At 38.9% G+C, this 1,153,433-nt stretch overlaps 3 protein-coding genes, 1 long non-coding RNA gene and 2 other non-coding genes across 6 annotated transcripts; all 6 read right to left on the bottom strand.

The window, feature by feature from the left end:
* Window positions 1-207,948: 207,948 nt before the first annotated feature.
* LOC145987002 (uncharacterized) lies at window positions 207,949-216,051 on the bottom strand. Its single transcript, XM_083121464.1, is given in 5 exon segments — window positions 207,949-208,040; window positions 208,043-208,859; window positions 208,861-209,007; window positions 209,227-209,448; window positions 215,761-216,051. Coding segments are annotated over 5 exon segments (1,569 nt in total).
* An 80,784-nt stretch (window positions 216,052-296,835) lies between these two features.
* LOC145987001 (transcriptional adapter 3-B-like) lies at window positions 296,836-298,169 on the bottom strand. Its single transcript, XM_083121463.1, is given in 2 exon segments — window positions 296,836-296,993; window positions 297,923-298,169. Coding segments are annotated over 2 exon segments (405 nt in total).
* A 144,828-nt stretch (window positions 298,170-442,997) lies between these two features.
* On the bottom strand, window positions 442,998-443,167 carry LOC145987364 (U1 spliceosomal RNA). Its single transcript, XR_014441661.1, has one exon. It is a non-coding gene; the product is annotated as a U1 spliceosomal RNA (small nuclear RNA).
* Window positions 443,168-486,835: 43,668 nt separating this feature from the next.
* Window positions 486,836-491,073, bottom strand: LOC145987258 (uncharacterized). Its single transcript, XR_014441643.1, has 3 exons — window positions 491,000-491,073; window positions 488,795-488,909; window positions 486,836-487,062 (listed from the first exon to the last, which is right to left on the bottom strand). It is a non-coding gene; the product is annotated as an uncharacterized LOC145987258 (long non-coding RNA).
* A 64,055-nt stretch (window positions 491,074-555,128) lies between these two features.
* Window positions 555,129-1,118,641, bottom strand: LOC145987257 (uncharacterized). The gene is made up of 6 exons (XM_083121773.1): window positions 1,117,987-1,118,641; window positions 758,125-758,330; window positions 672,148-672,283; window positions 640,049-640,182; window positions 611,525-611,762; window positions 555,129-556,481 (listed from the first exon to the last, which is right to left on the bottom strand). Exons 1-6 carry the CDS (start codon window positions 1,118,060-1,118,062, stop codon window positions 556,405-556,407), a joined length of 867 nt encoding a protein of 288 aa, XP_082977899.1. The 5' UTR covers window positions 1,118,063-1,118,641; the 3' UTR covers window positions 555,129-556,404.
* LOC145987366 (U1 spliceosomal RNA) lies at window positions 582,234-582,403 on the bottom strand. Its single transcript, XR_014441663.1, has one exon. It is a non-coding gene; the product is annotated as a U1 spliceosomal RNA (small nuclear RNA).
* Window positions 1,118,642-1,153,433: the final 34,792 nt, after the last annotated feature.

Below are 1,153,433 nucleotides of genomic sequence, written 5' to 3'. Positions count from 1 at the left end.
ACGTCAGAAAATGGGGCTCGGTGGGGCTCGCAGTGTTGCCAACTCCTCACTTGAAAAAAATCACCAAGGTTTTTCTTGGTCTAAGATAACCTAAAGCAAGGAGCTGGCAACCTTGCTTGAGGCTCTTGTAAGGCATAAGCCCTATTTCTCGCAGTGTTGCCAACTCCTCACTCGAAAAAATCACCAAGGTTTTTTTTGGTCTAACCTAGCCTAAAGCAAGGAGCTGGCAATCTTGCTTGAGACTTGCCTTACAGTGCATAAAGCAAGAAGCTGGCAACCTTGCTTGAGGCTTGCCTTACAGTGCATAAAGCAAGGTTGCCAACCTACTGGTATTTTTGCCATAACCTTTTACAAAAAAAAGAGAGAGAAGAGAGAGAGGGAAGAGTTAAACAACCGACAGCCTACCTACAGCTTTTTTTTGTCTAACCTAACCTAAAGCAAGGGGCTGGCAATTTTGCTTGAGGTTTGCTTTACAGTGCATAAAGCAATTTTTGCCAACCTACATATACAGGGCAAGGAGAGTCGGCACTGCCGTAAAATAGAGAGAGATGGATGGATGGGAACACTACACGGGTTCAACGTCATCAAATAAAAATCGCCTTAATGGTTTTTTTCTTGTAAGGCATGATCTCTATTTTCTCGCAGTGCTGCCAACTCCTACCTACACTTTTTTTTTAGTTGGCAAGGGCTAGAGAGAGAGAAAAACTTATAGCTGGGAACAGTAATGAGCGAATGTGCCATATCGTAATTTTCCAACTCCCGGGGGCCAATGTTTGTATATCGTGACCTTTGTAAACCTCTCTCTCTCGGGGGAACGATGTGCCACACACACACACACACACACACACACACACGCACACACGCACGCGCGCGCGTATGTATTGTAACACAAACAAACAAACAAAATAATAATAATTGTTGTTTTTTAGGAGGCCTGGCCCCTATAACCTCGCCAGGGTGCGTGGTGCCCAACCAAAAATGTAAAAGTTTTCTAATGGCTGCGGTTATAGATTACCGCACCTCTGTAGAGTTTCACGTGTTTTTTTTCCCCCCCAAACTTCCATGAAACCCTACAGAGGACCTCCGTAATGCATGCAACGTGTACTAACGACTCTAGTGTTATTTGATGTTGTGATATTTTTGGATATAGAGTTTTATTGTGAGATAGATAAAAATAATTATGTTTATTATAATATTTTCTTGATGAAGATGGAGAATGTATGTGTGTGTTACAAATAAAGTTGCATGCTTTTTTTCTAGTGTGTGTGTATGTGTTTTTGATGTTTCGACAGCATCTGAAACGATAAAAAAGAAATTTTATTGTTAATTTTCACGTGTAAAAACAACAAATTTTTTTGTGCAAATTTTCTGATTGTCTCGTGCTATAGTGCAAAAAAGATATTGTAACTGATAACTAATGAAATTGACATTTGTAACTGATCTGAACTAGTGAAATTCGTATTGTGCTATTGTAACTGATTGTGCTAGTACAAAAAATTTCTTATTGTGCAAGAAAAGATGTTAAAAAACTTGTTAAAACTGCTCTGTGACCCTCTCGTTCTTCACGTCGTAGGCGAAGGACTTCTCTGCAATCAGGATGACACTGCATAGGGTATCCTCGGGCAAGGCATCGTGGAACTCGCAGACGACCTTGATGTTGGTTCGATCGTTGACCACAACCTTCTTTCTCTTAGATGTGTTGATGACGGTCATGGGTCTCCGTGCTTTGAACTCGCTGGGCGTGTAGTACATGTCCACGCTTCCCTCGGTCACGCGTTTGTAAGCTGTGTAAGCTTCGTAAAGTTTGAGGTAATCGTTTTTGGTCACGTCGAGGTTGTAATTCTCGCGCGGGAACACTTCGTTCCTACCGTTCTTCAGATAAACGTTCTTGATCTTGCAGTCGTCGAACTTGCTGGAATCTTTTTCCTGATTCTTGTCCCTCCCGGTCTGAAAAAGCACTACGACGAAATCTGGCATGTCGAACTGTATGTTGTTGAACTGCGTCGTCACGTCGAATTCCATGTGACTTCCCGACGCCATCTTCTGCACGCACTGGTAACCGTGAAAGTGAATCGGCACCTGCGGACTTTTCAAGATCTCCGCTTTGTACTTGAGGGCGTAGTTCGTTTCGTATTCCACCACCGGCATTCTCAATTCCATGCTTTGGATGACGCACTTGGCTGCTTCGGGTAGAGTGTTGGCTATCGGCGTGGTGCCGTCCGGACCCAAAGTAGCGTATCGCATTAGTGCGTCGTTGTCGTTGGCCGCTCTTCGAAACGTGACCCTCAGTCCTCCCTTCCACATGATCTCCTTGTAGTCCGAGAAGAAACCCGGCAGCAGACGCATGGGAAAGAGCACCGTGTGACTTCTCGTCGATATTTTGGTCCCGGCTTCGAATCCCCCGGCCTGGTAGTATGCTGCGTCCGTTTTGGATAATTTCAACGTTCCCACCGCCGTCGACGTGATGCCTGGATAGTCTATTCTGTCGATGACGGTGTTGTGTTTCCTCACCTCCACCTGCGAGAACAGGTGAGGCACGAAGTTGTCCACGAGTATCAAGTTTGCTGCTGCGGGAAACGCGTCTCCGCTTTCTTTCTTCACCACGTCGAATTGAAGGTAGAGGTCCGCTCTGTGAGGATGAATGAACCCGTCGCCTACGTCCACGTCGTATTCGATCTCCCTGTTCGCCTCGTTGAGATTGGCGAACGTGCGACGGTTGGGAGGGAAAGATTGCAATTCGTAACTTTCGATTTGCTCCATTTTCACTATGTATGGTTATTTATTATACGTTGATCTCCACGATGGCCGTCGTAGTGGCACCTGCGAAATCCACCACGTCTCCTTTCTCGTTCGTCACCACCAACTCTATGTCGTCTATGCGGTTGCGACATACTGGAAAATAGATCGGCGAAGAGGGCGTGTAGATGATCGGTTCCATGAACTCGGAATTTGGTTTGAAAGTGGCTATGATTCCCGTCTGCTTGTGACTTCCTAACAATCCGTCCGAAGATTTCGTGATCATACCTTCCGCCACGTTACAGTGTACGTTCAGAGTCTCTATGGCCAAGAATTTAGGAATGTTGGTTGCTACGTGCTTGATGCCAGCTTCGAGTTTGGTGTCGTGCTCGAAACCTAAAAGTTCTCCCATGGTGCCCAGGTCCACGGTCTCCGTCGCGGATAGGATTTCCACTCTGTGCGTGACCGAATTTTGAGAAAGGTATGTGCCTTTGGGTAACTGAGCTTGCAAAGTGGAAAGATTGTATTGTCCTGGCGTGACGACGATGTGTTCGCTTCCGACGCTAATTTTGTTGTTGTGCTGCGTAACGTTAGGTATGAGGTACATGCTGTAGAATGCACGCAGAGCCACGGATTTAGGATAGACGATGTCGTCGTGCAGCGTGAGTTTCAAGATTGAAGATTCGCTCGTGAGATGGAACACGCCCATCCTAGTGATGCTGTTTGAGGTTCCACAATGCTTTCTGGAAATCTTCGACCGTAGGGTTATTTATTTTAGAGAGAAACGCGAGCACGGAGAGGCAGAGATGACCGCAGTTCACGTCTCCGAAATCTTGAATGCGTTCGTCGTTGTAGTATATGGAGGTTTTGTTCGTTTTCAGATAATGAACTAAATTTGTAGGTGGAACACCTCCGAAAGAATCGAAAACGAATGCTTTATTATTGTTGTTTTTGTGGTAACATATCCAATGCGTGCCTGGATTTTCTTGACCGTCCAAGTTGACTACTCCGCATTCTCTTCTTTTAACGCTTGAAGGTAACGAGTCGGACATGAAAACTCCTCTGAAGTGTTTGATTCGTAACGGTTCGATCAGAGATTCAATGTCTCGGTTGGTGAGTGCTTCTGTTTCTTTTTTTTAAACTTTTTCATCACGCCCTTCCCCTTCTTCTCCATGGCCAGGTTGTGACGTTTCTGTTCTTCCAACTCGGCCTTGTTCTTCTTCGAGTCGATGACGGTTTTCGCGATGGCGGCACTTCCGCCGGCCAAACTTCCAACGGCCCCCAATGCTGCCAGGATGGCCGGGATGCTGAATATGAAACCTCCGATCTTTTGCTGTTTCCGCGAACGCTGCAATCTTTTCAATTGAGGTGTGCTGAGCAGCAATTTCATTCCGTGTCCTTTCGACAAGCAAGAACGTTTCTTCTCGCGTTGTTTCTTGGTGAGTAACCCATCGAGGGCACCTAGATTTTTCAGATTGGAGTATGGTATCTGGTACACGACACCCTTGGGCTTCATGTTGATGCTCTATGTGTTATTTTCACGGTATGTTATTTATATATATATTCTGAGATTTTTTCTTGTGTAGTTTTTTTACGGTATGTTATTTATATATTTTCAAGGCCTCGCAGTCGTTACACAAATTCTATTACGTGCTTCGTTTTCTTGCCAAGAAGTTCCTTTGTCCCCTTGTACACGATTCGAGTTTTGTTCTCGATTAAAATAGATAGCTTCTCGTCAGATAACATGTTAGCGTATCGATCTGGTAAAAATAGACTGTATTGTGCGTTGAGCAACAGGCGTACCTTGGGACCATACTGGGTAGAAACGATTGAACCGGAAGTTATCGTGTAAGGTTTGTCGACTTCCAATTCCTGAATTTTTACATACTCGACTGACAAATTTAGCATTTGTTTTAATGCTTGGAGATCACTTATTTTTTCAGTCGTCATATCAAAAAAAATTTCAAAGTGTTAGAGAGAAATTTAATTGTTTTTTCACGATGTGTGTTATTTATATATACCGAAGATTATTTATTTATATATCAAGTTTTTTTTTGACACGTATATATATTATTATTTTTTTTAACAGAGGAAGAAAGTCCGTGCTTCGGAAAACGCGATGATGTGCGTAATGATATCTTTCGTCTCCTGCATAGACTTGTACCAATCTACTGTGTACCATCTTCTTCCCTGCCTTGCCTGCTCCAGTTCGTCCAACCTCTCGTTCAATTTCTCCCCTGCAGCCGAAAGCAGAATGTTGAGATCACCGCACCTCAGGCCGCTGATCTCCCGAAGATGGTCCTTGAGAACCATTTCACAAGGGATGTGAAATTCCGGTGTTGTGCTTGCTATGATCACAAGTTTATTAACATCTCCGTTAACTACCTTTTTGAATATTTTAGATAGTAGTTCGTGCGGCAAATCAGTTATGCGAGACATGTTGTTATTATTATTATTTTTTACTCTATGTTATTTATATACCCCAGCCCAATTTTTGTTTCGTGTTCATGGCGATGGTGGTGCCTAGTGCGGCGACCCGTTCACCCAGCGATGCGTCTCTGCTCACGAACCTTTCGAAAGCTGCGTGCTCTAACTTTCTGTCTGCTTCGTGACGTGCGTCCAGATCCGTCTGCGTGGTGTTGTAAGCGATGTCGTGATCTTTGCATGCCGCGTCCAACGGATTCACACCCTTGTCTCCTCTCTCCAATCTTTTCTCGAGTTTGGTACCCGGTCCGCAGTACTGGTAGCCAGGTAGATGCATCTCGAAAGGTAACTTGTTGATGATGTCGTTCACGAGTCCCTTTCCTTCGGCCACGTTCCAAAATTTCGGAGGCAGCGTGTTGATGATTTTGATCAGGTAACCTATGCCCTTGTCGTCGTTCACGATGAAGTTGGAAAGTTTCGTGCTGATCATGTCCACGATGCCAACCTTCTCGTTGTAGAAATTACGATTGCCTGCATTCTCTTCGCCGGCTATCACCAACAATCGGTCCACGAGTTTCCTAACGTCGTCCACCCAAACGAATTCTTTGGGTAACGTGTTGTAGCGTTTGACGCCGCTGCCTGTTTTGACCTGGTTCCAAATCGGTTTGATGAGATTCCTGTACTTCTCGCCGCTGCTCGATTTCACCCTATTCTGCGAGGCGTCGTTGTTCTGGTACAAGGCATCCGTCATGATCAGAATTTCCTTGTAACTTTGGTAATCTTCGTCGGTGTAATCTTTCGGCTGCTTTTTGGCGACGAGTTCCCACAGTCCCACCGTACCCGGATACCTGTTCCAACTATCCTTGTCGCCTAAATTGACTTTAATGTCGTTGCCTTCGAAGGTCACCTTCGATTTCCCAATCTTCCACACCACACCGCCGCCTTCGCTGGTTTCCATGCTGGGATACAATCCGAACACTTCATCCTTGTCGAATTTCCCCGTGCTTAGGTAGTCTCGTGCCAAAGGTCCCAACTCGATTTTATCCGAAGACGACGTGCTGCCTATGGCTCGACGTCGTGCCGGTGCATCCTTCAGTTCGAACGGCGTCGAAGGAATGCTCGAAATGGGCGTGGGTACGGCGTAACTTTTAGCTGCGAGCGGTACGAGTTCATTAATCAAATTTTTATTTTGTTCCGTGACACTTTTAATTTCTTTACCTAGACTGCTGATGGCATCGATCACAGGTTGATCCTGACGTTTCTTCTCTTCGTAGAATCCGCGATTCTCGGATTTCCAACCTTTGAAGCGTTTCGCGAGGTAATCGCGAAGCTTGAGATTTTCGTCTTCGATTTTTCGTTTCGTCATGACGTTATTTATATACGTCGTTTCTCACAACGTTGCAACGTTTAGAAAGTCGTTGATTTTGTTTCTGTATTTTCCGTCGTTGGGTTTCCTCGTCATGTCGATCGTAGCGAATCCGAAATCGTCACCGTTTCAGCAAGTAGAGCAGCGTTCCGAAAATTGATTGTAGTTCATGTCTCCGCCTACGTAGTCATCGTACGCGTGCTTGAGGTTGGTGTGATCTTGACGAAACAAACATATGAAATTAGCGTTATCGCGTACTAACTGTTTTGGAATTTTGGAAAACGTTTGAGCTAGGTAGAAACAATCCATTCCTTTGTGACGACCTTGCGTGAAAAAGTTGCGAATTTCATTTTGATTTTCCAGGATGGCGTCGTCGAACACAACAACTGAATTTTCACGACAATCGTCGAGTGGTTTTATTTCCGAAGCGAACGTTGCAATGTCCAGACCATCGTACACTTTCATCAGTTGCTGGTATTTGGATTGCTCCAAACTTTTCGAGAACACGTACAGGTGCCTGTTCTTCCAATCTAGCCAATTCGGTGCGAGGAGAAAATTGTCCACGAGCAGTGTCGTTTTCCCACACCCCGAAGGACCTACGATCAGACAGCGGATGCTGTCGGGAAGCAACTCGCCGTTCTTTTTTTTTTCTCGTTTGACTTTCCGGATCCGGTAGACGCTTCACCACGTTCCACGTACTTACAAGATCACTTCGTCCGCGTCGATCCAACTCTTTTCCGGAAGTCCCAGCCATTTGACAAACAGTTTGTCACCTTTCCTACGCAATACTTTCTCGATGAGGTACGTGTCGGGGTGTTTCGTTTTAGAGAGTTCCTTTTCGTAAAATCTTCCTTTCAAAATCTCGCCGCTACTATCTTTTATTATATACGTGTGTCGGTTTCCGGGTAGAACTCGAACCACCGTAAAAAGTTCCGTGCTCCAATTTTTTGTGAATCCCTTCTCGAAGGTGCGTTTGAATTTGCTGATCCTCACCTGGTCTCCAATTTTGTATTTAGCTTTTTTTGTCGTGGGTGTGTACTTTGGACAGTAAACTGTAGAAATTAAACGCTGCTCGTCAGACTTGGTAACGTCGGCTGGCTTCATGCCTATCGTTCTGTGTACCGTATCATTATAGGTGTCGACGAGTTCCGGCAGGATGTCGACCCATTTGTAATTTCCCCGAAGCGTGAATCGTTTCCACATGTGTGTTTTCAAGGTTCGATTAAATCTTTCCACGATGCTGGCTTTGATGTGACTGAAGCTCGAATAATGTCGAATCTTGTGTTTTTGAATAAACTTTTGGAATACGGCGTTGTAAAATTCTTTACCGTTGTCCGTTTGCAGAAACCGTGGTCGTCTGCCACCGCTTTCGTGAAAAATTGTCTTGAATGCTTCCGTGACGCACGTTCCCGTTTTCGCCTTCAAAGGTAGAGCCCATGCGAATTTCGAAAACGTGTCTATGACGGTGAGAAGGTACTTGTTGCCCTTGTTCAATTTATGCACGTTTTTCAAATTGCCGCTACTCATCTCCACGAGGTCACTTTGCCAGAGGTCGTCGATGCCCTTGGTTACCACAGCCAAACGTTCGTAGTTGCGGCGTGCAGGTTTATGCAATTCTTCGACGATGGCTTGCCTAGACATTTTTTTAGAGATTACGTTTCAAGAGAAGCACAAGCGTGATGGGATTCAAAGAGGGTGGCACTTCGCTCGTGTTTTGAATGATCAGCTTATCGCCGGCACTCACGTCGAAAACGGTGAGATCTTCGTCTTCGTGTATTTCATATATGTTGCGCGTTTCGTTCCAACGTGCCAGAGGAATGTTTCCTGCTTTCTGGACACCACGATTCGATATTAAAGTCATGGTAGGAACGCTAGCTTTTCTACCGTGAGACCAGTACGAAAATTCGTTTATCTGAATCGTGATATCGAGGAGAAACTTGTAGTACGGATGATAAGGATGCAACATGTACAGTTTGTTACCTTCGACGAACGTGGAGATTCTCTGTTGATTGGGTACGCTGTTGATTTCGATGGCTTGCAGAGAATGCAGTTTAGCGAATTTAGTGTCGACGCCGAGCAGATTACTGTGAACTTGTCCGAGTTTATTTTCGATGGGCAGCAAATGCTCGACTATGGTATCCGTTACGGCAGAAAACGACGGTTTGATTTTCACTTCCACGTTCAACTGCTTGTAGTTTTCGTTGAGTTCTTGCAACTTGGCACCGAAAGAGGCCAGCGTCGATTCCTGTGTGGATTCCAGCACTCCAACTTGATCTCTGATGTTGACGACGATGTTCTGAAGGTTCTCGACTTGATTCAATTTCGAGCTCTTCTCGGTAAGATCGTTCACGATGCTTCGCATCTCTGTAAACTGCGTGTGAAGATCGGCGACGCTCTGCGAAGTGGGCAGCGTCGACACCAGCGAACTAATTTCGTCTCGAATCTGTTCCACGTTCGCCGTTTCCGTTTCTAGTCGTTTCAGCATTCGAGATATGTTTCTTTTCAAAGCGTGCAATTCTTTGGAGGTGGGGAGATTGGCCACCCTACTCTCGAGATCGCTCAATGAGCTTTTGATATCGCTCGATTCGGATAGTGCCGTCACCGCCGTTTTCAATTTTTCCAAATCTTCGCTCGAAGGCACGCTCGTCCGTAACGATTCCAAGTCACCCTGTATGTTGTCGAGTACGTGATGAAAATGAGCAAGATTGGATTCGACGTTTAAATTTTCTAAATATTCGATCTTCTGCTGAACCGTGCTCAACGTGTCTTGAATGCTCGTCAACGCTCTCGCTTCAGCGTGAATATTTTTAATTTCTTCGTTGATCAATTCCAAGGACGCCTGAAGCGTAGCGATGGTGGTTTGAATGTGTTCGAAATCTTGATAGGCCTCCAATTGAATTTTTATGTTCGCGACGCTTTTACCGATGACCTGCAGTTCGTCCGACGATGGTAGGTTCGTTATGGTATCTTCCAAAGTCTGTAACTTGGATTTAATTTCTTCCAACGTGCTGGTGAATTCTTCTTGTAATTTGGAAACGACGACATGCAAGCGTTCCGCATCAATATCGTTCACCACGGTTTGAAGTTCGGAGAAATTCTTTTCGATTGCGGAAGTTCGTTCTTCGATTTCGAGTTTCAATTTTTCCAAATCTTCATTTTTCGATTGAAATTGCTGTAATTTGGCCAAATCATTTTGAAGCGAATCCACGCTCAACTGTATATTTTGAACGCTGTCGTAAGAAGGTACGTCGACATAATTTTTTATGAGCGTTTTCAGTTCGGAATCGATTTTCAGAATGGGGTCGAGACATTGCGTTTGGAGTGTAGCGATTTCCGACTCTAAACTTTTGTTTAAGGTCTCCTGCAAAGCGATCAAATCGGTCCTCAACTTCTTAACTCGAATGTCCAATATGAGAATCTCTTCTGCGTGGTCTACACGCTTGGTGTTGCCGAAAATGTCGTTAGGCATTTTTGGTTAACGGTTATTTATAATAGGATAGACGATTCGTAATTCTACGAAGAGAGGAATAAGTTTGTCGTAATCTCCGAGGAGTTCCATGTAAAGATAATCTCCTGCAGACACATCGTACGTAATGTTAGAAAGCATCTTGTCGTGCTTGATTCGAAAAATGTTCTTGCCGGTAGAAATTTTGATTTCGCCTGCGTTTTCCGGATTCACGGTGATTTGAAGTTTCCCGTCGATCGGAATTTCGTAGAAATGTAAATTGTTATTAAAAACATAAAACATCTTGCCCACATCGTCATTCAGTTTCGTCCAAATGCTGTTGAGGTGAATGATCAACAGACCGTTGAGTTTAGGTAACACGGAAGGTAAGACTTCATGATCTGGTATGGTTTCCATAATGATCTGTTTTTTGAAACCGAACAAATTCATAGGCATGCTGGTTATTTAAGAATACAGTCAAAGTTTTTTGTAATGACAGTCAAAGTGTTTTTTTTTTGTTTTGTTTTGTTTTTATGAATCTTCTGTTGAAGATGGACATATGTTGCAGGTTTTGCTTTCTGCTAAGCGATAGTACCCCCACGGCAATGTGTGAATACCACACTCGAGGACGCACCTCTTGTCGTCGTTGGGATCCAGCGCAATTTTTCTAACTTTGTGTGTGGTCAACACATGGTCGACGCTCTGGATGCGCTGTTCTTCTCTTAGAACCGACGACCTGGTCTTGAGGCAATCGACGAAGTCCTCGAATGCGAGATGCTCCCGAACCACCTGTCTGCCGACACCCTTGGCCTTCTTGGTAACGCTGCCCTCGGCTTTGATGGCATAGGCCTTGGCACGAAGACCTGCAAACTCGAGAATTACATCACCGTCCTTCTCGTCTTTGAGTTTGCCAGGTACTTTTTTGTTTCGGGGCAGGATGCCGTACTGGTTCGGCTGGGGATAGCCCGAGGTGTCGAAGAGGTTAACCAAAGCTGGTGCCGTGACTATATCCCTGTATGCATCGGCTGAGTGGACGTGGTACACCAAGCTGTCCGTGTCCGTGTAGAGAAGCGAGATGTTGTGGCTATAATGTGGACGTAATATGTCGTAGTACGTCTCGAACATGTGCAGCTTGCTCAGGTCTAATACTGAGGCACCAACATAAATTGGCTTGTCGAGCCTCACCTCACTCTTCCTCATATGCACCAGAGCAAGCTGCTCATTATAAATGGTCCTCGATTTAAATAATGGGTTTGCTACGAGCCTGCGACATTGTGCTTTCCTCGTTACCAATTTTATGTCCATGCGATTCCGTACATTCTCCATAGTTTTGCCAAACACCGCATTATTCATTAACTTGAAGAAATCGCGATCGAAATCAGAAGTGGCGACTGTGCGATGTTCGGTGTTGAGTTCGATGTATGGCTTCAACCATGGAGAATGCTCGAACATCAAAACTCGATGTACTGTGCGGACGGTAACCCCTTGCTTCATCAACCACCGGAGGTTTTGGTAGTGCAGGACATAACGCTCTTTGGACTCGAAATCCATGACGAGCTTCTTCTGGTTGGAATCGGGTGAACACTTGAACTCGGGTGCAGGGGGAAGATCGCAGAACAAATCCTGCAGCTTCTCGGAGAACTCAAGGTCCACCTCGGCGAAGAACCCATGTTCCGAATCGTCGAAGTTTTCGACGTCGAAGTTGGAAGGGTCAGCCCACTCAAAGCCTCTAAAGGGGAGTGGCTGCATCATGGAGTGTCCGTAGAGGTTATTGACGTCCGTGTACATGATGTAGCTGGGCGGTTGTGAGGGGTCGTAACCGGTGGACATGTGGTGATTGTTGGCGTGCGAGTGTCGCTGCGACACCTGGACCATTCCACCCCGCACGGCACGTTCCACAAACAGCATCATGTTCACGTCCGAAAGAAGCTCCAGCTCGATCTTCGTCACCAGAAACATGGCCGACCATGCCAGTCCGGGGAGACTGTAGAAGTATGCAGGGTCCAGCTTGTAGATGGTCTTCGCAGTTGCACGGAACGTCTGGAACACGTCGGCGAGGAGCGTCACATCAAGTCTGAGGTAGGCGTCGTGGTAGTCCCCGAGAGTTCGACAGCCCAGCTCGCGCCACAGGGACTGGGCGTGGTGATATTCCTCGTCGGTGATGTTCGAGCCTCGCAGCTTGCTATAGAAGTTTGCTCGAGGAGGTAGCGTCTCTGCGAACTTGGAAGGGTCTGTGATGTATTCGTAGGGGTAGACACCCTTACGCCTGAAGAGACCTGCGTCCAAGTTCGGAAAGTTCGCGGAGGTGATGAGCATTTGCTCGTCGCTAAGCTTCCCTGCGAGAGCATCGAGGCTGGCCGGAAGGAACCTCAGGGAGTCGAGGAAGCGAAGCTCGACGGTAGAGTGTGATCCTGAGATTCGCACCCACTTGCTCAAGCTAATGTAACGCTCCTCGTTCTGCGCCAGGACGTTGATTCGCATGTCGTCGTACCCAAAGTGAGGCACCAGATGGTGGAAGTCGTATCCCGAGCCATTATGAAAAAACACAGGGATGAAGCGCGGGTCCCGAGCCATGAGGTTGCATCCGTTGCACCATGGACCAACATACCTACCGTTAAAGTGATCGTGGTGTTGGACTTTACGGTTGTTGGTGGTGTACTCCTTGACGCAGACAGGGCAAGCGATGGCCTCGTCGTGTCTACGTTGATCGTCGGGGGATAGCGGGAGCATAGACTTGGGGGCCAACAGTACCTTCCCTATCTCGTTGGCCTCGACAACCATCCTCTCGAGGAAGTGTTTGGCTGCGTCGGGACCACGGTACACGTAGGGCTCGGGGGCAATGTGCTGGTCTCGTCGCACCACAACGTATGCATAACTCGAAGCCTCGTGGAGTTGGTAAGGGGTGGTGGAAGAAACTTCAGGGTCGGGATCGCAAGTGGACAGGGGTTTGAGGAAGGCTTCGAAATCCGCGATGATGATAGCGGGATGCTCCACCATGGCACCGTGCATGTGGAAACGCTCCACGGTGCCAGGTTTGGGCAAGACTGCCACACCAGGCTCGTTGGCATTGCAATAAAGTTTGTGGCGAGCGAGCTTCTCTGCAGCGATGTTGGGACCTCTGATGCGCTGGTAATCCTGCTGTTCTCGATTATGAAATGTAGACAAGCACCTGCGACACACCTCGACGTGGGTTTTGTCTTTGCTCCGCTGGCTCGAAACAAGTCTAGAGAGGGAACGGATAAGGGTGTAGTGGTGATGGGTCTCGTCCTTGATGAGCAGAAGGTGAATTTCCTGCGCACCATCAACATTTACGTTGCTCACCCTGATGGGGTACACCGCATTTTCGTCAGTGAGACCGTAAACGTTGATAGCCAACCGCGCACGAACCTCAAACTTTCGAATGTCCGAAAGCGCCACCGGGTAGTTGATCCCAGCCATCGCAACTTCCAGCTCTGCCTCGTAGGGTCGGTAGTGGTTAACACGTTTTGGATTATTTTTTGGCTCAACTGGGTGCAACGCTGCCAGAACACACCATACGAAGCACTTGGCGTCATTGTTCTGAATGTTCAGGACAGCCTTCTTTGCCACAATAGTAGGTGGTAAGGGGGCGTAGCTGGAGGCGGAGAGAGGCACGAACTTACAAAGTTTGACGCACAGTTCGTGAGGCTCGCCACACAGCGAACCCCCCGAGCCTTTAGCTTGATGTTCCTCCTGTTTTGCCACCAGCTCATCGGCAAACTGGTTGTAGATGACCTCGAGGTTGTCGACATCCGCCAGATGCAGCGTCTTCGCCTTGGTGTCGTGGCAGAAGCTGTAAATTTCGTCAGACGGCTTCTTGTACTGGCAACGTAGCGATGCGTAGAATTTGGTGGAGTGCGTTGCAAGCGCATCGCCGAGGATGGAAATAATTTTGGCTTGCACGTTCTCCAAAAAGCTACGTACGTCGCATGAGCCCTCCGAAGTGATGACAAAGTCCTCTAACAACCGCTCGAAAGCAGTCTGGTTCGCTTTCGCCACAGGCTTGACGCGTTTCGTGGGTGGTGCATTGATGGAGGCTGCTTCTGCCTTCCTTTTGGTGGAGGTCGAAGGCTGGGCCCCAGATGTATTTTTGCTTAGACAATTAAGCTTATGCTCCTTGACATACGCAATTGTGATCTGTATATTGCATCCGGAACATAGTTCAGTGGCAGCCAAATGCTTGCCTGGCACGCAGGTACGACAATGTCTTGCAAAATGTTTGCTTGATTTGGTTTTCTTGCACACAGGACAACTTTTCATAGAGCGCATTTTTTTGGGGGGTATGTTTATTTATATGTGATCTGTTGGTGGTAGAGTGTTTACAAAATAAACCCTGTAAAAAAATTTTAAAAAATATATAAGAAAAATATGATTGTAGATAGGAAAAAGCACAATAAATATTGTATGCATGTGTAATTCTATTTAGCTTATTTTTGCTAGACACGAATCTTCTTCAGATTTTATTGCCCATTAGTATATTTTTCTACCAATCTAGTAGAGGTATGAAACTATGAAAATGTACTTGTTTATATATATTCTATTGTTTCGGCTGATATAATAGAATATATATATATATAGCTATTTTGAAATTCTAAAACTTTCAGGTATACTTATTTTTACATGCAAACATACATCATAAAAAATTACACAATCGTATTTTTTTTTCCATAAACACATTTTTTATTTTCAGAAAACAAAGTTATTTTCAGAAAACAAAGTTATTTTCGATTTTTTTAAATCAAAACAATAAACATTATTTGTGTTTATAGTATTTGTCGGGCAATAGCAGATAAAACAAGAATGGGTTTTCTACGACCCCCAGTTTACGAGTTACAAAACAACTTAGAAATCACATCTTGAAATTTAAATTTAAAATAACTCGAAAACAGTAAGCACTAATCATTATGTTTCCAATAGGTTGTAGAGTACATTTAATTTTTTATCAAATGTCATTAAAATTTTCGAAATAGGGTAAAAACTAAGCCAGCAAATCAAGTTTCTCAAAAAATAAAAAAATTGTCTGTATTTCCGAAACTTGAGGGGGTGGAATCGATTTTATTTGCTAGTCGAATAGTTCTCGTCGAATCCTATCCAACAAACCTAAAATCATCATCCTAGCTTAATTAGGAGCCGAGAAAATCAATATCTTGGAAAACGTCTTAAGATTTTTGTCTTAAGAAAATTTTCTTGACAGACCGGAAGTAACATCTTGAGATACCGGAAGTCGACTTTCTTAAAGATTGAGATATTTGTCTTAAGACGTTTATCAAGACATTGATTTTCTCGGCTCCTATGGGGCCTAGAACCATGTAACTTTGGTCTATGTATATACCAACACCTGCCCGACCCTGTGACCGAGTGGTTAGCACATCGCGCTGCGACGCCAAGGGTCCCGGGTTCGAATCCTGGTCGGGCTTGGTTGTTTGTGAATGTCCATTTCATCACTCATCCCCAATCTTCGCAAATTAGCCAAGAGGTACAAAACGTAAAATAAAATAAACTAAATCAATCATTAAGTTCCGTGTTGCAATCATGAAATTAAATTTTAATTAACTTCTTTTATCCATCTCTCTCTCAAATCTATATAGCCTGTTCATATTTGGCATGTCAGCCATTTTGTTTACGTAGCAAAAAAATCTCAATACTCGTTGTAGCCATAAGTATAATTGGATATAATTGCCGGATTTTATTTAATTTTAGGTTTAAAATCAATAAGCGTGCATAAAAAAAAAAACTAAATATTTTAAATAAATAAGATTCGAATAACTATGTACTTCCACTAGCCTCTGCGATGGCGCAGCGGTAGGCTTGTATTCAAGGGTTCGATACCCGTACAAGTGGTTCTTGAAACTGTAGGTCCAGTCCCGATTAGCCTTACTGTACATAAAATAGACTTAAAACATCAAATCAATCAGTACTTCCACTAGCCTCTGCGTTAGCACAGCGATAGCCTTGTAATCAAGGGTTCGATACCCGTACAAGTGGTTCTTGAAACTGTAGGTCCAGTCCCGATTAGCCTTACTGTGCATAAAATAGACTTAAAACATCAAATCAATCAGTACTTCCACTAACCTCTGCGATGACGTAGCGATAACGTCGTTGTCTTGTAATCAAGAATTCGATACCCGTACAAGTGGTTCTTGAAACTATAGGTCCAGTCCCGATTAGCCTTACTGTGCATAAAATAGACTTAAAACATCAAATCAATCAGTACTTCCACTAACCTCTGCGATGACGTAGCGATAACGTCGTTGTCTTGTAATCAAGAATTCGATACCCGTACAAGTGGTTCTTGAAACTATAGGTCCAGTCCCGATTAGCCTTATTGTGCATAAAATAGATTTAAAACATCAAATCAATCAGTACTTCCACTAACCTCTGCGATGACGTAGCGATAACGTCGTTGTCTTGTAATCAAGGGTTCGATACCCGTACAAGTGGTTCTTGAAACTGCAGGTCCAGTCCCGATTAGCCTTACTGTGCATAAAATGGACTTAAACAAAAAAAAACGCCAACTCAATCAATTAATCAGTACTTCCACTAGATATCAAAAACACGCAACTCTCCTCTATTTTTCATGTCTTCCTCTAACAATTTAACACATTTATTTTTTTGAAATATGCCCCGCACACATATTTCCTACCTACCAACAACAGCATACGGAAGAAAAAAGATATTCCAGCTACCAAGATGCATGCTTCAAATATATAAAAGCAGAGAGAGACATGAAACACCTTCTATATTCTCTCTCTTTTTGCATGTTTTGTGAGTATATTTTCTTCCGCAAAAGCATTGCCATACTTATAAATCAAAACCAACTCATGCGAGCTAAGAAACAAAGTTACTTACTTTTAGAAATTCTGCGGAAATGCTCTTCACTAACGTTGAAAATGAAACAGAACTTTATACACCAGCGCTTTAAGTTTTATACGGTTTTCTAATAACGTCAAAAATAATATGTTAGCCAACGCAACGTGGACCAATAGAAATCCAAGAACCAAATTCTCTAGAACATTCTCCCCCCTACATTTCAGTCACATGCACTTCGCAACTATGCTTGGTGGCAGAGAAAAAATACAATGAATTTTCCGGTTATTTATTTCATAGTCCCTGACCCCGTCTCTGCACCCACGAGAGCGGACGTTACTTCGTGTTTTCATTTCGCCGGCTCTACCACCAAGCATAGTTGCGAAATGCATATGGTGATTTCTGGTTATTTGTATAGAAACGGAGCAACGTATTTCCTGTCACCGGAAAACCCATTTCCGTCCTAGTCAGATAACGAAATTGTCAGGAAAAAAAAGAGATGTACGGTTGACTACGTATTTGTTGAATTCGTGTCGTTGTGTCAACGTTGATAGCATATATAGAGAGAAGGAACGAAATTGTCGTTTTTTTTAGATATCTACAGGCAAAAGCGTAATATTTTTTTTAAATATAATATGACAGTCGCTTTTCGATACCGAAAAACTAAATACAATAAGTATATATATATTTACAATATTAATGTTTATTTAACAATATCTACCTACGAATTTGCCTCGAACGAAAACATGTCATAGAAAAACATTTTTCCAGCCGTAAATTCAAAAATTTTGGCCCCGCGCGTGCGTGTGTGCGTGTGTGTGTGTGTGTGTGTGTGTGTGTGTGTGGCACATCGTTCCCCCGAGAGAGAGAGGTTTACAAAGGTCACGATATACAAACATTGGCCCCCGGGAGTTGGAAAATTACGATATGGCACATTCGCTCATTACTGTTCCCAGCTATAAGTTTTTCTCTCTCTCTAGCCCTTGCCAACTAAAAAAAAAGTGTAGGTAGGAGTTGGCAGCACTGCGAGAAAATAGAGATCATGCCTTACAAGAAAAAAACCATTAAGGCGATTTTTATTTGATGACGTTGAACCCGTGTAGTGTTCCCATCCATCCATCTCTCTCTTTTACGGCAGTGCCGACTCTCCTTGCCCTGTATATGTAGGTTGGCAAAAATTGCTTTATGCACTGTAAAGCAAACCTCAAGCAAAATTGCCAGCCCCTTGCTTTAGGTTAGGTTAGACAAAAAAAAGCTGTAGGTAGGCTGTCGGTTGTTTAACTCTTCCCTCTCTCTCTTCTCTCTCTTTTTTTGTAAAAGGTTATGGCAAAAATACCAGTAGGTTGGCAACCTTGCTTTATGCACTGTAAGGCAAGCCTCAAGCAAGGTTGCCAGCTTCTTGCTTTATGCACTGTAAGGCAAGTCTCAAGCAAGATTGCCAGCTCCTTGCTTTAGGCTAGGTTAGACCAAAAAAAACCTTGGTGATTTTTTCGAGTGAGGAGTTGGCAACACTGCGAGAAATAGGGCTTATGCCTTACAAGAGCCTCAAGCAAGGTTGCCAGCTCCTTGCTTTAGGTTATCTTAGACCAAGAAAAACCTTGGTGATTTTTTTCGAGTGAGGAGTTGGCAACACTGCGAGCCCCACCGAGCCCCATTTTCTGACGTTGAACCCGGCCACCTGCACTACTCAAGTACCTTTACAATTTTATACATATCAATGTGTACTGAAGCCCGCATCTGGTACTTATTATGAGTTTGATGCTACAAATTCATTCTCCAGTATACAATATGACATGCCGGATTTTGTGGTGGTATTGTTTCAGAATGGAAGACACAATAATCAGGAAAAAAATTCAAGTAGATTTGATAACTGCAACATCAAGAACATATATCTTAAAAATGGCAGAAATGAGGTATTTCCTAGAGAAAATTATAATTTAGACATTTCCAAGGATGATTTCCTTAAATTATATGAAGCATTTACAGCATACAAAAGGGTCACTACTGGCAATACTGACATGTATTACACACCAGATGAATTCAAAACACAGAGACCCATGTTTGTCATCAATGCTTCAAAAAGGAAACAAGTTGTGGTGAATGACAGGACAAACATTAAAATTATCTGTGAATTCCATGAGGCATTACCTGATGACACCATATGTAGTGTTATTCTCATAGGAGAAAAATCATATGTTTATGATGTAAGAAATGAGAGAGTCACAGAACAATTCTAGAAAAATTATATTATCTTAATACTAGATATACAAGTTGAGCCTGGTGCCCAATTGAACTTAAACCGGAAGTAAATATGTGTGTGTGTGTGTGTGTGTGGGTGTATGTGTTTGTGGGTGTATGTGTGTTAATACGTTTGGCGTAGTTTTAGGTGTGGACAAAAAAAATCAAAAGGGGCAAATTTTTGACAGGATTATGGACAACAATCTCACAGAAGTGCCTTTTATAAGTGTAGGCAAATCAATCTGAGGGGGCTCATCATTTCACGGGAACTTCCCGAGGGCATTTTCACAAAAATCTTGGATTAGGCAGGGTTCCACACTTGAGCAAAAAGCTCATATGGGCATGTTGAGCCTGTTTTAAGTGTAGCCAAATCTGCATGAGGGGGGTTCATCCTTTCCGGTCCTGGTTCTATCATCAATTACACTACTCTGATCACAAAATGAACTTAAATAGAAATTTGCCTACCTACGTTGCGTAGCGGTTATTGTGGCGGGCTCTGGCGCCACGGACGGGTCCCGAGTTTGAATCCCACCCAGGACACGTCTGTTTATTGTGAGTGTTCGTTCATCAATTTCATCACATCATCACTCACCTCAACGTCGCGATTAGCCCAAATTGGCAGAAAAGCGATGTAAAATAAACCAACTCAATCAATTAACTGATTAGATTATTAATGCTCCAATGAAAAAAGGTGTGTACAGGTTCCTTGGATACTGTCTAGTAGGGAAGTACTTAAACAAAGATTTACAAACAACCTTACGAAGATAATAAAGTGGATAAGCAGGATATAGCTGTAGGAAAATGCGATTTTTTTTATATTGAATTACGACAGTACAAAGAAAGTGATGAGAAAATCGTGTGTTGTCAAACTGAGTATGTTTGATATTTCGTAAAGTGTGAAGCTACCCCCCAATATTTGTTAAAAGGTGAAGCTAACCCGTATATTTGGTAAAAGGTGAAGCTAACCCCAGCACATTGCAACATCCCATGAAGGCACATGGAGTATGTGGAAGTAAGGTCCCACATGTTCACCTCAACGTCGCGATTAGCCAAACGTGGCAGAAAACCGACGACAAATAACGAAAATCAAATCAAAATTAAACGCAACTGGTCCTCGTATCCTCACTGAGGTTAACCTAACACCACAAGGAGTATACCGTGAACAGCAACAGCAACAGCTGCAGTGGAATCCTGCAGCGCATCAGGAACATTTGGCATCAGCTGGAGAGAATAGCGCTATGCAATATTTAGAAACAAATATTTATTATCTTCCTGCGAGACGCAACAGCCAAAACCTAGCCCTTCTCCCCTAAGAGCGAATGAAGATTTCGCTGAGTGTTGTTTTCCAGAGCGCATAGAATATTCTAAGGGCTCCGAGAGCCATAAAACGTCTTTGTGAAATTGAACCTGTTTATATATAGCCTGTGAAAGCTCCTTATCTGGACCTTCCAAGGGCTTAAGCCTGCGAGAGGAGGCGAATGCCTAATGAAAACAAGTTTCACTGCTTTCAGCATCGATTGGTGAAGATTAATTGGGGAGAGAGGCTGCTGTCTGGGGGGACAGAGTCCCCCTTTTCCCCCTGTCTTGCTTGTTACCAAGGAATTGTGAAGTGTGGTGGTTTTGAAAGCCCAGTTGTATTCATTGGAGATTTTAAGATCTGATTTTTCCATTCACCTTTGCTTCAACGAAGTGTTTTCTTTTGTAGTATGGACGCCGTTAGTGACGAATGACGTGAGATCTGACGTTGTAAGGTGCCTCAGTTGCTTACGTCCACTCGTGCTAAGATAGGCCAGCCCAATCAGGGCTGGAGCTACAGTCCAAGTCGGATTCTAACCACTCTGAATTATGCCTGCACGAGGAATCGAACCAGAGATCTCTTGATTATAACGCGTCAGGGATAACACTACGCCAATGGGGAGGTCAATTAAGGAGTTTCGTACTTGCTGAAAAAATATACACGATTCCTGGACCAAAGAATAAATGTGCTGAAATTCGAAATGAATGAATAAATAAAAAAAGCAAGAAAAAAAGGATACTCCGAAAATCAATTCCGTCAAGTGTTTGGTATCGATAATATTAAAGTGCAATCGATTTCGCTCAAATGCATAACAAACCGTACGTTATTCATTTATTGTAAAAAATCAATTCAATGTATCTTGATTTACAATATTTAAAAACACTTCTAAATTAGCGAGAATAGGTCTATGGTTCACGTTCTTGAAACATGTTGGCCGATTTTGCTCAAATGCAATACCAGACCAGCCGTAAAATGTATCTAGCTGCTGTAATGATTTCACCCCGCAAAGCTCAAACTTACCGCATTTATGATGGTCAAAGCATTTCTTTTCAAATGTTTACTTCCAAATGATATTCCGCGCGATCCATGTTTCCTTGTCTCTATCCTTAACATCTATAAATGTGGTTTTGACAAAATTTCGAAACGATCCACACACTTTGGACCGCTCGCAAGGTATGGAAGATGTGTTGATATCTTTCCCAAAACTTCAGTTTACTACCTATATTTTTACTACAGTTATCAACATATCAAAATTAGAATATAAACACTTTTCATAATAATAAATGTAATCCCGCACAATAATAATGAATTTCCTCTTATTTCTGTTCTAAAAACAACATAACTGGTCGTAATTCCAAGAGCAACAGCTACAAAGAATAGTTTCTAGATTAGAAAATCTTTTGGAAGTAAACAATGTTTCAACGTGAACAAACTACGTTAGGTTAATAAAGTTATACGTCATCACTAGTAGGCCAAGCGTAGAAATGACATAAGGAATTAATTACATAAATAATTCTGAAGAGTGAGGGCGCCACAAAGTGTCACAATTTAATCGAGTTGATCTGAAATTAGACGTTTTCAATTTTTTTGCAGTTTTTTCTGCATAAACCTAAAGATCTGTGTTGAACTGCTCCATGACTTGATACAGTTGTATAGTTTATTCTGTTCTTTTCTTTTGATTTTGACATGCATTTATACCATAACAGAAAGTTTGAAAGATATTATTTCCATATTTAAATGCGGTGTGAAGAAATGCGCTGTTTACACGTTACCTGCACATGTTTGTATTCACCGGATATGGTGACTGGTAAGCACTATGGAAACGTAGCCGGTTTAGCGCTCCTGACCTGTTCCTAGACATCCTAAGATGTAATTAAACCAATTTGGGAAAATTACGACTCGGGTACTACGTGCGAGCAACGTAAACTCCACCTTTCCTCCAGGCGGAATGAGATAAGAACGTGATCGTCCGCAATGAAATATGACAAACTCTACTCCTCTCCTTGCTAGCCATGTTACCTAAATTTGATCTCAGTGTCGCAGCACGTGTGAAAATATAACGCTGAATGCTTTAAGGTGCAAGGTCTGAGTTTCACCTTCAAATGGTATTTGCGAATTGGATTCTGGTTTTGTTGTTTGTAAATTGTTTCGGAATCAGAACTCAAATTGTGTCAAGAAACTCCAAAGTTGCATAAATATGTCACCAAGGTCATTGTGAGGTGTATTCACGCCACTGGAAGATACTCTTGCTTCTATCGCATTAAACAAGAGCACTTTCTGCCTATCTCCGTGGTGGAGTGGTTAACACAGCGCACCATGACGCCAGGGGTCCCACGTTCGAACCCTGTATGACCATGGTTGCTCTTTGTGAGTGTCCCTTCATCAATTTTATCATCACTTATCTTCTTATTCGCGATTAGCGGTAACTTACAGAAAAGCGAATTAAAATAAATCAATCGTTCAAAGCAAAAGGACTCAGCAAAGGTACTCTGAGTTTCCTCACGGAGTGGAAACAACAGGAAATTCTCTTTAATCTTAAACTTGTTTCACTTCCTTAAACTGGAAGAGATGAAAGATGACCATTCTTAAGCATTCACCTCAATCATAATCACCAAAGAGGCATTACGATTAGCTTCCTTGTAATTTTAACATGAAACGCGAAATATTCCATTAAAATTAATTCTATTTCATTCACATGTCACCAAAATCTAAGTGTCACTGTTTCATATTACCATGAAGTTGACAACCTAACTCTTTCTTCTTACATGTCCGCCAGGCTGGAATATACAGGTAGGTCCATTCTCTTGATCCAACGAATATAAAATATGACGTCACGAGGAGTAGGTTATAACGCAATTATAAATCATTAACCAAAATAGTTTAACTAACTTATTTTCTTATTCTAAATAATACTGTCTGTGAGACTTTTAAAGAAGTGATAAACGTCGAAAAAATCAATTTACCAAGAACATGATGCTCAAGGCCATTACAACAGTATCTATGAATTTCAACAAATCGTCATTCATTATAGTCGATTCGATTGTTCTTAAATTTCAGAAGAGTTGCACAAAATACTGTGAAAAAGTAAAGGGTTTAAATTGCATATCAGCCCCCTTGGCGCAATGGTCAGAATAATGTGCTACGAAGCCAAATCGAACCTATGTAACGTATTGTTTGAGTCCTATCATGTATTTCGACAGTTCATCCTCATCTTCGCCACTAACCCAAGAAATTTAAAAGCGACGTAAAATAAACGAACAAGTTTGAAAGTTTTTCGATTCGTCAAAAATCTAGCATGAAAATTCATTACTTAGTAAGAAAACAAATCAGCGAAAATATTGAAAGATTTTGCATTTAATATACTTAGCGTCGCTTCTGTTCCAAGTTTTGACTAATCGCAACGATGAGGATGAGTGATGAGCAGATTGAATTGATGATGGTACCATATGTGTGCGTAGGGAGGTGCCAGGGGTGCATGGGCACCACTTATTATGTTCTCTAAAAATACAAAAATGTGGAAATTAAGATTTACATTATGAAAACAAGGAATTTCGTTTCATGTGAGATGTCCCACACTCTCTCTTTCTCACTCCAAAATAATGCGGTATTGTACACCATAATAATTAAAATCAGAAATCACGTAGTGAAGATGTTTCTTTCATTTTATATATCGCACAGAGCTTCTCCACAAACCGGCCCACAGTTATTCCTCTCCTGAGCACAGCCTCGATTGTAAATTCAACCTTCAACTCACACGACTTATTTATTCACATTTAGACATAAGAAGATAGCAATAGCAATCAAAACCGCACCCACAAGAAGAAGAAACACAAACCGATTAATGGAGGACCTGTGTGCATTTTACAAACTGATTATTAATTACTGGAAGTTGTTTAAGTTGGGCAAAGATTTGTTTTGATGATTTACTATGAACGACTGAAGTTCCAAGTGAATATTGACTGATTGATTTGCTGTTTTAAGTTCACGTTATGCACATTAAGGCTAATCGGGACTGGACCTACAGTTTAAAGTGGAATCCGAACCACTATGAGCCTCCACCGGGTATCGAACCCGGGATTCCTTCAATACAAGGCGAGGACGCTACCACTGCGCCATCTGGGAGGCTTAATACAACAGTCTGAAAATTTGTATATTTTATACATATTTTAGCCACTGTCGGTGGTGTTAGGATATAATCATTAGTAGTGGTATTGATGATATTATAAACTCACGAAAGGAAGAGCCCCCTCTCAAGCAGATTTGCTACACTTAAAACAAGCTCAACATGGCCATATGAGCTTTTTGCTCTAGTGTGGAACCCTGCCTAATCCAAGATTTTTGTAAAAATGCCCTCGGGAATTTTTCAGAAAAGAAGAGCTCCCTCAGATTGATTTGTCTATACTTAAAACTATGGCAAGTTCTCTTATCATCTTATTGTTTATAGTATGTTTTTCTGTCAAAATCCCAGGAATCTTGAATTGATATTTATTGTGTTCTGAGACCCAGTAGAGTGTGGTGCATGGTTTTTATTGCCTTGTAATCAGGAGGCTCGGGTTTAAGTCCTCATAAAATGTGAAGCCTCCCCTGATGGCAAAATGTTAATATTGTTGTCTTGTAAACAAGGGGCTCCGGGTTCGAGTCCTGATAGATTGAAATATGTGTGGCAAAATAATATTTCCATACGTGAGATTTTGAGAATAATTACTGCTAGTTGATATACAACTCCCAGATCTGAAAACCCCCTCCCTCCTCTGCTCAGACAGATTCGGCCATGTGTGTAAAAGCTATATCTGTGTGATTGTTGTTTATAAATTTGTCAAAAATATGGCTTTTTTGATATTGTTTTTGGCAATATTTCTATGCTCTATAACTTACAGATCTAATTTAATATACAAATTTGAGCTGTTGCCTGCTTTTTTCCAATCTCTGATCAATTCCATTGCTTGGTGTAAGCAATTATAGCTCGGAAATGCATGAATTGATATTAATCTATCAAAAGACTAATGTTTTGCCTCCATGCCTTGCCGGCACGCAAGAGATAAAATCTACACGCTAGAAGGGAGCATTAATGATTTTTCTGTACGATTCACTGAAGGGGCCATTAATTTTTCTGTGCGACAGGGGAAAAAGTGTAACATGTCTGCAACATGTAAAAGTGTAACAAAGATTATTGAGATAAAAATACATATTTTCACACAGTGGCAATGAACTGCCCCCCTTCATGCTGAAAGCAATTCTATTCTGATAATATAAGCCAAGGCAAAGACTTAGAGAATAATTCATTGTACAGACAAAATCCAATTTTATCTGTATTAGCTTCTGGGTTCTGAGACCCAGTAAAATGTGGGCATATTCCATTTGGAGACGTGTTAATATTGTGGCATTGTAATCAGGGGCTTTGGGTTTGAGTCCTGATATAAGATTGAAATATATACAACTGCCCACACATAAGATATTCACTGCTAGCTGATAATACAGTTGAGGTTTCAAAGCTGGTAGAGTGTCTGGGGCCTCTCTGACAGCAAAGTGTTGGTATTATTGCTTTGTAATCAAGGGGCTTTTGTGTTTGAATCGGGCCTCTAGAATTGCTCTGTGACCCTCTCATTTCTTACATCATAAACATATGATTTTTCACCTATGAGAATAACACTACATATGGTGTCATCAGGTAATGCCTCATGGAATTCACAGATAATTTTAATGTTTGTCCTGTCATTCACCACAACTTGTTTTCTTTTTGAAGTGTTGATTACAAACATGGGTCTCTGTGTTTTGAATTCATCTGGTGTGTAATACATGTCAGTACTGCCAGTAGTGACCCTTTTGAAAGCCGAAAATGCCTCATATAATTTGAGGAAATCATCCTTGGACATGTCTAAATTATAATTTTCTCTAGGAAATACCTCATTTCTGCCATTTTTAAGATATATGTTCTTGATGTTGCAGTTATCAAATTTACTTGAATTTTTTTCCTGATTGTTGTGTCTTCCAGTCTGAAACAGAACCACCACAAAATCAGGCATGTCGTATTGTATGCTGGAGAATGAATTTGTAGCATCAAACTCATAATATGTGCCAGATGCGGGCTTCTGTACAGATTGATATGTGTAAAATTGCAGAGGAATCTGTGGATTTTTTATTATATCAGCTTTGTATTTAAGAGCATAACTGGCCTCATATTCAACAACTGGGATTCTTAGCTCCATAGTCTGAATAATGCATTTGCCTGCATCTGGTAAGGTATTAGGCAGAGCTTCCCCTGTAGAGTTTAATGTGCTGTACCTCATCAAAGCATTATTATCATTTGCAGCTCTTCTAAATGTGATTCTTAACCCGCCCTTCCACATAATATCTTTGTAATCCGAGAAGAATCCTGGCAACAGGCGCATGGGGAACAGCACTGTATGATTTTTAGATAATATCTTATCACCAGCCTCAAATCCACCGATTTTGTAGTAAGAAGCTTCGGTTTTAGATAATTTTAGAGTGGCCAAAGCTGTGGAGGTAATGCCGGGATAATCCACTCTGTTTATAACAACGCCAAGCTTTCTGATCTCAATTTCAGAGAACAGATGCGGCACAAAATTGTCTACCAATCTTATATTTGAATTTGCCGGATAATCTGTTCCATCGAGCTTTACAACATCAAATTTGATGTATAGATCTGCTCTGTGGGGGTGTATAAAGCCATCCCCTACATCAAGATCAACCTCAATCTCTGTGTTGGGTTGATTTAAATTTGCAAATGTCCTCCTGTTTGGGGGGAATGATTGTAGCTCATAACTCTCAATATTTTCCATTGTATGTATTTTTATTTAAATGTTAATCTCTATGATAGCAGTTGTTGTGGCTCCAGCAAAATCAACTAATTCTTCTTTTTCATTAGTGACCATCAATTCAATATAATCTATTCTATTATGGCACACAGGAAAATATAATGTTGGGGATGGATTGTAGATGATTGGTTCCATAAATTCGGAATTAGGTTTGAATGTTGCAATGATGCCAGTTTGTTTGTGAGTGCCTATGCCATTTGATTTTGTGATCATACCCTCAGCCACATTACAGTGAATATTCAGAGTCTCTATGGCTAAGAATTTAGGTATATTCATAGCAGTGTGTTTTATAGCTGCTTCAAGTTTTGTGTTGTTCTCAAATCCTAACAGCTCTCCTATAGTACCCAGATCCACTGTTTCTGTAGCAGATACAATCTCTACTCTGTGAGTGACAGAATTTTGACTTAACACTATACCTCTGGGTAATTGAGCATTTAGAGTGGACAGATTATATTGCCCTGGAGTGATGACAATTTTTTGATCCCCTACTGCAATTTTGTTGTTGTGGTGTGTAATATTAGGGATCAGGTACATGCCGTAAAATGCTCTGAGAGCTATTGTTTTGGGATACACTATATCATCATGCAATTTGAGTTTCAATATTGAATTTTGGCTGGTGAGATGGAATACCCCCATGATGTTTTAAATACCACAAGGCTTTTTGAAAATTTTCAATTGATGGTTTATTTATTTGAGACATATATCTGAGAACAGATAAACACAAATGTCCGCAATTAACATCTTTGAAGTTTTGAACACGGGCATTATTGTAATAAAGATTAGCCGATTTTAGATATTTTACTAAATTTTCAGGTGGAACACCTCCAAATGAATCAAACACAAATGCCTCATCTTTTAAATATTTAAGATAACAGATCCAGTGAGTGCCCTGATTTTTGTACTCATCCAAATTAACAATGCCACACTCTTTGTTGAGTGGTTGTTCTGGTAAAGAATCAGACATGTACACACCTCTAAAATTTTTGATGCCCAGTGGCTTGATTAAAGCTTCAATATCTTGGTTTGTAAGCGGCTCTTGTTTTTTTTAAACTTATTCATGGCTCTCTTAACACCTTTGCCTTGTTTCTCTATGGCCAGGTTATGGCGCCTCTGCTCATCTAATTCTGCCCTATTTTTCTTGGCATCTATTACTGTTTTTGCTATGGCAGCTGATCCCCCAGCCAAGCTCCCAACAGCCCCGAGAGCAGCTAAGATGGCAGGGATAGTAAATATGAAACCCCCCACATGTGATTTTTTTCTTGATTGCTGTATTTTTTTTAATTGGGGGGTACTAAGCAACAATTTTATACCATGGCCCTTTGCAATACATGATTTTTTTTTCTTGCGCTGCTTTTTGGTCAAAAGGCTATCAATAGGCCCAAGAGATTTGAGACCTGCATAAGGTATTTGATACATAACACCCTTGGCCTTCATTGTAGGTTTATTATATACATATTCACAACCCCCACCCCAGTTTTTGTTTGGTGTTCATAGCTATGGTGGTTCCCAATGCTGCTATTTTTTCACTCAAAGAAGCATCTTTGCTTACAAATCTACCAAATGCAGCCTCTTCTAATTTCTTGTCTGCAACATGTCTCTTGTCAAGATCAGAATGTGTGTTGTATGCTATGTCATGGTCTCTACAAGCAGCATCTAGGGGATTAACACCAGGATCACCTCTGTTTAATCTATGATCCAGTTTTGTGCCTGGACCACAATACTGATAGCCTGGAATGTGTAGTTCAAATGGCAGCTTGTTTATAATGTCATTAACCAAGCCCCGGCCCACAGAAATATTCCAAAATTTAGGGGGTAGAGTATTAATAATTTTTATGAGATATCCAATCCCCTTAGTGTCATTCACTATAAAATTAGACAATTTTGTGCTTATCATGTCCATAATTCCAACCTTTTCATTGTAAAAATTGTGGTTGCCAGCATTTTCCTCCCCAGCTATCACCAGCAACCTATCTACAAGTTTCCTGACATCATCAACCCACACAAATTCTTTAGGCAGGGTGTTGTATTGTTTGATTCCACTGCCAGTCTTGATCTGTGACCATATGGGCTTGATTAAATTATTGTATTTTGCTCCACTGCTCGACTTGACTCTTTTTTGTGTGGGATCATTGTTCTGGTATAGAGCATCTGATTTTATTAATATTTCTTTGTAATAATCATAATCTTGATCTGTATAGCTGCCAGGCCTTTTCCGAGTCATCAATTCCCACAATCCAGGTGTGCCGGGGTACTTAACAAAAGCACCTTTTTCTCCGAGACGAGATTCTGAATAAACAATGAGACCATCTCCCATAAATGTTACTCTGAAATTGCCAATTCTATGTATGATGCTACCATCAAGCTCTGTGTCAGCATATAAGCCAAACTCCTCATCTTTATTGTCTTTAGGTGTGGTTAAATATTTTTGAGCAAGAAGACCCAATTCAATAGGATCCTGAGTAGCTTCAATTCTTCTAGGAGCAATAGGACTAGGTGTATGAATACTGGAAAGTGGGGTGAATGGATAATCTAATATGTTCCTTGCAGCTACAGGCACAAGCTCTGTGATCAAATTTTGATTTTGCTCTGTAACAGTTTTGATATTCTTACCTAAATTATTAATAGCATCAATTACAGGCTGTTCTGTTTGTTTGTGTTTTTCATAAATTCCCCGGTTCTCTGATTTCCATCCCTTAAATCTTTTTACAAGATAATCTCTTAATTTAAGATCATCAATGATTGGCCTTTTCATGGTTATTTATTTATGTTTCAATGTCTAGAAAATTGTTGATTTTATTTCTGTATTTGCCACTACTGGGTTTTCTTGTCATATCAATTGTGACAAACCCATAACTGTCCTGGTTCCAGCACCTACTGCAAAACTTGGAAAAATCATTGTAGCTCAAGTCCCCACCTACATATTCATCATGTATGTGTTTGAGGTTGGTATGATCTTGATGAAACACACATATAAAATTGCTGTTGTCTCGGATCAGGTGCTTCGGTATTTTAGAAAAAGTCTGTGCCAGGTAGAAGCAATCAATGTTTTTGTGTCGGCCCTGTGTAAAGAAATTTCTAACCTTGTTTTGATTATCCAATATAATGTCATCAAACACAACAACAGAATTATCGAGACATTCATGAAGTGGCTTAACATCTGGTTCAAAAGTGGCAATATCCAATCCATCATATAGCTTCATCAGCTGCTGATATTTTAATTGTTCCAAGCTCTTAGAAAAAACATACAAGTGCCTGTTTTTCCAGTCTAACCAGTTGGGCGCCAATAAAAAATTATCAACCATTAGTGTAGTTTTACCACAAGCAGATGGCCCGACAATAAGACAATTAATATTATCAGGTAGCAATTTGCCATTTCTTTTATTCTGCTGTTCAGGTTCTGGCAGCCTTTTTTATAACATCCCAGGTGCTCATATTATTATTTTGTTTGCGTCGATCCAGCTGTGTTCGGGATGACCCAGCCATTTGACAAATAACTTGTTGCCTTTTCTGCGGATGACTTTTTCTATGAGATATGTGTCAGGCTGTTTAGTTTTGCTGAGTTCTTCTTCATAGAATCTGCCTTTGAGAATTTCTCCTCGGTGATCCTTTATTATATATGTGTTAAGGGTCCCGGGTTTAACTTGAACCACTGTAAATAATTCAGTACTCCAGTTTCCTGTAAAGCCTCTTTTGAATAAGTGCTTATATTTGCTGATTCTTACTTGATCACCCACCCTGTATTTGGCCCTTCTTGTTGTTGGCTGGTATCTAGGATAATAAACAGTGCTGATCAATTTTTGCTCATCAGATGAAGTTACTTCAGAGGGTTTCATGTTGATTGTGGAATGGACCGAGTTGTTATATTTATGTAGAAGTTCTGGAAGAATATTAATCCATTTATAATTACCTTGGAGTGTAAATTGTTTATACATAAGATTTTTTAAGGTTCTGTTGAATCTCTCTACAATTGAGGCTTTGAGGTCACTGTAACTCGAGTAATGTTTTATTGCCTGGCTTTTAATAAATTGTTGAAACACAGAATTATAAAATTCTTTGCCATTATCTGTTTGCAAATAGCGCGGTGATCTTCCACTCTGATTGATGATTGTCCTGATGGCTTCTGTAACACATGTTCCAGTCTTGGATTTGAGTGGCACAGCCCAGGCAAATTTTGAAAATGTGTCTATTACAGTGAGTAGATACTTGTAGCCCTTGTTGATTTTGTCTAAGTTTTTCAACTGTCCAGTTGACAACTCAATCAAGTCGCTTTGCCATAAATCATCTATGCCCTTTGTGACTACTGGGAGTCTCTTAAAATTATGTCGGGCCTGTCTGTGTAATTCATCAACAACTAGACATAATATGAAAACAAGAATATTGCAACTATAGGGTGTTCAGCAGCTGATACTACAGGATTTTCTAAATATAATTTGTCTCCAATATGTATTTTAAATTCCAAAGTGCCATCATCTTCAGTATAGGCTGTTTCTAATGTATTGGGGTCTGTAAAATCCTCTAACTCTACACTGGTGATTTTCACTTTGTTCTCAGCATTTGTTATTGATAAGGTGGGGTAGTGGTGTGCCTGTGGTTGAAGCCAATATTTGATCTTGATTGGTCTCAATGTGCCCCCAACAAAAAACTGGTAATAAAATTGTGCAGGGGACAGCATATATATTTTGCCACCTGGTGTAAATGGTGAATCATATTCTTTGTTGGGGATGCTGTACAATTCAAGAATTACTGTATGTTTTGGATTCTCGATTATGCCTGTTATTTCTTTTTCTGCTGTAAGCAATCTGCTTGTTACAGATTCAAGGTGCTCATTGATGGTCCTAACAACATCATCATGGCCTGGCTTGATTTTTATGTCCACAATAAGTTTCTTGTATTGTTGCACAATCTCTTGAAGCTGGGTGGCAAAAACAGACAGAGCATTTGCTTGATTGGATTCCATGGTCCCTAGCTGTTGCTTGATATTAGCTACAATTTGTTGCAAATTTTCAACAACTGCCAATTTTGAATTTTGAGCAGTAAGATCATCGACCTGTCTTCTGATATCCTCAAACAGGGCATGCAGTTCATTAATATGTTGATTGGTTGGAAGAGTGGCCACTGTCTGAGTGAGATGTTTGATCTCTGTCTGGATATTCTTGATATCTTCTGATTTCAATATCCTATTCACAGCTCTCTTAATATTTTTAAGTTCCTGTGATGTAGGAAGATTTGATACTGTATTTTGCAAAAATTCAAGTGCCAATTTTACATTGTTTAATTCAGAAGCATCAGCCACATTTTGCATGGCATTTTGGAGCAGGGCTATATCTGCCTGAGTGGGTGTTGATTGTTGTAAAATTTCAAGCTTTGTTTGGATATCATCTATCAAGTGATGAAAATGAGATAGCTCAGATTCAGTGTTGAGGTTTTCAAGCTTTGTGATTTGTTGCTGGACACTGACAAGGGTGTCTACAATCCCAGGCAATCGGGATTCTAGTACATTTGCCAAATCATTTTGCACTGCTGCTATTGTACCTTCAAGATGGGTTATGGTACTTTGAATTTTTCCAAAATCTTCATATGTTTCAAGTTGCAGCTTAATATTTGCAACACTCCGAGTTATTGCATTCAAAGCATCAGAAGATGGCAAATTGTTCATAAAATTTTCAAGTGTCTCAATTTTTTCTTTAACCTCGGCTATGGCATTGTGCAAGGGATCCAGATTAGGTATTTGGAGTGATTGAATCTGTTCTTTTAGAGTGGAAATCACTAGATCAAAATCTTCTTGTGATTTTATGCTTTTGACAATTGTTTGGAGCTGTGTCTGGACATTATTTATCTGCTCTTCCAATTGTTGTTTCAATTGCTCAGAATTGGTGGCCTGGGTCTTAAATTTGGCTTGAAGAGCTGCTACAGCTTCTTCCAAACTTTGAAAATTATCCAATGTGGCCAGATCAGTATATTTCTGAAGCAGCACTTTGAGTTCTGAATCAATTTTAAGAAGAGGGTCCATGCATTGTGATTGTAAATTTGTAATTTCTAATTGAAGACTGGCATTCAGTGTGGTTTGTAAAGCTTGTAAATCACTTCTTAATTTCTTGACTCTGACATCAAGCATCAGAATCTCATCACTGTGATCTTCATGTCTTGTATGGCCAAATATATCATTAGGCATTTTTGTTTTAGTGGTTATTTATTATAGAGTATCTGATTCTTAATTCTATAAAAAAGGGTATAAGCTTGTCATAGGATCCAGGGACCTCAATATATAAGCAGTCACCAGCAGAAACAGTATATACAGTGCCAGAAATCATGTTTGAGTGCTTAATTCTATAAATATTTCTCCCTACTGAAATCTTGACATCACCCTCAGGGGTTGTAATAAATTGCAATTGCCCACCTACAGGTAATTGGTAATGATTTAAATTATTGTTAAATATGTACAATATTTTGCCTGTTTCATCATCAACATCTGTAAGTATGCTGTTCAGATGAATAATTAACAAGCCACTCAGTTTAGACAGCATATCAGGAGAGGGTTGTGGTGTTGGCAGCTCCATAATAGCCTGTTTTTTGAACCCAAATAAGTTCATAGGCATGTTTATTTATTTCAAATCATGCTCTGTAATTGGGCATTGATTACCATTTTTCAAATCACAATGACCCCATGGTAAAGTATGTATGCCACATGATAAAATGCATCTCTTGTCATCATGTGGGTCCAGGGCCACTTTTCTTACAATATTTGAAGTCAATAAGTGATCCACACTCTGAATTCTGGATTCTGATGTTTTGATTAAACTCTGGGATTTGATGCAATTTTTATAATCTTCAAATTCAAGATCTTTTTCAACAGTCACTCTGCCAATGCCCTTGGCCTTTTTGGCAGCAACACCACTACATGTTTTAAAACTGTACACCTTGGCACTTAACCCAGCAAATTCCACAATAACATCACCATGTGTCTCATCTTTTAACTTGCCAGGCACCTTTTTGTTGTGGTGGTGTTGAATTTTTGTATGTTCACTGGTATCAAAATATTGAAACAATTCAGACTGTAACATATCTTGATAAACATCTTCTGTTTGAATATCAAGAATAAAACTATCCGTATCCATGTACAATAATTTTACACGATCACCATAAAAAGCTTTCAGCACATCATAATACAATATTAACATATGTAATTTGGACAAATCCAATATTGCAGCCCCTACATAAATAGGTTTATCAAACTTAATCTTTGTTTTCTTCATGTTGAAAAGTGCCATGTGCTCATCATAAATTCTTCTATAATTGAAGTTGGGCTTTGCAACCAATTTTTTGCTCAGGCTGGGGTCAGTAATTATTTTAACATCGGTATGTTTTCTGACATTTTCAATAGTTTTGCCATACACAGAATTCACCATCAATTTAAACAAGCCCTTATCAAATTGGCTCTTTGCAGATGTTCGAAGCTCTGTATTTGTATCAATGTATGGTTTCAACCATTCTGAGTGCCTGAACCTTAAGACTTTGCCAACTTTGGTCACTTGAACACCATGTTTCATCAGGAACTGGAGGTTTTTGTAATATATGACATAACCCTGTTTCGGCTCCAGAGTCATCATGAGCTTCTTCTGTTTAGAGCCAGGTGAGCACTGAACCTCGGGAATTGGGGGCAGATCAGAAAATTTATTGTGTAAATTATCAGGAATTGTCAGATCAACCTCTATGAAGAGGCCATAGTCACTGTCATCAAAATCCTTAAGATCTTCAATCTTGAAATCTTCAACCCATTCAAGCCCTGCATATGGCAATTTATCCATCATGGCGTGACCATAGAGGCTGTTTGCATCTACATACACTATATAATTTGATGGCCGTGCTGGATCATAATCAGGCATATATTTGTTATTTGCTCTGGCATATCTCTGGGAACATTGCACCATCCCTCCTCTTATACATTTCTCCATAAACAGATACGTATCTTGATCGTGGATCAGATCCAAATGCATGTTAGTGTTCAAAAACGTTGCAGACCATGCTAGGCCCGGAGCACTGTAAAAATACATTGGATCCAGCTTATAATTTTGCATAGAAGATTTTCTGAATGCCTGAAGTATATCAGCTAAGAGGGTGACATCACGTTTTAAATATGCCATGTGATAATCACCAAATGTCTTGCATTTTAAATTGTTCCACATCAACTGAGCATGGTGATAATCTTCATCAGTGATTCCAGATCCTCTGATTTTGCTGTAAAACTCTTCTTGTGGTGGCAGAGAACACTCATCAAATTTAGAAAAATCTGTAACATAGTCATATGGATATACACCCTTCCGCCTAATTAATTTCAGGTCCTGATTTGGAAACAAGGCACGTGTGATTTTGAATTGATCATCAGGTAATTGATTTGCCAGTGTAGCCAGGCCAGCAGATAAAATTCTGTAAGAATCAAGAAATCTTATGTGAATAGGAATACCATCAACTTTAATTATCTTGCTAATAGATATATATTTCTCATCATTTTCAGCTAAAATATTTAAATTCTGCTTGTCAAACCCCTCGTACCTGACCAGATGATGGAAATCATAATTGGATGCTCCATGGCAAAATATGGGGACAAATTTTGGTCTCTTGATCTGAATATTGCAGCTATTACACAGGGCCATTAAGAATTTACCATCTGTATGAGAATGGTGATGAACCTTGATATTTGTATCTGAAAATTCAGAATCACATACCGGGCATTTTTCTGCATTGTTGAAATCTTCAATCTGCTTCTCTGTTAAAGGCAACATGGGTTTTGATTTTAATAAGATGTTAGATGCTATGTCACGGCACTCATTTTCTATTCTATGTGCAAATATTTTGATGGCATCTGGTCCCAAGTATAAGTGTGGCTTACTAGCTACACCATCCCGTATAACTGTATAACAAAAGCTGGAAGGTTCATGTAGCTGGTATGGTGTAATTGAAGATTCTTCAGAATCTGGATTGCAGAATGCAAGAGATTTGAGGTTTGATTCGAAATCACAGACAATATATGCGGGGTGTTCCAACAAGGCTTCAAACTTTTTGAATTTGCAATTTTCACTTGGATTGGGCATCACCATATGAACAGGTTTATGGTTCCCACAGTATTTCAGATGCTCAATTAATTTGTTTTTGGCAATTTCTGCATTTTCTTCCCGAACCCCCTTCACCATTTTTTGACCATCAAATACAGTTAAACATCTTCTGCACAACTTAAATATTCTATTAGTTTTGTCTAGTTGTGTTCTGACTAAAGCTTCAAGATTATGTATCAGAGTGTAATGATATGTACCACCCTTTTCAATTAAGAGCAGATCAATCGGAATTGCAGATTCATCATCAAGTGTACTGATTCTGAGAGGATCTATCAAGCAATTGCCAGTGGAACAAGTAAATACATTAATAGATAATTGTTTGCCATTGATGTGCCTGGCCTTTTTTTTCAAATTTATCAATATTCTGAACAAGCATTGGATATTCTAAACCCTCCATTGCATCGTCAAAATCATGTTCATGCTGTTTGTAATAACTTATTCTCTGAGGATTCCTTGAAACTGGATACAAAGCAGCTAATATACACCACAAAAAGCATTTCTGGTCGGTATTTTCAATATTGACCACGGCTCTTCTGTTTTTGATATTATCAGGTAATGGCAGATATGTAGATCCTTGCAATGGGCTGAATTCAGAAATATTAACATATAACTTGTGTGATGAACCGCATAGGCTCCATCCGGACTCTTTTGCCGCAAATTCAGAGTGTTTGATATTCAGTTGATCCATCAAACTGCTTATTATTTTGTCCGAATTTGCATTTTAATATACCGGTACAGTTTCTGTTATGTGGGGCTGTGTAAATTTTGTACCATTTGGTTTCTTATATTGTGCAAACAATTTAAGGGACAGTTTATAAGAGCCATTTTGTGCATTTAGAATTGCCTGCAGATCAGAATTTATACTGTTCAAAAAATTCTCAATGCCACATCTTGGCTCTGATACAAACCGATAATCCCTTAATTGGCCATTAAAACTGCTGTGGATAGGTTCATAGCGTGGCTGCTTTGCTGCTCTGGCATTAAGAGGTGCTTCATGCCTTCTTTCAGACCAGATGTAGATGGTTGCGGGGGCAATGCTGATGACTGTGCAGAGCAAGTATCTTTATGTGTATATGTGAAGTATTGCATGCTGTATTTTTTATGGCATTTGGGGCAAATTTTTGTGGGAGTTCTGTATTTGTCCGGGTTACAAATCTTTTGGTGTCTGGCCCAATTAGAGCTAAATATATTTTTATTGCACTGATTACAATATTTTTGATTCGGCATTTTTGCTGTTGTTTATTATATACAATTTCCTGGGTTTCAATTCAAAACTTTATACTGAATAAAAAATATCAGTTGGGTTCAGCTGTGTGCTTTGTGTGTGTGTATATGTGTGTAGGTGTGTAGGTGTGTATGTGTGTTAATATTTTTGGCTTTGGTATTTATATAAAATTTCCTGGGTTTTAAATCTAATCTCTATGCTTATTATGACAGGTTGTAAAGCCAATAGCCTACAAGTGGAAAAAGAGAATAAATATTCATTCACACTGACCCAGCACAAATACCTGCACAAACATGCAGGACATGGGACAAATATAAGCTTGACTCTAAATATGAGTGGATTACAACAAATATCAGATTTTATATTGTTCAATATGAATATTTAAACCAAACAGGCATGTAAGTATGAGAAGCACTGTATCAACACATCTGTTCTCCTCAGTCATTCTCACAATACTGGCTGATGCAATACTCGGGAATTTCTGTAAGTACTGGCGCTGAGGAGAAACATGCAAAACAAAAATCAATACTACCGTCTCGGGAATTGTACACACTGACACAGAGGGGGAAACATGCAAACATATAATATAAGAAATGAGAGTGTCACGGAGCAATTCTAGAGGGGCTCTGCATATTGCATTGTTTTAATATTAGATAAGCAAATTGAACCTGGTATCCAATTAAACTTAAACCAGAAGTAAATATGTGTGTGTATGTATGGGTTTTTGCTTAATTTCTGGTGTAGCCAAAAATATATCAATTTTTGACAAATTTATGGACGAAAATCTGGCTGATGCAACTTTTGTAAGTATGCGCAAATCAATCTGAGGGAGCTCTTCTTTTCTGAAAAATTCCCGAGGGCATTTTTACAAAATCCTTGGGTTAGGCAGGGTGCTACACTAGAGCAAAAAACTCATATGCTCATATTGAGCAAGTTTTAAGTATAGCAAATCTGCTTGAGGGGGTGCTCTTCCTTTCGTGAGTTTATAATATCATCAATACCACTACTATCATTAATGAACTATGTTTGCTAATTCAGATCATTGTAATTATTTAGGTAAAGGAAATCTGTAAAGGGCAGTCTTAAGCGTCAAACATGGCCTTGGACATTTCCAATACTAAAATAGCAAAGAAGAAATTATCTAAATTCTAATGGGTTCTATTGGGTTCCGTAACAGCACCGGAACATTTTTCTCGCACAATTAAAATTCTGTCTAAGTTACGTCTTGTTTCAATTGAATACTGAATTTGGACCGTATTTAAAATGATCCGGAAAATAGGTTCCTTGAACGAATTGAAATACATTTTCAAATAAAAAGTTCATTTACGGTCCAGAACCGATTTGTGCTTGCTGATATTTTGCCCTCGACCGGAATTGAATTTATTGAAAATTCCTGGTCCTTTAACAACCATGGTTATCAGATATCCGATTTCTCATGAAATGGATATTCCCAAAAACCATAAAGTTCTCCATGTCACTCACAAACTTCCAATTTCGATCCTTTGGTATTTATTTTTCTCTCCCGAAATTAATATTTTGGACAAATATTTATCCTAAATTTTTTCATTAATTAATTTATAGGGGTTACGGGACATGTTTGCAAATAAAAGTATTAGAATTACGTAGAGACATAAAAATCCTGCTGCAAATACATTCTACGACTATTGCATGACGTTTGAAACACTGCATATTAGGTTTCTCACTTGAGTGAGTGTAAGAGAAAGCTTTGTAACGACCTTCTCACATCGCCGTCAAGTTAAGCAACACACATAACGCCATGCAGGCTAGCGAGCATTTCAGGATCTAGGTGTCCCAATTTATTTGCCTGTTGGCTGTACATAGTGGTTCGGATTCCACTTTAAACTGTAGGACCAGTCCCGATTAGCCTTACTGTGCACAAAGTGAACTTAAAACACCAAATCAATCAATCAAGATGTTTAATACTGTTAAGGAAGTAAAATTAATCCCCAGTACACACTATTTAGATTAGATATTTGTAGAATTTGGGAGGCTTCAGCCCCTCCAATTCGTGCCTGGTGCGAGATATCACAGTCTTACGATTTTATGAGGAGGTGGCGGGAAGCGAGTCCAATATTGTTCGATTTTGTAGTTAAAGAAACTTTTGGAGCGCTGAATTTTATGTATCTTGTTAAAGCATGCGGGGACTAATCAACGAACTGACGAAGACACACACACATTCCAGGCTAGGATTCGAATCCGAAACTTAAGTGGTGTGAGTCTACCATTCACAAATCTAGGACACGAAAACCACAGCTTGGAGACGGGGGAGGGGGAGGGGCGCGTTGGAAGAGTTGGCTGAAAAGCAAAGGGTGATATTTCAAGTTATACACCTGTTCCCCCGTTCATTTGTTATAGCATAGTGACTGAAAGTGGGTATAAATATACGTGCAGTTTCTTAGTTTGTAAACTAATGTGGCTGCCTAAACTTACCATGATTGCGAGCCTGCTAGGTAAACAAGCGCGACATAACATTGGGGTGGTGACGACTTAAACGCAATGGTTCACCGTGCATTGATCGGATGCCAAACTCCCGTTTGTCATTTAATTGGCATTAATGTCATTGTTCCCGCTCGTTACGCTTTCTCTACGTACCGACAATTCACAAAAATTGATGTGCCAGGACTCAAGACAAGAACATTCGCTATGGCTTGCGAGAATATACCGTTGCGACCTTCATGAAACAAACAAAAAGAAACAAGTGCACCAGTGAATATTTTTATCGTCCACAAGGCACAACATTGTTTTCTATTGCACTCTATGTTCACAACGTTACTCACACACACAACTTGAACTACTGTGCAATTTTGACACCAAGCCAAAGCTCGGCAAACGTAATAAAAGTGTACTTGCAATTAAATTACATGGCAGTGTCCCGTGCTATGAAGTCATGCTGTTTTGGGTAAGTAGCTGAAAGGACAGCTTGTAGCATGTTCCCAAAGAACATGTTGAATGAGAATACTTTCACGTACATAACATGTACAAAAACTCTTTTGGGTTCTTCCCTGAATACCGAAAAGCTTTACACAAAAAGGTGCACCATGGCATTAACTTTCGTGAGGTAAAATCTATCGTAATACTTCAACTAATATGAAGGCAACACTATCGCCCTCTAATACGCAAAACAACAAGCTACTTCATTAAGTTACAAAAGACAGTTTGGGCGACAAAGCATAGTACAATCAGAAGCTGTTGCATTAGTACCACACACAGTAGGGTTTTGTCAACCCGGATGCTTAGCTGTATGACAGAAAGTTTTCTATTGAATACGTATACAATAGTGTGCACACTTACCTTGAACTCGTACGATGCTTCGAGAATAATTTGGCGTATTCATTGCAAAAGGAACAACGTCATTGAAATTTCCGTTCTTCTAGATGTGAATGCACTACTGTCACTTGAAAACTACATTAATAACAATCAAGGTATACACTTAATACACTGTAACGAACAAATTAACAAGATAAAAACAGTAATATCGAACGAATACACTCATTTTCGTCCCGGACGAAGCAAACCGGCGCCGATATTACAGAACAGCCAGCAGGTAGCACTGCAATCATTAACTGCTAAGAACCAGTTTCGATAGAGTACAGCAGTTCAAGACAAATGTAGCTTACCGGCACTTCTTGCGTAGCAACGATTACGTTGTGCTGGAAGTTATTTCTTTCTGATTGATAAAAATGCATTTGTAGACAACAATCAAAATGTAGTAGCAGACTTAGTAAATGTCTCTTCTTTATATAAGAAGAGATGCAGTATTAAAACATATGGTTGAAGTTCATAACTACTAGTTTATCAGTATTTTCTTGCAATGATAGACGTGCATACCGGGAGTCCCAGGTGTGAAAATACCATTAAAATAATGGAAATAATATCTGTGTTACAAAAAGTAAAAAATTTCGTTTCATTTGAACTGCCCTCTGTCTCTCTCACATACACAGACACAAATGCTTTTGATTGATTGATTTGCTTTATCTTTCTGAGCTTTTTGTGCCACGTTTGGCTAATTTGCGAAGATGGGGATAAGTAATATGATGAAATTGATAAATGGGCATTCACAAACATCCATGCCCAGGCCAGGATTCGAACCCGGGATCCCTGACACACACACATACTTTCTCTCTCCACAACAATGTGATATTGTTTGCTTCAACAATCAGTAATCACGTAGCAAAGATGTTGTTTATGACGTTATAAATCGCACATAGTTCCTCAACAAATCTTCCTCTCCCGAGCACAGCTTGGATTGACAATGCAATCTTCAACTGACAAAGCTTATTTGTAAATATATATCTATACATAACAAGGAGATTGCAATAGCGATCGAAACCAAACCCACAAGAAAAATAAACGCAAATTGATTTATGAAGAAGTTTTGTGCTGGTTAAATATCTGCAAATATTAATTTTGAGAAGTTTTGTGTCGAGTAAGGTGAAGAAATATTTGTCTTGACAATCTTTCTTGCAGTGAAACATTCAAAATTCAAGTGGATAATAATAAAATCTGAAAATTGATATTTTATTTTAATATTTTAGCCATTGTCAGTTGTATTGTGATTATCGACATTATTGTAACAAGCCTTTTTAATGGCATAGTATTTAACAAACGTTTATATTAAACTGCAGAGATATAGACTTGTACTGTACTATTACATTTATTAGAGTAGCTTTTCTGTACAAATATTGATTTTCAATTGTTTACTTCCATTATTTAAATACTATTGTAAATATCGTTACAGTGATAGAAAAACCTGTGCTAATGTCATAACCAGGAAAGAGATTTACATGAAGCAAAAATATGCTAAATATGTAAATACATATTTAGTATTGTCACCAAAATATGGAGTTAAATATGGACTTAAAATTGCAACCATTTACCTTTTCAGTAATATAAGACACTACACGCCCTACATAAAATACAGTATCCTTACATTGACAATAATTGTAAAATAACACAAAATGAGTTTTCATTTTCTGTACCAAAATAATTAATAACATTTTGTTGTACGTGTTCGAATTCTGTTGTCTCTAAAGCTGGATTTATATTGACTAAAACTCAATATCACAAGAAGTCATGGGAGTGTATATCAAAATTTGTCAGTTATTCGCAAGAAATTCACCCAAATCTTTCGGTCACATAGTGACATGTAGTTATTGCACGAATATGGAGTATATGCTGAGAAATGTTCTGAAATATGGAAATAATATCTAAAAATAACTAAAGAAAGAAATATATGAGCCAAAACCTAATATATGTACAAATATGGAAAACAAAAAATAATTTTTTCGAGTCTACATGTCACGATGCACAAACATAATACAAAATATAACTGATTTCAGCTTCATATATTCTCATATAAATCAGTTCCACGGTCATATCGAATACCCAGAGATTTTAATGTTAAAATTTCATATTCATACACCTAAGAGTTTCTATGAAAATAGGAACATGAAGTTACGGGAAATTAGGCTAACGTTCATCATGTAGGCAACTGAAGCCAGGGTTGTTAAAGGTTCAGAAATCGATATATTCTAATGGGTTCTATTGGGTTCCGCAACAGGACCGCAACCTTTTTTCTCGCACAATTTAAATTCGGTCCAAAATGCGAATTGTTTCATTGAAAAAAGGTCCCTGGACCGTATTTAAAATGTTCCGAAAAAAAAGGTTCCTGGACAGTATTTAAATTCACCAGGAAAAAGTTCCTGGACAGTATTTAAATTAATCTGGAAAAAAAGTTGCTGGACCGAATTGAAATACTTTACAGATTAAAATTTTCTATATGGTTCAGAACCCATTTACACTTGCTGATTTTCTCTCCTGCGCCATAACTAAATTTATTTAAAATTCGTGTAACTTTAACAACCCTGGCTGCTACGCACACCCAAATAAATTAGTCTGTACACACCTGTAGATGGCACACTCACAAAGAATAGGCTATTGATGTATTATGCAACCCCACATTCCCAACAATTGAAAAGTAAAATGCAGCACTGGTGTACTTAAAAGCAACGAAACAAAAGTTACTCAAATAAATGAAGAACCCCATAATTTCACTCCTGCTTCTTCTACCTTTGATGCAAGAAAAGTGCAGGACATACATGTGACGCGTGTTACGTAAGATCAATTGTACTTGACGGCGAGATGTGTTGAACGCGACTCGTGGACAGATTCCACATGTCTATTTAGCCAACATACGAGCTCATGAAACGCTATAGTTACATGCAATGTCAAACAGAATGGTTGATAACTGCGTGCGATATCCGGCTACTGCAACCTCGCAGGACTGCCTTATAGGCAATGGACAATCTGCGGCATACGTCATTACAAATGGCTGTTAATTCTATTATGCTGTTTGCGACAGGAGATAACTTAAGCCAGGGTCCATTAAAATCGCCTCCGACTAACAGTTAACGGGTTAACAACCAACTCAAATGGCTGTTAACCATGGGTAGGAGATTCTGAGGATCGTTTGGGGACAATGCCCCTTTTGCCCCCTATGTAATTTCAATATGTAAGAAACTGTGATCTTTCATGCAAATCCAAAACTTATGTGGCGCATGTAACAATACTGTAAGCTAAATCCATGGTTCTAAACTGCATTGTTGGAAACTCATGCATGGCAGTAAACGACAGGATATTATCTATTATTTCACTCCATTGGTAAACGCAGGTTTTTTTTTAGGGGAGTCTGGAATTGTATAGGTGGATGCTTTCAGTGGTGCCAACTTATAGGGGCCCGTGGCGACACAGCGCACCTAATAACTTGTTGTATTACTTTTATTATTATTATATTTGTTATTGTTACATATTTTCATATTGAAATCAGTAAATAATAGACTTAAAATAGCGAGTTTGGTGTGCATGATACATGGAAGGGAAAATTTGAGATTTTTTCACTTATAAGAAACCAATAATTTTGAAAAGTTGGCGCCCTTATCTGCTTTCTAGTGGGCGGCATACACAATAAGATGTCTTGGATATTTGGAACTTTCTACTCTCGAAAATGGCCACTGATGTCATTTTATGGGGCTTCCATTTACCACTCTGCTTTTTCCCCAGTTTTTAGTGCTTTTATTTGAAAATGTTGATTTTTTCAAAATTTCGGAGGGGGCTCTAGTCTTCCTCTGCGTACGCCAGTCTTTCACTCAGTAGGCACTTCCTGCTTCCAGCCCTCCAATAATTTCACGTAGAGGGACATGTACATATTTACATATGTAGAATATTGTTTGAGCCAACCTTACCCCCCCCCCAATTTTTTTTTTAAATTGGCGCCTTTGGCTCTTGGGATAAGGTTTCTCTTTGCACATCTGATGATTTTCAAAGGGTGAAAAGTGTAGGGTATATCGGGGCAAGTTGAGACGAAGGCAAGTTGATACATTGCCATTTACGAGTAAACGCGCATGCGCTGGGTAATGTCCGTTAAACAGAAAACGCCGTTCAGCGGTCCCTATTGTCTGAGCGTGTGCATGGCTAACGAACAATTTTGTGCGCGAAGTTATCCGACCAAGTGTATTTTTCAGGGTGTAAAGTAACTTCTTTGGATGTTGTTTGAAGTCTCCTGGTGGGCTTACATGAACTGTGAATTATTTTGTCTTGGTGGATGTGTGTTGTGCAACTAAAAGGTAAGAAAACTCGGTTATTGTTGTTTGTTTTTCTGTTGCCTGTAGTACGTTATAGTTCGTTAATCGAAATGGCGCCGGTTGGGGAAAGTTGTTACGGCTGAATTGGGGCGGGTTGATACGGTGTATCAACTTACCCCAGCTGCTTCTAATTTTTTTTTTTGTTTGCTTGTTTCCAGAAAATGGTCCGGGATTACGTCAAGAAGACCAGTCGAGGAGAAATACCAGTTGAAACATTTAAGAAAGCCTACGCCGATGTCAAGAATGGTACCTTGTCACTGAGAGAAGCCGAAAGACATATGGAATCGACAAAATTACTCTAATGAGGTATAAATAGAAAAAAGAAGTAAACCGAAGTGAGGATACCAAAATACGAATGGGTTACTCCAAACATCGTCAGGTCTTCAGTGAAGATTTAGAACTTCGTCTAAAGGAATACATTATCCATTGTTCAAGGATCTACTATGGTTTGACGCCTAAAACATCAGAGAGTTCGCATTTGAATTAGCAGTAGCTAACAAGGTGAAAATTCCTGACATTTGGATAAATAATAAAATTGCCTCGAAAGAATGGTTTACTGCATACATGAAAAGGCATCCTAGGCTGACCCTTAGAGAGCCTGAAGGCACGAGTCTAAGCCGTGATACTAGCTTCAACCGACGCAACGTAGGCATATTTTTCAATAACTTAAAAGCTGTTCTGGAAAAGTACAAATTTGAGAGGAAAGATATTTGGAACACCGATCAAACTGGTATTCACACTGTTCAGCGGCCTGGGAAAATCGTTGCAGAAAAGGTTGTACTTCAAGTAGCCATGGTAACGTCAGCAGAAAGGGGCACAATTGCAACACTTGCCTCTGCCGTAAATGCGATTGGAAACTCCGTGCCCCAATGTTCATATTTCCAAGGGTCTATTTTAAAGATCACTTTATTCAGAGCGGACCCCGTGGTTGTATTGGAACTTCATATCGCACAGGATGGAGGACAGCGTCTTCATTTTTGCTATTCATGAAACTCTTTCAGAACCACGTGAAGGCAAGAAAATATCACCCATGTCTATTGATACTGGACAATCATGATTCTCATTTGTCGATTGAAGTCTTGAATTTCTGCAAGGGCAACGGGATCATTATGTTGTCATTTCCGCCTCATACTTCCTATGTACTCCAACCCCTGGACAGATCGGTTTATGGACCTTTTAAGAAGTTTTATTTTGCAGCAATTGACAGTTGGATGACCAGCAATCCAGGGAAGACCTTTACTATATACGACATACCAGGAGTCGTTAGTAGTTCACTAATCAATGCTCTAACACCAAAAAATATTATATCAGGCTTTAAAGCCGTTCAATCCAGATATTTTTTACTGAAGAAGATTATTTACTATGTTCCGTAACTGATCGACCAATGACCGAAGAAAATGGGCAAGATCGTTTGTTTACCTGATGGAAGTAGAATCTCTGAAACCACGTCTTGGGATTGAAAGCCACCCCCTCCCCCCTTCCACCAGCAGTGACAATCAAGAATTGCATCGTGTGTCAGTAAGTCCAGAAGAGTTACGTCCGTACCCTAAGGCTGGAGAACGAAAAGCAAATCGAGAAGGGAAACAACGAATGATATCGTGAATTCTTACAGACACACCAGTGAAGAACAGATTAGAAAATGAAGCTCGAATAAGAGTTAACAATAAATTATTGAGATCAGAAAAAGTTAAAAAAGATTGTGCCATTCTTTGAAAAAGGGAAAAAGGGAGTCAGCAAATAATAGTAGTAATCTGAATATGAATCTGAATTTAAAGTTTTGCGTGCGTCAGCACTAAGGCTATTTTGCACCCGTCACATTATACTGGGTCCAGCCCCTTATCGTTACCCATAACAACGCTAACGTTGCATAACTAAAATCATAAAATCTTCTGACTTTCGTTAAAAGCTGAGGCTGTAAAGGAGCACTCAGCACAAATAAGGACAAAACACAGGACAACACAAACAAAATTATACTGGCCATGGGGCCAGTCGCCAGAGCCTCGTTAGTCTCCAGTTCAGGGTGTACTACGTGGAAGTGAGGTTGACTATTGGGTGCACTACGTAGAAGGAGCACCCCTTACACCCCATATAATAGTAGTAAGAAAATAAATAATGGACTGACCGAAAGAGAATCTCAAGGTCGAAAGAAGAAAATACCAAACAGGAAATATTTGAAGAAACATAATTCAGAGTCAGAGTCAGAAGATGAAGACAGCTTGTGTCTATTGTGCCTAGAACCATTTTCAGCTTCTAAGCCTGGTGAAAAATGGATACAATGCATTTCCTGCAGTAGATGGGCTCACTTGAAATGCGGATACGATAGTTCTATGTCACTGTAAATCAGATATGTGCATATCAGAAAGTGATAGTGACTGACTGCATGTAGGCTATCCATCATGATACAATATTTTGTTCATGTTTGTATGCTTTTCCCGAATACTAAACTTTAAGTCAAAAATACTTTCTTGTATTTTGTCTTATTTAATCAAACTATGTCACATCGTTATCAACCTACTTCAAATTAGTATCAACTTGCCCCACTACGGGGCAAGTTGAGACGTTGCGTCCTGCGTTACTAATTAGGTTCTCGTCAGCTTACAAATTATATCTGTGAAATTTTTATGTGCTTTTTATAAAGGTAAAGAGTTAAGCTATCGAGTAGTAACATGTTTTATTTTGTTGCTAGCAACATAAAAAAGAAAAAATTCAAACTCTCAAATTGTATCAACTTGCCCTGCTCTCCCCTAACCATGTGGACTCGCCTGATAAACTATTATTTGCATACGTAAGACATGCTTGCTTGCAATTCCAAGAAACATCTGTGTAAAGTGATTGTTCATCTATTCATTCACAAAGGGTGAATATCTTCCTATGCCTGATATATTGTTCATTCGTATACGTGGAAAGAAATGCTTGTTTTCAATATCCAAAATACTTTTACATAGTTGACACTTTATTGTTTACCAGAACATACTTTTTTAAAAGTAAATCTGGCAAAAAAATTGTGCCCATACAAAGAAATTTAGTCAAAAATAACATGCGTATGAAAAAGCACCGTGTATTTGCTTGTTTTTGGTGCAGAAATCTATTTTTTTCCTCTGCATGGAGAGAGATATTCGCACATGTAGGGCTATATGATTCTGGTTCACAGGCATAGGCGCTGACTTTGGGGGGGGGGGGGGCAGGAACTTTCTGCCCCCCCATATTTCAAGTAGAAGGACTCATTTTATGTATATTTACATATAAAGTATTGTTTATGCCGATCTTGCCCCCCCCCCAAAATTGATCTTACGTTGAAGACTCTGGAGTTCTAAAGTGAGAGTAATCGTGAGTTTGCGCAGTTCTCGACGAGTATACGTGCATGTGTGTAATGCGTATAAAATCTGATGCAAGGATATTCACGGGTCACAAAAGTGAAAAAAACTAACTTTATGTAAACATCGATCCAGAACTGCGCCATTTTTGGCTACGCAGTGAGAAACTACAGTCTATAGGAATCAAGTATAATGATGGGGAATGAAGTAAAGACTGAAACAAAATGGACCACAAAATGTCAAACGAATGACAACAAAATTGACAAAAAGAGCAAAAATGCAAAATAAAGTTAACGAGTTATTTTTGAAAGCAGGTTAACGGCAACTGCAGCTCGTTATCGGTAACCAGGCCCGCAGTGAGGGGTAGGCTAGGGAGGAGGGGACTGAAGCCTATGGAGCTTAGCACAGATGGCGCCACTCAAAGCATGTTTGTTTTTCTTTAAAAATACAACAAATATTTTGCAAATTTTTCTTAGAATAATGTGTAATACATAGTTTATAACGAAGCTATTTCTTTTAAGAAAAGTTACATAATTTTAAATGACACCTTTTTGTACTAAGAACATTCTGCACAGACACTGTATTAAGTATTTTTGTTAATTTTCTTAATATTGTTCTTTTGTTTTGCTTGTAACATATTCTGATAACACTGAGTTAGAACTTTCTGTTTCCCAAAGAAGTAGCACATTAGTAAATATGTTTACAAGACACCAAGATATAACAAAAACATTCGTAAATATGCAAAACTTTTTTTAGAATCGGAAATGCACACTACGCACTTTAAGCATAGCTTAACCTGCATTATTTTTTAAATTAGTTTTTATTCCCTTTTCTTCCCCATTCCAAATTTGTAGGATGTAAATATCACAGACAGTGGCATAAGAAGAAAATATCGAATGACGCACATAAAATATCGTTGCTTGATATTGAGTGGGGAGGGGGGGCAAACTTCAATCCTCCCTATGGCGCCGAAACATCTACCTACGGAGCTGTCGGTAACAGTTACATTCACACGTTACTTTGGAAAACTAGGTAACGTTAACGGTAACATGTTACTTTGGAAGCAAGGTAACAGTAATGCTTTACTGTGCCAAGCGAAGTAATTGAAACGTGCTACCTTTGGAAAAATTAACGGTAACACATTGCCTTTAGAAGCAATGTAGCGGAAAATGTAACGTGTTAACCTTGAAGGAAGAGTAACGTTAACGGAAATTCGTTGCATTGGAATGTACGTATGTGTGTATGTATGTTGTTGCCGAGGTTGTCAGCAGCTTGTTTAGTGTTTTCGTTTCAATTGTTTAAGCTCTCATTGCGGAAAAAAATGCAAGTGAACAAGGGGATAGACATTGTTCGGTACGTCACGTACTCACGCGTCCGGCTCCTCTGGTCTCCACAGGTGATCGTTACCTTCTTTGATCGGACACTGTTCTTAAGGCTAAGGTAACATCTGGTCCGTTGCCAGCGATACAGGTGAGGAATCTTCCGTTCTTAGTCCTTGAACGGCTTGTTTCTATCTATTGATTAATTTTATTCTATGATGCTGCTGTATTCTCGATCATCAATCTTTGTTTAGATATTACCATAATACCGCTATTCCAAGCTGTAGCTTTTTGCGTAGGTTATCTTGAAGTTGCTGCTGCGTGTGAAAAGATCAAATGCTTGTAAGCGGTGAGAGAAAGGTACCACAGGTCGCCTTAATACAGACTCTGCTGGTGATTATCAGTCGAAAGGTCCTGATTGGGTTTAGATGAAAACCTCATCCCCCTTATATGTTTCCGAAGTGACTCTCAATCAGCTAAGTCGTCTTCCAACGGATGAAAACCCTGTTGGGGGCACTTTGGGCGAAGTTCATACGAGTGAAAACCACATGTGACTCTGAATCCGAATATCTATCGGATTTTCCTCGCTTTTATAGCGGAAGACTTTTTATTTCGTTGCTATGCGACTTTCAGCTGTTTGAGGTAACTATGGAATAAATTTAGCTTTTAGCCTTTCTGGCTATTCATAATTTACAAATAATATATCAGGTTATCTTGAAGTTGCTGCTGCGTGTGAAAAGATCAAATGCTTGCTTTTCTCAATCCTTTAAACTGATAACTTTCTTTAATATTAGTAGCGTAATTAGTTTTGCTAAAATATAATTTCCATGTTTTAGTATTGATCTTCGTAACGTTGAGATTTGGAAAGCGGCCGTAATAGAGGAGCGTCTTGAATATATAAAATTGATAAATATACGTTCCTATAGGTGAATCCTCATAATTGTTTTTACATAAAAGTAACTCTTGTAGAGGAGAACCTGTCAGGTATTACTTACTAATGCATTCCACTGTAGGTATTGCATTCAGCGGATCATAACTGCTGCTTGCATCTCTATAAAAGAATGACGAGCTCATATAATAGCAAGTTTAAAGTTTAAAAACGTCTTAAGTTGTCAGTGGTGTGAACATTGATTTCAACATAAGAGGAAATATCTAATTCTAGTTTGTTTTTGAACGTCCCTCTTCGCTGAAACTTACCGGCATGCTTCTAATTAAGACAGGCTCATTAACAGGATCACCGATTTTATTTGTCATCCGAACAAGTCCTTGGCGGGCATATAATTCTTTCGTGCCATTATGCAATTGCTCCCGTGCGGTGGTGGGGGAAGTGGGGGGTGCATGAATGAAATTAAGTGGATAATCCCCGATCCTCAAAGCTCATTCAGGTCGACGATGATGAAAATGTCCGAGTTATAATCCCCACAAATTGACGTACGATTCCTCCCCTCTTAAACAGTGTAAGAGCTTAGAAATACACCACCGACTAAATTACATGCTTCCATATGATACATAGCTCTTTCACCTACCATTTTTTTTCCTACCAGTGGTTTCGTCCACTTAAAAGTCCTTTACATCGCCGAAAAAACCCTGTACTTATCCCATTCTCCGCTATATCTCTTCAACAATGAACACTGCGTCATTCTTTTATCTGGCGACCACTCACGTCGGCCATGCTTATAAAACCAATAGAGAGGTTGGAACAATGAGGCATTGCCGAGTGGTACAATGGCTTTGTTGAACTCTCCCGGATGAGTGTCTGCCCCCCTGCCCCCTCTTCACCATTTACCCCCTATTTTTGCAGGAAGGGAGATAAATCTCCCTTTGAAACTGAATTTTTGCGGGGGGGGAGAATCTTCCGTGCCCCCGATGTAACTGGACCCCACTGTTCTTCGGGTGACCAGGAACTCGTGTTCGCCAAAATTGATGTCACGTGAGATTGATGACCAGGATGAGTTTAGATATATAGCAAGCCTGACGAATTGTCTGTCATTCTGGGCGATGTTAGGGAAGTTGGGCGGTTCTTTTTTGTTTTTACTTGCGCGTGACGCACAAAAAATATGAGTGAGTTATTACTGTATAGTCGCTTTTAAAAACCGGGAAAATTACTTCAATGATGTTGAAAATATATCCGGCATCTTAGAATCAACAATTTTAAGCTTGGTACAGCTCAGACAATTGTGTACTCAAACGACAAAATATGTACAGTCACAGACAATAAAAATGGGACACCTAGATCCTGAAATACTCGCTTCCTTGTAAGGCGTTATGTGTGTTCCCTAACGCTACGGTGATAAGTGGATTTTAATTGCAAATTCTCAATAGCAACTTCTACCACACTTTACAGGGAAGCGAATATTTCAGGATCTAGGTGTGTCTGGGTGTGTATATTTGTTTGTTCCGGCATAACTCTCGAACGCCTGGAGCAATTTCAACCAAACTTGGTACAAGTATCACTTGCAATCTGGAAAGAAATACTGTGGGGGTAAGACACCCCCTGGCACACCTAGGGGTGGGATGGAAGGGGAAACATGTAAAAATAATCGAGAACCACCGATATTAAATTCCGCACAAACAGACATAGTTTTCGTGACACTCCCATTGCGGTTCAACTCCAAGTTGGACATGGGGGGGGGGGGGGCGGTGAGGGGAGGAGAATAAAATGCCACAAATGACCTAGATTATTGTCGAATCCATAGTTTTCGGAGTCGCTAAGCTAATTAGTGACATCCACGATCACATTTAAAATTAGTTACATTTTACACTATAGTTAGAATTCATTATTTTCCTGTCTAATACAAGATTATTATAAATAAATACCAGGGCAACGCCGGGTACTCAGCTAGTTTATAATATAAATGCAGGGTTTCCCGAATGTCAACTGAATATCTTGTAACGCGTACTTTGCTACAAACAGTACTAGCATTTGTTCAAGATTCTGAATTTCATAATATATTATTTTCACAGCATGGATCACAGTGCTCCTTCTAAGAAATCAGTATTTTATTTACTAAAAAGTATTTAAAGTTCACTTTGTGTACATGTTGGTTAATTGAGAACGGAACTACAATGTGATGTAGAATATGAAGTAGTGAAATCTGCCCAAACTGCGAATTGAACTTGAGAAAGGAGAGAGAGACAAAGGGGCTTACAATAATAAAAGAGATTAACATAGAAAGAGAAAGAAATGTGGAGTGAAAAAGACAGAGAGAGAGAGAGAGAGAGAGAGAGAAAATATAGGTAATGAGGAAAGAAAACACAGAGAGAAAAAGAAACAAATGTGAAGGATAAAAGAAGAAAGGAGAGACAAAGGGACCTACAATAATAAAAAAAGATTAGCATAGAAAGAGAAAGAAATGTGGAGTGAAAAAGACAGACAGAGAGAGAGAGAGAAAGAGAGAGAGAGAGAAAATATGTATATAGGTAATGAGGAAAGGAAACACAGAGAGAAAAGGAAACAAATGTGAAGGACAACAGAAGAAAGGATAAAAATGGACATATACAGAAGGAGTGAAGAAGGAGAAAAATAGAAATAAATTATTATAGACAGTGTGAGATAAAGGAGAGAAAAACAAAGAGAGAAAATGGATAGACAGTATGGGAATGAGAGGATGTTAATGAAGTGAGAAAAACAGAGAGAAATGGATAGATAGTGAGAGGGGAAGAGGGAAAAGAAGAATAGCTAGAGAGAAGAAGAGAAATAATAAACAGACAACGAGAGTGTAAAATAAAGTGAGTAAAAAACTCGGAGCCGAAGAGAAATTAGCTCTTGTTTAGACAGGGAATGTGAGAAAAGATGACAAAGACAGATGATGGTTGGATAGCGAAATAACAGATGAAGACAGAGAAAAGCGTGAGAACAGAAAAGATATGGAGAATGATAGTAAATGAATACACAGCAAGAGCGGGAATAGTCAGAGGGATAGGTAACAGAGGAAATAAGAGTAAATACATTAACGGCTATACTACAGAGGAGGTTCGATGTTTTTTTTCATTTCCAACTACAAATGCGGACAGCAGTTTTTCAGCAATCCTTCGTAGAAAACAGTGTTATTTCTTGTTGACTCTAATCCAATTGCTTCCTCTATAGCTGGAGTGCACGCCTCAACATGCATGTGTGTTTTGAGTGCGAATTTGTGCGTTCGAAATTCGCTGCGTATCACGAAGATGTTCTCAATTGGGCTGCTGCAGCCGAGAGCAGGAGGGGGACAATCGGAACGAGAGCAAAATCGCTAATCACCCCCATAATTGTTACATTCTGGGGGCATTTTCAAGGGGGAGGGAAACAAGGGGGAAATCTGTTTGCACGCTGTACCGTTTGATTTCCACGTAATTGATGGTTGGATGTGGTTCCCTCGCAGGGCCCGAGGGCCAAGGATGAATGAATAGCAAACTTCTGGATTGACAGGGCTGGAAGGCAAAACGGCATTCGACCAATGCACGGACAGGAAATTGAATATCAAGAGGAGAATTGAATCGTATTGCGCAAAAATCACGATGGATTGTTCGATTTGGAGAAGGAGTGCAGTGCAACATGTTCCGGCTGATTAAAAAAAAAATGAGGGACCCTGCCCCATGGCGTTGTGTTAATGGCATCACCTTGTAATCAAAGGGATTTAGAGTCTGACAGCCGGTGGAGGCACATGCTGGTTCGGATCGCACCTTAAACTGTAGCTCCATTCCCGTTTGACCTATCTGCGCAATAAAGCAGATTGAAAACAAGCTCAATAAATAACAAGAAAAATGTGTTATATTTTTCGTAACATTGTTAGTTTTAGAGTATTAAACAGAAAAAAACTGAAGAAAAAGTCCGCTCATTTGACGGCCTCTCTGTCCTTCCGTGGTAGACACTACAACAGTTGTCACAACAGTGGAGCAAAACCTGGAGTACCAAGTTGTTACGTGTATATACTCTGGCAGACATTTTTGTGTTGATCATTCCATTGGAGCACAACATAGTCAGCATTAATGTACCACTTCTGCTCCATCTTATGTCAAGAAATATAGAGCTTTGCCATTTAAATATTGTGATATAAAAGAAAAGAACAGCGAAAGTTATTTTGATGCATTTTTAGCAGTATTATTTCCAAGACACTTTAGAGTTGTAACCAGGGCTCCAATGGAAATTTTCACGAAACAGAATGCTTTATCTTCCTTAACCAGGTGTTGTCTTCTTTATTTCTTATGTCTCTGACTACTACAGCGACATTATCGACTAGTAAAAAGACGCGCTATATTGCATTAATATTAAAATATTTACATAAACTCCAAATAATATAAAAATACATTGGAGACGAGTGTTCTGAAATTTATGGAATTTTCTTCCCTTTGAAAAATTCAAACAGACGGAAATATTGAATGGTAGTTAGGTCGCCCAAAAGGGATTTTTTTAAAATTCAATGTAAGAACGAATACTCAATACCTTGTCTTAATGATTCCTAAATAATCAATTTGTGTAACTGAAATATATATTAATACTGTCATTGCTTTTATTGGTTGGATTTTTTCTTCAGAACGTCAACATCTTCCCAGGTTGAGAAAAATAAGTGGCCATAAAAATTAAACCATAATTTAAGCTAACAGAAGATATATATTTTACTAACCATCGAACCAGTAGCCTTGTTTTTAAATACTTTAAGTAACTATTACTTTTAGAGATTGCCGTAATTGTAGGTATGCACTCATTTACTATTTTTTTGTCTATTATCTATAGTTATTCATTTCTGTAACATTTTTTTACATCTTTATGTAATATTTTTAATATCACTAAGTCGATATTTATCCTCCAATACGATATTTACACTATTTTTACTTGTGCTGCCATCTATGTTTCTTTTCCGAAACTCCGTTCATTCAATCTCGTGTTATTGTTTCCAATATGAAATATCTGGTTTGTAAGAAATCTTTTTGAAACAAATACATAATCAGAATTTAGGTTTCGGCGCTACTCAAGGGAAACACACAGGTTTGGCGCCCCTGCAAATTCCCTCTTGTCCTCACGGGCAACATTTCTCTGCAATATACCAACTGTCACGTGGAAGGATAGTGCAAGAGTTTGCCAGCAATTTTCAGCAAAACCTGTTTACCAGTCACAACAGTCCCCCGCCCCCTCTACAGCTACCGCAAGCATTTAACACTTCCCGAGAGAGCCCGCTGCCTCTACGAACATGCCTTCAATAGCCCAGTCCGTGGTCGTTGGCGAGATAAGCCCTGTGTAAGAGCATACACAGGATCATTCCCGGGGTCAAGTCACCTGAACGGAGTATGGCACGTTGTCCATTATCGGACTCTTGCAATTACAATCCCATACACGAGGTCTCCCGGACACATAAAACCAGGTAATAAAGCGTAGAACTTACGTCTTTTACGGGTAGCAATGAAAGTCCTAGGTAGATCCATAACTTAATATCAGGAGAAGAGAAGCCGACCAACAATGTGCATAATAGCAGAAGGAAGTTAAGAAAGGGAGAGGCGTAGAGAGCATCCGAGCCCTTTTAGTTCCAACCCTCAGAGCAACCGCTGTTAAAGGGAATTTTTAACATCACCCCTTGTATATATTTAGGTAAGCGGGGAAGGCTTTAATTTAAACCAGTTTGGATTACCTTCCTGGGGAAGTCTGCCTAGATGTGGCAATTCCCTATGCAAGTGACCAAAAGTGGGTAATTTGCAAAGGGATTTACTGATAAAGGTTCAAACATCTTTTTTTGTTTCTACCATCTGCTGAGTGCCAATCTGCTGTTGCTGGCTGTTGCTGGCTGTTGCTGGCGTGGAGATCCTCTTAGAAGTGTCTCTAAAGCTCTAAAGATGATTGGGAATTGTAATTTCTATTTTGAACCTTTCTTTTCAATAATTTACTTTGTAAATTACAAGGTTCACCCATAAAAAAACCTAACTTTTCGTTTTGAGGAAAGAAAACAAGTAATTACCTTCAAATGACTTTATCACCTTCAAAATAATCTCCAGAGGACGCAATACACTTTGACCAGCGTTTGTACAGGTCTTGGAAACACTGTTGATAGTCATTGACAGTCAGAGTTTGTAAAATACGCGTAACATTTAATTTAATGTCCTCGACGTCGTCAAATCTTCGCAACTTCATAGCCATCTTAAGCTTTGGAAAAAGGCAAGAACAGCAGGCGATAAGTCCGGAGAATATGGAGGGTGATTGATCACTGTCACTGAATGCTTAGCAAGGTATTGTTGTACAATGCGGTATGAGGCCGAGCATTATCGTGTAACATAAACCATTGGCCAGAATCACAGAGGTCCGTCCTAACTCGCTTCATCCTGCTTCTGAGCCGACCAAGCACTTCCTGGTAATACCACTGATTGATTGTTTGGCTTTTATTGACAAATTCATGCTCTATCACCTCTCACAAGTGCAGGAACTTTCTCCACATTGTCGTCATTCCTTGACGTTGAAGGACGTCCTGATCTTCGTTCATCCTCAACACTTTCACGTCCACTTTTGAAAAGATTGTACCAGTCATACACCATACACTCACTGCTCGTATCATCTGCAACGTTTCGGGAAACGATTTACCAAATTTTTAACAAAACTTTATTACCTTTAATCAAATAATCTTCACGCGCCCTTCACATACTGACACATAGACAAAACTACACACACATAAACTCACCAAGCAATAATAAAACATGATAACACGTCACACAACGTCACATCTACCCAGTAAACTCCTATCACTTTCTCAGTCAAATAGACGTACTGAAACACACAGAACATACCTAAGAAAACTACCACAAAGCAAGTATCATATCGTATCACGCCAAATGTGAGATTCGAACCCCGGACCCCTGGCGTCATAGCTCGATAGACTAATCACTTCGCCAAGGGTCCGGCTGAAGCGCTGGAAGTGACTTGGTACAATCATATTACACCGGCGACCTTCAGCGGATGTTTAAACTCAGCTGACACGGGAATCGACAGGAAATTAGTCGAAATAACGTAACTTCAGCCTTATGCAAAAAGTACGTTAACGACAGAATGGAACTGGCTTAACGGCTTTAATGATCGGAAATTTGAATCCCCTTTAAAAAGATCGCGATAACAGACCACTGCGCTATCGGGGAGGCCGAAGAAAGTCAAAGATCCTTAAAAGTCAAAGCGATGTTTAATTAGTGACTGTTTGAAGGTGAAACGTAGTCTTTCCCTACCTTTGTAAACTCAATAGTCAATCTTGATAAAAATGTTCTTTACTTTCTATGTTTGCAAAAGTTGTTTCAATCCCCTCATACCCAACATATTCTTCTGTGAAAAAGTCATAATGTTGTGTGTCTACTGTGCTGCATAGGATTTAATTATATATTTTAAAGGAATGCTTCGGTGATCTACTAGAACGCTGGTGATGGCATTACACGGTACAAAAAAATCACTGTACGTAGATATTTTACCGTACAGTGTGCAACACTACAGCAGATACTGCAGCGAACATTACTGCGACTGCATTTTAGACCCTGCCGATTTAGGTAAAATATATCGTGCACAGAAGCTGGTATGTTATGGGGTAGTTCAAGATATATCTGATCTCCTGGGGCTGATGTTTTGAAATACACAGATATTTTGTCAAATCGCCACAAGATGGTGCTAAGTGTTTCCATCTCGAAAACAAACAAGCGGACTGGGAGGACTACAAGTTCGTTCTTTCGAGATGGTAGAAAATAATTATAGAAATATACAAGGTAAGAAAATTATTATGTATTTTGCAATTGTAATGCTGTGGGCCAGAACTGCTGTATTGGAATGCACGCGAAGGGCTAAAATATTAGTAGGTTAAGTCATTCAAAACCCTAGAGGGCTAATTAATTTCTATTCTTGGTATTTACCTCTCTTTAGACATGGTAAGTGAAAAATATTTGGAAAATTAATTACAGCATTTGTCAAAGGAAGGATAGATTTACAATAATAAAATATCAATTAAATGATCCGAAAAATAACTTAAATGCAGCAGGAGTATATACGATCTGATATATTGCATATGGAAGGTACCACACCAAACACTCCACGGAGGAGTGGTTGGTTACCACAGCCTGCTATATTGCCAGGGATCCGATTTCGAACCCATGCACGGGCATTGGTGTCCCTTCATCAATTTCATCATCCTCATTGTAGAAACTCCCCAATGGCGCCATGGTAGCGTCTTCGCCTTGTAATCAAGTGGCCCAGGGTTCGATTCCCGGTGGAGGAACATCCCACTTTATACTATAGCTCCAGTCTCGATTAGCCTTACTGTGCATAAAGTGGACTTAAAAACACCAAATCAAAATTAAATCAATCATCCTCATCGTCGCGATTAGCCAAGCGTGGCAGAAGTTAAATAACTAAAATCAAATCAAAATAAAAAAGTAAATTTTAAAATGCTGCGATAAACCAACAAGCTAACTAGAAATAAACTAATTGTACGTTAAATTCATGATTTAATAATTAAACCTTTGATTCCGGTGTAAGTAAGTTAACGAAGTCTATTTCAATCACTACAATAGCCATAAATATATTGGCTTATTTCCCGCTCGTGAGGCTCATAAGAAACTGTAGATTCCCTATGTAGGCAGATACAAGGGAAGTCACATTAACGGGCAACCACAATAAAACAACATTGTCTTTATATCCGCTAGATGGCATTATATATGCGCTATAAATAGTCCCTCATCTTCCGTTTCGCAATATCCCTTCCCTGCTGTCGGTACTGTGATCCTTATGTTTAATTTATGACCAATGCTGTACGCAGCTGTTGGTAGACATGTTCCTGCAACCGGGGGGGAGACCTAATGCACAATTAATGCAAGGAGGAGAGATTTGAGGTGAAGGTTGTAGCAAGAAATGCCACAATCCCCGCCCGCCTTCTTCGCCGCACACCATTGAAAACGAGGCCGGTAGTAACATATCTGGAGAAGTGTTCGTGTAGTCTCGATCATTTTTCGCATTTCAAACGAAGCTGCTTGCTCCGAACACGGTAGCCAATAAGGGAGTTTCAAGGAGGAGATTCCATCCGGGGCCTTGTCTGTTCTTACTTGCAGTGAGCACCAAGGTTTCTGGCGTTGCAGAACGCTCTGAGGTCAGATTTCTTCGCAAGACTGATGTCACGGTGTAGGAAGATTAGAAACCTCGCAAGTGCTTAAAGATGACGGTTTAAACAACTGGGAAGCAACTAGTTTATCTTGACAGCCTGTTAAAACATTTTACAACTAACGTGCAGATGAACATTTGGCCTGGACGTCCAAGATTATCTTTTTCAATATTTAAAAAACGGTGATGGTATTACAAATTTAAAAAAAATTACATTTCCAGAATTCCTTGTAAAGCATCCAAATCAATCACCATATGCTTTGCTTTGGCTGTCGTCTAGGCATCTATGATGGCAATTATGTGGGTGCCTCACTCGACTGGTTCGAGCGGTCCCAGATTCGAATCACGGTGGGAACCTCCAAAATTTTTATTTTGATCTAACATCGTGAGGACAACTGGGGATCTACTTGAAAAGAAAAAGTGTCGGTCTCCGTAAAGTAGCGGCCATGGTATTCGATGAGCTGATCACGCGGCACCCAATGGAAAAAAAGATTGGCAGACCATGGTTCTCTAAGGACTGTTGCTTTAGTGTAGATAGTTACGGTCCGTTGTCCTCCAATGGCTGGGACAAGGCTATTAGATCCACAGTGTTAGGCTTCCAGACCGAAGAGAACCATCTTCGATGCTGGTCTTCTCGTCTCTAAAATGTACTGAACCATCTTCGTGACATCCTTTCGTTGGTCACCCTGTGACTATGCGTAATATAAATCTAGACTGCACTTTCATCTGCCTTCTCTACCAGTCCAATATTGTAAAATTTCCATTCATTTCTTTTTACATGTAAAATTTGCAAAATTTGGGATATAAGGGCTGAAAAATATGAAACAATGGAGTGTATGCTTCAGAACGGTACAAAAATTATAAGTCACTTTAACGGGCAACCACAATAAAACAACATTGTCTTTATATCCGCTAGATGGCATTATATATACGTATATGCGCTATAAATAGTCCCTCATCTTGCGTCTCGCAATATGCCTTTTCTGCTGTTGATACTGTGACCCTTATGTTGTGATCCTGGGTTCTGTTGGTACTGTGACCCTTATGTTGTGATCCTGGGGTGACTTGCGTCAGGTATAAAGTCTCACAAAATCGGACGTTACTAAGATACTTTCCAATACATTTTTCACAGTGCATCGTCGACTTTAGTACATAATCCACAATGTCTTGGGAATATGTGAAACAAGGCCGCAAATAGCTGTAAACTTCATTCATACGCGCCCTCATACATTTCAGTTTGGTATATTTGTTCTTCCTTTCTCATTTTTACGAATTGTATAATACAATAAAAATGTTCAAGCTTAATAAAATTAGTTTAATCAATAAATGTATTGTTATTGAAATGCTTTAAAACAATTATAATTCGGAATTACGAGGTAACTTTGCAATGTGTGTAAATCTAGTAATAGCGCGCCCTTTCATGACAGAGAACGCTCAATTTATTATTTTTCCCTCAAGTTCATCAATTGTATAATAAATTTAAAATGTTCAAACCTTTATAAAATTAGTTTAATCGATGCAAATATTATTATTATTATTTACATGCTTCAAAACACACAATTCTGACTTATAAAGTAATTTTTCTTGTTGGTAAAATTTACCCAGCGCGAGTCCTAAGTCCTAGAGGAAAGTGCGTGCTCTCCAGGGTTAAAACTATTGAAAAATCTGACAAGGAAAACTTTCTTGGCATTTTTTTTAAATATGCGATGATGTCGCGTCTCGTCCCCGTTGCTTAGACTTATTGTAGAAGAAATTAAAATCATTCAATATAACACTGGACGATGCCAACACCGTTTAATTGTGTAAGCTTACGCATAACACATGGCAAACTACAGAACATGTTCATTTATACTCTTAATGCATGTTCGTCCATCCATATAATGCATTTGCGTAGTCATTTTGCTTCGCTTTTCTGCCACTTTTGGCTAATCGCGAAGATGAGGATTAGTGATGATATGATGGCGTCGTAGCGCGCTGTGCTAACCATTAGACCACAGAGGCCGGCTTTGCGTATAGTCATGGAAACCCAACAGAAATATAAAGTCGATTACCTCTTCTTCATAATATGAAGCTATTATGCGATTGGTAGTATGTACTCGAAAGATATTTTAAAAAAACACACACACACACAGTGGACGCCGTACCGCCAAATACTGAAAGACAGACTTTGTTTTCTCCAACAATTTTTCATCTTCCAAGTTCTCCAAGCGCCTTTCTTTCTTTCTTCTCTTTCGCGCGGTGCTTCTTTCAAGAGCACTTTCAAAATCCTGTTATCGCGAGGCCCCAAAAGCAGGATTTGTTGTCGAGAAGCGGATCCACGTAAACTCCAGCGAACCGGAAGTCGCGTCATCCCTTACCGGCAGTCCGATACACGGAACAGATGTCGTCCGAACCGGAATACTCCTTCTGGGCTGCCCTTGGACGCTTTTCCCCCCGTATTGAAGATAAGCGAGAAGGAAATGACGAAATTCGAAATCTCCAGCCCAGTTCATTCCAGTTCGCAGTGTTTCATCTCTGGTAAACCTTCAGTCCCTCGCAAGCTATGTCCGCGCTGATTGTCGGATAAAGTTTGGGGATTTGTCCAGATTTGGTTCATGTAGGGCTAAGTTCTGGAGGAATAATTTTTGCTTTATCAATTTCTTGTTTCGTCAAATGTCCACCGCTTGGAACTATGAGTAATATTTTGTGTCGGTTTTCTTTAGCTCTTTGAACCAAATTTTCGTAAGGTGCGTTCATTGTCAGTCTCTAGTATTTTCAACTTTCTTGTCCTTTATGTAGTATTCAGTATATGTACAGGGTGAGTCAAAAGTCAGGTTACACAGGGATTTATAGGGTGGCTATAAAGTCTGAAACCATAGGAGAAATGATACATAGCAGATGTTCCTACTAAAGAACGTGCTCCACATGTCCGTCACCATTCTCAACGCACTTCTGGACACGATTTACAAGACTTCTTTGAATTGTCTTTAACAAACGTGGTTTCAGAGCAGCAATTGCAGTGGTTATTCCTTCCCGGAGATGTTCCTGATCCCGCATACACCTCAGCTTTCACAATCCCCCATATAGCAAAATCCATAGGGTTCAGGTCGGATGACCTTGCTGCCCATTCCACATGGCCCCTTCTCCCAATCCAGTGTTTCTTCTATGGTTCCAGACTTTATAGCCACCTTATATATCTTCAATGTGTGCACCTTGAACATGAATGCTTTTGATTTATTGATTGATTTGTTGTTTAAGTCCAGTTTATGCACAGTAAGGCTAATTGGGACTGGACCTACAGTTTAAAGTTGAATCCGAACTGTATTCCTCCCCCGGGTATAGAACCCAGGACCCCTTGATTACAAGGCGACGACGCTACCACTGCGCCATCTGGGAGGCTATTGAAGATCAATGTATTTCTGCACGCGAGGTTTCCAGTTCTCCATAACCCTTTGCAGAACGTCCGGCATAATAATGTGTGCGCATTACACAATGCATTCCTTCAGATGCTGGGTGTTCCGAATCTTAACTGAGTAGACGAACACCTTTAAATGACCCCAAATAACCCATTGGTGTCAGGTCTGGAGACTGCGGTGGCCACTCAGAAAAATCACCTCCATCCTTTCGCCTTTTGTCAGCATCTTCCTTCACTCACAGTCAGAAACGTCCTACGTAAGCTGGCTTTTGACTCGTCCTGTATTGTGTTGGCTTTATTCCTATTTAGGCTAACCCGAACAATTTGAATGGCGAGTTGGTAAAAATGAAGAATAACTCGGCTTCGTGTTGCACACAGCCGTCACTTGCTGCAAGGGTTGGACCCTCGAATGTGGCTTGTCTGAAATGTTATTTTACCATTTTTCGGCATATTCAATAAATACTCTGACAACTGTTTATCATCCATGTTTGAAGATGACAGTGTTTAAACACATGTTTTTAGCTTTTTGAGAAGAGCGGGACCCTCACGCTGTTCTTGAGAAAGAATTTTTAAATGTATCCTTACCTTTTGAATGTGTTGTGTTTGCCCTATGCAGATTGCTGTAAAACCTTGCACTTTTAATCTCTCTCAACCGGCTCCTAAGGGCGCCGGCGTCATGGGAATTTTTTGGGGGGACAAAATTGTATATCAATTCTATATATCTTCACACAAAAATGGGGGGGATCGTTTCGTTTGATTGACTTGTTATTGATTTTTGTTTTTCTTTGTATGTACAGTTTTCTACTTATCTATGGGTGATCGCGGAGATAGAGTTGAAATGAAACACCACCTCTTATGCCTTTAGAATCGGTTTGTGTGGGAGGGGGTGAACGTGCTATTCGCATTAATACAAGGTTAGGCGACCAGACAAACTGTGAAGAATAAGGTTCAGTGCACTAACAATGTCAGTGAGCCTGAGCATTTTTGTACGATTTATGTTAGCAAACATAAAAGTGAGCATAAAGTATCTAAAGTAAACATACATTGCTTAAATATGTCTATATTATATTGTTACGCAAATTTTGTCTGACCAAAACAATTTGAGTAAATAATTCGGTATAAATGGGGGGCGAATATTCTACCGTTTCATGGGCCTTGGGGGGATAGGCACCCCTGGCTCTTTACACCCCTTTTTTAAACTTTAAGGTAAGGTAAGTCTTAAGGCTTTCCTGGCAACGAATGATGAAAAGATTCTCTCGGGTCATCGAAGAGATGCGTTGTAGAAAAGAATCCAAGCTTTCGAGATCAAACGTCACTCTCATCTTCTTGGTAGAAGTGACTTGGTCGATCTTTTCATTATTTAAGGCAAGGGTTTTAGATAAGAGGACTTTCCTCGCATGGCTCGAAGAGTGCATAACGGCCGTACGTGCTGACGCACAAAAAATGTTAATTAATTCATACATTCAAGCAAAGTCCAGGAGACTTGAGAAAAGGGTCCAAACCATCCGCCAAGATGTTTCGTGCACAATGACCAACTTGTGTCTTGAAGCATATTCAACGGTCCAATTATTCTCCTCCATGGCGTTCCCGATGGCGTAGTGGTAACGTCATCGCCTTGTAATCAAGAAGTCCCGGGTACGATACCAGGCACATAGTGTTTCGAATTCCACTTTGAATTGTAGGTCCAGTCCCGATTAATCTACATGTGCATAAGCGGACTTAAGACTCAATAAACTTCAAAAGATGGCTTGAAAGACTCATAGGTTGATATCTATGAGAATGCTCTTTCTTGCCCGGTTTCAGCGCGCATGTTAGTTCCATATGGGCAGAAAGATGAAATACAGTGTGTCTGAAAAATACTAGTGAAAAATACTACTTCATTTATCACCTAAAAGTTTGATTAATCGTAAACTTGAAAAGTGCGTGTTGGCTGCAAAAGTGAAGCGAGTGTAGAGACTGCAGACCAAGGTTGAACCACTCGGAGTAGGCACAGTAAGCTTTGTGACCGGCTAATGTGAATTTGTTTTCCGAAGGAACCAGCAGAACCCTACTGCATTGGCCAATCTGAAGAAATAGCAATGCAGTAGACACGTTTGAAAAAAGTTTGTTTAACGTTCAGTTTGTATCCAGGTAGGATAATCTTAGAGTGGGATTCGAACAATCTGGGACTTGGAGATAGCTGTATCGCAAAGATGAAAACAACAAGAACAAAATACACGACTTATCCAGAATGTTACCTTTAGATGCAGACACGAAATGGTAACAAAAACTTTTCGAGTGTCGCTTCCAGAATATGAAACTTCGAGACAGGGGCGGCGATTAGGAGGGCAAATAGGTAGGTCACCACCACTTTTTGCCCCTCAATATATGCCTCCTAATGATAAGCTTTTTTCTACCAAGAGAAAGTAAACATTCCTTGCCTCCCACTTCTGGAACTCAATCGCCGCTACTGCATCGAGCAATGGAGATACCATGCTTCATTATTGAAACGTCCCACCACACTCTAAACACTTCAATTAGGAGGCACCCATAAATGCTAACTTCTTACCAGTCGTTGAACACAGATTCTAGATATCTCAGGGCTTGCTGGGTAAAACGTGAACAACAGCTTTATATATATATATATATATGTTTATTATAAACTTATCGTAAGAAAGTCTGTTAGCACACTAGTCTTTAACCTTTATCACTTAAGTGCATTTACATTTACCATACACGTGCATTCACCACTTCTGGATTCAAAAGGGGGGAAGGGACCATTCAATTTATTCCTCGCAGTGAGGCGCCAGGGGGAGTATAGGGACCTAATTTTATTTAGGGCGCTGTTCTCTGCTGACGTCACGGACTCCCCTGTAAGAGAAAGTAGTATGTGCGCGGTGCCCCCAACCACACCTAGGAACTGGCCGTAGCCAGCCGGCACCTCCGACAAGCGGGCGCTGGGTAAAGGATTAAAGGATGCCGCGATACCCCCGGCGTTAGCTAGGAATCGGAAGCCGACCGGTGTCTCCTGTACAAGGGCGGCAGGTTAGGAAGGAGGTCTAGGTGCTCCTAGACAAGCCAGGCAGGTAGGACCTGGCACCTAGACCGGGTAGTTAGGTTGCTGCTAGGCTCTTCTTCTTCTTTCTTCCTCCTCTCTTCCTTCCTTCCTTCTGGGATGGCTGTTAGGCTTCTGGCTGGATGGCCGGTTTTTCCCAGGATGTTTGCCAGTTGACATCCGGGAGCCAACTGAGCTCCGGTCTCGCTGTGCTGGGTTTTATACTCGCGGTGGCGCATGGGTGGTGAAAATTTTTACTACAAGTACGCGTTGCTAACTCATTTTTTTTACATATTGCAACCTTCGTACTGAGAAATATCAAGGTTTTGACATTGAGAAATCACTAGTGGGAAAATCACTAGATGCACGTGACAATATAAACTAAAACTGTGTGCATTCAGATAATACAATTAATAATGAGCCTCGTAGGACTCTGCTATTCTAAACAACACGTTGAACAATGTAAATGACAATAATTGATAACATTAAAAAGAATATAGCGACCACGCAGGGTCTAATAATGAGTGAATGGCGACCAAGCAGGGTCGTTACATTATTCACTAGATCTTTCCCGGACACCCTGTACAATGAATTAAAATGTTAAAGAATCAATTTATCTGCCATGGCTTCAGGGTCTGGTGCGGGTCACACCGAGCTTGCAACAAGCGCCAAAACCAAATGCTAAAAGATCTAAATCTGGCTCTCCTAACCTAACCACATAAACATTAGGAGACCTAAGCGGAATCTTAAAACATGACAGACCAATGACCAGCAAATTTCAAATAACTTAATGACTGAGACACGCACCAAAAACAACATGCGAAGTTCAATGTAAATCTAATTTCAAGACGTGACAAGAACTTAAGCCAACCTTGGAAAATACTTTGGGGGATTTAACGTTTCATCGCCATAAGAACAGTGAAAGAAAAGGCAAAACTTTAATTGTCATTATCGTGCAATCCCTCCGCTAAATCAAGCTACAACCCCGCCATCTTGTTTCCTTACAAACAAACCCTTCTCCATCCCCTCTCAATAACGTTTCATGATTTACCGCAGTGTTGCAAGTCAATTGATATAAATGAGTAGTGTTTTTCCCATCGTTAGGGACGATTGCCAGATCTTGGCATCTTTTTCATTCTTCCTCCCTTCTCTTCCCCTTTCCTCTGACGGAAAACCCGGAACCGAAGAAGGAATGGGCGGGTTCTTACTTTCCTAATTAATGGATACGGGTTACAAGAAAGAGAAAGGAGCGGAGAAAGTAATCTAAATGACTAACTCCTTTTAATTTCGATAGAATGCTTCGGCCGCGAGCATGCTTTTTAACGTTGCAACTCCGCCAATGTATCAGTGGGAAAAAACAAAAGAAAAATATACAACCTTGAATGGAATTGCTTCTGTTGTAAATTTATTGTTTTTCTCTACAACTCTTGTCTTCACGGAAAGCTTTTACGGAACGTGTTTAATTGCGGATTAGGAAATGTTTAACTATTGAAAGGAAGGTAATGAATATTGTTGTATGAATGTAGACTTGTTGATTGTTTTGGAACTTGTGGAAAAATATAAATTAATAATAGCATTTCGTACCAAAGGATTTACAGGGATGCTGAACCCCCTTAAAAAAAATCTGGAGCGTTCAATGTACCGTTATTATTAGTTATTCTAACGTACTGTTAACGGTAAAGACAGGGTGAGTCAAAAGTAATGTGACAAAGGGATTTATAGTATATACGAGGCGTATACGGAAAGAAAGGTTACACCTCATATAGGCCGAAAGGTGATATTTTAGTGCGTACGTTGGTAACACTGGCTTTGACCTTCATCCTTCCGCTTTCGTCTCGCGGCCTTTCGTCATTGATACCTGAAGCTAGTTCGAGTAACACGTACTGACAATGGCTGCGCCGGTTCAGAATCCCGCCAAACGTGAAGTGCGCTCAGTCATACGTTTTCTCTATGCAAAACGCGAGTGCCCGGCGGATATCCACAAAGCAATTGTTCCCGTGTATGGAAACATTATGAGTCGCCAACATGTAACGAAGTGGTGCCTTGAATTTGCTGCAGGCAGGACCAATATTCATGACAAACACAAGAGCCTGTGATCACCGATGAACTTCTGCATCACATTGAGAAAACAATTCGTGCAAATCGGCGTCTCACAGTAAGACAATTGCACGAAATCATTCCGAAAGTGTCTAAGACAACGCTTCATGAAGCTGTGACTCTAACATTAGGGTACAGGAAATTGTGTGCTCGCTCGGTATCCAAAATGCAATAATTCCAGGATGATGAAGAGATCATGAACGAAGTTGAAAAATGGTTCCAGCAGCAGGTGGAAGAATTCTATGACTGTGGAATACAGAAGCTAGTACCTAGGCTTAACAAGTGTTTGGAGAATGGCGGAAATTATGTGGAAAATAACTCATGCAACACTAAATAACCTGTAATGGACGTGTTGTCAAATATATTTTTTTTAATGAATACTAGCCGTTGTAACCTTTCATTCCGGACACGCCTCGTATCTTCAATGTGTGCACCTTGAACATTAACACAATGTTAATAACACCAGCATAATCATGTCTGCACATTACACAGTGCGTTTCTTCAGATGCTGGATGTTATGATTCTTATCTGACTAGAAGAGCGCCTTTAAATGGCCCCAATGGAAAAAAATCCATTTCTGTTGGTCTGGAGACCGCCGCGGCCACTCAACGGGACTACGGCGACCGATACACGCACCAGGAAATCAACCCGTAATGAGGAGGGGCCCTGTGAAACCTGACTTTTGACTCACCCTGTATTTGCAATATTCAATAAATGTATTTTATTTATTCACCCTGGAAATACAGTAGAGGTAAATGTATTAACGAACGTACAGGATATGCATATTTTAATGATCTCCTCTTTCCTTGATATAGACATTTTTAGTCATCCTTTTGGCATTAGAATCCTGAATATCATATAAATATCAGGCATTAGAAGTAAAGTAGTTGGGTGTTCCCTATAACGTAGTTAGTACTAACACCCTCGCCTTGCAATTAGTGTTAACAGGTTAGATGTTTTGTGGAGGACTCCCACGCTAATCTGTAAGTGGAGTTCCCATTAGCGTATCTGAGCTTAAAGTGAACTTATTATAATCATTATGATTACAGGTAGTCATAGAATAGGCATTTATGTAACTGTTTTCATCTTTGTTCTAAACCGTCTGCTAGTTGTTGTTATTGTTGATTTGGTGTTTTAAGTCCACTTTATGCACAGAAAGGGTAATCAGAACTGGACCTACAGTTTAAAGTGGGATCCGAACCACTATGTGTCTCCACCGGGTATCGAACCCGGGACCTCTTGATTACAAGGTGATGACGCTACCACTGCGCCATCGGGGAGGCCCCGTCTACTAATAAAACAAGATGTGTGTAGCTATATGTACATATCCCTCCCGACATTGCAACATCGGATTACCATTTGTTCCATTCGCTAGATAACCATCTGAGGGGACGACGGTTCCGAACCCTCATCGAAGTGAACCACGCACTGGACAACTTCTTTGGTTCACGTTCCTCCGTGTCCTACCACCATAGGAACGCTGGAGACACGATTGTTGCTGCTGATGGGGACCGTTTCTGATTGTCCACGCACATCTTACATCACGTTCTGACCTTCATTTCGCAGGCGTCAAAATCCGACAGAACATTAGCCAGTTGGTGCCTAACATCTCAATCAGGATTAACTGTCATGGGATTTGAACTTTCGACCCCTGAATACGAGTTCATTCCCTCATCCATTGACCTAACGCGTCAACTCTAAATTCTGGCTCTCACCCATAAACTATAAAAAATGAAGGGTCGTGAATTAATTATAAATTGCCTCCCCCGTGCATCAGATCACCCTTTGAACAAACAACCCCTGCCGTAACGCACAGGCGTGATATCGTGGACAACCTTCACAGCTATTCATCCCTCTTTAATTACCGGCAATCGACTCCATTTGCAAGCATAAATCATGCACTTAACACCGTGTCAGCCGCCATTTTCTTTCCATCCGTATAGTGAAGCGGTGACGTTCGTGACGCACACGTCCCTGTTCCAACTTTGTTTCGTCGCATGCTTTTGGTCTTTTATAGTAGCGCGGTGTGTTCTGGGTACAGCTGCGCGTGGCAATGATTGAGGGGTGAAAAGAGGACACATATTTTGAAGGTTTCACGCTGTGAGCAAAATACCACCGGCTATTTATCACATTCTTCACAACGCCGATTCACGTGCCCGATTTGTTGTGGAGAGTATGTTACGCTCAAAAGAGGCACACGCGTTTACGCACACGCACGCATGCAAAGGGTCTTCAAACTTTCACAGCGTGTAGAGGACATCAATGTGAACAACTTTTCTTACTAATGTTTTGTTCGTTGTGGCCTCGTTTCGGCGCTACAAGCTTTCGAAACATTATTTTCTCCTCTCAGTATGCAACCATGTAGTTCATATACAGGGTTGCCACTGTCAAGAAAAAATACAGTCAGAAAAAATATCCGAAGAGGTAATACCCGGCTATGCATGTATTTCTTTTATATTTAGTAGGGATGGGACCGATTAATCGGTACTCTATCGGTATCGTCCGATATAGGCATATCGGTGTATCGGTTTATCGGTAAAATTACCGATTATTTTACCGATCCGATATATCGATTATTTTCTGATAATTTAGTGCAAAATTCTGCCATTTTGTTGTAATTTTTATGGATAATATACATGCCCTACTTTCTAAAAAAGTAAATGTCTAAATATGCAATTTCTCTTGCACTGCAGTCACCTTGAAACACACATTTATTAAAGAGGTCAGTGAACCTTTCAGGTTCTTCAAGGACTATTTCTAATTTTATATCGGATCGGTAGAATATCGGTTATCGGTATCGGTAAATTTTATATCGGTACTTTATCGGTATCGGCCAAATTTTCATATCGGCCCATCCCTAATATTTAGCCTCGTTTTTCTTCCACTTTTGACTAAAAGAATAAAGATAATACGAAGATTAATCAATGATAAAATAATACATCGAAATTATTAGTATGTATACTGTGGAGTTAAGATAAGTCATCAGTAGTGTGTTGGTGGAGGGCGTGTTGGGTATGCATTATATGGTGTGTTTGTGCAGTTGCAAACAAACTGTATTTGAATTATTTATTGATTGAATTGTTGCTTTAAGTCCACTTTATGCAGAGAAAGGCTAATCGGGACTGGAACTACAGTTCAAAGTGGGACCCGAACCTCTATGCCATGTGCCTCTACTGGGTATCGAACCAGCGACCAATTGATTACAAGGCGATGACGTTACTACTAGGCCATCGGAGCGTCAACACTGATTAATGTGGATAGAGCTAAAGATTTGCTTCTGACTTAACTGGTCGTTGGTTCCATATAGATTTGAGGAACAAATATTATTATGAATGGAAAGGAAATAAAATTGTTGCTTAAATTAATTTCAGACTGTTGATTTTTGACACGAGGTATATCAATGACAGAGGACAGGATAGCTTCTGGTTGTAAAATACGTCGAGATTTCCAATTATTGAGAAACTAACACAAGGTGTCAAATATATTCTCTTTTACATAGATCGTAAGGGGCACATTATGAGAAAGTTTCGTATGCAACATGTTAATTACGAACTAAATTTTAAGATACAAAGGCACTTTTCTCCATGTAGCAGTGACTATGAAATATAATTAGATCTCATTCTAATATATGGATGCACAATACATGGATTCTCCCTTAAGAAATATCGTGTACGCATTTCCGGTTAAAGAAATAATCCATTAATATTTTACCTTCACTCCCTCGTCCCCAAAAGCATGCAGACAACACTATATTACATGAAGATTATATTGTTTCATACCTCTGTAAACAGCATTGTCCTCCTATTATACCTATGGCCCCACAATACATATTGTTTTCAACAAAGCAAGATAGTGTGCTTGTTAAGCGTAGTGGAGTATAAATTGTGTTCGGGTTGGCTTTATGCCTTTGCGTCACTAAGATTGTTAAGTACATGCATTGTTGTCGTTTACGTCCCATTGTTATCAAGTGTACGTTTGATTTGAACGTTAATATCTCCTCGTGCATAGTATGGGAACACTCGGAATGGCTTCCAATTGTTGTAGCACGTTTCGGGCAATAGAGGGATACATTGGGATTTAAATCTTGCCCAAAGTTCACTTACGTCGTACCTGTATAGCATTGATTTCTGACTCCGCAAGAAAATCGAGAATATTTCTGTCTATAAAGCAGGGCCGGCCTGAAAAACCTAAATGCAGAAAAAGAGATCCAACCAAACAGGGGCGGCTCAAGATGAAATTTTCACTTAGGCGAGGTAAGATTTTGGCGCCCCCTACATTCTAAAAAATGTGTAGCTGAGTTGCCACCAAAAATTATGTTCACAGAACACTCCTTTTGGTGTTAATGCGGAATTGGTGTTGTATAACACCATTTTTGGTGTCCCTTTACACCATTTGACGTCACACCACACCAATTGTGGAGGCATTTAACACCCGATTAGGTGTTTTGATGCACCAATTACGGTGTTGCGATACACCAATTACGGCCACTTTTGCATATTTTTAGGGTGTACTTTCCATGCCTACCTTAAATTTCTAACTTGGTCCCCTACTTTCTACCTTCAATACGAAATACGGCCATGTCATGTATTTGCGATTTTAATGACTAAAAATACCAAATAGCCTTATATTTTTGATACTTACAAGTGTTACTGTTGAAGAACACGTTTTTTTGAAGGTATGTGTTTATTTAATACCTACATATTGACGACAAAATAACAGCAATATCTTAGTTTAAATTGCTACATGATTTTGCATATATTTACTATGTTATACAACAGTATACAACAGTATGGCTACCCATAATCCGCGGTAGTTTAGTCGGTAAGGTGTCTGACTGCCACGCGGGATATCAGCGCTCGATTCCCAGGGTGGATGACCTAAGGTCGGAATTTTTCCGGCCTTCTCCTCACATAAAGCCGCTCAGCCTCAAATCAATTGGTACCTGGGGGTATCCCTGGGAAGTAAAGTCCGCCGGAGCGTGCTGCTGATCACATCACCTACAAAATTACCGAGATCTAGAATGTGTGGGACCCGACATCCACGTCCCCTAAATGTGCCTTCATGGCACGGTGCTACATGCACACGGGGAACTTGACCTTCAACTTTTATTCAAATCCAACTTTGGCGCTACTCTTGAGCCACCCCCGCGTACAAAAATGTTACTGTGCAACACTGTATGTTTACTTCATATTCGAGCTATCATCGTTACCTAACCTCATATCTCTGATGGGGATGGAACTTGTGACTGATAGAACAGTAAGCAGTATTGCTTTCATCTATAATAGGTATATTGCAATTTCATATTTTAATATACAATTTGCTAATATAAGCTGGTTATCTGTTAGCTAATCTTGACGATAGAGATAGTAAAATACGTAAAATAACTCGTAAAATGCAGTTTAGGACACCGACAAATAAATGGGACTCGATCTTGAAACCTTCGGATGCCGTGAGTTGACCACTCAGCTCACTCGGCCAATAATGCAGCACATGAAGGTCATGAATTATTGTGCAGAAATATAAACAATATAAGTCTCTTATTAATCTTCGTGACCATACATAGAACTTTCCCGACATCAAAGATACATAAAAATATACATACGAGTATGTTTATCTCTGTACTGGAACATCAGTTTGAACATCCGTTCTGCTGATATATGTCATACTCATTCCTCATATCCTATGATTAGTATTGTACGAGCTAACTGAGGATGCATTTGAGTCTCTAGTGCAGGACTAATTTGGAAATATATATATGTAATATAATGCGAGCAATGCCTCGTACTGCAAAACATAATTATGGTTTATTGCTTCAGGTGTGTTTGACAACGAGATTGAACTGAAGCGAAGCCTTTTAGGGGGTGGGGAAGGATGAAGTAGATGCACTAAGAGTAATTCCCCGTGGCTTCCATGTGAATGAATTCAACTCCACGTCATTTGTATATCTCAAAACACTTATATCTTTGGAGACAGACCATTTCTTAAATGGCGAATTACAACTACTGAAATCAAACTAATAATTTAGGTTTACATCACACAGAGTGCTCTATACTTAAGTACTAAAGCTGCGATTTATACACCTGAGCTGCGATGGGCTTTATCAGGTGGTAACATAAGCGAAAGGCGAATTTAAACCGCACTAAAAGTTTTATTTCATTACACTTAATTAATCATTTCCTTTTGGTTAAGTTGTGCAAGGTCCAAAAACACCAGTTAGCAACTGTGTTAATATTTATGTATTTTCCCTGGTGACATCTGTTGACTCATTGGCCTGAAGATCGCTGATATTCTGACAACTTGATTATTTTGTAGCAAGCGCCGTTAGGTAGATATATACAGGTTGGTCCATCTACTTGTTCTACCAAATTAGAAATATGACATCAACGGTAGAACATAACGACGTAATTTCAAAACTGAAAATCTTTCATCTTAATAAAGTTGTCTGTGACCTTACTTACTGATATTTGAAGAAGTAATAAACGAAAAATTAATTTAAAATAAATTGAACACAAACCGTTAGGCTTCAAGGGCATTACAGTCTCCCAAAGCAAAGTATTTTATTTTTCATACACGCTTGTGAAGTTCATATGCGTTTCTCTAGCTCATAATCTGAAGATTAGTTCTATTTGCACTGTATAAACGAATTCTTCCTTCAAAGGGAATGTAAATTTTCTACAGCTACATCCATGTTCGTGATATGTGTCCCTCAGTATGAAATACAAAACCTGATAAACATAAAGCTGGGATTACGCACGAGGAAAAAATACAACGCCCAAGGATAATGCTGGCTCTCCCTTTGCAAACATGTTTACAATTATAGGGATAGGGGGAGAGAAAATTTCCCTGACACATCGTCCTTGTTTTTGAAAGGGCAGTAAATTAATAGCCCTGGAGTTTCTCTAATGCGCTTAAACGCTAAAAGCGTTTATTCAATGCGCGGAGGGGGGAGGGGAAGGGGGCTGAAAATAAAACTCGAAATTCAGCTTCAGCGAAACAGCTATTCCACATACTTGACAAGACTGCTGCTTGCAAATTAATGCAACCCCGCGAAATCTGCATCTGCTGTTGGAAAACTGTGTAATGTTCCCTCTTACCTAGGTGTGATCCAATGTTGCTAACTCCAATCGGAAGTCACTAAATCGGATGAATTTTGTGTTCAAGACACTGAAACGCTTACGTACATTATACTAGGTGTGGAGATGCATTGTGGAAATTTTCATAATTGGGGGGAATAGAATGTAATCGCTTCCTCCCCCATCCACTTACACATACACACAATGGTTGCTATTCGAAGTGGGGTACATGTTGAGGTTTTGATGAAATGCTAACAGGACATAATAAAATAACTTTTAAGAGGAGATGTGAAAGAAGGAACAGAAAGAAGGAGAGCGAAGCAGAAACAAAGCGAGAGACAGTACGGAAGAAAAAGAAGTTATAGAGAGAAAGCGAAGTAAATAATTATAGAGAGAAAGAACTGATAGAGTGTGAAAGAAAGAAAAAACGAAGGACAGGGAGAATAAAATGAGACGAAAGTAGAAACATAATAAAGATGGAGGAAAGCTAACAAAATAAGAAAAAAAAACGAGCAAAACAAGAATGAGAATGAAGAAGAATAAAGATGGGAAAGGACAGAGAAAAGGGTAAAGAAACAGCCGATATCAGACAGATATTTAAGTGAAGAGTAAGACTGAGAAACAATGACGAAACTATAAAAAATAAGATACAAAAATTGATCTAGAAAGGACGACTAGTGAACCGAACTAAAATTATAGAAGAATAAGCAATTCTTCATTTTTCCAGTGAGGGTAACTGACTCAAATTGACCTTCCCTATTTGCTCCCATGATTGCATTATCCTCTTGGTATTTCGCGTGCTTCGGTAAATTTCCCGAAAAACCGAAATCATCTTATTAAGAAGCAAAGTGCTAAGTTATAGAATTAACCCAACAACACTTTACTTCTTCATAAGATGATTTGGACAAAAAATGAAAACACATCGCTCCCAAAATGAATCACGCGTCTAGAGAGCGAATCTCTATTTACCAAGACGCATCCTACGACGTTAGTTTCGGAGAAAGTTCACGTTTCCGAAAAAGGAGAAGGTGTAGTTTGCGTCAAGAAAAGAGTAGCAAGCAAAACTTTCCCTTCAACGTAGAGGCTGTATTTTTTTATTTATCGCCACCCCCAAAGGAATGGACGCATCGACACAAGGGAGTAAACGATCCTATTGTAGGCGCAACGGTGAAAATATTTCACGCGAAAATGAGCCGCTTCACTCCACGCCAGAATTCTGATATTCCGTTGCTCTTTCTTCAAGACCAGATTCTCTTCTTTTTCTTCCAAAGGACACAGGTTTGAACTTAGATTTACGATATCCGTCCCGATAGAAAGGGTTGGAAGAAATGCTCCATCGGAAATCATATTTGAAATACGAGTGTTTTACCCTTGCGCGAAAAACAAAGGGAAAAAATGAAGTTTTTAGTGTCACCACTTAGGAATCAAGAATGTTGGATACTTTTCAGAGAAACAGTTGAAATGAAGAGTGCCCCCGCTCTTCTCAAGCTTAAAGATATTTGAAGGTAGTACTTTATCTCAGTTTTCCAAAAAGAATTAAAGCTAAAAAATATGTGGTGGGCATCGAATCTACAACTGTTTTCAGTACAAATCCGGTTCACTAATCTACTTCTGCACTGTTTCCCGGGTTCCTAATAAAAATCGCAGGCTTGTAGTAGGTTCGATACCCACCAACGGCAAAAAATATATACCTGAAGAGAGATGAGATGCTCTCTCAAAAAGTAGTGCCAGAGGTCCAGGGTTCGAACTCCGTCCTTGGTATTGGCGTTCTTTGTGAGTGTCCCCTCATCCTCATCTTCGCCATTAGCCTAAAGTGGCCCAAAAGAGAAGTAAAATATACCAAATCAATAAATCAAAAGACCGAGTTACAATAGGTGTAAGTTGTTCAATCCAATTAACATTGTATGCCAAAAAACAACCAATATCACTAAGATTTACATAATTATTAAATTCTTTATTGATATTGTAATTCAGACCATTATTCACAATGTTCGAAGTTGAGTTGGATGCATGATAACAGGCAAATTGTACATCACTGTATTCATTCCTATTTTATATCTTCAATAGGCAACAAAATGACAATAGACAAAATTTTCAATCATTATTTTCCTTATTGTTATTCTACCTACTTTCTATGTGTCTTTAAGAATGGAATTTTACTTATTCTGCTTGATTATGTTCATCTTCGAGTGTACATGGTTTTAAGAAATAGAATTGTTCTATTGCAGATGAGGAGGCAGCTTCGAGGGGCGTTACAGGACGAACTGTAGTTCGGTTTAGCCCACCTCCAGCCCATGCAAGTAGGTCCATATCAGAAATCTAAACAAACCATGTCTCTTATCGTATATCTGGGGATTCAGAAGGTGGTGCTGTATTGTGTCTAATTGATTCAGCGTGCTTTATTGTTGCGATTTTGTAGTTATATTAGACGGTTGTTATAAAAAGTGGAAATGAAACATAAACAAACGTGTGGACAAAGAAATGCAATACATATATTTAATGCATTTTTTGCTGAGGACCTTTCAAAAGATGGTAATAGTTATGCTATATCGTTGAAGGTGGATCCGAACTCTCTCTCTCTCTCTCTCTCTCTCTCTCTCTTTCCCTCTCTCACACACACAGAGGCAAACACACACAGAGAAGAAGAAGAGAGAGAGAGAGAGAGATGTAAAAAAGGAGACATAAGCAGAAAGAAACAGGAAATGAGAGAGAGCAAGGAGAGAAACAAAGATATAAGTGAATTAGTTAGAATATAGGAGGCAAGATGAATTGGACAGAAAGGGAAGGGAAAACAGGGAAAATAAACAGAATTGGAGAGAATAAAAAATGGAGAAACAGACAGAAATGGAATATGAGTGAAATTAGAGGAAAAGAAAGAAGAAGGAAGGTGATAGACAGTGTCGAAAAAGGGAAAAGAAAGAAAAAAGAAGGAATTAAAATGGAGAACACATAAAGAAAGAGATATGGTAATTAAATAAGGGAATAAGAGATATGTAGAGAGAAAAATTAGAGAATGCCCTGAGCATAGCCAGCCTGCAAACATTTCATTCACCTTTCAGCCTATTCAAACAACATTCTATATCGATTCTTGAATATGTAAATGCTTCATACAAGATGAATGAACATACCGATGGGCAATTTCCTTGATATTACTTATGCATAACGCTGTACCTTGCACTAAACACGGCAGATGATTACAGTGATGGACAATTCGAATATCCACCTATCTTTTGCTCCTTTCTACAGACAGTACCATTTGTGAAACGCAACAAAAAAGCTAGACCTACAGGGCACATTCCAACTCCGCTAACGCTAAATATAATACTAATATAAATATTCTCGCTCTGGCACGCATGTACCCACCAGGTGTATACGTGCGAGTGTTCAAGCTGCGACTCGTAAAATGCGATGCTATTGCATTGCCGTGGGACACAAATGATTGTCACAGGCACACAATGGAATTGCCAGAGGGCATGCCATTAGGCAAATGATGGTAATTGCATTACATACTCTTTTATATTCTGCAACAAGCGACAAAACTTTGTAGCACTGTATTCGTGGTGACAGTAACACGTGTTCCCATGTCAAAAGATTGTCCCGTTGTCAAATAAACTAGCGATTTTTGCTGTTACGTAATGGATTCTCTTGGTAGTTCCACGTTTGTGTAAATATTACCACTTTTTCTCTCTATAGAGGGTGTGATTTGTATTTATGGCTTATACACTCACAGTATGCAATACATGCTGTTATTGATAACCAGGAAACTGATTTATATGTAAATACATATTTATAATATGAAGCATGGCATGTAGATTCGAGAGACTCAGTTTTTATTTTCCATATTCACACATAGACTATATCACGTTTTGGCTCATATTTCATATACCTTTGTTATTTTTACATATTGTTTCCATATTTCAGAACATTTCTCAACATATACTCCATACTCTCGCAATTACTACATTTCCCGTGTGACTGAAAGAGTTGGATGAATTTCTTGCGAAAAACTGACAATGTTACCCATCCTAACTGTTTGCCTTTGCTATTGAAAAAACTTGAAATTCCTGTTTATTTACAATTGTTGTCGACAATAGAGAATGGGGGCTCAAGCATCGGCTCCACACTTACAACAAAAAAATTGTTATTCATTGTTTTGGAAACAGAAAATGAAAACACATTTTGTGTTGTTTTATAATTAATGTCAATATAAGCGTACTGCATTTTAATGTGGCTCGTCTAGTGTCTTGCATTATTAAAAAGTTAAATTTTTACAATTTTAAGTCAATATTTAACTCCATATATACTACATATAAATCCGTTACCTGTTACTAACTGTTCAAAATCGTCATCTTTTGTGTTTTCACGGACTGACACTCAAATGACTGACACTTAGGATTGCAGAGAATGTTGAGGTTTTTAATTCTGCTCAGACTGTAGCTTTTTTGTTATGAAGCAACCTAAGTTAGTAATATTATGTGGACTTGTTATTATGCATTAGAGTATAGCAGCACTACGCTCGAACGCTCAATTGTTAGTTAGGATGACGATATAAACCGAACGGAATCGAGCTTTCTTCGCTCGCAATGACGTCACGAGCGAGTAACGCTCGACCATGCAAAACGAGCACCATACACTCGAAGTCAGTTATAGGTCGTTCTACTGTTACGGCGGCCTGTCCTCGTTCTGGAAAGGGAAGTGGGGAGCGGGGATTACACCGCAGGCCAACCAGACAACAGCGGTGGCGCCGAGAGTTACGACGCGGCGGGAAGAAGTACTACGTGAACCTCGTTCTACAGGTTAGTGCGTTTCTTATAGTGCTGGATTGGTCGCTTAACCCGCTCCCCACTTCCCTTGCCAGCATAGGGTCGACCGCCGTAACAGAAGAAAAGACCTATAGTATCACTTTAACCGTCATTTTTATGTGGTAGTGGGTCCTCAAACATGGATCGTGAAATCGAAACTTAACATAGTCATTGCCACCACGCTACGACGCTAGAGGTCTCCGTTTCGAATCCAGGTCTGGGCATGAGTGTTCTTTGTAAGTACTCATTCATCAATTTCATCATATCATCCCTTATCTTCGAAATTAGCCAAAAGCGTAGCAAAATAAATGAAATGAAATCAATCAATCATCACCTTCATGTTAAAATGCATATTAGATATATAAAACCGAAATAGTTGATTACTGTAGGCTCAAACTACCTAGGAGGACATTGTTCATAGGCTATGTGTTTCTGCGATTATTGTCACATTAAAATGATGTTCGATTGTGTGTGATTACTGAATCCCATTATTTCACAGAATACGATTATCCTTTTCCCGAGCGTAGCATATGCTTGAGTAACCAGCTTGAACGATTACATGCGAGCGAATGTGGTTCCAGGCAGAACTCTGTCATGTATATTTCATCAGTAACGCTGCATGTGTTAACTACAGTACTGTTACTTTTAATTTTGTAACGAACCTGAGAGTTTAAGGTTTTATATTTGTAATACGTTAAGATTTTTAAAATGTTTGTTACTTCAAATAATGTGCAAGTTGTCACAGACAACTATAGTTAGATTGATACAGTTATGGTTGGAACTTGTATATATGTTTATAAATACGTCATAATCTGTTCGTGTTGACGTCACTTTCTCATCTCAGCAGAGGAAGTGAACCCACCTGAATGTTTCTCACCTGAGGAACGACTGAGTTTGGAAAACAGGTGAAGAACTTAAAAACGGAGATAATTCAAGTATAGATTTTAGGTTTCAGAGTTTTCTTCTTGCCGATAAGTTGAAAGTAAGCAATTAATTATGTAATTTGACTTTCGCTATATGTGAGTGAATTGCCCAACGTTAGTATTGAATGTTCTTGTGTTTTATTGGTAAGCGATTATGAAATATAAGCGATTATAAAACTGCGTTTAACTTTGAAAACAGTGTTGTGTTTCTTTTCTACCCAGCAAGCCCTGATGATTTGCAAAGATTCTCATGTTCCCGACTAAAGGAGTAGCGGACTAACTTTGTGACGACTGGTGTCCAACCGGGGGACGTTGCAATTTTGGGGTATTAATAATCTAAATCAGAATCTAGTACTCTAATGAGACAGTACACCCATCTGTGTCAACTAGCTACATCTCATGGACCACCTGAGATAAAAGGCGAAATCCCGAGAACAATAAGGGACAACAATCGCTTCAGTGACTTTACGGTATCTCGAAGATCCCAAATTCTCTGAAGTTGAATAACTACAAATTTAAATTTAAATGGATAAAAAATAGTTAAATTGACCCGTACGTATCTCCAGTAGTGTAAAAAGAGAGTAAAGGTTTCGTTGAAATGTACAACCTTGATGTGGAACTACAAGTAGTTAATTAATAACAGAAATACGCCATAAAGTAACTTCTTACCTTAAGAAATTTGTGTCGATTATCTTATGATACAGCTGATAGTTAGCTGTACGACTTCTTATTCCGTCATGACAACAAGACTTACGATCGCTTGGAATTTTGGTCAGCAGAACAGCATCTGCAACGAAAAAATTCAAAATAGGCTATGAAGTAACTTATTAATGTACAGGAGGAAGGGAAGGCATTAGGAAGTGAAAGTTAGGATGGTCAGACAAAACATGTGATCTGAACCAGTAACCTTCCGAATAGGACGAAAAGGACAATAGGATAAAAAGAAACCACACAGTGGCTAACTCTTTTGTGTTTTTTTAGTCGCCAGAACCTCGTTAGCCTGCAATCAAGACATCTCTAGGATCAATAAAACTGTTAATTAGAGAGGATGTAAGATGGCGCGTCATGTAAGGGGAGAGGGTAATAGTGAATCATATTACAAAACTGCGTTTACAATTGGTCTCCCACGAAATTTAAATGAAGATTAAAGGATGTTATAAAAATTCACTTCGGATAAATCTGGTATGGTATGTTGTATTACATATTTTCCTCCACAAAATACTTTCGTGTTTGATTATTTCGAATTAGATTTGGTTATATTTGCTGTCAAGTCGCTCTTGAGGCAAAGCTTTTGTCAGAATGATGGTAAATCACCATAATTCTTAGCATTTAGTAGCTTTTGTAGGTTAAGATTAGTTCTAAGCAGATATATATTGTAATCTTTCTTCCCAATTTCATTTTTCACAACTTATACACTTTATACAGGGCCACGCGTCGCATATTATCCTTTGCTTCCATAACGATTGGTAATTAAAACACCAAAATAATAAAAATCTATACAAATTTAACTAATTTGAACAATTATTAACTGTTGAAAGACTATCCGAACCTTGAGGAAACCGTGTTGATCCACTTTCCGCAAAACATTCAAACAAGAAATTGCAAAAACAGATAAGAGGAATTGACCTGGAAGAGGATAAAATTGGCAGGAGGTCAAAAAAACCACCAAGGTTACAAGGAACTTTCACATCACGTTCCTAGATAATTGGTTCCAGTTCAAGAATCAACTTCATTTATTTCGCCGTCCTTGCTCTAGTTCCACATCCCCAAATGACTAGCAAATTCCAGAGCAACACTCGTATCTTAACTTGGGAGCGAAATTTAAAGATCGAACAAAAATTTCTGGAGGAGGTCAAGATTATTTTTTTTTTAACAAGTTTACGAAAGTTATCAAGTTATTACATTTAATATGTTAACAAACTTACCTTACATGTATACATTTCTGTGTCAGAAACTGAAATGAAAATTTTTCATAAATTTGCACAATCAATTTTCCTATATTTGCCTGAATCACCTACAAAATATACCAATGACTATGCTTCGAATTGACTGCAAATTTTCTTATAAAGTATATTTTTTTTAAATATAGGTCTTGCTGCCACCTTTTGGAGAAAATATGAAGGTACAGTGAATCCTAATTATATTCGATGCCTAATAAATGTAATATTTTTGTCATATATCCAAAGTTACATAATTAGACATCCCTTTTTGGAGCATATACTATAATCATGACACAACACATACCAATTTTAAATCGCACTGAGTTCATATCCAGGGTAATGTCAAGTTGTAATATCAACATGTCGTGAAGGCATATATGGTGATGTAGAGATAGAGCAATCTCGGTGATTGTGGATGTGGTGCGATCAGCGTCACGCTCCTGCCACTTTTAAACCCCAGATCTGCTCCATGCAGCTCAAAATGTAGTACTTTTTTTTCTCAAGAGAAAATGAAGAAAGTCTAACTTAAGAAAAATCGCACACATTTTCGTGATTGATCAAAATTTCTGGAGTGTTATTCTGAAGAGGCATGAATTCTTTATGAAATCTAGATACATTATTAAATTTAAGGTAAAAGTAAGCATATTCATACACAGCATATATTAATTATTGACAACAGGGGAAGTGCATCAAAAAGAGAACACTCATCCTGCAGCTACACACAAAAGAAGGCAAGAATCCATCGAAGAGTGCCACCACCGGTGAAAATGGGAAACACCTCTCCAAGAAGGAAGCGAAAGGGGTAACACGCCATACTCTCTTGTATGCAAGTGTGGACTGTAGGGCAAGCAGCGTTGTAAGGGTTGCGGAGAGAAGTGCGTGCGCGAGGTAGGAGGCTTCGTCGGTCGCGTTCGTGCAATAGGAAACCTTTCATCATTTGATTCATGTGAAAGAAGAGTTCCCAATTCAACTCGTTCATTGGCTTGTGAGCTTGATCGTTGATTAATTCTTACTCTAACAGGTCGTGTGGCTTTACTTGCATCTACTTCCTACTTGCTGTGGACGGAGAATAGAAATGCTATTAACGATTTTCTGTATTCGATGAAAATTGTACTCAGTTGCATTACCCATCTTTCTTCTTTCTAATATATAGAAATGGATGTATGTGTGTTTGTTCCAGTATACTTCTCGAACGCCTGGAGCGATTTCAACCAAACTTGGAACACGTATCTCTTGCAATCTCGAAAGAAATACTGTGGGGTAAGAAAGCTAGTTGTAAATAAAACAAAGAAATACAATTATGCAAAATTCGCATTTCGAAGAACAATTTTGTGTTGGTAAGTAAACCATGTTACAGTTAAAAAAAAAAAAAATCTTTGTTGTAGAGAAGGGCGCACGAATCGATCATTTCTCCTGCGGATTCCTTACGAGGCTGGAAGTTGCTTTTTGGCGTGCGATTATTAAATATCTAAGAGAAATGTCGGAGGAGAGCAAATTCGATACAGAGGCTCCAGAATCTACTCTCTCAGGGCAAAGAAATCTCTAGACACGGCTTTGCATGCCAAGCTGCTCTGTTACAATTCTAATTAAATATAGCATTTGCACTGTCACTCTAATGCCTCTGTAATGCACATGGAGTAACCATGTGCTAGTAAAAAAAGTACATCTGCAACATTTGTGTTGAGTACTGCAGCGTTTGGGATCATATGGATTAACAGTTTCCCGCAATGAAAGTTTTTTTCGGAACTGATGAGGAAATCCCCATCAAGTGCCAACAAACATTTTCGTATTTTACAGAATATAGGTCAATAGCATGAACGCCCTTCATGTGATGCACGTTTTCCTGCCCATAGTTCTGCCACCAGGAGCCGAGGATCCAGAACTCGGTCTTATCAGCGCTCAAGAACCAACCAAGGTCAACATGTAGCTTTCCAGCAGACAGCAGGTGCAAACCAGGAAAACTTCGTCAAGAGTGTAAACGCTGGTGGAAACTCCGTTCGTAACCAGGCTAGGATGGTGGATTTAAATCTGGTGATTTATGATGCCTCTTTTGGACAGTTCTACTTGACGTTATCACAAGAGCCACACTACAACATATGCTTGTAAGGGTGACCCATTCTGAAGTCACCCAAATATCAACTTTACTTTTACGTAGTAAACCCAGGACTGCATTTCTGCAGGCTATCGAGGCTCTGGCGTACGGACTCAGCCAATCCGTGGGGCCTGTGCTCTGTACTGTAATTGCGTTTTTGTGATTGTATTTTTATCAATTAGTCTAGAGAAACTAGTATGTTTTTCAAAAATGTTATTATGATGATTTTAATTTCTTCCATTATGATGTGCCATGACAGAACACCATGAACAAGAGATTCAGTTCAAACAAAGTTATATGATTGATTTGATTTGGTATATTTTACTTCTCTTTTCTACCACTTTTGGCTAATCGCAAAGATCAGGTTAAGTGATGACGAAACTGACTGATTGATTATTTTGTTTGTTTTACTGTAGCTTTTCTGCCAGTTTTGGCTAATCGCGAAGGTGAGGATGAGTGATGATAAGGTGAGGTAGATGGAGGGACAGACACAAACACAAACGGATATAACGCCCCAACACAAGATCCACATTGTATTATACTGGGCATGGGTGCAGACGCCACAGCCTCGTTAGTCTGCAAAATACAGTCCAGTGGAAGTGGGATTGACATTTGGATGTCTTGAGAAAGGGCCACCCCTTACACCCTATGATGAAACTGATGGGAACATCCATGCCCAGGCTGGAATTCAAAACCGGAACCCCTGGCGTCGTAGCGCGCTGTGCTACATAACCTTTTGGCTTGATTTGGAAAACATTAGAATTCCATCTCTATTTATGTCTTTATGGGATAAGGTGTATTGAACTGTGTACTTCGGGCAATATGAAATTTGTGGATGTGAAGGAATTCAAATAGCATTGTTATTGTCTCTTTGGGAGTTTTTGCTTTAAATAAGTTTCCAGGCCGCACACGTGTCTTCTTCATTATGAATAAAACAACATCTTTACAGTGTTTTTCTCTTCCCGCTACCATTTTTGTTACGTTGCTTTTGGGGGGATGACATATACCCAGGCGTAAGAGCTAACTAAGCAAGACATACCGAGATTTTCATGCTCCAGTAACCTTAAAGTCACCTTAATTTTATGAATAAAGTTTTACAATCCTTTTCTCCATCTCTCTTGGCTTTCTCTCACTTTCTCCTACATCTCTGCTCATTGATGAGACTCCTCCCGCACGCTGAAAATCTTCACTTGGAGGAATAAGGTTCCCTTAATTCACCCTGATACCATCCAAAAAAGGATTCAGAGCTTATTAGTTAATGCCAAGATAGTGCCCGCAAAAAACGTCACGCAGGGTAGTAACTTTAATACAAGAGCCCTCCACTTTTTTTCCCGACGTGATGAGAAAAGTTGCTCCAAACTGCGCAAGTTAGCGTTCTGCTGTGTGGATGGATGTCAACGTTGTTAATTCTGGTATGGAAGCTTTCGCCCCTAAATTAAAGCATCACCCGTTTCCCACTATCGTCGGATTAAGGTACAAAATGGACTTTGCAACTGCTTGAATATTGGACGTATTCTCCGGATTTAATCTGCCACAGATAACAAATCTTAATATGCATACACTTATCCCGTTTTATGCGTTAATCACTGCAATAAGATATTGAGATTAAATTTAAGTGTGCACTTCGGCTTTTCTTCATGTGCGTGCACGAGAAAAAGTACTCGAAAAGCATTATGACAAGCATATGCATCGAAAGATTTGATTTTGTGGGGAGGAATATACAGTCCAAAGTTCTATTATTATAATATCTTCAGCTACCTTGAACTGTCGAACATCCGTAGCGGAGTGGTGAACGCAGGGTCTCTGGTTTGAATCCAGCCTGGACATGAGTATTATTTGTGAGTGTACCTTCATCAATTTCATCATATCATCACTCATCATCATCTTCGCGAATTAGTCAAAATTAGCCGAATATTAAAGTAAAATAAACTTAATCAATCAATTGTTCCAGTGATACATCACTGACGTATAGGGTTTTCCAACAAGAACGATACGATTTTACAATGAAATAAAACAAAAACTATTTCAGATAGAACCAAACTTTTTATATTATTTTGAATCATACAGGGTGTCCCACGAACGGTGCAACTGGGAATTAAGAGTGGCGTTACTTTGTAACCGAAACCTGTACATACATAAGTCATACACCAAATGTTAGCCCTGTCCAAGTAGATATTTTTAAACATAGAAACAACAAACGGGGTGCAGTGTTGTTCATGCAGTGTTGCCAAATGTAAGTGAAAATGTAAATTTATTTTTCCTCAAAGCATGGACAATTGCATGTCAAACATTCGTACGGAAATTTGGACGTCAATTTCCACCTTGGGTAGGTGGACTATTTCGCCATCTATAGTTCAGAGAAAAAAACCAATCGTTTTCGCGTATAGCCAATCCTAAAATGCCTCGTAAAGGCGTACCGGTCCAAATGGGTGTTAAAAAAAATATGAGGTACAGTGGCAACACTGTTGATGTTTGAAGGCAACACAAGGTGTGTTTAGTGATGGTCTATGACATGGAAATACTGGAAACAGGAAAAAAAGAAAATGAAAATTATGGTTAAAAAAGTGTTACTTACCTACTCCTGGCAACAATGCAATGCACGTAACAGGCAGTGTAGCTTTACAAAAGATGTTGAAAATGACAACCATTTTCCCTGAGGCATTCATCAACACGTTTTATCATGTTGGAAGCAACTTTATGCAAGGTTGATTGGTTTATATTGTTAATGGCTGTGCAAATGTTTATTTTTAGGTCATCAAGTGTTCTTGGGTTATTAATGTAAACTGTTTGTTTCAAATAACCCCACAGAAAAAAAATTGGAGACGTCAGATCCGGGGAGCGACTGGGCCATAAGTTTTTGCTTATAATGTGATCGCCAAAAAACTCTGCCAACATGTCTAAATTTTCATTAGACGTGTGACATGTTGCGGAGTCTAGTTGAAACCAACAATCACGTTCATCACGTTCCAACAGAGAAATAAACTGTGTGATAAGTTCACGATAAACTATTCCGTCAACTGTTGTGTTGAAAAAGAATGGAGCGATTATTTTTCTCCGCGAAATCGCGCACCACACACCGATCTTTTGTGGATGAAGTGATTGTTCATGTAACAAATGGGGATTGTTACTTGACCAGTGTCGAGAATTTTGACTGTTGACATATCCATTTAAGTGGAACCATGCTTCATCCGTGAAAAAAACCTTATCCAAAATATTCACACCATTGTCTCTAATAAAATTTCTAAACCACTGGCAGTATCTTACACGTGCACCTTTGTCGACTTCCTTCAGTTCTTGCACAGCCTGTACCTTATATGCACGTAGGTGCAATTGTTTTAACGCTCGGTGAGTTGTTGTTTTTGATACACCTGACTGTGCAGCAAGTTTACGAACAGATTTCCTGGGAGATTGTGATATTCTCTGCTCCACATCCTGCAGCACACCTTGTGTCAAAACTGGTGGTTGTCTGTGGTAGGGTTTGTCATTAACTGATCCTGTTTCACGAAATCTGGAAACAAGTCGATATATCGTCGAATTTTCTGGAACACTGTTATTCGGATATTTCTCGCGAAACAAAATTTTTACACTAGCGTACGATTTTGAACAAAAATAATGTTCCACAATGAACACCCTCTGTTCCAAAGAGTACTTCATTTCACAGAATAATTCTAATCTTCCCCTACGAACAATACGAAATGCACGCCTCAAACAGTTCTGAGTACACAACTAACTGATTCTTTTGTTCTCGTTCGGTGGGCGCTCTTATCGCATTGCATGGTTGCCAGGAGTAGGTAACACTTTCTTCACAATAATTTTCATTTTCTTTTTTTCCTGTTTCCAGTATTTCCATGTCATAGACCATCACCAAACACTCTTTTTGTTGCCTTCAAACATCAACAGTTTTGCCACTGTACCTCATATTTTTTTAAAACACCCATTTGGACCGGTACGCCTTTACGAGGCATTTCAGGATTGGCTATACGCGAAAACGATCGATTTTCTTCTCTGAACTATATATGGCGAAATAGTCCACCTACCCAAGGTGGAAATTGACGTCCAAATTTCCGTACGAATGTTTGACATGCAATTTTCCATGTTTTGTGGAAAAATAAATTTACACTTTCACTTACATTTGGCAACACTGCATGAACAACACTGCACCCCGTTTGTTGTTTATATGTTTAAAAATATCTACTTGGACAGGGCTAACATTTGGTGTATGACTTATGTATGTACAGGTTTCGGTTACAAAGTAACGCCACTCTTAATTACCAGTTGCGCCGTTCGTGGGACACCCTGTAGTTTATTACATTATGTTTTTAATAACACATAATTTAAGTGTACACCTCGACTTCGTGCACACGAGTGAATTCGATGAACCCAATTTTAGATGACTTTGTGCAATAACTCGGGCCTAATGTCACGAATGCAGCGTTTGATGTTCAATCTTAATGCATCAAGGGTTCGTGGTCTGTTTGCATATACTATAGATTTCAAATGATCCCACAAGAAGCAATCTAAAAGAGTTAAATCAACGACGAATAGCAAGAACATAAGGGTGATTATGTGGACGTAGTTTTCGCGAAGTGCACGCTGAGTATTCACAAAAGAACGTATATTTTCATAAATTTTTTGGATAATAACCAAACGTTCTTGAAGCGTGTATTTAGCAATGATGAATTGTCACAGTATACTAAACACAAATAACAACTAGTGACAGTTATAACATTTGAAGCATAGTTGCCAGTTCATTTCAAAATCATATCATTCTTATTGGAAAACCCTTCATTTGCAGTTAAATGATAACGGCAATTTAAATGAATATATTTTTAAAAATAAATAAGCATTGTGAACTACACAGTCAATTCGTGTGTAAACATTCAAAACAAGCTATTTTCGTCCAACGAACTTCTTATATCAGTTTTATAAATATCGTGCAATTGGTATCCAACAATGACAAATACTTAGCTAGTCAGATAAACCGGTATGAGTAGTCACAGGTGTTCTTTGTGACTGTCTCTAAATCAATTCCATCACATCATCACTCACATCGTCGCGATTGGCAAAAATGTGGCAGAAAAAATACGCTAAATAACAAAATTCAAGCAAACAAACAATATAATATTAATAGTATGTATAAAATACAGATTCATTTTAGTGGATATCCAGTATCTGATGTATTAAACCTATATGAAGACCACGGGGAGAGAACGTGCTATGTTAATTTTTTAGCCAAATTGAGATAAAGGTGCTATCGAATAGCTCTGTGAACGGTGTTTCTTACTAGAAATTGTACAAGAATGGAACGTAATTTTTCCATCCATTCCAAAGGGGTTTTGGTTGCGTATACAGGGATAGAACATGCTCATAACAGGGAAATAACGTACTCCCCTGTAACATCAAGAAAATGGACAAATCACGTTATTTCCCTGTGGTCTTCCTATCCTTTACGTACAGTTTTGCTTTACTGTGTGCAGAGGCGTCTCATGAACGCATGCGTCAATTGTGGGAAAAAGGACAGCTTGCTCTGCGACGACATTCATGAGCATTTCTAGATTCTAATTTCTTCATATAAAGTCCGCCCGGCCAAAGAATGGACTTGAGGAAACCCAGGCTTTCCGCCTCCAGTTCAAGGTGGAGGGGGGAGGGAGCGGTGTTGCTACCGGTTGCTACACGCCTGATTTTTGTCCAGTCGTACACGACACCTCTTCCTGTAAACAAGCTTCCTTCGTTCGCATTTCAGTGAGAGGCAGGGAATCTGAGACCCATTCGCTTGCTACGTGGCGGCAACCATTAAGCTTCGCCGTCCCCGGCCTTGTTGAAGGTGCCACCTGTTTCGAAACGACCCAAAACGAAAAAATTGGCAACTCAGAATACCACGAGAATTCCCCATCACCACGGCAACTGGACAAAGTCGATTGGTTTAGCTGTTCATGTGACTCTCCATGGCTTTCGACCGAAACGACAAAAATATAATTTCCAAGTCCGTTCTTTCGCCGGAACAACTGTAGGAGAAGTATTTATTTTACACGAGAGCGCTCAACTAAGCTTATATTACATTTCTTGGATCTGAAGTGAAAGAAAGTAATAATGCTTTTCCCACAATTGACGCATGCGTCACTTCAGATCCAAGAAATGTAATATAAGCTTAGTTCAGAGCTCTCGTGTAAAATATATACTTCTCCTATATGAAGAAATTAGAATGTAGAAATGCTCATGAATGTCGTCTCAGAGCAAGCTGTCCTTTTTCCCACAATTGACGCATGCGCAGCATGCACCGCATGCGTTCGAGACGCCTCTGACTATGTGTAGTCTTGGTTAACAAATAAAATGCGATTCAATATGGCTTGATGCTCGTCGGAATATTCAGGAAACACAGTCTTTTTTCTGGGTGCCGTAGTCGCTACGAAATGACAGATTACCGTTTCCCCTTTGACAAATTTCAGAATCCGCGGTAGTTGACCTCAGTGACTTTCAATTTGCAAGCCGCTCGCTCGGTTTTTGACTCTGCCCTATTTTTCATAACCGCAGCGCCGTCGCAAAAGAAAAGCAGTCTACAATCACGCCCAGAAAGAAACAAGATACGTTCTCACCCGGCAGTTCCCCCATCGCTTCCGGAGGGACGATGATACATCGACACCATCTCACGGTCGTCCTCTGTTATTGTACACGCTTTGGCTGTCTTGTATAAAAAGATATGGAAAAGTGGAGGAAAGCCTTTTTTTCTCCTCCCGACGTTGATAGGCGGGAGAAAGAACAGAGTGTTGCAAGAGCGACCGAGTCAATATAAACTTTGCATAATGCTGCCGACAGCTTGGCAGGAATTTACTCGCACAAGGAAACGGAGACTTATGTCCTGGCAGAATACGAGGTGGCGGTGGAGAGCTCGTATTTGCATACACATTGCAACCAGGACTTACAGTAAAAAAGAGCATTGCGTAGGAATAGGGAAGATGCAGAAAAGAAGGGTTAAGATATGTGTACAGTCTACAATACTGTGCTGATTTCGAAACAGTGTTTCTTCTCATGGCTTGCACAGTGGCGCAGGAGGAAAACTGTCTTTCTGTAATTTAGTGCATTGTAGCGATAAATAGTTCACTTTTTCTCGTTTGCAATCGATAAATTTGCGTCCAAATTTTGTGTCACCTCCTTTGTTTCCAATTACTAGCCTCCCAGGTGGTATAGAGGCAGCGATGTAGCCTTGTAATCGAGGAATCTCGTGTTCGGTGCCCGGTGGAAGCACTGGTTCGGATCCCAATTTAAGCTGTAGGTCCAGTCCTGATTAGTTTTTTTTTTGTGCACGACGTCGACTTAAAACCTCAATTTAATAATACATAGACTTTCTTATTTCTTAATATTTCAGTTGCTCACAAGAACACAGCTGCTGCCACCTCTGTTATTTTTACATCAACATGTCCAAAATTGGAAAATGGCCTTGTAGAAGCCCTGACCTTATTCGGTACATTATCTAATTTTATTTTTCCTTGTGAATGAACTGAAAGCAGCAGATTTCGTCATCTCTACCACCGAAATGGCCGAGATCCGGAATAAGAACGTGCTACTTTCGGCGCACCCTGCACCATAAACGCCCTCCTCCCCAGCGTAAATTCAGACAACACATGGTTTATCTGGTCTAAGAAGCCAGACAACCTTGCATAACAGGTAAATTTCTCCCATAAAGAATACATTACCTAGCTATATTACTAAATTTTCTACATAATTTTAATTTTTCCAATTTATAGCATTACCGTTGATTTTAACAACACAATGGTGAGAATAACAATTGAAGGTCTTATTAGGCAATTCAAACAGAAAAATAAAAAATATAATCGGTTCAGAAATAGCCGAGAAACAAGAGATATAAAAATATGAATTACACTATTTTGAATCCAATATGGCGGATAAGCGATCAAAAATCGAGTCATGTGACCAATTTTTTCTGCATACTAGGACCACGTATTACAAGTTCATGATGTCAAACTGAGGGTACATTTCAATGCATATGAAAGTGAAGCTAGCTCCTAGACTATATGGTTTCCGTACACTAATCCCTAATAATCTAAAGTTTGCATATACGAATCGCAATCACCTCTTGCTTCCATTGATTATCCTCACCACTCTGATAAACTCTACAATATTCTGCCTCTAAAATGAACAGTGTGTCTTCTAATTTAGAGAAAAACGGAGAAGCAACCCTTCTTTATTGTGGGTGCAGACTCATTCCTATTTTTGTGTTGCGGCTAGAATGCGAAAAAAATATGTAATGATTATAAATTGTAGCTTCGCGTACAGTTTAAAAATGAATCATTAAACTTACGTTAACTACGATTAACTATGTAAACGCATTTTTACGGTAGTCAACTTTTGACGGTGCACCTCTTTCTTTCGATTTGATTTGGTTTGGGTTGGTTTATTTTACTTCGATTTTATGTCACTTTTGTCAAATCGCAAAAAGGTGATGATATGATTAAATTCATGAACGGTTACTACCAAAGAACATTAGGGAAGAATCCACACCGAAGAGACACGCGGCACGGGAGCTTTTCACCGAAGAGACAAGGTGTACGCGACACGCGGCAAGCGACACTTGTTTCTTTGCTTACTTTGCATGATTGAACCGATGTAATTGCATTAATCAGTTTATTAGTCACCGGAAATAAACGTAACAAGGGTCACTGTTACATCTAAATCGCATTGTAAAATTTGTGCAAGTTATTGAAACTTGGATGAGGCATGTTGTGCATGAGAAAACTGAGATATATATAATATGCACTGACATCAAACTGTATACGCTAGACTTTCCAGCCTGAATAAAGCGAATACCTAAACGCTAGAGAAATGGTTCTCAACCTTCTTGAAACCATGTCCCGGTATCTTTTTTAAGTCAATGCCCTTAGCCCAAGAATTTTCCTCGTAAATCTTTACAGTATTTAAGATTTTATGCATGAATTAACGTGTATTTATGAAATTAAATATTCATAAATAAATTATAGCATAATCATAAAGAGTAATAATAGTTTGATTACGTGTGTAGGATTGTTGACAAATATAAAAATATGGATAACGAAGTGGTAACGTCGTCTCCTTGTAATTGAGTGATTCCGGGTTCGATAACCGGTAGAGGCACATAGTGGCGCGGGCCCCACATTAAACTATAGGTCGAGTCCTGATAAGTATATGTGTGCATAAAATGGATTTGAAAAACGAAAACTTGGTACTCAAATATGATAGTTGTCAACCACTTTCAGCAGAACATTTCGCAGCGAAGTATAGTTGATATGAGGGCACGGTATCGGGTTGTGGCCCGGCGGTTGACAAACAATGCACTAGAGTACTTTATAATGTTGGCTGATCTATTTTGAACTAAAGTTCAAATGCTGTTTTTTTTTTCAAATAGAAGCAGTCACGTCGTAATTGGTGAAAACCAGGGTTATTAATGGTCCACGAAATTTAAATAAATTCAATGCCAGTCCAGGAGAGAAAATCAGCAAGCGTAAATGGATTCTGGACCGTAAAGAACCTTTTTATCTGTAAAATATTTAAATACGGTCCAGGAACCTTTTTTTTCGAATCAGTTTAAATAGGATCCAAGATCCGTATTGAAATGAAACAATACGCAACTTGGATCGAATACGGACCTGACGATAAACAATTATCCACTTGCGAGCATGAAAGACTAATCCAGGTGCTCGCTGTCTCGAGAATCTAAGATACAAGGTAGAAATGGGCGAAACCCAAACGCTGCAGTCACGTTACCACTCTCCATGTAGCCCCCACTCTCTCGCGGGCGTTCCTTCACTTGGTTGTAGCCGCACTGCCGTTCCCTGTTGTGATATCTGCTGGGAACACAGCAGCCTCACGTTACCTCATCGACGGCTCCTATTGGCTGCGGTTCCTGGATCGGATGCCGGAGCAACACGTGACGGGTTTGTTTGAACTCAACGTGACGCCACATAGTCCATTGCGTTATGTACAGTAACTCTTCGATAAGAGGGTTTTTGAACCTGGCCCACGAGAGAAAGACAGCGTTTTGATTTATTCCCTGTGCTACGTTTTCTACAACAGCAGCGTGACATTCCAATGTAAAACGTAGGCTACTAGCGGACATTTTTAGAAGGCAACTTTTAAACGGTCAACCCTGGTCCAGGAATTGTAAAAAAATTAAATAATTTCAATTCGGTCCAAGAACCTTTTTTTCCTGATCAATCAGGGACCTTTTTTCAGGATGAATTTCAATTCGGTCCAGCAACCTTTTTTTCAGGATGAATTTCAATTCGGTCCAGGAACTTTTTTTACGGAAGAAGTTCAATTCGGTCCAGGTACCTTTTTCCCGCATCAATTTAAATGCGGTCCAGGAACCTTTTTTCAGGAACAATTAAAATACGGTCCAGGAACCTTTTTTCAATGTAACAATAGGCAACTTGGACTGAATTTAAATTGTGCAAGAATTCCGATCCTGCAGCGAAACCCAATAGAACCCATTAGAATTTATGGGTTCTTGGACCTTTAACAACCCTGGTGCAAACACGGCTTCTTTAACGCAAATTACAGCTGATAACTGAATCGAAAAACTTGATAAAGCGAAAGGAACGTTGTGTTTAAATCTTAAAACATTGTACTTATCGATACTTTATTATATCATCAAATTTGAGTTTCAAACACGTTGTAAGGCCTCCAGTTGGACTCTTTTCTAGAGTCTAAATATAGCTCGTTGAAGTTGATTGATTGTATTGTTCTTTTAAGTTCACCATATGCACAGAAAGGCTAATCGGGACTGGACCTATAGTTTAAAGTGGGATCCACTACATGCCTCCACCGGGTATCGAACCTAGGACCCCTTGATTACAAGGCGAGGATGTTACCACTACTCTATGGGGGAGGCCCAGCTCGTTGAAGTGAAGCATTCACTGCACATACGCGAACAACAAACTGAGGCGACACGATATTGAGAAAACGGCACAGTCCGAGAGGCAAGTAAGCGACATGCGACACGTGCAGCTTGCCATGTCTCTTCGGTTTGTAAGGTTGCATTGATTACCGAGAGTTCGCTTCCAAGCGATACTTGTCTCGTGTCGCATGTCGCGTGTCCCTTCGGTGTGAATTCTCCCTGGGATTCGAACCTTACACACCTGGCGTCGTAGCATGCTGCGCTAACGACACTGAGTGCGGCTCCTCCTTTCAATAAACTAAACCTCACTACCTCTAATTTCCGTATACTAATACTACTAACCTCTATTTCGTGTACGTATTAATCAAGACCCATTACTTCCTATCCTACCTATACCAAGAAGTACAGGAAACTCAAGGCCGGACTCCAGGCTGCGAAACTATTAATTCGTTTATTGCAAACTTTATATGGCCATATCGTTCTGAAGCGTGGCCGTTGAGGCCTAAGGACTCCGGCTACGGGACGCGCACAGATTCGAGTCTCCTAGGGAAAGCGTAACAACCGAGATGTCGGCCTGTGTATGGGACCGGTGGGCATCGTGAGGATATTGGGGAACTACGAATGAGTAGCGTAACCCAGCCATGGAAACCTACAACATTGACTGGGGGTTAGTCGTGCTGACCACACGTCACCCCGTAACCGGTTGGATGATCTACCGCAAGTAGATAGGCCCCCGGCCCCAACGGGCTGTTGCGCCACGGGTAAATAGTATGGCTATATAAGAAGCATCTGCTTGAGACTTGAGGAATTAAGACATGAGATTTTTCGTGATTTGTTTCAATTGAATTTAAGTCAATCATGCCCTTTTAATGCACACTCCCTTACTTAAACATGTTGAATATCTAGGGCACTCGTGTGAAATTCCACACGAAGAAAAAGAAACAGAGTTTCTCCATGTAGGAAATAGACCAACTGTTTGTCAACACATCCGTCTTCTTTGAGAATCGCTGTTTCCCACGGAGACTGTCATTTGTCAAATCTGTCACTTGTCCTTTTTTTTTCTGATTCCTCATTCCATTATCTTTCCACCTACTCCGTATTCTCAAGATATTTTTTGTACCGTAAAGGAAGAAAGAAGATGCTTGTTACAACCTAATATTTCTTGCAGCCACTTTCTGTTTTTCATGCGAATTGAAAAAAGTGAATGCATGTCGGCGAATGTGTGCCGAAAGATACGATTTGAATGTGTGACGTAATTCTTGAATATGTTATGTGGGTTAAAATTGCCTATGTGATCGCGTATATACCATCCGTCCAGGGTAGGAGTACAGTACTGAGCTACTACAACATAGGACAGAAGAGCACTAACTAACTAACTCTCTAGCCTTCTTAAACCCGAAGGTTTATGGCTGCAGTAACACAAGCCTTCCATCTGTCCCTATCTTGGGTAAGATCAATCCAATCTTTTCCATCCTTACCGATTTCCTATACGTCCATCTCAACGTTATCCCTGTAGCATATGAGCTTTATAATGATGAAACAGAAATATGTTCTGGCAACATAAGTGACGTCATAGTAAGATCATGGCGACTGACATGTATAGTAAGCTTCTTACGTAGCATCAAACAAATAGCCTACTGGATAATGTGTGTTTATTAGTATTAACCATAAGTACTTGAATTTGGGAACTGATTCAATGACAGAAGCATACATATTCTGAAATCCCATACATTTCACGTTTCACACGTAATTGTGACACAGATCCCGCAAAAAGCAAAACGAGAAAAGTAAGCAAAGGCAAGGGAACTGAAACTTAACTACCCAAACGTACTCAAAACATATGTGATTGCTCTGACAACTGGAGTAGTGGCGGATTAATCTCTCGTGGAAGGTGGTGGGGTGAACTATGTCTTCGCTGCCTCCTAATGGATTCGTCTACTGTTAGTTTTAAACATCATCCCCTCAATTAAGTGCACAGGTTTAGACATGATGTTGAAGAAGCATTCGACATTAAGTCTTATGTTAGTTGTCAACATATTTTCAGTTTGGAAGTAACGAATTACGGGTACCAGTTATTTTCTACAGTGGCGGTGACTGTAACTAGTTACTTTTTGCAGTAACGGTAGCTATAACCAGTTACTTTTATCTGTAACGGTAATTGTAAGTAGTTACTTTTCCTGAAACGGTAACTATAACTACTTACTTTTTCCTGCAACGGAAACTGTAACTAGTTACTTTTCCTGTAACGTTAACTGTAACTGGTTACTTTCTCCTGTAACGGTAACTGTAACTAGTTACTTTTTCCTGTAACGGTAACTCTAACTAGTTACTTTTTCCTGTAACGGTAACTCTAACTAGTTACTTTTCCTGTAATGGTAACTGTAACTTCTTACTATTTCTTGCAACGGAAATTTTAACTAGTTACTTTTCTGTAACGTTAACTGTAACTTGTTCCTCTTTCCTGTAACGGTAACTGTACCTAGTTATTTTATTCTGTAACGGTAACTGTAACAAGTTACATTTTTCCTGTAACGAAAATTGTAACTAGTTACTTTTCCTGTAACGTTAACTGTAACTGGTTACTTTCTCCTGTAACGGTAACTGTAACTAGTTACTTTTCCTGTAACGGTAACTGTAACTAGTTACTCTTCCTGTAACGGTAACTGTAACTACTTACTTTTTCCTGCAACGGAAAATGTAACTACTTACTTTTTCCACTAACCTGTAATAACTAGCATAGTTTGTTTCTTCAGAGAAAATTTTAAATTGCTTTTCCTTTACTAGTTGATATTACATTTGAAAATCATTATCGAAGTATAATCAGCGGGAATAATAATGGAACGCATATACCCTGAAATAATCACTTCCTTGCATTGCTTTATGCGAGTTAGCCGAAGTTACTATTGAAGTTCGGTCATCGCCGTAGAATTAGGCAACACGCATAATGTATTGCAAGTAAGCAAGTATTTCAGGATATAGCTGTACACTTTTTATTGCCGGTGACGGTAAGTCCCAAGATATAAAACATAATGTTCGTTTGTTATCTAAGGGGAGGTAGGGTGGGGAAGCATTGAAAATAAGAATATACGGTTGTAAAAAAAATGTGAAAAATTAAATAAGTGGGCGAAGGTTCATTTGCATCATTGATTAGTGACAACCACAGAAAGAAATTTGGTGGTCGAATCGCAGAAAGTTTCCCCAGCTGCCATCTTCGTACAGACAACAAAACCTGATAACTAAATTAAGAACAATATTAACAGCATATAAATTACATGTTTTTAGAGGAACTGATCAAACCAAAAATGGAGTCTGAGTTTTACAATTTAAATCGTGGCAATGTAAAAACAAGTCACACGTTATTCTAGTGACATTGATGTCCTTGATGTAGAAAAACTGCTTGCGATAAGTACTGGTCATCGTTGACGCAAAATGTGTGAAACTAAAGATATCGAAGAAGGTAGAGAACAATAAGGGACACAAATAATAAAAATTCACATCTAAATATTATAAATAATAAAGCTAACTTATATTATTTAAGTGTGAAAATTGCTGTACTTAGCTTTATATGTAAAAATATTGTTATGTTTGAATACTAGTGTCATTCTTCTATTGAATTTATAGAATATCTCATTGTTATTAGAATGTTCTGTACATTTCAAAAGCTAATATTAATTTCTATATACTATTTTATTGTAAGAAAAATATAGTGCCATCTCTTAGTTTTAAATTAAATTGCTCCACCTTATAAATAAATTTAGATCTAAAACATCCTGTTTTCAGTGTATATTATGCTGACAAAATGTCATTTTCATCACAAAGGAAGCTTACAAAAACATGTTTAACTTTTTTACTCGCTTTCGGAAGCGAAATATGGATGAAATGAGAAATATGCTACTCGCGTATACGGTCCTTTTGAATATGTAAGCTTTCTTCTTTGATATTTTTTTTCTTAGTCTGCTTTCCTCGCAGATATTCAGTTGCTTCCTTCACCTGGAGACTTTGTCGTTTAATCACGTTGAAAACATCTTGCTTTGCTCCTTACGCAAATTACACAGAGATGAGAGGCGGCGAGCAGGGGGGGTGGGAGGGGCGGACTTCTTCAGACGTTGCGCCCCGCGTTTCGTCGAAAGCTCCTTAACGCTTTTCTGATGCTGAGGCTCCGTTCCACAATTTCCCTCCTTTCGAAGCAAGGTGAAAGCGCCAGAGATAAAGATTCCGTTCCTTTCTTCTGTTCTTATGTTGGCGCCTAGGAGGTACCTCTCTGTGTATACAGACAAATTATCTCTCCCCACCCGTTTCTAGATTCGGCATCCCGTTTCCTTTTTCTTCTTCCATACTTAGACACAAAAAAAGAAACTGCGTAAAGAAATTGAAGTTACTTTTGCGGGATTTCTCTTCCAAAGAGGGGAGAGAAAGGGATGAAAAACTGGTGGTGATGGATAAAATGGTCCTTTCGAGATTAGTAATTGTGGATTTATGAGAAGCAATTTGTGTGGTTTTTCTCCCCCCCCCCCCCCTCTTTCCTGGTGGGTAAAGGGAAGCGGTACATCCAAAATAGTAAATTTGAAATTGAAATAGAATGTCAGAGGCAACATTTGCTATCATTTGAAGTTCCTTTGAAGTTTTTCTTCCCCTAAATTTCTTGTCGGAGAACTGATGGCTGCAGTAACGAATGGAGGTTTATAAACACGATATCGAGACAACTCTCGTCTCATCTCGTGATCGATTATAAAAAACTCGTTTTGGTCTCGAAGGGTACATTTCAGTCTCTTTCTGAGTATCACTGTATGGCCTATACCAGATGATCCCGAAGTGTCCGTGCGGCTCCCTGGGCGTTGCAAAATGTTCCAATATTTTCACTGAAATTCAATCAACGATATGATTGTTCCAAATATGTTTTCGTTTAGTACCTTTTACACTTAAAATGTTTCTGAATTTGAAATATGTGTTCTTAAGGCAAGCAACCTTACCACACTAACTGAGCGTGTTATATAGGCCTACATTCTGACTTGGGTCCGCGGAAAAATCTTGGAACACTATGGGCGCCGTGAAACGAAAAAGTTTGGAACCCCTGGCACACACACACACGCAGTTTCAAAGTGTATAGAGGTGAATACTTTTGCCCACCTTTCTCTAATACTTAAACAGCCGAAGATCAACACTTCAGTTGAGCATGAAAACTGAGGCAAATCGCACCATACTCTTTCCGGATGAACTCTCCATAAAAGTATACAGAAAACCAACACATATACAAGGCGGCGCAAAAGTCATCACCTGATTTTCTTAGCCTATAGCTTGTGTTTTAAATTAAACAAAGTCGTTTTCTTTTGTGTTAAACTTTCATTGATACTTGTAAGTTTTATGTCCTCAATTTTTTAAAGATAACATCCAATAAATGAACACCATTCGAATTGATGCAAATTTGGGCTCTTTTAATTACTTTTTAAATGGTGTTGGAAATCTGCGAGTAAATGTTGCTCTAGCGTCTCTGGTTTATTGGCATAAACCATTGACTTCAAATATCCCCAAAGAAAGAAAATCTGGAGCGGTTAAATTGGGGGACCTGGCCGGCCATGGCAAATTACCAAAACGGGATATTACTCTGCCCGGAAAAGTATCGCTCAAAATTGTCACAATTTTCCACGTTCTTGTGGGGTATTCTTATTCATTTTTGCACACAATAAATTTCGTGAGTATCTTCTATTTACCTGACAAAAAACTACTGATATAAATAAGAAGATATCAAAATAAAAGTCAGTTCAAATAGGATGATGACTTTTGAGCGACCATTTATAATTAGGCAATATCTTACCTTTCTCTCCAACGACATGAAGCACATAAAATCCAATCAAGACGCTGGTTCGTGGAGCAAAATCCATTTGTAAATTCAAACAGGGCCTGAATTATGCACACTATGATGACAGAAAAGTAAAAAAACAACTATCCACACACAATATAACAACTCACGATGTTATGGAAAGAAATAGAAATGTATCCATTTTCTAAAGGAAAACCATTTCATACACCTTACATAAAATGCATCTGAAAGAATAATGAAAGTAAGCAAGAAATAGAACATCAGAAATGCATTCCATTCCAAGAACACCTCTCTATTCCAATCTGGTCTCCACTCAATACCCCCATACTTAATACAGAAGAAAGGAAGTAATCTACAATGTTTTTCTGTGATTATTGGAGGGAATTTATTGGTGAAATAAGCCACACCTTCGTTTGAAGGGTGGAGAAACACAGAACAAATCTCAGATTAGGTTTCTTTGAAAGATCTCGTCTGGGAAAACTGACACAAAAACAGTGGAACAACACACAGATAATAAACCGGGAAGGCAATTGTTTCTACAGAAAATTTAAAAAGCTTCGCATATGACCATAACAGCCGAGACAATCGCCCAACCCAGTTTGGAAGTTAGACCAAAGTGGACAACTTAGACAATAACTTTTTATGAAATACGATAGATGGCAGAGCGATACAATATATACTAGCACACAGCAGAATTGAATCTACAATGAATAGTATATAATGACCACAACTACAGAATTTTCCCTTTATTTGCGCAAATATGGGTGCTGGAAAAGCACCTGCACCATTGACCTTAAAAATACGATGAAACAAATATAATATTAAAAGTTTGTAATAACTGAGCTTTATACGGAGAATAAATATACTGTATATACAGAGAAGCCGTATGCTTTTGGTCAAATTTTACCTTCGTACATGGTGTATTGTGAGTTTTCCTTTCAAATTGTCAGACGATTTCTTTGCGTTTTCATGGCAACATGCCCTTGCGTCTAGCCCGGGAACTCCGGCGGAGTGATACGATACATTTGTCATCGGATTCCATTATGGAAGGAAGACTCACCTGAGAAGTAGTCCTGCGGAGAGACAAATCTGAACAATAACGGCCTCGCGCCAAACTGACAAATACACTTCTCGGCTAGGAGTAAAACGCACGTCGGATCATATCTCAAGCTCAGGGGAAGATGGGTGGGAAGTCAGCGGAGTGGAGTCGAAGCCATATATTTCGAGGAGCGTGTGGATGGTAGCGGGATGTCTAGGTGGAAAGGTAGGTCTTCCATGCAAAACGAAACGGTTTGCGAAGGGTGGGGGGAAAGCGTTTTGTCTGATTCGAAACTGTTTGGAATCTGAGGTGTCATGTAAGAAGTCGTTTATCACTTTTAGCTTGACGTGTGTAGGAGCAACAAATCCTTGCATCAAATGTTTCAAGTGTGTTTTTACGCCGGCCGACATTGCGCTACGACGCCAGGGGTTCTGGGTTCGAATCCCGGCCTGGGAATGGATGTTTGTGAGTGTCCATCCATCACATTCATCATATAATCACTCCTCCCCATACTCGCATATTTGCCAAAAGTGGCACAAAAGCGAAGTAAAATAAAGTAAATCAATCAATCAACTGTGTTTTTACGAATGTAAACCAGTATTTTGGAGGTATGGTGACCACTTTACCACCACTCTTCACTCCTTCTCAAAAAGATGTTGGAGTTATCATGGATGAAACACTTAACTCTAATGAGCACATTACAAACACTACTAAAAGAGCAATGATGCTTCTCGGTCTTCTCCTACAGACTCACTGAAATCCAACACCAATCATCCATCAGGATATTTTGCAAATCCTTAATCTCCCCTATTCTTGAATACTGCTCCCCTATCTGGACCATGGCTTCAAAAACTAATCTATCCCGTATTGTTTCTTTCCTCAATCTTTTCCTCGCCATTGCTTGCCTTCTCTCCGACACCTCCAGAAAACAGATATTATGTCTGTCTTGAATATCCACTAACCAAACACACTCGTCGTGAATTAGCAGACATGAAATTATTGCATAAAATCCTGAACGGCCAAATTAAATCCGAATTTCTGCTCAACAAATTTCATCTGGGAGTCCACGCACGACCAACCCGCAACGTAAAGCTCTTTCACAATGCCACTACAAGGCTCTCCTTTCTACAGCGGTCTCTTTCTACAGGCTTGCTCGCTCATATAAAGCTGCCTCCAAATGCTGACATATTCTTGTCGCAGCACAGTTTCAGAAAGGTAACAACAATGTATGAGTAATCTTAATTTTTTTCAGTGCCATTTTTCCTGATGTTACTGTTCAGTATAAAATGGTCATTTTGTACAGTATCTGAAACTTTTCGTCATATAAATAAATTAATTAATAAAATAAATTATTCCTCTTTTCCAACGCGTTAAACCTTTCAAATTCTAATATAATAATCATAAGAAGAACCCTCATTATAAACAGCGAAATGGTGGTTAGAGATTCAGTTTTAAGCTCATTTTTGCGCAAATAGACTAATCAGAACCGAAACTATAGTTTAAAATGGGATCCGAACCATTATGCACCTTAATTAAGTATGGAAGTATGACGTTACCATCACGGCATCGGGGAGCCCTGCAGGTAGATTGTATAGTACTTAGATGAAGAATATGGAAAAAGAAACATAACTTTTTAGGCATCAAGCAAATATCCCTGCTCGCCTATTTTTACTTCCCGAAGTTGCAATTCGTTCTGAGTCGACAGACGAAATTAAAGAAACTTCGCTAAGGGAATCTGGCCGATATCACATCATCAGTCATCCTCATCATCGCGATTATCCAAAAGCGACGTTAAATAACATAAATAAAATCAAAGCAGTCCAAAATTGTATCTTCATTATTTTGATCTTCTCAACATTTTGAAATCAAGGGGTCCGGGGTTCGATATCCGGTGGAGCCACATAGTGGTTCGGATCCAATTTAAACTGTAGGTCCAGTCCCGATTAGCCTTACTGTGTATAAAGTGGACTTAAAACATCAAATCAACCAGTTTCGTAAATAACCCTAAATATTGCAAAACAACACCAATTAAAAAAATTAAATGCTGCACACATAGATGCATATCCTTACCTCAAAACAACCTCACCGACAACATGTGATCGCTACTGGTAACCGTCTTAAATATGTCGCAACTGCAGACATAATAATCTCGTTATTTCAGTTCAGTGATCAAATATACATTCAGTTCCCGTTTATCTCAGTGCACAAGATGAGGGAAAATCGATTTTTTGCAAATCTATATCATATGAACTGAAATGTTATTACCGGAAACTTTGTGAGAAATGCAAATATTAGCTTGACAGAGGAAACTCATGCAGGGCGTCTACAATTTCATAATATCAAAATTCCCTGACTATTTCAGATTTTCCAGACCAAGAACCAAAATTTTCCAGAGCAATTCATGTGTGAAAAGATTACTATATTTTCGTTGATTAAATCGCACTCAAACAAGTTAAAAGTAATAACAAGAAGGGGAACTGAACAGAAATGGGATAGGGTCATTAGGGGTAAGTTTCTATGTAATACTTGCCAGGTATTAACTAGTGATAATCAAATAATTCCTTAATATTTTATCTTGTATGCTCGCATTGTAGAATTATTTCTCTTGTAGTCTACGGTTATTACTATAGCTCGGATAATTATGCATTTGGCAAATTGCATATGCAAATGCATATTTAAGGATTTTTAACTAAAAATGCATATTTGCATGAAAATAAGTTTATGTTGCGCATATTTTTGTACCCACAACCAACACCGAGCATATACTGTATTTATTTTTCTTCTCCTCGCTTCTCTTCTTATCTTTATATTTTCTCTGTCTTTCTTTTTCAACAACTTCAATAAAGCATCAAAATTATAGAAGACGTTAAAGAGGCCCTCGCCCAGGTTGAAGATCCTGTGTATATTCAGAAATTGGATGCAGTATTGAAAAAGGATAGTGGGTATGCAACAATGGTGAAAGTTTGCAATATTCTGCATACAAATGGACGTGTGGATGATCTGTAACTTGATGTGTCTGACGTTGTTGCCCTAAAATACAGTCTACTAGTATTTTGGTACGTGGACGTTTGTTTTCTGAATATAAGACTATTCTAGCTAAAAACAGGAGGAGTTTAAATTTCGAAAATTTGAGACATAATGTTGTTATCAAATGCAATCATGATCTTGATCTGTAATGTATTGTGTTTTATTTAACGCAGAACCATATTAATTGAAAGAAATCGGTGCATGGAATGAGCATTCAAAATAATGCATATTCATTGCCTGGCATGTAATCTTTCATACTTTGTAATATACAGCATTCATAAATTAAATGAGTTTTTAAAGTGCATATTTTACACTTCTTTAGTGCGTATTTGCATGCATATTTTGCGTTTTTTTAGTGCATAACTATCGGAGTTCTAGTTATTTCATAAGCATAGAAACACAGTTTTCCGTAGTGATGTTTCAGGAGAACCCACGCTCCCTTCATCAGACATTTATTTTTAACTGTATCTTTAATCAAACTAAAAATACATGTCTTATGAAAGGAGCGTGGGTTCTCCTGAAACGTCAAAACTGTGCTTTATGCTTGTAATAACAGTAGACTACAAGAGAAATAAATAATTCCTTTTCATAAATAAATCATAAAATTTAATAACATGTGTGTTAATCCTAATACCAACAAAACACAACCTAAAATTTGCAACAAGAATATGGTAATCCTAGAATATTTAAAATATGCAGTTTGTATTTACTGTAACTACTGGGAAAACTGAAGTATAGTTTGTCCATAACAAATTTAAAATGTCTTTCTGGCCCTTTTCTACTATGTTCAAAAACCTACTTTTAGTGTACTTCCATAAAATATTTATTTTCCAGAAATAATACATACCCCTGACTTTCTATGACTTTTCCAGAAAAAGTAAATTCCATGACTTTTCCAGGATTTCAAGGTTTTCCAGGCTGTTATAAACATTATAACGTAATATATTTGGAAGTTTCGCAAGTGATACTTATTTAATGTCAAAATTTATCGTATTATAGAGCCTACTCATCATGTATAATTGTAGGCTTTTCGTGGATATGAATATTCCTTTGATGTTAATGATTTTAGTTCCCTAATCGTATTAATTTCACGCCAGAAATGTTTCTGGTAATTGCTATGCGGTTTCGCTCTCCGCCAGTGAAGGATTAACATGCCGCAAAGGGTCACGAGCATAATTTTCTAAACCCTGATTGGCTTTCACGATGTTATTATGATGATTATGTTGCCTCTAGGACTCATCCAATACCCTAAGAACTTCGCTTAAAACACATGAGATAATAAAATCGTAGTGACAATAATAATAATTAAGTAAAAATAGTGATAAACGATAAAATAATTGAACAGATAACAAACTTTGTACATTTGGGAAGCAATATTTCACAGTTCGAACACCAAGAAGATGTTGAAAAAATGTTAATAAAATATAATAAATGGTGTCTGAGAAATATTTTTGTTCTTAAACTATTAAAATAAATACTTAAATTTTCTGTATATACAGAAGGTCGTTCGGGATCTCTGAGGGCAATGTTGGAAGGGTGATAAGTTCATGAAAACCCATGTCGCCCCCAACGATCATGCTCAATTGGAAAACCAGCATTCCGCACTATAGCCCGACAACGTAATTTCCATTGCAACAGACTTTTCCGAAGAGTTATCATGTCCAACTTTTCCCACTCCTCCTGACAGGCTTTCCAGAGGCCATTGAGAGTGCGTGGACGTCTCTTTCCTAAGGCCCGTTTTAGGAGTCCAAATGCACAGAAATCCATGGGTGACCCATCTGGCGCCTTCGCCGGAATGTCGCTGAAAGGAATTGCACGGATGCCAGTTTCCACCTCCATTCGCTGTAAGAACAGACGAGTCGAACGGGAGGTATGGAAGGATGCTTTATCTTGGTGCACCCAGACCTGGTTTTTGCCCCCCCCCCCAATACAGTGCCTGGATATCTATGTTATAAATGGGTGTTAAAACCTCATCCTGATAGTACGTGGAGTTCACCTTCACATTATTAGCTACACGGCGAATTGCTAGCTTGCCATTATAGCAGTATCCAGCGATGATCATGAAACCCCGTGGAAAACTTTCCTGGCATTCTCCATACAATGTTTGATAATTGTTTTTTGTCGTGAGGGCGGTAGTAAATCGCGCGGGGTTTGTGACAGTCACTAAGGTAGACATATGCTTCGTCTAATGTCACCACATTTTTCCATCTCTCCCCTGCAAGGTAGGTCTCATAGAGCTTTCTAGTGTTCGTGCGACGTTCCGCAATGTGACGAGGCAACAGCTTGTGAACTCGCCGGTTATGCCGCATTTCTAGTTGCAGGTCCTTCTTGATTATGCTGTTCACTGTTGACACAGACATTCCCAACTTACGTACGATACTCCTTTGGGGGGCCAGGTTTACCACCTGACACAAGGGCCTTCATTTTTCTCACTATGTTCGGTGTACGACTCGTAGCTGCTCGTGGATTTGCCTGTTTCTTCCCCTGTGGAATTAGGCCCAGTCGGCCTTTGCCTTTTTTGTTCAATACCGCACCGATCCCGTTCTTCGATATCACAAAACCACGCTTCTTGCAAATTCCTTTGATTGCCGAATAGCTATATTTAGCATCGGAAAGGGCTGTTATGTAGCCCTCCCAGTATGGTTCAATTTTCTTCGGCATCGTTGTAGGTAAATGGAACAACACTGCACACGCGTTCTCGGTACTGTTGTGACTCAATATGCACCGTTTGGACGCACTGACGTTGATAACAGCGCCGCCGGCGGCTTTCAAAATCGTCACCAGAGATCCCGAACAACCTTCTGTAGATAAATTTATTACCAAAAGAAAGCTTAAACATTACATTTTTATTTGTGGAATAGAGTATTGGACAAATGGTGACCGTTCATGTTTAGACATTCAATTATTCTTGAACTAAAGTTTTCGATCACTCGCCGAAGCATTGCACGAGGAATAGCATTGATTTCATCTGTAATGCTTTGCCTCAATTTTCTGTTCGGTCTTGTTGACCTTGGAGGTCCCGGCGGATTACTACTCATAGTGCTTCCAGTGTTTTCAAACTTTCTCACCCAATATTTAATTAAATTTGCGCTTGGGACGTCTCTCATTCCTGCCAGGTTATAATGATGCCGGTACAAAGTACGCACAACAACATAAGAACCATTATTGTTATAAAACGCACGAACACAAAAAGCACGTAGCTGCCCCGTAAAGCAACTAAATATTAGCAATGTTGCCAAGCGTTTGCGACGTATCTCATTTCTCCGTAATGTGCGAATTGCCCCCGAGGGCGGATTCAAAAACGAAAATATTTCTGATATTTTGAAATGAAATTTTGAAAAACAAATGAGAAAAGAAATTCAAATTATATAACAAATTCAAGCTATTCACATACTATTATGAGTATGATAACCTGCTGAATCGCCTAGAAAAAGACAGACTTGATGTCAGAGCTGAAAAGCGAATTATATCTTATATGGAAGGAATCTTAGAGGGAAATTATATGGTACCAAAACTCCTTCGTATGATATAGCTTAAGGTGAAATCATAAATTTGAGAGGAAATAGCGAATGATTATGTCTTGATAAGAACTACAAAAATGACAAGTATGTTCTGTATCTCATAAACAGTTATAATTCGAATACCGTGAGATAAATATTGATAATGTTGTTAAAACAATTTCAACTTCATATATAAGGACAATTATTTAAGAAATCTTTTATACATAGTTCTATAGTTGAAATGTTACACTTGTATATTCTTTAATGCATTTTTAAAATTCTTGTAGTTTTAGGTTAAGTTTGTTAAATATTTGGAAATGCTCTCTTGTCCAATACTGTGGTTTTGGATACCTTGTAGTATGTAACCTTGTAACGTGTAACATGTAATACTGCTGTATTAAGTCTGAAAAGCTGTTTTCGGCAGTTTAAAAACACTTTTAAATAAATAAATAAATAAAAATAAATAACAGAATTTCAAAACGAGCTCTTCTATATGGTAGCGAATATTGAACTCTTTGTCAACGTGATACAACTAGAATAAATTGTTTAGAAATGAGATTTTTGCGGGCTTTAAGTGGTCTAAACATTTACTCTTATTGCATTTTTGTTCACTGTCAATGCTTCTTTATCCCTTTTGGTTAATCTCGGCCATTATGATAGATGACAATGATCAAGTGATTGCAGAGATACACTTTCAAATCAAGAATAGTAGGAGGTGAGATCTTCAATGGGGCAGTCAACCACTCCTAGCGAGTGGTGAGCGTAGCTAGCACGCCACGAAGCTAGACAATTTTTTTTGGGTGTTCTTTCTTAAATTCTCCATTCATCTTCATCGTCTCAATTAAACAAGAGAGGTAGAAAATCGATATAAAATAGGCAAATACAAGCAAACATGGCTATATACTTAATTTTGTGTCTCATTTCACTTTGAAATGAACTAAATATAAACACCAAGCCCTTAAAGACGCCATGAAACTTTATTTTTTGTCCAGGAAACAGTGAAATACCAATAGCCGTGTTTCGTCTAAGTCACAAACTGTTGCATTGTGGTTTCGAGCAACCATGATGGAGGCCAGTTCTTGTAAACAATTCAAACTGGAGATTTGAACCTTGTTTACGATGGTACACATTGTGCAATATACGTTTGTTCAAACAGAAGCTCGCGTTGTTTCACGATATTTCCTTGAACACGACAAACAAACTGGGCCACGAACATGGTTGCTATGCGAATCATGACGTCACATGATGCCCGCCAATAAGTCTTATTTATGCTCAGCCAGAAAAAAAAAAACTTTCAATATAGTGATGCCCGTTGATGACGGTGTAGACAGGAAAGTGACTTTGCTACATAAGAAAAATAACAGATGTCCCATATTGTTAATCCATCTTTATAGTTATGTATGTCTTTCGGACTTTAAAGTTAAAGGGTGGAAAGTGAATGAGAATTTTCAAAAAATCACAACTCTGTTGAGGATTAAGCTCTAAATTGTGCAAATTTCCACAATCCCGTACATCTCAAACAAAGACCACGTCTCTTTTTACTAAACACGTGGAATGCTTTTCACAAAACAAATCTGCATCCAGGTATTTACACTGGCTGCATTCTGATTTATAACTGACATGGACGCGCAGATCCAACCACATCGGCCCACACTGGCTAGCGACCATTCGTTCAACCGGACAATTCAAGAGGATTTCAAACGCACTATGAATTTATGCGAATATAAACAACGGGGACTCGCGGTGCGAGAGGCGGCTCGTTGCGTAGATACCGGGCATCGGAGCTATCGTTTTATGCGTCATAAATTACGATCACCCATATTCACTTTCGATTCAAATTCACCTGTCCGAGTTGCGCTGATAGCGAATGCAAAGTGCTCCCTCATCAGTAGTGTTCCGCTACCTAAATGAGCGGTAACACGGCAACTGATGCCTATTCAGTAGTTCGTTGTAGTTAACGCACCGGTACCATGGGTGCCCCGCTACTGACGGTTGAAAATTCCAGTCGTTTCCTTGCCCGCAGGATTTTTTCAGAGAGTGTCATTATCAGTATTTTTATTATTTATTTATTATTATAATTGAATAAGTTCAAAAACTTTTTATCAGGCTATTATGCACAAAGTTTAAAAAAAATACTATGACCAACAATTGAATATGTTTATCTTAGAAGAAGGAAGAAGAATGAAAAGGTTAGATTTTGTACAGAAGATCTAAACTTTCCAAATAGATAGTGAATACTTTTTGAATAATATATCTTATAAAATTCCAAGATATTCGCAGAGGAATATCTCAATTTTAACAAGTCTCAAAAAGACCAGACGTTTAATAGATGGAGTTGTGTAAAACTACAATATGAACTTATGAAGATATATAAAACTGTAGGATCCATTTTATTATTTTATAACTATATATTCAGCTTTGTAATTTTATTGTGACATAATATACCTGGTTGTCAAATCGTGCTCGTCACTTAAATAATAATAATACTTATTATTTGTCTTTTTGTACATTTAACGAGCTGAAGAGTACTGTATGAAAAAAGTAATATTTTAAAATTAGTGTGTGTGAATTATGAAGGTCAGATCCCGACTTTTCGTAATACCGAACATCCGCGAAATTCCAAAGGATCTTATTTAAAAGGGGTTTATTCTTAATATTTTCTGTACTATAAATGTCTGAAAATTCTTGAAATTTAAGAGTTTTTATTCCAGAAGTGCAAAAAACAAATTCATTTGAAGGGGAAATAGTGTGTACAATTAGAGATTTTCACCGCAGCGGGAAATTTCGAAAATTCACCGATCTGTTCCTTTCATGAAGCACGGATTTGTTATCATAGAAAGTTGAAATAAAGAGGTGGAAGGAATCTTGAATATCACAAGCGGAGGAAGGGCTAGTTGCATTTGTCAATATTGTAGACGGTAGGGCAAGAGTGACGTACGCAAGACCCTTGCTCAGCATTATATACATGTGCTCCAACTTGGCAGGAATATTGCGTCAACTCGGGGGTCATGCACCTCCGAGTATAAAAGTGCGAAACACAACGTCTCAGCCCTCTTATTGCTTTCATTGTTCTTATCGCTCTCATCGACTGTCAATCGTAAAGTGTACTACTGGACTATATCGATCTGGAGTCGACACGACGAGGTGTAAGACTGAGCAAGGTGAGTGAGTGGTTACAATCCCTTCGAACATCCTTCCTAGAATTAATGTGTGGAACGAGACAACAGTATTTTTATTAAGGATCTACAGAGCATTCTCTGACATTCGCTACGAGACTCGGCGGCAGGTGGCCCGACGTCAGCGCTTTTCTTTCCCGGTGAACGGGGTCCGCGACAGTCGCTAGAGACGGATATTAAAATTACAGTTTTCATATTGTGTACTAACCTTGACTACAGAAGGTGTTGAAAATGATGTCCCTTTGCTGCAACACATTCCTGGCATCTCCCAAGGAAATTGGCATTTGCACATGCAAGTTTGTCAACTCTAATTCTCCCGATTTCTTGTACAATACTCTCTTTTAACTCACGGATGGTGTGCGGATTGTATTTGTATACTTTATTTTTTAGATTTTCCCATTTTTCTCTCCACTTTTATTCACAACTGACCCTGTTACTCTAAACCTTTTTACGAGGTTTAATATATTGGTCCTATATGGAACGGGAACACCAGGAAAATTCGTTGCAAAACGTCGTCGCACTTCTCCACAATTTCTCTTTCCGAAGTAACACTCGACAAGATGAATCCTTTGTTGTAATGTAAACTTTTGTGGTGCCATATTAAGCCACAATCTTCAACACACGGACACGACACAACACAACTTCCGAGGAAGAATTATTCTGGCGTCAGTCTACAACGTCAACAGAAAGGGAAAGAGAGCGAAGGCAGGGTAAGCGAAAAAAATAGACTGTAACGTGCGACTGTCGTGGACCCCGTTCACCGGAAAAGACAAGCGTTGACGTCGGGCTGCTTGCCGCCGAGTCTCGTAGCGAATGTCAGGGAAAGCTCTGTACCAATCTCCCGGTGCCGTCTCTATCACCCCGAGATAATAGGTATGAGCGGAGCTGGAGGCTAGAAGTGAACGCGTTCTCTACGCCTCTAGCCAGTGACTAAATCTCGGGGGGATGAGAGACTAAAATATGTACCAAACTATCACGTGAATAATATGTACACTTGTATGTGTAAGTATTGTGATGCGAATTGTCCACAATTTTTATTAATTTGTCTCCTATATCCTACCCGTTCTTAGGAGTTGGAATTCAACTAGTTCCGGTGTATAAATTGTCCACTGCTATGCTGGTGTTTCGTTTTAATTCTTCAATTTTACATTAATAAAACGAAGTGAATGAATTTACCGATGGCCAATTTGACTGGAAATATTTGTGCATCCCACTCTGCATTTCAAATACAATCATCAAGTTTTTAATTTTTGTTTTTCTGGTAGGATAGTTAGTGACGCTATTGAAGCGTTTCGCTTCCCGCTACTTTGAACTGTAGGCCCAGTCCCGAAAAGTCTCTTTTTGCAGACGATGTTGTCCTTGCATCGACCAGGATTTTCGTGCTACATGCACAGAAATTTCGGATTTAGGATGTGTGAGTTGTGCCGAACTGTTCCCTCACTTACCTTAGGTGATTAGGGGGGGGGGGGGCAGTTGCTCCCCACTTTTTGCCACTTTTGCCCCAACACTATAGCCTCTTAATGCTAATTCTTATCTACCAAGAGACATTACTATCCTTGCACCCAGCTTTAGCACCCAGTCGCCACTACTGATACAGGCTCATATTTGGCAACACATCGAAGCATAGTGGATATTATTGGCGTGTTTAAAAGTAGTCGTATATTTCTTGTCACTAAGAAAACAATATGATTTTTTTACTCAACTTGCTACAACTGTTGTGTATTGTAATAATTTGCAGTAATTATCTAAGAGATGGAAATTTTCCAAATCGTGTAAAATTTAATAGCTGTAAGAAATTCGATAAATTGATTCATTCAATTCTAAAATAAGGTACCTTAACTTAATATGGCCTACCTAAGGTTTGCGATTGTTTCTGATGGTGTACAAAGTCACAAAGGTAAAACTAGTGGCACGATTCAAAAGAGGGAACATTTCTGGACGTTTACTGAAAATTGGAGCCAATTCCAGATAACAACATGGGCGTAGGGAAGATTTTATTAAAAAGTTGCCTTTAGGCCATATATTTTGTTATTTCACATCAAAATATGCAACAGAAATTGTAAATAAAGTATCACAATGTTGTTTTTATAGGTATATCAGTATATTGATATACTTGCATTTTATTTACATAATGACATGGGAGATTTGAACAAAGAAATTACATTGTTTACAAACCAATAAACAAGGGAGTGACATGTCACAATTTTTGTTAGCAGAAGACCATGAATTACACATCACAGTGTGGGCAAATGAAAGGTCCTTTATCATCCTGAGTTCCACACACACTACGTAAACATAAGAGTATCAAATGTCACATTTGCGCATGCCATTCACGATATATTCCTATGTAGGCCATATTGAGTACACCTAACATAGTGTTCTTTATTCGTTCGTTATGAACAGTACTTTATATTAAAGTCTAAACTAAGTACATTGTTGTAAAGTACAAATTATGAGTTATCATAATATTTACTAGAGATATAAACACCACTCACTTGGAAGATGTACTAATAACGTCACTAGGCAATATTATATCACGTAGAACACATTCACGAGGTCCAGTTATTTCTATTCTTTGTCCTCAAGTTACTGTACTATAGGTACAGCGAACAAGTTCAATAAAGCCATCCGGACAGTCTAAATGACACACTAAAGTCATTTGTTAAATTTACCATGTAACTACTTGGAAACAGTAAATAGGCCATATTGGGTTCAGGTACCTTATACTTTCCTCTCCGAAAGTGCAATTTCTAGCTACTACATTAAAAAAAAAATTCAAATACTCTTCTTCTCTCGATGTCTTGTTCAGGCTAAAATGACATCCTTCCACTAGATTAATAAATTCGATGTCATTCCCAACTGCAGTTCCACGCACTGACTGCTATCTTTGTATGCTCTTGTCGGCAAAGTTACTTTTTCTCTTACAAGAGTATTCTGTATATCGCAGAATGAAGCATTATCAAATTCATTCTCTGGAATGTGAGAAAGTGTAGCATACTCTAATTTCTGAATTTATACATTCATTTCTCTTCATCTGATATTCTGCAGAATATTTTCCCAACCATTCATGTATCCCGAATTGCTTCTTTGCGAAATCCGAGTCAAAGGGGTGCACGACCTCCCCCCCCCCCTCGACGGGCGCACTGTACAAATTACACACTTCCAGGAAATCCATAACCACATATTTCCACGAAAGATTAGGCTTTACAATTATGCAGATAGATGTTAATGCATAAATATGATAACTGTTTCCTAATATGAGGGACATATCTGCAATATCAATTTTCAATACATGCCAATATTATTGTCTGAAAGCTATTGTCCTTCGGCGGCAGATTATCTAGAAGCTGTATTTGCGGCTTGCAAACCCACTTTGTGTTCTCGTATGGTAATTCGATATAATTAACTGGGCACATTTACATACTGGGATGTTCTAAACACACCGTTTGACAGGTACCCCTCTACGAGAGTTTCTTTTATGTAAAAACAATTATGAGGTTTCACCTATAGGAACGCCTATTTATCAAGTTTATGTAGTCAGGACGCTACTCTATTACGGCCGCTTTCCAAATCTCAACGTTATGAAGATCAATATTAAAACATGGAAATTATATTTTAGCAAAACTAATTACGCTACTAATATTAAAGAAAGTTATCAGTTCCTGCTGTTTATGCGTTAGAGCAAGTTAAGTTACGAGTATGAAATCTCATACTGAAGTCAGGTCATTTTATTCTAAAAATACGATAGAATATACTGCTACTATCACATTGGCCATAAGTATTGTTTACGTGTGTACTAATTCAAATTTTAAATCAGGTAAAAACTCGCGTCATGGATAACTTCCCAACTACATAATTATTAAAATTCTATTTCTGAGGATATTTAGTCCACGAAGAGGAAAGACTTTACCTAGTGGTATAAGAATGCAAATTGTTCCTGGCTATTGCTTTTCATTCATTTGTAACCTTAGATGTAATGCTTGCCCTTGCATAGGGCATTGTTTGTTAGGAAAATTTCATTATTCTTAACTTTAAGAAACAGGATTCCTGCTTTAAACTGATCTCTGCTTTACTTTCCATGAATCGTCTTCACGATATTTGTTCGTAATCTTTGGGAATTATATTAGCACATACCACCAAATCCAAATACAATGTTATGAAAAAGTTATTCGTCCCCTCTCCTTGGGAAACACGCATCAGTGAACATCCACATGACGTCCGCGCTTCGGGACAAGCAAGCTCTTTCCTGAGCACGGAACAAGTCCCAGCTTGCTCCTCGACAAAACGAATACGTACCCTGCTACTATAAGGCACAGCAGTTTAAGTACCGGGTGACCAGAATTAAAGTTACCCAACTCAGAGCCCTCTGTAGTCTTTTTGAGGCATCGTAGAACTCTGAAATTAGGTGAATCCACTATGCAGATCATGGGGAAGAGGATGGCGATAAAAAATAGTTCAGTTTTCCGCCACCAGGTTGAAATGTCGCGCTGCAATAATGAATATTGAAAAACATAAGTCAGGTGCACAAATCTTTAAATCAGGAACAAGAGGCTCTATCCACCACTGCAACAGCCACTTCGGTGACAACTTCTTCTGCAATCGGTCGGCGGCCTCTCCTTGCTGCAACACCCAGATTTCCAGTCTCTTCAAATGTTTTCATCATCTTTCTTAACCCATGCGTCGTCATGGGCCCCTTTCGCATTACGATAACCTCGCAGTGCAGCTGCACTATTACTACCGTTCTGATAAAACAACTTCATCAGCAATGCATGTTCTTTCTAATATAATGGCATCGTGATCACTTCCAAATTTTTGTTCAGCACTCACATTAAGTGATATATCTGAGTTATTAATTACAAAGACATTTGCTAGTGGCTGGAAGTTGCGAGAAAATAATCTCTCGTTTATTGCAAGATTGCCAAGTAAAGGCGAATCCATAACAAATTGAAGCTGTTTACGTCATTATTGCAACCCATCATGGAAGTACAGCGCCACATTTAAACCTGGTGGCGGAAAGTGGAAGTATTTTCTTATTTATCGCCATCCTCTACCCCATGGTCTGCATAGTGGATTCACCTAATTTCAGAGTTCTACGATGCCTCAAACAGGCCACAGAGGGCTCTGAGTTTGGTAAGTTTAATTCTGGCCACCCGGTACAATGAGCCGCAAAGGTAACAGTTCGCAATTTTAGTTCCTTTTACTTCTTTCTCCTAGGTGATTTCGGTGAATGGAATTGTACAGTGAGATGCACAAGTATTGCTAGGTAAATTGTCCACGACCACTTTCATTATTCTTTTCTCTTGAATGCTACCTGTTTTGTAGGGATGAATGTTTGAGTGTGCTGGTGCGGAATGTGTCAAAAACTTGTTAGGTGTTTTTTCTTTTCTTTTCAATTCTTGAAGATCCCATTGCGTAAAGCAACGATAATAAATACGGTAATGGATAATTTGTTTGGCAATACTTATGTACCACACTGTACTTGCGCTTATTCGAGAGAATGTTATCCATTTTTCCTTATATATAAAAACACAGAATGGAAAAATGGGGGGGTTAATGGAAATAAACGAGTTAAAGAGGGGAAAGAGGGAGAGCTAGAGAGAGGCAGAGGGTAGGGAAGAAGGAAAACATATTATCTAACTTATCGCACAAGCCTCAACCAAACTCCCCGCGTTTCACCTTCTCTGCAGTTTTTTCGGGGATTGACCAAAAATGTATTATTTATGCTAAGAGAACTAAACCAATAACGAAGGCATTTAGTCTACGCATATGCCACACTATCTCTCGGTCCCAATTCACAGCGAGAATGGCTATTTTGACAAAATCGTGTTTCTTTCTGGCCGCTTCGGGGAGGAGGGATTCTAAGGTTGCCGGTTGATGCTCGAACAGGGGGACAGCGGTAGGCCTAAATGGCTGTTTGACAACAAGTTTCTTCTTGGGTAAACGCGGCAACAGCAGGTCACTGCCATAAAAGCATTCCCAGCGCCGGGTTTGAGCTTGGCCGGACTCTATACTCTGTCCCAGGAATCTCTGAAGCCAGCGAAAGAAAGCAAGTATCTGCGCAAGTAGTGACTCGACCAATGAACAAGTGCGAGGGAACGGGATTGCGTGGAGGGGGAAATGGCACTGCGGTTTTCAACATTTGCAGCAGCGTGTACGTCAGAATGGGGAGGCGGGGAGGTGTTGAGTCTTGTGCGGTGAGTGAGACTGGAAAAACATTAGGTGCGAAACACAAAGATAAAAAAAAAGACGAGGCAGATGATAGAAAGCAAGGGGGTAGGGGATAAGTTAGGTGTTTGAAATGCCAACGGTGAAGCAACAGAACACAATTGTCTACAATGTCAGACAGGGACAAATTCCCCCGTTTCTCCACAGAATGACGCTATAATCCGTGCGCTCTGGCTGGCAAACGGAAAATATTCACTTTGCTAACTGGCCTTTCCTGAGGGACATGACGCCAGTCGCACATTGTGTCATCACATAATTATTAATCAAACGGCCGTCAGGGACAGACAAACAAACCCCCCGGTTATTTCTAGCGATTCGGCGCATTTCGTGATTTCTGCCTGTCATTCATTGTCGCTTGTTTTGATTATTTACGAGCCGCGCTTCCCTTTCTGATCCGACGGTCCACCAAGGCAATGCTTCTCGTTAAGTGATAAACGAATGAGTGAGGTGGAGTGGGGGATAGAGCGATCTCTGGCGTCAGCAACCTGTTCCCAACGATGTCACTTCACCATTGCCGCCTTCGGCTATGTGTTATAAGCTAATAGTCTTTTGTGAACGCATTACCGCTCGTTGAATTGATGTCGAAACGGTCAGTCCGTCGTGGTGTAGTGGTTAGCGTAGTGTGCAGTGAAGGGAGGTTGGATTTGATGCATCTGTCCTTAATGGGTTATCTCTCAGTTTCATTATGTTAACAGTTGGTTTCAGTGTTGTGATCAGGTTAAAAGCAACAAGGACAAAAATATGTATTGTCTTATAATTTGGCATATGTGATCCTACACTACATATTGAATTGTCTGTTTCTCTAATTTGTTGATTGATTAATTTGGATTATTTTACTTAGCTTTTCTGTCACTTTTTTCTAATTGCGAACATGATGAATGATGATATGATGAATTTGATGAAGGGACACTCACAAAGAACGCCCATGCCCAACCCAGGATACAAACCTGGGTTCTTTTCGTCATACTTTTTTCTCCTTTCTGCATACATTGTTGGCAATTCTCCTTTTTTTCCATATTCTTCACAATTTGCCCTTGTGTGTCTCTGTAAACATCTTTGTCGTGCAGTATTTTTCTGATTTATTACCATTTTACATTCATCATCCCATCATTCATTCCTTGGTTTTCCATCTTGCTTTTGTATTACTTCAGTTGCTGTTTTCAGAATGACTTCTTTGAGTTGTTTCCAATCTTCATTTATATCTTGGGTATCAATAAAATTTTCCAAATTTTGGCTCATTTTTTTTCTATATTGTTTCAGAATTGCTTTACTATGCATATTGCTTTTATTCCATTTTATCTGTTGTCCTGGAATACTTTTTCGTACAGGTATTAATTTCTGTTTAATTACTACCTTGACCAAAAAATGATCCGAATCACAATTCAGACCCCTCATTGTTTTTACATCCTGCACCATTTCCTTTTTATGTTCGTTTACTAAAACATGGTCAATTTGGTTGGTAGTTTTCCCATCTGGGGACACCCAGGTACTTTTATGTATCTTTTTATGTTCATACTGTGTACTCATTACAGTCATATTATTTGCAATAGCATAGTTGCATACTAATTCTCCATTATTATTGGTTATCTCATGCAATGTATATTTACCTGTTACTTCTTTATATGCATCCTCTTTTCCTATTTTTGCAATTAAATCTCCCAACAGGACTATCAGGTCATGTCTCGGGGTTTTATCTTGCACTACTTGTAGTTCTTCATAAAACATATCTTTAATGTCATCATCTTTCTCTTCTGTTGGAGCATACACGTTTATAAATGTCACATTACAGAACCTTCCCTTCACTCTAAGTTTAGATATTCTTTCACTACACGGTTCAAACCCTAGTACATGTTTTACCATTTCTCTCTTTACTAGGAATCCAGTTCCGTGCTGACCCGTAGTTTCTTTACAACTGTAATACATAGAGTATTTGTCTTTCTTGATTTATCCATGCCCTTTCCATCTTACTTCCTGTAATGCGACTTTCTGCAACTTTGATGCTAAGACTTGATCAGCTATTTCTTGCATTTTTCCCGGTTTAAGCATAGTCATGATGTTCCATGTTCCTACACATATTATATCTTTCTTATTCCTTTTAATATGCCTAGGTCGTTTTCCATTAATCCATCCGGCTTTCTGTAATTGAGCTCTTTTAGCGGAAGGTTATTTTTATGAGACCAGGGTGCTGGCCTAGTGCTCAACCCCCATTTCTTTGGAGGACCAGGATTTTCTGTTAGGGTTTACTCCCTTAGCTGATAACACCCAGTTTAGGCGCTGGATACTCGCCTTCACCCTCCTCCGTCTGCTACAGCATTTTTGCTGCATTGCCCAGGGGTCACGCGGCTAACAGCCTTCGGGGACGTGGAGGTAGGATTTGTTGGTAGTATTGGTAGTTGTTATACCCAATGGCGTTCCTCAGTATTTACAGAGTGCTCATATCAGCATCCGAACACTCCCTGAGACCATACCAACCTTTGACCCCCAACCCGGGCTCCTGTCGTCATAGTGCGCTGTGTTAACCACTTCGCCAATGAGCCTGGCTTCCAATGTGTTGCCTTGGAAACACTGATGACTTTGGTGCCTAGTATCTCCCTATTATCTTATACTTTGGCAAACTTGAATGATGTCCTACGTGAATTGATAAAAAAACAAAGTTCCGACTTTCGTGGCGGAGTGGCTAGCACAGCGGGCTTGATCCCGGGTTCGAACCTCTGTCATGTCCCTTCATCAATCTCTACATATCAGCATCACTCATCCTTATCGTCGCCGTTAGCCAAAAGTAGCAGAAAACGACGCTAATTCCAAGCTGTTCTACATAGAGGTATCTGCGCCGAAGTTCTCTCTTCAACTAGGTGCCTGTAAAGAGGGATATTTCTTCAATTAAATAACCCTAGCTAAGTTACTTATTCAATTATTCAACTGTAATTCTCTCCAAACACTGAGTGACCGAATTGTACAGTCAGCGGCAATAAAAATGGGACACTTATATCCTGAAATATTAGTTTTCCTGCATAGCGTTAAGTGTGTTGCCTACGTTTAGGGCGGTGGCGCAACTTGCCGTTGGAAATTTGCTATTATATTCTACTTATCGCCTTAGATGCTGGCAAGACACGAAACGCCTTTCAGGAAAGAAAGTATTTTAGGATATAGGTGTCTCATTTTTATTGCTGGTGACTATACCTTATCCTGAGTAGATTCTTAAATCTTAGTGGAAATTGTAGTGGTGTGTCCATGCAACATAGAACGTTCCATGCCATCCGCTCTATTGTTCCAACCCTGTGCTGTGCTGCAAGACTTGGAACAAAGGAATAAGTTTTGAGTTGACGGAGAGTGTAGTACAAAAGTTTTCGTGTTTATTTTCCATTGTTAAGTTAGAATTTTTGAGGAAGGGGAGGAGGAAAGTCCTCCCTCTCTTTATTTTTGTCTATTCTTCCATTTTCTTTCAGTGACCGACGGAGAGGGAAAATGGCGCGCCAAAGTTGGTCCAGGAACAGGATGCTGGGCAGTTCCAACCGGATGCACAGATAGGAAGCTGAGAGGAAGATGGCGAGGCGATAGACTGATTGGTCCACTGAGCAAGGATGCTGGAGGGAGAAAAAGAAAAGTCCTAGGAAGAGGGAGAGAAATATGGGTAACAAAAGGGCGGGAGAAATCCAAAATAAATAAATAAACCCTGGGTAACTAGAGAGAAAAGGGGACGGTAAACCCTTCTTTCTGAAAGACGTTTCGGGCCAGGGAAACTTTTCCTTAAAACCAAGTTCTCTGTTGATAAACTTGAAACTTTTTTTTGCTCGTTCCTTTCTGCTGTTTTCTTTTTTCCCTCCTCGGCTCTAAGCGAAAATTTCCGGAGTTTTCCGACAAATAAAAGGACCAGAATGAAGAATGAAAGAAACAGAAGAAAGCGTCCCATTAAGCAAGGACAAGAAATCAAGCGAAAGATATTTTGGTGTAATTTGGACTAAATTATTTCCACCAGAATTGCCTTGTCGTGATATATGACTCTCGGATAGAGTAATGTTTTTTATAATCTTAAGTTTGCCACTTTTCGTGACAGAGTGATTTGGAGAAAGAGTGATGATTAGGTACATACATATTTTATTTTTTCTTCAGAATTTGGCCATACTTTGTAAAAGTGTCCGACTATACGGCTGGAATATAATGTGCACAATCTTATTGCACATAATTTAACATTATCCACATGGCGAAAGAACATTAAATGTAGGCTACATATTTTAGACATTCCTGGCAAAATAAAGTTTCCGAATTCTGTATGTCAACGCATATTTTGGAGATAGTACGTAAAATAAACGAAATACTTGCGATAATTGAAGATTTATTAAAATATTGATGTTAAAAACTGATTTGGAATTTCTGTCTGCAAATCTAAGCTCTTTGTGTGGCTTGATAGGAGAATTGGAAACTTCCACAAAACTGCTTTACGAAACAGAAGAGTTGAAAGAAAATGGAACCCTCTACTAACGACACGCTCGCAGGTGCTTCAAGACAAATGCCCAAGTTTACCAGGAAAAAACAAACCGCGCATATACCAATATTGTGTAATGTTACTCAGGCTGTGGAGACTGAACGTGTGTAGATGAAATTTATGGTATAAGTGTGCATCACATTTTGCACTTCGAATATGCACGTCTGACTATGTGTGATGTGAAGAGGTCGTTTTCACAAAATGAGTCTTTGTTGAGAGATAATCGCGGCGTAATTTCAAATGGACAATTGTGCTTTGTTGTTCATTGTAATAAATAGAATGCAACAAGCATAACGTCCTTCTGTCTATTTGTTTGACAGCACTTTGCAATTTTTAATGAAAATATTTTTTTTCCTTCTAGCCACATATTTCCATTGTTTTTCGAACATCAAATTCCTTTTTCAATTCCTTAGCACCTAAACATCCTCCCCCACAGTGATGATATGATGAAATTTCCGATGGAACGCATTGCATTATCATGTTGAGATACGTTAGACATTGAAGGAGCTTGATATTCCTATTCGATTACAGACCGTGAAAAACGTACGCGTGCTTAACATCCAAGAGGCTACATTTACAAAGCCTTGAAATAATGTTGAACTAATCCTTGTGGATGTAGTGTTCTTCAGTACAAGCAAGGTTCGAACCTTTGTGGTTTGATGTTTCTGTCATATATTCATAATATGTACTCTGGATGCAGAAGTTTCTCTCTCCACACACGCACCCCCTTGCTGGCAGTCTGATCTCTATCCGTAGCAACTATGCGAAACATTTGGTGTCATTGGACGGACGACTCTCGTACCAATATAGCCAACAACAAGAATGTGTGGAATGTAGACCTTCGGTCACATTGCAAATAGGTCTGTATTATGTTGTTGATGCAAAGATCTTCCTTTATGTTCCTCCGTCACTGAGAATCAAAGGACGAGAAATCGCTATCCGAATATTTGATGCATGCCAAATACTTTATGAGCTTCTTCCTGTGCCTTGCACCACGCCATGAAGGCATGTAGGGGGTGTGGAGTTAAGGCCCCACACTTTCTTGATCACGGACGAAGGTGAGGGTGATGTGGTCAGCACCACGCCGCTGACCGCCTTTACCCTCCAGAGTTTCCTCCAGTACCCACTCTGTACGACGCTGGGTGGGCGCCGGAGCCGCTGAACAGGTGAAAAAAATCCTCTGTTCTCCCCCGCTGGGGATCAAACCCGGGTCTCTCGCATGTTAGTCAGACGCCCTAACAACTCTTCATTCTTTTTTTGATAAAGGAAACCCCTAAGCTGCAGTTTCCCCCTTCACTCAATTTCTCTAATCTTTACATATCTCAATTTTTACTAATTTATCGGTATTTCTTGTTCAGAACAAACACAAATACCAATGTCCGAAACGGGATTCGAAAATACACGAATATAATAATTCGTGTATTTTTCTTATTGTGTAAAGCTTTCCTGAAAACGCGACGATGGGGATGAAGGATGATTAGATGAATTTGATGCACGAACAATCATCGTGAATCGATCACGTACACACACACTCACACAGTGTTAAAGGAGGCCCGGAGGAAGTACGCGAAAATCCAAATCTTCAAACGAAAGCAATAAGATCTGGAAAAATGAAAGTGGTAACTTCAACCTCCCCCCCCCCCCGTGAAATGGCCCCCAGTTACCAATTTTCTTGGAACAACTTTTAAAGCGAAGGTTAAAAATTGTACTTACGTAAGATTTTATAACCCTCTCCCCCTCCTAGCCGTCAGATGTGAAACATCCACATTTACAATTCAAGCCCCATCCGAAATAAAATCCTTCATACGCTAATGTTTATGCCTGTAAACGTTTATATAGTTTTTTCTGTGCTACTTCCAAATCTTTCTCCTTCGTTGCTTTAGTATTTTTCGGTACTATTATTAACTTTTATAGTTTTGCTTATTGCAAATGAAGCTCTTCTACTGATATATATCTCAAAATTCCTTTTCAAATGATTCAGTAAAAACACACTGCAATCAAGGGCTGACAAGTAAGTCAATACTTTTGAAATGAAAAAAAAAAAGGATTTTTAAAATGCATGAAACAAATGTTGTTATCTGCATGCACCTTCGAGACAACACACCGAATTGCGAGTATTTTACTAACGCGAGCATTTTATTTCAGAGAACAACAACGTGGTCACATTTCTGGAGGCAGGACGAGAGGGAAAAAAAGGAGATAGAGAGAAATTCATTTTGTTGGTTTCATTCCTTCAGATCCTTTCCCCGTGTTCATCATTGGGATTGACCTGATTCTCAAAAGCCATATCTGAGAGAAGGCGGATTTGTTTCATTGGACGCTTGCCGACATGCGAAGGAGCCTCCCGCCCCCTCCTTCCCCTCTGCGGTATCCAATATGTTAGTTGGCGAAGTCCCAAGCTCTCGTTGATTAGACGAAGAGGCTTAGTATTTATAAATATATACGGTTTTCGCTCTCAAAGAGCCTCCACTGCCTCCGTTCTTCATTCCTTGTTTTGAGTCTTTCTTCAATTTCCTTATTACATATCCTACGTCAAAACATTTATTTCAACCTTTCTCCGTAGGCCCCTTATGGAAATAACCGTTTGCTGTTGTGCATGTGGGAAAGGGGAACAATGTTCCCCCATAACCGCAGAGAGAGTTATGTGAGGGTACTTGCGCTTCCGTAATAAAAGTGTATAATGAACACTAGTTGTTATGTTCTTAATGCTAGAAGACCGAAATTTATTTGTGTTTAATTCAGGGATTGTTCTTAATTTTATTTTTGTCCGGACGAAACTGCACACGTCCTGGATAATGTTGCATTGCAACGTTTTGCATTTTAAACCGTTTTAAAGAAATCTGGCAAAATATATCCGCCCGAACGTCGTGGACCGAGGCATGTCTGGGTCTCGTCCAGAAATACGAGACGAAACGAGATCAGACCCTTTGAAACTTGTTCAGACGAAACTAGAAACGAGACAGACCTGTGGGAAATCGGAACAAGATAAGACTTGGTGACTCATTCGACACTTCGGCATTACTATAAGAATCAGTACCTGATTTTCTTTTTACATATACGAGGTGTGGCTAGAAAAAACCGGATTGATGTTGCTGTGGACAAAAGGCAAGCATGTCAAGGTCAAGCAGTGATTGATTGTATAACGTGATATCCTGCCTATTGACTGTGTGATTGCCCAGGGTGCGTAGCGCTCAGTTCCGCTGTAGCTTGTAGACGAAGTGAACCGTACATCTGTGCTCCGTCGGAAAAAATGTTAAGTGTGAAAGTGGAACAGCGTATCAATTTGAAGTTTCTTATGAAACTAGGAAAATCCGCCACAGAAACTTATGTTCTGTTGAAGGAAGTGTACGGAGATGAGTGTTTATCACGCACGCAAGTGTTTGAGTGGTTTCAAAGGTTTAAATAGGGACGAGAAGTGATCGCGGACGACTCGCGTCCTGCACGGCCTTGCACGTCAAAAACTGAATCAAAAATTGCAAATGTCGGCAAATTGATTCGAATTGGGTACCCCAAAATCAAACTGTCAACCAACATTATTTTATTACGGTGCTGAGGACCCTTCATGAGCGAGTAAGGAGACGACGACCTGATTTGTGGAAAAGGAAGTCATGGCTTATTTATGAGGAAAATGTTCCTGCCCACACGGCATTGTCAGTCAATGCTTTTTTGTCCAAGTATGGGATCCCAGTGTTAGAACATCCACCCTATTCGCCGGATCTCGCCCCATGTGACTGTTTTTTTATTTTCAAAGGTCAAATCAGCACTGAAAGAAACCAGATTTACGACCCTAGAATCTGTGAAAACAGAAGCGACGGAGGTTATGAAGATTGTTTCAGAAAATGATTTCCAGCACTGCTTCCAGCAATGGAAGATTCGTATGGTGCGGTGTATCGATAGTGCAGGGGAGTACTTTTAATGGGATAATGTTCGTATTGTACAAAATAACCAATAACATATTTTGTAGCAACAGTCCGGTTTTTTCTAGCCACATCTCGTGTGCCATGCATTCGTCCCTCACCGTGGCCGTCCTCACGTCTAGCTTTGGGCTCCGGCTACGGGACGTGTACAGGTTCGAATCTCCTGGAGGAAGCGTAACAACTTTACTCCTGATATTTCGGCCTGTGTATAGAACCGGTGGCCACCCACCATCGTGAGGAAATTGGGGAGCTACGAGTGAGTAGCGTAACCTGGTAATGAAAACCTACGACGACGACGACGACGACGACTGGGGTTTCGTCGTGCTGACCACACGTCACGCCGTAACTAGTCGGATGATCTCCCACCTCGGGTGAGTGAGTAGAATGAGGTAGGAGTGAGGCTCTCAATGGGCTGTTGCGTCACCGGTTGTTATTTTTACCTAGGTATTATGTCATCAGCGTATTGTAATAGCACAGTTAACTAGATATTGACCCTTGGTTGCATACATTCAGCACAGAGTTATATTTTCTTCGAGGATTGTTACACTGAAAACGAGGCGTCAAACAAAATGAAGAATTTACAAGAAAAATATTAAAAGTTGTTCCCTTATTGATCTCTATACTACTACAAAGTTTTTGCCTATCGAGACTCGATGAAGACCAAGACGAGACGGAAACGAGCCTGGGAGCGAGACAGACCTTCTCACACACATGTGACTAGAGGAAACTGTGCCAAGTTTTTTCTCGTGTCTTCCCTACACTATCTTCAACTAGTGATAATATGAGAATTATAACACCATTAAGCCTTGTTTCCATGATATTAAAAACTCAATATGCTGACCACGGCAGAAATTTATTTTATTATAAAACATAAACTAAACGTAACGTTTCAACCTTCTAGCAAGGTTTTCTTCAGACTCTGCACAAAGTACAAATGTAAGAAGGTACAAAGCAGGACGATATATATACACAAACATTACTCCCCTCCAGACTATTAGAAAGTTGTTCTGGAAACTATCTAGCAGGTGGCTTTCCCTTGTCAATTGTACTTTCAACTAAAAGGCTAAACATATTTTCTTCCATATAGAATGTGGTTGGACTTTTTATCTCACGCTCTTTTTCCTTCATTCTTCTTCCTTCTTAGCGATTTAGGTGAAAGTACAGTTGACAAGGGAAATCCACCTGCTAGAAAGTTTCCAGAACAACTTTCTAATAGTCTGGAGGGGAGTAATGTTTGTGTATATATATATATATCGTCCTGTTTTGTACCTTCTTACATTTGTACTTGGTGCAGAGTCTGAAGAAGACCTTGCTAGAAGGTTGAAATGTTACGTTTAGTTTATGTTTTATAATAAAATTAATTTCTGCCTTGGTCAGCATAATGAGTTTTTAATAATATGAGAAGCGCAAAAGATAACTAATTGGCTATCGTTGCTTACTCGAAACGTTAAGCACAGCGCGCTACGACATCAGAAGTCTCGGGTTCGAATCCCGGCCTGGGCATTGATTTTTCTTTTCTTTGTGGATGCTCCTTTATGAATTTCATCACATTATCCCTCTTCCTCATCTCCGGGATTAGCCAAATGTGGCAGAAACCAAATCAATGAACCAATCGGATCGTTAAGTTACGCATGACGTGAGGACAAGAAAGATGGTAGAGAGAGTATCGTCCATGCATTCGCCTATGGTGTCTGAGGAAAATTAAAGGGAAAACTCAAAACGACTCTCTAAACAAAAGCAGATTACAATATACAGGGTCTCTACAAACGAATTCCGGTGTTTAAAAAGTCATAACAGATTTTAAGGGCAAAATGATGTTCGGGAAAGGAAAAAATGTTCTGAAAATGTTGATGAAATGCGTTTATTGAGGTCTAAACCAGTTACACTAACATTATTTATTCTACACTGTAGTAAATAACATTATTAGTAATTAGCAAAAGAATTCCCTGACATTCGCTACGATACTCGACGGCAAGCGGCCCGGCGTCAGAGCTTGTCTTTCCCGGCGAACGGGTTCCGCGACAGTCGCTAGAGTAGGCTATTAAAATTACAGTTTTCATATTGTGTACTAACCTTGACTACAGAAGGTGTTGAGAATGATGTCCCTCTGCTGCAAAACATTCCTGGCATCTCCGAAGGAAATTGGCATTTACACGTGCAAGTCCGTCTACTGCAATTCTCCCGATTTCTCGTACAATACTCTCTTTTAACACATGGATGGTTGTGGATTGTCTTTGTATACTTTATTTTTTAGATTTCCCCATAAATAAAAATCACAGGATGACAAATCGGGGGACCTAGAGGGTTTTTGAAACACCCGTTTCTTGTGAGAGGCGGCGGATAGATTTCCGAGGAGACTGTTCTAACCTTTGTCCTATCTCATCGAGTTTTTTCCTCAGTAAGTACACGTAGGTTTTTCTTTCCACTTTTATTCTCAACTGACCCTGTTACTCTAAACTTTTTTACGAAGTTTAATATAGTGGTCCTATGTGGAACGGGAACACCAGGAAATTTCGTTGCAAAACGTCGTCGCACTTCTCCACAATTCCTCTTTCCGAAGTAACACTCGACAAGATAAATCCTTTGTTGTAATGTAAACTTTTGTGGTGCCATATTAAGCCACAACCATCAACACACAGACACGACACAACACAACTTCCGAGGGAGGATTATACTGGCGTCAGTATGCAACGTCAAGAGAAAGGGAAAGAGAGTGAAGGCAGGGAGAGCGAAAAAAAAAGACTGTAACGTGCGACTGTCGCGGACCCCGTTCACCGGAAAAGACAAGCGCTGACGGCGGGCCGCTTACCGCCGAATCTCGTAGCGAATGTCAGAGAATGCTCTGTATAATTTACTATATACCATTTTATAGTTCTCCTTCAGCTCTACAAAATGAGACTATAGTATTTTATGTAGCTGCTCAAGAAGAGTGAAAATCATTTATTTTTCTGTCCATTTTTTTTAACAAAACATGAAAGAAAAGAAAGGAAGAAGGTGCTGAAGCATCAAGGAGGAGGTAAAGATAAATGTTTTAATCTCACGAAAAGGTGAAACAAAAGGTGCAATAAAGTGTGTTCATTTTTACTCGATTTCATGTCCTAAAATACATATCTCAAACGATCGGTTTGAAAACAGCTATATTTTTGGAAAGGTGTTGCACATTAAAACCCGTTCCGTAGTCATAACAAATTCAATATGTGAGATAGAAGTGTACTGTTTTACAAACGTGTTTGAGAACTCGAAACTTAATGTTGCGTCATTAGTTGACATTCCGTGTGCAGCGTTAGACCTGCAATTTCCTAACATGTGGATTGGAAAAGCAAAGCCGGGTCCATGGCCATCAGAAACTCCTGACATAACACCCCTTTATTTCCTTGTGTGGAGATATGTTAAGAACTTGGTGTACGTTAGAAGACCATTGACATCTGCAACAGTAGATATAGCATCCAAAGCAACAATAATTCCAGACATATTGGCGCACACGTGTCAAGAGACAGAGCGTTTGGATGTATACAGATCTACGAATGGCAGAATGCCAATGAAACAAATAACTCCAACGTATGCTCTTTCATGTTATTTATAATTGTAAGTTGACTTTGTTGCCTTTCACATGTCAAATTTCTTGTGAAACACCAGAGTACTTATGTTGACAACCAGTAAATTCTCTATATGAAGACCACGTGGTTGGCCAGTAATCATACACGGAGACCAAACTATAATTCAAACAAGATTGAGCTAGGGTACTGTGCAAACGCGATATGTTCCATCGTTACAGGTTCTTGAATGAACTGACCAATCAGGTTGGTTTATTCACCTGTCATTAAGCGTATTGGTTAGTCTTGACTACGGCTGAGAGAAGAGGACATCCCTGGATGCCCACAACGTTATTGTGTGCGTGTCAAGTGACTCTGCTATTTAAATTATGCATACAAGTATCGGCTAGAAAAAACACACACCGCCTTGCTTGCAAAACAAACTCGAAGTTCGCCTGGAGGGAGTGGTAATTGATCGTCATTGCATTTCAGGCATTCATCGCCTGAACAGATCAAATCGCTAACGGTTAACCATTATTCGACCGATAATTAATTAAAACCCACAACGTTTGGACCAAAATACAGCGAACAGGTCTTTTTTATCTGTAACGGGCATGCGAAAACGAAAAGGGGGGTTTCGCGGGCGTATATACAAAAGTAACAACGATATTCAAAACACGAGAACTGTTATGGCCCATTTGCAGTCAGTAATGAGCAGTGGACCGAAACATGACCGCTGAGAGAGAGAAACGAAAAAAAAAGAACAAAATGGGGGTAGAAGACAAACTGTCCAGTTAGTGGAGAGGAGGGGGGATGAATAGTACGACAATTTGCGATGTCCCCTACCTCGCTACGGGAATCAAGTGTAGAAATCAAGCCGGTAACGACGTAAAACACAAAACACACAAGATAGAATAGTTGGATTCCTGACATCCATTAAAATTCACAGCGACGGTTAGTTCGGGATGGAAACACGCTCCGGAATGCAAAAGAGGTGGGGGATAACCCCCCCACCATCCCGGTGCTCACCCCCACTATGTTTCTGTTTATTAACATTCGCCACCACCAGAGGGGGGAGAGGGTAGAGGTAGCAGGGCGTAGGTAGTCACACAGAACCGCATTCGACTTGATGTATGCCGCGGGGTCACCTATAAACATTCACGGATGTATATAGATTCCGGCTGATGGTCCTTTTATCAATGCGATAAAAATGTAATGTGTTTAATTTATAGCTGATATTTTACTTCTTAATTAGAGTAGGACGTTATGTAAATATATGCAAACGTGTATGGCTGCTGATTAATTTGTTGTTTCGGTAATCAACGGGAATTTGCTCTCGAAAATGATTCAAGCCAAACAATGCTAACTGGACGTTTGTCCGACCCGTAACGGCATTGTCATGCAATTTATTTCGAAATGAGTTTTTGTTTGATTTCCGTTTCTGTTATTTTTTTCCCTCCTCTCCTTCCTTGTTTGTCATCAGATTTTCGTCGATAATTGAGATTTTATTTCAATTGTCGCTGGTATTGTGGTTTTGCTATTCTTAAATCATCCGATGAGGGACGTGTTGAAGCTCTGAATTAATAACCACGACTGGACGGCTGGAAAACAACGAGCGAATTTCCGCTTCGAAAGCTGAAGGAAAGAAGGGGGGGGGGGGTGAAATGTCCTGCGATTACCATTTTGTAGTATGTATTAGAAACCGTAGATCGTTGAAACATCCCTGGATTTAATCTTAAACCTAGTCTGCGGACCTATAGATGAATGCACCTACGACCTCATTCCATGCAAGGATGCGCTGTTGGATGCGTTGTAGTTTCTGCGCATGCGTCTCAACAACATTAGCTTTATGTGGGCGGAGCGTTCCTTGCCACGTCAAATCTTAGACAAGCTTACAGTATGTACATTATATACACACAGTCAAGGATGATCCGAAAATAATTGCCTGATACTCCATTACTACTATTTACTTTTTATCAAAAATCATAACTTTAAATGAAGTTACGTTTGAACCAAGCAACTAAAATTCAGTCAACCCTTTCGCGAAGAAGAATGAGACGTCAATACTTTGAGGTCACCTTGGATAAACCTTAAGACATTGTCTTCCACACTACCTATCAGTCAACACTAAATGCGACTTCCACTCCTATATATATATATATATATATATATATATATATATATATATATATATATATATATATATATATATATATATACCGGGTGTTCCGTTCAAATGTAACGGAATTTAAATTACTCGTAGAAAAGAAAGTATGAATGATAGAGCAATGAATTTTCAGAGAATTGAAGAAAAACTCATAAATTTTATTTTCCAGACACTAATACACCTCCACATGTGCCCCATTGGTAGCACGAACAATATCCAGCCTGTATTAAATTTTTGCCATGTCCTCTCCAACATGTCCCCTGTTACTGTTGCAATCGTATCACGCATGTAGGTTTCGTAACTCTGGGATGTTATTCACTGGAGCCGCAAACACAGGAATTGCATAGATGCCTGGCAGATGGATTTACTCGGTCTTCTCTGAAACCCCGCTCGAATTTCTTCCACCTTTTCCTTTGACACACGACGGCGAGCTACACCAGATTGTTTTAGGACCCTGCCGGTTGTTTGAAACTTACTAAACCACAGCCTAATTGATTTAGAATTAGGTGCAACTCCTCTGTACACTCGTCTGAAATTTCGTTGCAATCACAGATTTTGTCTCAGCATACCACACCACTGCCTGCGCGCGTTGTTGAACAGTAGCAGTTTTTATTTATGCGACCGTGGCGCTGCGTAGTGAGCAAACGGACAACTTCAAGTCATGAAAACAAAACTGGAAGATCTGGTTTTTCATTTGGTGTTACAGTTATTTGCCAATTCATCGTACTTCGTTCACAGTAATTAATTGAAATTAGGGAGATTTGAACGGAACACACTCTATATACTATATACAGGGTGTCGCAAAAACTCTTTCAACAACGCTTGGGTGCTGGTAGATTTCATTAAAACAAGTAACTTTTCCCTATAAAGTTTACCTCGAAAGCGCTTAGTTTCTGCGCTATAAGCGCTTAAAATTTATCCTGTACGTATGCAACCCAACACAGCAAACGCTTGCTCTGACATAACTACCAGGGGCGCGTGGCAGGGTTGCCACTAGCGTTTTCCTCGTTAAGAGAGACGACTTGAAAACAACAACTTGGGAGTCTTGCCTGAGCAAAATCCAAAACATTAATGATACGTACGATGTTCTAAGAAGAATTGACAGTATTTAGACAAATAATGGGCAGACTGAAATTCAAGATTACTTACTCATTCTAAAATATCTCCATAATTGATCGATTGATTTGGATTATTTTAATTTGCTTTTCTGCAACCTTTGGCTCATCGCGAAGATGAGGATGATATGATGAAATAACAAATGACACCATTGTCTAGGCCAGGATTTAAACCCGAGACACCTGGCGTCTTAGCGATCTTTGCTCACAACATCACCACGGAGTTTTTCGTGTATCATGCAATATCAACAATTGCAAGGGACACGTGAGATGGGGGAAATCCACGAACGAACAAATGTAAGTAATGCGCAAATGTGCAATACCAGTGCCCTTTACAATTCAGCGCTTGATATATGTATGCATTTCTTGGCTTTTTTTCTTAATAAGCACTAGTTTTAATTTGTGAATTTATTCTTGTCTAAACGACGTTTTTCATTAAATTGAAAGTCGGCCCCAGTGGCGGAGTAAATTGAACACACATAACTTAGATTTTATTGAAAAGCAAGCGGAAGCTGTTGGAAGCAGTTTGAAGACTGAAATGGCTATGCAAGGACAATTATTATAATGTTAATATTTTAATATAATGTCTTGAGAATTGCTTCTCGATAATGTATGGTATATAATTTAATCTATTGTTAGATAAAATACATAATTATTAGAATTTAAGTACGGAAAATATGAACAGCGAATGAATGCTACGTTTGACTAATCGTCAAGATGAGGATGACAGAACATACCATCGTTCTTATATAAACGTTTCAATAAAATCTAAGTTATGTGCTGTTCAATTTACGGTGCTAGCATGTCTCACTACTACACAAAAAATCCTACAGGAGTTTATTTTTCCTGGAGGTCTGAGACTCACCAAAACCCATATAATACTAACTATCCTCATCGTTGCGATGTAAAAAGAAACATGAGTGTCTGTGTTGTAAGTAGAAGAGCCAGAAAATCGCATGTCACAGCTTTTGATGTTATCTGTAAAAAGCATAACAAGGGCAAGAATCATGTCGAAAATAAACTTGTAGAAGGCGAGGCTTGCATCATGTAGCCCCGAGGATGGCAGTTTCTAATTAGCTCCGTATTAACCAACTAATTCTCTTGCCTTGTTAAACCCGAAGGTTTAGCAACAAAAGCCTTCCATCTCTCAATTTTGTATTTAGTTCTGTGCAAATCACATACCTAGAAGCTTTCGCGTATCACCCTCACTGTTTATTCAGCTTTTGACCTTAACTATTAATCATGCATTTTTATTACATATTTCCCATATCAACACAAAATATATATTTTCTCTTGTATTAATTTTAACTATGAGGATGAGAATTTCAGAAAGAGTAGAGAGAAAGAGAGAGAGAGAGAGAGAGAGAATACCATAACAAATAGCTTCTAAAATTTTAAGATATATCCTACCATATTCTACATATTCAACGAATTCATTTGATTACAATGCAACAACGTTTTATTATTACATCATATGTTTCAATGTTTTCATAGTCATCCAAACGTTTGACAAAACATTTTTTTTAGTTACGTAGATAGGAAGAGAAAAAGTAGTTGAATAATTTCGAGAAGTATTTCTTAATAGGAGACAGTGTTTTTATTTTTTTTATTTCTTTCTTTCGTGTAACCACTATGTTATCGATGGGAACAAAGCAAGACCAACATTACCACTATGTCATTGTGTTGAAGGAGATTTTTCCATTATCAATTGTATCCACACGCAAAACTTAGTGTCTGTCTGCATCCAGACTTGATCAAAAGATTCGAACCATGTCTCAGCCCCTTGTAACTTATTTAATTATTTACACTTGTGCTTGTATTAGCTCTCTTCGGGTTTAAGAAGTCTAGAGAGTTAGTTAGTTAGTTGTTTCCCACTGCACTATTTGAATTTGAATAATCACATGTTAGTTATAAATGCATCGTTGACATCCTGTCTGATCATATATGTATTTGGGTTGAAGCTTCGTATCTGCCTGCAACATTTATTTTCTTCTTTTTCTTGTTATCTGCTTTCTATATAGAATATTAGAAACAACACATTTCCATTAACAGCATTACATGTTATGCAAAACATTTAAGTGTATACACCATCAGAAGTGTGATTGCAACAACGTTACCACTACGTCATCCGACAAAAAGTCAGAATCGGTATTGTTATATTTTATTGCTCAGGTCATTTCTTTTTTTAATATGTACAGCTATAGGTGAACATAGTAACTTAAGCCCTCAGAGTCGTAAACCAACAAAAGTACACCTCTGTTAACTACCTTGTGTGGGGGGAGGGGGGGGGACAATTGTAGCTGTTGGTGCAATACACTTTGAAGTTTTGTTTTCTAAGTGCCACACATCAATTTCATCATAATTATCATTATTCATCCTCATCGTTGCCATTAGCCAAAATTGCCTCTTCTTTTTTACAAATTTTCGTACTGATATCCGTACACCCTGGGTCTTAGCAGATTAACAGAAATCGTCTGAAGTTTGAACTCGTGACCCCTCCCAATACCGCTGCAAGCTTATTTGTGATTGTTCTCCTCAATTATTCAAAGTACCTCACTTTCATATTCAAATACACACAAGTGAAGGGGGTTCATATCACATTAGTGATTTTAAATTGTATTCTTGGGACCATGCACACACTTTCTAACATTGTTGCCTGATATTAAAATAAGCGAAAACACACTGCTATGCTTAATAAAAAGAAACATCCATTCATTGCCAGATTGTACACCTGTATAGGTCGAAGTTCATAAGCCTCGTCCATCTCATTCCAGGGACTGTATATTTTGTATACAGTTTAGAGTGGTATCACAATACAGGTTATAACTCATTATTAAGTCTGTTAAAAAAAAAATCGTCAGTAAATATGAGAAATCTTGCCGTGAAATTTTTATGATGTTTAACCTAACAGGATTCGAATCCCTGAGGTAAGCCAAGTACTGAGCGTTTGCATTCCGTATTAGCAAAACCTTTATATTTATAACCTCAATTTACTAATCGGGAAATTCCCTTTAGTCAACCAATCAGCACATTCACAAAACCTCCTATAGAGAAAGGGGGTGAGGTCATGACATTCCTGAGCTAGTATTATTGATGTGACATTCTTAACAGGTTAATACCCTCACATAGCTGTAAAGAGAAGGGCATAACATTCCCAAGACAGTATTATCGATGTAACATTCTTAACACGTCAATGCCTTAATGTTTACACACACATACATAAGCGCATCAATCTCTACACACATACACTCACACACACACATACACACAGGAATATTTAGAATGGAAAGAATTCTCAGGAAATTCCTCTCAGCCAAGTAAGTTACATGCCCCTCTCTCTCTTCTTTTATAGAGAAAAGAGAAGGTCATGACATTGCGAACCTAGTATTATTGACGTGACATTCTTAACAGGTCGACGTCACATCTACACACACGCACGCACACTCGAGGAATGTTTGGAATGCAAGACTATTGATTTGTCTGAGTAAAAACAACTAGGTTACATGAGAATTCTTGCCAACATTTCTGTGTTGCAGAAGTTTCTTTGGAAAAATAATTACAATTAAGAAATTATTAGCCCCGTCTAGTTCGCTACACTTTTAGACATATGGTGGAGTGTAGGTGCATCCCAGCGCCACGCAAGTGCAGTAGAACTGTGTTTTTTGAACTTCTGCAACTATAAAAGAATTTTAATACAACAAAATTGGAATTTAATTAATTGGAAATCAGCTAAAATCATGATTTTCAGTTAAATTACACTAAGAGAGCTCACTATGAAATTGTTAGATTTTTTGGGGGGGTTTTTGCTCGTACCCCCTCTCTGACTACTGATTTTCTCAGGGGAAGAATACAAAACGCACAATCAAGTCAAAATTCAATCTGTGTGAAAAACAACTTGAACCACCTTCAAAATAAAATAATTGTAGCTATTAAGATAAAATTTTCAGCTATGTTATTTATACAGAATTTCCGGAGACAACAAGTAACATCTGATCACACCAAAACTCAATCTGATTGAAATTACTATAAAAAAAAATCACTTGATAGACTTTTTAAACTTAAAAACAATAAATAATATGTAGCTTTAAAATAAATTAAATACTTAACTTTCAGCAAAAAATTATGAGCAGCACTGCAACAACACGTCCGCACTCTTCAAACACTCTCACGGGCTTCCCCCATGGCGCAGTGGTAGCGTCATTACCTTGTAATCGAGGGGTCCCGGGTTCGATACCCGGTGGAGGCACAAGTGGTTCGGATCCCACTTTAAACTGTAGGTCCAGTCCCGATTAGCCTTACTGTGCATAAAGTGGACTTAAAACACCAACTCAAACCAAACTCAAACACTCTCACGATACTGACTGATCTGTAATGCTTTCGCGGACCGTGTTGAAAATATCCGAAACAGTGAGCCAATCAGAAAACAACACGGCATCGCATTACGTCATAATCCAACCAATCAGATAACAACACGTCATCGCATTACGTCATAACCAAACAATCAGAGAACAACACGTCAGATACGGGATCATCATAATATTGCGTAATAACTTGTTGCGCAACATGATGCAATAGAAGTAGACCGGAAGTAGACCGAAAATAAATTTGCGTGGGTGTGCGTGGGTGTATACTTAAAAAAACAACCTGGAAAAACTCACAAGTGTCTGTCAATTGGACCGGAAGTAGAACGGAATTAGAACGGAAGTGGACCGGAAGTAAATAGGTGTAGGTGGATGTGGGTGTGGGTGAGTGTAGGTAGGTGTAGGTGTACTTTAACTCATAAGAAATTATGACATTCGCACGAAGTGTGAGATGAAAAAAATCACAGATTTGCAATAGTATAAAATCGACAAAAACATCATCAAAATAGGTTTTCCATTGTGATTAAATTAATAAAAATAATAGGCCTCGTACCAAGTGTGGGCTTAGAACCCCTAAAATATATGTACCTATATAATAAAAAAACTGGAAAAAACCCACAGGTGTCTGTCAAGTAGACCGAAAGTAGACCGGAAGTGGACCGGAAGTTAATGGGTGTAGGTGGGTGTGGGTGAGTGTAGGTGGGTGTAGGTATGCGCGGGTGTAAGTGGGTGTGCGTGGGTTTGGGTGGGCGTGGGTGTGCCTGGGTATGGGTGTGCATGAGTGGGTGTAGGTGTGCGTTACGTACTTTAACTCGAAAGAAATTATGACATTCGTACGAAGTAAGAGATGAAAAATCACAGATTTGCAATAGTATAAAATCGACGAAAACATCATCAAAATAGGTTTTCCATTGTGCTTTAATTAATAAAAATAATAGGCCTCGTACGAAGTATGGCGGAGAAGGAACCTGATTACTATATATATATATATATATATATATATATATATATATATATATATATATATATATACATATATTATTAATCTACATAATATAATTCTACTGTTACACTACAGAAACCATATATTTAAATCAGCTGTATAGGAAGATGGATGTATGTGTGTATATATGTATATATGTTTGTTACGTCATAACTCTCGAACGCCTGGAGCAATTTCAACCAAACTTGTTACACATATGACTTACAATCCGGAAAGAAATACTGCGGGGGTAAGACACCCCTGGCACCCCTAAGGGTTGGGGTGGGAAGAGGTGACAAGCAAAAATAATCGAAAAGGTCCGATATTAGTGTGGAATCCATAGTTTTCGGGGTTGCTAAGATAAATAGTGACACTCCCAATGCCGTTCAACTCCAAGTTCATCACCTATCGGCATGGGGGGTGAGAGGGGGTGAAAAGTAAAATGTCCAAATTGACCTAACTCTCGAACGCCTGGAGCAATTTCAACCAAACTTGGTACACATACGACTTACAATCTGGAAAGAAATACTGTAGGAGTGAGACACCTCTGGCACCCCTAGGGGTGCTGGTGGGAAGGAGGTGACATGTAAAATAATCGAAAACGACCGGTATTAGTGTGGAATACATAGCTTTCGGGGCCGCTAAGATGAAAAGTGACACTCCCAATACCGTTCAATTTATTTATTCTTGCTCTTGGAGATGAAACTAGAAATGTTGTTTATAATCCCGTTTTGAGTTCAATTAATATTATAGTGAATTTGTAAAAGATTTTACTTTATAATTTGTATACTGTACTTATACTTTTAAATACCTGTAAATAAAATTAGTTACATTTTACACTGTAGTTAGAATTCATTATTTTTCTGTCTAATAGAAGATTGGGATAAATAAATACCAGGGCAACGTCGGGTAATCAGCTAGTCATCCAATATATATAAAGCCCCAATCCCACCACTGACTGATTCACTGACATAAATGTTCTCCATGAAGGAAGCCCCGGAGGCGAAAAATGTCCGATTACGACCCACCATGAAATTGTTCCAAAAGGCCGAGAAAATTCAAAAATCGCTCAATCGGCCATTCCTTAAGGGTGAAAATGCCTTTTTTTCACGTCCTTAGCAAACCGTTGCCACGGCCATTTTTTGCAGCACACATTGTTTCCTTCAATTCTTAATTGTCTAGCTACATTATATTTCTCACAGATCAATAGCTCACAGATGAATGAACTCATGACTTTGAAAAGGTGCCTGTAACAAGGGTGACATCTACATAATAAGGAGTTTCAGGCCAGATACAATTACGTATATATTGTTATACTCAATGCGTAAATATCTACATCGTGCTTGTTTTAACTAAATGTTTAGGGGGTATAATGACATGCAATTCCTTAGAGCTTGCCGTGCCTGTTGTTGTCCATGGAAACGGACGTTGCTAGGGAACTTAAAGAATGTTTATTTTCACCCCGAAAACTACTGTAAGGGAATTATGCTAGACTCTTCGAATTTCAAAATGCGAGCATCGGAATTTATTACAGAGGCAAGGTAGGCATTTGAGGGGAATGACGGAACACAGTTATTATCCAATTACGTTCAAAAATGTGAAAATGACAAAAGAAGTAAATATAACATTTTCAATTTAGTGTCGCAATTTAATTCGTAAATGCAAAACATCCAACTAATTATCTTGAAACTGTTATTACTTACTCAGTTTATTATTAAGAAAATAGACAATAATAGTTTGAATATTTGTACCTTATTAGAGCCCATACACACATAAAGTTACTTTCTAAACTTTTCAAAGTTATATGTTCCCCATCATCCAATACAACATGAAGACATTTTCAAAGTCATTAAGATCATTGAGGAACCCCACCTATAACGTGATTGCATTCACAACGTGGCCAAAGGTCAAGCACGCGAGCGTACAAGACGTGGCCGAAGGCCACGTCGAAAGTACGCGAGTCCAATCCGCGTGAGGCACCTAAAAGTACCACCTGAAATAGCGAAGAAACCAGAAACAGTAGCGATGTGAGGTTTGCGGGAAACAATAATATCAAATGGGGCTCGTAAATCGGAGGTATGGGGTGGGTCGAAAAATATCGACACGGTTTTATATCAATATTGTTTTCAGTTTGGAAAAATATGGATGTAAAAAAATATCTTGCTCGGTTCGCTCGCAATATACATGTATACATGTCATATGTACATTCGTCATGCATTTTCTGTCTCTCAAAAATACAGTTTGTGTGCTTGTTTTCTATTATTAGCTAATGTGAAATTGAACGTGTTGAAAAAATATATCAAATCGTTTGTTTTGACACTATTGCTTTAGCACCGACTTGTACCCCCTTTTTGCGTGAATCACGAGGACAATAACGTCTTTGATATTACTACTACTACTACTACTACTATATCACTTCTACTACTAGTACTATTATTATTGGCATGTTTATCCTGTTGCTTGCCCCCCCACACAGAAATTCGTGGTTGCGCCTCTGTTCTCTCTTGTAATATGCCTCTTTTCTCAGCTTTTATTGTAATGATAGACCATTAAAATTAACGATTTCTTGGAGCGCCCTCTTAATTAGAATTTCCACCGCCTTCTTTGCAATCCCAGTCCGGCCTGTTTATAATTCACAACAAACAATGCATAACACCCCCTTCCCCGCAAGAATAAGTATAGAGTGCGCATTAGTTGTTAGATGTGGAGTAGGCTACCAGCTCGATTGTTGTAATTTGAGTATTTTCCATGTTACTTAACCTAGTCAGTCTTCCTGAAAAGGGAGATTGACAATAATCCTTTTAGGTTGTTGTTAGAGGGCAAGAAAACGAAGCCGAGTTTGATTTGAGAAATGTGTCATTTTATTTGTCAATGGTTCATTTTCACAGAATTTCTTTACTTCATGCTGCATTTGTAGCAGCTTCACATTAACTATCCTTTGTGCTTCTAACAGTTTTCTTCTGTAGAATATATCCTGCCATCTATAATTAGAATTCATAAACTTTTGTCTTTTTAAGTGCAGACAAACAAGAGAACAAGACTTAAAGAAGAGGAATGAATGATCAGTGATGAGGAAAAGGTAGATGAAAAAACATAAAATACGTTTTCCATTGTACTTCTATAGGTTCTTTGCATATAGCGTGACCTTCGTAATTTAAAATCAAGAGGGTTCGCAATTATTCAGAGAGAGAGAGAGAGATTGCAGAGGGATGGAATTTCTACGAGTGGGGGTAAATGAAGTGGCGCTTGAAATCCCGGGGAAAATTGGAAGTCTTGGTAGTGCACTCGGGGATGAAGTAACAGAGAGGTCAAAAGTAATAGAGAAAGGAGTGGATGATCCGGCTCATTAGTAACTTGAAACAAATGACTAGCACAAAGCGAAGATTGAGCAGCCCGTTTCTAGCGAATATAACAAGGAGGAAATTGGCTGAATGCGCTGTAAGTGAAGAAATAAGGAAAGGGGGTTGAGTGAGGTACGGTCGAAATGGAGTGAAGACGCAAGAAAAACAAAAAGGAATTCAAAAGTAGGTATTTTTTCCTCGCTTTTTTCAAAAAGGAAAGATCACTATGGGTAATAAAGTGAGTTAGGTAAGGTTTGAAAAGTGGACCGGCATTAATTATCGCGATTTAGCGTCGCGTCGCATCGCTTAGGGAATCAAAAGAGAGAAGAAGAAGCTTGATGATGAGAAATTTGCTTTAATTAATCAACTCGTAAATGCTTCTTCATTGTTTAACTGAAATAAAAATTCTTTATCAAGAGTTACCAAAATACCCAGTATGTTAGTTAACCTAAGTTTCTACCTTTTGTCCAGTCGCCATCTAATGTGGATGGTAGTCGTAATTAGAACTTGCAAAATACAGAAACATGATAATTGATTTGATCGATTACCGAACCCTGATTGATAGGGTACTCAAAGCATATTCATTCACACACTATTATACAGAGCGAGCAAAATGTCTTTCCCTGATCTCAAATATTTAATACACGAAAATCAGAGAAAGATTTTGCTCACCCTGTGTATAAATTGGGGTGAAAAAGGATCGTTTTCTTTTTCATGTTTCATTCTAAGGTACTGATAGAAAAAGACAAATATGTACCATCTTGCAACAGTTTTTCTCCGTCTGTCTCTCCATCTACCCGTTAATCCATCCGTGTCAACTGTCAGTAGTATATAAGAAACTACAAACGTTACAAAGTTAAAATTTTGCGTACTGATTACTACATCAGTTTATACCTGAAGAGAGAGTACATCAAGTTGATCTTTGTGTCTGGGAATTTAATAGCACTCAAAGAATAAAAGAAAATTAAAATCGACAGCAAAAGGTAGATGCAGCTTTTATTTTCTCGGAACTCAATTGGACAATATATTGCTTTCAAAATAATTGTCGATGTTTTATTCAGAATTATCTTCTAAGGAGAGGATCGTGTGAAAAGTGATAAATATAATTTGCTACGCCTCCATCTAATTCAGTAATGTAACGTTTAAAATGTTAAATTTAAAAACAATTCTTTTATCATAATATGACGTCAATTATGTAATCCTATGGAAAGGTTATTGACTAACCTGTAAGTTTATTCCGGTTTGTAGGAAATTGTAGTTGTATATTGAGACTCGCGTACTTTCGACGTGACCTTTGGCCACGTCTTGTACGCTCGCATGCGTGACCTTCGGCCAGGTTGTGGGCGCAATCATGTTATAGATGGGGTTCCACAATGATCTTAATGACTTTGAAAATGTCTGCATGTTGTATCGGATGATGGGGAACATGTGTATATGTTCGCTAATTTGAAAAGTTTAGAAAGTAACTTTGTGTGTGTATGAGCTCTAATAAGGTACAAATATTCAAAATATTATTGTATATTTTCTTAATAATAAACTGAGTAAGTAATAACCGTTTCAAGATAATTCGTTGGATTTGTTTGCATAAACGAATTCAATAGCGACACTAAATTGAAAATGCAATATTTACGTCCTTTGTCATTTTCACATTTTTGAACGTAATTGGATAATAACTGTGTTCCGTCATTCGCCCCAAATTCCTACCTTGCCTCTGTAATAAATTCTGACGCTCGTATTTTGAAATACGAAAAGTCTTGCATAATTCACTTACAGTAGTAGAAAATAAACTTTCTTTACGTTCCCTAGCAACGTACGTTTCCATGGACAACAACAGGCACGGCAAGCTCTACGGAATTGCATGTCATTATACCCCCTCAACATTTAGTTAAAACAACCACGATGTAGATATTTACGCATTGAGTATAACAATATATACGTAATTGTATCTGGGCTGAAACTCCGTATTATGTAGATGTCACCTTGCTTCAAGCACCTTTTCGAAACCATGAGTTCATTCATCTGTGTGCTATTGATCTGTGAGAAATATAATGTATCTCGACAATTAAGAATTGAAGGAAACAATGTGTGCTGCAACAAATGTCCGTGGCAACGGTTGCTAAGGACGTGAGAAAAGATCATTTTCACCCTTAAGGAATGGCCAATTGAGCGATTTTTTAATTTTCTCTGCCTTTTGGGACGATTTCATGGGGGGGTCGTAATCGGGTATTTTTCGCCTCCGGGGCTTCCTTCATGGAGAACATTTATGTCAGTGAGTGGTGGGATTGGGGCTTTATATATTTTGGACTAGCGTACCTGCGACGTGGCCTTTGGCCACGTCTTGTACGCTCGCATGCGTGATCTTTGGCCACATTGTGGGCGTAATCATGTTATAGATGGGGTAAAATGTCTGCATGTTTTATTGGATGAAACCAAACAAGTGTGTAAGTTCGCTAATTTGAAATGTTTAGAAAGTAACGTTATGTCTGTATGGGCTCTAATAAGTTACAAATATTCAAAATATTATTGTCTATGTTCCTAATAATAAACCGAGTAAGTAATAACAGTTTCAAGATAATTAGTTGGATGTGTTGCATAAACGAATTCAATAGCGACACTAAATTGGAAATGCAATATTTACGTCTTTTGTCATTTTCACATTTTTAAACATAATTGGATAATAATTGTTTTCTGTCATTCTCCTCAAATTCCTACCTTTCCTCTGTAATAAATTCTGACTCTCGTATTTTGAAATTCGAAAAGTCAAGCATAATTCCCTTGCAGTAGTTCTCGGGGTGAAAATAAACTTTCTTTATGTTCCCTAGCAAGTCCGTTTCCACGGTGAACAACAAGCACGGCAAACTCTCTAAATAATTGTTTGTTGAATTGAATTGAATTGAAAAGTATTTTTATTTACTACAGAGCGAGATTCAGCCTTGGGCTGCTCTACCACCTAACTCTGGTGATTGAAAGTTACAATACATATATTTATAATACTGAAATCAAATATATAACATAACATGAATGGATTTGACATAAATGAAAAATAGTAAAATTATAAGAGAATACAATGGCAGATACATTAACACACACACACACACGCACACACATACATATGTGTACATACGGAATTTCCAAATCGATACTAAAATAGCATGCACACAGGTTGAAATATTCGTTGTCTTAGATAAGTGTTTGCAAAATACATGGTTTTACTTTACTTGATTCCTGTTGCTTATCCGTACGAGCTAATGCTCAATTGTTGTCTTTGCAATAAAAATAATACGACTTGTTCTTTGAAGTTTTTGTGTGTTGTAGCAAAAGAAACATAATCGGGAAGAGCATTCCAAACCTTTGCAGACCAGAGGGAGAAGGAGCCTTCGAAACTGACAGCAGAGTGGCTAGGAATGTCGATCTTTCGCCGACCTCTAGTATTGTATGGATGTATGGAATTTCTAAATGTCAGTTTCTCGTGTAGATAGCTAGGTGCTTGCAATTTTAATACCTTATATATTGTTGAACACTGATGCAGGAGGCTTCGCCGAGACATGTTAAGGATTTTGTATGTATTGAGCAATGGTAGGTTGTGCTGATTTCTCCTGATCGAGAGAACGTAACGAATGCAAGAATTCTGTATTTTTTGTATTCTGTTCGATATTTTACGTTGTAATCGAAAATAGGATATATTAGAGTTTCGATGAGATATAATTTCGTTTCTCTAGTGAAAAAGCCTCTCCTCCTGTAGAGTGATCTCATTATTGTTAGTGCTTTTGTGCATTGCGCTGAGATATGCCCTGCCCAAGAAAAATTGGGATCAAAAGTAAGGCCTAGATTTTTAACCGTTGATGCATAAATTATGTTTTGGTTTTTAATTTTGATGTTAATTGTATCATAATTTACTTTTTCAAGATAATTGTTAGAGCCTAAAATTGTGTATACGCATTTATTCTGGTTAATTGCGAACCCATTTGCAGTGAACCACTCGTTAAGGGTATGTAAATCATTGTTTAGATTATCTATCTTGTTTAACAAATCCGATGGTGATGACGATATCATCAACTGCGTATCATCCGCTTAACAATGTATAGTACAATGGCTGAGGGTGTTTGATATATCAGCGACGTATAAGGTGTATAAAAGGGGGGCCAGAATGCAACCTTGCGGGACTCCTCCATTTAATGTTATCGGTGATGCTTCTGTGTCGGAAGGGTAAAAAACCCTCTGTCTTCTTTCGTGTAGATATGATTGGAACCAGTTTATTACAGGCTTCGAAAAACTGTAGTATTTCATATTTGCTAGGAGAAGGTTATGATTGACAAGATCGAAAGCTTTAGAAAGGTCTAATAATACTAGTATAGTTAGTTTTTTATCGTTAATCGAACGTAAAATATTGTCCGTGACAGATAATAATGCCGTGGTTGTACTATGAGAAGTACGGAAACCTGATTGAGAATCGGGTAAGATTTTATATTTTGCAATGTACTCTTTTAATTGTATAGATACTATCTTTTCTGTGACTTTTGAAAATATTGATAGAATGCTGATTGGTCTTAAATCGCTTCGAGAGGTTAACGTCTGCTTTTTGGGAAGTGGAATAACTCTAGCTTCTTTACATGCATTTCGAAATTGGCTGGTTTTCAGAGAAAAATTTATACTATGCGTGAGTGTCGGATGTATGAAGGGAAGGGCCAGTTTAAGCATTTTGCACGTAATGTTGTCAACTCCTGCAGCATTTGATCGAATGCTGTATACTGCCGTTTCAACCTCAGAATCTTGAACTTGGCGAAAGGATAATTCTTTTGCATCGTTTCGAAAGCAGTTCTCCAAAAAATACTTGCACTCCTTTGCAATAATGGCGTTGTCTCGAGGAACACTATCGTAGACATTTGCAAAATGTTTATTAATTTCAGAGGGACTGCTCAGATGAGGCGGAAGTTCTCCCGCGTTCCGTTTGCTACCGATGCCGATTGTTTTCAGGCTATTCCACATATTCTTTGAATTTCTCTTATTGTTATTTACAATAAAAGAAAAATAAGCTTTTTTCTCTTGCCTCATAACAGAGGTGGTAAAATTTCTTAATCTTTTATATTCGTCCCAATGTAAAATTAATTTCCTTCGATTGTATCCCTCAGTTTCATGAGCAGCTTAAGATTATCCGTTAGCCACGGCGCTGGCTCTTTCGTCACCCTAACCGTTCGTAATGAGGTGTGAACGTTAAACAGGTCGACGAGATTTTTCTCAAAAAATTCTATTTTACAATCGATGTTTCCAAGTTTAAACGTTTCATTCCAATTGATGTTTACAGCATCTAGAACATTTGAAATTTTCATATTCAAATTTCTTAAAATCTCGGTACGTAACGTACTTGGCTTTATCTCTGGGTTTTGCGCAATGCAGTGACACGCTCGTCAAGCAGTGGTCTGAAGTTACGATTAATTAAAACAACCAGAATGTAAATATGTTCGCATTGAGTTTACCAATATATATGTTTTGCTTATTTGGAAAGTTTTGAACGTACGGGCTCTAATATGGTACAAATATACAAAATATTAAAATTGTCTATTTTCTTAATAATAAAGTGAGTAAGCAATAACCGTTTCAAGATAGTTAGTTAGATTTCTTGTATAAACGAATTCAAGAGCAACATTAAATTGAGAAAACAATATTTACGTCTCTTTTCATTTTCACATTTTTAAACGTAATTAGAAAATTTTTCGTAATTCCCCTGAAATTCCTACCTTGTCTCTGTAATATATTCTGACGCTTGTATTTTAAAATACGAAAAGTCTAGCATAATTCACTTACAGCAGTTTTCTGGGTGAAATAAACTTTCTTTAAGTTCCCTAGCAACGTCCGTTTCCATGGTGAATAACAAGCACCGCAAACTCTCTAAATAATTGGATGTTATTATACCTCTAAACATTTAGTTAAAACAACCACGATGTAGATAATATTTTCGCATTGAGTTACCAATATATACGTAATTGTATCTGGGCTGAAACTCCTTATTATGTAGATGTCACCCTTGTTTCAGCCACCTTTTCAAAGCCAGGAGTTCATTCATCTGTGTGCTAATGATCTGTGAGAAATATAATGTATCTCGACAATTAAGAATTGAAGGAAACAATGTGTGCTGCAAAAAAATGCCCGTGGCAACGGTTGCTAAGGACGTAAAAAACGGAATTTTCACTGTTAAGGAAGGGCCGATTGAGCGATTTCTTAATTTTCTCGACCTTTTGGGACGATTTCATGGGGGTTCGTAATCGGGCATTTTTCGCCTCCGGGGCTCCCTTCATTGGGAACATTTATGTCAGTGAGTGGTGGGATTGGGGCTATATATACCGCGTGAGGCACCTAAAAGTACCACCTGAAATAGCGAAGAAACCAGAAACAGTAGCGATGTGAGGTTTGCGGGAAACAATAATATCAAATGGGGCTCGTAAATCGGAGGTATGGGGTGGGTCGAAAAATATCGACAAATGGGGCATCTGGAGCAAAGTCATATTTTTTTAATGAAACGATATACAATAACATGCATAATATAAAAGATCACACGCAGATGGTCTCATGCATCTACTGCACATAGGAACGAAGATATGGCCATGTGAAAATATGTAAACAAACTAACAAGTGGCCCACTTGACCGTCAGTACCACGGCATGTAAGACTTCTCAGGTGCCTGAGAGAACTGCCTTTACGCAGAGCAAGTTTTGATAGCAGGTCCACGAGATCGTGTTAGTTCATAGCAAGCAGTCGTAGTGGTAAGAGCGAAGATTATGGTGTTCACAAACATAGAAAAAGCGGACATGATCCTGATTTATGGGGAATGCCGAAAGAATGCCTCAGAAGCCTACCGTGTGTACGCAGAGAGGTATCCGGACAGACGACAGCCATCTCGACGTCTGTTTGGTAAGTTATTTATTAAATTAAGAGACACCGCAAGTGTAACACCACGAGCACGTGTGCGGAACAAGCCAACTACAGGTGAGGCAGGTGCAACGAATGTTCTCGCCGCTGTTGCTGTGAATCCGCACGTTAGCTCCCGTGAAATTTGCCAGGGATGCTGGGATGAGTCAGCTAAGTGTATTGCGCATTATGCACACTCACAAGTTTCACCCATATCATATCTCCCTCCATCAGGAACTTCACGGGAATGATTTTGTGGACCGTGTTCGGTTTTGCACATGGTTGTTACGACACGACACACCCGATTTGTCACGTATCCTCTTCACTGACGAGGCAACTTTTACCAATCATGGAAATGTCAACCTAAGGAACATGCACTATTGGTCGGTGACAAATCCACATTGGCTTCGCCAAGTGGAACTCCAGCGCCCATGGAGTGTGAACGTGTGGTGTGGTATAGAGGGTGAACATCTCATTGGCCCTTTTTTTATACAAGGGACACTGAATGCTGACCGATACATACAGTTTTTACAACATGAACTGCCTGTACTATTGGAGGACATACCACTTCAGACAAGGAGGGAAATGTGGTACAAACATGACGGGTGCCCAGCTCACAGTGCAAGACGCGCTACAGCATGTGTGGAAAATACATTTCCAAATCGTTGGATTGGACGTGGAGGGCTTGTCAAATGGCCGGCTCGTTCCCCAGATTTGCCACCGTTAGACTTTTTCCTGTGGGGAAAGCTGAAGGACATTGTCTACCGGGATGTGCCAACAACTCCAGAGGATATGCAACACCGCATTACTGCGGCCTGTAGGGACATTCCCTACGAGATGCTACATTCTGTGCAACGATCTTTGCGTGGTCGCCTCGTTGCCTGTATCGCAGCTGACGGCCACCACTTTGAACACACACTTTGACAGGTTTTCGCTTCTTACGCAGTGGTTCTTCGACATACTGTCATGGTCATTTTCATTATGCTGTAACACTGTCAAATACATGGTGCTGACGATGTCTACTGTATTTTTCTTCCTTTAACACGTTCTGTCTTCATCTTGTCCAATGGCTTCCGACATCTCATACTTGTACATGCCGTGGTACTGACGGTCAAGTGGGCCACTTGTTAGTTTGTTTACATATTTTCACATGGCCATATCTTCGTTCCTATGTGCATTAGATGCATGAGACCAACGGTGTTGTGTTTCTCTGTGTGTGCTCTTTTATATTATGCATGTTATTGTATATCGTTCCATTAAAAAAATATGACTTTGCTCCAGATGCCCCATTTGTCGATATTTTTCGACCCACCCCATACCTCCGATTTACGAGCCCCATTTGATATTATTGTTTTCCGCAAACCTCACATCGCTACTGTTTCTGGATTCACGGTTTCAAATAATTCACGGGGCGCAATGGTATTCTCTTTTACATTTCTTTTTCATTTAGATCTTTCGGCTCCCTGGTTAAACTCCCGCCGCCCCCTAGCTACGGACTGAACTTGAGACTGTAAGAATAGCAGATATTGAGAGCGAAGCGAGCAAGAAAATTTTACGAAATGTATTTTGATTTGCATAAAATTTGAAATCGAGGGCAGAAATTGCCCCTCATTGCCCCCACCCCCTACATGTGCCCTTGGCCGTCTGGAAATAAAATGCAAGAAATATATGAAAATTAATTCCAACTTGAGTATCCTCTTGTCCTGCTACGGTTAGATTCTGCTGGCATTACTTTTTTCTACTTCAATGTTTGCCACCTTTGCCCCCTAGAATTGATTTCCATCCAAAGTTGGTGGATGGGGGCAATCCCTCCCTGCCCCGCTGTGGTTGCGCCACTGTAGAGAAGGAATTTTAAAAATAAATATGAAACGCGTAGTTTAATGATGACATTTAAACATGAAGGGCACGAAAGTAATATACTGTAGTACTTTATTTACATGCTGATATTGCTTTTTGTGAATTGTCAGTTCATATACCGTTATTATATTATGCAGTAGGCCAGTAGTAAATTAAATTAATCTAACTTTTTTAGCAACGCATAGTGGTCCGTGCCTCCCCCATGGCGCAGTTGTAGCGTCATTGCCTTGTAATCGAGGGGTCCCGGGTTCGATACCCGGTGGAGGCACAAGTGGTTCGGATCCCACTTTAAACTGTAGGTCCAGTCCCGATTAGCCTTACTGTGCATAAAGTGGACTTAAAACAGCAACTCAAACCAAACGCATAGTGGTCCGGATTTGACTTTAAACTATAGGCCCAGTTCCGATTAGCTTTTCTATGCATAAAGTGGACTTAAAAATAAACTCACACTAACAAACAAATAGCCACACTTATGTAATCAGAAATAAGGTTTTGGTGCTTTCATCAAAGGAGAACTTCCCGGTTTGGCGTCCCCTTCCGAGGGCGGCGCCCCCAGTCAGTCGCCCGGGCCCCTCGGCCCTTAATCTGCTCCTGTGGAAGTCCAGGAGGGCACAGAAAATAAAATGTATTCACCACTGCTATATCTGTGAGCAGCGTTTTCGGAAGTGCGCCGAGACGAGATGGCGTATAGAAATTTTGCCCTGTGTCCCGGTAAACAGGAAATACATGTATTTTCAAAGACATGTCTTTATGAGACTTGGCAAATTTACATTATTATTAAAAAGAAACTAGAACAATTAACATAAAGTTAAATTACATAATCAATCCATCATTACGTCTGAAATAAAATTCCCAATGAGTGTTACACACTGCACTGGAGAATCGAGATTAATGTGAAAAAGAGCATGGCTGTCATATGTGTACTGTGTGAGAGCATATGCCATGCATGAGGTTAAATTTGTGCACAACGTCACGGATAACATAAATAAATGAAAGTGATAATCTGCTCCCTCCCTGACTACACTGTCTCAGTAATTTGTGGAGCAAAGTCGCTCATGACAGTAGAGAGAGGAGAAAGAAAGTGTGCGTAGCAAAGGAGCATGCGCAGTTGCAAACAACCCGTTAGCTGCAGCCGCGCACTCACTTCCCCTCTCACTTGTTCATTGGTTTAGACCTATCGAGTCACTTCTTCCGAGATAGCCTTCCGTTTCGAAGTTATTTTTTCACATCGTGATGGGGAATACAAGTATTTTACATACGACATTTGAGTCCTGTGGTATGCTTATAGAGCACCTGCAAAGAAGAATTTGTAAATGGTGTTCTTTGAGAAAATGCAGAAGATATGTCGCAAAATACGATACTTTATGCAATTATTTAGAAACTTAAATATATTATTTACTATAACGATAAAATTACAATCTAGTCGCGTTGCGACATCTGTAGTTCTATTGGGCATCAACAATTGAAAAGCTTGGAATTGCATACATCCCTTCTTTCTTTCAACAACCCCTCCACTGCCCTTTCTTCCTGCCCTTTGGAATGCTGTAAATTTTGCTTCCTTGTTTACAATCCGTACAAAATAAATTAGGAAGGCAAATCCTCCGGTGTCAAATTCCCCGAAGCAGACAGAACCTTTGGCACTTTGGGGGAAAAAAAGCCGATGGTAGAACGGGGATGCAAGGACCATATCATCTACATTGCAAATCACAGAGATGTTACAATCCCTTCTATCGCCTAGCGTACCGGCCAAAACCGTATCTAACACTCGTCCCTTTCTCCCCTCCCCTCCTTTCTCCCTGTAGGTTCTATCTCTGGTTTCTCCCTTCTCTTTGCACATTCCGTAATTTTAATCTGAAAGCAGTAAAATTGAAATGAGAGCTGTGAGAAGAAATTAAAGGGAAGGAATGGGCTAAAGCGAGCAATGCCCTCCCCCGAAACAGTTGAAAAATGCAAGTAGGTCCAACGCAAGAAAACATCAAATAAATTTACTTCCAAATCGATTCTTGCATTTTGTTCAGAATTTTGCAGCTGTTGCGTAATACTAAAACGTTTCTTTTCTTATTCCAGGTAAGTTTCCCAATAGCATCATCCTACGTAGACTGGATTTTCTTACTTTATGTAGAGTAAATGAAGAAGACTTAGGTGGACTCGCCATGTGGCACGAATGGGAGAGGAAAGAAGAGTTTACAGGATTGTTGTTGGGAAACCTGATGGTAAGAGACCTGTAGGAAGGCCAAGACGAAGATGGAGGGATAACGTTGAGATTTACCTAGCAATCGGTAAGGGTGGAAAAGATTATATTTTCCAGGGTAGGGACAGATGGAAGGTTTGCTTTCCTGCAGCCATAAACCTTCGGGTTTAAGAAGGCTAGAGAGTTAGTTAGGTAGCCACTCGTAATAAGACTAGAAAACCTAGATCCTAGAATAATCAACGTCGATGACTGAACGTCAATATCAAGTTTTCAATGACAGGACCCTTCGCCGCCGTAGAGTTAAGCAACACACATATCACCTTGCAGGGAAGCAAGTGTTCCAGGGGCTAGTTGTCCAATTTTTATTGTAGGTGACTGTACGTTTTCCAACTTTTGAATCTGCATCTTGAAGATGTGTACAAATTTGGATTCATTCGTTTTAGGAAAATCACAAGGAAATATCATAAGCGAAATCCTGAGAAATAGTTCTTCGGTTTCTATCATTTTGCGCAAGAAGTTTATGTTCACTTTTTACCTTTGGTGGAACAAATATGTATAATGTAGCCTATCTACTTATTTGACGTCACTCCTCACTTTCGAGGTTAATTGCGGCGATGAGGATGAAGAACTGGTATGTCCTCTCCCTTTTGAGCCTAGCGCATGATTGTTGTGATTAGTCTACATGCATCCTTTTCCCTAAATTTGATGACAAATTATATTGACAGACATGAACTGTTAGCCATGACGATTAATCATATTATAATAGATTTTCTTCTTGGAATTCTATGAATAAAGAATTGTGGCAAAGTACATTAATATTACAAAAAATGAAGTTTAGTGCAAGAATTGCATTTTATAAAGATAAATACTGTACGCTTGAGAAATATGAATATAATTAGTTAAATTCCTTAAAACTAGCATTTGGCTTGATTAAGAAGCGGACAAGAACAATTTCTCGTAATCTGAGTGACATCTCGTGTATGCTGTTGAATCTCGTTGTGGTGTTTTTATTCTACTAGTACTGTTTTTCTCCCTCCCCTACAAAAAAGTCTCATGACGAATTTAAATAAATAGTGGTTAGAACCGACACCTTGTAATCGAAAGGTAATGTGAAGATTGTCACCATATAAGACCAAAACAATCCCACATCATCAGTGCCGGATCTACAAATCTTGGGCTCATCCGCAAAATATTGCCAAAGGCCCCCCTCTACCTACCTACCTACACATTATACACACACACATACATATATATATATTGATCTCATGTTGACAAAGTCACCTATAAGGGCCTAGATGGTCCCCTAACATCCCATATAAAAAGTAAAGGACTAAGGCTGGGTACAATTAGTCATGGTAGAAACAGGTTAGGCTTATGGGGAACACATTTGTGTGTTCGCCATATTGAATTCAATTCAAAATTTTTAAACGGTGATGTGGTATACATGGTGGACCGAAAGTCGCAATAGCAACATAGGAAAATAAAATTGTGGTTTTAAGTTTCCATTTTTTTAACGTGTTCTTTTTTAATGGGTGTTCATCAAAAGAGAGAGAAATGTATTACAAACCAATGGTAAGCACGTAGAGCATATTATATGAATACATTGTGTCTTATTACAAATATGTATTTTTCCTATTTATTGCGACTTTTGGTCCACCCTGTATATATGACATTGTTTTCTCGTACCTGGGAAATGATAGATTTGTTACAGTAGTAACTCTTTCCTGATTAAAGATAGGTTGAAGATGATTTGATCCACATTGTTATGTGACGTCATCAGTAAAAGATATGTCACTAATGTATTTATTTTTGTAAAAGAAAGCGTAATTTCTTTGTTATTAAATGTAATAATGCACCTTGTTTGTAATATATATCTTTTGTTTAATGTTTATTGTATTTTATGCTCTGTTATGAGTAACTTAATGTATCTTTGTTTGCAAGAGTGCTCTATACGAATTTGTATTTCTAAAGATGTATAGATGTCAGTCTTGTTGATAGTATCCTTTTGTAGATAGTGAGTGATTCATCTGTACTTTAATCTGTGTTCTCGAAAAGAGTATAAAAGCGAGGATATCGCGTAAGAATCATCACACTTTCGCCACGGATCGTCGAAGCTTTTTAACTTAAAAAGAACTCCTCGGTATTGTGCATACATCCTGGTATGGTAGTTCGGGGCGCAAGCTAGGCCTATGTGAACATAGGTACGCCGATAGCCATGCATTGATGATATGCACAATACTGCAACTATTCTACGTTAAATAATAAAGCTAGCCTAAAGATTAATTTGGAAAAAAAAAGGCTAAAGAGCAAATATTGGCTCAGTTATCATTGCATATCTCTTGGTGTGGTAGTTCGGGGCGCAAGCTAGGTCTATGCAATCATAGGCTTGCCGATAGCCACGCATTGAGTTTATGCGTTTTAGTTGAGTCAATTCATCGACAAAGCGAAATCCTCGCTTTCATCTCAAGTATATTTGCATTATAATTGCAATGAATAAAGAATAAAACCTTTCAGTTTATATATACTGCAATAATGTGATTTTATTTCTCTGTGCAGTGAATATTGTCTTTGCCTAACACTACCCCTGTACCTGAGAGGAGTCTATGTACTTCACCGAGTCTCATCGTTCACCGCTGAGTATTATTAAGTTAATATTAATAGTATAATAATACGACGCGTACGTTCTAAGTTAGTTAGTCATTAGAATACGTCAAGTGGCAGCTCAACGTGTTGGCTCGATTTTGTAGTGTACAAGGGCAAGACCATTGTTTAAAGTTGAGATTAATTGTGCAAGAGCACTGAACTTTCATATTTATAGAAAAGCACAGAACTACTTCGTTCGAAATGGAAAGAAAACATTTGCGTAGCGCAAATAAAAATCTTGCTTCAAATTCAGAGCTTAATGTTCCCGATTGTTGTCGGAACATTGATAAAGATAAAACCACATTTGTGTGCAAGAAATGTACAAAGCTTTTACATTTTGAATGTTGTGGCCTAGATATTCGAACTGAAAGCCACGAGTCTACCGATTTGGTTTGTAAAGATTGTGAATTATTGTCTACGGATAGTTCATCTGATCCATTAAATATGTTCAACGCATTAAAAGCAATGATTGAAGGAATTAGCAAACAACAAGTCGAAAGTATGGGAAAATTACAGGCTGATATTAGCAATGATATCTGCAAACAGTCTGAAGCACTGAAAGCTGATATTAAACAACAAGCTGATTCCATTACCAGTTTGAAAGCTGATATGTGTAAACAGTCTGAAGCACTGAAAGCTGATATCTACAAACAGTCTGAAACACTGCAGGCTGATATTAAACAGCAAGCTGATTCCATTACCAGCTTGAAAGCTGATATCTGCAAACAGTCTGAAACACTGAAGGCTGATATCTGTAGACAATCTGACATATTGAAGGAAGATATCCTCAGAGAATGTGCGTTGCTAAAGGATGATATCGGTAAGCAGCACGATGAATCCATGAAAGCTTTAAGAGCTGAAATAGGCGAGATGGCCTGTGAAATACAACAACTAAAGTCTGAGAACGAGAGTACTAGGGCCCGATTCTCTGAAGAAATTCGGCAGGCTAGAGAGATGGACTTTGATGAGTTCCGGCGTAGCTTGGCAGCCGATGTTAATAAAGCCACGGAAAGTGTTCGCATCGATGTAGAGGATATTAATTCGAGATTCACTGAGGAGTGCAATAAGATTATTGAAAAACAGCTGACGATGGAACAGATATTGGCCGAGGCCGAGGCTGACAAAATACAGTTCCGGGCTGAGGTCCAAGAAAATATTAGTCAGATTTCAGTAGTTGTGTCTCAAAGAAGCAAGGACGTTGAGGAAATAAAGACTCAAGTAGAACAGCTTACGAATCAGTTAGAGACCATGCACGTCACCCGACAAACAGAAACAGAAACTGGATCTCGAACAGCTGGTCATCCGTCTGCAGTTGCTGAGAGTGCAGCGTTGCCAACCGTGAACATTGAACTAAATGAAGCGATGGACAGAGCCGGTGGAGAGAGAGCTAAAGAAGACAAACAAGTCTGTCGCCCACGAGATACACCTGATTCAAGAGGTAATGGAGTGGCGTCTGCTGTTCCACCTACCTTTAGTCTTTCGGGCGATGACAGAAGTTACAGAGAGCGTGAATCTCGCAGGGCCCGGCACAGTCTTTATGAAGAAAGGACAAAGAGGAAACGTCTAGAAAGGAAGAAAGATCACAGTTCCTTCTCTTCCAGCACCACCTCTGACTCTCAGTATCAAGCAAAAATCAGGAAGCGAACGCGAAGGCATGGAAATTCAAGGAGCGGGCCAGATGAGTCGCCGCCAAGAACTCAGCGATCAGCAATGACTGGAACTCCAAGGATGGCAGACCTTAATTCCTTGTCGAAGTTCAAGGGAGACCTGGAAGCCCAGAATGCTGAACAATACTTAAAAGAACTTAATATCAATTTTGATTTAATGCAGATTCCATACGAATACCGATTGGAAATTATTCCTCGGCTTTTCAAGGGCCAGGCTGAGCATTGGTTTCGAGCAAACCAGTTAGAGTTCAAGTCCTATTCTGATTTCTGCCGTCGTTTTCGCAAACAATATGCTTCAGAAGAGGCCAAAGAGAGGCAGCTGACAGCAGTGAGATCTCTCCGATACTTAAAGCAGTCCGGTATGAGCATGGAGGAATATACCTGGTCTATTTACTCAGCCTACCGCAATCTATCTGCTCGTTACATAGAACCTGAGATTGTGAATTTAATCATCTCCCAGCTTCCATATAGAGCTCGCAGTCTGAGTCTAGCTAATTCTCCTCAAACTGTACGGCAGCTAGTCGACTTTCTGAAAAGGTTCGAAGTGCTTGAAGAACAGGACAGTTGGAAGCCTGTGTGGAATAGGGAAGGTGCAGGCCAGGGAAATGCTCCCAGACAAAATAGAATTGGAAACCAACAACCCAGAGTCAGACAAGTTATGCAGAACCAGAGGAATGGATATTCCAATTACAACAGGCGGCGTAATCCTCTGAGAAGGGATGGCAAGAACAACTACGCACGTGGGCCGCGTCGTTCCAGATCTGATCCAGAAGAACATTCCCGTGACTCTTCACGTAACGCCTCTGAACCCAGTAACTTCAGAGCGACGGCGCCTCCGTTTGAACCTTCAGCTTCACGTTTGACGAACGAGCAACGTCAAAGCGTCGACATGACGAGAGACTTTTGTTGGGCTCCATCGACTAGTGCTAATCCGAGTGGTATACAGTCGGATTTAGCCAGTCGCCCAACGTGAATTCTTCGTTCCCGATCACGGTTGGGCTAAAATCTTGGACTTCTCTGGGAACAGATGACAGCGTTATAAAAAGTGAAGACAATCATCTTTTTGTTGTGCTGACTCTCAATGAAGGAGAACAAAGTTTTGATAGAGCACTACAACAGGCAGTTAGAAAGGAAAATTTACCCAGGGCTCCATTAATTAAGGCAACTGTAACAGGCGTCGAGTTTATTTGTGTTCTGGACACTGGCAGCGAATGTAATCTCATGAGCTACGCCATTTGGAAGAAGATTAAAGAGAAGCTGCCGTCATTGCAGTTACAAACATGTCCAGATGTTAGGCTGACTGATTTCACTGGGAGAAACAAAACTAGAGTTGTGGGATGTAGACAAGTATATCTGGAGATTGCTGGAAGAAATTTATTGGAGGACATGTTTGTCTTGAGAGGTCTCGAAGCTGACTTTATTTTGGGCTACCCATTCCTCAGGAAATATGAAGCAGGAATTGACCTACAGCGCGAGAAGTTATCCCTCACCGTAGACGGAGTTCCGGTAGAGCAGGACCTCGTGAATAATGGATCTTCGAAAGGGACGTATGTAAGAAATGTCCGTGAAGATTCCCATGTCGATCAGTGGACGACTAGTCCTGACGACATTCTGCAGAAGGTCAATGCGAATGAGATTTTATGCGAAAGGGGTAGAAGCCAATTGAAAGACGTCTTATTGAAGCATAGAGATGTATTTTCCGAGAGACCAGGTACTATTAAAAACTTCCAGTGTGAGATTGAACTCACCACCACAGAACCTGTGTATCGATCTCCATATCCCATACCTATAGCAAAAAGGAAACTCCTGGAGGAAGAATTAGAAAAGTGGAGACAATGGGGTGTTATAATTCCTTGTAATTCCCCTTACTTGAACCCTTTAATTGTAGTCGACAAGCCTGACGGTACAGTACGCCCATGCATTGACTTCAGAAATTTGAATAAAATTGTACGTGTTCCACGAAATTCAGTTGAGCCCATTTCGGATGCCTTACAAAAATTTAAAGGTGCTCGTTATTTTACAAATCTGGATCTGGCTTCTGGATATTTACAGATCCCTGTAAAAACTGACTGCCAACCATGTACTGCCTTCTCCTATAAAGGACGTCAGTGGATGTTTGCTCGAATGCCTTTTGGTATCTCTAGTGCTGTGTCAATTTTCATAGCGGCCATGCATGCTGTATTTGGTCCTGAAACCGAAGAGTATCTAACTCAATATATGGATGACTTGCTGATTTTCGACAAAGAACTCTCCCAGCATCTCGAACATCTGGACGAAGTGTTGCAGCGACTCCAAGAAGTGGGGATGACTGTAAAGCTACGAAAATGTGAATTTGTCAAAAAGGAAATTACCTACTTGGGTCACATTGTTTCTGGAGATGCTATCAAAATCCAACCAGACAAAAATTCCGCCGTTAAGTTATTTCCTAAACCTAAAACTAGAAAGGATGTTCGGAAATTTCTTGGCCTCGCCAACTGGAGGCGGAAGTTCATTGAAAATTTTGCAGCAAAATCTGAACCGCTCACCAAGCTGTTACGTAAAAATCAACGTTGGATTTGGGGAGACGAGGAAGAACAAAGTTTCCAGCTATTGAAGAATGAACTTGTAAGAGATGCTGAATTAGCACAGCCTGATTTTGAACAGGAATTCTGTATCCAATGCGATGCTTCTGGGAAAGGATTGAGTAGTATTCTTTTCCAAATGGATGGTGAAGAGAGAAAGGTCATTCAGTATGCAAGCCGAAAACTGAAGGAGAACGAACGCCATTACTCCATCCATGAGTTAGAATGTTTGGCCATAATCTTTGGAGTTGAGAAGTATGCTGTTTATTTGAAAGGTAGACCCTTCACTATCTACAGTGATCATAAAGGGTTGGTATGGTTACAAGACGCCCGTAACTGGAACAGTCGTTTGACTCGCTGGTCTCTAAAACTCCAACAGTACCAGTATAAAATAGTATACGTCTCTGGTCGCCAAAACGATCTTGCAGATATTTTATCTCGGTATCCTGCTGATGATATACCCCAGATTCAACCTGAACATAGCCAGCAGACATTCAGAATAAACTACCTGTGGGCCGAAAGAGGAGAAATAGATGACGTCGACAAGTGGAGAGAGGCACAATCTGAAGATGAATTCTGCAAAAATTTACTCCAATCTCTAAATTCTCAGGAACCTAACCTCAGATTGCATCGTTCTTATCGCATTCAAGAAGGAATTTTATTTAAGAGAGGATCAGACAATCAGTCCCTTTGGAAACTGTGTGTTCCGGTGGTAATGAAGCAGCCTCTCTTGAAAGTAATTCATGATGAAGCTGGACATTTTGGAGTATCCAAGACATTGAAGCGACTTGCAGTACGATACTTCTGGAAAGGCATGAAGGATGACGTGATACAGTACATCCGAGATTGTGAAATTTGTGCCCAGAGTAAACCAGACAAATTAGGGATACTCAAGGAGACCCTTCATATCAGTCCCAAGCAACCTCATGAGATGCTTTCTCTGGACTTGATTGGGAAGCTTCCTCGTTCTAATGGATACCAGTACATCTTGAGCCTTATTGATGTGGGTACACGTTTTGTCTCCGCATATGCTTTACGGACTGCCAGCACCACGGAAATTATAAACACGCTTCAGAGAGGATATTTTGCTCACTATCCAAACGTTACATTTACCCTAAGCGACAGAGGAGCTCAGTTTACCTCGAAGCAGTGGAAGGAATTTACCAAAAACCGTGGTATCCATCATGTTTGCACAACAGCTTACAATCCAAAGGGGAACATGGTAGAACGAGCAAATCAAGAGATAGTCAGATTACTTCGTTTATTTTGTTATCGAGAACATCAGACTTGGTCTCGATACATATCAAAAGTTGTTTGGTTAATTAATTATTCTATTTCTGAAACAACTGGATATTCACCTGCTGAACTATTCTTCAATCATCCTATACCCAGAGAGATCCTAACTCATTTCAATTGGCCCGAACGGGAAGAAGCCCAACCGGATTGGAAGTCCAAATTATTCTTAGCCCAAGTCAGGGAGAAGAAGAAGCTGTCGAAGGATTTAAAACAGAAGGGAAACGCCAAGACAGTGACAGTTGGAGACTTCGTGATGGTTAAAAACCATTCCTTAAGTTCCTCATTAGATAGAACCATTCAAAAGTTATTTATGTTGTGGATAGGACCTTATCTAGTGGACAAAGTGGAAAATAATGTTGTGACATTGCTAATTCCAAGGACTAAAGAATTATATGGTAAGGTTAACTTGGATAACGTAAAACTGGTGCGTTTTTCGGAGGATAAAAAGAAAGAATTTGTAATTTAAAACTAAGTTTCCTCCAGGTAGATAACTTCCTTCCTAAAACTTAGTTTCCGAAAGGAAGGGGCAGATGATATGATCCACATTGTTATGTGACGTCATCAGTAAAAGATATGTCACTAATGTATTTATTTTTGTAAAAGAAAGCGTAATTTCTTTGTTATTAAATGTAATAATGCACCTTGTTTGTAATATATATCTTTTGTTTAATGTTTATTGTATTTTATGCTCTGTTATGAGTAACTTAATGTATCTTTGTTTGCAAGAGTGCTCTATACGAATTTGTATTTCTAAAGATGTATAGATGTCAGTCTTGTTGATAGTATCCTTTTGTAGATAGTGAGTGATTCATCTGTACTTTAATCTGTGTTCTCGAAAAGAGTATAAAAGCGAGGATATCGCGTAAGAATCATCAACACTCCTCCCCGAGATGCCGAGGTGGAAGCACTTCGAACTTCATTCCTCGCCTTGGTAGAAAGAAGGGCATCGTCCGTCGCTGTCTATCCCAGACATGCACAAGGGAAGACAGCAGAAACGCGCCCGAGAAGAGAGACCTGAACCAGAACCAGCAGAAGCAGAGGATTCAGCTACCGACAGCGAGTTCGACGATGACGCTACTTCAGCGCCACAACAACCCGTTACTTCTGAAAGGACACGCAGGCCTCCCTGCATAACAATCTATAAAACGACCAGCCAGCGGGCAGCAGTAACCATTAGTAAGCTGGTCGGCAAAAGGTGTCGCTTCCGCTACACCCGAGGGAATTGCCGAATAACTACTACCACTCAGACCGATTTCACAACTATTTGTGAATATCTTAAGAAAAACGAAATTGGATTTGCATATGGCTCATCAGCTGCAGCAAAACTTAAGGTTATAATCCGTAACCTTCCGATGGACGCCACTCCCGAAGCAATACAACAATTTTTGACGCACGAATATGGACTCACTATCCATAGTGTTAGCCGTTTGAATGCACTAGACCGCAGTCGGAAGAGCAGCATTAATCAAGAGGACCAGAGTTCCCGTCCGTCCAGACGCCCGTTGCCCCTCGTGATGGTCGTCCTACCTAACAACCAGACATCTCGTAAGATTCTTACCTTCAAGAAGATGGGTATATTCGATATAACAGTCGAAAAATACCACTCTAAATTGATACTACAATGCCATGCTTGCCAACGGATAGGGCATGGGCAACGCCACTGTTTTACGACGCCTCGTTGCGTGAAATGCACGGGGCCACATATGTATGCAGGCTGCCCAATTAAGGCCCCAGAGATACCTCCAAGATGCGCGAATTGCGGCCTTGGTCATTATGCTAGCTATAGGGGTTGCTCCCTATTTAAGAAAATTAAGAACGAAAGACGGGCCCCATCGGACCCCAAACGCCAAATTACACCACGGCCAATTCGACAGGACGTCCCGGTGACGACACCAGCTCGGGACTACCGTCCTAGAACAGCCACCAGTTCGACCAACCAGCGGCCAGCACAGCGTTCAGCACCGCAGCGAAGAGCCAATCGCACACCAGCGCCTCGACCGACACCAAGCCGAGCCGAACTTCAGACTGTTGATCAAGCGTCTTTGCTGAATCTCCTCAATCAACTAGCGCAGCCAGACGTTCTTTCTGGTCTAATCCAGCTGCTCCAAGGACTGAAGAAAATCCGGGAAGCACCTGATAATACGACACGGCTAAGGGTAATTACCCAATTGGCCGACGCTCTGGCTCCTTAGGGTGCCTTGTGCTGTTTTGTGTCGTCCATTTTTATGTTTTCGTGTTTTGGGAAATCAATAGGGAACAAAAGCACTATCTTCCCTTGCGACAGTTGCAGGGAAGTTTTTGAATTGTTGATGTAAATCTAAAATTTTTGTAAAACTAATAAAGTATCGACACCTGTTAATGCTATGTAATCAAGAAGCAGGTTCCTATAATCCTGATGTTCAGACCTCCTAACAGGTCAAAAAAAAAAAAAAAAAAAAAAAAAAAAAAAATAAGAATCATCACACTTTCGCCACGGATCGTCGAAGCTTTTTAACTTAAAAAGAACTCCTCGGTATTGTGCATACATCCTGGTATGGTAGTTCGGGGCGCAAGCTAGGCCTATGTGAACATAGGTACGCCGATAGCCATGCATTGATGATATGCACAATACTGCAACTATTCTACGTTAAATAATAAAGCTAGCCTAAAGATTAATTTGGAAAAAAAAAGGCTAAAGAGCAAATATTGGCTCAGTTATCATTGCATATCTCTTGGTGTGGTAGTTCGGGGCGCAAGCTAGGTCTATGCAATCATAGGCTTGCCGATAGCCACGCATTGAGTTTATGCGTTTTAGTTGAGTCAATTCATCGACAAAGCGAAATCCTCGCTTTCATCTCAAGTATATTTGCATTATAATTGCAATGAATAAAGAATAAAACCTTTCAGTTTATATATACTGCAATAATGTGATTTTATTTCTCTGTGCAGTGAATATTGTCTTTGCCTAACACTACCCCTGTACCTGAGAGGAGTCTGTGTACTTCACCGAGTCTCATCGTTCACCGCTGAGTATTATTAAGTTAATATTAATAGTATAATAATACGACGCGTACGTTCTAAGTTAGTTAGTCATTAGAATACGTCAAAGAAACCTTCACCATTTCATTCTCGTTAAATAGCCTGATTTGTTTCTAGTTTGACTGCCACGCGGGAAACGTGGGATGAGTGATCTAAGGTCAGAATTTTTTATACTTAATCCCCCACATAAAACGGGTCTAGGGCCCACCCAGCCTCAAATCAAATGGTGCCGGGGGGAGTGAAAGGCGCCCGCAGCGTGGTGCTGATCACACCACTTCCAAGATGGCCGACATCGAAAATCTGTGCATATACCCTAATGTGCTTTCATGACACGATGCTATATGCACCGGGAACTTTACCTTTACTTGTAGATATTGTATTCGTCCTGTACCCCTGAGCAACTACGTTTGTTTTTTACATACACATATACGAACTTTCTACTATGCCAATGGCTGAGGTCTCCCTAAAGGCTTAGTTGTCTCCGCCCTTCCCGCCCGCACTGCGTAGTTTTGCGGTTTGCAGATCCGGCACTTCACATCATGTAGAAGACATCAAGGGGCAAAACTTTTCTCTTCTTGGGGTCTTGTTTCGACGTTACGAGCCTTTGTAAGACTGATAGAGCGATACATCGGCACATTGAGAGTGCATCAACATTATGTGAAAAAAACAGCAGGTATTTTAACATTCTGGTGTAAGTTTTAAACTATTTTAAAACTAACCTCTGGTAAATTGATGCTTATAATTGGCGTGAAATACTCACCCACTAATATTAACCGTAGCTTACCCGAGGGAAAGGGGGTTGGGGGCTGTCAGGTCCACCACCTCCCTTTTCTCGATTTTTGAACTTTGAATTTTTTTTAAAAAAAAGTTGGCAATAAATTACATTGTTCCCTAGGGTGTTCTCAATATTCTGTATTAGTTTTGTTCATAAAAACATAAATGTAATGCAAATAGAACGCAAAATGCACTTGGTGTGCGTATCAGGCGCATCTTTGAATGTGTGTTATTCGAGAGACTCATGCCAGTGAGAGTGTACAATTGGCTGGTACATTTTGTAATCATTATAATTAATAAACAACTGCCTCTCTATAAACAGAGAAGCACTAATAAAAAAATATTATGATTTTTGTGAGTTTTAGCGAATGGTAAAATATGCGTGTGGCACTTGTGCAATAATTGGTTATTATTTTTCATTAGTGATGGTAATTTTTTGTAATTATTATAATTAATAAAGAACTAAACCTATGTAAACCAGGAAGCAAGCAGCGATTCAATACCAAAATGGTTTCTTGAATTTTAGTGGTTAAAAGAAGTGTGGGCCTGTTAGGGCCGGCTTTTCAATGTCTTGGTCAGCAAACCACCAGTTGGAGTTCACCTTCAGTCTTAACCAACACCAGGTTGTTCAATGTAAATATAACCGAAGGTTCGTTGACCTTAAGTTCAGCGCGTAACAATTGTGAGTTTTCAATGCTGAGCTAGAAATTCGATCCCACTGCCATCTAGGTATGTAAATTCAAATCAAATTTCGCCTGGTGTGAAAAGGTAGAACTACAATATGGCACATGTGGTTATGAAATTCATTGTTTCCATTGAGAATACAGAACCTAACGTGCTACGTATTTCGGTCCTACAAATAAATACACATGGGGAGAAAACATTTACTCCACATTTGGTTTATTTCTTGAAACAGATCGACTTCACAAAACACAAAATGGTAATATGGTAGGCTATAAATAGTTATTCTTTTTCTTACAAAACGAGAGACCAAATACAAATAACTAGCTATGTAATACACTTCATTTGAACTCTGCCAAGCACATGAAGTTTATTTTTGCACCAATGTAACTTTTTATTTACTTATTTCTCGTTCAATGTGCCTGAGAAATCGTCTGGTGAAGATCGATCTTCCGATGAGGCAGCCATGTTTGTTCGAAACTACCAGTCATCTTGCTGACCTCCGGATGAAGCACGGATCAAGCTCACAGCCATTTAACCTCCAGTTGAAGGGTTGACCGCTGATGAAAAACTCAAAATTGCAGTAACCCCTAGTTATTTGTCCAACCAAAAGTTTTATAGCACATTGAAAAACCAGCCCTCAGTCCCCCTCAAGTAAGTACATTTCTCGTAGCTAGGATAACATTTTTTTATTGTTACAATTTTCAAGCATCGGTATCGGTTTGAATCGATAAGAATATCGGTATCGGCTCAAAGTAGTATAGGCTCAGCCCTAATACTATCGCATTTCTATTAATACACTAGAACAAGTCTACAAAACAACAATTTCTCTTTGACTCGTTGAACTTTTAACGATTAACTTGATGACCTAAATGGACGCGGTGGTAGAAGATAACAGCCAGGTTAGGAAACAAGAGCCGGGAGAAATTAATAACGTTACTTATACGCCCCTCGCGATGCTCTTTTTTTTATTCCACCTTCCTTCTCTTTTGCACACCGTCCTCGAATTTCTTTGCCGCATCCGTCAGTGTGCCGGTTTTGGACTGGTCCGCTGGGAATGTTGCATGGGTAATTATATCTGGATACTGGGCAACAGGGGGTTTCGCGAGAGAGAGGGAAGGAGAGAGGAGAGAAAACGCTGGTAGAGTGGGAAGAGGGACGGACTGCCAACACATCCCGCTCCGTGCCATATTTCACACTGCTCATGACAAGTGCTGTCATCAACGTGGCCAAAAGTAGGTGGCGCTGCGGTGGCCCGTTATGGATTAGCAAAAACCGACGGAGGAGGATTCTTTTTCATCGTCTTTTTTTTTTGTTCTTTCTTTTTTTTTCTATCCTTCGGCCGTCTCCAGCAGTGGCCAAGTCGCTGTACTCGCTTAATAATTGCGATCAGCATACATGTATAAATACGTATGTGCGTGTGCCATGTAAGCACACTAGCTGGGTAAATCACACGAGACTAGATTCCCTGCTGGATTTTCCAGTTGGACTATACTGATCGCAAGCCCAACTGGCTGCTGACCCACATTTTGCTACGTAGCTCTATGTGTTAACTTCTAAATTATTATCGTGCAGATGCCTCCCAGCTATTGATGAAGCGAATTGAGAGCGCTGCATCGTTAAAAACCAACCAAACTCTCACACAGAAACACATTTCCTTTACTCCTACCGAACACATCTCACACGATTTGGACAGAAATACCAAATCAATTCCCAAATTTTTCCTTATCAGATCTGCCATTTCTCTGACTTCATGGAATATTGCCATTTCCATCTATTTACATTGAGTATTATCACATATTAGAAACTTCCATTCCTTTTAAGAACGAGTTATAATTATTGGTTCTGCTACAATAGAGTGCCTAATTTAATAACTAATCTTATTATTTACATCCTGACTTAATTAGCAATGCTCCAATTTACTCCCAAACTTATTTTGACATACTGATAATATATCACGAATTGAGGACTAAAAGTGGTAAACGTCGTAAGTGCCAAAAGCGAAAGTGTTGAGAAATCGCATCGTTCCGCTCATCAACCCGTAAGAACGTGAACACTAGTGACCTCTTTACACGCCCTTTGAACTACTTAGAGGGCTACCAGTCACATTTCACGTTTACCACATTATAAAGCATGGCAAATTTCACAGTTTAAAGTGGAAAACGGTGTTTCAATTATTGTGGCACTTACAGAGTTTACCAATTTTAGTCTTCAATTGCTGTGTCATGACAAATGTACCTCGTAGTAGAAATAAGATGCAGCCATTGCTCCAGATTCCATCCATATGTCATCCAGGGTTGCAGACAAACCCGCATCAAATTAATATTATTCCAGGAACTTTCCTTTGTTGGTGAACATTCGTTGTGAGCATGATCTTGTCTCCAACTTCAATGTGCATTTTTTTTCAAATTGGTGAATAACTAATTTATCTTTCTTTCAGTGTGAACAGTGAAATTTTATCAAGTTTCTTTCACAGTGTTTACATCAGTGCTGGTCACGAGATTGTGCTTTTTCTATGTGTTCTATTTCGCTTCAATTTTGTGTACCAAATTTTCCACCGTGATACAGTGCAAGTTGATGTGACATTACGTAAACCTTACTATTCTGTCGTTACATCTGAATATGCGACGACTTTGACTCATAGACGCAACATATGCGAGATGCATTCATTTATTGGTGGATAAGGTCATTTTACTACATATATTTAATTCTATATTTAAATCATAAGCTCTTTTGTTAATAAAGAAATGGGCTTGTCCCCTGGTGAACCCCATTTCTTTTCAGGTGGAGGTGGCATGTCACGAGCCGGCATTAAATGCTAAATGAGCAAACACCAGCCAAGTCCCCGGTGACGAGAAGTCGCCGGGACAGTCAGAAGTGAGTGGCCGAGAGAGTTGGAAGCTAGTAGAGTGAGATTATATCAGTAACAGGTCTGGCCGTTCTGCGCTTGCATCTTGGGAGCGAGTCATAACTCCCGACGTCTCCAATCAAGAAGTGAACCGCTGACGTCATCTCTACTCTGCGCCTATAACTAACTCTAATGCTCACGCTGTACACTGCTCGTAGGCTCGCTGGCTAGACTCGCGCAGTCAGCTGGAGATGTTCCGAATGCACGCGGACTCTAGCATAAGTGGTGCGACTCGTGAAGTGTGTCCGTGCAAAGGTTGGGCAGTTCGAACCCGGCTCAGGCGTGTACACCCCCTTACCTGTTCGGCCTATGCATAATAAATAGGTGAAGGACAAAGGAGCATTAATTATTCCCCTTGCCACGTTTAAACCCCTCTCGTAGCCAGTCTGTTAGGCCGGCGAACGACGTAACGTAACAAGAACAACCAACATTCTGAAATCACAGAAAAAAACCTACCCTTACCAATGCCCAACTCACAGACGGTCTAGTCATCAAATCCTGTCTAACAACCAGCCTGGCAGCCTATCATTTCCAGCAGGTAGCCAGTCCAGCGCCAACAAGGACATTCTTACTCTAAATCAAGTTCCGTGTAATTCGACCATAACGGAGAGGATTCCTATGCTGCACTTAGGCGTTCTTTGTGAGTGTCCCGTCATCAATTTCATCATTCATCCTCATCTTCGCAATTAGTCAAAAGTGATAGAAAAGCAAAGTAAAATAAACCAAACAAATCAATCAAAACTAGAGCTATTTGCATCCATCACGATATACAGGACGGCCTCTCTGATGGCGTAGCGGTAAAGTCGTCACCTTGTAATCAAGGGGTCTCGAGTTCGATACTCGTTGGAGGCACATTGCACAGTGGTTCCGATTCTCTTTTAAACTGTAGGTTCAGTCCCCATTAGCCTAACTATATACGAAAACTAGGACCTTAGCAATAACTATATGAATAACAGATGTTAAAGAAAACAAACCTTTAAAATATAAATTCATTACGTGAACTACTATCTAATACTAACAGCAATACAATGCACAAGGACTAAACGACGTGGCGGAATGGTTAGCACGGCGAGCTACGGCTCCAAGGGTATTGAATTTGAATCCCATCCTGGGCATGTGTGTTCTTTATGAGTGTTCGTTCATGAATTTCATTTCATCACTCATCCTCATCTTCGGGATTAGCGAAAGTGGCAGAAAAGAGATATAAAATAAACCAAACCTATGGATTAAAATTTCCATATGTATGCTAAAAGCTGAGACTGTAATGGGGCACTCAGCACACAAATGGACAAAACACAGCTCCGCAGAGGATTATATTGGTTATGGTCCCAGATGCTACAGCCTTCTTGACCTGCAAGAAGACCTACGTAGAAGAGAGGTTGACTTTTTGGTGGATTTTCAAAAGATCATTCCTTACGCCCTTGTAAACAAACAATTGAGGGACTTCTTTGCATAGCTGGTGCCATTTGTCCGTCAATTCCAGAGAAGTTTTAGGAAAACATCAAGGCTGGATTTTGGCATGAGAGTTTGTCGTATTTCAGTTATATTAAGTGGTTTCCTGCAAATTACATAAACTAGTACATACGGAAGTTGACATTTGTACCGCTCCACATCAAAAACAGCTGTTCTGCGGGTCCGAGGGGCGGCGACATTTAAAATCCGGCCCTACCCGTTTTTAACAGAGTTTGTTGATTAACAAACAAATTAAGACTTCAATTTCTATAGAAAAGAGAAGCAGGAAAATAAATTGAAACGAAATTGTTTTGACAAGTTGCTTATCGACTATTTTTTGAGACATTTTGATAACAAGGCAAACATTAATAACAATGCATTGCCTTTGCATTGTTCCTCAGCATATACTGTGCGATCTGAAAAGTTATAAATATCTGGGCCTTGTTAGAGCCTCTATCTGAAGTTTTAACTATTGAATGCAACGTGCTCTGTAATCCATGAGTATTCAGCTAATAAACAAGTGCAGGCACACCGAACTATTACTCTAGATGGATCTTCTTTTAAATGGACAACAATGGCAAAACAATGGATTGTGAAGCTAAAATTGTCTTTATCTGTTTGCATGATGAACGGCTTAGTAATTTGTCTTCTGGAGAACTAAAAATAACCTACAGACAACGTAACAAATAATGAAAATCAACATTGGATCTTTTCATGGTAATTGCATTTCCAAACTTGCAATCTTCTTTCGCCGTAGATAAGCTGTTTCTGTAACCACTCTTTAAACAGTACAACCATGGTAAAGTGGTTGGCATCATGTAAGTTAGAAGGCTGGATCTTTTTTTCCGTTTCTCCAATATTTTATCCAGCACGGTTGTTAGGACTCTCACCGTGTACCGTTATATCAAATAGATATACCAGAATATTTTCTAGATCCACAATATGGCTAATGTATTCTTGTCTCATCCTTGGAGAACAATTGGAATTTGTACAACACGATTGTTCTACCTTTTAAGGGAAAATTCAAAAAAGGAATTATCTGAAACTGTGTATAATGTGCAGGAATTTTTGCTCTTTTTGCTGGAATTGCAGTAATAATATTGTCATTGAAACACACGCCACAGCTGTGGATAATACTGGAGGAGATACGTGTACTGGATACCAAACTTCAATTTGCAGAATGCGGACACTAGGTTGTGTTTCGAACGTGCATATTCCTAGCATTATTCTTGCCCGTAATCCTATCTCTTGCGACCATTTATGAATTCTCCAGTTTCGTGTCTGACACATATCTTCCGTACTATCTTTTGTCAATAATCCAGCTTGAAGTTGCAATTCAATATGCCTCAATGTGCTACGTTGGAATAGAAAGATACATGGATCTCAGCGAAGAACTGTTCAAGTTGAAACGTAGAAATGGATCTTCACCAGAAGAAACTGTGTAGTGTGCAACGTTCCTCTAGTGCACTTCTTAAAATGTTATTTACCACGGCCATAGAAATATCTTAATCTCAGGAGATAGGTTCTTTATTCGAGAATTCCAAATAAGGAAGCGTTTTATAGCCAAGAGGATATAGTTAAATGCGGATCTATATTCTGGAAACTATACACAATACAGAGAAAATATAGTATAGCGAAGCTTGTATGTACATTGAAATATACAGGGTGTTCCAAAATGAACATCGGGGTTTCAATGAAGTGTATCTTCTATTACATATACATTACAGAAATGAAACATACCTTAAAAGGAAAGGTAAATCAAACAGTTTTTGTTTCTACTTCGCAGGTGATGTTTCGTAACTCCGCCGCGGCACGGCGCTAGTAGTAAAGATGGAGATGACTCCTGAGCGTAAAGCGTATGTCTCTTGGAATTCGCAAGGTGTAACTCAGCAATTGGAGCGCAACGTACTTTTCGGCGGGAATATGGATGTGATCCCCCATCGGATAACAACATCCGAAGATGGTACAACCAATTTAAGAATACAGGATGCCTGTGCAAAGGGAAGAGCTCCGAAAGACCACGTCTACCAGATGAGCAAGTGAAACAGGTCAGAGCAAGTTTCGGCCGGAGTCCCAGGAAATCTGTAAAGCGGGCGAGTCGAGAACTGTCAATTCCGTCCACCACTGTTTGGAGGGTGTTACGAAAGAGATTGCACATGAGGCCGTACCGTCTACATCTGTTACAGGCCCTAAAACCTGAAGATAATGTGACCCGTGCCAACTTCTGCGAGAATGTACTGGACATGGAAGATGATTTTCTTACAGGTGTGATCGTTAGTGATGAAGTCTCATTTCATCTTAGTGGACGCGTGAATACGAAAATCCACACCAAACAGTGCAGCACATGAGGGATTCGCCAAAAGTGAACGTCTTTTGTGCTCTATCCAAAGAACAAGTGTATGGACCTTTCTTCTTTGTGGAAAACACTATCACTGGTACTGCGTATTTGGACATACTCCAGCAATGGTTCTACCCTCAACTGGATCGTTAGCAAAAAAGAAACATCATCTGGCATCTGCCCCCACACTTTCATCGTGAAGTACGGAATTGGTTGAATGCTGTTTTTCCCCAACGATGGATCTGTCGTCATTGTGAGGATGCCGTGGCTCTTTTGGAATGGCCCCCAAGATCTCCCGACCTCACCCCGTGCGATATATTTTTGTGTGTGTATGTAAAGGATAGTGTATAAGTGCCACCGCTACCTGCCGACCTCCCTGAATTGCAACGCGGGATTGATGCAGCTGTGGAGTTTGTTACAACAGACATGCTAGCTTCAGCGTGGGAAGAAATTGCCTACAGACTAGATGTGTGCCGTGTCACAAGGGGATCCCACATTGAACACTTGTAACTTGTGACAAAAAACTGTTTGAGTTACCCTTCCTTTCAAGGTATGTTTCATTTCTGTAATGTATATGTAATAGAATATACACTTAATTAAAACGCCGATATTCATTTTGGAACACGGTGTGTATATATATGTACGCTGATTCCAAATTTACGTCGGTTATATTCTTCTTACACATATATGAATAATTGAAAGGAAATCTTCTTCTTCTTTCTTCTCGTAATTTCTGGGAAAAGGCTTCTTCTTCCTTCCTATCTTTGATCTGGGAAAAGGCTTCTTCTTCTTTTCTTCTTTCTATTTTTGGAAAAGACTTCTTCTTCTTTTCTTCTTTCTATTTCGGGAAAAGGCTTCTTCTTCCTTCCTATCTTTGATTTGGGAAAAGGCTTCTTCTTCTTTTCTTCCTTCTATTTTGAGAAAAGGCTTCTTCTTCCTTCCTATCTTTGATTAGGGAAAAGGCTTTCTCTTCTTTTCTATCTTTGATTAGGGATAAGGCTCCCTCTTCTTTTCTTCCTTCTATTTTTGGAAAAGGCTTATTCTTCTTTTCTTTCTTCTAATTTATTATCTCTCCTTTTAAAGCGTAATCTTATTTATTACATATATGTGCTCGCTTTCCCCGCTTCTTTGGCATTATACAAACGACACAAGCTATACTTATAGAAAGATTAAGGGCGTCTAAACTGACAGTAGCGCAACCTCCTATGTAACGACTTAAAGGGGGATAGCCCAGTATCGCTAACAGCAAGCGCTGCCTATGACCCAGTGCGTCTAATAAGAAGCGCAACCTTAAGAGCTTAGGGGCGTCTAATTTGACACAGCGCCACAGAGCGAGGGACGGACAAACACAAAAGCTGACGATGTTCTCCTCGTCAGAGGTATTAAATCAAATTTTGATCACTAGGATCAAAAAGGAGATACATTTCTGAATTCATTTGCTCACTTATTAACTTTCATAATTGTTTCATATACGAGCATATTCTTAATTATCTTAATTGGCTATATACGACATTTTATTAACTCCTTCTATAATTTTTATACTCTTCCTTTATATATATTTTGCATTTACTATAATATATATAGACGCTCTTCTCCGCTCCTAGTTTCTACAATGAACTCTGCTCTTCTTTACATGGCGTGCTGCCATCTATCGTCGCTTTCGGGATACATTTCTTCCTTGTGTTTTTCATTGTGTCGTCGGAACTGGTACGTGACAAGTGAAGCACCTATGCACAAAGTAATAACTGTTCAAAACAGAAAAATAGATGGGGAACTTTGCAGAAACATACGTAACCAAAGGAATTTAAATGCAGAAGAAGTGATTAAACTTCGATGTGCACATAACAAGCTGTGCCATATTACAAGCATGATTGGTTCGGTTGATGGTTCACGTTTACTGGTTCAGATAACGTCGGACTTTTGTCATACTGTGTTGTATACATACTATATTATCTTGCAGTTAATGAAAGTCGAAGAAATTTATTTCTCGGACGGGATTTATCTCTATATTTGTGTCGCAGATATAGTGTGTTTCCCTTGTGAGAGAGGTAAGTGAAACATTTCTGTATCATGTTATGCCCTCTTCTGCAGGTCTCCATGGTGGAGTGGTTGGTCTAGAGCGCTACTCTATCATTCCATTAGTTTGTTATGCATCCACATTGTTCACTGAAGGAGTGGATAAATCGACTTACAATGGAAACGTTGTATATTTGATCATCTTTCTTTAACTCTTTCCGGTTGTAGGAAGAAAACTGAGGTCATCTGAAATTGTTATACTTGAGGGTCTGTGATAAAATGGGTGGTAACAAAGATGGTTCATAATTCATTCTATTGCATTTTTAGTACCAGACGGCATATTGTTTTGCCATCGTTGCTTTTAAATTGATCAACTTTCAACACGTGTCCCATTATGACAAAAATTAAATCATACGAAAAGAAACAAAATAGTTTATTTCTAATTTGATTCTTTTCTTTAATTTTGTCAGGCAGAAGCGGTTGGGACTACTGTCTATGAGCTTCAAAATAGTATGCTGGATCAAGCCACTAAGGAGGAGGTAAGTGGCGCTCATATTACACGCCAAGACAGAAATGCTTCTGTATTTTCATAATTGTATTTTTTTAATTCAAAAATACTTGTGCCAGTACTATATTTGCTGGTGATAACTGATATGAACTCCACGATACTTTCTAGGTTTCAACTTTGTAACTTTTTTGTGTTAAACTTGAGAATCTTTTTCTTTTATAATTTCAGATATATTTCACATAGTTTTAAAAACAAAAACCGTGAATTCGCATGCTTGAATCAGTTCAAGGGTTATACTTGATAACTAAAGAATGTGACATAGAAATGTAAATAAATTCCGCCTTTAGTTTAAGCAAGAGAATTAACTAAGTATAGCCTCTGATGATTACATGCACAGAGAAAAATAAAATTATGAATAACTGTGTACAAAATATGTACAAAAACACAACCTAGGTTGATTTTTATGGTTCACGTAATCATGTAAAATGTATCATTGCTAAGTGAAATTACGATAAACATAACTATTCTGCTGCAGGTAAACATATTCATCAATCAGATCTTGCATAAGAAAGTCCAGTTAACGGCGTGCGAAGTCTTTCCCCTGGATAATACACTACTGCATTCTGTAAGTAAACATAAGCTTGATTTCTTACATTTGAACACGTTAATATAACTTCTATTCTTTTGAGATAGTTTACTTTATTCTTTCATTATTGTGATAGTACTCTTCTTTTAAATATATGATATAGTTAGAAGATATTATACTTTATGTTAATACCATCTCTCTCTTGCACAGTCTTACAGTTTAACGCTGTACATATTATATTTTTCTACTACTTTTAGTATCTGATACTTTTCTCCCTATCCTCCCCCTCCACAACTTTCCGTCTAACATCGATTTTTTCTCTCTATGGTATTATTGGCAACTACGGTATATTTTGACCAAATAAAAGCATATTGCTTTGTGTTGCAGGCTTATAAATTATTTTCCTAAGTAAATAACATTCTAGGTAAAATTATTATAATTTCTGTTTGCAATCATTTTTTAAGAAATATAAATATAAGAACTGCAAGAATATTTCCACATATACAACTTACGAAGCTGTTTTTATTTCGCCATATTTAAGTATCCCTACTCGACGAGCTGGTGATAATTTTGAAGAGGATATTTTGAGAATATTTAGTAATTAGTTTAACTAGTAAATGTTTTTCCAGATAAATATATTTTATATACACATTACATGTTACATAATACATATTAGGAAATGGCACACTAATAAAGTAATTAATGTTAATAAGTGTAATATTCGGTACGGAAATTTTTAGGTGTGGGATTAAGCACAAGTGTTGCTACTGGAAATTTGTGTTGTAGAGGGGAAAAAGGAACAAAATACGTTTCAATTGTACTTTTTAAAACAATCGCCACGTGGTTGTCGTTATTCTTTGAAAATTGCGTGTTCTTTGTTAGGTTTAGGGTTATTTTGTGTCCACAGTTATGAGAATTGTGAACACTCTTGGCAACATGGGTACATTTATAACATTCACTTAACGCCCTTCTCCTTCAGTGGTGTATGTATCGCCGATTACAAAGCATTAGGTTACATTATCAAGTAATATTTCTCTGACTAGAATCTAACTGAAATTCACACATATTTTACAGGTTGCTGCCTCAGTGACGACGTACTTGGTTATTTTGGTACAGTTCGAAATCATCCCAGACAAATCCTACTGATAAAAGCACCACCATCTTGTGAATATCAGCAACTGATTTTCAGCATATACAGAGGCTGATTCATTTATATTGAGCCGAATTCAATGTGCCACTGCACCATGCATGCGCAACGCATCGCCGTGAGATTGCCCCGTGGCAAGCAACAGTATCTCGTTAGTTACTCAGTAGAGCAGTGTGGTCGAGCGTAGTCTGATGCCGCCGAAACTGATTAGATTCTGGGAGGGGTACATTGTTGCCCTTTCCGACGGTAATTTCATGGTGTGGCGCATCGTAGAAATGTGTAAAGTGTGTAATTTTTGTGCAGGTCGTGCCACTGTGATTCGTATTATATGGAAATATTCGGCACAGAGTCCTGGGCCCACCACACCTACGCGAGCAACTAGAAACCGGCCTCCCGTGAAGAGGACCCTGCCGCTATTGCATGTTGTTCGACGTATGACGACCTCCAAAAATGCCCCCCCCCCCCCCCACAGAGCTTGGAATGGCCAGCAAATGCCGCACATCGCAGGCGACAATCAATCGCGCCATTTACAGGTATTTACGCCTCAAGGTCATTCACAAGAGCAGTGTGCACGCCCTGAAACCGTGTCATGTGGCTGAGCGAAAAAGGAACTGCACGAGGCTGTATGAACGTCATCTAGCGGGTGATCGGTGGAAGTGGAACAGGAAACTGGAATTTCTTCAATTCCCTTCTCTGACATCCTTGTCAAGAGTCCAGATGCCAGTCCAATGGACTTTTGTGCTTTCGGACTCCTCAAGCGGCGCCTGTCCCATCGTCGAGTCCGAACCATCTCCGGCCTGTGGAAAGCCTGTAACGAGGAGTGGGATGCAATACCCTTGGTCCAGCTGCAACGCAGTCTCCTGCAATGGAAACTCCGATGCCGGGCAATAGTCAATAGTGGTGGCCTGCAGATCGAACGCAACGGGTGGTGGAAGCACTGCATTTCCTAGGTAGTCGTCGTCACCTTGTAATCAAGGGGTCCCGGGTTCGATTCCCGGTGTAGGCACATAGTGGTTTGGATCCCACTTTAAACTGTAGGTCCTGTCCCGATTAGCCTTACTGCGCATAAAGTGGACTTAAAACAAAAATCAATCAATCAAAGCAGCGAAGAATAACTTGCGTCGAGGTCCGTTATTATAAATTAGAAATAGCTGGATCTTGTTCCAAATTGATGTCTAATTACTCAATATTGATACAAGCCTTGCATGAATTCACCTACATATGAATTGGTAAGATTTTACGTTGTGTGGAAGGTATGTCACATTTTACATCAACTTTGTGAAGCATCTATTAATGTAAATTATTCTGTATCAGAGATGGTTCAAAATCAAGGAGAATAGTTCAGTTGAGTCTACAACTTTATTTTATTCTACACTGTAATGTATGTATGTAATGTATCTGTATGCTTCGTAAATGTAGTAAGACCTACAAATTAGAAAATGAGAAGCAGAAAAAACTTTCTGGAATTACTTCATGTTATTTATGCTTAATAAAATGAATAATAATTCATAAATAATTCATTTATATCGTACGCTTATTGTTTTTCGAATATAATTTACTCAGTTTTGAACCACATGAACTTTCATTATCTTTCTGCACAAATGCTGCCGTGTACGAAAATAATATATCATTTTTTTCCATGCCGCAGAAACGACTAATAACTTTAGAAATGAGGTTTTCAAAGCGTGAGCCTGGGGAGCCGTGATTGGCTTATAGGGGCTCCTCGAAATGTGAAATGTTTCCCACTAATTTCAATTGGGAAGTCAATCAACAATATGATTGTTCGAATATTTGTTTATCTAGTACGTGTTTATTTTTTTAACTCAAGGCAAGCAACCTAACCACACTAACAGAGCGTTGCAAGTGTTAGAAAGTGAAACGAAAAAGTTTGGGAACCCCTGACCTAGACATTTGATCCCAATAGAGCCACATAACACCACACAACTATAAATCACATATCTACCAACTAAAAGCAACATCATTTTTATAAACTATGCAAAATGGTCAACATTGTTCTCATTGATTGTCTGTGTAACTGCAGCTATTGCGTGTGGAAAGATAACTTACCTCCTGTGGTTTCCTGTTTTCGTGACGATATTTTGTAACGAATGCCTTCCTTGGATTCTTGTTCAGTAATTCATGTTAAAGTCAATAAAACGTAATTTGTGCATACGCGCACAAATTAAAAGAAACGTCTTGATCCAGTCCCCAACGTCACTATCATTCAGGTTTGAACCGAGAGACACGAAGCAGCCTGCAAACTGTGCCGAAGCTAGGTACGTAAAACAAAACAGACAAATGACGATCAAGTTGGGGGCCTGGATCAAGGTCAGCGAAACGAATGTCAGTTGTGCAGGATCTAGGCGAATCGGGTGACATCTTAAACACAATCCAGTGCATGTCTCAGTGAATCGAAAAACAGCGTGATATTATTTTATTCCTTATAACAACTATCTTGTGATGAAAGCATAGACATTTCTTCTAACTTTTGCTTGTGTTTGACCATATATTTTTTGTACGTTTTATTACATTTAAGAGGAATTGCTGAACAAGGACGAAAGGAAGACACCTGTTACAAATGTCGTCACGAAAACAGAAAACCACAGAAGGTGGGTTATTCATTTCTTATGCATTGACTGTAGTTGCACGGACAATCAGTAGAAGTATTCTTACCATTTTGCACAGTTTATAAAGATAATGTTGTTTTTGAACGTTTCATGTTGTTTTCAGTTCGTAGAGATGTGTTTAAAAGTGTAAATATGTGGATCTATTCGGATCAAATGTCTAAGTTTCCGAGGTTTTAAAGCACATATTGTGTTACATAAATACAGAAATCTATCGATTCGAAAAATAGTGCACACACTTTTTACGCTTTTGTGTGTGCATACAGACTGATATGATCGGTTTTATTTCGTTAGAAGTTTTAGATGTAATGGTATTCTTAAATTTACGTTGTTAGATAAGCAGAGTTGGGTTTTATGCTAACAGTAAATTCACGTTTTTGTTAGGTTAGGAGTAGGCTACTAGATTTCGTGGTGTTACCATTCACACGTGTTTCTTTTGTCTTCTTGCGTGTTCATACAACCAGTTTTTACGAATAAAAACTGAAAGTAATTCGAGATAGTTTTTTGTTACTTACGCAGGCCATGCATTGGGCTGGTTATTTGTGATTTGTACGCCCTGAAATCAATTTTATGTCACCTAAAATGTTGAATTCGCGAGGTGGTACTGTCAGACAACGGCCCATCAGTAGATATTTTTCAAATACCACCTTCTATTATAAATAACACACTAATCTGTTTCTTTTCATTTCCATTGTATGGCTGATGTGTCACTATTTATAATTAGTCATCCTCTCACAGTAAGCATTCTAAATCATACGCAATGATTATGTGTATAATAATGAACGCGTGTTTACTGACTAATGCCTATTTTACGTAATGCGCTAGAGGGCGGGAGATATCCTATATACATAGCTGCATATTTGCATTTGAACTTACAGTCATATGAATTTTATTACTTCCGTGCTATTTTATACTAATAATGTATTATTTAGAATCAGGGTGTCTACCAGTCTGGAAAACCTGGAAAAGTCAGGGATATTTTTTGGGGGGGGGGAAACTCATGGAAATGTCAGAAAAATTTTGTCTTATTCTATTAATATAAATGTTGTAGAAGTTCAGTGAAAGTAGGTCTATGAACAAAGAAAGGAACTAAAAGTAACTTCTAAATTTGTTCAGGTTAATATGTTTTGAACACTTTAACATGTAGAAATCTACTACAAGACTATGTTATTGGTATTTACCCCTTTCTTGTTGCAATTTTTGGGGTGCTTGCATGATAACACAATCACATTTAATCTCTCCTCTGATACTTTGCCCCCCCCCTTCCACAACAGCTAATTACTATTGAGTTTTCCTTGCTATTAGTACTTTTACATTTGAAGTTGATATTCTAGATATAGGATTCTAAGTGTATGTGTCTAGCTAGTAGTAACCTCCTTCTGACTGCTAATTGCTGTAATTATTTTGTCTTGATAATTTTGGTTTATTGGTCTTGAAAAGCTGGAAAAGTCCGGGAATTTTGTAGACACCCTGAGAATTTTGTGCAACACTTGCTTAGTAAATGATTTCAGTAATATGAGATTTTTGGAACTTTCAAGCACCTCGCCTTGTAACATTTTCACATGGGAATGTAAAATGTCCAAATGAACTGTAAATATTTTCACGGTCTCTTTTGTTTGTGACTGATCTGGTGTGACTGATATTTGTGACTTGGGGTGGCTTGCCCCTTTCTAGGCGCCGCTTTATTTTCTGTTTAGAGGAACGTCACATGTTGATCAAAAAAGTTTTCGAAATATCAGTTGTTAGCAATACCACTCAAAAAGACCATCAGGCCAATAAGGCAATGAAATCAAAAGTAACACCTGAAGGAGAAATCTCCTCGAGTATATCTTGCCAATAATATATCTCCGTGTTCTCAAACGCCCGTAGGACGTTCTCAAGAAATCCGGTCCTCTTTAATTAATTGTCAGAACCCTCTTCTTATCATTAATTCCTAACAAACGACATCCTCGCCTTATTAAATTCTCTTCAAATTCCACATTGTTCTCGAACAAGGTCTGTTGAGCAGATCGGATACATCCTCTCCCCTTTTCGGAACCAAACCTTCTTCTGCACCACGCAAGATGGTTCTTATAAATCTCGCCAGATTGCACTCTTTGTGTCCGAGTGCCATGTTCCCTCTTTTCTTTCCTCTTCCCCTGTCCTATTCTCCCTTTTCTTCCCTTTTCAGGAAGGATGCTCGCAGGAACACAAGATCTGTGCCGGGGGGAAAGAATTTCATGTAATTTCCAAATTTTATTATTTCCCCCCTTCGAAAATTATGGCTCCATTCCCTACGTGAACTATGCGAGGATGGCCGGCCATACTTGTCTCCACGACGATCTGCCACCCCTTTGGACCCAGTAGAAGTGTGCTCAGTCAACAAACAGACTAAAGATAAGATATCTATTTTAGGGATACTTCTAGATATTTTTTTATATTCTATGTACAGTCGTGGAAAGAAATACATCCCACATAAGACTACTGGTAATAAAGCTTCATTGGGAATTTTTTTCATGACTGTACAGGGAAGTACTTGTAATCATATTATCGAGTACCACTTTTTATGTATTTCATTTTATGGAATGTGAGATTCATGTATTCAAACGAAACCCTAAACGAAGGAAGTTGTACCATTTCTAGGACTACCAGTGAACAGCCACAGACACTTCCAGTGAGAACTTTTCAACCCAGAAGCGCCTGTTTGGGTTTGATTTTTTAAATCCACATTATGGATATAGATTTTTAAGTAGAATCCTAACCACTATGTGCCTTTACCATTTGTCGAACCCCGTTTTATCTTTGTTAATGTCTTCCAGTCTGGAACGTATGGCCCCTAGCATCTGCACATCAATTCTCCCCTCTACTCCCCCATCCCAGCCCTATACAGTATAATTCCGTCTTTATCTTTGCTACCCATTGCCTCCCATTCCCCCCACTTATTTGTGATTTTACACCGAGTTTATTCAAATGTCCCCCCAGTATTTAATACTCCTCATTTTGGCATCCACTTCCTCTCTTAATTTTCCCATTTCCCTAAGTACCCCACATGTTGCCATACCCCTCTTTACACCTAGCCCTTGATTTACGAATCTAGACTGTACGACGTTTACGATTTCCCCTCCCTCCCAGACCAATATTTCGATGCCATATAACAGTGTTCCCTTAACTGTGGCCTCGTAGACCCCCTCCAGAGTTTTGATTGGTATATTTGGTATTTTGTATTTCATTTTTCTGTTGCTTTTTTTTTTCAACGCAAACATTGCTTACATTTATTCCTGTTTACGTGCCTTGCCCAGCTGCCCGTCATTGTCATCACTAAGCCTAAATAATCGTACTGTTTCACTGTATCGACACTTGTCTATCCGTATTTCCATTGTTCATCCTTAACAAATACATACCTATTCTCAAATACTATTATTTTGGTCTTCTTGATATTTACTCGCAGAGCCCACTTCTCGCAATATCCATGTAACGCGTCTAGACCGTTCTGTAGACCTGCTGTTGCGTTCGAAATCAGGGTAACTGTCTGATATCGCCCGAACGGATTTCTTCAAATTTACAGGAGAAACTACTTACTGAAATCACTTTCTGTATCATTGTCCAGTTCTTCGAGGTATTTTCTTTCGCGGAAACTAAAAACTTCACCATAGAATGCTGCAGAACAAGAAATAATCAGTTGTTACGTAAGGAACTTGCATCTTCTGTAACATTAGGCCGTTGTTGTTGTTGTTTCCATTATGTACGTGCAGATGGCGCGAGCGTCGAAAGTCACGCGGTCTCAGCGTTGTTTCCAAACGTGCCTTTTTTACGATAATTTTTTTTTTAACTATGCTTACCTAACCTAACCAAACCTAACCTAACCTTGCCGGAAATGGTCCGTGGGGCTATCGTGAATGGTTTTTGGGGCTATCCGTCAATGTTTCGTGGGGCTATCGTGAATGGTTTTTGGATCTATCGTGAATGGTTTTTGGGGCTATCCGTCAATGGTTTATGATGACATAATAAACACGAAAGTAGGTATTTTTCGGTTAAGAAGGTTGAAACACTGCATACCCACTCCAAATCGACAAAACACAAGCACGACTGCACGCCATATTGTCTGTTACCCAAGCATAACAAGGAAGACAAATAATGACTTGTAATATGAAAAGTTGACACTGTTATTGAAAAAGGCTTCACCTTAAAGAATCTTCTGCAATGCAGAATATGTAAGTATCAATGCTAAAATTAAGGAAATAAGCGGGTGAGAGGTGTTCGAGTCTTATCAGACAAGTACCGAAATCAGTACCAGGTCGTCTGTGTACAACAGAAGCGGTACCTTTATGTCGGATATCGTTGGTGGGTCCTTGTCCCTCTGCACTATTTCCTCCACGATATCGTTGATGAAGAGCATAAACAGCAGAGGGGAGAGAACGCACTCCTGCTTCACCACCCCAGTGTTGATTTATTTGCACCTGTAACGCCCTTATTCCGGCACTTTTTGCAAAACGTAACTTTTTCATATGCCGCTTGGAGAGATCTTATCATTCTGGCGGATACCCCAACGTCCCACAATTTTGCCCACAACATTTGCCTGTTAACCGTGTCAAACGCCTTTTCGAAATCTACTTAGCAGCAATATAGTTTCCCCCTTTTGACCTCTAGTTTTTCTTGTATCAATGTCTGCAATAAAAGTACATTGTCTATTGTCTGAAAATTTTTCCGGAATCCAGCTTGCAGAGGAGAAAGTACATCAAAAATCTCGCACCATTTTTGTAATCGTCTATATAATATCTGGCAGTACACTTTGCTCAGTACGGACAGTAATGAGACCTCCCTGTAATTGTTAGGATTGCTTTTTTTTCCCTCTTACGCTTCTACATGGGAAAATTGATTTTATCCCACCATTTTTTCCGGAAACATCCTAGTTCCGGTAGAACCCATTCATAAGTTCCTGCCCATTTTCGCCATCAGTGAGTATGGATCCCACTGTACAGTGTCTCTCAAAAGTTTTAGGACAACGACATTTTAAACTAGGCAACCCAATTTACACAAGGCGTTGGTGGGTTGCATGTAGAGTAAGGCTCAATTTCAGGGTTGCCACATGCACATTAGATATTTATAAAATACGCGAAAGAAAGATATCCAAATATTATTGCTTAAAACTAGAAAAAAAAATCAGTATTACATTTGTTGAAAGAAACAACGTCGATTTTGTAGTATTTCATTGTTGATGAGTCTGCACAAAGGAAAAGTGGATAGAGGAAACGAAAGGGAACAAAGGAGAGGAAAAAGAGAAAGCAAAAGGAGAAGAGGAAAAGTAAAGAAGGGAAGAAAATAGAGGAAAGAGAAAGTGGATAGGAGAAGTAATGAGTGTAAAGGAAATATATGCGAGGAGAGATGAGGAAAATGGAGCAAAGAGGAGAGAAGAGAGGAAGGAAAGCGAGGTGATAGAAGAGGAGGAAAGGAGTTTGGAGAGGAGAGGAGGAGACGAGAAGAGGGAAGTGGAGAGTAGAGTAAAAGAGAGAAAGAGATTCGAACGAAAAGATGAGGAGAACAGTGCCGTGGAGTCGCAAATATAAGACAGGAGAGGAGATAAGGGGAGTGGAGAAGAGTGGGATGAAGACCACAATTATCGTTAGAGTATCATAATTCAAGATCTGATACGTGAAAATATCCCTTTGAACGTGTGTCAATTCATTTATTTCTTTATTTTTTTTAGTAAATTACAGTTTTAGGACAATCTAGCCACTATACATTATTATTACAAATAATGTTGCCATGCTCTTGTTTAATAGAAGGAGAATTAAATAAAAGAGAACACCTCGTATGGAGGATCGAACCTAGGACCGCTAGCAGCCCATATCATTGCATTCAATTCTCAGTTTCAGGACAGACAATCACAAACATCAATGCCCGAGCCGGGATTCGAACCCGTCACCCCCGGGGTCATAGCGCGATGTGCTAACCACTCCACCACGGCAGCCGACACCACTACACCACGCCCTTACCTTCCGTTGAATCAACAATTTTTAAGTATTCTGTTCCTCCAATATTTTAAATATTTTGGAAGTGGTGAAGAAAAACAAGAATATTGGTAGTTGTTGTGAAAATGCTAGTTACTTCTTCTAACTTATTATGTTGATTGGACATTATTAATGAAAAATATCTTGAGTCTTGAACATTGTGACATCTTCTTGTGATACTGCAACATACGAAATGCTTGTTTTCTGACGCACGTCTCGTGTCCAGAACAGTCTTTTGAAGTGTATTTGCTGTTACGTATGGTAACAGGAAATAATTACAACGGTTGCAAAAACGTTTGCGAACTGCCAAGTGTGCGAGACGTTATACGTAAACAGGCGGAAAATTGTATTCATAAAATCGCATCACATTTGACAGTGTTAGTCAATAGAGAGTCGTGGAACAGTGTGTTAAGGTAGAACAACAGTCGTTCCGTTCCGCTCTTTATTTCTTATAAATTCTTACACATTCTTTTAATTGATTTAAAGAATAGATAAAAGTATTGCTTGCTTTTCTGTCATTGTCCTAGACATTGGAATTATGAGTGAAAAGTTCCTGAAAGCTCAGATTGATTAAACCGTTTATTGACAATCGTGAACTTTTCGTTTAATAGATAATATTTGGTTTTATACGACGGGAGAACATTGGTTGAATTTCCTTTCTTGCTCTTTTGAGATAATATATATATATACTTCTACAGTAGGAATCGCCTTCGGGAAAGGTTAAAAAAATGACTTGGTATTCAAAGGCAGATGAGCTTGGTAGCCTAGCTTGTTCGCGTTCATGAGTCACGCTTCACAAGGTCGCTTGTTATCGCAAAACATTGTGCGTCGATGCACAGCTTCTACACCCATCAAATTACAAGTGACCAGAGTAGAATTTTAAAGACAATCTGAAGAATAATAGATTTCATCAGAGGCGACTACGTGGGCACTAGCTCAACATGCAGTAAGTAATGATTCCTGGCAAACAAAAATGCTTATTGAATGAGTATTCGGATAGAAATATGTGCTTTATCGTGTAACATGTAAGATACTTATTGGGATTACCGCGTAGTAGGGCAACCAATCCATGAAAAACAAAATAAAATTGAATGGTTGGTTTAATATAGATAAATATATTTTTTTTATTAATTTTTCCTCATTCCCTTGTTTTTCTTATTTTAATAACAATAACGCATGGCTCAACAGCTCTCGAAGGGCCTTGGCCTATCTCCCGACTGCCAGTCTCCCTCCCACAATCCTTCCTAGTGATCTTCAACCAGATGAGGTGACGTGGGATCAGCACGTCGAACCCTCAACCATTATGGTGGTTATTCACCTGTGTTTACATTTTCCATCCTGTTCGGCACGGGCGGGACCCTACTTCTTGTTTTGAAAGAGTAACATGGATTATAAAGATGAAAGGGTAATATCTTGCAGAAAAGACGACAATCATTGCGTGGCTATTGGTTGCAATTTGAGGTCCAGAACGAATAATTTTTCTCAAGTATCTGTGAATCTTTTTTCGATAGACCAGATACGAAAACTCAGTGGATTGAGGCAGTAATGCAAAAAAAAAACTGTGAACCACGACATGAGAAAGTAGGCCCTAGACACGTCACTTCATCTCCGTTAAATAAACCCAATGAAATATTTAAGTGTTTTTAAATTATATTTTTTTAACGCACATATGTTGGCATAACAAATTTAAAAGATGTAAATTTTTACTACCATGTATGTTTTTATCTGTGGAAGAAAGAACAATTAAGAGAGCTGTGTTCTAGTGATACACAATGTCGAAAAATTATCCATTCTGATATAATCGGAATACATTTCAGTTTTTTGTTGTTTTAAGTACACTTTATGCACAGTAAGACTATTCGGGACTCAACCTAGAGTTTAAGCCACATTGTGCCTCCACCAGATATCGAATGTAAAAATTGATCTGTGGTTTTATTAATGAGAAATAAAATGTGCACTTTATAACTATTAGGCTAAGCAGAATATCTTTGTTTTTCATGGGTGTATTTAATCTTCCTTTTACCTTTAAGAATTTATTATTATTTACTTATTTTTTAATATAAAAAGTCTGTTACTTAATTTATAAGCAAATCAACTTTCTTGTTTAATGTATATACCAAAGAAACCATTGTGTTCGATACCCGGTCGAGGCACATAGTGGTTCGGATTCCACTTTTACTGTAGGTCATGTGCCGATTAGCCTTACTGTGCACAAATTGGACTAAAACATCAACTCAAAACAAAAAAAAACAACAAAGAGACGAAACCATTGGTAGAGGATCAACATTGTCTCAGTAAAGATTTCTATTGTTCCATAAATCTTCATCCAATGGCTCCGCGAACTGGTCAATTTCTTCGAGGTATCTTTAATTCTCTGTCACTTAAAAATTTCAAGTGATCCATTTTGTATCCGCTCCTTTTTAACAAAGTAAGCTCGAAGACAATCTCTATTCCACTAGCTTATATTGGAAACTTGGTCAAACCGGAAGTTCTTTTATCGCCTTCGATAATCGAATTGTCTGTACGACTATTTTTTGTTTACCCAGGAACATCCCCCATAGGAGATTTACGAGACCGGGTTACGCTACTCACTCGTAGCTCCCCAATTTCCTCACGATGGTGGGTTGCCACCGGTCCTATATACAGGCCGAGAACCCAGAGACTGAACCAAGGCGGACTCGAACCCATGCCGTCCCGCAGTCAGAGCCCAAAGCACAGTGCCTTAGACCGCACGGCCACGGAGGAGGACTTTTCTTATTTTACTTTTGGCTAATCGCGAGGATGAGGATGAATAATGAATAGAAAAATAAAAAGATGGTCACGCACAAAGAACAGGACGGGTCTTCAACCTCTTAGGTGACGAGTTCAAACCCTAAATATGAGGATTTCAACCATAGACCTCAATTTTAAAATAATATATAAACAAAATGACTATTTACACTAAACTTCTTATCAAGGCCAAAATAGTTTGTAACTGTGAAACTACCCCCTGAATGCAAATTGACAACATTGAGTAAGAATTAAATGTGTGGCACACAATTAACTGTGCCATGTTCCAGCATGTCTGGAGCAAAGTCACGCAAATCGGAAGAGAAGGGGAAAGAGGGGAAGGGGGATCTAGTGGACAGAGCGAGGCAGTACACGCTGCTGGAAAGGCTGGTAACTGCAGTGGATCTCCTCCCTCCACGCAATCCCGTTCCTCTCATGTGTTCATCGCTGCTCAGATACTTATTTTGTTCACCTGCTCCAGAGATAAGTGGGACAGAGTGTAGTTCGCATACATGTAGCAAGTAAGGCAACTTATCTCAGAATGAAAATTCCATAGAGTTTTCAAACGTTTGTTTCAGCAATGATGACTGGACACATATCACACATAATCCCTTGCCAAAATCTAATGGTCTAAAATCATTTGAAAACTTGAATGTATCTCTTTACAGATACCCAGTTATAAGGAACTATTTCGTAGATGTTCACGTAACCGTTATAAAATTACAAATAAAATATATTCACAACCTTAGATATACTAATACGAAGAAAGAAATTCAGAGTAAGATTTCAAATGCATGTGTATAAAGTAATTAAAAACGTACAGAGCAATATGAGAGTATTGATTTTTTTTTTCAGGATAACGTTTACAATATTGAGGCGACAGAATAATTAAGGACGTAGTGTCGACCTCCGTGGCGGAGTGGTTAGCAGAGCGCGCTACAATGCCATTGGTTCTTGGTTCGAGTCCCGGGTAAGGCATGGGTATTTGGGTTCGTCCAGTTGATAAGAAACAAAGAATATGTAAGAATTGAAAAGTGTAAAAGTGAGAAAAAGAGTGAATGGTGGGGGATACCTCCGTGTAGGGGGTATTTCCTTTTAAAAAAAAATATTTAAAAAAATAGTGTATTGGTTAGAGTTCTTGAGAGCATTGTAAGGGGTCCTAGGTTCGATCCTCCTTACGAAGTGTTCTTTCTTTTTCTTTTTAAAAATATTTCTCCTTCTATTAAACAAGAGCATGGCAACTTTATTTGTAATAATAGTGTATAGTGGCTATATTGTCCTAAAACTGTAATTTACTAAAAAAAATAAAGAAATAAATGAATTGACACACGTTCTAAGGGATATTTTCACGTATCAGATCTTGAATTATGATACTCTAACGATAATTGTGTTCTGCTTCAAAGACATTGACAAATATTAATGAAATAACCATTTATATTTGTGGCAATTCAGGACACGCTAATATTACCCCTTTTTCCACTCGAGTTCAATGCAAAGACACCTTCACAAATATCGACTGAAAAGTTTCCATCATGTGCAATTCTCCATTAAATGTTTTCGCCGAGTCGTATTACCTTCGTTTTCTTTGTAACAAACAAGTATTCTTTACACATGACATGTAGGAGGGGGGTTGGATCTGAATTTTACATTGGTCAGCTCCTTCTATCTGTGCTCAGGAGCGAAAGCTTCTGGGGTAGTGGTTACCGTTAAGGATTGATAATCTGATGGTCGTAGGTTCAAACCCCTCCGTGGCAGAAACTTTTCGTACGTTTTAGACATATCCCATTGCGTTCATTGTCCACACCGTATGAAACGGAATGATTCAGTTTGGAATTAACGATGGGAGGAGGGGAAATGTTAAATAACAAAATCTCAATTTCAACGAACCGAGAAGAGGAGAAAAATTGGATAATTCTTATAAATATGAAAATTACATTCATGATTTTAGTGGTATAATCGCAGGTAAAATCAAAGATCTTACGTGGAAGATTTTATCTTGCTCTGAACTCGGCCAAAAGGAAATTCGCACCGATCTATTACATTCTCCAATACATTATAAAATGTTAATGAATGTTTGACGTCGATAATTTTATCAATGCATCAGTTCTTGACGCCGAGACGTATTTTCTGCAACTACCCCTTCTCTCCGCTCGTCTCTAGTCCCTTCTGTTATTAACTTCTCCTTCTCCTTCTTCTCTCCCGTCCTTCTCCTCTATTTTTATCTCATACCGCCTTCCCTACTTTTCTCGCCACTTGTCTTCATCCCACTCTTCTCCACTCCCCTTATCTCCTCTCCTGTCTTATATTTGCGACTCCACGGCACTGTTCTCCTCATCTTTTCGTTCGTATCTCTTTCTCTCTTTTACTCTACTCTCCACTTCCCTCTTCTCGTCTCCTCCTCTCCTCTCCAAACTCCTTTCCTCCTCTTCTATCACCTCGCTTTCCTTCCTCTCTTCTCTCCTCTTTGCTCCATTTTCCTCATCTCTCCTCGCATATTTTTCCTTTACACTCATTACTTCTCCTATCCACTTTCTCTTTCCTCTATTTTCTTCCCTTCTTTACTTTTCCTCTTCTCCTTTTGCTTTCTCTTTTTCCTCTCCTTTGTTCCCTTTCGTTTCCTCTCTCCACTTTTCCTTTGTGCAGACTCATCAACAATGAAATACTACAAAATCGACGTTGTTTCTTTCTGAGAGTATTACAACAAATGTAATACTGATTTTTTTTTCTAGTTTTAAGCAATAATATTTGGATATCTTTCTTTCGCGTATTTTATAAATATCTAATGTGCATGTGGCAACCTTGAAATTGAGCCTTACTCTACACGCAACCCACCAACGCCTTGTGTAAATTGGGTTGCCTAGTTTAAAATGTCGTTGTCCTAAAACTATTGAGAGACACTGTACAAGGGGTACCGAGTTTGATACTCAATTGAAGCATATTGCGGCTCGGTTATCACTTTAAGCTGTAGGCCCAATTCCAATTAGTCTGAGATTGAGATAATTTTCTTGGCAGTCGCCTACTCCGAAACAATAGCCATTGGGTACAAGAGTTCGCAGGGGCAATAATAGTACGTAAACTGTCCATCATGAAACTTCACATCCACGATTGGCTTATATTAGCTTATAGTTTTAACAAACAAACAATGTTCAATATCTTATTTAACGCAAGGCGAGAAAACTAATACTTCAACGATCCATTCAACATCTGCACCAGCGTGAAAACAATTTTATAAATATATGATTCAGATAAAGTAAACATACGATAAACAATCTGCGTAATATTAGGTTTGCAACTGGCTTTACCAAGTATTCTACACACAATGCGCATCGCGAAGGCCAAGAATTATCGATCGTATAACTAGCTTTGGAGATCATTTTCTGGTGTGCTCAAATGGTATTTGGTATATCTATCAGTCCATCAGACTTTATCCATGTGGCGTTAGTAATCTCTGAGATACGGATTAGATTACATAATGTTACTAACTTTTCCTCCAAGGCTATACTGAACGAGAAGACTGATAGCATACTGAATTATGAAGGTGTGCTTTGAACCAAAACTCAATACTACTACTGCTACTATTATTATTATTACAAAAAAGGAAAAAAAAAGATGAGGCAATTATACACACACATATATATAATACGTAATACGAGAATAAGTATATTATCAACCTTATTTCTAGTTAATGCCTGTAAAAGGCCTATATAAGAGCCCATTCTACGAAGAAGATTTATACCAAAAGTAGATAAATGTAAGATATTTTAGATAACAAAAAGGTATTTCCATGTGATGAAAAATAGGGTCCTTGGTTATTATTTTTATGTATATTATTATGCACTAATTTTCGTGAACACTGCCACTTCAAAACTGATTCATCCCAATATAATCCTTATCTTCATCAACGTCTACGAAAAAGAAATTATGCAACAAATGACGGAAATATTTTCGCTGATTTAGCACCAATTTTTATTTTAAAAGCGGATTTAATTTTAGTACCTGACAACAACTACGGCATCGTTGCAGTTGGTATGAGTGCAATGCGCAGAGAAACATGCTGGCTATAATATCAAAAGGAACACAAGTACAAAGATATTCAGGATTCTCGTTACAGGATGATGGATGCATTCTTTCGCCATGAAGCAAACAATAAGATGCATTACCGAAGGACCAATGACACCATTAACTGACGGTAATATGCCATATTATACTGAACGCCCGGTGTAAACCTGAGAACGCAATAAGCCAGACTGTAGGCTTGCATAAGGGACACGACCTTCTCACTAACTCAGAAAATTGACCAGATTTGGGAAGAAGAAGGGGGAGAAGCACCCAAGGTTATCATGCAGGGTAATTGATTGCCTCCTCGTAATTGGATTTTCCACCTCCGTCTATTATTTCATTCGTCTTTCTTTCCACTTCACCGTCCTTGGAGAAATAGGTTCTTGTTTTGCGGATCGGCGGAAAACTCGATAAGCCCTGATGGCGAGAATCCATTTTCCGCAAAGATTCCATCGTACGATATTAAAAGCTCGGGCATGTAGCAAGGTACTCCGAAAAGGTGCATTCTCAATCACCGAAACCTTAAGCCCGTTTACTACCGTATGACCGCTCCCAAAAGATGATTTTTGTATTATCCCGATGCAATTTAGAGCGTTGTAGCGATTTTCTCGTTTTTGCCTCCTTAAATCCTCAATCAGGAGTAATTCAATTTCTCTTCTCGGCAAGAAAAGTCTAATAATGAAAAGGAGGTTGAGAGAAGGACAGCGGCATTCAAATTTGCTCAATACTTCATAAAGAACTCCGAATTAGAAGTCCTTACGTCATTTTCTGGAAAGGGTTGAGAAAAAAAAGAGGGAGCATTTATAAAATGACTGTGCAAGCCTAGGGGAAAAAAAAACCAGTCGTCGACGACCTGGTAAGATCCGAAAAGGTCATGCATTTTAATACAGACCGAAGAGATTGAACAGTCTCGTTTATTCGACTGGGAAAAAGGTTTCCTTTCGATTTCCTTCCCTGGACAGAAGGGAAGAAAAGGACCAATATGAGAAAAGGGGGAACGCTATCGCTGATTAATGAGATTACCTGATCAACATTAACATACAAATTTGTTCGTTAGATTTGCAAGCTATTGACTCTATCCCCCTGCGCAAGGATGAGACCATTCGGTTTTCTTTCCCTTGTAAACCCTTTGGAGCAGGTGACTGGTCCCGTGGAGGCCAAAGGAAAAAAAAAGATAAGACGATAAAGAGATGAAGGAGGAATGGGCGGTGGAGAGAAAGTGAAAAGAAGACTTTGTCGGAAAGTACTTCCCCCCGGCTCCCAAACAGAATCGACCTATTTTGGCCAAATCCATTCAGCGGCTCAAGAGGACCCCATCTGACTTGCATTTCCTTTGTTTGGTCCGGTCGTAGCCGGAGGGAAGAAATTGGGGGTTAGGTGCTGGTGGCTGCGAATTTCGGTTGCTTTGAAGCTGACCGCTTTCCTTGTCTCATGTGCTCTGTTGGTCGGCAGAGCTCAAGAGACAACTTTGAAGGGAAGGGAAGTTAGAGTCTGCTGAACTCGAGAAAGGCAATGAAATCATCCAATTCATTGTATGTCCTCTGGGTATGTATTCTATTGAGACGTATGTTAATCGCATTTTACAATATTTATTTATTGAAATTTCCAGTACAGCAGAAGCCATTAAACAGGAAGGAAACAATACTAAAACAGTAGCCTAGTGTTAAAAAAAATACAAAAAATAACATAAAAATAAAATAAAATAAACAAGCTAAAACAATACCAAGATAAACAGAGATCAGTTTCACAATAGCACATTTTTTCTAAGTTGGTGAGAAAAGACGAATATGGACTGAATGTAGATGCTTGGTTTGAGATGTTGAACTGATTTATTAGCCTATGGAATAAAGGACATTGAAGGAGTGTCTTATTTCTAGGCACTCTCAGGGAGAGTTAGTGGAGTGGGATTCGTTTCCATTAATGATCTTACATAGTAATTTCATATCTGCAACATATCTACGAGATTCTGGAGTATTAAGGTGTAAGTTTGATTGAATAACTATATTCCGTACCAGAGATGAGAGTCTCACGTTGCACGAATCCAGGTTTAATAGCTTCTAATCCTGGGTCCCCGCGCATGCTTGTTATTTCATGATTCATCCTTATCACTGAGATTGATCTAGGGAAGACGTAATATAATTAAATGACAAATAAAATACATAGTTTTGAGCCATGGAGTGTTGGAGTGATAATAATGATACACAAGTTGGAGCTGTATTTAGTGTGTAAGAGCAATATTTATTTATTTATTTCTCTTCAACAGAGACAAGTCTCAAATTACAGAACGTAGTATTATAATGTTACATTTACATTTACAACGTTTCACACATACATACCCTCTCTCAATATATATCCCACCCGCCTCCATTACACACACATGGATAAACATAGACATATAATAAATCATATATATATATAGTATATACATCTTGGTGACAAAATAGGTTTATCACTTAACTTTAACAACAAACATTTTCAAATATTTACCCGTTTCACCCGAATCACACAAACACGTATCACAAACACTGGTACAAAATATCATTACAACAAACTTCAATGTGACAAATTCAATCCTTATAATAAAGAAAAAAATTGCTGGCTCCAAATTTCCCGCCAATTCTGAGCTCCGCCCCTGGAGTAATTAACCTACCGCCTTCTACCACTACCGCGGCCCCGCGTTTCTCTATAGAATTCCTTTGTAAGGCATGTTAGAAACTGGCCGGAGCCACCTGCCGAACACTATTTTTACCAAAAAAAATTTAACCTCAGAAGGTAACTTACCTCTTTATCCCAAGGCCAGGCACTGAATTGCGGGTCGAAGTTCAGCCGTATGTTAAATGTCTTTGTTGTCCATTTCTACAGAATACTACCCTACCCCTTCCGTTCCTAACAAGTCACAAAGTATCCCATCCCACAAGTCAAAAACCGTGTTGACGTTACGTACGCAAGGAATTTTAATATTACAAAAACGTAAGTTTCGTAGCACGTAGATGTGAAAAAATTACCTTCCGCGCTATTATAAAGCACCCTTAGAAACTCATATGTTGACGAAAAAATTTGAAATGTGCTCGAAATCGAGGGTGTAGGATGTGACCATGGAGCCCGGACGTACGAGTAGACTATTGTAAAGCTTCATTCCAGGCAAATCACGCCGTGCCGCAGACATGAAGTCAAATGAAAGGGTTAGCAAAATGTGGCAGCAAACACGTTTCACTGCTACGTACCATCGTAAGAAGGCTGAGTCTCGACTAAACAACATGTTAATGAAGTGGATTAAAAACAAAAACACTTGGAAACTGGATACTAGTTTATTTGAATTTGAAACCGGCCACGAGCTTACTTGTAGAGAAGGTCGGTTTTGAGTAAGCAACATTATGTGGAACTGAATAAGTTGCAAATAAAACTGCAGTTTTATCGCATGTTTTTGGGGGGAGAGCATTGCATATGTCTTACGCAGAGAGAGAGAGAGAGAGAGAGAGAGAGAGAGAGCCGAGAGGAATTATAATGGAGAATGAAATTTGAAGGAACATATATGTATCGCGCATATTGCGGACGGTATATATTAAGCAGAACCCCTTTCGTTGTAATAGTCTCGTTCATACATCATGGCGACTCCAAGCATGTTCGGACGACCCCGCAGTCCGGGGGGAGGGGGTTTGGGGGGGGGGTATGTCGAGGAAGCGGTTTCGGAGAAAACGGGCAACATCATTAAATCAAGTGACAAAGTTGGTGGGCCGCATGGAACGAGATAAATTCATCCCTCCTCCAGCATCCCTAAGGATTCCAGCGGCGATAGGGAAGGGATGGCTGCTCACATAAGTCAGTCCGGACGGAGCGCCTGCCCGATTTGGCAGCATCTTAAAGCAGAATGGAAGTTTTTAAGGAGGAGTTGCAGGGGCGGAGGAAATCGAGAGGGTTAAGGGGGGAGAGGGGGGCAACTCACTGGGAAACAACAACGGCAACGTGGCGCTGCAGTAAATCACGTCACAACAGACCCTGATGACGTTGTTATGCTCTAAACCTCCGGAAGCTGGTAAGTTGAAAGCACTAAATATGGCGCTGGGTAAAACATAAAGAACGGGAAAAGATTACACAGTTGAACAATCTCAACTTTCCTTCCCCCCCTTTGTACCATTCTTTCCGAAGAAAGAACTCGGACTTCAGCTTTGACAATGCGGCGTAAACGACGGCGAATACGACGGAGTAAACGACGGAGTGATAAAAGACGACGGAAAGCGGTACTAAATTGTCCAGAAAACTTGGATAAATTATGGGGATTATATCCGTTCTGAGAATTGACAGATCTTACTGCATATATCTATCATGTTGGATTCTGATATCCTGATTCTGACATCGCCCGATCATTCACATCATTCACGAAGCATTTCTCGCCGTATTTTTTTTAAAAACTGACCTACAAGATAAGCTACAAGAAAATTTGCTACCTTTACAAATATATCTATTAATTCATGAACTATTAATTTTTTTACGATGATGGACGAGTATACATATTCGTAACAAACCAATTGCAATCAAAATAATAATCCTGTTAATTCCTGCTGTGCGTTTTATCTTCAAACATTTCCAAGAAATAATTCAAGCTAACTATGCAATTAACTGACATTCCTAAACACGAAGGTTTCTCACAGTAGCACAAGTCCTTCATCTGCCCTATTCCGAGCAACGTAGATCCAATTTTGATCATCCTTACAAATTTCCCTCGGTTCTTTCCAAACTTTTCTTGGACTTCTACCAGGTCTTCTACCATCAGATTATCAACAAGGAACCTGTAAGTTCTTCTTTCCTCTCCTACACATAGTTACCCATCAAAGTCTTATTGTTTTAATAATATTAAGATATGAATATGGATTCTGCAGTACACACCTTAGCCACACACATGTGTGTTTCTTTATTTCTTTATACCGTATCGTGCGTGACAGCGGGCACACCTAGGTGTATGAGTTGAATATGAAGAAGTATGAAGACTGAACTGCAGACAATTGTAATTTTTGCTGTTGTACTGAATGTCTGTTAAATTTCATGCACTACAATTATAAAAATCAATTCAGGTCAAGAATCCAGGTAAGATATACTGTACGTTTGGATGAAGCGATGCATCAAAAGGATTCAGTGTCTCTCTTTGTTTTCCAATATCACCAAAGAATATAGATTTGATGAACAAAGAAAACTTTAGCCCCTTATTGTTGAGTTTTGGGTTCTTTCTGTTCTTCCGCAATCCAGAAAATGGAGTTAAGAATAAGACAGAATTTGTAACACAAACAAAAGTGTATAATTCAGGAACACAGTAACAGAACAAGTACAACAACTTACATATTGGTATAAATGAAAGAAGTATCGTCACGAAGAACGGCTATGATATTGATACATACATGAGAGAAGCAATACACAGACTGTTGACGAACAACATATAATAACCAGGTCTGGCGTTCAAGTTCAATCGGCATACGACACTTATGGTGAACTGGACGAAGTACGTTGGAAATACATTTCTGCAACCTTATATTCTACACAAATCGCCGATCTCCGTGGTGGAGTGGTTAGCACAGCAAACTACGAAGCTAGGGGTCACGGGTTCACCGGCCTGGTTGTTCTTTGTGACTGTCCTTTCATCAATTTCATCATATCAATCTCATCCCAATCGATCAGGATTAGCCAAAAGTGGCAGAAAAGTGACGATATAGAACAATAATAAAACATCTACACATAACTTGGTAACATTTAGCAAAGACAAGTGAAGTATCAATCACTTTCCCATAGTTAGCAAATATCAAAAAACATGTTCACGTGTATGAAAAATATTCACAAAACAATAAACGGTTGCGTCCTGTTTTTGTAAGTTAACAGTTGAATTTTAACGATAGAACATTACAAATACTAGAGTAATATCTAACAGAAATATTCTTCATTCATGACTATTATAATATTTCCTGTGAAATATCCCTTATGCTTGCATGTGGAGTCCTTGTTTTTGTTGAAATCCTGGTACATGTTATGACTTTAACAATTCTGCTTGTAGAACTTGAATTACATGAATTAGCGTCCCAAAATGTACGTGAATACATGTAGCCAATTTCGCCCTAGATTCAAACTAACCTCTATAGCGCAAAACCCTCCAGAGCCTTGTGTACAAATTAATATGGGTTTACCTTGCAGCTAATTAATTTCGGTTGACTGAAGTATATTTGCGTAGGAAGTCACAGGAGGCTTGGGAAATCAAAATTACTTTGCTGGTGTCTGTAGAAGATTGATTCAAAGCTTATGTGGTGAAATGAACTTCTTAATATCGTGGGAAATTTCTTTGTTGAACCTTCTCGGTTGGACGGTGTGGAATGTTTTCGCTGAATTGTAATTTTGCTATGAGTCATTTGTTAAACATGAAGTAGTTCTAACTCCGTCACTTTGTAAGCAAGAAGGCCCGGGTTCGATTTCTGCACCTTTCTCACTCGTCCTGATCAAACTTTAAGCTGAGGTTTAGTCCCGATTAGCCTATCGTGGTAAAAACTAAACAAAAAACAAACAAACAAGTTTTGACAAAAATGTTTGACTTTGTTAATATCACGTACCTACATGACACACATGTGGATGGCGTAACGTATTGTTCTTTTAAGACATTGTATAGCTGAAATTCTAAAAAAAAAAAAATTAAAAAAATAGGAAATTGTAGCTTGTTATTAGTGTAAATAAATTCTATTTTCACTACAGTATCACGCATCTACCACTTTTTTTCTCGCAGTAATACGAAGTCACTTATGGATATAATTTCACCAATTCCCGTAAGGTGATTTCTACTCTGCTGACCTCCGTGGTGGAGTGGTTAGTACAGCGCGATACGACGTCAGGGGTCCCGGGTTCTAATCCCCACATAGACGTGGGTGTTCTTTGTGAATGTCCCTTCATCAATGTCATCATACCATCAGTCATCCTCATCTTCGCGATTAGAAGTGGCAGAAAAGCGAATTTGAAAAAAACAAACAAGCAAGTAAATCAATTAATCCATTTCTATTTCTGTGCCTTACTATTTTCGTGGTAAGTCTTTCTGTTGTTACCTGCGGGTGTCAAATCGATAGCAAGTTCGACTACCGGGAGGGAAATCTGTGTTTGATTCCCGGGTTGGATGATTTCAGATAGATTTGTTTCTAGCAATGTCCGTAAATTGAGCTTGTAACCTTTTGTTGTGAATGTGTGGAACCCCACCTCTACGTATTAGTTCGGATCCCACTTTGTACTGTAGATCCAGTCTTGACTAGCCAATCTGTGTATAAAGTGGATTTAAAACAAACTTTCAGAACTTTGTCTCCCTCTACATACTATCTTCACCTCATCTCACTCCCTCCCCCCCTCTCTCTCTCTCTTTCTATGTCCACAGAGTGAGAGTAAGTATGAGAGTCTCATTCTCCTTGTTTCTTTCCCTGGCACTTCTCTTTCTCTCTCTATTTTTCTAGATTTCTCTCTCTCTATCTCCCTCTTTCTTTTTTCTCTCTTTCCAATTTGAACGAGAGAGATAAGACACAGAGAGAAGATAGGAACGTATTAAAGAGTTGAAAATGAGTCATCATACTCTAAAATGAATCCTTGGAGAAACTATTGAAAGCTTCATCGTCAAAAAAGTGATGGAAATGTAATCTTTTCAAAATTTAAATCGAAGGAAAAGTCTTATAATATGTGCGTAAACGATATAGGAATTGAACCAAGAACAAATTTGCACAACGTTACTTTAATAACTGTAGAAAACGTACACCTTGATCTTTACAACAAGACTTCCATTACAAGAGCCTGAAATTTGCAACAAAATATTGCCCAGAAACGTAGAAGAAAAGAAGAGAAAGAAGAAGAAGAAGAAACGGAGGCCGGAAACCTAAGAGCAAGTATCATTTGGAAGTGGCAGTTTCATTTCAAGATCTCCCGCAACTCATTAAAAATAGACAGGGGAAAGTGACGTGTGGGGTTCATTTTCGAGGTGACACGCCTTCAATTAAGTTGTCAGTCTTTTGTTTGACAATGGCAAAGACTTGTTAATTAATCTCTTTCTCCCTTGAAGATTTTTCTCTTCCGTGTCGCAGGGGGATGAAACATTTTTTTTCATCCTACAGAAAAGTCCATGGAAGTTTGCTTTAATTTAAAAAGAGTTCTGTATTACATTGTCCTTTTTTTCAAGAAAAATGAAGAAATGTCAGTGAAGATTTTACAGATTAAAACTTGAAGCGTATTTTTTCTTTTCAAAGGCGAAATTACAGCAATTGTACCAAATTATTATTGAAGGTTTGAAAGGAGACAATTTTGCATTCTTGGAATTGTTATTAATAAAGTGGTATCGGATTATACTGGGAATCGAACCAGGAAACCAGTGATATTATTCAGGCATTGATTTCGGAAGGGTGACAGAAGTAACTTCTAATGACCACGTCGCCTTTTTCACATTGTTGGTGAATATTGACGATGAAGATTAATAACCATTTGTTGAAATAAAAGATGAAGTGCAATAGATTAATCCTATCTTATTGTGGTGTCGAAACAGATACTCCTGACTTCACAGCACAATACGCTAGCTAATACACCACTGGTGAAAACACTGCCCTCCAACCTTCAGAGAAATTTCACACCGAAGCGAGAAGCGCTATGTGTCCCTTGGACATTTCACTAAACGACCGCAGGCTTGTGAATTTATCATGACGATACGGTGTGAATTGATTGATTGAATGGACACTCACAAACATCCATGGCCAGGCCGGGATTCGAACCCGGGACCCCTGGCGTCGTAGCGAGATGTGCTAACCACTCCGCCACGAGGGCCGGCGACACGGTGTGAAGCGTTACTGTTGATCGGCTCGTTCCCAAGCGACATGCTGGTTCTGTCCGAAATATCCCTTACCATGTAATTCGAAAAAAAATTGCAAGACAATGTTTCATGGTAGAAAAATGTTTCCTTACAAGAGTGATTTATTTTTATAAAAACGTGAAGTTTCGACATAGAACTGGAAATAGACATACATCTTAAAGGGGAATCGGAATCATTGTGCAATGTGGCCCAAGTGGTCATCGAACGCGGGACCTCTCGATTACAAGCCACATCATCATGGATGTCCTAACATGGCCATGAAAGTGAGTGGGGCCTCCCCGATGGCGCAGTGGTAGCGTCGTCATCCTGTAATCAAGGGGTCCCGGGTTCGATACCCGGTGGAGGCACAAGTGGTTCGGATCCCACTTTAAACTGTAGGTCCAGTCCCAATTAGACTTACTGTGCATAAAGTGGACTTAAAACAACAAATCAATCAATCAATCATGAAAGTGAGTGTCAGTATAAGAGGAAACATTTGTCGCTCCTAAATTATCATGATCTTAGGTGAATCAGAAAATAAGAATTGTATTTTGCGTGACTCAAAGAATACCGAACATCTGATGAAACAGAGAAGGGACGCCGATTGCCGAAGCAACAGATGCTACCCGCTACATCCCGAAGAGAGGCTGTCCAAGCTGGAAAAGTTTTTACTACCATTGCGAAAAAGGGGAGGCACACACCGAAAAATTGAAATCACAACAATGACGATTATAACTCAAGCGACAGAGAGGATTTACAACAATGGCTGATAACAAAAAGAACTCATGATCGTTGCGAATAAATTATTCACGATGGGCTGCAAGAATCTATACCGTGCATAGCTCCATAACAAACAGATGGTAAGATTGAACAGCGGAGGGACAAGCGTCGATTGATTTTTGGGTCATCGGATTGTTTTCGTCGTTCATCCAACAATGGGCCTCGCTCGTATTCAAAATCGTCGGCCAGCGCGGCATAGCGGAATCTCATTGTTGATTCTCAATTTGCACATAGGGAACGGTAACAGCGGGATGTGTAATATTTTATCCCCCGCAAAAAAAAAAAAAAATCCTGAAGCGTCGATAGGAAAAAAACAAGGAAGGCTCAGGATAAAAAAAGGGGGAGGGAGTTCGGACGTCAGATGCAGGACACCAACGGCATCACGTGGTTTGGAGGTTGGAATCTATTCATTGATTCTTGCCAAATCATATGAGGTCGTTCATTTGAATGGAGCGTATGAATAGATGGGATGGGCTTGGATTGCAGTAATCCCCCTTCGGATTGTACTGGAGGGTCCTCGGAGTTGTTGGTAGTTGATTCGGAACTTTTCGAAGCGGTGCGGCAAAAAGCTTTGTTGAGAATCGAGGATGCGGCGTTAAAATTTGATGGAGCATTGCCAGGGGGACATGAAAAATTTTGCCTGCTTTAGCGCCGAAACGAGTGTGTTTTGGATTGACGTAACGATTATCGCAACGTAAATGGCTGGTGTTTGACGGGTTCGGGCACTGTGTCAATTGTGAAAACGAAGTCGCAGTATTCGTTTCCGGTTTATTTATTTCGGTTGTTTTCGTTTCGTTGCGTGTATCGCTGAGGGAGGAGCCGCTCAGTGGACAATGTGTAAACAAAATGTTTATTCCGGCCCGCTACGACTCAGATCACTAGTTCAATGACGCTCATTTGGCATAATGATATAATACATTGGATTTTGTCACAACTTTCTGTGTTTTTGATTAGCCACAAATAGTTAATGGGCTAGGAGGCGAGTGAGATTTTGCGCTGTCCATCGCGGCGGAGTGGTTAACATCGTGAAATTCTAGCCTGATTTGATATATAACATCACCCCTTTCCATTGTAAAAAAAATTGAGTTGAATTCAACATGGCGGCCGCCAATATGGCGGACGTTCGCTTGGAACACACTAATACGATTCCCCCTAGGCCTAACCAGTTTCTGCCATGACCAATTGTGCCCAGTCTAACTAACTCCTTCAAATTTTATAGGGATGTTAAGGGACTTTTGAATCACTCTACATTTGTGTGTGTGTGTTCATGTAAATAAATATATACATACACACACACACACACACACACACACACACACACATATATATATATATATATATATATATATATATATATTGATATATTGTTGGTAATATTACTGTAAGATAAGATACTAATTTTAAAACACTTTAATCTTGTTTTTGCTATTTTAGGAAGAACGAATGGTACAACATTTTGTGTAATGGAATTGGATTAAATGCTATATAATTGTTGTACCTAACACTACCTACGACTTAGCAAATGTTAGTCACACTACTTAATATTCAAAAGTGAACACACACTAGAATTTCAATCAAATGAAAACCGTTTGCCAAATTTAATAAGGTTGTCTCGTCATCCCTAGTACCTACTCATCCCTACCGTGCAAATTCGTCTCTGCGTGTTGCTGGGAAGAAAAGTAAATCTAATTAGTTTGATATCCTTGATGAGCTTGAGCAGTAGACAATGTTGTGTTGCCTGCAGGGCTGCCAACGATATGGCACCACTTGCAAGACAGGGATACAAAGAAAATGAGTCGACAAAATTAAAGACCTGGTATCAAGACAAGAGACTGTCTGAATCCCGCGCAGCTCTTTGGCTAAAAATGCCCCCGGGGTCTTCACTTACAACCCCGTACACAATAATAAACGTTCAGGACTTTTCTTCCATCCTCCCCCTTTGGATGTTCCACCTTCTTTTTCATTTCAACTGTGGCGGGTACCGTCTCTTGAAGACTAGACCCGGGGGCGTGTTTGTGGAAAACGCCGACGGTATTGGTAGTCAAATTAATGCAAATTGAATGTAACTCGCTCATTACCATAATCTCAAGTCGAGACTACTTCCTCGGTGTTTCTTAGTTTCGGCCAAAACTTCATTTCAAGAACGCATCCTATTTTGCACCCATCCCTGTCTGATGCTGTCTTCGTCTTTTCGGGGCTTTGCCCCCCTCTTCGAAATCATGAAGGCCTACGAAAGGCGATAACGAAGAAGAAGGGAGAGCTGAATTGAATTTAAAGGAGCCAAGGTGACTGCTCCCTCTTTCCCCTTCTGGTTTCAGTGGATCCGCAGGATACTTTTCTTACAGATATTCCAGTTCCGGGAACTAAATGGCACTGCACGAAAGCATGCAGTGCATTTCAGTTCTGTAAAAGAGGTTTTCCTTTTCCGACAGTTCAGTCTAAACAAGAGAGAGAAACTGTTGCGGAAAATATAACAGAATTTCCATACTGCAGTGTTACCCGTAAATTTAATTATACAGGATAATTAAATAATCAAAACATTCCCTTCAGGCCAATACTATCATTTTATTTTAACGAATGGCCTTATCCTCGAGAACAATAAGATTGGTAGCGCAATGTGTTTAAGTATTCTTCGTTACAGTGTGCGAAAATGATACATCTGTGCACAAAATTGCCTCAAACGCTTCCTCGACCATAAAAGAAGGTGTTAGAAAGAGAAGAGGAGAGAAGAAGGAAGAAGAATGAAGGAAATAGAGCGTGAGATAAAGAGTCCAATCACATTCACTTTTAGGTGAAAGTACAGTTGACAAGCGAAAGCCACCTGCTAGAATGTTCCAGAACAACTTTCTAATAGTCTGGAAGGGAGTACATACATATTTGTATGTATATATTGTCCTGTTTTGTACCTTGTTACATTTGTACTTGGTGCAGAGTCTGAAGAAGACCTTGCTAGAAGGTTGGAACGTTACTTGATTTGATTTGGTGTTTTTTAAGTCCACTTTATGCACAGTAAGGCTAATCGGGACTGGACCTACAGTTTAAAGTGGGATCCAAACTACTATGTGCCTCCACCGGGTATCGAACCCGGGACCACTTGATTACAAGGCAACGACGCTACCACTGCGCCATCGGGGAGGCCCAGGTTGGAACGTTACGTTTAGTTTATGTTTTATAATAAAATAAATTTCTGCCTTGGTCAGCATATTGAGTTTTTCATAAAAAAATGTTAGTAGCTACATTCTTTCCATTGTCGTTACTTTTATTATTACATTTCGAAGCAGAGGCGCATCCAGAAATAAAATTTAGACGGTCTTAGAGATGTATTTGATTTCTACTATTATTCTTCCAACCATAGAAACACAATGTTGAACCAAACCTATATTCCATACATAACGAAACACTTTTCAGGAACTATTGTCAAGTGAGCATACATTCCATATACAACGAAAATATCTTTCCGAATTTAATATATATATATATATTATTTAGCCATAATATTCAGAACTTCAATACTGATGTCATTGTGGACTGTCAAACGGGCCATGCTAGTGAGTGTGTCATTTCCAATTGTAATACACATGAAAGTTTTAACTCTCTTTATGGTTGAAAATGATCTTTGAACTCTTGCTGATTACACTGGAATTGTGGCTAGTGCTTTAATGAGATGAAGAATGGTTGGGGGAAAAAATGTTGCACTTATCAATAATGCCAGAAACATGTGCATTCTTGGTTGTAGACTCTACACATTTTTTTGTATTATTTGCTCTAAGTCCACTTTATGCACATAGGCTAATCGAGACTGTACCTACAGTTTAATGTAGGATCCGAACCACTATTTGCTTCCAACGGGTGTCAAACTCAGGGTCCCTTGATTACAAGGCGACGGCCTTACCACGACGCCATCGGGTAGGTCCGTAGATGTATGTGTGTGGGTGGGGGGAGAGAAGAGGGAGACCTGTTCCTACTGATTACATTTCTATATCTTTAATTTTTACTTCAAGTACTGTTACTATTACTATTTTGTCATTGGCCAAAAATTTTAAATTGTGAGACTGTTAGTGAGTTATAACTGAAAACGAGAGTTTAATGCGATAAATATGACACTTAAAATCCTAACTTTTCACTGTTTTTGCATGCCTCCACGTAATCAGACACCAAAATCAAAATTTTATTTTCAGTTTCACGCAGCCGTTTCCGGATAAAGCAATGTGAGGGACAGCTTTCAGGACGATTTTTTGACTGTGCCAACTTCCACCATTATCTACAACCTAAACTCATTAGCGTGTTTTCTCTGGCATGTAATGTCATCTATAATGAACCCCCCCCTTCATCCCGCACCCTCCCCAAGCGTAGAAGAGTAACAGCAAGGCATTCCTCTGTCGGCACAAGAGGATAATGTTTTCACTTGAGAGCAAGCGCCGCTCTAGACTGTATGCGGGAACTCCCAAAACTGCATCAAAAATGCATGTTGCCTCTATTGGCGTGGCTCTTTCCTAATAGGAAATAAAACGTCACTTATCAGCAGAGACGTTCCAAAAGCTTTCCTTTCCTCTGTGCCTCCTTAGTGGGGATAATGAGGTCTTTCCAGGATAGGGAGCCAGAAAGTTAATGTGTATCCTTCATTAAACGGGGGAAATTAGAGACGGATGCATGCTCCTTTGATGTATTGAGACTAAGTTCATGAAACATATATGATCTCGTTGTTCGTACACCTTAAGTCTTGGTGGCTTATGTTTATAGTAAGTAAAGCAATATATCTATTGGACATTACTTCAATATCTTCTTTGTAAAGGAATTTTTCTGGTTTATTTCAAAGTTTTAAAATTTACAAAGGTAACTTTTATAAAACAAAATTCACAAGAAACTCTCTTATATGTATAATATGAAGTCCATTATAATTTTTGAAACGTTACATTCGTTAATAATTTCTTTCAAACAATCACCAATTGCTTGAAGTAATCTTACTGAAACCTCACTTTTCTTTCTAATATACATATTTGTAACATTCTTGTTTGAATAAAAAACTCTAAAACAGAATTAAGTAAATTAAGATTTTTGACTTTACATTAGTCAGTAAAATTAAACAAAGCTGCTCACCAACATAGTACATTGGGATCCACTAGTATTGCTGGGCAAATTGTCCATGATTATTTTCATTAATTTTTCTCTAACATCCTATGTGTTTTTAAGCGATGAATTTTTATGTATGCTTGTGCAGAAATTGTCAGCAGCTTGTTTTGAATTTTCTCTTAATTCTTGAAGCTCTTATTGGGTCAAATAAAGTGCACAAACATGGTGATGGACAATTTGCACGGTAATACTAATGGATTCCACTGTACAATACTTTTTCAAATTTTCTTGCAATATTCTGTGTAAATCCTCACATATCTAAAATATTTGCAACACGAAGATAGTTTGATGCCAAAGAAATTATGACATATTGAAGTACATTTTCATAAGTAGGTATATGATGTTTCTGAACAAATCTTGATCATGTTTGTAAAAAATATACTGTATTACATGCACATACAATGTCATGCATGTCAATGTACATACTCGTCACAGTAATGGTACTCCTAAAACAAATGATTTAAACATAATGTTCGGTTACACCATGCACATATGATTACTGCACTGCACCACAAAAATCACATATCTGATTACTGTCACCACCAAAACAGAATGCCACCGGATTCTCAAATGGAGGTGGCCTTTCGGGAAGATACCCACTCTTATACAGTGCGTATTGGAAGACGTGTCGAAACTTGGGTGAGGACAACTGGTTATGTGTGAGTGATTGTAGATTGATAATGTTATTGCGTAGGTGAAGATTAATGTCACTGTGTAGTAACAGGACAAGATCGGAAAACAGTCGCACGAAAGTTTTCCAAATTCTAAATCCATACACATCTAATACTTGGAGAGTGTCAGTCAATCCTTTAGGTATTGTCAACAGAGCAATGTTTTTGTCCCGTGGTGTATCACTATGTACACTCCACGAATCCAATAGCAGTGCACCGAAATCACCTGTGTTTGGGAAGTACACCTCCTTGAGCCAGGTCTTAAGGTGATTTGTTGTCAGCTTCCCCGATGTAGAGGCTGCAATGAAGACATTTGCTGGACGGAACAGTGTTCGGTTGACATAGGGTCCAAAGGTACCTTCAGGTTCCTTCAGAACAACGAAGAGAGGAGACAACATCTCTCCCGCGGCCGAAATAATTGGTTGAATGGTGTAGCTGTGTGTTGTGGATGCAACAGATTGCACGGTAGTTTCCACTTTCTTCGTTCCCTTAATAGCTAGGGTGCGATCACTGTGTATTTCTAAATTAAAACAACTTTGATCAGAGTTAAACACATTTCCGACAGAGTACTGTGCGATACATGATTTAACAGTACCCACAAAGCCGTCACGTTCGTTCTGAACATGTTCTCCCTTGCCAGCAGATGTGCGTGTAAATGAATTTGGTGACCTTCCGGGAAACGATGTGATGTTCTTTCTTGAATTTCCAAAGCCAAAACCGTGACGCTGTAAACCGAGGAACGTCAAATTCAGCTTTAGGTTGCAGAGCCCATCTCCGAATATCAATGTCATGAACTGGAACCTGTGCTTGCACGGCATCACTAAAGTTTTCTAAAACGTATTTGGAAACCTGGCACAGCTTTTCTTTCCGTGTTCCTCCGGCACGTACCTGCTCTTCCCATTTTCGTAGTTGCCGTGTTGAGGTAACCTTCTTATACTGATTTTGCACGGTGGTCAGAGACAAACGTCGCTTCTGTCCACTCCTCTAGTCAACTGCTCTTCGTTTATATCCAATTGATACAGTATCTGGTGAACAGTGGTCGGTATAGTCTTCCTCCGTGTCATCATCTGTATATTCCAAAGCGTGTGCATACGTATCGTCTTGCTGGTCAAAATCCAAGGAAGTAGCAAATTCAACGATGTACGGATGATCTTCGGTACATCTTTCAATGACGTCCTTCACAATGTCTGCGACATATGCCTCCTCTGCCGTTAAAGGAGATGAGCTACTGGCATTAAATGCCTGTATTAAAAGTGTGACCACATACACTACATTCAACATGGTACCTTCATACAGAACGATTGTCCTTATTTTCTTCTGTGAGCCTTTATATACGGGGTCACACATACGGAATTTGGATTTATGATGTCTTATCGTACATACCATCCCATTACAGCACACCTGATAATTGTGTTTAACTGTGGCCTCCTGGCACCATTTCACGTTTCCTTACTCTTATCTCCTCTGCTTGTGAGGTATCTCCAGACAGACTGCCCATAGGTGATACGTCGTGATGGTGCGTTGCACATGATTTGTGTCAAGCATGTATCGTGTGTTATGTAACACATTTTGTCACATTGTATACTCCCGCGTGGTATATTTGCCTTTCTTCGTCTCGTCGTTGAAAGCTGTGTTTCCCAGTGACATGCACTTCATATCTCAAATGCTCCACTTGTGTATCTGCCAGTTTTTTAGCCGAAACAAAAAAAAACACATATTTCTTGCTTTGAGCCCCTCTATACACGTGCCAAGTTTCATGGAAAAGGGAGGGGGACACAGGGGTCAGATCCCCACTTCACTTTGTCCTCATCTTGACATTAGAGGGGAGGTTTTCCCCCTAAAACCGTTTCTAGCCGAAACAAAAAACACGTATTTCTTCCTTTGGGCCCCTCTATACACCTGCTAAGTTTCATGGAAATCGGAGAGGGACACAGGGGTCAGATTGTAAAAGGTCCACTCCCGGTCCCCGGAATGACGTATCTTTCATACCCCGACACGAGGCCAGACGTCATTATGGGTACGGGAAACCGGTAGCGTGGTTTTACTTACGGTCCAGTTTTTTCGTTCGGTACTGAGACGGTCGTTTATTGTCGTAGTAGTGCGAGGCGGAGGTAAAATACCTTGAAAAATGTTAGACTTTTTGGTTTACCTTAGTTATGTCGACTTGAACAATAATACTACACTAATAATAGCATTATACCAGATACCTGAAAAACATCAAATGATAACACTGACGAACGGTAAAAATATGAATATATTGTTTCAACGAAAAAGAAATATTGGAATTAACAAACTTTTTACATCGCCCCTTCACTCATTCTCTCTCTCTCTCATGCTCACGTCTGGGATATTTTTACATGGGAATATACATACAAATCATGGATCTAATCAACATACCATTTCCTTTTCGTTTGAACCTTTACGTGAATTTAGGTCATTGGTCTGCCCGCTCCTGTGCTTATTTAAATTAAATATGCGCCAGCCCTCGGAAAGCAATTATCTAAAACAATTGGGTCGGCTTAGTTAAACCTTTCGGTTGAATGAACATACCCATCAAGTCATAAGCACGATATTTACCAAGTTTCTCGGAGGGGGTGACAAATTACGTACATGAAAAATTAACGTAATGGAATGGAGCTTCTAACTCTGAATGCAGACAATCAAATTATTGCATATGAACATGAAATGACTTTTATATGACATTACTCAAAAATATCAGACACGGAAGTTAGGTTCGGGGTTCCTGAGTCACTTTGCAAATCAATGAGACTTCGGCTTTTAGGGTACGGCGTTGATACAAACAATACATGCATACATGGACGTGAACCATCTGAAGAATACTCTACCAGACTCTGCTACATCATGGGATCGTTCATGTTTCCTGGATGCGGGGATTTGCACAAGGTTCCTTTGCGGCGAAAATGTTCTTCGAGATCGAACGCGGCGTAGGATGATTGCGACGATATTGGGCACTTTCATTTTCATAGAACGTCGCGTATCTCTCTTCTCACAAGCGTCGGCTGTACGTTCTCACGCGTCGGTCCAGAATCTCTCTTGTGTGTCGGGCATCAATCAAACGTCGTCCTGGAATCATCATCATCATCTCTCTCTCTCTTTGGGCTTCTGTCGGCCGTTGATCTGGAATCATCCTTCTCTCTCTCTCTCTCTCTCTCTCTCTCTCTCTCTCTGGTACCGGCCTTCTGTTGGGCAATGAACTGGAAACGTCCTTCTGGGAGTCAGGCAATGGTTTATTCGCGGCGTTGCGCGTCGGTCGCGTCGGTCGCGTCGGTTTTAGCGTCGGCTTTGGTGTAGGCTGGCTTCACCGGATGGTGGTGGTGCATCGTTGCAGGCGTCGGGGAAGGCGACAGCCTCCTTTCTCTATCGTTTTTAGCAGGTCATCTTTATGGTAGTCCACGCTTGGTAAAAAAACAAACCACCGCGAAATGCTTCACAGAATAAAGCACACACTAGTAAACTCACTATCGGTAACTCGCTGACGGTCCGCAAAAAGAACAAAGTCCACGGAGACAAAACAGTAGTCACGCGGGAGTGTAGCGCGGAGAAGCTCTCTCTACAAAATCCGGATAAAACTGTGTGGTGAACTCGAAGTCCTGCAGATTTATATCAGATTCAAAATTGTCCGTGGGAGAAACGTTAGGATGGCTTGGCTTGGGTATCCGAAGAGATGGGAATGACCCCGTCTCATTGTCTCGAAACGTGGTCACAGGGCGTGTCTTCGGTTCTTGCTAGCTTGGGATCCAGCTGACAATCCTGATCATCCGTGAAGCTCCGATGAAAACTAGTTTGCCCTCCTGCGGTGAATCCTCTGTTGGTCCTGACGAAAATAAGTCCATCCTTTCTTCGTGACGAGCCGCTTTGGTGCAAATATGCCATGTACTTTGCCGTATTGACAGTTCGGCTGTCACTCAGAAAAACCCGTCTCACAACTCCGGATGTCTGGCGCGGATACCAATTTTGACACATATGCATTGCAAAATTCAGCTAACACAAACCAAACTTCACACTTTACATTTAAACCATAATATGATTAAATAAACAAATTGATTAATATCGAACGGTGATTTTTGACATGTCACTGGATACCGTGACAAGATCCGCACTTCAATTTGTCCTCATCTTGACGTTTGAGGGGAGGTTTTGCCCCCTAAAAAGGTTTTTTAGCCGAAACAAAAAAAACACGTATTTCTTCCTTTGGGCCCTTCTATACACCTGCCAAGTTTCATGGAAATCGGAGTGGGACACTTAGATAACCTCCCTAGACCTAGAAATAGAAAAGACGTTAGGAAATTTTTGAGACTTGCCGGTTGGAGGAGAAAGTACATTGAAAATTTGCAGTGAAAGTGCAACCACTTACTTATCTTTTGTCCAAAAATGTGAAGTTTCAATGGACAGAAGTAGAAAATGAAGCTTTCGAATTGATGAAACTTGATTTGGTTAGTGCAGCCGTGCTATCGCAACCAGATTTTTCTAAAGAATTTTGTCTACAGTCAGATGCCTGTGGGAAAGAGCTTGGTTGCGTTTTGTTCCAGACAGACGGACATGATATTTTCGTTATCCAATATGCTAACCGAAAGTTACGTAACAATGAACTTAATTTTTCTGTTCATGAACTTGAGTGTCTTGCTATATTATTTGGAATTGAACGCTTTGCAGTCTATCTTAAGGGGCGAAAATTTAAAATTTATACTGATCATAACGGTCTACAGTGGCTGAAAAATAGTAAAAATTGGAATAGTCGACTGACCCGTTGGTCTTTGAAAATCCAATCATATCAGTTCGAAATAGTGTACATTAGTGGAAAGGAAGATATTATTCCTGATCCGTTATCTAGATATCCTGTGAAGGCAGATACTGAGAACAAGCCGCAGTGTGATTGTCTGCATTACCATATAAATTTTCAGTGGGAAGAAGATAAAGAAGTGAGTGATTGGAAAGAAGCCCAGGCTAAAGATTCTTTTTGCAGTGAAATGATTGCTAAACTGCAGTCAGCCTAGTTGGGTATCATGGAAGAAAAGCTGCGCATTAGTGGGAAGGAACCTCATGAGATGCTTTCCATTGACCTTATTGGAAAGTTACCGCCATCTTCATGGTACTATTATATTCTCAGCCTTATAGATGTCTTCTCCTGGTTTGTCACAGTTTATCCTGTGCGGAAGGCTAGTACCGCTGAGATAATTCGCTTAATGAAGGAGAGATATTTCGCCCATTATCCAGCTGTTAAACTAATTTTGTCGGATAGAGGATCCCAGTTCACTTCCCGGTCATGGCAGAGTTTCATCGAATCCATGGGAATGAAACATTCGTGTACGACGCCCTACCACCCTCAAGGAAACCTAGTGGAGAGAGCCAACCAAGAGATAACTCGTTTACTTAGGGTTTATTGCCAGAATTATCACCAGATTTAGTCCAAGCATCTTTATGAAGTTGCCTGGTTAATTAACAATTCTCTTTCTAAAGTTACAGGATATTCACCAATTGAATTGTTTTTTCGTTATTCAGTTCACCTCAAGTGCTAAGAGATTTTCCATGGCCTGAGTCAGAAAGCGGTGAGAAAGACTGCCAGAGTAAGGTTGTTCAAGTGCAGTTACGGGACCGATATGCTGTGCAGAGGCGGAAACTGAAGCAGAAGTGCCATGCTTTGCAGTTGAATAAGGATGACCTGGTGCTGCTAAGAAGTCATCGTCCAAGTTCAGCTGTTAACCGGACCATTTCTAAGTTGTTTTATTTGTGGACAGGACCGTTCAGATACCCAAGTGAAATTCAACACGGCAGTGTTATTGGACACAAAAACTCGCAAGGAAGTGTGCAAGGTGAATTTCGACAATCTAAAGATTTTTAATTGTTCTCCAGACATGAGGAAGATACTTTTAGAAGGTTGAATCCAAAATCTCCTAGACTGTGAGTGCTTGCACGAGTCGTCGTCGCTTTTGTTTCTCAATGGAGGGGGCGATTGACATGTCGTTCCCGGTAGTATGAACAGACTGTTCAAGTATACACCATTCCGCCTGGTATGTAAGAATTTTGTTGATGGAAGTTAATGGAAGTGCATGTGATAATTTTTGTGCTGCTGTTACTGTGACTTTTAGCGCGTTTCGTTATGATGTACAGTTTTGTTCTTATTTGCATTATCAACATAAATAGATTTTGAATCTATATGTTAAAAAGTAAGTCCTAAGTTTTGTTCTTTTACTGCAAATCTTAATGTTTTCCCGTGCCCTGGGAGGTATTACGTGTATACCAATATACAGTCTCATGTTGCTCATTCTCAATTTGTATTGAGATAAATATATTTTTATGGCTATTAATATCATATTGTTGAACCTGGCACGACCGTGTCACAATCACTTGGAAAGTTTCAAATATCCTTTGCACCTTGTTCTGATCTTTTGTTGTTTCTACAATAAATACTATTGTATATGTTTTTTTAAGAGCTACTTTCAGAGCGACAAGAGTTCCTACTCTCAGCGAGCATTTGTTACTTTTATAGAGGGGTTAGGAAGAGGCTGTATCGACCCTTGAATCAATCGATAAGGGTTCGATATCATGGATACGTCTTCTTTATTTATTTTTGTACTGCATTGACTAACTCAGGAGCAACTCAATAAGTAACTTTTTGGAATATATCTGTTCTTTACAAACTCCTTGGTTCAACTGCCAATAGGAAGCAGATGTTGACAGGTTTAACCGCGATTTTTGTTAAGAGTAACGGAAGAAGGTGAGAATACTGTACAAATCCTTTGTTCCTTCTTACTTTGGATTTGAACGGTCTAGCTCTGAGCTGTATATATCCAGCATCACGACTGACATTAAAAGATTAATATCAATTTCAAACTTTTACTGCAGCAATACTTTCACGTATGTCACCAAAACCGATGTCTTGTGAAGAGTAAAAGGTAGTGTACATTGATAGATGTTGAATAAAACAATATATATATTTTCAAAATTATCTGAAAAGCGTGCTTCGCAAATGTCTTTGTATCTATTCCTCTACCAGCACGTTATTCTAATTTTCTTAAATGCTTCGTCTTTTATAAAGTCAGTCAAAAACTGGCGATCAATATGCAAGAATTCTAAGGATTTGCCATATTCAGAGACAAAATGCAGAAACTCGCCGTTCAAATGATTCATGCAACGAAGCTCCAACTTTCTCAAACGTTTGCAACCTTCTAAAATCACTTTTACACCACTATCACTAACGTCAGAAAAAACTAATTGAAGACTCTCAAGTAAAGGACAGTTAACAGAAATATTTTCAGCAAACTGGCCGTTTATAGAGGGAGAATTTGTAATTCCTAATTGCATCAGATTTTTTGGATTTCCTTCACTAAAGAGAATAGACATATTACATGAATCCATTGCGGATGATACTAAATCTAGAGCGTGTAACTTTAAAGGCAAACGCCCCATATTAAGTACACTTTCATTGCTGAAATTGTTACGAGAATGTAACACAAGTGCTTGTAACTTATTGCAAACAGCAAGGCTTCTGAAGAAATCATCAGGTATATTCAAGGAAGTATAATTTAGAGATACCAAAGTATCTTTTAGTTTTTCAATAAAGTAGATCATATCACTCTCATTGAAGAGCCATTCTAAATGTAGTTTCTCAAGGTAACTGCAAGCATCAGCAATGCTTCTCAGGACAGAACTATTTACGCTTAAAGGATCTTGAATTATCAACTTCCTTAATACGTTAGGTTCCTTAAGAACTCCCAAGAGTTCAGCCACTGACTTCCTGGAGCTTCTTAAACACAGATTAACCTCAAGTACTTGCAGATTTTTCAGCTTCCTTACGGACTGTGCAATCAAGTCATACTTGTCCATATGAACAAATGTTACTAACAATGTATGTAAATCTGTACAATGTGAAAACAGTGCATCTAAGATTCTTGCTGCATTTACATCGATTATCGCATTTTTATTTGCGTACATAAAACACTGTCGCATATGGAACTCACCCAGGAAAGGAGACTGACTAAGAACATTTATAGTTTCTTCCGGTTTGAGATCAAATGTCAAACTGAACACCCGATCCTTCCATACTATTGGATCGTTCAAATTCACTCCAATGCTTGCACACACGGCTAACATTGAGAACAAGGTCTGGCGTCGAGCAGCATGAGAATATTTCCACCAACAGTTCCGTTGGTAAAGCGTCAACAGAAGTCACTTCATTTGCCACCTGCATCTCATTATAGATCTTCTTCAAACGACGCGTTTTCGACGGTTATTCAGACATCTATATATATAAAAGAAAACAGCAAAACTTTAGTACGAAGCACAGAACTAGAAGAAGGAAGTAATTGTAATCAAACTTACTTCCGAAGCTTATCGTGAAAAAATATCTACACAAGGTCGAGTCAAATGAAAGTGATCCGAGACTATGCGCAGACAGGAAACAAATCTATATATCAATAATATAAAGTAAAGTGCTGCCCTGTGCTTTGCACCACGCCATGAAGGCGTGTAGGTTGTGTGGAGTTAGGGTCCCACGCTTTCTTGATCACGGCCGAAGGTGGGGCTTGATGTGATCAGTACCACGCCCCTGGTTACTTTTACCCCCAGAGTTTCCTCCAGGTACCCACTTTATACGACCGCATAGTAGTCAGACGCCCTATCGACTGAGCTACCGCGACTCGTATATATATAAAAAATATGCTTATACAAATTGATACAACGTTGAAGACAAATTTATACGCCAGAGATACGCATCCCCAGCACTAAGACACTTGTAGAGTCACGGACACTTTTGGTTTTGTAATGACCTCATTTACATTTTAACGGTTTCGTTACGACCTAGAAATATTCGTGACTGTACGAGGGTCACTATTTACATTTTGAGCTTTGGCAACACTGATTGAAGTTAGGCGCGATTTGACGTTTGCACGGAATCGTCTGGCATTATTGACCATAACGTACTTCAAATGTTTTGTCAATAGCTTCATTTGTGTTGTTTACGTTGCCTTGGAGATTGCGCGACAACAATAAAATGGAATTAACTCGTGAACATTTTCGTGCGATGATTTTTTACGATTTTCGACGTGGATTATCAATACAAGAGTGTATCGATCAACTTACTTCCACATTTGGCTGGTATAACGAATTTAATCGTGGTCGCCATTCGCTCACCGACGAGATTCGCGAAGGTCGTCCAAAATCAGTTGTTGTTCAAGAAAACATTGATGCTGTGCAAAACCTAATACTGCAAGATCGTCATGTGACATACTGTAAGATTTAGGCAACCATAGGCATTAGTTCCACCAGCATATATAAATTATTACATGATCATTTAGCTGTGAGAAAGGTATGTTCTCGTTGGATCCCACACAATTTGACAAAAACTCAAAAAGATGCTCGCGTCAATTGGTGCGAAGAAATGCTCAATAAATACAATCGTGGTGCTTCAAAAGACGTATATAAGATTGTAACAGGTGACGAATCATGGATATATGCATATGAGCCAGAACGTAAACAGCAGTCGACTGTATGGATGTTTCAAGATGAACACAATCCAACAAAAGTTGTTCGCGCTCGAAGCACATCGAAACAAATGGTCGCCTGTTTTTTCGGGAAAACTGGTCATGTGGCAACTGTGCCTTTAGAGGAACGTAGAACGGTCAACTCTGAATGGTACACAACAATTTGTTTGCCAGAGGTCTTCGGTCAAATACGGAAAACAAACAAACGCCGTGGGATCATTCTTCAGGAAGACAATGCCAGCTGTCACACATCTCGTCTAACAACCGACTTTATGAACAGTCAAAAAATCGAATTGATGGGTCATCCGCCGTACAGTCCTGATTTGGCACTCAATGACTTCTTCTTGTTCCCGAATGTCAAGAATAAATTGCGTGGACAAAGATTTTCGTCGGCGGAAGATGCCGTTGATGCGTTCAAAAACCATATTATGGAGGTGTCTCAAGAAGATTGGAAAAACTGCTTTGACAAATGGTTCGAACGAATGCAAAAGTGTATTGACCAAAAAGGAGAATATTTCGAAAAACAATAAAGCAGTTTTCAATGCCAAATTCCTGTTTTTTTCATTGTTAGGCCCAAAATATAAATAGTGACACTACACTTTTGGTTTTGTAATGACCTCATTGACATTTTAACTGTTTCGTTACGACGTAGAAATATTCGTGACTGTACTACTGGGAAACCGAACTTTTAACTTCCTCTCTAGTTCATCAAACACAATAAAGTCGCTTGACGAATGGGCCGCACTGTAAGGAGGCTGATGCAGGGTTTCCGTACTGAATTTCACAAGTTTGCACAATCATTTTAAGCATATGTGATCTAGCATTGATCTGAAACAAGATTGCCACCAGAGGTAATGCACTACGGCGATCTCTATACAGGGTGTATGATAAGTAATAGCGCAAACTGACACAGTTGAAAGTACACGATAATGAAAGCAAAAAAGTCTCAGTAAACATGGGTCCGCAAACGAGTGATTTTCGAGATAATTGGGAATGTGTGGTTACAAGCCGCCACTGACTTCATTGTTTGTAAACTTTGTCCTAGTTGGTAAAATGCTAATAACAAAGTAAGAAAAGTCATTGGAGATCTCATTGCTTTTATTGAACATTCTACTTACTTTAACAAACATTAGTATGTTACATGTTCCAATTATTGTACACTCGAAACTCTTAAAGGAGGTGTTCAAAGTGTCGTCCTTGCATCTGGATGTAATTGTACGCGATTTCGCATTGAGTTTCGAATTCTTTCGCAAACCCCCGGTTCATTTCGGAATTGGTCACAAGCATGTATAAGTTTCTGTACTGATTGTATCCATCCTGTTTGATTACAACGCCACCTCTCGGAAATGTTCTGTTTTGTAAACAAAGAGCAAACCTCGGACCGCGCAAGGAGTAAAGCACTCGGTGTTTACAAAATGCAATCAGCGACGGCTTCTAACCACACATTCGCACATATTATTAGTATTTTACCAACTAGGACGACGTTTACAAGCAATGAAGTCAGTGGCGACTTGTAACCACACATTCGCAATTCTCTCGAAAACGGCTCGTTTGCAGACCCATGTTCAATAAGACTTTTTTGCTTCTATTATCGTATACTTTCAACTGTGTCAGTTTGAGCTATTAATTATGATATACCCTGTATATGGACTCTCGAAAGCAACAAGGACATTATTCGACCTGAGTGTCTCACTTTCATCTGACTCGTTCATCTTAACACGATACAGAAGAATGCCTTATTATAATTTACACTCACATTATTGTAATTTCTTCCTCAGGATTATTAAATGATACAATTAACTTTTTCAAAATATGCTTCAACACAATAATTCAACCAAGAGTCGGAACGAGAAAATACCTTACAAAATGGTAAATTCTCTTCAAGTATTAGAAATTTTACCTCCTTTCAATTACGTATGTTTGATCTCTCATATTGAAACAATAAAATGTAATGATCCATGCTTTCTTTCCAAGTGTTTTCTCGTTTATTTTAGTAAGTTCTACGCAATGCGTTTTCACTCTCTACGTGTCATACTGTCTTAGTGATAATGATTAGCCATGATTCTATTGGTAATTTACACATTAATACTACAACAGCCTCGATGATCAAGTGAGTGGTCGATTCATTATCTTCCGATAATAGGTTACCTTTTGAGTAATCAATTTAATCTAATCGTAATTTGTCATCGTAGTAGCGATTAACCTACAGAGAAAGAAACAAAACGTCAAATAATAAAAGTGCACAAAAACATGAGTACATTCTAGAAACTACACACAGAAAACTAAATACATCTTATCGATTGATGCACCAGAATGCATCGATTGATGCACGAAAGTGTGTATTATGCCTTCTTCAAAGAATCAGATTCATTGATGCATTTGGGTGCATTTTTGTATATCGTGAAAGAAACACCAAAGTGCATCATTTTATTCAAGTGAGGATTTATTTCAGTCGAGATGCACGTCAATGCATCAGTTGATGTTCCTTGATGCACCTTTCTGCATCTTTTTGGATGATGCATTCTGGTACATCAAAATGCATCAAGGTGCATCGAAACGCATCAACTGATGCATTGAAGTGCATCTCGACTGTAATAAGTCCTCACTTGTTTAAATTATACACTTTGGTGTTTCTTTGACGACATACAAAAATGCACCCAAATGCATCAAATGTGAATCTGATTCTTTGAATATAAAACACACTTTCGTGCATCAATCCATGCATTCTGGTGTATCAATCGATATGATGCATTTAGTTCTCTGAGTGTAGATTACATGTGGCAAATTCTTTCAAGTTTATTGTTGTTATTTTGTAATATCTGTAACTTGTAATGTTTACAACTGCGGAACATAGTGGGAATAACTTTTATTGACCATTAAAAACTTAATAAGCCGACATCCGTGGCGGAGTGGCTAGCATCCCGGCTGCGGCATGAACTTTGTTAGTGAGTGTCCCTTTATAAACATCATCATATCGTCATCTTCATGATTAGCTAAAAGTGGTAGAAAAGCGAAGTAAAAACAATCACAATCACTCAATCAAAATATTAGTAAGAAACTGTACAAAATCTTTCAATTTGTGATACTTACACCTTCACTCTAAAAGACGCCAGGGAGACAACATGTAACGTGTGGAGTCTTAAAGAAACTAAGGAAGGAACAACAAGTCCATGTTCACCAAGCAACAAATGATTCATAGCCACTGTTTACCGTAGCAATATTGATCGTAATTCTAGACTACCACGCCACGACCTCAAAGGAATCGATGCATATATTGACGTCTGCAGCGTTATTTTTAACTATGTTCCAACAAGTGTAAAGCGATTGTAGCAAATAACTCCGTAATGATTATTTACTACATATCGGTTAGGGATTTGGTCATCATAGTGCACAGGTAGTGTGTGGAAATGTGAGGTTTACGTCTCATATTAACACCACTAGGTGTGTTAGACATGACGATTGGCTATGGATGAATGACTCGTTTGTAAATTTTATTTATTTATTTATTTATTTATTTATTTTACCTAAAGTTTCAGATACAGTACTGAATGACCATTTTACACTGAAACAGTAACAACAGGAAAACAACAATAATAACAACAACAAAATAGAGTACAAGATGGCACTGAAAACAAATCAAAATTATACATATGTCATTAACAATTTTCTAAAACTTTTTTCTGGCAAGAATATGTCCACATTTGTAATCAGAAACATTATATTTACTATTTCAACATTCCCTTTCTCTCCTTAACGGGTTCGATACCCGGTGGAGGCACATAGTGTTTTCGATCGTTCTTTTAACTGTAGGTCCAGTCCCAACTAGCCTTTCTGTGCATAAAGTGGTCTTAAAAGAACAAACTCCAAATTTCTTTCCTCATTTTCTACCTTTACAATTTTAATATTTCTTGTCTTTTTTACTTCTTTTCAATTTCTCTCATACTTGAGTTTTCCTTTTGGTGGTACCTCCTCGATGGCGCAGTGGTAGCGCCGTCGCCTTGTAACCAAAGGGTCCAGGGTTCGATTTCTGGTGGGTGTACATAGTAGTTCGGATCCTACCGTATCAATCCATAGGATTGTATGTTTATTTTATTAAGTCTCTCTGAACGCTTCAAGTTGACCAGGGCATTCACTTGTTTTTCTCTCAGCTGTCTCAAGCCTCTTAGGCATGTTTACAATGCATTGTGTTGTGCCATGCAAACCTCCTGAGCATTCAGGAAATAGGTAACACTTCTGGGTTTGGTGTCAGCGGTTTGCATGGTAGCAATTATAATAAACACGATTCGGCGATTCGGCATCGAGGAAGAGCTCGATGGCCAGGGAATATAGAGGTGAGACAAGCTGGGAAGTGACTGGACTTTGGGAATTGAGTTGGTAGAGAGAGGAGGTCAGCAAGACAGGAGGTCGATAGTGGAAGCACGCTTGGGTCAACACTTAGAGAGAAGCTCACAGAGGACTTCGCTATTTTCGATTCAGCTCAGAGACTTCAGTTAGACAGGTAATTATCCTACACCCAGCCATGATACAGGTTCAACGGTTCACAAAATCCAACGAGTTGCCATTGTCTTTTCAGTAGTTTAATTCCTTTGTGTTATTTGTACCTTTCGCATGCCAAGCAATAACTCGTCATGTCAATGACGAGTGGTCTCATCAAGAGGATGAATGATGAGTAGTTTACATCACCCCATCAGTTAACTGGTTCAAGATCCCTTCATTCTATAGAATGACACGTGGTGGAGTGCTTGAGGCCTTTTCATTTTTTTTCGGAAATGAAAAGAATTGCAGTTAATGTTAACCAGTTTAAATTTAACCCCCTAGCTAAATTTTGACACGTGGTGGATTTGCTAGGGCTTCTCATGCATTTTTTCGGAAATGCGATGAGAAAAAAGTTTGTTAACCAGTTTAGGATTCAACCCCACCCCAAATTTTGACACGTAGTGGAGTGCTAGTTCATTACCCACCCCAAAATTTTGCTCATTTATTTAGTTTCGTTAGTATGTCCTTGCCAAAATTAATTTTGAAAATACATAGGGCTTAAAGTTTTTTGCATTAATGGGGGGGAGAAGAATTTATATATGCCATGATAGATGTTTAGTCTAACATGAGGATGAATTCGATTAAATTTATCGACTTCAAGTTTGGGTCGATAATCAGCGAAATGTAAGAATGCGAAGGAAACTGCGCCCTAGCTCCGTCGCGGTTATCCGCGTCGGGCTGGCGCTATGGTATCAGGAGCGTCCGGCAGTCCGCGTGGCGGAAGGTTCGATGTCGGGTTTCAGGCAGCCACATTTTGCCAAAAATGCGGTCGGCCAGGGACGTCTGTGGACGTTTTCCTATCAATCTGCTCCTGGTAGCTCTGTGGTTCACTCACGAACCCGGTACCATGGCTACGACAAATTCCCACCTGGGAAATTTTTACCATCCAGAATTTTAAATAAGGAATAAGGGAAAGGCATTTAGATTTAAAGATTTCTTGCATTGACAGTGATTTTAGAATTTTTTTTACATAATCTTAAATACGAAAATTATTACAACGTTGGTTATGAGGATGCAGTAAGCTACAGTGAACAGTAAACGATTTTATCTTTAACATTTTAATTAATTAATAACGTGGATTAAAAGTGGATTTTAAAGTTATTTATGAATGAGGAAAATAAATTAGTGCCACCGAGTCAGAGTCAATCGGCACTATGGTGCATTTTAACGAGTTATGGCACAGAGTATGCTTGTTTGAGTCAATATTTTGTTATTATTATTATTATTAATTGAAATTTCTTAAAAGTTTAATTTAAATTTGGTTTAAAACTGACCGTAACTTGTAAAGGATTTAGAATGCTTGAACTATGACTGCTAAGACTTTTGCAACGAGGATATTACATTTTTATACATATATAGTTTTGGGAACGAATAAGGCCCCGAGGACCACTCATTTATATTCTTAATGACTGAAGTCTCCTAGCACCTCATGAAGGGAGCTTAGATTAAGGAGATAGTCAAGTTTATACGAGATAGTCACTTGCCTTACGTTACCTTAACTTACGCATACATTGCCTGAAAATTTTAATTCATGTTAATATGTAAAGAAACGAAACGCTAATTATATTCCTCGACACGCTGTACAATGTTCGTACCGTGATTTAGGGTATAAACCGCCCGATTAATTAAAAGTTCTAGTTGAGAAGTAATAGATGTATAAATAGGCTGCAGTGACGAGAGATGTCCGTTCACAGGTAAGCAGTAGTGACGAGAATGAATCCGTACACAGATATACATATACTTATATGCTTTAAGCAAAGTTAGGCACAGCCAACTTATTTTGAATAACTAGAAGAGAATTAGGAGAGCATCACACGGCGTGGACGTTTCTCACATATTAACGAGATTTTTTTTTGTTAGTATATATTTATATATTTTTTTTTTTTCTCCTGTCCGAAACATTGTTTCGTTTGACAGTTGAATATTTATCCTTAGCACGTTGTAGCTTCGAATGTTAAAAACTTTAAAATGCAGATTGTTTTAAAATCTTAAATATAAATATTGCAAGTTTGCTCCAAGTTACGGCATTTATTAAAGTGAAACAGGTCTAATATTTTAAATCCACTCGCGTAACATAATAATAATTTATAATAAAATAGCACTAATAATATTAAAGATTAAAAGCAGACTTATTATTTAATAATGTGCTTTAGGCACAAAAGTTTTTTGCAGTATGTAATAATACTAGCTCAGCGAATACATCACTAGAATTTTATAGTTACTCTTCAGAAGAAGGTATATGATTATATTTAGCAAAGTTTATTTTAAGCGCCAATTATGAGAATATTTATATTATATGAATATGTAGACGTCGACGTCACGATTTTTATTGCGCTCCAGTTACAAGTATTTCCCTTCAGATATTGGATCTAGACCGATAATCCTGGAAATCCATTCTGCCATCGCAGAATGATTATGAGTAAACCACAACGGTTTTAGTTTAAAGCTTTGCCACAATAATATGCTAAGCATATTTTAGAATGAGTAGAGAGAATTAAAGATTCTTCAAGTTTTAGTGATGTTAGTATTTTAATGCATTTAAAGATCGCATAAATAATAGTTATTATTTTATTTCAGGTAGTCAGGAGTAAATCAGTCTTAATTTTTTTCTTACCTTGTACCTCAGTACGGTTCGATTGATTTCAAAGTTTTTAAACGTAAAGTTAACACCTGAAAATAACATAAGTTTGCAGTAAAATTTAAAATAAGATAAGTTAACCAGTGCTAATAAAGTTAGAGAATAAATAAATTATATTAAATAAATAAATTACGCAGATAAATTGAGCCTAGAGTCAAAAATAATTAAAAGTTGAGTTAAACTATCTACTAATTAGACTAGGCAGGCTTAAAGTACGTGTTAGTTTTGAAGAACTGTTTGTTTTGATTGCCTAAGCAACATGAAAATCATTGCGATTTTAGTTATTTTAAACGGATTACTTCCACACGTAAAAGCTTCTAATTTTATTTATCTGTTGAACAAGTCCTTTGACTATCCTTATAATATAATTACAATTTTATTATTAACAACATTTATTATTAGTATTTTTATAATTTTCATAATCTGTTATTTTCAATGTCACCGCAAGAAATTTTATTACTTATGACCATGAGTGTACCAACGAATTACCGTTAAGCAAACTTAATGATTCACCGCCCATTGAGCAGATTTACGACGATATTGCACCGATTGTTGAAGTGGTACCATTAAAAACGAGTCATCCGCCACTGCCGCCTCCATTGCCTCAGTCCATTATTTTTCAACCTAGGGTACAAGAAGAAGTTCAAGATGTATCCAGAAATAGTTTAGTCACTAAAGACGACAGTATATATTTGCCGAAGAATATTTTATCCATTAAAGATAGAGTTCAGAAATTTGCCGTAAGCAAGGGTCCTAATTTTGTTCCAAACAGTCGCAAAATGGAAAGTGAATTGCCTATTTCACACTGTGTTCAGCCAGTTGTAAATATTAAAGAGTCATTTGTGAATCAGTCACCAGTAAAAGTCGAGAAAGGTTCAAGTGTTACTTTAAAAGCAGAAAGTCAGCCAAATTTTCAGGTTCCCGAACCTGTTGTATCGTTTACAGACCATATTTTTTACGACTTCACGTTCGCCTAGAATTTTATATTAATTACGATTTAAATTTTAAGTATAATTCATTTTTTACGTTTAATTGTACCTTATGCAAGGTTTATTAGTCATTTAGTGTGCTAACAGCTTCCCAACTGTTGTTATTTTACGAGCACGGAAGTGTTCTAGTAACACGCTGTCGTAAGCGCAACGAAGTTTTTTTTTCCTCCAATTTATTACGTCATTTCAAGTCCTTGACTTTATTTCGTATTCCCGCAGCGCTTACTACACTTTGTTCGTAGTAAGTTAAAGTTTTGTAAACAGTTACGCGTCATTCAATGTATCAGCGAACCATAGCCTTGCATTTTCTCTCTCCGTTCCTTTGCTTGCTGCTCGAAGCAGCGACCTTTTCCCCTCCACCTCCCGAACGGAACCCGAACTTCCCCGAAGTCGCCGATCACGGCAGCGAACTTGCAGAGCTCTCGTTGTCGCCATAGAGAAATTTTCAGTTACGTCCAGCGACCACAAATGCAACCTTGCACAATTTAGAATGTCTGGTATCAGCGAATTCCTTTTCTGCACTCAAGCGCTCTCCCGAGTATTTTGAACACGCAGGAAGCTTAGAAAACACTTAGCATTGAGATTACAACGGCCAGGGGCGGTCGTCCATTAAAATTTTATGGGATCAGTTTAGTTACACATATAGCCATCAGAATTTGATTTTTACGATAGAAGTTCATGTAAACAATGTTAGGGATATTTTGTTCTATATAGATAAATTTTTTCCGTAAAACGTCGCATTTATGCACTTCAGACTAATCACGACCAATAATTTTCAAAGGAACAACAAGACGAATTTTTTTTGCGTTTTTTATCGCAAAATTTTCCCGTTTTTTATAAGAGATATTTATAGTAAGTAAATTTTTTGGGAAATCGACGTACATTTGGTTTAAATCAGGATAAAGTCAAACGAAATTTTGATAAAATCAGGGAAATTTTTACAAAAGGGCAATTTTAACACTTTATGCACATAGAGTAATCAATATTATTAGCAACAGGCCCAGGCTAAGCCTCGGTGATTAGCACAGGCATGTGCAGCAAAAGTCGCCACGGCATCGTTCGCCTTTCCAAATTTAAACAGAGTGGTTTACCACAAATGTTGAATTTGAGAAATTAGTGCAAATTGTTGAGAGTGCATGCGAGCTTAAAAACTTTTTTTATCTCTGTTCGCATAGTGAAGTTACCATCGATAGAGATGTACAGTGTTTAGAGGATTTACTTCTACACAACAGTTCAGTTTCTTGTAGTTTTGAAGTGAAGTCTATTACTGACAATAAATTATTTCAGTTTATCAGAACACGCAATGGTATTTTAATATCAGGTTCAGGTCAATTTATTGTCATTCAGAATTTGAATAATAATTTGAACACGCACAGATCAGTTCAGCTTAACGAAGGCCAATCTTTATTTTTTAATTATCAGGATTTTTCGCAAATTATTGTGGATCAACAAATTTTACACACAAGAATTTTAGCTTTCGAACAAGTCAAAATGAAGGAAATTGAATTACTACCTAATATTCCCAAGAATTTATCCGATTTCACTATTCCCCAATGGACTCCGCTTGAACTTGCTTTAAAACAACTTAATCAATCAATTAGTAAGAACATTTCATTTCAAGAATTAGTCCTAAACCCTTTGCCCATGTCTATATTAGTTTTTATTATTTGGAATGTGTTATTAACCGCAACCCTAGGATATTATTTTTATAAGCATCATCAGCTTGCGAAACAGATTATTTCAGAGCAGCGCAGTAATAATTAATAGGTTAAGGCAACACATTAATCATGGACATTAATATTTTTAATTACGGTTGGATATTTTATTTAAATTTTTCCTTATTTATTTTCAAAGAGTTATGGCAATTATTTTATTTATTTATTTAATTTATTTTATTTTGATGAGACAATTTAATTTGATTTTAAAGAAAAGGCAGTGGAAATAAGTTGGTTTTGTGTACATGCATACTTGAATTATATATCCCCATCCTATTGCAATTTCCTTTCTTTGTCATAATTTTTCCTTTTAACCTAACCTGTCTATACGGAACGCCATGGACAAGCAATACCTACACCATCCATGGGCATTTTTCATTACGGACATCCGCAGGCAGTCTACTATTACCAGGCAGAAAGACTGAGTATCATTCTTTGAGGGAGACATGCAGACATTTCTACTTATTACTGCACGGAGACTACCTTTTACAGGAAGGATGTACAACCATACATTTCCCAGTATAGCGGACTACACATTATCAACAACACCTAGTGATGGAGCTAAATAAAATTCCTTCCACACTGTTTGCAGTTAAAACAACAACTTTTCCCCATCTCCCAAGTTCTACGGGTAATTTACTACATTTTTACATTGCCCCAATGCAGTCAAGACAACAAGCAATCCAGAAAGAAGAGGAAGCAGAGAAAACATACATTCTACAACCAGCAGTTCTGGTCACAAACAATAATTACAGAATTGTGCTACAGTGTTTCTACATATACACATGTGAGCTCCTATCATGTGTATCTATTTGGTTATTTAACATGCATTATGGGAAACAATACTTTTCCATAGTCCTTATATACATTTTCAGTTTTGTGTCATGCATAAGAACTAGTTTTATATGCATGCAAGTTTACATCATACTACAAGGAAGCGACAAGCACCAGTGGTGTTAATTGATTAGTGCATAATTTTGTTTTAAGAAGAAGCTTTTACAATGAATATCCAATTGCACATGCAAGCTATAACAAGCATAGCTACAGTACTTTCAAACATTGCAGACAGTATGCTTTAGTTTTATGCAAATGTTTTTTCCAAACAGTTAATGGTGTTTCACCAATATGGTACATAGTTAAAATACAATTGCACGTTGGACATTTTCTGATATTTTCAATCAGAGTAGACAGTTGGTAAAATACTGCAAGATTTTTTTTTGTGTGTGCAGTCATACAAAGGTATTCACCAAGCCATATATATGTATACAGTGTACAGATTAACGTAGAAAAGAAAATTGAACGCTATAGTTATGTTTTATCAGCGACAGTTTTCAGTGTAACTCACTATATGCATTTGAATATTGTATAATAATACATTGGAATGTGCAACACAGCCATGCAAGTTTATATATTTGGCGATGTTAGGAGTGCAGTGCTACATAGTTCGTAAAACATACGCACTTTGATATGATCAGGTTTTCACACGGACAAAACAGTGAGATGTGACAATGTTTTACATGCTTACTTACGTGTACTTACTTGTGCACCTTTTAAGGTATTTTTTATTTTTGAAGAGTCTATATCAAGTGCAATATAAACAAACATTGTGAATTTCGTTCTATCTTGCAAAGACGCTCCAGCCAGCCGTTTGCCTCGCGGAAGACACAGAGTCGTTACCGCGTGGCGAGACATCACAGACTCTTGACTAGGAGCAGGTTGATGAGCAATTATACATAATATACATTACGTGCACGCACATGTGCTACATTAAGAGTTTTATCAGTTAACGACACGACTTTTGTGATTTCTAGTCCTATAATAGTATATATTATTGTTTTTTACATCGTATAAACATACGAATTTGTTAGTATTAAGGGTATGATTCATTTTAGAGTTTAGGGAATAAAAATTTTCTTTCTTTCGGGATACGGCAAACAACAGACAGTTATGGTGGATTTTTTTTGTATATTTGGTTTTTTTAAGAAAATATATGGAATTGGCGAACCTGAGTCATGTCAAGCTTTGCGATTTGACTTTTAAATTTTCAAAGGAGAAAATTTTTCCTAGGAGGCGCGAACGTATCAATCCATAGGATTGTATGTTTATTTTATTAAGTCTCTCTGAACGCTTCAAGTTGACCAGGGCATTCACTTGTTTTTCTCTCAGCTGTCTCAAGCCTCTTAGGCATGTTTACAATGCATTGTGTTGTGCCATGCAAACCTCCTGAGCATTCAGGAAATAGGTAACACTTCTGGGTTTGGTGTCAGCGGTTTGCATGGTAGCAATTATAATAAACACGATTCGGCGATTCGGCATCGAGGAAGAGCTCGATGGCCAGGGAATATAGAGGTGAGACAAGCTGGGAAGTGACTGGACTTTGGGAATTGAGTTGGTAGAGAGAGGAGGTCAGCAAGACAGGAGGTCGATAGTGGAAGCACGCTTGGGTCAACACTTAGAGAGAAGCTCACAGAGGACTTCGCTATTTTCGATTCAGCTCAGAGACTTCAGTTAGACAGGTAATTATCCTACACCCAGCCATGATACAGGTTCAACGGTTCACAAAATCCAACGAGTTGCCATTGTCTTTTCAGTAGTTTAATTCCTTTGTGTTATTTGTACCTTTCGCATGCCAAGCAATAACTCGTCATGTCAATGACGAGTGGTCTCATCAAGAGGATGAATGATGAGTAGTTTACATCACCCCATCAGTTAACTGGTTCAAGATCCCTTCATTCTATAGAATGACACGCTACTTTGAACTGTGGTCCAGTCATGATTATCCGTACTGCGTATAAAGTGAACTTAAAGCTCCAAAATCAATCAATTTATCTTTCCTTTTCTCTACGTGTCTTTATCCTTGCTTTCACTTTGTTCAATTTCCTTTATTTTATTTTTCGTATCATTTCCCTTACTTTGCTTCATTTCGTTTCCGTGTTTCATTTCGTACTTTAAATTCATTTTCCCTTCCTTTCTTTCCCTTTCTTGGTTTCATTTCCTTTCCTCTGCTTCATTTCTTTTTCATTTGTTTCATTGAATTTTCTACTCGTATATTTGAACTCTGATTTCCTGGATTTCAATGTAATAAAATAACAAGATGTATGTAGTCAAACTCAATACACGTACTTTCATTTTTTTTATTATCAGTGGTATTTCACATTGAAATTTCGCAGGCAATAATTTCCCCTTCATGATCATAGAGTGAGAATATTTTTGACACCATTTGGTCTATCTTTAAGTCAATGGCATTTCAATAATAATCCATTCTGATATTATCTCTTTCGATGAAATACTAAAATGTGAGAGAAAATTCATTATTCTTCGAAGCTTTGTATAGAAATGCATCATGACCTAAAATTCATTTCAGTTGATTGTTGTTATCACCGTGTATATGCAAAAGTAGTTCAAGATTGACCGAGACCTTTGTGTGTAATTGTAGCATGATAAAACTTGAGGAAAACGTAACGTAATCCTTCCTAGGTATCCAGCCCTCCCAATGACGTATTTAGCGCATGCTCAGTTGCAGCGAACATGGTGTCTACACCCTGTCTCGGGAATCTTGTGGAGCGAGGCCGCGCATAAGGGCAGAGAAGGGGAGAAAACAAGTGGGCGGGGTAAAGCAGTGCGCTCTGCTGCATACAGCTGGTAAATACGGCCGCGTTTTCCCGTTCATGCACCCACTTCCCCTCTCACGTGTTGGTTGGTCGAGCCCTTTCTAGTCACTACTAGCGCAGAGACTTGTTTTCGTTCGCTTGCTCCAGAGATTCCCTGCGCAGTGCGCCTGCAGATGTGGAACAGAGGTGCATAATATATATATATATATATATATATATATATATATATATATATATATAAATTGGATAAAAGGAAGGAGGGCCACAAGGGCTAAATAAAAAGTGAAAGAGGAGAGAGGAAACATTCACCGGACGCAGAAAAACTTCAGACGGGGGATACTGCCGAATAGGGGTATTTTATTTTTAAAAAAAGTCGTTAGGTCGTCTGACTACCATGAGAGAGACCCAGGTTCGATCCCCGAAGGGGGAAAACCCGGATCTTTCCCACTTTTTCAAGCGGCTCCGGCGCCCACCCAGCGTCGTATAAAGTGGGTACCTGAAGGAAACTCTGGGCGGTAAAGGCGGCCAGGGGCGTGGTACTGATCACATCAAGCCCCACCTTCGGCCGTGATCAAGAAAGCGTGGGACCCTAACTCCACACAACCTACACGCCTTCATGGCGTGGTGCAAAGCACAGGGCAGCACTTTACTTTATATTATTGATATATAGATTTGTTTCCTGTCTGCGCATAGTCTCGGATCACTTTCATTTGACTCGACCTTGTGTAGATATTTTTTCACGATATGCTTCGGAAATAAGGTTGATTACAATTACTTCCTTCTTCTAGTTCTAGGCTTCGTACTAAAGTTTTGCTGTTTTCTTTTATATATATAGATGTCTGAATAACCGTCGAAAACGCGTCGTTTGAAGAAGATCCAGAATGTGATGCAGGTGGCAAATGAAGTGACTTCTGTTGACGCTTTACCAACGGAACTGTTGGTGGAAATATTATCATACTGCTCGACGCCAAACCTTGTTCTCAATGTTAGCCGTGTGTGCAAGCGTTGGTGTTTGCGTTCCGGACCGTACAGGACCAAAACTGAATGTAGAACCTGTCCGGCTGTGAAGGACCAGAAATGAATGATGATCCAAACCGGTAGGATCTAAATGTAAGTGAAATTGTAGGTACCACTTACATCTCTCTGGTATGGATTGTGTCGCTACAGGGCAAAGTTCACCGCGATCCTCTTGGTAGTTGTAAAGAAAACACAGGCACACACACTGATAACTATAACTATGTATTATAAGGTATATGCACATAACACTTGATTACACTTCCCATGCACTCCTGTCTAGGAAAAACTGTTTACACGAAGTTGCAGCTGGGGTTACAACAACGCGCCACTAATGAAACGTAGCCACGTTGGGCTTACGGTATCCATAATTGTCCGCGACGGTTTCTGGCTGTGTCCCGAGTGGCCTCTCTACGCACACTGGCTGGAAGTAACTACCGCGCTAAGATGGCGGCAACTAGACACCGCGCTAAGATTGAATTAGCCAATGGGAGTGCAGGTTACTTAAGGCATTTGAAATACACAAATAAACAATTGAAGCTATATGCAATATAAAATATATAAAGAAAGAATAAACATGGTTACTTTTATAGATAAATCTCCAACATACTCCCCCCCGTTGGAATGTTCACATCCAACCTAACACTAGGGGATACATTGTCAATGTTTTAGCTCATGGAGCGTCTTCTTCCCAATGTGGTAAAGGCACAATTTTGCTTAATGCTCTCTTGTAGACTCCGTCTCTAGTACGAACGGTGACTACGCGCACTAGGTTATCCCTTCCCGGAAACACTTCTTGGACGACGCCGACTCTCCACGAGAGTGGTGGAAGATTGTCCTCCTTTAATAGCACTGGTGTGCCAGGCTTCAAATTCGACTGAACGGCTGTCCATTTCTGTCGCTGCTGCAGGCTATGCAGGTAGTCCTGAGACCACTTCCTCCATACTCGCTGTTGGAACTGCTGTATGCGCTGCCATCTGGATAATCTGTTGGCAGCCAGATCTGTAATGTTTGGTTCAGGAAATGAGGTTAGAGGACCTCCAATAAGAAAATGACCAGGGGTAATGTAGCTGAATTCATCATGAGAATCAGGGAGTGTGGAAAGAGGACGGGAGTTGAGGCAGGCCTCTATTTGGCATAGCAGAGTTACTAGTTCTTCGTATGTTAGCACGGCGTTTCCTGCTACTCTTCGAAGATGGTATTTCATAGACTTCACTGCACTTTCAAAAATCCCGCCGAATGATGGACTGCGTGGTGGAGAATACTTCCATTGGAAATTCTCTTCTGCTGCAAATCTGTTAATGTCCTTGTTGAATTCTTGTGATTGAAAGAGTTTACGTAATTCCTGCAATTCATTTTTAGCACCATGGAACGTCGTAGCATTGTCGCTAAAAATGCTTGCACACTTTCCTCTTCTCGCGGTGAAGCGTAGTAGAGCTGCGATGAAGGCTTGTGATGTCAAGTCTGAGACAATCTCTAGATGAATTGCCCTTGTGGCAAGACAAGTGAAAACTGCAATGTAGCATTTTCTTGTGGATCTGCTTCTTGCGGCTCCGGTCTTGATGTGGTATGGCCCTGCGTAATCAACGCCTACGTGATGGAATGCCTTGCTGGGTCTCACTCTACTGGAGGGTAACTGCCCCATCAGCTGCTGAGCGGCTGAAGCCTTCAAACGATAGCATATGTTGCACTGATGAATGATCTGTTTGACCACCTGTCGTATGCGAGGTATCCAGTATTTCTCACGAAGTGATGATATGAGAAGCTGTGGACCAGCATGCATAAGTCTCTTGTGTTCTGATGCTATCAGAATTTTCGCGAAATGACTCTTCGGATGAAGAATAATTTGATGCTTGCTTTGGAATTCCAGTTCACTGTTTTCCAATCTTCCTCCGACACGAATTACTTTTTCATTGTCGAGAAATGGATGAAGGTTCCTCAAAATGCTTTTGTTGTGTACTTGCTGCTTGTCAGACAAATCTTTGATTTCCTGAGAGAAGAATGCGCGTTGTGTTATCTTGATGCAGGCAAGTGTGGCGCCTTGAATTTCAAAGGTGGTAAGGTCTTCACTCCTTTTCTCTCTTGAGTTTCTGCAATTGCTGACGAACCTTTTGCAGAGTGACACTACTCTCAGTAGCTTGGATAAAGTTGAATATCTAGATATGATTTCTTCTTCAGTTGTTACATGAGTGACCAATGTGGTAGCTGCTACCTTACGCTGCTCTGGAATAGTGTTGTCGTCTGGACGGAATGCTAAACTGGATGATGGCCACTGTGTCTCCTCTTCTTGGAGCCAGGTGGGTCCGTGCCACCAAAGCTGAAGTGATCTGATAGTTTTTGCATCGACTCCTCGTGAGATCAGATCTGCAGGATTGTCTTTTGACGGAACGTGCTTCCAATCACTGACCTGTGTGAGTTCCTGTACCATAGCAACCCGGTTGGCAACAAAAGGTTTCCATTTACTGGCTGGTGACGCCAGCCAAGCTAGGACGATTTTTGAGTCGGTCCATAGGTGAATGGTGTCTATACATAGACGCAGTATGGACAATGCTTTGTGTACCAGTTTGGCTAGTAGAACTGCCGCACATAATTCCAAACGTGGAAGAGTGGTTCTCTTCACCGGAGCCACCTTGGACTTTGAACACAATAAGTTCACACTTATGTGACCCTCTGAATCAATTGATCTTACGAAGAGAACACTGCCATAGTTTCTCTCTGATGCATCAGAGAAACCGTGAATTTGAACTTTATGGATGTCTCCTGGAGCCAAAACGAAGCGTGGTACTTTTACTTCGTTAATACATGTGAGCTGCGAATGAAGACAACGCCATGTTTTCTGCAAATCTATAGGAAGCGGATCATCCCATCCTACATTGTGGAGCCATAACTGCTGCAGGAATGACTTGTATGTTATCACCACTGGCGATATTAGTCCGATTGGATCGAACACTTGTGCAATTATGCTGGCAACTTGGCGCTTTGAGAAGATCTTCAACGATCCTACATCCACTGTTGTGGAGACCTTGCTGTCCATGAGAAATTCGTCCGTGGATGGGCGCCATGAAATTCCCAATGTTTTTGTGCCTTCTGTGTCGAATTGCACTAGATCCTGTACTGCCTTCAATTCTTCTGGAATAGATTGCAACACTGCCTTGCTATTGAAGCACCATTTACGTAGATTGAATCCTCCCTTCTGGAGTAATTCTGTGAGATTTTCACGCAGCTTTATTGCACCTTCAATGCAATGATTTCCTCCCAGAAAATCGTCAACGTAGAAGTCATGTGTCAAGACATGAGTGGCTACTGTGAAATTTGATGATTCATCTTCTGCCAACTGCTTGAGGCATCTTGTGGCCAAGAATGAACTTGAAGTTAATCCATAAGTGACTGTGTTCAAACTGTAAAAATGAATTGGTTCGTCACGTGATGCTCTCCATAAGATGCATTGAAGTGGTCTGTCTTCTGAATGCATGTTAATTTGCCTATACATTTTAGCCGTGTCTGCAGTCAGTGCGATTTTGTGACTACGAAATCTGAGCAGGATTGAAAACAATTCTTCTTGTATCGTGGGACCAATCATTTGTATACTGTTCAACGATTCCCCCGTAGTTGTGGGCGAACTTCCATCAAAAACCACTCTTAAACGTGTAGTTTTGCTTGATTCCTTGATCACACAGTGATGTGTAATGTAGTACCTTGTCTCCTTGTCTCTGGATACATCTTCCAATGTCCCAATTGGTTGCATGTGTTTGAGTTGTTGGTACTCGACCATAAATTCTGTGTACTCTCTTTTCAATTCCATGTTCCGATCCAGTCTTCTTTCTAATTGGTGAAATCGTGAAATCGCTGTTTGCAGAGAGTCACCAAGAACAGATCTGTCCTTCTTCAAGGGCAGCTTGACTGTGTATCGACCTTCTCGATCACGAGATGTAGTTTCCTGGAAATGTTTTTCACAGGCGATTTCTTCTGGCGAGGGCAACTTATCATGGAATTCCTCCAAATCCCAAAATCTCTGTAAATGGAAATTGACTGTATCTTCTGTGCGAACAAAGAATGACTTCGAAGGTCCGTTCGTAGATGGTGCATTGGGAATCCTTCCTGCTACAATCCATCCAAATTCAGTGTTTTGCAACGCTGGATAGTTTCCTGGTCTTGAAAGTTTTTCTGGCTTGAGAATCGTGTAGAACACATCTGCAGACAGAAGTAGGTCAATGTTGCCAGGTGTATGGAAGCTAGGATCCGCAAAATGTATGTCACTCGGAATTCCCCATGTGGAAGTTTCGAGCCTCTGCGCTGGCATCGAACCTGTGATGTTTGGCAAGATGGAACAAGATATATCCATGGTGAATCCACTTATGCTGGATTTAATCTGCGTCTCCATGGTGTGAAAGGCTTGGACTGTAGCTTCATTTATCCCTTGGATAGGTATTCGGCGTTTTTGTTTCTTGATGCGTAGCTGCTGAGCAAGATGCTCTGTCATAATATTACTCTGCGAGGCTCCATCCAAAAGTGCACGACATGGGAGCCACTCGCCATATGCGTTCTTGATTTTTATGACTGCTGCGGCTAGGAGAACTTGCGAAGTTTCTCTGTTCTTGACAGAACAATATGTTGCTTTAGTCTGGGCATCATTATCCTGAAAACGAGTATCATCGCCTACTGCCGATTTACTTCTGGATTTACTGGGCTGCTTCTGTGTTTGACGTTCTCTGTTGTTCTTATCTTCATGAAGAAGGGAATTATGTTTCTCGCCGCAATATTTGCAAGATCCTGCCTTGCATCCTGACCTAAATCCCTGGTGATCTGACTGTCCAAGACAATTGAAACAGATCTGGTTTTCTCGAAGAAATTTGTACTTCTGAGCTATAGTAGCTGCTTTGAAAGAACTGCACGCAAACAGCGGATGCTTATTATTCTTCATAGTATCCTTGCAATACAGGCATGAAGGAGATACAGTAGAAACATACGATCTTGAAGGGGAAGGATGCGCAGGTTTGTGACTTTGTTGTTTGGTGTTGCCACTAAACTGTGGTTTGAATGTTGATTTTTCATTGGAAATTGGTTTGAATTTCTCCAAAGCCTTGGTTCTGTGCTCTAGAAATTGAACCAAACTGTCAAGAGTGGTGAATTCAGAATCATTCACTTCTAATTCAAAAGCTTTTCGTGTGGTGGCATCAAGCTGAGAGGTAAGATGCTGAACTAACACTATATCTGATAGTGAACTATCTCCTGCTAATAATTTTAACGCTGAGATGGAACTGATAGCTGTGTTTGTGAACGCTCGCAACTCTTCTGCGTTTTCTCTCGACACTGGTTTTATATGCAAAATATCATTGACGTGTGAAGCAGCTATGAGACGCTTGTTGTCAAAACGCTCTTGGAGTTGTTTCCACGCTACACCGTAGTTGGATGCTGTAATTGGTATGCTTTCAATGATTTGCAATGCCTCACCCTTCAGTGCGACACGTAAATACTGGAATTTCTGAATATCTGAAATATCCGAATTATCATGTATGAGCGAAGAAAATGTGTCTTTGAATGATACCCATTGGGTGTAATTTCCACTGAAATGCGGAAGCTCTATTAATGGCAACTTGACTTGAGACTTGCACGAAGCCCAGTGTTCATTTTCCGCGCCGTCTGTATTTGAATGATTTCCCTCAATTAATGTTAGCATCTGCGACTTGAGATCGAAATATGAAAGTTCGATTGTCTCTCGAACTGCCGTGTGTTCATCGTCTGTGGCTTCAAATTCAATGCAATCCTGAATTTCTTCTATCTTGGGCCATAATGTGTTCAGTTGCTCCAGCCGAACCTTGATCTGTTGAACGTTCGGCGCCTCTGGATCAACACTGCTAATGTACGACTGCAATCTCGTTATTTGCCCCCTGTAGGCGGCACGTTGCTTTAGAAGATGTGCTAAGTCTGCCATGCCTCAAGGTGGGAGGGACAAGCAATGCGTATTGAAATGAAAGGAAAAAATGAGGAAATATTGAACCAAACACTGTTGTACTCACCCATCTGGCATTCACTGGACCATCTGGGCATCTGAAATCCTGGTTAGGCTGCAACACTGCAGGTAGTCGTTGACACTGACGAGTACTGGAACAGCTGATGCACGGTCGCCATGGTGATGTCACGTCTGCACGCGTGGGCTGCTTGATGCAACTCTCCGCGATACGTTTCTCCTCGCTCCCGCACGAAAACAAACGAAAAAGCCAGTCCCGTGAAGGAACAGAAAACTGCAGTCTAAAAATAACTCAGCGACACACCACCGGTGTATGACGTCATGTCACTGGTCGCCGACTGTTCCCAACACAGCAGGAGGGGAGAAGGGAGCGGAGTGTGAAACGTCACTGACAAGCGAACAACGAGAGCGCTGTCGTTCGGGGAAGTCCCGATCATCCTTCAGCCACGTGGAAAATATTTCGCGCGCTACAACGAATGACGTAATGCTATCAATAACTTGTAGTTACTGTACTTGAAAATAATATTTGCACAACACAATGTCACTAAAATCACTGATAGTAACGTACCTCATGTTCAATACAAAGGAGATCGCGGCCTACGGAGGACCAAAATGTTTGCGTTCCGGACCGTACAGGACCAAAACTGAATGTAGAACCTGTCCGGCTGTGAAGGACCAGAAATGAATGATGATCCAAACCGGTAGGATCTAAATGTAAGTGAAATTGTAGGTACCACTTACATCTCTCTGGTATGGATTGTGTCGCTACAGGGCAAAGTTCACCGCGATCCTCTTGGTAGTTGTAAAGAAAACACAGGCACACACACTGATAACTATAACTATGTATTATAAGGTATATGCACATAACACTTGATTACACTTCCCATGCACTCCTGTCTAGGAAAAACTGTTTACACGAAGTTGCAGCTGGGGTTACAACAACGCGCCACTAATGAAACGTAGCCACGTTGGGCTTACGGTATCCATAATTGTCCGCGACGGTTTCTGGCTGTGTCCCGAGTGGCCTCTCTACGCACACTGGCTGGAAGTAACTACCGCGCTAAGATGGCGGCAACTAGACACCGCGCTAAGATTGAATTAGCCAATGGGAGTGCAGGTTACTTAAGGCATTTGAAATACACAAATAAACAATTGAAGCTATATGCAATATAAAATATATAAAGAAAGAATAAACATGGTTACTTTTATAGATAAATCTCCAACAGTTGGAGAGAATTAGTGAACTATCCAATAGTATGGAAGGATCGGGTGTTCAGTTTAACATTTGATCTCAAACCGGAAGAAACTATAAATGTTCTTCGTCAGTCTCCTTTCCTGGGTGAGTTCCATATGCGACAGTGTTTTATGTACGCAAATAAAAATGCGAAAATCGATGTAAATGCAGCAAGGATCTTAGATGCACTGTTTTCACATTGTACAGATTTACATACATTGTTATTAACAGGTGTTCATATGGACAAGTATGACTTCATTGCACAGTCCGTGAGGAAGCTGAAAAATCTGCAAGTACTTGAGATTAATCTGTGTTTAAGAGGCTCCAGGAAGTCAGTGACTGGACTCTTAGAAGTTCTCAAATAACCTAACGTATTAACGAAGTTGATAATTCAAGATCCTTTAGGCATAAATAGTTCTGTCCTAAGAAGCATTGCTGATGCTTGCAGTTACCTTGAGGAACTACATTTAGAATGGCACTTCAATGAGAGTGATATGATCTACTTTATTGAAAAACGATACTTTGGTATCTCTAAATTATACTTCCTTGAATATAACTGATGATTTCTTCAGAAGCCTTGCTGTTTGCAATAAGTTACAAGCACTTGTGTTGCATTCTCGTAACAATTTCAGCGATGAAAGTGTACTTAATATGGGGCGTTTGCCTTTAAAGTTACGCGCTCTAGATTTAATATCATCCGCAATGGATTCCTCTAACATGTCTATTTTCTTTCTATTCTACTTTAACTTTCCTTTCCTCTTTCCTCTCTTCTCCCGTTTCACTCCTTCCTCTGCTGCATTGCCTTTCCTTTTCTACATTACTTTCAATTTCTCTGTATATTTTCCTTTTCTCCTCCTTCATTTCCTTTCGTTCACTAGGTGTGATTTATTTTTTTCTCTTACTTTTCCCTCTGCTTCATTTTCTTTCATTTTGTACTTTTACGTTACTCTCCTTCGCTAAATTTCCTCTTCTTACCCAGTTTTTCTCTTCTTAATTCCCTTTTCTCTTAATGTGCGATTTTCTTTTTCCTTTTAAGATATTTACTGGGTTTTTACTAACTAACAAAACAAACCGTTCGAATAGGCTACGTTTGTCTTAAAAAAATTTCAAAGTGAATTTGTCCAATGGGGTAAGGTTCAATTCACACTGCAAATATCTATGAAAATTTTCATCTCGCTCAACTACAAGACCAAAACAGCATCAGGACCGGAATCAGGGACAGCAGGTGGAGATGAAAATGTCATGCCACAATGGAATTCATTACCTTATCGTGCAAACAATTATACGTACTTCCGCGTCTCGATTAATATAGGCCCGACCCTGTGGCCGAGTGGTTAGCACATCGCGCTGCGACGCTAAGGGTCCCGAGTTCGAATCCCGGTCGGGCTTAATTGTTTGTGAATGTCCATTCATCAATTTCATAATTTCATCATTTCATCACTCATCCCCATCTTAGCAAATTAGCCAAGAGGCACAAAACGCGAAGTAAAATAAACTAAATCAAATCGATTAATATAGTGTTGAAACTCTAATACAAATAAACTAATCGTACAACAGTCACTGCCCATTGTGCCAAAACGATTGGCAACATCCATCGGCTTTGATGAAAAGTCACGTGTATGCATTTTTATTCCTGCTTCGTCAAATTGCGAACGAGTCAGTTCGGATGCTACAATCCGGTTTCGACTTTTCGTTAATAGCAAACGTTAATTAAGCTATCTCGGTTCTTTGGTAATTAAGGCAGGAAGCGTAATTGGCGACTTAATTAATGGGTACGCATCTCCTGCGGACGGAGAAGAGGAGGGGGGAGGTTAGTCTCAATTTTTAGTACCATTGATCTGAGTTTACGTAAACAATTCGATATCCAATTCATTCTATCATCGATTCTGATGGTAGCATTTTTGCCAACAAGAGAGAATTTTGAAATTATTCTCCTACTGTATTTTATGACATTTAGCTTCCGTATCACCGGCACAATGAAATTATCCAAATGGCGACACATTTATAGGGTGTTTAAAGTAAACCGTTTCTGAGGGAAACATGGAAAAATTCAGCAGAAGTAAGCGACTGAAGGTGTTGCTAATACGTAATAATACGTGTTGTGATATTAAAACTCTGATCTGGATTTAATTGCCTCAAGTCGAACATTCCAGAAATTGGAGAACATGAAGCAATTCTGTGGGTTTATTATATTCCTGCAATTAACTGGACATTGTAAGACAGAAAATATAGGAATTAGGGCTGATGTATCGGTATTGGGAAGTATCGGTACCTGCAGATACTGTTTCGGCATTTTGGTCTTTCACGGGCTCTGCAAAAATGTCGCGTGATACTTTCGCGAAGATCCCGGCGAAGGCATATAGTGGTTCTGATCCCACTTTAAACTGTAGGTCCAGTCCCGAGTAGCCTTGCTGTGCATAAAGTGAACTTCGAACACCAACTAAATCAATCAATCAAACTTTCACGGAGTATAATTATTCTGGAAATCATGCAAAATTCGAAGTTCCTGTTTATTTTGCACCACTTTTGTGTTTAAAAAAATCAATTTTTTTAATGACGTAACTTGTGATTTACTCAAAAATCTTGGTCAATTTATACATATAATTAGAGTAGAACACTTGCAAACTACTGTTAATGAATATTTTGAATAATTTTCAATTATTAAAATTTTCAATTATCGATATTGGTGAGAATATCAGCATCGGTATCGGTTCAAAGTGGTATCGTTCAGCCGTAATAAAAATCAATGTTCTATCAGTCATAAGCGGTAACTCGTGGCGCAACAGCCCATTGAGGAGGAAGACCTACCTACCGACTGCCAGGTCTCTCACTCCCACCTCGTACCAGTCACTCACCCACCCGAGGTGAGAGATCATCCAACCAGTTACGGGTGACGTGTGGTCAGCACGACGAACTCCCAGTCGTTATTATAGGTTTCCATGACCGGGTTACGCTACACATTCGTAGCTCCCCCAATTTCCTCACGATGATGGGTGGCCACCGGTCCCATACAGAGGCCGAAATCTCAGGAGAGACGTTGTTAAGCTTTCCCCAGGAGACTCGAACCTGCGCGCGTCCCGTAGCCAGAGCCCAAAGCAGGACGCTTTAGACCATACGGCCACGATAAGAACTGTTTTTCTTATAACATAGAAACATCAATTTCAAAATATATGACAATTATACAAATTATTGTAGACACTGTCATTCAGCACACTTAAAAATTGTTGAACAACACTCATTTTTCTGAAAGCTTTCTCATTCTGTGCAATCCCAAGCAAGGGCAACAGCTAATTAAGAATGAGTCAAGGGACATGACTTTTCCCTACTCCCCGAAGATATGCAGTAAGAAAGTATTGTCAAGTGCGTCTCATTCTTGATCGCAATATTGCCAATACTCGAGCTTGCTGAGAATGACTTCTACTCGAAAACGTTCAAGTAATTAGATTTTAACAAAATAATGACTGCGGTTTCCAAATGCTCAACACTGCCAATTATGAGATATTTCTGTTAAGCTAACTTATTTCGACACTGATTGAATGGACTGTTATTCCATTGTTTCTGAAGAAAGCATCTGTTGGAATAATTATACTCTTGAGCAAAGTACGACTCTCCTTGCAGAGAACCATTACTGCCAGCGCCATCTGTTGAGAGCCAAACAGGAATAATGGCTTGGAATTATGGCTCTGGCGAAGACATTAATGCGTGTCATAATTGCACGCATTTCAGTTGTCAGCGTCAATGAAATTGCAACTGAAACGTCACGCAAGTACTCAAAGGCGTGTATTGAAGACATTACTATCTCGTCAGTTGTGGAATTGATCTGCAGACTGAAGTTTGCCAACCTCCGTATCCTACAACTCAAAAGCGAGTTTCAGTCTTTGTGCTTCGTGGACAAATGAGGCCTGATCTACTGAAACACGTTCGGCCTCCTTCAACCTGACCTTGAAGCGAAATCAAGAGGTGTCATAATCAATTATCGAAGCTAAATTGAGAAAAGGTTGGTTCTAGACTCTGGAACGGTGTGGGTGTTAGCCACTTATGAACATGGCTGGTGCTAATCTGAACTTGCAGAACAATGATTCAGTATTTAAGAGCAGGATGATGTCAACCAGTTGCTGTCTATCACGTGGTTAACATTATGACCATAAGAAATAAGAACTTAGACAGAGACGGCAAGAAGTAAGACGATAAGATAAGATAAGATATGGAGATAAGTAAGGAGAGATGGAAATAAATGTAAGAAAGTCTTTTTCTTATTTGCTGGGGTTAACTGGTTGAATCTATAACTTATTCATTGTTGGGTGCAAGTCGGATAGTCGATAAACGAGCGATACAGTGAAAGTGAGAGATAGAGATAGAGCGAGAGAGAGAGAGAGAGAGAGAGAGAGGGAGGGGGAAAAGACAAAAATAAAGGAAGAAGGAGAAGGTGATAGGAAGAGATAAAGAAACAGAAGAAGAAAAGAGAGAGAAATATATAAAAAGAAAGAAACAGAAAGTGTTAGAAAGAAATACAGAAACAGGAAGAAAAAGAGAGAGGAGACGTGAATAAAGATTAAGAAACAAAGAGAAAGTGATAGAGGAACAGAGGAACAAAATAGAGAGGAAATATGAATAAAGAAAAATAAAGAATGAGAAAGTGATAGATAGAGATACAGAAACAGAGGAAGCAAAGAGAGAGAGAGAGAGAGAGAGAGAGAGAGAGAGAGAGATATGGATAAAGAAAAAGAAAGAAAGAGAAAGTGATAGAGAGATGTACAGAAACAGAGGAAGAAAAGTGTGAGAGGAGATATAAAGAAGGAAACAAGGAAAGAGATTATTATAGAAAGAGATACAGAAACAGAGGAAGAATAGAAAGAGAGAGACAGAGGAGGATATAAAGAAAGGAAGAATGAGAAAGCGATAGAAAGAGATACGGAAACAAGGGGAAAAGAAATACAAAGAGAACAAGAGAGATAACTGACTATTAAGGGAAGATAAAAAAATGGATAGGAAGTCAGGCAAGGGGAGTATAGGAAAAGGAACATATAAAGGAAAAGAGAGAGGGAGAAATAGTAAGAACACCATGAACACCTTTTGACGTTCCTCCACCGTTTCAGATGGCTACTAGCCACCCAGAACTAAGTTTCAAGTATCAACACTTAGATGGTACGACCTGCATTGAAGGCACACTTGAAGGAACGTTAGGGAAGGATACCTCTCCTAACGACAAACCATTCCTGCGTCTGTGAAATTACGTTTCCTTGCTGTAGTTGACACGCAGGGTATATTACGTCATCAGCTTAAATCAACTGCGATTGGTTTGGTGGGTGATTCCGTTGTTCGGTAACCACGGATCTTACGACGTAATACAGCCTTAAGAGCACTGAAACTTGGGCTATTAAAAGCTGAAGATGTAATTAACGAAGGCGAAGTGATATTTCGAGATGTCCGATTTAGGCAGTATTTCAATGGTACAGTGGGATTGTTCTGACGGCCGAAGTATTGAAGTCACCTGCACAGCAGGCTTGAGAAACTGGATTAAGCTTGTGGAGGACAACGATCGTTCTCGTGCGCTGTGAGCTTGCAGCCTGTACATTGAAGAACGCGATCGAAAAAGCCCCCTGCCTCCCTACCTCCCACATGCCCCGCTTCCTTTTACAACGCTCCAGTAGGGATGCTCGCTTTTCAGTTTGCACGTGCATGCAAGAGCGCTTTTACTTAGATTTTTGCCACTTTGACAGAAATGCAAGGTTTGTGTGTGTGTGTGTGTGTGTGTGAGAGAGGGAGAGAGAGAGAGAGAGAGAGAGCATATACAACCTTAGCGACAATGAAGTTCGACCAGTCACAAATATAGGAGTGCGTTGTGAAAGAAGGAGAACACATGCATATGCTGAACATATTTTTTCAGCAGGCTACATGGAACAAAGGAAAACATAAATTTCCGCTGCAACGCAGCAATGTATGGTGTCCACACAAAATAAAACATTTTCGTCCATCTACACGTGACATTGAAGTTCGACCACTGTTAGAGGGGATCCTGTTTACCATGGTGTGACGCCGCCCCGTCGGCGAATAACAGTGGCAATGCGTCGGGGCATGCTGCGGACGAGTCGTTCAAGGTATTCCACATCGATGCGGTGCCGTTCCTCCTGCAGGCAGGCGATAAGAGCAGCCACTGTCGTGGGTCCCCTCTGTTGCACACGTCGCTTAAGAACACGCCACACATTCTCAATGGGCGAGAGGTCGGGACTCGATGGTGGCCATGGCAGAGTTCGCACGTGATGGCGAGTCAACCATTCTATTGTCAGCCACGCTGTATGAGGCCTGGCATTGTCGTGTTGAAAGATGAGACGCCGCCTGTGGAACAGGTGCCTTCGCACTGTGGGAAGATGCCGCTCCAGTATGCGTGTATAGGCGTGTGCATTCACAATGCCCTCCCAGACGTGTAGTGGGCCAACCCCAGATGCCGTCTGCATCCCCATACCATCAGTGACGCAGGTTTCTGTACAAGACGTGCATAACATTTTGCTTCATTCTGTTCCTCCTTCCGACAAATGACTGTTTGCCGTATTTTCCCGTACACAACATTGAAAATGGATTAGTCCGTCCACAAAACCATGTTCCACTGCCGAAATGTCCATCCCCGGTACATTCGTGCCCACCGTAGTCGATTGCCTTTGTTCAACATGGAAAGGAAGGGTTTACGTTTCGCCTTGTACACTCGGTAACCGCATCGCTGTAGGTAACGGCGAATGGTTCTGGTTGACACTTCAATGTGAAAGCGTTCTCGGGTCCACAGTCGTAATTCGGCCACAGAGACATGATTGTTGGTCTGGATATAGCGCCTAAATATCCGTAGGTCACGCACGCTCAGCAGGCGTTTTCGACCGGGGGCTTACCTGGCTCTGTAGTACCCGTATTTTGGTGGTGTTTGATGATGCAGTGGACGGTTGACTTGGATAAGTTCAGTTGGCGCCCTATTTCCCGTTCACTGAGTCCATCCCGTTGCAACTCCACCACTCTTCTCCTCACGTGTTGTCAATAGGTTTGCCCCTGGCCATGGTGATGATGCAAAGCGGTTCCTCGGTGCACAGCACGCGCTTATATACGGCGGACTTCCTTATCGTGTCCGTGACGTCATGCTTCCGTCGAATGCGCTACTATCTGGAATTATTTCCGTATGGGTCTGGTGCCTGGTCGAAGTTCAATGTCACGTGTATAGTTCCCCGTTTTCGTTCTTTACGTGACCTTGGGTGCAACATGCTGGGATCACGATTCTTGCCTGCTCACACACCTCCTCTTACACACATGCGTCACTTCTGCAGGTCACCCATTCCACCACCTATGCCTCTGTGCATTTAATCACGTATTCCTTTCTGGTCGAACTTCATTGTCACCAAGGTTGTATATATGGCGTGAATTCCTCTCAATATTTTCCTCATAACGCTTTTGCTTAAATGTAGTCTCAATCTTGAACGTTAATCTATGAACTATGTACCAATTGTGGCAATTGTGGACTTACTATATTAGTGTAAAGCTAGTAAATTACTTTAGCTTAATAGAAAACCCCTTTTAGTGATTTGGAAACGAGATAGAATCTTTCGATGCTTCAACTTAGTAAACATTTTGCTTGTAGTTCATATCACTATGTTGTGATGATTTTATTGCATCGTTGACATACATTTTTCTGTCTTTTACATGCTGAATGTTTATGAGCAATTTCGTAAATAAAACTTACGTAACAAAGTCCAGACAATTTTTGTGCCAATACGTCACATGGAATGCAGAAGCTGGATTAAATGTTTACAATTCTATATTCATTTACGATTCAAAATTTGGAGGAAAAATCAATATTCACTACCATCTAAACAGAGCCACCTATTGAGGAAATAACAGAACTACATATTTTATTGTGGAATTAAGGCTGTTATTATATTCATGTTTTCTGAAAAAGTTAAACCTGGTAGATAAAATAGATTTTTTTTCGAAACATCATGCCGAAATTATTCAAAAAAACCATCAGCACACTTGAAATATAAAAAAGAACCTATTCAACATGATGCAATGACCTTAAAGTTAAAATTTCCAGGCTAGAGTTATAGCGTACGAGGCCATGATCAAATTATTGCCAGCGAATGGTATTGGTTGTGTAAAACGTTTAAATGAATATTTGATATTCTTGAACTAGTTATAATATTTTTTTTATAAAAAAAAAAATTAAGTACTTGACATGTAATTTCACAGTTGAAGGGCCAGGGGGAAAAACGATGAATGTCGATTTTTCGCCCATTTTGAGATCGCAACGCCATCTGATAGTTCAGAAGCTGTACTATAAGAATGAGAACGGCCTTGGTTGGGAAACGATGAGAAGTGCCTGAAAAACGCATTATTATTTTGGCATATATTAACGTTCTTATGGAAAGAAATACTTTGTTTTTCATTTCCTGGCAAATTGTCTCGAATGAACATTCGTCGTTTTTCCCCCTGGCCCTTCAGTTGTCTTTCTCTAGAATTTCATAAAAATATGCTAAAAAATTCTGCACATGTCAAGAGCACACAGGGACCAGAAACAGTGGTCATGTCAAAATCAGCGTTTGGCCACTGAAGCGCCTCAGGCCAGGCTAACATCAAAAGGTTTGTGCGGTTTACTGCTGCCATGTTGTCAGCAGGTGCTGAAACCAATCAAGGAGAATTAATCATCCTAGTTTGCTTCTGGAGTGAATTTGCGTGTTTCCAGTCTGGCGCTTCGTTCCATTTATATTGTCGTCCTATTTCCGGTGCATTTTAGATGAGGGAGAGAGAGAGAAGAATTGCATTTCCATCTGCCTCCATCTGGACTCGTGTTGTCCTCCCAGATGTCGCTGGGTACCATGTTATTCACCTCGCGGAAGGATATTTGATCAATTTTGTGCATAAGACGCCGTAAACCTCAAATCTTTCATAGCACCTCTTTTGTTTCATTTCTTCAGTGAGCTATCAAAATGTAGCCTCAGGGTACATCTAAATCTTAGTATGGGAGAGAGTTTGTCTTCACTGACTGACTTATTAGCGCACAATCCAAAACCCTTGATCTATCGGGTCTGGTGCGAGGCACATCCAGCTGCTAGCAGTCACTAAAACTAGCTGCTAAGAGCACTAAACCTTTCCCTACTAGCCTAACCATATGTGCATTATTAGAAGTAAGTGGAAGTGTAGGTTAGGAGTGTTAGGTTTATAACTATTAGCAATTAGTTTTAATGACTGTTAGCAGATGGATGTGCACCAGACCCTCGACCTAACAATCAGATCGTTTAGTGGTGTCTTCTATTTATGTCGTAAAACACACTAAGAAGGGATCTTTTGCAATTCAATAAAGAAAAAAAAAGGAAATAAGAAAATAAGCTCGAGAGAGAGAAACAGAATGAAAAGTGAATTGAAAAGAGAGAAAGAGAAAGACAGAAACTGGAAAAGAAGGATAGAAAAAGGAAGGATAGAGAATGAGAAATGAATAACTAAGAAACTTGATGAAAACAGAGAGAGAAGAGAAACAAAAGCAAGTGGTTGATAATGCCCGCGCGAGAGAGAGATTGGTGGAAACAGGAAAGGAAAAAAATCGAAGAAAGAGAAGGAAGGGAGGAAGGAGAAAGGAAAAGAATAAAATGATAACTTACGAAAGAGAGAAAATAAACTCGAGATGGAGAGAGAACAGAAACAAAAACAAGTGGGTGAAAATCAAGAGAGAGAGAGAGAGAGAGAAGGATGGAAACAGGACAGTAGAAAAAGAGAGAAAAGGCAAAGAAGAATAAAGGAAGAGGAAAAGGAATAGCTAAGGAAAGAGAGAAATGAAACTCGAGAGAGACAGAGAGAGAACAGTAAGAAATCTAAGTGGGTCAGAAAGAGAAAGAGAGAGAGAGAAAATAAAAAAAGGATGGAAAACATTTGAGACAAAGTAATATGAGAAATACTCAAGAAGAGAGGGCAGCTGGAAAAATACATTGTAATACATGGAAAGGAAGGCGAAAATCTGGAGGAAGACAGAGAAAAGAAGAAAACAGGAATAGAGAATACAAGTAAACGAGAGAACGAATTTTTTCCATATTCTAAAGATAGACAAGTGACCGTTCCTGGGTACGTGCAAAGGTACCAGACTCCATAAGGCGAGGGAAGGGTGAAGACAAAATAAACTTTAATGCATATAATACCACAAGAACAATTAGTTCGCCAACAATGAAATGCATACCCACAACAATGCTGATTACAAGTGGAATTTATCGGAGCCTGGCCATGAACAGACATACTGAAATAAGGGTCGTGTGAGTGTACGACGGGTGGTATTTATAAGGCGGAGGGATCAAGCAGCAAGAAACTCCATCACAGGAGGGAAGCAAAGTAAACATTTTCCTCTCCCCACGACATGTGAAACTTCTCTGGAATTCGTCCGGGAAGAGGAGGTGCTTAGCATTCATTTTTGATGCAAAGGAAGGGTGGTCGGTTGCATAACTTTGGCATTTCATGTCGAAACCTTCCGAGCGAGCGAGCGAGAGAGAGAGAGAGAGAGAGAGAAATGTGCGAGACCGAGAGGAGTTTCCTTACCATCCTTACCATCTTCCCGCCCAATCCATCAACCTGTCAGGCGCCCTATTGCTTAGGACTGCAAAGATAAACTTGAGACGAGAACCTGCGAAAGGGCTGTATTTTCTTGAAGTTTACGCAAGATCTGCTCTGAAATACCCCTCCCCTTGTTAATTTAAGATATACAGTCAGGTTCAATGCATACCACATTACCAGGTTTTACTACCAGAACAGCAGCTTGGCTCTATGATCTAACTAAAAGATGAATGAATCTTCTGTCAGATTTTGGGGTTCAGTCTATACAGGGGTAACCTAGAAGTTGAGGGGGAGGTGATGACGCGCGCTACGTCATACTTTTGTGAAGGAAGTAATTAAACCTCGATACTAAACGATTTAATTTTTATAATTTACCTATCTATTTTCCACCTATTTAAGCGGCTCCGGCGTCCATCCAGCGTCGTATAAAGTGTGTACCTGGAGGAAACTCTTAGGGGTAAAGGTAATAAGGGGCGTGGTGCTGATCACATTACCTCCCACCTTCGGCCGTGATGAAGAAAGTGCGGTGCCCTAACTTCACACACCCTATACGCCTTCATAGCGTGGTGTAAAGTACAGGGTAGCACTTTATTTTACTTACCTATCTATTTGCATAGAAGTAAGAGGATTATTGATTTTTTTTTTATTTAACGTCGCTTTTCTATGTGCGGGTTAATTGAAACGATGGAATGAGTAGATGAAGAATGGAATGACGAATGGACTCGCACAAATATCCATGTGTTGTCCGGGATTCAAACTTAGTAGTATATATGTATATCCCTGCGAGAAGGGGGCGATGGGTTCGAATCTCAGGGAGTGGATATTTGTGAGCTTCCTCTATCATTTTGCGGCATTTTACCATTGCCTTACGCACAAAACCTCGAGACGATACGTGGTCATATTAGTATAATTTTCAGCATGTTTTGAAACTTACAATCAGTTCTTGAAGTACAGATTCCTATGTGGGGAATGCTTGCGCGTAAATTTGGCTACCGGCAAAAGGAAGAAAGCCCCCCCACCTCCTCTTTGAGCAGTACGTAAAACGTCTCACTTTACAGTAAAACCAGAATGCAATACTGTCGTTCATTGCTCCTTCGTAAAGTTCAGAGATGTCAATATACTATGATACAATTATAATTAAATATAACACCTGTATTGTTACTGGTTACAGTAGAACCGTACAGCACACAATTTGTATATCCATTCTCTCTCTCTCTCTCTCTCTCTCTCTCTCTCTCTTTCTTTCCTTCTCATGCTCTCTCTGTGTTTGTTTCTTCTTATGTTCTCTGCTTTTCTCCCTTTTTGTTTTCCTCTACTTCTTCCCTTTCCAACTCTCCTCTTCGTGTCTTTCTCCTCCTTTTCCTTTCCCTTCTCTCTCTCTTTCGTTCTGTCTTGTTTCCTCGCATTATCTATTTCTTTCTATCTCGCTTTTCTTATCCTCTTTTCTTTCTCTTTCTATCTCCATTCTATCTCGTTCTCTCTCTGTTACTCTCTTTCTACCTCTTTCACTCTTTCCTTTCTCTTCCTCTTTCTCTACCTTTCTTTTCTCTTTCTCTCCAATTGCACCGTTTTCCGCTCTCTGCTTCTTTCTCTATTGCTTTGTATCTTTCATTTTATCTTTCTTTCTGTCTCTTTCCCTCGATCTTTCTTACTCTCTTTCTTTCTATCTCTTTCTCTCCCACACCCTCTCTCTTTCTTTCTCAGCTTCCCTTCTCGATCTCTATCTCTCTTACTTGTCTTCTTTTCTCCATCCCTTACTCCGTTTTTCTCTCTCCCTTTCTCTCTCAACTCCAGGAACCGATTTAACAAAGAGATCCACTCGCTGAAACTTTTTCCCTGTGCAGACTTTTACCTTTTAAAACTCTTCTTCCCTCCTCGGAGCGTAAAATAATCAATTTTGCGGTACCATGAATGTGTACTAATCCAGAACACTTGACGCCAGTATTTTCAAACGTAATAGCCGGGGAGACCTGAGACCGGCAATTGTTCCCTGTACTCTGGGGCGCAGTTACTCGCCCCAAGGGAGCCCTGGTGACGAGGTTTCACACAAAACATGGCAGAGCTGGCTCCATCTGCAGGAAGATCCCGGAATTCCGCTTCCTATTGGCTAATATAAGGAAATGGAATGCTGGGAGGGCGTGAAACGGGAAGATTGTCTTACCTCTTGTCTACCAGGCTCTCTTGTTTTCCAGCTCATTTCGACGTGTCTTCCCCTCACCCAGCAAACTTCCTTCTAATGAGATATTTCGAAGGAAAACAGTTATCAGGAGGAAAATAAGGTCTAATTAAAAATAACGAGTAACTAAATAATAACGATTTCCAATATGGCCGTTTCCTGTTGTCTTTTTCTCAGAATTGTTTCTCTTTTGTTTCTCGTTTCAGCTCGGCGAATCTGAAAAATAATTGGCAATATTATTAAAGCGAACAGAAGACAATTAACTTCCAAGGACGTTGCTGCTATGGGCGTGCCTTTTTAACATTCTTATATCTCGTTGTTTTCTTCGTTAATTACTGAATAAGATAGACGACACTCGAGAATTTCGACGTCAGAATATGGCTTTCTTTTATTCAAAATATTAATACTAGTTAATGATACACTTTTTTTTGTGGATTTTCAAATTTTGCGTATCTATCCCGGTCTCTCGGATGGCGTAGTAGTAAAGGTCTTGTCTTCTATTCAAGGGTCTCGGATTTGATCTTCAGTCCCGGTTAGCCTGTCTGAGCATAACGTGGACTAAAGATTAACATTTTCCAAACGTTTCTAGCAAACGGTAAGGCTAGTACAGTCGGGAGCAGAAGTTCGTTGCTTATTTACAATTAAGTTTTATTATTTCGTATTAAACTTGTGTTAGGAGATAACTACTGGGAAAACATTGAAATTCTCTCTCTTTTCAGGGGAGATAAGTGAATAGTACGTACTGATCGATTTTCATCATTATCACTCATCATCATCTTCGCGATTAGCCAGAAGAGGCAAAAATACGAAGTAAAGATAGATTAATAGTTACAACGCGCCATAATCTCAGATACGACTTGATTATGCTTAAACAATAACTTAATTATTTTTCTATTTATGTAATTTAGAAATATTTAGTGCACTACTTAGAGTTACTGGCTATCATCTAACGTACATCCCCAGTATTTACTTGGAGTGACAGAGGAATATGACAAGAAACATACAGTTATAATGGTCGGCTGCGGAATTTGAATGTGCGTCCACCCGAACATGCTGTGTTTAAAATGTAACGGTATCCATGTGACAATAACGTAAATGACTTCGCATCTTGATGTGTACGACCATAACATATATTGGGGGACAAATTTGTATCGGTAATGATGTTGAATGGAGATTTAGAATTATTCCTTCACCCAAGATCACTGATGTGCCGTAGACTATAAGTGTACGTCTACATGCGTTCTCTACACGTAATCTACGCTTAGATTACATGGGTTGTAGTTTACATAGACTACGTAGACAATCTAAAGTGCATTAAAATTAATTTTCATGGGTTTCATGAAAAGAAAGTGACATTTTCAACTATATTGGTTCCTAACGAAATGAAAAGAATCTTATTTACAACAAAATTTCTCTTCTCTTCTATCATCAACTATTACAGATAAATAGTATGCAAAAAACAACAACAGATGGCAGTCGTGAGGCAAGAGTGGTCCTTTCCCCATAAAACACTAGAATATTTCCTATATTAGGTTTCTTCTTAGGTGAGAAATTGTTCGAATTTGGAAGAGAGGGTATGAAAGTTCTCTTCACACATCAGCAACTGATATGCAGCCTAATTTTCTTTTAATTCCATGGCGCCCTTTCGCCATATTGTTTAAATATAGATTACGTAATCTACGTGTATAAAATAGTCTACGTGTAGAATGTAGACTATCGTTGTTTACGCGTAGACGCACATCACTGTCCAAGATTAAGAAGATACATTTTCATTTTATTTCCCCTAAAATGTTTCAATGCCACCTAAAATAATGATTCTATCCCGCCTAAAGTAATGATTCAGTCATTCATTCATCATTCTCGGGCAGGTTATTCACTGCAACTTCTAGGCTTTCCTATCTTACGCTCTACACTTCATGTCAGCGTAGGGTCCAGTTAATTTAATATCATCTATCAGGTGACACACCTTTCCCGTGTTCTTAAGCAAATTAACCATTCATTGTACTGCGTTTTTGGCAAGCAGTTCCTTCTTAGCTAGTGTCCTAGGCAATTTATTTTTCTCTTCCATAATAATGCTATTCTCATACAGTTTTCACCCCTATTCTTCATCTTCTTCGACTACTACTACTATTGCTACTTATTATTATTATTATTATTATTATTATTATTATTATTACTTACCTGCTCCAAAGAGAGAGCTGATATCCTAGTATTCCCGCAAACAAAAAATTTAATTTGCACGCTGCGCGAATTGAAGTGAAATATTTTCTTCCATTTATAAACTTACTTTCCGACCGACCCTCGTACCACCTGGAACCCAATCGATTCCAGAAACAAGATATTTCCTGGTCATTTACAACCTCAGCACTGGAGATGCGATTGGAGGAAGAAGATAGAAAACAAGATTAATAGCAACTGTAAGAAGTGCAAGGAAGGAGAACGAGAGAGAGACCCTTGAAAGGGGGTGGAAATCTGAAGGGAGTGGATAACTCCCCCCTTCTTCCCCTTAACCTTGATTGATTAAGGCTCTGCTTACGACTTCACGGCACTCAAGCCGAAGTGAGGATCCGTGCTTCTTCACTCCCTTTCACAATCTAGGTATTAATCAAATTCGTCCCCGCATTTAAGGAGGTGCTGAAACGGCTTCCCTACACCTGAATCGGAAAAGTCCTTGTCTATGACGTCTGCTGCCCTCTGCGCTTCAAATCATGAGCCGCTCTTCCGTCTGCATCATCTGGAGGATCTGCGGAGGCTTGCGGTGACAGGAGGGTTGAAGCCTGACAGTGGAATCTTGACGTAATCATATTCTTTAATCCTGTGGAGCGACACGTAGCTGGTGGCAATGGTTGCCACGGAGTCATGTTTCAGGATGCTGAAGGATTTGATTGCAATAAATGGCTGTAACATTTCAGTGAACTAAATATGTCCTGTAATTGGCAAACTGAAGCTGCGTTTGTGTCAGTAATAAAAATATTATCCATGTTTTAAAAGAGTAAGCTACTTCGTTTCTTTTTAGATTCCGCCTCCCAATCTCTGCTCCCAAAATTTGATATTGTTTAATATAATAATCAGTAGTGCTAGAATTTTTATGAAATCAAAAATCACCGAAATATGCAAAATAATGACCTAAAGTAAAGTAAAGTGTTCCCCTGTGCATAGCACCACGCCATGAAGGCGTATAGGGGGTGTGGGGGTAACGCCCCACACTTAAAGTTGTAAAAATTATGCACTATAACTTGAAAAATATGCCGTTACAACTGAACTGTTTCAAACCAATATGCCAGACTTCCGCCATATCGAATTCAACTTTTTTTTTTAATGAGAAGGAGGTGATGTGATGTATCAAACCAGGATAGAATTCCACGATAAATTCCTGACCTAACAACGAAGGCATTCCAGCGCAGAACACGAATGTTTCTAGTGTCTTGTGCGATAAGTGAATCACCCTCCCCAATTAGACAAAGGCAGGTTCTCAGCAGCTGCACATGCACGGCATCTCGTCAACCAATCAGAGTCCTCTTGTGACGTGTTGCTCGTGACGTCAAAATTTGTTGCAAAATTTTATTTTATTTTCTCTATACCACCACAACATTTTTAAATTATAATTATCGACGTGATAGAAGGGTTATACCATTCATCACAATATTTGTGGTGAGCTCTAAGTGACAGAAAAATGAAGTAGAATACATTAAATTAATCAATCAAAGTAAGGGAGAAACAGTACTCCCAGTGGGATGATTTGCCCGTGGCTGATATGGCATTTTGATGTCCCTTACTGAAAGCTTTTAACCATCCTGTTACTGTTCTGTATGGTAATGCAGAGCTTCCTCTCCTCCTTTCCTCCAGAAACCTCCAAAGGTCCTTGCAATGAGTTCTGACACTCTGAAATTTTATCCAACACCGCTGCTTCAATTTAGAAAAATCATGATTAAATCGGTGGACAGTGACAGCCTACTTTCTTCTCATTACTACGCAGTTGCAAGTAGTGCAGAGGGAGTGTGCATTCGCCCAAGGTATCAAGCCCACATGTGGTGTACATGCAGTGTGCGAATTAACGGGGGGATTCCGGGGATCCCCACCCCCACCAGCACGAGATTTTTCATCCCGGGCAGAATAATTTCTTTTTAAATCTTTGCCAGGAATGTCTTGATCGCCGCCAGAGAAAATTGAATTGAAAGTATATAGTTTACCATTTCCTTACCATGCATCTTTGTTCAGATTCACACCAGTGAAAAATTATTCGTGAAAACAGTTAATTAACCCTTAAAACAATTGCATCCTATTTCGCGTCTGTAGTTATATTTTTAAATAACCATTGTTTATTTGTTTATTGTCGTCGGGTGCAGAGGTTTCACAAAAAGCTCCCAGAGTAACGCCGTTGCTCTATCCACCGTCAATAAACTACTTCAAAGTCTACCGCTATGGTAAGAGAGCTAATTTCGTCCGCTTTAATCGTTTGAAAGTATGTACATCACATTTCTCGCTACACGCCGTCATTGAGTTGAAGGTGCAATACATATTTGGTCAAGCTTTCTCGGTGTTACTAGTTCAATAGCTCTTTATATGTGTGTGTGTTTCGATTTTCTTAGAACGTAAATATACTGGAGGGTTTCTAAATTGCGTCTAAATGTTATCATAACATTTAATGTCCTAGGTACTTAGTACTGAAGGCAATAGTAGAGTTTACTGACTGGTAACTTATACAACTTTGCATACAAAAAAAAACCTCCTCCCCCTCGGAAATGAAATCACAAATATGACAACACTGAGTGAGCCCCCCCCCCCTTCAAAGCAAAAAAGCTCAATTCGCACACTGTGTCCGTGATATGAACTTTTTTGTTATTCTACCTTTGTGCTACCACTAACTAATAACATTTCAAACTAAATACCAAGAAAGCCTCTAGAATTACAATGCAAAATAAACCTTTTTCAACAATTGTGAAGCATGCAACTATATTATTGTATTTCAGTCACATAAATACGGTAGTTGTCAATTTTTAATACATAGGCAGCTAATGGAAATCAAAAGTTGACGACTTGCTTGTATGTTTTTAACCTATGTTATTTTTGCTATTGTGATGGTAGTATTAAAGATGTTTGCTTGGCTTAAGGGAGGAACTGTGTATACTTTCTTGAGTCTTACATCTCTAGTGACATCTATGGGAAAAATATTTATTTGAAAATGTTACAACTGCTACATCACGTTTCTCTTTACATTTGGATGAAATTTCGAGAACAAAGCAAGGAAATTTTGCTCTTTGAAAGGACACTTTAGCAGCGATTGTACAAGAGCATTCAGAGAGAGAAGTGTTGGGTTGTCCCGAAAGAAAGGGGCTGACAATTTATAAGATTCAATCTTCACGCTGTTCTCTGGAGGGAAATGGCTTCGGCACACTAGCGCCCCCTACCAAGGACATGCCATTAAGTATATATTGCTAGCAACATAGCATGTAGTAGGAGCATGAATTGTAAGAGCCGTGCAAGAGAAAAGAATGCCAAAAGAAACTAATCCGTGAAACTGCTTTTGCCCCCAGCTGAGGAGCTAGTGGAAAAAGAGGAGCTTAAAGTGTGGAAGAAGAGAGACGGGTTTCTTTCCACGAGATGGAAAGAAGGAAAAAAAAGGAATAAAGAGGGAGACCAGCCTGGAACAAAAGGAGCAGAATGCAGGATGGAGACTAACCAACCGGGAATTCCCCGTTCTGTGTCGTCTTTTGGTTCCCGCGCCGTGCGGCATCTTGGGTAAGAGAGGGGTTAGACTCGCGCCCTACCTTCAACCACGCTCTTGCTAACCGGTTCATCTTCACACTTGGGCTGTTCATGAAATCGCCAACTTTCTGGAAGACTCCCCTTTGCACTTCCCACATCATCACGGTATTGCTGAAACCTGCGAAATTTTCAAGATTCTTCTCTTTCTTTCTCTCTCTGTCTCCCGCTCTCCTCCTTTGCGTCTCTTCGGCATCCATCCATACTTTCCTTTCTTTGTCTAGCGTGAAAATCTTCTAAGGAAAGGGGGGATAGGGCCCGCACGGCGTGTCGTTCTCATCAAAGACAGAGAGGATACCAAAGGGCCCTTGTTCTTACTCTGTGGGAACGGTGAACACTTGTGGAGGGAAAATAGGTATCTTTGTTATTTGTTGAACAATAAAGTTCTGAGTGTGCCACTGCCTCAAAGTTCGTTGGAAACTAACCATGTTATTCCAGACATCGATTAGAAACAGCCTTTTCAGAGAGAATACTTATTAGGAACTTATATAAGTATGCGTAATGTTCAAATCATATTTTTTTGTATCTATGAGGTTCAGTTGAAGTCTGCTCGGTAACCGAGCGAGTTATGTGGTCTATGTGCGGATCCCGTCACCGAAGTTTCCTGGCTAGAGTCCCAGCATTGGCATGAGTGTTTTCCGGCAAATGTTCCTTCATCAATTTCATATAATCATCACTCATCCTCATAGTCGCTAGTAGACAATGTATCGGAAAATATCATAAAGTCAAAATTACGAGACTGAGTTCAAGCTAAGCTTCAAGCTTCAAGCTTCTCCTTTCAAAATGCCATTCTACACATTATGTCATCCTTTGTTCTCTCTCTCTGTCTTACTTACTCCATTCTTTCCAACTTCTCTCTGTTTCTCTTTTTCAATATATTCCCCACTCCTGTCTTTTTATGTTTTTCGTTTTTCTTTCTTTCTCACTCTCACTCACTTCTTTTTCCCTTTCTCTCTTTCTCACTCCATTTCTTCTGTGTCTTTTTACTTCTCTATCTTCTTTAATGTTCTCTCTTTTCAATGCTTATCTTCTTTGTTTCACTTTCCCTATTTCTCTTTTTCTCTCTTTCTTTCTCACTTTCTTTCTTCTTCTATTCTTTCCCCTTTTTCTCTTTTATCTGTCTTTCTTTGTAACTTTCTTTCTTCTTCTGTTTCTCTATATTTCTCATCCTCTTCTTCCTTTCTTACTGTTTGTGTCCTTGTTTTACTAGTCTCTCTGGCTTTTTTATTGTTACCCTATCAACTTCCTACTATGTCTATCTCTTTAGGCTGCTGTTTCTCTATCGTTCTTCCTTCCTTTAATATGCCTTTCTTTCAATGTTCTCTCTGTATCTTTCCCTCTTCCCTTTGGGTGGGTGTTTCTTGATGATTCGGAATATTTCTCATCTAGAGTATTTCCATGTAGAGGAGGGTGGGTTTAGAACATTTTACGGTTGTCTAGCGCAGATTGTTCCCATTCTTTGGTATGACTACATAAATTCAATGGTTCAATACTTCTTTTATATTGATTTGCATCGTCTCCTTTTATTTTGATCCACGGCTGATCGATACTAGTTACAACGTCGCCAACTATTCGAAATTTATCAGTTTTGTGTTCATAGGCCATAATCTCTTGTTTACACTCCCAGAGGGAGAGTAAACAAGAGTGTGCGTGACCAAGAGAACAAACACTATAACGTGAAGATTGTGCTCTGCATATGAGATCTTCTACCATAAAACTCATATGAAGAACACTTTCTCCCTGATTTTCCTCAGTGCTTACAAGCAGAGGTACATAAGGATAAAAAAAAGACCACTCAATGAAAGATACTCATGGGTAGCAAATATGATTACATGTTTCAGCCATGTGGAGAAAATTGAATGAGAAAACTTGCTCAATAGCTGCTGAGGCACTTGAGTCCTTCCTCGTCGCTTCATCACTCTTCTCCAAAAGCGCTGGGAGCCTCTCATCATCGACACGCATCCCTCCCCCATCACACACCTCCATCACGGTCTCTGCCTCCTCCGGGAGTCATAAAGTGGTTTCGCTACATGAATAAAATATTCAAGGAAAGATCCGAGGACGGTGTTGTCACTAAAAGTAAAAGGAAATAGTTAAGCGGGAGGAAGGAAAAAGCAGTGGAAGGACATGCTTACCTCGTGCAGCTCGGCGCGCCCAGGGAATGCTGGTTCACATGCTTCATCAGTTTCGATTTTGTTCAGGTCTGAACAGTAGTGGGTGTTTGGTCTTGTGGCTTGGAGCTTTAAACTGTGTTGTAGAAACCTACTTTCTTTTGTAATGCCGTGTGATCTTGGTCAGGAATTGTTCCATTCATTTCCCTGTTTCTGCGCGGCTCTGAGGCCCACCCAGCCTTGTAAATGTAGCAGTAACGATCGGCAAAGTTTCATGAGATTTCTAGGCAAGTGGCGGGCTACGTGAAGTTACCCCGCCCCATTTTCGAAATGCCCTAATTTTGGAATTATAGGAGCACTAACGAAACTATTTACGGCAGAAAACATCACTAACGTAGCACTAACGATGGACAAAATTTGGATATTTTTCTAGACAAGTTGCGGGCTAAGTTCACGGACCTTCATTCCAACTCTGTCCGAGATCAAGAATATATGGAGTTCCGTACCTCCACATCTCCCCACATGCCTTCATGGCATGTTAACACGCACCAGGGTACCTTTATCTTTGTAAAGGAATTGCAGGAGCTCTACAAAGTGTGCTAGTAGGTCTTTGCATATGGTGTAGTAGTAACGTCGTTGCCTTGTAATAAAGGGGTTCCGGAATCGATACCCAGTGGTCGGAGTCCACTTTCAACTGTAGGCCCAGAACCGATTAGACTCTCTGTGCATAGAGTGGACTTAAAAAGCAAACTCAAACTCTACTACATGTACAGAGCCATACCAGAAGAATATAACATGAATTGTGACATTCCCTTTTTCGTAGAGAAACTACTTCACTTGAATTTATTTCTCCTTATGAAGTAGGAAGATTGGATCCGCTAGCAAAACAAATAGTCTCCGGAAGGTGGATCCCGTAACATTGGACTCAAGAATTGAAAAACAGACGGGTGTATGATTTCTAATATATTCTATAACCCCACAGAGCTGAAGGATAGTTTTATTGCTTGCATACTCACTGGGGATAACTTTTGGATCAATCATTTTCGCACTGAGAGGCAGCATGGAATATCGACATCCATACGTAGACCCAAGAAAGAGGGATCGCAGATGTCTGCACGAAAATTCATGTTGACTCTATTTTGGGACAGGTCATTTTTGAAGACTGCCTGACCAATGCTGCGGCATTGTTTGAATCCAGCAATAACACACAAACGTCCTGAATGTGTTTGTTCAGGCATTTACTTGCAACGCGACAATGTCCGTCCACATATGCTGTTACTGTTCAGCCAGTGTGGAGATATTCAACATCCTCCTTACTCTTTGGACTTGGCTTCTTGCAGTTTCTGGCTCTGGACCTCTTAACAGGTCACATGTGGTGAGAAAGTCAAGCAATTGATTGATACACTCCTGGTTGACATATTTTGAACATTCTGGGCGTAAGATCTTATAGATATCTAGAACGGGAGATCCTATGGATATCCATAACAAGATATACCATGGACGACCAATGAATATCGAGAACTGGATATCTCATGGACGTCTCTTGAATATGTATAATACCCATACCTGATTTGGATATTGTGGATATTCTGTAGATATATTTTGGAGATTTGTGGGTTTGATCCAATTTTGTAGCGCTTGTAGTTTCTGGGGTATAGCCAGTAGGCGCGGACAGATGGACAGACGTACTTGACGGCAACATAAGGACACTTTTTTCAGCTTGTACTTATTTATATCTTAAAAGATAATGCATTAAAGCAAGTTGCGTGAAGTTAACAGTTTGTGGTTTTCAAATAGAACGAATCCATTCACAGACAAACATCGGAAACGAAAACATATCCTCGACTCAACAAGGTCCATGGGATAACGTAATCACCCAATTCGCCAATCGTGGTTAGCGTAACAGATAAGGCTTTGAATAAACCTAGGCGATAGCTGGGAGGATGAAGGCGCTTGTCCGATAGGTGTGGATTGAGTCAAAATCTCCACCCAGCTCAATAACCCTTCGTCTAGGGGGGGAGATGCATGTTTACTCAAGAAGGTCCAACGGTTTACTCAGCAGAACCGGGTTCCTATGGGCACAACTGCCGAAGCGCTGCAAAGTCAACAAGGCACCGCCTCCGAAGGATCTCGATGGTCCCTAAATGGAAGTTTGGCGAATGAGATGTAAAAGGGAAGAAACCTATACACCCGGATTTTAGACCCTCTGGGATGTGAAGTATAGTAAAGTTTCTTCCCCATCTCTTTTTTAACCCCCGAGACGTCATCCTCAAAGGCGCCTTCAATGGAAACACTGCGTATCAGTATTCTTCGCAGAATTGCGATAGAGGCAGTGGCGTGCCTGCGAATTCAGTTACGGGGAACGCTGTTTCTACCATAGTAGTCATTGCTATCGTCATCATTTCTTGTAGGTCGGTATCGCTGCTACAACTACTTTTCGTCTTCCTCTTCTAACGACCAAAAATTATTCTTTCAGCCTGTGCTGAGAAAACCAAACCCAACGAGCGTCACATAACAACGAACGCATTCGATGTTGTTGAAGTTGTGTCCGATAAGTGAGACCTCACAAAGCTACCAGCGATTGGCAATGCTTAAAACAGCTGTAACTGCAACCACTACCTTCTTTTGCATCTGACGTCCCTATATTTGGAAATATCGTGTCAGGTAGTGTATTTGGTGTATATACCACGTTCTGGAGCGGTGTAGTGTGTGGTGTATGGTCACGTGGTGCTCTAAATAATCAAATGAACGTGTAAAGCAGCAGACAGGCATTTGTTGAACCTTCTGAACTTGAACACCGCTATTCATCTACTTCGTTGAACATTTCCTTGCACCAGCCTGACACCGGAATACACATGCACTACGCCTAGTGTCAAAAAGTAGATAAAAAATGTGCATCTGACCGCAACTCTGATTTCTTGACCAAACGACCACAAAAAGTTGAAAAACTCATTTTCTCTCCCCGTTCCGCGCCTCATTTATTGCGCTGACGATGTTTCACGGGCGCAAAAAGGCAGTGATGAGTGAAAGATGAGCTCTCATCCTCTCATCCTTCTCATCTCTCTTATTTCTCTTATTCTTCTCTCATCTTCTTATCCTCCTCTTATCTTCTTTTTATCCTCCTCTTATTCTCTTATTCTCTTATTCTCTTATTTTTTTATTTTCTTATTCTCTTATTTTTGAAAGATGAGTGTACCTTATCGTAATTTTCCAAGTCTGGGGGCCAAATGTTTATATATCGTGATCTTCGTAAACCTCTCCTCTCATTCTCTTATTCTCTTATTCTCTTATTCTCCTATTTTTGAAGGATGAGTGCATCTTATTGTAATTTTCCAAGTCCGGGACCAAATGTTTATATATCGTGATCTTCGTAAACCTCTTCTCTTATTTTCTCATCTTCTTATTCTCTTATTCTCTTATTCTCTTATTCTCTTATTTTTTGAAAGATGAGTGCACCTTATCGTAATTTTCCAAGTCCGGGACCAAATGTTTATATATATCGTGATCTTCGTAAACCTCTCTCTCGGGGAGGGAACGATGTACCACACACACACACACACACACACACACACGCGTGCGTATGCCTCTTATTATTTTCTGTATTGTGACGCAAGCAAACAAATAATAATTGTTGTTTTTTAGGATACCTGGCTCCTATAACCTCGCCAGGGTGCGTGGTGCCCAGCCAAAAAAGTAAAGGTTTTCTAATGGCTGCGGTTATAGATTACCGCACCTCTGTAGGGTTTCACGTGTTTTTTTTCCCCCCAAACTTCCATGAAACCCTACAGAGGACCTCCGTAATGCATGCAACGTGTACTAACGACTCTAGTGTTATTTGATGTTGTGATATTTTTGGATATAGAGTTTTATTGTGAGATATAGATAAAAATAATTATGTTTATTATAATATTTTCTTGATGAAGATGGAGAATATGTGTGTGTTACAAATAAAGTTGCATGTTTTTTTTCTAGTGTGTGTATGTGTTTTTGATGTTTCGACAGCATCTGAAACGATAAAAAAGAAATTTTATTGTTAATTTTCACGTGTAAAAACAACAACAAATTTTTTGTGCAAATTTTCTGATTGTCTCGTGCTATAGTGCAAAAAAGATATTGTAACTGATAACTAATGAAATTGACATTTGTAACTGATCTGAACTAGTGAAATTCGTATTGTGCTATTGTAACTGATTGTGCTAGTACAAAAAATTTCTTATTTGTGCAAGAAAAGATGTTAAAAACTTGTTAAAACTGCTCTGTGACCCTCTCGTTCTTCACGTCGTAGGCGAAGGACTTCTCTGCAATCAGGATGACACTGCATAGGGTATCCTCGGGCAAGGCATCGTGGAACTCGCAGACGACCTTGATGTTGGTTCGATCGTTGACCACAACCTTTTTTCTCTTAGATGTGTTGATGACGGTCATGGGTCTCCGTGCTTTGAACTCGCTGGGCGTGTAGTACATGTCCACGCTTCCCTCGGTCACGCGTTTGTAAGCCGAAAACGCTTCGTAAAGTTTGAGGTAATCGTTTTTGGTCACGTCGAGGTTGTAATTCTCGCGCGGGAACACTTCGTTGCGTCTATTCTTCAGATAAACGTTCTTGATCTTGCAGTCGTCGAACTTGCTGGAATTTTTTTCCTGATTCTTGTCCCTCCCGGTCTGAAAAAGCACTACGACGAAATCTGGCATGTCGAACTGTATGTTGTTGAACTGTGTCGTCACGTCGAATTCCATGTGACTTCCCGACGCCATCTTCTGCACGCACTGGTAACCGTGAAAGTGAATCGGTACCTGTGGACTTTTCAAGATCTCCGCTTTGTACTTGAGGGCGTAATTTGTTTCGTATTCCACCACCGGCATTCTCAATTCCATGCTCCGGATGACGCACTTGGCTGCTTCGGGTAAAGTGTTGGCTATCGGCGTGGTGCCGTCCGGACCCAAAGTAGCGTATCGCATGAGTGCGTCGTTGTCGTTGGCCGCTCTTCGAAACGTGATCCTCAGTCCTCCCTTCCACATGATCTCCTTGTAGTCCGAGAAGAAACCAGGCAGCAGACGCATGGGAAAGAGCACCGTGTGACTTCTCGTCGATATTTTGGTCCCGGCTTCGAATCCCCCGGCCTGGTAGTACGCTGCGTCCGTTTTGGATAATTTCAAAGTTCCCACTGCCGTCGAGGTGATGCCTGGATAATCTATTCTGTCGATGACGGTGTTGTGTTTCCTCACCTCCACCTGCGAGAACAGGTGAGGCACGAAGTTGTCCACGAGTATCAAGTTTGCTGCTGCAGGAAACGCGTCTTCGCTTTCTTTCTTCACCACGTCGAATTGAAGGTAGAGGTCCGCTCTGTGAGGATGAATGAACCCGTCGCCTACGTCCACGTCGTATTCGATCTCCCTGTTCGCTTCGTTCAGATTGGCGAACGTGCGACGGTTGGGAGGGAAAGATTGCAATTCGTAACTTTCGATTTGCTCCATTTTACATGTATGGTTATTTATTATACGTTGATCTCCACGATGGCCGTCGTAGTGGCACCTGCGAAATCCACCACGTCTCCTTTCTCGTTCGTCACCACCAACTCTATGTCGTCTATGCGGTTGCGACATACTGGAAAATAGATCGGCGAAGAGGGCGTGTAGATGATCGGTTCCATGAACTCGGAACTTGGTTTGAAAGTGGCTATGATTCCCGTCTGCTTGTGACTTCCTAACAATCCGTCCGAGGATTTCGTGATCATACCTTCCGCCACGTTGCAGTGTACGTTCAGAGTCTCTATGGCCAAGAATTTAGGAATGTTGGTTGCTGTGTGCTTGATGCCAGCTTCGAGTTTTGTGTCATTCTCGAAACCTAAAAGTTCTCCCATGGTGCCCAGGTCCACGGTCTCCGTCGCGGATAGGATTTCCACTCTGTGCGTGACCGAATTTTGAGAAAGGTATGTGCCTTTGGGTAACTGAGCTTGCAAAGTGGAAAGATTGTATTGGCCTGGCGTGACGACGATGTGTTCGCTTCCGACGCTAATTTTGTTGTTGTGCTGCGTGACGTTAGGTATGAGGTACATGCTGTAGAATGCACGCAGAGCCACGGATTTAGGATAGACGATGTCGTCGTGCAGCGTGAGTTTCAAGATTGAAGATTCGCTCGTGAGATGGAACACGCCCATCCTAGTGATGCTGTTTGAGGTTCCACAATGCTTTCTGGAAATCCTCGATCGTAGGGTTATTTATTTTAGAGAGAAAGACAAGCACAGAGAGGCAGAGATGACCGCAGTTCACGTCTCCGAAATCTTGAATGCGTTCGTCGTTGTAGTATATAGAGGTTTTGTTTGTTTTCAAATAATGAATTAAATTTGTAGGTGGAACACCTCCGAAAGAATCGAAAACAAATGCTTTGTTATTGTCATCGTTTTTGTGGTAACATATCCAATGCGTGCCTGGATTTTTTTGATTGTCCAAGTTAACTACTCCACATTCTCTTCTTTTAACGCTTGAAGGTAACGAGTCGGACATAAAAACTCCTCTGAAGTATTTGATTCGTAACGGTTCGATCAGAGATTCAATGTCTCGGTTGGTGAGTGCTTCTGTTTCTTTTTTTTAAACTTTCTCATTACGCCTTTTCCTCCTTTCTTCTCCATGGCCAGGTTGTGACGTTTCTGTTCTTCCAATTCCGCTTTGTTCTTCTTCGAGTCGATGACGGTTTTCGCGATGGCGGCACTTCCGCCAGCCAAACTTCCAACGGCCCCCAATGCTGCTAGGATGGCCGGGATGCTGAATATGAAACCTCCGATCTTTTGCTGTTTCCGCGAACGCTGCAACCGTCTCAATTGAGGTGTGCTGAGCAGCAATTTCATTCCATGTCCTTTCGACAAGCAAGAACGTTTCTTCTCGCGTTGTTTCTTGGTGAGTAACCCATCGAGAGCACCTAGATTTTTCAGATTGGAGTATGGTATCTGGTACACGACACCCTTGGGCTTCATGTTGATGCTCTATGGGTTATTTTTGCGGTATGTTATTTATATATATTTTGATATTTTTTCTTGTGTAGTTTTTTTACGGTATGTTATTTATATATAAATATTCTGAGATTTTTTTTCACGGCCCCGCAGTCGCTACACAAATTCTATTACGTGCTTTGTTTTCTTGCCAAAAAGTTCTTTTGTCCCCTTGTACACGATTCGAGTTTTGTTCTCGATTAAAATAGATAGCTTCTCGTCCGATAACATGTTAGCGTATCGATCTGGTAAAAATAGACTGTATTGTGCGTTGAGCAACAGGCGTACCTTGGGACCATACTGGGTAGAAACGATTGAACCGGAAGTTATCGTGTAAGATTTGTCGACTTCCAATTCCCGAATTTTTACATACTCGACTGACAAATTTAGCATTTGTTTTAATGCTTGGAGCTCACTCATTTTTTCAGTTGTCATATCGAAGAAGAGAAATTTTCAGTGTGTGTGTTAGAGAAATTTAATTTTTTTTCACGATGTGTGTTACTTATATATACCGAAGATTATTTTTTGTCACGATGTGTGTTATTTATATATTTTTTTTCATGATTTGTATCGAAGATTTTTTTAACAGAGGAAGAAAGTTCGTGCTTCGGAGAACGCGATGATTTGCGTGATGATTTCCTCAGTTTCCTGTTTGGACTTACGCCAATCATCAGTATATCGTCTTCTTCCCTGCCTCGCCTCGTGCAGTTCGTCCAACCTTTCGTTCAATTTGTCCCCCGCGGCCGACAGAAGAGTGTCGAGATCACCGCACCTCATTCCACTGATCTCCCGAAGACGGTTCTTGAGAACTATTTCGCATCCCATGTGAAATGCCGGCGTCGTTTTAGCTACGATCACAAGTTTATTAACATCTCCGTTAACTACCTTTTTGAATATTTTAGATAGTAGTTCGTGCGGCAAATCAGTTATGCAAGCCATGTTGTTTTTTTTACTGGATGTTATTTATATACCCCACCCCAATTTTTGTTTTGTGTTCATGGCAATGGTGGTACCCAGTGCGGCGACCCGTTCACCCAACGATGCGTCTCTGCTCACGAACCTTTCGAAAGCTGCGTGCTCTAACTTTCTGTCTGCTTCGTGACGTGCTTCCAGATCCGTCTGCGTGGTGTTGTAAGCAATGTCGTGATCTTTGCATGCCGCGTCCAACAGATTCACACCCTTGTCTCCTCTCTCCAATCTTTTCTCGAGTTTGGTACCCGGTCCGCAGTACTGGTAGCCAGGTAGATGCATCTCGAAAGGTAACTTGTTGATGATGTCGTTCACAAGGCCCTTTCCTTCGGCCACGTTCCAAAATTTAGGAGGCAGCGTGTTGATGATTTTGATGAGGTAAACTATGCCCTTGTCGTCGTTCACGATGAAGTTGGAAAGTTTCGTGCTGATCATGTCCACGATGCCAACCTTCCCGTTGTAGAAATTACGGTTGCCTGCATTCTCTTCGCCGGCTATCACCAACAATCGGTCCACGAGCTTCCTCACGTCGTCCACCCAAACGAATTCTTTGGGTAACGTGTTGTAGCGTTTGACGCCGCTGCCTGTTTTGACCTGGTTCCAAATCGGTTTGATGAGATTCTTGTACTTCTCGCCGCTGCTCGATTTCACCCTATTCTGCGAGGCGTCGTTGTTCTGGTACAAGGCATCCGTCATGATCAGAATTTCCTTGTAACTTTGGTAATCTTCGTCGGTGTAATCTTTCGGCTGCTTTTTGGCGACGAGTTCCCACAGTCCCACCGTACCCGGATACCTGTTCCAACTATCCTTGTCGCCTAAATTGATTTTAATGTCGTTGCCTTCGAAGGTCACCTTGGATTTCCCAATCTTCCACACCACACCGCCGCCTTCGCTGGTTTCCATGCTGGGATACAATCCGAACACTTCATCCTTGTCGAATTTCCCCGTACTCAGGTAGTCTCGTGCCAAAGGTCCCAACTCGATTTTATCCGAAGACGTGCTGCCTATGGCTCGACGTCGTGCCGGTGCATCCTTCAGTTCGAACGGTGTCGAAGGAATGCTCGAAATAGGCGTGGGTACGGCGTAACTTTTAGCTGCGAGCGGCACTAGTTTGTTGATCAAATTTTTATTTTGTTCCGTGACACTTTTAATTTCTTTACCTAGACCACTGATGGCATCGATCACAGGTTGATCCTGACGTTTTTTCTCTTCGTAGAATCCACGATTCTCGGATTTCCAACCTTTGAAGCGTTTCGCGAGGTAATCGCGAAGCTTGAGATTTTCGTCTTCGATTTTTCGTTTCGTCATGACGTTATTTATACACGTTGTTTCTCACAACGTTGCAACGTTTAGAAAGTTGTTGATTTTGTTTCTGTATTTTCCGTCGTTGGGTTTCCTCGTCATGTCGATCGTAGCGAATCCGAAATCGTCACCGTTCCAGCAAGAAGAGCAGCGTTCCGAAAATTGATTGTAGTTCATGTCTCCGCCTACGTAGTCATCGTACGCGTGCTTGAGGTTGGTGTGATCTTGACGAAACAAACATATGAAATTAGCGTTGTCGCGTAGTAACTGTTTTGGAATTTTGGAAAACGTTTGAGCTAGGTAAAAGCAATCCATTTCTTTGTGACGACCTTGCGTGAAAAAATTGCGAATTTCATTTTGATTTTCCAGGATGGCGTCGTCGAACACAACAACTGAATTTTCACGACAATCGTCGAGTGGTTTTATTTCCGAGGCGAACGTTGCAATGTCCAGACCATCGTACAGTTTCATCAGTTGCTGGTATTTGGATTGCTCTAAACTTTTCGAGAACACGTACAGGTGCCTGTTCTTCCAATCTAACCAATTCGGTGCGAGGAGAAAATTGTCCACGAGCAGTGTCGTTTTTCCACACCCCGAAGGTCCTACAATCAGACAGCGGATGCTGTCGGGGAGCAACTTGCCGTTCTTTTTCTTCGTTCCATTTTCCGAATTAGGTAAACGTTTCACAACATTCCACGTACTCATAGAATCACTTCGTTTGAATCGATCCAACTTGTTTCCGGAAGTCCCAGCCATTTCACCAAAAGTTTGTTGCCTCTCTTGCGCAAAACTTTTTCGATAAGGTACGTGTCGGGGTATTTAGTTTTAGAGAGTTCCTCCTCGTAGAAGCGCCCCAATAAAATTTCACCGCCACTGTCTTTTATTATATACGTGTGACGGTTCCCGGGTAGAACTCGAACCACGGTAAAAAGTTCAGTGCTCCAGTTTCGTGTGAAACCCCTGTCGAACGTTCGCTTCAATTTACTGACCCTCACCTGTTCTCCAATTTTGTATTTAGCTTTTTTTGTCGTGGGCGTGTACTTTGGACAGTAAACGCTAGAAATTAAACGTTGCTCGTCAGACTTGGTAACGTCAGCTGGCTTCATGCCTATCGTTCCGTGCCGTGTGTGATTATAGTCGTTAACAAGTTCCGGAAGAATGGTGACCCACTTGTAGCTTCCCTGAAGCGTGAAGCGTGACCACATGCGCGATTTCAGAGTGCGATTGAATCTTTCCACGATGCTGGCCTTGACGTCACTGAAGGTCGAGTAATGTTGAACGCTGTGTTTCCGAATAAACTTTTGGAATACGGCATTGTAAAATTCCTTCCCTTTGTCCGTGTGCAGAAACCGAGGTCGTCTGCCGCCGCTTTCGCGAAAAATTGTCTTGAATGCTTCCGTAACGCACGTTCCTGTTTTCGCCTTCAAAGGTAGAGCCCATGCGAATTTCGAAAATGTGTCTATGACGGTGAGGAGGTACTTGTTGCCCTTGTTCAATTTATGTACGTTTTTTAACTTGCCGCTACTCATTTCGACGAGGTCGCTTTCCCAGAGGTCGTCGATTCCCTTGGTTACCACAGCCAAACGTTTGTAGTTGCGGCGTGCAGGTTTATGCAATTCTTGGACGATGGCTTGCCTTGACATTTTTTTTTAGAGATTACGTTTGAAGAGAAGCACCAGCGTGATGGGATTCAAAGAGGGTGGCACCTCGCTCGTGTTTTGAACGATCAGCTTATCGCCGGCACTCACGTCGAAAACGGTAAGGTCTTCGTCTTCCTGTATTTCATATATGTTGCGCGTTTCGTTCCAACGCGCCAGAGGAATGTTTCCTGCTTTCTGGACACCACGATTCGATATCAAAGTCATGGTGGGAACGCTAGCTTTTCTGCCGTGAGACCAGTACGAAAATTCGTTTACCTGAATCGTGCCATCGAGGAGAAACTTGTAGTACGGATGATAAGGATGCAGCATGTACAGTTTGTTACCTTCGACGAACGTGGAGATTCTCTGTTGATTGGGTACGCTGTTGATTTCGATGGCTTGCAGAGAATGCAGTTTAGCGAATTTAGTATCGATGCTAACGAGGTTGCTGTGAAGCTGACCCAGTGTGTTTTGTACGGGCACCAAATGCTCGACTATGGTATCTGTTACGGTAGAAAATGAGGGTTTGATTTTTACTTCCACGTTCAACTGCTTGTAGCTTTCGTTGAGTTCTTGCAACTTGGCACCGAAAGAGGCCAGCGTCGATTCCTGCGTTGATTCCAGCACTCCAACTTGATCTCTGATGTTGACCACAATGTTCTGAAGGTTCTCGATTTGATTCAATTTCTAGCTCTTCTCGGTAAGATCATTCACGATGATTCGCATCTCTGTAAACTGCGTGTGAAGGTCGACGACGCTCTGCGAAGTGGGCAGCGTCGACACCAGCGAAGCAAGTTCGTCTCGAATCTGTTCCACGTTCGCCGTTTCTGTTTCCAGTCGTTTCAGCATACGTGATATGTTCCTTTTCAAAGCGTGTAATTCTTTGGAGGTGGGGAGATTGGCCACCCTACTCTCGAGATCGCTCAACGAACTTTTGATGTCACTCGAATCTGATAGTGCTGTCACCGCCGTTTTCAATTTTTCCAAATCTTCGCTCGAAGGCACGCTCGTTCGTAACGATTCCAAGTCACCCTGTATGTTGTCCAGTACGTGATGAAAATGAGTAAGATTGGATTCGACGTTCAAATTTTCCAAATATTGGATCTTCTGCTGAACCGTGCTTAACGTGTCCTGAATACTCGTCAACACACTTGCTTCAGCGTGAATATTTTTAATTTCTTCGTTGATCAACTCCAGAGACGCCTGAAGCGTAGCGATGGTGGTTTGAATGTGTTCAAAATCTTGATAAGCCTCCAGTTGAATTTTTATGTTCGCGACGCTTTTACCGATGACCTGCAGTTCGTCCGACGATGGTAGGTTCGTCATTGTATCTTCCAAAATCTGCAACTTGGATTTGATTTCTTCCAACGTGCCGGTGAATTCTTCTTGTAATTTGGAAACAACAACCTGCAAGCGTTCTACATCAATATCATTCACGACGGTTTGAAGTTCAGAGAAATTCTTTTCTATTGCGGAAGTTCGCTCTTCGATTTCGAGTTTCAATTTTTCCAAATCTTCATTTTTCGATTGAAATTGCTGTAATTTGGCCAAATCATTTTGAAGCGAATCCATGCTCAACTGTATATTTTGAATGTTGTCGTAAGAAGGTACGTCAACATAATTTTTTATCAGTGTTTTCAGTTCGGAATCGATTTTCAGAATGGGATCGAGACATTGCGTTTGGAGCGTAGCGATCTCAGACTCTAAACTTTTGTTTAAGGTCTCCTGCAAAGCGATCAAATCGGTCCTCAACTTCTTAACTCGAACGTCCAGCATGAGAATCTCTTCTGCATGGTCTACACGCTTGGTGTTGCCGAAAATGTCGTTAGGCATTTTTGGTTAATGGTTATTTATAATAGAATAGACGATTCGTAATTCTACGAAGAGAGGAACGAGTTTGTCGTAATCTCCTAGGAGTTCCACGTAAAGATAATCTCCTGCAGACACATCGTACGACATGTTAGAAAGTACCTTGTCGTGCTTCATTCGAAAAATGTTTTTGCCGGTAGAAATTTTGATTTCGCCTGCGTTTTCCGGATTCACGGTGATTTGAAGTTTCCCGTCGATCGGAATTTCGTAGAAATGTAAATTGTTATTAAAAACATAAAACATCTTGCCCACATCGTCATTCAGTTTCGTCCAAATGCTGTTGAGGTGAATGATCAACAGACCGTTGAGTTTAGGTAACACGGAAGGTAAGACTTCATGATCTGGTATGGTTTCCATAATAATCTGTTTGCGGAAACCAAAGAGATTCATTGTCCTTGTTAGTTATTTAACACGTTGTGTCTTTGCCATTCTTCAAAACAGACGGAGGAAAAGAGTGGCCCTCGGGCGATGAAAAATAAGAGTTGAATTTAATGAGCCTCGGTTTGGAGCGGGGCTTAACAACATAATAACATAATAACAGCTTGCAAGTTTTCATCGCCCGAGGGCCCCTTTTTCCTCCGTCTGTTTTTTGAAGAATAACAAAGACACCGCGGACTTCATTGCTATGGGGTTACGGTTAACACACGTCACATTTATCGCTTTTATTGTAGTGGCCCCACTCTCTCGTGTGGATTTTACAATCGAGAACACGTAACTTGTTGTCTCTGTTATCCAATGCGACCTTGGTTACGCGCGTCGTGTACAAATCATGCAATTTACTTGCAATGCGATGATCTGTGCTGAGTTGTCTTTTACCTTGAAACAGGCATTCCTTGTAGTCTTGCATGCTAAATTTGCTGGTACTTATTTTTCCCACCCCCTTCGCTTTCTTGATCTCTTTTTCTTCTGCAATCTTTACACAGTACATTTTGGCACGAAGCCCCGCAAATTCCCTGCTGTACTCCCCGCCAACTTCATCTTTGAACTTTCCTATGATCATTTTATTTTCTGTTGAATGCAAGTGATGGTCTGATGGTAAGTTGCTAAAATCAAACAGATGCTTCATCTTAGTCAGATCATGTTCGAGGCTTGGTGTTTGGATTAGAAAAATGAAGCTATCCGTATCAATGTAACATATTTGGATGTTATCTCGATAAAAGGGTTGAAACTGATCGTAGTACGATTGGTACATGTGCAATTTTGATAGTTCAAGGACGGTGGCACCTATGGCAATCGGCTTGTTGAGCATCACTTGCTTCTTGTTCCTCTCGACGAATACTAGATTCTCGTCGAAAATGGTGAAGTTTTTGAAGTAGGGGGACGCGACGATCTTTTCAAATTTCTTTTCGTCCGTGACCAACGTTGCGTCGATGTAATTACGCACGTTCTCCATCGTCTTGCCGTAGACGGCGTTATTGAACAGTTTGTACAGATCCTTGTCTGCAGGCGATGTCGATTGCGCTCTGCGTCGCGTGTTCTCGGTTATGTAGGGTTCCAGCCACCTGCTCTGTCGGAACTTCAATCCTCTATGAACTTTCTTCAACTGCAAGCCGTGACTTATGTAAAATTGGAGGAGTCGGTAGTGCAGAACGTAATTCCGCTTGTTCTCCATGCTTAGTATGAGTTTTGGCTCCGATCCTCCAGGTGGCTTCTTTTTGGTGGGGGCCAGGGCCAATCCGTGATGTTTCTCGTGAAGCGTTTCGGGATAATCGGAATCCACTTCCAAGAAACAGCCCCATTCATTATCTTCGCTCCAGTTGAGAAAATCTTCGCAGGAGAGTTCCTCTTCGGTCATCCACGCGTAGTCGCTAATGGGAAGACACTGGGACATGGAGTGGCCGTACAGGTTGTTGACATCCCAGTAGACGATGTAGGTGTTGGGCTTCGATGCATCGTAACCAGGCGTATGAGGATTGTTTGCCTGAGCATGGCGTCGGGGACATTGGACGATGCCACCGCGTATCGCACTCTCCATGAAAGCATACTGTTCCTTCTCTGCGATGAGGTCCAGTTCCACGTTGGTGTATTTCATCATCGATTCCCAAGTCAATCCCGGCGTGGTGAAGAAATACGCAGGATCCAACTTGTATATCGCGATGCATCTCTTACGAAACGATTCGAAAATGTCCATCAGAAGTGTCACGTCCAATTTTAGATAAAGATCGTGATAATCGCGAAAAGTTTGGCAATTGAATGCCGTCCACACACTACGAGCGTGTTCGTAGTCCTCTTCGGAACAGACGTCCTCCGTGAGATGAGAATAAAATACCTCCCGGGGTGGAAGTTCCGCCCCGTCAAATTTCTCGAAATCGTTGACGTACTCGTAGGGGTAGACGCCTTTGCGACGCAACAGATTCAAATTCTCATCTCTCCCCGAAAAACACATTTGCTTGGTGGCCACAAGATCTTCGTCGCCAAGTTGAGATGCAAGGCTTGCGAGGCTGGAGGACAGGAAATTGTAAGAGTCCAGGATTCGCACTTCCACACTTCCTCCTTCTTGGAGAGGGATCCAAATTCTTACCGCAATATACTTCTCACTCGTTCTCGGAATGATGCTGATTCGAGAAGTTATGTTGTAGAGCTCTTTGACGAAGAGATGCGTGTCGTACTTCTCCGTGTAGTGCAGAAACACGGCAACGAAATGCGACTCCTTAATTTTAAGATTGCACGAATTACAGATGGTGCTCAGAAATAATCCATTCTGGTGGTCATGGTGGACGACCTTGTAATTTTCGGGGGTGAAAGCCTGGTTACACTCCTCGCATCTTGTCGCCGCGTCATGTCTCCGTTGTTGTTCCGTCGTGAGAGCAGGTGGAGAAACGTAAGAGCCTTTCAGGCTGGGTGCAAGTTCTCTCGCGCATTCCGCTATCTTCGTAACAAAATGTTTTGCCGCATCGGGTCCGCAATACAAGATGACATCATTTAATTTTTCTCAGTAGATGGAGAAACTGCAAGGCTCGTGGTGAAAAATTTGGATCGTGCTTGAGGTAGAGGGATCAGGGTCGCAAGACGTCATGGGAACTTGGAAGCTTTCAAAGTCGGCATAAAGGACGACGGGATGGTGGAGAAGAGCCTGGTGTTTCTGAAATTTCATCTTGGTTCCGGGTTCCGGCATGACATCTTCGGGTTCTGCATTCACAGAGCCAAAACACTTGTGCTGTTCTCTCATCTTCTTACCCCCGCGAAAAATTCTCAAACACCGATCACAAATTTCGATCTTATCGTGATTCTTGCTGATCTGTCTTCCTACTAATCCTGAGAAATTCCGTATCAAACTGTAAGGGCCATCTACAAGCAAGAGTCGAATTACATTATTCTGCCTTCTCGCAGGTCTTAAGACACGAATATTGGCGGAATCGTCAACCCCAAAAACAGAAATATCGATATCTTCTCCTTTTTCCTCTCTATAGTTTTTTAAAATTTGATTGATCTTATTCAGGGGCACAGGATAGGAAATTCCTCTCATCATATTCTCGTATCTCCCCTCATATCCTCTGTAATTGGACAGACGTTGGGGGTCATTATTATTAGCTGGGTGTAATGCAGCGATGACAGACCATAGGAAACTCTTCTGATCATTACTTTGTATGTTCAACACTGCATTTTGCTTTTTTTTTGTTTTTTGTTTTTTTTGAGCGCTGCGTAATGGTTTGAAATTGCAGACTCTAAGTTCTAACATGTGGCTGCGACCGCAAAGACTCCATCCACTTCCTCTACCTTCAAACTCTTCTTGTTTTTGTGTCAGGTGATCAAATAGCCGTGTCACTATCTTGTCAAGATCCTCGTTATTGTCATTGTGTAAGCTTTCACACCCTACGTAAAAACTAAAAGTGCTTGACTCGGACGAGACAACTTTCTCATACAGCAGGGTCAAGACGAGATGAATTTTAATTGCAACATTAACAATGCAATCACGTAATTTATCGACTACCAGAGATTTCACATTGTTGAGGAAGATGCTCGAGTCACACTTTTCATCGCTTCCAGATTTATACGTCATGATGCGTGCACTTTTATTCAAAGCACCCTCTTCATGCGCATCATTCATGCGAGATTTTTTTGCCGGCGGGGCTACGACATCATGATCCGGTAGACGACATTTTTTCAAATGCCTAGCAATATTAGGTTTCGAAATCAACTTTCCACAGTTGCGACATGCCACTTTCCCGCAAAAACCGGAGGGACCTGGTTGCGGTTCCATTTTTCTCTCTGTTATTTATATATTTATATACAGAGAATTTTTTTTTGGGGGGGGTTGTGGTGGTGGTAGTGGAAAGCGCACTGAAACAGAAGGAAAAAAAAATTGAAAAAAATGCTAGACATTTTTTCCTTCCACATATATATATATTAGACGCGAACAGTATGTATGTATGTATGTGTGTGTGCGTGCACTGTTGTAGGAGGTTAAAAATATACGACATGTAAGTGTGTGTCAATTTTTTATGACTCCTCTGAATATGTGTGTGTCAGACGTAAAACAAAAAATATTAATATATCATGAAAAAATAAAAAACTTACCTTTCAAGAGAGATAGAGAGAAACTTCAAAATAAAAACTTGTAGCTCACTAAAACTTCCACGATGATATATATATATATACTGCCAGACAAACAATTAAGAATACTGAACTGCCACGATTGACGTTCACCTTTCAAGAGAGATAGAAAAACTTCAAAATAAAAACTTGTAGCTCACTAAAACTTCCACGATGATATATATGTATACTGCCAGATAAACAAATTAAAAAATACTGAACTGCCACGATTGACGTTCACTATGATAATGATGTACAAAAAAAACTGGTAGGTTATATAGGAACTCCTCTCCTTTTTCTCCTTCTCTCCTTCCTACTCCACGCGACTCTCTTTGGTGAAAACACAATGAGGGCTATGGTCAATGTCCTAGCAAATAAAACCCTTGTCGACTGATTCATTCATGCTATATTTTTTTCAACAAAAAACTTTTGTGATACGCACAATATCCTGTGGGGGACAAATAACAATAAACAGGACGTTGACAGTTCCACCCATGCATGTATTGTCGATCATTTCCCCCCTCGGCCTCTATTCCACGCCCCGTCAGGGTGTGGTGTGTGAAACAAACGATCCCCAGCACAAACTCAAAAAGCGGAAGATGCTGCTGTGTTTGCTTCCGCCGCATCCGCTTCTGATTCTATTGTTATCGGGGATGTGATGGATTCTTTATTCAGGACCGTGGGAAAGCTGAAAAAAATAGAATCTCTTCGGGCGGAAGAGGATGCAAGGTGAATGGGTTCGGGGAGGGGTTACTGTGGATAGTTTGGTCCGTGATGAAAATGTTACATTGAGCGACGAAACACAATTTCTCCACAGGGACAGGAAAAATTCTACCGAGCGTCGCTATCCACGCGAACATTAGAAATTGCCTGAATGCCTTGGGGGCTTGGCATAGGATTATCGATTTTCGTTTTTAGAGAATAATCTATGTAAGATTCTAGCATCGAGAATAAACAACATTGATTAAATTTTTGACAACATTCGCAGTACAAATCTAAACTCGTGATGATTTCGCCGCCACCACGCACCCCTGGCGAGGTTATAGGGGCCAGGTATCCTAAAAAACAACAATTATTATTTGTTTGCTTGCGTCACAATACAGAAAATAATGAGAGGCATACGCACGCGTGTGTGTGTGTGTGTGTGTGTGTGTGGTACATCGTTCCCTCCCCGAGAGAGAGGTTTACGAAGATCACGATATATATAAACATTTGGTCCCGGACTTGGAAAATTACGATAAGGTGCACTCATCTTTCAAAAAATAAGAGAATAAGAGAATAAGAGAATAAGAGAATAAGAAGATGAGAAAATAAGAGAAGAGGTTTACGAAGATCACGATATATAAACATTTGGTCCCGGACTTGGAAAATTACAATAAGATGCACTCATCCTTCAAAAATAGGAGAATAAGAGAATAAGAGAATAAGAGAATGAGAGGAGAGGTTTACGAAGATCACGATATATAAACATTTGGCCCCCAGACTTGGAAAATTACGATAAGGTACACTCATCTTTCAAAAATAAGAGAATAAGAAAATAAAAAAAATAAGAGAATAAGAGAATAAGAGAATGAGAGGAGGATAAAAAAAAGATAAGAGGAGGATAAGAAGATGAGAGAAGAATAAGAGAAATAAGAGAGATGAGAAGGATGAGAGGATGAGAGCTCATCTTTCACTCATCACTGCCTTTTTGCGCCCGTGAAACATCGTCAGCGCAATAAATGAGGCGCGGAACGGGGAGAGAAAGTGAGTTTTTCAACTTTTTGTGGTCGTTTGGTCAAGAAATCAGAGTTGCGGTCAGATGCACATTTTTTATCTACTTCAAAAAGTGCAAAGAACTAGACGGGGCTAATTAGGAATACAGCTAGGGATGGGTGGTGGCCGCGGTGGCTCAGTCGGTAACGCGTCTGACTACCATGCTAAAGGTCCCGGGTTCGATCCCCGGCCGGTTCAAATCCGGGAACTTTTCTAACGGTGGAAGCGGCCCCGGCGCCTACCCAGCGTCGAATAACATGGGTACCTGGGGGAAACCCTGGGGGGTAAAGGCGGTCAGGGGCGTGATGCTGATCACATCACCCCCACACCCCCTATACGCCTTCATGGCGTGGTGATATGCACAGGGGAACACTTTACCTTTTGCTAGGGATGGGTGTTGAAATCCTAGATCTAGTTCCTAAACCATTTATCCAATACATAAAGCTTCAGTCCGGGATTCGATTCTTCAATATTGGATCCTTTAACCCTATTTTCGAATCCTGAATCATCTATCCGATTTCTCAATCCGATTTTTCAAATCCCAATCTCCAATCCTAAATCAGATATCCTAATCTAGGGATCTGTATGCGATACCTGAATTTCGGTGCCTTGGTCCAATATCCGAATCCATTTGCGGATTTTGCAGGGCAGTGACGACCAAGCACGAGATACCAACGAAAAAAAAAACATGTTTTAAGTACATAAAACAAAATCCTTTTATAACCACCGGAAGTAATATACTTTTCATACAGTCGAAAAATAAAACAAATGTTAATAAAAATAGGTTTATATTGGACTGCTAGCATCGGAAACAGGATGTTGGGCCCTACCCAAAACTTAGTGAAGACGTTGTCACCTTGTAATTTAGGGATCCTAGGTTCATTCCCTGGTAGAGGGTGAATTGGTGTTTGCGAACAGGTCGTCGAACTCCAGAAAAATTAAATTTCAATTGAAAAACATGACTCAGCATGTACATGTAGAAGTACTAAAAACATGCTTTCATTAACAGAAGTGTGAAATGTATAAAACGAGAGTGACCACGCAAAGTCCAGAGCCTCCCCGATGGCGTAGTGGTAACGTTGTCGCCTTGTTATCAAAGGGTCCCGGGTTCGATACCCCGTGGAGGCACATGGCACAGTTGTTCGGATTCCACTTTAAACTGCAGGTCCAGTCCCGATTAGCCTTCCTGTGCATAAAGCGGACTTAAAACAACACAATCACTCAATGTACAGCCAGCATCAACTACCTCGCTGTCGACAGAAAATTGACTTACATGTATTTTCCCTCTGACCCTTCATATGACTCAAGTTATGCTTAAAGTTAACAAAATGTTTCTCGCATTTTCTTCATAGAAACACAAAATGTCAATAGGTTTGGTTAATGATTCTCTTTTCTACATACAAAGAACTCCAACGTCAATTTTTTAGTGTAACGAATCGGGATACGTGAAATGTAAAAGACGCCTGACGTTCGCCGAAGATTCTTTCGAAGAATGCAATTCCTGATCCTGAAGAACGTGTCTATCCATCCTTCTTCCATGTTCGGGCACGAGGCTGGAACCAAGATGCTCCTGACGGGGAAATGAGACGGGCGCCTGGTGGGGAATTGGGGGATGAAGCTGTCAGACGATGGAGGAAGGAGAATTCAAAGGTGACCCGCCATGTCTCAGCTCCCAAATTACGTCCTTGTCAATTCATCATCCGGAGTGGTCTGCGAAGTAGAGTGCTTACAGAGTTGCTAGCTTCTCATTTTTTAAATGTAGAATTTGATTTATATTCCTCACCTATACTGGTCGACATTCTTGAAAAAATCACTTAATCATGTAATTGTAACACATTATTGTTAAACGTAATTATCTTAAATTTAATTGCACCTCGTAGTATAAAAAATGCTTCTTTTGGAAATATAAACACATATTACCCACAGATTTAAAGACAACAAACAAATATTCTAAACTAATATTTTGCTATAATTTCCAAAATATATTCACGACTTATATAAAGTTATGCAACAATATATCAAGTAAGATCACTTTTCACACTTGCAATCGAAATGATCATGGACATATTTTACGGGTAAATGTTTGTACAGTCACGGCCACTTAACGGTTGTAACGATAGCATTAGCTCTCAATTAGATTTTTGCAATCCAGAAGTGTCCGTAATTGGAATATATCGAGTGTGGCTAAACCGTACATTCTCTCTCTCTCTCGCATAAACACGCGCGCGCACATATCGATTGACCAAAAATCGATCTAGTTACAATCGAATAACCAATCGTCATCGATTTGTTGGTCTCGATATAAATAAATGGAGATGGGGTTGTCGCATGTCTATTGTATTATTCAATTATTCTCAGTTACGGAGCGTTTGCATTCAATTGTCGATTGACCTTAATCTGGTACATACTTCATGTTATTAGAACATTAAGTTAGGCAACACATCTATATGATATGGTTACACCTTATTCACGATTCCTCAAACATGCACCATGCTGTTTTAAAAATTTACTTGTTCAAATGACTTTAACCACTTAAATAACAGTGTCTTTTTGCTAATTTCTCGTAATTTAACTTTCGTGTGTATAATTATAGGTACTTAAAACATCGTATAAGGATATCGTGTTTCAGGAACACACGTAGGTGGAAAAACTAGAATGTGCGTTGCATAAAAGTCAAAACTAACGAAGATGGATCAGATGGTCCACTGTTCGATATGTCGTTAACCTATATTGAGCGTAAAAACCGCGTAACACATTCTCTTACTTTATCTGCATGTGTACTCCCCAAAATAGGGCATGTATTCATTATTTCATCCATATTATAAAAAAAAAGAAAAATAAGGTCTCCGCTATACTGTAGTATACCATGAACCATGGCAAATATATATATATATATATATATATATATATATATATATATATATATATATATATATATATATATATATATATATGAATGTATGTATATGTGTACGATGCTGGAATTTGATGAAAAGGTGGATGTAAGCAGACGAATTCATGATATAATCTGAATATACTGGACCATCTCATTGACTACAGACCAAGGAGGATTCATTTAAATCAGGTGATTTTAGGAGGAAAGAATCGCTGATTTGTTTGATTGATTGATTGATTTGCTTTATTTTACTTCGCCTTTTGTGCCACTTTTGGCTAATTTGCGTATATGGGGATGAGTGATGATATGATGAAATTGATGAATGGACACTCACAAACATCCATGCACAGGTTGGGATTCGAACGCGGGACCCCTGGCGATAATCACTGATTGGAATCAGTTTAAATAAATAATTTATAGAATAATGTACATAAGAATTTTACAGATATCATAATCGCTTTCCATGAAGGTACATTAATCTCGCAATCATGTAATAGTATCTATTAGGCTCTAAGAAAGAAAACAAAATATATCTACTGATCGGGTGAAAGGAAGTTTAATATGTAAACTATAAACACACTTAAATTTTTCTTTATTTAAAATTCAATAATTTTTATAGGCAAAATACGTAGTAACATGCAGCTGATATTTTACGAACTATCAATAAAATAACCTCCAAAATTCAGCTACAAAGACTATAAATAATATTTTAAGTTACAATTATAGAATGTTTTTTTTCACTGGAAAAAACGTTACTGAAATTACTACAGTTTCATTAACACATCAACAAACATTTCTATTGTAGGTTCATATATACAGTATCACAAACTAAAAAAAATTATATTTACATTAAATCTTTTATTTCCTTTAATCGAACTGTTCAAATATTTTACAGGGCCGTTTACTAGAAAATGCATTTATATAAAAATAAAACATGTATCTATATGTATGGTGCCAAAAACTACAAAAACAATTTTAAGCATGTTTTTTTTTAAGATATAGAAAATCGATTTAAATAAACCAGTGAGAAGATACAAAGGGAGGTATGCAATACCCTTGGAGATTGGGACCCTCTGTGAAGGCACACTTCAGATTGTTCAGTCCCGGTTAGTTTGTGTGCAGAGAAGCGACCTTTTTGAATAAATGACACACATTACCTTAAGAGGTATCTCTTCTTTAACGTGGTATTTTATATCTCGAATTATTGATCTCTCAGTCATAAAATACGGCATGCATAATGGCATAAAAACCACCGAGTTGGCAACATTGCATGTTCGGACATGGAACTGGGTGGGCTTTTCAGAGTCCCGGGTAAAGGGGTAGAGGAGGTTTTGTTGGGGGAGGGGGAGAGGGGAGCAGAAAGATCTGACGCGTGGTTTATGGCTGCAGTTCCTTTTCGACACGACTCCACTTTCGATCAGGACGTTGGAAATCAGGGAATGCTTGGAGGTCGCTCATATTGGAATGGCCTCCATTGTAAGGAGTGGACCGAGATCTTCCCTCCCTCTTCCGCCCCCGGCCAACCCCCCGCGAAGCAATTTCGCAATCGAATACCTACACGAGGTTCAATCAATTTCTCCTACCCCTTTTGTCCCCTTCGCCAATTTCAGTTCTGGATCCTCATCTGACAATATTTCTACATGTACGAAGATTACCTGTTAAGATGTAATTATATATATATCTAATTGGCCTTCCCGATAGTGCAGTGGTAACATATCGCCATTTAATCAAGGGGCCTCGGGTTCGATACTCTGTGGAGGTTAATAGTGGTTAGGATGAAACTTGAAACTGTAGGTCCAGTCCTGATTAGCCTATTTGTGCATGAAATGACCTTAAAATTCAAACCTATGTGCAATTTAAAAAAAAAATCACAATTTCTGTTATTTGAATCTTTTTCCCTTCAATATATTAATATGATTTGGTGTAAATGAGATTATTTGCCTACTTAGACATAATTAATACAACTAAATATGTTTGATTTCGATCATTTTTCTTACCACTTATATGTGACTTTATGTCTGTGACTGAATAATTCGAAAAGCAACACGCATACGCATGTAAAGTAATACAATTTTCTATCTGATCACTAGTGCCATCTTGTGATCTCCACTGTATACTTTCCGATGAACCTTCGTATTCAATGTTAGTTATAAACTATAAACTATAAAATAATATATTGTGGTTGCTTTGGTTTAATGTTTAATTATTCATGATTGTATGGTATGAACGGCATAGAAAAATGTTTTTTATATAAATATCGTTACCATTTATGAGTGTTTTGAACTTTTATGCTTAGTTTGTAATCAAAATTTTGTATTAATTTTTACAGTAATATGGGCTAAATTAATTACACGTGATTAGATCTGCATATTGTAACTCAGGGACAGATATATATTAATACACATTGAACACGAAGGGCCTCCCGATGGATGGCGCAGTGGTAGCGTCGTTGCCTTGTTATCAATGGGTCCCGGGTTCGATATTCGGTGGAGGCACATAATGGTTCGGATCCCACTTCAAATTATGGGTCCAGTCCCGATTAGCCTTACTGTGTATAAAGTGGACTTAAAACACCAACTTCATCAATTTAATGTGTGTTTGTTCAAGATGAATATATACAAAGAAATATGGGCCTAGACTCAGCGGAAAATAGCCTAGATCATAGAACACAAACACAATCAAGTGTTTTAAATTCGTGTACACTTTCATTTCGTGCTACAGGCTAAAACTTCAAATTTCAACCCTTTTCTCTGTTACAAATATGTGCGATAATGATATTAAACTGCCAGAAGTACTTACACTCGTTTTTTGATTAAATAATTTTTTAATGGAAGAAGTTTTTGTATGTAGAACGAATATTGGTTTTTCCAGTTTAATTATTTGTTTCGCCTAAAGGTGGAAACTGAACGTGTTAGAAATTCCACCCATCACTTCCTCTTTGATGCAATTTTCAACTACGTTCAGTAAAAAAAAGTAACAACTTATTTTTGACGTTTCAGACGGGCGAAAAAATTGACATCAGCGATTCATTTCAGTTGAGGGAAAAAAAATCAGTTTTTACGAAGCTTATGAATAGAACAGATAGCCTTATTAGAGAATTTCCTCGTCAAAAGCTCCCTCAGTATCACACTTGAAGCTTCAAGTAATAAGTGAGGGGGAGAGGGCGCTGAATCAAATATGAAACGTGTATTTCAAACAAGAACCCTGTAGCATTGAACTTGGTTTGAAGCACTAATTAGCTACGACTCATTAACAGTTTTTTTATACGTGTTTCGTTTCCTCTTGCTTCCGCCCCTCCCCTCCTTCACTCTCTCTTTGTGGGGTTAAACGCGCTAATGCCATAAGAGAGATGAATGTTTACCATTCCCTTGAAACCAGGCTTTGATGCTTCCAAATGTAGTCATGCGAAGTACATGGTTTCGTAACGGCATAAAATTGAATTAAATTTATGGAAAGTGCAGTGCGTTTCCAGGATAGATTGTTTGCACAAAATGGTAATATTTTTTAGCAGGACTAATTCTCACGTAAGCCATAAACACTAGGCAAGCCCAGATTCCTAGCAACCCGTTATGTGAAAATCCTTTCCTGTTTCACAAAAATAGATAATTGCAAGATTAGATAGTTCAAAGAAACTTTCGATTCTCTAGCTGCCCAGGTGATGGTAGACAACAATGAGCTGATGTTCATATCTATATGAATATGATATCAATATTCATTAACGTTTAACATCAATCCTACTACGCGCACAATGATAGTGTACGCTACAGTTATGAAAAAAAAATACTTCCCGCATACAGCGTTAATACCAATAGTCTTATTGGGGAAGTATTTATTTCCACGAATGTACATGGTAGTACATTTTCTCTTTTAGAATTTTCTTCCTCTATATATAAATTTCCATTGTATTTTTATTCTTGCTGGGGATATTTGGCATTTTACGTAGGGCTGAGTAATGTACAGGCAACACGCATGATCATATAGTGTAGCAAAATCTACTATGTGCCCACTAGTGCCAACTAGCGTTACCCTTCCTATATTTTGTGATGAGTACTCGTATTAAATACTTGATTAAAATATTGAATCAAACATTAGGAAAGAAAAGCTATACACTATGTATAAATGGGCACATGTTATTTTACTTCATTTTTCTACCGTTGTTGGCTAATTGAGACAAACTCACAAAGAAAGATCAGCACACAATCTGGGCCCCGAACTAGGAATTTTCGGAAACAAAACATTGAGTAGGTACTCAATGTGCTTATAAATCCTGCCTTCGTGTAGCACGTTACAGTAACCCTCCAAAGAGGCCTTTCTTAACAACATAGTATCAGCAGTTAAATGATTGTGGTGTTGTTGTTATTACGTCTTTTAATTACGGTTGGGTGATAATGAAAAAAAATATTTTTGCATTGGTACTACTTTACTATACCGGAGACACCTATCAATGATTTATTTCGCAATTTTTTACATTGATAACGTACTATTCTGCGTTGCAGAACATTTCTTTAGGTGAAATAATGGATTTCTAACGAAAATAATGTCTATTTCTTACATACGATAGCCCCACGAACCATCACGGGGACGAGGTATGCCTACTAGGTTAGGTTCCATCAGCACTCCTTTCGTTCAATTTAGCGTATACGGACAACATCGGAATTACAAATTCCACGGCATCTTCCACACCCGGCAACAACTTCACGACGCATCCTCGACACATCATGTTGTAGCAGCAGCAATATCGCGTATTGTGCTCTCGTGCAGAAAGCAAATGGCGGCAGCAGCAATAGCTCGTCGGAAATAGATTTTCGTAGAAAACCACATGCATTCGCATTAAAATGGATCAAAACTACATTCCCGAACATCAACAACGCTACAGAAAATGATTTGCGTAAGTACTTTCTACTGTAACTTTGAAGAAATCCGTCTCCGGTATAGTAAAGTGTTACCTTTGCATTTATACTTCTGTATAGACTCATACTTCTGTATAGACTCAGTATCAAACGCTTGACACCTCGCATTTTAATGTCCATGTTCACATAACTATATTGGCAACTATCACAGCCTTGGTTTTAAGTGAGTGGTAAGAACTTCTATATGGTCACTACTGTCACCTAGTGCTCTATTTTACATGCTTTACATGAACCCTCGCATTCAACATAAAATATTATATAAGACATTGAAAAATGTCAAGGTAAGTGTTAGGTAATAATCAAAATCTAATTATTGATAACAAATCGTTTGAACCAGTTTCCAAATTCAAAAACTTAGGAGTAATACTAACAAATTAAAATTATATTAAAGAGGAAATAAAAAGTAGGTTTAATTCAGGAAATGCATTATACTTCTCGCTTCATAAACTTTTGTCTTCTCGTTTAATATCTAAGAAACTAAAAGTTAAAATATACAAAACAGTAATTTTGCCTGTAGTATTATATGAGTGTGAAACTTGGTCCCTTACATTGAAAGAGGAACATAAATTGAGAGTATTTGAAAGTAAGATCCTTAGGAAAATCTTTGGACCTAAAAGGGATGAGGAGACAGGTGAGTGGAGGAGATTACATAATTTAGAACTACATAATTTGTATTCATATCCAGATATTATTAGAATAATTAAATCAAGAAGACTTAGGTGGGCAGGCCATGTGGCACGAATGGGAGGAAAGAGGAGTTGATAGGATTCTTGTTGGAAAACCTGATGGTAAGAGACCTGTAGGAAGGCCAAGACGAAGATGTAGAGACAACGTTGAGATGGACCTAAAGGAAATCGGTAGGGTTGGAAAAGAGTATATAGATCTTGCTCAAGATAGGGACAGATGGAAGGCCTGTGTTGATGCAGCCATGAACCTTCGGGTTTAGGAAGGCTAGAGAGTTAGTTAGTAATCAACGCTATTTGAGATGAAATAATTAATGATTTGATACAAACTTCTCAAACATTCCAACGATAATTATGATCATATACGAGGTGAACTTACAGTATTTGTGTAAGAGTGCCCTCGTATGCACGTGTGGAGTACAAAGCAAGTATCGGTATGTAGAGGCCGAGTTGAGGAGGTAAGAGGCTTCGTCGGTCGCGTGCGTGCAGTGGGAAACCTCTCTTCGTCTGATAACCGTTCAGTGTGGCATCGTAAGGAGGAACAGGGCTTCCCCCAATGCTCCACTGTTTACTGGCCTTGATGTGTAGTGTGAAAGCGGGGAGTTCACAGCGCACGGTCTACAAATGCAAGCCTGATATAGATTCAATATAAAAGTAGCCAAATTGAAGGACTACGGAGAGATTTGGTTTGAATAGGTTTATTTTACTTCGCTTTTCTGCCACTTTTTGGCTAACCGCGAAAATGAGGATGAGTGATGATATGGGGCGTTGCGGGGCAAACTCACAAAATACAAGTTGCGAGAATCGGCAGGTTTCCAAACATCCGTCCTATTCTAAATCAATTGCACTGTTCTATTCCATAGGAAATTTCAGAGTATTAGAGACGAGGCAGAATCCTGTCAGACGTTGCATGAGTTCCTACAGTCTTCAATGTATATGATACAAAAATAAGAAAAACCCAAACGCCTCCTCATATGATGAAATTAATGAAGCGACACTCACAAAGAACAGGCCGGGATTCGAACCCGGAAGTAAGGAAAGAAATGAAGGAAAATACCATCGGCAATTGTTAGGGTCGCACATTTATGTATGGTGAATAAAAGATCAGGTTATTCGTACAAATACTAGGCACATTTCGGGTTCAAAAGCGGTATATACGCGTAAAATAGCATTTCGATGTTAAAATGGTGCAAAAAACATAAATTTGATACAAAACTACACTATTTGAAAAAGTTAAAACAATCAAAGTGCTCCCTGTGCTTTGCACCACGCCATGAAGGAGTATAGGTGTATCACAAAACCTCCACATTTTCTTGTTCACGACCGAAGGTGGGGGTGGTTTGATCAGCACCACGCCCCTGGCCAGCTTTACCCCCAGAGTATCATCCAGGTACCCAGTTTATATGACGCTGGAAGGGCGCCGGAGCAGCTTGAACAGGTGGAAAAAATCCCGGTTTCCCCAGCCGGGGATCGAACCCTGGTCTCCCCTAACCTCTGAGCTACCGCGGCTCAGACACTTATTTCACAAAATAAATAGTAATATTCTTCTCTCGTAATAGCACTATTATGTAGTTATCATAGTGTTAACTTTATTCCTGTGTAGAGGAGTCCATTTTTTGCTTCTCAAACATTTACAGCAGAATTAATCCATTTTCCGTGATTAGCGTAAGTCATTTCATAATTCTAACTTCAAAAAGTGTCGCGTCTGTAAATAAACTCTAAATTTCGTGTTTAAGAGATTATTTCGCATTTTGAATTTCCTTTCGCATCATTTTGTGACAAAACATGACAGTAAAAAGCACCTCACCCCTTTCCAAAATCATGCAAAATGAACGTTACAGCATGTATGCTATATCCTATTCAGTGGCGTATACTGGATTAAAAACCTGGGCTATCGCACTTTATCATAGTGTTCTAAAGAATAAAAAATTGCTGATGGGGATGGTTTTTTGTTGTTGTCTTTTTGCTCATTTGGGGTGACGGGTTGAAGTGATGTGACATTGTGATTAAAAATATATACCTCATAAATAAAATATGGAAATGTACACTATGCCAGTAAGGATAGAATTTCATTCATATTTGCATAAATAAGAGGCCCATATTGTGAAATATTTATGTAGTCTTATATACGAGAATAAATAGTAAACTTCTACCTACCTATTTTCACAATTTAAGGTTCGGGGTCTCCTTGTTGGCGTAGTGGTAACGTCGTTGCCTTGATACTAAGAGGTGCCGCGTTTGATACATGGTGGTTCGGATATCACTTTAACTGTAGGTCCGATCCCCATTAGCTTATCTGTGCATAAAGTGGACATGAAAGAAAAATCGACGACGATTTGGAGCTTATCGTCATACATAAGCCGAATAGACAGCTTGTTAATTATGTCCCTCATTTCAGTTCACTACACGACAGAGCACATATCATTCACAAAAATACAATCCACTCACTACTGTATTCACACTCTGCCTCTAAATAAATTCTACGCACCAAGGAACTCTTAAAGACCACTCGACGCGATCTAGATTAGAATTGGCCGTTGTCATTTCCGTAATTTTTAGATGCACTCAAAAACCATTCCCGGTCAGCCAACAATTTTGACATCCCCACTGTAACTCTAGTTGATTGAAGGTCAACGACCTCTCTTTCAACTCAACTGGAAGCGTTGAATGATGTTCTTGTCCATGTCATATGCCACACTTTCCCCTTGCCTTCGATAATTTGGCTTCAAATTCCACGTTCCTGGGAAAATTACATCCTGGGAAAAATTGGTTTGCAACATTGACCCAGACTGTTGAGGTAGTTCAGAGGGAATTTTCCCACCATATGCAACCCTGTTCCCTTTCTTGTAACAGTTTGGCTACTCAATTCCCCGTTCCTGGTTAAATTACATGCTGGGAAAAATTGGTTTGTAACACTGATCGGGTGATCCTTAAGATAGCTCTGTCGCGTTCGCCCGTCACCCCGTGGAGTTGTCCGCGAGCCGCGCAATGTTTCCAACTCCTAAGAAATCAGGTTCATCTTCTTATTGAAATGAACAATTTTAAGCACATTTCTGACAGATACTTACTTTTTCTGTATTTTGGTCACTTTGTCTGGGCTTCACAGATAGCCTAGATAGCCCTGAATATACGACCCTGATCCTAGGTATCGTAGTGTTACTGTTACAAAGAGAATAAAGTATTTTCAAATAAATTAAGGGAAAACAATTCACTGGTTCTTGTTATTATTTGTTGTTGGAGCACCGTCCCGCATTATGGTGCAATTTTGCAAGACTACAGAATCAATACTGACTGGTTCATGCAGCTGTGTAGTGTGTGTGAAAGATTCATTTATCCTTCCGGTGAGAGAACGCTGCACGGGTCGAACACCTAATGGTACCCCCCTCCCCCCTCTCTCTCGTCTACATTCTGATAACTTGATTAAGAAGATTAAGGAAATGAATCCCCATAGGCAGTTTCTACCCACAATTTTTCTTCCATTTCTTTTTACGGTGCAGTAAACTGGGATCGGTCTATGGTTTATTAGAGACTGGGCGGGGAAAAAAAGATTAAAGGCGGATTACACGGCCCCAAAGAGTTGGAGGTTGGGGGGGCAGTGAGTTTGTTTAAGCGGATATTGCATATTGGGAGTTGGGACACTTAATGCTATTACCTGGTTTCTCGACTTCATTGTTTGGTCTAGGACGGTGGTTGGCAATTACCATTTAAATTGCATGTACACATTACTTTCTGTCCCCTCCCCTTACGAGCTTCCTGTCGTTTGGTCGCCTGGCCTTCTTGAATCTCGTGGTCGCAGTGTGGCCTCGAGGTTCTGTGCTGGAAATTGAATTGATTATGCAGACTTTCGGTGCTGACGGTGCCACAATAGAAACAGAACTATATGTGTTGGATATTTATGTTAGAAATATTAGGGATCCTGAATCCTTGATCTGATATCCGAATTCTGCATCCTGGATCTGATATCCTATTCCTGAATACAGTTATGATATCAAAATCCTGAATCCTATACCTGATATCTGATTCCTGAAAACAAGATTTGTTATCCGAATACCGATTCCTAGATATGATATCTGAATCCTGATACTTGGATCTTATAATCGAATCTTCATGATTCAAATCCACAAGTATGCGTTGAAGATTCGGATACTCCTAATTCCTAATTCATATCTTGGATGTGTATTCGTGTTTTAGTGAATAATTAATGCTAATTGGTTGAGTTTAAAATGGCAAATTTACATTCCCCAGTGTAGGCTCTTCCTTTCTTTATCGCTTTATTTTATCTCTCCCCCATTTCTCTCTTACCCTGCATCCTTCATTCTTTCATTTTCCCTCTGTTTCTATTTCTTGATATCTCTTCTTTCTGTTATTTATATTGTTTCATTCAATACCTTCCTGTCTTTCCCGGATTGGAGTCCTGAATTGGGCATAAGTGTTTTTTTTTGTGAGTGTCATTCTTTCAATTACACCTATCCTCATTGTCGACATTAGCCCAAAAGTGACAGAAAAGAGACGCTAAAAATAAAAATAACAAGTACTTGAAACCTGCAGCCAATGGAGCCAAACGAACACATTTCTGACATCTTTAATACCAGGAATGGTGTATTTACTCTACAGTGAATTTATTGATTCTAGTACATGTTACTTTCTCGTGACACTCTGCAGTTTACGTTGAATACATATGAACAATATAGATTTTGGGAAAAAATCAAATCTAGAGTTTTCGAATATTGGATGACAGCGTTTTGTTAAAATAAAGTAGATTTTTGAACACCTTCTTGCTTATAATATTCATACTTAGTACTAAATCCCTTAAGAACTTAACAATCGGTTCTAGAGTACATGAAATCGTCCATTTCCGTTACTTCCCTACAGCTGCTGCTTTGAAGTTTCCGCCACGCCGATCTCTCCACACAGCATCAATCGTCGAAAACTGGTGGAAAAAGGGTCTGAAAGAAGATCTTATTAAAATCTTTCAGACCACTGAATTTTTGTTGCAGTCCTTATCGGAAGGGAGGAGAACCGAGCAGTATTAGCGAAAAAAAGGAAGAGGGAAGGGGGAATGCGTGTGAGTCGCGGAAAAGCTTGTAACCATCGTTTCGTTTTTTTCTTCTTTTCTTTCGTCCGTCAGCGCTCCCTCGGTCTCCCCATCGTGGCCTCTTACCAATGAAAATAAATAGCAAGTGGAAGTTGTAAACCGTATGGCAACGAAAGAGGAATTCCGGTTGGCAATAAGGAAGTGCTCCTTGACAACGTTTTGCCAATATCTAGCTCCGGCACCAGACCGTTTCTTAGAAAACACTCGCTGGTCCGGTCTGGGAGAGCTGAAGGGCTTTCCGAACAAAATAACGGTGGTACTTAGTGCTTAACTAAAGGATTTCTTTGCTATATATTATTAGATTCGACATAAACACTATGTTTTTTTGTATTATTGCTCTCTTTTTATTTCCTCCGCCAGGAAGCTTATGGTTTTGGTGCATTTTTATTTCCTCCGCTAAGAAACATGGTTTTGGTGCATTTTTATTTCCTCCGCTAGGAAACTTATGGTTTTGATGCATTTTGATTTCCTCCGACAGAAAGCTCATGGTTTTGGTTCAGTGCTATTTCCTCCGCCAAGAAGCTAATGCTTTTGTTGTAGTTTTATTTCCCTGCCAGGATGCTTATAGTTTTGGCGCCCTCCGTCAGGAAGCTTTTAGTTTTCATGCTTTTATTTCCCCGCCAAAAATCTTATAATTTTGTTGCATTCTTATTTCCTCCGCCTGGAAGCTTATAGTTTTGGTGCATTTTAATTTCCTCCACCAGGAAGGTTATGGTTTTGGTGCAGTTGTATTTCCTTGGTTAAGAAGCTTATGTTTTGGCGCTTTTCTATACCTTCTAATAGGAGTCTCCTGTTCTGGTGCATTTTTGTACCATCTGACAGTAAGCTTATGTTTTGGTGCAGTTTTAATTTCCCCGCCAGGAAGCTTATGGTTTTGGTGCATTCTTATTTCCTCCGCCAGGAAGTTTACTTATTTATTTTTTATTTATTTAATTAAAGTTTCAGATACAGTACTTAAAGACCATTTTATACTGAAACTGTAGCAACAAGAAGAAAATAAAAACAATAATAAAAATAAAAATAACAACAACAAAAAAAGACAATACAAGATGGCAGACGAAAAGAAGAAATTGTTACACGTACATTCTTAGCGATTGTCGGAACCTGTGTTCGGACAAGAAAATATCGGTATTTACAGGCAGGTTATTATATAAGTGGGGGAGCCTATAGTAAAGAGACCGCTGTAGGAGAGACAGCCTTGTAGCAGGAATGTGAAAGAGCTTTACGTTGCGGGTTGGCCGTGAGGGTACTCGTAGATGAAATCGGTTGACAAGGAATTCGGTTTTAATTTTGCCATTAATGATTTTATGTAAAAATTTCATGTCTGCTAGTTCGTGACGAGTGTGTAGTGACTGGATCTTCAAAATAGACATAATATCTGTTTTATGGAGGTGTCTGAGAGAAGGAATTCTATGGCGAGCAATGGCGAGGAAAAAGCTGAGGACAGAATCAATCCTGGAAAGATTAGTTTTAGAAGCCATAGTCCAGATGGGGGAGCAGTATTCAAGAATGGGAGAGTCGGCATTAAATGCTAAATCAGCAAACACCAGCCAACTCTCCAGTGACGTGAGGTCGCCAGGACAGTCAGAAGTTAGTGGCCGAGAGAGTCGGAAGCCAGTAGCCTTAGTGTGTGCACGTGTAGAGTGGGCCAGTGCGGAGGTTTGGGTCGTGCCCAACGTAGACGCCTTCCGCGGGCCAGCACCTCGGGAACATCAACAGGTACAACGTATTATCAGTATTTAATTACCTTTTATCCGGCTCTGGCGTGAACTTCCCTCTTGTTAAGTGAATTCCAAATAATAGTGGTAAGGGGCATGGAGCATTAATTATTCTGCCTCCTCATATATATATATATATATATATATATATATATATATATATATATACACACACACACACACACACACACACCAAAACTTTGGTACAGTGTTATTTCCTCCACCAGGAAGCTTATAGTTTGGATGCATTTTATTTCCTTCGCCAGGAAGTTTACGATTTTGTTCATTGTTATTTCTTCCGATTTAAAGCTAATCATTTGTTGAATTTTGTGTCTGCTCCACCAGGAAGCTTCTTGATTTAGTACTTTTTCTTTCAACTAGGTTTTTCGAATGTTTCTTTGCTTTTACAACCAGGAAACGTATGCTTTTAGTACGTTTTTGTTCCGTCTTATAGCCTGTGTAAGATTTTGGTTTCTCTCCCTCTGAATGAAAGAAAGGTATGATTAAGGTAAAAGCCAATAGATGGCACTGATCAGAGGTTACGTCATTCAGTTTGCCGGTTGGATGTAAGAATCCTATCCAGTGAATTTTATATTCTAGTAATTAATTAAAATACTTGATGTAAGGTGTACCACGTACCTATGGAGTTCCAGTATGAAGGTTCATAGCTATCTTTCATCGGTTAAACGGAAGGGTATTTTTAATACCAATTAAAACAAATTGTTATATCTTAAATCCGAACTAGAGCAAGAAAGAAAGGGTTATAGTCTGTCAGAATATTTTAACGTGCAATATTATTCCTTCGCCGGACTTACGTTTGGTGCAACTCAAACATTATTTCTAAGTTATTTTTATATTTCTAGTAATTTTCGCATATTCTGTTGTAGAAGATCGCCCTTTTGGCAATTTGTAATCATTAACATTACTGTTGATGAATACAATACAATTCCTGGAATCTCAAGTGTCAATTTTTCCATTAATGTGCTTGCTGCGGTCTGGGACACACTTGTCATTTCATCAGAGAGAAATGGGGATACCAGAAATGGTATTTTGAACACTTTTATTTACTTTTTCCGCCAGCAGACTTATGTTTGCGTATTTTCGTTCTTTCCACCGCTAAACGTATGTTATTTTTGCACATTCTACTTTCCTCTAGGAAATATACTATTTTTTTACAATCTTGTGTCTACTGTTAGGAAACTCATGTTATTTGTTTTACATTTTTGTTTATATTTATGTACCCTCCGCAAGGAAACATGTTATTTTTGCATGTTTCCTCCGCCAGGAAATGTATTTTGTACTCTTTCGTTTCTTCCGCAAGGAAAATTATGTGATCTTTGTACATTTTGTAAACTTTTCAGCCTTTCTTTATAAGCTTGATCGAAAATATGTAGACCAGAACTCCACGCCCTAATGTGCCTTCATGACTCAATACTCGAGAGACAGCTTTACCTTTTATATTATTAACAAATACATTTTAATGTAGCTGAAAATAAATTAATGGTTAACATCCATGGGAATATCGTAACTATTCATAAGCCTTGTAATGGCTTCAGAGGAGGAGAAAGGAACGAGGAATATCAAGATTCTTAAGTCTCTCCTGCAGATACTTTCGGTGGCAATAACTGTCATGGAACTCCTTGCAAAAATTAAAAACGTAAGACCAACTGCAAAAGTTGCGCTTCAATTCTTGCTCCCTCCCTCTCTTTTGGGATATCATGGAATAAGAACGGGTCCGAAAAAACGCAAGGGAAAAGAAAAGTTTCGCAGAAATTTCACAACCCCCACAGGTAATCGAATTTAATTACATGCTCGACAGAAAGCTCTTACGTCATCATCTAGTACCCCTGAAAATTGCATGTTGGGAGAGTTCTTTTATGCTTTTGGAATTACTGAGGCCTCCTTGCTTTGGAGCCATAAAGCGAATGTTTATTACCTTGTACTCTATGAGTAATGTCCATATGGGGGTTTCTAACGTGGAATTAAAATATTTGAAGCAAAATGGTTGGCTTTGGTGTGTGTTTTATTTCGTTTTCGAAATGTCTGAAAGTCTTCTCTATCTGACCTTAATATTTTTAAGTTACTTTCAAATCCACTTTGAACAGAGAATTTACTTTTTTTAATGATAGGCAAGTGCTTTGTGTTAAAAGTATTTGAAGGTTATTGCGAATCAAACATTGTTCCTGGGTTGGAAGACGTGCTTTTAACTGGGGCTTGATGGAAGGAATATTTCAGAGATTCGAATCCCACTTGAAATTAAAGGTGCAGTGAAGTCTTTGAAACTAGTATTTTAGCCAGCAGTGCATTTTGAACTTCTCTCTTTTAAATGCTTCAACTTTCCAGAAACTTCCCACGACTGTTTTTTTTTACTCCATGAACAGATACTTCTCCATGTTCTTTCAACTCTTCTTCAGCCCACTGCTAAGTATACTTGTCCAAGAGCAGGAATTTTCTCTTATTCTACATAATTATGATGAGCAAGAATTTGCTCTTCCAGCAGTTTCAAATCTTCTGAAGTTATTTCAGCTTAAATTTAATCTACGCTGGCCCAGAATCTATTTTTTGTGTCATTTTTGGGAAGAACTATTTTTACCGCTTCTGATTGAGGTATACCTGGAAATCTTGCATCAGGTATACAAAGCATTCCCTGACATTCGCTACGAGACTCGGTGGCAAGCGACACGGCGTCAGCGCTTGTCTTTCCCGGTGAACGGATCCGCGACAGTCGCACGCTACAGTCTGTTTTTTTCGCTCTCCCTGCCTTCGCTCTCTTTCCCTTTCTGTGGACGTTGCAGACTGACGGCAGTATAATCCTCCCTCGGAAGTTGTGTTGTGTCGTGTCCGTGTGTTGAAGATTTTGGCTTAATATGGCACCACAAAAGTTTACATTACAACAAAGGATTTATCTTGTCGAGTGTTACTTCGGAAAGATTAATTTTGGAGAAGTGCGACGACGTATTGCATCGAAACTTCCTGGTGTTCCCGTTCCACATAGGACCAATATATTAAACCTCGTAAAAATGTTTAGAGTAAAAGAGTCAGTTCTGAATAAAAGTGGAAAGAAAAATGGGGAAATCTTAAAAATAAAGTATACAAAGACAATCCGCACACCATCCGTGAGTTAAAAGAGAGTATTGTACGAGAAATCGGGAGAATTACAGTAGACGAACTTGCACGTGTAAATGCCAATTTCTTTTGGAGATGCCAGGAATGTGTTGCAGCAGAGGAACATAATTTTCAACACCTTCTGTAGTCAAGGTTAGTACACAATATGAAAACTGTAATTTTAATAGCCGACTCTAGCGACTGTCGCTGACCCGTTCACCGGGAAGGACAAGCGCTGATGCCGGGCAGCTTGCCGCCGCGTCTCGTAGCGAATGTCATGGAATGCTCTGTACAAGTTCTATGGCAATGAGACACCATTGTGTTGAGACACCATGATGGCTGTATGAAGTCTCGAGTTTTCCATGTTACTTCTTTCAATTTCTTGACTGGAATTTCTCTTTGTCTGCTTCTCTAACGTGGTGACAAAGATGGCTTACCAATCAACACTTTCCCTTTCTTTACCTTCTTTTCACCAAAAATGTTCATAGTTTGTATGTCCCCCTGCAATGCACGCATTCTGATAGCAACAGATAAAAGAAGAACTTCCAACTCTAACTGTAAAGTATCAAGATCACTCACACTTAACCCTTCTTCTTCCAAACGACTCAGTACTGCTGTGTAACGAGGTAGGAACTTAACGTTGTGTACAGTTTTCAGCTGATGCAAGATTGGCACAAATTCCATGGCGTCATATTCTATCGCTGGGTGGTTTGATTTTGCACTGTCTATAAATCAGTCTACACCATATTTTTTTTCAAGAAAAAAATACAGTATTGGACTGATTTAAAGAAAAAAAAAACAACTTCACACATGTTTGTCACAAATTTATTATGGTCAGATCCCTTATATCATAAGCCACATCTCCTCGCCACCATTGTTGAAGCGCTTCTCACACCAAGGTTTTGTATACCCTCATCGGAGAAATCTCCTGTCTGTTCACAGGGCCGGCCCTAGGTGGGTACGGAGCCTGGGGCATATACAGTGTCCATGTGGCCTACAAACATAATTTTGCAGGTGTCTGAAATAACATCGTCGCCTTGTAATCAAGGGATCCCGGGTTCGATACCCTGCGGAGGCACATATAAAGATTGTTACAATTAACAAATAATTAATCTACATATTTGGTATAGTTAGCTAAGAGCAATAAGCAAGACATGTTTGTTAAAACCAAGAATTATGAGAGCGTAATGAGAGATTCTACATTATAGTTTCTTTTAATTTCCGATGTGCCACTGGTGGGACGTTCATTATATTTAATAACAATATCAATATCAAATTATTTTTACCTTTTAAAGTGGCAATTTTTAATCATATTCAATAACATTATCTATTTTAATTCTCTTCTGTTTACTTTTTATTGAATTTTAACGCTGGAGTCAATATACATGGTTTCAAATAAAATAATATTTTTACTTCATGATTGAATTCTATAATTAAAGCAATAGTGCATATTAAATAAATGTATTACTATTTTTGAACATCATTTTTATGTAGTACTTTGTTTAGAATATAATTTCAGATTTTTTTATTATTTTTTTTACGTATATCAAAACAGTCCATGAAGTCGAAAAAAATTAGATTAGTTGCCTAATTTAAACCACCCAGTCTGGCGCGGGGTCCCATTAAGGTCCTGCCTGCTCATGCGAATGAAATAACAGTGACAAAAGCGGATCGAACCTAAACTCGTGCACTTGACAAAGTATGAAGGACAATATTTGTTCGACGAGGCTCTACATAAGCGCCTTAACAAAGGTGGTGACCATTTGGAGAACTTCATGGTGTAAGGTTTCTCACCATAATGAATTTCTAACAAATATTTATTAACTTTTCTGTTGATAATAAGCTAATAGACTATATGATACTTTGTGAATAGCTTGTTACTTACAAAACATACTTTGTTAAACTTTTGAAACTTGCGAGGCTATCAATGCTTAGAATTCAGCCACCAAAATACCCTTTTGTCGCTGCTAATAAAATAATCCGGGAAATGGAACAACAGTACAAAAACGTAATTTGCTGTGTTTCTTTACAATTTCACAAATAAAACTGTTGACATCCTTTTAGGCGGGTAACAATGGCCGTGCAGTTAATTGTCGAATTACTTAATGTCCTTCCGCAAGCTCCTTCAAGCAAATTCTTCTAACAGCAGATGATAAAAAATGGAAGTATCATTTGTAATTAGACTGGCGGTTGCGTTAACGCTTTTTAAGCGTCTGACCCCATCGTCAAAGCTTATCTTCTCTAAAACTGGAGGGTTAATAGGCAGCATTCGGCTGAACACTTTGGAAGTAGTTGTTGGGGAGAGGGGGATGTCTTCTATCCTATTTCGCGGAGACTGAACATTCTAATTGAGGTTTAAAATCTGTCACAAATGCGAATCTCCATTTTCATGTTCTCTGCAACTTGGAATGCCATTACCTCCATCTTGTTGCGAGTGTTTCCGAGCAGTTAAAGGCAGGTGGGAACTTGTTTATCGCGGTAGGAAACTTGTCGAGTTTTCGCAAAGCTCTTGCACACACTTTCTCTTTCTATGCAGGGGCTTTATGTAAGCTGTTAACTCCTAACACGTGTTGTAAGTACATGAAAAACCAACACTATCTCTTTTCTGTAAATGAAATCCTTACATTTCACGTATACATATTGACACGCACCCACCGGCCTGTGTAGCGCCTCCCCGATGGCGCAGTGGTAGCGTCGTCGCCTTGTAATCAAGGGGTCCCGGGTGGAGGCACATAGTGGTTCGGATTCCACTTTAAGCTGTATGTCCAGTCCCGATTAGCCTTACTGTGCACAAAGTGGACTTAAAACCAACTCAAGACGGGCCTGTGTAAAATTGTGGAGTGAATTTACAATACCGCAAGTATCTTCAATTGCTTTCAAATTCGGCGTACTCACTAATTTTGGCCTCGTAATCACGAATCTGCGGTTGAAATTTGGCGGTCACGTCTAGAAATTGCAAAATATGTCGAAATAAGTGGATCCGTGAACGGAGTAAACACCCTTGATTTATGAAGAAAACAACTATTTTTCCCAATGATTAGCGTCTCAAAACTATGTTTATGATGACCCAGAATTTTAACTATGCTTGCCTAACCTAACCTAACCTTACCGTGAATGGTTCGTGGGGCAAACATGTTTTCCACCTATACGCAATACGCCATTTTCTCACATGCAAATCAACGCTCCATGCAACGGGTCTCACTTATTGCACAACACTTGAGCAACGTTGTGTTATGACGTCACGCGAGAAAGCTTTTTAATTTTAGGGTAGGTTTAGTTCTCTTAGCGTAAAAAAAATCCTTGTATTTATGCTGATGGAACCTAACCTACCATCGTAGGCATTCCTCGTGTGACGTCAGAACACACCTCATCTGAAATCAGAACACAAGGTAGCAAGACCGTTGTGCGGAATGGAAGACGTCTTCATACCAGAAAACATGGTTTCCATGTTAGTGTATGGAGAATCATAGCGGTAATTGACACGGTTATTTTGCAATTTCTAGACGTGACCGCCAATTTTTAACTGCAGATTCGTGATTACGAGGCCAAAATTAGTGAGTATGCCGAATTTGAAAGCAATTGAAGATACTTCCGGTATTGTAAATTCTTACCAAAATTGTAACATGTTTGTTTCTCCTCACAATCGGACTTCTCAGAGGTTTGGCAACGAAGAGAAACGCCGACTCACTTTACATTGCCATTATGCACTTAATGGCTAATCACAGCAACGCAGTTTCCAAATAATATACAATTATGGATGATATTTTAATCTTTCACCTTCAGGAAAATCAACTCATTTGTACACAAGAAAGAAACAATGGGTCGGGTACCCTATTCTACACCCTCGAATTTTGAAATATTTTTTTTTCATTATGAAGGTTATGTGATCCTATTTGTGAATAAAAAAAGATTGGAGCGCGGAAAGAAGTATTTACTACTGTACAGCCGTTTAAAGTTGCGATTTTGTCGTTTGAAATTGTTGAGTCAAAATTTCCCACCGGTTCCGGGCTCCGCCCCTGGGGTAATTGACTTACCGCCCCCTACCGCTACCGCGGCCCCTCCTGTATCTATAGAGTCCCTTTTAAAGGCATGTTAGAAATTGGCCGAAGTCACCTGCCCCCAACACTATTTCTCACTGTTTTCCGCATTGACACATGAAGATACAAAAAATGAAGGCTCAATGAAGGCTAAAATTAAACCAAAGAAGGTGACTTACCTCTTTTTACCAAGGCCAGGTATTGAATTGTGGGTCGAAGTTCAATTTGTAAGTCCAAAAATGAAGTAACTCCTACGTTGAAAGTCCTTGTTGTCCTTTTCCACAGAATACCAACCTCCACTCCCTTCCCATCATAAAAATTAGAAGTCGCAAATTATCCCATCCAACAAGTCATTTAGAAAAAAACAACCCTCTCCTTTACGGCATGCAGTTGCCAAAAAAAATATTATTTCCAATTTCTGAAGTCACATAAATGAAATCCAATGTCTGAAATGTCCAATCCGCCAATATATCACACAAAGAACATATCGCAATCGCAAATGTTCCTATCGCACAAGTCAATCATAAGAAGAAAAAGAAAAAAATCAGACATGTGCCTGTGACATAAATCGATGATCTGAAATCTTCAGACTTGCGTCTGTGACATGAATGCATCATTCGCCATCATAAAGTTCTGAAAAACCTTTTTGACGTTACGCAAGGAATTTTAATTTCATAAAAAACGTAAGTTTCGTAGCACGTAGATCTAAAAAAATACTTTCGGCGCTATTTAGAAACATCGTTTATTATGAAGAACTAATTTTTGTAACGAGAATGTTTGAAATGTGCGAAAAATCTAGGGTGTAGAAAAGAGTACCCGAGCCGAAACGATATCTACAACTCCAATATTCAAAATACAAAATACATATTTATCATTAAACTTACATTTCATGACATCTTCAATGTCCACAACCACGAACATTCACATTATTCTCTCTCGTTCTATGATGTCAAGAGTTCCACACACAGGTTAGTCGTCAACCACAGTTTAACAGAAATGCGTCATCACTATCACGGCCGTTACAATCTGACGTTATTACAAATTGAAGTAATGTCAATGTTGGTAATTGAACGCTTGTTATATGTTTTGTATTGTATTTATTACATTTTGTATTTGTATAGTGTTGTTATCGTTATTTGACTTTCTAGACCGGACCCTTTATGAGAAAGCACAAGGGACAATCACGAACACATGAACGACACAACATAAACCTCCACATATGATTATGCTGTGTTGTAAGGTGTGGGTGACCCTTTCTCAATGCACCAGAATGTCAACCTCCCTGCCACGTAGTACACACTGGACTTCATTTTCCAGACTATCGAGGCTCTGGCGTCTGGACTCTCAGCCCGTAAAATTCTCTGTGAAGTTCTTATTGTGTAGTCTCTATATGTTTGTAATTATTATTTATTATTATTTGTAATTATTTTGACGGAGTGGTTAGGACATCGCGCTACGACGCCAGGGGTCCTAATCCCGGCCTGGGCATGAATGTTTGTGAGTGTCCATTCATCAATTTCATCACTCATCCCCATCTTCGCAAATTAGCCAAAAGTGGCACGAGAAGCGAAGTCAAATAAATCAATTCAATCAATCAACCACTTCTTATTTTTGTTGTTGTTGATATAATTCATTTTATATAGCCGCTTTACTGCCGCTAATCGCGACGATGGAAATGAGTGGTGATAAAATGAGAATGGCACATAGAACTACCTAAATTCTGACAACTGAAAAATATAGAATTTTTAAGAATTTGAAATAAAAAAAACTAAGTAGTAATTCTTGCAATTTTTAATTGATTTTCTTCCTATTTGCATAGATTGCGTTACGTTTCTTTAAATAATCTATAATAATTTAAAACTACTTTGTTATTTTCTTCTATAACCATGTCAAGTCACGTGGAACGCGTCAGAAATTGAAAATGGCAAATCAGCTGTTCACAGTTCACACTCAAAGCATCTGCCTGACAGACCCCCCCTTCCCATAGTAGTCGTGTGATTATCAACGTCCATAGTACTTAAGGGTTAACACGTAAATTCAGAATTAATTCTTTGTGAAGTGAAATTCAAAACATGATTTCGAACATATATTACCAGGGTTGTTAAAGGTCCATGTATTTTAAATTCATTCAATTCCGGTCCAGGAGAGAAAATCGGCAAGCTTAAATGTGTTCTGAACCGGAAAGAACCTTTTTTATATGTAAAGTATTTCAATTCGGTACAGGAACCTTTTTCTCCGGATGAATTTCAATACGGTCCAGGAACCTCTTTTTCTTTCGGATCAATTTAAATACGACCCAGAAATCTTTTTTCTGGATCAATTTAAATCCGGTTCAAGTTTCGTATTGAAATAAAAAAAAATTCGCAACTTGGATCGAATTTAAATTGTGCGAGAGAAAAGGTTCCGGTCGTGTTGCGAAACCCACTAGAGCCCATCAGAATTTAAGGGTTTCTGCACCTTTAACAACCCTGTATATTACAAGCACCTTCAAGAACTCTAAAGCTCTGGGGAATCAATAGAAGGATCCTTTCTGTGGATCCTCTTCTTTAATGGGATTCCATGCGACAGAATACGAAATTTCCAGGACACTTTAAGACACTAGATAAAGTATTCTTAAAGTAGGTAGCTTTTAATTGATGCTTACTGAAAGACGTCACGCCCGTAATTGAGGAGCGGATATTCCGGTCCACTCTTAGAGGCTGGAGATCCCCGCTTAACGAAATTAAGCCCCCCTGCCTGCTTCATTAGCCTTTGACGGTTGAGAGACTTGACTTCGCCATCATTATCTTGAACATCCTTTAGTTGAAAGTTAATTCAATGTTACCATACGTGGCGCTACACAATAGGTTACTATTGCAAGATCATTAAGGAGCCTAAGCACGGTGATCAGAATTTTTTTGTAATTTGACACCGGTCTTCGCTTCCTGACGTGGAGTGGGGGCCTCTCTTGGTTATTAGTGGTTATCGCTTGCCGCCTGACACCAGGTGCCTCGACTGCTGTGGACTGAACGGTCTGCTTAAGGTGTATCTGTCGGCCTACGTGGCGGAGTGGTTAGCACAGCGCGTTGGGGCGCTATGGGTACCGGGTTCGAATACAGACCTGGACGTGAATGTTCTTTGTGAGAGTTTCTTCATCATTTTCATAACATCATCTCTCATGGCCCTCCCCGATGGTGTAGTGGTAACGTCGTAGGCTTGAAGTCAAGGGGTCTCGGGTTCAATACCCGGTGAGGCACACAGTCGTTCCGATCGCACTTTTAACTGTAGGCCCAGTCCCGATAAGCTTTTCTGTGCACAAAGTTGACTTAAAACAAACTTAAACGAACTCGAATTTAACACTTATCCTCATCGTTACGATTAGTCCAAAGTGTCAGAAAATCGACACCTATTAACAAAAACAAAGTAATCTTTTAATACCTGTTATAGAAATCGTGTAAAAGTCTGGATTAGTAATTTTATTTGAGTATGAAAATATCGAGCTAACAATTAGATTTCTGTTACCAGAACGCCCAATACAGGGTCCGGCAATGAATCGGGAGATTTTAAATACTCCACACTTGTGACAAAGTAATACATAAAGCATAACAGAACATACATAAATAATACAAAATTAACTATTTTATTCAATGAAGAAGAATACCAAAATAAGATACAAAGACAATCCTTACATTTTGATTTATTTGAAAATAACATTAATACAATGACCTCCATTTCATTTCATACACTCTTATCAATATTTGGATAGGGATTTGAGCCGCCTCCTTCCGGATCCTATCCTTAAGTTCATAGAGGTCCGTGGGGATTGGTTGGAGTACTCTTCCTTTTAAATACCTCCAAAGAAAATAATCACACGTGTACAGATCTGGTGATCTGGCTGGCCAAAGAATATCGCCGTTGTTTTTGTAATACACTTTTACAGCGAATGCGCGCCGTGGCCTGTTGTACGTACGACTCAGTCATAACTAAATGGGAAAGAAGAGGCTGCAAGATGGTGGTAGTCACGTGTTGCCTCTGACGCAATAACTAACTTTATCCAGTGTTGCAAAATCGCCCAATTCATTGTCGCGCCCTGTGCACATAGGCTAAGAAACTGTCTGTAATTTAGCACTGTTTAATCACTAAACTAGACCTGGTCAACCCACCGTATTTGTAAAAGATCGCTCTCGTATGCGCGTGTGGACTGCAGAGCGAGCAGCGGTGCTGTAGCGTTGTAAGAGTGATAGAAAGCAATGAGAGAGCGAGGCAGGAGGCTTCGTCGATTGCGTTCATGTTGTTGGAAACCTTTCTTCATCTGATTAGTGTTTAGCAGTGCAGTTTGGTATTGTAATCTTGACAGAACTTGCAGTAGATAGGAGGCGCCTTTGTCCACGGTACTTCTATCGCTCAACACAAACAGCTGAACAACATTCGCCCTGCTGCGTACTGTCCTTGAGATAGAGTATGCAGGCCTGAAGCCCAAACCGCACGGAACGTTCGCTGGCCTCCACAAGTGAAGGCAATTGTTTTAAGCCTAGCCAAGACGCTGGACCGTTTTACAGGATATTAAACTCAACTGTTTTCAGTGCCAAATTTGAAATTAAGTGTGAGTCATTCCATGCGAAATCAACACAGCCCCCAACCTGACCATAACCGATTTTAATGAAATTTGGGGAGTTGAAACTATGCATGGAACTTAGTACTAACTATGGAAATTTTGAGTCTCGTTTGTCTTGTAATTGTTAAATTATTCAAGGTCAGAGTTCGCATAAATTGTCCTTTTTGAGCCCGCTTAGATGTACTAAATGTGCTGTGACTCACCCCCTTTCCTTTGAAATTTTTGCTTTGAATTCAATATGGCGGTCAATAATATGCCGGACCTGCGCTTGACACACACGGCTAGGGATCTCCCTGTGCCTAACCTATTTCTTTCATGACCAATTATAACCAGGATAACTCCTTCACATTTTGTAGGGGGGGTAAGGGACATTTGACTCGTCATAGTTCATGTAATGAGGCATTTATCAGTCACATAGTTACACATATTATTTTTTTCTTCTGATCCCATTGCAGTCCCAGAATCATATTTTGATATGTTTTAGAGTATTGCATGAGGGACCACATATATTTTTTTCATGATTTTTGGTGATGACATGTTTTAAGATAGTCAAGGTCAAAGGTCAAGGTCACGTGATAAAATTATATTTTTATCCAAAGGTAGGCTTGTTATATATCACTGGAAAGCTTGTTCAGTTCCCTGTACAATGAGCTTTATTTGATCTTCCTATGCAAAATAAAGGCGGAGTCACAGCACATTTAGTACGGCTAAGCGGGCTCAAAAAGGGCATTTATGTGAACTTTGACCTTCAATAATTTAATAATTACAAGACCAAACGAAACTAAAAATTTCCATAGTTACTAAGTTCCATGCATAGTTTCAACTCCCCAAATTTCATGAAAATCGGTGATGGTCAGGTTGGAAATTGCACATATCTGTGTTGATTTGGCATGGAATGACTCGTATGCTACTCTAAATACCACGAATAATACTTTATTTGATTTTGTAGATCAGACTATCAGTCATGCTAATACTAATGAAATAATGTATGTACTAGTAACGAGAAGAAGAAAAATATTTTAACAACTTTTCTGTTCAGCTGCAATGAATTTTTTTCCCTGACCCCTCTCTCCTAGAGGTGCCGTTGGGATCAGTGTCGGCGATTAGGGAGGGTGTGGGGGGAGGGCAGATCCCCCTCACTTTTTTGCCACTTTTGCCCCCGCACTATGCTCAACCTTATCTACCAGGGGATGGTAAATTGTCCTTGCCCTCGCAGTTATGGAACACAATCGCCGCCACTGGATCGGATCTTAGGTTTGGAAACAGTGCCACAGCTTTTTGGTTTGGATACATTTTCAGAATATCCTAGCATTGTCTCGAACTAAATTGAGTCTCGACTTTTTACAGCCTCTCTCGTTCTCGCCTTCCCAAGTCTCGAAAAGTTTGCCTCGCGCTTCTACGCCCTGTCTCGGAAATGTGTGGAGCAAGACTGCGCACAACGGAAGAGAAGGAGAGAAACCGAATGGGCGGAGCAAAGCAGTGCGCGCTGGTGCGAACGGCTGGTAGCAGCAGACGCGTTCTCGCCTCCATGAACTCACGTCCCCCTTTCTCGTGTATGCAGAGGATTTGTTTTCGTTCGCTTGCTCAAGGTAGTGTAAAATTAGCCTTCATTTAAAAATCCCTGATTGAACATCGACAAAGATCTAGGTACTCTTTAAAGTGAAACATAACAAAAACAAGGAAAAGACGTACCTAATAATTACGACCAACAATGAACAGGATATTCTGAAATGACGTCCTTGAAATTGATTATTGGGATAATATTTGTCACGTTCATTTAGGGAAAAGAAATTCCGGAACTTTGTTCCCTTCTCGTTTTAATTAAAGCTGGGAGCAATTATTTGCTTGTAGTTATTCGTGCCAGCGACTATGAGACTGGGAGTAGCAAGAAGAAAAGAAATATAAAACCGAAAAGATCATAGATGAGAGAATCACTCGACTGTGGAACCAATTACTGAAAAGTCAGAAAAAGAAAGAAGGACGAAAAAGCGTCATGAGTTTAATTAGCAAACTTCAAGGAGGATTGGTGCGATCGTTTCTATCTAGTTTTTTTCCGAGCCTTTCTCTCGTTTGTTCCTTTTTGTGACGTCATTTCCGGGAATGTCTTGCAAAGGAATACTTATCTACTTACCTGTTACAAGCGAAATTTGGTGAATGCTTCGAATTTCTTAGGCCAAGAAATGTATGATGTTTCCTTATCATCATACATTTAATTTCACAATCGTCAATGACATCTTCCTAAAATAAGAACTCTAATAGCCTAGCTTCTTTGTTAAAAGCTAGTGTTCATTTTTGCATTATATATTATAGGGCTACATATAATTTTAAAGCTTAAAAGCATAAATGGTTTTTAGGATACTAATCGCCAAAGTTTGACAGGTACCCACCCCTCTATGAGTGTTACTTTTAAGTCATTAGTTAAAAGGACTCTCCTATACGAACGCCGCTTTATTATGTTTATATGTTCAGGACGCTCCTATACTACGGCCTCTTTGCAATCTCTACATGTTATGAAGATCAGTATCAACGCATGGAAACTATATTTTAATAAATATGTTACGCTGCAAATATTAAAGAAGTTAAAAGGATTGATAAAAATTATAGAATAATCTTAATATCTTACTTGTGAATTATGAATAGCCAGAAAGACAAAAGCTAAATTCTTTCCTTGGTTACCGCAGAAAGTTGAAAATCGCTTAGCAACGTAATCAACAAACGTAATCAACGTGTTGCACAGGAGCGTATATTCTAGGCTAGGTAGGCTATCTACGAAGCCTGAAGTCTAGAGAGTTAAATATAGAAAAATAATAACTTAGAAACTGTAAATAGAAATAGTCATTTCAATAAGGTTATGATTGAGATTCTGAAGTTAGCAGTCTGATTTCTTATGAGTTGGCAACCAGATTTCTTAGTAGTTGGCAACCTGATTTCTTAGGAGTTGGCAACCTGACTTCTTAGGAGTTGGCAACCTGGCTTCTTTGGAGTTGGAAACCTGATTTCTTAGGAGTTGGTAACTTGAGTTCTTAGGAGTTGGCAACCTGACTTCTTATGAGTTGTCAACCTGACTTCTTAGGAGTTGGCAACCTGACTTCTTAGTAGTTGGCAACCTGCTTTTTTAAAAGTTTTGGAACCTAGCTGCCGTTCTACAGTTAATTATAGCCTAGAACCACGTATTGCTGTGAGATAGTTCATATCTTACACTCAGCATACGCCACTGATGTTGCATCATCACTGTTTAGAATCTTTACACATGTCCAATAGAAAATTATACTTATATTTTTTTCTTTAATCGGTTCAGTGTGACGTAAATGAAAACAACAGAAAATCGCATTTTGTGACTTAAGTACTTTTTTTCCCGAACACCCTACAAACATTGTCGTTATCGTTCAATAAATGTACTACTTTATGGAGGTTTCACACTTGAGCGACAACTGATAAGGGTCCCCACTCATTCCCTTTCTCACCTTCTCTGTCGTTATGCGCGGCCTTGCGCCACAGACTCCCGAAACAGAGTGTATACGTATCTTACTTGTAGACATAAACGTACAGTACAGTCTACGGCACATCACTGCTTACTAATCTTCATTTGACTGACCTAAGTGAGCCGTTTAAGAAAGAAACGAGGCAAACATATTGAAATTTTAATTTGCAATAGATAGAGACTTTGATTTTTCGGTGTTATTTATTACCAAATTCGGTTTTATTTTTTTATCAAAATCGGAATAATTTTTCCAAAATTCGTGTTTTTATTTTAGCACATTTTTTTCTGCCAGATGTACCTAAAATTATACATGTATTCTGATTTTAAACTAGTATTTAAAATTATACGTCACATGACGTAAGCCTGTCCGTGAGAGTTTGATACTATGGAACCGATTATTTACATTACTAACTTCAATTGTATCTCGCGTTACAAAAACTATGTTTAGACTCCCGTGCGATGGTAGGTACGCACTCGATCTCCTGCCAGAATCTTACCACATTGCTCCGTGATGCAAGGCGTTACGATAGAAGATAAAAACTCGCGGGAAACATTCACTTACACGTTGTTTCGTGTACCTGTCGGAACTATTCCATGTATAACACGCATTGTAGTTTCCCTTTGTATAAAATGTTGGCAAACGTACGCGTTATACACGCATAAATATGGTAGACGTTTTGTTTTTTAAAGCCAAAAACACAAAATGTTGGATTTTCGCTTCATTTTTCGTTGTTTAAGCACAACATGTTTAAAATTCGAGCCACGATTCGCATTTTATGCCAAATTCGCGTTACGTAGAGAATTTGAATGGGTGAAAAATATGTTCAGAACATGTCACTACACAGACCGCCAAACACAGTTGCTGGGCTGGGGAAGGGGGGGATGAACTAGCTTTTAGGGAGCTCTAGCTATGCATATAATATAGGGTTCCTACTCAAGTATATGTATGTAAAACAATACACGTAGTAGTTTGTCTAGTAACACGGAAAAAACTACCTAAATATCGTAAGATAAAGGATATTATTTATTTTTAAGTTAGCTAACCTTGAGTAGTTTTTCGGTGTATAATTCTGTTTAACACTTCATACCGCAATCTAAGCATTAATTTCTTTTTTGCCCCCCCCCCCCCCCCCGATAGCGTAGTGATAGCGTCGTCGCTTTGTAATCAAGGGGTCTCGGATTCGATACTCTGTGGAGGAACATAGGGGTTCGGATCCCACTTTAAACTGTAGGTCTAGTCCCGGTTAGCCTTACTGTGCATAAAGTGGACTTAAAACACCAAATCAATCAATCAATTTCTTTATGACTACGAATTTTTCTTCCCTAACTCTGCGTTGCGGGGCTACCAATTGATGGATTGATTGATTTGCTTCATTTCACTTCGCTTTTTGTGCCACTTTTGGCTAATTTGCGAGGATGGAGATGAGTGATGATGTAATGAAATTGATGAATGGACACTCACAAACATCCATGCCCAGGCCAGGAGCTACTACCAGTTGAGAATGTACGTACAGTCAGGATCACTTCTGGGTTGTAACGGTCCCATTGACTTTCAATGGGATGCCAGAATTGTCCGTGACTGTACATAGAAGTTACGAGGTGAAATGTGTCTTACTAGAAATCCAGCACGGTGGATCATGTGACGAGACGCACGTGGATGGAACGAACTTACTGTTTAATTTGTGGGCATCACACCTAATTTGCTTATCTAACAACCACGGCATACCCAACAGAAACTGATAGCATAATTGAGAGCAATTACAGAAATATTATGGAGAAATACTTGTCCATCATTCCTTGCTGACTTGTTTCTTCAGACAGCTCCCAAAGGTGACTTATCAAAAGTTTCATCTGTAGATGAGTTAGTGTGTGTGTGTGTGGGGGGGGGGGGTGTACAGTGTGTGTGTGTGTGTGTGACTACGGTCTCCCCCATGGAGCAGTAGTAGCGTCGTCGCCTTGTAATCAAAGTGTCTCGGGTTCTGTACCCAGTGGAGGCACATGGTGGTTCGGATCCCACTTTAAGCTGTAGGTCCAGTCCCGATTAGCCTTACTGTGCATAAAATGGACTTAAAACACCAACTCAATCAAACAATCTATAGCCAATACACACGCTCATATAGAGGGCGGCTTTGATAATATTTTGCAGAGACCCCAAATTTTTGATCCGGCACTGTCACTGCACATTCATAATAATCCAGCAATTAATATATTTCGGTGTAATCACGTTTGCGAAAAATCTAGGTCCTTAGTAATAGATCAATTATTTGAAATATGTGCATAGACGTATTCATTTCAGCAAGAGAAGCAGCCATCTTAGAATAGGTCGTTTATCACCAGGAGAGAAAAAAGCGTATTCTTTTGTCCTCAATCCAGTCATCCCTCACTCCGGTAGCCTTCCAATTAATCTTTGACAGTTACACCCCCGTCCGGAAGACCGGTGCTCGTAGCCGGGGATCGCTAGCCTTCCGGAAGGGGCTTAATTTGTTCTTAATTCACTTAGGATGTCGGACTCTTCTTCCTAAAGGTGGAGGCTTCGCGAGAGGGTGATGGGGATTCGATTGGCGAAGGGGAAGGCAGGGGCCTGCAATCGAGACCGATAGGGGAGTAAGGGGGGCGATTGGGGATCCGAAAAAATGGGTCAGGATAGAGAGAGTTCTTATTGGTTCTCCTTCAGTTTTGTGATGAAATGTACTTTCAACATTAAGGATCTACTAGATAGTGAAGATGGGCATTCCTATCCGGATTCAATTTATCTGAATCCGAATTCTGGTTTCGGTATCCCCGAACGTCGGATTCTGTATCCGATATTCTGGTTCTGGTATCCGAATCCCAAATTCTGGTTCTGGTATTGGTTTTATCTTGTCAAATCATGTAGCCATTAGTTAATTCGGACTATTACAAAAAGTAAAATTTGTCTTGAGAAAGACTGTAATATTCGTTTTAAGAAATGTATTTTTAGAGAGAGACATCTTAAATAAAACATTTTATAAGGTATCATGTAGCTATATATGATATGTTCCAACATGATGATTACTAACGTCAATTTACGTCAATTTTCTTCGAAACACTATTGGCTTCTTGCTGAGTGCATTTGTCCATTCTGGTCTTATGAGAGTATGACGTCTAAATAAGTTTGAGGGTCATGAGCGGGCCCGGGGTTTTGATGACATTTCATCTTTTAACTGGTGCAACGTAAACATTGCTAACTAGTACAGAAATCTTCCTCAGGTTGAAGAAATGTGATTTTTTGGGGTAATTTTTGGCCATTTTTTTATCATTTTTTATTTTCGGGTCATTTTTTAAAATTTTCCGTCATTTTTAGGTCATTTTTTAAAATTTTCCGTCATTTTTAGGTCATTTTTTAAAATTTTCCGTCATTTTTAGGTCATTTTTTAAAATTTTGCTTCATTTTTAGGTCATTTTTTAAAACTTTTGTGTTATTGCATGTTGAAACAAGAAGTTCAACAATTTCTGTTTTGTCTGAATGTTATCTATGTTACGTACTCTGTGTTTAACTAGTGCAACAAAGCCTGTCTGAAAATCGCGAAATACAATATTGTCGAGTTTCTTATTCACAGTCTGTACAACACACCAAGCTGAAGAAGCAATTGTTAAATTGTTCGTTTTGGAATGACAAAAAAAGTTTATTTTAAAAATTAACAATAAATACCGCGGACTCGAGAATCAAAGGAAAGCGACAGCTTAACTGTTGGAGCAGCTAACCGTTGTATTTTTGGTCACTCAGCACGAACATTTGCATCTTAGTCCGATATTCGTGGTTAGGAGGGTGTGACTTCTGTTTCTTCTATTCGTGAGTTTAGGTGTCGAATGGACTTAAAATGCCGAAGATAAAGCGATCTAAAGCTGCTCATTTGAAGCAGATAATCTGAGAAATTTGTGAGGACATATATTTGTGAATTGAAGACCAAAATTGGTAAACGCTGTAAGTGCCAGAAGAATTCAAACACCGTTTTCTATGTTAAACTGTGAAATCTGCCATGCTTGATAATGTGGTAAACGTGAAAAGTGGCTGGTAGCCCTCTAAGTACTTCAAAGGGCGTATAAAAAGGCACTAGTGTGAACGTTCGTACGGGCTGATGTGCTGAAAGATGCGATTTCCCAACACTTTCGCTTTTGGCACTTACAACGTTTTCCACTTTTAGTCCTCAATTCTTCCCAATGTTATTGATTCTGGTCCACAAAGTAAGTATACAATATAAATATATATACGAATTTTTCGGTCATTTTTCAAAGATTTTAGGTAATTTTACAGGATTTTTGTTCTCATTTTAAAGGTAATTTTTCAAAGTGTTTTAAGACGTCAAAATCCGGGTCCTGGTCATGAGTGTTTAAAATTAGATTGTAATTCGACGATTTCTAGCGAAACTATAAAGTATCCAAATAATTGCAGTACGAGGCTCAAATATTAATGTAGATGTTGATATCGGAAATGGAACCTGAACGCGTAATAACGCGTAACTATTATCATGTAAATTTTAGAGAACTTAAAAATATTGTAATTGAACACTATTTCTTAAAAATGAATTATTGTGATCGAACAAATCTCTGTGTCCACAACAATCGTTTCAAAAGACTTGGAATATTTCAGTTTGTGACGTATATTTTGTTCTTCAAATTGGTGCGGATTAAGTTTCGTTATGCCTTCTAGTAGGGAAAGATATTAATGTGATTTTCACATAATAATTCCTGGTTTAATGAAGTAGATCATTGAATAATCCAATAATTCTCTTCAGCCACTGTTGATTATATTCAAATGTCTGCATCAGCAATGTAAAAGGACATGACACATGTTCTGTAGTTCTGTATTGTAAGAAATACCTATATGTTTCTAACAATATATGCTGAAAGCGAATCTGATTTATTTGAAGAAATCCTCGTCCTCATTTTAACCTGAGATTCAATGGACAATGGGGGAGGAACATTGGAAACCGGAGCTCTGGGATTTGAAAATCCCAAAAGCAGTATCTGGATCGAAGCTCCGCATACGATGAACTGTTTTAGCAATGAGAGAAAAGAAAAGGAAACTCAAGAGAAGAAGAGAAAGAAAGAAATAAAACGGGGCTAATCCCTTCCATTTCAAGAAACCCCCCCATTTCCACATGTACTTCCATTAATGAAATTTGTTTCATGGTCGATATTTTTAACTCGTGTGCAGCGAACGTTATCGAACAGTTCTTCGCAAAACCCCTGAGGTGCTACAGAAGGAAGCTGGAGGGCGATTGGAGGGAAGGAGAAGAAAAGTACGGAAAGGGTTGGAAACACAGGCACTAGGGGTCGAAGGAAGAGGAGGGGTGGAGGGAACTATTCGAACATGTTAAAACTTGTGGGAATGTCTACGAACTTCAACAGATGTCGCTCCCTCATAAAGGGTTCCAAAATTCTCCCGGTTGCAGGACAAGCTTCGGGGGGGATGGTGCAAGCTTCTTAGAGAAACTGGCAAAAGATTTCGCTGTGAGTTTGGAAGTTGGGGGAGTCCTTCGGCGCCTGTATTGCCCAGAATTTAAACAAAAATTTAATTTCTTGCACATGGTAAGGACATTATTCCCCCGACGATCTTAATCTATTTTGAGATAAAGCGATAAGAAGGTGCAGCACAACAATGGTTGATTCAATTTATGTCACATGTCACCAGATAATTCACACTGACCTTCAAAGATGTCTCTTTACTCGTTTTCATATTCACTTCCTAACGTAAATAAGAAATTATTACATAAAGTTTTAAGAATTTTGACTTTTTGACGCATTTACAAATTTTCTGAAATTCTGTGACTTTTTATAGTTTATTGTAGAAATTTATAATATTCTTGTTGATATAATTACATATATATCAGCAAAAATAGTTGACGTTCACGTTGATAATAATTCAATAATTAGCTAATCACAAAAATCCTTGTACAGTCTTGTGTTGCCTTGTCACTTGAAGGGAAATAGCCCAGTAAACGAAGGATTTTTGTCGGAAATAATTAGGGGAAAGCTGAATTATGGTGTATTGTTAGACCATCATAGGAGATGTATTTTCCCAAAAGACCCCACACCTCCCCCCGCCGTAGATTCCCCCCTTAGCCCCCCTGAACATTCATATGCAGTGTTTTATGAAAACGTGAATATCTCTGAAACTATTGGACATATTGGGACGTTCTTTTTAAATATCAGTGTCAACATTACTCTCTATAAATTTGTTCCTCTTCATGTTTTAAATATTCCCAATGGGTTTTGAGTAGTTTTAAGACAAAATAAAACAAAATATACTTACTTTTTTGTTATGACACTGTATTTTCGTTACAAATGATAATATTGGAAAATTATCCAAACAAATATTGTACAGCATAAAATTAACTTTTAACATTTTAAAGTAGTCCATGTGCTGTATTTGTATGGAATATACAATTTTAATTGTCATAGTTTGAAAATATTAAAATGACCTGCATGCAAATATTTGCATTAGTTACCTCAGAAAAATATCATTCTTGTCTGTTATACGGCAAAACGGCAGAGAAGGGGAGAAAGCGAGTGGACGGAACAAAGCAGTTCACGCAGCTGCAAACAGTTGGTAGCTGCAGCCACGTTTCTCCTCCATGCACTCACGTACTCATTGGTCGAACCCTCTCGAGTACTACTTGCGTAGAAGACTTATTTTTGTTTGTCTATTTGGCACTGAAAGCTCAAATTAGTGGATTAGTGATAAAAGAATAGAAGGGTTGTCGATTGCATCGGCCGCTGTTGTAATAATAATTGAAGTCACCCAAAAGATGTTCCATAGATCTGATTAACTCACTTCACTGGAATCAATAAGGTGTGGAGAAGAAGGACTAGAGCCTGAAATTCTTAAAGCTTTTACAAAGAGAGCAAAGAAGAAAATTGGTTATGAGACAGTGTAGATCAATAGCAATAACTAATGTGACAATATCAGTTGCTAGGCAATGGCCATTCAATAACCAATTGAAATTTCACTGACATTAATAACGCAATGTTAAAACTGCGTTGGGATCGAACCAGAGACCTTTAGATTGTATTGGGTGGTGTAGTTATTCATCATTCATCTTTCAGATGGTTATCACTCGCTTGGCTCCGCAGATTCAAGGTACAGAGTGTAACTAAGTTACGAAAACGTACTTGAAACAATCAATTGTAGAGTTCAACAATATGAGAATGACAGACAAGAATGATATTTTTTCTGAGGTAACTAATGTAAATATTTGCAATGCAAGTCATTTTAATATTTTGAAAATATTACAATTAAAATTGTATATTCCATCCATCTACAGCACATGTTACAAAATATTAAAAATATTGTTTAAATGTAACACATATGAACAAAACACATCAAAATGTGCGCATTTTTACGGAACGCAGCGAGTGAAAGCGCGCGTTCAAACTTTACTCGCTACGGGTCAAATTTAGTAGCAAGCTTGTCATTATTGATATCGAATTAAAGATAATTTTATGCTGTACAACTTTTCTTTGGATAATTTTCCAATATTATCATATGTAACGAAAATACAGTGCCAAAAAGAAAAAGTACATTTCTTTTATTCTATCTTAAAATTACTCAAAACCCATTGGGAATATTTAAAACATGAAGAGGACCAAATTTATAGAGAGTAATGTTGGCACTGAAATTTAAAAAAGAACGTCCCGATATGTCCAGTAGTTTCAGAGATATGGACGTTTTCATAAAGCACTGCATATTAAATGTTTAGGAGGGCGAATTAGGGGGGAGGTGTGGGGACCTTTTGGGAAAATACATCTCTTGTGATGGTCTAACAATACACCAAAATTCAGCTTTCCTCTAATTTTTTCCGACAATCCCCAAATTTTTGCATTCGTTTCATGGGCTAAAATGCGGACGTGATTTTAAGAAAGAAGGGAAATTGGAAATGTCGTTCTAATATCAAAATTACAGGGAAATTTGAAAATTGAAGTACTAAATTCAAGCTCACTATGGCATGAAATATATATTGCTTTTTTTCTACGCAATTTATTACCCCCCCCCCAAAGAAAACACAATTAACATTTTATATTTGGTTCGGAATAGCTAATATATTTCGGTTATCATCTAAGTATTAAAATTGATGTAATAACATATACTCTGTCTCGGGAATGTGTGAAGCAAAGCTACGCGTAACGGTAGAGAAGTGGAGAAAGCGAGTGGGAGGATCAGAGCAGTGCGCGATGCTGGAAACGGCTGGTAGTTGCAGCCGCGTTCTCTCCTCCATGCACTCACTTCCCCCTCTCATACGTTCATTGGTCGCGCCATCTCGAGTGTTTGTTTTCTTTCGTTTGCTCCAGACATTCCATGGACAGAGGCATACAAAGATAATATGGTTCGAAAGTTAATATATATGGTAATAATGATACCGATATGTACTGACATTAGGAATCTCTCATTTAAATTCTCTTGTGATCGGGGCACATTTACCCCTCTTTAGCACAGCAACTATCTATCTGGGTATAAAGTGAATTTAAAACAAATTTAACGGAAGATTGATTGAGTTGGTATTTTAAGTCCACTTTATGCACAGTAAGGCTGATCGAGACTAGACCTACAGTTTACAATGGGATCAGAACCACTATATGCGTCCACCGGGTATCGAACCCGGGACCCCTTGGTTACAAGAACGACGACGCTACCACTGCGCTATCGGGGATGCCCTAAACTTTATGAAGATTTTCCATCTATAAACACTACTGGAACCATCTCTCCACATAGAATGGATGCTGCGGTACAGTTGCAGAAAGGTCCACCAACCAAGCTAAAGAGTTAACACATTTCCTAATCTGCGAGACCGAGAACATTCCTAGTTGTTATATATAATCTTGTGGCTAAGACACTATTCTCTTCCAAATCAGCATCCCTTCCTCAGCATCCTCTCCTCTCCCTTTACGCACTCATCCAGCATCCGTTCCCCCCCTCCTCTTCCGCCAAGAGAATGATAGAGACACGATCTCCCTCCAGGGACACAAATCTCTTCCACGGTCTTCTGCATTGTGAGTTTCTCCCGTGGAATTTATAAGAAGAGTACAGGATACTGGACAGTGAGTGAGTGGACCGAACTTGCGATTAAATATTGAAATCGAATGAAAAATTGCTGCCAACAATACTTCCGTCCTTTTTTCTTTGTTTCTTGCGCCCTCGTTTGTCTCTTTGAAGCAAGAGGATTGAAGACAAAGGAGACGTAACAGAGAGAGAAAAGCGGTTGTGAATAGCCGGAGAGAAGTGTGTAATCTTTTAAGACCCGAAAGCGAAGATTCATGGGGGTAAAGAGAAGTTTTTGTCCCTGTGCTAGGGTACATAGAGATTGGTAAAAGTAACGATATGTTCTAGCATTGCTTAAATCTATTTTCTAGTTCGAGTTTATGTGTTAGTGTGCTTTTATGTGGAAAAGTGCTCTTTATAAAATCGCTCTCTCTCTCTCTCTCTCCCTTTGCTACCTTTCTCTCCTCTTTCTTTGTCTGTTTACTTTTATCTTTCAATCTTCTTCTGTTTTCTATGTCTTTCTTTCTCTGCGTTCCTTCTTTCTGTCTATTTGTTTATCTTTTTCAATTTTCCTCTGTCTCGTCTTTTGTTTCAATCTTCTCGTTATGTCTTTCTCTCTCTCCATTTATTTTATTCCATATTACTCTGTTTCATTATCAATATCTGTCATACTCTGCCTCCCTCCATCTTGTCTTTTTCTGCCTTTTCTTTATTATTCCTAGCTCCCTAAATTTCTATCTTCTCTTTCTATCGCTCTCTCTTCCTTACGAATTCCCTTTGTTTCCTTATATTTTTCAGTTTCTTGCTTTCTTTCTTTCTCTGTTTCTATATAGCCTATGTTTTCCTATATATACCGGTATATCTTTCTCTCAATTTCTGTTATTTATTCCTCTCTTACTCTCTTTTATCTATTTCTCTCTTCTCCTTCTTTTTATCTTTCTTTGCCTCTTTCTTCTGATGAATTTTTCCTCTTATTGTATCTCATTCCATTAATATCTCTCCCTCTAGTCCTCTGTAGTTCTGTCTCTATTATAAATGAATCTGAACTCTTTGAATGGAGTTAAGTATATTTCATGTTGGGCCAGAATCCACCCTTGCCTACCCGCTAGCGTCGCCCGTAAATGGGCAATACCCCCGAGTGTCCTTCCGGTTGTCCATAAATCGAAGTAGAAAATTTGCAGTCCGTTCCTTTGACAATCGTTTTTGAAAGCATGTCATTGAGAAGAAGCAAAAACTTATTTTTAGGGAAACAACAGACGTTACTTATGACGTTTGAAGTAGTTTCTTAGCAGCCTAACACATCGAACGTCATATACAAATACAAATCCATTCAAATCATCTCCCGTTTCATCGACATATGTTCGTTTTCTGTAGTTTGATTCGAAACAATTTGCTGAGGGGAAGAAATATTGTGAGGGAAAATATAATAAATGGCTTGAAAAGCGAGTCTTTCCGCCGAGGAAGATATTTCCGTGGGAAACTAAGTTACTGAAATTTCTGGTGCCGAAAGATGAATGCGAATGAAATTACATTACTTTGGAGAGAAGAATGCTATCCTCTTTCACTTCAATCTTACAAACCAGTGATTTTCTAATGAATCGCGTTGGTTCGATAAAGAGACAAGAAAATGCGAGGGAAATCGTGAAAATGTTCCACCAAAACTCTTGAAGAGGAACAGCGAATCGAATGCATAATGATTAAATAGCTTATATACAGTGTTTCTTTTTTTCTGGGAAGAAAGGTTCCCATACTCTTCAATTTGGTTAATGTTACTCTGTTCATTATAAGAATTACTCAAAATATTGTTCCATGTGTTCGTAAACGATCGTGAATCTACGTACACATGACAAAAAACTTCTGGTACAGCGTTTCGTTGCGTACTGTCAGAAAAACTCATTTGTATACATACATACATATGTATATAGGGTGTATCTTAAGTAATAGCGCAAAGTGACGCAGTTGAAAGTACACGATAATGGAAGCAAAAACGTCTCAGTAAACATGGGTCTGCAAACGAGCCGTTTCCGAGATAAATACGAATGTGTGGTTACAAGCCGTCACTGATTTCATTGTTCGTAAACGTCGTCCTAGTTGGTAAAATGCTAATAATGGCGTCGCACCGTACTGTTGAAACCACTCCGCCGCGGAGGTGTGCAAGTAAATATTTAGGTAACAGTTCGTTATATCGGAGACACATTTCTTCATTTTTACAGAAGAAACTACTTACGGAAATGAGTTTCTCTAAGGTTTCCAAAGTTCGTCGAGGTATTTTCTTTCATCGTGGAATCTATTTGACCGGGAAATCATGTATTTTTCAAGAGAAATATCTCACCGACGCACAAGTGCAATTGCTTTCGCTACGTGAACCGGATGCTGCATACGTTTGATGACGTAACCCCCTTTTAGTGTTTCCAACCCCTTTTTTTAACTATGCTTGCCTAACCTAACCTAACCTTATCGGAAATGGTTCATGGGGCTATTCGTGAATGGTTCGTGGGGCTATCCGTCAGCTACCAGTGCATAATGTACAATTGGCACACGTGACGAACACAATAATAGGTATTTTTCGGTAAAGAAGGTTGGAAACACTGCATACCTACAACACTAGTCAATCTCTGCCCGCCATATTGTGTGTTACGGAAGCGAAAAAAGAAATAAGAAAAACTACTCCCTATGTGAAAAATTGTGTTTGTTTTCGTGTACAAAGCATAATGGCACCTTGAACTATGTTCCGCAATACACAATGGGTAAGCACGAACCATGCAAAACACAAAATATCCAATTTTAATGTGTCTCAGTTATAACGAACTGTTACCTTCATGTCACCTTCATGTTTGAAAATCTGTGGAAATACACATCGTTAAAATATGTTAAAGATAATGTATGACATATTTAAAGCATCTTCAACAATCATACACGTGTAATTAAAATTTGCTTCGATTGTTTAGCCATTGTTAAAACCGAGAAAGTTTCTATGGAGGTAACATAATTTCTGATTCGTTTATTTGAATCAGATTTTTACGAAACATCTATTCCTGTTGGAGATATAATTCAACAACAATGGAGGATATTTCGGTGCCTACTTGCAGTCACTGTTGAAACACCAATGTTTTAACAATCATAACATTCTGGAAACAACCAAACCAAAACATGTAACTGAAATTTTAACGTCTTGAAGTCTGATCACGCGATTTGTCTCAGATGGGTAACGTTAATTTTGTCTTCGCGCTAATGTGCATTTGCGCGTGCGTACGCAGCGCCTCTTCCAGCCTGCAAGGCAACGTCATCAGCGCCATCAAAGAAATGGACGGCTTGACTTCAGTGTGGATGTCGGAGGTGATGGAAATTTCCAGCAATGTTCACGCCAATTTACAGCGAATGAACTCTCCAGAAGAACTGGAAACGTACAGCAAGGAAGACCTGAACGCATTCAAGGAATTGGTGCAAGAACAGACTTTCAAGGTGATCGAGCCTAGAGTGAAGTACATCTTAGATTCACAAGGGCGGCTAGATGGCGCTGAACAACAACCGGAATCGAAGCTACATCTCGCCATCAAGAGGAACAGAGAGGCTGAAGTAGTCCACCAAGCTTATCAGAAGATATGGAATGAATATGTAAGATTGGGGTTTGAGCGACTGGTTCCACGGGATTTCAAATCATAATATGTCTAGTTAAAACTTCAACTGTACGATGCATTATGTAAAACTATATCCAATACAGTTTATTGCAGCTGTAAATGTAGTATCATACTTCCTAGGCTTTGACGATTAGATTGTGTTGTTCAACGTCGCTTTTCGTCCACTTTTGGCTAATCGGAACGATGAGAATGAGTGGTGATGACCAGGGAACGGATTTATATGTACCAAAAAAAAGTGTTAGATATGTAAATATATATTCATTTATTTTAATGGAATTATGGAATTAAATATGGATTTATAGTTGTGAGAAATGGCAATTTTCACAAGAGGCTTACATAGCTATATAACACGCCTTAGGCTTACATCATTACATGACATCAATAGTAAGGCAAAATTCATGTTTTATTTTTTTTTCGCTACCAAAACAAAGGAATTTTTCTTATGATTTGATTTGTTTTATTTTACTTCGCTTACTTATATAATGTGGCACTTTTGGCTTATTTGCGAAGATAGTGATGAGTGATGATATGATGAAATTGATGAATGGACACTCACAAATATCCATGCCCTGGCCAGGAATCGAACCCTGGACCCCCTGACCAAAACAATGGATTACCAAACTTACTTTTGAGGTGTTGAAAAATGAATCTCCTAAACATGAATCTCAATAAATAAGATTTATAGTGTGAAACGTTCCCGAGTAATTGTACAATGCTTAGGTACGCGTGAAAACACGGATAGACGAAATAAAAATACTTCTGTACATAAAACACAAACGAGGTTTAATAAACTTTCGGTAAATATCCGATATCGCCCGAACGGATTTTTCAAATTTACAGGAGAAACTACTTACTGAAATCAGTTTCTGTAGCATTGTCGAAGTTTTTGGAGGTATTTTCTTTCGCGGAAACTGAAAATTTCACCATAGAATGCTGCAGAACAAGAAATAATCACTTGTTATGTAAGGAACTTGCATTTTCTATTACATTATAGGTAAGTATCAATGCTAAAATTAACGAAATAAACGAGTGAGAGGTGTTCGGGCCTTATCGGATAATTACCAAACTTTCAACATGTGTACAAGATGGCGCCCGAGGAATCCAACTCTCTCTATCGTAATCTACAACAAACTCTTGAACATATTTGTTCTTCTTCTTCGTAGCTACATGAATATACATACTATAATGCTCGATCACAAGATAGTGACTGAGCCAGCGTTCAATATCGCATGAATTAGTTGGAGTATATTTTAAATATGCATTGGATTTCACCGCGAAAGCTTCTCTATTGTCCTCAACAATGTTACAATAACAGATACATTGTCTGTCAAGAATGAAAATGAACAGAGCAAACAAAGCGAACAAAAAGGAAGATGAACTGCGTATTAAACGCAAGAAGGGAAAATGTAGTGATGGCATGAATATGAGATATATGTTGGAAAGTACTTGAAAATATGGAAATTATATGTAAAAATAACTAAAATATGTGCTAAAAGCTAATATATGTTAAAATATGGAAAATAAATATAGCATTTTTCGAGCTTACATACCACGATTTGCAAAGATAATACAAAATAACATTGATTTTAGCATCACAAGACGATATGTATTTACATTTAAATCCGTTCCTTGGTGATGACATTATGAAATTTATTAAGGCGGGCCCGTAGCCGGAATATTATTTTGGGGGGCTCATCCCTTATCATCAGCCGCCATCTAATGGCAAAAAAACGTGGGGAGGGGGGTTAAAGCCCTGAGGATGGAATTTCTCAGTATGTTAAAACTTATTACACAAGATGTTTAATCCTGCTCAAGCAAGTAAAATTAATTACCACGATGCACTATATAAATTTGATATTTGTAGGGTTTCGCAAGGGCTTCAACCCTTCTAGCCCTCCCCTTGGCTATGTGTTTGGATTGAAGGGACACCAAGGACACCCAAGCCATGTCCAGGCCTGGATTCGAACCCACGACCCCCGGCGTTGTAGAGGCCAATGCTTACTACAGAGCAACCACATATTTCTTTTGGGGTTCCTCCTGTGTGAACTAAGATTTTAAATACATAGCTGTATATACTAAAATTTTATTGCGATTTCAATGAAGCTTACAAATTACAAGTAGTTAATTTGGCGTGAACTTTTGAAACTTGATGGAAATTCTACCTTGGTAAGCAGTGATCGAATTGGACTGGTTTTAGCCGGTATGGCATGTTATGGTATTACAATATGCAGATGATCGCACAAGTAAGTAGGCAAAGGACAGCAATGTACTCGTTCATTTCTCTCTCTCTCTCTCTCTTTGTTGCATGTTTGAGTTGTACCGTACAACACCATGCACTCTTCCCCCAACCCGCCATCCACGACCGAGTGCTCCTTGTCAATCATACGTCATGAGATATACAACAATAGCGCCAAGAATGTGCTAGAAAGTTCTAAATCTATATGCAGAAACATTTTATGTACTTAAATTCTAGCAGGTTATCAAGGAGAAAACTAAATATATGCTTACAGGCCGAAAGCAAGTGTTAGGTTGATAACGTTTGAACCAGTTTCCAAATTCAAGTACTTAGGAGTAATACCAACAAATGAAAATGATATTGAAAAGGAAATAAAAGCAGATTTAATACAGGAAATGAGTGTTGTTTTTCTCTTCATAAACTTTTATCTTCTCGTTTAGTGTCTAAGAAACTTAAAGTTGAAATATACAAAACAGTTATCTTGCCTGTAGCATTAGATGGATGTGAAACTTGGTCCCTCACATTAAAAGAGGAACATAAATTTAGAGTATTTGAAATAACATGCTTAGAAAAATATTTGGACCTAAAAGGGATGAAGAGACAAGTGAGTGGAGAAGATTACATAATTAGAACTGCAAAATTTGTATTCATGTCCAGATATTATTAGAATAATTAAATCAAGAAAACTTAGGTGGGCAGGTCGTGTGGCACGAATGCGAGAGGAAAGAGGAGTTTACAGGATTCTTGTTGGGAAACCTGATGGTAAGAGATCTGTAGTAAGACCAAGACGAAGATAGAGGAATAACGTTGAGATGGACCTAAAGTAAATCGGTAAGGATGGAAAAGATTGGATTGATCTTGACCAGGATAGGGACAGATGGAAGACTTATGTTGCTGCAGTCATGAACCTTCCGGTTTAAGAAGGCTAGAGAATTAGTTAGTTAAATTCTAACCAAATACTGGTTTATACGAGGGCTAGTCAAAAATGAGTGAGAATGATTTTTTTTTTTTATCACACAGTGAGCATGCAGTGGTGAAACAAATTTGTGCGAGAAGAACGTGTGTCGTGGAATCGGCAGATAAAATTGCAAGCGCGTATGCGCATGAATCTAGCAACACTGAACAAACAAAACACGATAGGTCAGAAGTCGCATACAGCAAATGGAGTTGGTTTGTGAGGAGCAGCAGTACGCGGCTTTGAAATTTTACGTCCGTCTGGAGAAATCCGCCACGGAAGCATAGGAAATGTTGCAGCAGGCATACGGCGAAGATGTTCTTCCACTATGAACCGCATTTCGATGGTTCAAACAGTTTAAGGAGGGCCGTGTTTCGACCACAAAGCAGGGCTGTCCGGGCGCTCCGGGCGCTCCGGCCACCTCAGCGAACTAGATGATGGGTAACACAGGGGACGTCATTGTCTGGGAAGATCGCCGAATAGCAATAGATGAACTGGTGGACGTGTTATAAATTTCCCATAGCAGTACGTTCACTATTCTGCACGATCGCTTGCACATGAGACGTATATATGGGTGCCGAGATTGCTAACGCCTGAACAGAAGCAGGTGAGAGTGAAGGTGTATCGGGAGCTTCAGCACCTGGTAGCGGAGCATGGCGAGGCCTACCTGAATTCCATCATAACTGGTGACGAGAGTTGGCTTCACCACTACGATCCCGAAAGCAAACAGGCGAGCACAGTCTGTAAATCACCCAGTTCTCCGGCGCCAAAGATTGCCAAAACTGTTCCGTCGGCGAATAAGGCAATGGTGATTTCCTTCTTCGACTACCGTGAAATGGTCTACCAACATGAAGTGCCCCCGCATACCACGGTTACTGGGCAGTATTGTGTGACAGTTTTGAAGACCCTGGCTGAACACGTCTGTCGAAAACGCCCTGAACTGGAAACATCTGGTTGGCGCCTACACCAGAATAATGCACCCCCTCACGTTTCCGACGTAGTTGTCCAATATCTGGCTCGACAAAACATTTAATGTGTCCCACACCCTCCATACAGCCCGGATCTTGCTCCGTGGGAAATCGGAGCTGCGGGGCAAGCGTTTCGACTCGTCAAAGGCCGTTCTAAAAAAGGCGGATGCGGTTCTGAAGACGATGTCAAAAGACGGGTTCCAGCACATCTTCCAGGACTGGCAGACACGTTGGGCCAAGTGTATACAACTCGATGGGGACTACTTCGAAAAAGACCATATCAACCTGGACCCTGCCTAATGCAATAATGTATTTTGTAAGTAAAAAATTAATTTCATTCTTTTTTTACTAGGCCTCATATATTACATTTACATATTGTATTACCATATAGGCTAAACTGATTGGTCAAGTTGTTCAGGAATTAAATATTGAAAACCAAAATGCGAATTACCAAGTAGTGTCTATCGTATTTTAAAGGTGAATTTGTTTTAATAAAAAGTATCTCAATCATTGGTTCTGTATTGTTAATAATTTTCTTATTACCATGGTTATGATTGATAGAAATAAGTAAAACTTTCGAATGAGATGTCTGACAGTTGATATCCTGCAATGGACTTCTTCTACGGTCACAAGAAAAGCATTGTAGTCTGTGCAAAGTCTCCAACAGTGCTCGCAAGAGACAAAGGATAGTTAAAGCCCGATTACATCACCAAATCTCGTCCAATGCGCCAGATTACCAAACCAAAACCTGTATTTCCAGGATAAGAGCAGTGTAGTGAAGGGCCAGGGGATGACTGATTTCAAAATTATCTTGATTTTTACCTGCATTGGCGTGTGCTTATCAAATTCGCAATCCAGCACGGATAAGGACATTGATAGTGCAGTCACAGAGCTGGACAACATGTCGAATTCTTGGATGAAGGAATCGCAAATGGTATCCAGCACCATAGGTGAGCAGTTGAAGAAAATGGAATCTGATGAAGAACTAGAAACGTACGGTACAGAAGACGTGAAGGACTTCACCACCTTTCTCAACCAACAGCTCCACGGAGTGATACCACACCTGGATATAATTCTCAAGCTGCAGAAAGTTAAGGCAGATATCCCGGAGAAAGAAGTCAGCAAGAAACTGATTGTTGCATTAAGATTTCACAGGGAGGCGGAGGTTGTGCATCAGACATATCACAAAATGGCGAACGAGTTTCGAAGGTTTGGCCTTGAACGATTCGTTCCTAGGGATCTGAGAGTGCACTAGTCACGTTTCTAGTTTGATTGTCTTCAATGCTGTCTTGCAATAATATACCACCGTTTAAGAGTTTAAATCTACATCTAATGATGTTTGCCAAGTTTTGTTTAAGTGTAGGTACAGTAGCGGACACTTCTGACTTGTATAAATCCAAATTGCTTTCAATGGGATCATTACAACCCATAAATGTCAGTGACTGTACCAATAGATTAATTAGTTCAAAGTCGGATCGCAACCACGGGAATCGAATGTGTCAATTTTACTTTCGTCAAACAGACTTTTAATCTTCCCAACTGTTTACATCCCCGTTGGAAGGTGACGACAGCGTTTAAACAAATGTATTTAGCTTTTCAAGAAGAGCGGGTCTCTTCTATCGTCTCTGACTACGTTTCTAGCATCCTTACCTTATTAATGTGTTGCCTTTGTCCTCTGAAGGTCCCTTAGCTATACTGCACAATCGACTCTTGTGTTTTACCGTTTCGGCATAAAAAATGTTCACTCGTAGTACTTAATTTGTGCATCGAATTGGCACTGTGCATTTTTCAATTAGAAGTTCCTGTTCTGTGAAATAATATAAACTATCTTACATTACTTACCATAGGAGTTTTCCTTTATCGAAATCCATGATCTTTAAACACACAGTATTGCCAGGTCGAACTTTGGTTTTAACCTGGATTGTTTGCTAATTTCCACTTGGATTCAACTTTCTTTATTTCGTTTTTTCATCCGTATTTATGATTTTCATTTTATTTTTGGATATTGAATATTCTATTTTTTTAGTAGCTGTAAATTATTTTCGTTATTTTAAATTGGTGTTCTTCAATTCGTTTTGGAAATAAGTGGTTTTTGATGATTGTATTGTTCAAAGTTGGTCAAGCGTTGTGCGATAAGGGAGACCCTGACTTAACTTGTATCCCTTATCGCACAAAGTAAGTACAACCTTGCGTTGTGACGTCACTCGAGGAATGCCTACGTGTTAGGTTAAGTCCGTTAGGTTAGCATAAATACACTGTAAATGTATTATTTGTTCTAAGATAACTAAAACCAACAAGCCTAAAATAACAAATTAGGCATTTAGCCTTACCTCTGCATGTAAATTAGGCTCATTATGTTTAATTTATAATAGATGTTCTTCAAACTTAATACTACTTTTTTCCGCTTCCAATTGTTGCCTCACCTTAAATCATACATTTCTGGAATCTTTGATTCATCCCCTTTCCAACGATGTATGATACATATTTCTATTAACAAAGGTCGATTCGACATCCTTACCACAATGTATTTCATTATTTTATTCGAACCCGGGATTCCTTGATTATCAGGTCATAGTGTTAGTCTTTATGCTATTGGGAAGCTTTAACGTTTAAAAAACATTCACAGAAGGAAGTGTGGGCATCTCATGTTCTGCAGTGGTTAATGCTCCAACTTTGGAATCATGGTAGAGGGAGATTATTTCCATAACATATTTGGCTGTTATGCATTTGAAGCTTCGGAACGAGTCATAACTCTCGAAGCAGCCAATCAACGAAGCGAGCCGCCGACGTCATCTCAACCCAGAACCTATCGCTAAGTCCCTTGCTCACTACACGCCCACTAGGCTCGCTAGACAGACTCGCGTAGTCCGCTGGAAATGTTCCGAAAGTAATTCGACTCTACCCCAGATTCGATTTCCTTTGAAGGCACATGCTGGTTCGGGTAGTACTTATATTGTGAGTCCAGTCCCAATTTGCCTTTCTAGGGATACTGACACACCATGATATGTTAACCGGTCTGGATTTGAAATCTTACAAACGTTAGAAGTTAGTTTCATTTGAATTTGATGTTGTATTTCCTTTCCCCGGCCGGTTCAAATCCGGGAACTTTTCTAACGGTGGAAGCGGCCCCGGCGCCTACCCAGCGTCGAATAACATAGGTACCTGGGGGAAACCCTGGGGGTTAAAGGCGGTCAGGGGCGTGATGCTGATCACATCACCCCCACTCACGACCGGATCAAGAAAGTGTGGGGCGTTACCCCCACACCCCCTATACGCCTTCATGGCGTGGTGCTATGCACAGGGGAACACTTTTTTTTCCTTTCCTACATTAGGCTACGTTAAATTATTAATTGGGTTCAATGACATTGTGCGTCCGTCCCATACAGCACAAATCTCCCAGAGATATCCATTGGTTATCCACAAGGTACAGATCAGATCCATCGATATTATGGATATCCATAGAATAACCATTAGATATCCATTTCTGGATATCCAATTCTGGATATCCAATGGACTCTGGTTGTAAGAAACATTGTCTAATTCCGAATATCCAATACGTCGCCAGATCTCTTCCAAAACTTTGAATTTGAATTTGAATTTGAATTTAAAATTTTGGGTGCGTCAGCACTAAGGCTGTTTTGCACCCGTCACATTATACGGGGTCCAGCCCCTTATTGTTACAAATCACAACCCTAACGTTGCAGAACTAAATTCAAAAAATATTAAAATGTTCTGACTTTCGTTAAAAGCTGAGGCTGTAAAGGGGCACTCAGCACACATAAGGACAAAACACAGGACAACACAAACAAAATTATACTGGCCATGTGGCCAGTCGCCAGAGCCTCGTTAGTCTGCAGTTTAGGGCGTACTAACGTGGAAGTAAGGTTGACATTTGGGTGTACTACGTGGAAAGTCACCCCTTACACCCCTCTCTTCCAAAACTGAATATCCAAAACACATCCAATTCTGGATATCCAAAACACATCCAGATGTTTTCCAAAACTGGATATCCAAAATGCATACAATTCTGGATATATAATACATGTCTAGAACTGATCCAGAACTTGTGTGCGGGATCCCGAAAAATCGGGACCGGGATCGGAAAAAAAATTCCCGTCCCAATCCCGACTTCGGGAAAAGAAGTCCCGACTTTTCGCGATCCCGAGCAGTCGGTAAATACCGAATGGTCATTTTTAAAAGTCGTTTATTCTCGACGTTTTCTGCATTGTAAATGTCAGGAACTTATCGAAAATTGTTCGTTTTTGTACCAGAAATGCGAAAACAATCACTTAAAGTGAAAATGACGTGTAGAATTCGAGATTTCCAGAGCTTCTGGAAATTTAGAACATTTCCCATGCCGAAAATTTCCCGACTTTGTCGGGAGATTGCAAACTTTTCCCGTCTCAAATGTCGGGATTTAAAAAAATTCCCGTCCTGGACACCCCTAGGAAATTGTCATAGTATTCCCGTTGTGCATACTTTTTTATACTTTATCTTGCAATTGAAACAATAATTGCATTGAAGCATTAGCGTTTCTAAACTTATTTACTTGTTATATTTAGTGATTTAATATCTTTCTTCTTAGAATCAGAAAATTTCGATTTAGTCTTACTAAACCCCACAATATAATCGAGACTAAAATCGAGTAAACCGGGAAAACCAATTCCTTATATTTAGCATAGACAGTAGCTATACACATAATTTTTCGAGTATTTTACGCCTGAGGCCTGAGTGAATCAGAAGCTTGTGACTATTTTCCTTGTTGGTGAGCGTCTTGTTATTTGCTACTATCAGCGATAGTAGTGGGAAAGGCCATATTATAAACTCGAGAAAGTATGAGCCCCCCTCAGGCAGATTTGGCTACACTTAAAATTAGCTCAAGATGTGCATATGAGCTTATTGCTCAAGTGTGGTACTCTGTCTAATCCAAGATTTTTGTAAAAATGCCCTCGGGAATTTCCCGTGAAAATATGAGCCCCCTCAGATTGATTTGCCTACACTTACAAAAGCTACATCTGTGAGATTGTTGTCCATAAGCTTGTTAAAAATATGCCCCTCTTGATATTGTTTTGGATACACTTAAAACTAAGCCAAGATGCTCATAAGAGCCACCCACATACACCCACACCCACCCACACCCACCCACATACACCCACATACACCCACATACACCCACACCCACCCACACCCACCCACATACACCCACATACACCCACACCCACCCACATACACCCACACCCACCCACCCACCCACACCCACCCACATACACCCACATACACCCACACCCACCCACACCCACCCACATACACAAGGTATACAAAGCACACTGCTGAACCCAACTGATATTTTTTATTAAGCATAGAGTCTTGAATTGAACCCCAAGAAATTTTACATAAATACCAAAGCCAAAAATATTAACACACACACACACACACACACACATTAAATATACAAAGCACACTGCTGAACCCAACTGATATTTTTTATTAAGCATAGAGTTTTGATTTGAACCCCAAGAAATTTTATATAAATACCAAAGCCAAAAATATTAACACACATACACACACACACACACACACTAAATATACAAAGCACACTGCTGAACCCAACTGATATTTTTTATTAAGCATAGAGTTTTGATTTGAACCCCAAGAAATTTTATATAAATACCGAAGCCAAAAATATTAACACACATACACACACACACACACACACACTAAATATACAAAGCACACTGCTGAACCCAACTGATATTTTTTATTAAGCATAGAGTTTTGATTTGAACCCCAATAAATTTTATATAATAAACCAACAACAAAAATGTCAAATCAAAAATATTGTAATCAATGCAATAAGAATATATCCAGCCCCAATTGGGCTAAGCATCAAGAGAATTGTAATCCAGACAAATGCAGAACACCCACAAAAATATGCCCTAAATGCCATAGAAAATATAGCATGGAATATTTCACATATAAACATATAGATCCTTGTTCTGCACAGTCATCAACATTGCCCCCACAACCATCTATATCTGGTCTGAAAAGGAAGCATGAAACACCTGTTAATGCTAGAGCAGCAAAGCAGCCACGCTATGAACCCATCCATAGCAGTTTTGCTGGCCAACTTAGGGATTACCGGTTTGTATCAGAGCAAAAATGTGGTATTAAGAATTTTTTGAACAGTATAAATCCTGATGTGCAGGCAATTCTAAATGCACAAAATGGCTCTTATAAGCTGTCCCTCAAATTGTTTACACAATATAAGAAACCAAATGGCACAAAATTTACACAGCCCCACATAACAGAAACTGTAGCTATATATTCAAATACAAATTCAGACAAAATAATAAGCAGTTTGATAGATCAATTGAATATTAAACACTCTGAATTTGCAGCAAAAGAGTCTGGATGGAGCCTATACGGATCTCCACACAAGCTCTATGTTAATATTTCTGAATTCAGCCCATTACAAGGATCTACATATCTGCCTTTACCTGCCAATATTAAAAACAAAACAGCCGTGGTTAATATAGAAAATAATGATGAGAAATGCTTTTTGTGGTGTATTTTAGCTGCTTTGTATCCAGTTTTAAGGATCCTCAGAGAATAACTTATTATAAACAACATGAACATGATTTTGATGATGCAATGGAGGGGTTAGAATATCCAATGTCTGTTCAAAATACTGATAAATTTGAAAAAAAGCCAGGGATATCAATGGTAAACAATTATCTATTAATGTATTTATTTGTTCCACTGGTCGTGGCAATTGCTTGATAGCACCTCTCAGAATCAGTACACTTGATGATGATTCTGCTGTTCCGATTGATCTGCTCTTAATTGAAGGGGATGACACATATCATTACACTTTGATACATAATCTTGAAGCTTTAGTCAGAACACAACTAGACAAATCCAATAGAATATTCAAGTTGTGCAGAAGATGTTTGACTGTATTTGATGGTAAAAAAATAATAAATGGGGTTCGTGAAAGGAATGCAGAAATTGCTAAAAACAAGTTAATTGAGCATCTGAAATACTGTGGCAACCATAAACCTGTTCATATGGTGATGCCTAATCCAAATGAAAATGCCAAATTCAAAAAATTTTGAAGCCTTGTTGGAACACCCAGCATATATAGTCTGTGATTTTGAATCAAATCTCAAACACCTTGCATTCTGCAGCTCAGATCCTGATGAATCTTCAATTACATCATACCAGTTACATGAACCGTCTAGTTTTTATTATGTGATTGTACAGGATGGTGTTGTTAGTAAAGAATATTTATACATGGGAGCAGATGCCATCAAAGAATTTGCACATAGAATAGAAAATGAGTGCCATGACATAGCATCTAATATCTTATTAAAATCAAAACCCATGTTGCCTTTAACAAAGGATCAGATTGAAGATTTCAACAATGCAGAAAAATGCCCGGTATGTGATTGTGAATTTTCAGATACAAATATCAAGGTGAAACACCATTCTCATACAGATGGTAAATTCAAAATGGCCCTGTGTAATAGCTGTAATATTAAGATCCAGAGACCAAAATTTGTCCCTGTATTTTGCCATGGTGCATCCAATTATGATTTTCATAATTTGATCAGGTACGAGGGGTTTGACAAGCAGAATTTAAATATTTTAGCTGAAAATGATGAGAAATATATTGCTATTAGCAAGATAATTAAAGTTAATGGTGTTCCTATTCACTTAAGATTTCTTGATTCCTACAGAATTCTGTCTGCTAGCCTGGCTACACTGGCCAATCAATTATCTGATGATCAATTCAAAATCACATGTGCTTTGTTTCCAAATCAGGACCTGAAATTAATTAGGCGGAAGGGTGTATATCCATATGATTATGTTACAGATTTTTCTAAATTTGATGAGTGTGCTCTACCACCACAACAAAAGTTCTACAGCAAACTCAGAGGATCTGGAATCACTGATGAAGATTATCACCATGCCCAGTTGATGTGGAACAATTTAAAATGCCAGACATTTGGTGATTATCACAAGGCATATTTAAAACTTGATGTCACTCTCTTAGCTGATATACTGCAGGCATTCAGAAAATCTTCCATGAAAAATTATAAGCTGGATCCAATGTATTTCTACAGTGCTCCAAGCCTAGCATGGTCTGCAATGTTTTTGAAAACTAAAATGCAGTTGGATCTGATCCAAGATCAAGATATGTATCTGTTTATGGAACAATGTATACGAGGAGGCATGGTGCAATGTTCTCAGAGATATGCCAGAGCAAACAACAAGTATATTCTCAATTATGATCCAGCACTGCCATCAAATTATATGCTGTATGTGGATGCAAACAGCCTGTATGGTTATGCTATGATGGATAAACTGCCATATGCAGGGCTTGAGTGGGTTGAAGATTTCAATATTGAAGATCTTAGGGATTTTGATGACAGTAACTATGGCCTGTTCTTAGAGGTTGATCTGACAATTCCTGATAATTTACACAACACATTTTCTGATCTGCCCCCAATTCCTGAGGTTGAATGCTCACCTGGCTCTAGACAGAAGAAATTGATGATGACTCTAGAGCCAAAACAGGGCTATGTCATATATTACAAAAACCTCCAGTTCCTGATGCATCATGGTGTTCAAGTGACCAAAGTTGGCAAAGTTTTGAGGTTCAGGCACTCAACATGGTTGAAGCCATATATTGATACAAACACAGAGCTTCGAACATCTGCAATGAGCCAATTTGATAAATCTTTGTTTAAATTGATGGTAAATTCAGTGTATGGCAAAACCATAGAAAATGTCAGAAAACATACTGATGTTAAAATAATTACTGACCCCAGCCTGAGCAAAAAATTGATTGCAAAGCCTAATTTCAATTATAGAAGAATTTATGATGAAAATATGGCACTCTTCAACATGAAAAAAACAAAGATTAAGTTTGATAAGCCTATTTATGTAGGGGCTGTGATATTGGAATTGACCAAATTACACATGTTAAAATTATATTATGATGTGCTGAAACCTTTTTATGGTGATTGTGTAAAACTGATGTACATGGACACAGATAGTTTTATTCTTGATATTCAAACAGAAGATGTTTATCAAGATATAACACAGCCTGCATTGCTTGAATATTTTGATACCAGTGAACATAGAAATATTCAACCCCACAACAAAAAGGTGCCTGGCAAGTTAAAAGATGAGACACTTGGTGATGTTATTGTGACATTTGCTGGGTTAAGGGCCAAGATGTACAGCTTTGAAACATGTAGTGGTGCTTTTGGAAAAAACAGCCAAGGGCATTGGCAGAGTAACTGTTGACAAAGAGTTCCAATTTGAAGATTATGAATATTGTCTCAAATCACAGAGTTCAATCAGAACATCAGAAAATAGAATTCAGAGTAAAAATCACTTGTTGACTAGCAATATTGTAAGAAAAATAGCTCTGGACCCACATGATGATAAGAGATGTATTTTGTCATGTGGCATACATACTCTACCATGGGGTCATTGTGATTTGAAAAGTGGCAAACAATGCCCAATTACAGAGCATGATTTGAAATAAATAAACATGCCTATGAACTTATTTGGGTTCAAAAAACAGGCTATTATGGACCTGCCAACACCATCACCCTCTTCTGATATAATATCTAAACTAAGTGCTTTGTTAATTATTCATCTGAACAGCATACTTACAGATGTTGATGATAAAACAGGTAAAACATTGTACATATTTAACAATAATTTAAATCATTACCAATTACCTGTAGGTGGTCAATTACAATTTATTACAACCCCCGAGGGTAATGTCAAGATTTCAGTAGGGAGAAATATTTATAGAATTAAGCACTCAAACATGATTTCTGGCACTGTATATACTGTTTCTGCTGGTGACTGTTTATATATTGAGGTCCCGGGACACTATGACAAACTTATACCTTTTTTTATAGAATTAAGAATTAGATATTCAATAATAAATAACCACTAAAACAAAATGCCTAATGATATATTTGGCCATACAAGGCATGAAGATCACAGTGATGAGATTCTGATGCTTGATGTCAGAGTCAAGAAATTAAGAAGTGATTTACAAGCTTTACAAACCACACTGAATGCCAGTCTTCAAACTAGAAATTACAAATTTGCAATCACAATGCATGGACCCTCTCTTTAAAATTGATTCTGAACTCAAATTATTGCTTCAGAAATATACTGATTTGGCCACATTAGATAATTTTCAAAGTTTAGAAGAAGCTGTAGCAGCTCTTCAAGCCAAATTTAAGACCCAGGCCACCAACTCTGAGCAATTGAAACAACAATTGGAAGAGCAGATAAATAATGTCCAGACACAGCTCCAAACAATTGTCAAAAGCATAAAATCACAAGAAGATTTTGATCTAGTGATTTCCACTCTAAAGGAACAGATTCAATCACTGGAGATTCCTAATCTGGACCCCTTGAACAATGCCATAGCCGAGGTTAAAGAAAAAATTGAGACACTTGAAAATTTTATGAACAACTTGCCATCTTCTGATGCTTTGAGTGCAATAACTCGGAGTGTTGCCAACATTAAGCTTCAACTTGAAACATATGAAGATTTTGGAAAAATTCAGAGTACCATAACCCACTTTGAAGGTACCATAGCAGCAGTGCAGCAGTGACAAATGTACAAGAATCCCTGGAATCAGGCTTGCCTGGTATTGTAGACACCCTTGTCAGTGTTCAGCAACAGATCACAAAACCTGAAAACCTCAACACTGAATCTGAGCATCTCATTTTCATCACTTGATCGATGATATCCAAACAAAACTTGAAATTTTACAACAATCAACACCTACTCAGGCAGATATAGCCCTGCTTCAAGATGCTATGCGTGGTGTGGTTGATGCTTCTGAATTAAATGATGTGAAATTGGCACTTGAATCTTTGCAAAATACTGTATCAAATCTGCCTACATCACAGGAACTTAAAAATATAAAGAGGGCAGTGAATCGCATATTGAAATCAGAAGATATCAAGAATATCCAGACAGAGATCAAACAACTTACTCAGACAGTGGCCACTCTACCAACCAATCAACATATTAATGAACTGCATGCCCTGTTTGAGGATATCAGAAGACAAGTCCATGATCTTACTGCTCAAAATTCAAAATTGGCAGTTGTTGAAAATTTACAGCAAATTATAGCTAATATCAAGCAACAGCTAGGGACCATGGAATCCAATCAAGCAAATGCTCTGTCTGTTTTTGCCACCCAGCTACAAGAGATTGTGCAACAATACAAGAAACTTGTTGTGGACATAAAGATCAAGCCAGGCCATGATGATGTTGTTAGGGCTATCAATGAGCATCTTGAATCTGTAACAAGTAGATTGCTTACAGCAGAAAAAGAAATAACTGGCATAATCGAGAATCCTAAACATACAGTAATTCTTGAATTGTACAGTATCCCCAACAAAGAATATGATTCACCATTTACACCAGGTGGCAAAATATATATGCTGTCCCCTGCACAATTTTATTACCAGTTTTTTGTTGGGGGCACACTTAGACCAATCAAGGTCAAATATTGGCTTCAACCACAGGCACACCACTACCCTACCTTATCAATAACAAATGCTGATAACAAAGCAAAAATCACCAGTGTAGAGTTAGAGGATTTTACAGACCCCAATACATTAGAAACATCTTATGCTGAAGATGATGGCTCTCTGGAATTTAATATACAAATAGGAGACAAACTGTATTTAGAAAATCCTGTAGTATCAACTGCTGAACACCCCATAGTTGCAATATTCTTGTTTACATACCATGTCTAGACAAATTATTGTTGATGAATTACACAGACAAGCCAGACATAATTATAAGAGATTGCCAGTGGTTACAAAAGGCATAGATGATTTATGGCAGTGTGACTTGGTTGAAATGGCAAGTGGACAGCTGAAAAATTAGACAAGATCAACAAGAGCTACAAGTATCTACTCACTGTCATAGATACATTTTCAAAATTTGCCTGGGCTGTGCCACTCAAATCCAAGACTGGAGCATGTGTTACAGAAGCCTTCAGGACAATCATCAATCAGAGTGGAAGATCACCGCGCTATTTGCAAACAGATAATGGCAAAGAATTCTATAATTCTGTGTTCCAACAATTTATTAAAAGCCAGTCAATACAACATTACTCGAGTTACAGTGATCTCAAGGCCTCAATTGTAGAAAGATTCAACAAAACCCTAAAAAATCATATGTATAAACAATTCACCCTTCAAGGTAATTATAAATGGCTTAATATTCTTCCAGAACTTTTACATAGATATAACAACTCGGTCCATTCCACAATCAACATGAAGCCCTCTGAGGTAACTTCATCTGATGAGCAAAAATTAATCAGAACTGTTTATTATCCTAGATACCAGCCAACAACAAGAAAGGCCAAATACAAGGTGGGTGATCAAGTAAGAATCAGCAAATATAAGCACTTATTCAAAAGAGGCTTTACAAGAAACTGGAGCACTGAATTATTTACAGTGGTTCAAGTTAAACCTGGGACCCTTAACACATTTATAATAAAAGATCACCGAGGAGAAATTCTCAAAGGCAGGTTTTATGAAGAAGAACTCAGCAAAACTAAGCAGCCTGACACATATCTCATAGAAAAAATCATCCGCAGAAAAGGCAACAAGTTACTTGTCAAATAGCTAGGACTCCCAGAACACAGCTGGATCGATGCAGACAAAGTGATACTATGAACACCTGGGATGTTATAAAGAGGCTGCCAGAGCCTGAACAGCAGAATAAGAGAAATGGAATGCTGCTGCCTGATAATATTAGATGTCTTATTTGTTGGGCCATCAGCTTGTGGTAAAACTACACTAATGATTGATAATTTTTTATGGGCACCCAACTGGTTAGACTGGAAAAACAGGCACTTGTATGTCTTCTCTAAGAGCTTGGAACAATTAAAATATCAGCAACTGATGGAGCTATATGATGGACTGGATATAGCCACTTTTGAACCAGATGTTAAGCCACTCCATGAATATCTTGATAACTCTGTTGTTGTGTTTGATGACATTATACTGGATAATCAAAACAAGGTTAGAAATTTCTTTACACAGGGCCGACACAAAAACATAGATTGCTTCTACCTGGCACAGACTTTTTCTAAAATTCCGAAGCAGCTGATCCGAGACAACAGCAATTTTATATGTGTGTTTCATCAAGATCATACCAACCTCAAACACATACATGATGAATTTGTAGGTGGTGACTTGAGCTACAATGATTTTTCCAAGTTTTGCAGTGGGTGCTGGAACCAGGACAGCTATGGGTTTGTCACAATTGATATGACAAGAAAACCTAATAGTGGTAAATATAGAAATAAAATTAACAATTTTCTAGACATTGAAACATATATAAATAACCATGAAAAGGCCAATCATTGATGATCTTAAATTAAGAGATTATCTTGTAAAAAGATTTAAGGGATGGAAATCAGAGAACCGAGGAATCTATGAACAACACAAGCAAACAGAACAGCCTATTATTGATGCTATTAGTGAATTAGGTAAAAATATCAAAACTGTTGCAGAGCAAAATCAAAATTTGATCACAGAGCTTGTACCTGTAGCTGCTAGGAACATATTAGATTATCCAATCACCCCACTTTCTAGTATTCATACACCTAGTCCTGTTGCTCCTCGAAGAATTGAAGCTACTCAGGATCCTATTGAATTGGGTCTTCTTGCTCAAAAATATTTAAGCACACCTAAAGACAACAAAGATGAGGTCTTTGGCTTATATGCTGACACAGAGCGTGATGGTATCATCATACATAGAATTGGCAATTTCAGAGTAACATTTATGGGAGATGATCTGATTGTATATTCAGAATCTCATCTTGGAGAAAAAGGTGGTTTTGTTAAATATCCTGGCACACCTGGATTGTGGGAACTGATGACTAGGAAAAGGCCTGGCAGCTATACAGATCAAGATTATGACCACTACAGAGAAATATTAATAAAATCAGATGCTCTATACCAGAACAATGACCCCACACATAAAAGAGTCAAGTCTAGCAGTGGAGCAAAATACAACAACTTAATCAAGCCCATATGGTCACAGATCAAGACAGGTAGTGGAATCAAACAATACAACACCCTGCCTAAAGAATTTGTCTGGGTTGATGATGTCAGGAAACTTGTAGATAGGTTGCTGGTCATAGCTGGGGAAGAAAATGATGGCAACCACAATTTTCAATGAAAAGGTTGGAATTATGGACATGATAAGCACAAAATTGTCTAATTTTATAGTGAATGACACTAAGGGGATTGGATATCTTATAAAAATTATTAATACTCTACCACCTAAATTTTGGAATGTCTCTGAGGGTCGGGGGCTGGTTAATGACATCATAAACAAGCTGCCATTTGAACTACATATTCCAGGCTATCAGTATTGTGGTCCAGGCACAAAATTGGACCATAGATTAAACAGAGGTGATACTGGTGTTAATCCCCTAGATGCTGCTTGTAGAGACCATGACATAGCATACAACACACATTCTGATCTTGACAAGAGACATGTTGCAGACAAGAAATTAGAAGAGGCTGCATTTGGTAGATTTGTAAGCAAAGATGCTTCTTTAAGTGAAAAAATAGCAGCATTGGGGACCACCATAGCTATGAACACCAAACAAAAACTGGGGTGGGGGTTGTGAATATATATATAATAAACCTACAATGAAGGCCAAGGGTGTTATGTATCAGATACCTTATGCAGGTCTTAAATCTCTTAAAACTATTGATAGTCTTTTAACCAAAAAGCAGCGCAAGAAAAGAAGCTCTTGTCTTGCCAAGGGCCATGGTATGAAATTGTTGCTTAGTACCCCCCAATTAAAAAAATTACAGCAATCTAGAAAAAAATCACATGTGGGTGGCTTCATATTTACTATCCCGGCCATCTTAGCAGCTTTGGGGGCTGTTGGGAGCTTGGCTGGGGGATCAGCTGCCATAGCAAAAACAGTAATAGATGCCAAGAAGAATAAGGCAGAATTAGATGAAATGAAGCGCCATAATCTGGCCATGGAGAAACAAGGCAAAGGTGTTAAGAGAGCCATGAATATGTTTAAAAAAAACAAGAGCCGCTTACAAACCAAGAAGCTTTAATCAAGCCACTGGGCATCAAAAATTTTAGAGGTGTGTACATGTCTGATTCTTTACCAGAACAACCACTCAACAAAGAGTGTGGCATAGTTAATTTGGATAAGTACAAAAATCAGGGCACTCACTGGATCTGCTATCTTAAATATTTAAAAGATGAGGCATTTGTGTTTGATTCATTTGGAGGTGTTCCACCTGAAAATTTAGTAAAATATCTAAAATCAACTAATCTTTATTACAATAATGCCCGTGTTCAAAATTTCAAAGATGTTAATTGTGGACATCTGTGTTTATCTGTTCTTAGATATCTGTGTCAAATAAATAAACCATCAATTGAAAATTTTCAAAAAGCCCTGTGGTATCTGAAACATCATGGGGGTATTCCATCTCACCAGCCAAAATTCAATATTGAAACTTAGATTACATGATGATATAGTGTATCCCGAAACAATAGCTCTCAGAGCATTTTATGGCATGTACTTGATCCCTAATATTACACACCACAACAACAAAATTGCAGTTGGGGATCAAAAAATTCTCATCACCCCAGGGCAATATAATCTATCTACTCTAAATGCTCAGTTACCCAGAGGTATAGTGTTAACTCAAAATTCTGTCACTCACAGAGTAGAGATTGTATCTGCTACAGAGACAGTGGATCTGGGTACTATAGGAGAGCTGTTAGGATTTGAGAGCAACACAAAACTTGAACCAGCCATCAAACACACTGCTATTAATATACCTAAATTCTTAGCCATAGAGACTCTAAATATTCACTGTAATGTGGCCGAGGGTATGATCACCAAATCATATGGCATAGGCACTCACAAACAAACTGGCATCATTGCAACATTCAAACCTAACTCTAAATTTATGGAGCCCATCATCTACACTCCATTACCAACATTATATTTTCCTGTGTGCCATAACAGAATAGATTACATTGAGTTGATGGTCACTAATGAAAAAGAAGAAATAGTTGATTTTGCTGGAGCCACAACAACTGCAATCATAGATATTAATATTTAAATTAAAATACATACAAAAAAAATGGAAAATATTGAGAGTTATGAGCTACAATCATTCCCCCCAAACAGGACGACCTTTGCAAATTTAAATCAACCCAACACAGAGATTGAGGTTGATCTTGATGTAGGGGATGGCTTTATACACCCTCACAGAGCAGATCTATACATCAAATTTGATGTTGTAAAGCTCGATGGTACAGATTATCCGGCAAATTCAAATATAAGATTGGTGGACAATTTTGTGCCACATCTGTTCTCTGAAATTGAGATCAGAAAACATGGTGTTGTTATAAACAGAGTGGATTACCCTGGCATTACCTCTACAGCTTTGGCCACACTAAAATTATCCAAGACCGAGGCTTCTTACTACAAAATAGGTGGATTTGAGGCTGGTGATAAAATAATATCTAAGAGTCACACAGTGCTGTTCCCCATGCGCCTGTTGCCAGGATTCTTCTCAGATTACAAAGATATTATGTGGAAGGGTGGTTTAAGAATCACATTTAGAAGAGCTGCCAATGATAATAATGCTTTGATGAGGTACAGTACATTAAACTCTACAGGGGAAGCTCTGCCTAATACCCTACCTGATGAGGACAAGTGCCTTATTCAGACTATGGAGCTAAGAATCCCGGTTGTTGAATATGAAGCCAGTTATGCTCTTAAATACAAAGCTGATATCCTAAAAAATCCACAGGTGCCTTTACAATTTTATACATATCAATGTGTACAGAAGCCTGCCACTGGTACCTATTATGAATTTGATGCTACAAACTCATTCTCCAGTATAAAATATGACATGCCAGATTTTGTGGTGGTACTGTTTCAGACTGGAAGACACAATAATCAGGAAAAAAATTCAAGTAAATTTGATAATTGCAACATCAAAAACATATATCTTAAAAATGGCAGAAATGAGGTATTTCCTAGAGAAAATTATAATTTAGACATGTCCAAGGATGATTTCCTCAAATTATATGAAGCATTTACAGCATACAAAAGGGTCACTACTGGCAATACTGACATGTATTACACACCAGATGAATTCAAAGCACAGAGACCCATGTTTGTCATCAACACTTCAAAAAGGAAACAAGTTGTGGTTAATGACAGGACAAACATTAAAATTATCTGTGAATTCCATGATACACTCCCTGAGGACACTATATGTAGTGTTATTCTTATAGGTGAAAAATCATATGTTTATCATGTAAGAAATGAGAGAGTCACAGAGCAATTCTAGAAGATTTCTGCATATTACATTGTTTTAGTACTAGATATGCAAGTTGAGCCTGGTGCCCAATTGAACATAAACCGGAAGTGGACCGGAAGTAAATATGTGTGGGTAGGTGTGGGTGGGTGTGGGTGTATGTGGGTGGGTGTGGGTGGCTCTTATGAGCATCTTGGCTTAGTTTTAAGTGTATCCAAAACAATATCAAGAGGGGCATATTTTTAACAAGCTTATGGACAACAATCTCACAGATGTAGCTTTTGTAAGTGTAGGCAAATCAATCTGAGGGGGCTCATACTTTCACGGGAAATTCCCGAGGGCATTTTTACAAAAATCTTGGATTAGACAGAGTACCACACTTGAGCAATAAGCTCATATGCACATCTTGAGCTAGTTTTAAGTGTAGCCAAATCTGCCTGAGTGGGGCTCATACTTTCTCGAGTTTATAATATGGCCTTTCCCACTACTTTTGAAACTTTTTAAAATCTTAGAATCAGAAACGCTACAATACACTGCATACAATAATTGGGCCAATGCTCGCTTATAGCATCACAAATCTCCAAGGAATATACCCAGTTAGCACACAAGCTTGCGGAAAGCTTACGATAGCAAGCTTGATATGCCAAGCTTGAAGTAATTATGTGGTACTTAGCGTGGGTGAGTACATTTTTAAAAAATATAACAATAGACACACCCATTTAATATAACAATAGAGATACTCATTAGACATAAACAATAATGACAAAATGAAATAAAAACCGAAATACAGTGTTATGAAGTGAAATGTGGATACATTATGATGTTGATGTTATCTGCAGTCGCCAGATGGCACTCGCAAAATATATAAAAGGAACTTAAGTTTTCGTAAAACAAAATAATGGTATATTTGATTATAAATATAATGAAAAATTGTGTTTTAATACCCTTCGAAAGATGTGTGAACATTAAGCTGCTAGGATGACAAGAAAATGTAATGCAGTGAATAAAGTGATTCTCCCATGATCAACCCTTCTGTTTCATGACTATATAATCAGGAGCTATGTGTGGTGGAGAAAAACTGACACACAGAGTTCGGTTAGTTCATATCAACTTTCCAGCCTGCTCATTACCAGTGCGTAGTTACAGATCGGTTAGTTCATTGAACTATCCAACTTGACTAGTGCCTATTTTAAGAGGGAGCAAGAAAATTAACAACAAACATTGGTAGTTAACTGTTGCATGCATCCTTTCATATCGAAATATTATCCAGATGAGATCAAAAATTGTACTTTTCGTGTTCATACAATATCCGAAGTACGTACAAAAAAGTCTAAATCAAAGCATAATGTCCAGATTACGTCCCACTTGATGTTCAAGACATGTCCAAAAGTGATCCGAAAATGTCTAAAATATATTCTTTCTGGATATCTTTTGGATATCACGAATGCGGACAAATGGATATCCAGCAGATATCCAGTGGATGTCAATTGGACATTCCTGGAAATCTATTGGATATCCAGAACTTCCGACACAAATATCCAAAAGATATCTAGTGGATATCTTTTGGACATTTGTGTGCTGTGTGGGGTCTGTGTCTCCTGTGTGTACACACACACGGAATGCCGCTCTACAAAATGCAGAGGACATCAACATGAACATTTCTTGGTAACGTTTTGTTCATCAAGGCTTGGTTTCAATGTTACGAGCCCTCAAGAATAAGTATTTTTACCCTGTATATATGCAGCCATGCATCACACACTCAATGTTACCACTGCCATTTAAATTTCTGAAGGAAAATATTGTAAAAGTTATATAGTACGCTGTAGAAACAGGAGCAATCCAGAGACATCGTCAGGTTGAAATTAGTAGGATTTATCTCCTTATATCATGCATGTAGCACTACTTACACGTATGTAGCATATATCATCCCATGTCCTTGTCCTAATACCAGAGCGTTATAAGTTTTTTCCAGAGATAATACTGACTCAGAAGGGAGACGTTTCATTGATTGGTTACATAGTCTGTCCTTGGTGCATTGAAGCTTTTATCGTTTACCGACAGAAAATATAACTATCAGTGCCAACCCTGAATTTGTACCGTATGGGCGCAAACATGCAGGATAGAAAGTAACTTGCTATATCTTGAGGACTCGAGTCCACTACCCGCTGTGAAAGTTTGTCTATGTTTTACGGCAACTCCCTGTATATTTTGACAAGTGAGTACAAATAGAAACAGTACAAATATTTTCAAAATATAACACAGAAAGTCGAGAATGTAAAATAAATCTAAGGAACAGTAACAAAGGACATGTATCATTAAAGGATGCGAAGCACTCCAAAGGCGGGAAAATCAGGATGTGTAAATATCCTGTTTTTACACAAACAGAAAGAAAATTTCGTGTTCTAAAAGATATCAAAGCTTAATTCTTTGACCGTACCGCCTCCTGTTGAGCTTAATAGTCGCTGTGATGTTTCTGTTACTTTCCATTATTCAGGACAACTTTGGAGCAACAACAAATACATGTCACGTGGAAGCGTTGCTATGGTTTCGGGGTTTTTATATGAATGCTTTACACACGCCACTTTTTTTTGTGTTTTTTTTTCTCTCGCGATTGGAGTTTATGTTCCGAGAAAGTTTTGCCAAACTGACCCAGAAACAGCCTAATCCATACTTTGCACAAGCGTCGCCTTTTATTTTCGACCAGCCTTTTAGGAATCGTGACCGGGAAGCCCTTGGAAGTATTAAGCCCTTTGAAGCTGTATCTACTCTTCGTAAATTCTACACGAGAAATGTTTTGCTTCGGAGGAACAAGGGAGAAAATGCTGCATTCATAGAGTCTTCACTGTACGGATGTAGTTTATCACAAGTTGTCTTGCGTGCTTGCTCAGGGTCAACGGGCAGGAAAATGCATGGTTCAAGTATGTATGATGCATTTTAAATGCATTTCCTCATTTGGTTGAACTCCACGCTGGAGTAAGGACGTTTCATTCGTATCTCCTTTCTGTTTTTTTCCTTCTTTATCATTCTTTGTCATTTTAAATGCATTTCCTCATTTGGTTGAACTCCACGCTGGGGTAAGGACGTTTAATTTGTATCTCCTTTCTGTTTTTTTCTTCTTTATCATCCTTTGTCAGTCCTATCTATCTTCTCTTGTTTACTTTCTTTCCTGTTGAGAGTTTCTTTTACTAATTTATGTCAGTTCAGTCGTGCAAAGTGGTAGGTTTTCGCTCTCGTCATATACGCTCCCGGGTTCGAATCTCGGTATGGGCGTGGCTATTCTTTGTGAGTGACATTTCATCAATTTCATCCAACCATTCATCCTCATCGTCGCGATTAGCCAAAATTGGCAGAAAAGCAACGTTAAATAACAAAATTGCAAAAAACTTGTACTGCTTTTTCTTCCTTGGACCTAAAAGGGATGAGGAGACATGTGAGTGGAGAACGTTACATAATTTAGAATAATGAGAAGACTTAGGTGGGCAGGCCTTGTGGCACGAATGGGAGAGAAAAGAAAAGTTTACAGGATTCTTGTTGGGAAACCTGATGGTAAGAGACCTGTAGGAAGGCCAAGAGGAAGATGGATAACGTTGAGATGGACCTAAAGGAAATTGGTAAGGATGGTAAAGATTGGGTTTATCTGCCCAGGATAGGTATAGATGGAAGGGTTGTGTTATTGGAGCCATAAACGTTCGGGTTTAAGAAGGCTAGAGAGTTAGTTTAGTTAGCTTTTTCTCTCCTTTTCTGTCCATGTCTGATTTACTCTCCTCTCTCTCCCGTTCTTGCTTTCTCTTTTCTCCAAATCTCTGTCGCTCTCTTATCTCAAGCTTTTAATTCTATTTCTGTATCTCTCATTCTTTCTCTCGCACACATACACATCCATACGGCCTCCTCGATGACGTAATGATAAAATCGTCACCTTCTAATTCAAGGGGTCCTTGGCTTTGATATCCGGTGAACACTTTTGTATGCAAAAGTTGCACATTTGTACATGTTTATATTTGTATCGATTTAAATACAGTTGAAGCAAAATGTCGCTGTGTACTATCAGCATAAACTCTATAGCATAGTTATATTTCCAACTCTGGGCCTCCATATGAAGTTACATTCTTAGATACTTATCAACCCTGATAATTTCATTGCAATTTCAGTTCTGTGGGTATTAATGTGTATATACCACTTAGGGCATTCCATGACATTGTGTCCCTGAATTTCTATTTTCAAAATTAAATGTCTAAAGTGTAAATCACCAACCCTGAGACCTTCTGTAAACAAACGGTCTCACTGATTTGATGTATCACTCCGCGTCAGCTGATTCGTGACCGCAATCATCTGATGTTACACTCATAGTTCGCCGCACCTATTCATTTTATATAAGAGCCTCTGAATGTGAGAACCCGCTCTCAAAACATCAGACGAATATGCAGCCGCATACATTGTTATTCTCCGGGTCATTCTCTCTTTCATAACCCTTAAAACTGCAGACACTGACACACCACTCTACTGGGATACCAACTTAACCAATTCATTTACTGGTTTCTCAGGATACCACTGACAGAACGTTACAGAAATATTGAGTAGAATCTGTTTCTCACCCCTTTTCAAAGGCTGTCCTTGCTGGTGTTTTCAAAACAAGCACGGAGAACACGGAGACTTTCCTGCACGCATAGAACTCGGCATGTTATTTTTCTAAGGATAAGTCAGGCAATATTACTAAGTTGCACTACTTCCTTGCTGTTCACATGATTATTTTTAGAAAATAACCAATGTTATAAAATATCATTATGTACACAAATCTCTAAGCTCATTGAAAGTTACAATTCATATTACTACAAAATGTTCACACTTATCTTGCCTTTCCATGTCACCAAGTTATTTTACGAAGTGCATTATATTTGGCGGAACAAAAATCGTTATTAGGATGCTTGTCAAAGTTTCCAACCGCAATAAATTTACGAACTTTTTGTCTTGTTTTGATCATCATCATCAATATATTTATTGGACTTACAGCAATGCATATGGCTGTTTATGCCCATTATATATTTTATTTACATAAGTTACAATTTGCATAAAATCTACAAACAAATTTCAAATACACTCTATCTATTTCATCCTTAGAAATATACATTACCATGTTATATCATTTTGTCTAAAAAAATGCAAGTAAAATATATTCAATTCGCATGCAAGAAAGAAGCCAAATTTATGGGAAATGATTACTGGTGCAAAGAGTTAACCATAAAGGTGAAGCAATAAATACAAAAGGAAGAGCATTGGGTTTAAAGTGAGACGTCATTTGCGGCAGCGTATCCCATACTACAAATTGGCCATTGTTTTACCTTACGTAATGAATCCTGTAACAACGCTGGATTTTCGTGTGGATTATTTTACTTCTATGAGTTTGCAATGCTTTCTGCATGCAGGTGGTTTTGTTTACAGAAGGTCTCAGGGTTTGTGATTTGAACTTTAATGCTAAATTTTATTATATCTTGTGAGTCAACAGTCCAAAATTGTCATTTCAATATAAATTCAAGTATGATTCATAATTTAGATAATAGTATAAGGTATTTTCCATGTTTTTTTTAAATTGTTGATTTAGTTTTGTTTTGTGTTTGGTCCAATCCGTGACACCAAATAATAATAATAATAATAATAACAATAATAATAATTTGTCCTTTAACTGTTAAGCTTTCTGTGAATAAAGTTGACTTAAAACAACAAATCAAATCAAATCAAATTCTTCAACTTCACTAGAATATCAAAAGTCTCTCTTTGTCTTAAATAATTTATTTTCCATCTTTTGAAAATTCACAGAAATTTAAATAAAGTTCTAATTAAGTAAAGAGCAAATGCTTTATCTTTTCAACCGGTCCCAAATAAATTGTTCATCTTTAGCTATAAATCTACGAAAGCATTCTAAGGATAGTTATGTTCAATCAACAGTGTGTAGTCTCATAAATAACTGCACAGAAACAGCAAGGACAACGTTGCTTAAATTTTAGTAGAATAGCGACTTCATTGTCAAAAATGTAGCGTGTGCGTTTCACCTGTGACCATGGAATGGCCCTTAATTTGTTTTTAAAAAAATATCTTTCTACGCCAACTGTACAATAGCAGTCGTTTCAAAAATCCATTGACGTGCTATGACGAAATTCAACAGCCATTCTGAGTAGACGAAATATATAGGAGAAACAAATTTCCATCAGTTTTTATGATATTCTAGTTACATAAATGCAATGCATATGGAAAATAAATACCCTGCAAAAAAAAATTGTGCTAATATAATTTTGAACAGAATGTTTTTAGCACCATCTGCATTATGAAAAGCGTACTATTAACCTGTTTAGCCTATTTTCCCAGTAATCAAAACATACAAATTAGCAGTTTTCAGAAAAAACAGATATCTGAAACACTGTTGATATTAGGGATGGTGAAATTTTAATGCGTGCTATAGCTAAATCTTTCTTTCCTGATTATTGGTAGTCCAAGTATTCGAGGAAATACAAACATGTTTTGAACATAAATTTCATTCAGCATTTTCAAAAAGAGAGAAAAGATTTAATAGTCCTGAAAGTAACCTGATACTACAGTTTTTAAATAATAGACAGTATTGCCATCTAAAGTTTTTTTAAAGTGTTTACGAATGAGTGTTAAGAACCCGAATTATTAATTATTTAGTGCCATCCCAATCCATAATTTCCTGCTATATTTTTTGTAGTTTGACAGCTCCTACAACTGATCTCCTTATCTCGCCCACTGATAGATGGCACTGTTTTTATGATGAAAACAGAAGAGGTGCTTTTATTTTGGCACACTATTATTTTGTGTCTTATAGTTAAAAGGCATTTGACAGTTTTTAATATACGAACAGTTTCAGGATACAATGTCACAGATACGACATATGCCATGTTGGTTTGTAGATATAGACTACTAGTGGCAAAACTGCCTCTTTTGAGCGTTCGTTTGAGTTTTTGTGTTTAGTCCACTTTATGTACAGAAACGCTAATCGGGACTCGGCCTACATTTTAAAGTGGGATCCGAACGACAATGTGCCTCCACCGGATATCAAACCCGTGATCCTTTGATTACAAGACGACGACGCTACCACTGCGTCATCGTGTAGGCCCCTTGAGTGTTCGTAGCAGCGAAAGAATGCTTCACCAACAAAAATGGCACAAAAACCATTTGTTTGACTAGATATCCACTAGACATTTCTATGGCCTGTGGGAGCCATTCTAATGACATCCTGCATATAGAGATATTTCATATAAAGTACAATGCTACAGGGCCTTCCCGATGGCGTAGTCGTAACGTCATTGCCTTGTCAAAGAGGTTCCAGATTTGATACCCGGTGGAGGCACTTCAAATCCGGTCCCGATTAGCCTTTCTGTGCATAGAGTTGACTTAAATCAAACAATACAGTGCTACATAGGTTTAGCAAATTAGTTTACAAATGTGTTGATTGGTTGTGTTGTTCATATTTACTAAACTTACATTTTTGAGACAGTACATTTTTTTTCACTTCTCTCTTGCTAACCATTGGTTTGACGTATTTAGTTTCGACGCAGAAGACGAAATGTTTGCTTTCGGATGAAAAACTGATTGGAATCCAGTAAAGAAAAAGCTTTTCTTAGTGTTCCTAACAATGCCCTGCATGTTGTCCGGTCTTGGCAAGCCGCATCTTCATTCTCAACCGGTTTGTTCACGTGCCAGATTTTCTTGTGCATTCTGACCACATTGGAAGAAGTAAATAAAAACAAAATCGAAGACCAAGATGGCGCCTTCTTTCACAGGACGCTTGACCTCCCAAGCATGGATTACGTTCCTTGGTTTTGTGCGGAAAACCGAAGTTAGTCTGAATGGGCCAACCGTTGCTGCAGACCTTTGGCACTGCAGCTCAAAAATGGATAAAAGGGGACGTTGAAGAATGACCCTGAAAGAGACTTAAAATACTGTAGAATTGATTGTAAGTATAAAAAGATCTAGTAATTAGGGTTGGGACATTTGGTATTGGGTGGCGTCATAGGAAACTATCGTCAGGGTGTGCTCATAGGTGGACAATATGTTTTTGGATGGGGTCTACTTCGGTGCTTATGGCTGCTCTTCTCTCTCAATTCCTTCGTTCGTCCTTTCCATCTTTCCTCTGGGTCTCTTTCTCTCTCTCTCCCACCTTCTTTCAAAATTCTCTCTCTCTCTCCTCTCTATCAGTCTACCCTTTGAACTTTATACCCTGCTTTTTTCCCTTCGACTTTCCTTTATTCCTTCTTACCATTCTTTCTTCTTTTCTTTCTCACTTCAGTGTCTCTTTCTGAATACATTTTATTTTTCTTTCTTCCATTGTCTCTACCTTTCTTCCTATCTTTTCTATCTTTTCTCAGTGTTTGCCTCTCAATATTCATATATTTTTTTCCTTCTATTATTTTCTTCCTCTTCTTTCTTCTTTAGTTTCTTTTTCGATTGCAAAGTTCTCTTTTATTTTTCTTTCTTTTCCTTTCTCTCTCTTTCTATTTTCTCGAAATCGTTTACTATGTTTTTCTTTCCTCTATTTCTGTCTCCAATTATTTATTTATTTTTATCATTCTAATCACCTTCCTTTCACTTACTTTCTTTCTTGTTTAGCGTCTCTTTAAATTTTCCATATTTTCTCTTTTTCTTCCTTCATCCTTTCTTTCTTCTGTTTTCATTATATTTTTTCTATTTGTAGTCTCTCATTCTTGCTATTTTATCCTTGTACTAAATATCGTATTTAGTTCTTAAAATTCCTTATGGAAAAAATTTTGGTGAGTTGGTGGACAAGGACTATTTCAGGGTATGTTGGAGCACGCTGTTCGAAAGTGTCGACCTGCCGGGTCGATATTAGGGTGATAGAGCATGTAATATGACGATGGTTAGATAAGTAACAACGAGCACAATAAAAATGGTTAAACTTATCAACTGTTTTTTTTTAAGTCAACTTGCTAGAGCTAATTCGGACTGGACCTACAGTTTAAAGTAGGAACCCAACCACTGTGTAATGTGCTTCCTCAGGGGATCGAACCAGACTACCCTAATTACACACACTACATGAATTACCTTGATTGTTACTATTAACCTAAATGAATATAAAAGCGACTGCATATAATCTTACTATAATTCAATACAATATCAACGAATATCTTTCTTGTTTTCACATTTTGGTCACAATTATTTCACAAATACCTTCAGACATTCTTTATGTCTGATGTTCTTGTAAGATGGATCAAATTAAGATATTTTTTTTCATTTCTATCTCCTTGTAGAGGATAAGGAATTTGTGCCTGACAGAATTTTGAACAAAAGATTGTTACGTTTCTGTCGGAACCGGAAAATTAAAAAGAATCAGGCGTAGAATATCCACTTAAGGAGAAGATCCGCCCAACCTTGAAGTCGCATCAGGCCAACCTCCAGATCAGATTCCAAAGAAGCATATCCTGGACCAGCTAAGTAGAAAGATGGAAAGTAGAGAGAGCGGGAAGAAGGGAGAAAGATAGGAGGAGGGAGGGAAAGATGGGGACGATACCTCCTCGACTCGACTTTTTAAATGTCCGTATTTATCAGATTTTTCTTTTCTCGTGTCCTGAGATATTGTGCGGAAGTGATTTGCAGATGCTTCTATATATCAAGTTACCAGCTTTGGCATAACGATAAATCAAATGTGATGAAAAAGTTGGTTGGAATTTTCGTTTCACGTGTTGCAGGGAAGATGCAGAGTGGTGGATGAGATGTCCATATTTTAAAACTGCTAGAGAAAAAGGTATATGCAATTATCTTTAAATTTATTTCAAAAATTCCAAATTCAGAATGTGGAAAGTTTTCATTGAAGTATTATAGCAATGAATTGGTCTAGTAATAGCATGAGGGACAAGATCGATGGTGTCCTCGGAGGGATAGTGCTAACGTTGTTGCATTGGAATGAAAGGGTTATCACCAACCGCGATTCCTTGAAGGAAACACTCTCGGGCGAAATCGAGGCTGATGTGACCACGCAGTGAAAACGTCCCAGATAGTGCCCTGTGACGTCTCGAGGACGTTCATTGGAAACTATGTAACGTTCTCCGGCTTATTCTCAATGGATCTACTTACTTATATTCCTCGACGGCGAGCATGAGACTTATCAGCCTACTTTGAAGCCCTCAGGTTGTGGGAAATCAGATAAGGATATGTTTACGTAAACCTTACTAACTCTCGCACACAAAAAAATATATTTAGATGTCAGTTAATGTTAATATATTACACTTGCACTCGCAATTAAACTCCTTATTACAAACAAAATTGAATTAAGATCATAATTGTTCTTGACTACACAAATTAACACATTCCAATTTCCAAAATCACTTCCATTATCCAGCAACATTCATAATATCTCTCACCTCACAACCCACAATTAAATGTTTTAAGGTTAGTCCATAACCATAACAGACTACCCGATTGAACAAAACAAATTACGTCATCATAGACAATTAACATTCTAACACTTATAATGATACAATACAATAAAATTAATACCAGCATTGCTTCAATGAAACAGATAAATATGTTAACCTGAATTTTATTCCTTGTCTGTTGAGAACAAATTTCAAAATATATTAAATGTAACGAAAATCCTTTTAAACCATTCTCTATAATTCCATTAAACACTTACAGAAGTTAACTTAAATACAAAAAACAAACCTCTACTGTTTTACAAATTAACTTAACGAACTCTACCTTTAATTTACTGAATGAACATACAAACAATATGAAACGTACTGGTAATTATCAGAAATTTTGCCCTTTATTTTACCAAAAGGCCAACCCATTATCTGACGTGTAGTCGGGTTGTGTAATGTGTTGCGTGCTATCCAGAACTCGAGTGGACGAGCCTTCTACATCACTCTTGAACACTCGAGTTCCTATCCGGTAGCACCAATCAGAGCACGCTTGACGTCATATTTATTTCTAACATCTAACCATAGAGTTCGCTAGTAACACAAATACTCTAAGACCACTTAACAAAAACATTGGGTCTTAGGGTCTCGGGTTCGATATCCTATCGAGGCACGTCCACTCTCGATTAGGCTAGCATATAGTGGACGTGAAACACACTTTTGACAAGAAAGAACATGGTGCATAAATATTTGAAGCATACGTCACACCGTTCGGAATAGCAGTGTAATGACTAGACAGTGGATGTACCGGAACTATACACACTTGTAATATTGACACCAAAATGATGAATATAGACACTCGTAAAGCACCATAGAATAAAATGGGTACCAGATTAGGCAACCTTATTCATTTTCTTAATTGGACACTTATTGACTTGAACTTTTTGTACTCCATAGTCTTTGTCTTGTTTTAGCGCGCTTTTGTATTTCCTTGTACTAATCGCATTGCTGCACGAAATCAGAATTTTAACCATTGCTGCAACATTGTTGCCTCCGAATTCCGGGGATTTCTTTACATTACGTATTATTTCGAAATATAGGGACCTGCTTTTGTTTCTTACGCCTATATTTTCATGCAATTTATACAATACCGGTGTTAATTTTATATTGTTATCAGGGAAAAACTTTGACAGGGGGGTCTGTGTGTTGCATGAATGAATAAATAGCCCGCTTACCGTTTACACATCCAAGAACTTCTACGAGTTATACATAGATAATTTAGAATAAATAAACTGTAAAAGTATAATAACATTTACTTCTTCAAGTGAATGTAACAAAGTCACTCTGAGTTACTTTTTCAGCAGAGTACAGAGTTACCTTCTTTAGAAAAGTAACTGTAACTGACTTATTTTTCTGAAAAGTAACTGACTTACTTTTTCAACAAAAATAACTGTAACTGACTTATTTTTTCAACAAGAGTAACTGTAACTGACTTATTTTTCAGAAAACTAACTGTAACTGAACTACTTTACAGAAAAGTAACTTTAACTGACTTACTTTTTCAACAAAAGGCTCAGTCGGTAACGCGTCTGACTACCATGCTCAAGGTCCCGGGTTCGATCCCCGGCCGGTTCAAATCCGGGAACTTTTCTAACGTTGGAAGCGGCTCCGGCGCCTACCCAGCGTCGAATAACATGGGTACCTGGGGGAAACCCTGGGGGGTAAAGGCGGTCAGGGGCGTGATGCTGATCACATCACCCTCACTCACGATCGGATCAAGAAAGTGTGGGGCGTTACCCCCACACCCCCTATACGCCTCCATGGCGTGGTGCTATGCACAGGGGAGCACTTTACCTTTTTACTGACTTATTTTTCAGAAAAGTAATTGTAACAACTATTTTTTCAGAAAAGTAACTGTAACTGACTTATTTTTCTGAAAAGTAACTGTAACTGACTTACTTTTTCAACAAAAATAACTGTAACTGACTTATTTTTTTAACAAAAGTAACTATAACTGACTTATTTTTTCAACAAAAGAAACTGTAACTGACTTATTTTTCAGAAAAGTAACTGTAACTGAACTACTTTACAGAAAAGTAACTTTAACTGACTTACTTTTTCAACAAAAGTAACTGTAACTGACTTATTTTTCAGAAAAGTAATTGTAACTGAACTACTTTTTCAGAAAAGTAACTGTAACTGACTTATTTTTCTAAAATGTAACTGTAACTGACTTACTTTTTCAACAAAAATAACTGTAACTGACTTATTTTTCAGAAAACTAACTGTAACTGAACTACTTTACAGAAAAGTAACTGTAACTGACTTACATTTTCAACTTTTCGACTTATTTTTCAGAAAATTAACTAACTGTAACTGAACTACTTTACAGAAAAGTAACTGTAACTGACTTATTTTTCAGAAAAGTAATTGTAACTGACTTACTTTTTCAACAAAAATAACTTTAACTGACTTATTTTTTTCAACAAAAGGAACTGTAACTGACTTATTTTTCAGAAAACTAACTGTAACTGAACTACTTTACAGAAAAGTAACTTTAACTGACTTACTTTTTCAACAAAAGTAACTGTAACTGACTTATTTTTCAGAAAAGTAATTGTAACTGAACTACTTTTTCAGAAAAGTAACTGTAACTGACTTACTTTTTCAACAAAAATAACTGTAAGTGACTTATTTTTTTTCAACAAAAGTAACTGTAACTGACTAATTTTTCAGAAAAGTAATTGTAACTGACTTATTTTTTCAAAAAAAGTAACTGTAACTGACTTATTTTTCAGAAAAGTAACTGTAACTAAACTACTTTACAGAAAAGTAACTTTAACTGACTTACTTTTTCAACAATAGTAACTGTAACTGACTTATTTTTCAGAAAAGTAATTGTAACTGAACTACTTTTTCAGAAAAGTAACTGTAACTGACTTATTTTTCTGAAAAGTAACTGTAACTGAACTACTTTTCAGAAAAGTAACTGACTTACGTTTCAACAAAAGTAACTGTAACGGACTTACTTTTTCAGAAAAGCAACTGTAACTGGTAACTGGATTACTTTTCCGCAAAGTAAATGTAACTGAGACGATTTTCCAGCGAAGTAACTGTAAATTTAACCCTGGATATATTTTTAAAAAGTATTTTTCCAAAGGCTGGTGCTCTTTCGATCAACACAACTGTGAAGAAGAACTTGATATGACGTCACTCTTGAAAAATCCAGCCACTTCTTTGTTTCTGCTGTTTCCCCCCTCCCCTTCGGACCCTTCCACACCATCTGCGGATGACACAGTTATTGATAGAAATGCCAGATAGTAAAAATTGGCTCCAACCGTCCCCCTCCTGTCCCATTCCATCCCATCTCTTCACATTTTGAATATTCCCGTTCGTCCCACTTCCTCCATTACATTTCACGGCTCCAATCTTATCTCTCCCCGGCGCTTTTGGCAGCTGATGATAAAACCACTTCGATCGGAAAAGGAACCTCGGTGGAACCTTCAGTCAGGGAAACGCGGTGCGTTTTAAGACGATTTCCTTTGAAGTTTCCGGTCGCGGATTTACCTGAGAATCCTCTGACAATTCCGAAGACAGAGGGAGCTATCTCCGCCTCTACTAGAGGCAAATTGGTTTATCTCTATTACTTGGAAATTTGTTGGTCTTAATTCGTGACGTCAGTTTGATAAGATAGCCACTATTGTTATAAACTTGTACATGTTTCATCCCGAACTTCTACCAGGAATTGTACAGGGTTATTAAAAATGATTTCGACAACGTTAATTGAAAAAAAAAATATAATTGGAAAACGAGAAATAGGAACGAAGGCCAAACTACAAATATACAAATGAATGATAGAACCAATACTACTGTATGAAAGCGAGAGCTTGCCAAAGAAAAGAAAGCAACTTAGTAAGATAATTGTAGAAATTAAGTGGTACCGAAGGATAGTACGAAAAACAAGACGAGACAGAGTAAGGATATGGGAAGAGCTGGAACCAGGCCCGTAGCCAGAATTGATCTCCAGGGGGGGCGCACGGGTTATCAGGGGGGGGGGCCTTGTAAATCAAGCCCATTTTTCAAAAGTTTAACAATGTTAAATGTAGGTAAATTAGGTGTGTGTATGGGGAGGAGGGGGTCATTAAGTTACATAAAGTTTAGAAATATCACACAAATACTACATTTTTCTATATCATTTAAAATATCACTTGAAGTGTTAATTGGCTGCTACTGAAATCATCCCTTACTACACATTCCATACGTTTGATGATACAGATATTTATATTACACAGAAAAAGATGGACAATATTCAATCATAGTGCCTACTGTACATTCCACTCCCCGGCCGAAACAATAAAACTCCCCTTCGTTCCCAAAACGTGAAGCTGTTAACCTTTGACGCACATGCGGAGGGAATTTGCATAATGACATCAAAGTCACAGATTTCTAGAGAAGAGAAATCTCCTAAATACTTGCCGCTATTTAAGACTTCTTCTTATAAATAAGATGAACGGATGTAATAACTGCTGTTCATGTCCCCTGAATTTATCCTTCATCAAAGTTGTGAGGGAAATAATATCTGCTGTCTACATTTTCACTTTTCACTGCAAACAAATTACACAAAATAGCTTTACCTAATGTCAAGGGGGCTGACCTCAGTGCCAAAGGGGGGCTGACTGTAGTTCCAGGGGGGACTAAGCCCCCCCTGGCCCCTGCCTGGCTACGGGCCTGGCTGGAACAAACATGAATTGAAAATCAACTCATCAAACAACAGATGAAATGGTTTAGACACGTAACCAGAATGGAGGAAGGAAGGAAATCCAAGCAGTTCTTGGAGACGAGAACAGAAGGAAGAAGGCCCAGGGGCAGACGAATGAAGTCATACGAGGACATGGTGAAAAAAATAGGAAGAGAAAGACGGAAAACATTCCAAGCAGTAAAGAAGACGGCCAAGAACAGAGGAGAATGTAAACAGTGGGTCGAGCTATACCCGATCCTGTAATGCCATAAGGGGTAGACAAAGAAGATGAATTGTAAAATAAGTTTACAATTATTTAAATTAAACTAAGTATTTGGTTTGATTTATTTTACTTTGCGTTTCTGCCACTTTAGACTAATTGTGAAGATGAGGATGTATTGTGATGAGATGAAGTAAAGGAGGGGACAATCACAAACAGGTGAACAGTAAACAACATAAGTCCCATAGAGGGACGACGTCAGAGCATCCTTATTCCGAATAATGCAGTGTAGGATGTAATATGTGAAAGTGAGGCTGACATTTGGCTGTCTTGAGAAAGGATCACCCCTTACACCCCTAAACCAAGTAACAAATGAAAGCCTGCATATCAAAAACTTATCAACCTTACCCTAGTCAAAATTCTACACCCTTGATTTCGGAAGTTTTCTTAAAATTTTCTTATGAAGATTACGTGATGCTAATTATGAGGAACAAAAATTTGGAGCGCGGAAACAAGTATTTACGAATGTACAGCCGACTGAAGTTGAGATATTGTCGTTGAAATTGTCGAGTCCAAATTTCCTATCGATTCTGGGCTCCGCCCCTGGGGTAATTGACCTACCGCCCCCTACCGCGACCCCGCCTTTATCTATAGAATCCTTTTTAAAGTCATGTTAGAAATTGGCCGTAGTCACCTGCCCCCAACACTATTTATCACGGTTTTCCGCATTGACACATGAAGATATAAAAAATTATTGCTAAAATTAAACCTAAGAAGATAACTTACCGCTTTTTACCAAGGCTAGGCACTGAATTGCGAGTCGAAGTTAAATTTCAAAGTCCAAAAATGAAGTAACTCTTATGTTGAAAGTCCTTGTTGTCCTTTTCCACAGAATACCACCCTCCACTCCCGTCACATCATAAAAATAAGAACTCGCAAATTATCCCATCCCACAAGTCATTTAAAAAATACAACTCTCCCCTTTTTAGCCTGCATTAGCCAAAATGAAATAATTATTTCTAATTTCTGAAGTCGCATGAATGAAATCCAATGTCTGAAATGTCCTAACCGCCAATATATCACAAATAACATATAACTAACTAACTCTCTAGCCTTCTTAAACCCGAAGGTTCATGGCTGCAGCAACACAGGCCTTCCATCTTTCCCTATCTTGAGCAAGATCTATATACTCTTTTCCATCCCTACCGATTTCCCTCAGGTCCACCTCAACGTTGTCCCTCCATCTTCGTCTTGGCCTTCCTAAAGGTTTCTTACCATCAAGTTTCCCAACAAGAATCCTGTAAACTCCTCTTTTCTCTCCCATTCGTGCCACATGGCCTGCCTACTAATTATTCTAATAATATCTGGACATAAATACAAATTATGTATGTAGCATTATGTAGTTCTAAATTATGTAACAATCTCCACTCACCTGTCTCCTCATCCTTTTAGGTCCAAAGATTTTCCTAAGGATCTTATTTTCAGATACTCTCAATTTATGTTCCTCTTTCAATGTAAGGGACCAAGTTTCACATCCATATAATACTAAAGGCAAAATTACGGTTTTGTATATTTTAACTTTTAGTTTCTTAGATATTAAACGAGAAGACAAAAGTTTATGAAGAGAGAAGTAACATGCATTTCCTGAATTAAGCCTGATTTTTATTTCCTCTTTAATATAATTTTCATTTGTTAATATTACTCCTAAGTATTTGAATTTGGAAACTGGTTCAAATGAGTTATTATCAATAATTAGATTTTGATTATTACCTAACACTTGGTTTCGGCCTGTAAGCATATATTTAGTTTTCTCTTTGTTAACTTCCAAACCTATCTCTTTAGCAGTTTTGAAAGATATTTTAGCATTATTCTTAATTGTATTCACATCATCCCCCAGTAAGTCTACATCATCTGCATATGCTAACAACTGAGTCACACCATTTAAGTTTAGTCCTTTAGTTTCTTTTACCTTCCTAACAGCATATTCTAAGGCAAAATTAAAGAGCAATGGAGGTAATGCATCTCCTTGTTTTAACCCATCATGAATTGTAAATTTGTCAGACATATTACTACCCACACGAATTTTACTTTCTGTTTCACTGCTGCATATTTTTATCATACTAACAAGCTTCTTAGGTATTCCAAACTCGACTAATATATTATATAATTTATCTCTTTTGACAGAATCATATGCTTTTTTGAAATCAATGAATAGCTGATGGACATTTTGATTATATTCCCACTTTTTTCAAGTGTCTGTCTGATGTGAAAAATCTGATCTGTAGATGATCTGTTACGTTTAAATCAACATTGATAATCAATATATATAGAAATCGCAAATGTTCCCATTGCACAAGTCAATCATAAGAAGAAAAAGAAAAAAATCAGACATGCGCCTGTGACATGAATCCTTGATCCGAAATCTTCCGACTTGCGTCTGTGACATGAATCCATCATCCGCCATCATAGAAACCCTGAAAAACATCATTTACGTTACGCAAGAAATTTTAATTTTAAGAAAAACGTAAGTTTCGTAGCACGTAGATCTAAAACATTACCTTCCGCGATATTTACAAACACTGTTTGTTATGAGGAACTAAATATTTTCACGAAAATATTTGAAACGTGCGAAAAATCGAGGGTGTAGAATGATACCCCTGAGCCGTCAAAATGACAGACAAATTCAGCTTATACTTTTACCAGTATCTCCTGATCGACTTATGTGTTGGCTTTAGTTATGCGTTCTTCATGGTAGCAGATGAGAGCGGGGGGAGCTTACAATATTCAAATTGTAACAATGATTTTAATATTATAATATCGCAGGTTCGGTGGCCGAGAGTTAATTGGTTGACTTTTAATCTCGCCACTGAAGTTCTCGGGTTCCAGTCCCCGCCTGGGCGTCTCTTCATTCACTTAATCTACACTCTGTCTGGGGAATCTATAGAGCAAGATCAGACATAATGGTAAAGAAGAGGAGAAAGAGAGCGGACGAAGCAAATCTGTGCGTGCTGCTGTAAACGGCTGGTAGCTGTAGTTGCGTTTGCCTCCCTCATTGAGCTCACTTTTCCTCTCACGCGTTCACTACTTGCGCAGAGGAATTGTTTAAGTTTTCTTGCTCCAGAGATTCCCGGGACAGAATGCAATTGTCATTTATCCTTATCGTCGCGATTACCCCAAGTCAGAAAAACAACGCCAATAACAAAAATACAAATACAAAATGTTGTAATATTAAAACTCTATGGTAAAACAGTAGTGATTTTCATTGAATGACGTGTGGTTAGCGCATCGAGTCCCATCGTCGCTGTTTTCTGGCTTTCCAGACCGGAATCCTAAATCGCCCTCGCTCAATCAAACCCAGGAGCGAGAGTTCTAACCATTTGACTACGCTAAATTCTTTAAATTTATTTCAGTTTTGCAACAGTCTAAAACCGATCTTAAATGAAACGGGTGTCCTTATACAGAATATTTTTAGAGTAATCAGGGGATTTCTATTCATTGAGATGAGACCAAAACGTCCATTAATTGTTCTGGTAATGAAAAATAGCTAAGTGTATGCACTGTCTAAATTATACACTATAGCACATAGCTATAAATTGCTATGAATCGCCTATTAATTACAATTTATGGTGTTATTTTAATAATACTAACAAATACTGTTAGGTTTTGATACGGTGCCGCTGGTGTGGTGGTTGATATGATTCGCTAATAGTTAGTTTATGGTTCTGGGTTCGAACACTTGGAAATGTATGTATATGTTGTTTCCTTAATCTTGACGCTTCATAATAATCGTTGATGAATCCAGAGTAGTAGACGCTCAAATAAAAAAAATGCAATGTTCGAAAATTGTCATAAGTGAAAGCTGAAGGTGTCCTTATTTATAAAAATTCTAACTTCTATCGTGCATGGTAAATTCATCTCTGGAGAGAGGGGGTGGGGGAGACAAGTCGACAGATTCTGATTTGAATGTCTGGACTCTATTCAGTAACAACTTTTCCTCTTTCTTCGTTTAGCCTTTTCTTTGCACATCCATTCACGGTTCCTTCTTTAACCGGAAAATCTAAAGCACATGATTCGGAGGAAACTTACAGAAAATAGGACCGAGAGAGGGAAGAACGTTGAGCTCGCATTTAACACATCCATTGAAAGAGAAATTAGTTCCTGCCACGAATCGCATCAAATGCAGGACTGGAGTAGAAAGAAGAGAGAGACAGGGAGGGAAGGGGGTAAAAATGTAACAAATAAAGTTAAAACCAAGTTAACGAGATGTTGAAGGGTTAATTTTAAAAGCAGCGAAACACACGATTTAAACTTTTGAATTGAAACATCAGAGGGTCTGAAATTCAATCAGCTCAGCTGTCAGAAGCCTGACACAGGAGCTGGAACAAATTAAGGATTTCCCCCGTCTAACACAAGGTGGCAGCAACTGTTCGCTAGGAATTACGCCGAGAGGGATTGTGGCACGTTTTGATTTTGACTCGCTGACTGTCGTCGCAGGATTAGGCCAAAGCAGGCGTTGGTAGACTTCGCACAAATTCAAAGCGTCTGTGCACTTTATCCTGAAGCTAGTCAGCGTGCCTATAAGGCGTGCTGTTGCGTAGAACGGTGAGCAGATAGATTTCTGCGCACGCGCTTGAGCAACAATTGCCATTGGGTGGGCGGAGCTTATTCGGCAAAGTCATTATTTAAACTCACCTTGCATATTGATTTAAAACTTGAGTGTACATTTTCTCAATAGATGACAGCTCCTGCAAAAAAGATTACAATTGAAAGAAATTCAATAACATAAAAAACATGAGTATTGCTATTTAAAAGTAACAAATTAAGATAATGATTGTGTAACAGAAGAAAATTAATAAAATCAAACATATATATCAAATTTGGAAAATTGAGCAAAATAAATCAAGTTCTTGTTTGGTATTTCTAACATGATTTGTTAATAATATTCCAAATAATTTGCCATTAATGTTCTATTTCCTATTCATTTTGGATAATGAGTATGCCAATTGCACATTACACAAATTTATTATTTTATGTTTGAGACAAATACTTCCAAAAATAATATTAATATATTTTATACTTCTTCCTAATACTGTCGTAATTATAGATCATTGAAATAAAACGTACTAATATTATGCATAAACCATTGTTGTTTTTAAAACGAAGTAAGGTATAAAATAATTTCCCCCGATGATATTAAAAATCATAGTTCATCACACACCAAAACACAATTAAGAAATATAAGCTAAATAACCTAGCGTGGTCTAATCACAAATATGAAAGTTACTTTAATCCATCTTTTTCTAATGCTTACAATGCTCATATTAATCCTCAGGTATTTTAAGAGATACAATGCGAGTTAATTTTATTAAGTTCAGTAACTCAAACGTTTCTACAAAAAGCAAACAGTTCATTTAAGAAGTAAAACAAATTCTGTGTTAACTGAAACACACTTCAACAAATTCTGCATTAACTGAGACACACTAGAACAAATTATGCTTTAAGTAAAAACGTGCGAAAACAAATTCTGATTTAACTGAAAGACATTCTCGACAGCATATATATTATAGTAGCATGTTCACAGCAAATTCAAGCCTTCTCGGTTTGTCTTGTGACTAGATATCGAAGCTGGTGTTCCCTCATCAAACATCAGTCCTAGAACTTCCTAGACGCATCACGCATTAGGAACAGTAATAACGATGGAGTAAGCTTCAATATATAAAATGCAGAGGATGCTAAAATGAAAAATTATAGGGGAAACCTTAGTGAACATCACATATTTACACACGTGCATGTGTATGAGTGTGTGGGTGTGTGTGCGTATGTGTGGGGGTTGAGAACGTGTAATTTTATTCTCCAGCATGCCCCCAGCCGCCAACGTGTACTAATTTAATTCGGTAGTGCCTGCTCCTGTTTCCAATGAGCAGGCGAGCTCTCCCCTGGAACCAGATTGGATGTTATTTCTGGACCCTTTTTACAGCGAATTTTCCCCGGCTGAACCTAACTCCGACGTGGAAGTAATTTTGGGAACTGAGCAAAGGTAGTCCAGAGGTGAAGGTTTTTCTACTTACATCTACTTTGGAATTACGAGGAAGGGGGACTGGAAAAATAGTTAATCAAGCCCAGTTTTTTCCCCCTCCTGAATATGAACGCGTAGATGCGTGTGCAAGGAAACCACCTACGTGTTTCAATGCTTCATTAGCGGCCGCATATTAATTTGTTGTACGGGGTGTTCGTAAAAGAATGTTGTTATTTTAGGAACTGCCTACAAACTATAATGAAGAAATGGCGGTCATCCAACTGTAAAGAATGACCATAAGTGTTCCTTAAAATATTAAGAGCCATTACATATTTAAGCTAATTAATGTAATGTTAAGGATTCAGTTTTAAAAATATATTTATAGTACACTCAGTTGCAATTTATGATCGCTATCTAGCTATATGTACGATAAAATATCCAAATTAGAATAAATAATGGGTTTTGTAAATTGGCGGGCAGAATGTTAAATTTTGACGGTAAAGTTTGAATTTGAGTTTTTAAGTACATTTTATGCACAGATAGGCTAATCGGTAAAGTGAGATCTGAACCACTATGCGCCTCAACCAGGCATCGAAGCCGGACCCCTTACGGTAACTTATGAAGGTTTTAGGCTCGATAGAACAGGCTTGTACCGTTTCATTGAATCAACATTCGTCATTATCGTCTCGACTAGTGAAAAATGAACAGAAAAGTGGTGGAAAGTTTTTTAAAAAATTCATGTAAACAGTTAATTTGAAGCGATTATTAATTTTTTTCTCGCCTATGGAAGAAGGTGGCGATCACATTTTAGTTTAGTAATCCACAGAGATATAAAGGAGAAATTGTTTTAGTGTGTTTCAGTTAATGTAGAATGTATTTTTCAGTTAATGCAGCTTGTTCTGGCTGAAGATTGAAGGTATACATACATTGAGGAACTTATAGCAGAATATCAATGTGGGTTTAGGCAAGGACGCTCCACCACTGATAAAATTTTTCAACCTTAAACAAATTTTGGAGAATGCATATGAATATGATTGTCACCTCCAGAAATTCGGACACTCCCTTTCTTTTTTATTTTAAATTTCAAACGTAGTCCTCTCTGGCAGTGATCACCCTGTACGCTCCCTAGGTAGATTTTTTTTAGGGCCTACAACTTATATTTGTGCATGCCACATTTAATTCATAAGAACTTTGGACCTGAATCGTGATCATAATGGGACCCCTGTTAGATCCCTGCCTGTGCACATGTGGTAATACGAACTTTGAGTGAAGGCATTATTTGCCAGCATCATACTGGGAAGCTCAAAGGTTGGTTGATGTCTAACCGCCCCAGACATGCAAATCAGACGAAACAGATACCCCTTTTGGTTCCGCCGATTTCTTGCTAGAGTGATAACTCGCCGGCGTAGGCAAATAGGGCACAACAGGAACCTTGTTACCAAGCATAGGATATGGCGTCACCAACGCACATATGGCATAAATCCCCCTTTCTTCCTTTTTTGTGGTTCTGACCTCCATTCCGCCACTATCCTCCCTCCTTTTGACCCGTGGGCGAGCACTGCACAGAATAGGGAACCTCCCACTTGCAGATAATCTGACTTTAAAACGTCATGCTCTAAGCTTTTGAGTTCAGTCTGTTACCCTCATCGCTTACCTCGCCAGAGACGATCGCTGAGATTCTTCGATGATAACAGTATCTTCTAATGCAGGTAAGCATAATATTTTATAAACGTTAGTTAGTACTTAGCAGTGATGTGCGTCTACGCGTAAACAACGATAGTCTACATTCTACACGTAGACTATGTTATACACGTAGATTACGTAATCTATGTAAACAACATGGCGAAAGGTGATAACTTAGCAAAGGGCGCCGTGGAATTAAAAGAAAATTATACTGCGTATCAGTTGCTGATGTGTGTGGAGAACTTTTCATACTCTTCCTTTCAAATTCGAACAATTTCTCACCTAGGAAGAAACGAAATATAGGAAATATTTCTAGTGCTTTAGGGGGAAAAGACCACACTTGCCTCACGACTGCCATCTGCTGTTGTATTTTGCATACTATTTATCTTCTTCCACAGTTGATAATAGAAGAGAAGAAAATTTTGTTGTAAATAGGATTCTTTTCATTTCGTTAGGAACCAATATAGTTGAAAATGTCACTTTCATTTCATTAAACCCTTGAAAATTAATTTTAATGCACTTTAGATTGTCTACGTAGTCTATGTAAACTACAACCCAATGTAATCTACGCGTAGATTACGTGTAGACAACGCATGTAGACGTAAACTTATAGTCTACGGCACATCACTGGTACTTAGTATGATAAATAGATTACTCCTCCAGGGGACAAACTCCCCTATATTACAAATATGGCACACCCTCTGCCCATACACTACAACACTTACATACACCATGAATTACACTAACATAGACACCCAGAATTAGTTAGGATTATAATCAGTAGATTCATTGGTATAACCACCTCCGTTATTATGAGAGCTATGTTTGGATCAAGTGAACTAATGTCAGAAGGGCCATATTTGTACGCCTGCCCTTATATTCTTGTTTACACTATAGAATCTGAAGGATTCATATACGTTATCATAATGTCTTAAATGTACTGAACACAAAACCCACAGGGGTCAATGTAATAATCTTGTAATCATCATTACGCCTTGAAAGCTTGTATGTCTTGATCCTTGTATTACATCTAATTCTATTCTTTATTTGTTTCGTTGCTTATTAAAACTATAAAATCCAACACTTTGCTTTATCTATTAACCCCATGATTGCCAATATCATATGAGTCCGTCGTGACTGTTATTAAGGTAATAGACTAAAGACTTACTCTAAGATTAAGCCCTAAGAATATCCGGAGCAGCCGTGCGTAGGAAGGAGGCACTTCTGCCACCACAGTAGAAGGAGACGTCTGAGATAATCATATTTAATGTAAGTATTCCCCCACACGCCTACACAGACACTCCCATCTCTTATGTCATTCCATTAAGGAATACCTCTCGCACGTACGCTTTCCCCCTATAATGAAGTCACTAGCTTTATAACTTTATGCACTAAAATAGGCAAGGTTAGTTCGTTGGCATACCAGAGAAAGGTATGTCTCCTACTCTTCCCGTGAACTCCGTATATGGATAAGCTAGGTAGAGTAGTGTGACCGGCGGACGATCCCCACCACACAGGTACTCGCCCCTGTGTGCTTCTGTCTCACCCCAGGACGTGATATAATATTACAGTGCACCAATTGTACATAAACTTTAAACAAGCCTTTGATGGTATAAATAGATCCCAAATATCATATATGAGATTATGAAAAAAATTGGAATACCAGAGAAATTAGTGATTCTAACTAAAATGACTCTTACTAAGACACTTAATAAAGTTAAAATTCAAAATAAGCTGTCAGACATGTTTGAAATACTAACTGGACTTAGACAAGGAGATAGTCTTTCAACAGCACTCTTCATAGTCTAGAAAATGTTATACGGAATGTACAAATCCGACCCACAGGAACATATTTCAATAGAATGAACCAGTGCCTTGCCTATGCAGATGACATAGCTGTTTTGGGGAGAAGTCAAAGCTCTGTTGAGGAGGTTATGTTGGCAATTGAAGAAGCAGCTAACGAAGTCGGATTAGAACTGAATGTAATAAAAACAAAATACATGAGACTGACAAGTAACCCTACTCGGGGCAGACAAATAAAGATGGGTAACCAAAATTATGAAGAGGTGGAAACCTTCAAATATCTGGGATCATTAATAACTCAACAAAACGTTGTGGAACTTGATATGAAAGAAAAAATTAAACAAGCAACAAATGTATTCATGCCTTTGTGGATATATATACAGTATTTCGGAATAGGCGTCTATCGAGGGCTTTATAACTCAGAGATATAAGATATGACGTGCGTGGACGTGAAACCTGAATACTCACGGAGAGATCATCATTAATTTTAATGACTTTGGAAAGGAAAATACTACGCAAAATATACGGACTAAAATATGATGGTGAAGAATGGAGAATACTTTACAATCATGAATTACAGGAATTATAAAAATCTCTTGATATTACGGTATAGCTGAAATGAAGGCAAGGAGATTGAGCTGCTCAGGACATCTTATTAGAATGAATGATGACAGTGTAGTAAAGACAGTGTAGTAAAGAAAGTATTCTCCATAAAACCTGAAGGCAGACGAAGAAGTGGGCGACCCAGGATGCGATGGATGGATGATGTGGAGAGAGACATCAGAACACTGGGTATAAGAAGATGGAGACAGCGGGCACAAGACAGACAGAAATGGACAGCATTGTTGAGAGGGCTAAGGCTATACTAGAAGGGGCATAACGCCAAAGGAAGAAGAAGAAGTTAATGCAAAATTTAGTGACTTTCAGGTAATGCTGAATTTATTACAGTGTGTTTCAGTTAATGCAGAATTTGGGTTAATGCATCTGTTTGCTTACTGTAGAAACGGTTTGACTTCAGAATGAAGTTCATATTTTTGAATTTATGTCATATTTAGAAAATTGGGGCAAAAAGTTGGTGCAGTTGAATAACAGAGTATGGAGGGTGTTTATTATAATATTATAATTTAATAATATCGTCTCTCTCAATAAAGACGATATTATTATTATTATTATTATTATTATTATTATTATATCAATGTAATACACGCTGGAATCCATATTTGTGCAAGCAAACAACCTTGTAGGACTTGTAATCTTTTTGTTAATGATTGTCCTTCAGTAAAGGCGAATGCGAGGGGTGAAATGCATTTTCTTAAGGTGTCCACATCTTTTGTAACTTACCATCTTGTTTCCCTTGCGAATTTGTAGTGTGATTATTGTCATTCCTCTTTTCTTCTAATGAAATAAAACATTCTGGATGTACTTTATAATTGTAACTTTAAAATACTTTTACAGTCTTTGTAGCTGAATTTTGGTAATATCTATAATGATAGTTTGAAAAATATTAGCTGCCATGTTTATAGTTTAATGATAATGACACAATTTACGGTTTAACATGATTAGCATTTCGTATATTTTTCTGCTCTTTTTGCCTATAAAAATATTGAAATTTATTTCAAGAAAATTTACGTGTGTTTGCAGTTTACATATTACATTTCCTTTCGTATGACCTTTATACCATGAGTACATATATTTTGTTTCCTTTCTTTTTCATTCTTAGAGCTTAATAGACACAAAATAAACACCATTAAATGATCACAAGATTAATGTAGTTTCACCAAAAGTGACTCTGGTATCTACAAAATCCTTATGTACATTATTCTATAAATTATTTATTTAAAGTGATTTAAATCAAACTGATTTAAATCAATTTACCTTGGTTTCAAGTACTACGTATATTTGTGCCTAGTTGAACATGTTTTACGAGGAAAACTGGATGGAATTGCTTCTCTGTATGACGTTTCAGAAGACAGAATCTCCTGGTTCAATTGGCTATTTCGCCAGAATGCAATTCTGCATTGTGGGAAGAAATTAATGAGGTCGCCCTCATGTTGTTTACGTAAACATCGCTCTTGCTGGCTAGGAAACCTATGGAGAATTTCAATTTAGAACGACTTAATGAAGCAGAAGCTTACGCTCAGCTTTTTCTGATGAAATGTAAAGATTAAGTACACCCATGATAAAAGGCAAAATAACTTGATTACGACCTCTAGGTATGTGGTCGAATCACTCTAACAGCCGAAGGTTCTGTGTTCCAGAGTGTTGGATATCGAGTGTCTTTCGCAAGTGTAATCTAATCTCATTCTCAATCTTCTAGAGGCCTCCCAGATGGCGCAGTGGTAGCGTCGTCGCCTTGTAATCAAGGGGTCTCGGGTTAGGGAAAAATAGCAGAAAAGCGACGTAAACATTCGAAAATACCAGATTTTCTATCGGATGATGAAACTCTACTAGGTAAAATTATTTAGAGTTCCTACTCTCTGTAGATGTAGATATGTACGCATTTATTTAGGGCCTCCCCGATGCCTCAGTGGTAGCGTCGTTGCCTTGTAATCAAGGATTCCTTGGTTCTAAACTCGGTGGAAGCACATAGTGGTTTGGATCCTTCTTCAAACTGTAGGTCCAGTCCCGATTAGCCTTACTGTGCATCAAGTGAACTTAAAACAACAATCAATCAAGCACGTACGAATTTATTTGATTTATTTTATCGAACTGTTCTGCCACTTCGGACTTATCGCGACGATGAAGATGAATTGCATTGAATGAGATGGATGAAGGCATAGGCTTAACTTGACGGGGGAAGGGAGGAACTTGCCCCATTCCCCCCACAAAAATTCAGGTTCATGAAAATTTGCAAGTTATTAATGGTAATTTTCAGGGGTGCGCGGAACGGTAAATTTTTGGTTGGGACAGAAAAATTCTTAAAATCTCGACTTCCAGGTCTGGAAAAATTCCCCATTTCAGACTAAGTCTAAACATTTCCTCGACGGGAAATGTTCTAAATTTCTCGACTCTGAAAATCTCGAATTGTACACATTATTTTCCCTTCAAGTGATTGTTTTTACATTTCTGTAATAAAAAGCTTCCATTTCCGAGAAATCTCAGACATTTTTAGCGCAGGAAACATGAAGAATTAACCACTTTCAATTTATATACCTTAGAATTACCCGACTGGTCGGAATTCCGAAAGCTCGGGAAATCACTCCCCGAATTCGGGATCAGGACGGGAAGTTTTTCCTGGTACTGATTTTTTTGGATCCCCTAGTAACGTTTCTTAACCTCCTGGAGTGAAGTAAAGATTAATTTTTATTATTTTGCAAATGTAGCAGCACTGATAGTCAAAATAATCCTGGATGATATATTTATGGACTTCATTTTCTTTTATTCTGGGTATCTTCCACCCGCACCCCCTCCAAGTTCGATTCTGCCCCCTTAAAGATTCATGTGTCAGAGGGTTTTTGCCTGCAAGAACAAAGTTTCCAGTGCTGCTTTAGCATTGCCATTGCCAATCACACCCCTCGTTGTTGAACTGTAACAGGACAGCAAACCACTGCGACGGCCACAGTCTCCACCAGGGGCTTGTTACCACTATGTCATCGGCAAGATCTATAAATGGAAATAGGTAGATTAAAGGACGAGAAAAGAAATGGATAGATGAAGAAAGGGTGAATCGAGAGGAGAGAAAGACAAAGAACCAAGAAGAAATGGAAAAGAGTAGCAATATGTGGAAATATTGGAAACCTAGATGAATAGAAAGACAAATATGAGGCTACGCAAACGTTTCAAAATCCTCGTTACCTTCGGTCTAGGAGACGGAATGGAAATAATTCTTAAGTGCGCATCTTCTTTCAGCGACAACGTTTACTTTTTTTGCATGTCCAATCCTCATAGTACTTCCAGAACGTCTTAAATAAACACTTAGGATCTGCTAAATAAAGCAATTTCGTTGCTAAGAATCCAGCAGGCTCAGAAACAAAGGAAGAATTGACTATGCGAAAACTCCACTTGGTGTACGAGGCGCCATCTCTACTACATCACCGGCACTTAAACTTCAAAAGAGGAAGGGAATTGGAAACGCTCGAGATCGGAAGACGAAAAGGTAAGTAATTTGTCCATTTCGAAACTCATTTTCTGTAGTTGTTAAGACGTTAACTGCTTGTCAAGCGGCTTTTAAAATGTTTCGCGAGAGAAAAGTGCGATCCGCTCTGTCCAAGGAAAATGGGGCTCGTGAGTATCTTCAGCCGTGCAAGGGGGAAGAACTTGTTTTCCTCTTTCAAAGTTTGCTTTGAAGGAAGCTGAGAGAAGTGGAACAATCTTGGCTTAATGGTATCTCCCTCTTGCTCCCTCCAACACCCCCAGTCCACCGCACTTGTGGGTTGGGGGCGGGGGCAGGGGGTGTACCTTCTGGGAGAACTTCTACTTCGACTCTCGAAACCCAAGTTTCCACATGCATATCCTCCCCTTTCACCAACTTGGTCTTGAAGACGTAGCATAAACAGGAATCGCTTGAGACGGTAAACGCAGGGAAGTAAATACGGAAAGATACACAAAAACAGTATATAACCTCAAATTAAATCCGTAAGTAATCTTATATTTTATACATACTAAACTAAAGGCTTGGATAGCAGCAGTGTGTAATCCTTGCGGTATCGAGGGGAAAAATCATAAGATATTAGATAAGATAATCACTACACCAGTCGCTACGTATGCTTCAGAGAGTAGTTCTTGCAGCTGTGAAAAATAAGTGTTTGAATAAGATAAAAGGGGACGAAAAGGAGAAATAACAATATGAAAGAAGTGAATAAAGGCGAAACATCGAGGAAATAAATATAGAAAGTAAGGAAATGGGAATTTTGAGAAGTGCATAAGGAAGGATTGTAAAGGCCAGAAAGGGATACTCTAGACAGGAAGGAAATTGAATCGAGAAGAAAGGAAAGCACTAGAATGTAAACGAAATGAGTGAACTTATGATTTGAAGTGATAATCACCATGCAATGTGGCCGCAAATAGAAATGGAAAGATAAAATGAAGGGGAGAGGAAAGGAAGGATGGAAGGAAAAGAATAGAATGGAATGGACAGATAGAGCGAAGTATGAAAAGATAAGAAAGGAAAGGAACGTGAAACGAATGAACGTGAGAGGAGAGAAAAGGAAAGGACAGAAGGAGAAAGAAAGGAAACAAAGATAAGGAAAGAAAACGAAAAGAGAGAAAAAGAAATTGTCTCTGAAGAATTAAGATAGCTAAATAATAAACTAGAAGAACTATACCTGTAACTAGATATTGTTACAGAAATAGAAAGACTGAAAAAGTAAACGTAGAAATTTTCAGCGAAAAATGCAGGCTCGACCAGGACTCTAACCCGGTTCTCTGGCATATCGTGCCATTGCTCTAACCACTTTATTTTATTTTAAAAAAATCAAGAATGTAAGTTAGATTCTATGTGAACATGGTTAAAAATAAGATACCTTTCTTTATTCATATACAACCTTTAGGAAGTTTGCATAATGTTTTCTATTATAATCAATATTGTTTTGCATTAGTTCCTGTTGTAAGTAATCTTTAAAATTACATGCGTACTTAATATTTGTGCAGTTTAATATCTAGTAAATAGAATTGCTAATATGTCATTGTACTGCATTCCATTTGGGTTTAGGACAATACTTAAAATCTACAGTTCTATTACAGTCTGTGTCGTATATCTATCTATTGATGTACGATATATTCTACTGAACATATTTCGTAATTGTTGCCACATGGTACTTGCGTGATGACATTTCGATATTCTGTGTTCTATTGTATCTTTCTCATTGCACACATTACATAAAGACGTGTCACTGAAATGAAGTTGATGTCTTTTACTATTGGTATCATATTTATCATGTACTAATGTATATCATAAGGACGGAACCTTGTTAGTTAAATGTTTCGCCCAAACATTCGTTCATACTATGTTCTATTCCTTATTGGGAGTTTGTTGCTCTACTTTCGTTGGCTGAGCATTTAGGTCAAGTTCGTGGCGATACAAGTCATTGACTTGTAGGTTCCGTATCGTACTTCCTGCTCACAGTCTGTACACACATTCTGCAATGGATGGTAAAAGATAAGCAAAGTTTTTCGGAATAGCTTCTGTGTGTATTGCAAGGTCAAGGGCATTTTATTTAGGAACGATCTTAGTACTATCGCCCTGTAGCTATCTGGTTGTTGTATGAGCGTCTGTAGATTTCGCGTGTTGAACAAGGCCGACTTCTTTCCATACCACGTGCATTAATCCAAATCCACCTGCCGTTCGCTGTTTCACTGCAGTGTGATAAGCCACTCTGAAAACCTGACTTTGCAAGAAATACGCGTATGTAGCAATCGTGAACGTGTTGCAATAGTTCTTGAAAGAGTGCTGCAACAAACCAAACTTTTGCGAATATGTATTTGTTTAAATAATGCACGTCATGATATAAGCGATAGATTTCTTAACACATTAGTTTTAATCAAACCTTGTATGTTGTTTGTTATTGTTTCAAAATTTATATTTATCGTCGGTTGTAATTCATTCTGAAAAACTATCCCCATGTGTTAAGTTCGCTTGCTTTCCCAGTGGCAACAAGTACGATTTTTTAAATAAGTCTTGCACCTGATATTTGCATGTATTAATTTAGACATGCTATAACTTCCTCATAATCAGTCTTCGAGTTAATGAAGGTTGTTACGTCGTCCATATACCCACATACATGTAAGTTATTTTCACAATATCTCAGAGATGACAATTTTGTTTGAATCATGTTCAGAAAAGGTTATAACGATAACATGAACAGATATGAACTTAACGGGTATCCTTGTAAGACTAATCTTTTCAAACTGTATTGTCGGTTAGGAATCCATTAACAAGTACGTACCTTAATATATACATATATTTCTAGTTAATAGTTGTACCCAACTAATAAATTTGTCACCAAACCCAAGTTTTTGTAAAACTAATTTTAAGTATTTACGGCTAACATAATCATATGCAGATGTAAAGTCAAGAGTGAAAATAGCTTTGTCAGTGTTACTATTCTCTTCATATGTTGCTATTATATCTCTAGTTATCATTAATGCTTGGTGTATGGTGCCAGCACTTGGCATTCCATATTATGTGTTACCTACTAACAATGACATATATGGCTTTAACCTATTTGATATGATTTTTGTTAACATTTTGTAATCAACATTCATTAGATTAATTGGTCTGTAGTCATTAATTGTTATCGGTTTATTTACCTTATGTATTAAAACAGTCACTCCAGTACTACAATTTTTTCCTATCTTAATTTTGTGAAATACCTCTTGAACTCACTTATTTATTGTAGGTCCTATAGTAGGCCATATCTGTTTATAACCTTCACTTGTAATACCATCTATACCTCGTGATACTTTTCCACGTAAACTGAAAACCGCTTTAGTTATTTCATCCTGAGTAAACTCTTTTTCTAATATATTTCTATCTTCGTCCTGAAGTACTGTGGGTATATGATTTATTATTATGTTACAATCTATTTCATCGATCGTTTCAGTTTCAAATTTATGTTGAAAATGTTATTTTATTTCTTTTTGAATTTCATATTGCATTGTAATTTCTTTCTCATGTTCATTTTTGGTTATAATTTCCCTTTGACCTTTATTTCGTTCTTGTTTTATATGATATAATGTGGTTGTTTCCTCGTGATCAAAGGCCTGTACCTTACTTCTTAATTGAATATATTTTATTTTATTTTTATGGAATCCTAATAATATCGCCTGAACATGCTTAATTTTGTCTTGTACTGACTTACCTTGCAATACTTGATTTTTTTAATTCATGCAAAACACTATAGTAGAAATTGTGCATACTATTTCTGTCTTGATATTTTTGCTTTCCATAGTTTTTACAATTTTTTTTGGAATTCTACTTTAAAGCAGCTATCGAACCACTCAACAAGATTTGAGGTATAAGTTGTTTTTGTTAACCACGTCTTCCATGTTTCTTGAGAAAGTACCATGAATTCCTTGTCATGTATAAATGCATTATTTAAATGCCAGAAACCTGGTACTTTACAAATATTAGCTCTGTCTATTTTTAGCCTAACGATATATGTAAAATTATCTGAAAAGCAAATTGGGAATGTTTACACTTTAGAAAAGTGTTGCTTAATATTATTAGATACATAAATTCTATCAATGCGCGATGCATGATTTGGTTTAACCTTCTTCATTATCTTTTACATATTTTCATGTATCGACTAGTTGTAAATCCATCTATTAATGCTCCACGTTAACTGCCGTGCCGGTCCCATGGGCTCGACATCAAGATTTCTTTTGAGGCCACGTTGGTCCCATGGGACCGACGTTGTAACGTCTAATTCGAATCACTCTGGCAGGCCAACGGTCCTTCGAGCAAGCATATTTCATATTGGAAAGGGCTGGCCCGGCGCCCTACAATTCAATGGCACATGCATTTTTGTCAACTTATAAGCAGCAAAGACAATTTTTTATATATTTATTATTATTGTTGATATGAAGCATGTACATTCCTTAGAACGTCTTATGGGTAAGTAACCTGATTTCGCTCATTATTTAAATACAGCATTTTAATATATTTATTTATTTTTAATTTTTGTGTGGTATTTGAATATTTTATTAGACAGTGGTATTGGTGTATCAACACTGAGGCTATTTGCCCCTATGTAACTCTATGGTCAGGCGTCGCTATAAGAATGGGGACAATATCTGCATTTGTTGCCTTTACGCTATTTTCACCAATTATGTGAAATATGTTTCATTTTAATTTAATTTTTTTTGTATTATTTTATATTTTTTTATAATACATTATAATACACAGACGAAACTACAGTCAAGTGGCGAGTGGCGAGAAGGTTACGTTGTATGTATTAGCATACATTTTAAATATGTATTCATACAATGGCATATATTTTGGGAACATAGGAAAAATATAATAAAGCACATACAGTACATAATATTCATATTTTTGTAAACAAAATGAGTTACACTACTGCATTGCAAATGTTTTCACAAAACTTTTGAAAAGTTTTGAAAAGTTTCAGTCAATACTTGAAAACTGTGATCACTCCACGTGAACTTTATTGAAGCAAGGAATACACATATGTGGTTTACCTTCACAAAAAGTAACAACCTTCTTCACTTTATTCGCTGCTGTTTTTCGGCCTTCTTTTTCAGAGACCAATTTATAGCAGTACTTCCAATATTTGCGAACTTTATTATACTCACACACCATTTCAGGCTTTTGTGTTGTACCACCCCTTGATTGTTGCTTTTCAATCGCTAGTGGCGCACTGAATGAATGTTTTCCTTTTGGCGCCGCGTTGGTGCCATGGGACCGACACACTATAATTTCGATTTATCGATATAATAAAAAGAAAATTCGAAATTTGATAACGTGAAGTTACTTTTCAACAGAAACACTACCCAATGGCATTACCGGCGCTGTCAGTGAATATTGAAAAATTCATCCGGCAGTTAACGTGTTAAGGTTGGTGAGTAGTTGTAACCTGGTTTCTGATCAATGGTTCTTAGAACTGAATAAAAATCCCCTCCTAAGATGATAGATAGATGTAGTATTACCACTTAAATCCGCTGCCACGTTTTCTAGAAAGAAGTGGTCCCGTCCGCTGTGTTCTGTTTTGAGAGCCATAAATATTACAAAGTTTTATTTCATTTAATATTGTTGTTATTATTCGTCCTGAATAGTAACATTGTACATGTTGTATCGGTATTCCTTTACGAATATAGAGAGCTGTACCATGATTTTGTAGAGTAAGATTATTATACACATCGTACATGTTACCGTCTTCTAAATATCGAGTTCTAATTTCTTGCAAAAGGCTATATTCACATAAGCTGTTTTTAAGGAAGTCTAGTAAAGCTTCCTGCTTAATATTACTACGCGCCTTATTATAATTAATAGTTGCTACTGTATAGGTAAACATATTATGAATGTATAATGAAAAACTAAGAATTACATATAGCTATATATAAATATATGTAGAATTATAAGAAAATACCCTTTTCCAGCTCATTTTACCTTCACCTTATTCTGGCTATGTATGCCTACCCTTCGCCTAGATTTTCTTTTCTCTAAGTTCATGTTGCTCACTGCCGCCGCATTTTTAGTCCTTTTTTGGTGCCAGTTACATTTTCCACTACAATTTTCATATTTACAATACTACTCTCACTATCTTAATCAGTAATCAACTCACTATCCATATATTCTCCCATTGCGTCTTGTTGTTCTTCCTGTCTTTCCGCTATCTTTTGATCCTTAATATCATTGGTGTGTACCACGCCAATTCCAGTTTGGAGTTTTCTTCCTCAGTTACCAAACATTGTGTACCATCTTCCTCTGGGATCTTCGAAGCCGCAACTGCCACTTCCGCATCCTTCATTGTATCTTCTACGGGGTTGGTAGGTGTTCCGTCCTTCTGGGGATTAGGGTGCCTTCCTCTAGGTATTTCAATTGATTCCAGCTGATTCTCAAGGCTATTAAAAGGTATTTCACTGGATGGAACTTCGTGGTATGGTCCCGAGGTTCCTACGTAACCTTCTCGTTGTTGCGCCACTTGACTGTAGTTTCGTCCGTGCCTGAGCGGAACTCTCAGGACAGTGGGCTGACGAAGGTCGCACATTCTACGTTCATGACCAGGCTGGTGACAAATCTGGCACGACCGTTGCTGTCCATCTTAGATAACGTGACACTCAAACGAGCGGATTACGTACTAGAAATGACGGTATTGGTTTCTTGACTTCCATTTTAGCCACTCGCACTTCATTATATACTGGGTATCGAAAGTTCCCCGACCATTGTTCTTTGTCTACACTATCGACAGAACCAACTTCGCGCAGTTTTTCCTTCACACTATCATCATCCATTTTCAATGGGAGATTAAAGACACGCACAAATTTCACTTCCATTCCCGCATCTTCTAATGACACTTTCAGACTATTGCCATCAGCGTAAGAAACACCATGTCAGGCCCATGTTGTTCTAATAGTTTTCTCATTGTCGCTTCTTTCACAAAATTAATATACACACAACGCATTTCTGTCGGGAGTTGTATTCCCATGAATTCGTCAACATGCAGACGGAATTGTCCGTGAATAAATTAATGTATATCCGTTGCCATCTGTTTAGGAGCATTCACTGGAAAGCTTATCTTTATCGTGTTTAGCTTATTCATTTCGTTATTCTTACTTCTCACTATAGTACTTACTGGTTTACTGATTTGTCGCTTATTTTACAAGTCCAATTTTTTTTCCAGATTTAGTTGACTCACTAGCTGCACTCGGGGAACGCACTACCAGGGAACAATATCAGCACGTCCAACACCACCGGCGTCCGCCGAGGAACTACCACTGAGCTACCGAGCCGGCCTTGCCTCACCTTATTTTTCGCTGTCGCTGTTTTACCTGCGTGTAATCGCGAAAAAGTGAAGTAGAAGAAAATAAAGGAGTTGAAAGGCGCAGTCTGAGGTGGGTGTAGCTAATGCTGGAAAAAGTTCTGATGACATGGGATCCAAGTGTACTGTGTCTAGTCACCTGTAATTCCTGAAATTATGCAGGGAATTATTCGCGCTGGGCATTATGTGTGGATGCAGTTAGAGGGTGCGAGCGGTGTTACATTAAAACATTTGTTAGTATTTATGTTTGTTTAGAGAAGGTTTCCATAATCTTTATTTTGTCAACTTTCTTTTAAACATTAATGCAGCTTAAGCATCAAATTTATATGTTTGCATTTGAGGGTACCTATTTTTCTTTATCACATAACAGTTGCAAATTAACAATAATACAGTACAATTTACACTACAAAAGAGCAATAATTCTGAATTTTTAACGCTATTCTAATTGAATTGAATGTTCTTTCTTGGGCACTTTATAACCATGAAAAATGTGTAAATCAGTAAAACCAGAGTAGTGTTATCACCTTTCATGTATGTGTGTGAAGGTGTGGAAGGGGTCAGTGCCTACTTATATGGAGGTTCATTGTTCAAAGTGTGATGTACTTGCTGTTACAAATATTCAGACTGATGTAAGAGAAAACTCTTTTTTGTGTTAACACAGAATTGGAGTTGTAAAATACGACCAAATATAGTGTCTGGTTACACCATGGGTTGTCTAATAGAATATTGGTTCCAACCTAGGCCATTAAATCTTATGATATGATTTAACCTTTAGCCGGCCAATGGTCCACCAGTGGACCATCCAAAAATATAGGCTTAGTCCGCCGATGGTCCACTGGTGGACCGGACCATCGTGCTGATTAAAAAGTTCATGTGATTTTAGGACCTTCATACTTGTATGTGAGGTTGTAAACGCTGACAGATGTTGAGATAAAACTTTGAAATGTCATGTGGAATAAAATCCACCCACCCACGACCCCCGTCCCCCTTCCCCGACTCCAAAGTTACGTATGGTAGCTGGCGCGAATTTGAAATTCGTATGCTTATTTGACAAAAGATGTTATAACTCGTAGATTATTTGACCAATCTACTTCGGGTAACTTTTATTTTGCAGCCAGAACATCAGGGCATGCAACTGTGGAGGAATAAAAACGCCAAAGCCAATAAGAGGGGTTTGGTGGGCCGCGGCCTTCAACTTTCAATGAAAAAAAATCATAAAAATGGGGAGCTTTCCCTCTCTTCCCCAATTACTTTTGGAAGGGGAGGCAAACTTTATCCTTATTTCCAAAGAATGGTCCTTTATCAACCGAATGAAATCATTTCATGTTCCTAGGTGCATTACATTATAGAATATGTGAAAAAACTCCCCATTTTTATGGTTTTTTCATTGAAAGTTGGGAGCCACGGCCCATCCAACCCCTTTTATTGGCTTTGTCGTTTTGATTTCTACACGTTTGCATGCCCTGATGTTCTAGCTGCTAAACAAAAGTTGCCCGAAGTAGATTGTTCAAATAGTCTACGAGTTATAACATTTTTTGTCAAATAAGTGTACGAATTTGAAATTCGCGCCAAAAGACCTCGGCGGAACCGAAAAAATGTTATAACTCTAACCTACATATAAGTCTCTTGTGAACACTTTAGTGGATGTAAAATATGAACGCTATGCCATGAAAACTTAAGTGTTAAACAGTCTGCTGTTGTCTCGGCTCAATGAGTTGTACAGGATCAACGAAGTTAGTAATAAGTCTGTTTTATACAGCGTATATTGCTACACTCGAAAGTTGAATTGTATCATCTGCAAATATGGTGTATAAAGAAACAAACTGCAGGAGTACTTATTAAGGTGAGTGTAAAGTTGCAGAATGGTGTATTTTTTTTTATTACGGCCCGTTTCGCCTTATTGCGTTTTCACCTCTCCCAATACTATTTCGCGTGATTTATGTGACTAACTTTCTAAGGCGAAACGGGACATCCCATTTTGTCTTATCCTGTTTCGCCTTACACACAAAAAATTTCCCACCAGGGAATATTATCGACATGAAGGGTCATTATTATTAATGTATTATTAACCTAAACTAACCTAACCGACAGGACAATGGGAGCCAAGTTAGGCAACATCACAAGCTCTGCGCTCCCATTATGAATTACCCTTCAAGTCGATAATATTCCCAGGTGGGAAATTGTTTGTGTGTAAGGCGAAATGGGATGTCCCGTTTCGACTTAGAAAGTTAGTGTCAAATAAATCATTTGAAATTCTATTGGGGGAGGTCAAAACGCAATAAGGCGAAACCAGAGGACACGATTTTTTTAATCCACAAGGCAGCATACTTTTCGACAAGGAAATCTTTTATGACTGGACAATTAATGTACACGGATTGGTTTGTTACATACTTAAGAAAATTATATCATGTATTGTGAAATTGATTTTCTGACAGGAATAACATTAATTTTCTTTTACCGGGATTTTTTTTTGGGAGGGGGAGCGGATCTCCGGCATCCCTACCGTTAATTAGCACACTCCCGTTTTCTGTGGCTACCAGACGTGATCAAATTTCAGTGAAACTGACTGCGCGTTTAATGCATTTTATTCGTTATCTATGACAAAATTGAACCTTTGTAACAAATTTCATCAACTCTTCTAATGAGTACTGTGAATACGTACCTCAAAGATTACCCCTTCTCTCCCCGATGGTAAATATTTCCAACCAGAAGGGTAAACGCAAGAATCCAGAAGCGAGAATTCTCCCTCAGACCCCATGAAAATACCACCCTACATGCAGCTAAAGCTCATATGGATGCGAAGTATTTGTTCTTTGCGATGGAGGGAAATTTATTGAGATAAGGGCGTGTTTTGAGCGTGGGTTATGCCTTATCGCATCCAACAGCCCCCTCCATACATCACAAGGGGTTCAGTAAATATCGCAGTGAGACTGGCTACGTTCATTAATACACACACTTTTTCTGTTTAATTGTAAGTGCATTTCATTGTATTGACCAAACCATTACTTGCTTACAAGATCTCTGTACTCATATTTACAAAACAATCAAACACTGATATTTGAAACTGGTACTAATGTCTTTACTGAGATTTTTTTTATATAGAAAATAATTTCTTTTGGAGAGAAGATACTCAAGTGTACGAAATCCATCTATAAAAAGCTTTGCATCATATGATTCAGATACGAGAAAAAAAGATGCAAGTAGTATGTATTATTTCTTAGGGGTATAGAAAACAAGCGAAAGGGCGAGGTATTTAATGAGAAGGTCAGGAAAATGGTGTGAACAGAAAAGATACAAAGAGAGATCATTTGGAGAGCATGAAAACAGGAAGAAAGAAAGGTACGTAGTAGAAGTATAATGGAGGAGGAAGACATATTGACTGATGACTGAAGATGATGGAAGAGATATGGAGGAAGAATGATGGAGAGCCTAGAAAGGAAGACATAATTCAAGATAAATAGGTGTGGCAAAATAGAATGAATAATAATAGATGAAGACGTGTGAAATGAAGATGGAAGGGAAGAAATATACGAGAATAAGATATGTTGAAGAAGAATGGGTATAATGGAGGAGTATCTTCCAAGGAAGTCGTATGAAATGAAAATTGATGTGCCAACCATCGTGGTGGAGTGGTTTGAACAGAAGGGTTCGAATCCTGGTCTCTCCATGGGTGATCTTTGTGAGTGTCTCTTCATCAGTTTCATCATATCATCATTCATTCTCATCTTCGCGGTGGCAGAAAAGCAAAGTGAAATAAACCAAATCAATAAAGAAAAGAAGATTGAAGGGAGGAGAAAGACGAAAAGAAGAAGAATGGGGGAGAGACAAGTAGGACGTATGAAATGAAGATGGAAGGGATGACATATAAAAGACTAACAGATGTAAAATAAGAAGAGTTGAGGACAAGAAAGATGAAAGCGGAACACCATGTATAAGATGTAAATAACAAATTTGAAACGGAGGGGAAACTTAAAGAAATATGATCATCATCACGTATTGAATCCCAAATTTAATTCTTAATGTACTGGCCCCATGTTAAGACCATCCTACGGTACAACTACAATCAAACTTCGGTGTGTGTGGGGTAGACAAACATGCCAACAGGCATCGCGTAAAAAACAAAGAACCTAACTTCTCGGAATAAATTCGTATATATTCCTCATTGGATGGAATAGAATTCAGCATACTTACGTGGCGGAACTTAACGCTAACCGCTACACCACGAAGCTTGGCAACATAAACATCTCTTGCACCACTCCTGGTACATCTGAAATCATCAAGCTTTAAAGCGACGCTGTTGATACGAGGAATCAATGCATAAATCCTGTGACGACATGTGTTGATGGATGATTCCCAAGAGCCTCTCAACAATGGGAACAAGATGAATCAGCTAAAGCGAACTTCAGGGAACCATTTCAGCATAAATAGCGAACACGGTTATCCTGCGAGGAAGGCAACCATCTTTGTCTTCACCACTTGTTTTTCCCCAAGCAATAATTCAGTCAAGAGCGGCGGGGGAAAAATGTAACGGCAGTTCCTTCAGTTAATGACAAGTTAATAAAGTTCTTTGCCCGGGAGTAGAAAAAAAAGTATCTTTCCCATTACTCACGTCATCGTGATGTGAATTTTCGAGCGCAAGTCCTCCGCTTCGGGCTGCTGCATACAAAAAAAAAAGCGGCGTAGCGGGAAAAAAAATTACTTGTAAATTTATGCTAATCACATTTTGCCAAACAGCACACAAGTCGCATAAAGAAGGATATAACATTTCGCCTGCAACGTATGAGTTAAATTCTTGTTCACTTCACCCTGGCCGAGATTTCGACCCCCTTTTTTATTTCCCACTGTTTATTTCTCTTGCTGAGGTCATAACTGATGGCTTTTTGTATGAAAAAAAGAGGCGCGCTGACGTCACAAGAATGGATATAGCTTACCCTGAAAGAACAACAAGATAGATATAGCTACTTTAAACAGAACACGATTTCCCCTATTTTTTTGCAAAGGTGCTTCTGTAATATTAAATAACTTTACTATGGAACCTTGGACTGTGCTAAGTATATTGGCTATGTTCTTATACAAATTACTAATAAAAGAGTATCTATATTTAATTATTCGTACTAGTTTTCCTATTAACATTTCACTCTACAAAATTTCGTATTTATTTTTTTACTGGACAGTGTATTATAATGAGAATACAGTCTTCGACGTTTAATGTACTGTGCTGATATGTAAGACATTTCCAAAGATATCGTCATTAGGTTTTAATATAGAAGTATAGCAATGAACTGGTTACAAAGTTGACTCGGCCAATTAGACATCTCCATAAGGCTAACGAATTACCTGAATTAGTATATCTTGCTAATGTACTTTAGACGATTAAACAACTATCCTACAAATATCTGTTTGTGCTAGAGAAAATTAAAATTGACAGCAGATATTTCATTTCAAAACTTAATTATGGAGAAATATATTTAGTCACTTTAATAATATACTATTTTAAGTGAATATTGATTTTGATTTCTTTTTATTTACATTTATTTTCTGCCACTTTTGGTTAATCGCGAAGATGTTGAAATATATTAAGATGTAATTGGTGAAAGCTATATCACACAAACATACATGTACAGTGTCTCTCAAAAGTTTTAGGACAACGACATTTTAAACTAGGCAACCTAACTTACGTAAGGCGCTTGTGGGTTGCGTGTAGAGTTAGGCTCAATTTCAGGGTTGCCCTGCCATATGCACAATAGATATCTATGAAATACGCGAGAGGAATAAAACCAAGTATTACTGTATAAAAGTCCTCCTCCGTAGCCGAGCGGGTTAAGGCGTTCACTCGTCTTGAGATCGTTCGTTGCGGGACGGCGTAGGTTCGAATCCGGTTCTGGTCGTAATTTATTCGGCCAACGTATAGGGCCGGTGGCAACCCACCATCGTGAGGAAATTGGGAAGCCCCGAATGAGTGAGCGGTAACCTGGTCGAGAAGACCTACAACGGCTGAGGTTTCGACGGGCTGACCACCCGTCACCCCAATACTGGTCTAAGATCTCCACGCTATAACAGGTGACGGAGGAACAGTGTGGAAGGGAGACCAGCAGTCGGTAGGTAAGCCAAGGCCCTCACGGGCTGTAGAGCTGCGGGTTATTATTATTATTATTATTGTATAAAACTCTAAAGAAAATATCAGTATTACATTTGTCGCAAATAGGAAATACTTTCTGAAAGAAAGAAAATCGATTTTCTAGTATTTCATCGCTGATGAGTCTACACAAAGGAAGAGAGGAGAGGAAACGAAAAGGGACAACAAATGAGAGGAGAAAAGAGAGAGCGAAAGGGGAAGAGCAAAAGTAAAAGAGGGAAGAAAAGATAGGACAGACGTGGATAGGAGAAGTAATGAGGAGAAAGGGGGGGTATGCGAGGAGAGATGAGGAAAATGGAGGGAAGAGGAGAAGAGAGGAGGGAAAGAGAGGAGAGGAGAGGAGGGGACGAGAAAAGGGGAGTTGAGAGTAGAGTAAAAGAGAGAACATGAGAAGAACGAAAAGAAGAGGAGAAGATTGCAGTGGTGTTGGAAATCTAAGTGAGGAGAGGAGAGGAGATGAGAGGAGTGGAGAAGAATGGGATGGAGACAATAGGCGAGAACAGGAGGGAAGGCGATATGACATATAAGCCGAGGAGAAGAAGGGGAGAGAAGATTGATAAGGAGAGGAGAAGGACAGAAGAGAAAGCAGACGAGAGGAGAGATGAGGTATTTGTAGAAAAAAATCGTCGCAGCGTCAAGATCACAATAATAAGTTAGAAGCAACAACTCACATTTTCACCACAGCTACCAATATTCTCGTTTTTCTTCATCACTTTGAAATTTGTTTCTCTAAGATAGCTCCTAATACAAGAGAAGCAATTCAAATTTAAAGTAAAAGTTCAACTACATGAATATCCAACGACATTTACAGTATTGGAGTGTCTGGATATATAAAAATTGTTGTTTAAACCGAAGGTAAGGCGTGGTGTAGTGCTTAGAGTTCTGGACTCGGTAACTGGCGGTCCCAGGTTCGAGTCTCCTACTGGCGTTTTTTTTTAATTCTCCTTTTATTAGACAAGAGCATTCTAACATTATTTGTAATAGCACACATTGTTATGCATCTGGCATTTACTAAAAAAATTAAACAAACAAATGAATTGACACATGTTCAAACGGCTATTTTTATTTATGAGATCGTTAATTATGATACTCTAACGATATTTGTGTACTGCTTCAAAGACATTGACAAATATTAATGAAATAACTATTTATATTTGTGGCAATTTAGGACATACTAATTTTACCCCTTTACCCATTTCAGTTCAATGCAAGTATACTTCCGAAAATATAGAATGAAAAGTTTTCATCATGTGAAATTCTCCATTAAATGTTTGCGCCGATTCGTACTACCTTCGTTTTCTTTGTTACAAACAAGTAATCTTTACACATTACATGTAGGAGGAGAGTGGCATCTACATTTCACACTGGTCAGCTTCTCCTAGCTATTTTCAAGAACGAAAGTTTGTAGGGTAATGGTTACAGTTGTAGATTGTCAACCTGATGGTCGTAGGTTCAAACCCTTCCGGTGGCAGAAAATTTTCGTAAGTTTTAGACATATCCCATTGTGTTCATTGTCCAAGCAGTGTAAAACGGAATGATTCTGTTTGGAATTAACGATGAGGGGAGGAAAAATATTAAATAACAAAACATCTATTTCAACGAAGTGGAGAAAATTTGGATAATTCTTAAATATGAAAACTACATTCATGTTTTTAGTAGTATAATCGCAGGTAGAATCAAATATCTTACGTGGCAGATTTTATCTCGCTCTGAACTCAGCCAAAAGGCATTTCGCACAGATCTAATACATTCTCCAATTCATTTTAAAATATTATTGAATGTTTCATGTCGATATTTTGATCAATGCATCAATTCTTGACGCTGCGACGATTTTTTCTACAAATACCTCATCTCTCCTCTCGTCTGTTTTCTCTTCTCTCCTTCTCCTCTCCTTATCAATCTTCTCTCCCCTTCTTCTCCTCGGCTTATATGTCATATCGCCTTCCCTCCTGTTCTCGCCTATTGTCTCCATCCCATTCTTCTCCACTCCTCTCATCTCCTCTCATCTCCTCTCCACACTTAGATTTCCAACACCACTGCAATCTTCTCCTCCTCTTTTTTCTTCTCATGTTTTCTCTTTTACTCTACTCTCAACTCCCCTCTTCTCGTCCCCTCTTCTCCTCTCCTCTCTTTCCCTCCTCTCTTCTCCTCTTCCCTCCATTTTCCTCATCTCTCCTCTCATATCTCCCCTTTCTCCTCATTACTTCTCCTATCCACGTCTGTCCTATCTTTTCTTCCCTCTTTTACTTTTCTCTTCCCCTTTCGCTCTCTCTTTTCTCCTCTCATATTTTGTCCCTTTTCGTTTCCTCTCCTCTCTTCCTTTGTGTAGACTCATCAGCGATGAAATACTAGAAAATCGATTTTCTTTCTTTCAGAAAGTATTTCCTATTTGCGACAAATGTAATACTGATATTTTCTTTAGAGTTTTATACAATAATACTTGGTTTTATTCCTCTCGCGTCTTTCATAGATATCTATTGTGCATATGGCAACCCTGAAATTGAGCCTAACTCTACACGCAACCCACAAGCGTCTTACGTAATTTAGGTTGCCTAGTTTAAAATGCCGTTGTCCTAAAACTTTTGAGAGACACTGTAAAGGACACAATTCAAGTCCAAAAGAGAATTATACTGGCTGCGAGTCCAGACGACAGAGCTTCGTTAGTTTGCAAGACTGCAGTCCAGGGTTTACTACATGAAAGAGAAGTTGACATTTGAGTGTCTTCAGAAAGGAACACTCGCTCTAATAAAGACAACTTTATTTCAGTGCAAATCTTTCAAAGAGCATGTGCGAACTCTCTAAAGCTTTTCCCCTGCCGTTATGCTTTTCGATCCTTCTGAATAATTTATTTCGTACTATTAACTTCGTACACCCAAATAATGAAATGTAGCTACGCATATGATCTATGATAGTATCTCAACAATCAACGTGTATCTCTGGGATCTATTGTTGACTGAAGCTACAATGTTTGTTACACTTACATTGTAAACACACAAATCGAGATTCCTACGTATTATATTCCATTACGTTAATATCTTTGTCCAGACAATTTCACAGAATGCTATGCTTCCATCTTCACTAGTTTTCGAGTAAGTGATGTGTACTGATTAATAGCTTGACTTTAATATACGAATGCAAGTGTCAATTGAGTTATCCATTTGGTACAGTGTAGGTCTTTCAGCGTAACAAATTTCATATTTAAACGGTTTCGGGAATACAGTGGCCAAAAAATATATTTATTGCTAACTTTCGATTGATTCGTTCTCACGTACAGACGGTGGAATGAACTGAGATATTTTTTTTTGCGAGACACTAATAATTACACTGCCTATAAAGACACTTTGAATTTATCACGGTAGCTTGTAACGGACAAGTTTTTGCATTTTCCTGACTGTTTACATTGTCTTTTGAGTGCGATTTTCTACGGAGAGCACTCGATGAGATGTCTGCACCGTCCTCGTGTCCTCTAAATCCCTTATTTGGAGTAAGGGCAAAACTATTAAGGAAGTGTGGATTGTTTAATTCTTAGCCATGACCATAAGAAGCATCCCGAAATATGGAACTTCCTGCGTTTGACACGAGGCAACAAAAATAGCTCTGTCGAAGGCCACCCCTAAGTATAAAAACTCCAGAAAATGGGTAAAAAGAGTGGCAGAACTGAAGTGCGGCCGGAGGCAGCCTCCGATCCAAGATGACCATTCACCCAGCCGAGTCCAGCCTGTCTTCAGAAACTTTGAAGGTGGACAAGTATCGCTAATCTAACCTTCTTTGCAAGCAGCTCCCTTACCTTTAACACTTAGGCGGAGATACTCTTCACATTTCAAAATAACTATTCATTATAATAAATCTTGTTCTTGTTAACTATTACTTACGTGCCTAATTGTGTCTATACCTCACAGGTTCTCCCACTTAGTATTAAGACTCTACGAAGATAATAATATAATGCATTCTCTTTCAGCTCAAAGCCCAGCCATCTGAGTTACATTCTCGTACCGCTACAATCTATAACAGCTTCTAAAATATCGGCGAGCCGGTTCAGATCAAATGTATCGCCTCACAGCCAAACAGATTATTAATTGACATAATTTATGATGCATAAATACTGTAGATGTATCCGTCCACTAAATTTTATGCAACTGTAGTAGTTTTTTACATACTGATAGATGGCGCAGGCAAATGGATGGTAAGTTCGATAGACCTGAACGGAGCATGTGGATATTTTTCCAGCTGTTTCCTAAAAGAAAGAGAGCTGAATTCCAAGTAAAAATGATTTGTACGCCAAAAATAGTACAAATATAGTAATCATGGCATATGAAGTCGTGCAAAGAGTCTCGCACGATAGGGATATGGCAGAATATTTGGAAATTAATGACACGAATTGTATGCACTTGAGAATCGAGTACATACCATCATCATGTTCTTCGTTGCATACAAATCAAAATGCTATATTTGTTTTCTATCTACCAAACTTTATGTATGATGTTAATAAATTGCTCATTTCTACACACAACGAAGACAACGTTATACAATGTAAAAAGAACATTATTATTTTTTATAATTAGAAAGTTAAGATTTTCATTACCGAGTACTGTAACAAATGCAGATTAATTTTTATTGTTTTTCTACTTCTGGTATTTTTCCACAATAAATGGTACAGAAATTGTCGCAATATATTATGCCCGACTTTATGGAAGTCGTAAAACATCTTTAATTACTGCAGGGCTCCAAACGGACGAAAGTTAATCGATTTGGACGTTCATTTAGAGGGTACTAATCAGCTCAGATATAAAACAATTGGAAATTTAATTACTGCACAATAAGACAAATGAACCCTAGTACACGAGAATTGGGAGAATTGTTCAAAGGATCTTATAGTATTGAACACTTCAATTGTACAATCCAATAGGCATGATTGGGATATTACTAATAAAACAAGCAACTTAGTTAAGCAAAATACAGGCTAAGTGTAGAATAGAAACTTGAAAGCTTGAAAAAGTATACATGACAAAGATGCTCAGGAAATAACCAAAAAAATCTCCTCAATGCAAACGTCACACATTACATACTTCTAGCAAATTTCCCGGTGTTAATAAGAACCATTGATAATATTTATAAAGTTGATGAATTTTGAGGCATATTTCAAATTCGATGTACTTTAACTGTTTCAAGTAGGGTTACCACATGTTCAGTTTTCCCGGATATCTCTTTTTATGTTAACACCATTAAGCCTTGTTTCCATGATAACCAAAAACTCAATATGCTGACCAGGGCAGAATTTATTTTATTTTAAAATATAAACTAAACGTAACGTAAAATAAATTCTGCCTTGGTCAGCATATTAAGTTTTTGCTCTTTTTATGGACCTAAAAGTTCTGTCCGGCCCGATACTTTAAAAATTAGTCTGAATATCCACGTATTTCGATATTATATTTTATAACAAATTATCTTCTATCTAATTTTAGAAAGTTTTACTTTCCTACGTTTGACAACACTGTAAGTGAGAGTGTTCTTATTTTTAAAGTTCCGTTTTACACTGAAAATTCGAAAAGTTCTGAGACGAGAAGACACGGAGAACTGGGATTAGAATTTAGTAGTATTGATGGCTAGAAACTTCCAAGGATAGGCGGTGAGAGCCAACAACAACTCAAAGACCATTGTCATTATTCTATCCCTTAATTCAAACGTGAAAGATGCAAATTGAACCCTTCGTTTGTAACTTGGTGCAAAACCAGAGGAGAAGAGATAGCAGCGCTTTCTAGAAATACATTGAATGCTAGTGATTTTTGACAGTGGCTGTTACGTCATAGTTATTACGTACTCCTACATTCAAAATGACAGTCGGCGTTGTGATCTGCAGCTTAAAGAATCAGTTAAATGTGTGTACTTTCTTCGTATTTCAAAATATAACAGCCTTTTTGCCATAAATAATGTAATCTATAGGCCTATAATAGGCCTATACGCTAGTTAATTCATAATTACTTCTACCTCCCGATGGGGTAGTGATATCGTCGTTGCCTTGTAATCAAGGGGTCCCGGGTTTGATACACGGTAGGAGGCACATGGCACAGTGTGGTTCGAATGCCCCTTTAAACTGTAGGTTCATTCCCGTTTAGCCTCTTTATGCAAAATATTGACTTTGAACAACAAATCAAATCACGTACATAAAAACAATATCATTGTAATAGTTTATCAACCGGATATTGTATTGTGTTTAATGCAAATTGCACATTTCGTAAATCCAATATACGAATAATTAATTTCAAGTAATTCTGTAACTGGATTATATTCATCTTGACGTCATGTCGCCGTGCACCTTGGGAAGAAAACGCATGAAGTCCAGCAAACAAATCCGTACTGCATTAAATTGTGTACCGGAAATTTGGACATTTCTAATTAGTATATGCTTTCCCAAAATATTTCGTCGATCGGCGCAATGCTTCCAACTAATTAATGTTTCTATTACCTGAAAAAAAATGTAATGCCATTATATACTTAACTATACATAATAAAACCTAAACATTACAGTTTATACCATGCATCTCAAAAGATCTAGGTGGAAACAATAGCAGAAACAATGTCTCAATAATTTGACAAATATGTCAATTTATGTACTCGTGTATATAAAGTTAAAAAAGTTTATAAGAGCACAGATGGTATCGGAAAAGACGAGTTTAAATGCCCTTCGAAAAAATTGGATAATATTTTCAGACAGCATTCAAGTTAAACGCGATAGAAATAGAAGTTCTGACCAAAGATGTTTGTGCTCCACCGTAGTTCAGTTGGACAGTCTCGCGCTTAGCGCGGAACAGGTAGGTCGTGCTGTACGAGCTCTGCGCTTTGAGGAAAAGTGGAAGTTCAGCGCGATATCGGTACGTACGTGTGGGAGAGGGTGTGCTGTTGAACTGTGCTAGTGAAGAATTGGACAAAAGTAAAGTATAGAATGGATCGCGAAAATACGATACAAATCAGTTTTGAAACGGGAACTTTGAAACCTAGTCCTTTGGAAGTACATGAATTTATTCATGATAAATTCAAACTGAGTGTGGATGAAATTGCAGCCATTCAAATTCCCACGACGATTAAATGTGTATTTTGAAATTAGTGCGTCCTGGAAAAATGAGAAAAATATTAGAAGAAAATAGTGGTGAAGTGAATTTTTATTATAGTAGTGGAGCTGTGACACAAGTGAAACTGAGTGATGCGAATCGAATTGTGAAGCCGGTTCGAGTGTTTAATCTTCCTTTGGAAGTGCCAGAACGACAAATTCGTGAAAAACTGAGTGAATATGGGACAATCGATGAAAGTAGTACAGGTGGCCGGGTACCAAGTCATCATTTGGCGCTCGAATCATCATTTGGCGCTCGAGCGCCTTAATGGATTTCTCTCGTAAGGCACAGTGTTGCCAACTCCTTACCCGAAAAAATCACCAAGGTTATAACGCTCGTCGTAGCCTTTTATGATGTATATTTTGAGAGCAGAGTTGGCAACACTGTGGGCTCACTGTAGTCTTTTATGAGGGGGGGGTTTATTGCTTTTTGTTTGCATCTGGCAACACTACCGTAGATTGACAGTGTTGTTAACCTACTGGGTTTTTTTCACTGTAAATTTTTATCAAAGGACCTGAGGGGTCCATGTATTTTTTATGTCTGGCAATACTGTTGGGGGCCTAGTGTTGGCGACACTGTGGGTTTTTACTGTAGCCTTTTATGAGGGGGTCTATTGCCCTCTTTTTACATCTGGCAACTCTATTGGATGTTTTGTTTGAGGCTCGAAATTATTATTTGAGGCTTGAAATCATTATTTGATGCTCGTCGGTGTTACCAACCCACTCTACAAAAATTCTACTATATGATCTTTCACTAGCTAAACTAACCTACAAATAGGAGTTGGCAGCACTGACTTATAAACCCACTGGGTCCTCTTGGCATGTTTTTTTTCATGATGTGTTGCTAGGCTATTGAGCATCTTGGCGTATACAATGTATATATTTTGAGAGGGGGGTTATAGCTTTTTATGCTGTACGAATACTGGAAGCTTGACAGTGACAACCTAACCTAACCTAACCTAACCTAACCTAACCTAACCCAACCTAACCTAACCTAACCTAACCCAACCCAACCTAACCTAACCTAACCTAACCTAACCCAACCCAACCCAACCCAACCCAACCCAACCCAACCTAACCTAACCTAACCTAACCTAACCCAACCTAACCTAACCTAACCTAACCTAACCTAACAGAGTAGGTAAACCTACATCCAGGAACTGGCAACACTAGTTTCTGACAGTGAATTTGAAATAAAAATATTAAACAAAATACATGAGTAAGCACTGTGATTACAAATAGTACCAGTGTTGTGCCCCCCAACTCCAACTGGACAACTGGGGAAAATAATTGTACAACAATTTGTACCTAATTGTACAACAACTTGTACCTAATTGTACAACATATACACAGACATAAAAGAGAGAGCCTTCCCGCAACTTACTTCATGTACAATTTATATGATTTTACAACTGTGAAAAGAAAGCATATGTGTTCTGTATGCACACATTTATTCTTATTTTTCGAAGTTGAATGAAAGCACGTGTTTTTACGTTCTCGTAATACTGACCTTGCTCTACTGATTTTAAATTGCTTCCATCCGCTTTTTTTTTTCTGTGTTATTTCCGCATGCACGCAATATTCGCTTTCAATAGACAGAAGGAGTGTTAGTATAGCAGGCTCCGAGTTTACAATTTATTAAATTAAACAATAATTTATGTAAGAATATACTTGTACTTACCGAACACAAAGTAATAAAAAGCACATGTGAATATTTGCGTGTACAAAATGCTAATTAGCGAGAGTTAATTAAGCAAAGCAAGTAAAAGAAGCAAAATAGAACAACATATGGCAGCATGAAAACATGTAAAAAATTCGATTCAGAGGTAGATCGAATTAAAGTTGGGGGATATTTTGCATTTTTTCCCTATAATGTACAAAACATTTACCGTACATAATCTTTTCCATTTACAACAGTATAAAATAAGAGGAATGTGTGACAATATCCATATTAATTAGGAAAGTATGTTGTATGCTAGGTTAGCTAATTGTGTCTTCTACAGCTTCACTGTATAGAGGGAAGATGGAAAAAGAGAGCTCTACGGAAACTGACGCTCTTAACAATATTGTACGCCCGTGAAAATTATATATAAATAAGGCATAAGCGTATTATCTGTTTTCATGTCAGATTTTACCAACCTGTGAGCTGTAGTGTTTAGGTGACAAGCGACCCGCTCAAATATAATACTGTTGACAATATTGAACGCCCCGTGAAAATTATATATAAATAAGGCATAAGCGTATTATCTGCTTTCATGTCAGATTTTCCCAACCTGTGAGCTGTAGTGTTTAGGTGACAAGCGACCCGCTCAAATATAATACTGTTGACAATATTGAACGCCCCGTGAAAATTATATATAAATAAGGCATAAGCGTATTATCTGCTTTCATGTCAGATTTTGCCAACCTGTGAGCTGTAGTGTTTAGGTGACAAGCGACCTGCTCAAATATCATACTGCTGACAATATTGTACGCCCGTGAAAATTACATATAAATAAGGCATAAGCGTATTATCTGCTTTCATGTCAGATTTTACCAACCTGTGAGCTGTAGTGTTTAGGTGACAAGCGGCCTGCTCAAATATGATACTGTTGACAATATTGTACGTATATTGTATTGTCTAGGAGACTAGAAGCATATAATTTGGCGAAAAAAAAAAAACCAAGTAAGGTCATAGAAAATAGTTAAAAAAAAGTGAACAATTATATTTTGCATTGCACAGCATTAGGTATTAAATAACATACCCCCAAAAAAATCTCTGCATTATGCGTTCTGAAAAAAATTGCCCTACGTGCCAAATTGCTGTGTCAAGTAAACGTTTTCAAAGACACTGTCGTACTTGTGTGCCGGGAAAGCGAATATGTGCGACCAAACTGTGCTCTAAGTGTGGAAAAAATAAATCTATTGACAACTTCAAGCGACACCAGCTTACTTGCAAGAGCACTGGAACATCTCTACCGCAACCTTCCAAGCGAAAGGTAGAAGTAACCTCCCTCGATGCATCGCCACCTACCAAACGCGTCAAGCTGACGAAGAAAGCAGACCGAATTGCGTTTGAGCATTTATTAGAAGACTTTAACATAACATCAGACAGCTTCTGCGATGTGCGTAGTTTTCTGGAGAGCGAGCGAGCTAAGATAATATCCATCCTCAACGATGCATTGGCTACATACTCCACTAAATTCTATGCTGTGCTATGCTGCAAGTATAAGAAACCGTCTGATGAAATATATAAATTCTTCCATGCCACAAAAGCAAAAACACTGCATCAGGCAGATGTCACTGACCTCGACAGCATCTACGACAAGTTTGTCGAGGAGTTTGTGGCAAAGCACGAGGAGCATCAGGCTAAAGGCTCGGGCGGTTCGCTGTGTGGCGACCCCCACGAACTTCGTCTGAAACTTAGCAAGTCCCTGCCACTGGCAGGGTCTAGCTATATTGCCCTGCCAGCCGAGGTTGAAGCAAGGAAAGCTGTTCTCAATATTCAGAACAAAGACACGAAATGCTTCCTCTGGTCGGTACTGGCAGCATTGCACCCTGTTCACTGGAAAAACCACTCGTACCGTGTTGCACACTACAAACAGTATGAGTCGGAACTGGAGGATGCAATGGCCGGGATTGCCTACCCTGTAGAAGTCTCGCATATTCACAAGTTTGAGGTTCGTGCTCGTGACTTGTTGGGCCTGCAATTAGCCATCAATGTTTACGGTCTCACCGAGAACGAAAATGAGGTCCACCCCATCCGGGTGAGCAACGTGAGCAACAACAACGAGGTACGAGAAATCAACCTCCTGCTCATCAAGGACGAGACCCATCACCATTACACCCTTATCCGTTCCCTCTCTCGGCTTGTTTCGAGCCAACAGAGCAAAGGCAAAACCCACGTCGAGGTGTGTCGCAGGTGCTTGGCTACATTTAATAATCGAGAACAGCAGGATTATCGGCGCATCAGAGGTCCCAACATTGCTGCTGAGAAGCTAGCTCGCCACATGTTCTACTGTGGTACCAACGAGCCTGCACGAATTATCCTGCCCGAACCTGGTGCAGTAGAGTGCTTTCGCATGCACAGTGCTATGGTGAAGCATCCTGCCTATATTGTAGCAGACTTCGAGGCCTTTCTTCAACCTCTGTCTAACTGCGAGCCCAACCCCGAAACATCTTCTACCATTCCTTTCCAAATCCACGAGGCCTCGAGTTACTCCTATGTTGTGGTGTGGCGAGACCAACATATTGCCTCCGAGCCCTATGTGTATCGCGGTCCCGACCCGGTCAAACACTTCCTGGAGAGAAGGCAACAGGAAGCCATCAAGATAGGGAAGGTGCTGTTGGCCCCCAAGCCCATGCTGCCTCTGTCTCCCAAAAACAAGCATCAGCACGAAATGGCTCTAAATTGTCCTGTTTGCAACTCGGTCTTCACTGACGATAACAAAAAGGTCCACCACCATGACCATTATGGGAGCGGAAGCTACATTGGCCCGTGGTGCAACAGATGTAACTTGAGAGCCAGGGACCCGCGCTTCATACCGGTCTTTTTTCACAATGGCTCGGGATATGATTTCCATCACTTGGTTACACATCTAGGGTACGACAATGCGAGAATCAATGTTCTGGCGCAGAACGAGGAGCGTTATATTAGCATCAGCAAGTGGGTGCCGATCCCCAACTCAAGCAAGAGCATCGAGCTTCGGTTCCTCGACTCTCTGAGGTTCCTCCAGGCAAGCCTCGATGCTCTTGCTGGGAAGCTCAGAGACGACCAACTAGCCATTACCACATCAAGTTTCCCGAACTTAGATGTCGCACTCATCAGACGTAAAGGGGTCTACCCCTACGAATACGTCACAGACCCTTCCAAGTTCGAAGAAGAGTTGCTGCCTCCCCAGGATAAGTTCTACAGCCAGCTGAGAGGTTCAGGTATTACCGACGAGGAGTACAAGCATGCTCAGTCTATGTGGGTCAAGTTGGGTTGCCGAACTTTCGGTGATTACCACGATGCATACCTGAAGCTTGATGTGACGCTTCTTGCCGATGTGTTCCAGGCGTTTCGGGCGACTGCGATAAATATTTACAACCTGGACCCTGTATATTTTTACAGCCTTCCTGGACTGGCATGGTCGGCCATGCTCCTGCTGACTAAAGTTAAACTTTCACTTATCTCCGATAATGATATCATGCTTTTCATCGAGAGAGCTATCCGGGGCGGCATGGTCCAAGTGTCGCAACGCTTCGCACACGCCAACAATCACCACATGGCCACTGGTTACGACCCCTCCCAACCATCAAGCTACATCATGTACACTGACGTGAATAATCTTTACGGGCACTCCATGATGCAGCCACTCCCAACAGGACAGTTTAAGTGGGTTGATCCTTTATACCACGACATCGAAAAAGAGTGCGACGAGTTTGGGTTTTTTGCCGAGGTGGACCTTGACTTCCCCGAGAAGCTGCAGGATACATTCTGTGACCTCTCGCCTGCTCCGGAATTGAAGTGTCCACCTGGCTCGGATCAACCGAAGCTAGTCATGGACTTGGAGCCCAAAAAGCATTATGTGCTACACTACCGGAACCTCCAGTGGTTAATGCAGCAAGGGGTCTCGGTCAAAGCAGTTTACCACGTGCTCTTGTTCAGGCAGTCTCCATGGTTGAAGCCGTACATCGAACTGAACACCAACCATCGCACTGCTGCCACTTCGGAACTTGATCGCGATTTTTTCAAATTAATGAACAATGCGGTATTTGGGAAGACCATGGAGAATGTGCGAAATCGCGTTGATGTGAGGTTGGTGACGAAGAAAACACAGTGTCGTCGACTTGTTGCAAGCCCGCTGTTCAGGTCTCGAACAATTTACAACGAACAGATGTCTCTGATTCACATGAACCGGGGCAAGGTGCTACTCAACAAGCCCATCTATGTGGGAGCTGCAGTTTTGGATCTGAGCAAGTTGTGCATGTTCGAGACATATTACGGCATACTACGTGCACACTACAACCACAATATCTCGCTCCTCTACACAGACACAGACAGCTTGGTGTACCATGTTCGCACGGCCGATGCGTATGGTGATATAGCCAAAGTTCCAGCTCTTGTCAAGCTCTTCGACACATCGGGCTATCCCCAGCTAAACCGGTATGGAATTCTGCCCCGAAACAAAAAAATACCCGGCAAACTCAAGGACGAGAAAGACGGGGATGTGATTGTGGAGTTTGCTGGACTTCGTGCCAAAGCCTATGCGATCCGGGCTGAGGGTTCTGTAACAAAAAAGGCAAAGGGTGTAAGCAGGCAAGTGGTTCGGGAGCACCTCAAGTTTGAGGATTACCTCGAGTGCCTCAGAACAAAATCACCCATTCTACAAAAAGAGCATCGTATCCAAAGCGTCGATCATGTGCTTACAACTAATATTGTCAGGAAAGTTGCTCTGGATGCACACGACGACAAGAGGTGTATTCTTGAATGTGGGGTCCATACACTTCCGTGGGGCCACTATCGCCTCCAAACTAGTAAGGCCTGCCCAGAGTGTAACAAAAAGTAATAGGCAATGCGAAAAAAAAACAATTTTAATTTACTTCCACTTCCTCGATTACATGCATGCATGGCACAGCAAAATTAAACTTCTGGAAACTGCTAATTCCAATTTGTACTTATATATATAAAATTCCACATTTCTTATTGTGTGCTATTTTTTTTTATTTATTTAAAACTGTTCAGTCACTCTTTCATTCTTGACGTCATACACAAATGTTTTCTCTGCAATAAGAATGACACTGCACAGAGTATCTGCAGGCAAGGCATCGTGGAACTCGCATACAATCTTGATGTTGGTACGATCGTTGACCACCGCTTGCTTCCTCTTAGATGTGTTGATGACGGTCATGGGTCTCCGTGCTTTGAATTCGCTGGGCGCGTAGTACACGTCCACGCTTCCCTCGGTCACGCGTTTGTAAGCCGTGTAAGCTTCGTAAAGTTTGAGGTAATCGTCTTTGGTCACGTCGAGGTTGTAATTCTCGCGCGGGAACACTTCGTTCCTACCGTTCTTCAGATAAACGTTCTTGATCTTGCAGTCGTCGAACTTGCTGGAATCTTTTTCCTGATCGTTATCGCGTCCGGTCTGAAAGAGCACAACGACGAAATCTGGCATGTCGAACTGTATGTTGTTGAACTGCGTCGTCACGTCGAATTCCATGTGACTTCCCGACGCCATCTTCTGCACGCACTGGTAACCGTGAAAGTGAATCGGCACCTGCGGACTTTTCAAGATCTCCGCTTTGTACTTGAGGGCGTAGTTCGTTTCGTATTCCACCACCGGCATTCTCAATTCCATGCTCCGGATGACGCATTTCGCCGCTTCGGGTAAAGTGTTGGCTATCGGCGTGGTGCCATCCGGACCCAAAGTAGCGTATCGCATCAGTGCGTCGTTGTCGTTGGCCGCTCTTCGAAACGTAACGCGCAGTCCTCCCTTCCACATGATCTCCTTGTAGTCCGAGAAGAAACCAGGCAGCAGACGCATGGGAAAGAGCACCGTGTGACTTCTCGTCGATATTTTGGTCCCGGCTTCGAATCCCCCGGCCTGGTAGTACGCTGCGTCCGTTTTGGATAATTTCAACGTTCCCACTGCCGTCGACGTGATGCCTGGATAATCTATTCTGTCGATGACGGTGTTGTGTTTCCTCACCTCCACCTGCGAGAACAGGTGAGGCACGAAGTTGTCCACGAGTATCAAGTTTGCTGCTGCGGGAAACGCGTCTCCGCTTTCTTTCTTCACCACGTCGAATTGAAGGTAGAGGTCCGCTCTGTGAGGATGAATAAACCCGTCGCCTACGTCTATGTCGTATTCGATCTCCCTGTTCGCTTCGTTCAGATTGGCGAACGTGCGACGTTTGGGAGGGAAAGACTGCAATTCGTAACTTTCGATTTGCTCCATTTTACATGTATGGTTATTTATTATATGTTGATCTCCACGATGGCCGTCGTAGTGGCACCTGCGAAATTCACCACGTCTCCTTTCTCGTTCGTCACCACCAACTCTATGTCGTCTATGCGGTTGCGACATACTGGAAAATAGATCGGCGAAGAGGGCGTGTAGATGATCGGTTCCATGAACTCGGAACTTGGTTTGAAAGTGGCTATGATTCCCGTCTGCTTGTGACTTCCTAACAATCCGTCCGAAGATTTCGTGATCATACCTTCGGCCACGTTACAGTGCACGTTCAGAGTCTCTATGGCCAAGAATTTAGGAATGTTGGTTGCTACGTGCTTGATGCCAGCTTCGAGTTTGGTGTCGTTCTCGAAACCTAAAAGTTCTCCCATGGTGCCCAGGTCCACGGTCTCCGTCGCGGATAGGATTTCCACTCTGTGCGTGACCGAATTTTGAGAAAGGTATGTGCCTTTGGGTAATTGAGCTTGCAAAGTGGAAAGATTGTATTGTCCTGGCGTGACGACGATGTGTTCGCTTCCGACGCTAATTTTGTTGTTGTGCTGCGTAACATTAGGTATGAGGTACATGCTGTAGAATGCACGCAGAGCCACGGATTTAGGATAGACGATGTCGTCGTGCAGCGTGAGTTTCAAGATTGAAGATTCGCTCGTGAGATGGAACACGCCTGCTGTTTGAGGTTCCACAATGCTTTCTGGAAATCCTCGATCGTAGGGTTATTTATTTTAGAGAGAAACGCGAGCACGGAGAGGCAGAGATGACCGCAGTTCACGTCTCCGAAATTTTGAATGCGTTCGTCGTTGTAGTATATAGAGGTTTTGTTCGTTTTCAGATAATGAATTAAATTTGTAGGTGGGACACCTCCGAAAGAATCGAAAACGAATGCTTTATCATTGTCGTTTTTGTGGTAACATATCCAATGCGTGCCTGGATTTTCTTGACCGTCCAAGTTGACTACTCCGCATTCTCTTCTTTTAACGCTTGAAGGTAACGAGTCGGACATGAAAACTCCTCTGAAGTGTTTGATTTGTAACGGTTCGATCAGAGATTCAATGTCTCGGTTGGTGAGTGCTTCTGTTTCTTTTTTTTAAACTTCTTCATCACGCCCTTTCCTCCTTTCTTCTCCATGGCCAGGTTGTGACGTTTCTGTTCTTCCAATTCCGCCTTGTTCTTCTTCGAGTCGATGACGGTTTTCGCGATGGCGGCACTTCCGCCGGCCAAACTTCCAACGGCCCCCAATGCTGCCAGGATGGCCGGGATGCTAAATATGAAACCTCCGATCTTTTGCTGTTTCCGCGAACGCTGCAATCTTTTCAATTGAGGTGTGCTGAGCAGCAATTTCATTCCGTGTCCTTTCGACAAGCAAGAACGTTTCTTCTCGCGTTGTTTTTTGGTGAGTAACCCATCGAGGGCACCTAGATTTTTAAGATTGGAGTATGGTATCTGGTACACGACACCCTTGGGCTTCATGTTGATGCTCTATGTGTTATTTTCACGGTATGTTATTTATATATATATTCTGAGATTTTTTCTTGTGTAGTTTTTTTACGGTATGTTATTTATATACCCCACCCCAATTTTTGTTTCGTGTTCATGGCGATGGTGGTACCCAGTGCGGCGACCCGTTCACCCAGCGATGCGTCTCTGCTCACGAACCTTTCGAAAGCTACATGTTCCAATTTTTTGTCTGCTTCGTGACGTGCATCCAGATCCGTCTGCGTGGTGTTGTAGGCGATGTCGTGATCTTTGCATGCCGCGTCCAACGGATTCACACCCTTGTCTCCTCTCTCCAATCTTTTCTCGAGTTTGGTACCCGGTCCGCAGTACTGGTAGCCAGGTAGATGCATCTCGAAAGGTAACTTGTTGATGATGTCGTTCACGAGTCCTTTTCCTTCGGCCACGTTCCAGAATTTCGGAGGCAGCGTGTTGATGATTTTGATCAGGTAACCTATGCCCTTGTCGTCGTTCACGATGAAGTTGGAAAGTTTCGTGCTGATCATGTCCACGATGCCAACCTTCTCGTTGTAGAAATTACGGTTGCCTGCATTCTCTTCGCCGGCTATCACCAACAATCGGTCCACGAGTTTCCTAACGTCGTCCACCCAAACGAATTCTTTGGGTAACGTGTTGTAGCGTTTGACGCCGCTGCCTGTTTTGACCTGGTTCCAAATCGGTTTGATGAGATTCCTGTACTTCTCGCCGCTGCTCGATTTCACCCTATTCTGCGAGGCGTCGTTGTTCTGGTACAAGGCATCCGTCATGATCAGAATTTCCTTGTAACTTTGGTAATCTTCGTCGGTGTAATCTTTCGGCTGCTTTTTGGCGACGAGTTCCCACAGTCCCACCGTACCCGGATACCTGTTCCAACTATCCTTGTCGCCTAAATTGACTTTAATGTCGTTGCCTTCGAAGGTCACCTTCGATTTCCCAATCTTCCACACCACACCGCCGCCTTCGCTGGTTTCCATGCTGGGATACAATCCGAACACTTCATCCTTGTCGAATTTCCCCGTGCTCAGGTAGTCTCGTGCCAAAGGTCCCAACTCGATTTTATCCGAAGACGTGCTGCCTATGGCTCGACGTCGTGCAGGTGCATCCTTCAGTTCGAACGGCGTCGAAGGAATGCTCGAAATGGAGCGTGGGTACGGCGTAACTTTTAGCTGCGAGCGGTACGAGTTCGTTGATCAAATTTTTATTTTGTTCCGTGACACTTTTAATTTCTTTACCTAGACTGCTGATGGCATCGATCACGGGTTGATCCTGACGTTTCTTCTCTTCGTAGAATCCGCGATTCTCGGATTTCCAACCTTTGAAGCGTTTCGCGAGGTAATCGCGAAGCTTGAGATTTTCGTCTTCGATTTTTCGTTTCGTCATGACGTTATTTATACACGTCGTTTCTCACAACGTTGCAACGTTTAGAAAGTCGTTGATTTTGTTTCTGTATTTTCCGTCGTTGGGTTTCCTCGTCATGTCGATCGTAGCGAATCCGAAATCGTCACCGTTCCAGCAAGTAGAGCAGCAGCGTTCCGAAAATTGATTGTAGTTCATGTCTCCGCCTACGTAGTCATCGTACGCGTGCTTGAGGTTGGTGTGATCTTGACGAAACAAACATATGAAATTAGCGTTGTCGCGCACTAACTGTTTTGGAATTTTGGAAAACGTTTGAGCTAGGTAAAAGCAATCCATTTCTTTGTGACGACCTTGCGTGAAAAAGTTGCGAATTTCATTTTGATTTTCCAGGATGGCGTCGTCGAACACAACGACTGAATTTTCACGACAATCGTCGAGTGGTTTTATTTCCGAGGCGAACGTTGCAATGTCCAGACCATCGTACAGTTTCATCAGTTGCTGGTATTTGGATTGCTCCAAACTTTTCGAGAACACGTACAGGTGCCTGTTCTTCCAATTTAACCAATTCGGTGCGAGGAGAAAATTGTCCACGAGCAGTGTCGTTTTCCCACACCCCGAAGGACCTACGATCAGACAGCGGATGCTGTCGGGAAGCAACTCACCGTTCTTTTTTTTTCTCGTTTGACTTTCCGGATCCGGTAGACGCTTCACCACGTTCCACGTACTCACAAGATCATTTCGTTCGCGTCGATCCAACTCTTTTCTGGAAGTCCCAGCCATTTGACAAACAGTTTGTCACCTTTCCTACGCAATACTTCTCGATGAGGTACGTGACGGGGTGTTTTGTTTTAGAGAGTTCCTCTTCGTAAAATCTTCCTTTCAAAATCTCGCCGCTACTATCTTTTATTATATACGTGTGTCGGTTTCCAGGTAAAACTCGAACCACCGTAAAGAGTTCCGTGCTCCAATTTTTTGTGAATCCCTTCTCGAAGGTGCGTTTGAATTTGCTGATCCTCACCTGGTCTCCAATTTTGTATTTAGCTTTTTTTGTCGTGGGAGTGTACTTTGGACAGTAAACTGTAGAAATTAAACGCTGCTCGTCGGACTTGGTAACGTCGGCTGGCTTCATGCCTATTGTTCTGTGCACCGTATCATTATAGGTGTCGACGAGTTCCGGCAGGATGTCGACCCATTTGTAATTTCCCCGAAGCGTGAATCGTTTCCACATGTGTGTTTTCAAGGTTCGATTAAATCTTTCCACGATGCTGGCTTTGATGTGACTGAAGCTCGAATAATGTCGAATCTTGTGTTTTTGAATAAACTTTTGGAATACGGTGTTGTAAAATTCTTTGCCGTTGTCTGTTTGCAGAAACCGTGGTCGTCTGCCACCGCTTTCGCGAAAAATTGTCTTGAATGCTTCCGTGACGCATGTTCCCGTTTTCGCCTTCAAAGGTAGAGCCCATGCGAATTTCGAAAATGTGTCTATGACGGTGAGGAGGTACTTGTTGCCCTTGTTCAATTTATGCACGTTTTTCAAATTGCCGCTACTCATCTCCACGAGGTCACTTTGCCAGAGGTCGTCGATGCCCTTGGTTACCACAGCCAAACGTTCGTAGTTGCGGCGTGCAGGTTTATGCAATTCTTCGACGATGGCTTGCCTAGACATTTTTTCTTAGAGATTACGTTTCAAGAGAAGCACAAGCGTGATGGGATTCAAAGAGGGTGGCACTTCGCTCGTGTTTTGAATGATCAGCTTATCGCCGGCACTCACGTCGAAAACGGTGAGATCTTCGTCTTCGTGTATTTCATATATGTTGCGCGTTTCGTTCCAACGTGCCAGAGGAATGTTTCCTGCTTTCTGGACACCACGATTCGATATCAAAGTCATGGTGGGAACGCTAGCTTTTCTACCGTGAGACCAGTACGAAAATTCGTTTATCTGAATCGTGCCATCGAGGAGAAACTTGTAGTACGGATGATAAGGATGCAACATGTACAGTTTGTTACCTTCGACGAACGTGGAGATTCTCTGTTGATTGGGAACGCTGTTGATTTCGATGGCTTGCAAGGTGAACAATTTGGCGAATTTAGTGTCGACGCCGAGCAGATTACTGTGAACGTGTCCGAGTTTATTTTCGATGGGCAGCAAATGCTCGATTATGGTATCCGTTACGGCAGAAAACGACGGTTTGATTTTCACTTCCACGTTCAACTGCTTGTAGTTTTCGTTGAGTTCTTGCAACTGAGCACCGAAAGAGGCCAGCGTCGATTCCTGCGTGGATTCCAGCACTCCGACTTGATCTCTGATGTTGACGACGATGTTCTGAAGGTTCTCGACTTGATTCAATTTCGAGCTCTTCTCGGTAAGATCGTTTACGATGCTTCGCATCTCTGTAAACTGCGTGTGAAGGTCGGCGACGCTCTGCGAAGTGGGCAGCGTCGACACCAGCGAACTAATTTCGTCTCGAATCTGTTCCACGTTCGCCGTTTCCGTTTCCAGTCGTTTCAGCATTCGAGATATGTTTCTTTTCAAAGCGTGCAATTCTTTGGAGGTGGGGAGATTGGCCACCCTACTCTCGAGATCGCTCAATGAACTTTTGATGTCGCTCGATTCGGATAGTGCCGTCACCGCCGTTTTCAATTTTTCCAAATCTTCGCTCGAAGGTACGCTCGTCCGTAACGATTCCAAGTCACCCTGTATGTTGTCGAGTACGTGATGAAAATGAGCGAGATTCGTTTCGACGTTTAAATTTTCTAAATATTCGATCTTCTGCTGAACCGTGCTTAACGTGTCTTGAATGCTCGTCAACGCTCTCGCTTCAGCGTGAATATTTTTAATTTCTTCGTTGATCAATTCCAAGGACGCCTGAAGCGTGGCGATGGTGGTTTGAATGTGTTCGAAATCTTGATAGGCCTCCAATTGAATTTTTATGTTCGCGACGCTTTTACCGATGACCTGCAGTTCGTCCGACGATGGTAGGTTCGTCATTGTATCTTCCAAAGTCTGCAACTTGGATTTAATTTCTTCCAACGTGCTGGTGAATTCTTCTTGTAATTTGGAAACAACGACATGCAAGCGTTCTGCGTCTATATCGTTCACGACGGTTTGAAGTTCAGAGAAATTCTTTTCTATTGCGGAAGTTCGTTCTTCGATTTCGAGTTTCAATTTTTCCAAATCTTCATTTTTCGATTGAAATTGCTGTAATTTGGCCAAATCATTTTGAAGCGAATCCACGCTCAACTGTATATTTTGAACGCTGTCGTAAGAAGATACGTCGACATAATTTTTTATGAGCGTTTTCAGTTCGGAATCGATTTTCAGAATGGGGTCGAGACATTGCGTTTGGAGCGTAGCGATTTCCGACTCTAAACTTTTGTTTAAGGTCTCCTGCAAAGCAATCAAATCGGTCCTCAACTTCTTAACTCGAATGTCCAACATGAGAATCTCTTCTGCGTGGTCTACACGCTTGGTGTTGCCGAAAATGTCGTTAGGCATTTTTGGTTAACAGTTATTTATAATAGGATAAACGATTCGTAATTCTACAAAGAGAGGAATGAGTTTGTCGTAATCTCCGAGAAGTTCCATGTAAAGATAATCTCCTGCAGAAACATCGTACGTAATGTTAGAAAGCATCTTGTCGTGCTTGATTCGAAAAATATTCTTGCCGGTAGAAATTTTGATTTCGCCTGCGTTTTCCGGATTCACGGTGATTTGAAGTTTCCCGTCGATCGGAATTTCGTAAAAATGTAAATTGTTATTAAAAACATAAAACATCTTGCCCACATCGTCATTCAGTTTCGTCCAAATGCTGTTGAGATGAACAATCAGTAAACCATTGAGTTTAGATAATACGGAAGGTAAGAGGTTATTGGAATTTGGCGGTGCAGTCTCCATGTTGATCTGTTTGCGGAAGCCAAAAAGATTCATTGTCTTTGTTAGTTATTTAAGAATACGGTCAAAGTTTTTTTTTTGTAATGACACGCAAAGTTGTTTTTTTTGTTTGCTTGCGTCACAATACAGGCACGCGCGCGCACGTGTGTGTGTGCGACACATTGTTCCCGAAAGAGGTTTACAAAAGTCACGATATATAAACATTTGGTCCCACAGTTGGAAAATTACGATAAGTTGCATTCAAAAGTTTCAAAATATCATATAATAGAATTTTTGTAGAGTGGGTAGGCAACACCGACGAGCCTCAAATAATAATTCAAGACTCGTCGGTGTTGCCAATTCCTATTTGTAGGTTAGCTTAGCCAGTGAAAGATCATATAGTGGAATTTTCTTCGGATGGGTTGGCAAAACCCAAGCCTCAAACAAAACATCCAATAAAATTGCCAAATATAAAAAGAGGACAATAGACCCCCCTCATAAAAGGCTACAGTAAAAACCCACAGTGTCGCCAACACTAGGCCCCCAACAGTATTGCCAGACATAAAAAATACATGGACCCCTCAGGTCCTTTGATGAAAATTTACAGTGAAAAAAACCCAGTAGGTTAACAACACTGTCAAAAAATCTACGGTAGTGTTGCCAGATGTAAACAGAGGGCAATAAACCCCCCCTCATAAAAGGCTACAGTGCCCCCACAGTGTTGCCAACTCTGCCCTCAAAATATACATCATAAAAGGCTACGACGAGCGCCACAACCTTGGTGATTTTTTTTCGAGTAGGTGTTGGTAACACTGCGAGCCCCATTTTCGGTTGCAGAACTCTCAAGCAAGATTGCCAGCTCCTTGCTTTAGGTTAGGTTAGACCAAAAAAAACCTTAGTAATTTTTTCGAGTAAGAAGTTGGCAACACTGCGAGCCCCACCGAGCCCCACTTCCGGTTTGTGAACTCTCAAGCAAAATTGCCAGTTCCTTGCTTTAGGTTAGGTTAGACCAAGAAAAACCTTGGTGATTTTTTCGAATAAGCAGCTGGGAACACTGCGAGCCCCACGAGCCCCAAATGATGATTCAGTACCCGGCCACTTGTACTACTGATGAATTGAAAGCAGAAACTTGGAGTGACAAACTTAGGTACAAAGTGTATAATGGGGTGCGTCAGGTTTTGATGGCAATTAAGAAGCCAATTCCCTCCTTTGTGAAAATAGGCCAATATACGGCACATGTAGTATATAATGGTCAAATCCCGACTTGTGAATGGTGTGGTGGTAGTGATCACATGCGGTTTAATTGTAACTTACGGAAACCAACAGTGTTCAAAGTCATGGGTCGTGCAGTTCGGTCCTATAGCGAAGCAATTGCACCGTCTACATCTACACACGAAGATATAAATGTGAGTCAAGAATCAGCACAACTGACGGTGATAGAAGGGCTTCAACAGGGAATACATATACAGGAAGAGAAAAATATTCACAAGAATGATCAACAAACTTTGACCAGGGAAGGAACTGAAGAAAATATGCAAGAGCAACCAAAATAACCTGTGTTAAATGTTCAACTTACGCGACAAAGTGAAGAAATCTCCCTGGATACTATGGAGCAGAAGAAGGGTGGACCACTAAGACGACAAGAAGACATAACTAAAGTGCAAGAGGAATGAAGTGATGAAGTGCTACAGAGCAAGAAGGAGAGGAAGCAGAATCAGACCAAGCAAAAGGACTTCAGACAAGAAGCTGAACAGGAAAAATATTCGGAAACTGATAGTGAAAGTGGAAGTGTACAAAGTAGTACGGGTCGTTCGGTTTCCGGCTCACGAAAACGACCAAAGAGTATAAGGAAAGCGTCAGGCAGCAATCGGACGAAAAGACGATCATTGCGACATGTAAAAACAAATGTACACGACATGGTTATTGAACCAAGTCCGATAGGCCATGAAAGTTTGTGAATACTGGGTACAGGTAATCACTTTAAGATTAGAAAATAATATTATTTGGAATGAATATTTTTATATGGACTGTCAGTAAGTTAATGATATTGAATTGCGTGGTGGTAGTTATTTATGGATTAAGGTATACAAAGGGAAGGGGTATTTCCTCCCCCCTACTAAAATAATATTGTTAGTGTGTTTGTTAATTTTTGGTGTATAACATTAGGGGCATATAAAAATAGTGTAAGAACTATTACTCTTAGATGGGGCAAAGGTGGAAGTATAAGTATTGGGAATACCCAATCCCAAAAATTTTGTTCATAGTATTTATGATGACGACCCTTTGTTTTGCTACGATAAATATAAACAAAATGAAATCCCTTACAAAACAGGCGGCGTTAAAGGACTTTATTATACAAGCATCATTAGATATTGTATTTCTCCAAGAATGTGGACAAATGAATTTCAATTTTTCCCCAACGATAAGAGTTCATAATAATGCAAATTTCCAATCGACAGGAACAGCTTTGTTAACACGTAATACGGTTCCCCTCACAAATGTGGTATGTCATCCTAATAATAGAAACATATCAGCAAAAGTTGCAAATGTATGGATATATAACATATATGCTCCATCCGGGTCACAGTGTAGAAAACAAAGGGATGAGTTTTTTGCGCAGGAAGTTGCGGTTGAAATGCAGGGTAGGAGAGAACACATAATATGTGGGGGAGATTTCAATTGTGTATTGTATCCGCAGGCTCAAAGACCTGGATTTAACACGTCGAATTCATTGCAAAAATTAGTAACTGGCTTTAACTTCACAGATGTCTGGAGTGACAAATGTTTTGGGCAGAGGGGTTTCACGTATATACGTGACAATTGTGCAGCCCGATTGGACATATTTTATGTAACACCCACATTACGTCAGTACGTAAAGTCCATCAGTATAACACCTACATGTTTTTCAGATCACAGTGCTGTCATTATGATGATAAATGTGGACATTCCAATAGTCCCTAGAGGGTACGGTTGTTGGAAATTAAATGCTTCAATTCTTAATGAGAAAAATTTCCAACAAGCATTTAATGACCAATGGTCGAGATGGATAACACACCTTCTGAGGAGGATAGATATAATCCGCTGGTGGGAGGAGATTCTCAAACCGGGTATAAAAAGATTTTGTATCAGTTACTGTAAGGAACGGTCGAGAGATTGGACAAATAAATATAATTTTTACTACAGGGTGTTGCGTGAACAAATTCAGCAAGCAACAGACGGGAAAAAAAGTGCAACCTGAAGTCAAAGCTGTACTGTTAAAAATGACTGCAGAAAGGCGTCAAGGGGTCAAAATTCGTAGTATACTTCCTCATTTTGACAACGATGAGGTCGCCTCTATCAGCCATGTAATTCATGAAAGAAAAAAATGCTAAAAGACAATGTATTAGTGAAATATTTGATAATGGGGGAAGAAAGATCAATTCAGCCCCTGAAATACGTAATTGCATTTATAATTATTTTGAGCAGCAATATTCCCAACCAGCGTCACATAATGGAGCTTTGATGGATGCATTGGCATCCGAATCAGAGGCTTTTACAGATGAAGAAAGTGAAAACTTAAACAAAGAATATACAAGTGAGGAAGTGTTTCGAGCGGTTAAGGTAGGGCAATTATTTTCAGCTCCTGGTTGGGATGGGATACCCAATAAGTTTTATCAAACCTTTTGGAAATTGATGGGTCAAACAATAACGGATTGGATAAATGCAGTGTTTAGCAAGTATCAAATGGGTAAATCTTCCAATACGGGTATTATAATTCTAATCCCAAAATGTCCAAAACCAAGCGAAGCTGGTCATTATAGACCCATCACCCTGCTTTGTACGGATTACAAAATATTGGCGCGATGTATGCTTAGCAGACTTATGCCTTATGTCGACAAATTAGTAGGAGAGGATCAATATGTTTTTGATTTAAATAAGAAAATCACAAATGTTTTACAAACGATGCGTGAAGTAATTACATGTTATAGACTACAGAACAAAAATTCTGAAAATGCTATATTAGCATTAGACTTTGAACGTGCTTTTGACTCGATAAATCATGAATATCTATTTAACGTTTTGCAGGGCTACGGTATACGTGGACATTTCCTTTCAGTATTTAAAAGTCTTTATAGTCATGCAACAGCAAAAATTCAAATAAATGGTTTTCTGACAAAAGAACTCTATATTTATAAAGGTGTCGATGTTAGCGTTTTGTATTGCACTGAGACCCATTCTTTCTGAAATAGGCCGAAAAGTTCAAGGAATTAACATACACTCTACTACCATTAAGGTGTTAGCGTATGCTGACGATGTTACTGTATTAATAAATGAACAGTCTGATATTGATGAAACATGTCAAGTATTACAGAAATTTGTAAAATGGTCGGGATTAAAAATAAACCAAGAAAAAGCGTCAATTTTGAATTTAAATTTGGTTCAATCTCACTCGCAGCAAGCTAATTTTAAGGTTGTACAAACGATACGTATACTAGGTATAATATATACGCACTCTATTCAAAGTATGATCCAATTAAATTATGATAGAGTATTAACTGGGGTTAAAGCGATATTACAAACAAATAAATTTCGCAGCCTTAGTTTGCAGTCAAGGGTGACCTTTGTACAGGTCTATGCACTCAAAGGTATGGTATCCTCCCACTACGGAAGTTAGATATAAATAAACTTAAGAGTGCAGTAAATTGGTATATTTGGAATGGTCAGATATTGAGGGTGAAACATGTGTTACTTTGTTTGCCTTTTGCCGAGGGAGGAATGAATCTTGTGAATATAGAACTCAAATGCCAGGCCTTACGTATTCAAGCTGACACGCAGACATTGATTCAGCATCCACTCAGCCTCACAAGTAAAGTTTTGAGAAGCCCTTTGGACTATATTTCACTAGAGGCTCCTATTGATATTACTAGACTGGTAGACACTTTATGGTATTTTAAGTCAACAATAGTGGATATTAGTTATGCCCTATTACAATCTCCGATATTAACAATACCAGTGACATCGGAAATATATCGCAGACTATGTAAATTAAAACAACCAACATGTAAAATTATTGAGCAAAATCCCAGAATGAAGTGGAGAGAGATATGGAATAATATTCAGGCTCACCATCTTACATCACGAATCCGATCAGCATGGTATATAATTGTCCACCAAAAATTAATCACTGGAGAGAGACTCTATGATCTTAAATTAATAAATACGCCAATGTGTGTTAAATGTAATCTATCTGATAGGTTAGTCCATTGACTGAGTGAATGCCAAATAATAGAAACATCATGACTTTATATAAGGAAACTTGTGAGTACTATTTGTCGAACATCAGTGTATAACATATCTGTAGATATTCTTTTATATCCAGCTTTTGAATATTACCCAAAAACAAAACGTAAAAGTGTACAATGGCTCTTAGGACACTATGCCTATTTCCTATCGACATATCGGCAACCAGATTTTAATATACAATTTGTAAATTACCTCCATCAAGAATACCACAGGATACCTGACTGTAAAAGAAATAGATTATATGCTAATTTTCTTACTGTAATGTTTACTTGCCCAATGAGTTGAAATGTAAATTGCAAATGTAATGTAATAAATTGCAAAATGTAATTAAAAAAAAAAGTTGGTAAGAGTGCTGGTTGAAATACGAAAGGAGGTGAGTTCAAATCTCCTCTAAGAAAAGTGGATTTTTTTTTCAAATAACATTGAAGTCAAACCTTCTAGAAAAACAAGTTCTAAACAAAGATTTTTCGTGTTGCACTGTAGCTCAGATTGGTTCTGGGTTCGAGTCCCGGGTAAGGCATGGGTATTTGTGTTCGTCCAGTTGATAAGAAACAAAGAAAAATGTAAGAATTGAAAAGTGTAAAAGTGAGAAAAATAGTGAATGGTGGGGGATACCTCCGTGTAGGGGGTATTTCCTTAAAACAAAAAAGTTGGTAACATTGATGGTTGGAATCCGAAAGGACGTGAGTTCAAATCTCTTCCAAGAAAGTTGGATTTTTTTTCAGGTAAAGAGTAGATCATATATGATTTAAATATGAGTTCCAAAGAACATCGCCTGAATGCCGTTGTTAGCTCAATCGGTAAGGGCGTTGCTTCCAAATCAAGAGGTCCCGGGTTCGAATGCTGGTGGTGAGCATTGGTTTTGAATGTTCTTCTTTCCTATCCACTTTACGTAATTCCTTACTTCATCTCAACCTCTCCATTTTCCGTGGGCGATGCAACCCCATTTCCGGCTCTACGGAGCCCGTACCGCCCTACGGGGCCACAAGCCCTTGGGAGCAGCTTCGGGGCTCGCAGAGTCCACAACCACCTTCACACACATCACCTAATCAAAGACAATGGTCACTTAAGGGAAGGGTCTGGGACTTGGAAAATTGGGAGCAACACCCTTACTGAGCGAGGTAACAGGGGTATTTTTGAAGAAAAAAAATTGATGTTAGTTCGGACATTTACTACTAGATGGCGCCACTTGTCATTTCACTAAAAATCACAGCTCACAAAAAAGCTCTCGGTCAGGGGATGATTCGATCCATCGACCTCTTCATTGTGGAGCAGTTGCCCTAATCACCAGACCAAACTGCCACTAGCTATGGGAAAGTTCTTTTCTGCTATATTATCTTAAGTAGAATCTATAAACTGGAATAATAACATTTCTGGATAAACACAAGTCTCTGGAAAAGTTCTGGCGATGAGAGGATGCGATGCCTTGATCTCTTGATGGTGGAGCAGCTGGCTTAACCACCAGACCAAATTGCCACTTGCAATGGGAAGGAACTTTTCTGCTATATTAATTTCAGCAGAATCTGTAAATCGAAACAATTCAACTTCGGTATGAACACTAACTAACTCTCTAGCCTTCTTAAACCCGAAGGCCGTCCATCTGTCCCTATCCTGAGCAAGATTTATATACTCTTTCCCATTTCCTTTAGGTCCATCTCAACGTTATCCCTCCATCTTCGTCTTCCCAACAAGAATCCTGTAAACTCCCCTTTCCTCTCCCATTCGTGACACATGGCTTGCCCACCTAAGTTTTCTTAATTTAATTATTCTAATAATATCTGGACATAAATAAAAAATATGTACTTCTAAATTATGTAACCTTTTCCACTCACCTGTCTCCTCATCCCTTTTAGGTCCAAATATTTTCCTAAGGATCTTATTTTCAAATACTCTCAATTTATGTTTCTCTTTCAATGTAAAGGACAAAGTTTCGCATCCATATAATTATACAGGCAAAATTACTGTTTTGTACATTTTAACTTTTAGTTTCTTAGATATTACACGAGACTACAAAAGTTTATGAAGAGAAAAGTAACATGAATTTCCTGAATTAAGCCTGGTATTTTATTTCCTCTTTAATATGATTTTCATTTGTTAATATTACTCCTAAGGTTCAAACGAGTTGTTATCAATAATTAGATTTTGATTATTACCTAACACTTGGTTTCGGCCTGTAAGCATATATTTAACCCTTGACTGCAAACTAAGGCTGCGAAGTTTATTTGTTAACTTCCAAACCTATCTCCTTAGTTGCTTTAAAAAATATTTTAGCATTATTCTTGATTGTATTTATATCACCCCCTAATAAGTCGACATCATCTGTATATGCTAACAGTTGAGTCACACCTTTACATTTTAGTCCTCCGTTAGTTTCTTTTACCTTCCAAACTGCCTATTCTAAGGCAAAATTAAAGAGCAATGGAGATAATGCATCTCCTTGTTTTAACCCATCATGAATTGTAAATTTGTCAGACATATTAATATCCACACGAATTTTACTTTCTGTTTCACTGGTGCATACTTTTATGATATTAAAAAGCTTCTTAGGTATTCCAAACTCGACTAATATATAATACAGGGTTATTCATAAGTCAATGTCACATTTCGGAGTTTTATTGTGAAATAAGTACATGACATATCAGCATGAATGATATAAAAAAAGAAAGACAATCTCAAAAAGTTTGTTTGTCATACCTTACAAGTGCTCAATGTGTGCACCTTTGGTTACACGGGAGACATCCAGGCGATAGTCCTATTCTGCCCACACCCGCACCAGCATGTCATGGTCTATTGTTGCTATCGCTGCTGTACAGTTTCATCATCAGTTGCTTGCGAACAATACACCACACAGTCGACTGAGACATTCCCAGCTGCACACTTGCACGATTTGTCGATTTCCGAGGGCTGCGCGCAAACAACTCACGAACACTCAACAGTGGCACCTGACGGTCCCGGCCTTCCAGGTCATTTAGGTAGACACAGACACCCTGTGCGCTCAAAAGTTTCATACCACTTCTTGATGGTCCTGCGATCTGGTGGATCCTTCTGAAAACGAGTGCGAAATCGCCGCTGAACAGTCACAGTAACCTCTGTTTTCGCAAATTGTGTCACGCAAAATGCTCTCTCGTTACTTGAGAACGCCATATTGTATACTGCTGCCGCCTAGCGGCCAACCGCGTCACCACAACATGCGCTGTTCACGTGACACAAACTTAGAGAGTTTATGATTCCATACGTACATGATTTGGACTCGCACGTCTCATACATCATGCACACGATGTTCCCCAAATGTGACACTGACATATGAATAACCTATAATTTATCTCTTTTGACCGAATCATATGCTTTTTTAAAATCAATGAATAGCTGATGGACATTTTGATTATATTCCCACTTTTTTTCAATTGTCTGTCTGATGTGAAAAATTTGATCTGTAGTTGATCTGTTACGTTTAAATACACATTGATAATCACCTATAATTTCATTAGCATATGGGGTTAGTCTTGTTAAAAGAATCTTAGATAATATTTTATATGTTGTTGAGAGTAGAGAAATTCCACGGTAATTATTGCAGTTCATTTTATCACCTTTTTTAAACACAGGAAAAATTATGAATTCTTTCCACTGTTGAGGGATTTCTTCTTTATTCCATATTAAACAAATTAATTTATGAATTTGACATATTAACGAACTCCCACCATATTTGATTAACTCAGCTGGTATTAAATCAATACCAGGTGCATTGTTATTCTTCAGCCTTTTAAAAGCATCTTTAACTTCAGTCAAGTTAAGTTCTGGAACTAAAGGTTCTGCAGTGTGAACTTAATTTACTTCTGATTTATCTCCTACATGAACATTTAAGAGGTCACTAAAGTAGTTCTTACATCTATTTAAAATATCACTTGGATCAGCCAAAAAATTACCGTTTTTATCAAGTTTACTTTAGGTTGCCACCCCTTTCCAAATTAATTTACACCTTTATATAAATCTCTGATATTTTTATTTTTGCTGTTTGTTTCAATTTCACTAATTTTACTTTTCAAGTAATCTCTTTTTTACTTCTAAACGTGCGGTTAACTTCTCGCTTTATTCTATTATAATTGCTTAGATTTGTATCATCAGAGTTGGTCTGAACCTCGTCACACATGTCTGTGAAAAAGTTCTGCCGAGTGGGGGATTCAATCCTTCAACCTCCGGATTGTGGAGCAGCTGCGTTAACCACTTTTTTTAACCTACACGGAGGTATCCCTCACAATTCACAACTTTTTCTCACTTTTACACTTTTCAATTGTTACAGTTTCTCAGTTTGTTATCATCTGGACAAACAGAAATACCCATGCCTTACCCGGGACTCGAACCCAGAAACACTGGCGTTGTAGCGCGCTCTCCTAACCACTCTTTTTTTTATTGTCTCATTCTGATATACAAGTTATGGAATTACTTTGTTGTTTACATAAGTGTATTACTGCTATTACAATTTGTACTTCTATCTGGTTAGAACTTTTACATTTTTGTTTCACCTAAATTAAGTATAAAGCACTATTAAGAAATTTACATACCATTTGTTCCTTGTTGGAAGATGAATTTTTTCGTAGTGTTCTTGCAAGAAAATACTTTTTTTTTTTTTTCTGAAAACTGCTCTCGTCATTGTGAAATATATATAATAAGTATTTAGTCATCAACCATTGTACTGCTCGTTGTTTTGTTTGTGGAAAAAATTGAAATCAGGGAAAACAATATCTGTATCCTTGAACTTTGTTAATGAGGTACGACATATACGACAGAGCATTGTTCTCAATTTGTTCCATGCCGTGGAGGAGTTTCAACATTTCATTAACCTGTGGGCTAAAGAGTCTGGCATGTTGCAGGATATACAGTTAGGAGAATCACTGATTCCATATTGGTATGTCCTATCTCTTGTCACTATAACACGATGGCCCACTTTGTACCATATTGATTGGCCAGCTCTTGAGAGGTGTTTGGCTGAGACATATTCCCATATTTGTGGCCAATTATGGGAATTATATCCACTTGGTTGTTAATGGAATCTTGCATTGATTCGATGCTTCTATCTTTAGCATTCAAATTATCTACAGTGACGAGTTTATCATTGTTGTTAGTTGCGTATAGCCGGCACAGTTCGTCAATTTTTCTCTCTTCGAAGCATGGATGTCACGAAGTTGAGGTTATTTGCTTCATTTTCTTTTCTGTTATTGTGTGTAAGAAAACGTGACTTTCGACAGCAGTTTTACGTCATAAAATCCCAGGTGTCAAAGGTACTGTACTGTCCAGGAGGCTGGTCAATTTCCATCCCCATTTAGGGAAAGTGGAAATTGCAATTCAGACTCCCCCCTTTTTATTTTAAATCTACTTGATGAGGATAGAGGCTAATCGGGACTGGACCTACAGTTTAAAGTGGAAGCCGAACCATTTTCGAGGCCGAGATCCACAATTACAAGGCTCCAACGTTACTACTACTTGTACTCCATATGCCAAATATTTTGGTAGTTGGTGAATTGTAGCAAGTGGTGGTATGTCTGAACCTCGTCACAATCTGTTTTTAAGAGGCATCAGGCTGTTGATAAGTTCAATCGTAGAAAAAAAAATATTCTCGTTATGTTTTTTATTATACAAAAATAACTATTATATATATAAAATCAACTAATTTTAGTTCAAATTTATTATCATCATATCATTGAGAGACTCATCTACTTGATTCGCGAAATTAATGGATATCTAGCACAACTTTGAGTTTGCGTTTTAAGTCAACTTTATGCACAGTAAGGCTAATCGTGACTGGACCTACAGTTTAAAGTGGGATCCGAACCACTTGTGCTCCCATCGGGTATCGACCCCGGGACCCCTTTATTACAAGGCAATGATGCTACTATTGCGCCATGAGCGAGGCCCTATCTAGCACAACTGTTTTTAACTTTCTTTTTTACACAGTTAATGTCCTGAAAAGCAATGCTATTCTGTTTTGTTATTAACCTTTTACACGTCTCGTTCGTTCAAGAAGAAGCTTTAAAAGTTAGAGTGAAATATTCGTCACAAAGCTTATGTTATGCGACTTCTCACATAACAAAATCTCACTTTTGAAAATTTGAAAACTGTGGAACGATTTATTGTTTGGATTAAGAGATAAAAATAATAAACCTAAACTGGTCCCTGGGTGTTACACTCATTTTCTCGAACTAACGCAGTTTTTACTGTAGTTACTCTGTTCGAATAATAACTTAATTTTATTTATGTTATTAACCTTCGAAATAACAAACTTTCTGCTTTTGTACAACTTGAAATGAATGATGCCAATTTCCAAAGATAGACCCCCTCTCCTCTTCCTCCCGACGCCCATTGTAGATTGCGTCCAACATGCATAGCAACAGTGGTACAAAGATACTCGAATTAAAAACTGTTAGCTTCCTAGAGCAATACTGACACATAGGCTTATGAATGTCCCAATGCAGTCGCAGGAATTACCATCGTCATTGTCTGCTAGAATGACCAACACCCATTTCTTCATTTTATTATGAACGGTTACAAACTTGTATTTACATAAATTACGTACATAAGGTTTAATATAAATTTTTCTGCATGCATAGTTTCCAGTTATCTCGGGCATAGTTACCATCAAATATGAATTTTGTAGTGGCGGCGATGAGGGTGGCATTTCTCCGCCACTTTTGCCCCCGCACTATGCTAAACCTTATCTACAAAATGGAAATAAACTGCCCCCCCCCCGGTTTTGGAGCAGAATCGCTGCCACCAATTTTGTAAATACATGTAAGAAAAACACCATAAGCAGAGACCAAAAATCATTTTCCTTCCCTTGTGTATGTAGGAATGTACTGAAGCTGAAATTTTATAAGAATAAAATTAACGCTAAGAGCAATCTCTTCTGCATTGCACAGTTGTGGAAAAATATACTTCTAGAGCAGGGGTTTCCAACTGGCGGCCCGCGGCCCGCATGCGGCCCGCGATGCCTTTTCTTGCGGCCCGCGAAGCCAGTTTGCAAAATACATTAATTTTATGTATTTTTATTAAAATACGTTATATTTTTAATGAAGGAACAGTTTCAGAGTATGGACTTCCTTAAACAACTGGCGTATATAACAGATATCACAGGTCATCTGAACGAACTGCACTTGAAACTGCAGGGAAGAAACCAGCTGGTGTCAGATCTAATGGGAAACATAAATGGGTATCGTAATAAACTGAAGATTTTCAACGTTACTTTGGAGAGGAATAATCTGCTCCATTTTCCAAGCTGTCGGCGGCTATCAGATGATGAAGAAACACTGGACATTTTTTAATTCAGTGCAAATATTAACGAAATAATGGATGAGTTTGACTCCAGATTAAATATTTTCAAGAACTTAAAAGCAGCATCCAGCTATTTAGCAATCCTCTTGGCGTTAACATCGAAGAACAAGAAGCTTCTCTCCAACTTCAATTGTATGATTTGCAAGACGATGTGTTCCTTCAAACTAGCCAAGGAAAGGGGCCAGAGTTTTTCAAATACCTTTCAAACGAACGCTTTCCAAACCTTCGTAGTTTTGGACAAAGAATGACATGGATGTTCGGCAGCACATACACGTGTGAAAGGGTTTTTTCTTCAATGAAGTTCATCAAGAACCGCTACAGAAGTCGATTGGTAGATTCTTCACTGCTTCACCTTCTGAGACTTTCAAATACAGAAATTGAAGTGGACATTCCAACTTTATTAAAAGAAGCAGATCGGCCTCAATTTTCATATTGAACACATACTATGAAGGATTCTTATTTGCATGGTGTGTTTTTCATTTCATTAAATTCATCCATAAGTATTGGGTTTTTGTGAAGTAAATTGTAATTATACAATTTTCATTTGTGATTCCATTGTTTTTAATGCCTCATTTTAGAAATTTAGGTCTTGCGAAAGTAGGTACTACATTCTCAGTTCAGTACTTACAATTTTTGTAATTTTTAATCCCCCCCCCTTACAAATGCGGCCCGCCAATCAACTGCTGCATATAATTTTGGCCCTCGGACCTTTTGAAGTTGGAAACCACTGTTCTAGAGCAACTACTACTCTGCTGCAAGTTAAAGGGTTTAAATATAATTCTACACAATGCAAAAAGAAGCATCGAATCTAGCCCCGTTCTCTCTGATATGGATATAGTTGCTGAACATTTACCCTGTAAAAATAACTATTTAATAATACCAAGTTATAATGTACTATCTGTACAGAAACCGAATGATCGGTTGGTGATGGCATTGCGAGCAAAAATTCAAATATGAAAAGTTTTCAGACCAAGTCGTATGATTTGCACATTCTTACTTCAAGTCTTGGCGAGTTGTATATTGCCTTTCTCTGAGTTCATATCTAAATAATATGTGCCACAAAGATTTCCGTGTGCAGTAGAAAGTAAGAAGTTATAGAAGTTTTAAAATCAGCACATCTGAAAGCCAACGAGCAAGAAAAAAATGCCCTTCACAAGTGATGAAACACTAAAGTAACTTAAATGGTTTTTACAACACTACTACGATAGATAGGAACACACTATTACACATTTACCCTGACTAAAATGAAGGAGAAAAAATAATCCTTGTAATCAACAGGTTCTGGGTTCGATATGCAGTGTCAGTTAGTCGGTTACAATTTAGAAAACCGTAGATCTGCTATTCATAGAAGTATTTCGGATGGTAGTCACTTGCAAATTTGCACGTAAATAGTTGTGTTTGGAAACTAGAAACACTATGCTTTCTTGGTAACAGTACATACTGAAAATGAGAGAATCTAAGAATTCTTCTTCTTTTTTTTTTAACAGTCAACCTCATATTTTATCTTCGACTGGGCTACGGAAAGTTTTCACCAATGTCTTTCTGTCCACCCTATGCTTCCTGCAGGGTCTAATTTAATATTATTGGAGAAGCTAAATGGAAAAACACACTCGTCATGACATCCACGTGATTATATTTACCACAAGAATAGTGTTTTATGTTTTTTTCCCCTTATAACTAGACAATTCATGAATTCTACTACATCCTGAAAATAAAAGGAAGAGAGAAAAAAAGTAGTCGGTTCTGGAAGAGATTCGAACCTCCGAATTTTTAAATAACTGGGCCAGCTTTCACACTAGAATAAGTTGAAATTGTGTCTTAATAGTCGTCAACAATCTTGAATACTTGATTAACCTGCATGATATTACTCATTATCATTAGTCTATTTTCCAAGTGGAATAGACTTTGAGGTCTGCAACTAGACTTCTGTAGCAATTAATTCTTACCCTTGTATTCTAGTGTGGCATACGTCATGTATAGTCAATGCAAAGTGTTATTGTTGTATGTTCCAAACAATTTACTATCCACTCGTTAGTTCCTTATATGGCCACAGTCACCGCACATTTACATTCTGCACATATGGTACACATTCTCATGTGATCATGCCAATCATACCTTGAATCACTTCGGCAACTACATGCACAATTCTTACCTGGCTATTTTCAATGCAGAATCTGATTTGTTTGACAGAAATATGGCGGCGGCCGTGATTTCAAGCAATGCATTGTGGAGGAAGTTGTTCGCTGATTATCATCCATTGGAGCACGTCTACATACAAGACAGGAGAGACAAGGCAACTCTTCTCAAAGCAATGAATTTACATATTAAGACCTGATATACACTGAACAAACTCTGAAATGTAACATTATGATCATCATTTATCTGAAATTGTACACATAAAAAATGTTACGGATTGACATAAAACGCAGAGACATAACTTTCATAAACCAATTCTATTTCTTACTTTATTAGCTAACAAATCATTTTGTACATCCTGTAGAATGCACCATTTGTACAATCCTATTACCATCAATTTATGCTATTCCATTATTTTCCGTATTTATCCGTGAAGACAGAACGTATTCCAAGAAAGAATTCATTAAAAAGTCATCGCTTGCAATTCCATAATTTCTTGTACAATAGTACCAACAGAACAACTGTAGTACGCAACAACATAATAAAAGAAAATAAACAGACCTGCTCACTTTTTTTCACAAAATGGAGAATCTTCTAAACAAATTTTCTAAGAAATGCCAAATAACACCAAACAAAGTATAATTTGTCATTTTTGTTTCTTTCTCGAATGCAGCCATGTTCAATAACTCGAATCGTTACTATTAAAAATCTCACTCAAAAGTCTTATAAATTTTTCCTGTACATGTATCGTTTGATTACATATGAAATAATATTATACAAATCGACAATGGTAATTATATTCACTTCAGTAGTCCCACAGAAACTATTCATTCTTTAGGTCACATTTTCAAGTGTTCTGTGGTTACAACACTTCGGGTCAAGTCACACAAAAATTACATAAAGTCTTCAAGTCTTATTTGTGGAATGTATTGTATGCTTTAATGGAGAAAGGTATTGGGGGAAGAATAAAGGTGTTTTTTTTGTTAATGTTAGATAACATAAATTAGTATTTTACAACATAATATACTTGGGATCATGTGGGTCCATTCTTGTTTTGTTATCCGTCTATGTACAACATAGAAACTGGCAATCGTAGATACAAGTTCTACACAGATCACTAAAATATACATTTTTTTTGCACTGTGAACGTCAATGTTCTTTCCCCAAACAAATTTTATATGTCTTATTATTGGCACCTTTATGAAACATATCTCATTCCTCCATGACATCATTCTTATCAACCATATTTTCATTCGCCATCCTTGCAGTTCGTGTACAATATGCTTCTTATGCTTTACCGTTAACATTTTTACCAGCATGCAATGCACCTTTTACAGAAAAGCTGCAAATGCAATCTTACAACCAGATAGTATGGTGCTTGGAAGCACTCAGCCATTGTGCTAGGCGAATTGAAAACATACCTTTAAACCTAGTTAACATGATGCATTACAAAATTTTCTTTTGGTATATAGCTCAGGCCCCGCGATTTCTTGACTTGCAGAAAGTCTTATAACTTTGCCGCCACAGTTCATTGAGGGTTACCTTGTACTGCCGATGGTATATCACACGCACACACACACAGCTATCTTCTTGTCTGTCGTGGTCACTTGAAAGTCACTTGGTAGCTTCGCCACAATGCTATCTCCAACATAATACAAGAAGCAAGGATAATGTCACAACCACATGCACGGTAGCTTTCAGTTTACACCCGATATCTGAAATTACAAGAAAAATAATTGTTAAAAATTGAATCTAGCATGAAATATGAATAGAATGATTCTGGTTTTGAGTGAGGGAGGAGGGTATTGCTAAGATGCAACGTTTATTAGAAGATCTTAAGGGAGATTCCACACCAAATTGATATGTCGCATATTGGAATACCACAAAACAAAATTTTCAGAAAGAACTTGCAACGATACTACGGTGTGGAAATTTCCATTGTCTCTTACGATTAAATGTGACACAAGAGACTACCCGAGGCAGTGGATGCAGCCATGGGCGTAACTTGGGGCACAACTATAGGGATGGGATAAGAATATAACTTTCGGCAGGGGAGAACAGGAAATTTTTACCTTGGAGGAGTGGGCAGAATCGAAGAGATTTACTCCAGGCATTCAGGACTGTTTCGCTAATAATTAGTCTGTTCTTTAGAGGGTCGGATCCCATGAGGTTAATGAAAATATCCTTAACTTGTAAATTTTAATAACCCTGAAAATTTGGGGGGAAAGTGGCCCCTTGCCTCCGCAAAGTTAAGCCTATAATTGCAGCTACTTCCAATTTTCTACATCCATTTCATCAAAATAAGTTTTGTACTGAGAAATTCACACTTCAAAGGATTGGTTACGTAGTGCCTCCGTGGTGAACTAAAAAAAAATAATCGTTTTACAAAGGAAAATATAATTGTCATTTGCAACCTCGAAACAAAACCGTCTGTCTGCATGCATACAGGATAACAATTCCCACTTTTGAGGGCGGTCATACTGTGCATGTCAAAAAAGATTGATAACAATATAAGAGCTATTTAGAGCTCCAACTGCTTGATGGATTGCTATGTTTTATTGGTTAGAAATACTTTAACTATGTAAACATTTAGGCTATTTTGTATCGTGATAGACTAATATTTGATAAACGTTTAGTTTGCACAAATTTACCTTTTTTGTCTGAAGTATTTTTTCTGTTGATGATGGATATATATTGTGTACTACAGCAGACTAATGGACATGCTAATTTAGTGTGTTTGAGTTTGGTTTCAAGTCCAATTTATGCACAGAAAGGCTAATCGGGACTGAACCTACAGTTTAATGTGAGAGTCGAATCTCTATTTGCCTCCATCGGATATCGAACCCAAGGTCCCTTGATTACAAGCCGACAATGTTACCACTTGCATGGGTAAATTGAGAATGTTCAATTTGTTATTTCACATGCCTTTCAGTTCACAAAATTTCATTGTTGTGCCTGGAAAAGTTTAGGAACCATGACAACATTCAAACATTAATCGATGCTTTCCTTCAATAGACACAAGGTTGGAACAACTTAAATGAATTTTATGTCGCGTTAGTATAGCCAAATTTATATTTTTTCGATCTAAAGGTTTGTCAGTTTCTTAGATTGTAGATGATCGATTATTGACGACTGTCTGGTTGTATATTTTCTAGATTCTTCAGTCCCATCAAATTTCGGTTAGCTGTCTTAGATACGGAGATAGAGTTGACCGGAACGAAACCTCATTTAAAGTAAGCTTGCTTAAGTTCACTTTAAGTCAAAGTAAATTTACCTGGAATGTACCTTCAGAATGAAGCAACGCTGGACGTTTCGCCTATGCCAAAAAATTCGTTTTCTAGAATCTAACTCCTTGAAAAATCCTTCTTCCAAATTTAAAAAAAAATCATCGGTTTTGACGTTCTTCTAGAACTTGTGTGGTTCGATTTCACCTTGTATAGATATTTGTAACAGTTGTTGCATTGTATTTTTATAATTTTACTTTGTTTTTCTGTCACTTCTAGCTAATCGTGACGTTGAAAATGATTGGTGATCAGATGAAACTTATGAAGGGACACTCACAAAGAACAGCCAAGCCGTGATGGACACCAAGCTAAAGATTTGTGACATAAAATAGATTTTTGGTGCCAAGCTTCTCTACTATCATAGATATCTAGAGTACAGCTAAAGCAAAACACAGCACAGCGCGCTACGAGGCCAGGTCGGGTTCGAATCCCAGCCTGGGCATGGGTATGCTTTGCCCTTCATCAATTTCATCACTCATCCTCATCTTCCCGATTAACCAAAAGTGGCAGAAATGGTAAAATAATCTAAATCTATCAAGTCAAGTTGGATGTGAACATGTATGCAATGCACCTCCACTGAGAAATCAAATCCGACGTAACGTCGTCGCCTGGTAATCAATGGATCTCGGGTTCGATACCCGGCGGAGGCCCATAATGGTCCGGATATCACGTTAAACTGCAGACCCAGTATCGATTAGCTTATTCGTGTACAAAGTGGACTTAGCAACTCAATTAGCCTAGAATGAAACGTGGCGTGAAGGTATGTCTTCAGATGTTGTTGCCTCAAACTGCAGTGAATCTGAGGAAAAGCGAAGTGCACTGTTAAGAAAACAGAGAACCTTACACGAACAGGAAGAAGAATGTTGGTGGCTCCAAGAGAAAGGTTGAGCAACCCGACCAAGCAAGAAAAAGCCCGAGAGGGAAAAATGCTGAGGCCCTTGTCAACAGTCTTCAGGCAGCCGACACAGCCATAATTAACTTTCCACGCCCTCCGCTCCTTGGCCGACAAGACAGATGCCACGCTGCATAACCACTTCCATAGGAACCGGGAGGGAAACTTCATTACACGATGAAGCTCTCGAAAGGGCAAGAGTTTGGGATTCGTAATAGCTCCTAACATGTCACACAGCGGCGACAGACACTGAGATAAAAAGAGAGATCTAACGGAGAATGCACTAACCAACTTTCTGTTCGTGCTCCCAGCATGTGCAGATTAATATCATCAACAATGCACTTCTTTTGTTGCATGAAATTCTGTCTCTCTACAATTTTGACTTGCACCACACACGCCACGTGCCCGTATGAACAATGTCTTCACTGGTGGCGGGATGGCTGTTCCACGGGGCCTTGGAACATGTTTTCAGATGAGCCAAATTTACGTCCTTCATAACTTTTAACCTGGCTCATATTGCTGGCTGGCGCCTATACCATATGTTCTCTGCCGGGACAGGGCTACATGAGCCGGGTCATATTTCCACGTTTCCGAAAAATTTATTGTTCTCGGATACTCGTTGGAAGATACGCTCGAAGATCTCAGCTCTCGGTCGTCTGACATGATCTGCTGCATCCGGTGGCTTTGAAACGGTGAGGCGTAGATGTTTCGGGTTTACGAATCATTGCGGTTACAGCCAAGGAAAGTGCGGCGAAGAGAAATCAGTGTGATTAGAAGGTAATATTTCCTTTCAATGTGGTCGCTTATAGAACCACTGTTACACTATTAAATTGCTCTGTTTGACGAACATTCCTGATATCATGTTTAAGTTGTATCATGCATTCCAAGGGTACACACAGAGCTCGAAATGCATCAAATCACGGATGAAACACTTTTACTGCATTCATCGATACAGTAAAATGTATCATTTTGTTATCTTTGTGAAGATCGTGATCTTCCAAATTGATGCATTTTAGTGCATCACATGGAACAGAAACTGCATAATTTGCAGTTTTTGCACGTTAATCTGTTATAAGAGTCAACATATGTGGGTAAATTCATACGTTTCGGTTTCTATGTGTGGTCAATAGTAGCTAATCTGACTTCACTATAAACAAATAATAATCGTGCGACTATATGTTTTATTATTGGTTCCAACAAACAATTGGACGGACCAATGAAAATTACAAATAACGTATAAGTTAGGTCCCGGTCATGGAAATCTACAGCAACGACTGGGAGTTCGTCGTGCTGATCACACATCACCCCGCAACTGGTTCGATGATCTTCCACCTCTGCTGAGGGATGTGAGAGTGAGGCCCGCAGTATATAGGTAGGCCCTGGCCCTCAAGGGCTGTTCCGCCAAGGGTTATAAGTTAGATAATTTATAAGTATATTTAACTAACCCTATGGTATTGAAACACCCGAAGATTTGTTTCCACAGCAACATATGTCTTCAATCTCTCCCTATACTGAGGAAGATCAATCCACACGTAACCATCTTTGTCACTTTCCTTCAGGTAAAATTGCCATTCCATCATCGTACTGGCCTTCCTAAAAGCCTCATGCCATCGTGAAGGTATCTATCGGGGGGCAAGGAGGGACACTTTTTCCCTCTGGAAAACTAGCGGTGAAAAAATGTATTTGGTTCATTGTGTTTATTACGTGGGACCAGAAGCGGCCACTGGTGGCAAAACTGTGCAGCAAAGATAGTTTACTTTCTGTTGGTAGAAAAGGCTTAGAATTAGGATGTTATAGTACAGGGGCAAAATCTGGTAAAAAGTTGGAGGGGCAGCTGCCCTCTCCTCGCCCCCCTATCGACGTCACACCATGAAAATAATTCAAATTAAATCCTTTCCACAATTTCAAAGTATATATCTCCTTCCCTCTCTCGGAAAGTGTTTTGTTTGTCCATGCCATGAGGTTTCCCAACTAAATTTCTGTCAAATTTTCTCTCCTCTCCCAAACGTGCTACACGGCGTGACAATCGAAGTCTTGGTTTCATTATTATAATAATAGCAGGGGAGAATATACATCATGTACTATGGTGTTAAGCAACCTTCTCCGCACCATAGTCACACCTATTTTAGGTACAAATATGCTTCTTAAGATTTTAATTTTCAGAAATTCATAATTTCTGTTCCCCTTACAGTATTAACGGACATACAAAATTAAAGGTACAATAATTGTCTTGTATATTTTAGCCTTTGGAATCTATGATAGTATACGATTGATTAATTGATTTGGTGTTTTAAGTCTACTTCATGCACATAAGGCTAATAGGGACTGGACGTACAGTTTAAAGTGGGATCCGAACCACTATGTGCCTCCACCGGATATCGAACCGGGGACCCCTTGATTACAAGGCGACAACACTAGATAGTATACGAGTGGATAAACGTTTCTTGCAAGTCTATTTTTATATTTCAAGCTTCAGATGTTCGATGTACAGATTGTTTTTGTTTATTTTCTTTTCTGTCCCAATAAACTCATATTAACTTACAAATGCCTCGTTCTCCTTCTAAATATTAATGTATAACTGATAATGTAAAGGTTGTAACTTCGATTCCAGAATCAGGGTAATTTGCTTTTCAATGTGTATCTCACTTTAAATAAGAGCTTAATCTGAGTTTGCGCATATGGGTACAAAACCTTCGGTTTCAGAAACACTGACCCAAACTACACCAATAAAGCTCTGTTAAGTTGTTTGCGGCGTCAAAGATAAAAAGGAGGGAGAAACGGGGGCCACTACTTCCCCCTTTTATGAAGAATATTCCGATGCAATAACGAAGATGAGAAAGGAGCTCGGATATGAGCATTCCTCATGCCATCTCGGAGGATTAACACTTTGTAAAAGTGGGTACCGGCAAAAAAAAAGAAGAAGAAGAAAGAGGAATGGGTTTTTTAATAACAATTTTCGCCCTCACGAGTTAAGGGACATAAGGATGCGACTTGCGTAGCTTAGAATCAACAACTCAAAGCTCGTACCCCTTAATAGCCGGCCTCTCTTGCGGCATCACGCCCCCTCCCCCTCCCGCCCCCCTCAAACCCCCCACCCCGCTCTTTTATTTCGGCAAGATTAATTTACAGCGGGATACCGTCTCGGCGGCTGCGCCTGAATATTTACTGCCCGCACAACACCACGGGTCCCGGAAAACGTTTTATCTTCCGCATCCTACAGCGCCCTCGTTTTTCCGTCTCACGCCCCTCCACCTCTCCCTCTTACATACACGCTCTAGTTTTTAATCTTGCCTCTTCTATACGTGGTCGGCAAGGAGAAGAGAGAAACTGTCCCTTATTCCTTTTTCGAGGTTTCTTCCTCTTCTTCCTTTGCGGGAAAGAGAACCCCGTAATTGAAAGCATCTGTATGGGACATCCATATCCGCAAAAGTTAACATTTTGTGCTGGCCATATATTTTTGTCGTATTTCAGAAAAGGACCGAAGACAGGAGGGGAGGGGGGAAATCAATTCGGGAAGTAGGAATTGCTCGATTGTGTTAGAGCTGGTTGGGAAAATTATACCAGTTGTCTCGAAGCGGTTCTTGTACATCAGGGAAAAAAAGAAAAAGCAATTTTTCAGTTTTGGAGGAAATTCATTTATTCTTTTTCTTTCGGTGTGGTTTTTGCGTAACAATTTTTACTCAGAATTCATTCAAATTGGTTTACATCTCATTACATTCGCATCCATTTTTCCGGTTGTATGTGTTTCGTTATTTTTCTGTCCACATTTTTCAGCTCTTAAACTCATTCTGTATCTACGATCCCGGTTATGTTTCTTGGCATACTAAATACGGAGTCTTATGTTCGGTACCACTTGTAATTCCTGACGTCCATTTTGCACGTTGTCTCGATATACATAGAAGAGCGTGAATCTGTATTTTCTACTCATCCTCAATAACGTATCAGTTCAAGCTGTACATTGATTCATATAGCATCTTAAGATTTAGACCCATCCTGATTAGCCCATCTAAGGTTCAATTCAATGGCGTTCTCAGTGATTTTGTTTGAGCCTGCTTGTAGGTGAACGAAATATTTCATAGTGTCTCTCTTATGTTCTTCCTTTCCGGACTCGCGGTAGCGTAGTGGTAAAGACGTTATCATGCAATGAAAGGGTCTCCGTTTCGATACCCGTTTGAAGCACATCGTGGTTCGGATTCCACTTTAAATTGTAAGTCCAGTCTCGATTAGCCCATTTGTGTATAAACTGAGCATTAGCTTCAAACCTCAAGTTTTTGTTGTTTATGTCATCCCAACTTCTCTCTCTCTCTCATCCTCTTTTTTATCTTTTCCTCTCTTTCCTCTTTTTCTTTCTTCCCTCTGTCTTCCTTATTCTGTTTCACCCTCTCCTTTTTCCTTTTGTCACACTTTCTTTCTAGCATTTTTCTTTATCTGTTCCTCTTTCTTTAGCTCTCTGTTTTCTATATCTTTCTTTTTATACTGTTCTATCTCTTTACTTATCACTATTCTTCTCCATCCCTTCTGCTTGTCTTCTTCCAGTATTTTACCTTAAATGTTCCTTCCTTCCCCCTCCTCTTACGTTTTTTTAATTATTTTCCTTTCTCTGATCCTTTTTCCTCTTCCTCTGTTCTCCATATCTTTCTTTCTTCCTATACTCTCCTATCTCTCTACTTCTTCATATTCTTTTCTATCCTTTCTGCTTTCCTCCTTTTTCTTTATTCTACCTTTAATTTTTAATTCCTTCCCTCTTCTCTTACTTTTTCATTTATTTTCCTTTCTCTCATCCTTTCCTCTCTACCTCTGTTTCTTATATCTTTCTTTCTTCCTATATTCTTCTCCTCTTGACATCTTTCTATACTTCTTTTTCCATGTTTCTTTATTCTACCTTAAATGTTCCTTCCTCCCCCTCTTCTCTTACGTGTTTAATCTATTTTCCTCTCTTTCACCCTTTCCGCTCTTCCACTGTTTCATTCTGCTTCATCTCTCATTTTACCTCTCTGCTAGTGTGTACGTGAATCCACCAAGATAGTTGTGAAACGTTCTCGTGTGGGTTGGCTGCAACCCACCCTCGCCACTGATTGTAATACCCCTGCTTAAAATGGACTTCAAACAAACTTTGGCACACTTTTCACGGCCATTTCCCCTAAAAGAGCCGTATATTTGTTTCACATAACGTTTTACACTTAGTATTTGGAGCCGTAACAGATGCTTGATTTCATTTCAACCAATACTCTGCAAAAGACTCATGCTTTTCATCAACTGCGGCAAACACCAAAAAGACCCACACAATAGAAACAGTCGTAACATCATGTATTCATGCAGGTGAAAATGTGACGTCATCTCTGCACGTACAGTTTATCCTATTCCTTTGCCCGCAGAGTTGTTTTGCATCATTCAAGATAACTGGGTCCCCGGTTCCAACAACTAGAGTCACAGAGCCGCAGGGATTTTAAAAGAGTCATAAATCCAGGGAAACAAATTCATGTACGTCGTTATGACACGAATTACTCTCGTTGCCCAGGAGCGCTTATGCATTGTCTCCGCGTAATGTAGACCTTCTATTGTCGAACAGCCAACTAAAAACCTTTGAGCAACCACTTTCTCGGTTGGAACGTAAAATAGCAGGTGAGACAATTAACAATACAGCCATTTCTGACAACATATATTAGTGGAGGCAATTAGTGCCTTTCTTTAAAAGCATAGAAGACCGCTCATCCGTTCATACTGTCGTAATGCAAATAATATAATGGGAGAAATGGGAAAATAACAATGCTCGAGTTTACTCATGTTAACACAATGAAGGTTAATGACAATAGTAGTTCAAAACTTACATTTAGTGTTGAATGAGATAATTTGGATAATAAGTGGCGATTTTTGTTGCTTTTGAGGATCAACATTTTCCAAAGGGGGCTCCAAGTCGAAAAACGTACTCACGTGTAGGCTAATCGGGATTTGACATTTTAAAGTTGGATCCAGGATATGTTCTTTTTTTAAAAAAAAACAAAGTGGGCTTAGAATAACTATATGATTCCACCAGCTATGGAACCCAGTATCCCTTGATTACAAGGCAATGATGTTACCACTACGTCATCAAAGAGGCCTCGAAAAGTTGCGTCTTTAAGTGGAATAACATGAAGTTATGTTTACGTGTTATTGGAAGGAGTAAATGTTTTATGAACGAGAGAAAAAAAAAGATATATATATGAATAAAGCAATAGAGAATGAAAAGAAGATAATTAAAGAGAGGAGAGAGAGATGAAAATATAAGAGAAATAAAGAAATGAGAGATAGAAAAAGAGAGAAATGAAAAGATAAGAGAAAGAAATGAGGGAGAGAGAGAAAGGAAAGAGAAATGAAAATATAAGAGAAAGAAATGAGGGAGAGAGAGAAGGAAGAGATAAATGATAATGTAATAGAACTAGAGAAATGAGGGAGAGAGAAAGAGAGAAATGAAAATATAAGAGAACGAAATATGGCAGTGAGAAAAGAAGGAGAGAAGAAATGAAAATATTCATTCATTGTTTTCTGCCTAATTGGCAGGTTTTCCCTGCATTCTCCAGCTTTCCCTATTCTCTGCCTTACGCTTCGTAATAGCATACGACCCAGTTAATTTAATATCATCCATAAGCTGATATCTCTTTCTTCCACGGACTTTTCCTCCTTCAACCATTCCCTCCAAGGCATCCCTTAGCAGGTAGTTCCTTCTTAGACAGTGTCCTAACCAGTTTCTTTTCCTCTTCTTGATGGTCTCCAGTATAGATCTTTTTTCACCAACTCTTTTCAGTACGGCTTCGTTTCTTACCTTGTCCGTCCATTTTACACGCTCCATTTTTCGCCATGTCCACATTTCAAAAGCTTCGAGTCGTTTCTCTTCATTTCTTCTCAACGTCCAGGTCTCTGCACCATATAGTGCTAAACTCCACACAAAACATTTCACTAATCTCTTCCTTAGACGTATGTCAATAGGTCCACAAAAAACATTTTTCTTCTATTGAAAGCTTCTTCTGCTATTGCGATTCTCATTTTCACTTCTTGTTAGCAGCTCATGTCACTGCTTATAGTGTGTCCGAGGAACTTGAAGCTATCTACTTGCTGGATTCTTTCACTGTTTGCTCTCACATTAATATTCCTTGGTTTCCGTCCTATAACAATTGCCTTTGTCTTCTTTACATTAATCTTCATCCGATACTGCTCACAGCTGCTGTTTAATTCTTCTAACATACTATTTATGGTAATTTCATCCTCAGCGAATAATGCCATGTCATCAGCAAATCTTATGCTGTTTATTCATCTTCCTCCCAATTTGACACCTCCTGTGCTCTGGAAACAATTTTTCACTATATCTTCTAAATAGATATTAAACAAAGTGGGCGATAGGCAGCATCCTTGTCGTACTCTTCTTCCAATTTCACAGCGTTCTGTCATTTCGTCTCCTGTTCTCACTTTAACTCGTTGATTCATGTATAAGTTGCTTAGAAGTCTCCTCTCTTTCCAATCTACACACATTTTCTTCAGAAAGTTTAACCCAATTCACTCTATCAAATGCTTTCTCCAGGTCTACAAATACTACAAACATCTCCTTTCCTTTCCCTAAATATCTTTCCCCAAGGGTCCTCAGTAAGAGAAAGAAATGAGGGAAAGAGAAATGAAAATATAAGAGATAGAAATGGGGTAGAGAGAGAAAAGAGAGAAATGAAAATATAAGAGAAAGAAATGAGGGAGAAAGAAAAGAAAGAGAGAAATGAAAATAGAAGAGAAAGAAATGAGGGAGATAGAAAATAAAGAAATAAAGAAACCAGAGAGAGGGAGAGAGAAAAGAAGAGAAATATTGAAACAAGGAAGAGAAAATTTAAAGACTAAGGAACAGAATGAAAAACAAAACGAGGGGGAAATGTTTTTGACAGACGAAAAAGTTTTAACGAAGTGTGTATAAGATTTGTCCGTCGTTTCTCGTGCGAAGTGACTTAACAAGAATTCAGTTATTTACTGAAATTCAGAGAGAGAGTAAGGTAAATATTCTGGACCTTTTTAATTGATTTACACTGTAACATTCTGACTATGTGTGTTGTGTACACTGTTCTCACTTCATAAATTGTATTTTTCAAAGTAATAAACATTCCTGATTGACAAATTTTAGAATTAAGTAGTGTATATTCCAGTGTAATATAGAATTGTTGCTTGTGCTTGCCCAATTTAGGTAGTATATCCTGTCCCAACTATTTCTGGAGCAAGGTCACGCATAGCGGCAGTGAAGGCGGGCAATCGAGTGGGCAGCGCGAAGCAGCACACGCTGCTGAGAAGGCTGGTAACTGCAGTCGCTCCCCCTCCACGCAATCCCGTTCCTATAACGTGTTCATTGGTGGAACCATCTCGCGTGTACTTGCGCAGAGATTGTTTCCGTTCTCCGGCTCCAGAGATAGCTGTAACAGAGTGTATATGGACAGATGAATCTTGTGAGAATCACTACAATGCTACTGGCAACACTGCAGCCAGGCCGCTGTGTTCCGAGTAGAAGTAGGAAGAAGGTAGGGAATGGGTTAAGGCTGGGAGGTAGAGGCATGACCTTGACTTGGTTCAGTAACTAAATTCGTTCACGCAAAGAAACAGGAGTTTATTTTTTGTGAGGCAACAAGAACTTGTTTGAAGCAAAAACTAACGATTTGGCTTATTAGCTTTAATTTAAAAATCACAGATTTAACAAACATGATCCTGTATGTCATCACGACAGGCCCAAATGTGCCGTTAAACACGATAAGGCAGCTGCGACAAGTACACACCGATCCACAAAAAACGCAATAACGAGGATGAATACGCGCATGCGCAAAACAGGTGCGAGAACTAGTTGAAAAGGCGGGAGAAGACGCTCTAAGCGCTGCAGTATAGCTCAACAAGGGAATGTGTCTGGCAAAGTGATTGATTGCTCTCCAGTTCCTGCTATCATTTAGCGTAAGTGGAAGGGTAATTATGCGAGTTAATGGATCATTACAAACCTGCTCTGCAAGAGGGGGGCGGGGGAGGTAATCCTCCTGCTTTTTTTCAGGTGGGTCGCACGTCTAACCAGGATTGGCCAGCAAAGTAATATCTCAAAGAGGTTTGCCAATCAGGGACGCTTAACAGAAAAGTTGAGAATCCTTTTATGAGATAGCGTTGTAATAACCTAAATCTTTCGATGAAATCTCAGGATGAGTATAAAGATTATATGTCGACGGTATGGATCTAACTTCCGGTATTATTTCGTGAATACCTGTATGGTGAAGTTCAATGGATGGTTGGCTGTAATTAACGTCACGTATTTGTGCTACTAGGTGAACCGCGGCGATGGATATTAAGATTATCGACTATAAAATGATGCGTATGTGGCTCTCGCTGAATGTATCATTTCAACATTGGTCTGGCACGACAGGTTGGTTTTCCACGGGGCCGATTTATAAGATGGGTTGTGTACGGTGGGAGATTTTTCCAAATGTGTCCCTGCAAACAATAGCTCAGGCGTTTACTCGTCTTTAATACCTATGGATATGTAATTACAGTTTATAAGATTTAATTTTTATGTGCGGTCCAAAGGATGTCCACTAACCACTGATAAAGAATTGAAAAAAAAGGGTAGACTCCTTCTGATGTTGAAGTACACAAAGTAAGAGTTGTCAAATGGCATGATAATAGAGCTGCTGTACATGTATCAACCTTTGTTAGTGCAGAACCCTTGGGCAAAGTAAAACGATGGGACAAGACTTCTAAACACAGGGTTGAAGTAGACTGCCCATCTATGGTATTGTGTTACAATAAGTTTATGGGGGTGTTGACCTCTTGGACTCTCTAATTGCATTATATAGAATAACAATTAGATCTAAGAAGTACTACCATCGCTTGTTTTCCATTCCTTGGATATGGTGATAGTAACTTGCTGGCTCTTATATGGGAGAGACTGTGATTTCTTTGGTGTGTCTCAGTCCAATCAGAGTCCACTTTGTAGGTTCAAAGCTGAAATTGCTGATGCTCTATGCAGAGCAAATAAACACATGGGTTGTAAGAAAATGGAACGACCATCTGCAAGTGTTGAAGAAGAATACAAAGATAAAAAGAAAATAGGTCATGCACCCAAGCCAATACCCCAGAAGAATTTTCGTATGTACAGACAGTGTGGGGCATTGGCCATATGTATCTGATAAGAGAGGTCGGTGCAAAATGCCCAATTGTAAAGGTACTCCATCCATAATGTGTCAAAAGTGTGGCGTTAACCTCTGCTTGAAAAGAAAAAGAAACTGTTTTCTGAATTTTCACAAAGAGTAACTAAATGTAAAAGAAAAGTGTATATTACAGGAAAGAGTAACAATTATAATTTTCATCATTATGGTTAACAAATATATTTAGAATGTTGTTAATATTTACATAAATTCTTGACAAATTCCATTAATGTAATTACTCTTTATATAGGAAATTATGTGTAATAAAGTTGAATATTTGAAAATAATAATAATTTATCTAGATCACTGAAACAATCTCCTATGCCTGATGCTACAAATTTGTCACGTTTATAAAATATAACAAAAATACAAGCTAGAAGATATTATTCTCAAAATATGTTCATAGTAGCTCATGAAGTGTAGATATACTGTGGCAATTTTTTTCTCTACTGTTTCAAAATTCTATCCATAGAGGGTTAATTGCAAAAATTCAAACAAATTGGCAAAAATGTAGAGGTCGCTCAAGCGACATGAAGTTTTACCGTAAGGATGTTTATGTAACGTATATCGGATATATGGGACGTTTACAACATCAATAATTAATAAGCAAATTGTACTATTTGCACTATGAAATAAATTGTTATCAGAACAATACAATTATTTATTATAAAATTGCAATTTATTTAAGAAATAAAGTACATAAATTTAAATATTCATTCGGTGTTAATTTCAAAATCAACTTCTACAATATCCAAGCGTCTGAAACATGACTTCCGTGGTGCTCGACGACTTAAGCTTTCCATTTAACTTTTTCCCCTTGTTATTGACTCATTAAAGTTGGATATAAGAGGCACTAAACGTTCAACAGTATCATTGACAACCTTCAGTGACAAGGATTGCTTTGACTTTTTAGAATTTGTGCAAGTCAGTCCAGTTCTTCGGTTCATACTGGAACCTGAAATCAACATTTGCTGGAACATAAGATGCAACAGGAGACTGAATTAATCAAATCAAACAGAAACTTTATTTGTAAGCCTTGGGAGTCTGCCAGTTTCATGCACATAGAACTCCAAGTTTCATCAAAATCCTTAAGACAAGTTATCATTTCTTGCTATTGCATGGAAGATAACTTCTCTCTAACCAGCTCTCTAAGCAGCTCAACTTCAAGATACCGCAAATGGGCCTCCAACTTGTTCCTTGCAGTTTGTGGATATGGTGCCTGTAAGCTAAATACAACAAATTTATTGCAAGAAACTGTTCCAGAAGAATGCAGATACCTCTTATCATGCCTCTCTAGGAAGCTGTTGTATCGAAATTCGTACACACACTGTCATGAAGCACCTCCCAAAAGAGCAGCTAGCTCCTGAATAGTTTATCCTTGTATACCTCCTGTTCCAGATGGTACCTTTGCAGCACCTAGTATTTTGTCAACTTCATAACCTGTAACAGGTACGTACTGGAAGTATATCCACAATTGCTTTCAGATTTGATTGATTTGTTCTTTCATCAACATACTATCCCAGTGCAAGACTAAGAGAAGTTTCTAGGTGTTGCAAACGTCCTCACGCAATGATCAATGATCTTTTGATGGGCAGCTCGCTTGAGGAACCTTATAGTATTCTTCTGTCTGTCGAGATTCTGACCATTAGCTGTAGCACTAATAGCTGTTGTGATCATTGTGAACCTTCTGTCCGAAAGGAAGATTGGAAGAAATTCAAAGGAACATTTCAACTCCAACCCCCCCTCACCTCAATTGTACAAGAAATGAACACACCACAAATTTGAAACAATAAATTGAGTGGTAGATGAAGTTCATTAAAATATTTCCTTCTACAGGACCTTCTAAATTTCACCTTCTTCACAATCCGTCCCCTACATTTGCTTTCCATGAAACCTTGACTCAAGTTGAAGTAATGATGCAATACCGCTATTGCAGGACTTTTTGTCCAGTGTCTATTCTTTGTACACTTATTTCATCTTATTAGTAAACTGAATAGACCTATTTGAACGCTACAAAGTAATGTAAAATAACCTATTTGTGTTAAGTTTTATAACAACATGGTATTAGTACATGCGAAATTGATACTCCATATAGCATATACCGGTATGGAACATTTTTGAGGACTGTAAACGACCACTAAATATTTTTCTATTGCAACAAAATTTAGGACAGAGTATGTCTAGACCTAATGGAACAAAATTAGCAACTATGCGTTGAAATCATAGGAAAAAAAATAACATGTTGTGATGGACAACCCTAATTGTGTGTGTGTGTGTGTGTGTGTGTGTGTGTGTGTATACTATATATACACTGCCCTCCAGAAATTAAGCAACAACAAGAAAATGTGAGGTAAAAGAGAAAACAGTTGGAGAAAAGAGAAGAAGAGTGGTGGGCACGCTGAAAGAAAGCAACGAATGCGTTAGGGATCATATCCCTTATTAGTGTCGGACAACGGTCACTTTCGTTACAAATAAAATACGGACACCCTCCGGCCTTGTGTTTGATTCTATTGTATGATCACCATTTGTTGCTTAATTTATGGAGAGCAGTGTATATATATATATATATACATGGTGTCTCAAAAGTAATAGCGCAAACTGACACAGATGAAGTACACAATAATAGAAGCAATAAAGTCTCAGTAAGCATGGGTCTGTAAACGAGCCGTTTTCGAGATAATCGCGAATGTGGGATTACAAGCCGCCACTGACTTCATTGTTTGTAAACGTTGGCCAAGTTGGTAAAATGCTAATAATGTGTGGGTACAAGCCGTCATTGATTGCATTTTGTAAACACCGAGTGCTTTACTCCTTGGGCGGTCCGAGGTTTGCTCTTTGTTTACAAAACAGAAGATTTCCGAGAGGTGTCGTTGGAATCAAACAGGATGGATACAATCAGTACACAGTCTATTTCTACTGTGGGAGTCAATTTTCTTACATTGGAGATCTCATTGCTAGACTGTGTACTGATTGTATCCATCCTGTTTGATTACAACGCCACCTCTCGGAAATCTTCTGTTTTGTAAACAAAGAGCAAACCTCGGAACGCGCAAGGAGTAAAGCACTCGGTGTTTACAAAAATCAAACAGTGACGGCTTCTGACAACACATTCGCACACATTATTAACATTTTACCAACTAGGACGACGTTTAAAGACAATTAAGTCAGTGGCGGCTTGTGGCGGCACATTCGCGATTATGTCGAAAACGGCTCGCTTGCAGACCCATGCTTACTGAGACTTTCTTGCTTCTATTATCGTGTACTTTCACCTGTGTCAGTTTGCACCATTACTTTTGAGACACCCTGTATATATGTAGCTACTATATAGACTATATAGTGTGTGTGTGTGTTTTATGTATATGTGGATGTGTGTGTGAGTAGGAGGGAGGAAATTTAATTTGAAATACGATTGTGTTATGTTACCTTCTGTAACTAGAAACTTGTCTCTGTTTGAGAGTTCAGAAATAAATTAATAAATAAATAAATAAATATTGCAGTTCTGAAAACATGAGAGACTTGAAGAAGGTTGCAACAAATTTTCCAACCTAAGGATCTTTAATCAGGCACTGAAAGTATCGTGGAGAACGTAAAGATCACATTCCTTGCATTTATAAAGGTCGAGAAGTGTGATATCAACCTTAAGAGTCTCATAAATAGAAGCCCAATTAATAACTTATATAACTTCTAAGCTGCATCCTTGCATACACACATCAAATTACATCCAAGCACACCTGGTTGCATATCATTCAGGGATATATAGAGTAAATGGATCTTGATTCAGCTCATAATGACATTTAGGCAAAAGAAAGAGGCAATAACTCGATATGAACTTTCGTTGCGGCTAATGTTGAAAGATGAACTTTTGGTTTGACCCATTCTTTAAGTCGTGCTTCATTATAATCCCGAGAATTCCTTTCTTTTCTTCTTTTTGGGTCATTTTTCTTCTCAGCTTCTCCCCCTCTGAAACAGAGAAATGAAAATATCTCTCCAACCAAGGATTTAAGTTTCCAAGTCACTTACCATCGTTCGCATATACATGCATTAAGAGTTGGTTCCAAGACTTCTGATTTGGTTGTGCGAAAAGAAAAAGGAAAAAAAAACACACGATCGACGACCGAAAGTCATTGCTTTATTTTCTTCTAAACGCGGGAATGTCTCGCTGCTTAATGCGTTTACATAAACATTCCTTCCCCCTTTCTTTAGCAAAACGTATCCTGTTCCTTCAGGACGCATTCGCTTCCTTTTGATATTGAAACGGAGTTTAGGGACCTTCAATTTAAGAGTTCACAGTCTCCAAGTGCATAAGAATCAGGATATATCTTCGGGACGAGTCGGGAAAAGAGGGAGGGGTATGGGGGGCGTCGGGCGTGGTGAAATCAATAAGGCAGAAGAGCCGTTCGAGGCCCATAAACATTGGCGAACCCCCTCAGGGCAAAAGCTTTACTCAGAAAAGATGATAATGAAAAAATATGGTTAATATTGAAAGAGTTAGGACTCGCTATGTGAAGTGGGTGGTAGGGTAAAAACCACCTCAAATAACTTGGGAATTAAGTAGCATATTCTTCAACGTTTCGAAATCTTCAAGTTTTCTAATTTAAACCGTTGTGATTTCCTTCATATCTCCTGGACTTATAGCTTTGCTTCTAACGATATACAGTTGCTCTGTTGTTGAGCTGTATGCACGGTCGTCTTAATTATACCGAAATTCACTTCTATTAGTAATCTAAATAATAATTCATGACTCAGTTTTACCTTTGATGTTGACAATCACGACACTATTATCCCCCCACCCTTTTCAGTCTATTCTCCCTATTACGGGCATGACTGGACGTATTTGAAGGTATGAAATATGAATTGTTGTCATCCTATCAGATTTCAAAGGCAGTAGGCCGATAATTAATTATTTTATCCAACGCCTTCGATTCACACTGACCCCTAAGGATGGGGTAAATGGGGTACTAACTCGAAGCCCTTATTTTTATAAATTTGATAAATTTGACCTATTTTACTTTCGCGTTTCTGCATCTTTTGCCTAATTGCAAAGATGAGGATGAATTGTGATAAAGTAGATGAAGGGACAATCAAAACACATATTAACAGTACACAAGGTTCACATATGGTTATACTGGTCATGCGTCCAGACGTCAGAGCCTCGTTAGTCTGCGAAATGTAGACGTGAGATGTTTACATTTGGTTATTTTCAGAAAGGGTCACCCCCTTGCAGACCTTTGATAAAATTGTCAACAATTAATTCAATAAAATCACACATGTTTGTCTAAATCAGGCGAGATTGGTTATACAGTAGATTGTACAATCTTTAAGGGCCAATTTCCATACAATGCACGTTGTTCCCGTTCCGCTTCAATCCTCTTGAGTATTTCTACACACCTAACTCTTCGCATATGATAAAGTAAGTTCTGATAGTTATTTTAATGGAACACATATTTGTCACACATTATTACTATTTGTATCCTCAACCAGTCACCATCATTGTTAAGCAACTTGCTATACCGAAACACACTATTTTGTAGACTCTTTGCCACCTATTATGCAATTTGGATGGGAAAAATAGAAGCCTTCCTTACAGTTCGGACTTGGCACCGAGTGAATATCATCTCTGTACTTGGTCAAGTTACTTGCAGGTCAATAATGATGACTCGTGCATTAACAATATAAAGAAGTTATTTATTTTATAAAGATACTGACCATAATAATCTTATCACAAGCATGTACGCCATTTTCTTTTTAAGGAATAGCTTAATTTACTTTCTCATAGTCGGATAGAAGAACCAAATATGATCCACACATCCGTGAGATTACTGCATTATGTGTGGCAATACTTTAGTTTGTAATCCCAAATAAGAACGTGGAACCACAGTTTAAGACATGCGACTCGATTACGAGACAAGTTTTGTAATAACTTCCTCTTTATTTCTTTTCAGGGCAGCATGCATTTAGCACAGTTGCCCCACACCAAAAAATTTATGCGTTCGAACTGCCCATTACAAGCAGCCGCAGGGGTTAGCTGCCCTCGAAGTGCAATGAGTGAGCCTCACCCTGGAGGAACTGCCTTTGTGATCACAGTTAACCTCGTCCGCAAGGTAAGTATCCCAAAGAATTCACGTTCGAAACTTACATAATTCTTGACAGAAAACCGATTGCAAGACCGTGGCGTATTTTGGCAAGAAAATATGCATCATACCCTAAAACTATGTATATAAATAAATAAATATTGTGGGATGAACTTATAAATGTTTTCAGAGAGCAACAGGTTCATTTACTTAAAGACTCTACGCATAAATATTACTCATTTAAGTTTTTTTCAAATGGTACTCGTGCTGCCATCTATTATTTAGATAGTAAGTATCTTAATACTGTTACAATTAAACTACCATTTCATTATGTATTTGTAACAGATGTTTATGTAATTTTAAATGTCTAATGCTCACATTTTAATACAATACCAAGTTACAGCTTAGCGTAGTGTTCATGTCTCCCACCTTTGGTGCGAGCGGTCACGGGTTCAATTCCCGGTGGGATCTCCAAAATTTCAATGTTGACCTGGTATCGTCAGTGTAATTGTGGAGCTACTTGAAAAGAAGTAACTAACTCTAATATTGAAAGCCAGAAAAGAATGGCGATGGGACACGTATAATCCAAGCAGTTTGCGCCACCAGGGGTGGCGGCGATTCGTCTCCCCCAAAGTCCGTGTAAGCATCCCTCACAATTTCGTTCATCAAAATCCCCACCCGCCATCAGTTCATTACGTCGCCTATTTATTTAGCCTGCCATTGGCGTTATTGTGTAGTTAGCTGTTACATCAAAATCAGTTCTACCTGTCAACTCTTTCATCCAATATGGTGCAAAAATGCTGATCGCATTACCTTCAGTATGGACAATATCAGTGTGACGTCACCTTGGTAGATTGAGTCCAAACAATCTTCTCACGTGAGTTTTCCTTATGTGATGATAACATTGGGTTTTCCATTGCATGGGTTACTTTTAAAGTATGACACCAGTCATGAAACCAAATTATGATGTGTATCGTACCATCAATGTAAAGATGAAATTTCGGAGAATACGTCTACATATAACACATACCTTAGAGATGAGAATGAAAATAGTAAATGGATTAGGAAATCGAATAAAGCAAATGCTCCTAACGGCGTCCGATTCGGAATCACAACCAATGGGTGTCGCCGTTGCAGTCACCTGAGGTTGTTGGGTTCCCATCATCCATATCGGCAGCGTGATTGCACATAAAATCGGCTGAGCTTCGGCTGTGCTCGGAACTGGAATGTCTAGATTTTCTTTAAAAATGCATGATTTTCTTACTCCTGATATTCTTTACCTTATTCTCTGTACGGTATGTGCGATATAGAGACGCATTCTCCGAAATCTCATCTCTACATGGATGTACTATACACATCACAATTTTGTTTCATAACTGCTGTCACGCTCATTAAAGCTACCCCTTCCGATGGAAAATACAATGATTTTAAATAGGAGAAAAACACGTGTCACATTTGTTTGGACTCAAATCGTTTTCTATCGTCTGATGTGACGTCATCACTAATATGGTCCATGGCCGACATACAGGTAGTTCCCCACACCACCTCAACCTCAACACCAACCTATGTGCCTTGATGGGACGGTGCAATGCACAAGGTATAGCTGCGCCTTGTACCGTTATACGTAAGGGGTTGGTTTAATACATTATATTCCCCGATAATTGAAAGGTAACAACTTGTTTGCCAACATACCATAGAACGATCAATCAAACAATCGATCAGGGAAAGAAGATGATTCTTGTCGTGTGGGAGAGTATCGAGGAAAGAGGAAAAGAAAGTCAAAGAAAGAGAACGAGAGAGAGAGAGAGAGAGAGAGAGAGAGAGAGAGTAAAGCTACTTTCTCCGTCGTTTCTAATTTATCCACTTGAAGAGGGAACCGTCGGTAAGTGAAAACCATTTTCAGGAACAGGCGGAGATTGGAACCAATTTCGTCACCAGTTTCTCTTGTCACGGTCACGTGACCTCATCTTTACCCGACGGCAGCGCCTATCAGCCGTAGTGGAAAGACGTTGTACTATGACCTGTGTGGTCGTTCCACCCCAACCTCCCATCCTTGTCCCCCCCACTCGTTCTAGAGGGGGAGGAAGGGGTTTCGAAATGACGTCGTATTCGAAGTCAACCGTTAGGTGGGGGCTTGGAGAATGGAGATTCAAGGTGGAGTGCCTCGCAAAGGAAGGGCTATTCGAAAACATTAGAACGTCTCGCTAATGGCGAGTCCATCGTAGGACCTTCTCTCTTATTCCAGAGCCATCTGGGTTCTGGTGCTTCTTCCCAAGAAGGTAGAGGCCGAATTTTAGAACAGAGAGGGGTAAGGCAAGTAAAAACACTTTGACCTCAATTTAAAAGCTACGAATGCTAACAAGATGGAACGAGATTGCCCTTCTCGGTGGCAAATTAGAAGGGAGAGGAGCTTAGCATAAGAAATCGAGCTTGCTTCCTTAGAAAGCACACTCAGCGTTTAATCGGAACGCTGAGTTAGAGGGGAGAGGGAGCAATAAACAGCACATCCCCAAAATGATGGTGGGGTGGCCAATTTTTGACAGCGCAAATCTAGAGTGCATCGTTTCAAATTAAAGTAAAAATTGGAATAATAAGATAATAGGAAATACAATGTAATCAATTTGTTGATGCGGGTTCGAGTCCTGGCTGAGTCTGCATTTGCGTTTAAATTTCTAGGTACTACATGTCCTCGTGTGTGTGTGTGTGTGTGTGTGTAGGGAGTATATACCGTCGACGACATCAGTACTTCAAAGGCAACAGATATCGTTGAGACGTAAAGCAGCGGATGGGAAAACTCAGGCAAAACCATAGCTGGTTCAGACGGTAGAAAAATGGCACGGTATGCCAGAAACCTGAGTTCGAGTCCTGTATTTGTAGCTTAAATTTCTATGTAGAAACAAAACTCCCTTAACACCCCTTAATAAAATGTAAGGGAGTTAGGCTGGGTACAAATGGTTATGTTAGAAAAACTTTAGACCTAGGGGGAACTATATTGGTGTGTTCAAGCGGACGTTCACCATATTGGTGGCCGCCATATTGAATTCAACTAAGCATTTTTAAATGGGAAGGGGGTGATATGATATATAAAATCAGGCTAGAATTTCACGAGAAATGCAATGGTGATGGTTTTTAGAGTATCTGTAACCAGTGAAAAGCTATGACTGCTTTATTGTAACAAATGTCATTTTCCAGGTGCGAGAGAATAGTGCCAGAATGCTCCTAACGCGTGAGGAACGCATAGAGATCGTACTGCTGTCTGGGAAGATAAGTTTGTGTGTCATTTCAAATTATGTTAATCAACGACACCCCCAGCGTGATCCAGTGTCGCATGTGGCACTTGCACAATTACTCCAAAAGTTTCGGGAGACAGGATCAGTCTAAGAAAGGCAACGATCAGGAAGTCCCAGAACTTCAGTAGTAGAGGACCGCGATAGTGGATGTTTGTGCCCTCGGGCGTTTAATATTCGCAATTAATTTGTATGTACTTATAACTAATTTGCACGGGTTTTAATTAATTTGCGCGTACTTAGAATTCATTTGCATGTACTTAGAATACTTTACATTTATGTATTTGCATGTTTATAACTTTTTATGAATATATATTTATTTATTTTATGAAAAATATGTATATAAAAGGTAATTAGAGGTACTAAACGCTATGCATATGGTTTTATATTCATTACTGCAAAGTATGTAATGTATAAATCGATAATATTAATGTTTATAATATTGAAAATAAGTTTTCTATGGTTTATGAACCGCTATGAACGGTGGTAATGATACGAAAGAAGACGGTCCCGGTATTCGAACCCACGATATGTAATATTATTAATTAGTACTATGCAATAATGTATGTTATTATATTATGAAACACGATGGTGCAACACGCTAGACAGAATACTGTCTCAGAATCTGAACTCCGCGCAGGTAGACGAGAAAGGAATTTTGGGGAGTGTGCGTTCAAGGTCAAATGACGTCAGAACGTCAGAACAAAGGAAGAACCTGATTGACCAATCAGAGAGCGCGTCGGTAGGTTTTCAGAACCGGTTTTTTCAAGGTTAACCAGTACGCAAGAACAGCTATGCAATACTGTAGGGCAGGGGAGGTATTCAACCAGACAACAAAGGATGTCTGAGAATGCGCAGCAAGGGTCAAATCTCTGAAGCTATGCGGTTTCCGCCGCCAATTAATATTCCGCTCAGGTTTGCCTCCAAGGCACAGGACGCTTTAGCGCAGGTTTTTTTTATCTGTACTATGAAGAAGGGAGAGCTATTAGGGACGGGGCCTACAGTTTTCACCATTTGCTTTTATCACGGGGTAACGAACCTAGGACCCTTTGATTATTGATTTAGGTAGTAAATGTATGTTACTGTGTGCTATTTTACTTAATTTTGAGTTTATTTTTTACCAAACTTTGACTTTATGTCAAACATTTTCACAGCTTATTCTTATTTTTACAAAAATAACACTATTTGTACTATTCAGGCAACATTTTTTATTAAATTTTGGACTCGCAAAGATATTTTTTCAACTTTTAACTTATTATTTTACAACTTTATATTAATTTTTTACCAAAATAACACTATTTGTACTATTCAAGCAACATTTTTTATTAAATTTTGCACTCACAAAAAACATTTTTACAACTTTTAACTTATTATTTTACAACTTTAAGTTAATTTTTTACCAAAATAACACTATTTGTACTATTCAAGCAACATTTTTTATTAAATTTTGGACTCACAAAGACATTTTTTTCTACGTTTAACTTATTATTTTACAACTTTATGTTAATTTTTACCAAAATAACACTATTTGTACTATTCAGGCAACATTTTTCTATTAAATTTTGGACTCACAAAGACATTTTTTCAACTTTTAACTTATTATTTTACAACTTTATGTTAATTTTTACCAAAATAACACTATTTGTACTATTCAGGAAAGACTTTTAGTCGCATTTTCGACACACAAAGTGTGTGTTCTCAACTTCTATCTGTTTATTTCACAAGTTTATGCCTATTTTTTTACCAAAATAACACTATTTGTACTATTCAGGCAACATTTTTCTATTAAATTTTGGACTCACAAAGACATTTTTTCAACTTTTAACTTATTATTTTACAACTTTATGTTAATTTTTACCAAAATAACACTATTTGTACTATTCAGGAAAGACTTTTAGTCGCATTTTCGACACACAAAGTGTGTGTTCTCAACTTCTATCTGTTTATTTCACAAGTTTATGCCTATTTTTTTACTCAAATAACACAATTCAATCTGTTCAGGAAAGACTTTTAGTTACATTTTCGACACACAAAGTGTGTGTTCTCAACTTCTATCTGTTTATTTCACAAGTTTAGGCTTATTATTACCAAAATAATACAATTCAATCTGTTCAGGAAAGACTTTTAGTCGCATTTTCGACACACAGAGTGTGTGATCTCAACTTCTACCTGTTTATTTCACAAGTTTAGGCTTATTATTACCAAAATAATACAATTCTATCTGTTCAGGAAAGACTTTTAGTCGCATTTTCGACACACAAAGTGTGTGTTCTCAACTTCTATCTGTTTATTTTACAAGTTTAGCCTTATTATTACTCAAATAACACAATTTAATCCAGTCAGGAAGGATTTGTTATTATATTTTGGATGCACAAAGAGAGGTTTTCAACTTTTTTATTGATTTTTTGCAGGGTATGTATTAATTTTTATTTATTTTGTTTTGTATCATATATACATTTACAAATTTTTAACTTAGAGTTTAGTATTTATTTAATTTTTTCAAAAACACTAAAAAAAGTACTTTTAGCTAAAATGTAAGCCACAGAATATATTATTATTATTATTATTAGGGTTTACTGATTTCCACTATGCTATTTTTGGTTCTGTATTTCTATATGTATTTCTTTAGGTCAGGTTACGCCTGCTACGTAGGAAAGTTTGTTTATTTTAGAGTTTGCTGAGTATTTTCTTACTCTTATACTAGGTAAAGTTTTCTAAATATATCAGGTAGGGCTCCATCCATATACTTTTGTTTTTGCTGTTTGGAGATGATGCGATCAGCATCACTCTCCATCTGCTTTTTATTTTATGTACCCAATATTATTTTGAGGCTTAGTGAATTCTAGAGCCTATTTATGCAGGAGAGAGGGCTTGGAATTTTTGATCTCAGATAACCCACAACTATTTGTCAGAGTATTTTAAAGGATATTTTATACTTATTATGGGCCACTAGAATATCAAAGCTTGCTTAATTTTTATGTCTGTAACGCATTTATTGTATTTCTAGCTAAGGCTTACTGGATAAAGTACACGAAATGTTTAACATTTCAACTATTTGCTTTTATACGAGGGCAATTTTTTAGTGTAACGAAAATTATGATGTGTCTATGAGGTCTGAAACCCCTTTACCGAGGGTCCATATTTGGACGCTTACTAATATTGTTTTTTCCCCTTACATATAACAATTTAACAATATAATTACAATACGAAGTTAACAGACGGCTTAGGGGCCTAGTTCCACTTTCCAAACTTTTTTACTATTCTAGAAGAATTATTTAGCTTTATAGCCTTTTTCAAGGTATTTTTGAAGTATTACTGGCTTCTTTGGGTGCATCAACATTTGGGTTATTTCTATTTGGTTTATTATACGAGGCTACAATCACTATCTGAACACTGAAATCCTCAGATTGAAACTTAAAGCTTAGGCTGTAACTAGGGACTTAGTATGTATATCGACAATTTATAGGACAACACGAACCTTACAAAGGATTGTAGGTGATGTAGGCCCACACGCCAGAGCTTTGTTAACCTGCAAGAAGCATTTACAGCTAATGCTACGAGGAAATGAGGTTGATTTTTTACTGTTTCACAAGAATGCTATTTTTTACACAACCAATATTTGCTTTTTCAAGTAACTACATGTACCAGAAGCACACATGCCAACACTAACTAGATTTTGATTTATACTATCTCAGGTGCTAAATGTATCAAGAACACTGATTGTATATATTTTTGAGAATCCAACTATATCAGGATTTTTCTATGTAAGTATATTTTTATTGACTGGCTTATTTAACAGATCAAACAGAAAGACTGCAAAATTCACTAAATGTAGGTGGTTTCAGAGATATAAAAAGAACAAATATAAGATTTCGCTTTTTTTTGCTTCTGAGGCTAATCGCGACGCTAAGGGTAAATGGCCAGGAAATGTAACGGAGGAGAAACAATCCCAAAAGTTATGGGCTGCATGTAAGTTAATACCACAGAGATATTACAGTAGGTGTAGGTTCTTCCACCAGAACATTTCTATTATAATAATACTGGTTATGCTGTACTGTTAGCTAAAGATGCTGATATTTGAGAAACTTAAAAGCTTACTCACGACTTACTGTTGCAAAAGATCCGATGACAAAATTTAAAAATTGTTATCGTCCAGACAGGGACTCGAACCCTGGACAGATAGGTTAAAAGCCTAACGCTATACCAACTAAGCTATCTGGGCACAAGGTATTCTTTTTTTGAAAAGTTAGTTATTTTAAGAAATATATTGAAACACTTGAGAACACTTTTGGTCTGGTTCGACAGACAAGGAGACAACATTTCTAAATTTTTACAGACTGGGTGTATTTTTCCACTATAGAGGCCTTCACTATATGTAATTCGAAACGCTAAAGTTCAGCTAGCTTCCAAAATTGAGGTAAAGATTGTGTTTGGCGAGATTAACAAGTTACAATTATATCCAGTTACGGACAAATAAAGCTAAAACTCTTAGATTTACTGTACTAGCCAAGTTTTAGTAATATTTTCTTCACTTTAGTACAAATACCAAAGAAATAGGTATATTTTATTTATAATTTGACAAAATGTACTAGTATTTAATTTACAAAGTTAGGTAAAAAGCAGTATTTTTTAAAAATATTGTTACTGCCTTCAAATTTTATGTTATTTAGCCACTAACAACTGATTTACACTGTTTGGCATTCTTTAAATAGGAAAAGAAGGAATTATTTGTTTATTATTTTTACTTTATATTTATATTTATTTAAGAAAACAATTCTACAGTTTAAAAACAAAAATACATACACACTAAGTAAAAAAAAAATACACGTAAAACATAAACACACACACACACGACAAACAGTCAAATTACAGATAAAGTCGGTGGGTGTTGGTCCTACAAGTTTACACGAAGGTTTAACTTTATTTCCCTGTTTTCAGTTCTGGTAAGTTGACTCCAGAAGATGATTTTTTAATTTTGATTTGAATTGGAGAAGAGAAGAAGAGTTTCTTATGTCGTTGGGGAGGTCGTTCCACGCTCTGGTAGCAGTGACCGTTAAGGAATTTCCATAAAACGTTGTCTTGTGGGAGGGGATGGCCAGCAGAGAATTGTCTCTCGAACGGGTGGCAAAGGTGTGTGCTGAACTTAGGGGTTGAAATCGAGAAAGTAGGTAGGACGGCTCTCGTGAGTTACAGCCTACATCCATGGTGGAGCAGTTAGCATATCGGTCTACGACGCCAGGGGTGCCGAGTTCTTTTCCCGGCCTGTAATTGTCCCTTTATTAATTTCATCATATCATCACTTCTCTTCATCGTCACGATTAATTAAAAGTGGCAGATAAGCGACGCACAATAATCAAATCAATCAATCAATCTAACCAAATAGTACGCTAACGCAAAATAAATAAACTTACCTATCCGTCTAGCTGTGAGTGAATTATCGAGATATTTCGATATCTCTGAAACAGGCAAACTTAGTTTGAAATTATCTAATATGAGAAACATATCAATTCTTATTTTAAAGCGTCATTAATTACGTATAGATTCAAGCTCAATGTATTGAATCTAGCCTGTTCGGGAGGAACACTCAAGTCAAAAGACGCAATTTTAGAGTTGGTAGTTACTAATGTTTATTCCTTTAATAGGAAAATTTGCAGACATGATACGTGTTGCACAGGAGCGTATATTCTAGGCTAGGTAGGCTATCTACGAAGCCTGAAGCCTAGAGAGTTAAATATAGAAAAATAATAACTTAGAAACTGTAAATAGAAATAGTCATTTCAATAAGGTTATGATTGAGATTCTGAAGTTAGCAGTCTGATTTCTTATGAGTTGGCAACCAGATTTCTTAGTAGTTGGCAACCTGATTTCTTAGGAGTTGGCAACCTGACTTCTTAGGAGTTGGCAACCTGGCTTCTTAGGAGTTGGAAACCTGATTTCTTAGGAGTTGGTAACTTGAGTTCTTAGGAGTTGGCAACCTGACTTCTTATGAGTTGTCAACCTGACTTCTTAGGAGTTAGCAACCTGACTGTTTAGTAGTTGGCAACCTGCTTTTTTAAAAGTTTTGGAACCTAGCTGCCGTTCTACAGTTAATTATTTATTTATTTATTTATTTATTTATTCCTTGTTTTGGATGGCGAAGTTAAGGCACAAGCCTTTTCTTCCACTTAACCATCTCTACATTACATTTTATAAATTGATTTTTATAGCTAACTGTATGTTAAATATATAAAAAACTAAATATTTAAGATACCAAGAAATGAAATCTATAAAAAACTAAGAACATTGAGATACCAAAAAAAAGAAAAACACAAGAAAAAATAAAAGAGAAAGACGCAAAAAACATAAAAAATAAAGACAAAAATACATACACACTAAGTAAAAAAAAAAATACACGTAAAACATAAACACACACGCGACAAACAGTCAAATTACAGATAAAGTCGGTGGGTGTTGGTCCTACAAGTTTACACGAAGGTTTAACTTTATTTCCCTGTTTTCAGTTCTGGTAAGTTGACTCCAGAAGATGATTTTTTAATTTTGATTTGAATTGGAGAAGAGAAGAAGAGTTTCTTATGTCGTTGGGGAGGTCGTTCCACGCTCTGGTAGCAGTGACCGTTAAGGAATTTCCATAAAACGTTGTCTTGTGGGAGGGGATGGCCAGCAGAGAATTGTCTCTCGAACGGGTGGCAAAGGTGTGTGCTGAACTTAGGGGTTGAAATCGAGAAAGTAGGTAGGACGGCTCTCGTGAGTTTACTATTTTGTAGAGCGCTGTAAGAGCGTGAAAGCGGCGGCGAGTGGAAAGGTCGAACCAGCCTAGGTCCTTGAAAGCCGGGGTCAGGTGGTCAAAAAATTTGATATTATAAATGTAGCGCACACATGCATTTTGTATTCGCTGTAGACGTCTTGCTAGTTCACCGTTGAGGTCAATATATGTCAAGTCACAGTAGTCTATATGAGACAGAACTAAGGACTCCACGAGTGTTTTTTTTACTTCTTGTGGTAAAATATTTTTAAGGCGGTACAGCGAGTGTAATGCTGCGTAGGATTTTTTACATATGGCCTTCACATGGTCACTCCAAGTGAGGTTTTCGTCCACAACGACTCCCAGGTCTTTGACCGAAAGCGACAACGAAATGGGATTTCCTTCGACAAGAATGTCAGGGATGGAGGACTTCTCTGTTGTGGAAATGAGCTGACGTGAGCCAATTAAAATACATTTCGTTTTCTCAGCATTTACTCGCAGACCGTTTGCCTGAGACCACTTGCAGACGTTCATAATATCATCGTTTAGGGCTTTGATGGCCATATTGATGCTTGTTTTAGGGAACGACAAATAACATTGGACGTCATCAGCGTACAGATGGTAATTTGTCGATTGAAAGTTTCCAGATATATCATTTACGTACATGGAGAACAGCAGCGGAGACAGGACGCTACCTTGGGGTACACCGCAATTCGTCGGCAGCCACGACGACTTATTGTCAGAAACGAATGTGCGTTGCTGTCTGGCTGCTAAATATGAGCGAGCCCAGTCAACAGCGGGTTGGGAAAAGTTGAAATAAAATGACAATTTTGCCAGAAGGATATCGTGGTCTACGGTTTGGAAGGCTTTGCTGTAATCGAGGAGAACTAGCATTGTCAAATATCTCTTATCCATCGCCGACCTTACATCATCCACCACTTTAATGAGCGCTGTGCTGGTGCTGTGATGTGGGCGGAAACCGGACTGGAAGGGGTTTAACAATTTTTTCGATTGCACATAGTTAAAAATTTGCTCGTGAACGATGTTTTCAAATACTTTTGACAAAGTTGGGAGAATACTGATCGGTCGAAAATCTTGAGCACTTACTGGGTTGGTGATTTTAGCCAGGGGGCGTATGTGAGCGAGTTTCCAAATGCTTGGGAATGTGCCACTGTACAGGGATGTGTTGAAAATATCGCCTAGAACCACGTATTGCTGTGAGATAGTTCATATCTTACACTCAGCATACGCCACTGATGTTGCATCATCACTGTTTAGAATCTTTACACATGTCCAATAGAAAATTATACTTATATTTTTTTCTTTAATCGGTTCAGTGTGACGTAAATGAAAACAACAGAAAATCGCATTTTGTGACTTAAGTACTTTTTTTCCCGAACACCCTACAAACATTGTCGTTATCGTTCAATAAATGTACTACTTTATGGAGGTTTCACACTTGAGCGACAACTGATAAGGGTTCCCACTCATTCCCTTTCTCACCTTCTCTGTCGTTATGCGCGGCCTTGCCCCACAGACTCCCGAAACAGAGTGTATACGTATCTTACTTGTAGACATAGACGTACAGTACAGTCTACGTCACATCACTGCTTACTAATCTTCATTTGACTGACCTAAGTGAGCCGTTTAAGAAAGAAACGAGGCAAACATATTGAAATTTTAATTTGTAATAGATAGAGACTTTGATTTTTCGGTGTTATTTATTACCAAATTCGGTTTTATTTTTTATCAAAATCGGAATAATTTTTCCAAAATTCGTGTTTTTATTTTAGCACATTTTTTTCTGCCAGATGTACCTAAAATTATACATGTATTCTGATTTTAAACTAGTATTTAAAATTATACGTCACATGACGTAAGCCTGTCCGTGAGAGTTTGATACTATGGAACCGATTATTTACATTACTAACTTCAATTGTATCTCGCGTTACAAATACTATGTTTAGACTCCCGTACGATGGTAGGTACGCACTCGATCTCCTGTCAGAATCTTACCACTTTGCTCCGTGATGCAAGGCGTTACGATAGAAGATAAAAACTCGCGGGAAACATTCACTTACACGTTGTTTCGTGTACCTGTCGGAACTATTCCATGCATAACACGCATTGTAGTTTCCCTTTGTATAAAATGTTGGCAAACGTACGCGTTATACACGCATAAATATGGTAGACGTTTTGTTTTTTAAAGCCAAAAACACAAAATGTTGGATTTTCGCTTCATTTTTCGTTGTTTAAGCACAACATGTTTAAAATTCGAGCCACGATTCGCATTTTATGCCAAATTCGCGTTACGTAGAGAATTTGAATGGGTGAAAAATATGTTCAGAACATGTCACTACACAGACCGCCAAACACAGTTGCTGGGCTGGGGAAGGGGGGGATGAACTAGCTTTTAGGGAGCTCTAGCTATGCATATAATATAGGGTTCCTACTCAAGTATATGTATGTAAAACAATACACGTAGTAGTTTGTCTAGTAACACAGAAAAGACTACCTAAATATCGTAAGATAAAGGATATTATTTATTTTTAAGTTAGCTAACCTTGAGTAGTTTTTCGGTGTATAATTCTGTTTAACACTTCATACCGCAATCTAAGCATTAATTTCTTTTTTGCCCCCCCCCCCCCCGATAGCGTAGTGATAGCGTCGTCGCTTTGTAATCAAGGGGTCTCGGATTCGATACTCTGTGGAGGAACATAGGGGTTCGGATCCCACTTTAAACTGTAGGTCTAGTCCCGGTTAGCCTTACTGTGCATAAAGTGGACTTAAAACACCAAATCAATCAATCAATTTCTTTATGACTACGAATTTTTCTTTCCTAACTCTGTGTTGCGGGGCTACCAATTGATGGATTGATTGATTTGCTTTATTTCACTTTGCTTTTTGTGCCACTTTTGGCTAATTTGCGAGGATGGAGATGAGTGATGATGTAATGAAATTGATGAATGGACACTCACAAACATCCATGCCCAGGCCGGGAGCTACTACCAGTTGAGAATGTACGTACAGTCAGGATCACTTCTGGGTTGTAACGGTCCCATTGACTTTCAATGGGATCCCAGAATTGTCCGTGACTGTACATAGAAGTTACGAGGTGAAATGTGTCTTACTAGAAATCCAGCACGGTGGATCATGTGACGAGACGCACGTGGATGGAACGAACTTACTGTTTAATTTGTGGGCATCACACCTAATTTGCTTATCTAACAACCACGGCATACCCAACAGAAACTGATAGCATAATTGAGAGCAATTACAGAAATATTATGGAGAAATACTTGTCCATCATTCCTTGCTGACTTGTTTCTTCAGACAGCTCCCAAAGGTGACTTATCAAAAGTTTCATCTGTAGATGAGTTAGTGTGTGTGTGTGGGGGGGGGTGTACAGTGTGTGTGTGTGTGTGTGACTACGGTCTCCCCCATGGAGCAGTAGTAGCATCGTCGCCTTGTAATCAAAGTGTCTCGGGTTCTGTACCCAGTGGAGGCACATGGTGGTTCGGATCCCACTTTAAGCTGTAGGTCCAGTCCCGATTAGCCTTACTGTGCATAAAGTGGACTTAAAACACCAACTCAATCAAACAATCTATAGCCAATACACACGCTCATATAGAGGGCGGCTTTGATAATATTTTGCAGAGACCCCAAATTTTTGATCCGGCACTGTCACTGCACATTCATAATAATCCAGCAATTAATATATTTCGGTGTAATCACGTTTGCGAAAAATCTAGGTCCTTAGTAATAGATCAATTATTTGAAATATGTGCACAGACGTATTCATTTCAGCAAGAGAAGCAGCCATCTTAGAATAGGTCGTTTATCACCAGGAGAGAAAAAAGCGTATTCTTTTGTCCTCAATCCAGTCATCCCTCACTCCGGTAGCCTTCCAATTAATCTTTGACAGTTACACCCCCGTCCGGAAGACCGGTGCTCGTAGCCGGGGATCGCTATCCTTCCGGAAGGGGGCTTAATTTGTTCTTAATTCACTTAGGATGTCGGACTCTTCTTCCTAAAGGTGGAGGCTTCGCGAGAGGGTGATGGGGATTCGATTGGCGAAGGGGAAGGCAGGGGCCTGCAATCGAGACCGATAGGGGAGTAAGGGGGGCGATTGGGGATCCGAAAAAATGGGTCAGGATAGAGAGAGTTCTTATTGGTTCTCCTTCAGTTTTATGATGAAATGTAATTTCAACATTAAGGATCTACTAGATAGTGAAGATGGGCATTCCTATCCGGATTCAATTTATCCGAATCCGAATTCTGGTTTCGGTATCCCCGAACGTCGGATTCTGTATCCGATATTCTGGTTCTGGTATCCGAATCCCAAATTCTGGTTCTGGTATTGGTTTTATCTTGTCAAATCATGTAGCCATTAGTTAATTCGGACTATTACAAAAAGTAAAATTTGTCTTGAGAAAGACTGTAATATTCGTTTTAAGAAATGTATTTTTAGAGAGAGACATCTTAAATAAAACATTTTATAAGGTATCATGTAGCTATATATGATATGTTCCAACATGATGATTACTAACGTCAATTTACGTCAATTTTCTTCGAAACACTATTGACTTCTTGCTGAGTGCATTTGTCCATTCTGGTCTTATGAGAGTATGACGTCTAAATAAGTTTGAGGGTCATGAGCGGGCCCGGGATTTTGATGACATTTCATCTTTTAACTGGTGCAACGTAAACATTGCTAACTAGTACAGAAATCTTCCTCAGGTTGAAGAAATGTGATTTTTTGGGGTAATTTTTGGCCATTTTTTATCATTTTTTATTTTCGGGTCATTTTTTAAAATTTTCCGGCATTTTTTAGGTCATTTTTTAAAATTTTGCTTCATTTTTAGGTCATTTTTTAAAACTTTTGTGTTATTGCATGTTGAAACAAGAAGTTCAACAATTTCTGTTTTGTCTGAATGTTATCTATGTTACGTACTCTGTGTTTAACTAGTGCAAGAAAGCCTGTCTGAAAATCGCGAAATACAATATTGTCGAGTTTCTTATTCACAGTCTGTACAACACACCAAGCTGAAGAAGCAATTGTTAAATTGTTTGTTTTGGAATGACAAAAAAAGTTTATTTTAAAAATTAACAATAAATACCGCGGACTCGAGAATCAAAGGAAAGCGACAGCTTAACTGTTGGAGCAGCTAACCGTTGTATATTTGGTCACTCAGCACGAACATTTGCATCTTAGTCCGATATTCGTGGTTAGGAGGGTGTGACTTCTGTTTCTTCTATTCGTGAGTTTAGGTGTCGAGTGGACTTAAAATGCCGAAGATAAAGCGATCTAAAGCTGCTCATTTGAAGCAGATAATCTGAGAATTTTGTGAGGACATATATTTGTGAATTGAAGACCAAAATTGGTAAACGCTGTAAGCGCCAGAAGAATTCAAACACCGTTTTCTATGTTAAACTGTGAAATCTGCCATGCTTGATAATGTGGTAAACGTGAAAAGTGGCTGGTAGCCCTCTAAGTACTTCAAAGGGCGTATAAAAAGGCACTAGTGTGAACGTTCGTACGGGCTGATGTGCTGAAAGATGCGATTTCCCAACACTTTCGCTTTTGGCACTTACAACGTTTTCCACTTTTAGTTATCAATTCTTCCCAATGTTATTGATTCTGGTCTACAAAGTAAGTATACAATAAAGGTAAAAGGTAAAGTGTTCCCCTGTGCTTAGCACCACGCCATGAAGGCGTATAGGGGGTGTGGGGGTAAAATATAAATATATATACGAATTTTTCGGTCATTTTTCAAAGATTTTAGGTAATTTTACAGGATTTTTGTTCTCATTTTAAAGGTAATTTTTCAAAGTGTTTTAGGACGTCAAAATCCGGGTCCTGGTCATGAGTGTTTAAAATTAGATTGTAATTCGACGATTTCTAGCGAAACTATAAAGTATGCAAATAATTGCAGTACGAGGCTCAAATATTAATGTAGATGTTGATATCGGAAATGGAACCTGAACGCGTAATAACGCGTAACTATTATCATGTAAATTTTAGAGAACTTAAAAATATTGTAATTGAACACTATTTCTTAAAAATGAATTATTGTGATCGAACAAATCTCTGTGTCCACAACAATCGTTTCAAAAGACTTGGAATATTTCAGTTTGTGACGTATATTTTGTTCTTGAAATTGGTGCGGATTAAGTTTCGTTATGCCTTCTAGTAGGGAAAGATATTAATGTGATTTTCACATAATAATTCCTGGTTTAATGAAGTAGATCATTGAATAATCCAATAATTCTCTTCAGCCACTGTTGATTATATTCAAATGTCTGCATCAGCAATGTAAAAGGACATGACACATGTTCTGTAGTTCTGTATTGTAAGAAATACCTATATGTTTCTAACAATATATGCTGAAAGCGAATCTGATTTATTTGAAGAAATCCTCGTCCTCATTTTAACCTTAGATTCAATGGACAATGGGGGAGGAACATTGGAAACCGGAGCTCTGGGATTTGAAAATCCCAAAAGCAGTATCTGGATCGAAGCTCCGCATACGATGAACTGTTTTAGCAATGAGAGAAAAGAAAAGAAAACTCAAGAGAAGAAGAGAAAGAAAGAAATAAAACGGGGCTAATCCCTTCCATTTCAAGAAACACCCCCCCATTTCCACATGTACTTCCATTAATGAAATTTGTTTCATGGTCGATATTTTTAACTCGTGTGCAGCGAACGTTATCGAACAGTTCTTCGCGAAACCCCTGAGGTGCTACAGAAGGAAGCTGGAGGGCGATTGGAGAGAAGGAGAAGAAAAGTACGGAAAGGGTTGGAAACACAGGCACTAGGGGTCGAAAGAAAGGGGGGGGTGTGGAGGGAACTATTCGAACATGTTAAAACTTGTGGGAATGTCTACGAACTTCAACAGATGTCGCTCCCTCATAAAGGGTTCCAAAATTCTCCCGGTTGCAGGACAAGCTTCGGGGGAGATGGTGCAAGCTTCTTAGAGAAACTGGCAAAAGATTTCGCTGTGAGTTTGGAAGTTGGGGGAGACCTTCGGCGCCTGTATTGCCGAGAATTTAAACAAAAATTTAATTTCTTGCACATAGTAAGGACATTATTCCCCCGACGATCTTAATCTATTTTGAGATAAAGCGATAAGAAGGTGCAGCACAACAATGGTTGATTCAATTTATATCACATGTCACCAGATAATTCACACTGACCTTCAAAGATGTCTCTTTACTCGTTTTCATATACACATCCTAACGTAAATAAGAAATTATTACTTAAAGTTTTAAGAATATTGACTTTTTGACGCATTTACAAATTTTCTGAAATTCTGTGAATTTTTTATAATTTATTGTGGAAATTTATAATATTCTTGTTGATATATTTACATATATACCAGCAAAAATAGTTGACGTTCACGTTGATAATAATTCAATAATTAGCTAATCACAAAAATCCTTGTACACTCTTGTGTTGCCTTGTCACCGGAAGGGAAATAGCCCAGTAAACGAAGGATTTTTGTCGGAAATAATTAGGGGAAAGCTGAATTATGGTGTATTGTTAGACCATCATAAGAGATGTATTTTCCCAAAAGTCCCCACACCTCCCCCCGCCGTAGCTTCTCCCCTTAGCCCCCCTGAACATTCATATGCAGTGTTTTATGAAAACATGAATATCTCTGAAACTATTGGACATATTGGGACGTTCTTTTTAAATTTCAGTGTCAACATTACTCTATATAAATTTGTTCCTCTTCATGTTTTAAATATTCCCAATGGGTTTTGAGTAATTTTAAGACAAAATAAAACAAAATATACTTACTTTTTCTTTTTGGCACTGTATTTTCGTTACAAATGATAATATTGGAAAATTATCCAAACAAATATTGTAGAGCATAAAATTAACTTTTAACATTTTAAAGTAGTCCATGTGCTGTATATGTATGGAATATACAATTTTAATTGTCATAGTTTGAAAATATTAAAATGACCTGCATGCAAATATTTGCATTAGTTACCTCAGAAAAATATCATTGTTGTCTGTTATACGGCAAAACGGTAGAGAAGGGGAGAAAGCGAGTGGACGGAACAAAGCAGTTCACGCAGCTGTAAACAGTTGGTAGCTGCAGCCACGTTTCTCCTCCATGCACTAACGTACTCATTGGTCGAACCCTCTCGAGTACTACTTGTGTAGAGAACTTATTTTTGTTTAGTCTATTTGGCACTGAAAGCTCAAATTAGTGGATTAGTGATAAAAGGATAGAAGGGTTGTCGATTGCATCGGCCGCTGTTGTAATAATAATCGAAGTCACCCAAAAGATGGTCCATAGACCTGATTAACTCACTTCACTGGAAACAATAAGGTGTGGAGAAGAAGGACTAGATCCTGAAACTCTTAAAGCTTTTACAAAGAGAGCAAAGAAGAAAATTGGTAGATCAATAGCAATAACTAATGTGACAATATCAGTTACTAGGCAATGGCCATTCAATCACCAATTGAAATTTCACTGACATTAATAACGCAATGTTAAAACTACGTTGGGATCAAACCAGAGACCTTTAGATTGTATTGGGTGGTGTAGTCATTTATCATTCATCTTTCAGATGGTTATCACTCGTACAGAGTGTAACTAAGCTACGAAAAAGTACTTGAAACAATCACGTGTAGAGTTCAACAATATGAGAATGACAGACAAGAATGATATTTTTTCTGAGGTAACTAATGTAAATATTTGCAATGCAGGTCATTTTAATATTTTGAAAATATTACAATTAAAATCGAATATTCCATCCATCTACAGCACATGTTACAAAATATTAAAAATATTGTTTAAATGTAACACATATGAACAAAACACATCAAATGTGCGCATTTTTACGGAACGCAGCGAGAGTAGGGGAGCTCTTACAGCGAGTGAAACCGCGCGTTCAAACTTTACTTGCTACGGGTCAAATTTAGTAGCAAGCTTGTCATTATTGATATCAAATTAAATATAATTTTATGGTGTACAACTTTTCTTTGGATAATTTTCCAATATTATCATATGTAACGAAAATACAGTGCCAAAAAGAAAAAGTACAATTTTTTTTTTCATTTTATCTTAAAATTACTCAAACCCCATTGGGAATATTTAAAACATGAAGAGGACCAAATTTATAGAGAGTAATGTTGGCACTGAAATTTAAAAAAGAACGTCCCGATATGTCCAGTAGTTTCAGAGATATGGACGTTTTCATAAAGCACTGCATATTAAATGTTCAGGAGGGCGAATTAGGGGGGAGGTGTGGGGACCTTTTTGGAAAATACATCTCTTACGATGGTCTAACAATACACCAAAATTCAGCTTTCCTCTAATTTTTTTCGACAACCCCCAAATTTTTGCATTCGTTTCCTGGACTAAAATGCGGACGTGATTTTAAGTAAGAATAGAAATTGGAAATGTCATTCTAATATCAAAATTACAGGGAAATTTGAAAATTGAAGTACTAAATTCAAGCTCACTATGGCATGAAATATATATTGCTTTCTTTCTACGCAATTTATTACCCCCCCCCCAAAGAAAACATAATTAACATTTTATATTTGGTTCGGAATAGCTAATATATTTCGGTTATCATCTAAGTATTAAAATTGATGTAATAACATATACTCTGTCTCGGGAATCTGTGAAGCAAGGCTACGCGTAACGGTAGAGAAGTGGAGAAGGCGAGTGGGAGGATCAGAGCAGTGCGCGATGCTGGAAACGGCTAGTAGTTGCAGCCGCGTTCTCTCCCCCATGCACTCACTTCCCCCTCTCATACGTTCATTGGTCGAGCCCTCTCGAGTGTTTGTTTTCTTTCGTTTGCTCCAGACATTCCATGGACAGAGGCATACAAAGATAATATGGTTCGAAAGTTAATATATATGGTAATAATGATACCGATATGTACTGACATTAGGAATCTTTCATTTAAATTCTCTTGTGATGGGGGCACATTGACCTGTCTTTAGCACAGCAACTATCTATCTGTGCATAAAGTGAACTTAAAACAAATTTAACGGAAGATTGATTGAGTTGGTATTTTAAGTCCACTTTATGCACAGTAAGGCTGATCGAGACTAGACCTACAGTTTAAAATGGGATCAGAACCACTATGTGCGTCCACCGGATATCGATCCCGGGACCCCTTGGTTACAAGAGCGACGACGCTACCACTGCGCCATCGGGGATGCCCTAAACTTTATGAAGATTTTCCATCTATAAACACTACTGGAACCATCTCTCCACATAGAATGGATGCTGCGGTACAGTTGCAGAAAGGTCCACCAACCAAGCTAAAGAGTTAACACATTCCCTAATCTGCGAGACCGAGAACATTCCTAGTTGTTATATATAATCTTGTGGCTAAGACACTATTCTCTTCCAAATCAGCATCCCTTCCTCAGCATCCTCTCCTCTCCCTTTACGCACTCATCCAGCATCCGTTCCCCCCTCCTCTTCCGCCAAGAGAATGATAGAGACACGATCTCCCTCCAGGGACACAAATCTCTTCCACGGTTTTCTGCATTGTGAGCTTCTCCAGTGGAATTTATAAGAAGAGTACAGGATACTGGACAGTGAGTGAGTGGACCGAACTTGCGATTAAATATTGAAATCGAATGAAAAATTGCTGCCAACAATACTTCCGTCCTTTTTTCTTTGTTTCTTGCGCCCTCGTTTGTCTCTTTGAAGCAAGAGGATTGAAGACAAAGGAGACGTAAGAGAGAGAGAAAAGCGGTTGTGAATAGCCGGAGAGAAGTGTGTAATCTTTTAAGACCCGAAAGCAAAGATTCATGGGGGTAAAGAGAAGTTCTTGTCCCTGTGCTAGGGTACATAGAGATTGGTAAAAGTAACGATATGTTTTAGCATTGCTTAAATCTATTTTCTAGTTCGAGTTTAAGTGTTAGTGTGCTTTTATGTGGAAAAGTGCTCTTTATAAAATATCTCTCTCTCTCTTTCCCTTTGCTACCTTTCTCTCCTCTTTCTTTGTCTGTTTACTTTTATCTTTCAATCTTCTTCTGTTTTCTATGTCTTTCATTCTCTGCGTTCCTTCTTTCTGTCTATTTGCTTATCTCTTTCAATTTTCCTCTGTCTCGTCTTTTGTTTCAATCTTCTCGTTATGTCTTTCTCTCTCTCCATTTATTTTATTCCATATTACTCTGTTTCTTTATCAATATCTGTCTTCTTCTTTCTTTCTCTTTATTTCCTTCTGTCTTTTCCTGATACTCTGCCTCCTTCCATATTCTCTTTTTCTGCCTTTTCTTTATTATTCCTATCTCCATAAATTTCTATCTTCTTTTTTTCTATCGCTCTCTCTTCCTTACGAATTCCCTTTGTTTCCTTATATTTTTCAGTTTCTTGCTTTCTTTCTTTCTCTGTTTCTATATATGTTTTCCTATATATCTTTCTCTCAATTTCTGTTATTTATTCCTCTCTTACTCTCTTTTATCTCTTTCTCTCTTCTCTTTCTTTTTATCTTTCTTTGCCTCTTTCTTTTGATGAATTTAATCCACCCTTGCCTACTAGCTGGCGTCGCCCGTAAATGGGCAATACCCCCGAGTGTCCTTCCGGTTGTCCATAAATCGAAGTAGAAAATTTGCAGTCCGTTCCTTTGACAATCGTTTTTGAAAGCATGTCATTGAGAAGAAGCAAAAACTTATTTTTCGGGAAACAACAGACGCTACTTATGACGTTTGAAGTAATTTCTTAGCAGCCTAACACATCGAACGCCATATACAAATACAAATCCATTCAAATCGTCTCCCGTTTCATCGACATATGTTCGTTTTCTGTAGTTTGATTCGAAACAATTTGCCGAGGGGAAGAAATATTGTGAGGGAAAATATAATAAATGGCTTGAAAAGCGAGTCTTTCCGCCGAGGAAGATATTTCCGTGGGAAACTAAGTTACTGAAATTTCTGGTGCCGAAAGATGAATGCGAATGAAATTACATTACTTTGGAGAGAAGAATGCTATCCTCTTTCACTTCAATCTTACAAACCAGTGATTTTCTAATGAATCGCGTTGGTTCGATAAAGAGACAAGAAAATGCGACGGAAATCGTGAAAATGTTCCACCAAAACTCTTGAAGAGGAACAGCGAATCGAATGCATAATGATTAAATAGCTTATATACAGTGTTTTGTTTTTTCTGGGAAGAAAGGTTCCAATACTCTTCAATTTGATTATCGTTACTCTGTTCATTATATGAATTACTGAAAATATTGTTCCATCTGTTCGTAAACGATCGTGAATCTATGTACACATGACAAAAAACTTCTGGTACAGCGTTTCGTTGCGTACTGTCAGAAAAACGCATTTGTATACATACATACATATGTATATAGGGTGTATCTTAAGTAATAGCGCAAACTGACGCAGTTGAAAGTACACGATAATAGAAGCAAAAACGTCTCAGTAAACATGGGTCTGCAAACGAGCAGTTTTCGAGATAAATGCGAATGTGTGGTTACAAGCCGTCACTGATTTCATTGTTCGTAAACGTCGTCCTAGTTGGAAAAATGCTAATAATGGCGTCGCACCGTACTGTTGAAACCACTCCGCCGCGGAGGTGTGCAAGTAAACATTTAGGTAACAGTTCGTTATATCGGAGACACATTTCTTCATTTTTACAGAAGAAACTACTTACGGAAATGAGTTTCTCTAAGGTTTCCAACGTTCGTCGAGGTATTTTCTTTCATCGTGGATTTGACCGGGAAATCATGTATTTTTCAAGAGAAATATCTCACCGACGCACAAGTGCCATTGCTTTCGCTACGTGAACCGGATGCTGCATAAGTTTGAAGACGTAACCCCTGTCAGTGTTTCCAACCCCTTTTTTTGAACTATGCTTGCCTAACCTAACTTAACCTTATCGGAAATGGTTCGTGGGGCTATTCGTGAATGGTTCGTGGGGCTATCCACCAGCTACCAGTGCATAATGTACAATTTGCACACGTGACGAACATGATATTAGGTATTTTTCGGTGAAGAAGGTTGGAAACACTGCATACCTACAACACTAGTCAATCTCTGCCCGCCATATTGTGTGTTACGGAAGCGAAAAAAGAAATAACAAAAACTACTCCCTATGTGAAAAATTGTGTTTGTTTTCGTGTAAAAAGCATAATGGCACCTTGAACTATGTTCCGCAATACACAATTGGTAAGTACGAACCATGCGAAACACAAAATATCCGATTTTAATGTGTCTCCGTTATAACGAACTGTTACGAACATATATTCACCTTCATGTTTGAAAATCTGTGGAAATACATCGTTAAAATATGTTAAAGATAATGTATGACATATTTAAAGCCTCTTCAACAATCATACACGTGTAATTAATATTTGCTTCGATTGTTTAGCCATTGTTAAAACCGAGAAAGTTTCTATGGAGGTAACACAATTTCTGATTCGTTTATTTGAATCAGATTTTTGCGAAACATCTATTCCTTTTGGAGATATAATTCAACAACAATGGAGGATATTTCGGTGCCTACTTGCAGTCACTGTTGAAACAATCATAACATTCTGGAAACAACCAAACAAAACATGTAACTGAAATTTAAACGTCTCGAAGTTTGATCACGCGATTTGTCTCAGATGGGTAACGTTAATTTTGTCTTCGCGCTAATGTGCATTTGCGCGTGCGAACGCAGCGCCTCTTCCAGCCTGCAAGGCAACGTCATCAGCGCCATCAAAGAAATGGACGGGTTGACTTCAGTGTGGATGTCGGAGGTGATGGAAATTTCCAGCAATGTTCACGCCAATTTACAGCGAATGAACTCTCCAGAAGAACTGGAAACGTACAGCAAGGAAGACCTGAACGCATTCAAGGAATTGGTGCAAGAACAGACTTTCAAGGTGATCGAGCCTAGAGTGAAGTACATCTTAGATTCACAAGAGCGGCTAGATGGCGCTGAACAACAACCGGAATCGAAGCTACATCTCGCCATCAAGAGAAACAGAGAGGCTGAAGTAGTCCACCAAGCTTATCAGAAGATATGGAATGAATATGTAAGATTGGGGTTTGAGCGACTGGTTCCACGGGATTTCAAATCATAATATGTCTAGTTAAAACTTCCACTGTACGATGCATTATGTAAAACTATATCCAATGCAGTTTATTGCAGCTGTAATTGTAGTATCATACTTCCTAGGCTTTCACTATTAGATTGTGTTGTTCAACGGCGCTTTTCGTCCACTTTTTGCTAATCGGAACGATGAGAATGAGTGGTGATGACCAGGGAACGGATTTATATGTACCAAAAAAAAGTGTAAGATATGTAAATATATATTCATTTATTTTAATGAAATTATGGAATTAAATATGTATTTATAGTTGTGAGAAATGGCAATTTTCACAAGAGGCTTACATAGCTATATAAAACGCCTTAGGCTTACATCATTACATGACATCAATAGTAAGGCACAATTCAAATACAAAACGTGTTTGTTTTTTTTCGCTACCAAAACAAAGCATTTTTTCTTGTGATTTGATTTGTTTTATTTTACTTCGCTTTTTGTGGCACTTTTGTCTTATTTTCGAAGGTAGTGATGAGTGATGATATGATGAAATTGATGAATGGACACTCACAAATATCCATGCCCAGGCCAGGATTCGAACCCGGGACCTCCTGACCAAAACAATGGATTACCAAACTTACTTTTGAAGTGTTGAAAAATGAATCTCCTAAACATGAATCTCAATAAATATGATTTATAGTGTGAAACGTTCCCGAGTAATTGTACAATGCTTAGGTACGCGTGAAAACACGGATAGACGAAATAAAAATACTTCTGTACATAAAACACAAACGAGGTTTAATAAACTTTCGGTAAATATCCGATATCGCCCGAACGGATTTTTCACATTTACAGGAGAAACTACTTACTGAAATCAGTTTCTGTAGCATTGTCGAAGTTTTTGGAGGTATTCTTTTTCGCGGAAACTGAAAATTTCACCATAGAATGCTGCAGAACAAGAAATAATCACTTGTTATGTAAGGAACTTGCATTTTCTATTACATTATAGGTAAGTATCAATGCTAAAATTAACGAAATAAACGAGTGAGAGGTGTTCGGGCCTTATCGGATAATTACCAAACTTTCAACATGTGTACAAGATGGCGCCCGAGGAATCCAACTCTCTCTATCGTAATCTACAACAAACTCTTGAACATATTTGTTCTTCTTCTTCGTAGCTACATGAATATACATACTATAATGCTCGATCACAAGATAGTGACCGAGCCAGCGTTCAATATCGCATGAATTAGTTGGAGTATATTTTAAATATGCATTGGATTTCACCGCGAAAGCTTCTCTATTGTCCTCAACAATGTTACAATAACAGATACATTGTCTGTCAAGAATGAAAATGAACAGAGCATACAAAGCGAACAAAAAGGAAGATGAACTGCGTATTAAACGCAAGAAGGGAAAATGTAGTGATGGCATGAATATGAGATATATATGTTGGAAAGTACTTGAAAATATGGAAATTATATGTAAAAATAACTAAAATATGTGCTAAAAGCTAATATATGTTAAAATATGGAAAATAAATATAGCATTTTTCGAGCTTACATACCACGATTTGCAAAGATAATACAAAATAACATTGATTTTAGCATCACAAGACGATATGTATTTACATTTAAATCCGTTCCTTGGTGATGACATTATGAAATTTATTAAGGCGGGCCCGTAGCCGGAATATTATTTCGGGGGGCTCATCCCTTATCATCAGCCGCCATCTAATGGCAAAAAAACGTGGGGAGGGGGGTTAAAGCCCTGAGGATGGAATTTCTCAGTATGTTAAAACTTATTACACAAGATGTTTAATCCTGCTCAAGCAAGTAAAATTAATTACCACGATACACTATATAAATTTGATATTTGTAGGGTTTCGCAGGGCTTCAACCCTTCTAGCCCTCCCCTTGGCTATGTGTTTGGATTGAAGGGACACCAAGGACACCCATGCCATGTCCAGGCCTGGATTCGAACCCACGACCCCCGGCGTTGTAGAGGCCAATGCTTACTACAGAGCAACCACATATTTCTTTTGGGGTTCCTCCTGTGTGAACTAAGATTTTAAATACATAGCTGTATATACTAAAATTTTATTGCGATTTCAATGAAGCTTACAAATTACAAGTAGTTAATTTTGACGTGAACTTTTGAAACTTGATGGAAATTCTACCTTGGTAAGCAGTGATCGAATTGGACTGGTTTTAGCCGGTATGGCATGTTATGGTATTACAATATGCAGATGATCGCACAAGTAAGTACGCAAAGGACAGCAATGTACTCGTTCATTTCTCTCTCTCTCTCTCTCTCTTTGTTGCATGTTTGAGTTGTACCGTACAACACCATGCACTCTTCCCCCAACCCGCCATCCACGGCCGAGTGCTCCTTGTCAATCATACGTCATGAGATATACAACAATAGCGCCAAGAATGTGCTAGAAAGTTCTAAATCTATATGCAGAAACATTTTATGTACTTAAATTCTAGCAGGTTAGCAAGGAGAAAACTAAATATATGCTTACAGGCCGAAAGCAAGTGTTAGGTTGATAACGTTTGAACCAGTTTCCAAATTCAAGTACTTAGGAGTAATACCAACAAATGAAAATGATATTGAAATGGAAATAAAAAGCAGATTTAATACAGGAAATGAGTGTTGTTTTTCTCTTCATAAACTTTTATCTTCTCGTTTAGTGTCTAAGAAACTTAAAGTTGAAATATACAAAACAGTTATCTTGCCTGTAGCATTAGATGGATGTGAAACTTGGTCCCTCACATTAAAAGAGGAACATAAATTTAGAGTATTTGAAATAACATGCTTAGAAAAATATTTGGACCTGAAAGGGATGAAGAGACAAGTGAGTGGAGAAGATTACATAATTAGAACTGCAAAATTTGTATTAATGTCCAGATATTATTAGAATAATTAAATCAAGAAAACTTAGGTGGGCAGGTCGTGTGGCACGAATGCGAGAGGAAAGAGGAGTTTACAGGATTCTTGTTGGGAAACCTGATGGTAAGAGATCTGTAGTAAGACCAAGACGAAGATAGAGGAATAACGTTGAGATGGACCTAAAGTAAATCGGTAAGGATGGAAAAGATTGGATTGATCTTGACCAGGATAGGGACAGATGGAAGACTTATGTTGCTGCAGTCATGAACCTTCCGGTTTAAGAAGGCTAGAGAATTAGTTAGTTAAATTCTAACCAAATACTGGTTTATACGAGGGCGTCAAAAATGAGTGAGAATGATTTTTTTTTTTATCACACAGTGAGCATGCAGTGGTGAAACAAATTTGCGCGAGAAGAACGTGTGTCGTGGAATCGGCAGATAAAATTGCAAGCGCGTATGCGCATGAATCTAGCAACACTGAACAAACAAAACACGATAGGTCAGAAGTCGCATACAGCAAATGGAGTTGGTTTGTGAGGAGCAGTACGCGGCTTTGAAATTTTACGTCCGTCTGGAGAAATCCGCCACGGAAGCATAGGAAATGTTGCAGCAGGCATACGGCGAAGATGTTCTTCCACTATGAACCGCATTTCGATGGTTCAAACAGTTTAAGGAGGGCCGTGTTTCGACCACAAAGCAGGGCTGTCCGGGCGCTCCGGGCGCTCCGGCCACCTCAGCGAACTAGATGATGGGTAACACAGGGGACGTCATTGTCTGGGAAGATCGCCGAATAGCAATAGATGAACTGGTGGACGTGTTATAAATTTCCTATAGCAGTACGTTCACTATTCTGCACGATCGCTTGCACATGAGACGTATATATGGGTGCCGAGATTGCTAACGCCTGAACAGAAGCAGGTGAGAGTGAAGGTGTGTCGGGGGCTTCAGCACCTGGTAGCGGAGCATGGCGAGGCCTACCTGAATTCCATCATAACTGGTGACGAGAGTTGGCTTCACCACTACGATCCCGAAAGCAAACAGGCGAGCACAGTCTGTAAATCACCCAGTTCTCCGGCGCCAAAGATTGCCAAAACTGTTCCGTCGGCGAATAAGGCAATGGTGATTTCCTTCTTCGACTACCGTGAAATGGTCTACCAACATGAAGTGCCCCCGCATACCACGGTTACTGGGCAGTATTGCGTGACAGTTTTGAAGACCCTGGCTGAACACGTCTGTCGAAAACGCCCTGAGCTGCAAACATCTGGTTGGCGCCTACACCAGAATAATGCACCCCCTCACGTTTCCGACGTAGTTGTCCAATATCTGGCTCGACAAAACATTTAATGTGTCCCGCACCCTCCATACAGCCCGGATCTTGCTCCGTGGGAAATCGGAGCTGCGGGGCAAGCGTTTCGACTCGTCAAAGGCCGTTCTAAAAAAGGCGGATGCGGTTCTGAAGACGATGTCAAAAGACGGGTTCCAGCACATCTTCCAGGACTGGCAGACACGTTGGGCCAAGTGTATACAACTCGATGGGGACTACTTCGAAAAAGACCATATCAACCTGGACCCTGGCTAATGCAATAATGTATTTTGTAAGTAAAAAATTAATTTCATTCTTTTTTTACTAGGCCTCATATATTACATTTACATATTGTATTACCATATAGGCTAAACTGATTGGTCAAGTTGTTCAGGAATTAAATATTGAAAACCAAAATGCGAATTACCAAGTAGTGTCTATCGTATTGTAAAGGTGAATTTGTTTTAATAAAAAGTATCTCAATCATTGGTTCTGTATTGTTAATAATTTTCTTATTACCATGGTTATGATTGATAGAAATAAGTAGAACTTTCGAATGAGATGTCTGACAGTTGATATCCTGCAATGGACTTCTTCTACGGTCACAAGAAAAGCATTGTAGTCTGTGCAAAGTCTCCAACAGTGCTCGCAAGAGACAAAGGATAGTTAAAGCCCGATTACATCAGCAAATCTCGTCCAATGCGCCAGATTACCAAACCAAAACCTGTATTTCCAGGATAAGAGCAGTGTAGTGAAGGGCCAGGGGATGACTGGTTTCAAAATTATCTTCATTTTTACCTGCATTGGCGTGTGCTTATCAAATTCGCAATCCAGCACGGATAAGGACATTGATAGTGCAGTCACAGAGCTGGACAACATGTCGAATTCTTGGATGAAGGAATCGCAAATGGTATCCAGCACCATAGGTGAGCAGTTGAAGAAGATGGAATCTGATGAAGAACTAGAAACGTACGGTACAGAAGACGTGAAGGACTTCACCACCTTTCTCAACCAACAGCTCCACGCAGTGATACCACACCTGGATATAATTCTCAAGCTGCAGAAAGTTAAGGCAGATATCCCGGAGAAAGAAGTCAGCAAGAAACTGATTGTTGCATTAAGATTTCACAGGGAGGCGGAGGTTGTGCATCAGACATATCACAAAATGGCGAACGAGTTTCGAAGGTTTGGCCTTGAACGATTCGTTCCTAGGGATCTGAGAGTGCACTAGTCACGTTTCTAGTTTGATTGTCTTCAATGCTGTCTTGCAATAATATACCACCGTTTAAGAGTTTAAATCTACATCTAATGATGTTTGCCAAGTTTTGGTTAAGTGTAGGTACAGTCGCGGACACTTCTGACTTGTATAAATCCAAATTGCTTTCAATGGGATCATTACAACCCATAAATGTCAGTGACTGTACCAATAGATTAATTAGTTCAAAGTCGGATCGCAACCACGGGAATCGAATGTGTGAATTTTACTTTCGTCAAACAGACTTTTAATCTTCCCAACTGTTTTCATCCCTGTTGGAAGGTGACGACAGCGTTTAAACAAATGTGTTTAGCTTTTCAAGAAGAGCTGGTCTCTTCTATCGTCTCTGACTACGTTTCTAGCATCCTTACCTTATTAATGTGTTGCTTTTGTCCTCTGAAGGTCCCTTAGCTATACTGCACAATCGACTCTTGTGTTTTATCGTTTCGGCATAAAAAATGTTCACTCGTAGTACTTAATTTGTGCATCGGATTGGCACTGTGCATTTTTCAATTAGAAGTTCCTGTTCTGTGAAATAATATAAACTATCTTACATTACTTACCATAGGAGTTTTCCTTTATCGAAATCCATGATCTTTAAACACACAGTATTGCCAGGTCGAACTTTGGTTTTAACCTGGATTGTTTGCTAATTTCCACTTGGATTCAACTTTCTTTATTTCGTTTTTTCATCCGTATTTATGATTTTCATTTTATTTTTGGATATTGAATATTCTATTTTTTTAGTAGCTGTAAATTATTTTCGTTATTTTAAATTGGTGTTCTTCAATTTGTTTTGGAAATAAGTGGTTTTTGATGATTGTATTGTTCAAAGTTGGTCAAGCGTTGTGCGATAAGGGAGACCCTGACTTAACTTGTATCCCTTATCGCACAAAGTAAGTACAACCTTGCGTTGTGACGTCACTCGAGGAATGCCTACGTGTTAGGTTAGGTCCGTTAGGTTAGCATAAATACACTGTAAATGTATTATTTGTTCTAAGATAACTAAAACCAACAAGCCTAAAATAACAAATTAGGCATTTAGCCTTACCTCTGCATGTAAATTAGGCTCATTATGTTTAATTTATAATAGATGTTCTTCAAACTTAATACTACTTTTTTCCGCTTCCAATTGTTGCCTCACCATAAATCATACATTTCTGGAATCTTTGATTCATCCCCTTTCCAACGATGTATGATACATATTTCTATTAACAAAGGTCGATTCGACATCCTTACCACAATGTATTTCATTATTTTATTCGAACCCGGGATTTCTTGATTATCAGGTCATAGCGTTAATCATTATGCTATTGGGAAGCTGTAACGTTTATAAAACATTCACAGAAGGAAGTGTGGGCATCTCATGTACTGCAGTGGTTAATGCTCCAACTTTGGAATCATGGTAGAGGGAGATTATTTCCATAACACATTTGGCTGTTATGCATTTGAAGCTTCGGAACGAGTCATAACTCTCGAAGCAGCCAATCAACGAAGCGAGCCGCTGACGTCATCTCAACCCAGAACCTATCGCTAAGTCCCTTGCTCAGGCTCTACACGCCCACTAGGCTTGCTAGACAGACTCGCGTAGTCCGCTGGAGATGTTCCGAAAGTAATTCGACTCTACCCGAGGTTCGATTTCCGTTGAAGGCACATGCTGGTTCAGGTACTATTTATATTGTAAGTCCAGACCCAATTTGCCTTTCTAGGGATACTGACACACCATGATATGTTAACAGGTCTGGATTTGAAATCTTACAAACGTTAGAAGTTAGTTTCATTTGAATTTGATGTTGTATTTCCTTTCCTACATTAGGCTACGTTAAATTATTAATTGGGTTCAATGACATTGTGCGTCCGTCCCATACAGCACAAATCTCCCAGAGATATCCATTGGTTATCCACAAGGTACAGATCAGATCCATGGATATTATAGATATCCATAGAATAACCATTAGATATCCATTTCTGGATATCCAATTCTGGATATCCAATGGACTCTTAGGATATCCAGAACTGGACATCTAAAACTCGACGAATTCTTGATATCTAATACACAGCCTAAACGTGTGTAGAACTGGTTGTAAGAAACATTGTCTAATTCCGAATATCCAATACGTCGCCAGATCTCTTCCAAAACTTTGAATTTGAATTTAAAATTTTGGGTGCGTCAGCACTAAGGCTGTTTTGCACCCGTCACATTATACGGGGTCCAGCCCCTTATTGTTACAAATCACAACTCTAACGTTGCAGAACTAAAATCATAAAATATTAAAATGTTCTGACTTTCGTTAAAAGCTGAGGCTGTAAAGGGGCACTCAGCACACATAAGGACAAAACACAGGACAACACAAACAAAATTATACTGGCCATGTGGCCAGTCGCCAGAGCCTCGTTAGTCTGCAGTTTAGGGCGTACTAACGTGGAAGTGAGGTTGACATTTGGGTGTACTATGTGGAAGGTCACCCCCTTACACCCCTCTCTTCCAAAACTGAATATCCAAAACACATCCAATTCTGGATATCCAAAACACATCCAGATCTTTTCCAAAACTGGATATCCAAAATGCATACAATTCTGGATATCTATTACATGTCTAGAACTGATCCAGAACTTGTGTGCGGGATCCCGAAAAATCGGGACCGGGATCGAAAAAAAAAATTCCCGTCCCAATCCCGACTTCGGGAAAAGAAGCCCCGACTTTTCGCGATCCCGAGCAGTCGGTAAATACCGAATGGTCATTTTTAAAAGTCGTTTATTCTCGACGTTTTCTGCATTGTAATGTCAGGAACTTATCGAAAATTGTTCGTTTTTGTACCAGAAATGCGAAAACAATCACTTAAAGTGAAAATGACGTGTAGAATTCGAGATTTCCAGAGCTTCTGGAAATTTAGAACATTTCCCATGCCGAAAATTTCCCGACTTTGTCGGGACATTGCAAACTTTTCCCGTCTCGAATGTCGGGATTTAAAAAAATTCCCGTCCTGGACACCCCTAGAAAATTGTCATAGTATTCCCGTTGTGCATACTTTTTTATACTTTATCTTGCAATTAAAACAATAATTGCATTGAAGCATTAGCGTTTCTAAACTTATATACTTGTTATATTTACTGATTTAGTATCTTTCTTCTTAGAATCAGAAAATTTCGATTTAGTCTTACTAAACCCTACAATATAATCGAGATTAAAATCGAGGAAACCGGGAAAACCAATTCCTTATATTTAGCATAGACAGTAGCTATACACATAATTTTTCGTGTATTTTACGCCTGATGCCTGAGTGAATCAGAAGCTTGTGACTATTTTCCTTGTTGGTGAGCGTCTTGTTATTTGCTACTATCAGCGATTGAAACTTTTTAAAATCTTAGAATCAGAAACGCTACAATACACTGCATACAAGAATCGGGCCAATGCTCCCTTATAGCATCACAAATCTCCAAGGAATATACCCAGTTAGCACACAAGCTTGCGGAAAGCTTACGATAGCAAGCTTGGTATGCCAAGCTTGAAGTAATTATGTGGTACTTAGCGTGGGTGAGTACATTTTTAAAAAATATAACAATAGACACACCCATTTAATATAACAATAGAGATACTCATTAGACATAAACAATAATGACAAAATGAAATAAAAACCAAAATACAGTGTTATGAAGTGAAATGTGGATACATTAAGATGTTGATGTTATCTGCAGTCGCCAGATGGCACTCGCAAAATATATAAAAGGAACTTAAGTTTTCGTAAAACAAAATAATGGTATATTTGATTAAAAATATAATGAAAAATTGTGTTTTAATACCCTTCGAAAGATGTGTGAACATTAATCTGCAAGGATGACAAGAAAATGTAATGCAGTGACTAAAGTGAATCTCCCATGATCAACCCTTCTGTTTCATGACTATATAATCAGGAGCTATGTGTGTTGGAGAAAAACTGACACTCAGAGTTCGGTTAGTTCATATCAACTTTCCAGCCTGCTCATTACTAGTGCGTAGCTACAGATCGGTTAGTTCATTGAACTATCCAACTTGACTAGTGCCTATTTTAAGAGGGAGCAAGAAAATTAACAACAAACATTGGTAGTTAACTGTTGCATGCATCCTTTCATATCGAAATATTGTCCAGATGAGATCAAAAATTGTACTTTTCGTGTTCATACAATATCCGAAGTACGTACAAAAAAGTCTAAATCAAAGCATAATGTCCAGATTACGTCCCACTTGATGTTCAAAACATGTCCAAAAGTGATCCCAAAATGTCCAAAATATATCCTTTCTGGATATCTTTTGGATATCACGTATGCGGACAAATGGATATCCAGCAGATATCTAGTGGATATCTTTTGGACATTTGTGTGCTGTGTGGGGTCTGTGTCTCCTGTGTATACACACACACGGAATGCCGAAGTACAACATGCAGAGGACATCAACATGAACATTTCTTGGTAACGTTTTGTTCATCAAGGCTTTGTTTCAATGTTACGAGCCCTCAAAAATAAGTATTTTTGCCCTGTATATATGCAGCCATGCATCACACACTCAATGTTGCTACTGCCATTTAAATTTCTGAAGGAAAATATTGTAAAAGTTATATAGTACGCTGTAGAAACAGGAACAATCCAGAGACATCGTCAGGTTGAAATTGATAGGATTTATCTCCTTATATCATACTTACACGTATGTAGCATATCTCATCCCATGTCCTTGTTCTAATTCCAGAGCGTTATAAGTTGTTTTTTTTCCAGAGATAATACTGACTCAGATGGGAGATGTTTCATGGATTGGTTACATAGTCTGTCCTTGGTGCACTGAAGCTTTTATCGTTTACTCACAGAAAATATAACTGTCAGTGGAAACCCTGAATTTGTACCGCATGGGCGCAAACATGCAGGATAGAAAGTAACTTGCTATATCTTGAGGACTCGAGTTCACTACCCGCTGCGAAAGTTTGTCTATGTTTTACGGCAACACCCTGTATATTTGACAAGTGAGTACAAATAGAAACAGTACAAATATTTTCAAAATATAACACAGAAAGTCGAGAATGTAAAATAAATCTAAGGAACAGTAACAAAGGACATGTATTATTAAAGGATGCGAAGCACTCCAAAGGCGGGAAAATCAGGATGTGTAAATATCCTGTCTTTACACAAACAGAAAGAAAATTTCGTGTTCTAAAAGATATCAAAGCTTAATATTTTGACCGTACCGCCTCCTGTTGAGCTTAATAGTCGCTGTGATGTTTCTGTTACTTTCTATTATTCAGGACAACTTTGGAGCAACAACAAATACATGTCACGTGGAAGCGTTGCTATGGTTTCGGGGTTTTTATATGAATGCTTTACACATGCCACTCTTTTTTGTGCTTTTTTTTCTCTCGCGATCGGAGTTTATGTTCCGAGAAAGTTTTGCCAAACTGACCCAGAAACAGCCTAATCCATACTTTGCACAAGCGACGCCTTTTATTTTCGACCAGCCTTTTAGGAATCGTGACCGGGAAGCCCTTGGAAGTATTAAGCCCTTTGAAGTTGTATCTACTCTTCGTAAATTCTACACGAGAAATGTTTTGCTTCGGAGGAACAAGGGGAAAAAATGCTGCATTCATAGAGTCTTCACTGTACGGATGTAGTTTATCAGAAGTTGTCTTGCGTGCTTGGTCAGGGTCCACGGGCAGGAAAATGCATGGTTCAAGTATGCATGATGCATTTTAAATGCATTTCTCCTCATTTGGTTGAACTCCACGCTGGGGTAAGGACGTTTCATTTGTATCTCCTTTCTGTTTTTTTTTTCCTTCTTTATCATCCTTTGTCATTTTAAATGCATTTCCTCATTTGGTTGAACTCTACGCTGGGGTAAGGACGTTTCATTTGTATCTCCTTTCTGCTTTTTTCTTCTTTATCATCCTTTGTCAGTCCTATCTATCTTCTCTTGTTTACTTTCTTTCCTGTTGAGAGTTTCTTTTACTAATTTATGTCAGTTCAGTCGTGCAAAGTGGTAGGTTTTCGCTCTCGTCATATACGCTCCCGGGTTCGAATCTCGGTCTGGGCGTTGGTGTTCCTTGTGAGTGACATTTCATCAATTTCATCCAACCATTCATTCTCATCGTCGCGATTAGCCAAAATTGGCAGAAAAGCAACGTCAAATATCAAAAGTGCAAAAAACTTGTACTGCGTTTTCTTCCTTGTACCTAAAAGGGATGAGGAGACATGTGAGTGGAGAACGTTACATAATTTAGAATAATTAAATCAAGAAGACTTAGGTGGGCAGGCCTTGTGGCACGAATGGGAGAGGAAAGAAAAGTTTAAAGGATTCTTGTTGGGAAACCTGATGGTAAGAGACCTGTAGGAACGCCAAGAGGAAGATGGATAACTTGGAGATGGACCTAAAGGAAATCGGTAAGGATGGAAAAGATTGGGTTTATCTGCCCAGGATAGGTATAGATGGAAGGGTTGTGTTATTGGAGCCATAAACGTTCGGGTTTAAGAAGGCTAGAGAGTTAGTTTAGTTAGCTTTTTCTCCCCTTTTCTGTCCATTTCTGATTTATTCTCCTCTCTCTCCCGTTCTTGCTTTCTCTTTTCTCAAAATCTCTGTCGCTCTCTTATCTCAAGCTTTTATTTCTATTTCTGTATCTCTCATCCTTTCTCTCACACACATACACATCCATACGGCCTCCTCGATGGCGTAATGATAACGTCCTCACCTAGTAATTCAAGAATTCTTGGCTTTGATATCCGGTGGACACTTTTGTATGCAAAAGTTGCACATTTGTACATGTTTATATTTGTATCGATTTAAGTACAGTTAAAGCAAAATGTCGCTGTATACTATCAGCATAAACTGTATAGCATAGTTATATTTCCAACTCTGGCCTCCATATGAAGTTACATTCTTAGATCTTTATCAACCCTGATAATTTCATTGCAATTTCAATTGTGTGGGTATTAAGGTTTAGATACCACTTAGGGCATTCCATGACATTGTGTCCCTGAATTTCTATTTTCAAAATTAAATGTCTAATGCTAAATTTTATTATATCTTGTGAGTCAACAGTCCAAAATTGTCATTTCAATAGAAATTCAAGTATACATAATTTAGATAATAGTATAGGGTATTTGCATGTTTTTTAAAATTATTGATTTAGTTTTGTTTTGTGTTGGGTCCAATCCGTGACACCAAATAATAATAATAATAATAATAAAAATAATAATGTATCCTTTAACTGTTAGCCTTTCTGTGAATAAAGTGTACTTAAAACAACAAATAAAATTGAATTCTTCAACTTCACTGGAATATCAAAAAGTCTCTCTTTGTCTTAAATAATTTATTTTCCATCACTTGAAAATTCACAGAAATTTAAATAAAGTTCAACCCGTCACAAAGAAATTGTTCACTTTTCGCTATGAATCTACGAAAGTATTCTAAGGATAGTTATGTTTAATGAACAGTGTGTAGTCTCATAAATAATTGCACAGAAACAGCAAGGACAACCTTGCTTAAATTTTAGTAGAATAGCGACTTCAATGTAAACAATGTAGCGTGTGCATTCCACCTGTGACCATGGAATGGCCCTTAAATTTTGAAAAAAAAATACTTTTAACGCCGACTGTACAATAGCAGTCGTTTCAAAAATCCATTGACGTGGTATGACGAAATTCAACAGCCATTTTGAGAGGAGATGTATAGGAGAAACAAATTTCCATCAGTTTTTACGATATGCCAGTTACATAAATGCAACGCATATGCAAAAGAAATACCCTGCAAGAAAAAATTGTCTTAATGTAATTTTGAACATAATGTTTTTAGCACCATCTGCATTATGAGGAGCGTACTATTAACCTGTTTAGCCTATATTCCCAGTAATCAAAATTAAAAATTAGCAGTTTTCAGAAAAAACAGATATCTGAAACACTGTTGATATTAGGGATGGTGAAATTTTAATGCGTGCGATAGCTAAATCTTTCTTTCCTGATTATTGGTAGTCCAAGTATTCGAGGAAATACAAACATGTTTTGAACATAAATATCATTCAGCATTTTCAAAAAGAGAGAAAATACTTAATAGTCCTGAAAGTAACCTGATGCTACAGTTTTGAAATAATAGACAGTGTTGCCATCTATTTTTTTTTAAGTGTTTAGGAATGAGTGTTAAGAACGCGAATTAATAATTACTTAGTGCCATCCCAATCCATAATTTCCTGCTATATTTTTTTGTAGTTTGACAGCTTCTACAACTGATCTCCTTACCTCGCCCACTGATAGATGGAACAGTTTTTATGATGAAAACAGAAGAGGTGATTTTATTTTGGCACACTATTATTTTGTGTCTTATAGTTAACAGGCATTTTACAGTTTTTAATATACGAAAAGTTTCAGGATACAATGTCACAGATACGACATATGCCATGTTGGTTTGTAGACATAGGCTACCAGCGGCAAAACTGCCTCTTTTGAGCGTTCGTTTGAGTTTTTGTTTTTAGTCCACTTTATGTACAGAAACGCTAATCGGGACTCGGCCTACATTTTAAAGTGGGATCCGAACGACAATGTGCCTCCACCGGATATCAAACCCGTGATCCTTTGATTACAAGACGACGACGCTACCACTGCGTCATCGGGTAGGCCCCTTGAGTGTTCGTAACAGCGACAGAATGCACCACCAATAAAAATGGCACAAAAACCAGTTGTTTGACTTGATGTCCACTAGACATTTCTGTGGCCTGTGGGAGCCATTTTAATGACATCCTGTATATAGAGACATTTCATATAAAATACAATGCTACAGGGCCTTCCCGATGGCGTAGTGGTAACGTCATTGCCTTTTAAAAGAGATCCCAGGTTTGATACCCGGTGGAGGCACTTCAAGTCCCACTTTAAGCTGAAGGTCCGGTAACGATTAGCCTTTCTGTGCATAGAGTTGACTTAAATCAAACAATACAGTGCTACATAGGTTTAGCAAATTAGTTTACAAATGTATTGATTGGTCGTGTTGTTCATATTTACTAAACTTACAGAGACATTGCTTAACCATTTTTGAGACAGTACATTTTTTTCACTTCTATCTTGCTAACCATTGGTTTGACGCATTTAGTTTCGATGCAGAAGACGAAATGTTTGCTTTCGGATGAAAAACTGATTGGAATCCAGTAAAGAAAAGGCTTTTCTTAGTGTTCCAAACAATGCCCTGCATGTTGTCCGGTCTTGGCAAGCCGCATCTTCATCCTCAACCGGTTTGTTCACGTGCCAGATTTTCTTGTGCATTCTGACCACATTGGAAGAAGTAAATAAAAACAAAATCGAAGACCAAGATGGCGCCTTCTTTCACAGGACGCTTGACCTCCCAAGCATGGATTACGTTCCTTGGTTTTGTGCGGAAAACCGAAGTTAGTCTGAATGGGCCAACCGTTGCTGCAGACCTTTGGCACTGCAGCTCAAAAATGGATAAAAGGGGACGTTGAAGAATGACCCTGAAAGAGACTTAAAATACTGTAGAATTGATTGTAAGTATAAAATGATCTAGTAATTTGGGTTGGAACTTTTGGTATTGGGTAGCGTCATAGGAAACTATCGTCAGGGTGTGCTCATAGGTGGACAATATGTTTTTGGATGGGGTCTACTTCGGTGCTTATGGCTGCTCTTCTCTCTCAATTTCTTCGTTCGTCTTTTCCATCTCTCTCTCTCTCCCTCCCACCTTCTTTCAAAATTATCTCTCTCTCCTCTCTCTATCAGTCTTACCTTTTAAAATTGATACCCTTTATAACCTTTTTCACTTCGACTTTCCTTTATTCCTTCTCACCATTCTTTCTGTTTTTCCTTCTCACTTTAGTTTCCCTTTCTGAATACATCTTATTTTTCTTTCTTCCATTGTCTCTCTATTTCTAGTTTGTTCCTATCTTTTCTATCTTTCCTCAATTTTTGCCTCTCAATATTCCTATATATTTTTCCATCTATTATTTTTCTTCCTCTTCTTTCTTCTTTAGTTTCTTTTTCGATTGCAAAGTTCTGTTTTATTTTTCTATCTTTTCCTTTCTCTCTCTCTTTCTTTCTTGTTTAGTATCTCTTTGAATTTTCCATATTTTCTCTTTTTATTTCTGCTTCTCTTTTTCATCTTCCTATCTGTTTCTATTTGTAGTCTCTCATTCTTGCTATGTTTTATCCTTCAATTTAGTTCTTAAAATGTCTTATGGAGAATATTTTGGTGAGTTAGTGGACAAAGACTAGGCTCCGGTACCCCTTTCTACACCCTCGATTTCAGGCACATTTTCGTGAAAATATTTAGTTCCTCATTACAAACAGTGTTTGCAAATAGCGCGGAAGTTAATTTTTTTAGATCTACGTGCTACAAAACTTACGTTTTTTATAAAATTAAAATTCCTTGCGTAACGTCAAAAATGTTTTTCACAACTTCTATGATGGCGGATGATGGATTCATGTCACAGGTGCACGTCTGTTTTTTTTCTTTTTCTTCTTATGATTGACTTGTGCAATGGGAACATTTGAGATTGTGATATGTTATTTGTGTGATATATTGGCGGATTGGACATTTCAGACATTGGATTTCATTTATGCGACTTCAGAAATTGGAATTAATTATTTCTTTTTGGCAACTGCAGGCCGTAAAGGGGAGGGTTGCTTTTTCTAAATGACTTGTGGGATGGGATAATTTGCGACTTCTTATTTTTTATGATGGGAAGGGAGTGGAGGGTGGTATTCTGTAGAAAAGGACAACAAGGAAATTTAACTACGACGCGCAATTCAGTGCCTGCACTGAGAAAAAAGTCTGCTTGGCTGCAACAAATCCTAGTTACAGCAACCAAATCCCTTGTTTGTTATACGCGAGCAAAACGTGAAGGTTCAGAGTACAAAATTATTTGATTGACTTAATCTTGTTCATCCAACCAATTCATTTGTTTGTTGTATCTAATTGGGTCCAGTTCTCTCAACAAGATGCTTGGTACCATCAACCAAATCAACTTGTTGGCAGTAAAGGTTATTTTCTTGGAATTATTATTATTAAAAATATTAAAAAGCGTGAAATCCTGGGGACAGGGGGGGGATTTCCCCCCACAAACAATTTTGTCCTGCAAAAATCCAATTGGTAAACGAACTGGTTTATTAGTTTATGAATACCTGATGTGTATGTTTGTGTGTATATACACATATGTAGATAATAATACACACATACTTATACATATCGGGTATTTATAAAGTAGCAAACCATTTCCTATACCAACTGAAATTTCGTAGGACAAAATTGTTGGTGGGTTGAAATTCCCCCTGAAATTACACTCTGCTTTTTAACATAAACTATGACTATATATAAACACACACACACACACATATATATATATATATATATATATATATACATATACATATATAAAGGTAAAGTGCTCCCCTGTGCATAGCACCACGCCATGAAGGCGTACGCCCCACACTTTCTTGATCCGGTCGTGAGTGGGGGTGATGTGATCAGCATCACGCCCATGACCGCCTTCAACCCCCAGGTACCCATGTTACTCGCTGGGTAGGCGCCGGGGCCGCTTCCACCGTTAGAAAAGTTCCCGGATTTGAACCGGCCGGGGATCGAACCCGGGACCTTTAGCATGGTAGTCAGACGCGTTACCGACTGAGCCACCGCGGCCACCACATATATATATATGATAATAATAATTCTCTCACACACATATGTATTCGTGTGAATTAAGTTCTCCCCCTCCTTCACCAGTCTTCAATGATTTCTTTCCATCCTGAAGTAAAGTAATTCCCTGTTAATTACAGTGGCATGGTGGTGCAAAGGGGGCATGGATGACCCCCATATATTTCCTTTTTATCTTCGAAAGTGGATATGTGATCAGAACCATGCTGGAGCTTCCTTTACAACCCCAGTGATATGAGGGTGGATGTGTGCCATAGCTGCTTGTACTACGACAGATCAAAAAATTTCCTCCCAAAATCACATATCCTCATAACCAAAACCAGGTGTCCTGTATGGTAGTCGGACATACTACAGACTGGACCAACATGTTAAACAAGACCACCGGTTACAATGGACATAGGAAATCTACACTTAATGCTCTGTATTTAACTAAAAAAATGGAACTTTATTTTTGAGACACTGCCTTGTGAATGTTGCAAAGACAGATTGCAATTTCATCAGGCTATATTTTTTTGCATTATGTTTCGTAAAGGCATATTCACCATAGCTACAAAATCTATATGGTATATTCCATTTCTTCACACTGACATTATAGACAACAAATAATACCTTAAAGTATTATTAACCCTAGAACACTAGCACGTTCCCATACTACAGTGTAACATAGAACACTAGCATGTTCCCATATTACAGTGTAACTAGCACTACATAAATTTTACTTACATGAAGCAATCTATTTTCAACACAACCTCTACATCATGAAAACAGTGTGATGATTCCTTTTGAAAATCAACTTTTGTATATTCCTTATATTGGGGTTTTATTTTTCATTTTTAAAAGTATCAACATGGTTTTATTAATTCTAGTTTTTGGACTAGCTACAAAGAAGAATGGTTTTATTAAACCTATAATATTTTAAAAGAATGTCTTGATTGTCAAGCCAATATGTACATTAAGAATGAAGGTGAAAAGTTCAAACAATGAAAATTAAACAAAAAAATATTCATAACACTATAAATAAGGAACGAATGCAATATTGTAATCCCGCAAGAAAATACTGCATGCTTCTAAACTTTTTTTCAAAATCTAACTATCCAAGTCGAATTTATGAATGTCAAAATTATGTGAAAGATTTTTCTCGTTTTACTAGAGCCACGCAAAATTAACATACATTGTACAACATAACACACAAAATCAAGATGATCAGCACTTACCTTCTTCTTATTGCAATCCTGTTGTCTAATGATTAATAAAGTATTCTATTCTATTCTTTATGTCCGACAGACTGGTCGAGGCACTGCTAGGTTGAGGGACATGTATCTGAGAGGTAGGGAAGGGAATTGAGGGAACACTACATGTAAATTTTACGTACACTAGTGTTCTAGGGTTAAACCATTCGATATATGGAAAAAATATAAATCAGCCCTATTGTTGTGTTCAAAGATAAAATGCAGGTCACCCTTTGTCACACAGGCAGAGTGGTGAGATTGTTTGCAATGGAAAGAGCCAACATGTGGTCGGAAGTTATTAAATATTAGCAAGGTGGGTGGGTGGTTTTGGTTATTTTTGCGTGAACTTGTGCTTGTTGATATTTCATGATGTGTTTTGGAGCAGCAGTAGTCAAGTAGTTGCGAAGCACATGGCAAAATGTCATCAGCTCACAGACCTATCACATCACACACAATACATACACAATGGTGTCTCGCATAATGAATGCAATCCATTCCAGGACAGCATGTATTAAGTGGCACACTGTGTTAAACCAGTTTACTACAGGAATAATTTTAGTCTGTTCCCAAGCCAGGTTCAAGACCTGGAAACATCATAAAAAAACTAGTAGAGGAAATACAGAACACACCACCAAGGCAAGAATGTTGAAAATGCTATGAATTTACCAAAATATAAGTTGTAGAAAATACAGTATGTACTGTACAATAGTTCTAGCCTGTGTGCACACGTTTGTTATGCAGGATGTTCACTGTGTGAGCAACCACTGTATTTTTAACATGCATCGTAATATTCAATGAATGATAGAGAGAAAGGAAAAAAAGTATGAATACTTCTTTAATGATATGAAGTTTCTCAATATATTTAAAGTTGGATTTTCTTCCACCATTACACTACTCCAGTGCACAAGTATACAAAAAAATATTAACGCAGGGGGATTTAATGTTACAGCAGTTGCACTAAATGCTGTAAAAAGTAGTCGAACTACAATTAAAAAAAAGATTTTAATATTATATCATCATTGATATATGCATGAGAAATAATTAAGGCACATATTAGTGTTCCAAAATGTCTGCGAAACTTGCATGCATTTTAGAAACTTCTTTTACACGTGTGAGCACAAGCAGTTAAATAGGTGCCGCAATGCTTAAAAAAAACATACCACAGAAGCAATTTAAGAGTACCAAAATTCTTCTTGCACATGTAACAATTAAACATATTGATGTGGAACAATAATATTTTTATTAGGAATAATCAAGTATCATGAATTTTTTGTGTTCATACCCACACATACATTACATATTAAAACTTTTTTGTTCACATATAAAAAGTTCTTCTGTATTAGATTTCTGGAGACATTCAAAGGATGAAGTACAACAGTTGTTAACGTAAATATTGATTCAATGTTCCATATCCTCCTGAATCGAAACATGTCTGGTTACTTTTTCAGCTGGCAATCGATCAAAATAGGAATTAAAAAAAATCCTCGACTGTTTGAAACAGATTGTGCTCTCCAGTGGATTCACGGAAGGTGTTATTTGCTAAGAAAGAAAGAAAAATATAATAAATAACAGAGTTAGTTGGTTGGTTGGTTCATCAGATCAATTAGAATTATAAAATTCTATGACCATCAAACATGTTGAAAAACATTCTGAACTTACAGGTAAAGAAATATTTGCTGCAGAATGTATTGTCAAAATAACATCTGTAAAGTAAAGAAAGTGGTTCGAATCCCAGTTAGGGCTAGTCCCAGTTAGTCCATGTGGAATTTGCAACTTCTTTTTGTATTTATTTAACCAAAACAGTTTTCAAATTATCCTCTTCCGCTTGTATGTGCAGTGGATGTACGAGTGTTGCTCAGCAAATTAACCATGACTATTTCATTGATTTTTTTTCTCTTGCACCCTGAGTGTTTTTAAGCTGGGTTTTCACCTGGTGGATGCAGCGTTTGTCAGCAGCTTGTTTGGCATGTTGTTTCAATTTTGTTCCTTGAAGGTCTCATTGTCTAAAACAAAGAATAGACACATTCGGGGAAAATTTGCTTGGGAATACTTATATATCACACTCAGTGTCAGCGATTAAGGGGGGCAGTTGCCCCGCCCCTTTCCATCACTTTTGCCCCCGCACTATGCTAAACCTTATCCATACTGTCTTTGACCCCGCAGTTGCCCCCCTGGTTTTGGAACCCAATTGCCGCCACTGATCACACTGTACATATTGCTTGCATTGTAACTTCTTTCTTATAACTTACAGTTATTACAAGCAAATGAACATATTTCTTGTCATAAAGTTTGGACACAACACACACACACACATTCTGTGTGAGACACTTACATTGCAATAAATGTGTTAATTCTTGCAATTACAAAGTTGTAAGAAGGAAGGTTGAATAATACTTAAAATGCAATATTTTACATTTTTTAAGTGAACACGATTAAAGTTACTCTCTCTCTCTCTCTCTCTCTCCCTCTCTCTGTGTGTGTGTGTCTCTCTCTCTCTACGGTTGTTAAATAGAATAGGAAAAATATGTGCTTATTTATCTTGTGCTTTATGATTGGTATTGATGCATGAACATCATGCTTTGAATCTGAAAATATGGTTCCAATATGGTACTTAGGCAATTCATTCCCAACATTTTATCAAAGTAAAATTTGAAATAAAAAATAAAAAAATCATATTCTCTATAAACACAAAGACTTAATATTATATAGGCCTGCTGGTAGTTTCCGATTAAGGTATTTTGTCCATTGTACAACTATTCATGAATATTTATGTAATTACCTGGGGGCATCAAAAAGTTTTGCCTGTTGAGGTATAATTTGTTTAATAAAGGAAAGATTGAAACATTGATCATACATATAGTTTGCTTGTAATGTCCTCTACTCAAGAGTTACACTTACACATAGTTCCCATCTCATTCGATGCATCTGAGCAAGCGTTCTACCTGGGCCTCAAAAGAAGTTTGGAAAAATTCTACAGAACGCTCCCTGTCCCACCGTTTACCAATGTGATAACATTATGAAACTATTACATCATAAAAATATAGTGAGGAAATAGCAATGGAAATACTGTATACACCAGCAAAAAATAGGAAAATGAAGCTCCCGGGAAAGATAGATGTGTGTAGCACCCAAATAACAAGAAACCAAATCAAAAACAGAAAAGCATAAATGTTTGATGTGTACCAAAGTATTGAGCAGTTTAAATTGTTCATAAATCTTTCAACTTATTTGCTTAAAAATAAATTAGATAAGTGCTGACCAATATACGTACATCCCAGTTTCTGCTGTAGCACTGCCTAATGCTCCAGGTATTGTGGCAATGCTTTAGCACCTCTGGACATGGTTCATTGCTTTGGCCAGCCAGGACTACCTGTTTTATTGGTTGTCTATAAGATATACAGAAAACAAGGAAATATTAATGTACAGATTCCACTCCAATACATTTCTGAACTTCAGTAATGATACAAATAAATTTAAAATATTTTATTTTTGGCTAAGCTCATAATTCCATTGATTCCTGTCATATTAATTCTTGAGTATTTCTCAGCAATTTAAATGAAGCTAAGTATATGCTAGAATGAATGAAAGTTTTTAAGCAGGCTAATCGAGAATACACAGGAGCGGGTTAAGTGATTAGGCTTAGCCTTCCCCCTCTCCCCAAATTACATTTTATTCATGTATAAAGTATGATTTTATTATGATTTGATTCACACATTTCAAGCACAAATTATGCAGCTCCATTGTACAAGAAACATACCATTTCAGAATACATTCTAACTACCATAACTCCATAAGTTTAAAACTTCTGACATCACCTTTATGTAGTATATGTGTATGTGTGTGTGTGTGGGGGGGGGGGTACAACAAATTGTCAAACTTGACTAGCTACTTTCACAATTTAACTGCTTAACATACTAATCATAGGGATTTTTCACAGATTATATATATATATTTGTAAAAGTCACACTGAACTTAACAACCAGAGCAAACAAGTGTGATTGTTCATGCGAACCATAAGTAACTACATTACTTATGAACAAAAACTGAACCTGTATCCTAGTGCCTAACCTAATCATCATTACGATTAAGAAATAAATATTTTGTGGTGAAGACCAAAGGAAATACCACTTTCGGGCCAAAGCGTTTTTTTTTTTTTTTTTTTTTTTTTACAATTTACCCCTTACAATTGCATTTGTATCCGAACGTGTATACATTTTCGTAATACCAGTGACTTTCATCTATTGCCCCCCCCCCAAAAAAAAGAAGAAATTCAGAAACTGCTATTCACATAATTTTGTGCCTCTCTTGCATTTGATGCCTTTCTTTATACTCCTGGCAACCCTGCGCTACCAGGTATTATCGTTGATTTAGCTGTGTTCATGTCGCTTACTTGTGATTTTAATTCGGTGCTAAGATCACGGACGGAAGGAGGTAGAACATCAACCATTTCTGTGGCAAAAGCTTGGAAATATCCGAGTAGGCACAGGGAACATAATGGCATACTATCACAATGCACCATTTTCATGCGCACAAGATTAAAATACTTATTTTGTGGAAAATTGATCAGTGAAAGAATAAAAATGCAATAAAAATTTCAAAACTTCATTTTACACTGTTTGACCTTTTTAACATAACAATGTGTTTAACCCTCTGAACCCTCTCAAGAAAATGAAATATTTTTTGCATGTTCCCTTGCTTTTAGCCTGCAGAAATGTGTTATTGTGAAGAAAAGTACACCTGTTAATTTAACATGAAGCAGAACAGCCTGAAAGTTTCATGCAAGTGAATGTAGCATCCAACACGACATATCACAACAGCAGTTATAATATTACGAGGGGTAGGTATGGGGCTGATAGCAATTTTCGATGTGTTTTTTAGCTATTTGAGTGAGCACACAACCGGTTTTTACTCATAAAAACTGGCGAAACAACTTCGCCATGGCAAGTTGTTACTTACACTGACCATATTTTGGGATTAAATGTCTCAGCTACATGTGTTTTCCGCATGTTTGAACCAATTTTATATTACATAAATGGTCGAAATCTGTCGTTTAAAAGAAAACACAAAGTAATTCTCGACGGAGTACAGTGAGACAACGGACCCCACAATGTAAAAAGGTGCAATATACGATAGAAACCAACACGGTAGACGTTGCACTGGAAAATGCCTGGCCCAGATCATCTAACCCGAGGATCGAACACAGGTCGAACGTATGGTAGTCAAGATGCTATATTGACTGAGCTATTGTGCCTGTGTTAACGTAAAACACGCTTGCACAACTTGTAATGTATTGTAGCTATTTTATATTCAGCATGATCAGATATTACATATTTTCTACGTGCATAAGAATTACAAATTAAGATACGAGACAAAACCACCTCAAAATTTTGCATTGAACTTCTACGCCTGTATTTATATATTTCTATGATTTACATTTCCTACTTAACATATTTAACATCAATAATGTTACACTTACCAGCAAATGTACGTATTAGTGTTTCAAATCTCCACCACTTTAAGGTACTCGAAGCGTACGGGCTCGCAGATCCGCCATGTTTGCTCTTGTCACACTTGCCAGTACGAGTATCACGTTGTTTTTGTTCACGGAACAAAATATTTCTTTCGATGTAATGGACAATGTTTCAATGGACAAAACTAACGTCAAACTCTTATGTTTGTTAAGAGAACTTAACCAAATGGTTTATGTGAACAGTCACTCTGTAGGTGAAACGAAACCTTGTTTGACCGTAAGAAATTTTGTGGAACCAAATATATTTTGTATCTGGAACTAATCCGTTCTCTCAGTGTGGCTTTGGTAAAAAGAGGTAAGTTACCTTTCTAGGTTTAATTTTAGCCTTCATTTTTTGTATCTTCATGTGTCAATGCGGAAAACAGTGAGAAATAGTGTTGGGGCCAGGTGACTCCGGCCAATTTCTAACATGCCTTTAAAATTGACTCTATAGATACAGGCGGGGCCGCGGTAGCGGTAGGGGGCGGTAAGTCAATTTACCCCAGGGGCGGAGCCCGGAATCGGTGGGAAATTTGGACTCACCAATTTCAAACGACAAAATCTCAACTTTAAACGGCTGTACAGTCGTAAATACTTCTTTCCGCTCTCCAATTTTTTTATTCACAATTAGGATCACATAATCTTCATAAAAAAAAAAAATTGAAAATTCGAGGGTGTAGAATAGGGTACCCGACCAAAAGACTATTTCAGGGTATGTTGGAGTACGCTGTTCGAAAGTTTCCACCTGCCGAGACGATATCAGGGTGGTAGAGCGTGTAATATGACGATGGTGAGATAAGTAACAACGAGCACAATAAAAATGGTTAAATTTATCAACTGTTTCTTTTAAGTCAACTTGCTAGAGCTAATTCGGACTGGACCTACAGTTTAAAGTGTGAACCGAAACACTGTGTAATATGCTTCCTCAGGGGACCGAACCAGACTCCCCTAATTACACACACTACATGAATTACCTTGATTGTTACTATTAACCTAAATGAATTGAAAAGCGACTGCATATAATCTCACTATAATTCAATACAATATCAACGAATATCTTTCTCGTTTTCACATTTTGGTCACAATTATTTCACAAATACCTTCAGACATTCTTTATGCGAGATGTTCTTGTAAGATGGATCAAATTAAGATATTTTTTTTCATTTCTATCTCCTTGTAGATGATAAAGAATTTGTATCTGACAGAATTTTGAACAAAAAATTGTTACGTTTCTGTCGGAACCGGAAAATTAAAAAGAATCGGGCGTAGAATATCCACTTAAGAAGAAGATCCACCCAACCTTGAAGTCGCATCAGGCCAACCTCCAGATCAGATTCCAAAGAAGCATATCCTGGACCAGCTAAGTAGAAAGATGGAAAGTAGAGAGAGCGGGAAGAAGGGAGAAAGATAGGAGGAGGGAGGGAAAGATGGGGACGATACCATCTCGACTCGACTTTTTAAATGTCCGTATTTATCAGATTTTTCTTTTCTCGTGTCCTGAGATATTGTGCGGAAGTGATTTGCAGATGCTTCTATATATCAAGTTACCAACTTTGGCATAACGATAAATCAAATGTGATGAAAAAGTTGGTTGGAATTTTCGTTTCACGTGTTGCAGGGAAGATGCAGAGTGGTGGATGAGATGTCCATATTTTAAAACTGCTAGAGATAAAGGTAGATGCAATTATCTTTAAATTTATTTCAAAAATTCCAAATTCAGAATGTGGAAAGTTTTCATTGAAGTATTATAGCAATGAATTGGTCTAGTAATAGCATGAGGGACAAGATCGATGGTCTCCTCGGAGGGATAGTGCTAACGTTGTTGCATTGGAATGAAAGGGTTATCACCAACCTCGATTCCTTGAAGGAAACACTCTCGCGCGAAATCGAGGCTGATGTGACCACGCAGTGAAAACGTCCCAGATAGTGCCCTGTGACGTCTCGAGGACGTTCATTGGAAACTATGTTACGTTCCCCGGCTTATTCTCAATGGATTTACTTACTTTTATTCCTCGACGGCGAACATGAAACTTATCAGCCTACTTTGAAGCCCTCAGGTTGTGGGAAATCAGATAAGGATATGTTTACGTAAACCTTACTAACTCTCGCACACAAAAAAATATATTTAGATGTCAGTTAATGTTAATATATATTACACTTGCACTCGCAATTAAACTCCTTATTACAAACAAAATTGTATTAAGATCATAATTGTTCTTGACTACACAAATTAACACATTCCCATTTCCAAAATCACTTCCATTATCCAGCAACATTCAACTCAACTCAACAAATATTTATTGGACTTACAGCTTTACAGATGGCTGTTTATGCCCAGCATACATTATAAGTACATAATATACATTTTTAATATAAATTTTTTACACACAAAGTTCATAAACGCTCTTAAATACAATTTTATGTAACTACATTAAGTCAGTCAGTAACAGAAGTATATTATAATTTTATATCAGCTTTTCTCAAAAAAGCAAGTATAACATATCCAATTCTAATATCTGGAGCATACAACATTGAAGTCATATTAATAGGGAAAGGAACATTAATTTTTGACAATGTTTTGTATAAAGTCTTTCTTCTCTCTGAGTGAATTGGACATTCCAAAATAATATGATGAGCATCACCCCTTAAATCACCACAATCACAATTCGGAGATTTTAAAATGTGTATTTTAAATAAATGATGATATGTTCTCGCATGACCACTTCTTAGTCTATTTATTAAAACAATTGCATTTCTTGAACCTTTACAATTATAAAACCAAGGTTTTTTTCTAGTGTAATCAACATAAGGACGATAACTTTCACCAACGCTTTCTAATGCATTATTACACCATAAGTTCCATTCTTCAAAAATTTTCTTCCTAACCCTCGGCAGAAGATCTGTGTAATGCAATGGTAACTGGATTGTTTCATTCATCTGAGCAGCTTGTTTTGCATATCTGTCTGCTTGTTCATTTCCGTAAATATTAATGTGTGATTTTACCCACACATAATGAACTACCTTTCCATTGCTAATTAAGCTATTAGTTGCACGAATACAATTGATGACATATGGTGATATTTTAAATAAATTTTTATAATTAGATTGTATTGCTTGTAAAACACTTTGTGAATCAACTAGTAATAGAAATTTCTGTTCAGGAACTGTACCAATATAAATCAAAGCTTGATATACCGCATATATTTCTGCTGTAAATATGGATGCCTCCACTGGTAACCTAAACATCTTTGATATATTTCTTTCAGTATCATAAAGAGCTGCTCCTACTCCACTTTCAGTTTTAGACCCATCTGTATATATATGATAAAAGTCTTCCCAAGATTCTCTAAACTCAGCTGTATGATTATATTTCGGGAAATATATATTTTGAATTGGTTGTGTGGGAAATTCTAACGAGTATACTGGCAATGTTCTTGCTATAAGTACTTGACTACATTCATGATGATATTTACTAAATAGTTGTACCCAAAGCGTAGCTGATTTATCATTGGTTATTCCTGAATCATGCAGCTCTAAAAGATTTAATAACACATCATTGAAAGGATGCCATGGTGAATGTTGAATTTTAAATAACATTTTTATAGCAATTAACTTTATCCTCACAGAAACCGAACATTCTACTGACTCCATATATACCACTACATTAGGAGTACTGTTCATTAATCCCAAACATCTTTTTAGAATTTTTCGTTGCTGGACTTCTAGTGGAGAAAGTTTTGTTACTGGAAGATTACACAAGACCATTAATCCATAATCTAATACTGCTCGATAATAATTCTTATAAAACATAAGCATGCTGGTAGGATGTGCTCCCCATTTGGTATTCGCCATAGCTTTAAATAAATGAAATATTTTATCGGATCTATTTTTCATCATATTTATTTGATACTGCCATGATAATGACGCATCAAAGTATACACCTAGATATTTTACTTGTGAAACAATTGGAATTTGTAATCTCCTATGAATAATGTTGAAAATATTTTGAAGACCCTTATGTTTAAATACTACTATTTTGGACTTTTCTAAAGATATTGATAATTTTTTCTGCTTTAACCATTGGTTAAATTCTATTAATTTATCTTCAAACATTGAAAAATCTTTCAAGTGATTGTTTGAGTCTAAATATATACATACATCATCAGCATATTGTAGAAACTGAAATGGGGAATCTATTATTGTTTTAATATCTGATAAATAAACATTAAATAATAATGGGCTAAGAGGACTTCCCTGTGGTAGTCCTTGTCCAATATATATTGGACCTATCATTTCTGAACCAAAATGAAAATAAAGTTGTCTTTTAGATAACAATTTCCATGTCAATATGAGTATACAATGTGGCACTTTTAGTAATTGTAGTTGTCTCAATAGAACATTAATATCTACGTTGTCATATGCACTTTGAATATCAATAAAGGCTGAAAGTACTGATTGTTTTTTGTTAATAACGCTATAAATATGAGAAGATAATGTTACTAATGCATCCTGGGTTCCATAACCTTTACGAAATCCCATTTGTCTGGGAGAAAATACCTTTTGACCTTCCATAAACCACTCTAATCTTTTTAATAAAAGCTTCTCGAAAATTTTTGCCAATACGGAACTAAGAGCTATTGGGCGATATGACTGACCCAAGGAAGGGTTTTTTCCTGGTTTTAGAATTGGCATAATAATTTGAGAGGTCCATGCAACAGGAATTTTACCCGATAGGAATATTTGATTGTAAATTTTACATAAAATGCTTAGTGCATTCTGTGGAAGATTTCGTACCATAGAATACGTAATTCCATCAATGCCAGGAGCAGAATCTTTAGACCCTTGAAGAATTTCATGAATTTCATTTACAGTGATAGAGGAATTGAACCCCTTTGAGTATTTTGATGTAGATGAGAACGTGTAGAATATATTAGGAGGTTCGCAGGCTGATGTAAAGGGTGTAGGAATTACTTTATTAATAAATTCAGTTTTCCATTCAGTGGACAAAGGTAAAGTCCGACTTACATGTGCTTTTCTAAGTGATCTGAACTTGCGCCATATAACGTCTAATTTTGTTTTAGGGTTTATTTCTTCGCAATATTTTTGCCATGAAAATCTCTTAGCCTTTATATATACTTTTCTAGATTTTGCAGTAGCTCGTTTTAAATTTATCAAAGTTGCAGGTGAAGGAGCACTTACAAATTGTTTCAATGCTTGTATTCGCTTCCTTTTTGCTTGAAAACATTCTTCATTCCACCAATCTATTTTAGGAAAATTTCGATCATATTGCGGTTTCAGTCGCGGACAGGCATAATCCATAACTTGAGTTATTATATCCACAAATTTTTCATATTGTACAGTATATTGGTTTTGATATTCTTTAGCTGAAAATTTTAAGTCTAAAACTGAATTATATTTCATCCAATCTGCCCTCTTTACGCTCCACTTATGAATTGTTTTATGTTTTATTAATTTTGGGAAGTTTTGAGATGATGTTAGCGTGATGAAACATGGAAAATGATCACTAGTTCGTAAATCAAAGTCTATTTCCCATACAAATTCAAAACACTGATTATCAGATATTAAAGTTAGATCAATTGAGGACATATTGTTTCCATTTGGTGGTACATGTGTTGGAGATCCATCATTTATAACTGTCAAGTTATTATAATCCATCCAATCTTCAACTGTCTTTCCCAAAGTATCAATTCTATGATCACCCCACAATGTATTATGACAATTAAAATCTCCTGTTATGATAAAGGGATGTTGAAAGCCAGACAAAAGAGAATTTAGATGAGAGCTCTGTATTTGTTGAGAAGTGTAATGAGATGGAATATACAAACTAATAATATTATAAAGTAAGTTGTTTAACTGCATTTTTATACCGACCACTTCTACATTATATTTGGAAAATAAATCATGTGTTGAATTAAACTGAATTTGTTGAAATGGTACACTTTCATGAACAAAAATTCCCACGCCCTTATATCCCACATTATAATCATTTAATATAGTATGATAGTGAGCAATATGAATATTTTCTGATTTTAAACCCCATACCTCACTAACGCAAATAATTAACGGGTGACACTCATCTATTAATTTAATTAATTGAAGTTTCCTTGCAGAGAAGGATCTTAAATTCCATTGTATTATTAATGGCAAGATTTTTCTTTGCTGGCAACACATTGTTGTTTTAAATTAGGGGGTGTCCCCGAAATCTTGTAAGTCTTGAATTAGTTTTAAAATTTGTACAGAAATTTCGTTACATTTTAATATTATTTTCCTAATATATAATAAATCATCACTCACTGAAATTGTTGTGGTTAGTTCTGCTATTAGATGTAGCAGATTTACTAGCGATTCTTTCTGAGAAGGACTCTCTGCTGTTGTCCGGCGACCAATCGAATCTGATTTTCTATCCTGTTCCTTAGAGGAACACGTCGTGCTCACAGGTTCACTTGAATTAGCCACTGCTGATGATGTTAACGCAATTGGTGGATCCTTGTGTTTATTTTTGTCCTTTATCAAAACAGGTTTAATTGTTTTCCTCAATTGTGAAGCAGAATGCAGTCTAAAATTTTCCCCGTGTTGTTTTTTAAAACTTTCATAAGACCGGTCAGATTCTGGTGGCACTTTCTTCCAACAGAGGTTACTTAGATATGTGTCATTTCTTCTATTTTCCCAATCTGTAACAGAATTAAATCTGTTTGTAGTAGAATTTTCTGATGTGCAAGGGCTTTCCTTGTTTATTGATTCCTTTCTTATCTCTAGCAATTTAGGAAAGTCTTTAGCAGAGGTCGCATATGTTCGCCGTTCATTTCGTGGATCAATTCCAAAAAGTACTTGTTTCTTTGCATCTTGATAGGAGATGTTGTTATAAGCAATCAGCCTTTGTATTTCTCTCTCTTGCTCCCATCTTACACAAGACTTATCGGTAGATAAGTGGTTTCCCTTGCAATTAATACATTTAGGACTGGCATTGCAGATTCCATGTTCCGCTTGACCGCATCTATAACACACGGGAGAGGATTTACACTGTGTTTGTGAGTGTGAGAAACGGAAACATTTCTTGCATAAAATCACAGATCTTACTTTTGGCTTCACTTCAAATATTTGTCTCCACAACTTCACTTCTTTTGGTAACTGTTGAGATTGGAATGTTACACTAATCAGTTTAGTAGGTTCTTGTCTTACTTCCCCCTCTTCATTGAAAAAAGTTTTCTTCATCCTTATTGCATCTATTATTGGAACTTCAGCTCTAATGTCTTCGATTATCTCGTCTACTGGGATGTCGGTAGGTACACCATATATTAATCCTTCTCTCACTAAAAGACCTTTAGGAATTCTGGCTTCTAAATGGTATTTTTCCTTGATGAATTCATTTTTAGCAAATTTATTTGCATCATATGCTGTGCGAAATGACAATTTTGCCTGCTTCAAACCACTTTGTTTAACGAATTCAACATCAACCTTCTCCTTACACAAATTATAACCTAATTTTACCGTATTCAGGCTCTGTGATCCAGGTAATGTACTGTCCACCAACACGATATATGGGCCTTGATGTCCTTCATAATATAAAGACATATCATATGCCTCATTTCTATATTTAGCAACACCAACCTTTGTACTTGCACTTACTTTCGGATTTTTGGGGTTTTTCTCCACTTCAGGTTCCGTGCATTCTTCATTAGATCGACCTCTTTTGAAAGAAGTCTTATCACTAACTTCCATTTCCGCTAACTGTTCAGGTACAACCACATTCATATCACTCTGGATTGCTTGCATTAAATTTTCTTCATTAATCTTCACATCCTGAGCCATCTTGGGAAATCACAAGCGTTTTTATTTCGCTTTTCTCTTTCACATATCAAATGTAAAATGTATAGAGAGATTTAATCTTGTAACTCTAGAACTATTATTCTCAAATCAAACTTCAATTAATTAGATCTCAAACTAGAAAAACAAACAATTCAACACGCTATTCACGCAGAATCCAAGCGATACCACCATGAAAAATCTCCCACCCCAGCAACATTCATAATATCTCTCTCCTCACAACCCAGAATCAAATGTTTTAAGGTTAGTCCATAACCATAACAGACTACCCGATTGAACAAAACAAATTACGTCATCACAGACAATTAACATATTAAGGACTTATAAATATACAATAAGTGGGTGCGTATCAACTAAGATCTAAAAATTAATACCAGCATTGCTTCAATGAAACAGATAAATATGTTAACCTGAATTTTATTCCTTGTCTGGTGAGAACAAATTTCAAAATATATTAAATGTAACGAAAATCCTTTTAAACCATTCTCTATAATTCCATTAAACACTTACAGAAGTTAACTTAAATACACAAAACAAACCTCTACTGTTTTACAAATTAACTTAACGAACTCTACCTTTAATTTACTGAATGAACATACAAACAATATGAAACGTACTGGTAATTATCAGAAATTTTGCCCCTTATTTTACCAAAAAGCCCACCCATTATCTGACGTGTAGTCGGGTTGTGTAATGTGTTGCGTGCTATCCAGAACTCGAGTGGACGAGCCTTCTTCATCACTCTTGAACACTCCGAGTTTGTATCTGGTAGCACCAATCAGAGCCCGTCTGACGTCATATTTATTTCTAACATCTAAGCATAGAGTTTGCTAGTAACACAAATACTCCAAGACCACTTAACAAAAACATGGGGTCTTAGGGTCTCGGGTTCGATATCCTATCGAGACACGTCCACTCTCAATTAGCCTAGCATATAGTGGACGTGAAACACACTTTTAACAAGAAAGAACATGGTCCATAAATGTTTGAAGCATACGTCAGTTGCCGAACGGTGTGAAATCGTTCGGAATAGCAGTGTAATGAGTAGGCAGTGGATTTACAGGAACTACACACTTGTAAAATTGGCTCCAAAAATGATTAATATAGACACTCCAAAAGCACCATGAATAAAAAGGGTACCAGAATAGTCAACGATATTCATTTTCTTAATTGGACACTTATTGACTTGAGGCCTCCCTGATGGCGCAGTGGTAGCGTCGTCGCCTTGTAATCAAGGGTTCCCGGGTTCGATTCCCGGTAGAGGCACACAGTGGTTCGGATCCCACTTTAAACTGTAGGTCCAGTCCCGATTAGCCTTACTGTGCATAAAGTGGACTTCAAACAACAAATCAAATCAACTTATTGACTTGAACTTTTTGTACTCCATAGTCTTTGTCTTGTTTTAGCGCGCTTTTGTGTTTCCTTGTACTAATCGCGATGCTCCATGATAATAGACATTATTACCCATTGCTGCGCGACATCAGAATTTTGACTATTGCTGCAACATTGTTACCTCCGAGTTTCGTGAATTTCTTTGCATTATGTAATTTTTCGAAATATAGAGATCTGCTTTTGTTTCTTACGCCTATATTTTCATGCAATTTATACAATACCGGTGTTAATTTTATATTGTTATCAGAGAAAAACTTTGACAGGGCGGTCTGTGTGTTGCATGAATGAATAGCCCGCTTACCGTTTACACATCCAAGAACTTCTACGAGTTATACATAGATAATTTAGAATAAATAAACTGTAAAAGTATAAGAACATTTACTTCAAGTAATTGTAACAAAGTCACTCTGAGTTACTTTTTCAGCAGAGTACAGAGTTACCTTGTTTAGAAAAGTAACTGTAACTGAACTACTTTTTTAGAAAAGTAACTGTAACTGACTTATTTTTCTGAAAAGTAACTGTAACTGACTTACTTTTTCAACAAAAATAACTGTAACTGACTTACTTGTTCAACAAAAGTAACTGTAACTGACTTATTTTTCAGAAAAGTAACTGTAACTGAACTACTTTACAGAAAAGTAACTTTAACTGACTTACTTTTTCAACAAAAGTAACTGTAACTGACTTATTTTTCAGAAAAGTAACTGTAACTGAACTACTTTACAGAAAAGTAACTTTAACTGACTTACTTTTTCAACAAAAGTAACTGTAACTGACTTATTTTTCAGAAAAGTAACTGTAACTGAACTACTTTACAGAAAAATAACTGTAACTGACTTACATTTTCAACTTTTCGACTTATTTTTCAGAAAATTAAATAACTGTAACTGAACTACTTTACAGAAAAGTAACTGTAACGGACTTACTTTTTCAGAAAAGCAACTGTAACTGGTAACTGGATTACTTTTCTGCAAAGTAAATGTAACTGAGACGATTTTCCACCGAAGTAACTGTAAATTTAACCCTGGATATATTTTTAAAAAGTATTTTTCCAAAGGCTGGTGCTCTTTCGCTCAACAGACAACTGTGAGAAAGAACTTGATATGACGTCACTCTTGAAAAATCCAGCCACTTCTTTGTTTCTGCTGTCCACCCCCCCCCCCCTTTCTGCCGTCGCCGTTTCGGACCCTTCCACACCATCTGCGGATGACACAGTTATTGATAGAAATGCCAGATAGTAAAAATTGGCTCCAACCGTCCCCTCCTGTCCCATTCCATCCCATCTCTTCACATTTTGAATATTCCCGTTCGTCCCACTTCCTCCATTACATTTCACGGCTCCAATCTTATCTCTCCCCGGCGCTTTTGGCAGCTGATGATAAAACCACTTCGATCGGAAAAGGAACCTCAGTGGAACCTTCAGTCAGGGAAACGCGGTGCGTTTTAAGACGATTTCCTTTGAGTTTCCGGTCGCGGATTTACCTGAGAATCCTCTGACAATTCTGAAGACAGAGGGAGCTATCTCCGCCTCTACAAGAGGGAAATTGGTTTATCTCTATTACTTGGAACTTTGTTGGTCTTAATTCGTGACGTCAGTTTGATAAGATAGCCACTATTGTTATAAACTTGTACATGTTTCATCCAGAACTTCTACCAGGAATTGTACAGGGTTATTCAAAATGATTTCGACAATTATAAACGTTAATTGAAAAAAAAAAATAATTGGAAAACGAGAAATAGGAACGAAGGCCAAACTACAAATATACAAATGAATGATAGAACCAATACTACTGTATGAAAGCGAATGCTTGCCAAAGGAAAGAAATGAACTTAGTAAGATAACTGTAGAAATGAAGTGGTACCGAAGGATAGTACGAAAAACAAGACGAGATAGAGTAAGAAACGAGAGGATATTGTAAGAGCTGGAAGAAACATGAATTAATAATCAACTCATCAAACGACAGATGAAATGGTTTAGCCACGTAACCAGAATGGAGGAAGGAAGGAAATCCAAGCAGTTCTTGGAGACAAGAACAGAAGGAAGAAGGCCCAGGGGCAGACGAATGAAGTCATACGAGGACATGGTGGAAGAAATAGGAAGAGAAAGACGGAAGACATTCCGAGAAGTAAAGAAGAGAGGACAATGGAAACAGTGGGTCGAGCTATACCCGACCCTGTAATGCCATAAGGGGTGGAGAAAGAAGATGAATTGTAAAATAAGTTTACAATTATTTAAATTAAACTAAGTATTTGGTTTGATTTATTTTACTTCGCGTTTCTGCCACTCTTGGCTAATTGGGAAGATGAGGATGAATTGTGATGAGATGAAATAAATGAAGGGACAATCACAATCAGGTGAACGGTACACAACAAAAGTCCCATAAAGGGACGACGCCAGAGCCTCGTTAGTCCGAATAATGCAGTGTAGGATGTATTATGTAGAAGTGAGGCTGACATTAGGTTGTCTTCAGAAGGGGTCACCCCTAGCACCCCTAAACCAAGTAACAAATGAAAGCCTGCATATCAAAAACTTATCAACCTAACCCACGTCAAAATGACAGACAAATTCAGCCTATACTTTCATCAGAATCTCCTGACTGACGTCCTCGGGTTCCAGTCCCGGCCTGGGTGTCTCTTCATTCATTTAATGAACACTCTGTCTGGGGAATCTATAGAGCAAGGTCAGACATAATGGTAAAGAAGAGGAGAAAGAGAGCGGACGAAGCAAAGCTATGCGTGCTGCTGTAAACGGCTGGTAGCTGTAGCCGCTTTTGCCTCCCTCATTGAGCTCACTTTTCCTCCCACGCGTTCACTACTTGCGCAGAGGAATTGTTTAAGTTTTCTTGCTCCAGAGATTCCCGTGACAGAATGCAATTGTCATTTATCGTTATCGTCGCGATTACCCCAAGTCAGAAAAACAACGCCAATAACAAAAATACAAATACAAAATGTTATACTATTAAAACTCTATGGTAAAACAGTAGTGATTTTCATTGAATTATGTGTGGTTAGCGCATCGAGTCCCATCGTCGCTGTTTTCTGGCTTTCCAGACCGGAATCCTAAATCGCCCTCGCTCAATCAAACCCAGGAGCGAGAGTTCTAACCATTATACGCTAAATTCTGTAAATTGATTTCAGTTTTGCAACAGTCTAAAACCGATCTTAAAAGAAATGGGTGTCCTTATACAGAATATTTTAGAGTATTCAGGGAATTTCTATATTCATTGAGATGAGACCAAAACGTGCATTAATTGTTCAGGTAATGAAAAATAGCTAAGTGTGTGCACTCCCTAAATTATACACTATAGCACATAGCTATAAATTGCTATGAATCGCCTATTAATTACAATTTATGGTGTTATTTTAATAATACTAACAAATACTGTTAGGTTTTGATACGGTGCCTCTGGTGTGGTGGTTGTTATGATTCGCTAATAGTTAGTTTATGGTTCTGGGTTCGAACACTTGGAAATGTATGTATATATTGTTTCCTTAATCTTGACGCTTCATAATAATCGTTGATGAATCCAGAGTAGTAGACGCTCAAATAAAAAAAAATGCAATGTTTGAAAATTGTCATCAGTGAAAGCTGAAGGTGTCCTTATTTATAAAAATTCTAACTTCTATCGTGCATGGTACATTCATCTCTGGAGGGAGGGGGTGGGAGAGACAAGTCGACAGATTCTGATTTAAATGTTTGGACTCTATTCAGTAACAACTTTTCCTCTTTCTTCGTTTAGCCTTTTCTTTGCACATCCATTCACGGTTCCTTCTTTAACCGGAAAATCTAAAGCACATGATTCGGAGGAAACTTACAGAAAATAGGACCGAGAGAGGGAAGAACGTTGAGCTCGCATTTAACACATCCATTGAAAGAGAAATTAGTTCCTGCCACGAATCGCATCAACTGCAGGACTGGAGTAGAAAAAAGAGAGAGAGACAGGGAGGGAAGGGGGTAAAAATGTAACAAATAAAGTTAAAACCAAGTTAACGAGATGTTGAAGGGTTAATTTTAAAAGCAGCGAAACACACGATTTAAACTTTTGAATTGAAACATCAGAGGGTCTGAAATTCAATCAGCTCAGCTGTCAGAAGCCTGACACAGGAGCTGGAACAAATTAAGGATTTCCCCCGTCTAACACAAGGTGGCAGCAACTGTTCGCTAGGAATTACGGCGAGAGGGATTATGGCACGTTTTGATTTTGACTCGCTGACTGTCGTCGCAGGATTAGGCCAAAGCAGGCGCTGGTAGACTTCGCACAAATTCAATGCGTCTGTGCGCTTTATCCTGAAGCTAGTCACAGTGCCTATAAGGCGTGCTGCTGCGTAGAACGGTGAGCAGTTAGATTTCTGAGCACGCGCTTGAGCAACATTTGCCATTGGGTGGGCGGAGCTTATTCGACAACGTCATTATTTAGACTCATCTTGAATATTGATTTAAAACTTGAGTGTATATTTTCTCAATAGATGAAAGTTCTTGCAACAAAGATTACAATTGAAAGAAATTTAACAACATAAACAAACATGAGTATTGCTATTTAAAAATAACAAAGGAAGATAATAATTGTGTAACAAGAGAATATTAATAAAATCAAATATATATATATAAAATTTGGGTAATTGAGCAAAAGAAATGAAGTTCTTGTTTGGTATTTTCAACATTTTTAGTTAATATTACTCCAAATATTTTAACTTCTATTTCCTATTCCTCTGCTATAATTAGTATGCCAATTGCACATTACAGAAATATATTATTTTATGTTTGAGACAAATATTTCCAAAAATAATATTAATATATTTTATACTTTTCCCTAATACTGTCGTAATTATAGATCATTGAAATAAAACATACTAATATTATGCATAAACCATTGTTGTTTTTAAAACTAAGTAAGGTATAAAATAATTTCCCCCGATCATATTAAAAATCATAGTTCATCACACAACAAAATCTAAAAGTTCTAAAATTTAATACAGGAAAATTTGCTGATGAAAGAATTAAGATAGATTACCAAATTAAACTGTCGAATAGATTTGATGTTTTGCAGGATTTAAATGATGATGAAAATATAAATGAAACAGACGTAAATAAGAATTGGGAGCACATACGTAATGCAATAGAATCAACAGCTAAAGAAATTATAGGATACCATAAACCAAGAAAAAGTAAGCCATGGTTTGATAATGAATGTCATAATCTAATAGAAATAAGAAATCAGGCTAGACTTAGGTGGTTAAATAACTCTGATGATACAAATCTAAGCAATTATAATAGAATAAAGCGAGGAGTTAACCGCACGTTTAGAAGTAAAAAAAGAGATTACTTGAAAAGCAAAATTAACGAAATTGAAACAAACAGCAAAAATAAAAATATCAGAGAGTTATATAAAGGTGTAAATGAGTTTAGAAAGGGGTGGCAACCTAAAGTAAACTTGATAAAAGATAAAGACGGTGATTTTCTAGCTGACCCAAGCGATATTCTAAATACATGGAAGAACTACTTTAATGACCTTTTAAATGTTCATGTAGGAGATAAATCAGAAGTCAATGAAGTACACACAGCAGAACCTTTAGTTCCAGAACCCAACTTCACTGAAGTTAAAGATGCTATTAAAAGGCTAAAGAATAACAAAGCACCTGGCATTGATTTAATACCAGCTGAGTTAATTAAATATGGTGGAAATTCGTTAATATGTCAAATTCATAAATTAATTTGTTTAATATGGAATAAAGAAGAAATCCCTCAACAGTGGAAAGAATCCATAATTGTTCCTGTGTTTAGAAAAGGTGATAAAATGAACTGCATTAATTACCGTGGAATTTCTCTACTCTCAACAACATATAAAATATTATCTAACATTCTTTTAACAAGACTTACCCCATATGCTAATGAAATTATAGGTGATTATCAATGGGGATTTAAATGTAACAGATCAACTACAGATCAAATTTTTCACATTAGACCCCACTAGAAAAAAAGTGGGAATATAATCAAAATGTCCATCAACTATTCATTGATTTCAAAAAAGCATATGATTCGGTCAAAAGAGATAAATTATATAATATATTAGTCGAGTTTGGAATACCTAAGAAGCTTGTTAGTATGATAAAAGTATGCACCAGTGAAACAGAAAGTAAAATTCGTGTGGGTATTAATGTGTCTGACAAAGTTGCAATTCATGATGGGTTAAAACAAGGAGATGCATTACCTCCATTGCTCTTTAATTTTTCCTTAGAATATGCTAACGAAGGACTAAAATTAAATGGTGTGACTCAGTTCTTAGCATATGCAGATGATGTAGACTTGCTGGGGGATGATGTGAATACAATTAAGAATAATGCTAAAATATTTTTCAAAACTGCTAAAGAGATAGGTTTGGAAGTTAACAAAGAGAAAACTAAATATATGCTTACAGGCCGAAACCAAGTGTTAGGTAATAATCAAAATCTAATTATTGATAATAACTCGTTTGAACCAGTTTCCAAATTCAAATACTTAGGAGTAATATTAACATGTGAAAATTATATTAAAGAGGAAATAAAAAGTAGGCTTAATTCAGGAAATGCATGTTACTTCTCTCTTCATAAACTTTTGTCTTCTCGTTTAATATCTAAGAAACTAAAATTAAAAATATACAAAACAGTAATTTTGCCTGTAGTATTATATGGGTGTGAAACTTGGTCCCTTACATTGAAAGAGGAACATAAATTAGGAGTATTTGAAAATCAGATCCTTAGGAAAATCTTTGGTCCTAAAAGGGATGAGGAGACAGGTGAGTGGAGAATGTTACATAATTTAGAACTCCATAATTTGTATTCATGTCCAGTATTATTAGAATAATTAAATCAAGAAGACTTAGGTGGGTAGGCCATGTCGCTCGAATGGGAGAGGAAAGAGGAGTTTACAGGATTCTTGTTGGGAACCTGATGGTAAGAGACCAGTAGGAAGACCAAGACGAAGATGGAGGGAAAATGTTGAGATGGACCTAAACGAAATTGATAGGGATGGAAAAGTGTATATAGATCTTGCTCAGGATATTGACAGATGGAAGGCCTGTCCTGCTGCAACCATGAACCTTCGGGTTTAAGAAGGCTAGAGAGTTAGTTAGTTAGTTCATCACACACCAAAACAAATTAAGAAAGATAAGCTAAATAACCTAGCCAGGTCTAATCACAAATATGAAAGTTACTGTAATCCATCTGTTTCTAATGCTTACAAAGTTCATATTAATCCTCAGGTATTTTAAGAGATACAATGCGAGTTAATTTGATTATCACAATCTTTATCAGGCCAAGGGGGAACCACATTGACGCCACCCGCGCGGTCGGCGGCCATCTTAATATCCGTCATCTTTAATTCAATTCTTGACAAGGCTAATGTTTATGTTCATAAGGAAGTTCATAAACAGAATATGTGACCCTTGTCATCTGATAACTAACTTTGGACAGAAACTGCTTCACAACGTTCCCATAGTGTTCTGGTGTTCCTCCCTATTGAAAAAAACTCTGTAAAAAGTACCTTCTTCCATAAGCAAGGATGAAAAAACCTGTTTATTTAACAAATCCAAGTAGCCCTAATCATTTAAAGTTCCGTTGATGGAAAATTGACTAACCAATCGTGTTTCACACAGCACGCCACACCATTAACTTACCAGCACTAACCATTCAGCTTTGATCTGTCGAAAATGAGTTGTCAGATAAAAAGCATCGAATATTATGTTTATGAACTTCCTTATGAACATAAACATAAGCCTTGTCACTGTGAAGGACTTTTCATTTAATGGAAGCGTCACACTGTAATTGTTCGCGACAACCATTCATAATGCACAGCTCTTCATGGATGTATCCGATTAAAATCGTGTGCAATGGCATGTGAACTTCTCTTCCTAGACGTCACTTTGATCACGATGCATTACCGATGCGCTAAACAAATTTTAAGGCATTTTTGTAACACCTCGAAAAGGAGCAAATTGTTATAAGAATTCAGTCATAACGTTTTACTGGTTAAAGATACATAAAAAAACCTTCACCATTGCATTTCTCGTGAAATTATAGCCTGATTTGATATATCATATCACCCCTTTCCCATTTAAAATTCTAAATTTGAATTCAAGATGGCGGACATCAAGATGGCCGCCGACCGTGCGGGTGGCGTCAATGTGGTTCCCCCTTAGCCTGGCATCGATTGGTCATCACCATTTCCATGTTGCACGCTGCAGTGGCCTTGTACCGAGGGTGTTAAGTGACCCTGTTTGCATGTTTACAGCAAATTCAAGCCTTCTCGGTTTGTCTTCTGACTAGATATCGAAGCTGGTGCTCCCTCATCAAACATCAGTCCTAGAACTTCCTAGACGCATCACGCATTAGGAACAGTAATAACGATGAAGTAAGCTTCAATATATAAAATGCAGAGGATGCTAAAAATGAAAAATTATAGGGGAAACCTTAGCGAAGATCACATATTTACACACGTGCATGTGTATGAGTGTGTGGGTGTGTGCGCGTATGTGTGGGGGTTGAGAACGTGTAATTTTATTCTCCAGCATGCCCCCAGCCGCCAACGTGTACTAATTTAATTCGGTAGTGCCTGCTCCTGTTTCCAATGAGCAGGCGAGCTCTCCCCTGGAACCAGATTGGATGTTATTCTGGACCTTTTTACAGCGAATTTTCCCCGGCTGAACCTAACTCCGACGTGGAAGTAATTTTGGGAACTGAGCAAAGGTAGTCCAGAGGTGAAGGTTTTTCTACTTACATCTACTTTGGAATTACGAGGAAGGGGGACTGGAAAAATAGTTAATCAAGCCCAGTTTTTTCCCCCTCCTGAATATGAACGCGTAGATGCGTGTGCAAGGAAACCACCTACGTGTTTCAATGCTTCATTAGCAGCCGCATATTAATTTGTTGTACGGGGTGTTCGTAAAAGAATGTTGTTATTTTAGGAACTGCCTACAAACTTTAATGAAGAAATGGCGGTCATCCAACTGTAAAGAATGACCATAAGTGTTCCTTAAAATATTAAGAGCCATTACATATTTAAGTTAATTAATGTAATGTTAAGGATTCAGTTTTAAAAATATATTTATAGTACACTCAGTTGCAATTTATGATCGCTATCTAGCTATATGTACGATAAAATATCCAAATTAGAATAAATAATGGGTTTTGTAAATTGGCGGGCAGAATGTTAAATTTTGACGGTAAAGTTTGAATTTGAGTTTTTAAGTACATTTTATGCACAGATAGGCTAATCGGTAAAGTGAGATCTGAACCACTATGCGCCTCAACCAGGTATCGAAGCCGGACCCCTTACGGTAACTTATGAAGGTTTTAGGCTCGATAGAACAGGCTTGTACCGTTTCATTGAATCAACATTCGTCATTATCGTCTAGACTAGTGAAAAATGAGCAGAAAAGTGGTGGAAAGTTTTTTTAAAAAATTCATGTAAACAGTTAATTTGAAGCGATTATTAATTTTTTTCTCGCCTATGGAAGAAGGTGGCGATCACATTTTAGTTTAGTAATCCACAGAGATATAAAGGAGAACTTGTTTTAGTGTGTTTCAGTTAATGTAGAATGTATTTTTCAGTTAATGCAGCTTGTTCTGGCTGAAGATTGAAGGTATACATACATTGAGGAACTTATAGAAGAATATCAATGTGGGTTTAGGCAAGGGCGCTTTACCACTGATAAAATTTTTCAACCTTAAACAAATTTTGGAGAATGCATATGAATTAGATTGTCACCTCCAGAATTTCGGACACTCACTTTCTTTTTTTATTTTAAATTTCAAACATAGTCCTCTCTTTCAGTGATCACCATGTACGCTCCCTAGGTAGATTTTTTTTATGGCCTACAACTTATATTTGAGCATGCCATATTTAATTTATAAGAACTTTGGAACTGAATCGTGATCATAATGGGACCCCTGTTAGATCCCTGCCTGTGCACATGTGGTAATACGAACTTTGAGTGAAGGCATGATTTGCCAGCATCATACTGGGAAGCTCAAAGGTTGGTTGATGTCTAACCGCCCCAGACATGCAAGTCAGACGAAACAGATACCCCTTTTGGTTCCGCCGATTTCTTGCTAGAGTGATAACTCGCCGGCGTAGGCAAATAGGGCACAACAGGAACCTTGTTACCAAGCATAGGATATGGCGTCACCAACGCACATATGGCATAAATCCCCCTTTCTTCCTTTTTTGTGGTTCTGACCTCCATTCCGCCACTATCCTCCCTCCTTTTGACCCGTGGGCGAGCACTGCACAGAATAGGGAACCTCCCACTTGCAGATAATCTGACTTTAAAACGTCATGCTCTAAGCTTTTGAGTTCAGTCTGTTACCCTCATCGCTTACCTCGCCAGAGACGATCGCTGAGATTCTTCGATGATAACAGTATCTTCTAATGCAGGTAAGCATAATATTTTATAAACGTTAGTTAGATAGATTACTCCTCCAGGGGACAAACTCCCCTATATTACAAATATGGCACACCCTCTGCCCATACACTACAACACTTACATACACCATGAATTACACTAACATAGACACCCAGAATTAGTTAGGATTATAATCAGTAGATTCATTGGTATAACCACCTCCGTTATTATGAGAGCTATGTTTGGATCAAGTGAACTAATGTCAGAAGGGCCATATTTGTACGCCTGCCCTTATATTCTTGTTTACACTATAGAATCTGAAGGATTCATATACGTTATCATAATGTCTTAAATGTACTGAACACAAAACCCACAGGGGTCAATGTAATAATCTTGTAATCATCATTACGCCTTGAAAGCTTGTATGTCTTGATCCTTGTATTACATCTAATTCTATTCTTTATTTTTTTCGTTGCTTATTAAAACTATAAAATCCAACACTTTGCTTTATCTATTATCCCCATGATTGCCAATATCATATGAGTCCGTCGTGACTGTTATTAAGGTAATAGACTAAAGACTTACTCTAAGATTAAGCCCTAAGAATATCCGGAGCAGCCGTGCTTAGGAAGGAGGCACTTCTGCCACCACAGTAGAAGGAGACGTCTGAGATAATCATATTTAATGTAAGTATTCCCTCACACGCCTACACAGGCACTCCCATCTCTTATGTCATTCCATTAAGGAATACCTCTCGCACGTACGCTTTCCCCCTTATAATGAAGTCACTAGCTTTATAACTTTATGCACTAAAATAGGCAAGGTTAGTTCGTTGGCATACCAGAGAAAGGTATGTCTCCTACTCTTCCCTTGAACTCCGTATATGGATAAGCTAGGTAGAGTAGTGTGACCGGCGGACGATCCCCACCACACAGGTACTCGCCCCTGTGTGCTTCTGTCTCACCCCAGGACGTGATATAATATTACAGTGCACCAATTGTACATAAACTTTAAACAAGCCTTTGATGGTATAAATAGATCCCAAATATCATATATGAGATTATGAAAAAATTTGGAATACCAGAGAAATTAGTGATTCTAACTAAAATGACTCTTACTAAGACACTTAATAAAGTTAAAATTCAAAATAAGCTGTCAGACATGTTTGAAATACTAACTGGACTTAGACAAGGAGATAGTCTTTCAACAGCACTCTTCATAGTCTAGAAAATGTTATACGGAATGTACAAATCCGACCCGCAGGAACATATTTCAATAGAATGAACCAGTGCCTTGCCTATGCAGATGACATAGCTGTTTTGGGGAGAAGTCAAAGCTCTGTTGAGGAGGTTATGTTGGCAATTGAAGAAGCAGCTAACGAAGTCAGATTAGAACTGAATATAATGAAAACAAAATACATGAGACTGACAAGTAACCCTACTCGGGGCAGACAAATAAAGATGGGTAACCAAAATTATGAAGAGGTGGAAACCTTCAAATATCTGGGATCATTAATAACTCAACAAAACGTTGTGGAACTTGATATGAAAGAAAAAATTAAACAAGCAACAAATGTATTCATGCCTTTGTGGATATATATACAGTATTTCGGAATAGGCGTCTATCGAGGGCTTTATAACTCAGAGATATAAGATATGACGTGCGTGGACGTGAAACCTGAATACTCACGGAGAGATCATCATTAATTTTAATGACTTTGGAAAGGAAAATACTACGCAAAATATACGGACTAAAATATGATGGTGAAGAATGGAGAATACTTTACAATCATGAATTACAGGAATTATAAAAATCTCTTGATATTACGGTATAGCTGAAATGAAGGCAAGGAGATTGAGCTGCTCAGGACATCTTATTAGAATGAATGATGACAGTGTAGTAAAGAAAGTATTCTCCATAAAACCTGAAGGCAGACGAAGAAGTGGGCGACCCAGGATGCGATGGATGGATGATGTGGAGAGAGACATCAGAACGCTGGGTATAAGAAGATGGAGACAGCGGGCACAAGACAGACAGAAATGGACAGCATTGTTGAGAGGGCTAAGGCTATACTAGAAGGGGCATAACGCCAAAGGAAGAAGAAGAAGTTAATGCAAAATTTAGTGACTTTCAGGTAATGCTGAATTTGTTACAGTGTGTTTCAGTTAATGCAGAATTTGGGTTAATGCATCTGTTTGCTTACTGTAGAAACGGTTTGACTTCAGAATGAAGTTCATATTTTTGAATTTATGTCATATTTAGTAAATTGGGACAAAAAGTTGGCGCAGTTCAATAACAGAGTATGGAGGGTGTTTTGGGGTCGATATCAATGTAATACACGCTGGAATCCATATTTGTGCAAGCAAACAACCTTGTAGGACTTGTAATCTTTTTGTTAATGATTGTCCTTCAGTAAAGGCGAATGCGAGGGGTGAAATGCATTTTCTTAAGGTGTCCACATGTTTTGTAACTTACCATCTTGTTTCCCTTGCGAATTTGTAGTGTGATTATTGTCATTCCTCTTTTCTTCTAATGAAATAAAACATTCTGGATGTACTTTATAATTGTAACTTTAAAATACTTTTACAGTCTTTGTAGCTGAATTTTGGTAATATCTATAATGATACTTTGAAAAATATTAGCTGCCATGTTTATAGTTTAATGATAATGACACAATTCACGGTTTAACATGATTAGTATTTCGTATATTTTTCTGCTCTTCTTGCCTATAAAAATATTGAAATTTATTTCAAGAAAAATTTACGTGTGTTTCCAATTTACATATTACATTTCATTTCGTATGAGCTTTATACCATGAGTACATATATTCTGTTTCCTTTCTTTTTCATTCTTAGAGCCTAATAGACACAAAATAAACACCATTAAATGATCACAATATTAATTTACTTTCACCAAAAGTGACTCTGATATCTACAAAATCCTTATGTACATTATTCTATGAATTATTTCTTTAAATTGATTTAAATCAACCTGATTTAAATCAATTTACCTTGGTTTCAAGTACTACGTATATTTGTGCCTAGTTGCACATGTTTTACGAGGAAAACAGGATGGAATTGCTTCTCTGTATGACGTTTCAGAAGACAGAATCTCGTGGTTCAATTGGCTATTTCGCCAGAATGCAATTCTGCATTGTGGGAAGAAATTAATGAGGTCGCCCTCATGTTGTTTACGTAAACATCGCTCTTGCTGGCTAGGAAACCTATGGAGAATTTCAATTTAGAACGACTTAATGAAGCAGAAGCTTACGCTCAGCTTTTTCTGATGAAATGTAAAGATTAAGTACACCCATGATAAAAGGCAAAATAACTTGATTACGACCTCTAGGTATGTGGTCGAATCACTCTCATAGCCGAAGGTTCTGTGTTCCAGAGTGTTGGATATCGAGTGTCCTTCGCAAGTGTAATCTAATCTCATTCTCAATCTTCTAGAGGCCTCTCCAATGGCGCAGTGGTAGCGTCGTCGCCTTGTAATCAAGGGGTCTCGGGTTAGGGAAAAATAGCAGAAAAGCGACGTAAACATTCGAAAATACCAGATTTTCTACCGGATGATGAAACTCTACTAGGTAAAATTATTTAGAGTTCCTACTCTCTGTAGATGTAGATATGTACACATTTATTTAGGGCCTCCCCGATGGCTCAGTGGTAGCGTCGTTGCCTTGTAATCAAGGATTCCTTGGTTCTAAACTCGGTGGAAGCACATAGTGGTTTGGATCCTTCTTCAAACTGTAGGTCCAGTCCCGATTAGCCTTACTGTGCATCAAGTGAACTTAAAACAACAATCAATCAAGCACGTACGAATTTATTTGATTTATTTTATCGAACTGTTCTGCCACTTCTGACTTATCGCGACGATGAAGATGAATTGCATTGAATGAGATGGATGAAGGCATAGGCTTAACTTGACGGGGGAAGGGGAGGAACTTGCCCCATTCCCCCCACAAAAATTCAGGTTCATGAAAATTTGCAAGTTATTAATGGTAATTTTCAGGGGTGCGCGGAACGGTAAATTTTTGGTTGGGACAGAAAATTCTTAAAATCTCGACTTCCAGGTCTGGAAAAATTCCCCATTTCAGACTAAGTCTAAACATTTCCTCGACGGGAAATGTTCTAAATTTCTCGACTCTGAAAATCTCGAATTGTACACATTATTTTCCCTTCAAGTGATTGTTTTTACATTTCTGTAATAAAAAGCTTCCATTTCCGAGAAATCTCAGACATTTTTAGCGCAGGAAACATGAAGAATTAACCACTTTCAATTTATATACCTTAGAATTACCCGACTGGTCGGAATCCCGAAAGCTCGGGAAATCACTCCCCGAATTCGGGATCAGGACGGGAAGTTTTTCCTGGTACTGATTTTTTTGGATCCCCTAGTAACGTTTCTTAACCTCCTGGAGTGAAGTAAAGATTAATTTTTATTATTTTGCAAATGTAGCAGCACTGATAGTCAAAATAATCCTGGATGATATATTTATGGACTTCATTTTCTTTTATTCTGGGTATCTTCCACCCGCACCCCCTCCAAGTTCGATTCTGCCCCCTTAAAGATTCATGTGTCAGAGGGTTTTTGCCTGCAAGAACAAAGTTTCCAGTGCTGCTTTAGCATTGCCATTGCCAATGACACCCCTCGTTGTTAAACTGTAACAGGACAGCAAACCACTGCGGCGGCCACAGTCTCCACCAGGGGCTTGTTACCACTATGTCATCGGCAAGATCTATAAATGGAAATAGGTAGATTAAAGGACGAGAAAAGAAATGGATAGATGAAGAAAGGGTGAATCGAGAGGAGAGAAAGACAAAGAACCAAGAAGAAATGGAAAAGAGTAGCAATATGTGGAAATATTGGCAACCTAGATGAATAGAAAGACAAATATGAGGCTACACAAACGTTTCAAAATCCTCGTTACCTTCGGTCTAGGAGACGGAATGGAAATAATTCTTAAGTGCGCATCTTCTTTCAGCGACAACGTTTACTTTTTTTGCATGTCCAATCCTCATAGTACTTCCAGAACGTCTTAAATAAACACTTAGGATCTGCTAAATAAAGCAATTTCGTTGCTAAGAATCCAGCAGGCTCAGAAACAAAGGAAGAATTGACTATGCGAAAACTCCACTTGGTGTACGAGGCGCCATCTCTACTACATCACCGGCACTTAAACTTCAAAAGAGGAAGGGAATTGGAAACGCTCGAGATCGGAAGACGAAAAGGTAAGTAATTTGTCCATTTCGAAACTCATTTTCTGTAGTTGTTAAGACGTTAACTGCTTGTCAAGCGGCTTTTAAAATGTTTCGCGAAAGAAAAGTGCGATCCGCTCTTTCCAAGGAAAATGGGGCTCGTGAGTATCTTCAGCCGTGCAAGGGGGAAGAACTTGTTTTCCTCTTTCAAAGTTTGCTTTGAAGGAAGCTGAGAGAAGTGGAACAATCTTGGCTTAATGGTATCTCCCTCTTGCTCCCTCCAACACCCCCAGTCCACCGCACTTGTGGGTTGGGGGCGGGGGCAGGGGGTGTACCTTCTGGGAGAACTTCTACTTCGACTCTCGAAACCCAAGTTTCCACATGCATATCCTCCCCTTTCACCAACTTGGTCTTGAAGACGTAGCATAAACAGGAATCGCTTGAGACGGTAAACGCAGGGAAGTAAATACGGAAAGATACACAAAAACAGTATATAACCTCAAATTAAATCCGTAAGTAATCTTATATTTTATACATACTAAACTAAAGGCTTAGATAGAAGCAGTGTGCAATCCTTGTGTTATCGAGGGAAAAAAATCATAAGATATTAGATAAGATAATCACTACACCAGTCGCTACGTATGCTTCAGAGAGTAGTTCTTGCAGCTGTGGAAAATAAGTGTTTGAATAAGATAAAAGGGGACGAAATTAGGGAAAAGGAGAAATAACAATATGAAAGAAGTGAATAAAGGCGAAACATCGAGGAAATAAATATAGAAAGGAAGGAAATGGGAATTTTGAGAAGTGCATATGGAAGGATTGTAAAGGCCAGAAAGGGATACTCTAGACAGGAAGGAAATTGAATCGAGAAGAAAGGAAAGCACTAGAATGTAAACGAAATGAGTGAACTTATGATTTGAAGTGATAATCACCATGCAATGTGGCCGCAAATAGTAATGGAAAGATAAAATGAAGGGGAGAGGAAAGGAAGGATGGAAGGAAAAGAATAGAATGGAATGGACAGATAGAGCGAAGTATGAAAAGATAAGAAAGGAAAGGAACGTGAAACAAATGAAGGTGAGAGGAGAGGAGAAAGGAGAGAACAGGAAAGGAAAAGAAGGAATTGATAAGAAGGAAAAGGAAAGGACAGAAGGAGAAAGAAAGGAAACAAGGATAAGGAAAGAAAACGAAATGAGAGAAAAAGAAATTGTGTCTGAAAAATTAAGATATCTAAATAATAAACTAGAAGAACTATACCTGTAACTAGATATTGTTACAGAATTAGAAAGACTGAAAAAGTAAACGTAGAAATTTTCAGCGAAAAATGCAGGCTCGACCAGGACTCTAACCCAGGTCTCTGGCATACCGTGCCATTGCTCTAACCACTTTATTTTATTTTAAAAAAATCAAGAATGCAAGTTAGATTCTATGTGAACATGATTAAAAATAAGATACCTTTCTTTATTCATATACAACCTTTAGGAAGTTTGCATAATGTTTTCTATTATAATCAATATTGTTTAGCATTAGTTCCTGTTGTAAGAAATCTTTAAAATTACATTAGTACTTAATATTTGTGCAGTTTAATATATAGTAAATAGAATTGCTAAGATGCCATTGTACTGCATTCCATTTGGTTTTAGGACAGTACTTAAAATCTACAGTTCTATTACAGTCTGTGTCGTATATCTATCTATTCATGTACGATATATTCTACTGAACATATTTCGTAATTGTTGCCACATGGTACTTGCGTGATGACATTTCGATATTCTGTGTTCTATTGTATCTTTCTCATTGCACACATTACATAAAGACGTGTCACTGAAATGAAGTTGATGTCTTTTACTATTGGTATCATATTTATCATGTACTAATGTATATCATAAGGACGGAACCTTGTTAGTTAAATGTTTCGGCCAAACATTCGTTCATACTATGTTCTATTCCTTATTGGGAGTTTGTTGCTCTACTTTCGTTGGCTGCACATTTAGGTCAAGTTCGTTGCGATACAAGTCATTGACTTGTAGGTTCCGTATCGTACTTCCTGCTCACATTCTGCAATGGATGGTAAAAGATAAGCAAAGTTTTTCGGAATAGCTGCTGTGTGTATTGCAAGGTCAAGGGCATTTTATTTAGGAACGATCGTAGTACTATCGCCGTGTAGCTATCTGGTTGTTGTATGAGCGTCTGTAGATTTCGCGTGTTGAACAAGGCCGGCTTCTTTCCATTCCACGTGCATTAATCCAAATACACCTGCCCTTCGCTGTTTCACTGCAGTGTGATAAGCCACTCTGAAAACCTGACTTTGCAAGAAATACGCGTATGTAGCTAGCAATCGTGAACGTGTTGCAATAGTTCTTGAAAGAGTGCTGCAACAAACCAAACTTTTGCGAATATGTATTTGTTTAAATAATGCACTCATGATATAAGCGATAGATTTCTTAAAACATTCGTTTTAATCAAACCTTGTATGTTGTTTGTTATTGTTTCAAAATTTATATTTATCGTCGGTTGTAATTCATTCTGAAAAACTATCCCCATGTGTTAAGTTCGCTTGCTTTCCCAGTGGCAACAAGTACGATTTTTTAAATAAGTCTTGCACCTGATATTTGCATGTATTAATTTAGACATGCTATAACTTCCTCATAATCAGTCTTCGAGTTAATGAAGGTTGTTACGTCGTCCATATACCCACATACATGTAAGTTATTTTCACAATATATCAGAGATGACAATTTTGTTTGAATCATGTTCAGAAAAGGTTATAACGATAACATGAACAGATATGAACTTAACGGGGATCCTTGTAAGACTCCTCTTTTCAACTGTATTGTCGGTTAGGAATCCATTAACAAGTACGTACCTTAATATATACATATATTTCTAGTTAATAGTTGTACCCAACTAATAAATTTGTCACCAAACCCAAGTTTTTGTAAAACTAATTTTAAGTATTTATGGCTAACATAATCATATACAGACGCAAAGTCAAGCGTGAAAATAGCTGTGTCAGTGTCACTATTCTCTTCACATGTTGCTATTATATATCTGGTTATCATTAATGCTTGGTGTATGGTGCCAACACTTGGCATTCCATATTGTGTGTTACCTACTAACTATGACATATATGGTTTTAACCTATTTGATATTATTTTTGTTAAGATTTTGTAATCAACATTCATTAGATTAATTGGTCTGTACTCATTAATTGTTATCGGTTTATTTACCTTACGTATTAAAACAGTCACTCCAGTACTACAATTTTTTCCTATCTTAATTTTGTGAAATATCTCTTGAACCCACTTATTTACTGTAGGTCCTATAGTAGGCCATATCTGTTTATAACCTTCACTTGTAATACCATCTATACCTGGTGATTCATTTCCACGTAAAGTGAAAACCATTTCATCCTGAGTAAGCTCTTTTTCTAATATATTTCTATCTTCATCCTGAAGTATTGTGGGTATATGATTTATTATTATGTTACCATAGATTTCATCTATCGTTTCTGTTTCAAATTTATGTTGAAAATGTTATTTTATTTCTTTTTGAATTTCATATTGCATTGTAATTTCTTTCTCATGTTCATTTTTGGTTATAATTTCCCTTTGACCTCTATTTCGTTCTTGTTTTATATGATATAATGTGGTTGTTTCCTCGTGATCAAAGGCCTGTACCTTACTTCTTAATTGAATATATTTTATTTTATTTTATTTTTATGGAATCCTTATAATATCGCCTGAACATGCTTAATTTTATCTTGTACTGACTTACCTTGCAATACTTGATTTTTTTAATTCATGCAAAACACTATAGTAGAAATTAGAAATTGTACATACTATTTCTGTCTTGATATTTTTGCTTTCCATAGTTTTTACAATTTTTTTGGAATTCTACTTTAAAGCAGCTATCGCACCACTCAACAAGATTTGACGTATACATAGTTCTTGTTAACCACGTCTTCCATGTTTCTTGAGAAAGTACCATGAATTCCTTGTCATGTATAAATGCATTATTTAAATGCCAGAAACCTGGTACTTTACAAATATTAGCTCTGTCTATTTTTAGCCTAACGATATATGTAAAATTATCTGAAAAGCAAATTGGGAATGTTTACACTTTAGAAAAGTGTTGCTTAATATTATTAGATACATAAATTCTATCAATGCGCGATGCATAATTTGGTTTAATATACGTATAACCTTCTTCATTATCTTTTACATATTTTCATGTATCGACTAGTTGTAAATCCATCTATTAATGCTCCACGTTAACTGCCGTGCCGGTCCCATGGGCTCGACATCAAGATTTCTTTTGAGGCCACGTTGGTCCCATGGGACCGACGTTGTAACGTCTAATTCGAATCACTCTGGCAGGCCAACGGTCCTTCGAGCAAGCATATTTCATATTGGAAAGGGCTGGCCCGGCGCCCTACAATTCAATGGCACATGCATTTTTGGCAACTTATAAGCAGCAAAGACAATTTTTTATATATTTATTATTATTGTTGATATGAAGCATGTACATTCCTTAGAACGTCTTATGGGTAAGTAACCTGATTTCGCTCATTATTTAAATACAGCATTTTAATATATTTATTTATTTTTAATTTTTGTGTGGAATTTGAATATTTTATTAGACAGTGGTATTGGTGTATCAACACTGAGGCTATTTGCCCCTATGTAACTCTATGGCGAGGCGTCCCTATAAGAATGGGGACAATATTTGCATTTGTTGCCTTTACGCTATTTTCACCAATTATGTGAAATATGTTTCATTTTAATTTAATTTTTTTGTATTATTTTATATTTTTTATAATACATTATAATACACAGACGAAACTACAGTCAAGTGGCGAGTGGCGAGAAGGTTACGTTGTATGTATTAGCATACATTTTAAATATGTATTCATACAATGGCATATATTTTGGGAACATAGGAAAAAATATAATAAAGCACATACAGTACATAATATTCATATTTTTGTAAACAAAATGAGTTACACTACTGCATTGCAAATGTTTTCACAAAACTTTTGAAAAGTTTTGAAAAGTTTCAGTCAATACTTGAAAACTGTGATCACTCCACGTGAACTTTATTGAAGCAAGGAATACACATATGTGGTTTACCTTCACAAAAAGTAACAACCTTATTCACTTTATTCGCTGCTGCTTTTCGGCCTTCTTTTTCAGAGACCAATTTATAGCAGTACTTCCAATATTTGCGAACTTTATTATACTCACACACCATTTCAGGCTTTTGTGTTGTACCACCCCTTGATTGTTGCTTTTCAATCGCCAGTGGAGCACTGAATGAATGTTTTCCTGTTGGCGCCGCGTTGGTCCCATGGGACCGACACACTATAATTTCGATTTATCGATATAATAAAAAGAAAATTCGAAATTTGATAACGTGAAGTTATTTTTCAACAGAAACACTACCCAATGGCATTACCGGCGCTGTCAGTGAATATTGAAAAATTCATCCGGCAGTTAACGTGTTAAAGTTGGTGAGTAGTTGTAACCTGGTTTCTGATCAATGGTTCTTAGAACTGAATAAAAATCCCCTCCTAAGATGATAGATAGATGTAGTATTACCACTTAAATCCGATGCCACGTTTTCTAGAAAGAAGTGGTTCCGTCCGCTGTGTTCTGTTTTGAGAGCCATAAATATTACAAAGTTTTATTTCATTTTATATTGTTGTTATTATTCGTCCTGAATAGTAACATTGTACATGTTGTATCGGTATTCCTTTACGAATATAGAGAGCTGTACCATGATTTTGTAGAGTAAGATTATTATACACATCGTACATGTTACCGTCTTCTAAATATCGAGTTCCAATTTCTTGCAAAAGGCTATATTCACATAAGCTGTTTTTAAGGAAGTCTAGTAAAGCTTCCTGCTTAATATTACTACGCGCCTTATTATAATTAATAGTTGCTACTGTATAGGTAAACATATTATGAATGTATAATGAAAAACTAAGAATTACATATAGCTATATATAAATATATGTAGAATTATAAGAAAATACCCTTTTCCAGCTCATTTTACCTTCACCTTATTCTGGCTATGTATGCCTACCCTTCGCCTAGATCTTCTTTTCTCTAAGTTCATGTTGCTCACTGCCGCCGCATTTTTAGTCCTTTTTTGGTGCCAGTTACATTTTCCACTACAATTTTCATATTTACAATACTACTCTCACTATCTTAATCAGTAATCAACTCACTATCCATATATTCTCCCATTGCGTCTTGTTGTTCTTCCTGTCTTTCCGCTGTCTTTTGATCCTTAATATCATTGGTGTGTACCACGCCATCTTCTGGGACTACTTCTCTCACTGATTCCAGTTTGGAGTTTTCTTCCTCAGTTACCAAACATTGTGTACCATCTTCCTCTGGGATCTTCGAAGCCGCAACTGCCACTTCCGCATCCTTCATTGTATCTTCTACGGGGTTGGTAGGTGTTCCGTCCTTCTGGGGATTAGGGTGCCTTCCTCTAGGTATTTCAATTGATTCCAGCTGGTTCTCAAGGCTATTAAAAGGTATTTCACTGGATGGAACTTCGTGGTATGGTCCCGAGGTTCCTACGTAACCTTCTCGTTGTTGCGCCACTTGACTGTAGTTTCGTCCGTGCCTGAGCGGAACTCTCAGGACAGTGGGCTGACGAAGGTCGCACATTCTACGTTCATGACCAGGCTGGTGACAAATCTGGCACGACCGTTGCTGTCCATCTTAGATAAAGTGACACTCAAACGAGCCGATTACGTACTAGAAATGACGGTATTGGTTTCTTGACTTCCATTTTAGCCACTCGCACTTCATTATATACTGGGTATCGAAAGTTCCCCGACCATTGTTCTTTGTCTACGCTATCGACAGAACCAACTTCGCGCAGTTTTTCCTTCACACTATCATCGTCCATTTTCAATGGGAGATTAAAGACACGCACAAATTTCACTTCCCTTCCCGCATCTTCTAATGACACTTTCAGACTATTGCCATCAGCGTAAGAAACTCCATGACAGGCCCATGTTGTTCTAATAGTTTTCTCATTGTCGCTTCTTTCACAAAATTAATATACACACAACGCATTTCTGTCGGGAGTTGTATTCCCATGAATTCGTCAACATGCAGACGGAATTGTCCGTGAATAAATTAATGTATATCCGTTGCCATCTGTTTAGGAGCATTCACTGGAAAGCTTATCTTTATCGTGTTTAGCTTATTCATTTCGTTATTCTTACTTCTCACTATAGTACTTACTGGTTTACTGATTTGTCGCTTATTTTACAAGTCCAATTTTTTTTCCAGATTTAGTTGATTCACTAGCTGCACTCGGGGAACGCACTACCAGGGAACAATATCAGCACGTCCAACACCACCGGCGTCCGCCGAGGAACTACCACTGAGCTACCGAGCCGGCCTTGCCTCACCTTATTTTTCGCTGTCGCTGTTTTACCTGCGTGTAATCGCGAAAAAGTGAAGTAGAAGAAAATAAAGGAGTTGAAAGGCGCAGTCTGAGGTGGGTGTAGCTAATGCTGGAAAAAGTTCTGATGACATGGGATCCAAGTGTACTGTGTCTAGTCACCTGGAATTCCTGAAATTATGCAGGGAATTATTCGCGCTGGGCATTATGTGTGGATGCAGTTAGAGGGTGCGAGCGGTGTTACATTAAAACATTTGTTAGTATTTATGTTTGTTTAGAGAAGGTTTCCATAATCTTTATTTTGTCAACTTTCTTTTAAACATTAATGCAGCTTAAGCATCAAATTTATATGTTTGCATTTGAGGGTACCTATTTTTCTTTATCACATAACAGTTGCAAATTAACAATAATACAGTACAATTTACACTACAAAAGAGCAATAATTCTGAATTTTTAACGCTATTCTAATTGAATTGAATGTTCTTTCTTGGGCACTTTATAACCATGAAAAATGTGTAAATCAGTAAAACCAGAGTAGTGTTATCACCTTTCATGTATGTGTGTGAAGGTGTGGAAGGGGTCAGTGCCTACTTATATGGAGGTTCATTGGTAAAAGTGTGATGTACTTGCTGTTACAAATATTCAGACTGATGTAAGAGAAAACTCTTTTTTGTGTTAACACAGAATTGGAGTTGTAAAATACGACCAAATATAGTGTCTGGTTACACCATGGGTTGTCCAATAGAATATTGGTTCCAACCTAGGCCATTAAATCTTATGATATGATTTAACCTTTAGCCGGCCAATGGTCCACCAGTGGACCATCCAAAAATATAGGCTTAGTCCGCCGATGGTCCACTGGTGGACCGGACCATCGTGCTGATTAAAAAGTTCATGTGATTTTAGGACCTTCATACTTGTATGTGAGGTTGTAAACGCTGACAGATGTTGAGATAAAACTTTGAAATGTCATGTGGAATATAATCCACACACCCACGACCCCCGTCCCCCTTCCCCGACTCCAAAGTTACGTATGGTAGCTGGCGCGAATTTGAAATTCGTACGCTTATTTGACAAAATATGTTATAACTCGTAGATTATTTGACCAATCTACTTCGGGTAACTTTTATTTTGCAGCCAGAACATCAGGGCATGCAACTGTGGAGGAATAAAAACGCCAAAGCCAATAAGAGGGGTTTGGTGGGCCGCGGCCTTCAACTTTCAATGAAAAAAAATCATAAAAATGGGGAGCTTGCCCCCTCTTCCCCAATTACTTTTGGAAGGGGAGGCAAACTTTATCCTTATTTCCAAAGAATGGTCCTTTATCAACCGAATGAAATCATTTCATGTTCCTAGGTGCATTACATTATAGAATATGTGAAAAAACTCCCCATTTTTATGTTTTTTTCATTGAAAGTTGGGATCCACGGCCCATCCAACCCCTTTTATTGGCTTTGGCGTTTTGATTTCTACACGTTTGCATGCCCTGATGTTCTAGCTGATAAACAAAAGTTGCCCGAAGTAGATTGTTCAAATAATCTACGAGTTATAACATTTTTGTCAAATAAGTGTACGAATTTGAAATTCGCGCCAAAAGGCCTCGGCGGAACCGAAAAAATGTTATAACTCTAACCTACATATAAGTCTCTTGTGAACACTTTAGTGGATGTAAAATATGAACGCTATGCCATGAAAACTTAAGTGTTAAACAGTCTGCTGTTGTCTCGGCTCAATGAGTTGTACAGGATCAACGAAGTTAGTAATAAGTCTGTTTATACAGCGTATATTGCTACACTCGAAAGTTGAATTGTATCATCTGCAAATATGGTGTATAAAGAAACAAACTGCTGGAGTACTTATTGAGGTGAGTGTAAAGTTGCAGAATGGTGTATTTTTTTTATTACGGCCCGTTTCGCCTTATTGCGTTTTCACCTCTCCCAATACTATTTCGCGTGATTTATGTGACACTAACTTTCTAAGGCGAAACGGGACATCCCATTTTGTCTTATCCTGTTTCGCCTTACACACAAAAAAATTTCCCACCAGGGAATATTATCTGCGCTCCCATTATGAATTACCCTTCAAGTCGATAATATTCCCAGGTGGGAAATTGTTTGTGTGTAAGGCGAAATGGGATGTCCCGTTTCGACTTAGAAAGTTAGTGTCACATAAATCATTTGAAATTCTATTGGGGGAGGTCAAAACGCAATAAGGCGAAACCAGAGGACACGATTTTTTTAATCCACAAGGCAGCATACTTTTCGACAAGGAAATCTTTTATGACTGGACAATTAATGTACACGGATTTGTTTGTTACATACTTAAGAAAATTATATCATGTATTGTGAAATTCATTTTCTGACAGGAATAACATTAATTTTCTTTTACCGGGATTTTTTTTTTTTGGGAGGGGGAGCGGATCTCCGGCATCCCTACCGTTAATTAGCACACTCCCGTTTTCTGTGGCTACCAGACGTGATCAAATTTCAGTGAAACTGACTGCGCGTTTAATGCATTTTATTCGTTATCTATGACAAAATTGAACCTTTGTAACAAATTTCATCAACTCTTCTAATGAGTACTGTGAATACGTACCTCAAAGATTACCCCTTCTCTCCCCGATGGTAAATATTTCCAACCAGAAGGGTAAACGCAAGAATCCAGAAGCGAGAATTCTCCCTCAGACCCCATGAAAATACCACCCTATATGCAGCTAAAGCTCATATGGATGCGAAGTATTTGTTCTTTGCGATGGAGGGAAATTTATTGAGATAAGGGCGTGTTTTGAGCGTGGGTTATGCCTTATCGCATCCAACAGCCCCCTCCATACATCACAAGGGGTTCAGTAAATATCGCAGTGAGACTGGCTACGTTCATTAATACACACACTTTTTCTGTTTAATTGTAAGTGCATTTCATTGTATTGACCAAACCATTACTTGCTTTCAAGATCTCTGTACTCATATTTACAAAACAATCAAACACTGATATTTGAAACTGGTACTAATGTCTTTACTGAGATTTTTTTTATATTGAAAATAATTTCTTTTGGAGAGAAGATACTCAAGTGTACGAAATTCATCTATAAAAAGCTTTGCATCATATGATTCAGATACGAGAAAAAAAGATGCAAGTAGTATGTATTATTTCTTAGGGGTATAGAAAACAAGCGAAAGGGCGAGGTATTTAATGAGAAGGTCAGGAAAATGGTGTGAACAGAAAAGATACAAAGAGAGATCATTTGGAGAGCATGAAAACAGGAAGAAAGAAAAGGTACGTAGTAGAAGTATAATGGAGGAGGAAGACATATTGACTGATGACTGAAGATGATGGAAGAGATATGGAGGAAGAATGATGGAGAGCCTAGAAAGGAAGACATAATTGAAGATAAATAGGTGTGGCAAAATAGAATGAATAATAATAGATGAAGACGTGTGAAATGAAGATGGAAGGGAAGAAATATACGAGAATAAGATATGTTGAAGAAGAATGGGTATAATGGAGGAGTATCTTCCAAGGAAGTCGTATGAAATGAAAATTGATGTGCCAACCATCGTGGTGGAGTGGTTTGAACAGAAGGGTTCGAATCCTGGTCTCTCCATGGGTGATCTTTGTGAGTGTCTCTTCATCAGTTTCATCATATCATCATTCATTCTCATCTTCGCGGTGGCAGAAAAGCAAAGTGAAATAAACCAAATCAATAAAGAAAAGAAGATTGAAGGGAGGAGAAAGACGAAAAGAAGAAGAATGGGGGAGAGACAAATAGGACGTATGAAATGAAGATGGAAGGGATGACATATAAAAGACTAACAGATGTAAAATAAGAAGAGTTGAGGACAAGAAAGATGAAAGCGGAACACCATGTATAAGATGTAAATAACAAATTTGAAACGGAGGGGAAACTTAAAGAAATATGATCATCATCACGTATTGAATCCCAAATTTAATTCTTAATGTACTGGCCCCATGTTAAGACCATCCTACGGTACAACTACAATCAAACTTCGGTGTGTGTGGGGTAGACAAACATGCCAACAGGCATCGCGAAAAAAACAAAGAACCTAACTTCTCGGAATAAATTCGTATATATTCCTCATTGGATGGAATAGAATTCAGCATACTTACGTGGCGGAACTTAACGCTAACCGCTACACCACGAAGCTTGGCAACATAAACATCTCTTGCACCACTCCTGGTACATCTGAAATCATCAAGCTTTAAAGCGACGCTGTTGATACGAGGAATCAATGCATAAATCCTGTGACGACATGTGTTGATGGATGATTCCCAAGAGCCTCTCAACAATGGGAACAAGATGAATCAGCTGAAGCGAACTTCAGGGAACCATTTCAGCATAAATAGCGAACACGGTTATCCTGCGAGGAAGGCAACCATCTTTGTCTTCACCACTTGTTTTTCCCCAAGCAATAATTCAGTCAAGAGCGGCGGGGGAAAAATGTAACGGCAGTTCCTTCAGTTAATGACAAGTTAATAAAGTTCTTTGCCCGGGAGTAGAAAAAAAAGTATCTTTCCCATTACTCACGTCATCGTGATGTGAATTTTCGAGCGCAAGTCCTCCGCTTCGGGCTGCTGCATACAAAAAAAAAGCGGCGTAGCGGGAAAAAAATTACTTGTAAATTTATGCTAATCACATTTTGCCAAACAGCACACAAGTCGCATAAAGAAGGATATAACATTTCGCCTGCAACGTATGAGTTAAATTCTTGTTCACTTCACCCTGGCCGAGATTTCGACCCCCTTTTTTATTTCCCACTGTTTATTTCTCTTGCTGAGGTCATAACTGATGGCTTTTTGTATGAAAAAAAGAGGCGCGCTGACGTCACAAGAATGGATATAGCTTACCCTGAAAGAACAACAAGATAGATATAGCTACTTTAAACAGAACACGATTTCCCCTATTTTTTTGCAAAGGTGCTTCTGTAATATTAAATAACTTTACTATGGAACCTTGGACTGTGCTAAGTATATTGGCTATGTTCTTATACAAATTACTAATAAAAGAGTATATATATTTAATTATTCGTACTAGTTTTCCTATTAACATTTCACTCTACAAAATTTCGTATTTATTTTTTTACTGGACAGTGTATTATAATGAGAATACAGTCTTCGACGTTTAATGTACTGTGCTGATATGTAAGACATTTCCAAAGATATCGTCATTAGGTTTTAATATAGAAGTATAGCAATGAACTGGTTACAAAGTTGACTCGGCCAATTAGACATCTCCATAAGGCTAACGAATTACCTGAATTAGTATATCTTGCTAATGTACTTTAGACGATTAAACAACTATCCTACAAATATCTGTTTGTGCTAGAGAAAATTAAAATTGACAGCAGATATTTCATTTCAAAACTTAATTATGGAGAAATATATTTAGTCACTTTAATAATATACTATTTTAAGTGAATATTGATTTTGATTTCTTTTTATTTACATTTATTTTCTGCCACTTTTGGTTAATCGCGAAGATGTTGAAATATATTAAGATATAATTGGTGAAAGCTATATCACACAAACATACATGTACAGTGTCTCTCAAAAGTTTTAGGACAACGACATTTTAAACTAGGCAACCTAAATTAAGTAAGGCGCTTGTGGGTTGCGTGTAGAGTTAGGCTCAATTTCAGGGTTGCCATATGCACAATAGATATCTATGAAATACGCGAGAGGAATAAAACCAAGTATTACTGTATAAAAACCCTCCTCCGTAGCCGAGCGGGTTAAGGCGTTCACTCGTCTTGAGATCGTTCGTTGCGGGACGGCGTAGGTTCGAATCCGGTTCTGGTCGTAATTTATTCGGCCAACGTATAGGGCCGGTGGCAACCCACCATCGTGAGGAAATTGGGAAGCCCCGAATGAGTGAGCGGTAACCTGGTCGAGAAGACCTACAACGGCTGAGGTTTCGACGGGCTGACCACCCGTCACCCCAATACTGGTCTAAGATCTCCACGCTATAACAGGTGACGGAGGAACAGTGTGGGAGGGAGACCAGCAGTCGGTAGGTAAGCCAAGGTCCTCACGGGCTGTAGAGCTGCGGGTTATTATTATTATTATTATTGTATAAAACTCTAAAGAAAATATCAGTATTACATTTGTCGCAAATAGGAAATACTTTCTGAAAGAAAGAAAATCGATTTTCTAGTATTTCATCGCTGATGAGTCTACACAAAGGAAGAGAGGAGAGGAAACGAAAAGGGACAACAAATGAGAGGAGAAAGGAGAGAGCGAAAGGGGAAGAGCAAAAGTAAAAGAGGGAAGAAAAGATAGGACAGACGTGGATAGGAGAAAGGGGGGATATGCGAGGAGAGATGAGGAAAATGGAGGGAAGAGGAGAAGAGAGGAGGGAAAGAGAGGAGAGGAGAGGAAGGGACGAGAAAAGGGGAGTTGAGAGTAGAGTAAAAGAGAGAACATGAGAAGAACGAAAAGAAGAGGAGAAGATTGCAGTGGTGTTGGAAATCTAAGTGAGGAGAGGAGATGAGAGGAGATGAGAAGAGTGGAGAAGAATGGGATGGAGACAATAGGCGAGAACAGGAGGGAAGGCGATATGACATATAAGCCGAGGAGAAGAAGGGGAGAGAAGATTGATAAGGAGAGGAGAAGGAGAGAAGAGAAAGCAGACGAGAGGAGAGATGAGGTATTTGTAGAAAAAAATCGTCGCAGCGTCAAGATCACAATAATAAGTTAGAAGCAACAACTCACATTTTCACCACAGCTACCAATATTCTCGTTTTTCTTCATCACTTTGAAATTTGTTTCTCTAAGATAGCTCCTAATACAAGAAAAGCAATTCAAATTTAAAGTAAAAGTTCAACTACATGAATATCCAACGACATTTACAGTATTGGAGTGTCTGAATATATAAAAATTGTTGTTTAAGCCGAAGGTAAGGCGTGGTGTAGTGCTTAGAGTTCTGGACTGGGTAACTGGCGGTCCCAGGTTCGAGTCTCCTACTGGTGTTTTTTTTTAATTCTCCTTTTATTAAACAAGAGCATTCTAACATTATTTGTAATAGCAGTGTAGAGTGGCCACATTGTTATGCATCTGGCATTTACTAAAAAAATTAAACAAACAAATGAATTGACACATGTTGAAACGGATATTTTTATGTATGAGATCGTTAATTACGATACTCTAACGATATTTGTGTACTGCTTCAAAGACATTGACAAATATTAATGAAATAACTATTTATATTTGTGGTAATTTAGGACATACTAATTTTACCCCTTTACCCATTTCAGTTCAATGCAAGTATACTTCCGAAAATATAGAATGAAAAGTTTTCATCATGTGAAATTCTCCATTAAATGTTTGTGCCGATTCGTACTACCTTCGTTTTCTTTGTTACAAACAAGTAATCTTTACACATTACATGTAGGAGGAGAGTGGCATCTACATTTCACACTGGTCAGCTTCTCCTAGCCATTTTCAAGAACGAAAGTTTGTAGGGTAATGGTTACAGTTGTAGATTGTCAACTTGATGGTCGTAGGTTCAAACCCCTCCGGTGGCAGAAAATTTTCGTAAGTTTTAGACATATCCCATTGTGTTCATTGTCCAAGCAGTGTAAAACGGAATGATTCTGTTTGGAATTAACGATGAGGGGAGGAGAAATATTAAATAACAAAACATCTATTTCAACGAAGTGGAGAAAATTTGGATAATTCTTATAAATATGAAAACTACATTCATGTTTTTAGTAGTATAATCGCAGGTAGAATCAAATATCTTACGTGGCAGATTTTATCTCGCTCTGAACTCAGCCAAAAGGCATTTCGCACAGATCTAATACAATTCTCCAATTCATTTTAAAATATTATTGAATGTTTCATGTCGATATTTTGATCAATGCATCAATTCTTGACGCTGCGACGATTTTTTCTACAAATACCTCATCTCTCCTCTCGTCTGCTTTCTCTTCTCTCCTTCTCCTCTCCTTATCAATCTTCTCTCCCCTTCTTCTCCTCGGCTTATATGTCATATCGCCTTCCCTCCTGTTCTCGCCTATTGTCTCCATCCCATTCTTCTCCACTCCTCTCATCTCCTCTCCTCACTTAGATTTCCAACACCACTGCAATCTTCTCCTCCTCTTTTCGTTCTTCTCATGTTCTCTCTTTTACTCTACTCTCAACTCCCCTCTTCTCGTCCCCTCTTCTCCTCTCCTCTCTTTCCCTCCTCTCTTCTCTTCTTCCCTCCATTTTCCTCATCTCTCCTCGCATATCCCCCCTTTCTCCTCATTACTTCTTCTATCCACGTCTGTCCTATCTTTTCTTCCCTCTCTTACTTTTGCTCTTCCCCTTTCGCTCTCTCTTTTCTCCTCTCATATGTTGTCCCTTTTCGTTTCCTCTCCTCTCTTCCTTTGTGTAGACTCATCAGCGATGAAATACTAGAAAATCGATTTTCTTTCTTTCAGAAAGTATTTCCTATTTGCGACAAATGTAATACTGATATTTTCTTTAGAGTTTTATACAATAATACTTGGTTTTATTCCTCTCGCGTCTTTCATAGATATCTATTGTGCATATGGCAACCCTGAAATTGAGCCTGACTCTACACGCAACCCACAAGCGTCTTACGTAATTTAGGTTGCCTAGTTTAAAATGTAGTTGTCCTAAAACTTTTGAGAGACACTGTAAAGGACACAATTCAAGTCCAAAAGAGAATTATACTGGCTGCGAGTCCAGACGACAGAGCTTCGTTAGTTTGCAAGACTGCAGTCCAGGGTTTACTACGTGAAAGAGAAGTTGACATTTGAGTGTCTTCAGAAAGGAACACTCGCTCTAATAAAGACAACTTTATTTCAGTGCAAATCTTTCAAAGAGCATGTGCGAACTCTCTAAAGCTTTTCCCCTGCCGTTATGCTTTTCGATCCTTCTGAATAATTTATTTCGTACTATTAACTTCGTACACCCAAATAATGAAATGTAGCTACGCTTATGATCTATGATAGTATCTCAACAATCAACGTGTATCTCTGGGATCTATTGTTGACTGAAGCTACAATGTTTGTTACACTTACATTGTAAACACACAAATCGAGATTCCTACGTATTATATTCCATTACGTTAATATCTTTGTCCAGACAATTTCACAGAATGCTATGCTACCATCTTCACTAGTTTTCGAGTAAGTGATGTGTACTGATTAATAGCTTGACTTTAATATACGAATGCAAGTGTCAATTGAGTTATCATTTGGTACAGTGTAGGTCTTTCAGCGTAACAAATTTCATATTTAAACGGTTTCGGGAATACTGTGGCCAAAAAATATATTTATTGCTAACTTTCGATTGATTCGTTCTCACGTACAGACGGTGGAATGAACTGAGATATTTTTTTTTGCGAGACACTAATAATTATAATGCCTATCAAGACACTTTGAATTTATCACGGTAGCTTGTAACGGACAAGTTTTTGCATTTTCCTGACTTTTTACATTGGCTTTTGAGTGCGATTTTCTACGGAGAGCACTCGATGAGATGTCTGCACCGTCCTCGTGTCCTCTAAATCCCTTATTTGGAGTAAGGGCAAAACTATTAAGGAAGTGTGGATTGTTTAATTCTTAGCCATGACCATAAGAAGCATCCCGAAATATGGAACTTCCTGCGTTTGACACGAGGCAACAAAAATAGCTCTGTCGAAGGCCACCCCTAAGTATAAAAACTCCAGAAAATGGGTAAAAAGAGTGGCAGAACTGAAGTGCGGCCGGAGGCAGCCTCCGATCCAAGATGACCATTCACCCAGCCGAGTCCAGCCTGTCTTCAGAAACTTTGAAGGTGGACAAGTATCGCTAATCTAACCTTCTTTGCAAGCAGCTCCCTTACCTTTAACACTTAGGCGGAGATACTCTTCACATTTCAAAATAACTATTCATTATAATAAATCTTGTTCTTGTTAACTATTACTTACGTGCCTAATTGTGTCTATACCTCACAGGTTCTCCCACTTAGTATTAAGACTCTACGAAGATAATAATATAATGCATTCTCTTTCAGCTCAAAGCCCAGCCATCTGAGTTACATTCTCGTACCGCTACAATCTATAACAGCTTCTAAAATATCGGCGAGCCGGTTCAGATCAAATGTATCGCATCACAGCCAAACAGATTATTAATTGACATAATTTATGATGCATAAATACTGTAGATGTCCACCAAATTTTATGCAACTGTAGTAGTTTTTTTACATACTGATAGATGGCGCAGGCAAATGGATGGTAAGTTCGATAGACCTGAACGGAGCATATGGATATTTTTCCAGCTGTTTCCTAAAAGAAAGAGAGCTGAATTCCAAGTAAAAATGATTTGTACGCCAAAAATAGTACAAATATAGTAATCATGGCATATGAAGTCGTGCAAAGAGTCTCGCACGATAGGGATATGGCAGAATATTTGGAAATTAATGACACGAATTGTATGCACTTGAGAATCGAGTACATACCATCATGTACTTCGTTGCATACAAATCAAAATGCTATATTTGTTTTCTATCTACCAAACTTTATGTATGATGTTAATAAATTGCTCATTTCTACACACAACGAAGACAACGTTATACAATGTAAAAAGAACATTATTATTTTTTATAATTGGAAAGTTAAGATTTTCATTACCGAGTACTGTAACAAATGCAGATTAATTTTTATTGTTTTTCTACTTCTGGTATTTTTCCACAATAAATGGTACAGAAATTGTCGCAATAAATTATGCCCGACTTTATGGAAGTCGTAAAACATCTTTAATTACTGCAGGGCTCCAAACGGACGAAAGTTAATCGATTTGGACGTTCATTTAGAGGGTACTAATCAGCTCTGATATAAAACAATTGGAAATTTAATTACTGCACAATAAGACAAATGAACCCTAGTACACGAGAATTGGGAGAATTGTTCAAAGGATCTTATAGTATTGAACACTTCAATTGTACAATCCAATAGGCATGATTGGGATATTACTAATAAAACAAGCAACTTAGTTAAGCAAAATACAGGCTAAGTGTAGAAGAGAAACTTGAAAGCTTGAAAAAGTATACATGACAAAGATGCTCAGGAAATAACCAAAAAAATCTCCTCAATGCAAACGTCACACATTACATACTTCTAGCAAATTTCCCGGTGTTAATACGAACCATTGATAATATTTATAAAGTTGATGAATTTTGAGGCATATTTCAAATTCGATGTACTTTAACTGTTTCAAGTAGGGATACCACATGTTCAGTTTTCCCGGATATCTCTTTTTATGTTAACACCATTAAGCCTTGTTTCCATGATAACCAAAAACTCAATATGCTGACCAGGGCAGAATTTATTTTATTTTAAAATATAAACTAAACGTAACGTAAAATAAATTCTGCCTTGGTCAGCATATTAAGTTTTTGCTCTTTTTATGGACCTAAAAGTTCTGTCCGGCCCGATCCTTTAAAAATTAGTCTGAATATCCACGTATTTCGATATTATATTTTATAACAAATTATCTTCTATGTAATTTTAGAAAGTTTTACTTTCCTACGTTTGACAACACTGTAAGTGAGAGTGTTCTTATTTTTAAAGTTCCGTTTTACATTGAAAATTCGAAAAGTTCGGAGACGAGAAGACACGGAGAACTGGGATTAGAATTTAGTAGTATTGATGGCTAGAAACTTCCAAGGATAGGCGGTGAGAGCCAACAACAACTCAAAGACCATTGTCATTATTCTATCCCTTAATTCAAACGTGAAAGATGCAAATTGAACCCTTCGTTTGTAACTTGGTGCAAAACCAGAGGAGAAGAGATAGCAGCGCTTTCTAGAAATACATTGAATGCTAGTGATTTTTGACAGTGGCTGTTACGTCATAGTTATTACGTACTCCTACATTCAAAATGACAGTGGGCGTTGTGATCTCCAGCTTAAAGAATCAGTTAAATGTGTGTACTTTCTTCGTATTTCAAAATATAACAGCCTTTTTGCCATAAATAATGTAATCTATAGGCCTATAATAGGCCTATACGCTAGTTAATTCATAATTACTTCTACCTCCCGATGGGGTAGTGATATCGTCGTTGCCTTGTAATCAAGGGGTCCCGGGTTTGATACACGGTAGGAGGCACATGGCACAGTGTGGTTCGAATGCCCCTTTAAACTGTAGGTTCATTCCCGTTTAGCCTCTTTATGCAAAATATTGACTTTGAACAACAAATCAAATCACGTACATAAAAACAATATCATTGTAATAGTTTATCAACCGGATATTGTATTGTGTTTAATGCAAATTGCACATTTCGTAAATCCAATATACGAATAATTAATTTCAAGTAATTCTGTAACTGGATTATATTCATCTTGACGTCATGTCGCCGTGCACCTTGGGAAGAAAACGCATGAAGTCCAGCAAACAAATCCGTACTGCATTAAATTGTGTACCGGAAATTTGGACATTTCTAATTAGTATATGCTTTCCCAAAATATTTCGTTGATCGGCGCAATGCTTGCAACTAATTAATGTTTCTATTACCTGAAAAAAAATGTAATGCCATTATATACTTAACTATACATAATAAAACCTAAACATTACAGTTTATACCATGCATCTCAAAAGATGCCCGACCCTGTGGCCGAGCGGTTAGCACATCGCGCTGCGACGCCAAGGGTCCCGGGTTCGAATCCTGGTCGGGCTTGTTTGTTTGTGAATTTCCATTCATCAATTTCATCCTTTGATCACTCATCCTCATCTTCGCAAATTAGCCACGAGGCACAAAACGCGAAGTAAAATAAACTAAATCAATCAATCAATCAAGCATCTCAAAAGATCTAGGTGGAAACAATAGCAGAAACAATGTCTCAATAATTTGACAAATATGTCAATTTATGTAATCGTGTATATAAAGTTAAAAAAGTTTATAAGAGCACAGTTGGTATCAGAAAAGACGAGTTTAAATGCCCTTCGAAAAAAATGGATAATGTTTTCAGACAGCATTCAAGTTAAACGCGATAGAAATAGAAGTTCTGACCAAAGATGTTTGTGCTCCACCGTAGTTCAGTTGGACAGTCTCGCGCCTAGCGCGGAACAGGTAGGTCGTGCTGTACGAGCTCTGCGCTTTGAGGAAAAGTGGAAGTTCAGCGCGATATCGGTACGTACAGTCATGGAAAAAAGTTCTTCCCCATACGGCTTTAATAGGAGCAAGTAATGCAGGAGGGTAGGCAACACATATTGCACCCTTCGATGATCGGGTGATTTTGCCTGTCTTAACACCGAGAAATGTGTTCCACGCGAAGGTCAACATGACAGGAAAGCAAAGAGGGTCACGCGACTATTGGTTACGTGGAGTGTTGTGCTTCTCCACGTCCCCAGTTCTTGATCCACATTGCAGAGAAAGTAGAGCTGCATGCAATATATGAAAATAGGTTGTTTTCAACTACACGCTTAATTATGATTTTCCCAATTGTAAATCTATCAGACGTGTCTCCCGATTTAGTCGGGACAGTCTTTTACTTTGAATTCCTGTTTGTCATAGGCGTAACTTGACGGGAGCAGAAAGGGCATTTGTAACCCCCCCAAAAAAAATCAGGTTTCTTAAAGCTGCTAAAACAGGAATTAAATACTATGATTTGACGCGTCCAAAAAAAGTATTATATTGAAAGATTTTTCCCAAATACGTAGATAGAAATTTAATACTTTGAAAGTGTCTCAGATTTGTTTATTGTCACAACTTAGTGTGGCACAGGTCTACTACAAAAGTGGAATTTCGTAACAGAAATATGAACCCACTCCTTTTATTTCGTAGCCGATTTCATCTTGAAACTGAAATTAAGAATATTAGTTAATAATGTCATTGGTAAACAATAAAAACATGTGTTAGACCCAATTCTTTAATACCTTATCATAATCTTTATCGCAAGTTGAAATTTTGTTGTAAGTCCACTGTATGCAAAAAAAAAAAAAAAAAGGTAAAGTTCTCCCCTGTGCTTGGCGCTACGCCATGAAGGCGTATAGGGGGTGTGGGGGTAACGCCCCACACTTTCTTGATTCGTTCGTGAGTGGGAGTGATGTGATCAGCATCACGCCGCCCCACACTTTCTTGATTCGTTCGTGAGTGGGGGTGATGTGATCAGCATCACGCCGCCCCACACTTTCTTGATTCGTTCGTGAGTGGGGGTGATGTGATCAGTATCACGCCCCTGACCGCCTTTACCAGCAGGGTTTCCCCCAGGTACCCATGTCATTCGACGCTGGGTGGGCGCTGGGGCCGCTTCCAACGTTAGAAAAGTTCCCGCGCTTGAACCGGCCGGGAATCGAACCCGGGACCTATAGCATGGTAGTCAGACGCGTTACCGACTGAGTCACCGGCACAGATAGACTAATCTGAAGTGCATACAGTTTAAAGTGGGATCCGAACCACTATGTGCGATCACCTGGTATCGTACCCCAGACCCCTTGATTACAAGGCCTTACCACTACGCCATCAGTGAGGCGCACACAATCTTTGTATTTTGACCTTTTTAAACCTATATGTATCATATAAGAGGTTGTTTAACGTTGCTATGCCTCTATGGATTATATTTAGCCAGTATTCGAGCACATAGCGTCAGGTTTCATAGAATATAAGCTTCTCTTCCATGTTTATGGTTTCCTGTCTGCAGTAGAAAAACTGGCAGGTTCCCATAGCTTTTCTTTGAATAGTCTTCCAATAGTTTCATATCATATCACTCAAATTTGATTCATTCGTCTCGAACACAATCCCCGATGGCGCAGTGGGATCGTGGGCGCCTTGTAATTAAGGGATCCCGGGTTCGATACTCGGTGGAGGAACATAGTGGTTCGGATCCCCCTTTAAATTATAGGTCCATTCACGATTAGCCTAACAGGACATAAAGTGGACTTAAGACACCAAATCAAGCAACTAACACAATCCCGTTATTGTCCAGATTATCGAATCCAGAACCTTCGTCGCGAATAACATAAGCAGGAAGACAACGTGAAATAACCGAACAGAAACAGAACCTAAAACCTACATCGGATAGATTGGATTAATTCGACGATACAGCACGGGTTTTGAAATGAAAAAGAATACGAAAGTTGAAGGACCTCTATACGCACCCACTTTTCCTCCACTCAATGGGGAAGATATCCTTCTAGCTGAGAAGCCTTTACGTAGGAGTGCCCTGAGGGAACTTCAAGGCCACGACGATAAAGTGCAATGACGGGACCAAAACATACGGCAGATAGCTGTGTTCCTCCTTATTTCGTACGCCATTGATAACTGGAACACGTGACCTCGTCTTTGGTAGAGCAGAAGCCTGCTTGCTTGCCACCACCCTTTAGTTCAGTGACCTTCGCCCGTAGTCAGCAAGAGTGAATGACTCACCATATACTTGTCTGTGAGGCTACACAAGAATAGATATTTCGTTAGTGGCTGTAAGTATTGTTTCATCTGCAGTTATATCAGTTACCATTTCAATAGTTTCCTTCCTAATGGTTACTTTAGTGATAAACATGTAAATTAGTTCTCTAGAGTGAACGTTTTATCTATTTGAACGGGGGATTTTTATACAGCCTGCATGTATTATTTTTTCCTGAAACAAGAAGTAATTCGAAGACGCAAAAAGAGTTGTATTAGAGTAGTTAACTAAAGGAAAAAAGAAGAAGAAATCGAAAATGTAAATGCTGAAATAAATTATGGTAGAGATCGAGTGAATAACATTTTGTCATGGGGCCTCCTCGATGGCGTAGTGATAACGTCGTCGCCTTGTAATCAGTGGATCCCGGGTTTGATACACGGTGGATGCACATAGTGGTTAGTATCCCACTTTAAACTGAAGGTCGAGTCCAGATTAGCATATCTGTGCACCAAACCAAAACTAAGAAAGAAATTGTCACAGTGTAAGAAAATTTCATGTTCAACCACATACGAAACACAAGGGAATAATATATTGCAGTTTGGAGTTCACATCTGTAGCATCTAACCAGCACAATTATGAATCGCAACATATCGTATCAGATCCATTTTTATTATACATGTATGATAATATAAGAGAAGTAGAGGAAAGAGAAAACCAAGCGAAACACGGACGCCTTCTCCAGAATTTCAAATCTCGTTACATAAGGTTCTGGGTTGGAGTCCCGAACAGGCATGACTTTCTTGTTCTTGCCCTTTTATCTGCTTCATTTCATCATAATTCATCGTTATGGTTTACCTGCAGGGGAAGAATACTGGCAATAATTGCCAATACAAAGCCAATGACAAACAGAACAACTCGATTACGGAGGTGCCAAGAAGAAACGAGACTTGACAGTTTCTCCGTCTCTCGGTTTGTCGAATTGAAAATTGCTCTCCCGTTCTCGGTCTCGATTAGTTAAATATAGAAATCGAAAATGTATGTGAATGAATATACATGTATTTTATATATTCCGGTTTTGTAGGAGATTTCGTGAGAGATGAAATAAGTACTCTTCCATCGTATTTATTTTTATAATTTTTATTCCCTGTTCGATGATCGCGACGATAAGGACGAGTGACCATTACATGAAATTGATGACGAAATAGTCAAACACCCCCGACAAGGACGGTACTCAAACCCGGGAACTTTGGCGACGATATCGAATGTCAATCACTTAATGAGCTTGACCACCGAGCCTGCTTAATGTTGTTTCTGTCAGGTAATTCGTAATAATATCCCACATTCACTATCATTTGCTTCATAATTTATCTTATTGTTGTGATTAACCTGAATTCAAAGAATTAGTTGAAAAGCAAAAATGCAAGATTGAATGTCTCTGATGTTACTTCGTGCCGAATAATATGACGTGGTATTATGATATGAATTTATTAATCATATAATATGCTTATTCATTCCATTGATTGATCCCAATTGAGCACACAAAATATGCTATAATGTCCACTCCATGGAGGAGTGGTTAGCACAGCGCGCTACGATGCCATGGGTCCCTGGTTAGAATCTCGACTTGGGCGTGGGTGTCCTTGGTAAGTGTCCCTTCATCAATTTCATCATAGCATCACTCATCTTCATCGTCGCTATTTGCCAAAAGTGAAAGAATAGCAAATCTAAATAACAAACACCCAATCAAACCGAACATCTCTACCGATTTAATTCTATACGGTACCGAATTCCCACTTTATTACTGCATCTTAAGTCATTTTACAGCATCTCAATTGTTTTCCGATTCGAAAACATTTGGAATGTTGTTTTGTGCAGTTGATTGTGCATTGTTTCGTTGTTTGGATTGTTTAATTAACGTCGCATTAATTAGTTTTAGACCAATCGTGACGGGGGAAGCAAAAGCACAAAGAAAGCAAAAAAGACAAGGAAGAGACCACGGCTTTCTTTAAAGATAGCATCCCGTGAATACAACTCAAGTGACTGCAGAATATTATGAATAAAATTTATTTCGCTTTTTCCTTTTATTTCTGTTTCAGTTATTTTACTTCGCTTTTCTTCTACCACTCGCGTTACTCGTGTCGGTGAGGAAGAATTATAAACTCGTGAAATGGACGATGGTACAAAAAAATATATGCCTCTCCCACGGTTCGAAACTGTCAGTACAAAATATTGTCTTATTTTTAAAATTTACGGGCAAATATGGTTTGTCACGTAGCAATTTTCGCTTATCTCTTTCTCAAGGGGTTCCATTGCCTCTCTGATGTCGTAGTGGTAACGTCCTCGCCATGTAATGAAAGGCTTCCGAATTCAATACCAAATAGAGAGGCATTTGGTTCGGATCCCATTTTAATCTGTAGGTCCAGTGCATGAACTGGACTTAAACAATTAACGTGTGGCATGTGGTCTGTGATGAGAACCATCATTTCAGCGAACCTCTTGACAATGACTCTAATATCACTTGAAAGAATAGTATTTCTTTACGAGTAGGTCTTGTCAAGAAACCAGTTCCTGAAATTCTCTTCTGGAGGCATCGTAGCACCCAGCTGTTTGTTGTGGCTGGGGCACGAGTCATATGACTCATGCTATCAAAGCTCAATCCTTCCCGAGAACTCAGAATCACCAGGCAAACTTAAGCGAATATTTTGTTATTTGGGTTGCATAAACCACAGGCTTTAAGACGTTACGAAATTCTACGTCCCGTGGCCCAGGTATTTTTTTCTAAGACTGTACGTGTGGGAGAGGGTGTGCTGTTGAACTGTGCTAGTGAAGAATTGGACAAAAGTAAAGTATAGAATGGATCGCGAAAATACGATACAAATCAGTTTTGAAACGGGAACTTTGAAACCTAGTCCTTTGGAAGTACATGAATTTATTCATGATAAATTCAAACTGAGTGTGGATGAAATTGCAGCCATACAAATTCCCACGACGATTAAATGTGTATTTTTGAAATTAGTGCGTCCTGGAAAAATGAGAAAAATATTAGAAGAAAATAGTGGTGAAGTGAATTTTTATTATAGTAGTGGAGCTGTGACACAAGTGAAACTGAGTGATGCGAATCGAATTGTGAAGCCGGTTCGAGTGTTTAATCTTCCTTTGGAAGTGCCAGAACGACAAATTCGTGAAAAACTGAGTGAATATGGGACAATCGATGAATTGAAAGCAGAAACTTGGAGTGACAAACTTAGGTACAAAGTGTATAATGGGGTGCGTCAGGTTTTGATGGCAATTAAGAAGCTAATTCCCTCCTTTGTGAAAATAGGCCAATATACGGCACATGTAGTATATAATGGTCAAATCCCGACTTGTGAATGGTGTGGTGGTAGTGATCACATGCGGTTTAATTGTAACTTACGGAAACCAACAGTGTTCAAAGTCATGGGTCGTGCAGTTCGGTCCTATAGCGAAGCAATTGCACCGTCTACATCTACACACGAAGATATAAATGTGAGTCAAGAATCAGCACAACTGACGGTGATAGAAGGGCTTCAACAGCGAATACATATACAGGAAGAGAAAAATATTCACAAGAATGATCAACAAACTTTGACCAGGGAAGGAACTGAAGAAAATATGCAAGAGCAACCAAAATAACCTGTGTTAAATGTTCAACTTACGCGACAAAGTGAAGAAATCTCCCTGGATAGTATGGAGCAGAAGAAGGGTGGACCACTAAGACGACAAGAAGACATAACTAAAGTGCAAGAGGATTGAAGTGATGAAGTGCTACAGAGCAAGAAGGAGAGGAAGCAGAATCAGACCAAGCAAAAGGACTTCAGACAAGAAGCTGAACAGGAAAAATATTCGGAAACTGATAGTGAAAGTGGAAGTGTCCAAAGTAGTACGGGTCGTTCGGTTTCCGGCTCACAAAAACGACCAAAGAGTATAAGGAAAGCGTCAGGCAGCAATCGGACGAAAAGACGATCATTGCGACATGTAAAAACAAATGTACACGACATGGTTATTGATCCAAGTCCGATAGGCCATGAAAGTTTGTGAATACTGGGTACAGGTAATCACTTTAAGATTAGAAAATAGTATTATTTGGAATGAATATTTTTATATGGACTGTCAGTAAGTTAATGATATTGAATTGCGTGCTGGTAGTTATTTATGGATTAAGTTATACAAAGGGAAGGGGTATTTCCTCCTCCCTACTAAAATAATATTGTTAGTGTGTTTGTTAATTTTTGGTGTATAACATTAGGGGCATATAAAAATAGTGTAAGAACTATTACTCTTAGATGGGGCAAAGGTGGAAGTATAAGTATTGGGAATACCCAATCCCAAAAATTTTGTTCATAGTATTTATGATGACGACCCTTCGTTTTGCTACGATAAATATAAACAAAATGAAATCCCTTACAAAACAGGCGGCGTTAAAGGACTTTATTATACAAGCATCATTAGATATTGTATTTCTCCAAGAATGTGGACAAATGAATTTCAATTTTTCCCCAACGATAAGAGTTCATAATAATGCAAATTTCCAATCGACAGGAACAGCTTTGTTAACACGTAATACGGTTCCCCTCACAAATGTGGTATGTCATCCTAATAATAGAAACATATCAGCAAAAGTTGCAAATGTATGGATATATAACATATATGCTCCATCCGGGTCACAGTGTAGAAAACAAAGGGATGAGTTTTTTGCGCAGGAAGTTGCGGTTGAAATGCAGGGTAGGAGAGAACACATAATATGTGGGGGAGATTTCAATTGTGTATTGTATCCGCAGGCTCAAAGACCTGGATTTAACACGTCGAATTCATTGCAAAAATTAGTAACTGGCTTTAACTTCACAGATGTCTGGAGTGACAAATGTTTTGGGCAGAGGGGTTTCACGTATATACGTGACAATTGTGCAGCCCGATTGGACATATTTTATGTAACACCCACATTACGTCAGTACGTAAAGTCCATCAGTATAACACCTACATGTTTTTCAGATCACAGTGCTGCCATTATGATGATAAATGTGGACATTCCAATAGTCCCTAGAGGGTACGGTTGTTGGAAATTAAATGCTTCAATTCTTAATGAGAAAAATTTCCAACAAGCATTTAATGACCAATGGTCGAGATGGATAACACACCTTCTGAGGAGGATAGATATAATCCGCTGGTGGGAGGAGATTCTCAAACCGGGTGTAAAAAGATTTTGTATCGGTTACTGTAAGGAACGGTCGAGAGATTGGACAAATAAATATAATTTTTACTACAGGGTGTTGCGTGAACAAATTCAGCAAGCAACAGACGGGAAAAAAAGTGCAACCTGAAGTCAAAGCTGTACTGTTAAAAATGACTGCAGAAAAGCGTCAAGGGGTCAAAATTCGTAGTATACTTCCTCATTTTGACAAGGATGAGGTCGCCTCTATCAGCCATGTAATTCATGAAAGAAAAAATGCTAAAAGACAATGTATTAGTGAAATATTTGATAATGGGGGAAGAAAGATCAATTCAGCCCCTGAAATACGTAATTGCATTTATAATTATTTTGAGCAGCAATATTCCCAACCAGCGTCAAATAATGGAGCTTTAATGGATGAATTGGCATCCGAATCAGAGGCTTTTACAGATGAAGAAAGTGAAAACTTAAACAAAGAATATACAAGTGAGGAAGTGTTTCGAGCGGTTAAGGTAGGGCAATCATTTTCAGCTCCTGGTTGAGATGGGATACCCAATAAGTTTTATCAAACCTTTTGGAAATTGATGGGTCAAACAATAACGGATTGGATAAATGCAGTGTTTAGCAAGTATCAAATGGGTAAATCTTCCAATACGGGTATTATAATTCTAATCCCAAAATGTCCAAAACCAAGCGAAGCTGGTCATTATAGACCCATCACCCTGCTTTGTACGGATTACAAAATATTGGCGCGATGTATGCTTAGCAGACTTATGCCTTATGTCGACAAATTAGTAGGAGAGGATCAATATGTTTTTGGTTTAAATAAGAAAATCACAAATGTTTTACAAACGATGCGTGAAGTAATTACATGTTATAGACTACAGAACAAAAATTCTGAAAATGCTATATTAGCATTAGACTTTGAACGTGCTTTTGACTCGATAAATCATGAATATCTATTTAACGTTTTGCAGGGCTACGGTATACGTGGACATTTCCTTTCAGTATTTAAAAGTCTTTATAGTCATGCAACAGCAAAAATTCAAATAAATGGTTTTCTGACAAAAGAACTCTATATTTATAAAGGTGTAAGACAAGGAGATCCTTTTTCGATGTTAGCGTCTTGTATTGCACTGAGACCCATTCTTTCTGAAATAGGCCGAAAAGTTCAAGGAATTAACATACACTCTACTACCATTAAGGTGTTAGCGTATGCTGACGATGTTACTGTATTAATAAATGAACAGTCTGATATTGATGAAACATGTCAAGTATTACAGAAATTTGTAAAATGGTCGGGATTAAAAATAAACCAAGAAAAAGCGTCAATTTTGAATTTAAATTTGGTTCAATCTCACTCGCAGCGAGCTAATTTTAAGGTTGTACAAACGATACGTATAATATCGGTATAATATATACGCACTCTATTCAAAGTATGATCCAATTAAATTATGATAGAGTATTAACTGGGGTTAAAGCGATATTACAAACAAATAAATTTCGCAGCCTTAGTTTGCAGTCAAGGGTGACCTTTGTACAGGTCTATGCACTCTCAAAGGTATGGTATCCTCCCACTACGGAAGTTAGATATAAATAAACTTAAGAGTGCAGTAAATTGGTTTATTTGGAATGGTCAGATATTGAGGGTGAAACATGTGTTACTTTGTTTGCCTTTTGCCGAGGGAGGAATGAATCTTGTGAATATAGAACTCAAATGCCAGGCCTTACGTATTCAAGCTGACACGCAGACATTGATTCAACATCCACTCAGCCTCACAAGTAAAGTTTTGAGAATCCCTTTGGACTATATTTCACTAGAGGCTCCTATTGATATTACTAGACTGGTAGACACTTTATGGTATTTTAAGTCAACAATAGTGGATATTAGTTATGCCCTATTACAATCTCCGATATTAACAATACCAGTGACATCGGAAATATATCGCAGACTATGTAAATTAAAACAACCAACATGTAAAATAATTGAGCAAAATCCCAGAATGAAGTGGAGAGAGATATGGAATAATATTCAGGCTCACCATCTTACATCACGAATCCGATCAGCATGGTATATAATTGTCCACCAAAAATTAATCACTGGAGAGAGACTCTATGATCTTAAATTAATAAATACGCCAATGTGTGTTAAATGTAATCTATCTGATAGGTTAGTCCATAGACTGAGTGAATGCCAAATAATAGAAACATCATGACTTTATATAAGGAAACTTGTGAGTACTATTTGTCGAACATCAGTGTATAACATCTCTGTAGATATTCTTTTATATCCAGCTTTTGCCTATTACCCAAAAACAAAACGTAAAAGTGTACAATGGCTCTTAGGACACTATGCCTATTTCCTATCGACATATCGGCAACCAGATTTTAATATACAATTTGTAAATTACCTCCATCAAGAATACCACAGGATACCTGACTGTAAAAGAAATAGATTGTATGCTAATTTTCTTACTGTAATGTTTACTTGCCCAATGAGTTGAAATGTAAATTGCAAATGTAATGTAATAAATTGCAAAATGTAATTAAAAAAAAAAGTTGGTAAGAGTGCTGGTTGAAATACGAAAGGAGGTGAGTTCAAATCTCCTCTAAGAAAAGTGGATTTTTTTTTTCAAATAACATTGAAGTCAAACCTTCTAGAAAAACAAGTTCTAAACAAAGATTTTTCGTGTTGCACTGTAGCTCAGATGGGTTCTGGGTTCGAGTCCCGGGTAAGGCATGGGTATTTGTGTTCGTCCAGTTGATAAGAAACAAAGAAAAATGTAAGAATTGAAAAGTGTAAAAGTGAGAAAAAGAGTGAATGGTGGGAGATACCTCCGTGTAGGGGGTATTTCCTTAAAAAAAAAAGTTGGTAACATTGATGGTTGGAATCCGAAAGGACGTGAGTTCAAATCTCTTCCAAGAAAGTTGGATTTTTTTCAGGTAAAGAGTAGATCATATATGATTTAAATATGAGTTCCAAAGAACATCGCCTGAATGCCGTTGTTAGCTCAATCGGTAAGGGCGTTGCTTCCAAATCAAGAGGTCCCGGGTTCGAATGCTGGTGGTGAGCATTGGTTTTGAATGTTCTTCTTTCCTATCCACTTTATGTAATTCCTTACTTCATCTCAACCTCTCCATTTTCCGTGGGCGATGCAACCCCATTTCTGGCTCTACGGAGCCCGTACCGCCCTACGGGGCCACAAGCCCTTGGGAGCAGCTTCGGGGCTCGCAGAGTCCACAACCACCTTCACACACATCACCTAATCAAAGACAATGGTCACTTAAGGGAAGGGTCTGGGACTTGGAAAATTGGGAGCAACACCCTTACTGAGCGAGGTAACAGGGGTATTTTTGAAGAAGAAAAATTGATGTTAGTTCGGACATTTACTACTAGATGGCGCCACTTGTCATTTCACTAAAAATCACAGCTCACGAAAAAGCTCTCGGTCAGGGGATGATTCGATCCATCAACCTCTTTATTGTGGAGCAGTTGCCCTAATCACCAGACCAAACTGCCACTAGCTATGGGAAAGTTCTTTTCTGCTATATTATCTTAAGTAGAATCTATAAACTGGAATAATAACATTTCTAGATAAACACAAGTCTCTGGAAAAGTTCTGGCGATGAGAGGATGCGATGCCTTGATCTCTTGATGGTGGAGCAGCTGGCTTAACCACCAGACCAAATTGCCACTTGCAATGGGAAGGAACTTTTCTGCTATATTAATTTCAGCAGAATCTGTAAATCGAAACAATTCAACTTCGGGATGAACACTAACTAACTCTCTAGCCTTCTTAAACCTGAAGGCCGTCCATCTGTCCCTATCCTGAGCAAGATTTATATACTCTTTCCCATTTCCTTTAGGTCCATCTCAACGTTATCCCTCCATCTTCGTCTTCCCAACAAGAATCCTGTAAACTCCCCTTTCCTCTCCCATTCGTGACACATGGCTTGCCCACCTAAGTTTTCTTAATTTAATTATTCTAATAATATCTGGACATAAATAAAAAATATGTACTTCTAAATTATGTAACCTTTTCCACTCACCTGTCTCCTCATCCCTTTTAGGTCCAAATATTTTCCTAAGGATCTTATTTTCAAATACTCTCAATTTATGTTCCTCTTTCAATGTAAAGGACAAAGTTTCGCATCCATATAATTATACAGGCAAAATTACTGTTTTGTACATTTTAACTTTTAGTTTCTTAGATATTACACGGGACTACAAAAGTTTATGAAGAGAAAAGTAACATGAATTTCCTGAATTAAGCCTGGTATTTTATTTCCTCTTTAATATGATTTTCATTTGTTAATATTACTCCTAAGGTTCAAACGAGTTGTTATCAATAATTAGATTTTGATTATGACCTAACACTTGGTTTCGGCCTGTAAGCATATATTTAACCCTTAACTGCAAACTAAGGCTGCGAAGTTTATTTGTTAACTTCCAAACCTATCTCCTTAGTTGCTTTAAAAAATATTTTAGCATTATTCTTGATTGTATTTATATCACCCCCTAATAAGTCGACATCATCTGCATATGCTAACAACTGAGTCACACCATTTAATTTTAGTCCTTCTTTAGTTTCTTTTACCTTCCAAACTGCCTATTCTAAGGCAAAATTAAAGAGCAATGGAGATAATGCATCTCCTTGTTTTAACCCATCATGAATTGTAAATTTGTCAGACATATTAATATCCACACGAATTTTACTTTCTGTTTCACTGGTGCATACTTTTATGATATTAAAAAGCTTCTTAGGTATTCCAAACTCGACTAATATATAATATAATTTATTTCTTTTGACCGAATCATATGCTTTTTTAAAATCAATGAATAGCTGATGGACATTTTGATTATATTCCCACTTTTTTTCAATTGTCTGTCTGATGTGAAAAAATTGATCTGTTATTGATCTGTTTCGTTTAAATCCACATTGATAATCACCAATAATTTCATTAGCATATGGGGTTAGTCTTGTTAAAAGAATCTTAGATAATATTTTATATGTTGTTGAGAGTAGAGAAATTCCACGGTAATTATTGCAGTTCATTTTATCACCTTTTTTAAACACAGGAAAAATTATGAATTCTTTCCACTGTTGAGGCATTTCTTCTTTATTCTAAATTAAACAAATTAATTTATGAATTTGACATATTAATGAATTTCCACCATATTTGATTAACTCAGCTGGTATTAAATCAATACCAGGTGCATTGTTATTCTTCAGCCTTTTAAAAGCATCTTTAACTTCAGTCAAGTTAAGTTCTGGAACTAAAGGTTCTGCAGTGTGAACTTAATTTACTTCTGATTTATCTCCTACATGAACATTTAAGAGGTCACTAAAGTAGTTCTTACATCTATTAAAATATCACTTGGATCAGCCAAAAAATTACCGTTTTTATCAAATTTACTTTAGGTTGCCACCCCTTTCCAAATTAATTTACACCTTTATATAAATCTCTGATATTTTTATTTTTGCTGTTTGTTTCAATTTCACTAATTTTGCTTTTCAAGTAATCTCTTTTTTTACTTCTAAACGTGCGGTTAACTTCTCGCTTTATTCTATTATAATTGCTTAGATTTGTATCATCAGAGTTGGTCTGAACCTCGTCACACATGTCTGTGAAAAAGTTCTGCCGAGTGGGGGATTCAATCCTTCAACCTCCGGATTGTGGAGCAGCTGCATTAACCACTTTTTTTTAACCTACACGGAGGTATCCCTCACAATTCACAACTTTTTCTCACTTTTACACTTTTCAATTGTTACAGTTTCTCAGTTTGTTATCATCTGGACAAACAGAAATACCCATGCCTTACCCGGGACTCGAACCCAGAAACCCTGGCGTTGTAGCGCGCTCTCCTAACCACTCTTTTTTTTATTGTCTCATTCTGATATACAAGTTATGGAATTACATTGTTGTTTACATAAGTGTATTACTGCTATTACAATTTGTACTTCTATCTGGTTAGAACTTTTACATTTTTGATTCACCTAAATTAAGTATAAAGCACTATTAAGAAATTTACATACCATTTGTTCCTTGTTGGAAGATGAATTTTTTCGTAGTGTTCTTGCAAGAAAATACTGATTTTTTTTTCTTCTGAAAACTGCTCTCGTCATTGTGAAATATATATAATAAGTATTTAGTCATCAACCATTGTACTGCTCGTTGTTTTGTTTGTGGAAAAAATTGAAATCAGGGAAAACAATATCTGTATCCTTGAACTTTGTTAATGAGGTACGACATATACGACAGAGCATTGTTCTCAATTTGTTCCATGCCGTGGAGGAGTTTCAACATTTAATTAACCTGTGGGCTAAAGAGTCTGGCATGTTGCAGGATATACAGTTAGGAGAGTCACTGATTCCATATTGGTATGTCCTATCTCTTGTCACTATAACACGATGGCCCACTTTGTACCATGTTGATTGGCCAGCTCTTGAGAGGTGTTTGGCTGAGACATATTCCCATATTTGTGGCCAATTATGGGAATTATATCCACTTGGTTGTTAATGGAATCTTACATTGATTCGATGCTTCTATCTTTAGCATTCACATTATCTACAGTGACGAGTTTATCATTGTTGTTAGTTGCGTATAGCCGGCACAGTTCGTCAATTTTTCTCTCTTCGAAGCATGGATGTCACGAAGTTGAGGTTATTTGCTTCATTTTCTTTTCTGTTATTATGTGTAAGAAAACGTGACTTTCGACAGCAGTTTTACGTCATAAAATCCCAGGTGTCAACGGTACTGTACTGTCCAGGAGGCTGGTCAATTTCCATCCCCATTTAGGGAAAGTGGAAATTGCAATTCAGACTCCCCCCCTTTTTATTTTAAATCTACTTGATGAGGATAGAGGCTAATCGGGACTGGACCTACAGTTTAAAGTGGAAGCCGAACCATTTTCGAGGCCGAGATCCACAATTACAAGGCTCCAACGTTACTACTACTTGTACTCCATATGCCAAATATTTTGATAGTTGGTGAATTGTAGCAAGTGGAGGTATGTCTGAACCTCGTCACAATCTGTTTTTAAGAGGCATCAGGCTGTTGATAAGTTCAATCGTAGAAAAAAATATTCTCGTTATGTTTTTTATTATACAAAAATAACTATTATATATATATAAAATCAACTAATTTTAGTTCAAATTTATTATCATCATATCATTGAGAGACTCATCTACTTGATTCGCGAAATTAATGGATATCTAGCACAACTTTGAGTTTGCGTTTTAAGTCAACTTTATGCACAGTAAGGCTAATCGTGACTGGACCTACAGTTTAAAGTGGGATCCGAACCACTTGTGCTCCCATCGGGTATCGACCCCGGGACCCCTTTATTACAAGGCAATGATGCTACTATTGCGCCATGAGCGAGGCCCTATCTAGCACAACTGTTTTTAACTTTGTTTTTTACACAGTTAATGTCCTGAAAAGCAATGCTATTCTGTTTTGTTATTAACCTTTTACACGTCTCGTTCGTTCAAGAAGAAGCTTTAAAAGTTAGAGTGAAATATTCGTCACAAAGCTTATGTTATGCCACTTCTCACATAACAAAATCTCACTTTTGAAAATTTGAAAACTGTGGAACGATTTATTGTTTGGATTAAGAGATAAAAATAATAAACCTAAACTGGTCCCTGGGTGTTACACTCATTTTCTCGAACTAACGCAATTTTTACTGTAGTTACTCTGTTCGAATAATAACTTAATTTTATTTCTGTTATTAACCTTCGAAATAACAAACTTTCTGCTTTTGTACAACTTGAAATGAATGATGCCAATTTCCAAAGATAGACCCCCTCTCCTCTTCCTCCCGACGCCCATTGTAGATTGCGTCCAACATGCATAGCAACAGTGGTACAAAGATACTCGAATTAAAAACTGTTAGCTTCCTAGAGCAATACTGACACATAGGCTTATGAATGTCCCAATGCAGTCGCAGGAATTACCATCGTCATTGTCTGCTAGAATGACCAACACCCATTTCTTCATTTTATTATGAAAGGTTACAAACTTGTATTTACATAAATTACGTATATAAGGTTTAATATAAATTTTTCTGCATGCATAGTTTCCAGTTATCTCGGGCATAGTTACCATCAAATATGAATTTTGTAGTGGCGGCGATGAGGGTGGCATTTCTCCGCCACTTTTGCCCCCGCACTATGCTAAACCTTATCTACAAAATGGAAATAAACTGTCTCCCCCCCCCCCCCCCCCCGGTTTTGGAGCAAAATCGCTGCCACCAATTTTGTAAGTACATGTAAGAAAAAACACCTTAAGCAGAGACAAAAAATCATTTTCCTTCCCTTGTGTATGTAGGAATGTACTGAAGCTGAAATTTTATAAGAATAAAATTAACGCTAAGAGCAATCTCTTCTGCATTGCACAGTTGTGGAAAAATATACTTCTAGAGCAGGGGTTTCCAACTGGCGGCCCGCGGCCCGCATGCGGCCCGCGATGCCTTTTCTTGCGGCCCGCGAAGCCAGTTTGCAAAATACATTAATTTTATGTATTAATATTAAAATACGTTATATTTTTAATGAAGGAACAGTTTCAGAGTATGGACTTCCTTAAACAACTGGCGTATATAACAGATATCACAGGTCATCTGAACGAACTGCACTTGAAACTGCAGGGAAGAAGCCAGCTGCTGTCAGATCTAATGGGAGACATAAATGGGTTTCGTAATAAACTGAAGATTTTCAACGTTACTTTGGAGAGGAATAATCTGCTCCATTTTCCAAGCTGTCGGCGGCTATCAGATGATGAAGAAACACTGGACATTTTTTATTTCAGTGCAAATATTAAAGAAATAATGGATGAGTTTGACTCCAGATTAAATATTTTAAAGAACTTAAAGCAGCATCCAGCTATTTAGCAATCCTCTTGGCGTTAACATCGAAGAACAAGAAGCTTCTCTCCAACTTCAATTGTATGATTTGCAAGACGATGTGTTCCTTCAAACTAGCCAAGGAAAGGGGCCAGAGTTTTTCAAATACCTTTCAAACGAACGCTTTCCAAACCTTCGTAGTTTTGGACAAAGAATGACATGGATGTTCGGCAGCACATACACGTGTGAAAGGGTTTTTTCTTCAATGAAGTTCATCAAGAACCGCTACAGAAGTCGATTGGTAGATTCTTCACTGCTTCAGCTTCTGAGACTTTCAAATACAGAAATTGAAGTGGACATTCCAACTTTAATAAAAGAAGCAGATCGGCCTCAATTTTCACATTGAACACATACTATGAAGGATTCTTATTTGCATGGTGTGTTTTTCATTTCTTTCAATTCATCCATAAGTATTGGGTTTTTGTGAAGTAAATTGTAATTATACAATTTTCATTTGTGATTCCATTGTTTTTAATGCCTCATTTTAGAAATTTAGGTCTTGCGAAAGTAGGTACTACATTCTCAGTTCAGTACTTACAATTTTTGTAATTTTTAATCCCCCACCCCCCCTTACAAATGCGGCCCGCCAATCAACTGCTGCATATAATTTTGGCCCTCGGACCTTTTGAAGTTGGAAACCACTGTTCTAGAGCAACTACTACTCTGCTGCAAGTTAAAGGGTTTAAATATAATTCTACACAATGCAAAAAGAAGCATCGAATCTAGCCACCGTTCTCTCTGATATGGATATAGTTGCTGAACATTTACCCTGTAAAAATAACTATTTAATAATACCAAGTTATAATGTACTATCTGTACAGAAACCGAATGATCGGTTGGTGATGGCATTGCGAGCAAAAATTCAAATATGAAAAGTTTTCAGACCAAGTCGTATGATTTGCACATTCTTACTTCAAGTCTTGGAGAGTTGTATATTGCCTTTCTCTGAGTTCATATCTAAATAATATGTGCCACAAAGATTTCCGGGTGCAGTAGAAAGTAAGAAGTTATAGAAGTTTTAAAATCAGCACATCTGAAAGCCAACGAGCAAGAAAAAAATGCCCTTCACAAGTGATGAAACACTAAAGTAACTTAAATGGTTTTTACAACACTACTACGATAGATAGGAACACACTATTACACATTTACCCTGACTAAAATGAAGGAGAAAAAATAATCCTTGTAATCAACAGGTTCTGGGTTCGATATGCAGTGTCAGTTAGTCGGTTACAATTTAGAAAACCGTAGATCTGCTATTCATAGAAGTATTTCGGATGGTAGTCACTTGCAAATTTGCACGTAAATAGTTGTGTTTGGAAACTAGAAACACTATGCTTTCTTGGTAACAGTACATACTGAAAATGAGAGAATCTAAGAATTCTTCTTCTTTTTTTTTTAACAGTCAACCTCATATTTTATCTTCGACTGGGCTACGGAAAGTTTTCACCAATGTCTTTCTGTCCACCCTATGCTTCCTGCAGGGTCTAATTTAATATTATTGGAGAAGCTAAATGGAAAAACACACCCGTCATGTCATCCACGTGATTATATTTACCACAAGAATAGTGTTTTATGTTTTTTTCCCTTATAACTAGACAATGCATGAATTCTACTACATCCTGAAAATAAAAGGAAGAGAGAAAAAAAGTAGTCGGTTCTGGAAGAGATTCGAACCTCCGAATTTTTAAATAACTGGGCCAACTTTCACACTAGAATAAGTTGAAATTGTGTCTTAATAGTCGTCAACAATCTTGAATACTTGATTAACCTGCATGATATTACTCATTATCATTAGTCTATTTTCCAAGTGGAATAGACTTTGAGGTCTGCAACTAGACTTCTGTAGCAATTAATTCTTACCCTTGTATTCTAGTGTGGCATACGTCATGTATAGTCAATGCAAAGTGTTATTGTTGTATGTTCCAAACAATTTACTATCCACTCGTTAGTTCCTTATCTGGCCACAGTCACCGCACATTTACATTCTGCACATATGGTACACATTCTCATGTGATCATGCCAATCATACCTTGAATCACTTCGGCAACTACATGCACAATTCTTACCTGGCTATTTTCAATGCAGAATCTGATTTGTTTGACAGAAATATGGCGGCGGCCGTGATTTCAAGCAATGCATTGTGGAGGAAGTTGTTCGCTGATTATCATCCATTGGAGCACGTCTACATACAAGACAGGACAGACAAGGAAACTCTTCTCAAAGCAATGAATTTACATATTAAGACCTGATATACACTGAACAAACTCTGAAATGTAACATTATGACCATCATTTATCTGAAATTGTACACATAAAAAATGTTACGGATTGACATAAAACGCAGAGACATAACTTTCATAAACCAATTCTATTTCTTACTTTATTAGCTAACAAATCATTTTGTACATCCTGTAGAATGCACCATTTGTACAATCCTATTACCATCAATTTATGCTATTCCATTATTTTCCGTATTTATCCGTGAAGACAGAACGTATTCCAAGAAAGAATTCATTAAAAAGTCATCGCTTGCAATTCCATAATTTCTTGTACAATAGTACCAACAGAACAACTGTAGTACGCAACAACATAATAAAAGAAAGTAAACAGACCTGCTCACTTTTTTTCACAAAATGGAGAATCTTCTAAACAAATTTTCTAAGAAATGCCAAATAACACCAAACAAAGTATAATTTGTCATTTTTTGTTTCTTTCTCGAATGCAGCCATGTTCAATAACTCGAATCGTTACTATTAAAAATCTCACTCAAAAGTCTTATAAATTTTTCCTGTACATGTATCGTTTGATTACATATGAAATAATATTATACAAATCGACAATGGTAATTATATTCACTTCAGTAGTCCCACAGAAACTATTCATTCTTTAGGTCACATTTTTCAAGTGTTCTGTGGTTACAACACTTCGGGTCAAGTCACACAAAAATTACATAAAGTCTTCAAGTCTTATTTGTGGAATGTATTGTATGCTTTAATGGAGAAAGGTATTTGGGGAAGAATAAAGGTGTTTTTTTGTTAATGTTAGATAACATAAATTAGTATTTTACAACATAATATACTTGGGATCATGTGGGTCCATTCTTGTTTTGTTATCCGTCTATGTACAACATAGAAACTGGCAATCGTAGATACAAGTTCTACACAGATCACTAAAATATACATTTTTTTTGCACTGTGAACGTCAATGTTCTTTCCCCAAACAAATTTTATATGTCTTATTATTGGCACCTTTATGAAACATATCTCATTCCTCCATGACATCATTCTTATCAACCATATTTTCATTCGCCATCCTTGCAGTTCGTGTACAATATGCTTCTTATGCTTTACCGTTAACATTTTTACCAGCATGCAATGCACCTTTTACAGAAAATCTGCAAATGCAATCTTACAACCAGATAGTATGGTGCTTGGAAGCACTCAGCCATTGTGCTAGGCGAATTGAAAACATACCTTTAAACCTAGTTAACGTGATGCATTACAAAATTTTCTTTTGGTATATAGCTCAGGCCCCGCGATTTCTTGACTTGCAGAAAGTCTTATAACTTTGCCGCCACAGTTCATTGAGGGTTACCTTGTACTGCCGATGGTATATCACACGCACACACACACAGCTATCTTCTTGTCTGTCGTGGTCACTTGAAAGTCACTTGGTAGCTTCGCCACAATGCTATCTCCAACACAATACAAGAAGCAAGGATAATGTCACAACCACATGCACGGTAGCTTTCAGTTTACACCCGATATCTGAAATTACAAGAAAAATAATTGTTAAAAATTGAATCTGGCATGAAATATGAATAGAATGATTCTGGTTTTGAGTGAGGGAGGAGGGTATTGCTAAGATGCAACGTTTATTAGAAGTTCTTAAGGGAGATTCCACACCAAATTGATATGTCGCATATTGGAATACCACAAAACAAAATTTTCAGAAAGAACTTGCAACGATACTACGGTGTGGAAATTTCCATTGTCTCTTACGATTAAATGTGACACAAGAGACTACCCGAGGCAGTGGATGCAGCCATGGGCGTAACTTGGGGCACAACTATAGGGATGGGAAGGGGGGAAGGGATAAGAATATAACTTTCGGCAGGGGAGAACAGGAAATTTTTACCTTGGAGGAGTGGGCAGAATCGAAGAGATTTACTCCCTTAAAAATAGCATTCAGGACTGTTTTGCTAATAATTAGTCTGTTCTAAGAGGGTCGGATCCCATGAGGTTAATGAAAATATCCTTAACTTGTAAATTTTAATAACCCTGAAAATTTGGGGGGAAAGTGGCCCCTTGCCTCCGCAAAGTTAAGCCTATAATTGCAGCTACTTCCATTTTCTACATCCATTTCATCAAAATAAGTTTTGTACTGAGAAATTCACACTTCAAAGGATTGGTTACGTAGTGCCTCCGTGGTGAACTAAAAAAAATAATCGTTTTACAAAAAAAAGTAAAAAAGTAAAGTGTTCCCCTGTGCATAGCACCACGCCATGAAGGCGTATAGGGGGTGTGGGGGTAACGCCCCACACTTTCTTGATCCGGTCGTGAGTGGGGGTGATGTGATCAGCATCACGCCCCTGACCGCCTTTACCCCCCAGGGTTTCCCCCAGGTACCCATGTTATTCGACGCTGGGTGGGCGCCGGGGCCGCTTCCACCGTTAGAAAAGTTCCCGGATTTGAACCGGCCGGGGATCGAACCCGGGACCTTGAGCATGGTAGTCAGACGCGTTACCGACTGAGCCACCGCGGCCATCGTTTTACAAAGGAAAATATAATTGTCATTTGCAACCTCGAAACAAAACCGTCTGTCTGCATGCATACAGGATAACAATTCCCACTTTTGAGGGCGGTCATACTGTGCATGTCAAAAAAGATTGATAACAATATAAGAGCTATTTAGAGCTCCAACTGCTTGATGGATTGCTATGTTTTATTCGTTAGAAATACTTTAACTATGTAAACATTTAGGCTATTTTGTATCGTGATAGACTAATATTTGATAAACGTTTAGTTTGCACAAATTTACTTTTTTTGTCTGAAGTATTTTTTCTGTTGATGATGGATATATATTGTGTACTACAGCAGACTAATGGACATGCTAATTTAGTGTGTTTGAGTTTGGTTTCAAGTCCAATTTATGCACAGAAAGGCTAATCGGGACTGAACCTACAGTTTAATGTGAGAGTCGAATCTCTATTTGCCTCCACCGGGTATCGAACCCAAGGTCCCTTGATTACAAGCCGACAATGTTACCACTTGCATGGGTAAATTGAGAATGTTCAATTTGTTATTTCACATGCCTTTCAGTTCACAAAATTTCATTGTTGTGCCTGGAAAAGTTTAGGAACTATGACAACATTCAAACATTAATCGATGCTTTCCTTCAATAGACACAAGGTTGGAACAACTTAAATGAATTTTATGTCGCGTTAGTATAGCCAAATTTATATTTTTTCGATCTAAAGGTTTGTCAGTTTCTTAGATTGTAGATGATCGATTATTGACGACTGTCTGGTTGTATATTTTCTAGATTCTTCAGTCCCATCAAATTTCGGTTAGCTGTCTTAGATACGGAGATAGAGTTGACCGGAACGAAACCTCATTTAAAGTAAGCTTGCTTAAGTTCACTTTAAGTCAAAGTAAATTTACCTGGAATGTACCTTCAGAATGAAGCAACGCTGGACGTTTCGCCTATGCCAAAAAATTCGTTTTCTAGAATCTAACTCCTTGAAAAATCCTTCTTCCAAATTTAAAAAAAATCATCGGTTTTGACGTTCTTCTAGAGCTTGTGTGGTTCGATTTCACCTTGTATAGATATTTGTAACAGTTGTTGCATTGTATTTTTATAATTTTACTTTGTTTTTCTGTCACTTCTAGCTAATCGTGACGTTGAAAATGATTGGTGATCAGATGAAACTTATGAAGGGACACTCACAAAGAACAGCCAAACCGTGATGGACACCAAGCTAAAGATTTGTGACATAAAATAGATTTTTGGTGCCAAGCTACTCTACTATCATAGATATCTAGAGTACAGCTAAAGCAAAACACAGCACAGCGCGCTACGAGGCCAGGTCGGGTTCGAATCCCAGCCTGGGCATGGGTATGCTTTGCCCTTCATCAATTTCATCACTCATCCTCATCTTCGCGATTAACCAAAAGTGGCAGAAATGGTAAAATAATCGAAATCTATCAAGTCAAGTTGGATGTGAACATGTATGCAATGCACCTCCACCGAGAAATCAAATCCGACGTAACGTCGTCGCCTGGTAATCAATGGATCTCGGGTTCGATACCCGGCGGAGGCCCATAATGGTCCGGATATCACGTTAAACTGTAGACCCAGTATCGATTAGCTTATTCGTGTACAAAGTGGACTTAGCAACTCAATTAGCCTAGAATGAAACGTGGCGTGAAGGTATGTCTTCAGATGTTGTTGCCTCAAACTGCAGTGAATTTGAGGAAAAGCGAAGTGCACTGTTAAGAAAACAGAGAACCTTACACGAACAGGAAGAAGAATGTTGGTGGCTCCAAGAGAAAGGTTGAGCAACCCGACCAAGCAAGAAAAAGCCCGAGAGGGAAAAATGCTGAGGCCCTTGTCAACAGTCTTCAGGCAGCCGACACAGCCATAATTAACTTTCCACGCCCTCCCGCTTCTTGGCCGACAAGACAGATGCCACGCTGCATAACCACTTCCATAGGAACCGGGAGGGAAACTTCATTACACGATGAAGCTCTCGAAAGGGCAAGAGTTTGGGATTCGTAATAGCTCCTAACATGTCACACAGCGGCGACAGACACTGAGATAAAAAGAGAGATCTAACGGAGAATGCACTAACCAACTTTCTGTTCGTGCTCCCAGCATGTGCAGATTAATATCATCAACAATGCACTTCTTTTGTTGCATGAAATTCTGTCTCTCTACAATTTTGACTTGCACCACACACGCCACGTGCCCGTATGAACAATGTCTTCACTGGTGGCGGGATGGCTGTTCCACGGGGCCTTGGAACATGTTTTCAGATGAGCCAAATTTACGTCCTTCATAACTTTTAACCTGGCTCATATTGCTGGCTGGCGCCTATACCATATGTTCTCTGCCGGGACAGGGCTACATGAGCCGGGTCATATTTCCACGTTTCCGAAAAATTTATTGTTCTCGGATACTCGTTGGAAGATACGCTCGAAGATCTCAGCTCTCGGTCGTCTGACATGATCTGCTGCATCCGGTGGCTTTGAAACGGTGAGGCGTAGATGTTTCGGGTTTACGAATCATTGCGGTTACAGCCAAGGAAAGTGCGGCGAAGAGAAATCAGTGTGATTAGAAGGTAATATTTCCTTTCAGTGTGGTCGCTTATAGAACCACTGTTACACTATTAAATTGCTCTGTTTGACGAACATTCCTGATATCATGTTTAAGTTGTATCATGCATTCCAAGGGTACACACAGAGCTCGAAATGCATCAAATCACGGATGAAACACTTTTATTGCATTAATCGATACAGTAAAATGTATCATTTTGTTATCTTTGTGAAGATCGTGATCTTCCAAATTGATGCATTTTAGTGCATCACATGGAACAGAAACTGCATAATTTGCAGTTTTTGCACGTTAATCTGTTATAAGAGTCAACATATGTGGGTAAATTCATACGTTTCGGTTTCTATGTGTGGTCAATAGTAGCTAATCTGACTTCACTATAAACAAATAATAATCGTGCGACTATATGTTTTATTATTGGTTCCAACAGACAATTGGACGGACCAATGAAAATTACAAATAACGTATAAGTTAGGTCCCGGTCATGGAAACCTACAGCAACGACTGGGAGTTCGTCGTGCTGATCACACATCACCCCGCAACTGGTTCGATGATCTTCCACCTCTGCTGAGGGATGTGAGAGTGAGGCCCGCAGTATATAGGTAGGCCCTGGCCCTCAAGGGCTGTTCCGCCAAGGGTTATAAGTTAGATAATTTATAAGTATATTTAACTAACCCTATGGTATTGAAACACCCGAAGATTTGTTTCCACAGCAACATATGTCTTCAATCTCTCCCTATACTGAGGAAGTCAATCCACACGTAACCATCTTTGTCACTTTCCTTCAGGTAAAATTGCCATTCCATCATCGTACTGGCGTTCCTAAAAGCCTCATGCCATCGTGAAGGTATCTATCGGGGGGCAAGGAGGGACACTTTTTCCCTCTGGAAAACTAGCGGTGAAAAAATGTATTTGGTTCATTGTGTTTATTACGTGGGACCAGAAGCGGCCACTGGTGGCAAAACTGTGCAGCAAAGATAGTTTACTTTCTGTTGGTACAAAAGGCTTAGAATTAGGATGTTATAGTACAGGAGCAAAATCTGGTAAAACGTTGGAGGGGCAGCTGCCCTCTCCTCGCCTCCCTATCGACGTCACACCATGAAAATAATTCAAATTAAATCCTTTCCACAATTTCAAAGTATATATCTCCTTCCCTCTCTCGGAAAGTGTTTTGTTTGTCCATGCCATAAGGTTTCCCAACTAAATTTCTGTCAAATTTTCTCTCCTCTCCCAAACGTGCTACACGGCGTGACAATCGAAGTCTTGGTTTCATTATTATAATAATAGCAGGGGAGAATATACATCATGTACTATGGTGTTAAGCAACCTTCTCCGCACCATAGTCACACCTATTTTAGGTACAAATATGCTTCTTAAGATTTTAATTTTCAGAAATTCATAATTTCTGTTCCCCTTACAGTATTAACGGACATACAAAATTAAAGGTACAATAATTGTCTTGTATATTTTAGCCTTTGGAATCTATGATAGTATACGATTGATTAATTGATTTGGTGTTTTAAGTCTACTTCATGCACATAAGGCTAATAGGGACTGGAGGTACAGTTTAAAGTGGGATCCGAACCACTATGTGCCTCCACCGGATATCGAACCGGCGACTCCTTGATTACAAGGCGACAACACTAGATAGTATACGAGTGGATAAACGTTTCTTGCAAGTCTATTTTTATATTTCAAGCTTCAGATGTTCGATGTACAGATTGTTTTTGTTTATTTTCTTTTCTGTCCCAATGAACTCATATTAACTTATAAATGCCTCGTTCTCCTTCTAAATATTAATGTATAACTGATAATGTAAAGGTTGTAACTTCGATTCCAGAATCAGGGTAATTTGCTTTTCAATGTGTATCTCACTTTAAATAAGAGCTTAATCTGAGTTTGCGCATATGGGTACAAAACCTTCGGTTTCAGAAACACTGACCCAAACTACACCAATAAAGCTCTGTTAAGTTGTTTGCGGCGTCAAAGATAAAAAGGAGGGAGAAACGGGGGCCACTACTTCCCCCTTTTATGAAGAATATTCCGATGCAATAACGAAGATGAGAAAGGAGCTCGGATATGAGCATTCCTCATGCCATCTCGGAGGATTAACACTTTGTAAAAGTGGGTACCGGCAAAAAAAAAAAAGGAAGAAGAAAGAGGAATGGGTTTTTTAATAACAATTTTCGCCCTCACGAGTTAAGGGACATAAGGATGCGACTTGCGTAGCTTAGAATCAACAACTCAAAGCTCGTACCCCTTAATAGCCGGCCTCTCTTGCGGCATCACGCCCCCTCCCCCTCCAGCCCCCCTCAAACCCCCCACCCCGCTCTTTTATTTCGGCAAGATTAATTTACAGCGGGATACCGTCTCGGCGGCTGCGCCTGAATATTTACTGCCCGCACAACACCACGGGTCCCGGAAAACGTTTTATCTTCCGCATCCTACAGCGCCCTCGTTTTTCCGTCTCACGCCCCTCCACCTCTCCCTCTTACATACACGCTCTAGTTTTTAATCTTGCCTCTCCTATACGTGGTCGGCAAGGAGAAGAGAGAAACTGTCCCTTATTCCTTTTTCGAGGTTTCTTCCTCTTCTTCCTTTGCGGGAAAGAGAACCCCGTAATTGAAAGCATCTGTATGGGACATCCATATCCGCAAAAGTTAACATTTTGTGCTGGCCATATATTTTTGTCGTATTTCAGAAAAGGACCGAAGACAGGAGGGGAGGGGGGAAATCAATTCGGGAAGTAGGAATTGCTCGATTGTGTTAGAGCTGGTTGGGAAAATTATACCAGTTGTCTCGAAGCGGTTCTTGTACATCAGGGAAAAAAAGAAAAAGCAATTTTTCAGTTTTGGAGGAAATTCATTTATTCTTTTTCTTTCGGTGTGGTTTTTGCGTAACAATTTTTACTCAGAATTCATTCAATATGGTTTACATCTCATTACATTCGCATCCATTTTTCCGGTTGTATGTGTTTCGTTATTTTTCTGTCCACATTTTTCAGCTCTTAAACTCATTCTGTATCTACGATCCCGGTTATGTTTCTTGGCATACTAAATACGGAGTCTTATGTTCGGTACCACTTGTAATTCCTGACGTCCATTTTTGCACGTTGTCTCGATATACATAGAAGAGCGTGAATCTGTATTTTCTACTCATCCTCAATAACGTATCAGCTCAAGCTGTACATTGATTCATATAGCATCTTAAGATTTAGACCCATCCTAATTAGCCCATCTAAGGTTCAATTCAATGGCGTTCTCAGTGATTTTGTTTGAGCCTTCTTGTAGGTGAACGAAATATTTCATAGTGTCTCTCTTATGTTCTTCCTTTCCGGACTCGCGGTAGCGTAGTGGTAAAGACGTTATCATGCAATGAAAGGGTCTCCGTTTCGATACCCGTTTGAAGCACATCGTGGTTCGGATTCCACTTTAAATTGTAAGTCCAGTCTCGATTAGCCCATTTGTGTATAAACTGAGCATTAGCTTCAAACCTCAAGTTTTTGTTGTTTATGTCATCCCAACTTCTCTCTCTCTCTCATCCTCTTTTTTATCTTTTCCTTATCTTTCCTCTTTTTCTTTCTTCCCTCTGTCTTCCTTATTCTGTTTCACCCTCACCTTTTTCCTTTTGTCACACTTTCTTTCTAGCATTTTTCTTTATCTGTTCCTCTTTCTTTAGCTCTCTGTTTTCTATATATTTCTTTTTATACTGTTCTATCTCTTTACTTATCACTATTCTTCTCCATCCCTTCTGCTTGTCTTCTTCCAGTATTTTACCTTAAATGTTCCTTCCTTCCCCCTCCTCTTACGTTTTTTTTAATTATTTTCCTTTCTCTGATCCTTTTTCCTCTTCCTCTGTTCTCCATATCTTTCTTTCTTCCTATACTCTCCTATGTCTCTACTTCTTCATATTCTTTTCTCTCCTATCTGCTTTCCTCCTTTTTCTTTATTCTACCTTTAATTTTTAATTCCTTCCCTCTTCTCTTACTTTTTCATTTATTTTCCTTTCTCTCATCCTTTCCTCTCTACCTCTGTTTCTTATATCTTTCTTTCTTCCTATATTCTTCTCCTCTTGACATCTTTCTATACTTCTTTTTCCATGTTTCTTTATTCTACCTTAAATGTTCCTTCCTCCCCCTCTTCTCTTACGTGTTTAATCTATTTTCCTCTCTTTCACCCTTTCCGCTCTTCCACTGTTTCATTCTGCTTCATCTCTCATTTTACCTCTCTGCTAGTGTGTACGTGAATCCACCAAGATAGTTGTGAAACGTTCTCGTGTGGGTTGGCTGCAACCCTCCCTCGCCACTAATTGTAATACCCCTGCTTAAAATGGACTTCAAACAAACTTTGGCACACTTTTCACGGCCATTTCCCCTAAAAGAGCCGTATATTTGTTTCACATAACGTTTTACACTTAGTATTTGGAGCCGTAACAGATGCTTGATTTCATCTCAACCAATACTCTGCAAAAGACTCATGCTTTTCATCAACTGCGGCAAACACCAAAAAGACCCACACAATAGAAACAGTCGTAACATCATGTATTCATGCAGGTGAAAATGTGACGTCATCTCTGCACGTACAGTTTATCCTATTCCTTTGCCCGCAGAGTTGTTTTGCATCATTCAAGATAACTGGGTCCCCGGTTCCAACAACTAGAGTCACAGAGCCGCAGGGATTTTAAAAGAGTCATAAATCCAGGGAAACAAATTCATGTACGTCGTTATGACACGAATTACTCTCGTTGCCCAGGAGCGCTTATGCATTGTCTCCGCGTAATGTAGACCTTCTATTGTCGAACAGCCAACTAAAAACCTTTGAGCAACCACTTTCTCGGTTGGAACGTAAAATAACAGGTGAGACAATTAACAATACAGCCATTTCTGACAACATATATTAGTGGAGGCAATTAGTGCCTTTCTTTAAAAGCATAGAAGACCGCTCATCCGTTCATACTGTCGTAATGCAAATAATATAATGGGAGAAATGGGAAAATAACAATGCTCGAGTTTACTCATGTTAACACAATGAAGGTTAATGACAATAGTAGTTCAAAACTTACATTTAGTGTTGAATGAGATAATTTGGATAATAAGTGGCGATTTTTGTTGCTTTTGAGGATCAACATTTTCCAAAGGGGGCTGCAAGTCGAAAAACGTACTCACGTGTAGGCTAATCGGGATTTGACATTTTAAAGTTGGATCCAGGATATGTTCTTTTTTTAAAAAAAAAACAAAGTGGGCTTAGAATAACTATATGATTCCACCAGCTATGGAACCCAGTATCCCTTGATTACAAGGCAATGATGTTACCACTACGTCATCAAAGAGGCCTCGAAAAGTTGCGTCTTTAAGTGGAATAACATGAAGTTATGTTTACGTGTTATTGGAAGGAGTAAATGTTTTATGAACGAGAGAAAAAAAGATATATATATATATGAATAAAGCAATAGAGAATGAAAAGAAGATAATTAAAGAGAGGAGAGAGAGATGAAAATATAAGAGAAATAAAGAAATGAGAGATATAAAAAGAGAGAAATGAAAATATAAGAGAAAGAAATGAGGGAGAGAGAGAAGGAAGAGATAAATGATAATGTATTAGAACTAGAGAAATGAGAAAGAGAGAAATGAAAATATAAGAGAACGAAATATGGCAGTGAGAAAAGAAGGAGAGAAGAAATGAAAATATTCATTCATTGTTTTCTGCCTAATTGGCAGGATTTCCCTGCATTCTCCAGCTTTCCCTATTCTCTGCCTTACGCTTCGTAATAGCATACGACCCAGTTAATTTAATATCATCCATAAGCTGATATCTCTTTCTTCCACGGACTTTTCCTCCTTCAACCATTCCCTCCAAGGCATCCCTTAGCAGGTAGTTCCTTCTTAGACAGTGTCCTAACCAGTTTCTTTTCCTCTTCTTGATGGTCTCCAGTATAGATCTTTTTTCACCAACTCTTTTCAGTACGGCTTCGTTTCTTACCTTGTCCGTCCATTTTACACGCTCCATTTTTCGCCATGTCCACATTTCAAAAGCTTCGAGTCGTTTCTCTTCATTTCTTCTCAACGTCCAGGTCTCTGCACCATATAGTGCTAAACTCCACACGAAACATTTCACTAATCTCTTCCTTAGACGTATGTCCATGGGTCCACAAAAAACATTTTTCTTCTATTGAAAGCTTCTTCTGCTATTGCGATTCTCATTTTCACTTCTTGTTAGCAGCTCATGTCACCGCTTATAGTGTGTCCGAGGAACTTGAAGCTATCTACTTGCTGGATTCTTTCACTGCTTGCTCTCACATTAATATTCCTTGGTTTCCGTCCTATAACAATTGCCTTTGTCTTCTTTACATTAATCTTCATCCGATACTGCTCACAGCTGCTGTTTAATTCTTCTAACATACTATTTATGGTAATTTCATCCTCAGCGAATAATGCCATGTCATCAGCAAATCTTATGCTGTTTATTCATCTTCCTCCCAATTTGACACCTCCTGTGCTCTGGAAACAATTTTTCACTATATCTTCTAAATAGATATTAAACAAAGTGGGCGATAGGCAGCATCCTTGTCGTACTCTTCTTCCAATTTCACAGCGTTCTGTCATTTCGTCTCCTGTTCTCACTTTAACTCGTTGATTCATGTATAAGTTGCTTAGAAGTCTCGTCTCTTTCCAATCTACACACATTTTCTTCAGAAAGTTTAACCCAATTCACTCTATCAAATGCTTTCTCCAGGTCTACAAATACTACAAACACCTCCTTTCCTTTCTCTAAATATCTTTCCCCAAGGGTCCTCAGTAAGAGAAAGAAATGAGGGAAAGAGAAATGAAAATATAAGAGATAGAAATGGGGTAGAGAGAGAAATGAGAGAAATGAAAATATAAGAGAAAGAAATGAGGGAGAGAGAAAAGAAAGAGAGAAATGAAAATAGAAGAGAAAGAAATGAGGGAGATAGAAAATAAAGAAATAAAGAAACCAGAGAGAGGGAGAGAGAAAAGAAGAGAAATATTGAAACAAGGAAGAGAAAATTTAAAGACTAAGGAACAGAATGAAAAACAAAACGAGGAGGAAATGTTTTTGACAGACGAAAAAGTTTTAACGAAGTGTGTATAAGATTTGTCCGTCGTTTCTCGTGCGAAGTGACTTAACAAGAATTCAGTTATTTACTGAAATTCAGAGAGAGAGTAAGGTAAATATTCTGGACCTTTTTAATTGATTTACACTGTAACATTCTGACTATGTGTGTTGTGTACACTATTCTCACTTCATAAATTGTATTTTTCAAAGTAATAAACATTCCTGACTGACAAATTTTAGAATTAAGTAGTGTATATTCCAGTGTAATATAGAATTGTTGCTTGTGCTTGCCCAATTTAGGTAGTATATCCTGTCCCAACTATTTCTGGAGCAAGGTCACGCATAGCGGCAGTGAAGGCGGGCAATCGAGTGGGCAGCGCGAAGCAGCACACGCTGCTGAGAAGGCTGGTAACTGCAGTCGCTCCCCCTCCACGCAATCCCGTTCCTATCACGTGTTCATTGGTGGAACCATCTCGCGTGTACTTGCGCAGAGATTGTTTCCGTTCTCCGGCTCCAGAGATAGCTGTAACAGAGTGTATATGGACAGATGAATCTTCTGAGAATCACTACAATGCTACTGGCAACACTGCAGCCAGGCCGCTGTGTTCCGAGTAGAAGTAGGAAGAAGGTAGGGAATGGGTTAAGGCTGGGAGGTAGAGGCATGACCTTGACTTGGTTCAGTAACTAAATTCGTTCACGCAAAGAAACAGGAGTTTATTTTTTGTGAGGCAACAAGAACTTGTTTGAAGCAAAAACTAACGATTTGGCTTATTAGCTTTAATTTAAAAATCACAGATTTGACAAACATGATCCTGTATGTCATCACGACAGGCCCAAATGTGCCGTTAAACACGATAAGGCAGCTGCGACAAGTACACACCGATCCACAAAAAACGCAATAACGAGGATGAATACGCGCATGCGCAAAACAGGTGCGAGAACTAGTTGAAAAGGCGGGAGAAGACGCTCTAAGCGCGGCAGTATAGCTCAACAAGGGAATGTGTCTGGCAAAGTGATTGATTGCTCTCCAGTTCCTGCTATCATTTAGCGTAAGTGGAAGGGTAATTATGCGAGTTAATGGATCATTACAAACCTGCTCTGCAAGAGGGGGTCGGGGGAGGTAATCCTCCTGCTTTTTTTCAGGTGGGTCGCACGTCTAACCAGGATTGGCTAGCAAAGTAATATCTCAAAGAGGTTTGCCAATCAGGGACGCTTAACAGAAAAGTTGAGAATCCTTTTATGAGATAGCGTTGTAATAACCTAAATCTTTCGATGAAATCTCAGGATGAGTATAAAGATTATATGTCGACGGTATGGATCTAACTTCCGGTATTATTTCGTGAATACCTGTATGATGAAGTTCAATGGATGGTTGGCTGTAATTAACGTCGCGTATTTGTGCTACTAGGTGAACCGCGGCGATGGATATTAAGATTATCGACTATAAAATGATGCGTATGTGGCTCTCGCTGAATGTATCATTTCAACATTGGTCTGGCACGACAGGTTGGTTTTCCACGGGGCCGATTTATAAGATGGGTTGTGTACGGTGGGAGATTTTTCCAAATTTGTCCCTGCAAACAATAGCTCAGGCGTTTACTCGTCTATAATACCTATGGATATGTAATTACAGTTTATAAGATTTAATTTTTATGTGCGGTCCAAAGGATGTCCACTAACCACTGATAAAGAATTGAAAAAAAAGGGTAGACTCCTTCTGATGTTGAAGTACACAAAGTAAGAGTTGTCAAATGGCATGATAATAGAGCTGCTGTACATGTATCAACCTTTGCTAGTGCAGAACCCTTGGGCAAAGTAAAACGATGGGACAAGACTTCTAAACACAGGGTTGAAGTAGACTGTCCATCTATGGTATTGTGTTACAATAAGTTTATGGGGGTGTTGACCTCTTGGACCCTCTAATTGCATTATATAGAATAACAATTAGATCTAAGAAGTACTACCATCGCTTGTTTTCCATTCCTTGGATATGGTGATAGTAACTTGCTGGCTCTTATATGGGAGAGACTGTGATTTCTTTGGTGTGTCTCAGTCCAATCAGAGTCCACTTTGTAGGTTCAAAGCTGAAATTGCTGATGCTCTATGCAGAGCAAATAAAGAAATCGGTGGTAAGAAAAGGGGACGACCATCTGCAAGTGTTGAAGAAGAATACAAAGATATAAAGAGAATAGGTCATGCACCCAAGCCAATACCCCAGAAGAATGTTCGTATGTACAGACAGTGTGGGGCATTGGCCATATGTATCTGATAACAGAGGTCGGTGCAAAATGCCCAATTGTAAAGGTACTCCATCCATAATGTGTCAAAAATGTGGCGTTAACCTCTGCTTGAAAAGAAAAAGAAACTGTTTTCTGAATTTTCACAAAGAGTAACTAAATGTAAAAGAAAAGTGTACATTACAGGAAAGAGTAACAATTATAATTATCATCATTATGTTTAACAAATATATTTAGAATGTTGTTAATATTTACATAAATTCTTGACAAATTCCATTAATGTAATTACTCTTTATAAAAGGAAATTATGTGAATAAAGTTGAATATTTAAAAATAATAATAATTTATCTTGATCACTGAAACAATCTCCTATGCCTGATGCTACAAATTTGTCACATTTATAAAATATTACAAAAATACAAGCCAGAAGATATTATTCTCAAAATAAGTTTTTAGTAGCTCATGAAGTGTAGATATACTGTGGCAATTTTTTTTTCTCTACTGTTTCAAAATTCTATCCATAGAGGGTTCATTGCAAAAATTCAACCAAATTGGCAAAAATGTAGAGGTCGCTCAAGCGACATGAAGTTTTATCGTAAGGATGTATATGTAATGTATATCAGATATATATGGGACGTTTACAACATGAATAATTAATAAGCAAATTGTACTATTTGCACTATGAAATGAATTGTTATCACAACAATACAATTATTTATTATAAAATTGCAATTTATTTAAAAAATAAATTACATAAATTTAAATATTCATTCGGTGTTAATTTCAAAATCAACTTCTACAAAATCCAAGCGTCTGAAACATGACTTCCTTGGTGCTCGACGACTTAAGCTTTCCATTTAACTTTTTTCCCCTTGTTATTGACTCATTAAAGTTGGATATAAGAGGCATTAAACGTTCAACAGTATCATTGACAACCTTCAGTGAAAACGATTGCTTTGGCTTTTTAGAATTTGTGCAAGTCAGTCCAGTTCGGTTCATACTGGAACCTGAAATCAACATTAGCTGGAAGCAAACATAAGATGCAAAGGAAAACGGGATTAATCAAATCAAACAGACCCTTTATTTGTAAGCCTTGGGAGTCTGCCAGTTTCATATAGAACTCCAGGTTTCATCAAAATCCTTAAGACAAGTTATCATTTCTTGCTATTGCATGAAACATACCATCTCTCTAACCAGCTCAGCTTCAAGATACCGCAAATCGGCCTCCAACTTGTTCCTCGCAGTTTGTGGGTATGGTGCCTGCAAGCTAAATACAACAAATCTATTGCAATACATTGTTCCAGAAGAATGCAGATACCTCTCATAGTGCCTGTCTTGGAAGCTGTTGTATCGAAATTCATACACACAATGTCATGAAGCACCTCCCAAACGAGCAGCTAGCAGCTGAATAGTGTTTCCTTTTACCTCCTGTTCCAGATGGTACCTTTGCAGCACCTAGAATTTGTCAACTTCATAACCTGTAACAGGTACGTACTGGAAGTCTATCCACAATTGCTTTCAGATTTCATTGATTTGTTCTTTCATCAACATACTATCCCAGTGCAAGACTAAGAGCAGTTTTTAGGTGTTGCAAACGTCCTCACGCAATGATCTCTTGATGGGCAGCTCGCTTGAGGAACCTTATAGTAATCTTCTGTCAAGATTCTGACCATTAGCTGAAGCAGTAATAGCTGCTGTGATCATGGTGAACCTTCTATCCGAAAGGAAGATTGGAAGAAATTCAAAGGAACACTTCAACTACAGCCCCCTCCCCCCCTCAATTGTACAGTCATGTTCAAAAAATCTGTCGCATGGATTTTTTCTAAGTCCAATGTCTTACGAAATTATGTTGGTAGCTCTGAAACAAGGAAGTGTTGTGAAATATACGATCCTCCAATCAGAGTGAAGTTCGATTCTGAGGAGCAGGAGGCGTGACTCACGGTCTTGTCCACAGGAAGTTCAACCAATGCAGCATTTCCAAATAAGAGATAACGTCCCCATTGGTTAAATATTGTTTCAATAATGCGAATCGGCAGAAAGATTGCGCAAAAGTTTACTTTGTCGTTTTAATGCTTTTAATCGTTTCAAATTAGTATTAAATTGTCCCAATTATAGTTCATGAGCTTAATATAATGTATTTATGTGTTTGACAATCATATATATATCACTCATTAGAACAATTTTCACATTGTTTTTACTACGTGAGATGGCATTTCATTTACATTTACGATAAAATAGTAGTTTGGGTGTAATAACAGTTTTCATTAATTAGAGATGCATTTTTATTTGTTCAGTTAATGATTAGGTTAATTCGTTATTTCTCACGAAAAGAGGGAACCACAGCTGAAAGAAAATACACAACTTGTATTATTGAGGTCAAGAGTTCGTTTTAACATCACTTTTTGCATACATAGGCTAATCACGACTCGGGATACATTTAAATTGGAATCTGAAACATTATGCGACCTGACTGGAACTCGGAAAAGGACACACCGATTACAAGACGTCGATACATTACCACTTGGTCTGGCGAACGCCAATAATAATGAGGGGTTGTGGGAGTGGGAGAGGGGTGACGGAAAGTAGAAAATAAATAGTATTTTTGGGGGTATTTAATGTTATATTTATACACATACAAACCTAAGAAAATATTTATTTTGATACATGTGTGTGGGGGGTGGGGAAGGGGGAAAAGAGAGGGACAGAAAGATAGTGGGAGAGATGGGACGAAGAGGTGATTGTGGAAAATGTTTTATTTGACGTTCAGTAATAATAATAATCCGTTGCGCAACAGCCCATGAAGGGCCTAGGCATACCTACCGACTGCCGATCTCCCTCCCACGCTTTCCTTCGTCACCTCTAAGCGTGGAGATCTTCAACCAGTATTGGAATAGTCGGGGGGTAGCCCGACGTATCCCCAGCCGTTATAGTAGGTCTTCTCGACCGGATTACGCTCACTCACTCGGAGCTCCCCAATTTCCTCACGATGGTGGGTTGCCACCGGCCCTATACGCAGGCCGAATAAATTCCGAGCAGAGCCGGATTCGAACCTACGCCGTCCCGCAGCGAACGATCTCAAGACGAATGAACGCCTTAACCCGCTCGACTACGGAGGAGGACGTTCAGTAATAACAACAATCAAATCAATGATGATTATCTTATAAATACCATATTTAATGTAAATTTGTTTTAAAAATGGGGGGGGGCTGTTTGTTTTACTTTCAGTGCAGGATAACAAGTGGAGACACATAGTGGTTCGTATCTCACTTTAAACTGTAGGTCCAGGCCCCATTAGCCTATCTGTGTATAACTTGGATTTAGAATTCAGTAGAAAAAAGCGTCGATCTAGTATTTTGGATTTTAGGTGCGTTGAGACCACTAAAATTTCCAATTCTTATAATAAGAAACCTGTCCTCATATTACCATTTTGAAGGAGAGAGAGTTAATTGTATAATCTTTCGTTGTTAGTTTCAAAGAAGACTAATTCAAATAGTAACAATGGGAACGAATAAAGCTTACGAAAAGTTTTTGCCACCGTGCTGATTTGAACCTACGATCATTAGAGTGACAACGCAGTGCGATAACCACTACCCCACGAGTTCGTTCCTTCTTGCGGCATGATTATGAGTTAAGACCAATTCGTTCAATATGCATTAGAAATATAATCCCCACTCGCCTCTTTATATACAACTCACCCAAACGCTCCTTTGTAGCAAATGAAATAAAGGTGGTATGAATGTCACAAAACATTTAAGCAAAATCTACTATATTTACGACGCAATCACTTTACATGGAGAGGTTACAGCTTCGAGAATTGAGGTTGTGGTTTGACTTTAATTGTAGGATACCCCATATCGATAAACCAAGGCTCTAGTGTGCACTAGATTGGTTCATTTGTAGTGACGTGCTCAGGAATTTGTAAAGAGGTATGTGAATATACAAATGTGTTAATGCTAATTTTTTAAATAGTGAACTCATAATTTAATATCTCTCTGTCCATCTCATTATCCTACTTAGGAACTCATTAGTATTGCAGGAGTCATACTGAAAAGAAATCTCACGTGACAGTGACGAGAAATTAGATTTACGGAAGGACTAGTTTTCATATTTTAAAACCTCGAAGGGCCATGGACTATCTCCCGACTGTCAGTCTCCCTTCCACAATCCTACCTAGAGTTATCTTCAACTGGCAACTAGGTGACGTTGGTCAGCACGTCGAACCCTCAGCCGTTATAGAAGATATCTGAAACCAGGTTACACCAGTCATTCGTAGCTCCCCAATTTCCTCACGATGGTGGGTTGCCACCGGTCCTATACAGATAACAGGCCGAGAACCCAGGACGACTCGAATCCATGCCGTCACGCTGCAGTCGGAATCCAAAGCACAGAGTCTTAGACCGCACCGTTACAGAGGAGGAGAGTTTTAATATTTTGTTTCTTATAAATGTCGACAATACATTAAATATATTCCGGACCAAAAATTAGTGTAAAAAAATAGCCGGTTCTATAAGAGATTCGAATCTTCGATCTTCACTCAACTAGGCCGCTATTTTTAACAATTTCCCATTTTCTCACTCAATAACCTTCGTTGAACGTTTGTCTTAAGAGTCGTTAGCAACCTTGTAAACCTTATTAACCTATCTGCTGTCTATCACAAATGTATTTTACAACCTGGAGTACATTTTGATGTCTGCAATTTAGACCTTGACTTTCGTGGTAAGTAATTCTCTACCGTCTACTGTAATAAATAAATCAAAGTCTACATATCTCATATTTTGTAAATGCGAAATGTCATTGTTAAATGTTAGAAACTATTTCTTATTCCACCGTTAGTTCCAGATTTAGCCACAGCATTCTGGAGACCAGCGTGAAACGTATTTCCCACACTTCCAAGGTCAGGTGAACCCTTATCAGTTGCATTGGATGCCTGTGAACATGTTACTTCATACGTCATGGTACTGTGGTGTATTTCTTCCCCTTCCCCTTTTACCTTGAACGGAAGTTATCCCCGACTGGGCACGACGAATCAATCACAGAAAAGCAGACTGTCTAGTAAATCGCATGCCATGTATTATTTTGAGCTCCTAGGTTTTGGAAAGTGAAATTAAAAAAAGTATGTAACATTAATTCATAATGGTTGACTTCTTTGGGTATTATTTCATGACTCTTTTCTACTTACTCCAATGAAACTTTTGTCTACTGGTTTCAGTAGATCAATAGGTGTTTTGAAACATCTATGTTAAGATTTTTTAAATTTGATTTACAATTTGTGTGCCTGAAAACTTAGGGTATTTTACACCCGTCACGCTATACGAGGTCCAGCCCCTTATCATGACAAAAATAAAAGCGTGTCTGAAAACTAAAATAATCTTACCTGGCTGAGCCTGTAAAGCGACAGACAATCAGCACAAACAAGGACAACACACACGCAGTCCTACAAAGATTATACTAACAGTAGGTCCAGTCACCAGAGCCTCGTTAGTCTGCAAAATGCAGTTCAGGGTGTATTACATGTGAGTGAGGTTGGTTTAAATTTTAAATAGATATAAAAACAAATTGTTAGTGAGGAGGAATAAAAAGTTATATTTACAGCTAACATGCTGAGCTAAACACACTACAAGGGTGTAAGGGATGACCTTCCACGAAGTATGTACACCCAATTATTGCTTCCACGTAGTACACCCTGGACTTCAGTTTGCAGACAAACGAGGTTCTGGCGACTGGCCCCATGGCCAGTATAATTTTATGTGTTGTCCTGTGTTTGGTTCTTGTTGGTGCTGAGTGCCTCTTTACAGCCTCAGCTTTTAACCGAATTCAGAATATTTTAATATTTTAGTTACAACAAGACGTTACAGTTATGTTATTTTAGTTCTGATAAGGGGCTGGACCCCGTATAAAGTGACAGCTGCAAAAAAGCCTAAGTGCTGAAGTACCCAAAATTTTGAATTCAAATTGAAATTCAAACACACTACATGCAATATTACATGTAGTACTGAAGAGAATATTTCACTTGTAGTTCCTCAACTGTAATTACACATTAGGGCTACTGAAAGTGTTCAGTAGGAAATCATTGATTTTGAGTAATTTCCGAGAAACACAGTAGAGTACTACAATTGATAACAGTAGAGTACTACAATTGATAACAGTAGATTCTGTCTACTGTAAACAGTAGAAATTACGTAGGTTTATAACGACGATGAGAATGAAACAGAGGTAAAAACAATGATAATGAAATGCAGAAGCGACCTGGACCAAACAGGAACGTAGAATGTCTGGCAGCGAGACGCAAAAGTTGATCAAGCGATTGTAGCATCAAATTTAGCTTAGAGCTCATAATTGATATTTCTACATGAGCTCAACATACAAGTTACATACAATGAGATAATTGAATTGAGTTTACATCTCACGTGATATGAGTCGAAACTATTGTTGCACATTGAACTGTGAAGTGAATCAATATTCAATTCGATTAACTAGTGAATGGCGATGTGCTGAGATTTTGTAACGAGATGTGCCAAATGGCTGACAGTATAATAACTTATGGACACATTGATTTAATATATTTGAACGATCTTATAACGTACGATTTTGCATGAAATTTTATTACTTGATTCTACATCACTTCATTGCAAAGGCTACAAGGCATTTTATGGGTTGTAAAATTCTGTGTTCGATTCACCGTTCGGTTAACTCTGCCATTTTTATTTCTTATTAAACCGAAAAATTATTTATTGCATTTTACTTATTACGAAAATTCGTATATTATTTGCTTTTCGAAATGTAGAGAATATATTGTTTTTCATGCTTTTTACAAGAATACAACTATGCATGGTGAACAAAAAATAATGTAATAGAAATACTATTCACAAAAGGATGTCAATAGTATTTATTTGTTTTGTTTCTTGATAATTTTCCCTAAAATAAAAATGTATAACTTTCGCTGTACATGACATTTCGTCGAATATGACACATGGATCATTTTTATGCAAATCCCAGTAAAATGATGAGAAATTCAAAAACATATTCTGAAAAATTATTTTAAAAAATAACATTAGAAAATCATTAGAAAGGAGTGTTATTTTTTTAAAAATATATATAACATTTTTATTTCTTTCAATTATTAATTAAATACAGTACTTAGTTGCTATATAAAATAATAATAGGGGTAATCGAACAGAAGTCAAACTTATAATCTTCGGCGTGTAATACTGATAGCCTATCACCGAACCACTTTACCATCATAAAATAAATTGAAGTTTGTTTTTCTCGGAAATTACTGGCTAGTGCACGCTGGAACCTTACCATACGAATACCTACCGTACCACTACAAGAAGAGACGTCACAACCTCAATTCTCGAAGCTGTAGCCTCTGCATGTAAAACGATTGCGTCGTAAATATAGTAGATTTTGCTTAAATGTCTTGTGACATTCATACCAACTTTATTTCATTTGCTACAAAGGAGCGTTTGGGTGTGTTGTTTATAAAGAGGCGGGTGGGGATTATATTTCTAATGCATATTGAACGAATTGGTCTTAACTCATAATCATGCCGTAAAAAGGAACGAACTCGTGGGGTAGTGGTTATCGCACTGGGTTGTCACTCTAATGGTCGTAGGTTCAAATCAGCACGGTGGCAAGAACTTTTCGTAAGCTTTATTCGTTCCCATTGTTACTATTTGAATTAGTCTTCTTTGAAACTAACAACGAAAGATTATACAATTAACTCTCTCTCCTTCAAAATGGTAATATGAGGACAGGTTTCTTATTATAAGAATTGGAAATTTTAGTGGTCTCAACGCACCTAAAATCCAAAATACTAGATCGACGCTTTTTTCTACTGAATTCTAAATCCAAGTTATACACAGATAGGCTAATGGGGCCTGGACCTACAGTTTAAAGTGAGATACGAACCACTATGTGTCTCCACTTGTTATCCTGCACTGAACGTAAAACAAACAGCCCCCCCCATTTTTAAAACAAATTTACATTAAATATGGTATTTATAAGATAATCATCATTGATTTGATTGCTGTTATTACTGAACGTCAAATAAAACATTTTCCACAATCACCTCTTCGTCCCATCTCTCCCACTATCTTTCCGTCCCTCTCTTTTCCCCCTTCCCCACCCCCCACACACATGTATCAAAATAAATATTTTCTTAGGTTTGTATGTGTATAAATATAACATTAAATACCCCCAAAAATACTATTTATTTTCTACTTTCCGTCACCCCTCTCCCACTCCCACAACCCCTCATTATTATTGGCGTTCGCCAGACCAAGTGGTAATGTATCGACGTCTTGTAATCGGTGTGTCCCTTTCCGAGTTCCAGTCAGCTCGCATAATGTTTCAGATTCCAATTTAAATATATCCCGAGTCGTGATTAGCCTATGTGTGCAAAAAGTGATGTTAAAACGAACTCTTGACCTCAATAATACAAGTTGTGTATTTTCCTTCAGCTGTGGTTCCCTCTTTTCGTGAGAAATAACGAATTAACCTAATCATTAACTCAAAAAATAAAAATGCATCTCTAAATTAATTAATGAAAACTGTTATTACACCCAAACCACTATTTTATCGTAAATGTAAATGAAATGCCATCTCACGTAGTAAAAACAATGTGAAAATTGTTCTAATGAGTGATATATATGATTGTCAAACACATAAATACATTATATTAAGCTCATGAACTATAATTGGGACAATTTAATACTAATTTGAAACGATTAAAAGCATTAAAACGACAAAGTAAACTTTTGCGCAATATTTCTGCCGATTCGCATTATTGAAACAATATTTAACCAATGGGGACGTTATCTCATACTTGGAAATGCTGCATTGGTTGAACTTCCTGTGGACAAGACCGTGAGTCACGCCTCCTGCTCCTCAGAATCGAACTTCACTCTGATTGGAGGATCGTATATTTCACAACACTTCCTTGTTTCAGAGCTACCAACATAATTTCGTAAGACATTGGACTTAGAAAAAATCCATGCGACAGATTTTTTGAACATGACTGTACAAGAAATGAACACACAAATTTGAAACAATGAATTTAGTGGTAGATGAAGTTCATTAAAATATTTCCTTCTACAGGACCTTCTAAATTTCATCTTCTCAGTCAGTCCCCCTACATTACCTTTCCATGAAACCTTGCCTCAAGTTGAGGCAATGATGCAATATCGCTATTGCAGGACTTTTGTCTGGTGTCTATTCTTTGTACAATTATTTCATCTTATTAGAAAAACTGAATAGACCTATTTGAACGCTACAAAGTAAAGTAAAATAACCTATTTGTGTTAAGTTTTATAACAACACGGTATTAATACATGCGAAATTGATACTCCATATAGCATATAGCCGGTATGGGACATTTTTAAGGGCTGTAAGCGACCCCTAAATATTTTTCTATTGCAACAAAATTTAGCACAGAGTATGTATAGACCTAATGGAACAAAATTAGCAACTATGCGTTGAAATCATAAAAATAAATTGACCATGATGTGATGGACCACCCTAATTGCGTGTGTGTGTGTATATATACTATATATAATACATGGTGTCTCAAAAGTAAAGCGCAAACTGACACAGGTGAAAGTACACAATAATAGAAGCAAGAAAATCTCAGTAAACAAGGTTCTGCAAACGAGCCGTTTTCGAGATAATCGCGAATGAAGTGATTACAAGTCGCCACTGACTTCATTGTTTGTAAACATCGTCCTAGTTGGTAAAATGCTAATAATGTGTGGGTACAAGCCGTCATTGATTGCATTTTGTATTTTTGTATCTGTGGGAGTCGGTTTACTTACATTGGAGATCTCACTGCTAGGCTAAGTACTGATTGTATCTATCCTGTTTGATTCCAACGTTACCTCTCGGAAATGTTCTGTTTTGTAAACAAAGATCAAACCTCAGAACGCGCAAGGAGTAAAGCACTCGGTGTTTACAAAATTCAATCAGTGACGGCTTCTAACAACATATTCGTACACATTATTAGCATTTTACTAACTAGGACGACGTTTACAAACAATTAAGTCAGTGGCGGCTTGTAATCACACATTCGCGATTATCTCGAAAACGACTCGTTTGCAGACCCATGTTTACGGAGACTTTTCTACTTCTATTATCGTGTACTTTCACCTGTGTCAATTTGCGTCATTACTTTTGAGACACCCTGTGTGTATATATATATATATATATATATATATATATATATATATATATATATATATATAGAGAGAGAGAGAGAGAGAGAGAGAGAGAGAGAGAGAGAGAGAGAGTGTGTGTGTGTGTGCGCGCGTATGTGTGGACGTGTGTGTGAGTGGGAGGGATGAAATGTAAAGTGAAATATGATTGTGTTATGTTACCTTCTGTAACTAGGAACTTGTCTCTGTTTGAGAGTTCAGAAATAAATTAATAAATAAATAAATATTGAAATATTGCAGTTCTGAAAACATGAGAGACTTGAAGAAGGTTGCAACAAATTTTCCAACCTAAGGATCCTTCATCAGACACTGAAAGTGTCGTGGAGAACGTAAAGATCACATTCCTTGCATTTATAAAAATAGAGAGGTGTGTTATCAACCTTAAGAGTCTGATAAATACAATCCCAATTAACAACTTTTATAACTTATAAGCTGCATCCTTGCATACACACATCAAATTACATCCAAGCACACCAGGTTGCATATCATTCAGGGATATATAGAGTAAATGGATCTTGATTCAGCTCATAATGACATTTAGGCAAAAGAAAGAGGCAATAACTCGATATGAACTTTCGTTGCGGCTAATGTTGAAAGATGAACTTTTGGTTTGACCCATTCTTTAAGTCGTGCTTCATTATAATCCCGAGAATTCCTTTCTTTTCTTCTTTTTGGGTCATTTTTCTTCTCGGCTTCTCCCCCTCTGAAACAGAGAAATGAAAATATCTCTCCAACCAAGGATTTAAGTTTCCAAGTCACTTACCATCGTTCGCATATACATGCATTAAGAGTTGGTTCCAAGACTTCTGATTTGGTTGTGCGAAAAGAAAAAGGAAAAAAAAACAACACACGATCGACGACCGAGTCTCATTGCTTTATTTTCTTCTAAACGCGGGAATGTCTCGCTGCTTAATGCGTTTACATAAACATCCTTCCCCCTTTCTTTAGCAAAACGTATCCCGTTCCTTCAGGACGCATTCGCTTCCTTTTGATATTGAAACGGAGTTTAGGGACCTTCAATTTAAGAGTTCACAGTCTCCAAGTGCATAAGAATCAGGATATATCTTCGGGACGAGTCGGGAAAAGAGGGAGGGGTATGGGGGGCGTCGGGCGTGGTGAAATCAATAAGGCAGAAGAGCCGTTCGAGGCCCATAAACATTGGCGAACCACCTCAGGGCAAAAGCTTTACTCAGAAAAGATGATAATGAAAAAATATGGTTAATATTGAAAGAGTTAGGACTCGCTATGTGAAGTGGGTGGTAGGGTAAAAACCACCTCAAATAACTTGGGAATTAAGTAGCATATTCTTCAACGTTTCGAAATCTTCAAGTTTTCTAATTTAAACCGTTGTGATTTCCTTCATATCTCCTGGACTTATAGCTTTGCTTCTAACGATATACAGTTGCTCTGTTGTTGAGCTGTATGCACGGTCGTCTTAATTATACCGAAATTCACTTCTATTAGTAATCTAAATAATAATTCATGACTCAGTTTTACCTTTGATGTTGACAATCACGACACTATTATCCCCCACCCTTTTCAGTCTATTCTCCCTATTACGGGCATGACTGGACGTATTTGAAGGTATTAAATATGAATTGTTGTCATCCTATCAGATTTCAAAGGCAGCAGGCCGATAATTAATTATTTTATCCAACGCCTTCGATTCACACTGACCCCTAAGGATGGGGTAAATGGGGCACTAACTCGAAGCCCTTATTTTTATAAATTTGATAAATTTGACCTATTTTACTTCGCGTTTCTGCATCTTTTGCCTAATTGCAAAGATGAGGATGAATTGTGATAAAGTAGATGAAGGGACAATCAAAACACATATTAACAGTATAGAAGGTTCACATAGGGTTATACTGGTCATGCGTCCAGACGTCAGAGCCTCGTTAGTCTGCAAAATGTAGACGTGAGATGTTTACATTTGGTTGTTTTCAGACCTTTGATAAAATTGTCAACAATTAATTCAATAAAATCACACATGTTTGTCTAAATCAGGCGAGATTTGTTATAAAGGAGATTGTAGTAGTCACTACAATGTTTAAGGGCCAATTTCCATACAATGCACGTTGTTCCCGTTCCGCTTCAATCCTCTTGTGTATTTCTACACACCTAACTCTTCGCACATGATAAAGTAAGTTCTGATAGTTAATGGAACACATATTTGTCACACATTATTACTATTTGTATCCTCAACCAGTCACCATCATTGTTAAGCAACTTGCCATACCGAAACACATTATTTGTAGACTCTTTGCCACCTATTATAACAATTTGGATGGGAAAAATAGAAGTCTCCCTTACAGTTCGGACTTGGCACCGAGTGAATATCATCTCTGTACTTGATCAAGTTACTTACAGGTCAATAAAGATGACTCGGGCATTAACAATATAAAGAAGTTATTTATTTCATAAAGATACTGACCATAATAATCTTATCACAAGCATGTACGCCATTCTCTTTTTAAGGAAAGCTTAATTTACTTTCTCATAGTCGGATAGAAGAACCAAATATGGAACAAACATCCGTGAGATTACTGCTTTATGTTTTGCAATACTTTAGTTTGTAATCACAAATACGAACGTAGAACCACAGTTTAAGACATAGGACACGATTACGAGACTTTTTTTTAAATAACTTCCTCTTTATTTCTTTTCAGGGGAACATGCATTTAGCACAGTTGCCCCACACCAAAAAATTTATGCGTTCGAACTGCCCATTACAAGCAGCCGCAGGGGTTAGCTGCCCTCGAAGTGCAATGAGGGAGCCTCTCCCTGGAGGAACTGCCTTTGTGATCACAGTTAACCTCGTCCGCAAGGTAAGTATCCCAAAAAATTCACGTTCGAAACTTACTTAATTCATGACAGAAAACCGATTGCAAGACCGTGTCTTATTTTGGCAAGAAAATATGCATCATACCCTAAAACTATGTATATAAATAAATAAATATTGTGGGATGAACTTATACATGTTTTCAGAGAGCAACAGGTGCATTTACTTAAAGACTCTACGCATAAATATTACTCATTTAAGGTTTTTTCAAATTGTACTCGTGCTGCCATCTATTATTTAGATAGTAAGTATCTTAATACTGTTACAATTCAACTAACATTTCATTATGTATTTGTAACAGATGTTTATGTAATTTTAAATTTCTAATGCTCACATTTTAATACAATACCAAGTTACATCTTAGCGTAGTGTTCATGTCTCCCACCTTTGGTGCGAGCGGTCACGGGTTCAATTCCCGGTGGGATCTCCAAAATTTCAATGTTGACCTGGTATCGTCAGTGTAATTGTGGAGCTACTTGAAAAGAAGTAACTAACTCTAATATTGAAAGTACAGCGCCTAGAATAACGTAGTGTGGAAAACGGCATGCTTCTGCGCTCTCAGGCTGGTTCCACTCGAAAATGATCCGCTAGAGGCGCTGGTGTTGACACCGGTGCTTGGTGTTCGACTGCTTATAATGGAAGAAAATGGAGTTTTCGCTGCAACGTCTGATTCTTTTACATGAAGCATTTCTATGAATGTGATTATTGCTATGATATTTGGTTCAGTGGTCGCGAAGATATTAACGAACATTCTAGACAGTCGACCACGTCCTGTTATCGTCATACTTTTCGTTAATAATACCTATGATAATACGGGAGAAAAAATACGCGTGGAATGTTCTTAGCAACTAAATTTTTGTGTATGAATTAGGTTCATTATTATTATCATCATCATCATTTCTTTTAAAGATATACACACTGAAGCATTTGTATTTTTGATATTTGCTCTCTTTTCTTCCGCTTTAAACTAATCGCGGCGATGATGATAATGATGATTGCATGAAACGACAAGGGAAACCCCACAAAACTTTCTTAGTGCCATCGACATGAGTGTAAGGCAACTTTCAAACCAATGGGACAAGCGACACGGGATGTTCACACTGTCACACTAGTGACACACACTTCCAGACTGTAAAATAGCATTCATTGCACATGATGGTCCAAACAGCAAACGACACGTTCATATGGCGTATTCGCGTGCTACTTGTTACTTCGGTCGGAAAGCTCCTTAAAGGAAGGGTGCTGAGACCGAAGCGACGCGCTACAGGGGGAGTTCCCAACTAAGTGACAAGCGACATGGTGCCTTCAGTCTATTAGCAAGCGTTGCTTGCGAACAACAGATAGGCGACACGATAAACCGCACAATACAACAACAGATCTAGGCGACACGAGAAGCCACACGTGTCGCTTTGTCGCTTCTGCGTCGCTCAAACTAGACCATTTCCTCAATAGCTTGCAACATGTTGCGTGGTTTGTTGTTCGCGCATACGCGATGCAATGAGTGTCTTGTTTTAGTGAGTTTGCGCACCAAAGCGACAAGCGGCACGCGACACTTATCGCTTGAGGATTTCACCAACCGAACGCTGGCCTGTGCTTCCCGTCATGCCGCTACGATGTGAAATGTTGCTCTTGATTGGCTCCTTTCCAAGCAACATGTGTCACTTCGGTATGAAAGTTGTCTTGGACCGAATGACCCGTGTCGCTTTGGTGTGAAATCCTCGTATCGTTTGTCGCGTGTCGCTTTGGTGTAAAATCTCCTTGAGGAAACGGTGCAGTCAGAGCTTTTGTCCCTACGGTTCGAAAGGCTGCATTGATTTCCGACTCCTCGCTTTCAAGCGACATTTGTGGTTTGTCGCCTCGGTTTGAAATATCTCTCAGGATACTATTTATATTCTAATAACATAGAAAAATAAACTCTAATACACAGTCCAAGACCTGACGTCCAGAATCACATTACGATGTTTCTTCTTGTGTTACGCATGCTATTTATTTATTAATTTTATTTTACTTTTCTTTCCAAATTAATGCCATTTCGTGACTTCAAATCACTCCACAAATATAACTGTTTCCATCAATTCACTTACCGCCTTTCTAGAGAAACAAATCTACACAATATATTCCAAAAACTAACTAAGCCGCATTACTTTCATAACAAAATTAGCACCGGTGTCGATCGCACTGCCATCTACATGTCATCGTCTCGGGGAACCAGTTTCTTGGTCGTTTTCCACACTACGTTATTCAAGGCGCTGTAATTGAAAGTCAGAAAAGAATGGCGATGGGACACGCATAATCCAAGCAGTTTGCGGCGATCCGTCTCCCCCAAAGTCCGTGTAAGCATCCCTCACAATTTCCTTCATCAAAATCCCCACCCGCCATCAGTTCATTACGTCGCCTACTTATTCAGCCTGATATTGATAGTTTTAGCTGTCATTGGCGTTATTGTGTAGTTAGCTGTTACATCAAAACCAGTGCTACCTGTCAACTCTTTCATCCAATATGGTGCAAAAATGCTGATCGCATTACCTTCAGTATGGGCAATATCAGTGTGACGTCACCTTGGTAGATTGAGTCCAAACAATCTTCTCACGTGATTTTTCCTTATGTGATGATAACATTGGGTTTTCCATTGCATGGGTTACTTTTAAAGTATGACACCAGTCATGAAACCAAATTATGATGTGTATCGTACCATCAATGTAAAGATGAAATTTCGGAGAATACGTCTACATATAACACATACCTTAGAGATGAGAATGTAAATAGTAAATGGATTAGGAAATCGAATAAAGCAAATGCTCCTAACGGCGTCCGATTCGGAATCACAACCAATGGGTGTCGCCGTTGCAGTCACCTGAGGTTGTTGGGTTCCCATCATCCATATCGGCAGCGTGATTGCACATAAAATCGGCTGAGCTTCGGCTGTGCTCGGAACTGGAATGTCTAGATTTTCTTTAAAAATGCATGATTTTCTTACTCCTGATATTCTTTACCTTATTCTCTGTACGGTATGTGCGATATAGAGACGCATTCTCCGAAATCTCATCTCTACATGGATGTACTATACACATCACAATTTTGTTTCATAACTGCTGTCACGCTCATTGAAGCTACCCCTTCCGATGGAAAATACAATGATTTTAAATAGGAGAAAAACACGTGTCACATTTGTTTGGACTCAAATCGTTTTCTATCGTCTGATGTGACGTCATCACTAATATGGTCCATGGCCGACATACAGGTAGTTCCCCACACCACCTCAACCTCAACACCAACCTATGTGCCTTGATGGGACGGTGCAATGCACAGGGTATAACTGCACCTTGTACCCTTATACGTAAGGGGTTGGTTTAATACATTATATTCCCCGATAATTGAAAGGTAACAACTTGTTTGCCAACATACCATAGAACGATCAATCAAACAATCGATCAGGGAAAGAAGATGATTCTTGTCGTGTGGGAGAGTATCGGGGAAAGAGGAAAAGAAAGTCAAAGAAAGAGAACGAGAGAGAGAGAGAGAGAGTAAAGCTACTTTCTCCGTCGTTTCTAATTTATCCACTTGAAGAGAACCGTCGGTAAGTGAAAACCATTTTCAGGAACAGGCGGAGATTGGAACCAATTTCGTCACCAGTTTCCCTTGTCACGGTCACGTGACCTCATCTTTACCCGACGGCAGCGCCTATCAGCCGTAGTGGAAAGACGTTGTACTATGACCTGTGTGGTCGTTCCACCCCAACCTCCCATCCTTGTCCCCCCACTCGTTCTAGGGGGGAGGAAGGGTTTCGAAATGACGTCGTATTCGAAGTCAACCGTTAGGTGGGGGCTTGGAGAATGGAGATTCAAGGTGGAGTGCCTCGCAAAGGAAGGGCTATTCGAAAACATTAGAACGTCTCGCTAATGGCGAGTCCATCGTAGGACCTTCTCTCTTATTCCAGAGCCATCTGGGTTCTGGTGCTTCTTCCCAAGAAGGTAGAGGCCGAATTTTAGAACAGAGAGGGGCAAGGCAAGTAAAAACACTTTGACCTCAATTTAAAAGCTACGAATGCTAACAAGATGGAACGAGATTGCCCTTCTCGGTGGCAAATTAGAAGGGAGAGGAGCTTAGCATAAGAAATCGAGCTTGCTTCCTTAGAAAGCACACTCAGCGTTTAATCGGAACGCTGAGTTAGAGGGGAGAGGGAGCAATAAACAGCACATCCCCAAAATGATGGTGGGGTGGCCAATTTTTGACAACGCAAATCTAGAGTGCATCGTTTCAAAGTAAAGTAAAAATTGGAATAATAAGATAATAGGAAATACAATGTAATCAATTTGATGATGCGGGTTCGAGTCCTGGCTCAGTCTGCATTTGCGTTTACATTTTTAGGTACTACATGTCCTCGTGTGCTTGTGTGTGTAGGGAATATATACCGTCGACGACATCAGTACTTCAAAGGCAACAGATCTCGTTGCGGTAGCACTAATTGAGACTATTCTACGCAGGTAAAAGAGCGGAAGGGAAAACTCAGGCAAAACCATAGCTGGTTCAGACGGTAGAAAAATGGCACGGTATGCCAGAAACCTGAGTTCGAGTCCTGTATTTGTAGCTTACATTTCTATGTAGAAACAAAACTCCCTTAACACCCCTTAATAAAATGTAAAGGAGTTAGGCTGGGTACAAATGGTTATGTTAGAAAAACTTTAGACCTAGGGGGAACCATATTGGTGTGTTCAAGCGGACGTCCACCATATTGGTGGCCGCAATATTGAATTCAACTAAGCATTTTTAAATGGGAAGTGGGTGATATGACATATCAAATCAGGCTAGAATTTCACGAGAAATGCAATGGTGATGGTTTTTAGAGTATCTGTAACCAGTGAAAAGCTATGACTGCATTATTGTAACAAATGTCATTTTCCAGGTGTGAGAGAATAGTGCCAGAATGCTCCTAACGCGTGAGGAACGCATAGAGATCGTACTGCTGTCTGGGAAGATAAGTTTGTGTGTCATTTCAAATTATGTTAATCAACGACACCACCAGCGTGATCCAGTGTCGCATGTGGCAGTTGCACATTTACTCCAAAAGTTCCGGGAGACAGGATCAGTCTAAGAAAGGCAAAGATCAGGACGTCCCAGAACTTCCACCGAATGTTACAATCATATAGGTAGTATTAACTTTTTACTGGTTAAAGATACGTGTAAAAAAACTTCACTATTGCATTTCTCGTGAAATTCTAGCCTGATTTATATATCACATCACCCCTTTCCAGGGACGGCGCCAGCCTAAAATAAGTGGGGGGTGGGGCTACAGATTTTGGAGTCAAATTCTCGGGGAGCTAACTAATATCGGCTAAAAGGTATTTACTTAATACTTTACTATGGTATAATTTTATCAGTGACATGTTTTACAGTCAGATCCAAAGATAAATCACATGAGATGTTATGTTGCATTTTGTTCCATGGGCAGGAATGAATCTTTTATGTCAAATAAAATGCAATAATTGTATTGTTTTCTTTTCGTGAGCCATTATCGAGAGAATAATATTACAGACTTACTATTCACATGAACAGTAAACAAAATACACCATGAAAACTACACTTATTATCAAGTCGCTGGATATATGTATAAATACTACACGTAACACTCTTTCTATGTAAATGTGTGAGTATTTTTTGCTCAAATAAGAAAATAACCACAGCAAGACGAATACATGTCATTCGCGATCCGCTTAAAATTTGTGACAATCGCCACCAGTCTATTAGCTGCGCGTGATCCACTGTCCCCTCACCTAAGGCAATGACCGTAGAACCTTCCCCTCCGCCCGCTAGAGTTGCAGTAAGCAATTTTCGCAAATTTATACCATTCATGCAGGCTTTGGAAGCTCAAAAAACGAAACAGGTATATATCCAGTTATATTTGCTGCCTTGCCAAACAAAAGGAAAGAAACATTGCTATATTCGACTTTTCCGGCTTGTTATTGAGGCCATACCAGAGTGGAATCCAGAGACGGCGACAGTCGATTTTGAATCGGCAGCAATTTCTGTCCTTAAAGTTGTATTTCTCGCAGCAGAGGTAAAAAGTTGCTACTTCCACTTGAGAAAATGCATCTGGAGAAAAGTTCAAAATTTGGGACTTGCTTGTGAGTGTATGAGGAACGAAGAAGTGAGGATGATCATCCGCATGTGTGCTGCTTTGGCGTTTCTTCGGCCTGAGGATGTTCCCGACGGCTGGCTCGAAATACATTTCAGAGTACCTGACAATGAATCTCTCGTGGAGAGATGAATGGAAAACAAAGAAGTTCCAGTCGGGCTTTGGAGTTGTTACAACAGGCGTCATCGAAACCACCAACTCTGTCGAGGATGGCACAATAAAATTAATACCGAACTTGGAAGACCGAATCCTCGAGTCAAGGACCTCATCAACTGTTTAAAGAAAGAAGCAGAGAGCACAAAATGTGCCCTGATAAGGGCCCAGCTCAACATGGAAGATAAACGAAGGAAGATTGCTTACCTCTAGATGACAGACTGGAAGAAACGGTTAAAAAATATGAAGACAGTGGTGATATTGTCACTTGTTTGAAAACAATTTCTTATCCCCAAAAACTTTGAAGAGCTACTATATAAAGTCCAGGCTCAGGGGAGGGGACAGTGGGTCACGCCCAGCTAACGGACTGGTGGCGATTGTCACTAGTGGCGTTTGACATGACACGCATCAAAACTCTACGATAAGATGCATCTGTTTTCATGAACCTTACAACCTTGTTTAAATCCAAAGATTTTGCAAGTTCTTTTTATTATATTGAGTTTTAAGTGCACTTTATGCACATATAGGCTAATCGGTACTGGACCTACAGTTTAAAGTAGGATCTGAAACACTATGTGTCTCCACCGGGTATCGAACCCGGGACACCTTGATTACAAGGCGGTAACGCAACTACTGCGCCTTTGGGGAGGCTCTAGACAAGCAAGCTCTTTCACAAAGGACAGATTAGATAGAGCACTCAACCTCTCATTACCAATTCGAAGGTAACACTTGATTTGGGGCAAACAGTTGTTGAGGGGATATGCACATTTCAATAACACGAAGCTTATCAAGTTCGTAAAATGCATTTTGAATGTTTCAACCATTGCAAGCAGCTGCTGAAGGGTCTTTATTTTAGATCATTTCTGCCTCATAGTATGCCGTAAGTCTAAACTGTCAAAATTACAACAATAGGTAGCGGCGAAAGATTGAAGTTTTTCGTGCTTCAGAAAAGCGACACTAACTTAATAAAGTAAGCATTAAGTAAACAACATCACCATTGAATAGAAATCATGTTAATGATACCATTGTTTTCTTACATGATGAAATATCTTAAGTCTTCTTGTTCAACGACTGGAATTCAGAAGTTAGTGCCAAAAATAATGAGGATGCGAGAAATACCATCCACTTAAGAGGTGCCTCTCTCAAGAAATAAAAATATATTCACTACACATTCACCTTCACTAGAAGATATATACATGAACATACAAGTAACGAATATAGTTGCAACTCTTACACTGAGCATTTTGATTAGTGAAAATAACTGCTGAAGATTATTCATTTCAGAATGTATTATGTATAAATACTGATCAGAATTGGATCAATAGTTTTAGATGTGCTTCAAAGATTGATTCTCGTGCACGGAATAAGTTTGGCCAGTCTGGTGGTACTGCAGAAATTATTTTCTAGCCTCACAAATTAAAATTAATTAACATGCAGGACTAGGACTGCGAGCAATAAAAATGCGCAAGCGTGCTGATCTTAGCACCGTATTGCAATGATTACTTGATTGGATTTGTATTAAGGTTCATTATATGCACAGAGGCTAATCGGGGCGAAAGCTACAGCTTCTAACGGAATTGAATTGATTTTTGAAGTTCACTTTATGCACAGATAGATTTTATCAGGACTGGACCTACAGTTTATAGTGGGATCTGAACCACTGTGTAATGTGCCTTCACCGGCGATCAAACCCGGAACCCCTTGATATCAAAGCAGCAATTTTATCGCTAGACTATAGGGCTGGGAAACCAATTCTAATCTTTCCAATGTTTAGCATTTAGGAATTAGGTAGTTTGTGTATTCTTTGATTCTTTAACTTGGTATTTCTCCTCCTCAAATATTTGCAACGATAAGGATAGATATAACGATGAAACCAATGAGACAACATCACAATTGTCAATACTCGAATGAGTAACTAATGAACAGAAAAGAAACATGACGCTTCTTTAGATTCTGAACGTCGTTCTACGTATAAAAATTCATTTATACACCTGTTAGACCTATTACGAAATATAGTGATTCGATTTACAGAGGCTAATAATTGAGCACATTTAGCTGTATGTGCCAACAACAATCAAAGAACAATCTCACATCCACTGAATACGTCCACCTACCAGGCAGGCAGCAGACTTCGTAGCAAGTTTGGCGACTCATGATTGGCCAACTCCTTAGTACAAAATGATCAGTAGCCCCTAGATTTTTAAACACATCTTAATAAACTAACCTACTGATCTAGGAAATCTACTTGAACGTTGTACTTGCCCCAATGGAAGTTTCATAATGAAAAATGAAAATTTTACTTTTTAAGTTTTCGGTCGAAGTGCGTCTACCTTACTACAAAAATCTAGGGGGCTACTGGGGGGACTGAGGCCTGGTTTGGGGAACTTCAGCCCCCCCTGTAGCGCCGTCCCTTCTCGTTTCCCATTTAGAAATGTTGACTTTATTTAAATATGGCGGCCACCATATGCCAAGTGTCTCGAGGTCGAATCACGATCTTGTCATGAGCGTCCTTTGCGAGTGTTCTTTCATCAGTTTCATCATATCGTCATTCATCTTTGTGATTAGCCTAAAGTGGCAGAAATGTGAAGTAAAATAAACCAAATCAATCAATCAAATCTTTTTATTTTAAGTCCACTTTGTGCACAGATAGGTTAACACGGAGTTAACCTACAGTTTGAAGTGGGATACGTACCACAATGTAACTCCACCGGGTATCGAACTCGGGGCACTTTGATAACAGGGCGACGAAGTTATCACTACGCCATCGAGGAGGCCCTACGAAGGTTGGAAAAGAAGATACAAGGGGGAAAAGAGAAGGTACCATCCCAACGTTCGCCTGGAGCGACTGAGAAAAAAAGCCCTATAGAACCTCAGCCTATCTGTAGATACACAACGCGATAACATCTGTGCATAGAGTTCACCATGCTCCAAATAACCTTGCTGACGATAAGAGATAACCAATCCCCCTATCGAGGCCTATTTGAACTGAAACGACCGAGGCTAATCATACGAAATAAGATAAAGAGAAAGCTTGAATAGGTGCATCATTTCCCCCGAGGTATTGTTTCCCACTTTCTCTTCTGTTTTTCATGCCTTTTTTCTTTTTACAACACAAATATTTTTTTCCTGAATATCGATCCTAGGAACAAAAGTATATTACAGAACTGGTCTCTGCGGTTTTTTTTACGAGTATCCTCGTTTTTAACAGGTTGGGGCATGGCAACTTTTGTACCTCCCCCCCCCCCTAAAGTGGCGCCACCAGACTCGAACGGGGACGTAATGAGCCAATGAGAGCGGACACAGACAAAGAGAAGTGCGGGCTGGGAGAGAAAATGCCTGGCATTTATTCACGAATCTAAATGAATGGAAAGGTGCTCGAGTGAGTTCTCCCCTTTAATGACACGGAGCAAAAGGCCCGGAAACAATTCCGGAGACCCATATCTGAAGATTGAACCATATTAAACATGTGCAGCGGAGGAGTCCAGATTGTACGCGTAATAGGGTGTAAGGAGTGCTACTTGGCAACGGTAAGGTGGGTTAGGTTCAGGCCCACACGTTCCGCATCAGGTATACAGCGTGTTCCGCAGTGGTTCTCAACCTTTTTCAGCTCGGGACCCACCTTCAAGGATATTACACTTCATCATTACTTTTAGGGGTGTGCACCCAGTTTATAATCATATTTTTGCTAACATCGAGTACTTTAAGAATCTCTCTTTTACGCCTGTTTAAACAAATTACACGTACTTCATTCTAGAAAAGTAAATATGTAACTTTAAAGACTAGCATACTCTATTCTAACATCTAACTAAACAAACACGCTGAAATTCAGAGATGCCGGTGAAAATCAATGATAGATGGAAATTAACAGAAATCTAGAGTTTGGATGAAGTACAACACGGGTTGAATTTAAATTGTTAAAACAATGTATCTTAGTAATTTAAATACAGTGCGATCGAAAAGTCCCCGCAGTCATACTTTGAAAATATGCTACGAGGTCAGTAGGCAACATGAGTTGGCAACGTTGTTAGTAGTGACTGGTATGACCTTGAAGAATGCGATAACATCCCGGGAGAGCTGCACTGCTATTACAGTCAGTGGTGTGAGTCATTATTGTGCAGTCGGTCGACAATGCCTTTTAAACGAGCGAAGCGAATCGCTTTGTTAGAAGCATATTTTGAGTGTAAGACATACAGAGGTTGTGTGGAGAAATGGAGACGTCTATTCCCTGATGATCCGGTGCCAGGAAAAAGTTCGCCGATTTCGTGAAACAGGCTCAGTGCATGATCGACAACGAAGTGGAAGACCCAAGGTCGTCACACACGAATTCCTAGAGAACGTGAGTCAGCGAATGGTGCAATCTCCAAGAAAATCTATACGACGTTTGTCACAAGAAGTTGGAGTATCATATGGATCCACACAGAAGGCACTGAAAGTAGCCAAGTTTCACCCATATCGTGTGAAAGTCGTCCAGGAGCTGAAAGCGTTAGATAAAGATAAGCGTATCAAGTACTGCCGGTGGTTCCGTGCTTTCACACGCAACAATGTGGCATTCTCCATAAAACTTTTTTTTACCGACGAAGCATGGTTTCATCTCAGTGGATACATCAACTCACAAAACACCCGAATGTGGGCAACTGTAAACCCACATGCCCTGCATGAAGTACCGCTACATTCTGCAAAGGTCGGTGTCTGGTGTGCCATTTCGCGACGAAGGATTGTTGGACTCCTGTTCTTTGAGGACACAGTGGATGGCGATGTGTACAGGGATTTGGTGCAACAATTCGTGATTATGTTGGAAGAGGATGAGCGTGAATGTTGGTTCCAACAAGATGGGGCAACGTGTCATACTGCAAACGACACAATGGCTATGTTGCGCGAGTTTTTCGGGAACCGCATCATCTCCAAAAATTTGTAGCCCCCTCGTTCCCCCGATCTCACGTCCCCCGATTTCTTTCTTTGGGGGTTCCTGAAAGAAAGAGTATATACACACAACCCTCGCACATTGGATGAACTCCGACAAGCAATTTCTGACACTATTGCTGCAATTCCAGCGGAAACATTGAGGAAGGTGTCGCGGAACATGTGTAAGCGTGTAGACATGTGTTTACAGGAACATGGCGGCCATTTTCAACACTTCCTATGAACTGGAAACCAAACACTACTTTGCAATGTCCATAGAGAGTGCAGCATAACCTCCATTGTGTGTTTATGTGATTATGTTCTGTTTGTGTTGCGTTATGTTTGTGTTTTGGAAACTTTTTCCTCATGCGCTTAAAGTTATATGTCATCTTGTTTGTGTTTTACCGACCGTTGCCATTACAGTATACCTCACTTTTGGTTTACATTTATTTTTCTGTGTAGTACAAGGACTAAAGCATTTATATATGTATTCCTTTCGTTCCCATGTGTATTACTTTCTACACAATAAATTCTTAAAAAGTGAGTGCGGGGACTTTTCGATCGCACAGTATAATAGGTTAAGACACAGCAAATACATTTTCGAGCCCAACTTCGCCCTTCGGGACCCAGCAGTGTGTTGCGCCCCATAGGTTGAGAAGCGATGGCTTAGCGGGATCGAGAAATAAATGCTCACCGTGCTTGCGCATGCGTGCCAATGTGTATTCAGTAGAGCAGCAGACACGCGAGGCGGCGGTAAAAATGTGGACCATTTAGATGTCTGTAGGGCAACCCAAGGTGCACACATCGAGTTGAATTGACCGTTTTCCTAAACTCCGAGAGTTTCTACGTAAAAGGTGTGCTAATAAACCATTACTTACACTTCAAATTATCAATTATTTCTCGATCCCTCTATCAGTTACCGGCCCCCCTGGGCGGACTGGTTAGTGCATTGCGCTATAACGTCAGGGGTCCCGGGTTCGAATCCCGGCCTGGGCATGTTTGTGAGTGTCCATTCATCAATTTCATCATGTCATCACTCATCCGCATCTTCGCAAATTAGCCAAAGGTGGCACAAGAAGCGAAGTAGAATAAAGCAAATCAATCAAACCATTTATCGGTCAGATGATTATTTTCCGTTACTTTGGACCATAAAAATGGCAATTCTACAATTGCACGTTCAGCAATACTGCAATACTAAAATAGATGGACACAAGTAATGATCCAACAGCATTTCACCGACCGCCGTGGCGGATTGGTTAGCACAGAACGCTACGTCTCCAGGGTTCCGGTTCGAATATCGACCTGGGCATGAGTGTTGTTTGTGAATGCCCCTTCATCAATTTCACCATTACTCGTCCTCATCGTCACGGTTAATCAAAAGTGGTAGAAAAGCTACGTAAAATACCCTAATTCAATGACACCAACGGCATTTCGGTTCCTCTTATTGTTACATATTTCAGGGTGTGCCCCCCGTCTCAAAACCTGGGTACGGGCCTGATTGTGAGCCTGTGCTGTGCGGTTGACTGTACAGAATAGTTCAAAATTTCGGCACCATAGGACAACCACGTTATGTGTGTGTTGCCTCTCCGTCTTAGAGTTGTGACGTTCCTTTCTAATATTCGCCACTGGATCACTACGTCACGGTAGCTACCCAATCTCCTTGTGCGGCGGAGTTATGAGACTCTCCTTAATGTTATGCTACAATGAGCATTCTCAGGACGTAACGATTTAAAAAAGAAATAGCTTCTTGTCATTTACAAATTTAATAACACATTATACCTTTAAACATTAACTGCAAAATAACAACAATATTCACGAACACAATCACCTTTCAATTAAGCTGCGGCTTTCCCTTTATAACAGTGTTTTTCACAAAATTAACATCATCTCAACGCAACTCAACTTACTTTTTCCTTTTCACGCACTGTTGTCCCGGCAACGGAATCAATAAAAGATTGGACAGTTCTACAAATGTTTATAAACCGGAAATGACTTCCGCTTCCGATATTGCGTGTAACAAATATACAGCAAAAATTACAAATTTAAATCAACACAAACAACAGTATTGAAACTAACAAATATATCAAACAGATGTCTGTGAAATTAACAGAAAACAATTAAACTATTAAATATGGCCAAAATAAACAAGGCGTATCAGATTTACGCAACACACACAACGCACTACAGGTTAAGCGAGCATTTCAGAAAGTAGATGTCCTACTTTTATTGCGGATAACTGTACATATAATTAAATCAATTAAGTAACATCCTATGTTTATGGGAACTTCATGTTTATTTTTTACTTCTTACAAATACTAGAGCATACTTCAAGAGGGAATTCTTTTTACCACGAAATATGTCTGCAATGTTGATGAAATTGTTCATGAGGAGAAAGGTCTGTAAAATGCTGAAAGGATCGTGTTCGCTCGGTCACTAATTTGTAAGTTTCGTAGCAACATTCAGTTAATTAGTTAATGAGATTGTATACCCTGAAGGATATATGTTACGAGCGTTGTTGTAGCGAGAATGGTTGCAGGATTAATAAGTATATAATATTATATACCTATATGTACGCTCATATCTAATTACATATTGTATGTATGATGGAGAGGTCAAATGAAGAACACGATGAAAATCTAATTACACATTTTCCCAGATTAATCTCGTTCGGATTCTAGAACAAGAGCGTTTTACATTGAAATACCATTACCCTTATTCATTTAGAATAGTCTTCTCTGATGGTCAATGTTGTTAGAAGAAGGTGTTTTCTCATTTTGGCTATTTTGAGTCATTTTTTTTTACGTTTCCAGGTAAATTACGGCGCTAATAATAAGAAAAAAAACAGGATTTGCTAGCAGAATCGATGCCTTCATAACGTGGTGCATAGACTACTGCAGCACGTAGGTAGGGTCTTACTCTATGACGTAATAACCCTCTGAGGATCAGGGCCTGTCAAGAGCCTATTTTACTTCAGTGTGTAAAAATCATTCTTGGTGAAGTGATTGTCTTCATTTTCTTACTTTTTCTTCATTCTTAACAATTTAACTTGCAATATTTTGATTTAGTTTTAGTCCTGTGAGGCTTAATCCTTTAATAAATCTTATTGTAAATATGATCTGTACTGTTTTCTGTTAGGACACAATTGAATTCGATATTATGCTAGTACACGTTTAATGTGCATAGCGCTATGCATGTCGTATCAATCTCCTCTAAATAGAGAATTATATCAAACCAGAATTCATAAACCTAAATCACCGGCCGTTGTTTTCTCAGGCATTCAAGGACTGTCATGTCAGTTATTTACAAATATTTCTGGTTTATTGGAGTTAAGACGCTGATCAACATGTATTGCAGGGCAATCACCAGGGAAACAGGGAAGAGAACAAAACAGAGCAACGGGTGGAGAGTGGTCTTCTGGCTTGAGTCTTGGAACGCGAAGCAACTGGGGAGATTGAGCGATCGAGTGCAAATTGACTTGAAGAGCTGTCAGCAGGGAGACACACAGGTATTATCCATTTCCAACCATGTTGATCTAGACTTGAAAATCCAAATGCTCGTGTTTTTCCATTTCAAAGTGTGTAGTTAGTACCTCTTGCTTATTACCATCTAGCTTACCATGAGTAGCGAGTGCTCAAATAATGAGGATGAATGATTAGCGAGTTACATCACCCACCAGAATGGTTAAGGCTCTTGGTTCGATCCCACGTTCATGCCAGAACGTTACGATGTAGTGCTACTGCGGGCCGGCCGAGGGCCCGCTGTAAACTCCATACCCGTGCGCATCTCTCTGCCCACAACAGCAAGTAGTTCCGCGGAGCACCGCTTGCCAGCGCCACTCGGGGTCTATATAAACGCGAGCGCAGGCATTTCCTCAGTTCTCGGCCAGCCAGTAGCTGGCAAACCTCTGCAACAGTTCTGGCTTAGGAGAAGCAGAGAAAAGAGTTCGAACCTAAAGATGATACAGCAGATACACATCTTGCCCAACGTGGTACCTTCGGACACTAATTTACTTGAATTAGACAAGTAAAGCCAGTGCGGACTCTTAAAAAATCATGCCCTAAATAAATTAAGGTCCCTTGCTCATTAAGCCCTTCAGTGCGAGGAATAAACGGACACTCCCATAAACCTTCAAAATGATAAGCATCAATGTATTCTAATTTATTTTAATGGTGTGTAGTGGGAAAATGAATCTAATATCTAGCAATCCATGAGGTCTCTATGGAATCCAGATACCACCGACTGGAAAAGGCTAATAATATTGGCAAAACCTTTGCATTAAGTTTAACAAGGCCGTGGCGAATTTTAAGGATCGAGCTTCTGTGAAACGTTGCAATTGGGTGACGTGTAGTCAGTGCATCGAATCCAATCGCAGCAGTCTTCTGGCATTCAAGACTACAGTATTTCTATCCAAGTAGCACCCCAGTTGACCTCACGATGCTGGTCTAACACCGAAAATTTGAGGGACTCACGCCGGGAATCGAACCCGGGGACCGCTCGCGCCAAAGTCCAGAGCGCCAGTCATTTGTTTACGCTGTTATCCATGAGGTAGAATCTGCGTATGTATTGTTTTATAGTATACACTTAGCCTCCCCGATGGCGTAGTGGTAACGTCGTCGCATTGAAATCAAAGTGTCCCGTGTTCGATACCCGTGGAGGAACAGTGGTTTGGATACCACTTTAAACTGTAGGCCCAGTCCCGATTAGCCTTAGTGAACTTAAAACAACAATTAAAAAATATATATATATAATATATAAACTTTTTTCGATTATTTTAACTCTTGCGTTAAACGCAACGATGGGGATCTATGATACAGTAAGCAAACAAATATACATCCATTCCTTAACCAGGGATTTAACCTTGGACCTCTGGCTTCGTGCCGCGTCACGCTCACCCCCCCCCCCCCACCCTCTCCGCAGGGAAGCTGGGTAAACATAATACACAAATAAGCACCTAGCAAAACGTGTATATAAAAATGCATTAATTAACCATACTTTTAAAACACTTCAGAGGCAAAAAAGATGTATACCCTCGCGGTGGTGCACTTGGCAAATTATAGCTTTTTTTCTCCTTTTCCACACCACTTACAGCTCAATTTCACCGACACGCGTTAAATATTAATTATAGAGCAAATAGCATCTGGGTAAATGACGTCATCAACGAGTGCTGGAAATGGCTGCGAGGTTACTGTAAATGATTTTAACGCGGCTTTTTTACTCAAGGGGAGGGGACAGAAGCACTCACTGCTTGTTTGTTTAAAACGCAGTCGACGCAAATGTTTTTTTTTCGTATCCTGCACGAGAGATTTGTTTAACGTAAACACTTTTCAGCTCACTTTAGTGAGTGAATGAAAAACAGGAAACTTTAAATTACAAAATGGTATTGACAGTGGACTGAGAGTATATTGCTTAGTACCACGTTCTGGAAATGAAGGATGTTGTTTAGATGCTATTCCGAGGTTTCCATCTCCCATTATTGGCCCTTGAACATGTTTCCAACTCATGTCTCTCCTTGTCACTTGTGAATTTTAATTATAATTAAATATTATTTGACAAATCCTTTCTACTTTGGACATATTTGTTATGTTTGTAACTGTTCTCAACACAATCTAAACCCCCTCTCCTCTCAAGACATCCTGATGCATCCCAGGCAACCCCCTGTTCCCTGAAGTTCCCAGGATTACTGTACTTAGGCTACACCATTACTACTTATTCCTTCTTCACTAAAACTTCACTCCCTACCCTTACCCAATCCAGGCTTTGTCCCGTAGTCCCTTTCCGGAACAATCGCCAACATAAGAAAATGATAATAATAATTAAAAAAACAACCTCACATTACTTAATTTACACAAATAATTTTCAGGTGTCATCTAAACCAAGCCTGTACTGGTTACCAGAACAGACTTGGTAATTAATTACAAAAAAGGTATTGTAACAAACAAACATATTGTAACTATATTAATAGTAAATAAATAAGCTTATAAAAATAAACGGGGGAATCGTACAACATTCACTGAACAGACATCCTGGTCTAAACTTACAGCACCAGGACAATAAGCGCACACTACGGTATTTGTGCCGGTGGAGGATGGGCGCAACTAGGGGGTTCCTCCATTTATTATCCACAGGAATAAGAGCACACGTTGAGACATTATTGTGCTGGTGCAACGTGTGTCCTGGTCCCTAATCACCGTTCGTGCTCATCGTAACGAATATCCAAAAGTGGAACAAAGCGACATAAAATGAGACAAATCTATACGGCGCATGCTTTTAGAAGGAACATGAGTTCGGCCAATACCCAGCCAGTGTTACTGCGCTGTGTCCATTATTTTGATAATGCATGCACAGTATATATGACTACAGTTAAATAATATAGTGAATATTTCTACACAGGATTATATATAATATCATATCACTGTAGCATATACGAGAAACCCATACCTGAAAGAATCTTGAAGGAATTTATTCATCACCGTTCTCGTCGTCTTCCTCGGTCTCCATGTCACTGATTTCACTACCGAGTCACTCTCCTGGAGGTTAATGATTAGATTTTGCACCCTTGGTGCCTGTACTACTGGTGCTAGGTTTTGAGAGCAATATTATTTAAAATAAAAAGAACACACGTAACACACACTATTGCACGAAAGGGCTGTATTTTATCTTTTCACAAACTGTTCTTTGTGGCGCACGAGTGAACGATAAGCGAATAATTTTACACCGACCTTGCTACGAAAACGCTGAACTCAAACTGACCCAGACTTGCAATGTTCGAGAACGCCCAGAACAATGAAGGGTCATTGTTTATATCGAGGCGAATTTACACCCACAGTTTTCCCTAGACACAACAACTCAGCTGCGTCAACACGGTGGCAAAGAAGAAACCAGGCGGAAGGAAATGAAAGGTGATGTTTCCCTTGTTACTTCCAGAAACGATAACTCCGGCTGTAGACGACGGAAATTCATGGGACTTGGACAGTCAGGTTCAAAATGTATTTCCCCATCTTATGAAGAACCTTAATGTGGCGAATTTTATGAAAACTTCTTGGGCGCAAGAAAAATACAAAACACGGCTTTTAACTTCCGCGCCGCAGTCTCCTAACTGTACAACGTTGCACTCCTGCCATTGGCTGATCGCCACGCACACCCTCTTAGTGGCCCCGCCCGATATCGCTTCTAAAAACGTGCGTCGTATAATTAAGTAAAGGGTGTCTTCTGAAGAGAAAATTAACAATGCTGTAGCAATATTTAGCAACCTTGATAAGAGATGTCTCTCACTCTCTCTTTCTATTTAAGCAGAAACAACTGTAAGATCTTCATTCGTAATGTTTACAGCATCTTCATTACTGTTTAATACTACTTTGATGTTCAATAAAAATTGAAAATCCCTTTGAAATTTCAAAACACTTGCTCACGGTTTACCGTTTTCATTTCAAATACATCGAGATGATGCACATACATGTATACAAATGACTTCTAATACTTGCGATTATTACCTATAGATATTGATACGTTTCATAGAAATAAAATGTTGTTCGTAGTCTTTTTCACGATCCACGAGGTAGCATTATGCGAAATTCCTCATAAAGTCAAAGATTTACTGTTCAATCATCCATATGTACGCCAGTGGTAAAGATATTTCAACAACTAAGGAAGCTTTGATTCCAAATTTAGACACGTAAACTGGCGAAACAGAAACATGAAAATGAACCTCCGAGAACAAATTCAACTTTTCATACTGGAAGTTTAATAAACGAATGCATTTTACAACGTAACGGCATGCCACTCTTAATAAGCCTGCGTTAATTACTAAAGAAACGCGTAATTTGGTATTATAAACTAGCAAATTACTTCCTTTAACAACTGGTTCAAAATGTCAAGAAATTAATGAAATGTTTTTAATAAAATCTCATTATTGCTCTTTATTAATAATGATAATTAAATTTTCATACTTTTATTGTTTTATGTTTCTATAATGGTGTAAATCTATTAATGGTCGCTCTAAACATTTCCTTATCAGAGTTGAAGCTAGAGATTTCAGCGCCTATGACGAGAATAGATTTTCACACCCCCTGCACCGAATTTGCATTGCACCCCCCTTCCTCTAGATGTAGCTGGCATACTTAGACATTCAATACATTTTATGTACCTACTCTTTTCCGTTGAATTCGACGAAAAGAAAACTCAGCATTCAAGAAATGTGGCTAATAAAAGGGTAGTCGGTTCGGTTGTACGTACATCCCATATCATCTTCATTCAAGCAGTGTGTGTTATTGTTCAAATCTGCAAACTCGATTGCAAATTAAAGTTTACTACGTGGAGCGACAAAAAATGAGAAACTTCAAGAAGACATTAGTTTCCTATTAAATTAAGATGTGCTATGTTTTATTCCCGACGAAAGTAGGTGAGAAATGGAGGAGAAATAACAGGTCGGTCTAATTTTGATGTTCCAGGGGCCTAGGGTGACAATGACACCCACCTTTTCAGCTACGGCTCCATTTCTTAATAGTCCAATTTGATATATTTTCAAAACGTTATCTATGAATGTAGAAGTGCGTTTTTACCCCCATGCTCTTACAAGCCCTAACGAGAGAAGAGAGAGAACAAGAGATGTATGCAACATTCACACACATACATAAAATCATTCTTTGTTCTTCTTTCTTTGTATGGGTTTATGATATTATTCTTATTATAGATTGTTTGAAGTCAAAACTAATTGCTTATATTTGTTGTTATAACACAAAGTCTTACCCAAAGTCTTGCAAAATTTTGATGGGGGGAATATTTTAATAGAACAAGATCTTTGGGGGAAAGGTGGGAGATCCCCTTTCCGCCGTGGGAATTCGTGCTCTGTATGTGACCACCAACGCTACGGAATGATCCTTATAATGAAGAACATTTCTGAATGTTAATTAACCAACAAAAGGAAATTTTCTCATCAAGACTGCAGTTCGAAAAAAGTCAGAACATTGAGTAAAAATGGTGAACTGTGCCGATCAAATTGGGACGTTTGGTACCTTCGCATAAATGGTTATAAAACTAAAATTAATAAATATAGTAGGCTACAGACTTCTGTAGTCGGTCTCTCTCCAGAAACAACACATTCATTTATGAAAGAAGAAAACAGAAACTCTTGCAAAATCATAAAAATCGTCCGTGTTATTTTTGTAGGTTTTTATAGGTTAGCATAAAATATTCCATGACTCTGTGGGGGGGCATGACCCCCTTGCCCCCTCCTCCCTTGGGTACGGACCTGACCCCTTCTTGTATTCAAAGATTAATACATTAAGGAACAATCGTCCCATCTACTTTAAGAAATTTAATTTCAGCATTTTCATGTATCTTATGTAAAGTATTCGTTAGGGTAATATTATTATTTAAAATTACTTTCAAATTGCAGATAACAATTGCGTATATGTGTATTGACGCTCAGCGAGTAAATCATACTTATTTTTGGCGTCTGTCCAATCCAATTTGTGAATTTTCATTTCAAATTCCATCGAACATTTTATAACTAAATTATAATGTGATGAAAAATCAAAGAGTGATTATGGCCACCAATTGTGTCAGGACGGCAAAATATTAAATAAATCAATTATAATTTGACAGTTACCAATTTTGCTTCCGGAATACGAACATGCGCAGTAAAGAGTCAGTGTTTCCAATCTGCATCCTTAATACTTCAAATATTAAACATATACAGTGAAAGTGAATGGGAAAAATGGTGTCACAAATATATCCTGGAATTTGAACAAACAATTCCCGATTTCGCAAGGCGCGGACCAATATTTATTTTCAATATCTGGGATAAAAATAGATGAGATATACATGCCGTGCTTCTTTGGGAACAATTCTTTGAATCACGTATTCTGATACACTAATTATTTGTCTCAGAATAGAATATATGTATGGATGTGTGTGTGTGCGCGCGCGCAATTTGCTATTTAACACAACTTATTTATCTTACTAGAGTATAGCACAGAGCACTACTGCAGGAGGGGTTCCGGGTTCGAATCGCTGTCTTAGCGTGTGTGTGTTCTTTGTGAGTGTCCCTTCATTAATTTCGTCATAGCATCACTCATCCTCTTGGCCGAAATTAGCCAAACGTGGTAGAAAAGAGGACTTTTCAGGTAGAGGAGTTATTTCCCAAAGATCCCTGGCTGTTAGGCACTTTCATATCGGGAGTGAGTAAGACTAACCGTAAACTCTTAATCAACAAGCGAGCAGCTGACGTCATGGCAAGCAAACACGTATCACTGACGTGGGCGTCGCCACAATTTTTGTAGGGGTAAGTGGGGGTCAGGCCATAGATAAAAGTTGAATACTAAAAATAATATTCGTTATTTTTATTAACATTGTTTCAATTGATATACGGGAGCAAACTAATGGACACAGTCCAATTTATTTCAATATCGATTACTGCTATTATTGTTGTTATATCCGTGGGAAACATCTACTCAATCCACCGAATGAATTACTATCTAGGACAGCTCATTTCCATTATTTTTACATTTCATACAGTTAGCCTAGTGTATCTAAAAGCAGTTCTATTGTGTTACTAACATTTACAAATAAACGTGGGGACTGTTTTCATACTAAAGTTTATGTTTTGCGAATGACCAAAATATCACTTTTACCATGTTTTACACCCAAACCCTTCAATTATATTGTGACATATGGAAATATATTTTTTTTCTGTATTTTACACTATTTTTCGATGTAAAACGGTTTGTACTTTGGTTATTCTGTTCGAATACTAACTGAACATTATTTCTGTTATTAACAATAAAAGTAACAAGCATTCTTCATTATTGTAACTTGCAATGAAAGTTGTGCATTTCCATGGGGGGTTGACAGTACACTGTTGATAAGCTCGCTATCTGTAAGCTGGGGCGGGGGGTGGGCTGCAACCCCCATCAGCCATTCCCTTGCCTACGTCATTGCCCGTAAAACCACGGCTCTTTAAAAACAGAAATTATACGCTTCCATTCATGTCGTTTCTATTAGGGAGAATTCACACCGAAGAGACACGCGACATGCGACACGAGACACGAGAGTTTCACACCGAAGAGACAAAGTGTTTTAAACATGTTTTTCTTTCAAGACTTGTTTAAAACACATGCTGATACTTGGTGTTTGACAGTTTGTGGTTATTTGCGTGTTCTATAACTATGCCTTTGATTCATTGCGTGTTATTCTGTTTATTGTGTATATAAATCTGTTCAGTGGCTGAAAATGTATATTGAATTAACAAAGAAACATATCGTGATGAATACCAGTGGGTCACGTTGAAAAAAACCTGGCTCTATTTTTACAGGTGTTCAAAATATTTTAAAAATTTAATACTACATGAATGAAACCGTTTTATTCCTCACTGCAAAATATGCACATTGTTGATAATGTCAGTCGCATTCACGATAAAATATATTAAAATAACAAAACAAAAAAAAGACAGAGTAGCTACCACGTAAACTCAGTGGGTCTGGCAACCCTGGATTAGTTGAAGCTTCTCGAACAGCCTACATGCGAGAGTTAAGACTAAAATACATGTATTTCTTTAAAAAGAAACAAACATTTTGCCAACCCTGCTGAATATACAAGATGCACGCGACACACAGCAAGCAACACTTGTTTCATTGCTCAGTCCGCAAGATGATGCCGATATAATGGCATTAATTAGTTTATTAGTCACCCTAAAAAAACGTAACAAGAGACATTGTTACATCTAAATCGCATTGTAAAATTTGTGCAAGTTATTGAAACTCGGGAGAGACATGTTGTGCATGAGAAAACTGAGATATATATAATATGCACTGACATCAAACTGTATACGCTAGACTTTCCAAACTGGACAAAGCGAATACTTAAAGACTAGAGAAATGAAACCATGTCCCAGTATTTTCTTAAGTCAATGCCCTTAGTTCAAGAAGTTTGCTCGTAAATCTTTACAGTATTTAAGATTTTACGCATGAATTAACATGTACCTATGAAATTAAATTAAATATTGATAAATAAGTTCTAGCATAATCATCATATCATAGAGAATAATGATAGTTTGATTACGTGTGTAGAATTGTTGACAAATATAAAAATATGAATGACAAAGTGGTAATGTCGTCTCCTTGTAATTAAGTGATGCCGAGTTCGACAACCCGGCGAGGGTTGTGGCGAGGGTACCACTTTAAACTATAGGTCGAGTCCTGATAAGTATATTTGTGCTTAAAATGGACTTAAAAAACGAAAATTCACAACTTAAATAAGATATTGGGATTATGATAGTTGTCAACAATTTTCAACAGAACCTTTCGCAGCTCAGTATAGTTGATTCGAGGGGACGGTATCGGGTCGCGGCCCGGCGGATGAGTACTAGATTACTTGACCATGTTGACTGATGTAATGTGGACTAAAGCACCTCCATATGCTGGCTTTTTCAAATAAAAACACGTCGTAAATTGGCGAAAACACTGCATCAAAAACTTGATAAAATCGAAATGAACGTTGTGTTTAAATCTTAAAACATTGTACATATCGATACTTTATTAAATCATCAAATTTGAGCTTCAAATACGTTGTAAGGCTTCCGGTTGGGCTCTCTTCTAGAGTCTGAATACAGCTCGTTGGAATGAAGCATTCTCTGCGCATACGCGAACAACATACTGAGGCGACACGATGCACGATATTGAGAAAACGGCACAGTCCGTGAGACACGTAAGCGACATGCGACACGTGCATCTTGCCGTGTCTCTTCGGTTCGAAAGGTTGCATTGATTACTGAGGGTTCGCTTCCAAGCGACACGCGTCTCGTGTCGCATGTCGCGTGTCTCATGTTTCTTCGGTGTGAATTCTCCCTAAAATTAATATTTTCTGAACGTGGCTTTCTTTTCTCTCTTCCTCTTTTTTTTTTGACGTAACGTTCGACTTTGAAATTCCATATTCAGCATATTTCCACCCTTCCATCTGTATTGTCAAGATCCCTTCATTGCCATTCTGTCCCAGTTCTTTCTCATGACTCTTTTTCTCTTCCCTCCCTCGTTTTCCTGCTTCGGTCCTTTATCCTCAGCTATCTCGCCCTCTCTTCCTTGCTCTGGTGCGAAAGAGAAGAACAACGAAGAGTATCTCCCCAAATTGAATATTAAATGAAGCGGTTGTTATAGCTACTTAGAATGAGGATCTTCCCTTTGTCATTCTCTTCATCTGCAAAGTTTTCCCGCCCTGAGCGCTCCCGCCCGCGCGCTCCTCTGATAAGAAATGTTGCAGCGTTGCCACGTAACAGGCTTCTGTGGGAAAAGACGCGTAGAAATTCAGAAATCTTTACTTTTGTGTTCACAGAAAGACTTCTGTCGCACGGAATGGAGTGACTGTGTAATGTCAACATTAATTTAACTCTCTTAAGGGAGATGAGGAAGGTTTGTAAATATAATGTGGATTTTTTCAAAGGATGTACTCACGTTCAGAGCGTACTTGCAGAACGTTTCAAGTGGGATGTATTAAACTATGCGTTTAATTTTTATATTTTTTGTTAGATTTTCACCGATATACAATAATCGCGACAATGAGACTTAATTCACAAACAATATCTTCCATTTCAACTTGTGCGCCTCTATGCTGCCGAGGTTGACATAACATTTTTGTGGTGCCGTTACTGGAGCTCCAACTCCGATCGTACTCCTGTGGCAATAGCTCTCGTCCAGTCTTGCGGCGGGCGCCCAAAATGCTAGCAAGGGAAGTGAGAAGTCGGGAAGCGACCAATCCAGCGCGATAAGAAACAGCAGCCTGTAGAACGTGGTGCGCGCAGCACGTCCTCCCGCGACGTCGTAACTCTCGGCGCCACATCTGTTGGCTGGTTGGTCTACGGCTTATTCCCTGCCCCTCAAATCCCTTGCCAGCATGTAGGGCGCCCGCCGTAAGACTGTAAAAGAGTTTTTCTACGTCTTTGGGTCTAGTATATGAATCCGATTAGTACTTTTCGAAGTGTAACGATCTCGCAATGAAAATTCTCCCAAACGCTCAATTTACCTCCCCCTCCCCCAGGGTGGGGATCTAATATAGTTCATTTTTACTATTGTACTCGATTAGTTATCCATGCCTTAGCTGGGATTCGATTCTAGAGCCTTTGATTTCGTTGACCACTCATCCACAAGGTTTACTGCAATGCTATTCAGGTCTGGATAAATAATAAGAAAAACTCTTAGGAACAAGAGAGGTGATATCCTTCCTTGAAAATTCATGCGATTCGTAAGCATTTACATTGACTTCATTTGGACCAATTTTCATAGAATAAGAATGTGTATTTTATGCACAGTGAAAATGTTACATTTAAGTTGTTTTGAACGGAGTATTTTCCGGTCAAGTACTAACATTTATTTCAGTTCTACAGGATTTGTTAAGAAAATATCCACACGTCTACAGCCCTAGTTACTAGTTAACTTAGATTCGCGATCATTTTCTTAATCTTGGCCTAAGAGAATTAGCATATTTAGGAGTAGCATCAATCGAAAAAAAAGGGTAATACCATATCATGTCTCTATTCATGTTTTATCTTCTCGTCTAAATAATCTAAAAGATAAAATATGCTATACAGTAATTATGCATGCAGGAGGGAGTATAAAAGGTTACATAATACCAAACTGCGCCATCTATCCTCACGCAGAGGCGCAACCACGAATTTTTGTCTGGGAGGAGGGCAAGTACTAGGATAAACGTACCAATAATAATAATAATAATAATAATAATAATAATACTTTTAAAATAGATAATAATAATGTTATTATAAGATTATGATAACATTATTATTACTACTATTACTACTATTATTATTATTGTTAATATTGATTTGCTTTATTTTACTTCGGTTATTGTGCCACTTTTGGTTAATTTGCGAACATGGGGGTGAGTGATGATATGATGAAATTGATGAATGGACACTCACAAACATCCATGCTCAAGCCGGGATTCGAACCGGGACCAACATCATTATTATTATTATTACTAGTAGTATCAAATACGTTATTACCCTCGTAAATTTGCTAAAGGGGTAGAAGTTGTTACTAAAGCATTTGTGTTCGAAGAAACGATTTGAATTAGCTATTTTTCAAGACTTTCAATTTCACATTAATAATGGAAAACAAGCACACAAGATTTTGAAAGAGAAAATGCTTGATAAATGCATTCCAAATAAATTCATTTTTACATTAACATGTATAACTTTATGCACAACATTATGTTTCACATTATGCAACATGGAGTGACGCGGACACTAAATTGTGTGCGTATTCAAAGATTATTTAATACAAGTTTATGCAACATATATTATGTAAATGTATTACACAACAAATTCAGCCATCTCACAATAAACCAACAGCAAAAATTACATAAATTGTCTCTCAAATGTGCACGCTCCCTTTCCTCAAAACAATTGTTCATGTATTTAAAACAAAATGAATTAAGACAAGTCCTATTTCTCTGTCTGGTAATTTACAATGCATTACAGATAACAATGATACATTGCGAGCGAAGCGAGGTGATCAAGGGTTCCCGGGTTTGATACCCGGTGGAGGCACATAGTGGTTCGGAACCCACTTTAAGCTATAGGCCCAGTCTCAATTAGCATTTCTGTGCATAAAGTAGACTTAAAAAAATCAATCAATATTACAAGTTTTATTCATGTACACCGTTCGGCGGCCAGGGCCGTCTCTCGCCGGTTCTGAACTTAATAAGACTAAGAAAAGGAGGCATTGCGAGCGAAGCGAGCAAGAATATTTTAGGAAAATTATTTTTTTTTGCATAAAATTTGAAGATCTGGGCTGTAATTGCCCCTCTGCAGGTACACTTGGCCGTCATTGTTTGCCCCCCCGGCCCCCCTATAACACATTTCCGACCAAGGTTGGGGGGCAATGCCCCCCTGCCCCCCTGTTTGTTGCGCCACTGTTATCAAGTTTGGATATTATCAGAATTATTCAACTTCAGTTGGTAGGCCATGTAGCATGCAAGAAGAAATGGGGAAGAAATGGTTATGCGGTTCTCGTTGGGAAACCTGATGGTAAGAGACCTATGGGAAGGGAAAGACGAAGATGGACCTGATGCAAATTGGTAAGGATGGTTAAGCGTCTATTGACCTTGCCGAGAATAAGGACCAGTAGAAAACATATTATACGTTACTGCCACAATAACCTCCTGGTTTGATTGATTGATATAAAATTTTGGGGCGCGTCAACACTTGCATCCGTCATATTTAAGAGGCCCAACCCCTTATTATGTTGTTTTCAGAAGTAGAACCTATTTCCCTTATACTTTCCACCCCTATTTTCCCACTGGACTCGTCTAGTCAGCGCATGCGCACTTGCATAGATGGTTGCGACTAAGGCAGACTGACACCTGCATCAGTATTTTTAATAGCTTTTGTTAGGCTAATGAATGAAAATAAATTATTATTATTATGTTTGTACCAAAGTTAATAGTGTGGATATATTCGCTGTCCCTCTTGATCAACTTAAAGCAAAATGTTATTGACATAGTAAAAATGTCTAATATCTCTAGTCCTGATCAAGGACTGAATTTTACACTATGAAACAAAATGTAATCAAATTTCTGCTTATGTTTATTTTGTTTTGCTGATTGCGAAAGTACTGCCTGTGTTCCTTTGTCTATGGTTTTGCTGAAATACTGACTAGTTCCTACTGGACATCATAAGTTACATAATTCAGCTTATCCTAATGTTCAAAGCTGTATATGTAGAACACATTACTTATCAATAATTTGTATTAAAAATAACTTGTTTTAAAATCGACAACGTAAATGACTTCGTATTTGTTAAGAGTTCTGTTTGCAATGAATCTAACAGGTATCTCAAAATCGTGACGGTGATACCTGCCCTTCACTAAAAAGGAGAACGGTGTGTTCCGTTTTTCTGAATCAACAGGCAAACCGTTAAATGTTAACGGTAGAATATTTTAAATATTGTGGTAACATCCAATAATGCATTGCACATATGCAATAAACTCCCCTAATTCTTTGTGGAGGACCAAAATGTAGTTAAGAAACAAAGAAAAATGCTATAAAGGCCTGCAAAACTGACAAAGTACACCGAAGGCCAAAAAATACAATGTACCTAGCTATATATGCAAAGTTTTCTAGTCCTAACTGAAGAGAAACAGACCACCATTATGTTTACCGGAATGTTCAGGGTTCAGGAACTAGCTTTTTATGTAACTTTCACCGACTGTGGGTTTCCCGCGGTCCGGATTTGAATTTGTGGGAGCCCCCAAGATTTCGATGATGACACCGCATCGTGAGGACAATTTGGGAGCTACTCGAATAGAAGCAGTGAACTCTGGTGTCGAACGGCAGAAAACAGGGTTGATAGGACAAGATGAGCTGACCAATCGTCAGCCAATGAAAAGTCGCTTAACATGCCTGGGCCCATAGAAGGCTGTTGCGTCATGGTTAATCATATTAAGAAACAAACAATAAGAAAACCACAACTCAATGAGTTTGAACATCTATTGAGCCCAGTAGAAACACACAATAACAAAACCACAACTGTTTGAGCTTGATCATCTATTGAGTCGAGTAGGAACAAACAATAATGGCACAACTCTGTGAGTTTGAACATCTATTGAGTCAAGTAGAAACACACAATAAAAAAGCCACAACGATGTGAGGTTGAACATCTATTGAGTCGAGTAGAAACACACAATAAGAAAACCACAACTATGTGAGTTTGAACATCTAATGAGCCGAGTAGAAACACACAATAAGAAAGCTACAACTCTGTTAGTTCGAACATCTATTGAGCCGATTAGAAACAAACAATACGAAATCCACAACTCAGTGAGTTTGAACATATATTGAGCACAATAGAAACAAACAATAAGAAAACCACAACTCTGTAACCTTGAACATCTATTGAGCTAAACAATAAGAAAACCACAACATACCTCTGTGAGCTGGAGCGTCTCTTGAGCCGAGGACGGAGGCAAGTTTTGGTGTGTCTTCCTGCAGAACAATGTCTTTCGTTTTCCTATAGAGATTATACAAAGTGGCGACACAGCGCAACGTCAGCTTCCCTTCTCGGAAACTCGTGCTGTCCGTGTCGATTTCCACCCCAAGAACCGACGTTTCTAAATTGTTTGGCTCCACGATGACTTCGTAAAGCCTCAAATATGACGAAGGAACCTGAAAATCAAAAAGAAATCACGTGGTTAGCAAGTGCGGTATAATTGTGTTTTTCAGCTATGTTCATTGCTTGAGATAAGAATTAAATATCACTTATGTGTATTACATTCTGGGATTTTCTATAAAACAGAAGTAATTCAGTAAAAATATGTACTACCTGAATTAATAACAAGACAACCCCATTCCCAAACTCAATAAACCATTATCTTGCTTCCTTATTAAAAAAAAATATTAAATGTGAAATATTTCACAAAAGAGGTCGCACTACGTTATAGAACTTTTCTGAAAGTACTAAGGTGAACATAACACAGAGATTATCATGTAGATAATAAGGTAATTATCAAATATAATTTTCTTTTACAATGAACTGAAACAACGCTTCTGGCCTCTGCACCTAAGTCATATGCAAAATAACGAGCAAGATATTTCGTATTCTTCATGATAATATTTATCAAAATGAAATAAATTCCTTCAAGATTCCTTGAAGCATTTATCTACTATAGTGACTACAACTTTATATTATGTACGCCAGGAAAGAGACTTTAATGACGATGAGGCAAGAGATACTTCTTGTGTTTCGTTATTAGACCACAAGCACACTAGTAAACCAATGAACGCATCAATGTACATATATACAGGGTGTAACATAAATATATGTCAATATTTGGGGAACATATTCCTCACGTGGAGACGATGAAATCATGTTACATGAACATGGGTCTGGAAATGCGTCATTGACACGTTAGAGCGCATTTTCGAAAACGCTGCACACTGTGTATGAGGCCAAAGCTGTGTAGTGTGGAATGTCGAAAAGACTGTCAGATGCTACATACCCCACATTTGAACTGGCAGGAAACATGGTGGGAGACATTGGCGTTGACCCCGATTGAAATTTGGAGGAGGGGGGGCGGTTCGAGAAACACATCGTAGTCAGGAAGTGCTTTATTGACACATTACAGTTCGTATACTACTACATCACACAACACCCCATACCAGAACACGCAGTCCGCATGTAATGTAGTAGACATTATGGTGAACCCCCCGGATGCACGTATGGAGCAGGGGAAGGTACAGTCACGGACACTGCCGGATTGTAACGATTCCATTGAAAGTCAATGTATTCATTACAAGCCGGCATTATCCGTGACTGTACAACGTGTCAGTTCGGCGGTTTACCATAAGTGGCGTCCCGTGCGCACAGCAAGACGTAGTGAGCTTGTCATGCGAATTACGTCACTGCTTGCCGGACCAGCATCGAGGAAGTACTGTCAGTTGTGTGTTCATCACGGACGTAAGTGCAGGTACAGTCAAATGGACAGGCATTCAAATGCATAATTGGCCGATGCCCATTTCATGTATGGCTTAGCAGGCGGCAATAGTAGTCACGCTCAGTGTGACTAATGGAACAGAACCTGCTCTTAGCTACATACACATCGTACGTTTGTGTTATTTTGGGGGGCTACCCAGTCACTTTTAATAATTGGGACATAATTTGGTGGGATCCCAAATAGATTTCTATTAGGAGGAGGAATTTTTAAAGCATTTGCATAGCTTTAAATTTATTGTTGAAGGAGTACTTTATTTGTACAAGAGTTTCTTAATATTCATCGTTAATATTGATTCACAACAATGAAAAGTCAGAAGCATGAAAACGTAATTCCATAAAGCTGGGAGGAAAATTCATAAATATAAACATGTTCATGTATTTCGTGTTAAATCAGTTCCTGTAGCTTACTTTTTACATAATGCAGAATATTCTTCTTATTTGTATCTTATCACCTGCATTGCTAACTTATGGAATCAGTATAAGAAATATATTATTATCAGCATAGTATTTGCCGGGCCTCCCCGATGGCGCAGTGGTAGCGTCATTGCCTTGTAATCAAGGGGTCCCGGGTTCGATACCCGGTGGAGGCACATAGTGGTTCGGATCCCACTTTAAACCGTAGGTCCAGTCCCGTTTAGCCTTAATGTGCATAAAGTGGACTTAAAACACCAAATCAAACCAAACCAAGCATAGTATTTGCTGTAATCAATATTTCTTAAAGGAAGTAGGAGAGAAATACACTGTAGATAAAATTACCATCAAACACTGAACAAATAAACACAGTGAGTATTTATTGCAAAAGTTGTCAAAAACAACAAAAGGTGTCTCTTCTTATTTGATATTACATCTAATACGACTAGGATTTTACTGTTAATTGCGTGGAGAAGGGAAACATTGCAAGCACGTTGATGGGAAATGATCCTTCTAGAATACCATGCAAATTTGTATATAAAAAAAAACTCTCCCAGCTACTAGTACATTTTGTAATTATTGTCACATATTCTCACAGGAAAATTTAGATATTAACGTAATGAGACTCTACAGGATTTCATGGAGCAAGAGATTGAAGTAAATGGTTGGTTGCTTGATTTAGTGTTTTAAGTTCAGTTTATGCACAGTAAGGCTAATCGGGACTGGATCTACAGTTTAAAGTGGGATCCGAACCACTATGTTCGTCCACCGGGTATTGAACCCGGGACCCCAGGATTGAAGTAAATAATATTACATACATAAACACAGGGTGACACAGTAAAATGCCCATATACTTTCATAGTATGTAGAGTCCTTTCAAGGAAGAGTAATGTGGTAGAAAATGTCTGGCACTCCTGACCATTCCAATGCCCCAATGTCGATTCCCATGGTTTCATACATTTTTAAACTATGAAACAATTATCCAAAACAGTACTGAGTAGGTTTTCCTACGGTCAGACTACCACGTGGTCTCCAAGTAACATTTTACACGTTCCTCCATGTTCAACATGATGGTTTGTTCTTTACTTGCGCCTTTGAATTTTTTAAGTAATTTCCTCTTCAGAAAAAACTTCCTTCAAGTTGCAAAATTGCAAATTAATTTTTCAACAGTCTACAACAAAATACAATTTACTCTAGTTGACATTTTACTGAGAGCTGGAGGAACATGCGGTAGAAGCTTTAGCCTCTCATTGAATAGTAAATAGTATCACATTAGGGTCTCCGAGTTTCAGTCATGGAGGAAACAAAAGAAAGTGGAAAACTTCACTCTTTCGACACTAGGAAGGTGGATATAAAGCTTTGGAAATCTTTCTTCGTAGTCCGCAACTTAAAAGTTTCAACGGTCTCACCTGAACTTCATCAATGTTTCAGCTGCAATATCCGAGATGGCGCTCAAGGGGATCTCGTCTAAAGAGACAGAGTTAAACATGAAAGAGATAGAAAAATGACAAGAAAGAAACAAGACAACGGAAGAAATACTATTTGGAGAAAACAGACTGAAAATCCTAAATGTAGTCTTCCAATTCGCTCCAGTTTCAGAATAACATTTAGTATCTTGCATAAAGTAATCAGGACTAAGCAGATATTAAGCCACGCAGGAAACTGCAGAATTAGAATGAGGCAACGTTGACACTACGTTATCTTTGTCTCATTCTCATCTACGCCTACCCCGTGGCAGAGTGGTTAGCACCGCGCGCTACGATGCTAGGGGTCACTGGTTAGAATCCCGTCCTGTGCTTAGGTGTTCTTTGTGTCACTTCGTAATTTCATCATATCGAAACTCACCTTCATCTTTGCGATTAACCCCCAAGTGGCAGAAAAGCTAAGTAAAATGAGCCAAATAAATAAATCATTCTCACTCAAACCACCTTGAAAAGCAAGAGTATGTAATGTTCGACTCATGATCTCAAACCAGAAGATTCTCTGCTCAAATCCCAGCATGACCTAGTCGTTCCATAATGCATATTTCTCCACCTATCCCATCCCATCATCATTCATCGTTACAATTAAACTAAGAGGTAGAAAAGTTATGTTATATTGCAATAACACTTCTCAGGCAATAGGTTTATAGATACGTGATCTTGACCGGTATTGATACATTCCCGGAAAATAAGTCTTGCTCCAATGATTTAGTACGTTACATAAAATACTTTTTCAGAGAAAGAGACTGTTGTTAAAAAAGTCCTTAGAGTGCAATACAGTTATTGCAGTACATAATACGAACAATGAACCGTGAAGCAACTCCTTAATTGTTTAAAGAGGATAATCTATATTAATGGTAAAATTTATAAATTCCTAAGAGAATATTTCCTCGCGCATGACAATTGACTTTTCAAAATGAAAACTTAAAGCTTTGCACAAAACTGTCGCAAGGCAATTTGGATCAAAACATGTGACACTATTTCACAGTGCTTTAAAATCGAATTCAGTTGTCATTTAAGTACAACCTAAAATTCACCACAACTTTCATTAACTCTAAGAGCAACTCTTAAGAGACTTTACTAGTGACCAAGGGAATACATAATGATAATAAGGATAAAGATAATTGAGGAATAAGCACAAAATAATGTGCTTAACTTATGATTCGAAATAAGAATTTAGTTTTGTTATAGTTCCGCAAAGTATTAGATTTCAAGTGAAAATAGATTTTGTTGAGTGAAGCATTGATTAATCGCATCGTCATATCTAGTCACAAGAGGGGGAGGGGCTTTTAGAGTACAGAAAGAAAAGTACACCGATTTACCCTATAGCAGAAAGAGGATGTTTTGACAGTAACGGAAATATGATCAATTTTACATTTAATCAACAGTGAGGATGTATGGGCTGTTTGTGTATGTCTACTCGTAGATTCCTTACATGTAACATTTTAAGAACTTCATTAAGAAGCTCCAAAGGTAAGTCAATTTTATATTATTCAAGCATCAAAAGATATAAGGGTGCTCGACATATGTTACAGAGTACATTCATTAATTCCGTACATATAATTCTTAAGAGAAGTACCAATTCTAAGTAATGCAAGGCATACGGCCCTTTAACTTCACCACTCTCAGAATTCTCAGAATACTTTTCCGGAACAATTATCCCTGCAGCCATCTGTAAGGGCTATGACGTAATAGTATATTTCCTCCTGTGGTTGTGCGAAATTTAATTGAAAGGGCAGGGTACATTTTCCAGGAAGGGCCTACCCACTCCAAACATCTTGCGCATTCAATAGTTCTCCGTTCTCTCTGTAGAAATGATCAAATGAACCGTTAATTGTGAGCCCTTGTTCCTCGTGAGACGTTGGAGCGCGGACCTCCTTGAAAGCAATGTTGTTTATCTTCATCAACTTCCTGAAACAGCGTTGAGTGATAATTATTTCCAGTTTTAATGGCATTGTTATTCGGAAAGTAAGGAAATTAGAGTTGTCCCGTTGCCTTCATCGATCAATCCCGCCAGGGGAAGAAGCTTTGATCTCGGCGCACAAGTTTCTATTGTGGAAACGAACTCCATATTTCAAGAACCGTTCTCGTTTTTGGATTCACAACGATAGCGTGGATTGTATTTGGTCTATTGTTGTGAAAGCACCTATGTATAACCTGTCTGCAAAGCTTTAGAACTAAATTATATTACAAATCGAGGTAAGAAAGAAACGTCTTGATATGACTTAAAATATTTTTTTTTCTTGTCACATATGCTCATAAGCAAATATTTACCATGAGTCAAAAGTCACGTACTAGTTATAGTGTAAGGCGCTTTATTCGCAAGCGCAATTGACGTAAAAACTTGCCGTAGGTTGAGAGGAATTTTATCCCCTTTACATACGTTGTGTGGTAATAATTCGCTTGTTTTCCGATAGAGATCGGTCAATCCCGATACTGTGGTTAGGAGTCAAGGTTTTCGATAAAGGTCCGTCCGAACCAGTGAATTTCCCAGACAGCCTCATTGCAGAATTTGAACACCCCTAGCCAAGTATCGATCTCGGGAAGAGAATAAATACATATGCCGTTCAAGGTGGTCAGAGGCTGGGTAAACCCCAGAGTTGCATCATGCAGGGAAATTCCTTCTTTAAATAACTCGCACCGGAGATCAAACCAAACCGGCTGGCCCACCGCGGCTCTGTCTCTCTCTGTCTCTCTCTCTCTCTCTGTCTCTCTCTCTCTCTCTCTCTCTCTCTCTGTGTGTGTGTGTGTGTGTGTAAATAAAATGCATGATGTAAGAAGTTTGTGACCACGATAAGCTGATCTGCGTTGTTATCAGAGCGCGCTACGACGCCAGAGATCCCGGGTTCGAATCCCGGCCTGTGTACGGGTGTTCTTTGTGAGTGTCCATGAATCAATCTCATCATATCATCACTCATTTTCATCTTCTCGAGTAGTCAAAAGTGGCAGAAAAGCGAAGTAAAATGAAGCAAATCAATAACAATAACCACAACAACTCCCATTATTTTTTACAGAATTTGATGAAATTCTCACTTCAAATCAATACCTCAGAACGTGGGAGAGTGTTAAATTGTATTTCAATGAAATCAGACATGTTTTAAGATAGAGTGCAAAATACCGATTTTTTTCTTTCAATAGCTAAAATTATTCTACTGACTTTTTTTAAAAAATATGTCACTCGTTTATTTCCTTATTGCTATTATTCTAGTCAGTTTTCATCATGAAAGAGACAAAGTCGGGCTTCTAAACCAGGACTCCTAGCAGCGAGCTGTGCTGATCCCGACCGAACCGCTGTGGCTCTAGTAATGAGACGTAAAATAGATAAAACTTAGGCATTAAGACTGATCTACGTACTATGAGAAGATGATAATAAATACCACTAGCTCAAATGCGGCCCTTATACAAGGAATAGCAATTTAGGAAACATTGCAAATTAGTAAAAGATGCAAACGTTACTGCAGAACAGATGTGGATAGGGCATTCGACCAGTTCTTCTCGCCAAGCCTTTTAAACTTGGACTCACACCCTCCGTCCCATTCTCTTAAATTGAACTCCGGAGCAACATTCCTGATCAACATCAATACTCGGGACTCTCGTATTTATCAACCACTCAGTGCCTTACTTTGCTCACCCTTTCTGTTGTAATCACCTTAATCCCTCCATTCTGCTTTCCGTTCCAATAATTTATTCTATCTGTACCTTCCACGTGCATTCTACTTAACAAGGGGGGAATCGACTTGGTTCACCTTTATCCCAGATTAGACTCTGAACCAGTTTGAAAGCCTGAGAGGCCCCACGGGAGATCCAGGACCCAAATACTAGGTACAATTTCCTTCCAAGAACTTGGCAGGACCGCTATTTTCTCCCTTTCTTGCCTTCTTCTCTTCTTTTCCGTCATTCTCTTCCTCTTTTTTTTTCTCTGGGTGCTGATTACCAAATCAATAAAGAAGAAATAGGGCTGAGGAGTGAAAAGAAAGCTGGGGAAAAGGAGATATCCCCCGTATGGACTCTTGGTTTTTTTCAGTTCTGCTCGGACCAGGAGCGCCTGCTAAACGGATACAAAGATTCCGCTACTTCATTTTTTTCAATTCTTTCTTTTTATTTGTACTTGACTCGCGTGATAAAACCCTACTTGAGCAATCTACGCGTCCACATCTTCCCTCCCAACAAGTCTTTTGTCATCGGGTTTGCGTTGCATCAATGATTCCAGCCCGTTTGGACGAAAACGGGGGAAAATTTCACAATATCCTCTTTCCATAATCTCTTCTCTCCCTCCCCACCTCCTCTCTATTTCATTTGTATTCTTTTGTCGCTCCGGTGGCAATTTTGAAGTTATTATCTGTTTCACGCCTTTCACACAATCGAATTCGGCTCGAATCCTCGGAGAAATGTGTTATGGTTTGATTATTTTTGTGTTTTGAATGGACCTGCTCCTATCGAATGCCTCTCTCGATTGCTGCATTTGTCTGTTATGCTTCACAACCATCTTGATAATTGAGCGCATAAAATGGTGATCTTGCTTCAAGTCTACTGAAATATACCCATTTCTTCAATACGGTACAGAAGATTATGATGTGTTTTTTTTTTATGTGCTGCGATTATGTTGCGTTTTCAATGGACTTGATCCATTCGAATATCTCATTCGATAGCTATATTTGCCTGTTATGTACCACAACCATCTTGATATGTGATAACATAAGTTAACTGAAAACACTTCTTTTCTCAATACGATACAGTCGATTATTATATGTAAATATGTCTTTTTACATAAACTTTACGATAATTTTGTGTTTTGAATGTACCTGCTCCATCCGAATACCTCCTTCGATTGCTACATTATCCTGTTCTGTATCACAATCAGGGTGATACTTATGCATATAAAAATACTGATCTCGCTGCAAGTGTTCTTATTGATTGAGTTGGTGTTTTAAGTCCACGTTGCGCTCATATAAGGCTAATCGGGACTGCATACAGCTTAAAGTGTAATACGAACCACTATGTGCCTACGCCGGGTATCGAATCCGGGACACCTTCATTACGAGGCGATGACGCTACCATCGGGGAGGCCCAGCAAGTGTCCTGAAGTATATCCTTTTTAATATAATACAGATGATTATGATATGAAAAATGATCCGGATTTTTCCAATGATAGCTACCTTTGACACACCCCACAACTATCTTGTTAATTGTACACATAAAATACACTAGTGTCCAAAATTAAAGCAACAAACAGGAATCCTTTCCTCGTGTGTTTTTTTTTTGTTGATAAATTTGTCAAGTTTATCCTGTTGCTATCGTGATATTTTTGTTGATAAATCCTGGCAGGGGTGCCCACAGGGGGGTTTTATGGCGCAGGTTTCGCCATCAAGATTTTTTGGGGGATCTTTTCCCTTCAAATAATCTAAAATTCAACATTTATATATTTTCCAAAATATATGTAAAAATTTTACATCTTAAATGCACCATATTTAATCCATTAAATGAAGAAGTGAAAGTGTTTAGGGTATTATCGAAAGGCGGGGGGGATTATCGAACTCCTATATATTAGGCCTTAATTGACACGTGGGTTCTGAGGGAGATTCTGAATTAAACTTTGGGGGGACAGTATCCAACTCTAGGTCTTAGATTATGGCGAGACATTTAGTTAGAGTGGAATTGAGCATTAAATTGAAGGCGATATCCAATTCTTGTGTATTTCTATTGTCTTAGACTGTTGCGGAAATTCTGGTGTGGAGGCTGAGGATTACTTTTTTGGAGGAGGCAATATCTACTCTTCAATATTTACAGTAAGTCTAAAATTGGCATGGAAATTTTGGTGGTAGGATTGAGTATGAAATTTAAAGGGGCAGATAGAAAGTTATTGATAAAGTGTTAAATCTTAAGATTGTCAAGGGATTTCTGTAGTGGAGAGAGAGTTCGAACATTACATTTTGGAGACTGTATTTAGCGATAAGGCATCCACACGTTTTCGACCCCGAATGTGCCAAAGGAAAAGCTGGAAAAGGAAAAGACTAAATATCTCGGGATCTTAAGAAATTATAATTTGTTGCCACGATGTGTGTTTGGCACTTTAATGAGATTAAAATGAAGTTTTTATACTAAAGCTGCATTACGAGACAAGCGATATTCTCGATTGATTGATTTGTTTTTTTAAGTCCACTTTATGCAATCTAAGGCTAATCGGGACTGAACCTATAGTTTAAAGTGGGATCCACGCGATATTCTCGATTATGATGAACGATTTTAGGGGTGGTCTTGAGTGATGGCACCCCTGTTTAGTGAGGAGGGGCAGATTCCTAATGCTCAGTAAAGCTAAGAAAAAAGTTACTTTCGGTAGACACGCTGTCGTAATTAAATATTTTGTGGGGATTACGATATGGTTTAAGGGCCCGAATGATATGATTTGGGGGAAACGCATGCCATGATTTTGGGGGTGATACGCCATTGACCTTGGGGGGGCACCCCTGAATCCTGGCACATTAAGGTTAGTTTATTTTCTATCTTAAGCCAGTTGTCTATGACATCATAAATATTACTATCACCTGATCGTATTATGTAGTCAAACGGACGGAAAGAATTTCCGTTTGTTGCTTTAATTTTAGACATTAGTATAGTTATTTTGCCTCAAGTATTTTGAAAAATACTCCAATTTTCAATCCGATACAAGAGGATTGTAGTATTAGAAGTAACTTGCATGTAATAAATTTGGAAAAGTTAAAAAAATCCAACTAAAATATATGGCTTGTAAATGGAAAATCCACATGGTTTAAGATAGAATCAAACTCATATGATACGCCCTCTATACTTTGTTGTTGAAGGGTGTTCTTGTCCACTTGTTTGTACATTTACGAAACCAATACATTTCTGTTCAATTGACTGAAACTGACAAGGGAACATAAAACTGGGAAGTCGATTTCGAAAAATTGAGTAGCTTACTTTTGAAAAGGATTTTAAAGAAAATGTTACATGGACAGAAAGAACCTAATGTTTTTTGTCGACGCTGAGTCAGAGGAATAAGGAGACAATTAAAGGAAAAAAAAATACATTGCACATATTTTAAACGTGCGTAAAATGTAAGGAAAAGTATACGTATGTATACACATGTTGACACACATTAGTGTTGAGTGTTATTGAGTCAACTTGCTTGGCTGAGCATACTGAGTGATCAACTCACGATCACGCCACCGTAAAATTCCGGGTTCAAGTCATTGGTGTTCATTTGCAAGTGACCATTTCATCACGTTCATCTAACAATTCACATTCGACGTTGCGATTAGCCTACGGAGACAGAAAAATGCAAATAATTATTACTGGCGCACATTCAACCAAACTATAACTTCATAAGCCAATCTCCGTGGCGGAGTGTGGCTCGGTATGGGTATGGGTGTTCTTTGTTAGTGTCCCTTCATCAATTTCATCATATCATCCTCACTTATCGCCATCTTCGCGATTAGCCGCAATTAGCAGAATAGCGAAGTAAAAATAAACAACGCAATTGGGGCTTATTGCTAAAACCAAAAAATGAACAAATTCAGATATTTGAACGGTTGCCTTAGTATTGGCATCAAACGTACATACCCATCTGGTAAATTTAACAAATCTTCCGTTATTGTGCAACTTATTCAGACATGCCAATTGGATAATATGCCCGATTATGTGCACCTATGTGGGCAGGTCATGTATTTTGTTGAATGTAATTGGCTAAGTTAATTCATTAGTGCGAACCGTGTGAATCTATGCTTCGCGGTCTTATACATTAAGGATATATTTCCGTGATTTTCGAAAAATGGCGCCAAACAGGAATCTATGATTAGGAAAGGTTGTTTGCATACATAAGTTGCAGCCTCCCAGATGGCGTTGTAAGAACGTTGTGATCGGGAGTTCCAGTAGAGGCATATATTAGTTCAGATTCCAGTTTTAAACAGTAGTTACAGTCCTAAATAGCATATCTGCGCATACAGTGGACTAAAAACGAAAGAACTCGAATCCCATACGCTGCAAACGTTTATGAAGTGTCACGCTGTGCATGTTGCTCATACTGTGATTTCGAGACGAGCCTAGACCGAGAATGAGATAGACATACACGAGATGAGACGAGACTTAGCAGAGACAAAGACATTTACAAACTACTACAAAATAAAACAACACATTGTAAAAGCGAACTATCTATATCCCGTGAATTTTTCAATATAGATGAAAATACGCTTCATAAGAGTTCATTTAACGAGAAACATACCTACTTACAAAATGTTTAGGGAACGAAATGTGTTCCAAGCGAAAAGAGGGTACGAAGCTATAAATTATCGATAACTCCAATTTCGATTTCAAATCAATTATAGTGATTCTGGAAGTATTTTGAATGTTGATGACGGATACATAAATTTCTTCCCATGACGTCAGGATGTTTTCCTAGATTCAATCAACCCACTTCATTATAACATTGAGTTGTGGACATTTTGTGAAGGAAATCTTTATGAGGTATTTCGAGAATCGAACTTATGTAGTTAAAGTTTATAATTGTCATGTCAATGTGTCTTGTGAAGATGGACGGTGGATTAAATGCTTACTATTCTACGTGCATTTACTGTTCAAAATTGGAGGACTTGTACTATAGAAAACCAATATTTTACCACCATCTAAACAGAGCCATCTTTTGAGGAAATGAACTGCACATTTTATTGCGAAATTAAGGCAGTTAATATAGTGCTATTTTCTGAAAAACCTTAAGTGATGGGTAAAGATTGATTTCATTTTTGGAATCAGTATGTAGAAATTATTCAGAGAAAACAGTCATTTGTGAGTCATCCAAATCCATGCAGGCCTGTGTAATCATTGAAAAAAAAAGTGGACGTTTCAATCAAGGACATCGGAAATTTTAAGAAAATATTTCGTAAGCAGTGGAAAAGAAAGTTAGAGCAGGAAATAAAAAAAAAACGTGATATCAGTAATTGCCCAATCGCAATGAAAGAACTTCAAAATTCGGTTTCCTTTCATCTCTGTAAGCCATCAATCATCAGGAATTTCGAGTACAATTAGCAAGAAATATTTATTTGTATTTCGTAAGAAAAATAAAAGAGAAATCAAAGCTTTGTTCTTATTCCCCGTTTTGTCTCCCCCGCAGAACGAATCACGTTTCTTTACCAAGAAAAGGGAGGGGGAGGTCGTGCTGCACGCCACAAAACGACCTACGAATCTTTCATGAAACTTTTGTCGTCTCTTTTAACCACGCGATCTTGATGTTTCTATAACTCGAACAAGTCAGAAGAAAAATCTTCTAAAGGAGCACCGCCGTCAGTTAACTTTGAATCTAGCGTAACGAAGGAGTCGGGAAACTTATAAGGATTTTTCATGGTATCCAGTTTGTGGACTCTTGGAGTGAAGTAGCTTTGAAGCTGCGTGGGGTTTACAAGTAACCGTAATATGCTCCATGGATGATAATAATATGGTCACATACATAGTTAATTGGTTACAGATTTCAACAATCCTACGATAACACAGGAATGTCCCAGTATTGCACACAATAATGCGAGATTTCAAATATGTTTGACATTAATATGTAATTATCCAGTCTCAGATATACATATATAAGCCTCCCCGATTGAGCAGTGGTAGCGTCGTCGCATTGTAATCAAGGTGCTCCGGGTTCGATACACAGTGGAGGTACATAGTGGTTCGGATCTCACTTTAAACTGAGGTACAGTCCAAATTAGCATTACTGTGTATAAAGCGGACTTAAAATACTAATCAATAAATCAAGCAAGCAAGTAGATATATATATATAATGTAGCTCGAGCCCAGAGCCGGATGCCTTACACTGCACGGCCACTGTGCAGGATAATATAAAATTGGATTTGATTGAGTTGGTGTTTTTAGCCAACTTTATGTACAGTAAGGCTAATCGGAACTGGACCTACAGTTTAAAGTGGGATCCGAACCACTATGTCCCTCCACTGGGTATCGAACCCGGGACTCCGGATAATATAAAATAATATAGATAACGTCGCTGCCTTGTAATCAAGGGATCCCGGGTTCGATACCCGGTGGAAGCCCGTAGTTATTCTGGTTCCACTTTAAACTATAGGTTCAGTCCCGATTAGCATATCTGTGCATAAAGTGTACTTAAAGCAACAAATCAACAATAAAATAATCTAAAGATTAAGATATACATAACAGTAAATTTACCGATAGTTCTGAATGGATATGACACATGATTCCTTTTCACTAAGAGAGAAACAATCCATGTTATCGATGTTAGCGTCCAGAACTTGGCTGATGACCCGACAACACTTGTTCGAATCACGTCGCCAGAAAAGCTACAATCCCTGGATAATCTATATTCATCCCCTGATATTATTATTGCAATTAAATCAAGAAGAGTTTGACGCACAGGACATAGAACAGTTTACAGGATCATTAGTGAAAAACCTGGTGGTAACGGACCAGTAGAAAGGTTAAGACAAACATGGACATCAATATTGAGGTGAACGTGGAAGAAATTGGTAAATATAGTCCAGGACAGGAAAAAGTAGGAAACCTGGTTCGATAATACACCTTCGGGTTTAGGATTGTCATGTAGTTAAGATTGAAGTCGATGTCATTCAAACATAATTTTGAATTTTAGTGTTTTTCTAATTTATGAATTATATCTGCATTTCACTGCACACTTATCTTATACACTAAGCACGTACATATAAGGATTTCCAATCTCATGTACGGAATCTTATGAGTTTGTAATAAGTTGTCAATTAGGCAAGAAGCCGAATTAATTAAGTTATGGCGAACTAATTATAAATATTCCAAAACGAAGCCCGGGAGAACGTATCCGGGGAGAACAACATCATGTGATTAGCATGGAAACTCACCTGACTCCGCAACCTGTTCTCTCGGCTTCAACCGTGAAACAAACGTTCCGCGACTTCCTTCGAAGGAGAGCTCATTACACCCACAACTTGACAAATGAGTCCCCAACAGAAGTATTGATTAAGCGGAGTGCAGTGAGAGACGTTGGGTGTATTTCCGAGGAGTCGTCTCAAGAAAACCGAATTTCTAGATCGAGTTGTGTTCCATAACACGTGGGTTATCCCACAAGCAGTCTTCGAAATGTGACTTTATTTGGAGTTGTTTTGCTAAAAAATGAACTCTGTTATAGTTACTGAAAGTCTACATTAACTTTTTTCATGGATGACATCTAAGATTAACGCGGTTTCCGTCATTTTCGATTGATGACATCCAAGACTACCACGATTACCGTTATTTTTTCATGAATGACATTTAAGACTAGCATGATTTCAGTTATTTTTTCATTGATGACATCTAAGATTAACACCATATCTGTTATCTTTTCATAGACAAACAGGATTTCAGTTATTTTTCACTGATGACATCTAAGATTACATGATTTCCGTTTTATTTTTTCATTGATGACATCTAAGGCTAACATGATTTCCGTTATTTTTCATTGATGGCATCTAAGGCTAACATGATTTCCGTTATTTTTCATTGATGGCATCTAAGGCTAACATGATTTCCGTTATTTTTCATTGATGGGATCTAAGGCTAACTCCGTTATTTTTCATTGATGGCATCTAAGATTACATGATTTCCGTTTTATTTTTTCATTGATGACATCTAAGACTAACATGATTTCCGTTATTTTTCATTGATGGCATCTAAGATTACATGATTTCCGTTTTATTTTTTCATTGATGACATCTAAGACTAACATGAATTTCGTTATTTTTCATTGATGGTATCTAAGGCTAACATGATTTCCGTTATTTTTCATTGATGACATCTAAGATTACATGATTTCCGTTTTATTTTTTCATTGATGGCATCTAAGGCTAACATGATTTCCGTTATTTTTCATTGATGGCATCTAAGGCTAACATGATTTCCGTTTTATTTTTTTATTGATGACATCTAAGGCTAACATGATTTCCGTTATTCTTCATTGATGGCATCTAAGGCTAACATGATTTCCGTTATTTTTCATTGATGGGATCTAAGGCTAACATGATTTCCGTTATTTTTCATTGATGGCATCTAAGATTACATGATTTCCGTTTTATTTTTTCATTGATGACATCTAAGACTAACATGAATTCCGTTATTTTTCATTGATGACATCTAAGGCTAACATGATTTCCGTTTTATTTTTTTATTGATGACATCTAAGGCTAACATGATTTCCGTTATTTTTCATTGATGTTATCTAAGATTACTTAACAGGCATAATGTCATACAGGGAAGCGAGTATTTGAGAATCCAGATGCTTCATTTCTTATTGCCGGCGACTTTACGACTTCTTTACGAAAAACATTTAACAATATTTTAATCATTTTGATACAGATACGACTAATACATGCATAGAACTTCCGACACTTGTTAGAACCACCAGATTACCAATCCGGTACTGCATCCGATTCAGTAAACCATGGACATATTGAATGATGAGTATCAAAGATAGGTAGGTTCTCTCTGGAAAAATGCAATATCTATGCAATATGTAAGCGAAATCAGCGAAGAATATAGAGTGCAATGTAGACATCATCCTGACGTCAGAGTTTTCAATCCAATTCGCAGGAACGTGCTTCGTTACCTCGTCATCAACCCGCATTAAAACCGCGCGGCATTCAATATCCTATAGATTATGTTGCTACACTTGGGCTAATTGCGAGCAGAACTCGTTTTCCAACGTGGGGGAGGGGGCGGCGAGGGGGGTGGTAGAGGGGGGTACTGGCATCGTTAGGTAGATTGTGCTGAATCGATGCAAACTTAATATCGGACGCGCAGATATTCTGATTAAGGGTACGCTGGTGTATCGTTTCGAGTGATATGTTGCTGCTATAGGCATAGAACCGGTTCCCAGTCTTTCCGTATCGAGCGTTGATTTATTCCGAATACTAGGGTCTATATCATGAAAAGTGGTCATTATATGAGCAAATAAATAGTTCATTTGTATCTCTGTTCCCGGGTACTTAGAAATATTCAACAAAAGAGGGAGCCACTATGTGTTCTGGAAATTCCTCCGTATTTGCTTTAATTTTCCACAAAAGATGGAGCAAACAAACTGCTCTCTCCAATCCTATTCCCTATTGTTCAGTGTATTTGTTTTCAAGAGAAATTCAATTTCAGATACTGTTCTTTTTTTTCTTAAAAAAGTGACACTGTTTAAGTAACTGGCTTTATGAACTAATACAGTTACAGTCACTCACTTTTAATAGTGACCCACTAAGAGTCACTGGTTTTATAAGCTTATAGTTACTTTGAAAAGTGATCCAGTTACACTGAGTATCACTTACTTTGAAAAGTAGACTACTTACATCCACTTCTTTTGGAGAGTAATATAATAAAATTATATAGTAGCTTAGTTTGTAGTAATCCAGTTGCAGGGCAGTGACTTTGAAATGTGACCCAGTTACAGACTGATTTTGTAAAGCGTCCCAGATTAAGTGACCCACTTTCAGTTACTGACTGAAAATTGACTAGATTTCAGTCAGCAACAGATAAATCAGAAGTCAATAGTATTTAGTACTAGAAGCATCTACAATATTTTTACTATAATATATATTTACTTGTTAGGACAGGGAAGAATCAGAATTCGAAAAAAATTTGATTAATATATTCTGACAAAGTTACTCAATTGTTTTTCAATAATAGAAGTGTATCGATTATTATTATTATAACAACAGCAATATACACCAGGTTGCAAAACACTGCTCGCATTTATGATTTATTAATAAAATACTTCTTTACAGCAATATTGCCAAAGAATAACTTGAGGTTGAAAGATATATTTTTTAAATACCATACAAAATGTATTTCTATAAATTGTATATATTGTTGCCCCTCAATATTTTCTTGGCTTTTTAATTTTGGAGAGGCTACATCTGTAAGAGCCACGATGGTCGTAGAGCTGCTCTTGGGCTCATTAAGCCTCTAATAAATAGGTATCTTGGAGCAAACCTATGGAGTAAAGGAAGTTAAAGCATGGTGCTGATCACATCACCTCCATAAATGACCAAGATTGTGGATGTGTGGAATCCTACACTCTGCACCCTGAAACGTCCACCCGTGCTCACAACAACACTAACGTAAACACAGCGCAGGAGTACTGACACTGGCTTGCGTTCAACACACTAAACCCTGCAATTAGATGGACGGCAAAAGTCTATCCATATGTGCTAACTTCTTGTCAGCCGTAGAACATGGACTCAGAATTATCTCAGGGCTTGCTGGGTGTAAAGAAAGGTTATACCAGCTTTATATATATATTTATATATGTTTATTATAATCTTAATAAAAGAATGTCTGTTAGCGCACGTGTCTTTACCTGTAACACCTACGTGCTTTTATTTGTACCACACACGTGCTTTTACCTGTACCACCTTTGGTCTCGAAGAGGTAAGGGGGGCAGGGAACATCCAATTTATTCCTCGCAGTAAGGCGCCAGGGGACCTAATTTTATTTAGGGCCTTGGTCGCCGCTCACGTCACGGGTTGTGTAGTACCCCCAACCACAGCCGGGAATTTGCCGAAACCAATCGGTACCCCCGAATAGCGGGCGCTGGATAAAAGGATGCCACGACAACCCCCTGCGTTAGCGGGGAATTGGCGAGCCAACCGGCGTCTCCTATGCAGGGATGGCAGGTTAGAAAGGAAGGTCCGGGTATTCCCAGTCAATTCGGGCAGGTAGAACCTGAGCACCTATCAGCCGAAGCGAGCGGACCAGGTAGGTAGGTTGCAGCTAGGCTCTTCTTCTTCTTCCTTCCTTCCATCAGGCTGGGAGGCCAGTTAACCCTGGATGTTTGCCTGTTGACATCAGGGAGCCAACTGAGCTCCGGGCCTCGCTTTATACTCGCGGGAGCGCATGGGTGGTGAAAATTTTAACTACAAGTACGCGTTGCTAACTCATTTTTTACATAATGCATACTTCGTACTGAGAAATATCAAGGTTTTGACATTGAGAAATCACTAGTGGGAAAATCACTAGATGCACGTGTCAATATAAACTAAAACTGTGTGCATTCAGACAATACAATTGATAATGAGCCTCGCAGGACTCTGCAATTCTAAACAACGAGTTGAACAGTGTAAATGATAATAATTGATAACATTTACTGAATACAGCGACCACGCAGGGTCTAATAATAAGTGAAGCTAATAAACGTAGAGGTGGATCCGTTAACGTTTACAGAATACAGCGATCACGAAGGGTCTAATAATAAGCTAAACTAATAAACGTAGAGGTGGATCCGTTAATCGTTTACAGAATACATTTAAACTAAAAGCGTACGCCTTGCAGGGACATTTAGCATGCATTCTTTATCCAAACTTTGTCAACAAAATATAATATGGCGACCACGCAGGGTCGTTACAACCCGCACATATTCTTCAATGTGCATGGGGGTAACATTATCTTACCTGATCTTGCATCCCCTTACGAGTCCTTTACTTTACCGAGTACAATCTCAATTAGCCCATCTGTGCATAAAGTGAACTTGAACCTTTGTATCGATCTTCCTGGTAGTTCGCTTTATACTCCAACGTCAAGACAACAAAACCAAACGCATAACCATCAATCACTACACATAATACACAAAGGTATCGGATTGGACATGATTTAATATTAACGGTTATTACTGTTCGAACGATCAGCGCCGTAGATGACAAAAGAAAAGCGGGAAAATGTTCAACTTTTATAGGCAATAAATGTTACGTGTAAATAAGTACGCTCGGTTCTTATGAGCTTTCCGTGCTTGGTTTATTGCCGTGTTTATTGTTTCTGATACACTCCTAATAGCCACAGGCAATCAACAGCAAAGGTTGATCTAGAGATATCTCCCGGTGTTCTACGTCACAGCTTTTTCGTCTTGTCACATACGTCACCTCTTCTTTCTACATTTAAAAGCTTATCAGGTGCCCAATCTATGGCACAAGAGAGAATGAATTATAATATGATCAAACTGCACCATATTTACACTGGAACGGTGTACTTTAAGTAAGTAAGGTACAATTAATAGCAACAAATAATTACAGTGGAACCCCGATTTTACGTTTCCGGATCCTAACGTTATACGTACATTCAATCTTCAAAGGACATTGCGTTTCACTGGATTATCTTCAGAGGACACTGTATTGCGATTGTTCATTACATATAAAACTATGTTACAACATCATAGAAGTTTCATACTTATAAAAATAGCAGTTACTTGTAATAATTTTACAAGTTACATAAATTATGTATAATGCAAGAACTGATATTTGACTGCAAAATTTGATTAATTGTTAGAGGAACGAAAGGTTGCACCAATTCCCAAATCAAATAATAAACATAAAGAATATAATATCACCTAAAGCTATTAATAGCTATACCAATTGAAAGAGAAATAAAGGTGAAATTATTCCAGTTAGGTTCACATTATGCTCTACAGATTGCACTACCAGGTAATTTGTTAATTTTCCATATCTCGTTTCATATTCTAAATACTTCTTGTTACGGATAATTTAAAAAATAACTGCTGCAAATTCTGCCTCCCTATCGACTATAACTTTAATGCTTGCTTTTATTTAATTATTGATCAGTGAATAGTGTATGTCATATATTACATACATTAAACGACTGACATTTCATAGAATAAGATTACTTAGACATTTCTGCTACCCTAAAAATAGGCAATAGCTTAACTGGAGAGTTTAATAAACTACGTATTTCTTAGCTATGACTAGTAATGATGTTATACGATATCCCCTAGGTATCCAGTGCATAGTTAGATAATCTTTTAGTTTATATACTATGTATCCAGTTTATTGCCTGGTATTGGGGGAGCAAGAATTAAAGAAAACTGCTTTGTCTAAATCTCTCCCACAGGGTTGCCAGTGCATATGCTTGGTCAGTGGTTTCCGGCAATATGGATCATGCTCGAAATAGGGTAAAATAAGTAATAAACGTAGGTTTCTGAATTTCGATTGCGTATGCAGTCCTTCGATATTTGCTGACAGAGAAATATTAAATTAACATGGAAGCTTGTGTAGAATCTTTTTTTGGATATCAGGAAATTACGTGTAAATGAAAAATGAGGAAGCGGTAGCGTGGATTGATCGATATTTGCAAAAAAAGACATTTTCGTCATATTTACTCAGGCAGATAACATGTCATCTATTTCCGTCGTTATTGGCGTGGGATTTCTCGTTTCTCTTTGGTCAGATATCTCCACGATATAGAAGCAAACGACAGAATCAAACGTGAAAACGTCTAAACATAGGCTTCCAACATAACAGTACTGTAATATGGGTTGCACACACGCTAGGATGGAGTAAAAAGAGTCGTGGTGAATGCAGTACTCCAAGTAAAAAAAATATATAAACATTTTTAAAAGCCTCACAAGCAAAATTCTTAACAACTGCATCACAAGAATTTGTCACTTTATAGGTTGAAATTTATTTCATAGAGTTAAATAGATGAAGTCGATTTTTTATTAAAATGTCTGAAGAAATATTTGCTTTCTGCTCAGAATTTCCATTTCAGAAGCAAATAAAATTTACCTCTGGTAACAGTTGTAAGTGTGCCACCAGATAGCGTAGGTTGATGTGTATTCGAAAATTATTTAATATGAGCATTTACTGGGAATTTAGTACAGTACATAGAATCCTTCATATTCGGGCACGTTATAAAAATGAAAACATTAATACAAGCACAAAAGTCGGTTCAAATACATTAAAAATTATTCGAAAATATTCTATGTCTCTCATACTGGGAAATTGTGCGAAAAATAAGTTTATTACATGTTTAGTTAACTGTTATAGAAGATTGTAATATCGTAATTAACAATAGTTAATGTTAATTAGTTTATAATCAATTTTTATTTTGGTTGATAAATAAAAATTAATTTTAAAGTAAATTCAGTCACATTTATTTTTTATCCACACATTATTCGTGAGAATTTTTATAAAGTATTTCGAAAGCGGTAAACCAATACACACGCGTGGCTTCCACGAGATGACACTAGTAGCTACATTTATTAAGAAATATATTGAAATCTTTTCACGAACATCTCTTTTCTCACGCTGTTCTGGTTAAAAGCAAGACTTTTCTTCATTAATAATTCACTATGACATTTTTTTTAGACCCTGCACAATCATAATACTTTCCAATGTCAAGGTCGTAAATGTTTATGCTTAAGTGTCAAACAAAAACATGAAAAAACATTAAGATTCCGAACACAATGAACAGAATACAATTTCATGAAGTATTGACTAAAGACATCGTCGTACCAATGCCAAAACGTTGAATGTGCAAAATGTTAGTTTTGAGATAAACTGGTTTTAATATTCAAGGACTCAAGAAAAATTAGGTTTTACATTTAGGTAAATATTGTCATTGGTGAAATTTGTACCCACTTATGGTGTGTTAAATTGTGTCTTTTATTTCTCTCCTTAAGGATTTATATAGGATTTTTAAAGGATAAAAGCACTGGGACTGTCTTTTTGAACTCTACAGTTACAATATAGTTACAATTTCAAACAGCGCATTTGTCCCAGTTTTTATGGTTTATACAAGGTGTACAACTTTGCTTCGGGCTTTTTACGACAGGTGGCAACAACAGGAAGTAGCGGTCGAAAGAAGCAGATCGCAGACGTCACGCAGTTAGCTTGGACCTCTGTCAAGATAACCCCATTCAAACATTAGTCGAGTGGTGTGTGCATCATGAAGTTGTTCGCGATTGAAAATGTCAGTGTACGAGCCAAATTCTCGCCATTTGCGGGAGGTTCTACATTTTTGTTTCAATATGAAGGAAACTGCGGCTGAGGCTCATCGAATGCTCTCCACTACGTATGGTGAGGACGCTATAAGTGAGAGAACCTGTCGTGAGTGGTTTCAACGCTTCAAGAACGGTGACTTTAACGTCGAAGACCGGCATAGTGGTGGAAGACAGAAAGTTTTCGAAGATGCAGAATTGGAGACATTGCTGAGTGAAGACTCGCGTCAAGCTCAAGAAGAATTTGCACGATCATTGGGAGTGACACAGCAAGCCATTTCAAAACGTCTGAAAGCCATGGGTATTATTCAGAAAGAAGGAACTTGGGTCCCGTATGAGCTGAAACCAAGAGACGTTGAACGGCGTTTGTGTGTTTGTGAACAGTTGCTTCAGAAGCAAAAACGGAAGGGATTTCTGCATCGGATTGTGACCGGGGACGAAAAATGGGTTCATTACGATAACCCAAAACGCAAAAAATCATGGGGATATCCCGGCCATGCTTCCACGTCGACGGCCAAACCGAATATTCATGGCTCCAAGTGAAACAATCACAGGTGCTCATTATAGAACGCAATTAATGCGTTTGAGCTGAGCATTGAAGGACAAACGGCCGCAATACAGCGAGAGGCACGACAAAGTGATTTTGTAGCATGACAACGCACGACCCCACGTTGCCAAAGTGGTGAAAACGTACTTGGAAACATTAAGATGGGACGTCCTACCCCACCCGCCTTATTCTCCAGACATCGCTCCCTCTGATTATCACCTGTTTAGATCAATGGCTCATGAACTGGCTGACCAACACTTCCGATCTTATGAAGAAGTCAAAAAGTGGATCGATTCGTGGATCGCCTCCAAAGATGAACAATATTTTAGACGCGGCATTCGTACGCTGCCCAAAAGATGGGAGAAAGTAGTGGCCAGCGATGGACAATACTTTGAATAATGCCTGGGTAAGCAATGTTTTTCATTACAGCGTCAAATTTTTGGGGAAAAACGGCGGAAGCATGGTTGTACACCTTGTACTATTTATTCTAGGTATACATTTATTATTATACACATCAGAAATGACATTAAGTTAAAAAGAGTATTGTAAAAAATACAAAAGAGAACACACAATTATTATTCATAATCCGAATCTTCATCTTCATCAGGTTCAGGTAAGCTATCACGAACCGTATTGTGGATTTTCAGTTTTTACGGTTTTTACGATTTATTCTAGGTATATATTTATTAATACACACATCAGAAATGACATTAAGTTACATATAGTATTGTAAAAAGTACAAAAGAAAACACACAATTATTATTCATAATCAAAATCTTCATCAGGTTCAGGTAAGCTATCACGAACAGTTTTGTTGCTTTTCAGCTACTTGCAAAATGGTTGGTACTCCCTAGGAATGGTTAAGTCATCACACATTTTTGAAGGTCCCGTAACTTGGCTTCAGCAATTGGAAGTTCTTTATTGCTTGGTCTGCCTCTTGATTGCTTCAGGATGACTTCATGGAAATTAGAATTGAAATCAAGCTTGAAGAATATTTTTCTGGTCTCCATTCTTCGATATTACAACCAACAAACGCTTCTCCATGGAATTTTTTTCGGAATTTGATCTTGAGAAAATGACTAGAAATCATCAAAATCGTCATGAAGTAGAGTTTTCACAATCACTGGCAAAGGTTTGCTTCGGGCAGTGCGAATCAGCTGCACCAATCCTTCAGTGGTGTAAACCGGAACATGTTTTGATTTCCTCTCAATCACCGAATGTACAGAATCCCATTCCATTTCTGTGTGTCCACTTTCAAAACATCTATGATCTATGATTTGCAAAGAAGGCTGTCGTTTTAAAAGAAATATGCACATACCAGCAAAAATAGAGTTCTTTTGTTGTCCTCCACGACCATCTGACATCATACGGACTGCAGTTACCTCAGGTTGAGCTATCACATAATTATAAACACAAGAAGCACTTTCAGTCGCTCGTCTCTTCCCTTGAGTCTCATGCTAGACATAACAGTGTGCATTCTGATTTCCCAAATTGTATATTGTCAAATTATAAATTGTCAATTTGCGAAGATAAAATATTGGACCTGCCGGTCCCTTTGGTGTATTTAAGACTATTTGAAGATCAAAACTGAAAGACAATACGTTTGAATCCTGATGAGACAATGCTTTATCTTCATCCCTAGCCTTCCTTGCGGAGTTCTTTCTTTCCATGTGAAGCTTATAATCATCATCATGCGTTTTTCTTTCTTCCTCGGCCATGTTGTTATGAGCCACACATTTTTTACATGCATCTTTTTTTTTGGTTTGAAGAACCCAAGATTGTACTCGTTGAAGACTTGCCTGTATTTTTTCCAAACTTACAGCATTATGATTGTTCTTGATACAATCTTTCAGATACACCCTGTACACAATACTTATGCTTAACGAAGGATACAAGTACTTTTTTGTTGATGACTTCCTACAGTAATGAGACTCCACAGCTGGAAATGAGGTAATCTGCTTACTTATAAATTCTTCGCAGCCAAATTGAGCTTATTATGAGGGGTGTGCTTCCTTCTCTTGTTCTTTTCCAGTATTCCTGTTGCGATACACTTCCTTAGGAAACTTCTTATTAATGCATCTGTGACATTAAATGTGGACATGAAGAACTCTCCACAGACTAGCCTTTTCACATCCTGAAATTTGAGAATTTTCGTCTTGAATCTCTAATATTTCTTGTGGTTCTTCCTTTTGGATTCTGTTATATGTGGTTCCTTATGAACTGGCGCTGATCGTCAATAGTGGAAAGATATCGAAACTCTTAATACAACTGTACTCTATCGGCTTCACTGATAAAAGTTGAGCATTTGTGCTTCACTTTATTAGAGCAAGGGGCAGGTAACAGGACGAGCAGCATGTTCAATTCCACGGTGTCCTTGCTTTCTCACACTCTTCATCCACTGAGACGAATTTCCTTTCCTCTTTCTAGGTATGTCACTTTCGTTGTTATCTGCTCCTGGATGTAACTTTCTACTGGTTTCATCAGCATTGTCATCTGCAGAATCATCGCCTGAAGGATGGTATGAACTCCCAGAATCTTCGATTTCATCACAATCCTCGTCATTCAAAGCACGAAGCGCTAGAGCCACACATCTTGAACCTCTACTCAGCTCCACCTTAATGTTACTAATGATTCGACAATACATTTATTTTTGTTTGTTCAAAAGAAACCACAATAATGGTACCTTACATCATTGCAGGAAGAAAACGAAACGTTATCTTGTAATAGCATGACTGACTGTTCTCCTTTGTTACAAGTCGAATGCTAAACTCACGTACATGGCACATTCGTTGCTTTGGCATTGTAGGACCTTGTCTTGAAGCACATACAGATGACTGAATGTGCTCCTTTTGTTACAAGTCCAATGACAAACTCGCGAATGTGACACATTCGTCGTTTTGGCATTGTAGAAACTTCTCTGGAAGAACATCCGTGTTTTAAGAATTGAACATAACTCACATTGGAGTGATCATACACATGTGCGACTCTGGCATAGGAATCAGTCATTGTAATGTATTCAGAAAATGCAATTAGATGAAAAAGTTAAATTTTGCACATTCGCGGTTTTGGCATTGGTGCGACGACATTATTATACATGCACGAAGTATCTAGGTATTTTCGTGAGATTATATAGTAAATAACTTTTCCCTGCAATTCTTAAAACGAATATTGTCTTTCAGAAGTTCATCATCGCCGTTTCTCTCCTCGGATATTTTCCCCTCTTTTTACGGAAACCCGCACTGTTTACTTTCGTAAAACTGAATCGTGACAAAGACTTCAATGAGGAGCTTGGAAATTCAAGGCGTTTCCCGTGAGATAAAATAAAGAATGAGAGGGATAGGAAGACAAAGGGAAATCATTAAACAATTCATAAAATTGTCATCTCGGTACAATTGGAAACATTGTACAGTCGGACACGAAAGTACGTCTCATCCAGCATCAGAAATGAAATAATAATAATTATTATTTGTCTTGTGCTTCATCAGTGACAGTAAGTATTGAGACACCAATCTACTTGTGTAGGACATTGGTATTATCAGTACTCGCATTAGAGAATATGGGCGTAAGAATAAACGAAAGAATAAACCAACTATACTAATTACTTGAGTTGAGTTTTTTTGTTTTTAAGTCCACTTTTTACACAGAAGGCTAATTTGGACTGAACCTACAATACAAAATAGGATCCGCCCCACTATGTGCTCCACCTGTTATCAAACTAAGGAAATCTTGATTTGAATTGTTCTTGTGATGAAAACTAGAAGAGAACTGGATTTTGTTATCCAGAAAAAAGCATTGTGCACATATAATAACGTCTTTAATAGCAAGTAAGAACTACGTAATGAAGACACCTACTATGTATATATAAATACATTCACCTTGTTCCTTCTATCTCTAGAAGAGTTCTAACACTTCACACATGTTTAATAAATTATTAACATTAATGCTTTTGTTATGAGGTTTCCATTATTGAATATTTGAAACGAACATGTTTGAAGCCATATCTTGTGAAAAGGTAAAAAGTAAATTCTCGCTGAAAATTATGTTTCGCCTGTTCTTTCCCCTGTGAAAATCACTGCTGGAATTTCGAGGCGAGTGGTGCGAGCAAAAGCTGTGATGCCCACTGAACATTACTCGATCGGATCTGACTTTCTGGTTCATCGAATTCCAGCACCAAAATTTCGATAATGTCTGAGTGCGTATGTGTGTATATGTGTGCGGTCCGACTCCGATGACGTATGTTTGCAATTCCGTCCTTGGCCTCATATCATTTCCGTCTGTGGATGCGTGCGGAATTTTTGTGAGTTCGGCAAAACTTTCGAATCGCAATTATGGGTTTTGACACTATATATAGTTTATATACAGGCCGTCACAGTTAAAAAAACTACAAGCTGTCACAGCTTGTAGAGGGCATCTAGATGATCAACTTTTGTTTAACTCTTGTCCAGTCTTACGGCGTGCGCCCTACATGCTGGCAAGGAGAGTCGGGATCGGACAAGCGACCAGTCCAGCGCGACAAGATACGCAGCAGTCTGTAGAACCAGGTGCACGTAGAACTTCCTCCCACCGAGTCGTAACTTTCGGCGCCATCGCTGTTGTCTGGTTGGTCTGCTTCGCATTCCCCGCCACCCTTCTCTTGCCAGCATGTAAACCGCCCGCCGTAAGAATAGACAAGAGCTATTGTAATATTTTGATCATTAATGCCTCGTTTCGAAGCCAAGAAAACTCGAAAATCGCCATTTTCTATGCTGAATGTTTGCAGCCATTGAATACAAATTCAAGGTCGCCACTAGTATTTATTTTATCTGTCGTATAATGTACTGAAAGCAATAATATCCCACGAAAACATGACAGTAGAGACACCTACAGGCAGAAAGTTACTGGGCTTTGTCTCCCGAGCAATCGTCCATGTATATGTTCAATATGGTTTTTCATGTTTTTGCACTAACGACAGATTTCTTAAGCTTTGTCGAGAGGTATTTACATTCGAGAGTTTCTGCTTTTGTTTTTATTCGCTCCACAGTCTCTCCATAGAGAACTAAAAAAAAATGCCATTTTCAGACTCAAAATTTAACTGTCAGTGGCAAACTTGAATATGTGGCGCATGGCTGCCTACATGAAGGATATACAATGTATATTTTTGTTGATCTCGTAGCGTCGAAACCAGACTTTAATGAGTAATATATATATAGAATTTAGGACGAAAATCACTAAAAAATCCTATTCACGTTTTGACAGCGAAATTGAAGGGGGAAATTCCCGCCCCTTTCCTCTGGACTTTTGTTCCAAGGTTTCCAACTGGGGGGAAAATCTCTTTCTTCTCAGAACGTATGAAGTACTTTCAGGGTGCGGAAGTTGAAAAGCCGTATTTCCTTTCGGGACTTGAAGATGGCGCTAAAAATAAGGGTAAAGCGTTTGCCTTAAGTTCCATCTAGCAAACAATTTTTTTATTAGGCATAATTTTTGCTTTATTGGAGCTTTTTATTTAGCCATTTGTCGATATTTTCTCAAGTTTGCTTTTTCAAATTTAATGCTTCAATATCTCCGAAACCATTCGAATCATAAACACGAAAATTGGCGAATTATCCACATGACGCACTCCACCTATACAAATTTAACTAATTTTTCTCAAACGACGAGTCAAGAAACAAACAGATTAATAATGCGATGCATTTTCATAATTCAATATTTCAATTACAAAGCATCATTTTCAAATTGTAATGACATCACAGCTAAACTAACAATACAACCTGCATTACTTACCGTTTTCCCATTCATCTGCCACGTGAGGTTAGCAGCGGGGAAGGAGGACAGGGAAGTGCAGTTGGCTCTGATTCGTTCCCCAACGGCATATTTCGTCTTGTCAATCCCTATTATTGGAATGTCGTCCGGAGTATCTAGAATTTTAAAATAAACAGATTGTTAAATTCAGTTGACATTTTTACAAATCACACATACTGTTAAAATAACTTGCATGTATGTATGGAAAATTGTACAGGCATTTAATATTATGAATTCAATGAAATGTAATGTTGCTGGAGACAATGAACATGTATTTAAACACATGTGTCTTAAAATACGAAATAACGCACGGAGCCCTTACACCGTCCATATAAATTATCTCCTGTTGATCTGTCGTCGTGCCTAAGATGCGTCTTATATTGTACAGTGGCATGCATAAGTATTACACACAAATTGTCACATCACCATGTGTCTCAGATCATAATTAATATGTTTGATATTGTTAAATATAGATGTCAGGGGCTTTCAATTTTGCTTTTAATGCGTACTCTCCAACCCAGGGGAGTGACGCTCAGACAGTGCGCATAGACAATATGGCGGAGTGTGTGCGGTGAAAGTACAGTTCTTTAAAGGACCTACAATGCAAGATAAATAATAATGAAATAGTCATGGAGAATTTGTTCAGCAATGTTTGTGCATCCTATTGTACAAAGGAGTAGAAGTGCAGTAGTCGGATGCTCCAGTGGCAATCGTTCCCCATCAATTCCTGCATGACAAGGGTCCATTGCAAGTTCTAAGAGATGTTTGGCAAACTACAATCATGGCAGTTTGTGTCTGTGTAGCCATGTGGATTGTCGCTTCCAATGAGCTGGACTTTTTGGTTATGATGTCCCCTCGGACGTCCCCACAGATTATAGGCCACAGTGCTGATGATCTCATCCAAGTACGGATGACGTGCATATACCATTCATCCTCAACGTCGCGATTAGCCAAAAGGGAAACAAAATAAAAAAAATACAAAGTACAAGGTAAGGTAAAGTTCTCCGTGCATCTAGCACCGTGCCATCATAGGGGATGTGAGGGTAGGGCCCCGAACATTCTCGATCTCGGCCATTTTTGAGGTGATCTGATCAGCACCATGCTCCGGCCGGCTTTACCCCCAAGGGTTGCCCCCAGGTACGCATTGATTTGATGCTGGATGAACCGCGGAGCCGCTTTATGCGGGGACGAGGCTGGAGATATTCCCACACCGGGGAATCGAACCCAAGTTTCCCGTGTGGCAGTCCGATGTCCTACCTATTATACCACAATGGCTCCTGTACAGAGTACAAGGACGAAAAAAAATCTCATTAACAGCTTATGTAATACAAATAGAAACAAGACATTTGGAAATGCTATAATACTAACAACAAGTCAAGTAATTTCGATGTAAAAGGATGCATTTGGTTACAATTTGAAATATGCCTGCCAAATGTGACGTGCCACTTGGGTTTGAAGGTTCCTATGTGTGTGTGCGGTTCAAAAGAGCTTTGTAAACCTTGGCTTAGACGTGCAGAGACTAGTTTGTTACTACTCCAATTTCTTTAAATATTCCTAAGCAAGACTGACAAGACTGGACCTACAGTTTGGTTAAGCTTTCGTGTCAAAATGGTACATTAGACATGGGAACCCAAGCAAGATCTCTTGGTTACAAGCTTGTAGATTTCACCAGAACGCCGTTGGTGAGGTCCGCAAGAGTTCTCTCATGGATGAAGATTAAATTTACTTCACATCCTGCGTAAACGACATGGGCTATACACAGATACAGCGTACATGTTTCTGAATATATTTCCCGTGACCTCTTCTCCCAGCAAAATCTACCTGCGAGCGGATACCTGCTGGCACTTGCCACCCGGAGAGGGACTACACATGAAATATCACCACACAAGTAGAAATTCTTGCGGAGTAACAAAGCCTTATCTTTAAAATTTACACTCCTGCGCACAGAGCGGGGGTAATTTTGTTAAGTGTTATTGCGCGAAAGGGACGGAGCACACACTCGTCCCCAGCACGCCTCGCGGACAAATAATCCCCAACAATGATCATAGCCAGTTCGCACCGTTGCAGGAAAGGGATGGGGGACCGCATTTACAATCGCAATGCCGCCAACCACTATCCTTCCAGAAACCCGCAACTAAACCTGGCCATCCTGGGCTTCCTGTTGACCATGATAGTTTGGTACGACCTGCTAGCAATAACCGTCACTGGTTGTGTTTGTTCTCGCCTCCCTGCAGAAGGGTTCGCGGTATAAATCCCCTCTTGGTCCTTCTCATCCGTACACGTTAGGTGATTCCCTCCGCAGAATCGCGGTTTGGTAGGTAATCAGTAATCAGGAAGACCTCTTCGGGACTTTGCTCAGATGTACTCTGATCAGGGTTTCCAACTCGGATGTTAAATATCCAAACACAACATCGAATATACAGCTGATACGTTGCGTTCTTGTACGTTTTTCATCAAGCTTTGTTAAGTCCACTTTATTCTAAGGTAGGTTAATCGAGACTGGACCTACAGTTCAAAATAGGTCACGAATAGTATGCTTCCACCGGGGATCTTAGCCGGGTACCCTCAATTAGGAAGCTACAACATTACCACTATGCTATTTACGAAGCAGAACCACAGATATTTCTCTGAAATTCATCGCATTTCCTCCATTAACTATACGAAACAAATTGGGTCAACCTCAGTGGGGGAGTGATAACAAAAATCCGAATATAAACAGTTGGGTACTATAGTTTTAAGTGTGATTTTTGTAATTATCCTCTCAGTCATTGGAGCCGTGATGATACAGTCAGTTTGGCGTCTGTCTGCCACGTGGGATACCAGAGTTCTATTCCAGGGGTGGGTGATGCAAGGCCAATCCGGATTTGTCCCTGTATAGGCGTTCGCCCAGCCTTGAATAAATGAGTACCTGTGGGCAAAATCGGAGGTAAAGTTGGCCGGAGCGTGGTGCTGATCATATCACAAAAAAAAAGCGAGATCGAGAATGTGTGAGGTCCAAAACCCACATCAACTTTACATGTCATTTCATGGGGACGGAACGAAACTATAGTTTTACCTCTCAGATAAATTACTTGGTCATATAGGAGGGTGTTGCTGTACAAAATCAACATACCTTCAGAGCGTAAATAGGACATCTAGGCAAACAACTTTTCCTGACAACACTTTTCGTGTAGACGTCAGGGTGTGACCTGACCTCTAACAAGACACATATTCTGATATCCGAACGAGCGCGTTTTCCGATTATTCGGATATCCGTATTGTCGGGACTAACCGGATATCGGATAATTTAAAATCCGGATATCTGCTATCCTGATTTTCTGACCATCCCTAGTAGAAACAGTGTCTCCACAAACCTGGAGAAAAGTGTAACAGATTAAGGAACTAATAAACAGTTTACATTATTCTATGTTTACAACAAAGAGAAAAATGAACGTATCCATACACAGTAGCTACACGTCCTATACGGTACCATTGGAATTACAAGAGTGCGCTAAGCGTACGGTGACCATCGAAATGGTAGTCCCTGGAAATCAGTAGATTTCGGTTCAGAAGCTGGATCTTTATACGTGCCCCGACTACAAAAGTCTTATGGTCGAGAGAGAGAGAGATAGAGAGGAAGGGGGAGAAATGCCTAGCTTGAAAGCTTGTTCGATGGAAGGCCGTCCACCCCCTTTCGGAGACCGGAAGTGACCAGAGCGGTACTTGCCATCCACAGGATGTGACGTAGAGGATTGAGAGTTCCATATCTTTGGAGACAGATGGATTTTGCTGAAACAGGAAGTGACCACTTGCCGAAGCTGACATGCGCAGGAAGTTAATGCAGAGAGACTTTAATCGGTCGTTCTGAGTGGGAAATGCTTTAGGAATAGATCAACTGCTGTTAGAATATTAGGCTGACGCAGGGTTGAAGTCACCATCTACTTATGAATCGACATTCAGGTTCACCTTTCTATCCAAAACAATCACTTGGATTTATGTGTTCGAAGCACACGAATTGCATGAACAACTAACATAATCGCCGCCAAAAATTATTTTAAGGACGGCAAGGCCGTGGACATAAAATTAAAAAGTAGAATATATAATAATAACGATCAAAGAGTAGTAATAATAATTATTATTATTGCCAATTTATACTTATTCTTATTATTACTGCTGTATTTTAATTCTTCATTTTCTGCCGATAATATACCGTTATAAAAAAAGGTAAAAAAGGTAAAGTGCTCCCCTGTGCATAGCACCACGCCATGGACGCGTATAGGGGGTGGGGGGTAACGCCCCACACTTTCTTGATCCGGTCGTGAGTAGGGGTGATGTGATCAGCATCACGCCCCCTGACCACCTTTACCTCCCCCCCGTACCCATGTTATTCAACGCTGGGTGGGCGCCGGGGCCGCCTCCAACGTTAGAAAAGTTCCTGGATTTGAACCGGCCGGGGATCGAACCCGGGACCTTGAGCATGGTAGTCAGACCCGTTACCGACTGAGCCACCGCGGCCACAATATACCGTTATGCATTAGTATTATATTTTATAATTAATTTTTACACGTCTCATTCCAGCAAAATATATGATATTTTAGGAATTTTGAAAAAAACATGAAATCATTTATTATATAGATTAAATGGTAGAACATTAAAACATAAAATTCTGAACTCGCTCTTGAATTCCTTCTTCCTAATTTTCCTTTGGATTAAGTAGTAGGATATTAAAAAGAACACGAAGTTCTGATGTTTCTGAATTTCATTTAACATTTCCTATTTCGATTTATTGATACAATATTAAAGTATGAAGCTCGGATTCTTCTTTCTGGTTAATGGTGATCAATCCATGTTGAATTGTTGTTTACACGACCTAAGGGTGGAGGCAGCACCAGTCTCTGAAACGTTAGGTACAAAGAAAATTCAAAAACAGTGCTTAAAAGTCATAAATTCAACATGAAGTTATGACTTTGTTGTTGAATGTGTTTCCTGCCTAGGTATTATTTTCCTGATTTCGTTACACTATTGGAATACTAGTTATCTAAATCAGTGGTTACCATGACGCCGACCTAAACTTTATTTCTGATTTTGACTACATAAATAATAATAATAATAAGCTTCTCGCTTTTCCCTAATTTGGGATAAATGATGTATATTTCTATGAGGTGATTGACTAATCAGTCTAAACATCCCTCGCCCCTCCCTTATGACGGGAATGACGACAAACTAGATCATGTTTCCCAACGAGCCAGCAATGCACCAGATTATAATTTTATAAACCTAGATTCTCATCTAATTTAATATCGAAATTTGACACGAATAGTTGCACAGACAGAAGAAAATAGGAGTTGTCATTGAATCAGGTTTTGGTAAAAAACAGTAGTTAATGTATGATGCATGGTTGTAAGTTAAGGCGTATTTTAAACAAGTCTCCAACATCGGAAAATTTTCTCTTGGAGGACAATGGTAATTTTGTAACATTTCTGATCGACAAATGTATGTTCCTGTGTGCGTGCGTGTGTGATTTTCTAAATAATGGTGGGGATATATGTGAATGTATACAATTCGCGCATTCATGCTATGTGAGAGAATACCATTGGTTAGTTCTGGAATTTTCCATTCAAAGATTTGATTATTGGCAATGTGCGAACTTCGAAGGAAAAACCATATTGGTAAATTGGAAATTGAAACCACTGACATTTTCAACTGCTGTTCTGTGACTTAACGTCTGCAATCCTCGACCATTTTTGTTCATTTATTTTGCACCTTGAATCACTGTAACATAGTTGTACATACATCTGCGGCATGACCATTGTAGATGCCAATTATGTTTGTGTAATAATTGTTCCTCCCATATTCATTGCATAATTTCCACTTTGTATGTTTGTAAGATAGTCAACGGGAAACTTTCACAGATAAGATTTTTATAGCATAGGCCTCGTTTTGTGACACTTTCTACACATTTACCCAGAGACATACATTATTAATAATTACTTTTTCACCATATTGGCACTGTCCTTTGAAACCATAGATCAGTTATAGTTGACGAGCTGTATCTTTGCGGGTGAACTCTGACCAAACCTGGCTGCGCAGTGGCAAGGGGAGGAGCTACAGCCTGAACGTCACACTCATGCGCAATCTAGTGACCGTAGCGCTGCAGCGGCAATATTAGCAACCGCATCTTATTTTGTTTCTATCTTTCCTGCCAATACTGCTTTGTTTGGCATGGCTTTATATTGTTGACAATTCCTTTCTGTGTCCTTCACTTTAAATTGTACTAGCATTATATCGTTTCTCATGGTTTTATGTAGTTTAAAATGTTATTTTCTGCACTTTATAAAGGGTGTAGCATAAAAAAATTGTTTTCGTTGGAAGAGTTTCTATGATAATGCTAGCAACACTTATTCAGTGACGTGCATCTACGCGTAAACAACGATAGTCTAAATTGTACACGTAGACTATTTTATGCACGTAGATGTTGTAATCTATGTAAACAACATGGCGAAAGGTGATAACTTAGCAAAGGGTTCTGCAGACATAAAACAAAATTATACTGCGTATCAGTTGCTTATGTGTGATAATAAACTTTCATACTCTTCCTTCCAATTTTGAACAATTTCTCACCTAGGAAAAACTTAATGTAGGAAATATTCTACTGTTTTACGGGAAAAATACTACTTCTGCCTCACGACTCCATCTGTTGTTTTTCTTGGATACGATTCTCCTATAGTTGATGAGAGACGAGAAGATTGTTGTAAATAGGATTCTTGTCAGTTCGTTAGGAACAAATATAGTATAAAATGTCGTTTCTCTTTCATGAAAGCCTTGAAAATTAATTTTAATGTACTGAAGATTGTCTACTTAGTCTATATAAACTACAACCCAATGAAATCTACGCGTATAGTACGTGACAACGCATGTAGACGTAAACTTATAGTGTACGGCACATCACTGTGTACACCATTTACAGACATGCATCGCTGGTGTGGATCTCAGCATGCTGTAGCTGTGACAGAGTTTTATAAATATGGTAACTCTGTTGCCGATGCGAGACGAGAATATTGACGTTATTTTAATCTCGGGAGACCATGATTCTATTCCATTGGCCAATGCAATCAAGATGTGGGTGAAGCTACCGGAAATGCAGTGAAGCAGAAACCGACAGAAACATTCCTATTCCGATGCCGGAACGTGCCATGAATGATTTTCGTTGCAGATTGTCCGAGTGTTAACGACGAAATGGTAGTTTGCTACAGGACGTAATTTTGAAAACATGAACCCGACATATTTCGCAAATAGTAATGTGTAAGGATGTAGTTTATGTCTTTGTATTTTTAAAAATAAAACGTAGTATTAGTTTTGTTGCATTTAAAAGAAACCATTTTTATGGAACACCTTGTATCTTTTAGGTTTTCTTTCGTAATAGCTCCTCCAACATGAGTTTTTGATCAGTAATTTATCCACACACCCACAACATCTCGCAAATACACCCCAAAATTTCATCAACAGTCCCATAATGTTTTTCACAAAGACCCAATTAATGGTCATTTTAGCTCGAAATTTTCCCTCTAAAGTTGGACTTACAACCCCAAACGGAAAACTCTGGATAGGCCACTGCTTTCGATAATATTTATCTTTCATGTCCCCAGATGTTCTCCTCTGTTTTTTATTCTAAGAAACGAAGTAGGTAAACTCAAACAACGGTAAATTCAATTTTTGATGCATCGACAAGCACTGTTCATTTTAATTTGCCCACGAGAACGATAGCGAATCATGCCGATGATTTTAAGAAGTTTCCATTCACTACCATATCCGAACTGAAAGGAGAGAATACACGTCACAACGGACGTGGGTATTGAACTGAGGTAGAAACTGGATTTTTCATACATAAGAAGATAATGGGGTGTTTGGACAGGTGAAACGCGGTAAATTGGCGATTGTACCTCCGCGAATTGTTTAGTTTCTATGCCAACGAGAACAAAGCAATTCACGAACACGTATCCCATAATAGAACATGCTTACATAATGTCATAGGCATCAAGGGATGGAAGGGAGAGATGTGTGGAAGTCAGCTGGACAATACCTCTTGATTATAAGGTAATAATATTATGTTCCTTTCAACATACTCATTGGGTAAAACGGCATGTTACGGAAACCAGAAATAATATTTATAATGCAACACATCGAGAAGTTATGGCGAACGATTAGGGTAAGGTTTGACTTCACTCACAAATTGCTAATTAGGACTAAACCAGTATCGTATACTGAGTCCAATATCTGGGCTATCTCACTATGTCACGTGGTCCTAGGCTATGAATAGAAATAAATTTACCAACTCCTAAGAAATCAGGTTGCCAACTCATAAGAAATCAGGTTGCCAACTAATAAGAAATCAGATTGCCAACTCATAAGAAATCAGGTTTCCAACTCATAGCAAATCAGGTTGCCAACCCATAAGAAATCAGGTTTCCAACTCAGGAAATCAGGTTACCAACTCATACGAAATCAGGTTGCCAACTCCAGAATCATCCTGTATTTTATTCTCTAGGCTTCAGGCTTCGCAAATAGCCTAGCTAGTCTAGAATATACGCTCCTGGACTAAACATGTTGTTTAAAGTGGAATTCTAATAACTGAGATTGCATTTGCATTGCTCTTATAGTAAATACTACTTGTATTTATTCTTATATAATGTTATTCTTCCAAAATGCTGGTATAGTTGCAAGCGTCAGGGAAAGAAAAAAATATTGATTGATTCAAGTATCAATTTTTGGGTGCGTCAACACTTGAGTTATTTTTCACCCGTAACATTAGACAGCGTCCAGTCTCTTTCTGTAACTAAAAACAACACTTGTCTCTCTGAATAAAATTCCCTTACCCACTTTAAAACCTGATGCTGTAAAAGGAGCACTCAGCACATATAAGAACAAAACACAGAGTCCTACAGAGGATTATTCTGGCCGCAGATCCAGACGTTAGAACCTCATTCAACTGCAACATAGCAGTTACCATACACCCCAAGGACAATTGAAGTATCATCCATATAACATCACACGAAGACATTACTTTTGTGAATTTCTGAATGGCTTTTAGATTAGACTGTAATCACCCCAAGAATATATAGTATTCCCGCGCAATCTCCTTTCCACTTATTTAGTTTATATTTTGACACCCCCCTAGTTATGAGGTCGACTTTTGCTAAGCATTGTATGCTTCATTCCATTCATTCATTATTTTTTTGCTATATTGGGTTATAAGACCCTTTTTTGAATGTTAGTATACGTAATTAATAAAATGATGAATGATGATTATTAGGAAAAAGATATGACATGGCCTATACTCTAACTCAGAAACTTCAGAGTCGAGAATATGGATGGAAAACTCAGAGTCTTGCCTCCGAGGTGACAATAAAAGTTGGTTAAATTCAAGCTTGTCTGAAAAATGAAGATATAAAGAAGGCGAACTAGTAAATAATAGTTGAGAATTTTTTTCGGCTTAGAAGGCAAAGTAGCATATGGTAATTTCCTTGCACCTGAGGTGGCAACACTGAGGCCTCTTTCGAGCTTCCTCTTCTCCTCGTGATCAGAGTAACCTTTGAGCTCACTGCGCGAAGTCTCATCCACGGTTGCGTTAGCAAACTAGTGCGGCTTAGGGAGCGGGTCCAATGTATACACGTGCATTTGTGTGTACTGGCGTGCTTTCAGATGGTTTTAGGGGAGGGAGGAAGATTTGGAAGGGGGGAGTTGTTTGATGCCAGTAATTGAGAGCAGAGAAGAAGAGCGGAAAACGCTCTAGATTGAGGTGAGAGACTGTGAAAACTACCAGAGTTCTGCGCGTTGAGTGTTCTGCCATATCCGAGATTGTTTCTGCAAACAGACTAACAAACAGTAAATGAGGGCCCTGAGTATCAACACCGTCGTTTCCGGATTACAACCGCGATCTGTAGTTTGGTCAGAATCCTCTTGGTGTTCCCCTTTCCCTTTCTGATATTGCTTGTCTCGTTTGACCTTCGTAAATCTAATACAAAACTGTTGCAAGAATTACTTTGCATGTCAACAATCCGAGTACTTATTTTATACGTGTTGGGAACATGTATTGTTTGCAAATTCTTACGGAACAGAGAGTGCGCCTCCCCGATGGGGTAGTGGTATCGTCGTCGGCTTTTAATCAAATGGTCCCGGGTCCGATACCCGGAGGCAGACACTCAGTGGTTCGGATCTAACTTTCAATTGTACGTCCAGTACCGATTAGCCTATCTGTGCATAAAGTGGACTTAAAACACCAACTCAACTCAACTCTTATGAAACAGAATTGAACATGAAATGAAATTAGTCAACCTAATATTTGTACATGTCAGCTATGAGAATTAATTTACAACTTCTACAATGTGTATAAATATATATTTACATTTGAAATCCTCCTCAGAAAGCAACTGCAAAATTTGATGCAGTCAGTGGTGTATCTGAGGGCACAAAACAATCCATTTGACACAAGACACCCTAGGGGAAAAATGTGAAAATAAAGGATTGTCTGCTAAAAAAAAAAATGCTCCCTGGTATGCATCATATGTCCATTTACAAACTCCTAGGAACGTCACTGGATACGGTGATATAAGAGTAGCACTTTCAAAAATCGCTTAGTTGAATGTACATTGCGTAAAAGGAGACAAAACAAAGACACGCACAGCTGAAAATTATGATCAATTAATAAGTGAGGCTAAATGTGAAGCGAGTAATAATGGACTAAACAAAGGCAAACGGACTACGAAATGATATGTGCACAATACAGAGGTATTGAGAAAAAAGAAGAGGCATGCAAAGCATAAAACGAGCATAAATCAACGGTGATAATGAGTGTCATACGATATACACCATAATAATATGATAGTGCAGGGTGGCCCAAAAGTCATAGGAATAACAACTTACATTGCAATACTTGTTCAATATGATTGCCTCTAACGCCAAAACACAACTGTAGGCGTTCGTTCATGTTCATTAGAATGTTTTTTTTTTTTACCATGATTGGCGTTAGAGCACGGCACTCAGCAGCTATTCGCTCACGCAAATGGTTCGTATCCCTGATCTTCACACTGTAAACTTTCGTTTTAAGGTAATCACATACGGCAAAATCCATTGGATTTAAGTCCGGGGATCGGGAAGCCCATTCCACTGTTCGCCTTCGGCCAATCCACTGTGGTAATATAGTTGTTTGTCCTATGATGCGGGACTTTTGGGCCACCCTGTACATATGTACAAGGCATGTTCCATATATGAACATTTTTTGCAATAACATCTCCGGTAATATGTTCATGAGACGAAACTTTGAATGCTTGTTTTTCTTGAGACTGCTGTATTAACGGGGCAAGCCTAGTAGATCAACTGACAATTCGTAAAGAGCATAAACGGACAGTTCGGATAATGGATCTGATTGATTTATAGACAAAATTGACTGTCCAATGTATTTGGATATTCCAAATATTCATTAACTCGGATATCCAATCTGTAGATAATCCGAATAAGCTGATATACAGGTTATTCGGATAACAGAATTATCAGAATATCAGGTTTATCAATCCGAAATCTGGATATCCGTCATCCGAATTTTTTGGCCGTCTCTAGTGTAATAAGCCTGTAATTTAAAGCAAGATTATTTCAAAGAGAAAATAGAGGATTGTAAATGACTGAAAAATAGATAATATGGCTAGTTTTCAATTTTCCTGAAAGGGCTGGGGAAAAAATGGATTGCGGTAGAGTCCACAATCCCAGCTCGACGTCACTTTGTTGAGAAGCAAAAACTTTGAGCAACGAGACGAGCAAATAACAATGCAAGGAGCATTACACACCCAATGATCTCACAATAGTGACACTAATGTCCTGTCATAGCGCGGATACGTCATCGGTCTGTCCATACGAAGCATTAAGCTATTAGTCACCAACGGCGAGACTCCGCCTCTACGGATCTCAACTTTTTTTTACTGCAACTTTAGGGCTGTTGGGAGTGTGGGAAGCAGTGCTTGGCTGCCGTAGCAAGTCCCAGGATGGGAAAGGAAGACCCAGCCGTGCCTCACCTCCTCCCAACCATAAAAGCAAGGACGAAAGGAAGAAAAATAGAGGGAAAGTAAGGTTTTGGTTCACAGGAGATGTGTGCTGGGGGTCATTGGAAGAGGAGAAAAATACGGCTGGAAGGTGTGGTTCCGTTATGGTCTGAAGCCTGCGAAATAAAATACCCAGTCCGCATACAAACAAACCTTCAAGATGTTCGGTTCTTTCTCTCTCTCTCTCTTCTCTCTCTCTCGCTTGCTCTTTTTTCTTCTTCCTTTTGTGACCATCTTTCGCCCGGGCCTGCCTCGCTCTGTCAGTGTCCACTGAATCAGTGTTTCCAGTTGAACCATCTCGACCCGAGGACAATTGTCCAAAGGGTGAACAACGCTTCTTTCTGTTTTTTTCTTCCTTCAACGCAAATTATTTTCCAGCTAGAGAGTGAGATGTTTTTTGCAGTCATGCTGAGATACATTCCAAACTACTTTATCCGCTTCGTACCACCCGAGTCGAGGCTGAGAGGTCAGCGGTTCAAATCCTCGTGTGCTAACATCCTCACAAACTATCCGTGTCCTTCTCTTGGTCCATTCTAACAAATTATGTTGTACGTTTTCAGAGACAGTAATGCCTCATACTCTTTTTCCATCTTTAGCTGCGGCTAAACGAATTGTTCAAATTACTTGAGTTTATGTTTTAAGTTAAATGTATCCACAAAGGGGGTAATCAGGACTGGACCTACAGTTTAAAGTGGAATCCGAACCACTATGTGCCTCCACCGGTTAACGAACCCGGGACTACTTGATTGCGAGGTGACGACGTCACCATTGCGCCATTGGGGAGGCTCCGAATTGTTCAAATGACCGGCGATGCTTTGCTAACCGAGCAAACTGCAAGATCACATCATCATCTCGCCACTTCTGCATCCGAGTTCGATTCCTGGGAGAGGCAAGATTGTTTCTTTGTGAGTGTACCTTCATCAACTTCAACTAATCATCACTTGATTGATTCATTGAATTGGTGTTTTAAGTCCACTTTTTGCACAGTAAGGCTAATCGGGACTGGACCTACAGTTTAAAGTGGGATCAGAACCAATATGTGTCTCCACCGGGTATCGAACCCTGGACCCCTTGATTACAAGGCGAGAACGTTACAATTGCGCCATCGGGATGGCTAAATCATCATTAGAGTCCGTGTTGGGGTTCAAGGGGTGACCTTCTGAGAAGCATCTCAAAGTCACTTAACTTCTAGATACGTAGTACACCGCGGTCACAGTAACCTTGAAGGCAAACGAGGTTCTGGCGAATGGACTCACGTGTTGTGGATGTCAATGCTCTGCTGTAAGTTTTCAGGTGCATACTCACAATCCAAGTCATCTTATAAACATGTAATTCTCTGTTATGTTTCCGTGATTTACAAACCAGACATATGCAACAGACCCATGAACATTTCTTATAGAGAATGGGTATCCCCGTTAGCGTAGTGGTAACATTGTCGCCTTCTAATCTTAAGTAACGAAATATCAATAATTACTTTCGAAAACATTGTTAAGCGTTTTGAAAATTTCATGTTCATAATCAGAAAATTAATACTGTTTCTCAGTGTATGAGCAAAGAATGCTATCCGACCTTCTCATATAGAGTTATTGTCCGAACTTCGTGCAGGTTATTTAACGTTGCCTTTATACCTCCGTAAGGTAACCGTGATTGTACGTTGAGCGATTACTAGATGAAATACATGCAAGAGGAAATACATTTGATTCACTGGTCAACATGATTTCTTTCACAAGAAAAGTATATGGTGAGTCTAGTGTATTTTTTTGTCCTGAATTCAAATATGTAATTAGTATGTTTCCATCAGGCACAGTTTTCCTGTGACAGTTACTTTTTTAAATTGAATTGTAGCGTTCTATACGGCCTGCCATGGCATGCTTTAATCCGTATTTAACGTAGTGCTTCTTTTCAAGATGTGTAGATGTTGTTCCTCTAGTTTGTTCATAATTTTTTCCAGAGTTAGTTTGAAGGCTGTGCTGCTGCATAATGACAATGAATTACCATGAGCACCTGTAGCGCATGCAGTTAGTACTAAAGAAACAAATAAAAAAATTGAAATTGCTGTTGGAAAGACTCGAATATAGCAAATATATAACTGGTGTATCTATGGAGACTTAAAGGTGATTGCCTTATTGCTTTGTTTGCAACTTGGATGCACCAAATTTTGCTGTTTCTTGTGTGAATGGGACAGCAGGGATAAGAAGTGTCACTACATTTGAAAATGGTGGCCTAAATGTGAATCTTGTTCCTGAGCAGACAAAATGTGGCAAATGCCACTTTGGTGAATTCTGAAAAAGTATATTTACCTCCATTGTATATCAATTTGAGAGTTTTGAAAAATTTTGTGATAGCAATAGATAAAAACTCTGATGCATTTATGTACTTGAAATCTAAATTCCCCAAGATCAGCAACGCGAAACTGAAAGAAGGAATTTTATAGGGCCACAAATAAGATCACTAATGGTTGACAAACATTTTCAGGAACTCTTATATCCACTGGAAAAAGCAGCCTGGCAGTCGTTCAAAAATTTAAGTTGCAATTTTCTTGTAAATCATGAAGCAGAAAACTATGGTGATATAGTGACTGATCTTGTGAATTCATACAAAGCTATGTCTTTAAAATTTCACTTCTTAGACTCCTAACTAGAAAATCTTCTGACTGTCAGCGATGAGCATGGCGAGTGTTTCCATCAGCAGATTTCTAAAATGGATAAAAGGAACTAAGGCAAATGCTGGCAGACTACTGCTGGACCATGAACAGAGATATCCCAAATGCAAAATATGCCCGTAAACCATAATCTGCAACGTTTTAAGTAAGCCAGAATGGCCTATTTCTTTATTATATAGATTTACGTTAAGTGCAAATTTCATAAAACTTTATACGTCTGTCACACAAAACCCCTGCCTGATGGGAAAAAAATTTAAAAATCTATTCTCATTCAGCATGGAAAATAATTCTAGGTTCAGTTAATTTTGTTCTTGTAAAAGAAAAGAAGATCATTTATGTAGACCAGTGTTACCAATACAATACTGTGATTATACATAAAGCTGGGTCATTTGTACTCATTATAATGTTTTGGGAAGATAGACACTAAAATCTCCATATACTTTTTTTTGTAAAAGTGGAATCGTAAAATATATTACATAGTCATGTTTTGATTGATTTAGTTTATTTTAGCTTGCATTTCTGCCACTTCTGCAGGGAATATAACTGCATATGTGCACATATCGACACCAAGATGATCGTTATGTGAAATTTAAATATACGAATATCCATGTCCACCATTTTGAAAATAAAATAAAAAGAAAAGGTCCTAGGGTGAATGTTCTGGAAAGTCTTCCAGACAAAATCTTAAAATTTATATTGCTCAGCAACACACATATATGCAAAATAACTACCTACAGATATAAATCTTATATAACTGCATATGTGCACATATCGACACCAAGATGATCGTTATGTGAAATTTAAATATACGAATATCCATGTCCACCATCTTGAAAATAAAATAAAAAGAAAAGGTCCTAGGGTGAATGTTCGGGAAAGTCTTCCAGACAAAATCTTAAAATTTATATTGCTCAGCAACACACATATATGCAAAAGAACTACCTACAGATATAAATCTTACGGAGGTCTATCTATGATTCTGGACTATTAGTAACAATGAAGGAAAGTTAAGAATTCTTAATGTCCAGTTACGTCCTGATGGTCTGGTTGTGACCAGACCTATACGTCAAAGTAAGATTTGGACCACTGAAATGTGGGAATTAACATTGAGCTATTTTGATGAAGTCAAGACAAACACCCAGCATCTATGTCCCCTTGGGACGGTCAAATAATAACAATTAGAGAAACCTCGGATTATGAAAACGGCATCTGGAATGAACACAACACTTTCCCAAGCACCATTGTGTTACCCCGCTGAAAACCTTTCTCCGGCTCCCGACAAACAGAACGAAAAAATCCTCTAACCGCTCTCCCTACACTACAATTCTCAGACTCCCCGCAAATGCCCTTGTAAAAAAGGTGATATTGCCCACGCGTCCGGGCAGTAAAATGCGGCTTGATGAGACTCGCTAGGATTCTGCGGGTCCGTTTAGGGATCCCCGGAACGCGATCCTCCGGGACCCAATTCATGTTCCTTCTTCAAAGAGCTCTTTTTTTCTTCCTCTCTTTCGCGAGTCTGGTCATTTTGTGGATCCGGAAAGGGTCTGGCTAAATAAGCAAGGCTCAAAGACGCCGCTGCCTTTGGGCTCAGAGGATGACCCTTTGTCTCTGCCGGAGTAAAGTTTTCTATCGGTGGTTCTCTATGTTGGACCTGAATAAGCCTCAGTGTTTAATCCGAGAAAAGACCATCTGGGCTATCAAAGTTCCACGTCAATAATATAAGACAAAGTAATGGTTCGAGTAAAATGTGGTCTTCCAGGAGTCAATGGAATAGTTTCTTCATCCAGGATTACTTCCCTTGTTAATAAAGTATTCCTAAAATTTATTGTAGCAAGACAAGCTTTACTTTTATGTACAGCAGAGAATTAGGTATAGGAAGGTCTAACAGGGTAAATGTTAATTTAAGAGAGAGAGAGAGAGAGAGAGAGAGAGAGAGAGAGAGAGAGAGAGAGAGAGAGGTACAGTGCAGATTTAAGAAAATGGTGCAAATATTTTGAGACTACCATCATATGTTGAAGTTCAAAACTGTAGAAGTAAGAATGAACACCATACAATGTACCTTATTTTGGGTTGCGAAGAGAATTGAAAATGGCTGTTGTTTGAATGGAAAGTGTGGGACTGAGAAGGAACATAATACGCTATTGCTATGTTGGATTTAGAAGAAGATTAGCAATTGGTGAAGTTTATATTACAAAGTGTCAGCTTGGAACTATTTTTCATGTGGAATTACGAACAGGATTGACAACAGCTAAACTTGAAAGGAAAGTCTCAGCCTGATATAGAACACAGCCAGTATAGCTTATGTTGAATTACGAAGAGGATTGTCAGTGGTGAAGTTGATATTACAAAGTGTTACCTTGAGACAGAACACAATACGGAAACGTTTATGTTGGATTATGAAGAGGATTCACAAATAGCGAAGTTTAAGTGTAAAAGTGTAAGCTTGAGAGAACTTTGAATTATGAGAAAATGTTTGAAAACGAGACAGGAATGAGTGGGACACATTGAGATTTGTGATGCAGCCCCGCCAAAATGTAAAAATGGTTGAAGTCTGTTGCATCCTTGGAGTAATTCTTAGTTCTTAACTTTTAAGTTCATCTATTAATTTTCAATTACGATCTTTTACGTGCCTCTGTAAAGCCAACTGTAATAAATTGATAGGCACAATTAGTGGCGGCGATTGGGTTTCAAAACTGGGGGGGGGACAAAGTCTCAAAGCTGGAAGGGGGGCAAGGAGAGTTTACTTTCCCTTGGTAGATACGATTTAGCATAGTGCTGGGGCAAAAGTGTCAAAGGGGGGAGGGGGGCAACTGCCCTCCTCGCCCCCCCCCTAATCACCGCCACTGGGCACAACTAGGAGTTTACCATTGGTTGGAGGATGTTTTCGTACTACTTAATGTTTGGAGCATGATTTTTTGTAATCATTTTCCATAATTGAAATCGAGCATGTTTCACTTTGTATTAAATTGAATTATCAATTAACTTTATAAAAAGAATTATGAATGAACGAAATACTACAAGAAGTACACCTATACGACTGGTTTCTTTCAATGTCCATAAAGTATGTTATTCGTATGCTTTGATGATTTAATGTCTCGTGTGTGTTACAAATGTAAAAAAATAGTCCATCTACATAAGATGATCAGGTTAGATAGCCTTACAAACCAAATTTAAACAGTTCTCAAATAACTTATAAGTTCTTTGAAACTCCACTAAATGTTGCACAGGTATTGTATGATATGATGAAATGTATTAGATTCTCAATGCAGATACACCCAATTTGTAGCCGCATATCTGTGTGATGGCTACATACAGATATACCTTAACATTACAACTACTCCCTTCATGAACTGCATGAAGATCTTGGAGATAAAAGGCTTTTGCCTTAAAAGCACATCCCGCTTGACCCCCTTCCTTAATATATGATATCTCAGTGTTTGCTTATCTTTATAACCACTATATGCGTAAATATCATTAATTTAAGTGACCTTTCATCATGGTAAATTACAAAACTACTGCAATTATTCAGATAAGTTACTATAGTCATCAAAAATAATATTTACTTGCCAATGGTTACAGAAGTAGCAGTAACAATTTAGTATTATTCAGATTTAGTGCCGAAACAATGTTATAAAAATTTAAGTTTCCATTAAGCTTCATTCAGAACCTGCATAAAAGAAGGCACTACACAATATCTTTAACGAAGTAGGACACTCAGGGAAAGGATCTTTAGAGGCACCGTTAATTTATCACCGGATTTCATGATAGGAAATTCATCGTTAAAGACTCGTTAGAGCAATTAACAACCCATCAAAAAATATTCAAAGTAGGCTGTAAAAGGCAACCGCCCATCCCACCTTGCTTCCGCAGAGGAAGTTCTTGGCACCTTTTATATCGTAAACAGGTGATTCTTCTGGCACAACAGGTGTTGCGATCTCTTTTTCATGGACGTTTCTAAAAGTGTGAAGCACTGCCTGGAGTCACGCAGCACGATGTTCCTTTAAAATCCGGCAAAAACTTGTAGAAGGATTCGCACTGAAATCACCTAAACCTCAGTGTGAATACTTATTCCTTCAGCAGGTTTTCAAAGGAGCAGTGTGAAGATGATTGTAGGAATGTCATCGCATACAAGTAACGTGATACCTGGATGTGAGAACTGAGCCTAGGTTTGTCTTTAGAAGGCTTCAGGACAAAAGGCACATAGCAGTCGTAGAATGCTCCTTTAATGCTACACACTAGAATACTGCATGGGACTACTTTTGCTCGATCATACCCTTTCGAGTCTCTCACGCTCGAGTGTATACAATCAAATATGATTTCAATGTGACAATAAATTGTAGCCTAAGTGTAAAAATCCGCCCTGGTAATTTCAGCCCATAATCATTTATTCATTTTCATATATTGCTATGTATTGCTAAGATAGACTAAATTACATTTTAACATGGAGATAATGACTATGTTCACTTTAGTTTTAACTTCACTGCGTCTTTCACTTTACGAAGTTATTTGAAGGCCCACTACCACAGACAAATTACGGTTGTACGTGAACTACTGGCCTTCAAGCGTATACCGATCGTTTGCCTGTTGGAGCGTTATTCGGTCGAGCGAAGAAACAGTCGATTCCGTAAGCCATCTAGCGTCATCCGTGCGAACTATATTAGATGCTCGAGCATAAAGTCCTCCATGCAGCACTCTACTAAACGCTGTATCATTTAAGCTGTTCATTTTCAAGTTCCAGAATGCCATTAGGATGAGAAAATGAAGTTCAGTTTTGACACGGTGACTCGAATCCGAGCCCCTTGCGTGTGTGTGTGTGTGTTGGTTCGCGCTGGAAGAACGGCCGTGTAAAAATTTCCTCTTCACATGAACAAGAAGTCACATGATCATACGTCAGGTATGAATATAATTAAATCAATAAATCGCACAAACTGAATGTTATTTTATAGATGTTTTTACAGAACGAACACACAATTTTAAGCCCATCGTATGCCTATGTACGGAAATAGATACTTGATAGCAGTGATGTGCCGTAGTTTACGTCTACATGCGTTGTCTACACGTAATCTACGCGTAGATTACATAGGGTTGTAATTTACATAGACTACGTAGACAATCTAAAGTGCATTAAAATTAATTTTCAAGGCTTTCATGAAAGGAAAGTGACATTTTCAACTTTACTGGTTCCTAACGAAATGAAAATAACCCTATTTACAACAAAATTTCTCTTCTCTTCTATTACCAACTATGGAAGCTGATAAATGGTATGCAAAAAATAACAACAGATGGCAGTCGTGAGGGCAAGAGTGGCCTTTTCCCCATAAAACACTAGAATATTTTCTATATTAGGTTTCTTCCTAGGTGAGAAATTGTTCGAATTTGGAAGAAATAGTATGAAAAGTTCTCCTCACACATCAGCAACTGATACGCAGTATTATTTTCTTTTAATTCTACGGCTCCCTTTGCTAAGTTATCACCTTTCGCCATGTTGTTTACATAGATTACGTAATCTACGTGTATAAAATAGTCTACGTGTAGAATGTAGACTATAGTTGTTAACGCGTAGACGCACATCACTGCTTGATAGGTGGCATACGAAACGCTAGAATATTCCCACTACCGAGAATAGAACCCGGATACATATTCATAACAAACCAACATTACATTATCGCCGATGTTCTTCACTTTAGTATTTTTGTACTCCACTTTTCAGAAGCAACGACCGGAAATTCATGATAAATATAATCCTTTCATTTCTCACGACGTTCATCTTCTTACTCTTTTATTCTCATTGGCTAATGCATTTAAAAAAACGAACGATATAGCTAAAGTTAACATAAGCGCCAAGAATGTAATTAATTTATTGTTATAAAACTGGGAAAATTTCCTTTCAGACAGTGGCAACACTTGACACAGCAAATAGCAGCCCTCATACCTAGCGGGAATGAACATGGAAAGATTTACTCAGTAAATTCAGCGTATCTTTCGTTTACTCTATATTTGCCCAGTCTTGTGTGTCTAGTATTTCTCGTAGAAATTCATCCACACCTCTCTCTCCCCTCCCCAAAATAGTATACAAATAGATCTGTATTCGAAGATAGTATCGGTATTTGAGAGTCACAATTATAATTTTTATGCCATACGAAACATCAATATAATATATTTATTACGGTATCATTCGTCTTCGTAAAACAATTAATATTACTTGAATTTAGTGCTCGAGTGTTTCTTGTAATATTCTGATTCGTTTGGTAACGCCATATAACGTACATAAATATATGCATAATACAGATGATACTGTAGTCAATACAAACAGCCAGTGCCAAAACTAGTTTTCACTTAATTACACATGCAAGCAAAAATATTGCAAGGCATACATAATCTTTACCGGAATTACCATGTAAATACAGGGTGTTTCCGGCCTGATGATACAAACTTTCAGGGATGATGGAGAAGGGCACGTGTATCAATTTGAGATAAGGAACCCTGGTCCGGAAACGACTTGGTCGAAACGTATAAGCGAAAATCGGTGTATGAAGATGTAATACTTTTATTACCTGCACAAGTTTCACAAGCTGCTACATTCACAACAGTTGTTCAAAGTGGCGTTCCCTAGCTTCGCTGCAGACATGACATCGTCGCACAAAGTTCTGACGTACCCGTTGGAACAACCCCGGGGTCGTTCGAACAATGTCACAGGCAGCGAGATTTCTTCCTAGGAGATCCTCTTCAGTGTACTACAGGTGTCTCGTTCACAAGACTTCAAGAAGAAATCAAGTGGGGTGAGATCAGGTGACCGAGCTAACCACGGAACAGCTTGTGAAACTTGTGCAAGCAATAAAAGTATTACATCTTCATACACCGGTTTTCGCTTCTAACTTTCGACTAAGTCCTTTCCGGACCAGGGTCCCTTATCTCAAATTGATACATGCGCCCTTCTCCATCATCCCTGAAAGTTTGTATCATCAGCCCGGAAACACCCTGTATACTAGAGGGTGGCTCGTGAAATGATCTACAATTTGGTCATGATATTTTGTCACTCACTTGACAAAGCAACAATACTTCCTGTATCATGTGGAAAAATCAAACAATAGATGTGCGTAATTTATGACGCCACCGATAGAGGAATAGTGCATACAACATGCTGAATAAAGGAAGACCTACTGTATGTCGCAGCAATGAGTATCAGCTGTGATATTTCTTTTTCGTGAAAGAAGAAGCATTGCAGTCATTCAGAGCTGGTTTAGAGTACATTTTAATACAAACAGGATCACTTCTAAAAAATCCACAAACTGTAACAAACATTTGGGACGGAAGGTACCGTATTTGAGCCGAAGTGTACTCGATCCTAGAACATGAGTCGTCGGAGAATATCGAATATGTTCAAGTAGCACTGTGTTTCTTGACTGAAACTAAAATACAAAAAATGTAGTCGTATTGAGCATACATTGCAGTAGGACAATTTTCAAGTGTGCAATTCAAATTCTTTTACGAGGGCTGTACAGAAAGTAAAGAAGAGGTACGCATAACTTTTTATTACGTAACATTGGTTGTTCAAACTACACACATTGCTAGATTAACTCTTCCTCTACAGTAATTCTTCTCCGTCATTACCGAAAAACATGGATTCGAACAGAAGCAACTTGCCGACATTGCTTTGATAGATTGATTGGCTTGGTTTATTTTAATTCGTTTTTCTTCCTCTTTCGGCTAATCACGAAGATGAAATTGATGATGAGACACTCACGAAGAAAACCCATGTCCAGATCGGGATTCGAACCCGGAACCCCCGGCGTCGTAGCTGTCTGTCTTCATTACCTTCTTGACCAAGAAGGGGTACAGACTGCATGCCATCCACACAAGGCTACATAATGTTTACGGAGGTGTTACCACTAACAATAGTATTGTGAACGAATGGATTGAGATTGATTCATTTATTTTTTTTCGCTTTTCTGGCACTTTTGGCTAAGCGCAAAGCTGAGGATGAATGATGATACGATGAAAGGGATGAAAGAACAATCACAAACACACAAGTCCCCAGAGGATTATACTGGTCGTGACGCCAGAGGCTCGCTAGCCTTCAAAATAAGTACAGGGTGTACTGGGTAGAAGGGAGATTAATATTTAGGTGTCTGGAATACACCTCACGATAAGATTGAGAAGTTTAAATAATAAGAAACCAACATTGATCGGAACGAGAAATCCCTTCACCATAATTATGCAACGTTAGCCACTACCCTACCAGGAGAGCAAGGCAAATTTCCTTGTAAACTGAAACAAGCGAGCATATACTTGTCATTCAGCAAGCGGCCCTATATTTGCACAGACAACTTGGTGTAGCTACTATCTAGTAGGGACACTTGCCCTCCCGCCTTTCATCTGTTATGCATTAGTATTCTTTTGACTTCTTTTAACTCCGAATTTGCTTATCTAATTCGAGCGAGAGGCAAGCTCGACCGGAAGACTTCGTTTGGACTCTCCCGAAAAGCCCCTTCCGGGGAGCGAGAATTTGGAAACTCAAGCGACATCCGAAGAATCTTGTAAGCCTCAACTGCCTGCGCTCGAACTGCTCAGAAACTTTGCAACAGCCTCTGACGTTTTTGCTGAGAACAGTCAGAATCGTGTCTTTCAACTTTGATCTGGAACTTAAGATGAAACTATGGAGAACTGAGAGTAGGCTTGTTGGAGAAAGGATGCCGCTAGATGCAGCATTAAACTGGAGGAGGGGCCAGATGTACTACACAGGCATTTTGTGGAATACAAAAATTACATTCAAAAGGAAATCAGGTATGATATAATGGTCCTAAACATTATTATATAGTGACCAGAATTACTTTGTCTAGTTAACCTTGCAGTTAGGTCAACGTCCTAGGTTTGGATCCAAGGTTCAGGAGTGTTTTCTTTTACATTTTTGTTATTTAGCGTCGCATTTGTGCCACTGTTGGATAATCGCTAAGATGAGTGACAATAAGGTGAAATTGATGAAGGAACATTCACAAAGAACACTTATGTCCCGGCCGGGTCTTCAAGCCGGGAACTTCGATCGAATGTTAAACACCAAAAGCTAGAAGTGTCAAGATCTAGATTTTCAGGGTAAAGAAAAAAGTATATTTTGATACACATTTAATGTATCCTATTTTCCGAAATGGATGAGATATCAATGTTTGCCGTCCATTTGGCAGCTCTAATCAAAATCGATAACAATCGATACATATCAATTTCTCGGATATTGCTACTAAAGATAGGAACAAAAAATTCTGCCGACAGCAACATATATCTAATACTAACATAAACATAATGAAATATAAAGAATCTATGGCCAACAATCGATTTTTATTTGCCCTTCCATATCTCAGAACTAAATAAATGTACAAACGTTAATGTGATGTAGCGAAATACAAATAAAAACCTCAAGTTAATTCTAAAACAATTCCACGATTGGATTTGGGAGAATGCTTATGAAACGTATGTAATGATTAGAGATTAACAGTACCACGAAGATATATAATTCCATTAACGAATGTAGACAAGGTATAATAACTGTAAAACAATCTGATGAAAATTATAGAATCATCATCTACAAATAACAACTACAATATTTATTCACCTTTTTTGCCTTTTTTAACGTTAACATTACTATTACACTAACCAGAAGTTAACATGGGGTATTATTTCCGGAACAACAAATTAATATCACAATTTGTTGAAACTAGTAGTGAATATAGTGAACTACAAGTAAAGCTTAAGAGAGAGCGTTGTTACTGTAAGAAATTAGCATCACACACTGTAGCCAGAAGGACAAAGTTAAGAATACAAACATTTTCCAAAGCAACGCGTTATTATCAGAATAGCTTCCTGCAAGGGCAAGTCGAGTTTGAGTTTTTTAAAGTTCATTTTATGCACAGAAAGGCTAATCCGGACTGAACCTACAGTTTAAAGTGGGATCCGAACTACCACTTGCCTCCACCGGGTATCGAACCAGGGAGCCCTTGATTACAAGGCGACGACGCAACCACTGCACCATCCGGGAGGCCTAATGACAAGTCGATATTACAGACTTTTGTGATAAAAACAATTTAACAGAGCAGACCTTCACAAACATACGATTTTCAGGAATAATACGTTAACATTAAATAACCTCTTCTATTCATTTTGTTATAAATATATGAAGTAGTAATTTTCGATTCAATTTAATTATTTTTGGAATTTATTATACAGCACATTTTAATTGCAAAAATTTTGTTATGTTTCTTTATAAAATAGCTAATTTGTGCCATATTAACAACTAAATATGATGGCTGAGACGTGTAACATGGAACAGATGACATACTCTCTCCAATTATATGTCCGAATTATGTGTTTGGCTCCACAAAGACATAATATTTCTCTCGTCACATCGTGATTACATGGAAAACAACATCAGTCTCTGTCGTAACTTAAATATGTCTGTATGTTCTACAGGCAAGTCAAACAACAAAAATAATAACAAATATCGCAATGTATGGTTTGATAATATTGAATCTGGTTCTGGCACCTGGTACTTTGTAGACGAAAATGCTGGCTCCCTTTGACAGTAAAGCACATCGATATTTAAACGTCTGTTATATCCCTCTGACAAGGGTTTATTAAACATGTTTTTTTCCCTCTTTGAATAGTCAGTTCCATACTGAATTGATTTTGTATTTCACGATTTTTTAATCGTTTCCATGTTGTTTTTTTAACTCTGCCTTCTGCAATAGTTGATAATGGAACTCACAAAAGATCATGTTATTCCCTTTGATTTGAATTAACGCTAGCATGTGATATGTAATAATGAAATGTCGTGTTGTGACAACATTCTACGACAACAATAGTGAGTTTTTTACAAGGCCATTGGTACTATATGTTTTGTACACGCGGACTAATTTGTATCATATTGCGTTTGTTCAACACGTGAGTCAATTGTTAAAAAAAACCGTCAACAGAAATGATCAATGTTAATTACATTCATACGTACAAACAGAAAATATGACGAATTGCTTGAAGACCTATCGTTGTTATAAAGAAAGCAACATAACACTAAGAAAATATTAATCATAAGATAGTATTCCAACAAAAATAGTTCACTAAATATTTAACGTAAGAATTTTGATTTTATATTTAGATAGAAAATATTCATTATTTTTAAAAAAAATATCAACTATAGGAATTATTCTTTTTGGTATTTGTACATGACACATCACTAAAATGCAAATAACTTGTTCTGGCAAAAGTTTATGATACCAATTAAGTTCAGGCAAAGTAAGTTTCTACTGCTGCAGGGGACGTTCAACAATAATTGCGGGTGTGAGATGAGAAAGTATTTATTAACACTGTGTAAGGTTTTATACATATTTTGTTTAGTTATGATTGGAAATTGTCGCACAGAAATATTACGCTAGGTTTTTGGTGCTGCAGAGTGTGTAAAATCATTTAGAGTTTTTATATGTACCAGCTTAGAACGGAAAAAATCAAAGCTTGGCTTTTGGGACAGAGTTGTGTTAGGCCTACAAATTACTGGGGTTACTGGAGTACAATCTAATGGTATTATCAATACTTTTTTGATAAGACCGAAAAAAATATACAAACCCTCCTAAGAATGTTGTTGCCCACGTAATACCAAAATTGATGCTACAATAACTATTTGGATTTTGTTTGAAGACAGATAGACCGACTGGGACTGAACATACAATTTAAATGGGATCCAGGCCAGGAATTCAAAACGTTACCTCTTGCACACAACATTAGTCTCAACATTATTGGGATGCCGTGAAACTGCAGGTGTAGAAGTGAAATCTTTGTTCCATGTTACCAATACATTAACGGGATTAAGTGATTTGTTTTCCAGGAGTCAGGTGCCCCTGATGCAGAACACTTGCGCAATATGTTTACTTTCTGCCCAAGACGTTCCCCCCCCCCAAAAAAATACAAGGTGGAAAAGAAAAAGATGCGAATATTTGTGCAATTTCATTTCGCAGCAAATACCTTTTGGTCCCCTTTCTCCCAATGCACCCTTTGAAAAGCCCGTCGCCCTGCATGCGTAACATCAAAACGCTATACGGCTTCAGAACCAGAGCCTTGCTGACTCAAGCGCAGACCACTAAAGCCTCCAGCCTCTCCCTCCCTCCCTCTCTCGTTCCAAAAGCGAAAAGAAGTCCCCCGAACCCCTGGGACACACTGAGAGCCCGAGGTTGGCTTTTTCCTTCCCCTCTGTTGGTTCTCAACGCAGGATTCAAATCGAAAGCTTTGAGCATGGAGGTCAGAACCGACAGTTTCTTTCCGGCCGGCAACCAGCGCCGAATCTGTCGATTCATGGAATTTAGAGCGTTTTTTCGACGACATCCAATGCGCGTTTACCCGACTTATGGATGGACCCGGGTGGCGTCTATGAGTTATTTGAGATGACAAGTCACATGGTGGAACAAAGAAGCGAGGAGTAGTAAGGCTCCTCGTACTTTATGCCGTGAGGAAGTGCTTTTTATCCTCGTGTGTCTCTATCAAAGATTATTCCAAGGGCAGCACGGCGGAGCGAGGATGTGGAATAACATGTGGTTCAAATCTCTGTTATTTCACCCTTAAAGACAGAAGGGTGAAATAGCTTTGTATGGACACAGTGTATTTTTGTAATGCTGTGAGAAACATTTTCTTTTACTTATGAAGATGTAAACTGCAAGGTAAGTAGTCACCTGTCAAAAAGAGTAAAGTGCAAAGCAAGGTACTTGTCAAAAAGTATAAAGTGCAAAATAGTGTGTCAAAATAATTAATTTCATTCGCTTGTCAAGAAGATTAAACCGAAAGACAGTCACTTGTCAAGGAGAATTAACAGCAAGGGAGTCACTTGTCAAGAAGTATTAACAGCAAGGGTATCACTTGTAAAGAAAAATTAACAGCAAGTGGGTCACTTGTCAAGAAGAATTAACAGCAAGGTATTCATGCGCCAAGAGGGACGAAAAGCAAAGGGAGTCACTTGTCAAGAAGAATTAAGAGCAGGGGGGTTACTTGTAAAGAAGAATTACTAGTAAGGAAGCCTCTTGTCAAGAAGGATTAACAGCAAGGGAGTCACTTGTCAAGAAGAATTAACAGCAAGGGACTCACTTGTCAAGAAGGATTAACAGCAAGGGAGTCACTTGTCAAGAAGAATTAACAGCAAGGGAGTCACTTGTCAAGAAGGATTAACAGCAAGGGAGTCACTTGTCATGAAGAATTAACAGCAAGGGAGTCACTTGTCAAGAAGAATTAACAGCAAGGGACTCACTTGTCAAGAAGGATTAACAGCAAGGGAGTCACTTGTCAAGAAGAATTAACAGCAAGGGACTCACTTGTCAAGAAGGATTAACAGCAAGGGAGTCACTTGTCAAGAAGAATTAACAGCAAGCGACTCACTTGTCAAGAAGGATTAACTGCAAGGGAGTCACTTGTCAAGAAGAATTAACAGCAAGGGAGTCACTTGTCAAGAAGAATTAGCAGCAAGACAGTACTTTTCAATAAGAATTTACACCAAGTCAGTGATTATTAAGAAGAACAAACAGCACAGAACCAACTTTTCAAGAATAAGTAACAACCAGGGAGGTATCAAGAAGAATAAAGAACAACATCATACGATGTATCGTAAATTCACGGTACAACTCGTGGCAAGACCGTACCATAAGGCCCTTAGTTTTCAAGATGAGTAAGTACACTATACAATGAATAATGTTTACTTCATTCATTTAACATTCTTTATTTTCATTACTTGTCAATAGAGGCGAGAATAATGCAAAAATGGTGGAAATAATGTTGTGTAAACACCAATACCTTGCTTTGTTGATTTATTGTGCAATGTTTATTTATTTATTTAAATTAACTGTGATGAACCTAGTTCATGATTTGAACATGTGATGTGCAAAATGCAAGTTAGTCATGCTAACTTTTGGTACCATAGGGACATATATAGAATGAAAATTCCAATATTACAAAATAAAGTGGAGTAAAATGTTTATTGACTTCATTATCTTCACCATTCCTTCTATTAGACCTGTTGTGAAAGAAATTACATAACAAATCCAGGATTCGAACTTCATTATGAACCTTAGGTCCAATTGAGATTAGGTATATTTAGTAAAGTAGACTAAAGGAGCCTCTTGATGGCATAGTAGTAACGGCATCGCATTGTAATCGAGGGATCCCGTGTTCAATACCCGGTTGGGACAAAACGATTCGAATGACATTTTAAACTGTATGTCCAGTACCGATTAAGCTACCTGTGTAAAAAGTGAACTTAAAAACCTCAAGTAGATTTAATAACTCCGCGTAGAGAACATATTTGTGACCAAATCAAACGATTACTAATTTTTATAACTCTAATAAGCAGTGGTGTAAATAACACCTCGCGGTACGGGGGGGGGGGGCTCACGGGATTCGGGGGCTCAGTGAGAATGATAAATTAAGAAAGACCGAAAATTCACAAAAGTTTTCCTTTCGGCGTAAAATGCATTTTTAACCAAACATATTATAGTTTTTACATCCCAGCTGCGAACAGAAAATGTTAATCACTAGAAAAGTAGAAATTGAAATACCAGATTAGAAGAAAACCTTCATTAGCTGAATAGTTCAATTCATCGAAGGGTCTACGACAGGCAAGGAAATGCTATGGCAACGTTGACTTTCAACCTTACAACGAGATTTTTAAATAATTTGACATATAGGCTAAAAGAATAAATCCTATATTGCCACTTCCCTTTCAATACCTTAATTTACTATCTTATTTCGTATCGTTCGTTCACTTCCCGTTGGTCTACTTGACGCGTTCCTCGCTATAATGTGGTTGGTACTTTTGCCATTTTTCAGAAAAATGGTGTTCCGTGCATGCAGCAAACCGGACGTTTTTGAACGATTGTAGCGCCGAAATGACGCACCAACGAAAAAAATTTTAGTCCTCTATACGTTTATATGCTTACAGGCCGAAACCAAGTGTTAGGTAATAATCAAAATATAATTATTGATAACAACTCGTTTGAACCAGTTTCAAAATTCAAATACTTAGGAGTAATATTAACAAGTGAAAATCATATTAAAGAGGAAATAAAAAGATAAAAAGTATGCTTAATTCATGAAATGCATGTTATTTCTCTCTTCATAAACTCTTGTCTTCTCGTTTAATATCTAAGAAACTAAAAGTTAAAATATACAAAACAGTAATTTCGCCTGTAGTATTGTATGGGTGTGAAACTTAGTCCCTTACATTGAAAGAGGAACATAAATTGAGGGTATTTGAAAATCAGATCCTTAGGAAAATATTTGGACCTAAAAGGGATGAGTAGACAGGTGAGTGGAAAAGGTTACATAATTTAGAACTACATAATTTGTATTCATGTCCAGATATTATTAGAATAATTAACTCAAGACGACTTAGTTGGGCAAACCATGTGGCACGAGTGGGAGGGGAGAGAAAAGTTTACAGGATTCTTGTTGGGAAACCTGATGGTAAGAGACTTTTTTGGAAGGCCAAGACGAAGATGGAGGGACAAAGTTGAGATGGACCTAAAGAAAATCGGTAGGGATGGATATAGATCTTGCTCAAGATAGGGACAGATGGAAGGCCTGTGTTGCTGCAGCCATGAACCTTCGGGTTTAAGAAGGCTAGAGAGTTAGTTAATTAATACGTTTCTATGGTCCGTGGGTACCATTAAAATGACACCTGTATAATTTATTCACAGATTGTGTTGTATTAACCTTTCGTACCAGTTTTTACATTGATTCAAATTACATGTATGTATATTCATATTTGTATATATTTAATATTAATGTAGGCTGTAGAAAGAAAATCTTTTATCTTTTAACAAGTAGGAGCAGACAACTGAAAGTTGCGGGGAGCGCAGAACATTTTAGTTACGCTACTGCTAATAAGATTCCCAAAAGTGTGTTAGTGCATTTTTTGCTAATGAAGATACTATAAGCTCTAAACTAAAGATGAGACGAAATGGATCTCCCACTGTTACACGCCACGTATTCTCTGCGTGACTGTACTAAGAAAACAGCTTCCATTGCAGCATAGAAAATTCGAAGTTTCTGATGGAAATGGAAGTGCTCATTCGTGGTCTATGCTGAAGTATCGTTTATACAAGAACGCCGTAGAGAGCAAAGTTGCAAATCGTGCCCGAGAAAATTACTAGCCACGGTCTAATTGCATTAGAATCATTGTTGGGCAATATTGATTAAAAGAGAACATTTTCACTGGATTGTGTTTGGAAACTTTCCGTTGGGGAGAAAATTGAGTTTCGTATTTCGAATACGTGGTTCTGTAATCCACTGTTTAGTAATTTGACCAGCAATTTAAAGTCGCTATGGTACGAATTAATAGAGAGATGCTACAAAACGATTTATAAAGTTACCGACGAAGCATTATAACATAATTATAAACTAACATATTTGTTGTGAATGTTCTTTACTGAGTATATGGTGGAAAATGCACTCGTATAATTGGTTAGGGCAGGCTAGTCTCTAACTGTAATATTGCTAGCTTCTTGAGAAACAAAACTTTGTAAAATACACTTGGCACTTCAACATGGATTTAGAGTGGCAACGGTTACAGAATTGCAACCTGTGAAACGTCAGGAAAAACTCTGTGAATGTTTGTTACCAATTGTTTTCAGGTGTAAACAGGTGCTTCTTGAGAAAAACAAACTTTGTAAAATGCAGTTGATACTTTGACAGGGAAGTCAGTCATACATTAAAACCTGTCACAAATTTGTACCATGTTGGACTTTGAATCCGCAAAACGCAAACAACACATTGGATAATACATTTTCATAGTGATGGATTTACAATTGGAAAGTTGTGGACATTATAGAAGGCGAGTGTGAAATTATGCTGTTATGCTATTACCAAGTTAGTTTGTAAATTAATATACCGGGTGATCAGTTTGGGATATCAGAACAGTAAACCGTTGTGTACAATAGGTTAATGTACGTATCTCTAAGCAGTTTGTTGTAATAGGATGCAGAAAGGATGTAAGTTTTGAGTGAGTGCAGGTTTACAGTCTTCAGCCACAACAAACTGCTCAGAGATACGTACATTAACCTATTGTACACAACGGTTTACTTTTCTGACATCTCAAATTGATCACCCGATATGTTAATTCTGAACACAAATGAACAAGCTTGCCATAAGAGCTTGTAGTGGCATACACCATCTGGATGGCTTTCAAGACAAATTGCGTGGTGCATCTTATTATACCAAGTTATTGAAACTGTTTATAATTTATAATTAATATTTGGCACCATCAAGCAACATAAACCGTAAGCAATCATTATTAGGAATTCGAGGACTTTTATTAATTGAATATCTTGATAACTTACCGATCACGATCATGGGTGCATCTTGTATGTCCGTATGGAAGTATGGGGAGTCAGCTGATACCTCGCACTGGTAGTACCCCGAAAGCTCCAATTGAACATCTGTCAGCACCACAGCACTGGAGTCAGAGCGAGACACCTGAAAGCAAGAAAATTGGTCACAAACATTCAGTTACAGTATCAAAGAGAATTTATAAGATATTACAGAAGTTGTATATAGGGTAACTTAAGGTGAATCGGGTCAAAAGATCAAACAATGTAAATATTTCCTATAGTTTCATTCAAATGTAAAATTATCGGGGATATGGTAATAAAGTAATCCTTTAACTATAATTTCCAGTAATTAAAAATTTGTTAACTTCGCTTATTTTTTTGGCCGTAGTATTTAAACTTCAACTCTGTATGACCCTATTCACCCTTAAGACTTCGGGTGAATCAGGTCACTTACCTAACGTTGAAATATGTATTATTAGTCTTCAATTTCCTCTACAAACATGCCCTTATCTTTTGCTCGCACATTTTCCACAAATAAACTTTATTCTCTCTGTGTAGTTACGCATTCCCTGTGATATCCAGCTTTAGATTTTCTTGCCACCGTACCCAATCAACCAATTTCACAGAAATAGGGTTTTTGTATTTCACATAACAGGACCAACAAAGAGTATTGTTTCCTTCATCACTGACGTTTTTGGACTCTGAGCATGATGAAGATGATGGTGATAGCATGCGAGCGACTTGACAAATTCGAACGCAACATTTCACACATCACTGGGGTCGAGACAAAAAGCACACGAACATAATTTGAGTAACTGTGATACCAGCTCTTCCTTCTGCTCAACGTTCAAAGTAACTTCCCCCTTTTTTCTCAGGGATTTTTCCTGTCTACTCTGTATTCTTTTTTGAAGACAGAAATAAGGAACACGAAAGAGTTCTACGGCATGTTGTTGGTTCCAAACTTCCCTAAATGCCTTAATCGCTTTCTGCATGTCTTCCTCATTCCATGATGTTGACTTTTTCCTTGTATATTTCTCCATCTGTAGGAGACAAATTAATTTAGATGCCCCTTTCAGGGTAAATGGGCATATCATGTATTGACCCTAATCACCCGATTTTCGTGATTATTGCCCCAATAGTGCAACATTTTTCTGTTCATTAGCTGGATACACTGTATGAATGACAAAGATGGCGGTAAATCTTATAATCTCTTCTACAACTAAATACCATGTTATGCACAAATGGTCTTTAAAATATCGCATGTAGTACAGTACAACGCAAATAACTACAACGATACATTTCTAATACACGCTTTTACTAGTCTACTTACATGTATCATGAGTATTATTTGTAGTTTTTTGGCAGCTACAAATACACTACTTCTTGGTAGCTTCTACATTCAACAGATACTACAAGTTCCAAACTTCACCACCAGATGGAAGCATTTCCTTAAGTTCGTTTGGTTTTGCTTTGAGAAAGAGAATTTCAAAAGTGACCCGATTCACCCTAATTTAATATACACTTAATTTTACAAAATAAACGTTATACTATGAACGTATTCCAAAGTTGTTTAAAAAAATTTACATCTCAAAATTACAAAAATGGCAACGATAATTTAAATTTGTTCACTATTTTAACTTTAAATTATAAACAGGACCGAAAAATAACATAGAAAGTACATTCTATGTTAACGTAAATGAAAAAAGCTAAAGTAAACATGGTTGATTAGCATTTTTTGCAATGACATTTATTTCATGTAGAAACGTGAAGTACTTTAAAGAAAAACACGAAACCCCTTCAAGTTTAAACCCAAACTGGAAACTCCTTGAACTGTTTCTGTACTTAATACTTTTATCTACATCCTACTTTGGAAGTACTTGAGAAACTTTTCCCCGTATCGAGTATCTACATATATTTCTTGTGTTTTCCACCTCTGTGCCAAGGAATTTGCCGCATGCTTTCATGTTTCTGCAGAAGTTGAGTTCTCAAAACTTTTTCGACAGGTTTATTTTACAAGATCACAAGGTTTATCGGTTATGCCCAATGAGCACGACATGTCAAAGTTTCGACGTTTTAAATTTACGTCTGTGTATAAAAAGTAATTTGCATTTTTTGTGGTAAACCTTCGTGCGTTAAAGTTTATATTTCTTCTTGCTTTCTTTTTTGTTTGTCTGCATCTGAATTAAGAATTTACAAATGGAGAGTGATGTGTGGTTGAAATAATCGCAAGCTTCTGTAAAGGACAGATAAGTTTACGGCTCTCAAAACAGGCGAAAATTCACGTTTGCATACACAACAATTAATTGACTCGAGAGGTCTCGACCAATCAACGCGTGAGAGGACAAGTGAGTGTATAGAGAGGAAAACGCGACTAGCTTCCAGCCTTTTGCAGCAGCTTGCACTGCTTTGCTCTGCCAATTCGGTTTCTCCCCTTCTCTACCATTGTGTGTGTCCTTGTTCCGAATATTTCCGAGAGAGAGTGTTTTCGTTAGCTAGGTGGGCGAGTGAAACTCTGGGATAGTCTAGGCGGTAGGGCGACTGACTGCCTCATGGGAGACTCTGCTTCGATTCCTACAGAGGGAATTGGAATTTTTTCATGGTTAACCGTGCATAAAGAAACTCTGTGGTTCACCTATTCTCCAATAAAAGCTCCTGGAGGGATAAAGACGTCCATAGCGTGGTGCTGATCACACCATCCCATTCCCCGAAGTTAACGGTCGCCGCAGACTTCACCAGGTACCTAGTATCATATTCTGAAGTCAAATTCTCTGGACACCTCAGTTCACACCAAACCCGTGCAAGTGGACTTATATTTGTGAGTTTCATCAGTTTCATCTACAGGGTGACCATAAAGACTGGAAACAATGGCGGTGAGCTATTGGACTGACGATAGAAATACAGAAACATTGGTAGAACGGGGTCTTGTGGAATGAACACCACACTCACCTGATCTCAATCACGTAGACTTTGCCATGTGGGGAATTTACAAATTCCAGGTGCATGCTGAGAAAATTCTGAATCTAGGCCATCTCCGGGAAAGAATAACAACTGCTATGGTCACTCTGAGTCCCAGATTTTGAAAAGAGTTAAAGGAAATATGTCGAAACGTTTGACGAAGCGTGTTGAAGCTGGTGTCAGATACGCGGAGCACCTTTCGCATTAAGGAATTGTGCTGTTTATCAGTTCTCTAATTCGTACCAAATTTCATGGCCATCCTGTAACAATCATTCATTCTTATATAAAATGTGAATAACAGAACTGCGACACATAATAAGACACATAAATCAATGTGCAATTGAAATACGGAACTTTTTAGTTTGCGGAATTTTTCAGTTTTACATATTCTGAACGCAGGGATTAAACAAAGGAAAACATAATTGATTGCGGTATCTAATCATCTCAGCACTTTAACCTTGTTCTTTGTTCAGCAATGCCAACAAATCAGAATTTTTGAAGAGGACAAGATAAGTTTACAGAAAGTCTGAGAACGTTTTTCATATTCAGATTTCGCGGAACGGAAATGGTACAGTTTATCAACGTCTTACAAGAAGCGACCTCTCGTGAGGAAAAAATGAAAAACTCCCCATCACCTCTACAAACATAAAGCTCCTTGACAGGAAGATGGGTGCTGGTCCCGAGAAAGCGGTATCGTAAACAGTCCCGGAATTAATTTCGCAGGAATTTCTAAATGGACGAATTCATAAGCAAAAAAGGGGCGCCTGGGGAGGGTAAGGGGGGTCGATAACCCCTTTTGGAATAGGAACGGAAGTTCTGGGTTGAAAATTTCTCAAACTGGTTGACAGGATGCACTGTACGTTTGCACACAGAATTGGACATGTGTCGAGAATACTTTTTGATGCATACATTGACACCATTAAAGATTTAAAGAGCTAAAACATTAATTCATAAAATTTAACACAATAATTTACAATCACATCAAATCTAAATAACTAAAGACAATATAAGGTTATGTAATTAAGATAAAAATAGGTTCCAACATTAGATGTAACACAAGCCAGATTTCATGGCTATCCTGTATCTAGTACTATCATTCATCATAGATGCGAATAAAACTATAGAGGCGCATAAAAAGAAAATAAGTAATATTAGTGGACCACAAAAGAAATCTGGAATTAACTTACACAACCCTGCAATTATAACCACTTATTATAGTAGTACCTAATATTAAATTACTTTGAACATTACTTTGTCAACAAGTTGATTACGAATTGTAAAAATGAACAGAGCTTATACAAACCACTTTTAGGGTGAATTATTTTACTTATAATTTGCCACAGTACAAATACCTTACATGCTGTAAGTTTAGTTCGTCATAGATAAATTTTGGAACAGCCACAATCTAGCGACATCTATGAGTGTAGAATGCAAATAAGATTAGATTCTTCCAAGTTGCTTAAGAATAACTTAATATGTTATTTTGAAGTACCTTAAACTTTAATTATTCTTGTAATGTAATCATTACATGCATGAAAGACTATGTAAAATAATAATACTTGTATTGTAAGTTTATGTCGTGTCAATATGGTTGTTTAAAGAATGTATGTTTCTAATTATTTAATCTGTAGTTTCGTAATTTCTTACACAAACATGACTAAAATTATATTGATTTAATGCCTCTATCTTACCAGATCGTCGAATGTGTCAAAATTACCCCCTTCAAAAAAAAATAAAAAATACGTTGATCAGTTATAAACGATTCAACTGTTGAATTCTGTATTGTGACGTCACTGTAGGAAACAGATGCGACTATTGCATTCAAAGTCAATCGATATTGTAGTAGACATCAGTAGCTGACATTGGCTGATTTATGGGTGGAATGAGATGGCCTATAGGTCGTGGACATTTCCGCTTGTTAATGAGTCTGTTAAGTGTCCATGGCGAGATGAATAGGTAGTCACCGAAATTCAAATCACTTACGTACAGTCAGCCTAAAAATATTGTAGTTTAGTAAGAGAAAATGTAACATTTCGTATCACTGATTTCTCTGTAGGATGTTATATCCTTAGGTGATATGCAAACAGGTATACTGTAGCAGATTTAGAGTAGCCTTCAACCGGCCTACCTTTTGCACTGACTGTACATGGTTTGAATCATTAAGGCAGATTATGAATATGCTAAGTGCGTTGAAAAAAGAAAGTAATCACAATTTGAAGTCATGCTACAAACGACGGCAGTTCAGCAAGATAAGAAACCGGTATTTAAATGTATTATCAGCCGTAATTGTTGCTGTTGGATTTTACGTTACCAACATAGCAATCTATAGATTTGTGAAAGTAAGAACACACAAGAATCAACTTACGAGTTTTCATACATAATACAATATTATAACAGTGATAGTGATAATGAGATATCCTTCTTCTTAGCAAAGACTATGCCATAATTACAATAACATTACGAGTGCTATATGGGAATGGCAGTTACAAAACGTGGCACTTTATGGCACTACTAAGTGGACTATGTTTCGAGTTGGAAATACATCAAATATGAGTGAAATGGCTTCGGAACACAAGGAGATTGATAAAGTGGCTTGCTTGTACAATCACGGACACTTCTGTGTTGTAACATTCCTATTGTTCCTTAATAAGATCGCTGCAATCCAGATGTGCCCGTTCTTGCTCTGCAGCCACGATCGCAGTTGAAGAAATCGCCTGCAAATCTCTTAAATAGTGACAGTTTTGAGGGGTTTCATAACCAAAACATTTCAAGCTGTTGTGGTGAGCCTTTAAAATCAAGATATGGACGTGAAATTTTAAACTCGTCTTTCTGAAGCAAAAACTGGCTAGCCTCTGTGGCGCAGGTCAGGGGTTCCGGGAGCTAATCCCAGGGACATGGGTGTCCTTTGTGTGAGTCCCTTCATCAATTTCATCATATGATCACTCATTCTCACCGTCGCGATTAGTCCAAAATGTCAGAAAAGCTATGCTAAATAACAAAAATCAAAAATGTTTGATCCAAAAATACAACATTCACGTTCGTCGCCTTGTAATCAAGAGTTCCCTGGTTCGTTTCGCGTATAGTAGTTCGGATCCCACTTTAAACTGTAGATCCAGTCCCGATCAGCCTTACTGTGCATAAAATGAACTTAACACACCAACTCAACACAACATTGTTTGATACAAGTCAAATTTCGAAATTTTTCGCTTTTCAATTCACTCGTGAAAGTACGATCAAAGTTCGGCTTCAAGATGAGTGTCACGTGTAGTAATTGGTGTCCAATTACATTTTCTCCCTCCGACCACTTCTTCATTTCAGTGCTGAGTAACGTCCCAACTTTTTTGCTGAAGTCCACGCGTCGCAACCTTATGAAGTCCTCACACAAGAACACCCACCCTTCACCGACTTAACAAATAAGCACATGGGGCCCGTTCCTGCATGCCCGCCAAGGTATTTGTCACTAATTGTGTTGTCTCCTTCCTCCCCTCCTCCTCCTCACCAGCAACTTCCAGAGGCGGAGAAGGTTGTCGACCTCCCCACCAAATTAGCCCGGCTCTCCGTTTTATTAATTTTCGAGTCTCCTGGAGCAGTCATGTATCATGGGCTGCAATTTCCTCCGTGACCCGAGCTGCTGGCTTCGGTGACAAGTGACACGGCGTTCCTCTATGTCTCTCTCTTCTCCTTTCACTCCCCATCTCTCTCTCTCTACCATCTTCTAACTTGTCCCTGCTGGGTGCTTCTTTGCCCCATCTAAAGTTTGTAGGTAAGAGGATTTGTAACTTTAGTTCTGGTACAGTCACGGAGACATCTGAGTTGTAGTAGGTCCATTAAATGTCAATGTGGTTGTCACAACCCATTACTGTTCGTGACTTGAAAATACTCACTCTAACAGCTCGCATGTTCTAATTATGCATAATATAAATAAACTTATGAATGTAGCGTATATTCCTGGCTAGTGTAACGCAATGCTAATACTGCGTTGGGATCGAACTAGAGACCTTCAGATTGTATTTGGTGGTGCAGTTATTCATCATTTATCTTTCAGACGGTAATCACTCCCTTCGCCTGAATGTGATATATGCAAGAGGTTATATTTAAAGGAATGAAAATAGAATTAACTTAAGTTAGATATGGATTTTGTACTCTCCATGACTGAACCGATATGGATTGGTATAGAAAAGGATATTACTTGCCTCACAATTACATGAAGGTTATTTCCACACTTGTCCTCTCAATTGTCACATGTCTGACCTCCCTGTCAGAATTCACTCTGTTCACGCACCATTGTCCAATATCGTCACCCACTTCCATTCTCTCTCACCATCCGCCATCTTTGCTCTGTCTCGTATCCTCGCCAATTGTCCTCCGATTCCAACTCTCATGCTCTCATGTCTAGGTTGGGATTCGAACCCGGGACACCTGACGTCGTAGGGCGCTGTGATTATTATTCCGCCACGGAGGTCAGTTGTTGCTGCTGTTGTTGTTATTATCGTATTATTATTTTGTGATTCATACATTGCAGTTTAATCCCAAAACATGATTGAGTACATTGTTTTTCAATTTGAACACTACAGTATGATGAATTCAACATATGCTACTACTGAGTTATATACCCGAATTGTGGAGATGTCTTTCATTTTCTCATGTTTGAGCCGATACTGTATAACCTCTCGATGCCCCTCTTATGATCCTTCAACACCTAGATGCGCTACGACGCCAGGGGTGTCGGGTTCAAATCCTGGCCTGGGCATGGATGTTTGTGAGTGTCCATTCAGCAATTTCATCATATCATCACTCATCCTCAGCTTTGCAAATTAGCCAAAAGTGGCACAAAAAAGCGAAGTAAAATAAAGCAAATCATAAATCATTCAACGCATAGATCCTGCTAAGCAATTATATATTTCAAATGAAGAAGGAAATATGGTTGGAGTCGCTGGTTCTTGGTTGTTTGGATTGAATTATTTTACTTCGCTTTTTGTGCCACTTTTGGCTAATTTGCAAAGATTTGCCGGGATTCAAATCCAGGACACCTGGCGTGGTAACGCGATGTGCTAACCACTACGCCAAGTGGGCCGGCGGTTCTTGGTTGTAAACGCTATTTGCAGGTGCCAGTTCCTCATAGGGTTTTGGTTTTAATTGGTGTTTTAAGTCAAGTTTATGCACAGTAAGGCTGATCGGGACTGGACCTACAGTTTAAAGTGGGATCCGAACAAATTGCGCCTCCACCGGGTAGTTCCTCATAGGGAATGTGCCCTTTATAAGGCGAATTTGGGAATGTTAAGTTGTATTGAAAATGAGCTACAAGGTTTGGATAAAAAGTAACGGCAACACTGGTATAATTGCTACTTGACTGTATTGGCAGAGGAGCACGTGTTACATTCCTTCAATGTAATCGCCCCCCCATTTCTACGACCTTCTGCCACACGTATGGAAGGCGTCGTACACCGTCAGCGCGTCCATCTCTGTCGATGTCCCGCAGTGACCGCCCTATAGCACGTATGATGGCTTCGCGCGTGTCGTAGTGCTTCCCGCCCAGTGGTTCCTTCATTTTGGCAAACAGGTCGTAATCACACGGTCTCATACCGGTGAATACAGCGGATGTTCCAGTACCTCCCACTACCAGTTATGCAAGAGCGCCGTCACAGTGTTCGCAGTGTGACACTTTGCATTGTCAAGCAGGATGATGGGACATCGTGCCAGAACGTGCCGTCGCTTCCTTCTTAATGCGAGACGAAGGTGGTGTTGCAAGAAGGTGCAGTAGTAGGCTGCGTTGACCGTCTGCCTGAGAGACGTTGTTCTTCTTGCCTAAACATATTGTTAGGGCGCTTGCACTCTCGTCCTCTGCTGTTTTTCACTGAATAACATACAATCGCACCCCACTCACTATACTTCCTCGTCTGACATTCCTTTATCAACCACGAAACGGTTGTGGCGCTGTGACTCGCCCCTTTCACGGGACAGCAGTGTTGCCATTACCTTTTATCCAACCCTTGTAGATGAATCTTCAACCCGAATCAAAGAGCTTGCGGATAAAAAAAAACTTTTCTCATTTCACCGTCTCGTTCCATAACCAGGGCAAGGCCACGATGCATTCAGGTACATAGCCTCTGTGAATGATATGTAGATAACACAAACGCATTTCTAAGTGTACTTTCCATCTTGTGTTCAATACTTGTTGACATTCATAACTGTAGAGGTACCGAGTTAATTCCCTGGTTCATCTTTCAACTCTTGTATTAATTTGTACACGTCAGGAAGCAAAATTCCAAGAGAGAAGAAAGAGGCGACAGAGAAATAAGATAATGTATGCAGTTCATTTAGAAAATTAAAAACTAAGGGAACATTACTTTGCCTCAAATTGAAAGAATAATGCAAAACGACGAATAATAGCGGAGGAAAGGGAAAAAATATGGAGAACACGAATAAAGAGCAGAAAAATAAGACACTGGAGAAGGCAATGCAAAAAAAAAAAGACAAAAATCAGTGCTCTTTCTTCTTTCTCTTTTTCCTTCCTCTCCAAAACTCCTAAACTTAATACCTTAAGACGCACAACTGCACCTTCCCTGAATATATAAAGTGAATTGGATGATAAATATGTATGAGGGGTGGGGGATATTTCGTAACGAGAAATTTGGCACGGGTTGGGATGCTCTGGGGATCGTAGGATTGGGGACACTCGTTCAGAAAGGGGAAAGAGGGAGAAGGGGGGGGGGGGTCGGTGAAAGATATGATGTGTGTTAGGGTGTTCCTTGACACCTTTGTACAGGGTTGCCAAGTTGTGGTCATATTTTGTCATTGTTCTTCATGTAAAATGTAAATATTATGATTGTCTTGTGGGTAGTTTAACTTTGCCCTTTGCAGCGCTAGAATATTTCTGCCCTTTTCATTTTGTTGCATGGAGAAAATGTTAGATGTATTCGTGTGTACATGGTAAAGTAGCTCGAGTACTACAGCGCCACGATATCTGTGCTCTCGTAAAATATTCGAAATACTTGCTTTCTAGTGATTTATACAAACGACACTAGCGCCACTGCTCTCGGGCCAGATGGGCAAACATGGCGGTTAATAAGTACTCATTTGTAGTGTATGGAGTTAGAATTATTTAGTCCAATCAGTAGCGTCACATTTACTGGGACGTTCTGGAACATTACGTTTAACCCGGTAGAAAAGTTGCAGTCAAATATATATCTTCTAACAAGATGACGCGCCCCCACATTGGAGCCTTCATGTTAGGAATGTTCTAGATTGAATATTTCAGGCGTGATGGCCCAAAGTTGAAATTGTGTGACTGAAGAAGCACAAACTGTGAACCTTGTGAAAAGTTTTACCAAGAATAATTACGCAGCGATCTATCATGTAATAATTGATTATGGTAAGCGGACATTATGGATACCTTATATAGTAGTAAGGTAATTACGTTGCAACAAATTTCGCTGGAGGTTGATGCATCTATTAATGATCTTATAGGGCATTGACATACATATATGATTCATTTCATGCGTTCTTTGTTGGAACTGTACCTAATGCGACAATTTCCAGGATGGACACAGTCGTGAAAATCCAGGACCGGTTCCAGAAGACGCGTCCATTCCAGAAAACTCCAGTCTCCCCCGCCCCCTTCTCCCCGTCCTCCTAAGCCAAATCCTACCAATTGCATGTATATCTGTCGATTCCATTACTTTCGCCGGAAACTAACGACGCAGAGCAATTACATTGTCCGGAAGAAGAGGGCGGGGGGTAGTACGCAAAAGAATTCAGCCCCCGAAAGTGCAGTTAGACAAAAGGGGAAAGGAAGAGAGAAACATGAAAAGAAAAGTGGTAACAGTCACGCCCCTTTGGCTTCGTACCAAGGACAATCGGTAAAGGGCCTTTGTGGTAGGAGACGCGAAAATTTACGGTGCTGTCAATGTTGTTTATGGCATTTCCTCCTCTGCTAAACACAGAAGGATAGGAACCCAAGAGGAGCAGACGGGACGACTCGTAAGAGATGCTGCCCCCCGCTAATAGCTGCTACAGCTGATCCCATTTTAGCGGGATGCTGCGGGATCTTCCGGAAGATTTTAAGGCCTTAATTCCTACCCTAGGCTGTTGCGTTACGAGAAAAATCTCTCCCCAGACAAATCTGTAGGGAATGAAACACTTGCTTAACATATGCCACTCGAAAGATGCTCTTGGAGAGTGAAGGCTAAATAGCTATTTTATCCTAGCCTCATTTGCCCTGTAATTTTGGTCTCTACACAGACACGTTACACTAATATTAACTCAAAGTAATACATAAGCAAGCGCCAGAACATTCAATGCGATAATACAATGTTAATTGACTTCAAAATGCATGAATAGCTACTTTACAGTATTTGCACTATAATCCACAAATCTGTGCCATTACCTACAACAAAATTCGTCAGGGAGGATGCAGAGAAGCGATAGTAGGGCTCCACACATTGTTAATGTAGGTCATAGAGTTGACGAACCGTATGTTAAAGGGGGGACCTCGGGTACACCGCGCAGAGAGAAAGAGAGAGAGAGAGAGAGAGAAAAGATAAATAGATAGATAGAGAGAGAGAGAAAAGATAGATATATAGATAGAGAGAGAGAGAGAGAGTGCGAGTGTGTGTGTATGTGCGTGTGTGTGTGTGTTTGGTTTATTTGACTTCGCCTTTCTGTAGAAAAGATAGATAGATAGATAGATAGATAGATAGATAGAGAGAGAGAGTTAGAGAGAGAGAGAGAGAGGGAGAGAGAGAGAGAGAGAGAGAGAGAGAGTGAGTGTGAGTGTGCGAGTGTGTGTGTATGAGTGTGTGTGTTTGGTTTATTTGACTTCGCCTTTCTGTCAGTTTTTGTTATCCCGAAGATAAGGACGAATGGTGAATTGATGAAGGGAGACTCATAGAGAATACAAATGCCAAACATAGAGCTATGCTAATCAGTCCGCCACAGACATCGGCAGACATTATATATATATATATATATATATATATATATATATATATATACACACACACACACACACACACACACACCATCACACACACACACACACACACAAACACACACACACAGGGTGTACCAGAAGTGATAGCGCAAATTGAAACGGTGAAAAGTACACGACAGTAGAATGAAAAAAGTCTCGGCAAACATGGGGTCATACTCGAACTGTTTGCGAGATAATTGCGAATGTATGGTTACGATCCTCCACTGACTTGATTGTTTGTACACATCGTATGCTTGTCTCCTTGTGCACTCCGAGGTTTCTATGTTTAAAACTGAACACTGCTGCACATGTAACATACTGTACAGTGCAATATTCCTTGGTAATGAAAGCATCAGTAATGTCTAGCGATGTGAATCTTTTAATTCTGTAATTTGTTACTAAGTAGGACTATGGCACCCAACACGTGTAATGCATATGGTGTGTACGAACAATCAAGTCAGTTGCGGATAGTAACCATACATTCGCAATTATCTCGCAAACGGTTCGATTATGACCCCCCATGTTTACTGAGACTCTTTTGCTCGGACTATTGTGTACGTTTCACCTTTTCAGCTTACGCTATCATTTCTGGTACACCCTATACAGGGTGGTCGGAAATTCCCGTTACAAACTCCTAGGGATAGAAGAGGGGACTGAGTAGACAATATTTGGAATAGGAACCCATGGCCGGAAACGTTCCGTTTCCGTGCTACAACCATGACAATGTGTTGGATGTGCCTGTGCTGGTATGCAACCTGGTAGGCAGTACATGACGTCAGAAGATCACCTGATGGCACGTGACGTCTACCAGCCAGGATAACGGGTGCCGCGTACTTGATCTTCCTACAGGAAGAATTGGCCTTGTTCTTGGATGCTGTGCCATTGAACGTCCGTCAGGAACTGTGGTTTCAGCACGATGGCGCACCGCCTCACTTTACACGTGACGTTCGGAGACATCTTAACCGAAGATTAGGGCAAAGATTGATAGGCCGAGGTGATCCAACTGCGTGGCCCCCACGATCGCCGGATTTAACGCCATTGGACTATTTTTTGTGGGGTCGTATGAAGAGCATGGTGTACGAGACTCATGTAGAGACAGAGGAAGAACTGCTGGCTGCTGCACAAGAAACTAACGGGACACCGGTGTGATGGAGTGAGTGTACCGGAAAATGATTCGTCGGTATAATGTGTGCAACGACGTTGGTGGTCGTCATATCGAGCCACTGTTGTACTTGAGGAGTACCGTATGTGACACATCCAGTGCGTAAGATAGAAACAAATTGTTGCGTTCCACTGTCGACACAAGTGTTATTGTGATCAATGAATAGTACGTTTCTTTTTTGTTCCCTTGGCATTGTTACGAAATAAATTTGTTTGTATTTTGTACTGTCACACATCATTCAATTCTGTACCTTACGTAACACCTCATTTGTCATGGTTGTAATAAATGATTACACTTTAGGTCATCAGGTGATCTTCGGAAGTCATGTACTGCCTACCCGGTTGCATAACAGCACAGGCACATCCGACGCCTTTTCATGGTTGTAGCACGGAAACTGTACGTTTCCGGACATGGGTTCCTATTCCAAATATTGTCTACTCAGTCCCCTCTACTAGCCCTAAAAGTTTTTAAGGGGAATTTACGGGCACCCTATATATATATATAAATAGTATCAGAAAAGTTGCCAGCAGAGTGGATAAATACAAATGAAGAAGGAGACAGTAAACACTTACCACACGAAGAGAAATAGTTCAATATTTTGCGATATACAGAGTGTTTCTAAAGGTCGTTTACAACGCTTGGGAGGTGATTCCTCACACGAAAACAAGCAAAAAGTGTCAGTTCCATTTTTACTACTGAGGCTTCGTTTCCGAGATAGGAGCCTCGCAAAAGATGACAAAGTGAACGTCACACCTAACTGGGACGAATACTATCACAGATAGAGAGGCGGTTCCAAGGGAATCATAAAGGAATTGTATGTGCTCAGTTCGGAAGTCACTATGAAAAGTTCACTGCACGCATGCGCAATGGAGTCCTCAAAGGAATCGAGGATTTCCAGCAAGAACAATGCATGGAAAGGGTATGTAACGCAGCAAGAAGGACCGTGACAATGATATATGCGTTAAAGACAACACATCCCGACCTCAAACATCAAAACATGAGCACGGAACACAAAATCCGAAAAGTTGAGCACGGTTGCATACCCCAGTTACACTCGAGGAATGAACGAATCATGTCATGTGGCATACGAGAGACACATTACTCCACCAGGAGGAGGGAAAGAAAAACACAATATCAGATGATTGCGACAACCTGTAATTTTACACGCGACAACTACGTAATATACCCCCACACACACACAACAAACAACAAATGCTACAATGTCTTACGCACAGACAGTGCTTGTCACTGTACACCCACTGAAGATGTCACTTTCACCACACAAAGAGGGTGGGGAGCAATACCAAGAGTGTTCGCACTGGGATTTGCCGAGGGCGATAATCACAGACGGTTTTCAAACTGTCTGCCGTTCACTTCTACGCAGAGATGACACCGACGAATCAAAGATTGTCGAGTACGAGCAAACAAGCCAGGCGTATCTCCTACCGTCGCGGCGGCGACGTTGATGACAGCAACGAGGTCCTCAGCTGATGTGACAGGTGTGTCGTATACGAGGGTTTTCATTTTTCCCCAGAAGAAAAATTTAGAGGGTTGAGATCTGGCGACCTCGGTGGCCAAGGCACAGGCTCATCCCTACCAATGAACCTATTGCGAAACACGTCATGCAGGACATGTCGGAAAGATGTGTCAGAGTCATATACATACGTACATACATACATTTTCATAGTTGGCAACTTTACTCTATCCCGGAAATCTCTGGAGAAAGGCCGCGCATAACGGTAGTGAGAAAATGAGTGAGCGGAGCGAAGCAGACAACGCTGCTGGAAAGGCTGGTAGATGCAGTCGTTCTTACCCCTACACGATCCCGCTTCATGGAACGTGTTCATTGGTCGAACCCTCTCGAGTCCCTACTTGCACAGAGACTTGAGATGAACCCTCTTGCTCAATTCATGCTGTGTCGAACGGTAGCTACTTAATGGCAGTAAACATATTCTGAAGCTACTTTCCGACTTTTTAAAAACACACCATTATTTTGATCTCTTTTTAGTTTTTAGACCCCTGATTCAAATTTATGTTCCCTAGACATCAGAAGCGCAAGCAAGTAGTGGCACTCGTCGCCCATCCCTTTCACCTTGAGAGCAGCATCAACGCACCAAGACTACGAAGAACAATTAGCTCGGAAGATTGATAACGTTCGCATCCGGAACCTCAACTAAATCGGCCTTTTTTTTTCTGGGAACAGGCAACGTCTTTTAGAATTCGCCAAGGAAGACCATGGGGCAGATGGTCGTTGTTGCAGAAGAATGTCCAACGAGTGTGCCGCGTGAAGAAACGGTCTCGAAAACCTCCATCAGTTCCAGCACCGCTCTCGCAATCACGTGGTCCCCTTGCAAGGAAAGATGAAGAGAGGGGACAACCTGGCCCCCGAGAGGAAAAAGTAATGTTGGGAACTCTTGGAGAAGAAAGGGGAGATGCGTCATCCCTCAGGCGCCAGATGGGCATGAGTGAACGTTGAAAGTCCGTAAGTGGTGGTGGCTACGAGGTTAGAGAGCTAATATTCCTAAGGGTACAAGGCGGCGTTTCCCAGTCGGTGACATAATTGAGGATGAAGTAACTCTCCTAGATTTAGCAGATCTGCTTCTAATGTACAAATCTTTGCAGTTTAGATTAAGCGTTACTGTTAAATAGTTGTGACGGTTCTGGGTTCCGTGTGGTAAATCGTTTTGGTTTGGTTTGAGTTGGTGTTTTAAGTCCACTTTATGCACAGTAAGGCTAATCGGGACTGGACCTACAGTTTCTAAAGTGGGATCCTAACCACTTGTGCCTCCACCGGGTATCGAACCCGAGACCCCTTGATTACAAGGCAATGACGCAACCACTGCGCCATGGGGGAGGCCCGTGTGGTAAATCGTGGAGACGGTAGTTGGAGCTTTTTAAAGTACGGGTATCCTGTTTGAACCACATCTGTAGAATGCAGTGAGCAATCTCGTATACAAACAGTAATATGATTGATTGATTTAGTGTTTTAAGTCAGGCTAAGTTAGTAAGGCTAATCGGGACTGGACCTACAGTTTAAAGTGGTATCCGAACCGCTATGTGCCCCCACGGGGTATCGAACCTGGGATCCCTTCATTACAAGGCGTCTACGCTACCACTGCTCCATTGGGGAGGCAAACAGTAATATGAGAACGAAGCTAAAGGAGATCAAATGGATGGTATTATGCACACATGGAAACATAAACATCAAATAACAAAAGCAGAAAAAACACACCACTTAATGAATGACTAACAGTAAACACAGAACAAATATATGACTTTATGCTCTTGTGAACAGCAAAAAACGGAGCAAATACATAACTTAAAGCGTGTATAAGCAGCGAAACCGGAACAAGTGAATGGCTTACCCGCGTAACCAGCAAAAATAAAAGAAACACATCACTTAATGAACTTTCAAATCTGTGCAAACAGAACAAATACATCATTTAATGCATATCTAATCAGCGCAAAATGAACTAAAATATGACTTTGATGTGCAAACATAAAGAAAAATAATAATAAAAACATTACTCCATGGACATGAAACATTGAAAACAGAACAAAAACATGACTTCATGACTTCATGCACGTGTAAACAACGATATAATTCGCACGGAAACAGCAATACTGATCACATAACTAATTCTCTGGCATTCTTAAACCGGAAGAATCCCTGCAATAGCAACTAACGTAAGTTATCCATATATTCTTATGCTGGACCATTTCAATCCACTCTTGACTTGACCATTTCTACAACTTTCTTGAGACTTTCTCTCCTTTCACAGCTCACCAAGGTTTTCTTCATTAAACTGTTCTACTAATACTCATGTACTGATAATATTAGAACCAAACCTATCGCATCTACTGCTTCAGAACCTATATTAATATTATTCTTAACTGTATTTACATCATTCTTTAGTATATCAACTTCTTCAGCATACGCTAACAGCTAAGTAACTACGCATAATATTAGTCCTTCTTTAGTTCCGTACACATTCCTTAATACAGGGTGTCCCAATTAAAAGTAGTCAGGCTTCGATCAACACTCACATGGCAAGGATCATGAAAAGAAATGAAGCGTCTGTGCTGGTGACCTTGCGTACCTACCACGGTTAATGTTACAATGGACTATTCCATGTTACTGGTGCAATATATCCGTCACTTGCCTCATAGACAAATGGATTTTAACCGGGCTACTTTTAACTGGGACACCCTCTACATTATGAAAGGCGATAAAGATTGTTTAACCCCATCGTGTTTTAAAACGATCTGGCATTTAAAGGATCTAAAGCAGATGCAACACAAAAAAAATATATATGATTTGATGCGAAAGCAAAGAGCAGAAGATGTACATGATTGGATGGATGTACAAATATCGGAAAACACTAAAAAAAAAGTACATTACTAAATGCACAGAATGTAAACAGTCGAAGCGCATGATGAAATGAACGTGCAAATAGAAATAAAAACAAATCGTTATATTTTCCTCCTATGTGTTGCGGCGACTTCGCTGGCAGTGGAAGCTTGTTGACCTCTTCTGTGAACCATCTCAGGTCTTTTTTTTAAAAAAAAGAAAACGATATAAGCATGCACTAGAAGTTTACTATGTTCTCGAATGTTTAACATACTTTTTGCAGATTTTTCTTTTACTATCACCCTTTCGATTTGATGTCGTTCGAGGGGCAAGTGGAGATATGGCAGCGTGGGCTGTGCCATTATTGATCGTAATTCGTTGCTACCTACATGGTGATGATCTTGTTGATATAATCAAGTCGACGCGCTAGCTACGTTAACGACCGGCTAGCTTTGAAGTCTACAGAGCGCGCCCACCAGCTGCAACAATTACATTCAACGCACAGTGTTTCCACACATCTACTCTCCACATCTACCCTACGCCACCTTGTCCCTCCGCATACAAACACCTTCCCACGGTCTCCACATTGAAGTTGCGAAGTACGGCAACAGCGTATCCTCAGTCATGTGACTGAGACTCCACGTGGAGTGGACGAGCAGAATTACAGCTGCGCCCATTGGCTGAAGGTTGAGTGTGATTGGACGAAAACAACTCGCCCGCTATTTATCCCCACCCATGTTCGTGGCGGCGGCTTTCTTCAGTTCTTCGACGTTAACGAAGTAAAAGCGTGGACTTTACCATTATCAGTTGCCAACTATGTCGAACGCAGCTGCGCATACGCATATGTCTTCCATACTTAGACAACTGTAAGTCTAACAGTCAGTCTGCAATGTGACGTTGGTCTGTTCAGACGCAAATCGTGGCAGTGAAGATGTTCATCCGAACGGGTTTTGTTCAGGAGATGCAGCGGACAATGCGACGACGGTTCAGTGAGGATCACCATCAACCCTTCCCAGAGTGTTACAACATTATACGATGAATCAGACAATAGAGAACCAAACATACAGAAACATACGTCTTCATCTCGGATGATACGTATTCTCTGGCGTCATGATGCTTCTCAGTGCAGAGCCCGCTGCGTCTCCGGAATGGAACCCGTTCGGATGAACGCATCCACTGCCACGATTCGTGTCTGAACAGATGAACATCCATGTCAGACTGATTGCAAGACTAGCAGCTGCCTAATCATGGAGACTTCTGCGCATGCTCACCTGCGTTCAGACAGTATTGCCAACTGACATTGGTAGATACAATATGCGCCACCTTGTACAGGGTAAGTCAAAATGATGGACCCGATTACAGAAATGTATTCTGTGAAATTGAATAAACATATATTATTGTGAGACATGCGCTTCGAAAGGTTAACTTCCAAAGTTTAGTTTCCACGCAGTGTTTCCACTTTCTACCGCTAGGAGTCAGCAGCGAGAAGCGAGGAGGAAAATGGCATTGACTGGAGAACAGAGATCTTTCTGTGTGCTTGATTATCACGTGAACAAGTCTGTGATTAGTGTGCAACGGCATTTCCGTACCAAATATCGGATAGAACCATCTACGGGGAAGGCCATTCGTAAGTGGTATGAACATTTCAGAGATTCGGGCTGCATCTGTAAACGAAAATCGACTGGCCGTCCGTCGACTGGGGAAGAGACAGTGGAACGAGTGCGCACATGTTTCGTGCGGAGTCCACAGAACTCCACCTACCGGGTAGCGAGAGAACTTCAACTTCCACAGAAAACTGTCTGCCCCTGCGCATTACCATGGCAGCGTTCAGGACCATCTCAATTTGGCATTGGAACAACGTAGCATAGGCCGTGCATCTCCGGAGGATCGACCTCTCCTTCATTGGCCACCACGTTCCCCCGACTTGACCCATGTGATTTCTTCATGTGGGGTTTTGTCAAGGATCACGTTTACGTACCACCACTTCCTACGACATTGGATGACCTGCCTGCCCGCATCACAGCAGCCATTGCTGATATTGACCGCAACATGCTACACAAAGTTTGGCAGGAGATACACTATCATCTTGATGTGTGCCGTGTTACGCGAGGTGCTCACATAGAACACTTGTGATTTGTTTGAAAAAACTTGACAGTTTACCTCTCTTAGCACATGTCTCACAATAACATTTGTTTATTATATTTCACAGAATAAATGTCTGAAATCGGGTCCATCATTTTGACTTACCCTGTATATCTGTGGTGGCTAAGTACAGGTAACTTCTCAAATCTTTGAAGTGGACATTTGCATAAAAAACTAAGTAACTTGTTGCTTTTTTTGAACATATATTTTCTCGGTAACAGGATAAAAAGTCGCCCAATGGTGAACTTTTCAAAATTAAAAATAATGGAATTTTATTCGCACGAACATGATGTGCTTATTACAAAATACATATTCTCATGCATGTGCAAAAGAATGAGTTGAGCGAGCGCTCCGTGTTATGTGAGCTTCCCGCCTGCACAGCGCATCTCAAAACTAGTAACAAGCATAGTAGTTGTAGGAGAGGCATTGAGTTGAGAGGGAAAAATGTTTTGAGGCGGGAGATTCCTCACGGAACCACAACCTGTTTCTCCTGCCGGCAGTGATAACAATGCCACGCTGCAATGGTACCCACATATCAGATGACAAGATATTTCCCACTCCACGAACGCAACCGACGGAGACTACTGCTTCGTTCTCTTTCTCCTTTCCGTTCCTCTTACAACGCTACAATACCGCTGCTCGGTCTGCAGTCCACACGTGCATACGGGAGCGCTGTTTCACAAATATGGCAGGTTGCCCAGGTCTGATCTGGTTTCATTGAGTATTAAGTTCACTTTTATGCACAGATAGGACAAACGGGACTGGACCTACAGTTTCAAGCGAGACCCGAACCACTACATGCCTCCATCGGGATCCCTGGTTAGAAGTCAACGACGTTACCACTACACCATCCAGAGGGTCCAGACATGCTCTAGTTCATGTGGATACAGGAATATCAGATGCAATTAAAGAACAAGAAAAAATATTAATTCTAGAGAATTGACACGTTCATAGACAAGCCTGTATTATTATACTATTAAACGTATTATTATATTTATTAATAACTTAATAATACTCAGCGGTGAACGATGAGACTTGGTGAAGTACACAGACTCCTCTCAGGTACAGGGATAGTGTTAGGCAAAGACAATATTAACAGCACAGAGAAATAAGACCACATTACTGCAGTATATATAAACTGAAAGGTTTTATTCTTTATTTATTGCAATTATAATGCAAATATACTTGAGATGAAGGCAAGGATCTCGCTTTGTTGATGAATTTACTGAACTAAAACGCATAAACTAAATGCGTGGCTATCGGCATGCCTATGATCACATAGAACTAGCTTGCGCCCCGAACTACCACACCAAGAGATACGCAATAATAACTGAGCCAATATTTGCTCTTTAGCCTTTTATTTCCAAATTAATCCTTAGACTAGCTTTATTATTTAACGTAGAATGGTTGCAGTATTGTGCATAGCATCAATGCATGGCTATCGGCGTACCTATGATCACATAGACCTAGCTTGCGCCCCGAACTACCATACCAAGATGTATGCACAACACCGAGGAGTTCTTTTTAAGTTTAAAAGCTTCGTCGATCCGTGGCGAAAGTATGTTATTTCTTACGCTACATCCTCGCTTTTATACTATTTCGAGAACACAGATTCAAGTACAGATGAATCACTCACTATTTACAAAAAGATGCTACCAACAAAACTGACATCTATACATGTTTAGAAATACAAATTCGTATAGTGCACTCTCGCAAACATGAAGATACATGAAGCTAGTCATAATAGAGCATAAAATACAACAAACAATAAACAAAAAATATACATTACAAACAAGGTGCATTTTTACATATAATAACAATATGACATATTTTGTACTGGTGACGTCACATAAAAATATGGATCATATCGGACTGTGTTTCCTTAAAATGTATTTTGCGATGATTATTTTGTTTTTAATCCTTACAAATTCTCGTACTTATAAGCATTGAGCAAAACTATTAGTTCATGATGCAGTAATGATGTATTTCCTAAAAATCACCGTAACTATTTTTTATACAGTTATTTGAAAAAAGATGTTTAGAGGAATGTAGATGAGTAAGAGGACGCAAACACACCTTGTTCCTTGTCTTCTCTGAGATGGAAAGGAAAGGGGTGTGAAATGATCCGGAGATGCATGAAAAGATAATACGACACTCCGTTCAATCTTTATAGCTCCGTGAACAAAGCCTCTCCGTGAAGGCATCCTTGTACAACTTCTCGCGGGAAGATTTTCTTGACGATTCTATTGCCTTGGAAAATTTACGTTCCTAACATCTTATAACATGCCTAATTAAACGCCCCCCAGAAGATGTTCCTCAAGCATTTGAATGCATTAATTCACCCAGGCATACCATTCCCTCGGAACCCCGGGGACAATCCGCCTTTATTTCATGATGCTGAAAGGGCAAAACTTCCACGGACCGAGTTCCAGGCACGGGATGAAATACAATGGACAATCCTTCCGGACGAATAATGAGGACATCAAACAGGATTGTTGATTCTGCCGTGTTCTCAAGTTCGCGTGACGTGTAGTTTGAAAAGCGTCGGCAATACCTTGAAGGAATTCGAGCTTTAAGGAGCCGATCAATGCATTCACTCATATGCACGGCCCTACCTTTATACTTGGTCGAGCAGAATCTCTGAGATCGCAGCATCTCGGAGACTCCTATGTCATCCTGCATGCTTTTGTGGAAGCATCGCATGTCACGAGCACAAAGGGGACGACCATCGCCTATGACGAAAGCAACGAGGGTCCTGACGGAAACTAAATTTCCGTTCTGCTATATTCATGGTATCTCCACCCCTCCTCCGTTTCTCTTGCAAGGAAACTGGCCCCGAGCTCTCTTCCCCTCTCTCATTGGATGATGTCAGAAGTAGCCGACCCCAGGTTGTCGGGAAATCTCCACGTCCTGTGAAACAATGAGAAGGACCCGTGCGTGTAGATTGAATAAGGCAAGTTAGGAAGGTGTGTGTCACAATTATGTTTATAGCTTCCTGTAGGCGAGGGAGCATCTCTGATGCATGACACTAGGATTGCGTCTCTGCTGAGGATGCTGTGGGAATTCTAACATTCCCTAATGGACAATGGGTCTCCCCGGCAGTGGGTCTACGTTTTCGGCTTGTAATCATGAGATCTGGGGTTAGCATCCCTGTAGGAGTTCAGATCTACCTTAAGGTAACCTCCGTGCCGGCCAGGGATCATAGGCTCTATTCCTTTACACTATGTTTGTTCCTTCATTAATTCCATCATCATTCATCCTCATTGTAGCGATTAATGTACAATGGCATAAAAGTGACGAGAAATAACCAAAAATATCAATGAAATTCCACTCCCTCTCGATGGGAGAATAAAATGTTTAGAACAAAGTTTTCTTTGTGATCAAGAGGTTCCGAGGTCGATTCCCCATAAAGCAGGCTTGGACATGTAAAGGGCTGTAATGGGGCGCGGGCTTTCCGCCTACACATTGAACCAAGAATTAAAATGTAATTTGAATCCTTATATTCATACATTGCCATATTTGTGCGGGGAACCTAGATCAAAAACAAACCAGACCAGGGCCTATGTAATAAAACTCTGTGATCTAATGTAATGTGTTGCCCAATGCTTCCTCAGAAACAACCAGATAAATCAAAAATAGTAAAGGCTGTTTTTTTTTTTTTTATTTTGAGGAGGAATTTCATCATGTTGTAGGTGGGAAGTCCATGTGGCACGAATGGGAGAGGAAAGAGGAGTTTACAGGATTCTTGTTTGGAAACCTGATGGTAAGAGACCTGTAGGAAGGCCAAGACGAAGATGGAGGGACAACGTTGAGATGGACCTAAAGGAAATCGGTAGGGATGGAAAAGAGTATATAGATCTTGCTCAGGATAGGGACAGGTGGAAGGCTTGTGTTGCTGCAGCCATGAACCTTCGGGTTTAGAAGGCTAGAGAGTTAGTTAGTTAGTTCATAAGTATTATATTAATGCCTTCAGCCAATTTCCCAATATGGCCGCCCTTATAATCGTTAACTTTATATACTGATATATCTAGAAGTATAAAAAGCGGCAAGTTAAGCAATTTTTATATACTCAACACCAATAGTTTGATTTACTTTTAAACGTTCTAAAGATTGGCGTAAGTTTCATTTCAATCAACTTAGTGAAACCTAAGTTATTATTTTTTTAGTTAAATTCCTTATATTTATTCGTAGTTTCATGTTTTTTGCAGACGCCATTCTTTTTCCTCATTATTTCGAAAGCCATTGTTGATTTGTTTACATTTTTATGGAATAGAAGATCACGCGTAGCTGCTTGCATTGTTGCCACCACATATCAAAATTCACTGTGCCAGAATGTACATTTTCATATATTACTGTTCAAACATATACGTTATTTTTATCCACTTACTAGTATTGAAAATTCATAGTGGCTGGTATCACTGAATCAGTGGAGAGGTGTAACCGTTTTCCAGAGAGCCGTTAGCAGTTTTTCTGTGAGATTTTCAGAGGCGAGAGTTGCTTCGCGTAGCGGGAAATTACGTTTACGAATCTCGCGTTGTAAACGGTCGAAATTGTTTCATTTTTATTTTGTATTACGCGATATACGTGCGTGAGTGATTCTAATAAACCCTAATTAGAACATATTGCGGTTTTTCTCATTTTAAAAGTTTTAATACTTGTTGAATACCAGGATCGGGAGAACAAGCACGGAGGACCTCAGTGGACTTACAAATGGATAAAAGGGGAAGGAACGCAGTATTTCTGCCCGAACCCTGGGATGTTAGCAGCATGCTCTGCTGAACTATACTGCGTACACTTTTAGAAGGAACATGAGTTCAGCCAATACGCAGACAGCGCTCTTACGCTGTTGCCAACCCAACTGCTAGCGGAAGGGGAATACAGAGAATTGTGTTTAATATTCAACATTTTACGTATATATAATTCATGCACCTGATATTTGAGTACAATGAAATACATAGTGAAAAATTCTACACAGGATTATATCATATCACTGCAGCATATAATATAAACTCGTACCTGAAGGAAGTTTGAAGGAATTTATTATAGAGGAACTGCAAGGTCATCGTCATCGCTCGTTTCTGTTTTCTAGCATCTTGCGCAGGAGATTTGAATAGGGATTCTCCGATTTCTGTGGTAGATACTTTACCCTGTTTTATAATACGCAACACAGTATGCACACACACACCACACGCTTTAGCCGTAAGTTCTCGACTCTGCGAAAACACTGTTTCAGCACGCACTTCATCCGACGCCAATTCATTGAAGTAAGATTTCTATCTTGTGAACGTAATATTTTACGCTCTGTGCCTGTACTGCTGGTACTACGTTTCGAGAGCGCCATTATTAATTTGATTTGTTTTACTTTGCTGTTCTGTCACTTTCGGCTAATTGCGAAGATGGGAATGATTGATGATATAATGAAATTGATGAATGGATATTCATAACATCCATGTCCAGGCCGGGATTCGAACCCGGGACCCCTAGCTTCGTAGCGCGATATGCTAACCACTGCACCATAGAAGCCGGCGCGACATTATTTAATAACACTCACGGAACACAAACCTATTGCCCAACTATCGAACATAAAGGCTGTATGTTTGATGTGCTCCCGGAGAATAGGGACTGGATTCAGCACTGAATGTAGAAACCTTACACAAGCTTTTTATGTCAAATGTCTACCTCAAAGCGTATTTTGTCATTGGACTACTGTTAGAAACACTATCAGATGTTCTTTTGCCTTTCCTACTTACTTCCCCCTCCAGCTAAAAAGTGTTGTGTTTTCTTCCTTTCCCTTTCAAGTGCCACCGTTGTCCCCCAGTTCTCGGCGGGTTTGAAAGCAAGGAGAACCCAAACTGAACCTGATTGAATCCGACAAGCTTAGCGACTCGTTTTTAAACACACACAAAAAAAATGGAGGAAGCATCCCCCTCCTATCTTGCCCTGCTAAATCACATCAATAACAGTTCCACATCGGATTCAATTTAAGCAGGGCCTACTTAACCTTTTATTACCTGGGTAAAGGAATCTGCTCCGTGAACGGACGCGTGGCTGACACGGTCCATAATAGTCAACAACACACACAAAGCAATTTTTTTTCCATCTCTTTTTTTCTACAGTTTTCCCCGCCTTGAATTCAGGCTAAAACGTCTGATTCAATTCCATTTACCACTCTACTTTATTTGACAATTTGCTTTGACGACTAAATCCCGGCGACGGCGTATGGTACGGACGGGAGGGGGGGGGGATGGTTTACCGTGTTCTGAATGGCTAATTTTGGACATTTGTGTACCAACAAAGCCTAGCAGCTGGAATATGTGCATGATGGAATTCAACGAGATTTTTTTCCCCCTGAGCTAAAAGAATCACTAATTACCTTATGCAGGGCGCCGTTGCAATAATAATGTTTTTTTATTAATTCAGAACATCCGCAGACAATTTTAAAAAAAAGCGGGAATGACATCTACAGATTCCTGTGATACAATGTGACATTATTTGTTCTCTGCATGTTTTGTTATCAAAATGTGAATATAGCTTTTGAAAGCTAGAACTATGAAATTGTTCATTACCGTGTACACTCTTATTAACTAGTACAGACCGTGAAAACAAGCTTTATAATTCTAGTTTCATTTACTCAATGATGATCTAGCCAGTCGCTCTGGCTGTGTTGTCAGCGTAGGAAATTAGAAACGTTCTAGGTTTGAATCTTGGCTGAGGCGGTTGTTCATGTATCGAATCCATCATACCGCTCTACCAAGACGAGAATTTGCAACCCTAAGCGAGCGAAGGAATCATGGGTGATGTAATCAGGTGCTTACCTGTCTCTTTCTTTACAGTGCTAAGCGTTTGAATCATCATAAAGGGGAATAACGTGGTAAGTAGAGACGTTGACATTTTTTGACAATCGAAGCAAGGAAGGGAAGTTGTAGGTATGACAAAACGGCGGTACTTGAGCACAAGCGAAGGAAACCATTTGCGTCTTTTGTGCCTAGAGATGAATAAACAAATGACTGTCCACTTTAGTTCGCGAGTTGGCAGTGATTTGCCTATTCTTTGAAAGGCTGTACCGATTAATCAACGCAAATAAGAAGAAAGGCAACGCATAAAATCCACATGACTAAATTAAAAAAAAAACATTTCTGTATAACATGGGCCGTTCCATTTTAGAACAGGTCACATAGCTGTCAGTTTTTAAAATAATAATTGAATGAAGGTTTTGGGTGCGTCGGCACATAAGGCTATTTTACATCCTTCAATATATTCGGGGAAATATCCCCTTATCTAAAATTCTCACTGAAAAATTAAAATAAGGGGTGCAAAAAAGCTCCTTTGGAAAAATTAAAAGTGCAAGGTTGTAAAAAGACCTGCACGAAACAAGCACAACACTTTAAAAAGTCAGAATTTATAAAAAGCTTCCTTACAGACGGTGGAAGAGACCACGTCTTTACAAAAATCTAAAACCGTTGGATAAAACACTATTTTGATCACCCAACATGGATGACAAACAGCTTAGAAGATTAAAAGTCTGTCTGAGGATAGCAAAGTCCGCACATTCAATAAGAATATGCCAAACACTTAAAATAACATTACAAACAAGACACAACGGAGGGTCCAGCCCTTGCAGCATGTAACCACGCCTTCGACGACTGTGTCCAATACGCAGTCTGGTAAGAATAACTTCTTCTCGACGAGAGGGACGGTACGAGGAACGCCATGCATCTGTGATGGGCGTAATAGCGTGGAGCTTGTTCCCCATTTCCGCATCCCACTCGGCCTGCCAAGTGTGAAGAAAGCAACAACGAAACACATTCTGCAGGTCGCTAGCTGGCAGCAGGTGGACGAGAACTTGGCCGTCTGCATCAACAGACCAGCATCGGCTGGTTCATTCTACTTTATGCCCACGTGACTAGGGACCCGGCAGTAGCGGACAACAGCACTGGCAGATAAGCACACGAGCCATCGCAAGATGCGCTGCACTACTGGATGCCGGGAATTCGGGGAATCCAGAGTCTGTAACACACTGGTCGAGTCACTGCAGACAAAGAGTTTCTTCAGGCCATTGACGTCAGCAAAGTCCAGTGTCTTGAGGACGGCGTACAACTCTGCCGTGTAGATGTAACAGGCAGAATGTAGCGACAATCTGGAACTTTGAGAGTCTAGGACGAAGGCACAACTGACTGATTCGACTGTCTTGGACCCATCCATATAAAACAAGTTAAAATTGGGTGCTTCGCGCGAAGCTCTGCTCTGCCTTTGGAACAGCAGTCAGAGAAAAATCAATATAAAATAATAATTGTATGACCTTGTACCGCCAATACAAAAAAAAATTAACAAACTAATTTTGATTTTTTAAATATATATATATATATATATATATATATATATATATATATATATATATATAAGCAGGTTTAAAGAAACATGTACAATTCGGGAACAAATAAGGGTCTAGGCTTCGTTCCATCGTTTTGCACTTACTTCAACAGTTTTTACTTTACAAAGTTCTCGAAGGCACATATCAAGTAATATAACCAGAAAAACAAAGGAGTATAATAATTCATGTTGTTTTAATTCGTTCGTTGAGAAAGAATAGAAACTTACTGGGTTTAACTACTAAAAGCGATACTTTGAACGGGAGCAACTTGCGCCTGGCAAATTATTTAACGGGAGGTACAAGGAAACCAACTTATATCATAGGATTTAGGGATGCTGTTTCCCCACAAAAAACTTGGGGAGGGGGTATAATGTACCCCTGTACCCATCAGTTCCTGCGCCATTGCAAACACTCATAATCTGAGGCATTCATGGACATTGGTGTGCATGTCGTAGTTGTCCCATCAGTGTATCCGCCCCTGGGAGTGCACACGTACGTCGAGTGTCCAACGAGAAAAATCAATCCCCTGTTTATGAAAGTGTTCCCTTTCATAAGCCCCCTAGTCGCGAGGGACATCGGTACTAAACCCGGTGGGCTTTGTTTTATTTGCATATTCAATATTATGAATGCAGGTCAATTCACCGTAGTTAATGGAGGTGTACTGAAAATCAATAAACAAACGAAGAAAAAAAGATCAAAGGTACATTCGATGTTTTTTGCATACAAATAGGACCCATCACGCAAATCCGTGAAAAAGGGGAAAAGTAATTAAATTAGGCTTCATATATATATATAATGATAACAGATTGACAATAAAGCAAAATTGCATTTCGAAAAACAATGCCCGTTAACTCGGAGACAATATATTACCAGGTTTAAACAGGCACTCTTTTTCGAATAAGCTTGTATCGTGTGTGGAATATTTGAATGCATTCTAAATGTATTCTTGTGCATGTCTCTCCTTTATAGTTCAGAGGTCAAAAGGTGTTGACGTATTACATGGTAATTATATTTTATGCTATCCAGTGAATCGTTTCAATATTCAATTTTCTTTGGTGTGTGAATAAGTTATGCGTGAAAATAATATCTTTATGCCATTGTTGTCTGCTGAACATAAGATTAAAACCAAAAACTAATGTAACAATAAAATGATTCAATATGTAACGATGTTACAAAAATTATATTTAAGTACTGTAAACGGTAGGGCAAGAGTGACGTATGCAAGACCCTTGCTCGGCATAATATACGTGCACTCCAACCTGGCAGGAATATTGCGTCAACCCGGGTCATGCACCTCCAGGTATAAAAGAACGAGACGCAAGGTCTCAACTCTCTCTCATTGCTCTTTTTACTACCATCGACTGTCAATAGTAAAGTGTGTTACTGGACTGTATCGATCTGAAGTCGACACGACGGAGCTTACGGCTGAAGAAGGTGAGTGAGTGGTAATTGCCTTACCGGATACAATCCCTTCGAATATCCTTCCTAGAATTAAATGTGTGGGACGAGACAACGGTATCTACCAATCTCCCAGTGCCGTCTCTATCACCCCGATATAATAGGTGTCAGCGAAGCTGGAGGCTGGAAGCGAACACGTTCTCTACGCCTCTAGCCAGTGAATATATCTCGGGGGAGGAGTATGAGAGACTAAAGTACACAGATCTGGAATGTTGTTATTAAAACAAACAATCGATAGGGAACAAACGGTGCATGTTTAACGCTCTTCATCTCAGCATTAAGCAAAGCTACCAACTTTCAATTTGGTTTGTAGAATGATACATAAAACATTAACTTAGTTCTACAAAAGTAATTTGTCTGTTCATGAGAACAATGGAACCATTCGACATTTATAACACCATTAAGCCTTGTTTCCATGATAAGAAAAACTAAATATGCTGACCAAGGCAGTAATTTATTTGATTAAAAACATAAACTAAACGTAAAATTTCAACCTTCTAGCAAGGTCTTCTTCAGACTCTGCTTCAAGTACAAATGTAACAAGATACAAAAACAGGGTATTATATATACACAAACATTACTCCCTCCAGACTATTAGAAAGTTGTACTGGAACTTTCTAGCAGGTGGCTTTCCCTTGTCAACTGTACTTTCATCTAAATGGCTAAACATATTTACTTCCATATATATTGTGGTTGTACTTTTTATCTCACGCTCTTTTTCTTTAATTTTCCTTCCTTCTCCTCTCCTCTTTCTCTCTGGTCCTTTCCACTCTTTCTAACACCTTCTTCCATTCTTTGTTTAACTGCAGTCCCCCATTCCAGTTCATTGTGTCTTCTTCACCTTTCTTCTCTATTTCCTTGGCCTACTTCCATTTTCTCACTTGCATTTTCTTCTCCCTTCCTATCTGCTTAGCCTCATCCCACTCTATGTCATGTCCTGTTTCTCTCGTGTGTTTAAATATCGCATTTCTCTCTCTCTTAAGTTCTACATCATCCCTATGTTGTTTCAACCTGTCTTTCAGCCTCTTTTTCGTTTCTCCTATGTACACACTCTGACATTTTTTTACATTTCACTTCGTAGATAATCCTTTTCTCTTCCTCTTCTCTGTTTTCTTGTTTGTTGTTTCCATTCTTCGCTATTCCTAAGATGCTTCTCTCTCCCTTCCTGTAAGTTTTAATGCACACTTTCCTAAGCACTTTGCATATCTTTTCTGTGGTCTTTCCCATACTCCTTATTCCAAACCTTCTCTCTTTTTCTTTCTCTTCCTCTTTTTCTTTCTCTTCCAATTCTTTCCTGCTCCTTTTCTTCATTCTTCTGTTTATGTCCAGTCTATCCTTCTTTTCATAGCCATTCTTCTTGAAGAATGCAAACAAGAAAAGGAAAACAGAGAAGAGGAAGGGATTATCTACGAAGTGAAATGTAAAGAATGTCAGAGTGTGTACATAGGAGAAACGAAAAAGAGGCTTCTTTGTAGCTAATCAGTAGTGATTTATTCATTATAGTTTTTTGGACTTTTAACCACTGTTATTTAAAAGAGATTTACCTACGTTTCGGAGGCTGAATCTGCCTCCGTTTTCAGGGTGGAGTGTAGTCCGTTATATCATATAAATATTTGCCTTGGAGGATTATTCTTGGTGGCCTAGGCTAGACCGCGTCATCTGAAGAAGTGGAACCTGGGCCACTGATAACCCTAACTGGCAACTTTGTATATAGAGGTCCTTGTGACCGACAGACGCGGTGGAGTCTGGGCCACCAAGAATAATCCTCCAAGGCAACCATTTATATGATCTAACAGACTACACACCACCCTGAAGACGGAGGCAGATTCAGCCTCCGAAACGTAGGTAAATCTCTTTTAAATAACAGTGGTTAAAAGTCCAAAAGACTAGAATAAAAAAGAGGTTGAAAGACAGGTTGAAACAACATAGGGATGATGTAGGACTTAAGGTAGAGAGAAATGCGATATTTAAACACACGAGAGAAACAGGACATGACATAGAGTGGGATGAGGCTAAGCAGATAGGAAGGGAGAAGAGAATACTAGTGAGAAAATGGAAGGAGGCCAAGGAAATAGAGAAGAAAGGTGAAGAAGACACAATGAACTGGAATGGGGGACTGCAGTTAAACAAAGAATGGAAGAAGGTGTTAGAAAGAGTGGAAAGGACCAGAGAGAAAGAGGAGAGGAGAAGGAAGGAAAATTAAGGAAAAAGAGCGTGAGATAAAAAGTCCAACCACAATCTACATGGAAGTAAATATGTTTAGCCTTTTAGGTGAAAGTACAGTTGACAAGGGAAAGCCACCTGCTAGAAAGTTACAGAACAACTTTCTAATAGTCTGGAGGGAGTAATGTTTGTGTATATATAATACCCTGTTTTTGTATCTTGCTACATTTGTACTTGAAGCAGAGTCTGAAGAAGACCTTGCTAGAAGGTTGAAACTTTACGTTTAGTTTATGTTTTTAATCAAATAAATTACTGCCTTGGTCAGCATATTTAGTTTTTCATTCGACATCTGTTGATTGCTCTGAAACAACTGTACAGACAGATAAAAATTCGTAGAAACTAAGGCAAGCAAGGTTCTAATATAGTGAATACATCTCTATCAATCTGTCTGTCTATCTGTCATTTGGAGTCAAAACATAACAATCAGAAAGAAGCAACCTGCGAGTATAAAATAAAATTCGACATATATATTGATATATGATATGATAACACGTTTAAAAGATATACAGTAAAACTTCTCAATAACGGACAGGCCTGGCCGTTATTAAGAAGTGTCCGCTATTCAGAAAAAAGTGTAGTATGTTACACAATAAGATAAGCATATTACAATACGTACTTTACGAACATAATGTTTTTTTCCTACATTCAAGGAACAAAATACTGTACTACATACGGTGAATTTAAATTTACTAAAGTTTTCGTTTCTGCGACATCTTAGCAGAAGTGACACACACTTCTCAAGATAGCCATAAATAATACTGTCTGCACTTTTAAAAATAAATACGTTCGGTGTAACATGAAACAATGGGCGCTAGTTCGAAATACTGGCAACTGTTGTGTCGAATTTCAGGAATTGCGACCGTTTTCTTTCAGGCTATCCGTTATTAAGAAGTTTTATTTGCATTGGGGATGCAGTTTTTAGTGTCCGCGTCCGTTCTGAAGAATGTCATGCTGGCGATTTAAAAATGTCCGTAATTTAGATATGTCCGTTATTCAGAGGTGTCTGTTAGGAGAAGTTTTACTGTATTTTATCTGGACTTGGCTATTTGAGAAACTGTGCATCCTACGCGTTTACACTTTGTACATTGAAATTAAATTCAGATCCTATTTTATTATGATCAAAACTATTTTCATTGTCGCTACCAATAATCAACGGGATATGCCAATTCACTAATTAGGGTCAATGTAAGAAATCAAGGTTACATAGTGTTTCCAAATTGATTTCTAAAAAAACCTATTTGTTTATTAAAAGGCTACACCCAAAACGATTGTGCTTCGGGAACGTCAATAACAATAAAACTACTAAGATGTAAAGACACATTTTATATACTACTCTGAAATATCGACAAAATGATGTAAAATCGGCATAAGATAACAGCAACTACAAAACATAACTCTGAATTTCATTTTCTCATCACCCTTTCTGAGAAAATTCCAAGCAGCATAGCTGTTTAACACAGTCAAATATAATCAAAAGTTCAGTGTTCGGTTCGCATTGGAAACAATTTAATCAAGAATAACAGTCAATCTCCGTGGCGTAGTGGTTAGAACACCGCGCTACGACGCCAGGGGCTTGGAGTTTTAATCCCAGCCTGTGCATGAGTGTTCTTTGTGATTCTCCCTTCAGCAATTCCATCATATCATCCTCATCGCCGAGTTTATTCAATGTGGCAGCAAAGCGAGGCTAAACAACAAAAAATAAATCAACTCATATCTCCCGATTAACACTCGTATATTATTATCTGAGCGTAAAGAGCAAACTGCTGCTGGAGATAGTGCCTTTCTCCAGGTAAATATTTATCCTTACGTCCTATGCAAGCCCGCCGAAACAAAGTGTATTTTGGGTTGTCTATCCACAAGGATGTAAACACTTTAATTCCACACATTGAAATGCTTGAAGGATGATTCCGGTCTTGTTGAGGATCAAGACCAAGAGAACAATTGTTTACGTACCGTAAGGTGCTCGGAGATTCCTTGTCTTATTTATAGACCACTTTATCGCATGCTGCGAGCCCCTCTGCAATTATTATTAATGAAGTTATCTCAGAGGTTCTCTTGGGTTGCATGAACAGGGATGCTCGTAGCGGTAGACTCCCGGACCGTTCTGGTTTATCACACTCTGGCTAATTTGTTTGACGTCACGGCTCGCTACACAGAACCAATCAACCCGATGCGATCCCTGCCAATTTAAATCATGTAGGGCCTCTCCCTCGCACGGGCTAACAAGAGCTAACACAATTTTCTTATTTGTATCACAATTCCGGGGCCGCTCAAAATGCGGGCCTGAAGCCCGAACTGCTTATTTTTTAGGGAGATCGGTAGTGTTTTGCTCGAACATGTTTGTTCTACTTCGACGGAATGGTGTAGGTCTGTGATGACAAGCTGTTAATTCTCGTGCTTGACCTGGCATAATGATGCCAAGGTCATGATGTGGAGAATGAAAATGGGTGAGTGAATGCTGTGGCAGGTTTGGTTCACAAGCGATGATCCATTATCACATCTCTTACTGCAAATGACTTACTTCGCGAGAAAGTTCAAGTGTAACAGTTACTTATCAAACTGAACTAACATATTATTCTTAAAAAAGGGTAACAAAGAATTTGTTTTCGAAATCATAACTAACTGTGTCCCAATCACTATTGAAAAACAGTAACTATTACCTGACTTTTTGAAAAACAGTAACTGTGACCAAATATATTTCTAAAATATAGCAACTAGGAGTAATTTGTGTCTAGAAATGGGTAACTGTGTAATATTGCCTGAGTTCGTATTGACATAGAATAGCTATTGAATGATAGCTATTTTGTTTTCATAGAAGATAAAACTACAACCGAGTTACTTTCTACAAAAGAGTTACGCCTAAGTTATGTCTCAAAATGAGTAACGGAGACTCAATAATTTTCAAAAAAAGTATCTACGATTCAGTGGCCTTTGAAAAATAGTAACAGTGGGAAGGCTAACCGTAACTAAGTTACTATTCAGACAAAGCAGCTTTGACATACCTGACTTATTTTCGATTAGATTCGAGTGAAAGGGTAACTATAACTAAATTACTACACAAAAAACTATAGCATGGATACTTTTAAAAAGATTATCTATGACCGTACTACTTTTATAAGAGTATTTATGACAGAGCTACTTTCAAAGAGAGTAATTATGAACGATCTACTTTTCAAAAAGAGTAATTATGACTTAGCTATTTTTCATAAAGATTTATTCGTCCAGGGTTAGAATCCCGGCCTGGACATGGATGTTTTGAGTGTCCATTCATCAATTTCATCATATCATCATTCATTCGCATCTTCGCAAATTAGCCAAAAGTGGCACAAAAACGAAGTAAAATAAAGCAAATCAAACAAACAAACATAAAGAGTAATTATAACCGAGCTATTTTTCATAAAGAGTAATTATGACCGATCTACTTTTTTAAAGACTAATTATGACCGAGCTACTTTTCATAAAGACTAATTATGACCAAGCTACTTTTCATAAAATCTAATTATGACCGAGCTACTTTTCATAATGAATAATTATGACCGAGCTACTTTTCATAAAGAGTATTAATGACCGAGCTACTTTTCATAATTAATTATGACCGAGCTACTTTTTTAAAGACTAATTATGACCGAGCTACTTTTCATAAAGACTAATTATGACCGAGATAATTTTTAAAGGCTAATTATGACCGAGCTACTTTTCATAAAGAGTAATTATGACCGAGCTACTTTTCATAATGAATAATTATGACCGAGCTATTATTCATAAAGACTAATTATGAACGAGCTACTTTTCATAGAGTAATTATGACCGAGCTACTTTTCATAATGACTAATTATGACCCGATCTACTTTTTTAAAGACTAATTATGACCGAGCTACTTTTCATAAAGACTAATTATAGCTACTTTTCATAATGACTAATTATGACCGAGATACTTTTCATAAAGAGTAATTATGACCGAGCTACTTTTCATAATGACTAATTATGACCGAGATACTTTTTAAAGACTAATTATGACCGAGCTACTTTTCATAAAGTCTAATTATCATCGAGCTACTTTTCATAATGACTAATTATGAGCGAGCTACTTTTCATAAAGATTAATTATGACCGAGCTACTTTTCATAAATACTAATTATAGCTACTTTTCATAATGACTAATTATGAGCGAGCTACTTTTCATAAAGATTAATTATGACCGAGCTACTTTTCATAATGAATAATTATGACCGAGATACATTTTAAAGACTAATTATGAGCGAGCTACTTTTCACAAAGAGTAATTATGAGCGAGCTACTTTTCATAAAGATTAATTATGACCGAGCTACTTTTCATAATGAATAATTATGACCGAGATACATTTTAAAGACTAATTATGAGCGAGCTACTTTTCACAAAGACTAATTATGACCGTGCTACTTTTCATAAAGAGTAATTATGACCGAGCTACTTTTCAAAAATTGCTTTAGAGAAAAATCGCTTTCTCTTTCTTGTTCTACATATTGCAACCTCGGTAAAGCAGATTTACAGAATATCGAGAACGCAATCGTGCATGGTACTTGAAGCATAACGCCAAGCAAGTAAGTATATCATTGTTCTTTGTCCATTCACCAAATTACACGGAAGCAGCACACCAATCCAACGGCCACACGCAGCCCGAGAGGCAAGCGTGAGAAACACGTTTATCAAAGTCGACACAATTTGGGAAACTGTTTGCTCCGTCTTCGAGCATTCTCTCCGCAGTTCCCAGAAGTTTCCGTCGTATTTTTTTTCTTACTGTTTCCTCCCCTTCACCCCTCCTTCCCACCCCCAGAGGCACAATGCACTGCTAACAGCATAATAGTCCCTCAGCATCTCTGGAGAATTTGAACCGACCACCCAAAGAATTGCCATTGTATGCAGTTCGATCCGGGAACTCTTTTGTGCAACTCTCTCTCTCTCTCTTGCCGACAGTAAATAACACTGATCCTGTGTAGAATAGACTGTTTGTTGGTCTGGCTTAGCCCTTCCTGAAAACATAGGAACGGGAGCTGAAAGCGCCTATTCATGCTGCATTTTCTAGATTAGAATGAAATTTTCATGAAGTGAAGTGGCGCTGATTAGTATACTGCTTTCAATGGTCCTCTTCTCTCCTGTTCCCTTTGTCCCGATATTTGGATCTCATAATGGAATCAAATAAGCAATTAAAATGTACTCGTCTACAATACATCAAGTCTTTTCAAGTATCAACATGTACACTTATCTGCAAAAATGGATATAGTTCAGTGTCCTTAAGATAGGTAACCTAACCCACAGTAAAACATACAAGATTGCCTAAAGTGTAAGGATAAAATAATCAACAGATAGAATTATTAAGACGACTAACTTTCTCGCTAAATTACGATCAGTTTTGACGGCAACTGTACAATGCAGTGTGCTTAAGATTGCTTCGTCTGGAAAAACAAACGTTCAACAGTGTTACTGTCAAAACTTTATCAATAAGTACTACTAACAGTGCATAACTTTACAGCTGGTGCCAGAGATCAGCAATATATAACTACTCCATAAGTTAAATTGGGCCTACTGTACAAACCCAGAACCCTTTGATTATAAGGTCATAATGTTAACTTCGAATCTATCGCGAAGGCCAATATATTTAAGAAAACCATTATTTCGTTCTCCAATATATTCGAAGGCAAAATTAGCTTATGTATGGAAATTAAACTAGTAGTTTCCTAAGTTCCTAAGTAATAGGAAAATATTTCCTCCGTTTTCTTGAGTTTCCTAGTAAGGGAATCTGTTTGAAGTTTTAAGTCCACTTTATGCACAGATAGACTAATCGAGACTGGACCCATAGATTAAATTAAAGTAGAATCCGAATCACTATATGCCTCCACTGAGTAGTAATGGAATCGAAAAACAAATTTAGAGTATGGAATTCGTGATGGAAGGTAATGATTAAGTTGATTAAGTATCAGGAACAATGAAGATTAAATCAGGCAAGTAACGGATAAATTGTACCCTTTATCCAGATTATAAGTGTGTCGGCATACCAACAAAAACAATAGAGCACCATACTAGTTCCTTTTATATTCATGAGTTGGCAACACTGCGGAGAATAATGTTGCGAGACTACAGTGTAAACACTTTAAATATGAAGACCATAATTAGCGCAACATTTGGAAGTTCAACTCAACGCATGATAATTCACATTGAACATGCTTCCTATTGTCACAAAGCGAAGACTTAGTCCAACTTCCTTCGTAAACTTTACTTCCTGTGAAACTTTCACGGTAAATTCAGCATAATTAATTTTGCACAATATATTTTCAAGGCTTCCTCTTTGGGCTTACGCGCTTTGTAAGGTGCGGCCTCTCGACTCTGCAGTTCGCACTTCTGCAGTGTTGAAACCTACAAGCAAGAACTGCAAACATGAATCAAAAGATGAACTTGCTAACGGCTTAGTCGAAACGGAGACAACAATTGTTGCAACTTTGTATAGAGAACGAGCCTTTTAGTTTCCTGAATGCTAATTCAGGTTCATTATGATAATCTAAAAAGTGTTTTTGTAACTTCTGAAGTAAAGATGAGATTCATGTGGGATGTTGAGTTCTCGGCATAGTTAACCAAAGTACAAATGACTGATGAAGCAACAGAGTATGTTTATCTTTAAAATCTACTTGAGATAAAATTAAATGCTTTCTAGGGTACTCATGAGCAAGTCTGGAGAAACTACTTTAATGATCCGGGATTGTCATTGTGAACTATTACTTCCTCAGATTTGATTTGACTTTTGGTATTACCGTCGCTTTTCTGTCACTTTTGGTTAATCGCGACGATGAAGACGAAATTTATGAAGGGACCCTTAGAATAAACACCCATGCCCAGTCCAGAATTCGAACCCGGGATCCCTGGTGTCGTAGCACGCAGTTCTAACCCCTCGGCCAAAGAGGTCAGCTATCACTATATCTGAAACTATGACTGTAAAGACAAATTCTGGTGGAGTATTATTAGATCTAGCAAGTAGTTGTGAGACAAGTGTGACCTGTAGATATCTAGGAAACAAGTAAACGTGAATACATTTTTTGAAAGTGAAAGCTTAATTCAATGTAATACGATGGAAATTAGGTCAATCTAAACATCAAGTTTTCATGGTGTTCGGTTATCGTAAATAAGAATTACACTCGCAAGTTGTTAAAATAAGCTGATGGTAATGGAAAATGAAACTTCAAATAAGTCAATCACGTCTGGTCTAACCTGTTGCTTTTCCTGCGCTTGTCGATCGTTGACATCGTCGATCGTAGAAGAAACCACGCGTCATTGTCGCCATCTACTGTCAACGTCAACTTGAGAGTAAGCCACGCTACGGATAAGCTACTAGAGAATGCACAAATATATACACAACACACTATCCACTCTCACGTACAGTGTGAAAAACCTGCTTCATGAACAAGACATTAAAAAATGGTCCCGGGTTCGATTCCTGGTGGAGGCACAATGTGGTTCGAATCCAACTTTAAACTGTAGGTACAGTCCCGATTAGCCTTACTGTGCATAAAGGAGACTTAAAATACCAAATCAATCTAATCCAATCCAAAGAAGACATTAAAAAATAGGGATTAAACGAAAAAGTGGTAGCATTGTGTGCGGAAGCGCTCTTTATCTGTCTAGCAGATGATATCCTCCTTTCCAATTGGCTAGCGCGAGAAATAAAGCAGGTTGGACCAAACTCGATCTTGGCATTGCATTTTCATTAATGTAGGTTTCGTATCGTCACAAATATGCACAAGTTGGCAATTATGAAATGTTTCATTCCATTAAATATTTCCTAGGATAATTCAATGTAAGTTTACTCATACCTAAGAAATTACTGACAGAACTAAAATTAATTGTAATAGGAATCTTATTTATCAAAATGTGGATAATCCAAATTCTGATTTTACCCAAGCAGCGCCATCTTCTGACTTATAAATTAGTTAAAATGTTGCTGGATTGTCTAGAGTCAAATCCTGGGCAAGTTTGTATGTTTCTTGTGAAGAAACGTACCCAGTTGGTGTTAAGAGTACCTAACCAGCATTCGCCTGGAGTGACTGAGAAAATCCATTGATAAGTCTCATTCTGGATATCTAAAAAGAGTATTCGAACCTGCGATATTGGGAATACAAGTCCATCAATTAAATCGCACAGACAAACTGAGTCGATATATAACATTGCTTTCCTCTGAAACGAAGTTTCCCAGTGGATGTGTAAATTAATTACAACCATTTTTATGTGTAAAATTAGCCTCAATTTTCCCTTTGGCAGATTTCATTTTTTTCAAACGCAGGTAAAATATCCAGGAATTGCAGCTATTCCTGATTAATTAATTCGGATGTACATGTAGTGAAGGTAACCAAAACAAATTAAAAATAAATATAGTCATTGATGTTAAATGAATCATACGGATTTTGCATGCTTACGGATTTTTCCATGCTGATGAACTCGCATGTTCGTTTGCACCTACAGGATGAAAAATGTTTCTGGAAATACAGTGGTTCCAGTTTTCAGTTCTCTCTTGCTTAGAGGTAAGAGATTGTGTTTTTCTCTTCTTTTGCAAATCTGAATTTTTAAAATGGTTTCTTCTCAATCAAAGACTCACAAACGCACGGACCAAATTCCTGGACACAGAAACATGGAAATACTTATATTGCAAACAAGATCCTCAACAGATGGCTCTGTGTATAATATACATCTCGATATGATTATCTTTCGCGGATATGTACATAAACGGCCTATATGCATGCCTGTTATATTTGTAAATGCTAATTTCTGATACCTAGTGATGCTGTACCAAACTAATGCTTCGTAATTATTCATGTGGATGTTTATTTCTAATACGTACTAATATTATACAAAGTTAATGCTTCATAAACAGTGTGCAATTCATTCATTCCAACTTTACAACGTTAATTCAATTCCATTACTTCTTTGTTCATTATTGATTTAGACGTTTTATATCATTTGAACAAACTTTAAATATTAAACTAGTATATTTATATAAATGTATTCTTTCACATTTTAATCCTTAAAACCCCAAGGTGGGTGCATCGGACCCTTTCTCTCGTATTTTCGATTACAGGAGTAACAAAAATTTATCAAGTTCTTCGATTCTTTGTGCCAACTATGTTCATGTTATTGACCTTCTTCACTGTGAGTCTCAACGATGTTCTTATTTTCATTTGTTGGTAATATTAGTATGAAGAAAAGAGCGACGTTAAAACCCAAGGTGGGTCCATTGGACCCCTATGATATAAACAGCACTTTCAATACAAATAGCGCTGCGTAACAGACAAGGCAGTCGTTAGAATTGGCGGTAGTGGCATTCATCTCATTTTCAGAATGATCACTTTGCATCAGTAGCTACGGTAATCATTTCGCACTTGTTTTTCAGTCACTTGTGTTGCAATATGTCATTACATATTACACTGCTTCTAAATGTGATAGTTGACAAAGTTGTTGTGTTTCTTTGTGTACAATGGCAAGTAGCAATATATCTATAGAACACATTCAGCTATTACTAGACCATTATTAGGCCATGTTAGCGATGATGATGTTGATTTTGGGTAGATCAGTGAACCCTTTCGGGACGGGGCCTATAGATATCAGAAGCAACCCAAGGACGGACGACGAATATTTCGTCAAACAAATGTTTTGGTATAAAAAGTTTAATAAACAGGAAACCGAATTTTAAAAAAACACGGAATCTTTTGGGTTTAATCTTCAAGCTTTCACCTCACATCTGCCGTCTTTTTTTAAAAATAAAATTTACTATTTGTACTATCGTATTTGCCTTTATATAACTTGGGGCAATCAGCGACTAGTGGTGGTTTACCCAGATCGATTGGCGCTAGCGGATGGGAACTATCAAAATTTTGAAAAAGAATTTAAAAGAACAAAATTTGGAAATTCCTCTGTCCGTTGCTTCCGAAAATAGGTACACATCCACAAGTTTACCTTACGAAACGAAAGGCTTGGAAATTCTGAATAAAACGAGCTCTCATTTGCATGTTTCGTGTTATTACAACGTTTTTAACAAAACATTTTCCAAAATGTTACACTTTGCTTCAAATGAGCCCCATCCTTACAAATCAAGTGTCTTCAAGCGTACTCTCTACCAGAATTGAAATTGGGAAAACTCTAACCCAAACAGAAGACAATCTAAGTTTATGAGATATTTGAGCTAAAGTTTGATGCTTCCACATCTTTAGCAAAGGGGTAGGGGTTGGACTTCCAAAAAATATCCAACTGGCCCAAGCAAGGTTTTTGTGCGAATATGAAGTAAAGACAGACAGTAATCCTTCAAGTACGCAAGGACCTGTTAAAAAGATGTTTCTTGTGTCCATCGAAAGAAGCAAGAAAGCAGAAACGAACAAACCTCTGAAAAATGAAACAGAAATATGTGTACTGAATATTCTATTGAAAAACATATTTGTGTTCGCTGCGAATAGAAGTTTGCCTTGTATCAAAAAGAAAAATAGAATAATTTTAATTCAATAAAGTTAATTAATTACTTTTCTTAAAATATAGCTAATTTTCAATTTTATCTCTCTTCGATTGAAATTTAAAACCTCTAGGTTAGCTTATAAGTGTCAGGGAAATGAGTGCAAAATGACAAATATGTGGAATACAAATTACGTACTCATAGTATCGTATAAAAATGTCATTTCATTATGATAGAAGAATGTTTTAATTGTCACTAGAATTGTTGAAAACAACAGATTTACGCTTTGTAGACATTACATGTTTAGGGACAGTTTTCAAAAATTATAATCGAATGTTGCATAAATAAAGACAAAATTGATCTCAAAACCATAGAAAGCGAATAGGGGTCCCGTGGACCCACCTTGGTGTTTCTGTGTGCAAAAAAGCTTGGGGTTTTAAGGGTTAGTAAGCACATTTAAACGTTTCAATCCTCATCTTATGCTGTGATTTTAGTTCAACTCTGAGATCCTATCCCTGGAGCAACTTTGGGTAAACACTGACTCGTTATTCTCTTAAACAAAGGGGCGTTATTTTTTTTAAAAAATATAAGCTCATATGTACATGAGACTCAATATCAAACACTAAATTTTATTCAGGCTACGAAAAATCCTTCTTTGTTCATTATTTAAGAAACAAATCAAAGTTTTTACGAATCTAAATATAAGACCGATTGTTTGTGCTAAATTATCATATTTCACAATTCAACTTAACAAGTTCTTATAAGTGGCTGCGGTGGCTCAGTCGGTAACGCGTCTGACTACCATGCTCAAGGTCCCGGGTTCGATCCCCGGTCGGTTTAAATCCGAGAACCTTTCTAACGTTGGAAGCGACTCCGGCGCCTACCCAGCGTCGAATGACATGGGTGCCCGGGGGAAACCCTGGGGGGTAAAGGCGGTCAGGGGCGTCATGCTGATCCCATCACCCCCACTCACGACCGGATCAAGAAAGTGTGGGGCGTTACCCCCACACCCCCTATACGCCTTCATCGAGTGGTGCTAAGCACAGGGGAGCACTGTACCTTTACTTTTTAAGTTCTTATAACATTAAATCGCAAGGCATACGTTTCATTTCTCTCAACTCCGCTACATCAATTTCATCATATTATCACTCATCTCCATCTTCGCAAATTAGCCAAAATTGCACAAAGTAAAATAAAGTAAATCAATCAATCAACTCCACTACAACAAAAAATAAGCTACAACATCGTCATCTCTAAACAACAGATTTATCAAGATGTTCATACACAGGCAAGTCACTATTCTCTGACATCATCAGAAAAGAAGTAGGCCAAAATACTGAAGAGACGCAACAATCGTATAGAGATTAGTAAATAACAACAGTAATTTCTTATCCAACGGGAACGACGTGTCAACATCGTGTCCAATGGCCTTATGTCCAAATTTAGGTCCTCTATAATCTAGATGCACATATAACCTAAGCTCCACCTTACTCCCATAGGGAAATATCAGCATCCAATCAGTTATTCCAAGGAGACAAATACTACATTCACCGTTCCGGGCAGCTGAACCAAAAGGAATAATTCCTAGCCGAAAATTCATAACTGGAAGAATTCTTATTATATAAACTAGAACGGTCTCCCAACGGACCATCGTTTCAGAAGGCTGAGCCAGATCATTACCAAGTTTCCTTTCCCGAAGAAACTTGCCAATCTCTCTCTCTCTCTCTCTCTTCAGCAGCCAACCAGGGCAACAAAAACTACTTTGCCACTTGCTCAAATATTAATGCGTACTTTCGAAGCTACATGCAAGCAGTTACGCGAAAGTACTCCCGTGCATAAATTGCAGAGATGGAAGATGAATCAAACTTCTAGTTTCCTCAGACATGAGAGGTATTTGGCCGAAATATGCTTCTCACACGAGAGATCACAAGGACCGGATGAAACGCTCCACCCCGCAAACGAGACCGCAGGATCTCCATAACATGATAGTAATGACCATACATACTTCGGCATCATGACGTCATTCTTGTTCGGACATATTACTCACCTGAAGATATCTTCCCTGGAGCTCTAGTATGTAAACTGATAATTTGTTACTTCCTAACAAAGAGACTGATTTATTGAAATTGAAGTTCTCAGGGTGTCAACAATCAGGCTATACCCATCCTAGCCGTCTCAGAAACGAAATTAAGTTTTAAAAAATGTTGGATTAAATTTAATGTTGGGACATATACTTCTTATCAATAATAAAATCAATGTATGTTTCTAAAACAGAACGTGCTTCTTAGAACTAAAAACTAGTCTTAAAATCTGACGCAGTAGATGACTACAAAAATACAGAACAGAGGGCAGCACACACTCTGACAATTGAATTATCATTGCAATTTTGCTTAATACAGTGTTGTCGCAAAGTGTTGAGCATATTCATGAGACGAACAGTACAGGAAACTAAAATACATTTCCAATCTATAACTGCACACACTGCAAAGCAATAAATATCAAAAGGAAATCGTTCCCCTCATATGAATCCTTTAGATATATTTTGATATATAACCGAAATGTGTGACCACGATGAATTTATTCATTGACGCTAAAAGTAGTGCCTGGTGTGTGACTAATTTTCAATGATAGAAGTTCTTTTGAACAAACGAACTGCGGAGGAACATAAGGCAAGAAACTGAATCTCAAATGGGTATTGCGCAGTCTGTAATGAAGAAGATATTAACTTGCTTCTTTAAGTTTTAATAATTGCTTTACAAATTTGTTCTTATTGTCTGTTCGAAAAACTTAATGAGTAGGTCTGTGATGTTGTGTATAGTACAATTCGGTAATTATTTCCTTCTTTTACTAGTCGTTCCTGAAATCCGCTCAACAATTTGTGAGCACTCCGTATAAGGACATTACACAATAAAAATAACAATAATAAAGGTAAGCTAATCCCTGCACATTGCAACATGCCGTGAATACATATGGGGCGGGTGTGTAGGTAGGGCTCCACACATTCACAATCTCGAACATTTCTGGAGGTGGTGTGATCAGCACAACATTTCGCCGCCTTTACTCCCCACGGTTGAATCAGGTACCACTTAATAAAGACTGGGTGAACCCCAGAGCAACACCATGCAGGGACTTAGCTGGAAAAAGTTCCTCCCGAAATCGCCCAACCTTGCAATCGAACCTGGGGTCACTCGCAAGGCAGTGTTTGTACATTCCACGATGTTCTCAAAAGATAATGCAGCATTTGAGACTCTTGCAAAATAAAATATTTTCGTACGTTTAGAGACTAATATAAAAAAAATGTCAATATCTGCAACAAGTGAAAAGAGCAAGATGCTGATCCGAAATGTCTAGCCTATAAAATCCTGTAACGTTTACTTTAACTTGAATGCACACGCACACAAATATAGCAGAACGACTTTCTTGACAGAAATTCATGAAAATGAATATGATGAATAGTATTGGTATATTATAATACCCAGAAATTCACGATACCTGCTTGGAATTTTAAAATATTAACAGAGTACCTTAATGGGCAAGAAATAAAAAACCCTACTTGATTTATTCCTGACAAAAAAAACGAAGATCATTGACATCAGGCAGTAACTATAAGGCATGTTAACCCAAACCCAGTGTCCTCCCACCTGTATCTACTACAGTGCATGGTACGTACATTATGATGAGCTGAAGTTACAAGCAGACAGTGGCAAGGGACGGATGTGTATTAATGATGTGTATTAATGGGGTTTCACACGAAAACTGCAACTGGGACAAGGAATACTTCACCACAAACCTCACACCAAAAGTGACACTTCACCACAAACTGCACTCACCTAACTGTACCCATTTTCCCCTTCTTGCCTGATAAAATATTCACTGAGCATGCGCCATAAACGTATCAAGAAGCTAAGATGCTCGCGCTAGGAAACCACACCTAATCTGAGCGATACTCAAGTGACAAGCAACATATTCCATGTCTCTTGTCACACTTGATTGGTTGAGTTTGGTTTGAAGCCCACTTTATGCACAGAAAAGGTTAATCGGGTCTGGACCTACAGTTTAAAGTGGAACCCGAACCAATGTGTAACGTGTCTCCACCGGATATCAAGCCTGGGACCCCTTGATTTCTTGTCACTTGAATTTATATTCTCCTTAAAATGGAACAGATGCAAGTTGCAAATTTAGACTAACAATATGTTGTCACCGGTTGCAACGACCCAACAGCTACATCATTTATGATTCAAGACCCATTTCTGAATTTAACATTATATCCGGAAAAATTATGGTATAGTCTTTTACATCCACAAGGGATATTTCCGTTCTTATGCCACTGTGCATCTAAAGCCGCAATTCAAGAGGAAAAGAATCCCTTCCCACTACATTTCAGCGACATACAACCCACTTTTTCCCGGGAACCCCTCGAGAGTTTCCTGCTTAAAGCTGTCGCGTCACGTGACCAACAAAATTTAAGATGACCCGTCTCTACAGTTTTCAGTATCAACAGGGGAGTAATCCTCGAAGCTGAAACCAGGGCACAGCATGATATGTTTGCTGCTCGGGTACCAGCGGAGAGGATAATGTACTCTTCATCTCTTCCAACCCTCTCTCCTCCACCTTTCCCTCCCTCCCTCCCCCCCCCTCTCTCTCTCTGCTATTCAGCAATGCCGCTCACTCGTTCCCAATAACCTAATTACACAGAATAACTTGCATAGACAAAGATTCATTGTTGGCGATCGAAAGATACCGACTATTTGGACTCAAGTGACGGGGCTGTAACAAGAGAAGATGTACACAAGAGATAATGCATCTCGTGGTCAGAATTTGTTAGCCAAATGAAGCATTCAAGTTTTGTTCTTCTCTAGATTTTAAGAAAATACTTTTGTTATGTTCCACGATAGTACTAAGAAAGGAACATTTACAAATAAACATTCCATACTAACACTAGAACAAATACTACAGATGGCGCAACATGTCTAACGAGACCACCTGGACTATTTTATGTAATTACTATTACGAAGGAAACAAATCATCGGCAAGTTTAAATACTTACTATTAATGAACGACGAAATATTTTGTTGTTGTTCGCATCAGTTATTTTATTAATCCCAAAATTTTCACAAAACTATACTTTCACATAAATAATCAATAAAACAGTATCTATACTAGAAATTACGTCGTACATTTTTTCTAAACATTTCAATGCTACAATTATTATACGCTAAGCTATACTTGGGTACCCCTAACATGAGTACGCACAAATCCTGTGTTTCTTGAAACTTGCATATGCACACACAAATTCTGTTCTTCTAGAAACTTGTTTCTGCTCAAACAAATTCTGTTTCTAGAAACTTGTTTCTGCTCAAACAAATTCTGTTTCTAGAAACTTGTTTCTGCTCAAGCAAATTTTGTTTCTATAAACTTGTTTCTGATCAAACAAATTCTGTTTCTAGAAACTTGTTTCTGCTCAAACAAATTATGTTTCTAGAAACTTCTTTGTTTCTGCCCACACAAATCCTGTGTTTCTAAAAACTTGTTTTTGCTCAAACAAATTCTGTTTCTAGAAACTTGTTTCTGCTCAAACAAATTCTGTTTCTAGAAACTTGTTTCTGCTCAAACAAATTCTGTTTCTAGAAACTTCTTTGTGTCTGCCCACACAAATTCCTTTGTTTTTAGAAACTTGTTTCTGCACACAGAAATCCTGTGTTTCTAGAAACTTGTTTCTGCTCACACAAATCCTGTGTTTCTAGAAACATATTTGCATTAACACATTCAAATACGCTAGCATTCTGTGGCTGGATAATTCTTCATAATCACAAATACAAACGCATGGGGACTTGTATGTAACACAAGGCGGTCAATTCCTTATTGAAAGTCGGATTGTTTCACTTTTAGTTGATCGCGACGATGAAGATGAATGATGGCTGATATACACACGTACATATGTTTCTTTGTGAGTGTCCATTCATTAAATTCGTCTAATCATCATTCATTCTTATCGTCGCTCTTAACGTAAATAGGCACAAACGCGACGTAATGTAAGAAAAATCCACAATAGAACTATCCCACTATTGTCATGCCCTACCCTTCAGTACGCTATTGTAGAAGAAGAAGCAACAATCCGTGCAGAAGCGATTGAAGGCGGGAGTCAACTCCATTGTTGCGTAACGGGACACTGACACAATTTTGACTGTCGGTACTTCAATTATTCACGCGAACTCGTGATGTAACTCTCTTCTCCATAGGAAACCGTGTTTCAGGACATGATGGCGCGTTTAGGTCAACACCAGTGAAAAATTCATTACTTAGAGGGCGAAACAGCTGGACGGAGAGACGAATTGAGGGGGAGGGGGAACGGGGAGGGAAGGAGGACGAGAGACCCGGATCAATATTTCTCACAGGTACAAGACGTGACCTTTCCACCGACAACTGTCCGTTGGCATCGAACCTCCTGTGATTCGATTTAGCTACGTTGTGAGTGAGCTTGAGGCCTATTGAAACTTGATATGATAGATTTTGATTATACAGGATGGTTCGTCATAGCTAAAAAACTAGGGCGTGGAGATATGGAGTTTTAGTGGTTCAAATCACTCCAAATGCTATCTAGATAATACTAGTGTTAATAAAATTAATGAAAAATTAGTTTATATTTCCCAAGCTTCTTTGACTTCTGAATACATACCTAATTATATTCAGGCACTACTATATGTATTCTAGTCTCAAATATATGTTTTGATGCGTAAACAACGTGTCGTGGACATCCCTGATGTCCAGCAGTCCCCTTATATATATTCTTGATTAACTGACATAAATTTTAAAAATAATATTTTTGAAATTGCTTGTTTGTGAACAGAAGCAATCTTCTCTGCCTTGCTATTTTTCTTTCATGTGAACTTTTTTTTTCTTATTCTTGCATCAACTCTACAAGTTATTTATTACTACAGTAAAATCTCGTTAATCCGGACCCCGATAAGCCGGATTTAGCTTTATCCGGACAGCCAAAAGGCAAAAAAAAGTGTGATGCAGAGCCAGATCCGTCGGGCACATCATCATAGTATGCGTATCGCGTATGTCCGTACTGCATTGTATCTATACTATTGCTTTACATTTTACTGTACTGTGTAGTGTATTTAGGCCTATGCCCTTTAAATACCCCATAATAAACGTGTCTTGTTGCTATAAACGGAGTTTTAATGCACCTTCTACTGGTTTTTATGTTATTTCATTTAATCCGGACTTTCGTTAAACCGGTCAACTTATCCCCCCATTAGTCCAGATTAACGAGGTTTTACTGTATTTATTGCCGACCTCCGCGGCGGACTGGTTACAGCACACTACGACGCCAAAGGTCCCGGGTTCGAATCCTGGTCTGGGCATGCGCTTTCTTTGTGAGCATCCCTTCATTAATTTCATCATATCATCACTCATCCCCGTCTTCTCGATTAGTCAAATGTGGCAGAAAGCGAAATACAACAAACAAAATCAATTAATCTACAAATTTATTAATACTTTTAGCAATGTATCGACCAGTGTGATATGACAATTACCGTCCGTGAGGAATAACTTATATACAATTACTCGTTGCGGAGCTCATATGTGATTGGTTCTTGATTTAGTCGGTATTTTTAAAGAAGCGAGTACATGGCAAGAAGAGAAAAACATCCCAGAGAAGTGTACGCATAGTCATACTGAGTAGCAAGTAACATAATTAAAAGGTTTACCTCGCTAGACATTACTGTTGTTTTTATTACCATGGATTTGATTTGATTTGAATTTAAAATTTTGGGTGCGTCAGCACTTAGGCTATTTTGCATCAGTCACATTATACGTGGGCCAGCCCCTTACCGTTACAAATAACAACTTTAACGTTGCATATCTAAAATCTTAAAATTTACTGACTTCTGTTGAAAGCTGAGGCTGTAAACGGGCACTCAGCACACACAAGGACAAAAAACAGGACAACACACACAAAATTATACTGGCCATAGTGCCAGTCGCCAGAGCCTCGTTCATCTGCAAAATGCAGTCCAGGGTGTACTGCGTGATGTGATTATTACCAAGGACTGTTGTACTGTACAGTATGGTACACATTGCAGTTACAATGGCATCGTCTCCGCATGGAGAAGGAATATGGCACCTCACACGTACACACACACATTCGCAATTTTCATCGAAGCGGTCCTTTTGCGGCCCTATGTTTACTGAGACTCTTTTGCTTCTACTATCGTGTACTTTTTCACCAGTGGCGACCATTAGGCGGGGAGAGGGAGACAGTTCCCCCACTTTTACTCCAGCACTATGCTAAACCTTACCTACAAAGGGAAATATACTGTCCTTGCCCCCCGGTTTTGGAACCCAAACGCCGTCACTGCTTTTCACCGTTTCAGTTTGCGCTATCACTTCTGGTACACTCTGTATATATCCTATTATTTCTTGCACCTCCCAGCTGGAGTAGCGACTAAAGACATTGCTTTGTAATCAATGATTCACGTGTTCGATTCTGACATATTCACATTGGAACCGTTCAGCTACAAACTTGCACGAAGTGAACTTAAACCTTGAAGGAAATTTTCTTTCCACCTTTCTACGCAACGACGCACAATCCCATTGTTACACATCATGCGAACATTGTCCCCTCCCTCCTTAGACATAATTTATATTCAGTGTCATTATTCTTTCTCGCATCGTTGTACAAATCCCCCCCCCCAGGGTTTCCTTTAATACATTGTTGGATCGTCTTATGTATTGCGGCCCATCAAATTCCAGTGGGGCTATTATTGCTCGACGATGCCGTCATGATTTATTCAACATTATTACACGGGACAAAATAGCTTTTCATCTCGGGAGAGGGGAGTGGGGAAAGTGGTTTTTAATAAATCGGCGTGACTGTGAAAATCCACACAGCCGCTTGTCAGGGGAAAGTGATTGATTAATGATTTCTGGAGAGAGGGGGGAAGAGTAGATTCGTTCACATCAAACAAGGAGTCTGTAATCTGTATCGGTCGACATGGTCCCTGTACAGTGTGCGGCAAAATATAGATGCGTTTGACTTGACCCTTCGGAGGGCGTCTTTCATATACCTCTACGGTCTTTTGTATGGCTGGGGTAGCGAGTGACGTGGGAAATATTACTTTGACTGCTGCGAAAGTGGGGTGATGTATTTTGGGTAGGGTCCGTGGTGGTGTCCGAAAATATTTCAGACACAGATAATTCAGAAAAGTGAAAATGCGTCTCCTCTCCTCAAATGTAGCAATGATTTTATTCGAAAGGTGTTTAAAAAGGACTCAAGGAAAGGGTTAGACACGAAGAAAGAGAATCAGTGTTACGTCATTGTTAACAATCTACATTACAAGTACTTAGGCTCATGTTCAGAGATAAATTTCAATGTCTCCCTCATGTATGGTTTAAATATGTTTGAACATTTTACATGGCTTCACTTCTTGCCTAGATTAGTCGCGATTATGAGAATGAGTGGTGGATTGATGAAATAGATGGAGAAACTCACGCAGTGGAATATTCATGTCCACACAGTGGCGGCGAATAGGGGCTTGTAAGGGGGGGGCAGTTGCTCCCGCACTATGGCCCCTTAACGATAAGCCTTGTCTACCGAGAGAAAGTAAACTGTCCTTGCCACCCCCCCCCCCCCCCGTTTTGGCAGTCAATCGCCAAACCTAGGATCCCCGCCTTTATAACCCAGTACGCTTACAAGTTCCTCAAGGAGGCTGGGGTACGCCTTGCCAATAGTTTAGTGGTAACATCATCGACTTGTAATCAAGGTGCCCCGGGTTCGAAACCCTATGGAAGCATATTGTGGATCGCATCTTTAAACTATACATTCGGTATCGATTAGCCTAGCCGTGCATAAAGATGACTTAGAACTCAAACCACAATAGCGCAGTATCTAAATCTTGCAATCAAGAGGTCCTGGGTTGGAAATTCGGTTGAGTCAGATTGTATAGTAGTTCGGATTCCGAATAACCTTTCTGCGCAAGAAGAGAGAGAAAGGGAGATGGAGATGCGCAGACGTAGCCGCCTTTGCCTTGTAACCAAGGGGTCCAGGGTTCGATACCTGGTGGAGGCACATAGTGGTTCGGATACCAATTTAAACTGTAGGTGCCTTGCTTTGCATAAAGTGGACTTAAAACATAAATTCAAACTCAAGACGAGCTTACAACAAACATTGACAAGAATGCAATTGTACAGGTACTAACAATTATTACGTGTTTTTTTTCATAACAGCGGCGTGGTGCGCTAAGACGCCAAGGGTGCCGGGTTCGAATCCCGACTAGGGCATGGGTGTTCTTTATGATTGTCTTATCAATTTCATCACATGATTACTCTTCATCATCTTCTCGATTAGACAGAAGTGCGAAGTCAAATAAACCAAATCAATAAAAAAAAAAAAAAAAAAAATCTGAATTCTATTCTTAAGACAGATCGTTTTTGACACTCGCTTTCTGACAATCGGTTCTCTGGTAATTATCCTCGCTCTACACTGTTGGAAAAGCTGGAACAATAATTGGGTCAAGGTTATATCAGATAGCAACACTGAGCTTGCAATGTTTCAAATAGCGTGTAATTAAATGAGGACTTAAGAAGCACTGGACCTTGTCACAAACTTCAAGTGTGCATAGGTCCATATGTATGGTCAAGGAGGTAATTTCATAATGTCAGAATTTCCGCTAAATATCGCTACATCACGTACCTTCCACCGTATATCATGCCGTCGCCTAAGTGGCCACCGGCAGATAGTTAAGCCAATCAGATTGTAGATATGGTAATCGCGGCCGATGGTATGAAGGAAATGGATGGGAGGCAAACAATTACCCAGATAACTTCCCCAAAAGAGCCACTAAGCAGCACGACAGTCGGAGACTGAGACACGCGTCGCTCCTGGATACGAGCACTTCCAGACACGGAAAAGCTACGCAACGGCGTGGTTGTCAATATCTTAACACGCTTCTAGTTGATGTTCACCTTTAACATTGGTAGCTTGGGAGACTGGTTCTTTTAAAGGGTAACTCTAGTAAAATACATTAAAGTTACTCTTTTAAACGATAAACGGTAATTCTTATGGAGCGACTAACACTGTTTTATTTTAAGGAAATCCTCCGTAACTCTCATTACATTTAAGGACAGATATTCTAACTGCTTCCTTTAATGTACAGACTTCTTTAAGACATATCTACTTCCGTTTAACTAGAACCAACATAATTCTACTTCCTTTTAACTAGAACCAACATAATTCTACTTCCTTTTAATTAGACCCAACATAATTCTACTTCCCTTTAACTAGACCCAATATAATTCTACTTCCCTTTAACTAGAACCAATATAATTCTACTTCCTTTTGACTAGACCCAATATAATTCTACTTCCTTTTAACTAGAGCCAACATAATTCTACTTCCTTTTAACTAGACCAAATATATAATTCTACTTCCCTTTAACTAGATCCAATATAATTCTAATTCCTTTTAACTAGAGCCAATATAATTCTACTTCCTTTTAACTAGAGCCAACATAATTCTACTTCCTTTTAACTAGACCAAATATATAATTCTACTTCCCTTTAACTAGAGTCAATATAATTCTACTTCCTTTTAACTAGACCCAATATAATTCTACTTCCTTTTAACTATAGCCATCATAATTCTACTTCCTTTTAACTAGAGCCAACATAATTCTACTTCCTTTTAACTAGACCAAATATATAATTCTACTTCCCTTTAACTAGAGTCAATATAATTCTACTTCCTTTTAACTAGACCCAATATAATTCTACTTCCTTTTAACTATAGCCATCATAATTCTACTTCCTTTTAACTAGACCCAACATAATTCTACTTCCTTTTGACTAGACCCAATATAATTCTACTTCCTTTTAACTAGAGCCAACATAATTCTACTTCCTTTTAACTAGACCAAATATATAATTCTACTTCCCTTTAACTAGAGCCAATATAATTCTACTTCCTTTTAACTAGAGCCAACATAATTCTACTTCCTTTTAACAAGACACAATATAATTCTACTTCCCTTTAACTAGAGCCAATATAATTCTACTTCCTTTTAACTAGACCCAATATAATTCTACTTCCTTTTAACTATAGCCATCACAATTCTACTTCCTTTTAACTAGAGCCAACATAATTCTACTTCCTTTTAACTAGAGCCATCAAAATTATACTTCCTCTTAACTAGAGTCAATACAATTGTACTTCCCTTTAAAGAGAGTTATTAGTAGCTGCTTGTTTTCAATGAGAGCTACTATAATTTCGCTTTTGTTGTCTTGTACAGTCACCGGCAATAAAAATGGGGCACCTAGATTCTGAAATACTCTCTTCCATGCAAGGCGTTATGTGTATTGTCTAACTCTACGTCGGTGGCAGAACTTGTCATTGCAAATTTGCTATTAAAATCTACTGATCTCTGTAGAGTTAGGCAATACACATAATACCTTGAAAGGAAGCCAGAATTTCAGGATGTACGTGTCTCATCTTTATTGCCGATGACTATATCTCCACGTCACTGCGCTAAGAATTAACCTTTTCTCCCATAGCAGTGAGCAAGAAACTCAGATATTTTGCAATGAGCTTCCTCAGGTTGTAGTAAAACGGAAGTCTAATAAAAGGTTTACACCTCGTTATACTAGATTTACAATTTATAATACAAGCTTAGTATTTTTTTTTAAAAAAAAACATTAATCCCGAAAGGGAAGTAATAGTCATCAATTTGTGTCTGGGTCGGTATTTATACGATTTCCTGATGAGACTAATTGTCTTGTGTACCGTGAGATAGCCATAATGTTTTCAATTTGATTATGTTGGAGTTTAAGTCGTAAGGTTGATATCTACAAGTTGGTTCACCCACTTGAACTATCGAGTAATGAAGTTAAGTGATACGATACCAGCATGGACGTCCAGAAGGGGGGGGGGGCACGCCCCCCTGGAAAATAAATGTCCACCTAAAAATTATATATTTCACACATAATTTCATTTCAGTCACAAAAATTTATGGTAATTATTACAAATTCATTGAAGAAACATGATAATTTGAGACTGAAATAGTGTTTTTGAGGGGGCATCACTATTACGAAAAAAAAAATATTCTGGAAAAAATTACCTTACTTGCCCCTCCCTGTAAAAAATCCTGCGGACGTCCATGGTTACCAGTGGGAGATTATGACACAATCTGAACCAATGAATCATCGTTGTTAAATGGTCTGTCTCTCATAAAATTGACATTTAACAAAATAATATAAAAGTTAATTCCAAATTTCAAAAGTATGAAACTTTCACCTGTAATGTAATTGTCAGGACATCGCACCATCTAACGAGAACCAACATAACCATGCTTCCCTTAAGCGAGATCTAATACCTATGTTTGGTTTTCAACGAGAGCTACCATAACTCTGTTTCCTTTGAAGGAGAGTCATTGTAACTCTGCTTCCTTTTAACGGCATCCAAGCAAAGCGCTGCTTCATTTTATCGAGAGCTACCGCAACTCTGTTTCCTTTGAAGGAGAGTCATTGTAACTCTGCTTTCTTTTAACGGCATCCAAGCATAGCGCTGCTTCATTTTATCGAGAGCTACCGCAACTCTGTTTCCTTTGAAGGAGAGTCATTGTAACTCTGCTTCCTTTTAACGGCATCCAAGCATAGCGCTGCTTCATTATATCGAGAGCTACCGTAACTTTTTTTCCTTTGAAGGAGAGTCATTGTAACTCTGCTTCCTTTTAACGGCATCCAAGCATAGCGCTGCTTCATTTTATCGAGAGCTACCGTAACTCTGTTTCCTTTGAAGGAGAGTCATTGTAACTCTGCTTTCTTTTAACGGCATCCAAGCATAGCGCTGCTTCATTTTATCGAGAGCTACCGCAACTCTGTTTCCTTTGAAGGAGAGTCATTGTAACTCTGCTTCCTTTTAACGGCATCCAAGCATAGCGCTGCTTCATTTTATCGAGAGCTACCGCAACTCTGTTTCCTTTGAAGGAGAGTCATTGTAACTCTGCTTCCTTTTAACGGCATCCAAACATACCGCTGCTTCATTTTAACGAGAGCTATCTACCTCTTTTTCTTTTAAAAGAGAAGCAAACATAGACAATCTTCCCTTTAACAAGAGCAAGCGTAACTGTGCTTCCTTGTAACGAGATCCAAGTCTCGATATGTATAGAATACAAAGGTAGGGCATGTAAAATGGTAAAGAAGGAATTTGCTTAAGCTTCAGTACTGATTTAATTATAATTATTAAAGTAATTGAAATCGTAAGGTCGTGGCGGAGTGGTTAGCACAGCACGCCGCGACACCAGGGGGGCCGGTTGCTTTGTGACAGTTCTTTCATCATTCATTCTCATCGCCGCGATGGGCCAAAAGTGGCAGAAAAGCGATCATAAAAAATTAAAAACCAAATCGTAAGGTAGACGTTTTAAAGCGAACTTGTGTCGTAGAAAATAGACCCTTTGAAAATACACTAGGCTTAGCTAGTGCTTTTGATATGTTATAATAGATCTGATCGAAGTTTGGGCAGAGGTTGAAGAAAAGGATACGAGTATTACTGATAACTATGAATAATCTCTATAATATTTTTGGGGAGGTTTTGGATGTAATATTAGAGAAAAACTCGTAATTCCCCTGTGCACATAACTGTGACATTTAGGCGGAGGGGGAAGGGGAGTGAGGAGGTAGAGCCCCACACATTCAAATAATGGCCATAGAGAAGTTGATTTGATCAACACAACACTACTGGCGCCTTTTACCCCACCTCTCACAGCCACCCGCAGTTACATTTTGATTATAGGCTGAATGGATCGCAGAGCAGCTTTGTCAGAAATAAATCCCAATGAGATCGTCTACTCCGAGAATCGAACACGGATGTTTCAGGCGCCTACTAGCCAGACCACCTAGACTGCAATTAAAACTTGTCCTGTGTTTCAAAACTATTGAACAAGTCCTGAGTATTTTATTTTATTTACACTAGATGGCACTGGCCTTGATTATTATGAAGTTAGAACTTTTCAGAACAAAAAAATAAGAGTGTAAGTAGTAAACTTAGAACTAAACTAATTTCAATATAGAACACAATTATAGAACATTTCAATAACTAGACTATTGAACTTCTTTCAAACTCTCCCTATTGTCCTTTGATCGACAAATTGTTTTTGAAGTTTTAATGACTCTTCCATATCCATGTTTCATTTCTTTCAACTCTCAAACTTTGTGACCCCCTTCTTTTACCCTTCCATTTCTTTTTTTATTTATTTATTTCCTTTTTCGTTTCTGCTCTATGGATCTTTTCCTAAAAGTCAGTCAATAACGAGCCTTTTCCCCAGGTTTTCCTTCTGCCTTCAACCTCTTTCTCTATAAATTTTCTCTCCAATTAGGTTCAGAGAGAAACTCCCTGTCACCATCTTGTCCCCGGAGGCTGCGAGCCACTCTATATGGTTCTGAATAATGACCTTTTGTCCTGCTGGAATCCAGTAACAATCAGACTTTTTGCGTCGCCATTGCTTTCCTTTTTCTTCCCCTCCAGAGGTCTCTGTTTTACATTTTACGACATGAGGTTTTTCTCCTGTTCTCGCAACGTTTCCACCATTTTATGGGAGAGTTCGCCTTGAAGGTATATGTACCTGCGCGGCTAGTGCGTCAGACTGGGTTGCATACGCATCAGGGTGACCATTGAAGCTCGTATTGAGGTAGAGTTTAGCAAAGTTTAAGCCTACTTGATGTTATTAGTTCATTGATCGATTTGGTTTATTTTACTTCGCTTTTCTGTCACTTTTGGCTAATCGCGAAGATATGGATGAGTGATGCTATGATGAAATGTATTAAGAGACACTCAGAAGGAACACCCATGTCTAAGCTGGGATTCGATCCCGGGACTCCCGCAGTTGTAGAGCGTTGTGCTAACCACTCCGCCACGGAGGTCATTTATGGAAATTATTCTGGATTGGAGATATAGTGAAATGATTGCATTTCACGTCGCTTTTTATCAATCTTTGGCTAGTTGCACCCAGGGAGGGTTGGCCCGGGTGGGCCCAGCCCAGTTTTCCCCAAACGGTTTTTTTCTTCAGAAAAAGCGACCTCGAAAAAGAAAACACAAAAAAAAAAAAAACAGTAAAAAGTGGGTTTTCTCCAGAAAATGTGTAAATTATTGTTTAAAATACTTGTAAGGTTCTACAAGCATCAAAAACATTTGGTAAACTTATAAAGAAAAGGCTTAGCAGAGCTTATAATACTAAAAATAATGAATGTAATACAAGCCAGTGGATTTTTCAGGCGATTTTCCTCAAATCATGCTAGAAATGTACTTTTAACACAAATAAAAAGATTATATATCCAAGAAACAAAAATGAAAGTGTCAGAAATATTTAGATAAAACGTTTGCATTGATCGATGCAGAATAATTGAACAAAGCTTATAGTTTTGAAATGTGGGAGCACTTAGGTTATCAGTCACTTCCTTATGTGGGGGAAACCATAGTCATAGTTTCAACTGTGATGGTCAATTGATAAAAGAAATGTTTGCATGTTTAAGCATTACAAGGGAAAATTGAGTACATTTTATTGAAATGTCGTTAATTGTGGCATAATAAAATTGGAACACTCTTTAAATGATTTTTCTCATTTCTCGTCCTAATGGGTTATTTCTCATGTTAAAATAAAATGTTATTAGACCTTACCTATAATAAGTTGCCAGTATGGATTACCGTTTTTGACTGCCAGAAAAAAAAAAAACACTGGTTATAATATATTTTGTTGATTGTTGGATACACCAAAGGAATGCAACCCTGAATGCAAACCCACAAAGCAACAGCATTAACTATTACACCCTCCAGGAAAAGTAGGAACAAACTGTTTTATATTTTTGAACAGATTATGTTAACAGAAATGTTAAATAGCTTTTAATTCAGTCAACTATTCCCTGTCTCAGTTATCTCTGGAGTAATGCCGCGCACAGCGTCAGAGAAGGGGAGGAAATCGAGTAGGGAAGAGCGAAGCAGCACACGCTGCTGCGAAGGCTGGTAACTGCAGTCGGTTTCCCCCTCCACGCAATCCATTTCCCTCTCACATGTTCATTGATGGAGCCGCCTCGTGTCACTACTTGCGCAGAGACTTGCATTCGCTTGCTTCAGATTATCTGAAAAAAACAAAACAACCGAAAACCCCACCCGAGCTGGGTTTGTTCGAAAAAAAACTGGCAAAATACCAACCCTGAATGAATTCTGTTTAAATGAAGTGGACGAGGTAACCATTACAAACACTAGTTGACAGTGTACGGAACACAATCTCCACTGACGATTATACAGGCTGTGAGTCCAAGCACCAGAGCCTCGTTGGCATGCACAAATTAAAGTTCAAGATTTAAGTGCCTTCCGAAAACATTACCCCTTGCGTCGAATTTAAAGTGTGGTCCGACCGAACCACTGTACAATTTTCCTCTATACAGGATCGTAACCAGGACCCTGGGGTCTTCTCGATGGCGCAGTGGTAGCCTCGTGTTCGAGGGGTTCCGGGGTCGATTCCCGGTGGAGACACATTGTGGCTCGGACCCCACTTTAAAATGTAGGTCCAGTCCCAATTAGCCTCTCTGTGAATAAAGTGGACTTAAACACCAACTCAATCAATCGTAGCCAGGACCTATTGATTAAAGACGACAAACATTATCCTTGACGACAAGGCATGTATTACAGTAGAACAAATGGAGTCGAAGCGAAGTTATTACATCTTTAACTGTTGTAATGAGTTTATTGTGGGAGATCTTGAAAATAAAATGGAATATGTTATTGGTATTGGTGCTTATTACTGTACAACATAGTAGAAATAAATATAATAAAAATGAGATTACCAGATTCATATCGGAGACACATTAAAATCGGATATTTTGTGTTTCTCATGGTTCGTACTTACCAATTGTGTATTGCGGAACATAGTTCAAGGTGCCATTATGCTTTTTCTACTAATATAAGCCATTTTTCTAAGTGCTATCGAACGCACCTCACGGTGCGATATCGCTTGCTTTACGAATGATATCGCTTCTTTTGCTTTCGAATATCAGTGTTTCCAACTCTATTATGGGGTTTTTAAATTATACTTTCAAGTCACGAAACATGCACAGTTAGGTTAGATTAGGTTCGGTTAGGTTAACATAGTAAAAATTTTCTCGTAAAAAAAGGGCACGGTTGGAAACTCTTCTTCCACTGGCGAGACCGCGTGACTTTCGACGCTCGTGCCATAATGGAAACAACAGCATAATGTTGTCGCTTTACACAAAAGGCAAGATCATTACATCAAAAGTGATTATTTCTTGTTCTCCTAGATTCTACGGTGAAGTTTTCATTTTCCGCAGCATTTCGTAGTCTGCAGAAACGAGTTTCCGTAAATAATTTTGTTAGAAAAAATGAAGAAATGTGTCTCCGATGCATGAAATTGTTACCAAAATGAGTATACACCGATGAGATTTACCGACTAACCAACAAAGAAACATACATAATATCTAATATTCTGGGCCGAGGCATTACACTAATCACTGAGCTGCGTAGATAGGCACCGTTGCACATTAGGAACATGGAATATAATAAATATACCTGTCTCTTCTTTATATTACTGGAGGAGCAATTATGTAACAGAAATTTTACACTCAGGTATTTGAAAATTGTAACAAGTATTACAGAGTACTAGAATTTTTTTGCACGAAGTAAGGTTCAAATAATTTTGACTATAGCTGACCTACTATTTGGAGACGATGAGGGAATACAATTTGACCTACTATTTGGAGACGATTAGGGAATACAATTTCGTCACAACTATATGCAACGGGATATACAAGGTGCTCGAAAATTCCCGCACCGTAGGCCAAATCAGAGTACTTGTACAATATATCCTCTCTAGAGTTCCATGCAAGTTATGTTGCCGGAATTGTAGGTTTTTGAGCACACGGGGAACATAATCGGGATCTACGGCATGGCGTTCGTTTTCGATCCTAGTGTGGAGGTGGGCCAGATCGCGAATCTTTAAGCTGTACACCCGGGTCCAACGGATTCAAATCCGTCCAGCGTGGAGCCCATTTCAACGGATCCTCTCCGACAAATCCTGTGTTCCGGAAAGTGAGTCCCGCAAAGCAACGTGCACGAGTTCATGAAGGAGGAAGCCAGTGAAGGTGTTAGCATCCCAATACAGCATTTTGGCAAGAGAGCAGCGGCTGCGACTGGAGTTCCTGAACGAACAATCAAGGCTATCATGAACGAAAGACAATCTCTTGAGATGTCAGAAGGCCCCACCACATCATTCCACACTCCCGGGAAAGAACGACAAAGACCAGCGACCAAATCGTCAGTGGACGCTTTCGATGAAAACGTTATCCGTAGGCGCATATACGACTACGCTCTGCGTGAAAATGAAGTGCCGACATTGAAAAAATTGCATGTCAAATTACAGGCGGACATACATTTTGCGGGAAGTCAAGAGAGTTTGCGACGTTTGCTGCGAAAGATGGGATTTAGGTGGAGCAAGAGGAGGCTGTCATTTTTGATGCTTAATGCCATGCATATTGTTTTCTGTGTTAAAATTGCCATGATTTGATGGGTGACCAAGTTCATAGCAGGGCCGGCGGAAGGGGAGGGCGAACCGTACCACCGGCCAGGGCGGCAAAATTTGAAGAGAAGAAAAAAATAAGCCTATTGAAAACTGTGGTCGAGCGAGATATTCTTTTGCGCTTAATAGTATTGAAATAACATAAGAAGTCTCATTATTTATTTTATATTTTGATGTTTTACTTAGGAATATATTGACTTTCAATTTCCCGTTGCTGCGTAATGGCGGGGGAGGGGGGGAATCGAAATGGAGCGGCATCTACCGGCACCGTCCAGGGAGGCAAAATGACTAGCGCCAGCCCTGGTTCATAGCAAAAGAAAAAGCCGCGCAGCTTATCGTCTAGTGGCAGTATATGTACTTGTTATTGTTTTGGAAGCCGGCATCGTTTGTAAATGTAGAACAAAGGCAACCGACTTTCGCCGATCACAGAGGAAATAATAATACTGCTTGAGAAGGAGTGTTGTGGTCCAATTGTCGCGGTTTAACACGTTGGCATGTTGTTATCTGCCGTTGCAGTTCCGTACCAGTGTATACGGGTTTTGGCAGTGAACAGGTAGAACGCCACCAGTGCATTAATGCAATAAAAAATAATATCTTTTTATTTTGTTTGAAATCACTCAAATAAGGAATCGTATGAAGAAGTCTTCTTTGCAGCATTTTTGGTAATTTTACGTATGTGTTAGTTCATATTTTGCAAATTTTTAGTCCATATGTATGTAGCTACATACAAAGTCACTTGTTAGTACATATTAATCCTAGTCCTGATATAATGCATGACGTTTAAAACTCAACGTTAGATAGACCTGAATTCTCTAATTTCCTTGTTGTACGTAACAGCTGTGAATCGGCGCACTGCAGCGATTTTTCTATCTGCTCCATTAGCAAACACTGCTTCTTTAGTTCTGTCGCGCATCGCACGGCAGAATAATCTGTGCTGGACTCTACTCGTTTTCCTGCAAAGCATTGTGTGTTGCCTACCTCTATGGCGATAAGTTGATTTTAACAACAAATATTCAATGGGAACTTCTACCACCGCCGTAGAGTTAGGCAACACACGTAACGCCTTGCAGGGAAGCAAGAATTACGAGATATAGGTGTCACATTTTTATTGCCGCTGACTGTACATCACTTTTATACTTATTTACAATGACGATTTCAGAAAATTTCCTATTTTAGCTTAACTGTACGACTCTGTTTCAAACCCACATACTAAGCACATCAGTAAATAAACTCCGGTGTGATTTCGTGGAGCATTATCTTGAAAACAATTTCATCTGTTTTCTAGGAGACCAATTTTCGAGTTGCTACCTTTTCGGAAAGCATATTATTGAGATTAAGCTTATCCGACTGACGAAAATACAAGGTTCGAATCAGATAGATGCTCTGACAGTCTCAATGTTGATAAATTCGAAACATAATTTGCAGATGAAAATTTTCTTTCACATTTCCTCTTTCTCTCTCTACACTTTTTTTTTCCAGTTTTTCGTTTGGAAGTTCTATCCTCGCATTTTTATGACTCCTTCCATTCGCCTCTACGGTCTTCTGGGGGCAAATAGAATATTGAAAATGAGGTTGGGAGAGCTTCGGAAAAATGTGTCTTTCCATGTTCCCGTTCCCCCATCTCTCTCTCTCCTCGCGTTGGGATCCACAGACAAACACGATGCGAGCGAGTGACGCAACACGCTATATCGCCTCGGCATTTCTCTCCCCCCTCTTCCCCCCTCCACTTCTTCTCGTTTAAGATAGTTGACGATATCTGTCCTAAACGATCCAGCAGGCCCTGTCTACTTGAAGCGTTACGTCAGCTAAACAAGGCTGTCCATCTTAACGGAATTGGTCGAAAAGTGGGTCCTTTCCTGCAGGAAATAGTCCTGTGTCGTTCCCTTCTCTCTCTCTCTCTTCCCCCGAATGGGGATGCTGTATCTCTTTACGTACTGTTTCAAAAGATAGAGAGTCTGTCTCGACTCGGGAGAGGAAATCACTTATATGGCATCAGGATGTACGGCTGGATGAACTTGGTAAAATTAAGGAGATTCGGCTCTTGTCAATGGGATCAGGACTTCCGAGTGTGTTTCCTTTTTATCCTGACTCCATTTCTCTCCTGTATTTATTTACTTCTTTGTCTGCAGTTTGGAACTCAGTGCACAAGTCCTGACACGGTATTCAATACGAGTTACACCCGACACACCTATAGCTTTCTCAGGAATCTATGGAGCAATACCACGCATGAAGGTAGGGAAGGGGAGAAAGCGAGTGGACGGAACAAAGCAGTGCGCTCTGCTGAAAACGGCTGGTAGTCACAGATGCGTTTCCACCTCCATGCACTCACTTTCCCTCTCACTCTTACAATTCTCGAGCCATCTCCAGTCAGCGAGTGGGCGGAACAAAGCTGGGAGCTCTGCTTAAAACTGCTGGTAGCTGCAGACGAGTTTTCCCCTCCATGCAATCACGTTGGCTCTTACGATTTCAATGCTCGGGCCATCTTCAGTCAGCGAGTGGGCGGAACGAAAAAGTGAGCTCTGCTTAAAACTGCTGGTAGCCGCAGACGCGTTTCCCCCTCCATGCAATCACGTTCCCTCTCACTCATTCATTGCTCGAGCCATCTTCAGTCAGCAAGTGGGCGGAACAAAGCAGTGAACTCTGCTTAAAACTACTAGTAGCTGCAGACGCGTTTCCCCCTCCATGCACTCACTTTCCCTCTCACGCGTTCATTGCTCGAGCCATCTCGAATCACTCCTTGCGTATAAAATGTTATCATTCACGTGCTCCACAGATTCCCGGGACCGAGTGAAATGGTATTCGATTGGTTATTTTATGTCGCTTTCTGCTACTTTTGACCAATCGCGACAATGACGATGAGCGACGATATAATGAATTTGATTAAGGAACACTCCACTGCTTGCGCATTTGTGGACATGGTTTCGAAAGTATGCGCCATGTCACAAGAAAATCCATGCTTTGGATTGGATGCCCATCCGCAAAGTAGGAACCACGGACTCTCCTCAATGCAAGAATCTAACCCTGGTCCCCAAGCATTACGTTATGAAACCCGGTGCAAACAAAGGTGACTACAGAAACTTTTCTAGGATTGAGAGGCTGTCAAAATATCGTTCGCAAATAGGTCGTAGGCCTTCTGACGTGGATATATCCATGACGACACGTTCAGCAATCATCATGAGACCAAATGTGAATCGTGGAGACAATGGTTACACAAATTGTATTCATAATTGGGGATAACGTGCATTCCACCTTAAAAGCACACAATACGGACGAACATAAAGGATAAGAGTTGGATGAAAAGAGAACAGAAAAGATTCAACTCTGCTTCTGATGACCCTTAAGATGTTTCAAGTTGGGTAAAGTAAAGTGGACTTAAAGCAACAATTCAATCAATCAATCAATCTTTCTTCTTTTGCACACCACTTCTTCATCGATGTTCACTCTCATGTTCGTAATTTCGTTTTCCATATTGATCAAAACAACTTACTATATTTTAATAGAATATGTAGTCATTAATAAGTGTGTATTGTAGCTTCTTCTTATATCGTTAAAGATATTTTGCGTGTTTTGTGAAATTCAAAACGAACGAAATTAGAAAAGAAGAAAGAGAGAAGGAAAGAAATGAGCAAGTACAAAATTAAAGAGAGAGAGAGAGAGAGAAGGAGAAGAAGAAATGATAGGAAACGAAATTACGAACATGAGAGTGAACATCGATGAAGAAGTGGTGTCCGAAAGAAACAAGATTGATTTATTGATTGAATTGATGATTTAAGTCCACTTTTTGCATTGATAGGATAATCGGGACTGGACCTACAGTTAAAAGTGTGATCATAACCACTATGTGCCTCAACCGGGTATCGAACCCGGGGCCCCTTGATTACAAGGCGATTACGTTACCACTAAGCCATCGGGGAGGCGAAAGAAGAGAGAAAGGAAGAATGATATAAAGATAGAAAATAAGCGATAAGAGAGGGAAGAAGAAAATTTAAGCATTTTGCTTTAAGTCCACTTTATGCACAGATAGGCTAATCGAGACTAAATCTACAGTTTAGAGTGGGGTCATAACCATTATTTGAATCAACCCGGTATCGAATCCTTGATTAAAAGCCAACGACGCCCCTACTCCATCAAAGAGGCCGAGAAGAATATAAGAAACAATTGTAAAGCAACGTACAGACGGACGAAAACTGATGATAATATTATAATATCTGGCAAAATATCCAAGGGTAGGGACTCCCTTTGTCCATTCTTGTGGGCGCCCATTGCCGTATGATACACTTTAAGATATTGTTCTTGTGCGTCGTTCTTAAGCAGTAAAAAAGATAAGAGTGGAAGAAACCGGGTATTTTATCACCGAGAGGCTTTGTCTCATGGAAGACGCGCCATAATAAATTCTATTTCTCGGGATCCCCAGGACAGAAACACGAGTGACCTGGTTATAGCTATCCAAGGCAAAGCGATGCTTTCGAAACTTCTTACTGCTAAAACTGTTGACTGCTGATTTGATTAAAGCAACGCAATTCTCCTTAATTAAAACTTTTCAACTGATGACAAAACTCCTGTCCTCCACCCCTTGAGACGGAGCAGGCTAACGGTCGGGAAAATCCGTAGCAAAAAGGTCGAAAGTTTGTGTCGTGTTCACAGTCCTCCCGAAAACCTCTTCGCCTTCTTTGTTACTTTTTTTTTTATCGTTTTCCCTTTTTGAGCTAACGGTACAAGGTGAGGTTATTCGTGTGTCTACCTTTACGTCGATCTTCTACATCTCTGCGTTAATCGCGACGGTGAGGATGAATGAGGTGATATTTTCAGAAGGGGCCCAAATATCAAATTTTTCCTTCATGTAATACACCCTAGGAAATATATAATTGCAGCTGACGAGCCTCTGTCGCCTGCATCCAGAGCCACTATAATCGTCTGTAGAGTTATGTGTTGTTCACAAATCAAATACATATCAGAGCCTATTTTGCAGGTAAGCCCCTGGTGACCGGGCCGATTTTTAGCCAAATTTTAGAGTTTCATTTAGATGACTGTAATTCGGAGGCTAATTGCTCTAGACAGACGAATCAAGTACCGATATACGCGAAATGAAGCATAGATTCGGACTATATATAATTTATGCACATTAAGTGTATCTATGGATGCGGGGGGAAGGGGAAATGCCGTAAAATTCCAATATTTCTGAAGAATACGTCCTTTCTTACCCCCGCCCCCTTCCTTCACCCCTCACTTTCGCCCCCACCCCCTTTTGCCGACACTGAAAGCACTTACGAACTTGCTGCTACCAACCAGGAAACTTTACCCAACTCCAAGTACGTCTGCATTATTGTCGTGGAACAAACATTCCGGCCTTTATTGTGCACAAAAATTATTTTTTTTTCAAAGAAAGCCGCCATTTTGCCGCTTTTTTTTATGGAATAACAATACATTTCCAGGGACGTGCAACAGTTCTTACGCAGACACATGTGTTAACAATAATTTTAAAAAAATCGCAATTAGAGCGAATAATAGGGACATTATGACGTAAAAACTACGAACATGACAACGTATTTATTTATACCGGGTGGCCCATAAGTAGTAGACCACACTTTGAATCGCCATAGCCTCTAGCTGAAGAGCATTTTCTGACATGTTTATCTTGTAACATGTAGCAGAAGTGTCATATTGCAATGTTCTAAAGTGCTCTTTTTCTTACAGGTTGATCTTCTGAAATGGCGACTAGTAGCATTCCTCTGGAGCAATGAATTCAGTGCGTACGCCTGTACTCCGCAACTGAGAAGGTGCAGGAAGTTCATCGCCGTATGCGTCTGGAGTATGGAGCGGATGCATCAAAGCCGAAAAACTATTGAACGTTTAAACGAACACTTCGCTGCAACTGGTACCGTCCTGGATATGATACGTGGTCACCTGGGCTTTACCGAATGTATCTATTTATAGATACGTGTTAACCAAAATGTTAACCAATAAAAATAGTGTTAAACATAAAATTAAAATCAAACTTAATTCAGTTAGTATTTCAATTCTCTTAATTTTATTTGGTGTGTAAGTGGTGACATTTCTAGAATGCATCCAAATGTCAGCCTTACTTCCACGTTGTACACCTCGATAACTGCTGTCTTGCAGGCGAACGAGGGTCTGGCGTCCGAATCTACAGCCAGTATAATCATCTGTAGAACTGAGTGTTGTCCTTAAATGTGCTGAGTGCTTCTTTACAGCCTCAGCTTTTATCTAGGTAAGGAGATTCTAGCCCTCAGACACAGATGTTGATGTTAAGCTATTGTAAAGGGCAGGACCCCATATAATACCGTATAACGGGTGAAAAATAGCCTAAGTGCTGACGCAGCCAAAATTTTAAATTCAATCAATCAATTATTCATTTTATTCCTTTCGACTAATGTAAAAGAAGAGGAAATCCATGAAGAATGGGAATATTAGAAAAAAATCTTAGTTAATCATATTTTTTAGTTTCAACAGCGTTAAAAGATATCAAGTTGCACTGCTCCAACGACTTTGCTATTTAACTTTTGTTTTTAACATTTGGTATTGAACTTGAATTTGTTGAACAATGATCCATAACTTCCATATCAAAATGAAAGTAACACCCATAACACCGGATTTGTTTTATTTTTTAAACATTGAATTTAAGAATATTTTCAAAAGTAAATAGTTGAGGAGTTATTTTTCCTTTATACGTACATAGCACAATATACATTTGAGTGTACAAAATTGATTCAGGAACGGGATATTTTTTATTCACTTCAAGCTCCTGCAAAGACAGTTCAGAAATTCTGTATCATCCGTGACAGTGTATTTCCTTAAATTTCTCTAACAAGAATTCTATATTACACTCTGTCTCAGTTATCTGTGCAGCAGACGAACGAAACAAGTCTCTGCGCAAGTAGTGAAGCGAGACGGCTCCACCAATGAACAGTGAGAGGACGCGATTGCGTAATGATGGGGGGGGGGGGCGACTGGAGTTTCCAGGCTTCCCAGCAACGTGTACTGCTTCGATCTGGCTTTGCCCACTCGATTTCCCTTCTCCTTCTCTACCACTATGCGCGGCCCTGCTCCAGAGTTAGCTGGAACAAGGTATAGTTCATGTGAGTTGGACTACAGGAAGTTATTGATGTATTACTTGTGTTTCTGTAACAACTGAGAAAGGAAAGCTGTACTAGTGACTGTACTAGTGTGCATACAACACTCGAAAATTTCACATCCCATACGATACATTGTACGCTGTTGTGGCGTGACCACTATCTTTATCTACCATGAACGCTAGCGCCACGCGGCTGAAGTCTGTGAACCTGCACTCACTCAAAACTTACATCCTTTCTGCACATTATTACAACAAACTGCTCAGAGATACGTACATTAACATATTGTACACAACGGTTTACTTTTCTGGCATCTCAAACGGATCACCCAAGGACGTATTAAGGGGGGTTCAGGGGGTCCGGACCCCCCAGAAAGACTTATCAAGTACTAAATTTAAATAATGAAAAATATATTTGTTTAGCATTTGTTGTATAATTGCTTCTGAACTTATTGGAAGCGGCCCCGGCGCCTACCCAGCGTCGAATAACATGGGTACCTGGGGGAAACCCTGGGGGGTAAAGGCGGTCGGAGCCAAAATGCTGATCACATCACCCCCACTCACGACCGGATCAAGAAAGTGTGGGGCGTTACCCCCACACCCCCTATACGCCTTCATGGCGTGGTGCTATGCACAGGGGAACACTTTACCTTTACCTTATTGGAAGACAACGATTATATTGGGATTAATGACATTACAAAGAAGATTTATTTCCACTATTACGCAAAAATAATATGCATAAAATATTAATCAGAAACTTACTTTTCTCGAACTACATGTAACATAATTTTTCTTTTTCGATAAATATTCAATTATTCATCTATTTGACATTACTTGCATTGCCAGGGTACTTGTTTTTATACAAATTATTCCTATCTTAAGTACAAGTAAGCTACGTAATGAATATGCGCTGTTATATCTCTATTCTTATACAGTCATTTTACCTATTAGTGTAATAATAATAATATAATATTAATTTATGTATTGTAATTAGTATTAATTTGATTTAATATAATTATTTTAATTCCGGTAAATTATTATTATTATTATTATTATTATTATTATTATTCCTGAGACACTTGGTTCGGACCCCCCCCCCCCCCGGAAACATATTTCTAGATACGTGCCTGGGATCACCCGATACATTTACCTCTTGATATTATTATACGTAATAATTAAAATAAGAAGATTACCGATAGATGGCATTGAGTGATGCAAAGTAGAATTGTGCTTTCCCTTGAATGTTTCCAATCTTGTAAAGGAGATGCTTGATATGGGAAGGGAGATGGGCAAGAATGCGACCGGCAATCGAAAGACATTTCGAAAATTACGTCCTTTTTTCCTTCTCTTACTAAGGACAGATAAGTGAATGAACAGATGATTCTATGTCCTCACAGAAACTCTGCATCGGGGGCTAAAAAAGAGCACCTTTTCTTTCACTGTGTATTCTCTCTCGACTTGATGTTTGTCTTCAACGGAGTTAGCATCGATCCACGTTTGACCCCGCCCCCCTCTCCACTCAGCATCCTTCAGTCTTCTTCTGCTCTGAATTTTGTATGCGTCCGTTGGAGAATGCGAAGTCCCGTGTATTTTGGAGAAGGCGGAAATTTATTCAGTTGTCTCATTCTCTCACAGTTTTATCTTTAGTTTTTCCCTGCCTCGTGCTTTCTCACGAGGACCGTCTAATTTAGAGCCTCCCCCTTAGCTGTTATGAAATTTTCAGAAATTACCGCCCGACACGAGGAACGGCGATCTGTCCTGAACCAGACCAGTGACGTAACAACCACGTCAGTGAGGTTCTACGGGAACAAATTCGTTCCGCTTAATCAAAAGTTAACGTCAGATGGCAGTAAGGTTGCACAAGTAGTTATTCAACTTTAAATCAAAGAATAATCAATTTCGCGGTTTGATGGAATTCCAGAACCAGTAATCAAATCTCTCGTTCAAGTTTCATCGAAATTTGCCTACTTATTTTAACAGTTTCATGTAGACATTACATTACATAAGACCATTACCAGTGCGTAGTTACAGATTGGTTAGTTCATTAAGCTCAGACTATTACATATTTTTGGGGACGGAGGACTCACTCTCACCCAACAGGACGGTAGGTGCTGCGGCTTGCCCTGAATTGATACCTCCTGAACATGAGCCTACTCGGAAAAAAAGTTTTATTAAGGTAAAGACAAATAACTTACATAATTCCAAACATAATGTCATTTTTCTTTGAGGGCAGCAGTACCGCATAATTGTCACAGGTTTTATGCCAATAGTTTTGCAAAAAACGGCGGTGCAACCCTTTTTTTTTTAAAAAAAAAAAATGCCGATACTTAAAACTCATTTATTACTAAGCTGTCTTTGATTCAAGATTAAGAATCACGGGATACTCGTGAATATAACCTACATTAAAATTTGATATAGTTTAAATCGGCGAACACCATTTCTTCGAGACGGTTTAGTGAATCTTTTTCCTGTCTGAAAATAAAGTTCACGCACTAGTTGCTATTGATTTCTGCAGTATAGAAGAAATATTACACTGGAGAAAATTTACTGCAGTATTAGGAAGTACGAACTTGCAAAATTTAATCATCTGTGTCCAAATATTCTACTTAGCTATCATTACATTCCGGTACGACGAATACGCAATGGAACGTTATAAATCAATTTTGGTCTGAAAAATCAAGGTACGATGATTATGCGATAGCGACAATTATGCTGTGAAATACGGTGTTTAGATGATTTCTTTGCTATTAGTTCAGATTTTACTAGTAATTTATGTGATATCTTTCATATCTGCATACAAACATACCTTCATGTCTGGATAGGTCAGATCTATTGAGGGGTGTTATACCAATTACATCGTTCACTATAGTTATTTTCTACTGTTACGGCGGCCGGTCCTCGTGCACGGGAAGTAGGGAGCAGGGATTACACCGCAGACCAATCAGACAACAGCAGTGGCGCCGTGAGTTACGACGCGGCGGTAAGAAGTACTATGTGCACCTCGTTCTACAGGCTGCTGCGTTTCTTATCGTATTGGATTGGTCGCTTCCCTGCTCCACACTTCCCTTCCCAGCATATAGAGGAGCGCCAGCCGTAAGAGTAGAAAAGACCTATAACTTATTGTCAAGATTGAACACTTCGGGACGTTTTCCTATCAGAGGCGTGGCGTGCATGTAACCGGTGTTACCACAGGTAACAGCAAAATGTAAAGAATTAAAAAGTTGTTTTTTCAATAAAATAACAAAAACATTGTTAAACACGTTAACCAATAACGTTGCCGTCGAGTAGATATTGCAGAGGACATTTTTTATGTAGCCGACAGAATCAAAGAGGGATGCCGTTCCGCTACCCTGAAGAGGTAACAAGGGAAATGGACGCCAAAGCAAGGGAAGAGCGGGGGATGGCTTTGGGACAGTGCGCTACGGGGCTATTCATGTCTGTTCAGGGGCGCAGTTACCCGTCAGGCCTGCAGGTATATGCCAGTGTTGACACATCGGATAGGCAGAAAAGAGCTAAATACCGCCTAAAATGGGGATACTATTTCTCTGAAGCAACTATAGCTAGATTGCAAAGCCAAGGCTGGCTTCAACTCGAACTGAGGCAGGTTAGGCACTAGACGAGAATAAAGTTCCTTCGTGAAATTCGTGATTTGGACAAACCTTGCTCCAAAATACTAAGTTGGCAACAGTAGTTCATACAGCTGGAGTTCTCTTCCACAATTTGACTGGCTGGAGGAGTGGAATTCTGTAGTCTGTTCACCGCACAAACATCAAACTGGTCCGAGAAATGTGTCGTTCTTCTTCTTCCCCTCTCCACCTCATTTACAAAGAAACAAATTAAGAATTGACAAGGCTCGACCACTATTCACTGGGTTTTCGTAGCAATTGTCTCATGAGTGGTAGTTCTTGCTAGGAGTTCTTGTAGCTAAATCACTAAGTTCATAGAACAAAAATAGAACAAAATGAAGAAAAATCTAGGTCGAAGGCATTGTTGTTTTGGGAGGGGTGTAGATGATAACGTCTAGAAGAATAATTGTCGTACTGATGTCCGGTAGCACCTTTGAAAAAGTTACGCCACGCCTCTGTTTCCCATTTCTATTTTCATTATCTTCATGTAATGTTCTACATATTCGGTAATCGCAACATCGATAATGAATAGTGAACTGATGATTGATTGATTGAATTGTTGTTTTAAATCCACTTTATGCACAGAAGGCTAATCGGGACTGGACCTACAGTTTAAAGTGGGATCCGAACCACTATGTGCCTCCACCGGATATCGAACAGTGAACTGATGAAATTGATGATCGAACAATCACAATGACGTAGCCACACCTTGCCAAGGTTCGAACCTAGGGCACAGGTTTCCATATTGTGGAGTATTTAAAACAAGAGTTATTTCGTGGTTTCAGAGAAAATATTTCATGTCTGCTCAACACCAATACATTTGATGGGAAAAAATCACTTTCACACATGCACATTTTTCTTTTCGTTCGACGCGGTATGCATCAGGCCTAAGAATTCAAACCCAATTGAAAAAGGGTAACCTTTGAAGGATAAGGACATTTAGGTAAATCATGGTTCTGGCTTTGCTAATATTGTCACATTACCACCACTGCGACCAGTCGGATGTGCTACAGCACCTTAAAACGAATCATTGCAAACAACTTCTTGCGGCACTTGGGAGCCAGTCCATAGTTTCTTCTTGTTTTTAGGGTGTGACGTGTCAGCTCGACTAAATTTGCTGTTATTCTTTCCAGCATGTGCTGAAACGTATAAATTATTCATGACACCCTATACAGTTTTTCACGATTGGGAATTTTAATAGCTTCGGTGCGGTGTTAATTACAATATGCAGATTGCACCTGGACCAAAATGAAATTAATTGATTCGATCTGAAGACGAAACTTTCACATTTGCAACTCAAAAGGCTCCGAAAACATTTTAATAACTTTATGGACACTGGGGAACTAAATTTGTTCCCGGGCATAGGGTTTATTCTTTTGATGGTTTCGAAAAACGTCAGATATTTGATTTCTGTTTGGATCGTCAGTCACATCTAGTCATCGCTTTCGTGTCAAACTGCCTTGTCACTTATTTGTCAAGCTGTGGCGGAATGGTTAGTACAGCGCGCTACGACACCAGGGATCACTGGTTCGAATCCCGGTCTGGGCAAGGGTGTGTGTTCTTTGTGAGTGTCACTTCATCAATTTTATCATATCATCACTCATCTTCATCGTCGCGATTAGCCGAAAGTGGCACAAAAGCGACGTAAAATAACGTAATTCAATCAATCAATCAAAAACGTATTTGCCAATAACCGCTTGACATTATGGAGTAAATACTCACTGCGTCTTTTTTTAATTTCGGATATTTTTTTTTATTTTACACCTCTCTAGTTTAATCGCGACGATGAAGATGAAGCGATGAAATAGATGATGGGACAGTCAGTGCTTGAAGTGAGGGGGGGTGCAGGGGGATGGTATCCCCCAGCTAGCAAAAGTTTCGCAACACATCCCCCCAGCTGTCTCATTGCCACCATGTTAAACCATACGAGCTCACCTCAGGGCTAGATCAAACATCCCCCTAGCTAACATTTCCCACTTCAATCGCTGGGGACAATTGTACACCAAAAGGATTCGAACCTATGACCCTTAAGTGTGCATCAGCATCTCCGTCATACAAGCTGGCACCGTGAATATCTTAATTCCTTTCAGGGTATCTAAAAAACACAAGAGAAACTGTTTGCTTATTCGGAATCGATCCAAGTACCGCTCGCACGAAAGGATACAAGTTGATCAAATAACAGGACATTCCAGTGAAAAGATTGGAACCCACACACCACCAAAACGACATTATGAACCCTTTCCTCCATTTCTAGATATAATGAAAGAAAATACTTTTATTACAAATACGTTTAAGCGGTCGCATCTAATTTGCGAATGGAGCCTATACAGGCAGATTCCACCTCAATCATCAACCGCCGACATGACGTAGCGCTGTGTTGTGTTTGCAAATAAGGGTCGGACCCCCTCTATATTCTCGGTTGGCAGCCGACCACAGGATGTTTGCTGTCACGTATTTGCAACACTCCAATGATTACTGCGGAAACAATTAGAGTAATCACCGATTACTCTTTGACGCATGCGGTAACTCCGAGGTGCACCGAGCGCAATAGACCATACCGTCCTCCCTTCCAGACTTGGACACTGCCAGACTGCCAATTAGTACTAATCTGCAGGTTGTTTTGCAAAGACACCGCGGTTCTCACCTATTCGGAAGTTGAAGCTTACTCGGGCGATGCTTTTCATGCTAGTTTCGTCAATGACCGTGTGCGGCAGCACTCCGCCCACGGCAATGCCGAGAAATTTAATAGGCTCTGCGCAATAGCTCATGCAAAAGAAATTCAATACAGGGCAGGAAATGACGGTAAAGCTCTTAGGTACGGCTGGTGTTTGCTACTTTAGCAAGTGCTTCCCAGAAAACAATTTACTAATGTTGCCTTGTAATCAAGAGATCATGGTTTCGATTCCGTCTTAGGTTTAAGCACAGCCATCTAACTTACCGGTATTGCTTCACGTTCTTAGTTATTTAATTTTGAGAATAACTAATTTTTGTGAAATAACGCAAGAAGTTACAAACCAAATTCGGTCAAATAATCAAGCAGAATTATCCAATACAAAAGTTAAGGCAGTGGAAGTCAGTGGTAATGTAGGATTTAAGCCTTAAATTGTAGTTTCTGGAATATAAGGGTTAATTTTCAATATGTTTATTTAACAATGAGCCTTAAGGGCTCTAAACTATTCAAGCAGAGATTAGAAAGAAAAATATGAACCTCAATAACAAATAAAGCATTAACATGTTGTAACGATAACAAGAAATATTGAGAAACGGTTAATAACGCAATTCTTGACATTGATGAAACAGTGCCTGTATAGTCAATAACTTCCGTTTCAATGTTATCTGACCCAACAAGATTCCCCAACTGAAGTGTCCAATAGAGAAGTGTTCAAAGAATTTTATTTTTATTATTATTATGACCACTTTGTTTTCCCTTTTATAACTTTGCTGGTAATGGTGGACAAAGTGTGTGAAAAAACAATAACTAATACGTATTTTCGCTTCCTGACTAGTTTTCTGAGGCTTCGTATGATTTAGCTCTCCAAGAAATCCTGCGTCTAGGTTTCAACCTACTCCGTCTATAAGTTAATATTCCGTTACACTGAGAATAATCCATTTATAGTTTGGTACCCAGTTTGGCAATTGTATACAAAGAAATTGAGTATATTTCCCGTCGAAAATATAAAAGTTGCTGGCAACAGTGAATCTATGCCTAGAATACATGAAAGTACGAACGTCTATTTACACAATATTTACATCAATTTATGAACTTGTTGTGATTATATTTTCTTCAGCACACTACGTGAGTGTGAACATATCAAAGTCTACAGTTTTTAATAGTTCATTCACCGTGTCCTACATGCGCACTGCAGGTGGAAAACCTATGCGTGTTGGCCCTTGACCTCTCCGTGTAGAATAATTTTCGGTTTCTTCCACTGTGTCGGCCTACATTAAAGTTTATACTTTCTAACAGTGCAAGACACTCACAGCCGTGATTAATCAGTTTCTGTAAAAAAAAAAAAATGACATCACTGACGACTCTTCTGTTGAACAAAGTTTCCATACCGAAATGCTTGCATAAAGATGTATAGTTCTTTTTGTGATATTCAATGTTCACCTTGAAGCACAGCCATTTCACAAACTGCCTTTGGACGCTCTCCACTTCATCTTGCCATGTTTTGTACTGTGGATTCCATATGGGACTGCAGTATTCCAGTACTGGACGAACGAGTGCGACGTATAATTTTACAACCGTAGGCACAGAAAAATTAAACAGAAAATTTCTTCTAATGAAACCAACTAGCTTTATACACATTTTCACTAAGGCTTGATAATGGGTGTTGAACGACAGGTCAGATGTGAAGTGGACACCGAGGTCAACGACAACTCTCGTACGCCTCACCGTTGAGCTGCCAATTTTATACTCGAGTCAAAACGATAGCACAACCAAAGAAATGTTGCTAAGAAAATGTTCCTTGTCTCAATGTTCTGTGCGCACTGTGAGAATATATCGGTGCTTTGGAGAGGGCTGAGAAAACTACATGAGAAACGGTAATAGTATTTGTGATTCTTTTATTTTTATTCTAAGTCTTTTCTTGGTCACAAGGTGGAGTTCAATTATGCATTTCTTTTCCCGGTGGGAATTGTATCTTAAATAGCTTAATATTAGTATAAATATGGATAAAGAAATACGGACGTTAAGCATAGTCTTCTACGCAAAGTATTTTGCAAAAATATGGACGTTATTATTTTAGGATTTCTAGTACAGAATGACTTTTCCCTCGTTTGATAGAGTGTAATTTCTTTTCTTAATACAATCAGAAATCTATTCGTATTATATCCATAATTTGTCCTCCTTAACTACTAGTTCCAATATTTAAATCAAATCTGCATGAACTGATTTTGCCTACTAGATAGTGTTCTGTCTTTCCTACTAGTTTGTCTACTGAACCATACTTGCAAATTGGTCAGAACCAATTTTCAATCATATGAAAATCAACGGAGATTGCTTATTACACGCGCAATGCCTTACAACTAGCAATCGGTTGTGCATCGAAAACCGGAAATCGAGTTAGTAAGGTGTGAGACAGCAGGTCGTTGAGGCCAGGAACTGAAAGTTAGTTATCCACTACGGATATCGTCACTGCCTATATCAATCGTTAAACTTTGACACCTCTTACACAGAGGACACCGAACTAAATAATTGTATGTGTTACACGTGCTGACGGTAGCTGCTAAGGACTAATGGAGGCCTGGTCAACCAACCGAAGGAGCGCTCTAGTATTCACGTGTGACTGCAGAACGAGCAGCGGCACTGTAGCTTCCTAAGAGGGGCGGAAAGAGGTAGTGAGCAAGGCAGGGGGCTTCGTCGATTACGTTTGTGCAGAGGGAAACTTCACGTCATCTGATTCGTGAGTAACAGTGCAGTGGGGGGGGGGGGTTGTGCAGGAGGAAAGCTCGCACCGCACAAGTACAAGCTAGTTGTTCAAGCATGGTCTAATCCATCACTGCTTCGAATAAAAGCATTTAAAATGAAAATACATTCATGTTGTCCTGGTTTCCAATGGAACACGATTTTAGCTTTTGAACCTTACCTTATAAACAATGCTTTGAACAAAATCAGAAGTTCTTGCACAAAAATAATTATTCTCCTTCTTATGGTTTGACTATACTTTTAAAAACAATAGCAGTTCATCACAGCTATACTTTTCAATACAATTTTCACGCATATAGAGAATAAAAAGTTATTTCATGTCCACTTAGACGCCGATAGGCTAATCAAGACAGGGCCTACAGCTTTAAATGCGGTGCAAAATTCAGCATGATTACATTTGTATTTTTTTTTATTTTACGGTGCTCCTCTGCTACTTACTAAATCGCGACGGTAAGGATGGCTGAATGATGATTACGCTAAACTGATGACACAACACCCATACAGAAATATTCTTGAAGATTAGACACACACAGGAGACACGGTATGCCGTGTCGACTTCTGGTCGACTTCTGATCGAGCCTGCATTTTTCGCTGAAAATTTCTACGTAGAAATGTTCTTGCTAAGGTCAGGGCTTGAACAGAGAACATTTGAATGGGAAACAGTATGTTGACCAGGTAGGCAAACCCTTAATTGAAAGGCGACAGACTAAGCCACTACGCCATCGAAGAGGCCTGTTAGAGATGCTGGTCATAATAATAATAATAATTCTGAACTTAAAATGCCAGATGCATTTCTTCCGTTAGCTTAAGACATTGGCTTCATGTAGTTACGAAAATAATTTTTCTTCTTGAGGTATTTTGGTAAAATAGAGAAAGAGGTGCTTCCCCGATAGCACAGTGGTCTTCGCATTGAAATCAAGGGGTTCCGGGTTCAACACCCGGTGGAGGCACATAGTGGTTCGGATCCTACTTTAATCTGTAGATCCAGTCCCGATTAACCCTCTTATGTATAAAGTGAACTTAAAACGAGAACTCACAAAAAAGAGAGAAAAAAGAAATGAAACTCTCACTTTCTTGCTCTAACTTTCTTTCAATTAGAGAAAAAGAGATTCTCTCTCTCTCTCTCAGATCTTTCTCTTACTTTCGTCCTTAGAAAGGGAATAGAGAGGGAGGGAGAGAAGTGGAAAAAAGAGAAAAGGAAAGAGAGAGATAAAAAGGAAAAGATAGAGAAAACGGAAAAGAGAGAGCAAAGAAAAGATAGAGAAAAAGGAGAGAGAGAGAAAAAGGAGAGAGAGAAAGAGAGAATATAGGAAAATGAAAGAGGAAATGGAGTGTGAGAGGAAATGAAAGAGAAAAAGAAAGAGAGAGAAGAAATTAGGAGAAAGAGAAAAGGAGAGAAAAAAAGATAGATGTATTTGGTTTAAATTTCGTGCCAGTTTTGGAAAATCGCGACGAGGAGGATGACTGATGAGTTGGTCAAATTAATGAAAAGACAAGAAAGAAACAAACACCCACGCCAAGCCCGTAATTCGAACCTGAGAGAAATAATTAGTCCAGCACATGACATGAGCAGTTACTGAGGCAAGACTTAAAATTTGTAAACGAATAAATAGAATTCACATCACTCTGGAATCCGTTAGCCTAACCTTCGTGGATACAAGTTGAAACAAGTCCTCCCGGGCGATATCCTAGAAGTTAGACGACACAATCAACAACGGAAACGCTTCAGAGGCAGCGTTGCATAAGGAGCCATGATACGAAGCTGCCTTTTGACCTTAATGGTAAACGTTCGCCATTTGTGTGCAAAATACGGAGTTAACGTGCACGGGACATGCGAGTCACATGTGAAAGCACGCGATTTTCCAATGCGTCTTCGTTCCTACATTGAAATTTACCTCGAAAGCAACGCAAACTGAATTTGTGCATCGGAATATGATCTTTCAATCTTATAATTAAGTCAATACCCCCTTTTGCAAAGGGATCAGATTTCTGGATAGTAAATTCACGATAGCTTTGTAGTACATTCACCACCAGCGTACAGTGTTATGAATAAAAGAGTGCATGGTGATCGATGCGGGAGAATTCGGGTCTAGGGAACCCAGAAATTTCGTGTCGATTTTTAACTTTATGAAAGCATTCGATGTTCTTTTCTTTTAAAGTAGCGGAATCCTCCGTGACGGAGTAATTAGCACAGCATGCTACGACGTCAGGGATCCAGGTTTCGAATCTCGGTCTGGGCATACGTGTATCCCTTCATCAATTTCACCTTATCATCGCTCATCCTCATTATTGCGATTAGCCAAAAGTGGTTGAAAAGCGACGGTAAATAACAAAAAGCAATCAAAACATAATGTATTTAATATGTAACGAAACTTGATTCAATATTCTTTAAATAATAACAAAATTTACCCAATGCTTTTCTCAAGTTTCTATATATTGAAAATAAACAATACGATATTTGGTGTTTTTAGGAGTGATAAGTAATGAAATAGCACATGATACACAGTCTAATGAAGATAAGTTACTTCAACGAGTCATTCTTTGCCCACGAAGAGTTTACAATCTTCCCGTAATCATTGCATCTCTCATTCTACCTAGGTACATTAAAATGTTCCATGCAAAGACCCTAAACAGTTTCTACACTTCATGTGATCAACATAATTTGGCCATCTTGTAATCGTCAAGGCGTTAAAGGAATTGTTTGTCATCACTTGAAAATGATGATTTTTGCTCAACATTTTTAGCAAAACATTTCTATCCAGTATTTGCTACAACGAGCATATTTATGATGATTTTCCTTACTCGTTCCTGCATATAATATTTCAATTTTCTACGTCTATTTCTCTATAAAACATTTTTGTAGAACCCTTGCTGAATTATTCCAGAATCATTCCTATCGCCGAAAACAGGGTAAACAGACAGTTTCGAAATACGAGAAATTTTAAGTGTGTGTGTGTGTGTGTAAAAGTGTATAGCATAAATACGGTTCATAAATACACACAAAAGTGTCTCCCAGATGGTGTAGTGGTAATACTGTCGCCTTGTAATCAAGGGGTTCTGGGTTCGATACCCGGTGGAGTTACATCGCACAGTGGTTCAGATCCCACTTTAAACTGTAGTTTCAGTCCCGATTAGCCTATCTATACATAAATTGGAGTTAAAATGAATAGTCAACCACACAAACTATATACACACAGAGACAGAGAGAGAGAAGGAGAGAGAGAAGAGAGAGAGAAGGAGAGAGGAAGAGAGAGAGAGAGAGAAGAGAGAAGGAGAGAGAAAGAGAGAGAGAGGAGAGAGAGAAAGAGAGAGAGGAGAGAGAGAGGAGAGAAAGAGAGAAGAGAGAAAGGGAGAGATGAGAGAAAGAAGGAGAGATAGAAGAGAGAGAGAGGAGAGAAAAAGGGAGAGATGAGAGAAAGAGAGAGAGGAGGGGCAGGAATAGAGATGGAGGAAAATAGACTGAGAGAGGATTGTTTGAGTTAAGGGACGATAAGTTTGAAATTGCACTCCAACCACGTACAGTAAGAAAACATCCTCAATTTCAATAACGATCATAGAGTTATTAACACAGATCCAGAAGATCTCCAGTTCTCTCCCGTCCGATAACCATTGATTAGCGGCGGGAGAGACCTGGTTATTTCACGGGATATTTGATCAACGACCGGCCAGAAGGAAGGGATAGCACTACATCCAGTGCATTAGGTCTCGTATCAATCATATGGGTGTCAACTTTGTTAACGTTATAAATTGACAGCACGAGGCGCCTGACTCAATTACTGGGTACAACGGGTTGCGTCGGTCGCGGCGGTGATTCGAAGAGCAATGAGAAAATGGGGACAGCGCGACACAGAGGTCACACAAGCAGGAGACCGCAGAGACCAGGACAGGTACACGTTGTTTCAGGAGTAGATACACCGGAACGCCATTGGAGGGCCATGTACGTTCAGAAAGCTATCTTTCAAAGTGTTCCAAATTAAATCCTATGGGATCAATGCTGTAGGTTAGTTTTTTTCCCGCCACATGGCAAGTTACTTGGTAATCAATTCTAAATACGCCATAAGAACCAGAATTCTATGAAAAGTTTGACGTGATGGAAGAGGATGTGTCACAATCCATATCCCATGATTCAAACCTGGAACATCTGGGTTTATGGAGCATTACGCTGACTAATGTACAAATGTTTCATTACTATTGAATCAGTCCTTAGGAGAGAGTATTTATTGGGTCGACAGCAAACGCCAATCATCTCCCGCTATCATGTTTTGTAGCGCAACTATAAGTGCGTGTTCCTTAACGCCAAGTAAACTGAACAAGTAACTTTGGTTCTTTATTAGCATTCTAATTCGACGTAATTCATTGTCTAGTGCTTCTACTGCTTACACCTATTCGAACACCACGTTTCGAGAGATCACCTCTTTTCTCGTCTTCAGTTGAAAAATTTTTTCAATTGCACATTATCCATCCTCTAGTGCTTCTACTACTTATACCTATTGTAACACTTCGTTTCGAGAGAGCACCTCTTCTCTCGTATCCATTGAACAATTTCTTCAATTGCACATTATCCATTGTTTAGAGCTACTACTACTCTTACTAAGTTTTACACTACGTTCCAGACAGCACCTATTCTCTCCTCTTCAGTTGAACAATTTCTTCAATTGCACATTATCCATCCTCTAGTGCTTCTACTACTTATACCTATTGTAACAAGAGCACCTATTCTCTCATCTTCATTGAAAAAATTCTTCAATTGCACATTATCCTTGTTTAGAGCTTCTAATACTCTTAACAAGTTTTACACTACGTTTAGAGAGAGCACCTCTTCTCTCGTCTTCAGTTGAACAATTTCTTCAATTGCACATTATCCATTCTCTAGTGTTTCTACTACTTATACCTAGTGTAACACTTCGTTTCGAGAGAGCACCTCTTCTCTCGTATCCATTGAACAATTTCTTCAATTGCACATTATCCATTGTTTAGAGCTAATACTACACTTACCAAGTTTTACACTACGTTTCAAGAGAGCACATATTCTCTCGTCTTCACATGAACAATTTCTTCAATTGCACATTATCCATTCTCTAGTTCCACTAACACACTCAACAAACCTATCCACAGTAGTTTCATATGTACAGTATCAGAAGCGGATAAATGGGTATTTACATATATTTTTTTATTTGCTTTAATCAAAGTGCTCAAATATTTTACAGAGCCGTTTAATAGAAAAAGCCTTTTTAAAAATAACTTTAAAAAAACCACATATCCATATGTATGGTGCCAAAAATCATACAAACAATTTTAAGCGTTTATTTTAAATTTTAAAAAAATCGGTTTGAATATAAAAATATCTGATTTAAATTTTAAAAATCATCAAAAATGATTTATTTTTATTAAAAATCATGATTTTTATCCACCCTGCCCACCAGGCTATCAAACATACGAAGAAACTGTGATCTTCCTAACAAAGTAGGCTCCTCCACGGTGCCACCGGAGTTATACACTACTTTCTACTCCATTAAAGGTAAAAATTTTATTTTATGTATTCATCAAATGCATGTTCGGCTATTTTCGACTTTTCGAGTGTCCTGCTTGTATAAATTTATTCTCTTCTATAGAGGCAATCCATATTTTTACATTCAAGTTCGTCCGCACACAGTGACGTTGAGGGTGTTTTCTGGCTTAGTGTTGTATAGCTTGCTTCTTGGTGCTCTCGTACTGCTGAATGTTGTCCTAATTGTCTTGCAATTCTGCTTAAGAAACCAGTCCAGAAATAGTAAGACAACTTGAACCTGTTTCAGAAGATTGGAAAGCGCCTTTATAGTTTCAGTGCTAAAGTGGTCCTAGTACAGTCTGATAAATCATGTAATCAAAACGAATCCATAATGAGAAGATAGAGACAGTGGTTAATCGTATTAAGAAGAAATCCAAGGAATGAACCCGACACCAGTCTTATGCCCCCCTCCCTTCAAATAAAAAAAAAGAACTTGAAGCAATCAGCACGAAGGGGGCACCAGAGTATTAGATGTACGTGTGGGGAAAACCGATAAGAGAATTCCAGTTTTCCACTTATCGTCTTCATGTGGCTCGTAAACTCTTGGAAAAGTTTTCGTGTTTGCGAGCCCGATAATTAACTTGATAACGTCATCAGGGATTTCGCCCCCCTCTTCTTTCCTTCTTCATCTCCCCATGAATTTTTTTCCCCTTCTTTCTTTTCTTCTTTCCATGTTTCAGTTCCCCTTAAGCAGATCGGCAACCAGAGATGATTAAGTGCGCTAATTACTATGGCAGACGTGAGAGCCGCGGAAAGATGGAGCCAGGAATTGGATAATTTCAGATTGCGAATATCGGTGGTGATTTTAATAATTACTTCTTCCGTAAATGGTACATCTTCTGCTGAATTATGAACTGACCAAGACGGAACTATCGCAGAAGTCTTGCTTTCAATAAACTTACAGAAGAGTTGTTTGCATTCCAAACATATCACGGCTACAATACACCAGACTAAGAATAAGTAAAGAGACCACGAGTGAAGGCCACGTAAAATGGTGTTCTGGTTTACAGATCTACGTTGTAGGAACAACAGCAGTGCCCCCCAGGAAAGAAACATTGCCAAGTGTTGCTTGTTGCTGTGTTTGCGTGTTTAAATAAAAAACTAATTAGCCAAGGATATTTTGTCCGCTACATACCACCTCGCTCAGGAGTGTTCAATCACAACAGCACACTCTAGCAAGCACCGTGGAATATAGGTAACATGCGCTTAGAATAGATTTGGCAACATGGGGAGTTTAGTAAGAGAGACGATCGGTACACGGACGTAAACGATGACTGCCGAACTCAACTGAACCCATAGCTGATTCGTTGCTTTCCGCCCGCCAGAGCAAATGGCGACTGGGATAGAGCACTACAATTCATTCATCCATTATAAAGCACGCACTGTTGATCTGTCGTCACGCCGAAAAGGCGTCATGCCAAAGGGGTAGAAGTACAATAGTAGCAGCAGCTATTCCGGCATGGCAACGGCCTGTTTGGCAAGATATAAGAATAAGATACTTGTAACTGGTACACCTTGGCAACCTCCTGCAATTGTGGCAGGAAAGGGTTTACCCATGGCTGGGTTATGACCCGCTCCACAAACACCCACATCATTAAGAAGACCGTGAGAACTGGCCACTTGCGAGAACAAGGGAGAATTGGAAATAAGAAAACTCCATCTCGAGTTGCTAAACTCTCTGCATTGCACAGTGTCAAGAAAGTACATAGAGGTAGGGCCACACATTCTTGATCTCGGCTTAGAGATGATGTTATCAGTACCAGGCTCCGGCCGACTTTACCACCTCTACCTATCCATTCATTAGAGGCTGTGTGAGCCCCAAAGTAGCTGTATGGACGAGCATTGACATGGCTGAAACAATTTGATAGAATAGTCCCTTCTACAATTACAAATGCCTTTGATGTAGTACAAAAAATTGTAATTTGGCTAATGCAAAAAAATGCCACACGCATACGGCTATGATGCCTTTGTATGGGAATTGATGGGCTTGAACAGTAAATTAAAAGGCATTGAAGGTAATTAGCTGATTAGAAACGAAAAATAGGGAAATTAGAGAGTTCTTCCACTTACACCGAGTGCATCTTCGAAATACAGTAACTGTAGAAATACACACAAGAAGCATCGCAATAATTACTCTCTTCATATTGTAGAGGCTTGCAGAAAAATGCTGACTCGTTCAGGACTCGAACCCGGATATCTGGCATAACGTGCCACTACAGAGTTAACGAGTAAGCCTTGGCTTCTCCATTTACTGTTGCAATATCAATATAACACATTAAGAGCAAGCATACAGAGGTCAAGACTTACTCGGTAATTCGGATGGTAGTAAACACAAAATTCTTCAAGAATGTTCTTTTTGCTACGTCTCTATCATAGTAAACCATAGTGCAATAATGATGCAAGTGTGTCATTTCTTAAGTTACCTTGTATCAAATTATTGCCAGTGACACTTGAAAAGGTTTTTCAACCTGCAAAACTGACGAATTCTAGCATGGTTGTGCCCGCTCACAAATGGCCCAAAAGGCAGGACTGCATAGAATTACCGCTTCAGTATATCCACACAAGGTCATGCACAAATGTATTTTAAGAAGAGATAAACAAGAAAAATATGTACTTACATCGACATTGATCCCAGGATGAGGAAACACCTTGCTGGGAGGGGCTTCCTTGGGGACGAACCTATAAAATTCTTCGTGGTCCTTGTACCACTTGATGCTGTACAAAACATCCCCTTCCAGATTGTATTCACACTCAAGTTTCACACTGCTGCCACGCAGGACAGCTTCTGGTACTTTGATCTTCAAGTCTCGCAGGCAGAGAACTCCTACAGAAACAAAAAAATATATGAATTAATATATTGCATTTTCTTACACGTAGTAAACGTTCTAGCTTAAATCACATTGAATTGACAACGTCTAATATAGACAGTGTCAAACGTCAAAGTAACTAATTTTGGATATAAGTGCTCATACCGAGCTGTCAAGTGTCTGGCGTCATATTCTAAAGTGATTGAAACGCGCAAATGACAAGTTCTCACACCGAACTCTCAAGACAGTTTTCAAAGCTATTCCAACACCAAACTTGCAAGTGTTGGATGTGAGCCTCTACATGTTTTCTCACCCCGAACTCTCACGTGTCAGATGTCAGTTTTGAAAGCTATTCGAACACCAAAATAGCAACTATTGAACGTCAGCCTCTAGATGCTTTCTCACACCGAACTCTCAAGTATCAGATGCCAGTTTTCAAAGCTATTCCAACACCAAAATAGCAACTGTTGGACGTCAGCCTCTATATGTTTTCTCACACCGAACTGTATAATGTCAGATATCAGTTTCTATAGTGCTTCCCCCATGTATCGGACGTCAGAGTCTAAGTCTGTTCTCACACCAAACTATCAAGTGACAGATGTCAGTTTACAAAGCTATCCGAGGCCTCCCCAATGGGGTAGTGGTAGCTTCGTCGCCTTGTAATCAAGGGGTCCCGAGTTCGATACCCGGTGGAGGCACATAGTGGTTCAGATCCCACTTTAAACTGTAGGTCCAGTCCTGATTAGCCTTACTGTGCATAAAGTATACTTAAAACATCAACTAAACCAATCAATCAATCAACTAAAGATATCCCCACACCAAATTGCAAGTGTCAAAGGTCAATCTCCAAAATGGCACTCACACCGAACTGTAAAATGCTACATGTCAGGCTTTACCAACTGACTATTTACACTCCCCCATATTGCGTAATGAATAACAACAGAAACCAGGAACTAATAATTTAAAGTTCGGTATTTGGCTCTACATTAGCCAGAATGATTAATAATTTCACGAATTAAATAGTTGTTAGCGAAATTCAGGTTGTAGAGCTTTAGCGTGATGATTTTTGTTTCAATTGAATATGAGTACAGCTGCAACTCTGCTCTAGTATAAAATTTATTTTTATAATTATGTAGTAAAGTATAAGTACACAAGATCCAACCTGAGCCAAAAATAATGTTGCATGAGACATTTTTCGAGAAGTAATCTCATTTTTGTAAAGCCCAGGCACAGATGTCACTGTGGGTCAGAATGATACAAATGGGCTTAGTATGATTTTTATCCGTTCCTCCAAAACGAGTAAATCTAAGACTAGTTTTACAAACCACATTATACGTTTCTTATACCTTTTGAGCTGGACACATTCTCCGGGCATCAACACTACGCAAGCCCAGGCACCTGAAAACCGTTGGATGAGAATGAGAGACAGAGACATCTTGTACTTTTCCTGATCCTCTAAAACGAAACGAGCAACTTAAATCACCATAAATAATGATTTCGCTATTTATTATGCGTATTAAAATAATTTCCAAATGCAGTGCCTAAAAACAGCAACTCAAAATATTGATAAAAACTTTCAGTTTCTTTGTAATGTAAAACATCTAGAGTGTCTTAATAATTTTAGAAATGAATGTCATTAAAGTTAATTCCGTTATTTAAATTATGTGGCAATACAACGTATTAGGATACTTAGCATTTAACAGTGCCACCTATTGGCAGCACTACAAGGTAAGAAGAAATAAAATTATATTTCGCAAACATTTGCTTTTCTTACACGAGAACTTCTTAAATCATTTGATGTCTTAAAATTGAGAAAAGTGTCTCTACACGTCTTGTCATCCAACACAAAATTTAATCACGAAACTAAATAATTAGCGTCAGTTCTTGTTACTAATTTGTTGGAGGGAAAAATATTAATCGCAGGCGTCATTGTAACTGATAGAAATTCAAGCTCAGAGGAACAAAGTGTCAGGTCAAATCGTCCTTTTCCCCCCGCGCTTCCTTTCTTTTGCAAATTAACTTTTCCCAACTGTGTCGAAACCTCGAACTAATTGTAACAGCCGCCTTCTGTGTTACCACTTGGCAGGTTTGCCAAATTGCATAAAACATCTGGTGGACTTTTACAAGGCCGAATTCATTACTGAGTCAAATGTTTTGACGTGCCATCGGAGTTGTGTGAGAGAAGAAATTTGGAAAAGAGACGGGTTGCTGTTACGAAAAAAAACCTGTACTATCGAGCGTTTAGGGATCAAATAAGGCACGAAGTATATTTTAAAATTCATTAAATTCAGCCTTATAAGGTGAACAAGTTTCTCCTAGTTGATATAGGCAGAATTTTTAAAAAATGAAAGAGGTACATTTTTTTTAATGTAGACGTTTTGATGTAATTTTACTTTCAAGAGGTTAATTGTTATGTAAGTTAAGCAACCACATGTTATATCTATGCTTTTTTATGTATACATGATTGATTCATTGATTTATTTTACTTTGTTTTTATGGTACTTTTGGCTAATTGCAAACATGAGGATGAATAATGATATGTTAACATTGATGAAAGGATTCGAACCCTCGCTCTGCTAAACACTCTACCACGCAGATCAGCTAATATATACCTAGGTAAATGCTCACATTGCAATATGCTGGAAACATATTATGTTTAAATACGTACTAAGCAAATGTGATTATATGTAAAGAATGAAAAATTATTAAATTTCAATTGCATTGTATTCTATGTTTTAAAATGTTTCTGGTAATTAATTAAGTGTTTCTTGATTGTTATTTAAGATACTTGGAAATAAAAGATATATTTTAGGAGCTTTCACAGCAATGTAGTATGTTCCACGTGACCACGATACAATAAGAAACAAACTCAAGGAAATGCGGCATCCCACCTCACTCCAATTTCTATTCTTTAGTTTTCACCTAAATTGTGAACAGTCCCTATGATGTGAAAACTCAATCACAAACAACAAAAATCATTATTTATCAGAAAGGGAATGTTCCGCTCACAGGTTGCTAGAAGTAGATGGAATTAATAAATTTATTCTTTTACTTTTGCAGGGAGATATCTCCTTGCATTGTCCATTACGCTTCTAGATTTCGGAAGGCACTCACCATTACGGTCAACAAGAAAGTGACACTTGCCCAGAGCATTCTGTGGGCACACACAATCATGATATCTTAGGTTTCGTCTTGGAGTCCTGGACTGCACATATGAGTGTTCCTTTTAAAATGTAATCTTAATCTCAACTATCATTCATTCTCATTGCCGTGACAAAAGTGGCAATAAGTCAACGTGAACTAAATAAGCAGGCATGAAAATATATTTCTTATAACACGTAAAAACAAAGAGCAAAACGTTACAACTGTTAAAACCCTGCCTTTGTGGTTCAGACAAAGCAGGCCAAAAAGAACTTTACTCGGAGCGGCAGTAAATAAAAGTAAATATGTACGTACAGTTCCAGAAAGGCAATTTTCTTATGAGAGGCAGCCTAGGCACTGCAACTGAGGTTTTCCTCCTTTGACTTCGCTTTCCAACATTCCTTCCTAAGCGCTACCCAAAGACACACACACACAGAGAGAGAGAGAGAGAGAGAGAGAGAGAGAGAGAGAGAGAGAGAGAGAGAGAGAGACAGTCCGCACCCACTACATTTAGCCACCCCCAAACCTCTCATATCACACAGGCAATGCAATGTATGCACTATCTTTCCGGTGGGAAATTCTTGAGTGCTGTTACGTTTGGAGGCAAGCCAAAAGCCCTCCCTGTCTGCGAAGCACTCCAACCTATCCTTTTCCTAGCCCCCCCTCCACCACCCCCACCTCTAGCAGAACTCCTTTCCGCTAATTTCCTTTAGAAAGCTCAGACACATAGCGAGAAAGATCTTTTGTTACGGCTTATTGTTCTTCATGTGATGCGACCTCATCTTGTGTCTCTGTGGCTTGTGACGAAAGGCTTGGGTAATGCTGTTCGGCTTCCCCCTTGTTATCTGCTTACAGCGTGCTTCGTCTCTCCCTCTTACTGTATTACGAATACGTTGAGAGATGTTAGGGCAAATGGGCTTCTGCGTGTTTTATGTAAACGTGTAGAAAGGTGTTCGTTCTTGCTACTTGATGACTTTGGAAAGTTAAATACAAGGTTAGCCTATAAGAAATAGACACTTTCAAAGTTTTACAGAAAGGAGAGTTTTAATAATAGGACTGAAATACTTACATGGGTTTGAAGAGTACGTCATGAAGTTTGCATTCGTAAGTTACACGTGTTCTGTTTTTGACCCTATTGTAACACAAGATATCAATACGATAGTACAGTTCTCCCCAAGCACGTCTCAGCATGTGCATGTCAACAGTCGCAGCAGCTGTTGTGATGCGTTATTTAAGATCGTCCACACTTGTAGCAATGGAGGGGACCTTACCGTGTTCTAAAACGATCCTGTAGGACAGTAACAGAATTTGTTTTCGTAAATTCAAGCACGCAGAAAGTCTTCTCCACCTGGCCAGCGGCCATACTGCTCGACTTACGTCAAGGGTGCTCACGTGATGCTGACGTCACGAAGACAAACAAAAGACGGAGGTCGTAAATTTGAAGACTTTCTCTATACAACAGTACTAAATGCTTTATGATGTAACAAACAAATTTCAATTTATAAAGCGTTAAAACTGTCTTGTTCTTTTAGGCTAACCCTGTATTCTACATTTTATGCTGAATGTGGTTGGTTAAGAGTCGAAATGTTAATACGATAAGTGCTGCGGTGAATCTGAACATCACTCAGGAGACGAGGGCTCGATTCGATGTGTGGGTAATTTCAGGCGAGAATTTATCGACCATTGCTCCTGCATACAGCGACCCTGGGGTTCACGCAGCTTCTAATATAAATGGGGACTGGGGGCTAAAGGAGCGCGATGCTGATCACTAGACCTTGGATTTTAGACTTTTAACCTGTGTTTACCTTTGTAGATAAATAAGAAATAACAAGTTACGTTACCGTTTCATCAACTGATGAAGTTCTATAGTGCCTAAAATAACATTTATTTTGCTTGTTAGAAACCTATTGTAGGTTTATACGCCTAAATCAAACCTTTTTCTAGGTCTTCATATATTTCCCATAAGTATATACTGTCCCAGTTATCTCTGGAGTAGGCGAACGAAAACAAGTCTCTGCGCAAGTAGTGACGTGAAACGTACCCACCAATGAACACGTGAGAGGGAACTCGATTGAGTGGAGGGGGAAAGCGACTGCAGTTATCAGCTTTCGCAGCAGCGTGTACTGCTTCGCTCGGCCGACTCGATTTCCTCCCCTTCTCTGACGTTATGCGGGCCTTGCTCCAGAGTTACCTGGAACAGGGTATAGCCGCTCAGTCCTCTCCAGCTGTATGCTACAATTGATATTTTTTCAAGCAACAACCATCTCTGTTAACTTTAACTCAACCAACGCTCAACGTACCAGTCGGAACCGGTTATTTATACCTCCATGAAAATTGGCCCGCCCCGATCCACTGTGCGTAAAATACCACACAGCAAGATTAGGTTCAATGTCACCATGAAAAGATCTTAGGTCACCCCTCTGCTTACTGAAATATCCTTAATCAGGCAAAAAGGGAATCGTTCATAGAGAAATGAAAACTGTGAGAAAAAGACAGAAAGATATGGATAAAGTGAGAGAAAATGGTACAGAAACAAAAGAAAAAGAAGATGAAACAAAGAGAAATTAGAGAAACAGAAGAAGAAAGAGATAAAAATAAGATAAAGGAAAATACAGAAGCTGAGAAGAAAGAAAGAGAGTAGGAGAGAGAGAGAGAGAGAGAGAAAGAAAAGTTAAAGAAATAAAGTAAGAGAGAGAGAAAGAATGGTTAAAGGGAAAAAGTAAAAGAGAGAGAGAACAGAGAAGTGATAGAAGAAAAGAAAAACGGGGGAATCTAAAGATTGAGATAATCTTAGTATCCATAATTACTAAAGCAGAAGCAGAATCTAGTCGAAAATATTTCACTAACCTGTACAAAAATCTGTAGCTGTCCTACTTCGGTGCTCATTTTGACTTAAGTAACATAATTCCGTACGCAATGAACATCAGCTACATTGATTTTTCTTAAATCAGGACTCGAAGGACGTCCGCATAATTTTCTCTCAAGGGGACAGAGTCACAGAAATGTTATTATTATTATTTAATATTATTATTGCAATACTACTACTCCTTAGAAAACAATGTTAATGATGACAAGAATGCTTTTTGGTTTCACTTTAATAGAAAGAAGAGAGAAAATATTATCACTGAAATTATTTATGATAATGATGTACTGTTCAATGAATATGATATTGCTAATGCTTTTAGTGAGCTTTTTCACAAATCTTTCTCAAAAGGAAGTCATGTAAATTTTAAAAATATTCATCTTCATTCATACACCAACTTAATTGATGTGCCTGTTATTTTGGAAAAGGACGTAAGTGATACAATTAACAAACTAAAAGGCAGGTCTTCAATAGGCATACCTAATTTTATTTTGAAAGCAAACAAAGATTTTTTGTACCATAGTTAACTAAAATTTACAACATATCACTTACTTCTGGAATATTTCCAGATATCTTGAAAAATGTGTTTATTGTACCTGTAACTAAAAACAAAGATGGAAAAGCCAATGATCTTAATATGGACCAATTACTATATTAAATTCCATGGCAAAGGTTTTTGAACACATAATTGCTGACTATTTGTCTTTTTCTTTTAAACAATATATAGATGGTAATCAGAATGTTTTTTTTTAGAAAAAGGTCTACCATTACAAATTATTGGTTTTAATAGACTCTCTGCAATCTAACAATAGGAAGCAATCCCAGACTGATATTTTATTTATTGACTTGGCTAAAGCCTTTGATAGTGTCAGCCATCAGCTATTAACTTACAAACTCGACCAAATGGGATTATCACCACGATTTCTGAAATGGTTTTCCAACTTTTTAGTAAATAGAAGATTCCCTGTTAAGATTGGTGAAACAACTTTTTCTAAAAAGGAAATACTTTGTGGAGTACCTCAAGGGTCGCCACTTGCCCAATTCTGTTCGCTGCTTTTATCAATGATGTTACATTATGTTTTAAATCTAGCACATGTTTGCTATATGCAGATGATATATAAAAATTGAAGAGTATTTTAACAAATAATGATGTCGCTCAACTTCAGGCTGATCTCGATAGAATGACATATTGGTGCAAGATTAATGAAATGGAAATTAACTTGAAAAAGTGTAAAGTTTTAAGATGTACTAAGAAAGTTTAAAATATAGTCTCCAACTATTTTATTTATCAAAATACAATCCAAGTGTGCGACAGTCATAAAGACTTAGGAATATTAATAGACTCCTCTCTCTCATATTCATGAGCACATTTCAGTAATTTGCAAAAGAGCAAAGAGGATGCTTGGTTATATATTTTTCTCATGGAAAGTTTTTAAAAAAGAAGATACCTTAATATTCCTGTATAAAACGATAGTTCGTCCTATTCTTGAATATGAAAATGAATTATGGTTTCTGACTGCAACCAGTCACCTTCAAAAACTTGAATCAGTTCAAAAACTTTTTATCAGGTTAGCATGCACAACGTTTAAAAAAATGCTATGACCTATATTACTCTGAATTTTAACACAGTTGAATATGTTTACCTTAGAAGAAAGAAGAAAAATGAAAAGTATAAATTTTGTAGAGAAGATCTTAATTTTCCAAGTTGACAGTGAATACTTTTTGAAAAATATAACTTATAAAATTCCCAGATATTCCCATAGGTATATCTCAATTCTCACATGTCTAAATAAGGCCAGAAGTTTAGTAGCTGATCTTGTTGAAACCTACAATTTGAATTTATGTTGATGTATAAGATTGTAGGATCCACTGTTTTATTTTATAATTATGTATTCAATTTTTTTAATTTTGTATAACCAATTTTGACATAGTGATATACCTGGTTGCTTAATCGTGATCATCACTTAAATAAATATTATTATTATTATTATTATTAGAACAATACACAGTTAATTGCACAATATTATATAACAATAAACAGTTATTAGTATCAGATATATAATAGATCTCGTTGAAAACTGTAACTTGAAGTGTAAATATGCTAACTTGTATTGTTATGTTATTCTAAAGCTTATGTACGTATTTTATTCGTTTAACTTTGTACTTTTGTATTTGACTTAGTGCTGTATTAGATTTAATACTGTGCTCAACACTTAAAATAAACGATTATTATTCTTATTATTATTACATTACTACTACTACTACTACTACTTATGTTTACTTTAAATTATACATTTGTAATTTCCATATTCTGTATATCTACATACAATTTGCATAACTGTAGCTATACTTAATATTAATTCACGTGGGACAAAGAACTGTTTTTTATAGTTAGATAATCAGTTTAAAATAGACTGCAACCTTAAATGTAACCCTACTTCAAATAATAATAACAATAATAATAATAGTTGCTGTAACTTACGGACTGTAAGTCACAGAAGACAATACTTGTTGTTATAAAATACCTCTACAATTTCGCCATTCGAATTACATTAACTCTTTCCAGAAATCTCAGAGGGGGAAGTGCCCCCCTTGCGGGAGCCCATGTTAGTGATATAAACTAATGCAATAATTAAGAAAGTACAGTGAAATATTGTATCTTTAATGAAGAGAAGGGGGAACGGAACCTTGTGAAGCCGATTCCAAAGGATGGTAGGGGGAGAGAGAAAGAAATGCGCAACAGTTTCAGAACCCACTGGAGATAAAAAAGAAGAAGAGAGATCATTCCAGTGGATGAGAGAAGCTATACATCCCCCATCGTAGGGTCCGAGCTCCTCGTATCGCTTCCTCTACGAATTATTTTCTGTAAAGTCTTCCGGGCAAAGTGAGAGCCATATTTTATTTGCTGACTCCTCTCACGACCTCAACACTTTATTGGGTGAGAGATACCGGAGTTGAATTCCAACTAACCAATCACTGGAGCGGAACTTTTGGCGTTTCGCGCAGTACAAGTTCCATCTGGAGGGGGATGAGAGGTGAGTTTGCTTGCAACTTTGCACAAAAAAGGAGCCGACGAGAAGGAAGAAGAAGAAAAAAAGGAAGCGAAAGGAGAAAGACGAAAAGGTTCCTTTCTCCGACGCCAGGAACGAAACAAAGCACTGGTCATCGTGCCATTGTCGCCAACAAAAAGAGGCATCTGCCGATTGTTCGGCGTGTGAAATTGTTGCACCGACTATTGTTGAAGCAGAATTGTTTTCTGGTACTTTCATGTAGCATTGAAATTGTTGCACCGACTATTGTTGAAGCAGCATTGTCTTGTGGTACTTCCATGAAGCATTGAAATTGTTGCACCGACTATTGTTGAAGCAACATTGTTTTGTGGTACTTCCATGAAGCAATTAAATTGTTGCACCGACTATTGTTGAAGCAGCATTTGCTTTCTGGTACTTACATGAAACATTGTCTTAAAGGCATCAAGAAAAGCATGCTCTCGTATATTATTAATCATAGCGTTAATAGATATATTCGCACAAAAGTGGCAGAGGCACAATGGTTAATAAAAGTGTCAAATGTCACGTTCTCCTGTACTTTCACACCAAAATGTCAAGTGTGAAGAGTAGCATGCGGGATACAAGTGACAATTGACACATGGTATGGTGATTTAATTGACCAATGAAAAACATATTCTGCTTGGTAAACTCTCCTGGGAAAAAGCAATATATCCTGAAACGTTTAGATAATTCCCCATCCCTAATAGGGACCAAACTGTGTAATGCCATTTTGAAAGATTTTTGGAATGTACATTTGACAGTTTTCGTCCATGTTCCATAGACTGGATGACCGGAAAGCATTTACTGCGCATGCTCGAACGAGATGATGTTGCTCAGAATATATAGCCAGAAGTGAAACACTGACATATGGTGTATGAAGGTGTCCACATTACCCCTATATCAAATGCCATTACTAGTGTCTCCGATAGCATAGTGCTAACTCGTCGCCTTGTAGTAAAGGTGTCCAGAAATCGATACCCTGTGAAGGCATATTGCAAAGTTGAATTAAAACAAAAATTCAAAGGTTAGAAATGTTTCGCAGGTGTAATCGCAAGCGTGAGGAGTTTTGCTGAGATGAAAATTCCGTTGTCTAAACAACCAAGGATATCAATTTGGCTTAATCAACATGATCTCACATGATATGGTATCCTAGACATATAGAAATTTCTATTCCTGACACCAAGGTACCTGCTAGAGAGAGTGAATCAGGATTCTCACTGATTTGTCAAACTCCTAGTTTTCCATATTTTCCAGACCACCTTAAAATAAATTTCGAGATCATTTTGTGTTGTTTTGACATGCTAGTAACCACAGTTTAAATGTTAAACTTTGTGTTGATGCATGAGATTAATGTTTATTTAATAGTGTTTAAGATAAAAAATAAAGAAAAACGTTATACAGAATATCTCACATTAAGAAACAGGCTCAACAAAATATAGAAAAGTTATCATTCTTAAATCCTAACAAGTACACTTATTATACCCTGCATTTTCAGGCTTTTTAATATTTTTTCCATAATCTTTTCATTCATAGACTGTTTTTCCAGTCTTTTCCAGATTTTCTATGGTTTCCAGGTTACGGAGACCTGAGAAGTTAAAATGATGCATTTATAAATATATTTGCGCTATTCATCATTATACAAATAACACTTTGAGTGCGAGTTCTTAGGCCCAAAGTAGCACTTCGTAACTCGAAACACACAAGGTCAGGTCGAGATTCAAACCTGGGACTCCTGGCGTTCACGGCTCGCTATGATAACCACCCCCGCCAAACCTCATAGAGAATCTGTTTCTAAGTACATGAAACTAATGAAAACTATACACAAACGAAGTTACCTTGACAATTTCACAGATATTTTATTGCTTCAACAAATATAAGATTTTGAACATATTGATTTTTTCAGTAATGCATCGTTTCATTAGTTGAAATGTAGTGTCATTTACTCGAATTTTTTCTAGATTATTTCTAGAAAAATACATCCCGACCAGTTCAAAAGCTGATGCATGGTTTCTCTCGTAAACTAAAACTGGAGCGACAATGGTACAATTTCAGCTTTCAGCCAGTGGATTTCTGAGCCATTCGAAAACAAAACAATGAATACAGCTCGACAGTCTAATGTTTTTTATCTTCAAATGTGTCCATTATCTTCGACCATTTCGTGTCTTTGTTTATGTCCAAGATCGTTGAAGTTATTAGAGAATAGACTTTATCCCCGTGTCGTTTTTAGAAAAAAAAATCATTTCATCGTTATTGTTTACGGCGTCCCGTAAAAGTAATACCTTATGGAAGATTAGCAAAACATGCACTAGCAGCGGATTTCAAATGGTATTGTCTCTGAAAAAAAAAAATCAGGGAGGAGTGATCAATAAAAGTATGCAGGTAGGCTAAAGAGAGCTATGGGTTTATTCTGCCAACACTGCGGAACGTTGTGTGTGTTTTTGTTACACGGTCTGGTCGTTTCCCCTTTAATGTTGATGCCCTCACAAAAGAGACAGAATCCATGAAACGCGGACATAACCGTTTAGTAAAACCGGAACGTACATAAATGCGGTTTGCATTTGCGAGAATTATTTCCGTTTTTATTAGCAATTGAACTTTCTTCGGTGTGGGGAGGGGGCCTGGACGAGTTTTGATTTCTTCTCAACGGTCTCAAAACGCCTCCTACCGCTTTCTATCTCTCGGTTCTCTCTCTCTCTCTCTCTCTCTCTCTCTCTCTCTCTCTCTCTTTCTCTCTCTCTCTCAGGCGTCGCCACCAAGTTCCCGGGAAAGGACCACAAAAGAAGAAGAAATCAATCCCTCAAAGCGAAGGCTCTTATTGGAATTTCTGCTTTTGTTCCTTATGACAGAACTTCCCCTGGTTCTCCTTGCGCATCTCTGTGTTTTATGTTCGTTTTCTTTTCCCTGGGATTTTCCTACCACCCCTCAACCCTCACCCCTTTCCCTGGTAAGAGTTCGTAACGAGCGCAAATAAAAGGGGGAAGGACACCCGCACACAATACGTCTGTTTGTGTCTACTAAAACGTACCGCTGTCTGCAGCAACCGATGTGTCCGGCAAACCCCCTCGTCTTGAGTATTGTTTTATCTGACAGGACTTTGGACAAACTTCGCTCGATTGGGCTCTTTTGGGCCAAGACGACTTAGGCAGTAAAAGCTTCGTCCGGACCCCTTCCTTCATTCGATGCTCGATACCGAAAGAGGCCTCCCTTCCCTGTGCCTCAGGAAACTGATGGTCCATTTCTTTCCTTCCGCAATGCCCGATGGGAGTCTTGTTAGAGTGGGTTTATTGTCTCGACTGCCCCTGGCTGTAGGGGACGGGCCGGACTGAAAAGCGTTTTACAAGAATTGGGCAATATTTTTCTTCTCGAAATGTCATTACATAAGTGAATGTGCGAATAGTTTCCCTCTCCTTTTGATATAACTATATAGTGCCTTACATTAAAAGAGGAACATAAATTAAAAGTATTTGAAAATGAAATCCTTATAAAAATGGACCTAAAAGGGATGAGGAGACAGGTGAGTGGAGAAGGTTACATAATTTAGAACTGCATAATTTGCATTCTTGTCCAGATATTATTAGAATAATTAAATAAACGGACTTAAGTGGGCAGGCCATGTGTCACGAATGGGAAAGGAAAGAAGAGTTTAGAGGATTCTTGTTGGGAAACATGATTGTAAGAGACCTGTAGGAAGGCCAAGTCGAAGATGGACGGATAACGCTGAACCTTAAGGATGGAAAAGATTAGATTGGTCTTGCCCAGGATAGGGACAGATGGAAGGCTTGTGTTGCTTCAGTCATAAACCTTCTGGTTTAAGAAGGCCAGAGAGTTAGTTATTCACATTTGTATTATTTAGAGGCGATTTCAAAAGAAGACATTGCACTCAGATTCCTAAGTGGCAATGAAAGTAACGTTATACGAGGTAGTATCAAAAAGTTTTGCCTGTTCAGGTATAATTTGTTTAATAATGGAAAGATTGAAACAATGAACATACATATAGTTTGCCTGTAGTGTCCTCTACTCCGAGTTGCCCTTCCACACAGTTGCCATCACGTTCGATGCATTTGTGCTAGCGTTTTATTCAGCCCTCAAAACTAGTTTGAAAAAATTCCACAGAACACTCCCTGCCCCACTGTTCAGCTGTTTTAACCTCCTGTAGGTCATCGAATCTAAACAACTTTCTAATACTCTGGAGGGGAGTAATTTTTATGTATATATATATATATATATATATATATATATATATATATATATATATATCCTCCTGTTTTGTACCTTGTTACATTTGTACTTGGTGCAGAGTCTGAAGAAGACCTTGCTAGAAGGTTGAAACATTACGTTTAGTTTATGTTTTTAATAAAATAAATTTCTGCCTTGGTCAGCATATTGAGTTTTTCATATCATGGAAACAAGGCTTACGTTACGTTACGTTTCAACCGACTAGCAAGGTCTTCATCAGACTCTGTACCAAATACAAAAAAAAAATCGTTGAAACGTTTTTGGCCAAAAATTCAGAATATAATTAGGTTACGTACAATCAAATTCATAAATAAATGCTATACATACTAACATATTAACATAATAGCAGAAGGGGAAGAATATATGTGATTTATAAATGCCTACGTACACGTCTATGATTATTTTTTTTATTTTCTTTTTAAATTTTGATTTCATTTATTTTACTTCGCTTCTTGTGCCACTTTTGGCTAATTTGCGAAGATGGAGATGAGTGATAATGATATGATGAATAGACATCACAAACGCCCATGCCAGGATTCGAACCCGGGACCCTTGGCGTCCCAGCGCGATGTGCTAACCACTTCCCCAACGGGGGCCGGCTTCTATGATTATTATATACAGACTATGTTATAGAAAGACTAACATTAAGTATGTATACAAATTGTAGATAATGATTTGTAAAGAATATTCAGCTGAAAGTAGCACTGTAGTTATTGATTTTATTACCTTTTATATTTCGTAACATTAGCATTGAAATGAACTTTTATAATTTTTGTTTGTAATATAGCCTCATTGTAAAATTTATAACACACACACGTAAACATCTGGGATACTTTGCTTGATACATCTGTACAGATTACATAATTGATTTGTTTTATGTTACTTTGCTTTTCCGCTACTTTTGAAGTCTGATTTCGAGCTTTTTAGAGGTAAGGTCACTCTCACCCTAAGTTACTGAATTTTGATCCAGAACTTTCGAGAGCTTAGCTCACTCTCATCTTCAGAGACTGAAGTCTGATTCAGAGCTTACCAGAGCTAAGATCACTCGCATGTTCAGGGACTAAAGTCTGATCCAGAGCTTTTCAGAGCTAACCTCACCCTCAGCTGCAGATACTAAATTTTGATTCAGAGGTTTCCAGAGTTAAGTTCACCATCATCTTTAGTGACTGAAGTCTGATCCACAGTTTCATAGAGTTAAGCTCACCCCCATCTTCAGGGACTGAAGTCTGATCCAGAGCTTCGAGAGCTAAGCTCACTCTCATCTTCAGCGACTGAAGTCTGCTCATGAGCTTTGAAGAGCTAACCTCAGCCTCATCTCCAGGGACTGAATATTTCTCCAGAGCTTTCGAGAGCTAGCCTCACCCTCATCTTCAGGGACTGAAAGCTCGGAAACATATCCGGTACTGATCTGACTAACATCCCCAGAGAATATCTTCACCACTATGTCACTCGACAGGACATCTTTCAATTCCCTTTCTCTACCTTTATATCTTTTTACATGTCAATACTTCCCTTATCAATCTTGGTACGTACGATTGTGACTCTTCTATAAATCCTTTCAAAAACGTCCCATATAGGTTATTTAAGGGCTCACAGAGGGCTTAATCCAACCCTCGCTCACCAGCTACCTATCCTCCTGCTTGCAATGCAAAATAAATCGATCAGGGCTATAGATACGCCACAGCGGATATTGGAACCACCAACAATTACGATGCTGAAACTTCCTCTCGGTTTTAATGCCCTCGCGAGAACGTCTGGCCAAGCATTACCAAAGCCCAAGACCCTTTCTAAACTCCACGATCAACAACTTAAAACGCATCGAAATATCGAAGATCGGGTTTTAAGCACCTGAATGACATTTGCTTTCCCGTTTTGCTGGCCGGGCTGAAAATTTAAGCGGGGCTAACTGAACTGAAAATCCTCTTTAATAGGAAACTGATCCTCTCCAAATCATTCCTTGCAGAAAGTTTGTAACCTCTAATTCATCTGGCTGCTTGCCAAGAGAATCCTGAGAGAAGGTCCAAGGTTCGGTATCTCGGAGTTGGGCGGATGCTGCATCTATCGAACCGCGCAGAGTTACGTATCGACGGCAGGTAATGTCTAGTTTGTTTGCGAACCCAGAATTCCCAAAGAGCTGGGATTAAGAAGAGAAACGTATTAATTTGAGGGACTGAAAAGGAAGATAGCTGGTTGCGGATTTCTCAATAAGCTTGTAAAAAATATTATTATGGCTACACGTGTGTCATATTAAAACTAGATTGCCGGAGGGGTTATTCTATTTTTTCAATTGTTCAACTGAAAATTTTCATAAAAAATTGAAAATAAATTACATTTTTTCCTATTGGTTCCCAATCTGTCTGTAATACCTTTGTTCATAAAAACATAAAATACACTAGATGGGCCGGTCAGGCGCCATCTTTGAATGCGTGTAATTCGAGATACTCATGCCAGCTAGGGTGTACATTTGGTTGGTAATCAAGTTAATTTTCGTAATTATTATAATTAGTAAACAACTTCACCTCTATAAACAAAAACATAGAAATAACTAAGTGGTTAAAACTTGGTACACGATTACAAGATTTGGTGCTAGGTTGACTTCCGTGGCGGAGTGGTTAGCATGGAATCTATGGTTCGAATCCCGGCCTGAGCCTGGGTGTTATTCGTGAGTGTCCCTTCATTAATCTCATCTGATCAACACTTACCCTCGTTGTCTCGATAGCCAAAAGTGACGGAAAAGCGATGTAAATTAACCTAATTCATTGAATCAATCACAACGATTGCCCAATGTAATAATGCTTGGTCAATTTGGCTGAAGATTGCAGCAAAAATATGAGCTATCGAAACTCTTTATGCTATGAAGATAAACTTAGGCAAAGTTAAAGAATTGGTAAATCATACTCTATTAGTGCAAGGTTTTCTGGATTGTTCGGCTTATTTTCTCTGGGATCCAATTATCTATGGAGCCATATTATCTGTCTCAAAATCTGTGAATATCTCCCTGAACTACAACGTGGATATTAAGTTTTGATAATGCGTTCTTGTGGGGTTCTGCTTCAAGTTTTTAGTTTCGTGGAGACTTAAATACGGAAAGATATACGAGACTCATTATCTTTGTTGAAATTAGGCACACAAATATATACAGGATGTTCCCACATAAAACTAACTTATTATATTGTTGGCACAGGAAAACTAATATTATTGTACTTAAAACATGAAACAGTAAGTGATAGCAAATCAACATATTTATTGAAGAAAATCGGCACATTTCGACTAGTGTTCCTTTGATGGAACGGGTAATTGTAGACAGATAGACACATCCCATCCGAAATTCTCTCCAGCATGTTCTGAATGATGAAAGAAACGTTAGTTTTTATATGCTAAATTAGAATTTCTAACCTTCACTTCGGTAACTTACGTATGTTTTACAATGACGCGAGAAGAGAATTAGAGTTGACGAGCTGTATCTTTGCGGGTCAACCCTAACCAAGCCCGGCTGCGCAGTAGCAAGGGAAGGAACTACAGGCTGCCTTAACCAATGCTCATCATTCTCCTCTTACTGTAATCAAGGGGTCCCGGCTTCGATACCCGGTGAGGGCACATAGTGGTTCGGATCCCACTTTAAACTGTAGGTCCAGTCCCGATTAGCCTTACTGTGCATAAAGTGGACTTAAAACACCAAATCAATTCAACTCCTCTTACTGTAAGCGCGGTCGATCACTCAAACGGGCGAGTGTGTTGCATCTACGGAATTGTATCACTCTCAGTCTCTGCGCGGAGTAGACAAGCTCATCGGCAAAGGTACACCTCGTCAACTGTAGCAAAATGAAACTGAAATTGATTCCATTAACCCTGCCTTGATCAAAAAATTAATTTCTCTTGCTGCAGAAGATCCACACTCCAAATAGTACTGATTACTTTCCCTATATATGTGACTTGCTTTTACGCGCCGATACATTACTTTAAACTTCAGTGACGTTAGTTCAAATTGGTCTCAAAATAAAAATAGGTCTGTTTTCAGCTGGGCACTCTGTATATAGGTCAATTGTAACCTTCCTCGACAACATGTATTTTTTTACCATCAAGTTTGATTTTACTTCCGACTGGCACGGTACCAAAAGAGATGGAAAATCAATGTGGGTGTGGATTCTTCCCCGAGTCAGCAAAAAATCAACTTGTTTCAATGTTTCAAGGCTCCGCCCCTCTTCCAACAAGATCAGCTTCACGGGACATAAAAAAATGGTCTCCGATAGCCTTCAGGGAGGTAGATATCACAGCGACGGTTCACGATTCTAAACGTGACCATGGTAATTATGGTGTTTATCGTCATTAAGGTTGCAAGTTTTCCAGCAGAGTGAATTCGAAATTGCTCCCCATTAAGAAAAGGCTACGTACATTAAGGGTGGGCAATCGATTCGGTCGATAACAACACCAGCGATAGCCATTCATCACTCGATATCAACCATCTCTCTGCATGTAGGTCGATGTCTTCAAGTTGACGTAAGGGTTAGCCCGCCTTTGTCAAACGCTTAGCAATCCCCTAGTAGCACTGTTGATGGAGGCTGGTTTTAGTCGATAACAATAGTTTTCGCAGCGATAGTCTGTCAGTCTTGTTATGATGGGGTTTCGGGTTCAATTTCAATGTTTGATTTGATTTATTTGGCTTGTTTTACATCGCTTTTCTGTTAATCGCAAAGATGAGGATGAGTGATGATTTATATAAGGTGCATTCAAAAAGAACACCCATGTCCCCTAGAGATTCCAACCTGGTACTCCTGGAGTAGTAGTGCGCTGTGATAATCCCTCCGCCCCAGAGGTAAAAGTAAAGTTCCCCGTGCATATAGCACCGTCCAATGAAGACAATATGGGGGCCATTTTGGATGTGATGTGATCAGCACCACGCTCCGGCCGCCTTTACCTCCCATGGTTGCCTCCAGGTATTAATTTATTTGAGGGTGAGTGAGGCCCAGATCCGCTATATGTGGAGACAAGACCGAAAAAATACCGACCTTACATCACCCACACCGTACTCGAACCCGTGTCTCTGGTGTGGCAGTCAGACGCCCTAACAATTAGACCACTCCGACAAGGAGGTCCGCTGGAATTCCTTTGGAAGTCCCGGTTGTTAGTATAGTATATCCGTTGATTGATTGATTGCCTTAGTTTGATTTACTTTGCTTTTCTGCCACATTTGGTTAATCGCGAAGATGAGGATGAATGGTGAAGATGAGATGGATGAAGGACCATCACAACACGAGCCACACAGAGGATTATACTGTCTGTAAAGTCCAGAGGCCAGAGACTCGTTAGATGCAGTCCACGTGGAACGAAGGTTGACATTGGTGTGTCTTTGGAAGACACACCCCTTTGGCCATATGCTATTTCATTGAGTTTGGTGGTACCTAAATTTAATCTGATCAATTTAAATCCTCATCTTCGACATTAGCCAGAAGTGAGTAGAAGATAATTCAACCTACAAGTGTAGCAATATACGCTGTATGAAACACACCTTATTACTAACTTCGTTGACCCTGTATATACAGAGCGTCCCAAAATAATGTTTACACTCTTTGAACTTTAATAACAGAGAAACTATTAAAGATGGCATGACTGGACTTTTTGCATTTGGCTGCAATATCTATGTTGAGCATGTGTGAGAGAATATAGGCCTTCTTCTGTTTTTAGTCCCATCACAGCCTGCCAAGCAATAGTCCTTAGTGTACACAAAATGGCAGGGGAGAGAAATTTTTCTTACGAGAAACGTAAGAAGAGTCGAATTTCCATCCAGATCTCCTGATTTAACACAGTTAAATGACTACCTGCGGGGAATTGTGATGAATGCTGTGTACGCCACAAGGCCACAGACACTGAGTGACGTGGGACAACCTACGCTTCCCTTCTTGCAGAAACCGATCTGATTATCGATCTGTTCAGATTGCACATAATGTATTGCTGTCAATAGTGACACCACGTTATTAGTGTTCCTGTTATTGAAGTTCAAAGAGTGTAAACATTATTTTGGGACAATCTGTATATACTAGCACACGCGTAGTTCATGAAAATGGCGACCTTGTTAAAAACAAAACTATTTTTTTGCACTTAGTGTGCTGTATTCAACGCTTCTCTCAGAGTGCTCAATTCGTGTCGGGATAAATCCTTGTTTCAGCAGAGATAATCCGGACGTTTCTTGCCTAAAAAGAGCTGACTGAGTTACAGAATTACAGCGTTTCTTCCTGAAGTCGTTCCGTTGGTGTCTTCGAGATAAGAAAGACACCCCTCCCGCCGCCTCCCTCCATGTGCATTTGCTGACCACACGAAATTCTCAGCAAGAATAAAGTAGCCTAACAATTGCGTTACGTCAAATGTCTGCTTGCAAAAGAAAGCAAAGTAAAAAGGCGGAGACTATCTTTAGCAAGAAGGAGGGAAAACGTCAAGATTCGCAGCCGCCAACTTTTCGAATTGCTCCAGGAATTCTATGTCGAGAGGTTCTCCTTTGCGGGAACTGTTAAAAGTGGGCAACTTTAACCATTGCGATAGCAGTAACTGTTTGGTAAATAGCTCTTCGGACTGCTTTACGAATTTTCTTTAAGTTTTATACTTGCTTTAGAGCCTCTTCCTCCGCACGTTCTCTTTCTTGCAACATGCGTATCTTTGCTGCTAAAACTGTAGAAAAACTTTGTGTGATTGGCTGCATCGAACGCACCAATAGACTGGTTTGAAGTGAAAAAAATGCGACAGAGACATAGCGAAATATTTATCATCGTAAGCAACTATTCTTCATCTGAGTTTGAATAAGTTTGAAGTGATGTTTTTTTTAAAGTCCATTTTAAGCACTGATAGGCTAATCGGGGCTGGACCTATAGATTAAAGTGGGATGTGAACCACTGTGCAATGTGCCTCCACCAGGTGTCGAACCCGGGACTCCTTGAATACAAGGCGACGACGTTACAACTACATCATCGTGGAGGCCCTAGATCGACATCTGAGAAAAAATTACTCTCCATAAATATATTGGTAGTAGAAATACAGCTACTAATATAAAGTTCCTCAACTAGCTAAGTTGAGTGGTTTGAGTTTACTAGCTACTTAAGTAAGTTGAAGTAACTGTAACAGGGTTACATCCTTCAATATAAGTTACGTTATCAACAGTTACATCACGACACTTAAATTAGTGACTTGAAAATTTGCAACATGAAGGATGAGATAAATTTGGCAACTCTGTTTCCAATTGTGTGTCTTCTCCGGATGATAAGGTGAAAGGAAGGAAACCAGGCTTTGTTGCAAACCAAATTCAGAACATACTCATTTTACTGCAATTTCGTTATTTCTAATTGCACGCGAAAACTTCAGTGATTTGGATGGATTTGTAACGACCCTGCGTGGTCATCACATTTAGCGATCCTGCGTGATAGCCATATTCTTTAATATATAATTATTAATGCTTGCGAAATGCCCTGAGAGGCTTAAGCTTTTGTTTTATCTTTTATCTAATTTTGAGTGCATTGTTGTTAAGCATGAAACATATATTGTTGTGGCACACAAGTTTTGGTTAAAGAAAGCATGCTAAATGCCCTGCGTGGCTTACGCATTCAGTTATCTTTTGTGCAGTAATTGTTGTTTAATATGTAACTTGCATTGTCGAATCTCTTTGTCTTGTAAATTCTTTAATGTAACTTGTTAAGTTTAGCATACAAGTGTTAAGTTTGTATCGCCACATGCTAGTGGTTTTTACAATGCTAAACTTGATAATTTATAACGCATGAGTTGCATCTCGTGAATTGAAGGGAGTTTGCAACGCTGGAGCCGGCTTAGTTCCGATCTTCTCCACCTGCCTCAGAGCTACCACCAAACAGTATATAAACAATGCAGCGAGGCCCGGAGCTCAGTCGACTGCCAGATGCCGACTGCGAAAGACCTGGTTCCCAGATCTAGTCTCGATGTTTCCCCTACCGGGATCCAATAGCTTCCTTGAGAAGGAAGGAGGATAATAAGAAAAGCAGATTTCCTACCTACCTGGTCTGCCCCATAAGAGCTTGGTGTGGTACCCTTGGGTCGTGGCGGCCCAAGCCCAAGTCTCCTGGGTGCTTCCAGACCTTCCCTTTGTACCTTGCAGTCTTTTGCTACTGACTGAACATACCAAGGGACCGAACCGTTCCTTTGCCGTAGCTGGATTGACTTTGCGGCGTCCTTTCATACCAACACCTTTGTGAAACCGCGGGCCACTTGGCCCGTCCCTCGCAATTGATTGGACGCTTTCGCATGTTGTCCCCAGACGGCGTGGCACGTGACGACTACCAAGGTTCCTATTGGTTACTTGTACTAGTTGGTTCCCCCTAAATTAGATAAGGATACTAATACTGCCCAGGTACCTCACTGAGAGGAATTAAGAGCGTATGTGCTAACCTGGTTATTGACATGCGTGTATTAATATAAATAAACTTTTACTAGTTGACTTTTGACCTTTCCATACTAAACCCCGCAAGCCCTGAGATACTTTGAGTTCATGTCTTCGGCTGGCTACAAGCTAGCATATATGGGTTCACTTTTGCACCGCTTCATGGTGTAGTGTGCAGTGCACCGGCACGAACATTGCAGATTGCTGCATTCTTTGTGAACATAGCCTACACTGGCGTACACAGAAGGGGAAGTATGGGGAATACCACAGAAAAGATATGCAAAGTGCTTAGGAAAGCGAGCATTGAAACTTACAGGAATGAGGGGGGGGGGGTGAAGCATCTTAAGAATAGCGAAGAATACAAACAAGAAAAAGGAAAATAGAGAAGAGGAAGAGGAAGGGATTATCTACGAAGTGAAGTGTAAAGAATGTCAGAGTGTGTACATAGGAGAAACGAAAAAGAGGCTGAAAGACAGGTTGAAACAACATAGGGATGATGTACGATAAGGCGAGGAGATACAATTACGCACCAATTGTGCATTTATTTCAGTATCGCCCTAATGGGCACTGCTACTAAAACAAACCCTGGGTGTATCCAAGAGTATGAATTTCTCTCCATGATGCAAGTGCAAACATTTTGTTATGTTGATTATTAAACTGGACACGATGTTTGAAAAATATGATGAATAATAATTTTCTGAATCACATGTATTCCTTATGGGGAATCAACTTCAACATCAAGTTAAGGCTAATTAAATGGAAGTTTAGACTTTTCCGCTGGTGAAATTCATCTTCAAACTCTCTTTCTATTCCATCGGAAGTTTTATATTCACAAGAGAATGAATCAAATCATACTCCCATATGATCAATGCTTTTTTCCTTGCCTCCTGGCAGTGTTGTCAAACCTGATGGGCATAAAAGAACTAAATTTCGCCTTAAATGGAGTTAAAACTGACTCTCATGGAGCTAGATTTAAGATGACTGGATAAAGTGCCTTCTAGGGTAATGTTAGTTGTCAAAGGGTTGGGGCACTGCTATTATCGTTAACTCTAAATTGATGACAATTTATTCTTAGTGTTCAACATCTAGATCCGGCGGCATCGCCCATCTCAATAATCCACCGATGGTGGTATGAAATCGAAAGTAAAGAATTCCCTGACGACAATATTATGTCAATTTCACGTCTAACATTGCGCTATAAAGAAGTAGCTGGGGAGATAAGAGAGAGTGGGGCGACGCAGCCAATATAACAATATCACGTCACGTGCAAAATGTATAATTATGACGAAAGGTGGTCTATGTTGGTCGGAACCAGAGATGGCATCATAGTGGGGCACGGGGGGTGGGCGTCCCAGTTCACAGCCGAACGAGTGCACGAAAAATTGATTGATTGATTTCGTTTATTTTTCTTCGCGTTTTGTGCCTCTTGGCTAATTTTTGAAGATGGGGATGAGTGATGAAATTGATGAATGGACATTCGCAAACAACCAAGCCCGAGTGGGATTCGAACCCGGGACCCTTGGCGTCGCAGCGCGATGTGCTAACCACTTGGCCACAGGGTCCGGCTAGAGTGCACGAAAGAGCCAGATCTGGCTCCAGGAGAGCTAAGTTGGCACACTGCCATGGACGGAAGGGCTTGGGAAGACTCCCGTGGAAATTGTATCGCATGCCCTTAAGAGAGAGAGAAATGCGATATTTAAACACACGAGAGAAACAGGACACGATATAGAGTGGTATGAGGCTACGCAGATAGGAAGAAGGAAGAGAGTACTAGTGAGAAAATGGAAGGGGGCCACGGAAATAGAGAAGAAATAAGAAGAAGACACAATGAACTGGAATGGGGGACTGAAGATAAACAAATAATGGAATAAGGTGTTATAAAGAGTGGAAAGGACAAGAGCGAAAGAGGAGAGAAGAAGGAAGAGGAATGAAGAAAGAAAGGAAAAAGAGCGTGAGATAAAGAGTCCAACCACTTTCCAGATGATAATGTTTAGCTAAATCGCCTGTCAGGTGAAAGTACAGTTGACAAGGGAAGGCCACCATCGTTTAGAAAATCATTGTTTTCTTCAATCTTGTTCAGCATAGAAACAGCAAACTGTGATCTCTTAGTCTAGTCTGTATGCTTCTTCATGCGCAAGTTGTATCTTGTAAGCCGTTAGACGAAGCCTCTTGTGCACCACTTTATGAACAGTCGATCTTGGTATCCCCAACTGAAGACTGCGTCGCGTCAAGGACTTTTTGGGGCTGTGTACGCATGAAGTGCGAATTCTTTCCACGTCCTCTTCAGAAACACGCGGCCTATCTGGCGACTTTTGTTTCAGAACACTTCCAGTTTTTTTTTTAAACGCCTTAAGCCATTGACGAATGGTTTTGTCCGAAGGCGCAACACCACCATACTAGCGTCGAAAGTTCCGCTGTGCAGTAATAACAGATCCAGTTTCTACAAGCCATATCACACACTGCGCCTTCTGTTGTTACACTGATATACACTGACTGGTTCGGCTCGGCCCGGCTCGGCTCGGCTCGGCCTCTTCAAGGCCAACGCTGCGAAGCGTTGCGAACATTTGTTGGAATAAACTCCAAACGGCGTGAATAAAACTTGATGAGCTACTGATTTCAAAGTAATTAACTAACCTGAGTTGTCTAATACCGTTTGCGCACTATGATTGTTTAAAACCCAGGAGTTTTATATAGATACCCTGTATATAAGACATATTATGTACCAGAAACATATATAAAACACATGTAAGTCCTCATATATTTAATTTATTACAGTTAATGGCCACTGCTTGTGTGCAATTTGTTTGGTAAGTCTCCAGCAGAATGTAACTCTCAAAGTAAGTTTAACTGACTTACTTTTAAAATGAGTAACTATTACTCTGTTACTTTTTGAACCAAGTAACTTGGTTAGTTTTAAAAAATAAATATCAGAAAACTGTTATGCGTGGCATAACATGATGGAAACACAAACGCACAATATGAGTGCAAATAAAATGTTGTTTTCTGTGCAGGTAAAACGACTCGATGGTTGAAAGATATGGAGAAATTCTGATTTTGATGCTAGCAGATAAAGCGGACTCGACGAAACATCCAGACAAAGAAAATTACCCATTGGAGTTTTTAAAACCGAAGCTTCCCCCTTGAGCTTATTGAGTTAAACTCTTGTACATGTCACACTTTATAGCACCCAAAGGTACGACCGTCGGAAAACTCATTGCAGGTCAACCACCCGGGTTCGAAGCTGCCCCACTTGACTGTCGTGAGCCCCCAAGGGAATTTAAATAGACCAGTTGGCCAGGCCCGAAATCGTAAACATTAATATGATGGTCGAAATGGGATGGGAGGAACCGATATTAAAATACAGAGGGAAAAAATGCCATACACTTTTTGCAGGGACGGTTGCTTTTTTTTCGCACACAAAGCGTAATATTCTGGTTGAATGATGACGTAGGAAATGATTGCGCGGGAAGAGCACATAAAGAACTCCGCTTTACTTTAATGAAGCCTGGGAATAAGGGAAACTGGTCTCTACGGTATGGAAGAGTTTTAAATTGCAGTCAAATGCTTTTAGCGCGGGCATTGTCGTGATGGTAAAATCAATAGAAAGAGTAAGCAAAACAAGTGACTTTTATGTTCGGGGCTGCGGCTGAAGATGCATGGTAGCATTCGGCCGCACGTTTTTCCCCACACTTGTTTCTGGGGTGAATTAACTACTTCTTTATGTTAAGAGACCGGTCTCTGCAACAATAGTATGGAACAGGCATTCTACGTGGAAAGAAAAATTCATACGTTTATAAAACTGATACTGTATGCTGCGATTTTGCAAATCTGAACGTTAACTTAGTGTCTTGTCTACATCGTCCTTGTGTTCTTTAGGGATTTTCTCCCTATCAATGCTCCAAAAACGGTGAATGGTTCAATAATAGTTCTGCCTCAGTTAAGTGTCCAATTCTTTACGCAGATGAGGATATACAACTTGTATGATAATCAGGTATATTATTTTAAAAAAATACCTGAAACACAACAATGAGGTTTGTTGTATAACAATGAGACATTTTTTTTTCATGCACAAGACATTTGTAAACATGGTCATTGTGGCGCTGGTGTAGTGTCAAAGAAAATAGAAACCTTCACACGTTCCCAGACCTTACACCCCTAGACTTCTACATTTCGGACAAAGTCTATGTTCCGCCTATGCCGCAGAATGCGCAAGAGCTAAAGGAGAGAATAAGAAACGCCCTTATTTGGTGAGCGAGGAGTTTTTGGGAAAAGTGTGGCAAGAATGTTATGTGTGTCGCATTATTGCTGGAAGCCACATTGAACAATTGTAGACATTTGTACCCATTGGTAGCTATTTGTAGACGACCATCATAAAATGAAAATATACTGATTGATTCATAACAAATATCATTGTTGTATTCCATATAGATTAGTCGAAATAAATTCTTAAAGTTGTTTACTCTAATGTGATACACCCTGTATTTACTTTGCTAAAGTATGTGACAAGCACAAAATTTACAATGTTGCACTGGCGTACTGAAGGGAAAACAGCTCTTCCGAAATTTTGAGAAAACCAACATTTTCCAATAAAAGCAGAGAGGAACTACAGAAAAACCAGAGTGGTAAATTCAAATTCGAATTAAAATGGGCCCAAATTGCCATTTTTGAGAGAGGCACGCTATATTTTTACTGTGTATCCAGCGTCCCTAGAAAGCAGCTATGCACTACTCACGTTTACAATTCCAGCGCCTCCCGAAAAAAAAATCCTGCGTGCGCCAGTGCTGAGATATGATGACCTTACAATGTGAATTTATGAACGTGCTTGTCTAAAGGAACAACTGAAGATCGTAAAAAGTAAGCAGTTAATAAAAAGTTATGTACTGAATAAGTATAAGTGATGAATACAGAAATATTAATATTGAAATCTAGTTTTATACATGTATTGGAGTTTAAGTTTCAAGTACTTCCTATAAAATGTTCGGTTCAAGTTTAACATATTATAGCTACAACTCCCCTTATTCCCAAGCGTTTCCAAACATTCATACCCTTCCCCTCTCATTTTTCAAAACCTACAAGGAAGTGTAGTCCCTTGTATACTTCCACTCCTATCTTGAAGATAACATTTTCTCAATATTCCTATCTTGATAACTTTAGTCAAATTGGATTTATTTCTCCAAGCAGACAACCATATTTAAAATGAGCTGATGTAAGATATTTGATTTGATTTTCCTTATTTAGCGTCGCTTTTCTGTCACTGTTGGCTAATGAGAATGAGTAATGAGTGCCCTGCGTCTGCACCACGTATCGTACCCTTAGGAACAACGGGATTGAACCATGGATCTTCAGATATCTCTCTGGTGACGATAGCTCATTTCATCATTCATACTCGCTTAAAGTTCTTAACTCATGCGAGATGCAGAGAATGACTAGCATAGGATAGCAAATGAATACGCAATACACACAAATTGGATTTTAGTCTCCCTAAGATTGTTTCAGCATGGTGAACGGAAAGTTACCTGTTTAAACTAGGAGCACATCTTCTCAGTAGACGTTGGTTCGTAGAACAGACTTTTCCCACTTCACGTGTCGACGTGAAGAGTGACCGTTCACAGAGGTTACTAACACAGATCTGCCCCTCTGGTGTATAGAGTTTTCGTTCTCTCTTGACGGACTAACCAATAACCTCTAACCGACGGAATAACTAAATGAATTACCACTCTTTATCCTCCAAGGATTACTGCCATGAATTCCTGGTTGATGCACCTGTTTACTTCCTTGAATTTGTTTATAACGCCGAGTAACCATCAAGATTGATGTAACTGCGTTACTCAGCAATCCTTAGATTCCAAGTGTCTGTTTCCTGTTTGGGATTCTGAGAGCCAAGAATCGAGATAAATTGTCATTCTGTTTTAATAAAATATATAGGTGTTATACGATATGATGAAATTGACGAAGGAACACTCGCAGAGAACACGCATGCCCAGGTCAAGATTCGAAACCGGGACCCTTGGCCTCGTAGGGGCCTTCTCTACCGTTATGCACGTCTTGGCTCCACAAATACCGCAGACAGAGTGTTGTGGAAGCAGAGTTTAGTGATCAAGAGGAGAACTCAATCTGCAGTGTAGATGTCCATGGTATTGAATCGATGATCTATGGTTTCCCACGCCTCAGATGGTCTCACAGTAGGCCCATTTAATTCCAGTTTTCCCCGTTAAGGGAGCCAAAACTCACTTCTATATTGACTAAAGGCCAGAGAAACAGCACAGTAGAGTGCTGCAGGAAAAGTATTTCGCTCGAGCGCCAAATAGTTCCCACGGATGACGCTAGATATCGTACAGAATTGAGAGCTTCTTCGCTCGAGATAAAAACGCTGGAATAGGCAAAACGAGCGATATACACTAGAAGCCCAGTAGTACTTATACAACCAATTTTTCTGTGCCAGTGGGTCCTCAAATTTGGATCGTGAAGTCAATAGACGAAGTTAAATTGAACCTTAAGTGAACATAGTCATCATTTCCATGTTAAAGTAAAGTTTAGTGTACTGTATCTTACCAATACACAGTGATATATGAAAATTAAATAGATGATTGTGGGCTGAAACTGCCAAGGTGGATATTTTACACATATGTGACTACGATTATTGTTACATTAAAATGATATTCCATTGTATACGCTCGAGCGATGCATGCTCGACAGTGGGGGACTCGAACGAGAGATCGAAAGTGTCCCCACGCAGGACTTACAGCACAGGGTACCACTATTATAACCTCATGAAGTTTAAACCTATTGATACTCAGCTTAACTCAGAAGTAACGCTGCTTACAGCAGTGTTTCTAAACATTGATGAGACCTTGGCCTGGTAAATTATATTTTTCAGAAGTCGATGCCCTGATCCCAACAATTTTACTCGTGAACAACTTTGTAAATTTTTATTTTTAAACTTTACGTTAAATCATTTATATTTTTTGTTTGGAAACTTAAGTAAAGCTTCAATTTTTTTCATTACAACACCAATAATTCAATATGTAACAAAAGTCACTATCTATTTCTGTGACATTAGATTTTTAAAAATGCTAAGCAGTCATGAAGATATGAATCTTTAGTGCAAAATTGTGTACTTGCAAAACATATATTTGTACAGATAATTGTTACATTTCCCATGATACGTAGTATCACTGACAATGAACGTGGAGAAAGTGTCGATTTAATCAACAAAATTCTGTTCAGTGATAGAGCGACCTTACACATGTGTGGAAAAGTTAAATGACATTATTGTTGAATTTGAGCAGACGAGATACCTACGAACTTTCTTGAAAAGGAGCGACACACACTGAAAGTGGATGTCTGGCCTAACGCTTGACCTCTACAGAAACACCGATGGTTGCCGTGTGGAACACTAATTCTTTGCGATATATATACATTAAAATTAATATATTTTTCATGGTTTAACATGTCTTTAGTAATTCCATTTTTTTAAAATATAGTGACTTTTGAGACACCATGCATAATTATCAACAAAATTTTTATATTTGAAAAGCACTTTACACATTACGCTTCCACCCAATGTCACGGTCTTCTTCAGACTAAAAAAATAAAACTTTAGTGTTTTTCAAACATGGCACAAAAGCTAAATTGCACAAAAAATTATCATCCACGTATTTACTTAACGTTATCATATTCTATGTACGTACCCTTGAAATCTAAGGTTAATAAATAAGTTATGGTGTAACAATAAACAGTAATAGCTCCATTATATATGTGTGCTTGTTGACAAAAATAATATTAAATTTTAATCAGTTGTCAAGTACTGGATCTAATGAGTCTTTCGCAAACAGGCGGTTATGAAACATTGGCTTATAGGCTTGTTTCTATTAGAACCTTGTATTGGCGACATCTAGTGCGAACGTTGGGCAATGAAAGTTACACAACAAGCCTAAAAACTTATAAAACCGATACAGGTGGCGTCAGCAAGGAAAAGAAAAACTTCCGTGAGGAAAAAGGTGAAACGAATTATTTGTGTCGATTCCAAGAATCCTTTGTGTTTTCTCTCTTCAAAGACTTGACGTCGACCTACTTCCGCGTTCATTATTTAACAAAATAGAAAGAATGTTTTGGGAAAGTGCAGTTGTGCCGTAACGGCTGGAAATAGCGATTTCGAGGGGGTGGAGTTATTATCAATGAATGAATTTGGCGACGGCGTGGCTTCGAAAATCACGTCCAGTATCTCACACGCATGACGGTTGTCACAAGGTGAATCCAACGTCAAACTAAAGTTCAAGTTGTAACGGACAGCATGGTCAATATCTGCAAATCCAGAGAAAAGGTTAATATTTCTGCATTTTGTCTCCTGTCACGAATGTCATGTTTTAAAATATACAGGGTGTTTCTAAAGTTCGTTCCAACTCGTAGGATGTGATTCTACAAGTGAAAATAAACACAGAAGTTCATGTGACGAAATGCCGAAAACGGCACCCATTCGGATTTATTGAAGTGGGAAAAAGTGCGAAAATTATGTTTACAAGGAAATAGTGGCACAACGGCCAATCTTGTGACCGCAGTGAAAGGCGTTCCTCAAAGAAATGCGGCATGCTTTATTCAGAAAAGCACGTGGCAGATGTGTGAAGTTGATGCGCAAGGGATTCCCCAACGGAAGCGAATGGGTCTGTTGAAGTCATGGGGATAGGGAAGGGTTTAGCGAGATGTGTTATCCACGGAAAGTGATATGTGGAGACTGACAACCAAGAAGAAAGCGAATATCCGTAGTGGACATCACCATTACGTAGAAAAACAAAGATGGTGGTGGTGCTGCTCTAGGTTGCATATGTGTTGACATGTTCACTGTGTACAGAGTGGAGGTGCCGAGGAAACAACATCACAGATGATTTTCAAACTGTCTGCTTTAACTTCCCCACAGAGATGGCAACGCCGAATCAACGATTGACTAGTGCGAGCAAACAACCCCGCGGTGTCTGCTATCGTCGCTACGGTGACGCGTGCAACGAGATCCTTAGATGACACGACAGGTGTTTCGTATACGAGACGTTTCATCTCTCCCCATAGAAAGAAGCCCAGGGCAGTGATGCCCGCCAATCTTCCTGGCCACGGCACAGGCCCACCCCTACCAACACACCGATTGTGGAAGCCATTGAGGAAGTGACGCACATTTTGGTCGAAATGTGGTGGTGCACCATAGTGTTGGAACCATAGTCCTTGCCTCAGTGCCAAGGGCACGTCCTCCAACAGTTCAGGCCAGTGGCGAAGCCTCATAAGAGACCCCGGAGGCCAGGCCTACCCTAATATATTTGGCTTTACGGATTATTTTATTACTTATAATTTCATTAAACGACGCCTTAATATATGACAACTGAAATTCTAGGCCTTACGATAATTTCCACAAATTTCCATCCCTGCCAGAGGCTTTATCATCGCATGTCGCGCCACTTCTTCGAGTGCCTCAGCTGGTCGGTCCTATAATATTCTATGTGATTCATGCGGAAAAACATAATTTCAGGGGCGCGTTCGCCCGAAATGGACACAGTTGAGTCCGGCCTCAAGCAGTGATGGCAACCCTAGCATAATTGTGCTAAACGTAGTACAATTTAAACATTGTTTGCACCTAGCACCCTGTGTTTGGGATAATGGTAGAATATAGCATCATCTATAAACATGTGACCCTGGGAGATAGATAAGTTGAATTCAGAGGAATATATTTTGAAAAAATAAATTTTTAAAAATTAGCAGATATTTGTTTCAAACAAGAGGTACCATACCGATCCAGCCACATCTGGTCCACCATCTTCTTTTCATCTTTTCTTTATCTTTCGTTACTAACTCACGAGGAACATTTTATTGAAGGAAATTGATAGAAAGCTGCCGCCTTTCGCAGTCGTCGAATTTTCTCAAACTTTTTCAATCGTTATATTGAACCAATTATTTTGGTTAAACCATTGTAATTAATTTATTGTGGGAAATTACCAATATTGTTTAACTAATCAACAATACATGTTCATATTACAACTCCCCCCCAAAATAGATGCATAAAATGAACTTAAGACCTAAGTCATCCGAGCACAATAATAGTTGCATTTAGCAAAATTTAAGAGTTTAATCAGCAAATAACTAAACTAAACTAAACTTTTCCTGATTGGGAGATTGGCAACGCTGGACACGGTACAAACCGGGCTTCACATCTGTTTCTTGTCCAGAGCGGGGTGTCCAACGAGGGAAAAGGAAAAGGGAGGGTAGAAAGGCAAAAACAACTTGTTCCAAGGGCGAAAAAATGTTTCTATCACAGTGTTCTGCGTTTTCATTAGTTTCTCGATTTACTCCTGTTGCGTTGTTGTTTTATTGTTATAATTATTTTATCTTGTTTCTTTCTTCTCGTTCATTTATTTTTTATTGTTCTTTGATTGCTTTTTTTTAACTTCTCCTTTTGTGCCACTTTTGGCTAATTTGAGAAGATGGGTAAGAGTGTTGATATGATGAAGCAGACGAATGGACACTCAGAAATATCCATGTCCAGGCCGAGATTCGAACCCAGGACTCCTGGCGTCGTAGCGCGATGTGCTAACCACTCCGCCACGGGGGCCGGCTTTCGTTGTTGTGAGCGTGAAGTGAGCAAGGAGAATAATGACTTGTATTACTCTGGAATGCTACAAAAACAAGCATTAAAGCCTATTACCGGTCATAGGAATAAAGAAGGGGCATCGGAACATTGAGGACTGCCACTCGAATGACATCTAAAGCATCAATTTAGCCTACAATAAAAACAAGAAATACAATTTACGAGTTAGCACACATCAAGAGTTACTATTCAGGTACGTTGATAGATGCAAGAATATGTTGTTACATTTTCAAAAATTACTTTAAAGGTTATATTTTTTATATTTTAAAAAAGTTGCACCCATAACAACACGAACTCACACGCTTGTGCCTACCCTTCCTGCGACACCACGCTTCGCTACTGGTTCAGGCAAAGTATCACGAAGAAATGCATGATTATGTGACACCATACAGCCGAACAGGGAAAATGTACGGCCCAATCAAATGGTCATGCACTATCCCACATCACACATTAGCCGCAAACCTGTGCTGTTGGTGTGCCACGAGAATTGTATGTGGAGTTGCAAAATCCGAAACGTGACTGTTTTTACTACTGAACACGCCCGTTTTGGTGAACGTTGCTAATCGGTCCACAGCACCCTGTTCGCAAAATCAGGATAGCACCATTTGTGCTAAATTAACACTTTTCACAATTGAACTTAATATATTTTTAATCAATAAATCATAATTTTCACTTTTTCTAAACCCCATCAATAACATCGAAATATCTATAGCAACTGAGTTCTCAAGATCTTTATACGTAGGCAAGTCACTATTCTCTCACGTCATCAGAAATAAGTTATTAAACTGCAAAGAAAAAACAGCACATGCCACGTTACACAGGTTGCAAAATAACAACAATAACTATTTGTTCAATGGGAAAGGACGTGTCTATATATCTACGTGTAGAGTGTGGTTATTTTTTCGTTGCATCTCTGCATTTACTGCATTTTGAACTTGAAAGCGAGTTACAACTCCCGAAGCCTCTGATCATTAAGAGTGGATGGTGAAGGTATGTTGACGTCATCTCAACCCAACACCTATCGCTATTCTTCTTGTGCACGCTCTGCATTGTTAATAGGTTCACTCACTAGACTAGTATGATCAGGTGGAGGGGGTGCGAAAATAATTTTACTTCACATGAAATGCTAAATTCTTGTCAACATTTACATGTATATACTTTTAAAAACGTTTCCAATTAACTTTTTATATAGACTCGCGTACTTTCGACGTGGCCTTTGGCCACGTCTTGTACGCTGGCATGCTTGACCTTCGGCCACGTTGTGGACGCAATCACGTTATAGATGGGTTCCTCAGTGATCTTAATGACTTTGAAAATATCTGCATGTTGTATTGGATGAAGGAAAACAAGTGTATAAGTTTTCTAATTTCAAAAGTTTAGAAAATAACTTTATGTGTGTACTCTAATATTGTTCAAATATTCAACACAATATTGTATATTTTCATAATAATAAACTGGGTAAATATTGTCCGTTTCAAAATAGTTACAGAACGAATTGAATAGTGACACTACATTGAAAGAGCAGTATTTATATATCTTTTGTAATTTTCACATTTTTAAACGTAATTTATAAATAATTGTTTTCCGTCTTTTCGTTGTTTTCGCCGACGTGGTTTCACTTATTTGGAAAGTTTTGAACGTAATTTTGTGTGTGTACGGGCTATAATATGATACAAATAGCCTATACAAAATATTCAAAATTGCCTATTTTCTTAATAATAAAGTGAGTAAGCAAAAATCGTTTCATGATAGTTAGTTAGATTTCTTGCATAAACGAATTCAATAGCGACATTAAAATGGAAAAGCAATATTTACGTCTCTTTTCATTTTCACATTTGTAAACGTAATTGAAAAATAATTGTTTTCCGTCATTCCCATCAAATTCCTACCTCTCCTCTGTAATAAATTCTGATGCTCATGTTTTGAAATTCGAAAAGTATAGCAGAATTCCCTTAGAGTAGTTTTCGGGGTAAAAATAAACTTTCTTTAAGTTCCCTAGCAACGTCCGTTTCCATGGACAACAACAAGCACGGCAAGCTCTAAAGAATTGCATGTCATTATACCCCCTAAATATTTAGTTAAAACCAGCACGATGTAGATATTTTTGCATTGAGTATAACAATGTATACGTAATTGTATCTGGACTGAATCTTCTTCTTATGTAGATGTCACCCTTGTTTGAGGCACCTTTTCAAAACCAGGAGTTGATTCATCTGTGTGCTATTGATCTGTGAGAAATATAATGTAGCTGGACAATGAAGAGTTGAAGGAAACAATCTGTGCTGCAAAAAATGCCCGTGGAAACGGTTGCTAAGGACGTGAAAAAAGGGCATTTTTACCCTTAAGGAAGGGCTAATTGAGCGATTTTTTAATTTTCTCGGCCTTTTGGGACGATTTCTTGGGGGGTCGTATTCGGCCATTTTTCGCCACCGGGACTTCCTTCATGGAGAACATTTATGTCAGTGAGTGAGCCAGTCAGTCAGTGGTGGGATTGGGGCTTTATATATATATATATTGGACTCGCGAACTTTCGACGTGACCTTTGGCCACGTCTTGTATGCTCGCATGCGTGACCTTCGGCCACGTTGTGGGCGTAATCATATTATAAATGGGGTAAAATGTCTGCATGTTGTATTGGATGAAGGGGATCAAGTGTATAAGTTCGGTAATTTGAAAAGTTTAGAAAGTAAATTCTATGTGTGTATGGGCTCTAATAAGGTACAATTATTCAAAGTATTATTGTCTATGTTCTTACTAATAAACTGAGTAAATAATAATCGTTTGAAGAACATTAGTTGTATTTCTTGCATGAACGAATTCAATAGGGACATTAAATTGGAAATGCAATATTTACATACTTTGTCATTTTCACATTTTTAAACGTGATTGGAAATTATTGTTTCCGTTATTTCCCTCAAATTCCTACCTTGCCTCTGTAATAAATTCTGACGCTTCAATTTTGAAATACGAAAAGTCTAGCATAATTCACTTACAGTAGTTTTCGGAGTGAAAATAAACTTTCTTTAAGTTCCCTAGCAACGTCCGTTTCCATAGACAACATTAGGGACGGCAAGCTCTAAGAAATTGCATGTAATTATACCCCCTCAACATTTAGTTAAAACAAGCACGATGTAGATATTCTCGCATTGAGTATAACAATATAGGTACTTAATTGTATTTGGGCTGAAACTCCTCATGTAGATATCACCCTTGTTTGAAGCACCTTTTCTAACCAGGAGTTGATTCAGTTGTTGATCTGTGAGAAATATAATGTATCTCGAGAATTAAGAATTGAAGGAAACAATGTGTGCTGCAAAAAAATGTCCTTGGAAACTGTTGCTAGGGACGTGAAAAATCGGCATTTTGACCCTTACGGAAGGGCCGATTGAGCGATTTTTTAATTTTCTCGTACTTTTGGGACGATTTCGTAGGGGTCGTAATCGCGCTTCGCCTCCGGCGCTTCCTTCATGGGAAACATTTATGTCAGTGAGTGAGTGAGTGCTGGGATTGGGGATTTATACTGGTGTCCCAGAAATAGGTGGCATAATTTCAGGAGCGTGTTCCTTACATGTCAACAATGAAAAAAGTTTGTATCAACATAGGTCCGGAAATGTTTGGTTTCCGAGTTATAGGCTGTCACAACAAGTGTTTACATGTAAGGAACACGCTCCTGAAATTATGAAACCTATTTCTGGGACACCCTGTATATATTGGATAGGCTCATAGGCGTGCGCAGACCCTCTGATTAGGATGGTGGCTAGGCTTGATGAAAGTTCAGTCGGGAAAGAAAACAAAAATTTGCCAGAAGAGTAAGCGCGATAGTTCAATTGCATAGGAAATAAATTCACCCCCCCCCCACCCCGTAATTGCTTTGAAATTTCATCGGCTTGAAATACTTGAAATATCGTTTTAATAACGGTGATAAGATTCCTCTACACTAAATTTCTAGGTGAAAGTATAATAAAAAATATATGAGTATGGACGTCTGAAAAGAGGGTAAGGACGTCCATACCTCGCCATTATAAAACGAGTGTCAATCTAAAAATACATACTTATCACGCATAAATTGAAGGGCTCGGGTGTAAAACATGGCAAGTGACATTTTGGTAATTTTTTACTTACAAAGCAAAATGTGCCATGCTTCAATTTTCGAGTGAAATTGCCATGTCATACAATTTGCCTCGGACTCAGTGAAGCCTTGTGAAATTGGTAAAGACAACACGGTGTAGCTTCCAATAACCCTTTTCCCTTAATGAACTGAGAAATGACCAAAATGTCATTTACCATGTTATACACCCGAGCTCTTCAATTGATTTCAGTCGCAGTAATTTATATTAATTTTTATAATGGGGGAACGCGATAATTACAAAATCAAGTGCTGTATTTTTGACGGGACAACACTATAATCCGAGTAATATGCCTCATTTACTTCTATGGTAAAAATACCTTGCTTGCCTCTCCGTGGATGCACATGATTAGGGAGAGCAATTGCCTCCCTTAGCCCCCCCGTGCGCATCCCTATGGATAGGCTAATCAGGATTGTCGTTACCAAGTTTAAAGAGTGAAAATCGAGCCTTGAAAACCTTAATTACAAGGCGATACCCGGAACTGAATTTCGAAATCAGTACAGTCATAGATTTTCCACCAGGATAGAAAGTATAGGATACTTTAACAAGTAAACATGTAGCGTGTACGTATTTGACCTTTGTCAACCACTAACACAGTCATCCTAAGTAAAATCCCGAGCGGGTTCACTCCGTTACCGATATTAAGTGGTCGCACGTAATGAAAAATCCAGCGAGGACATGCGTGAGTTCGATTTCCTCCCGAACGATTTTTTTTTCGTACACTCAATCCCGTGGGGGCAGTGACAGTGGGGAGGAGGGGGAGTACCGTGGCATTCCTATTGCTTTTGTCGTGCTGCCGCGCCGACGCCCGCTAAGTAGGTCGTCGGCCTGGTTGTCTCCGGTTGGCGGGCCTAAGTTGGGTGACTGTTTGAAGTTGCAAATCTGCGTGACCAAAAACGCTGACTTTTGCACTTTTCCTCCCCTCTCTCCTCCGAATTGCGGTAAAGTCCAGGAAACAATCGGCCAAGTTATAAGGATTTCTGCCCGTTTCCTTTTATTTTTCTGTATTATCAAAGGTATTTTCTACATCCGCGTAAGTTTTTCGTTCTCTGTAAATTTCTCTCGTCGAGTCCTGAAGGCTGGATCTTTGAGTCACAATTTTCTACAAAATAGATCAAGCGATGCTCTATATAATTATTTACTTATCACTTAGAGCAGACCCCTGGCTCCAATTACAATAGGTATACATAGATTAATGAAAGTTCATAAATACCAATTAACAATACATTAGAAGACGAAGTAAGGAAATAGATCAAACACAACTGCGTTAATAATTGCGTAAAGTATACCAGTATAATTTTGCCGAGCTGCGTTGCGGAGTGGTGAGCACAGCCCACTACGACGACAGGGCTCACGGGTTCGAATCCCGGCCTGGGGATGGGTTGATTGATTGATTGATTTAGTTTATTTTACTTCGCGTTTTGTGCCTCTTGGATAATTTGCGAAGATGGGGATGAGTGATGAAATGATGAAATTGATGAATGGACATTCAAAAACAACCAAGCCCGAGCGGGATTCAAACCCGGGACCCTTGGCGTCGCAGCGCGATGTGCTAACCACTCGGCCACAGGGTCCGGCTGGGAACGGGTGTTGTTTTTCAGTGTCCCTGCATCATTTTCATCATGAAGCATCCCCACACAGCACACACACACACACACACACACACACACACACACACACACACAAATTAGACAGTTTCACCAAGTGGTCTAATCGATATGTGGTATAGTATGTATGTTCATTTTGCATCTGATGTATAAATAGATACATACATCTTGTGGTTGAGTGCAAGACAAGGCAAGAGCCTTAATCTCCGCCATGCAAAACAACAGGCAAATAAATAAACAGTACAGGTCTGGGCAATGAGCGATATTGTAAAAGAGTGGTACTGTATGCGCGTATGGAGTGCAGAGCGAGCAGCTGTACTGTAGTGGCGAAAAGGATGAAGGGAGCGAGGCAGGAGTCTTCACCGGTTGCTTTCATGCACTGATCAAGCTGTAAGCTCACTAACCTCCGAAAGAATTTTATGGAAGTTGCTGAAACCTGGCTTGGAATATGAGACTGGACAAATAAAGCGTTATTGTTGTTACTATAATAATTGAAGGACAATTGAGCTTTCATTTGCTTGCCCAAGTTTTGATAAAAACCTTAGTTTTTCTTATCCTATATCCGTGACACTATTTTAGCACCAAATCATGTACCGCAGGCTCAAGTATCATGTATGTAATTGTCTTTAACCTTCACCGAAGCATTAAGTTTCACTACAAAAGAAGGAAGTGAAGTAGCCTCAGGGGAAGGTTAGTACGTGAAATATATCGCTAATAGAGCAGTCCAGTACCGCATATGCTCCATTATTCCTCTGAATTCCCACCTGTGCAGGGGGAGAAATGCAAGAAAGAGGCCCATTGGTAGTAGCAGATTGGAAGGGTAGGGGAGAAATTCGATAGTAGAGAGAGGGAGGAGTGCGTAAAAAATTTTAAAGCTTTATGGCAAATGGGAATTTCATTGCGTTGTACGGTCAGTTTCGGGAAGAAACATCATAAAATAGGGTTCTCAATTGCGGGCAGACGAGTTCGGTTGTCCTTTGCTTCTGGGAATCATTTGAGGATACGATTTATATCCGGAAGTCTTTCATGAAAATGAGGAGTGGTTACTTTTTCTTTTCTGGTTTAATTAAAAATGGCCACTTCATCACGCACGTTGGATTCTTTTTGTATCCTTATTATTTTAAGTCGCATCTGTGCTAATGGCGACTATGAGGATGAGTGATGAAGGGACACCCAGACCGGGACTCGAACCAGGCAACTTCGGTGGCTAAATCGTGAGTGGACCACTCAAGGTGCTCGGCTGGATATCTTTTATAATCCACTCACTTTATGCACAGGTAGGTTAATCGAGACCGGGCTTACTCTTTAAGGTGGGATCAGAAACACTGAATGGCCCCCATCCTGGGAATCGAACTAGAAAGACAGGCTCTGTGTGAGTGTGCTAGGTATAACCGTGTTAGGAAGCCAGATGTCTCAGGCTCGAAACCTGGACAACACATGAATTATCATTTGGATTTTCCCATCAACAATTTCTTCAGTTCATAATTCATCCTCACTGTAGCGATTAGCTCAGGAGCTAGAAAAGCAACGTAAATTAACCTAACTAGAAAGAGAATCACAAAACAAAATCGTATTATACTCTGAATAACAGCTTGGATATTACTACACATCATTACTTTATTAGATATTAGCTGATTACACGGCGTTGCCCGGGTATTTATTTATCCCAATCTTCTATTAGACAGGAAAATAATGAATTCTACCTATAGTGTAAAATGTAACTAATTTTACAGGTATTTAAAAGTATAAGTACAGTATACAAATTATAAAGTAAAATCTTTTACAAATTCACTATACTATTAATTTAACTAAAAACTTGATTATAAACAACATTTGTAGTTTTACCTCCAGGAGCAAGAAAAAATAAATTGAACGGCATTGGAGTGTCTCTATTCATCTTAGCGACCCCGAAAGCTATGGTTCCACATTAATATCGGTCGTGTTCGATTATTTGTACATGTCACCTCCATCCCACCCCCACCCCTAGAGGTGCCAGGGGTGTCTTACCCCCACAGTATTTATTTCCAGATTGTAAGTCATATGTGTACCAAGGTTGGTTGAAATTGCTCCAGGCGTTCGAGAGTTATGCCAGAACAATTAATATACATACATATATACACACATACACCCATTTCTATATATACGGGCTGCTTCAAAATGATGTGAACGATTTCAACTCATTATATATATTTTACTTCTCGTCCAAATAGCTTTAAATTTTACATGTAATTCCTAAAACTGTACAAGTTTTTTTGATAAAATTTTGAACACAGTATCTCACAAATGTTCTATGTGAGGCCCCTTTGTTACCCTGCATACATCAATTCGGTAATCCAATTCCGCCCAGACCCGTTTCAACATGTCTGCATCAACAGTTTGCACTGCAGCAGTAATGCGCTCTTTCAGTTCAGTGACATCTGCAAGTAGAGGAGGTTTGTATACAATGTCTTTTAAATGTCCCCACAGAAACAAAATCACAAGGAGTTAAATCAGGGAATCTTGGTGGCCAACGTAGTAACTGTTGATCATTTTGAGTAGATCGCCCAATCCAGCGGTCTGGCAGTCTGTTATTAAGGTAATTTGTAGTAAGCATGTGTAGGAATGTTTGTCCAGTCACTGTTTCTTCGTGAAAGAAGTACGGACCGTACACTTTGGTAGATGAAATGGCGCAAAACACAGTCTTCGGTGAATCACGCACAACTTCAACTATTTAACGAGGATTCTCAGTCCCTCAGATGCGAACATTTTGCTTGTTCACTCTTCCCGTCACATGGAACGTAGCCTCATCACTGAAACAAAGGTTGTCAATAAAATCATCATCACCACTGCATAACTCTAGAAATGACTCACAAATTTTTTTGCGGGACGTGTGATCATTATGTGTTAAATGTTGTAACAACTGCACTCGATAAGGATACACCTTTAAACGCCTACGCACTGCGCGCCAAACAGTTGCTCGAGGCATTGTTAGCTCTTGACTCACTTTCCTTGTAGACTTTTGAGGGCTGCGTTGAAAACTAGTTCGAACTCTCTTGACATCTGCCTAGTCTAGACGGTCTAGTAGACGATTATCCTTTGCAAATGCATCCCGTTGTCTTGAATTTATCATACCACGTACGTATGGAGTTCTTGGATGGTGGTTCTTTACGAAATTTCGTACGAAACTCATGCTGAACACTAACAACAGACCGACAAACGTGAAACTGTAGGACGCAAAAAGCTTAATCTGCACCACAGGAACTAATCACCCTGCCACCTAGTGGAGAAATTTGGAACTACTACCACCATTGCAAACAAAACTCGAGGATATGGTTGAAAGTATTTACATAGAACTTTAATTGTTGATAAAGTTTTATCGCTCCTGGAACGGTTTCTTATCGTTCAAACCATTTTGAAGTACGTATATAGAAGAAGATAGTGAGGGTATAATAAAAGCCATTCCTTTTGTTTGTTTATGTTTGTAAGTTCATTTTATATGCAGCAAAGTTAATCGGGACTTGACCTACATTTTAAGTGGTATTCGAACTACTATGTATCTCCTCCGGGTATCGAACCCGGATCTCTAGATTGCAAGGTGATGGCGTTCCAACTATGTCATCCGAGAGGTCTAGAATTAAGATGGTTTACTTGGAAGAGCGTTGCATAACCATTGCCATCGTTGACGGTTGAACGAAATCTGTCACCGAAGATAGTGGCAGAGAAACAAATCGGTGAGATTGCCTGAGAACTAGCTGTGAAATGACTGTGAAAGGAGAGGCCATGGGTACAAATCAAGAGCGAAGTATGGATGGCTCACTTTGTGTGGGGGTGTGTGTGCGGGTCATCCATTTCACGAATTCATCCATTCTTACTGTCAAGATTGATCTAGAAAAGGGAGAAAGGTACGTTTCGTTGCAATTGAGTAAACGTTGATTCTTATCCCCAGATACAAATAGGGTGCTGAACAAATATCTGTAGGGCTTTTTCCACTAAGAGAGATCATTTGAAAACGAACAGATCAGTGTGATCACTTCAGTGACAAAGAATTCAGAGGTAAACACATTCCAGCAATTGAACTTTGGACCTCAGCCCTGAATTCGCCACCCGGATTAGCTGAATTGAGGATCCCTTGAGGGATCTACTTAAACCACTGATTGATATCTAAAGCCAAACAGAGGGCTGTCATCCTGTGACTTCTAGAGTCTCAAATTCCTCACGAAAAGCGTCACTCACATTCGACGAGTTGCTAGGCAACCTAAGAGGCGAAAAAAATACGATTCCTCACAGGGGCAGAGGATCTTCTTCAGAAATTCTTAAAATTCTTATATGACAAGATCTTCTTATTCTTTCCTCCTTTAGCTTCCATCTCCTCTTTCCCCCCTCCTCCCCCTTCTTCTTCCTTGTTCCCAACGACGTTCCACCTTCGGGCATCAAGATGAACTTTTCTCCTACCACACCCCTACCAGAATCTGGCTCGCGTAACCATTCTTCAAATTTCAAATTGAGACGCTTCAGCAAGTTCGCCAAAGGTTGATGCTCGCTCCATCTACAAAACCGGAAGCGTCGGGGTCGTCTTTCTCCCATTATCGACACCTGCATTGTTGTCGATAAGAGGTGTCGTCAACAGAGAGAGAGAAGTGGATTGTGCAGAAAAGAGGCTCCCTTTTTCCTTTGTCTACGAGGAGACTCGAAGCTGAATGCTACAAAGAAAGAGGGCGAGGGAGGAAAGAAGATAATGAAACGACAGAATGGAACCTTTCAGAGATGTCGTGTCAAAACAGCTTTCTATGTGTAATTTTGCATAAGATTCCATGCTGCTCTTTTTCGCCAGGACATGTCTTCCTGCATCTCACTCAATATGATTTTAGTGTTGTAAACGTAAAGTAAACTCTTCTCTCTCGTTCCACAACTTTCAGTCGACATGATTCAACGGCTTTTTTGTTGATTGATTCTGTGGAAATTCCTGAATTATGACTCTTCGATTCGTTCCTGAACTGTGGTTCGTTCATCCATTCGTTTCTGAACTGTGGTTCTTCCATTCCTTCTTACATTGTGGTTCTTCCATTCGTTCCTAAATCGTGGTTCTTCCATTCGTTCCTGAACTGTGGTTCTTTCGTTCGTTCTGGAATTGTGATTCTTCCATTCGTTCCTGAACTGTGGTTCATCCATTCATTCATGAACCATGGCCCTTCGACTCGTTCTTAAATTGTGGGTATTCGATTCGTTCGCGAAATGGAACTTGCTGATTTCTTTCTGAACTATAGACCTTCCATTCGTTCCTGAACTACTATTCTTTCATTCATTACTGAACTAAGGCTATTTGATTCACTACTGAACTATGACTCTTTGATTCATCATTGAAATATGGTTCTTTGATTCATTACTGAACTATGGTTCTTTGATTCATTACAGCTCTTATATTTGTTCCTGAACTGTAGCACATCGATTCAGATAACGACAAAAAAGACTCACGAGAGCATAGGCGTCGAATTTGTGGGGGTAAAGCATTTTCTATACTCCAAAATTCCACAAGGTCTACACATATGTGTGCGTGTGTGTGTCTCCATCTTGTCCACCGTAAATTATTTGAAGTACGGACTGCCGTATGACTGAGAAAAGAAGAGAAAATGATACAAAGAAGATACAAGAAAAAGAGAAGGTGAGAAAGAGATGCAAACAGAAGAAAAAAGCGAATAGTAATATTAATTCAAGGAGTGGCTCTTCCTGCAGATGTCTGTTGAACAAAAGTAATTTGTCAATAAAACCAGCTACTTGCATGTTAGAATAGTTCAATGTTAGAAAGGTCGTTGGCAGTAGATTTACCTTCACTTTATGCACAGCCAGGCTACTCGAAAAACTGGAGGGGATATCCTAACCATTGAGAAATGAAGAGATGCAGAATCGAACCTGGAGTGTTAACCCAACTCAACGTTTCCATGCTGCCACACGGGAATCCGTGAAGATTCCGCTAATGATCAAATCCTTAATTCCTCCAAGCAATCCCTAATTCTCTCATCTTGTTAGGGATCAAATGCTTACCCTGAGAGAAACAAACCTCGATGCTTCCTCTCATTAACAATTAATGCTCCTAGGGGCCAGTTCGGAGGGCAGCCAACCACCAAAAGTGAATACCAAAGTTGGATTACACCTAAGTACACATTCAATTACCAACTGCGTTATCCCCACCTTGGCAATTCAAATTATTCCCACATCCCTCCACTTATGCAGCACAAGTGATCCATTGCTTACACAACTTGTTCACCTAGTCAAATATAACTTACCAGCCTTCCTCTCAGGAAAGAAATATGACTCCGCCCAACAAACCCTTGCCCACTCAGTCGAGGCTAATGGACTTGGGCTGTGACCCGGCGTCCGTTTCCCAAGCACTAATAGCTTCTGTGTTTGCCCCGCGTTAGCGAAGAACAAACTGAAACCAGACCAAAACATACAACACCAAGGCTGTAATCCAACTGTCTGAGAGCCTACTTCGGCCTGTTTGTATAAATCGGGGGCTGAAGGGCCGAAGGTTATTTGGAGGAATGTTTACAAAGGTCGCGGAATGAAGCCCACGTGCTGATTTTGCCAGCGTGTGCCGTGGGTGATGCGAGGTAGAAAGTGTAAATAAAGGTTTGAGTGCTGGAAAGGAAGGATAGTGTACAGAACAACAGGCGAATCCGGTTAATCACTTCTTCATGGGAACTTTTTCTGTTCGTACATGTAAGACGAGGTAGGAACTTTAGGTGAAGTTAATCTAACGGACACAGCACGTTCCTTACAAAGGACTAGGATTGTTACCGGTGTTACAGTAACTCAGTTCAAAAAGTAACTCACTCACAGTTACTCGACTTAGAAAGTAACTCAGTCATAGTTACTGGCGCATGAAAAGTAACTGGAAGTTACTTCTATTACACGAGTCAAATGAAAACCGTAAAACTCCAATATAAATTGTAGGGCAGACTGTATACAGCTCAAATTTACATTATGTGTCAATTTTTATTTAGAAAACGACCTGAAGGCTGCAACACTAATCAAGTGAGTTTGAAATCGCCACTTTTGTTACTTTAAAGGCGGCGCCTCCTATACACACTTGCACCAGTGGAAGAGGAGTGGTTGCTTGCCCTCTGTCAACCTAAAACTTACAGAGCTTCCTTTGCAAATGAAAATTCTCTGTGCATGCTTACCACACCAGCAAGTTTACTAATGGAGGAGAAAGTTAGACAATGGCCTCAGTTCGCAGGCGAATGGGTGTAAAGGACTTCGCAGTCGCTCATAATGATTGCAAGTGGACCTCAAAGGCTTATACTTCTTGAGGTATACAGGAATTAACAAAAAGCAACTTTATATATAGACATCTAGTACATAAGAAACAAAAACAAATTAATGTTTTCTTTTGGCTCTCCTTTGTATCAGGTGTTTCATTAATAATTAAGGGGTTACAAAAATTTACCGCAAGTAAACTGTTGAACTTTCGTTAATGAAACCAGTCCAGAATGAACGATGAACTCAAAACAGTTTTATTTTTAACATCTACAAATGTTCAGTGTATGCACCACGGGTGATACGGCACGCATCAACACGATAGGAACGTAAACATTTTGTGCGTGCATGTTACGTTAAGCTGCGAGTTCATATCCCTGCCGCCAGGCAACACTCAAATCACCCACAGTGTTTTGTGCAATGTTTTGGTCCCTAAGATCACGGGACCTTACACCGTGCGACTTCTTTTTGTGGGGTTTCATCAAAGACAGGCCATTCGTCTCACCGATGACGCGTAATATCGCAGCTCTAAGGGAACGTATCATCGCAGCGATAGACACTATCGATAGGTCCATGTTGATGTGAGTGTGACAAGAACTAGACTATCGTGTTGAAGCGTGCCGTGCCAACCATGGTGCATACATTGAACATTTGTAGGTGTTAAAAATAAAACTGTTTGAGTTACTCGTTCGTTTAACGTAAGTCCAATACTTTACTTGCAATAAATTTTTGTAACCCCTCAAGTATTTATGAAACACCCGGTACCGTGACTTTCTCCTTGAAATTGTCTTCCAAACAAATTACACACAATCAATGATCATTAACACGAAAACTTAAATCTGTTTTGTTTCTTCATGGTACACAATATAAGTCTTCTTATATTTACATTATTACAATAAATAAATGACAAAACAAGGAGTGAGTTTGCTTGAAGAACGTTCATTCGACAAATCATTTGTATGCCGGCCACGGTACTTATGGTGGCATCAGCTCGATCAATACACCTCCATTGTTTAGTCTGAACTCAAACGTGACTATACCTAACGATCAAAATCCTGCACTATATCACTGTGCCTTGTCCTTACATGCTCATCAATCTCCACGAATATACTTCTAGTACTTTCTTGTTATTCTGGGCATTGAACCTGAAACTTATCTGTATATTATAATTTGCAAGCTAGTTTCAAGTGAACGAACTCCATAGATTAACCTCTGAGATATAAACTTTGCAGACTCGTGTCTAAAAGTTTCTTCCCAACTGCGATATGAAGTTAAAATAAACCGGCTTCACCAGGTTTTATCTTGGTCCTATGTTGACAAGTACGTATATGCATGTGTGTTCGTATGCATGGAATATTATCTGGCGCCTTGAAGTCTCGTATGCTAATGACAAGAGAATGTGATCAATCAAAACATCGAAAATGGTGTGTGACAGACTACAAGTGGAAGGAACTGGGAAACTCCTTTCCACGTGTTCCTAATTAATGAAACATTAAATAATAAGATGAAAAGTGTTCGTGTGTGTGATAGGAAATGTAAATTAAAAGAAGTGGACAACAGTATATAGGAAATTGTCTGCTGGGGATATGTTGTGCAGGGCTGAAAGTAAAATGTAAACTCCTCTCCCTTTGAACTTTGCAAGATGCCGTTGGGCATATGGGTGGATTTGGAGATATGGCCCCACACATGCGCAATATCGGCCACTTGTGGAGGTGATGCGATCAGCACCACGCTCCGGCCACCTTTTGTTATCAAATATAATGTTGCATATCTTCAAACAAGTCTCCTCGAACGTAAGATATTCATCAAAGCAAGTTCCATCAACCGAAACATTCTACTCTGAACAAGTTTCTTCAAAGAATGTACTTAAAACAATCACTGGCGTAAGCAGGGGGGACTGCAGGGCTGCAGCCCCTCCCGAAATTTTAAGAAAATCAAAACTTTCAAATGAAAGCAGTAATAGAACTCGGAAAAATAACCCAAAGTGGTGAATGCAAAACCCTTTTACAATTACGGCGGATTACCATTTTTATCTTTGGAACAAAGATTAAAAATGATAATTCCGAAGTATTTTAGTGTGTATCCCGCTCCCTTAGAACCGTAAGTATGTAATATCCACCTTTACAATTCTAGCCACCTCCGATAAAATACTGCATACGCTAGTGTTTGAAACGGAATGACTATTTCGATGCAAATTTATATGCACTTGAGATACTATATCGAATCAATTCTTCACACGTATTGCACTGTGTATGGAAGGACCTTTGTTAACCTAGTTTTTAAATAAATTGCCATTCGTCGCCACAAGAGGCGGATAATCGATGTAAAATAATCAAATGTGCAAGTTCGTGTAAGTTTATCTTCTTTCGAATAAGAGAATAATAAACCAATAAACCATAAGCGGATATAAGTCATGACAAGTTTTATCAACCAAACGTAACGTATTACATGTATATCTTCAACAAGTTTCTTCAAACGGAACATACTTCTCAAAACAAGTGTCTTCCAACGTAATATATTCCTCAAAATATGTTTCTTCAAACTTAACATATTCCTCGAAACAAGTTTCTTCAAACGTAACATACTTCTCAAAACAAGTATCTTCGAACGTATATTACATTCCTCAAAATAAGTTTCTTCAAACGTAACATATTCCTCAAAACAAGTTTCTTCAAACGTAACATATTCCTCAAAACAAGAGTCTTCAAACGTAACATACTACTCAAAACAAGTTTCTTCAAACGTAACATATTCCTCGAAACAAGGGTCTTCAAACGTAACACGCTACTCAAAACAAGTTTCTTCGAACGTAACATTCTACCCCTCTAAACAAGTTTCTTCAAATAATGTACTTGAAACCATTGGCGTACGTAGGGGGGACTGATGGAGCTGCAGCCCTTCCCGAGGTCTTAAGAAAATCAAAATTTTCAAATAAAAGCAGTTTAGAACGTGAAAAAAAAACCCAAGAAAGTGGCGAATCCAATAGAAATCACCAATGATTACCACTTTTGTCTTTCAACTGACACCTTTCCCGGTGATATCAAGCAAAATCAGTACGAATACCAAACAGCGGGGAAGTTTCATTACACAAGTACATGAAACAAGATCAGCGAAAACAACAGCCTTCCTCATAATATCCTGTATATTTCCGCACGAACGAATCATCCCAGTTGCACCACAACCCCGACCACTACACTCGCATCGCTTATCCGCGGACGGAGACCGAAAAAAAAATAACCGTTTGATTTAATTTCCATCAATAAATACTTAATATGCTGCTACCGGAGAACCTAATTGTACTAGGTTATCCATGACACCGTGTAATCCCATCAATGCTTGATTTCGCCAATTCCGCAATGTGTAATGACCTGCAGTGCAATTGAATTACATTTTCGTGATGCCATTTGCAATAATATTTTAAGTACCTCGTTCGGAACAGAAAAGCAGCGGTGTGAATAATTCCACTTTGTGTGTACATGATCTATAGGTTTAACAGAAGAGCCATGCTTCGGAAGTGGAAGGGTGCGTATTTGAATGCCGTAAAATGTGGTAGACAGTGAATTTTTCATTTAGTTACAACTTAGAGATATCTTGTTCTAACTCTCTGAAGTTACAATTCGAGGATGATATATCTTTTATTGTTTTTATAAAGAGTATTACGTCAGATACTTGACAGTGCATTTTTACATTCCGCTACAAACTGTCGACTTCAATATCTATAACCACTGTTACCCCTGTAGCAAAACATCTACAAACCTTTCTATAACAGTTTGTAGCTGTGTATCAAAGCGTCGTACACGATTAGAACCTATGACCCTACTGCTTGGTTGGTCATTAACAAATTGCCCTAATACGAATGCTTTGTGTTGGCGACCTGTGCATGTGTTTCCATCAATAAACTTCCTGATTACTCATCCTGTAATATTCTTCAACAACACCCAACTGTTTATGTTCTAAACATTGATCATATTACTTTGATTCAATTTATGTTCCATTACAACACTTGAAGACTTCACAGATATGTTATATAAGACTTTACAGAGCGGTGAGCACATCAGGCTACGACGCCAAGAGTTCCGGGTTCGAATCACGGCCTGGGCATGGATGTTCTTTGTGAGTGTCCTACGATCAATTTTCATCATATCTTCACTAATCCTTTAAAGGAAAGTGCTCCCTTGTGCTTTGCACAACGTCATGAGAGCGTATAGGGGGTGTGGAGTTAGGGCCACACACTTTCTTGGTCACAGCCGAAGGTGGGGGTGATGTGATCAGCACCACTCCCCTGGTTGCCTTTACTCCACAGAGTTTCCTCCAGGTACACATTGTATACGATGAGTGGGCGCCGGAGCCGCCTGAACAGGTAGAAAAAATCCCGGTTTTCCCCTGCCGGGGATCGAACCCGGGTCTGACGTTAGAACTGCATAGTTGCAAGAAGCATGCCTTCAAGTTGAGAGGTGACCGACTTCAGTGTGAACGTCATTAGTCTAATACCCAATGTGTGCATATGGGTCCATGGATCCCGTAGTATAGTAGCCACATGAGTCCTCTTGACAACTTCAGATGGAGCATGAGATACACCTGCGTCATAATCCTCACATCCACAAACCTCTAACGTCTCGGTTTTGATATCCAAGCGAGGATGTACATAAGATTTATACCTTTATCGAATGTGTGTGTATCTAAGGGTAGCCGTTCAGGATGCTGGGGCGTAGGGAAGTTTACATCACCAGCATGTACAGAATAAACAGATGGTAACACATAGTTTTACGGTTTATTTTCGGGATGCACGTAAGCATAGAAACTAAATTTGCAGTATCTCACAATAACTACCGCGTTTTCTGTACTGCATGCCGAAATAATGTCCATTGAAGATGATTTAACACAAGAGATCCAAAGGAATATCTCCAAAGACTTGTTCTAAATTTGCAGGAAGCAGTTAAGACCTCTGGAAGGCTTAGGAGGTCTTAGGTTCTACTCTTGGGTCGTCTTAACTGAAATGATGGGAGTCGATTTCCAATACTTCCAACGATGAGAGCTGTAGCAACTCGGAAGGAAATTGAAGCGTTGCTTTAACAACGATATTCCCAAATAGCCATACGAACATTTCCTGTATTCTCTCATAGCAAGAAATTCCGTATTTTGTCGTGCATAGAACCAGTACCTTGCTTACTTAAAGTTGGATGAAAGAAATGGGATGCGGCTTATATTCGAGACAGCTTTGGGTAACTTAGTTAAAATGTAACACTTTACAGTTACCCTTACTTATCTTCCAAAAGTAAGGCGTCACAGTTACTGTCAATTTACTTCCATTTACTTTCTTCCAAAAATAACGTGTTATGGTAACCCGTACTTTGTTTCCAAAAGAGCATATTGTTACTCTTAGTTTGCTTCCAAAAGTAAATATTTACAGTTGCCGTGAATTTAATTTCAAAAGTAACACGTTATAATTAACATTATTTTGCTTCCAAAAGTAATCACTTGTCTCCTTGGCGCCTATTTACAGATGGTGATCGACATTGAAGAGTATGGAAGGCCAAATGTTGGAAGAAACTAACTAAATAACTACTAACTCTCTAGCCTTCTTAAACCCGAAGGTTCTTGGCTGCAGCAACACAGGCCTTCCATCTTTCCCTATCTTGAGCAAGATCTATATACTCTTTTCCATCCCTACCGATTTCCCTTAGGTCTATTTCAACGTTGTCCCTCCATCTTCGTCTTGGCCTTCCTACAGGTCTCTTACCATCAGGTTACCCAACAAGAATCCTGTAAACTCCTCTTTCCTCTCCCATTCGTGTCACATGGCCTGCCCACCTAAGTCTTCTTGATTTAATTATTCTCATAATATCTGGACATGAATACAAATTATGTAGTTCTAAATTATGTAACCTTCTTCACTCGCCTGTTTCCTCATCCCTTTTAGGTCCAAAGATTTTCCTAAGAATCTTATTTTCAAGTACTCTCAATTTATGTTCCTCTTTCAATGTAAGGGACCAAGTTTCACATCCATATAATACTACAGGCAAAATTACGGTTTTGTTTATTTTAACTTTTAGTTTCTTAGATATTAAACGAGAAGACAAAAGTTTATGAAGAGAGAAGTAACATGCATTTCCTGAATTAAGCCTACTTTTTATTTCCTCTTTAATATAATTTTCATTTGTTAATATTACTCCTAAGTATTTGAATTTGGAAACTGGTTCAAACGAGTTGTTATCAATAATTAGATTTTGATTATTACCTAACACTGCAGCACTTAATTCACCCTATACCTTGTATGAATTCTTGAAACCAGCAATCACTTGACTGTTAGTACTTCCACACATACGTGAGTGACACTTTACTACGTGTGGGACATTTTAAAAAAAATGTACATCATTGTTTTGCAAATTTAATTCATTTCTTGAGAATTTTCACGGCATCCATCTCAGAGTCCTGGTAACAATGAGGTCATGATATATATACAATTCTTCAAAATTTGAGGAGACAAAGCCCGCTCCGAAACCTCCGTTTCGTGTCGCCACTGTCTGGCGAACAAAGAGATACACACCAACCTTACTCAGGATGCATCAGGGGACCATTCTTTCCACAAATGTACCAATCCTGCAACCGCAGGAGTCTTTCCATTAAAGCTGATTATTTTCCTACTTTCCTTCTGTTTGCTGTTCTGCCTTAGCTTTTTTTTGTCGGCGTTTCTTTCCAAAGATCCTTTCTCCCTTCGTTCCTCGTTTGCCGCTTTCAAATTAACACGGGAAGGGAAATATTTGCATGAAATTCGAAAAGAACACACACAAGATCTAAAAGAGGGCCGCCTCGCATCTCCCCCTCCCCTCCCCTCATCCAGCCTCCATATAGACCAGAAATGTTTGGTTTTAATTTAGGGATTCCGTTTTTCTCGTTTGCAAATGCAATGAATCAACCCCCTTCTCCCCCGGATGCTCGGTGCTTCATTATCGACCTTTAGCTACTCCCGAGCAGTTTATTGCCTTTTTCTCCGACTTGTTTTGTGTTTTCCTTCTCCTTTTCTCCACCCCCCCCCCCAACGTCAAATTTCCTTCCTCCGCAATATTCCCAGGTTTGGAAGAGAAGCAGAATGCTCCGCTCCATCGTTACGTGATAATGGGTTGAGAAGCTCTCTGTGTAATCTATGTTGCAGTATGACGGGCTTTCAATTTTACGCTTGTCACTTTTCGAGGCTAGTAACGTTTCAGATAATTGTTTTACAGCCGCATTTAGAGCTGCCCTTTCGCAAGGAATCTCTCTATTTAAAATTCCACTTGCTGCAAATTTCAGCTTAATGTGGAGCGGCCATGTTGGATGACATGTCACGCAAAGTTAACGGCTGTTTGATATTTTAGCTCCACGACAGGCAATGCAACTTTGGTATTTTATTTAACGAAGAACTCTACGACAAGCAAAGCAACTTTGATATTTTAGATAAAGAATAAATTATACGAGAAGCAATTCAACATTGATACTTCAGCCAGAAAGAGACTACGAGAAGCCATGCAACTTTGACACTTCAACTAAAGAAGAAATTATACAAACAATGCAACTTTGATACGTCAACTAAAGAAGAAATTATACAAGCAATGCAACTTTGACACTTCAACTAAAGAAGAAATTATACAAGCAATGCAACTTTGACACTTCAACTAAAGAAGAAATTATACAAGCAATGCAACTTTGATACGTCAACTAAAGAAGAAATTATACAAGCAATGCAACTTTGATACTTCAACTAAAGAAGAAATTATACAAGCAATGCAACTTTGATACGTCAACTAAAGAAGAAATTATACAAACAATGCAACTTTGATACGTCAACTAAAGAAGAAATTATACAAGCAATGCAACTTTGACACTTCAACTAAAGAAGAAATTATACAAGCAATGCAACTTTGACACTTCAACTAAAGAAGAAATTATACAAGCAATGCAACTTTGATACGTCAACTAAAGAAGAAATTATACAAGCAATGCAACTTTGACACTTCAACTAAAGAAGAAATTATACAAGCAATGCAACTTTGATACGTCAACTAAAGAAGAAATTATACAAGCAATGCAACTTTGATACGTCAACTAAAGAAGAAATTATACAAGCAATGCAACTTTGATACTTCAACTAAAGAAGAAATTATACGACAAGCAATGCAACTTCGATACTTCAACTAAAGATGAAATTATACGACAAGCAATGCAACTTTGATACTTCGACTAAAGAAGAAATTATACAAGCAATGCAACTTTGACACTTCAACTAAAGAAGAAATTATACAAGCAATGCAACTTCGATACTTCAACTAAAGATGAAATTATACGACAAGCAATGCAACTTTGATACTTCGACTAAAGAAGAAATTATACAAGCAATGCAACTTTGACACTTCAACTAAAGAAGAAATTATACGACAAGCAATGCAACTTTGATACTTCGACTAAAGAAGAAATTATACAAGCAATGCAACTTTGATACTTCAACTAAAGAAGAAATTATACAAGCAATGCAACTTCGATACTTCAACTAAAGAAGAAATTATACGACAAGCAATGCAACTTTGACACTTCAACTAAAGATGAAATTATACGACAAGCAATGCAACTTTGATACTTCGACTAAAGAAGAAATTATACGACAAGCAATGCAACTTTGACACTTCAACTAAAGAAGAAATTATACAAGCAATGCAACTTTGACACTTCAACTAAAGAAGAAATTATACAAGCAATGCAACTTTGATACGTCAACTAAAGAAGAAATTATACAAGCAATGCAACTTTGACACTTCAACTAAAGAAGAAATTATACAAGCAATGCAACTTTGATACGTCAACTAAAGAAGAAATTATACAAGCAATGCAACTTTGACACTTCAACTAAAGAAGAAATTATACAAGCAATGCAACTTTGATACGTCAACTAAAGAAGAAATTATACAAGCAATGCAACTTTGACACTTCAACTAAAGAAGAAATTATACAAGCAATGCAACTTTGATACGTCAACTAAAGAAGAAATTATACAAGCAATGCAACTTTGACACTTCAACTAAAGAAGAAATTATACAAGCAATGCAACTTTGATACGTCAACTAAAGAAGAAATTATACAAGCAATGCAACTTTGATACTTCAACTAAAGAAGAAATTATACAAGCAATGCAACTTTGATACGTCAACTAAAGAAGAAATTATACAAGCAATGCAACTTTGACACTTCAACTAAAGAAGAAATTATACAAGCAATGCAACTTTGATACGTCAACTAAAGAAGAAATTATACAAGCAATGCAACTTTGATACTTCAACTAAAGAAGAAATTATACAAGCAATGCAACTTTGATACGTCAACTAAAGAAGAAATTATACAAACAATGCAACTTTGATACGTCAACTAAAGAAGAAATTATACAAGCAATGCAACTTTGACACTTCAACTAAAGAAGAAATTATACAAGCAATGCAACTTTGACACTTCAACTAAAGAAGAAATTATACAAGCAATGCAACTTTGATACGTCAACTAAAGAAGAAATTATACAAGCAATGCAACTTTGACACTTCAACTAAAGAAGAAATTATACAAGCAATGCAACTTTGATACGTCAACTAAAGAAGAAATTATACAAGCAATGCAACTTTGATACGTCAACTAAAGAAGAAATTATACAAGCAATGCAACTTTGATACTTCAACTAAAGAAGAAATTATACGACAAGCAATGCAACTTCGATACTTCAACTAAAGATGAAATTATACGACAAGCAATGCAACTTTGATACTTCGACTAAAGAAGAAATTATACAAGCAATGCAACTTTGACACTTCAACTAAAGAAGAAATTATACAAGCAATGCAACTTCGATACTTCAACTAAAGATGAAATTATACGACAAGCAATGCAACTTTGATACTTCGACTAAAGAAGAAATTATACAAGCAATGCAACTTTGACACTTCAACTAAAGAAGAAATTATACGACAAGCAATGCAACTTTGATACTTCGACTAAAGAAGAAATTATACAAGCAATGCAACTTTGATACTTCAACTAAAGAAGAAATTATACAAGCAATGCAACTTCGATACTTCAACTAAAGAAGAAATTATACGACAAGCAATGCAACTTTGACACTTCAACTAAAGATGAAATTATACGACAAGCAATGCAACTTTGATACTTCGACTAAAGAAGAAATTATACGACAAGCAATGCAACTTTGACACTTCAACTAAAGAAGAAATTATACAAGCAATGCAACTTTGACACTTCAACTAAAGAAGAAATTATACAAGCAATGCAACTTTGATACGTCAACTAAAGAAGAAATTATACAAGCAATGCAACTTTGACACTTCAACTAAAGAAGAAATTATACAAGCAATGCAACTTTGATACGTCAACTAAAGAAGAAATTATACAAGCAATGCAACTTTGACACTTCAACTAAAGAAGAAATTATACAAGCAATGCAACTTTGATACGTCAACTAAAGAAGAAATTATACAAGCAATGCAACTTTGATACTTCGACTAAAGAAGAAATTATACGACAAGCAATAAAACTTTGATACTTCGACTAAAAAAGAAATTATACGACAAGCAATGCAACTTTGATACTTCGACTAAAGAAGAAATTATACGACAAGCAATGCAACTTTGATACTTCAACTAAAGAAGAAATTATACGACAAGCAATTCAATTTCTATATTTTAGCTAAAGAAGGAACTGTATTACAAGCGGGCCTCACGGTTGGCGTAATGGTAACATCGTCGCTTATAATCAAGGGTTTCCGGGTTCGGTAACTGGTGGAGGCACATAGTGGTTCGGATCCCACTTTAAACTGTAGGTGCAGACACCATTAGACTATCTATGCATAAATGTGGGCTTAACTGAAACAAACAAACATTCTACGACAAGCAATGCAACTTTGATATTTTAGGTAAAGGATAAATTCTACAACAAGGAATGCAAATTTTATATTTTAGTTAAAAAGGAAACTCTACAACTGGTAAAGTACGAGTAACTTAAACTTGCAGGTTAATCTGCTGAGCATTTTCCATTAGTTTAACCAAGTTAGAATGCATGATTCACATTATTTTTAAAATTGTCTCATATAAACGCACTTTTTTATTGCATGGCGGTAAGGGACATGACTAATGTTCAAGTTAATTATTTTTCACAACTTGTACCTAGTATATTCTAATAAAAGGCAGAATATGCATTATACTATAACCGTAGTAGCATTGCACAGTTTGTGAGAAGGTAGATACTTAAACAAAGTAGTAGTTGGAGAGACACTTCCTACAACTTCATTCTGCAGGTTCGGACTACTACTCTTGCGATTTTAATATTATAGCTGATCATTTTCTATTCGAAGTACAGTCAGTACTACATTTTCATTACTTTTTGGTAGTGGAAACGTAAGTATTGCTACTGAGAATGTACCTCGCAGGTAAGTTGAAACACGAGGTAGTGTCCTGTACGAAAATCACTAAGACAGGTGGCTCCATGAAAAGCATAAAAGATGGACGACAATTACGATTCGAAAGAAGAAAAAAACACTTCACCATTTCTCAGCCATTTTGAAGATAAACACGTTCAATTTGCTTCTATTTACAGCAATTTGCCTATTCGGAGAAAGTCCACAAACCCAACGACAGGGAAAGTTACACAAAGCCACGTGGGCCACCACTAGACCAATGGCGGATGACACTTTTTGCTGGGTAATGAATACAAACACTTTGTTTCGCACACACAACTGTGCACACAAGCCAATCTCCATGTAGTTTAGTACGTCCTGGCCTAAACGCAACACTTCTTAGTTTTGCAGTTGTTCAAACAGACCTTAATTCCATAGTTGGAGAGATCGATTCCTTTTCAATGTGAATAGTGAAAGGCACAACTAGTCGTTCGTGCGTATTTACACCGTTGCACGTGGCACTTTGTGGACGTTTCAGTTCACAAATTAGCATGTTGAAAGGATTCACTTCCGGAGGAACTTTAAGGTATTTTACGTCACTTCTTTTCTCTCTATGTTAATCACGACCATGAGGATGAATAATCACTGGTGATTGATTGATTGACTTAGTTAATTTTACTCCGCTTTTCTGCCACGTTTAGCTAATCGCGAAGATGGGAATGAGTGATCATGTGATAAAATTGCTGAAAGGAGACTCTCACAAAGAACACCCCGGGTCGGGATCCGAACCAGACTCCTGGCGTTACAGTGCGATGTTCTAAGCCCTCCGCCACGGCTAAATAATTACTGGTGAATCGTAAAAGGATCAACCATGCTTTAAGCGGGATACGAACCTAGACGCTAGCTGGTAAGGGTACATTGCACAGTGGTTCGGATCCCACTTTAAACTGTAGGTCCGGTCCCGATTCAGTCCCAGTTCATAATACGACAACCTACGGGAGATCGTACACCGTATCTGCCACCAAAGAAGGAATTCCCTTCTAACGTCTCTAACATCCATCCAGTGTCATAAGCAGTTTAAAAAGAAATAAAAAAAATCATATACTAGCAAGGCAGCTAAGCACATAATCAATAGCAACTTTTCTGTTAAAAAATATATATCCATTGTAATAATTGGCAACTATGTTCACGCACCTTGTTATAACTATTAGCATTCTAAATTTCATAATTTTATTTTGTCTTTTCAATTTATTATTATTATTATTAATAATATTATTATGTTATGCTATTCTACAGCTTATGTATTTTATTCGTGTAACTTTGTACTTTTGTATTTGACTTAGTGCTGTATTACGTTTCATACTGTGCTCAACACTTAAAAATAAACGATTATTATTATTTCTATTCATTATTATTATTAATATTATTGTTGCCATTGTTCCAGCTTACTTTATACTAGGCCTGAGCCGATACCGATGTATCGGTATCGGTAAGTATAGGTTGATATTTTTGCACCGATACTAGCAGATACCATTGTTTTTGAGTCGCTAGAGGAGCGGCAAAAACCAATTGTCTTTTTCCATTTCAAAGTTTCGTTCACCTTTTTCAACTTACCTTTGGTTTTGAAAAAAATGAAAAATAGTTGTGCATTTGTTAAATAAACCTGAACCTGCAGATTGACGATGAGGAAGACAACGAAGAAATCAAGTGGATGACGGGAGGAATACAAGGATACTTCCATGCCGCGAACAGGGTTCGAATCTGGAACCTCTGGTTTCGCAGTTGCGGTAACCTCCCCCCATTAAGTAGTAAGGAGCCGACGACTTTCTACAAAAGCACATCTTGTCGCCCACTATAGTACGACGACCGCGATACGCCTCAAAATGTCATTGGGGAACATCCCACCATCTTTTCGGAGAGGGTACGCCAATATAGGGTGCCTCTCCGAAGTGTCGTGATTTGGGAAATGACAGTGTTTGTATTTATTTTACCTCTACAAAGAATGAACTACAATAAGACGCCAAGATTGACACGGGAGTGCATTCTGGCATGGAAATTCCACACGTAGCTTCCGAGCTTTTCGGCACCGCGCACTGTAGTGGACGTTCCAACATTATTTCACAGGAAGCAGACAAAATGTTCTTCTCTGCGGCTCAGTCAGGCGTTAAGATTTACACACTCCAATCTCTCCTACTCATGAAAAACTGTTTATAATCGCACCTAATCAGATAACGACTAATTCTCTATGTAGCTATCACCACAAAGCCAGGTTACTTAACAACTCAAAAACCCCTATTAAAATCATCATAGTGCGAATACATTCCGGGTCTCTCTACACAGCAATTTTCAATAATTGAATATTTTCCTCACAAAGGTAGCTATTTTCGAAATATGTGTGACAATATAATGAGGGACATTAAAGTTAGCCAACTCTGGCAAGCTGGAATTCAAAGGGATGTCGCATTCTCCAGTAAGATGACGCTCCCATCATTACAAAATATGTATTAACGCTTTGATAACTTTCCCGTGAACAACGATTTTTTACACAAACCAATAAAAGACAAAGTATACAAGTGTACATCGGCTCTTCAACGCTAATGCTTTGACTTCAGTACATAAATTTGTCGGAATATTGTTCAAAGCGGAATGTTGTTTTTCCAGCTCGATTCAATATATTGATTCTAGCAACAGTTAATGCCTCAAGGCAGCTTTACAATGTCATATGTGTTACGGTGTTTTTCAGGGTGTTCAGATTAAACGTGTGATATTTTCCACATCACTGAAATATTATTGGTAATGGCAATATAACCCGGAGCGAATAACTTCTACGTGAAAGAGAATGTGAATTGATTTCAAAGGTGATTTTGGAATTGGGAATAAGATCGAACTTCTCTGCGTTGCCTCATTCCATTTGGAATTGCAATGCAATTTTCAATATGATGCTTTGTTACCATTCACGGTATATTATTTTATGGTATAGTTCTGAGGAAATCAGAAATTCGTATTAATTTTATTCCTAACCATGTATATTATTTTGTAATTTCTTAGCAAATCTTCAATTAGTATTCTGTTAATGCCTACCCGAAACTGTTAATTTCAAACCTCGACCTACAGTGAATATTAGTGTAATTTCTACTCGTATCTATAGCTAGAATTAATGTACATAAAATAATCTCGGAATAGATATACAAATTCTTCAAGTTTATACAAGCTATAAGTTGACTATTTTTTCATGGAGAAAATTATATGTCGCAGAGTGATTGTCGAAGAGACTGTTTACTTTGAATTTTCAATTTAATAAACAAGAATTATTTTGAAATTAGCATGAATATGTAGCAAATTATTATCGGTTACAAGGATTTGAACCATCCTGCTCAGTAAACAATCATTTCGAAACAGTAACTTCAGTATGAGCAAGAAATGGCGTTAAGAAATGTCAATATAACAAATCTTCACAAAAATATACAATCATGAACCCATCTTAAATTTAACGCTGTTCCAGTTTTAGTTCATTAAAAGTAAAAACTAACTTTCTTTCATAGCGTATATTGCAGTACAGTACACACATAGTATTAAACTATTCGAGTAATCGAGAGAGTAAAAATAATAATATATCCAGTGATAATCCACTGAATCATAATAATATAACAAAATGGAATTAATTAAGAGAAGCAAATGTGAAGTGTCGCTATATTAATGAAGTTACAATGCTAATATTATCAAAACATAGCAGACCTATCCTTAACAGTACTATATATACATGACAGTGCATTAATGTTATCCATATGTAGAAGCAAGTGCGCTGGAGAGCTGCCAAGGTAAGATAAACGGCCTCGTCATACAAACAAACAATCACGTAATGGCTTATGTAATTTACTAAATCAAACTGGCTATAGAACTATCTGCAATCTGATTTACTAACCACTTGTTCAAGAGATGGCACTGTTCTATCTTCATGAATATAACACATACTAAACAAACAATTAAATAACGTAAATGTAAAAGCACTTACATATTTATTGGTAAAGTTTCAGGTTGAAATAAATTGTCATCTATCGTACATCATATTCATGGTTGTAAAATTAAAATATGAGCAGTTGCTCGAGTATGGAGGAAGATTAAGATAACTGATTGATATGAAGGATATCGAAAATAATGTGATGGATATATATACCATCGAATGGACAGTACACATTTTTAAAATCAAATATATCTTATTCCTTCTCCAATGATGATGTCAGCCTGTAATCAAGAGGTCTCAGCTTCTATCCGTGGTGGAGGCTCATTTCAAAGTGGTTTTTGAATTCCAGTTTATTTTGCAGATTGAAACCCGTGACGTTATGGTACGTACAGAAACCTATCCACTATATTCAAATAATTATTGTTTCTGTAAGATGTCTTAATTATTCTAGCACTACTGAATGCAATGTAAATTTTTTTCCATTTGTATTACATTTTACTCATCAAATGAATAATAAACCTATTATACAAAGGTATGTATATGTATGTTAATATAATCGGAATCAGGAAAAAGTACCAGAACGATGAGTCAAAGTTTATTAACTAATAGACCTATCAACTCTTAGCTTATCGCAACACAAACTAGCTGTATTTGCCCGTCTGTCTATCCGTGAGAGAAAACAATCGACTTGTACATATCTCTGAAAGCAGCAACTGTGAAGATCTGAGATGTTCAAGCATCGAAGACATAGAAAATTAAACTTTAAGGCAACATAAATTATTTTGATTGATCCGTCCATCTGTCTATGGTGGATCAACGAAAAGTCAACAAATTCCACATTTATGGTGCTAGGATATCTCTTAACCATTCGAGCAATAGGAATTTGGCAAGTTGAAAGAACTGTGAAGCATCAACAAATTCGTTGAATAAGAAAAATCTATGTAATACTAACCTGATATTACATAAAAGATCTGATCCGGTTGTTTACTTGTCTACACAGTTAAACAATCAAGTAAACAATACATATGAGTTGAAGCTCGAATATCACAGATGTATATAAGATTACATACATGCAATTTGGTGTACCAAAAATATATGAAATATGAACGTAAATCTACAAAAATATACAAAATATGAACGTAAATCTACAACAATGTTTCCGATTGGTATTTTCATTTGGCTGTGTATGTCAAACATAGAACCACTCAACATCTATCGAAGACTGATAAACAACTACAGATAATTTCGTGTAGTAAAAGAAAACACAAGCCTATGTATGATAGAAGTTTCAATATATAGATCCACATGTCTGTCTGTCTGCCAATGAGAGCTAAAAAATAACAGTAATGTGCAATACAGCAACCTATCCATAAGAAACAGAAATATATATATATATATATTTTGTGGGTAAAATCCTCGCATGATAATTTAAAAAATATTAGTTTCCTCGAATTGTCTATTTAGGAAACCACGAGTTCCAGGAAGTAACATCGTGTGCAAGGAAATTGGATTCAAATGCTTAATTAAGTATGGTATACATTATCATTTCGTTAAGAAGTCTATATGCAATATACGGGAGTACGTTTTCGATACAATTCTTCAAAGATGTGTAATGAGCATTCATTTGACTCGTATCTTTACTTAGAAAAATATTCTAGCTCGTCTCTAAGCTATTTTTAAGGTATTCACAACGACAGTTTTCTATGTAGAAGGCTTACAACAATGGTTCAGAGGAAGAGGATGAAAAACTCTTCACATTTCATACAACTTCGAGTTTCTTTCACCCTTCATCTCTTTATCCCTGTCTTGAAATTCTAGTGTGGAGGGGGAGGAGGGATATAAGGACTCCATTAAATAGCTGACTCACTTCTCGCGTTTTGAAGCAGCTGAATGCACAAAATAAATAACGCTCCTGTAGGCTTCAGGAGGGAAGAATGAATGACTGAGAACGAAATAGGTAGGTTTCTTTCTTTTTTTTAAGAAAAGCAGCTACGATTTCATAACTCGTTGGCTTCTTTGAATATCGGATTTCACAATCCTTTGAACAAACTGAGCTCAAGGCGGAGCAACAATTGATTTGGGGGGCAGCGCGACTCGTGCTGCTCGTCCAGAAAATTTCTGCTTACTTTTTCTCTCCCCTTCTCCTTCTTGGTGAACAACATCTGCATTTGAATGGTGCGGACGGTATGCCACCTCCGTTTTCTTCCTTTTCAAAAGACCTGATCTTCGACTGCGGAGAGAGCTGCTCTCTCACATAATAAACCTTATTTGGTTTTTTAATGGGAATGCCACTAAATGCTTTCTCCTCCTCGTTTTTGCCTCAACCTCAATTTTGAGGACTCTGTGAGACACGTGTGAGGTTTCGGGTACCTTGATGCTTCATAGCGCGAAAAGGGACTAGAACCTACAACTTGGCACAGCGGAACGCTAACATCGCACTCAAGGAATACGCAGCACTACTATCTTTTCCGAAAAGAAAATTTTCCATACTCCTCGTAAGTCAACTTACTGTGCAACTGCTACGATATAGGCTATCCCTTTTTAAAGATTAGTTTAAGTATACTTTATGCAGAGATAGCTAATCGAGACTGGACCTACAGTTTAAAGTGTGATTAGAACCACTGTGCAATATTCCTCCACCGGATATCGCACCCGGAATCCCTTAATTACAGGGCGACGACGTAACAACTACGCATCGGGGTCGTCCTCTAGTACATAGCTACGTATATTTTCTTAACGTAATTAATAGTTTATATTCGCGTTTCTGAAAAACAAAAGGTGTCTGCACTGTGTGTGTATTATGATGGTTTCAAATTTCGATTTCCAATAGTTTTCAGTCTCGTCCCTCACACCCACCTCCCCCTCCATAGTCTCATAAACAATAATTACCTGTACGTTATCACGTTTGCTTCGTCAAGCTAAAATTCAAAGCTACCTTTTTCTTGCGAGTTGGTAATGGTGATCTTAAAATTTATAAGTGAACTGAACCATTGAAATGTGCCCTGAATCGAACCTGTATCCTTTGTTTGGAAGGCGATAGCTACATTCTAAATCTGTAGAAACCCTGTAAAAACCGCTAATCAAAATAATTTCCACAACGACTAATCACTTTCAGCAGATCTGTAATGTCCCATTCCCTCATCTGAATGCTGTAACTTGTACTCTTGTCGCTTTTTTGTTTGCGCTGCCAAATAACTGGTCACGCTGCAGTGCCTTGTCGATGGAATAGTTTCATACTCGATCTTGTGTGTCTGTTGATACGGTGCCTGTGAACTGGAGATAAACGTGTTCCATTCCCCGGAACATGGGGAAACTGTGAGGGAGAATAAAGCGTGAAGTCAGTCTGTTTTATCTCTACCATGAGGCAGCATTGTCTTTTATTGTTGGCCTTAATATCTATCAAAATTCACACAAAGATCTCAAATCAGGGAGATTCCCCTCCTATCTGCATTTGCAATGGGGGAAATTGGAACGGAAGTTGCAAAGAAAGGGTTATTAAAAAGATCTCGACTATATTAATTTGTGCTTTTATATAAATGGACTACTCGGCAATTACGCAGTTGTATTTCTTCGTTTGCAATTTGTCCTACCCCTCCATGCTACGTTAGAGGACTTATTAAGAAGCATGCCTTCAAACCATATCAGCAGGATCAGTTGCTCTTGACCATCGGCTGAGTATTGAGCATAACTTCGAAATAGTGAAATAAAATTCTTAAGATCATATTTGTCGTGGTATGGATTTGAAATTTAAAATTCCTCAGATTTGTTTGCAAACATTGAAATGGGAAAGGTTTCAAATTATACGTTGTATTATTTATTTGAATGCGAAGTTGTATTCATGTAACAAGATGCACAGAGAATATTTACTGCGAAGGTTACGATCAACAAGTTATGTCTTGATAAATACACAGACGCGCGCACATAGAATATTTACTGAGAAGGTTACGATCAACAAGTTATGTCTTGATAAATACACAGACGCGCACATATATTGAAAACTCATGTAAGAGAAAGAGGAAATAAGAACATGAATAATTGCAAGATGCAGATTTGGAGAGAGAGTGTAAGAGAAAAATAAATAAAGCACAAAAGAATGAAAAATAAAATAAAGAAAGGACAGAAATAAAGAAACGTGGATGCAAGAAAGATAAATAAGTAAACGAGAGAACGAGATAGACAAAGAAAGAAGCGGACATGCGGGAAAGAGAAACAACTAAACGAGAGGAAAAGACAGAGAGAGAAAGAAAAGAGAGAAGCGCACACTTGGGAAAGAGAAGTAAATAAACGAGACAGAGAGTAACACTACACAGAGAAAAAGAGAGGGGGGTGTTGAGGGGTAAAAATTTTGAAAAATGAATAAATGGCAGAAATATACAAATAGATAAAGAAAGCACGTGGGGAGGAGAGAAAGAAAATAAGATAATGGATACAAAAGAGACAAGGACAAAAAGAGAAGAATTAAGAAATGTGTGTGTGTGAGAGAGAGAGAGAGAGAGGGAATAGGGAAATGCATAAACGAACAAAGGAGGACAGAATGAAAGAAAAATAAAGAAGCGAAAGCCAGAGAGAAAGCCAGAGAGTGAAGATGATACGAGACTGAAAATGGAAAAGTAGAGAAACCATAAGGAACAATGGAATTATAAGAAAGAATGAGGAAAGAAAACATACCAGGAAGGTACATTAACGAACAAAAAACGTAGATAAGAGTTTTTAAGTAGAGAGGAAAATAACCAGAAGAGTTTCCTCATTCCAGAGAGGAGGCAAATGACCCCTTGACTCCTTATGTCGGCGTCGATGTAGTTACACTAATATATTCACATAATGGTGATGATTTGTGTTCAAATTCGTCCCCACCTCAGAGGCGTGGTCAAATTTTTATACTACATCAGTTTCCCTATTAGGGTTGTAATTAGATCATATAATTTATGTAGGTGTGTGTGGAGGTGTGCTCCTTGGCCCATGCATTTAATTTTAACTGGAATAAATAATTGGGCTGTATCATCCTATGCGCTTTTTTATTCTATTCATCACCTCATTCTCTGCCGCAACCGGCCAATTGAAACATCCTTACAATGAAGTTCCATCATTTTCCCCTACGAGAGGAACATACTGAGAGAACTTTATTCAGCTTCTAATTGCGCACGGTTCACGTTCCAACAAATGCCCATTGTTGAACGCGCTGGAGTACAACAATGCGGAGGACTACATTTCTGAAGGACCCCCGCGTCCCACCTTGGTGAGGTGAAATTGTCTGAACATAAAAGGTGGGAAGCCCCATCGTATGTCAATTCTGCCATAATTATGATAATTATATTCCCTGGAATTAGTCGGTTGTTCAAACAAAAAGGCACGGATTGATAACAGCAATGTAAATTAAGTTATGGAGTTTCTAAGTCCCCCTTTTTTTTAGGAGCAGAGTTATATTTCACCGTTCTGAATGCACGTACACCTCAGGGGCCATAAATTCTTCACGGGATAAACCGTCACCAAGGAAACAAGAGCTTTCTCCTCCCATAACAATTCCCCTCCTTCCGATCCGTGTTTCTGAACACCTGGTCGTTTCAAAATTAAAATTTGTTGCTTGCCGGTGGAGCCAAGTTGTTTTCCCTAAATGAATGACAAATGACTGGAAACCTGCTGGTTATATTATGCATGTGCTTCCGCGTTTTTCCTCTGTGCTTTTTCTTGTTCCCTCTTGCCTGCGTTCGTGCTGTTAAGCCGCGAATGAAGGAAATAATCTCTCTCGCCACCCACGGCGAACTTGTCGCACTCCTTTTGAAAATCAAACCGTAACCCAGCGACTTTAAGCTCATTTACACCCATTTATCTCGTCCCAAAGTACAAGCAATTTATTGGTAAAGACAGTTTATACATGTTCGAACCATATAAAATAATTGCTGACAAAAAGAGTTAGGTAGCTACTTCGTAGTCGAACTCCATGGCAAAGTGGTTAGGACGTCAGTGGCCCTGGATTCGAATCCAGACCTGAGCATGGGTGTTCTTTGTGAATATCTCCTCATCAATTTCATCCTTATCTTCCCGATTACACAAAAGTGTCAGAAATGCGAAGTAAGATGAACGAAATCAATGAATCAGCCAAAGTACAAACATACAGAAATTGGATCAGACAAAACGCCTAATCTCAACTTTAAAAATTCAGTAACTTCACGGTGGCGACATCGCAATATCTACATTTTACAGTATTTTCGCCGTAAATGAAAAAAACAACAACTGAATACAACTTATAAATTACTCAAATGTATTGTAAAAATGTTGTGAATGGTTCATTATTATCTTTACAAATACAAATTGATACTAACGTGCAAAATAATGTTAAGTAGAAAAGCATAAATGTTCATGTGCAAGTAACAACTAGTTTAAAATGCTCATAGATGGCACAGCTTGCAAACAAATGAAAGCGAAGAACATTAAGGCATTGATTGTCTTTTATGAATAATGTCGTTTCTTGTTGTACCTGCAGTTAGTTTTCCTTTTATGTGCTGGAACAACTTTAATTTTTGCGACATCACTGGTGACCAAGCAGCCGGTGAATTTACGGTAAGATTACAGTAATTTTCTAGAATATTTAAAACATAAAGTTTAAACCTTCTGGAATATGTTTGTGTTAGCTCATTATCCAATTTTACAAAAAAATCATGAAGGATATTCTGCCATTTAGAAAAATATTGCATTTTATGCATGAGTATCGTTTCTCGAACATTACCACAAACCAATGAACACAGAAATTCTACCTATTTTCAAAGTTCTCCTTTCATTGTGTCCAGTGGAAAATGCTTTTTCATATTTTCTCTACAGGTAGCAATTTTGTCAATTTCAGATAGAAAGAAAAATGCATTATTTTTATTGGGAATGAAATTTTACTTCATGGATGTATACTTCGAGTATTTGATGATGAAACCGCAATGGTCCATTCGACACGGCGTCTGACTGATATGCGGGTTACTCAAGTCTTAACCAATAGGCGCCAAGGGACAACCTTATCCAATAAAGATGGCACCGGCGTACGCTTTTAGAAGGAACATGAGTTCTGCCAATACGCAGCCAGTGCTGTCGCGCTGCTGCCAAACCAACTGCTAGCGGAAAGGAAACGCAGAGATTTCGCCGTGTCCAATATTCAGCATTTTTATATATAATGCATGCACTTGATATTTGAGTACAATGAAATATATAGTAAATAATTCTACACAGGATTATATCATATCACTGCAGCATATAATAGAAACTCGTACCTGAAAGAAGTTTGGGGGTATTTATTATAAAGAAACTGCAAGATCATCATCATCACTCTCGTTTCTGTTTTCTGGCATGTTTCCCAGAAGATTTGAATAGGGGTTCACCGATTTCTGTGGTAGATACGTTACCCTGTTTTATAATACGCAACACAGTATGCACACAGACACCACATGCTTTAGCCGTAAGTTCTCGACTCTGAGAAAACACTGTTTCAGCATGCACTTCTTCCGACGCCAATTCCTTGAAGCAAGAATACACTAGATTTCTGTCTTGTGAACGTAATATTTTACCCTTGGTGCCTATACTACTTGTAATATGTTTCGAGAGCGACATCATTAATTTGATTTGATTTACTTTATTTTATTCAACTTTTCTGTCACTTTTGGCTAATTGCGAAGATAGGAATGAGTGATGATATGATGAAATTGATGGATGGACATTCACAAAATCCATGTCCAGGCCGGGATTTGAACCCGGGTTCCCTGGCGTCGTAGCGCGATATGCTAACCACTCCACCATGGGGGCCGGCGCGAAATTATTAAGTAATAATAATAATAATAATAATAATAATAATAATATATTCTTACAACAAACCCTTAAGAAAAACATATTACAATTAACACTTTACACTTTTACTTGCAGTAGAAAGAATAAAAAATAATGCATTCATTTTTACAATGTAAACAATTAATGTACTGAAGGTACAGAGTTAAAACTAAAACCACAATTAAAATACAATTGTTACAGCTAAAACTAAAACCAACACGTCATTCCCATTCATTACAGAAAAGACAAATGCAGACACTACTGTTTGGACATTAGATGCTTCTTTAGATATAGATACTCGCGGAACACACACAATTGCATAACTATCGAACATAAGGGCTGGACTTCACAGCGCGCTAAGACGCCAGGGGTCCCGGGTTCGAATCCCGGCCCGGCCATAGCTGTTTGTAAGTGTTTCTTCATCAATTTCATCATATCATCATCCATCCTCATCTTTGCGATTAGCCAAAGGTAGCAGAAAAGCGAAGTAAAATAAACCAACATTTAATCAATCAATAAGGTCCATATTGAATCGTCTCACAACTGTACTTCGTGGCGTACGAGTACAATTATCATACACCGCCTTTGTTACGAAACTGAATTGAAAGTGACTCAGACTCGCAATGTTCGTCAACGCCCATGACAATGAAGGGCCATTGTTCATATTCAGCAGAATTTGACACCCATAGCTTTACCAAGACACAACTCAGCGGGGTTAAGAAGGTGGCAAATATAAAAAAACAGAAGGAACACGGAAGGAAAACGAAGGGTCATTGTGTGTGTGTGTAGAGACACGCTGTTTCCCTTGTTTCTTCGAGAAACTATATCTCCGGCTGTAGGCGACGGAAATGCATGAGACTTGGACAGTCCGGTTCATAATGTCGTGTCTCATGCAATTATGAACCTTAAAGTGGCGAGTTTTATAAAGAATTTCTTGCGGGCAAACCTAACTGTACAACGTTGCACTCCTGCTATTGGCTGGTCGCCAAGGACACGGTCTCCGTAACTCCGCCCGATATCGCTTCTAAAACCGTGCGTCGTATAGTGATGAGATCACATCCGCTATAGCTGAGATCAAGAATATGTGTGGCCTCTCTCTGTCTATCTCTCTTTCTCTTTCTCTCTCTCTAGGAAGGAAAGAAATAAAGATAGAAGGGATGGAGAAAGAGAGAGAGAGAGAGAGAGAGAGAGAGAGAGAGAGAGAGAGAGAGAGAGACGCTACACACATTCTTGACCTCGGGTATAACGGATGTGATTTTATCACTACTCGGACCGTGTTTATCTCCCTTCCATCCTTCTTTCTTTCCTTCCTACAGAGAGAGAAAAAGATAAATGAAACGAGAGAGAGAGAGAGAGAGAGAGAGAAGGAAAAAGATAAAAAGGGGAAAAAGGAGAGATAACAAAGAAGTAGGATTTTTCGATTCTCTCTCATCTCTTTCTCATTTTCTTCTCTTTATCTTCTCCTTTTCTTTTTCTTTACTATCTTTCTTTAACGTTTCCCCTTTCTATGTTCCCTTCTTCTTTTTTCTCTCTTTTCTTTATTTCTACGCCTATCGTCCTTCATGGTACAGGGTCAACGAAGTTGGTAATAAGATGTGTTTTATACACATGTATTAAATTGAATTGTATCGTCTGCATATATGCTGTATAAAGAAACAAATTGCCGTAGTACTAATTGAAGTCAGTGTACGAGGTAATATGAAGGTATATCTTTTTTATCTTTTGGAGTATTTGACGTTCTTAGAACCAGACAGTGACTAACTTCCTGACATAACTCTTTAAAAGTTTGCCAGTTTTTCTGAATAACTTTGTAAATATTCAATACGTACGTACATATATTTCCATATATTTCCATAGCAGAACATAAGAAGCTATGTCAGTTTTATGCACAATTTCTCAGGGTTCACGTATTCTACTTAAAGCGTTAAGTATTGCCCATGAAATAAAATAATAGAAAATGTTATATTTGTACTGTGAAGTTTTGTGCATGTTGTAAAATATGCATATGTATAACATTGGCAAATAACACTTTTACTGTCAATGTGAAAAATTAAGATTTAAATAATTAAAATACAGAATCTATAAGATGTGTTAGTATATATTATGAGTCTGTGGCTTGGTTAAGAAAGCAATAAAGGTATTAGTTTCTTTAGGTATAGTGAAGGTACGTTATTCCTTCTGCAAAAGTCGATTATTTCTTTACATTTTAGTTATTTATCTCATCATAATTAAACTTTTTACACATATTTACTTTCTAGTGTACATATAGGGTACATTCCTGCCATCTCTAGAGTCTAGACCTAACTAAAGTGAAACTAGAGAACTAGAAAATCTAGCGTGGAAGTCTTAAGAATATTCAAGAATTACTTCAGAATATTAAAATAGACGTTATGTAATATACAAAAATATAGTTTCTCGTGCAAAATGTGTGTAAAATGAAAATAAAGTGTTTTTTTTTAAAATAATTTCCAGAATAATTAGACTCCGCAAAAATGTCACGTGGCATTATTGCCGACCCCATGAAAAAAAAATGTGCCGAAAGTATCGGCTGGTATCGGTAGATGAATTCTAGACGATACTTTCAGATACCGATACCGATATACATCGGCATTGGTATCGGCTCAGCCTAGTTTCAGTGGTGTAAAGGTAAAAGTGCATGTTGGATGGTATGGAGGTAAAGCTCCACATATTCTTGATCTCGGCCATAGTTGGAATGATGTGATCTGCATCACACCCGGTCGCCTTTACCCCCCCCCCCTTCCCCCGGCCGGGTACCCATTGATTTGAGGCTGGGCGATCTCCAGAGCCACTTTTTACAGGTACAAGGCCGGAAAAGTAAAGGGCAGATCCGATCATTCATCTGTACGTAAAGTGGACTTAAAACTTTGGCAATTTTTCGCTCAATTTTGCAAAAGGAATAAAAGAAGTCACCCTTAGAATTCCAACACCCTCTTTTCTACCTCTATGCAAGTATAAATGATGATGGCACGAGGGTCGAAATTGGTTTCCTATTGACAGTTTTGTAATTATGACAGATCTAGCAGAAATATCTTCCCCAAAAGTCCTCGCCCGGGGAGTTTTCTAAGCGCGGTGGGACGTAGCAAGCAAGAGAGGGTGATCTCCCCCCGCCTTTTGCGAAATGAGTTTTATGATTTCAAGAAAAGGGTATCAGGGTGGAAGAGTAGAGAAACAGCAAGAAGGCGCGAAAAGAAACCGGAGGAAGGGGGGAATGGAAGAGGAGCGTGTGAACCGAAGACGAGAACAGAGACCCATTAAGCTGGGGCTTCCAATAGCAAAGGTCATTAGCGTAGGACAATACTGCGGCTTTCCGATGCACCCAGCGTCTCCCCGCATTTACTTTCGCAGATGACGCCTCCGTTTCGCACCCTCCTGGAAGATTGCTGGGGAAATTTTAACCCTGAGGGAGGAAAAGGGAGTTATTGTAGAGGAGGGATGTGACTCCTTGCACTGGGTATTTCCTCAAATTCCGGTCCTGCTTCATGTAACAATTCTCGTTTCAAGCTCGCGGATTTCGTTGCATTAACTTCCTAGCAACATCTCGACTCAACGGAACGTGCTGTGTTCGTCTGGAAACAGGAAGGTCGTCACGTGTTCGGCTCAATTAAGTTGTCCGAAAACACCCATTGAAGTTTCTCGTTCTGTACTGGGAGACGGGTCTTGTGAGCAAACGTTTCGACAATGGTGAAAGGTGTCTGGCTGTTGCAGAGAGAACCAGACGTCGATTATTGTTTGAATTTGTTTTTAAGTTCACTTTATGCACCGAAAGGCTAATTGGGACTGGACCTACAGTTTGAAGTGGGATCTGAACCACTATGTGCCTCCACCGGGTGTCGAACCATTGACCACTTGACTACAAGCATGATTAAATTACCACTACAACATTGACTCTTAACATATAATGCGTTTAAAAAAAAAATCTCTTAGGTCCACTCAGTCTCCAAGAGTGCCAGGTTAAGGCTTCTCTGTAGATATATAAACGTTCGTTTTGGAACTTCCCAGAGAACTAACTCCTTCCCAAAGAACTGGAAATGAAGTTTCAGAGGTGTTAGGATTCAGTTATAAGGCTTGATGTAAGATTATACTATTTATTGCCAATTTGTTAAGAATGTATTAAATGCACTTGAAGTTTTTTTTTTCCCAAAGTTGCAGAATATTGAGAAGACCATATTATTCTGATAAAATATCTACATTTAATAACAATTAATAGTTATTCTCAGTGGCGGCGATTAGAAGGGGCGTGGGGAGGTAATTGTTCCCCACTTTTAGGAGACTTTAGACACCACGGGAAAAGCACTTCAAGATTTCAGGACACAAACAGATATAAAGCTTCGGAGGGAAATGGTCGATCTTGACCATACTGAAGGTGAAATGATTAGCACCACGCTCCGTTGTCTCAATGTGTCCATCGCGTAGAGACTGGTAGGAGTGACAAGCTATGTAAAAGTAAAAAAAAGTAAAGTACTCCCCTGTGCTTTGCACCACGCCATGAAGGCGTATAGGGGATGTGTAGTTAGAGCCCCACACTTTCTTGATCACGGCCGAAGGCGGGGGTGATGTGGTCAGCACCACTCCCCTGGCCGCCTATACCCCCTAGATTTTCGACGCTGGGTGGGCGCCGGAGCTATGTAGAGAGTGCAAAATTGCTTTAGTTTTCAAAAGTTTACAGGCTAAGAATTTGAAGATTCCGTTCTTGATGTCTGGACAGGGACGACAGGAATGAATTTTTTATGTTTAAGCAGTTTCACGACATTATTTTACTGGTGGTATGCTAATTATCAAAAACATGCAGATGACAGGAACATAAGAAGAGGTCTTCAATACTGTTAAGTCGAAACTGTAGATTATAATAGGTCGAACAACCGTAACGGAGAATGTCTAGGAAATTTACAATTGCATCCATCATGAGCAGATGATAGAATTGCAGGAAAGGTTTGGCGGGTGATGACAAGTTCCGAGGGAAAGAAGGGAAGAGGGGGGACTCTCACCTATTAAATGCATTGCCTGGCCAATAAGGCAATTCATTACGTTTTGAAATTTCGTAATAAACTCTTCGTAGCCGGGATAGCGATTTGGCAATTAAACGTTGAATGAAGACGTGAATGTCCGCGCCATCTGTAGTAAGCACTCCACTAAACTGACAAACATGGGGCAAATACGACACAATATAGCGTTTTATTGCCACCGTTCGTGTCCATATTGTGTGCTGTCGTGGAATCATCCCTGCTTCGAGTTTCCAACGGGCAGGATTGATGCCGACCGGCAGTTTGTGTCTTTCTCTCTGAAGAATCTCCCCCGCCCCCCACCGAAACCTTTCCCTCTCCCCCACTTTTCCGTATCAGGCGCCATAAAACAAAGGCATTACAAACGTTACGAGTGCGTTTCGAAATCTCCCTGTGTCCTTTTCCCTGTCGGGCGCTGGTGGAATCGTTTGAATTATGTGCAAAAATAAAATCGCCACGTCTCTTTCGTTTGCAATTTTAGCCAAACGTACCCTCTCTTAATGTTCGGATTCAAAGGTTTAAAATAACCTTTAATGCCCTTTCGAATCATATTAATGGTAACGGATTAGTTTCTATGGCGTTGAGACTGTGACACTGCTCAATATATATTGTCTTTTAGCGCATGCGCAGTTTTTTAACACGCTTTTTAAATTAATGGTTGTTGTTTTACACCACACCATTCTTATCCCTCTTTAGTCTAATGACGTCAATGAGGTATAATGATAAAATGAAATTCTTTAAGGCATATTCATATCTACTGTTTCGAGAAGTCTCGATTTAATGTATGTTATTTTAATGTAATATATGCATAACGTAATATGTATTAGTTTTGTGCTATAGTTTACAAACTTTGGTTTTTATATATTTCTATTCAGTTTACGCCATCTATTGACAAAGGAGAAATATAGCAACCCTAGGAATTCACAAAGGAACGCCAATGTTTACAGCAGGACTCGAACCCGGATATTTTGAATGGTAAGTCTGACTGCCACAAGGGAGAACTGCGTTCGATTCCCGCGGTGATTGTTTTTAGGGGAGAGAATTTTTGAAAGCAATATCTATGTATGAAGCAACTCTGGTGGTTCACCCAGCATGTAATAAATAGTTACCTTGGGAGGAGGGGTAGTAAAAGGCTACCGGAGTGTAATGCTGATCACATCACCTCCACAAAAGCTCTAGATTGCGATATGTGGGACCACACCTCCACATTAATCCCATATGCCTTCACTGCATATTGCAATGTGTAGGAAATGTGTACCTTCACACACACATTATGGTGTCACATAACGCTACATTTTTCCAGGGATAAGAATATAAGTTAATAGTTTGTTTGTGCTTATTTGTTTGAACTCTTAACTCCACTTTATTCCCTCAAAGGCTAATCGCGACCTATATTTTAAAGTGGTATCCGAACCACTGTGGAAAGTGCCTGAATCTGGTATTGAACCCGGAGCCCTTTGGTTACACTGAATTTTTTGGTGTTAACGAAATAACCATAGTGAGAACGTACGATAATGTAGGCATATGAATATACCGTTATATTTATAATTAACGTTGTTTGAATATAATTTGGGTCCCCATTTGGGTCAAACGACCTTATGTTATGAGCCGAGACTAAAGTTGGGGAACAACAACCAACTTCCGGTGAGGAGAGGTCCCCAAGAGAGTCGAAAGCAAGAAGCTCCGTCTAGTTTGCTGCACTTTTTGACACTAGATGTAGTGCAGGTGCCAGGATGGTGCAAGGCGTTCAACCTTGACGAATAGCGGTGTTCAAGTTCAGAAGGTTCAACAAATGCCTGTCTGTTGCTTTAAACGTTCATTTGATTAGTTAGAATGCATCACGTGACCATACACCACACATTACGCCGCTCCAGAACATAGTGAAAATGGTGCAGACACCAAATGCACTACTTGACACCAAATCAATGAAGTAGACGAGTCGGTGTTACGCCGTGTAACCAACTAGGCGCGCGAGTGCAGAGAATCAGAAAGTGCAGCGAACTAGATGTGGCTGACATCGACAACATACCAGCGCCACGGAACATCAAACGGATAGAATGACGTCTAGTAACTTTAACATTATCCGTGTTGTATAGTCACGCAATCCGGCTATAGAGCTTCTTCCATCCCTCACTTGTACAGCTAATCTTTATATAAATAAAAAGGGATGTATATATGTGTGTGTGTGTGTGTTTGGGTTGGTATATATGTTTGTTCCGGCATAACTCTCGAAAGCCTGCAGCAATTTCAACCAAACTTGGTACACGTATCACTTGCAATCTGGAAAGAATATTTTGGGGGTAAAATATCCCTGGCACCCTATGGGTGGGGTGGGAAGGGGTGACATACATGTAAAAATAATCGAGATCGACCGATATTTAATTCCGCACAAACAGACATCCGTGACTCTATGCAATCCCGCACAACGATAGTGTTTTTCGGGTTGTCTAACATTCAGACTGTGTCGCGAATGGGATCCATACTTTTCGTGATACTTCCAATGCGGTTCAACTTCAAGTTCATCACCAATCGGTATGTGGGGTGAGAGGGGGTGAAAAATAAAATGCCACAAATGACGTAGATTAGTGTCGAATCCATATTTTTCGGAGTCGCTAAGCTAATTGGTGACATTCACGATCACATTTAAAATTACAGTTACATTTTACACTATAGTTAGAATTCATTATTTCCCTGTCTAATACAAGATTAAGATAAATAAACAGCCGGGCAACGCCGGGTAATCAGCTAGTATATAATAAATTAACAAAGAGCATTGGAATAATAACCTTCTTCGAGATATAGATATCAACCTCTCGCAGTCAAGTTTAAGCCGGCTAACTTTTTAACTAAATATTTAGAGCAGCACCAAAACCACTTTTCTAGGGAAAACGCTCTTCGATTTAATTGGGTTACTGTATGTCACTTTTAACCAATCGCGGCGAAGAGAATGAGTGACGATATGATGCAACTGAAGAAGGCACACTCAGAAACACTGGCTGGGTACGCAAGATTTTTTTTTTCCTGGAGGGGCTGGAACTGTAAAGGTGGATAGTACACTCAACAACGAAAGAAACAGTAGGCGAAATGTCCACCATCATTTTTATTCGGTCTGAATTCCACAATGGGCTGACAATGAATTGAAATAAAATACGTCAATAAGCAGAGAACAATGCGTGCTTCGAACCAACATAGTTTTATTCCTTAAATTGATTGATTGATTGATATGTTGTTTTAAGTCCACTTTATGCACAGTAAGGCTAATCGGGACTGGACCTACACTTTTTAAAGTGGGATCCGAACCACTTGTGCCTCCACCGGGTATCGAACCCGGGACCCCTTGATTACAAGACGACGACGCTACCACTGCGCCATTGGATAGGCCGTTTTATTCCTTAAAACAACACAGGATGTAGAATAAGAAAGTAATGAAGATATCGGTGGACAATTTGCCTAACATTATATTTGCCGTTGACTGTACACAACTGCTTTCTAGGGAGACGATATATACAATAAAATATTTCGTATATATAGAAATTTCTACTTTAAAAAGTATAAATCGGACGGGGGGTGGGGTTTAAAGGGGGTTGCATTTACCACTCTCGTTTCTCCCGAGATCTTCTCTGCTTTCATTTGAAAATGTTGATTTTCTCAAAATTTTGGAAGGGGGCTGTAGCCCCATCAGTCCTCCCTAAGTACGGCCAGTGTTCACAAAGAAAATTCATGTCCAGGCCGGGATTCGTTCCAGGACTTTGGCTTCCTATCCTACTATCTTGTATATAAGTACATATGAATGTTTTTATTTTTTTATTTGATTTGGTGTTTTAAGTCCACTTTATGCACAGTAAGGCTAATCGGGACTGGACTTACAGTTTAAAGTGGGATCCGAAACACTATGTGTCTCCACCGGGTATACATATGAATGAGTGCGTGTGTGTGTGTTTTATGTTTTTAAACTCGCGATCGATGCATGAAACATGATGCAGAACTTATTTTCTATCATAAGGGCGTCCACAGTGGTGTAATTTCTTTCCACCGTGGATCCCCATATGTTCTCTAACACGATGCAGTAAAAGTTATGCTCATCGACATGTATTTCCTTTCTGTGTTGAAAAAATCGGACAGGCAAAGTCGTTAGGAATTTGCGGACATTGTGTCCAGTTCGCACGCTCAAAAGAAAAAGAAAGGTCCATTCTTTGCAAGGAAATATCTTGGAGACAGGCGCCATCACATGACCCCGAACTCGTGGGGGCAAAATCTCCGAGGAATTTCCGCTCTCGGATTCCCCCCTGGTGCTCATGTTCGGCGGCTTTGTACTGATGAAGTTTCACAAACTCACCGAATAGCTCTTGCGTCTCCCATTCAAGGCAGACGAGCCAGCGTTTGTGTTGTGGTCCCCTGATACCTGATATTCCCAACGGATGACGCCACGCGTGTGACAGAATCAGCGGAACGTTTGTATTCGCCGGTTGTTTCCGGTTTCTGCTCTTGAAAGGTTCATACCGCGAACGGGACCCGGGAAAAAATGGACGTTGGAAAAACTTTTGTGCACCAAGGGCATTCCAACAATGCGTCTTGTTGCTCATGCGATACGATGAAAGCTTCTGGTTTGATTTTGTTGTGCTGGGCGAATGAGGCGGAACTGTTTATATGAATGCATTATGTACTCCGCTTTGGGGCGAGAAAGCACGTGTTCTTTGTCTCAATGGTCCTTCGCTAACAATGTCACTTTCAGTTTAGCTACAGAGTACTCAGGAAGTCTGACCTGACCTGAAATGGTCTTGGTGTAATTTTCAAAAGGAAATGTCATTACCCTTCCCAAAAACAGCACTCAAGGCATAAGTACAACCACATTGCCTTGAATTTATAACCACAAAAGCTTATTACTACCAGATGGCCTTCAATTTACAACCATAAAGCCTTATTACTGTCAGGTGACTTTGAATTTATAACCACAAAGCCTTATTATTTTCAGGTGGCCTTGAAATTGTGAACATTTATTACTAATAGGTGGCCTTGAATTTATAACCACAAGGCCTTATTATTATGTGTGGCCTTGAATTTGTGTAAACTATCAGGTGGCCTTGAATTTAAAACCACAAAGCCATATTAATACCAGGCTGCCTTGAATTTGTAAACACAAAAGCTTATTACTATCAGGTGGACTTGAACTTACAAATACAAGACCTTATTACTACCAGGTAGCTTAGTACTGCCAGTTTGTCATGCTTTACAAATACAAGATTTAGTACTACATTTTACTTTCAATTTGCAAACACAAAGCCTTTCATAATATCAGGTTGCCTTGAATATATATAATAAAAGGCTTATCACTATCAGTTAGTCTTGAATTTGTAAACACAAAGGTTGAAACTGTGAAAACCTCTCTCCAGTGTTCCCTTCGGGCATGCCCACCTTCCTATCTTAATGAAGCTATTCAAAGGTTTCCTTAAGCTTGTCAGTGCCGGCGGAAATTTTATCGTGTGGTCTGCTTTAAGCCTAGAATATACAGCACATCCTTCCTTAAAGAAAACTTATTTGCTTACTTCCTGTGCAAGGTGTAGAGATAACGCACAAAAATGCCTCCGGTGGTTAAAATGGACTTTCCCTTGGTCCACATTGCACAACTTAAGTTCCCTTTAGATATTAGTACCCAAAACTCACGCCAGGGATCTCTGTTACTTTCTTTTCGAGTTGTCATTGAAGTCAACGTTTTTGATTCAACATTTAACTTCCAGGCTAAAAGCGAAATGTGCGAGTTATTTGAAGTTCTCGTGTGGAGACTGAAATTTCTGCATTTCTACGTTGCTGGTAAAACTCTTTGTGAGTTCGTGTGGCCTGCTAGCACGTGTACCGTTAGGAATCTTCCACTGATTCGTGACTTACCGTAGATGCCAAATAAATGGCTTGATGCTTTCTACTTTGGATTCATAACTCTCTCCAGGGTTTCGAACATTTGTAGTACAAGACCCATAACACATACAGCAAAGAAGTGCATATCAGTACATAATTAATCTCTCCAACTTTGCATTCGTAATAGGCACCATCATGTAATTGTATATTTTGTCAACAGGTGGAAGCACAACGCAATTTACGGAAACATGGGGTGAACTGATGAAAAGAAACAGAGATATGATACGAAATATCGAACAGAAGCACCTACGGACAAGACAATTTGTGCATGGTGCAACACGTTCAACGATACTGGCTGCCTGTGCGATATGTTGGGACAAGTGTGGCAGGAACTTGATTTGTACCGTAACGCAACTCCCATGCTGCGTTTGGGATCGAACCTAGAACCTCTAGATCTAATTGGGTGATGTAGTTATTTGTTATTCATCTCTCAGATGGTTTCACTCGCTTGGCCTAAATGTGACAAATGCAAGAGGTTACCTTTTAAAGGAATGGCGATAGAAATTAACTTAGATTAGATATGGGTTTTATACTCTCCGTGACTGAACCGATATGGATTGGTTAAGGAAAGGATATTACTTGCCTTACAAATATATGGAGATTGTTCCTAGCTTGTCCTCTCAACTATCACTTGTCTCTTGTCACACACCATCGTCCAATAGTCGTTCCCCACTTTGCTCCTCTCTCACAATCTGTAGTCCTTACTCTCTCTCCTATTCTCGCCAACTGATCACACTTCCTGACAATCCCAACACTCACCTCACGTTTGCCTAATTGCTTATTCTGCATTCCTTTCTCTGCTTCCTGCTATCCTAAGACTTTATACTTCTTACCCAATACCTTGGGTACGATACGCTCCTCTACCCCCTAATGAAAATCTTTTGATTTTCACCTAAAGATGAAAAATTTAAAGCTGTATTCCATATCGATCCTTTCTATGGAGAGATTTTTTTTATTACAAAATATAGTCCCAAAATTATTGAATTAACATACCATAACCGAAAATGTGAAATTTGAGTAATATTGTTCTTGAAAAAAGGAAAAGGAATGGAGAAAAATAAACAATAAATAAACAAAATAAATAAACAATACTTGTCAGCGTATGAAAGGTGAACACTGACATGTGAGTTTGTTATGCTGACTCATGTATGCAATGATTGAGAGTTTTACGTCACACACGTTGACGTTATGATTGTCTATGCATAAAATATGTAAACACACAACACGTAACACAATTATAAGGTTATTGTTCCATCCGTATTGACCTACTTAAAAGGTGTGTGGCACAGTAACACACTAATGAGGTAATATGTCATCAATCCTGTAAACACTGACACTGCACAACACTATTAAATATTTTGAAGATAATTATTTACAAAATCGGCAAAGTTTGTGATACTCATCCGAGTTACACTTGCACACATATGTCATATTATCGATGTAAATTTCACCGTCTCTTACTTTAGTGTATCATGTAAATATCGCTGTCGTTTTTATTTATAATATATGTCAATTATCACAGTAAATATTTAATTAAAAAAATTTGAAGTTAATCAAAATATATACACTGTATCAGTAACTGTCCTTGAGTAATAATATATGTACATGAATTTATGTATTTGAAGATAAGAATATAATAGTGTTCGATAGATAAAATCACAGCACTAACATTTGTCCATAAAATAATCCTTGAGTTATCCTGATTCTCACAAAGAGTTCAAGTAAAATACCATAATTTTACTCTTGTTATCATCACTTAATAGTCTCTGCGTATAGCAATGAAGTTTCTTCTTGAACAAAACCACGTATATATGTATATATTAGTTCCTTGTGGCCGTGAAAAATGTTTTTCTCTTTGATGCATTAACTTTGCAGCTACAAATATTGTCATTGAAGAAAAACGTACAGTAGAGAACTGCATATCGTCGAATTGTGAATGTGAAGTATTTAGTTGTATGTAAATATTCCTTCAAATCGATGTATGTATTATCAGCGTTGAAGATTAGCTTATCAACTGATTTCGCTGAACTGCGTAATTAAAATTGATGAAAGGTCTAATTGTAATTCCTGTTTCCACGTGTCGAAAAAAATATAATAAAAATCTCAGAAATAAAAATCTTGAGAAATTCTCAAAAAAAAATCGTAGGAAAAATAATTCCTCTGCGTCCTTCAGGTGTAATTCGTGTTGATTTCTTATTTCTCCAAGGTTTTAGCTGGGGACCATCTCTAGACATTGACATCTGTGAAAAATTGAACTGAGGACTGTTAATATGGTTTCATAATATTGTTAAAATGTTCATTTCACCGTTAAAATTTGAATTATCTGTGAGGCAATTCAGGTAGGTTTTGGAAAGGAAATTTGCTTCATATACCGAACAGGCATTTCCTCCTGATCGTTAGTGTAATGTTGTTTGTGAGAGAACTTAATATGTCGGTATGTGTAGAGGTTTTGTTGAGACAAGGGCGCCTCTAAGTCACCCTTATTTAAAAAAATAGTGCTTGTAAATATTACAAGTATGAAAAATCTTGTACTTGAGGGTTGTTATATTTGAGGAAATGGAATTTGAAAAGGAGTACCGATTCAGTCATAACATTTACTCTTACTATAAATTACCCAAATTCTAATTAATGCCATCCTTTACACACCAAATATAATTAGAATCTTGAGAAGGAAAAATAATAAATATAACTACTAATAATTACTAAAAGCAAATTGAACTTTACATATGAATGTAATGTAATGCTGTAAATACTCTTGAGAATGTTATGAGTGTATACTGACTGTATACTACTGCAAAATTTAAATTACGTATAATTGATTTCTGAAAATATATGAATGCTTAAATTGACTGAAAATTTTTATAAATAACAATTGAATTGAATGAAATACTTTAGATATTACTAAAAAATAATGTGTTGATCAATCGTCCTTCTGTTAGTATAATATTGATAAAATATCATCATTAATAAAGATTAATTGTAAAATACACAACTAAATACGCAACTTGCTGATAGTGTTCATGACAATTGGAATACGTAAAATAATATTCTAAGAATCCGAAATTTCGTTGTCCATTATAGACTCTTTCTCTCCTAATGATATTGCAATCAGCCTAAAAATACAAAAAAATATGGAGAGAAAAAAATGAAAGTTGACAATAGGTAGTGTGTAACTATATGCATATGCATCTAACATTAAATAACATAAAAATAAAAACTTAATTGCAATTTATATTCCAAATGTTGCCAGATGAAGAAATATCGTTCTGAACAGACATAAAATTCCATGTTCCCTTGTATCTTTCGATCTGATAACCTGAGTTGAAAGAATGCTCTGTCGCAGTTTATTCAGTTCCCCGGCTAATGTGGAATGTAAGATATCTGCTGTTTAATTTGCAACGTGTTGGTTACTTCATGTTAAGAGAGAATGTTGCTTCTGTCGATGTAAATAGATATCGTTGCCGGAAGAAACGAATAGAATGCCTCACTTGCATATTTCTTGAGTTGTTCTGTCTTCCTGAATGTCACTCCAGTTTCCCCATTGCTTAAAGAGGAAGGAATTTTCCCGGTGCATCCGAGTTGAACTTTATCCTTTTGCTGACGAAACACATTTTACCATGAAGGCAGTTGAAATTGACTTTGGATATCGCTTCGAGAAGTATGAAATACATGTGAGGGAAATTTTAAGTGGGAATTTTACAAGATGGGAAATTTCTACCATGCGGAAAAAAAAATTAGGAAGTACTCTAAGTAACTTGATTATAAAATTCAATAAACTAATTGAGTCGTATTTGGAATGCAGTATCCCAAATTAGATGGATCAAAGTAATGTACATGTTTAATGATATTTTACTCCTTCAAGACTGTCGTAATTCATCTCATGACTGTGTCGTTAAATTGTTAATAAAATCTGACAAGTGGCTGCTGATAACTCACGATCGTAGCTGTAACTTCTCCTATGCTCTTAATTGACTTATTAATCTTCGTATTAGATTTCAAATCTAGCTTTTATGTAAAGTTTTGTAAGAAAAATATACAAAATAATTAAATCTCAATGTAAAATGCGTATAATTATAAAGGTAATCTTAATATTTATATTATTTCCATGTGATACATTTTATTATAAATATCAAAGAACTCAATATGTTCACTATTCTCTTCGTTATTATAATTATCTATATTATAATTCTTATTATCGCAATACTTATTTTAGTCATTATTGATCTGTAGCTCGTTTAATTGAATAATTTACTGGCTGTATGCCTAGTCAGCTCTTATTATAACTGTTCTCTTTATTTAACGTTATTTAAAACTTATAAAACTGATCTCATATTTCTGTCATTTATTTAGTTATTAAAATTATAAATGTAATTATTATTTAAATTTAACAATTGAAATATTAAAATGTGTACTTGTTTAAACCCTATTTTGACTAACCACGCTAAATCATAGAGAATTTTAATTCTCATTTTTCCTTACCGAATGTGTTTAACACATTTTATTCATAAAAAAATACTAAAGTCTATTATCGACTTACACTATTTATCTTTTGTAGTTCACAAAAGATTATTTCCATCAGTTCTCTGCAGGCCTACAGAAATCTGAGGAAAATTCCTTGCGCGCAATTTATATTCATCAACATTCCCTTTGTTCACTATCCGTGAATACAATAATATTAATTATTATTATTTTTGCGCGTTACTGTACTTGTTGTTCATTATTATGAAACCTCGATGACTACGATTTAAAACTAATGATTTTAGTGTGGTAATAACTAGTTTTACACTTCCGTGCAATTATTAAGGGCTAAACAATAATATTTCACATAATTTTAATGTTTGTTCGTTTAAAAAAAAAATATTTGCAAGATGTAAAATTTATTTAGTGCATCAGAGTACTGAAAAGTAAGTTACGTACAGGGTAAAAGGTATGTTCTCACTCATTCACTCCTGACTGTTCCTGTTCTTCAGTCTCATCATCACCATTTACATTGTCATCGCCGCTACCGTATTCCGAAGCATAGTATTTCTTCAATCTCTGGACCGAAATTGAGTCTACGACTGTCTGTCCCCGTTTTGTCTTATATTCCACTTTGTAAACATTGGGATTTTCTTTTGCTATAATTTTACAAGGTCCTTTATATACTCCCGAAAAGCATTTAGCGGTGTGTACACGATGACTGCCATCGTATACTAGAACCAATTCTCCTGGCGTAAACTCAATGAACTGGTGACGTTTATCGTAGTACTTCTTTGCTTGTCGGTGGCGTTTCTGTAGAGACTCATAAGCTGCTTCTCGTGCTTTTTCGAGAATCTTGAATCTCATCTCGTTGTTTACATTCACACTGGGCGTTAAATGTAGTCCGCTCTCCCAGACTAATCTAGGCGTAAATCCATGAAGAAGAAAAAATGGACTGTTCTTCAAATTCTCCTGGTAATTAACATTGTACGACCACACTGCCGATTGCAAGTATAAAAGCCAGTCTGTGTGTTTTGAGTTCACGAAGTTTTTCATAAGTCCCTGTAAAATAGCATGTGATCGTTCCAATAATCCAATTAAATTGTGATTAGCTGCTGGAGCGAATTTCAGATGGATTCCACATTTCTCCGATAGTTCTTTAAATAAACTAGCTGTGAATGAAGTACCTCTGTCCGTATCTATACGAGAAGGACATCCAAAGCGTAGAATTACATTTTCAAAAAGGAAGTTAGCTGCTGTCTCACTTGAAGTATCTGCTACTGATTGAGCAATTAAAAATCGAGTACCATGATCGATTGCACTTAGTATATATTTATGGCGGAGCAAACCACTTGGTGGATACGGTCCGCTAAAATCTAAAGCGATTCTATCGAATGGTTTCTGTGAGTTGAACGTTAATAGTTCTCCATATGGCGCTCCTTTTATGCGCTTATTCTGCTGACAAATTACACACTCCTTGACCATTTTCTGAATATGGTTCTTCATAAATGGAAAGTAAATCCTATCCAGTGCATTTTTGTATGTTTTTGTGAAGCCGTAATGCGCTCCTCCAGCTGGTAAACTATGCAATGTCTCAATGACAGTGTTGCGAAGTGACTTCGGTATACATAATAATTTTTTAGTCGTAGCCCCCAGTTTATGTTGTCTATAAAGAAGTCCATTTTCCATAACATAATAGCAAGCTTGCCTCTGCAGGGAGGGGTTGGGTGGGTTGTTGCCCCCCTCGTCTTCTTTTCCTTCCAAAATATTGATGATATGTCCAAAAAAAGAATCCTCTCGTTGGTGTATAGCAACATCAATTGTCTCATCTAACAATAACAATGTACGTGGCTCTGGAAGCTCCTCATCTTCATCCTTTGGATCATGTTCTGTTTCTCTGCTGATAGCATCCGCCATATTTTGTGTAGTTTTGCAGTGAATTGGCGTAAAATCGAACTCGGCCATCAACGTGTACCATCTAAATAATTTGTTTGAAAGTTGCGTGGAGGAGCGAATGAATGTGATTGCTTGGTTGTCGGTAAATAATTCGAAATGTCTCCCAAGTAAAAAGAATCTGAATGACTTAAATGCGTATATGATCGCCAACAATTCTTGCTCGATGGTTGAAAGTCGAGTTTCATGGTCTTTTAAAACTCTACTGCAGTAGGAAATAGGCTGAAAATCACCGTTCGCATTCGGTTGTAAAATCACCGCGCCAATAGCCTTACTGCTTGCATCCGTATATACCCTTACTTCTTTGGATGGGTCATATGCCATTAATACAGGAGCTGTAAGTAAAGCCTCTTTCAACCTCTCAAACGCAGTTTGCTGTTCTTCCCCCCAGAGAAATTTCTTCTTTTTTCCTATCAATTTTTGCAAGGGAAGTGCCATCTCGGAATATGATTTTAAAAACTTCCTGACATAAGATGTTAATCCGAGAAATGTGCGAACTTGTTTCACAGTTGTCGGTGTCTTATATTTCTTGATAGAATCAATGATTTTGTCATTGATCCGATAGCCAAATTTTGAAATTTTATGTCCTAAAGCAATGATCTCAGTGTAGCCGAAGTGACATTTTTCTATTGCAAGTTTCAATCCCGCGGCCTGTAAACATTGTAACATTTTCTCCAGAGTTACGAGCATTTCTTCAAAGGTATTTCCGAAGCAAAATAAATCGTCCACATAATGGGCAAAGTGATTGGGATCCAAATTTGAGCAAGCTAGGTGAATGCAACGAGTCATTGCACTTGATGAACTGACGTGGCCCTGTGGCACGACGTTCATTTGATACTGTGACATTCCTGGTATTGTAAATGCTGTATATTTCTTACTGTCCTCGGTGAGAGGAATATTAAAGAATCCGCTCTTCAAGTCTGCCGTACAGTAGTATTTCTTGCCCCCCATATTGTATAATATTTCATTGATGTTATTCACACCCAGAGCGTCAAATACAGACGATACGTTCAATCTGCGATAATCCTGGCATAATCTATAACCCCCCTTTGCCTTCTTTACAAGGATAACTGGAGAGTTAAAGGGTGATTTTGTAGGAGAAATAACACCTTGCTTTAATAAAGTCTCAATCTGATCTTTAATTTCATCACGAAGGTGGACTGGAATCGGGTAGGACTTTAAGTGAAATTCTGTGTCATCTTTTAGTTGAATTCTATGTTTATAATTCGTGGCTCTACCTATATCATCCTTTGACCACGCAAAAACATGTGGATATTTCATTAAAACAGCCAAAAGTTGCTCCTTTTGCTGGGGTTCTAAATTCGGATTCACATCAAACCGACTAGGGTCCGCCCGTGCGTCACTGACGTTCCCTAACTCTTCCGTCGCAAAAACCTGTGCCTGTTCACCAATTTCATCCTTATTCTCATCATTATTGTTACTCATGATTGGCCTATCCCATGTTTCAGCTTTCCCGATAATAGTGCCTTTCTTAATTGTAACATTATAATTTAAAGGATTTGTGATCCAAATGAGATTCGAATCCGGATTAATAATTGCTCTGGCAACCATCAATCCCGTTTTCTCTTGAAACTGTAGGTCCGGTTCCAAGAGTGTTCTATCCTTGTCATATGAATTAGCCAATTTCAATGGAATGCACAAATGCGTCCTGGGTTTCACTTTTATCTTTTTAGCAGCTACAAATTCTGGTTGCAAAACATGATGTAACAAATGGGAAACTTTGATTGACACGTCAAAAGCTTTCTTATTCTCATTTTTAATTTGGTTTCTAGGAGGTGTGCCAAATCTATGCAAGGTAAGCTTATTTTCCTCAAAATCTAACTTAGCCTTTTGTCCCTTCAAGAAATCATTTCCTAATATAGTAATTTGATTAAAATCCTTAACGATTCTAAATGGATGAACAAATGTTTGGTTATGTATAGAAAATGGTAGTAACACAATTTCCTTAACCGTCAGTTGACTATTGGTGACCCCTCTAATCGCAGTATTTATATTAAATCGCTTGGCATTGACTGGTATGTTCTTATCTCCCGTTACCGAAATTTGACTTCCACTATCCAGGATAAACTGTCGAATTTCCCCATCTACTTTCACATTGATGTAAATCAGATCTTCAGAAGGAAAAGTAGAGACCGTTAGAGTTTTTCCCGAAGGTCCTACACCTAGGTCCCCGTCATATGCAGGTCTTACTCTTTTAAAATTGCTTCTGTTCTGACGAAAAGTAGAATGATTTGTATGTACAACCTGATTAGTATGATTATTTGGATCTTCGCGTCCCTGTTGTTGCTCCAAAAATGTTCGCGGCGATGAAGATGAAAAATGCGAACGCTGAAATCGAGGGTTACCGCCATTGCGGCATCGCCCCCTATGCGATCTTTGCGACTGTGTGTCGAGATTATCATTGTGGTTATTATGCCATGTATTTCTATTCTGCGCTCTATGATTACTATTATGATAATAGGTTCTCCTATTGTTTCTATATCTATGTTCATATTCTCTAACTGGATATGAGAATGATGACTCAGTGAATGAATGTTTTTTCCGATGTTCTGCAAGTGCATTTACTTTAGCCTCAAGATTCTGAAATTGCAAAACTAAATCTGACTCATGAGACTGGAGTCCCGCGTTCGACTGTAATTGATCAAGGTCTTGTTGTAGTGCATTTAATCTTTCCTCGATCTCCCGATTAGCCTGAGAATAACTTATGTCAACATGATCATTGACCGTGCGCTGCAACGTGATAGCTTGCTGAGTCGGCATGTATGCTCGACTCGATTCAGAAAATGACAGAGCTTTCATTGTCTCACATTCAGTTTCTAGAATTTTACGTTTTTGCACAAGATATTTGAATTGTTCAACATTTTTCAGGTCTCGTAACATTTCATGCACTGAATCATATTCCCTGTTATAAACTTCTTTCATAAAGTTAGGTTGTAAACCACCGCTTATTTGCTTAATTTGCTCACTAATGTCCATGGCAGGATCTAATTTTAATAACAATAACTGTTTTTCTCTCACATATTTTGAAACAGGTTCATTTTCCTGATGGAAGCGTAATCTGATTTGTTCCTCTAATTGAAAAGTGTCCCCCGGTTCCGTAAATTCTTCCACAATTTTAGTTTTTAAAGTTACAAAATCTATATCCTGTGCTTCCTGAGTTCGACTCCAAGTATTGAACCATTCCAATGCTGAATCAGCCAAAAATGCCGGTAGCATTTGCCTTTTCTTTGAGTCATTCCACTCATTAAGAATAGCTAAACTTTCAAATTTGTCAATGAATTTTAATACATCCTCGTGAATGTTACCTTGAAACTGGATAGCTTCGAGAATGTCGGGGTGGATAAATCTAGATTGCGCCATGATTCTATGATTAGCCTATGCGCAGGAAAAATGCTTCATTAGCTTAAAATTAGCACTAAGTTGCTTGTTTTCTTTTCTCATCCCCCCGTGGCTTTGACAGGACATTATCAGCAATTCAATTGTTTACTCTCCCAAAAATTTGATAAGTTAGGTTCAACAATCGCGTAACAGAGTGACGACAGTACCGAACACATCTTTAAAATATTTAACCAACCTTTATGCAACATCCTAATGTTAATTCTCATCTTTTCACAAGCCAATCGCCGAATAACCTAGTTAAAACTCTACTCTTATTTATTTGCGCCTTACCGCGTAGCATATTGCTAGGCCTACCTTTTGCTTTCTTTTCTTGATCTTTGGTAACAATTGATAATTAACACAACGTGAAGCGCTAACAAGTGAAAATTCCGGCGCCATATCTCACGTAAGTAATTTGAAAAGCTAGAAGGCTCTATTATTTTCATCATATTTCGGGATGAAATAGATGAAAATCGCAGTATTTCACGTACTGCAGTGTTTTCTCATCACATTTGCAAAAATGGATGAGAAGCCCTAAGCAGACTCCACCACGTAACGCAACTCCCATGCTGCGTTTGGGATCGAACCTAGAACCTCTAGATCTAATTGGGTGATGTAGTTATTTGTTATTCATCTCTCAGATGGTTTCACTCGCTTGGCCTAAATGTGACAAATGCAAGAGGTTACCTTTTAAAGGAATGGCGATAGAAATTAACTTAGATTAGATATGGGTTTTATACTCTCCGTGACTGAACCGATATGGATTGGTTAAGGAAAGGATATTACTTGCCTTACAAATATATGGAGATTGTTCCTAGCTTGTCCTCTCAACTATCACTTGTCTCTTGTCACACACCATCGTCCAATAGTCGTTCCCCACTTTGCTCCTCTCTCACAATCTGTAGTCCTTACTCTCTCTCCTATTCTCGCCAACTGATCACACTTCCTGACAATCCCAACACTCACCTCACGTTTGCCTAATTGCTTATTCTGCATTCCTTTCTCTGCTTCCTGCTATCCTAAGACTTTATACTTCTTACCCAATACCTTGGGTACGATACGGTACGTTGATGTCTGCGGTGTCACCAAGGGTGCACATATCGAGCACTTGTAAGGTACGTACGAAACTTGGAGAGATTCCCTATATGTTCTTGTACTATCAACATTCTAAACCCTGGGAGGAATTATGAATCACCCAGTAGTATTAATGTGGTTAGACAGATTTCGGATGATCGCTATCTTATTTTATTGATGGTATCATTACTGGGGGGTTAATGGCGTGAGACTGTGCAATGGATCAATTAGCATAACATGTGTTTTGTATTTTTGTATATACACACAAGGTATTTACCTTTATACATGTGATTTATAGATAAATTGACTACTCAGATATCCCATTGTATAAATACACAATAATGGAGATATATAATAGACAGTATTTAATATTTCCATAGATCCTGATTAAAGAAGCATGACATATCAAATATAAACACTTTTTATTAACCACTACCACATAGAAATAACGGTTATACGTGTACTACTGATCTTCGAGCGTATCCAGCTCGTTTTGCCTGTTCGAACGTTATTCGCTCGAGCAAAGAAGCTCTCAATTCCGTACGCTATCTAGCGTCGTATGTGCGAACTATTTGGCGCTCGAGCGAAATCATCTCCCTGCAACACTCTAATATATAGGATACGCCCTTGTCTGAATCTTCCCCCTCTTTAACGAAGATCTTAAAGAATTATTTTCACACTTCAAAGCCAAAACGTATCTTGTCCATTGAAAAATTAACTTTAAACTCAACTATGAAAATTATAAATAAAACAAATAAATAAATAACTTAGGTTGTGTTGAACGCATAATTCTCAGTACTCCAATGTGTAATACTAACCCCACTCTTCTGTTGCACACAATGCATTTCGTTATGCACACAGTAGAGAGAGGCCGAACAGCCAGTTTGGCGATACCAATTTGTTTGGAAATGTCACTGCCTGAATAGACTAGTAGAAAAGAATCCAATATTTTTTTTTATTCGCCTCTTTTCCCTTCCGCATTCTATTCATTGAGAGAGAAATCCATTGTGTATTTAGCATGGATTGTTTTCATAGTTCCCGTATCCGAAATAACAGAAGCTGTGCGAATGAATCTCTATATATTACTCTCGATGTTTTGTGCAGAATATCAACCATAATGCCGCATCGGACATTCAAAGTAATAGGCCTTGAATGAAATGTCAAATTCCTGCATCGTGAAATGGACGTTTTTCATATTATCTCTAACTCATAGCAAATGCTCATACATTTCCACTTGAATTCTCCTAGGAAAGTTCATATTTCTTTGGATAACGTGGTTTCTGTAATATCATGGATGACAATTTGGTTACGCCAATACGTGTAAGTATATATTGAGGGTTAGTGTGCAGGCTACAACCCTGAATCGACAATACATCTACGTGAAAAAATTGTGTGTGCAAGAAGTTTCTTTATATGTGTATGTGTGTGTGTATATGTGTGTGTGTGTGTGTTAGTGAGCACTACTACTCTAAGATTTTCTTGGATAGACATTCCAAATTTGGGACATCCACTCTGTAGACGCCATTTTCTAATATGGCGGAAGTAGTTCGTATATTTACAAATCACGTACAACTGTAATTATCCGTTCAGGCACATGTTTCTGAGAACGATAAATTCAAATATGCTATTGTGGTTGCTTAAGGGCTAGACTAACAGATTGTGCATGTAGACGCTATTTTCTAATGTAGCGGGCATTTTCGGGATCGATAAATTCAAATATGTTCTTGCACTGGTGTACAGAAATCAGGTGTTTCTGTTGACACCATTGTTTCAAGATGGCGTTTCATGACATGTAGCATATTGCAGAAATCTAATATTTTTCCAAATTATATTTTCTTTAATTTGAAGGTGACGACGTACTTGTTACTTTATTGCATTTTCATATTTGAGCGTATATTACAACAAGATAAATACTTTAAATTTGTAATAATAGAAGAACATGTAGCAGATATACTAAGCCTCGATGTACAAAGAGATGAGAAAGTTCTTTATTTTGAAATTCAGAAGCCAAATGAGAAGGAACTAAAGTCGTTTTCACGTTCAGAAGACACAATGGGCTCTTATGGACAATGCTTTTCTTATGGGAAAATACGAGCGCGCTGTTGTGAAATTTCTGGATTTACAAATTTAGCTTAAGTAAAATCGGTACCTGCAGTTTTACAGGAAATTTTGTAGAGAATACGATGGTGAACACAAAAAACTGGTAACTTGCTTACATATTTTTAGATAAATTAAAAGCGCAAATTTTCTGTGAAAACAAAATTTTTACATTGTTTTTATTCCTAACGTTGAAACATGCCGTAAAATTGAAGCATTCATTATGAAAAAATTTGCACTGTTTTCTAATTGTCATAGGTGATGGTGGTGCTCAGAATTTATCAATACTTTAAAGCATATTCACATTAAAAAAATATTCAAATAAAGTATGTGGAGATTTTTTATATTCGTGCAGTAGAAAATGTCGTCGCTGGCCATTTTTTGTTCTGTAATTCCAAGTAAAAACTTCCAGCGCCAAAGTTGTGGAGAAAATAATGAAATTATTTTTTATAACCACTCAAAGGTTCCAGAAATATTACTTCCATGCATTTGGAGTTTCTTTTTAACACTTTACCGCGCGCGAAGTAAGGAGACGTTGTCTGGCCATCTTGAGCTGACTCACCGCAGCGTTCCGGCTAATCACCACCAAGTTTTCGAGTTGTTATTTTATTTCCATTCAGTAAAAATATTAACTTCATGCAGTTTGTTATAATAGAATTGCAATTACTTAAATTTAATAATTGACAATTATTTCCAATGCTGCTGTTGTGAGCAACATTAGTGCTGTCGGTCGCAAATACACGTTGTTTTTGTTTACATTACTGTCGACATTAATACTTCCAGTTTCCAACGTACACATAAATTCATAGACACCATATTAACCTTTGAAAGGCTTTCCAACACGTGACAAAATATGGGGCTTCAAGATAGAAATATGACATGCCTTGCTTGAGTCATTGACGTCTTATCAGTTCAAGTGGGCCATAACTCATTTGTTTGTTTGGTTTGAATCTAACCCATTTGCCAGGTAACCCTTACTTGAGTGAGAGATCTGCTTTGGTCTGTTTAGACTTTTTTCCTCTCGAAAAAGTGTTTTCAGTTGTGTGAGCGCTCGGTGATTTTTACTTTTTTAAGTGATTTCTGAAGTGTCATTGTTATAGACAACGTGTCTTTATTTCGTGCATTACACTCGCGTGTAATCGCAATGGATCGTAGGAAAAAGAGTAACTGTAACGTTCACAGTATAATATTAATAATTACATATAATTATCATTAAATATACAATATATGTAACACTTTCATTGTGAAGGAAGCTCATCATTTCCCGGCGACATAAGCTAGCGCTGTATTGGCAACACTGTGCGGTTTCTCCATAAGCGCCGTTGTGTCTTCTGAACGTGAAAACAACTTTTTTTATAGCGTGTGTGTGTAGAGGTTTAAAAAAGTCCAGCGGTTTCTGGCTTTTGGGCTTGTTTTTGGGGAAAAACGGATTCCTTAGAGTTTATTTCTGGTTATAATACGTCCGTTTATTAATATTTATATATTAATTATATTTTACTAGTAGTTCTACTAACTTTACAGGCGATATTCCTTTAACTCTTGCACTAAAAAACAATGGAGTCATATATGTGCACTTATTTTATTTACGCATTTTTCTGCTAAGGTTTAGCAGTAAATCCTTTGGTACAATTCTAGACATGTCCCATTCAGCAAACAAATATCTAAGAGACATCTAGTGGATATTTGTCTCGAAGTTCTGGACAGTGGACACATATGAAGCAATATCAAATACACATACACAGGCTATCCTTTCGATGTGCATAGCTATGTTTGTCTACGACATATTCATCCAGGAAGAATGTTTCATTGATAACTTGTGTAGCAGTTTAAAATCTATGGTTTGGGCATCCGGGTCATGTTGTTCACAAGAACGAGAATTAATATGGATATTTTTATTAGATTAAAATATGTTATATACAAGAAAAGGATATATTCTGGACTAGAACTGTACTAACATGGGATCTATTGTATATCACTATGATGTTATCTGTATATTGTTTTCCTTAAAACACATATTTATATTATGTACTTTCTCTCTCTCTCTCTCTCTCATTGCATAAAAAAGTTAAACAAACCTCGGATTTTGAGATTCTAAAAAGTGTGTTTATAAGTTTCAAAAAATAGGCTCTAAAATTCCTAAAATTGGTCCTAAGAATCCTAAAATTAGTTCTAAAAGTCTTAAATTAGGCTCGAAAAATCCTTGAAGTAAGTTCCAAAAAAACCTAAAATGGTTCCAAATTCCTGAAAAATACTGATTAAGTGCAAAACAAAATTTCAAAAGAACCGGTAAGAAATTCCTATAGGTATAACAACCAAATATTACGTTTCTAATCAAATTTTCATTTGTAAACATCATTTTCAAAATTATTCACAAACGATTTTAATGCTATACTTTTGCTGTTAGCAAAAGTTACTTGTTGATATGAAGAATGAATTAAGTGTGTACGTATAATTTGGTGCACCAGGGGCGTAAATAACACCACCGCAGTACAGGGAAGGGGGCGTACGAGCTTCGGGAGCGCAGTAAGAATGAAATATTAAAAAAGACCAATAGTTCACAAAAGTTTTCCTTTCGGCGTTAAAATAATTTTTCAACCAAACACATTATATGTTTGTGCCCCTACAGCTGCAAACAGAAAATGGTAATCACTTGAAAAGTAGATAGTGAATAACCAGATTAGAAGAGAACCTTCATTATGTGAATAGTTCGTTATTGATTACGTCGCCGAAGGGTAGACGACAGGCAAGAAAATGCGCTTTTCTACCGTGATTTAGAGATTCTAGTAAATCAAGTATACAATAGATTTCAGAGTATGAAACAAATCAAAGAAATAAGACTTGAAGCTTTTCTGGCGACGAATGATGAACAGATTCTCTCGGTCTATCGACTAGGTGAGTTGTGGAAATGATTCCAAGCTTTCGAGAGCTAACAGAGCTCTCGAAAGCTTGGAATCACTTCCACAACTCACCTGGTCGATAGCCGGAGAGAATCTGTGCAACAAATCAAAGAAAGCTTCACCTGCTTAAACCCCCTTCGGCCTAACGAAACACACCGACAATCAGTGGAATCCGCTACTAATTTCTGGGAGAAATATGAAGAAGATACGTATATCCTGCACTGTAGCTACAGAAATTGTTTGTTTTCCGAATGTAGTGTCAACTGATATCAAACGAAGAGATCTGTAGAACATCAGCGAAGTTACGGAATTCCTCCTGATAGAAAATAAAATTCTGGCTAGTAGCATTTCTGGCGTATGCACTGCTTATATGACACCCCTTACCTGTGACGACTTCATCAGCTGAGAGGTCGTTTTCTAGGCTAAAATTGATCAAAAATTACTTGAGAAGCTGTCACGTGCCCGCATGGGTAAAACATATGGTAAATCTTTTAAACGGTGACTAACAGATGGCAGCACTATGTAAAGCGTGGATTTCGTTTCGCTTAAACGATGTAAATAAGATAAAGGGAAGACAAAACTAGATGTATGTAATGTTAATATATAATTCAGGCTTGATTTGTGATAATAGGACAATAATGAAGTATGAAAAAGGGAATAAGAATAAATAATAACAGTAATAATTACATACGTTACGACCAGAAGATTAAAGAAGTTGGGAAACAATTTCAGAATTGTGTCTACTCTCTGGTTGGGTAGGAGATTTTCCACCTGACTTTTTGGTTGTATTCCTCTGGTTGCGCCAAGTTCTAAGCTACACCAAAGTAAAACGAGTTGCGCATTGTATGCGGCGCCGGGTCGAGAAGGACGTGAAGCTTCGTCTTACCCTTTTGGGTTGTTTTCCCCTGGTTGCGCCAAGTCCTAGTCTGCACCAAAACACGAGTTGCACATTATATGCGGCACCGGGTTAAGGAGGACGTGAACTTTAACTGTCCCTTTTTGGTTGTCACTTGTAGTTGGCGGGGCAGTGATACGGATGCCTAAGAAGCGTGAGAAGTGAGCTGGCGGCAAGACACGTGAAGCCTTATTGGCGCAGCGCAGAAAGGAAGGTGCGGCGAGATAATTCAGCCACCAGCGTGTTTCCGGATCCATTGGGATTGAAAAGAGATATCTATAGGGAAGAGAACAAATTCAAGTTGATTTCAATAGATACTGTCGATATGCCAAGGGATATACAGAAGGGTATCAAAGAAATCGACCCTAAGGATCCTAGGTGTGGACCTCAACAACAATAACCAGCGGGATGTCCTTCTAAATAGTTCAATCAGTTGTCAGCGGACGTGACAATTACAAGAAGATATATATATATATATATATATATATATATATATATATATATATATATATATATATATATATACTATAAGAAGAAGTATTCAGGCATTGGAAGTAGAAGCAGCCGCCATGTATTGATCCATATACGTATATATTAAGAAGAAGAATTATTTCCTGTACTAGTAGAAGAAGAAGCCTTCCAGTACTGACTCTAGTATTATAACAAGAAGCCTTCCTATTTTGATTCCTGTATTATAAGGACAAGAAGTCTCCCTATTTTGATTCCTGTATTATAAGAAGAAGAACACTTCCTACTTTGATTCCGTATTATAAGAAGAAGAAGCCTTCCTACTTTGATTCCTGTATTATAAGAAGAAGAAGCCTTCCCGTATTTTCTGCATTAGAATAAGAAGAGCCGGAATCAACAGAAGAAGTTTATCTGTAGAATAAGAAATAGGAGATTTTGGAAGATAGACGTCGATATACCCTCAAAGATATATACTTGATAAATATACAGACAGTTGAAATTATGATTACGTGTATCAGACAAATGTAATTTAAGGATACAAGAATACGGTGTATTGTACTCTCAGTAGTGAGTTAAATAAGTCGTTTCCTCTCATACCTTAAGGTTATCATTCAGTTTTAGTTGCCCTGAGTATCTCATGTTCTACCCTGGCCTAAGCCGGACTGGTGCTACTCTTGGAACATAGCGAAGCACAATGACAAGAGTGGGATTGAGTGGTCTGGCGCTGTTAAGCATCAAAAGCGATCGGCCTCGAAAACTGGACTTCACCAAACTAGCACGAGAATTTGCTTCCATCATAAAAAGCAGAGGACTGGTAATGGGCATTTATCAATATCGTATTTTTTTTGTAGTAGCAGTGAATTTTCATAGGCTAATTATAATACATATTTTATTTTACAGTTTTTATGCTGTCTTAAATTTCCGTACCAATTCTTACATTGATTTATATTACATGTACGTATTGTCATATTTGTATATACCTAATATAAATGTAGGTGTGAATTAATATTTTAGAGAAGAGGGCTTTTTTTTTTAAACGAGCACAACTGAAAGTTGCGTGGAGGGGGGGGGGGGCGCAGAGTGTGTTAGTTACGCTACGTGCTGCACTCAATCTTTTCCGTTTTTCCCAGAGTCAAACTACGCCTTTTGTCTGTGAGGATCATCTTATATGCTTAAAAAATATTTCAACAGAAACATAGTGAGTGAATGCTGAAACGTTAATTTGCAAGGCGTGAATGCCACAAAGGACCGAAGTGGCGCGAAAGTGACCAAGACCACACGGATTAGAAGTTTGTGCTCTGAACTGTGGGTTTAACAGTGTAGAGCTTTAAAAAAAACATCATTGGCTTGGAGAAAGGAAAATTGACAGAAAATAAATTTCAAATACATTTAGTTAGAGTAACATAGGGTGAATCTGGTCAAAAAATCAAAAAAATGTAAATATTTCCTATAGTTTCATTCAAATTTAAAATAATAGTAAATATGGTAATACAGAGATCCTCTAACTATAATTTCCACACATTAAAAATTTCTTAACTTCTCTTATTTTTTTGCCCGTAGCATTTAAACTTCAACTCTGCATGACTCAATTCACCCTTAAGAGTTCGGGTGAATCGGGTCAGTTACCTAACGTTGAAATATGTATTATTAGTATTTAATTTCAATTACAAATCTTATGTTCAAAGTGTAGGTCCTTATGTATTTAGCTCACACATTTTCCAGAAATAAACTTTATTCTCCCTTGTGCAGTCGAACATTTCCTGTGATAACCATTTTTAGATTTCCTTGCCACTGTTCCAAATCAACCAATTTCACACAAACAGGGTCGTTGTATTAGTACTTCACATTATAGATCACACAATCTTGTATTAGTACTTCACATTATAGATCACAAAACTGTATAGTTTTCTTCATCACTGACGATTTCCGACTCTGAACATGGTGATGATGATGATGATGAGAGCGTGCGGGCGACTTGACAAATTGGAATGCAACCTTTCTCACATCACTGGGGTCGAGGCAAAAACCACATGAATATAATTTAAGTAACTGCGATACCAGATCATTCCTCTGCTCCACGGTAAAAGTAGTTTACCCTCTTTTTCTTAGGGATTTGTCATGACCACGCTGTACTCTTCTTTGGAGATATGGATAAGGAACAACAAACAGTTCTGCGTCATTTCGTTGGTTCCTACCTTCCCTAAATGCCTTATTCGCTTTCTGCTTGTCCTCCTCATTGCACGAAGTTGACGATTTCCTCGTATATTTCTCCATCTGTAGGAGACAAATTAGTTTAGAAGTCTCTATCATCTTGTGTTGACCCTATTCAACCGATTTTCATGACTCTATTCGCCCAAAAGTGCAACATTGTTCTGTTCATCAGTTGGATACACTGTATCAATGACAAAGATGGCGGTAAATCTTATAATCTCTTCTGCGACAACTAAATACCATGTTATGCACAAATGATCTTTAAAATATCGCATGTATACCTACAGTACAACGCAAATAAATACAAAGTTTATTTTTTTTTAAACACGCTTTTCCTCTTCTACTTACATGTAACATGAGTATTATTTGTAGTTTTTGGCAGCTTCAAATACACTACTTCTTGGTAGCTTCTATGTCCAACACATACTAGAAGTTCCAAACTTCACCACCAGATGGAAGCATTTCCTTAAGTTTGTTTGGTTTTGAGTTAGGAGAGAGAATTTCAAAGGTGAGCCGATTCACCCTGTGACCCGATTCACCCTAAGTTACCCTGTTGAATTTTCCGTCACCAAACAAAGCAAAGACCTCTGAGTGATATTAAAATTCTGTACAACCTTGAAAAACATGAAAAGACATAAGAAAAGTTTGATTTAAGCACATAAACCTACCAATAAGTTCTAACAAACAAAATAGGTTATTTTAGGCACTATAAAACTTCATCAAGTTTTTGTGTTTTTTAATGAAACGCTGACGTAACGTTTCATTTCTTAGGCTAGGTTAAAAACTTCATATCCGAGGTCCAATTAGCTTTTTACATAATCGCATATTTATATTAAATTAAAACAATTAATATCTAATACACTCAGGTAGATTAATTTTGGCAAATTATGTGCCCCATATGCTCATGTAGAATAACTATTTGATGTTATTTTATATTCAATATCATCTAATAGAACCATTCAATTAAGGTAATTTATCTTCAATTTAATCAGATATAATGAATCAATAGGGTTAATAGACAAAACCTATCGTTTAGGTGATAAGGTAGGATCATTCAATTTAGTAAATGTATCTTCCATATGATTATATGGAATAGCTAGCTTCAGTTAATTGCACTTCAAAGTACCTTAGCGGTCACACTAATGCACTAATTTGTTCCGATTAGGATATTGCATGTGTTAGGTTAGGTGGTATACCGTTTGCAAACAAACCATACAAAGAAAATGAAAATCTAAATTAGTAATTCCTATCGCTATTTTACCTACAAAATATGCTTTTCCTTTATTTTTTAAAATTTGACTGCCATTGGTCATTCTGTCCTGCCGTCTGTCAATATACATAACTAACCGATTGCACTAGAACATGATATCTCTTTTGGACCACAACATATTATGATGATGTAGAATGGTTTGGTTGTTGATATGAACCGACAAATCGACAGAAAACTTGACAGAGTAATCGGCGAGAAAACTTTGTAGAATTTAGTATTATGTTTCGGGAAATCCCGTTTCACGATTTACTTAAGTCTGATACATCAAACATTAAACATATATCGATTGTTGGCTTTCGACAGACGAGTGAGCCAGTGGAAATAAATAATGTTTTTAAATGAGTTTGTTGTCTTCAACGTTACAATTTTTTTTAAATCTTATTATTTGCTGGTTTTCGAGATATCGACGTCTTTTTTGGTAGTTAATTATGGCTCACCAAACAACATATGAACAAAACGAATTGGTTTATCTTGCATTGTTTCTACTTAGTAGGAATATAAGCCTACCAAATTTTATATTCATAGTAGTGGGAGTTTCTGAGATAGAAATGGCGGACATGGGCAGACAGAAGGACACGATAATCACCCAGTGCCTCTTTAGTACCTATTAAAAACTCTTAAAAGCAAATGCACAGTTATTTTGAATTAAAGTTACACACGGCAGTTCTTAAGGCTGTATTCAAAGTTCCTACACTCGTTCCGTCTTTTAGAATTTATGTGAAGTAACAGTTGAATTTTCCTCTTGTAGATTCGTGGGAGTAAACACAAAGTAAACAAAACGAAGGTAAATATAGACTTTATAATACAGGGTGGCTCAATAAGTCACTTAACACCCTCAGTACAAGGCCACTGCGGCATGGAATGTGAAAATGGCGATGACCAATCATTGCCTGGCCAAGGGGGAACCACATTGACGCCACCCACACGGTCGGCGGCCATCTTGATGTATGCCATCTTGAATTGAACTTCAAAATTTTAAATGGGAAGGGGGTCGTGCGACATATCAGAATGGGCTAGAATTTCACGAGAAATGCAATGGTGAAGGTTTTTTCGACGTATCTTTAACCAGTAAAAAGTTATGACTGAATTCTTGTACCAATTTGCTCCTTTTTGAGGTGTTAGAAAAATGCCTTAACATTTGTTTAGCGCATCGGTAATGCATCGAGATCAAAGTGACGTCTAGGGAGAGAAGTTCGCATGCCATTGCACACGATTTTAATCGGATACATCCATGAAGAGCTTCGCATTATAAATGGTTGTCGCGAACAATTTACAGTGTGACGCTTCCATTGAATTAAAAGTCTTTAAAACAGTGACAAGGCTAATGTTTATGTTCAGAAGGAAGTTCATAAACAGAATATGCGACCCTTGTCATCTGATAACTAACTTTGGACAAAAACAGGTTCATAACGTTCCCATAAGTGTTCTGGTGTTCTTCCCTATTGAAAAAACTCTGTAAAAAGTACCTTCTTCCATAAGCAAGGATGAAAAAAAACTGTTTATTTAACAAATCCAAGTAACCTTAAGCATTTAAAGTTCCGTTGATGGAAAATTGACTAACCAATCGTGTTCCATAAAGCACGCCACACCATTAACATACCAACACTAACCATTCAGCTTTGATCTGTCGAAAATAGGTTATCAGACAAAAAGCATCGAATATTCTGTTTATAAACTTCCTTATGAACATAAACATTAGCCTTGTTACTGTGACTTTTAATTCAATGGAAGCGTGACACTGTAAATTGTTCGCGACAACCATTTATAATGCGAAGCTCTTCATGGATGTATCCGATTAAAATCGTGTGTAATGGCATGCGAACTTCTCTCCCTAGACGTCACTTTGATCTCGATGCATTACCGATGCGCTAAACAAATGTTAAGGCATTTTTCTAACACCTCAAAAAGGAGCAAATTGGTACAAGAATTCAGTCATAACTTTTTACTGGTTAAAGATACGTCGAAAAAATCTTCACCATTGCATTTCTCGTGAAATTCTAGCCCATTTTGATATGTCGCACGACCCCCTTCCCATTTAAAATTCTAAATTTGAATTCAAGATGGCCGCCGACCGTGTGGGTGGCGTCAATGTGGTTCTCCCTTGGCCAGGCAATGATTGGTCATCGCCATTTTCACATTCCATGCCGCAGTGGCCTTGTACTGAGGGTGTTAAGTGACTTATTGAGCCACCCTGTACTACTTTCCTTTAGCTAAGCAAAGTCTGTGAGTGATCCGTGAGGTGTGAGATTCCAATCTGCACATTGCAACTCAAGGCCAGTAAGCAGCAGAGGAATAGAAAAGCCACTTGCGTTGAGAAGTATAACGACTGTGAGGAAATGCCTCCTTCTTTTTATGAAACCATGTCATGTTTCTTCGACCATGATTACAATACCACACTGCACTGTTACCCGCGAATGAGAGGTTTCCCATTACATAAACGCAACCGTCGAAGCCTCCAGTCTCGTTCACTCCTTCATTTCCGCTCCCCTTATAAAGCTTAATGCCCACTGAGACGCGGAGATACGCGGCTATAACCTTAAGATAACTTGGAGAATTATGGCATGGAAATTCCTGCTTCGGTTCCACGCGTTTTCTTGTAGTGGGCGTTACAACATTTGATTTTAAAAGAAGCAGACAACAGAAGTTCTGTTGCTTTCTGCTGCCGCGTTTCTCCGCGTCTCAGAGGGCGTTAAGCTTAACGCTGCAGTACCGCTGCTCGCTCTGCAGTCCACGTGTGCATACTAGAGCGCTTTTTCACAAATAGTACGGATTGACCTGTCCCCCTCTAAAAGAAGGAAAATGATGAACATATTCTCTCGGGATATCGACCAGGTGAGTCTTGGAAATATTTCCTGCTTTCTAGAGATGGCGTCAGTCTCATCTTCAGGGTAGAAGTGAACCTCGGAAGTCTTTCCAGTACTCACCTGGTCGATAGCTGGAGGGAATCTGCTCATTATCATCATTCGTTACCAGGAAATCTTCAAGAATCTATCAGAAGAAAAATCGATTGCTATTTCTTCTAGGGCAGTCCGAAAAGAAAGATTCTCTCTTAGAGGCGCAACCACGAATTTTTGTTTTGGGGGAGAGTAGATAGAAAGGGGGCATTTAAAAACAAACCGGTTATAACCGGTTATACAAGTGTCATGTGCCATCGGGCACTTAACAAGTGCAATCAGGTGACCCTGTGTCGGGATGTGTCATGTGCCCCTTGGAACATGCGTGTTAGAACATGTTATTTCCCAGTAGGGAACAGTGCATCTTGGGCTAAACTGGTTATAACTGGTTATACAAGTGTAACTTGTCATCGGGCACTTAAGAAGTGCAACTTAAGGCTATGCCTACCCCTCTGCAAGAGGCCACCCCTCTGCAAGAGGCCACCCACACCCACTTCCGGTCCACTTCCGGTCCACTTCCGGTTCACTTCCGGTCCACTTCCGGTCCACTTCCGGTCCACTTCCGGTTTACTTCCGGTTTACTTCCGGTCCACTTCCGGTTTGACTACTTCCGGTCCACTTGTGGCCAAGTTGTGGCCTATTTCTGGTTTATATATATTGCATCATGCTGTGCAACAAATTATTATCCAATAAATTATTAGATACGTGTTGTTTTCTGATTGGCTGCTTATGACATAATGCGATTATGTGTTACGTTTAAATAAGCAGTGTTTCTATTGGCTCTGTAAATCTATATAAGCCAGGGCACAGTGCAGATTCTTCACCATTGCTGGATCGGCAGTGGAACCCACAAGTGGGGGGCAGAACCTGAACAGGCTCCACCAAAGTATAGGAGACTTGAAGCATATAATTTGGCGGAATAACCCAAGTAAGGTCATAGAAACAATATACACTGATACAATTTGGCAGGGGGGCCAAAGTGGTTCCTAAATACAAAATCTCAAGAACTAATTGACATAGAGCTATGCAGTTTTTTTTGTCTGCCTGGTACTCAAGTGCTCTATCATTGTAGACTATAGCCGAGAGTCCCAACTCAATTTTCTTCTCTGATTCTTGTTGTTCTATAGCTGGTCTAGGAGGTTTTTTAAGTGCTAAAGGTGTGTGAATATAAAGCTCTGTTCTTAAACATTGTATATTAATAATTTATTGCCTGAAATTATACAATTTGAAAAAGAAACCTATAAAAATAAACATATACCCCAGTATAAACTCTATTTCATGATATTTGTTGTTTTTTCTATAATTTTTATTAACATAAAATTATAACAATTTTAGTTAAGTGTGAGTTATTCCAACAAATTTTTCTAATTGTATATAAATAAACAATAGGTAAAAAAATGAGTAACAAAATAATTAGATCAAACCAAAAACAAGAAATCTTGTATAGAAATGAATATACTACAACAGACATAGATGATGATCTCTCAGATATTCCAAATTTTCTGGCTAAACTGAAGCAAAAAATTATAGATGCAATTCAAAGCATGCTTTTGAAATGTTCCCTCAAAATATACTTCACTCTATCCTCACTGTATATAAATCCTCGTGGTGAACAAGAACAATATTCTCATTGTACCCGTGTGTCAATTTTACACCGTGATGATATCACTTGTTTGAATGATATTTATGATAAAATGTGTGAACAACTTAAACTAAAACAAGAAGAATTTGAAGGCAGAGGTTCAGGATGGCGATTGTGTAATACTGATCATAAACTTGAAATTAAATTAGCTCGATATACTCCCCTTGGTGGTGGGTCTAGTTATATTGAGCTGCCCAAAAAGATTAGAAACAAACATGCTGTGTTAAATATTCAAAATGAAGATGATATGTGTTTTCTTTGGTGTATTATAGCACATTTTTATCCAGCACCAAATAATAAACATCGTGTCTCTCACTATATGAAATATTTTGATGAGTTTGAACAAATAATGTTTGGTATCCAATATCCAGTAGGTATTTCAGCTATCCAGCAATTTGAAAAACAATATGAACAGTACCACAATCAACCATTAGCTGTGTTTGTTTATGGCTATGATGAAAAATTTCACATTAATGTACTTAGACACCATCCACCAGCTAATGATGCACATATTATTAGATTGCTGTATGTTTCTGAGGGAAATCAAAAGCATTATTGTTTGATACAGGATCTCCCAAAATTAGTGAGAAACCAAATAACATTACATCATAATAGAATTACCATATGTGATTGTTGCCTATCAATATTTCATGGCAGAAGTATGAAAACAAGAGAAGAACAATTAAAGGAACATATTGAAAAATGTTACCTCTACCCCTGTGTGACTTATAAGTTTCCACTCAAAACTATAAAATTCAAAAATTTTAAATCACTAGTGCAGCATCCATTTGTGATCTATGCTGATTTTGAGACAATACAGAAACCAATGGCAGTATGCCTCCCAGATTCAAATTCATCATACACAACACATATTGCTAAACATGTCGCTTGTGGTTTTACTCTGAAATTGGTAAACACATATCACACAAACAGTCCACCCCCTTATATTTATCGAGGTGAAAATGCAGCCCAAAAATTTATCCAAACTCTTCGAGAGTGGGTGGAAACACTTGCTCCAATTTTACATAACACAGAACTGATGAATGATCTTACACCAGAGCAACAAGACCAACATAATAATGCAACACAGTGTGCATACTGTAACAATAAGTTTGATTCACATTGCCCAAAAATTCAACATCACAATCACTATAGTGGGGATTTCATTGCCAGTATTTGCAATCCATGTAACTTGAAAATACAGAGATACAAATTTATTCCAGTATTTATTCACAATTTGCAAAATTTTGATGCACACTTGTTTATCTCAGAATTGGGATATGATGCAGAGGATATTAATATTATACCACGCAGTAAAGACAAATATATCACCATAGAGAAAACTATTAGATTAAAAAATGGAAAAATTGTTTCTCTCAGGTTTCTTGATTCATACCAATTTCTATCTAGTAGCTTGGCAACTCTGGTGAAACAATTAACCGATAGTGAATTTGTTCACACGAAGAAATATTTTGGTGATGATAACATGAAATTGCTGAGAAGAAAGGGTGTCTACCCTTATCAATACATGGATAATTTTGATAAATTTAATGAGACACAGTTACCACCACGAGAACAATTTTATAATCATCTTCAAGATGAGGAGTGTAGTGAGGAAGATTATCAATATGCCCAGAAAATTTGGAATACACTAGATTGTAGAACAATGGGAGATTATCATGACAAATATTTGATTCTGGATACCCTCCTATTATCTGATGTGTTCGAGGCTTTTAGAAGTAGGTGTTTCCACATATATCAACTAGATCCTGTATATTATTACACAACACCTGGTCTATCCTGGCAGGCTATGTTTAAGTATACAGGAGTTGAAATTGGTCTTGTTGACAATATTGAACAGTTCATGTTTATTGAGTCTGGCAAACGTGGTGGTATAGTACAGTGTCCTTTGAGGTATGCAAAAGCCAACAATAAATATCTAGCTGATTACAATCCTGGCAAATCTTCTACATACATACTATACATTGACATGAACAATTTATATGGTTATGTCATGACCCAATCACTCCCAATTGGGAACTATCAATGGATGACTAATGCAGAACTTGAAAACCAGGATTTTCTAAATTGGGGTGAAGATCATCCAGTGGGTTGTCTATTAGAAGTTGATTTAGAATATCCATCTGATCTTCATGATGAACACCATGGATTTGCTATGGTTCCAGTTTCTCAGAAGATTCCGGGTACAGGGGAAACAAAATTGGTGTTATCTTTTGAAAACAAATATAATTATGTGCTTCATTATCGACTGTTACAATATTATGTCAAGCATGGTTTGAAACTCACCAAAATCCACAAGGGATTGAAATTTGAGCAACAAAAATGGTTAGCCCCTTATATTCAAGAAAATACAAATCGTCGCATACAGACAAATTCCAAGGTTGAGAAAAATTTGTATAAATTAATAAACAACTCTATTTATGGGAAATGTCTAGAGGATAAAAGAAATAGGGTGAGATGCTCTTTGGTGTCTGATCCTAAAAAAATCCAGAAGCTTATTAATGACCCCACATACAAGAGCTTTAACAGCATCACTGATGATCTAACTCTTATTGAGAGGAACCCTGTCAGTGTAATATGTGATGCACCAATAGCTGTGGGTGTTGCAGTTCTAGAATTAGCTAAATTGGAGATGTATAAGTTCCATTATGATGTTATGAGGCCCAAAAATAATATTCAGATAGCCTACATGGATACTGATGCTTTTGTATATGTAATAAAAACAGATGATTTATACAGTGATCTGTTTTCTATGAGAGAACATTTTGATTTTAGTAACTATCCAAAAGATCATCCACTGTACAGTGTTGAAAATCAGATGATCCCAGGAAAAATGAAGGATGAGGTGGAAGGGTCCATAATATCAGAATTTGTTGGCCTCAGGCCAAAAATGTACTTCTTAAAGATAGATGGCAAAAATGAAATAAAAAAAGCCAAGGGTGTGAGTCTAAGCTGTACTGCTAAACTCACAATAGAAGATTTCAAACAGTGCCTATTGAAAGATGAAACCTTATTAATGTCAGCTCATCATCTTACTAGTAGATTGGATGGTGTCCATACCACTATAAAAAACAAAATAGCACTCAATGGCAATGATAATAAATTGCAAATATTAGATTGCAATGTTCATACAAGAGAGTATGGACACTATAATACAAGCAAATCTTGCAACAAATGTTCATCATAGATAGATGTAACTTAAAAATTGTTATATCTCCATCCCTAATTGAGCTAGGAGGATGGTTGATAACTTGTTAAACATATAGAAATTAAAATTGTTCTATTATTCTTTCATTCTTCACATCATATATGTATGACTTCTCTACAATTAAAATTGCACTGCATGTAGTGTTCTCTGGTAGTGCATCATGAAATTCACATACTATTTTAATATTAGTTCTATCATTTATAACTACTAATTTTCTTTTTGAAGCATTTATTAGAAACATTGGCCTATGAGCTATGAATTCATCTGGATCATAATACATATTCATATTTCCTTCAGTAACTCTCTTAAAAGCAGAGTATCCTTCATACAATTTTAAATAATCTCGATTTGCTATGTTCAAATTGTAATTTTCACGGGGAAACACTTCATTTCTACCATTCTTTAAATATATGTTTTTAATTTTACAGTCATCAAACTGGCTGCTGTCTTTTTCTTGATTGTCATCTCTTGCTGTTTGGAACAGTACAGCTACAAACTCTGGCATGTCATATCTTAAAGATTGAAACTGTGTTGTAATATCATATTCAAAAAACTTGCCTTCCACAGCTTTAGATATGCACTGGTAAGTATAAAAAACTAAAGGAATTTTTGGATTCTTCAAGATGTTGGATTTATACTTGAGAGAATAATTTGCTTCATATTCAACAATTGGCATTCTTAGTTCCATGGACTGTATAACACATTTTGCAGCCTCTGGCAAGCTAGCATCATTTGCTGTACCATCTGCATTTAAAGTTTTGTACCTCATGATGGCATTGTTATCATTGGGTGCTCTACGAAATATGATGCTAAGACCTCCTTTCCACATGATCTCTTTGTAATCACTAAAGAATCCAAATAGCAATCTCATAGGGAACAACACTGTGTGAGATTTTGTTAGAATTTTTGTACCTGCTTCGAATCCAGCAGCTTTGTAGTAAGCACTTTCTGCTTTAGATAGTTTCAAAGTTCCTATTGTAGTGGATGTAATACCAGGGTAATCAATTCTGTCTATGACTGTGCCATGCTTCTTGACTTCAACTTGTGAGAACAAGAAGGGTACAAAGTTATTTATAAGTTTCACATTAGCAGTAGGAGGAAATTCTTCACCAGTGCTCTTCTTAACAATATCAAATTTTATATACAAATCTGATCTGTGTGGATGAATAAACCCATCCCCTGCTGTGATTTCAAACTCGATCTCTTTGTTGGGTTCATTGAGGTTTGCAAAGGTCCTCCTGTTTGGAGGGAAGGACTGTAATTCATAACTCTCGATATTTTCCATTTTGGGTATTTATTTATATATTTATTTATTAAATATTTATTTCAATTACTGCAGTGGTATTGGCACCAGCAAAATCAACTATCTCATTCTTCTCATTTGTAATTGTTATCTCTATGTAATTAACTTTGTCATGTGAAACTGGAAAATAGATTGGTGGGATGGGGGAATAGAAAATTGGCTCCATGAATTCAGAATTTGGTTTGAATGTAGCTATGATACCTGTTTCCTTGTGTCTACCAACTGAATTTTCTTCAGCTTTGATAATCATCCCTTTAGCAATGTTGCAGTGAATGTTCAATGTCTCTATAGCCAAGAATTTTGGTATGAATTTACCTATGTGTCTAATACCTGGTTCTAGTTTGGTGTTGTTGGGAAATCCTAAAATCTCACCCATGCTAGACAGGTCTACCGTTTCTTGCGCAGACACAATCTCCACTCTGTGTGTTACAGAATTCTGAGATAGGAGTACACTGTTGCCAAGTTCTGATTGTAAAGTAGATAAATTATACTGTCCAGGGGGAATAACAATTTTCTCATTGCCCACAACTATAGAATTATTATAATTTGTTACATTTGGAATAAGATACATGCTGTAGAAAGCTCTGAGAGCTATGAATTTTGGATATATGATATCATCATGGAGATGTAGTTTCAAGATCGATGTCTCACTAGAAAGATGAAAAATTCCCATGCTTAATGTACCACACAGCTTTTTGAAAATCTTCTAATTTGATGTTATGTATTTTATTCAAAATTCTGAGCATGGTAACACAAACATGACCACATATAATTTGATTGAAATTTTGTATACGCTCATCATTGTAATAAATGTTTACATGTTTTAAATAATTAATTAATTCTGTAGGGGGCACCCCACCAAAGGAGTCAAATATGTAAGCATTGTTATTCTGTTTATAATAGCATATCCAGTGTGTACCAATATTTTTGGACATATCCAAGTTAACCACACCACATTCTCGAGCCCCCCAAGAGGGGGGGTGGGAACTATTTTTAGGGAGAGCGTCACTCATGAAAACACCTCTGAAATACTTAATTTTAAATATTTTAACTAAAGATTCAATATCTTGGTTGGTGAGTGCTTCTTCTTTTTTTTTAATTTTCTTAGAGCTTTGGATTTCATACCACTGAGTACCCTAGACTTTACACCACTACCCCCTCGTAGGGGGCTCTCCATAGCTATATTATGTCTTTTCTGTTCTTCTAGTTCTGCTTTATTCTTTTTTGAATCTATTACAGTTTTGGCAATAGCAGCGCTCCCGCCAGCCAAGCTCCCGATAGCCCCTAGAGCAGCTAAGATGGCAGGGATGCTAAATATGAACCCACCACTATGTGATTTTTTTCTTCTATTTTGCAACCTTTTTAATTGTGATGTGCTAAGTAATAATTTCATTCCATTCCCTTTGGCTATACATTGTCTCTTCTTCTCTTGTTGTTTTTTAGTTAAAATTGGATTAATTTTTAAATTTTTAAGATTATGATATGGAATCTGGTAGACAACACCTTTAGGTTTCATGTTGTTTATTATTATTTAAGGGTATTTATATTACAAACCCCACCCTAACTTTTGTTTTGTATTCATAGCAATTGTTGTACCCAATGCAGTTATTTTTTCACCCAACGAAGCATCTCTGCTGGTTAATCTTCCAAATGCTGCTTCTTCTAATTTTTGATCAGCCACATGTCGAGTATCAAGATCTGCATGTCTATTGTAAGCAATGTCATGTTCCTTGCAGGCTGCATCGAGAGGATTAACTCCCTTGTCTCCCCTCTTCAATCGCTTGTCAAGTTTGGTACCTGGACCACAGTACTGATAGCCAGGAACATGTACCTCAAATGGCAGTTTATTAATAATATCATTAACTAAGCCTTTACCCTCTGCCATGTTCCAGAATTTAGGTGGTAGAGTATTGATAATTTTAATCAAGTATCCTATGCCTTTAGGATCATTTGCAATAAAAGTAGCTAGCTTGTTACTAATCATATCTACAATACCCATCTTCTCATTGTAAAAATTATTGTTTCCAGCATTCTCTTCCCCTGCTATCACCAACAGCCTGTCTATAAGTTTTCTTACATCATTAATCCACACAAACTCTTTAGCTAAAGTGTTATATTGCTTGATACCACTTCCAGTCTTGAGTTGGTTCCAGATGGGCTTGATAAGGTTCTTGTACTTGTCTCCACTACTTGATTTAACTCTGTTCTGACTAGCATCGTTGTTTTGATACAAGGCATCAGATAGTATAAGAATATCTGAATAACTTTGATAGTCTTCTTCAGTAAAATGTTTTGGTTGCTTCTTGGTTAAGAGCTCCCATAGACCAGGGGTACCAGGGTACCTTGACCAACTGTTTTCATCACCCAAATTGACTTTTATGTTGTCCCCCTCGAATGTCACTCTAGACTTCCCTATTTTCCAAACTGCTCCTTCATTAGGTTTCATAGTAGGGTACAGTCCAAAGACCTCATCTTTCTCAAACTTGCCTGTACTCAAATAATCCCTTGCCAAGGGCCCCAACTCAATTTTCTTCTCTGATTCTTGTTGTATAGCTGGTCTAGGAGGTTCTTTAAGTGCTAAAGGTGTGTGAATGCTAGATAAGGGGGTAGGAGGGAAGTCTGCATAGTTTTTAGCAGTGAGAGGCACCAAATCATTGATGAGATCTTTATTTTGCTCTGTGATGCTTTTAATTTCCTTACCAAGACCACTGATAGCATCTATAATAGGCTGATCTTGATGCTTGCGCTGCTCATAAAAGCCTCTGTTCTCATCCTTCCACCCCTTGAAGCGTTTAGCAAGATACTCATGTAATTTTAAATTATCATCAACTTTATGTTTTGACATATTTATATTTTTTGATTGATGGTTATTTATAATGTTTCGACGTTCAAAAAGTCGTTGATTTTATTTCTAAATTTCCCATTGCTAGGTTTTCTTGTCATGTCGATCGTAGCAAATCCAAAATCATCGGTGTTCCAGCATGAAGAGCAGAATTTTGAAAATTGATTATAATTTAAATCTCCCCCAACATAGTCATCGTAAACATGTTTCAGATTAGTATGATCTTGGCGAAATAAACAAATTAAATTTGTATTATCTCTTAATAACTGCTTGGGAATCTTGGAGTAAGTTTGAGCTAAGTAAAAGCAATCTATTTCCCTATGTCTACCCTGTGTAAAGAAATGTCTTATCTCATTCTGATTTTCTAGAATCACATCATCAAAAACAACAACAGAATTCTTCAAACAGTGATCGAGAGGTTTTACTTTTGAATCAAATGTAGATATGTTAAGTCCCTCATACACCTTCATGAGTTGCTGGTATTTTGGTTGTTCTAAACTTCTTGAAAATACATACAAGTGTCTATTTTTCCAGTGTAACCAGTTAGGGGCCAGCAAAAAATTATCTACAAGCAAGGTAGTCTTCCCACAACCTGAAGGCCCTACTATGAGGCATCTTATGTGATCAGGCAGCAACTCACCATTTCTCTTAGTGGTTTTTGCTATATCTGGCAATCGCTGTACAACATTCCATGTTGGTGTCAAAGAATAACTTTGTCTGCATCTATCCAACTTTTCTCTGCTAATCCAAGCCATTTAACATAAAGTTTATTATTCTTTTTAAGTAATACTTTTTCAATTAGATATGTGTCTGGATATTTTGTTTTACTGAGCTCCTCTTCATAAAATCTCCCTTTTAGTATTTTATTGCTACTATCTTTTATCATATAGGTATTTCTATTCCCTGGCAAAACTTGAACTATAGTGAATAACTCTGTAGACCAATTCTTAGTAAATCCCTTCTCGAATAAATGTTTAAATTTACTAATTCTTACTTGTTCTCCTATTCTGAATTTTGGTTTCTTAATTGTATGTTTATATTTATTACAGTAAACAGTAGAAATCAATCTTGCCTCATCAGCTTTAGTTACCTCAGCTGGTTTCATGTGAATAGTACTGTGTACTGAGTTATTATAATTATGAACTAGGCTAGGTAAAATATCTATCCACTTGTAATTACCCTGTAGAGTAAATTGCCTCCACATTAGATGTTTTAATGTTCTATTGAACCTTTCCACTATACTTGCTTTGAGATCACTATATGTAGAATAATGTTTAATATTATACTGTTCCATTAACTTGCTAAATGTAGAATTATAAAATTCTTTTCCTCTATCTGTCTGTAGATATTTTGGTGTCCTGCCTTTGCTAAATATCAATTTAAAAGCTTCAACAACACAAGCACCTGTTTTGGATTTTAGGGGAATTGCCCATGCATACTTACTAAATGTATCGATAACTGTAAGCATGTACTTGTAATTATGATTTATCTTATGTAAATTTTTCAAAGTTCCTGTTGACATTTCTATCAGATCTGCTTGAAACAGATCATCTATACCCTTTGTCACCACACTCAATCGCTTGTAGTTGCGACGAGCTGGCTTATGTAATTCATAAACTATATCTTGTCTTGACATCTAATAGTATAAGAGAATATGACATAAAATGGATTATCCTCTGGGTATAATTGTTTCACTTCAAATAATAATTGATCACCTGCTTCTACATTAAAAACAGATAATTGTTCATCCTCATGTACTTTATATCTTTTTGCAGATTCATCCCAGTATGCAACAGGTATCTGAAGTGCTCTATGAACACCATCTTTTCTTTGTATGGTGAACTGTGGTACTTCAAAATGCTTACCACTCTTCAAGTAACCAAATTTGAGAAATTTAATATTACCATCGAGAAAAAATTCATGAGACTGATTGTATGGGTACAATTTGTAAACATTGCCTGCATTGACATATGTCCAGCGACCTCTAGTATTTGGAATACTCTGTAGTCTAACAATATCAACAGTAAAAAAATGTTTTAATTCTTGTTCCTCCAACCTGCTTAATATTTGTTCCAGGTGTTCCTCTATGGTTTGTACTACTTCACTGTAGCTAGGTTTGATTCTCATATCAACATACAATCGTTTGAACTCTTCCTTGAGGTTGTGGAGTTGTGTGGTGAAATTAGATAATGCTGATTCTTGAGTAGATTCTAGAGTAGCAAGCTGTAGCTTGATGTTTGATATAATCTCTTGTAAACTCTCTACAAGTTTCAATTTGGTACTCTGGCTTGCAAGATCGTGCACTTGATTTTTGATTTCCGCAAATAATGCATGAAGTTCATTGATTATCTGGTTGGTAGGTAAAGTATTAATAGTATTTTGAATTACACCAATCTCTTCCTGTATGTTTTTGATGTCCTCTGACTTGAGAATTCTATTCACTGCTCTTTTTACAGATCTTAACTCTTGGGAAGTGGGCAAATTAGCTACAGTGTTTTGAAGTGTGGTCAAGGCTTCTTTCACAATATTTAACTCGCTGGCATCTGCAACACTGCTCAAGGCATCCTGAAGATGCTTTAAGTCATCTTGGGTTGGTGTAGATTGCTGTAATATTTGCAATTTGTTCTGAATGTTATCTATGAGATGGTGAAAATGCGATAATTCAGTTTCGGTATTCAGATTTTCCAATTTGGTGATTTGTTCTTGAATAATGTTTAAAGTTTCGGTTATACTTGGCAACTTGAATTCTAGAGTTTCTTGTACATTTGTTAATTCATTTCTCATAGTAGTCAAAGTATCCTCAATGTGAGCTATGGTACCCTGTATCTTACCAAAATCTTCATAAGTTTCTAACTGTAGCTTGATATTAGCAACGCTGCGTGCGATTGCATTTAATTCTGAAGATGAAGGAAGATTATCGATAAAATTTTCTAATGTTTGTAGTTTAGCTTGAACTTCTGCTATAGCTGTATGCAACTGATCTGTTTGGAGTTCAGTTTTAATATTTTCCAGTGAAGGGGTCTCAAAAGATTGAAACTGCTCTTGTAATTCTGCAATACTAGCATTGAGCTGTTCATATTCCCCCTGAGTTTTGATATTTTGAATAATAGAAAGCAGTTCTGTGCGAAGAGTATTCGCTTGATTGTTTAATTCTTGTTTTAATTGCTCTGTAGCAGTTGTTTGTATTTGTCTAAATTTCTCAAGTTCAATTTTCAATTTGCCTACACTCTCCCCCAAGCTTTGAAGGTTGTCTATGGATGCTAAATTTGTATATTTTTCAAGTAGGGATTTGAGTTCACTATCAATTTTCACTATGGGGTTAATCAATTGAGTTTGGAGATTAGTAATCTCTGTTTGTATGTTTAAACTTAGTGAATTCTGTAAGATTAACAAGTCAGCTTTAAGCTTTTTTAATCTTTCATCTAGTCTGGCAATGTCACTTGAATTATCTGGTATTTCTTGTCTTCTTCTGTTTCCAAATATATCCATTATGTATATTAATTTTCGAATATGTGTTATTTAATTTTATTTTTTGTTCACGGTATTTTTATATATTCATGAGAGAATAAATTAATTTAACTTCCATGAAGAAGGGGATTAACTTGTCATACTCGCCAATAATTTCTGCATAGAGATAATCATCTTTCTCTACATCGTATGTGCTGTCGGGGTTCATATCATTGTGTTTAATTCTATACAGATTTCTACCTATATGTATATTTACCCCCGTAGGGGGCCTCCCTTCCCCCGTGCTAGAAGAAACAGATATTTGAATTTTACCTGTGACAGGAATTCTGTAAGATGGAAGATTATTATTGAACACAAGCATTTGTTTCCCTGTATCCTCATCAACCTGATACCAGATACTATTCAGATGGATGATAATTATTCCTTTTAATTGGCGATGAATTTCTTTAATTACATCCATGTTTACAGCTGTTTTCTCTACAGGTTGAATATGTTTCTTAAATCCAAACAGGTTCATTTTTCATTGGGTTATTTATTATCATGAAATAAGTATCAGAACTTTATGCCCAAGATGCAAAAATAGGTGTGGGTAAACTTGGACCAAGATGCAAGAAAAATCATGCGACACACCCTTGACACAGAGTCGCGTGATTGCACTTGATGTTAAGTACCCGATAGGGGCAAGTTACACTGTATAACCGGAAGTAAACCGGAAGTGGACCGGAAGTGGACCGGAAGTGAACCGGAAGTAGACCGGAAGTGGACCGGAAGTGAGTGTAAGTGGCCTCTTGCAGAGGGGTGGCCTCTTGCAGAGGGGTAGGCATAGCCTTAAGTTGCACTTCTTAAGTGCCCGATGACAAGTTACACTTGTATAACCAGTTATAACCAGTTTAGCCCAAGATGCACTGTTCCCTACTGGGAAATAACATGTTCTAACACGCATGTTCCAAGGGGCACATGACACATCCCGACACAGGGTCACCTGATTGCACTTGTTAAGTGCCCGATGGCACATGACACTTGTATAACCGGTTATAACCGGTTTGTTTTTAAATGCCCCCTTTCTATCTACTGGGGAGGGGTCAAGTACCAGGATATACGTACCAATAATAATAATAACAATAATAATACCGTGCGTCCATTTCGATCTTCAGCCGAGAGATCGGGAGAAGCGTGGCGGGCGGCGCTGGCGGAGATGCCAACATTTGCGGCCTGTAATGCCCTCTTATTTTTATGGACATATGCAGACATTTCATAAATATTGCAAAACGAGCACTAACCTGTGTTATAAGAGTTGTTCAAACTGATATCCACCAAGTGCCAAGTGTGTAGACTTTCTGGGAGAATACGTTGAATAGCCTGAAACTTTCGTGCCTGTAGCTAAAGTCCTTCTAGGTCGGGCCGAGAACTTATCAGCCCCCCTAGTAACGTGAAACTTGCGGCTGGCATTCCAATCCTCTTACTGACGCAACACACATACACACTGCAATAACACAAACAAGTAACGGCAAGTAACCAATAATAACACTCTTGCGCACAGTACGAAATTAACACGCTCTTGGTTTACATCTGCTCGCCACTATATTCACAACTCTGTCGCGAAGGAACAAAAAACTCGAGCTCGGAGATTTCGGATTGCAAGGAAGCTCACGAACACTATTGACTTTTAACGGTTTCGTCTACAGCGTAATCTTGATACAGTGTTGCACATTCGAAACCTCCAAACGATCCCCATCGACATAAAACTCTTTCAAGGACGCAGGACGTTACTGGTCCAAACTATGATTAAAATGTTTTATTATCTGTGGCTCTTTACTTTTTTTAAAGCGTATTTTTTGTGTATATAAGGGCAGAACTTGGATGAATTACAGATGATAAATTATAACACAGGTTAGTGCTCGTTTTGCAATATTTATAGAAATATCTGCATTTGTCAATAAAAATAAGCGGGCATTACAGGCCGCAAATGTCGGCATCTCCGCCAGCGCCGCCCGCAACGCTTCTCCCGATCTCTCGGCTGAAGATCGAAATGGACGCAATGTACTTTTAATATATATTATATATAAAATATAATATATGTGATATAATTATAATATTATAGTAATATTATTATTAATATTGATTTGCTTTATTTTACTTCGCTTATTGCGCCACTTTTGGCTAATTTGTGAACATGGGGATGAGTGATGATGATATGATGAAATTGATGAATGGACACTCACAAACATCCATGCTCAAGCCGGGATTCGAACCCGGGACCAAAATTATTATGATAAGTAGTAGTAGTAGTAGTAGCAAATACGTTATTACAATCGTAAATTATGCAAAAAGGGGGGTAGAAGTCGGTGCTAAAGCATTTGTGTTTGAAGAAACGATTTGAATTATTTTTTCAACACGTTCAATTTCACATTAATAATGGAAAACAAACACCGGAGCTTTTGAAAGACAGAAAATGCTTGATAAAAGCATTCGAAATATAATTCAGAAAATTTTTGCATCCATTTTTTTTTGCAAGCTGTAATCAATATTGATTCAATAGGGCGCAAATAATTTTAGGGACGCCAATGCATTCTCTCTTTTACAACTTTTGTGCCTCCCCGATGGTGTAGTGGTAACATCGTCTCCTTGTGATCAAGGGGTCCCGGGTTCGATACCCGGTGGAGGCACATGGCACATTGGTTTGGATCCCACTTAGACTGTAGGTACAGTCGCGATTAACCTTTATGTGCATAAATCAATCAATCAATTTTACAATTTATTTCCTTTCAGATCGTTCGGCACACAGGGCTGACTCCCGCCGCCCCCTAGCTACAGTTCTAAACTTGATAAGATCAAGAAAAGCAGGCATTAAGAGCAAAGCGAGCAAGAAAATTTTATGAAAAGTATTTTTATTTTCATAAATTTTGAAGTTGTGGGAAAAAATTGTCCCCTGCAGGCAGACTTAGCCATCAATGTTTGCCCCCCTGTGGTTGCGCAACTGCTTTCTCTGCACTCTTACTATCTCCTTCCTAGCAAAGTCTGTTGATGATAATTTACTAGGATTCGCTCCAAATTGTGATAAATCTGTAATATCATTTTATATGTTCCCTCTAATAAAACGAAGAAGAGTTTTGTGTGATCATGTTCAGAACAGAACAGAAACCTATGGTAAAACACATTATTAAAAAATCCTTAAAATATGCTACAGTATGTACACGGCAGGAAAAACTGGATATCTTCGAAATGTGATGCTACCGGAGAATGCTGAAGATCAAATGTATAGGAAAGTAACAAACTAAGATATTTTGAGATGTGCACATAAGACATGTCTTATACCGTGAACGAAAAATTAAAACTGTAATTGAAGAAAAAGTAAAAGGTGAAAACACACTAGCATGCTCAGGATGGAGTGAAGGTTTCCATACCAAATATTCACTCACCCCAGCATGGAGACGATAAATCTCTCCTGAACGGAGTAAATTCAGGGTTTTCTGTCTTACAAAGACTCAGGAGAGAGAAAGTAATCCTAGAAAGAAAAATCAAGACAGGGGGTGCAATGGAAGACAGAGTCCAATGGACAAGCAAAGTGAGAATATCATCATGGATACAAGTTCCAAACCTCCCTCCCGTAAGTACGACAGCACGAGAAACAAAGAACAAAAAATAATAAAGAGAAAAACAGAATGTGAAGTGAACGGGGAAATAAAGAAAAATGAATAGCAGAAGGAACTTTGCGCAAATCAGCCTCAGTGTTGAACACTTCGGAAGACTCACGTAGCGGAAGCTAGTATTTAAGCGAAAGCAACGAAAGGTATGAATTTATATTAATATAATTACGCACTCCAGGCGCAACTTTTGCATTAACGGCCCGAATTAGGGACGAATATAAAACAAATCTGGGCAGCAGAGGTAAATCCAGCGAACCACGAATTCCAGAATCTAACCCGTGTATCCAGGACGCAGTCCGATCGCTAAAGAACGGCGTGAGCAGCAGATGAATGCGAGTGGAGAAGCGAAAATGTGCTAATTTGGGCACCGGCTGCCGAAAATGTGTTTCTACATGTGAGCTTTCAAAACTTCCGCCGGGCGCTAATATTCATCCTGCCCCTGCCTCCCTCTCCCCTCCCACCCAAATCTCTCTCTCTCTCTCTCTCTCCCCAACACCCACCTTGCTCTCTCTCCAGAACCACAACGGCCGTCGCAGGACCTCGAACGCCCGCAGAATCCATACGGGGGGTCGAATTCGCATTTTCTGACATTCGTGCCCCAGTTTTTTCGGCACGGGAGAAACCTCCCAGGCATCATCAATCACAACGTGTTACATTTATCAGTCAGACTTCTGTCCAGATGCATATGTAACCTCGCGAGTGCCAATCTGTGTATCCCTCTCCTTTTCCCCTTAACGTGTTTGTTTATCATTTTGATTGTGTGTGTCTTTGAATACTTATTCGTTCGCCTACCTCGAAACAGTGAAACACAGTACTTCTTCTTGTATAAATAATGTGCATTACACCCAGTGATGTGCCGTAGACTATACGTTTACGTCTAAATGCGTTGTCTACACGTAATCTACGCGTACATTACATAGGGTTGTAGTTTACGTAGACTACGTAGACAATCTAAAGTGCATTAAAATTAATTTTCAAGGCTTTCATGAAAGGAAAGTGACATTTTCAACTTTATTGGTTCCTAACGAAATGAAAAGAACCCTATTTACAACAAAATTTCTCTTCTCTTCTATTACCAACTATGGAAGAAGATAAATAGTATGCAAACAACAACAACAGATGGCAGTCGTGAGGCAAGAGTGGTCTTTTCCCCATAAAACACTAGAATATTTCCTATATTAGGTTTCTTCCTAGGTGAAAAATTGTTCGAATTTTGAAGAAATAGTATGAAAAGTTCTCCTCACACATGAGCAACTGATACGCAGTATAATTTTATTTAATTCCACGGCGCCCTTTGCTAAGTTATCACCTTTGGCCATGTTGTTTACATAGATTACGTAATCTACGTGTATAAAATAGTCTACGTGTAAAATGTAGACTATCGTTGTTTACGCGTAGACGCACATCACTGATTACACCCCCCCCACACACACATTATATAAAAATTAAAGTTATATCCTACACATCCCAACATGCCGTGATATTAATAATATAATAGTGATTAGTATTAATTGAATTTTAATATCAATGGGTATTTTATTTAGAATATTAGCTTTGGGAGTTATTGGTGATGTTATCATATCTACCGTGATGTGTTTAGAATTATTAATTCGTTGGTGATTTACAAGACCACTGTTTTTCTTAAACTGTAAAAACTTATGGTAGTAGTATTATTTATATGGTCACACACATTCCACATTCATAGTCTCTGTCATTCGCGGACGCTCCGGGCGCCTATATTGCCAGGGTTGCCCCCCTACCCTTCTAGGTACTAGGTACCATTTATTAAAGCCTTTCAATGCAGGAACGTCGCAGAAGAAAATATGTATTCTTTATTTATTTTTCTGTAACTTGGAACTTATGCACTGTAGTATTAGGACTTCGTATTTCCCAAGTGGAATTTACTTCTTAGTTTTTGCACAAAATTATATTTGCATATTATGCTTGTTCAGATACTGCTTTTCTGCGATGAGAAGTTTGGATTTCTATGTTAAATTCCAAAGGTTAATTCCATTCATGACGTATATATGGTGTATTGTGGTAGTGTGACGTAAGAGAAAAAACGGGGTTATGATATGAAACAATTAAAAAATACGAAAGGAAGGACATTTACAGTTTGTCTTTAGTCCATTTTTTCCACTGATAGGCTAATCAGGATTAGACGTAAAATTTAAAGTCAGATTCGAACCACTATACGCCTCTACCGGGTATCGAACCTAGGACCCATTTATTACAAGTCTACGGCGTTACCCTACATCGTCGTGGAGGCCCTAACCACTCAAGAGATAGCTGCGATAGTAAGATTTCTGCATAGAGAAAACAACATGGTTAATTGCATGGGTTATTTCTTTGTGGGGGTGCATCAGTAACGTTAAGGGTGGGCTAGCCCTTTCGCCAACCTTCCCACGAGGAGAACTATAAAGCTGCAATTACAAGCACCTTCACCACAAATATTCAATTCCATGTGATAATTAGTGGTGCAATAAACGTGACTAGCCTTCGTTCCGCACACAAAATATTATTGTCTCCCCACTTCAATTTTTTTTTTACTGGTGACGTTATTGAAGTGCAACATGCAATTTCTCGCATTTCTAACTTCATCCACGAGAAGCAAATTCTCCCCCTTTCTGCCTCCGTTGCGAATTCAATACAGCAACTCGACCAAATTGATGCAGAATGTCGGTGAGATAAAAAATTTAACGCGCCATTTGCTTGTCCGTCCGTTTCCCTGGAAGAGTTAATGGTGCTCCTCGCCCGTGCTTGCCATTCGCGTCACGTCCTGCCTCTTTTCAACGTTCCTCGTCGGATATTTCACCTACAAAATAATAATAATGCCAGTTACTCTTCTTTGATATCGCCCTTCGAACATAAAAGGGCTCCACGAAGCAGGAGTGATCCTCGTCCCTTTGACCCACGGCGAGAGGAATGAGAATTTAATTGAGAAAGGGTTGCTTTGTAAGGTGACGTCACACGAAACGGTGCACCTCCAAATGCACCCCTTTCTACCTGAAGCGGGTTGCTGGGGAGAAAAAACGGTGCCGAAGAGTTATGAAAAAATTATACTCGGTGAAGGATGGTGGTAAAGGATATTGCAACTTCCATTATTGGTAACTCTCAGATACGTGTATGGAAGTGATCTACATTTAAAAAAAGGACATCAGATGGATTAATGTAATAAAGATTTTGCCATATAATCTCAGTGAAGATTCTACCATTGAAATGTGAGCTATTCCTAGAAATAAGATCCAGCTATACATACTCAGTTCCAAAATCAGCCGACCTCCTCGGTGGAGTGGTTATCACAGCGCACTACGACGCCAGAGATATTGGGTTCGAATCCCGGCTTGGGCATGGGAGTTCCTTCTGACTATCACTTTATTAATTTCATCATGTCATCACTCATCGTTGCAGAAAGGTGAAGTAAAATAGACCAAATCAATCAATCTTTTCCCTAATTTTCCGCCGTGAAACAGAATGCTCGAAACTTCGTACCAAAATGATTAAGTGTGGATGGAAGAATCTTAATTGCCTCTACCCATTAGAAATGGTTTCTGGCAGTTTTACAAATGATATGCTATTTTCATTAATAGACTACATGAAAAACATATGTGGTGTTTAGTTTTGGAGCATAATACTGTTTACCACCTCCAAATCTTCGCCTACGTTCGAGGTTATTCTTCACATCGTCTTTATACCATACGGTTGCAAAGCTGTTGACAAGATGCTCGCCATGTTAGAGTGGTAAGGAAAGGCCACCGACCTCGATTTTCTACTTTCATATTGTGGGTTTTATTGCCTTTATTGATTGACCTCTAGCTTTAGCACCCAACGAAGAAAACCCCCTTTCTGTTGTCAGAAAGGTTTCGAGCATTCTCAGATAGAGTCAACGCATTTCCAATTTCGGCCAAGAAAAAGAGTGAAAAAGTTCAAGAAAGAAATATAAAAGACAGGGTGCGACAATGAATCGGGCAATTTTGCAACACTGGATATAGTCAGTTGTTGCGTCAGAGGTAACACAAGACTAACACCATCTCGCAGCCCCTACTTTACCATTCATTTCTGATTCATGTTAAAATTTGAATGGTGAAGCAGGAGCTGCAAGATGGTGTTAGTCACGTGTTACCTCTGACGCAACAACTAACTATATCCAGTGTTGCGAAATCGCCCGATTCATTGTCGCACCCCTCATTTCTGGTACGAACAACATAACAATTTCAATAGGGTCACAGTTTCAAACATACTACGTTCTGAATATATTGAATTACTTTTTTTCTGTCCAGTTTTCTCGAATGATTTTTTTCGTTCCCCTTTATTTTAAAAAAAAAGGAAACATATGATATGGTACTTACGCAGAATGATAAACAATGTCTGGTCAAGTTTCAAACATACCTGAAAGGACAAAGAAAATTAATTAGAAATGGATCTAAAGTTATTGGTATGGTATTTTTTACAGTATTAGTGCATTTAATAAACACACTGCAATTGCAATTACAAAAGTATAATGTTCACAGAAATGATGGGTTAAAACACTTCGATTTACTTTATAAACAAGGCTTGCTGCCCTGTTCCGTTCCAATCATGTTTAGTAGAAAATATTTAAAAAAAATACCTTTCATGAGAAGAGGTCCCACACATTTTGAAGAACTGCCACGATTTCATCTGATCGAATTATCTTCTTGGAGGTTTTACTGTAAATATAATGTCCACAACTTTTTGGTTACTATTCGTACTGGCAACTATTTGAACTGGTTGTAAAATAAGCAAGCAGTTTAATTGTTTTGCTCACATAGTTTACTTTTGTGTCCCAAAGTGCCGAACACAACTCGCGTCATCAAGCAAACAAGAATCGCAGACGTCCCATGTTAACAAAACTTCTGTACACGCATAATTTTCATCCTATTCTGGTTGTAAACTTGGGAGTTTCTAAAGAGTGGAAGTTATGAGCGCTGGGAAAAACAGTATTCCATGATCCGTGGCTCATTGAACTTTCTTCAAACGCACACACAGCAAAAGCAAAGGCAGACTCTATTTGTCCCCTTTCCTTGTTCAACAAGCTCATTTCAACTGAGATTGCCACCAGGACTAGGGAACACCCTTGACGTAAATATAAGTAGTTCCAAGGTGAGCCGCCAGTTCAAAAGGCGTCCAATATGCAGTCAATTTACAATAGACAAAACTAGAATAAGTATGGAAGGTGAGAAACAATAACTTTCGAAAACAATAAACGATTTGAAATATGAAAAACAATATGTAATATAATTTGTTGTCAAATCAGGTAATTATCAGCTACATTCAAACATTTAAGATAACAAATGAGAGAATGTTAAGGACACCTGAAATGTAGGTATCTATGTGCTGCTATTTGCAATAAAAGACCTACCACCTTGAACTACCATGTACAGTCAACGACAAAGATAATGGTAGGCAAATTGTCCATAGTTAATTTCATTACTTTTTATTCTACATCCTGTGTTGTTTTAAGGAATTAAATTATATTGGTGCGAGACAGGGATTGCCCTCTGCTTACTGACGCTTTTACTTCAATTGATTATTATCATATTGTGCAATGCAGACCGAATGAAAATGGTGATGGACAATTCGCCCACTGTTTCTTATGCCGTTGGGTGTACTACCTACTTACAATTGATTTACACAGATGCCGAGGGGACTGTTCTATAAATATACTCAAATTTATTCCTAATGACGGACAAAACTTGCGTTTTAGTTTAATCACTCATAGACCAAATTAATTTAGCATAGCCTAATAGTAAAATATTAAAACCGGATCAAACCAGGAATCCTTGGTTACAAGGTGACCACTTTTACGCCATCGAAAAGACCACTCAAAAAATAATATCCTGTTCTTTCGTCTCTCTGCACGCACAAAAGAAGTAACAAATATGGGGAAAAAACAGAAATGCGACATCAGCAATACCCATGCAGAACCGTTGTTAATTCGGCCGTGACAGAAATCTGAGTTGAGAGTCAGCAAGCGTGCCTCGACTCAAAAATCCAATAAAAGCCATATCATGGCCATCTGCGAGATGTGATAACTAGCAAGCGATCCGGCTCCAAAACGAATTAAATCAATCGGTACAGGAAGGAGCATGACGGCCGTGTCATCCATCACGGACGAAAAGCAAACTCGACCGGTTTTGCGAACCACGTACGTGAGAGTCTAATTACGCGAAACTGTCCCCGTGAACTTATAATGCAATTTATGCAACTTTTTCTTCCGTCCGTCCACGCTTTGTGTCCTTTTCCGCTCACTCTGTCTTCTCCTTTTCGTCCGTGTTGCTTTTGTCGTGAAAGGATTCCCTTTCTAATGAATATTTATACGCTCAAACTTGCTACATTGTAACTGGGAATAACCCCCCGTAGGCCTGTACCGTGGATGCTGCATATTTAAGGGTAAATATGTGCGTGAAGTGCGCGAGTAACTGGCACGCAGAGTTACAGTCACATCCTAGCGGAAGAGATGAGAAATTTCGGAGCGTCGGCGAAAGGGATTGAAGAAGAAAGCAGTGCTAAACTTCCTTCTCCCCCCTCGCGAAAACTTTCTCCAGGATTTTGTCACGGTAGAGTGGTTCCCTGCCCTGATGCGCACGGGCTGCCATTGTGTTTCGTGAAAGCTCGTCGCGTTCCATGCGAGGATGTCTTGGGCAGCTCGTCATGTCGCTGTACAGAAGGCTGGGTGTTGTCTCTCCACTATGACTTAATTGCTGTACAATTTATCCAACCAATTATGGGCCCCCAAAAAACCTTTAGTCCGCTTTATGAGTACCCAGTACACATCTTCTAGCTTGAGTATTAGCGCTTCGTGCTACAAGAAGCGTCTGTAAAAAGGGAAGTGTTTGAATTTGAATGTAGGTTAGGACACAGGGACACCCAAGCAAAGTATCTACAAGTATTTTATCCCCGATTTCCAATTTTTTACAGAAATCATTGCAAATCGTAATATATTTTAAAATTTACGTTTCTTTTCTACAACATTTTGATAGTCACGGCGATGATAATGATGAGTGGTGATTACATAATATTAATTAAGGGACATCTGGACTCGAACCCGGAAACTTCGGAGGTGAGATCTATAGTCGCTCGCTTAAGGTGCTTGACCACGAAGTCGTGTAATGCCCTTCCAGGCCTAGAAGAAAACTGTAGTTGTTACGAAATTATTAATGCAATTAATGAAATCATTTATTGATTATTAATGCAGTATGTTTCCATTAATCTGTCAATACTCTCTCTCTCTCTCTCTCTGTGTGTGTGTGTGTGTGTGTGTGTGTATATATATATATATATACAGGGTGTATCATAAGTAATAGCGCAAACTAACACAGTTGAGAGTACACGATAATATTGTAGAAGCAAAGAAGTCTCAGTAAACATGAGGCCGCAAAAAGTCGTTTTCGAGATAATTGCGAATGTGTGGTTACAAGCCGCCACTGACTTCATTGTTTGTAAACGTCGTCCTAGTTGGTAAAATGCTAATAATGTGTGCGAATGCGTGTAACCACACATTCGCAATTATCTCGAAAACGGCTCATTTGCGGACCCATGTTTACTGAGACTTTTTTTGCTTCTATTATCATGTACTTTCAACTGTGTCAGTTTGCGCTATTACGTATGATACACCCTGTATATAAGTATAAAATCAAAATTTTCAATAATTAAAAAAAAAATCTACTTTCCAAGTATGTTTTGAGCGTAGTTGAGTTCTTAGTCAATTCTAAGAACTGAATACACACAAACACATACACATATATACAATATATATATATATATAAAAAAAAGTAAAGTGTTCCCCTGTGCATAGCACCATGCCATGAAGGCATATAGGGGGTGTGGGGGTAACGCCCCACACTTTCTTGATCCGGTCGTGAGTAGGGGTGATGTGATCAGCATCACGCCCCTGACCGCCTTTACCCCCCAGGGTTTCCCCCGGGACCTTGATCATGGTAGTCAGACGCGTTACCGACTGAGCCACCGCGGCTCAGTCGGTAACGCGTCTGACTAAATATTACTTATTTTGTTATGCTGTACAGAGTGATCACAAAGTCCCATTACCCCCTATGTATTGCATAGATGTTAGTGAGCACAGAAGGTTGCTGCCACACGTTACGAGACAGTTGACGAACTTAAGGATGCTGTTCGACGTGCGTTTACTGCCATCACGCCAGCAATGTTGAGGAGAATTTCCCATCGTACATGGCGGAGAATCATGCTCTGTTATGAAAGCGATGGTGTACACACAGACACCCTGGACTAAATCATAACGAATAGTCACACTACCTCTGAGTTGTCCTCTGCCATGATCTCACATTAATACAGTGCGACCATCTATGACGATGTCGACACGCGATAGGGAGTAATGGGACTTTGTTATCACTCTGTACATTGGAATCAGTATTCATCTTCTAAACATTTTGGAAAATATATAGCTATAAGCTGGAAAATGCTAATATCTCCACGACTGTCGTCAGATTTTCACATTGTACACTCTTTTTCTTAAGTATGCTAAATTTACTTTTGTCTGTCTTTGTTGTGCAAATGCTCCTATGCTATGAAACCCTTTCACTGCATCGCCTCTGCTTTGAACTTCCCTCTTTAGCCAACGTCTGTACGCAACATTGTCTCGCTATCAAGGCAGCATGTTTCCTCTATGGTGCCCGGCGGTCCTCATCATCTGCCGCGAACTTTGTCTGCAGCTAAAACTCGGCCCCCTCAACTCCTAAGGGTCATGTCTTTGAAGTGAGGCGTGAATGTTAATGTTGGGAGGGGAACATTCAGCGGGCGTCAATCAACGGACGAGTGTGGTCACCGAGATAAGAAGAGGAGGAGAGGAATAAGCGAGAGAGAGAGGCGCAAAGTCAGAAGTTTTGCCCAAAAAGCCAGCTTGATGATGACAATGATGCCATCGTACAGAGAGAGCCGACCGAGGACCCTAACGCGTCCGTTTTTGGACTTGCTGGCCTCCGCAGATGTTTCACACAATTAGATATAGGAGTTCGGTCCATTCGCACGCCATTTATCTCAGCGTACCCTCGCTTTGAACCTTGTTTCCTTGCTCCGGCTCCACGTTGCAACCTTAGGATTTCGGGACGCATTGGTGTGTTTTGCGGCTTTTGCAGAACTCTCCCTGCACCCTGTCTCGTAATGGAAAACGTCGCTTTGCTCCAAATAGGATGCTGCCTAGGACAGGATTAGTCTCCATGAAGATGGGAGGCATTCCCAGAGATTAAGCACAGGAGCCAGAAGAGACGCAAGATAAAGCGGTTCATGTAGGAACTCAACAAAGGAGTTTGTAATCCTCAGAGCGGCGGTACAGAAATACAACCACTTTAATATAGGCATTATTTTTCCCTTTCTTAATTTCCTCTTCAAGTTTCTGCTAATTAGGTGAATTACTTCAACATCCTGCGAGTTAATGCTGCATCATTAAATCTTGTGAAGTGGGTATGTCCAGGATTCATAAAAATTAACTTATGACTGTTATCTTTAACGTTGTCTTTCATTGCCATGAGCTTGCTCAAGCAGGAAAAGATCGTCTGTAAAGATAGCTGAGATTAAAACCTTGCGTCCCTTAGTTTCTTTTCAAAACTTATAAACGAACAATAGTTGCTATCTGAAACCAGTAATTGTACTCTAATCAAAAAGTGCCATAGTTTGTTTCCACATCGAGTAAGGATACCAATGTCTCTTTCAACAACAAGTAAGTAGACCATAGGTTCTTTCCGCAACAAATAAGGCTACAATAGTATATTCTATTAAAAATGATTAAGAGCAGAAGAGTTTCTTCCAACAATAAGTAAGAGCACTAGAGTTCCTCATCACAACGAGTAAGTGTACCAGAGGTTGGTTTTTTTGCAACAAATAAGCTTAATAGAGTTTCTTTTCACAACGAGTAAGCGTTTCACAACGAGTGAGCATATATCAGAGTTTATTTTAACAACGAGTAAGCGTATACCAAAGTTTCTTTTCACAACGAGTAAGCGTACCAGAGTTTCTTTTCACAACAAGTAAGCGTACCAGATTTTCTTTTCACAACGAGTAAGCGTACCAGAGTTTCTTTTCACAACGAGTGAGCGTATACAAGAGTTTATTTTCACAACGAGTGAGCGTATACCAAAGTTTCTTTTCACAACGAGTAAGCGTACCAGAGTTTCTTTTCACAACAAGTAAGCGTACCAGATTTTCTTTTCACAACGAGTAAGCGTACCAGAGTTTCTTTTCACAACGAGTGAGCGTATACCAGAGTTTATTTTCACAACGAGTGAGCGTATACCAAAGTTTCTTTTCACAACGAGTAAGCGTACCAGAGTTTCTTTTCAGAACGAGTGAGCGTATAACAGAGTTTCTTTTCACAACGAGTGAACGTATACCAGAGTTTCTTTTGACAACGAGTGAGCGTATACCAAAGTTTCTTTTCACAACGAGAATTTCTTTTCACAACGAGTAAGCGTATACCAGAGTTTCTTTTCACAACGAGTAAGCGTATCAGAGTGTCTTTTCACAACGAGTAAGCGTATCAGAGTTTCGTTTCACAACGAGTAAGCGTACCAGAGTTTCTTTTCACAACAAATAAGATACAATAGTTTCTTTTCCTACCGAGTAAGCGCATACGAATATATTCATCCATTGATTTGGTTTTCTTTAATTTATAGTCGCTCTTCTGCCCTTGTTGGCTAATCGCGACTGTAAGAATGAGTAATGATATGATGACCTTCAAGAAGGAACATAAAACATCCACGTTCAGGCTGTGATTGGAATCAAGGACCATTGGCGTCTTAGCGCGCTGTGCTAACCACTCTGCCATGGAGGTTGCCCTTCTCCAATCAAATACGCTTACCAGTGTGTCTAACACGAATAAGCGTACCAGAGTTTCTTTCCGGAAAGAGTAAGCGTAAAGAAAAATATTTTCACAATGACTAATCGTAGCATATTTTCTAGCCACAACAAATAAGATACAAGAGAGTTTTTTTCACTACCGAGTAAGCATATTAGAATACCTTTGTCTAACAAATAAGTTTACCGGAATATCTTTCTAACACGATTAAGCCTACGATTAATTGATTGATTTGCTTTATTTTACTTCGCTTTTTGTGTCACGTTTGGCTAATTTGAGAAGATGGGGATGAGTGATGATTTGATGAAATTGATCAATGGACACTCATATGCCCAGGCCAGGATTCGAACCCGGGACCCCTGGCGTCGTAGCGCGATGTGCTAACCACTCCGCCACGGAGGCCGGCGATTAAGCGTATGAGACTGTCTCCCCACAACGAAGAAGCATATCAGAGTTTATTATCCAAATAAATAACCCTTGAAAATTGTCTTTCTACAATGATTAAACGTACCGAACTTTATACCGAAAACGACTAAACATACAAGAGGGTTTTCAATAACAAATTCACCTACCAGAGTTTCCAGAACGAGTAAATACTACTTTTTTTTTTTAAAAAAAAAATCTCTAATTGTTAAGATTTGTTTCTTCACAGACAAATAATGAAAATTCAGAATATTATTTTTGTGAATAATCTATTAAATCTGGTTTGAATTTACTTATAATGCTGTATTTCATACCCCAATATGACCCCCATATCGGTAGAAAATCATTATTTGTACTGCAGGTCACCACTTTCGCTCGACCTAATAGCAATCGATCGAAATGCACTTGATGAAATTTTCAAAGTAACCCACTGGAGGATATTTGTTGCGCAATGAAGTAAGTCTGTGGGATCTAATCGTGCTTACTTAAACACACCTGAGCTTCGGTTATATTCGCAGAAGGAAAAGCAACGCACGAAACAGAATTCGTAAGTAGGATTTTCAGTATCGAATTTTCCCAGAGCACCAGAAGCTGATTTTCGGAAGGTGTAATCGCATCGAGTGCGAACTTTATTTACGAAGTGCCGGCAGGCTTCCGAAACGAAACCGTCTAATGCAAATTGCTTTTATCACTAATCCGCTATTCAGGATCATTGGCAACACTAAAACTATTTGAATCTCGGATTGTGGTGCTTGTTGCAATACTTCAAAGTGAGTAACAGTGTGTGTCTGCTTTCTGCGGGTAGCTATCTCCATTAATAGGGTCTCGTAGCAAGAAGTAGCTTCTAACTTTGGCTTACCTATAGCGGTTCATACACTATTTTTTTCCGTGCTTATTTTAGGTGAATTTTCTACCGTTTTAGGTTAATCGTGACGACGAATGGATGTTGCTAGGATGAAATTGATAGAAGGACAAAATATTTCTTTATATATTTCCTATCGCTTCGCTACTTGCAATTTCCTTGCAACGGGTAAGCGCACAACAGTTGCTTTCCACAACGCGTATACGTGCCAAAATTTATTTCCACAACGAGTAAGCGTACCAGACTTTCTTTCCACAATGACTAACTGCACCAGACAACGACATTATTCGACAACGAATAAGCGTACTAGAATTTATTTCCACAATGAGTAAGCGTACCAGAATTTCTTTCCACAATGAGTAAGCGTACCCAAGTTTCTTTCTACAACGAGTAAGCGTACCAGACTTTCTTTCCACAATGACTAACTGCACCAGACAACGACATTATTCGACAACGAGTAAGCGTACTAGACTTTCTTTCCACAATCACTAACTGTACCAGAATTTCTTTCCACAATGGGTGAGCGTACCAGAGTTGCTTTCCACAACGAGTAAGTGTTCCAGGATACTTCTCCATAATGCTGATAAACACATGAGGTAGATTACATAAATACAGGTGTTAAATAGACGGACTATGAACCAAGAATGTAAAGGTTTGTATGACGTTAGGCTAAACCACTGCATACATGGACTCTCAATCAAGACGATGATTAACATTCTTCAGACACTAGACTGTTCTAGCCTGACGGCATTTTACATAATCGGTGGTTTTAATTCCAGTTAGTCTCTTTATCATCAAGCATATGCATATGTAGCATTCGTAACAAAGTAGCAAATTGCATATCACAACATGCAGGTATATAGAGCGTGGAATGACACTCTGGTGAGAAACGTAGCAACATGCTTTCAATGTTGGCTTTATAAGGCGTACACCAAGTAACATAACAGTGCGGCGCGCAATGTTTGTGAAAAAGCTATTTTATATCATATGTGCTTGTACTTATTTGTTTAAGTTACCTTTTTACCTATTAGCTGATTGCGAAGACAATAAAATAGATGATAAAAGAAACACGACACATGTATCCGTTGAACCTAGTGTTCCTGGATTGGATATAATTAAGAGCTTGCACATCAAATATGTTCATCTTGGGTCTAGATTGACAATAGGTCCAGCCTTACCTCGACATCATGTTCGTTTGCAGTGCAGGGTTAGCCTGCATGTCGCATTAACACACTGCTAAGACAGAGATCATCAGTTCGAATCCTAGAATTATTGCGTTCAGTATCAATCCATCTTCCATACCCATCGTTACAATTAATTTAGAAATCCAAATTGCAGTCGTCAGAACGAGATTCTTTCATTTTTTTTTTGTTTTATTAAATCGACCTGTCCACCGTGTACGTTCAATTTACTGCACCTAAAATTGGATAATTTCATTCGGAAAATTGTTCAATTTTCATCAGTCACCTTTTCTTGAGAATCGTCCGTCTGAAAGATACGGTATTTGTCCGTCATGTCGAGAGAGAGACGATAAAACAAGAAACGAGAGGGAGGAGGAAAAGAAGGAACGAAATGAAAGAAAATTCTCGCCCAGACTGCTGGGCTGAAAATTAACTGGACCCGTCAAAGACGGTTTGAGTCCATTGGACCCACGTTTTATCCTTCCTCCACGTACCTCGACCTAGCTCCTTTACAAAGCCCGGAGGAGGTATTGCTACTCGGGGCTTTTCTGAATAAGGTCACGACCCGTCTGTTCAATCTCCTGATTGCACGGCTCAAATCAGATCGCCAAATCCCGAAGTGCGATTCGGCGTAAAGTCTTTTTCCATCGCGGTTGCGTGTTCGACTTGATGGGGGTGCTGTGACCTGAGGGTGGAAGGGGTTCTGGGAAGCGAGAAGGTGATGACGATTGAATGTGTCTTGAAGGAAAGGTGTGCGTTTGTGTGTGTGTGTCTTAAAAGGATGTCTTCTTCAAGAACAAAGCTGGAAAGAATTTGTGGAATCCTCGACAGAGTAATACAATCTTTATAGAGTTTGGCAGCATGTATAAAAGAGAGACGTATATTCACTAGACAGGAGTTGTTGAGTTGAGTTGAGGTTTTAAGTCCACTTTATGCACAGTATGGCTAATCGGGACTGGACCTACAGTTTAAAGTGGGATCCGAACCACTTGTGCCTCCACCGGGTATCGAACCCGGGACCCCTTGATTACAAGGCAACGACGCTACCACTGCGCCATGGGGGAGGCATCACTAGACAGGAGACGTATATATATATAGGAATAAGTTAAGTTCCGATGTGACATGTCAGAGACATGATGAGACATCTCTAATGATGTTTATAATAAGTCACAGGTTTGTTTCTTTAAATTTCCTATTATTCTATCTGTGGCATTAATAGCGCCAAACTTCACCCTCCTAACCAACTTACATGCATTAATATTGCAATTGGAATTATAAAATGCATACCCTGTTAGGTTAGCAACCCATTTTCGCTACGTGTTAGCAACTGAATATGCCTTTCACCCAACCCATGTACAGTGGGATCCTTGAGTATTACCGTGCAAATTGTCCATGATTATTTTCATTAATGTTTCTCTTACATCCTATGTGTTTTTAAGCGATGGATTCTTATGTATGCTGGTGCAGAAGTTGTCAACAGCTTGTTTTGAGTTTTCTTTTAATTCTTGAAGCTCTCATTGGATCAAATGAAGTGCACGAATATGCAGATGGACACTTTGCACGGTAATACTCATGGATCCCACTGTATGAATCGATTCGTTTACTGAACTTATTCTCTATCAGCGAATTGGGACATACAGACGATATCGTTACCTACACTTACCTTGATCAATTTCATGATGAAATGGATGAGGAGACAAACACACTGATTCATGCGTGCCCTATCCAGGATTCGAACTTTGGGCCATCTTGCTACGGAGACGGGACGCAGGTATCTATCAGATTCCAGGGGATGTCCAAAAATGTGAAAGGGGAATTATGCCGTCTTTATATTTACAAGTCATTTCTCTATTATACAATATTTTTCTGAATTGGCTACCTTTCTTCTTAGAAAAGATGCGATAAAGAGGGTTTTATGAGACTCACAAATTCTCCCCCGAAGAGAGGACACTTATTCTATGCACCAGTGGGTTTGGTGCGAGGCACATCCAGCTGCTAGGACTTCGTGAAAATCTGTTTCTGAAAAAACTGATAGCACCAAACTTAACCCTCATAACTTACACGAATTATTATCACAATGGGAATTATAATAAGCATACCTTGTTAGATTAATAACTCATTTCGCGACTTGATAGCAACTGGATGTACCTCTCACTCTACCCGTGTATGAGGGCATAGAATCGATTTGATTACCAAACTTACTCTGGATAAAGAATACTGTACCGTTACCTACACTTACCTTGATTAGTAAATTTGTAGATGAATCTTATTTCGACAAATGAAGGAAGTATAATCGTTAGGCAACCAATAACATCTCAACAATCCATTACCATCTAAGTAGATTTTATTTTCATGAATATATTAATCTGAGATAATTCTATTGTAAAATAATTCAATTCGGCAAAGAGTGGCATATAATGGCTTCTTTGCATGGTCCCGCTTATCAGCTGCTGGCAATGAGCGCCATCTAGTTTTCTCCGCTAAAGAGCCCGCAACTTGTCCCCACCTATTATCCCAACCATCAGCAGTAATCCATCCATTAACTCTCCGTATGATCGATAGTAGAATGGGAACTCTCTCCTCTCGCCCTTCAGTTCAGAGAACTCGAGCGAAAAACAGCCCAAGAAAAATGATGGAGTTGGAGAGTAGATAATAAAAGGATTACATCCTACCTTAATTTTCTCTTCAATTCACTTCCGTTTCTCTAATCTCTTTTTTATAGCTTCGTCTCTCCTTTAGCCAAAGCTTACTGCAGGAAAGTTTTGTTTACCTCGTTCATGGAAACCATAGAAATCTAAAAATAGCACAACAAGTCTACTCGCAATTCAATGAAACCTCGTATTACCTTCAAGCCAATATTTACTGATTTGTAAGGAACGAATGCATTATTTGATTGATTTATTTCTTGTTTTAAGTCCACTTTATGCACAGAAAGGCTAATCTAGACTGGGCCTGCAGTTTAAAGTGGGATCCGAACCACTATGTGCCTCCACCGGGTATCGAATGTGTCAGCACAGAAGCTACGTATCAACACGCAGGACATGTGGGAGGAGGATATAGAATTTAGTTTGGACAAAATGAAAATGTGGGAAGAGCATGAAGAGTCGTCATTTCTCTGAAGTACAGTATCACTAAATGGTGGACTTATCCTGGATCCTTGTTCGAAACTCAGTGGAAACACATTTTAGTGTTTTGGATTCCATGCAAAAATACATATTTGGGCAAAAAGAACACTTAATTGCCGACCTCAGAGACGGATCGGTTTGCCCAGCACAGCACGCTACGGTGCCAGGGATCCCGGTTTCAAATCCCGACCATGAAATGGGTGCTCTCTGTTAGTGTCCCTTCATCAATTCCATCCAAGATGGATTGATTTAAATGAGGTTGATTTAAATTACGTTTTAAATCACTTAAAATAAATAATTTATAGAATAATGTACATAAATATTTTGCAGATATCAGAATCACTTTTGGTGAAAGTACATTAATCTCGCAATCATTTAATGGTGTTTATTAGGTTCTAAGATAGGAAAATAAAGAAAAGAAAATATATTTACTGATGGCGTGAAGCTCATACGAACACAAATGTAATATATAAACTGTAAACACACATAAATTTCCCTTGATTTAAAATTCAATAATTTTTAAATGCAAAAGTAGTAAAAATGTTGTGTAGAGAAATATACAAAAAACTAATCATGTTAAACCATAAATAGTGTCTGTCATTGAACTGTAAATAAACATGCAAAATTAAAAAATCTCCAAAATTCAGCTACAAAGTCTATAAAAATATTTAAGTTCCTACTTTAATTTACAATTGTAGAGTACATCCAGAATGTTTTGTTTTCACTGGAAGAAAAGTTACTGAAATTATTATTAGTTTCAATAACACATTCAACAATATTTCCATAGCAGGTACAGTATCAGGAACAGAATTAAATGTATATTTAGGTATATTTTTTATTTCCTTTAATCAAACTGTTCAAATATTTTACAGGGCCGTTTACTAGAAAAAACCTTTTTACAAAAATAACATATATCTATATGTATGGTGCCAGAAACATTTTAAGCGTGTTTTTAAGGAAAAAAACTATTTCAATAAACCAAAATCAACGAAAATGATTTTTTTTAATGAAAATCATGATTTGAATCCACCCTGATTCCATCATAACTCATCTTCATGTTCGCTGATAACAGAAAGTGTCAGAAAAGTGAAGTAAAAGAATGGAATCATTCACTCAAAGAACATTTACTTATCTACGTAGTTTCTCTTATTTGCTGGAGGTGAGTGTGTGTGTGTGTGTGGGGGGGGGGGGTCAGCAGGAGGAGCAGGCTCGTCAACGACAGGGGCTCGTTCCCTCTAGTGACTTCACTAGTCGCCACGTAACATCAGTTGTAGCAAGAGGACGCGGCTTTAGTATCGAACGTGCAAGTATCGTCGTGTGGAACCTCGGGAATGAGCCAATTTTCACAATTTTGGATGCTAAACAGTCAATTCGAAAAGTAGTAATTTTAATGATTACCGTTTCGTTTCTATGCAGCAACATATTGTTAGTTCATTTCCATCAAGCATGAGAGAAGTCAACGAGTTTACAAATGACATATAAGCCGCAGGCAAGAATGTAATGGAATTTATTTTTTTAAAAAACAGGAATGTTATTATACAGTATAAACTTCTCCAAAAGTAATTAATTTACAGTTCTGTTTGCCTTTCATTTGCAAGTCCCTATGTTCTGCCTGGCATCATTACGTTATATTTACATTAGTGGAACACTCGACACGGAAGCTGACTTTCCTGCGAAATGATTATACGAGGCGCATCCAGAAAGTAAGTTTCCCTATTTTTTAAAAAAACAACAACACAGTTTCAGGAAACCATTTATTGGCAACAGGTACAGCAAAGGTTCAGCTATTTTTCAACATAGCAACCACCAGAATTGAGACACTTGTCGTATCGTGGTATCAACTTTTGGATCCCACTGTCGTAGAACTCTGCCGCCTGTGAATGGAACCAGCGTGCGACAGACGTCTTCAGCTCTTCGTCGTTACCAAAACGCTCACCGGAGGACAGGAATTTCTTGAGGTGCAAGAAAACGTGAAAATCGCTGGGAGCCAGATCAGGACTGTAAGGTGGATAATCAAACAACTCCCAGCCAAATTCCGTCAAAACAGCTGCTGTGCGCCGAGCCGTATGTGGACGAGCATTGTCGTGGAGGAGCACAACACCTGCAGTAAGCATGCCACGCCTCTTGTTTTGAATGGCACGTCGCAATTTCCTTAGTGTTTCACAGTAATGGTCAGCGTTCACCGTTTCACCTCTGGGGAGGAAGTCAATGAGCAAAATGCCCTTGCTGTCCCAAAACACGGTGCACATCACTTTCTGTACCGACAGCGTCTGTTTGAATTTCTTCTTGACCGGAGATCCACTATGCCGCCAATGCATTGACTGCTGCTTGGTTTCCGGGGTGAAGTGCGAAATCCACGTCTCATCGCCCGTGACGTTGCAGGAATGTCAGTGCTGCTCCTGAACGTTTCATGTTGTGTTCGGGTGTCAGGTTTTTCGGCACCCACCTGGCACACAATTTTTTGAACAGCAGGCGCTGCGTGACAATCTAATGCAACACGGATCGCGATATCTGCGGAAAAAGGCTACTCAACTCCGTAATCGTGAAGCGACGGTTCTCTACGATGCGCTGCCGCACCAGCTCAACCAGATCATCAGTGATGAGGGACGGACGCCCACTGCGCTCTTCATCATGGACACTTTGACGACCTTCCGAAAACTGCCGACCCCAGCGACGCACCATCTGCTTACTCATAATGTTCGGCCCATAGACCTCACAGAGCTGACGATGAATGTCAATTGGCGCAATGCTTTGTGCATTCAGGAACTTTATCACCGACCGAACCTCGCATGCGGCGGGAGAAGGAATACGAGCTTCCACTTCGGACCACTGCTGCCTCGCTACTGGCGCCGGGCGGGATCTGTCCGCCTAGCATATGATTGATACGTTTTAGCTCTGCTGCGCATGCGCAATTTACACGGCTCATTATGTTTACTTTCACGGGAAAAAAATAGGGAAACTTACTTTCTGGATGCGCCTCGTATTTTCAATGCTTTCATTTCATTGTAAATCATTTTCAGCTTTCACTCAAATAACGGGAACCTAGATAATTGTTTCATCGTTCATCGGGGCCTCCCCGATGGTGAAGTGGTAACGTCGTTGCCTTGTAATCAAGGGGTCCGGGGATAGATACCCGGAATGGGGGAACGTAGTGGTTCGGATCCCACTTTAAACTGTAGGTCCAGTCCCGATTAGCCTTACTGTGCATAAAGTGGACTTAAAACAACAACTCAACATCGTTCATTGGGTCCTTTTGTTTGTATAAATTAATATGTTGGAAATGAAGTTTAGCAATATCAAAGTAAGATAAATAATACTAACATATTTCACACAAAGTATCAATGTTGTGCATTTAAAGTAGCAAAGTATAATATTCACATGTATTTACTTTTCATTGAATTATGAGAAATACATAAATGTTATATTAATATTTTAGTAAGAAGAGTTTAATTAACTTAAATAGTAAATTAGTTGTAAATTATAGTGATAAAGTACCTTGCAAATTTCAAATTGTAGATTAATATTTACGAGTTTCAAGATCTTCAATGCCGGCCCCTATGGCAGAGTGGTTATCATATTGCGCTATGACGCCAGGGTCCCGGGTTCGAATAATGGTCTGGGCATGGATGTTTGTGAGTGTCCATTCATCAATTTCATCATATCATCGCTCATCCCCATCTTCGGAAATTAGCCAAAAGTGGCACAAGAAGCGAGTAAAATAAAGCTAATGAATGAATGAATCAATCCAAGATCTTCAATTTAGAAAAGTTTAGAACCTCACGCTTTTTAATTCCCTTAATATGGACGGTTTATTCATTGTAGATTGTTGTCTCTGACAGTCAGACAGATGGGTCGAACGGTCTAAGGAATGCTTTGGTGAGTTATCATTCGCTTCGATTTATTCACCAAATTTCATCTTAGTAGCTATAGTAGTTTTCGAGATATGTATAACTAACCTTTGCCTTTCCGACAACCCGTCTTGGCTATTGTTAGAGGGCACGACTTTCTCATAAGATTAAATATTTAAATTTTGCTTGTGAATATGCTAAAAAAGAACTTTAAAATATTTGAAACAGATGGTAAAATATAGCAGAGACCGTTAAAAGGGAGTTACAGTCCTCATCTCTTTTCAAGTGTCAACATCTTTCCTAAATTCTTATGCCCTCCACTAGGTAAGAAATAAAAAAAGTAACTAATAACCAACTCTTACTTAATCTTCAGAAGGAACTGTTTCTGAAATAAGGTAAAAGTAGCAGAGTTGTTTTCTAATAAAGTAACTGCTACACAGGTTGACTCTAAAGTGAGTAATTGTTAACAAAGTTAGTTATCAAATAGGTCATAGTTATCGAATAACTTTACAAAATTAGTAAGTATAAATAAGTCACATTTTAAAAATGAGTACCAGAGTTATGTTTCCAGCCGAGTAACTGACATAAAGTTGTTTCGAAATGAGTAATCTAACGAGGTGCTTTTCAACATGACTACTGGGGACACCCTGCCCGATGGCATGGTGGTGTAGTCGGCGTGTTTACTTCGTTAACGTCCAAGAACTGAAGAAAGCCGCCGCCACAAACGCGGGTGGGGTTAAACAGCGGGCGAGTTGTTTTCGTCCAATCACACTCAACCTTCAGCCAATGGGCGCAGCTGTCATTCTGCTCGTCTACTCCACGTGGAGTCTCAGTCGCATGACTGGGGATAAGCTGTTGCTGTCGTGTTGTTTGCAACTTCAATGTGGAGACCTTTCTCCTTTTGCAGCTGGGGAATCGATGTGGCAACACTGTGCGTTGAATGTGATTGGTGTAACTGGTGAGCGCGCTCCGTCGACTCCGAAGCCAGCCGGTTGTTAACGAAGCTAGCCCCTCGACTATAACACAGTCGCCTTATAATCAAGAACCCGGGAAAGCCCACTGGACAATTGTTAGGATTTTATTTTGAAATGCGACTTAAAGAAAGAAAATTTTGACTTTGCCAAAACTGTTGCCTACACTCTGGCCCGGGAGTCTCTGGAGCAAGCGAACGAAATCAAGTCTCCGCGGGGAAAGCTCGGCTGAAGCTACCAGCCACTCGCTTTGCTCCGCCCACTCGCTTTCTTCCCTTCTCTACCGTTATGCGCGCCCTTGCTTGCTCCAGAGATTACACTGGCAGAAAGTATTTAATTCTCTAACTGTTGACGTGTAACTTCCAAATAATCGAACTGTTACAGAAACCTTTTCTTCACGTGCCAGTTATACGCGCGCTTTCGAAACGGACCACCTTTAGATCGAATCGTTCCCAAACACAGCCAATTACCGAACTTCTTATATGTATAAGAACTTTCAACTTTTCGTGCAACGTTTGCTCAGACGTTTTGCAACTTCCCAGACCAACGAAGTTACCGATAATCCAGGAAGATGTTCATTAGACTTAAGAGCTGAATCAGGTTTATTCCTTACCGAGTTTACATTCAATTTACATTCCGGTCCAACTTCCGGTCTGTAGACGCTTTCCGCAGGACAATGAATTATTAGGCTGGGCACCGAGGAGGATCCATGCGAGTGGCTTCTCCGCAGGAAATTTGTCTTAGGCTCGTCGGCAATCAGGGAGCGAGTGTTTGCTCTTTGCCCATGTTATAATTAGACCTTTTCGCGGGTAATGATTCTACCTTAGGGATCGTTGAGAATTTGCTGTTCCTATCTGACTCAAAGTCGTAGGCTGTTCTCAACTTACAAGAGAAGGTTGCGATGTACTAGGGATGATAGAGAAAATAATACAAAGCCTACAAATTAAAGTAGGTATTTATTGCTCGTAGCAAGCGTACACACTTTTGACATATTTATTTATACATTTTAGTTATTCTTAGTTATTACTCTATGGACTCAAGAAAATGGCTCTTCTATAAGCTTTTATCCGCATAATGCATTAAATGATACGTAGCGGAGTGGATACAAGAGAGCTCTACGATATCAGGAATCCGGGATTCGAATCCCAACCTGGACATAAGTTGATTGATTGACTGTGCTTTAAGTCCACTTTATGCACAGTTAGGCTAATCGGGACTGAACCCAAAATTTAAAGTGGGGTCCGAACCACTGTGTGCTTTTACCGGGTATCGAACCCGTGACATCTTGATTACAAGGCGATGTCGTTACCACTACGCTATCGGGGAAGCCCCTCCGTGCATAGGTATTATTTGTGAGTGTCCATTCATCAATGTCCTGAGAACTCCACCAATGAACGTGATAGAGGGAAAGTGGGTGCATGGAGTACTAAACGCTCACCAGCCGTTTGCAGGAGCGCTCTCTCTTTCTCTCTCTCTCCCCCTTCTATATCGTTATGCGCGGCCTTGCTTTACATATTTCCGAGACAGGGTATAGTAAATGTTTACGTCGGCAACCCTGTAGAGGTGGCCTGAGAGAGTTGCTCTGATAATTTAACCTCTGCGTTTGACCGAAATTGTGAATACGTGGGGTTTTACTTCCACTTCCCCTCTTTTTGGCTATAATATAAGTGCACGGTAAAATGAGCGGGGGGTAAATTTACCTTTTACATGGACATATCAATTGATAAGAGAATATCCGGGAACGAAATGAAAATAAATCATGGATTGTGAACGTAGCCCCAGGTTTAAACTAGCACGATTTTCAAACAATGCCTCAGCCAACTACTGTGGAAACACCCAACCTTCCACAAACGAACCCTTAACGCTAGAAATTTACATTCTGAAATGAGAGAACGTCCACCGAAGCCTTAACAACACAAGGTACCCACACCGCCTCGTATTCAAACATGACGACGGTTAATCACAGAAGAAATTAATGAATTCGCCGAGTCTAGATTTCTGCTTGTTGAGCCATTCCCACTTCGTTCCAAGCGGGCCGTACTCTCGAAAAAAAAATGTTCTTGCATTCCGTCAGGCCTCCAATGAGGCAAGGGTTGGCCGCGGGGGTTGGCATGTGCTAGGGAATAGTGGTATGTGGAACGCAAGTCTGGAGGAATGCGTTGCAATAAGACCCAAACGACGTTGCCGTGGTCGATAGTGTCTGGACGCCTTAGATTGCGAACCTCTGGACAAGAGGCACTTCAAAACTCCCTCGCTGAAGATCAGGCTGGCCCGAGTATGAGCTGCTTCACCGCAATTTCAGAAGCTGAATTTCAGCTCTGAATGAACAAGGATGCAAACTACGTAGATAAGTCTTGTCTGAATGCACCTCAAGTACCAGGGTTTATTAATTAGGGACGGGTTTTTTTCCTCGCGTATACTCGCTACAGCGAAACACAGGCTGATTCTAAAGTAGTCTTGCCCAACTCTTCTTATTAACCTTTACAAACCTAAATTGCATGTTTATGTAGTACAACTTGAACGAGATAAAAATACTCCTGTGGCGTTTTAGCGAGCGGAGGCAATGCAATCAGCTGCTTGCATTGTTCCCTTATTGCAGCGTTGACAAATTGTGCGGCACTGTCAAAATGCACGAGAGAAGGGGAAGACAGAGGCCACAACTAATGACTGTGTACTTTAGTTCGCGTCTTTACCGTAGACATTCTTGTCTTGGTTAACCTGTACATATTTTTTTGTTTTCATCGTGTCATAAAATTACAATACAAGATGGAGATACTGTATTACTGTGGGGGAGCAAACATGTTCCTAGCGTTTACATATAATCCTTCAAATCAAAGACTTTGTAAATAAACACTGTCCCAAAATGTAGTGCTAATGACTCTCAATATATTGCATATTGAATGAACCCAGTTGAACGAACAATTGAAATTGTGAAGTAGACATTAAATCAAGTGAATGAAAATCTAAACATCTTAATGTAAAAACTGAAGGAACAAAAGTACTTTGTACAAGTATTAACGAATGTTTATGGCTGCAGCAACATAAGTCCCTTCCATCTGTCCCTATCCTGGGCAAGATCAATCCAATCTTTTCCATCCTTACCGATTACCTTTAGGTACATCTCAACGTTATCCCTCGATCTTCGTCTTGGCCTTCCTAAAGGTCTCTTACCATCAGGTTTCCCAACAAGAATCCTGTAAACTCTCCTATCCTCTCCCATTCGTGCCACATGGCCTGCCCATCTAAGTCTTCTTGAAAGTCTCATAAGTTGTACTTGCAAATAAGTGGCACTACTTGGATATCTGACAAAGCGCCACATCCGCCAACACAATGGAATGTGTATTAGGAAGTGCAGTAGAGATGTTGTAATCATGTTCTGCGCAGAAGTTATAAACAGGGACCTGTAACGTAACCCAACTTGTAACGCTGTCAAGTTACGAACGGAACTATCGATATGCGTTACAATGGCATTGGCGTTCCACACAGTACCGGACAGATTGGACCTACCTACAACCTGGGTAAATTAGGCGTACCATTACTCAACGACCCATTCGCTTCAGGTACTGAGTGGAACGGGTCTCGGATGGAACGGGTACGATCGTACCCGTACATACTGTACCTGAACGGTGGCTACCGGGTACGAAATGGAACTACAAGTTCGTAACCGGTACTGAAGCACTATGACCAGCGCTTGTTATTAAAATACCGGTACGTGGATAGAAATGGATGAAGCGGGTAACATTTGTAACAGGAACTTACAGTACGTATCATAACAGTTTACTGTCAATCAACATTCCACAGCAGCAAATGGAATACCGATAAATATACACTTCTTTGTTTAAAAATTATTATAATAACTTTAGAAAAAAGTAATTCGTGATCTTTCTGGATATTATTTATCCGAAAAATATGTATAAATACTATCTAGTTTATCTTTCATTAATTTGTTAATAATGGTATCACCTATGCAAAAATTTCGAAGACCGTCACTCTGGCAAACTATTAACAATACAAACAATTAGTTTTAACAAGCTCATGTATAATATACTAATTACAACGACCTGCGCAGAAGGTCGATATTCGTCATTCAGGCAACCTGTTACTAGGAGGCATGTGCAGTAGACCCCATTACTTTTAAAATAGGTAGAGAAGTGAAATTGAGTTTGACGGTAGATTATGCTAATTAGAGATGGCAAATCAACATGATTGTGGAAAACCGGAAGTTGATGGATGCCATATTGAAAAATGTTACTTCTTAAGATAGAGACGTGAAATTCGGTTTGACGGTAGCTTATGGGAATTAGAGCACGATAAATCAACATGATTGTGGAAAACCGGAAGTTGATGGACGCAATATTGAAAAATGTTACTTTTTAAGATAGAGAAGTAAAACTCGGTTCGACGGTAGCTTATGCTAATTAAAGCACGGCAAATCAACATGATTGTGAAAAACCGGAAGTTGATGGACGCCATATTGAAAAAAAATACCTTTTAAGATATAGAAGTGAAATTCAGTTTGATGGTAGCTTATTCTAATTAGAACATGAAAAATCAACATGATTGTGGAAAACCGGAATTTGATGGACGCCATATTGAAAAGTGTAACTTCTTACGATAGAGAAGTGAAATTCAGTTTGACGGTAGCTTATTCTAATTAGAACATGAAAAATCAACATGATTGTGGAAAACCGGAATTTGATGGACACCAGATTGAAAAATGTTACTTTTTAAGATAGAGAAGTGAAACTCGGTTCGACGGTAGCTTATGCTAATTAAAGATGGCAAATCAACATGATTGTGAAAAACCGGAAGTTGATGGACGCTATATTGAAAAGTGTTACTTTTTAAGATATGGAAGTGAAATTCGGTTTGGTGGTAGATCTTGCTAATTAATGTATGTTAAATCAACATGATTGTGAAAAACCGGAGGTTGATGGACGCCATATTGAAAAGTGTCACTTTTTAAGATAGAGAAGTGAAACTCGGTTCGACGGTAGCTTATGCTAATTAAAGGATGGCAAATCAACATGATTGTGAAAAACCGGAGGTTGATGGACGCCATATTGAAAAATGTTACCTCTTAAGATAGAGAAGTGAAATTCGGTTTGGTTGTAGATCTTGCTAATTAGTGTATGTTAAATCAACATGATTGTGGAAAACCGGAAGTTGATGGACGCCATATTGAAAAATGTTACTTTTTTAGATAGAGAAGTGAAACTCGATTTGACGGTAGCTTATGGGAATTAGAGCATGGCAAATCAACATGATTGTGGAAACGGAGGTTGATGGACGCCATATTGAAAAGTGTCACTTTTTAAGATAGAGAAGTGAAACTCGGTTCGACGGTAGCTTATGCTAATTAAAGATGGCAAATCAACATGATTGTGAAAAACCGGAAGTTGATGGACGCCATATTGAAAAGTGTTACTTTTTAAGATATGGAAGTGAAATTCGGTTTGGTGGTAGATCTTGCTAATTAATGTATGTTAAATCAACATGATTGTGAAAAACCGGAGGTTGATGGACGCCATATTGAAAAGTGTCACTGTTTAAGATAGAGAAGTGAAACTCGGTTCGACGGTAGCTTATGCTAATTAAAGGATGGCAAATCAACATGATTGCGGAAAATCAGAGGTTGATGGACGCCATATTGAAAAATGTTACCTCTTAAGATAGAGAAGTGAAATTCGGTTTGGTTGTAGATCTTGCTAATTAGTGTATGTTAAATCAACATGATTGTGGAAAACCGGAAGTTGATGGACGCCATATTGAAAAATGTTACTTTTTTAGATAGAGAAGTGAAACTCGATTTGACGGTAGCTTATGGGAATTAGAGCATGGCAAATCAACATGATTGTGGAAACGGAGGTTGATGGACGCCATATTGAAAAGTGTTACTTTTTAAGATAGAGAAGTGAAACTCGGTTTGGTGGTAGATCTTGCTAATTAGAGTATGGCAAATCAACATGATTGTGAAAAACCGGAAGTTGATGGACGCCATATTGAAAAATGTCACCTCTTAAGATGGAGAAGTGAAACTCGGTTTGGTGGTAGATCTTGCTAATTAGTGTATGTTAAATTAACATGATTGTGGAAAACCGGAGGTTGATGGACACCATATTGAAAAGTGTAACTTCCAAGCACCACGATACGAAATATCTCTCAGGATACTATTAATATTCTAATAACATAGAAAAATAAACTCTAGAACACAATTCAACACCTGACGTCCAGAATCACATTGCGATGTTTCTTCTTGTGTTATGCATGTTATTTATTTATTTATTTTATTTAACTTTTCTTTCCAAATTAATGCCATTTTGTGACTGCAAATTGCTAGTGTCGTAGAGGCTTCAGCATTTTACTTTATACTCAGGAAATCACTATTCTACTTCACAGCAAATTATGTAATAAGAGTAATGTAAATAGTTCAAAATCACAACACCGTTCTCTGGTGAACATACTTGTTATTTCAAATAACTTATTTGCACTAAATGAATACATCAGTTTATGCTTGATTTGAAGTGATTCGAACTACTCACAAACTTTCTTGTTATCTCTTTTCACGCGTTTCTTACAACTGGTTGCTACGCTGCAAAACAGTATGCTATAACATTTATTTCCTTTTCTTTTACACAAGGAGTGATTATACATTTTACAATTTGAAAACAGTCACAAAATCACTCCACAAATTCGTATAACTGTTTCCATCAATTCACCTACTGCCTATGAAGACAAACAATTTTACGCAATGTATTCTAAAAACTAACTAAGCTGCTTCATTTCAATAAGAAAATTAGTTGCCGCACTGCCATTTATTTTGTTATACGCCTCTGGAACCAGTTTTTAGGTCGTTTCCCACACTGTACTCCTGGGGACAAGCGATCCGGAATCACAGCTGCAGTCGCGCGAGGCTTATGGTTTCCCATCATCCATAGCATTAGCGTGACTGCAATTGAGATTGGCTGATCTTCTGACCGGTTTCGGCTGTGCTCGGAACTAACTTACTCCAGTTATGCTTTACCTCATTCTCTGTAGGGTATGTATGATATATAGACTTATTCTCCTAAGTCTCATCTTTACATAAATGTACTATACACGTTTTAATTTTGTTTCATAACTGCTGTGACAATCACAAAAGCTACCCCTTGCGAGTTTCACTTCTCTATCTTAAGAGGTAACATTTTTCAATATGGCGTCCATCAACTTCCGGTTCTCCACAATCATGTTGATTTGCCATACTCTAATTCCCATAAGCTACCGTCAAACCGAGTTTCACTTCTCTATCTAAAAAAGTAACATTTTTCAATATGGCGTCCATCAACTTCCGGTTTTCCACAATCATGTTGATTTAACATACACTAATTAGCAAGATCTACCACCAAACCGAATTTCACTTCTCTATCTTAAGAGGTAACATTTTTCAATATGGCGTCCATCAACTTCCGGTTTTCCACAATCATGTTGATTTATCGTGCTCTAATTCCCATAAGCTACCGTCAAACCGAGTTTCACTTCTCTATCTTAAGAGGTAACATTTTTCAATATGGCGTCCATCAACTTCCGGTTTTTCACAATCATGTTGATTTGCCATACTCTAATTAGCAAGATCTACCACCAAACCGAATTTCACTTCTCTATCTTAAGAGGTAACATTTTTCAATATGGCGTCCATCAACTTCCGGTTTTCCACAATCATGTTGATTTGCCAAACTCTAATTAGCATAAGCTACCGTCGAACCGAGTTTCACTTTTCTATTTTAAAAAGTAACACTTTTCAATATGGCGTCCATCAACTTCCGGTTTTCCACAATCATGTTGATTTAACATACACTAATTAGCAAGATCTACCGTCAAACCGAGTTTCACTTCTCTATCTTAAGAGGTAACATTTTTCAATAGGGCGTCCATCAACTTCCGGTTTTCCACAATCATGTTGATTTATCGTGCTCTAATTCCCATAAGCTACCGTCAAACCGAGTTTCACTTCTCTATCTTAAGAGGTAACATTTTTCAATATGGCGTCCACCAACTTCCGGTTTTTCACAATCATGTTGATTTGCCATACTCTAATTAGCAAGATCTACCACCAAACCGAATTTCACTTCTCTATCTTAAGAGGTAACATTTTTCAATATGGCGTCCATCAACTCCCGGTTTTCCACAATCATGTTGATTTGCCAAACTCTAATTAGCATAAGCTACCGTCGAACCGAGTTTCACTTGTCTATCTTAAAAAGTAACACTTTTCAATATGGCGTCCATCAACCTCCGGTTTTCCACAATCATGTTGATTTGCCATGCTCTAATTCCCATAAGCTACCGTCAAATCGAATTTCACTTCTCTATCTTAAGAAGTAACGTTTTTCAATATGGCGTCCATCAATTTCGGATTTTCCATAATCATGTTGATTTAACATACACTAATTAGCAAGATCTACCGTCAAACCGAGTTTCACTTCTCTATCTTAAGAGGTAACATTTTTCAATATGGCGTCCATCAACTTCCGGTTTTCCACAATCATGTTGATTTATCGTGCTCTAATTCCCATAAGCTACCGTCAAACCGAGTTTCACTTCTCTATCTTAAGAGGTAACATTTTTCAATATGGCGTCCATCAACTTCCGGTTTTTCACAATCATGTTGATTTGCCATACTCTAATTAGCAAGATCTACCACCAAACCGAATTTCACTTCTCTATCTTAAGAGGTAACATTTTTCAATATGGCGTCCATCAACTTCCGGTTTTCCACAATCATGTTGATTTGCCAAACTTTAATTAGCATAAGCTACCGTCGAACCGAGTTTCACCTTTCTATCTTAAAAAGTAACACTTTTCAATATGGCGTCCATCAACTTCCGGTTTTCCACAATCATGTTGATTTATCGTGCTCTAATTCCCATAAGCTACCGTCAAACCGAGTTTCACTTCTCTATCTTAAGAGGTAACATTTTTCAATATGGCGTCCATCAACTTCCGGTTTTTCACAATCATGTTGATTTGCCATACTCTAATTAGCAAGATCTACCACCAAACCGAATTTCACTTCTCTATCTTAAGAGGTAACATTTTTCAATATGGCGTCCATCAACTCCCGGTTTTCCACAATCATGTTGATTTGCCAAACTCTAATTAGCATAAGCTACCGTCGAACCGAGTTTCACTTCTCTATCTTAAAAAGTAACACTTTTCAATATGGCGTCCATCAACCTCCGGTTTTCCACAATCATGTTGATTTGCCATGCTCTAATTCCCATAAGCTACCGTCAAATCGAATTTCACTTCTCTATCTTAAGAAGTAACGTTTTTCAATATGGCGTCCATCAATTTCGGATTTTCCATAATCATGTTGATTTTTACATACACTAATTAGCAAGATCTACCACCAAATCGAATTTCACTTCTATATCTTAAAAGGTAAAATTTTTCAATATGGCGTCCATCAACTTCCGGTTTTCCACAATCATGTTGATTTGCCATACTTTAATTAGCATAAGCTACCGTCAAAGCGAATTTTACTTATTTATCTTAAGAAGTGACATTTTTCAATATGGAGTCTAATTTCCAGTTTTACCAAAATCATATTGATTGGCAATGCCAGGTCAACCCGAATTTCTGTAACTTAGATGGCAACATTTCTCAATATGGCGTACATTAACTTTCCCTTTTTTCCACATGTATTAGTTGGTAATATTCTAATTACATAAACTATCATCATGTCGAACTCTCAATATCTTGCTTGAAAAGATTTTTTTTTAATATGTTGGCATCACCTTGCACCCTAATATTACGTGTATTGGTTATATAAATGTAACATTATTAATAACAAATCTCACGATTCCATATTTATTTTTTTTATATATTGCCTACAACCTCCATTAATATTAGTTATTATCGATTTTTCAAGAATTCAACAATGAAAGTTTTAAAATGAAGAGTTACGTGACATATATTTTCTGATCCATTCAATACCCATTTGATTTGTTGAAAATAGGTTTTGTTACAATTGTACCCGATCCCAAAGTTTCAGGTATACCCATCATGAATTTGTACCGGTATGATTCTAAGGAGAGGTACGTACCGTAACGGAACCGGCATTCAGAGAAGGAACAAGTTCCATGGTTTCTGGTACGGGTATTTTAACGTTCCACTCTGTGTACCCAAAGCTGTCGTCCCCGAAGCACTCTCGGGTACGAACGGAAAGGTATAGCAGAAGCGTTACTGTTCGCCTTACCAAGAGGTTCTGGTATTTTCCTTGGAACGGTCCAGGGCACTTGGGCCGGTACGCGGTACCCGGTACGGAAATAACGCGGAACGGTGACAAATACCAATGAATTGCGTTACGTTACAGGTCCCTGGTTATAAACCACCTTAAGAGTGTTATTTTGTGTCCTCAGAAGTAATATTTTCCTTGAACAACTAAACTTTTGCACACTCAGAGTATGTATCAATTCCCTTGCAGGTGAGGCACATATCAGGCAACCTATTCGTTAATAATTATCAGCTGTAATCTGGAAATTGTTATTCTAATGTGCGAAATTAACCAATGTTGAAATTAAAATGGCCATGTCATATAAATTGTACGTCCAGGCTTCTTCTAATTTGTACTTGTACAATCCATTGTACCACCAAGCTTCTGATTTGTACTCGTACAATTCATTGAAGCGATAGGCTTCTGACGTGTACTGATACAATTCTTTGAACCGACAGGCTACTGATTTGCACTGGTACAAATCATAGAGCCGACAGGTTTCTACTTGAACTGGTACAATTCATTGAACCGACAGCTTTCTACTTGAACTGGTACAATTCATTGAACCGACAGGTTTCTACTTGAACTGGTACAATTCATTGAACCGACAGGTTTCTGACTTGGACTGATACAATTAATTGAACCGACAGGCTACTGATTTGCACTGATACAAATCATTGAGCCGACAGATTTCTACTTGAACTGGTACAATTCATTGAGCCGACAGGTTTCTACTTGAACTGGTACAATTCATTGAACCGAAAGGTTTCTACTTGAACTGGTACAATTCATTGAACCGACATGTTTCTGACTTGGACTTATACAATTCATTGAACCGACAGGCTACTGATTTGCACTGATACAAATCATTGAGCCGACAGATTTCTACTTGAACTGGTACAATTCATTGAACCGACAGCTTTCTACTTGAACTGGTACAATTCATTGAACCGACAGGTTTCTACTTGAACTGGTACAATTCATTGAACCGACAGGTTTCTGACTTGGACTGATACAATTAATTGAACCGACAGGCTACTGATTTGCACTGATACAAATCATTGAGCCGACAGATTTCTACTTGAACTGGTACAATTCATTGAGCCGACAGGTTTCTACTTGAACTGGTACAATTCATTGAACCGAAAGGTTTCTACTTGAACTGGTACAATTCATTGAACCGACATGTTTCTGACTTGGACTTATACAATTCATTGAACCGACAGGCTACTGATTTGCACTGATACAAATCATTGAGCCGACAGATTTCTACTTGAACTGGTACAATTCATTGAACCGACAGCTTTCTACTTGAACTGGTACAATTCATTGAACCGACAGGTTTCTACTTGAACTGGTACAATTCATTGAACCGACAGGTTTCTACTTGAACTGGTACAATTCATTGAACCGACAGGTTTCTGACTTGGACTGATACAATTCATTGAACCGACAGGCTACTGATTTGCACTGATACAAATCATTGAGCCGACAGGTTTCTACTTGAACTGGTACAATTCATTAAACCGACAGGTTTCTACTTGAACTGGTACAATTCATTGAACCGAAAGGTTTCTACTTGAACTGGTACAATTCATTGAACCGACAGGTTTCTGACTTGGACTGATACAATTCATTGAACCGACAGCCTACTGATTTGCACTGGTACAAATCATTGAGCCGACAGTTTTCTACTTGAACTGGTACAATTCATTAAACCGACAGGTTTCTACTTGAACTGGTACAATTCATTGAACCGACAGCCTACTGATTTGCACTGGGAAAAACATTGAGCCGACAGGTTTCTACTTGAACTGGTACAATTCATTGAACCGACAGGTTTCTACTTGAACTGGTACAATTCATTGAACCGACAGGTTTCTGACTTGGACTGATACAATTCATTGAACCGACAGCCTACTGATTTGCACTGGTACAAATCATTGAGCCGACAGTTTTCTACTTGAACTGGTACAATTCATTAAACCGACAGGTTTCTGACTTGGACTGATACAATTCATTGAACCGACAGCCTACTGATTTGCACTGGTACAAATCATTGAGCCGACAGATTTCTACTTGAACTGGTACAATTCATTGAACCGACAGGTTTCTGACTTGGACTGATACAATTCATTGAACCGACAGGCTACTGATTTGCACTGGTACAATTCATTGAACCGACAGCCTACTGATTTGCACTGGTACAATTCATTGAACCGGCAGGTTTCTACTTGAACTGGTACAATTCATTGAACCGACAGGTTTCTGACTTGAACTGGTACAATTCATGGAACCGACAGGCTTCCGACTTGGACTGGTACAATTCATTGAACCGACAGGCTTCTGACTTGTACTGGTACAATTCAATGTACTACCAGGCTTCATCTAATTTGTACTGGTACAATTTGAAGGAATATTAATTATAAATTTATTATAAATATATAGAAGCATGTCCAATGGCTTATCTCAAGAATTAAGAAGTTAAAGATATATCCCCAGTAATACGCGTTCTAGTTTTTCAAAAGAGGAAAAGCATCTGCCCTACTTTAGTGATCGCAAGTAGTCCTCACAATCAGACAACAACTAATCTAATGATCATCTAGTCCTAGACAATGGTGATCATTACATTCTAACAACGAACTATTGCTATTAGTAAAGAAATATTTGTTGTGATGTAATCAGCAAACTTAGATTGTGAGTGTACTGGTTTATGGCTGCAAGAATATAATGATTAATATGACAAGAATGAATTAAAGCTGAACTTAGATAAGAATTTATTTACATTCAAAGACCTATCTATAGATAGGGCTATGAGTCAGCGTTCATTATCTGGATCTTATAAGCCACCGACTCGGTAGACGCGTCTTTCTAAATTGTCCCTCTTATATTCTATTATTAGTGTAACAATATTACATTTTTCAGTTCAAGCCTCAAGGAAAATATGATTGATTTCCAACTACACATCTCTCGGAAAGTTTTTTTATTGACATTTCAAATATATTTTGTTCTATCAACTTCAAACATATTTCGAGCACCCTTGTGGGTATCTAGTAGAATGGTTTCATAACAAATCGAATCTGATGTCAATATCAGACGAATGAAAAACACAAGATAAATAATTCTTCAAGAGCAGGAAATGGTTACAAGTAAAGAAACAAGTTATAACTTGCCTCGAGGTAAAATTTGTTGGCTAGATCCAATATTCGGTCTCATAGTAACCATGTTTCTCTTATATACCGAATGTACAGGGAGTCCATAAAGTCCTGTAGGAAACTATAACTCTTTAACTTGAAAACTATTAAGTTTATTAACAAAAAAAAATGTGTGTACTTACAGCAAGGTTCAAATTTTTTTGTCTGCATGTTAAGGTTCATCGCCAAACCTCCAATTCTGCACCATTCACGTCCAAACACTGTTGAGGTCTTTTCTTGCGAAACTGAGAATTGCGTGCTGACGGTGCTCGTCTAGGATATCCAGAATCACATCACATATTTTGCCTTCACGTCGTCCAGATTAGCTGGTTTCTGTGAATACACCTCGGTCTTTACTTGTCCCCACAGCCAGTAATCGCAAGGTGTCAAGTCTGGTGATGTTGCAGGCTAAGCTGTGGGTCCTCTTCGGCCAATCCATCTCTCCTGAAATTGTTCGTTTAGAAACTGCCGAACTTCAAGGGCATAATGCGGTGGTGCCCCATCTTGTTGCACGTTTACCTCATTGATGATGCCTAACCTATTACGTTCTGGCACAAGGAATGTCTGTAGCATGTTCAGATAGCTGTTGCCATTTACCGTGGCTTCCTCGAAGAAAAATGGAACAATTATGTGGTCCATTGAAAACGCACACCACACATTGACTTTGGGACTACCCCGCGTTTGCACCTCTAACTCATGTGGATTTTTAACCCCCCAAATTCGGCAGTTGTGCCTGTTCACTTTTCCCAACACATGAAACGTGGCCTCAACTGAGAACAGAATGAGAGACAGAAGATTGCCATCACCTTGTAAACGGGTAAGCATTGATGCACAAAATTCCATTCTCATGTCACAGTCTTTGTTTATCAGCTCGTGTACAAATTTTAACTTGTAGGGCCGGGCCTTCACCTTCTTGCGTACAATCTTGTGTAACATTGACTTCGGTATTCCCAGTTCCAAGGGTCTTCGTTTAAGCGATTTCATTGGACTCTGGCCCACGCTGTCCTGCACTGTCTGAATCACATCGTCACTCGTTCCTGGCCTTCTACTGCGTGGCAAATCTGACACACTTCCCGTTGCCTTGAACTTTTCATACCATCTCTTGATACTTGTGTCTGCCGGGGGTCTTTTCCCATACGTTGTTTGGAATTTTCTCCACACTGAAACGCAAGATTTTTACTCCGCAAACCACAGCACACACTGTGCCTTTTCCTGCATGGACGCCATCTTAAGTCACGTGATTACCAGTGCAAGCTTCATTGAGCAGTGTGGTCAGAACAAAACTTTAAACTTCCCTTCTTCTCACCCAAAAAATTTGTATTCTTAAATGTAACAGTTAAAAAGTTATAGAGTTTTAGTTTCCTGCAGGACTTTATGGACTCCCTGTATATTCACATGAAGATTAGATTTATTGAATTCATAACATGATACTGAATCAAACAAGATCTTTGTATAGTTTAGTTTATTTTGTTTATAATACGTAGTTACCCTTCGAAAGCCCTCATGAAAACAAAATAAATATGTGAATACATACTAACTATTACAAAATCAGGTATTCTAATACGTTATTGACCATATCTGTATGTCAAAATGTCTACACAAGAGATTAAAATACAGTAGAGCGTCGATTATCCGAACGTCGGTCAATCGAACGACCGCTTAACCGAACTGTGTACCAACCGAACCAAGTTTCCCACAGTAGTCGCCGCACTGAGCCACCGCTGGCGGAACATTGCTTCTAATGGGGCCTTCATAAGGCGCTGCTGACCGGCCAAGCCGCCAGTCGCTGTGTTTCAACAATCAGCACACTTCTGTCGGTGTATGTATTGTTCATGCAAAATGCGTATGTAATATGTACATATTTTTGTTTAATAAACTGTACCACATACTATATATTCCTACTAAAGTTGCCTTTGTACGTTACTTTGTAATACTTAAAGAGTTTTTATGAATAAATTTACTGTACAGTACTTCTTTTTGGCAAATAAACATGTACAGTTCGATTATCCGAACAAACCAGTTTTCCGAACACCCATGTCCCCCAATTACTTCGGATAATCGACGCTCTACTGTACTTCCAAAAGGTATAAAAAACTAAATATACAAATTCAACAGATTATTTTTATCAAGAATTACATTTCCATGCCACATAAACAATGAAAAATTTAAAGCGAAATGTAATATTCTAATCAGAGACCTCTTGAATTTTAATTTCAAACTAATAGACCTGGATAACAGTTAACACTATAATGAACGTTCTTAGCACAACTTATTTATATTTCGAATTAATGCTTAGTGTTTTACTATATGTTTATATAGCTATGGTTATCTTTACAACTTCGATCTTGGCATTCAATCGGATATTGATTTCTAATTAGGAAAAACAGATTAATTGATACAATATTGATATCGACCGATATAGAGATATCTGTGAATCGGTTTATAGATGAAATTATCTATACTTTTATCGATCTATATGATGTGTCAAATAGTGCACAATTCCGCCATTCTGTTATTATTTTTATGTACATCAATGTGTAATTTATATCGCCTGGTTTTACAAAGCAGTTTCATTTTCCAAAGAAAAAAACATTGTAGTCACTTGTTACAATCAACATATACATTTTTTATGGGGTCGGAATATTAACGGCTATCATACGGAAAACTTTCATATCGCTCCATGTATTATAGCTTTTAGTAGTTTTGCTCAAAGTTGCTAATTTGATAGAGCGTCTGGCTACCATGCAGAGATCTGGATTCGATTTCTTTCTGGTAATAGGAGTTGGGGGTGGAGAGGGTTGTTGTGAAATGCTACTGGAGATCCCACACGTGTCATTTAAACATAAGTGTAGGGATATACGCAACAGTTCACACCACTCACTCTTTTGTGAAAGCTTGTATTCGTTTTGAAGTGGCGTGATCGAGCCACTTTTTCATAAATACTCCTAAGAGACTATAAAAATAGACAAATTTCACATTAACCGTGTGTTAATAATAAGAATGAATGAGCCTGGTGCGTGCGTTCTTAATAAAAATGACTTGTAACAATTTTCTTCATAATTTTGCAGTTGGTGAGTTTCACTCCAAATTTAATTTCAACACGTTAATCGCATGTTTAAAATACCCCAAAACGGGAATACGACAAATCGGGAGCGAGGGAGAGGGGATGGCCAAGATCAATTCAGGCGAAATATGAATAGTTCTTATGCAATGCCAATTAATATGTTTCAATTTCTCATTTTTTTCTACAAGCGAAGATACTACTATCCTAATATCCGCTCGTTAATTTGCATCTTGATTATAATACAGAACGGTACTCCATCTATGGGGACGAAAGTGAGATATATTATCTTACATGTTTCATTTATAGCACTATTGCTTCGATGATATTTCGGGCAACGTTTCTTAACCTCCGAAAAACTCCACCTTTTCGGCACGCCCTTGAGCCAGGCCTGCAGATCAATCATTCCGGGCTTCGATTTGATTTGTACGATCAAGCCAAGAAGTTACGAAACACAGTGAACTTGAGAAATAAAAGATCATGCAACCTGATCAACTTTTCAGACGAAACCGAAAAACACAACCCGAGCGTACGTACTTGATCGGAAAGTTTCTTTTCGAAAATTCAACAGAAATTGGTTACGTCATCATCGACCAATCGATTCGAACGAGCCAGCTTCTCGCCATCCAACCAATTCGCATTTTGCCTGAAGTCGCTTCATGTCCGATTGATTGATTGCTTTGATTCGCACTCTCTCTTTCCAGAGGTTCTTATTTCCCCCCCTTCCTTTCCTTTTACATTTTTCTTCCCCTTTGCATTTCCCACGGGAAAATTTAGTAACGCTCGATATAGCAGATGCAAGTTTCTTTTTGGTGTTACAGAGAGAGGGAAAAAAAAGCAAAAGGCGATAGACGTCAAAAAAGCAATCTTTCTTGAACACGAAACTGTGAGAAAATAAATTAAAGCTGACAAACAAGATTACAACTCTCTTCGCCTTCTTTCTGTAATTTGCCCTGACTAAAGATGTGATATAATTATCACGGATGGCTTAAAATCGTGTTTCGTAACGTTTTGAGTACCCTCCTTTCTTGCACCTTAAAGAAAATGAAAAATCTGTACAGGGGACAATGGGGGGAAAGAGGCAATCGACTGCCTCGGTAGGTGAATGAAGATGAAGACAACTAACATGAAAGTGAAAGCAATTCTAAATTACTGTGATTGGACAAGAAGATCAGGTAAAGATTTATTTTAAGGATAATTTCCCCTCTTTTGAAGACCGGGGAAAAGTATTCATTGTAGAAAGAAACTGCAGTTGACTGGAAGCTATTTCTTTTCAAGAATCTCGAGCATTTTAGTTCGTAGAACAGCATTTTTATGGAAAGCTTTACTTACTCGCTTCCTGCACTTTTCACCATTTTCATAGAAGATTCACCTTTTGGTGAAATATAGGGTTAGCCTAAAAGAAATAGACACTTTCAAAGTTCTACAGAAAGAATAGTTTTAATAATAGGGCTGAAATACTTATGTGATTTAAATAATATGTTCTGAAGTTTACAGTGGTACGTTACAAGTGTTCTATGTGTAACCCTTTTGTAACACGACAGATATCAATGCGATACTCCAGTTCTCCCCAAACTCGTCTCTGCATGTCCATGTCAACAGTAGCAAACATAACCATTTTTTCACGTCTCTTCCTGGTATTCTACACTTTTCTTGCTACGTTCAAGATGTTATTTCAATAATCGAGAAGCTATAGCAAAATTAGACTGAACTCTAGAATAGACTATTGAGTTCTTGTGATACGGTTATGTAGATTCTTAACTTTGTCTTCGCGTTTATTATCTGTGCAGCATTGTGCTATTGTTCTTCTACATTTGCGCAATTCATTCAATACGTTTTCTGTTTCCCTGTTTCCCATTATTGTGTGTTCCTTATGTTCACCTATTCAAGAGATTCTTGTTGTCAATTTACATGTATATCGAACATACAGTTCTCATTGAAGCTGAAATAGCATCATTGCAATTATTTAATAAAGACGAAATATATATTGCATGAATGGCTAAGGCATTATCTTTCTCTTAGATATACACAGATCTCAATATTATCCAAAAAGTGTTCAACAATATTAGTTTCTATGCAAACTTTGTACACGGATAGATTTTTGGGAAAGACAATCCGTTGTATTTTTTAATATTCATGCCTTTTGTACGTACGAGCAGACGTACGTAACGAAAGAACCAGTCAAATGAATCTTTCTCTGCACAGAGTGAAGTGAGCGAAAAGCAAGATTTGAACTACATGGTCGCACATATTGTATCTACCAATTTTACTTGGCAACACTGTTCTAACGCATGGAATTTTACACACTTTAGGCATCCTCAAAGTTCGCAATCAGATGACTGCTTTAGACAGGAATCGCGGCAGTGGAGGTGTTCATCTGAACAGGTTCAATTCAGGCAACGCAGCGAGCACTGGGACGACAGTCCAATAAGGCACAACACAATAAGGTGGGTCAATAAAGAGCCAGTGACAGAGTAGATAACTAGAAGTTTCCAGATTGGAAAAGAAGCATCAGGACGACAGGAAATACACAGGTAATACGGAGCCAGTCGGCGTTACCCGCAGCGTCTCCTGAATGAAGCCTGTTCGGATGAACGCCTCTACTGCCGTACTTTGTGTCTGAACCAACCAACGTTTCATGGCACATTGATTGCACCTTAAAGCTGCATAAGCATGGGAGGTCACGGAGAGAGTTATAAACTCACATTGGTAGATAAAATGCCAGCCATCCTGTATGTTGAAAGTTCTTCCAAGTTACTCATTGAGAGTTTGAAGTTCTTGCGAATATGGACTGTGTGTAGGGTTACCAGATCGCTATAAGAAAAAAGTAGGACATGCTGCCCCAAAATGTAGGACTTTAAGTCAAAATGTAGCACACAGAACATTCGCAATAAATAATATATATTATTTCTATAGAACTCGTTAGAAATTAATTTAAAAATGACACTTTTCATTTTTTTAAAAAAATATTTCTTAATAAATACCTAAATGAAAAATTTCAAAACCTGCAATCATACTAAACAATGCACTTCTTACTACATGGTTCAACTGGTACTTCTCAGAGGAGCCAATTTTTCTCAAAATTTCAGGTTTAGTCAAAATATATTTATGAGAGACTGGACAGTCAAACTCTTTGATATTATACGGACCAGTACCAAACTTTTTACAGACTTTATGAAAAAAAAAATATTTCTCTCGTGAGTCCGTGGTGCTGATGGTAATTAAGATATTCTCTCAACATTTACATTATGACCTGTAATTGTGAATAAATACTCAGCATTACTGTAATTTGAAATGGTTCCAGAAATTTCATCTTGGGTAGTTTTAGTTCAATAACTGTGTTTCTACCAAAATAACAAATCCAAAATTATTGACTTTTTCAGGACTTTTCTTGGCCTTTTTTCGTTTTTCTTGACCTTTGTTTATTCGACTCCTACTTGGGTAAAGTTGGAAATTAGCAATTAAGAAAATAAACATCAATTTAATGAAAAATGCCCACCAAAAGGCCAATTAAGGTGAAAAACTGAAGCTGTATTTAACAAGCGAATTAGACCTGCTTTATCTATTAATACACACTGGACTGCATTTGGGGGGGGGGGTAGTCCCTGAATGTTTGTAATTGTCCCTTCTCCATCCATCTTATCTAACCATCATTCATCCTTATCTTCGCGATTATCAAAAGGAGCAGAAAAGTGAAGTAAAACAAACTAAATCAACCAATCAGTCACTTTGATAGCAAAAATTTTTGACCAGGAGTATAATTTCTTTGCTTTGTGTTGACGTCTTTACCTACTTGTTGATTTCGTTACTTTTTGTTGACTTTCCTGACTGGTAGACACCCTGAATAACTTATCTCTCTATACCACTGCTTTACAATCAAAATATTGAATTAGAATGGGAAACGCCTTGTTCCATCAGTATAAACCACAAAGCAAGAAATTCCGCTCAGGCATTGAAAAAGCAACTCATCAGAATGTGGCGCCAAAACTTTGTTCATTAATTCCTTACGTTTTCCCGTTTATTCTCTAGCAGGACAAACTTTTATTTTCTTTTTTGGGCAATGACTCAATCAAAATAAATTTCACTATTCAGTTTGAGATCGCAGTCCATAGACTTGTAACTTGCATGAATTATCTTTGTTCAACTAAAATACGTATTTTCATAATTAACATTATATGACGCTCAAAATGTAGGGCATCTATGACATTTTTCAAATTCCTCCCGGACGCCGGACGTAAGGCTGAAATGTAGGACATGTCCGGAAAAACCGGACGTCTGGTAACCCTAACTGTGTGACTGTTCTATGTTACAGCACAAGTTTATTTTTGTTTCTCGTAAATGTACAATAAAGTTCAATAACGTTTGTTTCTATCTCTGTTAAGTTGTATAACGGTTATCTTCTTGGCAACATTGACGTTGCCATAGTAACAAAAATAACAGTTCAAAAGAATATGATCAAAAAGCGATTTGCTCAGTTTACTTCCATTAAAATATACAGATAACTGCAAATTTAGAAACATAATCAACCCCTAGAAGTTTAGCTTCACCTTCGCACATCCTGAATAATATTCTTCAGTTAATATCAGTATACACATAATTAATAGACGACGTGGAGTCCGAACCCCTAGTGTGCCTCTACAGTTATCGAAGATGTTACCACTGCGCCATCGGAAAGCCCCAATTAGTCTTCCAGAAAAATGGGTCACAGTAGTTCATTCTTTCCGAGAAAAAAAGCACAATGCAAAATGTTTATTTTTAAAAAATAGGTCCTCACGCACTCAACAATATGACAAGTATCCTCCTCATTATCTCATTTCTTTAGAGTCTGCATGATTGATGAATTTATCCCCTGTCTCCAAGCGCCTCTTTCCCATTGTCTTCGTGTCACTATCCCTGTTTCCTCCTCTTTACAGGCAGCTCTTACTTCTCCTTTGTTGCCCCTCTTAACGCTCGCCTGCCTTTCAAAGCCCCTTCGCTAAGAAGACAAATTTGTCCCGACTCGTCTCCTCCTTGTATGAAGAATCTTCGTGGCACATTCCGTCCTCAAGACAAGATAAGACCTTGGACTGAAACGTAAAGAAAATATCTCTAGTGACAGGTCCTTAAATTAAATGAGGCTGACCTTGAAGTACTTGCATATACAAAGTTGCCCCGTTCTCTGATTTTTTTATTACCTTTTTTGGGGGGAAGAGTTGGTTCCCCCTCTCCCCCCGCCCCCTGTGACGAAGGTCAAACGCTCTAGTGACTAGGACGAAAAACTGTGTGGGTGGCTTTGTAACATTGGCATGCTCGGGAACTTTGAAGGTATTTTTTGATGGCACTGCCACATTTTACCAACTTCATCTGTGTATGAAATTGGGCCAAAGATTAGGCCTAATGAATGATGACTAGATTCAAACTATGAAGCGATACTACTAACATTAGACCATACCAAAGTCTAGGTTTGAACTCGGAACCCTTCAGTGGAGAATATGTCTCAATTACTCAACATGTAGGCAACCATATTCTAAGACATATGGGGCTTCCCCGATGGCGCAGTGCTACGTCGTTTCCTTGTAATCAAGGGGGTCCGGGTTCGATACCCGGTGGAGGCACATGGTGGTTCGGATCCTACTTTAAACTGTAGGTCCAGTCCAGATTAGCCTTACTGTGCATAAAGTGGACTTAAAACACCAAATTAATCATTCAATTAGAGACATGACTGATAAATTGATAAAATTTCCCAATGTCTCTCATACCATTGCATTCTAAAGAAATGTTACACATACACATTTATCACTTGGTGGATGAAGAATTGTTTCCTAACCTGCTGTACATGTCTTGAATGAAAACATGTTCTACTTTTATTTACTTTAACATGCGAGATTTGCTAGAATTAACGGAAACATTTTATTAAAATAATAGGTGGCAAGTATTTTTCATTTGTTTTTTCTAAGCAAACAAGGAAATGAAGAATAATCATTGCAGAATACTTGCAACTATAGTAGTAATTTGTGTAAAATTAAGCTTTCCTTGTAAATTTGATGACAGTGCCATCTATCATCAGCATATTCTATTACTGTCTGTCCCATTTTTATTGCATATGACTGTACATATATTCTAGGGACTTAAAACCACAGTACACAGTATCAGTATGGTAGGAACACACTTCTTAGTTCATATACTTGAATAGAACAAAGCGTCGGTCACGTTTTAACACATTTTGAACCTTTAGATTCGGAAATAACAAGTAAACAGTAGTTCATATCCGTTCCACTGCCATGAATAGGATTGATTGATTGTTTTCCTTCGTCTCTTTGTGCTAATCACGAAGATCGGATGAGTAATAATATGATGAAATTGATGAAGTGACACTCAGAAATAACCCCATGCCCAGGCATGGATTCAAACCAGGGGACCCATTGCATCGTCGAGCGCTGTGCTAACAATTCTGCCTCAGAGGTCGACTGCTATAATCCATTGGAATCCAAATTTGCTTTCCCTGCACTTTTGTTCTTTCTCATTTCGCCTCTGGGAAGAAAGTGAATGAATTCGAAGAAGCACCGAAAAGAAAAAGAAACACTGAGCGAGGAAATATATAATTTGCCAGTTAAAAGACTCGGTAATGTAATGCGAGAGGCGCCATTTTAACGAAAGGGAGACTCTCTCTAACTCTTTAAGCACAGGGAACTAATTTCCTCATTAGAGCCCTTCGACGTAAAGGGAAAGGGCATGAGCAGTACAGAACGTCTCTGCAAATTATTTAGCGATTCTTTCGTCTTCTTGGACACTTCGGGCTATTAGCACGCTGCGAGGCTAAACGCTTTGCCGATCGAATCCCGCGCTCACGCCTGCCTGACAGCTACAAGACGGTGAAGACGATTAGGACTGTCTTAACTAGACGTGCTCCTGGCTAGAAGGTCTCAGAGCTGTGCCCTTTGGAGTTCCTGAAGGGATAAGACCCCCCTCTCTCTTAAGGACTGAAGAACAAAGCTTTGGCAATGCGGCAGTACTTGTGCAGCCCCCTCTCTCTCTTGGCGCCTCCAAAAACTGAAGATGGTTAATTTGAAATTCGGAATTTCCGAATTACAGCCTCCGTGCCAGGATGTTAAGGAAGGATAGGATCCGCTCCAGATGCTGCTAAGAAGCTTCTGTCTAATCGGTGGGAGTTAACACGTTGCAGCGTCTGAGAATTTGTTCAGATGCTTCTCAAGATGTTGTTCGGAAACCGTGTCTCATCCCAAAGCAGGTTCTCCAAACTCATTTGTATTTCCTTATTCCGTGTCGCTTCTCTGCCACTTTTGGCTAATCGCGATTGAGATTAGTGATTATGTGAACATCCAGAGCGGCATTCGAACCTGTATCCTGCGGTGGAGAAATTTGGTTTGACCGTTCAATGATAGCAGCTCTGTCTAAATTGATGAACCATCAAGTAGCTATCGGATTCAGGAAATGTTTATAGTGGTCTTAGTCACATTTAACGCACCCTTAAATACCATACAAATATTGCATATATTGGCTAAAAAGAAATATTTTCTTATCTAGTTTTTCTTGTTTGCTGTTGAAGATAAGGGAGGTGGCTTAATCGACTGAAGGTGTGCGTCTTCTCCCTTGCACTCCCTATGAAGTCGCCACTGTTCAAATAGCAACGAGCAAACAGATATGCACTTCGAAGCATGTTAGTCTAATCAGTATTTTAAGTATTCTTTACACACGTAACCGTAACAGTTGTGGACAGCAAATAGACTCGCATTGTACAGTCACCGGAAATAAAAATAGGACACCTAGATCCTAAAATATTAACTTGCCTGCAATGCGATATCTGTTTTGCCTAGCTCTAAGGCGTCGAGCTGACTTGAATAGTAACTTCAATACAAAGTTCTGTCACAGCCGTATACTTAGATAATACATATAACTTATTGTAAAAAAGCTAGTATTTCAGAATCTAGGATTCCCATTTTTACTGCCGGTGACTGTACAGTCGTCGCAAAGGTTACACTTCACCAAACGAGAAAGGCAACACTCAATCCGCATAATTGAAGATAGACAACCCACAACGCATTACAAATAAACTGGCTGCATACCACTAAGGATATAACTACCTATAGACTAAACAATTGAATCGATCACACGAACAACTTGTATCCAACAAGAACAAATACCACAGAAACATCTTGTTGCTTTCCCTCATAGAATTTTCCTCAAAGAAGAAGTTGCACAGTGCATAAAAATCTTTCGTCTCTTCATAGGACGTGTGATTACTATATTCTAGAAGCCAAAAACACATTTTCTCCAATGTAATACCTCTGTCGGCAAAACTCTAGGTTACAAGTTGCTTAATTATAAATGTAACTGCCAGTTCAATTTTCATTGGACGATCTGTAGTCAATTTGTTAAGGCAGTCTGTTCGTGCGAGAACAAAACCAGTCTTTCGATTCTTCCCTCACAAAAACAAAGAGGAATCAACATTTATTTATTTTCCACGTTTTAATTCCAGCTACTGCAGGCTTTATTACTCCCTGAGGTTAAATACATCTTTCTTAAACATTTGTACGGCGCTGTGTGTCTCTAGAGCACGTAAAAGTTAATGTGAAAGTCTACAAAGCTCTAACGTACTTTCACCACCATGCTTAATGGCACATTCCAGTCTTTTTCCCCTAAGCTAAACGTGAAATAAAGATCTATATTGCTGCTTTTAAATTTATCATTATGACTTAGGTGTACAGTTTACTGGAAAACCCAAATATGAATAGATACGCACAAGTAATGTAAGGGAGATGATAGATTCTTCTCCAAAAATAAAAATGGTTTGTAAGGAGTTGGATAAAAAGGCTTGGGAGAACGCGTACGTCCTTCGAAGCCTACTAGATATGCAGTTTTAAATTTTTAAGATGAGATCGCAAAATACGTAGTTCATTCTCAGAAAACATGTTTCATGAAAGGTTTTAGTTTACATTATGCACAAAGTAGATTGATCGAACTGGACCTACAGTATACATGATCAACCCCTCGCCCCCCACCTCCGTACTTGTACAACAACACTCTCGTATGCAGATATGGACTGCAGAGCTTGTTTGCTTTATCGATTGTTGTTTTAAATCCACTTTATGTCCGGATTGGACCTACATTTCAAAGTGGGATACGAATCTCTGCGCCATGTGTCTCCGCTGGGTATCGAACCCGGGACCCCTTGATTACAAGGCGATAAAGTTACTACTACGCTAGGCTCCGACTGCAGCGCTGTAAGAGTGACGGGCAATGAGGCAGTGATGACGCTTCGTCGGTCGCGTTTGTGCATGAAGAGACATCATCCGACAGGTAAAGGAGCGAGGCGTTGTTCACGCACACTGCACCGTGATCTAGTTGTGTGGGTGGAACCTTATCTGTGTGTGCTGTGGTTAGGAGCAGCCGGGTTCGAATCCCGGCCAGGCATAAGTGTTTGTTAGAGGCACTTCTTAACATCACCATTCGTCCTTCTCTTCGCGATTAGTAAAAAGTGCCAGAGTAGCGAAGTCAAATAAACGAAATCAATCAATCATGAAACATCTGCGTGCAGAAGACACCTTTTCTCCCTTCCCACCCATTTTGGTTGTCTTTAAGTGCACTAAATTCTCTCTCCGTAGCTTCAGTTGCTCCTCATATATGCGTTAGTCAATGTGTTTGCACCATTGAAATCCAACCATGTTTCCATACGTAGAATATCCTATATGGACCTGGAGAGATCTATCGCGGAAATGGAACCTTCATTCTGCATTTGAAGAAATACTGTTTGGAATGGAAACATACACGCGATATCTCACTACGACCATTGCAATTTAACCTAATTTCTGTTCAAGCGTTTTCCGCGAGATATATAGGTGGATTAATCACAGTCATTCTATTCTCACGATGTTGTACAATGAAATCTGAATCTCTCTCTCTCTCTCTCTCTCTCTCTCTCTCTCTCTCTCTATTAAGTTAGGAATGCATATCAAGTGACAATAAATACAGCTTACTTGCCGTTTCCCTCAATTCCCTTCCCTCTAACCCGCAAATACACCCGCATAAATTGCTGTACAATAGTACGAGGGTAATTCGGTAAGTTGCTCGCAAACGTTTATTAAACTTGTTACGTTCCCGGTTCAAACTCAGTGAATATACTTAAAGTTAATCCATTCAGGTGAACACAAGAAGTATCAACCTACTATGAGGCCTCTCAAGACGTGGGAATCACTTACGGGTATTTTTGTGTAAAGTATATTAAATCTCTCACAATTGAAATACCTTAAAACTTCAGTTGATTTTCATAACACACACTTGCACTTAAAAAATAATCTTATTTTTAGAATTAAAACTGTATTAAGCTCGATATTATTACTCCAGTACACAAATTAAAACATTCAGTTTAAAAGTCACTTACTTCAGCCATCAGAATCAATAATATACCTTACATAGCTACCAACACTAAATTATATCAAGGTTAGTCAATAACCAATGCACATGCTACAAAACTGAGTAAAACAAATTATGACGTAATTGAATAACACAAGTATTTCTTTTTATAATTAACATATTAAACACTGAATTCATAGTGGGTGCGTATCAAAATGAGACACTGACTTCAAAACAGTTCGTATGTTTCATCATAATCTCCACCAACATCGATACACTTATCCTACCACTTTATGAGCCCCACAAAACCTGCTGTATAAACGTATTTCCGCTGTTGTCCCAGCAACAGTCACACCTCACCTTCGTCTTCATCGACCGCGAAACGTTTGACCGTCCTTACAAATATTTATCTTCCCAATTGTTGCTTTACGCGACAAACACTTCTCACCGTAAACAGGAAACATTTTCTTCCGAATATCTTTTCCTGGAATTTCTTTTTTTCCACAAAAAAACGCACAACAGCACGCAGCTCTTCTAACTTACGCTCCTCGAGCACGGTCCCCATTTTTTTTAAACTGAGCTGCCCATGCGTACGTAAGCTATCTAGCGACTGCTAAGTGAATATCATCAAGTCGGATTGTGCTGCCACCTAATGACACATTTTGAAACTACTCACTACTATTAAGCTATTCCACATCAATTTGTGACCTGTTTACTGACTTCCCCTCGTACATGCATTACGAGAACGTAACGTTAATTCGACGCTCCAACCTGTTCTAAATCTAAAATTCGCGTGAAAGAAGTAATAACAATTTTAACTCGCTAACTGCACGTGCCTATCCACGTTTATATAGTCAGTTCGAACTTGAATTTAATTGTTTCCCTGCAACACTATTGTAGAGCACTTTAATGCTTCGGATGGAGGTTCTAATTGCCTGCATCCATCATCCCGCTGGAGTCTGAGCCCCCGGGGTTATAGCGAACCTCCGGGCCTAAATATGTCCAGCACTTCCCTTATATGGCAGAGCTACAACCATTCAAAAAGGCATTAGCAAGCTGTAGCAGCGGAGGAGATTGTTACGCGCAGCGTGCTGCCTGTAAACACGTTGCACGGCGCTTGCTTTGAGAGCTGAAGGGAAGAATCGGTCACTTCGCGCGTTGAGTGTTCGACTCACGACTTCTCTAAAGACTGGCATTGAGGCTCCGGAAGAAAGTGATCGTTACACTGTGCTTGTTTACTTTAATTTACCCTCATCGCCGCGATCAAGCAAAGTGATGGAATGAATAGGTACACATTACACAACGACTGTCGCACGAGAAAGTTTTAAAAGGAGGAGCATGTACAGTCACCGGCAATAAAAATGGAACTCCTAGATCCTGAAATGCTCGCTTCACTTTAATGCATATGTGTGTTGCCTAACTGTATGGCGATATGTTTTCAATAGCAGGTTCGGAACACATTACAGTAAAGCTAGCTAATACGTATTTCATGATCTAAGTATCCCATTTTATTGATGGTGGCTGTACTTAGACCCAACCTTTACACAACACACGCTCGCCACACCCCATTATTCATTAGGTATAAACCACTGTTTTGGACACCAGAAGTTTTATAAAAAATGGATAACTAAACTCTAAAGTATCATCAAATTCAAATAGACGCATAATTACAACAACACTCTATAAATATTCATCTTTATTATTATGTCAATATATTAAGACTAATAAGTTCACGCACAAGACCTGCTCTGGGCACCAGAATGGACCCACAGTACTACTTGTATCACCTTTATATTATGTATAATGTACGTTCTATTTGATTGAGTTATTTATTGATTTGCTCTATTTTACTTCGCTTTTTGTGCTACGTTTGGTTAATTTGAAAATATGGGGATGCGTGATGATATTCATGAATATACACTCACAAACTGCCATGCTCACGCCAGAATTCGAACTCCATGATTCGCGTCGTAGCGCGTAGTGCTAACCACTCCGTCACAGAGCCATTGGAAAGTTCCCTAACTAGACATATTTAAGCGTAACGGAAATGTACTGTCTTGAACACGTTATTTCATATGGAAGAAATATATAATTTTTCTTGAACAAGTAAAGCAAATCGTAAAATTCACATAGTTTATTGTCTGAGGAAGACCCTGATTGAGGGTAATAACGTTACATGTAAAGTGTTTTTAAATCTTAATAAACTGCCTTGGTCAGCAACTTTATGCTTTTTAATATGGAAACATGGCTTTTTACATTGACATAATTTATGTTCATTTTTGCAGAGAAGCAAATCCAAACTATCGTTCCAAATGCCATACACGATGCACGTTTCTTTTTGTTAAAAATTAGGGTCCCAGTTGTAGGAATATCAGCATTTTTTTTCATAAATATCTAAGAAGGGCAATTTTCTCTTCACTGTACATGATAAGATAATAAATTCGTCTTCTGAATTGTACGGGATTCACACCCTGGAATCTGACGTGCTAATGCTATGCTGTCACAAAGGGCACCTTAAATTTTAAATTAAGTAAATGGTTCGGCTCGATCAGTATTCGACATCGAGCCTCCAGCATAATAAGTCTTGCTGTCAGAGTGACCCTTTGCGAAGACACTCAAACATGAACCTAACGTTCACGTATTGCACCCTGGAATGCATTCTTGCAGGCTAGCGAGGCTCTGGCGTTTGCACTCAATGCCAGAATAATCCTCGTTGGGGCTCGCGTTGTATCCTGTCCTTGTGTGTTCGTGATTGTCATTTCACCCATTTCACCTTATCGCAATTTGTCCTCATCTTTGCGATTAGCCAAAAGTTCCAGAAAAGCAAAGTAAAAAAAATCAATCAAAAGCATAAGCCATTAATTTCAGACCGAGGACGAAGCAATCTCTCGTGTCATGTCGTTTTACACTTTGATGTATTCTTGTAAACGTGCAATACTTTTTTGAAATATATTTATTTAAGTTCACTTCAATGCCATGCTTTTCAAAATTTCTCCAACATTTAATCAATTTCTTCACAGTTCAACACAACCCAAAACACACGATTAAAATATTTCAAAATGCCCAGTGAACTGCGGTAAGTTTCTGTACTATTGCCTGATTGATATGCAGCCCAACCAACTTTACTGTGCAGCAGGTAGCGTATACGTTAGGATATTGATACCATGTGGAAAGCAGCACTTCAACCAAAGATTGTAATAGAACTTATCATTCAACCACAAACAACCAAGCTGAGAAATTTGGATTTCAAAGCTGTAAAATTGTAGCCAGTCTATTTTCCGAAGGTGTCACTTTTTTACGTGACACACGCGATATATCACTTCAATATGGTGGGTCTGAAAGTTACATGTTCGCAAATGCAAACAGATGAAATAAAACAATTCTCTGCGTACATTCTTTCCCCCCTACTCAGAGCGCTCTGGAGCCCGTTCGAAGCAACGGATTTCACAGAAACTTCGTATGGAGGGGGAAGCGATCTTGGTAAGGAAAATAGTTGAAATTTTTACCACGAGGTTAAATGTGTCGCTTAAAATTTAAATTTGGCTACTCAAGAGCCCGGCCGAAGAAAAGGATTGCGGTGAAACTTGATAGAGAGACTATGCAGACCATGGAGAGGCGAGTGCTGATGAAAAAGGTAGTTCAAATTTTCACCACCAGGTTGAAATGTGTCGCTTAAGTAACAACAACCAGTAATTTGAGCTTATGTCGGTACAGGAGTGTTCAATATGTGCCTTGTCAAAGCGACCGACCTTTCGGATGCATGACAGTGTGATTGTGATCAATGGCCGCACGAAGAGTTTCCCGTGATGTTGTTTACTGAACATCAGATTTCAGCGCCACATTTAAACCTGGTGGTGAAAATTTGAACTATTTTTATTTCGCCAGCACTCGCTTCCTCGTAGTCTTCACAGCCTCTGTACCAAGTTTCAGTGCAATCTGATGCTTTGAACGGGCTTTGAACAACTCTAAATGTGGCCATCCGGTATATGACCGGGAATCTTTATAACATGTGCTAACATGTAAAAATTGGCTTGAGTTATGTACAATCACAGGACATTCACAAACGTCGACCTTAAAATTAGTGTCGATCTCAAGATTTGTCAAAAATAATAATCTTGTAAAAGTTCCATAGCACTTACCGAAAAATACGGTTTGTGGTAGGTATCTAAGGAACATGTCCAGCTTACCTAAAAGGAAGAAAAGGAAAATTATTAATAAAGAATTAAATATACGAATAAGAACAATGCGTTTTATGCTAATATGTTTTATAGAAACAATAAATGCTATTAATATTGTTATGTACCACAACATATCAATCCAGCATTCTTTGTTACTTACACGTACAATAATGTCTGATAAATAATGCACGTAGTATTCCATTTTTTTAAAATCGTGCAGCCCTCGTAGCATTACTATATCTTTATATGTCTGTGCTAAAATTTTGGAAAGATAATAGAATGAATCTAAACTTAGAGATATATGTATAATACCAAAATATAAAAGGAAAATTTTACTATTTTTTGCACTTCAGCTAGTCAAAAAATAGTAATTTTATACAATGCAGAATGAGAACTTTTATCACTGGGACTCTTAAAGGTACAGTCAGCGGCAATAAAAATTGTACATCTATATCCTGAAATATTCGCTTTCCTGAATGGCATTATGTATGTTGCCTAACCCCACGGAGGTGGTAGAAGTTGCCATTGTAAATTTGCTATTTACATCTACTTATCGCCGTATAGTTGTTAAACACACACAACTCCTTGGAGGGATGCTTGCATTTTAGGATCTAGGTGTCACATTTTATTACGGGTGACTATACATATATCCTGGCATGTTAGGAAATACTGTAATTTGATGCGTAAAGCGTGGTTGCCTAGTTATTATGTTTTTCGAAGGAAGTGCGGGAGAACAAGTTTTGCTACCGATTGTACAATCAGTGGACATCAATAGAAAGGTTTCGAAAGGAAAATTTCGAAAATAAACACGGATTGGGCAGGTGCTTTATATTTATTGCTTTCCCGTCCCGGAGATCCAGTGAGGTACACTGGAAAAGATCAACTGTGGAGGAGACGGAAAAGAGCTCGGACTTAAATGGATGCTGGGGAACGTCTTGGGGATTTGCTCCCAAGCTATCGTATTCCTGGGAACCAAAAACCTGTCTGAATCTACATTTCCCATGCGTCAGATTCCAAAATTCAATTACTCACCCCGAAACCCTCCTCACTTTCTCCATCTCACTCTTCTCTCCAATTCTATATTCTCCTGTTTCTCCTATGTAGAATCTTCTGTTGTGTTGCCACGGAGAAACTTGACAGAGCTTTGTTTCACCTATTTCAGTCTTCTCTCGCCCTCTGTCTTCCAACACCCACAAAGAAAACGAAGTGTTTCTCTTAAATTCGGTAAGTTTTGAACTAGGGTTGCCCCCCTGAGTACTATATACTGGGGCCACTAGTGCCTTGTCCAGTGAATCAGGCGTCGTTCATCTTATAAGGGTTTTCTTTTCTACCTACTGCAGCCTGTTTCCCATTATACTATTCACAAGATGCAATATTCAGAGAGAAAGTACTATACATACATATTGGTAATGTTACGTCGCTGCTAATGTTACGTCGCCTTTCTTCGAGGCGATCGCTATGAATTCACGAAATTGATAATGGGACAAACCTAATAATTAACTAACTCTCTAGCCTTTTTAAACCCGAAGGTTTATGGCTGCAGCAACACAGGCCCTCCATCTGTCCCTATCCTGAGCAAGATCTATATACTATTTTCCATCGCTACCGATTTCCTTTAGATCCATCTCAACGTTTTCTCTCCATCTTCGTCTTGGCCTTCCTACTGGTCTCTTACCATCAGGTCTCCCAACAAAAACCCTGTAAACTCTTCTTTCCCCTACCATTTGTGCCACATGGCCTGCCCACCTAAGATTTCTTGATTTAATCATTCTAATAATATCTGGACATAAATGCAAACTATACAGTTCTGAATTATGTAACATTCTCCACTCACCGGTCTTCTCATCCGATTTAGGTCCAAATATTTTTCTAATAATTTTATTTTCAAATACTCTTAATTTAAATTCCTCTTTCAATGTAAGGGACCAAGTTTCGCATCCATATAATACTACAGGCAAAATTACTGTTTTGTATATTTTAACTTTAAATTTCTTAGAAAAAAGAGAGAAGCAACATGCATTTCCTGAATTAAGCCTGCTCTTTATTTCCTCTTTAATATCGTTTTGATTTGTTAGCATTACTAGTAAGTACTTGAATTTGGAAACTAGTTCAAACGAGTTGTTATCAATAATTAGATTTTGATTGTTACCTAACACTTGGTTTCATCCTGTAAGCATGTGTTTAGTTTTCTCTTTGCTAACTTCCAAACCTATCTCTTTAGTTTCTTTGAAAAATATTTTAACATTATTCTTAATTGTATTGACATCATCTCCCAGTAAGTTTACATCATCTGCATATGCTAACAGCTGAGTCACACCGTTTAATTTTAGTCCTTCATTAGTATCTTTTACCTTCCTAACAGCATATTCTAAGGCAAAATTAAAGAGTAATGGAGATGATGCATCTCCTAGTTTTAACCCGTACGTTACTTTCATAGGGAAGTTGAACCTTGGCAGGCCAATCAAATACAGTATGACGTTGATCACGTTAGGTATTTCAGTACTACTATATCCAATTTTAGTGTTCCTATATATCCGGTATGCCAGGTTCATAAATGTTAGGTTAGCAATACTGGTAAATAGTTAAATAGACAATATTGGATCAGTGTCCTGAACGTATTATTACATAAATCAAACATTTGGGCTGTACAGTGGATAGTGACTATCTAAAAATGTGATTCTTAACCTGTGCTGCCGAACATCTATATTGTTGCGAAAGATTAAGTAAGAGTTTCTAGATTGATTTGATTTTTGTTGTGTTGCGTCATTTTCTGAAACCTTGTCTAATCGCGACGATGAAGATGAGTTATGATGATGAAGGGACATACACAAGGAACATCTATGCCCAGGCAAAGATTCAAACCTAGGATTCCTGGCGTCGTAGCACGCTGTGCTAACCACTCCACCAAGGAGGTCCGCAAGAGATACTAGAGAAAGAAAGAAATATATTTCATTTTCACTTGTGATCATTCCATGTCCTGTCATGTGGGAACGTGCTTGCTTATTAAGAGTTTCCAATCTCAAAATACAAGATCAGAGAAAACAAATTTCTCTTTGGTAACTGCAACAGACTTTTTATTGTGACTGTACAACTCTAACGGTTATGGTCCGCGAAGATATAACTTCTCAAAACATGTCGAAAGAAGAAACGAAAAGATGATGAAAGAGGGTGAAGAAAGATTAAGAAGGTCTCTTCGTCATCGCCTTTCTTTTCACTTCTCAGGCGATATGATTCTCCAGGGAGACGAAAGATCAAGGATTCTCAAGCCGTCTGGCAAACTCTTTACCTCCTCCCATTTATAACTTTAAAGGGTTTCCTAACGTTGTCTCGCCTCCGAAGCAATATCTTAATCCACTTAAACTCACCGCTGTATAATAGAACAGTTTCACCTCCGTAAGCGATACTTTCATCACTCAATTATCTCCAGCGAAATTCTTATTTCGCTAACCCCTTTGTGTCGTACGAAGGGGCATTTTCTGCGCACGCGGAGGCGAAAGAGGAGCATAGACATACAAAGAAGAAGGAACTAAATCCCATTTGATGTTTGTCTATGTCTTTCGTCCCCGTTTCTTTCACTTAAAGAAGTATCTAAAGTTTACGAAAAGAGCAAAACGATTCACGAGTCTTGCAAAATGAACTTCCAAACATGTCTTCTGAAAGTTTCCCTTGCTTTTTCTTTAAGCTGTAAATATATTAGAGTACGTTAAAGAATAATTTGCTTCCCTGAATTATTGAAGCTATAATATACAGGGTGTAGCCGTAAAATTGCAACGCGGCATAGCGCGCGTCATCTAGTTGCGACCTGCTTTTGCTTCATAACGGCATGTTATCTTTTAATATATATAAAAACCCAGTACAAATCCAGGTTGCCACTGCAGGTATTGAGACACTAGAAACACATGTATTTGTCCGATTCATTGATTCGTTTGGTTCATTTTACATCGCTTTTCTTCCAGTTTCTGCTAATCGCGAAGATGAGGATGAAAGTAAGGTGACGACCAGATTGCTAGAACAACAAAACGGGACATTTTTAATATTTTTCTGAAGGAAAAACGTGACAAGACGGAACGAAAAGAACGTCACATTTTAATATAAAAACCGTTTTTTAATAATACTTATGTTCGAATATTAATTAAATAAATGAATACTGTGTAAATAACTGACATAATATGGTGATCTGCACTGCACTCCTTACAAGCAGTCCTTTACAATTTCGATACATTTATTGGTATTTTGCCGGAAAATGGATGACCTTCTTCAGTGCGTCCTTCTTTTCAAATAACACTTTGTTGAAGTTCACCTTGTTAATCAACACAGCTTCTAAAGTTTGTACTGAAATTACGTTCTTATCGCTTGCGCAAGAACCATTTATGTATAAAATCAACTTGTTCAGCGGGGGCATTACTTCCAGATAAACAAAGAAAAAAACTCGAATTTACGAAAATCGGAATATGGAACATTGTTGACACTGAAATGTGAAATAACTTCTAGCCAATTCCATAGTTCATAGTAATAGTGGAGAAGGTGTATTATTGTAGTGATTCTAGGCCAATAAGTTCTTTTCACAAAAAGGGACATTTTGGCGTCCCGTTTCACGTTAAGAAGATCGGGACGTTTCGTCACCTTACATAAATGGTGATAAGATGAAAGAATAATCGGAAATACACAGGGACAGCACACACAGCTGTAAGTCCAGACGCCAGAGTATCATTAGTCTGCAAGAATGCAGTTTAGGGCAGGGTTGCTAAAGGTCCAGGATTTCATAAATTCTAATGGGTTCTATTGGGTTCCGCTGCAGGACCAGGACCTTTTTCTCGCACAATTTAAATTCGGTCCAAGTTGCGTATTGTGTCATAAATGAAAGTTCCTGAACCGAATTTAAATTGATCCTCAAAAAATGGTTCCTGGACCTTATTTAAATTGATCCATAAAAAATGTTCCTGGACCTTATTTAAATTGATCCATAAAAAATGGTTCCTGGACCTTATTTAAAATGATCCAAAAAAATGGTTCCTGGACCTTATTTAAATTGATCCATAAAAAAATGGTGCCTGGACAGTATTTAAATTGATCCATAAAAAATGTTCTTTGACCTTATTTAAATTGATCCATAAAAAATGGTTCCTGGACCTTATTTAAATTGATCCAAAAGAATGGTTCCTGGACCTTATTTAAATTGATCCATAAAAAATTGTTCCTGGACCGTATTTAAATTGATCCATAAAAAATGTTCCTGGACCGTATTTAAATTGATCCATAAAAAATGGTTCCTGGACCTTATTTAAATTGATCCATAAAAAATTGTTCCTGGACCGTATTTAAATTGATCCATAAAAAATGGTTCCTGGACCTTATTTAAATTGATCCATAAAAAATGTTCCTGGACCGTATTTAAATTGATCCATAAAAAATGGTTCCTGGACCTTATTTAAATTGATCCATAAAAAATGTTCCTGGACCGTATTTAAATTGATCCATAAAAAATGGTTCCTGGACCTTATTTAAATTGATCCATAAAAAAATGTTCCTGGACCGTATTTAAATTGATCCATAAAAATGTTCCTGTACCTTATTTAAATTGATCCATAAAAAATGGTTCCTGGACCTTATTTAAATTGATCCAAAAAAATGGTTCCTGGACCTTATTTAAATTGATCCATAAAAAATGGTTCCTGGACCGTATTTAAATTGATCCATAAAAAATGGTTCCTGGACCTTATTTAAATTGATCCATAAAAAATGTTCCTGGACCGTATTTAAATTGATCCATAAAAAATGTTCCTTGACCTTATTTAAATTGATCCATAAAAATGTTCCTGGACCTTATTTAAATTGATCCATAAAAAATGTTCCTGGACCGTATTTAAATTGATCCATAAAAAATGGTTCCTGGACCTTATTTAAAATGATCCAAAAAAATGGTTCCTGGACCTTATTTAAATTGATCCATAAAAAATGTTCCTTAACCTTATTTATATTGATCCATCAAAAATGGTTCCTGGACCTTATTTAAATTGATCCGAAAAAATGGTTCCTGAACCTTATTTAAATTGATCCATAAAAAATGTTCCTGGACCTTATTTAAATTGATCCATAAAAAATGGTTCCTGGACCTTATTTAAATTGATCCATAAAAAATGGTTCCTGGACCTTATTTAAATTGATCCATAAAAAATGTTCCTGGACCTTATTTAAATTGATCTATAAAAAATGGTTCCTGGACCTTATTTAAATTCATCCATAAAAAATGGTTCCTGGACCTTATTTAAATTGATCCATAAAAAATGTTCCTGGACCTTATTTAAATTGATCTATAAAAAGTGGTTCCTGGACCGTATTTAAATTGATCCATAAAAAATGTTCCTGGACCCTAATTAAAATTAGCTGGAAAAATAGTTCCTGGACCGTATTTAAAATGATCTGGTAAGAAGGTTCCTGGACCGATTTGAAATACTTTACAGATAAAAAGGTTCTTTACGGTCCAGAACCCATTTACGCTTGCTGATTTTCTCTCCTGGACCGGAATTGAATTTATTTAAAATTCCTGGACCTTTAACAACCCTGGTCTAGGGTGTTCTAAGTGGAAGCGAGGTACTTATTTTTAAAAGTATCTAGTTACAGTGTTACTTCCAAACACTGGTGTGTGTGCGTGTGTGTACGCTCGTTTCAAACACACAGCTCATTCCCCAATACCTGCCTGCATTCGTAGCTCGCAATAATTTACAAATGAAAGAAAAAAAATCATGAATCTGAACGTAATTGACGATTATCGCCCGGGAAAAGAACGAGAACAAAGCCGCACAATACAACTTAACACAGCCCTTACTTGGCTATGAGGAACACGTAGGCCCTTGGGGCTTTGGAGAAAAGAAGTGCTATAATACCTCGACTCGGGAATAAGAGAAAGGGGAAGGAGGAGAGAGAAAGAAGTGAGGGGGATGAGTTCAAGGAAAGATGGGTTGAGAAAATGGAGACAGTCAGACAAGGAGATTTCGCCTGGTCCGTGTCTCCAGGCAGTCTGGGAATCTGTTCCCTTTATTCTCTTCTTGCTCACCATCTCCCATACAATGAAGCTCTCAAAAAGAAAAGAAAATAGATTTCTGGATATGGAAGAAGAACCCCAAAATGTGAAAGGCAATGACTCCAGACTGGATGCTGTAGAGATTGCAGGCTCCGTATTGCGTATCAGCTCATGAAACATGTTCTGAACTAGAGTCATACGTCAAAGATTATAATTAAGTTTTTCAAGATATGTATATAACTTAGACAGAATTTAGTAATATTTCTTCAATAAATGCTCTAGGGCTATTGATTCATCATAGACATAGCTCTGTTAATAATTTCTTTGGGATCTATATATATTTTTATGTGGCAAAGATAAGGGATTTTAACTACATTTAGCCAGAATTTTAAGTACAAAGGCTGAAGCAGAGAAGGTGAGACTAATTCCTGTATAGGAAAACGGCGACCACCATTGGCTAGCAAATGTACTAGGGTGAAAATTTGGTTTATTAGCTGCCGATTGAGACCAAAATGAGCGCAATATGTCAAAAAGTCGTGACTGCGTAGCAGTTAAAAGACAAACATGTACATGGACCCCTCCAAGAATCATTAAAATGAAACAAAAACATTACAAACCACAAAATTTTTATTCAGAATCAGCCATATCGAGTAGACGTACATCTTTTTCAAAATATTCACCATTGACAGCTAAGCAAGCGTCCATACGCTCCTGCCACTTTGTGAATGTCTTCGAAAATTCGTCGTCAGGTAGCGAACTGAAGAAAACTTGCGCTGCGGTGATCCCTTCTTTGTTCGTCATGAAATGACGACCACGTAAAGCGGCCTTTAAAAGTGGAAATAGCCAAAAGTCGCAGGGTGCAAGGTCCGGGCTGTATGCTGAATGCGGGAAAATTTCAATTCTTTTCTTCGTCGCGTAATCCTGAAAATCCCGTGCGGTATGCGGGCGTGCGTTATCGTGGTGCAACATGAAGGAGTTCTTCAAATGCGGCCTCTTTTTTGCTACGTGCTGGCGCAGAGTCTCAATTACTCCTTGGTAATACTGTGGCTCTACTCAGTCTGTCTTGATCGGCATATGCCTGTTGAAACATTGCATATGTTTCCGCAGTACTTTTCCCTAAACACCAACAAAATTTTATGGCATGTCGCTGTTCATCTTGAATACTCATCGCGACAAGCAATGTTATGCACAAAAACTTAGAGGGGTAAACGAAACACGTTCCACGTAAATTTACCACAGCTGCTCACTAACGTGGTTTCGCAACATGTGACAACTTGCTACGGAAACAGAATGAGTCATCCTACACGACGTGACTAGTGCCGAAACCATAGGCAGTGTTGTGAAGCCAGGAAAAATCTGTCTCACCATCTCTGCGACATCCTTGTATTTTTGTAGGTTGAATATTTTATCACTGTATTTTAGTGATAACATATTTTTATTACGCGTAGCAAGTAATATTAATTAGATATTATCCATTCTCTAGTGCATCTACTTTTACTATTCAAATATCCCTAACAGTAGCGGTGATTGGGTGTCAAAACTTAGAGGTGGTCAATGACAGTATACTTTCTCTTGGTACAAAGGCTTAGCATTTAGAGGCCACAGTGTGGCGGCAAAAAGTGACAACTGCCTCTTATACCCCGTAATCAACGCCACTGATTCCTAAAATCAGCTCTTCAAGTTAATTTTCTAGTTAAGGGATAGGTTTGATCGAACCTTCGGTCTAACTGAGAGGTTGGTCCTATGTTTTTAACAAGATAGCAAAAAATTTGCTACATAGAATATTCCATCCCTCCTCATCCCCTCTCACTTTGAGCACTGCAGAGCAACATACACTGTAAAGTTATAATTTAATTATTGCGAAAAATATTACGAAAGTAACCTAGTCAATCTAGAAGAAAAAAAGAAGTTGGATACACTGTTTCATAGAAGATGGCAACATTGCATCAACACCATGCATAAGAATTACTTTTTGATTTATAATCATTGAACTCCAGTTCCAAATGGCGTATAACAAGTGCAAATATGAACGTCCTTTATAAATTTCCCTATTTTTTATTGTTGAGTTTGTGTTTGAAGTTCATGTAATGCCCAGGAAGGCTAATCAGGATTGGGCATACAGTTTAAAGTGAAATCCGAACCTTTATATGTCGAACGCAGTGCCTTTTATTACAAGATGACATTATCACTGTGTCATTAGGTAGGATGTTTTACTATTTTATATGAAAACTCAGTTCATGTTATGTGCACACCATACCTATGGTTTAAAGTAGGATATTAGGTAGGAGTCCCCCCCGACAGGGATTTGAATAACGTATCTTAGATTTAAAAAAAAAGCAATTTTGTGGAAATCCACATCATGGCACTAAGTGATTTTTGTTCGTAAATTGGTCAGTTTCAAACATCGTACTTCATCATAATTGGAAAGATTGTATTTTATAGTGATATGTGTTTCTTCAAAAAACTGTTCCGAAATGATTACCTCGTCCGATATGAATTCATCAAAAGAATATAATTGAATCGTTAATTAAACTTTTTTGTTGAGAGGAGAGTTTTTATAACCCGTGAAAATAATTATATCGTCCCGATTAGAGAAACGGTATCAATAGATGGCAGAGCTGTGTTCAGTTCAAAGTAGGAAACCTCACTGACTACGTAACTATTTTTTTTTTCATTTTTACCTAGATTATATTAAATGTTTTTTTATTCTTGATGAAAATTGTACTGAAGCAGAAAAGCAGCAATGTTTTGTTTCATAATGGAAAGAAACCATCTGAACAAATGTATTAATCAGAAAGAAAATCAAGGTATGTATTATACGCTACTGTAGATAACCATGATCTCAATTTAAACACGCAATTTCTATGGAGCAATCGAACGAAAACAAGTCTGCGCAAGTAGCGACTCCAGAGGGTTCGGCAAATGAACGCATGAGAGGGGAAATATGTGAATGGACGGAAAACGCGGCTCCGGCTACCAGCTGTTTACAGCAGCGCGCACTGCTTTGCTCCGTCCACTCGCTTTCTCCCCTTCTCTACCGTTATGGGCGGCCTTGCTCCGCTGATTCCCAACACAGAGTGTAAAGCTGATCTGTAACTATAAGTAAGTGGTAGAATTATGCGATAAGTATCAGAAATGTTATTTGTTATTACGTACCTGACTTCATAAAGAGTGAAGTAAACACACTTTTGTTTGTGTGTGTATAGTGTGAATTTCTTACATCTGCATGCAAGCCGCCCGTGGTTATCTTATTCCTTTCATTACTCCCTGTCGTTTTCCGTATTGACACTGGGAAAGAGGACAAAGAAAGCCGAGAAAGTTTGTTCCAGTGGGATTCTCTTTCCCACGGCATGTCCACCTTTTGTCGAGTCGCAAGGGATTCTGGTCAACCTCTCCGTTGATTTATATCACGTTACATTCTTCCGGGAAATAGGGGCAAGTCCTATCGACCCAGTGAAGAAATATGGTAGGCGTCTTCACAAGAAACGGGGAGATCATTAAGCGAGACTCACGCGTTGTTCGTGTGTGCGTGTAAGGGGAAGGACTTGCTGACTCATTTACACACTGATCTAATTCCGAGAGACAGAAATGTGTAGGCCAGTCTCTTTGAATGAAAACATGCGGTGGACGTCGAAACAGTTTCTAGTATAGGAACACTGAATGGCGTTTCGCAGTACTGTTGGCCTCAGAGAAGAGTTGTATCCTTAAACTGTATGGAATCAGGTGTACACGTAGCCACGTTTGGGTGCTATAGATATTCAGATCGAAATTCCTTGTATTTCTTAGTTAACTTTTAAGTACACTTTATGCTCAAATAGGCTAATCGAGTCTGGACCTACAGTTTAAAAGTTGGACTCGAATCATTATGCAACGTGCGGCCACCACACTGACAAGACAACACAGGTGTTAAAGAGACACAGACAGTAGTAACAGGAGATCCATACCACATTTTGGTCATGTTTAACCTGAGTGGTGTCAAAAAAACTTTCATTACAACCATTTACTCAGTGGTTTTATGATCACTAAAGTTACACCATGACCAAAACGTGGTATGCACCTTCTGGGACTATTGTCTGTGTCTCTTTAACAGCATTTTGTACAGTGCAGGGATCCATCCCGGGAACCCTTGATTACCACCACGACATCGAGAAGCTTCTAGTCGAATTTGTTCTTACTCTTCGTCATTTTAGCAGCACTTTACATTCTACTTGCAGTAAATATAAGTAAGGTGACCTTCCCTACTGGATAAACATTATTATTATCATTATTAATAGTAGTAGTAGTGGTAGTAGTAGTAGTAGTAGAATATGCGCCAAAATATACAGTACTGAAATGAAAAGATGAACAAAAGTATAAGACATGTTACAATATAGTGACTGGTCTATATGCAACCCAAATAACAATCGTGCCTTTTGGGTTGCATGACTGTCAGGAAACCTAAGGTTAGGTTAGGTTGGGGCATGTGGAGTGGACGATTGTCATTTTGTTGCATATAGACCAGTCACCTTTTTCATACTCAGTCCACCTTCACGACCGCTTCCGTATGAGCGGAAATAATGCTCAACCATGAATACTTTTTCCTCCGTCGAGAGACCCATTTTGAACAACAACTGCACAACACAACTTCCTTTTCACTACTACGTGCAACTAGAGCTATGCACCGTCGACAAACGCAACCACGTGTTCGAGATGTGCGAGTTTCAGTACTGTATATTTTGGCGCATACCGTAGTTGTAGTAGTAGGAGTAGTAATATTAAACAATTATTAACGAAAGTCATGTGGAAACATCCACAAAGTTGAAGAACAAAGTTGAATTAGAAACATAATACCGGCTGGGGATTTAAGTGCTACAAGGGCACCACATATGTAATTGTTTTCAATTGTTTTAAGAACTTGTGCTGGTAGTAACGAGTAACCCTTTCTGAAGCTGCTCAAATTTCAACGGCTCTTCCGCATAGTACACATTGGACTGCTTTGTTGCAGACTAACGAGGCTCTGTGGTCAGGACTCACAGCATCTGGGGGCCTTGTCTTGTGTCCTGTCTCACCTGTGTTTTCGATAGCCCTTACACCAATTTCATCTCTTGGAATGTCTGTCGGTGCAGGTATGAGTCTCGCAACTCAAAGGTGATGAGAAGGAAATTCCACAGGCAAATGTCCGGCCACTGCCGGGATGAGCAAGGTGTCATTGCGGAATACGGACAGGACAAAAGGAGACGACAGTGATCAGAAAATGGTCAGATTAGATCAGAGCAGAGATGGAGAGCATCGAGAGGGGAGGATAAGTTCCATCTTCCCTTCTGTGCTGCTAATCTCAAACACGATATTAGGCATATAAAGGTATCTAAGTTTGATCTGGTCAGGTGCGTACCTAAATCGCAGTCCTTGAGAGCGGGGGTTGTGTGAGCGAGTACCGAGCCCCATTAGGGCTACAACACGATCTTATCCTCATCTTCGTGATTAGTCAAAGCTGACAGAAAATCGAAGTGATACAAAGCAAACAAATCAATTACGAACATGCGAAAATGTAAAAATGCTGTTTCAGCTCCTCTACGATTTGATGTTCAACAAAGGTGGATACGATGTTTGGAAGGTTGAAATACCCTCAATAATTTCTTATCATCCTTGATATATCACTAAAAAAGAGAAACGCTGTCGACCTTAGAAACCAGGATATTCATTATCTTACACGTTCATGTGGAAAATTCTCATAGATATTCAACCGAAGCACTCCAACAATCATATCAACAAAGGAAGTATCATATACTATCGTGAATATGAGAAAGACCGCAGGCAAACAAAAAAAGTCCTTTAGGTATTTCAGGGTCTCACATAAAATTTGCTCCCAGGGCGAGACCGGAATTTCGAAAACATTTGATAACAAACACGCATCATTGCGCAAACGCAGTTTGGTAACCACAAGCGGCACGCCGCATTCCCATATTCATGGTTGACACCAGTTTAGGTTAGCACGAAAGAGGAATTTAGACTAAAGGTTATGGAGGAATGGGAGAGGGGGGGGGGGCTGGAGAAACGCACAAGAGTCATGGTGTCGGTTGACCACTCGCTATCGGATAACTGCCCTCGTGATTCATACTGATATTTGTTCGAACCGTAGCGGATGCTAGAGTTGCGTGTTCGCAGTCACGATACAGGCTGTTTAAATTTCTGGTCTGTGAAACGGATGTGTAAAGGAGTGGAGCAATCCAAAACGTCCAGGACTTTTCTATTTTGGATGATTTTCCACGTTCGTTTGTAATCAGATTTCTCGTGTACGTTCCACAGTAAGAACGTGTACAGAGAAATCCATACGAGGTAGGTACAAACAAGTGTGCGTCTGACCAGATTTAGTGTCTCTTCACAAAAGGAGCATTCTTCATGTCCTACCTGACTCGCATTTTCTTTTTAAAACCCCTCATTAAACCTCAAAACTATTACCTAGTGGTAGTCGTGACACAATAAATGATCGTTTCTTACTAACAACTATTGTTACTTCATTTCCAATTCACATCTTCAGTAGCCTCATCATTATGAGGTCCTCTTTTTTTTTACTTTTACAACTACATATAGCCATTAAGAAGTATTTTTGCTTTATTTGTAATTTCTCAATCTTCAGTGCTCTGATAAACACGGGGTCTTCTTCACTTTTATAACTGCCCTTTAAGACCTATTCCTACTTCATTTTAAGGTAATGTAAGGTATGTTTCAATTTTACAACGACAAGTAAATTGGCTCATTGTTACTTCATTTTACACCTTGCATCTCCAGTATCATGCTCACTACAGCGACTTTTCTTTACTTTTACAACTACAAATACCTTTATTATGATTCAAAGTTCTGCAGCATTTAATTAATTTTGTTTGTCCTTTCAACGAATAAAATCAAAGTTATAGTACAGTAACACCTCGACTTACGTAATACGCGACTTACGTAAATTCGCAGTTACGTAATAACTGTACGTAGCTGTCACAAGACATTTTTATAATTTAAAAAGTGTGATTTCAGTTTGTTTTTATATTATTGTATCCTATATTTTTCATACTTTTATAGTTTATATCAGAGCAAATACTGCTGCATGATGTTTTGCTTATAAAATAATATTGTGTAAATATATACAAGCATATATAATATTAAATATTGCAGATTCTTACGAAGTTATACTTAAGCAATTTTTAAATTCAAGTTACGTAAAGGTTTAAAGAACGCATTACTTACGTAACTCAGGGGGTTACTGTATAATACGTGAAGCAAATTCACCAAAAATATGAAAGGATCGCATTTTTTCGTGGAATTTCTCTCGATACAGGGATGAAAATGGCACAGAGAGAATATCGAATCGAAAATTGCAGTGAATTCTAGATTTGTTGATTGAAAATACAACCAGGGGAAAGCGAATGCCCTGCATCAACCGCGGCACAAATGACGCGTTCCGGTGCTTCGTTTGAAAAAGCAAAATAGAGAGAGAGAGAGAGAGAGAGAGAGAGAGAGAGAGAGAGAGAGGAAGGAGAAAAAAGGAGACTCATCTATTCAGACATCAGCTGCAATGCCACTGCCTGTCCCCAGGGCAGAAAGTACGTAAATCATCGAAGAATAGGATGCTCGGGGCAAAATTATTCAATGTTCCATGACACAGACTTTTGTCCTTTGTTCTGGACGTTCGGGTATATATGCTCGTGTGTGTGTGTGGGGGGGGGGGTACAGTGGTGCAAAATTACACTTGCATGTGTGGCATGCTACCGGCCATCACGTGAGTAATTCAATTACAGTCAACACATTGGAAACTGGTTGGTCGTGTAACGAGAGGGGCTTTGCCACCAAGGAATACCCCGCAACTCCCACTCTCCCTGCTTTCTGGGCGCTATATCTATAAATAGGGGACTTGACATTTTGGTGACATTTTCCCAGAAGACAATTCGGCGCTTCTGCCATTTTTTTGTGTGTCCTTGGACACTCCTTTCTGCTTTCGTCTCATCTCCCTCTTTTTATCTTTTTTTATCGTTGACTCAGTTTACATTGTTCTAGAATTTCAAAGAAGCATTCATCCGAATTTCCTTTGAGATTTTCACCGTTCGGGAGCAAAATACCGCGCTTTCTTTCTGAACTTTGTAAATCACTCAGGAGATCTCTCTTCTTCGTGAGGACAATCCCCAGGACACACACCCGCAAGTCGATGTTGGAGGAAGATGAAAGAATATCTACACGCGTAAGATCAAGTCTTTTGCCACGAAGAAAAGAAATGCTTATTTAAGGAAACAGAAACCATTATTTTGAGTCAGTTTGATGTTTAAAGTTTATTGTATGTCCATTTTATGCACAGATATGCTAATTTGGGACTGGAGTACAGTTTAAATTTGGATCCGTGCCCTTATGTGCCTCCACCAGATATCGAACCAGGAACCACTATATTACAAGGCCACGATGTTGCCACTACACCATCTAGAGGTCATGATTTTGGTTCAGTTTCATAGAAATTATTATTACTACTACTACCAGTATAAATCTCTAAAGTACAGTCACCGGCAATACAAATGGCCCACCTATATTTTTGAAATACTGGATTTCCTGCAAGGCGTTATGTGTGTTGTCAAAGTCCAAGGAGATAAGAGGATTTAAATTGCAAATTTTGAATGACTGGCAATTTCTACTACAGCCGTAGAGTTAGGCAACACACATAACGCCTAGCCGGGAAGCGAGTATTTCAAGATCTAGGTGTCCCATTTTTATTGCGGGTGACTGTACATTCATTGACTATCCACAATGTCCAGTTTAGATCCACGTATGTTATGGATATCTATGGGATATTTCAATTTAGTATGAAAACGGCGTCTCCACGGTAGCGTAATAGTATTCCATTTGTGAAGTTTCCTGTTTGATTTCCGATTGAGTCACAATAATCCATAGTGATTCTAATCTCAGTTTAAACTGCACGTCCAGTTGCGATTATCCTACCGGAGTACAAAGTGGACATACAAGGAGAGGTTACGGCTTGGAAAATTGAGTTTGAGACGGGACTTCGTGTAGTGGTAGGGCACACTGTAGGTATTGATATGCCAAGGTACTATCACGAACTAGCCAGCCATTTCCGAGGAAAACGCTTCAAAGTTTTCCATGCGCGCCTCATCGGACGAAGATATGGAGTGAGTGATTTAGTTTATTTAACTTCGCGTTTTGTGACTCTTGGCTAATTTGCGAAGATGGGGATAAGTGATGAAATGATGAAATTGATGAATTGACATTTACAAACAACCAAGCCCGAGCGGGATTCGAACCGGGACCCTTGGCGTCGCAGCGCGATGTGCAGACGAAGATATTGTCCGACTGCCAAGTGGTCCATGGCTAGGTTGAAGCGTATCAGTTTCACGTGCCAGAGGTCCTTGTTTGCCCATGCTCTCTTTATCAACTCGAGCAACTTATTACATGTAATTCAATAAAGTATAGAAATACGTAAATGTTAAACTAAAGCATAATTCAATTTTGGGGAGAATATTACCCCTATGTTTAATGTTCCTTTTAATTGTCTCATCATTTTACAAACATTCGCATATTAAATTATCCACGTGTTATTTTCGACAAAATATTATGTGTAGAGAAAATAATACATTATATTATATTATTTTTGGGAAATGTTCTAGTTTCTATGCATAACTAGCCTCTGAAAACCCATTTAATTTGTTATTTCGACACAAGGGTCAAAACTCGATTCTTCGTGGAAGTTGGTGTTCAATGCTAATATTGCTTTGAAACTCGTTTTCTACGCATCCCAAAACAGAGGTAATTTTCAGAAAAATATTAAACAGTTCTGAGCCAATAAAGCTTTTAAGTTCTCACATTGCAACACTTTGATCCCAAGTTTGGTTTTCATGGAAAACTCATTTTCAACTTCATGACAAAATTTCGCATTTTCAACAGTTCCGTAACCAATTTAAATTTATAAGTCATTTTCGAGTTTTTATGCATAACTAGCTTCTGAAAACGTATTTAATTTGTAATTTCGACACTAGGGTCAATGCTTTCTCTTTCCACACGATCCAGGGTGGTATTTTTTTAAAAAGAATCGAAAACCAAATATTTCTCGACAATTTACAAAGCAAATAAAAATGAATGTTCGCAATAAAATTTTGTTCGAGTTAATAGAAAGAGAGAAAAAGCATGGGCAACTAAACAGGATTCTAACCTAGTATCTTCGGTACGTGAAGCTGATACGCTACCTCCTGGACACCAGGCCACTTGACATTCGGACAATATGTTCGCTTAATGGGCGCGCATGGAAAAAGGTCGAAACTTTGAAGCTCTTTCCCTCGGAAATGGCTGGCTAGTGCGCGCTAGTACCTTGGAATATCAATACCTGTACGAAACCCTACCACCATACAAAGTACCGTCTCAAACTAAATATCCCAAGCTTTACCCTCTCCTTGTTAGATCAACGTTTTGACAATATGAAAACCAGAACAGTTTTTGTCTTGAAGACCCTGCATAACCAAACACTTCATAATCTCACGAGGCATCTTTAAGCGTCTGAATGAAACCACGATGCATTCTGATGCCTAAAGTGAAACCTTTCCATGAAACTCAATTGAAAACATTCACATGAATAGTATAGTAGTTCTCCACTTGGAGATTAGCGTAAAGCGACTCCGGGTGTAATCTAGTCCCCGGAAGAGATTCAACTGTCATTAAGGCGGTATAAGATTAAATTCTCATTAGGAGGGAGAGGTCTTTGTGACTCATAAACATGACTGGATTTGTGGTTGCGAGGCTGGCAGCCATGTAGTAGGGCAGCTCGCATTTCAAGACTTTCATGAAAGAGAACTTGTAACACACTGTTATTGAATTATTTAGTAATTTGGAGTAAAGTGGGTAAAATATGTGAGCAATTGTAAGCTCCTGTGTAATTTTATTCACGGAGTTTCAATATGAAGTGGCGTCAGTAGCTCGTTTTTTCTAGTTGGTTCCTTACAAAAGAGGCTACTAATATATAGCGTGTTCAGCTTAGAGAGATCGAGAAATAATTGATAATTTAAAGTGTAATGGTTTCTTAACACATCTTTTTACATACCTTGATGTGAAAACTCTCAGAGTTTATGAAAATTGTCAATTCAACTTGATTTGTGAGCCTTGAGTTGCCCTGTTGACATCTAAATGGTGTCAATCAATTTCTTGATTGAGGTAAATACTGTTCCTCTACTGCATAGGTGGGTTTTTGTGACGTCAGGATGCGCTTGTCGCCATGTTTGTGCCCAATTTTATTTGTCGTTTGCAAGAAAATCTCCACCACGCAGCGTTCGTTACCAACTGCAGGTTTGTTTTAAATAAAGAATGTCTGTGTTAGTATCATTCGCCAGCCCGCTTGAATTCCGTGCTTACAAGAACTGGTCTCAATCATGGCTGCTCGACATGCTGCAACAACTTGTGACGTAGGTGAAACACACGGAGTGCCAGGCATGTTCCCGCATTATACACTGTCGCGCATGCGCAACACGTGCTTAAACTCTGAGAGTTTCTGAATCTTGTACTGCTTTTAAACAGTGGGCATTTTTTCTGGATCCCTCTAAACGGAACACGCTGTATATGTACTGTATATATGTCATAAGGGACAGTCATGGAATAATGCCACATTTATACTATACTGGTTCTATTAGAAATACTATTGTATTAACGATTTTTTATGCTTTACAAATTCTTCTCAACGCGCCAAAAAGAAACAAAGTAATTCCAAAATAGAACCTTTGTTCGAAAGATAAGTTTGTCTTAGTACATTTAGTTCTCAGTTAGAAAACAAAATATGTTGTACAGAAGTGTGCAAACTCTAGACAAATTTAATATAATATTTGCTACTAATGCCGAGGAGTGCTTGAGTGCGAATGCTGAGAGGGAGCGTAAGTTGTGTAAAGGGGGGGAAGGGGTCGAATTCGGTTAAGGAGAGAGGGCATAAAAATGTATTCTCAACCTGGGTGCTGAGATTTGTATCTACGGTTCTGAATCTACTAACTGATCGGCAGGCTTTTAAGTTTACGTTCGAGTAGAATCATGTGATTCGCACTCCTTCCATTGAGTGTTCAACAAAAAATCCAATTTACATAAGTTGTAAATATTATAATCAAATTTGTACTGAACTTTAAAGGGACTTGTACTGTCTTTTCATCATAATTTTGAATTTAATCTAAATACTGATTTTAAAAATATAGGTTTGACACGAGAACGAGAGATTATATTTTGAAATCATATTGAAATGCTAAACTTAATCGCGACGATAAAGATGAATGATGATGGAACCGGTGATTGAAGATGAAATTCCTAGCTGAAGGGATTCTTTGTCATATTTGAGATGACTGGAGAGTGCTTGTATGGTTGAACTTAGGGACATTGCAGAAGGAGTCAGTTATCTTAGCTGGGGGGAAAGGATGTTTTATATTTTTTTAAATTGGGAAGATATCCTTCCGCATCTCCTTACGACTTCGAACACTGGATGGAACAAACACAATAATATACCCATGTTTTACCCAGGGTTCGACCCAGGGTTCGACCCTGGGAGCAAGGGCTTCGTTGCGACTTGCCGTGACCACTCCGCCACTGAGGTTAGCGAGATGCTTATTAAGAACACTTACTTCGAATGAGCTAAAGAGTAAGTGGCGTTCACAATTATTTGAATTAGCAATATCTATTGTTTGTCCTTTCGTGTAGGGAGTGGTGGAGCAGCTTTTGTATAACTTTTGACGTAGAAATCAATGGTGGAATTGTGAAGAAAAAAATGCTTTCAGAGTGAAATCGTATAGGCGTCAAAAAGTGGCGTCAATCCAGGAATTTTACAGAAAAATTACTGCAATTCCATACTTCCAATGTCCGCATCCCTAGCATCGGCCTGAGCTTTGTAATGGTCTGTGGGGAGGCTTATCTGGTACTCTTTCTGTCGGCCTCTGTCTCTGTGTGTGTATATATATTTCGTCCTAGATCCTTCCAAATACTCCACCAAAAAAGGCTGGGGGGTGCAATATCTCCTACTTCCTCCCGATATCCCCCACCCACCCACACAATCCGAGGATTGCCAGAGCACACCCCATTTACCGGGGATGATACGGACCCAGCTCACCGTGCACAGAATCTGATTATGACGCAGCCTGCAATGGACACGGGTTCGATCTACGATGCGGAAATCGAATACGCTGAATGTAACATGCAATAGAGGCGTAGCGGGTACGGAGGGTTGGAGGGGGTGAGGAGAACGGAGGGGGGAGGGCTGTTCAGAGCATTGCTGGAATCGCGTTTAACCAAGGACGCTGGCTAATGGAGCGATTGTATTGAACGCATACCTGTCCGCCGTGAAAAATAAGCCGTTGATGTACTTCCGTCCAAGGTACGGGGATTTGAAAACAAAAGCTAAACCGGACAACAGAAATGGAGAGAATGAGAGGGAGCGAACAAGAGATGAAGGGATAGAGAAATGCGGAGAGAGAGGGACATAGAGAGTCGGGCAGAGAATGTGGGACGCTGCGAAATCTGAGCATTTTGAAAATCCCATTTTCCGATCCCTGCCGTAACGGATTTGCTTGCCGGCCCTTGCGTGTGCGACAAGAGGTGCGGCTTTTAACCCTTCATATCCTGGGGAAAAGCTGCTTCAATTGACGACTTGCTACGTGCTCCAAGGTGCTTAAAAGATAGGCTTAGGGACCGTGTTTTTATGAAGTATTATGCTGCACGAAGAGAAACATATACAGTTCAACGTTCCAGTTACATTATTTTTTTGACCCAATGTCCTTGTATTGGCATGGTGTGAGTGCTCTGGTTGTATCAGACGAATCAGACGCCATTTTCCTCTTCACACAATCATATCCTTTCATAGCAAGTCTATTACAGTTGTACAAATCCAAAAGATAACATATTGCAGCTTCTGTAATCCAAAATACATCACATTACAGTTGTTCGAGTTAGGAAGGAACTATATTACGGTTGCTGAAATTCAAATAACAGTATATTATAGTTGTTCAATTACACAGGAGACCATATTACAACGTTACTAATTCAAGATAAACCATATTACAGTTGTTCAAATCCAAATAACACGATGTCACATTTTCATAAATCCAAATGACTTTATTTGCAGTCCAGAAGCACTACATTACAGCTTTTCGAGTCCATAAGTAAGTTCCTATCGGACTGAGCTTAATTCCTGGGTTTTCGTATTGTAGAGAATTTAATTCCTAGGTTTTTGTATAAGAAATAACCTAATTCCTAGGTTTTTGTATAAGAAATAACCTAATTCCTAGGTTTGCGTATCAGAAAGAATCTAATTCCTATGTTTTCGTATCGGAAAGAACCTAATTCCTCTGTTTTCGTATCGGAAAGAACCTAATTCTTAGGTTTTCGTATCGTAAGGATTCTAATTCCTGAGTTTTCGTATGGGAAAGAACCTAATTCCTAGGTTTTCGTATCGGAAGGATTCTAATTCCTGAGTTTTTGTATTGGAAAGAACCTACTTCCTGGATTTTCGTATCGGAAAGAATATAATTCCTGAGTTTTCGTATCGGAAAGAACATAATTCGTAGTTGTTCGTATCTGAGAGAAACCCATTCCCAGTTGCTCTTATGTGAAATAAAACAATTACAATCGCAGCAGTCGTTTTCCAAGATGCATTTGAGGAGGTAGAATTTGCCATGATACTTAAAGGTATTATCTCAAGGATGAAGGAATTTGCGGAAACCCAGAGCTTCAATATTTGCCTTGTTAATTGAAGGCCAGAATGTGGATCCTATTCTCTTCCCCCACTCCGTCTCCCTCCCTTGCTCTCCGATGCAAGTCTTGGCAATTTGCTTGCAAAGAACAAGAAACTGACTTTGAGGGGAGTCGGCCACTTCTTGAGAAATACTTGAAAATTCTAACGAATTGTAAACAAAACATTAATTGCAGGAACTCTTGCATTCGATACTTAGATTCTCTTGTGAAACTTTGAATGGGATTTCTTCAACTTTTTCGGCACCTGCACTGCGCCTGCTTCCTTCCCACAACTTTGAGAAGCGCATAGGAGTCAAGCATCTTTGAGTACAAGGACGTTCGAAGACCTAAACTTGAATGCTTCTTTGTGAGTCTTATTTGTCTTTCGCTTCTCCTCTGAATAGTAGAGGAGGGAGGGCTGTAAAGATGAGATGTTTCTTAGAAACTGGTTCTGCTCTTTTGACTTTCTTTGGATACGTTGTGTCTTCTCTTCAACAAGAAAATAAGGCCTGTCACTGGTTAACCGATATCTATATAATTCTCCTTTTATTGTTTTTTTACATCTTCTTATTGATTTGATGTGAACTGAGTTTCGGTTATGATATTTGAGTGAGGAATTAAAGTAATGAACGAGTTGAATCAATGTAAAAGGTGTTCGCGGATGTACACTTTGTCTCGGTCATCTGTGGACCGAGGTCGAGCATAACGGTAGAGAAGGGGAGGAAGCAAGTTAGCGGAGCAAAGCAGTGCGCGCTGCTGCAAACGGTTGGTAACTGCAGTCGCTTTTCCCCCTCCACGTGATTCCGTTCCTCTCACGTGTTCATTGGTGGAGCCGTCCCGCGTCACTGCTTGCGCAGAGACTTGCTTTCGTTTGCCTGCTCCACAGTTAGCGGGGACAGAGTATAATCGGAACTGGACCTACAGTTTAAAGTCGGAACCAAACCACTGTGCATGTGCTTCCACCGGGTATCGAGCACGGGACCTCTTGATTACTAGGCGAGAACGCTACCACAACGTCATCGGGGAGACCACGAGCGCGCTCGAGTCACTCGCGCTGATGACTTGTTTTCATTCGATTGTTCCAAAGATTTCCGGGAGAGACAGAGTCTAGTTGTCTGGTACCTGGTCTTTTTAGCAGACAATATCCAATTTTCTTGTAGTTGGGATCACTCATAGGCAGCTCAAATAAGGTTGTTGCGTGTCCCCTAGCAGCACGTTTTACAAAACGGTGGAGAAAATACAAAATTGTCACCGAACTGCTGGAAGGAATGTGTATATGTTGGTTCGTAATCCATTCGCATCGTCGCTACGACATTGGAGGGATGGAAAGGGTGGCGTAAAATGTTTAATGTTAATTGCAAATTGGTGACGGTCCACGATGTTGCAACAGCATTCGCAGAGTCGAACTGCAATTCGATAACGCCGCACAACCAAGTCTGCGGCGGGAGTAGACCTCCTGTCGATGGCGAATAATTGACTTGCCACCGCATGAACGCCATGGTAGGGAACACAAAGGCAACCCTGTCTCCAAAGAACAACCGACGATTCAATGCCACATCGACCAGCAAATTAAAACAAAAAAAACCTGCCAATTTGTTCGTTAGGCTTTGAAGGGAAAATGTGTTCGTTGTTTGCGAAACGATGATAATTTGCAGTTGGATATTTTTAGAGTGTTAGAATTATTATCAGTTTTAGGTCTAAAGGTGCCAAAATGTATTTTCACTATGTCTCGGGAACGTGGGATAATAGCTGTGCATAAGGACACAGACGGGGAGAAAGCGAGTGGATATGATAAACAGTGCTCGCTGCTGCAAGCAGCTTGTAGCTGCAACCGCGTTTTCCCCTCCATGCACTGACTTCCCCTCTCAAGTGTTCATTTGTCGAACCCGTCTAGAGTCATTACTTGCGCATAAACTTATTTTCGTTGCTTCTCCAGCGATTCCCGGACAAGTGTAGGTCATTTATAATGTGTATTATCCTCCAGTTTAAATTGTTCAAAAAAGAGACATTGAGGGTAAAATTGAAAAATATATCAGCAATAAACATGAGGTTTCGAGCCGCACTGATAAGTATGGAAAATCATCATACATCGGGTTTAAATATAGAACAACGAGAACGTCAAAATGACCCAGTTTCACGTACTAACCGACGAATTGAAGTCTCGTCCCACTCTCCTCTACTCCACTAGTCCATGAAAAACACAATATAATATACGGTCATGATCCAGGGTGTAGGCAAATCTAAAACAAAGGCAAACTAATTCCCGATATCGCCACCAGGGTGCATCCTGAGCTTTAATTATATAAAGAGTGATTCGCTGCAAAATACGATAAATTTGAAACGTGTATCCGAAAACAGCCAGAGATACCGTAAGACAATCCACAGCGCCATGAATGTTTAACGCGGGAGCCTACGTGAACAAGGAGCTAGGAGGACATATGGCTCCCTCAGGGGCTGGCATGATTTCCGGCCTGGCGGAGAACTCCTTGCCTCTACGCATTCTTCTCCATAACACAATTCCCTTCTTACATAACGCATTTTCCACCTCCTGGCAGAAGGGAAACGAGAAGTAGGGGGGAAGTCCTTCACAGAGAATACCAAAAAGAGAGGATTAGTTTTGTTAAGATCTACGTGGCTACAATTTACCGGGGTGAATCATTAATTGTTATTGTCTCCGTGCTTTTGGCGGGAGAACGTGACGCAGTGCAGAACGTGATTTTCAGTGTTGCCCCGGATCCCTGGCTTTGCATTCACAACCACATTGCTACGAATCCGTTGGTGTTTCGTCTTTGTAGTCGCGGGAAGGGATTGTACCCCCACAGGTAAACGAGGTGTAGAAGTACCACACTGAATACAAAGCAAGATGCTAACTCGTGCTCAATGTAGCATCACAACCAGCATGGGAGGTCAAGTAACAGCCTGAACAACTTCAACTCTCCACTTCTAAGCCGCCAGGAAGTATGGGAAGAAATTAACCAATAAATGCTTCATATGCCAGAGAAGAGTGGCGGCGATTGGGTTCCAAAACTGGGTGTGGAGGCAAGGACAGATTACTTTCCCTTAGTAGATAAGGTTTAGCATAGTGCGAGGGCAAAAGTTTCAAAAAGTAGGAGCGCTACTGCCCCCCGCCAGAGAAAACAAAATATGTATGTAGCCAGAAGCCACACTTTCAATGCACTTTTCTGCCATTATAGTAATAATTATTATTAATCATTATATTATATATAATACAAACATTTGGTCCTTTCGTACTAAAACATTTTAAATATTAAGAGATAGAAACCGACCTGGCTCACGCCGGTTTGAACTCAGATCATGTAAGAAATAAAGGTCGAACAGACCATCAAATTTGAAATTCTACACCCAAATGATATCTTAATCCAACATCGAGGTCGCAACCCCTCCTGTTGATATGGTCTCTCAAGAAAGATTACGCTTTTATCCCTAAGGTAACTTATTCTTTCAATCATTAATAATGGATCCAAATAACAAAAATTATTGAATATTTAATAAAAAAGAGTTAATTATTATTTTTCATCACCCCAACAAAATACTATCTAACAACATATATAATCATATACCAACCAAAATATTATTAAAACAAGATAAAGGTCTGTAGTCAGAAGATAGTGAATACGGTAATATCTCACACTGGCAAACTCCTGAAAATCTGATTTCTTGCAAGAGTGAAGGGCTGTGGTAGTAAGTTCCATAAAAAGTTTTAGCAGTGATGAATTTAGATAGTGGTCGGGATGATCGCCTCTGGAAATAGAAAAGTAACCCCCCCCCGAAAATTCCAATAACTTGGCAGAGCATTCGGACATTACCTAAGAAATTTCGCAACAATGTTTACTTTGTTTTTCATTCACTCACTTTAATTTAACGTAGAAAATACTTTTTCTGTATTTTTCATAATAATAAGCATGGATTCAGTCTTTTGTATAATTAAAAGTCAAAATAATGATCGTATTTTAAACATTACCCGTTTTGATAACTGCGAATTAATAATATATTTTCAAAAATCCATTTCCTTGAAACAACAATTGACACATATTGACCGGCAGGGCTGGTGTAATGTGAGCTTCTATTGTTGTAACGAATTTCAACTACTTGAATCTATTTTAACGGTTGGTCAGTCGATTTAATGTGAAATGCTGGTGACGCGCTTGTGAAGTCTTATCAAAATTAACACGTATCTTATCAGAGGCGCCATTTTAAAATATTAGTATTGCAAAAATTGTAGTAATTTTTATTAATATTAAAATTTGATGCCATGACATTCCGCCCGTGAAGTTTGATATTCCCTCCGGTGGAAAGTGTCTGCATTCAACACCGTTAGACACAAATTTTACTGCAAATGGAGCTACAACAGACACAAAATGCAGTATACATGGTTAAAACAATGTGACTTTGACGAAAACTTTGCCACTTAATAGCAGACTCCTCGTCTTATCTGTTTGAAGCCATTTCCAAGTCATTTGTTTGATTTTTCTGTTGTTTACACTTTGTAGCTGTGCAAACGTTTATAGTTTCTTTGGGTAATTGATGGATGTTCTTATATATATCACTACATTTACAAAGTACGGTTTCATTAACGGAACACAAGAAAATAAGTGCAGCTGCACTGGAAAAGTTTACATATTTTTACGTTTATCTATCAATTTCTTCTCGTATCTTGCTCCCCTCTTCCGTCCCCGCTACACCGTCAGTTACGCCACTAATTTCAACTTTAACTCCAGAAGATTGTTCCATCATGAAAGTAGTAGTTTTTGTATTATTCATAAGAAATACAATAAAAGTAAAATACAACAAAAATAAATCCAGAGAGAAGATATGAAGCAGAAATAAAACTGAACACAAATATTTTCAAGATTAAAGTCTGCATCAAATAGAGAAGGACTTGAGACTGCAGCACATAAGGAAGGTATGATAAAATATTAAAGAAATATGAAAATGGCAAATAAAGATAAGTGTTATTTCCAGGAAAAGACAATGCTGATGCTGCACCAAAGGAGAATAATATGAGATGAAAGAGGCAATAATATGTGTGAATATAAATAGAAGTAAAGCAAAATACGATGTCAAAGAGGGGAAAAGCTCAAATTCGATTAAGATAACTTCCAGGAAAATACACTGCTAAGGATTGTCGCTTAAAACAAAGTTGAGCAGGTTCAATGACAGTGTCACTTCGCTTCAATCTTAATCAAAGTCCCAGAGTTGCTTTTATGAGTCTTTAGGGATGAGCAAATATCAACTTCTCACTATGACTACGTCATTACCATCTCCGAAGTAATACTTTAAATCTCACCCTCGGCTGATACCTATGGTCCTTACCTTCCGACTTTCCTTTGAGCCCGTAAGCAAAAAAACCGTTACCCTGGATACGAGTACATAACATCTCTCTAGACGTTCGAGTCTCCTTACAATTTCTGGGATGAAGGATTTCTCCACCATTCTAAATTCCTCACTGTTGCTAGTTATATCAGCCAGTTACCATCGCTATCATGAATGCAGTTGCCAACCTTATCGAATATATTTCCACCAAATTGCAATTGAAGTTACTATATTAGTAATGTGCATTGCCTGTAAACAGCGGCATGGGTTTTTGTAATGTGAAGCACTTTCAAAATGTTTTTTCCTCATCACTTGAAAGTTCAGTTCAAAAGCTAGAGCCTCCAGACAGCGTAGTGGTACGGTTGTCGACTTGTAATTAAGTGGTTGGGTACCCAGTGGAGACACATATTGATTCGAATCCTTCTTCAAACTGTATTTCCAGACCAGTCTAGCCTATCTGCGCATAAGACACTCTTTCAAGGCTACTTTTCAACATTTATTTTAGCGTGTCACGGGTTTTCCTATGCCAGTCCAAAGTGCGAGAAACATTACAGTGATCCTCTTTCATGCGACCGAAAGTATAGAATTAAGAAGGAGAAAGGTCCGGTTGTAAGCGGGGGAATTTACACACCACCCACTTGATTCTTTTCAGCAGACTACATGCGATGCGTGCCAATATCCGAGCGCCCAATTCCGAACGTGAAATTTCATTCTCATCGACACTTTCGCCCACAGGACACAAATCACAGCGCGGACTTATAATTTGATGCCACTAACAACGAGCACGACATTGTTGACGACTGCAGAACGAACGAACCGTTCCTGTGGTGTAGAAAATGCTACTGCAACTGTGAAACGGAAATATTACCACTGTTGGAAATAACTTTCATCAAAATATCTCTTGTCGATATCTTCAAAGGTTGAGTATTTGCTTATTTACATTCTAATTCATGTTAGAAATGTACAGGAGTGCAACAGGATGGAAATATGCCGTTGGCCATAAACGCAGCTCTAACTTAGGACATTGGATAATTATGCAGCCCCAAACTTTAAAATATTACAATAATTCTGTAAAGAGTACTTACAGTTCAACCAAAGGAGAAACTCTTAGTTATATCCTAGCAGATAGACAACCAAAATTACACCGAACTAAGGTGGGGTTGCATATGATTAAGGATGTAGCATCGTACAGACCCAACAGTGAAGGGAAAGGTGGTGGTACCGTTTTTAATTGCTCCACCGCAATCACTTTTTTTATGCTGACTGTACAACATAACGTGACACAAGAAGCAAAAGAGTTGGCTGGGAGTGGAGCCAAATCGCTGTTTAATTACTTCTGCTTGTGTGTGTTGTTTTTGTACTTTTTCACCTTTTTTTAAAAAGGGATCCTGAAATTAACTTCAAACCTCAATGTCCCTCCGCCTCACAGTTAAAGTCATGAGCTCGTAAATATCACACGTACTTAAAGCTCTTTCAAAAAACACATTGCAGACATTGAAAATCATTGCATACATACTGGCAATTTGATAATGCCTGTCCTTTTCTCGTTTTATTTAACAATACCTAACCACGCGATACATCATATCTGCTTATTCAAGCAGATATTGAAAGCTAATCCAGTATTTTAAATCCAAATATTTTTAAGATGTATATATTACAACGTCATCGATTTAGATCTTTTATTATAATATATTAAAATATAATTAAAAGTTGAAACTGCCGTTGCATCCAGTAACGGTGATTAGGGGTCGACGGCGGCAGTTGTCCCCCCACATTTTGCCATTTTTGACCCCACACTATGCTAAACCTGATCTACCGAGGGAAATTAAACTGTTGTCCTTGCCCCCCCTCCAGTTTTGGCACTTTGCCCCCCTAGTTTTGGATCCCAATCGCCGCCACTGGTTGCACCCATTGATGCAGTAGTAGCAACTTGAGTGATATAATAATTAGCTAACGCAATTTATTGAAAAGGTGTTATGTGATTGGCACTTCCATAAAGCACGCTAATAATTAGTTGATAGTTCTGGTGAGAAGAATCAACTCTGCATCAAACTCACTTGAGTTGTTACTACTCAGTGTAAAGAGAAGACAGCAAAACTACTACTTTGAAAAAAAGAGGGTATTAATGGAGTGTATATGTAAAATGTTATGTATAGGTTGACAAATTAATAAATTATTGAAGAAATGTTCGTTAATAAACATTACTCACAAAATGTTGGATCATAAACCTTTTCGAGCTGTTTCCCTCATCCACGTTACATGTACTCTTCTCAAAGTGTCTCATAAGCGGGAAATACCAGATAATCAAAACATCATAGTTTCGTCAAATACATAATGTATATAAGTTTGATACTTCAAGTATAAATGTATAATTTATTACGAGTTTCTGTTACAACTAACAATTCAGTTTCAGATATAACAATTTTACTTGAAGAATAAATACTATGTTACTGTTGCGACATCTCTACTTAAGCATTATACTAACTTCAATCTTCGTCAGCAGTATTCAATATATAGGTATTGATCTCAAGATAGGTAACTTCAGCATTTTGTTCCTTTCCCCTAAGTAGGCAGGTAATGCTCACCTTGTAATCAAGAGGTACCCGACTCAATGGAGGCATGTTACGCAGTAAATTTGATACCACTTTTAACTGTAGAATCAGACTCGATTTCTAATCTAAGTATAAAATGGACTTAAAACTATTTTTAGTCCAAAATAGTGAAATAGCTTTACAGCCAAACCGAGTGATTTTCTCACTATTGGCCCTTCGTATAGAATAAGAGTTATCCATATAACTCACTATTGGCCCTTCGTATAGAATAAGAGTTATCCATATAACTCACTATTGGTCCTTCGTATAGAATAAAAGTTATCCACATAACTCACAGTTGACACTGTATGATAAGAAATAATCTGAAAATGGTTTGACAGTGTGATAACACTATCTTCATCATTTGCGGTGCAAAATAAGATTTCACTTTCTGTGCAAAAGAGTTGGTGGATTTGTATGTGGATTTATCTTATTTATTGAGTGGGATCAAAATTCGGAAGAATCTTTATCACAACATAATGCATTAAGCAAATTACAAGTAATTTCTGCTCCATCTGTAGACAGAAAAATAAAGAACCTTGCAGTTATTTTATGCTGTATTTTTGCTCTACAGTACTATTTTATTTCGGGAAGGAGATTGATACCCCAAATTCTCTTTCTCTCGGCCGGACCTTGGAAAAATAAAACAATAAGTGTTATTGTGAGGGAAAAGTATATGTTTTGCTTTGGTCGACTACCTATACATATAACGCCTTGTATGACGTTATTTCCTAGATATACTGCTATACTGCGTCTTATCCGGCAGCCTACTGGTTAATACGCCACTGTCTTCGGCTACCGTGAAAGGTTCACTCCCATTACTAAATTAGCTGAGGAAAACCACCAAGGTTTGAACCAATCACTTCCCTTTCCCAAAAACGCTCATAAAATTTCCTCAGTCAGATGGCGCTCTAATCAGCAACACAATCAATTTCGGTCAGGTGTACATGCACATTTTCAGAAAATGCTACTTTTGAAAAGAAAATGGCTTCTGCAAGGTATGTAAATGGTTTCAACTCACCGTTGCATGACAGTAGGAAATCCCCTTATCCCAAAAACGAAAATCCAAAACACACTTAACGTTGTCCACTTTTCCATGTTATTTTAACTTAGGAATTCCGCGTATCAGAGTAGCAATTATGTCTGTTCTGTTCATCTTTCAGACAACAGTCATTTAAAAAATCACACCACTTTACTCGCAACCGTTAAAAAGAACGTGCAGCATCAAATTTTGCGAAACATCTTGCAATTCTCGTAAGAAGAAAGTAAACATCCAGTGAAAAGAGTTTACAATTAATCAGACTTGAATTGGTATGCAACTACGCTAGCAATAACATGTGAATTACACACGTCATTGGTACTAATCAATATTCCATACCACACGGTAGGCTAGTTGAAGCAACGCATCCGTGAATCTAGTAGTATAGTAGTCTCCCCCTACTAATGAATATACTCGTATCATACAATATACTGTGCTTACTTGACACAATGTGAATTACAGAAATTGATTTTGGGAGGAAGGGCAGGCATTTTCTGGACCCCCCAAATTCTTCATACATATACAGGGTGTACACGATGAACCTCCGGGGTTTGGACACAATGTTAAAAATCAGAAAATAAAGTTACGACAATCTAGTCTATTGTATTTGGTGCCATATACGCTCAAGATTTTCTTCTTTTGTAGTTCGCGCGCGTCATGCTTGGCAGCGCTGTCGTCGCTTTTGTGAAAATGGCGTCTTCTCAAGAGAAAGCACACAGTGTGGCATAGTTTGCGGAGTCAAAATCAATTGTTACGGTGCAGCTTAAGTTTCGGCGTGTTTTTAACAAAACGCCGCCAACGGACAAGATGATCAGGGCATGGTACAGAGGTTATCTGGAAACGTGGATTGTGTTGAAGAAGCCAGGAGAGGAAAGCCACGCGTCTCCGACGTAACAGTTGAGCAAGTTTGTGATGTTTTCGTCCACACTCCTCTGGACTTCATCCTCTCGGGGTATGTTAAGGACGCAGGTTACTCAACGAAGGCGCCAATCGTGAATGCTTTGCGTGACCGAATTGTTACTGCCGTTGATACCATCTCTGACGACGTGCTGCTGGGCGAAGTGGAATACCGGCTGGGCATTCCTCGTGTCACTAAAGGTGCTCACATAGAAGTGTGGTAATATTTTCTAAGAAACTTTTTGAGTTGCTTTGCAATAAAATTACCACAAAAATGTGCAGCTGTGTTCGGTTTAATTTCCCATCACTTCAAAATCCCGGACGTTCATCGTGTACACCCTGTACATGCATTGTTCATGTTCATCTTGGCACCCGCTTCAAAACAATCGTTTGAAGTTGGACCTAATAGGCTTAATGGGGTAAATTAAACTTAAATGAGTCGGGCCTCCGTGGAGTAGTGGTTAGCACACACCGCTACGACGCCAAGGGTTCGAATCCAGGCCTGAGCATGGGTGTTCTTTGTGCCCCTCAATTTCATCATATTACTTATCCTCATATTCACGATTAGCGAATAGTGGCAGATATGCGAAGTAAAATAAACAAAATCAATCAACTAGCTTGAAAGAAAACAAGCTGTGTTGCGTAAGGTGTATCAACGTGTAGAAAACATCAAAGTGAAGTTTTCTTAACATGTTTTTTGCTCGCTGAGGTCTCCTGTACCCACAGAAAAGTAAATGCATTACTTGGAACAAAAAATGCATAAAGTCTGTAGGTCATACCAAATGTTTAAATGCATCGTCGAGAAAGATGCATCGTCAACATAGGAATACTCACTTGCATCATGTGATGCATTTTGGAGTTGCCCTTACACATGATATACAAAAATGCATCAAACTCTAAAATTGATCATTTGCCAAAAAAGCACTTTATTGCATCGATCGATACGTTTCTTGTGCCTCGGAAAGCTATCGTTATTATCCGTCCTATACGCAACCACACGTCTCAGATCACGTTTGATAACGTGTTTCGGAAGGCTGTTCGTTCCGATATCGGTAAATGTAAATTTCTGGTGAACATTGTCATTGTAGCCAAGGGATTACAATAATTATAAGCCAGTTCGGTGGTCGAGAACGTTAAGTGATCGACTTTCGATCTCAATGCCGCAGTTCAAGGGTTCGAGTCCTGGCCTATTTTCTGTGAGTGTCTCCTCAACAATTTCATATAATCATCATTCATCCTCAGCTTTGTGATAAGCGAAAAGTGGCAGAAAAACTACGCTAAAATAACAAAAATATTAATAAAATTGTTACAATTTTCGGGTGAAATACAGAAACTCCAATTATAGTTTATAAAAATATATATTATGAACGCCTCAGCGCAGAGGTATTGCTTCTCAATAACAACAGAACTATAACAGAGGCATGAATTACAAAGAAAATATCTTTACTAGAACAAATATTATGAAGATGAACTACTTACCAAGAACAAAGTACTGTTTAAAAATTACAATTATTAATTCGTTGTCAAAGCATTGAGGTAGTGTATAAACCACTTAGCACACGTATAGATAGGACACATGGTAATATAACCCCATAGAAAATAATTCTGCCTGTGAGCTCTGTAAAGTACAGTTCCAGGATGTGCTTCATGGAATTTAGTAGCAGACAAGTTCAGCTTTCAATGACAGGGCGACCCTATTATGAGACTATCCAGGGATACAATAGACAGAAATGTCTCTCTTAAGTAATAATAGCAAACTGCTTGAAGTTCCTCAGCATCATACAGTGGTTCAGATCCCACCTTAAATTGAAGCCCAAGTTTCCTATTACCCTATCTAAAAACAAAGCACAACTTTTTATCAGCAGAATTCTAAGATTTCATCTTTCGAATTTTCTAGCAAATCATATCCGGGGTTGGCAACACTTCTTTCTCTTGTCGCAGTGAACTCTCCTGGCCTGCGCCTGCTGTCTCTGGAACTAGAAGTCAGGTATCCAAGCTCCAGGCCTAATTAAGCGAGTAAATCAAGAACGACACTAGCGCCAGACAGGTAAGGCCTTGTTTGCCGGGTAGTCAAGTATAAAGGCAACTTGAAGAGGCAATTTTGCACATCAAGCTGCAATTATTAAGGGAACACTTTTCTTTCTTGTTCTCCATTCAGCGCGCTGAAGGATGCTCCATTCTTTATTTGAATTGAAAGAAGAAGAAGGAGACGTGTTGGAAGACGACTTTCAAGACCTTTGACTATTTGTGCCAAGATACTTCAAGAATGGCCGTTTTCTGCTTCATTGAAACGCCTTTCAGCCTACGCCAGAGAATTTGGAAGGAAATTTGTGAGTGGCTTTGGCAGATGTTATTAATGGAAGTAATAATATGTTATGTATGCAAGAACGAAACAAATTTTATCTTAATATGGATTAAAGGTGATTAAAGGTGGGAGAGATTGCGCACATTACAAGAGAAAAATGTTACAACGTTTCTAAAAAATGTTCTTTTGGATGTATAAAATTTGTATTTCGGTTTGTTAAGTGCATTTATAGTGAACTGTGTTTGGTATGAGAATGCAGTATTCGCGATCATTTTGTTTTTCAATATCTCTGCATTTGCCATTTTTCGTTTCACCCTTACTCTCTTTCGCCGTTGCCCTTACACCGTTAGTGCTTGTTCCCCTTCTCTATTCGTTCGTTATCACTTGTTCTGCTTTGCCCTAACTCGGTTAGTTCGTTAACACTTGCTTCCTCCAGTTCGTTCGCCGTTTCCTTTTCTTTCCTTTGCCATCAGCCCGTTTGCTCTTTTCCAGTCTGCCCTCACTCCGTTAGCGTTTTCCCCCCATCTGTCCTTACTTTGTCTCTGCTATTATTTCGTTGGCCTCTTTTCCCCTCTGCCCTTCCTTCGTTAGTACGTTTTGCTCCTCTACCCACACTCCATTAGCTCTTTTTTCTCTTTTGCCCTTCCTCTGTTAGTACATTTTCCCTTCTGTCCTCACTCCGTTATCTTTTTCTTCCTCCATCTGTCATTACTTTGTTTGCTCGTTTGCCTCTGCTATTACCCTCTTAGCCTTTTTACCCTATGCCCTTCCTCCGTTAGTACTTATCTCCTCCTCTACCCACACTCCATTGCCTCATTTTTCTCCTTTGCTCTTCCTCCGTTAGTACATTTCCCTTCGGCCATTTCTCCGTTAGCGCCTTTTCACCTTCAGCTCTTGTTTCACTTTACGTTAGCTACGTTTGCTCATTTATCCATGATCGGTACATTCTTTTACTCTTACTTATGTTTTCAGCTTACCCAAATCACTCTTACCTGTTACGCTTTCATTTATTTACTCGATGTGCGCTTACTCCTTTAGCCGATTTGCGATAGCTATGTAAGAACTTCTTCATTAGTGTCTCTCCAGTTCAACGCCGAATATAAGAGGAGAATCTTCTGGGAAGTGATTGAAAATCAACCTCTCTTCCACAAGGTACACTCCGGAACAGAATTATTACAAGCAAACTAAGCTTTTGCTCTAGGACACAGGTATCATGTTCGTATTTCGTTTATATTGTGTATGGTCTCGAGTCTTGCCCAACTGTATGCTAAGTGCTACTTTAAAGTCAGCCAAAACATTTATCAGTTCCGTTTTAAGGCTGGAAACCTACTTTCAACTGTCGGCGCGGCACCGGACCAGTTCACAGTTTCAATGGAAGGAGCTCATTAGAGGTAATGGTAGTGGTTGCGGATCGTGGTTTAGATTTCACTGGCCGTTGATGACGAACTGCAACGACCAATTTAAATTCTCGGGTAGACATTCCGGCCTTTCCTCTCATTCGTCAACCTGAACCGAAGTGTGCCGAATCGAATTAGGTGCTTGCAATGAGTTACTTTCTATTTGATTCCCTGCAAATCAATTTTACCGATGCTGGTTTGTGCTCTGCTGTGCCGAGTCGTGCCGAAGCGTGCCGAGTCGTTCCGAAGCGTGCCGTGCCAAACAGTGCCGAGCTGAGCCGAGCCTCAGCGTGCCGAGCCGTGCCGTGCCGACTGATCACAATCGATTTCCTTGCGAAAATATTTGTTCTTTTAATTCTACGACATAAATTGATTCTGTTTTTGCTGGTATTACGAGAAGGGCACAAATAATATAAGTGCCGATAAGTCCTAGGGTATTTTCTTATAATACGTAGATCGGTACTCTTTCGCGCTCATTTCTCTTGCATATTTTCCCGTAATATCTATCCACGTATATGCTACCACTTCATTCAAAACACGTAAACATGTTTTTTTTTGATTGACTACTCCCATACCGCACAGAAGTAGCTAAGCGTTTGAGCCAAGCGGTGAAATGAGTTTTGCTCAACTGTAAGCGGAGTACCAGATCGACAGGAGGAGGGCGTAGGGAGAAAAATAAAACCTCTCAAGTCTCACCGCACCTGACCTCCAAGAGCCTCGAAACCCGATCCTATTACCGGATCAAAATTCAGAATATTAACCAGATGCCCGGCCATTTCAAGCACCCTTAGCTTTCTCCGGCACGCCTCGGTGAACTCTTTCACTTATAATGAAAATAAACTGAAACGGATGAATGGTTCCCCCTCTGCCAAGACTTTCTCTGCTGCCGTGCGTGTGGTCAAAAAGGACGTTACTGCAAGGAGCAGAGTGAAAGGGTTTTTAGTGCGCGCGTGTGTGAGTGAGCGAGTTCAGAACTGTGAGCGACGACCAAACTCCTTGGAAGCTATCAATCCGTGACAGACCCTGGGGTTGAGAACAGTCTCTCCCCTCCGCCCTCCCTTTTTTTGAAATATCGGGAGTTTAGAACGCCTCATTAACGGTGCCTAAAATTGATATGGGGGCTGGAGTCCTAGGTGAAGTGACAGAGGAAATATGAAGGTGAAGAAGGGGGGAGAGAGAGTAAAGAACCATGAGGAAGAAAATGGAATTCTTTTGAGGAACCGAACTTCTTTTCCTCCTATCGATCCGCCATTGGCGTCACCGTGGAGGGAGAAAAATTACGTCACAATATTGCTCGAGCATATGGAAAAACTCACACGAAAGTCTCTGGTCGACCATTGAACCATTGCCGTTATTGTTGGCGAAACGATCGTGAGTCTTTCAAAGTTCATTGTACTCTCCTTTTTTATCCGCCCTTGTCGTCGAGGAGTACCAAGTAATCCAATGTCACCGCCTTTCCCTAAATGATGCCTCGCACGGAATCTAGACAGCGTAAAGAGAAATATGCTTGTTCCTTAACCCCATGGGATCAGACCCAGTCTACACTGTGCCTCAACCGGGGAACGTGTCACCTCTTCACTGCAGCGAGATGGCTGCATTTATGTTCCGTTCTTACATTCATGGTCAAAATGCTGATCAAAAATATCGAAAGGGGTTTATCATTCAATGTGCTGTTTGACAAATTCTTTACAAGTCTTTTTGGTTGTCGTTTTTATATTCCTCTTTCTTAAAGGGTTCCGTTTCTATGCCCTGTCCAGGATATCTCTGGAGCATGCAAACGGAAACAAGTCTCTGCGAAAGTATTGACGCGAGAGTGTTCCACCAATGAACACGCGAGAGGGAACGGTACTGCGTGAAAGGGAGGGTAACTGCAGTTTAACAGCCTTCGAGCATAGTGTACTGCTTCGCTCTGCCCAGTCGAATCCCCCCTTGCTCCAGAGATAGCCGAGACAAGCTATAGGTCAAAATTCTAATAATCGGTTGCTATATTGTGTCCCGGCTAACGCAATCACATCCCATCTCATGAGTTCATTGCATGGAGAATTGTTTTCGTTCCCTTGCTCCAGAGATATCCGGGACAGAGTAGAGATTCACGGTTACAAGTCTCCGATGCTAGATCCTGTTTAAAAGACTTCATTGCTAAGTTCTGTTTATAAAGTTCCGTTCCTAGGTCCGGTTTATAAGGTTCTGTTGCTATGTCCTATTTATACACGGCTAGATCAGACAATTTAACACTGCCATCTTGAAAATGCTTGACAAATTATGATTGTTGATGTTGTTGATTTGTTTTTTAAGTTCACATTATGCACAGAAAGGCTAATCAGGACTGGACCTGCAGTTTAAAGTGGGATCCGAGCCACTGTGCCATGTGCCTCCACCGGGAATCGAACCCGAGACTCCTTGATTACAAGGCAAGGACGTTACCACTACGACATCGCATCGGGAAGTTCCGACAAATTATAGCGTTCGCATTCGCAGCCACGAGGATAATATACAATTTCCGATTTTCCAATCTAATCGTCTGTGAACTAAAGAGTTCTCAAATCAACATTTTGATTTTATTTTGGATTTATGGCAAGAATTACAAACAGGTAATTCTCAAGAAGTCGTTATGTTTTTAAAGTAATTTATCGTATTTATCTATAAAATGTTTGTGAATTATCATATGGTGCATTGGGTGTTTTAGGAAGAATAGAATTTGTAACTTATGTATGAAAATTAGAAACTTATTCTTATAATTTTCCATAACATATATAATATCGAAACTAATTGATTGTTCTGGCATCTATGAATGAAAATGAGAATCTTTAGATTTTTTAAGAGAAAATTTGCTGTCAATAAATATTTGGTAATTTTGTTTCTTCATCACATAATACTCTGCGAGTAAGAAATTTAAGCGTTTAAGGATTATCAAATTCTTTCATAATCATTAACGATCTGATTGGGCAGGTTGCTTGAGGGTTACTAACTAAACCAATGTGTAAATGCAAATTATGCATCTTGGGACATCCAAAGGCAGCCTATTAACTCTCTTCCCACAGTATTAAGATTACTGAATACATATATAGAAGAATGGAGAAATAATTTGCTTGGCGGTTGCTAAACCAATGTGTAAATGCAAATTATGCATCTTGGGACATCCAAAAGCAACCTATTAACAACACTCCTTCCACAGTATTAAGATTACTGAATACATATAGCCTATAGAAGAATGGAGAAAGAATTCGCTCGACGGTTGCTAAACCAATGTGTATATGCAAATTATCCATCTTGGGACATCCAAAAGCAACCTATTAACAACTCTCCTTCCACAGTATTAAGATTACTGAATACATATAGCCAATAGAAGAATGGAGAAAGAATTCGCTCGACGGTTGCTAAACCAATGTGTATATGCAAATTATGCATCTTGGGACATCCAAAGGCAAACTACTAACAACTCTCCTTCCACAGTATTAAGATTACTGAATACATATAGCCTATAGAAGAATGGAGAAAGAATTCGCTCGACGGTTGCTAAACCAATGTGTATATGCAAATTATGCATCTTGGGACATCCAAAAGCAACCTATTAACAACTCTCCTTCCACAGTATTAAGATTACTGAATACATATAGCCTATAGAAGAATGGAGAAAGAATTCGCTCGACGGTTGCTAAACCAATGTGTATATGCAAATTATGCATCTTGGGACATCCAAAAGCAACCTATTAACAACTCTCCTTCCACAGTATTAAGATTACTGAATACATATAGCCTATAGAAGAATGGAGAAAGAATTCGCTCGACGGTTGCTAAACCAATGTGTAAATGCAAATTATGCATCTTGGGACATCCAAAAGCAACCTATTAACAACTCTCCTTCCACAGTATTAAGATTACTGAATACATATAGCCTATAGAAGAATGGAGAAAGAATTCGCTCGACGGTTGCTAAACCAATGTGTATATGCAAATTATCCATCTTGGGACATCCAAAAGCAACCTATTAACAACTCTCCTTCCACAGTATTAAGATTACTGAATACATATAGCCTATAGAAGAATGGAGAAAGAATTCGCTCGACGGTTGCTAAACCAATGTGTATATGCAAATTATGCATCTTGGGACATCCAAAAGCAACCTATTAACAACTCTCCTTCCACAGTATTAAGATTACTGAATACATATAGCCTATAGAAGAATGGAGAAAGAATTCGCTCGACGGTTGCTAAACCAATGTGTATATGCAAATTATGCATCTTGGGACATCCAAAAGCAACCTATTAACAACTCTCCTTCCACAGTATTAAGATTACTGAATACATATAGCCTATAGAAGAATGGAGAAAGAATTCGCTCGACGGTTGCTAAACCAATGTGTAAATGCAAATTATGCATCTTGGGACATCCAAAAGCAACCTATTAACAACTCTCCTTCCACAGTGTTAAGATTACTGAATACATATAGCCAATAGAAGAATGGAGAAAGAATTCGCTCGACGGTTGCTAAACCAATGTGTATATGCAAATTATGCATCTTGGGACATCCAAAAGCAACCTATTAACAACTCTCCTTCCACAGTATTAAGATTACTGAATACATATAGCCTATAGAAGAATGGAGAAAGAATTCGCTCGACGGTTGCTAAACCAATGTGTAAATGCAAATTATGCATCTTGGGACATCCAAAAGCAACCTATTAACAACTCTCCTTCCACAGTATTAAGATTACTGAATACATATAGCCTATAGAAGAATGGAGGAAGAATTCGCTCGACGGTTGCTAAACCAATGTGTATATGCAAATTATGCATCTTGGGACATCCAAAAGCAACCTATTAACAACTCTCCTTCCACAGTATTAAGATTACTGAATACATATAGCCTATAGAAGAATGGAGAAAGAATTCGCTCGACGGTTGCTAAACCAATGTGTATATGCAAATTATGCATCTTGGGACATCCAAAAGCAACCTATTAACAACTCTCCTTCCACAGTATTAAGATTACTGAATACATATAGCCTATAGAAGAATGGAGAAAGAATTCGCTCGACGGTTGCTAAACCAATGTGTAAATGCAAATTATGCATCTTGGGACATCCAAAGGCAAACTACTAACAACTCTCCTTCCACAGTATTAAGATTACTGAATACATATAGCCTATAGAAGAATGGAGAAAGAATTCGCTCGACGGTTGCTAAACCAATGTGTATATGCAAATTATGCATCTTGGGACATCCAAAAGCAACCTATTAACAACTCTCCTTCCACAGTATTAAGATTACTGAATACATATAGCCTATAGAAGAATGGAGAAAGAATTCGCTCGACGGTTGCTAAACCAATGTGTATATGCAAATTATGCATCTTGGGACATCCAAAAGCAACCTATTAACAACTCTCCTTCCACAGTATTAAGATTACTGAATACATATAGCCTATAGAAGAATGGAGAAAGAATTCGCTCGACGGTTGCTAAACCAATGTGTAAATGCAAATTATGCATCTTGGGACATCCAAAAGCAACCTATTAACAACTCTCCTTCCACAGTATTAAGATTACTGAATACATATAGCCAATAGAAGAATGGAGAAAGAATTCGCTCGACGGTTGCTAAACCAATGTGTATATGCAAATTATGCATCTTGGGACATCCAAAAGCAACCTATTAACAACTCTCCTTCCACAGTATTAAGATTACTGAATACATATAGCCTATAGAAGAATGGAGAAAGAATTCGCTCGACGGTTGCTAAACCAATGTGTAAATGCAAATTATGCATCTTGGGACATCCAAAGGCAAACTACTAACTCCTATCTTCGCCACAGTATTAAGAATACTGTATCCATACCTAGAAGAATAGAGTGAACGAAATGTGAAACCTGACAGATGAAATAACATTCTCGCCCTGGACATCCAAATGTAAAATTGCTGCTTTTAGTCCACTCCCATTGCTTTCAAACTGCTTCCGAAATCGACCTCAAAAATGCGAATTTCTGAAACGGTCCGGCTGAAAGGTTGAAGAATCGACCCATTTAAGGAACCTTCACCAGGGAAGAGTGGAGCGTTTGCAATTTTTATTTTTCTTCCCTAAGCGACCATGGGCTTACCCAGCCTCAACGGAGACCAGCATCCGAAACAGTTAGGAGGAGGATAACGAAACTCACAAGATCATCAAGAGGTGTAAAAGAAAGTAGGGTGATTTTTCTCTTTGCCTTTTCTTGTTCTTCTCGCCTCTCTCTCTCTCCCTCCCTTCCTTGTGAGAAACGTAAAGCCTATTCCGTGAAGAAGTTTACATTGCTTCCTCACACGGGCAGCTTTTCCCGCACTTCGTGACACCTCAAGCTCAACGTTGCATCTATAAATTCAACCCATTGCAACTGGAAGAATTGCAAAAAGCAGAAAGAGTAAGGAAGGGAAAAGTCAGCTAGGTTTAAGAACTAGAAATTATAGACCTTAAAGGAGGATAGAGGACTAAGGGAGCAAACATTTAAAAGTTTCAGAAGTTACAGAAATATCTCATTTATTATAATTTATTTGGTTCATAAAAACAATGGAATCTGACATTTACACAGGAGATGTAGGCCTGAGTAAATTTTGTTCTCTATCTTTTCCCCTTGGTTTTTCTCTTTCACACTTTTCTGTCCTCTTTGTCTTGTTTCATCGCCACAATTCTCCCCGAGGTACTGCTACCCCCCTTTCTCCAGCACCACAGCTCGCAGCGCCACCTCTTGGTAGCACCCTCACCCCTTTTCCCGCGGAGAAGAAAAACCTTGTAGATATTTCCCGCCCTCCTTCTTCGCTGTAAATTGGCTCCATGAAGCTCTTAAGAGAGAAGTAGCCAGTGTGGTGTAGATTTTCAATTATACGGAGTCGGGAGGCTTAGCTTTCGCGGCGCTGACGTTTGCAGAGTGCTAACTGCCTCCTTAGTCATGGCTTCCCTCCGTTCTAAATGTTATCTCCGCCATTTGAAAGGTGCGCGGGTCTAAACCTCTCCCTGGCATTTAGAGTTTCTTTCTTATTTAATCATGGAAATGGACTCAAAAAAATGAATATCTTAAATTTGAACCAGTATGAGTGTGGTTTTACTCTTTCCCTACTTCAGCCTTACTCTGATGACGTCATACTTCCAAAATGCTATGTAAAGTAGATGGCCCAACCTTTATGTAGGAGCCTAACGGCTACGCTATGTAAACTAAATGGACCAACCTTTATGTAGCCGCCCAACGACTATGCTATGCAAACTAGACGGCCCAACCTTTATGCAGCCGCCCAACGACTATGCTATGCAAACCAAATGGCCCAACCTTTATGCAGCCGCCCAACGACTATGCTATGCAGACTAGATGACTCAACATTTTGTATCCGTCTAACAACAGTACAGCAAAACCTCGTTAATCCGGACCTCGATAATCCGGACTTCGTTTAATCCGGACAGGCAAAAGACAAGAAAGAAAGAAAAAAGCAGAATGCAAGGTTTTAAATGTGGCTAGAAGTCAACAAGAGAACTTACCAAAGAAAAGGCAGTCAACTACTGATGAAATTATGTTTCCCGCAGAATTTGTACTGTACTGTATAGTGTATTTAGACCGATGCCCTCTAAATACACCATAATAAACGTGTTTTGTTGCTATAAACGGAGTTTTAATGCACTTTCTACTGTTCTTTTAGGTTATTTCAGTTAATCCGGACTTTCTTGAACCGGTCAACTTGCCCCATTAGTCCGGATTAATGAGGATTTACTGTAGTGCTACGTAAACTAGATGGCCCAATCTTTACGTAGCCTCCTAACGACACCGATTTGGAAATAATTAAAATACAAACATTACATGCGACATATTTTATTTCTCTGTATTGAAATTCTGTATCGCTAAAACAGATTTGTTAAATGCATAAAGAAGTGTCGCTTAACACTGTTTATATCATTGTGATTGCAATACTGTTTTGTAATTTACCATGTCTCGCGGTCTCAATATAATTTATTCATTTAGCATGCAAACAGTAAAGTATACACGGATCCTGAAGGAGTCACGAAGAATATTAATTTTTTTCTCTCTCTCTCTCTCTCTCTCTCTCTCTCTCTCTCTCTCTCTCTCTCTCTCTGTGTGTTAACACCTGACAATAGAAATTTGGTCAAGTTTTCGCTGTTACAATGTCGATAGCTCTAGCATGAGTTTGGGTTTTCCTAGAATGTAAATATTCTGAGTGTTTTAAAATTACGTGTAAACGTTATCATAAGATTTAATGCCCTTGGTTAAAGCCAATATTCTAAGGCACTGGTTCTCAAAGTATGGTACGCGTACCCCCAGGGGTACATGAACGACTTGAAGGGGGCACGCTATTAGCTCGGTACAAAAAAGTCGAGAATACCAACGCTGACGCTCTTATCTTTGTTTCATATGTCTTGCAATAAAATACTCGTTCTAAATCTATGATAGACGCAGGCATATCCTTCTCACCAAAAACTCTGAGGATTTGCAGTAAAAAACGGCAAAATTGTTCTTGACAGTTTATTTGCAAACTTATTTTTATTCTTCACTTTTTCTTAACAACTCTCAAAAAAGCACATTAAAATTTAGATTTTGTTATAAACTTCATAGCACGCATATTTTTCACGTTTTTATTTCTATAAATAAAGATTCTAAAGGTAGGAAGACCAAAATAGTAAACGTTTCGAATGCCACTTTGCAGATACACGCCTCCAACATATCAAAAACGCCCCACCAATCGGGCAGCCAAAAAAAAAAAACCCAAACCCACTGTTCGGAGGGTATAATAGACGTTTAGTTACAACTACAGGGTACAATGAGAAAAAAGTTTGAGAACCACTCTTCTAAGGTATTTAGAACCGTAAGTCAATAGTTTAGCTTACTGACTGATAAGACATACACAATACGCCATTGAATGGGCATCCCCTGAAAGCAAAAAGCTTAATTCGCACAATTTTATTTTTATTTACCTTAACGCTAAACCTGAACAAAGCAAAAATGCTTTAAGTGTACTGACCTTGAATGAAACTTCAGAACCGAGTTGATCAGGAATTATTTTGCATCTGCTAATACGTTTCACACGTTATGGGCAAATATAGCCATTTAAATACAAAACTGCCTCTAATTGCTTCACCAAGCATTCCTAATAGCCAATTTTCTCTACTCCCATCTCCCTTCCCTTCATCCACCCCCTGCCAGTACTACGTTGTAACCTCCCAACTGGACCTCTGCCACGGAGAACTTGACGTGTGTCTTGGCACAGGCGACGGTAAACTGGAGACACAGAGAGAGAGAGGGAGAGAGAGAGAGAGAGGGTAGATAGGGTTAGAGCCAGAGAGACCCAGACAGACAGGGAGAGGAAGACAGAGAGAGAGGACAAACCCCAAGAGCTTCCGTCTGTTGTTTGTCTCAAGAGTTCCCCATGAGAGGCAAAATTTTTATTCTCCTGGGATCACAGGCAAGATAATTCCGTTGCCAACACACACATACACACACAAAGTCACAGAGTCACGCGTTCACTGAGAAAGACACATACGGAGGCCTGGAGAGCATCCTTCTAAGAGATATCGAATGTAGCAGTAAATCCAAGGACAAGATGAAAAAGACCGCCATAAAGTGTTTCAAGCTGCCTCTCAAGGACACAGTGGGGACGAACGATATTCTGCACTGGTATGTAACCCAATACATCTTCTTAATTGAGAACGTTCACTCTTTCCCGTTGCGTTGGGGTCAGAGCACTTCAAGAGGATCCATCTGCTGTTTCAAGCACTGTAAATCATTTGGTTCAGTGGCGTAACTAAGCTTCGGCGTATTGGTGGTCTCTTATTGAGGCAGATGTTGAATTTCTCATGTATCTGGAAGAGTTGCATGCCTTTAAGCAGTGGCGTCGCGTGAGGTTCACATACGGGTGTTCACAATAAAATTTGTATACCGAATGCAGAGTTACACCTCTTCCTTGTAACTTCATCTTCAATTGAAAAAATGAGAATAACAGTTCAACTTATTTTCAACGATTTCCCCCAAAACGTCACACTATATTTGAAGTAATACAAGTTTTTTTTAATACAACTAACACCCTTTTAATTACGTTATTTATAATTAGTAATGGCTGGTCCAAACTATTTAAATGTATCTATTGCGAATGAAACCACTTGCTGATTTGCCCGAATTAGTGGCTAAAGAACACACACTAGACATGAGCTTTCATTTGCTTAAAATCCGCCATGTTTAGCGACTTCTCGCTAAAGTTTGCAACTATGTAGAGCAGACCTTTTAGACATACTCTGGTGCCGAATGAGAAAAATATTGCGGCTTCCATCACTGTTCGCACAGCGAAGAGAACATCTTCGGGGTTTAGTGGCCCCTTAACTGTCAGTTGTATGCAACACTCACAGCAATATTGTGCTCAAAGACCTCCGTTGAACACCGTGGGTGTCAATGTTACCAATTATCTACAAAAGTAAACAAAGTATTTTTTGAGTAATATATATATATATATATATATATATATATATGTGTGTGTGTGTGTGTGTGTGTGTGTGTGTGTGTGTGTGTGTGTGTGTGTGTGTGTGCATTTAATATGTAGGTAATTTAAAACACATGCATGAGTGTTCACGCACGTACTCATGCGAACATCATCAGGCGACGCCCCTGCCTTTACGTCTTGTCATCTGTTGAAAGTTTGACTAATCGCGACGATGAGGATGGAGGATGATTAGGAAAGGACACTCATGCCCGCTCCTGTACGGTGGCAAGATCGTGGGTTTTGCACTCAACGTACATGATCACTGGGACGACATGCACAAGCTGGCAGAAGCCTGGATCTTGTCAGTCAGTCAGGTAATCGAAATTGGTCTAACTGTGCAATATGCCTCCAGAAATCGAAACCATGAACCCTCGATTACAAGACCACGACGTAAGTTACATGGAAGCTTAGTATTGATGTGTTTTATAACTGACTAAAGAGCCAAGTATTGTAATACTCCTCTAAACTTGAACCAAAAGGATTTTTCACAATCTCATAATCAAAGCTCTCATATTCGCCATTACATTACTTACATCTATTACCTAACGCATCAAAATGAAGTCATGCAAGGTATATTTAGGTTGTTTTCAAATCAATAAGTGATTCTGAAAGAATTTTTGAATGCTGGTCACGGAAAAGACATCCATTTTCTCATCTCGTCAGGATCTTTCAGAACGTCACAATCAAAATTCTCATATTCGCTATTACATTACATCTATTATCTAAAACAACAGAAGAAATTTATGGAAGGGAAATTTAGGTTGTTTCAAAATCAAGAAAGTATTTTGAATGCTGATCACGCACATGACATCCATTTTTCCCCATCACGTCAAGATTTTTTACTATCAAAATTCTCATCCATTACACCTATTACAGAACACAATAAAAGAAATTTAAACAAAGGACATATCTATTGGTTACAAACCAATAGGTGATTCTGGAAGTATTCTGAATGCTGATAACGTATATGACATTAATTTCTTCCCATCACGTCAGGATTTTTGTCCACGTCATTAAGTTCAATCAACCCATTACATTATAACATTGAATTTTCAACATTTTGTGAAGGAACTATTATGAGGGATTTCAAAAATCTAACTCATGTAATCAAAGTTTACAATTTCCATGCCAATGTGTCTTGTGAATTTATAAGGTGGATTAAATGCTTACTATTTATTCTATGTGCATTCATAGTTAGTTCAAAATTGGAGTATTTGTATTGTAGAGAACTAATATTTTACCAACATCTAGACAGAGCCATCTATTGAGGAAATGATGGAACTATATATTTTATTGTGAAATTGAGGCAGTTAATATTTTGCAATTTTCTGAAAAAGTAGAAGTGATAGGTAAAAATGGATTTCATATTTGGAATCAGCATGCTGAAAATATACTCACAGACAACATTCATCTGTGAGTCATCCAAACCCTTGCAGGCCTGTGTTATAAATCCACAGAAATACCGTACCAATCAATTCTCTACATTAGGAGGTTCAGAATCTTAGATGAAGTAACTGATGCTGTAGGCTATCTGGTTAGACTTTTCATATAATACTGCATAAAAGAGAGTATGAATACTTGCAAAACGGTCTGCACGCTTGTCAGCACACACCGATGTCGTTTGACATTATAAGACAAAGTTACACTCTGTCCCAAGAATCTCAGGAACAATCGAGCAAAAACAGATCTTTGCGCAAGTAGCACTCGAGAGAAGTCAACCGATGAACGCGTGTGAGGGGAAGGGAAACGAGACAAGTCGTTTGCAGCAGCGTGCACTGCTTCTCTCCGCCCACTATCTTTCTCCCCTTTATGCGTGGCATTGCTCCCGAGACAGAATGCCAGAATATGGTTGTCAAATATTGTTTTGGGAAACAGTACAACGCAGGTGCCAAATTCAGGGTTTGAACCAAGAGACTGGATTCTATGCGAATTTTCCTAATCCATACTCCATGATGAACATTCCATGGTATTACGGTTTTCATTCACTTCCATGGTATTTCATAATATATTTAATTTCAACAGAGTTATTCGCATGACAGCGTAAGCCTTTATAATCGCACGAGGAGTAAATTCAGAGTCCATCAAATATTTATTTGCATTAAGAATGGTAATTACAATAGTTGATTCATCAACCGTCATATTCAAATTGCAGTACCAGGTTAATTTTAAAATATAAATGTGTGTGTGGGGAGGGAGGGTGAATTTTAATTCCAGTACCAAATTGGAGCAAATTTGAAGTGCGAGAAGGCATTTCTTCTTTTTATGAAATATTAACGTAGCGTAGCAATAGATGGCACTTTTTAATGAACTGTAATTAATTAGCGTAATGCATTTTAAAATGTATGTCTTCCCTCAATTTTTTTAACATAAAGTAACGTTTTTTGTTTTCTCTGAAATACATAAATAAAACTGTAGAAGTGAAGTGTTCGATTATCGTTCTATGTTTATTGATTGCAACAGTTGCATGTTATATTGTTAAAGAACGGAATGACATGACCGATATAAAAAAAGCATTCGAGCTGTCGTTAAACTGGAACAATGGTCTTCAATCCGTTAGACAGTGCAATGAACGTGCAGATTAGTGCAATTCTGAGCAATTTTAATGGCGATCCTGGGCCACGAAGTTATGCTGTGGTATTGTGTACTATAAGATACTGCCATCTACCAGCCCCAAGCGGTACTACGTAGTAGCTAATGTAGATATATGGTGTCGGCATAGTTCGTTCGAATGCGTGTGTCAGTGTGTGTCAGCCATAGACTTTGCGTTTTAGATTGCCAGAGTTTCTTTGTTAGTTTATGAAACATTCAGTGGTGAACTGACTGTCAGTGAGGTGTACCGTTCATTAGTATGGTGTCTACGAGTAACAATCGTAAGTCTAGTAATTCGTGTCGGTTTTTTAATGAAAAGTGGACCAGTTCGTACTTTTTTGTGCCCATCAATGCTAAGCCAGTGTGTTTAATTTGCCACAAGTCAGTGTCAGTAGCGCCCGACCCTGTGGCCGAGTGGTTAGCACATCGCGCTGCGACGCCAAGGGTCCCGGGTTCGAATCCCGGTCGGGCTTGGTTGTTTGTGAATGTCCATTCATCAATTTCATCATTTCATCACTCATCCCCATCTTCGCAAATTAGCCTAGAGGCACAAAACGCGAAGTCAAATAAATTAAATCAATCAATCAATCAAATCAGTGTCAGTAGCAAAATAACACAATAAAACGCCACTATGAGACAAACCATGCATTTTGATCACCTCCAAGGGCAGGTTCGTGTGGACAAAGTGAGCCATCTGCACAGTGACTTAAAATGCCAGCAGAGTTTGTTTCAAAGGTCGGGGGCAGAAAAAAAAAGCGTGCGTCAAAGTGAGTTATTTAATAGCTGAAAAGATTGCTAAAAAGTCAAAAGCGTTCGTGGAAGGCGAGTTCGTGAAAGGGTGTCTCATTGTTGCCGGGGAAATTCTGTGTCCAAATAATAAGGAAGTGTTTAAGAAACTGAGTTCGTCGGGGGTAACTGTTGCACGACGTGTTGAAGAACTTGCTATTGATATTGAAGGGACGTTAGAAACACGGTCGTCCGAATTTACGTCATATTCACTTGCATGTGAAAGTTACAGCACAACTGTCTATCTTTATCCGTGGCATAGACCAACAATTCTGTCCGACTGAGGAACTGCTGGCGCTGCTACCTATGAAGGGAACGACAAAAGCTAATGGTATTCTTGAAGCCGTCAAGAAAACGCTCCGTCGTTTCGATCTCAGCTTAACCAACCTTCAGGGTGTGGTAACGGATGGTGACCCTGCCATGGTGGGAAGGAAGGAAGGAAGGTTTTGTAGCGCTGCTACGCAAAGAGCCGGAACTTGAAGGAAAATATTTTGTCTCTTACCATTGTTTAATCCACCAGGAGAATTTGTGTGCAAGAGCTATTGGATTTGAAAATGCAATGAAAGTTATTGTGACTGTCGTCAACTTTATTAGGGCAAGGTCATCGTCAGTTCCAAGAGTTTTTGACCCAAGAGTGCGAAACGGATCACGCCGATGTGATTTAGTATAGTGGCGTGCGTTGGTTGAGCAGAGGGAAGGTTCTTAAAAGAGTGTTTGATTTAAGGGCCGAGATACAGCAATTCATGCAAAGCAAGGGGAAGCCGATTAACGATCCGGAATGGATGGCAGACTTTGCCTTTGTGACTGACATCTCGTTGCATATAAATGACTTAAATACGCGCTACAATCCAAAGATCAACTCGTGTACACTCTGTTTGATCACATCAAAGCCTTTGTGGCAAAGCTCAAACTTTGGGAGTCACAACTCACAAGAAAAGGTTTCACTCATTTTCAGCACCTCGCTAATTTCAACTCTTCCCCTCTTGATGAATACGCTACAAAACTAGCTGATTTGCGAAATGAGTTCGAAGAGAGATTTAGTGATTTTCGCAACTAGCAGTCTTCTTTAGATTCATTTTGGAAGCCATTCAGTGTCGATGCTCCCGACACACCAGGTTCAGTACGGATGGAGCTGCTCGAACTTCAAAACAATTCTTCTTTGAGAGAAAAATTCTTCAATGTGTCCTTGCTTATATTATACAAAGATTAAATTTCTGAGAACGAATTCCATAATCTTCGCAAATGTGTGCTTTGCTAGGAAGCACATACTTATGTGAGCAATTTTTCTCCAGAATGAAGCATGTGAAGTCCAAGACAAGAAGTCAGAATAAGGACCAATATCTCGAGAATACTCTGCGCATAGCAACTTCCAACATTAGCGCCAACATCGACAGGCTGGTAAAGGGAAAGCATTGTCAAGTTTCCCATTCATATTGTAAAATTCGTTCATGTATTTTTGTAAGTATTGATTACCTTTACTTATAATACATATCCTGATGTTTTTTACTTATGTTGTGCTCCAATCGTTTCTTCGTCCTTTCAATTTCCATGCACCACACAGTGGTGTATTTGTCCTTTCTATCCTCCTACCCACAAACTAGTATTCTGTTCTAACAACTACATTAGAATCGAACCTTTAAAAAAAAGTAAGATTTCCGTATTACCAAATAGTTTATAAACCATACGATTACATATATACACATTTTGAAAACAGAATGCAAGAATGCATTTTAGTCAGAATGCAAGCTGCACGTAAAAGCTTCTGCTAGTATGTTCGTATGTTCTCACATTCCTACCAATGCAGAAAGCTGAATAACTTATCGCTGAACGAACCTCGAATTAGATTTTCTGGCAAGGGAGGAACTTCTCAGAACTAATTACCTGTATTTGTACATCGGAGTTTCGCTCAGACAGTTCTTTCTCAATGTTTGCCTCAGTATAGATGAACTTTTGCTGCATCAAAACACACAGTTGCCATGGAGATGGTAACAAAATATCAACAATGCAAGAGCAAGATGGAACAAAGTAACCAACGCCACAAAGTACCACGAATAGGACACCTCAGAAGATAATTAGAAATATGGGTTGCAAAATTACAATTTCGTTATCACACAGATACACACGCATGCACAGGGAATCGTCTCGCGATCTGTAAACGTGTAATGTTAAAGGAGAGATTGATTGATTGAATGACTTGATTTATTTTACTTCTCCTTTCTGCCACCTTTGGCTAATCGCGAATATGAGGATGAATGGTGATAGGATGAAATGGATGAAAGGACAATACACACAAGGACAGCACACAACACGAACCACACAAAGGATTATACTGGCTTTGAGTCCAGACGCCAGAGCCTCCCTAGTCTGCATGTACTACGTGGAAGGCAGTTCGACGTTTGGGTGTCTTGAGAAAGGGTCACCCTATATACCCTTAAAAAAAGATCGATATTTAAATTATCCAACATCACATAATACAGGGTCCGGCGGAATGAATAGCCTGATTTGAGTCATGTAGTACGGCTTCGCTGTTGCGCTTGCGCAACGATGTGTGTATGCGCTGCATTGAGGAAGGACTGCCATTTGTAAGTATGGCCTTGTGGATTTCGGAACATCGAGCATTCGCCGTTGAGGCGTATTTAAAAAATAACGAGTCTCCAATCACCGTGCAGAGACTCTTTCGTCGCCATTCTCAGTTGGGTCGACATCAGAACATCAAGGATCATAGGACGATTGTACGGTGGGCGCAACAATTCAGGACTACAGCATCGTGTGCAAAAAAGAAAACCCTGGGGCGACCAAAGACACAACGGACCCAGGAGCGAGTAGAAGAGGCCCGTCAAGCACTGATCCCAAGTCCTCGGCGTTCTGCTGCCAGACATGCCTTGGCGCTAGGAATGTCAGATCGTTCCCTGCAGCGCATCATCCATGAAGACCTCCACTTCCACCCCTACAAAATGCAGGTCGCACAGATACTAACCGTACAAGATAAATATGCCCGACGAACCTTTGCGTTGAGTTGCTTGGAACTTTTAGCAGCCGAGCCGCAGATGCGAGACAACATACTGATGTCGGATGAGGCTCATTTTGATCTGCACGGCGGTGTCAATAAACAGAATTACAGATACTGGCCGCCATTTAATCCTCGTTGGCTGCATGAGCAACCCCTGCACAGTGAACGTGTGACGGTGTGGTGCGGTGTGGCATCGTTTGGCATCATCGGTCCATATTTTTTTGAGGATCTTCATGGACGTGCGGTAACGGTTAATAGCGATCTCTATGTCCAAATGTTACATGACGTCCTCCTTCCAAGGGTGAACAACGACATATGGTTCCAACAGGACGGGGCAACAGCTCACACGGCCCGCCGGTCCATGACTGTCTTGCGGCGTCATTTTCCTCGTCGATTGATTTCCCGATTTGGGGACATTCATTGGCCATCACGGTCGCCCGATTTGTATGCCCCTGACTTCTTCTTGTGGGGCTACCTGAAAAGTCAAGTGTACGCTACACGTCCTCATACCGTGGCTGAACTGAAGGCAAGGATACGCACAGCTGTGGAGGCGATCGCATTGGACATGCTGGACCGGGTGATGCGAGCTTTCGTTCGCCGCCTGGAAGAATGCGCTGAACGTGATGGCGACCATCTGTCGGGCGTTATCTTCAAAACCAAGTAAAATGGCATATATGGTATGTAATGGCATCTATTATTCTTTGTTTTCAATGTGTGTTTCAATAAATTATTTGATTTGTTTCGACGTTCTGTCCTTTTTATATCATACTATTCATTCTGCCGGACCCTGTACAATCATAAGTAAAATCAGGCACGTAGCCAGGGGGAGGGCTCGGCTGGCGGAATCCCCCCCGAAATCATACAAACATCTAATGTAAATGGTGTACAGTCAGAGAAAGGACTTTGTAGGCCACGTGACCTATGATATCGTAACATCTTAAAGTCTGTTGTCTATGCAACCCAAATAACAAAATTATCGCCTAGGTTCTCCTGGTAGACCTGGATTCTCGGCAACGATTGAGAATTGACAGCAGCGTGAGTCATAACAAACAACAGCTGGGTGCCGTGAGACCTCCAGAAAAAGTTTCAGGAATTGGTTTCTTAACAACAGCTACTCGTAAGGAAATGGTCTCTTTACTGATATTAGAACCAGTGTCAAGAAAGTTCACTGAAATGGTGGTTTTCATCGAATCATCATTGCGCAACACACATGCTGTCAACCCAGAACTCCTTCAAAAAGATTAAGAGTTAAAAACAACTACTTGACAAATCATAAGACGATTCGATATTCATTAGTCAAAAATTAGAATTTTATGTAAGTCATCATGTCCTATCTATCATCCATTTCATAATCGTCCTCATCGCCTTAGTTGACGCAAGTGCTAGAAAAGTAATATAAAATAAGCAAAATTAAGAAACAAATAAATTACATTTTCAGCAATTTTACGCAGCGACTCTGTTGCATGTAGAAATAGTCGTTCTGCTTCATTTCCAATTTCCCTCCACTTTCCCTGTCGCGATTAACATGATGTTGATTAATACAACATTAATTAAAACAATCAATTAACGAAACAATCCACAAAGTGCACCAAAGCGGCGCACATTATGAATAGGTAAACTATGCGATAGTAAGCTTAGTTTAGAATTTAGTAATAAAATTAGAATTTTGGGAATCCAGTTAAGTGGCTGCATGTATTATGTAATCGCGATATCATCAAATTGTACGAAGCGTGTCTACACCTACGTAAAGTGCCAATCCCCTTGATGGAATATGTGGCGCAAAGGCAGGGCTTTAAGATCAAATTTGCTTTGTAATACTTTTTATTAGTATTTACGATTTATGATTTCATTAAACACATGAATGAACATACACAATGAACTCATTTTAGTCGGGACTAGAACTCGGAACCTTGTTCAGCGAGAAATGCAAATTCTCGATAAGGCACGAGTGTTTAATTGGAGTTGTTCCTCTACTTCCGTCATTTTATCACTAGTGCCTTTCTTTAATATACAAAAATAAACCACAACTACCTAAAAATAAATATTATATTGTATTTTCACATGCATATGCTTTTGATTGTTAGAGTGTGAACTCGCACCTGTTTTATTTAGCTTGTTCTTTTATTTCGTGTGTAGTTAAAAATAGGAAAAATTCTTGTGGAATGATTAGAACTATAAGAATATGACGGACTGGTTAGCACAGTGTGCTACTTTATCTGGTGTCTTGGGTTCGAATCCCGCCGTGCGTATGGGTGTTCATCAATTTTCTCATATCACTGATCCTCATCGTCCCGATTAGCAAAAAGTAACAGAAAAACGACGCTAAATAAGAAAATAAAAAAGGGCTATAAGAAGCATTCTTATTTCCTGACGTGTCCTACATTTTAGAGTTGTGTCTGGCCTCCGGATGGAATTTGAAAGAAATCACAAATGTCTTATATTTTGGGCATCACATAACTTCAAATTAGATGGAGATACAGAAAATCTGAAGGAAGTCTGAGCTAACGTGGTTCCTTGCAGAAGTATGCTTAAAACATTAATGTGCACTGTTGTTACTGGATGTTTGAAAATAAATTGTCCCAATCCCAACTGAGAAATTACTTCCCAACTTTCTAGATCCGGAAAAGTCCGGATATATGTATTAAAATGCTTACTTTGTGAAGTTTTATCGATACCATAAGTGTCGGTAATTTGTTCGAAGTAACAAGTTTCATTCCAGAAATTACATAAATGGTCCTTGGAGAAATAAGGCACACAATTTTTTTTTCAGTGTATAGAAGTCTTTTACATTTCAATAACCAAGAACTTCCCGACTTTGTTTACGAAATTTTGAACATTTTCCGATCCGAATGCATGGATTGTTTCCCCTTCCTGACCCCGTCTCGATGAAAAACGCTCCGTCTTGCATACACAAGTTGAAATCACATACGGCAGTGCTATTAATTAACAGTTTGGGAATTTTGAACTCAACACTTCACTTGAACATTAATTTTTGAGCTGAAGATGTGTCATATTCTCGATATATGCTAATATGTCCTAGTAACCTATTATATTTACTGCAAATACGTTCGTGTCCAACATTTTGAGGCAATATGTCCTACTTTTCGCTGAAGAGTGATCTGATTAAAACTATTTTTACTCAATTTCTAATATCATTTTTTCCAGCATTTCCTTGTTATTGCCTACAATACTTACACGACCTTTTCTTTGTGCTCGACCTTTGGGTTCAGAAATGTTTACACCACCCCCATCTCCCGAGTGTAAATAGCCAGCAACATCGCTCTGGAGAAAGGACCATAATGTATACAACTTGTTCACTACATATTTTACGAAAATATTAGAATGTTAGCTAGAATTTTACTTCCTTAGCAGGATTAAATATCTTGTAAAATAAGTTGTAATATACTGAGAAACCCATCTCCAGGGATTCTACCCCCATATGTTTTCGTATTTAGATGGCGGCTGCTGATAAGGAATGACCCGCGCACCTCCTCGAAATAAAATTCTACCTGTGAGCCTGAGTAAAATGAATGGAAATGTCGGGGGAAGAGTGATAATCATTAAGGACATTTATATCTAGCTACATTCAGTTGTAACATCAAAATGTATATTACTGCAAATGCTTATGTGAGTAACGAGGTTATTTTTGTTGGTGGTGGCGAAGGGTGATAATGGAGGAAAAGGAAGAACTAATAACCATCCTATCTCACTTTCCTTGTCCGGTAGACTGACGACAGCCAAAAAGTTTATGAATGATATTACAAATGTGATAAGTATGATTTAATAGAAAAATCAAAATTTTACGGCTCTTAAATTCTGAGATAATTTCCGAATAAGGATTTCAAGACTAAGTATATTATAAATATGTATGCGAACTTGTAAACGATAATTTCATTGCAGGATATGAAAATGTTGTTTACTGTCTTCAAGTCGAACTAAATTAAAATTTATGATTGTAAAGTTATGGAAAACATAGATAAAAACTTACATATATTCGGCCATGTAAAGTGGGTTGAAGCTTACCTGGAATAGAGAAGTTAAAATAATTAACAGTATTCCATATATTTTAAAATATACGTTGCCCTAAGTGATAATATACAAAGTAATCTTACCATGAAATGTGGTTTTGTTATTTCTAGAAATATAAGCTTTGGAACAAACCTACAACAAGAAAAAGTTTAGAAGAATAAAATTAATAACATATTCAACCACGAGCAATAAGAATTGGCAGTCTAGAATCTAGAATACTCGCCTCCGTTCAATGTGTTGTGTGTTCTAGAAACAGCAAGAGGTTTTTCACGTTTCATGTAAGTGATGTCAGATAACGTTTTTCTTATTTTATTCAAGATTAACGTTCAGTAATCTTATACAGGAATATATATATAAATAAACCTTTTCAAGACAAACTGTCAACCAATCAGAGAACGTGATGTTCAAATTGATTGTTGAAAAAAAAACATGGAAGCACACAATATTTTTCCTACTCTTATTGTGAAGAAAAAGCAACGCTGAAAGTGTAAACACGTGATTGTGAGAAAGAAATGTAGGTATTTACTTAATTATGATTAGACTATATATGAGTGACATGGTAATAAATTAGATTCAACAATCAAACGTACAATATTTTTTTGCCTGTTCATTTTAACCATATTAAGATGTAATATTCTTTTACATATATTTACTATTTTGAAGTAAATATTTTACACTGTTATGATGAGAGTTTTTCTTTTAGTCTCTCAGAATATACATGTATTTCAGTTCATTATACCGAGAAAATGCATTGCATTTCTTTGAAGATTATGATGTAACGTTTATTTTCCTTTGGAAGAAATAACTTCTTTACGGCTAATCTACTTATTAAAATTTATTTTCTTTCTGGTATGTACTGACATCTTTCGGTGAAATGTGAAATCGTTGTCACATTTTGCTTTGATCGTATATAAGTGCAATTTCTGATGTATAAGATTTTCGGTAACAATGCTATTCAATGTCCTCAAGTCGTCGATTTCTTTTGGTCTGGTTCAAACAATTGCATCTTGAACATACGGTTTAAGAATTGTTGAAGTCGATTTTCTTCCAATTATGGGTAATCGTTACTGTGAACATGAATGATAATAACGTGAAATTGATGAAGGAACACTTAAAGAAGATCGGTCAGGAATCGAAACAAGTTAGCAAGAGTGAAATGGTGGTTCGATCACTCAACAACGCGGCGGTATACACAACAAACAAACAAACAAACAAGCATACATACATACATTCGTTTTCAAATTATTGTATTACTGGAAATAGGCTGACTATTTACACTAGAATATGAAATATTAAGAAATTGTTTTCTTGGTACTTTTCTCTTTACTTCGTTTTGCATATTACGCACTAGTTATTTATTATTAATAATATTTCACTTGATACCATGAATTCTTAACTTTGTGCCTAAAATTATGCTAGCAATTGAATTTAATTGTATTGGCAAAAATGCAGCAGAGAACATCATCGCTCTATTCGTATGAACAAAAGCAGGCGACGTGCAGCGTTGCCAAGTTTCGTCATCCCGGCCTGTAATGAAGAATCTGCCCTCAAGCTAAATTCGAGAACATTGACGTAAGCGTGGCTTTCCATTACTCCAACCCCCTGTTAGTCATAGTTTCGAAAGTCGTAAATTGCATATTTAAATTTCGCAGGTAAAACAAAAATTCGTCTCCGAAAGAGAATCCGGTGAAAGTCACCGAAAAAAAAGCCTGATTCATCCCAACGACAGCTGAAGATTTATTATTTCTTTTCGGCGGCCAATTTGAGATCAATGGCTTCGGAAACAAAACTGGAGGCTGTGGCAGGAGATTTTGTTCGTTTTCCGAAAAGGTCTCCTTCTAACCAAATTCCAGCGATATCGTAAATCACCTTCAACAAGAGAGGAATGTCAAAGTTTCCTTTGCTGTGACTAAGTTCCATTCCGACTGCCTCAATGGTTGAGTCTCCCAACTTCCACAATTTCCATTCTAAACTCACCGTTACCCGAAAACCCCTCCTCCTCCTCCCCTTAAATTTTGAGATCCGTAAATCACCCCCTCGTTTCATACTGAAGAGAAGTCGCCTGCGCTGTTCGCCCAAAGGAAAATTGCTTCATTGCAATAAGACACGATGAAGAATGGGTGACGTGGTCCTTGTTGTGGTAATGTGTGACTGCGACGACAATGAAGGGATGTGAGGGCATCGCCCCTTACGGCTGGTTGGAGGAGAACGTACTTACTACGCAATCAATTCCGCTCATTAATTTATCATTTGCTGGGTTTGCCGCAAAATGAATGTGGTAAGCAATCGACAGAACCATTTCATGAATAAAGCATGTACGCAGCATTAGTTAACGATAAGCAAAGCCGTTTCAGCTCAGTGAGCGACCTAGCCACCTAAGTTCTCTGGTTAGTGTCCCGGCCTGGGACTGGATGTTTGTTTCAATAGGTGAAAACCATAACGGAATAAGTAACATTTTATGTATTCTGGAAAAAAATGCGATTAAATATTCGAGTGCACATTTAAAATTACGATTTGCATGAAATAAGAAATTAAAACTATACACAACACATGACCAATCAAAAATATGACCCCTTTCCGTTCCCAAAATGCACTTAGCTGATCTCTTACAAAAATGTCACTTAATGGATTTCACCATTTATGAGTGTCCCTTCAAAAATTTCATCTAATCATTCATCCTAACGTCCCGATTAGCCAAAGTTGCAGAAACGTCACGTAAAATAACAAGGGAGCCAACCCCAGAGGCGGAGTCACTGCGACGTCATGGCTCCCAAGTTCAAATCACGTCCTGTGAATAGGCGTTCTTTATGAGTGTACCTTCAACAATTTCATCATATTATCACTCATCCTCATAGTCATAATTAGCCAAATCAAATCAGTAGCTATCACAAATACTTAGTATCCACTATTGGGTGTCAAAACTGGGGCAAGAACAGTTTATTTTCTATTGGTAGACAAAGCTTAGCATTAAAAACCATACTACAATCTCTAATCGCCTACACTCCTTAGTAGATACGCCTCACGTAACATTAACTTCCGATTCTGATATGCCGAGAGTCAAAATTCACCTTTGAAATCTCAGATGTATCTAATACATGAACAGAATACGTTATACAGATATAGTGGTGAAATATCAAGGTGAATGGCCAATCAATATTATTTATGTCGAAGTATGCTAACATTTTGCGCCTTCTTGTATCACGTAGTTTCTAGACTATCACTAGATCGCAGCACTGTCGACTGTTTGCCATGAATTGTAGCTTCGACATAAAAATAAATATCTCAATTTAAGAAGTTATATTGATCACATAACCTTGAAATCTTGTGTTTTATCGATTTGGAAGCATACAGCATAGAGCTTGTCATATGGTTCTCACAAATATTCCATGATTCATATTCTTAATGTTCTTCAAAATTGGACCACGTCATTTGCAACGGTTCTAATGTTCCCATTCCAGAGAATATCTGGTAAAAAAATATCTCCATTTTCTCTACATTGTCCAGATAAAATCAACAAAATTAAAAATCTTTTGTTAACAAATTGCATTAGCTAGGCATTTATTGCCTCATATTGGAGGGAATCTCAGTTGTATGTTAGCTAATAGCAAAACATAGTACTTGAAGATAAGGTAATATAATAGCTCCACCTTACTCTCTCTCTCTCTATTTTTCTTTCTTTCCCTCCCTCTTCTCTATTTCTCTCACTCTATTCTCTCTTTTTCATTCTTTTTCTCTCTCTCTCTCTTTCTTTCACTCTCCCTCTCTGCTCCATTTCTCTCACTCTAATCTCCCTCTGTTACTTTCTTTCGTTTCTCTCTCTCTCTCTTTTTCTTTCTCTCTCCCCCTCTTCTCTTTTTCTCACATTCTACTCTCTCTTTCTTTCTTCCTCTTTCTCTCTCTTTTTGATTTATCTCACTCTCTCTCTCTTTCTATCTTTTTCTTTCTCACTCAACTCTCCCTCTCTTTCATCCTTTCTTTCTCTCTCTCTCTCTCTTCTTCCTTTATTTCTCTCTCTCTCTTCATCCTTTCTATCTCTCTCTCTATCTTCTTCCTTTCTTTTTCTTTCTCATTATCTTTCTCTAGAGAAAGGAAGAACAATAAGAGATGAAAGAGAAAGGGAATATTCTCTCTACCACATTCTCCGCCCTACCTCTCTCTCCTTCAGAAGAGTTAGATATTATTGATATACAGACCATACAATAATACTAATTTTATCAGTGTGTCAATTTTACGTTTCTTGTTCAAATATTTTCCAAGATACCCATACCTCATTTTCACATTTCAGATCCGATGAAAAAACAACAAACAGTCATTCCAAATAAGCAAGGAACGGTCACAGCGTGCAAAACTTTCGTTCATCGTCCTTACCAGGTTTTCGAACAGCTGCCGTTTCAATTATGGAGTGAAATTACAGACAGGTGCGAGCTTGTTATGTACCCCGCGTGTATGAGTTTGGCATCCTCGGTGGCCGCTCAATTACTACCCTTGAGGGACTACTTTGCGACGTATACATGCGCATTAATCAGAGACCTAACGATATAATTGTATGCTTCGTTGTACTGCGAGTACGTGCTCGCTAGTGAGTGCCGTATCGCTCTTTTTTAAAGTTAATTCCATTTGAAACCTCATACCTAGCAGGTGCGGGAGTTTAATCAAAACTAGATGTCTCTGCTCTTACCTTTTTTCGAAAACATTTAGAGAGTTTTGTGTTTCCATTGTAGTTTTATAATGTATTTTATTTGGATTGCATTATTTTAGAGAGATCTGTAAACTTAATCTATTTACTTTCTTACATTAACTTTAAAGTTACATTACTCGTAGTTTCACATACTTAACGTTTGCAACTATAGAAGAAGTAGCTACTTTATTGATTTCTTAAAAAATATCCACATATTGTAACGACCATGCTGGTGATCATAATGCTTTCAAGATATGACATATTTTTGAGTGCGTACATATTGAACTCTTTAATAAAATAGAATAATGATAATCGAGAATGTTTGTGTGTGTGTTTTTTTTAACATAGAATGGATGATATTCAGTAGAAAATTTCTCCCACAATTCATTGCGTCATACTTCCGGTAAACACATCAAATCCTGCGTTATAAATATGAGCATATGGTATTTACATGAGTAACGTAATCATATGAGACTTGCGTACTTTGTACCTTTCCCGAGAGCTACAGAAACCTTGAAAGTGTGTTAAGTGGTGAAATGCAAATTTTCTCGCTCTAAGAAGTCTTGTCCATACGCATTCCTTTACACATGAGGATCTGCTTGTAGGATATTTCCAAGAGTACATTGCGTGACGACGTCAAGTTGAATATCATCCATTGGATGTAACAAAATGTAAGTTGATGTTAATTCCGTTTGTTGTACTTAACGTTATTAGTGTTGAATGTATTGTTGTCATTTCTTAAGTAGCGGAATGCCTCCCCGATGGCGTAGTGGTGATGTCGTCCTTGTAATGAAGGTGGCCCGTGTTCGATACAATATGGAGGCACATAGTGGTTCGGATCCCACTTTAAACTGTAGGTTCAGTCCCGATTAGCCTTTCTGTGCATAAAGAGGACTTAAAACAACAATTCAATTGAGTAGTGGAAGATTAAAGTATAAATCGTGATCGAAGTATATTATTTACGAATTGTATAGCTGCATCATATACCTAGTCTTACCATAAATACTGTCACAAAGTTTTAAGTAAATTGACACAAAATTCTGAGAGGTATTTTAATATCCTAATAACATTACTGAAATGGATGCATGACAAATCAAGATCACAAATCAATATTCATAATGGCCGGTCTTAGCACGCACACATTCCGTAAGTCTTTGTGGCCACGCATCACTTGAATTACGCAGCACATCGACTGGAAAATGAGCAACTGCCTTCAGAAGAGACCGACCACTTTAAACTTTCAATATTGGGATGTCTCTTCTTACAAGCCATCTCCTGAAGCTTGGACCACAATTTGCAGTCCAAAGGGTATAGGTCCGGACTTGCAGAAGGCCAATCTGAAGTGGAAATGAAGTCTGGAACATTTGCTATGAGAGCACGCTCAATTTTTGTGAAAAATGGGTAAAAACATCAGCCAAAGTGTACCAGCAGACAGTGCTTGAGATACTAGTCAAGAATGTCAACAACACTCTCTTCCACGGTCAGAACTGGAGCTTCCAGCAGAATTCAGCCCCAACATTTGGGGCCCGAACAACACAGCAGTGGCTGGAGGCAAATGTTCCAGACTTCATTTCCACTTCAGTTTGGCCTTCTGCAAGTCCGGACCTATGCCCTTTGGACTACACATTGTGGTCGAAGCTTCAGCAGATGGCTTGCAAGAAGAGACATCCCAATATTGAAAGTTTGAAGCGGTCTCTTCTGAAGGCAGTTGCTCATCTTCCAGTCGATGTGGTGCGTAATTCAATTGATGCGTGGCCACAAAGACTTACGGAATGTGTGCGTGCTAAGCGTGGACATTTTGAATAGTGATTTGTGATTTTGATTTGTCATGCATCCATTTCAGTAATGTTATTAGGATATTACAATATCTGTCAGCATTTTGTGTCAATTTACTTAAAACTTTGTGACAGTATTTATGGTAAGACTAGGGAACCCAACACGAACCGATAAGTGTTAATTAAAGTTGTCCTATGTGCATTAAAGGTAAAGTAAGGAAGTGCTTCTCTTTGTTGCTGATGCCGACCCCCGTAGCGGAGTGGTTAGCACATCGCGCTACGACGCTAGGGGTCCCGGCTTTGAATCCCGGCCTGGGCATGGATGTTTGTGAGTGCCCATTCATCAATTTCATCATATCATCACTTATCCACATCTTCGCAAATTAGCCAAAGGTGGCACAAAAAGCAAAGTAAAATAAAGGAAATGAATCAATCAATCTTTTTTGCTAAGATCAAAGAAGTCCGATTAAAGGGAGTGACTTAAAATATTAAAATCCAGAGGAGCTTCACACAGAGAAATATGTGCGTGTACAGGAGAATAAAAGGAATGTGATGGATATACCACACACGTACGCACGAAGTATATTCACGCCATGTTTAAAACGTCGATCGGTTTTGCTCAAATGCAATAATACCAATCTAGTCTTCCAAGGTACATTACCCCAATATAAAAAAGAGAGCATACTATAAATTCAGATCGTTACATATCTCTTTGGCTCGGGTTCAGATTACGGCATGAGTGTCTGTAAACTACATTAAGTAATGGTGATAAAATGAGATGGATGAAGAAACAATCACAAACACATATGGACAACAACAACGTAATATCTACAGAGAATAATGTTGACTGCAGGCGCCATAGCCTCGTTAGTCTGCAAAATGCAATCCAGAGTGTACTGAGTGGAAGAGAGTTTGATATTTGGGTGTCTCCAGGAAGTGACGAAAAACTCAATATGCTGACCAAGGCAGAAATTTATTTAATTCTAAAATATAAAATAAACGTTACGTTTCAACCTTCTAGCAAGGTCTTCTTCAGACTCTGTACCAAATACAAATGAAGTAAGGTTCAAAACAGGAAGATATATTATACACACACACACACACACACACACACACACAAATCACTCCCCTCCAGACATAAGATTATTAGAAAGTTGTTTTTTTCTGGAACATTCCAGCAGGTGGCCTTCCCTTGTCAACTGTACTTTCACCTGACAGGCGATTTAGCTAAACATTTCCTATCATCTGCAACGTTGTTGGACTCCTCATCTCACGCTCTTTTTCCTTATCCTTTCATTCTTCATTCCTCTTCCTTCGCTCTTGTCCTTTCCACTCTTTCTAACACCTTCTTCCATTCTTTGTTTATCTTCAGTCCTCCATTCCAGTTCATTGTGTCTCCTCCCCTTTCTTCTCTATTTCCTTGGCCTCCTTCCATTTTCTCACTGGTACTCTCTTCTCGCTTCCTATCTGATTAGCTTCATTCCACTCTCTGTCATGTCCTATTTCTCTCGTGTGCTTAAAAATCGCATTTCTCTCTCTCCTAAGACGTACATCATCCCTCTGTTCTTTCAACCTGCCTTTCAGCCTCTTCTTTGTTTTTCCTATGTACACACTCTGGCATTCTTTACACTTCACTTCGTAGATAATCTCTTGCTCTTCCTCTTCTATGTTTTCCTTTCTGCCTTGGTCAGCATATTGAGCTTTTGGTTACCATGGAAACAAGGCTTAATGGTGTTATCCAGGAAGTGTCACAATTACACACCATTAAACATTTTGATGGAATAAAAACACCGTAAATGTACGATCCGTAATCGACAAGGGCCGTAATTCTGACAAGGCTTGGAACAGCCCTTCACAACATGGGCGATACATGAAGTTGGTCGTTGTACACAACGCCAATTGTTAAATATTTGTGCTACATCATACTTTTATGTACGTATGAAAAGTGAGTCGCCGTACAACATTGACTATCTTACACAGTGTGTAGGGCACATCAAAGCGAAGAACGTTTATCAACAACTTTTCTTCTCGTAGATGTAGTAGCAACACTACAAGTCCATGGAGAACTGAAATTTTATCCTATACATATGCAACCATGCAGCACAGGTTCATGATTGCCACCGGCATGTTTTTTTTCCTGTTGAACAATATATTAAATGTAACCATACACAATGCTAACAGTAGGATGTCAGGGTTATGATTAAGTTAAAAAACCTACGCACGTATCACCTTCCATCCTCACACTGTATGGTTTTAGATTAAGGACAAGATAAATATTTATGTCTAGATGCGATATTTACCTAGTTCATTGCATACTTATGTTGCCTTTCCGATAGAAAAAAACAAATGTCATTGTCAATCATGAAGCTCTACGTCGTGACAACATGCACACATGATGGAAAAAGGCGTTATCCAAAGGCTATAAGTGTCGAACAGAATTGTTGTTGTTGTTGAATTGTTTCTATAAGTCCACTTTATGCACAGATAGGCTAATCGAGACTGGACCTTCAGTTTAAAGTGGGATCCGAACCACTATGTACCTCCACCGGGTACCGAACCCGGGACCCCTTGATTACAAGGCAACGACGTTAGCACTGTGCTATCGAGGAGGCCCAAAGTGCAGAACAGGCGCTCTAAAATTTATTAAGGAAAGTTGATGGCATTGTATGCAGGTGTACAGTACTGTACTCGAAACAAGTTAACTGTTACTTCCAAATACTTAGATTTGCCGAATTGAATATCATGGTAGATGTGATTGGGGTATTACGTATTCAATTAAAAATATTTTTTACAAGCAGACTGTTTGGAATGCAGCAAAGGAACGCATCGATGGAAAGGTCTGCTTAAATATGAAACGCACACTCCTTTGAAATTACTGCTTTTGTATGGGGATTCGTTAATATTCATGCGGTAAGGGGGCCATTTGCGTTAGTTTGAAATCAATAATTACATAGCTTGATAACGCGCTTCCAATGTCAACCCTGTCATGCACAGTTGGAGCTACTGACGCTTTGAAATCGGTGGATAACGAAATGTCCGATTCCCCACGTTTCTTGAGCCATGGAGTTATGTTACCGGTTTACCCAATGTACCCCAAAAGATGAAAGTGGCATGACGAAATGATTTTCCGGTAATGCATTGGGTGAAATTTGATTGGTGGGAAATGTACTAAATGTCTAAATCAATTCTGTGCTGTAATGAATTTTGATCATGACCGTACACGAACTTCTACTTCCCAATTAACTACGAAATGAGATATTCATTGAGCAAGGCATGTATAGTTGAATCTAAACATACACAAATATCTTCAAGGCATCCAACTTTTTTTCTCTTCGAAGACTTGTTTAGACGCTAGGAATCCTTTAAAAGCTACTGCTTGATTTCCTGTATCCTGCAACTACGGAGAAGATCCATGATAGCTAATGGTATTTATTATTTCTATCAGAAATTGCAATTAAAACTACATTAAGTTATGGGCAAATTATTTCACCGATTTCAGATAATATCGCTTCTGGAATATGTAAAAACTTCTCTACAAAAATTTAAAATTTAATTTATCGCGTGATTTTTAGAAAATTGCTGTGCTCTAGGCTTCTTTTGACAATTGCTCTGTTGTATATTATTTTCAGACAATTATAATGGTGATACTTTGTGTTAAGTGATGTGTTGAAGACTTTGGCTATTCCGACATGTGCTATGCTCAAGACTGGGTCTTTGCCAAGAATTGCTGTACTGAAGACTAGGTGTTTTCCAACAATTATTGTACTCACGGATGATCCTCCGGCAATGTGTGTGTTCTTAGGCATTTGAGTACATTATCATCCACATCTTTGCTGTTGTACATACGCACGCACACAGAGAGAGAGAGAAAATATATGTTAATAACGTCGGACAGAAGTAATTTAGAGTACTAAATCATGTTTAACTTTCAGCACAGCAAGTTTACAAAAACTCGACCAACTCCACAGCAATTCTCTGCAAAGACAGCCAACAGCAAATCACTTGTCTTCGAAGGTGCAGCTTCTGGTAGCAAAGTTCTGGACGCCTCAACCTAGAGCACTGCAATTGTCTGTTTGTGTTGAAAATGCGCCCTTACTGAATTCTGAGAAAATAAAGACTTTTAGTTTTTATTTCCCGAAGAGTTATTGAAGTCTTAACAACGCACAGCATATCACTTGCGTATACATTTCATATATATAAATGTATATGCTATGAGTACATACATATATCAGTCACAAGAAATATTGATTGCAGGATGTAACGAAAGGAAATTAACATGGAAATCCAGAACAATGGAAATTGAAACAAATACTTCCGACAATAAATTCTCTATAATTCATAAAAAATAAGTTTTGTAAGATCAGACAGAAACATATTATTTTAGAAAGATAAGGTTGCCATCTTTACGTAGAATGGGGAAATAAAATGAAGTTATATTTTCCCTTTTTCCTTCGTTCCATCTCTTTGTCCATTGAGTTCAAATCTTGTAATTTACTTTCCTTCAATTATAATCTACTACGTGTGCTGAAAGTTCTTCCCATTCGTGTAACATGACATTCATAAGCGTTCTTGATGTAACTATTACGATATCAGGAATAGCCTACATGTAGTTAAGGAATTAATTATGGTAGCGATTGCTGCTACAACTGTTTTAGCATTGCCATTGGGGTGGTAATAATCTGTGGTGGTTAGGTTAGGGTGGTTGGTTTTCAGAACCAAATATTCACATAAACCTCTCAAGAGCCTTAGATATATGAATATATTATGTAATCATTACTTTCCTTAATTTTGGATACCCATTTGGAGGGAACAAGACAATCTCAGCACCCCTCCAAAAATTCCTTAATAGGTCAATATACACATCACATATATGTATAAAATTGCTTTTATGTCCATCTCGCCTCCCCCAGTTTAAGTCATGTTAGTGGTGTTGGTGTTAACTTATATTACTTTAATATGTGGAGGATAGTATCCCACCAAAAACGAGCTTATAAGAACAAATTGTTATGAGAACTATGAAAAAAGAAGCTTATCAACATGTGTTTTGTGGATTTAGCAAGATCTGAGTTATCTGGGAACATGGAAGAGCCAGTGAGCGTAATTTACTTTTAGACATTCGTTCGGCAACGGATAAGGAAATAGACAATCGAAGCAAGAATTTAGATTTAGGCTTACGTCCAGGGGCGGCGCCATAGGGGCGCGAGGGGGTGCGTTATTATTATATGCATCAGACAAGCACTGAAAGAGTTTCCGATATACATATTTTCCTGTACTGGCAGAAGCCTCTATAAAGATCAGCGGCCGTTGTTTTTTATTTCCCTCTCATTGTTGTTTTGAATATTTCTTCTTTCGTTTCTTCAAGTGGCCTGTTTGGTTTTCGATAATTGCCTATAGCTTAATGTGAGTTATGTTGTTTTTTTTTGTTTTTTTTGCATTGTTTATAAACCGTTTACTTTCCGCCTGCTTGTTCTTCCTCGCACTGAAGCAAAAATTTCAGCTGCTTTCAAAGGTATCACCAGGTCATGTTCGGGCAATTGTATTTAATGCGAGTTCTAACGTGAAGGGTAGTTTTCTTGTTAATACGTTCTATGTACTTGTTCCACGTAACATGTCTAGTAAATGTACCATTTCATGTTTTTTCAAAAACTGTTAAGAAGAGGCCAAATGTTCACGAATACATTTTACAGTTCGTTGCTGAGGATAGTGCGGCAGAAGGGATTTTCACGAAGATGAAGTTGCTGTGCACTTCGCGTTTTGTCCTGAAGTGGCAGACGGAAGGTACATATTAATGTAGTATGTATTTTGTACCTCCATTGGTTACTTTGAAAAGGTTCAAAAATTGTTTTTAAAAGCAAGGATTATTTTATTTTGCATTTCACTACATAGTTCAATAAGACTGCAACATGTATCTGAATGTTTGCACTGTATGACCACTTTCTTGGATTATAAGACATAATACATATCATCATGGACGTCCAGGGGGAGTGCAAGGGGGGCACAGCCTTCCCTCCCTGGAAAATGGATGTCAATCTAAAGTTATATACTTCACACATATAATTTCATTTCAGTCAGTAATCGGTGGCGGCGATTAGGGGTGCAGTTGCCCCCCGCTTTTTGCTATTTTTGCCCCCGCACTATGCTAAACCTTATCTACCAAGGAAAAGTAAACAGTCCTTGCTCCCCCCACCCCCGAGTTTTGGCACCTTGCTCCCCCGGTTTTGAAAGGTTTCATGCATGTTTCATGGTTTTCCTTATTTTCAGCATCGCACCCCCTAAATTTCTTTCCGCGCCCCCTCAGCACCCCTAGATGATTAATCCTGGGGCCGCCGCTGCTTATGTCTACCCACTGTCTTGAGGACTTTGCCTAAATACGTTCATTGAAGTTCTGTAATGATTGCAAGAACACTTCGATAATAATTTAGACTTGGTGTTCCGAGATGGCAGCACTATTCTCACTAATTTAAATGTCAAGGGACACGAACATCAATGTGGCAATTAATGCATATATGAGGCAGTTATTTTGTTCGAAAACATTTTCTTTATTGATGAAACGGATGTGCGTCAGCCAAGAATCTTGCTCAATTACAGTGTGCTTTTGTTATGAAATTTACGCAGAACATTCGTGTACATTTAGAAATACGTATAATGGGAGCGTTGTAATTACGTTAACAAAACAAATCTGAAAACATGTTTCTGAAGGTTATAAAAAATTAACATAAAACTTAAGAGAAAACATTGCAGTAATAACAACAATTAACATTAATGGCAGTAACTGTCCAAAATTTGAGTGAGGAAAAGTTCTAATATATGACATCACAAACCCACATTCCCTCTTCTTTGGATATATTAAAGGAAATAATGTTACTTCCTCTTTAAACCTATGCAGACTTATTAAATTTTAGGACCCAAACCAAGAAAATAATAGCATAAAATGGCACTGCAATGAAATGACGCACTGGAACACCAAAGTTAAGGAAGTATAAAAAAATGGTCGCTGTAAGCTGAGCACAAAACAATCAAATCAAATATAAATTGTTATTAATTAAGTAAGCATTGAGTTTTCTTAATAAGAGTTCAGTCTAATGTAAATGAACATTCATGTAAATACATCAAGAGGAACACACATTTGCTTTGTCCATAGGCAAATTGTGGTCGAAAGTTCAATTAAACCGGATTGCAAATGACATATGGCACGAGAGATGAAACTAGACATTCGTGGCAATCTACGTATGTAGAGGTGTGAGTTGTCCCTTCAAAGGAACCGTGATGCTGGTTGTAAGGTCGTACCAGAGCGTATAGAAGAAATAGTGTGCGCACTCCCTGAGTTGCCGTGGTCCACCGCCTAGATGGCAATGGTGACGTTTGAGAGGGCGCGGAAGATCCTCGCGTTGCTTACATAACTAACTACATAAGAAACAAAAATGCATGTTACTTACGTTTGGAGAAAAGCTCAGCAGCTGGATAGTTTGGAGAATTTCCGAGATGATTTTGCTGTCTTCGAGGCACTTAATTCCTTTCTTATCTCCTTGGTGCGGAAGAAAAATCGACATTTCAGAGAGTGAAATACGAGTTTATGTAGCGTACGCAGCACATGATCTTCACAGCATCCTAATTGCGAAGTTTTTACAGCAATTATATTTAAATTGTCCAAACACTCAAAAAATATATCACCCCATAAACTATTAGCACATGATATTTTTTCTGCAACAAATTCTTCCACTCGTAACAGCACATCATAAACACTTCTCGATGCATAGGTATAAGGTATTTACAGCCGTCGCCCGAACCATAGTCTTGGATTAACGTAAGTGAGGCAGGTACATTAGTTGGTTCCCCGTGCAGAAAAGTTGTACACAGTTTACAATCCGTCACTTTGGAAATATACCGCACTATGTATCCTGCCAAATGATACACCAAGTATTCTTTATCAACACTTTGTTCATTTTAAGTTCGGTATGTTGTTTTCCCAGTCCGGTATTTGAATTTCATCTTCAACAATGGAATTTTTTTCCTTTATTTTATTTTCAGCTTTCTTCTTCACCGAAAGATTTTTATTTTCTGTTTTCTCTTGCCAGAGTTCGCATTTGATTAACAAAAGACGTCAGAGGAGATTCAGTCCTGTATTCACAATTTCCGCCCGAAAATAAAGCAAGTTTTGCTGGTACGTAAATTGATTGCAGCATACGTAAGTGCAGAAAATCCACAGTGGAGGGATGATCATCACAAGTGAACGACCGCAATATACCAAAATGGCGATCTAGGGGATCTTGATTAAATTTTCCTGTCAAAACGTACTTGTAATTGTTCTTCCACAAATATTCGGACACTTCTAAAGTACTTTCTAAAGTCACTCTTAAGGACTCTAGAGTTTTTTCTGAAGCGAAGGAATTTCGATTATCTCTAAGACAGCATTCCATTTTATTAAAGTTGTATGTGTTTCTGATCCTTTTTTCTTTAGCAATGCTATTGTATTGCTAGCATTCGCAGTGTGAAGCAAATCATCCTCTACTGATAAGCTTAATGATACATTGCGACGAGTACTTACTTTATTATCATCTGTCCGCAAGGATTGCCTTTTTATGGGAGATTTTCGCTTCTTAACTGTGTTAGAGAGGTATTTGGGCAGATTAGGAAATATATGAGGAACTGCTTCTGGTTTTAATTTCCACCTTTGTCGTGGAATTTCTACTGTATCGCCATCCACTATGAACGAATCCACTTTCACTAAAAGGTCAGTGGAAAAATGAATATCACACACATAGCAATTATGACTTAGTTTTTTATCTTTTCTAGGGATGGCACTCTCCCATTTTGAGAGACCATTACTATCTTTAGGTGGCCTAAAAAATTTCTACTGCCTGAAGAACAGCGGTCATATCCAGATCTACAGCCGGGTACGAAACACGTAGGCATCTTGTAGTTTTCGATTGCTGCTGTTTCAAACACAATAATAATGCGTTGAACACAACACAAACTAGTCACAACGGATCAATCACAAATCTAACGACACTAAACTCAATAACGTAACAATGTTGTCATTAATAAATGTACACAATGTTATTCTAGCACAACAAAACACAACGCTCTACGTAAAGCGCGGCCGCACTGCAAGCAGAAGACGCTCGCAAGCGAAGGTGCTGCCAGTGTTTCGGTGGGGCACCGCTCTATTCACTTGGCTTACGGGAAGTACACGAAGTGCACACACTTTCTCTTCTATACGCTCTGGTCGTACCATGTCAATTCTCATCCAAATATAAAAAGTAAATTAATATATTAGTAAGATTCGTTCACTTTACACTCTAGGCAAGACACAACACTTGGCAACCCGTGGGTTGGAGATGAGAAGACAGACAACTGCATCCTTTTCCCCTCTAAAAATAGTCACTTGCTAGGCTAACCGAATCAAAGAAAAACATTCTTAAATATTCTCTACATAACCTCATGTAATTTATATGTTCTGTGCTGTGTATCTGTTGTATTACTTGCTTTGAATTTAATACTTACTTATGATTGTAAAGCAGCTTGCATTTTTAAAGAGTGGTATAATTTACATTCTAGTATTGTGTAATTTATTACAACGCTTTTCTGTATATTACTTAACTTAGTACTGCATTTTGGTTTTTCTATATTTATGACTAACAAAAGAGACATCTAGTACCAAAACGCAAAGGTATATAATGACAAATTTGAATCCACGGAAGTAGATTAAAGAGAGAGTAATGACATGTGGGCGAACGTAAACGCCCTGTTATCTTTCCAGTATCCCTTGTTACACGAATAGCTGTGGTCGAGATCAAGCTATTCCCCAACTCTGGACCAACTCCCTCCCTGCTTTCTTACTCTTCTCTGATCACTGTGGCCTGGCTGCAGTGTTGCCAGTAGCATGGTAGTGATTCATCCTAAAGTGATAAATAATACTAGATTCTAAAATTTGTCGATGTAGAATTTCATGTACCCACAATATGCTTTATTTTAGTCAGTGGCTTAAGTTTATGCACAAAAGAAGAAACATTTTGCGGCAAGTTTTTTTTAACACTACTGACAGCAACGGATGCCTGTCATAACATAGTTGGTAGAAAACAGTAGACCAACAACATCAAGCGACACGGAAGATAGAAGAGAAGGTAACAACGTTGACAGTTGTTGATCACGCGCTATGAAGCCTTGACCTTCAAATTAAAATGTAAAAAAAATAACTTAATAAGATTCTCACTAAAGCATTTTGAATATAAGTAGCAAAATGTCCTGTAAGAAACGAGCATATTATGTATGTGTGCTTGGAAACAAACAGAGGGCATTGTTCCCAACACATGCATGAAAATGCAACTATTGGCCATTTCAAGGTTCAATAACACCACTGTCATAAAAAAAAAATATTATTACGGTTCCGTTTCGCCAAATTCGACTCGACATTCCGGAATGGTAATGGTAAACACCAAACAATTTTCACCATCCCTGTCTCTCCCATTGTCCTACTTTCCCCGCCTCCTCAAGTACGATCTAATTTTCGGTGCCGTGGTTCTTACAAGGAGAACGATAGGAAGGAGATGTTCCAAATTACACGGTCAGGATGCTTTCGCGAATATTGCCCCGCCTGGAAGCCAACGAAAACAGACAGCGAAAACAGATGAAAACAACGACTTCAATAACAGTCCTAGCAGCAAGCTGTTTGCGCGGGAAACCCTCGCGCAAATGACAGTTTCTTGTTGGGCCGAAAGCCGAGGAAGCGATGTGACAGGACACTTGGATGGCATCTCTTTGGAAACGCGTCGCGTTAAAAGTTGCAATGCTCGCTTGGCTCCGTTGCGATCAATGGCTTGAGAGGCTTAGGGCGACACGAAAAAATTCCTAACTATTGACGTTGTCTGCATATTAATGCCTTCGTCCCTCTTTCAGGGGGTAAGGCTACTTTTTGCATCGAGGTGCTGAGCTCCTAGAACACGGTAAAAGGTCATGAGAGATGTGTAGTGCAACGAATGGCCTAGTTTCGCGAGAACGCATTTCTAAAATATGTTAATGGATTGTCCGAGAAGGTAACTCTGTTTTGCGTGAGAGTTTGAAACTTTTCTTTTCGCTTTGATTGATTCATCATCAGTCATAATAATCAAGGGAATTGCAACATCATCGCTTTGAAATGATATTGCTTCACTTCAGAGGGCGAGAATCTCTTATATCTGATCTGGACTATTTCCTTTGACAATCTTTAAGCTTACTTTATACACACAACGTTTTCTAAACGAGAAGTTTGCTTAAAATCCACGTTATGCTCAGACAAGCTAATCGGAACTGGAGCTACAGTCTAAAGTTGGTCCAAACCACTGAAGAAAGTGCTTCCAACAGGCATCGAACTCGAAACCCATTGATTACAAGGCGACGACGTTATGCCTGCCCCATCCGGGATGCTCTTCCACACAGGAGAAATGAGACTCCAGCTGTAGTATTATAGTAGGCTAAGACCAATTAAATTATATATCCATTGAGGATCGAACCCAGGAATCCCTGATTTCTAAGCACTAAAATTGCCCATAAAATCAGGTAAAATGGAGCTCATAGGCACCATAATGGTCACTAAATATGAAAAGGCACATAATAATCATTTACTTCTAATATTGTGAATACTGAATCAACTTTACTACGGAATTTTCTTAATGCGTGCAACGGAATGTGTAATAATTGTATATTTTTTATTTAACGGAAACAGTATGTGTATATTAAAAACAATAGCAACAATTGCTCTGTATTCATAACGACGGGCCATTCACAAAAAGAAAGTCATGCCCACAGCGAGATTCGAAACTGGAATTTTCGGTATCGAGAGTGCGGGTCGACTGTTCAACGCGCTCGGTCACAGCAGTCGCTACAAGGCAAAATGCATCCTCTCCTTCCCGCAACGTTTCCGTCTCAGTGGGTGAGCTTGAACTTGTCTTGGACTCTGTATCGGGAATCTGTGGAGCAAGTTCATGCATAACGGTAAAGAGGGGAGAAATCGATTAGACGGAGTAAAGCAGTACGTGCTGCTACAACCGCATTTTCTTTCTGCATGCACTCACGTATTCATTAGCCAAGCCCTCTCGAGTCAATGCTTGCGCACAGATTTGTTTTCGCTCGCTTGCTTGATATTCCCGGGATAGAGCATAGAAGTGTTTTCTTCCGAGCGTCTCACGCTCCGTTCCAGGTCCAATAAGCGTTGACGCTTACAACATTTAATGAAACGTCCTTACAATTAGTGTTCATTCGCAAACATTACTATAGTTCTATTAAGTTCATAGACTATTTACTCTCTTATACTGTGCACGTGTCTTAGAATTAATCCATCGCTACAAGTAGTACTGTAATAATAGTATTATTTTCATTAATTTGTATTTTATTGCATCGTATTTTATTCAATTTATATTATATAGGAAGCAGGGTGGATAAAAATCATTTTTGTTGATTTTTTATTTTTATCGATTTTTCGATTCCTTTAAAAAAATATGCTAAAAATTGCTTGCATGGTTTTTGGCACCATGCACATAGATATATGTTGTTTTTTTATATAGAAAGGTTTTCTCTAGTAACTGGTCCTGTAAAATATTTGAACAGTTTGATTAAAGCAAATAAAAAATATAGGGCTACGTAAACATACATTTTTCTGTTTCTGATACTGTAACCACTATGGAAATGTTTTTTTGAGTTTGTTAACGAATCTAATAATAATTTCAGTAACTTTTTTTTCCAGTGAAACTAAAACATTCTGGATGTACTCTATAATTGTAACTTAAAATATTAACTTAAATAATTTTATAGTCTTTCTGCCTAAATTTTGGAGATTTTCTTAATGATAGTTCGAAAAATATCAGCTGCCATGTTTATTTACAGTTTAATGATATTGACACTATTTATTTTTTAACATGATTAGTATTTTGTATATTTTTCTACACAAAATGTTTCATATTTTTGCCCATAAAATTATTGAATTTAAAAAAAAGAGAACTCCTGTGTTCACATTTCCTTTCGTATGAGCCTCACACCATCAGTACATATATTTTCTTTACTTTATTTTCCTATCGTTGAACCTAATAATCACCATTAAATGATTGTGAGAGTAATGTACTTTCACCAAAAGTGTTTCTGATATCTACAACATCCTTATGCACATTATTCTATAAATTATTTATTTATAGTGATTTAAATCAGTGACTTTTTTCAAAATTCGGAGTTCACTTTTCCCTCTGTGTATTTTTAACCAAAGTGTGCAATAACGTACACTCGGTTCAAAACATCAGTGTTAATTTCTTAAGAGTTCATTTTAAAGTGGCATAATATTAGAGTGACAATCGCAGTCAGGGTATACTTTGAGATATACATTTTAAACACGCATTTACATTCGTAACTCTACGCCCGTGTTTAAGCCTTGAAAAAAAAACACATACCAGCTCGATCCATGACATTTCCCTCCTCCGCCCTTCACCATCTCATAACGTTAATGACAAATTAGACCAGAGGCTCATCAGGGGATTTACCACATCACCATAAAAAAAGAGGAAAGGTACAAAAGGACAGCAACAGTTAATATCAAACCTGTCTCCTATTAAAAACACTAATTTCGCAGACGTCACTGCTAATTTTATAACGACTCTTAACATTCACTAACAGCAAAGATGAAAAGAGCTCCCCCGAAAAAAAACTAAATTTATCCACCCTGCAGTCCTCCCCCCCCCCCAACTTTGCCCCTTTTGTTTAAACGTAATTTCCGCTGTTGCATTTTCACCACAACTTTCCATTTACGTGATGAATGTTTCATATGTACCGGCGATCTCTTACCGTCGGAATCATGAGTGATTTATTACCTAGGAGTGCATGCGCAGGGTCCAGGGTAGCACCAGAAACAAAAGAGCAAATGGACAATGTTTTCGCATTTCTGCTGTGCGTGTAGCGCCAACAAAAAAAGCCAGTACAATAGGGGATTCAGTTAAGTCGTGAAGACACCGACTGGTCATATGGCAGCTGTTCATTTAATCATAAATCGTGTTTCACTCAGGCCCAATGCATATGCTGGTTAATTTTCGCACAGTTATAAAGGAAGGTTTATTTCATCGTTCGTCTGATTAACAGGTACCAGAATATTGAAAAAGGCTCAAATATAATGTTACGAGGGTGTACAGATGTAACCGCTTTAGCAGGCGACAGTGTCAGCAACAGATGCCGTGTTCGATTCCCGAAGACGCACAGTGGTTCGAATGCGTTGAGTTTGTCCTGAGCAGGTCTCTTTACAGCCTTGTAATTTTAACCTTTTTCAAGGGACTCTATAGGGGTCCCGGGTTTGATACCCGGTGGAGGCACATAGTGGTTCGGATCCCACTTTTAACTGACGTCCACTCCCGATTAGCCTTAATGTGCATAAAGAGGACTTAAAACAATAAATCAATCAAGGGGCTCTATACACCCTTTTTTTAACTCTCGGGTAAGGATTTTAGGTAAGGGGATTGATCACCCCGCCCCCGTATACATTGAGGGATTCAAAATTGTCATATTTGCCAATTTACCCTCAAAAATTGCATTAATCAATTCATGCATTCCAAAGGTGACCTTAGAACTAACTTTACTTGCTTCAGATGGATTGCGTTAGTCAAAGTTTCAAAGAATATTTAAAGTCCACTTTATACTCAGTCTAATTGGGACTAGACCTACAGTTTAAAGCGGGATCCGAACCATTGTACAATGTACCTCCAAAGCGTATCAAACCCGGGACTTCTTGATTACAAGGCGACAGCTGATTGCATTATTGTTATGAGCATATGTAAAAGCAGCAGTGTCTAGTTGGTAAGGCGTCTAACCACCACGCTGGAAATCCAGGTTCGAATCCCGCGGTAGGTGATCTAAGGTGTGGATTTTTCAGGCCATTGCCCTGCATGAGGCGGCACTGGGATTCATCCATCCTCTAAAAAAATGGGGTAGCTGGGGGGCAACCCTGGGCTGACCACATTACCTCCACAATGGTCTAGATCAAAGCCGTACCCAGTTTTTTTTGGATGTGGGGGATCAGAAAATGTGAAGCAAAGAGAAGTTCGAAACGATAGATGTCACCACCAAAGCCATATTAGTGTTGCTGGAAAAACTAGACGTGCAATTGTTGAGTTGCAATATTATGCTTCAAAGTAACGTGAAAAAATTCAACTCACCAACAGACACCTCCTGACCAAACAAGCAATAGCAATAAATTTCCTTACAGACAAAGGATGCCGCACGTTTTGTGTTTATTTTCTTGCATGCAATTCTCAAAAGTATTTGAACAGTGCTGTATTCCACAAATCACCATTACCATTAGCTCATTATGATTCTGACTAGACAAATCTGTTTATAAATTAAATCATACGTATTAGTAATGATTCTTATAATGAAGAACATGTCTGAATGCGAGTTAATAAAAAAACGAGGACATTTTCGCATCACATCTGCAGTTTGAAGATAGCCGGGACAGGGACTAAAAAGACTAGACTGTCCCAAATAAATCTTGACGTCTGGTAGTCTTGGTTATAAAAATAACATTTCCAAATATTGCAGTCTCCAAACTTCTGAAGCCTGCCTCTCTCTACAAACAACCCATTCATTTATGCAAAAATAAAATAGAAATACTTGCAACATGTGAAAAATAGTCAATGTTATTTTTTTTTAGTTTTTTTTAGGTTCATACTAACACATATCATAGGTCGAGGGGGCGCCATGCCCCTCTTACCCTTCGGCCCCTCCTTGGGTACAGGCCTAGTCTAGATCATAAATGTGTGGAGCCCCTACCTCCACAGCTCTCTCTATGAACGTCCATGGGTTGTTTCAGAAAAACGTATCTTGGATAAAACATGAAAGTTTCATCACTTTTGTTTCTCATCTTTTGCGTCCATTTAGCCTCATCGTCGCGTTTAAGCTAGAGACGTAGAGGAGGGACGTACAGTCATGGACACTACGGGGTTGAAACAATCCCATTAACGATAAAGGGGATCGCTACAATTGTCTGTGACTGTACAATAAACAATGCAAGGTGCAGAACATGCATCTCCGAAACGCAACACCTATGCCAATGCATCTGTTCCCTTTGCATTATGTTCGCGTTATTGTAAATTGTAATTTTACTGTTGCCAGAGTTTTTGATGAAGTTATTGACTTTCCATGCATTATTAAACTTGGAGCGAATGCCTATGTAATCCAGCGAGGATTATGAGATTACTTTTTCAGTTTGCTATGGTAATTACATTAAATGTTTATGACTTCGTGCATTGTAGAAGAAATAATTAACAATTTTATTGGATTAATTTTGTGTTCGCTTGTTCTATTTCGATTTCCATATTGGTTATTTTATGTCGCTCATGCATACCTCTCTATGTTAATCTTGATGAAGGGGGTAAACATTCATTGCTTAAAGAAGCATTGCTACCTGGTTTGAGACCTAACAAAGGCATGAAAGTTTCACTGCGCATGTTCACATTCACCATTTATCCTCGACGTCGCGATTAACCTACGGATATGGAAAACAAGGTCGGTATCTGGTCGCTTTCTGCTTTGTCGACAGTGTTAATCACGGTTCGAGAGTTGAGAAAAAGGAATTTATATTTTTTGGGAATCTTGAAAGCGATAAACACAATAGTGTTCGATTTGCAAAATTTTGTTCAGCATTTTTTTCCCATCTGTGGCATATTTGTCTTTCTTTTGGTACTTTCTCATGTATTTAATGCATTTTTAGCATTATTTAAATTCTACTTCAATTGTCAATATCAAATACTCAGAAACGTTATACTCACTATTACCCTGAAAAGGTGGAATGATAATGTTGAATATATGGCAAAACACAAAAAGAGAGTTTAACATTGACTATACATCATAGTTTTGTGAAGATGCTGAACTATATTTATTGTCGATCCGGTGTCGCTCAGCATACAATAGAGGGAACTGTCTTGATGGCAAGTTTAAATATGAAACAGCAATACAACTATTTCCATTGTCGGTATGAAATGTTCGCCATACAATAGAGAGAGTTTTCTTGATGGCAAGTTTAAATGTGAAACAGCAATGCAACGATTTCCATTGTCGGTATGAAATATTAAGCATACAATAGAGGGAATTTTCTTGATGACAAGTTCAAATATGAAACAGCAATACAAGTCTTGCATGCATATAAGCTATAGTATAAAAGAATTTTAGAAAAGAAAGTTAACGTGCTGCTCGTAATGTTGTTCATCACGCAATATTGAACTAATTTGCATATATCATGAACTTCAATGTTACAAACTTTCCTCGCGGTAAGGTTAAAGGCTCAAGTTGCATGTTCACGTGATCCTAGCCTAAGATAACTTGCAGTTAATGACACACAAATGTAGAATTCTAATGCTTGAAAAGATATTTATTAACAATCCTTTTTATTAATATGATTGAAGGGTGGAAAATCACGACAAGGTGATTTAGATTAATGTCATGAAGCACACCGTTATTATCCTCTGGATTCTGATGCGGTACGAGAAAGGCACCGCACACTGGGTCTATTGACCAACCCGCATTTGATCACAGTGGACAGGAGGTTGCAATGAAACCACGGGAAACCAGCAGTCCTTCCGCGGAACGCGGTAATCAGTAAAATTCAGGTTGGATGGCAGATAACGCTCGCATGTCAGAAGTTCCGATTGCTACTGAGTTCTTTGTATTGGATTTTGATTTAATTCTTGTCATTCAGCGCCACTTCTCTGACACTTTATGTTATCGCGACGATGGGAATGAGTGATTATAAGATGAAACTGATGCCCGGACAGTGATGTGCGTCTACGCGTAAACAACGATAGTCTACATTCTACACGTAGACTATGTTATACACGTAGATTACGTAATCTGTGTAAACAACATGTCCAAAGGTGATAACTTAGCAAAGGGCGCCGTGGAATCAAAATAAAATTATACTGCGTATCAGTTGCTGATGTGTGAGGAGAACTTTTCATACTCTTTCTTCCAAATTCGAACAATTTCTCACCAAGGAAGAAACCTAATATAGGAAATAGTCTAGTGTTCTATGGTCGAAGACCACTCTTGCCTCACGACTACCATCTGTTGCTGTTTTTTGCATACTATTTATCTTCTTCCATAGTTGATAATAGAAGAGAAGAGAAATTTTGTTGTAAATAGGATTCTTATCATTTTGTTAGGAACCAATACAGTTGAAAATGTCACTTTTCTTTCATGAAACCCTTGAAAATTAATGTCAATGCACTTTAGATTGTCTACGTAGTCTATGTAAACTACAACTCAATGTAATCTACGCGTAGATTAAGTGTAGACAACGCATGTAGACGTAAACTTATAGTCTACGGCACATCACTGTGCCCAGGCCAGGATTCGAACCCGGGTTCCCTGGCGTCGTACCGTGCTAACCACTCCGCCACGGACGTCGGATTCTATATATTGGAAACTGACAATCTTTTGAAGCTTGTCAACTGTAGTGTCTTGGACAATAATTCCTTGCATAGTCAATGACAGTTCAACGCGGGAGAATGTGTTGTTTTACAAAATATCTGAAAATTAAATATAGAAAAAACCCATAAGTGGAATTTGTAATTTGTGGGAACATACTTACCTTCAACAAATAGTCCTTAGAATTATCACTGTAATTGGAAACTTATGAAAATAATAGAATCGATAGGCTACTACAAATTTAGGTATGTAATAGTGAACTTTTCAGAACGTCTATATTCTATGCTTACTGACATGTTTGTATACATCTAATATACATATAATTTTCATAGTAGTTAAATAATTCTTCAAGCTTTCATGGCGTACAATAAAGTATATATCCTGTGGGGATGTTAGGCAAGTACGTTTCGGATATGCTTCCGAGCTATCGAGAGCTAATATCACTCTTATCCTTAAGATTGAACAATGAACGATCTCTGGCTATCGGTGAGATAAAATAATATCCTTTGAACAGTGTGTCTTCAGTTAAGTATCGAAAATGAATTAATACCTGACACGTAGTTACAATAAGCAAAAATATGTCTCTTAAAGATTGTATTTCCATCCCTTTTCTGCTACTCTTTGGATAATGCAATAATGAGTGATGCTTATTTTTTGCATCAAGTCCACTTTTTGTTCATGAAGTCTGGAATTAATGGTTCTATTGTTTTCTGGATGACGCTCGACTGGGAGGAAGGTCTCTGTGGAATGGTCACCACGATCACCTCTAGGACTTTGCTATTTGGAGAATTTTGAAATCTGGGGTGGATGCTGTGAAAATCAAATATCTGGATTATCTCTGGGAAAGAGTATCCACTGCTTTGGATCTTCACATTTTGAAAGCATTTCAAGATAATGTTGAAACTTTTGAAGAAATGTGTTAACTGGTGACGGTCATTTGGAGCGTGATTTGTATCTAGTAAATGTGTTGTTCATAGGTTCTCCATTGGTACTAGAGTTTATGGTCACCCTGTCGTTTAAAATGTAGGTCTCAAGTATTATACAATGAACCACCATCGGGAATCGAATAAACGACGTCTTGATTACAAACCTATAGCGTTGCCCACAACATTATCTGATGAAATTTATGAAGGAACATTCACAAAGAAACACACATGTGAAGCAGATCCTACGCATCAACTAATTTAGAAAGGGAAGGGTTCGTGCTAAGACAGTGTTTGGAAGAAGTTTGAATGTTTATACGTAATATCCCCCTGTGGTGATAATAATTCCTTTATATAGCGATGTGTATAATACTTCTTAGAGTTGGGAGAACGCCATTCTTGTGGGATGTGGTCTGTCCTGAGCGTCGCTCTGACACGTAGTCGAGGAATCGAACCAGGTGACACGTTCATAGATTTATTTCAAGTATTATTTATCTATTAAACGTATTATTATATTTATTAATAATAACTTAATAATACTCAGCGGTGAACGATGAGACTCGGTGAAGTACACAGACTCCTCTCAGGTACAGGGATAGTGTTAGGCAGAGACAATATTCACAGCACAGAGAAATAAAACCACATTACTGCAGTATGTATAAACTGAAAGGTTTTATTCATTATTTATGGCAATTATAATGCGAATATACTTGAGACGAAGGCGAGGATTTCGCTTTGTCAATGAACTGACTCAACTAAAAACGCATAAACTCAATGCGTGGTTATCGGCATGCCTATGATCACATAGACCCAGCTTGCACCCCGAACTACCACACCAAGAGATATGCAATAATAACCGAGCCAATATTTGCTTTTTAGCCTTGTAGTCCAAATTAATCATTAGGCTAGCTTTATTTCTTAACGAATAATGGTTGCAGTATTGTGCATAGCATCAATGCATGGCCATCGGCATACCTATGATCGCATTGGCCTAACTTCGCCACGAATTACCATACCAAGATGTATGCACAACACCGAGGAGTTCTTTTTAGGTTTAAAATCTTCGTCGATATGTGGCGAAAGTGTGTTATTTCTTACGCTCTAACCTCGGTTTTATACTTTTTCGAGAACACAGATTCAAGTAGCCTACAGATGAATCACTCACTATTTACAAAAATATGCTACCAACAAAACTGACATCTATGCATGTTTAGAAATACAAATTCGTATAGTGCACTCTCTCAAACATAAAAATACATTAAATTACCCATAATGTAGCATAAATTACAATAAATAATAAACAAAAGATAGCTATACATTACAAAAAAGGTGAATTATTATATATAATCACAAGGAAATTACGCTTTCTTTCACAAAAAATAAATATATTAGTGACATATTTTCTACTGGTGACGTCACATAAAAATATGAATAATATCACAGGAACAGAGGCCACAAAGGCTGCTGTAGGCAACATACTAACAAGCATCCCAGTGCTGGAACTTTGTTGAAAAATCACACCACACCGATTGGTAGCTGTCTTTCTTTAGGAAATGCCAAAAAAGTAGCGTTTGACTAAGCAACAAAAAGGATTCTAGGAGGGGAGAGAGCAGCTGAAAGCAAAGGCGTTAGTCCGTAAAGTACCCTCAACAGGACGCTAACTACTTCTGCCACGACGATCGCCAACTGCGTTAAAAGCGTTGCCGTGTAAACAGCAATCGGGGGAGAGCTTTTCTATCTCGCCGCCGACGGTGGAGACACAGGCAGAGGGATTTCACAGCCTCAACCTCGTGATCTCTTGGCTGGGTGCCTCGGAAGGCAAGCCCCTCTCATAAACCATGAGGGCAGGGCCAGTGGCACCCCCAGCCGCGGTGGGTGTGTTGAGGGGAAATCCCCTTTCCCTCTGTAAAATTTCCCCCCATTTAGCACCATTATATTCACAAAGGGCAAAATTTTCGTGTACGTGATTTCCTATCAGAAGCAACAATTGTGGTGGTTTTCATATTTTCTTGTAATTTTTTTCATTTCGCCGCTTTTCTCCCACTTTGGATACTCGCGACGACGATGATGAATAATGATTAGGTAGAAGTTGATGAAGGGACACTTCCCAGGTCAGAAGTGAAACCCAGAATCTTCCGTAGTGATGTACTAAGATGATTACTGACGCCATCAAGGTAGACCCTGTAGCTTTGCAAAATATCGTGAAGGTATACATTTGTGGAGGTGATGTGATCAGGACCACGCTCCGGCTACTTTAACCGTTCAGAGTAGGCCCCAGGTACATTAATTAGATCCTGAGTGAACCACAGGGTCGTTCAATACGATTTTCACCTGAAATCACATATCTCGAGATTCGAATCTAGGTCTCCAGGGCGTCAGTCAGACACCACCGATTGTACCATCGCGGCTCACCATCATACCACATCTTCCTTCCTCATAATGTAGTGACTGACGTTGTCCTCATGTTAACAAGTAATTTCGGTCACACACATTACAGATTAACATTTTCTCTGACGTCTCGTTTCGACTCTGCAAGCCCTCGAAAAAGAGGATTTGATCCTGATGTACATGTGGCGAAGTGATTACCACATTCCGCTACGACGCGAGGGGTCCCGGGTTCGAATCCCGGCCTGGGCATGGATATTTGTGAGGTTCAATTCATCAATATCATCATATCATCACTCATCCCCATCATCCCAAAATTGGCACAAGAAGAGAAGTAAAATAATGCAAATCAATCAATCTGATATACACGCACCGTAGATATACACTTGCCTCAAATGGATTGGCTTCTACTACAAACAAAATATACGACTTTCTATAAATTTTGAGATAGATATCCATCCGCTTGGTATGTCTGAAGAATTCTCAAAGGAAAGTGAATTTTCCTCAGTGTGTTTTTTAATTAGGCTTTTAAGTAACATCCAGACTTTGAATATTATTTTTAACGACAGTCACTTTCTTCTGTGGCTACTCCACCTTGTAATCGCGTTTAATCTAAAAGTGCAAATAAATTGCTTTAATTAATTATACTGAACATGAAAATTTAGGCTATAAGTTATGCAAGAATATACGTGTAAAATATTTGTAGGATTTTTAAATTTTACAGATATATTAGAGAGGTCGAATTTACCCGCATCCCCTCAAAAACATCACTAAAATTTAAAATTAAACATACAAAATGTTTACAATGGATACAAGTTTAGGCTAAGCCATACTTATATAAATGATTGTAAGAATTAGACAGGGTTGGTTGAGAATAAATGCATTTAACGATGCTTTATATTGGCAGTGATGCAACCATCGAGGAAATTGCGCATGCGCTGACTGGACAAGTCCAGTAGCGAAATAGGGGTGGAAAGAATACGGAAACCATATTCCATGAAAATCGTCTACTTCTGAAACACATCTGAAGTTAAAAATACGCTGAAAGGGAATTATGAGTTGAAACATCCATTGCAAATAACAAACACAACAAATCGAGAGATAAACAAAAAACAAAACATATAGAAACGAAATATTGATTTCAATCTAGAGCGTTGTTTCGTGTACGTATCGGCCTCCTCCCCCTATCGCGTAAAGATTCGTCCTCTTGAGCTAGTCTTATGTTCCGTGGTCGGACAGTAGGACTCATTCTCCGGTAACAACACAGCATGCCCAGACAACTTGGGATCAGCCAGTTGTATGAGAAAGAGATAAGGCGGTATACTTTAACCTTTCTGCTCTTCGTAAAATAAGGGCATATCTGATAACGTACTTAATTCTGCAAGGCTCATTTTCGGGTAAGCCTAGGCACCTGGCGGCCGTTCATGCAAGAATGAGAAAGGGAGATATCTAAATTATTCCCGCTTCCAGAATGATAAGCAATTTCTAGGTTGGATATTTCATGAAACAACACCAGATTTAAAAGTTATTTCTGTCTTTACAGTACAGTGAATTTCTTTATCAAAATTATTGGATAATCTGGATATTTAAGTCTCGTCAAGCTGAACAAATGAACAAATAAGTCCTGGAAATCTAGACTTTTCCTGCCTAGTTTGATAATAGTTTCCTTACTAGGAATGTTTGAGCTTTTTGAAGTTTTACGATTCTTAACAAGACCTACACTTCATATATGAATGTAATTTCTTACACATATCTACTTTCGTGCCATCTATACTTCTTAAAATAATATTTGTATTTCTTCCTCTACATTTCAGCACACACACAATTTCAATGCAGCTTAACACGGAAAATTAAATAGTTTTCAGCTCATAAAGACAATAGTACTGTGATACTGCAGTGTGAAGCCCATTGGTTAAGAAATCCTCCGTCTACACTCTGCCCTGGGAATCTGTGGAGTTACTGGGAGGGCTCGACCAATATGAACGCGTGAGAGAATAAGACCTGACTACTGATATAAGCTGCTTGCAGCAAAGCCCACTGCCTTGCTCCGCCCACTCCCTTTCTCTCCTTCTCTGCCATCATGCGTGACCTTGCTCCACAGATTCCCAAGACAGAGTGTAAGTTGAAGGTATCCAGGAATACATTTCTGTAGGCGGCGATAAAGTCCGCAATGGATTACATGGAGATACATGCATCTTTGGCATGATTTCAGTTGCTGGTAATAATGTCTCGACCAACAGTTACATTTTGTCTGCTTTCATGGTTTCTCTATCAAATCGGGATGGCTATTGTGATTATTTTCGCTGCTATTTAATTTTCAGTGTTCCTGTCAAGAGGTTTGGCTATTCCTGTGAGATATTTCAATTACACCCTATTATTATAATTGAATGTGATACAATTGTCTTTCACTCCATAAGCAGATGGGTATATTTCTAGATACGTGCCTGATTTTATAGTAATTTCCCGTCACAGAGGGAAATTCCCTCGAACAAAATTTCCCTCACTGCAACGAAGGTCCGCAAAACGGGGCGATGACGTAAGCATTACGGAATGTTCTTCTGGTGTCGACCCTTAACGCAGAACCATCATTGCACTTGCCACCGCTAATGCCAACTTGACACCGTGATATATTATTGGACGCAGACAAAACGTCGGCCTACGGGACCCTGCCTACGCTCCTTCAATATATCCCAGCGAACAAGACCCCGGCTAGAATTTCCACTTCCCTCCAACCTCCCGCTACCATCACTTACTTCTCAGTTGTCTGTTCCATCCACTTCTTTTGCGGTGGAAAAACAGAGCTCCAACAACGTTCTGACTAATTGAATCGATGGTAGAATGGATGGGGGGGGGGGAGTGGGAGGGGTGCCCTGGGATGCTTTGGAGGACACCAAGGTTTACGACGGCTCTCGGTAGATGAGTCACTTCTCGTAGCCGGAGGCAAAACGTCTACTCTGGATAAAAGACAAGAAGGGCAGTGTTGCCAACTAAATGAAGAGAAATGGCGCTAGGACGAGATCCAAAATGCTCACAAAAGTAAATATATGGTAATGTCTAAGATGGCATAAAAAGGAGAAAACCGGAAAAGAAATGAGAGAACTGATGGTGTAGATAATTGAGGGTACTTTGAAACCATGAAAAATAACCAAAAATCAAAGCATAAACTAAAACGGAACTCCATGACGAAACAGTCCTTTGAGAGCAAAGGCGTGTGTCAGACAGGTTTTCATTGATTGACGGCTGGGCAGTGGGTAGAGTACCATCTCCGCTGTTTCCTCACTTTCGAGATTGGAGTTCTCTGTATTGTCTTCAAGTAATAGCCTGCTGCGTAATAACCCGTGAGGGAAAGTGCGTACCTACGGACTTCCGGCTTCACTCTCACCAGTTACAGGGTGACGTGTGGTCAGCACGACGAATCCCCAGTCGTCGTTGTAGTTTTTCTATGACTCATTCGTAGCTTTCCAATTTCCCGCGATGGTGGGTAGCCACCAGTTCGATACATAGGCTGGAATCACGCGAGAAAAGCTGTTACGCTTCCCCCAAAAGACTCGAACCTGCTCTCGTCCCTTAGCCGGAGCAAAATGCTTGCGGCTTGGACCGCACGGCCACTGTACAAGGATACTGTATTCAAGTAGTGCCCAAATTGTCCTCAAGATGTCAACACCAACATGTTTTCGACCTAACATCGAGAAAGAAATCAAGACCGCTCACAACAAAGGTGAGAGGCTTAACCATTTGACTACTGAGTAAAACTCTAAATGAGAGAATACGTGCTCTCGGAAATGAAGTATTTTACTCTAATTAGAATTACTAAGAAGGGAACTAACGGTGCCAACAAAGTATATAAATGCCATAAGAATCTTTGGAAGAAGGTCAATAGGAAAACGTATGATACAATTCAAGCAAACAACAAACTGCAGAATTAGAACTAATGAGACAAATCAAATTTTATGACGTCACGATATAGTCAAACATAAAGTCACAGAGCGTAAGATGGATAGGACCCGTGTAAGGGATGGAGGAGGAAAGGTCACCAACGAGAATATTACATACAAGAATGTATTCGGTAATGTAAAGAGGAAAGTCTAAAGTGATACTGTTCAACAAAGAGAGGAATGATTAAAAATGATGAGAATCCGAGGACGGCAAGGGAAGATGGGGATCAGAGAAGAATAGGCATAAAAGATCCTACCAAGTTTATATATAACTGTAGAGTCGCATGGTAAGGTAAGGTAAGAAAGGTCCAACGTTATACTGCATGCACATAGGGTTACCAGACGTAAAATTTCCTCGGAAACGTTCCACAACATCACCTGGGAGAAATTTGGAAGAAAATAATAAATACCCTACTTTAGAACATTAGATAATTTAAATCAGAAAATGTAAATTTACTCCCAGCCGACGGATACTAATACAGTAGCAACTAGCAGCGGATAATGGACCGGATAATCTTTATTCCTAGATGACGCCTGTTTATACACTAGCAACCATTTGAGGTTTAACAGGCATTTCTGGTGGAAAAGGGATAATGTTTGTTCCCAGCTGGCTCTTGTCCCAATTTTTTTTATTTTACGGTTTTTGTAATTTCTGTGGTAATTTGTTGAGCTTCGGGACGAGAAACTGTACCATAACGGCCACATTCCGAGACCAGCAACTGAAATGATGCAGCAACCTTCAAGAATGATCGAAAGAATGCTGAGCAAAAATCAGCAAAAAAAAAATGTTCACCTGAATACGAGTGAAGAGGCGCTCTCTCGAAAAGTAATGTTTAAATAAGTATAAATGAATGAATGATTTGGTGTTTTAAGTTCACTTTATACACTGTAAGGCTAATCGGGACTGGGCCTACAGGTTAAAGTGGAATCCAAACCACTATGTTCCTCCACCGGGTATCGAACCCGGGACCCCTTGATTACAAGACGACGACGCTACCACTGCGGCATCGGGTAGGCCTTAAATAAGTATAAGTAGAAACACAAGACAATGTATGAAGTTCAATTACCATTACAAACAAATAGAAATTGTCTTCCTGTAGACAAGAGAAGAGATGCTCTCTCTACACGTAGTGTTTGAATAGGTATAAGTAGTCAAAGCAGCAGGCAATGGATAATTTTCGAATGAAGAAATTATTCACCTGAAGACTAGAGAAGAGGTGCTCTGGAAACATTGGGGCAGAAGAAGTATAAGCAGTAGAAGCACTACACAATGGATAATTACCTATTAGCCCTACAAAAAAAATACAGCCAACAGTAAATACGCCATCGAATGCTGATTTATTTAGCACAATTAAATTAGAGTTGGCACCTATGAAAGCAAAACGTCTACTCGCAAGCAGAGGCATTGTGGAGAAAAAAGGGATGTTTCGGAAAGGGCATATAGACGGAGATGTTCCGAGGGAGTAGGGAAAAAGTATCACCCGCTCTTCTGTGATTGTCCATCGACGCGTTCCATTACATCAAATTACGCTGGGGTTTTGCGAACACGCCTGCATGAAGCCGAACGAGGCAAGCGGGGAGGGGACAACTGTGATTGATTGTCGCCAGGTTCAGACTTGCGAGAACGGGATAAAATGGGCGGGGATTGGAATAATGGAAATGGTATCTCCCCTCTTTTTTCTGACGGCATCCTATGACTCACGTTAATTTTCTATCCATTTCCTTATTGTTATAATCTGCTTGCACTCAAAACACTTGACTGATTGCTTAAAAACGCGTGATATAATTAATTGAAATTTCAGTTCCCTTTCTCTTTGATCAGGGGTTAGATCCCCTGTGTCGTGTTTCTGGAGGGTTTAGTATCATTACCTTATTATCACGTGTCTTATGGGTGTTTTCGATTTGGCGGCATTTAACAAGCCTTTACAAATAACGAGTTTTACTGATGTCGCCGCAAAGGACCATGCTCTTCTGTCAAGCTTAACTTGATGATCTTTCAGGGTGAACAATTGACATGACAGTGTTGCCTAGCAACTAAACTGAAATGGCGTGGCTACCTTCAAGAATGAGTAACTGATTTGACGCAGGCGACTTCAGGACGAGCAACTGAAATGACGCAACAAGCATCAAGGATGAGAAACCAAATTGACGCAGGCCAGCTTCAAGGACGAGCAATCTAATTGACGCATCCAACTTCAAAGATGAGAAAGCGAACAGCAAGTGAAATGATGCAACTAGCTTTAAGGACGAACAACTGATATAACGCAGCCAACTTCAAGGACAAGCAAAAGAAACAAGGCAGTCATCTCCAAGGTTGAGTAAAACAAATTACGTATCCAGCTTAAGGATGAGAAACCGATATCACGCAGCCAGCTTCAAGGACGAGCAACTGAAATGACAAATCCAGTTTCAAGGATGAACAACTGAAATGACAAATCCAGTTTCAAGGATGAACAACTGAAATGACACAATCAGCTTCGAAGACGAGCAACTAATATGACACAGCCAGCTTCAAGGACAAGCAAAAGAAACAAGACAGCCATCCAAAGATGAGCAACCCAAATGATGCATCCATATTAAGGATGAGAAACCGATATGACGCAGTCAGCTATAAGGACGAACAACTGAAATGACAAATCCAGTTTCAAGGATGAACAACTGAAATTATAAAATCAGCTTCACTGACGAACAACTGAAATCACGTCCTATTAAGGACGAACAATCCTAGCTAAATGAGGGACGTACGTCCGGGTACGTAGTGACCGAATTTGAGTTTGGTACAACCTTGTCAGAGTCGTCAACAGTCTATGCATGATGCACAGTTTTCAACCCCCAACGTCATGTTAAATTTTAACAAACATCTTCACTAAGTGACAAAAGTATGTCTCCAATCGACATATTTGTCCTAGGTGGCAGTCCATTGCTTGAGAAGGTTAACAAAACCTTATATAAATATCATTCATATCTGCATCTCTTTCTAAAATATAATATTCAAGCAGGATAAAATAAGAAACTTTTTGCATAATGAGAGGAACGACATCTGTAGGTATACTTTATTAAGACCATTATAATCTGGTAAACCACATAATTGTCATTAACTAACACTTAAAAAAGGCAGAGAAGAAGAAAAGGAAAATATGAACTAACCAAAAACCAGTCTTTCGGTACATTATATAATGCTCAATGAGAAAAGAATACACCTTAACGAAAAACAAAGAAATATAGAAAAATTCTAAGTGAGTCACCAGTAATAGGTAAAAAAAAAGAAAAACAAAAGAGGAACTCTCTGCAGACAAATAACATGATATTCGGATTCAAGATTAACAAGAGGAAAAAATAAGGAAAAAGAATCTCATCTTCTCTTTTGTTTTTCCTTTGTTTCGTTTTGTCTTCATAATATAAACAGAGGAAAAGAAATCTTTTTAGAGGAAGAAAGTTGCCTGGTTCTTCTTTAACGGACGGAGGTGGGAGTGTGTGGGGGGAGGGGTTCTTTATGTCTTTGTGCATTATAAGAAGTCTGCATCGCAATCGCGAAAGCGGACCCAATTTCACGCCGGAATAGACGGGAAAGAATTCCGGATTAAGATTTTTGGTTTAGATAGTGTCGCAGGAGGCTACTTAGAAACTAGGAAGATGTTGAATGGACCTGCCATACATTAAAGGAGAGAGAGTCTCTGGGAAAACGGTTCTGGCCTGTGTTGCTGACCTAAGAACTTGTCCCACGTATCTGCAACATCTGCTTGCTTAGTGGGGAAGGAACCTCGCTTCCAATCCTTCTCTCGAAGCTTTGCTTCGGAATGTACAGTTTAGAATGGGTGCAAAACTAAGCAACGTTTTAAACTTGAATTCTATAATTGCAAGTGCCCCCTGGGGGTGGGTGCCTTGGAACGGGAAGTAATTTTAGAAATAAGAATGGATAAGAGACCAAAATAAAGTGTGACAAATACCGTAAACGCAACTCCATATTGCAATCCATTACATCAATCCAAGTTCGTTAAACAAATGACAGTCAATCAGCAGTGGAGGCGATAAGGGGGGGGGGCGGTTGGCCCCCACTTTTTTGCAACTTTTGCTCCCTCACTATGCTAAACCTTATTTATCAAGGGAAAGTAAACTACTCTTGGCCCCCCTCCCCCAGTTTTGGAACCCAATCGCCGCCACTGTCAATCAGTGTTGGCAACGCTGTGAGGGGAGAATATTCCCGCAGCAAACGAAAACGCCCAATTTATTGTAACACATTACTTATCATAGTCCATGGATTTCTTCATTTATTCATACACATAAACACTATAAACACTGAATAAATTTCTTTGAAATGATAAATAATTTACAAATTATACATTTACTTATTAAAGTAGTTTAAAATAGGGAATAATTAAGTTTCGAAATTTTTCTACATCTCTGCTGGGATGGTAGATATTTCCGTAACATCTTTGGAAGTTATGCATTTGAAGCTTCGGAACGAGTTTCAACTCTCGAAGAAGCCAATTAACCAAGCGTACCACTGACGTCATCTCACCCAGAACCTATCGTTAAGCCCCTTGCTCAGGTTCTACACGCCCACTAGGTTCGCTAGACAGACTCGCGCAGTCCGCTGGAGATGTTTCGAAAGTAATTCGACTCTAAAATGAAGGTGCTTTCACTATTACCCTGAATGTTGACGTTTATGGCAACACTGGTTTCGGGTGACGTCACGGTACGACACATCGGATTTCGTTCTTTAACTCGATAGATTTTAATGTTTTGAACAATATGCACGGGCGTAACACTCAAAGTTCATTCCGTCTGGTACTCATACGTCTCTAGGTTAATCGCGTCGATGAGGATTAATGCTTTAATGCATGATGAATGAATGAATATGAATGAATTTATTTTCATCTAATGATGAAACACAAGAACAAGTACAATGGAATGCACATAGGGTACAATTTGATTTGTTTTTTTTTACTAAACTTTTCTGCCACTTTTGGCTAATCGCGAAGATGAGGATGACTAATGATATGATGAAATTGATGAAGGGACACGACTTTGGGGAGCCTAGGCATTTTCTGCCCCCTAAAAATTCACTTAGGAGGACACATTTTAGGTATGCCGATATTGCCCCCCCCCCCACACAAAAAAGTTACCTTGTCCCCAAACATATATCTTAAGTTGGCGCCTCTGAGGGACACTCACAAAGAACACCTACGCCAAGGCCGAGATTCGATCCCAGAACCCCTGACGTCATAGTCTAACCACTCTGAAACGGAGACCGGCTGCACATTCCCTGTCTATGACTCAAACGCAATGGTTTCGGAGGGAAAATCGTGAGTCGAACAATCAAAGTGCTTAGATATCTAGCAGAGCCCTCTAGTTTTAATATTTTCAATTCGAGATAGGGTGAACATGTTAAACAGCAAAAGGTCGGATGTTTAGGTAACAGCAAACACACAGTACCTGTGGGTATATCTTTCTTGCTCAGTAAATAACTGACCTTTTTCTATTATTATTTTCTTCTTCCTGGCGCTGTTTGGACTAATTCCCGCTCTCATCTTGACCGCTAATGAAGTATACAGAGTCGTAATGATCTTTATTTAAACCCAGCAGAGTGAAAGTTTCATTAGTGGTCCATTGTTGACACGAGAGTACTCTCAAAAGCGCAGAGCGGTTTCCACCTCCTGACACTCTACGAGCAGTTTCAGGTTACGCCCGTTTTCCCAGAAGTGAAAGAGTTTTAAATGGGGCTCTTACGTGCAGATAATTTTCCACGGTTACTTTTCACGTAAAAAAAAAAAGATAAAAAAAAAACAACTGAAATTCAACTACCCCGGCTGAGATTGCATTCAATGCAGATGAAACAAAAAGAGAAAGTTGGCTTTGTACAAAGTGGTAATATGTTATTACGGATATGTGTGTATTTGCGTATTCATCGCAAAATTCTAGACCTAAAAAAGTTGTTATAAAGAATTCGAAAAATATTCTCTCAACACTGCAATCAGTACAAATGAGACAAATGGTTTCCTGATCGTATGTACCAATGGATTCCTATAAAGATTGTTTAACATCGTTAAAACAACGAAACTAGTATCGTCCTCTTCACCTATAGTATCAAGGTGCCGCTCCTCCTGCAAGTAGTATCAGGGTGCGGCTCCTCCTGCAACTATACTATTAGAGTGCCGCTAATCTTCACGTATAGTATCACGGTGTTGCTCCTCTTCACGTATCAGGGAGCCGCTCCTCTTCACGTATAGTATCAGAGTGCCGCTCATCTTCACGTATAGTATAAGGGTACAGCTCCTCTTCACTTATAGTATCAGATAGCCTCTCATCTTCACGTATAGTATCAAGGTGTCGCTCCTCTTCACGAATAGTATCAGAGTGCCACTCATCTTCACGTACATTGATTGATTGATTGATTTAGTTTTATTTTACTTCGCGTTTTGTGCCTCTTGGCTAATTTGCTAAGATGGGGATGAGTGATGAAATGATGAAATTGATGAATGGACATTCACAAACAACCAGGATTCGAACCCGGGACCCTAGGCGTCGCAGCGCGATGTGCTAACCACTCGGCCACAGGGTCGGGCTCTTCACGTACAATATCAGAGTACCGCTCCTCTTCACGTATAGTATCAGAGTGCCGCTCCTCTTCACGTATAGTATCAGGGTGCCGCTCCTCTTCACGAATAGTATCAGAGTGCCGCTCATCTTCACGTACAATATCAGAGTGCAGCTCCTCTTCACGAATAGTATCAGGGTGCCGCTCCTCTTCACGAATAGTATCAGAGTGCCACTCATCTTCACGTATAGTATCAGAGTGCCGCTCCTCTTCACGTATAGTATCAGGGTGCCACTCCTCTTCACGAATAGTATCAGGGTGCTACTAATCCTGTAAGTATAATTTCAGTGTTTCACCCTTCCTGCACGAATAAAACCGCGCCATCACTACCCCTGAACAAAAAAATATCTGTGTGCCGATCTGTCTGGACAAACAGTACATTAGCCACGTAGGCTATTGCAAGTCACCTTTCTTCGTCATGGGAGTATTCGAAATCATCTTCCCAATAAGCGGTACATATTGTGATGTAATGCAGTTGACTCATCATTCCTAACTTCTCTCTAGACACCAAGGGGGAAGATGTAGATGTAAATTCCCTCTAACTCCTCTCCTCTCTCTCTCTCGTTGTCAAGGCTTTTCGTTCACGGCGACAGTCACAAGTTAGCCTACAGGCTGCTCCACCGGTATCCCTGTAAATTATTCCCAGGGCGGGTTAATTCCGGCTACGTCAACTCACACGTTTCCTAATAAAATATGTATGAAATTCCGATGCGAATCGCTCAGGCGAGCAGACATCAGCAGCCAAACGTAACTAACCTTTTGGGCATCCTTGAAACAGGTAAGCGCGACGTAGCAGCAACTCAAGCCTTGCATCCGCTACTCTCCCACTCAAATAGATTCCAATGTGTACAGGGTAAGTCAAAAAAGTTGTGCAAACTGATCGTTATATATCCAAGAAGATAGGAAGAGAGATAATCACAAGGGGGTGTCTATAACTATAAAGGATCAACAATTGGTATTATTTTGTTATACAGGGTGGTCCATATGTCTTGTTACCCCCATAATTTTACATAACTTGATAATAATACAACTTTATAATCATACAATATAATATAATGAAGTGTAAGGTAGCCATTCATTCCACATGTCGTGTGACACCAACAATTTTACATAATTTTATATTATGATAATAACAATATAACAATTTGTAAGACGTATGGATTCAGCGTCAACCAGGATGTTGTTCACGCATCCAAAAGGTCAGTATGACCACCATTATTTTCATGGCACAAAATTACACGGCGCCATGACCTGTGTGAGATTTTACGAAGCAAATTTTTCGTGATTGTTGTCTGAAAGGCTGCCCTAATAGCGTCCTTTAATTGTTCTGTTGTTTGGTATCGTTGTTGTGATACCTTTTCCTTAAAAATGCCCTATCCACCTATTGGGAAACACTTCACTTAAATATTCCCGGACAGCGATGGCATATTGAGGCTGTGCTCCATCCTGTTGAAACCAGGAACGCCCCAGGAGATTCATTCTTTGGAGCTGTGGAACAAAAAATGCCCGTAACATGGCGAGATAGGAGTGTTGATTGACTACGCCATCGAAGAAACGGGGACCTATCAAGTGTTAGCGGACATAGCGACCCAGAGCATCACATGTGGGGGGTTGTTTTCCAGCTCTTCGTAATAATGCGGATTTTCCTTGGACCAGAAATACACATTCCTTGCACGTGCACTTCGATATATTGCGCATTCATCGGAGAAGAAAAGGTCAGCCCGCTGCGGGAGTGTCGGAAATACCTCCAACATTCTTCCACATGCTGCATGTCGTCTACGCATGTCATCATCACTGAGCTCGTTGACGCTTGCTGGTTTAAAGGATTTCAATCCAAGATCCTTCTTCATGTGTCGTAACATTGTTGTTTTGGGGATTTCCAAGTTCAGTAGACCGTTTGCGCAGTGACTTCTGTGGTGACCGAAGCACAGATGCCTCCTCTCCTGCACATGTGTTCTGTCTTTTGGTTGGTGCCAGGCCTCGGTTTGTCTTTGATACATCCCAACATAAACAGTTTCTTTTCCCAACGCAGTATTGTCACTTTTGGTGGTGCATTTTTTTGGAATCGTCATGTGAAATCTCGTCGCACATCCTCCATGGTTTTGCCGGTATGTGGATGTTCATGGGCCCAAATACTGACAACAAGGCGCTCTTCTACATTGTAGGAGCTTGTGTCAGCCATCTCTTCAAAAGAAACACGGAATTAGAGATAACAAGATATTGATTCGAGGGGTAACAAGACATATGGACCACCCTGTACTTGTGGGGTTTGTGAAAGTATTGAAAACTAATTCATGACGCATTTCAAACAGCGTTGAAACTAATAATAATAATAATAATAATAACCGTCTTTATTAATTTATTAAAGCAGTCGTATTTTGGCCTCTTGGACCGCACTTACAACCAACCTTTGTATATGAAAAAGTAACAAAGTAAACGAAATGTAACACACGAGGAATGATAATACGAGTATAAAGTGACTAAAATTATCGGGACTGGACCTACAGTTTCAAGTGGTATTATGATCCAGTGTGCAAAGTGCCTCCATAAATCCGAAATACCCCAAAATTTATAAGTGCGCCAGGCCAAGAACCAGCGCGAAGACCGCCTGTGACCCTGTGTTGCCGCGTCTACCGGCGAAGGAACTTGTGGTCAAACAGCCAATTAGACCCACCGCTATTGCGAGACCCGACAACGTTAAAATTACACCTCCTCAAAGCAGCCATTAGGGAAACAGGATTTTGTCAAAATGACCATTCTGAACTGTGATTGCACACCGGTTAATATCGCGGCCCGGCTGTAGGTTTCACTGGATCTTTTACCTGCGCCCACCAAGCAGTTTTCGAAAAGCTCCTAGGATATTCCAAAATCTAAAAAAGTACATCTGTTTAGAATAAGGCCCATAGCCAGGCAGGCCTGTCATAAGCGCCCTTTGACATTAGGTAAAACTATTTGGTATAATTTGTTTGCAGTGAAGAGTGAAAATGTAGACAGCTCACAACTTTAAGGATAAATCCACAGAACATGAACAGCAGCTATTACATTCGCTCATCTTGTTTATGAGCTGAAGTGTAAGTAGCTGCAAATATTTAGAAGATTATCTAGACTTTGTAAGTTCTTTCATGCGGGAGCTTCTTTAACTGTACCTTCAATCAATGTCCCTGTTTCGGCCGCCCGTTTAGACAGAAATCTGTGGCTTTGATCTCATCATGCAAATTCCCTTCGCATCTGCATCGAAGGTCAACAGCTCCGAAGTTTTGGGAACGAAGGGGAGTTTCATTGCTTCGGCCGAGGGTGAAATGTGATTGAATATTGTGCGTTTTTTTGTGGGTGATATAAATATCTGTATCATCTAAGGTAGTATGGAGTGTTTAAGGGTTGATTTTAGTACCAGTCAATTAACACTTCAAGAGATGGTTTAAAAGATGTAGAAAAATGTAGTATCTGTATGATATTTATAAATTTAATATAAGTTAATGACCCCCTCCACACACACACACATCTTCATTTAATACTGTAATTTCTTTGAAAAATGGACTTGGTTTACAAAGCCTAACCCATGAGCCCCCCTGGAGATCAATTCCAGCTACAAGCCTGCTTAGAATTCGTTCTTCTAGAGCACTGACGTGAATCTAAGTGTGGGTTGCTTTCGCTGTTGTCAAGATATTTGTGATTTGGTTTCGAGTGTAACGGGAGATCCATTCAAAAGGCACCCAAATGTAAACCTCACTTTTACGTAGTTCACACTGGACTGAATATTGCTGACTAACGTCTCTCTGGCGTCTGGATTCATAGCTGGTATAATTGCCTGTGGTCTTGTGTTGGGTGTGCTGTCCATATGAGTTTGCGATTATCCCTTCATCCATTTATATCACATATACAGGGTGATTCAGAATTCCTATTACACACTTCTAGGGGTTGTAGAGGGGACTTAGTAGATCACGTTTGGATAAGGAACCCATGTCCGGAAACGTACCGTTTTGGTGCTACACAGATGACAAGATCACATAATTTCACATCTCCATCATCATCTAATCGAGCAAAAATGGTATGTGATGGAGTGATAGAGCGCAGCTCTACCATTACATCCAGCTTCGCCGTAAATTAACAACATATCGGTGTTCTTGGCAAACGTGTATTCAACCATACTGTACTGTCTTCGGCAACGACTGAATAGTAACTGACGTTAAGGTAGAAGCACACCGGATTGTAAACAGCGAACTGTCTGCAGCCACGACTGAATAGCAACTGACGTGAAGGTCGAAGCACACCGAATTGTAAACAGCGAACTGTCTGCAGCCAAGACTGAATAGTAACCGACGTGAAGGTCGAAGCACACCGAATTGTAAACAGCGAACTGTCTGCAGCCACGACTGAATAGCAACTGACGTAAAGGTCAAGCACACCGGATTGGAAAGAGAGGACGTTGGAAGCAGCACACATGACATCAGGTGACTGAAGACGTCGCCCTACGTCAATGTGGGTTGCCTACCGTGAATCGGGAGATGTGAAATTACGATCTTGTCATCTGTGTAGTACCAAAGCGGTACGTTTCCGGACATGGGTTCCTTTACAAAACTTGATCTACTAAGTCCCCTCTACAACCCCTAGAAGTGTGTAATAGGAATACTGAATCACCCTGTATACTCATCTTCGTCATTAGCCAAAAGTGGAAGAAAAGCGAAGTAAAATGAAACAAATTAGTCAATTAATTTTCAATAGTTCGTAGCTACGTAAGGGTGTAATTTTTCAGAATTCGGAATTTTGAAAATCCGAAAACAGCTTCGCTGGCGTTGGCTGAACAACCAGCGGGTCCTTAAAAGTCACGTACGATAAGCAAGACATCCTTGTTGGTTCGTGCATGCACGAAAGTAAGTGCACGAAAGAGAACATTCCAAACAGCACCTTTTTCTTTGTATTCCTGCATTTTCTTTTTCCTGTTCAACAGCTTCTGCCAGCAAAGCCAGATTCCTTCTACATCAAGAAAAAGCAAGGAAACAGAAGCCACAAGAAAGTGAAGGTGTTTGCTCAACGCAGGAGCAAGAGTTCTTCACGTCACGCTTCCTTCCGACTCTTGCAGAAGTTCGACGTCTAGAGGTTAGCAGAGGTCGAGGGGAGGGAGAGTAACAACTTTTAAAGATCACTCACCTGCCAGTCGAGCTGAACTATTATGGTTCTTCTTTATCCTCTGCAATCCCTTCTTCTTTTCTTCGTGTTTCCTTTCCGGAATAAGCTATTCGGTACCTTAAACAGTCAACTGAAAACAAGAACTTGGGGGAAACTTGCGAGATTTTTTTTTCCAGTTTGGAGGAAAGCACGGAGTGTTGGTTTGGAAGCTGCTGCTGCTCTCTCCCGGACGTCATTTGCAGATGATTCACACAGACTGACAGCAACATGTTGGACTTCTCTGAAACTCTTGGTCTCTCCCTCCCTCTCCCCCCCCCTCTCTCTCGCTTGGTGTTTCGATTTTCTCCATCCATCGCGACGGAACTTTAGTGAACTCGGATTCATTCCTCTTGTTCCTCAGTCGGCTATGAGAGGGTATTGTGGTTTCATTCACTTAGTTATGTGCGTCCGTCTGTTCTTAGTAACGGACTTTGTTCTTGAAATCCATTGCTACTTGTGCGAAACGACAGTGGTCCAGTATACGGTTACACCTATAAACATTTGAAGTTTAGAAAATGTAAAATATTTCTATAAGGCACAAATGCGAATTTGCATAGTTAAGTGTTTGAAAATATATTCCGGAACCTAACGATTATCGTTGAATTGGGTAAGTAAGGCTAACCGGGACTGGACCTACAGTTTAAAGTGGGATCCGAACCACTATGTGCCTTCACCGGATATCGAACCCGGAACCCTTTGATGAAACGGTGATGACGCTACCACTACACCTCTGGGGAGGCACATAATGATTATCGTAATGACACGTGCAATACCCAACTTCCTTACGTAACTATGTCGCTTTCATATTAGCGGGCACTGAATAAATAAATTGGGTATGCAACTGTATCTGAACACCATCCTTACATTGAATTTTGAAATCCAATGGAAATATTTGTGTTATAAATTTAATAATTTTATTGTAGAGTTGGGGATAGAAATTACGTATTCTCATCCCAGATGAAAATATATCTTTGTTTTCAGAAGTAATTAGTATAAAAAATAATATTTTTTCCATATATTCTTAACAGTTAATTCTCTACGTTTTGAATGGTAGTCATAAGCAATGATTGAAATGAATATCAAGTTTAGAGCACTCTACTGAGTGACATGGGAAATAAATATTTCTATGAACATTGTCACAGTACACAATATTTCAACATTTTCTGCATCTTAGCTCCATACTGGTAAATTCGGGACAAATTACTATATATTGTAAAAAATGTAATAATTATAATAAATTTTAGAAGAAAGTGGCACTTTGCAGGAAAACGATATCATCTTCGTCTACAAAGAGAAATTCCAGTATTATTTAGGTTTTATATTTATCAGTTATTGTAAAAGAAAACAGCAAAAATACAGTATAAGTTTATTTAAGAAAATACCGTATTTTTCTCTGCTTTCTCTTCCCCCATACCTGATAGCTTTCATAAGTTTATAATATTGACATTTATTTTATAAACGTGATGAGCACGAAACCTGACCTGCCTAACATTCTCACGCATGCATCTAATACCATAAATAAGCAAACTTAATCTATCTAACATATTTAAATGTTTATTTCTTCTATTAGATGCATACATAAGTTAAGGAGGTCAGGTTTGGTGCTGTTAACATATATATGCAAGTTCTTGTAGCTGTTGATAGCCGCACGTGTGACGAGCAGTATTGATTCATTTTCATAATTATACATAGATGTCACGACAAATGTCATATAAAGGATTTCATGCATATATAAATTATTGTTTTAATTATTACATTATTATATTAATTATATTTTAATTTATTTGAAATATGAAAATACGGTACTATTATCGTATGAGGGAAACACCTACGAATCGTATATTTCGGACTTCTTTATATTGCTAACGTGTTATTTTCGAATGAGGAACATTTCTTAAGGTGAAATAATGCATTTCTAACTAAGATAATGTCTATTTCTTCTATTTACGAGTACTTACTGTTGCTTGTTGTTTCGAATCTGTAACACATTATGGCCGTGATAGCGTACTGGTTTAGGGGGCGTTCTGAGAGTGTTTTGTCGATTTATGCAGTGAGTAGGCGAAATTTCATAGCAATTGGAGAGTGGTCCGGTATTGTAAACGCGTTCCAAAAGAAATTAAAAATACTCTACAAGTGGTTCTAGTGTAAACGCGGCGAGGCTGAAACACTGGCTACGGGGTTGCATCATCTTAACACACGGAACATTGCACTCTCGTGCAGAAAGCAAATGGCGGGAGCAGAAACAGCGTGTCGGACAGAGATTTTCGCAGAAAACAACACGCATTTACATCAAAATTGATCAAATCTATATTCAGGAACTTCCACAACGCTAAATAAAATAATTTCCGTAAGTACTTTCTCCTGTAAATTTGAAGGAAATTTGAAGGAATCCGTTTCCCTCATACGATAATGTTACCGAAAATACATTTTACTTTCATCTAGAAATAACGAAATGATAAAACTGGAGCATGGAAACAAGTGTTGAAATTTATTCTTGATATCATTCTGAGTAGGTTAGGTGCAGAAGTTCTTGTTAAATATAAACTCGAATAAATAAATTCTCTCTTCATAATTTACAGTAAGGTACATTATGAAAGATGGATATTTGAAGGTTACTTTTTACATCCTTCCTTGTCATTGGTATCACAACCTCAATATCAAGTGATGGAAGTAAATACAACGATATTGCTGGAACTGAAGCATTGGCATGAGAATGTGTTACTATTTTCAGGCATTTATTTTCCAATTCCTATGCTTATCTACACGCGGCAGGTGATTTTGCACACATAGCAAACTACGCAATGCTTTTTATAAACAGTAATTGACTACCGTGTAATGTTAAATCACACCATCCTTCGTACAATTCCGATAGTACTATCCGTTAAAGTTTCTCCGGTGACAATGATTGAAAGAAATGACTATAAATTACTTATAGACATTGCAATTTAGTCCCGAGTTGTGCGACGAATTTAGTGCTTCCAAGTACATTCACATTGTTGTAAAGTTAAAAATATAGGTTTCCGCATTCTGTAACTGTACATTACGTCATAGAAACATTATTTCCTCAAAAAGATTTTTGAAAGAAAAATTAACGTTGGACAGACCATGCTCACCAAACACCTACATTAACCCAGAAAGCATACATAAGAGTTGGATTTTGGTAAATTGAGGCCGACAACTGACCGGCCTCTTGGGAAAGCATCTGTCGGGTAGCCTCGAGCTTGTCCTTAGGGACAGTGGCCATAAGAGGTTCCCCAGTTGCCCTTGGGCTGCAATCCTAATAGACTAATTGATGGGGTTAATCCCTAGCAAAGTTTCTATGTCCAGGCATACAGACATGACTAGGAAAGATTGTAGTAGGAATAAATGTACCAGAAGCAAAGGGTAAGTTCCAGAGACATATTTCTTGCAGAGAGAGTATTTGTATTGAAATCTCCACGGAAGAGGGCAGGGTTTTCGCCAAGTTCGCCTATGAGACGCTCAATTAGTAGCAAAAGCCAAATCTAGATATTGTGAAGAGGAAAAGAACAACACTAACTATTAGTTTTACAAATCATTTAGAAATTTTCCAAAGGTGCTCCTAAGAATCTGAAACTGATTTAAACTCAGGACTGTACGAGTGATGTATGCTGATCACTACTTTTCTAGCAGCCACTTGTCCATCTTTTCAGATTTTCAGAATTACAAGGCTTTTCTATTTAGTATTGTACAAGCATTAGGAAGTCTTTTAGAATATGGAAGTGACGGAAAAAGAACAGTTCAAAGCGGAGAAAGAATGATTCAGAAACCAGCTTACGCGAGCAGCTTTTCTTCGTTTGGACCAGGAATACTGCTGGATTTGCGGGTGGTTCGACGAGGATTTGTACTTTAAACTAGTTATCGCGTGATCAGCTTTTGGAAGCATTTATGGGCATTATGTTAATACCAAGAGCCCTGAACACAATCCCCTACCCTAACCACGGTGTCATTTGGGAGCATTATGTGAATATGTAATGGAAACAACACAATAGGTCCTCACACGGTAACAGGTCTGAATCAGCAAATGCCTTTTCACCTCACGTCACTTGAACGTAGATGGGAGCAGCAATGCGTGATGTACAGTGAACAAATGACTGCTCGAAAAGTAATATACGTACATATGGGACTTCATGGAAGGGAAATATACTTATCTAGTAAATATGCAGTAAGCAACCACCATGTGTGTACACATGTGAGAAAGTACATGTATGCATATAAAGTGATTAGTTCGGCACTTAGCAATAGGAACTTGAGCCAAAATTTGTATTAATTTTGCATTAATATTTTCTATAGCCGCATTTACTTTACTTCCTTAAAACTAGTACGAACGGTCTTCTTACTAAAGCGTTCATTTTCAACGAGTTAACTGCTGAGAAAACTTTAAAGGTGACGTCATAGTTCTAAACGTGTGAAAATCTCTGAAACTCCGTGATCATAATCAACAATTTATGAACTCATTGCACTTGTTCTTCCATATTTTATGACATTAACGGAAATGCTTCTAAATAACTTACAATGAAGTAGCTCTTTATACATAGTCGTCTCACTTACCATGAACTTTAAACACAGTTATCCTGTTCTTGCTCCTTCTTGAACCCAAGCAAGAATCGGAAGCCTCTCACATAAGTTGGCGTATCTTAGCCTAACCTATAATCTAATCTAACTTTTGTACATCACAAAACGTCCTCAGACAATTTATTGCTGAGAAAACAAGACAACTTCATTGTTGGACGTAAAGGTTAGAATAATCTCATAAAACTGAGTTCTTTGTGATAAACCCACTGAAGTATCCAGTATAATTTTGCAACATATTAACGTCTGTTGTCTTGAAAAGTATTTTTAATTCATCAAATATAAACAAAACCTTCTCCCCTTTCTCTTAAGCTAGCATAAAGTCCTCTGCTAATTGAAGTCAACTACCACCTCCAAGAGGCACGTCTAGACGGATCAGCACCTTACTTTTTCCACATTTCCACATTCTCGGCTTCAGGCGTTCAGAGCACGGAAAGCACACAATTAATCAGTACATTTCACTCTTTGAAGATGGCGTATTAGATGAACGCCGTTTTTATCACATCCAACCGAGTTTCAATTCAGCATCAGCGTGGGAAAAATATATTTATATCGCGATACACAAAAGGTTTCTTCACGTGTACGCATTTTCGTTCCGTCGCTCTCTTTTTTTTCACTGACTTCCTCCGTCTCTCTCTCTTTGCATCCATTCATTGAATTTGTATGTGTGAAGAGTTCGGTCCTTCTTATGAAGCCTCTCTCGCTCTTTTTGGCTCCAGGCTTCTCTTGCCATCTATCAAACACACTCCTAATCGAAATCACTGCAAGCCATAAAAGAGCATTTTCACACGTCGGTGAATCCGTCGGCTCCATCCACCCTTCCATAAAAACCCCGAACAGGACGACAAACTCCTTCCTCGCTTTTCCGTGGAAAGCCCCCCTCCCCCCCTCCTCCGCGTCAGGAACGCCAAGCGGTAAGGGAAGAGACGGGTTGGCGGTTTGGAAAAAGTTTCCAGCCCAACAGAGGATACCGGATCAACCCCTCCCAACTCCCTCTTCGGCTGTGTAGAAGTGAGAGTTACATTTCGTTCAGAGACAATTTTTTGAATGGCGTAGATAACAAGGGCGTTTCATCATACTGTACGGGAGATGCTACTTCAGTGTCACGCCGTTTGGACTCAACTGGGCTCTGTTCTCGGATGAGCTAACCGCGACAATGAAACTGACAAGGCGAAGGATGATGTAGTGGTTGTTGTGTTGAACACAAATCATGTGCACCCACCATCATTTCTTCGAGTTCTCTGGAAACAACTTTAAATCCCACTTCTTCATAGTCTACCAAGAAAATAATGCACTACTGATTAATGAAGCTGAGACGACGGCTTGGAATGTAATAATATGTAATATCTCATCACTCACCTTATTTCATGACCGAATATTTCTAGGATAATAATCTCCATTTTGGTGCCTGACTACATGCTTGGCAAATTTAGTTAGTATGTAAGAGTGTCCCCAGGGGAAAACAAAGTATTCGCAATGAAAGGCTGATGTGACAAACCAAATGACACATCCATTCCTTAGCCAATGTCCGAACCTGTTTTTTGGCTTCGTAGCGTGTTACGCTGCACACTTCGCCGCGAGGCTGGCACATAGTATACGTTACATTGCACTTTATTCTACAAACACTCTGCAATTCATTAAATGATCCTCCAGGATTCCATCTCTCCGAACAGAATTTTAAAACGCACCTAACTAGTAGCTGAAGTGATGATAATGTTTATTATTATAATCATTACTGTTATGTGCGTGAGTGAGAGAGAGAGAGTATTAATTTCAATAATTGATTGATTAATTTGCTTTATTTTACTTCGCTTCTTGTCCAATTTTGGCTAAATTGCGAAGATGGGCATGAGTGATTACATGGTTAAATTGATTGATTGATTGAGTAGGTGTTTTAAGTCCACTTTATGCACAGTAAGGTTAATCAGGACTGTAGCACCTACAGTTTAAAGTGGGATCCGAGCCACTATGTGCCTCCATCGAGAATCGAATCCGGGATCCCTTGATTACAAGGCGACTACACTACCACTGGGCCATCGGGGAGACCGTGATCAAATTGATGAATGGGCACTCACAAATATCCATGCCCAGGCCGGGATTCGAACCCAGGACCCCTGGCGTTGTAGCGCGATGTGCTAACCACTTTTCTGTTTTTATTGTTGATATAAAGCTATGAAATTGATTTCTTTTGTATTCAGGATTTCTCAAATAAATAATTACATTTACAGGAAACGCGGTTATACATGTATCACACAGTTTTCAAATAATGTTTTTCTTTTAAATTCTGAAAATAATTTTACCAATTTATCATCAACTTTATTTACAGATGAGTTTATCGGGACTCTACCTACAGTTTGAAGTAGGATCCGAACGACTATGTGCCTCCGCCGTGTATCGAACCCGAAACGCCTTGATATCAAGACGACGATGTTACTACTACGCCATTGGAGGCACCAAAACTCATTTGGGGGGGGGGGGGGTGAATGCGCAACTACGCTATGTTCCGGGAATATCCTGAGCAAGCGAACGTAAACAAGTCTTCTGCGCAAGTAGGACTCGCGAGGGCTCAAATAATGTACGCGTGAGAGGGGAAACCGCGGCTGCGGCTACCAGCCGTTTGATGCAGCGCACACTGCTTTGCCCGGTCAACTCGCTTCCTCCCCTTCTCTACCGTTAAGCGCGATCTTGCTCCACAGATTCTCGAGACAAGAGTGTAGGATTAATAATCGAGCGGGTATGTTGGAGAGCTTCAAGTCCATCCCGCCATCAAAAAGCACTGAGAATATGCTGCCCTCTCTTAATGGGCAGGCACTCAATGGACAAGGCAGTAAAGGGCGATTGATCATCGTCCGCGTTAATATTGTAAGAGGCAGGAACTGATCCTCAGATTCACGTCGTTGGGTTTTACGACTTCTCCTCCATGAACCTTCCCAGAGGGAAATCCTGCAGCTGCGGGGGCGTTTCCGATTGACTTGCACCGGGCATCAAACTGAGAACAGCGCCACTGGAACAAGCATGATCCAATTATCTAAAAACCTTTTGCAAAAGCACCCCTCTTTTAGTGAATCACGAAACGGGAAGTCGTAACTTTGTTTCATCCGAATTGCCCTCCCGATTCGATCAGATTCTTCTGCCCTCTGCTTTCGGATCTCCCAGCGCATCGACAGGCAGGATGGTAACGAATCGCCTCCGCTGTTTACGTGCGACAATGCACAACGCTGGTGCCAGGAGGGTAAAAAAAAATCGCTCTCCTGTTGAGTTGGATCGGACCATTACTACGTGGTTTTCTACCATGTTGCTCGATAAGTTTCGCACGCTCGACTGGGGAACTAGGAGCTTGAATCATGGCCGAAATTGAGTGACAAGATGGAACTAGAAGGTACCAAATCACTACGAGACCCAAAGTGGGGCACGATCTCCCAGTGACGGTGACACAAAATGAATACTGAAAACTTGGCTGCAGCTACAAGCCGTTTGTAGCAGCGCTCACTATTTTGCTCCACCTACTAACTTTCTCCTCCTCTCTACATGATCCACAAATTTTGAAGACAGAGTATAGATGGCAGTGATGTGCGTCTACGCGTAAACAACGATAGTCTACATTCTACACGTAGACTATGTTATACACGTAGATTACGTAATCTATGTAAACAACATGGCGAAAGGTGATAACTTAGCAAAGAGCGCCGTGGAATTAAAAGAAAATTTTACTGCGTATCAGTTGCTGATGTGTGTGGAGAACTTTTCATACTCTTTCTTTCAAATTAGAAAAATTTCTCACCTAAGAAGAAACCTAATATAGGAAATATTCTAGTGCTTTATGGGGAAAAGACCACTCTTGCCTCACGACTGCCATCTGTTGTTGTTTCTTGCATACTATTTATATTCTTCCATAGCTGATAATAAAAAGAAGAGAAATTATGTTGTAAATAGGGTTCTTTTCATTTCGTTAGGAACCAATATAGTTGAAAATGTCACTTTCATTTCATGAAACCCTTGAAAATTAATATTAATACACTTTAGATGGTCTACGTAGTCTATGTAAACTACAACCCAATTTAATCTACGCGTAGATTACGTGTAGACAACGCATGTAGACGTAAACTTATAGTCTACGGCACATCACTGCAGGAGAGTAAACCATGCAGAAACTGGCATTATGTCATTCAGTCACCAAATTCGCAGTTGCTTACCATTCATCTATTACCGCTAATTGAGTGTCAGGGGCGGCGCACCCTTAATTTTCTTCCGCACCCCCTTCAGCACCACCTATCCAAAACCAATCAATATTCTACAGAAAACATTACCTCTTATAGTGTCATTACGTTATAGGTATTATGTTATGTCGTTGACATATATTCCGCATTTATTTTCCTGTACTATTGGCAGTCTACAAAATCAACGGCCCTTGTCTTTATTTCTTCAGAATTCTTATTAAGAATTGTTTCTTCTTGTATTTGAAGTAGTCTGTTTGTATTCTTCGAAAATGTATGTAGTTCAGTGTCAATTCTTGTGTTTTCCTTTGCATAGTTCATACACGATTTTCTTGTTCGCCTAATTGTTCTTCCTATTTTCTTAAAGTCTCATACTGGGGAGACTACGGCCCAAGGGAATTTAACTAAGTTGCGCACACTTAGCATTTTGTCTTGATACCACAGCATCTTCGCAGACGGAAGTGGGCTATAGATTATGTAAAAGGAACGCATATGAAAAGAGGGGTAACAAAGCAACGGAACATTTTCAGAAATGTGAAGCAGCCCACAAAAAAAAGTGAATTGATAATTACATGAAAGTAACTACATGATTTCGTATTTATTGTTTTATTTTCAAATTTCAGAACTTTAGGTTGCATAGTAGTGATTTATTTATTTTACCAAACACACACAAACTGATCATACTTGTCGTCATGTATACAACGTATTTGACATTTGATTAATAACTGAATTTTGTACCTGAATTGGTTGCGCCTTGTAATCAAGGGATTCAGGGTTCGATACCTGGTGGAGGCACATAGCGGTTAGGATCCTACTTTGATCTGTAGGCCAGTCCCGATTAGCGAGTATGTGCATATAGTGGATTTAAAACAATGGATGTCAATCTAAAATTGTCCATTTCAGTCACGGTCATTTCTCTTAATTAAGAGCGTTGCGGAAACATGGTACCTTCAAACGGAAGGATTTTTTTTTTAGAGAGAGTGAGCAACACTATTACGGGGGAAAATATACCTGGAGCCCTCTCCGTGGAAAAATTCCTTACCTTGCTTGCCTCTCCATGGAAAAAAAAACTCCAGTCGTTCATATATGTCATTGGTCTCCCTTGAATAAGCTGTTCTTTTCAAATTTCCATATGTTGTTGTTGTGCTAAAATCAGGCAGAAATCAATCAAGTCGCTAGTATTCTTCAGTTTCATTAGCATATCATCATAGATGCCTCTAAAAGTTCATTGATATTTGATGTAGGGACTAAAACATGCGTGCATATTTCATGTTTTCTCTATTTTCAACATAGCACCCCGTAAGTTTCTTTCCGTACCCCCTCAGCACCCTTAGATGATAAATCCTGGCGCGCAGCTGTTGAGCGTAGATAGGCGTGATAGAAAAATTGGACAAAATGAAGGATGGAAATGAATGCAACACGATTACACAAAGTATGTTATTAGTTATTACACTGAGTGAAAAAACGTGATACCTTGAGTCAGTGGGACTGATCTGAGTTCAAAAGCTTTCGATGTGAAGTTTAAGGATTTTATGACTGGATTTTTTTATATATAAAAAAAGGAAAATCTGTTGTTCGAATTGAACTTGTTGGATTGAAAGAGGCAATTAAAGCCAGTTTGACCTGGATACATCCTTCTGTTGCGTTAGAGCTATGACCTGTTCCGGGTTATGCTGCTTGTGAAATCCGAAGTCCTTTATACTTCTTCTGAGATTTGTTTTCAAGTGTAGGACATTTGCACTAAAGGCGAAATACTTTATTATTTGATCTTTTAACCCTAGCTTACGCGTGCCGTATGACAAACTTATACCCTGTTCCAGCCAACTGTAGAGCAGGGCCGCGCATATCGGCAGAAGAGGAGGAGATAAATCGAGTGGTGAAAGCGCAGTGTTGCCATCCGTACGGAAATTTCATGGCATGATACGGAGTACGGTCCAGACCTTAGTAGGAACGCTAAATGCACAGCTTGTCAAAATTTGCTCTTGCAGTTTTATCCCTAATATTTCCCTAAGAAATTCTTAAACCAATCGTACGGAGCTGGAGATAAAAATACAGTCCGTTTGCTATGTGCGTTCGGTATTATGCTTCTCAAAAGTTTGCAACGCTTACAGAGAGAAGGAGAAAATCGGGTAACTCCCGTCGCCCATTACACAATCCCGCTTCTCTCACTGTTCATTGGTGGAGCCGTCTCGCTCACTACTTGCGCAGAGACTTCTTCTCGTTCGCCTGGTCTACAGTTAGCTGGTACGGAGTTTAGGAGTATTTGAAGCTCCAGGGTAGCCTAATTGTTAACACTATCGCCTTTTGTGCGAGCAAACCCGGTGGAATGTTCGCAAATAAAGTTAAATTAACAAATTTTTGGTTTAAAAATAGTGACATTTTCAACGAACTGTTGAGTGCAAATTTTGAAAAATTAAAATCAGTAGTACTGTTTCGTGTATTTTCAAGGATGCTTCTCAGAGAAGCCGCTTTCACTTATGAAAAGTTCGATCTTAGTTAATATACAAGGTGATTAAAAAGTTCCAGGACACACATTTTTCTCTGAAACGGATGCGAAAATGACAGATACAACTTCACCTGGGTACATGAGGGTAATGGGCCCATGTGTGAGGGTGCTTCCGGGACATGGCCACCATCTTGAAGTACGCCATATTGGATCGTCAAATTTTTCAAATGGCAAGGGAAGCATGTGGTGTATCAAAACACATTAAAATGTTCGAATAAATGCAATGTTGTAATTAGTTTTGTGATAGCTCTAACGGTAAAAAAGTTATTGACATTGATAGATAGCAACCGCGTGTTGCGATACCCACCGGTATGTGCTCAATGTGGTTCCCATCGTGCCGAACACAACCTTCGAGGCGTCAGATCAACTCGACCTTGATCTTGGTCGTAGTTGGAAGTAATGTGGTGAACATCACACTCCGTCCGCCACTAATCCCCCACCCGTTTCAGCTACCAGTTGATTAGAGAGTGCATGAGTGCCAGAGGAGCTATGAAGGGACATTGTCTGAATACTATTCACCTGAGATCAACAACCCCTCCCTACACACAAAGATATACATATATAACAAGGGGTCCCGGGTTGGATACCGGGTGGAGGCACATAGGATCCCACTTTAAACTGTAGGTCCCGTCCCTATTAGCCTTACTGTGCACAAAGTGGACTTAAAACACCAAATCAATCAATATACGTACATGAGTTAAGACATGGATTATATTGCAGCGATTAACATCGAACGGTACACGCATACAAATATTTTGCCTACTATCGTGGAACAATGCGATGACATTTCGTGACAAGCTCGCATTGGGAATCTCCAGTGCAACCAATGAATTAATCAAGCAAATTCTAAGGCATGAAAGAGGTCAGGATGGTCTCACAGTGCTACTTCACTCTCACGCGAAGCTAAAACCGCCTTGAGCCCGTTCGTGGAAATGAATGTGGTGTCAATGTCATTAATAATGAACTGCTCTGAGGAATGAAAAGATTGATTTTTTTTCCACCTCAGATGGGTGTATTTTTTTCGAAGGTGACATAGAAAGATTCCTTAAGAAACTAAGCAAGCTTCTTTGGGGTTTTCAACTGGAAAGAGACATCCAAAACACCAATAGCTGGCATGAAATGAATTACCGTCATCGTGAAAAGACTGAAAAGATGTTAGAAATACAGCAGTTCTCATACAAGGTGCACAGACCGTTCAGCTGCTATTGATGAATTGGTCCTTGAATACACAAGTCAATGTTAAAAAGTAGTTGAATACCATCATCAGTGACTAACAAATGCCATTCCCATCACTGTTTCCTTTAGAAGAATTCATAATTTGCTTTACTATTTTTCTATTTATCATTATTTTGATATGAGTTGTACTTGTACTTTTGTTACTTAGATTCGTCCACTATTAGATAATTGTAGCATTATCATTATTATCATAAAGTTTTGTTTTAAGTCCACTTTATGCACGTATAGGCTAATAGGGACTGGACCTACAGTTTAAAGTGGGATCCGAAGACATTGGAAGGTGCCTCCACCGGGTATCGAACTCGTGACTCCATTATTACAGGCCAATCCAAACGATCAGGATGTATATTTTTTGGATAATCGCGAAGGTAAGGATGAAATGGTGATAAGGTGAAATTGATGAAAGGACAATCACAAGCACACAAAGTATTTAGGGCCTCCCCGATGGCGCAGTGGTAGCATTGTTGCCTTGTAATCAAAAGGTCCCGGGTTCGATACCCGGTGGAGGCACAAGTGGTTAGGATCCCACATAAAACTGTAGGCCCAGTCCCGATTAGCCGTACTGTGCATAAAGTGGACTTAAAACAACAAATCAATCAATCAATCAAATCACAACGTATTATACTGGTTGTGTGTTCAAAGACCTGAGCCTTGTCTTCAAAATTCAGTCCAAGGTGTACTACATGATTGGTTGATTGAGTTGGTGTTTTAAGTCCACTTTATGCACAGTAAGGCTAATCGGGACTGGATCTACAGTTTAAAGTGGGATGCAAACCACTATGTGCCTCCACTGGGTATCAAACCCGCAACCCCTTGATTACAAGGCGTCTACTTGGTGTACTACAAGGAAGAGAGATATAAATAAACGACATGTTCTTGAATATACACTTAATTTATAAAAAAAAATAATCATATTTTTCAACTGTACAACACATACACAATTGCTTCACAATCTATAACCCTAAAGTCACAAAATATAAACTGTTAGGTCAAATCAGACCTGACCATTTAGCCATCTTTATACTCTTAACAGAGAGATTGAAATGTGCGTGTAATCCGAAAGGAGCACCGCTTTCACCCCAAGATGAGTGACTGATTAATATATTAAATTGATGAAAGGACACTAACAAAGAACTACTAGGTTCGGGCCGGGACACAGACTCGGGATACTTCGGTGGTTAGATCGAAAATCGACTACTTAACGCGTTCTGACAACCAGTCGGTATTTATTTATATCAAAAGGTCTGTTAGTTTGTATTATTATTTTTTTTTGCTTCTCTATTTCTTTTCATTGATTTCTCTTTTCAATATTTCTGTGTAAAACAGAAGAGACGATTCAAGACATCTCAGTGAAATGAATGGACAAGTCACTGCGTACTCGTGGCTGGAAGCAGACGTGATGGACTTATGTGAAATTAAGCAGCTAGTCGGATTAGGCCACGAACATTACGACGTGTGGGTCTACGATTTTAATGCCGTCTTGTCCAATGTCGAGGATTTCAACGATTCTGAGTTCGTGTAGTTTTATTGTATTGGCTTAATTTCCATGCACACTGGTGTATTTCGAATGCACGTCTGTGAATTAACACGCTTCTTTTTAAGTCAGTTCCTTCATCTTGTCCAATTTTCCTGTCTCGCCTATCCGGGCTCAATTAACGGTAATAGATTAACGGTAAATAACTGCGAGTTTGCTGATTGCGTAGTGGCATAATACTAGTTCCTGCCAAGGTTACTCTCCTGCCATCTATACTCTGTCTCGGGAATCTATGGAGCAAAGTCGCGCATAACAGTAGTGAAGAGGAGAAATCGAGTGGCCGGAGCAAAGCAGCGAGGGCTGCTAAAGAATAGCTAGTAGCTGTAACGAGGTTTCCCCTCCATGCATTCACTTCCCCTCTCACGCTTTAATCGATCGAGCCCTCTGGATTTGTTCTTTGGGCAGATACTGGTTTCTTTTCTCTTGCTCCAGAGATTAACGTCACAGAATGAACTCTGGTCACCCACCGCGAATCAGTCGTACAGTCACGGACACTTCTGCGTTGTAACACTCCCATTAACTTTCAATGGAATCGTTACAATCCAGAAGTGTCCGCGACTGTACAACCAACCCAACGCAACACGATAAGAACACGGCAGTGATGTGGTCACACATAAGACAACACAAAATAGTATGAGTGCGGTGCGAACATAATCCCAATGAAATAGCATATGTCAAAATTAGCTTTGTTATATTGCTTCACATGGAATATTGTCGATCATGCACTCAACATACACTCGCCTGTTATTGTCTAACCTTCGAACCAACCCTATGCAAATCAAAGTGCAAAGGAAACCATATCGGTACACGCCGTTCCCTTGTGTAAGCTCGATTGCGCTCTGAAGAATATCATGGAATCCACTTTGAAGACACACGGAAAGAAATCGTGTCCGGACGTGCCCTGAAGCTTGACGAGCTCATTGGCAAAACCCAATCTTCGTCGTCTTGTTCTGTTTGGAGATCCCGACGGTTCAGGTTGTATGACTTCCCAATGTACAGTACCGAAGGGGGCATGTTATTTCCGTGTTCATTTCCCCATGTAGGATACGCCAACTGTACAGCGTGCTGAATGTAAAGACGAGTTTTGAAAATTTGTTGGAATGGTGTTATTGGTAACATTCCTTCCCATCCATTAAAAAACATTTCTTCTTGTATTCAGGAGGGGTTTCCACTATTTGGAAGTAGTGACGATTCCTTCGTAGCGATTTGATTTTGTTACCTAAAGCAACGTATACAGGGTAAGTCAAAAAGAATGAATCAACTTTATACAGTTTTTATGACGTAACTGGTTACGACAGAAAATCAATGTAAAGAAAAAGGTTATTCCCACTTGGCGCTCTTATGTTGCTTTACCGCTGCTCCGCTAGGGTCGCTAGTTTGTTAGTCGCTACAAGGTTCAGCCTCCTTATGATGTGTGTCTGTGTTCAAGAGAGAGAGAGAGAGAGAGAGAGAGTCGCGACGAAGCTTTCAATTTTTAAAGTGAAATTTGCGTAACTTGTGACAACATGATTTTGAATTTTTGATCTTTATTTGTTTTGAAATCATCAAGAACAGGTTTTTAAATCATGTTCAATTTCCGAACAGATTATATTCCAGGCCCGATTTCATCCTTTTGCACTCATTTCAAAACAGTTTTCACTTCTTTGTAAAGTTTTTCAGGAACAAACATCAAGTGAGTCAATTAGTGCCACAGTCTAGTACAACAAGTTCACAGAAATGTGAGGGTGTAACAGGGTGACCCAAAAGTCAGTTCCCCCTAGGAGAGAACAAAATTATGATACTTGTAGTTCCTACTCCCACCACCAGATGCTCGCTTCAGTAGTCGATACACAGATAACGCTAATGCTTAATTCCGTTTGCCCGGTGGAACTCTTAACAACACTTTAAATTTAATTCTTAGAATTACATATACAGTTTCTCCCAGGGCAAACTGACTTTGGGTAACCCTATATTTACTAGGGATGGTCAAATCCGAATAAAATATTATATTTCTGTTTTCGATCTGGATTTTAAATATCCGGATACACGGATTATCTGGATATTCGGATTATCCGAAACGAATATGGGATAATTTGAAATCTTAATATCCGTTATCCGGATGTTGTGGTCATCTCTAATATTTACCCCTATATCTCCCGTTAGTGCCGCCCAGGCCAGGCTGTGTCAGGTTGAAGAGAATCTAAAGCTCGAGTGCCCTCCTGAAAGAACAACCCTTTCTCTCATCATTAGCCATTAATTGCGAAGGTTTTTGAATTGAAAAAAAAATCAATTTTAATCTCAATCTGAATATGTATCAGTACAGTGGTCAAGTGAGAAATTCCAATTAATATTCATACATTCCAAAAAACTGGACGAGAATTTGATTTAAAGGTCAATAGCTAATCTATTTATGAAATTTTAAATAGTTGCATCTATGTGAATTGTACAAAAAATATGTTCTCTGAAAATAAATACCATTATTTTGATTCCTGATTTGTGTTGTATTGAAATGTATTGTTATGATATCCAATTACTGTCTGTGCAACGGTGCGAATAATAATGAAATTTAATTGGGTTTTCGGATCGAGGCACAAATGACATTTGACAAGTTACACCTATGTGATCAATAAATCAATAATGTTTTCTAGTTATGCACTTCTGCTGCAACTAAATATGTCTAAATTACGGTTTAAATGATAGTAAAATTAAAGCTGCACGCTACCGGTGTTCGAATTGAAGATGTGAAGGTAAGATGTCACTTCTGACTGTTGTTTCTTGTCCTGTACCTTTCTACATTTGTTCTTAGCCGGGGTAGAAAAAGTCTATACTCTCTTCATTATTTTCTATTACTTTTGTAATTCGCCACTACTTTGCAGTAACAGAGCTGTATGGCCTTTCTGTTGCATTCACGTCGTCTGCATATGGTAATTGCGACCCCCCATACAACCACCCTCAGAATGGATCAAGCGGTGGGATTCGAACCCGATACAGTGGATATCCTTTCAATCTAGCGTATGCCAGAAGTAAGAGAACACTATAGTAAATATACAGGGTGCATCATAAGTAATAGCGCAAACTGACACAGTTGAAAGTACACAATAATAGAAGCAAAAAAAGTCTCAGTAAACATGGGTCCGCAAAAGAGCCGTTTTCGAGAGAATTGCGAATGTGTGGTTACAAACCGCCACTGACTTCATTGTTTGTAAACGTCGTCCTAGTTGGTAAAATGCTAATAATACAATAAGAAATGTCACTGGGGATCTCATTGCTTTTATTTAACATTCTACTTATTTTATAAAAAAACGTTAGTATGTTACATGTTACAATTACTGTACACTCGTACCTGTTAAAGGAGGTGTTCAAAGTGTCGTCCTTGCACTGAACGCGAGTTTCGAATTCTTTCGAACACCCCTGGATCATTTCGAAATTGGTCACAAGCATGTACAATTCTCTGTACTGATTGTATCCATCCTGTATGATTACAACACCACCTCTCGGAAATGTTCTGTTTTGTAAACACATAGCAAACCTCGGAACGCGCAAGGAGTAAAGCACTCGGTGTTTACAAAATGCAATCAGTGACGGCTTCTAACCACACATTCGCACACATTATTAGCATTTTACCAACTAGGACGACGTTTACAAACAATGAAGTCAGTGGCGGCTTGTAACCACACATTCGCAATTATCTCGAAAACGGCTCGTTTGCGGACCAATGTTTACTGAGACTTTTTTGCTTCTATTATCGTGTACTTTCAACTGTGTCAGTTTGCGCTATTACTAATGATACACCCTGTAAAACTATGATCCGATAATAGAGTGAATGATGAAGGAGTACAGTAACCAGCAATACAAATGAATGCAGCTAGATCCTGAAATACCCGCTTCTTTGTGGGACGTTATGTGTGTTGCCTAACTCTAGAACTATAAACAAAATATTCAAAGGCATGTTAGGCTATCGCCGTCAAGTTTAGCAACACTCGCAACACCGTGAAGGGAAGCGAACACGTCAGGATCTAGGTACATCGATTTTTATTGATGGTGACTGTACCTCTGTTAAATCCAGGAAGCTGCCAACTCCGAAACTTTGTTGATATTCAGAGCTTTCGGTTGTGTACGGATTAGTTTCGCTTCAGAATCGCCACAGAATCGCGATAGGGCAACTGGCAGGTTTTTGGTAGTGTTATTAAACCTAATATTTCTGAAATCTCAAATATCCTTTCTCCACCACGTTTTGTGTGGAGAATATTTTTCAAAGTTTGATTTAAATCAATCCTCAGATAGGTCAATCGCAAGTGGACCTACAGCTTAAATTTGGATCAAAACAACGGTGCAATATGCCTCAAATTGGGATCTAACCGGAGACCCCTTGACAGAATAGCTATATTTCCTTGATTGACCTTCCAAACAAGTTTAAAAAAATACATATTTACGCTCCAGAAAAATACGCATGTTCAATAAATCAGTATAGACCTAATCTAGTTTTTACTCACACTTTTTCTTTTCACATCAATCCCATCCCTGGACACTTATTTTTGTGAAACAATACTCTAACCTCTAGAACATGAAAGTTATCTTGCTTCCTGTTTAGAGTATGATAACTTGTTTGTATAAAACAGCGCAAGTATAGGTTAGAAAAGCTTCTCAGTTAGTTGAGGTAACCGACTGAAATTCGCCCCTCCAAACTGGAACTTCTGGGTCCGCCACTGACTCAAGGCAAATATAACAACAATTGCTCGGGTGGTTAACACACTCATGCGGAATTTTTCAACCATATGCACACTGTATATAGCACAAAATACGGACAAATTAGAACATTGCTGTTTCTGTTTCTGTTCCTGATCAGGGGCTTAAATAACAGCCTCGCAACCCCCGAAGTGGGGTGGGGGGGACACACGAGTTTCGGGGGTGCATGAGGAATGATAGATTAAGAAAGACCGATAGTTCACAAAGTTCTCTTTTCGGCGTTAAAATACAGAGTGATCCGTTTGAGATGTCAGAAAAGTAAACCGTTACATACAAGAGTTTCTGAGATCTCAAATGGATCACCCTGAAATTTTCAACCAAACATATATTTTTATGCCTCTACAACGGCAATCAGAAAATGTGAATCATTAGAAAAGTAGAAAGTGAATTACCAGACTAGAAGAAAACCTTGATTTGCTGAATATTTCAACCTCCGATTATTATTACCCTAGCACTATCACCAAAGAGAGATGAGTTTATTTTGAGTCTGGCTGGTTGTTTGCAAAACCATGCAAAATTTATGATTGGAAAGGTTTAAATAAAAAATCAAAGAAATCGAAGTGTACTGAATTCACTTGAATGCATGTATGACATACGGTGCCTAGAAAAATCAAAAAGATATTCAAATAATGGTGCAACAAGGTCTGGATAAGTGATGCGAAATCATTAATTGATTGATTGATTTAGTTTCTTTTACTTCGCGTTTTGTGCCTCTTGGCTAATTTGCGAAGATTGGGATGAGTGATGAAATGATGAAATTGATGGATGGAAATTCACAAACAACCAAGCCCGACCGGGATTCGAATCCGGGACCCTTGGCGCCGCAGCGCGATGTGCGAAGCACTCGGCCAAAGGGTCCGGCACGAAATCATTAATATAATTTACATGTAATAATAACGTTATCCGCCTGTAGTTTGACTCTCAGGATACATCGACACCATATACTTGTTAGCGAGGTATGAGCCACTTCTTAAAACTGATGTATTTTCACATGCAATTTTTTATTGTCTGTTGTCTTAATCTTTCGTACCAGTTTTTGCATTGATTCAAATTAAATTTACATGTATTTTCATCATAAACTCAATATGCTGACCAAGGCGGAATTTATTTTATTTTGAAACATAAACTGAACATTACGTTTCAACCTTCTAGCAAGGTCTTCTTCAGACTCTGCACCAAATACAACTTCGAATTTGCATTTTTTGTATTTAGTACAGAGTCTGAAGAAGATCGTGCTAGAGGGTTGAAACGTAACGTTTAGTTCATGTTTTAAAATAAAATAAATTCTGCCTTGGAAAGCGTATTGAGTTTTTGGTTATCATGGAAACAAGGCTTAATGGTGTTATAAATATATTTTCATATTTGCACACACCTAACATAAATGTAGGTATGAATTAATGTTTTAGAAAGGAAGCCTTTTTTGTAAGAAAGAAAAAACGAGTTGGGTCGCAAAACTGAAAGTTGGGGGGGGGGGGGCGCAGATCGTGTAAGTTACGCTACTGATCCTGATGGTAATAAACCAGTATTTTATCATTGTTGTCATCAATATTGGGTTGCGAAGAAACATTTTAAGCAAAGAAAATCACTCTTATTCATGTTTTGGAATTCATACTTTTGCTACTCTAATAGAGCTTAATGGTAAAAATGTGCCAAAATTGGAGAAAAATGTAAACCTGTTACAAAAAAATGGAGCCCGAAAGAAAAGTTCTGACTTCATATTCAGAATCAGCATTGTATGTACATAAGGATGGGTGAAAATTGTTTGAACAAAATCATTGTTGACCAATGTTATGAGAGAAGGTGTAGCCTCTAAATATCGCCCCGCATCCAAAGCATAGATTTCATTAATACTGGTTAACTTTGTATATAAAAGAAGTACTGGAAAATTACTCTAATGTAAGCTAGAATTGAGATCAATATCAATCGATGAGCGTTACAATTCGTTGTAAAAAGTACTTACCTTCTCTAGTAAGAATATGTTCTTTTCACCGTCTACAGTTACGAACACTTACCTGCAAAGAAAAAGAAACAAAATTTAATTGAAAGGAGATACTTAACAATCATGAAAATTTGCATATCATTTCTATCTACTACTAATATATTGATTGATTTGCTTTATTTTACTTACTTTTTTGTGCCACTTTTGGCTAATTTGCGAAGATGGGGATGAGTGATGATATGATAAAATTGATGAATAGACACTCACAAACATCCGTGCACAGGCCGGGATTCGAACCCAGGACAACTGGCGTCGTAGCGTGATGTGCTAACCACTCTTTTTTTTATTGTCTCATTCTAATACACAAGTTATGGAATTACATTGATGTTGACATAAGTGTATTACTGCTATTACAATTTGTATTTCTATCTGGTTAACCTTTACATTTTTGTTTGACCTAAATTAAGTATAAAGCATTAATAAGAAATTTGCATACCATTTCTTCCTTGCTTGAAGAGGAATTTTTGCGTATTGTTCTCGCAAGAAGATACTGAATTGTTTCTGAAAACTGCTCTCGTCATTGTGAAATATATATAATAAGTACTCAGTTATCAACCATTGTACTGCTCGTTGTTTTGTTGGTGGAAAAAAATTGAAATCAGGAAAAACTATATCTGTTTCCGTAAACTTTGTTAATGAGGTGCGGCATATACGACTGAGCATTGTTCGCAATTTGTTCCATGCCGTGGAGGAGTTTCGACACTTCGTTACCCTGTGGACTAAAGAGTCAGGCACGTTGCATGATATACAGTTAGGAGAGTCACTGATTCCATATTGGTATGTCCTATCTCTTGTCACTATAACACGATGAACCACTTTGTACCATATTGATTGGCCAGCTTTTGAAAGGTGTTTGGCGGAGACATTTTCCCATATGTGTGGCCAATTATGTGTATTGAAATCCCTTACAATTCGTGGTACTGTGTGCATGAAACTATTGATTTCACTATATAACTTTTTAACAGATGGTGTAATTGTCTCATGCCGTAATAACTGGTAGCATACCTGTAAAGCGATGTCCTTATAAAACAAAAACCTTTTGGGGATACTTTGGATATCGATGGGAGCTTCTAATGGAATGTTCCGTATTATCGTCTGTATACATGCTTGGGTAATTGACTCGTGCAGTGCGAAAGCTGTTTGAAGGCCAGTCTGTACAAACAATGCTCTTGCCTGTGCGTTCGCGTGTATTAGTGCCAACCCACCTGTCTTCTCTAATAACGTGACCTCATTTATTGCCACCCGGAAAATTGTATCTTGCCACATAAAGCAGCCAACAGCTTTGTTGACCTTGGCTAAGTGCTGTGGTTTGAAGGGCAGGATTTTTGATACAAACCAAAGTTTAGAGAGAGCAAAAACGTTGATAAATCTTACTCGTGCTTTTAAACACAGAGAGCGCATCTTGTTCACTCTGAGGACGTAGATTGCCCTCTCGCACGTGAGTTTACTATTGGCTTCGATCGTTTCATCGATATTTGCATAAAAGTTTATACCTAAAACTTTTATTTTCTTGTCTACAGGGATCTCCGTATTGTTTGTGAAAGGATTTTACTTTTGTGAGCTCAAAAGTATGTATTTGGCTTTTAACACTGTACAGATCCCTTTCATCCTTGAGAAAAATTGTGACGTCATCCATGAAGCTTCCAACTTGTATTGTGGTGGAAGCCATAGAAATGCTCTGTAAATTATGCTGGATACTAAACAAAAAGGTGGCTATTGTGAAGACGTACAATGTCCTTCTCAAGGGACTACCTTGTAGTACACCTCGTTGCATTTTAAAACTTGTTGTCAAGAAACCATTTATTTTGAGTTTTAGCAGCATATGATTATATAAGGTTTTGATCCAATTAATAAAAGTGTCTCCGAAGCCATATGCTTCTAAGACTTTGTACAGATATTCGTGGCTCAGTCTGTCATATGCTTGGGAAAAGTCTAAAGATAGAATTGCCTCTGATGCATTCTTATTGTGTTTGGTAATAATTACGTCTCTTATCGTTTGCAGCAAGTGATGTATGCTTTGAGACGTATTACAAGCGAACTGTAATTGCCAATAAGTTTAACCATATATTTTTTTAAACGCTGATTTACTTATAAGTTTGATGTCACTACTCAATATTGAAATTGGCCTAAAATCTGTGACGAACTTTGGATTTGCCTTTTTGGGAACTAACACTATAACTCCCGTGCTACTGGTCTTCCCTATTGTCCCTGTTGTCAATACTTCGTTGACCCATTTCGTCAATTCGTCTCCTATTAGATCCCAGAAACATTGATAAAATTCTGATGGTAATCCATCTTTGGCTGTAGTTTTATTCCTCGGAGCTTTGAATACTGCATCATGAACCTTATTTTTACTAAACGGTTGTGTGAGCTCAGTTCTTTCATTTTCCGTCAGTGATGCAGGGAGGTAGTTCAAAAAATTACATTGCGTTTCTGTTGGTTTAAAGGCTTGACCAAGAAGATTTTTATAGTATTGCAAAAACCTGTCGTGTATACTATGAGGGCTGGTGACAACTTCACCCGAATCTAAAGTTAATTTATGAATGACGTGACTCCTGGCGTGTTTATGTTCTTGAAGAATGTGACTTAGTGTGGCTTGCTCGTCAGGGTCTAAAGGAAGAATCTTGCTCTTTATTATTGCTGCAGATTTTCGTTTCCTATGTATAGAGAGTAATTGCGCTTTTATTTCATTTGCATAGGGACGATCGAAATTAGCTTGCAGTGCTAAACGATGTCAATCATCAAAGACTGCATACAAAAAATTATATTTGTTTCTTTGATCTCTACTAACTTCTGCACTGAAGAATTTATTGACCTGACAAAATTTAGGTTTAACTCGAGTTTCCCACCACTTGATTAGGGTCTTTTGCACTGGCCGAGAGGCCTTGAGTTCGTTCCACGTTTCCCTGATTAGCTGGACATAACTACCATTGTGTATTAATGTGCTATTTAAAAGCCAGTATCCGCTACCTTGTCGGGGTTTGATCAAATCTAAATTTATTTTGAGAATTGGGACACTATGGTCACTAAAGCATACTGGAAAATTTTGAACACTAATTATATATTCCTGAAATCTTGGTGCGACATAAAACCTATCGATCATTGACGCACTATTGGAGGTGATATGTGTGTAACCTGGACTTTCGCCGTTGGCGTGTATCCAAGCGTCACACAGTTGTAACCCCTGCGTTAATTCATAGAGCGCACGTGAGAAGTTATATCCTGGATTTTGATCTTGTGAACGAATTACGCAGTTAAAATCTCCCACTAGTATAGTGTCCAGTGTGTGGGATGTCAACTCGGGCCTTACAACTGTTGAAAAAAAATATTCTCTTTCCCGTCTGTTTTGGCTTCCTGACGGAGCATACACATTACAGAGAAACACTGAGCCTAATTTGGCACTTATTTGTCTGCCCGTGGGATGGGGCACTACATTACGTAAATCGAAGTGTCGCCTACATGCTATGGCAGTCCCTTGTGCAAAGGGAGTAAAATTGTTGTATACTTTAAACTTGCTCAGTACAGAAAAATCGTCTATGGCGACCTCTTGCAAGAGGGCCACATAAAAAGACGATTTAATGAGAAAGTCATTGAGAGCAATTATTTTGGTCTTACTTTGCATTTGATTCAAATTTATAGATGCCAAGGTAAATGTTTGCATAATTATAACTGTCCACAAAAGAAAACTAAACTTACTTACATTCTTCAACATTACTGATCTCTAATTTCTGCCTATAATGCATTAACTATGCTTTCCACTAAATAAATCTGGGGTAAGTTTGTTACTCGTCGAAGGTTTCTCTTTAGTTACATTTGCTGAATTACTTGTTAAACTAACCTTTGAAACATCTTGGTTTGGGGTACCAGGTTCTACTCTAAATTCGTTATGAACTATTGTGGAACTTACGCATTCATTATTTTTCTTCTTCTTTCTACGGAGCACCATGGACTCTTCCGCCAATGACCGTAACCTTGATAAAGATCTTGACCGTGATTTCATAGGAGAGGTAACTACGGGGAATTCTGCCTCCGCGAACAAAGCACTTGGGAGTGGGGCCGGGGGTATGTGATGCATCTCCTCTGAAGTGGTCAATGTTGGCTGCTCCATCTCTTCCCTTCCTGTTGGTGCATTCTTCACACTACCTTCGTGTCTGGTACCTGTTTCCTCGTCGGTGATTCTGGGGCTATCCGTGTTCCCTCCATTGTTATCTCATGACGCAGGGACTTCTGCAACTGATGGAGCTGAATATCTTAGTTTAGTCCGTACGGGTAGCACAGTTGATTCATATACCATCGGTACATTGTCAGCGGGTATATTAACCGGCTCCCTGCGGGGCTGGTTCCCAGAGGATCGACGCTTGGGACACTGAGTCACATTATGACCCTCTTCCGAACACGCGAGGCACGTACTTACCTGCCCAGGGTATGTTACCCAATAGGAGTCTCCATTCATTATTACATATGACGGTATGGGTTTACGTAGTATCATTTTGATCAAGACACGTCCAGTTCGAGTAGGGTAAATGTGATCTGCAGAGTATGTCTCGTCTTCAATTTTCAACACTTCCCCATAAGACCTCATGACACAACTTATCACTTCTGCACTTAATTCAATTGGGACTACATGGATTCTGACAATTACATGTCGCTGGTGGGCCCATTCTACTTCAACTTTATGATCACCATCTACGTCACTATAGATTACCTCAGCACCAAAATCATTTAGTAACCGTTCTCCTGCCACTTTTGTCGCAGATTTCACGTACAAACACTTACGAAAGTAATCTATTTCAAAACTGAGCACTTGGTTCGTAGGCACTTGGTAGACATCATGAAACCATCGATGAAAATCCAATGACGTAGGTCGCGTTTTGACATCAATGAAAACAAATTTCAAGGTGTTTTCTCTTTGTGTATTCATCGTGAAATATTTCATCGTATCTTCACTGGCTCACGGTAATTGTAGTCAAAACCTCGCTTGCACTCCAAAGGAGAAAAGAACTAACACAACACTAGCAAACCATATACGGCCCTAGCTAACTCGGACAGTTCGATCATTAAGCCTTCTCACGCGAAGAGCGGAGCTCGCTACGAACTTATTCCTGCACGAGTTGCAGGCAGACTGCCACTCCGCCACGGTGGCCGTCAATATATTGACTGATTGATATAGATTGTCTTTTGTTGTTTTTTTACTTCGCTTATTCTGCTATATTTGGTTAATCGTATATATGAGGACGAGTGATTATATGATGAAACTGATTAAAGGATTAATAATTAAATTTGCACTGCTTATAGCTATCCAGAGCCCATTCGAAGCGTCGGATACATGTTGAACTTGGTATAGAAGCTATGAAGACCATGGTGAAGCGAATGCAGATGGAAAAAAGTTCTAATTTTCACCACCAGATGGATATGCGGTGATGAATTTCTGGCGGACAGTGAACAACATACCGGAAACCGCTTCGTACGACCATTCATAACGCTGTCTTACTCTTCCTAAGGATCATTCACGTTGATGACGTGTTTATTGAACACTGCTTTACTGACAAGTAAAAATAAAGTTTTGCATATCCGACTTCTGGTGGCTGTTATATCAGCGCCACATTTCCACCTGGTGGTGAAAATTTGAACTATTTTTTTTTTCGTCAGCATTCGCTTCCCCATAGTCTCCACAGCTTCTATACAAAGTTTCACCGCAATCCGATGTTTCGAATAGGCTCCAGAGGGCTCTGAGTAGAGAAACTTTATTTAGGACCACCCGGTACTTGGTACAGTCTTGGACACAGCTGGCTTGTAACGACCCTATTGAAGAAGCAGTGAAGCAAGCCATGCATGTCTGACCACCAAGCGCCTTGTGACTAGACAACCCAAACAGCATTGCAATTTTGCGGCTTGTATACCAGTCACGGGTATACATCTCTGTAAATTGAGTAGTGATGCCAAAGAGAAATACGAGATGAAGATTGTCGATCGTAATGTCTCGTGTTCTCGACATGGAATAATACTCGGTCCACTTTACGTTCCATTATTTAATGTTGTTTGGGAATGAACATGACGGACTAGGTTTATATTTTCAATCCATGCATTACAGTAAATTCCATATTTTACAATTATATTAATGCTTTGAACGAAAATAATGCCCAGAAAAACATCGAACACACGTTCACACCATTCCATTCTTCTCACACACATGCACGTGAAAACAAACGCACAAAGCTAAGTTTTAACTTCCAAGTGAATGTCCAAATAACAGTAAATGGAGAAGCACGATGTGCGAAACATGGGATTTTTCACAGAAAGAATGCGTCTATTTGTGACATACGTGGTTTCTATTAATAGACAATGAAACAATTATGAGAGAAATTAAGATGCATTTACTTTTTCATGTGCTGAGGAAGGAAACAGACAGACTGGAAAAATGAAAACATGGTGCTATTGATAGAGTGTTGGTTAGCGTACAGAGCTTTCATCAGTGAGGTCTAGGTTCGATCCCCACCAAGGACAATTTTTTTTTATTCTTTTCTATTAGTGAAGAAGTATGTAATATTATTTTCTAGGCATTTTGACGAAAGGATACGCATCAAATGTGTTCGTTTAATCTGTATTTTCATTCTTCTAATAAGTTCTCTATCGCAATGGGATATAGAGATTCTCTATCTAGGCGATGGATATCTTCTCAATGGTTACGTAGCTGCGATTCTCCAGTCCCTTACACCCACTTGTCTTATTTATTTACTTCATTTCATATCTAACGAAAACACACAGATAAAGTTAGAACAAGAAACACACCTCGCGTCGAAGGTTCCAGACTCGAGTTCTGGCTTTTTTTTTGCGAGGGTGATTATTCTTGTGTGTCTGTCTATCATCTTTGTCAAAAAAATATTCCTCATTATTGCCGTGATTAACCTAGGGAGAGACCAAAGTGACTGAAATAACAAAAGTACAGAAAATGCAAGACACATCTGCCTAGGCATGTTATACTTGAGAATTAGCAATCTGAAAATTAACTTGCGTTTCAGTCGACTACTTGCGAAAGAGTTTCGTGTTGTCTCGTTTGGAGTGTTGGTTATCGTGTCGGACTAGCATGCGGGCAACCCGAGTTCGAGCCCAGCGGAAGGAAAGTTCTTTTTTTGTCTAATTTCATACAACCTTATTTATAAAACTGAGGTTTCTGCAAAACCTTTTGAATTGCATGCCACTTCGTATGTTGGTAATCTGAAACCAGCAAAGATGAAAATTTGATGTTCCGAAGCGACGATGTATTTGTGCATGTGTTGAAAAGACGCAGTTATTTATTAGCGAAAAACATGCAGCCACGTGATCATTGAGAACGCTTCCTAGTTCTCAGTGCTAATATGGCAGTAGCTACAGTCTGTCAACACACACCAACTTTCACGCTTCCCGTAAAATGATTACCTTTCCACGTATCAAAATCATGAGTGCTGTCTAAAGCAATACTTTCATACTTGCGTTTGCATGTTCGAATCTAAAGTAATACGAAACTTTTTTCCCAACAAATGACATTGAAACCATTAATAACTGTTTGCAATGTGATATTGATGTCATATGTGGAAAGAATAAAAATGGAGAATTTCGCTTAATACAACTCATAAATAGGGAGCGGAAGTTGATGAAATGTCATCTTTTTTCTGACATCTCGGACACGATGCCCATTAAATATACACAATATTACACTTCATCTAGAACCCAAAAAAGGTAATTTTAAAGTGCATTTTTTTGCATTTGTTGCCATTTGTCAGGTTTTAGGTCATTTTCCCGGATTTTCGGCATTTACCCGTCATTTTTTGCAATATTCGGTATATTGTTTCATCATATTTTGTCACCTCTTTAATTTTGGTAATATTCTTGAATCTTTTCACCAAGGTATATATATCTCGCAGGATTGCAATTTACGAGCAAACGAAATGCTGAACTGGTGACAGTCTTTGTTGCGTGGGGGGAAACCACCAGGTGCCCGTCTGGGGCAAACTGAGATTTAAGATCAGATAAGGAGAGGCCTGAAATACCATAGCTAGACCCCGTTTGCACTGAAAATTCTCGTTGCATATTTTAATTGAATGTGCATGTGCTATAATTTGGTGCCCTTTTTTTAAAAAAGCAAGATTGCATTTTGTTTAATTTCATTTTCATTTCAATTTTTAAACTGAAACCAACAAATTTAATGGTCATTTTTTTGCATTTTACGTCATTTTTCCCCATTTTTTAGGATATTCTATAGGTCATATACCTATATTTTTTAGGTCATCAACTTCCGTTCCCTACTTATAAATATAGTAAATTATGTGGATACCTGATGTGAAACGTACGATGCACGATCAGAGAGCCTGAATGTTGCATTGAAAACTGCAGAGAACAACGACTGACTAATGAACAGTGAAAGGTTTTTCCATGCTCCAATGGGATTTTATTTATAACTATAAATAAACAAGGGAGAAGGACACAGGTGGGTATGATGAACTAAATTGTAATCTAAAAGTTTTAATTGAAGAAACAAAACACGTTCGCGGTTAAAAATAGGGCATTCAATTTCAGGCACATTACACTAACTCAAAGACTATTTCCAAAATTAATAGTATCCTCGTTCTTCACCTTTTTCTCCGTTGTGACACATGCCCATTTCCTCGATATTATCTGTATTCTCATTGGAACAAACACCCACATCCATGCCCGAACCGAGTTTTGGTAATATCGCACGCTGGCCAACAATTCCAGAGGAAAAGTTTGATACGCGGTTTAGTGGTTCCAAGTGGTTAAAATCCCACTTTAAACTATAGATCCAGTTTTCTTACTGTGCAAAAGTCGACTTAAAAAGAAGAAAAATCGAGGAAAAGCGTTTGAAGGTTTCGATGAGTTCCAAGTGCCTTGATGAGGCGAAGCTATTACATGATTATCAAGTGGTCAAGTGGCCCCGTGGTAGCGGATAAGTTTCACGTACAGAAGGCTTTGAGTTAGATTCCCGTTCTATTGCCCTATGTTTTTTTTAAATAACTCGAGCAACTAATTATTGCATTTTATTTAATAATTTATTGGAGTAAAAGTTAAATACATTTTTACTTTATTTTTTGGTGGAAATCTTTACTTTACCGTTTTAAATTTTATTTGTGACAATTATTTTTTACGATAGTTTTTTCACATTTCTCATCATTTTACAAACATACTCAATAAAATGTTATGCCTGGCGAAAAGTATACATTTCTTTCGAGAAAATGATCCAGAAATACATATAATACTATTCACAAGAAATTATCGTAATCGTGTGCAAAACAAAATTCAACAATTCGCACAGCAAATAAAATAAGAATATTCGCAATAAATAAATTGAAATATATAGTCGCTCGAGTTAAGAAAAAAATTGGAAGCAATCAAACGGGAATCGAACCCAGTATCTCCTGCGTGTCAAACTAACACGCTACCAACTCACCACCTGGTCTTCTGTCAGTCTGACAATCTAATCTTCTTATGAGTAACGCTTGCTAAGTTTCTAATCTTTGAAGCACTTGTAATTATTGTTGTGTGTCACGGAGTTATGTTTACTGCAACATTTGAGCACACAATCCAAACATACGTAAAATTTATACACAGAAAACATAGGTTTTCTGCACATAATTACGGAGCATGCGCTCTGTCAAGGACTAGAAGGAACCTCGCAAAAGTTACCGAAGCTTCTCTGCGGTGCTGACAGTTGGCACCGTAGTCACGTGGTGTCAGTGCTTATCAGTCGACATGACCTTGTGCCTGCAGAACCAGCACACTGAAATGAACGAAGGTATTTTACGTGATTTGTAAGCTGGAACAAAACACGCCACGCGTTACAACAGACAGAGGTTTGCCTTCAGCTTTCGGACAGACAAACCACACTACGCATACAGACAGTGTATAATGTAAGATAAAAGGAAATTATTTCTCCGTCTCCTCAAACTGACAATTTTATTGCCTTTTTCTTTGGAGTTATTTGACCACAGAAACAGATTATATTATTGAAGTCGTATCTCGTGTGATGGCTTGGTTCAGTATGCTGATCAGGTTTTCTGACAAAAGCAGGACGAGCTACCCAAGAACAGTAATTGTCTATCTTTTATATCTGCTTCCTTCATCATCCGGTATAAGGCAGACAAGCACATACCACAAATATGTAAGAGAACTATTGCTAATTTGGTAACTTGTCATGCAATTGAATTTCTGTCATGAACAGCTGCAAAGAAACAAAGGCTTTCCTTTTAAAGGATTACACTGAATAATTGTTGTTTGATTAGGAAACTAAAATGACTTCAGTATTTACATGCTGTACACAAGAGATTCTAAACACACTCTAAAACATACTACTGTTCGTTTCAACGTATTATTTCAACAATCAAGACACAAAATCAAGGGCATACTCAAGAAAAATCATGTTTCTTTGATTATCAAGTGCATTACGTGGTTAACATCAAATTTGGATTTACCGGTTATCCAAATATTGCGAGGTTCCTTCTAGTCCTTGACAGAGCGCATGCTCCGTAATTATGTGCAGAAAACCTATGTTTTCTGTGTATAAATTTTACGTATGTTTGGATTGTGTGCTCAAATGTTGCAGTAAACATAACTCCGTGACACACAACAATAATTACAAGTGCTTCAAAGATTAGAAACTTAGCAAGCGTTACTCATAAGAAGATTAGATTGTCAGACTGACAGAAGACCAGGTGGTGAGTTGGTAGCGTGTTAGTTTGACACGCAGGAGATACTGGGTTCGATTCCCGTTTGATTGCTTCCAATTTTTTTCTTAACTCGAGCGACTATATATTTCAATTTATTTATTGCGAATATTCTTATTTTATTTGCTGTGCGAATTGTTGAATTTTGTTTTGCACACGATTACGATAATTTCTTGTGAATAGTATTATATGTATTTCTGGATCATTTTCTCGAAAGAAATGTATACTTTTCGCCAGGCATAACATTTTATTGAGTATGTTTGTAAAATGATGAGAAATGTGAAAAAACTATCGTAAAAAATAATTGTCACAAATAAAATTTAAAACGGTAAAGTAAAGATTTCCACCAAAAAATAAAGTAAAAATGTATTTAACTTTTACTCCAATAAATTATTAAATAAAATGCAATAATTAGTTGCTCGAGTTATTTAAAAAAAACATAGGGCAATAGAACGGGAATCTAACTCAAAGCCTTCTGTACGTGAAACTTATCCGCTACCACGGGGCCACTTGACCACTTGATAATCATGTAATAGCTTCGCCTCATCAAGGCACTTGGAACTCATCGAAACCTTCAAACGCTTTTCCTCGATTTTTCTTCTTTTTAAGTCGACTTTTGCACAGTAAGAAAACTGGATCTATAGTTTAAAGTGGGATTTTAACCACTTGGAACCACTAAACCGCGTATCAAACTTTTCCTCTGGAATTGTTGGCCAGCGTGCGATATTACCAAAACTCGGTTCGGGCATGGATGTGGGTGTTTGTTCCAATGAGAATACAGATAATATCGAGGAAATGGGCATGTGTCACAACGGAGAAAAAGGTGAAGAACGAGGATACTATTAATTTTGGAAATAGTCTTTGAGTTAGTGTAATGTGCCTGAAATTGAATGCCCTATTTTTAACCGCGAACGTGTTTTGTTTCTTCAATTAAAACTTTTAGATTACAATTTAGTTCATCATACCCACCTGTGTCCTTCTCCCTTGTTTATTTATAGTTATAAATAAAATCCCATTGGAGCATGGAAAAACCTTTCACTGTTCATTAGTCAGTCGTTGTTCTCTGCAGTTTTCAATGCAACATTCAGGCTCTCTGATCGTGCATCGTACGTTTCACATCAGGTATCCACATAATTTACTATATTTATAAGTAGGGAACGGAAGTTGATGACCTAAAAAATATAGGTATATGACCTATAGAATATCCTAAAAAATGGGGAAAAATGACGTAAAATGCAAAAAAATGACCATTAAATTTGTTGGTTTCAGTTTAAAAATTGAAATGAAAATGAAATTAAACAAAATGCAATCTTGCTTTTTTAAAAAAAGGGCACCAAATTATAGCACATGCACATTCAATTAAAATATGCAACGAGAATTTTCAGTGCAAACGGGGTCTAGCTATGGTATTTCAGGCCTCTCCTTATCTGATCTTAAATCTCAGTTTGCCCCAGACGGGCACCTGGTGGTTTCCCCCCACGCAACAAAGACTGTCACCAGTTCAGCATTTCGTTTGCTCGTAAATTGCAATCCTGCGAGATATATATACCTTGGTGAAAAGATTCAAGAATATTACCAAAATTAAAGAGGTGACAAAATATGATGAAACAATATACCGAATATTGCAAAAAATGACGGGTAAATGCCGAAAATCCGGGAAAATGACCTAAAACCTGACAAATGGCAACAAATGCAAAAAAATGCACTTTAAAATTACCTTTTTTGGGTTCTAGATGAAGTGTAATATTGTGTATATTTAATGGGCATCGTGTCCGAGATGTCAGAAAAAAGATGACATTTCATCAACTTCCGCTCCCTATTTATGAGTTGTATTAAGCGAAATTCTCCATTTTTATTCTTTCCACATATGACATCAATATCACATTGCAAACAGTTATTAATGGTTTCAATGTCATTTGTTGGGAAAAAAGTTTCGTATTACTTTAGATTCGAACATGCAAACGCAAGTATGAAAGTATTGCTTTAGACAGCACTCATGATTTTGATACGTGGAAAGGTAATCATTTTACGGGAAGCGTGAAAGTTGGTGTGTGTTGACAGACTGTAGCTACTGCCATATTAGCACTGAGAACTAGGAAGCGTTCTCAATGATCACGTGGCTGCATGTTTTTCGCTAATAAATAACTGCGTCTTTTCAACACATGCACAAATACATCGTCGCTTCGGAACATCAAATTTTCATCTTTGCTGGTTTCAGATTACCAACATACGAAGTGGCATGCAATTCAAAAGGTTTTGCAGAAACCTCAGTTTTATAAATAAGGTTGTATGAAATTAGACAAAAAAAGAACTTTCCTTCCGCTGGGCTCGAACTCGGGTTGCCCGCATGCTAGTCCGACACGATATCCAACACTCCAAACGAGACAACACGAAACTCTTTCGCAAGTAGTCGACTGAAACGCAAGTTAATTTTCAGATTGCTAATTCTCAAGTATAACATGCCTAGGCAGATGTGTCTTGCATTTTCTGTACTTTTGTTATTTCAGTCACTTTGGTCTCTCCCTAGGTTAATCACGGCAATAATGAGGAATATTTTTTTGACAAAGATGATAGACAGACACACAAGAATAATCACCCTCGCAAAAAAAAAGCCAGAACTCGAGTCTGGAACCTTCGACGCGAGGTGTGTTTCTTGTTCTAACTTTATCTGTGTGTTTTCGTTAGATATGAAATGAAGTAAATAAATAAGACAAGTGGGTGTAAGGGACTGGAGAATCGCAGCTACGTAACCATTGAGAAGATATCCATCGCCTAGATAGAGAATCTCTATATCCCATTGCGATAGAGAACTTATTAGAAGAATGAAAATACAGATTAAACGAACACATTTGATGCGTATCCTTTCGTCAAAATGCCTAGAAAATAATATTACATACTTCTTCACTAATAGAAAAGAATAAAAAAAAATTGTCCTTGGTGGGGATCGAACCTAGACCTCACTGATGAAAGCTCTGTACGCTAACCAACACTCTATCAATAGCACCATGTTTTCATTTTTCCAGTCTGTCTGTTTCCTTCCTCAGCACATGAAAAAGTAAATGCATCTTAATTTCTCTCATAATTGTTTCATTGTCTATTAATAGAAACCACGTATGTCACAAATAGACGCATTCTTTCTGTGAAAAATCCCATGTTTCGCACATCGTGCTTCTCCATTTACTGTTATTTGGACATTCACTTGGAAGTTAAAACTTAGCTTTGTGCGTTTGTTTTCACGTGCATGTGTGTGAGAAGAATGGAATGGTGTGAACGTGTGTTCGATGTTTTTCTGGGCATTATTTTCGTTCAAAGCATTAATATAATTGTAAAATATGGAATTTACTGTAATGCAAGGATTGAAAATATAAACCTAGTCCGTCATGTTCATTCCCAAACAACATTAAATAATGGAACGTAAAGTGGACCGAGTATTATTCCATGTCGAGAACACGAGACATTACGATCGACAATCTTCATCTCGTATTTCTCTTTGGCATCACTACTCAATTTACAGAGATGTATACCCGTGACTGGTATACAAGCCGCAAAATTGCAATGCTGTTTGGGTTGTCTAGTCACAAGGCGCTTGGTGGTCAGACATGCATGGCTTGCTTCACTGCTTCTTCAATAGGGTCGTTACAAGCCAGCTGTGTCCAAGACTGTACAACATGTAGAGAAACAGCATGGAGAGTTGCGTCACCCTGAAACGCTCAAGGCAAAACATGAATGTACGGGAATGACCTTGCCGAAAATACGAGCAGGCTCGAAACATGCATACAACAAACCAGATCTAAAGATTGATGGCTCCATGCGACGAACAAGAGGAGGAATATATCCACAGGACAAATAAAAACCGGGGAAAATCCAATGCATGGTCGGCATTCGCATCCAGTTCGGTCGTCCATGAATTATTCATCGAAAGTAAAAAGCATCGTCTGCTGTAATTCATTTTATACTAGAGCATATATCCACTCTGTACTTCAAACATATTTCCTTCCCTTCCTTCTCGGCTCTGGTCCGAGCATCAACTCAATCCTTTCTCCTATCTTCCCCCTCCACCCGACTTCTTCACCGGCCGATCTCCTATAACAAATTGACTGCATCGGATAAGTTTCAATTTGTCTTCAAGATCTTTTCTTCGTTTCGTTTTCTCTTTATTCCTTCCCCCTCTCCTCCTCTTCCCTTTACCTTCTCCTTTCTCTTTTCGCAAGCTGGGATGTAGGAGCTGCATGAAAGATTCATCGGATGAAGATTCCGTATGTTGTATAAACCGATCTCTTCATTTCGTTCGTCTTACATCCGTTCAATTTTTTCTCCTCTTTTTTTCATGTCCGTAAGTCCCATCCTACGGTGGCACTCCATTCTAATTACTTCTTCCCCCTCCTTCCCCTCTCAAAATCGATTCAGTTTGTGCATTCAGTTCCTGTCGTACACTACAGAAAAGAACTTAATGATGTTATGTTTCTTAAACGTGAGGGGCAACAAAATTTACGAAGTTTCCACTAGCTACTGAAATGTTTCAAGTATTGTGAAATTCAGCGTGTCTGAAAATAATTATGGAGGTTTCAAGTAGTTGGTATATTGCAACAGACGAAGGTAAATATTTATATCGTACATGTACGATAAGAAAGGCTGTGGAAGTTTCAAGTAGTTGGTATACCTAGGTATTGCAACAGACGAAGGTGAATGTTTATATCGTACATGTACGATAAGAAAGGCTGTGGAAGTTTCAAGTAGTTGGTGTACCTAGGAATTGCAACAGACGAAGGTGAATGTTTATATTGTACATGTACGATAAGAACGGCTGTGGACGTTTCAAGTAGTTGGTATACCTAGGTATTGCAACAATCGAAGGTGATGTTTATATCGTACATGTACGATAAGAAAGGCTGTGGAAGTTTCAAGTAGTTGGTATACCTAGGAATTGCAACAGACGAAGGTAAATGTTTATATCGTACATGTACGATAAGAACGGCTGTGGACGTTTCAAGTAGTTGGTATACGTAGGTATTGCAACAGACGAAGGTAAATGTTTATATCGTACATGTACGATAAGAACGGCTGTGGACGTTTCAAGTAGTTGGTATACCTAGGTATTGCAACAATCGAAGGTGATGTTTATATCGTACATGTACGATAAGAAAGGCTGTGGAAGTTTCAAGTAGTTGGTATACCTAGGAATTGCAACAGACGAAGGTAAATGTTTATATCGTACATGTACGATAAGAACGGCTGTGGACGTTTCAAGTAGTTGGTATACCTAGGTATTGCAACAGACGAAGGTAAATGTTTATATCGTACATGTACGATAAGAACGGCTGTGGAAGTTTGCTACCCTATCACTTGTTTCCCATCAGTCACATCGGCGTAGGTGTATTACAAGATGGCGACTCCCGTGCAGAATTTGAAAGGTGTGGTTCTCCTTTATCAGTTCAGGGAGCTTTTCGACGTCGATTTGGAAGTGATCCTCCGCCCGATAACAACATTCGTCGATGGTTTAATAACTTTCAATCTGGGTGTGTCTTCTAAGGACAGACTTCTGGACGTCCAAGTGTGTCGAACGAAAGCGTCGATAAGCATTTGGGCTACCGGCTCCTATATAAGCTTCTTCCTTGTACCCCTCACACAAGGGAAATTAAATGACTATGAAACCCCGATAATAATATTGGGACACGCTGTGTAATCTTAATACGACTATATGATTTGATTTGACTTTTGCAATTTACAGCCACATTTAGTCGGTGATAACCGACCATTCATTATATTGGCGACATATTACAATTACATTTTAAGTAGTATGATTACGCACAATTTTCAATTCTATATCCATTTCATTTGCGTTTTATGAGCAGATTTATATGTAGCAGTCTGCCATTTTGAATTATGTTAAACTGAGCGATTGGCACGATTCAATATTCAAGGTTAAGATACCCTAATGCCAACCTCTTTTCGACGTTGTATACCCTGGACCGCATTTTGCAGATTAACGAGGCTCTGGCGTCTCGACACTCAGCCAGTACATGTGTTTTGTTCTGTCCTTCATTCATCTTATCACCATTCATCCTCATCGTCGCGATTGGTTAAAAGTGGTAGAAGAGCGCAGCAAATTGAAACAAATCAATGAATCAATTTCTCCTCGGGAAGCTGCGATGGTAACTCAAAATGGAATGTGCACCCTGTATGTATTGTTACTCACAGCACAGCTATCGTAAACTAGGCTATGCAGCAATAACGGTTGGTACCCCTGAACACAAATCAAAATGAGTACATTCCTTCAGGGAAAACCGAAATTTCCATGTTTGTATTTGCAACACGGACGCGTATTAAAAGCAGCGCTGGAAGATAATTTCGCACGTGGATATACTGACATGTGTTTCCTGACATTCAATAACGCAACGGACGTGTCAACACCATTCTGCTTAGATTTGCAGGCTTACATGGCCGCTGACGGTAATCTCCATAATGTGCGACGTAGGTAATCTCTGGGCGCTCGATATATAGCTCCATCTAGTCGCGTCACGACTCTAGATGCACGAGTGCTGCCAGCACAATAATCAAGGGACATCCCATGCTTGTATTTGCGGTGTACGCTTGAAATATAAACCTTGTATGCTCCAGGGTTGCAGTGGGAATGAACAGCACTGTATTTCGAGGTTGAATAACTTTGTATTGTAACTGCAAAGTAAGAGTTGTAGCTGCAGATGTAGCAGCAGCAATAGCATAGTCGTAATACAAATTGTTGCTTTAAAATTAGTCTTAGTGGAAGCAGCTGTCTCAACTTTAGTCGTAGTAGAAGGATGTGTCTTAATTTTAGTCGTAGCAGAAGGTATATGAATCTTAGTCGTAGTAGAAGAAGGTGTCTGAATTTTAATCGTAGGGTGTCTCAACTTTCGTCGTAGTAAAAGAAGTTGTCTCAATTTTAGTCGTAATAGAAGCAGCTGTCTTAACTTTAGTCATACTAGAATAAGGTGTCTCAACGTGTCGTAGCAGAAGGTGTTTCAACTTTAGTCGTAGTAGAAGCAGGTGTCTCAATTTTAGTCGTAGTAGAAGCAGGTGTTTCAACTTTAGTCGAAGTAGAAGCAGTTGTATGAACTTTAGCCGTAGTGCGACCAGGTGTATGAACTTTAGTCGTAGCAGATGCATCTGAACTTCAGTCGTAGCAGATGCAAGGGTCTGAACTTTAGTCGTATTAGAAGATGCCTGAACTTTAGTCGTAGTAGAAGGTGCCTGAACTTTAGTCGTAGTAAAAGATGCCTGAATTTTATTCGCAGTAGAAGCAAGTGTCTGAACTTTAGTCTTAGTAGAAACAAGTGTCTGTAGAAGAAACAGAAGTCTTAACTGCAGTCGTAGTAGAAATACTACTCTTAACTGCAGTCGTAGTAGAAATAGTCGAATGAACTGCAGTGGTAGTAGAAAGAGTAGTCCTAACCACAGTCGTAGTAGAACAGTAATCTTAACCTTAGTCGTAGTAGAAAGCACTCTTGCTTGACTGTAGTCGTAGTAGAAAAGTAGTCTTAACTGTAGTTGTAGTACATATAGTAGTTCAAAACTGTAGTCGTAGTAGAAACAGCTGGCTTAAATTTAAACCTACTATAAAAATGGGTGTCCTCCCATTCGCCTTCCATTCGATTGTTGTCAAGACAATGGGTTGAAGCATGTATTTATTATCGATAAGAACGTCAAGTTGATCATATAGGTTTATCCAACGAAGTCACTAAATTCTAATATCCGAAGATCGCATTTCACATGTCAAGACAATTCTAAATTATCTTCCAAAACTAATATTGGTCTGTTATTCACTTTGCAGTAAAATGAATTTTTGGGCTCCAACGCTCACTCACGGTACATGAACAGATATATTCAAGAACTTCCAAATCAAAGATAGGAGCTGAAGAATTTGGATCTTGGAATGCGCCTCTCACCAAATTTTAGTATAGCACTTACCTTAAAATTATAACTCGCCATTAATTAAATAAATTAAGGATAAAATTACTTCATCCCCATCAAATATTGCCGACAATCACTCTAGCTTCCCGTCATATCGCCATTGAAAATTGATATACGAATACTTTACTGGCGCCTGGTACGGCTTTTTATTACTGCTTTAAGCATCCGATGCTTCGCAGGACTGGTTTATTGCTTACGAACCGAGCACTTCTCCGCTAATAAGCAATTCATTATTGCTTGATCCGAGCGCCATACACGGCCAATCACAAAATTATTCCAATGACTGTAATCATTAAACTCATCGTAAATTGGCGAAAATTGACTTTGTTACAAACAGCCGAGGGAAGAGACGCAAATACACCAGAGTGATCACATATTCAATCACACGCACTCTCACGGTACGCATATTCCTGCTCGCGGTTCCGTGCGACGCGCACTTCGCAAAGTGCAGGAGATTGCAATCATATCGTAACGCGGTTTGACAGTCGTTATGCCCAATAAGCGAATTAACGGCTAATAGGGATCCTCCATCGTTGCAATTGAGTTGTCGCAGGCGACACCTACTGGAACGTAGTGTTAATCGGATTACCATATATGTTGTCCTTGTGGATGTTCCAACCACCACTAGCTATATTGCACGCCTTTCCTGCTTTCGTAGACGCATATATTTGCAAATTTTAGATTAACCGTGACTGGGAAGATCACAGGGCGAGGTGACAGAGAAGGTAGGTCCTCATTACCTTGCGAAAGGTGCCATTCCGGTATTCGTTTGGAGACGCTGTCATGGAGCTAGATCAGAAAACCACGCGGATGAGGTTCGAACTCGTAGCAAGGACATATTTATGGGGGAGGTCCAGGGGGTCCGGACATCCCCCCCGAAAGATTATCAAGTACTAAAATTAAATAATGAAAAATATAATCCTTTAGCCTTTGTTGTATAATTTCCTTGGAAGACAAGGATTATATTGGGATCATACGGCTTTGAAGGGCAGGAAGGATGTATTTAGGGGATCCAGGGGTGCGGACCCCCAAAAAGACTTACGAAGTACATAAAATAAGCAATTAAAATATTACGATTTGTTGCATAATCAATGGTTATTAATTTCCTCTGAACGTTTTAGAAGGCAAGGATTATATTTGGATCACACGGCTTTGAATGACATTACAAATAAGATTTATGTACATCACTACTCAATATGCATAAAATATTAATCAGAAACTTACTTTTCTCAAACTATAAGTAACATCATTTCTGTTATTCGATAAATATTCAATTATTCATCTATTTGACATTAATTTCATTGCCAGGGCACTTGCTTTTATGTAAAGTATTCCCATCTTAACTACAAGTAAGCTACGTAATGAATATTATATCTATATTCTTATACAGTCTATTTACCTATTTGTGTAATAATAATATAATATTAATTTATGTATTGTATTTAGTATTAATTTTATTTAATATAATTATTTTAATTTAAACATTATTATTATTATTCCCGAGACACTTAGTTCGGACCCCCCGAAACATATTTCTAGATGATACGTGCCTGACTCGTAGCTGCCGAATTGAGGCTCATTCTTGAAACCATTATGTGAGGGGTTCATACCACAAATGACGTAACTCCTCTTTTAGTGAAAATCGAGTTTCATGTAACTTAGAAGCGTGAATTCTCAACACTTTAGTGCTAGAAGTAAGTATCCCCTAAGTTTCAAATTATTTCCCATAGAGACACCATTATGTTTGTGCTCCAACAGCTAAACATAGCACTAAGTTTATTAAATGTACAATTTTCTCAAAACTGTCTTGAATGAAGTTAAGCCACTTGTGCTATGAACCCCTTACATTTGTTTGAACTTTGGGTTCGAGCAATCATGGATATGTAATAATAATTCTTCGATATAGTTGATATATCAACAAGATAACAGTTAATATACTCCACGTTGCAAAGTACCATGAAACCGTAGAGTGTGGAAGTAGGGGCCCACATATTCCGCCTTCATCCCAGATTATCCCCAGACGCTCATTTCATAACAGGTTTGGTGAACCCTAGAGCCTATATAATGCAGGGATATTGTCGGGAAAATTCCCACCAAAGACCACCAAATCCGGGAGTTGAACTTAAGTCTCCTGGATTACAGTCAAATATTACAGTCTGTACATCTATATCAATATTGACGTTTTTATGTTTTGATATATTGCACAACTTTAAGATTGGAAATACCATAGTGCGTTCTCCTAAAAATAAGCAGCCTGATCTCAAAGTCAGGAAACGAGGACAACATGGGTCCGAAATATCATGTTCGGGGTGAAGACGGTTCTGAAGAAAGACTTGCCTTCATTTTTCTGACGCTTTTTATTAGATTAGCAGAGCCAAAGGAAACAGACAATATTGGATTTGATTTGAATATCAGATCAAATCTTCTCCCTTTCCTTACCCCTTCCCTCACACAAACCCGTCTTTCATAGAAACTGAGGCTGTCCAGAGTAATCATCAGATCCAGGCACCAGGGCCTCCTCAGCCTTCAAGAGTGGAGATTCCAAGATGAACTACCACGAAATATTTGAGCGCCTTAAAAGAAAAGTTCACCCCTTCCGCTCAAGAGATACTTGAAAGTATAAGAAATTGTTTCTAACTTTCTTTAAAGGTCTCGTAGTACGTACAAGTGGAACCACAGGAAAAGAGCCTACGCAGATCCGCAACTTCTGTGTATCGTCCTCCTGCGTAGAGGGGAGGGGCTGAGTGGAGCAGGCTTCGTTTTGGCCCAAGTTGAATCAATGTTGGGGAAGGTGCGCTGAGACTTTTGGCCGAAGGCTCTTTTCCTTATGGTTCGCACTTACATTAGCCTGTAGTGACTGAGAATAACCACAATATGCACACGGGGTACGAAATCTGAACCTACGACTCAGCTATACAAATAGTAGGTGAGTAATATTTTAATATCTAGTTCAGTAAGCAGTATGACTTGAAGTAGTAATCCTAGATTCAAGTTCAGTGTAGCTGAAACGAGTGTATTTTTAGCTGGTTAAGTTGGTTTGTTGATTTGGTGGTTTTAAGTCGGGACTGGACCTACAGTTTAAAATGGGATCCGAATCACTATGTGCCTCCACCGGGTATCGAACCCGGGACTCCTTGATTTCAAGGCAACGATACTACTACTGCGCCATCTTGGAGGCTTAACTGTTTAAGTAAGAGTGCTTTGGGGGGGGGGGAATGAACAGGTTAAGAAATAAAGTTAACTTGTACGACGAGCATAAGGCTTGTTTGCAGGATGTTAACGTGAGCTTAAAACTTAATCGTTAGAACAACAATTTCAGGAAAACACGGGGAGGAAAAAAGTGGAAATTTAGAAAACAGCATAGAAAAGAAAGTGGATGTTTCGGAAGCATGTGAAATGCAAGAGGGATTAAATAAGGCAAAAAGTTCTCGCAGGGCTCACGACTAATTTGAGAAAACCATTAAGCGCGATGCACCCCAAAGGGACAGGGAGCAGCCACAGATGTTTCCCCTTCATGTCTACGGTCTAATATGCCACCAGGGATTTTCTGAGGCTTGGTTGATAAGACCACTGCACGGTCTCAGCGCCAGTGCAGCTTGCAAAGGCGTGAAATTGCTTTGCTTTCGACGAGCAAGCCCGAAAGGACCAAATTGTTTACCCTGCGAAGGAATTTACGGAGGGTTGCTTCTCTGGGTACTTAACAGACGGTTTGCTTTCTTCTTTCCTTCCCTTGATTTGCACGTTTCTCGCGGTCTCCGTGGCGGAGTGGTTAGCACAACACGCTATTCTGGGTTCGAATCCCTGCCTGGATATAGGGGGGATTTATCATATCATCACTCGCAAAAGTGGAAGAAATGCATTGTAAAATGAAATGAATCAATCAATCAATTGCATGTTTCACTAATAAACGCGAGGACATATGGGTACTAAATTTTTGTTTAAGTCCACACTACGCTAAAACTCGATAATCGGGACTGCACGTAGATCGAACCCGGGACCCCTTGATTACAAGGCGAAGACGCAGTACACCATCGAAGTTTGATTGGTTAATCAGGACTGGACGTACAGCTTAAAGTGGCCGACCTCCGTAGAGGAGTCGTTAGCACGGTCCTTGGTTCGAATCCCGTACTGGGCATGGGTGAGTGTTCCTTCATCATTTTCATCATTCATCCTCACTGTCGCGATCCAAAAGTGCCAGAGAAGCCTCGCTAAATAACCAAAATCAATTAAAACTACCGAATCACAATGTCCTTTCTCCGGGTATCGAACTCGGGATCTCTTGATTACAATGGGACAACGTTACTACTACGCCAATGAAGAGGTCCCAAAAGAATACCAGTTGCTGATATAGTGGGATGGTTATTATCTATACTCTGCCCCGGGAATCTCTGGAGCAAGTGAACAAAAGCAAATCTTTGCGCAAGTAGCAACTCGAGAGGGCTCGACCTATGAGCGTGTGAGAGGGAACGGGATTGCGTGGAGGGGGAAACGACTGCTGTTGCCAGCCTTTGCAGCAAGGTGTACTGCTTCGTTCAACCCACTCACGTCTTTCCTTATGCGCGGTCTTGCTCCAGATATTCCCCGAATAGAGTATAGATCGATCTGTCCATCTATCGATCAATGGATGTCACAATTGCCATCATAGCAACCTTGCCTTAACCATAATAATAGACGTGTCTTTTGTTGATAAAATGCAGATAAGGTAAAACTTTTAACAACACTTTAGCTATATCTATTCTGTAAATGCTTCAAGGATGAAATTTTGTATAATGAATTTGGATTCAGGCGTTAATTGAAGGGCTTGGGTGTGTAACACGGTTAGTGAGATCTTGGTAATTTTTGAGTTACAAAGTGAAATGTGCAATCCTTCAATTTTCGAGTGGAATTGCCATGTCATACAATTTGCATTGAACTCAGTGAAGCCTTGTGAAATTGATAATCACAACACGAGAATAATTTACCTACAATATAGCTTCTAATAACCTTTTTTCTTAATGAACTCAGAAATGACCAAATCGTTACCATAATGTAACCCCGAGCCCCTATATTAATTTTGATATATATTATCCTTATGAGCAATTTATTAGAAATGTATAAACAATAAGGAAAGGATGGGGAATATCTCTGTTACCTATTGCATACCACTTGAACTTATGTTTTTATTTCAAACACAGAACACAATGCAAATTCAAGTGATCCAGTTAGTTGCTTAAGTGAGGGACATATTTCTGACAGCTACACGGATTTAGCTCGAGGTCCGCCCTTGCCAATCTACCGGTAGGGCTCAGCGCTGAATGCAATCCATTAAATGATTTTAACTGTAAGCGTCATACGGAGTTTCATTTGATGGCGGAATGGTCACATAGCGAGACTGGGTTATGGGACTCCCTCGGTTACCCGACAATGACAGACATTAAAGAGATGTAGCTGAACACTGCCGACGTCTACCGTGAACAATCACCAGCCTATCATACTTTAAGCTTTTCATTGGTCGTGGGAGTGTGGATTGAAGACATAATTAATGCCAAGCTGCATCTTAAATGGTCCAGCTTCTGCAACACAGATGCATGCACGTTCCAAAATTCAACACTAGCACTAGTTAATCCTGTTGTCTTGTAATCCAGAGGTTCTGGGTTAGATTTCTGATGACGTTGTACGTTGATGCTCAGTACTTAGGATCCCAGTACCGGCTGGCACATTTGACCATAAAGTGGCAGGTGAGTAGCCATAATTTATTCTTGGGTGGGCCTCAACCTTCGATAAGTCTGTGTTGGATATTTGTAAAGGGAAATGTTTACTGAAATAAAACTTTCTGTAGCAATTGTGACTACTGTATTTAGTGGCGTGCCCAAGCATTTTCGAAAGTGGGGAAGTTACGTATACTTCCCTTAGCAGCCAGCCCTCATTCTGTCATCTTATACTGCCATGGGCTCAAAGGGGTTATGACTCAAACGAATCCCCCTCCCCGCACTTGGGCACGCCACTGAACATATTCATAAAATACTACTTTTGACAGAATGTTACCGAAAACTGATGGACAAAAAAATATATTTTTTAATCTTTTTTTAAAGAATAGCTACGTGTGATAGTAGTTTGTGAGAAACAGTAAATATCACGTGATTTACTACAGCTCAACCAAGATAAGTAGAACCACTGCAAAATCTACTACTCAAATCTACTTTGATCGAAAACTTCCCGTGTAATGGGTAGAAAGCGAAGGGAACTAGATTCGAATCCTGGATAAATATATGGAGTTCAAGAGTCTTGCAATTGTATTGTATTTTTCTTTTCTTTTTTTGTATTTATTGTTATTTCACTTCTCTTCTCTATCTCTATGGGTTAATAACGCCGTTGTAGTTAAATTTGGACATCCGCTGGAGCCAGAAGGACGTGGGAGGTAAATACATGTAAATGGAACAGCGAGGAGAGAAACTAAATTGTTCGCTACCGAATATACAACATAGTGCTTTACAGATACTGGAAAATAACGTTTTCAAATTAGTTAACGTTTTACATGTAACATTAGAAATTATCTTTTCATCAAAAATTAAAAAAGACATTAGTAGAATTCTTAGAGTGACACTTCCTCTGGAAAGTTACTTTCTATTTGTAATTACTGATTAATCTGAAAAGGAAACACGCAAAGATATATGGAGAAATATGTTGCATGTGATTAATTTACGTTTTCAGTTTGTCCTTCTAAACTACAGACGGAGCTATTTGTTGTTTTCAAATCCTCACTGAGGTAATACATAATGGTCTCGCAGGCAAGACCTACTGAAGACATATTGAAAGAATGCTGAGATTACACCCACACTCACATTTAACTTTTATGTCGTTTCTCACTTCTCTCTCCATTCATTCTATTCCTAATCAATCTTTCTCTCCTTTCTATCTTCCCACTTTTACACCTTTCTTTTGCTCATCTTTCCTTCACACTCCTATCTTTCCTTCCTATTCTTCCTCTCCTCCATAATTCTTTCTCTTTCTCTCCTTCTTTATCTTTACCATTCATCTCCTTACTCTTCCTATCCTCTTTCCTTCTAGCTCTTCCTCTTCTCCACCTTTCCTACTCTTCCTCTCTTTTTTCCTTCTTTCTTTTGTTTTCTCCCAATTCCTTCTCTTTCCTTCTCACCGCATCCCTCCTAACTCATCTTTTCCTCTTTCCTTCTTAACCCTTTTACCTATCTGTTCATTCCCTTTTCCTCCTCGCCCTTTCTCGTTCTCTCACTATTACTTTCTCATCTTTTACTTTCAACTCCATGCTTGCGGATCAAAATAGACATATCCGTTAGAAAGCATGTACAGGGGAGCTTCTGAACAGCACTCATGGAAATCCCTCTTCAGAGAAATACGTACGTCCTCACAAAAGGATGGAACGGGATTGGTAGGCCATTCACCAAACAAGAAAACTACCAATCACGACGATGGAAAACGGTGCCTTTACGCACTTCCACGCATTGTCACCCATGCTGAAATAATGCCCATTGTACTAACTGGCCCCTGGGGACCTTCCCTTACCACTCCAAGATAAGTAGTCCATCTAAAAAGCTCGTAAAAATGTTAGATTCTTGCTTTCAGAGAACAATGCCTCTTAATGCAGGAGTTCCGCGCTCCGTAAAAGACATCGGGGGTTGCTTGAAATAAAAGCGAGTGAGGACAACGTCTACTGAATACCAATGCAGACGTTAATATTCCCGAGGTGACCATCTTGCTTCTTACACCATCCACCGTCCTCTTCGCTTTCCTGGATGACTTTCCTTCATTTTTCTTCCTTTTTATTTCCTTCTGTTATATTTTCCTTTATACCACTCTCGTGTGTGCACAGAAGTGTTGCATGCTACGAGATGTTTTACAGGCTCGCTGACGTGACCCAAGCAATTCCAAAGTACCCTTTTCCCGGCAGTTCTGTTTGCGGAAACGAATTCTTTGGCCAGAAATAAAGATTACCCTGAGCAATATGATTTCGCGTTTTGGTCGTTTTGGTAACGACCCGTTAGGTACGGGAGACCAATAAGAAAGAAAGGAGGTGGGGGTGGGGAAATGGAGGTTGCCTTCCCAGTTACCAAAGAAGTTGAATCAATAGTTTAAGTGCCCTCATGCGCAATAATGTAAAGGGGCCAAATTGATTGGGACAGAAGTCGAAGTCGTGACCCCGTTAGCTCGCCTCGTGTGACCTAGGAATGACCTTAAGAGAGGCGAAAATTATTTTCTCTCTTCACAAGGCAGGTATAGGAGGTAAGGCCAATCATTGTGCGCTCTTGGGACCCTTGGTAAGGCAAGGTTATTTCCTCTCCGTTATAGATACAATATCACTTCATCAACATTTTAGTATATTCTTCATTTCATTGTAACAACGTTGCTGATGTAAACAATATCACGTGACTTCTAAGAAATAGCTAACTAATTAACTCTCTAGCCGTCTTGAACCCGAAGGTTGCTGGTGCAACACAAGCATTCCATTTGTCCTCATCCTGGGCAAGATCAATCCAATCTTTTCCATCCTTACCGATTCTTTTTAGGTCCATCTCAACGTTATTTCTCCATCTTCGTCTTGGCCTTCCTACAGGTCTGTTACCTTCGAGCTTCCCGACAAGAATCCTTCTTTCCTGTCCCATTTGTGCCACATAGCCTGCCCACCTAAGTCTTCTTGATTGAATTATTCTAATAATATCTGGACATGAATAGGTATTATGCAGTTCTAATAGAAATAGATTGTTCACTATTTGCTAGTCCCGGTTCCATTTTGCCCATAAATACATTAGTCGTAGCTGTACTGCTCAGGACCTGTGGTCAAGCGGCTGAATAGTGAAGATTCGACCTCTTCACCAAAGTTCCCGGATTTGAGTCCCGCCCTGGATGTTCGTTGTAAGTGTCAGTGTCAGGTAGTGTCGTTGCAGTGTATTTAAACTAGACCTAATAAACTTAACCTAACAACAACGCTGACGTCAGTATAAGACGGTATTCAATACGGTGTGCGATAAGCGAGAGCCTTGACTTGCAGTTTAGAAGTGGGACCAGAATATACGGAATCACAAACAAACAAAAAAAATATGTATCATTGAAAATGGTTTTATTGTTTTTCAAAATATTCTCCATGATGATCGATGCACTTTTGCATACGTTTGAACCAATTCTCATAGTACTTTGTCAATTCCGTTTGAGGTATCTCGAAAACATGCATTTTGAACGCATCAATCGCTTCTTCTGGCGTCGAAAATCGTTGACCACGTAGCTTATTCTTCACGTACGGGAACAAAAAGAAATCATTGGGTGCTAAATCAGGGCTATACGGCGGATGACCCATCAAATCAATGTTTTCACCGGTCAAATACTGAGTTGTTTAGACCGATGTGTGACAACTCGCATTGTCATGTCGTCGCTGGTTGTTTTTTGTGATTTCCCCAAAGACTTCTGGCAAACAAATGGTTGTGTACCATTAAGAATTGACGGTTCTACGATTCTCTAGTGGGACTGTAGCTACATGTCCAATTTCCCAAAAAGCAGGCGACCATTTACTTCGAAGTGCTTCTTGCACGAACAACTTTTGTTGGGTTTGGCTCATCTTGGAACACCCACACCGTCGACTGCTGTTTGCTTTCGGGCTCATATGCATAGATCCAAGATTCGTCACCTGTGTACATGTTATATATACACACACTGCTTTTGAAGCACCACGATTGCATTTTGTGAGTATTTGTTTGCACCAATCGACAGGAGCCTTTTTTTGAGCGATTGTCAATTTATGCGGGATCCAACGCGAACAAATCTTATTCACGGCTAAATGTTCATGCAATATCTTATGTATGCTAGTCATAATAATGCCCAGTGATGCCTCAATCTCACGATATGTCACATGACGATCTTGCATTATCAGTGCTTGCACAGCATCAATGTTTTCTGGCACAACAACCGATTTTGGACGGCCTTCTTTAGATTCGTCCGTGAGCGAACGACGGCCACGATTGAATTCACTAAACCAGTGATATACAGTGATTTTATATGGTGCTTCATCGCCAAAAGTCGAAGCGAGTTGATCGATGCACTGTTGTTGAGATAATCCACGTCGAAAGTCGTAGAAAATCATTGCTCGAAAATGTTCTCGAGTTAATTCCATTGTTGGCCTCCGATGAAATTTTCGAATCCCTGTAACAAACAAAAATAGCATCCGTAAGTGCAACGTTCTGGGTACATATACCATAGAAATGTCTAACTTTACGATGGATATATTAGATGTTACCTAGCAACATTAGTGTTGCCAGTTCCGGATACATAAATAGCAACCGTTCATTGAGCCTCCACCAGGATCGACCCTTGGACTACTTGATTATAAGGCGACTCCCTTGCCAGTATCCTTAGGCGAGGCCGTCCATCATCTTAATGTTTTATATCTTAATTTAACTTCTTCTCCTCATAAATATTTGGAGGAGATACGATGTCTCCGTTCAACGTTGACAAAATTTTCACATCGTGCAGAGAAGTTAAACAACTTTTCTGTCAGTATATTTATCCTGGGTAGTTCAGCGATACACCTTCGGATTTCCATTAAGGCATATGTACTTACACATCTTATTTTTTTTATTTCGTGTTTTTAAGTCCACTTTATGCACAATAAGGCTAATCGGGACTGAACCTACAGTTTTAAGTGGGATCCCAAACATTATGTTCCTCCACCGGGTTTCGATCCCGGGACCCTTTGATTACAAGGCCACTGCGCCATCGGGGAGGCTTTACGCATCTGATAATGTGTGCAGGTGATGAAATCAGCACCACGCTTCGAGAGCCTTTACTCCCAGGGATGCCGACGGAAACATATTTATTAAGGCTTGGTGGACCCCAGAACGGCTTCATGCATAGGTATTGTCGGAAAATTGCAACCTGAAGTCAGCCACCCAGGGGATTCAACCTGGTTCTCCAGCGTGGCAGTCGGACGCCATAGCGATTATTTTAAAATTTGAAAAGTCATATATTTTGCAGTTCTTCTTGCGATGTTTCATAATTATATTAAATTTAGAATTTTTTTTAAACTTCTTAGTTTTTTCAATATAGATCCTCTGCATCAAGAGCACAAATATCTTTACCTTACTCGAGGTCCGAACTCGGAACCCCTGACGTCGTAGAGGTCGACCACTGTACAACCGCAGCTCCATGGGTATTATTTCTTATGCTAAACTCATAAGTATTCGCGAGAAGAGTTTTCTCTCATGCCTGCAATGTGGTCAAACGTGTCACAATGCTATCCACATGAGCAACTTGTGTCTATAGTACAATGAAGTTCGGAAAACAATTCAGACAGAACATTTTTTCGTGTTTTTTGTATTCCCTCGGGATTTCGAAACAGGCCAGAGCTTTAGAAGCTCCAAACCCGCTCACACTTTCAGAGCAAAACCACTTTTGTTCTTTCCGCTACACCACACAAAGCCTTGAAAAAGAACATGAATCCTCCCCTCTCTTCCATTGTGGTAGTTTACATTCAAATCCAAGAAACCCCTCACAAAGGGATGAACGCTGCATGAATACCTGACGCCTAAGCGGGAGCGCTGTCGCCTCAAAATCGGCATAACTGCGTAATGAAATTACGGCATTAGAAACCAGCAGGAACGAAGTGTCCATATGAATAATGCATACACCGCCGCCTGAAGCCCACGCTTGATTTACACTGATTTACCTTTTAATAAACCATTATTCCCGCCTGCTAAGCACCAAGACAACATTCAATGCGGTTTCTTGCACCGTGGACTTTCGCAAACTTGGTTGCGGTTGGTTGGATGAGATACTTATTCAAGATTTAGCATTCGCAATGTTTCCACTGACAGGTTAACTACGAAGATTGAGTTGCAAAAATGGCGTAAAATACGAGGACGTTTAGGAAAGCAATTTGCAACATTTCTTGAACATAAAATGTTGCCATTGCCATTATCTTTTCAAACATAATTTGCTTGTGATAAATGTTAAAGAATGTGGATAATGGAAACATTGAGAAATATCCTTAATTCGACGGCAAATCAGAGTCAAGTAGGATCGAAGACTGCTCGAGACTCGATATTCGTGCAGCATGGTTCAGATATTGTTCGAGATTAGTGCAGAAGTGGATGAATACTGCTCGAGATTGTGGTGCAGCAGTGGATCGAAGACTGCTCGAGATTGTGGTGCAGCAGTGGATCGAAGACTGCTCGAGATTGTGGTGCAGCAGTGGATGAACACTGCTCGAGATTGTGGTGCAGCAGTGGATCGAAGACTGCTCGAGATTGTGGTGTAGCAGTGGATGAATACTGCTCGAGATTGTGGTGCAGCAGTGGATGAATACTGCTCGAGATTGTGGTGCAGCAGTGGATCGAAGACTGCTCGAGATTGTGGTGCAGAAGTGTATGAATACTGCTCGAGATTGTGGTGCAGCAGTGGATCGAAGACTGCTCGAGATTGTGGTGCAGCTGTGGATCGAAGACTGCTCGAGATTGTGGTGCAGCAGTGGATCGAAGACTGCAAGAGATTTTGGTGCAGCAGTGGATCGAAGACTGCTCGAGATTGTGGTGCAGCAGTGGATCGAAGACTGCTCGAGATTGTGGTGCAGAAGTGTATGAATACTGCTCGAGATTGTGGTGCAGCAGTGGATCGAAGACTGCTCGAGATTGTGGTGCAGAAGTGGATCGAAGACTGCTCGAGATTGTGGTGCAGCAGTGGATCGAAGACTGCTCGAGATTGTGGTGCAGCAGTGGATCGAAGACTGCAAGAGATTTTGGTGCAGCAGTGGATCGAAGACTGCTCGAGATTGTGGTGCAGCAGTGGATCGAAGACTGCAAGAGATTGTGGTGCAGAAGTGGATCGAAGACTGCTTGAGATTGTGGTGCAGCAGTGGATCGAAGACTGCTCGAAATTCGTGCAGCGTTTGATCGAAGACAGCTTGAGACTTGAGATTCGTGCAGCATCAAATACTGCTAGAGATTGGTGCAGCAGTTAGTCGAATATTGCACGAGATTTGTGCAGCAGAAGTTGAAAGACTTATCCGAGATTTGTGTTGCAACGGAGCAAACACTGCACGAGATTCTTGCATTTGAAAATCGAAAATTTCTCAAGATTGTGCAGTAGTAGATCTATCACAGCACAAGATTGGCGTAGCAGTGGATCGAAGACTGCCCGAGATTCATGCATTAGTGGATCGAACACAGGTCGAGATTCGTGCAGCAGTAGGTCAAAGACTGCTCGAGACTCATGAAGCAGTGGATCGACGACTACACAGGATTCGTGCAGTAGTGGATCGAAGACTGAATAAACTGACTGTATTTCTTGAAATTGACACTCCTAACCTCAACTGGATTTAGTTTAATATGTTGTCAGGTTCAGTTTCTCCTCAACTTTATTTTAAATTCATCTCTATCGAACTGTAGCTTTTAATCTTCGTAACTCGTTCTTTAATATCCCGTGCGTTTGTAGCTGAACATGGGGGAATCATACTTCAAAGACAATCCCGCACAATCTAATGGGATTTGCTATGTTGGTTTCATTTCACGGGTTACGTTGAATATTAATTGCATACGATTTTTCGGGCGTGACGTAACTGACGGAACCTACCCGATAGTCATTTTAATCATGAGGAGTCAGGCAGCTGTGAAACTTAAACGACGTCTCCCTTTTGGTAGGTTATTTCGAACATGATGAGGCTATACTGGTATTATTGACTTCTTTGATCTTGGAGATAGGATGTACACGTTGGAGTCGAATGGAGCCTAGATGTGATTTTTCAGACTGCCAATTCAGTTGCTTCTCTCTTTTTCTACGTTCACTATTTTGCCGCAGGCTAAAGAGAGTCTCTCTTTTGCAATCCAATACAAAGCTAGGGAATCTAGTTATTCTGCGATACGAACTCATTATATTTTTGTAGTGATTTCCTCAATGTTACTGCGGAGAAGCTAGAAAGTGTCTAAATGAAAGTAGTCAGGCTTCTACTATACTAGGATTAGGAAGTTTACAGCTCACAGTAGATATGTTTGAAATTAAACATGACTTCCAGCGATATCTTTTGTGTAATAGCAAAGTTTTTGCCTGCATAATAGAAAAATTGAATTTGTAGCGCCCTCTGAAAATGTTTTACTGCTTGATTACTAGGCATTTTTTATAACTTTCAGTTACGAAAACTATTAAAAAGATTTGTGTGGCCTCCTTGACGAAGATGTGTTAAGATGCCAGAAATTCACAGAACGAGGTTGAATACGTACTAGGTAGTAATCATTCAGCTTTATCGTCGTGGTTAAACCAGGAAATCGAGAATGAACGCAAAGTAACCGAAATGAAAACAGACAAAAATGAGGAAACCGCAATAGTATAATTTTGTTACAATATGTTATTTAAAATTATAAATCTATTAGTTGTTCTTTTGGTGTCCAGAGAGTGGACTGATGCTTCATTTAGGAGCGACATCTTTCTTCAAAAGAAGTTGCAATTGTTTATAAAATAGGGTAATATAGTTGCATTTTACTAAATGTACATAAAAATCCAATCCAATTATATGTAAAGTTATTTACAAAAATAAACACATTTCCCAGTTTTGTTGTATTTCGAAAAGTGCACCATTTACCTCCAATTTCCTTCCATGACTTAACGTGCTGATAAAAACATTTGAAATGATAATAAATAATCTACCGTCCTGAACATAATATACCCGTTATCTAAGCAATCCACTTCTTTCTACGTATAATTGTGACTCTACTGGTTGTAACAATAAGGACTGAGATTTTTTTTCTTCTTCAAAAATGCATATCCAAGTTTCATGGACAAATGACGTGATTCACCGACAGCTTATTGTTGTGGGTTAAAAGAAGTTCAGTCTAGGGAAATGTACTTCTGCATAGCATGTTTTCTGAAATAATGTACATTTAATTGTTGTCAAGTGTTTCCCTTTTTTGCTCCTCTCATAGCGTATCTAGACAACAATCAAAGGTACTGCATAGCTAATGTAGGTTTATATTTCTCCCTGTTATTTTGTTCTGCGCTTCCTAGATATGAATGAATTAATCAACAATTTCATTCCGTCTTTGCTCTGGAAATCTAAAGCATGGAAAATTAAAGTGAGAACTAGACGAAAGAATTGACCAAGCTGATAGCTTCAGATACCAGGAATATATCATAAGGAGGGGCATGGGCTCGAGGTGGATTGGTTTAAATCAGGTTAATTTTGAGGCCTCCTCGCTGGCTCAGTTGTGGCGTCGGTGCCTTGTAATGAAGGGGTCCCGGGTTCGATACCTGGTGGAGGCACAGTGTTCAGATCCCACTTTAAACTGTAGGTCCAGTCCCGATTAGCCTTACTGTGCATAAAGTGGACTTAAAAACACCAAATCAATGAATCAAGGTTGATTTTGAAAAAAAATCACTGATAGTAAGGATTTTTTTATATATCAGAATCACTTTTGGTGAAAATACATTAATCTCGTAATTATTTAATGGTGTTTATTAGACTCTAAAAAAGGAAACCAAAGGTAACAAAATGTATGTACTGAAGGGGTGAAGCTCATAATAAAGGAAATGTAATATTTAAACTGTGTAAACTACACTCTTGATTTAAAATTCAATAATTTTTGCAGGAAAAAAATAGGAAACATTGTGTGTAGAATAATACACACAATATTAATCATGGACAGATGATATTTTGTAAACTATCATTAAAAGATTACCAAAATTCAGCTACAAATACTAAAAAGAAAATATTTTAAGGTACCATTAATTATATAGTACATCCAGAATGTTTTATTTTCACTGGAAGAAAAGTTACTGAAATTACTATAGTTTAATTAACATACTCAACAAACATTTCCATAGTAGGTTTATACATACAGCACCAGAAACAAAAAAATATATATTTACATATATTTTTCTTATTTGCTGTAATCTAACTGTTCAAATATTTTACAGGACCATTTACCAGAAAAGCTTGTCTATAAAAAAAACATACAAGCAATTTTAAGCGTGTTTTTTAAATATATTAAAAATCGATTTAAAAAAAATACGATTTCAATGAAAAAGCATAAAAAGAGCATGGCTGCAGGTAGGAAGGAGGTTAAAGTGAGAATAGCAATGTATAATGTAGAAATTTAGAAAAAATGCCAGAGCGACCAGGACACTGTGCCATCGACCATTTTGCTATTGACAAATCCGATTTGAACAGACCTAAGTACCTTTCAATTAATAGGATACCTAATGTTTCGATTCGCTTGAATCATTTGTTATATCTTTGTTGTAGAATATAATTTCCAAATTGATTGCCGCTGTTATCTTTTCGCCCCCATTAAATGCCGCATTCCCTCTAATTGTCCGATTGAACTTTGGTATTTAATGTTGCAATATGTACAAGTGTCGCGAGCACGATTGCGAGATCCCAAATAGCTGTGAATTTTTCATTGTAGCTTGGTCGACCGACGTTCGGTTTGCTCATTTTGCTCGATTCAAGTTTTAATTGCGTGATTGGATTGGGGGGCCGGAGCCTGCCCTGTAATATCATACTTCTGATGTCATTTGTTTGATTTAGATAACTGGCGTGCGGTCTTGCTCAACACAGCATTAAATTCTGTACAAACACGATGTATAAAGTTTAACTGTTTGATCGCATTTTTTTTTCTTTGGTTGGTAACGTTCCTCGTTGCAAATTGCATGCGAAATAACAATCGGCTGGAAATGCAACCTGTATTGATGTAATCATCGCAATTTTTACCATTTTGCGTGCTGTCAAATGCACGCTATCATGGGTTAACCTTCTCTTTTTTTTTATCCCCAACAGTGTTTCTCGATCATAGGAAAACGCGCCTGTGTATTTCTACAAAGGTTACCTCACTGGGACACCGCACGTGGCAAAAAATGCCGCAGTGAACCATAAAAAAGTACAAATGTGCTCCGTCTCATTTTCCTGGTGTCATCTTATTACTTTCCAGGTTAGGTTAGGCTAGGCGCCAGGATATGTAAGGTTAGGTTCGGCTAAATAAGAGAAACACAAATATAATTTTCATTCGCTTTTTCTTTACGTAGTATGTTTGGTTGAAATTTAAATCTGGACACTAGACAGACTATTTATGCTTACACCCTGTTTCGGGAATCTGTGGTGCAAGGCCGGATGTAGCGTTAAAGACGGAGAGAAAGCGAGTGGGTGAAGTAAAGCAGTGCGCGCTGCTGCAAATGGCTGATAGTTGCAGCCGTTTGCATAATTTTTAAACTCCTCACAAAAAGTTTGGAATATCATGAAAATGACGAGGAAATACGCACGTACAGTCACGGATACTGCCGGGTTGTAACGATTGCATTGAAAATCTATGTATTCGTTACAACCCGGCAATGTCCGTGACTGTACAACCTTTACTCTACCACACAATAATTCAGCCTGAGTACATACAGTGTTAGAAACTGAAAACAGGGTGCAAGCGTTCACTAGCAAACCGAAACAAGCCCAAATAATGCAAACAAACAAGTTTACATGTGTTCAGGTGGAAACGACGGATGGTGTTTCCGTGCAAAAGTGTGTTCCAACTCACTGATTCACAGTGACTTAGTAACGTGTATGACCTCCACGTGAATTGTGAAGTACCCTGACACGTCGAGGCATCTGGGCAATGTTAATGAGGTCCTGCAGTCTTTCTGGAGGCTGTGGATGACGACAAATGGCAGTTTTCAACTTCTTCCACACACGTTCGATGCAGTTCATATCTGGTGACATAGGGGGCCAGTCCATGCATTGAATATCAGCCTCGCGCAGGAAGTTCGATACCGGTGCTCCGCGATGTGGGCGTGCATTATCGTCCACCAACACAAATTCATTACCATACTGGGCACGAAATGGTTGCACGAAGGGTGGAAGGACGTCCTCCACATACATTCGCCGTTAACCTCCCTCGTATAGGAATGAGCAGAGTCCGACGACAAAACCTGATGCCTGCCCAAAACATGACTCCACCACCGCCAAATGCATGGACTTCTTGCAAAAGCTGGTACTTCCCGCCACTTTGTTTTCGTCTCCAAACCCTTGTGTGTCGTGTATCAGGGTGCAGGGCTAGCCGTGTTTCGTCATCACATGACGCCATTCTTGCAAACCCCATCTGAGATGCTAGAGGGCCCATCTTTGTCTCTCCCCCCGATGGCGATTCCGTAGGGGCACACATCGCACAGGCCTGTAGGACCCTAAGTGTACACTATGAAGCCGATTGCGAATGTTTGGGTCGAGACATGGACGCCAGATGCTCGCACGAGTTCACTTCTTACTTCACGAGCAGTCGCCGTAGGTCGCCTATGTGTCGTTATGTGGATATACTGGTCCTGCCGTGGTGTTGTCACGAATGCAAACATCAAAGCCCTGGGCTCCTATTTGCAGTTTGGAGGGAGCGCAGAAGAATGCTGCAAGGGGTCAGTGAAAGTGAAGGGTATGGAACAGAAGTGGCTCAGGCATAGGTGGAGCGTGTAGTGCAGTGTTGTGAAGGTAGTGATAATGAACAATCTCAAATGTTACAAGAGGGCCATATTGCCATTTATACATGTATATATGTAATTATTTTCCAAATGTTTCTGTTTTTAAATGTATGATCAATGGGGAGTATGTTTAAGGCGGGGTGTTTATATAACAATATTGTAGGATACGCACAGCCCAAGGGCTTGTATCAATATCAATAAATATCACTCTTGGGCAACCACTCCTCCGTCTGTCACACACGGCGTTGGTCTCCCTGGGTCGTTTCCACGTTTTGGAGACTGCCCCTTGCGTAACCCGAACTAGTTGCGCTTCCTCCGCCTGTGTACGACCGCCTTGTAGCAATGCCACTATTCTGGTTCAATCAAACTGCGAAATGGACATTGTGAAAGATCATTCGTCATTAGACTCTCTCACTGCTCCGTAGATACCTCTCTTTATCGACTGAGTCAATGACACGAGTGCACGGCCAGAAGAAACCAATTGCAGCCAGCGACGTATGTTTCCTTGGAATGCAACTACACATGGTATGTATCTGTCTGCTGCGGTTCTCGTGTTTTCGCCAACATTTGCCACAGTCCCTATTACACTCTTTGCTTAATATGACAATATTCCACAATTTTTGTGAGGAGTGTAGATAGATAGTTGAAGCATTTTTTGCTTGTAATTTTCTGTTTTCCTTTTCTAAAAAATGTTACAAAGATTTGTTGGATAACAGAACTATAGCATAAATGCTAAATGCATATTTCAAGAATATCTTTAAGTTGAACTCCATACTAAATCAAGTAGACATAAATCTCTCCCTTCCTCTATTTTTTCGCTTGTATGGTTGCTGAAACAATGTCTAAATGAAAATTATACTCCTCACGTGATTGTCAGTTGTTTCTTCGCTCTTGGAAACAAGATCCTACTGCAGATGCACTAAATTTAATGCTCCAATAGAGTCGTTTCTATCTTAATTCATGCAAACAATACGTAATTACTGCTATGGCACAAAAAAAATCTTCATTAACTTTTTACTCTGTTCTTGCAGAGCATTCTCTTGAATTTTGCTTCATTTCTCCTGTGGTTGAAAAGGAAAAAAACAAACATAAATAAATCCTTCTTGTATTTCCACTTGAATTGTGTTTTTAAAATTTGTTCAACAAGTGATGCGGAATGTATGCTCTGACGTATGCACGAGATGTAACATATATTTTTTGTACATAGGAAAACAAACAACTAATTACTTTTTCTTGCAAAAACAAAAATTACAGGTGGAAATATCCAATCACAGATTCAAAAGAACTCGTTTTAAAAAAAAATCTGGGAACATTTGTTTTTTTAAAAAAAAATGTAATACTTCTGCTTTGTTTAATGTAATTTTTCTCATTTTTTTATCAGTCCACGCACTTTCATATGGAAATTAATTTACTGAAAGCCCTGTGATGATCTAACGCCGTGCGTGATTACTTGAATGTTGTAGTAATTTGAAAGCTAAAGTTCTTGAATAGAAAACATATATTAATATATCATAACATTAAATGATTTGTAAATATTAAACGTTTATTTAGCAGCAGGGGTCGAACGTTGGTGGACAAAAACTTGTTAAATGTCCTCAATAAATTACAAATGAAGTGATTTAAGCTATTAAAACTGAAAATTGGATAACTGTGATATCATAATATCATAATAATTGTGAAACAGCTTCAACAATTCGTCATGATCGGGTGTTTTGGGGTTAAACATGGCATTCTTTGACATATCATATGCATGAGTCGGGTCGTGATTATTGCTCGCTCCTCCATATATGGCCGCTGGTGTAACACATATTTTGCAATTGCCCAATCAAAAACTAGAATATTTTACTGTAGGCTAAAGCCCACCTTCTTGTAAAGTTCAGTATAGTAAGGTTAGTTATTGTGTTTAGCACACCACCACCTACATATATTTAACGTTCATTATTTCTTTTACTTGTCACTTTTCATGTCAAAGTTTATGTGTACAAATACATGTGAATTACAAAACTATCCCCTTAAAATCTACTACTTTTTTCGTCATAAAAAAAGGACACCCGCACAGCATGTCACCACACAACACTTTTATTTCCACATGCTTGCACCCAGACGTTTGTATTCGATCGTTTTTGCAGTCCGAGCTATATACTAACAAATACATAGATCTACATACATGTTTATGCATTACGTCAAACGCACATACGGACGCTGCTTTAATTACAGGCTTCAGTGAACTTTTAAAGGCAGCAATATATTTTCCTACGAAAACAATTTTATCCTGGTCAACATTTCACTTCGCTAAAATTAAAAGAGACGTCGAGTTACATAGTCGCATCCATGACAATTTGAGTTGAACGTAAAATATCAGTATTCTTTACTGTTACAAGTTTTCATTATTCAAGATGCAAACGAATTTCATGATACGTACAAATCAATGAATGAGAATTTCCTTGTTTGAAAAATTAATGTCTTCTCCCGATCAACCATTTTTTTTCGTAGGTTAACAAATTGATTTTAATGAATGCGTTTTGAAAACACAATTGATAAGCATTTTGCTTCCAGCAGATTCAAAGTACAAATGTAGATATTATGTGCTACGTGTGGTCCTTCTGCACAGTAGCGGCGATTGAGGGGGCCGTTTACCCACTGTACCCCCTCGAAAATTACGTCGATTTTTTTTAATCGACAGATTTCATAGTTTTACGTAATGTAAAAGTGGTTCCAGCTTCAGGAAAGCACAAATAACGGAGATATTTGATCCCAAAGAATGGCCTACGTAAGTTGAACCTGCAATTTCGGAGTATTTTCGAAGCTTTTTGTTACTAGAAACTGTTTGTATGTACACTAAAATAGCGAAATAACACGCCGAAAATAGATATCTGTACCAATCCTAACAATCCTAACCTAACTACGTAAAATTATAGCTGCTGTTGTGGAAAGTCGTTTGGGTGCTATATTCATTTGCGCTAAGCCTTCGGGCTGTTCTGCTTCACAGTAAAGTAACATGCTAAGGTAACAGACGTACTTTACTTCACAATAACACCGAGAGCTAAAATGAACTGAAAACGTTCATAAACAACAAAATCTTCATAAACCATGCAAGATATTTCACTTTCTCTAGGGGGTACAGAGGGTCAAGGGTACCAGATTGAGTGCCAATACGAGGGGGGGAGGAAAGTTTACTTTTTCTTGGTAGATAAGGCTTAGCATTAAGAGGCCATAGTGCGTAGGCGAAAGTGACAAAAACTGGGGGAAACTTCTCCCACGCTACCCCCTAATCGCCGACACTGCTTCTGCATTTTGCCTGGCTCCTTAAAAATGACCAGAATATCTTTAAGAAAATGTAATTTGTCACAAAACAATGTTGTGTTAACCAAAACACTTGAGCGACTGTTATATTCATCGATTTACATATAATTAGCATGCGTATTATATGGGAATTTCTTATTCTGTATAAATGTATATTCTGTATATATTATAAATGCCTGTTCTAAAACGCCATTTCTGCTATTTCTAAAATGAGAGCCATTCTCTGCGATCTTTCAGGGTCACTTGGCTTTCTTCGTCATATGGGGCAAAGGCTAACTTCAATTGTGAGTGAAGCAGTAGCAAAACAAGGAATCACTGTCCTTTATCAGACACTCATGGGTGTGTTAATGCGCTACTATGATTCGGTTAATCCTTCGATGCTAACAAGGGTGGTACACAACCCCAAAGTATTTTTCTTGTTGTTGTTGTTATTATTATTATTATTGCTGCGAAATTTTCAAGCAGGATTACGTAATCTTAATCTTCCTGTGTAATGAGCTTTATTAGTAGGCTGTTAGTTGTTGGGAAGAACATTATTGGTGTTAATAATCGACCCTCTGAGGTCGACCTTCCACGTGTGCGAAAATTATTTTCTGCACTTATGCAAAATGGCATTCATTGATACTTTTGTGTGTCGTAACCCGGCCTCGTTCCATCCAGCAATTTTATTTAAATTTACTTTCAAAATTGTAAATTATATATATATATATATATATATATATATATATATATATATATATATATATATATATATATTACAATAAAATGAAGTAATGCACCATGTATGAATACTTTGGAAAACAATTGGCATGTATTATCTACCACATTTAAATTGTGTACGGTACCTGTGATGAATAAGCCCCGTTATCAACGAAAAGTGTGACACTTATGTTACCAGGGGAGCAGGTATATTTGTATATCTCCTAGTGACGCAAATCAAATCAAACACTATAGTTCTTCAACATCACTACGCGAAATGGAAGCCATGAGTAACTACATGTCGCCACCACAATATCCATACATACCGACCGCAGTGGTGCTGCGGCAAAACCATTTACCCAGTAAGTTCCTTTCCTACAGAAACACCCAGTATGAATTCCACATGTTAGATTTTTCCTTGTTATCACAGATCTATCTACTTTAGTGTTGAAAGTGTAAGGTTTATTTATATATTTGTACTTTTCTTCCTTTCCTGCCATTTTTATGGTGAATCCGACACTAATGACGTCAGAATGAAACAACAAGGTGGATACTGCCCCAGTCAACCAATCCGTCCTTGGTACTGTAAATAAGTCATGTTCCATAAACAGATTCCAGAAAAGATTCTCAGTCCCTCTAAAGTTGATCTAATGTCGTTCCGGCGACGTTGAAAATGGACGATGATTAAATGATTTTTGATGAAGGCCGTGATTCCAACTCGAAAGTGACCAAGTCTACACAAAATTTTCATTTTTAGAAGGTGGCGAGGCATGCGACCATTCATTGATGCTAGCAGAACTTTCTCATGTTATGTAAAAATCAATTTGGAGTTAAGAAATTTAGATGTCACCATGTTCCGGGGGATAAAAAAGCACTCTGCACGTCAGCAATCCAATTTTACTTTCACATAATAACATCAACATTTTTCGTGTTAAATTACCCTAATTATAGCTAAGGAAATCAGAGGCGGAGATGTCCATTTGTTTAATTTCTTATTTACTGTTTAATTTTTGCATCACACGCATGATGTATATTTGTTGTCAATTAAAAGGTATTTTAAGTCTGTTAAATCACAAATTTGATACATATCAAAAATATTGCGATTGAAATGATATGGTGTGTAATTATTATCATCACATTACTGTTAGTATTAAATTATGTTGTATACATTTTGAATATGACAAAAAAAATGAATGTAGATATATTTATTTATGGAGATTTATAGCGACATCCGAGTTTTCACTGAACTGTATCAAAATGTAAGCAGCTATTTGTTACATGAGAAGAGTAGTTTGAATCATTGAAGCTTAGTGGAACGCAGTCTCCTGGTAATCAAGGATTACCGAGTACAATCTATTGTGGAAACGCAATACACAGTTATTCGGATCTCACTTCAAACTGCATCAGCCTAACTGACATTCGTAAAAGAAGCGAGGACCATTCTGGGTTTGCAATATACGTAGTACAAACTCGTTCCCAACCTGTGAAAAATTCTTGTTTGCAGTTTCTGAAAAATCTCTCATCTAAGTTTTTTTTATTATTATTTTTTATTATTATTGTTCAGAGTCTACTATTTCACGGTAAGCTACAGCCCTCTCTCGGCCCCCCCGGGAGAAACGCCTTTGGATATCAACAACCTTGGCCGGCGAGTGCACATGCATCGTACACACACGTGCACACGCGCTTTTTGTTGAGAGCCGAAAACGAATACAAACGCTAAATTAGCTTCGAGACCTTGCATCCAGTTCCCCCCACCCCCCAACTATGTGCAATCTCTGCTATCATTATATCTCCGTAATGTATGGCAATTGTGTAGCGATCGGGCCAACAATGGTTCAATAACACAGGCACGAGTAGAGCCCGCATTGTTATAAAGCCCAGCAACTCCAGACCACGCTTTTTGGTGTGTTTTCATTGATTCTCGTTTTCCTTCCTCATTCACGGCTTCGAAAATTCCTATATTTACCACCATCGCTAATATCCTAATGAATACGAATACGTAATATATTCTAGTTTTCATTGTTGATTCTCCGATTCAGGATTTCCTAACTCACGAACTATGGAAATTCCAATGAAAACAGTCCCATCTCAGGAACTATGGAAATTCCAATGAAAACAGTGCCTTCTCAGGAACTATGGAAATTCCAATGAAAACAGTCTCATCTCAAGAACTATGGAAATTCTAACGAAAACAGTCCTATCTCAGGAACTATAGAAATTCCAATAAAAACAGTACCGTATCAGGATCTATGCAAATTTCAATGAAAACAGTCCCATTTCAGGAACTATGGAAATTCCAATGAAAACAGTCCCATCTCTGGAACTATGGAAATTCCAATGAAAACAGTCCAATCTCTGGAACTATGGAAATTCTAATGAAAACATTGTCATCTCAGGAACTATACTTGACCACTTGGATATCTTAGTGAAATGTCTTCCCAACTCAGAAGGTCCTACTAATTGCCTCAGGGGAGGATGAATTAGCTTTTGAAATAGTTGATATTAGGCGCACATTTGTAACTGTTAACCTAACCTACAAGCAAAAAGTCGTACACTTAAAATATATATAAGGAAAGAATAAACTCCCTGTAAAGCGCAGTATTGTTTTCTGCAAATGGATAAATATGTATGTATCTAGGTATTATTTCATGGTAACTTGCAATAACGATAAGAACCTCTCAAAAACCGGTCATTACCTCTCCCCGTTCCCTCTAGAGCTAATTAGAAGCGGTTCCTGAGTTGAAAACATTGCACTTCAAACATTCCACCTGAAAATAACAGTTCCTGAATTGGGACTTCCTAAGTTGGAACATCACAATTTAGATAGCCTTGCTTTCTGCGGTGAATTCAAGGTTGAAAAGTCTATTCTACAACGTACCCATGTGTAGACATCAATGTAAACGTCATTTGGAAGAGTAGCTACATATAATTAAGTAAAAGCAATTACGAAAAGGAGAATATATTCTTTAAAATTAATATAAAGGATATATTATTCTGTGTATAGAAAAAGTATAGTTTGTACCAAATATTTATGTAGCACTGGAGACGTATCTGCCCTACCAATGACTTGAGGAGCATTAATAATAATAATAAGCATAATTCCACAATTTTCGGTCTCACAGAACTAAACTTTAACGATAATTTTGATTATTTCACGTCCCTTTTCATACTCTTCGGTTGATCGAAACAAAAACACACAACCAAGGTTCGAAACTGGTCCCGCACCGTGGCTGTGCTGTCCGAAATTGGCCAGCTACGAATGAGTAGCGTAACCCGGTTAGGAAAACCTGCCACAACTCACCACAATTCACCCCGTAATTGGTTGGATGATCGCCCACCTCTGCTGAGGTATGTGCGAGTGAGGTCCGCAGTCGGTAGGCAGGTCTAGGCTCTCACGGGGTGTTGCTCCACGGGTTCGAAAGTGGGACTTCTGCCTTCGTAGCGCATTAGGCTGACGACTTCGCTATGCAGGTTGGCAAATTGACATTAACAATAGGGTGAGAGAGTGAGTGACACGCGCTGTGGTCCAGATACCGCCTTCCGTGGCGGAGTGGTCATCGCAGCGTAATACGATACCAGAGGTCCTTTCAACGCAGTATTTTTTCTGTTCTATCTGGAATTCCCGTAATTTTTATTTATTAATTGAGTGAGAACACTGCATTGATATCCTTCATCATCATGAGAATTTTTTTTAACGTATTGTGCGAAAAGTAAAATAATCCACTTACATTTTATCATTTTATTATCCTTATAATATATCCTACTTCTTACTGTAAAACACAATTTTTATTTTAACAAGTCTTATTTTTTTGTATTCTTGGTAATGAGAGGTTTAATTTTATGATAGGGGGAGGCTGGCAAGGACACAAAAAATTACGGTAATTCTCTTTTTTCAAACAATGATCTTGAAATGAACCTTTCCTGTACTCAACATTTATGTTGGTCCTAAGAGACAGCGCTTGCTACACGATCACTTAAATTTCAAATAATTCAAAAATCGTGTTACTAATAGCAGGCACGCAGAAAGAGCCAGATAAGGATATTTAATGACAACAAGGATGGAAAAACTAAATGTTAAAATGAAAAGTCAATTTTATCATCGGAATTGTGTCTGACACTTAGGGCGTTGTTGATATTGTTTCTTAGACAATAACTATTATCTTATGATTTCAGATCTGAAAATACATGTTCTTTTTTAAAAGACAAACTTTTGTGTATTGCGCGAAAGGATGTTCTTCTGATCAATACACAGAATCCTTGGATATTCTATCTATGACGTTTGTCAGGCGAGATTTATGGCTCAAACTTTCAACGAGAAAATTTCAGAGCACTAAAGTGTCTCTTTCTTATATATTTGAAACTCCCTTCTGTTTCGCAGAGTATGGATGTGCTGTGTTGCTTCTGGATAATGGTGTTAAGAATAATCGCTCCTGTTTAGTAGACGCGTTGTTTAACATCTGGATAATTGTTTTGAGAATAATCGCTTCTGTTTAATAGACGCGTTGTTTAACATCTGGATAATTGATTGAGAATAATCGCTTCTGTTTAGTAGACGCGCTGTTTAACATCTGGATAATTGCTTTGAGAATAATCGCTTCTGTTTAGTAGACGCACTGTTTAACAACTGGATAATTGTTTTGAGAATAATCGCTTCTGTTTAGTAGACGTGTTGCTTAACATCTGGATAATTGTTTTGAGAATAATCGCTTGTGTTAGTAGACGCGTTTTTTAACATCTGGATAATTGTTTCGAGAAAAATCGCTTCTGTTTAGTAGACGCTTTTTTTAACATCTGGATAATTGTTTTGAGAATTATCACTTGTGTTAGTAAACGCTTTTTTGAACATCTGGAAAATTGTTTTGAGAATAATAGCTTCTGTTTAGTATCTCATAATCAGATAGATCATATTCTCATTGATAAGAGAAGGCATACTAGTATAATTGATGTTCGTTCACATAGAGGTGCTGACTGTGCCAGTGACCATTATTTAGTAATAGCTAAATTAAGAGAAAGACTCGCAGTGATAAATCATAAGCAACAAAATCTAAAAGTTCTAAAATCTAATACAGGAAAATTTCTTGTGATGAAAGAATTAAGAAAGATTACCATATTAAACTGTCAAATAGATTTGATGTCTTGCAGTATTTAAATGATGATGAAAATATGAATGAAACAGACGTAAATAAGAATTGGGAACACATACGTAATGCAATAGAATCAGCAGCTAAAGAAAGTATAGGATATCATAAACCAAGAAAAAGTAAGCCCTGGTTTGATAACGAATGTCGTAATAGTAGTGCAGGTGGGGGAGTTCACAAACCGAAAATGAGGCTCGGTGAGGCTTGCCTTAATGGATTTCTCTCGTAAGGCATGAGCCTCATTTTCTGGCAGTGTTGCCAGCTGCTTACTCGAAAAAATCACCAAGATTTTTTTGGGGTCTAACCTAGCCTAAAGCAAGGAGCTGGCAATCTTGCTTGAGGCTTGCCTTATGCAAGGTTGCCAACCTACTGGTACTTTTGCCATAGCCTTTTACAAAAAAAGAGAGGAGAGAGAGAGAGGGAAGAGTTAAACAACCGACAGCTTACCTACAGCCTTTCTTGGTCTAACCTAACCTAAAGCAAGGAGCTGGCAACCTTGCTTGAGGCTTGCCTTACAGTGCATAAAGCAAGGTTGCCAACCTACTGGTATTTTTGCCATAGCTTTTTACAAAAAAGAGAGAGAGAGAGGGGGAAGAGTTAAACAACCGACAGCTTACCTACAGCTTTTCTTGGTCTAACCTAACCTAAAGCAAGGAGCTGGCAATCTTGCTTGAGGCTTGCCTTACAGTGCATAAAGCAAGGTTGCCAACCTACTGGTACTTTTGCCATAGCCTTTTACAAAAAGGAGAGAGAGAGGGAAGAGTTAAACAACCGACAGCCTACCTACAGCTTTTCTTGGTCTAACCTAACCTAAAGCATGGAGCTGGCAACTTTGCTTGAGGCTTGCCTTACAGTGCATAAAGCAATTTTTGCCAACCTACACACACTGGGCAAGGAGAGCCGGCAACAAATATGTACTGCCGTAAAAGAGAGAGAGATGGGTGGATGGCAACACAGTATGTGTGTGCGTGTGTGCGTATAATATGCAGTATTATTAACTAGAGTGTGTTGGCAATTTACTTACAACTAAAAAAAAATAGAGATGCCAACATTGCTGTAAGATGAAGAGAGAGAGAAAGGCCCATGGCTGGCAACAGTGGTGAGCGAATGCGCCATATCGCAATTTTCCAAGTCCCGAGGGCCAATGTTTGTATATCGTGACTTTTGTAAACCTCTCTCTCGGGGGAACGATGTGCCACACACGCGCGCGCGCGTATGTATTGTGACGCAAACAAACAAACAAAATAATAATTGTTGTTTTTTAGGATACCTGGCCCCTATAACCTCGCCAGGGTGCGTGGTGCCCAACCAAAAAAGTAAAGGTTTTCTAACGGCTGCGGTTATCTACAACCGCACCTCTGTAGAGTTTCACGTGTTTTTTTTCTCAAACTTCCATGAAACTCTACAGAGGACCTCCGTAATGCATACAACGTGTACTAACGACTCTAGTGTTATTTGATGTTGTGATATTTTTGGATATAAAGTTTTATTGTGAGATATAGGTAAAAATAATTATGTTTATTATAATATTTTCTTGATGAAGATGGAGAATATGTGTGTGTTACAAATAAAGTTGCATGCTTTTTTTTTTCTAGTGTGTGTGTATGTGTTTTTTGATGTTTCGACAGCATCTGAAACGATAAAAAAAGAAATTTTATTGTTAATTTTCACGTGTAAAAACAACAACAAATTTTTTTGTGCAAATTTTCTGATTGTTTTGTGCTATAGTGATGAAAAAAAGATATTGTAACTGATAACTAATGAAATTGATATTTGTAACTGATCTGAACTACTGAAATTCGTATTGTGCTATTGTAACTGATTGTGCTAGTACAGAAATTTCTTATTGTGCGAGAAAAAAGGTTAAAAACTTGTTAAAACTGCTCTGTGACCCTCTCGTTCTTCACGTCGTGGACGAAGGACTTCTCGGCGACCAGAATGACACTGCATACGGTATCCTCGGGCAACGGACTGTTGAACTCGCAGACGATCTTGATGTTGGTTCGATCGTTGACCACCACCTGCTTTCTCTTAGATGTGTTGATGACGAACATGGGTCTGCGGGTTTTGAATTCGCTGGGCGTGTAGTACATGTCCATGCTTCCCTCGGTCACGCGCTTGTAAGCCGTGTAAGCTTCGTAAAGTTTGAGGTAATCGTTTTTGGTCATGTCGAGGTTGTAATTCTCGCGCGGGAACACTTCGTTGCGTCTATTTTTCAGATAAACATTCTTGATCTTGCAGTCGTCGAACTTGCTGGAATTTTTTTCCTGGTTGTTATCGCGCCCGGTCTGAAAAAGCACTACGACGAAATTTGGCATGTCGAACTGTATGTTGTTGAACTGTGTCGTCACATCGAATTCCATGTGACTTCCCGACGCTATCTTCTGCACACACTGGTAACCGTGAAAGTGAATCGACACCTGCGGACTCTTCAAGATCTCTGCTTTGTACTTGAGGGCGTAGTTTGTTTCGTATTCTACGATCGGCATTCTCAATTCCATGCTCCGGATGACGCACTTGGCTGCTTCGGGTAATGTGTTGGCTATCGGCGTGCCGTCGGCGTTCAAGTTGGTGTATCTCATCAGTGCGTTGTTGTCGTTGGCTACTCTTCGAAAAGTAATGCGCAATCCTCTCTTCCACATGATCTCCTTGTAGTCCGAGAAGAAACCGGGTAGCAGACGCATGGGAAAGAGCGCTGTGTGACTTGTCGTCGATATTTTCGTCTCTGCTTCGAATCCTCCCGCTTGGTAGTTCGCTGCGTCTGTTTTGGATAATTTCAATGTTCCCACTGCTGTCGACGTGATGCCTGGATAATCGATTCTGTCGATGACGGTGTTGTGTTTCCTCACCTCCACCTGTGAGAACAGGTGAGGCACGAAGTTGTCCACGAGTTTCAAATTTGCATTGGGCGAAAACGCGTCTCCGCTTTCCTTCTTCACCACGTCGAATTGAAGGTTAAAAGGTCCGCTCTGTGAGGATGAACGAACCCGTCGCCTACGTCCACGTCGTATTCGATCTCCCGGTTCGCTTTGTTCAAATTTCCGAACATAGGTTCTATTCATACTTTTACTCACGTATAGGCGTACGTGATGAATCAGCAAACAGATTTTTCCCAAGTTTTACCGTTTCCAAGATAACCCCACTTCCGGTCGCTATTTTCGATTTCCGAACATAGGTTCTATTCATATTTTTTCTCACGTATAGGTGTACATGATGAATCCGCAAACAGATTTTTCCTAAGTCTTACTGTTTCCAAGATAACGCTATTTTCGGTCGCTATTTTCGATTTCCGAACATAGGTTCTATTTATATTTTTTCTCACGTATAGGTGTACGTGATGAATCCCCAAACATATTTTTCCCAAGTCTTACTGTTTCCAAGATAACCCCACTTCCGGTCGCTATTTTCGATTTCCGAACATAGGTTCTATTCATATTTTTTCTCACGTATAGGTGTACATGATGAATCCGCAAACAGATTTTTCCTAAGTCTTACCGTTTCCAAGATAACGCTACTTCCGGTCGCTATTTTCGATTTCCGAACATAGGTTCTATTTATATTTTTTCTCACGTATAGGTGTACGTGATGAATCCCCAAACATATTTTTCCTAAGTCTTACTGTTTCCAAGATAACTCTACTTCCGGTCGCTATTTTGGATTTCCGAACATAGGTTCTATTCATACTTTTTCTCACGTATAGGTGTACGTGATGAATCCCCAAACATATTTTTCCTAAGTCTTACTGTTTCCAAGATAACCCCACTTCCGGACGCTATTTTCGATTTCCGAACATAGGTTCTATTCATATTTTTACGCACGTATAGGCGTACGTGATGAATCCCCAAACAGATTTTTAACAAGTCTTACTGTTTCCAAGATAACCCCACTTCCGGTCGCTATTTTCGATTTCCGAGCATAGGTTCTATTCATACTTTTTCTCACGTATAGGCGTACGTGATGAATCCGCAAACAGATTTTTTGCTAAGTTATGAATTGGAGGGTTCTATGACAACCTATATTAATTCTCGTAAGAGAACAGAACGTGTCCTACGGGGCAAGTTAAGTTAAGGGGCATGTGCATGGCCAAAGAGGAAGTTTTCTTTGCGCGCTCAAGCATGATTTAATGTTATTATATTTTCAGATTGACCACAAAACAAGGTGTTGACAGGCAGTGTGTATATATATTGTAAGAAGATGTTTTATTATCAACCTCCACTTCTTGCAGTACATCCTGGGCACAGCGTTGCAGGTTAACAAAGGACCTTTGGTCAGTTTTTTTTTCTTCTTAAAACTGTTCGGTTATTCGCTTGTTCCTGACATCATACACAAAAGTTTTCTCCGCGATGAGGATGACGCTACACAGAGTGTCGGCAGGCAAGGCATCGTGGAACTCGCACACAATTTTGATGTTGGTGCGATCGTTAACAACCACCTGCTTTCTTTTAGATGTGTTGATGACGAACATGGGTCTGCGAGCTATGAACTCGTTTGGATTGTAGTACACGTCCACGTTACCCGAAGTCACTCGTTTGTAAGCTGTGTACGCCTCGTACAGTTTCAGGTAGTCCTCTTCTGCGATGTTTAGGTTGTAGTTCTCACGTGGGAAAACTTCGTTCCTGCCATTTTTGAGGTAAATGTTCTTAATCTTGCAGTTGTCGAATTGGCTTGAATTTTTCTCCTGATTGTTACCCCTTCCTGTCTGGAAGAGTACGGCTGCAAACTCGGGCATGTCGTACCGAATGTTGTTGAATTGCGTGGTTACGTCAAATTCGAAATGATTGCCGGAAGCAGGTTTTTGCACACACTGGTAGCCATAAAACTGAATGGACACTTGAGGATTCTTCAGGATGTCGGCTTTGTACTTGAGAGCATAGTTTGATTCGTATTCTACCACTGGCACGCGCAGCTCCATGGACCTTACAAGACACTTGGCAGCGTCGGGTAGTGTGTTGGGAAGCAAGGTAGTCCCGTCCGGGCCCAAAGTGCTGTAGCGCATTAGTGCGTTGTTGTCGTTGGCAGCTCTGCGAAAAGTGACGCGCAAACCACCCTTCCACATGATCTCCTTGTAGTCCGAGAAGAAACCGGGCAGCAGACGCATGGGAAACAGTACTGTGTGACTTTGAGTTTTGATTTTTGTACCTGCTTCGAATCCCCCTGCCTGGTAGTATGCTGCATCGGTCTTGGAGAGTTTCAGTGTTCCCACGGCAGTCGAGGTAATCCCGGGGTAGTCAACCCTATCGATGACGGTGCCGTGCTTTCTAACTTCCACCTGCGAGAATAAGTACGGCACAAAATTATCTACGAGTCTTAGGTTTGCGTTGGCAAGAAATGCTTCGCCGTTGTCTCTCTTCACTACATCAAACTTGACGTACAAATCAGCTCTGTGAGGGTGAATGAATCCATCCCCGACGTCCACATCGTATTCTATCTCTCGATTCGCTTCGTTAAGGTTGGCAAACGTGCGACGGTTGGGAGGGAAGGACTGCAACTCGTAACTTTCGATTTGTTCCATGATGGTTATTTATTATATGTTAATCTCCACGACGGCAGTGGTCGCGGCTCCTGCAAAATCAACAACCTCCCCTCTTCTCGTTTGTCACTGCTAATTCTATGTTGTCTATGCGATTACGAGATACAGGAAAGTATATCGGTGGGGAGGGTGTGTAGATAATTGGCTCCATGAACTCAGAGTTTTGGTTTGAACGTAGCGATAATACCTGTCTGCTTGTGACTCCCTGGGATGCCGTCAGAGGATTTGGTGATCATACCTTGATTATTTTTACAGAGCAGTTCGGGTAGGTTGTTATATTTATAGACCCCACCCCAATTTTTTGTTTTGTGTTCATGGCGATGGTCGTACCTAATGCGGCGACCTGTTCACCCAGCGAGGCGTCTCTGCTGACGAGTCTCCCGAAAGCTGCGTGCTTTAATTTTCTGTCAGCATCATGACGTACATCGAGATCGGTATTGGTATTGTAGGCAATATCGTGATTCTTGCATGCAGCATCCAGGGGGATTCACACCCTTGTCGCCTCTCTCCAGTCGCTGTTCGAGTTTGGTACCGGGGCCGCAGTACTGGTAACCTGGCAAGTGCATCTCGAAGGGTAGCTTGTTGATGATGTCGTTCACGAGACCTCGACCTTCGGCCATGTTCCAAAATTTCGGAGGTAGGGTGTTGATGATTTTGATGAGGTACCTATGCCTTTGTCGTCATTCACAATGAAGTTGGCAAGCTTGGAGCTAACCATGTCCACAATTCCTACCTTCTCGTTGCGAAAGTTGCTGTTGCCTGCATTCTCCTCTCCTGCAATAACCAACAACCTGTCTATGAGCTTGCCCACGTCGTCCACCCACACAAACTCTTTGGGCAGGGTGTTGTAGAGTTTGACGCCGCTGCCTGTTTTGACCTGGTTCCATATCGGCTTGATGAGGTTCTTGTATTTTTCGCCGCTGCTGGATTTGACGCGATTCTGCGTAGCGTCGTTGTTTTGGTACAAGGCATCCGTCATGATCAAAATTTCCTTGTAACTTTGGTAATCTTCGTCTGTGTAATCTCTTGGCTGCTTTTTTGGTGATGAGTTCCCCACAGTCCCACCGTGCCGGGATACCTGTTCCAGCTGTTTTTCTCACCCAAATTGATTTTCATGTTGTCACCCTCGAACGTGACTTTCGATTTTCCGATCTTCCAAACCACGCCCTCGTTGAGTTCCATGGTTGGGTACAATCCGAAAACCTCGTCTTTCTCGAACTAAACTCAACGGCCTGTTGATCAATCAATTTTCGGAACGCTGCTCTTCTTGCTGGAACAGTGACGATTTCGGATTCGCGACGATCGACGTGACGAGGAAACCCAACGTGGGAAAATACAGAAACAAAATCAACGACTTTGTAAACGTTGCAACGTTGTGAGAAACGTTTCTCACATCCTAACATGTTATATATTACGAGATTTTGTTCACGAACCACTAGAAACTAGGAAGGAATTCTGGTAAGTGTCCACTAATTACAGAACACGCACACACACACACGCATAGAGAAACGTTTCTCACAACGTTGCAACGTTTACAAAGTCGTTGATTTTGTTTCTGTATTTTCCCACGTTGGGTTTCCTCGTCACGTCGATCGTCGCGAATCCGAAATCGTCACTGTTCCAGCAAGAAGAGCAGCGTTCCGAAAATTGATTGATCAACAGGCCGTTGAGTTTAGTTCGAGAAAAACGAGGTTTTCGGATTGTACCCAACCATGGAACTCAACGAGGGCGTGGTTTGGAAGATCGGAAAATCGAAAGTCACGTTCGAGGGTGACAACATGAAAATCAATTTGGGTGAGAAAAACAGCTGGAACAGGTATCCCGGCACGGTGGGACTGTGGGAACTCATCACCAAAAAAGCAGCCAAGAGATTACACAGACGAAGATTACCAAAGTTACAAGGAAATTTTGATCATGACGGATGCCTTGTACCAAAACAACGACGCTACGCAGAATCGCGTCAAATCCAGCAGCGGCGAAAAATACAAGAACCTCATCAAGCCGATATGGAACCAGGTCAAAACAGGCAGCGGCGTCAAACTCTACAACACCCTGCCCAAAGAGTTTGTGTGGGTGGACGACGTGGGCAAGCTCATAGACAGGTTGTTGGTTATTGCAGGAGAGGAGAATGCAGGCAACAGCAACTTTCGCAACGAGAAGGTAGGAATTGTGGACATGGTTAGCTCCAAGCTTGCCAACTTCATTGTGAATGACGACAAAGGCATAGGGTACCTCATCAAAATCATCAACACCCTACCTCCGAAATTTTGGAACATGGCCGAAGGTCGAGGTCTCGTGAACGACATCATCAACAAGCTACCCTTCGAGATGCACTTGCCAGGTTACCAGTACTGCGGCCCCGGTACCAAACTCGAACAGCGACTGGAGAGAGGCGACAAGGGTGTGAATCCCCCTGGATGCTGCATGCAAGAATCACGATATTGCCTACAATACCAATACCGATCTCGATGTACGTCATGATGCTGACAGAAAATTAAAGCACGCAGCTTTCGGGAGACTCGTCAGCAGAGACGCCTCGCTGGGTGAACAGGTCGCCGCATTAGGTACGACCATCGCCATGAACACAAAACAAAAAATTGGGGTGGGGTCTATAAATATAACAACCTACCCGAACTGCTCTGTAAAAATAATCAAGGTATGATCACCAAATCCTCTGACGGCATCCCAGGGAGTCACAAGCAGACAGGTATTATCGCTACGTTCAAACCAAAACTCTGAGTTCATGGAGCCAATTATCTACACACCCTCCCCACCGATATACTTTCCTGTATCTCGTAATCGCATAGACAACATAGAATTAGCAGTGACAAACGAGAAGAGGGGAGGTTGTTGATTTTGCAGGAGCCGCGACCACTGCCGTCGTGGAGATTAACATATAATAAATAACCATCATGGAACAAATCGAAAGTTACGAGTTGCAGTCCTTCCCTCCCAACCGTCGCACGTTTGCCAACCTTAACGAAGCGAATCGAGAGATAGAATACGATGTGGACGTCGGGGATGGATTCATTCACCCTCACAGAGCTGATTTGTACGTCAAGTTTGATGTAGTGAAGAGAGACAACGGCGAAGCATTTCTTGCCAACGCAAACCTAAGACTCGTAGATAATTTTGTGCCGTACTTATTCTCGCAGGTGGAAGTTAGAAAGCACGGCACCGTCATCGATAGGGTTGACTACCCCGGGATTACCTCGACTGCCGTGGGAACACTGAAACTCTCCAAGACCGATGCAGCATACTACCAGGCAGGGGGATTCGAAGCAGGTACAAAAATCAAAACTCAAAGTCACACAGTACTGTTTCCCATGCGTCTGCTGCCCGGTTTCTTCTCGGACTACAAGGAGATCATGTGGAAGGGTGGTTTGCGCGTCACTTTTCGCAGAGCTGCCAACGACAACAACGCACTAATGCGCTACAGCACTTTGGGCCCGGACGGGACTACCTTGCTTCCCAACACACTACCCGACGCTGCCAAGTGTCTTGTAAGGTCCATGGAGCTGCGCGTGCCAGTGGTAGAATACGAATCAAACTATGCTCTCAAGTACAAAGCCGACATCCTGAAGAATCCTCAAGTGTCCATTCAGTTTTATGGCTACCAGTGTGTGCAAAAACCTGCTTCCGGCAATCATTTCGAATTTGACGTAACCACGCAATTCAACAACATTCGGTACGACATGCCCGAGTTTGCAGCCGTACTCTTCCAGACAGGAAGGGGTAACAATCAGGAGAAAAATTCAAGCCAATTCGACAACTGCAAGATTAAGAACATTTACCTCAAAAATGGCAGGAACGAAGTTTTCCCACGTGAGAACTACAACCTAAACATCGCAGAAGAGGACTACCTGAAACTGTACGAGGCGTACACAGCTTACAAACGAGTGACTTCGGGTAACGTGGACGTGTACTACAATCCAAACGAGTTCATAGCTCGCAGACCCATGTTCGTCATCAACACATCTAAAAGAAAGCAGGTGGTTGTTAACGATCGCACCAACATCAAAATTGTGTGCGAGTTCCACGATGCCTTGCCTGCCGACACTCTGTGTAGCGTCATCCTCATCGCGGAGAAAACTTTTGTGTATGATGTCAGGAACAAGCGAATAACCGAACAGTTTTAAGAAGAAAAAAAAACTGACCAAAGGTCCTTTGTTAACCTGCAACGCTGTGCCCAGGATGTACTGCAAGAAGTGGAGGTTGATAATAAAACATCTTCTTACAATATATATACACACTGCCTGTCAACACCTTGTTTTGTGGTCAATCTGAAAATATAATAACATTAAATCATGCTTGAGCGCGCAAAGAAAACTTCCTCTTTGGCCATGCACATGCCCCTTAACTTAACTTGCCCCGTAGGACACGTTCTGTTCTCTTACGAGAATTAATATAGGTTGTCATAGAACCCTCCAATTCATAACTTAGCAAAAAATCTGTTTGCGGATTCATCACGTACGCCTATACGTGAGAAAAAGTATGAATAGAACCTATGCTCGGAAATCGAAAATAGCGACCGGAAGTGGGGTTATCTTGGAAACAGTAAGACTTGTTAAAAATCTGTTTGGGGATTCATCACGTACGCCTATACGTGCGTAAAAATATGAATAGAACCTATGTTCGGAAATCGAAAATAGCGTCCGGAAGTGGGGTTATCTTGGAAACAGTAAGACTTAGGAAAAATATGTTTGGGGATTCATCACGTACACCTATACGTGAGAAAAAGTATGAATAGAACCTATGTTCGGAAATCCAAAATAGCGACCGGAAGTAGAGTTATCTTGGAAACAGTAAGACTTAGGAAAAATATGTTTGGGGATTCATCACGTACACCTATACGTGAGAAAAAATATAAATAGAACCTATGTTCGGAAATCGAAAATAGCGACCGGAAGTAGCGTTATCTTGGAAACGGTAAGACTTAGGAAAAATCTGTTTGCGGATTCATCATGTACACCTATACGTGAGAAAAAATATGAATAGAACCTATGTTCGGAAATCGAAAATAGCGACCGGAAGTGGGGTTATCTTGGAAACAGTAAGACTTGGGAAAAATATGTTTGGGGATTCATCACGTACACCTATACGTGAGAAAAAATATGAATAGAACCTATGTTCGGAAATCGAAAATAGCGACCGAAAATAGCGTTATCTTGGAAACAGTAAGACTTAGGAAAAATCTGTTTGCGGATTCATCATGTACACCTATACGTGAGAAAAAATATGAATAGAACCTATGTTCGGAAATCGAAAATAGCGACCGGAAGTGGGGTTATCTTGGAAACGGTAAAACTTGGGAAAAATCTGTTTGCTGATTCATCACGTACGCCTATACGTGAGTAAAAGTATGAATAGAACCTATGTTCGGAAATTTGAACAAAGCGAACCGGGAGATCGAATACGACGTGGACGTAGGCGACGGGTTCGTTCATCCTCACAGAGCGGACCTTTTAACCTTCAATTCGACGTGGTGAAGAAGGAAAGCGGAGACGCGTTTTCGCCCAATGCAAATTTGAAACTCGTGGACAACTTCGTGCCTCACCTGTTCTCACAGGTGGAGGTGAGGAAACACAACACCGTCATCGACAGAATCGATTATCCAGGCATCACGTCGACAGCAGTGGGAACATTGAAATTATCCAAAACAGACGCAGCGAACTACCAAGCGGGAGGATTCGAAGCAGAGACGAAAATATCGACGACAAGTCACACAGCGCTCTTTCCCATGCGTCTGCTACCCGGTTTCTTCTCGGACTACAAGGAGATCATGTGGAAGAGAGGATTGCGCATTACTTTTCGAAGAGTAGCCAACGACAACAACGCACTGATGAGATACACCAACTTGAACGCCGACGGCACGCCGATAGCCAACACATTACCCGAAGCAGCCAAGTGCGTCATCCGGAGCATGGAATTGAGAATGCCGATCGTAGAATACGAAACAAACTACGCCCTCAAGTACAAAGCAGAGATCTTGAAGAGTCCGCAGGTGTCGATTCACTTTCACGGTTACCAGTGTGTGCAGAAGATAGCGTCGGGAAGTCACATGGAATTCGATGTGACGACACAGTTCAACAACATACAGTTCGACATGCCAAATTTCGTCGTAGTGCTTTTTCAGACCGGGCGCGATAACAACCAGGAAAAAAATTCCAGCAAGTTCGACGACTGCAAGATCAAGAATGTTTATCTGAAAAATAGACGCAACGAAGTGTTCCCGCGCGAGAATTACAACCTCGACATGACCAAAAACGATTACCTCAAACTTTACGAAGCTTACACGGCTTACAAGCGCGTGACCGAGGGAAGCATGGACATGTACTACACGCCCAGCGAATTCAAAACCCGCAGACCCATGTTCGTCATCAACACATCTAAGAGAAAGCAGGTGGTGGTCAACGATCGAACCAACATCAAGATCGTCTGCGAGTTCAACAGTCCGTTGCCCGAGGATACCGTATGCAGTGTCATTCTGGTCGCCGAGAAGTCCTTCGTCCACGACGTGAAGAACGAGAGGGTCACAGAGCAGTTTTAACAAGTTTTTAACCTTTTTTCTCGCACAATAAGAAATTTCTGTACTAGCACAATCAGTTACAATAGCACAATACGAATTTCAGTAGTTCAGATCAGTTACAAATATCAATTTCATTAGTTATCAGTTACAATATCTTTTTTTCATCACTATAGCACAAAACAATCAGAAAATTTGCACAAAAAAATTTGTTGTTGTTTTTACACGTGAAAATTAACAATAAAATTTCTTTTTTTATCGTTTCAGATGCTGTCGAAACATCAAAAAACACATACACACACACTAGAAAAAAAAAAGCATGCAACTTTATTTGTAACACACACATATTCTCCATCTTCATCAAGAAAATATTATAATAAACATAATTATTTTTACCTATATCTCACAATAAAACTTTATATCCAAAAATATCACAACATCAAATAACACTAGAGTCGTTAGTACACGTTGTATGCATTACGGAGGTCCTCTGTAGAGTTTCATGGAAGTTTGAGAAAAAAAACACGTGAAACTCTACAGAGGTGCGGTTGTAGATAACCGCAGCCGTTAGAAAACCTTTACTTTTTTGGTTGGGCACCACGCACCCTGGCGAGGTTATAGGGGCCAGGTATCCTAAAAAACAACAATTATTATTTTGTTTGTTTGTTTGCGTCACAATACATACGCGCGCGCGCGTGTGTGGCACATCGTTCCCCCGAGAGAGAGGTTTACAAAAGTCACGATATACAAACATTGGCCCTCGGGACTTGGAAAATTGCGATATGGCGCATTCGCTCACCACTGTTGCCAGCCATGGGCCTTTCTCTCTCTCTTCATCTTACAGCAATGTTGGCATCTCTATTTTTTTTTAGTTGTAAGTAAATTGCCAACACACTCTAGTTAATAATACTGCATATTATACGCACACACGCACACACATACTGTGTTGCCATCCACCCATCTCTCTCTCTTTTACGGCAGTACATATTTGTTGCCGGCTCTCCTTGCCCAGTGTGTGTAGGTTGGCAAAAATTGCTTTATGCACTGTAAGGCAAGCCTCAAGCAAAGTTGCCAGCTCCATGCTTTAGGTTAGGTTAGACCAAGAAAAGCTGTAGGTAGGCTGTCGGTTGTTTAACTCTTCCCTCTCTCTCTCCTTTTTGTAAAAGGCTATGGCAAAAGTACCAGTAGGTTGGCAACCTTGCTTTATGCACTGTAAGGCAAGCCTCAAGCAAGATTGCCAGCTCCTTGCTTTAGGTTAGGTTAGACCAAGAAAAGCTGTAGGTAAGCTGTCGGTTGTTTAACTCTTCCCCCTCTCTCTCTCTCTTTTTTGTAAAAAGCTATGGCAAAAATACCAGTAGGTTGGCAACCTTGCTTTATGCACTGTAAGGCAAGCCTCAAGCAAGGTTGCCAGCTCCTTGCTTTAGGTTAGGTTAGACCAAGAAAGGCTGTAGGTAAGCTGTCGGTTGTTTAACTCTTCCCTCTCTCTCTCTCCTCTCTTTTTTTGTAAAAGGCTATGGCAAAAGTACCAGTAGGTTGGCAACCTTGCATAAGGCAAGCCTCAAGCAAGATTGCCAGCTCCTTGCTTTAGGCTAGGTTAGACCCCAAAAAAATCTTGGTGATTTTTTCGAGTAAGCAGCTGGCAACACTGCCAGAAAATGAGGCTCATGCCTTACGAGAGAAATCCATTAAGGCAAGCCTCACCGAGCCTCATTTTCGGTTTGTGAACTCCCCCACCTGCACTACTCGTAATCTAATAGAAATAAGAAATCAGGCTAAACTTAGGTGGTTAAATAACTCTGATAATACAAATCTAAGCATTTATAATAGAATAAAGCGAGAAGTTACCGCACGTTTAGAAGTAAAAAAAGAGATTATTGGAAAAGCAAAATTAGTGAAATTGAAACAAACAGCAAAAACCAAAATATCATAGATTTATATAAAGGTGTAATTGCATTTAGAAAGGGGTGGCAACCTAAAGTATACCTGATAAAAGATAAAAACGGTGATTTTTTGGCTGATCCAAGTGATATTTTAAATAGATGGAAGAACTAATTTAATGACCTCTTAAATGTCCATGTAGGAGATAAATCGGAAGTAAATGAAGTCCACACAACAGAACCTTTAGTTCCAGAACCTAACTTGACTGAAGTTAAGGATGCTATTAAAAGGCTAAAGAATATCAAAGCACCTGGCAGTGATTTAATACCAGCTGAGTTAATTATATATGGTGGAAATTCATTAATATGTCAAATTCATAAATTAATTTGTTTAATACGGAATAAAGAAGAAATCTCTCAACAGTGAATAGAATCCATAATTGTTCCTGTGTTTAAAGAAGGTGATAAAATGAACTGTAATAATTACCGTGGAATTTCTCTACTCTCAAAAACATATAAAATATTATCTAACATTCTTTTAACAAGACTAATCCATATATTAAGAAATTATAGGTGATATCAATGTGGATTTAAACGTAACAGATTAACTACAGATCAAATTTTTCACATCAGAAAACGTGCGAATATAATCAAAATGCCCATCAGCTCTTCATTGATTTTAAAAAAGCATATGATTCAGTCAAAAAATAAATTATATAATATATTAGTCTAGTATGGAATACCTAAGAAGCTAGTTAATATGATAAATGTATGCACCAGTGAAACACAAAGTAAAATTCGTGTGGATATTAATATGTCTGACAAACTTACAATTCATGATGGGTTAAAACAAGGAGATGCATCATCTCCATTGTTCTTTAATTTTGCCTTAGAATACGCAGTTTGGAATGTAAAAGAAACTAACGGAGTACTAAAATTAAAAGGTGTGACTCAACTGTTAGCATATGCAGATTATGTAAACTTATTATGGGATGATATAAATACGGAATAATGCTAAATTATTTTTCAAACTGCTAAAGAGATAGGTTCGGAAGTTAACAAAGAGAAAATTAAATATATGCTTACAGGTTGAAACCAAGTGTTAGGCAATAATCAAAATCTAATTATTGATAGCAACTCGTTTGAACCAGTTTCCAAATTCAAGTACTTAGGAGTAATATTAACAATTAAAAATGATATTAAAGAGGAAATAAAAAGCAGGCTTACTTCAGGAAATGTATGTTACTTTACTCATCATAAACTTTTGTCTTCTCGTTTAATATCTAAGAAACTAAAAGTTAAAATATACAAAACAATAATTTTGCTTGTATTATTATATGGATGCGAAACTTGGTCCCTTACATTGAAAGAGGAACATAAATTGAGAGTATTTGAAAATAAGATGCTTAGGAAAATATTTGGACCTAAAAGGGATGAGGAGACAGGTGAGTGGAGAAGGTTACATAATTTAGAACTAAATAATTTGTATCATGTCCAGATATTATAAGATTGATTAAATCAAGAAGACTTAGGTGGGGAGGCCATGTGGCACGAATGGGAGAGGAAAGAAGGGTTTACAGGATTCTTGTTGGGAAACCTGATGGTAAGAGAACTGTAGGAAGGCCAAGACGAAGATGGAGGCATAACGTTGAGGTGGACCTAAAGGAAATTGGTGGGGATGGGAAAGAGTATATAGATCTTGCTCAGGATAGAAACAGATGGAAGGCCTGTGTTGCTGCAGCCATGAACCTTCGGGTTTAAGAAGGCTAGAGAGTTAGTTAGTTAGTTAGTTTAGTAGAGGCGTTGTTTAACAGCTGGAAAATGGTTTTCAGAATAATCGCTTCTGTTTAGTAGACGCGTTGTTGAACATCTAGATAATTGTTTTGATAATAATCGCTTCTGTTCAGTAGACGCGCTGTTTAACATCTGGATAATTGTTTTGAGAATAATCGCTTCTGTTTAGTAGACGCCCTGTTTAACATATGGAAAATTGTTTTGAGATACATCTGGAAAATTGTTTTGAGAATAATCGCTTCTGTTTAGTTGACGCGCTGTTTAACATCTGGAAAATTGTTTTGAGAATAATCGCTTCTGTTTAGTAGACGCGTTTTTTAACATCTGGAAAATTATTTTGAGAATAATCACTTCTGTTTAGTAGACGCGCTGTTTAACATCTGGATAATTGTTTTGAGAATAATCGCTTCTGTTTAGTAGACGCCCTGTTTAACATATGGAAAATTGTTTTGAGATACATCTAGATAATTGTTTTGAAATAATCGCTTGTTTAGTAGACGCGCTGTTTAACATCTGGAAAATTGTTTTGAGAATAATCGCTTCTGTTTAGTAGACGCGGTGTTTGACATCTGGAAAATTGTTTTGAGCATAATCACTTGTGTTAGTAGACACGTTTTTTTAACATCTGGATAATTGTTTTGAGAATAATCGCTTCTGTTTAGTAGACGCGTTGTTTAACATCTGGATATTTGTTTTGAGAATAATCGCTTGTGCTAGTAGACGCATTTTTTAACATCTGGATAATTGTTTTGAGAATAATCGCTTCTACTAGACGCGTTGTTTAACATCTGGATAATTGTTTCAAGAATAATAGCTTCTGTTTAGTAGATTGTGAATCCGTTGTATAACTTCTGGATAATAAATCTAAAAAGGTAGTATGATGCAAATCGTTAATGACATTTTGCAGGTTGTTATTTATGTTGTTGTGATGCCGGATAAATTTCTGGAATGACAAATAGTCATTGTCCCGAAAAGGAGTGGGGTGTGGACAAGGGCAGATAAAATTGTATCCTTCCACGGACCCTGAGTGATAAGAGTAGTAATTCAGGAAAGAAAGAATGAAATGAAAAACATAAATAGAATACCATTTTTTTCATATTTTATGTAAATTGCTTTGGTAATATTATTTATTTTCTTAATAGTGCAGCACTGGGAGGAACTTTGAAGTAACTTATGTGGACAATAAATTAGGTGGGCCTTAGTTTCGAATATTGAATAAGGAAATATTTTTTTATTAACTCAAAATCTCTAATGTCGCGGATGCGAATTTATGATAGAGAAGTGGTTAATAATAATTAGATGGAATTGATTAAACTCACGAACACCAACACCGGAACTCGAAGCCGGAATATTCGTGGGCAGTGAGTCAACCTCTCAACGCTGCTGACGGGAAATTTGATGCTGGCGGTAGATTAATGACTTATATCATATATGTTTGTACTACCATACAGCTAATTTCATTAGAATTATCATCATTGTTTGTCGTTGTTCTTAACTTAAGGAAACCGGAATATTGAATCATTTTTCTGCAAAATATCCGTGGCTTCACTACAAGAGGAAGGGGACGGGGGTAATAATTGCTGGATGTAACGGATTATTTTCTTAAGTTAAGGCGACCTTGGTTCAATACCAATGGATTTTCAATGTTGATTTATTTTTTACAATTCTTATACCTTTAGTCTCTTGGGATACAACTGCACGATTGATACCAGTAGCGGTTGATGGAGGGGGTTCTTTGGCCCGGGGTTTTCAATATGAAGAACGTCGGATCAATGATAAGATATCCGAATGTAGGATGTTTAATAAAAAAATAAATCTTAAGAGATACTCCAGAAATTCTGAATAGGCCACGTTAATGCAGAGTGAAAATCAAGCAAACGAATAAAGATTATAAATGCAGTTGGTATTACTGAGTTCAGGACAGTCGTGATTGGCCAAAAGATGCAGAAGATCAACTTAAAATAAAAATATAAATACGAAGTCACGACAATATTCAATACATGCATGTATGTTGCTTGCACGAAGCTGACGTACATTTGAATACTTTAACATCTCAACGAATGCTGAATGTGAACATGAATTTTGGGAATCACGGCTCACTTTCCTTTAATGCGAGTTATTTACGTCGCTTTTTATATATTTTGGATTAATCGAGGCGATGGAAATGAACTGATGTGGTAGCTTCTTAGTGCGTTAGTGCTCAAGTTATTAGAAAGTTTGTTCTAAGTCAATTTTATACTCATATAGACTCATCGGAACTTATATTTAAAAGGGAGATCCAAAATATTCTGTATTCGGGAATCGAAGGCGATTTACTTAACGTCATAAGGTTATGTCGTTGTTTCAATAGCAACGGTGAATATGACTATAAAAATTGGAAACAAGCCTGCCCATGGCCTTGTCCGAAGTTACTATACCAGCAATTAGCTCAAGTGAGTGCCACGCGAACAGCAGTCAAGATGGAGAGTCAAAGGGGTTTGAACACGCGATCTCCAAAACGAAGCACTCACTGACGCCGTTTACCAATATCTTCTGCCTCGGTGATCAAGCGCGTTGTATGCTCTGCTCACGTTCTCGTTACCAAATGTTCTGGGTTCGAATAGCAGCCTGGTGCTTCTTAATGTTTGTAACTTTATCAGTTTCAGTTAATCTTCATTAATCCCGACGGCGCATTAACCTGTCCTAATCGTCGTGATTAGCCAAAGTGGCAGACAAGCGAGCCCTAATAACAAAAAATGAATAATTAATCCCAATAGTCGCAATTAACTTTAAAAGATCCAAAACGGAAGTAAATAAAAAAAAATACAAAGTACGGTTCACTTAACACGGTCGTTACAAGTTTACGATAACCCTACTACATGAATAAACTATTTTAGGGCCCGAGCCTATCCGATGTTTTACAAATGCTGTGTAACGTAGGAGGTAGAAAGGCAGTGTAAAATACAAAAGGGGATACAAAAAAATATGGTAATCCCATTACCACTTATGCAATTCTCGATAGAAACAGTTATTCGTTCTTATCATTAATTGAGTGTTATTAGATTGATGCTCAACATCTGAGTAGCCTGCCGTAACTGAAGACAAGGCCACTCACAACGGAGAGTCATACAATGAAACCCGCTCTATCAGAAACCATGTTTACGGTTGAATAGAAATTCTTATATTCCATAGCGCGAATGTGCCATGCTTAGTAAAAGAAGGTTGTCAAATCGAAAAACAGAATTTAGGACTTGCCTTGCACTAACTTCGCATTACAAAAAGGATCCCCATTATTTTTATTGAAGTGCTCATTTAATACTAATTATCATTGTTATTAGGACTTACCGTATTTGCCGACTTATAAGACGCACCTTTTTTTTATACACATTTTTTTAGGAAAAATCTTTATCATTGAATTTTTAATTAATTCACAGTATTTCAAATAGAAATTAATATGTATGTCTACTTTCAACAAATAACTTACCTAATCTAATTGGAAATAATACGTTTTAATCTTCTTCGTCACACACCGCAAGGAAGCAAGAAAGAAATCGTCTAACTCAGTACAGAAAAGAAATCCAGAAATGGAGGTAATCAAAAACTGGGTATCGGCGTATAAGACGCACCCCGTTTATTGGACCTATATTTAAAGGTAAAAAGTGAGCCTTTTACGCAGGTAAATAGGGTACTCTTGTATTGTTATTGGCCGACACTAAGTCAAGCCACCTTTATCTGATTATTTATACGTATGTTCTATGTGGATGATAATTTTCCAATTCCAAGCCAATAAAGATTAATCATCATTTTTTAAATATTATAAATATTATTATCATATATGACTCATTATTAAAATAAATTGTGTAAATGAAGGTCCTTCAAGCACTTTTAGTCCTACACGATAGCGTAGTGGTTAACGCTCTCGCCTTTCAATGAAATGATTCCGGGTTCGATCTCCATTAGAGCCACATAGTATATCTTTAATCTGTACCTTCAGTGTGATTTACGTGTCTCTATATGAGTATAAAGTTTCTTCTTGCGTAATTTTCTACATGTGTGGTGGCACCTTCCTTTCGTATTAACAACAGATGTTGGCAATGACGTCAGATGGGCAAACCCAGATTTAAAATATTCAAACATTTTCCCGTTAGCAGGTTATTACGAGTATATTTCACCCTGTCAAAACTACAACTGTCAAAATTCTGACTGTCCATCAGAGAATAAAGTAATTTCCGGTGACTTACGGTGACGGCGCTTCGAGCAGTTTATCTCACAGGCAAGCGGGCACTGGACACACGTCACATTACGCACAAATCACACGCATAATAACGCACGTTTCGTAACTTTATTTCATTTATTCGCGATAGGCATCGCCTGTTCTTGTTGTCAATATCGGCTTCGATCTGTGTTCTTGTAAAATTTATTGGATGCAGTCATGTCACTGCACAGCTAGTGTTTCTAGGGTTGATGCCGTAGGGCACCGCTCATAGGGATGAAGAGGTCGACTTGCTTTCATTTGATGTTGTTTATGTTACGTCACCGCCGATGTTTTCGGGTTCGAGTCCCGACCTGAGCAGGAGCGTTCTGTGTGAGTTTCGCTTCATCATTTCCATCTAGTCATCACTCATGCTCATGGTGGCTGTTAGCTAAAGGTGGCAGAAAACCAACGTAAAATAACAAAAAATACATCAATACAGATTATTATTATTGTTTATTGATTTGAATTATTTTACTTCACATTTATGTCACTCTTGGATCATCGTAACGGTGAGGATGAGTGATGAAATTGATAATGGACGCTTACAAAGAACACCCATGCCCACCCAGGTTGGGATTGAAACCCGGGACCCCTGGCGTTGAAGTACAAATTGTTTTACGTCGCCTTTCTTCCACTCTTCTCTAATCGTAACGGTGAAGATAAATAGTGATCTGATGCCATGGATGACGATACAGTCACACACACATATGGGCAACCTACCTCAGAGGATTATTCTGGCTATGGGCCCAAGCGCCTGAGCTTCGCCAGCCTGCAAGAATGCAGCCAGGTTGTACTACGTGAACGAGACGTTGACTTTGATTGATTGATATTCTTTATTTTACTTCGCTTTTGTGCAACGTTTGCCTAATTAGCGAAGATGGGGAGCAGTGATGATATGGTGAAATTTGGACACTCACAAACATCCATGCCCAGGCAAGGATTCGAACCCGGGACCCTTGGTGTCGTAGCGCGATGTGCTAACCACTCCGCCCCGGTGGCCGGCAAGAGACGTTAACATTTGAGTGCCTACAGCGAAGAGGAAACTCGTCACACCACGGGAGTGAATACGTCTTGTAACAGTTGCAAGTAATTAGAGAGTAAATTAAGGTTAGGCGTAACTAAAATCTAAAGATTATTGCTTACCTGTAGGATGTTCTTGAACGATGCAAAGTACCCAGAGTAAGTGCCAAAGGATGTTGTATTTAAACCCGAAACTCATTTTCTTGGTTTCTAACACAATGACTGCTCAATCATTCATCCTAGTTAATGTGGAAAACTTTCGTGATTAATTCCATTGGGCCTTCCATTTTAGACACATCGAAATGCTGTATCAGTTTAGTTATTCAAGTATGCATTTACGAGTTCGATAACCAAAACTAGCTTGTTTCAGAAGATATAAATCTGTGTATTGCATGTAGGTTCAACCGTACTGAGTTAAATAAGGTGCGATTATAGTGAACCAAGAAACTACAAACTGTTCCAATGAAGCAGTTTTATCTTGACGTTAAGAACTGAACTAAGAAATCACAACACACTGGTCCTTAAGTACTGATGTGCACAAGTGCACTCACTCGCCACATATGCCTTGTTGATGAGTATAGTGCTGCGTTAACAGAGGAACGATCATATGGGAAGTCGCACATAATCTCACTCCACAACATTGCATTGCGTCGCCAGTGCGTACATAGCACGCAAGTTGTTCTAATCAATCTGTTTCTACAATCCTAACATGTTATATATTACGAGATTTTGTTCACGAACCACTAGAAACTAGGAAGGAATTCTGGTAAGTGTCCACTAATTACAGAACACGCACACACACACACGCATAGAGAAACGTTTCTCACAACGTTGCAACGTTTACAAAGTCGTTGATTTTGTTTCTGTATTTTCCCACGTTGGGTTTCCTCGTCACGTCGATCGTCGCGAATCCGAAATCGTCACTGTTCCAGCAAGAAGAGCAGCGTTCCGAAAATTGATTGATCAACAGGCCGTTGAGTTTAGTTCGAGAAAAACGAGGTTTTCGGATTGTACCCAACCATGGAACTCAACGAGGGCGTGGTTTGGAAGATCGGAAAATCGAAAGTCACGTTCGAGGGTGACAACATGAAAATCAATTTGGGTGAGAAAAACAGCTGGAACAGGTATCCCGGCACGGTGGGACTGTGGGAACTCATCACCAAAAAAGCAGCCAAGAGATTACACAGACGAAGATTACCAAAGTTACAAGGAAATTTTGATCATGACGGATGCCTTGTACCAAAACAACGACGCTACGCAGAATCGCGTCAAATCCAGCAGCGGCGAAAAATACAAGAACCTCATCAAGCCGATATGGAACCAGGTCAAAACAGGCAGCGGCGTCAAACTCTACAACACCCTGCCCAAAGAGTTTGTGTGGGTGGACGACGTGGGCAAGCTCATAGACAGGTTGTTGGTTATTGCAGGAGAGGAGAATGCAGGCAACAGCAACTTTCGCAACGAGAAGGTAGGAATTGTGGACATGGTTAGCTCCAAGCTTGCCAACTTCATTGTGAATGACGACAAAGGCATAGGGTACCTCATCAAAATCATCAACACCCTACCTCCGAAATTTTGGAACATGGCCGAAGGTCGAGGTCTCGTGAACGACATCATCAACAAGCTACCCTTCGAGATGCACTTGCCAGGTTACCAGTACTGCGGCCCCGGTACCAAACTCGAACAGCGACTGGAGAGAGGCGACAAGGGTGTGAATCCCCCTGGATGCTGCATGCAAGAATCACGATATTGCCTACAATACCAATACCGATCTCGATGTACGTCATGATGCTGACAGAAAATTAAAGCACGCAGCTTTCGGGAGACTCGTCAGCAGAGACGCCTCGCTGGGTGAACAGGTCGCCGCATTAGGTACGACCATCGCCATGAACACAAAACAAAAAATTGGGGTGGGGTCTATAAATATAACAACCTACCCGAACTGCTCTGTAAAAATAATCAAGGTATGATCACCAAATCCTCTGACGGCATCCCAGGGAGTCACAAGCAGACAGGTATTATCGCTACGTTCAAACCAAAACTCTGAGTTCATGGAGCCAATTATCTACACACCCTCCCCACCGATATACTTTCCTGTATCTCGTAATCGCATAGACAACATAGAATTAGCAGTGACAAACGAGAAGAGGGGAGGTTGTTGATTTTGCAGGAGCCGCGACCACTGCCGTCGTGGAGATTAACATATAATAAATAACCATCATGGAACAAATCGAAAGTTACGAGTTGCAGTCCTTCCCTCCCAACCGTCGCACGTTTGCCAACCTTAACGAAGCGAATCGAGAGATAGAATACGATGTGGACGTCGGGGATGGATTCATTCACCCTCACAGAGCTGATTTGTACGTCAAGTTTGATGTAGTGAAGAGAGACAACGGCGAAGCATTTCTTGCCAACGCAAACCTAAGACTCGTAGATAATTTTGTGCCGTACTTATTCTCGCAGGTGGAAGTTAGAAAGCACGGCACCGTCATCGATAGGGTTGACTACCCCGGGATTACCTCGACTGCCGTGGGAACACTGAAACTCTCCAAGACCGATGCAGCATACTACCAGGCAGGGGGATTCGAAGCAGGTACAAAAATCAAAACTCAAAGTCACACAGTACTGTTTCCCATGCGTCTGCTGCCCGGTTTCTTCTCGGACTACAAGGAGATCATGTGGAAGGGTGGTTTGCGCGTCACTTTTCGCAGAGCTGCCAACGACAACAACGCACTAATGCGCTACAGCACTTTGGGCCCGGACGGGACTACCTTGCTTCCCAACACACTACCCGACGCTGCCAAGTGTCTTGTAAGGTCCATGGAGCTGCGCGTGCCAGTGGTAGAATACGAATCAAACTATGCTCTCAAGTACAAAGCCGACATCCTGAAGAATCCTCAAGTGTCCATTCAGTTTTATGGCTACCAGTGTGTGCAAAAACCTGCTTCCGGCAATCATTTCGAATTTGACGTAACCACGCAATTCAACAACATTCGGTACGACATGCCCGAGTTTGCAGCCGTACTCTTCCAGACAGGAAGGGGTAACAATCAGGAGAAAAATTCAAGCCAATTCGACAACTGCAAGATTAAGAACATTTACCTCAAAAATGGCAGGAACGAAGTTTTCCCACGTGAGAACTACAACCTAAACATCGCAGAAGAGGACTACCTGAAACTGTACGAGGCGTACACAGCTTACAAACGAGTGACTTCGGGTAACGTGGACGTGTACTACAATCCAAACGAGTTCATAGCTCGCAGACCCATGTTCGTCATCAACACATCTAAAAGAAAGCAGGTGGTTGTTAACGATCGCACCAACATCAAAATTGTGTGCGAGTTCCACGATGCCTTGCCTGCCGACACTCTGTGTAGCGTCATCCTCATCGCGGAGAAAACTTTTGTGTATGATGTCAGGAACAAGCGAATAACCGAACAGTTTTAAGAAGAAAAAAAAACTGACCAAAGGTCCTTTGTTAACCTGCAACGCTGTGCCCAGGATGTACTGCAAGAAGTGGAGGTTGATAATAAAACATCTTCTTACAATATATATACACACTGCCTGTCAACACCTTGTTTTGTGGTCAATCTGAAAATATAATAACATTAAATCATGCTTGAGCGCGCAAAGAAAACTTCCTCTTTGGCCATGCACATGCCCCTTAACTTAACTTGCCCCGTAGGACACGTTCTGTTCTCTTACGAGAATTAATATAGGTTGTCATAGAACCCTCCAATTCATAACTTAGCAAAAAATCTGTTTGCGGATTCATCACGTACGCCTATACGTGAGAAAAAGTATGAATAGAACCTATGCTCGGAAATCGAAAATAGCGACCGGAAGTGGGGTTATCTTGGAAACAGTAAGACTTGTTAAAAATCTGTTTGGGGATTCATCACGTACGCCTATACGTGCGTAAAAATATGAATAGAACCTATGTTCGGAAATCGAAAATAGCGTCCGGAAGTGGGGTTATCTTGGAAACAGTAAGACTTAGGAAAAATATGTTTGGGGATTCATCACGTACACCTATACGTGAGAAAAAGTATGAATAGAACCTATGTTCGGAAATCCAAAATAGCGACCGGAAGTAGAGTTATCTTGGAAACAGTAAGACTTAGGAAAAATATGTTTGGGGATTCATCACGTACACCTATACGTGAGAAAAAATATAAATAGAACCTATGTTCGGAAATCGAAAATAGCGACCGGAAGTAGCGTTATCTTGGAAACGGTAAGACTTAGGAAAAATCTGTTTGCGGATTCATCATGTACACCTATACGTGAGAAAAAATATGAATAGAACCTATGTTCGGAAATCGAAAATAGCGACCGGAAGTGGGGTTATCTTGGAAACAGTAAGACTTGGGAAAAATATGTTTGGGGATTCATCACGTACACCTATACGTGAGAAAAAATATAAATAGAACCTATGTTCGGAAATCGAAAATAGCGACCGAAAATAGCGTTATCTTGGAAACAGTAAGACTTAGGAAAAATCTGTTTGCGGATTCATCATGTACACCTATACGTGAGAAAAAATATGAATAGAACCTATGTTCGGAAATCGAAAATAGCGACCGGAAGTGGGGTTATCTTGGAAACGGTAAAACTTGGGAAAAATCTGTTTGCTGATTCATCACGTACGCCTATACGTGAGTAAAAGTATGAATAGAACCTATGTTCGGAAATTTGAACAAAGCGAACCGGGAGATCGAATACGACGTGGACGTAGGCGACGGGTTCGTTCATCCTCACAGAGCGGACCTTTTAACCTTCAATTCGACGTGGTGAAGAAGGAAAGCGGAGACGCGTTTTCGCCCAATGCAAATTTGAAACTCGTGGACAACTTCGTGCCTCACCTGTTCTCACAGGTGGAGGTGAGGAAACACAACACCGTCATCGACAGAATCGATTATCCAGGCATCACGTCGACAGCAGTGGGAACATTGAAATTATCCAAAACAGACGCAGCGAACTACCAAGCGGGAGGATTCGAAGCAGAGACGAAAATATCGACGACAAGTCACACAGCGCTCTTTCCCATGCGTCTGCTACCCGGTTTCTTCTCGGACTACAAGGAGATCATGTGGAAGAGAGGATTGCGCATTACTTTTCGAAGAGTAGCCAACGACAACAACGCACTGATGAGATACACCAACTTGAACGCCGACGGCACGCCGATAGCCAACACATTACCCGAAGCAGCCAAGTGCGTCATCCGGAGCATGGAATTGAGAATGCCGATCGTAGAATACGAAACAAACTACGCCCTCAAGTACAAAGCAGAGATCTTGAAGAGTCCGCAGGTGTCGATTCACTTTCACGGTTACCAGTGTGTGCAGAAGATAGCGTCGGGAAGTCACATGGAATTCGATGTGACGACACAGTTCAACAACATACAGTTCGACATGCCAAATTTCGTCGTAGTGCTTTTTCAGACCGGGCGCGATAACAACCAGGAAAAAAATTCCAGCAAGTTCGACGACTGCAAGATCAAGAATGTTTATCTGAAAAATAGACGCAACGAAGTGTTCCCGCGCGAGAATTACAACCTCGACATGACCAAAAACGATTACCTCAAACTTTACGAAGCTTACACGGCTTACAAGCGCGTGACCGAGGGAAGCATGGACATGTACTACACGCCCAGCGAATTCAAAACCCGCAGACCCATGTTCGTCATCAACACATCTAAGAGAAAGCAGGTGGTGGTCAACGATCGAACCAACATCAAGATCGTCTGCGAGTTCAACAGTCCGTTGCCCGAGGATACCGTATGCAGTGTCATTCTGGTCGCCGAGAAGTCCTTCGTCCACGACGTGAAGAACGAGAGGGTCACAGAGCAGTTTTAACAAGTTTTTAACCTTTTTTCTCGCACAATAAGAAATTTCTGTACTAGCACAATCAGTTACAATAGCACAATACGAATTTCAGTAGTTCAGATCAGTTACAAATATCAATTTCATTAGTTATCAGTTACAATATCTTTTTTTCATCACTATAGCACAAAACAATCAGAAAATTTGCACAAAAAAATTTGTTGTTGTTTTTACACGTGAAAATTAACAATAAAATTTCTTTTTTTATCGTTTCAGATGCTGTCGAAACATCAAAAAACACATACACACACACTAGAAAAAAAAAGCATGCAACTTTATTTGTAACACACACATATTCTCCATCTTCATCAAGAAAATATTATAATAAACATAATTATTTTTACCTATATCTCACAATAAAACTTTATATCCAAAAATATCACAACATCAAATAACACTAGAGTCGTTAGTACACGTTGTATGCATTACGGAGGTCCTCTGTAGAGTTTCATGGAAGTTTGAGAAAAAAAACACGTGAAACTCTACAGAGGTGCGGTTGTAGATAACCGCAGCCGTTAGAAAACCTTTACTTTTTTGGTTGGGCACCACGCACCCTGGCGAGGTTATAGGGGCCAGGTATCCTAAAAAACAACAATTATTATTTTGTTTGTTTGTTTGCGTCACAATACATACGCGCGCGCGCGTGTGTGGCACATCGTTCCCCCGAGAGAGAGGTTTACAAAAGTCACGATATACAAACATTGGCCCTCGGGACTTGGAAAATTGCGATATGGCGCATTCGCTCACCACTGTTGCCAGCCATGGGCCTTTCTCTCTCTCTTCATCTTACAGCAATGTTGGCATCTCTATTTTTTTTTAGTTGTAAGTAAATTGCCAACACACTCTAGTTAATAATACTGCATATTATACGCACACACGCACACACATACTGTGTTGCCATCCACCCATCTCTCTCTCTTTTACGGCAGTACATATTTGTTGCCGGCTCTCCTTGCCCAGTGTGTGTAGGTTGGCAAAAATTGCTTTATGCACTGTAAGGCAAGCCTCAAGCAAAGTTGCCAGCTCCATGCTTTAGGTTAGGTTAGACCAAGAAAAGCTGTAGGTAGGCTGTCGGTTGTTTAACTCTTCCCTCTCTCTCTCCTTTTTGTAAAAGGCTATGGCAAAAGTACCAGTAGGTTGGCAACCTTGCTTTATGCACTGTAAGGCAAGCCTCAAGCAAGATTGCCAGCTCCTTGCTTTAGGTTAGGTTAGACCAAGAAAAGCTGTAGGTAAGCTGTCGGTTGTTTAACTCTTCCCCCTCTCTCTCTCTCTTTTTTGTAAAAAGCTATGGCAAAAATACCAGTAGGTTGGCAACCTTGCTTTATGCACTGTAAGGCAAGCCTCAAGCAAGGTTGCCAGCTCCTTGCTTTAGGTTAGGTTAGACCAAGAAAGGCTGTAGGTAAGCTGTCGGTTGTTTAACTCTTCCCTCTCTCTCTCTCCTCTCTTTTTTTGTAAAAGGCTATGGCAAAAGTACCAGTAGGTTGGCAACCTTGCATAAGGCAAGCCTCAAGCAAGATTGCCAGCTCCTTGCTTTAGGCTAGGTTAGACCCCAAAAAAATCTTGGTGATTTTTTCGAGTAAGCAGCTGGCAACACTGCCAGAAAATGAGGCTCATGCCTTACGAGAGAAATCCATTAAGGCAAGCCTCACCGAGCCTCATTTTCGGTTTGTGAACTCCCCCACCTGCACTACTCGTAATCTAATAGAAATAAGAAATCAGGCTAAACTTAGGTGGTTAAATAACTCTGATAATACAAATCTAAGCATTTATAATAGAATAAAGCGAGAAGTTACCGCACGTTTAGAAGTAAAAAAAGAGATTATTGGAAAAGCAAAATTAGTGAAATTGAAACAAACAGCAAAAACCAAAATATCATAGATTTATATAAAGGTGTAATTGCATTTAGAAAGGGGTGGCAACCTAAAGTATACCTGATAAAAGATAAAAACGGTGATTTTTTGGCTGATCCAAGTGATATTTTAAATAGATGGAAGAACTAATTTAATGACCTCTTAAATGTCCATGTAGGAGATAAATCGGAAGTAAATGAAGTCCACACAGCAGAACCTTTAGTTCCAGAACCTAACTTGACTGAAGTTAAGGATGCTATTAAAAGGCTAAAGAATATCAAAGCACCTGGCAGTGATTTAATACCAGCTGAGTTAATTATATATGGTGGAAATTCATTAATATGTCAAATTCATAAATTAATTTGTTTAATACGGAATAAAGAAGAAATCTCTCAACAGTGAATAGAATCCATAATTGTTCCTGTGTTTAAAGAAGGTGATAAAATGAACTGTAATAATTACCGTGGAATTTCTCTACTCTCAAAAACATATAAAATATTATCTAACATTCTTTTAACAAGACTAATCCATATATTAAGAAATTATAGGTGATATCAATGTGGATTTAAACGTAACAGATTAACTACAGATCAAATTTTTCACATCAGAAAACGTGCGAATATAATCAAAATGCCCATCAGCTCTTCATTGATTTTAAAAAAGCATATGATTCAGTCAAAAAATAAATTATATAATATATTAGTCTAGTATGGAATACCTAAGAAGCTAGTTAATATGATAAATGTATGCACCAGTGAAACACAAAGTAAAATTCGTGTGGATATTAATATGTCTGACAAACTTACAATTCATGATGGGTTAAAACAAGGAGATGCATCATCTCCATTGTTCTTTAATTTTGCCTTAGAATACGCAGTTTGGAATGTAAAAGAAACTAACGGAGTACTAAAATTAAAAGGTGTGACTCAACTGTTAGCATATGCAGATTATGTAAACTTATTATGGGATGATATAAATACGGAATAATGCTAAATTATTTTTCAAACTGCTAAAGAGATAGGTTCGGAAGTTAACAAAGAGAAAATTAAATATATGCTTACAGGTTGAAACCAAGTGTTAGGCAATAATCAAAATCTAATTATTGATAGCAACTCGTTTGAACCAGTTTCCAAATTCAAGTACTTAGGAGTAATATTAACAATTAAAAATGATATTAAAGAGGAAATAAAAAGCAGGCTTACTTCAGGAAATGTATGTTACTTTACTCATCATAAACTTTTGTCTTCTCGTTTAATATCTAAGAAACTAAAAGTTAAAATATACAAAACAATAATTTTGCTTGTATTATTATATGGATGCGAAACTTGGTCCCTTACATTGAAAGAGGAACATAAATTGAGAGTATTTGAAAATAAGATGCTTAGGAAAATATTTGGACCTAAAAGGGATGAGGAGACAGGTGAGTGGAGAAGGTTACATAATTTAGAACTAAATAATTTGTATCATGTCCAGATATTATAAGATTGATTAAATCAAGAAGACTTAGGTGGGGAGGCCATGTGGCACGAATGGGAGAGGAAAGAAGGGTTTACAGGATTCTTGTTGGGAAACCTGATGGTAAGAGAACTGTAGGAAGGCCAAGACGAAGATGGAGGCATAACGTTGAGGTGGACCTAAAGGAAATTGGTGGGGATGGGAAAGAGTATATAGATCTTGCTCAGGATAGAAACAGATGGAAGGCCTGTGTTGCTGCAGCCATGAACCTTCGGGTTTAAGAAGGCTAGAGAGTTAGTTAGTTAGTTAGTTTAGTAGAGGCGTTGTTTAACAGCTGGAAAATGGTTTTCAGAATAATCGCTTCTGTTTAGTAGACGCGTTGTTGAACATCTAGATAATTGTTTTGATAATAATCGCTTCTGTTCAGTAGACGCGCTGTTTAACATCTGGATAATTGTTTTGAGAATAATCGCTTCTGTTTAGTAGACGCCCTGTTTAACATATGGAAAATTGTTTTGAGATACATCTGGAAAATTGTTTTGAGAATAATCGCTTCTGTTTAGTTGACGCGCTGTTTAACATCTGGAAAATTGTTTTGAGAATAATCGCTTCTGTTTAGTAGACGCGTTTTTTAACATCTGGAAAATTATTTTGAGAATAATCACTTCTGTTTAGTAGACGCGCTGTTTAACATCTGGATAATTGTTTTGAGAATAATCGCTTCTGTTTAGTAGACGCCCTGTTTAACATATGGAAAATTGTTTTGAGATACATCTAGATAATTGTTTTGAAATAATCGCTTGTTTAGTAGACGCGCTGTTTAACATCTGGAAAATTGTTTTGAGAATAATCGCTTCTGTTTAGTAGACGCGGTGTTTGACATCTGGAAAATTGTTTTGAGCATAATCACTTGTGTTAGTAGACACGTTTTTTTAACATCTGGATAATTGTTTTGAGAATAATCGCTTCTGTTTAGTAGACGCGTTGTTTAACATCTGGATATTTGTTTTGAGAATAATCGCTTGTGCTAGTAGACGCATTTTTTAACATCTGGATAATTGTTTTGAGAATAATCGCTTCTACTAGACGCGTTGTTTAACATCTGGATAATTGTTTCAAGAATAATAGCTTCTGTTTAGTAGATTGTGAATCCGTTGTATAACTTCTGGATAATAAATCTAAAAAGGTAGTATGATGCAAATCGTTAATGACATTTTGCAGGTTGTTATTTATGTTGTTGTGATGCCGGATAAATTTCTGGAATGACAAATAGTCATTGTCCCGAAAAGGAGTGGGGTGTGGACAAGGGCAGATAAAATTGTATCCTTCCACGGACCCTGAGTGATAAGAGTAGTAATTCAGGAAAGAAAGAATGAAATGAAAAACATAAATAGAATACCATTTTTTTCATATTTTATGTAAATTGCTTTGGTAATATTATTTATTTTCTTAATAGTGCAGCACTGGGAGGAACTTTGAAGTAACTTATGTGGACAATAAATTAGGTGGGCCTTAGTTTCGAATATTGAATAAGGAAATATTTTTTTATTAACTCAAAATCTCTAATGTCGCGGATGCGAATTTATGATAGAGAAGTGGTTAATAATAATTAGATGGAATTGATTAAACTCACGAACACCAACACCGGAACTCGAAGCCGGAATATTCGTGGGCAGTGAGTCAACCTCTCAACGCTGCTGACGGGAAATTTGATGCTGGCGGTAGATTAATGACTTATATCATATATGTTTGTACTACCATACAGCTAATTTCATTAGAATTATCATCATTGTTTGTCGTTGTTCTTAACTTAAGGAAACCGGAATATTGAATCATTTTTCTGCAAAATATCCGTGGCTTCACTACAAGAGGAAGGGGACGGGGGTAATAATTGCTGGATGTAACGGATTATTTTCTTAAGTTAAGGCGACCTTGGTTCAATACCAATGGATTTTCAATGTTGATTTATTTTTTACAATTCTTATACCTTTAGTCTCTTGGGATACAACTGCACGATTGATACCAGTAGCGGTTGATGGAGGGGGTTCTTTGGCCCGGGGTTTTCAATATGAAGAACGTCGGATCAATGATAAGATATCCGAATGTAGGATGTTTAATAAAAAAATAAATCTTAAGAGATACTCCAGAAATTCTGAATAGGCCACGTTAATGCAGAGTGAAAATCAAGCAAACGAATAAAGATTATAAATGCAGTTGGTATTACTGAGTTCAGGACAGTCGTGATTGGCCAAAAGATGCAGAAGATCAACTTAAAATAAAAATATAAATACGAAGTCACGACAATATTCAATACATGCATGTATGTTGCTTGCACGAAGCTGACGTACATTTGAATACTTTAACATCTCAACGAATGCTGAATGTGAACATGAATTTTGGGAATCACGGCTCACTTTCCTTTAATGCGAGTTATTTACGTCGCTTTTTATATATTTTGGATTAATCGAGGCGATGGAAATGAACTGATGTGGTAGCTTCTTAGTGCGTTAGTGCTCAAGTTATTAGAAAGTTTGTTCTAAGTCAATTTTATACTCATATAGACTCATCGGAACTTATATTTAAAAGGGAGATCCAAAATATTCTGTATTCGGGAATCGAAGGCGATTTACTTAACGTCATAAGGTTATGTCGTTGTTTCAATAGCAACGGTGAATATGACTATAAAAATTGGAAACAAGCCTGCCCATGGCCTTGTCCGAAGTTACTATACCAGCAATTAGCTCAAGTGAGTGCCACGCGAACAGCAGTCAAGATGGAGAGTCAAAGGGGTTTGAACACGCGATCTCCAAAACGAAGCACTCACTGACGCCGTTTACCAATATCTTCTGCCTCGGTGATCAAGCGCGTTGTATGCTCTGCTCACGTTCTCGTTACCAAATGTTCTGGGTTCGAATAGCAGCCTGGTGCTTCTTAATGTTTGTAACTTTATCAGTTTCAGTTAATCTTCATTAATCCCGACGGCGCATTAACCTGTCCTAATCGTCGTGATTAGCCAAAGTGGCAGACAAGCGAGCCCTAATAACAAAAAATGAATAATTAATCCCAATAGTCGCAATTAACTTTAAAAGATCCAAAACGGAAGTAAATAAAAAAAAATACAAAGTACGGTTCACTTAACACGGTCGTTACAAGTTTACGATAACCCTACTACATGAATAAACTATTTTAGGGCCCGAGCCTATCCGATGTTTTACAAATGCTGTGTAACGTAGGAGGTAGAAAGGCAGTGTAAAATACAAAAGGGGATACAAAAAAATATGGTAATCCCATTACCACTTATGCAATTCTCGATAGAAACAGTTATTCGTTCTTATCATTAATTGAGTGTTATTAGATTGATGCTCAACATCTGAGTAGCCTGCCGTAACTGAAGACAAGGCCACTCACAACGGAGAGTCATACAATGAAACCCGCTCTATCAGAAACCATGTTTACGGTTGAATAGAAATTCTTATATTCCATAGCGCGAATGTGCCATGCTTAGTAAAAGAAGGTTGTCAAATCGAAAAACAGAATTTAGGACTTGCCTTGCACTAACTTCGCATTACAAAAAGGATCCCCATTATTTTTATTGAAGTGCTCATTTAATACTAATTATCATTGTTATTAGGACTTACCGTATTTGCCGACTTATAAGACGCACCTTTTTTTTATACACATTTTTTTAGGAAAAATCTTTATCATTGAATTTTTAATTAATTCACAGTATTTCAAATAGAAATTAATATGTATGTCTACTTTCAACAAATAACTTACCTAATCTAATTGGAAATAATACGTTTTAATCTTCTTCGTCACACACCGCAAGGAAGCAAGAAAGAAATCGTCTAACTCAGTACAGAAAAGAAATCCAGAAATGGAGGTAATCAAAAACTGGGTATCGGCGTATAAGACGCACCCCGTTTATTGGACCTATATTTAAAGGTAAAAAGTGAGCCTTTTACGCAGGTAAATAGGGTACTCTTGTATTGTTATTGGCCGACACTAAGTCAAGCCACCTTTATCTGATTATTTATACGTATGTTCTATGTGGATGATAATTTTCCAATTCCAAGCCAATAAAGATTAATCATCATTTTTTAAATATTATAAATATTATTATCATATATGACTCATTATTAAAATAAATTGTGTAAATGAAGGTCCTTCAAGCACTTTTAGTCCTACACGATAGCGTAGTGGTTAACGCTCTCGCCTTTCAATGAAATGATTCCGGGTTCGATCTCCATTAGAGCCACATAGTATATCTTTAATCTGTACCTTCAGTGTGATTTACGTGTCTCTATATGAGTATAAAGTTTCTTCTTGCGTAATTTTCTACATGTGTGGTGGCACCTTCCTTTCGTATTAACAACAGATGTTGGCAATGACGTCAGATGGGCAAACCCAGATTTAAAATATTCAAACATTTTCCCGTTAGCAGGTTATTACGAGTATATTTCACCCTGTCAAAACTACAACTGTCAAAATTCTGACTGTCCATCAGAGAATAAAGTAATTTCCGGTGACTTACGGTGACGGCGCTTCGAGCAGTTTATCTCACAGGCAAGCGGGCACTGGACACACGTCACATTACGCACAAATCACACGCATAATAACGCACGTTTCGTAACTTTATTTCATTTATTCGCGATAGGCATCGCCTGTTCTTGTTGTCAATATCGGCTTCGATCTGTGTTCTTGTAAAATTTATTGGATGCAGTCATGTCACTGCACAGCTAGTGTTTCTAGGGTTGATGCCGTAGGGCACCGCTCATAGGGATGAAGAGGTCGACTTGCTTTCATTTGATGTTGTTTATGTTACGTCACCGCCGATGTTTTCGGGTTCGAGTCCCGACCTGAGCAGGAGCGTTCTGTGTGAGTTTCGCTTCATCATTTCCATCTAGTCATCACTCATGCTCATGGTGGCTGTTAGCTAAAGGTGGCAGAAAACCAACGTAAAATAACAAAAAATACATCAATACAGATTATTATTATTGTTTATTGATTTGAATTATTTTACTTCACATTTATGTCACTCTTGGATCATCGTAACGGTGAGGATGAGTGATGAAATTGATAATGGACGCTTACAAAGAACACCCATGCCCACCCAGGTTGGGATTGAAACCCGGGACCCCTGGCGTTGAAGTACAAATTGTTTTACGTCGCCTTTCTTCCACTCTTCTCTAATCGTAACGGTGAAGATAAATAGTGATCTGATGCCATGGATGACGATACAGTCACACACACATATGGGCAACCTACCTCAGAGGATTATTCTGGCTATGGGCCCAAGCGCCTGAGCTTCGCCAGCCTGCAAGAATGCAGCCAGGTTGTACTACGTGAACGAGACGTTGACTTTGATTGATTGATATTCTTTATTTTACTTCGCTTTTGTGCAACGTTTGCCTAATTAGCGAAGATGGGGAGCAGTGATGATATGGTGAAATTTGGACACTCACAAACATCCATGCCCAGGCAAGGATTCGAACCCGGGACCCTTGGTGTCGTAGCGCGATGTGCTAACCACTCCGCCCCGGTGGCCGGCAAGAGACGTTAACATTTGAGTGCCTACAGCGAAGAGGAAACTCGTCACACCACGGGAGTGAATACGTCTTGTAACAGTTGCAAGTAATTAGAGAGTAAATTAAGGTTAGGCGTAACTAAAATCTAAAGATTATTGCTTACCTGTAGGATGTTCTTGAACGATGCAAAGTACCCAGAGTAAGTGCCAAAGGATGTTGTATTTAAACCCGAAACTCATTTTCTTGGTTTCTAACACAATGACTGCTCAATCATTCATCCTAGTTAATGTGGAAAACTTTCGTGATTAATTCCATTGGGCCTTCCATTTTAGACACATCGAAATGCTGTATCAGTTTAGTTATTCAAGTATGCATTTACGAGTTCGATAACCAAAACTAGCTTGTTTCAGAAGATATAAATCTGTGTATTGCATGTAGGTTCAACCGTACTGAGTTAAATAAGGTGCGATTATAGTGAACCAAGAAACTACAAACTGTTCCAATGAAGCAGTTTTATCTTGACGTTAAGAACTGAACTAAGAAATCACAACACACTGGTCCTTAAGTACTGATGTGCACAAGTGCACTCACTCGCCACATATGCCTTGTTGATGAGTATAGTGCTGCGTTAACAGAGGAACGATCATATGGGAAGTCGCACATAATCTCACTCCACAACATTGCATTGCGTCGCCAGTGCGTACATAGCACGCAAGTTGTTCTAATCAATCTGTTTCTACAATCCTAACATGTTATATATTACGAGATTTTGTTCACGAACCACTAGAAACTAGGAAGGAATTCTGGTAAGTGTCCACTAATTACAGAACACGCACACACACACACACGCATAGAGAGACCGGGGGGAGACAGAGCACTTTGTTACACGCACAACACGCGTATATTGTTTTTATTGCTGGGAACGCGCGGGAAAACACGCGCTTCTTCCAATCAGACGAAGCATCCAATGAGACAGTTCTACGCGGACGATTTGACGAAGCCAGAAGAGATTAAAAAACTTCGCAAAAACTACAATAGCATCTCAAGGCATGAGTTCATCTCTCTAGATCCGACGGACCTAACCTCTGCAGAGAGCCTACTTCACCATCATCGCATGGGGCGTATTCAACATCATCATCATCAGTTAACGGCGCACCGTCACCCGCTTCAGGGCCTTGATGATAGTTCCAGAAGCGACGGCAAATGCTATGACTTTTTTTTCCTTTCGCGTCAACGTTGATTCGTGATAAGTACTGTGCCAGTTCAACCGGCGAAATGTGTATCGAGCACTCGGACGCTTTCGACGCCACGAAACGCGACTGAATAGCCGGAGTAGCACGGAACGAAATTTCTGCAGACGAAATCAGAGGATCGGCACATGCGCGTGGCGGACTCCTGCCCCCGACTACGATCACCCCTTTCTGCCTCTCATCTCTTGGCGACCATGGCACGACTAGAACCCCCTCCCCTCTCCCCCTCCTGCGCCCCCGCTTCCAATCCCACGTTTGGATCCTAATACTCAAGACTAGTAACGTTATTAAATCATGGCCCGGGAGAATCCTTCTAGTAATATCTTAGTCGAGGATCGAAAGCAAATGCAAAGAAAGCCAGACCACATCACACGCGGCCGGGAGATCTCGCCGAAAACCTGGCGACAACCCCTTCTTCCCCTCCTCTCTCTGCGATTGTCTTTTGACCGAATGAATCTGGTCGAGTGGTTAAGGTTGCGGCTTCTTTTTCGTATCCCCTCTTCCCCAAGAATATGTTCATTAAGATGCAATCATGTGTCCCTTTAGAAACATGTTTGTTTGAGCTCACGCAAATCCTGTTTCTAGAAACATGTTCGCTTCAGTTCAAACAAATCCTGTGTTTCTTCAAACCTGTTTGTTTCAGCTCACACAAATCCTGTGTTTCTTCAAACCTGTTTGTTTCAGCTCATACAAATCTTGTGTTTCTTCAAACCTGTTTGTTTCATCTCACACAAATCCTGTTCTTAGCTCATAAAAATCCTGAACGTCCTGCGCTTGAAACGTACAAATACTGTTTCGACCCGATCTCGTGGTTCAGCGGCTAGTATAATGCGTTGCTGTCCGGGGTTTGAAGTTCGAATTCGACGTTTATGATTCGCTGCATTTCGTTCAAAACATCGGCCCAGGGTTTAAATATATCAAAATTAACCATCGATTTCCAACTAACTAAATTACACTAATATTCCAATCGATACAAATAACAATTTTTGTTCTTCTTTAACTTCCTTCTCTCTACGTATATGTGTTTCTCGTTCTTTCTTACTTTCTTTTTCCCTATCGCCGGCCCCCGTGGCGGAGTGGTTAGCACATCGCGCTACGACGCTAGGAGTCCCGGGTTCGAATCCCTGCCTGGTCGTGGATGTTTGTGATTGTCTATTCATCAATTTCATCATGTCATCACTCATCTCCATCTTCGCAAATTAGCCAAAAGTGGCACAAAAAGCTAAATTAAGTAAAGCAAATCAAAATAAAAAATTTAAAAAATATTTTCGCTATCATTCTTCTAACTATTGAATATACCTAATTTCCTGACGTTCCCAGAGGCCACACCTCCTGAAGCCCTACAGAAAACCCTTCCTTCCAAGTCAATACTGAAGAATTATTAGTACCCGACTACCCCGTGCTGGTTTCCCGCATTATAGTCTTTATATCTTCGCTCACTAACATAGAAACATAATCCTTCTTTATTCTAAGCATGTTGAATACATGCACATGCAAATTAATTAATTTTGTTATTAATAAATGTTATATGTGCTAATATGAAATAGTGTAACGGTATTTCACAGTTATTGACCTATTATTACCCATAACCATGTATATACATTTAAATTATACTTTATATTACTTTACTCTAATTACACAACCAAATTAACTCTCTTGCTCTCACTAGTCTCCACACTAAATCACAAACAATAAGTATATTTAAAGAAAAGCGAAAAATAGAAAAATACCTCTTCCAGTATGTTTCATCATCAATGAGTTGTTGTTGTTGAGTTGGTGTTTTATGTCCACTTTATGCACAGTAAGGTTAATTGGGACTGGACCTACAGTTTAAAGTGGGATCCGAACCACCATGTGCCTCCACCGGGTATCGAACCCGGGGTCCCTTGATTACATTCATCATCAATGAAAAATGCTGAAAGTCTAGTTGTATCAATTGAATTAATTATATCAATTATATCGGATTAGGTTTTTTGTATCAAGTCAGTTTCCTTCACAACTTTTATCGAATAATCGATCACTGTATCATATCCGCGCTTGTAACACACACTCTGTACATATGTTAGTGTAAGCGAAGCACAGATATTTGTATAAAAGGTTATTTACACTATGAGATTTGTTTCTGGATTTGTATAAACCAACAACATGCGTTTCTAGAATCATATTTGCATCAGCCCACCAGTTCCTATGATCCTATCGGTTCATACATACCCTGTGTTTCTAGAGACATGCACATTTCTTTCGGGTCATACAAATACTGTTTCTTCGAACGAAATTTTTCCGGCTTATACAAATCCTGTGTTTCTAGAGACATACTTTTTCGACTCATACAATCCTGTCCATTTAGAAACAAGTTTGTTTCAGCTCACACAAATCGTGTCCTTTTAGAAATGTGTGAACTTCAGTTCACACAAATCCTGTGTTTCCAAAAACTCGTTTGTCTCAACTCACACAAATCCTGTTCTTGCTTCAGCTCATACAAATCCTGAAACATCTTGCACCTGAAACGTACGGAAACGTGAAATACACAAATTCGTACATACGCAACAAAATATCCGACATGCCTGCTATTAATGGTGTAATTACGTAATCCTGTGGTGTATTATGAGCATATCAACACACAAGTCACGCAGCCAACGACCTTGTCAATAAACACTCGATACAGACGGCTCTGATTGTCCTAATCGATTTACCGCAAAAAGGAACAATGGAAAATCTAGAATAAAATAAATAACCCTGATGAACGAACAGTCTAAGATCATAGGGTATTAACATTAAGGGGGAGGGGCCAGTGGGAGCAGCAGTATCCTGTGTGAATAAACTCCTGTTGTCCAACATTATACATCACATTCAATCGTACTCGTAGCCTAATTGTTAGCGCTCCTACCTCTGGTACTAGCGGTCCCGGATTAAAGGCGCAGAAGATGTATTTTTGTCCATGCAAACGTATTCTTGGATGAACAATTGACAATTGAAGAGAACGACTGAACTTTTATCTGGGTTTTATCAGGTGGTCCGCTGGTCGTAACCACGGAGGTATCACTGTAATACTGTATGTCCGCGCTCGAAGTGAATACCGCAGTGTCGTCAGCGTATACTGCGACAATCGCTCTACGACCGTGGACATGTCGGTCGTATAAAGAACGTAAAGAAGAGACGATAAAGTTGAGCCATGTGGTACTCCAGCAGTCATGTTCCTTGTCTGCAAGTGGCTCCATTGTAGCGAACGAGAAACTCACGACCTAAGGGAAATAAAGGACGAGGAGAATATGCAATTCCTACACAGAAATTACATTATTCCTTCCTATCTATTGGTCATTTAGTGCGATTCAACAAATCATACTTTCCAAGGTCATAACCTATAGTAATAGTGAATCCTTAGTAACAGCGTGTCACGTACCGCCGATACATCTTTCCCCTAGCACCCACAGTGAGTCATGGGCAACAGGGGCAATTGCCCGACGCATAAATGATGCCCAGCAGCAGTAAATATCGTACGAAATAAAATAAAGTAAATATCTATAGCACAAATTTGAAAGCTTCAAATAAGTAATATTCAGAAATTCTCATTAGATAACTTTAATAAGTAAAATAATAAAGGAGGATATAAAACGAGGTATGTAGTTAAATATGAAGAGGTACACTTTAATGGTACAGTCACAGACACTGCCGGCTTATAATGAATACATTGACTTTCAATGGAGTCGTTACAAGCCGGCAGTGTCCGTGACTGTACACCAGGCGTGAAAAATAATTTTGAAATTTCCATAGGATTTGCATCTAGTAACTTTGCTTTCAGAGGATTTCTGAAAAATGCAGAACATTCTGCTTAGTTTGTAGTAAAACTATTGTTTATCAATCATCATACATGTTTATATTGACTATTTAGAACACGTGCTTCACCCAGATAAACGAATATCTCTGGTGTTTTCAGTCTCTTGAAATAATTTGAGTAAATTGGTTATAAGCCGCACATGTATTGTATGTCTTAGACTTCGTACCCGCTCAGCTCATTCACCAAGTAGTTCTAGTTGCGGTACCAAAACACTGTGACTTGACATATCTTAAAAGGTACGGGATCGAACCATGGGGTGCGTTACTTTCTAATGTGTAGCTTAGGCTTCCGTAGAACATGCGAAGGATGCATAATTAACATAAACTACATAAACACTGAAATGAAAGGTGGCACACGCAGATTGTTTTAAATACCTTCACGACCGAACCGACACTGGCATTTTCAATAAAAGGGTTTACCTGTCTCGTGACGTAGGCCTCCTCTGATAGCTGCTCCATAATCTCACACACAGAAAGTCTATTTAACTATGGTTGATAACTTTAAGTCCAAATGACATCTCCCTTATTCTCAAAGTCGTGAGAGTCGAAAACTGAGTGCCTGCCCCCGTGGCGGAGTGGTTAGCACATCGCGCTACGATGCCTGGGGTCCCGGGTTCGAATCCTGGTCCGGGCATGGATGTTTGTGAGTGTCCATTCATCAATTTCATCATATCATCACTCATCCCCATCTTCGAAAATTAGCCAAAAGTGGCACAAAAAGCGAAGTAAAATAAATCAGTTCAATCAATCAATCAATCGAAAACTGAGTGTTCCTCCTGAACTTTAAACGACAGACTCACTCTCAACTTTTCTGTAAGATCAACCCTTTCTTCCTCTTAATCCCCAAAGCAACAACTGATCCTCTCTCCCAAAAAAACAACATTACTTAACCTCTCTCTCTTGCTCCAAGAATTCGGTCATTCCCCTTACTTCTCCTTCCTTCCCCTCTTACCATCCAACGTTCTCAACAATGGACAATATTTGCTATCTTAGATGACACATTATTTACTTTTCTGCCAGATGTAGAAGGACTGAACTGGACAGGAATGTTAAGTAGTGTTCACCAACATCCAACATCAGCCTATGTTTAAGGTGGGGCAGAAAGGAAAAATCGATATATGTAAATTTTGTTCCAGTTATATGCACGTAAATTAATTCCACATGCTTAAATCTAATTCTACGAGTAGCATTATTTTGGCGGAGAGTTCACACACACAGGGTTGCACTGTTCGCTTGACTAGCAACAAATTCTAATTTCAAATTGGATTATTTGATTAGATTTTTATTATTTAGCGTCGCTTTTCTGCCACGTTTGTCTAATCGTGGAAAGGATGAGTGATGATATGAAAGTGATGAAAGGCTTCTCAAAAAGATCGGGATTCGAACCAGGGTTCCGTGCCGTTATAGTGTGCTTTGCCAACCACGGAGTCGGCAAAATTGATTATTTTACGTCACTTTTCAACCTCTTGGGTTAATCGCAACCATGAGGATATGCTGAAATAGTGCTTGGACAGTCAAAACCATACGCCTATGTCCTAGCCAGCGTTCATATCTTGTACCCCTTGCTTAGTAGCGCGGACCACTCCACCACGGATACCGGCAGATAGACTGCAACAAGGCCCAGAATTTCTTCCAGTAAATTTCGGCCCAAATGTTGTCATAGGCGAAAGGCTTGAAGATTCCAATCCATGGTGACCTTCGTGACCACAAACAATCCCGATGCAAAAGAGGAGAAAAAATATTTGGAACCGACAGCAAACTAATATCCTCTGACAGCCTTCTTGATGAATGTGAAAAGTTTTTGAAAAACTCTTTCATCTTCCTTGAGCTACCTCTCTACCCCCGTTTTCCCCAATTTCATCAAGAGTCGCTGAACTGAACTTGTTGCTGGCGAATCGTCCATGAACGCAAACAAGAGTCCGCTCCCCCCCTCTCAGCAAAGTTTCCCCCCACATTTTCATTCTACAAGAAGTTCCGTGCGTTCGATCCGAATCATATTCCTTAGAGCAAGTCGTTTTCAAACTTTTGCTTCGCTGAGAAAAGGTCAAAAACTTGTGGACGCTGGCTTTTAGTTTGATAATCTGTTCGTCCGTCAGCTTCTGTTTGAAAATGTTCCGTACCTCCACATTCTCCAATCCGTAACTGAATTGTTGTTTTAAGTCCACTTTATGCACATATAGGGTAATCGTGACTGAACCTACAGTTTAATGTAAGATCCGGACAATTGTGCAACGTGCCTCCACTCATTGATTGATTGATTTGGTGTTTTAGGTCCACTTTATGCATAGGAAAGCTAATCGGCACTGGACCTACAGTTTAAAGTGGGATCCTAACCACTTGTGCCTCCACCAGGTATCGAACCCGGGACCCCTTGATTACAAGGCAAAGACGCTACCACTGCGCCATGGGGGAGGCCCTACATTTTTAAGAACATTGTTATGATGTATGCAAATGTAATTTATAATCATTGCTGTCTTTATACATGATAAAACATTCAGATTAAAAATTATATATCTCGTCTCTCTTGTGCGGACGGCAGGCGCTTAAGTATTAACGGTAGAATATTTAAAATTTTGGAATAACTTCAAGCAGTGAAGTATAGGGCTTATCAAACGTTGCCTCAACTAATTAATTTGAATCACTTATAGTACGAAAACCGTAAGGGAGTTTTATATAATGAAGCCTTGCTGATTGAGAAATTACGTATTTTCATTCAAGATATTTGTTACCTCTTGGTTAATTGAAAATGGTAGTAAAAAAATTTGCAGTAGAAGCAAAGGAATTTGCATCCAGAATCATTGGTTCTTTACGCTTGTGAATATATCATCGAAATGCAATTAATTTGTTTGGTAACAATAGATCTAAGAAATCAATTTTCTAATTCTATTCAGTAGCTTAGTCAGGATGGTACCATTGACCCCCTAGAGAAAGTGAAATATCTTGCATGGTTTATGAAAATTTTGCTGTTCATGAACGTTTTCATTTGATTTTAGCTCTCGGAAATGTGTTATGGTGAAGTAAAGTACGTCTGTTACCTTAGCAAGTTACTTTACGGTGAAGCAAAACAGCCCAAAGGCTTCAGGCAAGTGAATATAGCACCCAAAATGACTTTCCACAATAGCAGCAGCTATAATTTTACGTAGTTAGGTGAAGATTGTTAGGTTTGGTACTGATAGTTATTTTCGGCGTGTTCATTCGCTACTTTAGTATACATACAAACCGTTTTTACTAACAAAAAGAGGAGAAAATACTCAGAAATTGCAGGTTTTAACTTACGTGTGCCTTATCTCCGTTATTTGTGCTTTCCTAAAGCTGGAACTACTTTTACATTACCTAAAACATTTAAGTCTGTCGATAAAAAAATTCGACGTAATTCTCGAGGGTTACAGTGGGTAAACGGCTCCGCCCCGTCTAGTTCTCTGCACTTTTTGACACTAGGTATAGTGCACGTGTACCTTATTATCATGCTGGTGCAAGGAAATTCCGTTCAACCAAGTAGACGCTGTCGAAGAACGGTGCTCAAGGTCAGAAGACTGAACAAATGCGTTCCTGCTGCTTTCAACGATCATTTGATTGGATTCGTTTCATTTATTTTTCTTCGCTTTTCTGTCACTTTTGGCAAATTGCGCATGTGAGTATGAGTGATGATTTTGATAAAGAGACAATCACAAAGAACACCCATGCCATTCCCGGGTTCGAATCCGGAACCCCTGGTATTCTAGTGCGCTGTGATAACCACTCCGCCACGAATGTCGGTTCATCGTACATTTGATTAGTTAGCACGTACAGTGGGATGTATGACTATTACCATGCAAATTTCTAAGGACTATTTTCATTAATTTTTCCCTTACACCCTGTGTGTTTTTAAGCGATGTTTTCTCTTTTATGTATGCTGGATGGTGCGGAAGTTGTCAACAGCTTGTTTTGAGATTTGGTTTAATTCTTGAAGCTCTTATTGGGTCAAATAAAGTGCAAAAACATGGTGATGGACAATTTTCGCACGGTAATACTCATGGATGCCACTGTACAATGTGACCATATTTCACACTTTGCCTAATCTGTGCTCTACACCGCACCAGAACGTACTGCAAACGGTGCAGACCACAAATTGTTTGTTTGCTTTGGTTGATTTTACTTCGCTTCTCGGTAAAAATTTACTATTCCACAAACACATGTAACTTTTTCGTTTCGTCACTTTTAACATTCGTACTTACCTATCTGCTTCGCGGAACATTCTTGAAGGTGTATTCACGTTTTTTTGATGAAAGTAATTTCAATTTTTCACATTACGAGTACTTCTTTGTTTGCGTTGTTTCGCTTCCGTAAGACACAGTATGGCGCGTGCACCTTCGTAGATCATCGCGCGTCGTGCTTGTTTTTTTGTCGATGCAGTGTTTCCAACCTTCGTAACCCAAAAAATACTCGTGAAGCGGATTTTTTTTAAAGCTTCTTCGCATTATTTTACTACCAAAATTTTAACTATGCTTGCCTAACCTAACCTAATCTTGCCGGAAATGGTTAGTGGGGCTATGCGTGAATGGTTTTTGGGGCTATCCGTCAATGGTTTGTGGGGCTACCCGTTATTCAAGTACCCAATGACAAAATTCACTGGATCTTGCACACACGGTATGAATTTCACCACGCATCCACGACACGTCATCTTTTCAGAAAACAATGGCGTGGTTTGAAACCCTGCAATCGACAAAACACAAGCACGACGCGCGATAATCTACGAAGGTGTACGCGCCAAAGGCTATTATGCGTCGGAGAATTAATTTTCAACAAATGAATTTCCGCTATGATACATTCCCATGTCACGGGCTGCTAATTTAATAAATAACTAATTAACTCAATTGACTCAACTGAACTGAGCTTAGCAACGCAACATCGAAGAATCTCTCGCCTCACCTGCTGGGCGAATTAAACATTACATGAAATATAATACGGTCAGGATAAGTGCCTAACAGTCGGAGTTACCAAGAATAAACCTGGGAGGATTTGATTTTAAATACCTGAAATGACGTTACATAATACTACGGTGTTTCTGAATATACACATATATTAAAGCACATATAAATAGACAGTACATCTTGCCCTCTTTCACTCTATCTCACATTCATTCTCTCATTCCATGGCATATTGCGACAATATGACAAATACAAAGGTTAGATTAATTACTACTTTGACCATACTCTTGCTATGTCTTGGCTACATTGCCTATTACAATTTATCTTTTAGGATTTTAAGTATAAAGTGAATAATTGTTCCTTGTGCGAACCCCTTCTATCTTTTCTGAAGGTATAAATATATTTCAATGAACTTTTGTTTGCTGTTAACATAAACTCTCATCTTTAAATTGATTGTCCGCCGGAAAACAGATGCCTAGGGATGCCATAGCACTGATTTAAGTTATGCAATGATTTGATTCACGCAGATTCGCGGTAGATAGTCGTCATCTTTCTCACACACGCACATGGTTGGATCTTACCTTAGCTGCATTCCCTCTGACCTGGGTTGGGTGAAAGTGGTCCTACAGTTCTGGAAGACATCTGCACTCCAGGGTTGCACTTCGCGGTTATCCTGGTAGGCGAAAGTGGATCGGTCGGCGGCTCCATCTGGCCTCATCGGATCCTGGCTTCACTCGCTCACTGTCGACTCCATACGACAACTTGCGCAATAATAGGTCAGTTCTTCGCGGTCACTCGTAAGTACAGATATGTGACTTGGGCGATGAGACGAACGTACGCGATGAGCCATTCGCGGTTTCACATGGATATCAAATGTTATTAACTTTCACTACTTTGGACGTTGTTTCGGACGATTGACACGGGTGGACGTGTCTGGCGTTATTCTCACATAACCACACGTATGTGCACGGATGCGTTGACGGCAAGGGGAGGAGGATCCCCTGGTTCTATTCTGCTCTACTCCATGGCTCTGAAACACTCACTCGAAGAAAAACAAATCCAGACCTCGAGTCTGCTTGCAACTCGCAGCTCGGTCGTGCGTAGCTCACACTCCGGTGGCGATTGTAGGCAAAACTGTGCAAAACTGTTCCAAATCATCCCTTTTATTCCAGATTTGAACGTAGTGACGCGCTACCCTCTATGATCAGGTGCTTGTTTATTGTTTCTGGTGCTTTGACCGTTGTCCTCCTATCCTGGCCAATGCTCACTCAGGTCCTTAACCCCTGGCAGCAGCCCCTCGCGCAGAGATTAGGCTAACTCTTCCTCTTTTGTATTCAGTCACGAAAAGCAAGAACAACTCGGTAGGGTAGCTTCTCCCTTTCAATTCAGTTATGAATCTTTAATAATTCATAACTCCCGTAGTTCTGTTCTGATTAGGCTCAAATCTTGAAATCAGTACTTTCATGATGTGGTCTTCCGCTGGTGAAAATCTCATCCAATTCGGTCCATTGGTTTAGAAGTTGCATTTTTCTTGATATTCCCATAAGAATGCATGTAAATCCGAATTCGGGCGGAAAACTGTGGTTGAGCAAGCTAGTGCTGGCTAAGGCAGTTCGCTAGACACCTGTATTCGCGACGGATATTAGTATTACAATTGCAATTAATTCCTACTAACGGGCAATTAGATTAATTACTTGTCACTCAATATTTGACCGTTATAACATTCCCCTCCTTTTAATTATGAATTTTTTTCAGAACGAACTTGCGAGTGACAGGAAAAAATTCATACCACATATTAATGATATTTGTTAATGATCGCACACATAGGCGTCTGAATAGGGACTCGAACCCTGGACTGTATAACTTTTAACTCAACATTAGAAGGAAGTTATACTTTCTGCAATTGTACCATAATTATGAAAATATAAACGAATATAATAAAGTATACAAGAATACAATATAAAGTACATTTTAACATCAAAATCTCAACGTATATTACCACATATATACTAACTTTGGATACACCCTGTAGTTTTATACATAATAATGTGAATACTGAATAATAAGCTAAATAAGATATAAGTAAATATTTGATTTGCAATTTGTTCCCTCTCACACATATGTTTGCATACTTCTTGCATTAATTATAAGAAAGGTCTACATTTTTTGCCTTTTAATATAAAAAAAATAATCTCTAATTTCCCTAATGTTTACTTTACAATCGGGGTGGCTCTAGTGCAATATTTTCTTCAGTGTCTCCTTTGACATGAGCCGGACTGGCAAAGGAGTCTTCTAGTCTTCCGTCGGGCCTTGAATATCGGTTATCTGCTCCAGAGATCGCTGTTCTTGCCTCAGTCTACTTCGTCCGGGTTCGTAATCCGGGGAGAGTGGGTCCAAGTAACGGCTAGTTGACGGTCTATTCCCGTCGGGTAAATTAGCACCAGTCTGTGGGGACACGACTGTTCTAACCGCATTCACAGCACGATTCCTCTCAACTTGACTCGGGTTGTTTTGACCCCGGCAGTGTTGCCATCTCGCGTTTTCTCCATCCCTATCGTCTCGGAAGTGTTGTTGTTGTGGGCGGTTATTGCTGTACTGGCCTCGCTGGGGATAAGCTTCTCTATTGTTCCTCCCAGAGTTCTGTATCCGACTATTGTTCGTTGCCAAGTTTACTTTCGGGAATCCCCCTTGCCTTCCTTCATCAAAATCTCCAAACTTTCTTCTCTGATTCTTGTTTTCCCAGGATGCTCGTTTCTCTTGCGCCAGCGCGTCCAAATCGCAAAGAATCATCGACATCGTGTCCAGGTTGGAAAGTGCGTCTCCGGTTAGCTGACGTTGCACATAATGCGGAAACATTGCGCGTATTGCGGCTAACATCTCAACTGGCTCAATTCCGGGCTTCAGGGCGTGGAAATCACTCACTCGCTGCCAAAAGAATTGTTTATAGGTGATTTTCTGGCTCTCATCAAACCTGCGATTTCTAAGTAAAGTGATTTTTCGACCTTGAAACTGTTGTAGAAATGCTCGTTCAAACTCTTCAAAGCTATTAAATTGTGGATTACGCTGCTCGAGCCAGATCCTTGCACTCCCTTTGAGTAATTTTCGCATTAGCCTCAAGCAGTCTGGGCTATCGACACCGTACAACAAACAATCTTCCTTGAAGTCCCTTATGAACATTGACGGTAAAGCCTCGTCGTGATCGGGGTTGTACGTTTGAAAATGATCTATGCTGACCTTTGAGAAGATTCCGCGAGTATTCAACTCCGGGTTGGACACACTGCGTGTCTCCTGCTGGGCGAAAGCGTTCAAGCTCGGCGGACTCCCGCTCCGGCCGATGACGTCACGCGCTGCTTGGCGATCTAAGGAAGTTGGTGCTGATTGACAGGTCAGCTGGTTGGTCACGTCTGCTGCGACGAGCAAAGGGGTTGGGTTCGCATCCCTGGACGTTGCCTCCAATCGGCGAATCTCTTCGTCCTCATTTCTTCTCCGTTGCGTGATTTGGAAATCCTTCATTTGGTCAATTTTTGATAGCAGCACTTGGAAACGGCGATCCAATCTTTCTTCTTCTTCTCTCCTTTCGGCAGCCTCTATCTTCCGCCTTTCTTCTTCTTCTCTCTTAATCTTCTGTTCTCTTTCTTCATCTCTGGCTTGGAGATAACTGATTAGCTGAGAGAACATGGCCTGCACGTCCATCTTCTCTGGAACTGGCAACCCTGTTGCCGACTGATCTTTCCCTAGATCCTTATCAACATTGCCGGCTGACGAAACGCTTGCATCGGTAGAATGCTCAAACCCTGGGCGGTCCATGGTATTGTTGTTGGCTAATCTCTTGCAGAGCCGAGCAGTCCTTTGCTTGCCTCTCTCCCTTCTTCTTCTTCTTCTTCTCGCGGCTGGCTTGCTATCGCCGAAGGAAAAGATATCAAAATTCTTTTCCTGGTTTCTGGTTTCAGATCCCGGGGATCGCACCCCTCACCTGCTTCCGTGTGTCATAACGCGTGTCCTTTTGTCCTTTATCGTCCGAAGTTAATAACGCCCATTGTTAATAAAATAATAAGATCCTCTAATAATTCTGCTATGGAAAAATGCTATAGTCGCGACAAAGTATTTCACTATTACACCATAAAAAACACACAAAATGGTTCTAGCTACACATCGATTGCATATTCAGTTAATTAAAATCACCGTACAAATTACACATTAATACTTTAAATGAACACGTCTTTATAGATTCTTATCAGGATTTTCAGTTACAGGTTGCAATTATTTAACTTACAACAAAAAAAATCTTAGTTCCCCCTTTGCGTTCAATTCTGGTACCCTGTCGTAGACATTCGTAGGCTGAAAACTTCTCTTTAACAACAAGTATTAAATCCCCTTGGGTAATAGACATAACTGATTGTTAACCATTACAATCAAACTTAATAAATTCACATTGAGTAGATAAGCAACTAATTAGAATACTCGTGACCTCCAGGTTCCTTACTAGCCTGCCTGTAACATTGTTCTACGAGCCTAATTCCTATTTGCTTCCTATTTGCCTATTCGTCGATTATTTGGGCCTACTTTTTACACCCCTACTTGTCTATTCACATACTCGTTGATTATTCGGCGTACTTTTTACTTGCCTACTTTCTTATTTGCCTACTCGTCGCTTGTTTGGGCAACCTTCTATATGCCTACCTATTTATTTGCCTACTCGTCGAATGTTCGGGCAACATTTTTACTTGCCTACTTTTTTACCTACTCGTCCCTGTTCGGGCGCCATATTTTGTCATGGGCTGCTAATTTAATAAATAACTAATTAACTCAATTGACTCAACTGAACTGAGCTTAGCAACGCAACATCGAAGAATCTCTCGCCTCACCTGCTGGGCGAATTAAACATTACATGAAATATAATACGGTCAGGATAAGTGCCTAACAGTCGGAGTTACCAAGAATAAACCTGGGAGGATTTGATTTTAAATACCTGAAATGACGTTACATAATACTACGGTGTTTCTGAATATACACATATATTAAAGCACATATAAATAGACAGTACATCTTGCCCTCTTTCACTCTATCTCACATTCATTCTCTCATTCCATGGCATATTGCGACAATATGACAAATACAAAGGTTAGATTAATTACTACTTTGACCATACTCTTGCTATGTCTTGGCTACATTGCCTATTACAATTTATCTTTTAGGATTTTAAGTATAAAGTGAATAATTGTTCCTTGTGCGAACCCCTTCTATCTTTTCTGAAGGTATAAATATATTTCAATGAACTTTTGTTTGCTGTTAACATAAACTCTCATCTTTAAATTGATTGTCCGCCGGAAAACAGATGCCTAGGGATGCCATAGCACTGATTTAAGTTATGCAATGATTTGATTCACGCAGATTCGCGGTAGATAGTCGTCATCTTTCTCACACACGCACATGGTTGGATCTTACCTTAGCTGCATTCCCTCTGACCTGGGTTGGGTGAAAGTGGTCCTACAGTTCTGGAAGACATCTGCACTCCAGGGTTGCACTTCGCGGTTATCCTGGTAGGCGAAAGTGGATCGGTCGGCGGCTCCATCTGGCCTCATCGGATCCTGGCTTCACTCGCTCACTGTCGACTCCATACGACAACTTGCGCAATAATAGGTCAGTTCTTCGCGGTCACTCGTAAGTACAGATATGTGACTTGGGCGATGAGACGAACGTACGCGATGAGCCATTCGCGGTTTCACATGGATATCAAATGTTATTAACTTTCACTACTTTGGACGTTGTTTCGGACGATTGACACGGGTGGACGTGTCTGGCGTTATTCTCACATAACCACACGTATGTGCACGGATGCGTTGACGGCAAGGGGAGGAGGATCCCCTGGTTCTATTCTGCTCTACTCCATGGCTCTGAAACACTCACTCGAAGAAAAACAAATCCAGACCTCGAGTCTGCTTGCAACTCGCAGCTCGGTCGTGCGTAGCTCACACTCCGGTGGCGATTGTAGGCAAAACTGTGCAAAACTGTTCCAAATCATCCCTTTTATTCCAGATTTGAACGTAGTGACGCGCTACCCTCTATGATCAGGTGCTTGTTTATTGTTTCTGGTGCTTTGACCGTTGTCCTCCTATCCTGGCCAATGCTCACTCAGGTCCTTAACCCCTGGCAGCAGCCCCTCGCGCAGAGATTAGGCTAACTCTTCCTCTTTTGTATTCAGTCACGAAAAGCAAGAACAACTCGGTAGGGTAGCTTCTCCCTTTCAATTCAGTTATGAATCTTTAATAATTCATAACTCCCGTAGTTCTGTTCTGATTAGGCTCAAATCTTGAAATCAGTACTTTCATGATGTGGTCTTCCGCTGGTGAAAATCTCATCCAATTCGGTCCATTGGTTTAGAAGTTGCATTTTTCTTGATATTCCCATAAGAATGCATGTAAATCCGAATTCGGGCGGAAAACTGTGGTTGAGCAAGCTAGTGCTGGCTAAGGCAGTTCGCTAGACACCTGTATTCGCGACGGATATTAGTATTACAATTGCAATTAATTCCTACTAACGGGCAATTAGATTAATTACTTGTCACTCAATATTTGACCGTTATACCCACATGACAGAAAACACCTTCCAGATGTTAGACAATGGTACAGAAACTTTTTACCGTAAGTAGTTTCTTGTGTAAAAATGAAGAAATCTGTTTGTGGAATAGTAAATTAGTACCCCACGAACTTCTAAAAGGTAAGTGTTACATGTATTTATTTATGATCTAACAACTGTTCGTGGCTGTTACATAACCGTCTACAAACATCATGTAGTTTAAGCGGGCACGGAAGTGTAGACACATTAACGTGATGCGAGCTCTGTGCAAATATGACTAAGACAATCCACATGGTAACCACCACACTGTTCAATACAGAAACACCATTTTAAGCATACACTACACACACATAAAAAAAAACAAAAAACAACACTGGCCGCGGTGGCTCAGTCGGTAACGCGTCTGACTACCATGCTCAAGGTCCCGGGTTCGATCCCCGGCCGGTTCAAATCCGGGAACTTTTCTAACGATGGAAGCGGCCCCGGCGCCCACCCAGCGTCGAATAACATGGGTACCTGGGGGAAACCCTGGGGGGTAAAGGCGGTCAGGGGCGTGATGCTGATCACATCACAGGTTATTCATGTAACCTGCTTTCTTGATGCAGTGGTTATGTTTTTGGTTGGTTTGCTGATTTAATTAATACCACTTGTTTATACCCACAAGTTATAAAGTAAATTAACCGGCACAAAACACTCAGGGTTGGTTGGGTATTGTAAAGAGTTTGAAGCCCTTTGCTTACACGAAATTTGAAACTAAGGAACACGAATTTTTCATTATTACCATAAAATTTAATACAATCTAAATTTAAAATTCTGCATCAGCCACGTAACGGAGAAAAATAAAAGAAATAATTGTAGCATCACTCTCAAGAATTCAAAAATAAACAGAGCGGGTATTTTGTCCATCAAATAAAAACTTTTGTACGAAAGTGTGTTTCTTTTGTAAGAAACAGTTTGCAGCATTTTTGTATTACAACTCTACTTTGATTTTATTCTGGGTTTAGTAATTAAAAATGCAAGAGTAGAAGTAACCAAGGAAACTCAAAACTAAAATTCGCACCAAACATTTACTTGTAGCACCACTTCTGAGAACCCAAAAGAAAGAGTGCTGCTATTCGTGTACAAAAATCAAACAATAATAATTAATTATTAAAAATCACGACAGGGCACATGATCAGTTTTGTGATCACGATAACTCCCGTCAATTTAGTACGAAATAGTTAAAAAAGACACCTTTGTTTTTGTGTTATTTAGCGTCGCTTTTCTTCCACTTTTTCACTAATCGCGACGATGAGGGTGAGTGATGATTAGATGAAATTGATGAAGGATACTCACAAAGAACACCCATGTCCATGTCAGGATTCGAACGAGGGTCATCTGGTGTCGTATCGCGATGTGTGAGCACTCTGCGACGGAGATCGACCCCTCTTAACTCAACACAGCTGTTCCGTAAAATCGATTTTAGCTATGCTAGGAGCGAGTTTCCATCCTAACCATTTTCTTAAATTTTCGCACCGACTGTTAGGATCGGCGTTAGTCCAGTCTGTTGTCGGCTTCAGTGGCGCTGTGGTTAGCGCTACGATGCCGGGGATTCAGGATTCGAATCTCGGGAAGCAAGACTTGGAAGTCTGCGATTGTTTGTACTGGTGAAAACTGAATAATCAAGTGAATAATTTGTAAGAGCATTATTAAATTACGAGCAAAGAAGCTTCAAAAAGACAATATGATGTGTGACTTACACGCAAGAAACCCTGGTTACATCCCCGCGTTGAGTGATATCGGGTAGGAATTTTTTAAACCATGTACAGTGGTGTAAAAACGTTCTTCCCCATAAGACTTTAATAGCAGTAAATAATGCCGGAGAGGTAGGCAACACACATTGCACCTTTAGGTGATCGAGTGATTCTGTCTGTCTCAAGAGCAACTCGTCTTTCATGCAATAGCCAACATACACAGGAAATGTAGGAAAGTTATTATTTCTTTTTTCTTCCTGAAACAAGAAGAAATTCGGAGACGCAAGATGAGTCGTATAAGAGTAGTTAACAAAAAGAAAGAAGAAAACGAAAATGTAAATGTTGAAATAAATTATTGTAGAGATCGAGTGAATAACATTTTGTCACGGGGTCTCCTCGATGGCGTAGTGATAACGTTGTCACCTTATAATCAAGGGATCCCGGGTTCGATACACGGTGGAGGCACGTAGTGGTTCGTATCCCATTCTAAACTGAAGGTCCAGGTCCACTTCCGATTAGCTTATCTGTGCAAAAACAAAAACTAAAATCATAAATTGTCACAGTGTAAAAAAATTTCATGTTCAACCACATACGAAACAAAAAATAATTTATTCCATGTTGGAATTCACATCTGTTGCATCTAACCAACACAATTATGGATAGCAACATATTTTCTCAGATCCATTTTAATTATACGTGTATGATAAAATAACAGAAGTAGTGGAAAAAGAAAGCCAAGCCAAACACAGACGCCTTCTCCAGAAATTCAAATCTCGTTACTTAAGTTTCTGGGTTGAAATCCAGGGCAGGCATGAATTTCTTGTTCTTGCCCTTTTATCTGCTTTATTTCATCATATATCGTTGTAATGGTTTACCTACAGGGGAATAATAATGACAATAATTGTCAATACAAGGCCAATAACAAACAGAACAACAACTCAATTAGGGAGATGTCAAGAAAGAAACAAGACTTGACAGTGTCTCCATCTATCGGTTTCTCGAATTGAAAATTGGTCTCCCGTTCTCGGTCTCGACTAGTTAAATATAGAAATCGATAACGTATGTGAAGATACATATATTTCGTATATCCCGGTTATGTAGGAGATTTCGTGAGAAATGAAATAAGTACTCTTCGATCATGTTTATTTTTATTATTTTTGTTACGTAACATCACTTCTCTTCACAGTCGCGGACGAGTGACCATTACATGAAATTAATGACGAAATACTCAAACTCCCGTGGCAAGGACGGTACTCAAACCCGGGAACTTTGGTGACGAGATTGAATGTCGACCACTTAATGAGCTTGCCCACCGAGTCTACTTAATGTTGCTTGTGTCAGGTAATTCGTAATAACTGTCAATATCCCACATTCATTATCATTTGCTTCATAATTTATCTTATTTATGTGATTAACCTGAAGTCGAAGAATTAGCTGAAAGGAAAAAATGCAAGACTGAATGTCTCTGATGTTACTTCGTGCCGAATTATATGACGTGATATTATGATATGAATATATTAATAATATAATATGACTAGTGATTCCATTGATTGGCACACAAAGTATGGTATAAAGTCCACTCCTAACCGATCTCCGAGGCGGAGTGGTTAGCACAGCGCTACGACAGCATGGGCCCTGGTGAATCTCGGCTTGCCCATGGGTGATCTTGTTGAGTGTCCATTAATCAATGTCATCATATCATCACTCATTACTCATCTTCATCGTCGCTGTTTGTCAAAAGTGAAAGAATAGCGACACTAAATAACAAACATCCAATCAAATCCAATTTAATTCTATACCGTACCAAATTCCCACTTTATTACCGCATCTTGCTTCATTTTACAGCATCTCAATTGTTTTCCGATTCGAAAACAATTGAAATGTTGTTTTGTGCATTGTCTCGTTGTTTCGATTGTTTAATTAACGTCACATTAATTAGTTTTAGACCAATCGTGACAGAGTGAATTGAGAGCACAAAGCAAGGTGAAAAGAGAAGTTAGAGACCACGGCTCTCTTTAAATGTAGCATTCCGTGAATACGACTGAAGTGACTGCAGAATATTGTGGATAAAATTTGTTTCGCTTTTTCCTTTTATTTCTGTTTCAGTTATTTTACTTCGCTTTTCTTCTACCACTCGTGTTAATCGTGTCGGTGAGGAAGAATTATAAACTCGTGAAATGGACGATGGGACAAAATAATCTATGCCTCTCCCACGGTTCGAAACTGTGACCACAAAATATTGTCTTATTTTTAAAATTTACGCCAAATATGGTTTCACTCGTCTCTTTCTTTCTCAAGGCGTTACATTGCATCTCCGATGGCGTAGTGGTAACCTCTTCGACATGTAATCAAAGGCTTCCGAATTCAATACCAGATAGAGGGACATTTGGTTCGGATCCCACTTTAATCTGTAGGTCCAGTGCATAAACTTGACTTAAACAATTAACGTGTGGCATGTGGTCTGTGATGAGAACCATCATTTCAGTGAACCTTCTTGACAATAACTCTAGTATCACTCGAAAGAATATTTCCTTACGAGTAGCTCTTGTTAA

This window comes from Lepisma saccharinum, chromosome 4 (assembly GCF_977018435.1).
Source record: "Lepisma saccharinum chromosome 4, izLepSacc3.1, whole genome shotgun sequence".
In the NCBI taxonomy this organism is placed as follows: domain Eukaryota; kingdom Metazoa; phylum Arthropoda; class Insecta; order Zygentoma; family Lepismatidae; genus Lepisma; species Lepisma saccharinum.
This window is presented reverse-complemented; position numbering and strand designations above follow the sequence as displayed.

Coding starts and splice junctions, on each gene's coding strand:
- LOC145987257 (XM_083121773.1), bottom strand. CDS start 1,118,062: ATGAGTTTCGGGTTTAAATACAACATCCTTTGGCACTTACTCTGGGTA. Junction 672,284..758,124: donor ATCCTGGGATCAATGTCGAT/GTAAGTACATAT, acceptor TCTTGCTTTCAG/GTGTCTCGCTCTGACTCCAG. Junction 640,183..672,147: donor TGCACCCATGATCGTGATCG/GTAAGTTATCAA, acceptor TTAAAATTCTAG/ATACTCCGGACGACATTCCA.